The sequence below is a fragment of the Phyllobates terribilis genome, unplaced genomic scaffold (assembly GCF_046119375.1).
Source record: "Phyllobates terribilis strain yellow unplaced genomic scaffold, ASM4611937v1 Scaffold_41__1_contigs__length_11206878, whole genome shotgun sequence".
NCBI classification, from domain to species: Eukaryota; Metazoa; Chordata; class Amphibia; order Anura; family Dendrobatidae; genus Phyllobates; species Phyllobates terribilis.
The window spans coordinates 10,049,708-11,203,140 of record NW_027362801.1 but is presented as its reverse complement, the minus strand read 5'-3'; the positions used below and the strand labels follow the sequence as shown (position 1 = coordinate 11,203,140).

Here is a 1,153,433-nt window from a genome sequence, read left to right as displayed (position 1 = left end):
TGTGAATGAGGCCTAACTCTCTATAAGACTTCTGCACCCGTCCACAGGTATTTTGGCCCACTCCTTATGAGCAAATTACTCTGGCTGGCTCATCTACGTTCCCATGATGAGCTTTGGTGAGTTTTTTGATGTTTCAGAATTTCCTCACCATTTCTGTGCTTAATTTGTAAATTAGGGTACTTCCCGTATTTTGAGGACTATAAGACGCAGCGGACTATAAGACGCACCTCATGTTTTGGGGTGAAAAATAGGGAAAACAAATGTTTTAAATAAAATGGTGGTGAGTCGTATAGTCCATTTTAACAGTAGCTTTCGGTGGCCATTTTCCCGGAGCCCGCCGCAGAGAAATCATTGGAAAACTGCACTTTGCGCACTGGCGTTGACATCCTATGAGAGCCCAGGACTCGCAGCATGGCCCCACTCCTGCCGCTGCCGGCCTCCTGAAGCAGCGACCCTGCCTCCTGTGACCCTACTCCACCGCAACCACCCCTCAGTAAGCTCACTTTAGATTATAAGACGCTCCCTCATTTTCCTCCCAAATTTGGAAGAAAAAAGTGCGTCTTATAATCTGAAAAATATGGTACATTTTTATCAATGTGTGTTTGAATGTATGCGTTTTTATCGTGTTTTCATTGCATTTTTGACTCTTGTTGCTGTTTAAATAAAGCTGCTTTGTTTTTGATACTTCTGGTATTTGGTTTTGACAAAACTTTATTGATGCAGTCATGTTCGTATTACATGCGTTTTTGATGCATATCTGCTGCGGAAACACACTACAAATTCGAAAGTGTTTTTTAGCTGAGGATTTTTCACATCTAATGCAAGTCTATGGGGAAAATCTGCACGTAAAACTCAGCGTACCCACAAGAGAAATTGACATGTGGATTTGAAACACGCACCGCAGGTCAGTTTGCACTGAGTATAAAAAAAGCACAGTGAGCGTGAGATTTCTATAAATCCCATCCTCTCTGCCGAAACTGAGAGATGCTGCGTTTTTGATGCAGCAAAAATACGCAGCATTAAAAGCTCATCGTGGGCGCACAGGCCTGAAGGACGCCTTTGCAGGTTTCAGCTCCTTCGAGAGATGATCAATAGGATTGAGATCAGGGCTGATAGAAGCCACCTCAGAATAGTCCAATGCTTTTCTCTTAGTCATTCTTGGGTGTGTTTGGGCCATTATCCTGATGGAGGATCCATGACTTGCGACTCAGACCAAGCTTTCTGACACTGGGCAGAAAATTGTGTTCCAGAATACCTTGATGGTCTTGAGATTTAATTGTACACTCCTAGAAGCTTTGTGGCTTGTCAATATGCATTTTGGCAAATTCCATCTCTTTTTTTTACGATTTGCTTTCAACAGTGGTTTCCTCCTTGGTCATCTTATATGAAGTCCAGCTTGGATCTTGAATCTCTTTGGAAATTGTTATGGGCTCTTTGGTTGCCATTTGTATTATCCATCTCTTCAATTTGTCATTAACTTTCCTCTTGTGGCCACGTCAGGGAAGATTGTCTACAGTCCCATTGACCTTAAACTTCTGAATCATATCTGCAACTGTAGTAACAGGGACATCAAGCTGTTTGGAGATGATTTTATAGCTTTTACCTTTAACAAGTTCAGGGTTGGACATATCATTGGAGCAACCTATGCAGTCACACAGGGGCCCGAGAGGTAAGGGGGCCCCTTTATACCTCCAAAGCAGTTGGAATTTGGCATTTTGATGAGTGATTGGACTGCAATAAACCTATATATTGTTCCTGCACAGGGGCCCTCTTCTGCCCCTGTCCGCCATTAAACAAGTTTGTCCATAAATTTCTTTCTAATCTCTTGACACAACTTTCTCCTTAGCTTTATTTGGGCCTTGTTCAGAGTGGTACACACCATGATACCAAACAGCACATTGACTACTTTTCACCCTTCAAATAGGCAGAGTGACTGATTACAAGTTACACCTTAGTTTTATATGTTCCTATGGTCAAATAATTTTCAGTCTTTTCTAGGGGTGCCATCATTTTTGTCCAGGCCATTTTCTGTAGTTTTTTTATTTTAATTTTTCTGTTGAACCACAATTCAAAAGCAATGTCTGATTTTTATTAGTTGATATTCAAGTTATTTCAGTGATCATTGTGAGTTTTTCTCACTTTACTGGACGAGTACCAACAATTTTTGTCCATGTGTGTATATTTACTGAACCTCCCATACTACATATCACTGGATTTGACAAAATATCCTATAAATAATCATTGATAACACTATATCTTCAGTTTTGTATTTCAGCTGCAGGTATTCCCGCTGAGAAGTTGGTAGAAGCCCATGGCTCATTTGCATCATCCACATGTACAATGTGCCTCAAAGAGTACCCCGGGGAGACCTTCAGTGTAAGTGGTACTGTGCCCGTTGTGCCGTATGCTGTGGTGGAAATACGGTAATAATAGCCATTTTGTATTCTTTGGGTGTCTCTTATGCAAAACATTTACCTTCGAAATTCTATTTTTCTGTTCTCCTTTATGAACGGGACGGATTTCCCTGCATGATGGGCACAAATGATGCCTGATAGACCTCATTGACCATAATGCGGTCCATCTGGTTTCTGTGATGGTGCTTATGCTTTTACCAGAAAAAATAGAGCAATATACACTATTTCTTCAGTCTTTTATCCACCATAGATACTGATCATTATAGAAATACTAGCCTAGTTGTTCACAGCAACCACAGCGGGCAAACTTAAGGACGTGAGCGACTATGACATAGGTGAAAGTGTGATGGCCACACAACTGAATCAGAGCATCTCCAAACCTGCCAGTCTTGTGGGGCATTCTCATTGCTGTGCAAGTGTTAGAACCTACAAAAGAGGTCTCGGAAAGGTCGTCCTGTGAATTGGTGACCAGGTCATGTCCATCCAAGAATCATTGAGTAGACAAAAGGTTACCACGTCTGGTCTAGTCCCACAGAAGAGTTTCTGTGGTACAAATTGCTGAAAAAGTTAATGCTGGTTGTGGTAGAAAGTTATCAGAACTCACAGCACATCACACCTTGTTGTGTATGGGGCTGAGTAGCCACTGCCCAGTAGGTCTGCCCATACTAACATTGCCCACTCTGAACGTGTCACCATTGAATGTGAACATCAGAACTGGAGCATGGGACAATGGTAGAAGCCGGCGTGGTATGATTTATTATTTATTTATATAGCACCATTGGTTCCATGGTGCTGTACATGTGAAAAAGGGTTACATACAAAATACACATATAAATTACAATGAAGAGAGTAACAATGATAGACTGGTACAGAGGGGCGAGGACCCTGCCCTCGTGGGCTTACAGAATACAGGATGGTGGGGAAGGAGACAGTAGGCTGGGGAGTTGCGGAAGCTCCGGCAGTGGTGAGGCGGCAGTGGAGTTAGTGCAGGCTGTAAGGTTTCTTCAAGAGATGGGTTTTCAGGTTCCATCTGAAAGTTCCCAATGTTGGAGACAATTGGACGTGTTGGGGCATAGGATTCCAGAGGACGTAGGATTCTTGGGAGAAGTCTTGGAGGTGATGGGTTGAGGATAGTATAAGTGTAGAGGAGAGAAAGAGGTCTTTAGAGGACCGGAGATGACATGTTGGATGATATAGCAAGATTAATTCGAAGATTACGGATAGCTTTGTAAGTCAATATTAGTAGTTTGAACTGGATACGTTGGGGAATTGGGAGCAAATGAAGGGATTTGCTGAGGGGAGAAGCAGAGGAGAAAGGTGAATTAGTCGTGCAGCAGAGTTAAGGAGAGACTCGAGGGTTGTGAGACTGTTAGCAGGAAGGCCACAGAGGAGGATATTGCAGTAGTTGAGGTGGGAGATGATGAGGGCATGCACAAGCATTTTAGTATATTCAGAGTTGAGGAAAGATGGATTCTGGAAATATTTTTGAGCTGGAGATGACAGGGGGTGGCGAGAGGTTGGATGTGCGGTATGAAGGGCAGAGTCAAGGGTTACTCCGAGGCGGCGGACTTCCGGTACAGAGGAAAGCGTGATATTTATTGTGATAGACAGATCAGGTAGGGGAGTTAGGTGAGATGGAGGAAAGATAATGAGTTCTGTTTTGTCCACATTGAGATTTAGGAAGCGTAATTAGAAGAAGGAGGATATGGCTGATAGACACTCCGGGATTCTGGCCAACAGAGAGGTGACGTCTGGGCCAGAGAGGTAGATCTCAGTATCATCAGCATATAGATGGTACTGGAAGTCATGGGATTTTGAGTTGTCTCAGACCAAAGGTATAGATTGAGAAGAGAAGGCGATCCAGAACAGAGCCTTGAGGGACACAGACAGAGAGAGGGCGGGATGAGGAGGTAGAATGGGAAAGGGAGACACTAAATGAATCACGTTTTCTTTTTCATGATGTGAAGAGCTAGGTGCTGTGCTTCACTTACCTGGAGAACAGATGGCACCAGTATGTACGGTGGGAAGAAAGCAAGCCAGTGATGGCAGTGTGATTCTCTGGGCAGTGGTCTGCTGGGGTACCCTGGATCTGGGCATCATGTGGATGTTTCTGTGACACATACCCCCCTACTTACACGCTGTTACAGACCGTGTGAATGTCTCTATGGCTCCGGTATGCCTCAGTAGCTGTGGCCTCTTTCAGGAGGCTCATACTCACAACCACATTCTATTAGTGCATGTTCACATGTGCAGGATTTGTTTATGACAAATCAGATGTGTTTTTACTGGATTAAAATCCAAGCAAAATGTTGAAGTCTTAATTTTTGCATTTTTACAGGATGCTGTAATGAAGTCTGAAGACCCTCGCTGTTCAGCTTGTGGTGGTCTCATCAAACCTGACATCGTCTTTTTTGGAGAACAGCTACCTGCCCGATTTTTCCTGCACCTGACCGATTTTCCCAGAGCAGATCTTCTGATTGTCATGGGCACATCACTTGAGGTCATACAGACACAAGAAAAGTATATTGATTTGCTTAGTCCCGATGTACTTATTAGAAATCACACATTAATGGGAACCTGCAAGCTGATTCATGCACAGGCTTCATCATTCCGACTCCTGTTTTACAAACATTATATATATATATATATATATATATATTTTCCTCTGAACCGCTGGCATTTCAGAGTAAAAACAGCTGAAAGCGCATCCGAGGTGACTAGTCCAAGAGGCATGTCCCTGCCAGCGTCTCTCCCTCCCCGCTCATATACTGACAGGTCTTTACCTCTGTGTATAAGGAGAGACCTATCATTGTAGCTGAGTGTTTCAGAGTAACATATATATCTTTGTAATGCAGGAGCCGGCCTCTGATTTTGTGGCCTGTGGTTCGGGCAGCATGAATCATATAGATTAGATCAGTGGGCTGAAATCTTCATATTTTATACAACAGTGTTGTACCAGGATAGTTTGCAATCCTATCTATTCTCATACAGATAGAGAAGGGCCATTTCATTGATAGACAAGTAAGCTACCACTATGTTTTATGGGGGAGAGCCTAAAAACTCCTTGCAGATGTTGTCCTTGGTGGGATTTGAACCCAGGACCTCAGCGCTGCAAGGCTGCAGTGCTAACCACTGAGCCAACGTGCAGTGCTAACTACTGAACCACCATGCTGCAGATAGATGTTTAGTCTCATAAAACTCTTCTAAGGAAAGATCAAGTTATTTTAATCTACTTTAAAGCCTGTTTTTATCAAGTATCTAAAACATATCTGATTTTGTAGGTGGAACCTTTTGCCAGCCTGGTGTACGCTGTGCGGAGCTCTACACCACGAGTCCTCATCAATCGGGACCCCGTGGGACATTTTCTGGACAATTCAGATGGGCTCAGTGTAGTAGAGTTAGGAGAGGTCACCAGCGGGGTGAAGAGACTTGTACAACTACTGGGATGGGATCGTGAACTGCAGGAGATAGAAAAAAATAACAAGGTATGTAAAAGGAAAGGACGACATTGTACTATTACAGGTGGTGGGACAGCATCCCTATCACATCACTTTCATATTATTTTCGGCTGCTCTTCTTTGTTTTCCAGAAATTTGTAAGTGAAGACCTTCATCCATGACGGGAATAAACCTGAGGCCAATCTGCTGGGGATTGGATGACATTTCCGGCCGTATTTGTAATGTTCCTGTGAGATATCAGTCACATACATAGTGGGAGGTTGTCTAGGTCTCGGACATTGCTGTCTCTCTCTTATATGTGGGGGGAGATGTAGTTTTGTCCGTTGTGTATTTTTAATACAAGGAAATTAGGAAGCTTTATTGTAAGGACATAAAAGGGATAACTATGGGGTGAAAAAGTAGCAGTCACACTCTGGTACCTAAGGAGACCACATTTGATGACCACATTAGACCACATCAGTATTATAAATGACACATGGTAGCTTTGGGCCCTATACAAATTTTGCATTGTGCTCCAAGAACTTGACATTTTGCCTCTGTTCCCATACCTTAAAGGGGTTGTCCACTACTTGGACAACTCCTTCTGAATCCCTAGGTTTGCCCCCAGTAAAATAATAATACATATACTCATCTGCGGTGCTGGCGCCATTCCAGCGGTGTTGGCACTGGTACTCCGGGGCTCACTTGACATTGTGTCATGCAATCACTGCGGCCAATAAGCGAAGCGTCCACTCCACTATCCCCACTTTTGGACAAATCACATACATTCATAGGAAGTAAGAACTGCAGCTGATCTCAATATCTGTGGATATATGGGATTCGTCTGAAGTCAGTGAAACCAGCGCTGATTGGCCACAGGGATCATGTGACCTAACAATGTCACACGATCCCTGGGGAGCCAGTGCTGACCCTGCTGGAACGGCGCCGGCACCAGAGGTGAGTATAAGTGTTATTATTTTACAAGGAGGAAAGATATGGAATGAAAAGGGTTGACCGAGTAGTGGACATCCCCTTTAATACTGTGACTTGTGGATGGAGGCTGCACACTTTACCTGGAAGATATGTTTTCCGTGTAAACAGCACCAGGACACTTTTTACAATAAACTTGTGAATTTTTTAGTATTTTATATCTCTGTTTATAATTATTTACATGTTCAAGAAAAAAAGTAAGTGAACTCTTTGGCCTCACATTTATCGTATTTCTTTGTGCCGCCTGTCATTCAAATGCATTTCGGGACTTTGACAGCTTGCTGTGCATAGATGCATTGCCGAGCGAGCTGTCAGTCATAGTGCCGGAGATGTTTTGTCTCCCACCTCCACTCACAGTGTAGTAAGTGCTGCTGTGATTGTGACTGCTCTGTGAACTGCCCCCGTGACTGAAAGCCGGCGGCTCCCGGAGAAAACAAGTTCATTTTTCTCTTGGTATTTTTACTTTCAATAAGGCTACTGGACAACATTGTAACACTCCTCACCTACTGATTAACCCTATATCTGCAGGTAATTAGTGTTTTCCGAGGTGAAAGTCTCCCTTTAAGTTCTCTGTCCTGACCAGAGCACTTAACACATTATTTGCATATGAATGAAAACGCTTATTACCATGGATTGCAGAAGCAGAGAGCAGATATAAAGGTGTCCATGGTTTAAAATTTCAAAGACCTGCGTGCCCATATGTGCGGTTTAGGGGTTTATCTTACCAAGAGATTCCCTTTAATTGCTGTTCATTTATAGACATGTATATTTTAGTTCACAAAGCGGTCACTAAACAGTTTGACGGAACGGTGGTCTTCCGCTCTGTACACTGTCTACATCCGTCCGGTAACATGTGATCAGTGAGGGTGCCAGGTTTTGGACCTCCACCAATTGGACCATCAATATCTAAGTGATGGAAAACCCCTTTAAGACAATATTATAAGTGTGCATGGCAGGGTCATACCTGTACTTTAAACATCACATAACCATAAAGATCCAGGAGCTGTGATGCCCAATGCTAAACACTATACCTGGATCAGGAGCTGATCAGTCACAGCCATTGCCAAAATTAATCATTATACATCTGTGGCTTGTGTGACTGGAGCTTCTCTTTAAGGCTATGTTCACACGTTGCATTTTGTGCTGCATTTTTTTTCTACAACCAAAACCTGCTCTCTTGGCAGTAAAAAAGCAACCTCAAAAAAGTAGGTTTTGATGAGTTTTTGCTGCGTTTTTGTCAGGGCACAATGCTGATAAAGTTTAAAAAAATAACCTGATTCAACTTCCTCAAGTTTTGGCACCAAAAACGCAGCAAAACCTGATACCTGCGTTTTTTGCGGCATTTTTGCACCTACCCATTGCCTTCAAATGGTGAAAAGAGCTGAAAGAAGTGACGCTGTATTTTGCAAAAACGCAGCTCTTTGACTCAGGGAAAAAAAAACAAGGACTGTGCAGGAGATTTCTCAAATCTCATAGACTTTGCTGGTAGTGTAAAACGCAGCTGAAATTTTTTATAAAAAACGCAGCAAAAAAGCGCAATACATAGCCTAAATTTATTGAGTGGAAGGAGGAGTAGCACCAAAACAGGCTGGAGAAATAAACAGTCTGACCCGGAAAACCAGAAGTGCAAGAGCTTTATTAATATCAACATCACTATCAACCCAATTAGTAAAAATAAAGCCTGCTGCACTGCCCCTTATCACCCGCAGGAGGCGTTATGTCTACATGTCCCTTTCTCGCTCTGTGCTGACTTCTATAAGCGCCGATCAGATCTGTAAGTCTGAAGGTATGTGCCCATGTAGCGTTTTACAAGCGTATTTGATGCGGAATTTCCGCAGCATAAACGCTTGGGAAACGCTTGGTAATCTGTCCCCCATGGTCCCCAATGACAAGCTGCAATTTCAATGCCCATGCTGCGGATTTTTCCGCAGCGTTTTTGATGCGCTCAAAAATCCGCAGCATGTCCATTAATTTTGCATTTACGCATGCGGAATTGCCTTGTCAATGCAATAAAACACGCAAGGCAATTCCGCATGTCCCAAACGCTTCTAAAATGCACAAAAAACGCTTGCCAAATTCCGCAAGCGTTTTTCCGGTAAAGGACATGCGGAAATAAAGCAGAAATTTTCTGCTTCATTTCTGCAACGGCTATGTGCCCACGATGCAGAATTGAAGCAGAAAATTTCCTCAGCGTTTCTGCATGTTCTTGGCTGTAAAAACGCTTGCGGATTTTACATGCAGATTTGACTTGCGCTTTTCAAATGCATTGGGACCTCAAATCCGCATGCGGAAACGCACAAATAATGGACATGCTGCGGAAAATTCCGCAGCATGTGCACAAAACATGCAGATTTTCATTGGGGATCATGGGGCACAGATTACCAAGCGTTTACGCTGCGGAATTTCCGCATCAAAAACACTTGAAAAACGCATAGTGAGCATGCAGCCTAAGTGCCCACCCTGCAGAAATGAAGCAGAAATTTTCCTGAGCATTTCTGCATCTCCTTGGCCGAAAAACGCATGCGGTTTTTACATGCTTTTTTGACGTGTTTTTGCATGCATACTTGCCATGCGTTTTTCCAATGCATTGTATAGGCAAATACGCATGCAGAAACGCACAAGAATTGATCATGTCCATATTTTTTCTGCGAGTAAAATCGGCGCAGAAAAAAATCCTGACCATGTGCACAGAACTTGCAGAATGTCATAGGAAGTCATGGGATAAGGTATGCAATGCGTTTCTGAGCGTTTCCGCACTGCAAATTCGCACCAAAAACGCATCGTGGGCACACAGCCTAAAAGTGTTGTAATAGTGGGGAAGGGTGTAGCCTTCCCTTGGTACTGAGATAGTTAAAGGGAGTGTTCCTGAAGTCAGACCTCTCTGAACTGTTGGTAGACCAAGCTAAGGGGTTAGCTTTAGTGGTCCAGTCAGTGGAGTAAAGGGGGAACTTAGTGCCCTGATCAAGCCTTGAGTGACATAGAGCTTGTTCCTGGCATAATTCCTTGTGGGCTGCAGTACCTGTAAACAGCCACAAGATGCCACTGTTCTGGATGCAGATGTCAGGTTGAGTCTGCTAGCAGGGTTACAGACAGTGATGAGTTAATGCTGTGTGATGACTGCTCACCGAGGGTGGGCACTTTAGGAAAATTCCTGCTTAAGTTTCCAGAAAGCAGGAGGAGTCACTCAGTAAGAGATAGGACAGAGAATCCTACAGGCAGCCTCAGTATATTGGCTGCTAGGGTAGATGGGAGCTCCATACCCTCAGACAGTGGGATCACCAGTGTGCAAGTCTCCCTACGCAAGAGCACGAGTCCTGTTAGCCGGCCGGAGAAACTCATCAAAGGTAGTGAGGACCCGGAGCACTTCTAGTCTGCAGGAAGCAGAGGAAGATAAATAGGACTCCAGGCTAAGACGTGGGGGAGAGATTGGATCCAGATCACTGTCAGTATTACAGAAGAGTCTCTTGGGCTAGAGATAGAGTCACAGAGATGCTTCACTCAAAGAGGGAACCAGGGCTGAAGGAGTTGCCAGCGCCTGGGAGAGAGATGATAACCTGTCGGGCCTTATCCATTATATCTGCCTGTAAATACTGTACATATTCCTCTTCCCCAAGTAAAGTTCAAGTTCTGGTTAAGAACCTCGTGTCCTCTGAATTTATTGCTGCCCTGGTCCCAGAAGAGAAATGCCTGGAGACGGCCTCGATCGGATGGCTTGAAGTAAGTGAAGAGCACCACATACATAGCCACACTTCAGAGGGAGGACACGTATTGTCTGTAGGGTGCCAGAGCGAGAGAGGGCTACAGTTCGCCCACGACTACCTCGCTGGGGCACCTTACAGTGTCATGTGGACATCTTGGAGGACTTGCCTGTCCATCTTGGGGTGTGGAAGATCTTCATCTCTGTGGAAACTCTCTAACAATACGGAATATTTAGTATCTTGTTTTCACTCAACAAACACTTTATCACTTACCCCTGTGATAGGTGATAACTTACTAATCGGTGGGGATCTGACCACTGGGACCCGCACCGATCAGCAGAATGGGGAATTTCTATCCCCGACAGAGAACTTTACAAAATGGGGCTGTGTTGGATCCCTGACTGATGCTCCATGTGTTCTCTATGGGGCTGCCAGAAAAAGCGGCCTCATAGTGAATGAATGGAGCAGTGGTTGAGTATGTGCACTGCTATACCATTCTTATGGGGATAGAAGTTCCCCGTTCTGCCGACTGGTGCTGGTTCTAGCAGCCGGACCCCAACTGATCAACAGTTTATCACCTATCCTGCAGATAAATAATAACTTGATTTCACCAACAACCCCTATAAAAAAAAAACACTTAATTGCTCTATTTTTATGAGCTCTATATGGCATATATTTGAGCACTACGTGGCACTATTTATATAAGCACTTTTCAAATAAAAGCATTTCATTGCACTATTTATATGAGCCATACATGGCAATATTTTTATGAGTACTATATGGCGCCATTTATAAAGGAAAAAGACCTGCCCAGATCTTCATACCTAATGCACTACCAGGGTGCAGCAAACCCATAAACCAAAGATGGCGGCTGTACAGGTGCTGATGAGACAATTACTCACAACCTATCATTTTATGGAGGGGGTGACTGCTTAGTATTTGAATTGCACACAAAAAGGCTTGTATAGGGAGCTGTTCACACTTACATAGTGCACGTTATCCGGCTTACAGTCTATTAGTTACGCCCACACTATTAGATTAGGCGGGCTGCCTGGTACCATCAAAGTGCACCCCATGGGAACAGACACCCCAGTTTACAATGCCAGGGGGTGCATTTGGATAGTACCGGGCAGCCCGCCTAATCTAAAAGTATGGACATAACTAATATGGCACTTTTTATATACTCACTCTATGGCACTATTTACACACATGGTCAAAATTGTTGGTACCCCTCATTTAATGAAAGAAAAACCCACAATGGTCACAGAAATAACTTTAATCTGACAAAAGTAATAATAAACTAAAAATCTATGAAAATGAACAAATGAAAGTCAGACATTGCTTTTCTGCTTCCACAGAATTGTTTAAAAAATGAAACTCATGAAATAGGCCTGGACAGAAATGATGGTTCTTCTTAACTTAATACTTTGTTGAACAACCTTTTGAGGCAATCACTGCAATCAAACCATTCCTGTAACTGTCAATGAGACTTCTACACCTCTCGACAGGTATTTTGGCCGACTCCTCATGAGCAAACTATTCCAGTTGTCTCGTGTTTGAAGGTTGCCTTTTCCAGACGCAATGTTTCAGCTTTTTCCAAAGATGCTCCATAGGATTTAGGTCAGGGCTCATAGAAGGCCACTTCAGAATAGTCTAATGTTTTCCTCTTAGCCATTCTTGGGTGTTTTTAGCTGTGTGTTTTGGGTCATTATCCTGTTGCAAGACCCATGACCTGCGACTGAGACCAAGCTTTCTGACACTGAGCAGCACATTTCTCTCTAGAATCCCTTGATAGTCTTGAGATTTCATTGTACCCTGCACAGATTCAAGACACCCTGTACCAGATGCAGCAAAGCAGCCCCAGAACATAACAGAGCCTCCTCCATGTTTTACAGTAGGGACAGTGTTCTTTTCTTGATATGTTTCATTTTTCCGTCTGTGAACATAGAGCTGATGTACCTTGCCAAAAACTTCCATTTTTGCCTCATCTGTCCATAGGACATTCTCCCAGAAGCTTTGTGGCTTGTCAACATGTAGTTTGGCAAATTCCAGTCTGGCTTTTTCATGATTTTTTTCAACAATGGTGTAATCCTTGGTCGTCTCCCATGAAGTCCACTTTGGATCAAACAACGAAGGATGGTGCGATCTGACATTGATGTTCCTTGAGCTTGAAGTTCACCTTTAATCTCTTTAGAAGTTTTCCTGGACTCTTGTTACCATTCATATTATCCGTCTTTGTTTTGTCATCAATTTTCCTCCTGCGGCCACGTCCAGGGAGGTTGGCTACAGTCCCATGGATCTTACATTTCTGAATAATATGTGCAACTGTAGTCACAGGAACAACAAGCTGCTTGGAGATGGTCTTATAACCTTTACCTTTAACCTGCTTGTCTATAATTTTCTTTCTAATCTCCTGAGACAACTCTTTCCTTTGCTTCCTCTGGTCCATGTTTAGTGTGGTACACACCATGTGACCAAACAGCACAGTGAGTATCTGTAGCCCTATATACAGGCCCACTGACTGATTACAAGATTGTAGACACCTGTGATGATAATTAGTGGACACAACTTGATTTAACATGTCCCTTTTGTCACATTATTTTCAGGGGTACCATCATTTCTGTCCAGGCCTATTTCATGAGTTAAATTTTCTTTAAAATTCTGTGGAAGCAGAAAAGCAATGTCTGACTTTCATTTGTTCATTTCTATGGATTTTTAATTTATTATTACTTTTGTCAGATTAAAGTTATTTCTGTGACCATTGTGGGTTTTTCTTTCATTAAACGAGGGGTACCAACAATTTTGACCACGTGTGTATGTGCTCACTGTATGGCTCTTTTTATATGAGCACTATATGGCACTATTTATATGAGCGCTATATGGCGCTATTTATATGCTGACTATATGGCATTATATAAGCATTATATGGCACTATTTACAGGAGCACTATATATCACTATATAAGCACTATATGGTACTATTTAGATGAACACTATATGGCACTATTTATATGAGCACTATATGGCACTCTTTATATGAGCACTATATGGCACTCTTTATATGAGCACTATATGGCACTCTTTATATGAGCACTATATGGCACTATTTATATGAGCACTATATGGCACTCTTTATATGAGCACTATATGGCACTATTTATATGAGCACTATATGGCACTATTTATATGAGCACTATATGGCAATCTTTTTATATTAGCACTATATGGCACTCTTTTTATATTAGCACTATATGGCACTCTTTTTATGAGCACTATATGGCGTTATTTATATGAGCACTATATGGCACTATTTATATGAGCGCTATATGGCGCTATTTATATGCTGACTATATGGCATTATATAAGCATTATATGGCACTATTTACAGGAGCACTATATATCACTATATAAGCACTATATGGTACTATTTAGATGAACACTATATGGCACTATTTATATGAGCACTATATGGCACTCTTTATATGAGCACTATATGGCACTCTTTATATGAGCACTATATGGCACTATTTATATGAGCACTATATGGCACTATTTATATGAGCATTATATGGCACTATTTATATGAGCACTATATGGCACTATTTATATGAGCACTATATGGCACTATTTATATGAGCACTATATGGCACTATTTATATGAGCACTATATGGCACTATTTATATGAGCACTATATGGCACTATTTATATGAGCACTATATGGCAATCTTTTTATATTAGCACTATATGGCACTCTTTTTATATTAGCACTATATGGCACTCTTTTTATGAGCACTATATGGCGTTATTTATATGAGCACTATATGGCACTATTTATATGAGCGCTATATGGCGCTATTTATATGCTGACTATATGGCATTATATAAGCATTATATGGCACTATTTACAGGAGCACTATATATCACTATATAAGCACTATATGGTACTATTTAGATGAACACTATATGGCACTATTTATATGAGCACTATATGGCACTCTTTATATGAGCACTATATGGCACTATTTATATGAGCACTATATGGCACTATTTATATGAGCACTATATGGCACTATTTATATGAGCACTATATGGCACTATTTATATGAGCACTATATGGCACTATTTATATGAGCACTATATGGCACTCTTTTTATATTAGCACTATATGGCACTATTTATATGAGCACTATATGGCGCTATTTATATGAGCACTATATGGCACTATTTATATGAGCACTATTTGGCACTATATGCTCACTATATGGCGCTATTTATATGGCACTATATGCTCACTATATCGCGCTATTTATATGGCACTATATGGCGCTATTTATATGAGCACTATATGGCGCTATTTATATGAGCACTCTATGGCGCTATTTATATGAGCACTATATGGCGCTATTTATATGAGCACTCTATGGCGCTATTTATATGAGCACTATATGGCGCTATTTATATGATCACTATATGGCGCTATTTATATGAGCACTATATGGCACTATTTATATGAGCACTATATGCTCACTATATGGCGCTATTTATATGAGCACTATATGGCGCTATTTATATGAGCACTATATGGCACTATTTATATGAGCACTATATGGCGCTATTTATATGAGCACTATACGAGCAGTCTATGGCGCTATTTATATGAGCACTCTATGGCGCTATTTATATGAGCACTATATGGCGCTATTTATATGAGCACTATATGGCACTATATGGCGCTATTTATATGAGCACTATATGGCGCTATTTATATGAGCACTATATGGCGCTATTTATATGAGCACTATATGGCGCTATTTATATGAGCACTATATGGCGCTATTTATATGAGCACTGTATGGCGCGATTTATATGACCACTATATGGCATTATATGCTCACAATATGGCACTATTTATATGATCACTATATGACGCGATTTATATGATCACTATATGGTGCTATTTATATGAGCACTGTATGGCGCTATTTATATGAGCACTGTATGGCGCTATTTATATGAGCACGATATGGCGCTATTTATATGAGCACTATAAGGCACTATTTATATGAGCACTATATGGCACTATATGCTCACTATATGGCGCTATTTATATGATCACTATATGGCACTATTTATATGATAACTATATGGCACTATTTATATGATCACTATATGGCGCTATTTATATGAGCACTATATGGCGCTATTTATATGAGCACTATATGGCGCTATTTATATGAGCACTATATGGCATTATTTATATTAGCACTATATGGCACTATTTATATGAGCACTATATGGCACTATTTATATGAGCACTATATGGCGCTATTTATATGATCACTATATGGCGCTATTTATATGAGCACTATATGGCACTATTTACATGAGCACTATATGGCACTATTTATATGAGCACTATATGGCACTATTTATATGAGCACTATATGGCACTCTTTATATTAGCACTATATGGCACTATTTATATGATTACTATTTGGCACTATTTATATGATCACTGTATGGCATTATTTATATTAGCACTATATGGCGCTATTTATATGAGCACTATATGGCGCTATTTATATGAGCACTATATGGCGCTCTTTATATGAGCACTATATGGCGCTCTTTATATGAGCTCTATATGGCGCTATTTATATGAGCACTATATGGCGCTATTTATATGAGCACTATATGGCGCTATTTATATGAGCACTATATGGCACTATTTATATGAGCACTATATGGCACTATGTGGCGCTATTTATATGAGCACTGTATGGCACTATTTATATGAGCACTATATGGGGCACCTATATGGCGCTACTTATATGAAGGCCACTATATGCTCACTATATGGGCGCCTATTTTATATGGGCACTTATTTAATGCTCGTGGCGCTATTTATATGGCACTATATGGCGCTATTTATATGAGCACTATATGGCAATATTTATATAAGCACTATATGGCGCTATTTATAGGAGCACTATATGGCACTATATGGCGCTATTTATATGAGCACTGTATGGCGGTATTTATATGAGCACTATATGGCGCTATTTATATGAGCACTATATGGCACTATATGCTCACGATATGGCGCTATTTATATGAGCACTATATGGCATTATATGCTCACGATATGGCGCTATTTATATGAGCACTATATGGCACTATATGCTCACTAAATGGCGCTATTTATATGAGCATTATATGGCACTATTTATATGAGCACTATATGGCGCTATTTATGTGAGCACTATATGGCGCTATTTATGTGAGCACTATATGGCGCTATTTATATGAGCACTATATGACGCTATTTATATGAGCACTATATGAGCACTATATGACTCTATTTATATGAGCAATATATGGCGCTATTTATATGAGCACTATATGGCGCTATTTATATGAGCACTATATGGCACTATTTATATGAGCACTACATGGCACTATAGGCTCACTATATGGCACTATTTATATGAGCACTGTATGGCGCTATTTATATGAGCACTGTATGGCGCTATTTATATGAGCACTGTATGGCGCTATTTATATGATCACTATATGGCACTATTTATATGAGCACTATATGGCACTATTTATATGAGCACTATATGTCACTATTTATATGAGCACTATATGGCACTATATGCTCACTATATGGCACTATTTATATGCGCACTGTATGGCGCTATTTATATGAGCACTATATGGCGCGATTTATATGATCACTATATGGCGCTATTTATATGAGCACTATATGGCACTATATGCTCACTATATGGCGCTATTTATATGAGCACTATATGGCACTATATGCTCACTATATGGCGCTATTTATATGAGCACTATATGGCGCTATTTATATGATCACTATATGGCGCTATTTATATGATCACTATATGACGCTATTTATATGAGCACTATATGGCGCTATTTATATGATCACTATATGGCGCTATTTATATGATCACTATATGGCACTATTTATATGATCACTATATGGCACTATTTATATGATCACTATATGGCACTATTTATATGCTCATTGTATGGCGCTATTTATATGATCACTATATGGCACTATTTATATGATCACTATATGGCGCTATTTATATGATCACTATATGGCACTATTTATATGATCACTATATGGCACTATTTATATGCTCATTGTATGGCGCTATTTATATGATCACTATATGGCACTATTTATATGATCACTATATGGCGCTATTTATATGATCACTATATGGCACTATTTATATGATCACTATATGGCACTATTTATATGATCACTATATGGTGCTATTTATATGATCACTATATGGCACTACACGGTGTTCCAAATTATTATGGAAATAATATTTTCTCAGATTTTCCCAAATTACCTATATGAATTGCAGTCATTGTAATTTTCCAGTCAAATAACTATTAGAGTACAATTGAAAGGTTTTTGTACAAACTGCCTATGATAACAGTATATTTTTAAATAAATAAAACACTCAAACTGCACTCAAAATGCATGTTCCAAATTATTATGCACAGCAGAGTTTTCAACCTTTTCATTTTAATAAAGAACAAAAAATGGTCATGTTTGAAATTAGAAGCATTAGCAGGTTATTACAAACTGAAATCAAACAGTTTTCAACTCAAAACTTTATTCTAGGTGATGTTACATTTGCACATAGGACCCCGTGTTCGAAAGGAGCTTCTGAACTCTCTCATTCATTGAATTTGTCAGGTTTTGGATGGTTTCTGCTTCAATTGTTTTGCATGAGGACAGAATACCCTCCCAGAGCTGTTGCTTAGATGTGAACTGCCTCCCGCCATCATAGACACTCCTTTTGATGATGCTCCAGAGGTTCTCAATGGGGTTGAGGTCAGGGGAGCATGGGGGTCACACCATAAGTTTGTCCCCTTTTATGCCCATAGCAGCCAGAGATGCAGATGTGTTATGTGCAGCATGAGACGGGGCATTATCATGCATGAAATGATCTCGATGGTCCAGATGGATGGAGTGGAGGATGGCTGGTTGATGGACTCCCCATGCAAACACGGCTACGGCGCTAACAAGGAGGAGGTGGAGTAATGTTTTGGGCTGGAATCATGGGGAGAGAGATTGTCGGCCCTTTTAGGATCCCTGAAGGGGTAAAGATGAACTCCATAATGTATGTTCAGTTTCTCAAACAGCACTTCCTTCCATGGTTCAAGAAGAAGAACCGTGCATTCCGCAGCAAGATCATTTTCATGCATGATAATGCCCCGTCTCATGCTGCACATAACACATCTGCATCTCTGGCTGCTATGGGCATAAAAGGGGACAAACTTATGGTGTGGCCCCCATGCTCCCCTGACCTCAACCGCATTGAGAACCTCTGGAGCATCATCAAAAGGAGTGTCTATGATGGCAGGAGGCAGTTCACATCTAAGCAACAGCTCTGGGAGGGTATTCTGTCCTCATGCAAAACAATTGAAGCAGAAACCATCCAAAACCTGACAAATTCAATGGACGAGAGAGTTCAGAAGCTCCTTTCGAACAAGGGGTCCTATGTGCAAATGTAACATCACCTAGAATAAAGTTTTGAGTTGAAAACTGTTTGATTTCAGTTTCTAACAACCTGCTAATGCTTATAATTTCAAACATGACCATTTTTTGTTCTTTATTAAAATGAAAAGGTTGAAAACTCTGCAGTGCATAATAATTTGGAAGATGCATTTTGAGTGCAGTTTGAGTGTTTTATTTATTTAAAAATATACTGTTATCATAGGCAGTTTGTACAAAAACCTTTCAATTGTACTCTAATAGTTATTTGACTGGAAAATTACAATGACAGCAATTCATATAGGTAATTTGGGAAAATCTGAGAAAATATTATTTGCATAATAATTTGGAACAAAGTGTATTTATATGGCGCTATTTATATGAGCACTATATGGCACTCTTTATATGAGCACTATATGGCGCTATTTATATGAGCACTATATGGCGCTATTTATATGAGCACTATATGGCGCTATTTATATGAGCACTATATGGCACTATTTATATGAGCACTATATGAGCTCTATATGGCGCTATTTATATGAGCACTATATGGCGCTATTTATATGAGCACTATATGGCACTATTTATATGAGCACTATATGAGCACTATATGGCGCTATTTATATGAGCACTATATGGCGCGATTTATATGAGCACTATATGGCACTATTTATATGATCACTATTTGGCGCTATTTATATGATCACTATATGGCGCTATTTATATGATCACTATATGGCGCTATTTATATGATCACTATATGGCGCTATTTATATGATCACTATATGGCGCTATTTATATGAGCACTATATGGCGCTATTTATATGAGCACTATATGGCGCTATTTATATGATCACTATATGGCGCTATTTATATGAGCACTATATGGCACTATTTATATGAGCACTATATGGCACTCTTTATATTAGTTCTATATGGCACCATTTATATGAGCACTATATGGCGCTATTTATATGAGCACTATATGGCGCTATTTATATGAGCACTCTATGGTGCTATTTATATGATCACTATATGGCGCTATTTATATGAGCACTATATGGCGCTATTTATATGAGCACTATATGGCGCTATTTATATGAGCACTATATGGCGCTATTTATATGAGCACTATATGGCACTATTTATAGGAGCACTATATGGCACTATATGGCGCTATTTATATGAGCACTGTATGGCGGTATTTATATGAGCACTATATGGCGCTATTTATATGAGCACTATATGGCACTATATGCTCACGATATGGCGCTATTTATATGAGCACTATATGGCATTATATGCTCACGATATGGCGCTATTTATATGAGCACTATATGGCACTATATGCTCACTAAATGGCGCTATTTATATGAGCATTATATGGCACTATTTATATGAGCACTATATGGCGCTATTTATATGAGCACTATATGGCGCTATTTGTATGGCGCTATTTATATGAGCACTATATGGCGCTATTTATATGAGCATTATATGGCGCTATTTATGTGAGCACTATATGGCGCTATTTATATGAGCACTATATGACGCTATTTATATGAGCACTATTTGGCACTATATGCTCACTATATGGCGCTATTTATATGAGCACTATATGGCGCTATTTATATGAGCACTATATGGCACTATTTATATGAGCACTATATGGCGCTATTTATATGAGCACTATACGAGCAGTCTATGGCGCTATTTATATGAGCACTCTATGGCGCTATTTATATGAGCACTATATGGCGCTATTTATATGAGCACTATATGGCACTATATGGCGCTATTTATATGAGCATTATATGGCGCTATTTATATGAGCACTATATGGCACTATTTATATGAGCACTATATGGCGCTATTTATATGAGCACTATATGGCGCTATTTATATGAGCACTGTATGGCGCGATTTATATGACCACTATATGGCATTATATGCTCACAATATGGCACTATTTATATGATCACTATATGACGCGATTTATATGATCACTATATGGTGCTATTTATATGAGCACTGTATGGCGCTATTTATATGAGCACTGTATGGCGCTATTTATATGAGCACGATATGGCGCTATTTATATGAGCACTATAAGGCACTATTTATATGAGCACTATATGGCACTATATGCTCACTATATGGCGCTATTTATATGATCACTATATGGCACTATTTATATGATAACTATATGGCACTATTTATATGATCACTATATGGCGCTATTTATATGAGCACTATATGGCGCTATTTATATGAGCACTATATGGCGCTATTTATATGAGCACTATATGGCGCTATTTATATGAGCACTATATGGCGCTATTTATATGAGCACTATATGGCATTATTTATATTAGCACTATATGGCACTATTTATATGAGCACTATATGGCAGTATTTATATGAGCACTATATAGCGCTATTTATATGAGCACTATATGGCGCTATTTATATGAGCACTATATGGCGCTATTTATATGAGCACTATATGGCACTATTTATATGAGCACTATATGGCACTCTTTATATTAGCACTATATGTCACTATTTATATGATTACTATTTGGCACTATTTATATGATCACTATATGGCACTATTTACATGAGCACTATATGGCACTATTTATATGAGCACTATATGGCACTATTTATATGAGCACTATATGGCACTCTTTATATTAGCACTATATGGCACTATTTATATGATTACTATTTGGCACTATTTATATGATCACTATATGGCATTATTTATATTAGCACTATATGGCGCTATTTATATGAGCACTATATGGCGCTATTTATATTAGCACTATATGGCGCTCTTTATATGAGCACTATATGGCGCTCTTTATATGAGCTCTATATGGCGCTATTTATATGAGCACTATATGGCGCTATTTATATGAGCACTATATGGCGCTATTTATATGAGCACTATATGGCACTATTTATATGAGCACTATATGGCACTATGTGGCGCTATTTATATGAGCACTGTATGGCACTATTTATATGAGCACTATATGGCACTATATGGCGCTACTTATATGAGCACTATATGCTCACTATATGGCGCTATTTATATGGCACTATATGCTCACTATGTGGCGCTATTTATATGGCACTATATGGCGCTATTTATATGAGCACTATATGGCAATATTTATATAAGCACTATATGGCGCTATTTATAGGAGCACTATATGGCACTATATGGCGCTATTTATATGAGCACTGTATGGCGGTATTTATATGAGCACTATATGGCGCTATTTATATGAGCACTATATGGCACTATATGCTCACGATATGGCGCTATTTATATGCTCACGATATGGCGCTATTTATATGATCACTATATGGCACTATATGCTCACTAAATGGCGCTATTTATATGAGCATTATATGGCACTATTTATATGAGCACTATATGGCGCTATTTATGTGAGCACCATATGGCGCTATTTATATGAGCACTATATGACGCTATTTATATGAGCACTATATGAGCACTATATGACTCTATTTATATGAGCAATATATGGCGCTATTTATATGAGCACTATATGGCGCTATTTATATGAGCACTATATGGCACTATTTATATGACCACTACATGGCACTATAGGCTCACTATATGGCACTATTTATATGAGCACTATATGGCGCTATTTATATGAGCACTATATGGCACTATTTATATGAGCACTATATGGCACTATTTATATGAGCACTATATGTCACTATTTAGATGAGCACTATATGGCACTATATGCTTACTATATGGCACTATTTATATGAGCACTGTATGGCGCTATTTATATGAGCACTGTATGGCGCTATTTATATGAGCACTGTATGGCGCTATTTATATGAGCACTATATGGCACTATTTATATGAGCACTATATGGCACTATTTATATGAGCACTATATGTCACTATTTATATGAGCACTATATGGCACTATATGCTCACTATATGGCACTATTTATATGCGCACTGTATGGCGCTATTTATATGAGCACTATATGGCGCGATTTATATGATCACTATATGGCGCTATTTATATGAGCACTATATGTCACTATATGCTCACTATATGGCGCTATTTATATGAGCACTATATGGCACTATTTATATGATCACTATATGGCGCTATTTATATGAGCACTATATGGCACTATTTATATGATCACTATATGGCGCTATTTATATGATCACTATATGGCACTATTTATATGATCACTATATGGCACTATTTATATGATCACTATATGGCACTATTTATATGCTCATTGTATGGCGCTATTTATATGATCACTATATGGCACTATTTATATGATCACTATATGGCGCTATTTATATGATCACTATATGGCACTATTTATATGATCACTATATGGCACTATTTATATGATCACTATATGGTGCTATTTATATGATCACTATATGGCACTATTTATATGCTCATTGTATGGCACTATTTATATGATCACTATATGGCGCTATTTATATGATCACTATATGGCACTATTTATATGATCACTATATGGCACTATTTATATGATCACTATATGGTGCTATTTATATGATCACTATATGGCACTACACGGTGTTCCAAATTATTATGGAAATAATATTTTCTCAGATTTTCCCAAATTACCTATATGAATTGCTGTCATTGTAATTTTCCAGTCAAATAACTACTAGAGTACAATTGAAAGGTTTTTGTACAAACTGCCTATGATAACAGTATATTTTTAAATAAATAAAACACTCAAACTGCACTCAAAATGCATGTTCCAAATTATTATGCACAGCAGAGTTTTCAACCTTTTCATTTTAATAAAGAACAAAAAATGGTCATGTTTGAAATTAGAAGCATTAGCAGGTTATTACAAACTGAAATCAAACAGTTTTCAACTCAAAACTTTATTCTAGGTGATGTTACATTTGCACATAGGACCCCGTGTTCAAAAGGAGCTTCTGAACTCTCTCGTCCATTGAATTTGTCAGGTTTTGGATGGTTTCTGCTTCAATTGTTTTGCATGAGGACAGAATACCCTCCCAGAGCTGTTGCTTAGATGTGAACTGCCTCCCGCCATCATAGACACTCCTTTTGATGATGCTCCAGAGGTTCTCAATGGGGTTGAGGTCAGGGGAGCATGGGGGCCACACCATAAGTTTGTCCCCTTTTATGCCCATAGCAGCCAGAGATGCAGATGTGTTATGTGCAGCATGAGACGGGGCATTATCATGCATGAAATGATCTCGATGGTCCAGATGGATGGAGTGGAGGATGGCTGGTTGATGGACTCCCCATGCAAACACGGCTACGGCGCTAACAAGGAGGAGGTGGAGTAATGTTTTGGGCTGGAATCATGGGGAGAGAGATTGTCGGACCTTTTAGGATCCCTGAAGGGGTAAAGATGAACTCCATAATGTATGTTGAATTTCTCAAACAGCACTTCCTTCCATGGTTCAAGAAGAAGAACCGTGCATTCCGCAGCAAGATCATTTTCATGCATGATAATGCCCCGTCTCATGCTGCACATAACACATCTGCATCTCTGGCTGCTATGGGCATAAAAGGGGACAAACTTATGGTGTGGCCCCCATGCTCCCCTGACCTCAACCGCATTGAGAACCTCTGGAGCATCATCAAAAGGAGTGTCTATGATGGCGGGAGGCAGTTCACATCTAAGCAACAGCTCTGGGAGGGTATTCTGTCCTCATGCAAAACAATTGAAGCAGAAACCATCCAAAACCTGACAAATTCAATGGACGAGAGAGTTCAGAGGCTCCTTTCGAACAAGGGGTCCTATGTGCAAATGTAACATCACCTAGAATAAAGTTTTGAGTTGAAAACTGTTTGATTTCAGTTTGTAATAACCTGCTAATGCTTATAATTTCAAAAATGACCATTTTTTGTTCTTTATTAAAATGAAAAGGTTGAAAACTCTGCTGTGCATAATAATTTGGAACATGCATTTTGAGTGCAGTTTGAGTGTTTTATTTATTTAAAAATATACTGTTATCATAGGCAGTTTGTACAAAAACCTTTCAATTGTACTCTAGTAGTTATTTGACTGGAAAATTACAATGACAGCAATTCATATAGGTAATTTGGGAAAATCTGAGAAAATATTATTTGCATAATAATTTGGAACAAAGTGTATTTATATGGCGCTATTTATATGAGCACTATATGGCACTCTTTATATGAGCACTATATGGCGCTATTTATATGAGCACTATATGGCGCTATTTATATGAGCACTATATGGCGCTATTTATATGAGCACTATATGGCACTATTTATATGAGCACTATATGAGCTCTATATGGCGCTATTTATATGAGCACTATATGGCGCTATTTATATGAGCACTATATGGCACTATTTATATGAGCACTATATGAGCACTATATGGCGCTATTTATATGAGCACTATATGGCGCGATTTATATGATCACTATATGGCACTATTTATATGAGCACTATATGGCACTATTTATATGATCACTATTTGGCGCTATTTATATGATCACTATATGGCGCTATTTATATGATCACTATATGGCGCTATTTATATGATCACTATATGGCGCTATTTATATGAGCACTATATGGCGCTATTTATATGAGCACTATATGGCGCTATTTATATGATCACTATATGGCGCTATTTATATGAGCACTATATGGCACTATTTATATGAGCACTATATGGCACTCTTTATATTAGTTCTATATGGCACCATTTATATGAGCACTATATGGCGCTATTTATATGAGCACTATATGGCGCTATTTATATGAGCACTCTATGGTGCTATTTATATGATCACTATATGGCGCTATTTATATGAGCACTATATGGCGCTATTTATATGAGCACTATATGGCGCTATTTATATGAGCACTATATGGCGCTATTTATATGAGCACTATATGGCACTATTTATATGAGCACTATATGGCGCTATTTATAGGAGCACTATATGGCACTATATGGCGCTATTTATATGAGCACTGTATGGCGGTATTTATATGAGCACTATATGGCGCTATTTATATGAGCACTATATGGCACTATATGCTCACGATATGGCGCTATTTATATGAGCACTATATGGCATTATATGCTCACGATATGGCGCTATTTATATGAGCACTATATGGCACTATATGCTCACTAAATGGCGCTATTTATATGAGCATTATATGGCACTATTTATATGAGCACTATATGGCGCTATTTATATGAGCACTATATGGCGCTATTTGTATGGCGCTATTTATATGAGCACTATATGGCGCTATTTATATGAGCATTATATGGCGCTATTTATGTGAGCACTATATGGCGCTATTTATATGAGCACTATATGACGCTATTTATATGAGCACTATTTGGCACTATATGCTCACTATATGGCGCTATTTATATGAGCACTATATGGCGCTATTTATATGAGCACTATATGGCACTATTTATATGAGCACTATATGGCGCTATTTATATGAGCACTATACGAGCAGTCTATGGCGCTATTTATATGAGCACTCTATGGCGCTATTTATATGAGCACTATATGGCGCTATTTATATGAGCACTATATGGCACTATATGGCGCTATTTATATGAGCATTATATGGCGCTATTTATATGAGCACTATATGGCACTATTTATATGAGCACTATATGGCGCTATTTATATGAGCACTATATGGCGCTATTTATATGAGCACTGTATGGCGCGATTTATATGACCACTATATGGCATTATATGCTCACAATATGGCACTATTTATATGATCACTATATGACGCGATTTATATGATCACTATATGGTGCTATTTATATGAGCACTGTATGGCGCTATTTATATGAGCACTGTATGGCGCTATTTATATGAGCACGATATGGCGCTATTTATATGAGCACTATAAGGCACTATTTATATGAGCACTATATGGCACTATATGCTCACTATATGGCGCTATTTATATGATCACTATATGGCACTATTTATATGATAACTATATGGCACTATTTATATGATCACTATATGGCGCTATTTATATGAGCACTATATGGCGCTATTTATATGAGCACTATATGGCGCTATTTATATGAGCACTATATGGCGCTATTTATATGATCACTATATGGCATTATTTATATTAGCACTATATGGCACTATTTATATGAGCACTATATGGCAGTATTTATATGAGCACTATATAGCGCTATTTATATGAGCACTATATGGCGCTATTTATATGAGCACTATATGGCGCTATTTATATGAGCACTATATGGCACTATTTATATGAGCACTATATGGCACTCTTTATATTAGCACTATATGTCACTATTTATATGATTACTATTTGGCACTATTTATATGATCACTATATGGCACTATTTACATGAGCACTATATGGCACTATTTATATGAGCACTATATGGCACTATTTATATGAGCACTATATGGCACTCTTTATATTAGCACTATATGGCACTATTTATATGATTACTATTTGGCACTATTTATATGATCACTATATGGCATTATTTATATTAGCACTATATGGCGCTATTTATATGAGCACTATATGGCGCTATTTATATGAGCACTATATGGCGCTCTTTATATGAGCACTATATGGCGCTCTTTATATGAGCTCTATATGGCGCTCTTTATATGAGCTCTATATGGCGCTATTTATATGAGCACTATATGGCGCTATTTATATGAGCACTATATGGCGCTATTTATATGAGCACTATATGGCACTATTTATATGAGCACTATATGGCACTATGTGGCGCTATTTATATGAGCACTGTATGGCACTATTTATATGAGCACTATATGGCACTATATGGCGCTACTTATATGAGCACTATATGCTCACTATATGGCGCTATTTATATGGCACTATATGCTCACTATGTGGCGCTATTTATATGGCACTATATGGCGCTATTTATATGAGCACTATATGGCAATATTTATATAAGCACTATATGGCGCTATTTATAGGAGCACTATATGGCACTATATGGCGCTATTTATATGAGCACTGTATGGCGGTATTTATATGAGCACTATATGGCGCTATTTATATGAGCACTATATGGCACTATATGCTCACGATATGGCGCTATTTATATGCTCACGATATGGCGCTATTTATATGATCACTATATGGCACTATATGCTCACTAAATGGCGCTATTTATATGAGCATTATATGGCACTATTTATATGAGCACTATATGGCGCTATTTATGTGAGCACCATATGGCGCTATTTATATGAGCACTATATGACGCTATTTATATGAGCACTATATGAGCACTATATGACTCTATTTATATGAGCAATATATGGCGCTATTTATATGAGCACTATATGGCGCTATTTATATGAGCACTATATGGCACTATTTATATGACCACTACATGGCACTATAGGCTCACTATATGGCACTATTTATATGAGCACTATATGGCGCTATTTATATGAGCACTATATGGCACTATTTATATGAGCACTATATGGCACTATTTATATGAGCACTATATGTCACTATTTAGATGAGCACTATATGGCACTATATGCTTACTATATGGCACTATTTATATGAGCACTGTATGGCGCTATTTATATGAGCACTGTATGGCGCTATTTATATGAGCACTGTATGGCACTATTTATATGAGCACTATATGGCACTATTTATATGAGCACTATATGTCACTATTTATATGAGCACTATATGGCACTATATGCTCACTATATGGCACTATTTATATGCGCACTGTATGGCGCTATTTATATGAGCACTATATGGCGCGATTTATATGATCACTATATGGCGCTATTTATATGAGCACTATATGGCGCTATTTATATGTTCACTATATGGCGCTATTTATATGATCACTATATGGCGCTATTTATATGAGCACTATATGACACTATTTATATGATCACTATATGGCGCTATTTATATGAGCACTATATGGCACTATTTATATGATCACTATATGGCACTATTTATATAATCACTATATGGCACTATTTATATGCTCACTATATGGCGCTATTTATATGAGCACTATATGGCGCTATTTATATGATCACTATATTGCGCTATTTATATGATCACTATATGGCGCTATTTATATGAGCACTATATGACACTATTTATATGATCACTATATGCCGCTATTTATATGAGCACTATATGGCACTATTTATATGATCACTATATGGCACTATTTATATAATCACTATATGGCACTATTTATATGATCACTATATGGCACTATTTATATGATCACTATATGGCACTATTTATATAATCACTATATGGCACTATTTATATGCTCATTGTATGGCGCTATTTATATGATCACTATATGGCACTATTTATATGATCACTATATGGCGCTATTTATATGATCACTATATGGCGCTATTTATATGATCACTATATGGCGCGATTTATATGATCACTATATGGCACTATTAATATGAGCACTATATGGCACTATTTATATGATCACTATATGGCGCTATTTATATGAGCACTATATGGCGCTATTTATATGAGCACTATATGGCACTATTTATATGAGCACTATATGGCACTCTTTATATTAGCTCTATATGGCGCTATTTATATGAGCACTATATGGCGCTATTTATATGATCACTATAAGGCGCTATTTATATGAGCACTATATGGCGCTATTTATATGAGCACTATATGGCGCTATTTATATGAGCACTATATGGCGCTATTTATATGAGCACTATATGGCGCTATTTATATGAGCACTATATGGCACGATTTATATGAGCACTATATGGCGCTATATATATGAGCACTATATGGCGCTATTTATATGAGCACTATATGACGCTATTTATATTAGCACTATATGACGCTATTTATATGAGCACTATATGGCGCTATTTATATGAGCACTATATGGCGCTATTTATATGAGCACTATATGGCGCTATTTACATGAGCACTATATGGCGCTATTTATATGAGCACTATATGGCACTATATGGCGCTATATATATGAGCACTATATGGCGCTATTTGTATGAGCACTATATGGCGCTATTTGTATGAGCACTATATGGCGCTATATATATGAGCACTATATGGGGCTATATATATGAGCACTATATGGCGCTATATATATGAGCACTATATGGCGCTATATGGCGCTACATATATGAGCACTATATGGCGCTACATATATGAGCACTATATGGCGCTATTTATATGAGCACTATATGGCGCTATTTATATGAGCACTATATGGCGCTATTTATATGAGCACTATATGGCGCTATTTATATGAGCACTATATGGCGCTATTTATATGAGCACTATATGGCGCTCTTTATATTAGCACTATATGGCACTATTTATATGATCACTATATGGCGCGATTTATATGAGCACTATATGGGACTATTTATATGAGCACTATATGGCACTATTTATATGAGCACTATATGGCACTATTTATATGAGCACTATATGGCGCTATTTATATGAGCACTATATGGCGCTATTTATATGAGCACTATATGGTGCTATATATATGATCACTATATGGCGCTATTTATATGATCACTATATGGCGCGATTTATATGAGCACTATATGGCGCGATTTATATGAGCACTATATGACGCGATTTATATGAGCACTATATGACACTATTTATATGAGCACTATATGGGACTATTTATATGAGCACTATATGGCACTATTTATATGAGCACTATATGGCACTATTTATATGAGCACTATATGGCGCTATTTATATGAGCACTATATGGAACTATTTATATGAGCACTATATGAGCACTATATATATATATGAGCACTATATGGCGCTATTTATATGAGCACTATATGGCGCTATTTATATGAGCACTATATGGCACTATTTATATGAGCACTATATGGCACTATTTATATGATCACTATATGGCACTATTTATATGAGCACTATATGGCGCTATTTATATGAGCACTATATGGCGCTATTTATATGAGCACTATATGGCGCTATTTATAGGAGCACTATATGGCACTATTTATATGAGCACTATATGGCAATCTTTATATTAGTTCTATATGGCGCTATTTATATGAGCACTATATGGCGCTATTTATATGATCACTATAAGGCGCTATTTATATGAGCACTATATGGCGCTATTTATATGAGCACTATATGGCACGATTTATATGAGCACTATATGGCGCTATATATATGAGCACTATATGGCGCTATTTATATGAGCACTATATGGCGATATATGGCACTATTTATATGAGCACTATATGACGCTATTTATATGCTCATTGTATGGCGCTATTTATATGATCACTATATGGCACTATTTATATGATCACTATATGGCGCTATTTATATGATCACTATATGGCGCTATTTATATGATCACTATATGGCGCGATTTATATGATCACTATATGGCACTATTAATATGAGCACTATATGGCACTATTTATATGATCACTATATGGCGCTATTTATATGAGCACTATATGGCGCTATTTATATGAGCACTATATGGCACTATTTATATGAGCACTATATGGCACTCTTTATATTAGCTCTATATGGCGCTATTTATATGAGCACTATATGGCGCTATTTATATGATCACTATAAGGCGCTATTTATATGAGCACTATATGGCGCTATTTATATGAGCACTATATGGCGCTATTTATATGAGCACTATATGGCGCTATTTATATGAGCACTATATGGCGCTATTTATATGAGCACTATATGGCACGATTTATATGAGCACTATATGGCGCTATATATATGAGCACTATATGGCGCTATTTATATGAGCACTATATGACGCTATTTATATTAGCACTATATGACGCTATTTATATGAGCACTATATGGCGCTATTTATATGAGCACTATATGGCGCTATTTATATGAGCACTATATGGCGCTATTTACATGAGCACTATATGGCGCTATTTATATGAGCACTATATGGCACTATATGGCGCTATATATATGAGCACTATATGGCGCTATTTGTATGAGCACTATATGGCGCTATTTGTATGAGCACTATATGGCGCTATATATATGAGCACTATATGGGGCTATATATATGAGCACTATATGGCGCTATATATATGAGCACTATATGGCGCTATATGGCGCTACATATATGAGCACTATATGGCGCTACATATATGAGCACTATATGGCGCTATTTATATGAGCACTATATGGCGCTATTTATATGAGCACTATATGGCGCTATTTATATGAGCACTATATGGCGCTATTTATATGAGCACTATATGGCGCTATTTATATGAGCACTATATGGCACTCTTTATATTAGCACTATATGGCACTATTTATATGATCACTATATGGCGCGATTTATATGAGCACTATATGGGACTATTTATATGAGCACTATATGGCACTATTTATATGAGCACTATATGGCACTATTTATATGAGCACTATATGGCGCTATTTATATGAGCACTATATGGCGCTATTTATATGAGCACTATATGGTGCTATATATATGATCACTATATGGCGCTATTTATATGATCACTATATGGCGCGATTTATATGAGCACTATATGGCGCGATTTATATGAGCACTATATGACGCGATTTATATGAGCACTATATGACACTATTTATATGAGCACTATATGGGACTATTTATATGAGCACTATATGGCACTATTTATATGAGCACTATATGGCACTATTTATATGAGCACTATATGGCGCTATTTATATGAGCACTATATGGAACTATTTATATGAGCACTATATGAGCACTATATATATATATGAGCACTATATGGCGCTATTTATATGAGCACTATATGGCGCTATTTATATGAGCACTATATGGCACTATTTATATGAGCACTATATGGCACTATTTATATGATCACTATATGGCACTATTTATATGAGCACTATATGGCGCTATTTATATGAGCACTATATGGCGCTATTTATATGAGCACTATATGGCGCTATTTATAGGAGCACTATATGGCACTATTTATATGAGCACTATATGGCAATCTTTATATTAGTTCTATATGGCGCTATTTATATGAGCACTATATGGCGCTATTTATATGATCACTATAAGGCGCTATTTATATGAGCACTATATGGCGCTATTTATATGAGCACTATATGGCACGATTTATATGAGCACTATATGGCGCTATATATATGAGCACTATATGGCGCTATTTATATGAGCACTATATGGCGATATATGGCACTATTTATATGAGCACTATATGACGCTATTTATATTAGCACTATATGACGCTATTTATATGAGCACTATATGGCGCTATTTATATGAGCACTATATGGCGCTATTTATATGAGCACTATATGGCGCTATTTACATGAGGACTATATGGTGCTATTTATATGAGCACTATATGGCACTATATGGCGCTATATATATGAGCACTATATGGCGCTATTTGTATGAGCACTATATGGCGCTATATATATGAGCACTATATGGGGCTATATATATGAGCACTATATGGCGCTATATATATGAGCACTATATGGCGCTATATGGCGCTACATATATGAGCACTATATGGCGCTATTTATATGAGCACTATATGGCGCTATTTATATGAGCACTATATGGCGCTATTTATATGAGCACTATATGGCGCTATTTATATGAGCACTATATGGCGCTATTTATATGAGCACTATATTGCGCTATTTATATGAGCACTATATGGCGCGATTTATATGAGCACTATATGGGACTATTTATATGAGCACTATATGGCACTATTTATATGAGCACTATATGGCACTATTTATATGAGCACTATATGGCGCTATTTATATGAGCACTATATGGCGCTATTTATATGAGCACTATATGGTGCTATATATATGAGCACTATATGGCGCTATTTATATGATCACTATATGGCGCTATTTATATGATCACTATATGGCGCTATTTATATGATCACTATATGGCGCGATTTATATGAGCACTATATGGCGCTATTTATATGATCACTATATGGCGCTATTTATATGATCACTATATGGCGCGATTTATATGAGCACTATATGGCGCGATTTATATGAGCACTATATGGCGCTATTTATATGAGCACTATATGGCGCTATTGATATGAGCACTATATGGCACTATTTATATGAGCACTATATGGGACTATTTATATGAGCACTATATGAGCACTATATATATATGAGCACTATATGGCGCTATTTATATGAGCACTATATGGCGCTATTTATATGAGCACTATATGGCGCTATTTATATGAGCACTATATGGCGCTATTTATATGAGCACTATATGGGACTATTTATATGAGCACTATATGGCGCTATATGGCACTATTTATATGAGCACTATATGGCACTATTTATATGAGCACTATATGGTGCTATTTATATGAGCACTATATGGCACTATATGGCGCTATTTATATGAGCACTATATGGCACTATTTATATGAGCACTATATGGCGCTATTTATATGAGCACTATATGGCTCTATTTATATGAGCACTATATGGCACTATTTATATGAGCACTATATGGCGCTCTTTATATTAGTTCTATATGGCTCTATTTATATGAGCACTATATGGCGCTATTTATATGAGCACTATATGGCGCTATTTATATGAGCACTATATGGCTCTATTTATATGAGCACTATATGGCACTATTTATATGAGCACTATATGGCGCTATTTATATGAGTTCTATATGGCGCTATTTATATGAGCTCTATATGGCGCTATTTATATGAGCTCTATATGGCGCTATTTATATGAGCACTATATGGCACTATTTATATGAGCTCTATATGGCGCTATTTATATGAGTTCTATATGGCGCTATTTATATGCTCACTATATGGCGCTATTTATATGCTCACTGTATGGCGCTCTTTATATGAGCACTATATGGCGCTCTTTATATGATCACTATATGGCGCTCTTTATATGAGCACTATATGGCACTCTTTATATGAGCACTATATGGCACTCTTTATATGATCACTATATGGCACTATATATGAGCACTATATGGCACTATTTATATGAGCACTATATGGCGCTATTTATATGACAACTATATGGCACTATGTGGCGCTATTTATATGAGCACTGTATGGCACTATTTATATGAGCACTATATGGCACTATATGGCGCTACTTATATGAGCACTATATGGCACTATTTATATGAGCACTATATGGCACTATTTATATGAGCACTATATGGCTCTATTTATAAGAGCACTATATGGCACTATATGACGCTATTTATATGAGCACTGTATGGCGGTATTTATATGAGCACTATATGGCGCTATTTATATGAGCACTATATGGCACTATATGCTCACGATATGGCGCTATTTATATGAGCACTATATGGCATTATATGCTCACGATATGGCGCTATTTATATGAGCACTATATGGCACTATATGCTCACTAAATGGCGCTATTTATATGAGCATTATATGGCACTATTTATATGAGCACTATATGGCGCTATTTATATGAGCACTATATGGCGCTATTTGTATGGCGCTATTTATATGAGCATTATATGGCGCTATTTATATGAGCACTATATGGCGCTATTTATGTAAGCACTATATGGCGCTATTTATATGAGCACTATATGGCGCTATTTATATGAGCATTATATGGCGCTATTTATATGAGCACTATATGACGCTATTTATATGAGCACTATATGGCGCTATTTATATGAGCACTATATGGCGCTATTTATATGAGCACTATATGGCTCTATTTATATGAGCACTATATGGCTCTATTTATATGAGCACTATATGGCGCTATTTATATGAGTTCTATATGGCGCTATTTATATGAGTTCTATATGGCGCTATTTATATGAGCTCTATATGGCGCTATTTATATGAGTTCTATATGGCGCTATTTATATGCTCACTATATGGCGCTATTTATATGCTCACTGTATGGCGCTATTTATATGAGCACTATATGGCGCTCTTTATATGATCACTATATGGCGCTCTTTATATGAGCACTATATGGCACTCTTTATATGAGCACTATATGGCACTCTTTATATGATCACTATATGGCACTATATATGAGCACTATATGGCACTATTTATATGAGCACTATATGGCGCTATTTATATGACAACTATATGGCACTATGTGGCGCTATTTATATGAGCACTGTATGGCACTATTTATATGAGCACTATATGGCACTATATGGCGCTACTTATATGAGCACTATATGGCACTATTTATATGAGCACTATATGGCACTATTTATATGAGCACTATATGGCTCTAGTTATAAGAGCGCTATATGGCACTATATGACGCTATTTATATGAGCACTGTATGGCGGTATTTATATGAGCACTATATGGCGCTATTTATATGAGCACTATATGGCACTATATGCTCACGATATGGCGCTATTTATATGAGCACTATATGGCATTATATGCTCACGATATGGCGCTATTTATATGAGCACTATATGGCACTATATGCTCACTAAATGACGCTATTTATATGAGCATTATATGGCACTATTTATATGAGCACTATATGGCGCTATTTATATGAGCACTATATGGCGCTATTTGTATGGCGCTATTTATATGAGCATTATATGGCGCTATTTATATGAGCACTATATGGCGCTATTTATGTAAGCACTGTATGGCGCTATTTATATGAGCACTATATGACGCTATTTATATGAGCACTATATGGCGCTATTTATATGAGCACTATATGAGCACTATATGACACTATTTATATGAGCACTATATGACACTATTTATATGAGCACTATATGGCGCGATTTATATGATCGCTATATGGTGCTATTTATATGAGCACTATATGGCACTATTTATATGAGCACTACATGGCACTATAGGCTCACTGTATGGCACTATTTATATGAGCACTGTATGGCGCTATTTATATGAGCACTATATGGCGCTATTTATATGAGCACTATATGGCACTATTTATATGAGCACTATATGTCACTATTTAGATGAGCACTATATGGCACTATATGCTCACTATATAGCACTATTTATATGAGCACTGTATGGCGCTATTTATATGATCACTATATGGCGCTATTTATATGAGCACTATATGGCACTATTTATATGAGCACTATATGGCACTATTTATATGAGCACTATATGGCACTATATGCTCACTGTATGGCGCTATTTATATGAGCACTGTATGGCGCGATTTATATGAGCACTATATGGCGCTATTTATATGAGCACTATGTGGCGCGATTTATATGATCACTATATGGCGCTATTTATATGAGCACTATATGGCACTATATGCTCACTGTATGGCGCTATTTATATGAGCACTATATGGCACTATTTATATGAGCACTATATGGCGCTATTTATATGAGTACTATATGGCGCTATTTATATGGGTACTATATGGCGCTATTTATATGAGTACTATATGGCGCTATTTATATGAGCACTATATGGCGCTATTTATATGATCACTATATGGCACTATTTATATGATCACTATATGGCGCAATTTATATGATCACTATATGGCGCTATTTATATGAGCACTATATGGCACTATTTATATGAGCACTATATGGAACTATTTATATGAGCACTATATGGCACTATTTATATGAGCACTATATTGCAATATTTATATGAGCACTATATGGCACTATTTATATGAGCACTATATGGCACTAATTATATGATTACTATTTGGCACTATTTATATGATCACTATATGGCACTATTTATATGATCACTATATGGCACTAATTATATTAGCACTATATGGCACTATTTATATGATCACTATATGGCATTCTTTATATTAGTTCTATATGGCACTATTTATATGATCACTATATGGCGCTATTTATATGAGCACTATGTGGCACTAATTATATTAGCACTATATGGCACTATTTATATGATCACTATATGGCATTCTTTATATTAGTTCTATATGGCACTATTTATATGATCACTATATGGCGCTATTTATATGAGCACTATATGGCGCTATTTATATGAGCACTATATGTCACTATTTAGATGAGCACTATATGGCACTATATGCTCACTATATAGCACTATTTATATGAGCACTGTATGGCGCTATTTATATGAGCACTATATGGTGCTATTTATATGAGCACTATATGGCACTATTTATATGAGCACTATATGGCACTATATGCTCACTGTATGGCGCTATTTATATGAGCACTGTATGGCGCTATTTATATGAGCACTATATGGCGCGATTTATATGAGCACTGTATGGCGCTATTTATATGATCACTATATGGCGCTATTTATATGAGCACTATATGGCGCGATTTATATGATCACTATATGGCGCTATTTATATGAGCACTATATGGCACTATTTATATGAGCACTATATGGCGCTATTTATATGATCACTATATGGCGCTATTTATATGAGTACTATATGGCGCTATTTATATGAGCACTATATGGCGCTATTTATATGAGCACTATATGGCGCTATTTATATGAACACTATATGGCACTATTTATATGATCACTATATGGCGCTATTTATATGAGCACTATATGGCATTATTTATATGAGCACTATATGGCACTATTTATATGAGCACTATATGGCACTATTTATATGAGCACTATATGGCACTATTTATATTAGCACTATATGGCACTCTTTATATGAGCACTATATGGCACTATTTATATGAGCACTATATGGCACTCTTTATATTAGCACTATATGGCACTATTTATATGATTACTATTTGGCACTATTTATGTTAGCACTATATGGCACTATTTATATGATCACTATATGGCGCTATTTATATGATCACTATATGGCACTAATTATATTAGCACTATATGGCACTATTTATATGATCACTATATGGCACTCTTTATATTAGATCTATATGGCACTATTTATATGATCACTATATGGCGCAATTTATATGAGCACTATATGGCGCTATTTATATGAGAACTATATGGCGCTATTTATATGAGCACTATATGACGCTATTTATATGAGCACTATATGGCACTATTTATATGAGCACTATATGGCGCTATTTATATGAGCACTATATGGCACTATCTGGCGCTATTTATATGAGCACTGTATGGCACTATTTATATGAGCACTATATGGCGCTATTTATATGAGCACTATATGGCACTATTTATATGAGCACTATATGGCACTATATGCTCACTATATGGCGCTATTTATATGGCACTATATGCTCACTATATGATGCTATTTATATGGCACTATATGGCGCTATTTATATGAGCACTATATGGCGCTATTTATATGAGCACTATATGGCACTATTTATATGAGCACTATTTGGCACTATATGCTCACTATATGGCGCTATTTATATGAGCACTATATGGCGCTATTTAAATGAGCACTATATGGCACTCTTTATATTAGCACTATATGGCACTATTTATATGATTACTATTTGGCACTATTTATGTTAGCACTATATGGCACTATTTATATGATCACTATATGGCGCTATTTATATGATCACTATATGGCACTAATTATATTAGCACTATATGGCACTATTTATATGATCACTATATGGCACTCTTTATATTAGATCTATATGGCACTATTTATATGATCACTATATGGCGCAATTTACATGAGCACTATATGGCGCTATTTATATGAGAACTATATGGCGCTATTTATATGAGCACTATATGACGCTATTTATATGAGCACTATATGGCACTATTTATATGAGCACTATATGGCGCTATTTATATGAGCACTATATGGCACTATCTGGCGCTATTTATATGAGCACTGTATGGCACTATTTATATGAGCACTATATGGCGCTATTTATATGAGCACTATATGGCACTATTTATATGAGCACTATATGGCACTATATGCTCACTATATGGCGCTATTTATATGGCACTATATGCTCACTATATGATGCTATTTATATGGCACTATATGGCGCTATTTATATGAGCACTATATGGCGCTATTTATATGAGCACTATATGGCACTATTTATATGAGCACTATTTGGCACTATATGCTCACTATATGGCGCTATTTATATGAGCACTATATGGCGCTATTTATATGAGCACTATATGGCACTATTTATATGAGCACTATATGGCGCTATTTATATGAGCACTATATGGCGCTATTTATATGAGCACTCTATGGCGCTATTTATATGAGCACTCTATGGCGCTATTTATATGAGCACTATATGGCACTATATGGCGCTATTTATATGAGCACTATATGGCGCTATTTATATGAGCACTATATGGCACTATTTATATGAGCACTGTATGGCGCGATTTATATGACCACTGTATGGCATTATATGCTCACAATATGGCACTATTTATATGAGCACTATATGACGCGATTTATATGATCACTATATGGTGCTATTTATATGAGCACTGTATGGCGCTATTTATATGAGCACGATATGGCGCTATTTATATGAGCACTCTAAGGCACTATTTATATGAGCACTATATGGCACTATATGCTCACTATATGGCGCTATTTATATGAGCAGTATATGGCACTATTTATATGATCACTATATGGCACTATTTATATGAGCACTATATGGCGCTATTTATATGAGCACTATATGGCGCTATTTATATGATCACTATATGGCATTATTTATATTAGCACTATATGGCACTATTTATATGAGCACTATATGGCACTATTTATATGAGCACTATATGGCACTATTTATATGAGCACTATATGGCACTATTTATATGATTACTATTTGGCACTATTTATATGATCACTATATGGCATTATTTATATGAGCACTATATGGCGCTATTTATATGAGCACTATATGGCACTATTTATATGATCACTATATGGCGCTATTTATATGAGCACTATATGGCACTATTTATATGAGCACTATATGGCGCTATTTATATGATCACTATATGGCACTATTTATATGATCACTATATGGCGCTATTTATATGATCACTATATGGCACTATTTATACGACCACTATATGGCACTATTTATATTAGCACTATATGGCACTATTTATATTAGCACTATATGGCACTATTTATATTAGCACAATATGGCGCTATTTATATGAGCACGATATGGCGCTATTTATATGTGCACGATAAGGCACTATTTATATGAGCACTATATGGCACTATATGCTCACTATATGGCGCTATTTATATGAGCACTATATGGCACTATTTATATGATCTCTATATGGCACTATTTATATGATCACTATATGGCACTATTTATATGATCACTATATGGCACTATTTATATGAGCACTATATGGCATTATTTATATTAGCACTATATGGCACTATTTATATGATCACTATATGGCACTCTTTATATTAGCACTATATGGCGCTATTTATATTAGCACTATATGGCGCTATTTATATGAGCACTATATGGCACTATTTATATGAGCACTATATGGCTCCATTTATATGAACACTATATGGCGCTATTTATATGAGCACTATATGGCATTATTTATATGAGCACTATATGGCACTATTTATATGATCACTATATGGCGCTATTTATATGATCACTATATGGCACTATTTATATGATCACTATATGGCGCTATTTATATGAGCACTATATGGCGCTATTTATATGAGCACTATATGGCACTATTTATATGAGCACTATATAGCACTCTTTATATTAGCACTATATGGCACTCTTTATATTAGCACTATATGGCGCTATTTATATGAGCACTATATGGCACTATTTATATGATCACTATATGGCACTATTTATATGATCACTATATGGCACTATTTATATGAGCACTATATGGCGCTATTTATATGAGCACTATATGGCGCTATTTATATGATCACTATATGGCGCTATTTATATGAGCACTATATGGCATTATTTATATGAGCACTATATGGCACTATTTATATGATCACTATATGGCGCTATTTATATGTTCACTATATGGCGCTATTTATATGAGCACTATATGGCGCTCTTTATATTAGCACTATATGGCGCTCTTTATATTAGCACTACATGGCACTATTTATATTAGCACTATTTGGCACTATTTATATGATCACTATATGGCACTATTTATATGATCACTATATGGCACTAATTATATTAGCACTATATGGCACTATTTATATGATCACTATATGGCATTATTTATATGAGCACTATATGGCACTCTTTATATGAGCACTATATAGCGCTCTTTATATGAGCACTATATGGCGCTCTTTATATGAGCACTATATGGCGCTCTTTATATGAGCACTATATGGCGCTCTTTATATGAGCACTATATGGCGCTCTTTATATGAGCACTATATGGCGCTCTTTATATGAGTTCTATATGGCGCTATTTATATGAGCACTATATGGCATTATTTATATGAGCACTATATGGCACTATTTATATGAGCACTATATGGCGCTATTTATATGAGCAGTATATGGCGCTATTTATATGAGCACTATATGGCATTATTTATATTAGCACTATATGGCACTCTTTATATTAGCACTATATGGCACTCTTTATATTAGCACTATATGGCACTATTTATATGATTACTATTTGGCACTATTTATATGAGCACTATATGGCACTATTTATATGATCACTATATGGCGCTATTTATATGATCACTATATGGCATTATTTATATGAGCACTATATGGCGCTATTTATATGAGCACTATATTGCGCTCTTTATATGAGCACTATATGGCGCTCTTTATATGAGCACTATATGGCGCTCTTTATATGAGCACTATATGGCGCTCTTTATATGAGCACTATATGGCGCTATTTATATGAGCACTATATGGCGCTACTTATATGAGCACTATATGGCGCTCTTTATATGAGCACTATATGGCGCTATTTATATGAGCACTATATGGCGCTATTTATATGAGCACTATATGGCGCTATTTATATGAGCACTGTATGGCGCGATTTATATGACCACTATATGGCATTATATGCTCACAATATGGCACTATTTATATGATCACTATATGACGCGATTTATATGATCACTATATGGCGCTACTTATATGAGCACTATATGGCGCTATTTATATGAGCACTATATGACTCTATTTATATGAGCACTATATGGCGCTATTTATATGAGCACTATATGGCGCTATTTATATGAGCACTATATGGCACTATTTATATGAGCACTACATGGCACTATAGGCTCACTATATGGCACTATTTATATGAGTACTGTATGGCGCTATTTATATGAGCACTATATGGCACTATTTATATGATCACTATATGGCATTATTTATATTAGCACTATATGGCGCTATTTATATGAGCACTATATGGCGCTATTTATATTAGCACTATATGGCGCTCTTTATATGAGCACTATATGGCGCTCTTTATATGAGCTCTATATGGCGCTATTTATATGAGCACTATATGGCGCTATTTATATGAGCACTATATGGCGCTATTTATATGAGCACTATATGGCGCTATTTATATGAGCACTATATGGCACTATTTATATGAGCACTATATGGCGCTATTTATATGAGCACTATATGGCACTATGTGGCGCTATTTATATGAGCACTGTATGGCACTATTTATATGAGCACTATATGGCACTATATGGCGCTACTTATATGAGCACTATATGCTCACTATATGGCGCTATTTATATGGCACTATATGCTCACTATGTGGCGCTATTTATATGGCACTATATGGCGCTATTTATATGAGCACTATATGGCAATATTTATATAAGCACTATATGGCGCTATTTATAGGAGCACTATATGGCACTATATGGCGCTATTTATATGAGCACTGTATGGCGGTATTTATATGAGCACTATATGGCGCTCTTTATATGAGCACTATATGGCACTATATGCTCACGATATAGCGCTATTTATATGAGCACTATATGGCATTATATGCTCACGATATGGCGCTATTTATATGAGCACTATATGGCACTATATGCTCACTAAATGGCGCTATTTATATGAGCATTATATGGCACTATTTATATGAGCACTATATGGCGCTATTTATGTGAGCACTATATGGCGCTATTTATGTGAGCACTATATGGCGCTATTTATATGAGCACTATATGACGCTATTTATATGAGCACTATATGAGCACTATATGACTCTATTTATATGAGCACTATATGGCGCTATTTATATGAGCACTATATGGCGCTATTTATATGAGCACTATATGGCACTATTTATATGAGCACTACATGGCACTATAGGCTCACTATATGGCACTATTTATATGAGCACTGTATGGCGCTATTTATATGAGCACTATATGGCGCTATTTATATGAGCACTATATGGCACTATTTATATGAGCACTATATGGCACTATTTATATGAGCACTATATGGCACTATTTATATGAGCACTATATGTCACTATTTAGATGAGCACTATATGGCACTATATGCTTACTATATGGCACTATTTATATGAGCACTGTATGGCGCTATTTATATGAGCACTGTATGGCGCTATTTATATGAGCACTATATGGCACTATTTATATGAGCACTATATGGCACTATTTATATGAGCACTATATGGCACTATTTATATGAGCACTATATGTCACTATTTATATGAGCACTATATGGCACTATATGCTCACTATATGGCACTATTTATATGCGCACTGTATGGCGCTATTTATATGAGCACTATATGGCGCGAATTATATGATCACTATATGGCGCTATTTATATGAGCACTATATGGCATTATATGCTATTTATATGAGCACTATATGGCACTATTTATATGAGCACTATATGGCGCTATTTATATGATCACTATATGGCGCTATTTATATGATCACTATATGGCGCTATTTATATGAGCACTATATGGCACTATTTATATGATCACTATATGGCGCTATTTATATGATCACTATATGGCACTATTTATATGCTCATTGTATGGCGCTATTTATATGATCACTATATGGCACTATTTATATGATCACTATATGGCACTATTTATATGATCACTATATGGCACTATTTATATGATCACTATATGGTGCTATTTATATGATCACTATATGGCACTACACGGTGTTCCAAATTATTATGGAAATAATATTTTCTCAGATTTTCCCAAATTACCTGTATGAATTGCAGTCATTGTAATTTTCCTGTCAAATAACTATTAGAGTACAATTGAAAGGTTTTTGTACAAACTGCCTATGATAACAGTATATTTTTAAAAAAAAAAAACTCAAACTGCACTCAAAATGCATGTTCCAAATTATTATGCACAGCAGAGTTTTCAACCTTTTCATTTTAATAAAGAACAAAAAAATTGTCATTTTTGAAATTATAAGCATTAGCAGGTTATTACAAACTGAAATCAAACAGTTTTCAACTCAAAACTTTATTCTAGGTGATGTTACATTTTCACATAGGACCCCTTGTTCGAAAGGAGCTTCTGAACTCTCTCGTCCATTGAATTTGTCAGGTTTTGGATGGTTTCTGCTTCAATTGTTTTGCATGAGGACAGAATACCCTCCCAAGAGCTGTTGCTTAGATGTGAACTGCCTCCTGCCATCATAGACACTCCTTTTGATGATACTCCAGAGGTTCTCAATGGGGTTGAGGTCAGGGGAGCATGGGGGCCACGCCATAAGTTTGTCCCCTTTTATGCCCATAGCAGCCAGAGATGCAGATGTGTTATGTGCAGCATGAGACAGTGCATTATCATGCATGAAAATGATCTTGCTGCGGAATGCACGGTTCTTCTTCTTGAACCATGGAAGGAAGTGCTGTTTGAGAAACTCAACATACATTATGGAGTTCATCTTTACCCCTTCAGGGATCCTAAAAGGGCCAACAATCTCTCTCCCCATGATTCCAGCCCAAAACATTACTCCACCTCCTCCTTGTTAGCGCCGTAGCCGTGTTTGCATGGGGAGTCCATCAACCAGCCATCCTCCACTCCATCCATCTGGACCATCGAGATCATTTCATGCATGATAATGCCCCGTCTCATGCTGCACATAACACATCTGCATCTCTGGCTGCTATGGGCATAAAAGGGGACAAACTTATGGTGTGGCCCCCATGCTCCCCTGACCTCAACCCCATTGAGAACCTCTGGAGCATCATCAAAAGGAGTGTCTATGATGGCAGGAGGCAGTTCACATCTAAGCAACAGCTCTGGGAGGGTATTCTGTCCTCATGCAAAACAATTGAAGCAGAAACCATCCAAAACCTGACAAATTCAATGGACGAGAGAGTTCAGAAGCTCCTTTCGAACACGGGGTCCTATGTGCAAATGTAACATCACCTAGAATAAAGTTTTGAGTTGAAAACTGTTTGATTTCAGTTTGTAATAACCTGCTAATGCTTATAATTTCAAACATGACCATTTTTTGTTCTTTATTAAAATGAAAAGGTTGAAAACTCTGCTGTGCATAATAATTTGGAACATGCATTTTGAGTGCAGTTTGAGTGTTTTATTTATTTAAAAATATACTGTTATCATAGGCAGTTTGTACAAAAACTTTTCAATTGTACTCTAATAGTTATTTGACTGGAAAATTACAATGACAGCAATTCATATAGGTAATTTGGGAAAATCTGAGAAAATATTATTTGCATAATATTTTGGAACAAAGTGTATTTATATGGCGCTATTTATATGAGCACTATATGGCACTCTTTATATGAGCACTATATGGCGCTATTTATATGAGCACTATATGGCGCTATTTATATGAGCACTATATGGCGCTATTTATATGAGCACTATATGGCGCTATTTATATGAGCACTATATGGCGCTATTTATATGCTCACAATATGGCACTATTTATATGATCACTATATGACGCGATTTATATGATCACTATATGGCGCTACTTATATGAGCACTATATGGCGCTATTTATATGAGCACTATATGACTCTATTTATATGAGCACTATATGGCGCTATTTATATGAGCACTATATGGCGCTATTTATATGAGCACTATATGGCACTATTTATATGAGCACTACATGGCACTATAGGCTCACTATATGGCACTATTTATATGAGCACTGTATGGCGCTATTTATATGAGCACTATATGGCACTATTTATATGATCACTATATGGCATTATTTATATTAGCACTATATGGCGCTATTTATATGAGCACTATATGGCGCTATTTATATTAGCACTATATGGCGCTCTTTATATGAGCACTATATGGCGCTCTTTATATGAGCTCTATATGGCGCTATTTATATGAGCACTATATGGCGCTATTTATATGAGCACTATATGGCGCTATTTATATGAGCACTATATGGCGCTATTTATATGAGCACTATATGGCACTATTTATATGAGCACTATATGGCGCTATTTATATGAGCACTATATGGCACTATGTGGCGCTATTTATATGAGCACTGTATGGCACTATTTATATGAGCACTATATGGCACTATATGGCGCTACTTATATGAGCACTATATGCTCACTATATGGCGCTATTTATATGGCACTATATGCTCACTATGTGGCGCTATTTATATGGCACTATATGGCGCTATTTATATGAGCACTATATGGCAATATTTATATAAGCACTATATGGCGCTATTTATAGGAGCACTATATGGCACTATATGGCGCTATTTATATGAGCACTGTATGGCGGTATTTATATGAGCACTATATGGCGCTCTTTATATGAGCACTATATGGCACTATATGCTCACGATATGGCGCTATTTATATGAGCACTATATGGCATTATATGCTCACGATATGGCGCTATTTATATGAGCACTATATGGCACTATATGCTCACTAAATGGCGCTATTTATATGAGCATTATATGGCACTATTTATATGAGCACTATATGGCGCTATTTATGTGAGCACTATATGGCGCTATTTATGTGAGCACTATATGGCGCTATTTATATGAGCACTATATGACGCTATTTATATGAGCACTATATGAGCACTATATGACTCTATTTATATGAGCACTATATGGCGCTATTTATATGAGCACTATATGGCGCTATTTATATGAGCACTATATGGCACTATTTATATGAGCACTACATTGCACTATAGGCTCACTATATGGCACTATTTATATGAGCACTGTATGGCGCTATTTATATGAGCACTATATGGCGCTATTTATATGAGCACTATATGGCACTATTTATATGAGCACTATATGGCACTATTTATATGAGCACTATATGGCACTATTTATATGAGCACTATATGTCACTATTTAGATGAGCACTATATGGCACTATATGCTTACTATATGGCACTATTTATATGAGCACTGTATGGCGCTATTTATATGAGCACTGTATGGCGCTATTTATATGAGCACTATATGGCACTATTTATATGAGCACTATATGGCACTATTTATATGAGCACTATATGGCACTATTTATATGAGCACTATATGTCACTATTTATATGAGCACTATATGGCACTATTTGCTCACTATATGGCACTATTTATATGCGCACTGTATGGCGCTATTTATATGATCACTATATGGCGCGAATTATATGATCACTATATGGCGCTATTTATATGAGCACTATATGGCACTATTTATATGAGCACTATATGGCGCTATTTATATGAGCACTATATGGCACTATTTATATGAGCACTATATGGCGCTATTTATATGATCACTATATGGCGCTATTTATATGATCACTATATGGCGCTATTTATATGAGCACTATATGGCACTATTTATATGATCACTATATGGCGCTATTTATATGATCACTATATGGCACTATTTATATGATCACTATATGGTGCTATTTATATGATCACTATATGGCACTACACGGTGTTCCAAATTATTATGGAAATAATATTTTCTCAGATTTTCCCAAATTACCTATATGAATTGCAGTCATTGTAATTTTCCTGTCAAATAACTATTAGAGTACAATTGAAAGGTTTTTGTACAAACTGCCTATGATAACAGTATATTTTAAAAAAAATAAAACACTCAAACTGCACTCAAAATGCATGTTCCAAATTATTATGCACAGCAGAGTTTTCAACCTTTTCATTTTAATAAAGAACAAAAAAAATGGTCATTTTTGAAATTATAAGCATTAGCAGGTTATTACAAACTGAAATCAAACAGTTTTCAACTCAAAACTTTATTCTAGGTGATGTTACATTTGCACATAGGACCCCTTGTTCGAAAGGAGCTTCTGAACTCTCTCGTCCATTGAATTTGTCAGGTTTTGGATGGTTTCTGCTTCAATTGTTTTGCATGAGGACAGAATACCCTCCCAGAGCTGTTGCTTAGATGTGAACTGCCTCCCGCCATCATAGACACTCCTTTTGATGATGCTCCAGAGGTTCTCAATGGGGTTGAGGTCAGGGGAGCATGGGGGTCACACCATAAGTTTGTCCCCTTTTATGCCCATAGCAGCCAGAGATGCAGATGTGTTATGTGCAGCATGAGACGGGGCATTATCATGCATGAAATGATCTTGCTGTGAAATACACGGTTCTTCTTCTTGAACCATGGAAGGAAGTGCTGTTTGAGAAACTCAACATACATTATGGAGTTCATCTTTACCCCTTCAGGGATCCTAAAAGGGCCGACAATCTCTCTCCCCATGATTCCAGCCCAAAACATTACTCCACCTCCTCCTTGTTAGCGCCGTAGCCGTGTTTGCATGGGGAGTCCATCAACCAGCCATCCTCCACTCCATCCATCTGGACCATCGAGATCATTTCATGCATGATAATGCCCCGTCTCATGCTGCACATAACACATCTGCATCTCTGGCTGCTATGGGCATAAAAGGGGACAAACTTATGGTGTGGCCCCCATGCTCCCCTGACCTCAACCCCATTGAGAACCTCTGGAGCATCATCAAAAGGAGTGTCTATGATAGCGGGAGGCAGTTCACATCTAAGCAACAGCTCTGGGAGGGTATTCTGTCCTCATGCAAAACAATTGAAGCAGAAACCATCCAAAACCTGACAAATTCAATGGACGAGAGAGTTCAGAAGCTCCTTTCGAACAAGCGGTCCTATGTGCAAATGTAACATCACCTAGAATAAAGTTTTGAGTTGAAAACTGTTTGATTTCAGTTTGTAATAACCTGCTAATGCTTATAATTTAAAAAATGACCATTTTTTTGTTCTTTATTAAAATGAAAAGGTTGAAAACTCTGCTGTGCATAATAATTTGGAACATGCATTTTGAGTGCAGTTTGAGTTTTTTTTTTTTTTTTTTAAATATACTGTTATCATAGGCAGTTTGTACAAAAACCTTTCAATTGTACTCTAATAGTTATTTGACTGGAAAATTACAATGACTGCAATTCATATAGGTAATTTGGGAAAATCTGAGAAAATATTATTTGCATAATAATTTGGAACAAAGTGTATTTATATGGCGCTATTTATATGAGCACTATATGGCACTCTTTATATGAGCACTATATGGCGTTATTTATATGAGCACTATATGGCGCTATTTATATGAGCACTATATGGCACTATTTATATGAGCACTATATGAGCACTATATGGCACTATTTATATGAGCACTATATGGCGCGATTTATATGATCACTATATGGCGCGATTTATATGAGCACTATATGGCACTATATGGCACTATTTATATGATCACTATATGGCACTATTTATATGAGCACTATATGGCACTATATGGCACTATTTATATGATCACTATATGGTGCTATTTATATGAGCACTATATGGCACTATTTATATGAGCACTATATGGCGCTCTTTATATGAGCACTATATGGCACTCTTTATATGAGCACTATATGGCGCTATTTATATGAGCACTATATGGCGCTATTTATATGAGCACTATATGGCGCTATTTATATGAGCACTATATGGCACTATTTATATGAGCACTATATGGCGCTATTCATATGAGCACTATATGAGCACTATATGGTACTATTTATATGAGCACTATATGGCACTATTTATATGAGCACTATATGGTGCTATTTATATGAGCACTATATGGCGCTATTTATATGAGCACTATATGGCACTATATGGCACTATTTATATGAGCACTATATGGCGCTATTTATATGAGCACTATATGGCGCTATTTATATGAGCACGATATGACGCTATTTATATGAGCACTATATGGCGCTATATATATGAGCACTATATGGCGCTATATATATGAGCACTATATGGTTCTCTTTATATGAGCACTATATGGCGCTCTTTATATTAGTTCTATATGGCGCTATTTATATGAGCACTATATGGCGCTATTTATATGAGCACTATATGGCGCTATTTATATGAGCACTATATGGCTCTATTTATATGAGCACTATATGGCACTATTTATATGAGTTCTATATGGCGCTATTTATATGAGTTCTATATGGCGCTATTTATATGAGTTCTATATGGCACTATTTATATGAGTTCTATATGGCGCTATTTATATGAGTTCTATATGGCGCTATGTATATGAGCACTATATGGCGCTATTTATATGAGCACTATATGGCACTATATGGCACTATTTATATGAGCACTATATGGCGCTATTTATATGAGCACTATATGGCGCTATTTATATGAGCACTATATGGCGCTATTTATATGAGCACTATATGGCACTATATGGCGCTATTTGTATGAGCACTATATGGCGCTATTTGTATGAGCACTATATGGCGCTATTTATATGAGCACTATATGGCACTATTTATATGAGCACTATATGGCGCTATTTATATGAGCACTATATGGCGCTATTTATATGAGCACTATATGGCGCTATTTATATGAGCACTATATGGCGCTATTTATATGAGCACTATATGGCGCTATTTATATGAGCACTATATGGCACTATATGGCGCTATTTGTATGAGCACTATATGGCGCTATTTGTATGAGCACTATATGGCGCTATTTATATGAGCACTATATGGCGCTATTTATATGAGCACTATATGGCGCTATTTATGTGAGCACTATATGGCGCTATTTATATGATCACTATATGACGCTATTTATATGAGCACTATATGGCGCTATTTATGTGAGCACTATATGGCGCTATATATATGAGCACTATATGGCGCTATTTATGTGAGCACTATATGGCGCTATTTATGTGAGCACTATATGGCGCTATATACATGAGCACTATATGGCGCTATTTATGTGAGCACTATATGGCGCTATTTATATGAGCACTATATGGCGCTATTTATGTGAGCACTATATGGCGCTATATATATGAGCACTATATGGCGCTATTTATGTGAGCACTATATGGCGCTATTTATATTAGCACTATATGGCGCTATTTATGTGAGCACTATATTGCGCTATTTATATGAGCACTATATGGCACCATTTATATGATCACTATATGGCACCATTTATATGATCACTATATGACGCTATTTATATGAGCACTATATGGCGCTATTTATGTGAGCACGATATGGCGCTATATATATGAGCACTATATGGCGCTATATAGATGAGCACTATATGGCGCTATTTATATGAGCACTATATGGCGCTATTTATATGAGCACTATATGGCGCGATTTATATGAGCACTATATGGCGCGATTTATATGAGCACTATATGGCGCGATTTATATGAGCACTATATGACACTATTTATATGAGCACTATATGGCGCTATTTATATGAGCACTATATGGCGCTATATGGCACTATTTATATGATCACTATATGGCGCTATTTATATGAGCACTATATGACGCTATTTATATGAGCACTATATGGCGCTATTTATATGAGCACTATATGGCGCTATTTATATGAGCACTATATGGCACTATATGGCGCTATATATATGAGCACTATATGGCGCTATTTGTATGAGCACTATATGGCGCTATATATATGAGCACTATATGGCGCTATATATATGAGCACAATATGGGGCTATATATATGAGCACTATATGGCGCTATATATATGAGCACTATATGGCGCTATTTATATGATCACTATATGGCGCTATTTATATGAGCACTATATGGCGCTATTTATATGAGCACTATATGGCACTATTTATATGAGCACTATATGGCGCTATTTATATGAGCACTATATGGCGCTATTTATATGAGCACTATATATATGAGCACTATATGGCGCTATATATATGAGCACTATATGGCGCTATTTATATGAGCACTATATGGCGCGATTTATATGAGCACTATATGGCACTCTTTATATTAGCACTATATGGCACTATTTATATGATCACTATATGGCGCGATTTATATGAGCACTATATGGGACTATTTATATGAGCACTATATGGCACTATTTATATGAGCACTATATGGCGCTATTTATATGAGCACTATATGGCGCTATTTATATGAGCACTATATATATGAGCACTATATGGCGCTATATATATGAGCACTATATGGCGCTATTTATATGATCACTATATGGCGCTATTTATATGAGCACTATATGGCGCTATTTATATGAGCACTATATGGCGCGATTTATATGAGCACTATATGGGACTATTTATATGAGCACTATATGGCACTCTTTATATTAGCACTATATGGCACTATTTATATGAGCACTATATGGGACTATTTATATGAGCACTATATGGCGCTATTTATATGAGCACTATATGGCGCTATTTATATGAGCACTATTTATATGAGCACTATATGGCACTATTTATATGAGCACTATATGGCACTATTTATATGAGCACTATATGGCACTATTTATATGAGCACTATATGGCACTATTTATATGATCACTATAAGGCGCGATTTATATGAGCACTATATGGGACTATTTATATAAGCACTATATGGCACTATTTATATGAGCACTATATGGCACTATTTATATGAGCACTATATGGGACTATTTATATGAGCACTATATGGCGCTATTTATATGAGCACTATATGGCGCTATTTATATGAGCACTATTTATATGAGCACTATATGGCACTATTTATATGAGCACTATATGGCACTATTTATATGAGCACTATATGACACTATTTATATGAGCACTATATGGCACTATATGGCACTATTTATATGAGCACTATATGGCGCACTTTATGTGAGCACTATATGGCACTCTTTATATGAGCACTATATGGCACTCTTTATATGAGCACTATATGGCACTCTTTATATGAGCACTATATGGCACTATATGGCACTATTTATATGAGCACTATATGGCACTATTTATATGAGCACTATATGGCGGCATTTATATGAGCACTATATGGCGCTATTTATATGAGCACTATATGGCACTATTTATATGAGCACTATATGGCGCTATTTATATGAGCACTATTTATATGAGCACTATATGGCACTATTTATATGAGCACTATATGGCACTATATATATGAGCACTATATGACACTATTTATATGAGCACTATATGGCACTATATGGCACTATTTATATGAGCACTATATGGCGCACTTTATATGAGCACTATATGGCACTCTTTATATGAGCACTATATGGCACTCTTTATATGAGCACTATATGGCACTCTTTATATGAGCACTATATGGCACTATATGGCACTATTTATATGAGCACTATATGGCACTATTTATATGAGCACTATATGGCGGCATTTATATGAGCACTATATGGCGCTATTTATATGAGCACTATATGGCACTATTTATATGAGCACTATATGGCGCTATTTATATGAGCACTATATGGCACTATATGGCACTATTTATATGAGCACTATATGGCACTATTTATATGAGCACTATATGGCGCTATTTATATGAGCACTATATGGCACTATATGGCACTATTTATATGAGCACTATATGGCGCTATTTATATGAGCACAATATGGCGCTATTTATATGAGCACGATATGGCGCTATATATATGAGCACTATATGGCGCTATATATATGAGCACGATATGGTGCTATATATATGAGCACTATATGGCGCTATATATATGAGCACTATATGGCGCTATATATATGAGCACTATATGGCGCTATATATATGAGCACTATATGGCTCTCTTTATATGAGCATTATATGGCACTCTTTATATTAGCATTATATGGCACTATTTATATGATCACTATAAGGCGCGATTTATATGAGCACTATATGGGACTATTTATATGAGCACTATATGGCACTATTTATATGAGCACTATACGGCACTATTTATATGAGCACTATATGGGACTATTTATATGAGCACTATATGGCGCTATTTATATGAGCACTATATGGCGCTATTTATATGAGCACTATTTATATGAGCACTATATGGCACTATTTATATGAGCACTATATGGCACTATTTATATGAGCACTATATGACACTATTTATATGAGCACTATATGGCACTATTTATATGAGCACTATATGGCGCTATTTATATGAGCACTATATGGCGCTATTTATATGAGCACTATATGGCACTATATGGCACTATTTATATGAGCACTATATGGCGCTATTTATATGAGCACTATATGGCACTATATGGCACTATTTACATGAGCACTATATGGCGCGATTTATATGATCACTATATGGCGCTATTTATATGAGCACTATATGGCGCACTTTATATGAGCACTATATGGCACTCTTTATATGAGCACTATATGGCACTCTTTATATGAGCACTATATGGCACTCTTTATATTAGTTCTATATGGCACCATTTATATGAGCACTATATGGCGGCATTTATATGAGCACTATATGGCGCTATTTATATGAGCACTATATGGCACTATTTATATGAGCACTATATGGCGCTATTTATATGAGCACTATATGGCACTATATGGCACTATTTATATGAGCACTATATGGCACTATTTATATGAGCACTATATGGTGCTATTTATATGAGCACTATATGGCACTATATGGCGCTATTTATATGAGCACTATATGGCACTATATGGCACTATTTATATGAGCACTATATGGCGCTATTTATATGAGCACAATATGGCGCTATTTATATGAGCACGATATGGCGCTATATATATGAGCACTATATGGCGCTATATATATGAGCACGATATGGTGCTATATATATGAGCACTATATGGCGCTATATATATGAGCACTATATGGCGCTATATATATGAGCACTATATGGCGCTATATATATGAGCACTATATGGCTCTCTTTATATGAGCATTATATGGCGCTCTTTATATTAGTTCTATATGGCGCTATTTATATGAGCACTATATGGCGCTATTTATATGAGCACTATATGGCGCTATTTATATGAGCACTATATGGCTCTATTTATATGAGCACTATATGGCGCTATTTATATGAGCACTATATGGCGCTATTTATATGAGTTCTATAAGGCGCTATTTATATGAGTTCTATATGGCGCTATTTATATGAGATCTATATGGCGCTATTTATATGAGTTCTATATGGCGTTATTTATATGAGCACTATATGGCACTATTTATATGAGTTCTATATGGCGCTATTTATATGAGCACTATATGGCGCTATTTATATGAGCACTATATGGCACTATATGTCACTATTTATATGAGCACTATATGGCGCTATTTATATGAGCACTATATGGCACTATTTATATGAGCACTATATGGCGCTATTTATATGAGCACTATATGGCACTATTTATATGAGCACTATATGGCACTCTTTATATTAGTTCTATATGGCGCTATTTATATGAGCACTATATGGCACTATTTATATGAGCACTATATGGCACTATTTATATGAGCACTATATGGCACTCTTTATATTAGTTCTATATGGCGCTATTTATATGAGCACTATATGGCACTCTTTATATTAGTTCTATATGGCGCGATTTATATGAGCACTATATGGCGCTATTTATATGAGCACTATATGGCACTATTTATATGAGCACTATATGGCACTATATGGCACTATTTATATGAGCACTATATGGCGCTATTTATATGAGCACTATATGGCGCTATTTATATGAGCACTATATGGCGCGATTTATATGAGCACTATATGGCGCTATATATATGAGCACTATATGGCGCTATATATATGAGCACTATATGGCGCTATTTATATGAGCACTATATGGCGCTATATATGAGCACTATATGGCGCTATTTATATGAGCACTATATGGCGCTATTTATATGAGCACTATATGGCGCTATTTATATGAGCACTGTATGGCGCTATTTATATGAGCACTGTATGGCGCTATTTATATGAGCACTGTATGGCGCTATTTATATGAGCACTGTATGGCGCTATTTATATGCTCACTGTATGGCGCTATTTATATGAGCACTATATGGTGCTATTTATATGAGCACTATATGGTGCTATTTATATGCTCACTGTATGGCACTATTTATATGAGCACTATATGGCATTATTTATATGAGCACTATATGGCACTATTTATATGAGCACTATATGGCACTATTTATATGCTCACTGTATGGCGCTATGTATATGAGCACTATATGGCGCTATTTATATGAGCACTATATGGCACTATTTATATGAGCACTATATGGCGCTATTTATATGCTCACTGTATGGCGCTATTTATATGAGCACTATATGGTGCTATTTATATAAGCACTATATGGCACTATTTATATGAGCACTATATGGCACTATTTATATGAGCACTATATGGCACTATTTATATGAGCACTATATGGCACTATTTATATGCTCACTGTATGGCGCTATTTATATGAGCACTATATGGTGCTATTTATATAAGCACTATATGGCACTATTTATATGAGCACTATATGGCGCTATTTATATGAGCACTATATGGCGCTATGTATATGAGCACTATATGGCGCTATTTATATGAGCACTATATGGCACTATTTATATGAGCACTATATGGCGCTATTTATATGCTCACTGTATGGCGCTATTTATATGAGCACTATATGGTGCTATTTATATAAGCACTATATGGCACTATTTATATGAGCACTATATGGCACTATTTATATGAGCACTATATGGTGCTATTTATATGATCACTATATGGCGCTATTTATATGCTCACTGTATGGCGCTATTTATATGAGCACTATATGGCGCTATTTATATGTGCACTATATGGCGCTATGTATATGAGCACTATATGGCGCTATTTATATGAGCACTATATGGCACTATTTATATGAGCACTATATGGCGCTATTTATATGCTCACTGTATGGCGCTATTTATATGAGCACTATATGGCATTATTTATATGAGCACTATATGGCACTATTTATATGAGCACTATATGGCACTATTTATATGAGCACTGTATGGCGCTATTTATATGCTTACTGTATGGCGCTATTTATATGAGCACTATATGGCGCTATTTATATGCTCACTGTATGGCGCTATTTATATGAGCACTATATGGCGCTATTTATATGAGCACTATATGGCGCTATTTATATGAGCACTATATGGCGCTATTTATATGCTCACTGAATGGCGCTATTTATATGAGCACTATATGGCGCTATTTATATGAGCACTATATGGCGCTATGTATATGGCGCTATGTATCAGGGCACTGATCAGCGTTATATTGAGGCTGTGTATGTGGTGTGATGTGATGCGGGCACTGATCAGCGTTATATTGAGGCTGTGTATGTGGTGTGATGTGATCCGGGCACTGATCAGCGTTATATTGAGGCTGTGTATGTGATGTGATGTGTGATGTGATCCGGGCACTGATCAGCGTTCTATTGAGGCTGTGTATGTGGTGCGATGTGATGCGGGCACTGATCAGCGTTATATTGAGGCTGTGTATGTGGTGTGATGCGTGATGTGATCCGGGCACTGATCAGCGTTGTATTGAGGCTGTGTATGTGGTGTGATGTGATGCGGGCACTGATCAGCGTTATATTGAGGCTGTGTATGTGGTGTGATGTGATCCGGGCACTGATCAGCGTTCTATTGAGGCTGTGTATGTGGTGTGATGTGATGCGGGCACTGATCAGCGTTATATTGAGGCTGTGTATGTGGTGTGATGTGATGCGGGCACTGATCAGCGTTATATTGAGGCTGTGTATGTGCTGTGATGTGATGCGGGCACTGATCAGCGTTATATTGAGGCTGTGTATGTGGTGTGATGTGATGCGGGCACTGATCAGCGTTATATTGAGGCTGTGTATGTGGTGTGATGTGATGCGGGCACTGATCAGCGTTATATTGAGGCTGTGTATGTGGTGTGATGTGATCCGGGCACTGATCAGCGTTATATTGAGGCTGTGTATGTGGTGTGATGTGATGCGGGCACTGATCAGCGTTATATTGAGGCTGTGTATGTGGTGTGATGTGTGATATGATCCGGGCACTGATCAGCGTTATATTGAGGCTGTGTATGTGGTGTGATGTGATCCGGGCACTGATCAGCGTTATATTGAGGCTGTGTATGTGCTGTGATCCGGGCACTGATCAGCGTTATATTGAGGCTGTGTATGTGCTGTGATCCGGGCACTGATCAGCGTTATATTGAGGCTGTGTATGTGCTGTGATCCGGGCACTGATCAGCGTTATATTGAGGCTGTGTATGTGCTGTGATCCGGGCACTGATCAGCGTTATATTGAGGCTGTGTATGTGCTGTGATCCGGGCACTGATCAGCGTTATATTGAGGCTGTGTATGTGCTGTGATCCGGGCACTGATCAGCGTTATATTGAGGCTGTGTATGTGCTGTGATCCGGGCACTGATCAGCGTTATATTGAGGCTGTGTATGTGCTGTGATCCGGGCACTGATCAGCGTTATATTGAGGCTGTGTATGTGGTGTGATGTGATCCGGGCACTGATCAGCGTTATATTGAGGCTGTGTATGTGGTGTGATGTGATGCGGGCACTGATCAGCGTTATATTGAGGCTGTGTATGTGGTGTGATGTGTGATATGATCCGGGCACTGATCAGCGTTATATTGAGGCTGTGTATGTGGTGTGATGTGATGCGGGCACTGATCAGCGTTATATTGAGGCTGTGTATGTGGTGTGATCCGGGCACTGATCAGCGTTATATTGAGGCTGTGTATGTGCTGTGATCCGGGCACTGATCAGCGTTATATTGAGGCTGTGTATGTGCTGTGATCCGGGCAGTGATCAGTGTTATATTGAGGCTGTGTATGTGCTGTGATCCGGGCACTGATCAGCGTTATATTGAGGCTGTGTATGTGCTGTGATCCGGGCACTGATCAGCGTTATATTGAGGCTGTGTATGTGCTGTGATCCGGGCACTGATCAGCGTTATATTGAGGCTGTGTATGTGGTGTGATGTGATGCGGGCACTGATCAGCGTTATATTGAGGCTGTGTATGTGCTGTGATGTGATGCGGGCACTGATCAGCGTTATATTGAGGCTGTGTATGTGCTGTGATCCGGGCACTGATCAGCGTTATATTGAGGCTGTGTATGTGGTGTGATGTGATGCGGGCACTGATCAGCGTTATATTGAGGCTGTGTATGTGGTGTGATGTGATGCGGGCACTGATCAGCGTTATATTGAGGCTGTGTATGTGGTGTGATGTGATCCGGGCACTGATCAGCGTTATATTGAGGCTGGGTATGTGGTGTGATCCGGGCACTGATCAGCGTTATATTGAGGCTGTGTATGTGGTGTGATGTGATGCGGGCACTGATCAGCGTTATATTGAGGCTGTGTATGTGGTGTGATGTGTGATATGATCCGGGCACTGATCAGCGTTATATTGAGGCTGTGTATGTGGTGTGATGTGATGCGGGCACTGATCAGCGTTATATTGAGGCTGTGTATGTGGTGTGATCCGGGCACTGATCAGCGTTATATTGAGGCTGTGTATGTGCTGTGATCCGGGCACTGATCAGCGTTATATTGAGGCTGTGTATGTGCTGTGATCCGGGCAGTGATCAGTGTTATATTGAGGCTGTGTATGTGCTGTGATCCGGGCACTGATCAGCGTTATATTGAGGCTGTGTATGTGCTGTGATCCGGGCACTGATCAGCGTTATATTGAGGCTGTGTATGTGCTGTGATCCGGGCACTGATCAGCGTTATATTGAGGCTGTGTATGTGGTGTGATGTGATGCGGGCACTGATCAGCGTTATATTGAGGCTGTGTATGTGCTGTGATGTGATGCGGGCACTGATCAGCGTTATATTGAGGCTGTGTATGTGCTGTGATCCGGGCACTGATCAGCGTTATATTGAGGCTGTGTATGTGGTGTGATGTGATGCGGGCACTGATCAGCGTTATATTGAGGCTGTGTATGTGGTGTGATGTGATGCGGGCACTGATCAGCGTTATATTGAGGCTGTGTATGTGGTGTGATGTGATCCGGGCACTGATCAGCGTTATATTGAGGCTGGGTATGTGGTGTGATCCGGGCACTGATCAGCGTTATATTGAGGCTGTGTATGTGCTGTGATCCGGGCACTGATCAGCGTTATATTGAGGCTGTGTATGTGCTGTGATCCGGGCACTGATCAGCGTTATATTGAGGCTGTGTATGTGCTGTGATCCGGGCACTGATCAGCGTTATATTGAGGCTGTGTATGTGCTGTGATCCGGGCACTGATCAGCGTTATATTGAGGCTGTGTATGTGGTGTGATCCGGGCACTGATCAGCGTTATATTGAGGCTGTGTATGTGCTGTGATCCGGGCACTGATCAGCGTTATATTGAGGCTGTGTATGTGCTGTGATCCGGGCACTGATCAGCGTTATATTGAGGCTGTGTATGTGATGTGATCCGGGCACTGATCAGCGTTATATTGAGGCTGTGTATGTGCTGTGATCCGGGCACTGATCAGCGTTATATTGAGGCTGTGTATGTGCTGTGATCCGGGCACTGATCAGCGTTATATTGAGGCTGTGTATGTGCTGTGATCCGGGCACTGATCAGCGTTGTATTGAGGCTGTGTATGTGCTGTGATCCGGGCACTGATCAGCGTTGTATTGAGGCTGTGTATGTGGTGTGATGTGATCCGGGCACTGATCAGCGTTATATTGAGGCTGTGTATGTGGTGTGATGTGATGCGGGCACTGATCAGCGTTATATTGAGGCTGTGTATGTGGTGTGATGTGATGCGGGCACTGATCAGCGTTATATTGAGGCTGTGTATGTGGTGTGATGTGATCCGGGCACTGATCAGCGTTATATTGAGGCTGTGTATGTGGTGTGATGTGATGCGGGCACTGATCAGCGTTATATTGAGGCTGTGTATGTGGTGTGATGTGATCCGGGCACTGATCAGCGTTATATTGAGGCTGTGTATGTGCTGTGATCCGGGCACTGATCAGCGTTATATTGAGGCTGTGTATGTGGTGTGATGTGATCCGGGCACTGATCAGCGTTATATTGAGGCTGTGTATGTGCTGTGATCCGGGCACTGATCAGCGTTATATTGAGGCTGTGTATGTGATGTGATCCGGGCACTGATCAGCGTTATATTGAGGCTGTGTATGTGCTGTGATCCGGGCACTGGCTGCTGCTTCCCTGTATGACGCCATGTACCTGTGTGCTTGCTTTCCTGGCACTCTGACCCTCTGACCTCTGCACAGTTTACAGAACTGCTTAGTTATTAGGTTTTTTCTTTGTTACTGATTACTGGGAAATTGAATCTGTTAATTCTGGTAGATTATAAATAAAAAAAAAATTTTCCTTCGTGTTTTTCATTTTTTCTGAACGCTTTTCCGTGCATTTGCCAGTAGAGGGCAACAATGAGCGTTTATGGCTCTCCTACCGCAAGCCTAGCAGCGTGACGCGATGATTTGCATACGGGGCGCGGCTTTCATTTGTGGATACACGAGTGTCCGCCTTTCGTCCGGCACGTCATCTGGGTAGGCGGGCCTGATGACGTCAGTGAATCCGAGTGACGTCGATGAACCTGCCAGCTCACTGAGCGGAAGCAAACAAACATGGCGGACTGGGGCCGAGGTAACAGTGCTCTGCGCTCTCCGGGCAGCCGGTAACGCTGCTCTGTGTGTATAGGCTGGAGAGTAGTATGGCGGTGTGTGGTGGGATTTGTGTCGCCGCTTTGTGACAGTGTCGTGGTTTGTTATGGCTTAAAGGGGAAGTCCATGTAAGGTCAGCCTCTGACCTGTCACTGTCTTTAGGGTTTGTATATGAGGTAGGACGCCTATCCATGGGCTGTATGTACTCCCTGGCCTCCTGCTGCTCTGACACTACAACTCCCAGCATGCCCTGAGAGCCTGCAGATACAAGGCCATACTGGGCAGCTTGGATTTGTGCTTCTGCTGCCCGGGTCACTGGTAGCAAGATAGGTGGCCCACGGGTCAGACTGTGCCACGTCCAGGGGTTTAGTGGTCCGTGCCCTGTGCTGATTGCTGGCAGCCCCGGGGCATCGGACGTGTGACTGCTGCGGCCCCTCCAGACGGGGGCAGACTAAAACGCTTAGGATTTAATATTTTCCCTTGTAAAATCCCTGATTGTGACATAAAGCCACCAGTGCCACCAGGACCTGTCAGTGTATTGTTATCACAGGTCGCTATGGATGAAGGACTGGCGCCTGTGGGGGTGTTCTCTTCTTCAGGGTTACTCTGGCGGTATAGACAGCGCTGATCAGAAAGGGTGAGAGGTCTGTGGGAAAGATATACCAAAATCCCCTGTGTTTGTATGTGTGAGTCCAGTGGGCGGTCCTACCCATGATTGACAGCTGTGTCTGCATGCACCAGCATACAGGAAGGACTGTCAGTCACTGACGAGCACCGCCCACTGGACTCACTTATATGTACAAACACAGGGGATTCTGGTGAATAAAATACCAGTTTTACTGATCCTTTTCCCACAAATATCTGTCTGATCAGCTCCTCTGCCCTATAACATCCTGCCTGCAGATCAGATAGCAATTTCAACATGACAGGATCGCTTTAAAGGTCCCCATACATGTTGGACTAACAGCGATATTGGCAGGTCTGATCAAAAGTCACCTATGTATTGGGGCCCCTGCCGACTGATTGTCGGGGGAGATGTTAATCAGACATGTACAATTTCAGAGTGCCAATCGCTTTGTCCTCCCGGAGATAAGCCACCGGCAGAGATGTCTCATAGAGAGCACAGGAGCGCTGGTGGACTGAGCACTTGTGTATGGAGAGACGGCAGAGATGTCTCAGAGAGAGCACAGGAGCGCTGGTGGAACGGGCACTTGTGTATGGAGAGACGGCAGAGATGTCTCATAGAGAGCACAGGAGCCGCTGGTGGAACGGGCACTTGTGTATGGAGAGACGGCAGAGATGTCTCATAGAGAGCGCAGGAGCGCTTGTGGAACGGGCACTTGTGTATGGAGAGACGGCAGAGATGTCTCATAGAGAGCGCAGGAGCACTGGTGGACTGAGCATTTGTGTATGGAGAGACGGCAGAGATGTCTCATAGAGAGCGCAGGAGCGCTGGTGGAACGGGCACTTGTGTATGGAGAGACGGCAGAGATGTCTCATAGAGAGCGCAGGAGCGCTGGTGGACTGAGCACTTGTGTATGGAGAGACGGCAGAGATGTCTCATAGAGAGCACAGGAGCGCTAGTGGAATGGGCACTTGTGTATGGAGAGACGGCAGAGATGTCTCATAGAGAGCGCAGGAGCGCTGGTGGAATCTGCACTTGTGTATGGAGAGATGGCAGAGATGTCTCATAGATAGCACAGGAGCCGCCGGTGGAACGGGCACTTGTGTATGGAGAGACGGCAGAGATGTCTCATAGAGAGCGCAGGAGCGCTGGTGGACTGAGCACTTGTGTATGGAGAGACGGCAGAGATGTCTCATAGAGAGCGCAGGAGCGCTGGTGGACTGAGCACTTGTGTATGGAGAGACGGCAGAGATGTCTCATAGAGAGCGCAGGAGCGCTGGTGGACTGAGCACTTGTGTATGGAGAGACGGCAGAGATGTCTCATAGAGAGCGCAGGAGCGCTGGTGGACTGAGCACTTGTGTATGGAGAGACGGCAGAGATGTCTCATAGAGAGCGCAGGAGCGCTGGTGGAATGGGCACTTGTGTATGGAGAGACGGCAGAGATGTCTCATAGAGAGCGCAGGAGCGCTGGTGGAATGGGCACTTGTGTATGGAGAGATGGCAGAGATGTCTCATAGAGAGCGCAGGAGCGCTGGTGGAATGGGCACTTGTGTATGGAGAGACGGCAGAGATGTCTCATAGAGAGCGCAGGAGCGCTGGTGGCCTGAGCACTTGTGTATGGAGAGACGGCAGAGATGATTGTGGCTGAACCATCATTTGTCCGACCACAATCTAATGTGCATGTCAGTCCTAAAGGGACAGTCTTAAACCAGCTACTGGCACTCTGTGCTCCATGTCGCTGACAAACACTTAACTACATTTTCCCACCTATTTGTTTTCCATATATCAGCACACTACCCTTTTTGATTGACAGCTCTGGCTTCATAGGTCCAGAGAAGGGCAGAGATAGATGGAAGACAAGCAGGTGGGACAATGCACTGAGTGCCTGTACTTGGTTTGAACAGTCATTCTGTGCTGACAGGTTCCCTTTAAGCAGCCTCCCCTTATATAACATCCAGATGAATAAGTGCCGCCATACGTCCCATCATTGATCAGGCGAATTGCTAGGCTGAGCGGAGACGGCAGTGTCTGGATATACAGAGAGCATTCCTGGTTGTATGAATCCAGGGCTGCAGAGTGAAGAGTCAACAAGAGCAGGATGAAGAAGGAGTAGCTTTTAAGTCTCAATGTGCTGAGAGAGACATGGTACAAGGACAACTCTCAGAGGTGTACTCTTTTTACCATCCTTTATCCTTTCATCCATCCCAGCCTGTGAGGCCACCTGTCCTTTTACAATACGTCTCTGTATTTCAGGCTGAAGCACCTTATCTGTGGAGCGGGTTGTATTAAGGAGCCTTCTTCATCCTGCTGTTGGTGACTCTTCACTTTCCCCCTCTGAGCCATGAAGATGTCCATTAGTAGGATAAGTGGTGATGGGAATCCCAACCAGTATTCCTATACAATGGCATATGTTGGAGTTGTATGTCAGGAGTATCATTCACTGATCTGGACTGCAGACAATGGCATCTGTCACCCCTAGACCGCCATGTAAATGAGTGCGGACTCTGCTGTGCCATTCAGGTGTGCAGAGGGCACTCTGCTCTTTTACATAGTGGCCATTGGCTCATGTAATGCATGCGCTGGCAGCTTACCTGGTGCATACACTACAGAAGTTAGAAAAGCTCCTCCTTGTATAAGAAGGGCTTCAATTAGCTGAGACCTGCTATGTCTGGGGTGAAGAGTCTCCTACCTTGCTCCATGCCTATTCATACAGACGTGACCTAGACAGTGGAAAACCCCCTTTATAAGCCCCCCTTTCAGATCACTGGCAAATAGAGGTGACAAATGCTAGATTGTCAGAATTAGCAGAGAAATGGCTATAGTGCATGGCTAGCCGGTCCCTGTGGAGAATACTACAACTCTCATTTTCTTTTGACCACTTTCTTTGTCTGCAGGTTCCAACACAGGAGCAGTGGATGAGATGCTGGATGCAGAGAATAAGCGTCTTACTGAAAACCTCTCCTCCAAAGTGACTCGGCTGAAATCGGTGAGTGCAATGAATGCAACACATGCAGTGACAAGCGCTGGCAGCTCTGCCTCACTCACCAGGTTTTTGTCGGCAGAGCTTAACTTTTGAACAGTATTGATATTTTTAATTATTTTGCTACCTCTTGCCTGGCAGCTGCTCCCCCTTATTATTCCCATAGAGATTAAGAAAGATAATTAAAGAAGCACTCCTCTTCCCATCAAAGTTTTTATCCTCTTAATATAGTGCAATTATCATAGTATATAACTCTGTGCACTTACAATTGCTCATTTTCCCTTTCTACCCAGCTAATTCTTCTCTTTTCTCTGCTCTATGTAGAAACAGGAAGTCTCTTTTCCCTGCATTTATCATTCCCCTCTTCATCTAATGACCCAGCTGCCCCCTCCTCCTCCTGCCAGAGACTTTTGCAGTGATGATGACTCATGCAGGGAAAATAGACCTCCTGTTTCTACATAGAGCTTAGAAGGATTCAGCTAGTCAGTGTTTAATAACATGATGTCAGAGACCTAATGGAAAAGAGAAGAATTAGCTGGGTAGAAAGGCAAAATGAGCAACAGTTAGGACACAGTGCTATATAATATGATGACTGCAATATATTGAGAGGATGAAAACTTTGATGGGAGTGGTGCTTTAACAAAGCCTATTCAAGGTGTCATGTAAAACAATGAAAGCTTTTTCTGGGAACGTCACCTTTGTCTATAGGCCGGGTTTGCTGTGAGAACTCAGACTAGAGATGTGCGCACCTGAATTGTAAAGTTTGAGAGAGCTATAGAGTACTCCACAGGTCCGCTCATCCCTACCCCAGACCCATTGAAGGGTAAGAGACAGTGCTGCAATACCAGACACAGCCTACGAACAAAAGTGGCGCTGTCTCTGGCTGAAGGCATCTCATGCAGACCCTTTTTGTGTAGGGTTAGGGAGCTGTTCCTGATTTTTGATCTTAATGGCATTAGTTACTGCCTTTCTCAGACCAATTTTACACCATCCAATATTTAGTCTCCTCCTGTGATAATGGACTTGTGTTTTTTCTGCAGCTTGCACTGGACATTGACCGAGATGCTGACGATCATAACAATTACCTGGATGGCATGGTGAGGATCCCCTATCTAGCTCTGATCGGATCAAATGAACGTGGATGTACACAATTAAATTAAAGGGTCTAACTTACCCCCCAAAACACCATGTTTGTCCATGGACTGTGTCTGGTATTGCATCTCACCCCAATTCATGTTAAAGGGGCTGACTGTAATGCCTTGGACAGATGTGGTTCTGTTTAAAGGCAAAAAAATTGCTTTTTTTTGTTTCAATTATTTTTTTTTATTATTTTGATTTTGGACCCCTTTATCATTGTGAAGAATCATGAACAGAATGGTTTGGAGTTGGTGCAGATCTAGTGATTTTTGTGATTTGCTGCTGGAAAATGTCTGATACTTCTGTGTGGCCACCCAGTGGTAGCCATGTGAACTACAGCCTGTCATGTCCGTGTATGACTGGCATAACCCATATCTGTATGTGCGCAGCTCAGGCTGCACGGAAGTTTACAGTCTCATTTCTATTAATGTAGTATTTTGGAAAATGCAGAAATAAAGTGATACTGCCGTCATATATTTTACATGTTATAGGGACACCACATATGTCCATATGATTTAATATCTCTGCACATACAGTACAGACCAAAAGTTTGGACACACCTTCTCATTTAAAGATTTTTCTGTATGTTCATGACTTTGAAAATTGTACATTCACACTGAAGGCATCAAAACTATGAATTAACACATGTGAAATTATATACTTAACAAAAAAAGTGTGAAACAACTGAAAATATGTCTTATATTCTAGGTTCTTCAAAGTAGCCACCTTTTGCTTTGATGACTGCTTTGCACACTCTTGGCATTCTCTTGATGAGCTTCAAGAGGTTCTCACCGGAAATGGTTTTCACTTCACAGGTGTGCCCTGTCAGGTTTAATAAGTGGGATTTCTTGCCTTATAAATGGGGTTGGGACCATCAGTTGAGTTGTGCAGAAGTCTGGTGGATACACAGCTGATAGTCCTACTGAATAGACTGTTAGAATTTGGATTATGGCAAGAAAAAAGCAGCTAAGTAAAGAAAAAAGAGTGGCCATCATTACTTTAAGAAATGAAGGTCAGTCAGTGCGAAAAATTGGGCAAACTTTGAAAGTGTCCCCAAGTGCAGTTGCAAAAACCATCAAGCGCTACAAAGAAACTGTCTAACATGAGGACTGCCCCAGGAAAGGAAGACCAAGAGTCACCTGTGCTTCTGAGGATAAGTTTATCCGAGTCAGCAGCCTCAGAAATCGCAGGTTAGCAGCAGCTCAGATTAGAGACCAGGTCAATGCCACACAGAGTTCTAGCAGCAGACACATCTTCAACAACTGTTAAGAGGAGACTTTGTGCAGCAGGCCTTCATGGTTAAATAGCTGCTAGGAAACCACTACTAAGGACAGGCAACAAGCAGAAGAGACTTGTTTGGGCTAAAGAACACAAGGAATGGACATTAGACCAGTGGAAATCTGTGCTGTGGTCAGATGAATCCAAATTTGAGATCTTTGGTTCCAACCACTGTGTCTTTGTGCGAAGCAGAAAAGGTGAACGGATGGACTCTACATGCCTGGTTCCCACCGTGAAGCATGGAGGAGGGGGTGTGATGGTGTGTGGTTGCTTTGGTGACACTGTTGGGGATTTATTCAAAATTGAAGACATACTGAACCAGCATGGCTACCACAGCATCTTGCAGCGGCATGCTATTCTATCCGGTTTGGGTTTAGTTGGACCATCATTTATTTTTCAACAGGACAATGACTCTAAACACACCTCCAGGCTGTGTAAGGGCTATTTGACCAAGAGGGAGAGTGATGGGGTGCTACGCCAGATGACCTGGCCTCCACAGTCACCAGGCCTGAACCCAATCGAGATGGTTTGGGGTGAGCTGGACCGCAGAGTGAAGGCAAAAGGGCCAACAAGTGCTAAGCATCTCTGGGAACTCCTTCAAGATTATTGGCGACCATTTCCGGTGGCTACCTCTTTAAGCTCATCAAGAGTGTGCAAAGCAGTCATCAAAGCAAAAGGTGGCTACTTTGAAGAACCTAGAATATAAGACATATTCTCAGCTGTTTCACACTTTTTTGTTAAGTATATAATTCCACATGTGTTAATTCATAGTTTTGATGCCTTCAGTGTGAATGTACAATCTTCATAGTCATGAAAATACAGAAAAATCTTTAAATGAGAAGGTGTGTCCAAACTTTTGGTCTGTACTGTACATTTAATAAACATTATGGCCCCCGGTTTATCATTGTCTTTGCACTTTTTTCCAGTGTAAAAATAATTGTAATAGTGACTTTGTTTGTACCTTAGTGATTATTTACTTTGTGCTTTTTGTTTGTTTGTTTGTTTAACCCCTTCATGACCAGAGCAATTTTCGTTTTTTGCTCCCCTTCTTTCCTGAGCCAGAACTTTTATTTTTCATTCAATATGGCCATGTGAGGGCTTATTTTTTGCAGGACGAGTTGTACTTTTAAACGCCATCACTGGTTTTACCATATCGTGTATGGGAAAACAGGGAAAATAATTCCAAGTGCGGTGAAATTGCAAAAAAAATGCAATTCCAGTTGTTTTTTTTACCACGTTCACTGAATGCTAAAACTGACCTGCCATTCTTATTCTCCAGGTCATTACGAGTTTGTAGATGCCAAACATGTATAGGTTTTTTTTTAATTTAAGTGGTTGAAAAAAAAATCCAAAGTTTGCTAAAAAGCGCCATTTTTTGTGATCTGGGGCCAGGTGAGGGCTTATTTTTTGCGTTTCGAGCTGACGTTTTTATTGATATAATTTTGGGGTGGATCCAATGTTTTGATCGCCCTTTTATTGCATTTTACTGCAATATTGCGGCAACCAAAAACCGTAATTCTGGCGTTTGGAATTTTTTTTCTCGTTACGCCGTTTACCGATCGGATTAATTATTTTTTTATATTGATAGATCTGGCGATTCTGAACGCGGCGATACCAAATATGTGTATGTGGGGTTTATTTTTTTTTTGAATGGGGCGAAAGGGGGGTGATTTAAACTTTTTATATTTTTAAAAACATTTTTTTACACTTTCTGCTTGCTTCTATAGTCTCCATAGGAGACTTGAAGCTGCAGTTTTATGATTGCTTCTACTGCATACAGGCGACGAGCAGATCGCTTGTATGCAAGAGAAATGCTCCTGTGCTATGAATGCCGACCACTAGGTGGCGCTCCTAGCAATCTTTTCATGACAACCACAGGGGTCTGCTGCAGACCCCGGGTTGCCATGCCCACCCATCAGTGACCCGCGATCACGTGACGGGGTCACTGATGGGCGGGACTAAGGCCGCGCTTCCGGCACGGTGCTGTTAAATGTCGCTGTCAGATTGACAGCAGCATTTAACTAGTTAACAGCCGCGGGTGGATCGCGATTCCACCAGTTGTTGTGAGCACATGTCAGCTGTAAGAATCAGCTGACATGTGCCTGGTTCAGTGCGGGCTCAGCGCCGGAGCCCCCGCTGAACCGGCCTTTCCGACATGGTGCGTACTATTACTGACAACATCGGAAAGTTCACTTTGTTTCAACTTTACTTGGTTTCCTCAAGAGAAAAAAAAAAAGAGGAAACAAAGTAAGCTTAGGCACAAATTAAATGATGAATAAAGCACAAACATTATAGTCACTATTAGGGAAGAGTCAGACGGCCATATAACTCGGACAAGGATCGCAACACAATGCTTGGACTGGCCGTCGGGCTTGACAGCTTGTATTTCTGTGCAGCTGTCACTCCTGGGTTGGGAGAGCAGACAGCCAGTCCGAGCTTTGCGTTGCGATCCTCATCCGAGTTATATGACTCAGAAAAAAGGTGCAAAGACTGATGAATCGGGAGCCAGAATGTTTACTGGATATACGTCCAGAGATACTAAATCATATACACTGCTCAAAAAAAATAAAGGGAACACTCAAATAACACATCCTAGATCTGAATGAATGAAATATTCTCATTGAATACTTTGTTCTGTACAAAGCTGAATGTGCTGACAACAAAATCACACAAAAATCATCAATGGAAATCAAATTTATTAACCAATGGAGGCCTGGATTTGGAGTCACCACCAAAATTAAAGTGGAAAAACACACTACAGGCTGATCCTGCTTTGATGTAATGTCCTTAAAACAAGTCAAAATGAGGCTCAGTATTGTGTGTGGCCTCCACGTGCCTGTATGACCTCCCTACAACGCCTGGGCATGCTCCTGATGAGGTTGCGGATGGTCTCCTGTGGGATCTCCTCCCAGACCTGGACTAAAGCATCCGCCAACTCCTGGACAGTCTGTGGTGTAATGTGACGTTGGTGGATGGAGCGAGACATGATGTCCCAGATGTGCTCAATCGGATTCAGGTCTGGGGAACGGGCGGGCCAGTCCATAGCTTCAATGCCTTCATCTTGCAGGAACTGCTGACACACTCCAGCCACATGAGGTCTGGCATTGTCCTGCATTAGGAGGAACCCAGGGCCAACCGCACCAGCATATGGTCTCACAAGGGGTCTGAGGAGCTCATCTCGGTACATAATGGCAGTCAGGCTATCTCTGGCGAGCACATGGAGGGCTGTGTGGCCTTCCAAAGAAATGCCACCCCAGACCATTACTGACCCACTGCCAAACCGGTCATGCTGAAGGATGTTGCAGGCAGCAGATCGCTCTCCACTGCGTCTCCAGACTCTGTCACCTCTGTCACATGTGCTCAGTATGAACCTGCTTTCATCTGTGAAGAGCACAGGGCGCCAGTGGCGACTTTGCCAATCCTGGTGTTCTGTGGCAAATGCCAAGTGTCCTGCACGGTGTTGGGCTGTGAGCACAACCCCCATCTGTGGACGTCGGGCCCTCATACCACCCTCATTGAGTCGGTTTCTAACCATTTGTGCAGACACATGCATATTTGTGGCCTGCTGGAGGTAATTTTTTAGGGCTCTGGCAGTGCTCCTCCTGTTCCTCCTTGCACAAAGGTGGAGGTAGCGGTCCTGCTGCTGGGTTGTTGCCCTCCTACGGCCCCCTCTACGTCTCCTGGTGTACTGGCCTGTCTCCTGGTAGCACCTCCAGCCTCTGGACACTACGCTGACAGACACCGCAAACCTTCTTGCCACAGCTCGCATTGATGTGCCATCCTGGATGAGCTGCACTACCTGAGCAACTTCTGTGGGTTGTAGAGTCCGTCTCATGCTACCACGAGTGTGAAAGCACAACCAACATTCAAAAGTGACCAAAACATCAGCCAGAAACCATTGGTACTGAGATGTGGTCTGTGGTCCCCACCTGCAGAACCACTCCTTTATTGAGGGTGTCTTCATAATTGCCAATAATTTCCATCTATTGTCTATTCCATTTGCACAACAGCATGTGAGATTGATTGTCAACCAGTGTTGCTTCCTAAGTGGACAGTTTGATTTCATAGAAGTTTGATTTACTTGGGAGTTATAGTCTGTTGTTTAAGTGTTCCCTTTATTTTTTTGAGCAGTGTAGATATATTTGGTGTCCCAATAACACCATGTACAATCTATGACGGCAGTGTCTTTTTTTTATTTCTCAATTTTCCAAAATACTGAATTAATATAAATGAAATGCTAATATATAGTATATATACACATACTAAAAAATTGCACCATAAAGGTATATTCACACCTGGCAGATTTTGTTGGACACTTCTGCTACTGTTTTATTCATCTGAGTGAGGTTTGCAGAAATACGTGCATGTACATACATACCCTAAAAAAACTAAGGTTTTTTGGAAAAAGTAAAAATTAAAGGGGTATTCCTATAAAAATGCCTTAAATGTACCTGCTGGCACTACCTCTAAAGATGCTGCCTGTGTGTCTGGTGTATTAAATGCCCATTATTACCATTACAGTGTTGTACATTACAGTTACATTCTTCTTTCCCCTAGGACTCGGACTTTATGAGTGTGACCGGCCTTCTGAGCGGCAGCGTAAAGCGATTCACAGGAATGGCTCGCTCTGGACGGGATAATCGCAAGCTCCTGTGCTATGTGTCAGCCGGGCTGGTGGGACTGTTCTTCGTCCTGTATTATCTTGTGTCGCGGGCCAGCACGTGAAGGCCGATGACCCTTTACTATAAAAGACGTTGGTTTTGTACAGATGCCCTGTGACCCACAGGCCGGGTGGGGCTTTTGGCTTGATCTAAAAGCTGAAGATGATCTTGGCACTTTAAACTAAACACTTCAGCAGCGAGGACTGTTTATTAACCTTTATATGTATTTCTCTTTTTAAACCAATCTCCTGGCAGATGAATAGGAACCACCGTCATGTTATATGGATAAATCCTTAGGCATAATTTTTTTCACCCAAATCTTGACAATGTCTATTTAAATACAGTGTTATAACATTCCTGATAAAGAGCTTCCAATTATTCTACTATGAGTTCATCCATTGTTGGCATGTCTGGCATTTAGAAACCACACTTTAGGCCCCCTTCACACGTCTGTTTTGTATGTCTGTATGCCATCCGTTTTTTAAGGACCGCATATACAGACATACGCACACCCATTGTATTCAATGGGTGTGCACACGTCAGGTTTTTCACATGGACTGTCTGAAAAATCCGCAGACGTCAGATTTCTTTTTTTTTTTTGCAGCACAGACAAAATGCGTGCCGTGAACGTGTCATCAGCGTGACACCTACTGGCGCCATGTAAAAAGTGGTATAGTTCGTACTGATCCCTGGTGCTGAAGGCAACTCTCATCATTGTTGCCTGCTCTCGCTGAGATCAGCTCGAGCAGGAGACAGTGATGGAAGTTGTATTCAGTACTTAATTAAATTAAAAAAATGGCCTGGGCTCCCGCGTCCTTTTTATAACTAGCAGAGGGAAAGCCGACCACTGGGAGCTAATATTACTAGCCAGCGAAAGGGGCCATTAGCCAAAAATGTTCCCTGGCTATTAATAACAGCTCGCAGCTGGTTGATTAGCGTTTACTGGCTAGACTACAAGGGAACCCCAGAAAAATATTGATGTACGGTCCCCCTATGAATTCTAACCAGCAAAGGCTAAACAGACAGCTGTGGGCTGGTATTTATAGACAGGGAAAGGGCCATAGATGGTGGCTCCCTCCCTGGCAAATAAAATCAGCTCTCAGCGGCCCCAGAAATGGCACATCAATAAGATGCACCAATTCTGGCGCTTAGCCTCGTTCTTCCCACTTGCCCTGGTGCGGTGGCAAGTGTGGTAACAGGGTTGGGGTTGATGTCAACTTTGTATTGCCAGCTGACATCAAGCCCAGGGGTTAGTAATGTAGAGGTGTCTATAAGATGTCCCCATTACTAACCCCATAGTAAGTTTTGAAATAAACACACAGCAGGAATAAAATCCTTTATTGAAATAAGACAACACCCTGTTTAAACACTTATTAAAAATTAAAAACACAGTTACTCACCTTAATTCCTAATCCATTGAAGGCATTGTTCCCTGTTAAAAAAACAAAAATAATAAACATTTATATCCCTCACCTGTCCGAAGTGAAAAGAAGCCATACTGTCCTACGCCGTAATCCATCTGCGTGACATGTGTTTTTCAAAATGAATGGTGGCATGATGTGACCGTTTATGCTGAAAACCAGTGGAGAATGAGCTGCCGCGAGCGGGCCGATGAAGTGCGGTGACCTCAGTGAGATCACCACTAGGCATCATGAGAAAAATTCTCAGTGCTAGCGGTGATCTGAGCTCAGCAGAAGCACTGTGAGGCATTTCTCAAGGTGAACTACGGTGGCCTCACTGAGCTCAGCGCAGCGCCGTATAATTTTTCTCATGGTGCTATAGTGGTGATCTCATTGAGGTCACCGCAGTCCATTGGCCCGCTTGCAGCAGCTCATTCTCCCATGGTTTTAAACATGAACGGTCACATCATGCCACTGTTAATTTTGAGAACCACATGTCGCATAGATGGATTATGGCATGCTATAGTATGGATTCTTTCCACGTCGGACAGGTGAGGAATATAGTTCGTTATTTTTGTTTTTTTACAGGGGACAATTGCTTCAATGGATTAGCATTAAGATGAGTATAACTTTTTTTGATTTTTTAATGTTTAAACAGGCTGTTGTTTTTATTTCAAATAAAAAAAAATGTTATTCTTGCTGTGTGTTTTATTTCAAAATTTACTATGGGGTTAGTAATGGGGGTGTCTTATAGACGCCTCTCCATTTCTAACCCCTGGGGTTGATGTTAGCTGCCAATACAAGGCTGACATGAACCCCAACCCTATTACTCCACTTGCCACCGGACCAAAGGCAAGTGGGAAGAGCGAGGCTAAACGCCAGCCATTTCTGGGGCTGCTGAGGGCTGATCTTACTAGCCTCGGAGGAGGCTTGTATCCATGGCCCCTTCCCTGGCTATTAATATCAGTCCACAGCTGTCTGTTTCGCCTTTGCTGGTTAGAATTTATAGGGTGACCATAAGTCAATATTTTTTCTGTGGGCCCCCTGTAATCTAGTCAGTAAACGCTAATCAACCAGCTGTGAGCTGTTAGTAATAGCCAAGGAGCATTTTTGGCTAATGGCCCCTTTCCCTGGCTAGTAATATCAGCCCCCAGTGATTGGCTTTCCCTTTGCTGATTATGAAAATAATGCGGGAGCCACGTCATTTTTTTCATTTAATTCTTAATTTTACAGAGGATGTACTCAATGGGTGCTGAATATAAATCCCATCATTGTCTCCTGCTCGCTTTGATACCAGCGTGACCAGGCAACAATGATGAAGGTTGCCTTCAGCAGCCGGCCCCTGGGATCAGCATGAACTGTACCAATTTTCCCAGGCGCACGTACGTACATACAGATGGCACACAGACACGGATCTCACCAGCACTGTTTTTCCTGTGCAGGAATCACCAGGACGCGTGAAGGAGGGCTTATATTGGAAAGTCCATAGAATGAATATTGGCACTGTCAGTATAGTCATACCCAGTCTTCAATAGCGGCAAAGAGTAGTGCAAACAGCATGTAAACCTTACAGAGAAGACAATTTCTGCACTCGCCATTCCTAAAAAAATTACGATTTTATTTGTGTTAAAAAGCAGCGGAGGCATGTGAAACACCGGAAAGTACAGACACCGGCTGGTTATTGAACCCGGAAGAAGCTCTTATCTAGCATGAACCACTGGTGTCCGAACTCCCCAGTGTTTCACATGCCTCCCTGCTGCTTTTTAACTCTTTGAAATAAGATTGCGGTATTTTTTATGACTGGTGAGTGCTGCAATTGTCTTCTTGTTTGGTTTATACTTTATAGCAGATCCTAAGAGATTCCATTGACTTGGCACAGGTCACTAAGGGGCTTCATGGGAGGTACCACAGATTATGCTACTCCTGCTTTGAAGAAGCAAATCACAAAGAATCTGAGCTTAGTAGCAGTGTGAACAGATCCTGCAATGTTGATATAACCTTTGTAAACAGAGCAACTGTGCAAATGCTCTACTTGTATTGCTTTGTACTTTGTTTTTGCATTATATGATGCTTTATAGCCTATTCTCATCTACAGCTGCCTTCTCTTACTGAGTGCACTGGAGAAGCTGCTTCCATTGGAAACCAGCAGAATTGTGAATATAGCTCATGGTTAAAATGCAGGCTGTAATGGTTCCCACTCACATTAGATGGCTATCGGCAGACTCTCTCATACACAGGAGCACGCTCTTGGTCATGAGAAAGACTCAGACTGACGCCTTGGCTGGCAGCTTATGTCTGGATGAACAATACGATCGGCAGTCAGAAATCAGACATTCCCAATATACATCTCCCCCGACCAACAGTCAGCCAGCGCCTCCATACATATAAGACACAATCAGAGGAAAAGTATAATAGAAACACGTCACCACTTCTGTATTTATCACCCACTCCTGGTTCTGGCTACAAATACTGATGTAAAATACTGACCAAATACTGAACGTGGCCTTGAAGAAACTGTTTTCTAAAAACTGACAGTAGGTTTGGGATTTGCTTTTTGAGTCCTATCTTCAACCCAAAAAAGTCCCAACTATCTGATCTTTAACCCCTTAACCCCCGAGGGTGGTTTGCACGTTAATGACCAGGCCAGTTTTTACAATTCTGACCACTGTCACTTTATGAGGTAATTACTCTGGAACGCTTCAACGGATCCCCCTGATTCTGAGATTGTTTTTTCGTGACATATTGTACTTCATGATTGTGGTAAAATTTCTTCGATATCACTTGCGTTTATTTGTGGAAAAAAACGGAAATTTGGCAAAAATTTTGAAAATTTAGCAATTTTCAAAATTTGAATTTTTATGCCCTTAAATCAGAGAGATATGTCACACAAAATAGTTAATAAATAACATTTCCCACATGTCTACTTTACATCAGCACAATTTTGGAACCAAAATTTTTTTTTGTTAGGGAGCTATAAGGGTTAAAAGTTGACCAGCGAGTTCTCATTTTTCCAACAAAATTTACAAAACCATTTTTTAGGGACCCCATCACATTTGAAGTCACTTTGAGAGGTCTTTATGACAGAAAATACCCAAAAGTGACACCATTCTAAAAACTGCACCCCCTCAAGGTGCTCAAAACCACATTCAAGAACTTTATTAACCCTTCAGGTGCTTCACAGGAATTTTTGGAATGTGGAAGAAAAAAATGAACATTTAACTTTTTTCCCAAAAATGTTACTTTAGACCCAATTTTTTTATTTTCACAGGGGTAACATTAAAAAATGGACCCCAAAATTTGTTGTGCAATTTCCCCTGGGCACGCAGATACCCCATATGTGGGGAATAAACACTGTTTGGGCGCACGGCAGGGCTCTGAAGGGAAGGAGCGCCATTTGACTTTTTGATTGTAAAATTTGCTTGAATAATTAGCGGACGCCATGTTGCGTTTGGAGAGCCCCTGTGTGCCCAAACATTGGAGCTCCCCCACAAGTGACCCCATTTTGGAAACTAGACCCCCCCAAGGCACCTATCTAGATGCATAGTGAGCACTTGGAACCCCCAGGTGCTTCACAAATTGATTCATAAAAATGAAAAAGTGAAAAAAAAAACACTTTTTCATTTTTATGAATCAATTTGTGAAGCACCTGGGGGTTCCAAGTGCTCACTATGCATCTAGATAGGTGCCTTGGGGGGTCTAGTTTCCAAAATGGGGTCACTTGTGGGGGAGTACCAATGTTTGGGCACACAGGGGCTCTCCAAACGCAACTTGGTTCCAATTTGTTAGCGGACACCATGTCGCGTTTGGAGAGCTCCTGTGTGCCTAAACATTGGAGCTCCCCCACAAGTGTCCCAATTTTGGAAACTAGACCCCCCAAGGCACCTATCTAGGTGCATAGTGAGCACTTGGAACCCCCAGGTGCTTCACAAATTGATTCGTAAATATGAAAAAGTGTTTTTTTTTTCACTTTTTCATTTTTACGAATCAATTTGTGAAGCACCTGGGGGTTCCAAGTGCTCATTATGCATCTAGATAGGTGCCTTGGTTGGTCTAGTTTCCAAAATGAGGTCACTTGTGGGGGAGCTCCAAAGTTTAGGCACGCAGGGGCTCTCCAAACGCAACATGGCGTCTGCTAACAATTTGAGCCGATTTTCCATTCAATTTGTTAGCGGACACGATGTCGCGTTTGGAGAGCCCCTGATGTGCCTAAACAGTGGAGCTCCCCCACAAGTGACCCCATTTTGGAAACTATACCCCTCAAGGATTTTATTAAGGTGTATAGTGAACATTTTGAACCCAGAGGTACGACACAGAATTTGATAACAATAGGTCATCATATTGAATAAGTTGTCATTAGTCTTGAGCGCAAGTGCTCGCTACTTGAGTTTGCATCGGGTACTCAGGTATGCACCATGTACTGCGTGTGCTCGAGTGACATGCTCGAGTCCCCGCCCGGATGTTTCACGGTTATTAGACACCCAAAAGAAAACATGCGGGGATCGCTCGTGCATGGCAGGCAATCCCCGCAAAGTTTTTTGGGCCGTGAAGCATATGGGGCGGAGACTCGAGCATGTCACTCAAATACCCACGATACTCAATGCATACCCAAGCACCCGATGCAAACTCAAGTAGCGAGCACTTGCGCTTAACACTAGTCGCCATATTGTCATCTTTTTTTCTTACTTTTGAAAAAAATCCCAACCCTAACCCCAACCCCAGCCCTCACCATAGCACAACCCTAACCTGAGAGTTTATTTTTTACGCCGTTCCTCATGCGGTATAAGTGATTAGACGACTTTATTCTTCGGGTCGGTGCGATTACAGTGATACCAGAATCCTATGGGGTTTTTATGACTGACAGCTGTCACACACTAAAAGACGCATTTTTTGTAAAATCTAGTTTTTGCATCGCCATATTTTGAGAGCTATAATTTTTCCAGATTTTGGCAGACAGTCATTTGACGGCTTTTTTTTTGCGGGATGAGTTGACGTTGTTATTGGTGCCATTTTCATGCATGTGACATTTTTTGATCGCTTTCTATTCCTATTTTTGGGAGGCAGAATAAACAAAAACCAACAATTCAGGAATTTTTTTTTTTTTAATTTATTTTTTTATTCTGTTCCGCGTGTGGTAAAATTGATAAGGCAGCTTTATTCTCCGGGTCAGTACGTTTACAGCGGTACCACATTTATATCGTATTTCTATGTTTTGCACTTTTACATAATAAAAGCAATTTTATAGAAAAAAATATTTTTTAGCATAGCTTTATTCTGAGAGCTATAACTTTTTTATTTTTCGGCTGATGGAGCTGTATGACGGCTTGTTTTTTGCGGGACAAGATGACGTTTTCAGCGGTACCATTTTTATTTATATTCGTCTTTTTGATCGTGTGTTATTCCATTTTTTGTTTGGTGGTATGGTGATAAAGCATTTGTTTTTTGCTTCGTTTTTTTTTTACCGTGTACACTGAAGGGGTTAACTAGTGGGACAGTTTTATAGGTCAGGTTGTTCCGGACGCGGCGATACCAAATATGTGTACTTTTATTGTTGTTTTTTTTTTTTTGTTTTTTTATAATATTTATTGATGGGTACATTATATTTTTATTTTTGGTGGATTATTTTTTTTATTTTTATTTTTTTTTATATTTTTACAATTTTTTTTTTTTTTTTTTTTTCACTTTCTGATAGTTTTTATACTTTATTACTTTGTCCCACTATGGGACTTTCACTTTTTTTTCTCTGATCGCCTGCATGGCACAGGAATGCAGCACCATCCCTGTGCCATGCAGGCTGTCAGCGCTGGACAGGGAGAAGATTGTTTGGAGATGCACTGCGCATGTCCAAAAAATCTTCCTGCTGTCTGGTGACCCGGATGTTGTCATGACAACATCGGGTCGTCATGACAACATCCTGGAAGCCACGGCAGACAGCGCTGGAAGCCAGAAGAGGAGGTGAGTATCTGCGATCACCTCCCCTTGCCACCGCAATGCTGCGATCGACTTCGATCGCAGCATCACGGGGGTTAATGTGCGTGACCGCTCCCTGCACATAGTACCGGGTGTCAGCTGTGACAATCAGCTGACACCCGGCGGCGATCGCGCCCGCACAGCCTGTGTGCACGCGCGATCGCCATGACGTACTAATATGGGTCTGGCTCTTAAGTCCCAGGGCACAGACGCGTATTAGTACGTCTAATGTTGTTAAGGGGTTCATACCAGCTCATAGCAGTACCCCACCTCCACCTTGCTGGCGTCTGGGCCAAAGTTGTGGTCTGTGCCCATTACTGATTCAGCCACAGCCCATCCATCTGGTCCATCAAGAGTCACTCTCATCTCATCCATGTCTCTGAGCACTGACCACCTTGTGCTTCTTTGTCTTGTTCAGTGGTGGGGTCTCGGGCTTCCTTACTTCGGCCATGTCTCTGAGCACTGACCACCTTGTACTTCTGTGTCTTGTTCAGTGGTGGGGTCTCGGCCTTCCTTACCTTGGCCATGTCTCTGAACACCTTGTACTTCTGGGCTTCCAGGGAGGTTGGAGTTCTGGAATATGACAGCACTGCTGTATAATGGGGCCCTGGACGTGTCACATTTCATTCTTCTCAAATCTGTGACAGTTCATGTTGTCTTTTTTTCTCAACATGTTTTTTGCGACCCTGTTGACTTTGCAGGAACGTTTTTTGATAGTTCTGTTAGCAATTTCAAGAGTGCTTCATCCATCGTAAGGTTATGTGCGCACGTTCAGGATTTGAAGCAGAGATTTCCTGAGCGTTTCTGCATCTTCTTGGCAGGAAAAAACGCACGTTTTTGTACATCAATGAATGCTTTTTGGAGCTAAATAAAGTTATTTGGTGGGGCATTGCTTAAAACCTTGGATTACTGTCAGAACTGGGGTGAGTATATTGGTTAATTTGAATGACTAAAGAATGTGTCTGTTCTGTTTCAAATAAAGTGTTTGCCATGTGTCTGTGTTTATTTAACTATTTCCTTTACTTTAATTAGGTTTGGTGATGAAAGGGTCTGATTGACATTTTGTCATCACCAAACAAAAGAGCTAGGTGTCAGCTAATCCCATTCGCCCAATATCATTAGCATTTCCATTCATGTAATTTCTGGGGCAGCTGTGAGCTGCTATTTTTAGCCTAGGAAGGTGCCATTAACATGGTCCCTGGCCATTATTAACAGCTCAAAGCTGTTTCGTTAGCCGCTACTTCCCCCCGATAAGCACTCAGCAGCGCTTTGGACACAGCGTATTTTGCTGTGTCAAAAATGCTGTGTTCTAATGCCGCACTTTTGTTGTTGGTACATGTGAATCCACCGCATATAATGACACTTCAATTGGTCAAAATCTGCAGCGGAGACTAGCGTGTTCGCTATAGAAATTGACATGCTGCGGGTGAGTTTGGGTACGTCGCCACGGTCAGGAGCCGCTGCAGGTTTGACGCTGTGTGCTTATGCAGCGTCAAACCTGCAGCGTCCAGATGTTACAGCGTAGTGGATGGGATCTCTAGAAATCCCATGTGAACTATGCGTGCATCTGATGCTGCGGATCACCCGCGGACACTGACATACGGCATGTCTTTCAGGACTGCAGCATGTCAAATTCGCTTGCGGGGTAGCTAGTCTTCATTAGAGATTGACATACTGCGGGTAAGTTTGGGTACTTGGCTACGATCAGGAGCCGTTGCAGGTTTGACGCTGCGTGTTTATACAGCGTCAAACCCGCAGCATCCAGATGTTACAGCATAGTGGATGGGATCTCTAGAAATTCCATGTCCACTATGCATGCATCAGAGGGTGCGAATTGCTCCGCATGTCAATGTCCACGGGTGTCTTTCAGGACCGCAGCATGTCAAATTTTCTTGAGCAGTCGCTAGTCTCTGCAACAAAAATTTGACCACTAGAATGTATTTAATGCAGTAAACATGCATTGTTCCGTGAACACGTGGATTTACCTGCATTCAATAGAATGCAACATTTTGGACGCTGCAAAAAATGTGTCAAAAGTGCTGCCGCATCCGTATCGTGGGCACAGAGCCTAAATTAAAAAAAAAAAAAAAAAATGGCGTGGGCTCCCGCGTCATTTTTGTAACCAGCAGAGGGAAAGCAGACCGCTGGGGGCTGATATTAGTAGCCGGGGAAGGGGTCACTAGCCAACAATGTTCCCTGGCTATTAATATCAGCCTACAGCTATTTGTTTAGCCTTTACTGGCTATATTACAGGAGGACCCCAGAAAAAAATTGACATGGGGTCACTCTAAAATCTAACCAGAATAGGCTAAACAGACAGCTGCGGGCTGATATTAATAGCCAGGGAAGAGGCCATGAATACTAGCTCCCTCGGCAGCTATTAATATCACCCCTCGGCAGTCCCAGAAATGGCACATCCATAAGATGCGCCAAATCTGGCGCTCAGCCTCCACTCTTCCCACTGCCCTGTAGCGGTGGGGTAATGGGTTTGGGGTTCTGGTCAGCCTTGTATTGGTGGCTGACGTGAAGCCCAGGTTAGTAATGGAGGGCGTCTGTAAGACGCCCCCATTACTAACTGCATAGTAAAGTTATCTCTGCCTTTTTTCAATAAAAGACACGGCCAGAATAAAGTATTTTAATGAAATAAACACACGGTCTAGAATTTTTTTTTTATTGTACTCTGTCCGTGAAGCCTTCGATTTTCTGAAAAAAAAAAGTAAAATAACAAACAACCATATCCCTCACCTGTCCGCCGTCACGATGCAGTACACGATTACCGCCAAAGATCGTCCCTCGGCGATCCGTGTCACTTCTACAGCAGTGACATCAGCAATCACTGATATCACTGCTGTGGAAGACAGCAATGTATACTGACATGAGTGTAAAATCACTCCTGTCAGTGTACATGTTGCTGTAGTGAGGTCACTGGGGTTCATCAGCTGAAGATCAGCTGATCAGCCCTATTGAGCTCACCACCAGCTCTGGTGGGAACATTCTTCAGAATGTTCCCACAGTGAGGTCACGTGAGCGATCAGCTGATCACAGTGTACCGCCAGCTGCTGGGAGGAGAGCTTCGCCAAGGACCAGGACACCGGGGGGCACCGGACAGGTGAGTATAGTGTTTTTTTGTTTATTTATTTTTACCGCGGGCACGCCGGCTCGGCACTGCTCCCCCAGCCGAGCCACTCTCGCTGTTATCAGGGGGAGCAGCGGTTGGATGAAAGGAGTACTAGTCCTCCTCTGCCAACCTGGGTACCACCCGCAGCGCGTTGCCGCCGCGAATTTGCGCTCATTGGCTTTAATTGAAACGCAGCAAATCCGCAGGTATAACTATACATGCGGATTTGCTGCAGCTCAGTTCAAGTCAATGGGCAAGAATTTGCGGCGGAAACGCGCAAAGAATGGACATGCTGCGTTTTTTTTTGCAATGGTAATCCCGAGAGGAAATTTACGCATCATGTGCACAGCACATCAGGATTACTACTGCAATAGCTGGCAGACCAATTGGCAAGTGTTTTCGCAGCAAAAACGCTTCATGTGCACATACCATAAGACTTGTAATCATTTTTGACTTTTCAGAGTCACTTATTTCTCTTTTTGTGCCACGTTGCCTGAAGAAAACAAGCTGCCTAATATTTCTGCTCACCATGATAGAAGGTGTTGATATCATTATTAGGCTGTGTGCCCACTATGTGTTTAAGCGTTTCCGCAGCGGCAATTCCGCTGCAGAAACGCTTAAAAAACGCATGGTAGAAGGCCTGCCATGTTCCCCAATGAAAATCTGCATGTGCTGTGCACATGCTGCAGAAATTTCCGCTGCGTATTATCATTGCGGAAAAATACACAGCACTACGAATTATTTTGCGGAAGTGCAGCGTTTTCGCCGCCATTGACTTGCATTGAAACGCATGGAATCCGCATCACTGGATCTGTACATGCGGAATCCATGCGTTTCAATGTGCGGATGATACCCTGGTCTGGAGGAAAGGAGACTCTCCTCCGGACCCGGGTACCATAGAACCTGTGAAAAAATAAATAAAAAAAAATGTGTGTATATATATATATATATATATATATATATATATATATATATATATATATATATATATATATATATATATATATATATATATATATATATATACAGTACAGACCAAAAGTTTGGACACACCTTCTCATTTAAAGATTTTTCTGTATTTTCATGACTTTGAAAATTGTACATTCACACTGAAGGCATCAAAACTATGAATGAACACATGTGGAATTATATACTTAACAAAAAAGCGTGAAACAACTGAAAATATGTCTTTCATTCTAGGTTCTTCAAAGTAGCCACTTTTTGCTTTGATGACTGCTTTGCACACTCTTGGCATTCTCTTGATGAGCTTCAAGAGGTAGTCACCGGAAATGGTTTTCCAACAATCTTGAAGGAGTTCCCAGAGATGCTTAGCACTTGTTGGCCCTTTTGCCTTCACTCTGCGGTCCAGCTCACCCCAAACCATCTTGATTGGGTTCAGGTCTGGTGACTGTGGAGGCCAGGTCATCTGGCGTAGCACCCCATCACTCTCCTTCTTGGTCAAATAGCCCTTACACAGCCTGGAGGTGTGTTTGGGGTCATTGTCCTGTTGAAAAATAAATGATGGTCCAACTAAACGCAAACCGGATGGAAGAGCATGCCGCTGCAAGATGCTGTGGTAGCCATGCTGGTTCAGTATGCCTTCAGTTTTGAATAAATCCCCAACAGTGTCACCAGCAAAGCACCCCCACACCATCATACCTCCTCCTGCATGCTTCACGGTGGGAACCAGGCATGTAGAGTCCATCCATTCACCTTTTCTGCGTCACACAAAAACACAGTGGTTGGAACTAAAGATCTCAAATTTGGACTCATCAGACCAAAGCACAGATTTCCACTGGTCTAATGTCCATTCCTTGTGTTCTTTAGCCCAAACAAGTCTCTTCTGCTTGTTGCCTGTCCTTAGCAGTGGTTTCCTAGCAGCTATTTTACCATGAAGGCCTGCTGCACAAAGTCTCCTCTTAACAGTTGTTGTAGAGATGTGTCTGCTGCTAGAACTCTGTGTGGCATTGACCTGGTCTCTAATCTGAGCTGCTGTTAACCTGCGATTTCTGAGGCTGGTGACTCGGATAAACTTATCCTCAGAAGCAGAGGTGAATCTTGGTCTTTCTTTTCTGGGGCGGTCGTCATGTGAGCCAGTTTCTTTGTAGCGCTTGATGGTTTTTGCAACTGCACTTGGAGACACTTTCAAAGTTTGCCCAATTTTTCGGACTGAGTGATCTTCATTTCTTAAAGTAATGATGGTCACTCGTTTTTCTTTACTTAGCTGCTTTTTTCTTGCCATAATACAAATTCTAACAGTATATTCAGTAGGACTATCAGCTGTGTATCCACCAGACTTCTGCACAACACAACTGATGGTCCCAACCCCATTTATAAGGCAAGAAATCCCACTTATTAAACCTGACAGGGCACACCTGTGAAGTGAAAACCATTTCCGGTGACTACCTCTTGAAGCTCATCAAGAGAATGCCAAAAGTGTGCAAAGCAGTCATCAAAGCAAAAGGTGGCTACTTTGAAGAACCAAGAATATAAGACATATTTTCAGTTGTTTCAAACTTTTTTGTTAAGTATATAATTCACCATGTGTTAATTCATAGTTTTGATTCCTTCAGTGTGAATGTACAATTTTCAAAGTCATGAAAATACAGAAAAATCTTTAAATGAGAAGGTGTGTCCAAACTTTTGGTCTGTACTGTGTGTGTATATATATATATATATATATATATATATATATATATATATATATATATATATATATATATATATATATATATATATATATATATATATATATATACTTACCCTCTGATGGCCCCCGGTGATGACCCTGTATATATATATATATACTTACCCTCTGATGGCCCCCGGTGTCTTTGTCTTGGCTTGCCGGCAGCTCGCGATGAACTCAAGGACCTGCGGTGACGTCATTTAGTCATGTGACGGGTCACGTGACCGCTGACGTCGGCAGGTCCTTTAGTCTACCGCGAGCTGCTGGCACGCCGAGACGCATCGGATAAAGACACCGGGGGCCATCAGAAGTGAAGGCCTGGCAGAGCATCAAAAAGGAGGAAACACAGCGTCTAGTGATGTTCAAGACTTCAGGCAGTCATTGCCAACAAAGGGTTTTCAACCAAATACTAGAAATGAACATTGTATTTAATCTGTCCAAATACTTTTGGTCCCTTTAAAAACAGGGTGGCACATGTTAAGGAGCTGAAACTCCTAAACCCTTCATCCAATTTTAATGTGGATACCCTCAAATGAAAGCTGAAAGTCCGAACTTCAACTGCATCTGAATTGTTTTGTTTAAAATTCATTGTAGTAATGTCTAGAACCAAAATTAGAAAAATGTTGTCTCTGTCCAAATATATATGGACCTAACTGTATATAGTGTGACCAAGTTGTCAAGCACTTTCCAAGTGATGCTAAAATCGCTTGGAAAGCGCTTGATAACCCGCATGCGGAAATGCATGTGAAGAACGCTTCACTTCCGCATGTCCCTGGCAGGAAAAACACATGTACAATCCGCACGTACAATCCGCATGTACAATCCGCATGCGTTTTTTCTGCCAGGGATATGCAGAAACGCTCAGGAAAAAATCCGGAGCATTTCTGCATCGTGGGCACATAGCCTTAGTGTTGAGCGAGTATGAATTTTTAACCCCTTCACCGAGCACGCTTGGGTGCTCGTCGAGTATTTGCGGCGTGCTCGGCATCGCTAAAAGTGTCGCCGCGGCTGCATGTGTCACATCTGTCATACACCTGTGACACATGCAAGGATTGCCTGTTTGTCAGGTTAACAATTCATACTCGCGCAACACTAATCATTATGCCTCGCCCTCCTCATTACAGAAATACACATCACCTTATCTGCTCCATCCCATAAGAATTCAAATTTATACAGCGTTGAGCTAGAAAATCTGCAGAAAAATAATGGTATGGTTAAAATGCTCACTGTCTAATAATTCTGCACTTGATGTAAGAGTGGATCTGATGGACTTAGCCCATCCTTGTGTTACATGTATGGCTATTCATTTACATGGCTGGCAAGTAATACTGAAGGTATAGCCATACAAAACTTTTCCAATGATAAGAGCTGAGTGCATGGCCTATATGTCTCTACACTGACTTGGCACTCTACACAAGGAGACACCCTGTCAGAGGCCTCTCACCTGGCAAAACAGATGTCCTGCTTTACACAGATGAAGGGCAAATACCCTGAAACATGTGTCTAGTTTGGCATCTAACTATCAGTGTTTCCTAAACTCAAGTCCTCACTTCCAACAGGTCATGTTTTCAGGATTTCCATAGTATTGCCCAGGTGAGAGAATTCCTGATGCCTTGATGATACTTCCATCGCTTGTGCAATACTAAGGAAATCCCGAAAACATGATCTGTAGGGGGCCATGAGGACTGGAGTTTGGGAAACACTGCTCTAAATCATGTGGCAAGGCTCGTTAAAGGGTTGATACTTACTTTTGGGATTGCTACATCCAATATGTAGCACTAGGGTTCTAGTCCTCTTCCTCTCTGAAGACATATTTAAAGGGATCTGTCAGCTGATTTTTGCTACCTCATCTGATAGCAGCATGATGTAGGCAAAGAGAATCCAATGATGTATCACTTAGATTATTGGGTGCAGCCGTTTTGACACAATCAAAGCTTTTAGATTTAGAATGAAGCAGAACTGTGAAAGCTATCCCCGCCCACACCAGACTCTGTATATACAATGTCTATAGACAGTGAGCTGCTTATCACGGGGAGGGGGCGTTGCCGGACTAGTGTAGTCCTTTAGTGATAAAACCTACACGGTTAGTAAACTACAGCAGCACTTTGACAAGTGACACATCCCTGAATTCTGTGTTTCAGCCTCTATCTCCTGCTGTCTTCAGATTATGTAGCAAAAACCTGCTGACAAATTCTCTTTATATTCCTAGAAGAGCATTGGATGGCCTATAAGTCTCCTTACACCGGCTTGCTACAGTAGTTGTAGAAAATACATTCTTATAGGAGCACATACACCTTAGGCCTAATTCATGTGGCATCTGTATGCTGTCCATATGAAATGTCAGCCTATTCATTGGTATTGCTGAGTTTGGTTTGAAAATCAGTCCATCTTTTTTTTTTTTTTTTTTTTTTTTTTTTTTTTTTTTTTTTTTTTGCAGATGGTTAGTCCACAAATTAAAGCAACACTCGTGAAAAGAGCTATAAATTATAAGATGTCTTTGTGCTGATCTAAAAGCAGACCTGTGACCTAGACTTTAGATGTTTGTAGTGTGAACCTGGTGAACCCCGCAGGGTGAACGACTCCTCTTCCACCAGTGGTCGGATCAGGAGTCCTGAAGCTTTACAGACCCTCTCTTTGTTCACAGGGGCGATCACGTCGTGTCAAATATACTTGGCAGGAGCCTATTCCCCTATCTCATTTGAGACACATACATGCTTGACCAAGCCAGGGGTTTGCATAGCATAGCGGTGGGCTGACAGCTCTCTGCGGGAAGGCTCACATGATTATATTGAGGCAGTATTTGGCCATATTACACCGGTAATTCCCAGCCTAACCCCAGGTCTAATGATTCAAACAAACAGCATCATAAGCATGAAACAAACATACTGGATAGAAGCTAAATCATATGAGACCTGTAACCTTCACGCCAATATATGGCAACTTTGCTTTATTTATTTTGAGTAATCTTTATTCAGTTGCTACAATCCATTTCTTTGGTTGATGATACAGTTGTAATATTTATACTGAGCTGTATAGTAGTGGTTCCTATAGTTTTATAAGGTGGGGAGGGATGGTCATCTACATGGACATGATATGTGGATCTGTTTCCATTTCTAATGCTTATGGACAAGCACGGACTGGCCCACAGGGGAACAGGGGGATCCTCCGGTAGGCCTCCCCTGTGAAGGAGTGCTAATGAGCAATGCTATGACCTTGAAGGAGACCTCTGATCACATGCCGCACCAGTGATCAGCAATCTTCACCACTACGCATCGCCTTGGTTTTGTTAGCGGCTCAGCATCTTTACTTATAAACGATGGTGCACTGTATGACGTCCATGTCAAGGATTTAGCAAATTGGAACCTAATATATATGTTCTGTTACTGAAAGCTAGTTATACTAAGAAGCCAAAACCCTTTATTGCATGTACTCAATAGTAATGATACCGGCCGTAATACAAAGGGTCCACACGTACAATTGTGGGACACATATACAGTATATATAAAAATCCATTACTTTCACATGGACAAATAGTCTTTGATGTGTGACAAGTCCACGAGATATCTCTCATGCATTATGTGCGGATTTGCTATGGATTTCACCCTTTGCCTTACAAAGAGTAATATTTGCAATACATGTGGACATGCTGTGAATTTAAAATCCACACAATTTGGTAAAACCTCATTTGTTTTGCTTTAATACGTCGCGGATTTTACACCCTCAAATCCGGATGAAAAATCCAAGTGTAAATATGAGCTTTAAGCAGGTATTCCAGTCTTTTGTAAATGATAAAGGGACTATAACATTTTTTTTTTTATTTAAACAATCGGTCATGTTCTGATGATAAATACAGTTTTCTTTTTTTAAATTTCCATATTACTATCTGTATTAATCAGAAGCTAATGCTGTACGGACCATGGGCTGCATGAATCAGACGCAGACTCCGTTATTGCAACCATCTTTGTTCCAGTCTAAAAGGCTGCAGCGCTTCAGAGAACTTATATCTTCGAAAGCCGGCCAAGGATGAGGCAATCCGGGTGACTAGTCCAGGAGGCAGGTCCTCTTCGGCTTCTCCCCTGGACTAACAAGTCTCTCCCTATGTATTGAGCTATCAATTTAGGAGTGGAGCAGGGAGAAGCTGCCTCTTGGAATAGTTATCTGAGATGCATCATTCCAGGCTGAATTTTCTCTAAAAAGCTGCAGCATTTCACATTAAAATGTCCATTGCCACAATAATGGAGCCAGTGTCTGATTCATGCAGCATGAATCAGCTGTCAGGTTCCCTGTGAACAAGTAAACAATAAAAATCATTAATCTTGCAATTTTTCCACTAGCCAGTAAGCCTAATACTACATTTTCTGTTTTGTAACGATGACTTTTCTGCAGTCTCATTATCTTTACAGGCAGGATTACAATGAATGGTAACCCATCTATATACAATAGATAACACATCATTCACGATAGCTATAGCTCACCTTCTTCCCCTCCCTGCACAGTGATCTTTGAATATACTATTTCTTTGCAAAATAGACTTTCACTGTGAAAATACTCACAGGTATAAATGTGTGATCCAAAATCTGGATATTAGAAAGGATACTAAAACTTTTTAAATGCAATAGAAAGGTTGGATAAGAAAATATAAATTGTATCTGTAAACTCACAAAATGGTTAAAAAGATATAGTACAACAGCAATTTGGATTTCCAGCCCCGACACATGGGTGGTGCTATAAATACAGGCAGCCTCCTAGATTCTGGATTTGGGCAGGCGCACGGTCACTCCCCTCTATATGTGGCGCTGTTGCAGTCTGTCTCATGCACACACACTTCATAAAGAAGTCCTGCAGGAAGCATCTTCTTAAGATTGTCCCAAATGAAGACAGTCAGGTTCTCTACAGAACTGTACAAAAAAAGCAACAAGGTAAATCTCAATTAATAACCAAACCTGGACAAAAAGACCCATAATACTAAAAATAAAGTAAATCAGAAAAACCCGATGAGCTGACTCTCCTTTCCCCACCTTCCTTCTATTCTGCTATGATTCCAGTGATGTGTCACTTATTAGGCTGTGTGTTGTTGTTTCAATAAAATCAGTGTTTTATCAGCAGGAGATTATCACTACATCACTAGATGTTTAGTGCCTCCTAGTCCAACCATCCTGCTGCTATTACAACCCATCAACGCCTCACAATTGTACCATTGATTGACGGCGGCATTTATATGGTTAAACAGCAGCGGTCAGGTCGATGTTACAGGCAGATGTCAGCTGTATTCTACAGCTGGCATCTACACAATATAGCGTGGGCACAGTTCCCAAGCCCGCTCTGTATGCTTCGTACATGGGGACCCAACATAGGATGTACTTGCACTCCTTTGTTGGAGAGGCGTTAAACCCATATTGTCACTGGCAACCTATACTTTGCAATTCAAAAATCTACTCCAACACTCACCTTACAACGGTTTTGAAGTAAGGAACGTCGTGGTCCAAACTTTTATGGTCCAAAGGAATCATAATAGCCTCCTGTAGAGGGAAAAACAATCATTTAGTTTTATGAACGTACAGAAACCAAACCAACCAATTATCTAATTCTCTTAAGGTACAACGTATAAGGTCACCTTGTGTGGTGTTGGTGGAGGACACTTGGAGAAGAAGGGCACTAAATTACCATCCATCTACTAAAAAGGTCAACCCAATGGTAGCACTGTAATATGCAACTGATTTTCAGCACGTAAATCAGCAACAGAATGTGGATGTATCCGCACTAAAAGGACAAAAGAAGTAGAAGGCTCTACTGGAACAGTTTTCTACAAGATTTTGGAGATGTCTGGGTGAAATTTTTGCCTATTCATCCAGAGAAACATTTGTGAGATGAGACACTGAGGTTGGATGAGAGGACCAGGCACACAATCTCTGATCTAGTTCATTGCAAAGGTGTCAGATGGGTTTAATATCAGGACTTTAAAAGTCCAGCAATGTTCTTCTACACCAAACTCTCCCAACCATGCCTTTATGGAATTTTCTTTGTGTACTTGGCACAGTCATGCGGAACAGAAAATGGCCTTCTTCAACTGTTCCTTCCAAAGTGTAAGCCACAATAGTCCCAAAAGTCTTGTGCTGAAGAATTAAGATTTCTCTTCACTGGCACTACGGGCTATGGCCGACTCCTGACAAACAGTCCCATAGCATTATACCTCCTCCACCAAACTTACAGCGGGCAAAGTGCAGTCAGGCAGGTAACGTTCTCCTGGAACGTTCTACAACCGAGACTGATCCATCAGACGCCAGATAGAGAAGGACCACGCTGGAATCAGTGAGCTCCTTACCACCGGCCGTTCTGTCACAAATGTTAATAAAGCCAGACGGCATGGCGGGGGGCTGGATGTTATACCCCGGGGGTAATGGGACTGATTAATAACTGTGTCCCAATACTTTTGGCCATGTAGTATATAATATTCCTCATCCATTTTCAATCCTGATTGAGTCAAATCTTTGGCTAATTCTCCTAGGAAATGCTGCGGTGAACGTATGACATTGACCCCAGACCCTTGCAGGACCTTATATTCTGGATGGTCATGGATTAGGTTTACAGGGGTCTTTTAGAGAGGGCTTGCAATGGGCCAGATCCTGGTGAGTTTTGGGTAGAGAACACATAAGCGCTCCTTTCAGGCTCTCAGTAACAAATAAAACAAAAAGCTGAGTTGGAACTTTTTCTTCCCAATATTGGCCAATAACAACAAAGTTTAGATTGACTTTTATGGGGTAGAAGTATTACCCCCAACGTCTGACAGCTCTCAGCCTACTAACATTATCATACATAAAATAAGACTGTTACCTCCATGTATCTCTTCAAGTCTGTCAGATTCATCACCATCCCCGTGATAGGGTCAATCTACAAATGAGGAGAAAAAAGACTTTTTGGTCAAAAAGAATAATCTAGCAATCAATAAATATGTGAGTTAAAGAGTGATCTCAAGGGAAGGAGACCAGTCAAGAGAGTTCTGCTGCCTATAGCACGGGCAACCTAAAACGGGGACGGGCTCCCTCATTGTGGACATCTAGGTTTTACCCTAAAAAACTGGCATCTATCACAGAAAACATAGCTTAATATAATGTGGAACCGGGAAGTGTCATCTGGGCGGCACCCAGCCGGCTTCTCCCCGCCCAGCTTGGTTTGATTGACAGCACTTGCTCTATTTCTCTTTAGAGATAGACCTGTCAGTCACGCCAAGCTGGGTGGGAAAAATCCAGATAGGAGCTTCACAAATGATTTTTCTCGCCATTTCCAGGTTCTTTTCAAACCATGGGACTGTTTTATTAAGAGTGGCCTACATGGAGTTAGCTATAGTTTTATAAATGTAGCGAATGCTAGACTGTTTCCTTCTTCATACGACCTGTTGTGTGGTTCACTTTACACCAGTATTTTACACTGTTAACACAATATGAAAAAAATTGTCGCATTTTGCAACTCGCTATGTGAAACCATCATGGAAGACATGTCTCAAAACAATGTTCTCTTTGGAGCAAAATACACTCCTCAACATTGAAAACGCAAACAAGAAGGAAAAGTGGTGAAGTTATGGAGCTCTCAGGATAGATAATCATGTTAATGATTTGCAAGTGATGAAAAATGTAAACATTTTTTTTTTCAAAACATCTCGATTTATTCAGTATCGAGTATGAGAGTTACGAGCAGAGGTACAGGTAATTAAACATCTTTGCTGCTATCAATCAGGGTATTATTGGTTGTCTGAGGAATGTTCTGTCGCGTTGAATGCACTTGGGCACTGAAATCATCAAGATCCGCTGCTGGCAGCTCATTTTGTAATTGTCCCACTTGTGCTAGATGGCAGACAAGTCCAGAGACGCTGCAGGCCTTGTTTAGTCCACAGACTGCTCAGAATAGCAAGAGCAACATGCGGTCTGGTGTTATTGTGTTGAAAAACAGCTCCTGGGACACTTTGGAGAATTGTCCGTACCATTTGTTCCAGAAGAAAATCAATGTAATGCCAAGCTGTTAGTGTATCTAGAACAAAGACTTAGAGGTGTCTGTCTACCGTACATTATGCCCACACTATAATCCCAGGAGTAGGACAGGTGTGACGTTCCATCGTGAAGACCTCCATTTCAGCCTCCATTGCCGTCTTGCTCTGCGCCATGATAACCTTTGAGAGAGGAAGCGTGAGGTCAATGTAGCACCTGTAGCTGAACCCCTGGCTCGTAGCCCAATACTGTAAAAACTCCTGATGGTTTGTGTACATGATCTGTGACACTTCAGGCTTGGTATAGGACGGTAGCCCAATATTGTAAAAACTCCTGATGGTTTGTGTACATGATCTGTGACACCTCAGGCTTGGTATATGACGGTAGCCCAATATTGTAAAAACTCCTGATGGTTTGTGTACATGATCTGTGACACCTCAGGCTTGGTATATGACGGTAGCCCAATATTGTAAAAACTCCTGATGGTTTGTGTACTTGATCTGTGACACCTCAGGCTTGGTATATGATGGTAGCCCAATATTGTAAAAACTCCTGATGGTTTGTGTACATGATCTGTGACACTTCAGGCTTGGTATATGATGGTAGCCCAATATTGTAAAAACTCCTGATGGTTTGTGTACATGATCTGTGACACCTCAGGCTTGGTATATGATGGTAGCCCAATATTGTAAAAACTCCTGATGGTTTGTGTACATGATCTGTGACACTTCAGGCTTGGTATATGATGGTAGCCCAATATTGTAAAAACTCCTGATGGTTTGTGTACATGATCTGTGACACTTCAGGCTTGGTATATGACGGTAGCCCAATATTGTAAAAACTCCTGATGGTTTGTGTACATGATCTGTGACACCTCAGGCTTGGTATATGACGGTAGCCCAATATTGTAAAAACTCCTGATGGTTTGTGTACATGATCTGTGACACCTCAGGCTTGGTATATGACGGTAGCCCAATATTGTAAAAACTCCTGATGGTTTGTGTACTTGATCTGTGACACCTCAGACTTGGTATATGACGGTAGCCCAATATTGTAAAAACTCCTGATGGTTTGTGTACTTGATCTGTGACACCTCAGGCTTGGTATATGATGGTAGCCCAATATTGTAAAAACTCCTGATGGTTTGTGTACTTGATCTGTGACACCTCAGACTTGGTATATGATGGTAGCCCAATATTGTAAAAACTCCTGATGGTTTGTGTACTTGATCTGTGACACCTCAGGCTTGGTATATGACGTCCAATTTAAATTGCAGTACAGAATGGATCATTGTGAAATCAGTTTCTCCAAAGTGTCTTCAACACGTCAACTCCAGGCCGGATGTTGCTTGTGCTACGATGAGCAGCTTGTGTGGCCTAAATGTGCTACCACGGTCTGCAGCGTCTCTGGACTTGTCTCCCATCGATAGTCATTGGTCGGCAATTGCAATGAAAGCTGCCTGCTATGCAACAATGTAGATAAATGTGCCCTTATATTGCATGCTGTTTATAATGAGGGAGCCTCGCCTTGTGTATTGCCTCCCATGGCTCGGGGAAACATGATTTAATGGCTTCATTTAACTAGATGGACTCACTTTAAAGAGAATCTGTCTGCAGATTTGGCCGATATGAGATATGGTCACCACCTTTCAGCCCTGATATACAGCATTCTATAATGCTGTATATATGCCCCCAACCCAACATGCAACAAAAGAAAAAGACGTTTTATTATACTCACCTGCGAGGCGGTCCGGTCTGATGGGCACCGCTGTCTTGGTCTGGACCATGAAGTATAATAAAAGCTCTTTTTCTTCTCTTGCAGGTCGCATCGTGGGCTTATATACAGCATTATAGAATGCTGTAGATGAGGGTTGAAAGGTGGTGGCCGTAGCTCATATAGGACAAACCTGGTGACAGATTCCCTTTAATTATTGAAAAAATATTTGTAATTTTTTTTTAACTTTGGATTACTCGGTCCCTACGGAGTACGTCAGTTTCGAGAGCCACAGTAGTTACATAAGGCAGAACATTACATATGAAATCCCATTACATAAGCAGGGAGGCGACTGTGCTGAGAAATCTGGGATTGTACCCACAAGCTGTGCTGCAAAAAAGAAAAAGATTATAACTTACTTCTCCCCGTACAGTGACGATCACTAGAAGAAAAAACAAGTTACTATTAGTGGGTTACATGTTCCTTATAGCAATATTGTTACCAGATGTGGAAACCATTCCTGCCAGGATGTAGTCTGATGCTCGGGACTTGCTGTCTCATATGTTCAACGTAAAATGTCCTGGTTTCCTTTTCCAACCACCAATATTCCAAAATAAAATGGGTTCATCACTACTCCTCATAACGGCCGAAATTACTGACAGTTTCCTTTCCACAAATCCTCTGCCAACAGTCTCTTATCTAGACATTAACTAGAAGCTCTTTAAACATGTCCTCTAAAAAAAAAACTAAGAAAAAAGTCCAATAACAAAGGTCATTCATGAACTTTTTTTCTCACTTTACCAGCTCCCTTTGATCTCCCAAACCAAAACAAATTGCTCTCGAAATAAAGCCCCGACCACAGCGGATATTACACAAATAGAGATTAGAAATTGAGCCTCCGTCTTGTTATATAATAGCCGGGATAACAGATTCATTGGTTCGGAGCTATAATATTACGGATCTTGCCTTTTTACTGAAGGTAGAAAATACAACTGTGCCGCCCGCCTCCCCAAAATAAGGATGCAAAGTCCAGGGATGGAAACAAAAAGCCCCATAGATCGCATAAATGAACCCAAAGTGCCACGGTAAGGCACCAGGGCTCATTGAAAATCACTCCATAAGCACATGAATAAACAAAGGAGAAACTGGAGTATACGATATGAAAAAAGCATCAATTTTATTAAACGTTAAAGATAATATCAAGTAAGAAAAATCTGTAAAACAGGACAATGTAGGATTGGATGGTACCCTCCTGCACAAGAATGTAAAGTGCCCAGTGCTTAATAATCACCAAAAATTACGGGATATGACAACATCTCATATCCAAAGTAACAGAGCATGACATCAAAAGAACCCACAATAGGTGGACATACATATAGGAGTAATCACTGGTGAAGGTAGCTAAATATACCTTATATCAAATTAAGTGCAGGGCTATATGCAGTCAGACTTAAGGGCGTTTTTTGGAATGATGTCTTACCCAGGCAAGGTACCAGGAGAGGAGATTGGTCCCCAAATAAGCCCCTTATAGAACATCATGGGCACCATAAAAAGTACAATGCCAGGGGTGTGAAGATTGCAGGTGTCAGGCCTGCCAATGCTAGCACAAACTTCAACTGAATGTGTGTCATCCGATGCACATTCAGCTGAAGTGTATTGCTGTGCAGAGACCCAGCAGCTGATGTCGCCATACAGTACAGACCAAAAGTTTGAACACACCTTCTCATTTAAAGATTTTTCTGTATTTTCATGACTATGAAAATTGTACATTCACACTGAAGGCATCAAAACTATGAATTAACACATGTGGAATTATATACTTAACAAAAAAGTTTGAAACAACTGAAAATATGTCTTATATTCTAGGTTCTTCAAAGTAGCCACCTTTTGCTTTGATGACTGCTTTGCACACTCTTGGCATTCTCTTGATGAGCTTCAAGAGGTAGTCACCGGAAATGGTTTTCACTTCACAGGTGTGCCCTGTCAGGTTTAATAAGTGGGATTTCTTGCCGTATAAATGGGGTTGGGACCATCAGTTGTGTTGTGCAGAAGTCTGGTGGATACACAGCTGATAGTCCTACTGAATAGACTGTTAGAATTTGTATTATGGCAAGAAAAAAGAAGCTAAGTAAAGAAAAACGAGTGGCCATCATTACTTTAAGAAATGAAGGTCAGTCAGTGCGAAAAATTGGGAAAACGTTGAAAGTGTCCCCAAGTGCAGTTGCAAAACCATCAAGCGCTACAAAGAAACTGTCTCACATGAGGACCGCCCCTGGAAAGGAAGACCAAGAGTCACCTCTGCTTCTGAGGATAAGTTTATCCGAGTCACCAGCCTCAGAAATCGCAGGTTGACAGCAGCTCAGATTAGAGACCAGGTCAATGCCACACAGAGTTCTAGCAGCAGACACATCCCTTCAACAACTGTTAAGAGGAGACTTTGTGCAGCAGGTCTTTATGGTAAAATAACTGTTAGGAAACCACTGCTAAGGACAGGCAACAAGCAGAAGAGACTTGTTTGGGCTAAAGAACACAAGGAATGGACATTAGACCAGTGGAAATCTGTGCTTTCTCCAATAACCCCACGACAGCACCAAAGGAGGATGTCACCCCACCCTAATAGGGACAGGAAACACAAAGAGGTTAAATAGCCCCTCCCTCATCCTCCCTCCAGTGTTTTTCCTGTCCCTATTGGGATGAAGAGGTCATCCAGGGTGCTCTGTGCCGGTGGCAGACACCTGACATACCTGTTTAAGCCGGGCAGCTGGGACCGGGCAGTTTTCTCCCCCTTCCCTGATGCTGCTCCCGTCTCCTCTGGGACTCGGGACTCCTGTCCCCACCGTGTCCGCGCCTGCGGGTAAGGTCCGGTGGGTGTCGGGCTGGAGGCCTCCTCGAGCTCTCCAGCCCTGCTCCTCTCCCCCCTCTAAGCGGCCTCCGGCGGTCTCCGTAGCGGAGCGCCACGTGTGGAATCCCGGAAGTGACACTGTCCGCCGGGAAACGTCACTTCCGGTATGCGTTCCACCCTGGAATGCAAAAAGCCAGGAAGCGGCCGGAAAGTTGCGTGGGACACCGGAGATGGGTCCCTGACGTCACTTCCGGTCTGTTAAAAAAAAAAAAAGAGAGAGAGAAAAAGAGGGAATAAATGAATAACCCCGCAGGTGATCGCAGGTGTTCCTGCTTCACCAAATTGGACCCAGGGGGAGGAGCTACACCACCCCCCTCCCCATGGAAGGGGAGGAGCGCTCAGTCCAGTCGCCTATATAACAGCCCTGGACTGAAGACAGCTAAGGTAGGACCTAATCCATTTGTTTGCTACATTGGATGTCAGAAGTCTATCTTTGCCATGTCTGTGGAGCCCAGCGCGATTCCAGTCCCAGTAAGTCTGGCACTGGGGGTCCTTTCCTAGGTGCAGGTTAGAATTAATATTTAATTACCCTTCTCCCTCTTTTTTAGGGGGACAAGGATCCAGCACCAGGAAATAAATCTAGCCGGAAGTGTGCTATATGTTCAAAAAAACTGTCTTCTTCCAGCAAAAAATATTTATGCCAGAAATGCACAGAAAAGATTATGAGGGAAGAGCAGCCATCCCTTATGGACGAAATCAAAGGGATAGTCTGGCAGGAGATTCAGTCTTCATTGGCCTCCTTTTCCCGATCCACTTCTGATTCGCCTCCAAAAGGCAAAAAAGAGGAAAATTTCCCTGGAAGAAAGAGGAGACTCGGACTCCCAGGACGAGACATTCCTTCCAGAAGACCCTATAGAGGAAGATGAACTTAGTTCAGCAGAGGAAGGTCCGGAAAATAAAAAATATTATTTTTCAATGGAATTTATGGAAGACCTCCTCTCAGCAGTAAGAAGAACGATGGAAGTGGAAGAAGAGAAGCCCACTAGATCAGTCCAGGAAGAGATGTTCGGTGGTCTCCGAACAAAGAAAAGGGTGGTGTTCCCGATACATAAAAACATTCAGGATCTAATCCTGGACGAATGGGAAAACCCTGAAAGATGGCTGAATACACCAGCGGAAATGAAAAATAGGTTTCCCGTAGATGAAGAAACCGCAAAATGTTGGACCGAGATACCTAAGGTCGACATTCAAGTGGCAAGAGTAGCTAAAAAAAACAGTATTGCCATTCGAAGATTCCTCCCAACTAAAAGATCCTCTGGACCGTAAGATGGACAGCATTCTCAAGAAATCCTGGGAAACATCAGCAGTCCTTATGAACACAAATGTAGTCTCCACATGTGTTGCACGGTCCATGTCAAGATGGGTCAACCAGCTTGAAGAACACCTGGCTATGGGCACATCCAGAGAGGAGATACAAGCTTCCCTACCTTTACTGCACCGACTTCCTGGTGGATGCTTCAGCAGAATCCATGAGGGTAACCGCCAGGGCAGCAGCCCTATCAAACTCCACAAGGCGAGCACTATGGCTGAAATCGTGGAGCGGTGATGTGGCCTCTAAAATAAAACTTTGTTCTATTCCCTTCAAGGGAGAATATATGTTTGGCCAGGCCCTTGACGACCTCCTGGAAAAGGCGGCTGACAAAAAGAAATCCTTGCCTGAACCCAGACACTATAAGAAGACCCCCTTTCGCCCCCCTCGGGAACAGAATCCCCAATACAGGGGGAAGGGCAAGTCCGGTCGATGTAGCTACCCCAAAGGGGGTAAAGATAGAATATTTTTTCCCCAAAAGGACAACGACAACAGAAGCGGTGACGCCAGTGCGGTGGGGGGAACGAATCATGAAATACCTTCCCCAATGGCAAAAGATCTGCTCCAGTCAATGGGTCTTAAATGTAATTCAAGAAGGGGTAAAGATCGAATTCTCTTCATATCCTCCCAAAAAAGTAAGGATAACTCATCTAACCTCTCCAAGATTAAAAACAGTTCTGATGTCCGGCCTAAAAGACCTACTATCCTTGGGGGCTATTTCACCAGTTCCAAAAACAGAAAGATACACAGGCCTCTATTCACGCCTGTTTACGATAAAGAAACCAAACGGCACATACAGAATAAGAATAAATCTGAAACCCTTAAACCAGTACATTGTCTACCGAAGATTCAAGATGGAATCCATCAAATCAGCAGTTCCCTTAATAGGGCAGGGGTATGTGATGGCAACCATAGACTTACAGGACGCATACTATCACGTCCCTATACATCCAACATACCGAAAATTTCTAAGGTTTGCAGTGGTTCAAGAGGATCAGACGTTACACTTCCAATTCAACGTATTGCCGTTCGGGATATCTTCAGCACCAAGAATATTCACCAAAATTATGTCAGAAGTAGTGGCTTCAATCAGGAAAGAGAAAATCTACATCATTCCCTACCTCGACGACTTCTTACTAGTAAGTCCCTCGGTAGAATCACTCCAGAAAGTTCTGCAAAGAACAATCCAGATCCTGACCACCCTAGGGTGGTTGATAAATCATCAAAAGTCAGACCTGGTCCCTGCCACAGAAAAAAACGTTCCTGGGGGTTCTACTAGATTCTGCCAGACAAACCTCCTTCCTACCAAAGGACAAACAGATACTCTTGAGATCCAAGATATCGAATCTAAAGACCCTGAACAGAGTGTCCCTAAGGTCTGCCATGTCAACCCTCGGCTCCATGACAGCCTGCATTCAATCTGTAGCCTGGGCTCAGGCTCACACCAGAGTTTTGCAGACTCACATTCTTGCACAGTGGGACGGATCCCCAAACTCACTAGACAGGAAGATCATGATCCCTCATTATGTGAAAACATCCCTATCATGGTGGCTCAACCCAAGGAACCTAAGAATAGGGGTTCCATGGTCTCAGTTCCCTCTGGTAACAGTCACGGTAGATGCCAGCAAAACAGGATGGGGAGCCGTTGTTGCTCAAACCCCCTTCCAAGGGGTCTGGACAAAAGAAACCAGCAAGAAATCCTCCAACTTCCACGAATTAAAGGCAGTGGAGGAAGCACTCAAGATATCGGCTCCAATCATTACGGGCAAACACGTAAAAGTCTACTCAGACAACATGTCTACCGTAGCTCATCTATCTCATCAAGGTAGCACATGGTGCGAGAATCTAAAGAGTATCTCGGCAAGAATATTCTTCTGGGCAGAAGGACATCTTCGTTCCTTATCAGGGTTGCACATAAAAGGCTCAGATAACACCCAAGCCGACTTTCTGAGCAGAAGGAATATCCATCCGGGAGAATGGGAGCTGGACTCAGACATTTTCCACATACTGACCAAACGATGGGGTCGTCCGGAGGTGGACCTCTTTGCAAGACGCCAGAACACCAAAGCAGAAAAATACTTCTCCCTAGATCCAGACGACGCATGCCTGGGGATAGATGCATTCGCTCACCCATGGCGTTTCCATCTGGCTTACGCCTTTCCCCCAATTCCATTGCTACCCAGAACCTTACAGAAAGTAAGGACCGAGGAGGTCAAGATAATCTTGATAGCCCCGCTTTGGCCCAAAAGAAGTTGGTTCTGTGCACTAAACAATTTAAGCATAGAGGGACCCCTCATTCTACCAGCAATCAGAAACCTTCTCCATCAGGGTCCAATACTCCATCCAGACCCAGAGAACCTCCATCTAGCAGCCTGGCTTCTGAATTCACAATCCTGAAGGCTAGAGGGCTCTCAGACCGAGTAATTCAAACCCTACAAAAAAGTAGGAAGCAAATCACAAACTCCATATACAGCAAGATATGGAAGACCTTCCTAGCATGGTATAAGCCAAATGTACCAGATCTTCGGCATCCTGACATGACCCAGATCTTGGATTTTCTACAAGAAGGGCTGGAGAAGGGTCTTAGACCCAGCACCCTCAAAGTTCAGATTGCGGCACTGAGTATCTACTTCGACCAGAGCCTTGCCGAACACCGATGGGTAAAAAGGTTCATGACAGCAGCTACTCGTCTGCGTCCCAGAATAATTAACCACGTTCCCTCCTGGGATCTTAATATTGTCCTTAAAGGTCTGACACTACCACCATTGGAACCTTTGGCCTCAATAGAGCTGGATAAATTAGCTTGGAAAACAACATTTCTAATAGCAATTACCACTGCTAGAAGAGTAGGAGAAATCCAAGCCTTCTCAGTGAATGACCCTTATCTGAGAATCCTGGATGATAGGATTATTCTACAATTGGACCCATCTTTCTTACCAAAGGTAGTCTCAGACTTTCATAGGTCTCAGGAGATAATTCTGCCTTCCTTCTGTCAAGACCCAAAAAAATAAAAGAGAAGAAGAATACCATACTTTGGATGTAAGACGGGTTGTTCTTGACTACCTCCAGAGGACAGAGGCCTGGAGAAAAGATCAGAACCTCTTTATTCAGCCATTTGGTCAGAACAGAGGGAAAAAGGTCTCAAAGGTTACCATCGCTACTTGGATCAAGAAAGCAATTGTGGAATCATATCAGATCCAAAATCTCTCACCACCAGAGAAACTGAAAGCACACTCTACAAGAGCCATGTCCGTCTCCTGGGCAGAAAAGGCTAGCGCTTCCCTCGAGCAGATATGCAGAGCAGCTACACGGTCTTCGGTCCATACCTTCACCAAGCATTACAAACTAAACTTAATGTCCAATAAAGACTTGGCCTTTGGGCGGAAAGTGCTTCAGGCCATTGTCTCTCCCTAAACATGAGTCTTTGGTACTCCTCCTTTGGTGCTGTCGTGGGGTTATTGGAGAAAATAGAATTAGACTTACCGGTAATTCGGTTTCTAATAACCACCACAACAGCACTGGTAATTCCCTCCCAGGCTTGGTTAGCCAATCATTTAATTTGAATAAATATAATTTGAAGCATCCATACTTGTGTGGTCCTTTATAAAAACACTGGAGGGAGGGGCTATTTAACCTCTTTGTGTTTCCTGTCCCTATTAGGGTGGGGTGACATCCTCCTTTGGTGCTGTCGTGGTGGTTATTAGAAACCGAATTCCCGTTAAGTCTAATTCTATTTTTGTCTGATGAGTCCAAATTTGAGATCTTTGGTTCCAACCACCGTGTATTTGTGCGACGCAGACAAGGTGAACGGATGGACTCTACATGCCTGGTTCCCACCGTGAAGCATGGAGGAGGAGGTGTGATGGTGTGGGGGTTCTTTGCTGGTGACACTGTTGGGGATTTATTCAAAATTGAAGGCATACTGAACCAGCATGGCTACCACAGCATCTTGCAGTGGCATGCTATTTCATCCGGTTTGCGTTTAGTTGGACCATCATTTATTTTTCAACAGGACAATGACCCCAAACACACCTCCAGGCTGTGTAAGGGCTATTTGACCAAGAAGGAGAGTGACGGGGTGCTACGCCAGATGACCTGGCCTCCACAGTCACCAGACCTGAACCCAATCGAGATGGTTTGGGGTGAGCTGGACCGCAGAGTGAAGGCAAAAGGGCCAACAAGTGCTAAGCATCTCTGGGAACTCCTTGAAGATTGTTGGAAGACCATTTCCGGTGACTACCTCTTGAAGCTCATCAAGAGAATGCCAAGAGTGTGCAAAGCAGTCATCAAAGCAAAAGGTGGCTACTTTGAAGAACCTAGAATATAAGACATATTTTCAGTTGTTTCACACTTTTTTGTTAAGTATATAATTCCACATGTGTTAATTCATAGTTTTGATGCCTTCAGTGTGAATGTACAATTTTCATAGTCAAGAAAATACAGAAAAATCTTTAAATGAGAAGGTGTGTCCAAACTTTTGGTCTGTACTGTATGTGTGACTGGGGTCACATGGCAGTGATGTAATGAGTTCCTGTCGCTTGCACGCTGAAGTCAGCTGCTGGCTTCTGAAGAGGACGCCGAACAGCAGATAGAAGGGGTATATATTTGTTTATTTATATGTATTAAAGAACAGTGGCAGGATGGGGGATATATACCAGGATGGGGCCAGGATGACGGACGTATATATATATAAAAAAGAGAGAGAGGAGAGAGGAGAGAGGAGAGAGAGGAGAGAGAGGAGAGAGAGGAGAGAGGAGAGAGAGGAGAGAGAGGAGAGAGGAGAGAGAGGAGAGAGAGAGAGAGAGGAGAGGGGAGAGGGGAGAGGGGAGAGGGGAGAGAGAGGAGAGAGAGGAGAGAGGGGAGAGAGGGGAGAGAGGGGAGAGAGGAGAGAGGAGAGAGGAGAGAGGAGAGAGAGGAGAGAGAGGAGAGAGAGGAGAGAGAGGAGAGAGAGGAGAGAGAGGAGAGAGAGGAGAGAGAGGAGAGAGAGGAGAGAGAGGAGAGAGAGGAGAGAGAGGAGAGAGGAGAGAGAGGAGAGAGAGGAGAGAGAGGGGAGAGGGGAGAGGGGAGAGGGGAGAGAGGAGAGAGAGGAGAGAGAGGAGAGAGAGGAGAGAGAGGAGAGAGAGGAGAGAGAGGAGAGAGAGAGAGAGAGAGGAGAGGAGAGAGAGGAGAGAGAGGAGAGAGAGGAGAGAGAGGAGAGAGAGAGGAGAGAGAGGGAGAGAGGAGAGAGAGGAGGAGAGAGAGGAGGGGAGAGGGGAGAGGGGAGAGGGAGAGGGGAGAGGGGAGAGGGGAGAGGGGAGAGGGAGAGGGGAGGGGAGAGGGGAGAGGGAGAGGGGAGAGAGAGAGAAGAGAGAAGAGAAGAGAAAGAGAGAGAGAAGAGAAGAGAAGAGAAGAGAAGAGAAGAGAAGAGAAGGAAGAGAGAGAGAGAGAGAGAGAGAGAGAGAGAGAGAGAGAGAGAGAGAGAGAAAGAGAAGAGAAAGAGAAGAGAAAAGAGAAGAGAAAAAGAGAAGAGAAAGAGAAGAGAAAGAGAAGAGAAAGAGAAGAGAAAGAGAAGAGAAAGAGAAGAGAAAGAGAAGAGAAAGAGAAAGAGAAGAAAGAGAAGAGAAAGAGAAGAGAAAGAGAAGAGAAAGAGAAGAGAAAGAGAAGAGAAAGAGAAGAGAAAGAGGAAGAGAAGAGAAGAGAAGAGAAGAGAAAGAGAAAGAGAAGAGAAGAGAAGAGAAGAGAAGAGAAGAGAAGAGAAGAGAAGAGAAGAGAGAGAGAGAGAGAGAAATATAATCAGGATAGAAGTGGGGGGCCTTCCAAATTTTGCACCTGGGCCCATCGGACTCTAGTTACGCCACTGTACGTGACAATGACGTAGAGACTCTGAAGCATTTATTAAAATGATTCCATCTGAAAATGTCTTATGTTTTGTAAGCAAATTGAAATTTAGATAATATCATAATAGTACAAGTGAAGAGAAATAACTTTGTGAACGTATCTAAGAAATATCTGCTTCTTTTCTTATCGGTCACTTTTTATTTCCTGCATTGATCATTCACTTTCAAACGTTTCTCAAATCTGTCTACAAATCCGTCTGCAGAAGGGGACAAATTATTATTATACCTGACTATAAAAGCCTATGGAGGGGTGAAGGGGGAGAAGCTGGAAATTAACGAAAACAGAAAAGTAATCCAAAACCAGGAGTGGAACAGTTAAATACTGAAGTGGTGACGTGTTTCTATCACCCACTCCTGGTTTCGGCTTACAAATACTGATGTAAAAAACTGACCAAATGCTGAACGTGGACTTTGCAACTGTTTCTAGTGCAGGGGAATGAATATTATAAATGCAAGATATACTATATGTACACACATGATGGCTTATTCTTAAAAGTCACCCTGGCAGTGCAGTAACACTTTAATCATGTGCAAGGTTTGCAAGCTCATGTGTTAAAGGGACCGTACACCACATTAGATAAAAGTTGGTAGAGCAGACCGCTTTTGTTGGGACCAGTGAAAAACACGTGTAGGAGTATGGGGGTGTTGTAACTTTCCCCAAGATGGCAGGTGTCTGGGGGAAGAGGAGAAGGAGGAATGGGCTTGTTGGATGTCTGCATAGGAAGTAATGTCCTTACCTCTGTAGTTGTGACCATGTCCATTAGGATTGTTACACTTGCCAAAAATCTTTTTATTTTCCTCGTTGGTTAGAGAATTGCTGTGAGAGAGAAAGATGAAAAAAATAGATGATCAAAAATCATACATTTCAAAGCGCTGGAGAGTTCTGGAGTGGCCAGCAATGAGTCCGGATCTAAATCCCATTGATCAACCATGGAGAGATCTTACAATTGCTGTTAGAAGACGCCTTCACATATGGGAGACCTGGAGCAGATTGCAGAAGAAGAGTGGTCCAAAATTCTATATGAGGGGTAAGGAGCTTGTTGATAGTTATAGGAAGTGATTGATTGCAGTTATTTATTACAAAGGGTGCAACCAAATATTGAGCTGAGGGTACCAATACCAGGCACCGGCCAATCAGAGGTCAGCAGCCGACATCAGCGTCCCGGCACGGACGCACATAACATCATTGCTAAGCGCCCCGGCTGTGGAGGAGGAGGACGCTGTTCGCAGAGGGAGCGAGGTCAGGTGAGAAGAATTTCTGTATGAGTGTAAAGAGCAGCAGAATGTGGGACATTGTTACAAGAAGGGGACGAGGATAGAGACATTACTATAAGATGGGAACAGAATGGAGACAGTATTACCTGACAGGATAATATTACAGGATTGGGGACATTATTACAGGATACGGGACATTATTACAAGACAGGGACGTTATTACAGGGTGAGTGACATTATTACAGGACGGGGGACATTATTACAAGTCAAGGGACATTATTACAGGATGGGGGGCCAGAATTACTATATGGGGCTAATTGTAAAACTATATTACTGTATGGGGCCGATTGGGGGGAGGGGGTAAAAAACATAAAAACATTTAAAAAAAAAAGTAAAATAATGTAATATTATTTGGCCTTTAAAAATGCTGTTTTATGTAAAATTGATGTAAAAAAAGGGCTGTACCATAACCCATAAGATAAACACCATTAAAAAGAATAAAAAACATGCCCAAAAAAAAGATGATGATCAAAAAGTCATATAGAAAAGTAATGGTATAACTGAAAATGTCACCTTCTCCCGTAAAGAACGAGGCCCTTCATATTCATATGTGCGGCCCATTTTCCCGGCCGAGTTTGAGACCCCTGCTCTATACTATTATAGAATTGTATTGTATAAAGCATTGTTAGGTTAAGTGCACACGTAGCGTTTTTGATGTGTTTTCGCTGCGTTTTTTTGTCGCGGAAATGCAGCGAATACACTTGGTAATGGGTCTGCCAGCTATTGCAATGGTAATCCTGATGTGCTGTGCACATGATGCGGAAATTTCCGCTCAGGATTACCATTGCGGAAAAAAACGCAGCATGTCCATTCTTTGCAGCATTTCCCGCCCACTGACTTTAATTGAACCGCAGAAAATCCACAGGTATAATATTTATACTTGCGGAATTGCTGCGTTTCAATTACAAACAATGGGCTGTGGAAACGCTGTGGGAACGATGCGAGTGGTACCCGGGTTGGCAGAGGAGGACTACTACTCCTCTGATCCGACCGCCGCTCCCGCTGATAACAGCAAGAGCAGCACGGTTGAGAGGAGCAGTAGTCCCCTCAGCTGAGCCAGGAACCACTCGTGGCAAAAAAAGAAAAAAAAAAAAGTACAAAAAAACCCACTATATTCACCTGTCCGGCGCCCTCCTGGTCCTCGGGGATGTGATCAGGTCGGCGGCCGGTGGATGGCGGACAGGTTGATATGGTTGCTTATTTTTTTTTAAATATTTAGGCTCTGTGCCCACGATCCGGACGTGGCGGACGCATATTTTTGGCTGCGTCCAAAACGTTGCATTCTATTGAAAGCAGGTAAATGCACATGTGTTCACTAAACCATGCGGATTTACCACATTCTATACATTCTAGTGGTCAAATTTCTGTTGCGGAGACTAGTGAGTCCACAAGAGAATTTGACATGCTGCGGTCCTGAAAGATGCGGCGCATGCCCGTGGCCACAGGTGATTCGCAGCCTCTGATGCACACATAGTGGACATGGGATTTCTAGAGATCCCATCCACTATGCTGTAACATCTGAACGCTGCGTGTTTGACGCTGTATAAACACGCAGCGTCAAACCTGCAGCGGCTCCTGATCATGGCCACATACCCAAACTCACCTGCAGCATGTCAATTTCTGTAGCGGACACGCTAGTCTCCACTGCAGATTTTGACCGATTGAAGTGTCATTATATGCGGTGGATTCACATGTACCGACAACAAAAGTGCGGCATTAGAACACCGCGTTTTGGACGCAGCAAAAATACGCTGCATTCAAAGCGCTGCTTGTTGCTGATCGGGGGAGATAGTGGCTAACGAAATAGCTGTGAGTGGTTAATAATAGCCAGGGGCCATGTTTGCCTAATGGCACCTTCCTAGGCTAAAAATAGCAGCTTTCAGCTGCCCCAGATATTACATGAATGGAAATGCTAATGAAGATTGGGTGAATGGGACTAGCTGATACCCAGGTCTTTTGTTTGGTGATGACAAGGTGTCAATCAGACCCTTTCAGCACCAAACCTAATTAAAGTAAAGTAAAGAGTTAAATAAACACACAGACACAGAGCAAACACTTTATTTGAAATACAACAGACACATTTTTTTAATCATTTAAATTAACCAATATACTCACCCCAGTTCTGACGGTAATCCAAAAAGCAATGTCCCACCAAATAACTTTATTTAGCTCCAAAACGCATTCATTGATGTACAAAAATGCATCAAAAACACGTGGTTTTTCTGCAGCACTTTTCCTGCCAAGGAGATGCAGAAACGCTGCGGAAATTTCTGCTTCAAATCCTGAACGTGCGCACATAGCCTTATGGTACATTATATTACAGGATTTGTAGTTATATTATATGTTATCATAAATAACTGCAGATAACAGTGCTGAAGTTGATTTCTTATTCGTCCAGTTTCTTATTAGGCAATTTTTTTCTCTTTTTTTTTTTTTTTTTTTACAGGTTTAACAACAAAAATAAAAAATCACAATAATAAAATACAAGGCAACGAGGTGCCCTGATGTGAACACACTTAAAAGCAGTTACAAAAATTCTAAACATGGACATCAAAGTGGGCACTGAAGGGCGTTATTGAAAGGGTTAGATGACTTTGGGACACTGATCTCACAATGCAGACACACAGATAGTGATGCCCCACATCAAATTCAGGTCATTCCAGTCTGGCCCAAATGGGTTCTGGGCATCAGAACTGGCATCAAAGTGGGCAAACAGTCGATTTTAACAATCTCAATAAGTAACTGGTGTTTTTAAGTAATTTAAAACACTAGTTTTTGCTATTTGCCCACTTTGATGCCGGTTCTGAACCCATTTGGGCCAGGCCGGAGTGACGGGAATTTGATGCGGGGCATCACTATCTGTGTATTGGGGATGTGATATGAATGGCCCAAATTTAACCCCTTAAAAACACCAGTTACTTATTCAAATAGTTAAAAATTGACTGTCTTCCCACTTTGATGCCAGTTCTGATGCCCAGAACCCATTTGGGCCAGACTGGAGTGACCGGAATTAGATGTGGGGCATCACTATCAGCAGTGTGAGATCAGTGGCCCAAAGTCATTTAACCCTTTCAATAATGCCCTTTGGTGCCGGTTTTAGAATTTTTTGTAGGAGCTTTTAAGTGTATTTACATCGTTGCACCTCGCCGTTGTATTTTACTATTGTGATTTTTTAATTTTTGTTAAACCTGTAAAAAAAATAAATAAATTAAAAAAAAGGCGAATAAGAAACCAACTTCAGCCCCGTCTATAGATATGACATGTTCTATAGTATACAGTGTTGTAGGACATTACAATGTATATATTATACTGCTCTGCATAATACCGTAATATGCAATAGTAAATAATTGTAGACATGACATCATGTTCTATAATATGGAGAATTATTGTAGTGCATTGTGATGTAATTATCTGAGCTATGACGTCACGTGTTATATGGACGTGTTACAGCCCATCATATATCTATAGCCAGTCAGTGTCGCACTCTGTGGTGTACACGGTGGATGGCACTGTGCGGCGGGCAGCCCGGAGCTCACTCACCAGTGCAGCCGGTGGCAGGCGCTGAAGGCGGCGGTGCGGGCGATCTGGATGACCCGGGGCCGCTCTCCGGTGCTGTCTCCGTTCTCCATGCTGAGGCTGCGGGTCCGGGATCAGCTCTGCTCCTCTGCCGTCTCCTGGATATGAGCGGCCGGGGGCAGGAGGGACGCACGTCAGGGGATTGGCAGCAGCGCTGGACGCTGATTGGGTCGCAGCAGCTTCTTCCCATTGATGTCAGTGTTTAACACCATCCATGCCGGGGCGCTGGACGCTGATTGGGTCGCAGCAGCTTCTTCCCATTGATGTCAGTGTTTAACACCATCCATGCCGGGGGATGGAGGGCATCTGAGCGATGGATGTGAAGGAGGCTGCAGCTGAACGTGTCTCCAGGATGTAAGACCATGCTGGGAGCTGGAGCTCAGATGCTCAGACTGCATGCAGAATAATCAGGATACAGACTGCTGCACCAGGAGCCAACCCTAAATAATACAGGAACACAGAGGCCATATACTACTGCCATAGAGTGCTCATCCAGTGCCTCCAATAAGGATCCACATAATACCACTATACAGTACCGTATAATACTTACATAACATGCTCACAGAATACCACCAATAAGGGTCCACATAATACCACTATACAGTGCCATATAATACTTGCATAACGCTCACAGAATACCACCAATAAGGGTCCACATAATACCACTATACAGTGCCATATAATACTTACATAACGCTCACAGAATACCACCAATAAGGGTCCACATAATACCACTATACAGTACCGTATAATACTTACATAACGCTCACAGAATACCACCAATAAGGGTCCACATAATACCACTATACAGTGCCATATAATACTTACATAACGCTCACAGAATACCACCAATAAGGGTCCACATAATATCACTATACTGTGCCCATATAATACTTACATAACGCTCACAGAATACCACCAATAAGAGTCCACATAATACCACTATACTGTGCCCATATAATACTTACATAACGCTCACAGAATACCACCAATAAGGGTCCACATAATACCACTATACAGTACCATATAATACATAACGCTCACAGAATACCACCAATAAGAGTCCACATAATACCACTATACTGTGCCCATATAATACTTACATAACGCTCACAGAATACCACCAATAAGGGTCCACATAATACCACTATACTGTGCCCATATAATACTTACATAACGCTCACAGAATACCACCAATAAGTGGCCACATAATACCACTATACAGTACCGTATAATACTTACATAACATGCTCCCAGAATACCACCAATAAGGGTCCAGATAATACCACTATACAGTACCGTATAATACTTACATAACATGCTCACAGAATACCACCAATAAGGGTCCACATAATACCACTATACAGTACCCATATAATACTTACATAACACTCACAGAATACCACCAATAAGGGTCCACATAATATCACTATACTGTGCCCATATAATACTTACATAACATGCTCACAGAATACCACCAATAAGGGTCCACATAATACCACTATACAGTACCGTATAATACTTACATAACATGCTCCCAGAATACCACCAATAAGGGTCCACATAATACCACTATACAGTACCGTATAATACTTACATAACATGCTCACAGAATACCACCAATAAGGGTCCACATAATACCACTATACAGTACCCATATAATACTTACATAACACTCACAGAATACCACCAATAAGGGTCCACATAATATCACTATACTGTGCCCATATAATACTTACATAACATGCTCACAGAATACCACCAATAAGGGTCCACATAATACCACTATACAGTACCGTATAATACTTACATAACATGCTCCCAGAATACCACCAATAAGGGTCCACATAATACCACTATACAGTACCGTATAATACTTACATAACATGCTCACAGAATACCACCAATAAGGGTCCACATAATACCACTATACAGTACCATATAATACTTACATAACATGCTCACAGAATACCACCAATAAGGGTCCACATAATACCACTATACAGTACCGTATAATACTTACATAACATGCTCACAGAATACCACCAATAAGGGTCCACATAATACCACTATACTGTGCCTGTTATGTTCTGCTATCAGAGCTAAGGAAAGAGAGGAGATCTGTCCCTACGATAGAACTCAGCTGAATCCCTACGATGTAACAGGGAACCTGATCCTGCGATCAGACCTGCTAAAGTCCTAAGCTAGTCTGTACGAAGACCTATAGATGTGGGGGAGGAATCCCTACAAGTACTAAGGACTGGGAGGAATATGGGACACCTCCTAACAGAAATAGTAGCAGACAGACGAACAAACAAAATATATAGAACATAGAGGTCAGTAGACCAAGCAAACTAACAGAGCAAGACACAGAGCACAGGCTAGCTAGAAAGTAGATATACAATGAAGTCCAGCAAAGCCAGAAGGGCGGAGCAGGATTAAATAGGCCAACAAGGTCATGTGACCAGCAAAGGAAAAAACCTAAGAGCAAGGTTCTAACAGTGCCCATATAATACTTACATAACGCTCACAGAATACCACCGATAAGGGTCCACATAATATCACTATACTGTGCCCATATAATACTTACATAACGCTCACAGAATACCACCAATAAGGGTCCACATAATACCACTATACAGTGCCATATAATACTTACATAACATGCTCACAGAATACCACCAATAAGGGTCCACATAATACCACTATACAGTGCCATATAATACTGCTGTAAAAGTGCTCATCCAGTGCCTCCAATAAGGGTCCACATAATACCACTATACAGTACCGTATAATACTTACATAACATGCTCACACAGTACCACCAATAAGGGTCCACATAATACCACTATACTGTGCCATATAATACTTACATAACATGCTCACAGAGTACCACCAATAAGGGTCCATTAATACCACTATACTGTGCCCATATAATACTTACATAACATGCTCAGAATACCACCAATAAGGGTCCACATAATACCACTATACAGTGCCATATAATACTTACATAACGCTCACAGAATACCACCAATAAGGGTCCACATAATACCACTATACTGTGCCATATAATACATAACGCTCACAGAATACCACCAATAAGGGTCCACATAATACCACTATACTGTGCCCATATAATACATAACATGCTCAGAATACCACCAATAAGGGTCCACATAATACCACTATACTGTGCCATATAATACTTACATAACGCTCACAGAATACCACCAATAAGGGTCCACATAATACCACTATACAGTGCCATATAATACTGCTGTAAAAGTGCTCATCCAGTGCCTCCAATAAGGGTCCACATAATACCACTATACAGTACCATATAATACTTACATAACATGCTCACAGAATACCACCAATAAGAGTCCACATAATACCACTATACTGTGCCCATATAATACCAACAAAAAAGTGCTCACAGAATACCACCAATAAGGGTCCACATAATACCACTATACAGTGCCATATAATAATGATATAAAATGCTAATGGAGTGCCTTCAATAGGTGCCCACATAACACCACTATAAAATAACCCTCTAATATTGCCATACAATGTTCATAGTGTACTACTGTAGAGTGCCCAGACAATACTGCCATACAGTGCTCATAGAGTGCCACCAATAAGTGCTCACATAATACCACTATTCAGAGTCCTCATAATATCGTTCGTCATATAGTGATCATAGAATACTGCCGAACAAGCATGGGGTGCTTACAGAATAGCGCCAAAATCACTATAGAATACCAGCAAAAAGTGCTCATAGAATGCTGCCTATAAGTGCCCAGATAATGCTGCTTTATGATGGCCATAGAATACCACTGTATAGTGCCCATAGAATACCACCATCCAGTGCTTACAGAATACAGACTTCAAGTGCTATTAGAATACCACCATACAGTGCCCACATAATATTTGATGAATTGTTCAGTCAAAGGTGACAGCGTGACCTTGATACATGTTGGATAGTTATCTTTTAATAAATCATGGATGAAACCTACGGAGATCACCTGTTTTTTACCATAAAGAAGCTTTACGGCCATTGTACTCTTACTTTGTAAATCTGTATTTCAGCATATAACATCGTCATACAGTGCGGCATAAAACTACCATATAAAAAAACATATAGCTTAAAAGCTACATTTAGATGTGGCACATTTTGCTAATTTGTCAGTGTCGCCATCCATTGCACCGAAAAACAATAAATCTGGAACAAAAGTACAGAATAAATCCATATCATATAACCTCGTACATATGGAGCATTATGTCATATGGGGTTTATACAACCCCACACGCAAGCATCCTACTGCACTCTGTGGCTTACGGATATTGAATTCTGAGTCCACTGATGTGAATGGAGACAACTGTGCAGCTCTGCAAGAACCACGGGTGCTACATAGACAACCAGACGCTACAGCCAGAAACCACCCCATATATGTAGGACCCTGGATCTAGTGTTCTAGGCACACCACACATATCAGCTAAGGCAGTGCTACCCCATTGGGGTTCTACTTAAACCCCACAATGAAGCTGTAACACTCCTGGCGTCCCGCGGAGCCGCTGATACCTTCAGATCTCCCTCTGACTTTACAGCACAGACACATTTTAATAAATAGTGCCGCTACATAAAGCCATATTTGGCTTACTGCATCACGCCCTCACATCTGCTGTAAGGCAATGCTGGCAGCACAATGTGTATTTTATATATATATTTATTTATTTATTTATATTTCAGTAGTTTTCCTTGTTCTTATTGGAATGTGCACTTTGCAGATTTAGACTGTGGGCAGCAAAACCATAGAGGAACACATGGCAACAAGGAGTTAAGAAACTTGTGAAATAAACCAGAATTTATGCTAAACCTTAGACTCCTCAAAGTACCCCCCTTTTACTCTGATGACAGCTTTACCCCCCTTGGCATTGTGTCAAGCAGCTTCATCAGGTAGTCACCTGCAATGGCTCCCAATAGTCTTGAAGTAGTTCCCAGAGGTGCTGAGCACTTGTTGGCTGCTTTGTCTTCAATCTGAGTTTAACTCATTCCAAACCATCTCAATTGGGTAGAGGATGAGTGATTGCGGAGGTCATGTCAACTGATGCTGTACTCCATCCCTCTCCTTCTTAATCACGTAACCCTTACATAGCCTGGAGGTGTGTTTGGGGCATTGTTCTGTTGCAACACAAATTCAGGGACCACAGTATATGTTTTTTTACATTCAGGGACCACAGTATATGTTTTTTACATTCAGGGACCACAGTATATGTTTTTTTACATTCAGGGACCACAGTATATGTTTTTTTACATTCAGGGACCACAGTATATGTTTTTTACATTCAGGGACCACAGTATATGTTTTTTTACATTCAGGGACCACAGTATATGTTTTTTTACATTCAGGGACCACAGTATATGTTTTTTACATTCAGGGACCACAGTATATGTTTTTTTACATTCAGGGACCACAGTATATGTTTTTTACATTCAGGGACCACAGTATATGTTTTTTGGTCACTTGCCCAAAGGCTCAAAGGTTGGGAAACAATGGACTAAGGATACACTCGGTAAAGGGAATCTGCCATGCAAAATAATACTATTAACCTGCAGATGTGGAGTTAATCTGCAGGTTAATAGCGTTCTGCCACTGTGCAGTATTAGCACTGAGATGGAGATGGCGCTTGCATGGTTTTAGTCACTGCTCTGTGTATAGAGAGTGACAGCTGTAACCGCGCCCCCAGCACTGACTAACAGATAGCCTGACAGCTGGCTCAGCATTAGGGACAGCTGTCAGTCCGTTTCAGGGGTTGGGCTAGTCCCTGCTCTATTGAGCATGCATTGATTGTCAATTCTGAAGTATGCTCAGTAGGTTCTTGTCGCTGAGCAATATTCTTTTCAATGCACAGTGACAGTGCACTTCCTTGACGACTCTGATGAGAAGTGACGAACCGGCAAGAGAGCGCATTGTCAGTGCACATTATAAGGAGAGAGCCCGACGAGCAGAGACCAGTCCTGCTCTCGAAACCAACGTCACGTTCGGGGCAGGGCTGGTCTCTGCTCTCCTTGCTCGCCTTGTTTCCTCCTTACAATGTGCACTGACAGTGCACTCTCTTGCTAGCTCTTCATTTTTCATTAGAGCCAACGTGTGAGTGCATTGCCACTATGCACTGAAAAGAATATTGCACAGTGACACAGGGAGCACATGTCTGAATTGACCACTGATGCATGCTCAGTAGAGCAGGGACTAGCCCAGCCCCTGAAACTGATGTCACTGAAGACGCTTCATTTTGGGACAGAGGCTGCGGAAGTGACCCTGATGACGTCCTATTTGAGTATCCCAGCATGTGCTGTGGATTCTCAAAGTGTCAACGGAAGTAGGTAAAAATAAAATGTAGCAGTTAGATTAGAGAGAGCTATGTTAGGGACTTGAAAAGAAGTATATTAGAAAAGGGATTAGATTATTACAATAAATAGATAAACATGTAAGCTTAAAATCAATATTAGTTTTAGACCACCATTTAAGTGATGAAAAAAATCAGAATATTGTAAAAAAAAAAATGTTTTTGCTTAGTTTTGCCATATAATAATTATTTTTATTATTATTTTGAGCGACGTAACTTTTTTATTTTTTTGTTGATGGGGCTGAGTAGGACTTGTTTTTTTTCCATGGTGAGCTGATGTTTTTATTGATTCCAATTTTGCATACATGATATGCTTTGCTTATTATTTCATTTTTTTAGGGAGATGAGGTTACCAAACCTCATGTAATGAGATTTTTTTTCTCATTACAACATTTACCGTTTGAGTTATTTAATTCCATATTTTAATAGATCAGACTTTTACGAACGCAGCAAAACCAAATATGTCTATTTTTATTTTTTTTTCCTTTCTTTTTCTCTTTTTTTTTAACGGGGGTAAAGGAAGGTAATTTTTTACATTATTGTTTAGTTTGCTTAGGGGTCTCTAACCAGCGATCGGGTCCCCTGTTTGATTGCTCATACTATATATTGCAATACCACAGTATTGCATATATAGTGAAAATCTCGGTCTCCTATGGAGTTCAGCATATGGCTGAGTGTCACATGAGAGCCAAGATGACAGCGATGGGGTCTTCAGCAGACCCCTGACTGTTATAGTAACCCATTGTTGTCTAGCGATAGCGTTACAAGGGGTCAATGAGAGCCGGGCACCAGCATGCGTTCCATTTAAATGCCGGTGTCAGAGATTGACAGCATCATCTCACTGGTTAACAGCCGCAGCCAGAACTCAGCGCCAGCCGCGGCTGTTAGAGACAGATGCTGGCTGTATAAAACAGCAGGTATCTGCCACGTGTGGAGAGAACTCAGCTGCTGAATCCCCTCCACATGTGAGGACGCCTTCCCAGGGTGTGAATACAAAGGCCTTTTGCAGGAAGGGGTTAATGACGTAAAGAGGTATACATTGTGATACACATTTTCACTGGAAAAGATAATGGCAGATATATTGCTACAGAATGAAAAAGAAACATTTACACCAAGCGAATACCCAACTATGCCAGGACAAGAGCAATATACTGCCATCCATACAGTGCTCATATAATATGCCTATACAGTGCTACATTATACCGTAAGTATAGCACTGGGTCAGCATTAGCATCCACCTCCATGCACCTCTATGCCCCCTGTATTGTCCAGACAGCATATTAGCCAGGCACTGCTTTGTCGATGTGACATCAGAAGAAGCAGGAGAATCGCCGGCAGGAGCAATCCGTGACCGATCTGAGCCGTAACAGATCATTGCACGGCAGCACAGGCAGGTACATGCGGATAAGTGCTGAGCCCCATAGGGAAAAAGAAAAACAAAGTCCCGGAGAACTAAAAATCCGCCAGTTAGTTGATTGATTTATGATCACATGAAATTTCATTTCTCCTTTGACGTGGTCATAAATGAGGAACTCTGTAAAAGACAGGTTCAACAGTTACAAGCGCCCCATCAGAATGATCCGACTGAGGGGTCCTCAGCGAGTAGCAGACAGAGCAACACAGACTGTAGACTGAAAAAGGTGCAACATTTTTAATGGAATCCAATCTAATTGAAAAAAAAAATATGCTGTATTATTAGCCCAAAATACATGCATTTAAATAGATAAAAAGTCCACAAAGTTGTCTACATCCTTTACGGTGGGCCACGCCAAGGTTTCTTGAAAACCACAATGGAGCATGTAAGATGCCCAAGCCTGAGCTGCTGTCAGTGTCTTTTGTCCCAGGCTAGGAAGACCAGCCTAAAGCCTGCATAAGAGCACTGCCATCAAGGACAGGACTGGACAGGCTATCTGGTAATTATGGCAAATGTCAGGTAGGTCGCTCCAGCAGTCCAGTTGGCTGCATCGACCTGCAATACTTTTAATGGTATCCGCATCTTCAAAATGCAGATACTGTTGACAACTGTGGCAGACAAGAAAGGATCAGCTCCCTGCTCCACCACTTACCCAGGCAGTCCACATAATGCTTCAAGCCCGCAGTCTGTCAGAGGTCAGGACCATGCAGGGGATGTCAGGCGACGTGATGGCGTCACTTCATCGTGCCACCTGGATTGGGACAGAAACTGCAGTGCGGAGCGGTGCATTACTGCACTGCATGGGAGTGGGGTTAGGGGAGTATTCATTTACTTTATTTTTTTGTCAGACACACTGGACGGATTATTATTATTATCAGATGAAAACACGGGGACATTATTGAAAGTAATCACAGAGGGGTATTATTATAAGGAGGCACAGGGGGGCTTTATTATAAAGAGTCACAGGGGGCATTATTATATGGAGGCACATAATTATAAGGAGTCACAGGGCATTATTAGTATTATTATAAGGAGGCACAGGGGGCATTATTATTATATGGAGGCACAGGGGGGACATTATTAGTATCATTATAAGGAGGCACAGGGGGCATTATTATATAGAGGCACAGGGGGACATTATTATAAGGAGTCAAAGGGGGCATTATTAGTATCATTATAAGGAGGCACAGGGGGCATTATTATATAGAGGCACAGGGGGACATTATTATAAGCAGTCAGAGGATGCATTATTAGTATTATTATATGGAGGCACTGGAGACATTATTATTATGCAGTAAATTTTGATTTACTTCAACAACAGGCAAGGTGATAATTCTGATAGAGACCACCATCTTGGGAAGTAAGTATGGAGCAGTATGGAGCAGCATGGGCCTGTGTGCTTGCAAATGCCAGAGCTGAATTTCAGTCCTAGTCTGGCACTGATTAGGAAGGTGAGAATTGCGGCATCAGAGGGAGCATTGAGGCTTGTACTAGACAGGGGACAGCGCAATCCCCAGATAGAGGAGGGATTAAGCACCCAAGAGGGGAGACAAGTGGTCACACCAAAAGAGTCTGTAAGCTGATACCTGAGTCTGAAGGGGAATGCTATACTAGAGATGGCTAGGAGCCTGATCTCAGTATGTGAAGGTCTGTTACATGGTAACAGTGGAGTGGGTTGGAGAGTGTGCAAAGTTGAAGACAAGCTACTCTTGAACACTGCTGCTAAGAGAGGAGGATTGTGCCAAGCATTGGGTGTGTGTTAAACTATATAAAAATCTACACAGAGACCATGCCAGAGTATGGAGGTGCTGCTGAAGAGATTGCCAGCAGACAAGTGTCAGTAAAGAGGCATACTGTTGAAGATACCACCTTTTTTTTTTTTTCAAATCATACTATTGGTGTGCTGAAACCATCAAAATTGCCTGTGAGTACAGTGCTGAGCTGTGGTCTGTGGGTGCCTTCATTCCTTTCAGCATGCCTAAGTGGGTAACTTTTTTACCACCAAGGGCCACTACATCCTACATTATATTTAAAGAGATACACCACCATTAAACCAACCAAACCCTTGTCACATACTGTAAGAAGAAAGGTTTCTTTAAACTCTAGAGACTTGTGAGCATTTGCCCTGCGGGTGCTTGTTCAATAAACCTTACTTATTATTTCTGCATTTATGTAGTTACCAGCTGACTTTAGTCGCTGAACAATTCTTCACACTTGTCCCGATGCTGATACTTATTAGACACAGTGGTGTGTCAGTATCTGTTTCTGGCACATATGGACTACAAAAAAGTAGGTCAGATCTCAGAATGGTTTACTCTACTGTAAAATGTCTGTTTCTGTTATAAAGTTGATGTTGGAAGTTTTGGAAACCTGCAGTTACCAATGTGATCCTAACCTTACCTGTTGTTTTGATAAAAATGTAATATAGATGCACAGTCCTATATAGCACATAGGTCTGTGATATTTTTCCATCTTTTAATGTTCCCAGTAGTTATTATGCCTCCACCTGCTGCATATGGAGTTTGTGCTGCTGCAGATATAACAGCTCCCTCTCTTCTGGGAAGATTTTTGAGTTGTCTGTGGGAATTTTTACCCGTTAATACAGAAAAAATTGTGAGGTCAGATACTGATGTTGGAGGAGAGGGCAGGGCCAGGGTCGGCTCCAGGTTTTCACGGGCCCCGGGTGAAAGAGTCTCAGTGGGCCCCTTTAACACATACCACGATTCATGATGCACAGATACCGCAGAGAAATATATATATAGTACTAGGCCGAAGATTTCACTTCTTACATTACATGAGTGATATCTATTGTAAATTCTACAGTAGCTCAGAAACAGGCGAATCCTCACAAAGCACAGTGCAGACCGGACAGTATAGTCCTCCATACAGTATTATGGGCATCACATAGTCCTCTATACAGTATTATGGGCCCCATGTATTGCTCCATACAGTATTATGGGCACCACATAGTCCTCCATACAGTATTATGGGCACCACATAGTCCTCCATCCAGTATTATGGGCACCATATATTGCTCCATGCAGAGTAATGGACCCCATATAATGCTCCATGCAGAATACTGGCCCCCATATAATGCTCCATGCAGAATACTGGCCCCCATATAACGCTCAATACAGAATACTGGCCCCCATATAACGCTCCATACAGGATACTGGCCCCCACATAACGCTCCATACAGAATACTGGCCCCCACATAATGCACCATGCAGGCTGTGCCCCCACATAATGCCCCATGCAGGATGTCACTTCCCCCCATATAATGCCCCATGCAGGATGTCACCCCCCCATATAATGCCCCATGCAGGATGTCACTTCCCCATCAGATAATGCCCCATGCAGGATGTCACCACTACCCCCATATAATGCCCCATGCAGGATGTCTCTTCCCCCCCATATAATGCCCCATGCAGGATGTCACCCTCCCATATAATGCCCCATGCAGGATGTCACTTCGCCCCCACATAATGCCCTATGCAGGATGTCACCTCTCCCCACTATATAATGCCCCATAAAGGATGTCACCTCCCCCCGATATAATGCCCCATGCAGGATGTCACCCCCCCATATAATGCCCTATGCAGGATGTCACCTCTCCCCTCCCATATAATGCTCCATGCAGGATGTCACCTCTACCCCCCATATAATGCCCCATGCAGGATGTCACTTGTTTACCGCCCTATATAATGCCCCATGCAGGATGTCACTTGTTTCCCCCCCATATAATGCCCCATGCAGGATGTCACTTGTTTACCCCCCATATAATGCCCCAAGCAGGATGTCACTTGTTTCCCCCCCATATAATGCCCCATGCAGGATGTCACTTGTTTCCTCCCCATATAATGTCCCATGCAGGATGTCACTTGCCCCTCCATATAATGCCCCATGTAGGATGCCACTTGTTCCCCCCATATAATGCCCCATGCAGGATGTCACTTGTTTCCCCCCATATAATGCCCCATGCAGGATGCCACTTGTCCCCCCCATATAATGCCCCATGCAGGATGTCACTTGTCCCCCCCATATAATGCCCCATGCATGATGTCACTTGTCCCGCCCCATATAATGCTCCATGCAGGATGTCACTTGTTCCCCCATATAATGCCCCATGCAGGATGTCACTTGCCCACCCCCATATAATGCCCCATGCAGGATGTCACTTGTCCCCCCCATATAATGCCCCATGCAGGATGTCACTTGTTTCCTCCCCCATATAATGTCCCATGCAGGATGTCACCTCCCCTCCCATATAATGCCCTATGCAGGATGTCACCTCTCCCCCCCCATATAATGCCCCATGAAGGATGCCACTTGTCCCCCCCCCATATAATGCCCCATGCAGGATGTCACTTGTTTCCCCCCCATATAATGCCCCATGCAGGATGCCACTTGTCCCCTCCATATAATGCCCCATGCAGGATGTCACTTGCCCCCCCCCATATAATGCCCCATGCAGGATGTCACTTGTCCCCCCCCCATATAATGCCCCATGCAGGATGTCACTTGTTTCCTCCCCCATATAATGTCCCATGCAGGATGTCACCTCCCCTCCCATATAATGCCCTATGCAGGATGTCACCTCTCCCCCCCATATAATGCCCCATGCAGGATGTCACTTGTTTAACCCCCATATAATGCCCCATGCAGGATGTCACTTGTTTCCCCCCCATATAATGCCCCATGCAGGATGTCACTTGTTTACCCCCCCATATAATGCCATATGCAGGATGTCACTTGCTTCCCCCCCATATAATGACCCATGCAGGATGCCACTTGTCCCCCCCCATATAATGCCCCATGCAGGATGTCACTTGTCCCCCCATATAATGCCCCATGCAGGATGTCACTTGTTCCCCCCCATATAATGCCCCATGCAGAATATCACTTGTTCCCCCCATATAATGCCCCATGCAGGATGTCACTTGCCCGCCCCCTTATAATGCCCCATGCAGGATGTCACTTGTTCCCCCCCTATATAATGCCCCATGCAGGATGTCACTTGTTTCCCCCACCATATAATGCACCATACAGGATGTCACTTGTCCCCCCCCATATAATGCCCTATGCAGAATGTCACTTGCCCCCCCATATAATGCCCCATGCAGGATGTCACTTGTTTCCCCCCCCTCATATAATGCACCATGTAGGATGCCGCTTGTCCCCCCCATATAATGTCCCATGCAGGATGTCACTTTTTCCCCCCATATAATGCCCCATGCAGGATGTCACTTGTCCCCCCCATATAATGCCCCATGCAGGATGTCACTTGTTCCCCCCCATATAATGCCCCATGCAGGATGTCACTTGTTCCCCCCATATAATGCCCCATGCAGGATGTCACTTGCTCGCCCCCATATAATGCCCCATGCAGGATGTCACTTGTTCCCCCCCTATATAATACCCCATGCAGGATGTCACTTGTTCCCCCCATATAATGCCCCATGCAGGATGTCACTTGCCCGCCCCCATATAATGCCCCATGCAGGATGTCACTTGTTCCCCCCCTATATAATACCCCATGCAGGATGTCACTTGTTTCCCCCACCATATAATGCACCATACAGGATGTCACTTGTGCCCCCCATATAATGCCCCATGCAGGATGTCACTTGCCCCCCCATATAATGCCCCATGCAGGATGTCACTTGTTCTCCCCCCCCATATAATGCACCATGTAGGATGCCGCTTGTCCCCTCCCATATAATGCCCCATGCAGGATGTCATTTTTTCCCCCATATAATGCCCCATGTAGGATGTCACTTGCCCCCCCCATATAATGCCCCATGCAGGATGTCACTTGTTCCCCCATATAATGCCCCATGCAGGATGTCACTTGTTCCCCCCATATAATGCCCCATGCAGGATGTCACTTGCCCCCCCATATAATGCCCCATGCAGAATGTCTCTTTTTCCCCCCATATAATGCCCCATGCAGGATGTCACTTGCCCCCCCATATAATGCCCCATGCAGGATGTCACTTGTTCCCCCTCCCATATAATGTGCCATGCAGGATGTCACTTGCCCCCCCATATAATGCCCCATGCAGAATGTCTCTTTTTCCCCCCATATAATGCCCCATGCAGGATGTCACTTGCCCCCCCATATAATGCCCCATGCAGGATGTCACTTGTCCCCCCCATATAATGCACCATGCAGGATGCCACTTGTCCCCCCCCATATAATGCCCCATGCAGGATGTCACTTGTTCCCCCCATATAATGCCCCATGCAGGATGTCACTTGTCCCCCCTCATATAATGCCCCATGCAGGATGCCACTTGTTCCCCCTCCCATATAATGTGCCATGCAGGATGTCACTTGCCCCCCCATATAATGCCCCATGCAGAATGTCTCTTTTTCCCCCCATATAATGCCCCATGCAGGATGTCACTTGCCCCCCCATATAATGCCCCATGCAGGATGTCACTTGTCCCCCCCATATAATGCACCATGCAGGATGCCACTTGTCCCCCCCCATATAATGCCCCATGCAGGATGTCACTTGTTCCCCCCATATAATGCCCCATGCAGGATGTCACTTGTCCCCCCTCATATAATGCCCCATGTAGGATGTCACTTGTCCCCCCCATATAATGCCCCATGCAGGATGTCACCTCCCCACCCCCCCATATAATGCCCCATGCAGGATGTCACCCCCCCATATAATGCCCCATGCAGGATGTCACTTGTCCCCCCCATATAATGCCCCATGCAGGATGTCACCTCCCCAACCCCCCATATAATGCCCCATGCAGGATGTCACCTCCTCACCCATATAATGCCCCATGCCTCCATACATATATAAAAAAAAATAAATCAAATACTCACCTCTCTTCTCCTCACCTGCTGCCGCTGCTCCGGGCTTCAGCATCACCGGCGTCTTCCCGCTCTGTGCTGTGACGGCTCAGGAGAGAGCGCGGTGTAAAGACGTCACCGCGCCCTCTGACCTAAGAAGTCACAGTTCAGCAGCCGCGGAACAGTGCAGCAGCCACGGAAGAGACTGGAGCTGCTGCGGAGGCACGGGGAGAGGTAAGTATTGTGCCGGCTGCCGGGGCCCTGGGCAAGCGGGATGGGGAGGGGGGGGCACGGCACCGCTCTCCTCCGCTCACGGGTCCCATAGCGCGCCGGGGTGCCCGACGGTGAGTGGGCCCCGGCACTTGCCCGGGTGCTGACGCCGGGCCTGGGCCGGGCTCACAATCCAGTTTAGCTCATCCCAAAATTGTTCAAAAGTATAGAGATCAGGGCGGTGCTGCTTCACTCTCTGCTGAGTACATAGTGAACAGCAGCTGTAACAATGCCCCGCCACTGACTGACAGCCAGCTCTGCAGTGTATCAGTACAGAGCCGGCTGTCAGTCAGTGCTGGCGCGCGGATACAGCCGCCGATCATTACGTATTGAGCTGTGACTGAAACCGCGCCTCTACGGCTGGAAGCCGAAAGCGGCTAGGAGGAATAAAGTTCATTTCCGTGGTAGCCGGCCTTTCAGAATGGTACCCTCATGGCTTTAGAACATTATTAACCTTCAGATCAACTCCATATCTGCAGGTTATTAGCGTTTGGGGACATGACAGGTTTCCTTCAAATAAATGTGCAAATTGTGGAGATCAAGGGCTTGGGAGGGTTATATATAACAATTATTCACAATTTGGGATAACTCAACGAGAACCCTCACTAACAAATCCTAAAACTTAACTTTTATTATGAATTAAAATAGTGGGTAATACAAACATGAAACATTCTGTCCCTATATTGCCTAAATGATTCTAATATAGTGTAGAGGCAATTGCCTAAATATCACTTAGTGACACTCCGGGGTGACAACACTATACGGCAGATAGGACAGATTTTACTGGAGCACATGTCCCCCAACATGTTTCACCACAAATGCGGCGTCATCAGGGGATGGGACTATAGCAAGAATGGCCAAAAAAGCCTCATATATATATATATATATATATATATATATATATATATATATATATATATAGTACAGACCAAAAGTTTGGACACACCTTCTCATTTAATTTTTTTTCTGTATTTTCATGACTTTGAAAATTGTACATTCACACTGAAGGCATCAAAACTATGAATTAACACATGTGGAATTATATACTTAACAAAAAAGTGTGAAACAACTGAAAATATGTCTTATATTCTAGGTTCTTCAAAGTAGCCACCTTTTGCTTTGATGACTGCTGTAACGGGTCTGGGAGGCGGAACCTCTGAGCTACTATACAAGGGGGCGGTCCTTGTAAGGGAGCGGGTGGCGACCAGGCAGGCAGTCACAGCAGGTGACCGGGACAGTCTCTAGAAGAACGGGCAGGAGGTCACGGCAAGTGACCGGGGCAGTCTCTGGATGAACGGGCAGATGGTCACGGCAAGTGACCGGGGCAGTCTCTGGGTGAACGGGCAGATGGTCACGGCAAGTGACCGGGGCAGTCTCTGGGTAAAGGGTTGGTACGACCTGTGGCGGCTGATGGTAGACGTGAGCTCCCAGGTGAGCAGGCGAGAGTCTCTGGATAAACGGGTGGTCACAGCATGTGACGGCGGAGCCTCCAGGAAGACCAACAGACAGGCGGCAGATGAGCGCTCCCAGGTGAGCGGGCAGAAGTCTCTGGACAGGCGGGTGGTCACAGCACGTGACGGCAGAGCCTCCAGGTAGGCTAGCAGACAGGCAGCAGATGAGCGCTCCCAGGTGAGCGGGCAGGAGTCACTGGACAGGCAGGTGGTCACAGCACGTGACGGTAGAGCCTCCAGGTAGGCTAGCAGGCAGGTAGCAGATGTGCGCTCCCAGGTGAGCGGGCAAGCTGGTCCATAGACAGACTGACAAGAGTTAGAAGGCAGACCGTCGGACCTCAGGCAAGCAGGCAGGTAGTTGATGTGCGCTCCCAGGTGAGCGGGCAAGCTGGTCCTTAGACAGACTGACAGGAGTAGTAAGGCAGACCGTCGGACCTCAGGCTAGCAGGCAGGTAGCAGGATATCAGGCAGGCATTAGACAGCAGACTGGCAGGAATCTGGCAGGTATCTGGCAGGTAACTGGCAACGGGACCTGAGGGCTGAAGCAGAGTGGTGAACAGTGCTACAACATTGCTCGGGCACCTCCATTTTGGAGGAGGTGCCTTTTATATGGGAGGTCCTCCGGCAATTGGCCGGGGACTCCTTAGGACGGCGCGCGCGGTCCCTTTAAGAGAGGGGGAGCGCGCGCGCGCGCGCCCTAAGCACACTGCCGGGGAAGGAGCGCGTGCCGGAAGCAGCGGGGAGAGCAGCGCTGGAGGACGCCGTGCCAGGAGCGGGGAGGTGAGAGGGACGGCGTCTCTGCCTAGAACGGGGCAGAGACGCCGATGCTACAGTACCCCCCCCTTTAGGCCCCCTCTTTTTTTGGCCAGAAAGAAATTTCTCAAGGAGAAGCGGAGCGTTGATGTTCTCCCTGGGTTCCCAAGTTCTCTCCTCAGGACCAAACCCCTTCCAATCTACCAGAAAAAAGGTTTTTCCTCTTACCCTCTTGGAGGCCAGAATACTCTCTACCTCAAAGATGTCATCAGCGGAAACCGGAGCAGGAGGGGCACCTGGATTTTTGGAAAAAAAGTTAAAGACAACGGGTTTGAGGAAAGATACGTGGAAGGAGTTGGGGATCCGTAGGGTGGCCGGGAGTTTTAATTTGTAGGCCACAGGGTTAATTTGTCTGAGGACTTCGAAGGGGCCGATGAATCGAGGACCCAACTTGTAGGAGGGTACTTTGAGCCGCACATGTTTGGATGAGAGCCAAACCTTGTCTCCCGGACAGAATTGGGGCGGATCCAGACGTCTCTTATCAGCATATCTCTTCATCCGCTCAGAGGAGAGAAGAAGAGCGGACCTGGTGCTCTCCCAAATAGTAGAAAATTCGCTGACAAGAGACTCCGCAGCAGGGTTGTCCACAGAAACGGAGACAGGAAGTGGAATCCGGGAATGTTGGCCACCGACTATAAAGAACGGGGATTTGGAAGAGGACTCGCTCTCATGGTTGTTATAAGAGAACTCGGCCCATGGTAGGAGATCCACCCAGTCCGAGTGGTGAGCATCAACGAAGTGCCGGAGGTAGCTGGACAAGATCTGATTGATCCGCTCCACTTGACCATTGGACTGAGGGTGGTAAGCGGAGGAGAAATCCAGGGTAATGTCCAGCAGCTTACATGTGGCTCTCCAGAAGCGAGAGGTGAACTGAACCCCACGATCCGACACGATGTGGAGGGGCAGACCATGGAGACGGAAGATGTGGCGGATAAAGTCTTTAGCCAGCTCGGGTGCAGACGGAAGGCCAGGCAGGGGAATGAAGTGGGCCATCTTAGAAAAACGGTCAGCGACAACCCAAATGACAGTGCAACCGGCAGAAACTGGAAGGTCGGTGATAAAGTCCATAGCGATGTGTTGCCAAGGAGCAGCAGGTACGGGAAGGGGCAGGAGATGGCCGGCAGGTAGATGTCGGGGAACTTTGTTACGGGCACAGGATGAACAGGCCGCGACGAAGTCTACCACGTCCTTACGCAGGGTAGGCCACCAGTAATGCCGGGTAATAAGTTGGAAGGTCTTCTTTTGGCCAGCATGGCCAGCTAGTTTAGAAGAATGTCCCCAGCGAAGAACCCTCTCCCGATCTGGCACAGCTACGAACGTCTTACCGGGCGGAAGACGAGTCAGATCCAAGGGGGCCACATTCATCACCTTGGAGGAGTCGATGATGTGCGTAGGTTCCTCCTCTTGATCGGAGGACAGGAAGGACCGGGACAAGGCATCAGCTTTGACGTTCTTGTCCGCCGGACGGAAATGAAGAATGAAGTCGAAGCGGGCAAAAAACAACGACCACCGGGCCTGGCGAGGATTGAGTCTCTGGGCATTTTGGAGATATGCCAGGTTTTTGTGATCCGTGTAGATAATTACCGGGTAGAGAGCCCCTTCAAGCAGATAGCGCCACTCTCCCAGTGCCAATTTGATGGCTAACAATTCCCGGTCTCCAATGGAGTAGTTGCGCTCCGACGAGGAGAAGATTTTGGAGAAGAAGCCGCACGTTACCATTCTCCCAGTAGAAGACTTCTGGGTGAGCACCGCTCCGGCTCCGGAAGAGGAGGCATCAACCTCCAGGTAGAATTTATTACAGTCCGGACGGTGCAGGACGGGAGCAGAGGCGAAGGCTTTCTTTAGGGAAAGGAAGGCCTCCTCGGCTTCAGGCGACCATGTCCTGGGGTTAGCCCCCTTACGGGTAAGTGCAGATATGGGAGCAGTCCGAGACGAGAAGTGTGGGATGAAAAGACGATAATAATTAGCGAAGCCCAGGAATCGCTGTATCGCCTTCAAAACTTCAGGACGAGGCCATTTTAGAACGGAAGAGAGCTTCTCGGGATCCATTTGCAGACCTGTTTGGGAGATGACATAGCCCAAGAACGAAAGGGAGGTCTGATCGAAGAGGCACTTCTCGTATTTGGCGTAAAGGTGGTTCTGCCGAAGCCTAAGCAGGACCTGACGAACATCCCTCCGGTGTGTAGGGAGATCCGGAGAGAAGACCAAGATATCGTCCAGGTATACCACTACGCAGGAGTACAGGAGGTCACGGAAGATGTCGTTGACTAGTTCCTGAAAGACCGCGGGAGCATTACAGAGACCGAAGGGCATCACAAGGTACTCGTAGTGACCGTCCCGGGTATTGAATGCCGTCTTCCACTCGTCTCCTTGACGGATACGGACCAGATTATACGCTCCTCGTAGATCCAGCTTGGAGAAGATCCTGGCGCCCTTGAGACGGTCAAACAATTCGGAGATGAGTGGCAGGGGATATTTGTTTTTTACCGTGATGAGATTGAGTCCTCTGTAGTCAATACAGGGATGTAGCGAGCCGTCTTTCTTTTTGACAAAGAAGAATCCGGCTCCAGCCGGGGAGGTAGATTTTCGGATAAATCCCCTAGCCAGATTCTCTTCAATGTACTCAGACATGGCTCGGGTCTCGGCTGCAGACAACGGGTAGATACTCCCACGGGGAGGAGTGGTGCCAGGTACCAGGTCGATCGGGCAATCGTATGGACTATGGGGTGGCAACGTCTCAGCTTCCTTCTTACCGAAGACGTCCGCATAGGGCCAGTAGGGAGCCGGGAGACCAGGTAAGTTAGCTGGAGTAGGCTGAGGGCGAAGTGGACGGACCGGGACCAGGCAGGTCCTATGGCAGTCAGGACCCCATCGGAGTACTTCACCGGACCGCCAGTTCAATACGGGTTCATGTGTCTGGAGCCAAGGTAGACCTAGCAACAGGGAGTGAGAAAGTCCGGACAGCACATGGAATGAGATCTCCTCAGAGTGCAGCATTCCCACCTGCAGGGTTATGGGTTCGGTGACGAGCAGGATGGTCTCCGAGAGAAGTCTTCCATCCACGGAGGCGACTGACAATGGTTCAGCCAGGGACTTGGTGGGAATATGGTATCTCTCTACCAGAGACTGGCAGATGAGGTTTCCAGCAGCTCCAGAATCCAGATGGGCGAGTTCAAAGAGACGGTTTTCTCCCCAAGCAATAGAGACCGGTAAGGTCAGAGACGGAGAGGGCTTACTTTTGTCTAGGACGACCTCTCCGAGTGGTCCTAGACACTGGCGTTTCCCGGCTTTTCCGGGCAGGAACGGATGAAGTGCTTCATACTGCCACAATAGAAACAGCTTCCCTCGGCTCGGCGAGATTCTTGGCGAGAACCGACCATCTTGGTCTGGTCGACCTGCATAGGCTCAGGAGAGTGTAGCTGAGGAGAGACGGAGGGAGTGACGGGTTTCTGAAAAGTAGGAGCTAGACGTGGAAACCTCCTCTCACGGGTGACCTCTTTGGCACGCTCCTGGAACCGCAGGTCAATCCGGGTGGCAAGAGTTATTAGGTCATCGAGAGTGTTAGGAATATCCCGACCGGCAAGTTCATCTTTTATATGGCCGGACAGACCCTCCCAGAAGACGGAAACCAGAGCGTCATTATCCCAGGCCAGCTCCGAGGCAAGGGTACGGAATCGTATGGCATATTGGCCCACGGTGAGACTTCCCTGACGGAGACATAGCAGAGATGATGCGGATGAGGTCTTCCGTCCGGGTTTGTCGAAGACTTTCCGGAAAGCCGTGAGAAAGGCAGGCAAGTCGGACACCAGGGGGTCTCCTCTCTCCCATAGAGGATTTAGCCAGGCCAGGGCCTCTCCGGTGAGATGGGACATGATGAAGGCAATTTTGGCCCTGTCGGAGTTAAACTGGTGAGACAGGAGTTCAAAGTGCAGGGTGCACTGATTTATGAAGCCCCGAGCCTGGGCGGAGTCGCCTCCGAAACGAGGAGGTGCAGAAAGCCGGGGTCCGGGGTAGGATACCATGTTATTAGTGGGCAGTGGAGCAGCCGGATTGCGAGTCATGGCACTGACGGTGGTTGCAGGCAGAGCAGTCAGAGTGTCCAGGCGAGAATTGACATTCCGCAGGTGACCCAGGATGGACTCCTGTTGGGACCTCTGACGGGACAGTTCATGACACAGGTCCGAGAGCGAGGGAGCTTGGGGGCCACCGGGTTCCATGGCCCGAGCAAACTGTAACGGGTCTGGGAGGCGGAACCTCTGAGCTACTATACAAGGGGGCGGTCCTTGTAAGGGAGCGGGTGGCGACCAGGCAGGCAGTCACAGCAGGTGACCGGGACTGTCTCTAGAAGAACGGGCAGGAGGTCACGGCAAGTGACCGGGGCAGTCTCTGGATGAACGGGCAGATGGTCACGGCAAGTGACCGGGGCAGTCTCTGGGTGAACGGGCAGATGGTCACGGCAAGTGACCGGGGCAGTCTCTGGGTGAACGGGCAGATGGTCACGGCAAGTGACCGGGGCAGTCTCTGGGTAAAGGGTTGGTACGACCTGTGGCGGCTGATGGTAGACGTGAGCTCCCAGGTGAGCAGGCGAGAGTCTCTGGATAAACGGGTGGTCACAGCATGTGACGGCGGAGCCTCCAGGAAGACCAACAGACAGGCGGCAGATGAGCGCTCCCAGGTGAGCGGGCAGAAGTCTCTGGACAGGCGGGTAGTCACAGCACGTGACGGCAGAGCCTCCAGGTAGGCTAGCAGACAGGCAGCAGATGAGCGCTCCCAGGTGAGCGGGCAGGAGTCACTGGACAGGCAGGTGGTCACAGCACGTGACGGCAGAGCCTCCAGGTAGGCTAGCAGGCAGGTAGCAGATGTGCGCTCCCAGGTGAGCGGGCAAGCTGGTCCATAGACAGACTGACAAGAGTTGGAAGGCAGACCGTCGGACCTCAGGCAAGCAGGCAGGTAGTTGATGTGCGCTCCCAGGTGAGCGGGCAAGCTGGTCCTTAGACAGACTGACAGGAATAGTAAGGCAGACCGTCGGACCTCAGGCTAGCAGGCAGGTAGCAGGATATCAGGCAGGCATTAGACAGCAGACTGGCAGGAATCTGGCAGGTATCTGGCAGGTAACTGGCAACGGGACCTGAGGGCTGAAGCAGAGTGGTGAACAGTGCTACAACATTGCTCGGGCACCTCCATTTTGGAGGAGGTGCCTTTTATATGGGAGGTCCTCCGGCAATTGGCCGGGGACTCCTTAGGACGGCGCGCGCGGTCCCTTTAAGAGAGGGGGAGCGCGTGCGCCCTAAGCACACTGCCGGGGAAGGAGCGCGTGCGGGAAGCAGCGGGGAGAGCAGCGCTGGAGGACGCCGCGCCAGGAGCGGGGAGGTGAGAGGGACGGCGTCTCTGCCTAGAACGGGGCAGAGACGCCGATGCTACAACTGCTTTACACACTCTTGGCATTCTCTTGGTGAGCTACAAGAGGTAGTCACCGGAAATGGTCTTCCAACAATCTTGAAGGAGTTCCCAGAGATGCTTAGCACTTGTTGGCCCTTTTGACTTCACTCTGCGGTCCAGCTAACCTCAAACCATCTCGATTGGGTTCAGGTCTGGTGACTGTGGAGGCCAGGTCACCTGGCGAAGCACCCCATCACTCTCCTTCTTGGACAAATAGCCCTTACACAGCCTGGAGGTGTGTTTGGGGTCATTGTCCTGTTGAAAAATAAATGATGGTCCCACTAAACGCAAACCGGATTGAATAGCATGCTGCTGCAAGATGCTGTGGTAGCCATGCTGGTTCAGTATGCCTTCAATTTTGAATAAATCCCCAACAGTGTCACCAGCAAAGCACCCCCACACCATCACACCTCCTCCTCCATGCTTCTCGGTGGGAACCAGGCATATAGAGTCCATCCGTTCACCTTTTCTGCGTCGCACAAAGACACGGTGGTTGGAACCAAAGATCTCAAATTTCGACTCATCAGACCAAAGCACAGATTTCCACTGGTCTAATGTTCATTCCTTGTGTTCTTTAGCCCAAACAATTCTCTTCTGCTTGTTGCCTGTCCTTAGCAGTGGTTTCCTAGCAGCTATTTTACCATGAAGGCCTGCTGCACAAAGTCTCCTCTTAACAGTTGTTGTAGAGATATGTCTGCTGCTAGAACTCTGTGTGGCATTGACCTGGTCTCTAATCTGAGCTGCTGTTAACCTGCGATTTCTGAGGCTGGTGACTCGGATAAACTTATCCTCAGAAGCAGAGGTGACTCTTGGTCTTCCTTTCCTGGGGCGGTCCTCATGTGAGACAGTTTCTTTGTAGCGCTTGATGGTTTTTGCAACTGCACTTGGGGACACTTTCAAAGTTTGCCCAATTTTTCGGACTGACCTTCATTTCTTAAAGTAATGATGGCCACTCGTTTTTCTTTACTTAGCTGCTTTTTTCTTGCCATAATACAAATTCTAACAGTCTATTCAGTAGGACTATCAGCTGTGTATCCACCTGACTTCTGCACAACACAACTGATGTTCCCAACCCCATTTATAAGGCAAGAAATCCCACTTATTAAACCTGACAGGGCACACCTGTGAAGTGAAAACCATTTCCGGTGACTACCTCTTGAAGCTCATCAAGAGAATGCCAAGAATGTGCAAAGCCGTCATCAAAGCAAAAGGTGGCTACTTTGAAGAACCTAGAATATAAGACATATTTTCAGTTGTTTCACACTTTTTTGTTAAGTATATAATTCCACATGTGTTAATTCATAGTTTTGATGCCTTCAGTGTGAATGTACAATTTTCAAAGTCATGAAAATACAGAGAAATCTTTAAATGAAAAGGTGTGTCCAAACTTTTGGTCTGTACTGTATATATATATATATATATATATATATATATATATATATATATATATATATATACAGTATATATATATATATATATATATATATATATCTTCTGTGCACAGTTTTCACTGTATATGTTACAAAGTATGAAAATGTGAGTGAGACATCTATCCTGCTCCTCTTGTGCCATATCTCAGTAAAACTGATTGTGGAATTATGTGTATGATGTGATGGTTAAAACATCATAAGGCAGTCACAACTTTTTTTTGCAGTTTTCATGGTCTGTGTGAGGAACAAGTGGTATATTCACAGGAAAGGAAGTGTGATGGACACTAGCGGTATCAATATAGAAGGCTAGTGCGATACAGCCGAAGATTAACTGCATGAAAAAATATGCAGAGTATATGATTGGACTGGATTGGTTCATTGCTATCAGGTAGTTACTTAAAGGGGTTTTCCCATGAACAAAAGTTAATTTTAATCAATAGATCTTGGAATAATAATAAGTTACATAATTTAATGTATTTAAATAAAATGTTCCTGTGCTGAGATAATCTTATAAATGTGCCCCAATGTAATGGTCGTGTCTGACCATGTACAGAACATGGTCTGATCATACCACATCTCCTGGGCAGGGGAGGACGCAAAAGAGAGTACACAGACGGTACAGCAGGAGGTCACAGCTGATTCTTTCTGTGAGGTAAAATATTTCACTGCCTGTTTTTAAACAATGTTTTACCTCACAGAAAGAGTCAGCTGTGATCCCCTGCTGTAATGTCTGTATACTCTATTTTGCGTCCTCCCCTGCCCAGGAGATGTGGTATGATCAGACCATGTTCTGTACATGGTCAGACACGACCATTACACAGGAGATCATTCATAAGATTATCTCAGCACAGGAACATTTTATTTAAATGCATTAAATTATGGAACTTGTTATCATTCCAAGATCTTTTGATTAAAATGAACTGTCATTCATGGGGAAACCCCTTTAAGCTTCATGTGTGACAGATACTGTATGTAATGTACAGTCTAATTTATGTAACTATGTATGCAGGAGGGGGGACAGAGCGAAGAGGGCCCCTGTGCAAGAACAATATATGGGCCCTTTGCAGTCCAATAGCTCCTCATAATGCAAAATTCCACCTGCTTTGGAGGTGGTAGTTTTCCCCTTACCTCTTGGGTCCTATGCGGCTACCCAAGCAGCACCAATGGTATGCCTGTATGTGTGCTGGCTAGAAATGTTACAGTTTACATTAACACCATGCCCACAAATGTGTTGATAATTTTATTTCCTTACTCTCTTATACAAGACGATATACAAGTTTTACAATTTAGAAAAGAGGATTATCAATTTAGAAAAGATGTAAGATGGTGCCACGCAAGTGTTTGATAGGTGAGTTTTTTTTGTTTCTTTTATTCAGAGGGCACAGTGGTGGCCAATATTATATTTAGGCTATGTGCACACGTTCGGGATTTGAATGCAGAAAATTCCTTAAGGTTTCTGCATCTCTTGGCAGGAAAAACGCTGCAGAAAAAATGTGTTTTGCCGCGATTTAGATGCGTTTTTGATCCATTCTTGTACATCAATGAATGCTTTTTGGAGCTAAATAAAGATATTGGAAAAAAGAAACGTGGGACATTACTTTGACCCTTGCATTACCGTCAGACCTGGGCTTAGTTTATTGGTTAATTTAAATGATTAAAAAATGTGTCTGTTGTATATCAGATAAAGTGTTTTACTCTGTATGTGTGTTTAACTCTTTACTTTACTTTGCTTAGGGTTAGTAATGAAAGGATCTGGTTGACACCTTTTCATCACCAAACAAAAGGGCTAGGTGTGAGCTAATTCCATAAGCCCAATGTCATTAGCATTTCCATTCATGTCATTTCTGGGGCAGCTGAGAGCTTCTATTTTTAGCCAAGGAAGGTGCCATTAGACAAACATGCTCCCTGGCTATTAATAACAGCTCACAGCTGTTTCGTTAGCCGCTACGTCGCCATTATCAGCAATCAGAAGTGATTTGGAAGCAGGGTATTTTCGCTGCGTCCAAAATGCTGTGTTCTAATGCCCCACTTTTGTTGTCAATACATGCGGATTCACTGCATATAATGACATTTCTGCAGAAATTGACATGCTGCGGGTAAGTTTGGGTATGTGCCCACGATCAGGAGCCGCTGTGGGTTTGACGCTGCATATTTATGCAGCGTCAAACCCGCAGCGTCCAGATGTTACAGCATAGTGGATGGGATTTCTAGAAATCCCATGTCCACTACGCGTGCATCTGAGGCTGCGGATCACCCATGGACACTGACAAGCGGCGCGTCTTTCAGGACCGCAGCATGTCAAATTCACTTGCAGAGTCGCTAGTCTCTGCAACAGAAATTTGACCACTAGAATGTATTGAATGCTGTAAATCCTCATGGTTCAGTGAACACATGTGGATTTACCTGTGTTCAATAGAACGCATCGTTTTGGACGCAGAAAAAATATGCTGCGTCCAAAGAGTTGCTACGTCCGGATCGTGTGCACAAACCCTAAAAAGAAAAAAATGAAGTGGGCTCCCACGTCATTTTCATAACCAGCAGAGGGAAAGCCGACCACTGGGAGCTGACAGTAGCCGGTGAAGGGGCCATTAGCCAAAAATGTTCCCTGGCTATTAATAACAGCCCACAGCTGTTTGCTTAGCCTTTACTGGTTAGATTACAGGGGGACCCCAGAAAAAAATTGACGTAGGGTCCCTCTATAAAATCTAACCAGAAAATTCTAAACAGACAGCTGCGGGCTGATATTAATAGCCAGGGAACCGGTCAAGGAGCCTGGCCCCCTCCATGGTTAATAATATCAGATCTCAGCGGCCCCAGAACTGGCATATCCATAAGATGTGCCAATTCTGTCGCGCAGCCTTCGCTCTTCCCACTGCTGTGTAGTGGTGGCGTGTGGGGTAATAAGGTTGGGGTTCATGTCAGCCTTGTATTGGCAGCTGACATGAAGCCCAGGTTAGTAATGGAGAGGTGTCTATAAGACGCCCCCATTACTAATCCCATAGTAAGGTTTTTAATGGTTTTTCAATAAACACACGGCCAGAATAAAGTTTTTTATTTAAATAAAATTCCACACGCCATTTATTTAAAAATAAAAAAAACACCATATACTCACCTAACGCATAATCCCCGAATCCCTCGTCTCCTGTAAGAAACCAAAAATAAAAAACAACAATATCCCTCACTTGCCCGCCGTCATGACGTAATCCCAGTGTCCCACGACGATCCGGGTCACTTCTACAGCAGCCACATCAATCACTGATGTGACTGCTGTAGAAAATAGCACTATACACTGACAGGAGGGTCATCACACCTGTCAGTGTACATCGCTGTGCTGCTGGGGCTGAGTTCACATGAGTTCATCAGTTGAAGATCAGCTGATCAGCTCTGGTGACCTCACTTACTGCATCAGGGTTGTGTGGTAATTTTCCCACACAGTACCGATGCCGTAAAATGAGGTCTCGGAGCTCTCAACTGATCTTCAGCTGATGAACTCAGGTGAACACAGCCCCAGCAGCACAGCGATGTACACTGCAGGGAGCGAGCGCGCTCCCGTCAGTATATTGCCGGCTGTCGGGTGATCGGGTCGCTGTGGGACATCGAGAGGACGCCGGACAGGTTAGAATGAAAGGTGTTTTTATTTTAATGTAGATTTTTACTCTTTTTACACAGCGCACAGACACCGGCTGAGTAGACTACTTTTCCCCTCAGCCATGCCTGCTCCCGCTGTTATCAGCGGGAGCGGCGGTTGGATGGTTGGAGAAGTAGTCTTCTTCCCCGGCCTGGGTACCATTTTTTGCGGCGTATTTGACTCATTGACTTGAATTGAGTCAGTCAAATCCGCAGCAAACATCCGCAGCAAATCCGCAGATATATTTATACCTCCGGGTTTGCTGCGGTTCAATTGAACTCAATGGGTGGGAAACGCTGTAGAAACACTTTAAAGAATGGACATGCTGTGGATTTAAATGCAATGACAATCCTGTCAGGAAAATTCCTGATCATGTGCACAGCACATCAGGATTGTCATTGCATTAGCTGGCACATGGATTACCTAGCATTTTTGGTGCATTTCCGAGTGGAAAAAACGCAGCGAAAATGCATCAAAAACGCACAGTGTGCACATAGCCTTAGAGTAGCTAATAATATATTCAGGGGGCATAGTAGCAAATCAAATATTCAAGGGGCACACAGGTCACTAAAAATATTCAGAGGGCACTTTGTTGGTCAAGCAGGAGGAGGCGGTGTTTGGTGGGGAATAGAGCTGGAGTGACAGAGGCTTTAGATCTATTATAGCAAATAGTTTTTGCTATCTATTGCACAAATCAATTCAAATGCTGATTTTTCAGTAATGGATGAATGGACTGGTCATGTAAAGGTATTGCTGCACTTGTCTTTGAAAGAGCAACATGCGCAGTTTGGGGTGTGAATTCCTGCCAACAGATTCCCTTTAAAATAACAACTTCACATATATATTATATATATGACCCCAAGATAAAAAGTACAACATGCTGTGCCTCTAAGAATAAATGTTTCAATAAATTTTTACATTTGTCCACAATATGCTGCACAATTTCCCCACATTATGCCTCCTCTGTAAGTGAGTAGCAATTTTGCTCCCCTAAATACAGTATACATATAATTAACTACTGTGCCTCCTAAATTTAAATTCAGCAATGCCTTTATGCGGCCAGCCCGTTTCTCCAATGCTGAGAAATCAGCGTTTCAATTAATATGCAAATGCCTATGATAAATCTGAAGCCTCTGTCACTCCAGCTCTATTCTCCATATAACGCCGCATAGTCAAGCCTAGCCTTTATGCTGTGTGACTTCAGGCAAAGGAGTCCAGCATTAGGAAGTGGTCCTAGGTGGAAAATAGAACTGGAGTGACAGAGGCTTCAGCTTTATCATATGCATTTGCATATCAATTACAACGCTGATTTCTCAGCAAAGTAGGAACAGACTGCTCATGTAAAGGTATTGCACATATAAATAGCTTGGGGTGTGATATCCTGCTGCCAGATTCCCTTTAAGGACTACAGTAGGGTGTATCTGCTTCACATGTGAGGAATTAAAGACACCAGCATGGCAAACTCTGTAGAAACAAGTACTTGTTGTGAGCAGTCATTATGTATATCTGGGGCAGATGGAGAAGAAAAAAAAGACATAATGTCATCCGTGAGGTACTAAACATTAATGTTCACTCCGCCTATAAGAGATCAGTAGAATTGAAGCATTTGCAGAGAAACAATGGGTGATGAACAACAACTCCCAAAATATCCTTACTATGATTAAGGTTATATGTGGTACAGACTTATATGGCAAGTATTTGTACAGGTTTGTGCAAAATCTGGAATTGAGTCTGTTCAGTTGTGCTCCACTAAGTCCCCCCATATGCTGAACCTTTAGTTACACCTATACATAGAGTATCCGCCCTTATTATCTGTAGCATCATCTTTTATTACATACAATGTCCTCCTTTATTACGTATAGCAGTGTCTTTTAGTACATAAAAAGTCCTGCCTTGTTATTATTGGACAGTCCTCTATTATATACAGAGTCTTCCTTTGTGTATAGCATACTTTATTACATACAATTTTGTCCCTTATAGAGTCATCCTTTTTTACATCATGTCCTCCCTTATTGTTTATAGTATCGTCCATTATTACATACAGTGTCCTCCCTGATTAATTATAGCGTTGTCTTTTAGTGCATACGTTATTCTCCCTTATAATATGATTCCTCTGTGTGTGGTTTGTATTTGTCTAGTACATTCAGATTGTGGTCTTTAATCAATTTAGGGTGTGAATCATATGTACTATTTCTGAATAAAATACCATAGGGTGAGTGCTACATAAATGGGCGAAGGACAAGGAAAAAAAATAACATGCCACTTTTTCTTTTCCTCTTTTCCCCTCTCCAAAGTTTCTAAGTTTATAATTACCGTATATGCCAAATCACTATGAAAGCATAGCCTTATACATTACATGGTGGTTTGGTATAGAGATACAAGCTATTCAGGAAAGGTAATAATTAATTTGCTTGCATTGCTTTTATTTGCACTCTTAAGCAATCATTTACATTACATTGCACACATCACTTGTCACAATCTCCTTGAACCACCACCCAAATTTATTTTTTTGATGCACCCGTATGGATTGCTTATCATTGATAGCAATGACCTTAGGATAGGTAATCAATATCAGATCTGTGGGGGTCCAACACCCAGAATCACCCCTGATCAGCAGCTACCAGCGCTGGCAGCACCAGGATGTAAACACTGTATGGACCATTATATTGTATATATTGTAATATGCAGTATGCCAAGAAAGTAAAATGAATTATAAAAGTAAAGTGTTGACTATTAAAGTAATAATTGAGAAAAAAATATATTACAGTTATTATATATGGGAGAGTCTCAGATTGATATATGGCCCTGTATCTGTTGGTGTCACTGGGTGCTCTACAATATTTTATTTTGACAACATCATAGACTTCTACAATGATATTAGTTGATTGTAGGGGCCCTAAGTACGAGGATACTATAGTTCATCACAAATCCAATGGGAGAATATTTAATATTCACCCCTTCCCAACACATGATGTACAGTTACATCATATGCCGGGACGCTAATGTGGCACCCCAGGGGTCTGGTTGCCACAGTGGTAGAAATACCATGTCTGAGAGCGAGCATGGGTTTTCCTGGTCAGGAGCACTGTTGCATGCAACGCCTCCTGCCCCAGTCCAGGGAGGGGAGGAACCTGCCCTTTATAAACTGGATCTGGGGCGGGGTTAGCAGAATAGAGTAGAGTAATTCCAGAGACAGGGACAGAGGAGCAGCAAGGATCTCTGTAGGAGACAGGAGCTGAAGGCCAGGGACTGGAGCTAGCAGAGCCCGTCCTGGCCGAATACGCAGAGAACCGGACACCGGAGTCCGAGGCTGTGAGGATATTCACATCCAGCAGCAGAAACCACCTGGCAGGGGATTTCAGGTCCTCTGGCCATAGAAAGCCCGGAGGCTCAGTCACACGCAAGGGACTGGCACCGCCATCTAGGAGCGGAAGGTACCAAAGGCCGCAAGTCACCAGCCATACGGGTGAGCACCACACGGTACACTCAGGGACGTGGGCTACTACACGACTACAGCAGGGTAGCCAGGAAGAGTGCAGTCAGACGGGAACGCCTACACCTCCACCTGGACAGGGGGACTCGTGTTCGCTCACAGACTGACCAGGCCTCTAATGTTAGCCAGTACTCCTGGCAGGGCCTTCTTCATTACCAACAGTAAAGACCCTGAACTGCACTGCACGGACTCTGAGTAATTTCTGCTGCGTCCATGCACCACAACCCTCACCATCTACACACGCTGCCCTGAGGCTATACTCCTCCCGTGGGGAGTTATACTACCCTCTGCTGCGCACACAACATCAGCCTCAGCGGTCTGCCCCGCAGCGGCGGTTCTCAGTGACCGCAATCCACGGGTGGCGTAGTCGGACATTTAAACATTAAAAACCAAATAAGCAGATCCGCCACTGGTTTGACCACCCTGAGCCACGGGACCGGGTTGCCGCCACGGAGACTACAACTCCTGACATTACACAGAGACCAGGCTCCGGTTATTCCCCCACACACGGCCCAGGGGGCGCGTCAGCTTTGGCGTAGTCGGCAGGATTTCGTGCCCGCAACCACCGGGTACTGCGTGCCTGAAGAAAGACTGTGATACTTACCGTGGTGAAGTTTTCCCGCCATCTGCATCCGTTTTCCCGCCATCCGCAGCTATTTTCCCGCCATTGGGCGCCATTTTTGGGATGCCGCGCGGGAAGAAGAGGGGTGTGGACGCCAAAAGCGCGCGAGATGCTGCGCAAGGTCCTGAAAGGAGCCCAGCGGACGCCGACGTCACCAGCGTGCGACGCAAGGTCCTCGACCCCGACGATCACCTGCGGAGCCGCAGCCTACGGAGAAGAAGCAACGGAAGGTAGGCCACGGTTAACTAGGGGGGAGGAAGGCACCAGGAATGGAGGGAGCTCCCACCGCCAGCGCGGCTGCTGCCGCAGTGATGCCGTTCACGATGCCGTATATCCCCGGAGCGGCATGGTTACCCCAGTACTCAGGGGAGTCGCATACCCTGAGCGACTTTAAAGAAAGACTGTATAGCCTATTCAAGGTATACCCCCTGTCCGAGGAACAAAAAGTGAGCATCCTGATAGACCAGTTAATCGGAGCAGCCCAAAGAGAAGTGAAGTCCTGGTCAGCCAGGGAAAAGGTGATTGTAAAGGAAATACTGGCCCGTCTAAAGGACACTTTTGATACCCGCACCTCAGCAGAGATCAAACTAAAATTTTATGGATGCAAACAGCGGGCACAAGACAGTATACGGGACTATGCTTTGAATTTGCAGGAGGCCCTGAGAGCCATTAAGCAGGCAGACCCTGACAGCGTGCGGAATGAGGATAAGCTGTTGACTGAACAGTTCATTGAGGGTCTACAGTCCAGCGCCCACCGAACCCAGTTGCGTGTAATGGCCTTGCAGAACCCTGATTTGGACTTTGCGCAGTTTAAAGACAGGGCCATCCGGGTGCTCCGAGAACCGGCACCAGGTGGCGCTGTAACCCACAGGCGCCCTGCTATCACCTATCACCAGGAGGCGGCGCCCTTGTCTGCAGAGCCTGTGGGAGCTGATGCACAGGCTTTGGACAAAGCCCCAGCTGCAGACCTGCACCATCAGGTCCAAGAGCTGACCAAAAGCGTTGCCCCGCTAACCAGAACTGTGCAGTCTTTACAGGTGTCCCCCCCAGGAAAGATCCAGCTGGCTTCCAGTCCGAAGGACGTCCCTTGGCGCCAACAGAGGAGGATCCCATCGTCCAGAGGAAGGCCCAGCGACCGTTATGACCAGGACGGACAACCCATCTGCCACCGCTGCAACCAACCAGGACATATGGCAAGGTACTGTCATTTAAACGGGCCCAACCTGGGGCAGAGGGCCGACCCCCAGGCATAAGACCATCAGGCCCATCGAGCTGGCATGATAAGTACGTAGGGGGACGACCGGTCTTGCCTGTGGTGCTGGATGGCATTCCTATGAGTGCACTACTGGATACAGGGTCACAGGTAACCACCATCCCCTATGTGCTTTTTAAGCGGTACTGGAAAGACTCAGATATTACCCGCTACCCAGATAACGATTTGAGCATCATCGCCAGCAATGGTCAGCCCGTACCGCAGGTGGGATTCAAGGAGGTGACCATCAAAATTGGTAAAGTTGAACTGCCAGTGCAAGGACTGATTATTGTGGACATTGACCGTCGTGAAAGCCACCCTAAGATAACCTTGGGTACTAATATTATTGAAAATTGTCTTGCAGAGATAATTGTCATATTACAGTAGGTTGCGGTGAACGCCAGCTCCAGCCAGCAGCTGTCCTACAAAAAGAGATCAGAGCCCTGATGAAAAGGCAACAGGTAGAACTGTCTGGTGGTGAGATTGGTAGTGTTAAGATGAGTGACCCGTTCCCTATCGCCATGCCCCCAAAAAGTGAGATGATGATCTGGTGCCGGACTGCAATCGGGTTAAGAGGAAGGGACTACCAAGCCATGGTAGAACCCGTCTACTCAGACAGTAGGCCCACCATTTTGACAGCACGGGGGGTGGTCGATGTACGCCATGGGAGGGTGCCCGTCCGCATCCTAAACATTGGGGAAAGAGAAGTATACTTGCCCCGGTATGTCACTCTAGCCAAATTGTTCACCAATAACCAAAACTCTGTAAAGGCCGTGGAACCCTTCCCTCCATCTCAACCAGAGGAGGGTAACGGCTCCAAGAAACAAATGGAGGACTGGTGTCAGAAGCTGCATGTGGGCACCGACTCCACTCCCTCACACCAAAAACAGAGAGTCTACCGGGTGGTGCAGGAGTACGAAAGAGTCTTTAGCAAACACCCGCTATACTTTGGGCAAGTAAAGGGGGTAGAACACCACATCCCCACAGGAGACCATCCACCCATAAAGGAAAGATACCGACATGTACCCCCTGCACACTATCAGAATGCCAAGGGAATGTTGCGAGAAATGAAGGAGGCTGGGGTAATCAGGGACAGCTGTAGCCCCAGGGCAGCTCCACTAGTTCTTGTGAAAAAGAAAGATCGCACCATGAGAATGTGTATAGATTACAGAAAGGTCAACCGTATTCGTCACAAAGATGCGTTCCCGTTACCTAGGATAGAGGAATCTTTAGCTGCATTAAAGTCTGCTAACTTCTTCTCCACTTTGGATCTTACTAGTGGGTACTGGCAGGTTCCTGTAGCAGAGGCAGACAAGGAGAAGACCGCGTTCACCACCCCGATGGGTCTCAGCGAATTCAACTGTATGCCGTTCGGGCTCTGCAACGCACCAGGAACCTTCCAGCGGTTGATGGAGTGCTGCCTGGGGCACAGGAATTTCGAGACAGTCCTGCTATACCTGGATGATGTCATCGTGTATTCCAAAACATATGAGGACCATCTGAAACACCTGGCAGAGGTGTTTGACACCCTGGCAGGCTACGGCCTAAAGGTGAAACCCTCCAAGTGTCATCTACTGAAACTAAAGGTACAGTACCTGGGACACGTGGTGAGTGCTGACGGAGTAGCTCCAGACCCTGATAAGATCACAGTGATTAAGGACTGGCCAAGACCCTCCAGCATAAAGGAAGTGCGGCAGTTCCTCGGGTTGGTAGGCTACTACCGAAGATTCATCTCTGGGTTCACCAAAATGGCAGCCCCTATGCAAGACCTCCTGTTAGGTCAGTCAAAGACCAAGAATCAGAAGCCGCCCTTCAGGTGGGACAAGCTGGAAGAGGAGTCTTTCCGCCAGCTGAAGATGGCCCTCACGGGGGATGAGATCCTGGCTTACCCTGATTACGGCCAGCCTTTCATCCTCCACACAGACGCCAGTAACGTGGGGCTGGGAGCCGTACTATCCCAGATCCAGCAGGGCAGATAGCGGGTAATTGCTTATGCCAGCTGAAAACTACGGCCCACAGAGAGAAACCCTGAGAATAATAGCTCCTTCAAGCTAGAGTTCCTGGCAGTGATGTGGGCAGTGACGGAACGTTTCAAACATTACCTTGCCTCTGCCAAGTTCACTGTGTACACGGATAACAACCCCTTGACACACCTGGACGCTGCAAGACTTGGTGCCCTGGAGCAAAGATGGATGGCCCGGCTGTCCAACTATGAGTTCACCATCAAATACCGGATGGGACGCACAAATGCCAACGCAGACGCCCTGTCCAGGATGCCGAACTTGCCAGACGGAGGGGAGGATCCAGAAGAACTGGAAGAGATTGAACTCCCTGCGTTCCACCGTCATGGGATTACCCAGTGTTCCCACTGTGTAAGGGATAAGCACTCTGCCACGTTCAATCCCTTACCCCACTACAGCTGGGCGGAGACACAAGACAGTGACCCAGCCATTCGCCTGGTAAAAGAGATGCTGACACAGGCTGATGCCCGCCTTGACCCAGACGCTCCAGAAGAGACCAAACAGCTGTGGAAGGAGAAGAGTAAACTGTTTCTCTACAAGGAGAAGCTGTGCCGGAGAATTGTCAACTCCCGGACACATGAGCTGACCTAGCAGGTAGTGGTCCCGAGACGAGAAGCGGCTATGGTCCTGGAGGCATACCACGACGGAGCAGGGCACTTTGGATGGAAGAAGTTGGAGTTCCTGTTGCGTGAACGGTTCTTCTGGGTAGGCATGAAAGGGGCCATTGAGAGATGGTGCAGAGACTGCGGCCCGTGCAACCTGAGAAGAAAGGACCGTGCCAGCCAAGAAGACTCCCCTGCAGCCCATCATCACCAAGCAGCCACTAGAACTGGTAGCCCTGGACCATGTGAAGCTGGCTCCAAGTAGGTCCGGGTGCGTCTACGCCCTCACCATCGTAGACCACTATTCCCGGTTCCTGGTGGTGGTCCCTGTCAAGGACTTAACAGCTCAGACAGCCGTTAGAGCCTTCCAGCAGCACTTCTGCCATCCACACGGGTATCAGGAGCAAGTGTTGACTGACCAAGGTCCAGCCTTCGAAAGCGGAGGTCTTCCAGGAGTTCTGCAACCTGTATGGCTGCAAGAAGATAAGGACAACGCCCTATCACCCCCAAACCAACAGATTGTGCAAGAAGATGAACCAGGTGGTGATAGACTTGCTGAAAACGTTGCCCCTGGAAGAACGCAGTCTGTGGCCTGAAAAACTGCCTGATCTGGTGGACTTGTATAACCATATCCCAGTAAATTCCACCAACTGCACCCCGGCTTACCTAATGAGAGCAAGACCTGGTAAGCTGCCTATTGACCTGGATATGGGAGTCCTGACACCCGAGGACACCTCGCCAGAGGCAGACTGGGATACAGAACGGCAGCAGCAGTACCGGAAAGTGCAGGAGAGTGTTGAGAGAAGTCTGTCTCAAGCAAGAGAAAGGCAAGAGAGGACTTACAACCAGCATGCTCCCGCTGTTCCCCTGGCACCTGGAGAGCAGGTCTTGAAGAGGAAGAGGCTGCTCCATAAGTTGGATGACCAGTGGGAGAAAGACCCGTACACAGTACTGCCCTCAAGTCATGAAAATCCGAAAGTATGCATTATCAGTAAGGATGGAGGAGAGACCACAGCCACTGTCTCCAGAGACCACCTGAAGAAGTGTCCCGAGCAGCTGCAAAGCATTGATGAAGACCAAGATAGCCCTCAACCCACAGAGGAAAGGGAAGAAATGGTCAGTACAGTACTCAGAGAATTTCCCCGGTCCTGGACACAAATTAACAACGCTATTGTGGTACCCGTCCTTACCTTTCTCCAGCCAGCCCCTCAAGGGCCTACAGAAGAGCAAGTAGTGTTGGGAGAGCAACTGGCCCCGGAGTCAGAAGATTCCATACCAGCAGCCCAGGAGAATCAACCCTCTGCTAGTAGTGAGCCTGCCGGAAGACGTGGTCCAACGCCGGATCATCGATGCCCTGTAGCCACCCCAGGGCCTACGTGGAGGGTTTGGGACGGGTCCCTCAAAATACATCTTGGGTAACATGGACACCTGGTCACGGAAGCGCCGTGACCTATAAAGACTGAACTCCTTGTACATACAGTGCCTACAAGTAGTATTCAACCCCCTGCAGATTTAGCTGGTTGACACATGCGGAATTAACTTGGCATTGTGACATTTGTACTGTAGATCAGCCTGGAAGTGGGAAATGCACTGCAGCAAATATTGTTTTTGTATTTTTTTTTGTTTTTTTTTTAAAATGTTAAAAGTTAATTCAGAGTGTCATTTATTATTCAACCCCTCAAACCACAACAATTCTGTTTGGTCCCCCTAAAGTATTAAGAAGTAGTTCAGGCACCAAGAATAATAAGCTTCACATGTGTGGATTAAAGATCTCTTTTGCCAGCCTTTTCTGACTATTTAAGACCCTCCCCAAACTTGTGAACAGCACTCAGACATGGTCAACATGGGAAAGACAAAGGAGCATTCCAAGGCCATCAGAGACAAGATCGTGGAGTGTCACAAGGCTGGCAAGGGGTACAAAACCCTTTCCAAGGAGTTGGGCCTACCTGTCTCCACTGTTGGGAGCATCATCCGTAAGTGGAAGGCTTATGGAACTACTGTTAGCCTTCCACGGCCTGGACAGCCTTTGAAAGTGTCCTCCCGTGCCGAGGCCAGGCTTGTCCGAAGAGTCAAGGCTAACCCAAGGACAACAAGGAAAGATCTCCGGGAAGATCTCATGGCAGTGGGGACATTGGTTTCGGTCAATACCATAAGTAACGTACTCCACCGCAATGGTCTCCGTTCCAGACGAGCCCGTAAGGTACCTTTACTTTCAAAGCGTCATGTCAAGGCTCGTCTACAGTTTGCTCATGATCACTTGGTGGACTCTGAGACAGACTGGTTCAAGGTTCTATGGTCTGATGAGACCAAGATCGAGATCTTTTGTGCCAACCACACACGTGACATTTGGAGACTGGATGGCACTGCATACGACCCCAAGAATACCATCCCTACAGTCAAGCATGGTGGTGGCAGCATCATGCTGTGGGGCTGTTTCTCAGCCAAGGGGCCTGGCCATCTGGTCCGCATCCATGGGAAGATGGATAGCACGGCCTACCTGGAGATTTTAGCCAAGAACCTCCGCTCCTCCATCAAGGATCTTAAGATGGGTCGTAATTTCATCTTCCAACAAGACAACGACCCAAAGCACACAGCCAAGAAAACCAAGGCCTGGTTCAAGAGGGAAAAAGTCAAGGTGTTGGAGTGGCCTAGTCAGTCTCCTGACCTTAACCCAATTGAAAACTTGTGGAAGGAGCGCAAGAATAAAGTCCACATGAGACACCCAAAGAACCTAGATAACTTGGAGAAGATCTGCATGGAGGAGTGGGCCAAGATAACTCCACAGACCTGTGCCGGCCTGATCAGGTCTTATAAAAGACGATTATTAGCTGTAATTGCAAACAAGGGTTATTCCACAAAATATTAAACATAGGGGTTGAATAATAATTGACCCACACTTTTATGTTTAAAATTTAATAAAATTCAACTGAGCAACATAACTTTTGGGTTTGTAAGATTTATGCTTCTGTTCATAAATCCTACTCTCGTTTGCAGTTTGAAGGCTCTAACTTATTTGCATCTTATCAAACCAGCTAAATCTGCAGGGGGTTGAATACTACTTGTAGGCACTGTATGTTGATGTGTTATTGCTTATACCCTGTTATGTATGTTTTCATAAAATGTGTTTAGTCCCGGAGTACTAAAATTTACCAGGGGGGAATGTGACACCCCAGGGGTCTGGTTGCCACAGTGGTAAAAATACCATGTCTGAGAGCGAGCATGGGTTTTCCCGGTCAGGAGCACTGTTGCATGCAACGCCTCCTGCCCCAGTCCAGGGAGGGGAGGAACCTGCCCTTTATAAACTGGATCTGGGGCGGGGTTAGCAGAGTAGAGTAGAGTAGTTCCAGAGACAGGGACAGAGGAGCAGCAAGGAGCTCTGTAGGAGACAGGAGCTGAAGGCCAGGGACTGGAGCTAGCAGAGCTCGTCCTGGCCGAAGACGCAGAGAACCGGACACCGGAGTCCGAGGCTGTGAGGATATTCACATCCAGCAGCAGAAACCACCTGGCAGGGGATTTCAGGTCCTCTGGTCATAGAAAGCCCGGAGGCTCAGTCACACACAAGGGACCGGCACCGCCATCGAGGAGCGGAAGATACCAAAGGCCCCAAGTCACGAGCCATATGGGTGAGCACCACACGGTACACTCAGGGACGGGGGCTACTACACGACTACACCAGGGTAGCCAGGAAGAGTGCAGTCAGACGGGAAGGCCTACACCTCCACCTGGCCTGGGGGACTCTTGTTCGCTCACAGACTGACCAGGCCTCTAATGTTAGCCAGTACTCCTGGCAGGGCCTTCTTCATTACCAACAGTAAAGACCCTGAACTGCACTGCACGGACTCTGAGTCATTTCTGCTGCGCCCATGCACCACAACCCTCACCATCTACATACGCTGCCCTGAGACTATACTCCTCCTGTGGGGAGTTATACTACCCTCTGCTGCGCACACAACATCAGCCTCAGCGGTCTGCCCCGCAGCGGCAGTTCTCTGTGACCGCAATCCACAGGTGGCGCAGTCGGACATTTAAACATTAAAAACCAAATAAGCAGATCCGCCACTGGTTTGACCACCCTGAGCCACGGGACCGGGTCGCCGCCACGGAGACTACAACCCCTGACATTACACAGAGACCCGGCTCCGGGTATTCCCCCACACACGGCCCAGGGGGCGCGTCACTGACTTTGATGCGGGCTCGCAAGCCGAGCCCGCACCTGTCCCGGCAGATGATGGCTGTGTTATTCAGTCATCATCTGCCTCTAACAGCTTCCTTCCCTGAGGAAGCTTGTGTGAAACGCGCATTGAAGTGAGGGGCGGCAGCAGCATCTCCACCATGGTCAGTAATGCGTTCTCACCATCTATCATTGTTCACACTAGTTGTTTTTTAATATTCATTTCACTATTTTTATGTCTAACCTTTATCTCTACCAACTTTTGTCTACTGTGCATTTGTACATCATAAGATAAATACATGTATTAATTATATTGTTTACATATCACCACTATTGGTTCATGGAGCTCATGTTCCTCTGCCTCCCAATTTTAATTTTGCATTTGTTTTTAATCTTGTTTTGTTTCATGTTTTTACGTTGTCTTGTCAAACTAGTGTTTCTACAATAAAGTGCTAAATTGTTAAACTCCTTTGGGTTATGTAATGACTTCTCCAAGCAGTTTTTTAGGGTTTATAATGTAATTGTCTGCTTGACTTAGTGCCTCATTGCACTCTATATGCTCTTGATTAGGGTTATATTCCTTCTACTATAGGTTATAGTTACAAGATCAGCAGTGGCCTGAGCACTCATAGCATGACCACCACCAGCATGCTCAGGCGCATGTCATCATAGCATCCGACTAGGTGGGCCACAATGTGTCTGCGGGTGACACCACTTCCTCTTCTCCTGTGCTATGTGTCCATGACACAGACGTGGATGACTTCCGTCCTGCACCTGATGTTTCACATTCGCAAGCACCATGAGAAACCACATCCAATTCTTTGTCCCAGTGCCACATTCAGCCGTCCCTACCCCTGGCCATGGAATGCAAATGAAAATACCGAGGCGCCCACCCACAGGCCAAAACACTGAACGGGCATATTTCCAGACCACTTGCCCTGGAAATATTGCTGTCTAGGTTTGTGGACACTGAGACTTTCCGCAACCTCACGGCAGCAGCCGTCCCTCAGTACTCGGCTCCCAGTCACCACTATTTTTTTTCCCGGTGTGCCGTCCCCAAGTTGAAAAAAAAAGCTGTATACATACTCAATTGAGTCAACCAGTATGCAACAACAACAGATGTGTAGAAGAGACCACGGATCAGATTTCGGTCAAGACATGTTTGAGTCTGATCGAGAGCGTGCCCAGAATGAGTCAGGCAGTGTTGAAAACCAAAGGTGGATTTACAAAATACTAACAAAATAATACAATTAAAATGTAGTAACATGACAAGAATCTGCATAACTAATCATATGCTAAATAGCTGCAAGTCAAATTTATGTATGAGATAGCCAAGATGATTGTCTATGAAATGATGGTAGTCTCACGTTCGAAGCAGTAGTGGATGGTGAGATCTGGAGCCTGAAAGTCAAAAGTTCAAAACATAGTTACCCTTTTGCTTGTCACTGTATACAGTGGGGGAAATAAGTATTTGATACACTACGGATTTTGCAAGTTTTCCCACCTGCAAAGAATGGGGAGGTCTGTAATTTTTATCGTAGGTACACTTCACCTATGGGAGACAGAATCTAAAATTAAAAACCAGCAAATCACATTGTATGATTTTTAAATAATTAAATTGCATTTTATTGCATGAAATAAGTATTCGATCACCTACCAACCAGCAAGAATTCTGTCTCTCACAGATCACAGACCTGTCAGATTTTCTTTAAGAAGCCCTCCTACTCTGCACTAATTACCTCTATTAATTTCACCTGTTTGAACTTATTACCTGTATAAAAAACACCTGTCCACACACTCAATCACTCACACTCCAACCTCTCCACCATGGCCAAGACCAAAGAGCTGTCTAAGGACACCAGGGACAAATTTGAAGACCTACACAAGGCTGGGATGGGCTACAGGACAATAGGCAAGCAGCTTGGTGAGAAGGCAGCAACTGTTGGCACAATTATTAGAAAATCGAAGAAACACAAGATCACTGTCAATCTTCCTCGGTCTGGGGCTCCATGCAAGATCTCGCCTCATGGGGTAAGGATGATTCTGAGAAGGGTCAGGAATCAACCCAGAGCTACATGGGAGGACCTGGTAAATGACCTGAAGAGAGCTGGGATCACAGTCTCAAACATTACCGTTAGTAACACACATGTGGCCAGATGAAACCAAAAAATAATTTTTTGGTATTAACTCCACTTGTTATGTTTGGAGGAAGAAGAAGGATGAGTGCAACCCCAAGAACACCGTCCCAACTGTGAAGCATGGTGGGAGAAACATCATACTTTGGGGGTGCTTTCCTGCAAAGGGGACCGGTTGACTGTATCTTATTGAAGGGAGGATGAATGGGGTCATGTATCGCAAGATTTTGGCCAACAACCTCCTTCCCTCAGTAAGAGTATTGAAGATGAGTCATGGCTGGGTCTTCCATCATGACAATGACCCAAAACACACAGCCAGGGCAACTAAGGAGTGGCTCCATAAGAAGCATTTCAAGGTCCTGGAGTGGCCTAGCCAGTCTCCAGATATGAACCCATAAGAAAATCTTTGGTGGGAGCTGAAACTCAATGTTGCCCAGCGACAGCCCCGAAACCTGAAAGATCTGGAGAAGATCTGTATGGAGGAGTGGGCCAAAATCCCTGCCGCAGTGTGTGCAAACTTGGTCAAGAACTACAGGTTCTGTTTTTCTATTGTATCAAATACTTATTTCATGCAATAAAATGCAAATTAATTCTGTAAAAATCATACATTGTGATTTTCTGTTTTTTATTTTTAGATTCTGTCTCTCACAGGTGAAGTGTACCTACGATAAAATTACAGATCTCTCCATTCTTTGTAGGTGGGAAATCTTGTAAAATCGACAGTGTATCAAATACTTATTTTCCCCACTGTATGTATACCCCCAGGGGTAAATATTTTTCAGCGCTTGCACTGGGAAAAAAAATGTTTTCTGAGGCCCTCCACTACGTCTCTTCCAGGGTGTATTGCAGTCCCTCCTTTTAATTTTTGGCAGCCCTTACACCTAATGCCTAGTCTTTACCAGTCTCGGAGTCCTGCTACCTAACAATTTTAACATAATGTGTATGCTCTCCTATATGTCTACTACAGGGTGTATTGGAATACTTCTTGCTTCAAATTTTTGGCAGTTCTTGCATTGTCCGCATAGACTTTGTGAGTTTCAGAGTCCCTCCTTCATAAATTAAACAGGATGTGTCTGACCATGTCTTACACACCACGTGCCCAGATAAGGTAGTAAAATGTTAAAATTACATTTACCGGTGACTACTGGTGGGTGTAGTTTTATTTGCCCCTCTACTATGTCATCTACTATAGTTATAGGCGATGGGGAAATATGGTGAGAGATGGCCCGGCTATTAAGGGGTGGAGGGGGCGTTTTTTTTCTTCTCTATTTTTAATTTTGCCTTATGTACAAATCATTATACAGGAAAAAAATGTTTCCTAACATTTTTTCCTGTAAAATCCATTTTATCTTCGATTTTGTATGTTTTATTTTCAGTCGGAAAAAGTGGAGTAATTCTCTGACAACATTGTTCCCAGCAGCGACCTGGTATTCACAGATTTGTCCAGGTGTCTTCCCTATGCTGTTCCCATCCATTTCAGCAATTTTCCTGCCCCCCAGCCCTCCTGTTAGGGTCTGCCGGAAAAATGTTTGAGTTTCCCATCGACTTCCATTACACTCGTTACTCAAGTCGAGCCCGTCTGAGTGTCCGACCTGCTTGATTCGAGTACTGAGCACTTGAGCATTTAAGTGCTCGCTCATCACTAGTCTACATCTTTATAGATCTGTTTCTTCTTTATTGTATCATTTTGCTCATTTTATCACTTTTAGAATGCCATTATTCCTTCCTATGTGACCACCCTATTACTGCATAGGAGGCAGTTTGGCTGAATTGCTGAATCTAGATGATGTATAAATATGAATAAAGCCTCTTTATTATGATTATCAGGTACACTACACAAAACCAATGTATACTGTGCAACTACTGGGTTAGACACACATAATATGGAGGAAAACTGATTCATTTGGTTCGGCATGATTTTTCTTTCTAGGAGTGTGGTTATACAACATATGTACAGTCTGTCTTTTGTTACACACATATGTAAGGAAAACACTTAGAAAATCAAGAGAAGTTCAGAGAAAGCGTCAAGAATATATTTATAAGTTCACGGAATTTACTGAAATATTCTGTGGCCGAGCAGCTGACCTTCACTCAGAGGCCGGGGTCACCCGGCTATAGATTCTCTCATCCTAGAGAATTGGGCTTATTATGCTAATGACACTCAGATCAAACTCTATCAGAGTTTAATCAGTGTCATTTTAGTGTGATCCAATTCTCTTGCATGAGAGAATCTCATCACAAGTGTGGAGAAGATGGAGAATAAAATTGCTCCATCTTCTCCATTGTCTGTGCCCTCAGAAATCGGACTGCACGCAGATGTCATCCAAGCGCAGTCCAATGTTTTCCACGCACCCATTGACATGAATGTCTCATTTGATTTCAGAGTGAAATCTGTGATTTTTTTCCGCTGACAGATTCGGCCAGTGAAAAAAAATCAGTCATCAGCACTGCCCTATTGAATGACAGTGGTCTGAGTGCTATCCAATACAAACTCATATAGCACTCATCCATTAAACAAAGTCAAAGAAAAAAGTTTTTCCAGCTCACCAATGTGAAAGGAGCGCTCCGGCCATGCAAGGATTTAGCTGTGTCGGCAGCAGGATGAAGCAATAGAGGTGAGTATCCAGCAACAGGTCAGGGAGAGCATGATTAAAACCAAAAATTTTTTATTATGAATTAATTAAAAGGCAAAAAAGCTAATAAAATTGGGACTGTCCCCAATTACTCCAGTAGATCTGACGCGTTTCGAACTAAGTAGTTCTTATTCATAGTCTGGCATCAGACTATGTGCAACATTTTTTAAGGCATTTTAAGAGATGACCTACAAAAATATATAGCAGAGAATAATATAATAAATGATAATCAGCATGGATTCATGAAAGATAAGTCGTGTCTAGCCAACATGTTGGGTTTCTATGAGGAGGTAAGTACAAATCAATTGTCAGTTTGCCACACACAAAAACAAGTCCTCATAAGGAAAATAAAAGAGTTATGAGTCTCAAAAAACGCTGTCACAAACCAATTTTTATTATTTTTTTTTTACAAAATTCCTTTTTTTCACCACTTTAAAAAAACTTTGCAAAGTTGGTATCACTGAAATTATGCTGACCTAAAGAATCATGTTGATATGTAATTTTTACTGCACAATGAACGTCAACAAAATAAATAAATAATAGCAGAATTGTTTTTTTTGCAATTGTATGTCACTTGGATTTTTTTTTGCATTTTCTGGTGTTTGTTAAACATGAATGATGCCATCCCTGATAAAGCAAGACCTCATGTTGATGAAAAAATAAAAAAGTTATGGCTTTTGGAAGAAGAAGAGGAAAAATATTGGCATAAATATGGAAAACCACTCTGCTGGGAAGGGGTAAAGGCCACATCTTGAATATGGGTTCCATCATTGGGATCCCATTTTTGATAAATTTGGAGCAAAGTGCTGCTTTTCAAGCATGGAACTAAACTTCTCAACGATAGATAGGAGTCTCAGACCTGATGTCAAATGTTGTAATTCAATGATAATTTTTGCTCATGCATGGAAATTGATTAACTTTCCAATATTAGCAAAGAACAGGAGAACAACATCGCTTGTTAATGTAGAATTTTGCATAATAAAAATGCTTGTGACATACCGGTAATTGTATTTGTTCCTCACCTTTTCTAAGACAATTTAGACCTGTCTATAATGTCTTTTTTTTTTACTTTCATGTAGAAATGCAATAATAAATATTATGTTATTGTTTACCAAGAATCTAATGTTCAGCTTTGTAAACTTTTGCTTAGCCACAATAGTTCAATTACTTGCTACCAGCACTCCTCTCATTTGGCCCAGGTGGTTTTAAATTTGCAGGAGACTGCAGAGGGGTTCCATGAATGTCATTCTCCGCTTTTAGCTTCTTTCAACTTGGTATTGGTGCTATGTGGTGGCCATTGTTGCTGTAGGGCTGTGGCTATTGCATGGTGTGACCTAGGGCCATGGGAGCTTTGCCTTGCAGCATGGGTGCTGTGAGTTGTCCGGTTCGCTCCAGCTGATGCTGATCGTTTCAGCACTGGTTGCAGCACAACGCCGCACCTTTAAGGTTAGAGACCCGCTATTAGTGTCACCATGATGTGGTAGTGGGCATCGAACACTCTGATAAGAACCTCATGTTCATTTTTGTAAATTTTTGCTTAGCCGCAATAGATTAATATATGTTTTGTATGTGTGGTCTGAGTCTTTTTTCACCAGTTATAGCGCAAGTGCCCATTACTTGAGTTTGCCCAGGGTGCTCGGATATACACAGAGTATCAAGGATGATCGAGTGAGATGTTCAAGTCCCTGCGCCACATGTTTGACGGCTGTTAGCCACAAAACATGCCCGTGTATGTCAGGCAATTCCTGCAATTCCCACATGTTTTGTGGCTGTCTAACAGCAGTGAAACATGCGAGCGTGGGGGCTCGAACATCTCACTCGATCACCTGCGATACTCTGTGTATACCCGAGCACTCTGGGCAGAGTGATGAGTACTTGCACTCATCACTACTCGCTAGGTATGGGAGACACTTCTTTATGGCTATATTTAATGAATATTTATTGCCAAACAAGTAGGGCATATTATTAAAAAAATTCTGGCTCAAGACTCCTATAAACCATGCCGATTATTCTAGGTGTGGCGCCCTGCTGCGTACAGGTGCCACAGAACCCAGTAGGGTGCATGGATGGACTTCTCCACAAGAGGCCCTCACACATTCACACACCTCCACCCTACCACCTCAGACCACCAGAGGGAGCCCTGATAGGGATATAAATATGGAGGGGGGAGCCAGGCAGCTCAGTTTAGTGTTTAGTCTGAGAGTGTGCTGGCACTTAGACCAGTGAAGAGGCAGCACGCTGGCTGCAGTGCTTAGGCGAGCCAAGGCCTACAGCACGAGTTGAAGCCTAGTGAGGGCCCTGAGTGTGGCCGACGGCAAGGAGGAAAGGAGAGAGGAGTCGAGGGGGCAGAGGAGCGTACCAGGCTCACCTCGAACTATACACCGGACACCGGGTTCGCGCCTACGGGGCCCCTTTATACCCAGTAGGGACCACCGGATACCGGGAGGACAACAAGTCCCAGGTCGACCAACGCTGACTATTTTACCAGGGCTAGGAGTCATGGAGGCCCCAGCATCCAGAGAGAGTGATCTCCAAGAGAAGGTGCTACCACCAGGTCAGCAGGTGCAAGAGAGAAAGAGACACAGTAATAAAGCCAGGCCTAGGTCCAGGCAGGTCAGAAGCTTAGCAAGTGAAAGTAACGGATCAGGAGGCCCTATACCCGCTCACTGGGGAGAGTCCAGAAGTGCACCCTTCGTACCGAGTACCCTGGACCATACCTGTATCTACACCAGTAAAGGTACCGAAGCGAACCCCTGTGTGAGTGTCTGTCATTTCTCCCTGAACCGTCCTCGCTGTCTCTCACCCATACCACCATCCATTTCTCCACACTGCCCTGAGGCCCGCTCCACCTGTGAGGAGCTGTTCCATCATAAGCTGCCCTAACATCTGCCTCAGAGGACTGCTCCGCAGCGGCGGCTCCCTTTAGCCGCATTCCACAGGTGGCGTCACGAACTTTCCAAATCCCCCTATAAATAATTCCCCTTTTTGTTGACTGCCCTGGGCCACGGACCGGGCCAGCCACCGTGATATCCCCCACCGGCATTCAGAGGCCCGGCTGCCGAGTACCCCACGGCCCTGGGGGCGCAACATAGGCACCTTTTGATGAGCAGGGTGCATACTGTACATGGCTGTCACAGGTGTGTCACGGTTGACAGACAGTCATACGGTGTCTGGCTGTAGAAGGTCGCTGCGTTTAGCCTTACAAACATCTCCCTGAGCTTTTCTTTATTCCTCTCTCTTTAGAACCCAGCGGTGATCCTCACCTTGCTTGGGGATTATACCTTTCTCTTTAGGACCCTGAGGTATCCTCACCTTTCTGCTGTTAATCAGCACTTCCTTCCTGTGTCCTTAAATACACTCAGACCCTCTGAGAGTTGCTGGTGATAGCATGTTATTCCTATTCAGGCCTCGGATTCTAGTAGTTGACTAGAATTACCTTGGAGTTCCTTTGTGGATTGTTGCCGTGCTTTCTCTGGTGTCATCTTGAAGCTAAGTGTATTCCCCTGTTTGTTTCCCCTGTGTGTACTTTAGTTTGTAGTGGGGCTGACTTAGTGCTCAGCCCTCCCGCTCCCTACCTAGGGCCTAGCCTTAGGGTCAACTAGGGCCAGGTTTCCTGCTCGGCGATAGGTGCAGAACCTATTTAGGGTTTATAGGGCAGTCAGGGTTTGTTGTCTTATCTTTTTAGGTGTCTCCACTCTCCCTTACCCTAGTTGTAGGGCTCCCTCCCCTCTTCCCATTGTATACGCTGGGTTCTCCCCATACCTAGCGTGACAATGGCTAAGGCACAATTAATTGACCAATTTTGAGCCACAATTTTGCCATAATTCACTCAATGTATCTCCCCCAATATATTTTTATTTTGAGAACTCTATTCACATGACAATTTTAGTTTTAAGAATTTAATATCTTGAGCATCTTGCACGGTTATTTATTAACCACAGTTTAATCAAACAAGCCACTTAGGCAATTGCCCAGTTTATCCCCTGCCAAGATTAGCCATGTTCATCGCTACACTGAATGGACTGGATGATATATATTCCTGCAACATGTCTATAGTCAAGGAATACATTTATATTGTGGGTCTCTATAGACACTAATATAATAATGATTATCATTGTCATCATTAGATAAAGCCAATGCCATTTTTAATCATATCAATATACCATATTGGATTTTTCATTTTAAGCACGACTGGTGGTAATCACACATAATTGTTCTAATAGGCTATTCATTGATAATAATGTTACAACCAGATTTAGAAAGGATTTTAAGGCAAGCAGGGTATTTTGTCATTTAGATGGTACAATTATTGCCGGCAGGCATTTGATAGGGAGTTTCAGTCGTTGGGAACAGAATTAAGAGGTCACAGATTTATTGAACTGGCAACAAAATAACTACAAGCGAGGGCTCGAAATGTTTTAGTGCAAATCAATAACGCTTTTCAGGAGTAAGGGCAATCGACGTTTTATAGCAGTATGTTAAATGTAACCTTTTTACACTTCGTAAGTATCTTCTGTTGTTAAATCAGCCATGCTTTGTTTTTTTTTGTGGCATCTGATTATATCAGGCTGATTTATTATATTAGTGTCGCTGTTTGTTGATCCCAAGCACATAATCGCATGGATTCCTCTTTCCTCCATTTTGTGATCCGATTGGCAGGACAGTCCAACAAAAATCGGTTGAAGTATAAAGGTTTCCTGGGTAAACAGAAGATTTTGTACTTTTTTTCAAATAATGATGACACAACACACTTATAGGGGTGGTCCACTACTCGGACAACCTCTTCTTAAATGCTATTTTCGCCATTGTAAAATAAAAATACCCTATTCTCAACTTCCATACCGGCGCCATTCCAGTAATGTCGGCACGGGGACTTCAAGGGCTTGTGTGACATTGTTATTCCACTTGAGCCCTGCAGTGAACACTCCTCCCCTGGACGTCTGAGGTTCATCCGAAGGAAATGAGAGCACTACAGCTCAGTGGCAGCTGCTGATTACCAGTAGAGCTCACCTGGCATAATGATGTTATGCGAACCCTGGGAGACCCGCAGCCGACATCTCTAGAATGGTACCAGTGCTAGAGGTGAGTATAAGGTATTTTTAGTTTACAAGGGATAATGTGCACAGTGATGTCATAACAGAGGGGTGATGTGCACAGTGTTGTCATAACAAAGGGGTGATGTGTACAGTGATGTCATAACAGAGGGGTGATGTGCACAGTGATGACATAACAGAGGGATGATGTGCACAGTTCTGTCATAACAGATAGGTGATCTGCACAGTGATGTCATAACAGAGGGATGATGTCATAACAGGAGTTATGTGCACAGCGATGTCAAAATAGAGGGGTGATGTGCACAGTGATGTCATAACAAAGGGGTGATGTGTACAGTGAAGTCATAACAGAGGGGTGATGTGCGCAGTGATGTCATAACAGAGGGGTGATGTGCACAGTGATGTCATAAAAGAAGGGTGATGTTCACAGTGATGTCATAACAGAGGAGTGATGTGTACAGTGATGTCATAACAAAGGGGTTATGTGCACAGTAATGTCATAACAAAAGGCTTATGTGCACAGCGATGTCATAACAAAGGGGTGATGTGTACAGTTCTGTCATAACAGAGAGGTGATGGGCACAGTGATGTCATAACACAGGGGTTATGTGCACAGGGATGTCATAACAGAGGGATGATGTGCACAGTGATGTCATAACAGAGGGGTGATGTGCACAGTGATGTCATAACATATGGGTAATGTGCACAGTGATGTCATAACAGATGGGTGATGTGCACAGTGAAGTCATAACACAGGGGTGATGTGCACAGTGAAGTCATAACAGAGGGGTGATGTGCACAGTGATGGAATAACAGAAGGGCTATGTGCACAGTGATGTCATAACAGAGGGGTGATGTCATAACAGAGGGGTGATGTGCACAGTGATGTCATAACAAAGGGGTTATGTGCACAGTGATGTCATAACAAAGGGGTTATGTGCACACTGATGTCATAACAAAGGGGTTATGTGCACAGTGATGTCATAACAAAGAGATGATGTGCACAGTTCTGTCATACAGAGGGATGATGTGCACAGTGATGTCATAACAGAGGGGTGATGTGCACAGTGATGTCATAACAAAGGGGTAATGAGCACAGTGATGTCATAACAGATGGGTGATGTGCACAGTGATGTCATAACAGAGGAGTGATGTGCAGTGATGTCATAACAGAGATGTGATGTGTACAGTGATGTCATAACAGAGGTGTGATGTGTACAGTGATGTCATAACAGAGGGGTGATGTGCACAGTGGTGTCATAACAGAGGGATGATGTGCCCAGTGATCTCATAACAAAGGGGTGATGTGCACAGTGATGTCATAACAGAGGGGTGATGTGCACAGTGATGACATAACAGAGGGGTGATGTGCACAGTTCTGTCATAACAGATAGGTGATATGCACAGTGAAGTCATAACAGAGGGATGATGTCATAACAGAGGAGTTATGTGCACAGCGATGTCAAAACAAAGGGGTGATGTGCACAGTGATGTCATAATAAAGGGGTGATGTGTACAGTGATGTCATAACAGAGGGGTGATGTGCACAGCGATGTCATAACAAAGGGGTGATGTGTACAGTTCTGTCATAACAGAGAGGTGATGTGCACAGTGATGTCATAACAAAGGGGTTATGTGCACAGTGATGTCATAACAGAGGGATGATGTGCACAGTGATGTCATAACACAGGGGTGATGTGCACAGTGATGTCATAACATAGGGGTAATGTGCACAGTGATGTCATAACAGATGGGTGATGTGCACAGTGAAGTCATAACACAGGGGTGATGTGCACAGTGATGTCATAACAGAGGGGTGATGTGCACAGTGATGGCATAACAGAAGGGCTATGTGCACAGTGATGTCATAACAGAGGGATGATGTCATAACAGAGGGGTGATGTGCACAGTGATGTCATCACAAAGGGGTTATGTGCACAGTGATATCATAACAAAGGGGTTATGTGCACAGTGATGTCATAACAAAGGGGTTATGTGCACAGTGATGTCATAACAAAGAGATGATGTGCACAGTTCTGTCACACAGAGGGATGATGTGCACAGTGATGTCATAACAGAGGGGTGATGTGCACAGTGATGTCATAACAAAGGGGTAATGTGCACAGTGATGTCATAACAGATGGGTGATGTGCACAGTGATGTCATAACAGAGGGGTGATGTGCACAGTGATGTCATAACAGAGATGTGATGTGTACAGTGATGTCATAACAGAGGTGTGATGTGTACAGTGATGTCATAACAGAGGGGTGATGTGTACAGTGATGTCATAACAGAGGGGTGATGTGTACAGTGATGTCATAAGAGGGGTGATGTGCACAGTGATGTCATAACAGAGGGGTGATGTGTACAGTGATGTCATAACAGAGGTGTGATGTGTACAGTGATGTCATAACAGAGAGATGATGTGCACAGTGATGTCATAACAAAGAGATGATGTGCACAGTTCTGTCACACAGAGGGATGATGTGCACAGTGATGTCATAACAGAGGGGTGATGTGCACAGTGATGTCATAACAAAGGGGTAATGTGCACAGTGATGTCATAACAGATGGGTGATGTGCACAGTGATGTCATAACAGAGATGTGATGTGTACAGTGATGTCATAACAGAGGTGTGATGTGTACAGTGATGTCATAACAGAGGGGTGATGTGTACAGTGATGTCATAACAGAGGGGTGATGTGTACAGTGATGTCATAAGAGGGGTGATGTGCACAGTGATGTCATAACAGAGGGGTGATGTGTACAGTGATGTCATAACAGAGGTGTGATGTGTACAGTGATGTCATAACAGAGAGATGATGTGCACAGTGATGTCATAACAGAAGGGTTATGTGCACAGTGATGTCATAACAACAGGGTGATGTCATAACAGAGGGGTGATGTGCACAGTGATGTCATAACAACGGGGTGATGTCATAACAGAGGGGTGATGTGCACAATGATGTCATAACAAAGGGGTAATGTGCACATTGATGTCATAACAGAGGGGTGATGTGCACAGTGATGTCATAACAGAGGTGGAATGTGTACAGTGATGTCATAACAGAGGGGTGATGAGCACAGTGATGTCATAACAGAGGGGTGATGTGCACAGTGATGTCATAAATAAGGGGTTAAGTGCACAGTAATGTCATAACAAAGGAATTATGTGCACAGTGATGTCATAGCAAAGGGGTGTTGTCATAACAGAGGGGTGGTGTACACAGTGATGTCATAACAGAGGGGTGATGTGCACAGTGATGTAATAACAAAGAGGTGATGTGCACAGTGATGTCATAACAGAGGGGTGATGTGCACAGTGATGTCATAAAAGACAAGTCATGTGCACAGTAATGTCATAATAGAGAGATAATGGGCACAGTCAAATAATGACAAAGGGTAAAGTGCACAGTCCTGTCATAACAGGAGTGATGTGCACAGTAATGACATAACAGAGGGGTGATGTGCACAGTTATGTCATAACAGAGGGGTGATGTGCACAGTGATGTCATAACAAAGGGGTTATGTGCACAGTAATGTCATAACAAAGGGGATATGTGCAAAGTGATGTCATAACAAAGGGGTTATGTGCACAGTGATGTCATAACAAAGGGGTTATGTGCACAGTTCTATCATAACAGAGGGGTGATGTGCATAGTGATGTCATAACACAGGGGCGATGTGCACAGTGATGTCATAGAAAAGAGGTGATGTCATAACAGTGGGGTGATGTGCACAGTGATGTCATAACCAAGGTTTGATGTGCACAGTGATGTCATAAAAAAGGGGTGATGTGCACAGTGATGTCATACCAAAGGGGTGAGATGGACAGTTCTATCATAACAAAGGGGTGATATGCACAGTGATGTCATGACAGAGGGGTGATGTGCACAGTGATGTCATAACAAAGGGGTTATGTGCACAGTAATGTCATAACAAAGGGGTGATGTGCACAGGGATGTCATAACAAAGGGGTTATGTGCACAGTGATGTCATAACAAAGGGATTATGTACACAGTGATGTCAAAAGAAAGGAGTGATGCGCACAGTGATGTCATAACAGAGGGGTGATGTGCACAGTGATGTCATAACAAAGGGGTGATGTCATAATAGAGGGGTGATGTGCACAGTGCTGTCTTAACAAAGGGGTGATGTGCACAGTGATGTCATAACAAAAAGATTATGTGCACAGTGATGTCATAAAAAAGGGGTGATGTGCACAGTGATGTCATAACAGAGCGGTGATGTGCATAGTGATGTCATAACAGAGGGGTGATGTCATAACAGAGGGGTGATGTGCACAGTGATGTCATCACAAAGGGGTTATGTGCACAGTGATATCATAACAAAGGGGTTATGTGCACAGTGATGTCATAACAAAGGGGTTATGTGCACAGTGATGTCATAACAAAGAGATGATGTGCACAGTTCTGTCACACAGAGGGATGATGTGCACAGTGATGTCATAACAGAGGGGTGATGTGCACAGTGATGTCATAACAAAGGGGTAATGTGCACAGTGATGTCATAACAGAAGGGTGATGTGCACAGTGATGTCATAACAGAGGGGTGATGTGCACAGTGATGTCATAACAGAGATGTGATGTGTACAGTGATGTCATAACAGAGGTGTGATGTGTACAGTGATGTCATAACAGAGGGGTGATGTGTACAGTGATGTCATAACAGAGGGGTGATGTGTACAGTGATGTCATAAGAGGGGTGATGTGCACAGTGATGTCATAACAGAGGGGTGATGTGTACAGTGATGTCATAACAGAGGTGTGATGTGTACAGTGATGTCATAACAGAGAGATGATGTGCACAGTGATGTCATAACAAAGAGATGATGTGCACAGTTCTGTCACACAGAGGGATGATGTGCACAGTGATGTCATAACAGAGGGGTGATGTGCACAGTGATGTCATAACAAAGGGGTAATGTGCACAGTGATGTCATAACAGATGGGTGATGTGCACAGTGATGTCATAACAGAGGGGTGATGTGCACAGTGATGTCATAACAGAGATGTGATGTGTACAGTGATGTCATAACAGAGGTGTGATGTGTACAGTGATGTCATAACAGAGGGGTGATGTGTACAGTGATGTCATAACAGAGGGGTGATGTGTACAGTGATGTCATAAGAGGGGTGATGTGCACAGTGATGTCATAACAGAGGGGTGATGTGTACAGTGATGTCATAACAGAGGTGTGATGTGTACAGTGATGTCATAACAGTGAGATGATGTGCACAGTGATGTCATAACAGAAGGGTTATGTGCACAGTGATGTCATAACAACAGGGTGATGTCATAACAGAGGGGTGATGTGCACAGTGATGTCATAACAACGGGGTGATGTCATAACAGAGGGGTGATGTGCACAATGATGTCATAACAAAGGGGTAATGTGCACATTGATGTCATAACAGAGGGGTGATGTGCACAGTGATGTCATAACAGAGGTGGAATGTGTACAGTGATGTCATAACAGAGGGGTGATGAGCACAGTGATGTCATAACAGAGGGGTGATGTGCACAGTGATGTCATAAATAAGGGGTTAAGTGCACAGTAATGTCATAACAAAGGAATTATGTGCACAGTGATGTCATAACAAAGGGGTGATGTGCACAGTTCTGCCATAACAGAGAGGTGATGTGCACAGTGATGTCATAACAGATGGGCTATGTGCACAGTGGTGTCATAACACAGGGGTTATGTGTACAGTGATGTCATAACAACGGGGTGATGTCATAACAGAGGGGTGATGTGCACAGTGATGTCATAACAGAGGGGTGATGTGCACAGTGATGTCATAACCGAGGTGTGATGTACACAGTGATGTCATAACAGAAGGAGGTTAACAAACTGATGTCTTAACAGAGGGGTGATGTGCACAATGATGTCATAACACAGGGGTTATGTGCACAGTGATGTCATAACAAAGGGGTTATGTGCACAGTGATGTCATAACAAAGGGGTGTTGTCATAACAGAGGGGTGGTGTACACATTGATGTCATAACAGAGGGGTGATGTGCACAGTGATGTAATAACAAAGAGGTGATGTGCACAGTGATGTCATAACAGAGGGGTGATGTGCACAGTGATGTCATAAAAGACAAGTCATGTGGACAGTAATGTCTTAATAGAGAGATAATGGGCACAGTCAAATAATGACAAAGGGTAAAGTGCACAGTCCTGTCATAACAGGAGTGATGTGCACAGTAATGACATAACAGAGGGGTGATGTGCACAGTTATGTCATAACAGAGGGGTGATGTGCACAGTGATGTCATAACAAAGGGGTTATGTGCACAGTAATGTCATAACAAAAGGGATATGTGCAAAGTGATGTCATAACAAAGGGGTTATGTGCACAGTGATGTCATAACAAAGGGGTTATGTGCACAGTTCTATCATAACAGAGGGGTGATGTGCATAATGATGTCATAACACAGGGGCGATGTGCACAGTGATGTCATAGAAAAGAGGTGATGTCATAACAGTGGGGTGATGTGCACAGTGATGTCATAACCAAGGTTTGATGTGCACAGTGATGTCATAAGAAAGGGGTGATGTGCACAGTGATGTCATACCAAAGGGGTGAGATGGACAGTTCTATCATAACAAAGGGGTGATATGCACAGTGATGTCATGACAAAGGGGTGATGTGCACAGTGATGTCATAACAAAGGGGTTATGTGCACAGTAATGTCATAACAAAGGGGTGATGTGCACAGGGATGTCATAACAAAGGGGTTATGTGCACAGTGATGTCATAACACAGGGATTATGTGCACAGTGATGTCAAAAGAAAGGAGTGATGCGCACAGTGATGTCATAACAGAGGGGTGATGTGCACAGTGATGTCATAACAAAGGGGTGATGTCATAATAGAGGGGTGATGTGCACAGTGCTGTCTTAACAAAGGGGTGATGTGCACAGTGATGTCATAACAAAAAGATTATGTGCACAGTGATGTCATAAAAAAGGGGTGATGTGCACAGTGATGTCATAACAGAGCGGTGATGTGCATAGTGATGTCATAACAAAGGGGTTATGTGCACATTGATGTCATAACAAAAGGGTGATGTGCACAGTGATGTCATAACAGAGGGGTGATGTGCACAGTGCTGTCATAACAAAGGGGTGATGTGCACAGTGATGTCATAACAAAGGGATTATGTGCACAGTGATGTCATGAAAAAGGGGTGATGTGCACAGTGATGTCATAACAGAGCGGTGATGTGCACAGTGATGTCATAACAACGGGGTGATGTCATAACAGAGGGGTGATGTGCACAATGATGTCATAACAAAAGGGTAATGTGCACAGTGATGTCATATCAGATGGGTGATGTGCACAGTGATGTCATAACAAAGGGGTGATGTGCACATTGATGTCATAACAGAGGGGTGATGTGCACAGTGATGTCATAACAGAGGTGGAATGTGTACAGTGATGTCATAACAGAGGGGTGATGTGCACAGTGATGTCATAACAAAGGAATTATGTGCACAGTGATGTCATAACAAAGGGGTGATGTGCACAGTTCTGCCATAACAGAGAGGTGATGTGCACAGTGATGTCATAACAGAGGGGCTATGTGCACAGTGGTGTCATAACACAGGGGTTATGTGCACAGTGATGTCATAACAACGGGGTGATGTCATAACAGAGGGGTGATGTGCACAGTGATGTCATAACAGAGGGGTGATGTGCACAGTGATGTCATAACGGAAGGATGCTGAACAAAGTGATGTCTTAACAGAGGGGTGATGAGCACAATGATGTCATAACAAAGGGGTTATGTGCACAGTGATGTCATAACAAAGGGGTTATGTGCACAGTGATGTCATAACAAAGGGGTGTTGTCATAACAGAGGGGTGGTGTACACAGTGATGTCACAACAGAGGGGTGATGTGCACAGTGATGTCATAAAAGACAAGTCATGTGCACAATGATGTCATAATAGAGAGATAATATGCACAGTCGTGTCATAATAGAGGGGTAATGGGCACAGTCAAATAATGACAAAGGGTAAAGTGCACAGTCCTGTCATAACAGGAGTGATATGCAAAGTAAAGACATAACAGAGGGGTGATGTGCACAGTGATGTCATAACAAAGGGGTAATGTGCACAGTGATGTCATAACGGATGGGTGATGTGCACAGTGATGTCATAACAAAGGGGTGATGTGCACAGTGATGTCATAACAAAGGGGTTATGTGCACAGTGATGTCATAACAAAGAGGTGATGTCATAACAGGGGTGATGTGCACAGTGATGTCATAATAGAGAGGTGATGTGCACAGTGATGTGATAACAAAGGGGTTATGTGCACGGTGATGTCATAACAAAGAGGTGATATCATAACAGATGGGTGATGTGCACAGTGATGTCATAACAGGTGATGTGCGCAGTGATTTCATAACAGAGAGGTGATGTGCACAGTGATGTCATAACAGAGGGGTGATGTGCACAGTGGTGTCATAAAGGGGTTATGTGCACAGTGATGTCATAACACAGGGATAATGTGCACAGTGATGTCATAACAAAGGGGCGATGTACACAGTTCTGTCATAACAGAGAGGCGATGTGCACAGTGATGTCATAACGGAGGGGTGATGTGCACAATGGTTTCAAAACAAAGGGGATATGTGTACAGTGATGTCATAACAAAAGGGGTTATGTGCATAGTGATGTCATAACAAAGGGGTGATGTCATAACAGAGCGGTGATGTGCACAGTGATGTCATCACAAAGGGGTTATGTGCACAGTGATGTAAAAAAAAGGGGTGATGTCATAACAGAGCGGTGATGTGCACAGTGATGTCATCACAAAGGGGTTATGTGCACAGTGATATCATAACAAAGGGGTTATGTGCACAGTGATGTCATAACAAAGGGGTTATGTGCACAGTGATGTCATAACAAAGAGATGATGTGCACAGTTCTGTCATACAGAGGGATGATGTGCACAGTGATGTCATAACAGAGGGGTGATGTGCACAGTGATGTCATAACAGATGGGTGATGTGCACAGTGATGTCATAACAGAGGGGTGATGTGCACAGTGATGTCATAACAGTGATGTGATGTGTACAGTGATGTCATAACAGAGGTGTGATGTGTACAGTGATGTCATAATAGAGGGGTGATGTGTACAGTGATGTCATAACAGAGGGGTGATGTGCACAGTGATGTCATAACAAAGGGGTGTTGTCATAACAGAGGGGTGGTGTACACATTGATGTCATAACAGAGGGGTGATGTGCACAGTGATGTCATAAAAGACAAGTCATGTGGACAGTAATGTCTTAATAGAGAGATAATGGGCACAGTCAAATAATGACAAAGGGTAAAGTGCACAGTCCTGTCATAACAGGAGTGATGTGCACAGTAATGACATAACAGAGGGGTGATGTGCACAGTTATGTCATAACAGAGGGGTGATGTGCACAGTGATGTCATAACAAAGGGGTTATGTGCACAGTAATGTCATAACAAAGGGGATATGTGCAAAGTGATGTCATAACAAAGGGGTTATGTGCACAGTGATGTCATAACAAAGGGGTTATGTGCACAGTTCTATCATAACAGAGGGGTGATGTGCATAGTGATGTCATAACACAGGGGCGATGTGCACAGTGATGTCATAGAAAAGAGGTGATGTCATAACAGTGGGGTGATGTGCACAGTGATGTCATAACCAAGGTTTGATGTGCACAGTGATGTCATAAGAAAGGGGTGATGTGCACAGTGATGTCATACCAAAGGGGTGAGATGGACAGTTCTATCATAACAAAGGGGTGATATGCACAGTGATGTCATGACAAAGGGGTGATGTGCACAGTGATGTCATAACAAAGGGGTTATGTGCACAGTAATGTCATAACAAAGGGGTGATGTGCACAGGGATGTCATAACAAAGGGGTTATGTGCACAGTGATGTCATAACACAGGGATTATGTGCACAGTGATGTCAAAAGAAAGGAGTGATGCACACAGTGATGTCATAACAGAGGGGTGATGTGCACAGTGATGTCATAACAAAGGGGTGATGTCATAATAGAGGGGTGATGTGCACAGTGCTGTCTTAACAAAGGGGTGATGTGCACAGTGATGTCATAACAAAAAGATTATTTGCACAGTGATGTCATAAAAAAGGGGTGATGTGCACAGTGATGTCATAACAGAGCGGTGATGTGCATAGTGATGTCATAACAAAGGGGTTATGTGCACATTGATGTCATAACAAAAGGGTGATGTGCACAGTGATGTCATAACAGAGGGGTGATGTGCACAGTGCTGTCATAACAAAGGGGTGATGTGCACAGTGATGTCATAACAAAGGGATTATGTGCACAGTGATGTCATAAAAAAGGGGTGATGTGCACAGTGATGTCATAACAGAGCGGTGATGTGCACAGTGATGTCATAACAACGGGGTGATGTCATAACAGAGGGGTGATGTGCACAATGATGTCATAACAAAGGGGTAATGTGCACAGTGATGTCATATCAGATGGGTGATGTGCACAGTGATGTCATAACAAAGGGGTGATGTGCACATTGATGTCATAACAGAGGGGTGATGTGCACAGTGATGTCATAACAGAGGTGGAATGTGTACAGTGATGTCATAACAGAGGGGTGATGTGCACAGTGATGTCATAACAAAGGAATTATGTGCACAGTGATGTCATAACAAAGGGGTGATGTGCACAGTTCTGCCATAACAGAGAGGTGATGTGCACAGTGATGTCATAACAGAGGGGCTATGTGCACAGTGGTGTCATAACACAGGGGTTATGTGTACAGTGATGTCATAACAACGGGGTGATGTCATAACAGAGAGGTGATGTGCACAGTGATGTCATAACAGAGGGGTGATGTGCACAGTGATGTCATAACGGAAGGATGCTGAACAAAGTGATGTCTTAACAGAGGGGTGATGAGCACAATGATGTCATAACAAAGGGGTTATGTGCACAGTGATGTCATAACAAAGGGGTTATGTGCACAGTGATGTCATAACAAAGGGGTGTTGTCATAACAGAGGGGTGGTGTACACAGTGATGTCACAACAGAGGGGTGATGTGCACAGTGATGTCATAAAAGACAAGTCATGTGCACAGTGATGTCATAATAGAGAGATAATATGCACAGTCGTGTCATAATAGAGGGGTAATGGGCACAGTCAAATAATGACAAAGGGTAAAGTGCACAGTCCTGTCATAACAGGAGTGATATGCAAAGTAAAGACATAACAGAGGGGTGATGTGCACAGTGATGTCATAACAAAGGGGTAATGTGCACAGTGATGTCATAACAGATGGGTGATGTGCACAGTGATGTCATAACAAAGGGGTGATGTGCACAGTGATGTCATAACAAAGGGGTTATGTGCACAGTGATGTCATAACAAAGAGGTGATGTCATAACAGGGGTGATGTGCACAGTGATGTCATAATAGAGAGGTGATGTGCACAGTGATGTGATAACAAAGGGGTTATGTGCACGGTGATGTCATAACAAAGAGGTGATATCATAACAGATGGGTGATGTGCACAGTGATGTCATAACAGGTGATGTGCGCAGTGATTTCATAACAGAGAGGTGATGTGCACAGTGATGTCATAACAGAGGGGTGATGTGCACAGTGGTGTCATAAAGGGGTTATGTGCACAGTGATGTCATAACACAGGGATAATGTGCACAGTGATGTCATAACAAAGGGGCGATGTACACAGGTCTGTCATAACAGAGAGGCGATGTGCACAGTGATGTCATAACGGAGGGGTGATGTCCTAACAGAGGTGTTATGTGCACAGTGATGTAATAACAAAGGGGTTATGTGCACAATGATGTCATAACAGAGGGGTGATGTGCACAATGGTTTCAAAACAAGGGGGATATGTGTACAGTGATGTCATAACAAAGGGGTTATGTGCATAGTGATGTCATAACAAAGGGGTGATGTCATAACAGAGCGGTGATGTGCACAGTGATGTCATCACAAAGGGGTTATGTGCACAGTGATGTAAAAAAAAGGGGTGATGTCATAACAGAGCGGTGATGTGCACAGTGATGTCATCACAAAGGGGTTATGTGCACAGTGATATCATAACAAAGGGGTTATGTGCACAGTGATGTCATAACAAAGGGGTTATGTGCACAGTGATGTCATAACAAAGAGATGATGTGCACAGTTCTGTCATACAGAGGGATGATGTGCACAGTGATGTCATAACAGAGGGGTGATGTGCACAGTGATGTCATAAGAAAGTGGTGATGTGCACAGTGATGTCATAACAGATGGGTGATGTGCACAGTGATGTCATAACAGAGGGGTGATGTGCACAGTGATGTCATAACAGTGATGTGATGTGTACAGTGATGTCATAACAGAGGTGTGATGTGTACAGTGATGTCATAACAGAGGTGTGATGTGTACAGTGATGTCATAACAGAGGGGTGATGTGCACAGTGATGTCATAACAGAAGGGTTATGTGCACAGTGATGTCATAACAACAGGGTAATGTCATAACAGAGGGCTGATGTGCACAGTGATGTCATAACAACGGGGTGATGTGATAACAGAGGGGTGATGTGCACAATGATGTCATAACAAAGGGGTAATGTGCACAGTGATGTCATAACAGATGGGTGATGTGCACAGTGATGTCATAACAAAGGGGTGATGTGCACATTGATGTCATAACAGAGGGGTGATGTGCACAGTGATGTCATAACAGAGGTGGAATGTGTACAGTGATGTCATAACAGAGGGGTGATGTGCACAGTGATGTCATAACAGAGCGGTGATGTGCACAACGATGTCATAAATAAGGGGTTAAGTGCACAGTAATGTCATAACAAAGGAATTATGTGCACAGAGATGTCATAACAAAGGGGTGATGTGCACAGTTCTGCCATAACAGAGAGGTGATGTGCACAGTGATGTCATAACAGAGGGGCTATGTGCACAGTGGTGTCATAACACAGGGGTTATGTGTACAGTGATGTCATAACAACGGGGTGATGTCATAACAGAGGGGTGATGTGCACAGTGATGTCATAACAGAGGGGTGATGTGCACTGTGATGTCATAACCGAGGTGTGATGTACACAGTGATGTCATAACAGAAGGATGGTGAACAAAGTGATGTCTTAACAGAGGGGTGATGTGCACAATGATGTCATAACAAAGGGGTTATGTGCACAGTGATGTCATAACAAAGGGGTTATGTGCACAGTGATGTCATAACAAAGGGGTGTTGTCATAACAGAGGGGTGGTGTACACAGTGATGTCATAACAGAGGGGTGATGTGCACAGTGATGTAATAACAAAGAGGTGATGTGCACAGTGATGTCATAACAAAGGGGTGATGTGCACAGTGATGTCATAAAAGACAAGTCATGTGCACAGTGATGTCATAATAGAGAGATAATATGCACAGTCGTGTCATAATAGAGGGGTAATGGGCACAGTCAGATAATGACAAAGGGTAAAGTGCACAGTCCTGTCATAACAGAGGGGTGATGTGCACAGTGATGACATAACAGAGGGGTGATGTGCACAGTGATGTCATAACAGATGGGTGATGTGCACAGTGATGTCATAACAGAGGGGTGATGAGGACAGAGATGACATAACAAAGGGGTGATGTGCACAGTGATGTCATAACAAAGGGGTTATGTGCACAGTGATGTCATAACAAAGGGGTGATGTGAACAGTTATGTCATAACAGAGGGGTGATATGCACAGTGATGTCATAACAAAGGGGTTATGTGCACAGTGATGTCATAACAAAGGGATTATGTGCACAGTTCTATCATAACAGAGGTGTGATGTGCACAGTGATGTCATAACAAAGGGGCGATGTGCACAGTGATGTCATAGCAAAGAGGTGATGTCATAACAGAGGGGTGATGTGCACAGTGATGTCATAACCAAGGTTTGATGTGCACAGTGATGTCATAAGAAAGGGGTGATGTGCACAGTGATGTCATAACAAAGGGGTGAGATGGACAGTTCTGTCATAACAAAGGGGTGATATGCACAGTGATGTCATAACAGAGGGGTGATGTGCACAGTGATGTCATAACAAAGCGGTAATGTGCACAGTGATGTCATAACAGATGGGTGATGTGCACAGTGATGTCATAACAAAGGGGTGATGTGCACATTGATGTCATAACAGAGGGGTGATGTGCACAGTGATGTCGTAACAGAGGTGGAATGTGTACAGTGATGTCATAACAGAGGGGTGATGTGCACAGTGATGTCATAACAAAGGAACTATGTGCACAGTGATGTCATAACAAATGGGTGATATGCACAGTTCTGCCATAACAGAGAGGTGATGTGCACAGTGATGTCATAACAGAGGGGCTATGTGCACAGTGGTGTCATAACACAGGAGTTATGTGTACAGTGATGTCATAACAACGGGGTGATGTCATAACAGAGGGGTGATGTGCACAGTGATGTCATAACAGAGGGGTGATGTGCACAGTGATGTCATAACAGAAGGATGCTGAACAAAGTGATGTCTTAACAGAGGGGTGATGAGCACAATGATGTCATAACAAAGGGGTTATGTGCACAGTGATGTCATAACAAAGGGGTTATGTGCACAGTGATGTCATAACAAAGGGGTGTTGTCATAACAGAGGGGTGGTGTACACAGTGATGTCATAACAGAGGGGTGATGTGCACAGTGATGTCATAAAAGACAAGTCATGTGCACAGTGATGTCATAATAGAGAGATAATATGCACAGTCGTGTCATAATAGAGGGGTAATGGGCACAGTCAAATAATGACAAAGGGTAAAGTGCATAGTCCTGTCATAACAGGAGTGATATGCACTGTAATGACATAACAGAGTCGTGATGTGCACAGTGATGTCATAACAGAGGGGTGATATGCACAGTGATGTCATAACAAAGGGGTTATGTGCACAGTGATGTGATAACAAAGGGATTATGTGCACAGTTCTATCATAACAGAGGGGTGATGTGCACAGTGATGTCATAACAAAGGGGCGATGTGCACAGTGATGTCATAGCAAAGAGGTGATGTCATAACAGAGGGGTGATGTGCACAGTGATGTCATAACCAAGGTTTGATGTGCACAGTGATGTCATAAGAAAGGGGTGATGTGCACAGTGATGTCATAACAAAGGGGTGAGATGGACAGTTCTGTCATAACAAAGGGGTGATATGCACAGTGATGTCATAACAGAGGGGTGATGTGCACAGTGATGTCATAACAAAGCGGTAATGTGCACAGTGATGTCATAACAGATGGGTGATGTGCACAGTGATGTCATAACAAAGGGGTGATGTGCACATTGATGTCATAACAGAGGGGTGATGTGCACAGTGATGTCGTAACAGAGGTGGAATGTGTACAGTGATGTCATAACAGAGGGGTGATGTGCACAGTGATGTCATAACAAAGGAATTATGTGCACAGTGATGTCATAACAAAGGGGTGATATGCACAGTTCTGCCATAACAGAGAGGTGATGTGCACAGTGATGTCATAACAGAGGGGCTATGTGCACAGTGGTGTCATAACACAGGAGTTATGTGTACAGTGATGTCATAACAACGGGGTGATGTCATAACAGAGGGGTGATGTGCACAGTGATGTCATAACAGAGGGGTGATGTGCACAGTGATGTCATAACAGAAGGATGCTGAACAAAGTGATGTCTTAACAGAGGGGTGATGAGCACAATGATGTCATAACAAAGGGGTTATGTGCACAGTGATGTCATAACAAAGGGGTATTGTCATAACAGAGGGGTGGTGTACACAGTGATGTCATAACAGAGGGGTGATGTGCACAGTGATGTCATAAAAGACAAGTCATGTGCACAGTGATGTCATAATAGAGAGATAATATGCACAGTCGTGTCATAATAGAGGGGTAATGGGCACAGTCAAATAATGACAAAGGGTAAAGTGCATAGTCCTGTCATAACAGGAGTGATATGCACAGTAATGACATAACAGAGTCGTGATGTGCACAGTGATGTCATAACAGAGGGGTGATGTGCACAGTGATGTCATAACACAGGGGTGATGAGGACAGTGATGACATAACAAAGGGGTGATGTGCACAGTGATGTCATAACAGAGGGGTGATGTGCACAGTGATGTCATAACAGAGGGGTGATGTGCACAGTGATGTCATAACAAAGGGGTTATGTGCACAGTAATGTCATAACAAAGGGGTTATGTGCAAAGTGATGTCATAACAAAGGGGTTATGTGCACAGTGATGTCATAACAAAGGGGTTATGTGCAAAGTGATGTCATAACAAAGGGGTTATGTGCACAGTGATGTCATAACAAAGGGGTTATGTGCACAGTTCTATCATAACAGAGGGGTGATGTGCACAGTGATGTCATAAAACAGGGGTGATGTGCACAGTGATGTCATAACAGAGGGGTGATGTGCACAGTGATGTCATAACCAAGGTTTGATGTGCACAGTGATGTCATAAGAAAGGGGTGATGTGCACAGTGATGTCATAACAAAGGGGTGAGATGGACAGTTCTGTCATAACAAAGTGGTGATATGCACAGTGATGTTATAACAGAGGGGTGATGTGCACAGTGATGTCATAACAAAGGGGTTATGTGCACAGTAATGTCATAACAAAGGGGTGATGTGCACAGGGATGTCATAACAAAGGGGTTATGTGCACAGTGATGTGATAACATAGGGGTGATGTGCACAGTGATGTCATTTCAAAGGGGTGATGTCATACCAGAGGGGTTATGTGCACAGTGATGTCATAACAGAAAGGTTAGGTGCACAGCGATGTCATAACAAAGGGGTGATGTCATAACAGATGGTTGATGTGCACAGTGATGTCATAACAAAGGGGTGATGTGCAAAGTGATGTCATAACAAAGGGATTATGTGCACAGTGATGTCATAAGAAAGGAGTGATGCGCACAGTGATGTCATAACAGAGGGGTGATGTGCACAGTGATGTTATAACAAAGGGGTTATGTGCAGAGTGATGTCATTACAAAGGGGTGATGTCATAATAGAGGGGTGATGTGCACAGTGCTGTCTTAACAAAGGGGTGATGTGCACAGTGATGTCATAACAAAAAGATTATGTGCACAGTGATGTCATAAAAAAGGGGTGATGTGCACAGTGATGTCATAACAGAACAGTGATGTGCATAGTGATGTCATAGCAAAGGGGTTATGTGCACATTGATGTCATAACAAAAGGGTGATGTGCACAGTGATGTCATAACAGAGGGGTGATGTGCACAGTGCTGTCATAACAAAGAGGTGATGTGCACAGTGATGTCATAACAAAGGGATTATGTGCACAGTGATGTCATAAAAAAGGGGTGATGTGCACAGTGATGTCATAACAGAGCGGTGATGTGCACAGTGATGTCATAACAAAAGGGTGATGTGCACAGTGATGTCATAACAGAGGGGTGATGTGCACAGTGATGTCATAACAGAGAGGTGATGTGGATAGTGATGACATAAGAAAGGGGTGATGTGCACAGTGATGTCATAAAAAAGGGAATTATGTGCACAGTGATGTCATAACAGAGGAATGAGATGCACATTTATATCATAACAGAGGGGTGATGTGCACTGTGATGTCATAACAGAGGGGTGATGTGCACAGTGATGTCATAACAGAGGGGTGATGTGCACAGTGATGTCATAACAAAGGGGTGATGTGGACAGTGATGTCATAACATAGGGGTTATGTGGACAGTGATGTCATAACAAAGGGGTTATGTGCACAGTGATGTCATAACAAGGGGGTGATGTGCACAGTGATGTCATAACAAAGGGGTTATGTGCACAGTGATGTCATAACAAAGAGGTGATGTCATAACAGATGGGTGATGTGCACAGTGATGTCATAACAGGTGATGTGCGCAGTGATTTCATAACAGAGAGGTGATGTGCACAGTGATGTCATAACAGAGGGGTGATGTGCACAGTGGTGTCATAAAGGGGTTATGTGCACAGTGATGTCATAACACAGGGATTATGTGCACAGTGATGTCATAACAAAGGGGTGATGTACACAGGTCTGTCATAACAGAGAGGCGATGTGCACAGTGATGTCATAACGGAGGGGTGATGTCCTAACAGAGGTGTTATGTGCACAGTGATGTTATAACAAAGGGGTTATGTGCACCGTGATGTCATAACAGAGGGGTGATGTGCACAATGGTTTCAAAACAAAGGGGATATGTGTACAGTGATGTCATAACAAAGGGGTGATGTGCACAGTGATGTAAAAAAAGGGGTGATGTCATAACAGAGGGGTGATGTGCACAGTGATGTCATCACAAAGGGGTTATGTGCACAGTGATATCATAACAAAGGGGTTATGTGCACAGTGATGTCATAACAAAGGGGTTATGTGCACAGTGATGTCATAATAGAGAGATAATATGCACAGTCGTGTCATAATAGAGGGGTAATGGGCACAGACAAATAATGACAAAGGGTAAAGTGCATAGTCCTGTCATAACAGGAGTGATATGCACAGTAATGACATAACAGAGTCGTGATGTGCACAGTGATGTCATAACAGAGGGGTGATGTGCACAGTGATGTCATAACACAGGGGTGATGAGGACAGTGATGACATAACAAAGGGGTGATGTGCACAGTGATGTCATAACAAAAGGGGTTATGTGCACAGTGATGTCATAACAAAGGGGTGATGTGCACAGTGATGTCATAACAGAGGGGTGATGTGCACAGTGATGTCATAACAGAGGGGTGATGTGCACAGTGATGTCATAACAAAGGGGTTATGTGCACAGTAATGTCATAACAAAGGGGTTATGTGCAAAGTGATGTCATAACAAAGGGGTTATGTGCACAGTGATGTCATAACAAAGGGGTTATGTGCAAAGTGATGTCATAACAAAGGGGTTATGTGCACAGTGATGTCATAACAAAGGGGTTATGTGCACAGTTCTATAATAACAGAGGGGTGATGTGCACAGTGATGTCATAACACAGGGGTGATGTGCACAGTGATGTCATAACAGAGGGGTGATGTGCACAGTGATGTCATAACCAAGGTTTGATGTGCACATTGATGTCATAAGAAAGGGGTGATGTGCACAGTGATGTCATAACAAAGGGGTGAGATGGACAGTTCTGTCATAACAAAGGGGTGATATGCACAGTGATGTTATAACAGAGGGGTGATGTGCACAGTGATGTCATAACAAAGGGGTTATGTGCACAGTAATGTCATAACAAAGGGGTGATGTGCACAGGGATGTCATAACAAAGGGGTTATGTGCACAGTGATGTGATAACATAGGGGTGATGTGCACAGTGATGTCATTTCAAAGGGGTGATGTCATACCAGAGGGGTTATGTGCACAGTGATGTCATAACAGAAAGGTTAGGTGCACAGCGATGTCATAACAAAGGGGTGATGTCATAACAGATGGGTGATGTGCACAGTGATGTCATAACACAGGGGTGATGTGCAAAGTGATGTCATAACAAAGGGATTATGTGCACAGTGATGTCATAAGAAAGGAGTGATGCGCACAGTGATGTCATAACAGAGGGGTGATGTGCACAGTGATGTCATAACAAAGGGGTTATGTGCAGAGTGATGTCATTACAAAGGGGTGATGTCATAATAGAGGGGTGATATGCACAGTGCTGTCTTAACAAAGGGGTGATGTGCACAGTGATGTCATAACAAAAAGATTATGTGCACAGTGATGTCATAAAAAAGGGGTGATGTGCACAGTGATGTCATAACAGAACAGTGATGTGCATAGTGATGTCATAGCAAAGGGGTTATGTGCACATTGATGTCATAGCAAAAGGGTGATGTGCACAGTGATGTCATAACAGAGGGGTGATGTGCACAGTGCTGTCATAACAAAGAGGTGATGTGCACAGTGATGTCATAACAAAGGGATTATGTGCACAGTGATGTCATAAAAAGGGGTGATGTGCACAGTGATGTCATAACAGAGCGGTGATGTGCACAGTGATGTCATAACAAAAGGGTGATGTGCACAGTGATGTCATAACAGAACAGTGATGTGCATAGTGATGTCATAGCAAAGGGGTTATGTGCACATTGATGTCATAGCAAAAGGGTGATGTGCACAGTGATGTCATAACAGAGGGGTGATGTGCACAGTGCTGTCATAACAAAGAGGTGATGTGCACAGTGATGTCATAACAAAGGGATTATGTGCACAGTGATGTCATAAAAAGGGGTGATGTGCACAGTGATGTCATAACAGAGCGGTGATGTGCACAGTGATGTCATAACAAAAGGGTGATGTGCACAGTGATGTCATAACAGAGGGGTGATGTGCACAGTGATGTCATAACAGAGAGGTGATGTGGACAGTGATGACATAAGAAAGGGGTGATGTGCACAGTGATGTCATAAAAAAGGGAATTATGTGCACAGTGATGTCATAACAGAGGAGTGAGATGCACAGTTATATCATAACAGAGGGGTGATGTGCACTTTGATGTCATAACAGAGGGGTGATGTGCACAGTGGTGTCATAACAGAGGGGTGATGTGCACAGTGATGTCATAACAAAGGGGTGATGTGCACAGTGATGTCATAACATAGGGGTTATGTGGACAGTGATGTCATAACAAAGGGGTTATGTGCACAGTGATGTCATAACAAAGGGGTGATGTGCACAGTGATGTCATAACAAAGGGGTTATGTGCACAGTGATGTCATAACAAAGAGGTGATGTCATAACAGGGGTGATGTGCACAGTGATGTCATAATAGAGAGGTGATTTGCACAGTGATGTGATAACAAAGGGGTTATGTGCACGGTGATGTCATAACAAAGAGGTGATATCATAACAGATGGGTGATGTGCACAGTGATGTCATAACAGGTGATGTGCGCAGTGATTTCATAACAGACAGGTGATGTGCACAGTGATGTCATAACAGAGGGGTGATGTGCACAGTAGTGTCATAAAGGGGTTATGTGCACAGTGATGTCATAACACAGGGATTATGTGCACAGTGATGTCATAACAAAGGGGTGATGTATACAGGTCTGTCATAACAGAGAGGCGATGTGCACAGTGATGTCATAACGGAGGGGTGATGTCCTAACAGAGGTGTTATGTGCACAGTGATGTTATAACAAAGGGGTTATGTGCACCGTGATGTCATAACAGAGGGGTGATGTGCACAATGGTTTCAAAACAAAGGGGATATGTGTACAGTGATGTCATAACAAAAGGGTGATGTGCACAGTGATGTAAAAAAAAGGGGTGATGTCATAACAGAGGGGTGATGTGCACAGTGATGTCATCACAAAGAGGTTATGTGCACAGTGATATCATAACAAAGGGGTTATGTGCACAGTGATGTCATAACAAAGGGGTTATGTGCACAGTGATGTCATAACAAAGAGATGATGTGCACAGTTCTGTCATACAGAGGGATGATGTGCACAGTGATGTCATAACAGAGGGGTGATGTGCACAGTGATGTCATAAGAAAGGGGTGATGTGCACAGTGATGTCATAACAGATGGGTGATGTGCACAGTGATGTCATAACAGAGGGGTGATGTGCACAGTGATGTCATAACAGTGATTTGATGTGTACAGTGATGTCATAACAGAGGTGTGATGTGTACAGTGATGTCATAACAGAGGGGTGATGTGTACAGTGATGTCATAACAGAGGGGTGATGTGCACAGTGATGTCATAACAAAGGGGTGATGTGTACAGTGATGTCATAACAGAGAGATGATGTGCACAGTGATGTCATAACAGAAGGGTTATGTGCACAGTGATGTCATAACAAAGGGGTTATGTGCAAAGTGATGTCATAACAAAGGGGTTATGTGCACAGTGATGTCATAACAAAGGGGTTATGTGCACAGTTCTATAATAACAGAGGGGTGATGTGCACAGTGATGTCATAACACAGGGGTGATGTGCACAGTGATGTCATAACAGAGGGGTGATGTGCACAGTGATGTCATAACCAAGGTTTGATGTGCACATTGATGTCATAAGAAAGGGGTGATGTGCACAGTGATGTCATAACAAAGGGGTGAGATGGACAGTTCTGTCATAACAAAGGGGTGATATGCACAGTGATGTTATAACAGAGGGGTGATGTGCACAGTGATGTCATAACAAAGGGGTTATGTGCACAGTAATGTCATAACAAAGGGGTGATGTGCACAGGGATGTCATAACAAAGGGGTTATGTGCACAGTGATGTGATAACATAGGGGTGATGTGCACAGTGATGTCATTTCAAAGGGGTGATGTCATACCAGAGGGGTTATGTGCACAGTGATGTCATAACAGAAAGGTTAGGTGCACAGCGATGTCATAACAAAGGGGTGATGTCATAACAGATGGGTGATGTGCACAGTGATGTCATAACACAGGGGTGATGTGCAAAGTGATGTCATAACAAAGGGATTATGTGCACAGTGATGTCATAAGAAAGGAGTGATGCGCACAGTGATGTCATAACAGAGGGGTGATGTGCACAGTGATGTCATAACAAAGGGGTTATGTGCAGAGTGATGTCATTACAAAGGGGTGATGTCATAATAGAGGGGTGATATGCACAGTGCTGTCTTAACAAAGGGGTGATGTGCACAGTGATGTCATAACAAAAAGATTATGTGCACAGTGATGTCATAAAAAAGGGGTGATGTGCACAGTGATGTCATAACAGAACAGTGATGTGCATAGTGATGTCATAGCAAAGGGGTTATGTGCACATTGATGTCATAACAAAAGGGTGATGTGCACAGTGATGTCATAACAGAGGGGTGATGTGCACAGTGCTGTCATAACAAAGAGGTGATGTGCACAGTGATGTCATAACAAAGGGATTATGTGCACAGTGATGTCATAACAAAGGGGTGATGTGCACAGTTCTGCCATAACAGAGAGGTGATGTGCACAGTGATGTCATAACAGAGGGGCTATGTGCACAGTGGTGTCATAACACAGGGGTTATGTGTACAGTCATGTCATAACAACGGGGTGATGTCATAACAGAGGGGTGACGTGCACAGTGATGTCATAACAGAGGGGTGATGTGCACTGTGATGTCATAACCGAGGTGTGATGTACACAGTGATGTCATAACAGAAGGATGGTGAACAAAGTGATGTCTTAACAGAGGGGTGATGTGCACAATGATGTCATAACAAAGGGGTTATGTGCACAGTGATGTCATAACAAAGGGGTTATGTGCACAGTGATGTCATAACAAAGGGGTGTTGTCATAACAGAGGGGTGGTGTACACAGTGATGTCATAACAGAGGGGTGATGTGCACAGTGATGTAATAACAAAGAGGTGATGTGCACAGTGATGTCATAACAAAGGGGTGATGTGCACAGTGATGTCATAAAAGACAAGTCATGTGCACAGTGATGTCATAATAGAGAGATAATATGCACAGTCGTGTCATAATAGAGGGGTAATGGGCACAGTCAGATAATGACAAAGGGTAAAGTGCACAGTCCTGTCATAACAGAGGGGTGATGTGCACAGTGATGACATAACAGAGGGGTGATGTGCACAGTGATGTCATAACAGATGGGTGATGTGCAGCACAGTGATGTCATAACGGAGGGGTGATGAGGACAGTGATGACATAACAAAGGGGTGATGTGCACAGTGATGTCATAACAAAGTGGTTATGTGCACAGTGATGTCATAACAGAGGGGTGATGTGCACAGTTATGTCATAACAGAGGGGTGATGTGTAGAGTGATGTCATAACAGAGGGGTGATGTGCACAGTGATGTCATAACAAAGGGGTTATGTGCACAGTAATGTCATAACAAAGGGGTTATGTGCAAAGTTATGTCATAACAAAGGGGTTATGTGCACAGTGATGTCATAACAAAGGGGTTATGTGCACAGTGATGTCATAACAAAGGGGTGTTGTCATAACAGAGGGGTGGTGTACACAGTGATGTCACAACAGAGGGGTGATGTGCACAGTGATGTAATAACAAAGAGGTGATGTGCACAGTGATGTCATAACAAAGGGGTGATGTGCACAGTGATGTCATAAAAGACAAGTCATGTGCACAGTGATGTCATAATAGAGAGATAATATGCACAGTCGTGTCATAATAGAGGGGTAATGGGCACAGTCAGATAATGACAAAGGGTAAAGTGCACAGTCCTGTCATAACAGAGGGGTGATGTGCACAGTGATGACATAACAGATGGGTGATGTGCACAGTGATGTCATAACAGAGGGGTGATGAGGACAGTGATGACATAACAAAGGGGTGATGTGCACAGTGATGTCATAACAAAGTGGTTATGTGCACAGTGATGTCATAACAGAGGGGTGATGTGCACAGTTATGTCATAACAGAGGGGTGATGTGCAGAGTGATGTCATAACAGAGGGGTGATGTGCACAGTGATGTCATAACAAAGGGGTTATGTGCACAGTAATGTCATAACAAAGGGGTTATGTGCAAAGTTATGTCATAGCAAAGGGGTTATGTGCACAGTTCTATCATAACAGAGGGGTGATGTGCACAGTGATGTCATAACAAATAGGCGATGTGCACAGTGATGTCATAGCAAAGAGGTGATGTCATAACAGAGGGGTGATGTGCACAGTGATGTCATAACCAAGGTTTGATGTGCACAGTGATGTCATAAGAAAGGGGTGATGTGCACAGTGATGTCATAACAAAGGGGTGAGATGGACAATTCTGTCATAACAAAGGGGTGATATGCACAGTGATGTCATAACAAAGGGGTGATGTGCACAGGGATGTCATAAGTTAGGGGTTATGTGCACAGTGATGTCATAACAAAGGGGTGATGTGCACAGTTATGTCATAACATAGGGGTGATGTGCACAGTGATGCCATTTCAAAGGGGTGATGTCATACCAGAGGGGTTATGTGCACAGTGATGTCGTAACAGAAGGGTTAGGTGCACGGCGATGTCATAACAAAGGGGTGACGTCATAACAGATGGGTGATGTGCACAGTGATGTCATAACAAAGGGGTGATGTGCAAAGTGATGTCATAACAAAGGGATTATGTGCACAGTGATGTCATAGGAAAGGAGTGATGCGCACAGTGATGTCATAACAGAGGGGTGATGTGCACAGTGATGTCATAACAAAGGGGTTATGTGCAGAGTGATGTCATTACAAAGGGGTGATGTCATAATAGAGGGGTGATGTGCACAGTGCTGTCTTAACAAAGGGGTGATGTGCACAGTGATGTCATAACAAAAAGATTATGTGCACAGTGATGTCATAAAAAAGGGGTGATGTGCACAGTGATGTCATAAGAGAGCGGTGATGTGCATAGTGATGTCATAACAAAGTGGTTATGTGCACAGTGATGTCATAACAGATGGGTGATGTGCACAGTGATGTCATAACAGAGGGGTGATGTGCACAGTGATGTCATAACAGTGATGTGATGTGTACAGTGATGTCATAACAGAGGTGTGATGTGTACAGTGATGTCATAACAGAGGTGTGATGTGTACAGTGATGTCATAACAGAGGGGTGATGTGCACAGTGATGTCATAACAGAAGGGTTATGTGCACAGTGATGTCATAACAACAGGGTAATGTCATAACAGAGGGCTGATGTGCACAGTGATGTCATAACAACGGGGTGATGTGATAACAGAGGGGTGATGTGCACAATGATGTCATAACAAAGGGGTAATGTGCACAGTGATGTCATAACAGATGGGTGATGTGCACAGTGATGTCATAACAAAGGGGTGATGTGCACATTGATGTCATAACAGAGGGGTGATGTGCACAGTGATGTCATAACAGAGGTGGAATGTGTACAGTGATGTCATAACAGAGGGGTGATGTGCACAGTGATGTCATAACAGAGCGGTGATGTGCACAACGATGTCATAAATAAGGGGTTAAGTGCACAGTAATGTCATAACAAAGGAATTATGTGCACAGAGATGTCATAACAAAGGGGTGATGTGCACAGTTCTGCCATAACAGAGAGGTGATGTGCACAGTGATGTCATAACAGAGGGGCTATGTGCACAGTGGTGTCATAACACAGGGGTTATGTGTACAGTGATGTCATAACAACGGGGTGATGTCATAACAGAGGGGTGATGTGCACAGTGATGTCATAACAGAGGGGTGATGTGCACTGTGATGTCATAACCGAGGTGTGATGTACACAGTGATGTCATAACAGAAGGATGGTGAACAAAGTGATGTCTTAACAGAGGGGTGATGTGCACAATGATGTCATAACAAAGGGGTTATGTGCACAGTGATGTCATAACAAAGGGGTTATGTGCACAGTGATGTCATAACAAAGGGGTGTTGTCATAACAGAGGGGTGGTGTACACAGTGATGTCATAACAGAGGGGTGATGTGCACAGTGATGTAATAACAAAGAGGTGATGTGCACAGTGATGTCATAACAAAGGGGTGATGTGCACAGTGATGTCATAAAAGACAAGTCATGTGCACAGTGATGTCATAATAGAGAGATAATATGCACAGTCGTGTCATAATAGAGGGGTAATGGGCACAGTCAGATAATGACAAAGGGTAAAGTGCACAGTCCTGTCATAACAGAGGGGTGATGTGCACAGTGATGACATAACAGAGGGGTGATGTGCACAGTGATGTCATAACAGATGGGTGATGTGCACAGTGATGTCATAACAGAGGGGTGATGAGGACAGAGATGACATAACAAAGGGGTGATGTGCACAGTGATGTCATAACAAAGGGGTTATGTGCACAGTGATGTCATAACAAAGGGGTGATGTGAACAGTTATGTCATAACAGAGGGGTGATATGCACAGTGATGTCATAACAAAGGGGTTATGTGCACAGTGATGTCATAACAAAGGGATTATGTGCACAGTTCTATCATAACAGAGGTGTGATGTGCACAGTGATGTCATAACAAAGGGGCGATGTGCACAGTGATGTCATAGCAAAGAGGTGATGTCATAACAGAGGGGTGATGTGCACAGTGATGTCATAACCAAGGTTTGATGTGCACAGTGATGTCATAAGAAAGGGGTGATGTGCACAGTGATGTCATAACAAAGGGGTGAGATGGACAGTTCTGTCATAACAAAGGGGTGATATGCACAGTGATGTCATAACAGAGGGGTGATGTGCACAGTGATGTCATAACAAAGCGGTAATGTGCACAGTGATGTCATAACAGATGGGTGATGTGCACAGTGATGTCATAACAAAGGGGTGATGTGCACATTGATGTCATAACAGAGGGGTGATGTGCACAGTGATGTCGTAACAGAGGTGGAATGTGTACAGTGATGTCATAACAGAGGGGTGATGTGCACAGTGATGTCATAACAAAGGAACTATGTGCACAGTGATGTCATAACAAATGGGTGATATGCACAGTTCTGCCATAACAGAGAGGTGATGTGCACAGTGATGTCATAACAGAGGGGCTATGTGCACAGTGGTGTCATAACACAGGAGTTATGTGTACAGTGATGTCATAACAACGGGGTGATGTCATAACAGAGGGGTGATGTGCACAGTGATGTCATAACAGAGGGGTGATGTGCACAGTGATGTCATAACAGAAGGATGCTGAACAAAGTGATGTCTTAACAGAGGGGTGATGAGCACAATGATGTCATAACAAAGGGGTTATGTGCACAGTGATGTCATAACAAAGGGGTTATGTGCACAGTGATGTCATAACAAAGGGGTGTTGTCATAACAGAGGGGTGGTGTACACAGTGATGTCATAACAGAGGGGTGATGTGCACAGTGATGTCATAAAAGACAAGTCATGTGCACAGTGATGTCATAATAGAGAGATAATATGCACAGTCGTGTCATAATAGAGGGGTAATGGGCACAGTCAAATAATGACAAAGGGTAAAGTGCATAGTCCTGTCATAACAGGAGTGATATGCACTGTAATGACATAACAGAGTCGTGATGTGCACAGTGATGTCATAACAGAGGGGTGATATGCACAGTGATGTCATAACAAAGGGGTTATGTGCACAGTGATGTGATAACAAAGGGATTATGTGCACAGTTCTATCATAACAGAGGGGTGATGTGCACAGTGATGTCATAACAAAGGGGCGATGTGCACAGTGATGTCATAGCAAAGAGGTGATGTCATAACAGAGGGGTGATGTGCACAGTGATGTCATAACCAAGGTTTGATGTGCACAGTGATGTCATAAGAAAGGGGTGATGTGCACAGTGATGTCATAACAAAGGGGTGAGATGGACAGTTCTGTCATAACAAAGGGGTGATATGCACAGTGATGTCATAACAGAGGGGTGATGTGCACAGTGATGTCATAACAAAGCGGTAATGTGCACAGTGATGTCATAACAGATGGGTGATGTGCACAGTGATGTCATAACAAAGGGGTGATGTGCACATTGATGTCATAACAGAGGGGTGATGTGCACAGTGATGTCGTAACAGAGGTGGAATGTGTACAGTGATGTCATAACAGAGGGGTGATGTGCACAGTGATGTCATAACAAAGGAATTATGTGCACAGTGATGTCATAACAAAGGGGTGATATGCACAGTTCTGCCATAACAGAGAGGTGATGTGCACAGTGATGTCATAACAGAGGGGCTATGTGCACAGTGGTGTCATAACACAGGAGTTATGTGTACAGTGATGTCATAACAACGGGGTGATGTCATAACAGAGGGGTGATGTGCACAGTGATGTCATAACAGAGGGGTGATGTGCACAGTGATGTCATAACAGAAGGATGCTGAACAAAGTGATGTCTTAACAGAGGGGTGATGAGCACAATGATGTCATAACAAAGGGGTTATGTGCACAGTGATGTCATAACAAAGGGGTATTGTCATAACAGAGGGGTGGTGTACACAGTGATGTCATAACAGAGGGGTGATGTGCACAGTGATGTCATAAAAGACAAGTCATGTGCACAGTGATGTCATAATAGAGAGATAATATGCACAGTCGTGTCATAATAGAGGGGTAATGGGCACAGTCAAATAATGACAAAGGGTAAAGTGCATAGTCCTGTCATAACAGGAGTGATATGCACAGTAATGACATAACAGAGTCGTGATGTGCACAGTGATGTCATAACAGAGGGGTGATGTGCACAGTGATGTCATAACACAGGGGTGATGAGGACAGTGATGACATAACAAAGGGGTGATGTGCACAGTGATGTCATAACAGAGGGGTGATGTGCACAGTGATGTCATAACAGAGGGGTGATGTGCACAGTGATGTCATAACAAAGGGGTTATGTGCACAGTAATGTCATAACAAAGGGGTTATGTGCAAAGTGATGTCATAACAAAGGGGTTATGTGCACAGTGATGTCATAACAAAGGGGTTATGTGCAAAGTGATGTCATAACAAAGGGGTTATGTGCACAGTGATGTCATAACAAAGGGGTTATGTGCACAGTTCTATCATAACAGAGGGGTGATGTGCACAGTGATGTCATAAAACAGGGGTGATGTGCACAGTGATGTCATAACAGAGGGGTGATGTGCACAGTGATGTCATAACCAAGGTTTGATGTGCACAGTGATGTCATAAGAAAGGGGTGATGTGCACAGTGATGTCATAACAAAGGGGTGAGATGGACAGTTCTGTCATAACAAAGTGGTGATATGCACAGTGATGTTATAACAGAGGGGTGATGTGCACAGTGATGTCATAACAAAGGGGTTATGTGCACAGTAATGTCATAACAAAGGGGTGATGTGCACAGGGATGTCATAACAAAGGGGTTATGTGCACAGTGATGTGATAACATAGGGGTGATGTGCACAGTGATGTCATTTCAAAGGGGTGATGTCATACCAGAGGGGTTATGTGCACAGTGATGTCATAACAGAAAGGTTAGGTGCACAGCGATGTCATAACAAAGGGGTGATGTCATAACAGATGGTTGATGTGCACAGTGATGTCATAACAAAGGGGTGATGTGCAAAGTGATGTCATAACAAAGGGATTATGTGCACAGTGATGTCATAAGAAAGGAGTGATGCGCACAGTGATGTCATAACAGAGGGGTGATGTGCACAGTGATGTTATAACAAAGGGGTTATGTGCAGAGTGATGTCATTACAAAGGGGTGATGTCATAATAGAGGGGTGATGTGCACAGTGCTGTCTTAACAAAGGGGTGATGTGCACAGTGATGTCATAACAAAAAGATTATGTGCACAGTGATGTCATAAAAAAGGGGTGATGTGCACAGTGATGTCATAACAGAACAGTGATGTGCATAGTGATGTCATAGCAAAGGGGTTATGTGCACATTGATGTCATAACAAAAGGGTGATGTGCACAGTGATGTCATAACAGAGGGGTGATGTGCACAGTGCTGTCATAACAAAGAGGTGATGTGCACAGTGATGTCATAACAAAGGGATTATGTGCACAGTGATGTCATAAAAAAGGGGTGATGTGCACAGTGATGTCATAACAGAGCGGTGATGTGCACAGTGATGTCATAACAAAAGGGTGATGTGCACAGTGATGTCATAACAGAGGGGTGATGTGCACAGTGATGTCATAACAGAGAGGTGATGTGGATAGTGATGACATAAGAAAGGGGTGATGTGCACAGTGATGTCATAAAAAAGGGAATTATGTGCACAGTGATGTCATAACAGAGGAATGAGATGCACATTTATATCATAACAGAGGGGTGATGTGCACTGTGATGTCATAACAGAGGGGTGATGTGCACAGTGATGTCATAACAGAGGGGTGATGTGCACAGTGATGTCATAACAAAGGGGTGATGTGGACAGTGATGTCATAACATAGGGGTTATGTGGACAGTGATGTCATAACAAAGGGGTTATGTGCACAGTGATGTCATAACAAGGGGGTGATGTGCACAGTGATGTCATAACAAAGGGGTTATGTGCACAGTGATGTCATAACAAAGAGGTGATGTCATAACAGATGGGTGATGTGCACAGTGATGTCATAACAGGTGATGTGCGCAGTGATTTCATAACAGAGAGGTGATGTGCACAGTGATGTCATAACAGAGGGGTGATGTGCACAGTGGTGTCATAAAGGGGTTATGTGCACAGTGATGTCATAACACAGGGATTATGTGCACAGTGATGTCATAACAAAGGGGTGATGTACACAGGTCTGTCATAACAGAGAGGCGATGTGCACAGTGATGTCATAACGGAGGGGTGATGTCCTAACAGAGGTGTTATGTGCACAGTGATGTTATAACAAAGGGGTTATGTGCACCGTGATGTCATAACAGAGGGGTGATGTGCACAATGGTTTCAAAACAAAGGGGATATGTGTACAGTGATGTCATAACAAAGGGGTGATGTGCACAGTGATGTAAAAAAAGGGGTGATGTCATAACAGAGGGGTGATGTGCACAGTGATGTCATCACAAAGGGGTTATGTGCACAGTGATATCATAACAAAGGGGTTATGTGCACAGTGATGTCATAACAAAGGGGTTATGTGCACAGTGATGTCATAATAGAGAGATAATATGCACAGTCGTGTCATAATAGAGGGGTAATGGGCACAGACAAATAATGACAAAGGGTAAAGTGCATAGTCCTGTCATAACAGGAGTGATATGCACAGTAATGACATAACAGAGTCGTGATGTGCACAGTGATGTCATAACAGAGGGGTGATGTGCACAGTGATGTCATAACACAGGGGTGATGAGGACAGTGATGACATAACAAAGGGGTGATGTGCACAGTGATGTCATAACAAAAGGGGTTATGTGCACAGTGATGTCATAACAAAGGGGTGATGTGCACAGTGATGTCATAACAGAGGGGTGATGTGCACAGTGATGTCATAACAGAGGGGTGATGTGCACAGTGATGTCATAACAAAGGGGTTATGTGCACAGTAATGTCATAACAAAGGGGTTATGTGCAAAGTGATGTCATAACAAAGGGGTTATGTGCACAGTGATGTCATAACAAAGGGGTTATGTGCAAAGTGATGTCATAACAAAGGGGTTATGTGCACAGTGATGTCATAACAAAGGGGTTATGTGCACAGTTCTATAATAACAGAGGGGTGATGTGCACAGTGATGTCATAACACAGGGGTGATGTGCACAGTGATGTCATAACAGAGGGGTGATGTGCACAGTGATGTCATAACCAAGGTTTGATGTGCACATTGATGTCATAAGAAAGGGGTGATGTGCACAGTGATGTCATAACAAAGGGGTGAGATGGACAGTTCTGTCATAACAAAGGGGTGATATGCACAGTGATGTTATAACAGAGGGGTGATGTGCACAGTGATGTCATAACAAAGGGGTTATGTGCACAGTAATGTCATAACAAAGGGGTGATGTGCACAGGGATGTCATAACAAAGGGGTTATGTGCACAGTGATGTGATAACATAGGGGTGATGTGCACAGTGATGTCATTTCAAAGGGGTGATGTCATACCAGAGGGGTTATGTGCACAGTGATGTCATAACAGAAAGGTTAGGTGCACAGCGATGTCATAACAAAGGGGTGATGTCATAACAGATGGGTGATGTGCACAGTGATGTCATAACACAGGGGTGATGTGCAAAGTGATGTCATAACAAAGGGATTATGTGCACAGTGATGTCATAAGAAAGGAGTGATGCGCACAGTGATGTCATAACAGAGGGGTGATGTGCACAGTGATGTCATAACAAAGGGGTTATGTGCAGAGTGATGTCATTACAAAGGGGTGATGTCATAATAGAGGGGTGATATGCACAGTGCTGTCTTAACAAAGGGGTGATGTGCACAGTGATGTCATAACAAAAAGATTATGTGCACAGTGATGTCATAAAAAAGGGGTGATGTGCACAGTGATGTCATAACAGAACAGTGATGTGCATAGTGATGTCATAGCAAAGGGGTTATGTGCACATTGATGTCATAGCAAAAGGGTGATGTGCACAGTGATGTCATAACAGAGGGGTGATGTGCACAGTGCTGTCATAACAAAGAGGTGATGTGCACAGTGATGTCATAACAAAGGGATTATGTGCACAGTGATGTCATAAAAAGGGGTGATGTGCACAGTGATGTCATAACAGAGCGGTGATGTGCACAGTGATGTCATAACAAAAGGGTGATGTGCACAGTGATGTCATAACAGAACAGTGATGTGCATAGTGATGTCATAGCAAAGGGGTTATGTGCACATTGATGTCATAGCAAAAGGGTGATGTGCACAGTGATGTCATAACAGAGGGGTGATGTGCACAGTGCTGTCATAACAAAGAGGTGATGTGCACAGTGATGTCATAACAAAGGGATTATGTGCACAGTGATGTCATAAAAAGGGGTGATGTGCACAGTGATGTCATAACAGAGCGGTGATGTGCACAGTGATGTCATAACAAAAGGGTGATGTGCACAGTGATGTCATAACAGAGGGGTGATGTGCACAGTGATGTCATAACAGAGAGGTGATGTGGACAGTGATGACATAAGAAAGGGGTGATGTGCACAGTGATGTCATAAAAAAGGGAATTATGTGCACAGTGATGTCATAACAGAGGAGTGAGATGCACAGTTATATCATAACAGAGGGGTGATGTGCACTTTGATGTCATAACAGAGGGGTGATGTGCACAGTGGTGTCATAACAGAGGGGTGATGTGCACAGTGATGTCATAACAAAGGGGTGATGTGCACAGTGATGTCATAACATAGGGGTTATGTGGACAGTGATGTCATAACAAAGGGGTTATGTGCACAGTGATGTCATAACAAAGGGGTGATGTGCACAGTGATGTCATAACAAAGGGGTTATGTGCACAGTGATGTCATAACAAAGAGGTGATGTCATAACAGGGGTGATGTGCACAGTGATGTCATAATAGAGAGGTGATTTGCACAGTGATGTGATAACAAAGGGGTTATGTGCACGGTGATGTCATAACAAAGAGGTGATATCATAACAGATGGGTGATGTGCACAGTGATGTCATAACAGGTGATGTGCGCAGTGATTTCATAACAGACAGGTGATGTGCACAGTGATGTCATAACAGAGGGGTGATGTGCACAGTAGTGTCATAAAGGGGTTATGTGCACAGTGATGTCATAACACAGGGATTATGTGCACAGTGATGTCATAACAAAGGGGTGATGTATACAGGTCTGTCATAACAGAGAGGCGATGTGCACAGTGATGTCATAACGGAGGGGTGATGTCCTAACAGAGGTGTTATGTGCACAGTGATGTTATAACAAAGGGGTTATGTGCACCGTGATGTCATAACAGAGGGGTGATGTGCACAATGGTTTCAAAACAAAGGGGATATGTGTACAGTGATGTCATAACAAAAGGGTGATGTGCACAGTGATGTAAAAAAAAGGGGTGATGTCATAACAGAGGGGTGATGTGCACAGTGATGTCATCACAAAGAGGTTATGTGCACAGTGATATCATAACAAAGGGGTTATGTGCACAGTGATGTCATAACAAAGGGGTTATGTGCACAGTGATGTCATAACAAAGAGATGATGTGCACAGTTCTGTCATACAGAGGGATGATGTGCACAGTGATGTCATAACAGAGGGGTGATGTGCACAGTGATGTCATAAGAAAGGGGTGATGTGCACAGTGATGTCATAACAGATGGGTGATGTGCACAGTGATGTCATAACAGAGGGGTGATGTGCACAGTGATGTCATAACAGTGATTTGATGTGTACAGTGATGTCATAACAGAGGTGTGATGTGTACAGTGATGTCATAACAGAGGGGTGATGTGTACAGTGATGTCATAACAGAGGGGTGATGTGCACAGTGATGTCATAACAAAGGGGTGATGTGTACAGTGATGTCATAACAGAGAGATGATGTGCACAGTGATGTCATAACAGAAGGGTTATGTGCACAGTGATGTCATAACAAAGGGGTTATGTGCAAAGTGATGTCATAACAAAGGGGTTATGTGCACAGTGATGTCATAACAAAGGGGTTATGTGCACAGTTCTATAATAACAGAGGGGTGATGTGCACAGTGATGTCATAACACAGGGGTGATGTGCACAGTGATGTCATAACAGAGGGGTGATGTGCACAGTGATGTCATAACCAAGGTTTGATGTGCACATTGATGTCATAAGAAAGGGGTGATGTGCACAGTGATGTCATAACAAAGGGGTGAGATGGACAGTTCTGTCATAACAAAGGGGTGATATGCACAGTGATGTTATAACAGAGGGGTGATGTGCACAGTGATGTCATAACAAAGGGGTTATGTGCACAGTAATGTCATAACAAAGGGGTGATGTGCACAGGGATGTCATAACAAAGGGGTTATGTGCACAGTGATGTGATAACATAGGGGTGATGTGCACAGTGATGTCATTTCAAAGGGGTGATGTCATACCAGAGGGGTTATGTGCACAGTGATGTCATAACAGAAAGGTTAGGTGCACAGCGATGTCATAACAAAGGGGTGATGTCATAACAGATGGGTGATGTGCACAGTGATGTCATAACACAGGGGTGATGTGCAAAGTGATGTCATAACAAAGGGATTATGTGCACAGTGATGTCATAAGAAAGGAGTGATGCGCACAGTGATGTCATAACAGAGGGGTGATGTGCACAGTGATGTCATAACAAAGGGGTTATGTGCAGAGTGATGTCATTACAAAGGGGTGATGTCATAATAGAGGGGTGATATGCACAGTGCTGTCTTAACAAAGGGGTGATGTGCACAGTGATGTCATAACAAAAAGATTATGTGCACAGTGATGTCATAAAAAAGGGGTGATGTGCACAGTGATGTCATAACAGAACAGTGATGTGCATAGTGATGTCATAGCAAAGGGGTTATGTGCACATTGATGTCATAACAAAAGGGTGATGTGCACAGTGATGTCATAACAGAGGGGTGATGTGCACAGTGCTGTCATAACAAAGAGGTGATGTGCACAGTGATGTCATAACAAAGGGATTATGTGCACAGTGATGTCATAACAAAGGGGTGATGTGCACAGTTCTGCCATAACAGAGAGGTGATGTGCACAGTGATGTCATAACAGAGGGGCTATGTGCACAGTGGTGTCATAACACAGGGGTTATGTGTACAGTCATGTCATAACAACGGGGTGATGTCATAACAGAGGGGTGACGTGCACAGTGATGTCATAACAGAGGGGTGATGTGCACTGTGATGTCATAACCGAGGTGTGATGTACACAGTGATGTCATAACAGAAGGATGGTGAACAAAGTGATGTCTTAACAGAGGGGTGATGTGCACAATGATGTCATAACAAAGGGGTTATGTGCACAGTGATGTCATAACAAAGGGGTTATGTGCACAGTGATGTCATAACAAAGGGGTGTTGTCATAACAGAGGGGTGGTGTACACAGTGATGTCATAACAGAGGGGTGATGTGCACAGTGATGTAATAACAAAGAGGTGATGTGCACAGTGATGTCATAACAAAGGGGTGATGTGCACAGTGATGTCATAAAAGACAAGTCATGTGCACAGTGATGTCATAATAGAGAGATAATATGCACAGTCGTGTCATAATAGAGGGGTAATGGGCACAGTCAGATAATGACAAAGGGTAAAGTGCACAGTCCTGTCATAACAGAGGGGTGATGTGCACAGTGATGACATAACAGAGGGGTGATGTGCACAGTGATGTCATAACAGATGGGTGATGTGCAGCACAGTGATGTCATAACGGAGGGGTGATGAGGACAGTGATGACATAACAAAGGGGTGATGTGCACAGTGATGTCATAACAAAGTGGTTATGTGCACAGTGATGTCATAACAGAGGGGTGATGTGCACAGTTATGTCATAACAGAGGGGTGATGTGTAGAGTGATGTCATAACAGAGGGGTGATGTGCACAGTGATGTCATAACAAAGGGGTTATGTGCACAGTAATGTCATAACAAAGGGGTTATGTGCAAAGTTATGTCATAACAAAGGGGTTATGTGCACAGTGATGTCATAACAAAGGGGTTATGTGCACAGTGATGTCATAACAAAGGGGTGTTGTCATAACAGAGGGGTGGTGTACACAGTGATGTCACAACAGAGGGGTGATGTGCACAGTGATGTAATAACAAAGAGGTGATGTGCACAGTGATGTCATAACAAAGGGGTGATGTGCACAGTGATGTCATAAAAGACAAGTCATGTGCACAGTGATGTCATAATAGAGAGATAATATGCACAGTCGTGTCATAATAGAGGGGTAATGGGCACAGTCAGATAATGACAAAGGGTAAAGTGCACAGTCCTGTCATAACAGAGGGGTGATGTGCACAGTGATGACATAACAGATGGGTGATGTGCACAGTGATGTCATAACAGAGGGGTGATGAGGACAGTGATGACATAACAAAGGGGTGATGTGCACAGTGATGTCATAACAAAGTGGTTATGTGCACAGTGATGTCATAACAGAGGGGTGATGTGCACAGTTATGTCATAACAGAGGGGTGATGTGCAGAGTGATGTCATAACAGAGGGGTGATGTGCACAGTGATGTCATAACAAAGGGGTTATGTGCACAGTAATGTCATAACAAAGGGGTTATGTGCAAAGTTATGTCATAGCAAAGGGGTTATGTGCACAGTTCTATCATAACAGAGGGGTGATGTGCACAGTGATGTCATAACAAATAGGCGATGTGCACAGTGATGTCATAGCAAAGAGGTGATGTCATAACAGAGGGGTGATGTGCACAGTGATGTCATAACCAAGGTTTGATGTGCACAGTGATGTCATAAGAAAGGGGTGATGTGCACAGTGATGTCATAACAAAGGGGTGAGATGGACAATTCTGTCATAACAAAGGGGTGATATGCACAGTGATGTCATAACAAAGGGGTGATGTGCACAGGGATGTCATAAGTTAGGGGTTATGTGCACAGTGATGTCATAACAAAGGGGTGATGTGCACAGTTATGTCATAACATAGGGGTGATGTGCACAGTGATGCCATTTCAAAGGGGTGATGTCATACCAGAGGGGTTATGTGCACAGTGATGTCGTAACAGAAGGGTTAGGTGCACGGCGATGTCATAACAAAGGGGTGACGTCATAACAGATGGGTGATGTGCACAGTGATGTCATAACAAAGGGGTGATGTGCAAAGTGATGTCATAACAAAGGGATTATGTGCACAGTGATGTCATAGGAAAGGAGTGATGCGCACAGTGATGTCATAACAGAGGGGTGATGTGCACAGTGATGTCATAACAAAGGGGTTATGTGCAGAGTGATGTCATTACAAAGGGGTGATGTCATAATAGAGGGGTGATGTGCACAGTGCTGTCTTAACAAAGGGGTGATGTGCACAGTGATGTCATAACAAAAAGATTATGTGCACAGTGATGTCATAAAAAAGGGGTGATGTGCACAGTGATGTCATAAGAGAGCGGTGATGTGCATAGTGATGTCATAACAAAGTGGTTATGTGCACATTGATGTCATAACAAAAGGGTGATGTGCACAGTGATGTCATAACAGAGGGGTGATGTGCACAGTGCTGTCATAACAAAGGGGTGATGTGCACAGTGATGTCATAAAAAAGGGAATTATGTGCACAGTGATGTCATAACAGAGGAGTGAAGTGCACAGTTATATCATAACAGAGGGGTGATGTGCACTGTGATGTCATAACAGAGGGGTGATGTGCACAGTGATGTCATAACAGAGGGGTGATGTGCACAGTGATGTCATAACAAAGGGGTGATGTGCACAGTGATGTCAAAACATAGGGGTTATGTAGACAGTGATGTCATACCAGAGGGGTTATGTGCACAGTGATGTCGTAACAGAAGGGTTAGGTGCACGGCGATGTCATAACAAAGGGGTGACGTCATAACAGATGGGTGATGTGCACAGTGATGTCATAACAAAGGGGTGATGTGCAAAGTGATGTCATAACAAAGGGATTATGTGCACAGTGATATCATAGGAAAGGAGTGATGTGCACAGTGATGTCATAACAGAGGGGTGATGTGCATAGTGATGTCATAACAAAGGGGTTATGTGCAGAGTGATGTCATTACAAAGGGGTGATGTCATAATAGAGGGGTGATGTGCACAGTGCTGTCTTAACAAAGGGGTGATGTGCACAGTGATGTCATAACAAAAAGATTATGTGCACAGTGATGTCATAAAAAAGGGGTGATGTGCACAGTGATGTCATAACAGAGCGGTGATGTGCATAGTGATGTCATAACAAAGGGGTTATGTGCACATTGATGTCATAACAAAAGGGTGATGTGCACAGTGATGTCATAACAGAGGGGTGATGTGCACAGTGCTGTCATAACAAAGGGGTGATGTGCACAGTGATGTCATAACAAAGGGATTATGTGCACAGTGATGTCATAAAAAAGGGGTGATGTGCACAGTGATGTCATAACAGAGCGGTGATGTGCACAGTGATGTCATAACACAGGGGTTATGTGCACAGTGATGTCATAACAAAAGGGTGATGTGCACAGTGATGTCATAACAGAGGGGTGATGTGCACAGTGATGTCATAACAGAGGGGTGATGTGGACAGTGATGACATAACAAAGGGGTGATGTGCACAGTGATGTCATAAAAAAGGGAATTATGTGCACAGTGATGTCATAACAGAGGAGTGAGGTGCACAGTTATATCATAACAGAGGGGTGATGTGCACTGTGATGTCATAACAGAGGGGTGATGTGCACAGTGATGTCATAACAGAGGGGTGATGTGCACAGTGATGTCATAACAAAGGGGTGATGTGCACAGTGATGTCATAACATAGGGGTTATGTGGACAGTGATGTCATAACAAAGGGGTTATGTGCACAGTGATGTCATAACAAAGGGGTGATGTGCACAGTGATGTCAAAACAAAGGGGTTATGTGCACAGTGATGTCATAACAAAGAGTTGATGTCATAACAGGGGTGATGTGCACAGTGATGTCATAACAGAGGGGTGATGTGCACAGTGATGTCATAACAAAGGGGTGATGTGCACAGTGATGTCATAACATAGGGGTTATGTGGACAGTGATGTCATAACAAAGGGGTTATGTGCACAGTGATGTCATAACAAAGGGGTGATGTGCACAGTGATGTCAAAACAAAGGGGTTATGTGCACAGTGATGTCATAACAAAGAGTTGATGTCATAACAGGGGTGATGTGCACAGTGATGTCATAATAGAGAGGTGATGTGCACAGTGATGTGATAACAAAGGGGTTATGTGCACGGTGATGTCGTAACAAAGAAGTGATATCATAACAGATGGGTGATGTGCACAGTGATGTCATAACAGGTGATGTGCGCAGTGATTTCATAACAGAGAGGTGATGTGCACAGTGATGTCATAACAGAGGGGTGATGTGCACAGTGGTGTCATAAAGGGGTTATGTGCACAGTGATGTCATAACAAAGGGGTGATGTGCACAGTGATGTCATAAAAGACAAGTCATGTGCACAGTGATGTCATAATAGAGAGATAATATGCACAGTCGTGTCATAATAGAGGGGTAATGGGCACAGTCAGATAATGACAAAGGGTAAAGTGCACAGTCCTATCATAACAGAGGGGTGATGTGCACAGTGATGACATAACAGAGGGGTGATGTGCACAGTGATGTCATAACAGATGGGTGATGTGCACAGTGATGTCATAACAGAGGGGTGATGAGGACAGTGATGACATAACAAAGGGGTGATGTGCACAGTGATGTCATAGCAAAGGGGTTATGTGCACAGTGATGTCATAACAAAGGGGTGATGTGCACAGTTATGTCATAACAGAGGGGTGATGTGCAGAGTGATGTCATAACAGAGGGGTGATGTGCACAGTGATGTCATAACAAAGGGGTTATGTGCACAGTAATGTCATAACAAAGGGGTTATGTGCAAAGATATGTCATAACAAAGGGGTGATGTGCACAGTGATGTCATAACACAGGGGCGATGTGCACAGTGATGTCATAGCAAAGAGGTGATGTCATAACAGAGGGGTGATGTGCACAGTGATCTCATAACCAAGGTTTGATGTGCACAGTGATGTCATAAGAAAGGGGTGATGTGCACAGTGATGTCATAACAAAGGGGTGAGATGGACAGTTCTGTCATAACAAAGGGGTGATATGCACAGTGATGTCATAACAAAGGGGTGTTGTGCACAGTGATGTCATAACAAAGGGGTTATGTGCACAGTAATGTCATAACAAAGGGGTGATGTGCACAGGGATGTCATAACAAAGGGGTTATGTGCACAGTGATGTCATAACAAAGGGGTGATGTGCACAGTTATGTCATAACATAGGGGTGATGTGCACAGTGATGTCATTTCAAAGGGGTGATGTCATACCAGAGGGGTTATGTGCACAGTGATGTCGTAACAGAAGGGTTAGGTGCACAGCGATGTCATAACAAAGGGGTGACGTCATAACAGATGGGTGATGTGCACAGTGATGTCATAACAAAGGGGTGATGTGCAAAGTGATGTCATAACAAAGGGATTATGTGCACAGTGATGTCATAAGAAAGGAGTGATCCGCACAGTGATGTCATAACAGAGGGGTGATGTGCACAGTGATGTCATAACACAGGGGTTATGTGCAGAGTGATGTCATTAAAAAGGGGTGATGTCATAATAGAGGGGTGATGTGCACAGTGCTGTCTTAACAAAGGGGTGATGTGCACAGTGATGTCATAACAAAAAGATTATGTGCACAGTGATGTCATAAAAAAGGGGTGATGTGCACAGTGATGTCATAACAGAGCGGTGATGTGCACAGTGATGTAATAACAAAGGGGTTATGTGCACATTGATGTCATAACAAAAGGGTGATGTGCACTGTGATGTCATAACAGAGGGGTGATGTGCACAGTGCTGTCATAACAAAGGGGTGATGTGCACAGTGATGTCATAAGAAAGGGATTATGTGCACAGTGATGTCATAAAAAAGGGGTGATGTGCACAGTGATGTCATAACAGAGCGGTGATGTGCACAGTGATGTCATAACACAGGGGTTATGTGCACAGTTATGTCATAACAAAAGGGTGATGTGCACAGTGATGTCATAACAGAGGGGTGATGTGTACAGTGATGTCATAACAGAGGAGTGAGGTGCACAGTTATATCATAACAGAGAGGTGATGTGCACTGTGATGTCATAACAGAGGGGTGATGTGCATTGTGATGTCATAACAGAGGGGTTATGTGCACAGTGATGTCATAACAGAGGGGTTATGTGCACAGTGATGTCATAACAAAGGGGTGATGTGCACAGTGATGTCATAACATAGGGGTTATGTGGACAGTGATTTCATAACAAAGGGGTTATGTGCACAGTGATGTCATAACAAAGGGGTGATGTGCACAGTGATGTCATAACAAAGGGGTTATGTGCACAGTGATGTCATAACAAAGAGGTGATGTCATAACAGGGGTGATGTGCACAGTGATGTCATAATAGAGAGGTGATGTGCACAGTGATGTGATAACAAAGGGGTTATGTGCACAGTCATGTCATAACAAAGAGGTGATATCATAACAGATGGGTGATGTGCACAGTGATGTCATAACAGGTGATGTGCACAGTGATTTCATAACAGACAGGTGATGTGCACAGTGATGTCATAACAGAGGGGTGATGTGCACAGTGGTGTCATAAAGGGGTTATATGCACAGTGATGTCATAACACAGGGATTATGTGCACAGTGATGTCATAACAAACGGGTGATGTACACAGGTCTGTCATAACAGAGAGGCGATGTGCACAGTGATATCATAACGGAGGGGTGATGTCATAACAGAGGTGTTATGTGCACAGTAATGTTATAACAAAGGGGTTATGTGCACAGTGATGTCATAACAAAGGGGTGATGTGCACAGTGATGTAAAAAAAAGGGGTCATGTCATAACAGAGGGCTGATGTGCACATTGATGTCATAAAATGGGGTTATGTGAACACTGATGTCATAACAAAGGAGTGATGTGCACAGTTCTGTCATAAGAGAGGGGTGATGTACACAGTGATGCCATAACAAAGGGGTGATGTGCACAGTTCTGTCATAACAGATGGGTGATGTGCACAGTGATATAACAGAGGTGTGATGTGTACAGTGATGTCATAACAAAGGGGTGATGTGCACAGTGATGTCATAACAGAGATGTGATGTGTACAGTGATGTCATAACAGAGGTGTGATGTGCACAGTTATGTCATAACAGAGGGGTGATATGTACAGTGATGTCATAACAGAGGGGTGATGTGTACAGTGATGTCATAACAGAAGGGTTATGTGCACAGTGATGTCATAACAGAAGGGTTATGTGCACAGTGATGTCATAACAGAGGGGTGATGTCATAACAGAGGGGTGATGTGCACAGTGATGTCATAACAAAGGGGTTATGTGCACAATGATGTCATAACAAAGAGATGATGTGCACAGTGATGTCGTAACAAAGGGGTGGTGTGCACAGTGATGTCATAACAAAGGGGTAATGTGCAGAATGATGTAATAACAGATGGGTGATGTGCACAGTGATGTCATAACAGAGGGGTGATGTGCACATTGATGTCATAACAGAGAGGTGATGTGCACAGTGATGTCATAACAGATGGGCTATGTGCACAGTGATGTCATAACACCGGTACCGTGAAGTCATAACAACGGCGTGATGTCATAACAGAGGGGTGATGTGCACAGTGATGTCATAACAGACAAGTGATATGCACAGTGATGTCATAACTGAGGTGTGATGTACACAGTGATGTTATAACAGAAGGGTGATGAACACAGTGATGTCTTAACAGAGGGGTGATGTGCACAGTGATGTCAGAACAAAGGGGTTATGTGCACAGTGATGTCATAACAAAGGGGTTATGCGCACAGTGATGTCATAACAAAGAGATGATGTGCACAGTGATGTCGTAACAAAGGGGTGATGTGCACAGTGATGTCATAACAAAGGTGTAATGTGCAGAGTGATGTCATAACAGATGGGTGATGTGCACAGTGATGTCATAACAGAGGGGTGATATGTACAGTGATGTCATAACAGAGGGGTGATGTGTACAGTGATGTCATAACAGAGGGGTGATGTGCTCAGTGATGTTATAACAGAGGGGTGATGTGTACAGTGATGTCATAACAGAGGGGTGATGTGTACAGTGATGCCATATTAGAGGGGTGATGTGCACAGTAATGTCATAACACAGGGGTGATGTGTACAGTGATGTCATAACAGAGGTGTGATTTGTACAGTGATGTCATAACAGAGAGGTGATGTGCACAGTGATGTCATAACAGAAGGGTTATGTGCAGAGCGATGTCATAACAACGGGGTGATGTCATAACAGAGGGGTGATGTGCACAGTGATGTCATAACAGAAGGGTTATGTGCACAGTGATGTCATAGCAACGGGGTGATGTCATAACAGAGGGGTGATGTACACAGTGATGTCATAACAAAGGGGTTATGTGCACAATGATGTCATAACAAAGAGATGATGTGCACAGTGATGTCGTAACAAAGGCGTGATGTGCACAGTGATGTCATAACAAAGGGGTAATGTGCAGAGTGATGTCATAACAGATGGGTGATGTGCACAGTGATGTCATAACAGAGGGGTGATGTGCACATTGATGTCATAACAGAGGGGTGATGTGCACAGTTCTGCCACAATAGAGAGGTGATGTGCACAGTGATGTCATAACAGAGGGGCTATGTGCACAGTGATGTCATAACACCGGGGTTATGTGTACCGTGAAGTCATAACAACGGCGTGATGTCATAACAGAGGGATGATGTGCACAGTGATGTCATAACAGACAAGTGATGTGCACAGTGATGTCATAACTGAGGTGTGATGTACACAGTGATGTTATAACAGAAGGGTGATGAACACAGTGATGTCTTAACAGAGGGGTGATGTGCACAGTGATGTGAGAACAAAGGAGTTATGTGCACAGTGATGTCATAACAAAGGGGTTATGTGCACAGTGATGTCATAACAAAGAGATGATGTGCACAGTGATGTCGTAACAAAGGTGTAATGTGCAGAGTGATGTCATAACAGATGGGTGATGTGCACAGTGATGTCATAACAAAGGTGTAATGTGCAGAGTGATGTCATAACAGATGGGTGATGTGCACAGTGATGTCATAACTGAGGTGTGATGTACACAGTGATGTTATAACAGAAGGGTGATGAACACAGTGATGTCTTAACAGAGGGGTGATGTACACAGTGATGTCATAACAAAGGGGTTATGTGCACAGTGATGTCATAACAAAGGGGTGTTGTCATAACAGAGGGGTGGTGTACACAGTGATGTCATAAGAAAGGGGTTATGTGCACAGTGATGTCATAACAAAGGGGTGATGTGCACAGTTATGTCATAACAGAGGGGTGATGTGCACAGTGATGTCTTAACAGAGGGATTATGTGCATAGTAATGTCATAAACGAGGTGTGATGTGTACAGTGATGTCATAACAGAGGGGTGGTGTACACAGTGATGTCATAAGAAAGGGGTTATGTGCACAGTGATGTCATAACAAAGGGGTGATGTGCACAGTTATGTCATAACAGAGGGGTGATGTGCACAGTGATGTCTTAACAGAGGGATTATGTGCATAGTAATGTCATAAACGAGGTGTGATGTGTACAGTGATGTCATGGCAGAGGGGTTATGAGCACAGTGATATCATAACAAAGGGGTTATGTGCACAGTAATGTCATAACAAAGGGGTCATGTGCACAGTTCTATTATAACAGAGGGGTGATGTGTACAGTGATATCATAACAGAGGGGTGATATGCACAGTGATGTCATAGCAAAGAGGTGATGTCATAACAGAGGGGTGATGTGCACAGCGATGTCATAACCGAGGTTTGATGTGCACAGTGATGTCATAAAAAAGGGGTGAGGTGGACAGTTCTGTCATAACAAAGGGGTGAGGTGCACAGTGATGTTATAACAGAGGTGCGATATGTACAGTGATGTCACTCATAACAGAGGGGTGATGTGCACAGTGATGTCATAACCAAGGGGTTATGTGCACAGTGATGTCATAACAAAGGGGTGATGTGCACAGGGATGTCATAACTTAGGGGTTATGTGCACAGTGATGTCATAGCAAAGAGGTGATGTCATAACAGAGGGGTGATGTGCACAGCGATGTCATAACCGAGGTTTGATGTGCACAGTGATGTCATAAAAAAGGGGTGAGGTGGACAGTTCTGTCATAACAAAGGGGTGATGTGCACAGTTATGTCATAACATAGGGGTGATGTGCACAGTGATGTCATAAGAAAGGGATTATGTGCACAGTGATGTCATAAAAAAGGGGTGATGTGCACAGTGATGTCATAACAGAGCGGTGATGTGCACAGTGATGTCATAACACAGGGGTTATGTGCACAGTTATGTCATAACAAAAGGGTGATGTGCACAGTGATGTCATAACAGAGTGGTGATGTGTACAGTGATGTCATAACAGAGGAGTGAGGTGCACAGTTATATCATAACAGAGAGGTGATGTGCACTGTGATGTCATAACAGAGGGGTGATGTGCATTGTGATGTCATAACAGAGGGGTTATGTGCACAGTGATGTCATAACAGAGGGGTTATGTGCACAGTGATGTCATAACAAAGGGGTGATGTGCACAGTGATGTCATAACATAGGGGTTATGTGGACAGTGATTTCATAACAAAGGGGTTATGTGCACAGTGATGTCATAACAAAGGGGTGATGTGCACAGTGATGTCATAACAAAGGGGTTATGTGCACAGTGATGTCATAACAAAGAGGTGATGTCATAACAGGGGTGATGTGCACAGTGATGTCATAATAGAGAGGTGATGTGCACAGTGATGTGATAACAAAGGGGTTATGTGCACAGTGATGTCATAACAAAGAGGTGATATCATAACAGATGGGTGATGTGCACAGTGATGTCATAACAGGTGATGTGCACAGTGATTTCATAACAGACAGGTGATGTGCACAGTGATGTCATAACAGAGGGGTGATGTGCACAGTGGTGTCATAAAGGGGTTATATGCACAGTGATGTCATAACACAGGGATTATGTGCACAGTGATGTCATAACAAACGGGTGATGTACACAGGTCTGTCATAACAGAGAGGCGATGTGCACAGTGATATCATAACGGAGGGGTGATGTCATAACAGAGGTGTTATGTGCACAGTAATGTTATAACAAAGGGGTTATGTGCACAGTGATGTAAAAAAAAGGGGTCATGTCATAACAGAGGGCTGATGTGCACATTGATGTCATAAAATGGGGTTATGTGAACACTGATGTCATAACAAAGGAGTGATGTGCACAGTTCTGTCATAACAGAGGGGTGATGTACACAGTGATGCCATAACAAAGGGGTGATGTGCACAGTTCTGTCATAACAGATGGGTGATGTGCACAGTGATATAACAGAGGTGTGATGTGTACAGTGATGTCATAACAAAGGGGTGATGTGCACAGTGATGTCATAACAGAGATGTGATGTGTACAGTGATGTCATAACAGAGGTGTGATGTGCACAGTTATGTCATAACAGAGGGGTGATATGTACAGTGATGTCATAACAGAGGGGTGATGTGTACAGTGATGTCATAACAGAAGGGTTATGTGCACAGTGATGTCATAACAGAAGGGTTATGTGCACAGTGATGTCATAACAGAGGGGTGATGTCATAACAGAGGGGTGATGTGCACAGTGATGTCATAACAAAGGGGTTATGTGCACAATGATGTCATAACAAAGAGATGATGTGCACAGTGATGTCGTAACAAAGGGGTGATGTGCACAGTGATGTCATAACAAAGGGGTAATGTGCAGAGTGATGTAATAACAGATGGGTGATGTGCACAGTGATGTCATAACAGAGGGGTGATGTGCACATTGATGTCATAACAGAGGGGTGATGTGCACAGTTCTGCCACAACAGAGAGGTGATGTGCACAGTGATGTCATAACAGATGGGCTATGTGCACAGTGATGTCATAACACCGGTACCGTGAAGTCATAACAACGGCGTGATGTCATAACAGAGGGGTGATGTGCACAGTGATGTCATAACAGACAAGTGATATGCACAGTGATGTCATAACTGAGGTGTGATGTACACAGTGATGTTATAACAGAAGGGTGATGAACACAGTGATGTCTTAACAGAGGGGTGATGTGCACAGTGATGTCAGAACAAAGGGGTTATGTGCACAGTGATGTCATAACAAAGGGGTTATGCGCACAGTGATGTCATAACAAAGAGATGATGTGCACAGTGATGTCGTAACAAAGGGGTGATGTGCACAGTGATGTCATAACAAAGGTGTAATGTGCAGAGTGATGTCATAACAGATGGGTGATGTGCACAGTGATGTCATAACAGAGGGGTGATATGTACAGTGATGTCATAACAGAGGGGTGATGTGTACAGTGATGTCATAACAGAGGGGTGATGTGCTCAGTGATGTTATAACAGAGGGGTGATGTGTACAGTGATGTCATAACAGAGGGGTGATGTGTACAGTGATGCCATATTAGAGGGGTGATGTGCACAGTAATGTCATAACACAGGGGTGATGTGTACAGTGATGTCATAACAGAGGTGTGATTTGTACAGTGATGTCATAACAGAGAGGTGATGTGCACAGTGATGTCATAACAGAAGGGTTATGTGCAGAGCGATGTCATAACAACGGAGTGATGTCATAACAGAGGGGTGATGTGCACAGTGATGTCATAACAGAAGGGTTATGTGCACAGTGATGTCATAGCAACGGGCTGATGTCATAACAGAGGGGTGATGTACACAGTGATGTCATAACAAAGGGGTTATGTGCACAATGATGTCATAACAAAGAGATGATGTGCACAGTGATGTCGTAACAAAGGCGTGATGTGCACAGTGATGTCATAACAAAGGGGTAATGTGCAGAGTGATGTCATAACAGATGGGTGATGTGCACAGTGATGTCATAACAGAGGGGTGATGTGCACATTGATGTCATAACAGAGGGGTGATGTGCACAGTTCTGCCACAATAGAGAGGTGATGTGCACAGTGATGTCATAACAGAGGGGCTATGTGCACAGTGATGTCATAACACCGGGGTTATGTGTACCGTGAAGTCATAACAACGGCGTGATGTCATAACAGAGGGATGATGTGCACAGTGATGTCATAACAGACAAGTGATGTGCACAGTGATGTCATAACTGAGGTGTGATGTACACAGTGATGTTATAACAGAAGGGTGATGAACACAGTGATGTCTTAACAGAGGGGTGATGTGCACAGTGATGTGAGAACAAAGGAGTTATGTGCACAGTGATGTCATAACAAAGGGGTTATGTGCACAGTGATGTCATAACAAAGAGATGATGTGCACAGTGATGTCGTAACAAAGGTGTAATGTGCAGAGTGATGTCATAACAGATGGGTGATGTGCACAGTGATGTCATAACAAAGGTGTAATGTGCAGAGTGATGTCATAACAGATGGGTGATGTGCACAGTGATGTCATAACTGAGGTGTGATGTACACAGTGATGTTATAACAGAAGGGTGATGAACACAGTGATGTCTTAACAGAGGGGTGATGTACACAGTGATGTCATAACAAAGGGGTTATGTGCACAGTGATGTCATAACAAAGGGGTGTTGTCATAACAGAGGGGTGGTGTACACAGTGATGTCATAAGAAAGGGGTTATGTGCACAGTGATGTCATAACAAAGGGGTGATGTGCACAGTTATGTCATAACAGAGGGGTGATGTGCACAGTGATGTCTTAACAGAGGGATTATGTGCATAGTAATGTCATAAACGAGGTGTGATGTGTACAGTGATGTCATAACAGAGGGGTGGTGTACACAGTGATGTCATAAGAAAGGGGTTATGTGCACAGTGATGTCATAACAAAGGGGTGATGTGCACAGTTATGTCATAACAGAGGGGTGATGTGCACAGTGATGTCTTAACAGAGGGATTATGTGCATAGTAATGTCATAAACGAGGTGTGATGTGTACAGTGATGTCATGGCAGAGGGGTTATGAGCACAGTGATATCATAACAAAGGGGTTATGTGCACAGTAATGTCATAACAAAGGGGTCATGTGCACAGTTCTATTATAACAGAGGGGTGATGTGTACAGTGATATCATAACAGAGGGGTGATATGCACAGTGATGTCATAGCAAAGAGGTGATGTCATAACAGAGGGGTGATGTGCACAGCGATGTCATAACCGAGGTTTGATGTGCACAGTGATGTCATAAAAAAGGGGTGAGGTGGACAGTTCTGTCATAACAAAGGGGTGAGGTGCACAGTGATGTTATAACAGAGGTGCGATATGCACAGTGATGTCACTCATAACAGAGGGGTGATGTGCACAGTGATGTCATAACCAAGGGGTTATGTGCACAGTGATGTCATAACAAAGGGGTGATGTGCACAGGGATGTCATAACAAAGGGGTTATGTGCACAGTGATTTCATAACAAAGGGACGATGTGCACAGTTATGTCATAACATAGGGGTCATGTGCACAGTGATGTCATAAAAAAGGGGTGATGTCATACCAGTAGGGTGATGTGCACAGTGATGTCATAACAGAGGGGTTAGGTGCACAGCGATGTCATAACAAATGGGTGATGTCATAACAGATGGGTGATGTGCACAGTGATGTCATAACAAAGGGGTGATGTGCACAGTGATGTCATAACAAAGGGATTATGTGCACAGTGATGTCATAAGAAAGGGGTGATGTGCACAGTGATGTCATAACAGAGCGGTGATGTGCACAGTGATGTCATACCAAAGGGGTTATGTGCACAGTGATGTCATAACAAAGGAGTGATGTGCACAGTGATGTAATAAAACAGGAGTGATGTGCATAGTGATGTCATATTAGCGAGATAATGTGCACAGTCGTGTCATAATAAAGGGGTAATGGGCAAAGTCAGATAATGACAAAGGGGTTATGTGCACAGTGATGTCATAACGAAGGGGTGATGTGTACAGTTATGTCATAACATAGGGGTGATGTGCACAGTGATGTCATTACAATGGGGTGATGTCATACCAGAGGGGTGATGTGCACAGTGATGTCATAACAGAGGGGTTAGGTGCACAGCGATGTCATAACAAATGGGTGATGTCATAACAGATGGGTGATGTGCACAGTGATGTCATAACAAAGGGGTGATGTGCACAGTGATGTCATAACAAAGGGGTTAGGTGCACAGTGATGTCATTACAAAGGGGTGATGTCATAACAGAGGGGTGTTGTGCACAGTGATGTCATAACAAAGGGGTGATGTGCACAGTGATGTCATAACAAAGGGGTGATGTGCACAGTGATGTCATAACAAAGGGATTATGTGCACAGTGATGTCATAAGAAAGGGGTGATGTGCACAGTGATGTCATAACAGAGTGGTGATGTGAACAGTGATGTCATAAAAAAGGGGTTATGTGCACAGTGATGTCATAACAGAGGTGTGATATGCACAGTTATGTCATAACAGAAGTGATATGCACAGTGATGACATAACAGAGGGGTGATGTGCACAGTGATGTCATAACAGAGGGGTGATGTGCACAGTGATGTCATAACAGAGGGGTGATGTGGACAGTGATGACATAACAAATGGGTGATGTGCACAGTGATGTAATAGCAAAGGGAATTATGTGCACAGTGATGTCATAACATAGGGGTGAGGTGCACAGTTATATCATAACAGAGGGTTGATGTGCACTGTGATGTCATAACAGAGGGGTGATGTGCACAGTGTTGTCATAACATAGGGGTTATGTGGACAGTGATGTCATAACAAAGGGGTTATGTGCACAGTGATGTCATAACAAAGGGGGGATGTGCACAGTGATGTCATAACAAAGGGGTTATGTGCACAGCGATGTCATAACAGAGGGGTTATGTGCACAGTGATGTCATAACAAAGGGATTATGTGTACAGTGATGTCATAACAAAGGGGTGATGTGCACAGTGATGTCATAAAAGAGGGGTGATGTGCACAGTGATGTCATAATAGAGAGATAATGTTCACAATCGTGTCATAATAGAGGGGTAATGGGCACAGTCAGATAATGACAAAAGGGTAAAGTGCACAGTCCTGTCATAACAGGAGTGATATGCACACTGATGACATAACAGAGGGGTGATGTGCACAGTGATGTCATAACAGAAGGGTGATGTGGAATGGATAGTGATAACACAGGGGTGATGTGCCCAGTCATATCATAATAGAGAGATTATTTGCACAGTTATGTCATAACAGAGGAGTGATATGCACAGTAATGACATAATAGAAGGCTGATGTGCACAGTGATGACATAATAGAGATTTAAAGTGCACAGTGATGCCATAACAGAGGAGTGATGTTCAGAGTGATGTCATAACAGAGGGGTGATATGCACAGTGATCTCATAACAGAGGGGTTATGTGCATAGTGATGTCATTACAAAGGGGTGATGTCATAACAGAGGGGTGATGTGCACAGTGATGTTATAACAAAGGGGTTATGTGCACAGTTCTGTCATAACAGGGAGTTATGTGCACAGTGATGTCATAACAAAGGGGTTATGTGCACAGTGATGTCTTAACAAAGGAGTGATGTGCATAGTGATGTCATATCAAACGGGTGATGTGCACAGTTCTGTCATAACAGAGTGGTTATGTGGACAGTGATGTCATAACAAAGGGATGATGTGCACAGTGATGTCATAACAGAGGGGTTAGGTGCACAGTGATGTCATATCGAATGAGTGATGTTATAACAGATAGGTGATGTGTACAGTGATGTCATAACAGAGGGGTGATGTGCACAGTGATGTCATAACAGAGGGGTGATGTTCACAGTGATGTCATAATAGAGGGGTTATGTGCACAGTGATGTCATAACAAAGAGATTATGTGCACAGTGATGTCGTAACAGAGGGCTGATGTGCACAGTGATGTCATAAAAGAGGAGTGATGTGCACAGTGATGTCATAATAGAGGGATAATGTGCACAGTCGTGTCATAATAGAGGGGTAATGGGCACAGTCAGATAATGACAAAAGGGTAAAGGTCACAGTCCTGTCATAACAGGAGTGATATGCACAGTGATGTCATAACAGAGGGGTGATGTGCACAGTCATATAATAATAGAGAGATAGTGTGCACAGTTATGTCATAAAAGAGGAGTGATATGCATAGTAATGACATAACAGAAGGGTGATGTGCACAGTGATGACATAATAGAGATTTAAAGTGCACAGTGATGCCATAACAGAGGAGTGATGTGCACATTGATGTCATAACAAAGGGGTGATATGCACAGCCATGTCTCACAGTACAGGAAAATGCATACAGTGATGTCACAATTGATGGACAATGCACATACTGATCAGGACAGGGATATTCTACAGCAGTGATCCCCAACCTTTGTGCCCTTGAGAGCCACATTCAGCTTTGAGAGAGGGTCGCGAGCCACGTTTAGGTCTAAGAGAGAGTCGTGATCCACATCCAGCTCCTGCCCCCTCACTGCAGCAACCAGGGCCGGCTCCAGGTTCCTGTGGGTCCCGGGCTAAAGAGTTTCAGTGGGCCCCTTTAACACATACCATGATTCATGATGCACAGATACGGCGGAGAAATATAGGTATACAACACAAGGCCCAGCCGTCCCCCTCATCCCTCACATATGCAAACATGCACACACATACAGTAGACAGACATGTGCACACACAGTAAGCAGACATGCACAAACACACACACAAATACAGTAAGCAGACATGCGCGCACACACAGTACGCAGACATGCGCACACACACAGTACGCAGACATGCGCACACACACAGTACGCAGACATACGCACACACATACAGTACGCAGGCATGCACACACGCACACATACACACTACGCAGACATGCACACATACACAGTATGCAGACATGCACACACACAGTACGCAGACATGTGTGACGCCTCTCCTCGCTCGCTAGCCCTACCCTGAGAGATGGGGTCACTCGGACAGCGGGCCCGCTGTAGGGTGGATGCAGTCGTGGCCTAGGCCCGGTCCGTGCCCAGGGTTGTCACAGCAAAAATAGGGGGCTAGGAGGAACGATGGTGATCGAGTGGACAAACGACTACGCCACCTGTGGTGCCTGGTGATTACCACCAGCGCTGCAGCAGTCCTCTGAGGCGGATGTCGTGGCAGCTCAGCTGGTACTACTCCCCACAGGCGGAGCGGGGCCTCAGGGCAGTGGAAGAGAGGGATTAGTGCACACACACAGTACGCAGACATGTGTGACACCTCTCCTCGCTCGCTAGCCCTACCCTGAGAGATGGGGTCACTCGGACAGCGGGCCCGCTGTAGGGTGGATGCAGTCGTGGCCTAGGCCCGGTCCGTGTCCAGGGTTGTCACAGCAAAAATAGGGGGCTAGGAGGAACGATGGTGATCGAGTGGACAAACGACTACGCCACCTGTGGTGCCTGGTGATTACCACCAGCGCTGCAGCAGTCCTCTGAGGCGGATGTCGTGGCAGCTCAGCTGGTACTACTCCCCACAGGCGGAGCGGGGCCTCAGGGCAGTGGGAGAGAGGGATTAGGATTTCTGAAGGCAAATGGTGTGTGCAGTGCCGCGCGGGAAGGAATTACAGAGACCAGGATTCAGTCTTCCAAGCTTTACTCACGGTAGTCGGTGCAAAGCTTCCCTCCGCTCTCCACAGCGCGCTGCGTCCACCAGGAAGGGGGTTCAGCACACTCCAGGTAGTTCGGGTGCATCTGACAGGACCCCTGCACCAGAGTGTTCCTCTCTCTAGCTGTTCTTGAACCGCCTTATGTTCCCCACTTAGTCCCGTACGGGTACTGCGATGTCCTTCAAGGGTAGCTTGTAGCTCTCGGACCGACTGGGTCCCTTATTGGTGACTGTTGCGTGAAATGTGGCGTTAGGCCTGGTCCCTCTGGATGAACACAGAATAAGGGATACAGGTGGCGTACGCTGCTCTGTCCATATCCCCCTGGGATCCACTTCAGCCTCCGGACTTTTCTGACAGGGACGTGAAGTACAAAGTCAGATAATCGGGGACCGGCACCCCCTCTTGCGGCAGGGTCTCTCTGGCTTGACCAGAATAAGGGTAGCAGGTGGCGACTCCACTCCGTCCGCAGCCCCTGAGATCCTTTTGCCTGTGGAGCTTTCCTCTTCCGCTCCCCTCCTGGGCCTTCTGGTATGGACTAAGATCCAAGACAGAGCTGGCTATAACTCAGCTCTGCCCCGACCCCCAGTCTCGAGGCCTGAAACCGGGAATCGGAGCATCCTAAAGCAGCTGCAGCACATACTGACTATCCACTCCAGGGAACTGCGACCAAAGACCCGGTTATTAAAATGGCCACCAAATTTATATGAATTCTGTTAGTGTTACGTAAAGTGCTTCCTCCACCCTCACTAGCCACTAGGTTCCCCCTATCTTTGGTTCCCCCCTTGCTCTTCCATTCAGGACCGGGGCAGCACTTTGTGCTTTACACCCCCCCTGTAGAATGGGAGCAGTGTGGTGTTGGGTGTGTAGTGGGGTCCTGTGTGGTGCTCCATCCTTACCTCGGAGAGGAAATACCACACCTCGGTTTGAGGTGCAGTACCTCTGTGGCGACTGAACCCTCAGGGGCGCCACACATGCACACACAGTAGGCAGACATGCACACACACAGTAGGCAGACATGCACACACAGTACGCTGATATGCACACACACAGTAGGCAGACATAGTACACAGATATGCACACACACAGTACGCAGATATGCACACACACACAGTATGCAGACATGCACACACAGTACTCAGACATGCACACACACACAGTACATAGACATGCACACGCACACAGTACGCAGACATGCACACGCATACAGTATGCATCACATGCACACAGTACGCAGACATACGCACACACACAGTACGCAGACATGCACGCACACATGGTACGCAGACATGCACACACACGGTACTCAGACATGTGCACACACACAGTACGCAGACATACACACACACATACAGTACGCAGAGATGCACACATGCACACATACACACTACGCGGACATGCACACCAACACAGTACGCAGACATGCACAAACACAGTACGCAGACATTCACACACAGTACGCAGACATGCACACACAGTAGGCAGACATGCACACACAGTACGCAGATATGCACACACACAGTATGCAGACATGCACACACAGTACTCAGACATGCACACACACACACACAGTACATAAACATGCACACGCACACAGTACGCAGACATGCACACAGTATGCAGACATACGCACACACACAGTACGCAGACATGCACACAGTATGCAGACATGCACGCACACACGGTGCGCAGACATGCACGCACACGGTACGCAGACATGCACGCACACACGGTACGCAGACACGCGCACACACACGATACGCAGACATGCGCACACACACGGTACGCAGACATGCACACACAGTACTCAGACATGCACACACACACAGTACATAGGCATGCACACGCATACAGTGCGCAGACATGCACACAGTACGCAGACATACGCACACACACAGTACGCAGACATGCACACACACACAGTATGCAGACATGCACACACAGTACATAGACATGCATACAGTACGCAGACATGCTCACAGTACGCAGACATACGCACACACAGTACGCAGACATGCACACAGTACGCAGACATGCACGCACACATGCACACAGTACGCAGACATGCACGCACACACGGTACACAGACATGCACGCACACATGGTACGCAGACATGCACGCACACACGGTACGCAGACATGCGCACACACACGGTAAGCAGACATGCGCACACACACGGTACGCAGACATGCACACACGGTATGCAGGCATGCACACACACCCGCTACGCAGACATGCACACACACAAGGTATGCAGACATCCGCACACACACACGGTACGCAGACATGCGAACACATGCAGACATGCGCACACATGCAAGAATGCACATGGTACACAGATATGCGCACATATAATACACAGACACGCACATACACAAACATACACAGATATGTACACATACAGACATGCATACATATTTGAACACAAATTATTAAAAAAAACATTTAAAACAGACAAATATATATATACACAGTCATACACATTGATATACACAGATATTCACATCATACATACATACACACACACACACACACACACAGACACACACATTAGAAATATTTTTAATATGGTGATTGGGGAAGCTGGCAACCAGCCTCGCTCACCTCCACCCGGCCTGTATCCCATCCAGCTCCTCAGGCATGTGGCTGTGCAGGGCCGCCGGCATGTGATTGCCCTCACAGACATGGCCCTGGACCATCAGGAGGACCCACTCGCTGTCGGGGCCTGGGCCGCTCCCCCAGCATCTGTGCAGGACCTCTGGTGCTGCTTGATTGCCGGCACTTCACCAGACATGGCCGCGTGCAGTGCGCTGTATGGCTGTGTCTGCTAGTAATGATGCAGCAGGGGCGACATACAAGCACAATTAAAGGCACAGTGACGACTCTGCCGTGTCATTACTACCAGACACAGCCACACAGCGCACTGCGCTTGGCCATGTCTGGTGAAGTGACTGCAATCAAGCAGCGCCAGAGGTCCTGCACAGATGCTGGGGGAGAGGCCCGGGCCCCGACAGCGAATGAGCCCCTTTGATAATCCAGGGCCCCGGCACTTGCTTGGGTGCGCCGGGTGCTGACGGCGGCTCTGGCAGCGACACACAGAACCCCCATTATGGGTATAATGATAACTAAAGCTTTTCCACAGAAATCATACCAAAGCAGTATACCAAGATCCAGAGGTTCCCACAATACCTCCATTCAGTATTCTCCCATCAATCACTTCCATGACACTGTTGCATCAAGGTTCAAGCACCTCCTCTGACAGTTAGAATCATCTGGTCTCAGGATTGTCACCTCATCTTACACATACACTTACAGTTGCCCCAATACTCATGTTACACGCACGCCGTTAGGTTCAGATAGGGCGAGACGGGTTTCATGAATTCTTTGTAATCCTGGGGGAACTGTTATTCAGGGCGACCACAGGCTGCAGCTTCTCTCAGGCACACGATAGATTCAGTTGCTGACCAGACACATCTGACAAGGGTCTTTTTCAACAGTTTAACAGTGGAATTTAAACTGAAGCACGGCCAGTGCAATTCAGGGATAGTACAGCAACAATCTTCATTATAGTATAGTCTCAAAAAGCAGGCACAGTAACGTCAGTCTCTTCAGTAGCATAATTCAGCACAGATTAGATCTCTTGGCAGCACACTTATATGCATAAACAGCAGGCTTTTGCTTCACAAGGACTCACTAGTACACCACATTTTTTATCCTGCATGGAGATGGAGGGGGGAGGGTTTGATGAGGGAGATGATCCCTATGATGCGATTCCTTCCAGTCCTTATCTTTCTGCCCAATAATACTCCACATTGTTAGCTCAGGGAGTCTATCTGACCTGTGTTTAGCTTCCCTCCTGACCTGAATTCTGTTCCCTTGTCTTCTGTGAGATACAGATCACACATCACCTTTCTCTACAGCTCCAGCCAGAACAGTAAACAACTTCCCCACAATCCCCCTGGGGCTCTGCTAACCACTCTCTCTCTCCTGTGACTGTGTAAACTCTTATAGTTGCTGGATGTTTTTGAAGCAACAGCACTACTTCTGCATGTCACACTAAGTATTATTTTATTATGTCTGCCATATGATGCCTCTACTCAGTTTTATGTCTCTATATGCAGATAAAGATAAAAATGGAGCATGTTACTTACCTCCATATCTGAAAATGTCCCACTGCATCTGTGACGGTTGGGAGTCATGTTTTATCGCTGGTCATGGTGTCTAGCAAGGTCTTCTTGACCTCCATTTGTATAGCTCTTCCTGCTGCATAATCGCCACCCAGCCATTTAGTTTTAATATATGTATTTAAAGTAGATTCTGACTGTGGCGGATCCTTTGCAAAACAGGGTTTGGTTGGCAATAAGAATGCGCATCACCTTATTTAAATCCCATGACAATTGTCTTATACCAGCTTTTGCATTGTTGCATTGCTTCTGATGCCATTATTATAGAAGGTTCTCTTGAATACAGACCCTTCTCTTGAACCAATTACTCTGCTCTTTACCCGCTTGATGCCTTTGTATTTGATCCTGAACTGTTTGGTACCTCATTGACCTTAAATATCTCCATGACCCCTGAAATTGATCTCTTGACCATGTTTGCTCCTGTTATTACCCCAATTTCTCTGCTGACCTGGCTTGCTAACGATTCTGTCAACTCACTTCAACTTCCAGCAGCTACTCCATGGACATGTAACGTGGCGTGGGGTGGTAGCTGTGGCCCAAGGTACTCGTCTCTTATGTCCCGGCACATTACATGAAGGTGAGGGTCCTGGCTGGGTGTGTGGACTTGTTCTGTGGGGGCGCTATGCCATTGCAGGCTGCATGTAACTGGTGACATTGGTTTGCCAGGACCAGGTGTTGGACAATTCAATGAGGAAGACCACCAGTCAAAAATAAACCTTTTACTCAACGGTAACCAGGAAGGAATTATATACAGGAGATAACGGCACATATCTTGATGAATGTTTCTTTCACAATTTGGAACATTTTTCACACACAGATTCCTTCCTCTCTTCTCTCTTATCCAATATCTTCACCTTTCCTCTTTACTTCACCACAGCTCAGCTCAGTACTACAGTCTAGTTTGTAAGAGTCCTATGCGCAACCTGCAGTTCTGCGTCCTTTTCCCTTTAGGGGATCTACTTTGCCACTATGGCTGTTATTTATCTCTTTTGTCTCTTATGCTCTGGAACTCCCACCTGGGACACTCTCTTCATCCTACGTACTCTGTCCCATTTAGGTCCATTACTTCTCTGAGTTATAAGCTCTGAGCCACAGTGCTAGGTGTCCTGACCAAAGACCTGTCTCTGATTGATCACTCTGTTCCTTCAGTCATTTCTCTTCTTCTCTGCTCAGGATCTCGCTATCCTCTGTCTCGGTCTCCTCTCTCATTAGGGACACCCACATCATGCGCCACTGCTCACACTAGACCTTAGGTCTTTTCTCTACGCACACTGTTCCATTTCAAACGTTTTAACGGGAACTGTCTCTTGTCCCTTCAGCTTAGCCCCTCCCACTCTGGGCTAGTCCCAAACATTAACTCTTGGTCTCCTACTGTCAAACAACATACATTGCTAACGCATATCAGAATTCACATTACACATTATAACAATATACTTGTTTCTTCAAGGGGGAACGTGGGCAGTATATCAATCTTCTTACAGACGCAACCCAGGGACCTCTGCATTGCATACCAAGTTCCTGTATATGGGTGAAAAGGTGAAAACCAGAAATAACAGAAGCGGTTTGCACCAAGTCTGCATGTCGAAGCCAATAAGAGCAGACAAATGTTTCATAACAAATGCAAAAAATAACGCTCTCATCATTAAGCAGTATAGTGATATATGCTGTGATCAGGGCTGATGTGATCGCCATGCTGTAAACTGAAAATAATAAGCGTCAGGGGCAGACAACACTACAAATCCCATTGACCTCTACAATTTGAGCATCACATGAAATTCGTTTGTATCAAAGTGAGAATGACTGAGGTTTCACAGATAACAAAATTCTCAGTTGTGGGTGGAATTGTTCTTCAAGGAACCTACACATACAGAGGTTTCATGAATCCAAACCCAAACAACTTCTCGCTAACAATATTTTCTTGGAAGAAAATCTCTATTTAGCCTAATAGACTTGATATCTAGAGCATCTTGCATGGATAATTAATTACCATGTAATTGTCCAATCTACCCACACAATGAATTATACAATCATTTTCAAGTATTTGGCAATAAAATGAATAAGTTTAGATTTTGATAGCTTTTTAGACTTTTTGGCCAAAGAATATTTGCAATTAATTGGTTTCATAGCTATAAAAAAAAACTCCAATCACTTATGAACACAGTGGCACTAATGAGCTAAGTGATAAGTATACGCAGTATACGGGTACTGAGAATTAGCTCATAAAGGGCTAATCCCTGACAAGCTATGCTCAAAGAGAATCAGTAGGGCCAAAACTCTTAGGACTCCTTCAGATGACACCACCAGAATGTCATGAGACTTTTATCACAGTTTGCTCAGAGTTTCATCCATTTTTCTCACTGATGAGAAGAAAAAAAAAGTTTCTCCACCTACTGCTATCAGTCAATGAAAAGCAGACAGCACACTGATGGCACCCGAATACTTTCAGATTTTTTCACTGACCCCATAGACTTGTATTATCGATCTTGATCCAACACCTGGATCCACGATTTTGCACAGACCACTCAGTCAGAAAAAAAAATCTGACATGTGAATGGCTCCATAGACTATCATAGGTACGAGTGCTATCTGTAAAAAAAACAGATAGCACTTGTACGTGAAAATTTGACTTGTGAATAGGTTCTTAGGGCTCATCCAGATGTACATTTTTGTTGCGCATGAGTAATATCCATGTTTTTCACAGATAGCACTTGTACCCATAATAGTGAATTTGACCGTTCTTATATCCATGATTTTTCACAGACCATGCGGTCCACCCAAAATCAGGGAGACATGTCCAAGTGTTGGATCAAAATCAGCACTACAAGTCTATAAGTCGGTGGAAAAATTGGACCATACTTGGATGCCTTCTCAGTGTGGTCCAGTTTTCAAAGACTGTTAGGAGAAAGTGGAGAAACTTTTTTTTATTTTCCCATACAAGGAACAATCTGTTTTATTTTTTTACGGGGAAAAAACCCAATATCTGGAAGTGGATTTCCATTGACTATGACCTGAACACCAAAATATTTATCACTTGATATATGTGTTATATTTTTGTGAAAATCCTGCATCAAATCTTCGTTTTTAAAGTAACTCTAATACCTGTGATATGCATTTCTGCCTACACTATAAAAAGCATCACTACAGCTCTCTCAGGACCTTTCATACAATGATGTAACTTTTTGGTAGTTTGTGGTCCTGTGATGTAATTAAAACCAACTACTGTGACTGAGATAGACAGAGGAGTGAAGGTAGCTAGTCCAGGACAATAGACTAAGAGATCATGTATCCCTCGATCAAAATCATCAATGTAACCAGGGTATGAAAAACATTACCTGCATAAGATTTTCTAGATGTGACATCTTACATCTGTACTCCCACAATTCACTGCTCTCTAGTAATCAGAATTTAGTGTGCTGTCTAAATAAAGGGGAAAAAAACAAAGATCGGTAATAAAAAAAAACAACACAAGACATGTAAAGCAAAACATTTTGTGACGAAGTCAGTGGTAAAGTGCTGGAGGGGAGATATGTTTCCCTGAGGCTGTTGGCGTCAGTGAGCTAAAACCATTAAATTTCCTCCAGCATGTTATTTGTTGAGAGGGGTTAAGTGAATAGTAAAAGGGTGTGTTTTTTGTGAATGGCCATTGCGAAAGGTGGGAGGCTATTCACCATATCTCTCCGCCTCAGGGTGTGGTCTGGGGGAGTTTAAATACTTGGCCAGCTGAGGCATTCAGTGTTCAATAGGTCTGGAGTGAGGAACTCCAGATCTGTTTGTGTGGTGCTAGTCTGAACCACATGAAGTGTCTGAACTCTGAGCAGGCGGATTCCTGCTACCACAAAGGCTGATCTTTTGTGTTGCCATTTTGCTTTGTTGTTCCTGTTTGCCCGGTGGGCTGTGTTTTCTTTTATGGACTCAGTGTTAGTTTATGCTGAATTTTTTAATAAACCAATCAGAAGTTTTTAAAGAGACAGCGTACCTGTGTCTACCTCCATGTGCAGCTGAGTGAGAAATCTACCACAATTTGTCAATATATTTAGTATTTTATAAGGCTTTAAAACTGTTGTTGTTTGATCTGAATATGATGTGCACAACTGAAGTTTTCCTTTAAATATTCACATTTTACAGTATATTGACCTGTATGCCCTATCTATCTAGGGAGCAATGTACATGTATCAATAGCGTATTTATACGTTATGCGTGAGGGCTGATATCATATAATGTAAATCCTAAAGAAGGTAATGAGCACTATAATAAAATACAATGACATTGCTATATCCAGTGCAATGGAAGTATTGCAGAAAGCAGGCACACTAGGTGAGGTGAATCCTCTAAGCCCAAGGTCTGGGTGGGCACACAGGCCATTGGCGTCGTTGAAGCAGGTGGGTGTTACACGCAAGAAACAGAGTACTGGAGGAAAACTAAAAGTCTTAAAGGGGTCCTGGAAGCCGAAAGCGGAAAGAAGATGTCCTAAAAATCGCAGGTGGACATGTAGAGACAAACTGAAAATTTTAAAGGAGTCCTGGGAGCCACAAGCGAATAGGAGACTTCCTAGAAGCCACAGGTGGACACGTGAGGCAAACTCAAAGTCTTAAAGGGGTGCTGGAAACTGCAAACTGTCAGGAGAAGTCCTGGAAGCCACAAGCAGACACGTAGAGGCAAACTGAAAGTCTTAAAGGGGTCCTGGAAGCCGCAAGTGGAGAGGAGACATCCTGGAAGCCGCAGGCTGACACTTGGATGCAAGCAGAAAGTCTTAAAAGGGTCCTGAAGACCACTGATAAGTAGCAGAGTTATGAGAGGCCGCAGACAAACAGGTGAAGTCATAAAGAACACTGACAGGCAGCAAGCTTACTGGAAGCTGCAGACAAACTGGTGAAGTCATGAAGGCCACTGGTAGCAAGTTTACTGGAAGCCACAGACAAGTGAAGTCCTGAAGACCATTGACAGGCAGCAGGGTTACTGGAAGCTGCAGACAAGTAACTCAGGGACTGGAAACCACTCTCCAGGAGACAGCCTGAAGCCTGTGGACAGGCACTGTGCACAGACAAACCCAAAAAGAGTTATTACTTAATACAATACCAAGAGACAGGTGTGATTCTTTGGAGGCCTTATATAGTCTTAGGAAATGCAACACATGGGAGCATTCAGGGCTACTTGCAAAGCCCGAGGTGGAGCACGAGAAAATCTAACGGACTGGGGCATGTGTGTCAATGGTAGCCGTCGCACCTCGGTCCTAGTGCACTAAGGTCATTTTGCTATATAAAAGGTAATTATAATAATAATAATAATAATAATAAAAAAAATGACATACAATAGATTGGGAGTTCTGCTGCAAATTCTGCATTAAGTTCAGGGTCTTCAGTACACTCTTGTTGTAACATAGTTCATGGTACATCATTAATATCCTGGTTTACCCTATCTCATGTGTTCCTATGTGAGAAATTTGTAGAAGTGCTGTGAAAAGTCAGGTACCTGAAATACACGTGATCAGCTGATTCCATTGCATTGTAATAAGAGAAACCTGGGTGTTATCCATAAATATTTAACACTGACAGATAAGGTTTCCTCAGAACATACAGGGGAATTGCGAATGACCAGGAAAGTCTCTGTTCATTTGTGAGCTGCTTCATCAATATGTTCATAAAGGGGGCATGATTAAGGTACGTTTTGCCCCTTGTAACTATTCTTGGTGCACATCAACTGTATTTGGATCTCAGTCTAACAAGTTTACTGTAGTTCTTGGTGCCACTTAGATGGGCGGATGTGGATCAGTTCCCACGGTGGCAGGAGAAGGAGGTGCAGATGAACCTTTACCAGAAGACACCGAAGAACAATTGAGTTCAGGAGATGGGACCTTGGAGTTCAGTGGACGCAAGATGGCACGACTTCCTGTCTCAATATGCACACTCGCTGATCAGCTCTATAAGTTGTACCTGAGTGGCACGATGGTAAGTGAGATACCCGATGACCTATATCAACTCCACAACTTACGCACTTTGGCTCTTGATGCCAACAGATTACCCGAGTTGCCAGAAGCTGTGTGTTCTCTACCACATCTGGGTCGCCTCTACATAGGGGCAAATCGTCTTCAGGGTCTCCCCCCTGCCTTTGCACGTCTCCAGACTTTGCGTACTCTGTGGATAGAGCGGAATTTTTTATACCACTTTCCACGTGTATTACTGAACATGCCGGCACTGCGATGTTTACAAATGGGTGACAATCGGTTAAGGGGTCTTCCTGGAGATATTGCCACTTGTATGCCAGGTCTCAGAGGTTTCTGGCTCTATGGAAATAGACTGGAGCGTGTACCAAAGGTTCTTTTACGCTTACACGGACTAGAGATTCTGGATCTGGATAAAAACAAGATTTCAGTGTTTCCAAACATGAGTGGAATGAAGGGACTTCGGCTTCTTTCTTATGACCACAATCCTGTAAATGCACCACCCAAGGTAGGAGAGACGGTCACATTGGTTGGTGAGGGTGCCCAGGAGTTTATGGAAGAACGGGAGGAGCGCAGAAAACAGATAGAGGAGGAAGAGATGGAGGAGAGAGAAAGAGAGCAGCAAGAGAAGGAGGCACAAAAGGCTGAAGAAGAGGCGGAAGGAGAGGGTGAATGGGAAGGGGAACAAGAAGAACTATTCGAAGAGGAGGCTGAAGAGCAGGGCAACCATCCTACTGACTACTACTCTGGTGATCACGAAGAGGACTATTATCCAGATGAGGAAGGGTATTACCTGGAGGAGGGATATTACCCTAATGAAGGAATTTATTGACCAGAAGCACAAGCATAAATGTCAAAAAAGTAAAGAAGATATTTACACCAGCTTTTAGAAGACTTTATAATCATAGAGGTGTGATAGAAATGACCTTGACAAATGTATGGTCTTAAAAGAGAAGGGGTTAAAACATAATCATTGTAAAATGAACATTTATGTAAGTTTATAATTACTCTGTAAATAACTGGGCTTTCAGTCAATGAATGGAAGTATTATTCTGTACTGAACATATCCTGCTTACAAAGATTCATGGTTCATTATTCCTTGTGTAGGCAGCATAATCAAATCAGTATGATGAAGGAAGGTTTATAGCCTTTAAAGGGGATGTCCAGCCTTAGGGTACAAGTCTGCAGTCATTCTATGTGACCACAGACTGGTAAATTGTCACATCGTGCGCATTGCACACTGTGAGGATTTCCCGGTGTCGGTGACGTGAGCGGCAGCATGTGACTGCAGGTATGTGTTTTGCATACATGCGGTCATGTTCCGACTAGATGGGCGCTGCCTTGCTTAATGCAAGTGTACTGAGTGAGGCGCCAGACACCGTCTAGTCGGAATGTGACTGGAAGTATGCAAATCAAAACTTGCGTTCACATGACCCCCCGCTCTCGGCGCCCATCTAGTCGGGACATGACCGCATGTATGCAAATTACATACTTGCAGTCACATGCCCGCTGCTTGCACCGCCGACACCGGGAAATCCTCACAGAGCACAGTGCACGCAATGTGTAGATTCACAAGTCTGCAGTCACATAAAGTGACTGCAGACTTGTAGCCAAATGCTGGAAAGCCCCTTTAAATTAGAGTTATCTAGGCTTTCCTTCACCTAGTGGAAAAATTTGGTATGCTGCCGTACCCTTGTTATCATGGTGAAGCGAGAGCAGCTTGTTGGAGCCTCGAGCACCCAGCACCTGGGGTACAGCCTCTGTCATAATATGCCCCTGTTCTTTACCTTAAAAAGAATGCTTTCATTCACTGACAGCATGCAGAGAGTTGGGAAACAGAGGAATTGATGCACAAAGTGTAAACTGTAAATGTATATCTGAATTGTGTATTTCTATTCTGCATTGAATCATATTAACTTGCAAAAAGCTGGGAAAATCTCATCAGTCTTTTGCAGACACCACACTTCCCATTCATGAGATATGTGCATTACTTAGACTATATTAATCAACAATATGGAAATACATTTGATTAATGAACTTAAATTAATATTTTCCTGCTCTAATTGCAGTCATTAATTATAATTAGTGTTCTGTCACCGGGTGAACACACACAGTAATAATGCTGGAGTGGGAATCTGTACATAGTTATTGATAATATCACTGAAATATGTCGGCAATAATGTGATTAGAGCACGTTTGGTATTGAGACCCCCATCAAGAACAGACAGGCTTTTGTCAGTGCCGTGCCACTTTCTGCTTTTTCGAACACTCTGCCATCTTTGTCTGTGTGCCATATCTGGTATTGCAGCTCACCCTTTACTCTGCTAGTGAGAGAATACAGTATCTCCATAATGTGACTTGTAATAAAACCTGACACATTTTGGTCTCACAGATTTATACACAATGCGGGGGGATTCAGAAAGCTGTCTGAAAGAAAAACTCATTGTTGCCCGCAGCAACCAATCACAATGCAGCTTTCATTTCTTATAGTGCTCTTGAAAAATGGAAGGTGCGCTGTGATTGGTTGCTTTGGGCAATAAAGACAGATTCATATTTAGGCTTTGTTCCCATCTGTGACTGGTCACAGATCATGAAAGAATAAGTAATAGCTCAGCATATTGTGCTATTTCTGCGGATGAAATAATAGACACCACCTACAGACCCCCTCTATAGACAATAGGGTTCGATCAGTCCCATGTATCAATTCCATTTTATTGTTTCTATTACGGAACAGAGAAACTGTGTTTTGTATATAGACGTAAGCAGGGCCTTAGGGTATGTGCCCACAGGGTCTTTTGGATTCTGCTCCAAAAAAATGCCTGAAAAAGTAAACGCTTAAAAGAATGAACATATACGTTACTGTGTAAAAACGCCTTGTTCATATGATCAGGATTTTGATTATCTTTTAAAGGGGACATTTGTGACTTTGTGAAAATGAAAAATGTGCCTAAGCACTAACAGGCAGGTAGTTGCTACCTACTTTCCTGGTGTGCCAGCACAATATATCGCCGGCACAGAGCGGTCACAGACCACTCCTGCCAGGGATTGAGCTACCTGTCCTGACGTCACGTTGACAGTGAGGAGGTTTCTTTTCCGCTCCACTCTGTTCAATGTCATTCTGATTGAGTATAATGGGCCCCACATAGTCCTCCATACAGAATAATGGGCCCCACATAGTCCTACATACAGAACAATGGGCCCCACATAGTCTTCCATACAGGACAATGGGCCCCACATAGTCCTCCATACAGAATAATGGCCCCACATAGTCCTCCATACAGTATAATGGGCCCCACATAGTCTTCCATACAGAACAATGGGCCCCACATTGTCCTCCATACAGTATAATGGGCCCCACATAGTCCTCCATACAGTATAATGGCCCCACATAGTCCTCCATATAGTATAATGGGCCCCACATAGTCCTACATACAGAACAATGGGCCCCACATAGTCTTCCATACAGGACAATGGGCCCCACATAGTCCTCCATACAGAATAATGGCCCCACATAGTCCTCCATACAGAATAATGGGCCCCACATAGTCTTCCATACAGAACAATGGGCCCCACATAGTCCTCCATACAGTACAATGGGCCTCACATAGTCCTCCATACAGAATAATGGGCCCCACATAGTCCTCCATACAGAATAATGGCCCCACATAGTCCTCCATACAGTATAATGGGCCCCACGTAGAGGTGGTGGTTCTGGTACCGCGGGCCAAATAAAACCACCCCACAGGCCAGAGTTTGCCATGTATGGGTTAGGGGGTGCAAAATACTTGCTTACCCTGGTGCTAGAAACTAGTACACGCCGCTGTACTTTAGACACAAGTTGTAGGAATACCCCTTTAATGTATCTTTCCATCAAATCTATGGTGACAGGATAATGGTATATTTTTTAATTATTGCCTTGCTCCCAAGTTTCTTATCTCAAGTCACTGGAAATTGTCAGCTTATGTCAATGATACACAAGAACGAGTTTAGAATTAATTATGAGAATGTTTAATTGACGGAAAGCGTTTCCTATCACATGAGGGTCTCACTTTTCTACTTCCAAAAAATAGATCATCTGGGGAGCAAGAGACAATTAGACAATTTATCTTATGTACACTGACGTAATCGGTTCAACATGCTCTTTATCTCTGCGGGAAGCTGCTTCGCTCAGGCTTTGATTGTATCCAGCAGATTCAACACATGCACAATTCTTCTGTGTTTACAAGGGTAAAGTCTATGGCAATGTCACCCAAGGACATCCAGAGCGGAGGTCACAAGGGAGCACATGAATGCAGAATATACAGGGTGGCTTACAAGTAGGTATAGAGTTGACTCTATGGAATTCTATGAGATTTTATGGGTCCACACATACACTGACACACAGCGAACTGATAGTTAAAAGGGTTGACCACCTTCTCTTGTTAGTGCAGCTTTCAATGCAAACCGAACGGACAATGGACAAACTAAAGGAGTTAATCTTGCAATCATTATGGCCATTGATGCAGATTTATGTCGTACTGTGCGTCACAGTGTCATAGAGGAATGGTGCAACATTGGTGGAAGACATTTTGTACACTTATAATATTAAAAAGTGTAAGGCGAGGTTAACAACACTAATAACATATAGAACATATATGAATATTCACTATATAATCAGTTGGAGTTTTGGGGTGTCTCTATAGTCTATATGGTACTTATTCTCTTTCCCGATTTCCCGGTGATATATTTATTGTAGCATGTGTATGTAATTATATACTATCCACTGGGATTTATTTATTATATTTATTTATTTATTTAATATACTGCTCATTTATTCGGCTGCTATATTTATGTCTGTGTACATATTTATTCTATATCTCCAGGAAAATGTTCATTTATTTGATGAACCCACTCCCCATACGCTTTTCTGGGAAAATGTCCTTCCCATGTAAATTCTTCCTCCATGTATTTTTCCTCTAGTTCTATTTTTATCCTTGTGTATTAATAAAAATTATATTTTATAGCTAATATATTCGGTGTTTATTTGTTTCTTTCTGAGTAGGATTTAGTGTAAGGCGAGGGTCACACTACTGTATTCTCTCCATCTGAGAAAAACTATCCGATTATGCTAATCAGACTCAGATCAGAGTTTGGTCAGAGGGTGATCTGATTTTCTCCAAATTGGATGTCATCCGAGTGTGGTCCAATTTTTTTTCACAGACACATAGACTTGAATGGGAGAGTGCGATCCAGTTCTTGAAGTCAAACTTTACATGCTGTGATGTTCTTCCTCGGGCTGGTAGGTCAGAGGAAAAAATTGAACATGTGCACAGCCCCGTAGAATAACATGGGTACAAATGCAATCCATCAAAACCACGTATAGCACTGGTCTGATTTATACGGTCATCTGTACGAGCCATTAAACAAATGTAAAGTATTAAACAATGTAATAAAATGCAAATAAACCTCTTTGTTGTGTATCAGTGTGTAAAACTACCCATATAATCTGTTGTGCAAAAATTTAATTGATTCACCTGTATACCTACTTTTGGACGACCCCTGTACATACTATAAATTGTAGATAAATATGTGATCGGTGAATACATGTCACGCAAGGTGTGGGAAAGACTAAGTGCAACACAAAGGGAAGAGGGGAAGGGAGCCCAGATGCTAGGGTAAGGGGGAGTGGAGACCTCCTTGGCTGATTTGATATCACCCTGACTCCCCTATCGTCCCTATATTGGTTCCTCACCAATCGCCGCACAGGAACCTAAACCCTGTATTTCCCTAGCGCTTGGCCCTGGATAGGGAGGGAGGATGAGCACTAGTCAGTCCCCAATTAAAGATGACAAGGGAGACACACACGGGGAAAGTAACTTAGCTTGAGCCGACTTCAGAGAGATTACACCACACGTCCTCTTAGCACCAGAGAGGAAGTAAGCCGACTGCAGCAGCTCCAAGCCTTCACAAGGAAACATGTGAATATCACCGGAGTCTCCCTGTAGCAAACTGAAAGTATTTAAACACCCAGGCCTAGGTGTCAATTAGCAGGAGGGAGGTAGCCGCTGGGTCCTAGAGTGAGACAGATTCAAAAAGGTGTCTGTAATGCCAAACAAAGAGATCTTCTGCAACCAACTGCAGGGCTACTGTCTGTCACATCTGACACACCCGTGACAAAACATTTGCAGAACATTATACTAATTCTCACACAGTACAGATATAGGCTAACCAATAAAATATTGAGTATTCCAAACCTATCCTACATACTTGTCCCTTTTTCTTCCTAGGTAATACCTTAAACCTTTTTCCTAAAGGCACTGTCAACTTTAAGAGTCAGCCTCTAATGAGTGAACTTCAAATCAATAAGACTATGTTCTCACAATATATTTGGTGAGTTTTTGATGTTGTAGATTTTCTGCACCTTTAGGTGAATTAAGTTACTTGCATTTTTTATTACGTTTTTGAGTGCTTTTTTTTTCCATGCGTTTTTATCGCGTTTTTTGACTCTGCATGTTTTGTCTTTTTTTGGTATGCAGTGTTTTAAATAAAGCTGCTTTGTATTTGATACTACCTGGTATTTGGCTTTCATGAAACATTATTGATGCAGTCATGTACGGATTACATGAGTTTTTGACGCATTTCCACTGGAGAACCAATCTAAAAATGCATATGTGTTTTTTACCTTTAGATTTTCCATGTCTTATGCAATTCTATTGGGAAAATCTGCTTATAAAACTCAGTATACACACAAGGGAAATTGACAGTTTGTAGATTTCAAACACGCACCCCAGGTCAGTTTACACAGCATAAAAAAATGCACAGTGAGCATGAGATTTCTATAAATCCACTGTTTATGCAGCTGTAAGGGGGTGGGGAACCGCAGATGTGGTTCATCAATGTTCTATGACACTTGCGACCAAATGTCACCATCTGCTGAGCGTACCAAGTAAGACACAACCAAAAGATGGAGGAAACGTTTCTGGAGGGGCGAGTCTGAAGGAAGCACCAGGTCAGGTGATAACTGTGATGCAGTCATCAAATATAAAAGACTGGAGTGATAAGGCAGGAAGTCAGTTGGCGCCAACCAGTGAAACGGGCAGGACGTGTGAGCAGTGGAAAATAGAGGCAGAGCGACCGAAGAGTGGCTGTAGACTGAGACAAGCGGGACATTGGGGTCCAAGCATCGAAGCACAAACTGCGCCGGTAAAAACCCGAGGCCCAGACTGTGCAGGGCAAAACCCAAGGCCCAGACTGTCCCGGTCAAAACCCAAATTCCAGTTTTCGCCAGTTAAGAACCGATATCCGGACGCCTGAGGGCAAACACTGAAGGTCGGGTGCTGATCATCGTAAGGGGCTGGACGTCTGCTATGATGACCAGGAGACCCGAGTGAAATGGGCCGTTACTTCCAGCATAGATGTACGGTACAGGGCGCAGGCCAGAGTCAGGTTGCAGAAGGGACTGGGGACAGCCAGTGTGAGGAGCACACATAGGGTACTAAGTGACTTCTTACTAAGGACTTGCGGCCTAGAGGGAAATACTGGTGACCCCCGTTAGTGCTAGTATCATTAGAAGCGCCTGAAGAGCTCCCGCCTAATGTTGCGGGTGACGCCCGTGGAGTTAAAGCAGAAGAACATAAAACGTCGTTCACACTGAGAGATAGCTAGATAAAACATAGAATAGGATACTGAAATTGTTGCACTGTTATCGCTTTTTTGGTCTGTGCACACTCACCATTAGTGTGGAATCTTTTTTTCTTGTCTGCAAAAAAAGGAAAAAAAATGTTCACGTTTTTCCTATCTATTAGACACTAAAAATCGAGCAGCATAAGGATGCGACACGGATGGCGTCCACGTGCTGTCAGTTTTTCACAGACTCATATCGTGGATATCCATGAAAGTGAAAACCGAACATACCCTGATGAACGCCATAGGAAGAGGAAACTCGTCAGGACGATAGTACAGCAAAGTATAAGGAACAACTAACTTTTGAGGCTTACAATATGGGTAGGTTTACATGAGTATCCATAACAATCGGATGCTGTACTGTGGCTCCATCTGGCATCTGATGTTCTTTGCACACCCATAGACTTCAATTTATGAGTCTCATCCAATTTACAGAAGAAATTTTCACACTTATATTCATTCTTTTCAGTGAAAAACAGTGAAAAAAAAATCGCTCATCTGCACTGCCCTATTAAATAACATTGGATCGAGTGCAATTGTATTTTTAAATTACAGTGCTCCGACCGAAAATAGGCTTGTGTGAACGAGCCCTAAGGGACATTTGGACTATCTTGGGGAACCGGATGTAAAGTATAGGGCGAGCACAGGGAAAGATAGACTGCTCAACACTGGATTTACAACACCAAGAAGCAAAAGTCATGAAATTATAGAAATTACAGGATCAATAGACATGTTAATGATATTCAAATGATGAAAAAATGGAAACAACATCTTTAAAACATCTCGATTTATTCAGTATTTAATATGAGAGGAGCAGAAATCCTACTTATAAGCCATGGCTGCTAACAATGAGGTTATTAATGGTTGTCTAAGGAATGTTCTGCCACACTGAATGTACTCGGGCATGTAAATCATTAAAGTGTAACCATCGTCTTAATTTTTATTCATAAGTCAATAGTAGACATGAAAATAAGAATTTGTCTCAATTCACTGGTAAAATCTGTATTTAGGGAGTGCAAATTTTCCCATTACTGAGAGAGGAGATGACAGTTGGTGCTCATAAAGTTCTATGGAGTAATGTAACTGCACCAGAATGTCTGTGCCTGCTTGTAGCTCCTCCAATCTCCTTAGAATTTTTAAAGTACCAACTGTCATCTTTTATCTCAGTAATAGAAAAAAAATCTGTCTTCATTGAATCCAGGAGGAGAAAGAAGCAGATTACTCTGAAAAGATATATTACAAAGTTGCACTTGTTGCTGGCACAACTGTGAGCAGACTGTGCGGCCTAAATGTGCTACCATAGCCTGCAGCATCTCCGGACTAGTCTCCCATCAAACACATCTGGTTTATAATTACAAAGGTAGCTGCCAGCAGCAGATCTTGATGATTTGTGTACCCAAGTGTAATTAAAATGGCAAATAGTGCTTCTGGACATGATAGGTTACCTTTAAATGGGTGTTCTTACAGAGGAAAATAAAGTGACACTCACCTCACTGATTCCAGATGCCTCTGTATTAACTCTTTCCTTGGTCTCTACTTCATGGCCACTCTTAAAACAGGAAATGAGTGATAACAAGTCATTCACTGGCCACATGGTTGACCCACATCAGCCAGAGATTGCCTGTAGATTGTTATATGTCATTGTGTTGGGATTTCATCACAAGAGCAGGACGTAGGGACTAGTTATGTACCCGGCAGCACTGGGATGGGAGCGGCAGGGAATCGATGAGTAGTGACTTGGAATAATTTTTATTTCTGCCATTCCAAAAAAAAAGTGTACAACCCATTTAATTGATAAAATTACCTGCAAAACTGTCCCTAGGAAGAACATGGTGATTAATGTTTTATTCAGTTCAATGTATAAACCAATCCTCCAAATAATTCCAAAAAATTGAAAGCAGCACACCGTTTAGAGAAAAGTTGAAATTGTGAATTAATAGCCCATTGTGGCCTTGCAACGTTTCGGTTCAACTGAGAACCTTTTTCAATATTCGGTTCAATATTGTGGTATTTCATGATTTTCATTATACAATTGCTTCGCTTTACATTTCACTACTCACAAAAACCTTATGTAATATGTAAAGCTACCAGCAGAGGGTGCTGTGGGTTAGGCAATCTGGGTGAATGCGCTATATGAATGCATGGATCGCAGGCGGTCCATAGACTGCTCCCCACCTGTTCTCATTGCTATTCACTGCACTCTCTCTTCTTTCCCTCCTTCATATTTACTATGAAAGCATCACATCTCTCCTCTTCCTGCTCAGTGAAATCTCTTTTAACTTTACAACTGACCCTAGTTTATCGTTTTAACCTATTGTTGTCTCACCCTCCTGTATACATTAATTAATCAACGACCAAACACACAGGGTGTGGATAGATGGGGAAATCATGTTCCAAGCAAAAAAAAACAAAACTTCAAATAATATATGAATCCTACAGAAAATCGGAGCAATGAACCCCAAAAAAGGAAATATTGATAAAAAAAAAAAAAAGCAAAAGAATGTAACAAATTTTATTAAATATCAAAAACAATTCGAAGAACATAAGTAAATAAAGTATTGAAATGGTTCAGTGGTGAAGATACAAAGATTTAGAAAAATCACATAATGACAAAAAAGGGGGATATATATATATTATTTATTTTACTCATTTATATAGCGCCATTAATTCCACAGTGCTTTACAGACATTATCATCACTGTCCCCATTGGAGCTCACAATCTAGATTCCCTATCAGTATGTCTTTGGAGTGTGGGAGGAAACCGGAGGAAACCCACACAAACACAGGGAGAACATACAAACTCCTTGCAGATGTTGTCTTTGGTGGGATTTGAACCCAGGACCCCAGTGCTGGATAGCACAGAGAGATAGACTGGAATTAATAATGAGGATACAGATAATTACGGAGGCAGGAATCCATGATACGTGCATATAGATGAGCGGTAAATAGTAGCACATGGACCCTACAGACAGTTCCCTAGAGTAGTTATGCTGTAATGCATCCCATAGATATCTGACCAACATGAAATAGACTGGTATTAGTGCTTACCCATGTTAATCTGCAGCCACATACTGCAGACATGACTAACATGAGTAAGCACCATTTTCAAATTTTCAATACTTTATTTACTTATGTTTTTTGAATTGTTTTTGATGTTTAATAAAATTTGTTACATTTTCTTGCATTTTTTTTTTATCAAAATTTCCTTTTTTGGGGTTCATTACTCCCATTTTCTGAAGGATGCATATAGTATATGTAGCACCCTGAGGATTCGGCTGCTACAGGGGTATTGCACCTCAACCCAGAGGTGTGATATTCCACTCCCGGGTAAGGATGGAGAGTGGAACTGAGCTCAGATAGACTGCATGCACTACATACATCCCATTTCAGAGGAGCAGGCCGACGGTACTCCCACTTAGAAATGTGCAGGTACAACCGAGCCTGTTCCTGGCTGGAGTGGGAGGGGGGTGGTACATCCCATGTAGTGTAGGGGCAGATAGGGGGAGCAGCCTGGGTAAAGATAGGAGCTCATTGGGTGCTGGTCACCTGAGCTCACACATAGAGGGATATATAAGGTGGGCACCAACTAGAATCAGGGTCAGACGCAGAGAGTCAGTCAGCTGCAGAGGACAAGTTCAGACGCAGAAAGGGAGTTGGAGAGGAGAGAGAAGGAAACAGCAGCCCTGGAGAGAGAGAGAGTGGAGCAGAGGAAGACCCAGAGGGGGAAGACTGAAGGGACCCAAGAACCCAAATTAGAGCACCGGGTGAGGAGTCAGCATCAGGGTACCGGAACCCAAGCTGGTGGGGGCAAAAACAATCCCTAGCCAGAGACCGGAGATCGTGGGCAGCGTTTGCCACGGTCACCCACCACATTCACCCCGAAGGCACACCACATGAAGGGTCAGGGAACCCAGGGCCAAGGGTGTCCCAACAGAAGGCCCGAGGGAGCTGGACCTAGGTGAATCACTGGTGGGGACGGCTGAAGAAAGGACAGAGGGAGAGCTCAGGGCCACGCTCCGGACTTGTTTGGGGGTTGGCTGGATCCAGGACCTGGTGGACGCAGCACGGCTCGGGTGGTCACTAGCAGCTGGAGTGACCAGTACAACATCTGCAGTAAGTAAACACCCTTAACTGCACAACCCGAGTCTGTCTTCATTGCTGGCTGCACCGCATCATCACAACCCCCATCCTCTGCGCCTGTCCCCTCTGAGGCTATACCCCTCCCGTTGGGGGTTATCCCACCAAGCTGCGCACCCACCATCAGCCTCAGCGGACCCTGCTGCAGCGGCGGCCACAGTGACCGCATTACAACGGGTGGCGTAGTCGACACAAAAGAACTTTAGTAACATCTGTAAAGCTGCCACATAACACTGAGCTTGACGCCCTGGGCACGGGACCGGGTCACAGCCGCTCGGAGACTACAATCCCCCCCCCATCTGATCCGGTGCCGGGTATTCCCCTCAAAAAGGAATATGTCCCAGGGGGCGCGTCAACTTTGGCGTAGTCGGCAGGATTACGTGCCCACAACAACCGGGTACTGCGTGCCTGAAGAAAAGTGCAAGTTTACCTCAGAAAGAAGTCTCCCGCCGGTTCCGGAGGGTCCCCGCCATCGGACCCCATCACCAGTCGTTTCCCGCCGATTGTCCGCCATTTCCAACTTGTTCCCGCCATCTGCAGAGTTTCCCGCCACTGGGCGACGCTTCCCGCCAAAACCGCAGATTTCCCGCCTTGGAAGAGCAGCGGACGCCATTATGGGCGTGCCAAAGGAGGGCAAGAGGCCACCTCCCATCGTGGGCCAGGACAGAAAATGGCGCCAAAAGTGGAAACCGCCCCCACCAACAGAGACTGTGATGCTGAAGGTGTCTGTCAGCGTGAAAGAACTCCCCCTGGAGCTGACAGTCACCGAGTTGCCCCGGGACCGCCCTCAAGGTGGGAGGAGACGAAAGAGAAGAGAAAAGATGGGTGTCGCTTGGAGCAGTCTGGAGCGAGCGCACCCGGAGGCAAGAGGTCTAACGAGGAGTAGCGGAGGAGCTTACCCGGATATGGAGAAAAAGCAGAACAGCACCGGCCCGCTGGCCAGGAGTCTGCTAGAGACCGAGAAAGGAGGGCAGAGCAGCACCGGCCCGCTGGCCAGGAGCCTGCCGGAAGGAGAGCAGAGCAGCACCGACCCGATGGTCAGGAGCCTGCTAGAGTCCACGACCCCGCTAGGTCTAGCGGAGATCCTTGCACAGCTCCCCCGAGACCGGGAGTGTGCACAAACTGCCCTGGAGGGCCTCGCACGGAGGATGGCCCGGGTACAGCGGGAGATACTGGCGGAGTGGAGCCGGGAGATGGCTCAGCACGCAGAGACCAGTCAGCGGAGCACGCTACCCTGGAAGAGGAAGCAGACCGCCTCTGAGGATGGCGCGGGAGGACCCAAGGCCGGAGACGGCGCCGAGGAGGGAGCCGAACGCATGGAGGCAGGTAAAGGGGACGCCTATACCCCAAGCCGTGACACCGCTCACCTGCCCCAGCTCCCCGTCGCAGAGCCCGAAAGTCCCCCTGCTGTGCCCGTAGCCGCCACGTCACCGCTATGGACTAGGCCCCGACCGGAAGCCGCCGCAGCGACCCCTGTGACGTCACGCGCCTCGACCCGGAGCGTGACAAAGCAGGAAATACCACCAGCCTGGTCGCAAGGCCTAGTACCCCCGGGCGCCGCATCACCAACAGCGCCCCCTACCTCCGCGGAGCCTCCGGCCTGGCCGCAAGGCCAGGTAGCCCAGGGCGCCGCCGTCCTAACGGTGCCCTTCACCTTCCAGGTGCCCCAGGCCTGGCCGCAAGGCCTGGGCAACCCGGGCGCCACCACCACCGCGCCCGCGCCCGCAATACCAAGGGTGCCACACCTGGGGGAGGACTTGTTCAGCCAGCTCACATGGCCGGACGGGCGGCCCTTCATCTGGCCCGAAGGATACCATGAGCTGGAACGGCAGCAGAGACTAAGACCCCTGGATGAACCCCTGATTCCGGCTCCGAAGCCCGTGGCACGGATCTCGCCCCCGCTAGCGGAAGCGCAGTTTGAGTGGGACCCCACTGGAGAAGATCTAATGGGGTTCACTCAGGAAACTAGGGCAGCTGCAGCAGACCGCGCCGAGTGTTGCCGACAGCAGCTCGAGGAGTTCGCGAGGGAGCGGAGAGAGAGGCGGGTCCGGGAACAACAGGCCCAAATAAGGAGCGCCGAGCAAAAGAGCCGGACCAGGAGGGACCCCCGTGCAGCGCACAGTCCCCGTACCACCGGGACTGTAATAAAGTTCAACCAGCAGCACGGGTGGGGCTTCATTCGAGACAACAACACCCACGGCGACGTCTTTGTCACGCGCAGAGACGTGGAGTCCCATCTGCCGGAGGGGCACAGAGGTCGTGACCTCTACATCGGGGACGAGGTCACCTTTACCCGGCACAAGTGTGCCAAAGGACCTTACGCCCTCCACGTACACCGCCTGACGGAGGAGGAGTTGCGGTGCGAGGAGGAGGAGCAAGAGGACCCGGACGGGTCTGAAGTTCAAAGAGCAGGAGGAAGACGCCGTTGAGTGCGGCAGAGCAGGTGCTGTAAATAAGTTACCCAATGGGGGTATAAAGAAACTGAAACTGTTGCTGCTAAAATAGTCCCCGTTGGGACCAGTGAACTGTTACCCGTTAACCCCTTTATCCTACAGGCTGAGGACTGTGAGCAGCCATTCCCATCCCTCTACCTGGCCGAGGACTGAGAGCGGCCAACTTCCCCTGTAAATAGTTGCGCGTCCTAAAGCGCCCCCTACCGGTTTTATAGGAAAACCAGATTTTCTAAGAGACTGTCGCACTTTTCCCGGACACACGGTGCACAGTGTCCGGAGGAGGAACCAGAGACAAGAGAAGTCTACGAGAATGTTTATATAAAAAAGTTTTATATATATAATGTTTTATATGTTTATATGAAAAAAAAAAAAATTTTTTGTATGTTTTGGTGTTTTATGTCTTTACAGCCCGAGGACGTGCTGTGGTTTACCAGGGGGGAATGTAGCACCCTGAGGATTCGGCTGCTACAGGGGTATTGCACCTCAACCCAGAGGTGTGATATTCCACTCCCGGGTAAGGATGGAGAGTGGAACTGAGCTCAGATAGACTGCATGCACTACATACATCCCATTTCAGAGGAGCAGGCCGACGGTACTCCCACTTAGAAATGTGCAGGTACAACCGAGCCTGTTCCTGGCTGGAGTGGGAGGGGGGTGGTACATCCCATGTAGTGTAGGGGCAGATAGGGGGAGCAGCCTGGGTAAAGATAGGAGCTCATTGGGTGCTGGTCACCTGAGCTCACACATAGAGGGATATATAAGGTGGGCACCAACTAGAATCAGGGTCAGACGCAAAGAGTCAGTCAGCTGCAGAGGACAAGTTCAGACGCAGAAAGGGAGTTGGAGAGGAGAGAGAAGGAAACAGCAGCCCTGGAGAGAGAGAGAGTGGAGCAGAGGAAGACCCAGAGGGGGAAGACTGAAGGGACCCAAGAACCCAAATTAGAGCACCGGGTGAGGAGTCAGCATCAGGGTACCGGAACCCAAGCTGGTGGGGGCAAAAACAATCCCTAGCCAGAGACCGGAGATCGTGGGCAGCGTTTGCCACGGTCACCCACCACATTCACCCCGAAGGCACACCACATGAAGGGTCAGGGAACCCAGGGCCAAGGGTGTCCCAACAGAAGGCCCGAGGGAGCTGGACCTAGGTGAATCACTGGTGGGGACGGCTGAAGAAAGGACAGAGGGAGAGCTCAGGGCCACGCTCCGGACTTGTTTGGGGGTTGGCTGGATCCAGGACCTGGTGGACGCAGCACGGCTCGGGTGGTCACTAGCAGCTGGAGTGACCAGTACAACATCTGCAGTAAGTAAACACCCTTAACTGCACAACCCGAGTCTGTCTTCATTGCCGGCTGCACCGCACCATCACAACCCCCATCCTCTGCGCCTGTCCCCTCTGAGGCTATACCCCTCCCGTTGGGGGTTATCCCACCAAGCTGCGCACCCACCATCAGCCTCAGCGGACCCTGCTGCAGCGGCGGCCACAGTGACCGCATTACAACGGGTGGCGTAGTCGACACAAAAGAACTTTAGTAACATCTGTAAAGCTGCCACATAACACTGAGCTTGACGCCCTGGGCACGGGACCGGGTCACAGCCGCTCGGAGACTACAACCCCCCCCCCATCTGATCCGGTGCCGGGTATTCCCCTCAAAAAGGAATATGTCCCAGGGGGCGCGTCATATATATAGCATTAAAAAGAATCTGTCCCCAAATTTTTGCTACTCAATCTGAGAGCAGCAAGATGTAGGGGCAGAGACCTTGATTCAGGTGATGCGTTACTTATGGGGCTGCTTGCAGTAATTTTGATAAAATCACAGTTTTATGTGCGGCAGATCTAGCAGTACTCTAAATCAGAGGTCCCCAACCGCCGGTCCGCGGACCAGGACCGGGCCGTTGGAGTTTTTCAGCCGGTCCGCAGCGCCGCTAACAGTTGTAGAGGATCAGCAGGGAGAAAGCCAGCATGTGATCAGAAGCCTATAAGAAAAGAGGAGGAGGGACTGGCAGTGAATAGATAATTAGCCATGCGGCCCTACTGGCAGAATGTGCTCAGGCAGGAGCAGGGACAACCAGGTCATGTGTGTCCAGCGCTCCTTCCCTTCCTGCTAGCTGGGAGTTGGAGGGGCTCTGGATGCTAATGGGCAGCTAGATATGACGTCAGGTGTCCCACCCTTATGACTCCTGTAGCTGTGTTCTGGTGTCGTGCGGCCCAGCAGCAGATTTTCTGGTTAAAGTGAAAAAAGCAAATAACAGTGAAAATTCATAGCAGCAGTGGCTGTGTCCAGTAGCAGCAGTAGTGGTCATCATCATCAGATGGGACCTAGATGGGACCGTCTTGTTGCAGGAAAACAAGCCCAGTGCTCCCACTGATCCAGGGAAACAAGCCTGGTGCTCCCACTCATCCTGAACCTATGGTAAGTTGAATCACATTCTCATTATAAATGTCATAATTATATGATAAGTATGCACTAAGCTCCACCCCTCCATAACCCCACCCACATATGACCAAAGCCCCGCCCCCACCCCCACCGGGCCATTGAAAACTGGTCTTGCTTAAAGCCGGTCCCTGGTGCAAAAAAGTTTGCCGACCACTGCTCTAAATGATGAACTCTGTCTAACCCCGCCCACACCACTGATTGGCAGATTCCTGTGTACACTGTGCATAGGCAGAAAGCTGCCAATCAGTGGTGGGGGCGGGGTTATGCATAACCTATGAAGGACTACCTGGCAGCAGGTTTACTAGTCCTCTAGTGATAATCTCCTGCTGATAAAACAGTGATTTTATCAAAACTGAAGCAAGCAGCCCAGTAAGTGACACATCACTGGAATCAGGGTCTCTTCCCCTACACCATGCTGCTCTCAGATTAGGTGGAAATAATTAGTGACAGATTCCCTTTAAGGGTCTTCCAGGCTGAATTATCTCACAAATGATCCTACAAATGTCCTCAGTGCACCTCTTCCTATCTGCAATGCTCGGCTTTTAGACTGTTGTCTCTCTGCTTTCTTTTATGATGTTTTTCTCCGAGTGGGTCTGGAATCTTATCCCGCTCTTCTCTCCCATCTGTAGTCTTCTCACCATCTGTTAAAAGCAGCTTCTTCAAATGAATAAATAAATATTTCTAAAATGCAAAACATCAGACGATATCAAACAGTTCTGAGGGCTATGATTTGTGGAAAATAAATATATGTTGGGGTTATTTTCATACAATGGAATATTGGGGAGTGGACCCTAAAACCAAGAAAAGGATAATGCTGGGAAAATATTTCACCATATGGCTATTGCAGAAGGGCTCGGTATTCTTCTCCCCATTCTCCCCTTCTATACGACTTCTATAGTCCAGTTTCCAAATTCCTTGTCATCTATCATTGAAGTTTGCTTAGAGTCGGGAATTTTATGACCTTTTTACACACGGCAATAATCATTGAACGTGCATGTGTATGAACGCTCGTCCTTGATTATCTGGCGGTGTGAACATGCCGGCAATCACTCAATGAACGAGCAAAACACTTGTTTATCGGGTGATTTAATTTTTATTGCCAGTGCATCACCCTGAGAATAACATGTAGTCAGAGGCACAGCGAGCCGCTCAGCTCAAGGGGGCGAAACACAACTCAGTGGGCCCCTAGCCAGGTAACCATGTTTAAAACTATGGTGGCGCCCCCTAATTAATGTAGGGAAAGGGGAACCTCAGCAGATGACCATGCTATTACTGAAAAACAAAATAAGTATACAAAAAACAAGTCTCATATTATCGCCATACAGTGACCACATAGTGGTAGATACCAGTCCCGCAGAACATATAAGAGTCAGAGTGACTTACAGCAGATATTCTTTGTGATGGAGTCGTTCACTTTTCCCATCTGGATCAGACCTCCATGACAACTTCTACCAACCAGGACTCATCTGCAGAGATTACAACAAAGACGCATTTGACTTGTCACATTTCCAGGACCGTCCCCATTTATTCCTAACCTGCACAAACATGTGCACCTATTACTGCACCTGGTGTGGATCATTGTAACAGTGCACCTCGTAGTGCCCCACATCAAAATGCCCAACTCTGCCCCTTTTACAAATTAGAATGCCCCCTTTGTGCACTGTAAATGGTAAATTTGACCCCTAGAGAATATCAATGCCCTCTGTGAGTGCCCTACACAGCAATAATGCATCTTGTGTACCCTGTTGATAGTTACAATACCCCGAGTGCCAATATAATGTAATAATGCTTTATACTGTAAATGCTTACTTAACATTTAGTAATATCCCCAGAGACCCCTTCCCACGCACAGTAATAATATTCCATGAGTTCCGCAGAATAAAATACATATACATATGCACACAGTCCCCTAAGTCCCCCACATAGTATGAACCCACCACGGCCCCTACACATAGTATAATGTCCTCACATTCATTATGATCCGCAGTATGATCACCCACACATTCTGCGATCCTCCATGCATATTATGATTCCCCACACATAGTATAATGCCCCCAAAGCATGATACCTAATAGTTCCCTACACACAGCATGATTCCCCCCACATGGCATGATCCTCCCACAGACAGGGTAATCTTCCACACATATCATGACCCCACTCACACAGCATAATGATACCATAGTCCACCCACACAGTAAGATCCCCTATAGCCCCCCCCCACAGTATAATAGCCCATCATTAGTCTCCACACAGTATAATGTCCCCACACATTGTATGATCCCCACATAGTATGATGCCAACAGGCCCCCTATAATACCGACTATTAAAATAAAAAATAAACATCATATACTCACCAAACCCCGGATTCTAGTGAGTCTGTTGGAACTTTCAGACTGGGCGTCCCGATGGGGCATGCACAGGATGTCACCACGTCAGGACTTTGACGTGGTGCCCTCCACCCTTTTGTTCTGTAGGCTGCAGGCCTATAGCAACTGGCGACCATGTCTTTTTGTTGTACCACAACGTTTAACTGTAAATGCTGATTGCTCCAGGTGGGCCCTTATGCCCCCCTTATAACGCTACTACATTTACTGTAATATGATGACAGATAATTCATATTAGTGATCGCTCAGTCCCCATCATCGCTGCTCAGCCTGTGTAAACTGTCCAGTAAACAAGCGGTAACTGACTCAACTATTGTCAGTCGGTGCTCGTTCCTCACCTGACGTTGGCCCATGTAGATGGACCATTACATATGTCCTCACCACTTAATCCTGGAGCTCCCTCTATCCAACAGCCTCCTTTGAGCTGCATGGTGCCTGGATGGTATGTACTGTTTGTCCTAGTTCCTACTAAACCCCTAGAACAATATAGATGTTATACGCATTAAATGAATGTCAGCCAAGAACCTAGTGTCTGAAGGGTTGGCTTGATGGATTTCAGTGTGAACGATCTTCATTTTTCTAAGGAGAGATAAATCACCTCTGGTGTCTGGCAGCTGTTGACTACCCTTTCTGTATTAAGAACCCATGCAGACTCAGCTAAACCAAGCGTGCATGTGTATGAGGCTAACGAAGAATAGCTGTCAGTCAAACAACACAGAGAAAACTACATTTAAGTGACTGATAAATGGCTTTCATAAAAAGTAGGGTTAGTATGAAGAATAGATCCAAAACATATTCTGTGACAAGTGCTTCTATGCTTCTGTGAAGGTGGTGGTTGACTCTAGCCACCCTTTTGCCAGTTACAGTTCTTTTGCCCTGTATATTTCTATATAACACTGAATTTTATTACCAGGCAAGCCATTGCCGAAGGAAGATGATGACCTGTGAGATTTGTTTCCAGCACTGATACAGATTTATGTTCAGTGCACTTGTCTATGTTTTAATTGTTAATTTCCATGCACTCTGTGTGTTGTGCCTCCATATTGGATGAGTTTATAAAAAGCTATCTTGAATTGTTGCTATCATTTGGTTTCTTGATGTGCAGCTTGTGTATGCTCGGTGCACAATATGGAGAGCGCTATGAGCTGGTCTGCCCCTTCTCTTACACTTATATAACTGAAGGTCCTGAATAGAAACTTTGGCATTGTATCCCAAAAGGCAGTTAGCTAGTCACTACTAGTTAGCTAGCTATAGCTGTTCTGTGGTATGTATTGCTTTCTGAAGTCATCTTGAAGTTGGATTATCTGGAATAGAAATAATTTTTCAATCAACGGGCAGATTAATGGAAGTTTTGAAAATGATTAGATTTGTATAATTTTTTTTTGGCATGTCTTGTAGGATTTAAAAGCATAGTGAATGATCGGACAACATTTTATGATCAAGACAACAACAAAAACTCTCCAAGAATCTGAAGAGATAAATTTTCAAAATGTGCATCATATGTGTCGGTCATCACCATTAGGATAACTTCACATGAGCATATCAAAAAATTTGTCTGAGATTCATCCAGATTTCATCAGTATAGCATCTGTTCTTATATATGAACAGTTATTAACTTTTACAAGACCAAATACAGTTTCCTATGTTAAGGAATTGTAATGAATGCATAAAAACTGAATGCTATACAGATAATCCGTATGGGATCCATTTTTTTTTCATAGACAGCACTCAGACCGAAAATATGGTCATGTGAATGTAGCCTTACTCTGGCACTGTGCTGGACTTTTTTGGGTTTAAGATGGAGTCAAAATCAACTACGAAAACTATCACCACCAATTTTTAGAAGACACATTTTTCAAGCAGTGATCCAGGAAAAAGTCTACATTTTTTAAGAAAACCATGATTTTTATGCAGGACAATGCTTCATTGCAGCATCAAAGTCTCCACTGCTTGGCTAGCCATTTATTGGCCAAGTCTTGACATTTCCCCTTCTGTGTCTTGTTCAGTGGTGGTCATCCTCAGCCTTCCTTACCTCGGCCATGTCTCTGAGCACTGAACACCTTGTACTTCTGTGTCTTGCTCAGAGGTGGTCATCCTCATGTGACATGCAAAAGTAATGCAGTTGCAGAGTGTGACATGCAGAAGTAGTGCTGTTGCTTTAAAAGCATTCAGCAACTATTAGAAGTAACACAAGCACAGTAGACAGGGAGTGTTGTGCTCAGAAGCATCCAGCAACTAGAGGGGTTGACACAGTCACAGGAGAAGTGGAGAGTTTTAGCAGAGCCCCAGGGGAATTGTGGGGAAGTTGTTTGCTGTCTGGCTGGAGCCGAAGAGAAAGGTGGTGTGTTTGATCTGTATCTCACAGAAGCACCCCTGCAAATGAAAAGGATTCAAGTCAGGAGTGAAGCTAAGCACATGTCAGGTAGAGTTCCTGAACTAACAGTGCAGAGTATTGTCAGGCAGAAATATAAGGACTGTAAGAAATGGTGTCACAGGGATCATCTCCCTCAGCAAACCCCCCCCCTCCTCCATCTCACTGTGCTGTAAAGAATGTAGTGCTCATTAATGTGGCTTTGCATTAGAACTGTGCTGTCCTGTACTACTGGGAAGACTGTGAACTGCTGTGCTGCTAAGGAAACTGTACTGTTTGTCACAGGAGCCTGTTGCTCATAAGACTTAACTTGCACTGGCTGTGCAGCTTGTAATTAAATGCTACTGTTCTACCATTTATGAGGACTCTCGTCAAGTGTGTCTGGTCAGCAAGTGATACAACCTACATGTCTGTGCCTGAGGGTCAATGCCCCTGTGTGCCTGAGAGAAGCTGCAGCACATGGTCTATGGTCGCCCTGAGTAACGGTTCCCCCAGGATTCCAAAGAATCAATGTAACCTGTCTCGCCCCTACCTGAACCTAGCGGCATGCGTGTAACACTCAGCCTTCCTAACTTCAGCCATGTCTCTGAGCACTGAACACCTTGTACTTCTGAGTCTTGTTCAGTGGTGGTCATCCTCAGCCTTCCTTAACTCGGCCATATCTCTGAGCACTGAACACCTTGTACCTCTGTGTCTTGTTCAGTGGTGGTCATCCTCAGCCTTCCTTACCTCGGCCATGTCTCTGAGCACTGAACACTTTGGCCATGTGTAACGTGGCACGGGTGAATAGCCATGGGTGACGTAAGCAAGAGTCCTATTTCTCAACCCACGGTTCGGAGTCCTTTTCCCCTTAGGGGAGCTACTTGTGCCACTTTGGCCATTACTTGGCTTCTCTGCTTGCTGACGCCTTGGAACTACCACTCGGGGCTCTCTCTTTTTGTCCCACTTTCCTTTGCAGTGCTGCTCCTTGACTTGACTGTCAGATATCTCTGTACCGTCTCGCTAGTCTTCCTGCCCCAAGCATCATATCCTGAGAATTACTTACTCCTTCTAACACTTTTCCTTGTCTCTACTTCTGATCATGCTATCCATTGCCACGGTCTCCACTCACTTCAGGAACACCCACTTCATGCGCCTCTGCTGATTTTTCCCACCAGAGGTCTGCTCTAGTTGTAAGCTAGGCCCTATCTGATTCCTGACAGGAACCTCCCCGCTGTCCCTTCACTTTAGCCCCTCCGACTCTGTGCTTGTCTCAACTATTAACCCTGTCGGCTACCTAGTGCTGGGCAGAACACAACTTATCACTATCAATGCAAATCATTAATCATTCAAACATCATTCAAATGTCATAACGCATTGCAGCAACATATATGTCTTCAAGATAGAACGTGGGCAACACTTCCAAATTCTTACACATGTCTCTGAGCACTGAACACCTTATACTTCTGTGTGCTCCAGGAAGGTTGCCGTTTTGGAATATGACAGCTCTGGAAGATGATGGAGTCCTGGTCGCTTCACGTTTCATTCTTCTCAAATCTTTGGCAGTTACTGTGGTCTTTTTTTCTTAATGTGTTTTTTATTCGACCCTGTTGACTATTTGAAGCAAAACTTTTGATGGTTCTGTGATCAAATCCCAATATCTTAGCAATTTTGACTGCTGCATTCCTCTGTAAGACTTGGAACAATTTTGGTCTTTTCAGAGCGGCCTAATAATTCTGCACACCTTGATAAAAGATGTTGATACCCTTACACCTCCCCCCTCATTGCACAAATTTTACAAGTTGTAAAATATGCACAAAAATATGCATAAAAATGATGATAGTCAAAATACACTTGGCTAATAATTGTGCACACAGTGTATGGACTGAGACCCCCTTAGGCTATGTTCACACTAGGCATTTTTTCAGCGTTTTTTTCTGCAGCATAACCTGATCTCTTGGCAGGCAGGAAGCTGCAGAAAAAAAACAGGTTTTGCTTGGTTTTTTATGCAACAATTTTTTTCCACTGTCCTTTTGTCTCTTTATGCATGCTGTTAAAGTTAACTCAAAAAATTACCTATTCAACTGCATAAGGGTTTTGGCACAAAAAACTCAGCAAAACTTGATACCTGCGTTTTTGCAGCGTTTTTTCAGCGTTTTTGAAAAAAACGCTGCAAAACTGCTGAAAAAACGCTGAAAGAAGTGACATGGTCTATTGTGCAAAAAAATATGCAAAGCACAAAATACTGGTGACACAAAAACCAATGTGTGTGCATGAGATTTCTGAAATCTCATAGACTTTGCTGGTACTGTAAAACGCAGCTGAAAATCTGCATAAAAAAAAGCGACAAGAAAATGCTGAAAAAACACCTAGTGTGAACATGGCCTTATTGTCAAAAAGAATAAGGGATCCAGATGCCACACCTGCCTAAGTGTGGCTGTAGTTAAATAAAGTAAGTTCAGTTTCATCAAAAAGCTTGGATGCTTTACATTACTATCTGCACCATAAAGTTATTGAGCATTACATGCTCCCACAAAATTTAGTAATGGCAGAAAATGTGATTTAGAGTTGAAGAAGCACCCCCATCAAAGTTTTTATCCTCTTAAAGAGAATCTTTCAGGTAATTTTTACATATCCTACTAATAGTATCATGAAATAGGGCTTGGGATGCCCTTTCAGGATATGTAACTTTTATTGATGTATGTTCCATCAGGTCAGGAGAGGAGACGGCCAGTCCGAGGATTGCGATGAGATCCTCGTGTATCCAGCAGTCTGACTGAATCACTGACACAGGCAGAGGAGTGGGCAGGATTATGGGCAGGGGAAGGGGTGAATATTCATTTAGCATTAACATATGTTTGACTATAGCGCGACTATACATTTACTATGGCTTACAGCAACATAACAGGGTAACGTACATCAATAAAAGTTACATATCCTGAAAGGGATGCACAAGCCCCATTTTCTGATTCTATTAGTAGGGTATGCAAAAATGACCTAATAGATTCCCTTTAATATATTGGAGTCATCATAATATATAGCACTGTGTACTTACAATTGCTCATTTTGCCTTTATACCCAGTTAATTTTACTCTTTTCCATTAGGTCTGTGACATCACATGATTAACAACTGGCTAGCTGAATCCTTCAAAGCTCTAAGTAAAAACAGGAAGTATCTTGTCACAGGTGTGTCAGGTGTTATAGACAGTCGCTCTGGATCTGGCTGTAGAATGTCACAGCGCTTGGCATTACAGACACCTTCTTAATCCTTATTCCTTTAGGACCCAGCGGCGACCTCCCTCCTGCTGCTGATTGACACACCTTTGCCTAGGAGTTAAAAACACTCAGTTTGCTCCAGGGAATCGCCAATGATACTTTTATGTACCTTTGTGCAGTCTTGCAGCACTGGTAGTCGGCTAGCTTCTTCTTTGGCGCCCTTGGAGGACAGTTGGCGTTTCTCCTCTGGTGTCTGCTCAAGCTAAGTTTATCCCTTGTGTTTGTCTACCTTGTTGTCTTTAGTTTATAGTGGGGCCTGACCAGTACTCACCCCTTCCCCTCCCTATCTAGGGCCAAGCTCTAGGGACTTCCAGGGCTTAGGTCCAGCTCGGCGATAGGTGTGGGACCTATATAGTGACGGTAGGGTAGGCAGGGTGATATTAGATCTGCCTAGGGGTCTCCACTCCACCTTTCCCCAGTGTTTGGGCTTCCTCCCCCTCTTCCCTTCGTGTTGCACTTTGTCTTTCCCACACCTTGCGTGACATATCTTTTCTCTGCGTGAGTCATCATCAATGCAAAAGTCCCTGGCATGAGGGAGGAGGGAGAAACTGGGTCAGGAGTTGAAGAGGGGAATGATTTTTGCAGGGAAAAGAGACTTCCAGTTTCTACATAGAGCAGAGAAAAGAGAAGAATTTACTGGATATTGAGCATTAACAGGAAGCCAGGGCTGCGGCAGATCTCTGGCTTCCTGTTGATGTTCGATTTATCCGAAGGCGGGAACAGCGCTGATTGGGGAAAGGGCTCATGTGTCATAACAACCGCACGGGAGCCCTGGGAACGCGAGTGGTGACACCGCTGGAACGGAGCCGGCACAGGAGGTGAGTATAAGTTTTTTTATTTTATCAGCGCCAAACATTCAGATCGAGATCTATAGTGGACAACCCCTTTAAATCTTCCTCATCTCTTTTTTCTTCTAAGCAAATTTTTGACCAGAAGAAAGTTCAACTTTATTTGGTGATAAATTAGCTTAGAAGATCAGGAGAGAGATAAGGGTTACATACCCTGTCCTGATAACAAACTCACTGTCAGATTAACTATTAGCTCATTCTGCAGTCTGCTATGCACCATGATAAATAGAGGCTGTAGAAGCTAGACAGTCCAGAATTTGTAACGAATCCCAAAATTGATTTTTAGCTTCAAAATATTTCTGTAACAAAATGCCCAAATAAGAGTCCATATCCTTTAAGCGTCTATGGTTTATAATTAGATTTTTTATGTACATCTCCACCTCCTCACCTATACTCTTTCCATAAGAATACATATCATTTACTGGGAAAAAATGTAATCTTTTGTCTGAGAATGTTAGAAACCAGCAATTTAAACTTTGCAAGCAGCGGATCAGTGGTTATAAATGTCTTCGGCTGTATTCTCCACTCTCGGAGAGAGGGGATTGCCTTGTGCCAGTTTATGTTTTAAGGAAACCAATCACTCTGAAATGTTTTCTAAAGGTTAGTCTTTATCGCCAGTGGTGAAGTATTTTGTTGTTATGGGCTGAGGTATAAAATCTCATGTCTTTGAAATGAAATGAGTTTGCAGAAAACTAAAGAGCAGAAATCTGAAATATTTCCCCTCGAAGAGGTGATGAGCGTCTGCTCTGCACATCATCATCATGTAGCGAGATTGATTCCTGTCCCATCGCAGTGATTTCTATCTAGGCGCACACCTCTTACCGGCAGTGAATGGAGGCAGGTCTCCTGGAAAAGGGCACTTACCTGGGCGATCAATGAATCCGCTTCCTCACCTGAGCTCAGGGAGCCATGCTGAAGATGAAGAGTCAATTTTCTACCTTTATTGTCTTTTAGCCGAAAACGACCCGGTGACATGATGTTATTAAACCTTTATGGAATAAAATGTAGCAAATTCCCTTTTGCTCTTTGGATGAGTCAGAAAAGTTATTGACTCTGCGGATACTTAAAGGAAAACTCACTTTTAAGCTATTTGTTAAAATAGCCATTTAGGCCTCATTCAGAAGTCCAATTTTTTCACGAGAAAATTGTTTTTTTTTTAGATTATTCTGATCAGAGTTTAATCAGAGCGTGGTACAAGTGTCATCCAATTTTATCGTACATGGAGAAACTGCAAAAATAAATTTCTCCACCTTCTCCATTCTGAGAGTCTGTGAAAATCGGGTTGCACTCGGGTGTCATCCGAATGTGGTCTGATATTTTTCACGGGCACATTGACTTGTATTGCCGATTTTGATCCGACCCCATGTGCTGTGGACCACATGGTCCGAGGAAAAAACAGAAATGTGAATTGTCTCATAGAATATCATGGGTAGGAATGCTATTCGTGAAAAACATGGATAGCACTCGTACGCAAAAATCAGACATCTGAATGAGGCCTTATAAAACTGTTGTCCTTTTAAGTGATCGAGGGGCACTTAGGTCCTATTAAGCACCAAGGCAAGGAAGCAACTTCTGCCTTTTATACCCCCCTATAGATATAGCACTGATTGCACAATTAATGTGCTCACATGTATATAAAGTCCTGCATAAACCATTAAGAGTAAATAGGAAAAGTAACTCTTTTGAATGCCAACCGCTAATGTTCTGTTTTTCCTCCTACTTACTTGTTAAAATTCTCCTACAGGGCCCAATTTGTATTCTGTTGTTCATGACTCCCATTGACCTGAATACGAGTAGTAATGAACTCTAATTAGACCCCCCTCCCCCAGCTAAAGGGAGATTTAACATGTAACCGTCGTATTCATTTTTTATTTCATAAATGAAACTTTGTAATATCAGAGAAATCTGCTTCTTCCTCCTCCTGGACTGAGCTTTCACTCTCAGTTCATTGGTAAGATCTGTATTCAATGAAAGAAGACTTTCCCTTTACTGAGATAGGAGATCAAAAACCTAAAGAGATGAACTGGAATTTAAGTTGGTATACATGCAACATGTAGGCCCATGTTCACACTGGCCACAAAACAGACTAAACCTAAGATAAAATGAGCAAATACCCTGCACTAAATAAGTAGCAATAATGCATGAAAATAAAATAAGGTACTTAGTTAACATAATTTTGATAAAAAAAATGTAAAAGCCATCCCACCACGTCAAGGTGACCCTATTTGGGAAGGTCCTAACCTCAACTATTAAAAGCTTTCCATATGTAAAATGATGTGCATGTAAATGTGCATAAAGGCCGAGCAGGACAGAGGCCCCGACTAATGAACACACAGCCACAGGGAGCTATATAAATATAATGTCCAGCTCAAAGAAAAGGGAGGCCACCCCCTTATTTGCACAAGTGTAAAAACCCTGAAACAAAAACCTAAGGCTATGTGCCCACAATGCAGAAATGAAGCAGAAGTTTTCCAGAGCATTTCTGCATGTTCTTGGCAGAAAAAATGCATGCGGATTTTACACGTGTTTTTCCAATGCATTGTATAGGCAAATCCGCATGCGGAAACGCACAAGAAGTGGTCATGCTGCATTTTTTTCCGCACCTAAAATCCGCGCAGAAAAAATCCTGACCATTTGCACAGAACTTGCAAAATCTCATAGAAAGTCATGGGATAAGATGTGCAATGCATTTCTGCAGCATTTCCGCACAAAAAACGCACCAAATCCGCATCGTGTGCACATAGCCTAAAGGTCCTCCGTTCTTATTAACATTTACATCATTTGACATATGGTAAGGTTTTAATACTAGAGGTTAGGACCATCCTGAATAGGGTCACCTTGACGTGGTGGGATGGCTTTTACTTTTTTTTAATCAAAATTATGTTAACTAAGTACCCTACGTTATTTTCATGCACTATTGCTATTTATTTATTGCAGGGTATTTGTTTATTTTGTTTTTATCTTAGCTTTTGAGATAGGAGATTGCAGTTGGTGTTTTTGAAGGTGAGGGGTGAGGAGGAGGAAAAATCTAGAGGCAGACACACACTTTCTCCTGAAACAAAAGTTACAGTTCTACATAGAAGTTTATGAGCACCAACTGTCATATCTTATCTCAGTAATAGGAAAGTCTGTACTTACTGAAGACAGAATTTACCTGTAAATTAAGAATTTTGAGAGCGAATGATCAGTCCAGGAAAAAAGCGGATTTCTCTGATAAGATATATTACAAAGTTTCTTATTTTCATGTGTACTATTGATTTAAGAAAAAAAAAAGAATGAAGGTCACAATTTAAGTGCTTTGTATTGAGAACCTACTTCAGAACATCAATTTTTATAATGTGTTTTTTTTGTTTTTTGTATTCAGACATACTATCAACATTAAAAGGGATTATCCTATAGTCATGTACAGTTAGGTGCAGAATTATTTGGACAGTGACACAAGTTTTGGCATTTTAGCTGTTCACCAAAACATATTCAAGGTACAGTTATACAATTAATATGGGCTTAAAGTGCCGACTCTCAGCTTTAATTGGATGGTATACATATCCTAATTAGAGTAAGGGTTTAGGCATTACAACTCTTTAATATGTAGCTGCCTCTTTTTCAAGGGACCAAAAGTAATTGGGCAATTATCTCAAAAGCTCTTTAATGGGCTATTACCTAGATAATCCAGCATTAGTTAAGCAGATAAAGGTCTGGAGCTAATTCAAGGTGTGGCATTTGCATTTGGAAGCTGTTGCTGTGACCCCACAATATGCGGTCAAAGGGGCTGTCAATGGAAGAGAAACAGACCATTATTAGGCTGAAAAAAAATCCATCAGAGAGGTAGCAGAAATGTTAGAAATGGCCAAATCAACAGATTGGTGCATTCTGCAAAATAGGAGCGCACTGGTGAGTTTGAGAACTCAAAAAGGTTTGGACGTCCATTGAAGACAACAGTGGTGGATGATCACAGAATCATTTCCATGGTAAGGAAAAACCCCTTCACAACATCCACCCAAGTGAGGAACTCTCTTCAGGAAGTAGGTGTTTTAGTCTAAGTCTACCATAAAGAGAAGACTTCATGAAAGCAAATACAGAGGGTTCACCACAAGGTGCAAACCATTAATCAGCCTTAAAGATACATGTCCCCTCTGAATTGTAAAGTGCTACGGAATATGTTGTCACTATTGAAAGAAAAATTATTATTATTGTTATTCTTATATAATAAAAATAAGAAGGGCAAATTAGTCTTTGCCAAAATAAATCTAAAGAAGCCAGTCCAGTTCTGAAAAAGCATTCTTTGGACAGATGAAACTAAGATCAACCTCTACCAGAATGATGGGAAGAAGAAAGTATGGAGAAAGCTTGGAACGGCTACTGATCCAAAGCACAGCACATCCTCAGTAAAACATGGTGGAGGCAGTGTGATGGCATGGACATGCATGGCTTCCAATGGCACTGGGTCACTAGTGTTTATTGATGATGTGACTGAAGACAGAAGCAGCTGGATGAATCTTGTGTGTACAGGGTGATACTTTTTTCTCAGATTCAATCAAATGCAGCAATGTTGATTGGACGGTGCTTCACAGTACAGATGGACAATGGGCCAAAACATACTGCGAAAGCAACCCAAAAGAAGGCAAAAAAGTGGAATATTGTGCAATGCCCGAGTCAATCGTCAGATCTCAACCCCATCGAGAAGCATTTCACAAGCTTAAGACGAAACTTAAGGGAGATAGACCCACAAACAAGCAACAACTGAAGTCAGCTGCAGTAAAGGCCGGCAAAGCCTCACAAAGGAGGAAACCCAGAGATTGGTGACGTCCATGGCTTCCAGACTTCAGGCCGTCATTGCCTGCAAAGGATTCTCTACAAAGTATTAAAAATGAACACTTTATTTATGACAAAGTTAATTTGTCCAATTACTTTTAAGATCTTGAAATGAGGAGGCTTTGTTGAAAAATTGTTGCAATTCTCAAAAGTTTAACAGGAAATTTTTGTTCAACCCCTTTAATTCAACCTGAAAGTCTAAACTTCAAGGGTATCTCAGTTATTTTATTTTACATCCAAAATATTGACCTGCAGAATCCAAATCACCAAGATTCAGTAATTGTTCAAATAAGTCTGGACCTAGTTGTCACCAATGCACAAGATAGGTGATAAATGTATGATTGCTTGGTGTCTGACTGCTGGGACCCACATTGATTATGAGAATAGGAGCCCCTCAGTCTTCTATGTAAATGGAGTTGTAGTGAATATGCGTGACCATTACTCCATTCATTATCCATACTAGTATGGGACTCATGGAGATAGAGTACGGCGCTGGTAAAGCCTTGGCCTTTTCCACATTGGAATGCCCCCAAAATTAACATAGATTTTAATGCAAATTAGCATAATTACTTCAGCTTGTGGGACAGTCCTGTGTGAAATCAATGGTGAATGTATGTTTAGAGCTATAGTTAGTATTTTGATGGTTAGCGGAACGTAACGAATTGCTGTTAGATATTTGTCAGGTCACATGTCTGACTGTGGAAATGAGCTGAACCGTATCTGTCTGCAAGGGCAACCAACAGGATTGTATCTATATAAATGGAAGAACAGCATGAAATAATGGAAATACAATTCAAAAACACAAAAACAAATGATTTGTAGTTAGACTTTATTAAACGGAAGCTGTCATTAGATTCATACTGCCCGAGCCATATTTCAGCCAGGTATGTTTTAATTTGCCAAGTTTTACGGAAAACTTTTTAAAGCTGCCCAAGGATCATGCGATCCAGGTGACAACGTTTCAGAGTGAAACATACCTAGTTGAAATGACCAAACAAGATTCTAATTTATGCTGAACATGGTCCAGATATCTTTTTTCCTTTAAAGAGAAAAAGAAAAATATGATAAAGATCACATTTAATTTGATGGAAAAAAATTCTTGCTTCTGCAACCTATTGTAGAAAGCTACCCTTCACGTCAATGTTTTACACCCTCAACACTGAACAAAGGGGTTCCTCAATGTAATCTGAACCGTCCCATAGTCTCAGAGATATTATAGAGCAGGTATTGGACTCAGAATTCACTTACTGATTTAAGATGAAGTGTCTCAAGCAGTGGCTGACACCAGGGACAGATGCCCTGGAACTTCTGCTCAGTATCTCTTGGCCCAAGCTATATTAAATTGTATCTAAATCATCTCCTCCCATGAGTGTTTAATGGTGCGCCGTGACTCTATTAATCCCTAATCTTAAATAAGTTTCACCCTATTTTGATTCATTATGTCTTACAAAGCATATTACAAAGTGTTCACAAACAATTTACAGTCACATGTAAAAATGTACTGTTATTGTGAACAGCTATGCAAGTTGAAGATGAAATGATTTATAAAAGGCCTAAAGTTAAAGATGACAACATTTCCTTTGTATTTTAAGCAAAAAACAAAAGTATATTGTCAGTTTTTACATTTTAAATTACAAAAAGGAAAATAGGCCAATGCACAAATTTGGGCATCCTGCATGGTTAGTACCTAGTAGCACCCCCTTTTGCAAGTATCACAGCTTCTAAACGCTTTTTGTAGCCAGCTCAGAGTCTTTCAATCCTTGCTAGAGGGATTTTCATCCATTCTTCCTTGGAAAAATTTTCCAGTTCTGTGAGATTCTTGGGTCGTCTTGCATGGACTGCTATTTTGAGGTCTAGCCACAGATTTTCAATGATGTTCAGATCAGGGGCCTGTGAGGGTCATTGTAAAACCTTCAGCTTTCACCTTTTGAAGTAGTCTATTGTGGATTTTGACGTGTGTTTAGGATCATTATCTATTTGCAGAAACCATCCACTTTTCAACTTCAGCTTTTTTACAGATGTGTTATGTTTGCATCAAGAATTTGTTGAAATACTTCCCTCTACCCGTGAAATGTTCCCCGTGCCATTGGCTGCAACACAACCCCAAAGCATAATTGTTCCACCCCCATGCTTACTGGTTGGTGAGATGTTCTTTTCCTGAAATTTTGTTCCCTTTTTTCTCCACACATACCTTTGATCATTGTGGCCAAAGAGTTCTATTTTAACCTCATCTGTCCACAGGACTTGTTTCCAAAATGCATTAGACTTGTTTAGATGTTCTTTTGCATACTTATGATGCTGAATTTTATGGTGAGGACGCAGGAGAGTTTTTTTTCTGATGACTCTTTCATGAAGGCCATATTTGTACAGGTGACTCTGAACAGTAGAACAATGTACCACAACTCCAGAGTCTGCTAAATCTTTCTGAAGGTCTTTTGCAGTCAAGAGGGGGTTCTTATTTGAATCTCTAGCAATCCTATGAGCAGCTCTCACTGAAATTTTGCTTGTTTTTTCAGATCTTATTTTGACCTCCACTGTTTCTGTTAACTGCCATTTCTTAATTACATTTCAAACGGAGGAAAGGGCAACTTGAAAACGCTTTGATATCTTCTTATAGCCTTCTCCTGCTTTGTGGGCCTCCTCCATTTTTATTTTCAGAGTGCTAGGCAGCTGCTTAGAAGAACCCATGGCTGATGTTTTTTGGCACAAGGTTAGAGGAGGCTGAGTTTTATAAAGCCGGGAAATTTCCATAACCTGGCCTTTCCTAACGATGATAGTGAACAAGCCATAACCCTAACAGGCTAATTAAGGCCTGAAGCCTTGGTCAAAGATGTCTGAGCACACAAATCTCCAAGGGTGTCCAAACTTTTGCATTGGCCCATTTTTCTTTTTGTAATTTTTAAGATGAAAAAAAATGAGTATATACAGTATATACAGTGAAGGAAATAAGTATTTGATCCCTTGCTGTTTTTGTAAGTTTGTCCACTGACAAAGACATGAACAGTCTATAATTTTAAGGGTATGTTAATTTTAACATTGAGAGATAGAATATCTCCAAAAAATCAAGAAAACCGCATTGTATAAATTAGATAAATTTATTTGCATTTTGCAGTGAGAAATAAGCATTTGATTCCTCTGGCAAGCAACACTTAATACTTGGTGGCAAAACCCTTGCTGGCAAGCACAGCAGTCAGACGTTTTTTGTAGTTGATGATGAGATTGCGCACATGTCAGGAGGAATTTTGGTCCTCTCCTCTTTGCAGATCATCTCTAAATCATTAAGATTTTGAGGCTGTCGCTTGGGAACTCAGAGCTTCAACTCCCTCCATAAGTTTTCTATGAGATTAAGGTCTGGAGACTGGCTAGGCTACTCCATGACCTTAATGTGCTTCTTTTTGAGCCACTCCTTTGTTGCCTAGGCTGTATGTTTTGGGTCATTGTCTTGCTGGAAGACCCAGCCACGACCCAATTTTAATGTCCTGGCAGAGGGAAGGAGGTTGTCACTCAGGATTTTACGGTACATGGCTCCATCCATCTCCCATTGATGCGGTGAAGTAGTCCTGTGCCCTTAGCAGAAAAACACCCCCAAAACATAATGTTTCCACCTCCATGCTTGACAGTGGGGACGGTGTTCTTTGGATTATAGGCAGCATTTCTCTTCCTCCAAACACGGTGAGTTGAGTTAATGCCAAAGAGCTCAATTTTTGTCTCATCTAACCACAGCACCTTCTCCCAATAACTCACAGAATCAAGAATCATCGAGGTGTTCATTGGCTAACTTCAGATGGGCCTGCACATGTGCCTTCTTGAGCAGGTGGACCTTGCGGGCACTGCAGGATTTTAAACCTTTAAGGCGTAATGTGTTACCAATGGTTTTCTTGGTGACTGTGGTCCCAGCTGTCTTGAGATCATTAACAAGTTCCCCCCTGTGTAGTTTTAGGCTGATATCTCACCTTCCTCATGATCAAGAATACTCCACGAGGTGAGATTTTGCATGGAGCCCCAGATCAATGTCGATTGACAGTCATTTTGTATTTCTTCCATTTTCTTACTATTACACCAACAGTTGTCTCCTTTTCACCCAGCGTCTTACTTATGGTTTTGTAGCCCATTCCAGCTTTGTGCAGGTCTATGTCCCTGACATCCTTAGAAAGCTCTTTGGTCTTGCCCATGTTGTAGAGGTTAGAGTCTGACTGATTAACTGAGTCTGTGGACAGGAGTCTATTATACAGGTGACTGTAAGACAGCTGTCCTTAATACAGGTAACGAGTTGATTAGGAGCTTCTAACTGGTCTGTAGGAGCCAGAACTCAATGGTTTGTAGGGGATCAAATACTTATTTCTCACTGCAAAATGCAAATAAATTCATCTAATTTATACAATGTGATTTTCTTGATTTTTTTTGGATATTCTATCTCTCAATGTTAAAATTAACCTACCCTTAAAATTATAGACTGTTCATGTCTTTGTCAGTGGGCAAACTTACAAAAACAGCAAGGGATTAAATAATTATTTCCTTCACTGTATATATATATTGCCTAAAATACAAAGGAAATGTGTCATCTTTAATTTTAGGGCTTTTAGAGATAATTTCATCTTCAACTTGCTTAACTGTTCACAATAACAATCATTCTGACCAGGGGTGCAAAAATTTTACAAGGCACTGTAAATGGGTTTTCCCTTTCAGTTAATGTTCGTCCCTGGTGTAGTGAGCGCAGCGGCTCTATCACTGAATATTTAGGAGGGAAGAAATCTCACAAGCTGAGTTGTTACACTGATGGCGTCCTATTACTCAAATTCATTAAGCTCTTTAGAACGCCCCATTTTTTCATAAATATTAGTTTAAGTAGACTGCATTATGAGGGACTGGAGTTATACACCTTGGGCAATAGGAATGAAATATTTAAATTCAATGATTATGAAGTTTCCCAGATACATTTGTCCATATAGTGTATGTGTTTAAACTTTCTATAACTTCTAACTTGGATGCAAGTTCTTCTCTAAAGAACACATTCACAATTATGAGATAGTTGTACCAACTCTGGGAAATAAAGTTGTGATATATCTGTACTCTAAGCCCTTGGTACCTAACCAGTGGTATGGTTTGTATAATCCAATACTATTTCTCTGGTGGGCACTTACATTATCCTCATACTGTGCTTTTATTGGGTAGCACAGTGTATCAGAAACCTTCCAGGTACTTTTATGCAATTTATTTAAGTAGGCAATAAACTTGGCTTGGAAGCACAGGGAAACACTACATCTACACAATGGTCTACTTATTGTCGAATTGTCCCCTCATTAGTGGAGAAGACGAAAGAAATCTTTCTCTCGTGGTCTCCAACGATGAGCCGTCTCTGATGTGCAGAATAACGACTCACTCGCTCGGCAATGTATTATTATTGTTTGCACGGTATGAACAAATCCGCCGTTGACTTGGACATTAAGTCCTGTAAGTGTACAACGCTCGGCCGTGTTACGGGTGGTTGGTTTTGTAGACCCTACTCTTTCCTGATCTATGTTAATTTATTTAATCAGTGGAATTGCCCGTGAGGGATTTTCAAAGAAAAGATTTTATGGTTAGGATCCATCTTTAATGTGAATTATTAAATTATTCATTGTAAGCTGCTAACACAAATGTTCCGCTTGTGCTCTTTTAACTCTTTCCCTATATGAGGAACAGGTTGCACCGTCGTCTGTCAATGAAAAAAAAATGTCTCCCAACGTCTGTGCAGCAGTTTGCTCAATATGGAAAACCTAGAAAGATGCCACATTCCTTAAAAAAAAGGTAAAATGTAAAAATATTTTCAACCAACCAGAAATTGGCTTCCAACCTTGAGTCCACATTTGCAGGAAGCCAAAAACACATGGCGATCAGCAGAAGATCTATGGCCCCTTTTCCAGGAATTGGTTGAGAGCCTAAGCTCATCGAAAAGTCAAGAGTTATGTAAAATAAGGGCAGGTGCAGACGGAAGTAGATTCTCTCATCTGAAAGAATAGGCCAATTATACAAATCACACTGTGATCAAACTCTGACCAGAGTGTGATCATAGTGTGCTCCAATTCTCTTGGATGAGGAGAAGATAGAGAAAAAATGTCTCCATCTTCTCCATTCTGTCAGTCTGTGGAAATTGAACTGTACTCAAATATCATCTGAGTGCAGTCCGATGTTTCCAACGTACTCATTGACTGGCATGGCTGAGTGCGATCTGAATATCGGATCAAACTTGGGCATGCAGCGATATTCTTCCTCGAACAGTCACTGTTCAAGGAAAAAATTGGACATGTGCACAGCCCCCATAGTCTAACACTGGTCCAAGTGAGACCCAATGTTTTGTCGGAACTTACTTGGACCAAAAATACTCTCGTCTTCACCTGCCCTAACAGTGACTCCTGAAGGTTGATCCTACCACCCAAAATGTTACTTACCTGTATCCTTGCAATGTCTTTTGTCATTTTGATTCAAGATCTATTTTTACATTGCTATGATTTAGCGGAATGCTGTAAAGTGAATGCAAACATTTGAACATGGAAACCCTTAAAGTGGTCATATGATCTTAACAAGAAAGTTATAAGAAAAACCTCTCCATCAATGACAGGTGCCAGACGAAAGAAGGATTGGTATGTTGGCTTTTAACTGTATGGCCACCTTAATGTTTAAAGGCTATAGGTTTGTGTCGAATCATTGATGGCAGTAAATTGGGAAGTCACTTTATTTATTTAGGGGTCTACCAGTGGAGGTAGGCCACGCTGCTGTTATGGAGCCAATGTTTGAGGGAATTCTCAGGTTCAGTAACCTTCATTGCATGTTTCAAAATAAAAGAGTTATTCCCAAGAAAGTAAGTTATTTATAACTTACTGATTTCTGGGTATTCAACCACTGGCTAACCCACCGATCTATACAAGGCGTTATTCACGTTCCCTGGGTCCAGCCCCGAGTCTCTGCCGCTGCTCCTGGAGTCTGCTGTCTGCAGTGCTGACGTCATGTCACCAGCGCTGCAGTTAATCAGTGAACTCAGCTACTTGCGCTGCGCACTGAGCTCTGTGATTGGCAATATGACGTTCACACTCCAAACAACAACCACCAGCAGTGGCGGAAACTCAGCACTGGACTCAATGATGGCGAGTAAAGCATAGGTTTTTTTTACAACGTATTGTGCCTGGGAACCCAACTTTCCGGAAAACCCCTTGAAGTGTTCATATGTACTGTATGTAGTGACTATATGTGTGTGACTATATGTAGTAAAAATTTCTATGTATGCTCATTTTGATGTTCTATTTCTTGTAGTGTTTTGGCGCACTGTATAGCACTATTACTTTTTCATGTTATTGCTGCTGTTCAAGGGTTGCCAACCAGAAATTTGAGGACAGTCCATAAAAATAGGACACTTTTTTGCATTATCTGTAAAAAAAATGTAAGCCATCTGTGATTTTTTTGAAGCTGAAGAAACTTATACAGATACTTTTGACTGTAATTATCCTTATCAAAAAAATATTGTCTGGCTGAGATTTTTTGATAATCTGTCTAGAAAAAATAAAAGACAAGCTGGCGACCATGTGTAGTTCATAGTAATCCCCAATCCTTGTTACAATCCCCAGGTTTCACGTAGAATGTAGATTTTTTTAAGGAATTTAAGGAAGAGGTTTATCAATATATGAATGAAAATAAATGTCCTTTGTGTTTTTTGTAACTTATTAGTTTTTCTGTGCTTGCTCCCACCTCTGCATCTGTGTGGCTTCATTATGGACAACGTTGGGTGACAGTAGAGCAGTTCTCGGACTTGTGGTGCCATCCAAGCAGGGAGCTTCTGGGTAAATACTTGAGTAACTCATCTTACTTGCTCTTTGCGGTGAGCCTTGGGCTGTGGCACATTTTATTTAAAACCTCTAGTAATCAGTTTCCAGTTGCCAGTTACAGGTTTCATTTACTTTGGTTTACTCCTCTTTCTTAGTTCTGACTCAGACAGTTTTTTTTCCCCATTCTTGACCTCAGCTTTTCTTTTGACTACCTGACTGCTTCTCAATTTTTCTCTTGACTATCACCTCTTGGTTCTGAGCCAGCAATCTGATTATTCTCTGCTTGTCTGCTCCACCGACCCAGAGTCCTCTGCGTAAGTCCAGATCCCTATGTACAGGATAAATTATGAAGGCCAGGGTTCCCTGGGACCTGCTAGATGGAGTGGCTTGTGCAAAGTCTGGCCGTGGAAGTCCTTTAAAGAGTTGCCAGGCTTCCCCTGACATTGCTCTGTTACAGATCACATTTTAAATCAGATTAATATTGAAAATTCTAACTGGTTCCCAACCTTGTAGTATGAGCGTGTGTAACGGAAACTAAAATACAACAGGACTACTTGTTATCATTAACCAGAAATAACTATACCAATTTAAGCCAGTAGCTAATGAGACAAAAAAGTCAACATTTCTTCGAATGCTTGTTGGATACCAAACAATTACAATGATTTATGTACTATTTATGGAGCAATGGGCTAGACATGAACAACTATTATTGGGATTTATGAATGCTCAACACCATTAATAACTTGTGTTCAGATTTTACAGCATTTATTTCATCTTAGTTCAGATTTATCCAATTAACTAGTGAGAAGAATTCACTTTTAACGGGTACAATGGGTTTTTCCCCTTGTTTCACACAGACACCATAATCGGTATGTCATACTTACAACTCAGTTTTGACTTTATACATGGGACTCTGGAGCCTGTAGAATCAGAGACCCTGTTGGAAGTCCAAGGCCTCATCCTGGAAGACTAAATGGCTGGTGATGCTCAAAAGGCAAGGGGACCCTGATACATAAAGGTTACACCACGTAATCACCAGGAGAGAAGGGGACTGGGCCACAGACTCATCCTTCCTTCTAGGAGGCTGGGAATACTGAGCTCCATGTTTCATGACAAGGTTGCATCCTCTTTGGCTCAAACAATAAATTTCCTGCTGCCATGCAGGGCTGAAACCAATGCACTGCGGACCTCAATGGCAGCAAAATGTGGCTACCCAATATTAATGGTTTCCAGAGAACAATGAAAACTTCAGAACAGAATTTCTCCCTTCAACTCAACATTGTCTGTGATTTTTCTTTTTTTTTTTTTTAAAAAAAAAAAAAAAAGTTTTTCTAATTTTTTAGCGAAACTCTGAAAAATAACCTATTTAGTGAAAAACAGAATTCAAAATAAAAAAAGGAGGCAACAATCAAATTAAGCTACAAAGAATCACGGTACGAAGATACGCAGGTGCTCCAAAGCATCATCCCAGCCTGCAAAAGAGAAGATGGTAAGGAAAGGGGTGAGCTTTGAGAAAGAGAACACCCACACGTACAAACATACGCACAATCACACATTGCTGTACGCACGTTGGACACTGACAACCACACACATACAGTAAAGAGCCTGTGGAGCAGAATCCACCCTAATTCTACCTCCATGTTCCATGAAACAGTACATGGGGAGGTGTCTAAGACCCAATAACATAGGTATTGCCTTTATCTTTGCGTTCTATAAAGAAAAATGAACCCTGAAAAGAATTCTAGGGTTCATTGCACCTTCGCACCACTACAAAAAGTGAGTTGTTAAATTGCTAACCACCTTATGCACACTATAGTGCTCTTGAAGCTAACATGTATTTGTAGAAGCCATGAAGCCATGGAAAGTTTGCAGGCTTGGCCGTCCAGAGAGAGAGGTTCCCTTCGGGAGGTTCCTGCCCTGCCCTTCTCAGCGTCTCTGTAACACTGTGTTGGGAAGTAGTGCCACTCTTTATGAGGCCAGAAGAAAAACCGCAGCTGTGTCTGGTATAACAAATATATGGAGAGTTTTAGAGCACAATCCATGTTGAGGAGCTGCAGATGGCACAGGTGGCCAAGGGGCATCCTGTTACCTAAAGTTCCGAGCTGGCAATTCCTTATACAAGCCTGCAGGGTGTGTTTGTGCAGACAGTAAGAGCGAGGCCAATGCATTGGTTTAGTTGGAGGTAACCGAAAACTGCAGGAGATCACAGAGTGCAGAAAATACTATAAGCTCAGGCCTTGAGTTGGTGCCATTGTGCTACAGCTGTTCTTGGATGAGATATCATATCTTTCCAGTGCTTCACCTCTCCAGGACCACTCTTCCAAGACAGGTAGATCTGCAGACAGGAGGTTAATAGTTAGAAAATATACAGATATTTTTTATATTCAACAGTCTATCCTAAATATTCAACCTTTTGTAGTAGACAAGAAGGCCTCACAGGCCAAGAAATTACAGCTGGTATTGGGACTGTTATATGTCTTAGGTCTTCCATCTTGGGCTGGTGGAGCATGGACTTATATGCTGCTTTAAAAGCACCAGATGGTTTTCTGCCCTACATTCTTGTTAAAAATTATAAGTAAATGTAGGGATGAGTGGACCCATGGAAGTTTGGGTTCTGGTACCCGACCCGAACTTAAGTCCAAAGTTCGGTTCGGGTACTAGAACTGTATCCGAATTTGAAGCAGAATCTAAACCCCATTGAAAATAATGGAGACCCGAACTTTGAAACGCGAAAATTCTCTCTCTCTCTGGACCGGACTTCCCCCAGAGCTCGGAATATTAAAACGAACTTCCGGAAGAAGTCCGTGTTCAGAGCTTTGCACAAGACACTAAGTGTCCGGTATGAACCCTGAACTTTTAAGTTGGGGTTCGCTAATCTCTAAATAAAGGGACAGAAATTCCTCAACTTGGGATACACAGATGTGCTTTCAAGAATCCTTAAAAATCCAGTTTTGGGCTGATTATGTTCTTTAAAGGAGTATTGTCAAGTTTGAAATGAGATAGGGAATAACTTATTGATCGCTAGTAATCTGAGCACTGGGACCCCCACTGATCTGGAGAACCAGGCCTGTGTGAATGGAGCGTTGGTCGATGATGCGCACTACTGCTCTAATCATTCTTAATGGGACCACCGGAGATAACCAAGTGCTGTGCTTGGCTGGTCTTTGGCACTCCCATAAGGATAAATGGAGCTGCAGTGCACATGGCTTACAACTGCTCTATTTAGAAGAGACACGGTTCTCTGGATAAGTGGAGGTTCCAGGGGTCGTATTCCCAGTGATCCCTGTAAAATATTATTTACTTGGGATTACGTGATGCAGCAGATCCAAGAAAGATTTCTTCCTGCCCATTCTCCTGTAGTTTGACCCCATCATCAGAATTGCTCATTAACTTTCTGGTTATTTAAAGATACAAAAATACCTCTTCTCAAGGATGCTGTAACATCCAGCAAATCCATGATGTAGTTTCATGCAAATGCCTCTGATGTTAAAGACCACCAAGCACAGGCAAGGAGAAACCTAGATATCAAGAATTTCGGTATCTCAAGAATACATATTCTAGTGAGCAGATAGGATAGCTTATGTATTGGCTCAACCTGGATTTCCTGATTTGACTTGAAGCATCATTGTGCAAGAATAATCATTTAGACCTTGCGGTAGTAGAAACCTGCCCTCAATGCACTGACTTCATGGTGACCAAGGCGGTGATTAGCTGTTAAGTATAAGCACAAGTCTATCAGCAAAGGACGAGCTGCAGAGGGAGGCAGAGCGTCAGCCTGAGCCAATGACGAGAGATGGGTGTGTGTCAGACTACATCAGCTAAGCTGCTCTGCACTAATGGAGTTGAGCAAAAAAACAGGCAAGGAAGATCTGATGACAACAATTAACAAGAGAGCATCCCTGATAATTACTGATAGCCAAAAAGTTAAAATAGTCCTAAATATTCTAATAAATTATTCCCAATCCTTACTACTTTTTTTTATACCACAAAACTGAAAGACAAAACCACATTATAATTTCTGCCTTTTTCTTCTTAACAGTCAGCTACAGACAGTTTCTAATATGTCTCCTCTTAATTTTAATCAGCTCACAACTCCCTCATATTTGACATCCAATTAACACACCTGTCTTCTCCCCTATCCAAGTAAAATGCTCCTCATCTGTCATTGTGTAATGAAAATCCCATCACTGCCTTGCCATGTATTCCTGTACAATCCCCCACTCTCAAATATAAATCCTTTAAACACATTTTATATTCAAACCCAGATCCTTCTGGTCCAATTACTTATAATGAAAAAGGGTACAAAAATACTTAACATAAGACGTAAGTGACGTCTACTTCTGCCTTGGGGAGTGACAAACAGCGTGTCTCCTAGAGCTGTCATTCTTATTGCTCCTTAGTCACTGACATGACGTTCCCTTTCGCATGTACCTACCAAACGGTGTTTATTTTGTGTGATGAACCAATATCCTTTACTATGTCAATAGTTACTTCACAAAACATTTCAATTAAATTAAAATAATAAAGATATTTTGTTGGGGGGCTAGGCAATACTAATGTGAACATACAGTATTGTGCAAACATTTTAGGCAGATATGGAAAAATGCTGCAAAGTAAGAATACTTTCAAAAAATAAAGTGTTGATAGTTTATTTTTATCAAATAAAAGAAAGGCAAAGTGAATGAACAAAAGAGAAATCTAATTCAAATCAATAATTGGTGTTAAGACCCTATGCCTTCAAAACAGCATGAACTTCAGGTACACTTGAACACAGTTTTTGGAGGAACTCAGCAGGGAGGTTGTTCAAAACATCTTGAAGAACTAACCTCTAATCTTTCTTTGTCTTCATGTTATCCCAGCCAGATTTGATGATGTTGAGATCAGGGCTCTGTGGTGGCCATATCATCAGTTCCATGACTCATTTGTACTTTATGCTGAAGTTATTTCTTAAAGACATTGGCAGTATGTTCAGGGTGGTGGTACGACCACAGAATTTGGAGCCAATCAGAATCAGACCCTTTCCTGATGTATTGCATGATGGATAAAAATCTGCTTGTTCTCAGCCTTGAGGACATCATTAATCCTGACTAAATTCACAACTCCATTTGCTGAAATGCATCCCCAAAATTGCAAGGATCCTCCATTGTGCTTTACTGCAGATACTCATTATTGTACCACTCTCCAGGCTTTTGGAAAACAAACTGCTTCTGTAAAAGCCAAATATTTTACATGTTGACTCATTAGTCCAGAGCACCTGCTGACATATTTATGCACCCCCACTCATATGTTTTCATGCATCCTTGAGTCTCTTTCCTTGTTTCCATGTTGATGGTATGGATTTTGGCCACAATTTTTCAATGAAGACCACTTCTGGCCAATTTTCTCCAAACACTAGATGGGTGTAGCTGGGCCCCACTGATTGCTGCCAATTCTGGACTGATGACACTGCTGCACATCTTCCAATTTCAAAGGGAAGTAAGCAGGATATGTCTTTCATCTGCTGCACTAAGTTACCTTGGCCATCCACTGCATCTACGGTTCTCAACACTGCCCTTTTCTTGGTGTCCTCAAAGCTGAGAAATAGAGGCAGATACATATCCATCATACAATACCAACAGGGGAGCATCTGATTGGCTACAAACTTATTCTGCAGTAGGACAATGACCCCAAATATAACAACGCCACTAAAGAGGTTTTCTGAGATTGCAATAAAATGGCTACATCATGTAATTCAAACAGCAGCCCATCCTAGTCACGTCAGGAAAAAACATAGCTCCCAAGACCTATGGTCTCAACTAACAGATGATTAGTATCATAAACACACATACCTCTGTGAGTCAAGGAGAAGAGCTGTGACATCTGAAGAAATAAATCTTCTCCACGGCTGAACACAAAGAATTTTTTTCTACAGCCTCAGTCCTCCATGAAGAGCCAGAAAAGGAGAAGATTTATGTCTTCTACTTCCACAGCCTTTCTTCGGCAGCTCACCTGAAAGTGTGCTTACAATACTGGTCCTCTGTCAGTTGAGACATTGGTCTCAGGAGCTGTGTTACTTCAGTCTTCATCCTTTCCTGACAAATGACTAGGATTGCCTGCTGTTTGAATTACTTTATGGGGTCATTTTATCATATTCCTTGAGAACACTTTTAAAAACTATCTTCCGAAAAACAATGAGTCCTGGAAGTGATGATATGGTCCCCACAGAGCCCTCATCTCAACATCAACCAGTCTGTGGATTACATCAGGATATAAAAGGAATGAGCAAGCCTACATCCATAGATCTGTGGTTACTTCTACAAGATGTTTAAAAGAGTGTGCAAGTGTATCGATAAAAATTGATGCTTTGATATTGTTTTGAAGGGAAAGGGTGGTCACACCAAATTTTGATTTTATTTAGATTTTTCTTTTGTTCATTCATTTTGCATTATGTTAATTGAAAAAAAATAGTGTTCAATTTTTTAAAGCATTCTTACCTGTCAGCATTTTTCCACACATGCCTAAAACTTTTGCACAACTATCTTTCTTACCTTGCCGATTACATCATTGCGACTAAGCTTGTCTTTGTCCATGACAGTTATGATGATCGTTGTTTCCCTAAGTTTTTCGGTGGGTATATCAAAGATAAAAGATTCATTAAAGATGGGATTTAAACACCGCTTCATGACCACTGTTTTTTTCTTCTCAACCCTCTTATCCTTATACATGAGCCAAACTTTAACATAAGGGTCTGTAAAACAGAAAATTAACAAAATCAATAAGCTTAATAAAAACACATTGTTTTGTTTCCATTTTTTACTTTCTTTCACTGATCTACGTTCTTCACTAATTAATGTAGCTATTACCATAGACAAAAATAGAGGGAAGTGACTCTATATAAAAAAAATAAAATTGAGCCGCCTTCTATGCCTCAGATCACTACTTTCCCATTTCAGCAAATATAATAAAGACACATTTTGGCACATTTGTAAGGGAAAAAAAAGAACATGACTACCAGGCTGTGCGTTTGTCTGTAGATGGAGCTCTGTGAATGTTCACACTGTCCATGTGGCATGTGATAAGGCAGCCTGAGCTACCTGAGCAGGGTCTGCCCTTATGGTATGTATGGTCTGGCTTCTGGTCCATAATGAGTCATTATGTTAAGAGTGTACATGTCAAGATGAACAACTTGTGAGCTGAAGCGATATCCTAACCTATTAGTATTTACCCTTTGGAAAGTCCATTGTGTGACTGCTGTATACAATTCCATTAATGGGAAACCATTAGAAATGGGCAAATTTATTCAGGTTGAATTGAATTCTATGTAAATTTTGACAAAATCCGTATTCTCCAGAATGTGTAATTTTTGTAATATGTTCTACACAAATTTAGAAAAATGGTAGCCGGCTGGCTGCTATTTTGCTTAACCATAGAAAAAAGAAAAGTAATACCTCAATGCTCCTCTTGTTAACACTGCCGCGGACATTTTCAGGGATGTTGTGGTTGGAAGTCCTGGCCCAGAGTGAGCGTTGTAAGACTGAGGCACAAGTTGTGACATCATGACGTGCGCCACAACCTTAGGATGCGCACTCTAGGCCACGACTTCCAACCATGACTAGGCCCTGGACATCTCTGCACACGTGCGTTGTAAGGTCATGGTGACGTCTCGGCATGTGCAGTGACCATACAACGCACACTCTCTGGCTGGACTCGTCACTTCAACTAGGCTCGGAACATCTATACACGTGTTCAGGGACGTCCCGGGCCTAGTCACGGCCATAAGTCCCAGCATAGCACACAGATCTCCGAGGTTTTAGCGCACGGTGACAGTAAGAAGATGCGCAGAGTACTGTACGGTGAGCTGAATGGTGAAGTGAGTACTAGCTTGTGTTTTTTTTCATGAGGTTACATTTATTATACATTGGGGTCGCTCCAGATCCCAGAGCATAATAAGGAACATTCAATTCATGGAGAATAAATAAGCTGAGAACCAAATTCCCCGTTGAAATCAAGGCAATTTAGCGAATTAGAATCTGCTCAGATCTGCTCATGTCTAGAAATAATCAAACCTCTACATTGGTATTTACATGCTTTTCTTATGGAAACACACCATGGCGGGACACAGGGCGCCTAATGGTCATTAGCACAAACTTATCGCCTGGGTGTGCTCACATCACAAGCAAATGAGGCTTGATGCATAAGATTTTACAAAGGCATGCAATGCCCCAGTAGGCCTTTACTATGAAGCCATATAGACATTATGTGTATGATGCACCCTACCGTGCCATATTAAGTAGGTATTGTCCACTAAAAAAAAAACAACTGTATAAAATCTGTGTAAAATGAGAGGCACACAGGAAGAGTAGCATCACACAGGACCATGTAAGCACCATATTATGGCTCAGCAAAACTCGGACTAAGTGAGAAACTGTAATATGCTTATATGCATGAGGCCTAATGATGGAACGCTACGATATAAAAATGAAAATGGCTGCCAAAACTCCTGAGTTAGATGAAACAGCTGTTACTAAATTGTATCTGCATGATTATGATGCATCACATTAACAAAGTGTCAAAAGTTTTAATGGCTTTTTAGGTTAATTTCAGATAATCTCATATAAACCAATAAAGCAATAGATGAATTACATCTAGGATTGAGATTTCCTCAAAAGAATGTAAACAATTGAGTTATGAGGCATATATTGCTGCATCCCATTAATTGTGGCCTTGTCTGCACATAATCTTAACCCCTCAGGGGCATGGCAATTTTTTATTTTTACACTCTTGCTTTTTCCTCCTCCCCTTCTACCACTTTTTATTTTTCTGACCGCATAAAGGCTTTGTGACGACACAGCTTCTAATTTTAATTAGCCAGACTTGTAAATTTGTTAGGCCAGGAGAAATACACTATTGTATTTGTGTTGACTTTTTGAATGAATGTGTTTTTCTTTGGTGGATCAAGAAGGACAGACTAGTATTTATATAACCCTGAATGTTGACTTCTCTTGGTCTGTGAACAATGAATGTTTGCTAAATATGCTGATTAACAATTGTGTGGACCCTGTCGCTTGTTGACCCATAAAACAAGAGGACAAACTACGCAAATTGATTAAATGCTCACACAATGAGACATGGTCTGTTTGGTGGTTCAATAAAGTATTGCCACACTGTTTAACCCTCACTCTGTGTTGTCTGAGTAGTATTATGCCCATGGGAGACCCCCGGGTCTTCACAGGCTGATTTTATGAAGGATTTAGTTTTGAATGAATCCATTTACTTTACTGTAATGCACTGGAGAAAATTCCAGACAGAGAGAAATAGTGAAAAAAAGGTTTTTTTTACGGAGTTCAGTGTGCAGTAGATATTACCTAAGGAAATGGTTCGCCAAGTCAGTATTATTATGCTGATACCAACCTATTTTAGTGGCTAAAAAAATTTGAAAAATGTTATTTGAATCACCATTTCCAGAGGCCCGTATCTATTATTAGTATTATTATTATTAATATTTTTGAATTAATGACATATCCTTGATGGTTTGTTTTCTGTGTGGCAAGCTGACAGTTTTATTGGTACAATTTTTGAGGAATAAACATTTGGATAACTTTTTATTGAATATTTGGGGGGATGTGCAGTGACAAAAAAAAGTAAATTATGTTGTTTAATTTTTTTTCTTTATGTTTCCCATATGGGTTAAATATTTTTAGATTTTCATAGATCGGACTTATGTGGATGTGATTATACAAAATACGTTTTTTTTTTCTTTTTGTATTTAGGGTGTTTAAAACGGTTATTTTTTTCATATTTAAAAAGAAATGTAGCTTTTAACTTTTTTTTTGAATGTCCCCGTAGGGTACTTCATTCAGTGATTGTTTGTTCTATATACCACAATACTACAGTACAGTATATAGTGAAATTAAAGACCTGTGAATTCTAGCCTCAGACTGAGCTTTATAGAAGTACAAAGAGGCCAGGCGATAGGGCCATCAATAGGCCAACAGGTAACATGGCAACCCAAGGGACTGGTCCCTCACCCTGTATCCCACCACTTAAATGCCACTGTCAAAGTTTGACCACAACATTTAGATGGTCTAAAAGCAGCCACTGGCAGTAGCTCCGATTGTTGCTGTTAGAGGCAGGTTCTAGCTGTATAATACAGCCGGCACCCACCATGGTGCGGGTTCAGCTCCTGAGGGTGCTCCCAAGATGCACACCGACCTGACATCCACCACACGTCTACATCAGATGTTGGGAAGGTGTTAAACATCAGGAGTATTCCCATTGTAATCATTTATGCCATATCCAGATGAGATGCCATATTAGTCTGATTCTATCCCGGAGATTTTGTTTCCGCAATTCTTATAGAAAGGAATGGAGAGTGACAAACACATGGGTGGCCAACTCTTCATCCATCCTCTGTCTGCATGCAGTGGAGTTTAACCACCTCACCAGGCAGGACAAGGGTACCTTATTCTGCAGATGCCATTATTGGATGGATATGCCATTATTGTCTATGGTCTATGGATCCATACTCCAGCGCTCATATAAATATATGGTCACATACTGCATCTCAGTGCCTCTAATAGTTAAGTCATGACATGTTCCTTCAGATGCTGTTTCATGGAGGTATTCTCCTACTGAAGTATATCTTCTTTGGGGAAAATATAGGACCTCATGTACTCATTAGGTTTACTCCTTCAAATTTCACTTCTATAATACTAGTATTTTATGAAAAAGGTCCATGCATATTTTGCATAATGCTCCTTTAGGCCATGTGCCCACGTAGCGTTTTTACGGCTGTGAAAACGCTTGCAAAACCGTCTGCCATGCAAAGAATTCGGATGTGCTGTGTACATGATGCGCTAATTAGCACGCCGAATTCGCATTGGTTTGCAAAATGCAGCATGACCATTTCTCCCGCGATTACACCGCAAATTCGCGGCCATTGAGGAACTTTGAAACGCAGCAAACTCGCAGGTATATGTGGATTTGCGGCATTTCAATTAAATTCAATGACCGCGAATTTGCAGCGTAATCGCGGTGCGTGTGGTTCCCGGGATGAAGAGGAGACTACAACTCCTCTTCATCCCGGCTGCCACGCGGTGAAAAAAAGAAATAAAAAAGTTAATGTAGCACCCTGAGGATTCGGCTGCTACAGGGGTATTGCACCTCACTCCAGAGGTGTGGTATTCCACTCCCGGGTAAGGATGGAGTGTGGGACTGAGCTCAGTAGGCTGCATGCACTACATACATCCCATTTCCGGGGGACAGAACTACGGTACTCCCACCAGTATATGTGCAGGTACGACAGCGTCTGTCCCTGGCTGGAGTGGGAGGGGGGTGGAACATCCCAGTAGTGTAGGGGCAGATAGGGGGAGTAGTCTGGGTAAAGCTAGGAGCTCATTGGGTGCTAGTCACCTGGGCTCACACATAGAGGGAGTATATATGGTGGGCACCATCTTAGGACAGGGTCTTTTTAGCCTGAGAAGCAGAGCAGAGGAGCTCAGCCAGGAGGGCTGACAGGGAGCTAAGCCTGCAGAGGAGAGAGGAGAAAGAAGGACCCAGAGAGAAAGACAGAGGGAACCCCAAGAACCCAGAAACAGACCAGAAAAGGGTGAAGGGTTGGCGGACACGGGTACCGGAACCCGAACTGGTGGAGGCCACTTATCCTCAGCCAGGAACCGGAGGTCGTGGTCAAGATTTGCCACGACCCTCACCAAATCCACCAGAAAGGCACACCAAGTATAGGGTCAGGGAGCCCAGAGGAGGCTTGACCACTAAGAGACCCGAGGGAGCCGGCCAAAGGTGGATCCCTGGTGGGAACGGCCAGAGACAGAGAGAGAGAAGGGAGCTCAGGACCACGCTTCAGAACTGCCTGGGGGTTAGCCGAGTCCAGGACCTGGTGGACGCAGCACGGCTCGGGTGGTCACTCAAGGCCAGAGTGACTGAGAGAACAACCGTGAGTAAAAACCCTGAAACTGCACCTCAAGTCTCTGACTCTCCTTTCTACAACATAACTACACCCATCATCCACACCTGCTGCCCTGAGGCCATACCCCTCCCGTTGGGGGTTATACCATCACTGCTGCACATATACCACCGGCCTCAGCGGACTGCTCTGCAGCGGCGGCTTCAAAGTCGCATTCAACGGGTGGCGTAGTCGATCAAATTAACATCTACTGCCATAGACTGCCACTTAGTTTGACACCCTGGGCACGGACCGGGTCACCGCCACAAGGACTACTACCCCCATCGAGATCCGGCTCCGGGTATCCCTTGCACATGGCCCAGGGGGTGCGTCAACTTTGGCGTAGTCGGCAGGATAACGTGCCCGCAACCACCGGGTACTGCGTGCCTGAAGAAAAGTTCACATTTATCTCAAAAAGAAGTCTCCCGCCAATTCCGGAGGGTCCCCGCCATCGGACGCCATCTCGGATCGTTTCCCGCCGTTTGCCCGCCATCTGCAGTCTTTTCCCGCCATCCACAGAGTTTCCCGCCATTGGGAAGCGGTTCCCGCCATCTGAGAAGATTTTCCGCGCTGGCAGAGTGGACGCCATTATGGGCGTGCCAGAGGGTGGTAAGAGACGACCTCCCATCGTGGGCCAGGACCAAGAATGGCGCCAAAAACGAAGACCGCCCCCACCAGCAGAGGCTGCGATGCTAGCGATGTCCATCAGTGTGAGAGAACTGCCCCTGGAGCTGTCAATCACCAAGTTGCCCCAGGACCGCCCTCAATGGGGGCGGAGACAGAACAAAAGAGAGAAGATGGGAGCAGCTTGGAGAAGTCTGGAGGAGCCGTACCCGGAGATGGAGGGAGAGGCAGGCAGCACCGACCCTGTGGTCAGGAGCCTGATGCAAGCCACCACCCCACAAGACCTGGTGGAGATCCTGGCACAGCTCCCCTGAGACCGGGAGCGTGCACAGACCGCGCTGGAGGGCCTCGCACGGAGGATGGCCCAGGTGCAGCAAGAAACACTGATGGAGTGGAGCAGGGAGATGGCCCAGCAGGCTGGAGCCCGCCAGCGGAGCACACCACCCGCAACGAGGAGCACGCCTGCCCCTGAAGAGGATGCAGAAGGGACGGAGGCCGGAGACGACGCCGCAGAGGGAGCTGAAGAGACGGAGGCAAGTAAAGGGGACGTTACTACCCCGAGCCCGGCCACCGTAAGCCTACCCCCGCTCCCCGTTGCAGAGCCCGAAGTCCCACTGATCGTGCCCGTTGCCGCACCGCTACCGCTCCAGACTAGGCCCCAAGCAGGAGCCGCGACCACGCCCCCTGTGACGTCACGCGCCTCAACCCTGAGCGCGGCCAAGCAGGAGACGCCACCGGCCTGGTCGCAAGGCCGAGTGCCCCCGGGCGCCGCCGTCTTCACGGTGCCCTTTACCTTCAGGGTACCCCAAGCCTGGTCGCAAGGCCTAGTGATCCCGGGCGCCGCTGCCACCACCGCGCCCTCAACTTCCACTGTGCCGCACCTGGGTGAGGACTTGTTTGCCCAGCACACTTGCCCGGATGGGCAGCCCTTTGCGTGGCCACCGGAGTACCACCATCCCCGACTCCGGAAAGAAAGACCCCTGGATGAGCCCCTAATCCCGGTTCCAGCGCCCGTCAAGATGACCCCGCTCTCGTTAGAGGAGGCGCAGTTTGAGTGGGACCCCGCAGGAGGAGACCTCATCGGGTTCACTCAAGAGACCCGGGCGGCTGCAACTGAGCGTGCGGAGTGCTGCCGCCAGCAGTTGGAAGTCTTTGAGCGAGAACGGAGAGAGAGACGGGTCCGCGAGGAGCGGCTGCAAGTAAAGAGTGCAGAACAAAAGAGCCGGACCCGAAGGAACCCCCGTGCAGCCCACGGTCCCCGTGCCACCGGGACTGTAATCAAATTCCAACTGCAGCACGGTTGGGGCTTCATCAGAGATCATCACACCCCCGGCGACGTCTTCGTGACCAGAAGAGATGTCGAGTCCCACCTACCGGAGGGACACAGAGGTCGTGACCTTTACCTGGGTGATGAGGTCACCTTCATCCGGCACCAATGTGCCAAAGGACCCTATGCCCTTCATGTACACCGACTGACAGAGAAAGAGCTGAGGTGTCAGGAGGAGCAAGAGGACCCGGACAGGTCTGAAGAATACAGGGAGGAAGCATCAGGAGGACGCCGCTACTAAAGTACGGTAAATGGAACTGTAAAATAGTTACCCGTTAGGGTACAGGAACTGTTACCATTATAGTCCCCGTTGGGACCAGTGAACTGTTCCAGAGTGTCCCATCTCCCCACAGGCTGAGGACTGTGAGCAGCCATCCCCTTTTCCCCACTGGCCGAGGACTGAGAGCGGCCATATCCCTTGTATATAGTTGCGCTTCCTAAAGTGCCCCCTACCGGTTTTATAGGAAACTGTTTTTTCTACCAGAGACTGTGGCACTTACCTGGTCACAATTTGCACAAGTGGCCAGAGGACAAGAATGTTTATAATGAAAAGTTTTATATGAAGAGTATTATGCTGCTGATATATATATAGTGTTTTATATGTTTATTGTTAGAACCTTGCTGTTAGGTTTTTTTTCCTTTGCTGGTCACATGACCTTGTTGGCCTATTTAGTCCTGCTCCGCCCTTCTGGCTTTGCTGGACTTCATTGTATATCTACTTTCTAGCTAGCCTGTGCTCTGTATCTAACTCTGTTAGTTTGCTTGGTCTACGGACCTCTATGTTCTATCTATTTTGTTTGTTCGTCTGTCTGCTACTATTTCTGTTAGGAGGTGTCCCATATTCCTCCCAGTCCTTAGTACTTGTAGGGATTCCCTCCCCACATCTATAGGTCTTCGTACAGACTAGATTAGGACTTTAGCAGGTCTGATCGCAGGATCAGGTTCCCTGTTACATCGTAGGGATTCAGCTGAGTCTCATAGTAGGGACAGATCTCCTCTCTTTCCTTAGCTTTGGTAGCAGAACATAACATTTATGATGTTTTGAAAAAAATTGTATGTTTTTGGATATTTTATTCTTTTACAGCCCGAGGGCGTGCTGTGATTTACCAGGGGGGAATGTAGCACCCTGAGGATTCGGCTGCTACAGGGGTATTGCATTGCACCTCACTCCAGAGGTGTGGTATTCCACTCCCGGGTAAGGATGGAGTGTGGGACTGAGCTCAGTAGGCTGCATGCACTACATACATCCCATTTCCGGGGGACAGAACTACGGTACTCCCACCAGTATATGTGCAGGTACGACAGCGTCTGTCCCTGGCTGGAGTGGGAGGGGGGTGGAACATCCCAGTAGTGTAGGGGCAGATAGGGGGAGTAGTCTGGGTAAAGCTAGGAGCTCATTGGGTGCTAGTCACCTGGGCTCACACATAGAGGGAGTATATATGGTGGGCACCATCTTAGGACAGGGTCTTTTTAGCCTGAGAAGCAGAGCAGAGGAGCTCAGCCAGGAGGGCTGACAGGGAGCTAAGCCTGCAGAGGAGAGAGGAGAAAGAAGGACCCAGAGAGAAAGACAGAGGGAACCCCAAGAACCCAGAAACAGACCAGAAAAGGGTGAAGGGTTGGCGGACACGGGTACCGGAACCCGAACTGGTGGAGGCCACTTATCCTCAGCCAGGAACCGGAGGTCGTGGTCAAGATTTGCCACGACCCTCACCAAATCCACCAGAAAGGCACACCAAGTATAGGGTCAGGGAGCCCAGAGGAGGCTTGACCACTAAGAGACCCGAGGGAGCCGGCCAAAGGTGGATCCCTGGTGGGAACGGCCAGAGACAGAGAGAGAGAAGGGAGCTCAGGACCACGCTTCAGAACTGCCTGGGGGTTAGCCGAGTCCAGGACCTGGTGGACGCAGCACGGCTCGGGTGGTCACTCAAGGCCAGAGTGACTGAGAGAACAACCGTGAGTAAAAACCCTGAAACTGCACCTCAAGTCTCTGACTCTCCTTTCTACAACATAACTACACCCATCATCCACACCTGCTGCCCTGAGGCCATACCCCTCCCGTTGGGGGTTATACCATCACTGCTGCACATATACCACCGGCCTCAGCGGACTGCTCTGCAGCGGCGGCTTCAAAGCCGCATTCAACGGGTGGCATAGTCGATCAAATTAACATCTACTGCCATAGACTGCCACTTAGTTTGACACCCTGGGCACGAACCGGGTCACCGCCACAAGGACTACTACCCCCATCGAGATCCGGCTCCGGGTATCCCTTGCACATGGCCCAGGGGGTGCGTCCTTAAAAATAAGAAAAACCTGTATACTCTCCTCTCCGGTCTGCTCCCGGCCGCGTCCTCTCTCCTTGGCGTCCCGCGGTGTACTTGAAGGATCTGCGGTGACGTCATTTAATCAGCTGATGGTCACGCGACAGCGCAGGTCTGCGGTCAGGTGATGGTCACGTGACTATCAGCTGACTAAATGACGTCACTGCAGGTCTTTCAAGTACACCGCGGGACGCCGAGGAGAGAGGACGTGGCCGGGAGGAGACTGGAGAGGTGAGTATACAGGATTTTTTTATTTTTAACTTTTTAATTCTTTTTTTTTTACTATAGATGCAGCATTTAAAGCATCTAAGTTGGTCACACAATATAAATCCATGCTGATTGCATGGATTTATATTGTGTGACCAACTTGTCAAGCACTTTTCCAAGTGATGCTCAAAATCGCTTGGAAAAGTGCTTGAAAAAACGCATGCGAAAACACATGTAAAAACGCTGAAAAAACGCTTGTAAATCTGCATGCGTTTTATTCTGCTAGAGAGAGGCAAAAACGCTCTGCATCAAATCTGCTACGTGGGCACATAGCCTTACAAGTACGGTATGTGCAGTCATGAGAAAAAAAAAATACACCCCCTTTGAATTCTATGGTTTTACGTATCAGGACATAATAAAAAACTTCTGGTCCTTAGAAGTTCTTTAGATAATTATACCTCAGGTGAACAACAATATATGCTAAATTACACGGTGTCATTATTTAACAAAAACTAGGCCAAAATGAAGATGTGATGTGAGAAAAATTAAGTACTCCCTTACTGCTTACATAAGAACTAAGCAGGTAAGTATCAGCCAAGTGCTGCTAATCAAATGTCCTTAAATAATTGTTCATCAGCAAGTGTGACCACCTCTATAAAAGCAGAAGTTTTGGCAGTTTGCTGGTCTAGAGCATAAGGGTGTGTGATACCATAATGCCAAGGAGGAAAGAAATCAGTAATTATCTCAGAAAAGCGATTGTTGTTGGTGGAGCCCATCAATCTGGGAAGGGTTATAATGCCATTTCCAATCAATTTGGAGTTCAGCATTGTAAAGTGAGAAAGATTATTCAAGTGGAAAACATACAGGACAGATGACAATCTTCCCAGTAGTGAATGTCCCAGCAAATTAACACCAAGATCAGACTGGGCAATGCTCCTCAGAGAAATTACAAAAAAAAAACAAAAGCTACAGCTCAGACTCTGAATGCCTCAGTTACCATGATAAAGGTTCACATTCATGACAATATAACTAGAAAAAGACTGAACAAGTATGGTGTGTTTGGAAGGGTTGCTAGGAAAAAGCCTGTTCTTTCTAAAAAGAATATGTGGCAGCACTGCAAAAGTTTGTAAAGTTACATCTGGACAACTCACAAGACTTCTGGAACAATGGAACAACATTCATTGGGCAGATGAGACCAAAGTACAGATATCTGGACATAATGTCCTGCACCATGTTTGGTGAAAACCAAAAAGAATACTAGAAAAAAAAACTCATACCAGCTGTCAAACTCAGTGATGGAGGTGTAAGAATTTTGGTTTGTTTTGCAGCTACAGGATCTGGGCACCATACCATCTTTGAGTTGACAATAAACTCTTCTCTATACCAAATTTCTAGAGTCAAATATAGAACCATCTATCCAATAGCTAAAGCTTGTTCCAAAATGGGGTCATGCACCAGGACTATGGTCCCAAGCACCAGCAATTCTACATCAGAATGGCTGAAAGAAAAGAATCAAGGTGCTGCAATGGCTCAAAGTCCAGACCTCAACCCAATAGAAAAGCTGTGACGGGACTTTTAGAAAGCTGTGCATAATCAAATTCTCATAAATGTCAATAAACTTAAAGAGGACCTTTCACCAAAGTTTTCATGTTGAACTGGACAAAGGATGAATTAATGGCAGTAGAGCGGAATAAAACATTTTTTTTATTTCGTCTCTTCGTTGAGGAGATATTAGCAATCAAAGTATTTGGTACCTAACGAGTTAACTTTTTTAAACCTTAAGTCGGTGTTATCAGACAGTTTTCCCTGGAGGAATGTACTTCTTCTGACCAATTATAAGCAGGCTCAAAGGAAAGAAGAACACCCCCCACAATAGTTTACAGAGGTTTCTCAGTGTGTGAGATTACGGATACACCTCTGATCTCCTTGTGAAACATCCTGCATGATTAAAAAGCACAGATGACTAACATCTTTCAGATAAGGTCCCTGTGGGGGCAAGAGCTGCACAGCTGAGTTTAGTTGTGTCACATTACAAATATTTCTATTAGCTCTCCTCCTTTAACAGCATAGTCACCTCTGCTGTACTGCTCCTCCCCTACACGGCCAGTCCAGAGGTGAAGGCTCAAAGTGTTAGTATCACACTTATGTCTGTTGGGCTCAACTTGTAATCACTCCGCGGTGAGACCAGAGCAGGGTGTCATTACATCTCACACCGGAGTAATCCAGAACAGACTGCTCATGTGTGAGATGCAATGACATCCCTAATTGCACTGCAGCGTTAGTACAAGTTGCTATAGCACAGCTGACATGTGTGTGATTATTGATACACTTAGTATTCAGGAGAGCTGATAGAAGGATTTGTAATGTGACACAGCTAAAACCAGCTGCACTGCCCTTCCCCTCATACTGACTCAAGCACGAAGTTAGACCAAGAGTTATATATCACACACTGAGAAACCTCCTTTAAGCTATGGTGGGGGGGCATGTTCTTTTCATTGAGTGTTGCTGCCTGCTTATGATTGGTCAGCATCATACAGGGGGAAGAAGTACACACCCCAGGGGAAGCTATCTGATAACCTTTTGTGAATCCAAGTGGATGTTAACTCATTAGTCGTCAAATACTTTAATCGCTAATATTTCCGCAATGGAGAGGTAAAATAAAAAAAAATGTTTTATTCCACTCTGCAGCCACTATTATATCCTGTGCCCAGCTTAAAATAAAAGAAAATATGAAAGGTCCTCTTTGTAGGGGTTGTGTCATCTTATTTTCTTATTTAATGGGTAACATTGAAACATGCTTGTAAAATCAAGAAATTTAGCAATTTACCACTTAATAAAAATTATCTTCGTTCTCAAAAATGTAATTTTTAATCCTATAGCCTAATGCTCATTACCAGCCATCTCAGAGGTGGCCAGTCTCCTAGGCAAGGAGTGCAAGCCTGCAGGCTGTTTGGTATTCTGCTTGCAAGTGTCGCTCTGAAGCTAACCATATTACAGGACTTGGCCATGTTCAGTGTCTCTGCGCTCCTCCAGTACTGCAGGGGCAACGCTGCCTCTGCTTGTAACACAAGAGAGTGTGCAGTTTGGGCCAGCAGCTGAACTGTCAATTTTCAGAATTGCACCACCCTCCCTGGCAAGCAGCAAGGTGGGAGGCTGGGTAGCGGTGTGCTCCTGAAGATAAGAACTTGATAAGAACCTCTTTAAGCAATGTTGGTCCAAAATTACTCCAGAATGATATAAGAAACTGATAAATTCATACAGAAAACAAGCTATTGAGTCAAGGGGTAAACTTAAACTTTTCTTCTCTGCTTCTGCCTTTTGGTTTAGTTTTTGTTAAAGAGTAACTAAATGTTTGCAAAAATAATTTCATATCATTATTTTGTCCCTTTAATTGCCTGCAGACTGCTCAAAAGACCCCTGAGAAGCGCTTAGCTCAGGAGACAGGCGCTCGCAGCTCTCGCCTGAGAGTGCCCAAAATAGAAAGCATACTCCACTCTGTGCGCCCTCAGGCAAGAGCTGTGAGCTCCTATCCCCACCGATCAGCAGGCAATTAAAGGGATCAAAAAATACCTTTTGTTTTTTTATTATATGCAGTAAAACCATACAATTCAAAGGTGTCCTGGGTTTTTTAATGACGATAGTCTTTCTATTCATTTTATAGACGAGTACCATTGGGCATTACGTTAAATGTCGGTACTGCTCTATTCTGCCACTTTAGCACTGGGTATGAGAATGTTGGTTGATTACACGGGAGGTTTTTTTTCCCGCTCTTGATTATAAAAGGCTTTCTCAAAAATCTGTATAAAAGCAAACATGAAAAGGGTTTAGTTTGAGGCTTGTACAGACCTGAAGTTCCCCCGATATCCATGGCTTTTAAATTCCGGGCTTTGATGATGTTGACAATGATGGAGTTAGCTGAGGGGTTATAACAGAGCGACAGCAGCAATTCACCTCGACTTCCCTGCAATATACAAACAACATGGAATGAACAAGATTGGAATTTTGATTAATATTCATTTTATTCTAGATGAGAGTGATTGACAGGAGTTGTGTTCATTCACTGAAAAGTCCAATTGTATTCTGTGATTCTAGGGAAGAATCTTACAAACCTAGAAATGTCGGCAACAATCCTAACATATACACTGTGTGCAGAATTATTAGGCAAGTTGTATTTTAGAGGATTATTTTATTATTGATCACCAACTATGTTCTCAATCAACTGAAAAGACTCATAAATATCCAAGCTTAATATTTTTGGAAGTTGGAGTGTTTTTTTTTTAGATTTGGCTATCTTAGGAGGATATCTGTTTGTGCAGGTAACTATTACTGTGCAGAATTATTAGGCAACTTAATAAAAAACAAATATAATCCCATCTCACTTGTTTATTTTCACCAGGTAAACCAATATCAGTGCACAACATTTAGAAATAAACATTTCTGACATGCAAAAACAAAACCCCCAAAAATTAGTGATCAATATAGCCACCTTTCTTTATGATGACACTCAACAGCCTTCCCTCCATAGATTCTGTCAGTTGCTTGATCTGTTTTCGATCAACATTGCGTGCAGCAGCCACCACAGCCTCCCAGACACTGTTACGAGAGGTGAACTGTTTTCCCTCCCTGTAGATCTCACATTTTATGATGGACCACAGGTTCTCTACGGGGTTCAGATCAGGTGAACAAGGGGGCCATGTCATTATTTTTCCTTCTTTTAGACCTTTACTGGCCAGCCACGCTGTGGAGTAGTTGGATGCATGTGATGGAGCATTGTCCTGCATGAAAATCATCTTTTTCTTGAACGATACCGACTTCTTCCTGTACCACTGCTTGAAGAAGTTGTCTTCCAGAAACTGGCAGTAGGTCTGGGAGTTGAGCTTCACTCCATCCTCAACCTGCAAAGGTCCCACAAGTTCATCTTTGATGATACCAGCCCATACCAGTACCCCACCTCCACCTTGCTGGCGTCTGAGTCGGAGTGGAGCTCTCTGCCCTTTACTGATTCAGCCTCTGGCCCATCCATCTGGGCCATCAAGAGTCACTCTCATTTCATCAGTCCATAAAACCTTTGAAAAATCAGTCTTAAGATATTTCTTGGCCCATTCTTGACGTTTTATCTTATGTTTCTTGTTCAAAGGTGGTCGTTTTTCAGCCTTCCTTACCTTGGCCATGTCCCTGAGTATCGCACACCTTGTGCTTTTTGAAACTCCAGTAACGTTGCAGCTCTGAAATATGGCAAAACTGGTGGCGAATGGCATCTTGGCAGCTTCACGCTTGATTTTCCTCAATTCATGGGCAGTTATTTTGCGCCTTTTTTGGCCAACACGCTTCTTGCGACCCTGTTGGCTATTTGCCATGAAACGCTTGATTGTTCGGTGATCACGCTTCAAAAGTTTGGAAATTTCAAGACTGCTGCATCCCTCTACAAGACATCTCACAATTTTGGACTTTTCAGAGCCCGTCAAACCTCTCTTCTGACCCATTTTGCCAAAGGAAAGGAAGTTTCCTAATAATTAAGCACACCTTATATAGGGTGTTGATGTCATTAGCCAACACCCCTCCTTATTACAGAGATCCACATCACCAGATTTACTTAATTGGTAGTTGCCTCTCAAGCCTATGCAGCTTGGAGTAGGACAACATGTATAAAAAGTATCAAAGTGATCAAAATATGCATTCGCCTAATAATTCTGCACGCGGTGTAAGTTTCAGTCATTAGATATCTGAAAAAGGAAAATAATGGGATTTCCATTTTTTTTAAACTATAACTATTTTTTATTAGCAGACATACACTTTCTTCTGTATGGACGGCACATTGGACTGAGTGCGCTTTATCATGGCACCTAAATGATGAGGAGTTAATGGTCAGAAAATTGTCCAAGCAGAGTCGCTCTACCAGAAACCGTTGGCTGCAATGGAGTTGCAGGCAGAGTCTTATCTGTGCATAGTACTGCCTTCTTCCACTATCTATAGGGCTATTATCTTTCCTTAAAGGGGTAATCTGACAGTAAAATATTTTTTTTTAAGCATGAATTGATTAAAAATAATTAACACAAGCATACTCACCTTCCAACGCCCCTACGGATCCAGCACTGCTCACTCTGGAGATCTGCGGTGGTTCCAGAAGTGGTGTTTGCCCCGTTTTGGAAGCTAAGCACCGCTGCAGGCTGTGATTGGCTGCAGTGGTCAGGTGGCTAGAAAAGTGCATCACTAGATGTTTCTCTGATGACGAGCTCTTCTAGTCTCCTAACCTCTGCAGTGATTGTTTTGTCTACAAAGTTGTTAAAAAGTCTCGTTAGATCTAACTGTATTTATATACATTATAAAACGTTAATTTATATACGTTAGATAAATTATCCAAAATTTTCAGAAAGTTACTCAAATTTTTTGGTTGAAATTTTTATGTCTACAAATATACTGTAGATCAACCCAACCTGTTGGATCTGCATAGTAGCCAAATATCTAATATAAAGTTTTAAGATTTATATATTTTCACAATTAATTTTCTTGTAGGAGCCAAGTCAATCGATCAGTTATCATCGCCCAGAGCCGGTTTCCCATTTACAGGTAGATCGCTATAAATGACAGCTACCGGTCTACTGAAGAATTTGCATTTTGCTCCCATCGTCCTTCATATTCTCTTGGTCTACTTAACCACATAGCTACATCCCATGTGGTATCAAACCAAAGTACCATCATTTTTTTTAATCCACTCAATGTTGGATTATAGCATCTAAAGGGAACCTACCACTCGTTTCATGCTGCCCAGACCGTGGGAAGCATGAATCGAGACCTGGCTGCACATTTGCAGACTTGTATATTCTTCTCTGAAACGCTGGAGTGTTTGAATATGTAGTTTGAAGATCTGGCCGGGGACCATAATCAGAGACCAGACTAGTCTGGCTTCTCCCAGCGTTGGTAGATGTGATTGACAGGTCTCTCCCTTCATACATGCTACGGTGGTTCAGAGAATAATATACCTGGCTTCAGTCGTGGAAGCAGGCTGTGATTCATGCTGCCCATGGTGTAGGCAGCATGAGTCGCCTGACAGATTCCCTTTACTCTGATATATTCATCATTAGGGTCCCTACCACCCAGTCTGCCACACAAGTGGACCACTCCAAAGGCCCCTCTATACATTTCATAGCAAAACTGCTACGTGCCTTGACTCCGCCATACTCGGGATTGCACAGACTGGCCGAGCCTTCCTGTGTTCTTTATGAAGGAGTGGCTGCCATACTGCTCTGTCAGACTTATCTCCGGGAGAGCGAAAAGATCGACCACTGGAAATTCATCAGGTTGGATCCATCTCTCCTCCGACATCATCTATCAGGAGAGATGGAGGCCCCCATATACATTACCTTGTCAGCTGATCCTGCCTATATAGGGCTGACTTTAGTATAATGTGTATGGGGGCCATAACCTTCCTCTCTAGTGGGTTGTGCTAGCCATTGTGCTGTGTGTGGTATTATTTATTGTGTAATTTTATAATTAGGATTCTATTAATAGTATTATCATGTCTATATAAATTTTGTTTGCTGGGTTTATTTAGCCATAAAATGGAATGTGTGCACCATATGGCACTATTATGTAAGTGGTACTATTTATATGAGTAATATTTTTGGGCAGTATAATGACTGCATTGCTCTTCATTTCCCTCCTTAGGGCTTGTTCACACATTGCGTTTTTGTTGCGTTTTTTTCCCCGCAGCGTTTTACAGTACCAGCAAAGTGTATGAGATTTCTAAAATCTCATGCACACGCTGCTTATTTTTCTTTTGAACCTTCAAAACGTTTTTTTCAAATCTGCAACGTGTCAATTCTTTCAGCGTTTTTTTTTACCAATTCAAATGAATGGGGAAAAAAACAAAACAAGAAGTCATCAAAACAAAAGCAAAAAAGGCACGTTTTTTATTCAACGTTTTACCTGTCAGCACTCAGCAGAAAAATCTGCTGCAAATACTAATTGTGTGCACAGACCCTTACAGAAAGACGGAAGCTGTGCAAATATATTGCTGTAGGACCTCGAAAGACCTTTGTCTGGTCCCGAATCCACTTCTGTATAAAATCCTGTGGACCTCTGTAAATAATTTGCACAGCATGTCTCCATATTTCAGTGGTAAGGATAACTCTTTCTAACTGCTTATTAGATGCTCGGTGCAGTGTCAGGGTCACTTTTGCATATTACGTGTGATGTCCAGTCAATTGCGCGGCGGCGGCTGCCGTGCCGGTCTGGGCCTGCTCTGTGTAATGGGATTTACCATCCACCACTGGCTGGACAGCAGCAATAAAGCGAGTGCTCTCCACATATCTGGCTTCAATACGAGCTCACGCAGATCTTACAGGTGATACAATATATGCAAAGTGATTCTACAATATACAATGATATCATTAGTGGAGACATAAAAATACAAGGTAGCACGCTCGCGCTCCGGGTACTATCGGCTGATGGCTCTTCAGTGGATGTAATTATATGTTGTGATCCAGCATGTCTGCCCTGAGGACAATGTGGAGCGAAGGAATGAAAATGTGTGCGAGCTACACAAAAGCAGAAGGAGGGAGAAACAGAAAATAATGGCCACGCCAATTAGAGAATAAGGGAACTATCTAATTTGTGCTATTGATACACTGCATGCCAACATTGGTGTCAGAAAGTCAGAAGAAGCAGAAGAACGCTGATACTACAGTTAGGTCAATAGGGTCACCAATAATGGTTATCATCATTTATTTTATGGCTTCTCTTTCTATGCTTGGCAAAGTATATATACAGTATATATATATATAAATATATATGCATATATATATATATATATATATATATATATATATATATGTATTCGTATTATTACTGGTCTGTCTTTGTGCCGGTATACATTGAGTGTTTATTTGCTTTGTACAGATAGCGTTGACTTGTTTTCTGGCTCCATTCCTGTTTCTTCTATCATCCACTGCTGGATCCTTTCCAATCTGAATTTCGAGTCTAGCCCTCTACTTACAGAGATTTATATAAAGTGGATAATCACAGGCTTTGAGCCAGCAAAAGTAGCAAGTGTGTCATCTCCCTAATTCTTCACGTAAACCCTATGGTATTTTTACAGCATATTACAGTCATGGCCGAAAGTGTTGGCAAATTGTCCCAGAAAATGAAATATTTCTCCCAGAAAATAATTGCAATGTTTTGTTATACACGTTTATTTCCTTTTTGTGTATTGGAACAGCACAACAAAACAGAGAAAAAAAGGCAAATTGAACATAAGTTCACACAAAACCCTAACAATGGGCCGGACAAAATTGTTGGCACCTTCAACTTAATATTTAGTTGCACATCCTTTGGAATAAATATCTGCAATCAATCGCTTCCTATAACCACCAACAAGCTTCTTACACCTCTCAGCTGGAATTTTGGACCTCTCTTCTTCCGCAAACTGCTTCAGGTCTCTCATACTTGAAGGTGTTCAATGGGATTTAGATCCAGACTCATTGCTGCCACTTCAGAACTCTCCAGCGCTTTGTTGCCACACATTTCCGGGTGCTTCTTGAAGTATATTTGGGGTCATTGTCCGGCTGGAAGACCCATGACCTAGGATGCAAACCCAGCTTTCTGACACTGGGTACTACATTGCCATCCAAAATCCGTGGTAATCTTTAGATTTCATAATGCCTTGCACCCAGTCAAGGCACCCAGTGCCAGATGCAGCAAAACAACCCCAAAACATCTTTGAACATCTACCATATTTGACTGTAGGTACTGTGCTCTTTTCTTTGTAGACCTCATTCCAATTTCGGTAAACAATAGAATGATGTGCTTTACCAAAAAGCTCTATCTTGGTGTCATCTGTCCACAAGAGACTTTCCCAGAATGATTTTGGATTACTCACATACATTTTGGCAAGCTGAAGAGTAGCTTTTTTATGTCTCTATGTCAGCAGTGGGTTACACCTGGGTCTCCTGCCATACTGTTTAATTTCATTCAAATGTCAATGTATAGTTCATGCTGACACTGATGTACCCTGAGCCTGCAGGATAGCTTGAATATCTTTGGAACTTGATTGGGGCTGCTTATCCGCCATCCAGATTATCCTGCATTGCAAACTTTCATAAATTTTTCTCTGCCGTCCACATCCAGGGAGATTAGCTACAGTGCCATGGGTTGTAAACGTCTTGATTATGTTGCGCACTGTGGACAAAGGAACATCAAGATCTCTGGAGATGGACTTGTAACATTGAGATTGTAGATATTTTTCAACAATTTTGGTTCTCAAGTCCTCAGACAGTTCTCTTCTCCATCCTTAGTGTGGCACTCACACACACACAATGCAAATATTGAATCAACTTCTCCCCTTTTCGTCTGGTTCCAGATGTGATTTTTATATTGCTCTCTCCTGTTACTTGCCACAGGTGAGTTTGAACGAGCATCACATGTTTGAAAAAAGTTGTTTACCCACAATTTTGAAAAGGTGCCAACAATTTTGTGCGGCTCATTTTTGGGGGTTTGTGTGAATTTATGTCCAATTTGCCTTTTTTCCTCAGTTTTTTTTGTATTGTACCAATACACACAAAGGAGATAAACACGTGTATAGCAAAACATGTGTAATTGTCATAAATTACTGGGATAAATACTTCATTTTCTGGAACAATTTCAAGGGTGCCAACACTTTCAGCCATGACTGTACCTTCTGTTTTGGGGTTTATTTGACCTTTTTGTTTTCTATATTCTGATTGTTATTATATTTAATATACTGTATTTTTCGGACTATAAGACGCACTTTTTTCCTCCAAAATTTTGGAGGAAAGTTGGGGGTGCGTTTTATAGTTCGAATGTTTACACCATATATACAGTACAGACCAAAAGTTTGGACACACCTCATTTAAAGATTTTTCTGTATTTTCATGACTATGAAAATTGTACATTCACACTGAAGGCATCAAAACTATGAATTAACACATGTGGAATTATATACTTAAAAAAAGCGTGAAACAACTGAAAATATGTCTTATATTCTAGGTTCATCAAAGTAACCACCTTTTGCTTTGATGACTGCTTTGCACACTCTTGGCATTCTCTTGATGAGCTTCAAGAGGTAGTCACCGGAAATGGTGTTCCAACAATCTTGAAGGAGTTCCCAGAGATTCTTAGCACTTGTTGGCCCTTTTGCCTTCACTCTGCGGTCCAGCTCACCCCAAACCATCTCGATTGGGTTCAGGTCTGGTGACTGTGGAGGCCAGGTCATCTGGCGTAGCACCCCATCACTTTCCTACTTGGTCAAATAGCCCTTAAACAGCCTGGAGGTGTGTTTGGGATCATTGTCCTGTTGAAAAATAAATGATGGTCCAACTAAACGCAAACCGGATGGAATAGCATGCCGCTGCAAGATGATGTGGTAGCCATGCTGGTTCAGTATGCCTTCAATTTTGAATAAATCCCCAACAGTGTCACCAGCAAAGCACTCCCACACCATCACACCTCCTCCTCCATGCTTCACGGTGGGAACCAGGCATGTAGAGTCCATCCGTTCACCTTTTCTGCGTCGCATAAAGACACGGTGGTTGGAACTAAAGATCTAAAATTTGGACTCATCAGACCAAAGCACAGATTTCCACTGGTCTAATGTCCATTCCTTGTGTTCTTTAGCCCAAACAAGTCTCTTCTGCTTGTTGCCTGTCCTTAGCAGTGGTTTCCTAGCAGCTATTTTACCATGAAGGCCTGCTGCACAAAGTCTCCTCTTAACAGTTGTTGTAGCGATGTGTCTGCTGCTAGAACTCTGTGTGGCATTGACCTGGTCTCTAATCTGAGCTGCTGTTAACCTGCGATTTCTGAGGCTGGTGACTCAGATAAACTTATCCTCAGAAGCAGAGGTGACTCTTGGTCTTCCTTTCCTTGGGCGGTCCTCATGTGAGTCAGTTTCTTTGTAGCGCTTGATGGTTTTTGCAACTGCACTTGAGGACACTTTCAAAGTTTGCTCAATTTTTAGCACTTACTGACCTTCATTTCTTAAAGTAATGATGTTTTTTTCTTGCCATAATACAAATGCTAACAGTCTATTCAGTAGGACTATCAGCTGTGTATCCACCTGACTTCTGCACAACACAACTAATGGTCCCAACCCCATTTATAAGGCAAGAAATCCCACTTATTAAACCTGACAGGGCACAGCTGTGAAGTGAAAACCTTTTCCGGTGACTACCTCTTGAAGCTCATCAAGAGAATGCCAAGAGTGTGCAAAGCAGTCATCAAAGCAAAAGTTGGCTACTTTGAAGAACCTAGAATATAAGACATATTTTCAGTTGTTTCACACTTTTTTGTTAAGTATATAATTCCACATGTGTTAATTCATAGTTTTGATGCCTTCAATGTGAATGTACAATTTTTATAGTCATGAAAATACAGAAAAATCTTTAAATGAGTAGGTGTGTCCAAACTTTTGGTCTGTACTGTATAGTGCATACAGTATATGGTGGTGTGGGGGAGCAGCAGTGGCAGCAGAGCAGGCACAGGAGGCAGGAGCAACCTGCTGCATCCTACGCTGTGCCCGTTACTAAAGAATATGAATATTCACTGCTCCCCACACCCATGGGCGTGTGGAGCACTGAATATTCATTTTTATTAATAGCCGGCACACTGTACCGCAGCGTGGCTCCTGCAGCAGCCGGCGGTCAGCGTGCCCGCTATTAATTGTCCAGTGTTAAAAAGATTTGGATGTGTATTCAAGTTGGATTAATTGTAATCATTGGTGGCAGTTATGTCCTTATTCCTGTAAAAAAAAAAGCACACTATACTTACCTAGCCATCCTGTCCAATGTGTGCGTGAGCCTCTTCCTGCTTGCTACCTCCGCCCGCACCTCGGCGTCCTTATGTGGGTGTGTGCATGTGCGGGAGTCATGGCAACGTGTCCGGGCTCCGGTCCATGAGAGTGCCCATCAGACGGCCTGGGGCGCGCCGTTTGGTGCGGCCGGCATTAGCGCATGTGCCGTGGTATTGGAACATGACTGGTTGATAGGTATACATGTGACCTCTATCACACGGCTTAAAAAGGTTCTGGAAGGTACTATGGGCACTACTGCTTACTCCCCCGTGAACAAGAGTAATCGAAACGCATGTAGGGGGGGAGCATTTCATCCTCCCTGGGGGGACCACCACTTAAAAGGGTAAGACTTTATTAGTTACTTGACCTTTTGTAAACGGTCCTTCATTAATATGCATTTGAGTATGTATGGGTGAGGGGTGCCATGGATACCAGGAAGAGGGACAAGGGTTGCCATACATACCAGGATAAGGGGTGCCATGCAAGCAGGATGAGGGGGGCCATGCATACTTGGATGAGGGGTGCCACGCATACCAGGAAGAGGGACGAGAGGGGCCATGCATACTTGGATGAGGCGTGCCATGCATACCAGGAAGAGGGATGAGGGGTGCCATGCATACCAGGATAGGGATGAGGGGTGCCATGCATACCAGGATAGGGATGAGGGGTGACATGCATACCAGGAAGAGGGATGAGGGGTGCCATGCATACCAGGAAGGGGATGAGGGGTGCCATGCATACTAGGATGGTGGATTCGGGTGCCATGCATACCAGGATGGTGAAGGGGGCCACTTATAACAGGAAGGAAGGGCAATATATACTAGGATGGAGGATATTAGCAGAATTGGGGGACATTACCCCTATACCAGTGTCAGCAGCAGACCCTCTTCCCCATAACAGTGCAACATGACCACATTTTTTGCTTACATTTTTTTTTCTAATTCATCCTCTAAAACTTAGGTGTGTCTTATGGTCCGGTGTGTCTTATGGTCCGAAAAATACGGTACATATTTTATTATAAAAGGATTTCGAATGGAAGAACAACTTAGATATCTTGAACCCCTTTTTGTAGAATTTACTAGTTATCTGGGCCATCCACCTGAGTCCTCCACCAAGCTACAATGAGAACAGAATGGGGACCTTCACTCTGGTGGGACACTGTTGGTTGGTACCTCTGCACAACCCCTGTCCTTTTTTATACAAGTCTGTCCTCCTGTGATGCAGAAGTTCAATTTCCATTTCTAGATAGATATATGTGCTGCTCCAAAAGCTTAAAATGTAACTGCCATTTCAATTTGTTTTTCATAATCAATAGTACACGTGAAATTAAGCAACTTTGTAATATATTTTACCCGTGAATTAAACATTTTGAAAATGAAAGATCAGTCCTGGAATAGAAGGAAGCAGATTTCTCTGATAAGATATCTGATAAAGTTGCTTATTTTCACATGTACTATTGATTTATAAAATAAAAATGAAAACAAATGTCACACTTTAAATATCTTTTAAGTTTAAGCATAGAAACAACCAACTCAAGTCACAGGATCACTATTTGAGAATTTAGTGCTAATAGGTCCAAAGAACTTATGTCTAGGCCAATACTTATACTAATGGTAGTAGCTAAGCCACTAACATTGTTGGGGTAACGGACATAAAAAAGGATGTTCATAACAAAGTTTTTACAATGGGAACAACATGCTGAAACTTTAGAAAAATCCCTATTCATATTTACTCGGCTTTTTGGCCTCCTTTAATAGAGGGCTGCAAAACAAGAACAGATGCCGCTCTAAAGGACCTGGTACAGCCATGTATTTTATGGCTGACCTATTCCACTGACAACATCTGATTTCAGAGGGTAAGCTGACTGACTACTGTATAAGAATAGGGTTTCTTCATGAGACATGACTTTGTTTAACCCATTTTGTTACTTACTTATGGTGGCCATAGACACATTTATGGATAGACACATAGACTTATGTAGCGCCCCGAGGGCTCGGTTGCTACAGGGGTATTGCACCTCACCCAGAGGTGTGGTATTCCACTCCCAGGTAAGGATGGAGTGTGGATCAGGGCCTAGTTAGCTGCACACACACACCCCATTTCCGGGGGACAGCTCGACGGTGCCCCCAGAAGTGGGCACGACTGACCATGTCCCTGGCTGGAGTGGGAAGGGGTGAAGAGAGCCCAGTGGTGTGGGAGCAGAAAGGGGGCGGTTTCTGGGAGCACAGGAAGGAGCTCATTGGGTGCAGGTCACCTGAGCTCAGACACAGAGAAGCAGATAAAAAGTGGGAGCCATCTTAGGAGGGAGTTCAGTCAGTCAGAGCATAAGGGAGAGAGAGCCGACAGGGAGCAGTGGCTCAGGCTGAGCTCAGCTCCACGAGGCAGGCCTAGAGAGAAGGCCGGGGCCAGAGAGGAGAAGAGGAGAAGGAGAAGGAAGGAAAGAGGAGAGACAGAGGAGTGGAAAGGCTCCAGAAACAAGAAGGCAGAAGGGACCCTAAGAGAGCAGAACGGACAGCAACCGTTGCAAACCCACGTTATATCGGGTGAAGGGTCAGGTTGTGGAAGGGTACCGGATTCCCAAGTTGGTGGAGGTAAATCATCCCTCAGCCAAGAACCGGAGGTCGTGATCATTTATTGGTGCGACCCCCCGCCAAACCTGCTAGGAAGGCGCCATATAGGATAGCGGGAAGCGGAGGCCAACGCTTACCCGACACTGTCCGCGGTAGCTGGACAGAAGTTTGGTCACTGGTGGGGCACGAGAGGCCAGAGAAAGGACAGAAGGGGGTCCTGTAACATACTCCGGAATTGCCTGGGGGTTGACCGAGCCCCTCACCTGGTGGACGCAGCACGGCTTGGGCAGTCATTGCTGACAGAAGTGACTTGGATAACAACTGTGAGTAAAAGACCCTGGACTGCATCATTGGACTCTGTGTGATTTCTGCTGCGCCTGCACCATCACCCCCAGCATCCCCTTACACTGCCCTGAGGCTACACTCTTCCCGTGGGGAGTTATCCAATCCCTGTGCTGCACACCAACACCAGCCTCAACGGTCTGCCTTGCAGCGGCAGTTATCTCTGACCGCAATCCACGGGTGGCGTAGTCGGACATTCACAAAACACTGATAAATAGACGGCCACAATTTGGTCTGACCACCCTGAGCCACGGGACCGGGTTGCCACTACTACCCCCATCAGCACCGTACACCAGAAGGCCTGGTTCCGGGTACCCCACGGCCCAGGGGGCGAGTCGGCTTTGGCGAGGTCGGCAGGATCGTGACCAACCCGCCACCAGCGGGTATTGCGTGCCTAGAGACTGTTTTTACTGTACTAAATATGGCGCCCACCCCAGCAGAACGGACGCTAGTATGAGCGCGAAAAAAGACAACAAGAAGTCACCTCACATCGTGGGCCGGGTCCCAGAATGGCGCCAAGAGAGGAGCCCGCCCCAAGCAGCAATCACGTATGTGGATGTGTCCATCAATGTGGGGGGGCTGCCCCTGAGAGTGAACGGCAGCAGGCTGCCACGGGACCACCCCCAACAACGGAGGGGAGGAAAGAAAACTGGAGGGGAGGGTGTGGCCTGTGTGAGTTCTGGCAGACTGCACCCGGAGGGCAAGATGGAGGACGTCAGCCCTAGAGCCCCAGCCAGCGGCCTGCTGCAGCCGGCAGCACCTTACACCGTGGAGGAACTCGTGGCAAAGCTTTCCCAGGAGGATTTGGAATTCCTCTGCTCCTTGATGGAAGACCTGGGCCGGAGGATGGAGAAGGTCCTGCGCGATGCCATCGTCGGATGGAAACGGGAAATGCAGAAGAGGCTGACGGACCGGCAGAAGACTAAGCTGGCCAGCATCGGCAGTGCCCCAGCCGTCGCAGATCCCGACCAGCGCCATGATAAGACGCGTGACGCAGGAGCGGTCGCGGGAGCAGGTAAGAGGAGTCTCCCTGCCCCGGACGCTGCCGGCGTCAGCCTGCTCCTGGGCCCCCTGGTGGAGCTGCCGATCCCGGGCGCTGCAGACACCGACCTGCTCCAGATCCCGCAACAAGCCCTGCAGCCGAGCCCTGCAGCCCTGGGCGCTGCCACCACCAGCCCGCGCCCAGGCCCAAAGCCGCGCCCTCTGACCCCGGGCGTCATCAACAGCGGCCCTCTCCAGGCCCCGCCGCAAGGCCTACTGCACCGCGACGTAAGGGGCTGGTATGCCCTAAACATCCACCGAGTGGGAGCAGAGAGTCACACTCTACCCTGCTGCGCTGAAGACCTGTACAGGTCTGAAGAGGACTGCTACCCTGAGCAGGAGCCGCCTGGAGGGCACCGCCATTAAGCCCAACCAGCGAATGAAAGAACTGTACATAGTTACCCGTAAGGGTATGAAAAGTTGAAAGTTTTAGCCCCGTTGGGACTTCCACAAGTTTTGAAAGAGTTTACCCCGATTTGGGAGATGTTACCCGTGGTGTTGGAGTTGCCCTTAAGTTACCTGGCCGAGGACTGAGAGCAGCCACCCCCCCTTTTTATCTGGCTGAGGACTGAGAGCAGCCAATCCCCCAAGTATTGAATTTGAAAGTTTGCACCGTGCAGGATGATCTGGACAATTGATCCCCGCAGAGATTGTGACCAGTTCAAGAAAAGACTGCGCTGTTGAATTACTGCTGATAATGTTTATTGCCTTTGATAGCTTTAAAAAAAAAAAAAAAAAAAAAACTGTAATTTTGCATGTCTTGAAATCAAATGTTTTTATTCTTTTCCAGCCCGAGGACGTGCTGTGCTTTACCAGGGGGGAATGTAGCGCCCCGAAGGCTCAGTTGCTACAGGGGTATTGCACCTCACCCAGAGGTGTGGTATTCCACTCCCAGGTAAGGATGGAGTGTGGATCAGGGCCTAGTTAGCTGCACACACACACACCCCATTTCCGGGGGACAGCTCGACGGTGCCCCCAGAAGCGGGCACGACTGACCATGTCCCTGGCTGGAGTGGGGAGGGGGGAAGAGAGCCCAGTGGTGTAGGAGCAGAAAGGGGGCGGTTTCTGGGAGCACAGGAAGGAGCTCATTGGGTGCAGGTCACCTGAGCTCAGACACAGAGAAGCAGATAAAAGGTGGGGGTCATCTTAGGAGAGAGTTCAGTCAGTCAGAGCAGAAGGGAGAGAGAGCTGACAGGGAGCAGCGGCTCAGGCTGAGCTCAGCTCCACGAGGCAGACCTAGAGAGAAGGCCGGGGCCAGAGAGGAGAAGAGGAGAAGGAGAAGGAAGGAAAGAGGAGAGACAGAGGAGTGGAAAGGCTCCAGAAACAAGAAGGCAGAAGGGACCCTAAGAGAGCAGAACGGACAGCAACCGTTGCAAACCCGCGTTATATCGGGTGAAGGGTCAGGCTGTGGAAGGGTACCGGATTCCCAAGTTGGTGGAGGTAAATCATCCCTCAGCCAAGAACCGGAGGTCGTGATCATTTATTGGTGCGACCCCCTGCCAAACCTGCTAGGAAGGCACCATATAGGATAGCGGGACGCGGAGGCCAACGCTTACCCGACACTGTCCGCGGTAGCTGGACAGAAGTTTGGTCACTGGTGGAGCACGACAGGCCAGAGAAAGGACAGAAGGGAGTCCTGTAACATACTCCGGAATTGCCTGGGGGTTGACCGAGCCCCTCACCTGGTGGACGCAGCACGGTTTGGGCAGTCATTGCTGACAGAAGTGACTTGGATAACAACTGTGAGTAAAAGACCCTGGACTGCATCATTGGACTCTGTGTGATTTCTGCTGCGCCTGCACCATCACCTCCAGCATCCCCTTACACTGCCCTGAGGCTACACTCTTCCCGTGTGGAGTTATCCTATCCCTGTTCTGCACACAACATCAGCCTCAGTGGTCTGCCTTGCAGCGGCGGTTATCTCTGACCGCAATCCACGGGTGGCGTAGTCGGACATTCACAAAACACTGATAAATAGACTGCCACAATTTGGTCTGACCACCCTGAGCCACGGGACCGGGTTGCCACTACTACCACCATCAGCACCGTACACCAGAAGGCCCGGTTCCGGGTACCCCACGGCCCAGGGGGCGAGTCACTTACATATAGAGCATATCCTACACTATAAAAAAAAAACAATTTGTTACTTTCTGCTATGTGTGATATGATGCCATTGAAAAACACAAGCTAAACAATCCAAAAATATAATATTATAAAAGGCCGAATTTTTTAATACAATATTTTTGGGTTGTGTTACATAAAATAATACATTATGTAATAGTGGCCTATAATTCTTTATGATACATATGATAAATTACCTAAATGTCAATGCTAACCAAAAAAATATAGACCCTCACCAATTTACCTTTATGATATCTGCTTTGGCTGTTGGTATCACTCACTGCTCTTAAAAAAAAAAAGAGCTGTTAAATATATTGAATGTGTCTTACTAAGAATAAACTGACTGTAAGATGAAGCTGTCAATCTCTTACATTGAAAAGTTTCCAGAAAGAGAATATTTCAGTTCAGGCAACCGCTGTGTGTCTATTCCAAGGAGCGTTTGAAGTATGAAAGGACTAGGTCAACAACTCTCCAATTCAAGGATGTAAATGTTAATATCTACAGAGAGTCGTTATGTTGGTGCTTGTAAAAAGGCTTCAGGAACAGCATTGTGCCCTAAATTTCTACATAAGTCTACACTGTTTCGATAAAGATGCTTTTATTCCGGAAGTTAAAAAGAGCTTTGCTCCATTAAAGACTGATGCCAGGCCTGGCGGACATGGTATCAATGAGTAATAAGAGGGAACTAAAGAAACTTCCATTGATTGTGAGAATGAGCGCCAATCTATTCAATCAGGTTGAGCTGCAGTATATGACAAAGTGCACAAATAACAATGACAAACAAAAGAGTCTCCATAATCTATGGGGTCCTAGCAATTCAACCTGCACCTAACAAAATTTTGAGCATATGAACCCAAATTGGAAAAATTATTTTCAGCTCAATATACATACATTTCAGTGTAAAAAAATATTGCTTTTGCAAATAACCATATCCTTTAAAGATTAAAGGGATATATCCCTTTCCATCAATCATTAAAGAAGCACTCCCATCAAATTTTTTATCCTAAATATATTGCCGTCGTCTTTTTACATACAGTGGCATGTAAAAGTTTGGGCACCCCCTAGTCAAAATTACTGTTATTGTGGACAGTTAAAGGGAATGTGTCACCCCCCTGGGCGATACCAGACCTCTACTATGGGCATACAGGTGATAGAAAAGTAAATCTATATGTAGCGCCCCGAGGGCTCGGCCGCTACAGGGGTATTGCACCTCTGCCAGAGGTGTGGTATTCCACTCCCAGGTAAGGATGGAGTATGGACCGGGGCTCAGTTAGCTGCATACAGCACACACACCCCATTTCCGAGGGACAGCTCAACGGTGCTCCCACTAGACAGAAGTGCAGGCACGACCGACTATGTCCCTGTCTGGAGTGGGGAGGGGGGTGGAATACCCAGTGCTGTAGGGGCAGATAGGGGTTGGTTCCTGAGCGTAGGAAGGAGCCCATTGGTTGCTGATCACCTGGGCTCATGGTCAGAGGCAGGTATAAAAGGTGGGCACCATCTTAGATCTGGGTTTTGTCCAGAGAGGAGAAGACAGGGAGTAGAGGCTCTGTAGGAGCTCTACTCCAGGAGGGCCTAGTGAGAGGCCGAGGAGGAGGTGAAGGGGAGCTGTGGTGTCACCTCAGCCCAGCTCCACAAGAAGGGAGGAGAAGAAGGAACAGGAAAGAAGGAGGAGAGACAGAGAAACAGAAGGGCTCAGGAACAAGAAGGTGGAAGGGACCCTAAGAACCCACGAGAATCCAGGGTGCAGGGTCAGGCAGATTAAGGGTGCCGGATCCCAAGTTGGTGGAGGAGAAACTATCCTCAGCCAAAGACCGGACGTCGTGATCATTTATTGGTGCGACACCTCATCAAACCTGCTAGGAAGGCACAATATAGGACAGCGGAGGACGGGGCCCACGTTTAACCGCACAAGTCCGCGGTAGCTGGACAAAAGTGGGTCACTGGTGAGGCAGGCCAGAGGAAGGATTGAAGGGGGTCCTGAGCCATGCTCCTGAGCTGCCTGGGAGTTGACCGAGCCCCTCACCTGGTGGACGCCGCACGGCTCGGGCAGTCATTGCCAGCTGAAGTGACTTGGATATTAACCGTGAGTAAAGACCCTGGACTGCAGTACGTTGTCTGTGTGCTTTTACGCTCCTCCGGCACTACCGGTACTGGGACTCTCACCACCATCACTCCCACCATCCACTACACTGCCCTGGGGCCGCACTCTTCCCGTGGGGAGTCACACCATCCCAGCTGCATACATCATCGGCCCCAGCGGTCTGCGCTGCAGCGGCGGTTCCTAAATAACCGCAATCCACGGGTGGCGTAGTCGGACATCTCTTAAAACATCTAAAAGACTGCCACTGGTCTGACTACCCTGAGCCACGGGACCGGGTAGCCACTACTACCCCCATCGTCTCCCTATTGCCCGGTTCCGAGTGCCCCTCGGCCCAGGGGGCGAGTCATATACATACCTGTATGGCCCATAGCAGAGGTCTGATTACAGAGAAATCTGGTTTTATAAAGTCTGATTTCCTGAGGCTTGACGTCCGGAGGACAGGAAGAAAACTCCTCCTATCTGCTTACTATTCCCCTAAATCGCCGCTTCTGTGCTAAATTACCATATTCTCCCCTCCCCTGCACGTCACAGGGCCCTGTGATGTGCCCTGCTCTGCACCCCCTCCTGCGCATGCGCAAAGCCCCATTTGGCTGCGTACTGCGCCACAACCTTGTATTGTGAAAGCAATGGTGAGTCACTGAGACTTCCGCTCTGCTGGCAGTACGGAAAAAAAATGAAGTAAAAAACAATATTTTAACATCATACCGCCAAACAAAAAATGGAATTAAACTCGATCAAAAAGACGAATGTAAATAAAAATGGTACCGCTGAAAACGTCATCTTGTCCTGCAAATAACCCGCCATACAGCTCCATCAGCCGAAAAATAAAAAAGTTATAGCGCTCAGAATAAAGCGATGCAAAAAAATTATTTTTTCTATAAAATAGTTTTGATTGTGTAAAAGTGCAAAAACATAAAAAAATATATAAATGTAGTATCTCTGTAAACGTACTGACCCGAAGAATAAAGCTGCCTTATCAATATTACCACATGCAGAACAGCATACAAAAAACTCCCAAAAAAACAATTCCTGAATTTTTGGTTGTTTGTTTATTTTGCCTCCCAAAAATCAGAATAGAAAGCGATCAAAAAATGTCACGTTCCTGAAAATGATACAAATAAAAACGTCAACTTGTCCAGCAAAAAACAAGCCGTCACATGACTCTGTCTGCCGAAATATGGAAAAATTATTGCAAAAAAAAAGCATCTATTAGTATGACAGCTGCCAAACATAAAACCCCGATATGAATCTTGCATCGCTGTAATTGCACCGACCCGCAGAATAAAGTCGTCTAATCACTTATACCGCATGATGAACGGCGTAAAAAATAAACTCTAGGGTTAGGGTTGTGCTAAGGTTGTATTATGGTTGGGGTTAGGGTTGTGCTAGAGTTGGGGTTAGGGTTTGGCTAGGGTTAGGGTTGGGGCTGTATTAGGGTTGGGGTTAGGGTTGGGGCTGTATTAGGGTTGGGGTTAGGGTTGGGATTTTTTCAAAAGTAAAGAAAAAAAATGATGACGATATGGCGACTAGTGTTGAGCGCAAGTGCTCGCTATTTGAGTTTGCATCGAGTGCTCGGGTATGTGTGGCGCTCCTGAGGGTTCGGTCGCCACAGAGGTACTGCATCTCACCCAGTGGTGTGGTATCTCACTCTCAGGTAAGGAAGGAGTACAGCTCGGGACCCTAACACCTGCATCTAACACATACCCACAGTGGGGGTAGGGCGAGATTGCTCCTAAGGGAGAGCACAGTCCCGGGTCCCTAGCTGTTGGGAGGGGCTATGTAGTGGGTGTGGGTGGAGGAAGTAGCTTAGGGGAGTGACTCGTCCCCTGGGCCGTGGGGCACTCGGGACCGGTCTTCAGGGCAATGCTGGGAGTAGTAGTGGCGACCCGGTCCCGTGGCTCAGGGTGGTCAGACCAGTGGTAGTCTATGATGTGCTGTAGGTAATGTCCGACTACGCCACCCGTGGATTGCGGCTATTATGAACCGCCGCTGCAAGGCAGACCGCTGAGACTGATGGTGTTTGCAGCTGAGGTAGTGTTACTCCCCACGGGAAGAGTGCAGCCCCAGGGCAGTGTAGAGGATGGTGGGGGTGATGGTGCAGAGAGTCCCAGTGCCAGTAGTGCTGGAGGAGCAAGGAGTACACAGACAACGTACTGCAGTCCAATGTCTTTTACTCACAGTTCATATGCTCTGGGTCACTTCAGCGCAAGCAGTGACCACCCAAGCCGTGCGGTGTCCACCAGGTGAGGGACTCGGTCAACCCCCAGGCACTTCAGGAGTATGGTTCAGAGCTCCTTCCTATCCTTCCTTCGGCTCATGCCCCGCCAGTGACCAAGCTTTTGTCCAGCTCCCGCGGGTCTATGCGGGCAAACGTGGGCCCCGTTTCCCGCTACCCTATATGGTATGCCTTCCTAGCAAGGTTTAGCAAGGGGTCGCACCAAGTGATGGTCACGACCTCCGGTTCTTGGCTGAAGATTATTAGCTTCCACCAAATTGGGATCCGGTACCCTCTTCTTGCCTGACCAGTCACCCGATTCACGTTGGTCCTTAGGGTCCCTTCCACCTTCTTGTTCCTGAGCCCTTCTGTTTATTGGCCACTTCTTTCCCTTTCCTGTTCCTTCTCTTCTCAGGCCCCGGCCTTTTCTCTAGGCCTGCCTCTGAGCAGAGCTCATACAGAGCCTCTGCTCCCTCTCACCTCTCCACTGTATTTCTCTCTGACTGAACTGACCCCTGATCTGAGATGGTGCTCCCTCTAAAACATGAGCCCAGGTGACCAGCAACCAATGAGCTCCTACCTACGCTCAGGAACCGTCCCCTCCTGCTCCTACATCACCGGGTTTTCCTCCCCCCCTCCCCACTCCAGCCAGGGACATGGTCTGTCGTGCCTGCATTACTGTCTAATGGGAGCACCATTGAGCTGTCCCTCGGAAATGGGGTGTGTGTGCTGCATGCAGCTACCTGAGCCCTGGTCCATACTCCATCCTTACCCGGGAGTGGCATATCACACCTCTGGCAGAGGTGCAATACCTCTGTAGCGACCGAGCCCTCGGGGCGCTACATTCCCCCCCCCCGGTAAAGCACAGCACGTCCTCGGGCTGGAACAGAGCAAAAACAATTAAGTACAGGACATGCAAAAATTTTCAAAACTTTTCACATTAGAAAACTGACTACACAGTTCAATTCCCTTCATGGGAAACACTCTCCTCACTTGTTACACTATTGTAAAACACTTTGCTAATTCCTCCGGAACTCTATTGTCATATAAACATTATAGAAAACTTTCACATTATTACTTATCAGCATATAAAACTTTTTCTACATAAAACATTTGCAAGAAAAACATTTTTCAAAACACATTCTTGAACTCTGGCAGCTGGACAACTTGTGACTAGGCGTTCAATCTTCTTTTAAGTGCAATAACTTCAGTAAACTTTTAAACGTGAGGGTCTCTCTGTCCCAAGGTAGACGTTACAGTCTTGTTATAAAACCAGTAGGGGGCGCTTTAGGAAGCGCAACTATTTACAGGGAATTGGCCATTCCCAGTCCTCGGCCGGTTGGAAAGGGGGAATGGCTGCTCTCAGTCCTCAGCCAGGTAGGGGAAGGGGGATGGCTGTTCTCAGTCCCCAGCCAGGTAAGGGATAAGGGGCAACTTTCACACAGGTAACAGTCTCATAACAGTTCCTTTACCCTGACGGGTAACTATTTACACTTGTGCGCTGCCACTTTTCAGTAGCGGTGTCCTCCTTGCGCACCTTCCTCAGGATAGTCTTCAGACCCGTCCGGGTCCTCTTGGCTCTCCTCGTAGCCGTAGTGCTGCAGTTCCTCCTCGGTAAGCCGGTGGACATGGAGGGCGTACGGTCCTTTGGCGCCCTTGTGCCGGGTATAGGTGACCACATCACCAGGGTATAGGTCACGTCCACGGTGTCCCTCTGGCAGATGGCTTTCGACGTCCCGGCGGGTCACAAAGATGTCGCCGGCGGTTTCCGAGTCCCTTATGAAGCCCCAGCCATTTTCCATCTGGAACTTTATCACGGTCCCGGTGGCTCGGGGACCGCAGGCGGCTCGGGGGTCTTGACGGGCCTTGCGTTTCTGCTCGGCACTCCGGGCCTGGAGCCGCTCCTCCCTAACGCGCCTCTCTCGCCGTTCCCGCTCAAAGGTCACCAGCTGCTGACGACAAGTCTCCAGACGACGGGTTGCGTCTGCCCGGGTCTCCTGAGTGAACCCCATTAGGTTTTCGCCAGTGGGGTCCCACTCAAATTGGGCGTCCTCTAGTGGGGGCAGGGTGACTTCTACGGGCTCCAGAGCAGGTATCAGGGGCTCGCGCGGGGGCTGGGTCTTCCATGGTCGACCGCTGACCAGCTCAGCCGGCCATACCAACGGCAGTCCATCCGGACCGGTGTGCTGGGCAAACAGGTCCGCGCCCAGCGGTGGTATAGCGGAGGGCCCCGGTTTTTGAGCAGCGCCCGGGGGCACTCGGCCTTGCAACCAGGCCCGGGGGTCTTCCGGTTGTACCCGGTGGCGGCCCAGTCCAGGAGGGGGGCGCTGGTGGGGTAACGGCGCCCGGGTTCACTAGGCCTTGCGACCCGGCCGGTGACGCCTCCTTCTTCACCGCGCCCGAGGTCGGGGGGCATGGTGTAGGGCGGGGCGTGGCCGCGGCTCCTGCCGCTTGAGGCCTAGCCGGGAGTAGTGACGGCGCGGCAACAGGTACGGTGAGTGGGGCTTCGGGCTCTGCGACGGGAGGCTGGGGCAGGCTTGCAACTGTTGGGCCTGGGGTGGTAACGTCCCCTTTACTTGCCTCAGTCCTCGTGGCTCCCTCCGCGGCATCGTCTCCGGCCCTCACTCCTCCTTCACCGTCCTCAGAGGCAGGCGTACTCCGGGGTACGGGTGATGCCTGCCGCTGGCGGGTTCCAGCCTGCCGGGCCAGTTCTTCTCTCCACCCGGCAAGCGCATCCCGCTGCGCCCGGACCATCCTCCGATCCAGGTCCTCCAGCGCAGCTTGCGCACGCTCCGGATCTCTGGGGAGCTGCGCCAGGATCTCCGCCAGGCTGCATGGCGGTTCAGCCTGCAGCAGGCTCTGGGTCAAGGTGTTGGTGCGGCTGAACGCTTCCTCCATTCCCGGGTGCGGTCTGTCTAGACTGATCCAGACCGCGCCCTGCCCCACAGTTTTCTTCTCTTCCAGCCCCCATCGGGGGTGGTCCTGGGGCAACTTGGTGACAATCACTTTCAGGGGCAGCCCCCACACATTGATGGACATCTCCACACCCGCACTCAGGGCTGTTGGGGGTGGGCTCCTTCTTTGGCGCCATTCTGGGACCTGACCCACGATGGGAGGTGGCTTCCTGTGGTCTTTTGGCGCGCACATTATGGCGCTCATTCTTCTGGGGCGGGCGCCATCTTTAACACAGTGAAACAGTCTCTTTTCAGGCACGCAATACCCGTTTGCGGCGGGTTGGTAACGATCCTGCCGACTACGCCAAAGCTGACTCGCCCCCTGGGCCGTGGGGCACCCAGAGCCGGGCAACAGGGAAACGATGGGGGTAGTAGTGGCGACCCGGTTCCGTGGCTCAGGGTGGTCAGACCAGTGGTAGTCTGCTATGTGCTGTAGGTAATGTCCGACTTCGCCACCCGTGGGTTGCAGTCAGGGCTAACCACCGCTGCAGTGCAGACCGCTGAGGCTGATGGTGTTTGCAGCTGAGGTAGTGTTACTCCCCACAGGAAGAGTGCAGCCCCAGGGCAGTGTAGAGGATGGTGGGGGTGATGGTGTAGGGAGTCCCAGTGCCGTTAGTGCTGGAGGAGCAATGAGCACACACACAACGTACTGCAGTCCAATGTCTTTTACTCACAGTTCATATGCTCCGGGTCACTTCAGCGCCAGCAGTGACCACCCAAGTCGTGCAGTGTCCACCAGGTGAGGGACTCGGTCAACCACCAAGCACTTCAGGAGTATGGGTCAGAGCTCCTTCCTATCCTTCCTTCGGCTCATGCCCCACCAGTGACCAAGCTTTTGTCCAGCTCCCGCGGGTCTATGCGGGCAAACGTGGGCCCCGTTTCCCGCTACCCTATATGGTATGCCTTCCTAGCAAGGTTTAGCAAGGGGTCGCACCAAGTGATGGTCACGACCTCCGATTCTTGGCTGAAGATTATTAGCTTCCACCAAATTGGGATCCGGTACCCTCTTCTTGCCTGACCCGTCACCCGATTCACGTTGGTCCTTAGGGTCCCTTCCACCTTCTTGTTCCTGAGCCCTTCTGTTTCTTGGCCACTTCTTTCCCTTTCCTGTTCCTTCTCTTCTCAGGCCCCGGCCTTTTCTCTAGGCCTGCCTCTGAGCAGAGCTCATACAGAGCCTCTGCTCCCTCTCACCTCTCCACTGTATTTCTCTCTGACTGAACTGACCACTGATCTGAGATGGTGCCCACCTTATATACCTCACTCTAAAACATGAGCCCAGGTGACCAGCAACCAATGAGCTCCTACCTACGCTCAGGAACCGTCCCCTCCTGCTCCTACATCACCGGGTTTTCCTCCCCCCCTCCCCACTCCAGCCAGGGACATGGTCTGTCGTGCCTGCATTACTGTCTAATGGGAGCACCATTGAGCTGTCCTTCGGAAATGGGGTGTGTGTGCTGCATGCAGCTACCTGAGCCCTGGTCCATACTCCATCCTTACCCGGGAGTGGAATATCACGCCTCTGGCAGAGGTGCAATACCTCTGTAACGACCGAGCCCTCGGGGCGCTACAGGAGCACTTGAGAGGGAGGTATATATAGAGAAGCCATCTTGTTTAGTGAGGACAGGTCAGCCCAGTCCAGTCAGAGAGTCTACAGCGAGAGGAGTTGGGAGCAGGGCTCTGCAGGAGCTCTGCTCAGGCAGAGGGCCTGAGGAGAGGCCCAGGACTGAGGAAGGAGAGAGGAGCAGGAAGGGCTCCAGGAACGAAGGAAGGGACCCCAGGGGTACGGGCAGTGCTGGAGGCCACCAGTACGCCCGAATCTACCAGGAGGTGGAGGGGTCAGGCCATACAAAGGGGACCGGTCCCTCAACTAGCAGAGCACTTTATGTCTCAACTAGAAACCGGAGGCTGCAGTATTTCAAGTCCTGCAGCCAACAGTCCATATCAATCTCACCAAGAAGGTAGCTATAGAGGACCCAGGGGACGGAACAGACGTCGCCCGACAAGGCCTGCAGGTATCAGATTGGGACACTAGGCATGAGGTGCAGGGAGACGGCCAGAGAGAGGACACAGAAGGGGTTTCCGTTAAGTACTCCGGAGATATCTGAGGGTTGCCCGAACCCCTCCCTGAGTAAGCGCACGACGAGGGAAGTTACATTGGTACCTGTAACTTGGACTGCAATAAACGTGAGTAAAGACCCTGAGGAATGCACTCCATTGTCTCTGTGATTATTGCTGCCCCATCACCCCTGCACTACAATGCCCAGCATCACCTATAACAGCTACACTGCCCTGGAGCTAAGTTCTACCTGTGGAGAGCCACACCAGCTTTGCTGCACTGACATCAGCTCCAGAGGACCTGCTCCACAACGGCGTCTCCCTTTAGCCGCATACCACAGGTGGCATCACAAACTTTGTACATAAATCCCCTGTAAATATTCCCCTTTTGATTGACCGCCCTGGTTCACGGACCGGGTCACCGCCACTGTGACATCTCCCCTAGCAACGACCGACCCGGCACCGAGTACCCCACGGCCCAGGGGGCGCGTCATATGCACCGAGTATCGCGGGTGCTCGAGCGACATGCTGGAATCTCCGCCCCATATGTTTTGCGGCTGTTATACAGTCAAAAAAACACGCAGGGATTGCCAGCCATGCACGGGCAATTCCTGCCTGTTTTTTTTTGGGTGTCTAACATCCGTGAAACATGCGGGGCAGGGTCTCGAGCACCTGCGATACATTGTGCATACCCGAATACTCGATGCAAACTCACGTAGTGAGATACCCCCTCCCCCTGCGCTTACAGCTGATCTCCAGGTGATTCCCCCCTCCCCCTGTGCTCACAGCTGATCTCCGGGTGAGATCATCTGCTTCACAGATTAAGCACGGGAAGCGTCTCTCTGCTATCACGCTTACAAGTCCGTGAAGCAAATGATATCACCCGGAGATCAGCTGTGAGCACAGGGGGAGGGGGGAATCACCTGGAGATCAGCTGTGAGTGCAGTGGGAGGGGGTATCTCACCCGGAGATCAGCTGTGAGCGCAGGGGGAGGGGGTGAATCACCTGGAGATCAGCTGTGAGCGCAGGGGGAGGGGTATCTCACCCGGAGATCAGCTGTGAGCGCAGGTGGAGTGGTGAATCACCCGGAGATCAGCTGTGAGCGCAGGGGGAGGGGGTATCTCACCCGGAGATCAGCTGTGAGCGCAGGGGGAGGGGGTATCTCACCCGGAGATCAGCTGTGAGCGCAGGGGGAGGGGGTATCTCACCCGGAGATCAGCTGTGAGTGCAGTGGGAGGGGGTATCTCACCCGGAGATCAGCTGTGAGCGCAGGGGGAGGGGGTGAATCACCTGGAGATCAGCTGTGAGCGCAGGGGGAGGGGTATCTCACCCAGAGATCAGCTGTGAGCGCAGGTGGAGGGGTGAATCACCCGGAGATCAGCTGTGAGCGCAGGGGGAGGGGGTATCTCACCCGGAGATCAGCTGTGAGCGCAGGGGGAGGGGGTATCTCACCCGGAGATCAGCTGTGAGCGCAGGGGGAGGGGGTATCTCACCCGGAGATCAGCTGTGAGCGCAGGGGGAGGGGGTATCTCACCCGGAGATCAGCTGTGAGCGCAGGGGGTATCTCACCCGGAGATCATCTGTGAGCGCAGGGGGAGGGGGTGAATCACCTGGAGATCAGCTGTGAGCGCAGGGGGAGGGGGTGAATCACTCGGAGATCAGCTGTGAGCGCAGGGGGAGGGTGTATCTCACCTGAAAATCAGCTGTGAGCGCAGGGGGAGGGGGTGAATCACCCGGAGATCAGCTGTGAGCGCAGAGGGAGGGGGTATCTCACCCGGAGATCAGCTGTGAGCGCAGGGGGAGGGGGTGAATCACCCGGAGATCAGCTGTGAGCGCAGAGGGAGGGGGTATCTCTCCCGGAGATCAGCTGTGAGCGCAGGGGGAGGGGGTGAATCACCCGGAGATCAGCCATGAGAGCAGGGGGGGGGGTGAATCACCCGGAGATCAGCTGTGAGCGCAGTGGGAGGGGGTGAATCACCCGGAGATCAGCTGTGAGCGCAGGGGGAGAACGTATCTCATCCGGAGATCAGCTGTGAGCTCAGGGGGAGGGGGTTAATCACCCAGAGATCAGCTGTGAGCTCAGGGGGAGGGGTGAATCACCCGGAGATGAGCTGTGAGCACAGGGGGAGGGGGTGAATCACCCGGAGATCAGCTGTGAGCGCAGGGGGTGAATCACCCGGAGATCAGCTGTGAGCGCAGGGGGAGGGGGTGAATCACCCAGAGATCAGCTGTGAGCACAGGGGGAGGGGGTACCTCACCCGGAGATCAGCTGTGAGCGCAGGGCGAGGGGGTGAATCACCCGGAGATCAGCTGTGAGCACAGGGGTATCTCACCCGGAGATCAGCTCTGAGTTCAGGGGGAGGGGGTGAATCACCCAGAGATCAGCTGTGAGCTCAGGGGGAGGGAGTGAATCACCCGGAGATCAGCTGTGAGCGCAGGGGGTATCTCACCCGGAGATCAGCTGTGAGCGCAGGGGGAGGGGGTATCTCACCCGGAGATCAGCTGTGAGCGCAGGGGGGGGGGGGTATCTCACCCGGAGATCAGCTGTGAGCGCAGGGGGAGGGGGTATCTCACCCGGAGATCAGCTATGAGTGCAGTGGGAGGGGGTATCTCACCCGGAGATCAGCTGTGAGCGCAGGGGGAGGGGGTGAATCACCTGGAGATCAGCTGTGAGCGCAGGGGGAGGGGTATCTCACCCGGAGATCAGCTGTGAGCGCAGGTGGAGGGGTGAATCACCCGGAGATCAGCTGTGAGCGCAGGGGGAGGGGGTATCTCACCCGGAGATCAGCTGTGAGCGCAGGGGGAGGGGGTATCTCACCCGGAGATCAGCTGTGAGCGCAGGGGGAGGGGGTATCTCACCCGGAGATCAGCTGTGAGCGCAGGGGGAGGGGGTATCTCACCCGGAGATCAGCTGTGAGCGCAGGGGGTATCTCACCCGGAGATCATCTGTGAGCGCAGGGGGAGGGGGTGAATCACCTGGAGATCAGCTGTGAGCGCAGGGGGAGGGGGTGAATCACTCGGAGATCAGCTGTGAGCGCAGGGGGAGGGTGTATCTCACCTGAAGATCAGCTGTGAGCGCAGGGGGAGGGGGTGAATCACCCGGAGATCAGCTGTGAGCGCAGAGGGAGGGGGTATCTTACCCGGAGATCAGCTGTGAGCGCAGGGGGAGGGGGTGAATCACCCGGAGATCAGCTGTGAGCGCAGAGGGAGGGGGTATCTCTCCCGGAGATCAGCTGTGAGCGCAGGGGGAGGGGGTGAATCACCCGGAGATCAGCCATGAGAGCAGGGGGGGGGGGTGAATCACCCGGAGATCAGCTGTGAGCGCAGTGGGAGGGGGTGAATCACCCGGAGATCAGCTGTGAGCGCAGTGGGAGGGGGTGAATCACCCGGAGATCAGCTGTGAGCGCAGGGGGTGAATCACCCGGAGATCAGCTGTGAGCGCAGGGGGAGGGGGTGAATCACCCAGAGATCAGCTGTGAGCTCAGGGGGAGGGGTGAATCACCCGGAGATGAGCTGTGAGCACAGGGGGAGGGGGTGAATCACCCGGAGATCAGCTGTGAGCGCAGGGGGTGAATCACCCGGAGATCAGCTGTGAGCGCAGGGGGAGGGGGTGAATCACCCAGAGATCAGCTGTGAGCACAGGGGGAGGGGGTACCTCACCCGGAGATCAGCTGTGAGCGCAGGGCGAGGGGGTGAATCACCCGGAGATCAGCTGTGAGCACAGGGGTATCTCACCCGGAGATCAGCTCTGAGTTCAGGGGGAGGGGGTGAATCACCCAGAGATCAGCTGTGAGCTCAGGGGGAGGGAGTGAATCACCCGGAGATCAGCTGTGAGCGCAGGGGGTGAATCACCCGGAGATCAGCTGTGAGCACAGGGGGAAGGGGTATCTCACCCGGAGATCAGCTGTGAGCGCAGAGGGAGGGTGTATCTCACCTGGACATCAGCTGTGAGCTCAGGGGGAGGGGGTGAATCACCCGGAGATCAGCTGTGAGCACAGGGGGAAGGGGTATCTCACCTGGAGATCAGCTGTGAGCGCAGAGGGAGGGGGTATCATACCCGAAGATCAGCTGTGAGCGCAGGGGGTGAATCACCTGGAGATCAGCTGTGAGCGCAGAGGGAGGGGGTATCTCACCTGGACATCAGCTGTGAGCTCATGGGGAGGGGGTGAATCACCCGGAGATCAGCTGTAAGCCCAGGTGGAGGGGAGGGGGTATCTCATCCGGTGATCAGCTGTGAGCGCAGGGGGAGGGGGTATCTCACCCGGAGATCAGCTCTGAGCTCAGGGGGAGGGGGTTAATCACCCAGAGATCAGCTGTGAGCTCAGGGGGAGGGGTGAATCACTCAGGGAAGAGGTATGAGCGCAGGGGGAGGGGGTGAATCACCCGGAGATCAGCTGTGAGCGCAGGGGGTGAATCACCCAGAGATCAGCTGTGAGCGCAGGGGGAGGGGGTGAATCACCCAGAGATCAGCTGTGAGCACAGGGGGAGGGGGTATCTCACTCAGAGATCAGCTGTGAGCGCAGGGGGAGGGGTATCTCACCCAGAGATCAGCTGTGAGCACAAGGGGAGGGGGTATCTCACCCGGAGATCAGCTGTGAGCGCAGGGCGAGGGGGTGAATCACCTGGAGATCAGCTCTGAGCCCAGGGGGGGGGGGGTGAATCACCCGGAGATCAGCTGTGAGCGCAGGGGTAGGGGGTATCTCACTCAGAGATCAGCTGTGAGCGCAGGGGGAGGGGGTGAATCACCCGGAGATCAGCTATGAGCGCAGGGGGAGGGGGTATCTCACCCGTAGATCAGCTGTGAGCACAGGGGGAAGGGGTATCTCACCCAGAGATTAGCTGTGAGCTCAGGGGGAGGGAGAGAATCACCCGGAGATCAGCTGTGAGCGCAGGGGGTGAATCACCCGGAGATCAGCTGTGAGCGCAGGGGGAAGGGGTATCTCACCCGGAGATCAGCTGTGAGCGCAGAGGGAGGGGGTATCTCACCTGGACATCAGCTGTGAGCTCAGGGGGAGGGGGTGAATCACCCGGAGATCAGCTGTGAGCGCAGGGGGAAGGGGTATCTCACCCGGAGATCATCTGTGAGTGCAGAGGGAGGGGGTATCTCACCTGGACATCAGCTGTGAGCGCAGGGGGAGGGGGTGAATCACCCGGAGATCAGCTGTAAGCGCAGGTGGAGGGGAGGGGGTATCTCATCCGGTGATCAGCTGTAAGCGCAGGGGGAGGGGTGAATCACCCAGAGATTAGCTGTGAGCGCAGGGGGAGGGGGTATCTCACCCGGAGATCAGCTCTGAGCTCAGGGGGAGGGGGTTAATCACCCACAGATCAGCTGTGAGCTCAGGGGGAGGGGTGAATCACCCAGGGAGATCAGCTGTGAGCACAGGGGGTGAATCACCCAGAGATCAGCTGTGAGCGCAGGGGGAGGGGGTGAATCACCCAGAGATCAGCTGTGAGCGCAGGGGGAGGGGGTATCTCACCCAGAGATCAGCTGTGAGCACAAGGGGAGGGGGTATCTCACCCGGAGATCAGCTGTGAGCGCAGGGCGAGGGGGTGAATCACCCGGATATCAGCTGTGAGCACAAGGGTATCTCACCAGGAGATCAGCTCTGAGCTCAGGGGGAGGGGGTGAATCACCCGGAGATCAGCTCTGAGCCCAGGGGGGGTGGTGAATCACCCGGAGATCAGCTGTGAGCGCAGGGGTAGGGGGTATCTCACCCAGAGATCAGCTGTGAGTGCAGGGGGGGTGAATCACCGAGGGATCAGCTGTAAGCGCAGGTGGAGGGGATGAATCACCTGGAGATCAGCTGTGAGCGCAGAGGGAGGGGGTATCTCACCTGGAAATCAGCTGTAAGCGCAGGGGGAGGGGGTGAATCACCCAGAGATCAGCTTTGAGTGCAGGGGGAGGGGGTATCTCACTCAGAGATCAGCTGTGAGCGCAGGGGGAGGGGGTGAATCACCCGGAGATCAGCTATGAGCGCAGGGGGAGGGGGTATCTCACCCGTAGATCAGCTGTGAGCACAGGGGGAAGGGGTATCTCACCCAGAGATCAGCTGTGAGTTCAGGGGGAGGGAGTGAATCACCCGGATATCAGCTGTGAGCGCAGGGGGTGAATCACCCGGAGATCAGCTGTGAGCGCAGAGGGAGGGGGTATCTCACCTGGACATCAGCTGTGAGCTCAGGGGGAGGGGGTATCTCACCCGGAGATCAGCTCTGAGCTCAGGGGGAGGGGGTTAGTCACCCAGAGATCAGCTGTGAGCTCTGGCGGAGGGGTGAATCACCCAGGAAAGAGGTATGAGCGCAGGGGGAGGGGGTGAATCACCCGGAGATCAGCTGTGAGCGCAGGGGGTGAATCACCCAGAGATCAGCTGTGAGCGCAGGGGGAGGGGGTGAATCACCCGTAGATCAGCTGTGAGCACAGGGGGTAGGGGTATCTCACCCAGAGATCAGCTGTGAGCTCAGGGGGAGGGAGTGAATCACCCGGAGATCAGCTGTGAGCGCAGCGGGTGAATCACCCGGAGATCAGCTGTGAGCGCATTGGGAAGGGGTATCTCACCCGGAGATCAGCTGTGAGCGCAGAGGGAGGGGGTGAATCACCCAGAGATCAGCTGTGAGCGCAGGGGGAGGGGGTGAATCACCCAGAGATCAGCTGTGAGCACAGGGAGAGGGGGTATCTCACCCAGAGATCAGCTGTGAGCACAAGGGGAGGGGGTATCTCACCCGGAGATCAGCTGTGAGCGCAGGGCGAGGGGGTGAATCACCCGGATATCAGCTGTGAGCACAGGTTTATCTCACCAGGAGATCAGCTCTGAGCTCAGGGGGAGGGGGTGAATCACCCGGAGATCAGCTCTGAGCCCAGGGGGGGTGGTGAATCACCCGGAGATCAGCTATGAGCGCAGGGGTAGGGGGTATCTCACCCAGAGATCAGCTGTGAGTGCAGGGGGGGTGAATCACCGAGGGATCAGCTGTGAGCGCAGGGGGAGGGGGTGAATCACCCGGAGATCAGCTGTAAGCGCAGGTGAAGGGGAGGGGGTATCTCATCCGGTGATCAGCTGTAAGCGCAGGTGGAGGGGATGAATCACCCGGAGATCAGCTGTGAGCGCAGAGGGAGGGGGTATCTCACCTGGAAATCAGCTGTAAGCGCAGGGGGAGGGGGTGAATCACCCAGAGATCAGCTTTGAGTGCAGGGGGAGGGGGTATCTCACTCAGAGATCAGCTGTGAGCCCAGGGGGAGGGGGTGAATCACCCGGAGATCAGCTATGAGCGCAGGGGGAGGGGGTATCTCACCCGTAGATCAGCTGTGAGCACAGGGGGAAGGGGTATCTCACCCAGAGATCAGCTGTGAGTTCAGGGGGAGGGAGTGAATCACCCGGAGATCAGCTGTGAGCGCAGGGGGTGAATCACCCGGAGATCAGCTGTGAGCGCAGGGGGAAGGGGTATCTCACCCGGAGTTCAGCTGTGAGCGCAGAGGGAGGGGGTATCTCACCTGGACATCAGCTGTGAGCTCAGGGGGAGGGGTGAATCAACCGGAGATCAGCTGTGAGCGCAGGGGGAGGGGGTGAATCACCCGGAGATCAGCTGTGATCTCAGGGGGAGGGGGTGAATCACCCGGAGATCAGCTATTAGCGCAGGGGGAGGGGGTATCTCACCAGGAGATCAACTGTGAGTTCAGGGGGAGGGAGTGAATCACCCAGAGATCAGCTGTGAGCGCAGGGGGAAGGGGTATCTCACCCGGAGATCATCCGTGAGCGTAGAGGGAGGGGGTATCTCACCTGGACATCAGCTGTGAGCTCAGGGGGAGGGGGTGAATCACCCGGAGATCAGCTGTGAGCGCAGGGGGAGGGGGTGAATCACCCGGAGATCAGCTGTGATCTCAGGGGGAGGGGGTGAATCACCTGGAGATCAGCTATTAGCGCAGGGGGAGGGGGTATCTCACCCGGAGATCAACTGTGAGTTCAGGGGGAGGGAGTGAATCACCCGGAGATCAGCTGTGAGCACAGGGGGTGAATCACCCGGAGATCAGCTGTGAGCGCAGGTGGTGAATCACCTGGAGATCAGCTGTGAGCGCAGGGGGAAGGGGTATCTCACCCGGAGATCAGCTGTGAGCGCAGAGGGAGGGGGTATCTCACCTGGACATCAGCTGTGAGCTCAGGGGGAGGGGGTGAATCACCCGGAGATCAGCTGTGAGCGCAGGGGGAAGGGGTATCTCACCTGGAGATCAGCTGTGAGCACAGGGGGAAGGGGTATCTCACCCGGAGATCAGCTGTGAGCGCAGAGGGAGGGGGTATCTCACCTGGACATCAGCTGTGAGCTCAGGGGGAGGGGGTGAAACACCCGGAGATCAGCTGTAAGCGCAGAGGGAGGGGGTGAATCACCCAGATATCAGCTTTGAGTGCAGGGGGGGGGGTATCTCACTCAGAGATCAGCTATGAGCGCAGGGGGAGGGGGTGAATCACCCGGAGATCAGCTTTGAGTGCAGGGGGAGGGGGTATCTCACTCAGAGATCAGCTGTGAGCGCAGTGGGAGGGGGTGAATCACCCGGAGATCAGCTATGAGCGCAGGGGGAGGGGGTATCTCACCCGTAGATCAGCTGTGAGCACAGGGGGAAGGGGTATCTCACCCAGAGATCAGCTGTGAGTTCAGGGGGAGGGAGTGAATCACCCGGAGATCAGCTGTGAGCGCAGGGGGTGAATCACCCGGAGATCAGCTGTGAGCACAGAGGGAGGGGGTATCTCACCTGGACATCAGCTGTGAGCTAAGGGGGAGGGGGTATCTCACCCGGAGATCAGCTCTGAGCTCAGGGGGAGGGCGTTAATCACCCAGAGATCAGCTGTGAGCTCAGGGGGAGGGGTGAATCACCCAGGGAAGAGGTATGAGCGCAGGGGGAGGGGGTGAATCACCCGGAGATCAGCTGTGAGCGCAGAGGGAGGGGGTATCTCACCTGGACATCAGCTGTGAGCTAAGGGGGAGGGGGTATCTCACCCGGAGATCAGCTCTGAGCTCAGGGGGAGGGAGTGAATCACCCGGAGATCAGCTGTGAGCGCAGGGGGTGAATCACCCGGAGATCAGCTGTGAGCGCAGGGGGAAGGGGTATCTCACCCGGAGATCAGCTGTGAGCGCAGAGGGAGGGGGTATCTCACCTGGACATCAGCTGTGAGCTCAGGGGGAGGGGGTGAATCACCCGGAGATCAGCTGTGAGCACAGGGGGAAGGGGTATCTCACCTGGAGATCAGCTGTGAACGCAGAGGGAGGGGGTATCTCACCTGGACATCAGCTGTGAGCTCATGGGGAGGGGGTGAATCACCCGGAGATCAGCTGTAAGCGCAGGTGGAGGGGAGGGGGTATCTCATCCGGTGATCAGCTGTGAGCGCAGGGGGAGGGGGTATCTCACCCGGAGATCAGCTCTGAGCTCAGCGGGAGGGGGTTAATCACCCAGAGATCAGCTGTGAGCTCAGGGGGAGGGGTGAATCACTCAGGGAAGAGGTATGAGCGCAGGGGGAGGGGGTGAACCACCCGAAAATCAGCTGTGAGCGCAGGGGGTGAATCACCCAGAGATCAGCTGTGAGCGCAGGGGGAGGGGGTGAATCACCCAGAGATCAGCTGTGAGTGCAGGGGGGGGGGGTGAATCACCGAGGGATCAGCTGTGAGCGCAGGGGGAGGGGGTGAATCACCCGGAGATCAGCTGTAAGCGCAGGTGGAAGGGAGGGGGTATCTCATCCGGTGATCAGCTGTAAGAGCAGGTGGAGGGGATGAATCACCCGGAGATCAGCTTTGAGTGCAGGGGGAGGGGGTATCTCACTCAGAGATCAAATGTGAGCACAGGGGGAGGGGGTGAATCACCCGGAGATCAGCTATGAGCGCAGGGGTGAATCACCCGGAGATCAGCTATGAGCGCAGGGGGAGGGGGTATCTCACCCGTAGATCAGCTGTGAGCACAGGGGGAAGGGGTATCTCACCCAGAGATTAGCTGTGAGCTCAGGGGGAGGGAGTGAATCACCCGGAGATCAGCTGTGAGCGCAGGGGGTGAATCACCCGGAGATCAGCTGTGAGCGCAGGGGGAAGGGGTATCTCACCCGGAGATCAGCTGTGAGCGCAGAGGGAGGGGGTATCTCACCTGCACATCAGCTGTGAGCTCAGGGGGAGGGGGTGAATCACCCGGAGATCAGCTGTGAGCGCAGGGGGAAGGGGTATATCACCCGGAGATCATCTGTGAGTGCAGAGGGAGGGGGTATCTCACCTGGACATCAGCTGTGAGCGCAGGGGGAGGGGGTGAATCACCCGGAGATCAGCTGTAAGCGCAGGTGGAGGGGAGGGGGTATCTCATCCGGTGATCAGCTGTAAGCGCAGGGGGAGGGGTGAATCCCCCAGAGATTAGCTGTGAGCGCAGGGGGAGGGGGTATCTCACCCGGAGATCAGCTCTGAGCTCAGGGGGAGGGGGTTAATCACCCACAGATCAGCTGTGAGCTCAGGGGGAGGGGTGAATCACCCAGGGAAGAGGTATGAGCGCACGGGGAGGGGGTGAATCACCCGGAGATCAGCTGTGAGCGCAGGGGGTGAATCACCCAGAGATCAGCTGTGAGCGCAGGGGGAGGGGGTGAATCACCCAGAGATCAGCTGTGAGCGCAGGGGGAGGGGGTATCTCACCCAGAGATCAGCTGTGAGCACAAGGGGAGGGGGAATCTCACACGGAGATCAGCTGTGAGCGCAGGGCGAGGGGGTGAATCACCCGGAGATCAGCTATTAGCGCAGGGGGAGGGGGTATCTCACCAGGAGATCAGCTGTGAGTTCAGGGGGCGGGAGTGAATCACCCGGAGATCAGCTGTGAGCGCAGGGGGTGAATCACCCGGAGATCAGCTGTGAGCGCAGGGGGTGAATCACCTGGAGATCAGCTGTGAGCGCAGGGGGAAGGGGTATCTCACCCGGAGATCAGCTGTGAGCGCAGAGGGAGGGGGTATCTCACCTGGACATCAGCTGTGAGCTCAGGGGGAGGGGGTGAATCACCCGGAGATCAGCTGTGAGCGCAGGGGGAAGGGGTATCTCACCTGGAGATCAGCTGTGAGCGCAGGGGGAAGGGGTATCTCACCCGGAGATCAGCTGTGAGCGCAGAGGGAGGGGGTATCTCACCTGGACATCAGCTGTGAGCTCAGGGGGAGGGGGTGAAACACCCGGAGATCAGCTGTAAGCGCAGAGGGAGGGGGTGAATCACCCAGATATCAGTTTTGAGTGCAGGGGGGGGGGTATCTCACTCAGAGATCAGCTATGAGCGCAGGGGGAGGGGGTGAATCACCCAGAGATCAGCTTTGAGTGCAGGGGGAGGGGGTATCTCACTCAGAGATCAGCTGTGAGCGCAGGGGGAGGGGGTGAATCACCCGGAGATCAGCTATGAGCGCAGGGGGAGGGGGTATCTCACCCGTAGATCAGCTGTGAGCACAGGGGGAAGGGGTATCTCACCCAGAGATCAGCTGTGAGTTCAGGGGGAGGGAGTGAATCACCCGGAGATCAGCTGTGAGCGCAGGGGGTGAATCACCCGGAGATCAGCTGTGAGCGCAGAGGGAGGGGGTATCTCACCTGGACATCAGCTGTGAGCTAAGGGGGAGGGGGTATCTCACCCGGAGATCAGCTCTGAGCTCAGGGGGAGGGGGTTAATCACCCAGAGATCAGCTGTGAGCTCAGGGGGAGGGGTGAATCACCCAGGGAAGAGGTATGAGCGCAGGGGGAGGGGGTGAATCACCCGGAGATCAGCTGTGAGCGCAGGGGGTGAATCACCCAGAGATCAGCTGTGAGCGCAGGGGGAGGGGGTGAATCACACGGAGATCAGCTATGAGCGCAGGGGGAGGGGGTATCTCACCCGTAGATCAGCTGTGAGCACAGGGGGAAGGGGTATCTCACCCAGAGATCAGCTGTGAGCTCAGGGGGAGGGAGTGAATCACCCGGAGATCAGCTGTGAGCGCAGGGGGTGAATCACCCGGAGATCAGCTGTGAGCGCAGGGGGAAGGGGTATCTCACCCGGAGATCAGCTGTGAGCGCAGAGGGAGGGGGTATCTCACCTGGACATCAGCTGTGAGATCAGGGGGAGGGGGTGAATCACCCGGAGATCAGCTGTGAGCACAGGGGGAAGGGGTATCTCACCTGGAGATCAGCTGTGAGCGCAGAGGGAGGGGGTATCTCACCTGGACATCAGCTGTGAGCTCATGGGGAGGGGGTGAATCACCCGGAGATCAGCTGTAAGCGCAGGTGGAGAGGAGGGGGTATCTCATCCGGTGATCAGCTGTGAGCGCAGAGGGAGGGGGTATCTCACCTGGACATCAGCTGTGAGCTCAGGGGGAGGGGGTGAATCACCCGGAGATCAGCTGTGAGCGCAGGGGGAAGGGGTATCTCACCTGGAGATCAGCTGTGAGCGCAGGGGGAAGGGGTATCTCACCCGGAGATCAGCTGTGAGCGCAGAGGGAGGGGGTATCTCACCTGGACATCAGCTGTGAGCTCAGGGGGAGGGGGTGAAACACCCGGAGATCAGCTGTAAGCGCAGAGGGAGGGGGTGAATCACCCAGATATCAGTTTTGAGTGCAGGGGGGGGGGTATCTCACTCAGAGATCAGCTGTGAGCGCAGGGGGAGGGGGTGAATCACCCAGAGATCAGCTTTGAGTGCAGGGGGAGGGGGTATCTCACTCAGAGATCAGCTGTGAGCGCAGTGGGAGGGGGTGAATCACCCGGAGATCAGCTATGAGCGCAGGGGGAGGGGGTATCTCACCCGTAGATCAGCTGTGAGCACAGGGGGAAGGGGTATCTCACCCAGAGATCAGCTGTGAGTTCAGGGGGAGGGAGTGAATCACCCGGAGATCAGCTGTGAGCGCAGGGGGTGAATCACCCGGAGATCAGCTGTGAGCGCAGAGGGAGGGGGTATCTCACCTGGACATCAGCTGTGAGCTAAGGGGGAGGGGGTATCTCACCCGGAGATCAGCTCTGAGCTCAGGGGGAGGGGGTTAATCACCCACAGATCAGCTGTGAGCTCAGGGGGAGGGTTGAATCACCCAGGGAAGAGGTATGAGCGCAGGGGGAGGGGGTGAATCACCCGGAGATCAGCTGTGAGCGCAGGGGGTGAATCACCCAGAGATCAGCTGTGAGCGCAGGGGGAGGGGGTGAATCACACGGAGATCAGCTATGAGCGCAGGGGGAGGGGGTATCTCACCCGTAGATCAGCTGTGAGCACAGGGGGAAGGGGTATCTCACCCAGAGATCAGCTGTGAGCTCAGGGGGAGGGAGTGAATCACCCGGAGATCAGCTGTGAGCGCAGGGGGTGAATCACCCGGAGATCAGCTGTGAGCGCAGGGGGAAGGGGTATCTCACCCGGAGATCAGCTGTGAGCGCAGAGGGAGGGGGTATCTCACCTGGACATCAGCTGTGAGCTCAGGGGGAGGGGGTGAATCACCCGGAGATCAGCTGTGAGCACAGGGGGAAGGGGTATCTCACCTGGAGATCAGCTGTGAGCGCAGAGGGAGGGGGTATCTCACCTGGACATCAGCTGTGAGCTCATGGGGAGGGGGTGAATCACCCGGAGATCAGCTGTAAGCGCAGGTGGAGGGGAGGGGGTATCTCATCCGGTGATCAGCTGTGAGCGCAGGGGGAGGGGGTATCTCACCCGGAGATCAGCTCTGAGCTCAGGGGGAGGGGGTTAATCACCCAGAGATCAGCTGTGAGCTCAGGGGGAGGGGTGAATCACTCAGGGAAGAGGTATGAGCGCAGGGGGAGGGGGTGAATCACCCGAAGATCAGCTGTGAGCGCAGGGGGTGAATCACCCAGAGATCAGCTGTGAGCGCAGGGGGAGGGGGTGAATCACCCAGAGATCAGCTGTGAGCACAGGGGGAGGGGGTATCTCACCCAGAGATCAGCTGTGAGCGCAGGGCGAGGGGTTGAATCACCTGGAGATCAGCTCTGAGCCCGGGGTGGGGGGGTGAATCACCCGGAGATCAGCTGTGAGCGCAGGGGTAGGGGGTATCTCACCCAGAGATCAGCTGTGAGTGCAGGGGGGGGGGTGAATCACCGAGGGATCAGCTGTGAGCGCAGGGGGAGGGGGTGAATCACCCGGAGATCAGCTGTAAGCGCAGGTGGAAGGGAGGGGGTATCTCATCCGGTGATCAGCTGTAAGAGCAGGTGGAGGGGATGAATCACCCGGAGATCAGCTTTGAGTGCAGGGGGAGGGGGTATCTCACTCAGAGGTCAGCTGTGAGCGCAGGGGGAGGGGGTGAATCACCCGGAGATCAGCTATGAGCGCAGGGGTGAATCACCCGGAGATCAGCTATGAGCGCAGGGGGAGGGGGTATCTCACCCGTAGATCAGCTGTGAGCACAGGGGGAAGGGGTATCTCACCCACAGATTAGCTGTGAGCTCAGGGGGAGGGAGTGAATCACCCGGAGATCAGCTGTGAGCGCAGGGGGTGAATCACCCGGAGATCAGCTGTGAGCGCAGGGGGAAGGGGTATCTCACCCGGAGATCAGCTGTGAGCGCAGAGGGAGGGGGTATCTCACCTGCACATCAGCTGTGAGCTCAGGGGGAGGGGGTGAATCACCCGGAGATCAGCTGTGAGCGCAGGGGGAAGGGGTATATCACCCGGAGATCATCTGTGAGTGCAGAGGGAGGGGGTATCTCACCTGGACATCAGCTGTGAGCGCAGGGGGAGGGGGTGAATCACCCGGAGATCAGCTGTAAGCGCAGGTGGAGGGGAGGGGGTATCTCATCCGGTGATCAGCTGTAAGCGCAGGGGGAGGGGTGAATCCCCCAGAGATTAGCTGTGAGCGCAGGGGGAGGGGGTATCTCACCCGGAGATCAGCTCTGGGCTCAGGGGGAGGGGGTTAATCACCCACAGATCAGCTGTGAGCTCAGGGGGAGGGGTGAATCACCCAGGGAAGAGGTATGAGCGCAGGGGGAGGGGGTGAATCACCCGGAGATCAGCTGTGAGCGCAGGGGGTGAATCACCCAGAGATCAGCTGTGAGCGCAGGGGGAGGGGGTGAATCACCCAGAGATCAGCTGTGAGCGCAGGGGGAGGGGGTATCTCACCCAGAGATCAGCTGTGAGCACAAGGGGAGGGGGTATCTCACCCGGAGATCAGCTGTGAGCGCAGGGCGAGGGGGTGAATCACCCGGAGATCAGCTCTGAGCCCAGGGGGGGTGGTGAATCACCCGGAGATCAGCTATGAGCGCAGGGGTAGGGGGTATCTCACCCAGAGATCAGCTGTGAGTGCAGGGGGGGTGAATCACCGAGGGATCAGCTGTGAGCGCAGGGGGAGGGGGTGAATCACCCGGAGATCAGCTGTAAGCGCAGGTGAAGGGGAGGGGGTATCTCATCCGGTGATCAGCTGTAAGCGCAGGTGGAGGGGATGAATCACCCAGAGATCAGCTTTGAGTGCAGGGGGAGGGGGTATCTCACTCAGAGATCAGCTGTGAGCGCAGGGGGAGGGGGTGAATCACCCGGAGATCAGCTATGAGTGCAGGGGGAGGGGGTATCTCACCCGTAGATCAGCTGTGAGCACAGGGGGAACGGGTATCTCACCCAGAGATCAGTTGTGAGTTCAGGGGGAGGGAGTGAATCACCCGGAGATCAGCTGTGAGCGCAGGGGGTGAATCACCCGGAGATCAGCTGTGAGCGCAGGGGGAAGGGTTATCTCACCCGGAGTTCAGCTGTGAGCGCAGAAGGAGGGGGTATCTCACCTGGACATCAGCTGTGAGCTCAGGGGGAGGGGGTGAATCACCCGGAGATCAGCTGTGAGCGCAGGGGGAGGGGGTGAATCACCCGGAGATCAGCTATGATCTCAGGGGGAGGGGGTGAATCACCCGGAGATCAGCTATTAGCGCAGGGGGAGGGGGTATCTCACCAGGAGATCAGCTGTGAGTTCAGGGGGAGGGAGTGAATCACCCGGAGATCAGCTGTGAGCGCAGGGGGTGAATCACCCGGAGATCAGCTGTGAGCGCAGGGGGTGAGTCACCCGGAGATCAGCTGTGAGCGCAGGGGGAAGGGGTATCTCACCCGGAGATTAGCTGTGAGCGCAGAGGGAGGGGGTATCTCACCTGGACATCAGCTGTGAGCTCAGGGGGAGGGAGTGAATCACCCGGAGATCAGCTGTAAGCGCAGGTGGAGGGGAGGGGGTATCTCATCCGGTGATCAGCTGTAAGCGCAGGGGGAGGGGTGAATCACCCAGAGATCAGCTGTGAGCGCAGGGGGAGGGGGTATCTCACCTGGAGATCAGCTGTGAGCGCAGGGGGAGGGGGTATCTCACCCAGAGATCAGCTGTGAGCGCAGGGGGGGGTATCTCACCCAGAGATCAGCTGTGAGCGCAGGGGGAGGGGGTGAATCACCCGGAGATCAGCTATTAGCGCAGGGGGAGGGGGTATCTCACCTGGAGATCAGCAGTGAGCACAGGGGGAGGGGGTATCTCACCCGGAGATCAGCTGTGAGCTCAGGGGGAGGGGGTGAATCACACGGAGATCAGCTGTGAGCGCAGGGGGAGGGGGTGAATCACCCGGAGATCAGCTGTGAGTGCAGGAGGAGGGGGTATCTCACCCGTAGATCAGCTGTGAGCTCAGGGGGAGGGAGTGAATCACCCGTAGATCAGCTGTGAGCACAGGGGGAGGGGGTGAATCACCCGGAGATCAGCTGTGAGCTCAGGGGGAGGGGGTGAATCACCCGGAGATCAGCTGTTAGCGCAGGGGGAGGGGGTATCTCACCCGGAGATCAGCTGTGAGCGCAGGGGGAGGGAGTATCTCACCTGGAGATCAGCTTTGAGCACAGGGGGAGGGGGGATCTCACCCAGAGATCAGCTGTGAGCTCAGGGGGAGGGGATGAATCACCCGGAGATCAGCTGTGAGCGCAGGGGGAGGGGGTGAATCACCCGGAGATCAGCTGTGAGGGGAGGGGGTGAATCACCGGGAGATCAGCTGTGAGCGCAGGGGGAGGGGGTATCTCACCCGTACATCAGCTATTAGCTCAGGGGGAGGGAGTGAATCACCCGGAGATCAGCTGTGAGCGCGCGGGGGGGGGGGGGGGGGGGCAATCACCCGGGGATCAGCTGTGAGTGCAGGGGGAGGGGAGGGGGTATCTCACCCGGAGATCAGCTTTGAGCGCAGGGGGAGGGGGTATCTCACCCGGAGATCAGCTATGAGTGCAGGGGGAGGGGATATCTCACCCGGAGATCAGCTGTGAGCGCAGAGGGAGGGGGTGAATCACCCGAAGATCAGCTGTGAGCGCAGGGGGAGGGCATATCTCACCCGGAGATCAGCTGTGAGCTCAGGGGGAGGGGGTGAATCACCCAGAGATCAGCTGTGAGCTCAGGGGGAGGAGGTGAATCACCCAGAGATCAGCTGTGAGCGCAGAGGGAGAGGGTGAATCACCCGGAGATCAGCTGTGAGGTCAGGGGGAGGGGGTGAATCACCCGGAGATCAGCTGGGAGCACAGGGGGAGAGGGTGAATCACCCGGAGATCAGCTGGGAGCACAGGGGGAGGGGGTATCTCACCCGGAGATTAGCTGTGAGCGCAGGGGGAGGGGGTGAATCACAGACACTCTGCACTTACAGTAGGGAGCCTTGTGACAGAGAATACATTGTGCACGCTGCGGTTGGAAGAGAGAGCTCTTATGACAAGAACTGTGCAAACTCTACCAGCTGATCACCCGCTACCAGGACATAATGGAATAATGACAGGGGGCGCCAGAGAGCATAATTCAAAAAATAAAAGCTTGGTATGTTTTGAATGAAGCATAATTTTGAATCACTATAAATTACAAAAATATTTATTTCTACCTTTTCTGGTTGATTAACTGTATTCTTTATGGTGGCACAACTCCTTTAACCCTTTTCCGACCATGTCAGTAATAGTACGTAGCTGTGTTCTGGGACTTATGGACCAGTTACGTACTATTACGCGTGCAGCGATCGCGCAAGCACACAAGCGGTGCGGGGCGATCGCCGCCGGGTGTCAGCTGATTGTCACAGCTGACACCCGGTGCTATGTGCAGGGAGCGGTCCCGCACCACTCCCGGCACATTAACCCCAGCAATGCTGCGATCGAAGTCGATCGCAGCATTGCGGTGGCAAGGGGGGAGGTGATCGGTATACTCACCTCTCCTGCGGGCGGCCAGCGATGTCTGCGGCGGCTTCCGGATGTTGCCATGACGACCCGATGTCATCATGACAACATCCGGGTCACCAGGAGGCAGGACGTTAGTTTGGTCATGCGCAGTGCGCGAACAAAGTAATGTCTCCCCTGTGTGCAGCGCTGATTGGTTGCATGACAAAGGGAGCTGCTGCTCTCTATGCCATGCAGCCGATCAGGCTGCAAAAAGTGAAAGTCCCATAGTGGGGCAATGTGTAAAAGTAAAAAAAAGTAGAAAAGTGAAAAAAAAAAAAAAAAAAATTGTAAAAATATATAAAAAAAAAAGAAAAAAATAATCCCCAAAAAATAAAAATATATTGAACCCATAATATTTATTTATTATGAAAAAAAAAATAAACCAATAAAAGTACACATATTTGTTATCGCCGCGTCCGGAACGACCTGACCTATAAAACTGTCCCACTAGTTAACCCCTTTAGTGAACACGGTAATAAAAATAAATAAAAAACGAAGCAAAAAACAATGCTTTATCATCATACTGCCAAACAAAAAATGGAATAACACGCGATCAAAAAGACAAATGTAAATAAAAATGGTACCGCTAAAAATGTCATCTTGTCCAGCAAAAAATAAGCCACCACACAGCTCCATTGTCCAAAAAAAAAAAGTTATAGCTCTCAGAATAAAGCGATACAAAAAAAATTTTTTTTCTAGAAAATCGTTTTTATTGTGTAAAAGAAAAACATAAAAAAACCGATATAAATGCGGTGCCGCTGTAAATGCACTGATCCGAAGAATAACGCTGCATTATCAATTTTACCACACGCGGAACGGCATAAAAAAAACGCAAAAAAACAATTCCTGAATTGTTGGTTTTGTTTATTCTGCCTCCCAAAAATCAGAATAGAAAGCGATCAAAAAATTTCACGTGCCCAAAAATGGTACCAATAAAAACGTCAACTTGTCCCGCAAAAAACAAGCCATCACATGACTCTGTCGGACAAAATATGGAAAAATTATAGGTCTCAAAATATGGTGATGGAAACACTAGTCTTTGCAAAAAACGCGTCTTTTAGTGTGTGACAGCTGTCAGTCATAAAAACCCGATATGAATCTGGTATTGCTGTAATCACACCGACCTGAAGAATAAAGTCATCTAATCACTTATACCACACGAGGAATGGTGTAAAAAAATAAACTCTAGGGTTACGGTTGTGCTAGGGTTAGGGTTGGGCTAGGGTTAGGGTTGGGGCTAGGGTTGGGGCTAGGGTTGGGGTTTTTTCAAAAGTAAAGCAAAAAAAAAAAAATGATGACAATATGGCGACCAGTGTTGAGCGCAAGTGCTCGCTACTTGAGTTTGCATCGGGTACTCGGGTATGCACTGAGTATCGCGGGTGCTCGAGTGACATGCTCGAGTCTCTGCCCCATATGCTTCGAGGCCAAAAAACCCGTTGCTGGGATCGCCTGCCATGCACGAGCGATCCCCGCATGGTTTTTTGGGGTTTTTGGGTGTCTAACAACCGTGAAACATGCGGGGCAGGGACTTGAGCATGTCATTCGTGCTCCCGCGATACTTGGTGCATACCCGAGTACCCGATGCAAACTCAAGTAGCGAGCACTTGTGCTCAAGACTAATGACAACTTATTCAATATAATGACCTAATGTTATCAAATTCTGTCGTACCTTTGGGTTCAAAATGTACACTATACCCCTTAATAAAATCCTTGAGGGGTCTAGTTTCCAAAATGGGGTCACTTGTGGGGGGTTTCCACTATTTCGGCACACCAGGGGCTCCCGAAATGCGACATGGCATCCGCTCTTGATTCCAGGCAATTTTGCGTTCAAAAAGTCACACAGCGCTCCTTCCCTTCTGAACCCTGCCGTGCGCCCAAACAGTGTATTTTCCCCACATATGGGGTATTGGCGTACTCAGAAGAAATTGCACAACAGTTTTTAGGTTCCATTTTCTCCTCTTACCCTTGTGAAACTAAAAAAATTGGGGCAAAAAGATAATTTTTGTGGAAAAAAGTTAGATTTTTTTATTTTCACGGCTTCATGTTCTAAACTTCTGTGAAGCACCTGGGGGTTAAGGGTGCTCACCACACATCTAGATAAGTTCCCTCAGGGGTATAGTTTCCAAAATGGTGTCACTTGTGGGGGGTTTCCACTGTTTAGGCACATCATGGGCACATCCGCTAATTATTCAAGCAAATTTTACATTCAAAAAGTCAAATGGCGCTCCTTCCCTTCCGAACCCTGCCGTGCGCCCAAACAGTGGTTTTCCCCCACATATGGGGTATCGGCTTACTCAGGAGAGATTGCACAACAAGTTGAATGGTGCAATTTCTCCTGTTACCCTTATGAAAATGCAAAACTGGGGGCTGAAAAACATTTTTGTGGGAAAAATGTGAAAATTTTATTTTCACGGCTCCATGTTATAAACTTCTGAGAAGCACCTGGGGGTTCAAGATGCTCACCACACATCTAGATAAGTTCCCTGAGGGGTCTAGTTTCCAAAATGGTGTCACTTGTGGGGGGTTTCCGCTGTTTAGGCACATCAGGGGCTCTCCAAACGCAACATGGCGTCCGCTAATTATTCAAGGAAATTTTACATTCAAAAAGTCAAATGGCGCTCCTTCCCTTCCGAACCCTGCCGTGCGCCCAAACAGTGGTTTTCCCCCACATATGGGGTATCGGCTTACTCAGGAGAGATTGCACAACAAGTTGAATGGTGCAATTTCTCCTGTTACCCTTATGAAAATGCAAAACTGGGGGCTGAAAAACATTTTTGTGGGAAAAATGTGAAAATTTTATTTTCACGGCTCCATGGTATAAACTTCTGTGAAGCACCTGGGGGTTCAAGATGCTCACCACACATCTAGATAAGTTCCCTGAGGGGTCTAGTTTCCAAAATCGTGTCACTTGTGGGGGGTTACCACTGTTTAGGCACATCAGGGGCTCTCCAAACGCAACATGGCGTCCGCTAATTATTCAAGCAAATTTTACATTCAAAAAGTCAAATGGCGCTCCTTCTCTTCTGAGCCCTGCTGTGCACCCAAACAGTGTTTTTTCCCCACGTATGGGGTATCTGCGTACTCAGGGGAGATTGCACAACAAATTTTGGGGTCCATTTTTTCCTGTTACCCCTGCAAAAATAAAAAAATTGGGATCTAAAGTAACATTTTTGTGAAAAAAGTTAAATGTTCATTGTTTTCTTCCACATTCCAAAAATTCCTGTGAAGCACCTGAAGGGTTAATAAAGTTCTTGAATGTGGTTTTGAGCACCTTGAGGGGTGCAGTTTTTAGAATGGTGTCACTTTTGGGTATTTTCTGTCATAAAGGCCCCTCAAAGTCACTTCAAATGTGATGTGGTCCCTAAAAAAATGGTTTTGTAAATTTTGTTGGAAAAATGAGAAATCGCTGATCAACTTTTAACCCTTATAGCTCCCCAATAAAAAAAAAATTGGTTCCAAAATTGTGCTGATGTAAAGTAGGCATGTGGGAAATGTTATTTATTAACTATTTTGTGTGACATATCTCTCTGATTTAACGGAATAAAAATTCAAATTTTGAAAATTGTGAAATTTTCAAAATTTTTCAATTTTTTCACAAATAAACGCAAGTGATATCGAATAAATTTTACCACTATCATGAAGTACAATATGTCATGAAAAAACAATCTCAGAATCAGGGGGATCCGTTGAAGCCTTCTAGAGTTATTACCTCATGAAGTGACAGTTGTCAGAATTGTAAAAATTGGCCTGATCATTAACGTGCAAACCACCTTCAGGGGTAAAGGGGTTAAAGGATACGGATGCCTATTGAAGCAATTTTTTTTACTTTAAAATGCATGTATTTTGAGCTGAAAATAATTTTTGCAATGGGTTTCATTAAAAAGTTACGAACTCTCCTATTAGAACAAGCTCACTAACGGATTCTTAGTTAATCATACTCTGCAATCAGCAATGAGTATGGGAACAAATAGCCTTAAAAGCCAAACATGATCTTTGCACACGCTCATTAGCTGCTTCAGTACAAAAGATAGGGCCTGGTTCCATTTATTGCTGCTGAAGTACATGGGAATGTTATGAAAAACAGAAAGTATATTTCTAGAATAGCCCCAGAGGTCAGTGTGAAAATTGTAAGATTTCTAAATTTTTTATATACATTGTAATATGAAAAAAAACATTGCAAAAAAAAAAATACATTTAACATAAAAATTTGATTTAAACAGAAGATTATTTCCTGATGACACAATTCAAATTGTATACATATATCACCTTTACACAATACAGGTAATTGCTGGGGCCTGAACTCTGGGGTCCTCACTGCTTCATTCACACAGGGAACCTCGGGCCCCCTTTAAGGAATCAGCATAATGAGGAAACAGAGAACCTGATTTCAGTGACATGCCACTTACTGGGCTGTATGCTGCTTTTTTAATTAAATCCCTGTTTTATCAGCAGGAGATTATTACTAAAGGACTAGTAAACTTGCTGCCATGTAGTCCTCCATATTCACGAGCTCTGTATAACCCCACCCCCACTGATTGGCAGCTTTCTGCCTATGCACAGTGTACACAGAGGGTTATACACAGTTCAGTATTCAGAGAACTGCAGGATAAAACAGGGATTTTATCAAAACTTCAGAAAGCAGCCCAGTAAGTTATACATCGCTAGAATCAGGCTCTCTGCTCCTACATCATGCTGCTCTCAGATGGGTTAGCAAAAACCTGCTGACAGATTCCCTTTATCTGTCAGGGAAGCAGGCATAAACAGTTCTACTATTCTAAGCTAATTGGAAAGCAAGCATTTATCCCTCTGCTATCCTAGCCCACAGGAGAAATCAACAATAACTCCTCCTTTACAATACAGGGTGCGCCATTTATATGGATACACCTAAATTAAATGGGAATGGTTGGTTATATCAACTTCCTGTTTGTGGCACATTAGTATATGGGAGGGGGAAAACTTTTCCAGATGGGTGGTGACCATGGCGGAGATTTTGAAGTCGGCCATTTTGGATCCAACTTTATTTTTTTCAATGGGAAGAGGGTCATGTGACACCTCAAACTTATTGAGAATTTCATAAGAAAAACAATGGTGTGCTTTGTGTTAATGTAACTTTATTCTTTCATGAGTTTTTTACAAGTTTATGACCACTTATAAAATGTGTTCAAAGTGCTGCCCATTGTGTTGGATTGTCAATGCAACCTTCTTCTCCCACTCTTGACACACTGATAGCAACACCGCAGAAGAAATGCTAGCACAGGCTTCCGGTATCCACTCACGGTGGGTCTCAAACGGTCCTATGTTTCCCTGGACACCAGCTGGGGGCGGCAGGATTCAGCCCTTTATATGGTGGGAGTGCCGGCAGAACTCTCCGAGTCCTTGATGTAACTTACTTCACAGGGTGACAATGCCGCGCTCTCTCCAGCAGCGCGGGTCTATCAGAGGGGACGGCTACACTCTGCAGCGTAGAGGAATACAAATCCACAGCGCTCCGTCTTTCACAGCAAGCTGCCATGCTCTCTTTCCTCTGAACTTTTACTTTCACTTCCTGCCCAGTTCCCTCCCCCAAGTCCCTCCTCCTCCAATCCACTCTCTCTCCTTCTATCCTTCCAGGCTGTGTCATCTGACTGAAAAAAGGGTCCCTGGGAATTGTAGTCCACTGCAGCTCAGAGGAAAAACGATTAATGTCTGTAGGTCCCTGTTTAACAGCAGCTGCAAAGCTCTTCTTAGTGTCTGTAAGTCCCAGTATACCAGTAGCTGATCTGACAGTTCCATGTGCAGGTGTTACATTTATTTCAAAGAGAGTGCAATTAAATATTAAGTTGAGGGTGTCAACAATTTTGTCCGGCCAATTTTTGGGGTTTTGTGTGAAATTATGTCCAATTTGCATTTTTTTTCTCTGTTTATTTTGTGTTCTTCCAATAGACACAAAGTAAATAAACTTGTATAACAAATCGTGTAATTGCAATCATTTATTTTTGCAATCAAATACTTCATTTCTGGAACAATTTCTGGGGTGCCAACACTTTAGGCCATGACTGTATTGGCTTTTGTCCAGAGATGGATACAACCTATAGTCCATAATATGATACCTAATGATTACATTCATGCCTTTTGACTTAAAATATCTACAAAGATGATTGCCAATTAAGGCACAAAGTGTTAAAAAGAATCACTCCCCAATGTATTGTAATAGTCCACAGTTAATGAGAAAGGTGGTGAGTTGTCCCAGTCCCATCAACTCCTTCCTTCTCATGATATGTGATACTCCTTGGATCTATCCCTCCAGAGACCCAGAAATGGCCAAGTTATGTTCCATGGCTTAGGGATAATAATTCTACCAGATTCTAGACATGCTGAGTTAAAGATTTTTTGATGGCAGATATTGATTTGGTGAACATGGGTAGAAGGCGTACACCCTCAGGGAAACTAGGGAAGGAGAATTCATTTATTTGGACTGATATTGACAAATTTAAGACAAAGCTCTTATATTGGAACCTGTTATTAACTCCTCAGCTTTATGCGTTTGTTTCATATTTAGAGCAATAAATCTTGTATTAAAGGAAGGACTATTTTTTTTTTTTTTTTACAGAACCTCATCCTTGTGACAATTGTGACCTACATTACACAGAGTGACTGCAGGCTTATTGATTTGGACCATACAACCCCTTCAAAGGGGAATTTGTCATCAGAAAATGATCTATCGTTTAAATCAATTTTTTTTACATTTTTCATATCACTATCTATATTTTAAAAGGCAATAAAAAATATGGCAATTTTCACACTGGCCACTAGGTCTATTTTCAAATCCTACTTCTTGTTCTTCACATGGACTCTAATCTGGGCAAAAAGCATTGTGAAGAGAGAGGGAAGAGGGGAGCTGTAACAACACCTGTTGGGATTGGTCGATCCTCTATTATCCATTATGTATAGAGGTGTTACCAGATATTGTAATTTTGTCTTTGATGACAATGAGACTGCTGAAAAATCATCTGTATAGAACAGAAGGTATGAGGGCAGGATAAGGTCTAGTGCCCAGTGTATTTCTATTTTCTTCTATACAATTAATTCTGTAAGCTTACAGAATGCTGCTGTATTCTTTTGTTTGTATATTGTGCAGTCATAGCAGCTTGCACCTGTTCACACTTCCTTTTTTCTTTTAAAAAGTGTTGGCCAGTTTCTTTTTTTTTGTAGTATTAAAGGTGGTGAATGCCTCCATACTTGGCTGATCAGTCCTCCCATCAGCCTAAAACTATTTTTAATTAGTGCTGGATCTTACTTGCCCTTTAAATTTGTAGACTTTTAGCGTGAGAGAGTCATGTCTGATAAATATTAGGTTTAGGGTCCTACGAAGGAAAGGCCACCTTGTCATGGCTAATGGACTCACAAGAACTAGCCAATTTGGTGACTAAGTACCTTAAGTACAATAGTATATAAAACAATATAATAGTATATAAGTATATTCTTTATAGCAGGAATGCAGTCCAAATTTCATATATTCAGTGTTTGCATACATCTTAGTGCTTCCAGAGTGCTGCTGTATGCTTTTGGTTGAATATTATGCAGTCACAGCAGCTTGCACCTGTTCACACTTGCTTTATTCTGTTCAAAGGTGCTAGTTAGTTTTTTCTATAGATATAGGCAACAAATAATGAAAATGCCAAAGATTTTCAAAATACATTTCAAATAAAAACCTGATTTAAGCAATAGGTCATTTTCTGATGACACATTCGCGTTAACTTTATAATTATAAAGTCTGAAGTGGCTGAGAAGAAACCTTCATCAATTAGACCCTTGCAGGAGTAATTGTAAGCTTTTGTCTGGCCTCCAGTTCTGTGAAATGGATTTTGTCTCTCTCTTTCTTTTATCTATTCCCAGCTGACCTGTAGGCAGATAATACTATGTTATTCTCTTTCTCTGATGTAAAATCCTCACCTAACATTGCTGTGACTGTGAATAATCCAATATTTTTCTGTTATGTTAATCTCCCTGATCTGGCTCAACTACACAAGGCTCTGAAATTTGTCTGGACCCCAATATGTGTGCAACGTTACAGCGGTTTACACCTGTGAATGCGGCCCTACACAGATGTGTTACAGGTCCAGACAACCTCTGTCTATGGGGTCTTAATGGACCTCTGTATATTTCTGATTTCATATGGAAGCTTGCTGAGTTTTTTTGTTAGATTTCATATGAATTCGACAGATCAAAGTGATGTTGGTCTATTTCAGATGCTGAGGAGGCTGGAACTGCAAAATAGTGCCATATACCTTCAGCGACCATGGAGCCCCTGCAATAAAAACCTGTTTTACCTTGCCACCAGGGACAAAACCACATACAATTTCTACAAATGAAATGTGTGAAGAAGACATTAACATCTATGCACGCAAAGCGAACACTTGGGATTGCATTTCGGCACCGTACCCCATCCTGAAATGCTGCATATATGCTACAGTTATATGAAAAAGTTTGGGCACCCCTATTAATCTTAAGCTTAATGTTTTATAAAAATTGGTGTTTTTGCAACAGCTATTTCAGTTTGATATATGTAATAACTGTTGGATACAGAAATGTTTCTGCCTTGAAATGAGGTTTATTGTACTAACAGAAAATGTGCAATCTGCATTCAAACAAAATTTGACAGGTGCATAAGTATGGGCACCCTTATCATTTTCTTGTTTTAAATACTCCTACCTACTTTTTACTGACTTACTAAAGCACTTTTTTTGGTTTTGTAACCTCATTGAGCTTTGAACTTCATAGCCAGGTGTATGCAATCATGAGAAAAGCTACTTAAAGTGGCCACTTGCAAGTTGTTCTCCTGTTTGAATCTCCTCTGAAGAGTGGCATCATGGGCTCCTCAAAACAACTGTCAAATGATCTGAAAACAAAGATTATTCAACATAGTTGTTCAGGGGATGGATAGAAAAAGCTGTCTCAGAGATTTAACCTGTCAGTTTCCACTGTGAGGAACATAGTAAGGAAATGGAAGAACACAGGGACAGTTCTTGTTAAGGCCAGAAGTGGCAGGCCAAGAAAAACATCAGAAAGGCAGAGAAGAAGAATGGTGAGATCAGTCAAAGACAATCCTCAGACCACCTCCAGAGAGCTGCAGCATCAACTTGCTGCAGATGGTGTCACTGTGCATCGGTCAACTATACAACGCACTTTCCACAAGGAGAAGCTGTATGGGAGAGTGATGCAAAAGAAGCCGTTTCTGCAAGCACGTCACAAACAGAGTCGGCTGAGGTATGCAAAAGCACATTTGGAGAAGCCAATTTCTTTTTGGAAGAAGGTCCTGTGGACTGATGAAACCAAGATTGAGTTGTTTGGTCATACAAAAAGGTGATATGCATGGCGGCAAAAAAACACAGCATTCCAAGAAAAACACTTGCTACCCACAGTAAAATTTGGTGGAGGTTCCATCATGCTTTGGGGCTGTGTGGCCAATGCCGGCACCGGGAATCTTGTTAAAGTTGAGGGACGCATGGATTCCACTCAGTATCATCAGATTCTTGACAATAATGTTCAAGAATCAGTGACAAAGTTGAAGCTACGCAGGGGATGGATCTTTCAGCAAGACAATGATCCAAAACTCCGCTCCAAATCTACTCAGGCATTCATGCAGAGGAACAATTACAATGTTCTGGAATGGCCATCCCAGTCCCCAGACCTGAATATCATTGAACATCTGTGGGATCATTTGAAGAGGGCTGTCCATGCTCGGCGACCATCAAACTTAACTGAACTGGAATTGTTTTGTAAAGAGGAATGGTCAAAAATACCTTCATCCAGGTTCCAGGAACTCATTAAAAGCTACAGGAAGCGACTAGAGGCTGTTATTTTTGCAAAAGGAGGATCTACTAAATATTAATGTCATTTTTCTGGTGAGGTGCCCATACTTATGCACCTGTCAAATTTTGTTTGAATGCAGATTGCACATTTCCTGTTAGTACAATAAACCTCATTTCACGGCAGAAGCATTACTGTGTCCAACAGTTATTACATATATCAAACTGAAATAGCTGTTGCAAAAACACCAATTTTTATAAAACATTAAGCTTAAGATTAATAGGGGTGCCCAAACTTTTTCATATAACTGTATGTGCAATTCCAGGGTAATGGGAACTTCATACATTGATCATTTAAGCTTCTAGGATTTAAATACAGTCTTGTTCTATCAGGACTGTGGAGTTGGTAAGCTAAGTTCAGACTCCTATTTTTCTCTACTCTGGATTTGAGTCCTTCATAGATTTCCAATATTTAGTAGTAAGATATGCTACAAATATAAGTTCAGCTTACCGTAATATACATCATTAGGTCTTTGAAGCACAAGAAACGCTGTGTCGGAGCGTAGGACAATCACATAAACAGGAGAGAATCCAGCTCAACAGACTTGTGAACAAACTATATTCTGTACTCACTAGTGATGAGCGAGTATATTCTGTTAACCCTTTCGGCGAGCATGCTCGCCGAGTATTTTCAGCGTGCTCGGGTGTTATGTTTCAGTTTTGCGACTGTTTGACAACTTTAATACATGTGAGGAATGCCTAAGAAATATTAAAGCTGTCAAATAGTCGCAAATCATGAGCATGGTGTGACTGAAACATAACACCCGAGCACGCTGAAGATACTCAGAAAACACCCGAGCATGCTCGTAAATCTCGAGTAATGAGCATGCTCGCTCATCACTAGTAGTCACCAAAAAGTGCTCAGTAGAGGATAAAACAGAATCAGTGATGTAAGTTACATGATATGCAATATCAACGTGTTTCAGTTGACTGCGCACCCTTAATCATGATGATCATGATTAAGGGTGCGCAGTCTCCTGAAACGCATCAATGTCGCATATGATGTAACTAATGCATCACTGATTCTGTTTTATCCTCTACTGAGCACTTTTGGTGACTACAGAAACAAGTTGGTTCACAAGTCCGTTGAGCTGGATTTTCTCCTGTGTATGGGAATAAGATAGGCTATTCAAATACATTTTTTTCTAAGGACTTTGGGGCAGCATGAAGATATCTAGAGTGAGGAACAGGAGAGAACAAAGAAGAGGTGATAACTGCTTTTCTATCACCTCCAGAACACCCATGCTATCACTGGTTATTATATTTTTAAGAAATCCAGGTCTTTGAGTGACAGAACATAACGTATATTAAAGGGGTTGTTCAGTCCAACTTGATAAGTCTGAAGTCATTCTGTGTGGATTAACCGGTTTCTGAGCGGGGACCGGAGGGTATGTCCACAAGTGTATGGAGCGAGGCCGCGCCCACTTGACAGGCCTGGCCGGGAGTATGTATAAGGCATCCTAAGGCATTGCAAGACCTGTCCCACATGCCAGTTAACCGCTCCCACCTCTCACTTCTGAAATCCTCTTGTGCCACAGCCCATCATAGAGGTACCATTTGACTGAACTGCCATGGACCTGGTCGGCCCCTTTGTTAAGTCTGTTCGAGGGCATCAATATATATTGGTCATCCTCGACTATGCTACACGGTACCCAGAAGAGGTTCCCCTGAGAAACTCCTCTGCGAAAAGTATAGCCCATGAGTTAGTCCACATCTTTGCTCGGACAGGACAAACGAAGGAGATCCTGACCACCAAAGGAACATCCTTTATGATTAAGGTGATGAGGGAACTGTGTAACGTATTGCAAATTACACAACTGAAGATATCAGTTTACCATCCATAGACAGACAGCCTTGTGGAAAGGTTCAATAAAACCTTAAAGAGTAAGCTTAAGAAGGTCATAGAAAAGGACGGTCAAGACTGGGACTGTCTCCTCCCAAATCTATTATTTTTTATCCGGGAGGTTCCACAAGCTTCTACCGGATTCTCTCCGCTTGAACTCCTGGATGGCCGACATCCTCGAGGTATCTTTGAAATAACAAAGGAAACCTGGGAAGCCGAGGTCACGCACCATTGGAGCATCATCTAGCATGTCACCCAGATGCAGGAGAGGATTGCAAAGGTAATGCCTATCGTAAAGGAACATCTCCTCCAGGCACAAGAGGCTCAATCCTGGGTCTACAACTAGTCAGCCAAGGTGAGGCAGTTAAGCCCCTGGGACCGAGTCCTTGTGCTTATTCCCATGATAGAGAGTAAGTTTTTGGCCAAATGACAAGGCCCCTATGAGGTGGTAGACAAGCTGGGTGAAGTGAACTACAAGGTTCATCAACTAGGAATACATAAGCTGTACCAGGTCTACCATGTCAATCTTATCAAGACATGGCAAGACAGAGACCGCGTTGAAACTCCATGTTTGCTGGTTAAGCCAGAAGGGGACATTGAAGATGTCACCATAGCTGAGACGCTGTCGAAGGCCCAAAAACAGCAGTGTCAGGAATTGCTGAAAACAGGACTGGTTTTCAGATTTGCAGGGGTGTACAGATGTCATAGAATACGCATTTCTGACTGAACCCCATGCACGGGTGAACTTGAAACCCTACCAAATTGCCGAGGCCCAGCAAGAACTAATCTCCAAGTAAGTGAATAGTATGCTGAACCTCTGAGTCACTAAGTAATCTAAGAGCGGGTGGTCTAGCGTGATTGTCCTTGATCCAAAACCAGATGGCGAATGGAGATTCTATAATGATTATCGGAAGCTGAACGAAGTCTCCAAATTCTTATCTGATGCTGCATGACGATGAGATGATTGAGAGACTTGGGTCGGCAAGGTATATAACCACCTTGGATCTAACGAAGGGATATTGGCAAATCCCCATATCACAAGAAGCCAAGGAGAAGACTGCTTTCTCCACGCCCTACTTAAGTCCCACCAAGTCTGGATACCATTCGGACTGCAGGGAGCTCCTGCCACCTTCCAGAGGGCCATGGACCAGATCCTTGCACCCCATTAGAATTATGCTGCGGCAGACGATATCGTAATCTTCAGCCCGGATTGGGGAAGTCATCTCAGAAAGGTGCAGGCAGTATTTGGTGGGGTTCATTATACAGTACAGACCAAAAGTTTGGACACACCTTCTCATTTAAAGATTTTTCTGTATTTTCATGACTATGAAAATTGTACATTCACACTGAAGGCATCAAAACTATGAATTAACACATGTGGAATTATATACTTAACAAAAAAGTGTGAAACAACTGAAAATATGTCTTATATTCTAGGTTCTTCAAAGTAGCCACCTTTTGCTTTGATGACTGCTTTGCACACTCTTCGCATTCTCTTGATGAGCTTCAAGAGGTAGTCACCGGAAATGGTTTTCACTTCACAGGTGTGCCCTGTCAGGTTTATTAAGTGGAATTTCTTGCCTTATAAATGGGGTTGGGACCATCAGTTGTGTTGTGCATCAGTCTGGTGGATACACAGCTGATAGTCCTACTGAATAGACTGTTAGAATTTGTATTATGGCACGAAAAAAGCAGCTAAGTAAAGAAAAACGAGTGGCCATCATTACTTTAAGAAATGAAGGTCAGTCAGTACGAAAAATTGGGAAAACTTTGAAAGTGTCCCCAAGTGCAGTTGCAAAAAACATCAAACGCTACAAAGAAACTGGCTCAAATGAGGACCTCCCCAGATAAGGAAGACCAAGAGTCACCTCTGCTTCTGAGGATAAGTTTATCCGAGTCACCAGCCTCAGAAATCGCAGGTTAACAGCAGCTCAGATTAGAGACCAGGTCAATGCCACACAGAGTTCTAGCAGCAGACACATCTCTTCAACAACTGTTAAGAGGAGACTTTGTGCAGAAGGCCTTCATGGTAAAATAGCTGCTAGGAAACCACTGCTAAGGACAGGCAACAAGCAGAAGAGACTTGTTTTGGCTAAAGAACACAAGGAATGGACATTAGACCAGTGGAAATCTGTGCTTTGGTCTGATGAGTCCAAATTTGAGATCTTTGGCTCCAACCACCGTGTCTTTGTGCAACGCAGAAAAGGTGAACGGATGGACTCTACATGCCTGGTTCCCACCGTGAAGCATGGAGGAGGAGGTGTGATGGTGTGGGGGTGCTTTGCTGGTGACACTGTTGGGGATTTATTCAAAATTGAAGGCATACTGAACCAGCATGGCTACCACAGCATCTTGCAGCAGCATGCTATTCCATCCGGTTTGCGTTTAGTTGGACCATCATTTATTTTTCAACAGGACAATGACTCCAAACGCACCTCCAGGCTGTGTAAGGGCTATTTGACCAAGAAGGAGAGTGATGGGGTGCTACACCAGATGACCTGGCCTCCACAGTCACTAGACCTGAACCCAATCGAGATGGTTGGGGGTGAGCTGGACCGCAGAGTGAAGGCAAAAGGGCCAACAAGTGCTAAGCATCTCTGGGAACTCCTTCAAGATTGTTGGAAGACCATTTCCGGTGACTACCTCTTGAAGCTCATCAAGAAAATGCCAAGAGTGTGCAAAGCAGTCATCAAAGCAAAAGGTGGCTACTTTGAAGAACCTAGAATATAAGACATATTTTCAGTTGTTTCACACTTTTTTGTTAAGTATATAATTCCACATGTGTTAATTCATAGTTTTGATGCCTTCAGTGTGAATGTACAATTTTCATAGTCATGAAAATACAGAAAAATCTTTAAATGAGAAGGTGTGTCCAAACTTTTTGTCTGTACTGTAAATCCAAACAAATTTGCCATGGGGAAAGAGGAGGCCAAATATCTTGGATATGTAGTAAGTAGATGTGAATTCAAACCCCAGATCAATAAAGTGGACGCAATCCAGAACTCCTGAGACCGCTCTCAAAACAGCAAGTTAGGGAGGGTCTTTCTGAGAATCATGGAGTACTACAGGAGGTTCATTCCAAACTTTGCCATGGTAGCTGCACCCCTTACTAATCTCCTAAAGGGGACAAAATCAGTTATGGCCAAATGGATGTCGGAGGCAAAGTCGGCCTTTCAAGAACTGAAAGTAACTCTGAGTAAGCAGCCGGTCCTGGTAGCCCCTGACTTTAAGAAGGAATTGGTACTCCAAACGTACGCGTCAGAAGTCAGATTAGGAAAGGTCCTTTATTATGATATACACGGAGAGGAGCATTCTGTTCTCTACCTGAATAGGAAACTATCGGCATGTGAGAAAAATTATTCCATTGTAGAAAAGGAATGCTTGGCCATAAAGTGGGCAGTGCACACATTGCGATACTATCTCTTAGGGTGAAATTTAATTTAGTGTGAGACCATAACCCACTCAGGTGGATGAGGGAGAAAAAGGTGAAAAATCCTTGCGTTACCCGCTTGTTTCTAGCCCTGCAGGATTTCCATTCCCATGTGGAACATAGAGGTAGAAAGTTATATGGTAATGCCTATGCTCTCTCGAGAATCCTGTGTCTAGTGCTAGAAGGTACCAAGCCCCACGCCTTTAGGCAGAGGGGGTGTATTTAAGGTGGCTGCCGGACACATAGTGGATGGGAGATATGTATCACAAAGGTGCATTTCCTCTGTGATATAAACCTGGAGTAATGCTCTAGTTCACATAGTACTAAGAGGGGTTAATCAGCCATGTTAGGCCAAGATCTAATTGTGAGCAGCTGAAGAGTTAAGGCTGGATGACTGCTCACCATATCTCCACCCCTGGGTGTGATTCACTTTGTAAAATGGGACCTGTCTGACACATGGTTCTGTGAAAGATTCTGGATTGTGTGACTTTGCAAATGGACTAAGCAGCTAGACTCTAAGCCAAGCGGGCAAACCAGAACTATAGCATGGACTTTTGATTTATGTTCACTTCGTGCTGGACAGGGGCTGCATTTAAGTTTTCCTGTGATGTGGTTTATGAGGACTGAGATAAAGCAGCCAAACTTTTAAATAGAAATGGTTCCTATTATACCTCAGATTGCTTCCAAGTGAGTAGCATTGTTACATTGAAAGAAAACCGGCAGCTCCCGGGAAAACTAAAGTTCATTTTCTCCCAGGTGCTGCACTTTCAGAACAGCGGCTGGCATCTTCATAACACTATTAATCTGCAGATTAACCCCATATCTGCAAAATAATAGCATTATCTGACCTATCAGGTTTCCTTTAATTTATAAAGCAATATAAGTTCGATATTACCTTCATCACACTGATCTGGAGAATCGTGTTTCCAGGTAATTTTTACTGCACAGTTACCGTATTTTTCGGACCATAAGACGCACTTTTTCCCCCCCAAATTTGGGAGGAAAATGGGGGGTGCGTCTTATGGTCCGAAAGTAACTTACCAGTGGTGGTGGAGTGGGATCGGCGGCGGCAACAGTGGCAGCAGGTGGCGGCGGTGGCAGCAGAAGAAGTATCTTTCTTGGATGCCGGGGCCTGGTTTCTTGCTGGGAGCAGCGTGAGCGGCTTCCGATGCGCGCGGCCATCTTTCTGAAGCTGATCTACAGGAAAATGGCCACCGAAGCTGGCGCATGCGCTCTGCTACGCCGGTGGCCATTTTCCTGTAGATCTCAGCTTCAGAAAGATGGCCGCGCGCACCGGAAGCCGCTCAAGCTGCTCTGCCATGCTACGCACAGCAAGACACCGGCCCCGGTACCAGCCCCAGCCACCACTCACCCAAGCCCCCAGCCACCAATCACCCAGGCCCCAAACCCCAGTGCCAGCCATCACTCACCCAGGCCCCAAGCCCCCAGAGCCAGCCACCACTCACCCGGGCACCAAGCCCCCAGCACCAGCCACCACTCACCCAGGCCCCCAGCCCCCAGCGCCAGCAACCAGACGCCCAGCGCAAGCCACCAGGCCCCCAGCTCACCAGCACCAGGCGCCCAGCCCCAGGCCACCAGCGTCAGGCCACCAGGCGCCAAGTGCAGGCCACCAGCTCCAGATGGCCAGGCCACCAGGCGCCCAGCCCCAGGCCAAGAGCGCCAGGCCCGGCTTCCTGAAGGACCTTGCCTCCTGTGTCCCCTGCTACACGGCCCTTCCAGGTAAGATACCTATTCAGACTATAAGACGGACCCCCATCTTATTAAAAAAAATTTCCACCTCAAAATTTGGGGTGCGTCTTATGGTGCGGTGCGTCTTATAGTCCGAAAAATAAGGTAATTTTTTTCCAGCATGTGCACTGTATATGTGGCACCCCAGGGGTCTGGTTTCCACAGTAATGCAATGTTATGTCTGAGAGCAGGTGGGAGGTCTCTTGGTCAGGAATCCTATGCATGCCACACCTCCTGCCCAGTCCTGGGAGGGGAAGGACTTCCCCTATATAAACCTGGGGCTGAGGCAGGGTTAGAAAGTTCAGAGGGAGAGTTCAGCCAGGAGGGCTGACAGGGAGCTGTGGCTCCGGCTGGGCCCAGCTCCTGGGCCATGCCAGAAGTAGAGACAGAGAAGAGAGGCAGCTATGGGAAGAAACAACAGGAGCTCTGTGGGAGCAGTGCTACAAGGAGTCAGGGGCTGGCAGCTGCAGAGCTCGCCCTGACTGAGAAGTTATCACCGGACCCGGAGTCCGAGGCTGTGGGGACTAACTCCTATCCAGCAGCAGAAACCGACCGGCAGGGGAATTCAGGTCCTCTGGCCAACAAACCCGAACGCACGGTCACACGCGTGGGACCAGCACCGCCGTCGTGGAGCGGAAGCTACTAGAAGGCCCCGAGTCACCGGCCATACGGGTGAGCACCACACGGTACACTCAGGGACGTGGGCTACTTATACCCGCCTCTAGCAAGGTAGCCAGAAGAGTACAGTTAGTTTGGGAGGCCTACAACTCCGCCTGGCCAGGGGAGATCCCATCTGCTCAAGGACTGACCAGGCCCCAATCGCTAGCCAGTACTCCGGGAGGGTCTATCTTTGTCACCAGTAAAGACCCTGAACTACACCGTACCGTCTCCGAGTGGTTCCTGCTACCCCCATCATCCACGTCGGCTGCCCTGAGGCCATACCCCTCCCGTTGGGGGTGATACTATCACGCTGCACAATCCTACCACCGGCCTCAGCGGTCTGCCCTGCAGCGGCAGCTCCTTCGCTGCATTCAACGGGTGGCGTAGTCGTACAACATCTACCACTAATACAGCGCCACTTATTCTGACTCCCTGGGCACGGACCGGGTCACTGCCACGAGACTACAACCCTCAACAGATCCGGCTCCGGGTAAGCTCCCGCGTGCGCAACGCTGCGCGACACAGGCCCAGGGGTGCGTCATATACAAAGCGCAAAATTGAAAAATTGGCCACACCAGAAAGGGTTTAATCCCGGATTCGGTGCATTTCTACTGAGTCCGACTCCACAGCCCTGCTTGTTTGTATATCTATCTATCTATCTATCTATCTGTCTATCTATCTATCTATCTATCTATTCCTCTGGTGCTGTTATATTTATACACAGTGTTTATTTATAGCTATATTTTCTCTCTCCGTTCTTATTTTATCAGTCACAGACAGGTGAGAATATTAACTTGCCATGTGTATAATTATGCACGTATTCGTCAAACGTGACTTACTGAATGAATCAGCCGCTTGCACAGTTGCCACTGAATGATACTTATGCTTTGCATTCGGAATATTAACAAGTGCAAATCCTGCCATCTGCAACAAGCAACCAACCTCTCACCGGCAGCATCTTTTTTTTTATCCAGAACTGATTGGAGCTTCTCTATCTTCCTAATAAAACTGCATATATTATAAGCTGGTATAGTTGTGCATACAGATAACTATTTGTACTTGTCAAGGCCGATACATTTTTCATTTATGTTCTGTCGTAGGGAAAAGGCACTACTCATGGTCAGGACTAAATTAACCATTATTTTCAGTATGGCTGTGGACAATAACCCTACATCATCAGACGATGGTTCTCTGAGTTGATGCCACCTTGATATAGCTCATGAAGCCTTAGAATTAATTTTTACCACCAAGACGTCTCCTATTGAGGATCCCACTGAGATCAGTTGATCGCCGAGGGTCCCTCAGGATCTTAGATCTGTGTAGACCTATTAATAGTTGCTCATGTTTGTAGGAACCACTATATAGATACCGAGCAATATCATTGAAGACCATGGGTATAAATCGGTTCTAATTGATGCAACTAGTTCTCCAAAGCTGGATGTCCAGTTGGTCCAATCCGATTTTGATGGATAGACCCCTTCCTTTCATATCCCTCTTATAAACAATACAACAGTAATGGTGTTCCTTACGCTGCCATCGCTGCACGGTTTTAACTCTTTCCAGAACGTCTGCATCTGTGTTAAGTCTATCTTGTTAAGTGGAATTGATACTTCTCCTATAGGATCATTCCTGCTGAATCGATCATAGTCCAAAACCTGGAGATACAGGACTCTCTGCACAACTTTCTCATATGGGAATCCTGAAAAACATGAAAAGTACAGCATAACTTTTTGCACCTGAAGTGCTCAGTCCTAAATAAAGAGCTACCCAAGATATACAGGTACAATATATGAAGATCTACCTTACTACTTGATGTTACAGGAACCCTTTACAGAGTGCATGGAAATGCACATACAATGTAAGGGCTCATACACATGGCCATATTATGGCTCCATTTCTCTTAGACAGGACGATAGTGCCAAACATATGATGGAACCTGATGGCATAGTGGATGCTGGCACTTAAGTCCCATATGGCTCAATAGATTGTGCATGGGACTCCATGTACCACCATACAGCCATGTTCATGAGGTCATAAAGGCTCAAACACACCTGTGTATAGATAGAAAGAAATATCATGGTGCCGTTCTTCATCAGATGCCATACTATGGAGCTTTTCTCCCCCAGAAAAATTGCTTTTAGGAAAGAATATGTCTGAAAGGCTCTGATCATATCTGCATTGAAGGCTCCATTTGCAGTTCCATCAGGTTTGCCGGCAAGAAGAAATCTTCATGTATTGTTATTCCTGCCGTTAAAGTGACGGAAAGCATGACAAAGTCAATAGAGGCCATCGGGCACCCTGGGATCCATCGTACAGGTTCTGCCCTATACCTGTGGTCTTTTCAACTAAGATGACAATAAAAATCCTGACTGTACATTTCGCTAACGACAGTAGCAACCAGGGTCATGCAGAAGAACAATTTCCAAGACATCGGACTTGAAAGATATTGATAAAAATGTCACACGTAGCATAAGAAAGACATAAATACAATTACAGTAGTTATGGGGAGTGTAATATCTCTACAGATGAGTTCTCTATGATAGTTCATTGGTAACAGGGCTTAAAAGCATTTTTAAAATGTCAGAGGAATTTTTTTTTCCATATGAAAAGCAATTTCCATCCTTTTAGCAACAAAAAGCACAATGTGACAAATACCATTATAAGTTTGTATATTATTCTTATGACGGTTTCACAATTTTGTTCTATTTTTTTTCTTCTATATGAGTTTGCTGTTTGGTTTGAATACTTATATTAGGACCAAATAAGACAATTGCTAAAATAGCAAATTCTTGATCTTATGTTAAATCATCAAGACCCTCTGCTGGCAGCCCCCTTTTGCAATTGCCGACCAATGACATCCCAGATGTGCTCCATGGGATAACGCTGCAAGTTATGGTAGCACGTTTAGGCCATGCAGGCTGTTGTGTTGAAAAATGGCTCCTGGGACACTTTCATGTTTCCTCGTGAAGGCCTCTTCATGGCGTTGCCCACGTGGTCCTCTTGACCAATCTCTGGCTATCATTGCATCCAAGACAAAAGCGAGACTCATTGTCAAATAGAAAAGACCTCCATACCATTTTGGCTTGCAGCGTTTCTGTATACCATCGAGCACATCTGGGACACCATTGGTTGGCAGTTGCAAAGGAGCGGTCAGCAGTGGATTTTGATGATTTGCTCAAGTGCATTCAGCGTTGAAAAACATTCTTCAGACAACCATTAATAACCTCACTGATGGCAGCTAAGGCTGTAAGTGCGGGGATTCCTGCATGTGGTTCTCAAACTCAATACTGAATAACTCCAAATTTAGTTTCCAGTTTTTCACTATTTGCATATCATTAACACGTCTATTGATCCAATGATTTCCATAATTCCACGACTCATCCTTCTTGGTGTTGCAATTTTAGTGTTAAGGGGTGTGTATGTATACTGTTTGTATATATGTACCGTACAGACCAAAAGTTTGGACACACCTTCTCATTTAAAGATTTGTCTGTATTTTCATGACTATGAAAATTGTACATTCACACTGAAGGCATCAAAACTATGAATTAACACATGTGGAATTATATACTTAACAAAAAAGTGTGAAACAACTGAAAATATGTCTTATATTCTAGGTTCTTCAAAGTAGCCACCTATTGCTTTGATGACTGCTTTGCACACACTTGGCATTCTCTTCATGAGCTTCAAGAGGTAGTCACCGGAAATGGTCTTACAACAATCTTGAAGGAGTTCCCAGAGATGCTTAGCACTTGTTGGCCCTTTTGCCTTCACTCTGCGGTCCAGCTCATCCCAAACCATCTCGATTGGGTTCAGGTCTGGTGACTGTGGAGGCCAGGTCATCTGGCGTAGCACCCCATCACTCTCCTTCTTGGTCAAATAGCCCTTACACAGCCTGGAGGTGTGTTTGGGGTCATTGTCCTGTTGAAAAATAAATGATGGTCCAACTAAACGCAAACCGGATGGAATAGCATGCCGCTGCAAGATGCTGTGGTAGCCATGCTGGTTCAGCATGCCTTCAATTTTGAATAAATCCCCAACAGTGTCACCAGCAAAGCAGCCCCACACCATCACACCTCCTCCTCCTTGCTTCACGGTGGGAACCAGGCATGTAGAGTCCATTCGTTCACCTTTTCTGCATCGCACAAAGACACGGTGGTTGGAACCAAAGATCTCAAATTTGGACTCATCAGACCAAAGCACAGATTTCCACTGGTCTAATTTCCATTCCTTGTGTTCTTCAGCCCCAACAAGTCTCTTCTGCTTGTTGCCTGTCCTTAGCAGTGGTTTCCTAGCAGCTATTTTACCATGAAGGCCTGCTGCACAAAGTCTCCTCTTAACAGTTGTTGTAGAGATGTGTCTGCTGCTAGAACTCTGTGTGGCATTGACCTGGTCTCTAATCTGAGCTGCTGTTAACCTGCGATTTCTGGGGCTGGTGACTCAGATAAACTTATCCTCAGAAGCAGAGGTGACTCTTGGTCTTCCTTTCCTGGGGCGGTTCTCATGTGAGCCAGTTTCTTTGTAGCGCTTGATGGTTTTTGCAACTGCACTTGGGGACACTTTCAAAGTTTGCCCAATTTTTCTCACTGACTGACCTTCATTTCTTAAAGTAATGATGGCCACTCGTTTTTCTTTACTTAGCTGCTTTTTTCTTGCCATAGTACAAATTCTAACAGTCTATTCAGTAGGACTATCAGCTGAGTATCCACCTGACTTCTGCACAACACAACTGATGGTCCCAACCCCATTTATAAAGCAAGAAATCACACTTATTAAACCTGACAGGGCACACCTGTGAAGTGAAAACTATTTCCGGTGACTACCTCTTGAAGCTCATCAAGAGAATGCCAAGAGTGTGCAAAGCAGTCATCAAAGCAAAAGGTGGCTACTTTGAAAAACCTAGAATATAAGACATATTTTCAGTTGTTTCACACTTTTTTGTCAAGTATATAATTCCACATGTGTTAATTCATAGTTTTGATGCCTTCAGTGTGAATGTACAATTTTCATAGTCATGAAAATACAGAAAAATCTTTAAATGAGAAGGTGTGTCCAAACTTTTGGTCTGTACTGTATATATATATATATATATATATATATATATATATATATATATATATATATATATACACACACACACACACACACACAATGGAGCCGTCCTGGAAGAAAATTAAAAGTGGGGCAACAAATGCTAACAGTTCATTTATTCTAGACTGTACCAGGGTACAGGATCTTTGGTCACATGATGGCCAAATAACCATCACTGGGTGCTCTTATGGGGATGGAGACCATGGACAATTGCACACTTTGCCCAACCCTAATGCCAACCCTGCACACATATGTATACAAAGAGCATAGACATGTATATACATAGAAAACATACACATGTATACACAGAGCAGATTCACATATGTATACATAGAGCACAAACAACACATGTATATGTAGCACCCTGAGGATTCGGCTGCTACAGGGGTATTGCACCTCAACCCAGAGGTGTGATATTCCACTCCCGGGTAGGGAAGGAGTGTGAAACTGAGCTCGGTAGGCTGCATGCACTACACACATCCCATTTCCGAGGAACAGGCCGACGGTACTCCCACTTAGAAATGTGCAGGTACGACCGAGTCTGTTCCTGGCTGGAGTGGGAGGGGGGTGGTACATCCCAAGTAGTGTAGGGGCAGATAGGGGGAGCAGCCTGGGTAAAGATAGGAGCTCATTGGGTGCTGGTCACCTGAGCTCACACATAGAGGGTGTATATAAGGTGGGCACCAACTAAGAACAGGGTCAGTTGCAGAGAGAAAGTCAGCAAGCGGAGGAGAAGAGAGACCCAGAGTGAGAGAGGAGAGAGAGAGACCCAGAGGGGGAAACAGAAGAAAAGGACTCCAAGAACCCAAATTAAATCCCCGGGTGAAGAGTCGGCACAGGGTACCGGAACCCAAGCTGGTGGGGGCAAAAACACACCCCAGCCAGAGACCGGAGACCGTGGGCAGCGTTTGCCACGGTCACCCACCACATCCACCACGAAGGCATACCACGTGGAGGGTCAGGGAACCCGAGGCCAAGGGTCTCCCAACAGAAGGCCCGAGGGAGCTGGACCTGGGTGGATCCCTAGTGGGGACGGCCAGAGAAAGGACAGAAGGAGAGCTCAGGGTCACGCTCCGGACTTGCTTGGGGGTTGGCTGGATCCAGAACCTGGTGGACGCAGCACGGCTCGGGAGGTCACTCGAAGCTGGAGTGACCAGAACATCAGCAGTGAGTAAACATCCTAAACTGCATAACCCGACTCTGTCTCTGATTGCCGTCTACACTGCATCACCACAACTCCCATCCTCTGCACCTGATCCCCCTGAGGCTATACCCCACCCGTTGGGGGTTATATCACCAAAGCTGCACCTACACCACCAGCCTCAGCGGACCCTGCTGCAGCGGCGGCCACAGTGACCGCAACACAACGGGTGGCGTAGTCGACATTAAGAACTTGGTAACATCTGTAGGACTGCCACATACAACTGAGTTTGACACCCTGGGCACGGACCGGGTCACAGCCACTCGGAAGACTACAACTCCCATCTGATCCGGCTCCGGATATTCCCCCTAAAGAATATGGCCCAGGGGGCGCGTCAACTTTGGCGTAGTCGGCAGGATTACGTGCCCGCAACACCCGGGTACTGCGTGCCTGAAGAAAAGTGCAAGTTTACCTCAAAAAGAAGTCTCCTGCCGGTTCCGGAGGGTCCCCGCCATCGGACCCCATCACCAGTCGATTCCTGCCGGTTGTCCGCCATTAACAGCGTTTTCCCGCCATCTGCAGAGTTTCCCGCCACTGGGAAGCGATTCCCGCCATTTCCTAAGGTTTCCCGCCTTGGAAGAGCGGACGCCATTATGGGCGTGCCAGAGGGTGGTAAGAGGCCACCTCCCATCGTGGGCCAGGACCGAAAATGGCGCCAAAAGTGGAAACCGCCCCCACCAACAGAGACTGTGATGCTAGAGGTGTCTGTCAGCGTGAAAGAACCGCCCCTGGAGCTGACAGTCACCCAGTGGCCCCGGGACCGCCCTCGAAGTGGGAGGAGACGAAAGAAAAGAACGAAGATGGGTGCCGCCTGGAGCAGTCTGGAGCGAGCGCACCCGGAGGCAGGAAGCCTGGAGAAGAGTAGCAGAGAAGCTCACCCGGAGATGGCGAGAGAGCAGAGCAGCACCGGCCCGCTGGCCAGGAGCCTGCTGGAAGAAGAGCAGAGCAGCACCGACCCTTTGGTCAGGAGCCTGCTGGAAACCACGACCCCACTAGGCCTAGTGGAGGTCCTTGCACAGCTCCCCCGAGACCGGGAGTGTGCACAGACTGCCCTGGAGGGCCTCGCACGGAGGATGGCCCGGGTACAGCGAGAGACATTGGCGGAGTGGAGCCGAGAGATGGCCCAGCAAACCAAGACCCGGAGCACGCCAGCCAAGATGAGGAGACAGACCGCCTCTGAGGATGGCGCGGCAGGACCCAAGGCCGGAGACGGCGCCGAGAAGGGAGCCGAACGCATGGAGGCAGGTAAAGGGGACGTCTATACCCCAAACCGGGACACCGCTTACCTGCCCCAGCTCCCCGTCGCAGAGCCCGAAAGTCCCCCTGCTGTGCCCGAAAACGCCATGTCACCGACGCAGACTAGGCCCCAACCGGAAGCCGCCGCCGCGACCCCTGTGACGCCATGCGCACCGACCCCGAGCGTGGCAAAACAGGAAGTAACACCAGCCTGGTCGCAGGGCCTAGAATTCCCGGGCGTCGCATCACCAACAGCGCCCCCTACCTCCGCGGAGCCTCCGGCCTGGCCGCAAGGCCAGGTAGCCCAGGGCGCCGCCGTCCTAACGGTGCCCTTCACCTTCCAGGTGCCCCAGGCCTGGCCGCAAGGCCTGGGCAACCCGGGCGCCACCACCACCGCGCCCGCACCCGTAAAACCAAGGGTGCCGCGTCTGGGAGAGGACTTGTTTGCCCAGCACACGTGGCCGGACGGGCAGCCTTTCATCTGGCCCCAGAAATATTATGAACTGGAGCACCAGAGGAGAGTTGGGGCCATGTGTGCACCCCTGATTCCGGCTCCGAAGCCCGTGATAAGGATCTCGCCCCCGCTTGAAGAGACCCAATTTGAGTGGGACCCCACCGGAGAAGACCTAATGGGGTTCACTCAAGAAACCAGGGCAGCTGCAGCGGAGCGTGCTGAGTGCTGCCGACAGCAGCTCGAGGAGTTTGCGAGGGAGCGGAGAGAGAGGCGGGTCCGGGAACAACAGGCCCAAATAAGGAGCGCCGAGCAGAAGAGCCGAACCAGGAGGGACCCCCGTGCAGCGCACAGTCCCCGCACCACCGGGACTGTAATTAAGTTCAATATGCAGCATGGGTGGGGCTTCATCAGAGACCACAACACCCCCGGCGACGTCTTTGTCACGCGCAGAGATGTGGAGTCCCATCTGCCGGAGGGGCACAGAGGTCATGACCTTTATATCGGGGACGAGGTCACCTTTACCCGGCACAAGTGTGCCAAAGGACCTTACGCCCTCCATGTGCATCGCCTGACAGAGGAGGAGCTGCGATGTGAGGAGGAAGAGCAAGAGGATCCGGACGGGTCTGAAGCTGAGATCCCCAAAGAAGGAGCAGGAGGAAGACGTTGTTGAGTACAGCGGAGCAGGTGCTGTAAATAGTTACCCGATCGGGGTATAAAGAAACTGTTACTGCAAATATAGTCCCCGTTGGGACCAGCTGATGTGAACTGTTCACCCGTTTACCCTTAATCCCACAGGCTGAGGACTGTGAGCAGCCATTCCCTTTCCCTCCTTACCTGGCCGAGGACTGAGAGCGGCCACACTGTCCCTTGTATATAGTTGCGCGTCCTAAAGCGCCCCCTACCGGTTTTATAGGAAAACCAGTTTTCTAGAAAGACTGTCGCACTTTACCCGGTCACACGTTGCACAGTGACCGGAGGAGGAGCCAGAGGCGACGAGAATGTTTTATCTGAAAAGTTTTATATATATATAATGTTTTATATGTTTTATATGTTTATGAAAAAAAAAAAAATTGTATGTTTGGATGTTTTTGTCTTGCAGCCCGAGGACGTGCTGTGATTTACCAGGGGGGAATGTAGCACCCTGAGGATTCGGCTGCTACAGGGGTATTGCACCTCAACCCAGAGGTGTGATATTCCACTCCCGGGTAGGGAAGGAGTGTGAAACTGAGCTCGGTAGGCTGCATGCACTACACACATCCCATTTCCGAGGAACAGGCCGACGGTACTCCCACTTAGAAATGTGCAGGTACGACCGAGTCTGTTCCTGGCTGGAGTGGGAGGGGGGTGGTACATCCCAAGTAGTGTAGGGGCAGATAGGGGGAGCAGCCTGGGTAAAGATAGGAGCTCATTGGGTGCTGGTCACCTGAGCTCACACATAGAGGGTGTATATAAGGTGAGCACCAACTAAGAACAGGGTCAGTTGCAGAGAGAAAGTCAGCAAGCGGAGGAGAAGAGAGACCCAGAGTGAGAGAGGAGAGAGAGAGACCCAGAGGGGGAAACAGAAGAAAAGGACTCCAAGAACCCAAATTAAATCCCCGGGTGAAGAGTCGGCACAGGGTACCGGAACCCAAGCTGGTGGGGGCAAAAACACACCCCAGCCAGAGACCGGAGACCGTGGGCAGCGTTTGCCACGGTCACCCACCACATCCATCACGAAGGCATACCACGTGGAGGGTCAGGGAACCCGAGGCCAAGGGTCTCCCAACAGAAGGCCCGAGGGAGCTGGACCTGGGTGGATCCCTAGTGGGGACGGCCAGAGAAAGGACAGAAGGAGAGCTCAGGGTCACGCTCCGGACTTGCTTGGGGGTTGGCTGGATCCAGAACCTGGTGGACGCAGCACGGCTCGGGAGGTCACTCGAAGCTGGAGTGACCAGAACATCAGCAGTGAGTAAACATCCTAAACTGCATAACCCGACTCTGTCTCTGATTGCCGTCTACACTGCATCACCACAACTCCCATCCTCTGCACCTGATCCCCCTGAGGCTATACCCCACCCGTTGGGGGTTATATCACCAAAGCTGCACCTACACCACCAGCCTCAGCGGACCCTGCTGCAGCGGCGGCCACAGTGACCGCAACACAACGGGTGGCGTAGTCGACATTAAGAACTTGGTAACATCTGTAGGACTGCCACATACAACTGAGTTTGACACCCTGGGCACGGACCGGGTCACAGCCACTCGGAAGACTACAACTCCCATCTGATCCGGCTCCGGATATTCCCCCTAAAGAATATGGCCCAGGGGGCGCGTCATATACACAGAACACTCCTATATACACACATAAGTATACACACAGCACATACACACATATGTATATACAGAACACATGCACACAAATGTATATGCAAATAGGACATAGACACACACATTCATACATATAAGTATATAAAAAAGCACACACATAGACACTATAAAGGACTTACCAACTTGGGTTCTGCTGTTCAGTTCTTGAAGACTCCCGCAGGGTACATGAAGATCAGTCACATAACCAAAGGTCCTGCTGCACTTTTATCATCAAAAACTGCACTGATATTGCTTATCAGTGCAATTTCTGCCTGTTATCACTGGGAGTTCTCATGGGGATGGGGGCCTTGCCCACCCTGAACACCCGACCCTGCACACATATGTACACAAGGAGCACATAAAAATGTATACACAGAGCACATACACATATCTACACAGAGCACATACACCCACATGTATACACAGAGCACTCCTATATACACACATATGTATACACACAGCACATACATACACACATATGTATATACAGAATTCATGAAAACAAATGTATAAATGAATAGCAAATAGGCACACACATACACACTTATATACAGAGTGCACATAAATACACATGTGTTGTCACCAAAGATCGATGCTTTTAACATCAGAAACTGTACTGATAATGCTGGAGTGGTATTATCAGTGCAGTTTCCGCTTGTTATTCCTGGGGGCCCTTATGGTGATGGGCAATTGGTTGACCATTATCCCCCCCCCATAACAATGGCACTGTATATAAATCATATTTAGTAAATATTGGTCTATATAAATGTAAATGACAGGTTTTGCTTTCAAATCTGTTGAATAAATGGAAATTAAATGGTGAGTTGTGTTTAAACATAGGGCGTGGGTTAGAAGTGGATCATTTGCACTTCTTGGTGTTTATCCAGTGCATAAAACAAACATTGAGCACTACAGGACAAATACTGTGATCCTTCTTGAGTCAACTTTAGAAAACCACAAGCTTGCACTTGCTTCTTGCTATTACATTTTATTTCTTCCCTACAATGTATCACCTATCTGTAAATCAAAGTACACAAACTCCCCATATATTAAGAACATTAATAATGTTAGGTGGTCTCGCTCTAAAAATGTATTGAATACATGTTCTATGTTATAAACCGAGACCACCACTGGTCTTTACAACAAAGGAACAGAGACCCTCAACTAAGTGCTGTGTGGAGAGCAGCCAGCAGCTTTTCTGCTCCTTCGTTCTAGTGAACAGAGGGTGATATATTATTTTTTCTGTTAAAACCACCAATCAATCACCTAAGACCCCTTGATCAATTATACATTATCTATGGGTAGATTGTGTATAGCCCTCAATGTCATTATTATTTTGAAACGCATCCAGTTTTTTTTTTTTTTTTTTAAAGGGAACCTGTCTGTCGACTTATTTACTAAATGACTCTTAAGGCCCCGTCACATTTAGCGATGCTGCAACGATCCCGACAACGAGACGACCTGTGAGGGATCGTTGCTGCGTCGCTCTGTGGTCGCTGGTGAGCTGTCAAACAGGCAGGCTCACCAAGGATCAGGGGAGCAGCGACATCGTGGAAAGAATCTTTCCACGATGTCCTGCTCCTGGTTACGAGCCTGCTGAAGCAGGAGCAGGCTGGTAACTATGGTAAACATCGGGTTACTAGGGGCACACGCGCTCCTAGTAACCCGTTGTTTATCATGGTTACCACTCTGCTACAGTGAGCTGGAGGTTACCGCTCACCGTAGCAGGCTCGTGACCATGATAAACAACGGGTTGCTAGGTGCGCGTGTGCCCCTAGTAACCCAATGTTTATCATGGTTACCAGCCTGATCGTTGGTCCCGCTGGTCACACACAGCGATGTGTGCTGACCAGCGGGAGGGCAACGACCAAAAAATGGTCCAGGACACTTTGCAGCGATCAGCGACCTCACAGCAGGGGCCTGATCGCTGCAAAGTGTCACACATAGCGACATCGCTGGTGAGGTCGCTGTGGCGTCACCAAAACCGTGACACAGCAGCGATCTCGCTAGCGATCTCGCTATGTGAGACGGGGGCTTTAGTCCTTTATAAGGTTCAAAGAAGGAATAAATCACGTACCAGTCCTTTGTATTGACCACATATGTATTTATACTTACAAATGAGATCACCTCTGAGCCGTCTTTTTTTGTAAACTAAACAAGCCCAAGTTTTCTAACCTCTCATTAAAAAAGAGACAGGTTAGGTGCCAATTGTATTTAACAGGAAAATTTGCTTCCTCCCTCTAAAAGATCACGGCTCTGCACAGATACATCACAACGTATGCTAATGAAAAGAAAATATTCAGAATATGCCAAGAGTCTCTGAAGGTAAATTATATAATTAAATATTCCTAATAATGAAAACACTTATCCAACCAACAAGTTGGTGACAAGTGTCTCGGAAACAGGTTGGATACACATTAGTGGAAGAAACACAAATATTTATGTGAAAAAAAGATTATTAACATTTTGTAAAAATATAAATGCTGCTAGCTGTAAAGTCATCATCAGCAAGAGCAAAGACTGCAGCAGCACTGAAATTTACTAGGTTCAAGCCAAGTCCCTACTACTAGAGGGAATACCCCTGGATGTACAATTTTTTTATAAAGAAAAACCTATTTATTTGAAATAGAGTATTCATTGATTGTGGATACTGTTGACAAAACCGTATCGCAATGGTAAAGAACCATTAAACTTGATCATTGTGACAAAACAGCATCTTATCTTAATCTGCCAAACATCTAGATTTGTTAAGCCAAGAAAAATACACTATTGTGTTTGTGCATTTAATCAATTTACATAGTTGGTATAGCAGGGGGCTCTTGTAAATCAACGTCTAGCTCGCTTTAGTATAATATGTAATTAGCATATTAACACACATTATTGAATTCCGAACCAAGCCAAGTCAACATTCAGGTTTATATACATAATAGTATGTCCTTCTTGACCAGCCACAGAAATACACATACATTCACAAGCCAACACAAACACAACAGTGTATTTCTCTTGGCTTAACAAATCTAGATGTCTGGCTGATTAAGATTAGAAGCTGTTTCGTCATAATCATGTACTTGACATTTTACCCTTTACTATCCAATATTAACTGTATGCATCATCATCTGTTATATGTGAAAGTGGCTCATAATGGCTCACCATACCAGCACAATATAGTGTGATCATTTGAATAGGGGTTGGATCTGGAATACCTGGCCGCGTTCACCATAGAAATGATGGAACTGGTGTGTTCCGGCCGCATCTCTGAACTTCTGGCCAGCGTGGGTAACAGCTGATTGGCGGGGGTGCCTGGTATCGCACCTCCACTGATTAGATATTGATGGTGCAAACTAAGGATGAGCCATCAATAAAAAAAGTAGCAGCCAACCCCATAATTAAATGGTTATCTGAGTTAATTAAAAAAGCTCCACACAGCTAAAATTAAGGTAATATATCCTTACCCATTTCATCCCTACAGGTCCAGTGTCACATCCCCAATTCTGCAGCAGTCACATCTCGTAAACCCCCACATACTGCATACTGTGACTGGCAGCAGTGGTCACATGGTGTATACAGGGTTTTACTCCTCCAGGGTAGACACGAGACAGCAGTGACGACCAAGTATGGATTTTGTCAGGGATGAATGGGTGAATATAAATTATTAACTTACTTTATATGTATTGCTGTCTGTCTGTAACCTATTTTAATTAACCCCTTTAATTAAACTATTTGAAAACATACAACTCTAAAGGATTATACAAGAATGAAGACCATTAGATGAAAGAGTCTGGAGTACGTGGATTTGTTATCTCATCAGAGGACAATATTTCAATTGTGGTGGGTGGGCTTTACTATGTCGGGAGTTTTAAAATTCAGTGATTAGGGATGAGCGGACCCATGGAAGTTCAGGTTCTGGTACCGGAACTGTACTAGAACGTGAACCTGATCCTGAACCCCGTTGAAAATAATGGGGACCCTAACTTTGGAGCTGGAATATTCATACTCATTCTCTCTTTCTCGCTCATATAATTTCCAGGAATTGGATTTGCCCACAACTCTGCTTTTTCTTCACTCTTGAAGAAGAGCAGTACAAAAATCTCATAATGGACATTTTTTATTTAAATGTTCATTCTCCGACATTGAATGTTATCACATATCTTAAGATCAGTGACGCACCGACCGCCACGACCCACACCAATCCCAAGAACAGGCTTTGAATGACGCTATGTTGATGCATGTGCACCACTGCTCCATCTATTTTCTATGGGACTGCTGGAAGAAAGCTCTGCTTTTTCTGCCAGTCCTATGGAGAATGCACATGAGCAGCCACCTCTCAATTCTGCTGTGACATTTCAGAGCCCCTTTTTCAAGACCCTTTGGGTAAGTGATAATGTTTATTGTGGGGAATAACCTTTTGACAATCATGTAATATTATCTCAACGTTTCAATGGAGGTGAAACTTTAATACTTCTGTTAGTCCTACAGAAAATCTGAGAGGATCTAATTCCTCTCTATGATTTCCATATTTTTGGTCCAAAACCATAGTTAGACCTTTGATGTACTATTATCTGGTAAGTAAAGCAGGGGCAAAGAAACCCTTCATCCCCTCCACCTTGTGCATCTCACCCTCGAAGAGGAAAGTCTCGTTCCAATGTGGGTTGAGGTTTTTCCTCTTCACCTTGGTCTCCAGCTTGTGCTTCTTATCAGGCAGTAGATAAATCTTCACAAATGGATCGCTGGTTCCACTAAAGTCCTTGGCTGGTAGCTCCTGTGCCTTCATAATCTTTACAGTGAGAGTAGATTCCTGGAAGTTGTAGCCCACACTGAACTGAATCCGGCCAAGAGTCTCCCGTCCTGAGCTGTCATGACCATCTTCTTCATCTGACCCTGGAGATAGCTATAAGAAAAAGAAAGCAGGTTCAACTTTAAGACTAGAATCTCAAATTGGTCTAATACAAGAGTAAGGAAGATTGGTTAAAGAGGCTTTACAATATTCTCTATGTCCACTAGATGGCAATAACAAAATGCAGCTTTCAGATCATGTTATTTTCAGCATGAGAATACTCAAAGGTCATACTAGTGCCTTGGGCCAACACTTCTATTACCTAACCCCCCAATCTGAGGTTTTCCACCATTTAAGCCTTCATACATCAAGGCCTGGCACATTATACAATTTGACATTCTAAAATTAACAATGCTCCATTTTCTTCATTGTGTGATGGCATTTCCATGTGGGTTATGACAACAGCAGAGGTCATTGTCACATTACTGCAGACCTACTGATGTATACATTGCATAACGTACAGATGTGGAGCGGTAAGGGGGACATCAAGGTCAATGCTACAGACAATATAAAAATACCTTACACAAAATATCCATTTAAGTTTTGTTACGATCTGATACAATCATTCACTTAATGATTTCATACAAAACATTTTTTATTTGCTTTTTTTTATTTGTCAGGTAGCCTAGACTTTTGCTAATCAGTTGAAAGGATAGTTATCAGTACTAACAATATTATTTATAGTCACTAAGGATATTATCATCCTGGCGTGTGAAGATCAGGACTTCCATCCTTCCACTAGGGTCTTACACTGACTATATAGGGTGTGATTTTTCAGCATTATACATATCAGCCTACAAAGGGTTAAGATATTGAGTATTTCTGATGACCGGAAGTTTGTATGATTTTTATGATATTTTGGAAAAATGTAAAATTAAAACTGCACAGGTCTGTAAGGATCAAACAACGCGTATAGCAATTTTACTTTTTTTGCCTTAAAGGAAATCTTTTAGCAGTTTTTTTTGATATGTAATCCAAGAGCAGCACCATGTGGGAGCTGATACCCTGATTCCAGTGATGTCACACATGATGGTCTGCGTGCTTTCATTTTGATACAATCATTGTTCTTTCTGTTGTAAATACAGCAGTGCTTTGAATGCTGAGCCCTGTATAACCCCGCCCATACCACTGATTGCCAGCTTTCTGTGAACACTCTGCATAGGCAGAAAAGTGCCAATCACTGGTGGTTATACAGAGCAGTTAACTAGGAGGCACGAGACGCCTAGTCCTGTAGTGACAATATCCTGCTGTTAAAATACTTGTATTGAAACAACAACACACAGGCTAGTAAGTGACACATCACTGGAATCAGTGTCTCAACTCCTACATCATGATGCTCTCATATTTCATCAAACTTTTGAATTGAGAGATTCTGCTGGGCATGAACATTGTTTTCCCTCTGAAATGAATAAAAGTTACAGAAACCAAGAAGAAGACGAAAAACTCTTAAAAACAAGTATTTGTAATTAATTGTCTCTGCAGTAAATCCTGACATGAGGGAAAGTTGAGTATAACTAGAAGAAATCCTTCAGACAACCACAATACACAGTATCTCCTGTATCATATTGATCCTTATCGCAGAATGAAGCAGAGTTGGGCATATACAGCATGACCACCACTCTAATGGTTTTCTATGAGGAGTTTTGTTATGTAGATGGAGGCAAAATTTGATCAAATTCAGTCAGAGACAGCGACACAGAAGTTCTGTTCAAACAAAGTTTCCCCTGTTCTTCATTGATGATGTAAAAAATGAATGCAAAGCTCTTGGCTGAGCACTAACTACTAGTGTTGAGCCACCCCCGTAGTGTTCGGGTTCGGTTCGTCGAACACCTTAGAACACCGTCGAACACCGTTAAAACCAATGGCAGGCAAACAAAAACACATAGAAACACATAGAAAACACCTTCAAAGGTGTCCAAAAGCTGACAAACTGCTCAGAAGACGCTTTCTTTAAAAAAGCCGGCCGGCAATTCAGCAGCGGCATACACCGGTACCCGACAATTTAGACAAGAAGGAATAGAGCATCACACATAGATTAGATAGATAGAAACATGTCAGTCACATATATATGAAGTACAGTGACAGTGTTGCTTACTGTACTTGTCATTTAGTGTAAAGGATTTATTAAAAAATATAATAGTGTTTTCATGCACTGTCTCTTTAAAAAAGCCGGCCGGCAATTCAGCATCTGTACCCGACAATTTATAACAGACAGAATAGAGCTTCACACATAGATTAGATAGATAGAAACATGTCAGTCACATATATATGAAGTACAGTGATAGTGTTGGTTACTGTACTTGTCATTTAGTATTAAAATAAAGGATTTATTATTTAAAAAAATTGGCGTGGGTTTCCCCTTAATTTTAGTCTCTAGCGGAGGTTAAGCAGACAGCTGGGGCAGATGTTTGAAGCCTGGGAAGGGGGTAATACCCACGGAGCTTCCCAGGCTACTAATATCAGCCCCCAGCTGAATACATAGCCTTTACTAGCTATTAAAATGGGGGACCCCCCCCAAAAAATGACGTGGGGTCCCCCCTAATTTAATAGCTAGCAAAGGCTAGGCAGACAGCTGGGGGCTGATATTAATAGCCCAGGAAGGGTGCCATGAATATTGGCCCCCTCCCAGGCTAGAAACACCAGCCGTCAGCCGCCCCAGAAATGGCGCATTCATAGGATGCGCCAATTCTGGCACTTAGCCTCGCTCTTCCACGCTGCCCTGGTGCGGTGGCAGTGGGGTAATAGAGCTGGGGTTGATGTCAGCTTATAATGCCAGCTGACATCAAGCCCAGGTTAGTAATGGAGAGGCGTCTATAAGACACCCCCATTACTAACCCCATAGTCAAAGTTAAAAGAAAACACAAACACCCAGAATAAAGTCCTTTAATTGAAATAAAGACACAATCCTTTATTGTTCTAAATTAAACCATACTTACCATCACGCCCATTCCAGCTGAAGCCAACGATCTCCTGCAATAAAAGAAAAATAATAAAGCAACATCATCCTTACCTTTCCATGGTTCCCACGACAGCTTCAGCTCTGCTACATCGAGATGACAGGCTGGACCGCAGCAGAACGCCGCCATCCAGCCTGTCATCCCGCAGACACTGAGAAGCGCAGGCATGCTTGCGCTCCACATTGTCTCTCTGTGACGGCATAAAGATGAGATGAGTTCATGTCCAATGAACTCGGCGCACCTCATGCACGTCACTGACAGCGTGGGAAAATTCTCACGCTGAAGCGCTGAGTGCAGGAGAATTCTCCCACGCTGTCAGTGACGTGCATAAGGTGAGCTCATGTCCAATGAACTCAGCTCACCTCCTGCACGTCACTGACAGCGTGGGAGAATTCTCCTGCACTAAGCGCTTCAGCGTGAGAATTCTCCCACGCTGAAGCGCTGAGTGCAGGAGAATTTTCCCACGCTGTCAGTGACGTGCATAAGGTGAGCTCATGTCCAATGAACTCAGCTCACCTCCTGCACGTCACTGACAGCGTGGGAGAATTCTCCTGCACTCAGCGCTTCAGTGTGAGAATTCTCCCACGCTGAAGCGCTGAGTGCAGGAGAATTTTCCCACGCTGTCAGTGACGTGCATAAGGTGAGCTCATGTCCAATGAACTCAGCTCACCTCCTGCACGTCACTGACAGCGTGGGAGAATTCTCCTGCACTCAGCGCTTCAGTGTGAGAATTCTCCCACGCTGAAGCGCTGAGTGCAGGAGAATTTTCCCACGCTGTCAGTGACGTGCATGAGGTGAGCCGAGTTCATTGGACATTAACTCGGCTCATCTGGATGCCCTCACAGAGAGACACTGTGGAGCGCAAGCAAGCCTGCGCTTCTCAGTGTCTGCGGGATGACAGGCTGGATGGCAGCGTTCTGCTGCGGTCCAGCCTGTCATCTCGATGTAGCAGAGCTGAAGCTGTCGTGGGAACCATGGAAAGGTAAGGATGATGTTGCTTTATTATTTTTCTTTTATTGCAGGAGATCGTTGGCTTCAGCTGGAATGGGCGTGACGGTAAGTATGGTTTAATTTAGAACAATAAAGAATTGTGTGTTTATTTCAATTAAAGGACTTTTTTCTGGGTGTTGTGTTTTTTTTAAATACTTTACTAGAAATTCATGGTGGTCATGTCTAATATTGGCGTGACCCCATGAATTTTGGGCTTAGGGCCAGCTGATAATGCCAAGCTGGCCCTAACCCCTTTATTACCCAGTGAGCCACCGCATCAGGGCCCTGGATGAGTTGGGTACAGCGCCAGAAGATGGCGCTTCTATGAACGCGCCATTTTCCTGGGTGGCTGCGGACTGCAATTTGCAGCGGGGGTGGCCCAGAAAGCTTGGGCCTCCCTGCGCTGCGGATTCCAGCCCCCAGCTGCCTAGTTGTACCTGGCTGGACACAAAACAGGGCGAAGCCCCACGTCAATTTTCTTTTAATTATTTCATGAAATAATTAAGAAAAAAAGGGCTTCCCTATATTGTTGTGTCCGGCCAGGTACAAATAGGCAGATGGTGGTTGGGGGCTGCCCGTTCCTGCCTGCTGTACCTGGCTGGACACAAATATAGTGCGAAGCCCCACGTCAATTTTTTTTTAATTATTTCATGAATTTCCTGAAATAATTTAAAAAAATTGAAGTGGGGCTTCGCACTATATTTGTGTCCAGCCAGGTACAACTCGGCAGCTGGGGGCTGGAATCTGCAGCGCAGGGAGGCCCAAGCTTTCTGGGCCCCCCCCCGCTGCAAATTGCAGTCCGCAGCCACCCCGGAAAATGGCGCGTTCATAGAAGCGCCATCTTCTGGCGCTGTACCCAACTCATCCAGGGCCCTGGTGCGGTGGCTCACTGGGTAATAAAGGGGTTAGGGCCAGCTTGGTATTATCAGCTGGCCCCAAGCCCAAAATTCATGGGGTCACGCCAGTATTAGACATGACCGCCATGAATTTCTAGTAAAGTATTTAAAAAAAACACAACACCCAGAAAAAAGTCCTTTAATTGAAATAAACACACAATTCTTTATTGTTCTAAATTAAACTATACTTACCATCACGCCCATTCCAGCTGAAGCCAACGATCTCCTGCAATAAAAGAAAAATAATAAACCAACCTCATCCTTACCTTCCCATGGTTCCCACGACAGCTTCAGCTCTGCTACATCGAGATGACAGGCTGGACCGCAGCAGAACGCTGCCATCCAGCCTGTCATGCCGCAGACACTGAGAAGAGCAGGCTTGCTTGCGCTCCTCAGTGTCTCGCTGTGACGGCATCCAGATGAGCCGAGTTCATGTCCAATGAACTCAGCTCACCTCATGCACTTCACTGACAGCGTGGGAAAATTCTCACGCTGAAGTGCTGAGTGCAGGAGAATTCTCCCACGCTGTCAGTGACGTGCATGAGGTGAGCTCATGTCCAATGAACTCAGCTCAACTCATGCACCTCACTGACAGCGTGGGAAAATTCTCCTGCACTCAGCGCTTCAGCGTGAGAATTTTCCCACGCTGTCAGTGACGTGCATGAGGTGAGCCGAGTTCATTGGACATGACCTCGGCTCATCTTTATGCCGTCACAGAGAGACAATGTGGAGCGCAAGCATGCCTGCTCCTCTCAGTGTCTGCGGGATGACAGGCTGGATGGCGGCGTTCTGCTGCGGTCCAGCCTGTCATCTCGATGTAGCAGAGCTGAAGCTGTCGTGGGAACCATGGAAAGGTAAGGATGAGGTTGCTTTATTATTTTATTTTTATTACAGGAGATCGTTGGCTTCAGCTGGAATGGGTGTGACGGTAAGTATGGTTTAATTTAGAACAATAAAGAATTGTGTCTTTATTTCAATTAAAGGACTTTATTCTGGGTGTTTGTGTTTTTTTTAACTTTGACTATGGGGTTAGTAATGGGGGTGTCTTATAGACGCCTCTCCATTACTAACCTGGGCTTGATGTCAGCTGGCATTATAAGCTGACATCAACCCCAGCCCTATTACCCCCTGCCACCGCACCAGGGCAGCGTGGAAGAGCGAGGCTAAGTGCCAGAATTGGCGCATCCTATGGATGCGCCATTTCTGGGGCGGCTGACGGCTGGTGTTTCTAGCCTGGGAGGGGGCCAATATTCATGGCTCCCTTCCTGGGCTATTAATATCAGCCCCCAGCTGTCTGCCTAGCCTTTGCTAGCTATTAAATTAGGGGGGACCCCACGTCATTTTTTGGGGGGGGTCCCCATTTTAATAGCTAGTAAAGGCTATGTATTCAGCTGGGGGCTGATATTAGTAGCCTGGGAAGCTCCGTGGGTATTACCCCCTTCCCAGGCTTCAAACATCTGCCCCAGCTGTCTGCTTAACCTCCGCTAGAGCCTAAAATTAAGGGGAACCCCACGCCAATTTTTTTTTAATAATAAATCCTTTATTTTAAAACTAAATGACAAGTACAGTAACCAACACTATCACTGTACTTCATATATATGTGACTGACATGTTTCTATCTATCTAATCTATGTGTGAAGCTCTATTCTGTCTGTTATAAATTGTCGGGTACAGATGCTGAATTGCCGGCCGGCTTTCTTAAAGAGACGGTGCATGAAAACACTATTATTTTTTTTTAATAAATCCTTTACACTAAATGACAAGTACAGTAAGCAACACTGTCACTGTACTTCATATATATGTGACTGACATGTTTCTATCTATCTAATCTATGTGTGATTCTCTATTCCTTCTATTCTAAATTGTCGGGTACCGCTGCTGAATTGCCGGCCGGCTTTTTTAAAGAGACGGTGCATGAAAACACTATTATTTTTTTTGATAAATCCTTTACGCTAAATGACAAGTACAGTAAGCAACACTGTCACTGTACTTCATATATATGTGACTGACATGTTTATATCTATCTAATCTATGTGTGAAGCTCTATTCTTTCGGTTCTAAATTGTCGGGTACCGGTGTATGCCGCTGCTGAATTGCCGGCTTTTCATGTTTCACTGTTGGCACTGTTCCCATCGATTTGGGCAATCACTGCAATGCCACAACCACCATGGCTGTGGCATTACAGTGAGTGGCAGACAATCCCTGCATGATTGGTGCTCTAAATAGCGCCAGACATGCAGGACACGCTTTTGGTGCACGAACAGTTATCGAACATAACCTCGAACAGCCGAATTTTTTGCAAATCGTTCGGGTTCGTCGAACAACTCGAACAGCGCCCAAAACAGCTCGAATTTGAGATTGGCGAACAGTTCTAGTCGAACACCGCTCATCTCTACTAACTACACCTTAGCGTCCCTGACTATACATCCAACTTTCCAGAATCCTTATACCTCATCCAACTTTTCCTGGATGAAATATGCTGTATAATTCCTGGTGCCTTGTATATATGTGAGATGAAATATCTCAATCCCCCTCTACTTGTTCTGTTATTTCACAGGGTCTATGGGAGGGATAATGCACGTGCTGTGGCATAACTAGAGTCTGATGGCCCCAGTGTAAAATTTGGACCTGAGCCCCCACCTCCATGTTGGTCAGATGTATGGGCCTTTGTAGGGCTTTAGATCCTATAAATACATATGTATTCACACTCCATGCAATAATGTCCCCCATTGGTAATAATGTTCCCCATCCTGGCCCCTTTCTGTAATAATGTCCCCCATCATGGCCGCTTTCTGTAATACTGTCCCACATCCTGGCCCCTTTTGGTAATAATGTTCCCCATCCTGGCACCTTTTCGTAATAATGTCCCCCAACCTCGCCCCTTTCTGTAATACTGTCCCCCATCCTGGCCCCTTTGTTAAATAATGTTCCCCATCTTGGCCCCTTTCTGTAATAATGTTCCCCAACCTCGCCCCTTTCTGTAATACTGTCCCCCATCCTGGCCCCTTTTGTGTAATAATGTTCCCCATCCTGGCCCCTTTCTGTAATAATGTTCCCCATCCTGGCCCGTCTGTAAAAATGTCCTCCATCCTAGCCCCTTTGTGTAATAATGTCCCCCAACCTGGCCCCTTTGTTTAATAATGTTCCCCATCTTGGCTCCTTTCTGTAATAATGTTCCCCATCCTGGCCCCTGTCTGTAATAATGTCCCCCATACTGGCCCCTTTCTGTAACAATGTCCCCCATCCTGGCCCCTTTCAGTAATAATGTTCCCCATCTTGACCCGTTTCTGTAATAATGTCCCCCCATCCTGGCCCCTTTCTGTAACAATGTCCCCCATCCTGGCCTCTTTCTGTAATAATGTTCCCCATCTTGGCCCCTTTCTGTAGTAATGTTCCCCATCTTGGCCCCTTTCTGTAGAAATGTTCCCCATCTTGGCCCCTTTCTATAATAATGTTCCCCATCCTGGCCCCTGTCTGTAATAATGTCCCCCACCCTGGCCTCTTTCTGTAATAATGTCCCCCATCCAGGCCCCTTTCCGTAACAATGTCCCCCATCCTGGCCTCTTTCTGTAATAATATTCCCCATCCTGGCCCCTGTCTGTAATAATGTCCCCCATCCTGGCCTCTTTCTGTAACAATGTCCCCCATCCTGGCCTCTTTCTGTAATAATGTTCCCCATCCTGGCCCCTTTCTGTAGTAATGTTCCCCATCTTGGCCCCTTTCTGAAGTAATGTTCCCCATCTTGGCCCCTTTCTGTAATAATGTTCCCCATCCTGGCCCCTGTCTCTAATAATGTCCCCCAACCTGGGCCTCTTTCTGGCATAATATCCATTCTGCTGCTCTTTTTCAACACATTAAAAAAAAATAAACTATTCTTCTTACCTACCCCAGCTCCCACGATGTGCGAGTCCTCTTCTGCAGCCTGTAGCTGACTTTGCGTGCCAGCCATGGGCAGTGCATTACGTCACTGCCATGCGCCACTTGAGACCGGCCTGCCGACAGCTGCCGGCCGCTGATTGTGATTGGCCAGCGATGTGTATTGCAGTGCAGGGAGGCGGCGGACTCACATCCAGCTGAAATAGGCGCTGGCGTCGGCAGGCTTCTTTACCACAAGGGCACCGTCACTGTCGCACCCTGTGTGACCGCGATCATTACGCCTCGGTGTGTATGTGTGACCACTGCGCAGGAAGGTAGTGAATAGAAAGGTGGTCACATATACATGGGGCAATGGACCACTGATCCCCTGATCACAAACTAATCATGTATTGTTAGTGGGATAATCCTACATGATGCCATTATTTGGGCCCCACAAGGTGAACAGACGGTACAAGGTGCATTGATGGCCTTGCACATGAAGAAGCAGAGCCCTGCGTATATGTATAAAGGATAATTTATCATAAAGAAAGAAACACACATTCATGACGAGAAGTATTTGGAGCTGGAGAGAACTATATTTAGCATAGACATATGCCCTAGTGAGAAGAAACCTGAAAATTAAAGTGCTGGGAGCAAAACGCAGTGACAATCTCAATAGCGTCCTGCTGTGAATGAATGAATGAGATATAACCTTAAATTGTGCCGGTTTTGGAGCTGAATGCAGACACTTAGAGAGCCGAGGATGCCGATCCTGACACATTTATCTTATTGTTGGATTGCGGCGGTGACCTCTATTCTAATGGTATCTGATATAAAGTATCAGGACATTACCATACATACAATGAATATATATATATATATATATATATATATATATATATATATATATACACACACAGCAAGTCCACAATGTGTCAGGGACATCAGTGGGACATTGGCGCATTGTCACCTTCTCTGCTGTCTCTTAGGTGTGAAACAATGTAGCACTGACACTTACCTAGGCGGTTTGACAGCATGAATGACACATCTGTCACTTAAAATATGCAATTGCCTTGGATCAATTAGTTGGTTTTTTTTATTTATTAATTTACAACCATTCCTATCAGGGCTCGCTCACACTGGAGTATAACACGGCCGAGTGCTATCCAATGCTTTATCGGATAGCACTCAGCCCAATGTAATACTATGGGGAAGTGCAGATCTGTATGTGAAAAAAATCACAATAGATCACATACACCCATACAAGTCTATGGGTGCGTGTGAAACATCAGACTGTACTCGGATGTCATCTGAGTGCAGTCCGATTACTGGAATGGAGGAGATAGAGAAATTACTTTCTCCGTCTCCTCCTCACCTGTGTAGCGATTCTCTCATGCGAGATTATCGGAGCACAGAGCACTGATACTCGGATCAAAATCCGACAGAGTTTGAGCCGAGTGTTATGTGCATAATCAGCCAGATTCTCTTGCATGAGAAAATCGTCAGCCGTGTGAGCGAGCCCTTACAAGTAGTGTAGGGTAAGGATTAAAACTAGGATATGCCATCAGTTCTAAAGAATTGATCATATATTCTGTATAATCTTGATGAAAACCCCTGTCTATATGTCTTATTTAGCATTCAAATTTGGGATCTCCACAATGAAGAACCACAAGGAAAGAGCAGCTCTCACTGTGGAGGACTTGTCCCAGGTATATTACAGAGTTCCCAGTAATAGTTTCGACAACCAGGCATGGCTGCTTCTCTACTTATTCGCTGATGAACTGGATTGCCAAAAAGCAATCAAGAGACCCCCATATTGTAAGGAGGTGGAATTCCAAGAGTTGAGCATTGTACAATACCAATGTTGTAACTGCTGGAAGTGTAACGAGAAAAAGCTTCCAGGGAAGAACCCACCTTGGTAAAGACCCTCTACATTCTCAGAGTGGATACTTCCCTTGCTCCGTCCCTCTGGTCATATGGCAGTTCTAAGTACAGATCAATATACAGTATATTCTACTGCAGTCATAATACAAATGGATTTTCCTTTCAGGCCTCTTCAGACGTCTGATCTTTGGTGTACGCGTGCTATCTGTAGTTTTCACCAATAGCACTTGTACCTGTGATAGTCTATGGGGACATTCACATGTCTGTGATTTTTCTCGGTCCATGGAAAATCGCGGAGACATGTCGAATTTTGATCCGAGAGTTGGATCAAAATCACCAATGCAAGTCAATGGGTCTGTCAAAAAAATCGGACCGTACTTGGATGACATCCGAGTTTTGTCTGATTTTTCAAGGAGTCTATGGGGCGGTAAAAATCACGGAGTCTATGGGGCGCTAAAAATCACGGAGTTTATGGGGCGCTAAAACTCATGGAGTCTACGGGGTGCTAAAAATCACGACGTTTATGGGACACTAAAAATCACAGAGTCTAAGGGGAGCTAAAAATCACAGTGTACGGGGAGCTAAAAATCACGGGGTTTATGGGGCGCTAAAAATCACGGAGTCTACGGGGCACTAAAAATCACAATCTACGGGGAGCTAAAAATCACGGGGTTTATGGGGCGCTAAAAATCACGGAGTCTACGGGGCGCTAAAAATCACAGAGTCTACGGGGCGCTAAAAATCAGAGTCTACGGGGAGCTAAAAATCACGGGGTTTATGGGGCGCTAAAACTCATGGAGTCTACGGGGCACTAAAAATCACAAGGTTTATGTGGCGCTAAAATTCACAGAGTCTACTGGGTGCTAAAAATCACGAGGTTTATGGGGCGCTAAAATCACGGAGTCTACGGGGCGCTAAAAATCACAGTCTATGGGGCGCTAGAAAATCACAGTCTACGGGGCGGTAAAAATCACGGAGTCTATGGGACGCTGAAAATCACAGTCTACGGGGCGGTAAAAATCACGGAGTCTATGGGACGCTGAAAATCACAGTCTACGGGGCGCTAAAAATCATGGAGTCTACGGGGTGCTAAAAATCACAGAGTCTACAGGGAGCTAAAAATTGCAGAGTCTACGGGGCGCTAAAAATCACAGTCTACTGGGTGCTAAAAATCACAGTCTACTGGGTGCTAAAAATCACAGTCTACTGGGTGCTAAAAATCACAGTCTACTGGGTGCTAAAAATCACAGTCTACGGGGCGCTAAAAATCACGGAGTCTACGGGGTGCTAAAAATCACAGTCTACTGGGCGCTAAAAATCACAGTCTACTGGGTGCTAAAAATCACAGTCTACTGGGTGCTAAAAATCACAGAGTCTACAGGGAGCTAAAAATCACAGAGTCTACGGGGCGCTAAAAATCACGGAGTCTACGGGGTGCTAAAAATCACAGAGTCTACAGGGAGCTAAAAATCACAGTCTACGGGGCGCTAAAAATCACAGTCTACTGGGTGCTAAAAATCACGGAGTCTACGGGGAGCTAAAAATCACGGAGTCTATGGGGCACTAAAAATCTCAAAGTCTACAGGGCGCTAAAAATCACAGTCTACGGGGTACTAAAAATCACGGAGTCTAAGGGGCGCTAAAAATCACGGAGTCTACGGGGCGCTAAAAATCACAGTCTATGGGGTGCTAAAAATCTCACAGTCTACTGGGAGCTAAAAATCACGGAGTCTACGAGGAGCTAAAAATCGCAGTCTACAGGGCGCTAAAAATCACAGTCTACAGGGCGCTAAAAATCACGGAGTCTACGGGGCGCTAAAAATCATGGAGTCTATGGGGCGCTAAAAATCATGGAGTCTACGGGGCGCTTAAAATTGCGGAGAAATGTCCCATTATGATCCGAGAGTCAAATCAAAATCGGCAATGCAAGTCTATGGGTCTGTGAAAAAAATCTGATGACATTTGAGTGTGGTCCAATTTTCATGGACTGTCAGAAAGGATAAAGTGGAGAAACTTTTTTTTTTTTTCCTCCATGTTCGAGATCAAATTCTGATCAAAATAAAAGTACACGGAAAAAATGGACATCTGAATGATGCCTTAATTAGATCAGTGCTGACAAGTTTTGCTGGTAATGAGACAGGAGCTTAGTCATAAATTTTCCACAGTTTTACACTAAATCAAACGCAAAAAAATGACAGTGATTCCATCTTAATACTGGACGTACTTTGGTTAATAGATATCAGAACTGAAACATTATTAATAAATTTTACAGAAGAGACCGGAGAACACTGAGCCATCCACGTTCCCCTCATCTGTAACATATCCTGAAGATGTGATCTCCCGGAAATCGTGCTCTCATCTATTCTCCCACAATATAATACGGCACCCAGGACATAATGGAGGAGCCCAGTGGCAGATATGTATGGAGAGCAACCAAATCATTTTCTGAGCAGCAATGAAAAAAAAAAGACATTGCACAGGAAACGTAGTTAGCAAAATGCTGCGTCGTGCAAAATGATTATATCACATATCAAAATTTCACTGGATAAGTAGTTTGTAACATGTACTCAGGGGCCGCTCAGAGGTTTCAGAGCTTAGCTACAGCTTCATAATGCCGGGGAGAACGAGGAAGGAAAAGCCAATTAATTAAACTTGCAAATTATTGCATTTTCATAGATGAAGTCCGGTATGCTTTGGGTTTGTGAGAAGAACATGGAACGTCTTGAGGCTTTTAGTGAGAATTAGGGTTGAGCGAGTATGTTCTGTCCGAGTATGCTCGGGCCGGGCTCCGAGTATTTACAGCTGCTCGGTGATATGGTTGAATTGCTCCCGTGTGCATGATTTGCAACTGTTTGACAGCTTTATTACATGTGAGGAATGTGTAAGAAATAGACATTCCTCCCATGTAATAAAGCTGTCAAACAGTTGCAAATCATGCACACGGGAGCGATTCAACCATATCACCGAGCAGTCGGAGCTCAGCCCGAGCATACTCGGCGAAAGGGTTAATAGAACATACTCGCTCAACACTAGTGAGTATCCAATGCTCAAGCACCGTATTATACACATTAGCACTGTATTATACACATTGTCACCGTAATACTAAAATGGGAAAATTATATCTGTATCAAATATTATTGATTTTATTTTAATTACTGTATATAAGGGGAGGATAATAGATACTGTAAGTAAGAGATTAACCTGGAAATCCTGTCATTCAGGGGGTGCAGAAGTGACACCTGGGCCCTGGAGCCCAAAAAGTCCCACTGTTTCATCTGAGAACACCATAAATGACTGGAGACACTTCAAGGGCCTTGGGTCAGATTTAATATCGGGGCCCAAACGTTTTCAATTTTGCCTACAAGATATTGGTATTAATAAAGGTGGTCTGACAAAGGATTAATTATCTTTTCTTAATCAAATGAATTAAGACCCTATTTGTAAAATCAATGAATAAAACAGTCAGTGTTGCACAACCTCAGGAAAACGTGATCTAATAGTAGATGACAAAATACCAAGAAGAGAAGGGACAAGACATGACGTCTTTAAAGGTAATATGTCACCAGGCTTTGGCTACCCTATCTGAGAACAAGGCTAACACCCTTGATGAAGCATTGGCGAAACACACGTCGGGTATTTGGTGGGTGAGCCCATTATTCCTGATGGCATTTAACCTTTATTTTTTGATTATTTGTGGGAAATACTTACCTGTATTTGTCTCTGCATATATGTCTAATCCAAATATCATTAACTATTGGTCAGAATACTTACCTGTAAATCCACTATGGAAAGTGACCTTTAGGTGTACATATATACATTCCTTTATATTGTGGAATAATAATCCATATATCTGTTTTTCTCATTTGTCTGTATGATTTATTATGTACTGAATCTGCCCTGTGTATACATACATATATAATTTTTGTAGCGGTTTCCCACACTCGCTCACCCATCAATTTTAATTTTTCTCTGTATTTTTGGGATTGTCTGTACCCACTGTTCTTAATATTATATTTATTAATATTCTGATATTTTCATATATTGACTTGATTATTTCTATCCTGGCATAATGTAGGGGCAGAAACCTCAATTCCAGCGGTGTGTCACTTACTGGGCTACTTGCTGCCGTTTTGATAAAATTATTGGTTTTGCGGCAGAAGATCTACTAGTTCTCTGAATACTGTGCTCTGTATAACCCCACCCACACCACTGATTGGCTGCTTTCTGTGTACACTGTGCATAGGCAGAAAGCTGCCAATCAGTGGTGGGGGTGGGGTTACACAGAGTCTATGAATATGGAGGACTACATGGCAGCAGGTTTACTAGTCCTCTAGGGATAATCTTATGCTGATAAAACAGTGATCAAAACTACAGCAAGCAGCCCAGCAAGTGACATATAACTGAAATCAGGGTCTCTGTCTCTACAATCTACTGCTCTCAGACTAGGTGGCAAGAACATAGTGACAGATTCCCTTTAAGACGCAAAGATTTTCATAAGAGAAGCCACTTCATGACACAGCTGGCAGTCTTTTTCCTGAAGCAGCTTTGCTGTTTTTTTGCCCCATACTTTCAATTTGTTCCCCATACTTCCACCTATAAAGATCAGGTGGCTTCCAGAAGAAGCCGCCCGAAGAATGAACTTGTTAATCCTTTTAACCACTTCATGGTTTCCGAACCCTGAAGGAGTTAAAGAAGATAACAAAAGACCGAAAATGTGCACAGCAATGTTTTTTTAACATTGTTGTGCATTATGTTAATTTTCAGGTGGATACCTGATGGCTTGATACTATCAAGATAACGACAGAGAACCTATCTAGGCTTGCACAGAGCGATCATCCATCAAATTGTCATGGCTCAAGATCGAGCCAAAGGCTGTTTAAAAAATAATTTGCATACAGAGTGGGTTTTTTTAGGTGTTTTTGGAGAATAAACTGAGCGGAAACTCCTCAAATCTTCGGAGAAACTGAAAAACTTAAAAAAAAACTAAGTTTCCACTCAATGTGCACATACCCTAAAGAGGAGGGTTTGCCATGTAGTAGGTAACACTGACAGATTTCCTTCTACACTTGGCTTTGCTAAAGCTAAATCAACAAGGTAACTGGTTTAGGGCTTTCCTCCATCAAGATCCTAAGGCCTAATTCCTTGTCCATAACCCATTACTAAAACCTTATAGACAGCAATTATCAGTCATTAGCTTAATTACACATCTTATGCTCCTGGTTACGTCATCATCCACATGATGCTCATTGTAGAACAAGGGTAATTATGGTATTATATACCCAGAAATGTCAAGAAATTTAGTGTATTAAAATTCTTTCAGTCATATTTCAGAAATCAGCTGAACCCAGAGTATAGAGAAATATTTGCTCAGAATGCCCAAGTTATAAGGTAAAAGATAGAGCCCAATGCACATGCGTCAACTTAGTATTATCCAGTGAGAGAAAACTATAAACCTTCAAATATACTTTTGCTCATTGCTTAAGTGGTGTCTTCAATAATGTAATAAAATGGCCCCTATCACGTAATTCAAACTGCAGCTTGCCCTAGTCATGTGTCAGGAAGGGCTGCAGTCTGACTAAGTTCAGCCTCTGAGACCTGTGTCTCAACTGATAGGAGAGCTATAACGTAAGCACACATACGAGTGAGCTACCGGAGAAGGACAGTAATAGGAGAAGAAATAAATCTTCTTAGCTGACTAAGCACAAGGAGTTTTTCCTCCAGAGTCAGTCCTCTGTGCTCAATAAGCGGGGAAGATTTACTTCTTCTCCTGTCACAGACTTTCTACGGTAGTTTATTGGTATGTGTGCTTACACTACAGCTCCTCTGTCCATTGAGACACAGGTCTAGGGAGTGGTGTTTTTTAAAAATGCAGCCCTCCTCAACATATGACTGGGATTGGCTGTCGTTTGAGTTATGTGACAGGGCCTTTTGTCACATTCCCTTTAAGACTAACAGGTAATAAAGTTTGGACTGTAGACAAACATCTGAAATTATTACTAATCCCAGTGCATAAGGTCAAGAATGTTTTAATTCAATAAAGACAAACAGTGAAGTAAAAGTGGCAGAACGCATTAGATTTAGGTCAGACAAATCTGCTGATTTTCTGTGGAATTAGCAATCCATTCACTGTGTATGAAATGTTTGATTGGTAGTGCTTGTTAGGCTTGGTTAGGGGAAAAATGTTTGGTTAAATAAAATATTTTTAGAGGAGTTTAATATTAAAAGGGTTGTCGAACATATAATTCCCCTTCTTAAAAAGTATATTTTATTAGATATACATTAAAACCAACCAAATACTGTAGATAAAGCTAAACAGCAAACAACCAAAAAATGACCTAAAAAATAGAGTAAAAATGGGTACCTAGAATAGACGGGTCCACTATAACACCAGGTGACACCAGAGACACTGTAAATCCCTACAGGAATGCCCTGTATACTGATATTGCCTAATAAATGAGAGATGGTGCACCTGCTCAACGATGGCTCTCCCTATACAGCTCTATAGATCCCTATGATATGGGAGACCCAAGTAAAAACTCTCCCCAGCATTGGTTGAAGACAAGTGATCATTTAGGTGAAAGGCAGATAAGGTAAACTATAGATAACCAGAACAATATTCCTTATAGCAATAAAGTATGAATGATCATACTGATCATGCCTCAAGTTGCCCACCATCGCACAACCCCTTCTGAATCTGAATTCCTATTTTTTCCCCCAATAAAATAATGACGGTGTCGATTCTGGCTCTCCCGGGGCTCATGTGACATCGTTATGTCATTTGATCCCTGTGGCCAACCAGTGCTGGCTTCACTCGCCCGTCCTTCAGACAAATCAGACATCCGGAGGAAGTGACAGCTTATGTTACACGAGCCCCGGGAGAGGCAGTGCGGACACAGCTGGAACGACACCGGCACTGGAGGTGATTATAAGTGTTATTATTTTACTGGGGAGAAACATAAGGATTCAGAAGGGGTTGTTCGAGTAGTGGACAAACCCTTTAATATTAACAAAGTTCTGAATTTTTGAGAACGGAGAAGATTTTTAATAAGAGGTGGATTGCAAAGTTGCTTCTTTTTACAAGCACTTTGCAATTTTACTCATTTAACAAGATGAGAAGAAAGCTTTAACAAATTATAATGAAATAAGTCAGGATTTATCAAATAAATGTGATTTAGATCATGTTAATCTCTTTGATTTTTATGATTACTGATTAATCTTTAATGGATGCATCCAGTTATTCTGAAATTTTGGAAAGAGATAGGTTACTCAATTCTGAGAGTATTTCACAGTCCATTAATTTACAGTTCACGGCTTTTCTCTTTGGATAATACCGGCCTTGATAAAGACATTATTCAGTACATATAAGTAATCCTATGATAGCAGCTACATAAAAGCAAAAATGAATTGTTGAATCTCTAATGAGCCTCAATATGCAGTTTATGAGTATTATTATGTTTGTTATGATAATGGGATGGCTGCACAAACTTAAAAAAAAACTGCGTACATTAGAATAAGAAACATGGAGTGAACTTATCATTGTTTATATGAAAGAAAAATATTTAAGTTATATGTATCCTGGTGAGAGGGAGGGAATGTGAATGGAAGGGAACAATTAAAAACATAGGTCAGTTTTGAAAAAAATCTGCAGAATGATAAAAAAAATTACTGCCAGATCAGTGGGCAGGAGAACACAATGTAAGGAACAAATAGATCATCTACCAATACAAGTTCAACTAAACCAATGCAGTTAATTGTCGCTTTCTCATCCTTTGAGATTAGAGGATGCCTGACACAATCAAATGTGGCCATCCACTTAAAGTACCTGATCAGAATATAGATCGAGTAGCAGAATATAGATTGAGTACATAGAGTTATGCCCAGAAGTGACAATACGAAGAGAAGGACCAAAGATGAACAGATATTATCAGTCATCAGACAATACTTCAAAGAATTTGTTTGATGAACGCTCTAAGGACTCGTGCAGACGAGTGTATTTTCGGTCCTAGTGTGATCCGACAAAACATCAGATCGCACTCGTACCAATGTTATTCTATGGGGCCGTACACTTGTCCAATTTTTTCCTAGGACAAGTGCAGCATGTACAGTACAGACCAAAAGTTTGGACACACCCTCTCATTTAAAGATTTTTCTGTATTTTCATGACAATGAGAATTGTACATTCACACTGAAGGCATCAAAACTATGAATTAACACATGTGGAATTATATACTTAACAAAAAAGTGTGAAACAACTGAAAATATGTCTTATATTCTAGGTTCTTCAAAGTAGCCACCTTTTGCTTTGATGACTGCTTTGCACACTCTTGGCATTCTCTTGATGAGCTTTAAGAGGTAGTCACCGGAAATGGTCTTCCAACAATCTTGAAGGAGTTCTCAGAGATGCTTAGCACTTGTTGGCCCTTTTGCCTTCACTCTGCGGTCCAGCTCGCCCCAAACCATCTCGATTGGGTTCAGGTCTGGTGACTGTGGAGGCGAGGTCATCTGGCGTAGCACCCCATCACTCTCCTGCTTGGTCAAATAGCCCTTACACAGCCTGGAGGTGTGTTTGGGGTCATTGTCCTGTTGAAAAATAAATGATGGTCCAACTAAACGCAAACCGGATGGAATAGCATGCCGCTGCAAGATGCTGTGGTAGCCATGCTGGTTCAGTATGCCTTCAATTTTGAATAAATCCCCAACAGTGTCACCAGCAAAGCACCCCCACACCATCACACCTCCTCCTCTATGCTTCACCGTGGGAACCAGGCATGTAGAGTCCATCCGTTCACCTTTTCTGCATCGCACAAAGACACGGTGGATGGAACCAAAGATCTCAAATTTGGACTCATCAGACCAAAGCACAGATTTCCACTGGTCTAATGTCCATTCATTGTGTTCTTTAGCCCAAACAGGTCTCTTCTGCTTGTTGCCTGTCCTTAGCAGTGGTTTCCTAGCAGCTATTTTACCATGAAGGCCTGCTGCACAAAGTCTCCTCTTAACAGTTGTTGAAGAGATGTGTCTGCTGCTAGAACTCTGTGTGGCATTGACCTGGTCTCGAATCTGAGCTGCTGTTAACCTGCGATTTCTGAGGCTGGTGACTCGGATAAACTTATCCTCAGAAGCATAGGTGACTCTTGGTCTTCCTTTTCTGGTGCGGTCCTCATGTGAGCCAGTTTCTTTGTAGCGCTTGATGGTTTTTGCAACTGCACTTGGGGACACTTTCAAATTTTTCCCAATTTTTCGGACTGACTGACCTTCATTTCTTAAAGTAATGATGGCCACTCGTTTTTCTTTACTTAGCTGCTTTTTCTTGCCATAATACAAATTCTAACAGTCTATTCAGTAGGACTATCAGCTGTGTATCCACCACACTTCTGCACAACACAACTGATGGTCCCAACCCCATTTATAAGGCAAGAAATCCCACTTATTAAACCTGACAGGGCACACCTGTGAAGTGAAAACCATTTCCGGTGACTACCTCTTGAAACTCATCAAGAGAATGCCAAGAGTGTGCAAAGCAGTCATCAAAGCAAAAGGTGGCTACTTTGAAGAACCAAGAATATAAGACATATTTTCAGTTGTTTCAAACTTTTTTGTTAAGTATATAATTCCACATGTGTTAATTCATAGTTTTGATGCCTTCAGTGTGAATGCACAATTTTCATAGTCATGAAAATACAGAAAAATCTTTAAATGAGGTGTGTCCAAACTTTTGGTCTGTACTGTACGTAAATCAGATTGCACTCGGCCATGCAAGTCAATGGGTCCACTAAAAAAAAAAATCAGACCGCACTCGTGTAAGAGGGTGACAAGGACTGTCATGTGCCTTCCCTCCTGAAAGACAACATTTCAAAATGGTCCTGACCTGTGATTTTATTGTATTTTTATGACTGTCACTATAGGTGAAAATGCCTAGAACTTTATAAGAACTAATTGATGCGGTTATTGTGATGTACTGTAATGATTGTAAGATTTGAGTAATGTGTAGTGAGTAGGGAAAGCAGAGAGTTAGGTTTAAGACACAAGGTATTGAGCCTAACAATAAGTTTAGTGTGTTATAATAGTGTAGCAACTCACTTGGAAAAATAGGTAACACACTAAAAACTGCAACTGACCCTGCCGGTTCCTGTACAAACTAGAGGTCCTGAATAGTGTTGAGCGAGCACTAAAGTGCTCGGGTGCTCGAAGCTCGGGCCGAGCTCGCCGTGATACTCGGTTACTCGACCCGAGCAACGAGCCCAATGTTAGTCTATGGGAGACTCGAGCATTTTTGCGGTGGCACCCCCGGCAGTCTTTTAAAAGCCTAACAAGTGCTCAAAACGATAGTGACAGTGCTCAAATGACATGGGGACAGCATGGGGATCGCCCCAGGAAGCATTTCTGACCCCAGGTCACTGCTGTCAACAACGTGGCCAGAGGTATTAAGCCACTTTTACGGGCTCACAATGAAACGTTCAAAAACGAAAGTGAAACTTTTTTCCTGTGAAATATGTTAAGGAACATCCTTTCCAGGGAAAAGACTTGTGTATAAGTTAAAATAAATGACCAAAAACAAAAATACTCCTCCACACCTTCGGCTATGTTCACAAGTAGCATTTTTTATGCGTTTTTGCACTTTTGTATTGCTTTCAACTATGACAAATGCATTCACCGGGAAATGTCATTTTAACATTTTACAACCTTATCTGGCCATGTGCTGTGTGACACATGCATACAGTGCTGAAAAGACATGGGAACAGCATGGGGAAGACCCCTGGAAGCATCTCTGACTCCCAGGTCACTGTCTAAAAGTGTGCCCATCATAAGTGATCCTTGCCGCATCAGAAGATGCAGACTTGCAACTATCCCCATGCAAGTTCTAGTCCCAGGGCAGTGTTCAATTGTACCTCCCCCATTCCTTGCAATACAAGCTCAAGTATGCAGCCTGCCACCCACCCACCCCCAGGCTGCAATACCATACTGCTTGCTTGCTTGAACTTGAAATTGGGCCTTTTAGGCATGTGGAGCCGGAATCTGGCCACCACGTCATGGCTGTGTTGGCGGCCTGGAATCCATACTCAGTCCCCAGCCGCCCGGCGGCCGGGTGTCCATACTCGGTCCCCAGCCACCCCGCGGCCGGGTGTCCACACACGGTCTCCAGCCGCCTGGGGGCAGCCGGGTGTCCATAAACGGTCCCCAGCCGCCCCTATTTCTCCTTGGAACATCCCCCCACACACTTTTCTTAACCCGGCCTGCTTTAGGCAGCATTAGACGAGCCCACCAGAGAACCAGACTCCTCCGGTGGGCCCTGACTTCTCCATCGGTGGAGTTGAGAGTGCCAAGGTGAGGAGCATGATGATGATGACAGAAGTTAGCATCTGCTATGTTTTCTTTTAATGCAAGTGTAAGTGTGCAGCCTGCCACCCACCCACCCCCAGACTGCAATTCCATACTACTAGCTTGCACTTGAAATGGGGCCTTTTAGTTTGGAGGAGGCCGAAGCTGGCCACTACCTCATGGCTGCTTCGGCAGCGAGGTATCCATACTCAGTCCCCAGCCGCCCCTATTTGTCCTGGTGTGCCTTATACATAAGATTAAGCGCGTATACCAAAACATTACCTGTGCCCTCCCCAGTGCATTTAGTGGGAAGGAGAGCCTATTCCGCTGTAGTGTGTGCATGTCAAACCCCTGTTCATGGTACATGCGAAGATGCCTCCCACCTTGCACCTGTCATTGCAGACTTGCAACTATCCCCATTCAAGTCCTTGTCCCAGGGCAGTGTTCAACTGTACCTCTCCCATTCCTTGCAATGCAAGCGCAAGTATGCAGCCTGCCACCAACCCACCGCCAGGCTGCAATACAATACTGCTTGCTTGCACTTTAAATTGGGCCTTTTAGGCATGTGGAGGCGGAATCTGGCCACCACGCCATGGCTGTGTCGGCGGCCTGGTATCCATACTCAGTCCCCAGCCGCCTGGTGGCCGGGTGTCCCCGCTTGCTCCCCAGCCTCCAGGGGGTGGCCAGGTGTCCATACTCGGTCCCCAGCCACCCCTATTTGTCCCGGTAACCTTTCCCACACTTTTCTTAGCCTGGCCTGCTTTAGGGCAGCATTGGCCGAGCCCACCGGACTATCAGACTCCTCCGGTGGGCCCTGGCTTCTCCATCAGGGGAGTTGAGAGTGCCAAGGTGAGGAGCATGATGAGGATGATAGAAGTTAGCATCTGCTTTGTTTTGTTGTAATGCAAGCGCATGTATGTAGTAGCGGCTAGGCCTGAGGTGGTCAGCGTTTTGGCGCATATCCTATCTCCTCCGAGGATTGCTGGATGTTTTCCTGCTACTATCCAAGTTCTATGACTCCCGTTAAAACAAAGCTTCAGGTGATAAATGATGGATGAGGCAGTGGCAAAGGAGAAAGAGCAGGAGGAACAGGAACCATTCACATCAATATCAGGCCAGTCAACCAGATATGTCTTGTAGGATATGTTTCTGTAACAAAAGGAGCGGTTCGGCTACACAGTTATAGGGCATACAGTGAGTGCAATGCCTACCAAAAATTTCGAGGCACTCCAATGCCCCTTGGAAATGACATGGAGGTCAGAGGGCGTTAACTAAACCTTTTTTTCCATTTATAGCAACTGGGTCTCCTGTGCACTCTTGACCTAAGCAGTGAATGGAAGGCTTTCCAAAAATTATGAGGAACTGCAATGCCCCTTACAAGAGCCATGTGTGGCACCCCAGGGGTCTGGTCACCACAGTAATAGAGATATTACGTCGGAGAGCAAGTGGGAGGTTTCCTGGTCAGGATCCCTTAAACATGCAACATCCTCCTGCCCCAGTCCTGGGAGGGGAGAATTCTGCCCTTATAAACTGGATCTGGGGGGGGTTGAGTGAGTCAGAGAACAGAGAACAGTCAGAGTCAGAGTGAGAGCAAGGGAAAGTAACAGCAAGAAGCTCTGTAGGAGCTAGGAGCTAAAGACCAGGGGCTGGAAGCAGAGCAGAGCTCGCCCTGGCAGAAGACAATAGGAACCGGACACAGGAGTCCAAGGCTGTGAGGACTTATATATCCAGCAGCAGAAACAAGCGGGCGGGGGATTTCAGGTCCTCTGGCCATAGAAGCCCGGAGGCTCAGTCACAAGCAAGGGATCAGCACCGCCGTCGTGGAGCGGAGGCTAACAGAAGGCCCCAAGTCACCAGCCATACGGGTGAGCACTACACGGTACACTCAGGGACGTGGGCTACTTCTACCCGCTTACAGCAAGGTAGCCAGGAAGAGTGCAGACAGACGGGGAGGCCTACAACTCCACCAGGCCAGGGGAACTCCTGCTTGCTCACAGACTGACCAGGCCTCTTATGCTAGCCAGTACTCCCGGGAGGGTCTACCTTATAATCATCAGTAAAGACCCTGAACTGCACTGCAAAGACTCTGAGTCGTTCCTGCTGCGCTCGTGCACCATCACCCCCATCATCCACACTCACTGCCCTAAGGCTATACTCCTCCCGTGGGGAGTCGGACAATTAACCTCAAAACCTAAGAAAGACTGCCACTGGTTTGACCAGCCTGAGCCACGGGACCGGGTCACCGCCACGGAGACTACAGACCCCAGAGACCCGGCACCGGGTATCCCACACATGTGTACACACGGTCCAGGGGGCGCGTCACATGCAGTACAGCATATTACAAACATAAGTCCCATTATTGGGGAGTGGGTGTCCCATAATATTTGCTTATGCCTTGCAAGCAAAAGCTGCCAAAAATTAGGATGGAGCAACTTGCAATGTCCCTTACAAGAGCCATGCAGTACAGCATATTACAAACATAAGTCCCATTATTGGGGAGTGGGTCTCCCATAGTATTTGCTTATGCCTTGCAAGCAAAAGCTGCCAAAAATTAGGACGGAGCAACTTGCAATGCCCCTTACAAGAGCCATGCAGTACAGCATATTACAAACATAAGTCCCATTATTGGGGAGTGGGTCTCCCATAGGATTTGCTTATGCCTTGCAAGCAAAAGCTGCCAAAAATTAGGACGGAGCAACTTGCAATGCCCCTTACAAGAGCCATGCAGTACAGCATATTACAAACATAAGTCCCATTATTGGGGAGTGGGTCTCCCATAGTATTTGCTTATGCTTTCCAAGCAAAAGCTGCCAAAAATTAGGACGGAGGAACTTGCAATGCCCCTTACAAGAGCCATGCAGTACAGCATATTACAAACATAAGTCCCATTATTGGGGAGTGGGTGACCCATAGTATTTGCTTATGCCTTGCAAGCAAAAGCTGCCAAAAATTAGGACGGAGCAACTTGCAATGCCCCTTACAAGAGCCATGCAGTACAGCATATTACAAACATAAGTCCCATTATTGGGGAGTGGGTGTCCCATAGTATTTGCTTATGCCTTGCAAGCAAAAGCTGCCAAAAATTAGGACGGAGCAACTTGCAATGCCCCTTACAAGAGCCATGCAGTACAGCATATTACAAACATAAGTCTCATTATTGGGGAGTGGGTCTCCCATAGTATTTGCTTATGCTTTCCAAGCAAAAGCTGCCAAAAATTAGGACAGAGGAACTTGCAATGCCCCTTATAAGAGCCATGCAGTACAGCATATTACAAACATAAGTCCCATTATTGGGGAGTGGGTGACCCATAGTATTTGCTTATGCCTTGCAAGCAAAAGCTGCCAAAAATTAGGACGGAGCAACTTGCAATGCCCCTTACAAGAGCCATGCAGTACAGCATATTACAAACATAAGTCCCATTATTGGGGAGTGGGTGTCCCATAGTATTTGCTTATGCCTTGCAAGCAAAAGCTGCCAAAAATTAGGACGGAGCAACTTGCAATGCCCCTTACAAGAGCCATGCAGTACAGCATATTACAAACATAAGTCCCATTATTGGGGAGTGGGTGTCCCATAGTATTTGCTTATGCCTTGCAAGCAAAAGCTGCCAAAAATTAGGACGGATCAACTTGCAATGCCCCTTACAAGAGCCATGCAGTACAGCATATTACAAACATAAGTCCCATTATTGGGGAGTGGGTCTCCCATAGTATTTGCTTATGCTTTCCAAGCAAAAGCTGCCAAAAATTAGGATGGAGCAACTTGCAATGCCCCTTACAAGAGCCATGCAGTACAGCATATTACAAACATAAGTCCCATTATTGGGGAGTGGGTGTCCCATAGTATTTGCTTATGCCTTGCAAGGAAAAGCTGCCAAAAATAAGGACGGAGGAACTTGCAATGCTGGCACCCTGGTGGTATAGTGGTGGTGGAGGCTGAGGATAAGGAGAAGAAGATAAAACAGCCGAAACGAGGAAGCGTATACCCATGTGTGGGTGTGAAGCGGTGCATGTGAATACACCTCCCGAAATAACACAGTGGATTTGACTTTATGTTACTCTGCTGTCATTTGGAGGTGATGAGAAGTCTGGCCCAATCCAGCCCTTGTTCATTTTGATAAGGGTCAGCTTGTCAGCATTGTCAGTTGACAGGCGAGTGCGCTTATCAGTTATAATTCCCCCAGCGGCACTAAAAACACGCTCCGATAACACGCTAGCAGCAGGGCAGGCCAGGACCTCCAAGGCGTACAGAGCGAGTTCATTCCAAGTGTCCAGCTTGGATACCCAATAATTAAAAGGCACAGAGGAATCACGGAGGACGCTGGTACGGTCGGCAAGGTACTCCCTCACCATCTTTTGAAACTTTCCACTCCTTGCGAGAGTACCCCGCGCCTCAGGGCCTGTAAGCTGGGCGGGTGTCAGAAAACAGTCCCAGAACGCTGACAGTGTTCCCCTGCCTCTGCTGGATTGGAGTTGCATCTCTCTCGCCTGTACGCCTTGGTTGGGCAACGAACTGTGACCTCTGCCGCTAGCGTGTTCAGATGGGAATTTTTTTAAGAGTTCTGCAGCAAGGGCCTTCTGGTACTGCCCCATTTTTGTAGACCTCTCCACCTCAGGAATAAGAGAGTGAAAGTTCTCCTTGTAGCGGGGGTCTACAAGTGTCACTAACCAGTAATGACTGTCACCCAACATTTTGACAACGCGAGGGTCACGGTTAAGGCAGCGTAACAAAGTCAGCCATGCGTGCCAGACTGGTAACGGGCAAGATTTCCGTGTCCTCACCAAGATGACGACTGACCATGCTCTCCTCCTCCTCCTTTTCCTCCTCCCCCTGTCCTCAGGCCACCCACGCTGAGCCGACGGTATGACACTTGTACAGGTACTACCGTCTACAACGCATGATAGCAGCTCCTGTTCTTCCTTCGCCTTCTCCTCCTCCTCCTCTCCCTCATTGTCCCCCAATGCACGTTGGGATGAGATGAGGCTGGGCTGTGTGTAATCGCCCGCTACTGCTTCTTGATCCATCTCATCATACTCTGGCTGCAATGCCTCCGCTTTAATTCTCTGCAGAGAGCGTTGCAAAAGACTTACAAGTGGGATGCTGACACTAATGATGGCGTCATCGCCACTCACCATCTTGGTGGCCTCCTCAAAGTTTGTCAGGATGGTACATATGTCAGACATCCAGGTCCACTCCTGAGGTCTTATGTGTGGAGTCTGACCTGAATATCGAGGGCCTTGTTGCAGCTGGTACTCCACAACTGCTCTCTTCTGCTCACAAATCCTTTGCAACATGTGGAGGGTAGAGTTCCAACGTGTGGGGACATCACACACCAGTCGGTGTGCCGGAAGCTGCAAACGCTGCTGCAACACAGCAAGAGCGGCGGAAGCTGTAGCCGACTTGCGAAAATGAGCTGACAGGCGGCGTACTTTCACGAGCAGATCTGGCAACTCGGGGTACGATTTAAGAAACCGCTGAACCACGAGGTTAAGCACATGAGCCAGGCATGGTACGTGTGTGATCTCACCTCGCCTCAGAGCCGCCACCAGGTTACGCTCATTGTCACACACGACCATGCCGGGATGTAGGTTCAGCGGTCTCAGCCACAGATCTGCCTGCTCTTTCACAGCTGTCCACAACTCACAAGCAGTGTGAGGTTTATCACCTAAGCTTATGAGTTTCAGCACAGCCTGTTGCCGCTTGGCGGAGGCAGTACTGCAATGCTTCCAGCTTGTAACTGATGTGGTGATATCTGAGATGGAGGCTGAACATGAGGAGGAGGAGGATGCGCAGGAGCTGTACACTGTGGGGGCCCGCAATCCTCGGTGTGGGGAGGATGTGTTCCGTCCCAAGGTCCGACTGGGTCCCGGCTTCCACTATGTTTACCCAGTGTGCCGTCAGAGAGATGTACCGTCCCTGGCCACAAGCACTTGTCCACGTGTCCGTTGTCAGGTGGACTCTCCCAGTAACTGCGTTGTTGAGGGCACGGCAGATGCTTTGGGACACATGCTTGTGTAGTGCGGGAATGGCACACCGGGCTAAATAGTGTCGGCTGGGGACCCAGTACCGAGGGACGGCCACCGCCATAAGATTGCGGAAGGATTCCGTCTCCACCAGCCTAAAAGGCAGCATTTCCAACGCAAGCAGTCGTGAAATGTGCGAATTTAGGACTGTGGCCTGTGGGGCGTTAGCTGCGAATTTCCGCTTTCGTTCAAAGATCTGGGATATGGACAATTGAACGCTGCGGTGGGACGTGGACGTTGATGCTGTTTCTTGAGAAACTGCCATAACAAGTGAAGACTGAGAGGAGGGGGCATCTTTACATGCAGTATGGACAGGGGATTGCCTTGCACACACAACAGGGGGTTCTATTGCACGCACAACAGTGGAAGAAGCAGTGGTGACACCCGCTGACACTGGTCGTGGACCCTGGGTTTCGCCCCACAAAGTCGGATGCTTTGCTGCCATGTGCCTGATCATGCTGGTGGTGGTCAGGCTGGTACTTTTGTCACCCCTGCTGATGCTGGCATGGCAGGTGGAACATATGGCCTTTTGGGGTTATCAGCAGAGTCTTTAAAAAAATTCCAGACTCTGGAAGACCTACCGCTTGTACTGGCAACGTCCCTCGTGTTGGTGTTACGGGGAACGGTTGCCTGCCTTCTGTCTGCGGCCACCACACTGCTTCTTCCTGCCTGTTGGGGTACTCTGCCTCCCTCCCCCTGTGTGCTGCTGGCCTCACTCTGCATGTCCTCCTTCCACGTTAGGTCAGTTACTAGATCATCCACCACCTCCTCCTCTTCCACTTGCGCACCACGATCCTCCTCCTCACTTCCTGGCAATTGTGTCTCGTCATCGTCCACCTCTTGTGACAGATTGCCAACGTCGACTTCCTGTGGCCGTGGCTGTTCAAATATTTGGGCATCGCAACATGGGATCTCCTCTTCCACCACTTCAAGCGTATCAGGCGAGGGGCCCAAATATGGAAATGGACCAGTGAACAGCTCTTCAGAGTGTCCAAGTGTGGGATCACTTGCTGTCTGACGACACTCGGCATGGTGGGAGGAAGGAGCATCAGGGTGAGGAGGAGTAAGCGGTCGAGACTCACGGCTACTAAGAGTTGACCGTGTGGAAGACAGACCGGAGGTGGTGGTGCCCAGGTAACTGGAAGTATTATCTGCTATCCAATTAATAACCTGTTCACACTGATCAGTTCTCAATACTAGTGTTGTTCTGTGCTTCCCTAGTAATTCGGTCAAGAAGTGGGAGCGAGAAGATGTGGCTGTTGGTTGTGGCACATTTTCACCTTGGCCACGGCCCCGTCCTCTGCACGAACCATCACCAGAACGTCCACTTCCACGTCCCTTGCCACGCGCCTTGCCCATTGTAAATGAAGTAAAATAGCTTACACTTGCACTATCAATGGAAAAAGGGTAATAAAGAGTAGATTAGAACCGTGGAAGAGGAAAACCACAGTTATTGTTTACTGGGGTATACCACACTTTTTTAAATAGAGATATTTGCGGCTGAACAGTGAGCGACACACTCAAACTGCTTTTTTTTTTATACCAAAGGCCCAAAACTGGATAGTACAGCGATTTGACCCATGGAACTGCGAAACCACACTGGGATGTCGGGCCTACACAAGACTATTTTCAACAGATATATTTTTGTGTCACAACAGTCAGGAGACACTACTGTTTTTCTTTATGGAAAAAATTACCAAAAGCTGAATAATAGAGATATTTTACCGTGGGATGGCAAAACCACAGTTATTGTTTACTGGGGTATACCACACTTTTTTAAATAGAGATATTTGCGGCTGAACAGTGAGCGACACACTCAAACTGCTTTTTTTTAAGATACCAAAGGCCCAAACTGGATAGTACAGCGATTTGACCCATGGAACTGCGAAATCACGCAGGGATGTCGGGCCTACACAAGACTATTTTCAACAGATATATTTTTGTGTCACAACAGTCAGGAGACACTACTGTTTTTCTTTACGGAAAATATACCAAAACCTGAATAATAGAGATTTTTTACCGTGGGATGGCAAAACCACAGTTATTGTTTACCGGGGTATACCACACTTTTTTAAATAGAGATATTTGCGGCTGAACAGTGAGCGACACACTCAAACTGCTTTTTTTTTTTAGATACCAAAGGCCCAAAACTGGATAGTACAGCAATTTGACCCATGGAACTGCGAAACCACACTGGGATGTCGGGCCTACACAAGACTATTTTCAACAGATATATTTTTGTGTCACAACAGTCAGGAGACACTACTGTTTTTCTTTACGGAAAAAACTACCAAAAGCTGAATAATAGAGATTTTTTTACCGTGGGATGACAAAACCACAGTTATTGTTTACTGGGGTATACCACACTTTTTTAAATAGAGATATTTGCGGCTGAACAGTGAGCGACACACTCAAACTGCTTTTTTTTTTAGATACCAAAGGCCCAAAACTGGATAGTACAGCGATTTGACCCATGGAACTGCGAAACCACACTGGGATGTCGGGCCTACACAAGACTATTTTCAACAGATATATTTTTGTGTCACAACAGTCAGGAGACACTACTGTTTTTCTTTACGGAAAAAACTACCAAAAGCTGAATAATAGAGATTTTTTACCGTGGGATGGCAAAACCACAGTTATTGTTTACTGGGGTATACCACACTTTTTTAAATAGAGATATTTGTGGCTGAACAGTGAGCGACACACTCAAACTGCTTTTTTTTTTAGATACCAAAGGCCCAAAACTGGATAGTACAGCGATTTGACCCATGGAACTGCGAAACCACACTGGGATGTCGGGCCTACACAAGACTATTTTCAACAGATATATTTTTGTATCACAACAGTCAGGAGACACTACTGTTTTTCTTTACGGAAAATATACCAAAACCTGAATAATAGAGATTTTTTACCGTGGGATGGCAAAACCACAGTTATTGTTTACCGGGGTATACCACACTTTTTTAAATAGAGATATTTGCGGCTGAACAGTGAGCGACACACTCAGACTGCTTTTTTTTTTAGATACCAAAGGCCCAAAACTGGATAGTACAGCGATTTGACCCGTGGAACTGCGAAACCACACTGGGATGTCGGGCCTACACAAGACTATTTTCAACAGATATATTTTTGTGTCACAACAGTCAGGAGACACTACTGTTTTTCTTTACGGAAAATATACCAAAACCTGAATAATAGAGATTTTTTACCGTGGGATGGCAAAACCACAGGTATTGTTTACTGGGGTATACCAGACTTTTTTAAATATATAGATTTGCGGCTGAACAGTGAGCGACACACTCAAACTGTTTTTTTTTTTAGATACAAATGGCCCAAAATGGATAATACAGAGGTTTGAACCGTGGAAGTGCAAAACAACACTTCCGTTTCTCTAGCCTACACCAGACTATTGTCAACAGTTATATTTGTGTCTGAAAAATCAGAGACACGCTTTTTTTTGGGGGGGGGGGGGGGACACCAAAAGGTTAATAAGACGAGTATTTGTACAGTGTGAAGGAGGGAAAAAAAAGGAGGATTTAGATGAAAAAAAAGGATTTTTCCTGGCCCCCGACACCTGGTGCTAAGTCCAGCAATTTCAGCAACAGGAGCACACAGGACTGTAATGCAGCGTTTGCTGGTATAACCACTGTGTCTCCTATACAGCCTGTCTGCCTGGTATCTGGGATGGATATTAGTCCTGAAAAGGACTGTTTGTTTGTTCTGGCATCCTTTACAGACCCTACACTAACTATTTCGCAGTTTATATCTCTCCCTAAATCAGCAGCGCTGTACCTACACTGTCTAATCCGGAGCGACTGTGTCCAAGATGGCGGCGCCTGGTTTTAAATACTCGAGGTGACGCTGTGCGGCCAGCCAATCACTGTAATGCCCACAACCAACATGGCTGCAGCATTACAGTGACTGGCTGGCAATCCCTGCATGTTCATTGGCTCTGTAAAGAGCGCCAAACATGCAGGGCGGAGACCCGAGCTTCCGCCCGAGTAACCCGGAAATGCTCGGTGCTCGCCGAACATCCCGAGTAGCGTGATGCTGGGGCGAGTACCGAGCAGTGTCGAGCATGTTCGCTCAACACTAGTCCTGACCCCTAGTGGTTCCTGTGTGAGCTGAGATAGCCCTAACCACAGACTAGACAATGGCAACTCAGACCTATGCTGCCTGAAAGGCCATTGAGCGCTTCGCGATCCTCCTAAAGAACCGGAGGGCAGAGCAGAGTGCAAATTACCTACAGAAGGGAAAGTAAAGTGTGCTGAAATAGAAAAAGATGCCAGAGTGAGTAAAACAAACCACGAAATACAAAATAAAGGATTAAGTACGTACTGTTAGAGAATATGCAGCCTACTTCCTAAAAAGAAACAGAAGATAGGTGCAGGGTAAAGAACATAAATAGCAAAGAGATAAACCCTAGCTGGTTTTTCACTGACTGGCTTAAACTACAACAGTATGGCTGGACATCCAAATGAAACTATCACCAGCAGGAAACACCAGCAGGGGGAAAGTATATAAAGCTGCACCTGAAAGGTGATAGGGCAGACTAATGAGTAAATGAAAACACCTGTTACCCTAAAAAGACTGAATCAAAGATAACAGAAACTAAACACCCGAAGAAAAGGTGTATCTGCTGTGGCTCGGCGGACAGAGAAGCATACCACAAAGCACAGGCTCAAGGGTTCAAACCCAGACTCATGACATAATGGCAGGGTTTTCAGATTCTGGGGCCAATAGATAAGTGTCCAGAACCGAGTATTGTCCTCTATTTTCTCATATTTCATGATGGGGTAGTTGAAAATCAGTTTCATAAGCCAGATAACGCTTTTTATAATAATGACATCAAGAAAGATAGAAAAGTAGAAGTTGATGAGACTGCATCTGTGAGCCTTACTGAGGTCAAGAATATTCATCGAAACAATGCTGCTAATGATAGTGTGCTGTCTTTGGCTCAGAGGATACTCCTACGCCATAACTAATCTGTACACCAGGCTTCCGTAATGTACTGTGAAAGGACATTTTGTAAGCAGGTTAGAGGAAATGAAGCTTACAATGTCAATTTTTCAGGATGTGCAGTAAACCCGGTGGTACTATATATACTGTATGTATAAAAAAGTCAGGGTGGATGTTTTGTTGGGATCATTTTACAGATATGTCCTCTACTCTAAATACATTTTCCACTAGCACCAAGAGAAATAGAAATCCCATAGGACCTGGTTTGCTGAAACTTGGCTTTGTGTTCCTTTAGGACTTCAAGGACAAGGTGAAATTAAGCTGACCATACTACAGATTTGGCATGTCTTTTTCTGTTAACTATCGGTATATTTTCAAGATCCAACCATGGATAAGGGTTCATTTACACAAGAAAATAATCGTTTCAACAATGAACGATCAAACTATGTCAGAGAGTTTGTAGAGGACGAGAATCCTGAATGGAATGGTTGGATAACGATGGTTACAAGGTAACATGAAATATTGGGCACTGTGCTCCCACAGACGGATTATCTCACGTCTGGTTGTATGACGTTCAATCTACAAATCCCATAAGTGAGTAATTATAAGTATTATTGACGTATTACAATGTGTATTAAAAATACAAATCTTGTAGTTTTCACACTGGTCACTGGGGCTTTTTTAAGACTCTAATTTCCTATTGTTTCAGAAAATAACACATGTATGTAGCCCCAATGGTTAGACCACGACCCTATCTTTTCTATTGAAGTGTCTAATGAGCATGTGCATAGGTCACTGGGAAGGGAGAGGGAGCAGGGGAGCTGTGACATCACCTATTGTGATTGGTGGATCCTGTGTTATCAGCTGTGTATAGAGGTGTTACCTGTCATTGTAATTCTGACTTTGAGGATAAGGAAACTGCTACAAACTCTTCCTAAAAGGACAGGAAATATGAGTCTAAAAGAAATCCAGTGACCAGTGTGAAAACTGGAAGATAAATCATTTTTTTTAATCGAGATATAAAATAAATAAGTCAAATTATTCTTAACAATACATGTAACACAAAAAACCTGATTTAAACAATAGGCCATTTATTGATGATAGAGAATCTGTCTCCATGCAATCTTTCCATGTAAAAGCACCCTTGGGTCCCCCATACACATAATATGCTGAATCCACCGATATACATGATGGACGAGAGTGTAATGTGTATGGGAGCCCCATATAATTTATTGTCAGGGGAGATATTGATCCGGCATGTCAGATCTATTTTTTTCTCTTGGCGATAAGCCCCCATCAGTCACGTCTGGCGGCGTCTCTCTCATAGACAATACAGGAGCACTCTGCCGAATAAGCACTCTAATGTATGGCAGAGACGACTGGATGATGGGCCGCGCCATCGTCAGATAACATTATTGCTTGTGTTATGGTCCTTTTCCAAGGAGAAATTTCTACTGATAATGAGCAGCGATCGGCAATACTGGTTTGCCGTTTCTTGGCTGCCACGCTTACACAGGCCAATGGCTGCCAATGTTCATTTAGCCGACTGTTGACCCATGAAAGGGGCTTTTAGAAGGTCTATAACAGCTGTATTATCTGTACTTTACAGAGATAAAGTGGTCATGACATCCATTGTTTACAGCCTTCTAGGAAGCTTCAATGGAATGACCTTGAAAATAAATGATGGTTTTAATATATTCTCTGTGCGACATGATTCTGATAGAAGGATTAGAGGGGGTATCTGCTTAGAACAATGCCTTTTGTCATAAGCTGATCACAGAGAGTGACATTCCCTCCACAAGTATTGGCTTTCGCTGTAGCGCCACCTGAGGGGAAATGAAGCATTGCACAGTTCTCATTGAAATCAGTAGGCTGTCTGTATAATGCATAGACAAGCCGGGATCTCCAGAGCTAAAGACATCCATGGTAGAACGTCTTTCCACAGGGTCCTAATTCCATATCTGTGTATATGCTCCTGTTTTAAGTATTGCGCTCTCTTAATAAATAAATGGCAACTATTTTTGTGCCACCTTCACAATCCATTGTCAGGTACGTCAGCATGTGCAGGAACGTGTATGGGGGACGATCATGTGGTGCTGTACTCTGCTTGCACCATCGGTGTGTGCTGTTGCACCGTGCAGAGGCCTCTCCGCTCACTCATCCTTGTGCCGTCACATCCCTTACCTGCCAAGCTCATTAGGAAGCAGTTGTTTTATTCTCTGTTTCCATCTGGGGTCAGAATTGTGCAGATGTTATTTTTATAATGTGGCAGCGCTCTGGGAATATTCCTCATCGATTATGTGGCTTCTTACCAGTCACAGGGAAGGAACTGGTAAAAACTGCTTCCCCTCTCCGCAAACTCCAGCTGCTATCTATTTCCACTGATATCTGGGGCAAAGTCAAGTATTAATGCGGATGCCAGATATTCGGAGGGTTGTATGGTCAGAGAACAATATTACTGCTGCTGGTGGGGCACAGGCGGACAACAAGAAGTAATGTAGGATACATTGTAACAAAAGTGTGTTATAAAGAGTAGTATAGAGTACAAGGTCTCTTCCATATGGTCATTAAAGGGGTTGTCCACTACTTGGACAACTCCTTCTCATCCCCCTCACTTGGCCCCGATAAAATAAAAAAGCCTATATTCACCTCCCGTGCTGGCTCTGTTCCAGGGGTGTCGGCACTCGCTTTCCCGGGGATACCGTGCAGTTGTTGTGGCACATGAGCCTGGCGCCCAATCAGAGCTGGGTCACTGTCCCCGCCTTCTGTCGAATTGAACATGAAGAAGAAGTCCGGGCTGCAGCTGCTCTCTCACTTCCTCTTCATGTTCAATTCGACAGGAGGTGGAGACAGTGACGCCAGCGATGATTGGGCGCCAGGCTCATCTGTCACAACAACAGCACAAGTACACCGGGACGGCGAGTGCTGACACTGCTGAACGGCGCCGGCACGGGAGGTGAGTATAAGATTTTTTATTTTATCGGGGCCAAGTGAGGGGTATGAGAAGGAGGTGTCCAAGTAGTGGACAACTTCTTTAAAGGGGTTGTCCGGTGAAAACATATTATCACCTATCCACAGTATAGGTGATGATTTGATCTTTGAGGGTCCAACCGATTGCAGCCGGGCCGATTCGCAGAACAGGGCACTTTTTTGTCTAAGTTGCGCTCCATTTTGAAATGGAAATAAAAAGTGTCCTACCGGGAATAAAAATTCCCCGTTCTGCCAATTAATGCGAATCCCAGCAGTGCGAGACCCACCACCAGTTCTCCGGATAGGTGATAACTTGTTTTCACTGGACAATCCCTTTAAATCCATGCATTTAGGCATCTGTGACTTTGGACACATCATATTAAGATAGCAATCTTTGTAGAAGGACATCATGGTCAGAAGAGTAGAAAGAACAAGGCAAAGAGGAGACCAGCAACCTGATGGCTTGATACAATCAAGATGATGGCAGAGAAGACCCTGGTGGACCTATCTAGGCTTGCACAAGATTGATCTTCCTACAGAACGTTCATCCATCAAGTAGCCATGGCTCGAGACAGAGCTGAAGGCCGTTAATAATAATATTAGGGATATAACACTGGGTACTTTCATGGTTTATTGACCCAAAGTCAGATTATGGTGATACGGTGATCTAATTCACGTCAGTAATGTACAGGCAGGTAGTGAAGGGTTGATCTTGTGCCCAAAATATGGACATTTTAAGTGTTACCACTAGGATACATCACTTACTAATCGATGGAGGGGTCCAACTAATGGGACTTGTTAAAGGGGTTGGCCTACAAACAACATACATTACCATTGATGACAAATGTATGTTCGCTGGGGGGGGGTCCCATTTTTGAGACCTCAGAATAGAGGTCCCATATTTCCCATTCCAATGCTCACGGTATCTGGAACAAAGAGGTAATGTTTCCCAAATTTTATACAGCCCTTTTAGCCACTAACTTTCTATTATGGAGAAGTGGTTAACAATTAAAAAAAAAAGTGTGGAAAAACTGAGCAGAAAGCAACCCATGCAGTCCTATCAGGAGAAGTCATATTTATTTTCCATAAATGTAGCCTGCCAACAGTAATAGTTTATGTTATATTACACTGATTATTTTTAGTTTACTTGTTTTTATCAGCCATATCCGCCATATAGTCACCATTCTGTGCCAGTGGAATGAGAGTCAGATGGAGTGTAAGGCAATAAAGATATTGATAAGCGGTTCGGCTCGGAGATTGCAATGACGACTCAAAAACAACATAAGGTCCTGCTAGATATTATAAAGCATGCCACAGAATATTAATGATATAAACAGGGACATATAAAAATAGGACGAAAATAAATAAAAATGATTTAATACAATAAATTATATTTCCATTCTTCGCCAAACATTGACTAAAAGGGACTCTGTCAGCAGATTTTTGCTATTTAATCTGAGAGCAGCATAATATAGTATCAAGTGAGTCTGATTCCAGGGATGTGTTACTTACCAGGCTGTGTGTTGTAGTTTCAATATAATTAGTGCTTTATCAGCAGGAGGTTATCACTGCTTGACTAGGTGTCATGTGCTCACCAGTCAGGCTAATCTGTGTAACCCCGCCCTCACCACCTATTGGCAGCTGGCTGACAATGTACACAGGAAGCTTCCAATCAGTGGTACAGGCGGGGTTACACACAGCTCAGCATTTAGAGCTCTGATTACATCTACAGCAGAGAAAACCGGGATTATATCAAAACTGCACCAAGCAGCCTAGTAAGTGACATATTGTTGGAATCAGGCTCTCAGCCCCTAAATCATGCTATTCTCAAATTATGTAGCAAAAACCTGCCGACAGATTCCCTTTAATAAGTATCCGACAATAAAAGCATCAATGTCCTTCTATAATTTCATTCAAAGCAAATATAGAAGACATATAAAAGCACTCATAACAGTACAATGCATGTAGGACCCCGGCTGTGCTACACAAGTCCCATTTGTTTCATTAAATCTATATAATAACCACATCAGTCATAAAATATAGAAATTTCTTTAACTGTTCAATGTACTATGATGGGTAATGAAGGAAAACAATGTATTATATAGGGCTGTGCAGGACCAAGTAGCTGCAGGTTTATTTAAAGAAGTCAGCTCATAATATGATTAATATAACCAAACCCTGGCAGGAACCCTATTAAATTTTGATGAAATCTGACTCAGAACCTAGAGGAGGCGAATAATTGGAGGCTTTATGGACTGACTTAAAAATAATGCGACTGATGGCGATAGTGTATCATAAATCATTGCTTAGAGCAGAACCTCATATTAAGGTCATTATGGAGATCAGACCCACACACAACCCCCTATTACAAATATGAACAGAAGAGGTGGATGCGCACGCACAGGGTTCATTCTGCTGAAGTCTATGGAAGTGAGGGACATAGATAAAGGGTTATTCCCATCTACATGAATGTGAATAATTAGGTAGCCATTAGTAATAAGCTAGCACTAAAATGCTTGTTGCTCGCGTCGAGCAAATTGGAATACTCGGGTGCTCGACCGGAGTAACGAGCCCAATGTAAGTCTATGGGAAACTTGAAAATTTTTCTGGCGGCCCCCCCGGCGGTCTGCAGAGGGCCTAAAATTTGCCCAAATCGATGGGAACAGCATGGGGAAGACCCCTGGAAGCATTTCTGACTCCCAGGTCACTGCTGTCAACAACGTTGTCAGAGTATTACGCCACTTTTACGGACTCACAATAAAACATACAAAAACGAAACCAAAATGGATTTTCCTGGGAAAAAAATGTTAAGGATCATCCTTTCCAGGGCAATGAATTGTATATAAGGCAAAATAAATAACTAAAACAAAAATGCTCCTCCACACCTTGGGCTATATTCACACGTAGCGTTTTTGATGCGTTTTTGCACTTTTTCATTGCTTTCAAAGGTGAAAAATACATTTACCAGTAAATGTTATTTTAACATTTTACTACTTTATCTACCCATGTGGTGTATGAAACATGATCAGACACATCCTGTTTCATTTATGAAGGAGATACTCTGAAAGTCACAAAGCCTATTTTTATAGGGCCATCAGGTGTCCCTTACTATTGTTAAAGGGCAAGCAGTCGGCCCTCACTATTGTTAGAGGGCCATCAGCTGGCTATGCTTTATTGTTCCTATTATTAAGGAGCGGGTCTCCTGTACTGTTATAGCGTATGCAGTGACTGAAAGGTCTGCCCAAATTTTGGAAAAACCCCAAATACCAATTTGAAGACACATAGAGAAGGGCTTCAGTTAAAAAATGTTCCCTTTATAAAGGAGCGGTTTTACTATATGGTTATTGCATATGCAGTGACTGCAACGGCTGCCTAAAATTTGGAAGATACTCCTTTGAAGAGACTTAGAGGGGGGCCTCAGTAAAAAAAATGTTCCCATTATAAAGGAGTGTGTCTCCTATACTGGTAATGCCCATGCAGTGACTACAAGGGCTAGTGAAAAATTGGACGCTCTCCAATACCCCAATGAAGAGATGTGGAGGAGGTCCGCATTAAAAAAAATTGTTAACATTGTTAAGGAATGGGTCTCCTATACTGGTAATGCCCATGGACTAAATGCATGGGCTAAAAAAAAATTACCCCTGGGAGTTATACATGAACATACTGTATATCATATTGAATGTTAGAGGTAGGCTTCTAAAATAAATTCCTATGGGCATCATAAACTCCATTAAAAATATTATGTTGGTGTTGCATCACGGTCACCCTGGTGATATGGTGCTGGAGAATGAGGAGGTGCATGGGAATAGACCGCCCAAAAAAAAGTCACTGGATTTGACTTTATATTCCACTGCTATCATCACACTGCTATCATCCAGTGGTGTTGAGAAGTCAGGCCCAATCCAGCTCTTGTTCATTTTTATAAGAGTCAGCCTGTCAGCATTTTCAGCTGACAGATGGGTGCGCCTATCAGTTATAATTCCACCATTGGTACTAAAAATCCGCTCTGATAAAACGCTGGAGGCAGGGCAGGCCAAGACCTCCAAGGCGTAGAGAGACAGTTCTTGCCATGTATCCAGCTTTGATACCCAATAATTATAAGGCACAGAGGAATCATGGAGGAGGTTGGTATGGTCGGCAAGGTACTCCTTCAGCATCTTCACAAACTTTTCCCTCCTTGTCAGAATACCCGTGCATCAGGGCCTGGGCATTGGGAGGATCTGAGAAAACTGACCCATACCTTTGACAGTGTTCCCCTGCCTCTGCTACATCGTATTTGTGTCTCCCTCGTCTGTACTCCTTGGCTGTCCAAGGAACTGTGACCTCTGCCGCCAGCGTTTTCAGATGGGAATTTTTTTTAATAATTCCGCAACAAGGGCCTTCTGGTACTGAAACATTTTACTAGACCTCTCCGCCCTGGAATGAGAGATAGTTCTCCTTGTAGCGTGAATTTAGAAGTGTGACCAACCAGTAATTACTGTCGGCCAAAATGCGTACAAAGCGAGGGACACAAGAAAGGCAGAGGAACATAAAGTCAGTCATGTGTGTCAGACTGCCAACAGCCAAGTCTTCCCTGTCCTGAACAAGAGGACAACTGTTCACGCTCTCCTCCTCATTCTCTCTTTCCTCAGGCCATCCACGCTGAACAGACGTTATGAATATGGTGTGGGTAGTACCGTCTGTAGCGCAGGAAACCAACTCCTGTTTCTCCTCATCCTCTTCCTCCTCCTCATTAGCACCCAATCCACGTTGGGATGAGATGAGGCTGGGCTGTGTGGCATCAACCTTGCTTCATCTCATCGTGCTGCACTTGCAATGCCTCCTTTTTAATTGTGAGCAGCGAGCGTTTCAGAAGACAGGGGAGCGGGATGGTGACAATAATTATGGCGTCATCGCCACTCACCATCTTGGTGGAGTCCTCCAAGTTTTGGAGGACGACACAGATGTCTGACATCCATGCCCAATGCTCAGTTCATATGTGCGGAGGCTGACCTGAATGCCGACGGTCGTGTTGAAGCTGGTACTCAACAACTGCCCTCTGCTGCTTATAAATCCTTCCCAACATCTGCAACACTGAGTTCCAACGCGTGGTGACATCGCACACCATTCGGTGAGCTGGAAGCTGCAAACGCTGCTGAAGCACGGCGAGGTCGGCGGAAGCTGTAGGTGACTTTCTGAAGCGGGAGACACGCGGCTTACTTTGACAATCAGATCAGGCAGATCCTGGTAGGTTTTGAGAAACCGCTGAACCGTTATGTTGAGCACATGAGCCAGGCATGGTAGTGTATGAGGTTGCCTAGCTTCAGAGCCACCACCAGGTTCTGGCCATTGTCACACATGACCATGCCTGGCTGTAGGTTCAGCGGTGACAGCCACAGATCTGCCTGCCCTGTTACAGCTGTCAAAACTATTCAGAGGTGTGCGCTTTGTCCCCTAAGCACATTAGCTTCAGCAGGGCCTGTAGCTGCTTGGTTGAGGCATGCTGCAGTGCTTCCAGCTTCTTACTGATGTGGTCATTTTGGAGATGAAGGCTGGAGAGGAGGAGGAGCAGGAGCTATAGAATGTGGGGACAACCCTGATTGACCTAGGCCCACAATCCTCGGCGTCGGGAGTACGTGTTCAGTCCCAAGGTCCGACTGGCTCCCAGCTTCCTCTATATTAACCCAGTGTGCCGTCAGCAAGATGTACCGTCCCTGCCCACAAGCACTTGCCCACGTGTCCGTGGTTAGGTGGACCTTCCCAGTAATTGCGTTGTTGAGGGAACGGCTAATATTGAGGGACACGTGCTTCTGTAAAGCAGGGACGGCACACCGAGAGAAATAATGGCGGCTGGGGACTAAGTACTGAGGGACGGCTGCTGCCATCAGCTTGCGGAAAGCTTCCGTCTCCACGAGCCTAAAAGCCAACATTTAGAGCGCAAGCATTCGAGAAATGTGTGAGTTTAGTATTGCGGCCTGTGGGGCGTTGGCTGCGTATTTGCGCCTTGCGTTCCAAGGACTGGGTTAGCGACAATTCAACGCTGCGCTGGGACAAGGACGTGGGCGTGGTTGCTGATGGTGGTAATTGCGAGTGTGCAATGAGAGGTGTACGGCAGAAGGCATCTTCACATGCACCATGGACAGGGAATTGGCGTGCACGCATAACAGCGGAACAAGCAGTGGTGTCACCCGCAGACACTGTTTCTGGACCCTGGCGTTCGGCCCACCTAGTTGGGTGCTTTGCTGTCCTGTGCCTGAGCATGCTGATGGTGATCAGGCTAGTAGTTTTGCTGCCCCTGCTGATACTGGCCTGGCAGATGGTGCAAATGGCCTTTTTGGGGTTATCTGGACAGTCTTTAAAAAAGAACCAGACTCTGGAAGACCTAATAGTTGTACTGGCAACTTCCGTCGTGTTGGTGTTCCGGGGAACAGTTGCCCGCCTTGTGTCTGTGGCCACCACACTGCTTGTTCCTGCCTGTTGTGATGCTATGCCTCCCTCCCACTGTGTGCTGCTGTCCTCGCTCTGCATGTCACCTTGCCAGGTTGGGTCAGTGACTTCATCGTCCACCACGTCTTCTACTTCCACACCCTGGTCCTCCTCCTGACTTTCTGGCAATTGTGTCTCATCATCATCATCCACCTCTTGCAACAGTAATTTCACTTTCCCACCGCCGCCTTCGTGTAACCGTGGCTGCTCAAATATTTGGGCATCGCTACATGCGATCTCCTCTTGACTCGCTTGAAGCTGGCCAGACGAGAGGCCCAAATCTATAAATGGAAAAGTGAACAGCTCTTCGGAGTATCCAAGAGTGGGATCAGTTGTCTCCGGGGACTTGGCATTGTGGGAGGAAGTAGGATCAGGGTGAGGAATATGTGGTTCAAACTCACGGCTACTGAGACTTGACCGTGTAGGAAGACAGGGTGGTGGTAGTGGTGAAAAAGTGATTGGAAGCATTATCGGCTATCCAACCAACAACCTTTTCACACTGCTCTGACTTCAAGAGTGGTGTTCCACGGCCCCCTAGCAATTGGGACAGGAAGGTAGTTCGACATGATGTGGGTGTTTATTGTGCTCCCTCAGCAGGCACAGTTTCATCTTGCCCACGGCCTCGGTCTCTGCATGCACCATCATGTCCACTTTCCCGGTCATTGCCATGCACCTTTACTATTTTAAATGGAGCGAAATATTTGTCATGCTCCACAAAATGTCTGAATTATTACCGCAGTAATATGCGATCACGTGTGACGACCATGGTTTTAGGCTGTGGCCTTGTAGTATAGTATTGGTCAGCGACCAAGTGTGAATAGGTTCAGTAAAACACAGACAGATAACTTTAAATGGTGTGGAATATTTGTCATGCTCCAAAAAATGTCACAATTATTACCGCAGTAATATGCGATCATGTGTGATGTGATGTAAAAGTTTCTCATTTTACACGATACAGCAATGTGAATAAGATAAAAAAAATCAGCCTGTATTCTGCTACCAAGCAAATGGAGCAGTAAAATGGAGTACTGTATTACTTTTTAAGCAAATAATCAGGATTAAGAGGAAAAAAAAATAGCCCTGATATGTAAGACTATGTAGATATGTAGCAGCAGCAGCAGACAGAACATGCAATGGACGCTATTGTGCTGTATACACTGTCCACAAACCCTGCCTAACTCCTGCTATCTCCTTTATCACTGAATATATGCAGCTGGTTTAGTCCTCAGAAGGACTGTTAGTTCAGATGGATATATATATACAGTACAGACCAAAAGTTTGGACACACCTTCTCATTTAAAGATTTTTCTGTATTTTCATGACTATGAAAATTGTACATTCACACTGAAGGCATCAAAACTATTAATTAACACATGTGGAATTGTATATTTAACAAAAAAAAGTGTGAAACAACTGAAAATATGTCTTATATTCTAGGTTCTTCAAAGTAGCCACCTTTTGCTTTGATGACTGCTTTGCACACTCTTGGCATTCTCTTGATGAGCTTTAAGAGGTAGTCACTGGAAATGGTTTTCACTTTACAGGTGTGCCATGTCAGGTTTAATAAGTGGGATTTCTTGCCTTATAAATGGGGTTGGGACCATCAGTTGTGTTGTGCAGAAGTCAGGTGGATACACAGCTGATAGTCCTACTGAATAGACTGCTAGAATTTGCATTATGGCAAGAAAAAAGCAGCTAAGTAAAGAAAAACGAGTGGCCATCAGTACTTTAAGAAATGAAGGTAAGTCAGTGAGAAAAATTGAGAAAACTTTGAAAGTGTCCCCAAGTGCAGTTGCAAAAACCATCAAGCGCTACAAAGAAACTGTCTCACATGAGGACCGCCCCAGGAAAGGAAGACCAAGAGTCATCTCTGCTTCTGAGGATAAGTTTATCCGAATCACCAGCCTCAGAAATCTCAGGTTAACAGCAGCTCAGATTAGAGACCAGGTCAATGCCACACAGAGTTCTAGCAGCAGACACATCTCTACAACAACTGTTAAGAGGAGACTTTGTGCAGCAGGCCTTCATGGTAAAATAGCTGCTAGGAAACCACTGCTAAGGACAGACAACAAGCAGAAGAGACTTGTTTGGGCTAAAGAACACAAGGAAGGACATTAGACCAGTGGAAATTTGTGCTTTGGTCTGATGAGTCCAACTTTGAGATCTTTGGTTCCAACCACCGTGTCTTTGTGCGACGCAGAAAAGGTGAACGGATGGACTCTACATGCCTGGTTTCCACCGTGAAGCATGGAGGAGGAGGTGTGATGGTGTGGGGGTGCTTTGCTGGTGACACTGTTGGGGATTTATTCAAAATTGAAGGCATACTGAACCAGCATGGCTACCACAGCTTCTTGCAGCGGCATGCTATTCCATCTGGTTTGCGTTTAGTTGGACCATCATTTATTTTTCAACAGGACAATGACCCCAAACACACCTCCAGGCTGTGTAAGGGCTATTTGACCAAGAAGGAGAGTGACGGGGTGCTACGTCAGATGACCTGGCCTCCACAGTCACCAGACCTGAACCCAATCGAGATGGTATGGGGTGAGCTGGACCACAGAGTGAAGGCAAAAGGACCAACAAGTGCTAAGCATCTCTGGGAACTCCCTCAAGATTGTTGGAAGACCATTTCCGGTGACTACCTCTTGAAGCTCATCAAGAGAATGCCAAGAGTGTGCAAAGCAGTCATCAAAGCAAAAGGTGGCTACTTTGAAGAACCTAGAATATAAGCCATATTTTCAGTTGTTTCACACTTTTTTGTTAAGTATATAATTCCACATGTGTTAATTCATAGTTTTGATGCCTTCAGTGAGAATGTACAATTTTCATAGTCATGAAAATACAAAAGAATCTTTAAATGAGAAGGTGTGTCCAAACTTTTGGTCTGTACTGTATGTTATGGTATACCTACACTAACTAATAAACAAGCAAATCTCTCCCTGGCGCTGCAGCACCTCTCCCTACTCTGCCTGATTCCGGTGTAGATTGTGACAAGCAAAGCGGCGCCAGGTCTTATTTACACCTGATGATGCTATGCGGCCAGCCAATCACTGTAATGCCACAACCAACATGACCGCGGTATTACAGTGTGTGGCAGGCAATCGCTGCATGTTCATTGCAAGGAACGCCAAACATGCAGGTAGGGGAAGCCCAAGCAAACCCGGAAATACTCGAGAAGCGCTGAGCATGTCGAGCAGTGAGATGCTCGGGCAAGTACTGAGCAGTGGCGACCAAGTTCGCTCATCACTAGTAGCCATTTTTAATGCAATTTACATCAAAATTCTACATATGTTGACGTTCTGCTGATACGTGTATTTTCTTTTTTTTAATTTTTATAATTTATTGCTAGGGGGACTGACCACCCCTGCTGTCTAGGAGCAGTGGCCAAATATGCACAGTGTTTACAAGCTTTTTCTTACTGCACTGCACTGAGGCCGGTCGGGATGGATGAAGTGTGCAGCCCCTAATCCCGGCTGTCTTTCTCTACCCCCACTGCTCTTCCAATGCTGCAGGGCAGCATATGACTACACTGGGAAAGCACACAGATCAGGCCAGTGGCTCAATGAAGCCTGAACTACCAATCCTCAATGAAGCCTGATCTACCAATCCTCAATGAAGCCTGAACTACCAATTCTCAATGAAGCCTGATCTACCAATCCTCAATGAAGCCTGAACTACCAATCCTCAGTGAAGCCTGATTTACCAATCCTCAATGAAGCCTGATCTACCAATCCTCAATGAAGCCTGAACTACCAAACCTCAATGAAGCCTGAGCTACCAATCCTCAATGAAGCCTGAATTACCAATCCTCAATAAAGCCTAAACTACCAATCCTCAATGAAGCCTGAACTACCAATCCTCAATGAAGCCTGAGCTACCAATCCTCAATGAAGCCTGAACTACCAATCCTCAATAAAGCCTAAACTACCAATCCTCAATGAAGCCTGAACTACCAAACCTCAATGAAGCCTGAGCTACCAATCCTCAATGAAGCCTGAATTACCAATCCTCAATAAAGCCTAAACTACCAATCCTCAATGAAGCCTGAACTACCAATCCTCAATGAAGCCTGAGCTACCAATCCTCAATGAAGCCTGAACTACCAATCCTCAATGAAGCTTAAACTACCAAACCTCAATGAAACCTGAGCTACCAATCCTCAATGAAGCCTGAATTACCAATCCTCAATAAAGCCTGAACTACCAATCCTCAATGAAGCCTGAACTACCAATCCTCAATGAAGCCTGAACTACCAATCCTCAATGAAGCCTGAACCACCAATCCTCAATGAAGCCTGAACTACCAATCCTCAATGAAGCCTGAACTACCAATCCTCAATGAAGCCTGAACTACCAATCCTCAATGAAGCCTGATCTACCAATCCTCAATGAAGCCTGATCTACCAATCCTCAATGAAGCCTGAACTACCAATCCTCAATGAAGCCTGAACTACCAATTCTCAATGAAGCCTGAACTACCAATCCTCAATGAAGCCTGAACTACCAATCCTCAATGAAGCCTGAACTACCAATCCTCAATGAAGCCTGAACTACCAATCCTCAATGAAGCCTGATCTACCAATCCTCAATGAAGCCTGATCTACCAGTCCTCAATGAAGCTAAACTACCAATCCTCAATGAAGCCTGATCTACCAATCCTCAATGAAGCCTGAACTACCAATCCTCAATGAAGCCTGATCTACCAGTCCTCAATGAAGCCTAAACTACCAATCCTCAATGAAGCCTGAACTACCAGTCCTCAATGAAGACTGATCTACCAATCCTCAATGAAGCCTGAACTACCAATCCTCAATGAAGCCTGAACTACAAGTCCTCAATGAAGCCTGAACTACCAATCAAGCAATGACGCAATTTTAACCAGTTATGTTTGACTCTGAAAAGCTGGTGGGCAGCAAGCTGTAATGGAGACTAGTCAGACAGACGGATCCCCAGTGTCTTCTCCCCGCCTGCTCCCTTTGAGTGTCAGATCTCTCCCTGCATCTGTATATAGGGAGAAACCTGTCAGTTACTGGCAGAGGATGGAGAGAAGCTGCCGGGGACCTGCCTGTCCGCATAGTCTCCTGTGCTGCTTGGTTCCCGCCGGCTTTTAAAGTACGCCACAACGTTTCAGAGTCAAACATACATGCCTGAAATCAGGCTGCCCGAGTCTGACACATGTTGCCAAGGACAGACAGTATGCAACCGTTATTAACCTGTATATGGGTCTGTGCAAAGAAATGCCCAAAAGACCAGAGTATTGCATCAAACACAGTACTTTTATTGAACACACGTGAACATTTTTTTTAAAAGACAACCCAAGTACCGCAAGAGAGGGAAAGACACTCCACAAATTCAATTATAATGACCAATCAATTTCAGAGCATAATTATACAAATAGTCTCCATTATCAATTTATAGAGTATAATATACAGATAAAGTGACTAGTGCATTGTGCAAAAAATGAGTCACTTAAGACAATCTGAAGATTTCTCCTAATTACATATCAAGGGTAATATAAGTCTATATATCCTAGATGTCTGGGATTAAAGTGCAAATGCATGCCAGTAAAATGCAAAAAGGTATATCTTTATTATATAATATTGCACATATAACAAAATCCCACTTGGGTAATGAATCTTTTCAATATAGTATAAATAACCCTATTATAGTCTATATATTCAAAGGGTGTAACTAATATTGGACAATCTATAGGCTCCAATAGACGGTGTACTTACAAACTGATAAGGGAGATGTAGAATAGCTGTCCCGCACCCCAACGCGCGTTTCGCCCTTTCTTCCTCAGGGGGCGTGTATGCAACCGTTGTCGGGTTCCCATTAAGCCAGTTATTCCTTTAAACTATCTATATAAATTGTGACTGAGAGGGAAGTAACTAGAAAATGTTGATATTTATAAAAAAAAACTTTTGGAATGCCTCTTAAATTTTAGTACTGGCTTTCCTTCAGCAGGTTATGCCCTTAGGTCATGGGCCCAGTCTGGTAACAAAGCTGAATGGAAATGCTATTATTAACTGGCAGGCTCGGATATAGGCAAGATGAGATACATGAGTAAGAGTGACCTGGTTTGGGGTTGAGGATGGCTTAGGGAGGCCTCCTAGGTCACCTTGGTGTTGAGGTCCTGGTCAATTGCCCATGTGCTCTCCTTATATTCAGGCTCTAGTAATGGTGGTCTGTGAGGGATAGTTATAGGAAGGTCATTTGAGGAAATAAGCCATACATTGCTTGGGTCTTTAATTCTTGTAACATCCATCTCAGTTTCTATGTGATCATTATTGAGTTTCATATATTTTTAAATAGACTCTGCTTGAATTCCTAAGCCCTCATAACCCAGTATGAGATGTTTCATTATAGTAGTGCTTCATGGTAAAGTGCATTAAAGCGAAATATCTGCGTAGAGAGCTAATGATCTTCCCAACTACTGTGCTCATACTTGATGTTAGTGAAATGTCATGGAGCACCTGTACCTTGCAATGCAATCACGCTTATTTCCCAGCCAAGTAATAGAAGACGACTTCTATCTCCGTCGACTCCTATGAGACCAATTCCTTTATAATCAGTTTCAGTGTCTCAGAGTCAATGAGTTAAACTATCCAGAAATTAGCTTTTTTTTCTCTCTTTCAGTCGTCTTCTAGGTTACACGAAGCTAACAGACCTGTATCTGAAAACGGTAGACTTCATTTCGGAAAATCCCCATACTTGGAATGAATATTTGTTGCCAATTTTTGCAATTAATGGGCTCATGTTAACTTGACTTTTTCATGTCTTTGGATGATTGGCGGCAAAATGGCAAAGTGTCTTCACGGCTATTAGTTTATTTCTGCTTGTGGTCAACAGGAGAGAATGACCACAAATCCCCCGTGGATAGGAGGACGTTCTCCTTTCCACTGAACTCTTACTTTTCGCTGTATTTATAGTAATGTTTCATTCACTGACGACCACTGGATCTCCCCGCTGGGGGCTGTCACATGAGATAACACTCAGGATTTCCGTTTCACTACCCCCACACTGCTCCACTGAACCTGTTCCTTGAGATTCGGGGAGAACCTCAAAGGCATAATGGAGCTAGGATTAAAAGACAACAATATAATAATTAAATTGAAGGGATCCAGTAACAATGGGAGGTAGCATGTCCCCATCTGTCCACGTCTACAAAGGTGAGGTGTCGCCAGGTAAGAATATTTGTGCCAGTTCACACTGTCTTGATAGACTGAGTCAATGTCAATCAATAATCAGGGCATTGCAGACTTTATACAGCCTGATAGGACCAGAATGCAGATGCGCCATGATTAAGTTCTTGGCTTATGGGATGTCAAATACATATGAATTGATGTTTTAACATTAATTTATTATGTCAGAATCAGTTTCCCATCACACCCCATAGAAATGCTAATTCTTCACATAAACTTAGCAGAAGTCAGAACCTATAGCCGGTCCCCACTGTCACGATTTCAGTGACTAGAGATTGACTTGACCATTTTATCTGTTGTCAAAAAAAATGTGCATCAGAAAAATGACCAAGTGTATAAATCAGGTTTTTATGTTAAACGCATTTTTCAAAGATTTTTTCAAAGATTCTTTAATTTACTCTCTATATATATTTTTTTTAAAAAAACGACAGTTTTCACTCTCAAAATAAGATGGCACTTCTGTTTTGTAGAGATCACTTTTCAGCAGTCATCTTAAAGGGGTTGTTCATTACTTGGACAACCCCTCCTGAATCCATGTGTTTTCCCCCTGGTAAAATAATTACACTTATATTCCGGTGCAGACACTGTTCCAGCGGTGTCATCTCTAGCTCTCCCGGGGCTTATGTCACATTGTTATGTCAAGCGATCACTGCAGCCAATCAGCGCTGGCTTCACTCTCCTACAGACATAATTTACATCCAGGGGAAGTGAGAGCTGCGACTGCTCTGTCATTTTTTCTGGATGTCTTGGTTCATCCGTAGGAGAAGAGAGTGGAGAAAGTGCTGACTGGCCGAAGGGTAAGCCAGTGCCAACACCACTGGAATGGAGGTGAATATATGTGCTATTATTTTACTGGGGGAAACATAGGGATTCAGAAGGAGCTGTCCAGGTAGTTGATCCCAAAAGCTCTGGATGGCGCAGACTCTGTCCAGCCATTTAGATTAAGGCGGCTGGAACCTGCAGTGTCGTCAAGACTGACAGTATGAGTGTGTACTGTCCAGATGGAGTCATCAGCTCCCCGCTCCAGCCAATTGGAGAGCACCACACCCTACTTAAACTTCCAGCTTTCTGCTGGAAGCTGCCAGATATACAGTAGTCTTGAGCTCCTCTGGATTAGTCCTGTTTGTTTAGATCCTTGTAGTATTATTGTTCCTAGTTTAGACCTCAGCTTGTGTTTCTTATTCTTACATCTTCTGATTTTGTAATTTCTTCCCCTCTTGGTTCTGACCGGGCTACCCGACCATGTCTGCCAGCCTGCAACACAGTACAGCAGCTTATTCCGTGGCCCCAGCCCAGGGGCCCCTGTTTAAGTTCAGATCCCTGTAATGAGGTTAAAAGGTGAAGGCCAGGGCAACTCCTCGGATCTGGTAATCGCAGTGGCTTGCGCGAAGGCTGTCCGCGGTAGCCATTTTAGACTTGCCAGGCGACAACTGACAGAACGTCATTACATACAGTATATCGAGAACACAGGACCACACCTGTCACAGTATGTGATGTCACAGCTTACCTCCTGCACCTCCCTGCACAATCCATATCCAAAGAATTGAAAATAAGGAAGATGATGAGAATAGTGATAGTGATGTGTCAATTTTACTAATGTATTTCCAGAGTGTACTGCTCCCTTCATCAGGTCATAACCATCACAAGGTTAAAAACTCATCAAGAACTCATTGTGGAAACTTAACCTAATACAACTTAAAGGGAATCTTTCAGCAGGTTTTTGCTATGTTATCTGAGAATGATGTAGGAGATGAGACCCTGATTCCAGCGATGTGTCACTTACTGTGCTGCATGATGTCATTTTGATACAATCACGGTTTTATCTGCTGCAGATCTAGCAGTTCTCTTAATGCTGAGCTCTGCATAACGCCGCCCACAGAACTGATTGGTAGCTTTCTGTGTACTCTGTGCATAGGCAGAAAGCTGCCTATCGGTGGTGGGGGTGTTATACACAGCCGTTGACGAGGAGGCATGAGACACCTAGTCCTGTAGTGATAATCTCCTGTTGATATAACACTGATTTTGTTGAAACAACAACACACATGCTAGTAAGTGACACATAGCTGGAATCAGGCTCTCAGCCCCTACCTTTTAGTGTTCTCAGCTTAGATAGCAAAGGCATGCTGGCAGATTCCCTTTAGTAAAGTTAGACAAAGATATTTTAAAAGGATAGGGATGGGGCATCTCAAGGAATAGTCTTGACCATTTCACCAATTCATTACATTTTCATTCAAAACATGTATTTTTTATTTTATATGTTTTTAATGAAAGTATAAGGAGAATTGACATAAGAAGACTCTTGGAACTATTGCCTTCATCTTCATTTTTTTAAATTTTTTGGATGTAGATTCTGACAAGGGAGTCAATGTGCCGCTCCAATCTGATGTAATGAGGTCTCCTGAACTACTCAATTCACAACCCACTCAAACTTGCTGGAACTGTATGATGCTGTGTTTTTTTGCAGAGTGAAAATATGCATCGTAAAAAACTCACCAAAAACTCATTGTGGGAACTTAACCTAACACAACTTAATAAAGTGAAGAAGAAACATACATATTAGATGGTGTTGTGATCCCTTAAGCATTGTTACAGACTTGCTATGCTATGGGAGCACCCCTTCCATCCTTTTAGACACTCCTTACACAAGGACCTCTGCACGGTTCTCAGAGCATGCCCACTACTCTCTCTCACAGAAGTCAAGGACAAGTCTTCTCTACACTTGTTGATTTGCCTATGGAACATGGTTATGTTGTAAAACATATCTTTGAATGTCTTAAAGGGGTTTTCCTGCCTGGTTACAAGTCTGCAGTCACTTTATGTGACTGCAGTATTGTGAATCCTCACATCATGCACAACGCGCGTTGTGAGGATTTTCTGATGCCAGGAGAGGGTAGTCATGTGATTTGCACACTTCCAGCCACATACTGACTAGACTTATCTCACTCAATACACTTGCATTGAGTGGGCTGGGCACGTCTACTCGGCATGTGACCACATTTATGGAAATCAAATACTTGCAGTCACCCTCCCGGCGCCGGCACTGGAGAATCCTCACAGTGTGCACTGTGCACATACAGTGACTGCAGACTTGTAGCCAAAGCCCGGACAACCCCTTTAACAGCAGCTCATATTTACATACAGAAAATAGAATAAGAAAATCTACTCTCATGAAATAAAAACAGACTGGAAAATCATCCAGCATATAGGTACTCACGCACTTGGGGAAGGAACAAAACATGACAACACCACTGCATCAGATTAACAAGCGGGTGGGCGCAGGGCCCGGGTCCACAATCAGCTTTGGGGCTCATGCAACTCAACCATTTTCTACATTTTCCAGCCTCATTAACCGCAAATAACTAATAAGAAATGTAGAATTTATAAGATATTCCGCATCTCGAACCCTTGCAGGATGCTACTTATGGAGATCTGGCACGTACAGTTTGCTTCTCACGGTGGCTGCTGGTAAAATGAATGCACTTAGTTTTCCACAGCTTGGTTTGGATTTCACATCCCAGAGATATTTAATCTGTTTTATTAATGCTGCAGAAACACTATCTGCATCCACTATTCTAGAAATAGCTTCATATCAGGAGAAAGATGAATTGCTTGTTATTGTTTTCAGGTTTCAGATTCCCCCTCGGACTAATTACCCCTCTACTCCGTATATTCTTTGCTGACCACTAGAGATGAGCAAATCTTTAAAAATTCTATGCAAATCACTGTGATTTACTGCAAATCTCTAATCTGGTGAATGAGTCCTGCCAGGAATACAGATGAACGCAACCTTTACTAATTACATTTTTCCTTCATTCTTCAAAATGCGAATAGAAATTTCACCATCTCTAGTCTACCAATGATGTAGTGAGCACATTTAAAGGGGTTGTTCACTACATCATTGTTTCATCCGAGTGCAGTCCAATTTTTTCCAAGGACTCATTGACTTGCATGGCCGAGTGTGCTCTGAATATCGGATGCAAATCGTGCATGGTGTGATTTTTTTCCTCGGACAGACTCGACCCTAGAAAAAAAATTGGACATGTGCAGAGCCCCATAGAATAACATTGGTCCGAGTGTGATTCAATGCTTTGTCGGATCGAACTCGGACTGAAAATAAGGCCATGTGCACGAGCCTTCAAAGCGATGTGATGTTTGCTGTCCCGTACCAATAGGCATCAGAAACAAGGTCTTGTCCTTCAATTATTCCAAATAACCAATACTTTTACCACTAATAATTTTATCACTAATAGTTCAGTAAGTTCTGGGCAAATCAGTTATTTTCTGCCGGGAAGTCAGGTTTACACGCACATGCACCCACACATACTCGCTGTCACTCACAGGCTTTTCTGGAGGTATAGAGCTGTACTAATTCCTCCACTGCTATTATCCTGTCTTCTTTAAGTTCATTTTCTCTACCTCCTGTTTGTCTTGTTAACTTTTCAAAAGATTTATTATAGATATTTTCAATTTATTTATTTATTTTATTACTTTTTGGAATTTTATTTCTGCTTCGTATTGTCTGGATTTATGCCAAGAACAAGTCAGTTCCCTCCACTTCATTTTTTTTTTCAGTGGCTGCCTATTGATTCAGCATTAATCTAGGAACACTGTGGACCGTCAGGGTGACCTCCATACTGTCAGTATCGCTGGAACAGAGTGGGTTAATGCGACCAGTGCCACATTTACCTATAGTGACAGCCTGTCTGTAGGCAACTCTTGGGGGAAAAAGGCTCAAATATATATATATATATATATATATATATATATATATATATATATATATATATATGCAATCATATGTAAATGATGGGTATCCCCTAGGACAGGGATGTCAAACTCAAACACACAGAAGGCCAAAATGAAAAACTTGAACAGAGTCGCGGGCCAACCAGTATACAGTATAATGGGCCCCATATTGTCCTCTATACAGAATAGTGGGCCCCGCATAGTCCTCCATACAGTATAATGGGCCCCATATAGCCCTCTATACAGAATAATGGGCCCCACATAGTCCTCCATACAGTATAATGGGCCCTGCATAGTCCTCCATACAGTATAATGGGCCCCATATTGCCCTCCATACAGTATAATGGGCCCCGCATAGTCCTCCATACAGAATAATGGGTCCTACATAGTCCTCCATACAGAATAATGGGCCCCACATAGTCCTCCATACAGTATAATGGGTCCCACATAGTCCTCTATACAGAATAATGGGTCACACATAGTCCTCCGTACAGAATAATGGGCCCCCCATAGTCCTCCATACAGAATAATGGGCCCCACATAGTCCTCCATAAAGTATAATGGCCCCACACAGTCCTCTATACAGAATAATGGGCCACACATAGTCCTCCGTACAGAATAATGGGCCCCACATAGTCCTCCATAACGTATAATGGGCCCCACATAGTCCTCCATACTGTATAATGGGCCCCCCATAGTCCTCCATACAGAATAATTGGCACCACATAGTCCTCCATACAGTATAATGGACCCCACATAGTCCTCTATACAGAATAATGGCCCCACATAGTCCTCCATACAGAATAATGGGCCACACATAGTCCTCCATACAGTATAATGGGCCCCACATAGTCCTCCATGCAGAATAATGGCCCCATATAGTCCTCCATACAAAATAATGGTTCCACATAGGGGGTTGGTTCTGGTGTCGTGGGCCAAATAAAACCACCCAGCGGGCCAGATTTGGCCCAGGGGCCAGTGTTTGACATGTATGTCCTAGAAAGACCAAATGACAAGGCTGTGGCGGGTACTGAATTTTGTGAGCGGTGGATAGGGCAGACTAACAATTTAAAGTCATACATAAATCAATGCTTTTTTTTTAAATGGTTCAGATTGCTTAATACAAATAAAAGAAGTAATACTCACTCTCCGATCCCCAAAAACCTCTAGTTCTGAACTGTACACAACCTGCGATGGTCTATATTTCCTAATGCCTTTTCTACGCACTTGTTTCTTGATTTTATTTCACTTATATAGCGCTAACATATGCCTCCACACTTTACAGACACCATCATCACTGTCCCCATGGGGGCTCACAATGTAGATTCCCTATCAGTATGTTTTTGGAGTGTGAGAGGAAACCAGAGAACAAGGAGGAAACCCATCCAAAGATGGGGAGAACATACAAACTTCTTGCAGATGTTGTCGTTGATGGGATTTGACCTCAGGACCCCAGCGCTGCAAATCAACAGTGCTATCCACTGAGCCTCCTGTTCTTCTAACTATTGGCTACTGCGTTGACCCGCCTCAAGTACGGATTGGCTAAGTGGACATTTCTCATCATTTGTGGTGTGTCGAGATGGAATCGGGAAGTAGAGACCAGCAGGAATTGGGTTAGAGTTGCAACAAGATCAGTCCAAGAATAATAGGGTAGAAGTATTAGTGTATTAGTGTACTTCCTTTATTATTTTAAAACACCTTTAAGGTGGGTCTATATGATAAATGAGTCCAAGGTGCTGGACAAGAGCTCCTGGGATATAATTTCGGGTCTGAATATGGATATGTAGGCAATTAACAAGGAAGGACAAATGTACTCACCATGAGCATCTCGCTGGTCAGGGAATTCACAAGGTCTGACACTGAAGAACGTTGGTCTGCTTTTTTGTCACCTTCTTCTGGTTGCGCTTGTCCCGGCACCACTGATGTATTTGACGTTTTGGCACCTGCTGGTAATCTTAAAGAAGAAAAAGAAAGAACCGTTAAAAGTTGCACTGGATTTGCATGCCGTGGCCTGGGAAGTGAATTAATGGAAGCCATCAGCCATTGATCCTGAGAGGGTATTGGAGTTCTCCCAAGTTGACCTTCCGCAGTAAACCAGTCAGTAAGCTATACATGCTGTGACATTTAGCAGATGTTTATTGAAAGCCTGGTCTGGGGAGGCATGAAATGAGTGATGGACTGTATATACACGGGGACTTTTCATTTTATAAAGGCCAATTTATCTCTAGCCATTCGAAATGGGAACGTGAATGTGTCGAATATTTTAGCTATGTAGAACATCTTAATATAAAGGCATACTGTATAATTTACACTGATGCTTTATGTATTTCCTATTCTTTTTTTCTTCTAATCTGTCAAGGTTTGTTATGTCAGCCCTTGCCCTGGCAGTCACGCACACATGACTGACTGTCAGGGATTTACTGATATAACAAACCCTAGAGGCTTTGTTGTTTTTCTGGACATGGCAGCTTCCAAGCCGTGGCCCCCGTGCTGGCGCTATCTATTGGGTTTATTCAGTCATATAGTGTAACATGGTTTTTGTTTCCCTTCTGTATGTTACATTTAGGAGTCACAAGGCTCAGCTGTTCAATGCAGCAGGTCAGACACCACATCATATCTGTGCTGATGTATTGCATCCAGATTAAAAATGCTGGCCAATCTAGATTTCCTTATTTCAGAAGATATATATTTATCTTTATGACATTTATTATTTTATTTCTGATTTTATTATTCATTTATTATTCATATTAATCAATATAAATGTTAATCAATTTCAATTTATATTAATTTATTGTATATTAATATTGGTTTATTATTTCAAATTCATTTATTGTTAGCATTATTATTACTATTTTATTCTGATATTATTTTATTTATGATATTATAATTTATTATTATTATTTATTATTCATATTAATTTATTATTTATTATTGACTTATCATTATTTTATTCTGATATTATTTTATTTCTGCTATTATAATTAATTCATTATTATTAATTATTCATATTAATTTATTATTCATTATTGATTTATTATTGTTATTATTTTATTCTGATATTATTTTATTTCTGATATTATAATTTATTATTATCATTTATTATTCATATTAATTTATTATTTATTATTGATTTATCATTATTTTATTCTGATATTATTTTATTTCTGATACTTTAGTTAATTTATTATTATTAATTATTCATATTAATTTATTATTGATTTATTATTATTATTATTTTATTCTGATATTTTATTTCTGATTTCTTATTTTCTTTTCTTAAGTCACATGGCAGCATACAAATTTGTTGGGTTTATAGTCCAGATTGGTACTTGTAGACTCTACAGTAGCCATATCAATAGCTCTGTGCTCAGACGCTAATTATGAAGAAGTTCTTCTTTGTAGGCAGTCACAGCGCAAATCTTAGACAACAATAAGCAGCTGAAGTAAATCAGCTGCACTTTCTATAAATGTGTACTTAAGGAAAGCATTTAAAAGTAACTAATCTATGGATCAGTAACTAATCTACAGATTTGGAAAATATTAATTCTCGCCAAAACACTATGTGCAGTGCTGTTTCAAAGCTTAGCTTATGCCCCTTTAGAAATATCTTCCATCTGCTGCTCAGTAAGATCTGTATACTGAACCTAATTTATGCACATGACTTTTCCTCTCTGAGCCTATCTGCAACCCCTTTCTCAGAAACTGATAAAGGGAATGATCCATAAAGTTATTTGAATGCAGTGAACTGATCTTGCCAAAGCAGCAGTTGAAAGGAGCCTTTTAAGGGAGTTGTCAGCCAAAATAAAGTAATGAAATATACAAAAAAGCAATAACTTTGCAAAGGCTGATCAATAACTATACATAAAAAAAAGTTTGGGTACTATTTAAACTTTTGAACTAACTTTTCGTAATACATTAGCCTGTGGCAAATCTTTTTCCTGAAAGCCAAAAGTTTTAATAAATTTGACGCATTTTGGGCTGTCTTATTACTTAGAAAATAAGAGAAAACCCTGTTTTTTTTGTGCCATTTTTTTGGCTTTAACTTTGTCTAAATGTTGTTGGCGGTGCCCCCTCCCACTGAATCCTGAAGTGTAGCACATATATTGTGTATGAGATAATTTGCACTATTTAATTGGAATAAATCGAAACATAAATTAATTCCGTCATTGTGGAAAACTACTGTTGAAGCTGAGCAATTCATAGTCCATCCAGGTAAATTTCCAAGCATGTAAAATGTAGGTCACATTATAGCACATTCCCTTGGGTATATCAAGTACAGAGGGCATATATATGTATACGTACATATATATGCATCATAAGTGAAAACAATTGTTTGTTTGTACAGTTAAATTGGGTTACAATTTGAGAAAGTCTCTTGGGTTCCAAAGTCCCCCTGAAAGGGAAAGAGTGAAGTGACGGAGCAGAGGTTAGACACTGGTGAGGAGGTCAGCAGAGACATCATTACATTTAAAGGGTAGAAGGACAGAAGCAGCAGACCCTGCATGCAGAGCACTAGCACATTGAGAGAAGATCAGCTTATACAGTGAATACAGAACAAGAGAAAGAGACATGGGGTTACACAAAATTAGGATTCAGCACTGGTGTATCACAAAGCCAGCGGCTAAAAGGATCTCTGCCCTGTTAAAAATCCAGGCGAATGAGAAAAGTTGGAAAGGGTTGGGGTGGGGAATAAAGCAGGGAGGAATAAGGGGGGATGCACAGACAGCTGTATGAGAGAGAGGTCAACGTTAGTGAGTATGACCGGCATGACACCGGTGAGGTAGAGAGCAGACAGGGAGAGAGCGGCAGACAAACGTGTTAACATTGAGTAAGCAACATTCAAGGCTGCAAAATAAGAGACAGATTAAATATGGAGGGTATGTTAGGCCAAGCACAACCCAAACCAAATCCCGAACAGCTCTAGAACTATTTGTTGCGTTATTACACATTGCCTTCATACATGAGTGGGGTTTTGACATGTTCCTTCTCCAGGTTTGACGAATCTAGGCCAATGTTACAGAAATATCTATTGAGGGGTAGTTAAAGATGGTTATATGAGATCTGCTCCCTGGGAGGTGGTAGATTTACATTTGAGATGCGCAAACTAGGCCAGTATGTGCGTTATCAGTGGTCTAGAGGGGTTTCCTAAGCACATTTAGATTTTTAGGGAGGGATTAGCATTCGAGCCGTTATGAATAATAAATTAGCATTTGCAAAGCTGCTAAGATTGTAAGAAAACATAGAAAAAGAAAGGCAGAAATATCCCAATTAGAGAGTGTGATCTACAGAGAAGTGGCAGAATTAACAGCGAGGGATCAGGGACAAAGAAGTCAGCACGTGACACACGCTCACTAATAAAGTCCTCGTCGGCACAATCAGACGCGCAGAACATTTCAGCCTTGAAGCATTCATCCTCACGGAGATAAGACATCTCACAACACACACATACCATCTCCTGGTAATCACCTAAGTCAAAGGCTGTGGATACATTTGACATGATTTAGTGGTTACCTTTAGTTAATAACATTGCACTAAATTTCAGTCTGCAATCTTCATTCCCTCTTTAATTTTCAGACTCGATAATATCCAGCTTGCAGCCTGATCCAACTTTCACATTTTTATCTTGTGAGAGTGTCCCTACCAGTAATACAGGCTGGATGTGAACTCTGTCTCTATCCAGGATGCTGCTGTTTTCATTAGCTCATTTATCAGGACAGCTTCTATCCTGGACTTATTTCCTATTATTTTAATTATTTCCTCTTCTTCTCTTTGTCTTTATCTACAATCCCCAAGATTGTAGATACTTTCTCCTCTCTTTCTAAACGAACAATATTTAGAAAACTTCCTAGTTAGGAAGTAAACTAACAATAAAAAATAACATTACGTGTGAAGGTGTACAGTAAAATGACTTTAAACAACTAAGCAATGGTTTACTTAATTGACTATTTTACACACATAGCACTGCACGTATATTCGCTTATTAGATGGCAAGAAATCATGTGTGTTGTCTGTATTTGTAATCTAAAGCTAGGAGTGAAAATGCCAGAGGAAAAAAGTATAAAAGGAATGATCTGTACCTCTTCCATGTTTTGGATCTACTTCTTGTTCTAACTTACAAATGCTGATGCAAAATACTGTGAACACATTGAGAGAAGTTTTCTAACGCATTTTGAGTCAACCTAGATTGACTCGAAACGCGTCAGAGACTTATCTGTACCTTCTATATTTTAATGGACTTTTAAACCATGGTGTGCTGGACTTTAAACCATCATTTGACTTTATCAAGTATGTCTGGAGCCTCACCTGCTTTGTCTTTACATAGTAACATAATAAGGTTAAGAAAAAGACATAAGTTAGTCTAGTTCAATTTATTGTCCTAGAATGTTAATCCAAACAAAGGCAAAACCTTCCACAATTAAATAGTAGGTGTTCCTTCCCAATTCCAAACATGTTATCAGAATAAATCCCTGGATCAACAACCAATCTCCAATAATCTATTAACCACAATTTGTAATATTATCACATTCCCAGACCCCTTTTCAACTCTGAACTCAATAAATTACTCATGATGATGGAACTTCTCGTAGACAGTTCCACAATTTCACTGCTCTTACAGTGAAGAATCCCTTCTATGTTATTGCAGAAACTAGAAATGAGTGAATCAATTCAATGGAAATCAAATTTGAACAATTTTTTTTAATTTCCTGGCAAATTCAAACAATTTGTGATTAGATTCATGAAAATTACCAAATAAATGCCAGCTGACATTTTACACATTGCGTAAGACTGCATCAGCTACAGAAGGTTGATCTGACCTCAGGTGGTACTGTGCAAGCCTTTCCATAATGCCCTGCAGCTATCACATCACTTGGTCTAGTGCAGCCAATCAGGAGGGACTATCATAGCCTGTATGAAACCTAAGACAGGAAACACAGCAGCCATTTTTGGGTGATTTAGGATAGCGAGCTCAAAGCTCAGCAATAGAAATAGGAAGAGAAAGCCCTAAAACATTGAAAAAATACTCAAGATTGTAATGTTACGTACAGCTGCAACACTGAAGAAGATAAGAGTAGTAGTCTGCTAATAATATAGATATTTAATTAATAGGTGGAAAGAGAGATTAGAAGGTGCAAGCAGCAGTGCTGGACTCATTATGATTGATGAGAGATATGGTGCAGCTTTCATTGCCATTATGCATTTGAATTACAATTCCTTGTTCCTTTATTTCATTCTTAATGCAAAAGAAAGCAGCAGCAGGACAGCACAATATTTTTTACTGAAAAAAATAAAATAAAATCAGTGTCAGAGAAGGTGTGCCTGCTTTTCAATAGTGACTGTACATATTTTTTATATTTATTGTGAAATCCTTTTTCTAAAGGGCAAATTATTGTCTTTGTTTTGTTTTTTTTTAATACAAAAGAAAATTTTCCCAAAATGCAGACATTTAAGTGTGTCGGTCTACCTTGGAAAATGTCCATCTCAAACAACTTTTTTTTTACACAGCTTTTGTACTAGTCAACTTTTACATCTGCTCATGCAACAATAACACAGCGCCCTCCAAAAACCTGAAGGAGTCAACAGGATTCTGAAACGCGTTGTAAGAATAAAGATCAAATGAACGTATATCCATTATTAGTACTTTTTGGTAGCACCCGGGAATCACCACACTGTCCTGTTTATTTTATGTACTGTAGCAGATGCTGGAAAGTTTGAATAAGAATTTCTTATTACATCATTTTTTGGAAGGGAGTTGAATTTTGTTAAAAATTATAAAAAATAAAATGGAGACATTTAACTGTGCATGTCTGCTTGCATACCTGTTTTACTAGTCCAAGTTGACAACTGTACAAGCCACAAAAAGTTTATTATAGCTTTGTACAAAATGTATAGTAAAATAACAAAGTTATAATGGGACAAGGTAGTGTAAATAAAAATAAAAAAACATACTATGGCTAATAATGCGGGAGCTGCTAGTAACACTCATTTTGGCAGTGGTACTACCAAATGCAAGTTACAATTGGCCTTCTAGGCTTCCCGCAAGCGTATTAGTGAGGAGAAAGCAGAAGGCATTATGGAATATATTGCACATCACTTGTCTCAGCAGGATGATGTTACCTCTGATAGTGACACCATCAGTTTGAGTTAGAGTTCTGCACAGAACGGTCTACCTAATCACAAATAACTAAACGGGATCATTTTTGGATAATTTTTCAATTTCAAAACATCAAAAGTCTGTCAGTTTACTGTAATATTAAATGGGCTGTTGGTTATTACCAGGTTACCATCCATTTCTATGGCAAAGACACTTTGACATTGCCAAAGCTGTGTTTGTATGAAACAGCGTAAAAAGAATTGGAAGTAGTCATAGTAGACCTCAAAGTGTTCCACACATCTTTTTCGGGGCAATTGGAAGCTATGCAGTGTTGCAAATTAAATTTTAGGGAAAAAAATAATCAAATCTGGCAAAAAAGAATTTCGAAAGATTCATGAAATTCAGTAGAAAGTGATTTTGAAAATGTTGGATTAGAGAGACCACTACATAAATTACTATAAAATATTTTTTATTTGTTTTTTAATTATTTAATTATTATTTAAATTATTTATTTTAACTCATTTCCAAAACTGTATACAATATTGATTTTCTACATACCGTATTTTTCAGACTATAAGACACACTTTTTTCCTCAAAAATTTTGGAGGAAAATGGGGGGTGCGTCTTATAGTCCGAATGTTGGGGGAGGGGTGTATATTTATGTGTGGTGTGGGGGGAGCGGTATCGGTGGAGGAGCGGGGCACAGGAGGCAGCAGCCGCCTTCTGCAGCCTACACTGTCCCCGCTGCTAAAAAAAATGAATATTCACTGCTCCCCACGCCCATGGAGCGTGGGGAGCACTGAATACTCATGTTCCTTAATAGCGGTATACAGTGTAGCCGCGCTGCGGCTCCTGCTGCTGCTGACTATCTCCTGTGCCCGCTCATTAAAGGGCTCGACTTTGTTAGGTCTACCAGATAGCCTTGTCCAGTAGGGAAAAAGACCCCAAACATACTTCAAGAAGAGCCCGGATCCAAATCCCATTGAACACCTGTGGAGAGATCTTAAAATTGCTGTTGGGGGAAGGTGCCTTAAAATATGAAGGTGCCTTAAAAAGTTTTCAGTTTGCAAAAGAAGAGAGGTCCAAAATTCCAGCTGAGAGGTGTAAGAAGCTTGTTGATGGTTATAGGAAGCAACTGATTGCAGTTATTTATTCCAAAGGGTGCAACCAAATATTAAGTTGAGGGTGCCAACAATTTTCTCCGGTCCTTTTTTGGGGTGTTGTGTGAAATTATGTCCAATTTGCCCTTTTTTCCTCTGTTTTTTTTTGTGTTGTTCCAATACACAGAAAGGAAATGAACGTGTATAACAAATCATGTAATTGCAATTATTTTCTTGGAGAAATACTTCATCTTCCGGAAAAATTTTAAGGCTGCCAACACTTTCAGCCATGATTGTAAAGTGCAAACAATGCATAGTGCAAACATGGACATATGGTCCACGTATATACAGTATGTGCAAATAGTTAATTTTTGCTATTTATTTGGGGCTTGTGAAACGGACAGGTAATAGCGCCATTATTTATAGTTTTATAACTAGCTAAGGTTATTGCTGGACTTGTCTTTGCAAGAGCTACATGTGCATATGAACAGTATTGGGGGGTGAAATTCTGCTGAGAGATTCCCTTTAACCCTTTGTAATGCAGAATTAGTACAAAAAATATCCAGCATTTGTAGCCTGAACGTTAGTGTCTCTTCAGAATTATCTACACTGGATGTTAGAAAAATTTCCCAAATGCAAATCCCTCACTCTGACTATAGAGAAAGCAAGGAATGCTGGGGGATTTTAGCAGCAAATTTGTACATTGTACTAGATTTGCAACAGATGCAGAGTTTGTGAGCTAATAATGCTGTGCATGCCCCAATGAGCCGGTAGATATGAATGTTACATTGCATATGTGACTATGAAGGCTTCATAATAAATCAGCATAACTGTGCATCACACGCTCCGACAACGTAGAAAAAGATGAAGTCTATTATAAATACAACGCTACGGTCGTTGCATCGTACCATCATACAGACATGATTACTAGACGTAGTCAGCCATGCATGCCCTAATAATTTATATAAGCATACAGGATTACATAACTGGATTCCGGTATCCTGGACATGGTGATCGATCAGAAGTATGGGCTATATAGTACGTGTAACGCTCAGCAGAGCTGTATTACCGAGCACGCCGTAGGAACCTCTATAATAAGGCAGGGATGAGACACTAATATATTGCCTAATAAATGCCAAAGCCTTAATTAGCACCCCGCAGATCCCAGTGATGGTTTGTCCCCGCATACAAAACAGTCTTTGTCTTCATTCTTTCCAAATATATATAAACATGTGAGCAGAACCGGGTGAAACATTCTGGTATTATTATTATTTACCAGTAAGAAGATTTGTAATTCCTCCTATACGATCAATGCTGCTGTTCATACATAGGAGCAGCTTAGGGTCAACTCGGTATCGGAGACAATGCTGAGGGCAGCGGGGAATGTGCATCTATACATCAATACAATATACACCATATGGAAAAAAGTATTGTGCCCCCTCAAAATTACACCTACAGGAGCTTTTATGACACCTCACTCTAAATCATCCATCGCAGGGGCAGGGGTAGGCAATTAATTTTCCCGAGGGGCCACATGAGAGACCGTGACTGTTGTGGAGGCCGAACCAATAGGCTGAAATTAATTCTGCTCAATACTAATATTAACACAGTAATTATAATTATATTATATTAATATTGTTATGGTTAATATTTTATACTTTGCTTTGATTATTATTTAGACAATTAAATATACCTATATATCTTTGATAATTTTGTATTTTAATATTAGCTTTATAAGTGTTATTCATAAAAGCAATAACACAGGGCGTAGTAGCTGATATAGACATGTCTTTGTGTTAAAACGTTCCTTTTGTTTCTGAAAGTATAGTAAACTAGATATAGCCAGTTTCAAAGGAATTCAGCAGAGTACATGATTTATGTCCTTGTTATTCCAATCATAGCTTCTTTGTAAGGTAATGTAAAGCTTGTAAAGCCACCCCCTCTTGTAATAAAGACTTATGACTGCGTATCAGAGAGCAGACAAGCCTGGGACAGAGACAATGGCTGTGTGCTCTTGTCTCCGATCGATCGACTCCCTGATTTGATCAAAAGAGGCAAACCTGTGAAACCTTTTGAGTTTCCCCTAAAACATTAGATATACGGTAGGTTTCCACAACAATATTAACTGTATTATGAGCAGAATTAAGTACGTTGATGTGGCGCCCCTGAGGGTTCGGTCGCCACAGAGGTACTGCATCTCACCCAGGGGTGTGGTATCCCACTCTCAGGTAAGGATAGAGTGCTGCCCGGGACCCTAACACCTGCATCCAACACATCCACTTCAGCAGGGCAGGGCAGGGCGAGATTGCTCCTAAGGGAGAGCACAGTCCCTGGTCCCTGGCTGGAGTGGAGGGGAACAAAGTGAGGGGGAACCATGTAGTGGGTGTGGGTGGAGAACGTAGTTCAGGGGAGCACTTGTGAAGGAGGTGTATAAAAGAGGGAGCCATCTTGAGAAAGTGAGTTCAGTCCAGTCAGAGTGTTCAGTTGGAGGAGGAAAGTGAGGGGAGCAGGGGCTCTGCACGAGCTCTGCTCCGGAGCGGGCCTGAGGAGAGGCCCAGGACTGAGAGAGGAGAGGGAGCAGGAGAAAGGCTCCAGGAACAGAAGGGATCCCAGGGGTACGGGAAGTGCTGGAGGCCGCCCGTACGCCTGAATCTGCCAGGTGGTGGAGGGATCAAGCCGCACAGGGGACCGGCCCCTAAACTAGTGGAGAACTACAAGGCTCAGTTAGAAACCGGAGGCTGCTGTACTTGCAAGGTGCAGTTGCCACAGCCACAATTACACTGTGTTCCAAATTATTATGCAAATAATATTTTCTCAGATTTTCCCAAATTACCTATATGAATTGCAGTCATTGTAATTTTCCAGTCAAATAACTATTAGAGTACAATTGAAAGGTTTTTGTACAAACTGCCTATGATAACAGTATATTTAAAAAAAAAAAAAAAAAACTCAAACTGCACTCAAAATGCATGTTCCAAATTATTATGCACAGCAGAGTTTTCAACATTTTCATTTTAATAAACAACAAAAAAATTGTCATTTTTGAAATTATAAGCATTAGCAGGTTATTACAAACTGAAATCAGACAGTTTTCAACTCAAAACTTTATTCTAGGTGATGTTACATTTGCACATAGGACCACTTGTTCGAAAGGAGCCTCTGAACTCTCTCGTCCATTGAATTTGTCAGGTTTTGGATGGTTTCTGCTTCAATTGTTTTGCATGAGGACAGAATACCCTCCCAGAGCTGTTGCTTAGATGTGAACTGCCTCCCGCCATCATAGACACTCCTTTCGATGATGCTCCAGAGCTTCTCAATGGGGTTGAGGTCAGGGGAGCATGGGTGCCACACCATAAGTTTGTCCCCTTTTATGTCCATAGCAGCCAGAGATGCAGATGTGTTATGTGCAGCATGAGACGGGGCATTATCATGCATGAAAATGATCTTGCTGCGGAATGCACGGTTCTTCTTCTTGAACCATGGAAGGAAGTGCTGTTTGAGAAACTCAACATACATTATGGAGTTCATCTTTACCCCTTCAGGGATCCTAAAAGGGCCGACAATCTCTCTCCCCATGATTCCAGCCCAAAACATTACTCCACCTCCTCCTTGTTAGCGCCGTAGCCGTGTTTGCATGGGGTGTCCATCAACCAGCCATCCTCCACTGCATCTGACGCGCCCCTGGGCCTGAGTCGCGCAGCGTTGCACACGCGGGAGCCTACCCGGAGCCGGATCTGATAGGGGTAGTAGTCTCGTGGCGGTGACCCGGTCCGTGCCCAGGGAGTCAAGCTGAGTGGCAGAGTTTAGCAGAAGATGGTACGGTGTTCGACTACGCCACCCGTTGAATGCGGCTATGAGGCCGCCGCTGCAGGGCAGACCGCTGAGGCCGGTGGTACGATTGTGCAGCGTAGATGGTATAACCCCCAACGGGAGGGGTATGGCCTCAGGGCAGCCGACGTGTTTGAAGGGGGTAGCAGTATAGCATGCAGGTAGCAGGAACCACTCAGAGACGGTGCGGTGTAGTTCAGGGTCTTTACTGATGACAAAGGTAGACCCTCCCGGAGTACTGGCTAGCGATCGGGGCCTGGTCAGTCCGTGAGCAGATGGGATCTCCCCTGGCCAGGCGGAGTTGTAGGCCTCCCCAACTAATTGTACTCTTCTGGCTACATTGCTAGAGGCGGGTAAAAGTAGCCCACGTCCCTGAGTGTACCGTGTGGTGCTCACCCGTATGGCCGGTGACTCGGGGCCTTCTGGTAGCTTCCGCTTCACGACGGCGGTGCTGGTCCCTTGCGTGTGACCGTGCCTTCGGGTTTCTTGGCCAGAGGACCTGAAATCCCCTGCCGGTCGGTTTCTGCTGCTGGGTAAGGATTAGTCCCCACAGCCTCGGACTCCGGGTCCGGTGAGAACTCTTCAATCAGGGCGAGCTCTACAGCTTCCAGCCCCTGACTCCTTTTAGCACTGCTCCCACTGAGCTCCTGATCTTTCTTTCCTATAGCTGCTCCTCTCCAGACCAGACTATGTCTCTGTCTGGGACTCCTCTTCTCCTCTCTCCTTCTCTCTAACCCTGCCTCAGCCCCAGTTTTATATAGGGGAAGTTCTTCCCCTCCCAGGACTGGGCAGGAGGTGTGGCATGCATAGGATTCCTGACCAGGAGACCTCCCACCTGCTCCCAGACGTAATATTGCTATTACTGTGGAAACCAGACCCCTGGGGTGCCACATTCCCCCCTAGTGAAATTTAGTACTCCGGGACTAAACATACTTTTGTAAACATAACAAGTTATAAACAGAAACAGTACAATAAAGAAAAACACATTAGGATGGTCACGGAGTGTCCGCAACCGGGTGCAGTTTTTGAAGAAAACAAGGGTGTCCATTCCACCAAAGAACAGGGAGCCGTAACCAGGTAGGGGTCTGTCCTGCCCCGAGTCTTTAACAGTCTTTAGTCCGTTCCTGGGTTACGCTCCAAACATATGTACAAAGGATTCCGGATAATCCATAAACGACACCTATAAAATAACTAGAAATACACAATTATTCACAAGCAACAATAAACAGGTAAATACAAATAAAAGTTTGAGCACTTTAAATCCTCCAACGTACGGGCAACTGGCCTCTAGTGATCCTAGTAGACCTACGGAGCTGACTGACTGGTCCTGAGTTACAGGGTGTAGGGGCTGTCAAAGGTATACTGGGCAGCTGTCTACGGGCTCTTTGGCTCACTAGGGGCACGGCAGGCTCACTATAAGCAGAGGGTTGATCCTCCTGGTCTGCTTGTGTGGGGTCTTCTGCCTCCTGGACCGGCTGCTCTTCCAGCTCTACCTGTTTCTCCGTAGGTACTTGAGATGCTGGTTGGAGGAAGGTGAGGACGGGTACCACAACAGCGCCATTGACCTGAGTCCAAGACCGAGGGAAGTCTCCGAGCACAGTACTGACCATATCTTCCCTTTCCTCTGCGGGTCGAGGGTCTTCTTGTTCTTCAGGGTTCCGTAGCTGTTCGGGACACTTCTTCAGGTGATCTCGGGATACAATGGCTGTGGTTTCTCCTCCATCCTTACTGAATGTGCAGACTTTCGGGTTCTCATGGCTTGAGGGCAGTACAGTGTACGGGTCCTTCTCCCACTGGTCGTCCAACTTGTGGAGTCATCTCTTCCTCTTCAAGACCTGCTCTCCAGGTACCAGGGGAACAGCGGGAGCATACTGGTTGTAAGTCTTCTCCTGTCTTTCTCTAGCTTGACAGAGACTTCGCTCCACGCTCTCCTGTACTTTCCGGTACTGCTGCTGCCTCTCTGTGTCCCAGTCTGCTTCTGGTGAAGTGTCCTCGGGTGTCAGGACTCCCATATCCAGGTCAACAGGCAGCTTACCAGGTCTTGCTCTCATTAGGTAAGCCGGGGTACAGTTGGTAGAACCTACAGGGATGTGGTTGTATAGGTCCACCAGATCAGGCAGTTTCTCAGGCCACAGACTGCGTTCTTCCAGGGACAATGTTTTCAGAAGATCTATCACCACCTGGTTCATTTTCTCGCAGAGTCCATTGGTTTGTGGATGATAGGGTGTTGTTCTTATCTTCCGGCAGCCATACAGAGTGCAGAACTCCTGGAAGACCTCCGCTTCAAAGGCAGGTTCCTGGTCCGTCAGCACCTGCTCTGGGTATCCGTGTGGACGGCAGAAATGCTGCTGGAAGGCTCTAGCTGCTGTTTGAGCCGTTAAGTCCTTGACGGGGACTACAACCAAGAACCGGGAGTAGTGATCCACGATGGTTAACGCATAGACGTAGCCACTTCTGCTGGGGGTCAGTTTTACATGATCCAAGGCTACCAGTTCCAACGGCTGCCTGGTGACGATGGACTGCAGGGGAGTCTTCTGGCTGGCACGGTCCTTCCTTCTTAGGTTGCATGGGCCACAGTCTCTGCACCACCTCTCGATGGTTCCTCTCATGCCTACCCAGTGGAACCGCCCGCGCAGCAGGAACTCCAGCTTCTTCCATCCGAAGTGCCCAGCTCCGTTGTGGTATGCCTCCAATACCATAGCCGCGTCTCTTCTTGGCACCACTACTTGCCAGATCAGTTCATGCGTCCGGGAGTTAACCATTCTGCGGCACAACTTCCCCTTGTAAAGGAACAGTTGACTCTTCTCAACCCACAGTTGCTTGGCCTCCTCCGGAGCGTCTGGGTCAAGGCGGGCATCTGGCTGAGTCAGCATCTCCTTCACCAGTCGGACGGCGGGGTCACTGTCTTGCGTTTCCGCCCAGTTGTAATGAGGTAAGGGGTTGAACGTAGCAGATTGCTTACCCCTTACACGGTGGGAATACTGGATAGTCCCATGACGGTGGAACGTGGGGAGTTCAACTTCTTCCAGTTCCTCTGGATCTTCCCCTACGTCCGGTAGGTTTGGCATTCTGGACAAGGCATCCGCGTTGGTATTGGAGCGTCCTGCCCGGTATTTGATCGTGAACTCATAGTTGGACAGGCGGGCCATCCATCTCTGCTCCAGGGCACCGAGTCTTGCCGTATCCAGGTGTGTCAACGGGTTGTTATCCGTGTACACGGTGAACCGGGAAGAGGCGAGGTAGTGCCTAAAGCGTTCGGTGACTGCCCACACCACTGCCAGGAACTCTAGCTTGAATGAGCTGTAATTCTCAGGGTTTCTTTCGGTGGGTCGCAGTTTTCGGCTGGCGTAAGCAATTACCCGTTCTTTCCCCTGCTGGATCTGGGACAGTACGGCTCCTAGCCCGATGTTACTTGCGTCGGTGTAGAGGATAAAGGGCTGGCTGTAATCAGGGTACGCCAGGATTTCATCCCCCGTGAGGGCCATCTTCAGCTGGCGGAAGGACTCTTCTTCCAGCTTCTCCCATCTGAAGGGTGGCTTCTGGTTCTTGGCCTTCCTGGACTGGCCTATCAGGAGGTCCTGCATAGGAGCTGCCTTTTTGGTGAAACCGGGAATGAATCTTCGGTAGTAGCCTACCAACCCGAGGAACTGCCGCACTTCCTTTACGCTGGAGGGGCTTGGCCATTCCTTAATTGCAGTGATCTTATCAGGGTCGGGAGCCACTCCGTCAGCACTCACCACGTGTCCGAGGTACTGCACCTTTGGTTTCAGGAGGTGACACTTGGAGGGTTTCACCTTTAGGCCGTAGTTTGCCAGGGCTTCGAACACTTCTGCCAGGTGTTTCAGGTGGTCCTCGTAGGTCTTGGAGTAGACGATGACATCGTCCAGGTATAACAGGACCGTCTTGAAGTTTCGGTGTCCCAGACAGCATTCCATCAATCGTTGGAAGGTTCCTGGTGCGTTGCAGAGTCCGAACGGCATGCAGGTAAACTCGCTAAGTCCCATCGGGGTGGTGAATGCGGTCTTCTCCCGGTCCGCCTCTGCTACAGGAACCTGCCAGTACCCGCTAGTGAGATCCAAAGTGGAGAAGAAGTTAGCAGATTTTAAAGCAGCCAAAGACTCCTCTATCCTTGGTAAAGGGTACGCATCTTTGTGTGTGATACGGTTGATTTTCCGGTAATCTACACACATTCTCATGGTGTTGTCCTTCTTTTTAACCAAGACTAGTGGAGCTGCCCAGGGGCTACAGCTATCCCTGATTACTCCAGCCTCCTTCATGTCTCTAAGCATCCCCTTGGCGTGTTGGTAGTGTGCAGGGGGTACGGGTCGGTATCCCTCCTTTATGGGAGGATGGTCTCCCGTGGGGATGTGGTGTTCTACCCCCTTTACTCGCCCGAAGTCTAACGGGTGTTTACTAAACACTCTCTCGTACTCTTGAACCACCCGATAGACTCCCTGTTTCTGGTGTGAGGGAGTGGAGTCAGTTCCCAAATGTAGTTGCTGACACCAGTCCTCCATTGGTTTCTTAGAGCCGTTACCTTCCTCTGGGTGAGATGGAGGCAAGGGTTCCACGGACTGTACAGAATTTTGGTCGATGGTATACAATTTGGCTAGCGTGGCATACCGGGGCAGGTATACTTCCCTCTTCCCGATATTTATTATGCGAACGGGCACCCTCCCATGGCGTACATCAACCACCCCCCGTGCCGTCAAAATGGTGGGCCTACTGTCTGAGTAGACTGGTTCCACCATTGCCTGGTAATCTCTACCTCTCAGACCAATAGCTGCCCGGCACCAAATCATCATTTCACTTTTCGGGGGCATGGCAATAGGGAAAGGGTCACACATTCTCACGCTTCCTATCTCACCACCGGAGAGTTCCACCTGTTGCCGTCGCATCAGTGCCCGGATCTCTTTTTGGAGCACTCGCTGCTGGCCGGAGCTGGCGTTCTTGGCAACCTGTTGTAAAATGAAAATCACCTCTGCAAGACAATTTTCAATCACATTAGTTCCTAGAGTTATCTTTGGGTGACTCTCGCGCTTGTCAATGTCTACAATGATCAGTCCCTGTGCTGCCAGTTCGACTCTACCGATTTTAATGGTCATCTCTTTAAATCCGATCTGTGGCACGGGCTGACCATTGCTGGCAATGATACTCAAGTCGTCGTCAGGGTAGCGGGTTATGTCCGAGTCATTCCAGTACTGCTTGAAGAGCACGTACGGGATGGTGGTGACCTGTGACCCGGTGTCAAGTAGGGCACTCATAGGAATGCCATCCAGTACCACAGGCAAGACTGGACGTCCTCCCACGTATTTGTCACGCCAGTTCGATGGGCCTGGTGATCTTATTCCTAGGGGTTGGCCCTCTACCCCAGGTTGTGCCAGTTTAAAGGACAGTACCTTGCCATATGTCCGGGTTGATTGCAGCGGCGGCAGATGGGTTGTCCGTCCTCGTTGTATCGGTCGCTGGGTCTTCCTCTGGCCGGTGGGGTCCTCCTTGGTCGACGCCACGGGATGTCCTCCGGTCCGGATGCCAGCTGGATCTTCCCTGGAGTAGAAACCTGTAAAGACTGCACAGTTCGGGTTAGCGCAGCAACGCTTTTAGCTAGCTCTTGGACCTGATGGTGCAGGTCTGGAGCCGGGTCATTGTTCAAAGCCTGCGCGTCAGCTCCCACAGGCCCTGCCGACAAGGGCGCCGTCTCCTGGTGGTAAGCGGTAGTAGGGCGCCTGTGGGTCACAATGCCACCCGGTGCCGGTTCTCGGAGCACCCGGATGGCTCTGTCCTTGAACTGTGCAAAGTCCAGATGAGGATCCTGTAAGGCCATTGCCCGCAACTGGGTTCGGTGGGCATTGCAATATAGTCCCTCTATAAATTGTTCGGTCAACAGCCTGTCCTCGTTTCCCACGCCGTCAGGGTCGGTCTGCTTAATGGCTCTCAGGGCCTCTTGTAGGTTTAGTGCATAGTCCCTTATATTCTCATGTGCTCGCTGTTTGCACCCGTAGAATCTAAGCTTAATCTCAGCTGAGGTGCGGGTATCAAAGGTGTCCTTCAGCCGGGTTAATATCCCTGCGACAGTCCTCCTCCCAGGTGGCCAGGACTTTACCTCCCTTTGGGCTGCCCCGGTTAGTTGGGCCACCAGGATGCTCACTTTTTGCTCTTCTGTGAGGGGGTACACCTGGAAGAGGCTATCCAGCTTTTCTCTAAAGTCATTCAGGGTATGTGACTCCCCTGAGTACTGGGGTAGCCAGGCTACCCCCGGGATATAGGGCATGGTGAAAGGCATGACCGCAGCAGCGGCGGCGCTGGCGGTGGCTGTAGCAGTGAAGCTCTCCTCCGTATCCGACATCCTCTTCCCCCCTAGTGGACCGTGGCCTACCTTGCGATGATCCTCTTCCGTAGGCCGCGGTTCCGCAGTGGATCGTCAGGGTTGAGGACCTTCCGTCGCGCTCCTGTGACGTCGGCGTCTGCTGGGCTCCTTCCAGGACCTTACGCAACGTCCGGACGTGAGGCGGGGCTTCAGTTCTCGCGCGCTTTCAGAGTCCACGCCCCTCTTCTTCCCGCGCGGCGTCTTCAAGATGGCGTCCAACGGCGGGAAAACTCCACGGATGGCGGGAAGAAGGCAGAAGATGGCGTCCAATGGCGGGAAAACTCCACGGATGGCGGGAAGAAGGTAGAAGATGGCGTCGGATGGCGGGAATCTTCACCACAGGTAAGTATAAGTCTCTTTTTCAGGCACGCAGTACCCGGTGGTTGCGGGCACGGAATCCTGCCGACTACGCCAAAGTTGACGCACCCCTGGGCCTGAGTCGCGCAGCGTTGCGCACGCGGGAGCCTACCCGGAGCCGGATCTGATAGGGGTAGTAGTCTCGTGGCGGTGACCCGGTCCGTGCCCAGGGAGTCAAGCTGAGTGGCAGAGTTTAGCAGAAGATGGTACGGTGTTCGACTACGCCACCCGTTGAATGCGGCTATGAGGCCGCCGCTGCAGGGCAGACCGCTGAGGCCGGTGGTACGATTGTGCAGCGTAGATGGTATAACCCCCAACGGGAGGGGTATGGCCTCAGGGCAGCCGACGTGTTTGAAGGGGGTAGCAGTATAGCATGCAGGTAGCAGGAACCACTCAGAGACGGTGCGGTGTAGTTCAGGGTCTTTACTGATGACAAAGGTAGACCCTTCCGGAGTACTGGCTAGCGATCGGGGCCTGGTCAGTCCGTGAGCAGATGGGATCTCCCCTGGCCAGGCGGAGTTGTAGGCCTCCCCAACTAATTGTACTCTTCTGGCTACCTTGCTAGAGGCGGGTAAAAGTAGCCCACGTCCCTGAGTGTACCGTGTGGTGCTCACCCGTATGGCCGGTGACTCGGGGCCTTCTGGTAGCTTCCGCTTCACGACGGCGGTGCTGGTCCCTTGCGTGTGACCGTGCCTTCGGGTTTCTTGGTCAGAGGACCTGAAATCCCCTGCCGGTCGGTTTCTGCTGCTGGGTAAGGATTAGTCCCCACAGCCTCGGACTCCGGGTCCGGTGAGAACTCTTCAATCAGGGCGAGCTCTACAGCTTCCAGCCCCTAACTCCTTTTAGCACTGCTCCCACTGAGCTCCTGATCTTTCTTTCCTATAGCTGCTCCTCTCCAGACCAGACTATGTCTCTGTCTGGGACTCCTCTTCTCCTCTCTCCTTCTCTCTAACCCTGCCTCAGCCCCAGTTTTATATAGGGGAAGTTCTTCCCCTCCCAGGACTGGGCAGGAGGTGTGGCATGCATAGGATTCCTGACCAGGAGACCTCCCACCTGCTCCCAGACGTAATATTGCTATTACTGTGGAAACCAGACCCCTGGGGTGCCACACATCCATCTGGACCATCGAGATCATTTCATGCATGATAATGCCCCGTCTCATGCTGCACATAACACATCTGCATCTCTGGCTGCTATGGGCATAAAAGGGGACAAACTTATGGTGTGGCACCCATGCTCCCCTGACCTCAACCCCATTGAGAACCTCTGGAGCATCATCAAAAGGAGTGTCTATGATGGCGGGAGGCAGTTCACATCTAAGCAACAGCTCTGGGAGGGTATTCTGTCCTCATGCAAAACAATTGAAGCAGAAACCATCCAAAACCTGACAAATTCAATGGACGAGAGAGTTCAGAAGCTCCTTTCGAACAAGGGGTCCTATGTGCAAATGTAACATCCCCTATGTGATGAAAGCCGGCCGGTGGGTGCAGCTCTCTGGCGCCCCCTTACCTCTCAGGTCAGTCAAGGTACTGCACCTAGAGAAAGTAGTGCCAGGTAGCTGCAACCAGCGCAGGGAACACGGTAGTGTGTTATCCCTTCAACGTCACTAAACCGTAACGTCACTACACAGCACAACTCGCTAGCGCCCTCTTAGCCTCAGGTCAGTCAAGGAACTGCACCTAGGATAAGCGGTCGCCAGAGAGACTGTCCTGTAACCTACTGGGTATCGGGGCCCTCTGTAGTGAGGGCGGTATATATATCTTCCTTGGCCGCGCCAGGAATATATATATCTGAACCTCCGACCGTCACTACCAGCCTTCCCCAATCCCCAGTTGGTATGCTGCCACCAGTCCCTATTTTAGATATACGCCCAGTCCGTGAATGGGCCTATATCGGGTCAGGAACCAACCCTGGGTAGCGTTTTTGGCTTGAGCCGAGCTCACACGGACGTGCGTTCGTTATGCAGAATAAAAGGCAGGCCCACAATTACTTGAGGTAATTGATTATAATAATACACTAGATACACGATATACAACTAAATATACACAGGTATAAGGTCAGGCTAAACTATACAACAATGGAATACAACACACAGAATCACCACAGCATATCAGTTACCGGTTTCTTGATTCTCTTGTGACGCAGGGAGAGGATTCTGCGGTCGCAGGCACGGTTCTTTGTTACAGGCTGAGGCCTACCACCGCATGGTCAAACTGCTCCTCCCCTTGGTGGCCTCAGCTGGTGCTCAGATGTTCAGCACCCCACTCTTGGGTCAAGACTGACTTGTCTCTTGTCTGTCCTGCTATCTTACCTGCCCCGTCCCGCCCACTGCTGGTGAGGTCAGCTGGCTCAGTCTCCACCCTCAGGTCTAACTTCGATCAGAAGCCCAAATTCTAAGGAACCCAATAACTTCTTCTGGGATGGTCTCAGGATACCCCCAGGGGTTCCCATGGATTCGGGCCGCCGTAACCGACCTTTTGATATCAATTATGATACCATACGGTCCTCAGGAATGGCTCAGCGCTATATCTTGGCTTCCAGAGCACGTACAAACGTCTACCGCGGAGGCTTGTGTGCGCAATGGCTCCGGGACGCCGTGATATTTTTTTATTGGCCCATCCCACGCAACATGCGTGTACTTTTCATGTTTCTATATCTTATGCCTCCATGCTTGTGACAGACAAAGAAACTAGTCCTATGGGACAAATGGTCAGGTACAGATAGACGAAGCACCCCCCCCCCTGCTGGCTGTGTTTCCTCTCGAAGTCTTTGAAGCTCCTAGCATTCAAGTGTTAAGTAGGCCCCGGGGCTTCTTATCTTACAGGAGCCTGGATGGGGGGAAACTATCTAGTTGACGTTTTAACAGAAGGTCCCAAGGGTGGGGGCTGCTGAAGTGTGGCCATCCCTGGATATGATTTATCATTACCAAGATGGCGGCTACAGGTTCATCACACCCTAGAATAAAGTTTTGAGTTGAAAACTGTTTGATTTCAGTTTCTAATAACCTGCTAATGCTTATAATTTCAAAAATGACCATTTTTTTGTTCTTTATTAAAATGAAAAGGTTGAAAACTCTGCTGTGCATAATAATTTGGAACATGCATTTTGAGTGCAGTTTGAGTTTTTTATTTTTTTAAAAATATACTGTTATCATAGGCAGTTTGTACAAAAACCTTTCAATTGTACTCTAATAGTTATTTGACTGGAAAATTACAATGACTGCAATTAATATAGGTAATTTGGGAAAATCTGAGAAAATATTATTTGCATAATAATTTGGAACACAGTGTACATTGCCGAAAAGGTGGTCACAGAGGGTCCAGGGGACTGCAGGTCGCCCAACAAGACCCGAGGCTACCGGATTGTGAGGCGCAGGGCAGGAGGGCGAGAGCCAGCGCAGGAAGATGACTGAGGAAGGCACATAGAAAGGGGTCCTGTCAGGCATTCTTGAATTACCTGAGGGATTGCTGAACCCCTGCCTGGTGAACGCAGCACGACGTGGGAGGTGGTAGTCCGGAACCTGTAACCTGATGAACTTAACAACTGTGAGTAAACTCGGAAGACTGCACCCCACTGTCTCCGTGATTATTATCTGCGCCATCACCCCTGCACTACAACGCCCAGCATCACCTATCCCTTCTATAACATCTACACTGCCCTGGAGCTAAGCTCTACCTGTGGAGAGCCACACCAGCTTTGCTGCACTAACATCAGCTCCAGAGGATCTGCTCTGCAGCAGCGGCTCCCTTTAGCCGCATACCACAGGTGGAGTCACGAACTTTGTACATAAATCCCCTATGAAATTCCCCTTTTGAATGACCGCCCTGGGTCACAGACCGGGTCACTGCCACTGTGATATCTCCCCTAGCAATGACCGGCCCGGCACCGAGTACCCCACGACCCAGGGGGCGCGTCATTGACATCCCACTATTTATCGTATGAGCCCGCACACAGCCACCCTATATAACGTATGAGCCTGCACACAGCCCCCTATATACTGTATGAGCCCACATATAGCCCCCTATATACCATAAGAGCCCCAACATAGCCTCTTATATACAGTATAAGCCCCCACATAGCCTCCTGTATACAGTATGAGCCCCCACATAGCCACCCATGTAAGGATGTGCGCCACATAACCTCTGATATACAGCATGTGCCCCACATAGCCTCTGATATCTTCAGCATGTGTCACACATACTGTAGCCTCTGATATACAGCATGTACCCCAAATAGCCTCTGATATACAGCATTTGCTCCACTTAGCCTCTAATATACAGCATGTGCCCCATATAGCCTCTGATATACTGCATGTGCCCCTATAGCCTCTGATGTACAGGATGTGCCCCACGGTGCGGCCTTTGGGCCACTGTTTCAGCCTTTCAGCTATCTCATTCTGCTGGCCTAACTGGAACAGCCAGAGGGCCAGATGTGGCTCGCGGGCTGCACTTTACCCGGGTCTGATCCATAACCATTAATATGAAGTTGCTCCCCTTCCTCCCCTTGCAGCTATCCACCCTTCTTAGAAGGATGTCGACAAGATTTTTGTGACTGTTCGAATTTTTGCCCATTCAGGTAGAAGAACATTTGTAAGGTCAAACAATGATGTTGGAGGAGAGGCCGGGTTCACAATCTCCAGTCTAGTTCATCCCAAATTTTGTTCATCATGTTCTTCCTCACCAAACGTCCCCGACCATGTGTGTATGGACCTTCAGTCATGGGGAACAGAAAAGGGTCTTCCCCAAACTGTTTCCACAAAGTTCTAAGCATAAAATTGTCCAAAATATATTTATGCTGACAAATTAATATTTACCTTTACTGGAACTAAGAGACAGAGGCCAACCTCTGAAAAACAGCTTCATCCATCCTACCTCCACCAAACTCTATAGTCAGGAGAATGTTACCTGCCTGACTACATTATACTGTTATTTGCCAAACCTAGACTCATCCATCAGATGCCAGCTTGAGGAGTATTATCCATCACTGCACAGAACACATTTCCACTGCTGCAGACTCCAGTGGTGGCGGCTTTACACCACTGCATCCAACACTTGGCTCTGTGCTTGGTGATGTAAGGCTGTGCTGTATGCAGCTGCTTGGCCATGAGGCTCCTGGCGCAGTGTTTGTGCTGATGTTAATACCAGAGGAGGTCTGGACTCTGAAGTTATGGAGTCAGCAGAGCATTGGTGACTTTTCTGCTCTCTGCTCCTCAGCACTCGGTGACCCCGCTCTAACGTTACGTGGTCTCTACACCGGAGCTGAGTTACTTCCACTTTTCAACAATATCACTCACCGGTGATGGTGGAATATTTAGGATGGAAGAAATTTCACCACTTACATTGGTGACATCCTATTAAAGGACCGCACTGGCATCAGTCAGCTATTAAGAATGAGCTATTATTTTACAAATGTTTATAATGGCAGATGGCATGGCGAGGGGCTGGATTTTTTGCACTTATGGCAATGGGGTTGAATGAAAAATCTAAATTCAATGATTAAAGGGATTTTTCATAATCATAAATGGCAAAAATTGCAAACATTTTTTTTATAGTCTACTGCTCTTTGCCTAGGTTGCCGGTCAACTGGGCAGTAAGAGGTGACCTACACAAGGAGCACAGCGCTTACAGGCTGTTTGCTATAGAGCTTGTAACTGCTGCTCAGCAGCCAGATTGCCTTTTCTCTGATGCTGCAGAGGCAAAGCTGCCTAAGTTTGCAGCACAGTAGAGAGCTCAGTCCAGGCCAACGGCTCAGACGCTGATCCCAGGTGTCAATCATCAGGAGCGCACTTCTCTGGGAGAGAGCTCATGCAGTCCAATCATGAGAACAACCTTTTAATAAGTGCTCCCTAATACTTTTGCCCATATAGTATGGGTGTGTACATTTATACATGAATAGAAGATAAGTGTTTGTGTTTCAATGCATCAATGCAATATGTCTGTGAGTGTTTTTGCTAAATGATGAGTCTTCAGTGCTCTTCCCTCTGGCTGATAGAAGAAAATCCTAAATTAGGCACCATTCTTCATTAGAAAGGCTGCCCAGAAAAAGAAAAAACTTGCTGTCTTTACTCCAAAAACAGCACCAGACCTTTCTACAGGTTGTGCGAGGTACTGCAGCCAAGCACCACTGTGTTTCGCTGCAAATTTTGTTGTGGTTTCACCGCAGATGTTACACCTGATACATTGAGAGGGGTGAAATCTGCAATGAAAAAAAATAGCATGTAGCTGAGACTGGTAAAAATCTCATCTACACGTCAGCTACTGTGTTTATCTGTGGATCATACCTGTGCAAATCTGTGGATCATACCTGTGCAATCTGTGGATCATACCTGTGCAAATCTATGGATCATACCTGTTCAAATCTGTGGATCATACCTGTGTGAATCTGTGGATTATACCTGTGCAAATCTGTGGATTATACCTGTGCAAATCTGTGGATTATACCTGTGCAAATCTGTGGATTACTCCTGTGCAAATCTGTGAATTATACCTGTGCAAATCTATGGATCATACCTGTGCAAATCTGTGGATCATACCTGTGCAAATCTGTGGATCATACCTGTGCAAATCTGTGGATCATACCTGTGCAAATCTGTGGATTACACTTGTGCAAATCTGTGGATCATACCTGTGCAAATCTGTGGATTACACCTGTACAAATCTGTGGATTATACCTGTGCAAATCTATGAATTATACCTGTGCAAATCTGTGTCTTATACCTGTGCAAATCTGTGGATTATACCTGTGCAAATCTATGGATTATACCTGTGCAAATCTGTGAATTATACCTGTGCAAATCTATGGATCATACCTGTGCAAATCTGTGGATCATACCTGTGCAAATCTGTGGATCATACCTGTGCAAATCTGTGGATTATACCTGTGCAAATCTGTGGCTTATACCTGTGCAAATCTGTGGATTATACCTGTGCAAATCTATGGATTATACCTGTGCAAATCTGTGAATTATACCTGTGCAAATCTATGGATCATACCTGTGCAAATCTGTGGATCATACCTGTGCAAATCTGTGGATCATACCTGTGCAAATCTGTGGATTACACTTGTGCAAATCTGTGGATCATACCTGTGCAAATCTGTGGATTACACCTGTACAAATCTGTGGATTATACTTGTGCAAATCTATGAATTATACCTGTGCAAATCTGTGGATTATACCTGTGCAAATCTGTGGATTATACCTGTGCAAATCTATGGATCATACCTGTGCAAATCTGTGGATCATACCTGTGCAAATCTGTGGATCATGCCTCTGCAAATCTGTGGATTACACTTGTGCAAATCTGTGGATCATACCTGTGCAAATCTGTGGATTACACCTGTACAAATCTGTGGATTATACCTGTACAAATCTATGAATTATACCTGTGCAAATCTGTGGATTATACCTGTGCAAATCTGTGGATTATACCTGTGCAATTCTATGAATTATACCTGTGCAAATCTATGGATTACACCTGTGCAAATCTGTGGATTACACATGTGCAAATCTGTGGATTACACCTGTACAAATCTGTGGATTACACTTGTGCAAATCTGTGGATCATACCTGCGCAAATCTGTGGATTACACTTGTACAAATCTGTGGATTATACCTGTGCAAATCTATGAATTATACCTGTGCAAATCTGTGGATTATACCTGTGCAAATCTATGGATTATACCTGTGCAAATCTATGGATTACACCTGTGCAAATCTGTGGATTACACATGTGCAAATCTGTGGATTACACCTGTACAAATCTGTGGATTACACTTGTGCAAATCTGTGGATCATACCTGCGCAAATCTGTGGATTACACCTGTACAAATCTGTGGATTATACCTGTGCAAATCTATGAATTATACCTGTGCAAATCTGTGGATTATACCTGTGCAAATCTGTGGATTATACCTGTGCAAATCTATGGGGACATTTTCAGCCTTTCTATCCAGTGTGCATGTGTACATTGAACGAGATGTCAAAAGTAGATTTTGCCGCACATGGCTGTAAACATAATGCTTTACATGGCTACGTTCAATCACAGATCACATTAAGGACATGGTAATTACTGGACAGGGCTAAGGCACGAAATAGCAGAGCACAATGTGGCCCAATGACACTGTCATTTCTAGGAGCCAACTCCTGTTATCTCGAATGTGGTTCTCCGTGGATTGGACAGCAGACCACATCCCGCCATCCCAGACAACCCCCTTGGGCTGTGCACATGTATCTTTTCCCAACTAGAAATAGATATAAAAAAAATTCTAGGCTACCTCTGTGGATTTCTGCTGACGAACATGTTCACATTGTCTCCCGGTCTTGAACGGCAGATGCTGAATGCTATCAGGCTCTTTGCACAAAAAAAGCAGCTTACAGTCGTCTCAGCATAGCCAGTGGGCCTTTTTACCATACTCTTATTGTCTGAAGAACAGCGATAGTCTGGTACAAAGAGGACTAGGAAATATATTACTCAGGTTCGTAGCGGAGCGATATGATATAGCAAAGCTACAGGCTCACTCACGCATAGAAAAGTACATGGCTAATATCAGTAATTAAAATAAGCGTAGGCAACCTGTGGCTACCCAGCTGTTGCTAAACTGCAAGCCCCTGTGGGCAGACGGGACGTACTATAGTTCACAGCAGCTGGAGATGCACTGGTTACAAACATCTGAATAAAGGCTGCCGGCACTAGAGGGGTTGATTGCAGAAGGGAAGAAGAGGTTTCATCTCAAGGTCATGCATTCAAGGTCAAAAGGGATTCTTAGAAGGTAAAATGCGGAGGAAACTCCTGGATATGGTACTGGGTCAAGCATCAGAATTGCTGGTGCAATCTCAAATTATTTATACATAGTTAACAATGTCATGGATGGCAAGAAGAACAAACTAATCAATTTTGGAACAAATCAAGCCAGACATGTCACTGGAAGCAAGGATCACCAAGCTATGACTTGCCTACTTTGGACACATCATACGAAAAGAGCAATCACTGGAGAAGGACATCATGGTCGGAAGAATTGATGCAACATGGTGAAGAGTCAGACCAGCAACCAAATGACTAGATACCATCAAGATTACGGCAGAAAAGACCCTGGTGAACCTATCTAAGCTTCCACAAGCTCGATATTCCTACAGATCGTTCATCCATCAAGTTGCCATGGCTCGAGATCAAAACCGTTAGAAAATAGTATGGTGTTGTACTGTAGATCTCAAGGCTATAGTTCTATTAGAATGGACATCATATCAAATAAACAACCCCCCTGCTATACAGCCTAAACATTCCCACCTTGGAAACACGAAATTAACCCAGATGAAGGAAGTGAATGTTAGATGCAGGGCTAGAATAATAAGAAAAAAACAAAGTATGTTTTCTGTAACTCCATGGTATATGCTACCAGATACTAACTACCCCACTCCCCTGTCAATTTCCCATGAACTCCATATTGAAGCCTAAAATGTAGTACCCCAAAGGCAGGGACAAATATAGGCAGAAGAGGGCCCCTGTGGAAGAATAGTATATGGGTCCTTTGTAGTCCAATAGTTTAACATGATGCACTCCTTGATGTGGAAGCTGCCTTGAAGGTGGAAGTGGCCACCTTACCTCTTGAGACCTTGTGCGGTTGCAGCAATGTCCACCCCTACCCCAGGACTCAGTCTTGATTGGCTAAACAACCGGTTCTGAGCGCCAAACTATAGGCATCTATACAACTCATGGAGCCAAGGATATTGTGAGACCAGCTTAAGAGTCCAGTGCTAGTGCCAGAGGCCACAGGTCCCCATCATTTACAAGGCGTTTTACCAGTGTAGCCTAATGAAAATGCCAATGCCCTCCTATTACTCTTCATCTCACTATGTCCCATGCAGTCATTTCCATAAACATATCTACTGTATCTATCTATCTATATGGACGACGACAGCCTGGGGAAGGAGCCCTCTCAGCTAAGATTTACACTGGTGACATCTGCCATACACGTATAGTGAATATGCATGCTGCATGTCTGGACTGGCATCAGGATATGAGCCCATGCCATACAGCGTGGGGACCAGCTGTGTTATACAGCCAACACTTGAGTCTAGCTGCTTTAAAAATTATGTCAATGTCCAGTCTGACATCTATCACCCCCCCACAACACTTTTGTAGGATGTCAATGGCATGGTCATGGCAGCCGAGGGCCTCTTGAAGGTGCCGTGTCTGCATACGGGCATCGTAGGAGATCGACGATATACTACACAGCATAATATTACAGTATTTACAGCGTATTGTACTAGCAATCAAGTGATTACAGGTTCAAATTCCCTACAGGGAGTAAGAAAAATGTAATAAACAATTAATAATATTTGTAAAAAATAAATATATACTGTACAAATTCTCATCACCACCTTTTCCCGTAACATAAATGAAATCTAAACAATAGAAAAAAAATCAAAATTTTTGGTATTGTTGAATGCGTAACTGTGCAAATTAATAAAATATCTGAATATTTAGCCCATACGGTTAATAATTAGTAAACCATAAAAAACAATATCAATTTGGTATCACCACAGCTATAGTGACACACAGGACAACGTTAAGCATGTCCTCAGATAGATATGTCCACGGAAAAATCAAAAAGTTATAGGTCTTGGAAAAACGGGAAATCGAAAAACTAAAAAGGGCCTACTTGGACTATATACATTAAAAGTGGCTAAGCGCTCTAACCATTATCCAAGCAGGGTAATGTCTTGCTTTGTTTGGACAAATATTTACTGGATACATGGATTTCAATTAATACTTCAAAACCATGTTTAATACTGTACTGGCTTCCTACCTGCTCCAGTTGGTATACGTGTTAAATCAAAAACGAAAGGAAATTAGACTGTGAGCTGACGGCTATCACTCTCTACTCTTCCACAAACATGAACGCTTGGCCGAGCTTCCACGTGTTTTGTAGACAGCAGAGTAGCTGTCAGTAGTTTGTCTCGGAAGAACTAGAAGGATGGGGCATTTGAATTCATACTGCCCAATCTTTATCTACCCCTACATTAAACAGTCGGCCCCATCGTAAAGGTATCATTGGGTTCGACTGTCTTTAAACTTAAGTGTTTGTGTCTGTCATGAAAACGACACCCACTTGGGTCAGACCTTGCAGCTCTCTGGCGCCCCCTTATCCTGCTGGTCAAACACGGTATTGACCGAGGATACGCACGGGTGCAGCTGCTCTAATTTATGTCGACTATTGCGGCACGTGATGTGACAGGACGTATATATACCACCAGTTCCTTCCAGGAACGTATATATACCACCGACCAGCCACCCTCAAACCACAATATCACATAAACACTGGTATACTGCCACCACCGATCGCTTAACAGGTGGATCGGGTACCTGGTAGGTAACGTGAATTAGCGGGTGAGGAACGTGTTTGCTCGACATAGGACAAGAAGAAAGAAACTGGTAAATAATTAATGATTTACTCCCAAAGGGGGGCAGTGTTTACAAAATATATACAAGATATTATAAAGGAGACAATTTACATGTATGCATAAACAGTTATTAAAATAAAAGGAATAAGTAATAGCAAAACCTGCTTCACAAGGTGATGGTCTCAGATTCTGTGGGGGGGACGGCTCCCCGGAAATTAGACTTGATTCCTTCACGCAGCGTGTAGTGCATGCGTCTGGCGTCCCTGGTTGGAATGGCTTGAAAAATGGCCGATCTGGTTTTTAGCAAGCAGCCAAAACTCTGGGGAACACCCCTTATTTACCTTACAAAGGGGCTCGGCTTTGCGAGCCCACCCAGCTGCAGAAGACCTAAAAAATCCTTCAGATTCCATATCTTGGTGTGGGGGGGTCCCACATCCAAGAGGGAGACATCATCTTGACTGTCACCAATATTCATGAAGATAGATATTAAATATGAAACCTCTATGACGCTCAGAAGCTCAGAATCCATTATCTCAGTTCCCGGTCATTCCTCAGTTATGCAAGTTATACTATTGTAATGGGAAATAGGTAAGCATTCATTCAAAAAACGTGGTTCCGATGTTTCTGTCAGACCTGTGCGTGATTAAAATTGGCATAAAACGTTTGTACAATTAAACAATGGGATTTTTTGGAGGGATTTTCCGGTTTGTACCAGTGCTTGCCCTGGACTGAGGTTTTATGGCGGGTCATAAAGATTCCTGGTTTGGGGAAAAGCAAAAGTGAGTTCTATGTCTTCTCTTACAAACAGGTAGGGGGTGGGGGTTTTCCTTTTTAAAACATCTCTCATTTTTAAAACTCGGGCAAAAATACCTTTTGCCTGACACCTCCCCCTTTTAGACTGCGCTATGGAGGTAAGACCTTCTGGTACTCCTCCAAGCGTATGTCTGGAGGCTCCCCTCGCCGGGACAACCCATCGGCATTGCCATGCTCACTGCCCTTGCAGTGTTGAACGGTAAAGTCGTACTGCTGGAGGGTGAGGCTCCAGCGTAACAACCTTCCGTTGGCACCTGACATGGTGTGCAGCCAACTCAGGGGGTTGTGGTCAGTCACGACAGTGAAGGGGCGCCCGTACAAGTAAGGCTGTAAGCGGTTGAGGGCCCATACAATGGCCAGGCACTCCTTCTCTATGGTGGAATAGGCCACTTCCCTCGGCAGCAGTTTCCGGCTTAGGTACAACACGGGGTGTTCTTGGTTCCCCGAGTCGACCTGGCTGAGTACAGCACCGAGGCCAAACTCACTGGCGTCGGTCTGTACTAAGAGTGGCCGTGTGCCGTCGACCGTCTTTAGTACAGGAGAGCTGCTCAGGGCAGTCTTCAAAGCCCTAAAGGCCACCTCGCATTCATCCGTCCATTTGACGGAATGGGGTAGGCTCTTCCTGGTGAGGTCTGTCAAGGGCTTCGCAAGGCTACTATAGTCCTGCACAAAGCGTCTATAGTACCCTGCGGTGCCCAAGAAGGACTGCACCTGCTTCTTGGTCCTGGGGGTGGGCCAGGACACGATAGCGTCCACCTTCCCAGGCTCTGGCTTCAGAGTACCCCCACCTACCCGGTGCCCCAGGTAGTGGACCTCGTTCATGCCCATCTGGCACTTTCCCGGCTTGATGGTCAAGCCCGCCTGGTGAATGCGCCCGAGCACCTGCTGCAGATGCTCGAGGTGATCCTCCCAGGTGGGACTGAAGATGGCAATGTCATCCAGGTACGCCACTGCGTACCTCTCCAGTCCCTGGAGCAGGTGGTTGACCATTCGCTGGAACGTGGCAGGGGCATTTTTCATGCCGAAGGGCATGACCGTGGATTCATACAATCCGAAGGGGGTGATAAAGGCGGACTTCTCCTGGGCCCCGGGGCTCAAGGGAATCTGCCAATATCCCCGACTCAAATCCATAATGGAGAGATAGCTCGTGCTGGCTAACCGCTCCAGCAGCTCCTCAATGCGTGGCATTGGTTGTGCGTCAGAGGCGGTGATAGCGTTGAGCCCCCTGTAGTCCACACAGAACCGAGTGGTCCGGTCCTTCTTAGGCACCAGGACTACAGGTGAGGCCCACGCGCTCTTGGACCGCTTAATCACCCCCAACTGCAGCATCTCCTCGACCTCCTGGCGCATGACATGCTGCACCTCGTCGGAGATTCGATAGGCTGTCCGCCGGAGTGGGGCATGATTCCCGGTGTCCACTTCATGGACCGCCCCTTCAGTCCTGCCAGGCAGGTTGGTGAACACTGCTTGGAAGGGTTTCAGCACTGCTTGCATCTGAGACCTCTGGTCTGCGGATAGCAAGTCGCTTAGCTCTACATCCTCTAGGGACCCGCTGGCCTTCGCTTGGGCGAGCATGTCCAAGAGGGGGTCATCCTCCCCATCCTCGGGCAGGTTGCAGACCGGTAGGACGCAGGTTCCACGTTCTTGATGAGCCTTCATCATATTAACGTGAAACGCCTTCCGCCTACCCCGCTCGTGGTCAAGGGTGATCACGTAGGTGACCGGGTTGAGCTGTTGGTGAATGACATACGGGACTTCCCAGGCCGCCTGAAGCTTGTCCTTTGGTACGGGGACCAGCACCCACACCTTCTGACCCACCTGGTAAGTCCGTTCTCGGGCGTTCTGGTCGTACCAATGCTTCTGGTCAGCCTGGGCTTGCGCCATGTTGTCATGCACCAACTGCGTCAAGGTCTGCATCTTGTCACGGAAGCGCATGACATACTCCACGATGGACACTCCTGGGGAGCTCGGCTCTTCTTCCCAGAATTCCCTTATCAAACCAAGGGGTCCTCGGACACGCCTGCCATACAGGAGCTCAAAGGGAGAGAACCCCGTTGAGGCCTGTGGAACCTCTCTGTAAGCAAATACAGGTGTGGGAGGTAACGCTCCCAGTCGCGACCCTGGGTCTCAACCAGCATTTTTAACATCTGTTTAAGGGTACCGTTGAATCGCTCACACAAACCATTGGTCTGTGGGTGATATGCGCTCGATACCAAATGCTGCACCTGCATTTTCTTACATAGGGCCTCCATTAAGCGTGACATGAACTGGGTCCCCTGGTCGGTAAGCATCTCCCTGGGAAATCCTACTCGCGAAAAGATGGCCAAGAGGGCGTCCGCCACCTTATCCGCCCTAATTGAGGACAGGGCTACTGCCTCCGGATACCGGGTAGCATAGTCTACCACGGTAAGGATGAATCGTTTTCCAGAGCTGCTGGGTATGGCCAGTGGTCCCACAATGTCCACAGCAATCCTCTGGAAAGGCTCCTCTATCACTGGCAAAGAGATCAGGGGGGCTTTGGGGGCCGGCCCTGACTTTCCCACTCTTTGACACGTGGTACAGGAGCGACAGTAGTTCACCACATCTGTCCTCATTTTGGGCCAATAAAAGTGATGAGACAGCCGGGCCTTGGTTTTGCTGACCCCCAAGTGTCCAGCGAGTGGAATTTCATGGGCGATCCGCAGCAACTCGTCCCTGAATTGATAGGGGACGACCAGCTGTCTTTCCCTCAGCCACTCCTGTTGGGGTGTACAGGGAACTGTCTCCCGGTACAACCTCCCTTGGTCCCACAATACCCTCTCCTTATCTGACTCGGAGATGGGTTTCTCAGCGAGGCTCCTTAACGTCTCCAGGCTAGCATCTGAGTGCAGAGCTGCCTGAAACTCCTGGCTGGAGGAAGCCAGAAGTGAGGTTAAGGCCACGTCCTCACTGGGGCCCTCTGGGACCGGCTCTGGGTCCATAACTGATTCTGTTATTCCTCTGTCCGAGGAGGGTCCAGAAGGCAGGGCGTTACTTGCGTTCTGGGCACTCTGACTGCGGGTAACAGCGGCTATATAGGCCGTCTCCCCGGGGAATAACACCGTCTCATTAGCCTGCGAGGCCATGAGAACTACTTCTCCATCATCCTCCATTACCTCAGGCACAGTGCTACGTATGGGGCAGCGACTATCAGCCAGGTCACCATCTGTTGTGACACTGGTCACTGGCACAGCACCACCTGCTTCATGTTCCCCGTGCCTCTTCCCATTACCCTTAGCACTGACCTTTGCTCCGGCTAGGGGATCCTCAGCAACATCACCCCGCAGAGTGACATGGCTGAGTTCTCCGGCACCTTCCAAGACAACATCATCATCATGATCATCATCATCATGATCATCATCATCATCACCATCATCCTCATCATCATCATGATCAGGTAAAGCATTGACATTCACCGTATCAGTATTAACCTTACCAACCGTATCAGATCGGGGAGGGGTGTTAGGGACATAATAAGCAAGCATCCTCCCCAAATCAGTTCCCAACAAAACATTTGCAGGTAGGTTTTTGGATACTCCCACTTCCTTCACCCCACTCCCCGCACCCCAATCAATAAAAACCCGGGCCATGGGCAAGGGGCATCGGACGCCCCCAATCCCGGTGACAGTCAGGGTCTTTCCTGGAATAAGCGCTTCAGGGGACACCAGTTCGGGTCGGATGAGGGTTCGTTCGGCCCCAGTGTCCTTGAGGCCTACAGTGAGAGTGTCCCCCACCCTGACAGACTGAAAGTTTTCACAGGCCCTCCCAACCGGCCCACCCACCAAAAGAACTGAGGCATTAGGCCCTGGGGCCTTGGATGGGGGGTTCTTCCTCTGCTTCTCTGGGCAAGTGGCTCTGAGATGACCAGTCTGGTTGCAGGAATAACACCTGCGGGCATCAGATGCAGGCAGGGCCTTGGTAACGGGAAAAAAGCCTCCGGAAGGTCGGCTGGCAGGGGCAGGGATAGTGGTTGATGGCTTACCCCCTTTCCAGCTGGTGACGACCGGCTTCCGCACCTCTGGTCTCCGGTTGGCCTCGTAGGTGTCTGCGATCTGCGCTGCTTTACTGGCATCAGGTGGCTCCCGATCCATCACGAACTGCCGTACCTCAGTCGGACACAGATACAGGAACTGGTCTTTCACCATCAGATCCTTTAGCTGCTCAAAGGTGGTCGCTGACAGTCCTTGGATCCAATGCTCAAAGTTGGTTCTGAGCCCGTCTACCACATCGCTGTAGGTGTCATGTGGTCCACGTTGGAGGGTTCTGAATTTTTTCCGGTAAACCTCCGGAGTCAGCTGGTACTTTTTTATCAGGGCCTGCTTGACGGCCTCATAGTCTCCATCCTGCTCTCGAGGGAGGGAAGCAAACACCTCTAAAGCTTTTCCTCGGAGCCCTGGAGTCAAATATCTTGCCCATTGGTCGATGGGCAGCTGATACTGCCTGCAGGCCTTTTCAAAGCCTCGCAGAAATGTGTCCAAGTCCCCATCCTTTTCCATCACAGGGAAGTGCTCAGGACGAGGTTTAAAGCAGCTGGCACTGTTGGACTCACGGGTCTGCGTAGAGGGCAATTCCTTCTGAATCCGGGCTAGCTCCAGCTGGTGTTGTCTGTCAGCTTGTCGCTCAGCAGCCTCTCGGTCAGCTTGGGCTTGTCGCTCAGCAGCCTCTCGGTCAGCTTGTCGCTCAGCCCGCTCCTGGAATTTCAGGATCAGCTGCAGTCGTCCATCATGATCGTCTGTGGCGAGCTCCTCCAAGGCCATCTGCAGGTGGGGGTCCACACTACCCTGGTTGCGGGTATGGCTGGCAATCACCGGTTGGACCCCGGCAGCAGCGCCATCCGGGCCTTGGCTGGCCGCCCCCTCATCAGGGCTCTGCTGTCGGACGGGCTCTGCAGCATCTTGTAACAGTTCAGAAACCATTTGTTCTTTGCTTTTGCCGTGGGGGTCAATGCCTTTGATTATACATATTCCAATAAGAGTGTCCTTTTTCTGCTGGTGATACCAGGACTCCCCAACTACAACCATGATCACCAAAATAAAAATAGAAAAGAAAAAACGAAGAAGGGTAGGGATAGCTGCTACACATACAGTATTGTCTCAGATCTAACAAACACTGAGTTCGATCTTCAAAACTTTTGTGCAAGTTTTTTAGTGAGAGGAATGATTGCTCAAACCAGATCACTAATGTCCTATGATCCCACCGCTTGCCTCCAATTTGTCATGAAAACGACACCCACTTGGGTCAGACCTTGCAGCTCTCTGGCGCCCCCTTATCCTGCTGGTCAAACACGGTATTGACCGAGGATACGCACGGGTGCAGCTGCTCTAATTTATGTCGACTATTGCGGCACGTGATGTGACAGGACGTATATATACCACCAGTTCCTTCCAGGAACGTATATATACCACCGACCAGCCACCCTCAAACCACAATATCACATAAACACTGGTATACTGCCACCACCGATCGCTTAACAGGTGGATCGGGTACCTGGTAGGTAACGTGAATTAGCGGGTGAGGAACGTGTTTGCTCGACATAGGACAAGAAGAAAGAAACTGGTAAATAATTAATGATTTACTCCCAAAGGGGGGCAGTGTTTACAAAATATATACAAGATATTATAAAGGAGACAATTTACATGTATGCATAAACAGTTATTAAAATAAAAGGAATAAGTAATAGCAAAACCTGCTTCACAAGGTGATGGTCTCAGATTCTGTGGGGGGGGCGACTCCCCGGAAATTAGACTTGATTCCTTCACGCAGCGTGTAGTGCATGCGTCTGGCGTCCCTGGTTGGAATGGCTTGAAAAATGGCCGATCTGGTTTTTAGCAAGCAGCCAAAACTCTGGGGAACACCCCTTATTTACCTTACAAAGGGGCTCGGCTTTGCGAGCCCACCCAGCTGCAGAAGACCTAAAAAATCCTTCAGATTCCATATCTTGGTGTGGGGGGGTCCCACATCCAAGAGGGAGACATCATCTTGACCGTCACCAATATTCATGAAGATAGATATTAAATATGAAACCTCTATGACGCTCAGAAGCTCAGAATCCATTATCTCAGTTCCCAGTCATTCCTCAGTTATGCAAGTTATACTATTGTAATGGGAAAAAGGTAAGCATTCAAAAAACGTGGTTCCGATGTTTCTGTCAGACCTGTGCGTGATTAAAATTGGCATAAAACGTTTGTACAATTAAACAATGGGATTTTTTGGAGGGATTTTCCGGTTTGTACCAGTGCTTGCCCTGGACTGAGGTTTTATTGCGGGTCATAAAGATTCCTGGTTTGGAGAAAAGCAAAAGTGAGTTCTATGTCTTCTCTTACAAACAGGTAGGGGGTGGGGGTTTTCCTTTTTAAAACATCTCTCATTTTTAAAACTCGGGCAAAAATACCTTTTGCCTGACAGTGTCTTAAAGGGCATTTGTCAGTAGGATCAACCATCATAAGCTGTGCATATGGGCATGTAGGTCATAGGAAGCTGAATAAAATGATACCTTGATATCTGCGATACGATGAATGGTTCCTGAGAAATCCATGTTTTTCAAATATGTAAATGAGATGAAAAGATCTCTGTTCCAGAATGGGATCTTCCCTAGAGATCTTCTCAGCTCATTTACATATTTGAAAAACGTGGATTTCTCAGGAACCATTTATTGGATTACAGATATAAAGGTATCATTTTGTTCAACTTTCTATGACCTGTATGTACATATGTGTCACCCCAGGCCTGGATGCCACAAATATTAAAGGCTGTGTCTGAGAGCAGGAGGGAGGTTCCCTGGTCAGGGACAATTAGCATGCAGCACCTCCTGTCCCAGGCCAGTAGGGGGAGCTGGCTGCCCCTATAAAAGCTGGAACTGGGGCAGGGTTAGGGAGACCAGAACCCACTTCTGAAGTGTCCAGAAGAGTTCTCAGAGAAGAGGGACAGGTCAGCAGCAGCTGAGGAGTCCGTGATGCAGAGGAGAAACTGCAAGCCAGGGACAGAGGCGACGAGAGCCGGTCCTGGCTGAGAGAAGCACACAACCGGACATTGGGGTCCGAGGCTGTCAGGGTTGCAAGCCCAGCAGCAGAGAACCAACCCGCGAGGGATTTCAGGTCTCTTGGCCTAAGAAGCCTGGAGGCTCCGCCACACAGAGGGACCAGTACAGCAAGGAGAAGCAAAAGGTACCCAAGGCCCAAGTCGCAAGCCATACAGGCAAAGTACATGGCCAGCTCAGGGACGTGGGCTATTACACCACGAAGAGGGGGATAGTCAGCAAGGGCAGAGAGAGAACGGTAGGCCTACACACTCACCCTGACCAGTGGGGCTCGCCCGAATGCTCTCAGATACCCAGGTCCACTCCTAACCGGTACTCCTGTTGGGTCAGTAATAACATCTGCAATAAAGACCCTGGACTGTTTGAAGCGGACTCTGAACTCTTACTATCGCAGCCGGCACTATCACCCCCAGCATTCACCTACACTGTCCTGAGGCTACACTCTTCCCGTGGGGAGTTATCCTACCCTTGTGCTGCACACGAACACCAGCCTCAGCGGTCTGCCTCGCAGCGGCGGTTATCTCTGACCGCAATCCATGGGTGGCGTAGTCGGACATTCCCAAATCTATAAATAGACTGCCACAACATTGGTCTGACCACCCAGAGCCACGGGATCGGGTTGCCACTACTACCCCCAGCATCACACAGAAGCCCGGTTCCGGGTGCCCCACGGCCCAGGGGGCGAGTCACATACAGATGGCTTGGGAGGGTTGTTCCTACTGACAAAATCCCTTTAAATGAATAGCAATCTTTGTACTGTACTGTACTGAGAAATATGTTGATGCTATATAATACACAATAATAAAAAGAAAGAAATGGAAAGGTAATTTCTTCATACAAAATCAGTAGACTCATCTTCTGCTATTACTTACAGTGGAACTCCATCATTGGAGAAGTGCAGTAATGCGGAATTTATATTCCGTCCTCTGCTATCAGCAGCAAACATAGGGCAGAGAGGCTGTGTTATGTGCTTAAGGCTATCACAGCCTCTTCTTTGCTTTCTGCATGTACCGTCCCTAAATTCTGCTTATTTTACCAGGTAAAGCAGTTTGTGAAGGGAGCAATTTAGGTAGTAGAAGTGCATTAAGAAATTGCTGATAATGCAAATTTCAAGGCTGAAACCGTAATTTAGCATAAAGCCATCATTTAGGTTTTATACTCCAGTGAAAAGGGTCATTTTCTTATTTATGTTTCCCTTTACAAACTTGCTGTTTTCTGCTTTCCTGCTGTTTTATTAATAAGCCAAAAATGCTATAAAACAATCCAAAAATGTGCTTTGCAAAAAAAAAAAAAAAGCTGCAGGGGATAGAATATTGAAGAAAACTATATCTGAAACCCACATAGAGCTTTGTGACCTACACAACAAAATGCACATGGTCATCTACAAAGGCCTAAAGGTGAGCAGTCATATTAGCCAAAAGTTTAGCGCAAAGGACAATTTAAACCAAAATGGCCATTAGTTGGATGAAATTTACCAATGAACGATGACCATCATCTTGAAAGAAGTTGGCTAAGAATCCTGCGTTGAGCAAGGGATGGACACGATGACCCTGGAGGTCTCTTCCAACTCTAACATTTTATCATTCTATACGTTTAAAATTTCTCTGATAATCTCTAGACCCAAACACAATCTTTACGTGAAAGAACATTCCCAAAAAGAATGTATAATGTATAACTTGTTTAAACGACAGTAGTAGTCAGCATGGACCAGAATCCGAGTAAATGTGCTCCCATCATTCAGTGAACAATTGTTGGTTCAACCATAAACCTCCTTCCATCCAGTGTGTATGGCCGCTTTTTGTTCCTCACGTTTAGTAATTCCTCGCTGTTTAGCTCATTGGCAAATCATGCGACTACAGAGCAAACTGGAAAAATTGAAGATGTTGACAGAAGGTTGCAATAATGAAATGTGAATTTGGAGCCGATATACAAAGAATGACTTAAAGACTGTTAAAGGCAGCATATATTCATGTATGATGCGTAACTTGTCAAATACGATCATGCAGTCTAATCTACTGTGTAATGTTCAATGTGACTTAGCCTTACAGTTTAGTCACATATGTGATTATCATCGATATAATGTCAGGCAGCTCTTTAAATGGCTTTCAGTGACAGATTCAACTTCACTCGGCAGGCGCAACTTATCTTGACATCTTGAAGTACAACAGTCATCCCTCTAATAATATTCTATCTATCTATGCAAAAAGTACAGAAGCTTCTGGCCCATGTGGAAAAAAGCAACATTTCCACCAAATTACACAAAGCCTTTGTCAAGCTTGACAAAGGCTCGGTGTACTTGAGCCAAAATTTTGCCTTTTTCCACATCGGCCTATAAAAGTCTGTACTCTTTACATTGAATGGTCTATAGAGTGCGCTGAACATTTTTTTTTATTTTCCTATGTAAGCTTGCTGTTGCGTTACAACCTGTGGACTGACACCATTTGCCATTTTTTGTTATGGCTGTACTATCTAATTTTCTGTCTATCTATCTATCTATTTATTATTATTATTATTATTATTTATTATTATAGCGCCATTCATTACATGGCACTTTACTTACATGTGAAAGGGATATACATAGCACAAACAATTACAATAAATTTTGAACAATACAACTCGACGATTGGTACAGGAGGAGCGAGGACCCTGCCCACGAGGGCTTACTATCTACAGGGATGGGTGAGGATACAGTAGGTGAGGGTAGAGCTGGTCGTGCAGCGGTATGGTGGAGTGAGGGTTACTGCAGGATGTAGGCTTGTCTGAAGAGGTGGGTCTTCAGGTTCCTTTTGAAGGTTTCCACGGTAGGCGAGAGTCTGATGTGTTGGGGTAGAGAGTTCCAGAATAGGGGGGATGCACGGGAGAAATCTTGTATACGATTGTGGGAAGAGGAGATAAGAGGGGAGTAGAGAAGGAGATCTTGTGAGGATCGGAGGTTGCGTGCAGGTAAGTACCGGGAGACTAGGTCACAGATGTATGGGAGAGACAGGTTGTGGATGGCTTTTGATGCCATGGTTAGGGTTTTGAACTGGATTCTCTGGGCAATGGGGAGCCAATGAAGGGATTGACAGAGGGGAGAAGCCGGGGAATAGCGTGGGGACAAGTGGATTAGTCGGGCAGCAGAGTTTAGGATAGATTGGAGGGGTGCAAGAGTGGTAGAAGGGAGGCCACAGAGCAAGAGGTTGCAGTAGTCAAGGCGGGAGATGATGAGGGCATGCACCAGTGTTTTTGCAGCTTCTTGGTTGAGGAATGTGCGGATCTAGGAGATGTTATTGATTTGGAGTCGGCAGGAAGTGGAAAGGGCTTGGATATGTGGTTTAAAGGAGAGATTAGAGTCCAGGATTACCCCGAGGCAGCAGGCTTGCAGGACTGGGGAGAATGGGCAGCTATTCACTTTGATGGATAGGTCAGTTGGTGGGGTTGAGCGAGACGGTGGAAAGATGATGAATTCAGTTTTGTCCATGTTAAGTTTTAGAAATCTGTCAGAGAAGAAGGATGACATAGCGGAGAGACATTGTGGGATTTTGGTTAGTAGGGAGGAGATATTGGGTCCAGAGAGGTAGATCTGTGTGTCATCAGCATAGAGGTGATACTGAAAGCCATGGGACTCTATGAGCTGTCCCAGGCCGAAGGTGTAGATGGAGAAGAGCAGGGGTTCTAGAACTGAATCTTGGGGGACACCGACAGATAGGGGCGAGATGAGGAGGTGGTGTGTGAGTGGGAGACACTGAATGTCCTGTCAGTTAAGTATGAGAAGATCCAAGATAGGGCCAAGTTTCTGATGCCAAGAGAAGAGAGAGTCTTCAGTAAGAGGGAATGGTCGACTGTGTCAAAGGCAGATGATATGTCCAGGAGGAGAAGGACAGAGTTGTGTCGCTTGGATTTGGCAGTTAGTAGGTCATTGTTGACTTTAGTCAGGGCAGTTTCAGTGGAGTGATGCGGTAGGAAGCCAGATTGGAGGGAGTCAAAGAGGGAGCAGGAGGAGAGGTCGGAGGATAGTTCAGAATGGACGTGTTGTTCCAGTAGTTTTGAGGCATAAGGGAGATGTGATATGGGGCGATAGCTAGACAGAGAGGATGGGTAAAGGAATGGCTTTTTGAGGATGGGTGTGATCGAGGCATGTTTGAAGCATGAGGGGAAGACACCAGTTGTTAGTGACAGGTTGAAAAGGTGGGTTAGGGTTGGGATGAAGACTGTGGTGAGGTTAGGGATGAGGTGGGAAGGAATTGGGTCAAGTTCGCAGGTGGTGAGGTGTGATTTGGAGAGTAAAGACGAGAGGTGATCGTCCGTAATGGAGGAGAAGCTGGTTTTGGAGGAGGATGGTTGAGTAGTTATGAGGAGGGGTTGTGGGGACTTTAGGAAAAGGCTTTGTCTGATGGAGTCAATCTTCTGCTTGAAGAACGAGGCAAAGTCTTCGGCTGAGATGAGAGGTGAGGGAGGAGGCGCTGGGGGATGGAGGAGAGAATTGAAAGTGTTGAATACCTGTTTAGGGTTGTGAGACAGGGTGGATATGAGAGATGAGAAGGATGTTTGTTTTGCTGTAGTGAGTGTGGACTTGAAGGTAGTAAGAGACTGTTTGAATGCGATGAAGTGCTCGTTGGAGTGGGATTTATCTATCTAAAACAATCAAAAAAGGTAGGTGGCACACAAGATTAAAGTTATCGAAGTGCAGGTAAACTTTTAATCAAGCCATGTGTGTGATGGCAACATTCCGGCTCCACAGAGCCTTTGTCAAGCTGTGGAGCTGAAACATTTCCATCACACACATGTCTTCATTAAAAGTTTACCTGCACTTTTGATAACTTTAATCCTGTGTGCCACATACCTTTTTTAATTTTTGTGTGGTGTGATTGTTGGACTGCAACCTGTAGGCTGGCACCACAAACTATTATTTGGAGCTCGTGTTGCTTTATCTTTTTTCCATCCATCCATCCATCCATCCACTCCATCCCATCCCATCCATGCATCTCCTCCATCCCATCATCCATCCATCCATCCCCTTCATTCCATCCATCCGTCCACTCCATCCCATCATCCATCTATCCATTCCCTTCATCCCATCCATCCATCCATGCCATCCCATCCATGCATCTCCTCCATCCCATCATCCATCCCCTTCATCCCATCCATCCGTCCACTCCATCCCACCATCCATTCCCTTCATCCCATCCATCTACTCCATCCCATCCCATCCATGGATCTCCCCCATCCCATCATCCATCCATCCCCTTCATCCCATCCATCCATCCACTCCATCCCATCCATGCATCTCCTTCATCCCATCATCCATCCATCCATCCCATTCATCCCATCCCATCCATCCATCCCCTCCATCCCATCATCCATCCCCTCCATCCCATCCATTCATTCCCTCCATCCCATCCATCCCCTCCATCCCATCCAACCATCCCCTCCATCTCATCCATCCATCCCCTCCATCTCATCCATTCATCCCCTCCATCCATCCATCAAAGCTATTTCGGAATTCCTATGGAAGCATACTGATTTTTTTCTGTTACATTTTGGATTGAAAAGAAAAAGGGTGGTATGCTTTTTCAGATGCTTAGGAAAGTATAGTACATGAGGCACCTAGCATACAAATCTGTACAGACTCTATGGGCTGCCATACAATCTGCAGTAACATAGTTCTGTGTACATAATACAAATGTAACAACCAAGTGCTCCATGTTTGTAAATATAAGAATTCAAACTTCCTTTCATATAATAGAGAAGAAATGCAACTTGGGGATCCAGGTATAATGCAAACTGTAACAGGACCGCTACTGACCATGTGCCAGTTATACCAATAATATTTATATCTTACTATGGGGCTGTAAGGTCTTTGAGCTGCTCCCTTCAAGCACCAAGACCTCCACTATAGCTATACCCCTGTAATAAGACACATTTATAAAGAACTGTTCTACCCCACACATTATTTATTAACATGCTACAGAAAGACAAGCTAAAATTGTCACACCACCTAGGATGAAACCACATGAAACACTCAACAAATGCAATATGTGAATAGAACCGTTACATTTAAACTCATCCGGTCTCTGCGTTTCGCTCAACCCCAAATGCTGCAAAAAATTGACCAGGAATTTCATACATTTCTCTTCTAGTGTCTATGATTTTCATAAATGGACTCATTGTCCCAATCTTCTGTTTTGTCTCACAGTGTAATAATAATTAATCTATATAAACATACACTGTGTATCCTCTGATGAAGCAATGTTTCCGAAAGCACTGGGCTCTGCCTTTATGATTTCATCGTGTACAGGCTCCGACATCCTGAGCACTCTGCAGGTCATCGATGTCAATATGATCTTTATATGGATAATTAGAAAGGAGCTGCAGGAATGTGCATGGATTCCATAATGTTCTGCATCAAATTCCTCAATCACATAAAGGATTGGAGTAAAGGGGTTACAGCTTTAGCATAATCCTTTGACGCTTCATGCAGAAAATCTCCCAGGATTACAAGCAGGTTTGGTCAACCATGCACATTAATAAGCAATTAGCACTGGAGCTGCAAATAAAATTTAACTCTTATCCTTGAGAACAGAAACTCCAAGGTTTAATGTAAATATGAATTGTAATTTGCGAGGAAATAGAAAATCTACTGACATTATGAAGGTAATTATGATGGAACTAGTAATACATGATTACGTGCAGTAAATATACTGTGGCCAGGTAACAAGTCAGACAGAGGAGAAAAATAACTTGTACCTGCCTTTCTTCACCGACATGTTTGGAAAACTTTCATACCAGTCAGAAAAAGTGTCAGAAAAAAATGTCTGGGACCCTCATAAACAGGGAGCTCATCAAGAACGTCATCAGGCCCAGCCTGTTATCTGTCATTACATAAGTGGGCACCACAAGTCCTCATTGTCTGTATATCCAAGTTGCAGTAATGGAACTTAAATGACAGGCAGTGGAAAGCAATCTAAATGGGATCTAAATTATTGTAAAAAGTTGCTTAGGATTACATGCAAACGCATTTTTAAAATCAAAATGTATTCCCAGAAAATACTTTCAAATGGGAATATTTTAAAGCATTTCTCCTATCAGGATTTTTATCATTTTAATATATTGCAGTCATCATATTATATAGCACTGTGTACTAACTGTTGCTCATTTTGCCTTTCTACCCAGCTAATTCTTCTCTTTTACATTAGCTCTATGATATCATGTGATTAATAACTGACTAGCTGAATCCTTCTAAGCTCTATGTAGAAACAGAAAGTCGCTGCATGAGTCATCAGTCACTGCAAAAGTCCCTGGCATGGGGGAGGAGTAGAGCAGCTAGGTCAGGAGTTGAAGAGGGGGATGATAAATGCAGGGACAAGAGCCTTCCTGTTTCTACAGAGAGCAGAGAAAAGAGAAGAATTAGCTGGGTAGAAAGTCAAATGAGCAATTGTAAGTACACAGTGCTATATAATATGATGATTGCAATATATTGAGAGAATAAAAACTCTTTAATGTTTTAAGACCTGTCAATTGTCATAAATAAGTAATGTTTTTTTAACTGTTGTAAATGCCGCTGTTCTCCTGCTGTTGTTTTTCTTTTGCTCCCGTGCCTCTCCGTTCCGGAGATATGGCCGCTGCATGATATTAGTCTTTTTAGACAAGTAGGCATGGTCATCAAGTCTTCTCTATGAGAGTCTTTTTTTAGGACCACGCCCAGTTGGCTAAAAGACTAGATTTACATACAAGAGAAGTAGAGGCAATATCTCAGGAATGTTGAGGAGCAGAAACAAAAAGTAAAAGTCAGATTCAGGAGAACAGCGGCATTTACACCAGCCAAAAAATGACATATTTATGGTAAGTGACAGGTCCTCTTTAATCTCCCCTAGGTTGTGCTGTGTGATTACCCTGTCTATAAATGTATCTAATGTAACTAATGTACTGATGTATAAGTGTTATTGTTCAAGAGTTTACTTCAAAAATTCTAATGAGGGAGATATTCCGTACTGCTTTACATTTATCAAATCAATCAAGGCAGGGTGCATGGAAAATATATATATTCTGTATGTGTCCGTGTGAGAATTTAATGCCTTGTCTGCTGGCTACTTTTACTGTGCAGAAACCTAAAAAGAACAGATGATGAAAGACTCTCGGCTAGGGCAGGAGAACTGATGGACACCTGCCGTGCCGCTTGCCATGTAGATTGCACTGTTTCTTAGCTACGGGAGCATGATTTGGTCTGTCTTTTACAGAAAGTTCAATAGTTTACAACGGGAAAACATTCTCTCAATAATTTCTGTTCTTATAGGCATATATAGCTGTGTTCACACTTCATTGAGGGTGTTTCTGACAGCAGATTGAAGGCAAGGCTGTCTTAGAACATTTTAAGGTAGGGCATGATTGGCTACAATAAGGAGCCTACCAGGTGGCCTTTGAAGAAAGTCAAGTGGTGCCAACAGGAGATGCAGTGGCATGACACTTCTCCAGTATGGTTGCCTTTCGTTCTCGAGATCAGCAGGGGTCACCTTGTTAGACATCTCACATTGATGGAATGCCATGAATGTTTGTTCAGAGTTGACCCCTTTAATTGATTAAGTAGTGACCTGATGATCTTTGTACTATCGATCTATGAAACTCTGGAAACTGCTTAGGTATGGATTTATGGAGTATTAGGACCTTCCACAGTCATTAACCAAAATTTGTCTTTCCCAAATGAGGTAGCAGTCATCAATAACTTAAAGGAAATCTTTAGCCAGCAAATAGCCTTTAGAAAAGTCTTTAGATGTACAGATACTAGAAATATTTACAACTCGCTAAGATGCTTAATTTAAGAAAGTCGGACCTATCTCAAGATATCAGAGTTGGTCCCAGAAGCTTATTTCTGGCTTGGGTCGAAACAGGAGAGAGTTTCCTTCCTGAGCCAGTGAGGTGTGTGAAGCAGACTGGCGGACTGTTCACTTCAATAGCTAAACCAGCCCTTTTCTTTGCACCCTCACCGTGACAAGGAAGAGGGCTGGCTTAGCTGATGAAATGAGCCAGTCAGCCAGCTCTCTGTGCACATTAACGGTCACGTTATGACACAGAAAGCTTTACCCTGTGTTGATCCCATGCCATAAGTTGAGCTGACATAACCTTGAATCATTGGTGATATATTGCAATTGGGGCACTGTTCTTAATGCAATTTCATTAGTGAGGTATATATTTCTGTTTTAAACACATCTAAAAGATATTTTTTTTCTAGCTGGCCAACTATTTTTACAAGTAAAAGGGTTGTCTACTATTTCGATACTGGTGACCTATTCGAAAGGCACCATACACATTAGATACATCATCGGAGTTTGCTGAATTCGTTGGGATAGGCTGACTATCTAATGTGTATGAGGTCCTCCAGATTAGGAGGAGAGAATGATCCATTCGTTGGATTTTCAATGGATAATCCTTTTGTACTTTCTTTAGATAAGATACTGCCAGAAGAGTGTGACAGGGGGAATCTCATGGAGAGTAAAAGAAGGATTGGTTGAACTAAGCATTCTTGTGTATAGGGGAATTGGGAGAGATAACTGTTGACCAAACTATCGGTGGTCAACAACTATTGTTTGGGAAACGGACAGTTTTAGGATAGGTCATTAATATCAGATCAGTGGGGTCCCACACCAGTGCCAGATTACAAATTAGGCACAATAGGCTCCAACCTATAAGTACCACGTCTTTTAGGGGTCCCGTGCAACAACTAAAAAATAATATTGATTTGATACTGAATAAAATATATAATTAGTGTGTCAACCAAGCTGGATGAAATTGGAGGCTAGCCAGACCACCGAAGGTCCGACCTTAACATTACAACTAGTTGTAGTGAAATGATCTTTTGGCTGTTGACGTGTATATTCGAGAATTCATGCGAAGTAGAGGAGGGGCATCTATGCGATCAAGTTTGGCAAATGGGTGATTGTACAGGACGAAGAGTGGGAGTGGAGGAGAGGGAAGTTCCTGTGAGTTCTCGCCGACTCTAGATCATAATAGAAAATTCATGAGTAGAAGCTTTGGGAACATGGATGAGTATATATAGGTAGGTCTTCACCGGAGATCAATTACATTTTCTTGGTTATAATGAAGGTTTTTTTGTTCTGTTTGATAACATTTCATTGGTGCATTAAAATTGTTATTAAATGTAAAAACATAATTAGGAAATAATTTGTTGGTTGTTGGTGGACAAGATTTCGACTGCCTAAGGACCTTCACAGGCACTGCCCAACACTCCCACCGATCAGATGTTATCAACCGGATGTAAAACTGTACAGAGTACTATTTAGTGACCATTTCCAAGAACTGTATAGATAATGTCATAGATAATTCATTACAAAGTAGACAGATGACGCAAACCAAGTGACCGAAGGGTGAGACAACATAAGTCAAGAAATGATATTGTTGTCATTGACAAGTTCTAGCTGCGGATTTCTCTACAAACGGCACAGAACAGTAAAGTCATTAACTAGATTTAAATATAGATGAGATGATGTTAACAAGTGATGGTATCTTAAGCTACAATTAAAAGATGGAGTAATTGAGGTGACGGATCAAGAGAATTCATTGCTATTTAAGGGGTAAACAAGCAGTTTTTTTTACATTGACGTTTAATTTTCCATTTTCTCACAGGGGATTATGTTTCTCTCACTACTGGAAAATCATAATTTAGAAAGCAGCAGATTGTAATACACCAGGGTTTCTGGGTGTCATCTCTCTTCATTCATGTTGGGGCCTTCATTTACAAGGCAACACATTTATGAGGAGGTCTCAAGTATTTTTATACCTTGGTAAATATACCTAGTTGTATGAATCTTCATTAAATTGACTGTCACAACATCATCAGCAGATATTGAAAAACTGTGAAAATTACCACCCACATTTCGATGGGGAATCAAGACCGAAATACGTCATGTTCCTCACTCCGACGGACTTCTAGATGAAGCCCTTGCTTTCTTTTCATGGTTTTATATTTGGAAGATCTGCGTGACAGACTGTGGTTCAATGACAGCATTAACGTGTTAATATATGTAGCGCGGTATAGGAAGAATAAAAATAACCCCGGAGTGAAAATTGGACCACTTAATTAACACTGTGCTAACTTTGTGAAGCGATTCCAGCCCAAATGTCTGAATTTCTTTTCACACTTCTCAGTCGGGGAATATTTAACTAGAGAGTTCCCATTTATGGGGTCTTTGTGCCTGTGATCCTATTTTTCTAGGCACGGACTGAAAGCGATGATGACCTCTTGGTCTTGGACGCTTTGGCAGTAATGCTGAGGTGCATGATAGTAAGGAAAATGTTTCCTTCATAAGTGTCAAATCCAATGGAGAAAAAAAATGCTATATTTCTTCATATATGAAATAAATTCCCTTTCAACTTACAACAAAGGGAAAGATTGAATAGAAGCACCGACAAAGAAATAAGCCTGGAGTTCATGTCACGGACAAGCCCCCTGGTGTCGTAGCCTCTATATTCTGCAGCTCAAGGACAGCGCTACATATAATGATTGTCCAGTTTTACTCACAAGGTAAAAACATATTAACATGTTGTGATTGTTTTATGGGTAATAGCATGCATTGGAATCATAGTGCTTATATGTTTCCCTAAAGCAGCGATCTCCAACCTCTCTTGCCTTAAGAGTCACATTCAGCTCTGGAAAATGTCCGCAAGCCACATCCAGAGTCTCCATTTACTGGTATAATTCAGCCAAAGAATCACATCGAGACCTTGTGGCCCCCTCCCTTATAGGCAGTATACATACACCTGGGGTTCCCACATTGCCCTATTCGGTATTCTTGTACCAAGCATTCCTTCCACTATTTTGCATCCGGCTTCAAGAACCTCTTTAACTAACTGGAAGTATCATCTTTTGTCAGCCTCAAATATTACCCTATTACTCCCACGGCCAGTACATGCGCATTCAGATCTGCTGCTTCTGAACAAGGATAGTCACAAAAGTCATCATGTGGATACTTGCTTTTCATAGTTGTTGGCTTGACCTGGTACTAATGCACCAACCTGGCAGACAGCCGTGAGCCACACATCATGGGCCCACAAGCTACACATCATGAGCCCACAAGCCACACATCATGGGTCCAGGAGCCACATATCATGGGCCCACAAGCCACACATCATGGGTCCAGGAGCCACATATCACGGGCCCATGAGCCAGACATCATGGGCTCACGAGCCACACATTATGAGCTCATGAGTCACATGTCATGGGCCCAGGAGCCACACATCATGGGTCTACTCGTTGCACTTCATGGGTCAAAAATCCACACATCAAGGGGCTCACGAGCCATACATCATGGGCCCACAAGCCACACATCAAGGGCCCAGGAGACACACATCATGGGCTCATGAGCCACACGTCATGAGCTCATGAGCCACACATCATGAGTCACATTTCACGAGCCACACGTCATGTGCCTACTAGTTGCACTTCATGGGTCCAAGATCCACACATCAAGGGGCTTACGAGCCATACATCATGAGCACATGAGCAACACACCATGGGCCCACGAGCTACACGTCATCAGCTCAAGAGCCACACATCATGGGTCCGTGAGCCACATATCATGGGCCCACGAGCCACACGTTATGAGTTCATGAGCCACACATCATGGGTCCGTGACCCACACATCATGGGTCCGTGAGCCACACATCATGAGTTCGTGAGCCACAGGTTGGGGACCCCTGACCTAAAGTAATATATATGCCTAGAAAGAGACAATATATGACATGGACCACAATATACAGGGCTGATTGATAATAGAAGGCTTTTGTTGTAAAAGATCACAAAGTCTTGATTCCATATATAAAGGGAATGATGGGGGCAACCTAAATACATATTTCAGATAAGTCCTATCTTTGATCATGTTATGGTCTAGAAAAAGTATTTTGGAATGGAGTATTAGCTTATCATATAAACCCAAACTGTGAGGGGGATTAGCACTGTTAACCCTGTGAATATCATACTGTAATTTGTGTAAAGCATCTGATTAAGGACTCCATATATAGGGTTGAGCCCTTGACATGTATGTGGTATATTGATTCAGTTTGGGAAATAATAGATATGTATTCATAAGTCCCACCTACAATAACCTTCTCCTGCTGTTTTTAAGATTAGTGACCTATTATGTATAGGCTGTTTTTGTTCAAGTTCACACCTACACATTATGTATCAAGTAGTGAAAAATTATCGTCTTCAGTAAGAAGGTGTGAAAATAGGAAAAATCAATTATGATGAATGTATATTTCTGCCTGCACTAGGTCACTTTTTATGGGCACTTTACGGGCACTTTATGTATGTTATATTTGTCATATTTGACTATTAAAGATTATCTTTCATAATAAATAGATAAAAGGGTTTTTTGTGTTAGTTGGTAAAAGGCTTTTGTTGCCCTCTATATACATTGAGTAATTTACGAGTCTTCCCCATTCTTCATTTTGCCTCAAAAATGTAAATCTTATGTATAAAATCCAACGATTATACTTCAATTTTGCATAAAAAACACTTTAGCCATAATTTCTTAATTCTCAGTGGATCGACCAGTCGATACCTTGAGATCCAAACTAACATATATCACAGTCTAGAAGACGCACACATCTGCACACGTGCAAACATGGACACAATATTTGTGATAAGGGATGGGAGGCAAGGACTGTTGACAACAGTGACCACTAGGATAACATATTTCCACACGTAACATACAAAATCTCACATTGCAACCCCACACAGGGAGGGCACATTTGCGCTCCCCCCTCCTACCTCTTTTCGCCCTGAGTGTTCTGGTTCTGTTGAGAGCCATTGGTTTGCAGGTCTGGGATATTGGCAAAGTCATCCTGCTCGGAGAGACCCAGCACCAAGGACAGCACCACCATGCGGCCTTCCCTGCCCACAGGTCAAAGGGGAGAGAAAAGAAGGAAGAAGAGAGACACAACATAGAGGCATCAGCAAAGTAAGAACACAGTCAATTGTGAAGATGAAGGACCGTCAGCCTTCATTCCTGAATGTGCAATAGGTTTAGTGAAGGGGAATATAAAAAAGTGGTTACACAAGTCATGCAGGAGGGAGATTTAATGAAAAACACGGAGCAGAATACAGTTCTCATTACATTTTATATTTGAGCAATTCTTGAACAGATGAATCATTATCTCGCATGACGGTTTGGAGAACACTTGGGTGAAATAACACCTCTCTAAGGGTTTCCGTTTCTATCTTACTCCTCAAATAAAATTCTCTAGATTTTCTAATTCTAATTTCACATCGCTATTTTTTGCATCTTCCTGTATTTCTAACCCTCTTCCCAATATCATATTTATTTAAGAATGTTGAGGGCAAGACAGTTTTGTTTTCTCAATCTTCCTTTTCCTTAGGAGAGCTAGATGTAAAAGTATATTAAATGTAAAAATGCCCCAGAACTTACATTATATTGATACTTGGGAAGAATAAAATAAGCCTTAGGCTTTCAGCAGCAAAACCTGATCTTTTGCCAAGAGGTTGCTCAGGATTTTTGTTGCTGTTTCCTTACTTTTTTTGGTGCGTTTTTTCAGCGTTTTTTTCACTGTTCTTTTGTCTCTGCAAAAAAAAAAGCAAAGAACAAAATCCTGAACAAAACAAAAACCATGATGTGTGGATGAGATTTCTGGAATCTCAGACTTTTCTGGTATTGCAAAACGCAGCTGAAAATTTGCATAAAAAATGCATCAAAAAACGCTGAAAAAACCATGATGTGTGAACATAGTTAGGGCCCAGTTAAGACAGGCTGACCATGGCCGTTAAATGATCACCGATCTGCTGCATGAAAGACAATTGGCTGTCATTTAATGGTCTGTTTAGACTGGCTGACCGCCCTTGAATGTGCACAGAATGATCGTTCATAAGATCGTTCTGTGCACTTAGAACATCATGTTCTTGGCAGAAAGTGTTCTGTTTATACAGGACAATGTGCTGCCAAAAACTATATTTTTTAAAGGTAATCTGTCTGTAGATTTTTGCTATGTAATCTGAGAGCACCATGATGTGGGTGCTGAGAGCCTCATTCCAGTGATGTGTCACTTTATTAGGTTGTGAATTTTTGTTTCAATACAATCAGTGTCTTATCAGCAGGAGATTACCACTACAGGACTAGGTGTCTTGTGCCTCCTAGTCCAATCACACCCCCAGCAGTGATTAGCAGCTTTCTGTCACTATACAATGTACAGAGGGAGCTGCCAATCAGTGGTGTGGGTGGGGTTACACAGGGCTCAGCACTCAGAGCTCTGCTAAATCTGCAACAGAGAAAACTGTGATTATATCACAACTGCGACACAAAGTAAACTAAGTGACACATCGCTGGAATCAGGGTCTCTGTCCCCACATCATGCTACTGTCAGATTACATAGCAAAAACCTGCTGAGAGATTCCCTTTAAGATGACCTCATCCTTAATTATTGGCCAGCTCTGATGTGCCCCTAGATGAGGCAAAATCAAATAAAATTGAATGTATTTAAGTTGGTATTTTTTGTGTATATTTAGACTAGATTTTTGCTTCATGATCAAAGTGTGACTCGATAGACTCCATCCAAATAATGGGGGGGACATGAATTTAAGCCATCATTGATTTTGCGAGCTCAAACATGAAAAATCTACGTCCTTTCACATCCATTATTTTTTACATTTTCCAAGGCCAATCATTTTGTGGCTATCTGTATATGGGCTAATGGTTGTGATATTTTTTCCATTACATTACTCACTCATCTCCTGCCTCATACATTCCTCTACTGTAAAGTCCTTCCCGATTCTGTTTCATTTCATCTTTCTTTCTTTTGTCCGGTCCATTTTCTTTGCTTCCTCTAACCTATCATTCTCCATGTTCCGTAGCTTTTATTCTTTGTTGTTTCTCGGTCCTTGTACCTAATCATAATACTAACCATGAATTATTTCCAGGCCAGAAATGAAACACTTTCCGAGTGTACAGCATACGACAATCACATATCACTGCAGGGGTTCCCATTAACATTGAATGGTAATGCATCAGGTGATATTTGACCCAGTTACATTTCTTCAGATTGCAATGAGGACATATAAGAAAGTTCTGATATAAGGGTAAAACATATCATTTCCAAGGTTGCATGCAGGAGCCCGATATATAACGGCACATTAGTCTTGGCGGCTCTTCAGCCTAACTCACCAACTTTCCCATTTACTACAGTATCAGGGTGGGGAATAACTAGGATGTCTGCAAATATCATCCACAGGGTAATGCCAGCAGCCTAACTATGATGTCACCTCTTAGTAGTAAAAGGGAAGCCATCACCTGAGTCATGCTGCCCAAATCACAGGCAGCATCAATCATATCCTGGCTCCAAGTTTACAGTCAGGTATATTTTATATACTTTAAAGATCTGGCCGAGGATTATAGGCCGGAGAGGAGACTAGTCCGGCAGTGCCTCCGGTCAGCTTCTCTATGCACCGCTCCACCACCTAAAGTGGCGCATTTCAGAGAAAAATATTCCTGGCTGCATTAGAGCAGCCCGGGTCTGATTCATGCTGGTCGTGGCCTGGGCACCATGAATCAGCTGACAGGTTCCTTGTCCCTTCCCTCAGCTCAGTATCAGTACTAGCCTTCATTTCAAGAGGGAGTCTACTTTAGACAATTCAATATTATAAGGAGGGTCCCCTGAAAAATAATCCAATCAGAATAAAAAAAGAATGCATTACGGACACCCTCAACGATCTGATATTGTCGGTGTAGGATCTAGGCAACAAGTGTTCAGTACCCCAACAGCACTATAGGGAAAATACAGCATCACATGAAACTTTTTTCTGTGATTTCTTTTCTTTTATTCATTTTCCATGGAACTGGAACACCACGTTCTGTAAATACTTATAACTAGCATCTCCTGGGAGTTTAAATAAGGCGTGGTACTGCCCAAAGCTGACAGTAGAGAGCTAATTACTAATCAATGTTACGTCACCCACTGTGAATAATGTTGCCAACATCGCATTAAGGCTGTGTGCCCACTATGCGTTTTTTAACCGTTTCCACAGCAGCAATTCCACTGCAGAAACGCTTAAAAAACGTTTGTTAGAAGATCGGCAATGTTCCCCAATGATAATCCGCATGTGCTGTGCACATGCTGTGGGAATTTCCGCTGCGGATTATCATTGTGGAAAAATCCGCAGCACTAGCAATTATTTTGCGGAATCGCGGCGTTTTCGTTGCCATTGACTTGCATTGAATCGCTTAATATCCGCATGACTACATGTGCATATGCAGATATTAAGCGATTCAATGTGCGGATGGTACCCGGATCTGGAGAAGAGGAGACTCTCTTCCAGAACCGGGTACCATGGTACCTGTAAAAAAAAGAATTAAAATAAAAAAATACATTATACTCACCTTTTGATGGCCCCCGGTCTTTTCTCCGCTGCGTCCGGTCTCTTGTACGGCGATGGTCTAAAAGGACCTGCCAAAACGTCATTTAGTCATGTGACGGGTCACGCGACCGCTGACGTCGGCGGTCGCGTGACCTGTCACATGACTAAATGACGTCATGGAAGATCCTTTCACACCACCGCGAGCCGTACAAGAGACCGGACGCAGCAGAGAAAAGACTGGGGGCCATCAGAAGGTGAGTATAATGTATTTTTTTTTATTTTTTACCATTTTTAATCTTTTTTTTCACCTATTAACTTGGTCACACTATATAAATCCATGCTGCTTGCATGGATTTACATAGTGTGACCAAATTGTCAAGCACTTTCCAAGTGATGCTAAAATCGCTTGGAAAGCGCTTGACAACCTGCATGCGGAAATGCATGTGAAGAACACTTCACATCCGCATGTCCCTGGCAGGAAAACGCATGTACAATCCGCATGTACAATCCGCATGTACAATCCGCATGTACAATCCGCATGCGTTCTTTTCTGCCAGGGAGATGCAGAAACGCTCAGGAAAAATCCGAAGCATTTCTGCATTGTGGGTACATAACCTAATGGCACTGCTGTGGGAAGTGTGTATTCATTATTTTTTATTTTAAATGGGGTCTTGAATTGATTAAGCTACTGGACAACTCCTTTAAGATATTGAAAAGATATTGCTAAAACAATCCAACAATGTCATTCTGGTGGAAGTCTGACCATTGTGACCACAGCTAACTGCTTGGATTGGCAATACTAGATGAAAGTGCTATGCCCCTTCAGCTCATCTTGACTTGGCTCTTTTTTTTAATGGAAAGCTATAATTACAAAATAACCTGTAGTTTAAATCAGGTGTTTTTATTAAAAGTATTTCAAAAAATTAATTTTGCCAATTTTTGGCAATAAATTTTTTCACCAAATCACAATCTGTATTAAAATATCCAAAATAGAAATCTTGCCATTTTCACGTTGGCCTCTGAGGCTTTTATAGACTCTTGTTTCAGGAAACAATACATGTACATAGCCAGAATAAACAGAACCTAACGCTATCTTTTGTGGGTAAGAGCTATGTTGGCAATACCACAACCCGCAAGAGCAGAATAATTATGCTGCTGTCACTGATCAGACCTCTACTGACCAGGTATTGTTGGCAGGAGGAAAAGGATATGTTCACACTGAGTCTTTTTCCACTGCTCAAACGAAGGGTGATAAAGTTTTAAACGCCAAATATTAAAAAAAAAAAAGTGTTCATTCTTCTGGTGTTTTCAGCTGGGACGACACTGAATACTTTTAATACAAGTCAATGAGAAGGCTACAAAGACTAAAAACGCTTGCATTTTCTTCATTGCTTAATAGAGTTCAAAAAAGTATGGAAAACTCAGAAGAAAACAGCTCAAGAAAAAAGCAGAAAAAAACAAACGCTAGCAAAAAACACTTCAAATTTACAAAATTCCAGAGAAAAAGTAGAATTTTTCAAATCATCTTCTGTGTGAAAAATGGATGTTTTGACAGCCAGAAAAAGACGTAATGTGAATATATCCCTAAAATATATACTAAATCCATTAAAAATACATTGTAGTCTAATCCATATTTTATGGTAAAAATTATCATCTTTTTTCATTTCAAGCCTGTGACTACCAAATGTAATTAAAACATAATCTTTTTATTCCCGTGATCTGTAATAATATACAGTGCATTGTGAAAGTATTTGGCCCCCTTGAACTTTTCTACCTTTTGCCACATTTCTGGCTTCAAACATAAAGATATAAAATTCAATTTTTTGGGGAAGAATCAACAACAAGTGGGACACAATCGTGACGTGGAACGAAATTTATTGGATATTTTAAACTTTTTTAACAAATTAAAAACTGAAAAGTGGGGCGTGCAATATTATTTGGCCCCTTTACTTTCAGTGCAGCAAACTCACTCCAGAAGTTCAGTGAGGATCTCTGAAGGATCCAATGTTGTCCTAAATGACTGGTAATGATAAATAGAATCCACCTGTGTGTAATCCAGTCTCCGTATAAATGCACCTGCTCTGTGATAGTCTCAGGGTTCTGTTTCAAGTGCAGAGAGCATCATGAAGACCAAGGAACACACCAGGCAGGTCCAAGATACTGTTGTGGCGAAGTTTAAAGCCGGATTTGGATACAAAAAGATTTCCCAAGTTTTAAACATCTCAAGGAGCACTGTGCAAGCGACCATATTGAAATGGAAGGAGTGTCAGACCACTGCAAATCTACCAAGACCTGGCCGTCCCTCTAAACTTTCATCACAAACAAGAAGACTGATCAGAGATGGAGCCAAAAGGCCCATGATCACTCTGTATGAACTGCAGAGATCTACAGCTGAGGTGGGAGAGTCTGTCCATAGCACAACAATCAGTCGTACACTGCACAAATCTGGCCTTTATGGAAGAGTGGCAAGAAGAAAGCCATTTCTCAAAGGTATCCATAAAAAGTCTCGTTTGACGTTTGCCACAAGCCACCTGGGAGACACACCAAACATGTGGAATAAGGTGGTCTGGTCAGATGAAACCAAAATCGAACTTTTTGGCCACAATGCAAAACGATATGTTTGGCGTAAAAGCAACACAGCTCATCACCCTCAAAACACCATCCCCACTGTCAAAAATGGTGGTGGCAGCATCATGGTTTGGGACTGCTTTTCTTCAGCAGGGACAGGGAAGATGGTTAAAATTGATGAGACGGAGCCAAATACAGGACCATTCTGGAAGAAAACCTGTTGGAGTCTGCAAAAGACCTGAGACTGAGACAGAGATTTTTCTTCCAACAAGACAATAATCCCAAACATAAAGCAAAATCTACAATGGAATGGTTCAAAAATAAACGTATCCAGGTGTTAGAATGGCCAAGTCAAAGTCCAGACCTGAATCCAATCGAGAATCTGTGGAAAGAGCTGAAAACGGCTGTTCACAAACGCCCTCCATCCAACCTCAATGAGCTCAAGCTGTTTTGCAGGGAAGAATGGGCAAGAATTTCAGCCTCTCGATGTGCAAAACTGATAGAGACATACCCCAAGCGACTTGCAGCAGTAATCTCAGCAAAAGGTGGCGCTACAAAGTATTAACTCAAGGGGGCCGAATAATATTGCACGCCCCACTTTTCAGTTTTTAATTTGTTAAAAAAGTTTAAAATATCCAATAAATTTCGTTCCACTTCACGATTGTGTCCCACTTGTTGTTGATTCTTCCCCCAAAAATTTGAATTTTATATCTTTATGTTTGAAGCCAGAAATGTGGCAAAAGGTAGAAAAATTCAAGGGGGCCAAATACTTTCACAATGCACTGTATGCACAATTAAAGCCTATTGTATCTCCATATGTTCCATTATGTCTCCCTGAAGACCTCCTCTTGGTAGTCAGAAAATAATTAAAAGCTGCAATATTCGGAATGTTTTCTTGTCATTTTGCTTTTTATATATCCTGAAGCTACAAAAAAAAATCATTTTTTTTCTTTATATACTTCTATATGTTTTTTGTATTAAAAAAGTAAAATAGAATATAATGGATGTTGATGGATCCTATTCATTACATGACCACTGCAGTCAATCACTGGGTTCAGCAGTGATTCTAATCTAGATGGCACCAGACCACTTAGTCCAGTGATTGTCTGCAGAAGTCACATGATGTCACTGCTGCAGCCATATCAAGAAAGTTGATAAGTTGATTAAAGCCAATGCAGCAGGGTCGGTCCGCGAGTACAGCTGTCTGTGTTTTTTTTTCAGTACAGGAAGCTAATGGAATAAAAATATAAAAAATAAACTGGACATCCCCTTTAAGGCATTAAAGTTATATTTAAAATATTGAAAAAGGAACATCAGAATAAGGTAATGGATTGAAGAAAGTGAAAACTGGTCTAGCTATTGTATTGAGGAAAATCTTTACATCTATTGCAACTTAAGTTTGAATTGATTACTTTTTTGTTTATATGGCTGGAATCACACCTTAAAGGAAATATGTCAGCAGGTTTTTGCTATGGAATCTGAGAGCAGCATGATTAAGGGACTGAGACCCTGATTCCAGCGATGTGTCACTTACCGCAATGCTTGGTGCAGTTTTGATATAATCTCTGTGTTCTCCGCTGCAGATCTAGCAGTTCTCTGAATGCTGAACTGGGTATAACTCCGCCCACACCACTGATTGGCCGTTTACTGTGACCACTGTACATTATCAGCAAGTGATAACCTCCTGCTGATAAAACACTGATTGTACTAAAACTACAGCAAGCTGCTAAGCAAGAGACCCATCCCTGGAATCTGACTCTCTGACCCTACAATATACTGCTCTCAGATTAAATGACAAAATCTTTCTGACAGATTACCTTAATTAGCGCAGCCTATTTTGGACTTTTAGATATTTATTATTGTCAGGATTGAAAGCAGCATCTAAGGGGTTATACATGATTGGAGATAACTCCAATATTTAGGCTGCAAAATTCTGAACATCCCTCAGGATAGGTCAGAAACGCTCCTATCTTGAGAGACAGTTTTATAAGCACTGACCCTTTTGTGGGACGATTTATGGGACTTGCCAATAAACTAGGGATTGTTGGCACGTATGCTCCTTTATAAGAGTGTGTCACTCAGCCTAGTACAGAAGCTGAGGGGGCTGGTATATAACATACGAACTGAAAGAACATCAGTCTCAGTTTTGGTCAACAGTTCCTTAAACAAAGCCCCAATGATCAATATCATACTGACTTTATGACTGTAGATGGGTTATAATTAATAACAAAACAAAGAAATGAGCCGCAGCATAGGTTGGTATACATGCAAAGTGTAGGAGCATGTTCACACTGTGGTCATTTAACAGACACAACCTAAGAGGGTACACCTTGTCACGGTGGGATGGCTTTTATGCTTTTTTGGTCAAAAACAATGTTTACTAAGTACCCTAAATGCATATGGATATCTGCTCATTTTGTTTCTATCTTAGGTTTTGTCTGTTAAATGGCCACAGTGTGAACATGCTCCCACCTTTTGCATGTAAACGAACTTATGCTCTGGCTCATTTCTTTGGTTTTGCTGTAGTTTCTTGTACTTTGTACAAACAGGGACATTGCGCCCCCTTTTTTGGGCGAGGCATTTCATTTCTATAGCTTCCTATGGACAGGTGTCTGAACTAGTCGGACGTCGGTCCTGCTCTACCCCACCTACATTGAGGTCATCTGACACTAGGTGAGGTTTTAATACTAGAGGATAGGACTGCCCCAATTGCGGTCACCTTGTCGCAGTAGGATGGCTTTTACACTTTTTAATCAAAAATAGTGTGTACTAAGTACCTTATGTTATTTATATGTATGATTACTATTTACTTACTCATTTTGCTGAACAGTGTGAACATGCTCCTACCTTTTGCATGTAAACCAACTTATGCTCCGGCTCATTTGTTTGGTTTTGCTGTAGTTTCTTGTACTTTGTACAAACAGGGACATGGCGCCCCCTTTTTTGGGCTAGGTATTTTATTTCTATAGCTTCCTATGGACAGGTGTCCGAACTAGTCGGACCTCGGTCCTGTTCTGCCCCCATCTACATTGAGGTCATCTGACACAAGGTAAGGTTTTAATACTAGAGCTTAGGACTGCCCCGATTGGGGTTGCCTTGTCACAGTAGGATGGCTTTTACACTTTTTTGATCAAAAATAGTGTTTACTAAGTACCTTATGTTATTTATATGTATGATTACTATTTACTTACTCCTTTTGTTGCCATCTTAGGATTTATGAGATATAATTAGTAGAATGCAATGTCAGTACTTTTTTCTCCGGTTCTATAAGTGAATTAATCCCAGGTGGCAGCTTGGAAAGCGGTTATGGTGTAAATAATTGCATATTCCATAATGATGAGTTCTGAACAATTGCTTGGCCTCATGAATGAACAGACTGGTGGTCCATATTGTGATTATGGAGATGGTCAGTATAAACAATAAATCAGAGACGGGCTCCGAACCTTCTAATTTCGGCTATTAACCCGCAGCATGAACGTAGTAAACAGCAGCAACAAATTGGGAGTGAGGAGCTCCCACCCTGGCACACACTGAGCGTATAAATGGATTGTGACAGTCATAGGGCACGGGTTTATGTTCGGTTCCTCCTATTGACATGGTACGAGGCGCCGTTATTTTAATCTACTACAAGAAAGGATTAATTAACCTCGTGATCGAAAAGCGCAGAGCTTGAAATATGATTCCTGCGAGTAGTCAGACATGAGGTTGCTGCTCGCTTGCTGCGGAGCGAGTGAGACGTGGTGGAGCCACTCCTGCATTAACCCCTTTAGGATTTTGAATAATGAGGCAGAAGATGTTACAGGTGACGGGAATGGCACAATAGCTTGCCGTGGTTATTGTTCTCCTGCCGGAAGAGGCAGCAGTAGTCAGCGGACCCCAGGATAAGCCTGCCATTGTACAAGAGCATATGGAGCTATTTTAAGACACTTGTATGAAATAATGTGTATTTTTAGCAATGTGCAGTCTCACAAGGAAGAGAACAATGCAGTTGGAAATAGTCAAGCTGTTAAATGCAGAAAATGTTGACTATTTCACTACCACATTATAATAAAGTGATGGCATAGCATGAGCCATCCAACGATGCCAGGTAAAGATAGTCATACATATACAGTAGGGCTGGTGGGATTAGATTCACAGGGTCCATCAGCCATGGCAGTAATCTGTGACCGCTGGATGGGATCCCTGAGAACCGCCTCCTACCTGATGTCATCGCAGCTCTTCCTTTGATTAGCCGGCCTGGTGCAACACCACATGCACGTCATGCCGCAAGGATAATGTCTCGCCAGGCTGGTTAATCAAAAGAAGAGCTGCGATGACATCAGGTAGGAGGTGGTTCTCAGGGATCCCGTCCAAAGACCACAGAATACTGACCTGGCCAATGGACCAGATCTTGCTAATCAATCTGCCCCAACTCTAGTGTACAGGTGATAGGTAAAAGGTTGATTATCATTATGGGGGAGATTTATGAAACTGTGTGGCACCCCAGGGGTCTGGTTTCCACAGTAACGGCAATGTTATGTCTGAGAGCAGGTGGGAGGTCTCTTGGTCAGGGATCCTGTGCATGCCACACCTCCTGCCCAGTCCTGGGAGGGGAAGAACTTCCCCTATATAAACCTAGGGCTGAGGCAGGGTTAGTGAGTAGAGAAGAAGTAGAGACAGAGAAGAGAAGTGTTATGTTCTGCTACCAAAGCTAAGGAAAGAGAGGAGATCTGTCCCTACTATAAGACTCAGCTGAATCCCTACGATGTAACAGGGAACCTGATCCTGCGATCAGACCTGCTAAAGTCCTAATCTAGTCTGTACGGAGACCTATAGATTTGGGGAGGGAATCCCTACAAGTACTAAGGACTGGGAGGAATATGGGACACCTCCTAACAGAAATAGCAGCAGACAGACGAACAAACAAAATAGATAGAACCTAGAGGTCCGTAGACCAAGCAAACTAACAGAGTTAGATACAGAGCACAGGCTAGCTAGAAAGTAGATATACAATGAAGTCCAGCAAAGCCAGAAGGGCGGAGCAGGATTAAATAGGACAACAAGGTCATGTGACCAGCAAAGGAAAAAAAACCTAACAGCAAGGTTCTAACAGTACCCCCCCTTCTAAGAGGATCCTCCGGATCCCCTAGGACCAGGCTTATCAGGAAATCTCCTGTGAAACGCTCTGATAAGTCTGGACGCGGAAACATCATCTGACCTCACCCAAGAGTTATCCTCGGGTCCGAAACCTTTCCAGGCCACAAGATACTGCAAACTACCTCTATACCGTCTAGAGTCAAGGATGCGAGAAATTTCATATTCCCCGTCCTCCACCACCGGAGGAACAGAGGCAGAGGCGTCACCATCCGACACAACAGCTTTTTTTAACAGAGAGACATGAAAGACCGGATTAATTCTCCAGGAGGTAGGAACCTCCAACCTAACAGCAGATTGGTTGACAACCTGAAGCACCTTAAAGGGCCCTACAAACTTGGGACCCAATTTCTTAGAAGGAATCCTCAACCGCAGATTCCTAGAGGACAACCAAACCATGTCACCAACTCCCCCGGATTTTCAAGGGCTCCAACATGCCAGAGGCAATTCACCTTGGAGACCTGCTGCGGATATGGGTACGGCCCGGGGCGAGATTTACACCATTAATAGTGAGAGGAAATTCACTGACCTTGAGAGTAATATTCTTCAAAGGGGAGCCATCCACAGAAACCACAGCAATGGGGGATGATAAAGGTTCAGGTTTTAAATTGAGTTTTTCCACGAATCCCCCATCAATAACATTCAGTGTAGACCCGCAATCAACAAACACCCGAAATTCCATTAATTTTTCCTGAGCAATCGTGGAAGCAGCTAAAAATATACCCTTGGAATTTAAACAGGCAATACGGGCGTGACTGACCATTTTTTTTTCTTTCTTCATACGAAGCTCACAACCTTTAATCAAATGACCAGATTTTCCACAATAGAAACACAAGCCTTCTGAAAAACGACGGTGTTTTTCTTGAGAGCGAGGTGCCACCGATCCAATCTCCATCGGTCCACCACTGTTAGTACACACATTATCATAACCAGAAACTGACATAGCAGAGGATTTGCTCTCATTAACCCTAGCACGCAGTCTTCTGTCCACCCGTATAGCTAATTGCATAGCCTGTTGCAAATCCTCAGGTGTAGGATAAGCAATTAGCAGGTCTTTAACCTTTTCACTGAGCCCAGCAAGAAATAGACTTTTCAGAGCAGAATCGTTCCACCCTGTTTGAGTGGACCAACGACGAAAATGTGTACAATATTTTTCCTTAGAGAATTTACAGGCTGGACTTACTGTTATGTTCTGCTACCAAAGCTAAGGAAAGAGAGGAGATCTGTCCCTACTATAAGACTCAGCTGAATCCCTACGATGTAACAGGGAACCTGATCCTGCGATCAGACCTGCTAAAGTCCTAATCTAGTCTGTACGGAGACCTATAGATTTGGGGAGGGAATCCCTACAAGTACTAAGGACTGGGAGGAATATGGGACACCTCCTAACAGAAATAGCAGCAGACAGACGAACAAACAAAATAGATAGAACCTAGAGGTCCGTAGACCAAGCAAACTAACAGAGTTAGATACAGAGCACAGGCTAGCTAGAAAGTAGATATACAATGAAGTCCAGCAAAGCCAGAAGGGCGGAGCAGGATTAAATAGGACAACAAGGTCATGTGACCAGCAAAGGAAAAAAAACCTAACAGCAAGGTTCTAACAAGAAGCAGATATAGGAAAAGAACATCAGGAGCTCTGTGGGAGCAGTGCTACAAGGAGTCAGGGGCTGGCAGCTGCAGAGCTCGCCCTGACTGAGAAGTTATCACCGGACCCGGAGTCCGAGGCTGTGGGGACTAACTCCTTCCAGCAGCAGAAACCGACCGGCAGGGGATTGCAGGTCCTCTGGCCCAGAAACCCGAAGGCACGGTCACACGCGTGGGACCAGCACCGCCGTCGTGGAGCGGAAGCTACTAGAAGGCCCCGAGTCACCGGCCATACGGGTGAGCACCACACGGTACACTCAGGGACGTGGGCTACTTATACCCGCTTCTAGCAAGGTAGCCAGAAGAGTATCGTTAGTTTGGGAGGCCTACAACTCCGCCTGGCCAGGGGAGATCCCATCTGCTCAAGGACTGACCAGGCCCCAATCGCTAGCCAGTACTCCGGGAGGGTCTATCGTTGTCACCAGTAAAGACCCTGAACTACACCGTACCGTCTCCGAGTGGTTCCTGCTACCCCCATCATCCACGTCGGCTGCCCTGAGGCCATACCCCTCCCGTTGGGGGTTATACTATCACGCTGCACAATCCTACCACCAGCCTCAGCGGTCTGCCCTGCAGCAGCAGCTCCTTAGCTGTACTCAACGGGTGGCGTAGTCGTCCAACATCTTCCGCTAATACAGCGCCACTTAGTCTGACTCCCTGGGCACGGACCGGATCACCGCCACGAGACTACAACCCTCAAGAGATCCGGCTCCGGGTAAGCTCCCGCGTGCGCAACGCAGCGCGACACAGGCCCAGGGGCGCTTCAACTTTTGGCGTAGTCGGCAGGATCTCGTGCCCGCAACCACCGGGTACTGCATGCCTGAAAAAGACTGTTCAAACTTACCTGTGGTGAAGATTCCCGCCATCCGGCGCCATCTTCCGCTTCCTTCCCGCCATCGGTGGAGTTTTCCCGCCATCCGGCGCCATCTTCAGCCTTCTTTCCGCCATACGTGGAGTTTTCCCGCCATTGGACGCCATCTTGAGGACGCCGCGCGGGAAGTAGAGGGGCGTGGACTCCGAAAGCGCGCGAGAACTGAAGCCCCGCCTCACGTCCGGACGTTGCGTAAGGTCCTGGAAGGAGCCCAGCAGACGCCGACGTCACAGGAGCGCGACGGAAGGTCCTCAACCCTGACGATTCACTGCGGAGCCGCGGCCTACGGAAGAGGATCATCGCAAGGTAGGCCACGGTCCACTAGGGGGGAGAAGGATGCCGGATACGGAGGAGAGCTTCACCGCTTCAACCCCCGCCAGCGCCACCGCTGTTGCGGTCATGCCTTTCACCATGCCCTATATCCCGGGGGCAGCCTGGCTACCCCAGTACTCAGGGGAGTCACATACCCTGCATGACTTTAGAGAAAAGCTGGATAGCCTCTTCCAGGTGTACCCCCTCACAGAGGAGCAAAAAGTGAGCATCCTGGTGGCCCAATTAACCGGGGCAGCCCAAAGGGAGGTAAAGTCCTGGCCACCTGGGGGGAGGACTGTTGCAGGGATACTAACCCGGCTGAGGGACACCTTTGATACCCGCACCTCAGCCGAGATCAAGCTTAGATTCTACGGGTGCAAACAGCGGGCACATGAGAGTATAAGGGACTATGCCCTGAACCTACAAGAGGCCCTGAGAGCCATTAAGCAGACCGACCCTGACGGCGTGGGAGACGAGGACAGGCTGTTGACTGAACAATTTATAGAGGGTTTATATTGCAATGCCCACCGAACTCAGTTGCGGGCAATGGCCTTACAGGACCCTCATCTGGGATTTGCACAGTTCAAGGACAGAGCCATCCGGGTGCTTCGAGAACCGGCACCAGGTGGTGTTGTGACCCCCAGACGCCCCACTACCACTTACCACCAGGAGGCGGCGCCCTTGTCGGCAGGGCCTGTGGGAGCTGATGCGCAGGCTTTGAACAATGACCCGGCTCCAGACCTGCACCATCAGGTCCAAGAGCTCGCTAAAAGCGTTGCTGCGCTAACCCGAACTGTGCAGTCTTTACAGGTTTCCACTCCAGGGAAGATCCAGCTGGCATCCAGACCGGAGGACATCCCGTGGCGTCGACCAAGGAGGACCCCACCGGCCAGAGGAAGACCCAGCGACCGATACAACGAGGACGGACGACCCATCTGCCGCCGCTGCAATCAACCCGGACATATGGCAAGGTACTGTCCTTTAAACTGGCACAACCTGGGGTAGAGGGCCAACCCCCAGGAAAAAGATCACCAGGCCCATCGAACTGGCGCGACAAATATGTGGGAGGACGTCCAGTCTTACCCGTGGTACTGGATGGCATTCCTATGAGTGCCCTACTGGACACCGGGTCTCAGGTCACCACCATCCCGTACGTGCTCTTCAAGCAGTACTGGAATGACTCGGATATCACCCGCTACCCTGACGACGACTTGAGTATCATCGCCAGCAATGGTCAGCCCGTGCCACAGATTGGATTTAAAGAGGTGACCATTAAAATCGGTAGAGTCGAACTGGCAGCACAGGGACTGATCATTGTAGACTGTAACATACCTGGCGGCATCCTTGCATGGTGGTCCATCTCCCACTGTGCAAGAGCGCGCACTTGATCTCCAGTCCAGAATGTCTCTCTGGCTTCCCTCCTTGCTGTCTGTTTGTCTGTTTTGGCTGCATAGGGCGACGCCCGCTGAACTTCCTGTTTCTTGTACCTGCTGCGGACACGCCCCTGTTGCACCTTCAGCCTATTGCTGTCCATCTTTGGGTATTTATACCACCTTCTTCCTCAAGATGGCGCCTGAGCATTGTGTCCTGTCAGTCGGCTTTTTGTCTCTGACATGCCAGGTCCTATCCTGTTTTCCTGCCTGTTTTCCAGTTCTGTGTCTGAACTGTGGTCTGTTCTTGTGAACACGCTTCTTGCCTGTTCTTTCGCCTTCTAGGGGCTGTATTCCTAGATCTGCCTGTCTGTGCCTTGCGGTATCTGTTCCCGTCCGAACAGAGTCCTGTTTGTGTCTCTGCCTTTCGGTATCTGTTCCCGTCTGAACAGAGTCCTGTTTGTGTCCCTGCCTTGCGGTATCTGTTCCTGTCTGAACTGAGTCCTGTCTATGTCTCCTGCCTTGCGGTATCAGTTCCCGTGTCTGAACTGAGTCCTGTCTGTGTACTCTTGCCTGCTGCCTTTCCTGGAGGCTGTATTTCCAGGCCTGTCTGAACACGCTCCTAGCCTGTTCCTCCCGCCTTCTAGGGGCCGATTACCTAGATCCGTTCCTGTATCTTGTCTGTCCTGTCTGAACACGCTCCTTGCCTGTTCGTTCCGCCTCTCTGGGGGCCGTATTCCCAGACCCGCTCCTGTATCCCGCTGCAGTGTCGGTCTCTTCCGTACACTCAGTTCCAATCTGAACTCTCTCCTATCCTTTACCTGTTTTGCCTCTATGTCCGTTCCTTTCCTTTTTCTGCAGAGTCTGAACTCGTACCTAACTCCTGCTTGTTGTCTCTGTACTCCCGTTTGTGAGTTTGTGGTCCACGTGCTACTTCACTGCAAGTACCCTGTGGGTATCTGGCTCTGCCTTTCCCTTCCTGTCTGTTCCGTGTGAACAGAGCCCTGTCCGTCCTGCTCTGACTCCTTGCTCACTGCTCCGGCAGCCTTGCTCCGCTCTGACCCTTTTGCTCTCTGCTCCGGCAGTCCTGTCCTGCCCTGCTTCTGCTCGCTGCTCCGGCAGTCCTGTCCTGCCCTGCTTCTGCTCGCTGCTCCGGCAGTCCTGTCCTGCCCTGCTTCTGCTCGCTGCTCCGGCAGTCCTGTCCTGCCCTGCTTCTGCTCGCTGCTCCGGCAGTCCTGTCCTGCCCTGCTTCTGCCCGCTGCTCCGGCAGTCCTGTCCTGCCCTGCTTCTGCCCGCTGCTCCGGCAGTCCTGTCCTGCCCTGCTTCTGCCCGCTGCTCCGGCAGTCCTGTCCTGCCCTGCTTCTGCCCGCTGCTCCGGCAGTCCTGTCCTGCCCTGCTTCTGCCCGCTGCTCCGGCAGTCCTGTCCTGCCCTGCTTCTGCCCGCTGCTCCGGCAGTCCTGTCCTGCCCTGCTTCTGCCCGCTGCTCCGGCAGTCCTGTCCTGCCCTGCATGTGCTCGCTGCTCCTGCAGCCCCGTCCTGCTCTGTTCTTGCCCACCGCTTCGGGCGTTCCCTCTCTGCTGTGGTTGTCTACCGCATCTGCGGTTCTGTGACCCAGTCTGTACTGGGTCTTAACCTTTCTGTGCTCCAGCCCGTCCTTTCGGCCAGTACCTCCCTGCCTGCATACTCGCCTGTATCCACCCATCTGCATACCTGCCTTGTTTGCTTACATCCACCAGTCTGTGCCAGCCTAACCTGCCTGTTCCAGTAATCCCAGTGTGGGTCAACCCCCGTGTCCGGAGTTTGACCTGGAGTAGCACCTGGTCCCTCTGCCCGGTTTCTCCCTGGTGCACTGGCGTCGTATGCCGTCGTGCCACCTTGGTCGGATCGGCCAGATACTTAGTCACGCCCCTCCAGGCACTCTCCGGTCCATGGTCCAGTGGAACCACAACACCCGCACACGCCAGTCAGTCCGGGCGTGTGCATAACATAGACATTGACAAACACGAGAGTCACCCAAAGATAACTCTAGGAACTAATGTAATTGAAAATTGTCTTGCAGAGGTGATTTTCCTTTTACAGCAGGTTGCCAAGAACGCCAGCTCCGGCCAGCAGCGAGTGCTCCAGAAAGAGATCCGGGCACTGATGCGACGGCAACAGCTAGAACTCTCCGGTGGTGAGATTGGTAGCGTGCGGATGTGTGACCCTTTCCCTATTGCCATGCCCCCGAAAAGTGAAATGATGATTTGGTGCCGGGCAGCTATTGGTCTGAGAGGTAGAGATTACCAGGCAATGGTAGAACCAGTTTACTCAGACAGTAGGCCCACCATTTTGACAGCACGGGGGGTGGTCAATGTACGCCATGGGAGGGTGCCCGTTCGCATAATAAATATCGGGAAGAGGGAAGTGTACCTGCCCTGGTATGCCACGCTAGCCAAATTGTATACCATCAATCAAGATTCCATACAGTCCGTAGAACCCTTGCCTCCATCTTCCCCGGAGGAAGGTAACGGCTCTCAGAAAACAATGGAGGACTGGTGTCAGCAACTACATTTGGGTACTGACTCCACTCCCTCACACCAGAAACAGGGAGTCTATCGGGTGGTTCAAGAGTACGAGAGAGTGTTTAGTAAACACCCGTTAGACTTCGGGCGAGTCAAGGGGGTAGAACACCACATCCCCACGGGAGACCATCCTCCCATAAAAGAGAGGTATCGACCCGTACCCCCTGCACACTACCAACACGCCAAGGGGATGCTTAGAGACATGAAGGAGGCTGGGGTGATCAGGGATAGCTGTAGCCCCTGGGCAGCTCCACTAGTCTTAGTCAAAAAGAAAGACAACACCATGAGGATGTGTGTAGATTACCGGAAAATCAACCGCATCACACACAAGGATGCGTACCCCTTACCAAGGATAGAGGAGTCTTTGGCTGCTTTAAGATCTGCTAACTTCTTCTCTACCTTGGATCTCACTAGTGGGTACTGGCAGGTTCCTGTAGCAGAGGCGGACCGGGAGAAGACCGCATTCACCACCCCGATGGGACTTAGCGAGTTTACCTGCATGCCGTTCGGACTCTGCAATGCACCAGGAACCTTCCAACGATTAATGGAGTGTTGTCTGGGCCACAGAAACTTTGAGACGGTCCTGTTGTACCTGGACGATGTCATCGTATATTCCAAGACGTATGAGGACCACCTGAAACACCTGGCGGAAGTGTTCGAAGCTCTGGCAAGCTACGGCCTAAAGGTGAAACCCTCCAAGTGTCACCTCCTGAAACCAAAGGTGCAGTACCTGGGACACGTGGTGAGCGCTGATGGAGTGGCTCCCGACCCTGATAAGATCACCGCAATTAAGGAATGGCCAAGTCCCTCCAGTGTAAAGGAAGTGCGGCAGTTCCTCGGGTTGGTAGGCTATTACCGCAGATTCATCCCCGGTTTCACCAAGAAGGCAGCTCCTATGCAGGACCTCCTGATAGGCCAGTCCCGGAAGGCCAAGAACCAGAAGCCACCCTTCAGATGGGAGAAGTTAGAAGAAGAGTCCTTCCGCCAGCTGAAGATGGCCCTCACGGGGGATGAAATCCTGGCGTACCCTGATTACAGCCAGCCCTTTATCCTCTACACCGATGCAAGTAACATCGGGCTAGGAGCCGTGCTGTCCCAGATCCAGCAGGGGAAAGAACGAGTAATCGCTTATGCCAGCCGAAAACTGCGACCCACCGAAAGAAACCCTGAGAATTACAGCTCATTTAAGCTAGAGTTCCTGGCAGTGGTGTGGGCAGTCACCGAACGCTTTAAGCACTACCTCGCTTCTTCCCGGTTCACCGTGTACACGGATAGCAACCCGTTGACACACCTGGACACGGCAAGACTCGGTGCCCTAGAGCAGAGATGGATGGCCCGTCTGTCCAACTACGAGTTCACAATCAAATACCGGGCAGGACGCTCCAATACCAACGCGGACGCCCTGTCCAGGATGCCAAACCTACCGGACGTAGGAGAAGATCCAGAGGGACTGGAAGAAGTCGAACTCCCCGCGTTCCACCGTCATGGGACTATCCAGTATTCCCATCGGGTAAGGAGTAAGCAAGCCGCTACGTTTAACCCCTTGCCTCACTACAACTGGGAGGAAACGCAAGACAGTGACCCTGCCGTCCGGCTGGTGAAGGAGATGCTGACTCGGCCAGAGGCTTGCCTTGACCCAGACGCTCCGGAGGAAGCCAAGCAACTGTGGGCTGAGAAGAGTCGACTGTTCCTTTACAAGGGGAAGTTGTGCCGCAGAATGGTTAACTCCCGGACGCATGAACTAATCTGGCAAGTAGTGGTGCCACGGAGAGACGCAGCCATGGTGATGGAAGCATACCACGACGGGGCTGGACACTTCGGATGGAAGAAGCTGGAGTTCCTGCTGCGTGGGCGGTTCCATTGGGTAGGCATGAGGGGAACCATCGAGAGGTGGTGCAGAGACTGTGGCCCGTGCAACCTAAGAAGGAAGGACCGTGCCAGCCAGAAGACTCCCCTGCAGTCCATCGTCACCTGGCAGCCGTTGGAACTGGTAGCCTTGGATCATGTAAAACTGACCCCAAGCAGAAGTGGCTACGTCTACGCGTTAACCATTGTGGATCATTACTCCCGGTTCTTGGTTGTCGTCCCCGTTAAGGACTTAACGGCTCAAACAGCAGCTAGAGCCTTCCAGCAGCACTTCTGCCGTCCACACGGGTACCCGGACCAAGTGCTGACGGACCAGGGACCTGCCTTTGAAGCGGAGGTCTTCCAGGAATTCTGCAATCTGTATGGCTGCCGGAAGATAAGGACGACACCCTATTATCCGCAAACTAATGGACTTTGTGAGAAAATGAACCAGGTGGTAATGGATCTCCTGAAAACGTTGCCCCTGGAAGAACGCAGTCTGTGGCCTGAGAAGCTGCCCGATCTAGTGGACCTATACAACCACATCCCGGTAGGTTCCACCAACTGTACCCCGGCTTACCTAATGAGGGCGAGACCTGGTAAGTTACCTGTTGACCTGGAAATGGGAGTCCTGACACCCGAGGACACTTCACCAGAAGCAGACTGGGACACAGAGAGGCAGCAGCAGTACCGGAAATTACAGGAGAGCGTGGAGCGAAGTCTCTGTCAGGCTAGGGAAAGACAAGAGAAAACTTACAACCAGTATGCTCCCGCTGTTCCCCTGGTACCCGGAGAGCAGGTCTTGAAGAGGAAAAGACGGCTCAACAAGTTGGACGACCAGTGGGAGAAGGACCCGTACACCGTACTGCCCTCAAGCCACGAGAACCCGAAAGTCTGTACCATCAGTAAAGATGGAGGGGAGACCATAGCCATTGTATCCCGGGATCACCTGAAGAAGTGTCCTGAACAGCTACGGAACCCTGAAGAGGAACAGGAAGACCATCAACCCATAGAGGAAAGGGAAGATATGGTTAGTACTGTGCTCGGAGACTTCCCTCGGTCCTGGACTCAAGTCAATGGTGCAGTTGTGGTACCCGTCCTCACGTTCCTCCAACCAGCATCCCAAGTGCCTACGGAGCAACAGGTACAGCTGGAAGAGCAGCCGGTCCAGGAGGCAGAAGACTCCATACAAGCAGAACAGGAGGATCAACCCTCTGCTTATAGTGAGCCTGCCGTACCCCTAGTGAGTCAAAGAGCCGGTAGACAGCTGCCCAGTTTACCCTTGACAGCTCCTACACCCTGTAGTTCAGGGCTAGACAGTCAGCTCCGTAGGTCCACTAGGGCCACTAGAGGCCAGTTACCCGCACGTTGGAGGATTTGAAGTGTATAAATTGTTTTATTTGTGGTTACCTGTTTTTCTTGTTGCTTGTGTATAATTATGTGTTTCTAGTTATTTATAGGAGTCCTTGGTGGATTTACCGGGAATCCTTTGTGTATAGTTGGAGCGTAACCCAGGACGGACTAAAGACTGTTAAGGACTCGGGGCAGGAGAGACCCCTACCTGGTTACGTCTCCCTGTTTTGGTGAAATGGACACCTTGCTTTTCTTCAAAGACTGCGCCCGGTTGCGGACACGCCGTAACCATCTTTATGTGTTTTTCTTATTGTATTATTATTATTATTATCTTGTTATGTTTTTCTAAAAATATGTTTAGTCCCGGAGTACTAAATTTCACTAGGGGGGAATGTGGCACCCCAGGGGTCTGGTTTCCACAGTAACGGCAATGTTATGTCTGAGAGCAGGTGGGAGGTCTCTTGGTCAGGGATCCTGTGCATGCCACACCTCCTGCCCAGTCCTGGGAGGGGAAGAACTTCCCCTATATAAACCTAGGGCTGAGGCAGGGTTAGTGAGTAGAGAAGAAGTAGAGACAGAGAAGAGAAGCAGATATAGGAAAAGAACATCAGGAGCTCTGTGGGAGCAGTGCTACAAGGAGTCAGGGGCTGGCAGCTGCAGAGCTCGCCCTGACTGAGAAGTTATCACCGGACCCGGAGTCCGAGGCTGTGGGGACTAACTCCTTCCAGCAGCAGAAACCGACCGGCAGGGGATTGCAGGTCCTCTGGCCCAGAAACCCGAAGGCACGGTCACACGCGTGGGACCAGCACCGCCGTCGTGGAGCGGAAGCTACTAGAAGGCCCCGAGTCACCGGCCATACGGGTGAGCACCACACGGTACACTCAGGGACGTGGGCTACTTATACCCGCTTCTAGCAAGGTAGCCAGAAGAGTATCGTTAGTTTGGGAGGCCTACAACTCCGCCTGGCCAGGGGAGATCCCATCTGCTCAAGGACTGACCAGGCCCCAATCGCTAGCCAGTACTCCGGGAGGGTCTATCGTTGTCACCAGTAAAGACCCTGAACTACACCGTACCGTCTCCGAGTGGTTCCTGCTACCCCCATCATCCACGTCGGCTGCCCTGAGGCCATACCCCTCCCGTTGGGGGTTATACTATCACGCTGCACAATCCTACCACCGGCCTCAGCGGTCTGCCCTGCAGCAGCAGCTCCTTAGCTGTACTCAACGGGTGGCGTAGTCGTCCAACATCTTCCGCTAATACAGCGCCACTTAGTCTGACTCCCTGGGCACGGACCGGATCACCGCCACGAGACTACAACCCTCAAGAGATCCGGCTCCGGGTAAGCTCCCGCGTGCGCAACGCAGCGCGACACAGGCCCAGGGGCGCGTCAACTGCCTAAAACAAAAACTGACTTTTTGACTCTAGCAACCAATCAGCACAGTTATAATTCTATATTCTATCCCTGTAATATGAAAGCTGTGTTATGGTTGGTTGCTGTGAGTTGCAAAGATTTCCTCAGGCAAAATAGGCCAAAAACAGATTTATCTGAAAAGTCGAAAATTGTTACAAGTCTTACAGAGGGATGCAGCCTTATTAATACTGCCAAGATATTGGGACGTGATCACAGAACCAGCAAATGGTTTCGTGCAAATCGTCAACAGGGTCGAAAAAAACGTGTAGGAAAAAAAAAAAAGACAACATTAACTGTGAAAGATTTGAAAAGAATCAAACGTGAAGCGACCAGGAAGCCATTATCATATTCCAGAACTACAACCTCCCTGGAGGCCCAAAAGAAAACCATGATTTTTATGCAGCATTGAAGACTCCATCGCTCGGCTGCCCGGTGAAGGAATAATGACATGACCCCTTCTCAACTGACCTAAACCCAATTGAAAACTTTTGGGCTCTTAAAGGGGAAATTTCTGATGAAGGAAAACAGTCACCTCTCTGAGCAGTGTCATGGAGGCTGTGGTTGGTGCTGCCCAAAAAGTTGATCGTCAACAGATTATGAAGCCAACACTTCATGGATGGGTGGCTCATGGTTCATATTGAAAAGAAGGGGGGAATATTGGTAACGGATATTGTTTTTGAAATGTCAGAAATGTATTTTTGTACATTTTGAGTTCGTTGGTTATAGAGGAAAATATACAATTGAGATTGAAAATGTTACAGTTTTCATTTAGTTGCATAATAATTCTGCACACATAGATATTCTCCTAAGAAAGACAAAACCTCATTTTTACTTTCCTAAATATTCAGGGTTCAGGTTTATTAACCTTTTGGATTGAACGACTGTAGTTGTTCGATAATAAAACAAATCATTGAAAATACAAATTGCCTAATAATTCTGCATACAGTGTGTGAAAAGGTCCATTTTTCACGGATGGAGGAATTCAAAGATTATTGTGAATGTAGGTGACACAGACAAGTTTACTGCTCAGTTACAAAATTTCAAAACCTTTTGATAGAAGTTGGGCTGAGATAGGCAAAATTATGGGAGAAAAAGCGCCAACATAGACCAGCCGAATAAATCTAGAAGTAGGAAACAGAGCACACAATGGGTGTTACCCTAAGGAGGGAGAGTAGGAGAGTGCTCGCTACCCTCACCTGGTGGAGTTTCGACACAACTCCTATGTAGGCATGAAAAAAAAACAGCTTCTGCGGCCCCGTGGCTGGTGGATAAATCCTCCAGGAGATACTGGATCCAGTTGGATGAACATGTAAGGTGAGCTGTGCTGCTGGAGTAAATTGATTCTTCAGAAATGATGATGGGAATAAGGTTTTTTATTCACAACACGTTTCAATACCATACTGGCATCTTTATCAAGAGAAAAAAACAAATGTTTTAAAGACCCAAAATGGATGCCAAGTACATACCCACAGGAACACTTAAACCAGTAGGGAAATAGGGAAGGATATGGAAGTTCAACTGGCAATTTCAAGAGGATTAAAGTTAGAGAAAACGCGATACGGCGTTGAAACGTGTTGTGAATAAAAAACCTTATTCTCATCATTTCTGAAGAATAGATTTACTCCAGCAGCGCAGCCCACCTCACGTGTTCATCCAACTGGATCCAACATAAATCAGTTAACTTATAAGTGTCATGGATTTTGGACATTTTTTTTTACAGTGGCAAACTAACGCTAGTTTAGGCTAAAGAACTGACTTATCAATTTAGGCTCCAAGATGGCTATTATGAGTTCCCTCTAGAAAAAATTTTTGCCCATGTAAATGCAACAATTTATTTACTTTTTATCTAAGATTTCATGCCATGCAAAACAATATTATGCCATGTTCACTACTTGAATAATTTTCCATTCTGGTTTTCCATGCGGAGTGTAGAAATAAGAAAGTAAGACTCTATTCACATCTATACTGTGACTGTCAAATAAAACCAGATAGACACTTGCAATGTTCTTGGTTGTCAGAAAACTGAGTTTAATGGCCAACAGCTAGGAAGAATTGCAGCCCAGCGTCAGTGTGAGTCATGGTAGATCCTTACGTTGACTAATAGGTAGTGTTAAGTGTTACAACATGGTTCTGCCATTGGCAGGAGTCACAAGGAGGCTATGCTAGGAGGTGGTGGCCAGAAGTGTGGCTACATGTGCAGCCAGAAGGAATCGCTACTTGCAGTTACAGTAGCAAACTCAAAGATACACTCCTGCTTAGAGGCCATCAACATAAAGGACATCTATCTGCAAAACTGCATGAAGACTCTTGGAAATGGTCAAAAAGGACTTCCAGCCTGGTAAATGACAGAAAGTCACCCTACTATGTAGACGTGAAGAGTGTATGGACTCATGAGGTACATTGGATAATCCATTGATAACTTGGCAATGTTTCTGCATGCACAAATTAATATTATGAAATGCATAATATGCTATAAATTATGTGAGTGGCTGTGTAAGGAGATGGACATGCTGCTCACGTTTCCCATTGAAGACACATGTGTTGTTGTGATGTGATGCGTTATAATGTTTGCCTGTTTAATGTTTTGCATTGTCATGTGATGAAGCTGTGCTCTGCCCAGCAACAGGTAGTGAGAAGGAATCGATAGAGTTAAGAGTTGGGACTAGCCCAGAGTGGGAGGGGCTATTTAGCAAGATCAGAGAGGAATTCCTGGTAGTGAATCAGATGGGGCCTAGCTTGCAGCTAGAATAGACCTTTGGTCTGAGTACTCAGAAGAGTCGCATGAGTTGGGTGTCCCCAAGGTGAGTGGAGACCGAGATCCAGAGTAGAGAAAGGAGAAGTGACAGAAAGACAAAAGTGATGCACCAGAGATGGGTCCTGGGACAGGACACCTAGCAGTACGGCCCTGAGTTTATAACTCAAAGAGGTAACAGGCCGGGATGGAACAGGGAACGTATGACGAAGAGAGTGCTCCGAGTGGGAGTTTTTAGGCGTCAGCAAGCAGAGAAGCTAAGTACAGGCTATACTGGCAAACTAGTTCCCCTAAGAGGAAGAAAGGACGCAGAACCGCTGGCTGAAATACAGGACTCTCCCTTACTGGACTGTACTACAGTGTTGGGTTGTCATGAAGGCAGGTGATCTAGTGGAGACGAGTTAAGTGAAAGGAACTGAGACTGTGTGTGAAAATGCTCCATGTGTTGAAGGAAGCGTTCATTAAGTTATGTACCCACTATCGGGCGTAAGAGACAAGTAACTCGCCCACGGCTACTGCCCTGTGCCATGTTACAGCTGAGCCATCCTTAAATAAATGGTACAATAAATTGTGAGGGCCACTCTCAGGTTGCAGCAAAAGAAATCATACAATGGCCGAGTTGGGAAAGGTAGAGTCATAATGGCAGAGGACATCCAAATTGGGTAAAGTGATTTTTCTTTCAAAGTGACTAAGACCTGCTGGTGACATAAAAAGTGGGACAGGCTATGGCAGATGGTGGCCCTCCGAGACCCACATCGGCACGGCAGGACAGACTCCACCTTGGCACAACCTGACATGGCATGAACGCCTGTGGAAGTCGAGATCCCAACCTTGGTTGAAGACCACAGCATTAGCTTTTCCCTTGACTTTCTTCAAATCTACAAGGTAGATGTGAACAGAGCCTAAAACTAACCAAGTTCTTAATATATTTGCAAATTATAAATGTCACTGCCAGGTGATTATATCAAAGACTAACAGAATATTTGTTGCTTTCTTTGTTTGTCCTGTGATTCATATAACAACATCTGGTTGATTCAGTCGAATGCACACGTTTTCCACATGAGATATCACATGTATAAAATCCGTGCTGCCAGGCCTAGTTGACGGCTAGACTTTTCCAGGACAAGATAGGTGGCTACAATGAACGTAAGGTGGCTAATTAGTAAGTTAGCCACAGATAAACAGGCTGAAACCTGCAATTTCCGAAGGTAAAGGTAAAAAAATCATGACGTTTTATGGTGATTGAACGCTATGTGTCCCAAGTGTCCCCATCTCTCTGGTCTTCATCGGCTCTGTTATGGCAACTACCAGGCGTGGAAATGTTAATTAGTGACTTTCTGATAGTTTTACAGCCCTTTCATTATTGAATTTGGCCATGTGAAACTGATTTTTATATACAAGCAATTTTCCAAACAAGAGGAAATGTTTGCGTCCAAAATCACTTTAATGAAAAACCAAGGCTGGTACTAAAAATTGATTGAGTTCACAGGCAGCCCGCAACCTGCTTGGATTTAGATTAGACTGAAACTGGTTGTATTTTTTCAATCAATTGATTAAATAAAATACAATTAGCGACGTAAACTAGCGCTGTAAGTACATCCTATTTTATGACCTCCAAAATTAGGCCTTATGCATATGACCAAGCGGTACATGAATGCTGTATGGAGGCACACGTAGTCCCTGTGGCTGTATGGTGCCTCATACACGGCATCTGCCAATGTTATTTTCCCTGAAAGTAATGATTAGGTGTCCGATGGACATGTATAAAACCAGAAATACAACAGGGACCCATTGACTTCAATAGATACTGTGTTTCAAGACTGTACAGACCTAACATATGAGCACAGGAGGGAATCTATTACTAGGTTCTTGCCGAGAGAGAAGCCTGATGTAGGGGCAGAGAAACTGAATCCAGTGAAGTGTCACTTGCTGTAGTCTTGGAAAAATCAGTGTTTTATCAGCAGGAGATTATCAGTAGAGGACTAGTAAACCTGCTGCTATGTAGCCCAAACATGCCCCCCACTACTGATTGGCTGCTTTCTGCCCAAGCACAGTGTACACAGCCAATCAGTGGTGTATGGGTGGGGTTTTACAGAGCTCATTCAGTGAACTGCTAGATCTGTAGCAGATAAAACAGTGATTTTATCAAAACTTCATCAAGTAGCCCAGTAAGTGATATATCTCTGGAATCAGGGTCTCTGCCCCTACATTAAGCAGCTCTCAGATAATATAGGAAAAACCTGCTGACAGATTCCCTTTAAGCCACTACAGCCATTCAGGTATTCATATGAGCATCAATCAAGTTGTTACAATTAAGTTGCATTTGCTAAGTTTTAATTTTCTTCCATTCTGTCCATTATGTAGTCAGCATTGTGCTTATTTATGGATCCACGCTACTGCATTTGCTAATCCAAGGACATGCCACACTCTCCTGGCAACATGTCTCTGGTGTGTTGTGGGGGCATCTGGATGTTTTATTTTCAGCTCTCCACACAGGAGGCCACAGCCTGATTTATGCATGTGCACAAGAGCTGGGACTGGGAAAACGTTTCTATGGCTCGTCCTGGGTGTAAATCCGGCTGTTATGTTTTCATGAATATGTATCGCTGATGGCATGGAAGCGGTTTGACACTTTAACCCTTTCAAGACGGGGAACATTTCCATCGTAATGTGCAGAAGGGATTGGAAAGAAGGGTACAAGACGAGCTCGCTTTAAAAGGAGTTGCCTTTTTATTGGTTAGACTCTCGTCTTAATGATTAGAAGAGTTTAGCAGGCCCAAGTAAATCTGTCTCCACCCATTTAAAAAATCAAAGGATTTTTTTTTTATTCAAAGGGATCATTCCACCAACGTATTTATAAGACAATTCTCCTTTTAAAAGGAATTTTCTGGTTTATAAAACGTAATTTTTTTTTCAGGGTGGAAAAGTTCCTGATAGTGGTTGGGGGTGGAATCTACTTCTCAGCGCCTTACCAATTAGGTTGAAGGAGGTCTGGTCACATCTATGCATTATGTGGACAGCTTTTTTATTTCAATCCAATCACCACTCCAGCGCTGGAGTGGTGCAACTATTCTAAGTTCTCTGCCTCTAGTATTATACTAGAGCCGTCTTCAGGTCTTCCCAGTGCTGCTCCGGTCCCAGGCCGCCAAGTTCTGATTGACTGGAAGTCAGAGGTAACGGTCACAAGCTCTCAGTGTAAGTCTATGAGACCCTCGTTCTGGCCTCGTTCTGGCTCTCATAGACTTACACTGAGTAGTGACTTCTGAATCTCCTAGTAAATACTGGAATCATTCAGGGATTCAAATTATTGGAAACCAACCGGAGCAGCGACGGGAAGAGAAGAAGACGGCAACTGGTAATTATAAGATTGGGGGCAGTGAACCTAAATTAGTAGCACCACTCCAATGCTGCAATAAAAAAAAACCCTATGAACTATGTCATTCTTCGTTTTGCCCAAATTGGTGCTTCATTAAACACTTCTTATCAAGAATTTCTGTTTTTTGGGAGTGTAAGGGTCTGTTTATATGGGCTGACCTGTGGCACTAAATGACTGAGGATCAGCTGCTTGTTTGCTGATCGGTGGTTATTTAATAACCTCTTTACATAGGTAGACTGCTCCTAGCTACACTGAACGATCTCAATGGCTATAAGCTGTCACTGTTCTTGATAGAGCAAGTCCTGTATACACAGGTCAATGCACCGCCAAGAACGATGATCTATGTGCAAACCAAAAGATCACTTCACTTGATGAACAATCGTTTTGCTTGTTCGTCGGGTGAAAGGCATCCTGTTTAGACTGCAAGAATATCATGAAACGAGAGTTCCTAAGAATGCTTGTTTATGATGATCGTAGAGTATACATGGACTTAAAGACTTTGTTCACATCTGCATTCATACCTCCATCACTTTTGCATTCTTCCTTATAAGTCATTGGGGTCCAGTGACAGTATTAAATGCACAAAGCGGTAACAAGTTAACCCCCAAAATGACTCATCTTCAGCACTTTCCCTGGACTTTGGACATATCCTTTACTTCTGCTTCCGTTCCATGTGCATAAGTACCACGGTGTATAAATCAACATGCATTTAACTGGATCTATTTCTCCACAAAATGGTAAAGGTTTGCTGTATTTATGTAGACTGAGAGCCGTTTCATGAAGCCATCTCTCTTTTCAGAGTAGAGAGAGCCAAAGCGGAAGATGTACTGGTGTGGATTTGTGATTTTGCTTTGGCTGAATGAGATGGATGATGTGTATTGGATTCAATTGAATGCATGCTGGTTGGCACGGCATGGTGATCATGCACATGGATGAGAAGATTGTACCATTCACCATATCTTTGCCTTGTGTTTCGTGAGATTACTCATTCTGGACAGAAGTTTGCCCCTCAAATTTTTCATTATTGCGAGTGCCTTAAAGGTCCCCATACAGAGTAGACTAATGTCATCTGAACCCACCAATATCGACGAGTTCAGTCGACAGTCTAATATGTATGGGGCCCTACAGATGATTGTCGGGGAAGTTAAGGATCTGGCATCTCTGATCTCAGACTGTTGATTCTTTTACTTTTTTGAGATTAGTCGACACCAGAAGAGACTTTCTTACAGAGAACACAGGATCGCTGGTCAGAGTAAGTGCTCCTGTCTATGTGAGAGTCGGGCAAGATAGAATTATAGAATCATAGAATGTTCGCGTTGGAGGGGACCTCTGGGGTCATCGTGTCCAACCCCCTGCTCAATGCAGGATTCACTAAACCATCTTAGACAGATGTCTGTCCAGCCTCTTTATAGAATCATAGAATGTTAGAGCTGGAGGGGACCTTCAAGGTCATTGTGTCCAACCCCCTGCTCAATGCAGGATTCACTAAACAATCTCAGACAGATGTCTGTCCAGACTCTTTTTGAAGAGTTCCAAACAGATAGCTGACGGCTGAACGTTCATTCAACTGACAGCTATCTAATGTGTACGAGAAGGCTTAAGGCCGGCCATACATATTAGATAGATGTTGGTCGAACGATGCTTCGGCCGACAGCCAACTCAGCCGACTCTACCATACACAAGAACGCTTGACCAAATGATCCTGTGTTCTCTATGAGAAAGCCGCCTGTCTAAGTGTCTTATCTCAAAAGAGAACAAAGCGATTGGCAGTCTGAAATTGGACATGCGTGCTCTATATTTCTTACAGCAATCAGTTGGATTCGGCCATACACATTAGACCGCCGGCCGAATCCATCAATATCAGAAATATGGGGGTCCTAACACTTTATGAATGTATATCGTGTAAACCCATTACATAGGCTGCAGTGATTGAGTATGTCTTTAGTAAGCCATTAAGTTCCATGTATTCATAAGCCATCACCAATAAATCCAGTAGATACAGTGTTATCCATGTTCACAGTTGTATCTCATGGAGCTTTAAAGAGACGTATCAGTTACTGTACATCTCCATCATGCGTCTATCAATAAGTTCTGCTGGTTAAAGCAATTACAAGAACTTGAAACCATGAAGTATCACCAAATCCAGAGTGCCAACCATGGAAATGAGAAGTAACATTGGACATAATTCTATGACACTCGGAGGTTCTCCTAGATAATTATTAATTAATTCTCAGTGAATGGCATGAAATTCTGAAGAACTGTAGATCCTTCTGCTTAAAGAGATGATATTTTGGTCATCGCTTTTCTGATAACAGCCCTGATTTAGTCGCCACTTTTAGCAACATGCCACAAAGTAGAATGTTAAAAGGAAAGGATACAGATGGCAGATAAATGAAGCGTATGTTTTCCCGTTAAAAGTGACTGTGCACCTTTAATGTAGACAGAATAGAATGGATAAAGGAAGCCGTGCTCGGAGGAACAACAGATCTCTCTGTTCCTGATACTTTCTCGTCTGGCCAACACACTAATTGTTCTCTTTCATGTAGAAGTCTCTGTTAATTGATGAGATTAAAGTATAAAACACGTGTTTTCGGCTTCTTTTTGTAACCCTAAGTGCAGGCGGCAAGCCCTGTCTGGTAACAGAGCAGACTGGAAACACAATTATTAATTTCCAGGCTGGGAAGCTGGGGTGATTGTTCTTTGCAATAACAATAAAAAGAGAAAATGGGCCCAAATATGAAGAGAGGCGTAATATTCAGAAAGAAGCAAGAGGTCCTTTACTGTCACCGGTCTCATCTTAAATGTAACTTAAAAGGTCATCTGGTCTTCGAAGAATAGAAATATGAATCATTAAATGCCCACTGAACGGTGGAAGAGGAGAGATAGAAACCTCCAGTACATTTATTTAGGTTTTATTTTGACTTATTTTAAGGGATATTCTCAAGTTCACAAGTTGTGTTCTCCATAACTGGGGCTCTTCTGATTGCAACGATGGTCAATCATGTGCACAGCTGCTCTATTCATTCTTAATGGGACCCCCAGAAATTGCTGAGCACTGCGCTCGGCTGATCTTCAGCACCTACTTAAGATTGAGTGGAGCATCAGGGCACACGATCGACCACAAGAGCCCTGGCTCTCGGGATCAGCGGCAGTCCCAGTGGTTGCACCCTCAGCGATCAGGAAGTTACTCCCTATGATAAGAATAGGGGATAACTTCCAATCTTGAGAATATCCCTTTAATATTTTGTTTTGTTGAATTTATGTAGCCCCTGGATAACCTCTATTAATATACTCAATTGGAGCCTATGGACATCCTAGAAGGGGGTCTACAACTAGAGACAAATCTTAATTCGCCTTCCTTATTATGCATTCTAAGAAGCCCAGCTCATCCATGAAGAACATGGGTGGGCATTTGTTTAAAGGGCCAATATGTGATTGTACATTTCATCTTCAGCAGATACTGCAGGTATTTTGGTGCATGCAATGGTGCTACATAAGACATGGATCAGATGGTCCACTGAGACCTACTGGTGTTTCTCGGACATCTCTGTTTATCTCTCCATAGTGGTGTAACTTGATGTTCATGTTCCTGCAAAATCCACCAACACGGCCACAAAATATTATAGATTTTTATTTAGCATTAAATCTTCTTATATGGGCCAAAAAGACCTTTTGGGCCCACCTAGGTTTCAGGGCTAGGGCGCAACTGCAACCACTGCACCTTTTATAGTTATGCACCTGTCTCTTGAGGAAACAAAGGATCACACATGATCAACTCTAGCGTGTGTGATCCTCCTTTTTCATTATATTTACCATTGGAGATCTACTAGGCTGTCATTATACACAATCCTTTATTGTCCTACTGAAATCAGCAGTTTCTGCCAAATTTAACCTTACAAAACCTAAGATAGAAATAAAATGAGCTTATACCCTGCTGTAAGTAAGTAAATAGTAATAGTACTAGTAAATAACATAGGGTACTTCGTAGGCACTGTTTTTGATCAAAAAAGTGTAAAAGTCATCCCACCGCGACAAGGTGACCTCAATCTGGATGGTCCTTTTCTCTGGTATTACCTTGTGTCATCTGATCTCAGTATAGATGGGGCAGAGCAGGACTGTGGTCCAACTTATGTTTACGACCAGCTAAGGCTCAGATTATGAGATGATATGCCATTTTGCTGTATACTGTGCCCCCCCCAAAAAAATCATCAATACTGTAGCCCATAAACAAAATGAAATTGCATCTTTGTCAGTGGAGCCCAGAGGTGTAAGTTCCTGTGACTGATGCAGATCTGGTAACAGGCTCCTTACCTACCATGTAATAATTATAATTGTGTCCAGATGCCATTGCTACCCTTGCGTCCCAAACAGGCATGTTCCTTTTTAAAATAAAATTTTAAAAAAATATGAATGAGTTGAATAAAAAAGTTGCATCAAGTGACTTGAGTACAGTCCGAGCCCAAAAGTTCTGTTGTGAATTAATTTCATGCACCTAGTTTGATAATTCTGTGCAGTGTCATGAAGGGGTGTGTACTGAACTGTCATGTTCCTGCCCCTGAAGACACCCATCACGTCATGTGTATTATGTTATGTATCTTTGTATATATTGTGTCATGTTAATTGTATTGCATTGTGGAGTTTGCCTGTGTACTAAGTATTGTTTGTATAATATGCATAGTGTGTAGCAGTGTTATTGGGAATCTATAGCGTAAGAGAAGTAATGTAGTGCATAGTATAAGGAAGTTCTGCCCAGCAACAGACAGCAGGGTCAGAAATAGTTAAGTGTTTTGGACTAGCCCACAGGTGGAGGGATTAGTGATAGGGACAGGACTGTGCTTTGTGGAATAGAGTTTGGAGAGTAACAAGTGTGCAGTGCTGCCAAGGGGTGATAAACAGCTAGAAGAGACTGGAGCGAGCAATAGCGAGATCCTAAAGAGAGTTACTGAGGAGACTGAGAGACCTTCCAGAAGGCATTATCAGATAAGAGAAACTCAAGAGTTTGCTAGTGCCGAAGGTGACGGACCTAAAGAGGACTGGGAACGTGGGACTAGTGGGTGTCCCGAGCGGTAGATCCAGGGCGTCCATAGTGATAGGATGCGGAACCACTCAGTGAGTAGAGAGAAGCTCGCTGATCAAGACTGTGGCCTAGAAGTTGGGTTATAGCAGTGTAGAGACAAAACAGATAGTCTCCAGAGCCCTGGAGTAGACTACAGAGGAAGGATACAGTGGGACTGGAAAGGCTTCTTATTGTGAAGGAAACGTGCTTGAGACTGTGTGCCCGTTATCCCTTGTACATAACCCTTATCAAGTTCAGAGAAGTCCCCATGTTTGAACGGAAGTCTCCTTTATTAATCTGTTGAATTCGTGGTCCTGGCCTGCCAACACCATCGGCTAAAGGCGACCTGCACGGGTGTAAGGCCCACACAACACTAACACCAACACCCAGCCAGGACCCTCTTTCATGTAGCGTGCAGCGGCATGACAGGAGAAGACAAGTGGCTCGCCTGCGGCTGCCGCAGCTCGCCTGCGGCTGCCGCCCCGCGCCACAGACATACAGATATATTTTTTCTTCAACATGATACATTTAATAAAAAAATGATTATTTTATAGCTGCACACTCTGAAATGATGATAGTTACCCGTTTGGTAGATTTGATTATACCTAAAAGCACAATGTTTATAATGATAATTGCAGCTTATGTAAAGGATGAGTAGAGCGCTACTTCAATTTCGATGAATAGCTGGCGGATTCCCTCTTCACCCAATGTAAAACATTGCTCCCTTTAAAAATGCTCCCTTAGTAGATAAGTACGCTGCACTGGTAATCACAGCCAGCTTTCAAGGCCACTTTCTCTGTAAGATAACAAATGATGCGAGATATGTAATTATAGATAATACACACGTGTATCAGTCAACAATCTGACAACTAAATCAATTTGAGTAATTTGTTTTTCCAAAACAAATTTTTGTTTTAAATGATAGCTGGTTGCAGGTCGGTCTGTATTCCCTATTCTATCAGGGAGACGTAAAGCGCAATTCTACCCACTGGCTGACAGTCACATTCGCAGGGCAGAACAAGGTTTTAAAGATACCATTGGAAAATCACTAAATATTTTAACAGGTTTTTATTAGAAACATCTATTTTTTACTCTATTTAGGTGGTCTTTTTCGTTTCTTTTTTTTTTTTGACTATCCATTTAATTAAATCCTGAATTATTTAACTTTTTTCACTGGTCACTGAAGTATACTCTATAAGTTGACATATCCTGTTTTCTGCAGGATGTTCATATAAGAGGGGCCCACCGGAGGATTCTCCTGTTCTCCTGTTGGCCAGTCCAAGGCATACAGATAAGGCTGTATGGCGCTGATTCATTAAGACTGGTGTAGTTCATGCTCACGCTAAGCCAGTCTTGCTGGAGTAGAAGACTCCGAATTCATTTAAAGGAGCACACCACTTAATGAATTCAATTCCCCTTTGGAATGATGTGCACCTCCATGCACCGTGCCAGAACTGCTACTCCAGTCAATGACGGGTAGCATTTCTGCTGTACAAAACACCAGAAGTCTGTATGAAATTGATGGACGAGCGTTGCTCCGCCCCGTCAATTTTGGTGGAGCTGATTCAAACTAGTGTGAAAACACTAAATGTAAAAATTTTTTGCACTGCGCAAAAATGTTGCAACTTTTCAAAGTTTTTACACCAATTTTCAAGTGTTAGAAAACTGGCACAAAACACTTCAAAAAGTTGCAACATTTTTGTGCAACATGGAGTTGTGCAAACTTTTTTTGACTTTTCGAATTTTGATGAAATTGACCCCAAAGTATGTATCCGATCACTTCCTGGCCTTTATGTGAAGTGGTCTTTACTCCATCTCTCCCTGGCAACTGTATTAGCCTATATGATACAGGAAAAATATATATCTTTGTACCGTGTTAGCCAGTAGATAGAAAAATATTTAGATTTGAGCGTTCTCAGTGGTTGATACCTTTTAATGGCTAACTGAGAAGATGATAACAAATTGCAAGCTGTGAGACTACTCGATGCCTGATGAAGAGACCTGAGTAGTCTGGAAAGCTTGCAATTTGTTACCATCTTCTCAGTTAGCCATTAAAGGTATCAACCACTGAGGGCTCTCAAATCTAAATATTGTTAGCCTATATGGACATTTATATGCTCATTAGTGCGGTAATACCATCTAATAAAGTGATGAACTCTCTGATCTCGTTAAAGGGGTTGTCCAGTTTAAACTTATTTTTATTCCATGAGCTTCTTTCTCATAAAATAAGAAATACAGCAGTACTTACCCAATACCTCTCCTAAGTTGTCTCCACTGTTGGACACAGACAGAAAAAGGCCACTGTGCAAGAACAATATATGTATCCTTTGCAGTCCAATATCTCCTCATAATGCACAATTCTACATGTTTTGAAGGTGGTAATGGGGCCCCCTTACCTTTTTGGCCCCTGTGAGGCTGCACAGGTTGCACCAATGATAAATCTGCCCCCAGGCTTGCTCTCCACTGGTCTTTTTTTTATATTACTGCTGCAGAGATATCACTTCAACATCACTTGACCGCTGCAGCCAATCACTGGGCTCAGAGGTCTGGTGCCATCCACATCAACATCTCTTCTGAGTCTAGTGATTGGCTGCATCAGTCACATGATGTAGACTTGACTTGACCACTGCATTTATATCAACAATGGAAAGCCGATGCTGGTGCGGCTGTGGGTAGGTTTGCAGGAGTGTGTGCCACCCCGAGCCTAGCTAGAAACTTTTGCGGAATTTTACAAGCTTCAAACTATTTTGAAAACGTTAAGTCAAAAAATGTTTGCACAACTCCACGTTGCACAAAAATTTTTCAGTTTTTCAAAGTGTTTTATACCACTTTTCTGGTAAAAACACTTTGATGAATCAATGAATAGTCTTGTAAGGTATACTGAGTCGATAAAAACTGCCCCTTTTGGCCAGGGTCACATGAGCGTAGATTCTCTCTTCCGAGAAAATCAGATAGATTATGGTAATGACATTCGGATCAAACTCTAATTCGAGTTTAATCCAAGTGTCCACTTAGTGTGATCTGATTCGCTCAGATGAGAGAATCATAGATGAGGAGAAGATGGAGAACAAAAGGTCTCCATCTTCTCCACTGTGTGAGTGCGGAAATCGAATTGCACTCAGATGTCACCCGAGTGCAGTCCGATGTTTTCTATGCACCCATAGACTTTAATGGGCGAGTGGCTTCTGATTTTGGAGTGAAATCGCAGCATGCCACTATTATTTCACAGACAGATTTGGTCAGTGAACGAAATCGGTAATCAGCACTGACCTATTAAATAACATTGGTCCGAGTGCTATCCGATAAAAATTCAGATAGCGTTCGCCTGATAAATACGGTGATGAGCGAGCCCTCAGTCTTCTAATCGCTGCCTCCATATAAAAATGTTAATTGCTTTTCCATTCTGTAGAAACTGAAGTTCATTCTAATATGCTAATTGAGGTGCTCAGTGCACCCTTGGTGTGGCCAAGAGATTCAGTGAACCGTTCCACCCACCGTTTTTGCATCTCCCTGCGTCACTCAGTGGTGATCGACACCGCTGGCTTCCCTGGAGTGTCTACAGAAATAGCTCAGGCCGGCTAGAGCTGTCAATCACCAGGGAAGGAAAAGGGGACATAACCAGAGGGCGGAACAATGAAATAATCCTCTTGGCCACAACAAGGGTGCCCCGAGCACCACAATTAGCCTATTAGATTCAACCTTAATTTCTGCAGAACAGAGTAGCATTTCGATTTTTATAGGGCACTTTATTCCCCTGCATGTCAGTTGAGGTGACACAATCCCTTTAAGATTTGAAGTCTGGAGTAACATGCCGAATGAAACCAAAGTCCACAAGATTCTTTTGTTGTAGATTAGCAAATAGTCAATATGGCAAAAATCCCATTTAGGGTATTAGTTCTAGTAGAGCTTGTATTTCGAAAAGGTCAGTCTATAGCAACAGATAAAACAATTAGTTTTGGCTAAAGATCTCTACACAAATCTACTTGTGCCAAATGCTGCCCCTTTAAGACACGAAAGGAGATGAAATTCCCATCTTGTCTCATGGATGGTGCACCCTTAGATAACAGCCATTAGTGAGCAGTGTTCTCAGAGATAGGTGTCACATATGGTTTCTGCTCCATGAATCACTCACTTTCTCCTTTCAAGACATCTATAATTTCAAGACATCATCTGTGACATCTGTTCCATGCAGGTCAAGGAAATATATTCATGGTTAGTATTTCCAGTATTATTCCCTATCTAGGTCCTAGCAATGGAGGAGACGGAGGAAGCAAGAAAAGAATACAACAGTTTGGAAGAAATGGACAGTGACTTACAGGAAAGATTTCATGTCCAGACCACGATTGCGAATCTGACCAACCACATGGTCCCAGCTGCCTGGGTTGGATCGGTTCCTGATGCCAGCTGTCCTGTGCTTGGATCCAGCTGAGGTTGGTGGCCGGTTCTGGCCTGTGCGTTGGGAGCGGGGATTGCTGGTGTTGCTGCTGCTGGATGATGGAGGCTGTTGTTGCATCTGGAGCTGTCCCAGACTCTGGCTGGTGGTTGGTTGGCAGTGATTGTGCTTTTGGTGGAGGCTGAGTGGTTGCTGGAGGCTCTGCTGGCGAAGCAGTGTGCGAGGACGTTGACACTTTAAGTCTCCCCCAGAGATGGGAATATGATCAAGAGTAGTGGCTGCTGGCAGAGTAGGGTCTTCATAACTTAGACAAAGTGGAAAAGAAGAAAGAAAGGAAAAAGGTGAAGGATAGGCAACGCAGGGTGGAAAGTACATACCAGACAGAAGTCAGATCAGAGCATATGTAAGAATCAGGAGGAACAATCGGGACGACAAGGATTAATATCCACAAAGAAAAGACATCCAAAGAAGCTTCCAATAAAAAATCCGGTTTATTTAAATATCCATTAAAAAAATCAGCCTGGCAAAATAGCAAAACATAATTGTTGTCCGGTGAGTGTTCTTTGCCGGGCGGATTTTGTAATGGATATTTAAATAAACTGGATTTTTTTAATTGGAGATGTCGGCTACCTTTCCTTGTGGGCAGGATTTGCTTGGTTGAGCCAATGAACATACTGAAGTTCATGTTACTTATGTGATGGCTGGAAGCTGAACCTTTGCGTTAGCTTTATTGTTCTTTTTAACTGATTAATACAGTTAGAAATATCCCGAATATTACACACTCTCGAAGAAGAAGAAAGTTTTCATTCACTTTACAAAGACCACCCAAAGCTAGTAGCCCGTAGTGTGCCAGGATTCATGACTTGCGTCACACTACACCCTCTATTTTGATCAATTTGGCAAACTTTTTTCTTTCTTGTATCACTTACTAGCTGGCATACATACACACAAATCATTTTCATGATGCAATTGTACACATAGTTTGTAACAATTTATCATATTTTACATCTCCTTTTTGCCATACCCCTTTGTCTTCAAGGGGTATTCCCATCTTATATATTTATGGCATATCTACAAAATATGCCATAAACATATAGCAGGGGTGGGTCCTCCTAGTCTATATTGAGAATGGTCAGAAGTCTTCTCCATTGACAACAGAGCATGATAGGGTCCCATTTTCAAGATAGATTGGTAGGACCCATCTCTGCTATACATTTATGGCATATTTATGGAGCTGCCATAAATGTACGAGATAGGAGTGCCCTATTAATTCATGAAAAATGCTGATGTTGGTGTAAAAATGTCACACAAAACTTTCACTGTATACCACAAACTCCAATTTGTTGTATTACTTTGCTTATTTTTGCTTAGTACACCTCCATCTCATCGTCCTGTGCAGATATCTTAATGGAGTTGACACATGAAAACTTTTACTAGCTAAGCACAGGGTAGATGACAAGTGTAAGATCGCTGGAGGTCCAACTGCTAAGACCCCCATCGATCACAAGATTCGGCATCCTGCAGGGATGCTCAGCCATGCCCTGTACTTAATTATATGCATTGCTTAGCATAAGTGAGTATGCCCACTTTGAAAAGATTTTAATCAATATGTCACTTGTCATAAGATCAATTTAGAAAAATTTGACAAGACTGACTTTCATAGAACATATTTGAACCCATAACATGAAAATAAAGCTAATAATATAACTTTCATTACAAAATCTTTAGTTTTTCTCAAATTATTTATTTGATGCAAAAATGAATACACCCCACATCAAAAACTACAAAATCTAGTATTCGGTATGAGACCATGATTTTTAAGGACAGCAGCAAGTCTTCTAGGTATGTGACGCGCCCCCAGGGCCGTGGGGTACTTGGCAGCCGGGCCTCTATGGATACCGGTGGGGTATATCACGGTGGCTGGCCCGGTCCGTGGCCCAGGGCGGTCACCCAAAAGGGGAATTATTTATAGGGGATTTGGAATAGTGTTCGTGATGCCACCTGTGGAATGCGGCCAAAGGGGGCCGCCGCTGCGGAGCAGTCCTCTGAGGCAGATGGTAGGGCAGCTTGTGATGGAACGGCTCCCCACAGGTGGAGCGGGCCTTAGGGCAGCGTGGAGTAATGGATGGTGGTACGGGTGAGAGACGGCCAGGACGGTTCAGGGGCAATGACAGACTCTCACACGGGGGTTCGCTTCGGTACCTTTACTGGTGTAGATGCAGGTATGGTCCACGGTACTCGGTACGAAGGGTGCACTTCTGGACTCTCCCCAGTGAGCGGGTATAGGGCCTCCTGATCCGTTGCTTCCACTTGCTAAGCTTCTGACCTGCCTGGAGCTAGGCCTCGCTTAATTACTGTCTCTCTCTCTTGCACCTGCTGACCTGGTGGTAGGGCCTTCTCTTGCAGATCACTCTCCCTGGACGCTGGGACCTCCGTGACTCCTAGCCCTGGTACAGTAGTCAGCGTTGGTCGGCCTGGGACTTATAGTCCTCCAGGTATCTGGTGGTCCCTACTGGGTATAAAGGGTCCCTGTAGGCGCCGACCCGGTGTCCGGTGTATATTTCGGGGTGAGCCTGGTACGCTCCTCTGCCCCTTCAACTCCTCTCTCCTTTCCTCCTTGCCGTCGGCCGCACTCAGGGCCCTCACTACGGCAGCAGCAGATGAGCGGCGTCTTCGCTGCGCTCAGCGTCAGCACGCTCTCAGACTAAACACTAAACTAACTTCTGACTGAGCTGCCTGACTCCACCCTCCCTATATATATCCCTTGCGGGCTCCCTCTGCTGGTCTGAGGTTGTAGGGTGGAGGTGTGTGAATGTAATGAGGGCCTCTTGTGGAGAAGTCCATCCATGCACCCTACTGGGTTGTGTGGCACCTGTGCGTAACAGGGCGCCATATATGGAATAAGCAAGTTTGTGGCATATTGGAGCATCTATCTTTTTCCATTCTTCAAGAACGAGATCTTTTAGAGGCTGGATGGAGAGTGATGACAACTTGTCTCTTCAGAATTCCCCACAGTTGTTTCGTTGGGTTCAAATCAGGAGACACTTGGCCACTGAATCACTTTCACCCTATTCTTCTTCAGAAATGCAACAGATGTGTGTTTTGGATCATTGTCCTGTTGGAAAAGTGCACGTCTATCAGGGGCACGGAGTGATGGCAGCATCTTCTCTTTCAATATAGAGCAGTACATCTGTGAATTGTTGATACCATCAATGAAATGTAGCTCCCTGACACCAGAAGCACCCATGCAGCTCCACATAAGGACACTGCCACCACCATGTCTCACTATAGGCACCATGCATTTTTCTAAATTCATTCTTCTAAATGAATGATGCCTACAGTGAAAGGTTGTGGTGGCAGTGTCCTTATGTTGGGCTGCATGAGCTGCTGGGATCAGGAGCTACAATTCATTGATGGTATCATGAATTCACAGATGTACTACTCTATAATGAAAGAGAAGATGCTGCCATCACTCTGTGCCCTTGGTAGACGTGCACTTTTCCAACATGAAAATGATCCAAAACAAATATCTGTTGCATTTCTGAAGAACAGGGTGAAAGTGATTCAGTGGCCAAGTGTCTCCTGATCTGAACCCTACCAAACATTTTTTGGGAATTCTGAAGAGACAAGTTGTCATCACTCTCCATCCAGCATACAGGCTCTAAAAGAGCTCGTTCTTGAAGAATGGAAAAAGATAGATGTTGCAATATGTCGTGAACTTGTTCATTTCATACCTAGAAGACTTGGTGCTGTACTTAAAAATCGTGGAGGCCATACAATATACTAGATGTAGACATTTTTGATGTGGGGTATACTCATTTTTCACCAACTAATTTGATTACAACTGAAGATTTTGTATTGGAATTCATATTATTCACCTTACTTTCATGTTATTGGTTAAAAATTGTTCAATGAAACTCAGTCTGTCAAAATTTGGTAAATTCTTCTTGTGTTCAGTGAGATATTGATTTAAATCTTACTTTTCATAGGGGCTGTACTCGTTCATGCTGAGAATTGTACGTCAGTCTCATAGATAATCCCCATCCAAATTACTGCATGAGGAAATAAATAACTAAAAAATTAAAATTTTAGATCTCATTTACAAATGACATGTATCCTTATTCTTTGGAGAACTGATAGGTCTCTAGATGGTCAGACACCCACCAATCATGGTGTCCTATCAATATGTTATCAAGGCGGAAGGGAGAGCATGCCAGCCATGCGCCAGTGTCCTCCAGTGCAGCATGCGTCAGATACTTCAGCTGAGTGCGTGACCTTCTGATAACTTTGCCTTTGGCTAAACACAATGCCAGATTTGACATTTTCTTAAAAAGCTCGAAGCCAATTGACATTATCAGATCTATGTAATTGACTGGAAGTTCAGGATTTAAAACAGGACGATCATCCCTTCCTTTTAAAAGAATATACAGTCACAGGCAGCCAGAAGGTTAAATGTTGGTTCTCAATGTGCACTCTGCAATTTGAGGCACGTGTGCCACGTTGGCAGGTGGTGAGTGGGATGTCAGGGAAAGCTTTTTATAGCATCCCTGTAAACTCATCTCACACCAAAAGTCTTCTGGGATAGGAATAAAAAAAAAATCTAACATTAAAGTAGGAAGCTGCTCTGTTTTCTGGGTAGGCAGAAAGGGAATAAAACAATTATCTGCACCATATGTACGGAAATTCTGTAATATGGCATGGGTTCAGATATTACAGATAACATGCCAAACACATATGCTATACAGAATGAACCAAATGTGCTGTAACTTTAGGGAAAAGTATAATAGATATGATGAGCGATATCGATGGAGTCATGGAAATGTGTGAATGGTTTCTGTCTCATTGTGCTGTACATTGTTTAAATACAATGGTTAACGTGATCCCCATTTTTTTTACGTTTTTGCGAGAGTTTTCCCACTTTGGCAATGTCCACAATTCATGGCATAAATGCTTCAGAAGTTGGGGCACCCATCATTGAAAGCTCCACCAATTAAAAGAATAGAGGTTCCCTGACCATTATTTTGAAGACCAAAGCTTTTGGAAAAATCCAGGAGGACACTGAGCAGATGATGGGAGCTCCAGAATATGCAGTAAATGACTGAAGTGGAAAAAAAGGTTTAGGCTCAAGTCCCACATAGTTGGTGAGTTTTTTCCGCTGTGAATTTTCATACACAAAAATCACAGCGTCTTACCGTTCCAGCAAAGTGGATGGGATTTATACCAATCTCATGCCGTTGCGCTTTTTTTTATGCTACAAACACTGACCCACGGTGCGTTGTTTAAATCTGCAATATGTCAATTTCTCTGCTACACACCTGTCCCAGGTCTGGGCTTTGCCCCCTACCTCCCGGTCCACCAAACTTTCTTGTGCTCCACATCAGGCTATGCAAGTGGCCTGACGTGCTCCCATGTGTTGAGCTGCCTAGGCCTTTATAAGGCCTACCGAGGAACACACCTGTGTCTTGGTATTAAGACTTTTAGTTTGTCTGTGCACAGTTCCCTGTCTGTGGTCTCCAGTACATCTCTTGGCTGCTTGCAGCTTTCAGTCACTCAGTTACCTGTCTGCCTGCGGCATTCAGTATCTCTGCGACCTGTCTACGGTATTCAGGATGTCTCCTGTCCGCCTGCTTCCAGTTCCTCAGTTACCTGTCTGCCTGCAGCATTCAGTATCTCTGCAACCTATGTATGGTATTCAGGACGTCTCCTGTCCGCCTGCAGCTTTCAGATCCTCAGTTACCTTTCTGTCTGCGGCCTTCAGTATCTGAGCAACCTGTCTGCAGTCTCTAGGACGTCTCCTGGCTCCCTCTGGCTTCCAGTCCCTCAGTTATTTTTCTGCCTGTGACCTTCAGTACTTTTCCAAGCTGTCTATGGTCTTCAGGACGTCTGCTGTCTGCCTGCGGCCTTCAGTACCTCTGCTAACAGTCTCCTGTCTGCTGTGTCCTGCATGGTTCACCCATCTGTTGCACTGATACACGTGGCCCATGAGCCCACCCGGACCTTTGGCTTAGAGGAGCCACCTCACCTAGTGAGCCCCATGACATTCTCTTGCGGTAAAGATGCGTTTTATTGGCAGATTTTCCCCTTAGACTTAAATTAAATGTTGAAAACTTGCAGATAAAAAATGCATATGTGTTTATATTGCGTTCCTTCAGCCGGAACGCAGTAATTACGCATATAATCCACACGTGACTTTATGAATAACGTTTTCTGAAAGTTAAATAACAAGAAGTTTCCAAAACTGAGGGTTTCTTATTTAAAACATGATATACCAATAAGGAAACAAACACCTCAGCTGAAATAAAACAATAAAAAAAAGACACTAAAAAAGCAAAACAAAATGTAATCTAATTTAGCCAGTGGGTGCAGAAATGATGCAGAAAATCTGCAGCATAAAAAATGCAGCAAATATTCATTGTGGGAACTTAACCTTACAGCTTTTGTCAAGTTACACGAAAAATCCAATAAATTGAAATTGACCTTGTTTCCTAACTTGTTACTTTAGTCAGTCTTTTTGTAGGCTTCGCTGTCCTAGTAATCAACCATTATAGGAGTATATTCACTTATTCCTTGCATTTCTTCTCCTCTGCCTGTCAATCTTTCATATGCTCATCCCATAGTCATGGCCTTGTGTCTTTAGTAATTGTCGTATGTGAGGGGGGTAACATCAAGACACTGAGCTAGGAATCTTCAATAACAGCCCATATATATGCACATAGTACTATTTCCATTCATTTCAATGATGGGTCCACCCTGGGCAAAAACAGCTATTGCAAAACACATGGTATTTAATAGATCATCCTAAGGCACAGCTCAGACATCAAGCACTCATAACTTTCTGAAGACCATAAATCAAATACCCAATATAATGAAGTATCCTACAGCCATGTAAATAAAGTATTACATATCCACTGTATGCAGTTTTTTGTTATGTAATCTGATAGCAGCATGATGTAAGGGCAGAGACCCTGATTCCAGAGATGTATCTCTTAGTTTACTGGGTGCAGCAGTTGTGATAGGATCACAGTTCTCTCTGCTGCAGATCTCGGAATTCTGTGCCCTGTATAACCCCGCCCACACTACTGATTGGCTGCTTTTTGTGTTCACTGTATAGTGACAGAAAGCTACTAATCAGTGGTGGGGCGGAGTCATACACAGCAGGAGGACTAGGAGGCAGGAGACAGCTTGTCCTGTAGTGATAGTCTCCTGCTGATAAAACACTGATTGTATTGAAACAGCAAAACACAGCAGAGTGACATATTGCTAGAATCAGGCTCTCTGCCCCTACACCATGCTCAAAATGTTCTAACGGATTCCCTTCAACTGTTAGATCAATGTGGGATTCCCACTAATCGGGTGGTTAAATAAATAGAACGCCAGCCACATAAATAAAGTGCTGGGTTCAGATGTGTGCAGCAGTCTCTAGAGGGCGTGTTTTTAGGCTGCTCTGCATAATAACCCTGCGAGCCACACCCCCTTGGTAAAGACCATCAAAAGTAGCACTAAATAAAAAGGCCCATATCTCTAGAATTGTTTGGCGGATTCTAAAGAAACAAAAACTGGAATACTCAGGGCAGCAGCAGGAAAAGAATAAATGCAAAAACTAACTGTCCACTTTTGACCTGGAGACAAGTCTTCTTTAAGGGCTTATATTTTTTTCTAGCAGGAATTAGATATGCTAGTAAATTCTAATGTAATGTAAATCCATCCAGTAACGTCTCCTATTGTACCTAACATCAACAGGTTTCAATAAAGAAATATTACATTAAACGGCTCTTGACCAGAAATGTCAACACGTCTGAACTAAACTCTCTGCAATGGGAGTCTACATCAAAATGCCAATTTGGTAGAAGTGCTCATTTCAATCAGCGGTGCTGAGGACGTGTCTACAAGAATTCGAGGTTAAAAAGAGTCAGTAAGATTGGATCCAAATCAGTGACACACTGCAAATCAACCTGAGCAGACAGGCTCGAAAGCGGGAAGATGCAGGAGCTGATTGGAAAAAGAAGTTATTCACTCCAGATGCATCATGTCCATATCCTGGGACTTGGTTACCAGATGTCGGCTTTACCCTGAAGTCATGACAGCGCCAGGGCAAAAGAGGACACCGCTTTTTCACCCGGTGACACTCTAATTCGGCACAGAAAATGGATCGTACAATAATACTGAAATTGTCCAAGAGTTAATTATACAATGTATCTTCTAGATCATCAGTTACTCATTACTGTCTGTTTTTTTTTCATCACCTTAAGTAATCCTAAGAACTCTGTATTTCTTTTGTCTAAAGAATTATAAAGACATGGCATAGCCATGTGTACAGAGCCTATATGGCGGAGCTCCAGAACAGGGGCAAAACAATTGTGTTTCAGGGGTTACAGTTGCACCTGGACCTGGAGCCTCGGGTGGCCCAAAAGGTCCCATTTAGAGATAGGAAAAATGTTTTTCATGACTGTGGTCCATTGGCCAGGTCAGCACTCCATGACCGCTGGACGGGAGATCAACGAAACTCCTTAACTCCTGCCATTCCCGCCTTCCGTCCAGTGGACACGAAGTACTGACATGGCCAGTGGACAGAAGTCTTTCTCCTATCTCTAGTCCTTTTGGTCTATATGAAAAGACCAATACTATTAAAGACCTGTGATAGTTCGGAGCCCTGTTGGAGATTGTACATTGGGGCCAATGAGTTTTAAAGCGGTTATTCGGGACTTTTTATATTTTTCGTATGGGGATAAGCACTTATTGGCAGATAGTTGCTAACTACCTGCCGATGCTGCCCTGCATTGATCTCTCCTGGCTCAAAGTGTTCACAGACCACTACTGCCAGTCATTCTCCTGCATCCTGTGACGTCACATCGACAGAGCAGTTCCTTCTCTTCTGCTCTGCTCTGTAGACTGGGCATCACTGCCAACGTTATGTTAATTGAAAGCCAACTCATTTTAACGCAACAGGGAGCCAGCTGCCAATCAACATGACATCGGCAGTGACGCCCCGTGACAGAGCGGAATGGAAGAGAAGGAGCTGCTCTGTCGACATGACATCACAGGAAGCAGGAGAATCGCCAGCAGGAGCGGTCTGTGACCGCTTTGAACCAGGATAGATCATTATATGGCAGAACAGGCAGGTAGTTAGCAACTACCTGCCAATATGTGCTTAGCCCAATAGGGAAAATGTTAAAAAGTTCAAAATAACCCCTTTAAGTTATGCCACTGCTCATGGGGCTGGGTACTATTGATGTACAGCCACTCCATATGCTGCTATATGGTTTCTCTATATGGTGAGATGATCCCTTTAAGTGAATCCTGCATCTGGAGAAAGAAAACTGTTTCTTAACCTTGGCAAATCCTTTTAACTGGTCATAATTTAAAGAAACATGGTTCCCACCATTGGTACATGAAAAGTAAACCTTGAGGAGAGATAGTAAGGCCAGGACTGTGACCCAAAGGGGCTAGAAGATAGGGCCCCATGACTAGGAGGCCGCATGCCCAGGCCAACGGTGGGTTTTTTAATATTGGAAGTCCAGGTTATGGGGGGCATGGCATGAGATTTATTAAAATGGCATTTGGTATGGAAAAGGGGGGCAGGGTTAAAGGCAGGAGAGGAGGACATAGAGGGGGTGCGGAAAAAACATGGACATACCTGATTGGTGAGAGAGGTGGGGTATATAAGTTGATCAGGGACGGTTAGGGGCAGTCCGTAGGTGGAGCAGCGTCCCACTCCCACCCTACCGCCCTTCAACATAAATTTGATTGATGGTTTTGACCTTTGGGGGGCTATTTTGTGGCAGCTCGGTTAAGCAGTATGTCATGGCAGCTGGCGGGATTAGGTCTTTGGAAAGCTAATGGCAGTATGATGAAGGAGGGGAGGGACCCGTTTGGTTTGTTTTGGTAAATGGTAAAGAATACCCACGGGACGCAACTTGGCCAAGGTCTTAGAGGGAAAATTTTATGGGGCACCATCCAGCAGGAAGGCCTCCGAATCGGCACGTTGCGATTGAGGACGAAGAGGAGCAGCTGATGGCGCCAGGGTTTTATTGAGTGGCTTCCAATGACCTCTTTCCTTATATCATGTCAATAATATGTTAATAAGGTTAAGATGGTTAATGTTATAAATAAAGGCCATTTATCCAAATCCACAGCTGTCTGTCGTTATTGCTAATGGGGATGATTAGGAGGAGGGGGAGAGTGATTGAGGTGGGGTACGAGAGTCCGAAAGGGTCAGCCTTTCCTTAGTCAAGTCCAACTCATTTTGAACAGTCACAAACAATTACCTGCTGAGGATTAGTCATTATCATTTTCGCATTTTAGTTAATGAGTTTGAATGATCTTGTTAATATGCATACTTGTCAGTCCTCAGAAATGTATGTCTCCCCGGTATGGAGTCAGTATGATCGCCCTGTGGCAGTAAAAACACAGCAGAGCTGCATTGATGAGAACCATTAGCCTTGAGAGGTTTGGAACCAGAATGTACAAATTTCATTGATTTCCGCCTTTGTATGCTGACAACAAGGTGTTAGATATATTGGCAACCTGATCAGAGGCTGCACAGTCTGATGGAATTTATACACGTTGGTGCCAGAATTATTTGGCCTTTATTGGCTAAATTCAATTGTCATCTGACCTCTCCTTTCAGCCTTCGCTTTCTTCTAATGCTGCAGACTAGTCAGAGATTTTATCCACATCGAAGCAAATGAACAGCATGTTATATGTAAACATGCAAATTTTGAACATGTATGGGTTAAAAGGATTAGAAAAAAATGTTTGCACCACTTTTGTCCATGATCTATGTCTGGTATTGAAGCTAAGCCACATTTACTGGAATGGAACGAACTGCAGTACCAGGTACGGCCTATGGACAAAAGTGGCACTATTTTTGCAAAAAAAAAAAAGCAGAGATTTTTCTTATCTGGAAAAATGCTTTAAACGATTATATTCTCTATGCATTGTTTCTCCTTGCCTTGATCTATAAAATCTGTCCTGCAACTTCATTGAAAGTGGTTCTCCACCCATATTTACCTTTTCCAAAAATCCGATTAGTGTGATGTTTGATTTGGCCATTTCCCTTCTCTGATCTTAGCTTAGTGTTAATTCAGTCTTGAGCTGCAAACACATGTTAACCACGACACGCTGGTTGCAACATTGTGCTGCCTTACAACTTCCTTCAAGAAAAAAAATCAGCTTTTTTTCCTAAAAACAGCACAATTTCTGTCCATGGGCTGTGTAAAGTATTGCAGCTTAAGTGAATCTGGTTTAGCTGCAATACCAAACATGGCCCACGGACAAGAAAAATGTTGTTTCTGGGAAAAAAAGCTGTTTTTTTTTTGTACAGCATGATAATGAGGAAGAGAGCCTGATTCCACTGATGTGTCACTTATTGGGCTGCTTGGAGCAGTTTTGGTAGAATCCCAGTTTTCACTACTGCAGATCTAGCAGTGCTCGGAATGCTGAGCTCTGTATAACCCCACCCACACCACTGATTGGCAGCTTCCTGTGTACACTGTGCAATCAGTGGTGGGGGCGGGGTTACACAGTTTAGCTGGACTGGCTTGCCCGTGACACCTAATCCTGAAGTTATAATCTTATGATGATAAAACACTGATCGTATTGAAATTACTATTGAAGCTGTTAAACAAGTGACACATCCCTGGAATCAGGGTCTCTGCCCCTACATTATGCTGCTCTCAAATTAAATAGCATAACCTGCTAACAGATGCCCTTTAAGAAGATAAGCATGTACAGATAACAATCACTTTGACAGTAATCGGGTCATGCCATTCCTCATCTCAGCCTGCATTGTAAATTGGAATTTTATACAAATATAGTTTTGGTGGAGAAGCCTCTTTAACCATGTTCTGAATATAAAATTTTCATGCCAAAACAGAATAATATTAAAAGTTAATCCAATCCGCAAGCCCATATTAATAGTAAACAGAAGTGGACACCATGATAAATGTTTTCTGTACAAAACAAATGTTCTCTGCATACAAATCTCAGAAAAATAAGGATATGGAGACAAAGTACCATTATATTATATATATTTGCTCCAGGACTGGTCTGGAGCTCAGGATCCTTTGCATAAAATTTGTTTTTTACTATTAAGTTTTCCTACTTTTTAAAAATCCATCTTCTATTTCTATGGACTTATGCTCTTCTACTTTGTAGGTCCTACTGCTGCAATTGGTGTGTGTCACGAGAATAACAAAAGATAGACCCATTGTATTGTATGAATGACCTAAGGGCTCTGTTTCAGTAAAATGTCTCCTAAAGAATCATAGAATGTTAGAGTAGGAAGGGACCTTCAAGGTCATTGTGTCCATCCCCCTGCTCAATGCAGGATTCACTAAACCATCTCAGAAAGATGTATGTCCAGCCTCTTTATAGAATCATAAAATGTTAGAGTTGGAGGGGACCTTCAAGGTCATCGTGTCCAACCCCCTGCTCAATACAAGATTTACTAAACCATCTCAGACAGATGTCTGTCCAGCCTCTTTATAGAATCATAACAGTGTAAATTGTTTTTGGAAAAGAAAGCTGGGATGTCCACTTGTTGAAGTGGCTTTTATGAAATTTTGGTTGTTGAACTTCTCGAACACTCACTTGGTTCTGAGATTCCCGGATGCCAAGTGACTCTGTACGGTGTGCCAACGACCTCTTCCTGGTTTTCCCAGGCCTGGTTCGCTGTGATGGCTTTGGGAAGACATACTGATCTTCATGCTTTCGTTTCGAAACTGCTTGTCCCCCATCCGACCATCTTTATCCAATAAACCAGAGGTGCCACATGCAGCTGATTTACTACCAGACAATACTGTGCCACTGAAAAAACGCCCACGTGCAAAGAAAGGACACGCAAATGTGAAGACAGAAACAAACAGTGGCGGAAAAAAACATATACACACAAAACAAAGACACCAGATAAAAAAAAGAGAGAAAGAGAGATAGGTCAGCTCTGTAAACCAATAGCATCATACAACATATACAAAAATAACCCAAAGCATCTTTCGTTAGAAGAGGGAGGAAGACGGCAGCCTGGGTATGATGACGGTAAAAAGTTCCACATCTCAAGAAACAACATAGGGTTAACATGGAGAAAATCTGTCGGGAGAGGCACCAGACAGCTAGCCAGCCACAGGAAGAAAGAGGCGTGTTAGTGAATCAGACCACACAGTGCGGATGTAGAGCACACTCTGCTTTAACGGGCAACCCTTCCTGGCATTGAGTGGAAAGGGAGTAGAGGTCGAAGGGAGACTAGATAGGGGGTGCGTCTGTTAGAGGAAGCTAGGATGGGTTGCTCGTCTCCATGGCTTATCCGCCCATGGGGGTGAAGTGGAGCGAGGGTTAGAGGAGCAGGTGGGAGGAGGCGTGTGAGAGGAGTCGGGGAGTTGTACATACTCACTACATACGACCATACCAGGCAATAGAAAGACTCACTTGAGGGCCAGCCTTGGGTCACCATAGGGGGCGTAAGGTGAAATGTTTAGGATAAACTCCTTTGGAGGGTAAGAGCTCCATTTCTGGTGGGCTGTGCTGTCATTGTTATTCCAAAAGTCTTTGTCTAGATCACTAAATTGGCAGAAAAAGAGAAAAACAAAAAAAAGAAATACTAGAAAAAAGCCTGATTCCCCGGTATGGAGCGAACGAGGAGGAAGGGAGTTAATGTCACATAGTGGCCTGGAAGTGTCGGGAGAGACATGGAAAGGAGAAAGACGTTTGTTTGTTAATTAACGGGATCCTGGTTCTCTGGAGGAGAGGAGGGAGGCAAGAGTTTAAAATCGGAAGGTTGAGCGGATCCAGAAAGCTGAAAGAGAGGGAGGGAAAAAGTATGCATTGATTATGTCACCCAGAAGCGTCACTCCTTCCCAACCCTTTTGGTTCCCCCCCCCCGTTTTACTTGTCATGAACCCAAATTAATTCCCCTCCTCTGTGCATCAATCTCCGCACTCAGAATCTGGAAAGAGCGGCGCTTTAAATTAAGAAGCAGTTAATAGCCTCTTTCATTAATGCCAACAATAGGGGGCGTAGTGCACCCGCGGGTCACAACTCCTCCGTATAAACAAGGCGCCATTGTAGATCAAAGATGATCAGTGACTGACCCTCCTGTTCATTATAAACTTGCAAGATGCTCGCTTCTCCTAACCTTTCAATGGATTTTCTCAGTCGCTATAAATAGAAGCTACTTTAATTACGGTAAATCAGAAAAAAAAAGTATTTCAGAAGCGGCTAGTGATTCAGCCGGCGTTCCGCATCAAATTGCCTGCTTAAATACAATGCTAAATCCTGTAATCTCAAGGATTGTCATTAGAAATCCCCTAACCCAGAGGGCTTAATAGAAAAGACGAGCGTTACGCAGTGATTTACCCCACAATAATGGGCTCCAAGATGATTTAGGTGCGATAGAATCAAACTCCGCCGGCCCGCTCATATTTTTGTGTCATTTCTTAATCGGTTGCTCCTCAGCGATTGCTTGTTTGCGGTTGGATACTTATGTTTCATTGATGAGGAAACAATGATGTCTCTGTTATTACACAGCGAGCGCATGATTAATCAACCTTAGGAAAACAGGAGCGCGCGTCGGCAGATAACACCCTATCAGAGAAATATTTACTACCGCTTGCTTTTTGACTGGGAGGTGTGTGCTTAGTATCTCAAATCAGCTCATATCCTTATGGGACCCATTTTTATGGAATTGTCCAGCCATAGGACATGAATGGCCAGAGTTGTGGAAATTGCATTTATAGATTTGGTTGTGACAGTCTACAGTATTAGACTTACATTGGTTTTAGTGTTAGCTGAGCTACCATGACATGGAATCTCAATGAAGGCTGTGCATAAGCAAGGAAAGTACTAACATTAATTTGCTGCAGTTAGGGGTAAAGTGGCTGGGGTAGATCCTATACCAAAATATATTTGTGTTCTTTTAGTAAGGCTGCATGCACACACGTCTGTGTCCTGTCTGCTTTTCTTGGACAACGCATTGACCCATAGGGTTTCATTGATCCATCAGTTTTAAAAGTGGATCAGTGCCTTCTGTTCTATTCTCATCGATTTTACAGATTAGACTCGGTTATTAAAGGGGTTGTCCGGTCCAAATCGATAAGTCTGCAGTTACTCTGTGTGACTGCAGACTTGTGAATGTTCAAAGCACATGCACTGTGGACTGCGGGGATTCGCCGGTTTCTGAGCCGGGAGGGTATGTATCAGTTATACATACATCCGGCCAGTGGGCGCAGCCTCGCTTCCATACACGTGTAAGGAGCGAGGCTGCGCCCTCTAATCGGCCACGTCTACTGGGCGGATGCATCACTAAACAGGCTCTGACCGGGGGTATGTATAACTCTGGTCGCCCGAGAAGGCAGTATGGCTCTGAACTAAAGGATCTCTCATGTCCCACAACTTGGGAATCATATAGTAGTGTATTGTCAATGTGTTATTGTTATACTGCTATGCAATAAAATTTGCCTTTTAGAAGTTTGTCCCTTCTCTCTTCCTGTAGCCCAGCTCTGATGTAAGTAACCCCGCCCTTCTTCCTCCTGTGTCAATGTTCGTCAGCCATATTCATCTAAGGTTCATCTCTAGACACAGCTCTGGTTCAGAATTGTCTTTTTACCTACTACGATTGTGCACAATACAAGAATTCAGCTAGAAAATAAAACTTCTAGAATCTTCATACATGCCTCTGCAGTAGAGTTAAGCTATCTGATTAAATCACTTTGTGTGAGTACTGGTTCATACAGACATCCATAGAAATGCTGTCTAAAGAAGCCCACACTTGCAGCCTACTTATGGAGCCAGAATCGGATCCTACAGCCTACACGCACTGCCATACAGGATCAGTGCTATGGTTCAGCCATGTGCACAACTCCTCTGGTATATATTTCAATACTTCAATATAATAACCAGACCAGTTTATAGTTCTGCTTTGTGCAATTTTTTAGTATGTTCAAGACTAGAAAAGAAAATCTCCAACTCTTTACATTACAGGATCCTTAGTGCGTACTGAGAAGGAGATGGTCAACCCTACCCCATGTAAAACTTTACTTTAAAGATTAGTGTCCCTCATATGAAAGCCCTTAATCCTTATCCGTCATCATTGAATTTTATAGTGTGGATATTGGGAAACAATGAATGACCATGGAATCCATGTAGAAGAGCTGAAATTGTGAGAATCTAAGTAAAGAAAAATGTAATTGCTCCTGCTTTGCTTGTACTTAACAAAATTAGAAAAGTTATGATTAATGTGTGGCATTTGTACAGCAGAGATATGTGGCTGTTGATTTCCCTTCTTCCACTGGCTCACTATATATATAATACGGATTTTATCCCATACAGGATCCATCAGGAGGTAGAAAACGTCACCTTTTTGTGACACCTTTTGCACAATTTGGGCAGCTCAGGACGTGGAATGGTTGATTTCGAGTTTTAAGGTCCTGGGTTTGTATCTGGCTCGGTATAACCCATGTCCTATATTCTCTTCCGATTCTCCGTAAATATACTCATAGACTAAATTGCTCTGAAAAAAACAAGCTTCTGCTTCAGGTAGGGTAATTTATATTCATTTAGGCTTTTCGAAAAGCCATGCTCAGTGACAAAAAAACAGTATTGTCGTAATATTTTTTTCTCCATTACTTAGATTACAGAAGGACACGGAGGACGGGCAAGGCATGTAAATTTAATAAAAGTTATATGAAAGTTTTCTGGTGTAGAAAAGACAAGAATTTTGGTGCGTGCCATGCCTCCTGTAAGACATACCAGAACATTTCGATAAAGCAATATACTCTCGGTACGAGTAGTGCGAGCTTTCCTGTTCTACAAATTTCAGTAATATTGACACCGGACTGTCAGTAGTCACCCACATGTGAGGCCAAAGGTGTGCTCGCTACAATATTGAGCTCAGATATTAGATCTTCATCCCTTCTTCTGCCAGGATATAAGCAGTCGTTGTTAGACGGACCTTTACTCTGAGGAACCAGAGTGTGCCGCACATTTAGTATCTGGCTCTGGAGATGATTAGATAGGACTACGGACCAGCTCTGATCCTTCTTCTCAGACCTGTCAGGATTACACTTTGCCGAGGCTTTGAAGTCAATTGGTACTGCAGAAAATTCAACCAGAAGTTCAAAGGCTCCCTTTGGACATTTTCCTGTTCTGTACCATAATTAATCTGCCAATTTCTCTTGTGGGTCCCACTCTCTAAGGGTCTTCCAAAGGCAGATGAAAAGCCAGCTCAACATCGAAAAAGCTGTGCGCCCATTTCATTACCAAGTCAAAGAGGCACTTCAGGAGCGATTGCATTAGAAAGCTTTTCTATTTTATTTCACCCTGTCCTAAACAACTATTACTGAAAATTCTGTAGGGATATTTGTTAATGTAACTCACATAAACCCATCAATTCCCTGCCAATTCCATTAGTAGAAAGGAGAGATCAGTATTTACCCAACCCTTTTATAAAATATCTTTGCAGTCCAGCTGACAGCATTACACGGTTACATGGATATTTCACAAAAAAAAAATAGGACACACCGTGATTTCTGCAATGCCATCTTTGTCTGGTCAGGATGAATGCCTGGAACCTTGCAGTCATTGCAACCTCTTTTAACTATTACGGCTATAGAAATACGTCCATGTTCCCAGGATTCAATCATTCTATTAATGTTCTGTAGCGTGTTTGACACTGACAGATCTCTTCTATGGCTAATACAAGGATATTTCTTTTTGCATCAATCTGGTGTCTGTTCCTATAAGCAGATAACCCACGTGCCTTGCATTAACTAGTTTTTATTACCATAGACATCTATGAAGCAATCATATGAACTGATTAAAAGCCCTATGAGAACCTCATTAATCTCAACTGTGAAGGTAGTGCCTAGTGTCCTTGGACTGTAACAATAATAATGTATTGGTATAATAAAGTAATTAGGTAATGTGGAAATCGTAGTGGTGATGGATATCATGTAATGCCCTAAAGCTGACCAACTAACCTATTCTTCACAATGTGCTTATACTATTTAGTTAGAGCCAACCTCATACCTAAGCAGTGAGATGCCCAAGGATCTTCCTCTTTCAAAAATTACATACATAGAAAAATTAAAAATAACATATCCATTCATCTTCTTTTGACTTTAGCGTAGAGTAGAGTGTCAAGGTATGCCAGCTCCACTCTCCAGGTGACCAGCGTACTTCTGGTTGCCGCTGTTTATCTATTGCTCCTCTTTGGCTGTGGGATATGCACTTGTGCCAACGCCTAATGCAAGCCAAGGTGAGCCCATCACCCCTGACTCCAGCCAATGCCCAAGTACCCCAAGCTTTTAACGACCTGTCTCCGTCACTCTGTGCCTAATCAATAGGGTCATCAGCATTCCTGAGTAGACATAGGTGTGTTTGCTCTTGCTCCATTTTGGTATAGATCTAGCCTATGTTCTTGACCCTGTTAACTTGTCTACTACCTGTGCCTGATCATCACTTACAACCAAACTCTACTTGCCTTGACCCCTTGCTCCATTTGACCACGATTCCTGCCTACTTCCTTGGTATCATAAATAGGTGACTTCAACTCATCAGAATAAATCTCGGAAAAAATGACCCACTTCCATCATTTTGTACATTTATAAGGAATCCAGGACACTTTTTGGAATCACTGATCTTTCACTAAAGACGCTTTCTTTATTCTATCCACGATGGTTACCGTCCTGATAGCTCTACAATCCTGCTTCCAGTGAGATCATTAATCATAATCATGTAACTGTGAGATGTGCATGATCATGTGAGTTAGTGAGTTTCAGTTTTCATATCTTTATCATTTGCCCCCTGAATTGCAGTTTGTAGCCTAATCCAAGTTTTTGATTTTTCTCCTATGGGAATACCTCTCCTAGTAATATAGTCTGGATGTGAGCTCTAGGTGTATCTTAATTAGCTCATATCTCTCACTTAATTCCTCTCCATGTGCAATTCTCCTTTTCTGCAGCTTGTTTTCTCTGCCCTCCTTGAGATACTTTCTCTGGTCTCACACTGTGCAGTTCTGTGTACAATCTCCTCACTGCTGCTATCTCTAACACTGAGAGAAGGGAGAACAGAGAGAGCTGTCAGAACCATGAGCGGAAGCTCTGGCAGATTTGTGACATTTTTGAAAAAAGCACTAAATAGATATTAATGATAACTGGTTCTAAAATTGCTTAACTTTGCATATAGGAAGCAAATTAACAACTATATCAATTTGGCACATTGTTCATAATGCTTGTGCCTTTTTAAGAGATCAAACAAGTTTAGAATGAGATTCTGTGTGTGCTAGGAGTCTTTGCTATCATTTTAGGCTGCCACATTTCTGTGCAGGCTCACGCACTAAGTATTCTATCATCAATTGCATTTAGATAGCTATGTATGTGAGTGTTTGATTAAATTACTTGATAATATCCAAGAATTAAACATCAGGCAGAGAAGCATTGCCGCCTTTGTAAAAGCTGATAACTTTCAATTAGATTTAAAGCAAGCTCTGTGTATGGATGCTGTGATTTCACAGATACATCTGGCAGGGCATGGTGCCAGAATTCGCCCTATTCCCCAGAAAGCTGTATCTTTTTACCCATCCATAGCCCAGAGGAAGTGTTGAAAAATGTCGAGAAATGTCGCTTTCAAAACCTTCTGAGTGAAGGACTACCAGCCGTGTCCTTACAATATACAGTTTTTGTAAAACAAGAAAAGATGTGTTACTTTGTTATTTCATCAAAGCACGATATGATCACATCAACCCAGCATCTATTTAACTAATTACAATTATATACATGTTTGATCGTAACTGAAAGTTCACGACTAGTTTGTTTATTGTTCCTCGCAGTAAATTATCTTTCATCAATCATCAAATTAAAAAGATTTAAAGGGTATTCCCATCTAAGGTGGGGTTCCTTATTGAGACAACAGAGGTATATTGACTCCTGTTCCGCTAGGAAGTGTAGCCCCTAATCTGTGGCTGAAAAACACCAAGAAGGGTAGCCCCCAATCCGTGGCCGAAAAATGCATTATTTTCAAAATCATAAGGAAATTATGGCTTTCAGGACTCGTTTCGTAGTCACAGCTGAAAATAGTGATTTAGGATCCTAAAGTGGACACAAAAGGTGTTTAGGACCTATAAGGATAAATTCATTTTAACACAATATTCCCTATTGTAGGTGGGCACAGTGCACTGGGTTTTCTACAGCTATAAAGAGCGATGCTCTTCTCTTCTATAGAGATCTACTCAAACGGGGAGAGAATAGTGTCACAAAATCTATAATGAGCAAATTACGGGTCCTGCAGTCACAATCCCGTACCATCAATGACAGATCGGTTGCAAGAAACAAGATTGCACACAATCTACGCAACTGGAAGTATAGTAAGAAAAGAAGGAAGACGAAGTAGCACCTTATTTTTTAGTCTGTAAGACAAGCATTACTGTCGAGGGGAAAAAAATGCATATAAGGAACATATACTTTCGTAATATTACGTGTTTACCTAATTAAATAAATTAAATAAATAAGAAATATTATGATAAAATACAAACAAATAAATAAACAAATGATAAATCATCCAACCAATCACTTAATTACCCAGCCAGGCAATCAATCCTCGCAGACAGAAGAAAGTAGGTTCGCTATTACCTTGATATACTGGTGCTGAGAGCCATTACTGGGCAGAATGATTCTCTCAGCGGCCCTGAGCTGTTGTGACTCTATAATGCTTGTGTCGCAAACTATCCCCTCAGATTTGCGAGGAGAGGCTTGCACATCACCCATGAAGTCATTACCCCATAATCACCATGTTTAACTCCTCTATGTAGCATTGTGTGGATGGCACTGGTACCCTAGGATGCATGACTAAATTAGAGCAAACATATTAACCAGTGAGTGCCCATAGTTCTCCGCCAGCTGCAGATGGAAAGCTCTCGCATGCAGCTGGTCAGGAATCTCAGGAGCAATTAATATTGATATTAAACAGTGCTGATCTGCTGTGTCTGAGGGCAGCCATTTGTACCCAAAATAGCCGTATTTAATGATGCTCGTGGCAAAACAAATGCGTCACTGCACAGGAGAATAAATAAAATGTCTTGTGTCAGCGATAACATCGCACTCTATCTGTTGTGCGAATAAAAAAATAATCATGTTATACAAATTAACTCAGAAGTCTCTGTATCCCATAACCCAGAGCTGGTTTTACAGCAAGTGTATGAAGTCTATGTAATACAGTCTCACAGTAATGAAGACACTAAATATGATAGAGTAATTAGGACTGAATGAACTGTTCTTCCACTGTTCATTGCTGTGTCTCTATGTAACAGTATGAAAAAAAGTGTATGGAAAGCAGAGAGGACATAATAGTAAAATAAACAGTATGAAAAAAAGAGAGTGTATGGAAAGCAGAGAGGACATAATAGTAAAATAAACAGTATGAATAAAAGAGTGTATGGAAAGCAGAGAGGACATAATAGTTAAAGAAAGTATGAAAAAAAGAGTGTATAGAAAGCAGAGAGGGTGTAATAGTAAAAGAAAATATGAAAAAAGAGAGTGTATGGAAAGCAGAGAGGACATAATAGTAAAAGAAAGTATGAAAAAAAGAGAGTGTATGGAAAGCAGAGAGCGCGTAATAGTAAAATAAACAGTATGAAAAAAAGAGTGTATAGAAAGCAGAGAGGGTGTAATAGTAAAAGAAAATATGAAAAAAGAGAGTGTATGGAAAGCAGAGAGGACATAATAGTAAAACAAAGTATGAAAAAAGAGAGTGTATAGAAAGCAGAGAGGGTGTAATAGTAAAAGAAAATATGAAAAAAGAGAGTGTATGGAAAGCAGAGAGGACATAATAGTAAAAGAAAGTATGAAAAAAGAGAGTGTATGGAAAGCAGAGAGAGCGCAATAGTAAAATAAACAGTTTGAAAGAAAGAGTAAAGCAGAGAGGATGTAATAGTAAAATAAACAGTGTGAATAAAAGAGAGTATATGGAAAGCAGAGAGGGCATAATAGTAAAATAAACAGTATGAAAAAAAGAGAGTAAAGCAGAGAGGGTGTAATAGTAAAATATACATGGGCTCCACAAGCTGGTTAATTTTACCCATCAGAGTATCGAAGGCATTAGCCTTGGTTTGTGAGATAATCTCTGGTATTGTTTCTCTGACAGTAGGGAGGAAAAGGCTGATGGCACCAACCATGGGTAGTGTAAGTATGAATAAGAGGTTATCCAATCTCATGAAATTTTTGAAAAACAGCTAGTGGTGTAAAATAAAAAAAGGAATAATACTGATCTTGTAAAGAGAATCTATCGGTAGTATCAACCCTACGAAGTAGTCTATATGGGCATGTGGGTCATAGGAAGCTAAATAAAAGGATATCTTGATATCTGCGATCCAATGTCTTATTTCAGAGAAACTCACATTTTTTATTAATAAATGTAAAAGAGCTGTTAAGATCTATGGGCTGGACATAGATCTCCATGAGAATCTGCCTCCAGAGCTTATTATAAATGAAAGGGGGCGTTACCAGTGTGAGACATGTAAAGTCTGACAGTCTGCTCCCATAGTTCTGATCTCCCTGTAGAGCTGTGTGTGACTAGCACAGCACAGCACGCATGCTGTGAGGATTCACTAGTCTGCAGTCACACAGAGTCCCAAACTTGGACAACCCTTTTAAGCTTCTGGTAATTATTGAAATAAAATAACTTCCAAACCCAGCATCAGCATGAGTTTATGGGGAGGTGACACTGGACCAAGGTGACAACATGAATATTGTCTATTTGGACTTTTCAAAGGTATTCAATACAGTGCCACATAAAAGTTTGGTACATAGAATGAGAACAATGGAAGTAGAGGAAAATATATTATCGGGTTTAACAACTGTCTCAGTTATAAAAAAATAGGGTGGTTATTAAAGGAACACATTCAGATTTGGCCACTGTTAATAGTGGAGTACCACAGGGGTCAGTTTTGGGCTTTCTTCTTTTTAACATATGTATTAATGACCTTGTAGAGGACATACAGAGAAAAATGTCAATATATACTAAACACAGAAGAGGATAATATAATATTACAGGGGGATTTGGGGAAGCTGGAGGCTTAGACTGAGAAATGGCTAGTGAACTATAAGTAGATAATTGTAAGGACATGAAATTGGGCAGAGTAAATGAAAATGTACAATTGTGTACTAAATTATACAACCCTGTTTAAAAGACTATCACTAAAAAAAGACTTGGATGTATTGGACACTTTAGTAAACAGTGTCAGTCAACTGCTGCCAAGGCAAATACATTTATGGGGTGCATTAAAATTGGCATGGATGCTCATGACAAAAACAGGTTATCAAACTTCGGGTTATTCAGTTTGGAAAAAGTCTTAAAGGAGATTTTATTACAATATTCAAATATATGAGAGAAGAGTGCAAAGATCTTTCTAATTTTTGGCCCACAATGATGATAAAGAAGCATTGACTACGTCTAGAGGAAAGATGGGAAGTTGATTCAGGGAACTAGTCTGATTGCTGTATGTGGAGTTGGGAGGGAATCTTTCCAATAATATGGGATAATTAGCGTCTACTTCATGTTTTTTTTTACTTCCTCTGGATCACCACATTACATCAGAAGACAGGGGGTAGAGCTGACTGCGCAAACTTCTGGGCAGAAATTAAGTGATTTTTCATATGAAGTAGGGTCAGGAGGAAGTATAGAAGACAAAGAAAAGTAGAAAAGCTAATGAAAGTATATTAAACGTTTGTTTAAATTTGAGTTCACTAGCTATTAAGATTATTTAAAAAAGGGGAACCTATCCTGTAACTACATTTCAAATCATTGTACCATAATGAATATGTTTTAGGAACTCAGCATTCCTAGTAATTCAGCTAACAACCTCATTTGGAACAAGGAAGTGCCAATTACTAATACCATTGTGTCATACAGCAGGGTAGACATTGCTAGTTCTGTGCCTGCCCTCTGGCATCACCTAGGCATTATAATCCCTTAGTTTATTCTTGGAGTTTTTCGGGTTTTATTGTAGTAAAAAAAAATCAATTTCGCTGTCAATGCTTCCTTTCGAAATGCCATCACGCTAAGCACTGTGCCAGTTTCAACATGGTTACTCATCTGCTTAGTCTTCTATTTGTACACATGCCGATATGTCATTCTGTTCAGTCTATAAGCAGTTTTCTTTGAAGAAATAGGATTTCTTTGGAAATAATACAATAGACTCTTTCTAAACACTGCCTACTAACATGTAAGGACATGAAATTGGGCAGAGTAAATGAAAATGTACAATTGTGTACTAAATTATACAACCCTGTTTAAAAGACTATCACTAAAAAAAGACTTGGATGTATTGGACACTTTAGTAAACAGTGTCAGTCAACTGCTGCCAAGGCAAATACATTTATGGGGTGCATTAAAATTGGCATGGATGCTCATGACAAAAACAGGTTATCAAACTTCGGGTTATTCAGTTTGGAAAAAGTCTTAAAGGAGATTTTATTACAATATTCAAATATATGAGAGAAGAGTGCAAAGATCTTTCTAATTTTTGGCCCACAATGATGATAAAGAAGCATTGACTACGTCTAGAGGAAAGATGGGAAGTTGATTCAGGGAACTAGTCTGATTGCTGTATGTGGAGTTGGGAGGGAATCTTTCCAATAATATGGGATAATTAGCGTCTACTTCATGTTTTTTTTTACTTCCTCTGGATCACCACATTACATCAGAAGACAGGGGGTAGAGCTGACTGCGCAAACTTCTGGGCAGAAATTAAGTGATTTTTCATATGAAGTAGGGTCAGGAGGAAGTATAGAAGACAAAGAAAAGTAGAAAAGCTAATGAAAGTATATTAAACGTTTGTTTAAATTTGAGTTCACTAGCTATTAAGATTATTTAAAAAAGGGGAACCTATCCTGTAACTACATTTCAAATCATTGTACCATAATGAATATGTTTTAGGAACTCAGCATTCCTAGTAATTCAGCTAACAACCTCATTTGGAACAAGGAAGTGCCAATTACTAATACCATTGTGTCATACAGCAGGGTAGACATTGCTAGTTCTGTGCCTGCCCTCTGGCATCACCTAGGCATTATAATCCCTTAGTTTATTCTTGGAGTTTTTCGGGTTTTATTGTAGTAAAAAAAAATCAATTTCGCTGTCAATGCTTCCTTTCGAAATGCCATCACGCTAAGCACTGTGCCAGTTTCAACATGGTTACTCATCTGCTTAGTCTTCTATTTGTACACATGCCGATATGTCATTCTGTTCAGTCTATAAGCAGTTTTCTTTGAAGAAATAGGATTTCTTTGGAAATAATACAATAGACTCTTTCTAAACACTGCCTACTAACGGATAGTCATCTTGTTTTGCAAATTAATTACGTAGCAGATGGAACCAAGCAAAAGCAAACAGTGTGTGGCTCAAGCCTTGAAGCACAACGTGTGGTCTTCTTATACTTCCTACGTCTAAGTCCTATAGGTGGTCAACCATGCCATCTTCTTGATGGCCCTCTGGAGGCGAGGTGGTTAAGGCTTACTGATGTCCCTGGGTGCACTACCCTTGGTTGCTATTCTAAATTAGGTGCTGGGATTGCTTATTGTGGAGAGCTCTTAGCATGAGACCCTGGATGACACGCAGACATTCAGAACAAAGTGACAGCTTGACCTTCACAGGGGACACAAAGAAAAAAAAGGATCGATGTGCTTTAAGGCAGCTGCATGTCCTTTATCCACATGCCTCAAGAAATCATGGCCTAATTAATAACCCCCCCCCACACACACTCGAATTCCCACCCAGGAACACTCTCACCTCTCCATATCTGATCCCAACTCTTGCTTTGACATGGTGGAACAAAAGAAGCCTCTACTGAGAAGGTGGAGAAGAGCAAAGTGATAAGAGCAAGTGCTTTAGAAAAAAAGGCAGAGCATGTCCGTAGGGAAATAAGGAATGTGAGTGTACAAAATATTATCTCCGTGTCCCAGCGCTCACATCTTCCAAGATGAGATGTTGCACTCCCACTGCGCTATCTAAGAACATGCAGTTAGTGGGTCAATGCAGTGATATATGCATTTCAAGGTCAAATCATCTCTCCTGAACAGAAATCACAGGCGGGGACATACAAGATCCACTTAATACTAATATATTCCAGCTACGTCTGTCATATTGGAAAGGTGATGTACAGGATAATGTGGCATGCAGCCTATAGTGAGTAGAATTCATATTAGCCGAGTGTCTTAGGCCCGGCAGAGATTATAGTATGTGTTGAGTCTATGCCCTCTTCAAAGTGTCTTCTATAATTCCATACTTGCCTTATGAAATATTTAAAGAAGCACTCCTCTTCCTCTTCCTTCTCCTCTTTCTCTTCCTCCTGCCATCAAAGTTTTAATCCTCTTAATATATTGCAATCATCATATTATACAGCAATGTGTACTTACAATTGCTCATTTTACCTTTCTACCCAGTTAATTCTTCTCTTGTCTCTGCTCTATGTAGACACAGGAAGTCTCTTTTCCCTGCATTTACCAGTCCCCTCTTCATCTCATGACCCAGCTGCTCCCTCCTCCTCCTGCCAGGGAGTTTTGCAGTGATGATGACTCATGCAGGGAAAATTGACCTCCTGTTTCTACATAGAGCTTAGAAGGATTCAGCTAGTCAGTGTTTAATTACATGATGTCAAAGACCTAATGGAAATGAAAAGAATTATCTGGGTAGAAAGGCAAAATGAGCAATTGTAAGTACACAGTGCTATATATGATGATTGCAATATATTAAGAGGATACAAATTTTGATGGGAGGAGGAGTGCTTCTTTAAAGAGTTTCTCTCTTTTTAACTATTATTTCATAAATCAATAGTACACATGAAAATAAGCAACTTTGTAATAGATCTTATCAGAGAAATCTGCTTCTGCTTCTTTCTCCTCCTGGACTGATTTTTCACTCTCAATTCATGGTTAAAATCTATATTCGGTGTACACAATTTTCCCTATTACTGAGATAAGAGATGGCAGTTGGTGTCTTTAAATTTCTATGGAGAAAGGAGGAACTGGAGAAAGACACAGATATTCTACTGCAAAGTTCTCCTGAAACTACAGTTACAGTTCTCCACATACCAGTATAAGCACAAATGGTCATCTCCTATGTATCTCAGTAATGGGAAAGTCTGTATTTAAATTTTACCCGAGAACTGAATATTTTAAGAATGAATAATCAGTTTAAAGAAGTTGTCAACTACTTGGACACCTCCTTCTCGTATCCCTCTCTTGGCCCCGATAAAATAATAAAGTTTATACTCTCCTCCTGTTTCTGCGGTGTCGGCACTCGCTCTCCCGGGCCTCCCGGGCGGTTGTTGTGACATGTGATGCCGGCGTCCAATCAGCCCTGGAGTCACGTGCCTCCGCCTCCTGTCGAATGGAGCATGAAGAGGAAGCCAGGGATCAGCAGCAGCCTGGACTTCCTCTTCATGTTCAATTTGTCCGAACGTGAGGACAGTGACACCAGCCCTGATTGGGCACTGGGGTCATGTGTCACAACAACCGCACGAGAGCCCAGAGACCGCGAGTGCTGACACTGCTGGAACGGCGTCGGTACAGGAGGGCAGTGTAGGCTTTTTTATTTTATCGGGGCCAAACATTTAGATTAAGACGGGGTTGTCCAAGTAGTGGAAAACCCCTTTAAGAGGAGACAGAGCAACTGTAAGACAGGACCTCACGACAAATAATTTAATATGTAGGTTGCAAGTGTGCAAAAAAAAAAAAGGTTGACATGTTGCTGCTATCACCCTGTATTATGTGTCGTATTAATAAAGAAAAAGTTACTTTTTACTACCGTGGATGCAGTGGTCGCTCTCTTCAATTACAGGAGGAGGAAGAAGCAGATTTCTCTAGTAAGATATATTACAAAGTTTTTTATTATCACCTGTACCTTTGATTTATTTAAAAAAAAATAACATTAAAACGATGGTTACTCTTTACCGATTACTCTTTAGGCCTGATGACCTTTCTTGCTGCCAGCTTGCTCCGCCAGTCAGGCTGACTCTTTTGCCCCAGCCCAAAGGTTCCTGTGTAAGTCCAGATCACTGTACAGGGGTTAAAATGTGAAGGCCAAGGCAAAGCCCATGATCTGGTAGATGGCGCTCAGCCTGTCTATGGAAGCTCTTTTAACAGCTGCAAGGCTTCCATGAACCGGGATATCCTTCCCAACATCTAGGCACTTATACCTTTACTTGGATAAAGTTTATAAGTCAAAATCAATTTAAAACATTATGATTCCAAAGGTTACAAAACCATAGAAGTGATTTTAAAGGAATCTATTAGGTCAAAATGCTCCTGGATGAAGAACCTTGTGTATTCAGTGGCAGCCTCAGCACGTCTATCCGGTGAATATTAATTTATGAGTTTGTACACTGTCATTATTATACACAGCTGTCTTCCTACAATGCATAATTGACTCTGCCACTACACAAAGACCGCACATCATCACATTTCCCTCCCAGCGCAAATAATACAACAGAATTTCATCCTTGAAGCGATTTCCCTTTCCTTCATATTTTAGACTTCAATGAACAGACCTTGAAAATCTTTGTTTTCTAAATCCATGACAAGAGATTGAACTGTCAAGGGTGAAGCGGGGCCTGGTTTTGGAATTATTCGTCTATTAATTATACATAAAACCCACACGTTTGGATGTAAAATATTAAAGGGGTATTCTAACAATTATAGTGTAAGCTACCACTGATTATAAAAAAATGGGGGTTCTGTGGCAAAAGTGAGGGGACGTTGGGAGAGCCGGCCAAATATATTTGCCATGGAATTTTCCATTAAACTCTATGGGAGATTCAAAAACATCCAGCTGTACAGAACTTGTGATCATTGGGCTCTTAGTAGTGGGATACTCACTGATTAAACCGAAAATGTCATATTGGGAGACAGATCACAAACAGAGTTGGACTGGCCCACCAGAGAACCAGAGCATCATCCGGTGGGCCCTGACTTCTCCTTCAGGAGTGTTCATAATGCAAACCTTGCAGCTGCTATGGGGCTGTTGAGTGGGGGAGAAAGGTGGGCCTATAGAATCATATCCTCTGGTGGGCCCTATGTTCTTCAGTCTGACACCGACCACAAATGTCTTAAATGGATAGCTATCCCACAGAAGTCTTTTCTTGAAGTATCCGACAGGAAAAGACAATGTATTAAAGGAGACCTGTCACTGGCCATAAATATGTATTTTATTTACCTGGTGTAAATGCCGCTGGTCTCCAAAATCCAACGTTGTTTTCCTTATGTTCCTGCTCCTCTCCATTCCTGAGATATGACTTTCTTTTCTCTATAGGTAAATCAAGTCTTTTTAGACAAGTGGGCGTGATCGTGAACTTTTTTTCTGTAGGGAACGTCTTGAGGCCCACACCCAGTTGGCTAAAAATACCACATTTACTTACATAGAAGAAAGGGGCATATCTCAGGAAAAGAGAGGCGCAGAAACAAAAAATAAACAACCCCCAAATCAGGAGAACAGTGGGATTAACACCAGGCCCAAAAAATCATTAATAAAAGGTTCTCTTTAAGCAGGTCTTTTTTGAGGATTATAGAAGATTTTAGCAACTAGTCTGATTGTCGTATGTGGAGTCGGAAATGAATTTTTCACCTGTCCTTTGATTTGATTTAGTAATATCACAGGTTCCACAGATGTGATAGATCATTTACTGATGGCCAGCGGACGCAGGGGTGGCAGTCGCACCTGGGCCCTGGAGCCTAAGGGGCCCAAAAGGTTCCTTTGGCCTATATTAGAAGACCAATACTATTACAGGCCCATGATAGTTAAGGGCCCTGTTGGAGATTTTGCATTGGGGCCCACAAGCTTCAAGTTACACCACTGTTGATGGCTCCTGAGACACCTTCAGCACGTCTAGATCTTGGCTGGGCACCTGCCGAGATCATCCATCCACCTCACAGGTGTGGCATATCCAGATGCTGATTAGACACATGATTATTGCACAGTGGCTTAGGCTGGCCACAATAAAAGACCCCTCTAAAATGTCAAGGTGGGCCAGAAAACTAGTCAGTATCGGGTGTGACCACGACTCGCCTCACGCAGTGCAGCACTTCTCCTTCGCATATAGTTGATCAGGTTGGTGATTGTGGCCTGTGGGATGTTGCTCCACTCCTCTTCAATGGCTGCGAAATTGATGGATATTGGCAGGAACTTGAACACTGTCGTATACACCGCTCCAGAGTATCCCAAACATGCTCAATGGGTGACATGTCCAGTGAGTATGCTGCTATGCAAGAACTGGGATGAATTCAGCTTCCAGGACTTGTGTACAGATGTTTGCAACATGGGGCGGTGTATTATCATGTTGCAATATGGAGCCGTGCATTATCCTGCTGCAACATGAGGTGATGGTCGTGGATGAATAGCACAACAATGGGGCTCAGAATCTCGTCATGGTATCTTCTGTGCACTCAGAATGGCATCAATAAAATGCACCTGTGTTTATTGTCCATAACATACAGCTGCCCATACCACAACCTCACTGCCACCATGGGCCACTCAATTCACAATGTTGACATCAGTAAACCGCTCACCCACATGACGCCATACACACAGTCAACCATCTGCCCTGTACAGTGAAAATTGGGATTCATCCATGAAGAGAACACCTTTCCAACGTGCCAGATGCCATCGAATGTGAGCATTTGCCCACTCAAGTCACGACAGCGAACTGCAGTCATGTGGAGACCCCGATGAGAACAACGAGCTGCAGTCATGTGGAGACCCCGGTGAGCTGGATGAGCTGCAGTCATGTGGAGACACCGATAATGACGACGGGTTGCAGTCAGGTGGAGACCCCGATGAGGATGATTAGCTGCAGTCAGGTGGAGATGCCGATGAGGACAATGAGCTGCAGTCAGGTGGAGACCCCGATGAGGATGTTGAGCTTCAGTCAGGTGGAGACCCCAATGAGGACGACGAACTGCAGTCATGTGGAGTCCCCGATGAGGACGACGAGCTGCAGTCAGGTGGAGACCCCGATGATGAAGATTAGCTGCAGTCAGGAGGAGATCCCGATGAGGATGTTGAGCTTCAGTCAGGTGGAGACCCCGATGAGGACAACGAGCTGCAGTCAGGTGGAGACCACTCATGAGGATGATTAACTGCAGTCAGGTGGAGTCCCTGATGAGGATGATAAGCTGTAGTCAGGAGGAGACCCCGATATGGATGATTAGCTGCAGTCAAGTGGAGACCCCGATGAGGATGATGAGCTGCAGTCAGGTGGAGACTCGCATGAGGATGATTAGCTGTAGTCAGGTGGAGACACCGATGAGGACAATTAGCTGCAGTCAGTTGGAGACCCCCATGAGGATGGTTAGCTGCAGTCAGGTGGAGCCCCCCATGAGGATGATGAGCTGCAGAGGAGCTTGCCTGAGATAGTTTCTGACCGTTTGTGTAGAAATTCTGTGGTTATCCATACCGATTGTTCCCACAGCTGTCCGGGTGGCCGGTCTCAGACAATCTTGGAGGTGAAGATTCTGGATGTTGAGGTCCTGGGTTGATGTATTTACCGTACACGTGGTCTGCAGTTGTGAGGCCGGTTGGATGTACTGCCAAATTCTCTGAAACACTTTTGGAGATGGCGTATGGTAGAGCAATGAACATTCAGTTCACGGGCAGCAGCTCTGGTGGCCATTCCTGCAGTCAGCATGCCAGTTACACGCTCCCTCAAAATGTGTAATGTTTTTGACATTGTGCTGTGCGATACACTGCGCATTTTAGAGCGGCCTTTTATTGTGGCAGCCTAAAGCCCCCATCTCACATAGCGAGATCACTAGCGAGATCGCTGCTGTGTCGCGGTTTTGGTGACGCAACAGCGACCTCACCAGCGATGTCGCTATGTGTGACACTTTGCAGCGATCAGGCCCCTGCTGTGAGGTCGCTGATTGCTGCAAAGTATCCTGGACCACTTTTTGGTCGTTGCCCTCCCGCTGGTCAGCACACATCACTGTGTGTGACCAGCGGGAGCAGCGATCAGGCTGGTAACCATGATAAACAGCGGGTTACTAGGGGCACACGCGCACCTAGTAACCCGTTGTTTATCATGGTTACGAGCCTGCTAAAGTGAGCGGTAACCTCCCGCTCACTGTAGCAGAGTGGTAACCATGATAAACAACGGGTTACTAGGTGCGCGTGTGCCCCTAGTAACCCGATGTTTACCATGGTTACCAGCCAGCTCCTGCTTCCGCAGGCTGGTAACCAGGAGCAGGACATCGTGGAAAGATTCTTTCCACGATGTCGCTGCTCCCCTGATCGTTGGTGAGCCTGCCTGTTTGACAGCTCACCAGCGACCACATAGCGACGCAGCAACGATCCCTGACAGGTCGTATCGTTGTCGGGATCGTTGCAGCGTCGCTTAGTGTGACGGGGCCTTAAGACCTGGCAATAATCATGTGTCTAATCAGCATCAGATTTAGACACATTTGTGAACAATATATGAGAGAAAAAGGCCTTTTGTGTACATCGAAAAAGTCTTAGATCTTTGAGTTCAGCTCATGAAAAATGGGAGAAAAAACCAAAGTGTTGTGTTTATATTTTTGTTCAGTGTATATGGCCATCCAGTGCATGGATAGGGAAGTGAGCAAGGAGATATCCAGTCTTGTAGTCAAGCTGGAAAGCTAGAAATTTTAGGGGCTCTGGACCAATTCTTACTGCTGTACCTTCTGTAGAGTACTTTGGTTTCTTGGTTTTGATGATTGGTTGGGGTCCATGACATTTTAGAAGATAAGTTTCCTCTTTAAATTAGATAAGCAGCTTTCATAAACAGCAGAAGCAGAGGAGAGAGGTAAAAATCCCTGGATTTATAAAATACATATCATATTCAATTAGGTAATGAATCCATATATGAGGATTCTGCTGAATGGTGAAAAAATGAATCTATATATTAATGTACAGTAAAAGGGATTTACATAATAAAACCCCCACTGCTGTCTGAAACTCTGTTTTATACTGATTCATATCTGAGGATTCATTTTTGGTCTCTAATGTCTCAGTTGCATATGGTTTCCTGTACTCGGGGCATATTTAGCATGAGCAAGTTTGTTTTCAGCATTGCAAGCTGTAGAAGCAGATGCAGCGTTGGGCAATTAAAAGCAATGAATGCCAATGTTTAGTAAGAATTCTGATTATGGCATCTTCCATAGCTGAGAAATCAGCTGGCCATTTAGATTATTGGTTAGCGGCCTTGTCCATGGTAAAGTAAAGGCTTTATTATGTAAGAAGATGAAAGACTTTCTTTAGACTTGCACTTTACAATTGTTCCCTAATGTCCAAAATGCCCAAGGAAAAAGGATGCCTGAAAGAGTTGGCAAATATTCAGGGTGCTGCCGAATACTTCCAAAATATTTCTGTAAATAATGTTTCGGGAAAATGGAAGAAGTGTGAAGGGGTGGGTTCTGAAAAGGGGGTAGGCTACAGGAAAACCCTGGAGCGACACACACTCCAACCTCCTGGAAGGACTGGTCTGAATACTGAATGCCATACAAATCTATGAGACTATTGCCTTTATACTGCTTTGTCTTACTACTTAGATTAAAAAAAGTGACCTATTCCAAAATTTCACACTGGCCCGTTAATCCTGGGTTGGACATTGTCGCCTGTGTACACTAGAGGCAGGACCTGCAGGCACCTTATTTTTATCAAAGGATTGTACAGCAATAAAAGGTAATATTTGTATTATGAAACTGGAGCAAACAACACAGGATTATCCCATTGACAACAAACGGAGAGGACATCTCAGCTCCTTCTTCCTCCTCCCCCCTCCCTGCACAGTGACCTCTGCACGGACCATGCTCATAACAACCGCATAGAAGCCAAAAAGATATTTTCTGATTGACACTTGCTATATACAGATGACTATTGTTAGGTAAATCTCTTAAACAAATTGTATAAGGTCATAAAAACATTTTAAAAAATCCTTTTACTCACCTCTCTGGCCCCTCCGCATCACCCATCTGGTCCTCAGCACATTTTCAGATTGCATCCCGGGCCTCTCCTACTGGCCTGGGACTTCCGGGTTTGATGAGGCCTCGAGAAGATTTTGTGCCAGTGGTCACACCGTTATGATGTCACGGCATACACCATGAACTTGTTTGCGCATGCGCAGAGCCCTCTCGGGTCCCATCAAAGCCAGAAGTCTTGGCTCAATGACAGAGAACTGAGGGATTTTAGAATGAGCGGCAAAGATCTGAAGATATGGTGAGGACCAGACTGGGGATGGTGAGGAGCAGAGAAGCCAGAGAGGTGAGTGGTGAGTATAAAGATTTTTTTTTTTCATATTATGCTTATTATGCTCTGGGGTCATAGCACAATAAGGAACATTACATTTTGCCTTATCCGCTCATCCGTAATATTGATGCAGAAAAAATTAGTCATCGGAATGTAAAAGTGTAGTCCTTCCTATAGGGGTCCCATCAGGATGTGGTTAATATGAGAGTAGAAAAATGGCAACAGCCCTCAATTTCTAAAATACTTGTAACCTTCATAAATTAAATACCAAGGCACAAATAGGCATGAATTCCTTATTACAATATAACATTGGAATAGTTGGAGTTACTTGAAGAGCAAAGCCGTTGGGAGCCTTGATACATGGGTCTACAGCGATGGCTACAAGGACTGCCTAACCACTAAGAAAAACTGTAGACACTGAGACCAGCAAGCAATTGAAAATCAGAACGGATTATCCCTTCATACTTATGACAACGTTGAGTACCGAAATTCTTCTCCATGTGATTTATCTTCTAACGCTGCTCAGTACTGAGCTAGAGAATATTTCACAGGAACCGTGAAAACTCAACAACACGTTTTTATGAGGAAAAGAACAGTGAGATAAATATCTCCCCTGTTTTCATTCATAACAATCCACTTTCTTATGCTGTAAAGAGCACAGAGCGGTACCGTCAGATATATGATGAAGCCGGGGGATGGAACCATATTTAACGGACTCTCTACTAATTCATAATCCAAGTTTTAATAACAAAGCAGACTCTTGAAAGCAGAGAAACAAAAGGTCCAGACTCCTAAGAATGATGAAGCAGATGGAAGAATATTTACATTTCTCCCAGAATAATATTATAGCGGTTTTCAATACACAGCAAAACCTATTATGTGCAAATATAAACATCCATATGTGTATAGAAAAGAAAAGTGGTATCAGCCAAGATTAGACAAAAGCCCATTAAATACTTTATACTGTACTCCGTGCCGGGAAAGATAACAAGAATATTTTTGTTATGTTCGCAGGGGAGAAACAAAAGCTCTCAATGGAAAGTGTCGAGAAAAAAAAATCTTATTTGCGATTGATTTTTTTTTTCTAATTTCCACTTCATTGGCGAGAGAAAGAAAAACCTGGAGGAGAAAAATATCAGTGCGCGAGGAAAGGAATGAGAATACTAAGAAATGGAGTAGAATAAAAAAAATGGTTCCAGGCTTATTTTTGTTTTCTGAAAGTTTGACTAAAGTTTAAATAAAATTGGTCGGGGAATTCTAGGGACTCTTGGATCAATGAAAGAGACGCACAACCACTTTTATTATACCTGTCATGTGAAAAATTATGGTTTCATGACCCATGGTGAAATGTGGAAATTTCAGAGCAGAGTAATGCGTGTACCTACATGAAAATGACTCTGAATACCTGCTGGGATATGGAGGATTTAGTAGTTGGAGCCAGAAGATTTCCAAAAATATTGGATGAAAATTGGGAATTTCACACCTCTCCTGTGGTCAGAATGGAATGAAGTTGTCTGTAAATGCAGCACATTTGTTGTCCGGGAGGGTGTATGTCTGGGAAGCTTTATCTGGGATTATTGGGGTTGTCATATTGGTAAATGTTCGCTCTCAGGGTGGGGGAAGGGGTTGTTTTACCACAATAGGGAAAGACATGTAGGTTTGTTCCACAACCTATGACTGGGCATGCTTAAGGTCATTCAGGAAGACTGGCTCTTTTTTTAAGTTCTTTCACAGACTTTTAAGGCACTATTGTAACAAAAATATTCCAGACAGAAGTATACTTACTTTAAAGCTTTCTTTTCATTGCGGATTCCGCGACTGGAGTCCGGGGTCCCGACTGTTTCCAAAGAATTTTTGTAGCGTTTCCCCTAGAAATATTAACAGAATATGCGTTAATAAACATTTTCTCCAACTTCTTGTCTTTTCAGAGATATGAATTTTTGACATTCAAAAGCCCTGTTTGCCTTTTGATTCTATATCATTCAAAGGAATCATTATTGAGCTAATAAACGCCTACCAGAACAAGCTATAGGCAAAATGTGGAGTAACTGAATGGTGCAAATACCTAAAAGGTATTAAATAGTTAATTCTACTATTTGAGGTGCTGTACCTTTACCCGAAGAATTAGCAGTCTAGTTTTATACCTTTAAGACATCATTCTCCATTATTCAGAACTCAACATTTACCTACAGCATTTTAACTAATCTTTTGCATCAGATTAACTAAAAATATGAGGTTTCTGTAAAATATAAAGTGCAGCATTATTGTACCTATGTAACTGCAATGTATAGCTACAAACACCAAAATAGGTTGATCTAGAAATAATCCTAATAAAACCCTAATAAAACCCTATCCAAAGACATGCCACTCACTTTTACGCTAAATGTAAACAACCTTAAAGAAGCACTCCTCCTCCTCCCATCAAAGTGTTTATCCTCTTAATATATTGCAGTCATCATATTATATAGCACTGTGTACTTACAATTGCTCGTTTTGCCTTTCTACCCAGCTAATTATTCTCTTTTCCATTAGGTCTATGACATCATGTGATTAAAAACTGACTAGCTGAATCCTTCTAAGCTCTATATAGAAACAGGAAGTATTTTCTCACTGCATGAGTCATCATTAGAACTACAATTGTACATCACTGCAAAGTCCCTGGCAGGGGGGAGGAGAGGAGAAGCTGGGTCAGAAGTTGAACAGGAGGTGGAGCTGGGCTGCCAGGAACTTTGCAGTAAGATTCTGCTGCAAGTTCTCCTGCAATAACAGTTACAGCTCTCCATAGAACATTATGAGCACCAACTGCCATATTGTATTCATTTATGGGAAAGTCGGTATTCACTTAAGACAGATTTTGCCAACAAGTTGAGAATCTTGAGAATGAATGATCAGTGCAGGAGGAGAAAGCAGAGGAATTCACTTTAATTTTTTGTTACAACGTTTAGTTATTTTCACATGTAATATTGATTTTTTAAAAATAAACAAATAAAATGACTATAACTCTTTAAAATTTCTCCATCATATAAGCCCTTTAGGACTTTGATGGTCTAACTACCTATCAGGCTTCTGGGATATAAAACACTTAGAACTTGGAAAAAAAATACATATAATGCCGTGCTGAAACTAGTGTGGCCATCATACTTAAAGGGGTTATCCAGGACATTGGTTTTTTTTGGTTACTGGGCTAAGAAGTTACAGGCAAGTAGTTGCTAACTTCCTGTCTGTTCTTCCCTCTGTCTTTATTTGACCTCACTTCAACAGAGCATCTCTTCTTATTCCGCTCTGCTCTGCTGACAGGGCATCATTGCCGATGTTATGCTGACATGATGTTGGTGTCATGGTTTTATCACTGATGGTGGCCTAGGGACACTGTGAGTGACAGCTCAGCTGCCCTATGTGATCTGGAGTGTGCTGGACTGTTGGTTTTGTGAGTGACAGTCCAGTCATCCAATCTGATACTGGGGTGGGCTGGGCTGTCAGTGTTTTGATTGACAGCCCTACTGCTCAATCTGGACTTTTCTGTGGAAGGTTCCCCAGGTGACTCACATCCCTAATCATTTGCAGGGTATTTAGCTAGCTGTTAGTACTCAGTGTCAGTTGTAGCTTTGCTCTCAGTAGGTGTGTGTGTGGCACCCCAGGGGTCTGGTTGCCACAGTAATAGAAATATTACGTCTGAGAGCAAGTGGGAGGTTTCTCTGGTCAGGAGCCCTAAGCATGCAACACCTCCCGCCCAGACCTGGGAGGGGAGGAATCTGCCCTTATAAACTGGGTCTGGGGCGGGATTAGGCGAGTCAGAGTCTGGGAGTCAGAGCCTGGAGAGGGAAAGTTACAGCAGGAGCTCTGTAGGAGCTAGGAGCAGAAGACCAGGGGCTGGAAGCTAAGCAGAGATATAGCTCGCCCTGGCAGAAGAATCTGATAAGAGGACACCGGAGTCCGAGGCTGTGGGGACTGATATCCACCCAGCAGCAGAAACCAGCCGGCAGGGGATTCCAGGTCCTCTGGCCATAGAAGCCCGGAGGCTCAGTCACAAGGAAGGGACCAGCACCGCCATCCAGGAGCGGAGGCTAACAGAAGGCCCCAAGTCACCAGCCATAAGGGTGAGCACCACACGGTATACTCAGGGACGTGGGCTACTTCTACCCGCTAACAGCAAGGTAGCCAGAAAGAGTGCAGATAGACGGGGAGGCCTACAACTCCACCTGGCCAGGGGAACTCCTGTTTGCTCGCAGACTGACCAGGCCCCTTATGCTAGCCAGTACTGCCGGGAGGGTCTGCCTTAATATCACCAATAAAGACCCTGAACTGCACTGCAAAGACTCTGAGTCGTTCCTGCTCATCGCCGCACCAGCACTACTAGTGCTGGGACGTCCGCGCACCATCACTCCCATCATCCACATTCCCTGCCCTGAGGCCATACTCTTCCTCTGGGGAGTTATCCCATCTTTTGCTGCGCACACCACACCAGCCTCAGCGGACTGCCTCGCAGCGGCGGTACACCCTGACCGCAATCCACGGGTGGCGTAGTCAGACAATTAACTTAAAACCCCTAAAATACCGCCATTGGCCTGACCACCCTGAGCCACGGGACCGGGTCACCGCCACGGATACTACAAGACCCAGAAGCCCGGTTCCGGGTGCCCCTCGGCCCAGGGGGCGAGTCATGTGTGCTTAGCCCTGTGTCTGACTTCTGATCTTGTGAATGACCTTGGATAAGTTGTGACTATTCTCCTAGATTTTCCCTTCTGCTTTGACACTCTCTGACTTCAGGTATCTGACCCCGGATTTGGCCTCTGACTATCCGATTGTTGTACTCTCTGGTTTTGACGCACCCTCCTGGCATCTGACCCTGAACTGTTTCCTGACTAGGCCTTTGACTTACTCCTCTGTACTATGAGCCCTCCGGGTATCTGACATCGGACCTCCTGACTACCGTGTCTCATGGCTTGAACGTGAGTAATGACTCAGTCACAGTTGGCAGTGACGCCCCATTGACAGAGCAGGATGGGAAGAAGACGTTCTGTCAACGTGACATCACCATAAGCAGGAAAATCACAGCCAGGAGCTATCCGTGACCACTCTGAGCCGAAAACAGATCATCGCAGAGCAGAACAGGCAGGTAGTTAGCAATTACCTGCTGGTAAGTTCTTATCCCAATAGCCAGAAATCCCAAAGTCCCGGAAAACCCCTTTAACATTTCCACAAAATTAATGATATGAAACAAACTAATTTGATAATAGTATATGATAGAGATAACCTCAGAAGAATAGAGTTGATGAATCGGTGGCTGAATTATGTAGTTTCCCTATATTGCATATCTTTATACTATACTCAAACACATTTTAAGTCAAAGCAAATATACCCCTTCTGTCCAAACTCATGACCCCCTAGGAGTAGTCACTTTTACAGCCCCCACATAGGATTCTAGACACGTTACATGAATTCTTTGGAATCCTGGGGGAACCATTACTCAGGGCGACCACAGACCATGTGCAACAGCTTCTCTCAGGCACACAGGGGTATTGACCCTCAGGCACAGACACGTAGGTTGTTTCACTTGCTGACCAGACACACTTGACAAGAGTCCTCATAAACGGTAGAACAGTAGCATTTAATAAGAAGCCCCACAGCCAGTGCAAGTTAAGTCTTATGAGCAACAGACTCCAGTGACAAACAGTACAGTTTCCTTAGCAGCACAGCAGTTCACAGTCTTCCCAGTAGTACAGGACAGCACAGTTCTAATGCAAAGGCTCATTAATGAACACAGCATTCTTTACAGCAGAGTGAGATGGAGGAGGGGGGGAGGGTTTGCTGAGGGAGATGATCCCTGTGACACCATTTCTTCCAGTTCTTATCTTTCTGCCTGACAATAACCTACACTGCTAGTTCAGGAACTCTACCTGACCAGTGCTTAGCTTCACTCCTGACTTGAATCCTTTTCACTTGCAGGGGCACTTCTGTGAGATACAGAACACACACACCACCTTTCTCTTTGGCTCCAGACAGTACACAACTTCCCCACAATCCCCCTGGGGCTCTGCTAAAACACTACCCTTCTCCTGTGACTGTGTTAACCCCTCTAGTTGCTGGATGCTTCAGGAGCACAACACTTCCTGTCTCATGTGCTTGTGTTACTTCTAATAGTTGCTGGATGCTTTTAAAGCAACAGGACTACTTCTGCATGTCACACTCTGCGACAGCACTACTTCTGCATGTCACATATGTATTTGTGGCACCCCAGGGGTCTGGTTTTCCACAGTAATGTAATGTTATGTCTGAGAGCAGGTGGGAGGTCCTTTGGTCAGGGATCCTGTGCATGCCACACCTCCTGCCCAGTCTTGGGAGGGGAAGAACTTCCCCTGTATAAACCCTGGGCTGAGGCAGGGTTAGTCAGTCAAGGAGAGTAGAGACAAGAAACAGTCACAGGAAGAAACAGCAGAAGCTCAGTGGGAGCAATACTACTACGAGTCAGGGGCTGGCAGCTGCAGAGCTCGCCCTGACTGAGAAGCTTTCTTACCGGACCCGGCGTCCGAGGCTGTGGGGACTAACTCTTACCCAGCAGCAGAAGCCGACCGGCAGGGGATTTCAGGTCCTCAGGCCCAGAAACCCGAAGGCACGGTCAAATGCGTGGGACCAGCACCGCCATCGTGGAGCGGAAGCCATTAGAAGGCCCCGAGTCACCGGCCATACGGGTGAGCACCACACGGTACACTCAGGGACGTGGGCTACTTATATCCGCTTCTAGCAAGGTAGCCAGAAGAGTACAGTCAGTTTGGGAGGCCTACAACTCCGCCTGGCCAGGGGAGATCCCATCTGCTCAAGGACTGACCAGGCCCCGTTCGCTAGCAAGTACTCCGGGAGGGTCTATCGTTGTTACCAGTAAAGACCCTGAACTACACCGTACCGTCTCCGAGTGGTTCCTGCTACCCCCATCATCCACATCTGCTGCCCTGAGGCCATACCCCTCCCGTTGGGGGTTATACCATCTACGCTGCACCATCCATCCACTGGCCTCAGCGGACTGTCCTGCAGCAGCAGCTCTATAGCTGCATTCAACGGGTGGCGTAGTCGTACAACATCTACCGCTGATACATCGCCGCTCGGTTTGACTCCCTGGGCACGGACCGGGTCACCGCCACGAGACTACAACCCTCAAGAGATCCGGCTCCGGGTAAGCTCCTGCGTGCGCAACGCAGCGCGACACAGGCCCAGGGGCGCGTCAACTTTGGCGTAGTCGGCAGGATTTCGTGCCCGCAACCACCGGGTACTGCGTGCCTGAAAAAGAGACTTTTAAAACTTACCATCCGTGAAGTTTTCCCGCCATCGGTGAAGATTCCCGCCATCCGGCGCCATTTTCAGCCTTCTTCCCGCCATCTGTGAAGATTCCCGCCATCCGGCGCCATCTTCAGCCTTCTTCCCGCCATCCGTGGAGTTTTCCCGCCATTGGACGCCATCTTGAGGACGCCGCGCGGGAAGAAGAGGGGCGTGGACTCCGAAAGCGCGCGAGAACTGAAGTCCCGCCTCACGTCCGGACGTTGCGTAAGGTCCTGGAAGGAGCCCAGCAGACGCCGACGTCACAGGAGCGCGACGGAAGGTCCTCAACCCTGACGATCCACTGCGGAGCCGCGGCCTACGGAAGAGGATCATCGCAAGGTAGGCCACGGTCCACTAGGGGGGAGGAAGATGTCGGATACGGAGGAGAGCTTCACTGCCTCAACCCCCGCCAGCGCTACCGCTGCTGCAGTTATGCCCTTCACCATGCCCTATATCCCGGGAGCAGCTTGGCTACCCCAGTACTCAGGGGAGTCACATACCCTGCATGACTTTAGAGAAAAGCTGGATAGCCTCTTCCAGGTGTACCCCCTCACGGAAGAGCAAAAAGTGAGCATCCTGGTGGCCCAACTAACCGGGGCAGCCAAAAGGGAAGTAAAATCCTGGCCACCTGGGAGGAAGACTGTCGCAGGGATACTAACCCGGCTGAAGGATACCTTTGATACCCGCACCTCAGCCGAGATTAAGCTTAGATTCTACGGGTGCAAGCAGCGAGCGCATGAGAGTATAAGGGACTATGCACTAAACCTACAAGAGGCCCTGAGGGCCATTAAGCAGACCGACCCTGATGGAGTGGGAAACGAGGACAGGCTGTTGACCGAACAATTTATAGAGGGACTATATTGTAATGCCCACCGAACCCAGTTACGGGCGATGGCCTTACAGGATCCCCATCTGGGCTTTGCACAGTTCAAGGACAGAGCCATCCGGGTGCTCCGAGAACCGGCACCAGGTGGCGTTGTGACCCACAGGCGCCCCACTACCACTTACCACCAGGAGGCGGCGCCCTTGTCGGCAGGGCCTGTGGGAGCTGATGCGCAGGCTTTGGACAATGACCCGGCTCCAGACCTACACCATCAGGTCCAAGAGCTAGCTAAGAGCGTTGCTGCGCTAACCCGAACTGTGCAGTCTTTACAGGCTTCCACCCCAGGGAAGATCCAGCTGGCATCCGGACCGGAGGACATCCCGTGGCGTCGACCAAGGAGGACCCCACCGGCCAGAGGAAGACCCAGTGACCGATACAGCGAGGACGGACGACCCATCTGCCGCCGCTGCAATCAACCTGGACATATGGCAAGGTACTGTTCTTTAAACGGGCACAACCTGGGGTAGAGGGCCAACCCCCAGGAAAAAGATCACCAGGCCCATCGAACTGGCGCGACAGATATGTGGGAGGACGTCCAGTCTTGCCTGTGGTACTGGATGGCATTCCCATGAGTGCCCTACTGGACACCGGGTCACAGGTCACCACCATCCCGTACGTGCTCTTTAAGCAGTACTGGAATGACTCGGATATTACCCGCTACCCTGACGACGACTTGAGTATCATCGCCAGCAATGGCCAGCCCGTGCCACAGATCGGATTTAAAGAGGTGACCATCAAAATCGGTAGAGTCGAACTGGCAGCACAGGGACTGATCATTGTAGATATTGACAAACATGAGAGTCACCCAAAAATAACTCTAGGAACTAATGTAATTGAAAATTGTCTTGCAGAGGTAATTTTCCTTTTACAGCAGGTTGCCAAGAACGCCAGCTCCGGCGAGCAGCGGGTGCTCCAGAAAGAGATCCGGGCACTGATGCGACGGCAACAGGTGGAACTCTCCGGCGGTGAGATTGGTAGCGTAAGAATGTGTGACCCTTTTCCTATTGCCATGCCCCCAAAAAGTGAAATGATGATTTGGTGCCGGGCAGCTATTGGTCTGAGAGGTAGAGATTACCAGGCAATGGTAGAACCAGTTTACTCGGACAGTAGGCCCAGCATTTTGACAGCACGGGGGGTGGTTGATGTACGCCATGGGAGGGTGCCCGTTCGCATAATAAATATCGGGGAGAGGGAAGTGTACCTGCCCCGGTATGCCACGCTAGCCAAATTATATACCATTAACCAAAATTCTATACAATCTGTGGAACCCTTGCCTCCATCTCACCCGGAGGAAGGTAACGGCTCTAAGAAAAACATGGAGGACTGGTGTCAGCAACTACATCTGGGAACTGACTCCACTCCCGCACACCAGAAACAAGGAGTCTATCGGGTGGTTCAGGAGTACGAGAGAGTGTTCAGTAAACACCCGTTAGACTTCGGGCGAGTCAAGGGGGTAGAACACCACATCCCCACGGGAGACCATCCTCCTATAAAAGAGAGGTATCGACCCGTACCCCCTGCCCACTACCAACACGCCAAGGGGATGCTTAGAGACATGAAGGAGGCTGGGGTGATCAGGGATAGCTGTAGCCCCTGGGCAGCTCCACTAGTCTTAGTCCGAAAGAAAGACAACACCATGAGGATGTGTGTAGATTACCGGAAAATCAATCGTATCACACACAAGGATGCGTACCCCTTACCAAGGATAGAGGAGTCATTGGCTGCTTTAAGATCTGCTAACTTCTTCTCTACCTTGGATCTCACTAGCGGGTACTGGCAGGTTCCTGTAGCAGAGGCGGACCGGGAGAAGACCGCATTCACCACCCCGATGGGACTTAGCGAGTTCACCTGCATGCCGTTCGGACTCTGCAACGCACCGGGAACCTTCCAACGACTAATGGAGTGTTGTCTGGGCCACAGAAACTTCGAGACGGTCCTGTTGTACCTGGACGATGTCATCGTATATTCCAAGACGTATGAGGACCACCTGAAACACCTGGCGGAAGTGTTCGAAGCTCTGGCAAGTTACGGCCTAAAGGTGAAACCCTCCAAGTGTCACCTCCTGAAACCAAAGGTGCAGTACCTGGGACACGTGGTGAGCGCTGACGGAGTGGCTCCCGACCCTGATAAGATCACCGCAATTAAGGAATGGCCAAGCCCCTCCAGCGTAAAAGAAGTGCGGCAGTTCCTCGGGTTGGTAGGCTACTACCGAAGGTTTATTCCCGGTTTCACCAAAAAGGCAGCACCTATGCAGGACCTCCTGATAGGCCAGTCCCGGAAGGCCAAGAACCAGAAGCCGCCCTTCAAATGGGAGGAGCTGGAAGAAGAGTCCTTCCGCCAGCTGAAGATGGCCCTCACGGGGGACGAAATCCTGGCGTACCCGGATTATAGCCAGCCCTTTATCCTCTACACCGACGCCAGTAACATCGGGCTAGGAGCCGTACTGTCCCAGATCCAGCAGGGGAAGGAACGAGTAATCGCCTACGCCAGCCGAAAACTGCGACCCACCGAAAGGAACCCTGAGAATTACAGCTCATTTAAGTTAGAGTTCCTGGCCGTAGTATGGGCAGTCACCGAGCGCTTTAAGCATTACCTCGCTTCTTCCCGGTTCACCGTGTACACGGATAACAACCCGTTGACACACCTGGACACGGCAAGACTCGGTGCCCTGGAGCAGAGGTGGATGGCCCGTCTGTCCAACTACGAGTTCACAATCAAATACCGGGCAGGACGCTCCAATACCAACGCGGATGCCCTGTCCAGGATGCCCAACCTGCCGGACGGAGGAGAAGATCCGGAGGGACTGGAAGAAGTTGAACTCCCTGCGTTCCACCGTCATGGGACTATCCAGTATTCCCACCGGGTAAGGAGTAAGCAGGCTGCTACGTTGAACCCCTTACCCCACTACAACTGGGCGGAAATGCAAGACAGCGACCCTGCCGTCCGACTGGTGAAGGAGATGCTGACTCGGCCGGAGGCTCGCCTTGAACCAGACGCTCCGGAGGAAGCCAAACAACTATGGGCAGAGAAGAGTCGACTGTTCCTTTACAAAGGGAAGTTGTGCCGCAGAATGGTTAACTCCCGGACGCATGAATTACTCTGGCAAGTAGTGGTGCCACGAAGAGACGCAGCCATGGTGATGGAGGCATACCACGACGGAGCTGGACACTTCGGGTGGAAGAAGCTGGAGTTCCTGCTGCGCGAGCGGTTCCACTGGGTAGGCATGAGGGGAACAATCGAGAAGTGGTGCAGAGACTGTGGCCCGTGCAACCTGAGAAGGAAGGACCGTGCCAGCCAGAAGACTCCCCTGCAGTTCATCGTCACCCGGCAACCGTTGGAACTGGTAGCCTTGGATCATGTAAAACTGACCCCAAGCAGAAGTGGCTACGTCTACGCGTTAACCATCGTGGATCATTACTCCCGGTTTCTGGTTGTCGTCCCCGTCAAGGACTTAACGGCTCAAACAGCAGCTAGAGCCTTCCAGCAGCACTTTTGCCGTCCACACGGGTACCCGGACCAAGTGCTGACGGACCAGGGACCTGCCTTTGAAGCGGAGGTCTTCCAGGAATTCTGCAATCTGTATGGCTGCCGGAAGATAAGGACGACACCCTACCATCCGCAAACTAATGGACTTTGTGAGAAAATGAACCAGGTGGTAATGGATCTTCTAAAAACGTTGCCCCTGGAAGAACGCAGTCTGTGGCCTGAGAAGTTGCCCGATCTGGTGGACCTATACAACCACATCCCGGTAGGTTCCACCAACTGTACCCCGGCTTACCTAATGAGGGCAAGACCTGGTAAGTTACCTGTTGACCTGGAAATGGGAGTCCTGACACCCGAGGACACTTCACCAGAAACAGACTGGGACACAGAGAGGCAGCAGCAGTACCGGAGAGTACAGGAGAGCGTGGAGCGAAGTCTCTGTCAGGCTAGGGAAAGACAAGAGAAAACTTACAACCAGTATGCTCCCGCTGTTCCCCTGGTACCCGGAGAGCAGGTCTTGAAGAGGAAGAGACGGCTCCACAAGTTGGATGACCAGTGGGAGAAGGACCCGTACACCGTACTGCCCTCAAGCCACGAGAACCCGAAGGTTTGTACCATCAGTAAAGACGGAGGGGAAACCACAGCCATTGTATCCCGGGACCACCTGAAGAAGTGTCCCGAACAACTGAGGAACCCTGAAGAGGAACAAGAAGACCATCGACCCGTAGAGGAAAGGGAAGATATGGTTAGTACTGTGCTCGGGGACTTCCCTCGGTCTTGGACTCAAGTCAATGGTGCAGTTGTGGTACCCGAACTCACCTTCCTCCAACCAGCATCCCAAGCACCTACGGAGCAACAGGTAGAGCTGGAAGAACAGCCGGTCCAGGAGGCAGAAGACTCCACACAAGCAGAACAGGAGGATCAACCCTCTGCTTATAGTGAGCCTGCCGTACCCCTAGTGAGACAAAGAGCCGGTAGACAGCTGCCCAGTTTACCCTTGACAGCTCCTACACCCTGTAGTTCAGGGCCAGACAGTCAGCTCCGTAGGTCCACTAGGGCCACTAGAGGCCAGTTACCCGCACGCTGGAGGATTTGAAGTGTATAAATTGTTTTATTTATGTTTATCTGTGTATTGTTGCTTGTGTATAATTTTGTGTTTCCAGTTATTTTTAGGAATCCTTGGTGGATTTACCGGGAATCCTTGTACATAGTTGGAGCGTAACCCAGGATGGACTAGAGACTGTTAAGGACTCGGGGTAGGACAGACCCCTACCTGGTTACGTCTCCCTGTTTTGGTGAAATAGACACCTTGCTTTCTTCAAAGACTACACCCGGTTACGGACATGCCGTGACCACCTTTATGTGTTTCTTCTTATTGTACTATTATTGTTGTTATATCTTGTTATGTTTTTTTCTAAAATATGTTTAGTCCCGGAGTACTAAATTTCACTAGGGGGGAATGTGGCACCCCAGGGGTCTGGTTTTCCACAGTAATGTAATGTTATGTCTGAGAGCAGGTGGGAGGTCCTTTGGTCAGGGATCCTGTGCATGCCACACCTCCTGCCCAGTCTTGGGAGGGGAAGAACTTCCCCTGTATAAACCCTGGGCTGAGGCAGGGTTAGTCAGTCAAGGAGAGTAGAGACAAGAAACAGTCACAGGAAGAAACAGCAGAAGCTCAGTGGGAGCAATACTACTACGAGTCAGGGGCTGGCAGCTGCAGAGCTCGCCCTGACTGAGAAGCTTTCTTACCGGACCCGGCGTCCGAGGCTGTGGGGACTAACTCTTACCCAGCAGCAGAAGCCGACCGGCAGGGGATTTCAGGTCCTCAGGCCCAGAAACCCGAAGGCACGGTCACACGCGTGGGACCAGCACCGCCATCGTGGAGCAGAAGCCATTAGAAGGCCCCGAGTCACCGGCCATACGGGTGAGCACCACATGGTACACTCAGGGACGTGGGCTACTTATATCCGCTTCTAGCAAGGTAGCCAGAAGAGTACAGTCAGTTTGGGAGGCCTACAACTCCGCCTGGCCAGGGGAGATCCCATCTGCTCAAGGACTGACCAGGCCCCGTTCGCTAGCAAGTACTCCGGGAGGGTCTATCGTTGTTACCAGTAAAGACCCTGAACTACACCGTACCGTCTCCGAGTGGTTCCTGCTACCCCCATCATCCACATCTGCTGCCCTGAGGCCATACCCCTCCCGTTGGGGGTTATACCATCTACGCTGCACCATCCATCCACTGGCCTCAGCGGACTGTCCTGCAGCGGCAGCTCTATAGCTGCATTCAACGGGTGGCGTAGTCGTACAACATCTACCGCTGATACATCGCCGCTCAGTTTGACTCCCTGGGCACGGACCGGGTCACCGCCACGAGACTACAACCCTCAAGAGATCCGGCTCCGGGTAAGCTCCCGCGTGCGCAACGCAGCGCGACACAGGCCCAGGGGCGCGTCATATTCATTTATGGAAACCAATGAATAAAACTTTTCCAGAGGTGATATTTGCTGGACACTCCGAGTCTGTGGCTTGTACATACAGTATATACTTGTCCGCACAAACATTGTTAACACACTAAAGGAATAATAAAGGGCAGTGATATACAGCGTATGACAAGATGCATCCAATGTCAATTTGCTGCTCTTAAATCTGATTTAAATATATATCAGCCACGGTAATTCTATCAATAGTTTATTATTGTAGCCAGTCCATAAGTGCACATCATGAAATGTTTACTAAGTCTCAGCTAATAACCAACCCATCAGGAGAAAATAATAAAAAGCAAACGTTAGCTATAGCATTCCAAAGTGATATAAAGTAAATTGAGCATGTAAGTGTAAGGTGATAAATGCTTAATGTCTCCATTCTCCGACCATCAGACCTTAGTGCTATCAGGATCTCACCTCTCTGCTTATATTGTCTTCAAATTAACCCAGAAAGCATTACTCTGGGCTTCCGAGTACATCGGAATCTAAGAGGTATGTGATTTATAAGTGGGGAGGAATAGCGGGTTTGATGAGCCATGTTGCGAGCCATGTGTGCCACTGGCTACAGATGACTCCACCATGGCTCCATTGTCATGTGTAGATCTAGCTAAATCATGCACTAGTCAAGAGAATGGTTGGTGGCACTTCCAGAGGGTGGATTCCCTGGAAATTCATTTTTAATATACAAGTAATAGGCAAAGCAGTCCAGTGAAGGAAGGAGGAAAAAGCAAAAGACTTTATCATTTGCGATTTATTGAAGTCACTTTTCTTTTTTTGTCTTACAATATTTGCTCAGGATTTTATTTTTTGGCAAATTCTTTAAAATGGCGCACACGGTTCATGCATTTGGTGCAAAATTGAAAATGCTCTTTGTTTTTGCCTTCAACTAGTTTTTGTGAATTTTTAGCACGAAAATTCTCAAAATGTTTAAAAAGTCAAATTTAAAACTTTTCCAAAAACTTTACTGGAGTGAGATGTGCCCCCCACCCAAAAAATGTGACGTTTGGTAAAACTTGAATTTCATTAATCTGTCTAAAACGTCGGGATAAGCAAAGTCAGAGCAAAAATTAAAAAAATACTTAAAAATGAAAGACAACTTAAAAAGTGGTGTAAAGCGCATACCGAAAAAAGCTAAAGCCCCTAGAGTGGAGCCAATTTGGAGTGTTGATTCGGGGCCTATATACCTCCCTGACAGACCTCTCAAAGTGCCATAATGATGCTGATGCGGGAGGGTAACTATTATAGTGACATAGTACATACTTAACTAAACTATGCTTAAAAATATACTGTACTCTACTGCAAAAAAATATATTATATTATACTACCTTACAGAATATTATGCGGTTTATATACATTATAAGTAATACCAGGGGCGGAACTACCGCCCGTGCAGCCGGTTCATTGAACGGGGGCCCCGAGGGAGAGGGGGCCCCTCCAGCCTCCAGCAGGGCCGCCATCAGGGCATGACTGCCCTGACTCCAGTATGGGGCCCGGCCGGTAGGGGCCCCCTCGGGGGCCCCCCTCTTGTGCGTCTCTCTCCTCATGGGGCCCCCGGCCCCATGCTATGCGCCGGGTCCGGGACTTTTCAGCGCTGAGCTGCGCTGTTGCAGCAGCGCCTTCATGATTCCCCTGACTTCCGGTCATGTGACGGTGACGTCACATGGCCGGAAGTCAGGAGAACCTGGTGTCAGCGATTTGGACGAGCGCCAGGATTCTGCAGGGATCGCATGGGGGTAAGTATAACAAGTTTTATTTTTTTTAAAATACAATTAACTAGGAGTGGAGAGATGGGAGATGCACATGTGTGTGTGTGTGGGGGGGGGAGATGGGAGATGCACATGTGTGTGTGTGTGGGGGGGGAGATGGGAGATGCACATGTGTGTGGGGGGGGGAGATGGGAGATGCACATGTGTGTGGGGGGGATGGGAGATGCACATGTGTGTGGGGGGGGGGGAGATGGGAGATGCACATGTGTGTGGGGGGGGAGATGGGAGATGCACATGTGTGTGGGGGGGAGATGGGAGATGCACATGTGTGGGGGGGGAGATGGGAGATGCACATGTGTGGGGGGGAGATGGGAGATGCACATGTGTGGGGGGGGGAGATGGGAGATGCACATGTGGGGGGGGGGTGAGAGAGGTGCACATGTGGTGGAGGGGGATGAGAGAGGGGCACATGTGGGGGAGGGGGATGAGAGAGGGGCACATGTGGGGGAGGGGGTGAGAGATGTGCACATGGGGGGGGATGAGAGCTGCACATGGGGGGGTTTGAGAGCTGCACATGGGGGAATTGGGAGTAGGGGGATAATGAGCTGCACATAACGAATGTGGGGTGGGGGAGAGTAAATGATAAATGATGATGGGGTGGGGAGAGCACGGACATGATATAATGAATTGGGGCAGGGGGTGCATGTAAATATTGAATGCAGGAGTGTGACTGGTAACAAATTGGCGGAAAGAGTAGAGGTTCTAATTAAATTATATATTAAGTGCCTATTTACAGTTAATGGGGGCACAGTGGTGGATTACAATTTATATTTGGAATGGTAGGTTGCATAATAACTAACCATATATTGATGGTGGATGCACGTCTGTATTCAGCTGCGTAATGTAGAAGTTGGGGAATGTGCTCTAGATAACTGTGTTATTTTATGCAGAGACGAGTCCTGGCTGGAAGACGTGATGGCGGTCTGTGCTGGATGAAGGAGAAAAGCGAAGATGAAGGACTTCACCTAGAGACGTCACCGGTGAGTCAGTCTATTACATGTACACTGTGTATAATGTCACTGGTGATCACTGTATTACCTGTACACTGACACTATATACAGAGCTCCTGTGTATAATGTCACTGATGATCACTGTATTACCTGTACACTGACACTATATACAGAGCTCCTGTGTATAATTTCACTGGTGATCACTGTATTACCTGTACACTGACACTATATACAGAGCTCCTGTGTATAATGTCACTGGTGATCCCTGTATTACCTGTACACTGACACTATATACAGAGCTCCTGTGTATAATGTCACTGATGATCACTGTATTACCTGTACACTATATACAGAGCTCCTGTGTATAATGTCACTGGTGATCACTGTATTACCTGTACACTGACACTATATACAGAGCTCCTGTGTATAATTTCACTGGTGATCACTAGATTACCTGGACACTTACGTTATACATACCATGTATAGAGCTCCCGTGTATAATGACACTTATGGTAATATTAGTAATGTGGTGGTAATATTAGTAATGTAGTGGTAATATGTGGTCTGGTCATGGTGTGGCAGTTTTTCTCCCTTCTGTGTGGTATTATTCGGTCACTATGTTGTGGTAATATGTGGTCTGGTCATGGTGTGGCGGTATTCCCTGTATGTGGTATTATTGGTCATTTAAAAAAAAAATGTATATGACACATTCCCTTAAAGAAAACTAAATAAAAATATATCTAAAAAGAGTATTGGATATTTTAAGAAAATTATAATAGGTTAGAGTAGGGCCCGCCCAGAAGAGTCTACCTTATCGTGGTGGCGGCTTTAAAAATCTTTTGGCCAAAACAAAAGCTGATGGCTATGTATGTGGCGCCGTCACATGGCCGAACGTCAGGAGAACCTGGTGGCAGCGACGTGGACGAGCGCCAGGATTCTGCAGGGATTGCATGGGGGTAAGTATAACAAGTTTTATTTTTTTTTAAATACAATTAATTAACTATGAGTGGGGGGAATCAGAGATGCACGGGGGGATGAGAGATGCACATGAGGGGGGTGAGAGATGCACATGGGGGGGTGAGAGATGCACATGGGGGGGTGAGAGATGCACATGGGGGGGTGAGAGATGCACATGGGGGGGTGAGAGATGCACATGGGGGGGTGAGAGATGCACATGGGGGGGTGAGAGATGCACATGGGGGGGTGAGAGATGCACATGGGGGGGTGAGAGATGCACATGGGGGGGTGAGAGATGCACATGGGGGGGTGAGAGATGCACATGGGGGGGTGAGAGATGCACATGGGGGGGTGAGAGATGCACATGGGGGGGATGAGAGATGCACATGGGGGGATGAGAGATGCACATGGGGGGGATGAGAGATGCACGGGGGGTGAGAGATGCACATGGGTGGGATGAGAGCTGCACATGGGGGGGTGAGAGATGCACATGGGGGGTTATGTTTACATAACTTTGTTGCCTTATGAAGGGCAGGGGGGGCCCCCCAAAATTTCTTGCACAGGGGCCCACTACAGTCTGTGTCCGCCCCTGAGTAATACTATATTGTACTATACTTAATCATACTACATTATTAGTATAATATTCTATTATGTATCTTACTATGCTGTACAGAAATATATAAACCACTATAATCATACCATCCTATTACTTTGGAAAAGCCAGGGGGCTACCAACAGGGCCGGCTCCAGGTTTTTCTGGGCCCCGGGCGAAAGAGTCTCAGTGGGCCCCTTTAACACATACCACGATTCATGATGCAGAGATACGGCGGAGAAATATATATATATATAGTACAATGCAAAGATTTCACTTCTTACATTACATGAGTGATATCTATTGTAAATTCCACAATAGCTCAGAAACCGGTGAATCGCTCCACACAGAATAGTGGCCCCCATATAAGGCTCCATACGGAATACTGGCCCCCATATAAGGCCCCATAAGGAATACTGGCCCCCATATAAGGCCCCATATGGAATACTGGCCCCCATATAAGGCTCCATGCGGAATACTGACCCCCATATAAGGCTCCATGCGGAATACTGGCCCCCATATAAGGCTTCATGCGGAATACTGGCCCCCATATAAGGCTCCATACGGAATACTGGCCCCCATATAAGGCTCCATACGGAATACTGGCCCCCATATAAGGCTCCATACGGAATACTGGCCCCCATATAACGCTCCATACAGGATACTGGTCCCCTTATAAAACTCCATACAGGATACTGGCCCCCATATAACGCTCCATACAGGATACCGGTCCCCTTATAACGCTCCATACAGGATACTGGCCCCCATATAATGCTGCATGCAGGCAGTTACCCCCCACATAATGCCCCATACAGGCTGTCCCCCCCTTATAATGCTCCATGCAGGCTGTTACCCCCCACATAATGCCCCATACAGGCTGCCCCCCCCTTTATAATGCCCCATGCAGGCTGTTCCCCACCTTATAATGCCCCATGCAGGCTGTCACCCCTCCTCTTTATAATGCCCCATGCAGGATGTCACCCCTCCTCTTTATAATGCCCCATGCAGGATGTCCCCCCCCCTCTTTATAATGCCCCATGCAGGCTGTTCCCCACCTTATAATGCCTCATGCAGGCTGTCACCCCTCCTCTTTATAATGCCCCATGCAGGCTGTTCCCCACCTTATAATGCCCCATGCATGCTGTCACCCCTTCTCTTTATAATGCCCCATGCAGGATGTCCCCCCCCTCTTTATAATGCCCCATGCAGGCTGTTCCCCACCTTATAATGCCCCATGCAGGCTGTCACCCCTCCTCTTTATAATGCCCCATGCAGGATGTCCTCCCCCCTCTTTATAATGCCCCATGCAGGCTGTTCCCCACCTTATAATGCCCCATGCATGCTGTCACCCCTCCTCTTTATAATGCCCCATGCAGGATGTCCCCCCCTCTCTTTATAATGCCCTATGCAGGATGTCCCCCCTCTCTTTATAATGCCCCATGCAGGATGCCCCCCGCCCTTCTCTTTATACTGCCCCATGCCTCCATACATTAAAAAAAAAAAAATCAAATACTCACCTCCCTTCTCCTCACCTGCTACCTGCTGCCCGCTGCCTGCTGCTCGGGTCCGAACTCCAGCGTTGTCGGCGTCTTCCCGCTCAGCGCTCCGTGTGACGGCTCAGGGGAGGGCGCGGTGTAAAGGCGTCACCGCGCCCTCTGACCTGAGACGTCACAGGGAGCGCAGAGCAGGAAGACAGCTGATCTGCGGAGGCACGGGGAGAGGTAAGTATCCAGCTGCCGGGGCCCTGAGCTAGCGGCGGAGAAGGGCGGGCGCTGACACCGCTCTCCTCCGCCCATAGCCCAGCGGGGTGCGCGACCGCCAGTGGGCCCCTCTGCCTGCTCAGGGCCCCGGCATTTGCCCGGGTGCTGACGCCGGCCCTGGTCACCACCCTCTCATATGAGCAGTACTTGGCACTATATACTTGAATCACTATGTACAGACAGAGGCAGCATCTTATTCATTTCACAATCTCCCCAGTTCATTGTTATATACATTTGTAATTGAGGATAATGTCACATTTGCATGTAGCTAAAAATTGGGGCCCTGGAGTTGGTTACTGTTGGGCCCTTGGCCCTGGAGTTGGTTACTGGTGGGCCCTTGGCCCTGGAGTTGGTTACTGTTGGGCCCTTGGCCGTGGAGTTGGTTACTGTTGGGCCCTTGGCCGTGGAATTGGTTACTGTTGGGCCCTTGGCCGTGGAGTTGGTTACTGTTGGGCCCTTGGACGTGGAGTTGGTTACTGGTGGGCCCTTGTCGCTGGAGTTGGTTACTGGTGGACCCTTGGCCCTGGAGTTGGTTACTGGTGGACCCTTGGCCCTGGAGTTGGGTACTGTTGAGCCCTTGGCCCTGGAATTGGTTGCTGGTGGGCCTTTGGCACTGTCTGCACTTGTGGGGAGGCTGAGAATGGGGTGTAGAGGTAGAGAATTGGTGACAAGGGAGTTTGGCATCTAAAAGTGCATGGCTGCAGTATCCTTCAGAGAGGAAGAAGACTGGAACTCCAGTGCCATTTATTTGATGTATGAATCCTAAAAGTCAATATTGAGCATAGCCACATGACTTATAATAAGAAGCTAAACCAGAAACTCCATTTAAATTCCCAGAGGAGCATTGCATGGCCTATAAGTCTCCTTACAATGACTTGGCGCTCACCACAAAGAGAAACTTTACCTCTATTGGCTACAGTAAAAACTTTTTTCCCAATGCACTTTACACACCACAAACTACTGACCACACAGAAGGCAACATACTACACAACACTATGCCATACCATCCTATATATTGTTCTGTACTGTATTGTACTACGCCTCACTATTCTATACGTAGACACTATGCCATACAATGCTATTTTACACTGAACCAAGAGAGGAGGCAAAAAGGAGATGTTATGGTGAACGATTGGCGTAGCCAATGTCATTATTGTGGACAGCACGGAATTTGAAATAAGTGTTAGACAATATATCTGTGACTTTTGACATAATCAGATTAGCGCACACAGTGGAATTACGACACAGATTTGTGCAGAAATTTCCATGTTATAATCATCATTGTCAGAAACCAACATATCACCGGGGAACAGGCTACAGAGCATTTCACACAAATTATCAAACAGATGTAACTCGGATCCACCAGGCAGCCATGACGTCTCTCTGACTAACTTGCTTTATATATAGTTTTACTCATGAATTATTAAATCCCCCTCCGAATGCGCCTAGCAGGAGAGGACAGGTTTTAATGGGGCCTGGGAAAGAGAACAGAGGATTTGATTCTGTGTTAGATGACTGAATGTTTAGCAGAATTCGAGCACCCCGAGGATCTGTGAGGGAGCGCTGGATGTGAATGGGATTGGTGGCTGATTCCAACACAAAGCATGACTTGTTTTGTGCTGACTTTAGGGAATATTCTGACTGTTCACGCTGTTCAATAATTAGGAATTAGTGAACGTGGTATTACTGGTTTACGGAACATTTTCTTATAATCACATGGTGCGAAACCTAAGGGCCTGTACGCTTACAAAACTCAAGAGTATATACAGTACAGGTGCTTCTCACAAAATTATCTTATATCTTTTTTTGAGAAGTGGACCAGAGCAAGAGACCCCTGAACTATCACTAGTCATTTATTTGCGGAGGAGACTTATGAGCCCTCATGTTATCTGGACACCAGGATGACCTCTGTGCCTCCTACAGTTAGGACCTTGACTGGTGCCTACATGTTGGCTATAACTAAACCTTACAGGCAAAGTGAAGACTGGGACCCTTGTGAACAAGCATCATCTATGTACTGTATATTATATGTGGTCTAAAAACAGCATGTGAGGGACATTTAAGATTTCCAAGGAAGTTATATGTGACTTCCTCATGATAATATTATATAAGGGTGCTAACCATTGGCCAAACGTTGGTTTGCATCAACCATACACAGATATGATGCAAAGTGACTGCAAAGAGACAGTTGTGGGGTGCTGGACCTAAGTGACAGGCCCTGTGGCAAGACAATCTTATAGAATGGATGACCAAGATGTTGAGTAAGGTTGTTACAAGTCTGCAGAAATAAGTGATTTTTCTTCAGAGTCAAAGGTAGCCATAACTTCACTTAGGGCAAAGGTTCAGGCCTAGACAGAGTGGTTTGATGACACCTCATCACAAGCAGGTGCTCTCCCAGGTAACATTTCTACGTCTTATCAGATCTTCACTGCTGTCTAATAGAAGGGGTGTGACTTTGAGTCATTTCTCATGAACAAGCCGTGAAGCAGGGAGACACGGATCATGAAACATGGAACAGACGCTGGTCATTTGCCTTGACAAAATAGCATTGTATGTTCTCCCCATGTTTGTGTGGGTTTCCTCCAGGTTCTCCATACGCCAAAGACATACAGATAGGGAATCTAGAATGTGAGCCCAAATGGGGACAGCGATGATAATGACTGTAAAGCGCTGTGGAATTAATGGTACTATATAAATGAGTAAAATAAATATATGCCCGTGAGGCTGTTGAGTTTGGGTCAGGAGACCTGTGGTCAGTCCATGCATCATGGTCCGTGCAGATGTGTGAATCCGGCCTGACTTGCATGCACTACATGGTTATATAACGTCGCCAGCACCACATGGTTACAATAAGATCCTAATATAGAACTGTCTTCCTAATAGATGACATTTGCAGTACTATAAGCTTGTGTACTGCGCCCTCAGTTATCATCATGTCACATTAACACAATACCCACTAATAAAAACAGATATATGTCAGAACAGCTTCACATGCCAGGCTTTTAGTACAACTTAATAATGAACAAGTAAAATGAAAGACATTTACTTAACAACAATGTAAAAAATATTAGTTTACACAACTCACGACTTATTCAAGAACATCCATCCAATATACATAAAAACACTATTAAAACAAACCAAGAGTTATATAACTCCATAGATGTGCATATTACGCAACCACAAAGATAAATAATATCTCCAAATATCACATACATTCCACATAAAAGCTCAGGGCTGTGGAGTTGGGGTCACAGTCGTGGAGTCGGTCAGTGTCCATTTTGGTGGAATCGGAGTCCACTGTGGGATGAGCTGCACGGCCCACCAGGAATTTGCCCGGTAGGGTAGAGGCTCAATCAGGGTCTTTCCAACATGCAACACTCCTACCATCAGCTATTATAAACTTTGGCAGCGGCCGGATGTAAACACACTAAACAGAGATGTACTGCACAGCTCCATTCATTGTGTAGCAGCCACTGCCGGGTACTGCAAAACATCTTCTATTCTCTTAAATAGGAGGTCTTTCTAAGTTGAATGTGCCTGCCCTTGTCAGATTGCAGACTTACTGAGATGATTGGAATATTTTAAAGGTAATATATGCACGGTATATCGAAAGTTGATCCAATAAAGAAGCATTGAAAAATCACAACATGAGTGCCGGGATCATATTATTAACTTAATATTTACATGACTTCTAAAGGTAAAACTTTTCATTATATCAAAGTAATTATGTGTAAGACAAAGCATTTGTGCAAATAAAGATCATTGCATTTGAGTAGTCTGGATACAAAGGCTTTAAGGACCAGGGAATTTTTTGTTTTTGCATTTTCATTTTTTAGTTGACATAGCTGTATGAGATGTGATGCAGCGGCTTGCTGCATTACTAAACTGTCCAGGGGGTGTGTTCTGGCTGACCACGTACCTCCCCTTCAGGTGATTGATAACATGACTGTGACATCATCACAGGTCCTGTGCACACAGAAGGATATATAAATCCTGGTGGTTTTGAAACAGTGGAGAGGCAAGAGGCCTGGTCCCTGTGTCTGGGACTGAAAAGGCTCTAGGATATTACATGTGTAACATTCCTGCGAGCCACTGAGATGGACTATGTTATAAGCAGTTTATGATGTGTAATAAACTGCTGGACTTCATATTACCGGAAAACGTTGCATGTGTGCTTTAATTGTCCCGGTGAAGTGAGTGCCCCTCAACATGATGAATAGCGCTACCTTACAGAGAGCTTTGTTTTTTTGTGGGGAGAGTTGTAGTTTTGAATGATACCATTAATTTTTTCATAGAATGAACTGAAAAATTGGAAAAAAAATCCAAGTGTGGTGAAGTGGTAAAAAAATTGCAATTCCGCTATTGCTTTTTGAGTTTTGTTATTATAGCATTCATTGTGCAGTAAAAATGATCTGGGAGCATGATTGTCCAGGTCAGTATGATTACGGCGATACCAAACATGCATAGATTTTTTTTTCCATTTCCATGATTAAAAAAATTCTGAATATTGTAAAAAAAAAAAAATTAGCTTGGTGTTGCCATTTTCCAAGATCTATAACATTTTTAATTTTACTTAGATGGGGCTGATTGAGGGCTTTTTTTCGTGCGGTGAGCTGACGTTTTTATTTATATCAATTTCCTATACATGAGATGCTTTTACTGCTTATTATTACATTTTTTTAGGGAGGTGAGATGACACCAAAAATGCAATTTTGGCATTTGGACTTTACTTCTCTTTACAGCTTTTACTGTACAGGTTAATTTCTTTTTTACTTGATTGGACTTGTACAAACGCGGCAATACCAAATATGTTTTTTTTTTATTATTTATATTTTTAGATTATTTTTTAGTCCTGGGCGACTTACACTTGTGTTCGTTTGATCACTTCTACAATATTATTATATATAGTGAAAATCTCAGTCTCCTATGAACATCAACTTGTGGCTAAGCTTTATAGGAGAACCAAAATGACAACAAAGAGGGACCTTCAGCTGTCATAGTAACCTTTTGGTCCCCAGCTATCTTGTGTAATGAGGCCAATGGAAGTAGGAGACAGATGTCGGTTATGTAATGTAGCCGGTATCTCCCGCGTGTGGCGTAAACTCATCTCCTGAGCTCCCTCCAGCTATGAGGACCCCCCTCTTCCCAGGACGTCCTAGTGTGGGAATGAATTGAAGATGAAATCCTTGAGATTGTGCATTTTTAAGTGGTTTCTTAAAGTATTTTTGTCCGGTAACAATATATTGTTGGCATGATTGTATTTTTTGTATTTAGGTATTAAAAAACAGTTTTACTAAAAAAAAAAAGCATGGAAAATATCTTGTTATTAAATACGTTTTCAGCTTTCTTTTATAACTCTATCATCTGATCCCTTTTAAGTACTTTATAGGTGTCATGATCTGACATGAGTCTCATCATCTCTTGGTCATAGTCAGCAGGATCTAAAACCAATACGCCTCCCTCCCTTGTGTGTGGGGTTTTACTAAGATTTCTGGGTTCCATTGTAAATTCTCTTAAAGGGAATCTGTCAGCAGGTTTTTGCTATGAAATCTGAAGACAGCAGGAGATAGAGGCTGAAACACAGAATTCAGGGATGTGTCACTTGTCAAAGTGCGTGCTGTTATTTCCTAACTGTGAAGGTTTTATCACTAGGAGATTAAGCTGCTCACTGTCTATGGACTTTGTACATGGAGAGCCCGGCGTGGGCGGGGTTATCTTTCTCATCTCTGCTTCATTCTAAATCTAAAAGCTCTGATTGTGTCAGAACAGCGGTATCCTGTAAACTAAGTGATACATCATTGGATTCAGCTTCTCATTGCCTACATAACGCTGCTCTCAGATGAGGTAGCAAAAACCTGTTGAAAGATTCCCTTTAAGCTTGCCTCCCTCTAATCATAAGGTTTGTTTGTTGCTTTTTTTGCATTCAGACTTTCTTAATCTTTAAATATTGCTCTTTTCAAGTTCCATCATATTCCTTATTGTTATTTTTAGGGTAAAAATTGAATTTATTTTTTAGTCTGGAATGAATAATGAGAGGATCTTGATTTTTTGGCCTTCTGTGACTATAAATGCCAATAATACTTTGCTAGGTGTATCTCTCCCATACATCTCTGTATGTAGGCAGTGTATACTTTGCCTTCATATGTCTCTGATATTATTATAAAGCATATAGGACATAGAGTCTGAAAGAAGAAATATGTACCATGTCCCATCACAGGCTATTACAGAGACGTTCATCTATAAATAACTGAGAATATGGCACCATATGGAGGGATCATACACATCGAGTTCCCTCAGCCACAGGGTCCCTCTTTGTGCGCCTTTGCCTCTGTGCACATGGGTCTGATGTACATGAAGCCTATTAGTGTAATTTTATGTACAGTTTAGAACTCTATCAGGTGACTGCATTACCGTGTCAATCTATTAAAAAAATGTTTCGTTTTGCAAAATAATATTACGTAGAACATAATAATATCAAAAATGACCTTGAATATATAAAATCCTGCCAGTCTGTTTACTCAAATTTGGAATCAATTCTGGAAGATGAGTTTTAAATCTGTTCTTAATTACCATACTGTGCCACTGGCAACATCATGGAGGAAATAATTATAGTGCAAAAAAAAGGGAAATTGACAAAATAAATCTAAACAAGTGAGAAAAACTAAAAAAAATCCACTGGACAACTTTTCCATTATACACAGTTTGCTTAACACTATACAATACCAAAGGTGTCATACACAAAAAGATGTGATTGGGTGCTAGGAGAAAGAATACATCCACAAAAGCACTACATCGCAAATACAATGAAATGCTGATAGTCTGACGAGCTCTGGACCACTGAAAGTATTCTTTACAATTATGCTGGTAGTAAACCACATAGGATATAGAATGGGAATGGCCTGGCAGGACTAGCCCTAAATGAGAATATCACCTTCTGAAGGTTGCTTTAGAGCAGATAGGAACATAACTAGAGTCCTAATGTGTCACCCCAGGCCTGGATGCCACAAATTTGTAAGGCTGTGTCTGAGAGCAGGAGGGAGGTTCTCTGGTCATGGACCATTTGCATGCCGCACCTCCTGTCCCAGGCCAGTAGGGGGAGCAGGCTGCCCCTATAAAAGCTGGTACTGAGGGCAGGGTTAGAGAGACCAGGACCCACTTCTGAAGTATCCAGAAGGGTTCCCAGAAGCAGAGGGACAGGTCAGCCGCAGCTGAGGAGTCCGGGAGGCAAAGGAGGAACAGAAAGCCAGGGACAGAGGCGACGAGAGCCGGTCCTGGCAGAGAGAAACTACATACCGGACACTGGGGTCCGAGGCTGTCAGGGTTGCAGGTTCTGCAGCAGATCATCTACCTGCGAGGGATTTTAGGTCCCTTGGCCAAGAAGCCTGGAGGTTCCGCCACACAGAGGGACCGGTACAACACGGAGAAGCTACAGGTACCTAAGGCCCGAGTCGCAAGCCATACAGGCGTAGTACACGGCAAGCTCAGGGACGTGGGCTATCATACCACTAAAGGGGGAGATAGTCAGCAAGGGCAGAGAGAGAACGGTAGGCCTACCCACTCACCCTGACCAGCGGAGCTCGCCCGAATGCCCTCAGACACCCAGGTCCATTCCTACCCTGTACTCCTGTTGGGTCTGTGAGAAGATCAGTAAAAGACCCTGGACTGCATTATTGGACTCTGTGTGGTTACTGCTGCGCCTGCACCATCACCCCCAGCATCCTATCACACTGCCCTGAGGCTACACTCCTCTCGTGGGGAGTTGTACTATTCCCTGCTGCATCCCCAACACCAGCCTCAGCGGTCTGCCTTGCAGCGGCGGTCCTCCCTGACCGCAATCCACTGGTGGCGTAGTCGGACATTACCTAAAACACATCATTGACTACCACTGGTCTGACCACCCTGAGCCACGGGACCGGGTCGCCACTACTACTCCCAGCATTGCCCTGAAGTCCGGTCTCGAGTGCCCCACGGCCCAAGAGGCGAGTCAGCTTTGGCGTAGTCGGCAGGATTGTAACCAATCCGCCACAAACGGGTATTGCGTGCCTGAAAAAGACTGTACACGTACCTTAAAAAGAAGTTTCCCGCCATCCGGAGCCGTTTCCCGCCATTTTCAGCCGTCTCCCGCCATCTTCAGCCGTTTTCCTGCCATCTTCAGCCGTTTTCCCGCCATCGGACGCCATCTTCAGGACGCCGCGCGGGAAGAAGAGGGGCGTGGACGTCCAAAGCGCGCGAGACTTGAAGCCCCGCCCTACGCACCGACGCTGCGCAAGGTCCTGGAAGGGAGAGAGAGTGACGCCGACGTCACCAGGACGCGACCCAAGTCCTCGTCCGGAGCAGCACCAGCGGAGCCGCGGCCTACAGAAGAGGATCGTCAGAAGGTAGGCCACGCTTAACTAGGGGGGAGGAAGATGACGGACACGGAGGGGCCTTCTACAACCAGCGGGGCTGCAGCAGCGGTGATGCCGTTCTCTATGCCCTACATCCCCGGAGCAGCCTGGCTGCCCCAATACTCAGGGGAATCCCATACCTTAACTGACTTTAGGGAAAGACTGCACAGTTTGTTCAAAGTTTATCCCCTGACGGAAGAACAGAAAGTGAGCATTCTGACGGGGAAGCTAACCGGTGCAGCCCAGCGGGAAGTGAAATCATGGTCAGATGAAGAGAAAAAGACAGTAAAGGACATTCTGACCCGGCTGCGGAGTACCTTTGATACCCGTACCTCAGCAGAAATAAAAATGCGGTTCTATGGCTGTAAGCAGCGGGCCCAGGATAGTATCAGAGACTATGCCTTGAACCTGCAAGAAGCCCTGAGAGCTATCAAACAAGCTGACCCTGGTAGCGTGCAGGACTCTGATAAACTGTTGACTGACCAGTTCATAGAAGGTCTGCTGTCCAGCTCCCACAGAACCCAGCTGCGCCTCATGGCCCTACAGAACCCTGATTTGACTTTTGCGCAGTTCAAGGATCGGGCCATCCGAGTGCTCAGAGAACCCGCAGCAGGTGGCGCTGTAGCTTCCCAGCGCCCTGCCATCACTTACCACCAGGGGACAGCGCCCTACCCCGCAGACCTTGTGGGGGCTGATGCACAGGCCCTAAATCCATCTCAGCCTGCAGACCTGCACCAACAGGTCCAGGAGCTAACAAAGAGTGTGGCTGCATTAACCAGGACCGTACAGTCGTTGCAGGTGGAACCGTCAAGACCAATCGAGCTGGCTTCCAGTCCGGAGGGTGTCCTGTGGCGTCGACAGAGGAGGATCCTGCCATTCAGAGGGAGGCCCGCCGACCGCTACACTGAGGATGGACAGCCGATTTGCCGCCGTTGCAGTCAGCCGGGACACATAGCAAGGTACTGTACTTTAAATGGGTCCGACCTGGGGCAGAGGGCCAACCCCCAGGCATAAGGTCATCAGGCCCGTCTAATTGGCGTGATAAGTACGTGGGAGGATGCCCGGTCTTACCCATAGTGCTGGACGGTATCCCCATGAGTGCACTGCTGGACACCGGGTCTCAAGTGACTACCATCCCCTACATACTTTTCAAGCGGTACTGGAGTGACGCTGACATAACCCGCTACCCAGACGATGACTTAAGCATCATTGCCAGCAATAGCCAACCCGTGCCGCAGGTGGGGTTCAGGGAGATGACCATCAAGATTGGTAGGGTGGAACTGCCGGCACAGGGAGTGATCATTGTGGACATTGACCGTCGTGAAAGTCACCCTAAAATAACTGTGGGTACTAATGTAATTGAAAACTGTCTTTCAGAAGTAATTGTGATTTTACAGCAGGTGGCGATGAATGCGAGCTCTAGCCAAAAGAGGGTTCTCCAGAAAGAGATAAGAGCCCTGATGAGACGGCAGCAGGTAGAACTGTCTGGTGGTGAGATCGGTAGTGTAAGAATGAGTGACCCATTCCCCATTTCCATGCCTCCCAAAAGTGAAATGATGATCTGGTGTCGGACTGCAATCGGGTTGAGAGGCAGAGACTACCAAGCCATGGTAGAACCCGTGTACTCAGACAGCAGGCCCACCATTTTGACAGCCCGGGGGGTGGTTGATGTCCGTCATGGGAGGGTGCCCGTTCACATTCTCAACATTGGGGAGAGGGAGGTACACCTACCCAGGTATGCTTCACTTGCCAAACTGTTTGCTGTTGCGCACAAAGCTATCAGGGCCGTGGAACCGTTGCCTCCATCTCCACAGGTGGAGGGTAATGGCTCCCAGAAACAAAAGGAGGACTGGTGCCAGAAACTCCATGTGGGTGCTGACTCCACTCCCCTGCACCAAAAACAAGGAGTCTACCGGGTGGTTCAAGAGTACGAGAGAATTTTTAGTAAGCACCCGCTAGAATTCGGCAGAGTAAAAGGGATAGAACACCATATCCCCACGGGGAGACACCCACCAATAAAAGAGAGACACAGGCCTGTACCCCCTGCACATTATCAGAACGCCAAGGGTATGCTGAGGGAAATGAAAGAGGCTGGGGTCATTAGAGAGAGCTGTAGCCCCTGGGCAGCTCCCTTAGTTTTGGTAAAAAAGCAAGACGGTACCATGAGAATGTGTGTGGACTATAGACAAATCAATCGTATCACCCATAAAGATGCGTATCCGCTACCTAGGATAGAGGAGTCTTTAGCAGCTCTAAAATCAGCTAATTTCTTCTCCACTTTGGACCTTACTAGCGGGTACTGGCATGTTCCTGTAGCAGAGGCTGACAAGGAGAAGACCGCCTTCACCACCCCGATGGGACTGAGAGAGTTCAACTGTATGCCCTTCGGGCTCTGCAACGCACCAGGGACCTTCCAGAGGCTGATGGAATGCTGTCTAGGGCACCGAAACTTCGAGACGGTCCTCCTTTACATGGACGACGTGATCGTCTATTCGAAGACTTACGAGGACCATCTAAAGCACCTGGCCGAGGTGTTCGAAGCCCTGGCAGGCTACGGCCTGAAAGTGAAGCCTTCAAAGTGCCACCTGTTAAAACCGAAGGTCCAATACCTAGGACATGTGGTAAGTGCGGAAGGAGTTGCCCCCGACCCTGACAAGGTCACGGCCATCAAGAGCTGGCCAAGCCCCTCGAACATCAAAGAAGTGAGGCAGTTCCTCGGGTTGGTAGGCTACTACCGAAGGTTCATCCCCGGGTTTACTAAGATGGCAGCTCCTATGCAGGACCTCCTGATAGGACAGTCTAAGTCCAGAAGTCACAAGCCACCCTTCAAGTGGGACAAGCCGGAAGAGGAGTCCTTCCGCCAGTTGAAGATGGCACTCACGGGGGATGAGATCCTGGCCTACCCCGATTATGGTCAGCCTTTTATCCTCCACACAGATGCCAGTAATGTGGGGCTGGGAGCCGTACTGTCACAGAACCAACAGGGCAGAGAAAGGGTGATCGCGTATGCCAGCCGGAAGCTGAGGCCCACTGAAAGAAACCCGGAGAACTACAGCTCCTTCAAGCTAGAATTCTTGGCAGTGGTGTGGGCCGTCACAGAACGGTTTAAGCATTACCTGGCCTCCGCAAAGTTCACCGTGTACACGGACAACAACCCGTTGACACATCTGGACAACGCAAGATTAGGTGCCCTAGAACAGCGGTGTATGGCCCGGCTATCCAATTACGACTTCACAATCAAATACCGGGCAGGCAGAACCAACGCAGACGCCCTATCAAGAATGCCCAACCTACCCGAAGGAGAAGATGACTCGGAAGAGCTGGAGGAAATAGAGCTCCCTGCTCTCCACCGGTATGGGGCCACTCAGCTTTCTCACTGGGTAAGAGACAAGGACTTAACCACTGTCATGTTCAATCCCTTACCCCACCACGGCTGGGCTGAAACGCAAGATAGCGACCCTGCAATACGCCTGGTGAAAGACATGTTAACCCAGGAAGACGCTAGCCCTGGCCCGGACGCTCCAGAGGAAGCCATGCAGATATGGAAGGAGAAGAGCAGGCTATTCCTCTACGAGGGTAAGCTGTGCAGAAGGCTTGTCAATCACCGGACGCACAAGCTAACCTGGCAGATAGTGGTCCCAAGGCGAGATGCAGCAATGGTCCTGGAGGCCTACCATGACAGAGCGGGACACTTCGGGTGGAAGAAACTGGAGTTCCTACTGAGAGAGCGGTTCTACTGGGTCTGCATGAGAAGGGCCATGGAGAAGTGGATCAGGGACTGCGGCCCATGTCACCTCAGAAGGAAGGACCGTACCAGCCAGAAGACACCCTTGAGGCCCATCGTCACCAGGCAGCCTCTTGAGCTGATAGCTCTGGACCATGTGAAATTGGCTCCAAGCCGGTCAGGCTACGTCTATGCCCTGACAATTGTGGACCATTACTCCCGGTTCCTGGTAATGGTTCCTGTTAAAGACCTGACAGCCCAAACAGCGGCCAGAACCTTCCAGCAACACTTCTGCCGTCCACATGGGTATCCGGAACAGGTCTTGACAGATCAAGGTCCAGCGTTTGAGGCTGAAGTATTCCAGGAGTTCTGCAACCTCTACGGCTGTAGGAAGATTCGGACAACACCTTACCACCCGCAGACCAACGGGCTGTGTGAGAAAATGAACAATATCGTCATTGATCTCCTCAAGACGTTACCCCTGGAAGAACGCAGCCTGTGGCCGGAGAAGCTGCCAGACCTGATTGACTTGTACAACCATATCCCGGTGAACGCTACAAATTGCACCCCGGCTTACCTGATGCGAGCAAGACCAGGTAAGCTGCCGATCGACCTGGAAATGGGAGTCCTGACACCTGATGACACCTCCCCAGACGCGGACTGGGATACGGAACGGCGGCTACAGTACAAGAAGGTACAGGAGAGTGTGGAGAGGCGTCTGGCTCAAGCGAGAGAAAAGCAAGAGAGGCTCTTCAACCAACACGCCCCTGCTGGTCCCCTGGAACCTGGTGAGCAGGTCCTGAAGCGGAAGAGAAGGCTTCACAAGCTGGATAACCAGTGGGAGAGAGACCCGTACACAGTTCTGCAGTCCGACCATGACAACCTGAAGGTATGTGTGATTACCAAGGATGGAGGAGAAACCACTAGCACCGTCTCCAGGGACCACCTAAAACGGTGCCCCAAGCAACTACAGAGTCCAAATGAAGATCAAGATGACCTTGAACCCGCAGAGGACAAGGAAGAGATGATCAGCACAGTTCTCGGAGAGTTCCCCCGGACCTGGACTCAGATAAATGGCGCAATAGTGGTACCCGTCCTACACTTCCTTCAGCCTACCCAGCATGAGCCTACAGGAGGACAGGAAGAACAAGAAGAGCAAGCGGCCCCAGAGGCGGAAGAACCCACGCCAGCAGCCCAGGAAAGTCAACCCTCTGCTGACAGTGAGCCTGCCATGCCTGCGGTAAGCCAAAGGACCCGCAGACAGCTACTTGCCCTACCTGTACACCCAGCTAGTAGCTGTACCCTCAATGATAGTGGGGAAAGGCAGGTTGGTCCACCACCAGACAGTGGGTTAAGGAGGTCAACCAGGAGCACTAGGGGTCAGATGCCAGCTCGCTGGAAGATCTAAATGTAAAATGTATATATTTAATGTGTTATGTTTGTACCCTGGTTATTAATACTGTTTTCCAGTTTTTCATAGTGACAAATGGACTGAAAGGTTATGAACTTTGAGTAACCGGGACTTCCTTGTAAATATGTTCTGAGCCTAACCAAAGGAAAGAATAAAGGCTGTCAAGGACTCGGGGCAAGGACAGACCCCCACCTGGTTAAGGCTCCCATTGTGTTGGTGAAATGGACACCCGGTCACGGATCATACTGTGACCCTCTTCTTGTGTTGGTGATATGGACACCCGGTGACAGGCCATACTGTGACCTAAAGAACTCAATATGTGGTGTTGTTTGTTGTTTCCTTCTCTGTTATGTTTATGTTATAATTTATACCCTGTATCGTGTTTCTTGTTTAGTCCCGGAGTACTAAGCTTTCCTAGGGGGGAATGTGTCACCCCAGGCCTGGATGCCACAAATTTGTAAGGCTGTGTCTGAGAGCAGGAGGGAGGTTCTCTGGTCATGGACCATTTGCATGCCGCACCAAAATAATATTACGTAGAACATAATAATATCAAAAATGACCTTGAATATATAAAATCCTGCCAGACTGTTTACTCAAATTTGGAATTAATTCTGGAAGATGAGTTTTAAATCTGTTCTTAATTACCATACTGTGCCACTGGCAACATCATGGAGGAAATAATTATAGTGCACAAAAAGGGTAATTGACAAAAAAAAATCTAAACAAGTGAGAAAAACTAAAAAAAATCCACTGGACAACTTTTCCATTATACACAGTTTGCTTAACACTATACAATACCAAAGGTGTCATACACAAAAAGATGTGATTGGGTGCTAGGAGAAAGAATACATCCACAAAAGCACTACATCGCAAATACAATGAAATGCTGATAGTCTGACGAGCTCTGGACCACTGAAAGTATTCTTTACAATTATGCTGGTAGTAAACCACATAGGATATAGAATGGGAATGGCCTGGCAGGACTAGCCCTAAATGAGAATATCACCTTCTGAAGGTTGCTTTAGAGCAGATAGGAACATAACTAGAGTCCTAATGTGTCACCCTAGGCCTGGATGACACAAATTTGTAAGGCTGTGTCTGAGAGCAGGAGGGAGGTTCTCTGGTCATGGACCATTTGCATGCCGCACCTCCTGTCCCAGGCCAGTAGAGGGAGCAGGCTGCCCCTATAAAAACTGGTACTGAGGGCAGGGTTAGAGAGACCAGGACCCACTTCTGAAGTATCCAGAAGGGTTCCCAGAAGCAGAGGGACAGGTCAGCCGCAGCTGAGGAGTCCGGGAGGCAAAGGAGGAACAGAAAGCCAGGGACAGAGGCGACGAGAGCCGGTCCTGGCAGAGAGAAACTACATACCGGACACTGGGGTCCGAGGCTGTCAGGGTTGCAGGTTCTGCAGCAGATCATCTACCTGCGAGGGATTTTAGGTCCCTTGGCCAAGAAGCCTGGAGGTTCCGCCACACAGAGGGACCGGTACAGCACGGAGAAGCTACAGGTACCTAAGGCCCGAGTCGCAAGCCATACAGGCGTAGTACACGGCAAGCTCAGGGACGTGGGCTATCATACCACTAAAGGGGGAGATAGTCAGCAAAGGCAGAGAGAGAACGGTAGGCCTACCCACTCACCCTGACCAGCGGAGCTCGCCCGAATGCCCTCAGACACCCAGGTCCATTCCTACCCTGTACTCCTGTTGGGTCTATGATAAGATCAGTAAAAGACCCTGGACTGCATTATTGGACTCTGTGTGGTTACTGCTGCGCCTGCACCATCACCCCCAGCATCCTATCACACTGCCCTGAGGCTACACTCCTCCCGTGGGGAGTTGTACTATTCCCTGCTGCATCCCCAACACCAGCCTCAGCGGTCTGCCTTGCAGCGGCGGTCCTCCCTGACCGCAATCCACGGGTGGCGTAGTCGGACATTACCTAAAACACATCATTGACTACCACTGGTCTGACCACCCTGAGCCACGGGACCGGGTCGCCACTACTACTCCCAGCATTGCCCTGAAGTCCGGTCTCAAGTGCCCCACGGCCCAGGGGGCGAGTCACTAGGGGCTCCGGGAAAGTTTTGGACTGGAATCCCCACAACCAGCTTGTTGCTCAGATGTAGCTGTGACACTAATAGGGTCTATATATATTCACTTTCCCTATAAACTTCCACAAATATACTGAATATTTCTCAATATACTATTCAAATTAAAAATACCCTCTTAGTGCCTCAACATATTAATAATGGATGTCTTTGTGCTTCCATGTACTTCCATGTACTGCTTCTATATAGTAATAATGCCTCCTTTGTGCCTCCATATATTAATAATACCCCCCACTGCTTCTATATATTAATAATGCCTCCTTTGTGCCTCCATATATTAATAATGCCCCCTACTGCTTCTATATATTAATAATGCCTCTTTTGTGTCTCTATATCTTTATAAATGTACTCCTCTGTGTCTCCGTATATTAATAATGTCTTCTTTGTGTCTTTATATATTAATAATGTACCACTTTGTGTTTCCATATGTTAATAATGCCCCTTTTGTGTCTCCATATATTCATAAATGCACTCCTCTGTGTCTCCATATATTAATAATGCCCTCTTTGTGTCTCCATATAGTTATAAATGCACTCCCTTTTGTCTCCATATATTAATAATGCCCTCTTTGTGTCTCCATATAGTTATAAATGCACTCCTTTTTGTCTCCATATGGTAATAATGCCACCATCCTTATTGAAAAAATGACCAAGTATGCAATGGACCAGGCAACTGTTAGGTGGATTCATAACTGGCTTAGTGATCGGACTCAAAGGGTGGTTGTAAATGGCTTCACATCCAGCTGGATGAATGTCTCAAGTGGGGTACCACAGGGCTCCGTCCTGGGACCTGTATTGTTCAACATCTTTATCAATGATTTAGATGAAGGAATTGAGGGTAAACTGATTAAATTTGCTGATGACACAAAGCTAGGAGGGATAGCTAATACTAGAGAAGAGAGAGAGAGGATTCAAAAAGACCTAAATAAACTGGAGCAGTGGGCAGCAACCAACAGAATGGTTTTTAACAGGGAAAAATGCAAAGTACTACATCTGGGCAATAAAAATGAAAAAAGCATATACAGAATGGGAGGAATAGAGCTAAGCAACAGTACATGTGAAAAAGACTTAGGTATACTAATAGATCATAGACTGAACATGAGTCAACAGTGTGATGCAGCAGCAAAAAAGGCAAATACAATTCTGGGATGTATTAACAGAAGCATACAGTCTAGATCACGTGAAGTCATTATCGGTCTTTACTCCTCTTTGGTCAGACCTCATCTGGAATACTGTGTACAGTTTTGGGCACCACATTTTAAAAAAGACATAGACAAACTGGAGCAAGTTCAGAGAAGAGCGACCAGAATGGTGACTGGTCTGCAAACCATGTCCTATGAGGAACGGTTGCAGGATTTGGGAATGTTTAGCTTGCAAAAAAGAAGACTGAGAGGAGACTTAATAGCTGGCTACAAATATGTCAAGGGCTGTCACATTGTAGAAGGATCATCTTTATTCTCATTTGCACAAGGAAAGACTAGAAGCAATGGGATGAAACTAAATGGGAGGAGACACAGATTAGATATTAGAAAAAACTTTTTGACAGTTAGGGTGATTAATGAGTGGAACAGGCTGCCACGAGAGGTGGTGAGTTCCCCTTCAATGGACGTCTTCAAACAGAGGCTGGACAGACATCTGTCTGAGATGATCTAGTGAATCCTGCTTTGAGCAGGGGGTTGGACCAGATGACCCAGGAGGTCCCTTCCAACTCTACCATTCTATGATTCTATGATTCTATATATTAATAATGCCTCCTCTGTTCCTCCATATATTAATAATGCCCCCTTTGTGTCTCCATATAATAGTAACATCCCTCTTCGAGTGATTCCATTCCATGTATAAAAATAAATAAATAAAAGACTCACCTTACTGAGAAATTAGTGTTTGAATTCATATGCAAATGAGACTGAAGAACTATTTGTAGATCTGAAGCCTCCGTCACTCCAGCTCTATTCTCCACCAAGAATCACCTTCTCCTGCTTTACTGACAGCTCCTTTGCCTGCAGTCACAGAGCATAGAGGCTATCAGTCAAGCAGAAGGACGTGGCACTGAGCGGGGAATAGAGCTGGAGTGACAGAGGTATCAGATCTACAACCTAATTTGCATATCAATGCAAATGCTGATTTCTCAGTAAAGGAGGAACAGACTGGCCATGTAAAGATATTGCTGGACTTGTCTTTGAAAGAGCTACATGCACATATAAATAGTTTGGAGGGTGAAATCCTGCTGACAGATTTCCTTTAATTATAGGTGGAGACCAAGTTTAAAGTATAGTCACCAATCACATAAATATCTTAGACAGCTTTCTTATGTATGGTAAATTTTGCTGTATTTGGTGATTTAAAGGGAATCTATCAGCACCTATTAGCAACAGAAACTGCCCTAACTATGTTACACCCACCTGATGCTGAGCATAGTGATATTATTAATTTGTGTATACTCCCTGAAATTTGCCCGTTAATGGCACATATGAGTCATTTGCAAATCACTCACACTCCTCCTCTCTGCGCCTCCTAATGAAAATTCATATTTCTTCTACTCTGTCTCAGGCTTGACGATGTCGTTGATGACAGGGCATGTTCGATTAAAGGAGGCTGGGCGGGATCCGAGTGGGGAATTTGCATGTGTAGGACTAGGCGGCACAGGCACAACACTGAGTGGACTATTTAGGGCTTCAGTGTGTGCTATGTTAGCTGGATTGCAGAATAAAGATAAAAAATACTTTTTCCTTGCTTAGTTTTTTATGATGATTACTGTAGTTTACATGAAAAAGGTGCTGACAGATTCCCTTTAAATCCACACATTGTTTCCCTGACAACATTGTACACAGAATCAGAACAAAATGTTGTAATTAAAATCTGACACTAGTGCAGCCTCAGGCCAGAAGTAATAAATGAAGAAACAGTTTCAGTATGTTTTTTAATACAATTTTTGAGGAGAGCTTCCTTAAAAGGGAATCTGTCACTAGAATCAACCTTCCTAAGCCATCTATATGGATACATACATCATAGGAAGCTGAATAAAATGATACCTTGATATCTGTGATCTGAAGCCTTATTTCACAGAAATCTACATTTTTCTTAATATGTAAATGAGTGGTTAAGATCTATGGGCCAGACATAGATCTCCCCGAGAATCTGCCTCTAGAGCTTATTATAAATGAAAGGGCGTGTTACCAGTGAGACATGTAGATCAGGAGAGCAGACTGACAGTAATTACGTGTCTCAACATAGTAATGCCCCCTTTCATTTAAAATAGTCTCTGGAGGCTGATTCCTGGGGAGATCTATGTCCGGCCCATAGATCTGAACAGCTCATTTACATATTAGGAAAGACATGGATTTCTCTGGAATAAAACATCGGATCGCAGGTATCAAGGTATCATTTTATTCAACTTCCTATGACCTACATGCCCATATAGATGGCTTAGGAGGGTTGATCCTACTGACAGATTCCCTTTAAGAAGTGACCTGTGATGCTCTGTTGTATGGTGATTGCAGTCCGGATGGCACTTCTCTCTGGTTGAATCAAGCCATGGTTGTTAACCATTAGGGATACAGAAACCGACCTTCGTAAAATAGATTGTAAGCTTCACCGAGGGAGAGACTAACGTAAATATAAGGCAGAAATAGTTCCTATCCATTATTTATCATATAAATATATGTCATGAATAATAAATAAATAAATAATGGCATTAAGAGAAGGAGGCTGTAATCTGGTTAGGAGGCTGCTGAGGTAAAGCAATTAGTCTTATGGGAAAAATAAAAGTGGATGATCGTTTATTGGATTTTATCGATTGTTTTCCATGGCACACTAAAAAGCGCTGTGAAAAAGCTAACCCAATTTAGAAATCACTAAGATCACAAGTGACCCTGCCTGAAGAGAATGGTGGGTAACATCTCTCCATAAATAAATGCAGCCTTGTCATTCATGAGCTGTGCTGTACATGAATGACAGTGTCAGTTTAAAAGACCAAAGGGATTGGTGATCATGGGATTTGGAACCTGTAGTAAAGGAGGGGGCTGGAGACAGCAGAGCTAGGGGGAAGCCACCCATGACCGGGGTTGGCCTGGAGATTTCATTCCCCTCCCAGGTCTGACAGTTTGAATGGAGCAGGTTGGGGATTGGGTAATGGTGAAGCAGGGGGGCGGGTAGTGAAGAAGGGGGGGCTATATATAAGGAAAAGTGCGGGAAAACCGCCATTCCCTTAGGAACAACGGAGAGAGTTACCTGCAATGGCGTCCATTCAATCCCTGGTGGGCCAGCTTCAAGTTGCAGCACGATCACGGAGAGAGGGATGGCTGGAGGCCCAGCTATCTGCCTTGCTGGGAACAGCCACGGACGCAGAAGCGCAGGCTGTATCTGTAAGAAGGAGCAGGAGGAGGAGGCCACGGCCCCGGAGAGACTGTCACCCGAGGTACCCACGCGGAACAGGCGCAGGCTTCGGAGCCCCTCCGGGGACCCTGCGGGAGGAGAATAAGATAGGGTGGTTCCTGCCCGACGCTCTCGCCCCGGCAGGAATCCACCCAGCCGGTCTGTTGCCGCCGTTCAGCGCGGAGTGCGGCCTACACAAGAGGCGAGGGATGCACCAGATACACAGCAGACGGAACAAGCATCACGAGACACGGGAGTTCGGGCAGTAGCTGGGGGGCGCGTGCGCGGCGCATCTGCGACGTGTGGCGCGGCTGCGGAGCGTGACGCATCTGCAACGCGCGGCGCATCAGCGTCGCGCGACGCGTTTGCGGCGCGTAGCGCACCTGCGCCGCGCTGCGCACCTGCGACGCGCATCGCGCCTGCCGGCAGCGGCAGGGCCCAGCAGCACTGGAGAAGAACCGGAACCATCGAGGGAACAGTGCGGAGGACGGCAGGCACCACTGGCGATGCTCCTGTCGGGGTGCCTGCTGGGACAAACACGAGGAAGACGGGGAGGCAAGCACCCACGGGCAGGCAGCAGTCATAGGACCCACTGCCGCGTGGCTCAAATGGACGACGTGGAAGGGAAGGAGCGGCGGGCAGCATCGAGCTGCCTGGCAGCGCCGGTTCGGGGAGCACGGACCAGGCCCATGGGTCTGGGTCCGGGAGTCGGAGGAGGATCGGAGCGACATCCCTGATTCCAAGGTGGGATGGTGGAATACGGTCGCCGAGACGACAACGGCCAGCTGTATCCGTTCAGGTCCCCCCTGGTGATGAGGAGGCCAGGGGCGCGGGCCTGGAGGAGCGAATGGACACCAATGAATCTGACTACAGTAGCGACCGTGATGGAAGGAGCGAGCATCTGGATTCAGGATTTCCGGCTGGTGGGGATACAGCACCTGCGCAGCGGCGTGAGTATGATCGTACAGCATGTTTGGGGCCCGCGGGGGCAGTTTTGCGTGATGAAGGTAGTGATCGGGAGGTAGCATCGAGGGGGAGGGGTTTAGCTTGTCCGGATGGGGCAGGGGTATCCGGAATTAGAGATATATTATATAGCATGTCACAGGTTTTGATGAGAATGGAGAGCGCGGCAGCGGGCGGGTCAAGAGGATCCCCCGTGGATGCCTGGTTACCAGGGCAAGGGTTGTCACCACAACCTACTGGGGTAGAGGTAGGATCAGCGGCGGGCGCCGAGGGAGTAGCGACTGGGGTTTCAGTCTCGGTACAGACGGAAAAGGATAAGGGTGATACCGTGAAGCTTGATGACAGGGCAAAAGGGGAGGTGTATGTGTGCTTCGAGGGGCCGCTGGGGGCACACTTAAAGAAAGAAGTGAAGGAGAAAATTTGGCGTGATGAATACGTGGAAATTTTCTCCCTTCTTCCCCTGGAGAAGTTTAATTTAGACAAGGGGAAGAAGGATGATAGCAAGAAGGAGGAGGAGGAGAAGCGGAGGTGGTGCTTGATTCCTCAGACTTTTGCGAATTGGCTTCAAGCTTTGCTATATTGGCCGGGGTCATTGGGGAGAAGTTTCCTGAGAATTGCTCGGGTTTATTCTGCTATTTAGATGCGATTGGGGAAGCGCATCGTACTTATGGGGGACAAACATGGCTTAGGTATGATGAGCAATTCAGACAGAGGAAGGCGGTACGGCCGGAAATCAGGTGGGACCAAAAAGACATAGGGCTTTGGTTAAAAGTAATTGCTCCCGCTAGATACGGGCAGTCCTTTCATGGGAGCGGGAGTTACTCATCAGGAACGGGCGGAGGCAGCCAGGGAGCACAGGGAGGAAAAGATAAGTCAGGAACGTGCTGGCAGTTTAATGACGGCCAGTGTAAATTTGGGAATGGCTGTAAGTTCAAGCACGTTTGCTCCCATTGTAACGGGAGCTCCCATGGGGCAGCAAAATGTTTCAAAAAAGGAAAGGGACGAATGTCGGTGGGTTCTGGTCAAGGGGGCGACTCCGGTGAATCTTCCAAGGATGGCCCCCTTTCTAAATAGATACCCTGATCAAGCGAAGGCCGGAATTATTAGGGATGGGTTTTTAGAAGGTTTCAGGATCCCGCCTCCTGAGCATACAGTCCCCTTTTCGGTTAAGAATCTTAGGTCTGCTTTGTTGCATCCAGAGGTTGTTAGTGTTAAGTTGGCAAAAGAAGTTGACTTGGGTCGCATGGCAGGGCCTTTTGATAGTTTACCAGTGGAAGGCGTGATCATTTCTCCGTTGGGGGTTGTGCCTAAGAAGGAGCCGAACAAATTTCGTCTGATTCAGCATCTGTCGTACCCAAAAGGTTGTTCAGTCAACGATGGTATAGCCCCAGAATTATGTTCTGTGGAATATACTTCATTTGATGCGCTGTGGCTTGGGTTCGCAGGTACGGGCATGGGTCACTGCTGGCAAAAACGGATGTTGAGTCAGCTTTTCGGCTCCTTCCGGTTCACCCGGACAGCATTTCAATGTTGGGTTGTTTTTGGAACCATGGTTACTACTTGGATAGGTGCTTGCCCATGGGCTGCTGTATTTCTTGTTCATTATTTGAAACATTCAGTACTTTTCTCGAATGGGCCGTCAGGGATATTGCAGGTGTCCAGTCTGTTATCCACTACCTGGACGATTTTTTGTTCATAGGCCCACCTGATTCGTTGGTTTGTAATAATTTGTTAGCAGCCATGGTGTGGGTTGCGGAACGTTTCGGGGTTACTCTGGCAAAAGAAAAGACCGAAGGTCCTTGTACGGTATTGACTTTTTTAGGCATTTTGATTGATTCAGAACTTATGGAGTGTTGACTGCCCGAAGAAAAGTTGCTGTTACTTAGACAGGAGGTTGTGAGAATGGTAAAATTGCGTAAGACGACTTTGAAGGAGCTTCAATCACTGCTGGGGAGACTGAACTTTGCCGGTAGGATCATGCCTATGGGTAGAATATTTTGTCGTAGGTTGTCAAGGGCAACGGCGGGAGTGCAGGCATCGCATCACTTTATTCGTTTGAATAGAGAGCATAGAGAGGACTTGTTGGTGTGGAAGCAATTTTTGGACATGTACAATGGCAGGTCATTGATTCAGCAGGATTTCCTGAACAGCTTTGATTGCGAGATTTATACCGACGCGGCTGGCGGAGCAGGATATGGAGTTTTCTGTAAGGGAAAGTGGAGCGTAGGCAAATGGCCCAATTCCTGGAAAGAGAGGGGTTTCACAAAAAATCTGGTTCTTTTGGAACTGTTCCCAATTGTAGTCGCGGTCTGGATTTGGGGCGAGTCTTTTTCGAATCGGAGAGTAAGGTTCCATTGCGACAATATGGGCGTGGTGGAAGTGATTAATAGCCTATGGGCCTCGTCTCCTCCAGTCATCAAGTTGGTCAGGGAATTGGTGCTCCGCTGCTTGGAGCTTAATGCATGGATTTCGGCTGTACATGTGCCAGGTGTCAAAAACTCTATAGCGGATGCTTTGTCTCGTTTCCAGTGGGAGCTTTTCCGTTCATTGGCACCAGAGGCAGAAGTCGCAGGAGTGGAATGCCCTTCGCCGTTGTGGCAGCTGGTTTTGGACGAGCCAGAAGATTGATCCAAGAGTCGGTGGCGAGTTCAACCTGGGCTGCTTATGAGGCATCGTGGAACATATGGCAAAGTTGGGTGTCACAGTGGGGGGCACTAGAGAGTGACAGGGATAGGACGTTGGCGATATTGTTTTTTGTTGGTAAAGCAGCGGATTCAGGGTGGTCAGCATCCAGAGTGAGTAAATTTATAGCCGGGCTTGCTTTTGGTTTTAAGTTACAGGGTTTGACTGACGTTACAAAATCCTTCTTGGTCAGGCAGGCTCTCAGGGGTTTTCAAAGAGAAAACAAGAGTTTGGATAAGCGTAGGCCAGTCACGTTTAGCATATTGGAAAAGTTGGGTCTGGTTTTGGAAACCATTTGTTGTTCCAATTTCGAGGCGGCATTGTTTAAGTTGGCATTTGCTCTAGCTTTTTTTGGGGCTATGAGAGTGGGTGAGTTGGTAGCCCCTAGTAGGAATAGTGAGGGAGGTCTATTAGCCGAAGACGTGAGCTGCTGGGCCTGGGGGATCGATTTTTGGATCAGACAGTCTAAAACGGATCAGTTTGGGAAAGGGAAGCATGTCGTGTTAGGTAGAGTGGAAGGGGCTTTGATGTGCCCTAGAAGGTGCTTAAAGGCCTACTGGCAATTGTGGTCAAATAGAACGGGCCCATTATTACGGCATCGCGACGGGTCATTTCTTTCCCGTTTTCAGTTTACAGCGGTCTTAAAAAAGGGGGTGCAGGAATTGGGTCTCAGTCCCGAGATTTACGGTTCACATTCCTTTAGGATCGGTGCAGCGTCGGAGGCTAATAGACGCGGTTTAGGGGCTGAGACGATAAAACGGATCAGAAGATGGAGTTCGGACCGTTATTTGTCATATGTTCGCAGTTAATTGCCGCAAAAACTTTGCTAGATGTGGAATAGTTGCTAACCTGCTTGTTTATTATTCTTTTAGGTGATGTTCCCTCGTTAGTCTGGATCATTGGACACTCATATGTGCATTGGGGGGTGCTGCGCGCCGACGTAAGGAGGGATGGTAGGCAATTAGGTTTTCCAAGGGCACAAGCAGTCATAAGGTGGCTCGGTTTTAGGGGCATGGTATGGGGGCGTTTTTTGTCGGAATTTCATAATGCGGCGAGGTTAGATCGAACACCGGATATTTTAGTGGTGCATTTGGGAGGAAATGATTTGGGGGCACGTCCAGTGAGGGAGTTGATTAGGGATATTCGTTTTGATCTATTGAGATTGTGGACCTCGTTTCCGGGGATTTTGACGGTCTGGTCGGATATAGTGCCCAGGAAAAAATGGCGGGCGGTTCCATCGGAAAAAGGCATAAACAGGGTACGAATAAAATTGAATAGGGCAGTGTCTGGCTTCGTGGTAAGGAATAGGGGCATAAGTATTAGGCATTTGGAGTTGGAAGCAGGGGTTGGAAATTTGTGGAGGAAGGACGGGGTGCATCTCAATGATATAGGTATGGATATTTGGGCCCTTTCAATACAGGAAGGAATTGAAAGGGCGCTGGTGGCTTTGGGGCACTCACGAGCCTAAGGTTTCAGGGCTGTTCGTGGTGGCGGGGGGGGGGGGGGTTCTTGGAGTTGGTTTAAATTGAGTGGGGGTGATCAGGCAGTCGGTTATGGGCTCTGGACGGGGTTTTACCTCGGGAGCAATTTGTTGGTTGGGCTTCCACGGAATGTGGAAGTTTTGGTGCCCTCGAGCTGGTGCTGAACGGCTAAGGGTAAAATGGCGGTTTTATTTTTGAGTTATTTAATGCCAGATCTATTAGCTCCAAGAACCCTCCCTCCATTTATTCATATATATATATTTATGTTATTGTTATTTGTTGTTTGTTAATAAACGGGCCGCTGTGGCCAAAATATTTCCAACAGATAATTTGTGGTGGAGTTTTTTATTTCAGGGAAGGGATCAGGGGGATCTCTGGTTATATTGGATTGAGAAAAAAGGTATCAGTTAAGAAACCGTATTGGCCGTAACAGGTCAAGAGATAGTATCTTCAGTATGCATAGGGAGCAATCCTATTGACAATACATACAAGCTGCTGTAGCAAATTCTGTTCTTTAAAGGGGTAGTCCAGGCTTAGAATTCAAGACTGCAGTCACTCTATGTGCCTGCGGACTTGTGAATCCTCACAGTGGGCACAGTGCGCGCTGTCAGGATTCTCCGGTGCTGGGAGTTGGCGGACGCGTGACCGCAAGTATGTGCTTTGCATATATGTGGTCACATGCCAACTAGACGTGCATGCACTGTCTCGCTCAATACAAATGAATTGAGCAAGGTCAGATAAGTCTAGTCGGAATGTGACTGGAAGTATATAAATCGCTAGCACCAGAGAATCCTGACAGCGTGCGCTGTGAGGATTCACAAGTCTGAGGTCACATAGAGTGACTACAGACTTTAATCCCAAGCCTGGACAACCCCTTTAAATAAACACACCAGGCAAAACTGATACATTGTATTATGCCTTGTGTTGGGCTGTGCTGAGTGCATGACACAGGTACAGTTTCTCCTTTTAGTGTTTCGTCCTCCTATAGCCTCCAAAACGTTAATATGAATGATATTAGCAGATCTTTTTTTATAAGTTGGACTTTTCTTTTTGAAAGCCTTTTGCTATAGTTTTAATGCTATTTCTGGAATTAAGCATTTTGAGGGACATAACACAGAAATGTCTATTTTCCATGACATTGCTGAAAACTATTTATACAGTAGATAAGACTCCTTGTCATAGAGACGTGATCTCTTCCTGAAGCATAACACAGTAATAAGATCAGAATATACTATAATGTCAACTATGAGTTACTTTTTTTAAATTAGAAATCATTTCGTGAATAATACGGAGTATGACCTGAAAATGTCAAAGCTTCAATTTTTATCCTTAGCGTTTAAGTGGAAAAATTGAAAGAGTAATTTGCAGGCCTTAGGGTTCACAGCTTAAATTTTTCGACAGACACATTTTCATTGCTGTGTCAAAATGCAAAAACTAAAATACCCATAATTTAACTTTATTGTTTATTTATAACGATGTGCTGATTACTGAGCTTCTGAACCAATACCAAGCAAAGGTCATCGTCGCATAGAAAACTACATAGTCGATGTAGGGTCTCGTGAGGCATATGGAGTCCCTTCACCTCCATACTATGTAATTATAATTTGGGATACATGACACCTTATTGGCTGAGAAATCCTAACTTTGATGAACACTGCATTAGTTACAACAGCGTCAATCAACTGAACTTCAACCAGGATTGTATCACAAATCTCTAAATTTGTGTCTTTCTATGTGCCCATGTGAGTGCCAATTCCAGATATCTTTATACAGTCTCTGATATTTAAATGGAGTAATATAGTCTCTCTTTCTTTTTTGGCTAATTATGACATCAGTACACCAGGTGCCTCCTGCTTCTGACTTGGTTCTTTGTAGATACTGTAGAGGATTGTAGCTGTTTTGCACACTCCTACCTTGAGTACTTGATTCATGAGGTTTTCAGCTCTGGGTCCAACAAGAATAAATTTGGGTGTGATCGGGACAACACGTAGACTCTGCTATTTTGCCCCTGCTGTTAAGTGCAGCCCCTTATCACTTAGCTTCATTTTCTGTGTCCGCTTGCAGCCTGGGCCTATTCTACGTCCAGCAGACATCAATTTCCATGTTATGCTTTCTTAAAACCACTGCCCACATCCTATACCTTGTACATATCCTCCAATAGGACCCTATTCAATGTTTTCTGTGCCCTTCAGTTGTGTAACTAAAGTCTGATGGGCCCCAGTGCAAAATTTGGACCTGGGCCTCCACCTGCATGTTGATCAGATGTATGGGTCCTTGTAGCATTATAGATCCTATAAAGACATATATTTCCTGGTATCAAGACCCCCATCCTGGATCCCCTTCCTGGTGTAAATTCCTCCCTTCTGGGCCCCTTCCTTGTATAATGTCCCCCATCCTAGACATGTTCCTGATGTAATTTCCTCCCTTCTGGGCCCCTTCCTTGCATAATATCCCCCATCCTGGTCCCGTTCCTGGCATAATTTCCTCCCTTCTGGGCCCCTTCCTTGCATAATATCCCCCATCCTGGTCCCGTTCCTGGCATAATTTCCTCCCTTCTGGGCCCCTTCCTTGTATAATATCCTCCATCCTGGGCATCTTCCTGGTATAATGTTCTTTACGCCACTCTTTTCTAACACATTTAAGAAACAAAAAATATTCTTCTTTACCTTCCTCCACTCCCACGACATGTGGCGTTCTCTTCTAGCGCCTGCATCTGACTTCGGCGTACTAGCCATGGGTAATGCATGAGGTCACTGCCATGCACTGCTCTTGATTGGCACGTCTATGTCAGCTGCTAGCCTCTGATTGACTGGCAACATGTATTGCAGTGCAGGGGGCCGGCGGGTTTCTGCAATGCAATGTACTTTTTCTGAAATCCAGCTGAAATAAGCACTGGCATTGGTGGGCCCCCCTCACGCACAGGCCACACTCTCTGCGTCCATGATTATTATGCCCTTGGTCTATTACTGGTTCCAAGTCGAAAGGCACTCTGTATGATGCTGTATGATATCTCTATACAGCACCCATAAGATACGGTAAATCCCAATTATTTTTGCTATTTGGATTATTACGGTATCTGGCAGGAAAAAAAACTGCATCGGGTGCAGTAAATGGCCCCTTTGCAGGACTTGTGTCTGGGATCCCACCTCAATCACGCCTACCTTAATACACACACACACATTTACATGTTTATCCACATTAAGCATACACACTATATATAAAATATGTACATACTAATACATAACACGTGCATTTATACATTATGCATGTATACACTTTGGAAGTGCATTGAGCTGTAGGTTGGATTTCTGCTAAAGGTGAAAAAAAAAACTCTTTAAATCTTCTTCCTTAGCGAGTGTGAACGAGCTGAGTGTGACTGGAGCGTAAGTGCAAACGGAAGTAAGTGTGCAACTTGTGATTCAGTGAAGATGTATTTGAGATTCCTGCAGAAAATACCTGTGTGAATTGCTGTGAGTTGCTGAATTGTGAACTGCTGAGTGCTTTTCTACCTGTTTAGTTTGATTGGGCTTTTTAAAACCTATTTTCTCTCTACAGTTTTACAGTCTCTTATTTTACTACCTGTGTATTTAAGGGTTAACTACATTGCACTTAAATCCAGAGGTGTAGTTATACTCACAAGGGGTTAATTAAGGGTGAGGGGTCATAATTAAGGATTTATAAGGGGCAGCTGGCTGGGGCTTCCAGTCCTTTGGAAGTGCATTGAGCTGTAGGTTGAATTGCTGCTAAAGGGGAAAAAAAAAAACCTTTAAATTTTCTTCCTTAGCGAGTTTAAATGAGCTGAGTGTGACCGGAGCGCGAGTGCAAACGGAAGTAAGTGTGTGACTTGTGATTCAGTGACTTTGGATTCAGTGAGTTTGGAAGGGAGGAATTTGGACTGAATTACTGTCTGTATTTTACTAATTCTTTACATTTCTTTTTACTTAACAATTCTGTCTAGTGAAATCCCCATTAGGAAATGAGGTCCATTATTGACAATGCTATCCAGTGTACATCTTGCCACATGTATGCAATCCTTGAACAGCCGGTCGTTGGTGCATACTGCTGTGCGAGATGTGTGCACGTTGTGCGTTTGGAAGCCCAGGTACTGGAACAAAATGAGCAGCTGGCAACACTGAGATCCATTGACAATATGGAAAGAAGTCTGCTGCTCACTGAGGTAGATGTGGGGGAGGGTGGTAGTAGGGAGCTGTAGGACAGTGAGGCAGCTAGCTGGGTGACAGTTAGAAAGGGAAGTAGAGGGAAGAGTGCCAGGGAGGCTAGTCCTGATCTGGCACACACCAATAAGTTTGCAAAGTTGGCAGATGAGGGGGATGTCAGTACAGGGGTAGCACTGCTGCAGCAAAGCATGTCCTCTGAAAGGCGGAGGAGTGTCAGCTCAATTAAGGGGGGAAATAGGAGAGCAGGACAGGCCAGGCTGGTGCTGGTAGTGGGGGACTCAATTATTAGGGGAACAGATAGGGTAATCTGTCACAAAGACAGGGATCGTCGAACAGTGTGCGGCCTACCTGGCGCTCGAGTCCGGCACATCGCTGATCGGGTTGACAGATTACTGGAAGGGGCTGGTGAGGACCCAGGGGTTATGGTGCACATTGGCACAAATGACAAAGTTAGAGGTAGGTGGAAGGTCCTTAAAGATGATTTCAGGGAATTAGGCTGCAAGCTTAAAGCAAGGACCTCCAAGGTGGTATTCTCTGAAATACTGCCTGTACCATGTGCCACGCCAGAGAAGCAACGGGACATTAGGGAGATAAATAAGTGGCTCAGGAATTGGTGTAGGAAGGAGGGGTTTGGGTTCCTGGAGAACTGGGCCGACTTCTCATTTGGCTACAGGTTCTACGCTAGGGATGGGCCGCACATCAATAGGGAGGGGGCAGCTGTGCTGGGGGAGAAAATGGCTAGAAGATTGGAGGAGTGTTTAAACTAGGGATTGGGGGGACGGTATTCATTTTATAGGTGGGGAAGATAGTGCGGATAGTGACCTTGGTACAAATAAAGAAATTGGGGGTAGGGTTAGAAAAGTCAATATAGTAAGAAGGAATAGAGGCACAGAGAGATACATAAAATGCATGTACACTAATGCCAGAAGCCTCACCAACAAAATGGAGGAATTAGAATTAATTTTGTTGGAAAATAATTATGACATGGTGGGGATATCTGAGACATGGCTGGACGAGAGCCATGACTGGGCAGTTAATTTACAGGGCTATAGTCTGTTCAGAAATGACCGTACAAACAAGCGAGGGGGGGTGTGTATTTATATGTAAAATCATCCTTAAAACCCATCTTGCGTGAGAATATATGTGAATCTAATGAAAATGTAGAGTCCCTGTGGGTGGAGATAAGGGGAGGGGAAAAAATAATAAATTACTGATAGGGGTTTGTTATAAGTCTCCAAAAATAATGGAAGCAGCGGAGAATATCCTCGTAAACCAAATAGATGAAGCAGCGACTCAAGAAGAAGTCATTATTATGGGGGACTTCAACTACCCTGAAATACATTGGGGAACAGAAACCTGTAGTTCCAGCAAAGGTAATAGGTTTTTGACAACTATGAGAGACAATTACCTTTCACAACTGGTTCAGGACCCAACAAGAAGGTGGGCACTGCTAGACCTAATATTAATCAACAGACCAGAATGCATTATCAAATATACGAGTTGGGGGTCACTTGGGTAATAGTGATCACAAAATAATAAGTTTTCATGTGTAGTAGAGGGGTTACAAGGACACTAAACTTCAGGAAGGCAAATTTCCAATGGTTGAGAGATGATCTTAGTGCAATAAACTGGGACGATATCCTGAGACATAAAACTACACAAAGCAAATGGGAGACATTTATTAGCATCCTGAATAGGACCTGTGCACAATATATACCCTATGGGAATAAACATGCTAGAAATAGGAGGAAACCACTATGGCTAAATAGAGCTGTAAGGGGCGCAATAAGTGACAAAAAGAAACATTTAGAAATCTAAAGCAAGTATGTGTAATGCACACGCCCGGGCTGAGTGGCGTGTGCGTGTATATGTAGTGATTCCACTGGACCGTGCCGGAGAGTGAATGCCTGGAGGGGCGTAACTAAGTATCCACCCGATCCGACCAGGGTCGCACAACGGCATACGACGCCAGTGCACCAAGGAGGAACCGAGCAGAGGGACCAGGTGCTACTCCAGGACAGACCCCGGACACGGCTGTTGACCCACACAGGGGAATACAGGAACAGGCAGGTTAGGCTGGCACACAGACTGCTGGGTATAGGCAGACACGGCTGGTATGCAGACTGGCGGATGCTGGTAAGCACGACTGGTATGCAGGCAGGGAGGTACTGGCAGGTACGACAGGTTGGAGCACTGAGTGGATAGGACCCAGTACAGACTGGGACTCAGGAACAGAACCGCAGATGTGGTGGACAAACACAGCAGAGTGAGGCCGCCCAGAGCGGCGAGCAAGAGCAGAACAAGACGAGACCGCCTGGAGCGGTGAGCGAGAGAAGAGCAGGACAAGGCCGCCTGGAGCGGTGAGCGAGTGAAGCAGGACGAGACTGCCGGAGCAGCGAGCAAAGGGTCAGAGCAGAGCGAGACTGCCGGAGCAGCGAGCAGAGGGTCAGAGCAGAGCGAGACTGCCGGAGCAGCGAGCAAAGGGTCAGAGCAGAGCGAGACTGCCGGAGCAGCGAGCAGAGGGTCAGAGCAGAGCGAGACTGCCGAAGCAGCGAGCAAAGGGTCAGAGCAGAGCGAGACTGCCGGAGCAGCGAGCAAAGGGTCAGAGCAGAGCGAGACTGCCGGAGCAGCGAGCAAAGGGTCAGAGCAGAGCGAGACTGCCGGAGCAGCGAGCAAAGGGTCAGAGCAGAGCGAGACTGCCGGAGCAGCGAGCAAAGGGTCAGAGCAGAGCGAGACTGCTGGAGCAGCGAGCAAAGGGTCAGAGCAGAGCGAGACTGCCGGAGCGGTGAGCAAGGCAGAGCAGGCAAGAACCGCCGGAGCGGTGAGCAAGGCAGAGCAGAGGGGACAGGGCTCTGTTCACACGGAACAGACTGGAAGGGAGAGGCAGAACCAGGTACACACAAGATACTTGCAATGAAGTAGCGAGTGGACTCTAAACTCACAAACGGGAGTACAGGGACAACGAGTAGGAGTTAGGTACGGGATCAGATTCTGCAGGAAAAGGGAAGGTACGGACACAGAGAAAAACAGGTAACAGGCTAGGAGAGTATTCAGACAAGAACAGACACAGCAGCAAGATACAGGAGCGGTTCAAGGTATGCGGCCCCTAGAAGGCGGAACGAACAGGCTAGGAGCGTGTTCAGACGGGAACAGGCAAGATAAAGGAACGGGTCTAGGTATGCGGCCCCTAGAAGCCGGAAAGAACAGGCTAGGAGCGTGTTCACACTGGCCTGGAAATACAGCCTCCAGGATAGGCAGAAGACAACAGGCTAGAAAATAGTTCAGACAGGACACAGTTCAGACACGGGAACTGATACCGCAAGGCAGGAAACATAGACAGGACCTGGCACATCAGTGACTAGACGCCAACTGACAGAACACAATGCTCAGGCATGGATTCCAGGGAGGACCTGGGTTAAATACCAGGTGACAGACAGCAATAGGCTGAGGACGCACAAGGGGTGTGCCTGCAGCAGCTACAAGAAGCAGGAAGTGATCGGGCGCCGCCCTTAAGCAGCAGAAACAGAGGCAAGCAGACAGCATGGAGGGAAGCCAGGTTATCAGACTGGACTGTAGATCAAGTGCGCGCTCTTGCACAGTGGGAGATGGACCACTATGCAAGGACCCGCCAGGTATGTTACAGTATGTAGTGATGAGGCATCAAATAAATACAGAAAATTAAATAAATTCTGTAAAAACCAAATCAAAGCAGCAAAGATTGAGACATAGAGACTGATTGCCAGAGAAAGTAAAAATAATCCCAAAATATTCTTTAACTACATAAATAGTAAGAAACTAAAAAATGACAGTGTTGGCCCCCTTAAAAATAGTCTTTGTGAAATGGTGGATGAGGATGAGGAAAAAGCCAATATACTAAAAGATTTTTTTCCAACAGTATTTATACAAGAAAATCGCATGACAGAAAACATGATCAGTGATGACAAAAATTCTCCATTAAATGTCACTTGCGTAACCGAGCAGGAAGTACGGCGGCGTCTAAAAATCACTAAAGTTGACAAATCCCCAGGCCCGGATGGGATACACCCGCGAGTACTGCAGGAATTAAGTAACGTCATAGATAGACCATTATTTTTAATTTTTAAAGATTCCCTAATAACAGGGTCTGTACCACAGGACTGGCATATAGCAAATGTGGTGCCAATATTCAAAAAGGGGACAAAAACTGAACTTGGAAATTATAGGCCGGTAAGCTTAACCTCTACTGTGGGTAAAATCCTGGAGGGTTTCCTAAGAGATGCTATACTAAAGTATCTGAAGAAGAATAACCTCATGACCCAATATCAACATGGGTTTACGAGGGACCGTTCATGTCAAACTAATCTGATCAGCTTTTATGAGGATGTAAGTTCCGGACTGGACCAAGGAAATGCAGTGGATGTTGTGTATATGGACTTTTCAAAAGCTTTTGATACGGTTCCACACAAAAGGTTGATACATAAAATGAGAACAATGGGGATAGGGGAAAATATATGTATGTGGGTTAAGAATTGGCTCAGTGATAGGAAACAAAGGGTGGTTATTAATGGAACACACTCAGACGGGGTCACAGTTAACAGTGGGGTACCACAGGGATCAGTACTGGGCCCACTTTTTAACATATTTATTAATGACCTTGTAGAGGGCATACAGAGTAGTATTTCAATATTTGCAGATGACACTAAACTCTGCAGGGTAATCAATACAGAGGAGGACAATTTTATATTACAGGAGGATCTATGTAAACTAGAAGCTTGGGCTGGGTGTATTGGTGGACGACAAGCTCACAATTGGTGGCCAGTGTCAGGCAGCTGCTGCAAAGGCAAATAAAATAATGGGATGCATTAAAAGAAGCATAGATGCTCATGAGGAGAACATAATTTTACCTCTATACAAGTCATTAGCGCGACCACACTTAGAATACTGTGTACAGTTCTGGTCTCGGCTGTATAAGAAAGACACAGCTGAACTAGAGAGGGTGCAGAGAAGAGCGACCAAGGTTATTAGAGGACTGGGGGGTCTGCAATACCAAGACAGGTTATTACACTTGGGGTTATTTAGTTTGGAAAAACGAAGGCTTAAGGGTGATCTTATTACTATGTACAAATATATGAGGGGACAGTACAAAGACCTTTCTACTGATCTTTTTACTCTGAGGCCTGAGACGGAGACAAGGGGGCATCTTCTACGTCTGGAGGAAAGAAGGTTTAATCATGATCATAGACGGGGATTCTTTACTGTAAGAGCAGTGAGACTATGGAACTCTTTGCTGCATGATGTTGTAATGAGTGATTCACTACTAAAATTTAAGAAGGGTATGGATGCCTTTCTTGAAAAGTATAATATTACAGGTTATAAATACTAGATTCCTTGATAGAACGTTGCTCCAGGGAACTAGTCTGATTGTCGTATGGAGTCAGAAAGGAATTTTTTTCCCCAATGTGGAGCTTAGTGTTTGCCACGTTTTTTTTTTGCCTTTCTCTAGATCAACATGTTAGGCTATGGGTTGAATTAGATGGACTTAATCTTCCATCAACCTTAAAAACTATGTTAGGCTGTGTGCCCACGATGCGTTTTTTTAAGCATTTCCGCAGCGGCAAAAATGCTGCAGAAACGCTTAAAAACGCATGGTAGAAGGTCTGCCATGTTCCCCAATGATAATCCGCATGTGCTGTGCACATGCTGCGGAAATTTCCGCTGCGGATTATCATTGCGGAAAAAAACGCAGCACTACCAATTATTTTGCGGAAGTGCTGCGTTTTCGCCACCATTGACTTGCATTAGATCGCATGGATTACGCATCACTGTATATGTAGATGCCCATTCCATGCGTTCCAATGTGTGGATGGTACCTGGGTTTGGAGAAGAGGAGACTCTCCTCCGGACCTGGGTACCATAGAAAACTGTAAAAAAAAAGAATAAAATAAAATATAAATATATACTTACCTTCTAGCGGCCCCCACTGCACTCCTCCTCGCATGCCGGCAGTTCAAGATGGACTGAAATACCTGCGCTGACGTCATAGTCATGTGACGGGTCACGCGACGCTGACGTCGGCAGGTCCTTCAGTATACCGCTGCCGGCAGCCGGGACGGTGAAGCAAGACTGCGGGGGCCATCAGAGGGTAAGTATAGATTTATTTTTTTATTTTTTACCATTCTCTCGGGTCACACTATATAAATCCATGCTGTTTGCGGAAATGCAAGTGAAAAACGCTTCACTTTCGCTTGTCCCTGGCAGGAAAACGCATGTACAATCCGCATGTACAATCCGCATGTACAATCCGCATGCGTTTTTTCTGCCAGGGAGATGCAGAAACGCTCAGGAAAAAATCCTGAGCATTTCTGCATCGTGGGCACATAGCCTCACTATGTTACTATACACATAGTAAGTACATGCAGACAAGCATATATAAATATACAATGACAATTTTGAGATGCTTTTGTTCATGCAACCAATTTATTTTGATGTGATGCCATTGATGTGACAGCCATAACTTTTTTTTTATGTAAGCTTCACTATATACAGTTATATGAAAAAGTTTGGGCACCCCTATTAATCTTAAGCTTAATGTTTTATAAAAATTGGTGTTTTTGCAACAGCTATTTCAGTTTGATATATGTAATAACTGTTGGACACAGTAATGTTTCTGCCTTGAAATGAGGTTTATTGTACTAGCAGAAAATGTGCAATCTGCATTCAAACAATATTTGACAGGTGCATAAGTATGGGCACCCTTTTCATTTTCTTGTTTTAAATACTCCTACCTACTTTTTACTCACTTACTAAAGCACTTTTTTGGGTTTTTTAACCTCATTGAGCTTTGAACTTCATAGCCAGGTGTATGCAATCATGAGAAAAGCTACTTAAAGTGGTCACTTGCAAGTTGTTCTCCTGTTTGAATCTCCTCTGAAGAATGGCATCATGGGCTCCTCAAAACAACTGTCAAATGATCTGAAAACAAAGATTATTCAACATAGTTGTTCAGGGGAAGGATACAAAAAGCTGTCTCAGAGATTTAACCTGTCAGTTTCCACTGTGAGGAACATAGTAAGGAAATGGAAGAACACAGGGACAGTTCTTGTTAAGGCTAGAAGTGGCAGGCCAAGAAAAACATCAGAAAGGCAGAGAAGAAGAATGGTGAGATCAGTCAAGGACAATCCTCAGACCACCTCCAGAGAGCTGCAGCATCAACTTTCAGCAGATGGTGTCACTGTGCATCGGTCAACTATACAACGCACTTTGCACAAGGAGAAGCTGTATGGGAGAGTGATGCAAAAGAAGCCGTTTCTGCAAGCACGCCACAAACAGAGTCGGCTGAGGTATGCAAAAGCACAATTGGAGAAGCCAATTTATTTTTGGAAGAAGGTCCTGTGGACTGATGAAAGCAAGATTGAGTTGTTTGGTCATACAAAAAGGCGTTATGCATGGCGGCAAAAAAACACAGCATTCCAAGAAAAACACTTGCTACCCACAGTAAAATTTGGTGGAGATTCCATCATGCTTTGGGGCTGTGTGGCCAATGCCGGCACCGGGAATCTTGTTAAAGTTGAGGGACGCATGGATTCCACTCAGTATCAGCAGATTCTTGACAATAATGTTCAAGAATCAGTGTTAAAGTTGAAGTTACGCAGGGGATGGATCTTTCAGCAAGACAATGATCCAAAACACTGCTCCAAATCTACTCAGGCATTCATGCAGAGGAACAATTACAATGTTCTGGAATGGCCATCCCAGTCCCCAGACCTGAATATCATTGAACATCTGTGGGATCATTTGAAGAGGGCTGTCCATGCTCGGCGACCATCAAACTTAACTGAACTGGAATTGTTTTGTAAAGAGGAATGGTCAAAAATACCTTCATCCAGGATCCAGGAACTCATTAAAAGCTACAGGAAGTGACTAGAGGCTGTTATTTTTGCAAAAGGAGGATCTACTAAATATTAATGTCACTTTTCTGGTGAGGTGCCCATACTTATGCACCTGTCAAATTTTGTTTGAATGCAGATTGCACATTTTCTGTTAGTACAATAAACCTCATTTCAAGGCAGAAACATTACTGTGTCCAACAGTTATTACATATATCAAACTGAAATAGCTGTTGCAAAACACCAATTTTTATAAAACAATAAGCTTAAGATTAATAGGAGTGCCCAAACTTTTTCATATAACTGTAAGATCTTGATTTTCATCATAAGTAGTGATGAGCGAGCACTAAAATGCTCGGGTGCTCTATACTCGGGTCGAGCAAATTGGAATACTCGGGTGCTCGACCCGAGCAACAAGCCCAATGTAAGTCTATGGGAAACACGAGCATTTTTCAGGCGGCTCCCCCGTTGGTCTCCAGAGGGCCTAAAAATTGCCCAAATCGATGGGAACAGTTCTAAAATGACATGGGAACAGCATGGGGAAGACCCCTGGAAGCAATTCTGACTCCCTGGTCACTGCTGTCAACAACGCTGTCAGATGTATTACGCCACTTTTACGGACTCACAATAAAACAATCCAAAAAGAAACCAAAATGGATTTTCCTGGGAAATATGTTAAGGAACATCCTTTCCAGGGTAATGACTTGTATATAAAGCAAAATAAATAACCAAAAACAAAAAATGCTCCTCCACACCTTGGGCTATGTTCACACATAGTGTTTTTGATGCGTTTTTTCACCTTTGCATTGTTTTCAACCAAGACAAATGCATTCACCAGGAATTGTCATTTTAACATTTTACAACGTTATCTGGCCATGTGCTGTGTGAGATATCATCAGACACATTGTGTTTCATTTATGAAGGAGGGACTCTGAAAGTCACAAAGCCTTTACTATTCTTAAAGAGTCATCAGCCGGCTATGTTTTATTGTTCCCATTACTAAAGAGTGGGTCTCCTATACTGTTATTGCGTATGCAGTAAGTGGCAGGACTGCCCAAAATTTGGACGCACCCCAATACCACTTTGAAGACACTTAGAGGAGGGCCTTCTGAAAACAATGTTCCTATTATTAGGAAGTAGGTCTCCCATTGTGTTTGCCTATGCATTGAATGCAAGGGTTGCCAAAAATTTGGAGGCACTCCAATGCCCCTTGGAAGAGACGTGGAGGTCACAGGGCCTCCGGAAAACAATGTTCTCATTATTAGGAAGTGGGTCTCCCATTACGTTTGCCTATGCAGTGAATGCAGGGGTTGCCAAAAATTTGGAGGCACTCCAATGCCCCTTGGAAGAGACGTGGAGGTCAGAGGGTCTCCTGAAAACAATGTTCCCATTATTAGGAAGTGGGTCTCCCATTGTGTTTGCCTATGCAGTGAATGCAAGGGTTGCCAAAAATTTGGAGGCACTCCAATGCCCATTGGAAGAGACGTGGAGGTCAGAAGGCTTCCTGAAAACAATGTTCCCATTATTAGCAAGTAGGTCTCCCATTGTGTTTGCCTATGCATTGAATGCAAGGGTTGCCAAAAATTTGGAGGCACTCCAATACCCCTTGGAAGAGACGTGGAGTTCAGAGGGCCTCCTGAAAACAATGTTCCCATTATTAGGAAGTGGGTCTCCCATTATTTTTGCCTATGCAGTGAATGCAGGGGTTGCCAAAAATTTGGAGGCACTCCAATGCCCCTTGGAAGAGACGTAGAGGTCAGAGGGTCTCCTGAAAACAATGTTCCCATCATTAGGAAGTGGGTCTCCCATTGTGTTTGCCTATGCAGTGAATGCAAGGGTTGGAAGTGAAGTAGAGGAGGGCCTCCTGAAAAAAAATGTTCCTATTATTAGGAAGTGGGTCTCCCATTGTGTTTGCCTATGCAGTGTATGCAAGGGCTGCCAAAAATTGGGAGGCACTCCAATGCCCCTTGGAAGAGACGTGTAGGAGTGCCTCATAAAAAATGTTCCCATTAGAAAGGGGCGGGCCTCCTATACTTGTAATGCCCATGCGCTAAGTGTATGTGCTGACAAACATTTACCCCTGGGGGGTATACATGAACATACTGTATAAAAAAATTTTTTTACGGGCATCATAAACACCCTTTAAAAAAATTATGTGGGTGTTGCATCACGGGCCACGTTCACCCTGGTGATATGGTGGTGGAGGATGAGGATGAGGAGAAGGAGGAGGACAAGAGCAAATAGCCAAAATCAGGGAGCGTATACTCATGTGTGGGTGTGAGGAGGTGCATGGGAATACACCTCCCAAAAAAAGACACTGGATTTGAGTTTATGTTATGCTGCTATCATTCGGTGGTGTTGAGAAGTCTGGCCCAATCCAGCCCTTGTTCATTTTTATAAGAGTCAGCCTGTCAGCATTTTCAGTTGACAGGCGGATGCGCTTATCAGTTATAATTCCACCAGCGGCACTAAAAACCCGCTCTGATAAAACGCTGGCGGCAGGGCAGGCCAGGACCTCCAAGGCATAGAGAGCCAGTTCATTCCACGTATCCAGCTTGGATACCCAATAATTATAAGACACAGAGGAATCACGGAGGACGTTGGTACGGCCAGCAAGGTACTCCCGCAGCATCTTCCCAAACTTTGCACTCCTTGTGAGAGTACCCCGGGCCTCAGGGCCTGTGCGATGGGAGGGGCTGAGAAAATTCTCCCAGAACTTTGACAGTGTTCCCCTGCCTCAGCTGGATTGAAGTTGGGTCTCTCTCGCCTGTACTCCTTGGTTGTCCAACGAACTTTGACCTCTGCCGCCAGCATTTTCAGATGGGAATTTTTTTAATAGTTCCACAACAAGGGCCTTCTGGTACAGCCCCCTTTTTGTAGACCTGTGCGCCTCAGGAATAAGAGATATAAAGTTCTCCTTGTAGCGTGGGTCTAGAATTGTCACCTACCAGTAGTGACTGTCACCCAAAATTTTGAGAACGCGAGGGTCATGGGAAAGGCAGCTTAACATAAACTCAGCCATGCGTGCCAGACTACTAACAGGCAAGACTTCCGTGTCCTCACCAAGAGGATGACTGACCATGCACTCCTCCTCCTCTCTGTCCTCTGGCCAACAACGCTGAACAGACGGTATGACAGCTGTGCAGGTAGTACCGTCTATAGTGCATGAAATTAGCTCCTGTTTTTCCTCCTCTTCCTCATTGTCACCCAATCCACGTTGGGATGAGATGAGGCTGGGCTGTGTGTAATCTCCCTGTATGGCTCCTTTCTCCATCTCATCGTGCTCCGCCTGCAATGCATCCTCTTTGATTGTGAGCAGAGAGTATTTCAGAAGACAGAGAAGTGGGATGGTGACGCTAATTATGGCGTCATCGCCGCTCACCATCTTGGTGGAGCCCTCAAAGTTTTGGAGGATAGTACATATGTCTGACATCCATGTCCACTCCTGAGGTCTTATGTGTGGAGTCTGAACTGAATACCGACGGCCTTGTTGATGCTGGTGCTCAACAACTGCCCTCTTCTGCTCACAAATCCTTCCCAACATCTGCAGTGTAGAGTTCCAACGTGTGGGGACATCACACATCAGTCTGTGAGCTGGAAGCTGCAAACGCTGCTGAAACGCGGCATGGGCGGCGGAAGCTGTAGGTGACTTTCTAAAATGGGCACACAGGCGGCGTACTTTAACAAGCAGATCCGGCAGCTCCGGGTAGGATTTGAGAAACCGCTGAACCACGAGGTTAAGCACATGTGACGCGCCCCCTGGGCCGTGGGGTACCCGGTGCAGGGCCGGTAGATGCTGGGGGTTGTAGTCACTGTGGCGGTGACCCGATCCATGACCCAGGGCAGTCAATCCAAGGGTAATTTGTATATATGGGTTTTATAATGTCCGACTATGTCACCTGTGGAGTGCGGCTAATGGAGGCCGCCGCTGCGGAACAGTCCTCTGAAGCTGATGGTTTGGCAGCAAAGGTGGTATAACTCCCCACAGGAAGAGCTAGCTTCAGGGCAGTGTGTGGATGATGGTGGTTGTGCAGGGTATCAGTAATAACCACAGAGTCAGTATAGTGCAGTACCAGGGTCTTTACTCACAGTTGTCAATTAGGCAAGCATGGACTAGAGTACTGGCTAGAAGTAAGAGTCCGGTCAGCCTGGAAGCAAGCATAGAGTCCTCCTAGCCAGGTGGAGTTGTAGGCCTGCCCTTCTCACTATACTCTTTGGCTTTACTGCTCGTAGCTGTGTTGTAGCCCACGTCCCTGAGTGTAACGTGCTGTGCTTACCCGTATGGCTGGCAGCTCGGGCCTTGTGGATGCTTCGCTCCTCCGTGGCGGTGCTGGTCCCTCTATGCTGCTGAGCCTCCGGGTGTCTGATGGGGGCCAGGAGACCTGCAATCTCCTGCCCTACGGTATCTTCTGCTGGGCCTGCAATGCCCCACAGCCTCGGACTCCGGTGTCCGGTTCTTTGTGTACTCCAGCTAGGACGAGCTATCTCCAGCTCCAGTCCCTAGCTCCTCTCTCTTCAATGTCCTAAACTCAACTCCTAGCACTAAGCTAAACTAACCCCGCCTCCAGATCCAGTTGCCAAGGGGAGGGTCCTCCCCTTGCTGGTCTAGAGCCAGGAAGTGTTGCATGTATTGTGTACCTGGCTAAAAGAACTCCTGCTTGCTTCCAGGTATGGCATTACCTCTTTTGAGGGAAGCATTGCCACTGTGGCAACCGGACCCTTGGGGTGCCACACATGGGCCAGGCATGGTACGTGTGTGAGCTCGCCTCGCCTCAGAGCCACCACCAGGTTCTGCCCATTGTCACACACAACTATGCCTGGCTGTACGTTCAGCGGTGTGAGCCACAGATCTGCCTGCTCTTTCAGAGCTGTCCACAACTCTTTAGCATTGTGTGGTTTGTCACCTAAGCATATTAGCTTCAGCACAGCCTGTTGCCGCTTGGCCCAGGCAGTAAGCAGTGTTTCCAGCTTGTGACTGATGTGGTCATTTCGGAGATGGAGGCTGAAGAGGAGGGGGAGGCTGAGGAGAATGAGGTGCAGGAGCTATAGACCATGGGGGCAACCCTGATTGACCTAGGGCCCGCAATCCTTGGCGTCGGGAGGACGTGTTCCGTCCCAAGGTCCGACTGGGCCCGGCTTCCACTATGTTAACCCAGTGTGCCGTCAGCGAGATGTACCGTCCCTGCCCACAAGCACTTGTCCACGTGTCCGTAGTTAGGTGAACTTTCCCGGTAACTGCGTTGTTGAGGGCATAGCTAATGTTTTGGGACACGTGCTTGTGAAATGCGGGGAAGACACACCAGGAGAAATAGTGGCAGCTGGGGACCGAGTACCGAGGGACGGTCGTCGCCATCAGGTTGCAGAATGTATCCGTCTCCACGAGCCTAAAAGGCAACATTTCGAGCGCAAGCAGTTGTGAAATGTGAGAATTTAGTAGTGTGGCCTGTGGGGTGTTGGCTGCGTATTTGTGCTTGTGTTCCAAGGACTGGGGTATGGACAACTGAACGCTGCACTGGGACAAGGATGTGGACGTGCTTGCTGATGCTGCTACTTGAGAGTGTGCAACAACAGGTGCAGGGCAGGAGGCATCTTCGCATGCACCATGGACAGGGGATTGGCTTGCATGCACAACAATGGAAGAAGCAATGGTGCCACCCGCAGACACTGTTCCTGGACCCTGGGGTTCGGCCCACAAAGTCGGGTGCTTTGCTGCCATGTGCCTGATCATGCTGGTGGTGGTCAGGCTGCTAGTTATGCCACCCCTGCTGATGCTGGCCTGGCAGGTGGTGCAAATGGCCTTTCTAGGGTTATCGGCAGAGTCTTTAAAAAACAACCAGACTAGGGAAGACCTAACAGTTGCACTGGCAACTTCCTTCGTGTTGGTGTTATGGGAATGGTAGCCTGCCTTCTGTCTGCGGCCACCACACTGCTTCTTCCTGCCTGTTGGGGTGCTCTGCATGTCCTCCTGCCAGGTTGGGTCAGTTACTATATCATCCACCACCTCGTCTTCCACTTCCGCACCCTGGTCCTCCTCCTGACTTTCTGGCAATTATGTCTCATCATCGTCCACCTCTTGTGACACTTTCCCACAGTTGCCTTCGTGTGACCGTGTCTGCTCAAATATTTGGGCATCGCTACATGCAATCTCCTCTTGCTCTGCTTCAAGTGGACCGGGCGAGAGGCCCGAATCTATAAATGGAAAAATGACCATCTCTTCAGAGTGTCTAAGTGTGGGATCATTTGTCTCCAGGCACTCGGCATGGTGGGAGGAAGGAGGATCAGGGTGAGGAATATGCGGTCCAGACTCACGGCTACTGAGACTTGACCGTGTGGAAGACAAGGTGGTGGTGGTGGCTAAGTGACTGGAAGCATTATCCGCTATCCAACCAACAACCTTTTGACACTGCTCTGGGTTCAATAGTGGCGTGCTGCAGTCCCCTAGGAATTGGGGCAGGAAGTTCGGGCGAGAAGATGTAGGTGTTTGTTGTGGCACAATTTCAGCTTGCCCACGGCCTTGGCCTCGGCCTCTGCATGCACCATCACCATCACGTCCATTTCCCCATCCCTTGACACGCGCCTTGCCCATTTTAAATGGAGGACAATATGTTCCACGCTCACTACAAATGGCTGAATTTGGAGCAAAGTTATATGTTATCCGTGTGATGGAGAAACCACAGTTTTAAATACCTGGCTTGTAGGTAACTATTTTGAACAGCAAACCGGTGTCAAAAATTTCGCTGACACAGTGAAAAAAAATTTGAATGGAGGTCAAAAATGGCAGTATTTTCAGAGTAATTATATGTGATCTGTGTGACGGACAAACCACAGTTTTAAATAGCTGGATTTTTAGCGCTGTAATATGGATAGGACCTGGCTGTATTCTGCAGTGCCAACAAGCAAATGGCGCAGAAAAACGGTGTTCTCTGGATTGTTTTTTAAGCAAATAATGAGGATTAAGATCCAAAAAAATTATTCCTGGCCCCTGAGACCTGGGCCTTTGTCTAGAAATATCTAACAGCAGCAGAAGGCAGAATGGAATGGAGCCCCTTGTGCTATATGCACTGCAGTCTGCTATATACACTGCCTGCCTGCCTATATACACCGCCTGCCTGATATCTCTGCAGATGGATTAGTCCTCAGAAGGACTGTTAGTTCAGATGGACATATATATATGTTGTGGAATACCTATACTAACTATAAACAAGCAAATCTCTCCCTAGCAAATCTCTCCCTAGCTCAGCAGCACCTCTCCCTACTCTGCCTGATTCCGGTGTAGACTGTGACGAGCATGGCGGCGCCCAGTCTTATATACACCTGATGACGCTGTGCGGCCAGCCAATCAATGTAGTGCCACAACCACCATGGCTGTGGCATTACAATGAGTGGCAGGCAATTTCTGCATGTTGATTAGTGCTCCAAAGAGAGCCAAACATGCAGGGAGGGGACCCGAGCATCCGCCCGAGCATCTCACAAGTACTCGGTGAGCTCCGAGCATCTCGAGTACTGAGATGCTCAGGCGAGTACCGAGTACTTGCAAGTATGCTCGCTCATCACTAATCATAAGCTTTCGTTTTTCAAGTTCCATTTTTCCCAAACATGTATGTAAATGTTTAATTTGATTTAACTATTTTATGAGTTTAATAGAGAAACAAAACAATCACCCATTATTTTATGTCATTTACGGATCACTCTAAACAATCAGTTCATTGAATTATGGGTTGTTACAATTACCGGGATACCAAATATGTCTATGTTATTTACTGATTTGTGATGTGACTTAAAGATATCATTATTATAATTGTTTTTCATTATGTCTGACTTTTATTTTACACCTAATATAAAGGTACATAGAGATATATTAGTATATAAAGACACGTCTTTCTATACCAGTCCAATATGTAGTATATGGCTCACAGTAACATTTTCTGCCTGCTATGCTAGAAGTTGTGAGTTTGAGAAAGACCACTTTTCAAGAAAAGTAAATAATTAACTATATGTTTAAAGACATACAGAAAGATGACAAAGGACAACTTCCTCAATGCTCTGGTGGAGAATCTATGCTGGGTTTTAGGCTGTGTGCCCACGTAGCGTTTTTCAAGCGTATATGCTGCGGAATTTCCGCAGCGTAAACGCTTGAAAAACGCATGTATATCCGCACCCCATGGTCCCCAATGGCATTCCGCAATGTCAATGCCCATGCTGCGGATTTTTCCGCAGCATATATGCTGCGGTCAAAAATCCGCAGCATGTTCATTAATTTTGCGGAAGCGCAGCGGAATCAATGTGCGGATGGTACCCAAGTCTGGATGAGAGGAGACTCTCATCCTGACCTGGGTACCAAAGAACCTGTAAAAAAAAGAAAAAATAAAGTTTATACTTATCTTCCGATGTTTTCCCTCCGTCGCGCTGTTGTCTGAAGGACCTGCCACGTCATTGAGTCATGTGACCCACCACATGACTCAATGACATCACCGCAGGTCCTGCACACAACAGCGTGAGCCGCTCAAGACTCCGGACGGGGCAGAGGATGCATCAGAAGGTGAGTATAAAGTTTATTTTTTTATTTTTTACCATTCTGAACAAGTTGTCAAGCACTTTTCCAAGTGATGCTTGGAGAAGTGCTTGATAACCCGCATGCGGAAATGCATGCAAAGACGCCTCACAAACGCTTCTACCTGGCGGGAAAACCGCATGTAATATCCGCATGCGATTTTTCCGCCAGGGAGAAGCGTAAAAAATATGCTTCAGGTCCGCAACGTGGGCACATAGCCTTACGATACTGGAATAGCACTGCTGGAATCCAGTGGCCGAAGGAGCACGAGCAGGAACAGCAAATGGTTGGAGAAGTTCTTGGAGCTATCAAAGGAGTGGTAGGAAACAATCCGTAGATACGTGAGAACAGTCAGGGTAAGACAGTCCAGGAGCTAGAGTCTGGAACTAGACTAAACAGCTATACACAATACTCAAGCAATGAGTGAAAGATTCATGCGGATTTAAACAGGCTCAAACAGGAAACAAGATTCCACAGGTTCAGAATCTGACATCCTAGTAAAGGGCAACTGCATAACAGAGCAGCAGCCTCCAGTGGTAAGGAGTGGAATTGCAGCACAATTATTAAGGTGAACAATAGCAGCCACAAGTGGTCAAACCATAGAAAGACAACAGGAATCCTTACAATGGGAGAAAAAAGAATTATCACATTTGTAGTGTCCTGAGTGAGAAACATGCGGTGCGACTAGGTTCACCCACCCTATTGAGCCCTTGTACAGCGGAAGTGGCTGCACATGTGATATGTCCACCCTTGATCTGCATGATATTGATAAATCAGAAGCATTAGGATGGAGATAGAGTAGGGCCTCAAACTTCTATAGGTACTGCACTAGGGCTGTGTGTAACTGAGGTAGGATGATGCAGTAATATGATAGTATATGTGTCACAATTAATGTAATTTTGGCACATTTTCATTCTATAATTATTTAACTACTAAAAATGCAAAAAGTCAAAGTTTGTTTAATCAAGTAATCATAAAAGAAAACTTATTGTCAGTAGCTCTATGCGAAAATTACAGTGGTAGAGGAAGTTCTTTCAGCAGCTACCTGAACATTTTAGTAGATTTCCCTTTTACAATTATTTGATAAAAAGAAATCATGTTTATAGCTTTTTGCAATTTTAGCAGCCGTATAAAAAAAAGAATATCATCATTTTTGTACACAAGGGGAATTTTATACTAAAAGGTACTTACAATTTACAGCATTCATGAATAAGTAAAAAACAATTATTAGTTTGTTGTGTTCAAAGCTCAAAGCTTCAGATCATTCCCCGGCGTGCAATAAATCCATTTGCCTATCACCATTTTCATTTAGCACTATAAACACGAACATTGTTTTTTTTGGAAAATTGATGCTTTATGTTTTTATGTTCATTTTTCATTACTTTTCAAAAAAAAACAAGCAAAAAAAATAAAACTGCACAGTTTCTCTGTACAAAAATTCTGACTTTAGATTGTAGTGGTAATATTGGCAAATATGATTTTCTGATGTTATTGTTGGATTGATTTTAATAAAAAGTAATATTTTTCTAAATGGTAAGCTGTAATAATAAGATGAAGTAAGCTCTTCTGCACTCAAGCTGTCAAATGACTGTAGGATGGCATGGAAAGTCATATAGTTTCTGACTGATTTCATAAGGTTTCTTGGGGTGTTAATCCATGTCATAAAACTGTGAAAAACTGTCCCTAACTTCTCTTTTTATTTGTTACTAATATACTAAATGATGGCCTGGTCCGGTCAATGCCAGCCTTTAAAGGGGTGGTCTGCTACTAGGACAACCCCTCCTCAATCCCCTTGTTTCCCCCTAGTAAAATAACACTTATACTCTCCACCGATGCCGGCGCCGTTCCAGCGGTGTTGGCGCTGGTTCTCCAGGGAATCGTGTAACATTATGTCCCGACACCGCTGGAATAGCGCCATCACCGGAGGGGAGTATAAGTTCTATTTTACAAGGGGTAAACATGAGGATTGAGAATGTGTGGTCTGAGGTGTGGACAATCCTTTTAACCTACTCAAAATCCTAAAGTCTCATGACAGCACTTTATGGTCAACTAGGTTGAATGTTGTTTCAACAAACTTTGTATAAATCTGTCTCCGGCTCAGTACTGCCGTGTCATGTTGCTGGTGATTCTGAACATGTACTACGTAAAGACTGAAAAGCAGGAATCCCTCATGTCTCCGTGTACTGTGTAGACAGAGGGGACATCATAGCAGCTATTCCCCCCCCACTAGCTTAGAGACAACTGAAAATATGAGACATAGCTCGCAGAGCGGAAAACTTGTGAAAAATAAAGTATACAAGTCGTATAAAGTCCAGAAACAGTGTTATTCCTCATGTACACACACATGACTGCTAATTCTGAAAAATTAACTGAAATGACAGGTATGCCTTAGGGTATGGCATTGCCATTTCACTACAATAGACAAGGATTTATGCTTATAGCAGTGGGTGAACTTTGACATTAGATGCAGAGCTGAGCAAAAAGATTTGCCAGACCCTGGTCCAACAGCCATACTAGTAGATCGTGAACGCTGGACCAGAACTTCTTCCTATCTTCCAGCATCTCCAGCACTTTTTCTGATTGCTAGACCAAGCATGTCATCATTATTGCAGTGTAACAAACGCATGAAGTCGCACTTGGTCTAAAACTAAGAAGAAGTGCCAGTGTTGCTGGCAAGTAGAAAGAGGATTGTGAGGTTCTGGTCCAGTGGCCATGGACTACCAATTAGGGATGAGTGGACCCGTGGAAGTTCGGGTTCTGGTACCCGACCCAAACTTGAACCAATATACAAACCCCATAGAAAACAATGGGGACCCGAACTTTTAAGCTGGAAAATATTCTCTCTCTGCAATGAACTTCCCCCGGAACTCCAAACATTGCAACGGACTTCTGGGAGAAGTCCATGTTCGACGTTTAGAATGGGACACTAACTGTCCGGTGCGAAACCCGAACTTTTAAGTTCGGGTTCGCTCATCTCTACTACCAATATGGCTGCAGGACCAGGGACCTGTGAATATTTTTTCTCAACTCAAATTAGGTAAAAATTGAATATTTTTAATTCATTGCAGAAATACAAGACAGAAATTGCTGAATTCTCCCATTGCGTGAAAGTGTATTTATAAGGAAACAAATAAAATTATATCCAGAAAATGGACCGGCTTTGATTCGATGACTCCTTCAAGAGAATTAGAGAGTTGTGTAGTGGTTGATGATTTCAAAAAGGTTTTAGATGCTTTTTTTTGAAGAAAATAACATAATTATGTAATTGTGTAAAGTTCTTTTCTGAATGATTGGTCCGGTGGATCGACTATTGGTATCAGTAGAGAAAGATTGGCTCTTTTGTGGCCGAGTAGATCATGCATTATGGTTGTACACATACCACATTCCCTTTATCAGTTCCATCATTTGGAGGAACTTGATAGATATGTATTTTTTTAACCATATTAACTATGTAACTATTGTAAAAAATTAGGAGGTAGGGTTACTGAGATGGATGTATTTTGACCATATTTTTGGTCCCGGATTTAGGAACAACCAAAAGAGCCTGGGTGGGAGAGGTCGCTCTCACATTCCCATCTGGGTCTTATAAGTCTCATAACAGTCAGCTGAGTTAGCTCAGCAGAGTGATCAGAGATGTGTTTGTTGGTCAAAGCATTTAAAACTACCTGAGCGGCTACAGCCTGGGATACCAAGTTTGGCGAGACTGCTACATTTACTTTGTTGTTTTGTGCTGCGGAAAGGGCGGTTTATGTAATGCATTTGGGCTGAAGAAAGGCTGTTTTCACTTTGGAGCTATAAGGTTTATGAAGGACAATAAACTTTATTCTGTTTTGATATAAAAATCCTGTGTCTACCCAAGCGGCTATCAGAGAGCGGAAACCCCTACAATATGCATTCTACTCTTCACTACGTAATGTGACCTTTACCTTGCCTCCAATGTCAAGTCAAATCCCAGACCAACCACCGACACTTTGCTTGAGTCACTTCTTCCTTACTTTTCATCCTCTTCTTGTGTCACACTAAAATTTGTTTCTATGTGTTTTTAAGATTTTCTAAAATTCACACACAGTGGAAGTAATTGACTGTATGCACGTCTACTGAATGTCTTCTTAAATCTCAGACCTATGCCTCCTCCCTCCTCTCAGCTCTATACACATTAAGTGCTGTAAATCAAAATCAAAGAAATCAAAATCATTACAAAAAAAAAAGGGTTACTGTGCCTTTAGGACATAGTTAGTTACTGGAACCACTTTTGTTAATAGTAGAATAATATTTTGCCCTTTGTGAAGCCCAGCATGTAGACATAGTAATGGAGAGGACCAGGATAAACACAGCGACAAGAGTCACTAGTAATTTTAGCAAATGCCAGAACATGAAAGCAGTTTACTGTTGTCGGTTCATCCTGTGTTTGCTCGGCTGAAGTCTACATTATTAATATGTTTATATTGATCACAGCACAAGAACAAGATACAATTATTTTCTGAAGAACTCGGGCATCATATCTATGGGCACCGGGCAAAAAAAAAGGTATTGAATGGAGATATACTGGCTATGATGTTTATATTAACCCCCAAAACTTTTGTTGTAAACTGCAGGGAGTTTTCTTTTTTTTTTTGCAGTTAAAGGAAAAGCAATGAATTTGTATTGGATTATGAAGGTTAGAATAAGAAATGTTTTGCTAAAACATGGTTGTAGATTATCCTAATAATCAATTAGGTATATGAACACTTTTATAACCATTTGTATTACTCCAATGTCTCTAAATCATGTATAGCCCCTATGTAAACTTTCTCTCCTTTATCTGTCCATTTTATCGTAATCTGCAAACAGTAAAAGAGGAGGCAAAGGCTGAAGGACAACCCTCAACCCAAGACCATATTGGTTTGCATCAGTGTATAACTATGGGGACACGTAGGTAAATCAGAACTGTAGACCCAATACACAGAGAATTTACTTTAGATCTCATTTACATCAGTTTAACTTGTTTATGTAAAGTTTATGTCCTGTTTTCTTAGAAATATAAAGCTCTGCTACGTCAGATAGGTCCTTCACAATTTTTTTTCCCAGTGGCCCACACCAATCTTCATAACATCCTGGTTCTGCTTGTATTTTTCATGACTGACTGACTGACCCCAATGTGTTCTCCAGGCTCCTTCACATAGCATTTCATTTAAAGGGAATCTGTCAGCGTACTTTGGCTATTTAACCTGAGAGCAGCATAATGTAGGGGCAGAGACCCTGATGCCAATGATGTGCCACTTGCTGGACTGTCTGTTGTAGTTTCAATACAATCAGTGTTTTATCAGCAGGAGATTATCACTGCCTGACTAGGTCTGACATGCAGACTAGTCAGGCTAATCTGTGTATCCCCGCCCCCACCACTGACTGGTAACTTGCTGATAATATACACAGGATGCTGACAATCAGTGGTTTGGCCCGGGTTATACGCAGCTCAGTACTATGGACGGGGTTATATATAGCTCAGCATTCTGAGCACTGCCACATGTTCAACAGATAAAACAGGGATTCTATCAAAATTGCACCAAGCAGCCCAGTAAGTGATACATCGCTGGAGTTAGGCTCTTTTGCCCTATATTATGCTGCTATCAGATTATATAATAAAAACCTACTGACAGATTCTCTTTAAGTAATTGTTGTTCTTGCATTTTCCCCCTTGATCTGTATTAAAACCTGGGGTGGTAACGTTTCTCATGTAATCTCATGTTTTCTGTTGCTGGAATGGGAGAAAATGTGAAGTCGATGATAGAAAACCTGAACCTAAGAGGAAGCTCTGCAAAATAAAATAGTGGTGAGCCATAAGAGGCAAAAAATAGATTCTGCAAAGATATTTAATCCTACATAAACTACGCACGGTGAAGATTTTTGCAGTGGATCTTTTCATAAATTATCTAATCCAAGTGATCTGCTGGAACACGCACCCAGAGATGATCTTTGGTGATATGTGAACTTAGTCATTTTTCAACCAAACCAAAATAAATGGTGTAACCAGAAGTGGTCCTACAATTTGACTTTAACACGGAACAATCTATTGGCCGGGCCTCTTAACAACCAGAGCAAAATGCAAATAATGATCTCTGCACTCAGGGTGGCCAAAGAAGACCCCTACCTCTACCTAAGAGTGGCCAGAGGAGACCCTTACCTCCACCTCAGGGTGGTCAGAGGAGACCCCTACCTCCACCTCAGGGTAGCCAGAGGAGACACCTACCTCCACCTCAGGGTGGTCATAGGAGACCCCTACCTCCACCTCAGGGTGGCCAGAGGAGACTCCTACCTCCACCTCAGGTTGGCCAGAGGAGACCCCTACCTCCACCTCAGGGTCGCCAGAGGAGACCCCTACCTTCCACCTCAGGGTGGCCAGAGGAGACCCTTACCTCCACCTCAGGGTGGCCAGAGGAGACCCCTACCTCTACCTCAGGGTGGCCAGAGGAGACCCTTACCTCCACCTCAGGGTGGCCAGAGGAGACCCCTACCTCCACCTCAGAGTGGCCAGAGGAGATACCTACCTCTACCTCAGGGTGGCCAGAGGAAACACCTACCTCCACCTCAGAGTGGTCAGAGGAGACCCCCTACCTCCACCTCAGGGTGGCAAGAGGAGACCCCTACCTCCACCTCAGGGTGGCCAGAGGAGACCTCTACCTCCACCTCAGGGTGGCCAGAGGAGACCCCTACCTCCACCTCAGGGTGGCCAGAGGAGACCCTTACCTCCACCTCAGGGAAGCCAGAGGAGACCCCTACCTCCACCTCAGGGTGGCCAGAGGAGACGCCGACCTCCACCTCAGGGTGGCCAGAGGAGACCCTGACCTCCACCTCAGGGTGGCCAGAGGAGACCCTGACCTCCACCTCAGGGTGGTCAGAGGAGACCCCTACCTCCACCTCAGGGTGGCCAGTGGAGACCCCTACCTCCACCTCAGGGTGGCCAGAGGAGACCCCTACCTCCACCTCAGGGTGGCCAGAGGAGACCCCTACCTCCACCTCAGGGTGACTGAGGAGACCCCTAACTCCACCTCAGGGTGGCCAGAGTTGCAATGGCTGGAGGGTCTAAACAAAAGCCCAATGCCCCCGATAGTGATACAAAAGCGTTCTGCCGGGTACTCTATATTCCAACCCTGTGTGATCACTGCAGGAGAAAAAGAATAAGACAAAAGTTATCGCTAAAGCCTGAGGAGATGGGCAAACCAATGCAAACCAGAAAAAAGACCAATAACCTCTTCATTCCACTAGACCACCAGGGACGCTAACATTAACGGCTTTTTTGTATATCTTTTTACAGGATGCTGGCAAACCTTTTGTTTTTTTTTGTGCTGGTAATTACTTAGGAATCTTATTACACTAGGAAAGTAGACATAACTTATCTACTACCCTACCCCACCAGGGATGCTAACATATAGGAAAAAAATGATTAAAGGGATACAAAAAAGAAGAGAAAGAGCAGCAGAATAAAACTCCTTTTTTTCTTTTCCCCGGTAACCCAGTGCAGAATCCTGGTGATTCCAGTGACCACTGCAGCCAATCAGTGGCCGAACTACTGACATTGTGTCTATCGCTAAGTAGTGATACACCATGTGACTAACGTGATTGCTAGGTCCGCTGATTGGTTGCAGTGCCGACCAATTGTAAACAAAGACTAGCGAGACCACCAGAGCTCTGTGCTGGATTACTAGGGAACAATGAGATTGGATGCACACCTTGCCCAGGAATCTACTGCTGTTACTTTAAAAGTAGCTGATGCCAGTCGTCAATGTGTTCAGAAAAAAGACTCCTGTCAAAAAAAAGCTTCAATCACAGCGCTGTCGACCCTGACACAATAAGCCCTGTTACTCCGAGAGCCCTGACAGCCACGGAATATCAAAACAACAGCTTACACCGAAAATGGGAATGAGATCTATTTGTGGGCTCTTAAGTACAGACACATGTGCGGATGTAACTGTTCCATCAATGCGCTGGGCTAATACAGAAATCTGGCTCCATTCTCGCCTCTGAAAACCTTTTGTTGAGGTTTTGGAAGAAAAAAAGAAGAAAAAAAAAAAAAAAAGAAAAAAAATAAGGAACAGCTTCTATACACTATAAAATATGCAGTGTCAAATTGCTATAGTAACAGCTGTGGATGCGATAGCATAGATCGGTCTCCGGCTCGGGTATTTTATCGGATTTGTTGGTTATTACTACACATTAGCTGTCATCAAATTATCATTCAGGATAAATTAGTAATTAGCTAATTATAATGGCGACCCCTGATGTTGGCCGTGATATTCCGATTCAAGATTTACATTCACAGGTATTTATTCCATTCCCCGAGATCATTAGTACAGTAGTTATCAGGAACCTTAGCCGTGCCAAGCAATAGAGGGAGATTTACAGCCGAGGTTTCCTAATGTGTAAGGGTAGATTCACCGTCAGAAGGTCGTAGGTAAGACATTAGCCACGCACGTGGTAATGGGGGGCTCCAACAAAGCTCACCTACATCAGATGTAAAAAATATAGAAAAGTTTATCAACTGCCCTTCTATGATGGCTTCATAGGGAAACTGGCCCGACAAGGCCTAAAAGGGGTTATGCCGAATCTAGTTTGAAAAATTTTAGATATCTAAAGTACAAGGTATTTATAATTAAAGAGGTTGTCCACGGCTTTTACATTCATGACTTATCAATGTCTGATCGGCCGGGGACCCCGGCTGATTGGCTGCTCCGTCATCTGGTAGTGGCCGGGGCTTGGTACTACACATCAGCCTCCTATTGATTTGAATAGAAGGTGGACTTGCAGTACCCAGCCCCGGCCACTACCAGAAGACGGAGCAGCTCTGCAAGTGAGTACTTCCTGCCACAGATAATATCTGATCGGCCTGGGTGCCGGGTGTCAGACCCCGGCATATCAGACATTGATGACCTATCCTGAGGACAGGTCATCAATGTAAAAGTAGTGGACAACCCCTTTAAGATCTATCATGCAAAGCAATTCTATAATTTAGCACGCTCTGCAATTTTCAGATCACCCATTGAAATCAATAGTGAGTGCTGTGCACTTGCGGACACTTTTCCATTCCTGACAGCACAAGTGACAGCCCAGTGACATTAGTGGCATGTACTTCCCACATGGGGCAATCCATTTAACTTTTAGCATCATGGCTCCGAGAAACTCTTCCTCCAAGGTAAACACTTATATTTTGCTTTCAACTGCACTAAATGGAGTTAAAAAGAGTCAAGATATGGCAACAAAGCTGTGCACCTCAGTTTGGATTGCAGTCATTGGAAAGATGGGGCGATTGTGTTTAATCCATTGGGTCTCGCGAGAACTAGGTGTCTACATGAAGTCCCATTTTGCCCATATCGAGCTTGAAAAGAAGAGATGAATTGTTTCTTCTGTCTCACGATATAAACCTTCTATATACTGGATTTATTTGGAGTGCTGCTTTTATTTTTGCCTTCTTTTGTTCATTTTAGGTTCTAAAGTTAACCCATCGGAAGAGTGCACCCATCCATTAACTTACTGTGCCATTTCTCTTGAGTTTTTTCCCTTATCTATATGTTTGCTTTGTTTCAGATTCAACCATAGTTGGTAGCCACTTCTGTTTTTATATAGTCACCATCCTTCAAGTCTGTTTTAGTTTGGGGTTAAAGTCCGACATATTTAAGGTAGAAATGTAGCTGCCAGCTGGCTATAGTGAATCCCACATAGTGTAACAGAATCTGTCAACCATCTCTAGTCTTTATAGGCTGGTAGACATCAATCCGACAAAGGTCCTGCAGAAATACTTTCACCTGATCCTTTGTTTTTCCTTTAGACAAACTCTTTCCGATTTGAGGACTTCTCAATCTTAGCTCTACTAAAATAATGTGTAAAATTGGCCAATCCTAAAGTGAGTGTTAATGAAGAGTTGGGTTTATGACTGCTGGTCACCAGATGAATATCTTATAGTCAGTTCTACAGTAGGCTTCACTGGTGGATTAGTTAGTCTTAGGGCAGATGCAAACCAGCACATTTTTGGTCCAAATGGGATGTGATAAAACGTCACATTGCCCTTGGACCAATATTATTCTATGGGGCTGTCCATATGTCTGATTTTTTTCTCGGAAAGAGCCAGTCCGGGGGAAAAAATTGCAGTATGCATGAGTTGGATCCGATATTCGGAGCGCACTCAGCCATGCAAGTAAGTGAGTGCGTGGCAAACATTAGACTGCACTTGGAAGGCATCTGAGTGCAGTTGATTTCCACAAACTGACAGAATGGAGACATTTTTGTTCTTCATCATCTCATCCAAGAGAATCGGAGCACACGGTGATCAAACTCTGAAAAAAGTGTCATTTGCATAATTGACCCGTTTCTCTCAGATGAGAGAGAATACGGTCATCTGCACCTGCCCATTAGATATATGTTCCCAAAACCAGTGGCTAAATGGCCACATGTGGCTCTTGTTCCCCTTCCATGTGGCTCAAAAGCTGTACACTTTTGGCATCATTGGGTTATAGCACCGCCACAACTTGGTGTCAAAGTCCAAACTAAATTAATGACGTTTACCACTAGGGTAGGATCCCTACCACTTGTTCATACCTTTAATATACTTTTTCTGTTTTATTACAACACATAATATGTGCTTGGTAACATACAAAAGGTTAGAGACCGCTACTTTAAATGAGCAAAAACTGAAAAGAAATCTCCACAGCACATAAGAACACATTTAGGCCACGTTCACACGTTCAGTATTTGGTCAGGATTTTACATCAGTATTTGTAAGCCAAAACTAGGTGAGGAACAACCAGAGGAAAAGTATAATAGAAACACGTCACCAATTCTGTATTTATCACCCACTCCTGGTTTTAACTTACAAATACTGATGTAAAATACTGACCGAATACTGAACGTGTGAACGTGGCCTTAGAGGTAAATTCCCATGCAAATCTGCAAGTCTTTTTTGTTCTTTGTCATATAGTAAAAGTATCAAGAAAGTAGTTGTGATACATTGAGTATAGATTAGATAGACAGATAGTTGGACAATTAGGAGGAACTCTGAAGCCAGAGTCTGGGAAGTTCCATGCACGGTAATTGCTGACATGCCCATTTTAGAAACCCCCAAAAAACAGGTTATGTTTTGGGTACTGATTGCTTATCTCGCCCGGTAGAAACTGATGAGATGGGCCAGAGATATGATCTGTGAATAAATCTCCCATGGAATTTCCAAAAAAAGTTGTGGGGTGATCGATTGAGTGTGAATTAAACAGGTGGCCACTTCTGGGCACCATGTACCCACCACTTGGTAAGCAGGTAGATTAAACATTCTAGATGTATTTCCTCGTTAGCAACAAAGTGCTAATATATGTAGAGGAAAATAATGCAGATGGAAAGTCTCAAATTCTTACCAGGGACCTCACATGACACAGTGAAATGCAATATTTCTAGGTTATATCTATAATAATCCAATTGTGAAATCATTTGGGGATAGCTCTGGGTTTGGGTTCTGTGATTGTAAGTACAATGTTGTTCAGTGCTGGCGACCAACAGAAATATCACCCCAAATTATATATATATCACAGTTATGTGTAATGTGTCTACGATGCTTAAAGTCTGCTCAGGAGGATGACAATCATATTTTTTCACTACGAAGTTCCTCTTGGAAAATATGACCTAAATTAGAATTATGTCCAAAACTGTGGTTGTCCTTGCATATAATTAGCCGTCCTCCCCTTACTTAACTAGAGGCAGGGATGGGGGTCTGGTAGACCCTTTATAACATTTCATCTAGAGAATCTCATGGTCACATCCTAGAGAATCAATGTGTATTGCAGATCTGTCCATATTTTCCATTGTGATCTCTTCCGCCAGTAGCTCTCACAAATCCAATCCATAAAATGTTTCTGTATTTAGCTTTATTTATACAGTTTTTTCTTTTTTTGACTGTGCTTTTGTTATTTCTTCTTTTTATTGTAACATTTTTAAGTGATGTACTCTTTTTTGATACTCTAAATGTACCCACCATCTCAAAGAGGGAAAGTATAGCCTGGTTGTGTTACCTGGTATATGCCAGAGCGCAAAAACAATACCTATCAGGCACTTGGGAAAGCTGGGTGGCGTGTGTGCTAGTGTGTTAACCAGGGTAGGCTTCTCATTGTACTATGAAATGACAAGTGGTGATAACAAAAAGTGTGGTTTGGTTGCGTGAACTGGCTGTGGAGTGCACGTAGCTCATAGTCAGTCTACTGCATTAAGTGTAACAAGTGGAGTCTCTCTTTACAGTCACATCCAAGTCACATGTGCAGCGAGTCATGATAGAAAACTATCACAGATTAGAAATGTGAAATCCACATTTGTGCGATTTCTTGTATTTTGTAAGAAACACTATGAAGCCTCAAGGACAAGAAGCCTCATAGTAGAGAAAACAGATTTATTTTAGCCGAACTGTATATACACATTTGAAATTTGAGGCATTCAATATAAAATGTATTTTTATATAAAAAGTTCAGTTTTTTTACTATTGATGTACTGATGTACAACTGAACTCTAGTGCCACCTATTGGCATGTCATGCATGTCACTCTCCACAAGGAGATATGTTACCCCTTATACGACCAGTCAGAGGCCTCTTAACTAGCCAAATCAGATCCCTTGTTTTGCACTGAGGAGGGGCAAAACGCCGAAACATGTGTCTGCAAATAGAGATTTTGGTTTGGCTTTTATCCTAAGTCATGTGGCAAAGCTTGTTAAAGGGTTGATAGTGACTTTTAGGATTCTACTAAGTTCACATCCTCTTCTTCTCTGAAGAGGCATTTACATATTTATGTTCCTTTTAAAGGAGACTGTGGCTTAGTTAAAAAATGTAGTTATGTTTCAATGCTCTATAGGGGTTGGACATTGACTTACATAATAGTTACTCCCAATAAGAGCAGCTAGCATGCAACCAAGAGGAGAATTGCATTGCCTACAAGTCTCCTTACACTGGCATGTCAGGCATGTCACTCTCCACAAGAAGAGACATTGCCCCTTAAAGGGAAAAAAATACTTATCTGTGGACAGCTGTAATGGAATTATTTTCCCTAATCAGTACCCAGCTAGCTGCTGGTGGGGTGGGAGACCTTTGACATACTGTAGCTTTTGATGAATACTGGTTTGCATTGAAATGACCCAAACTGTAGGGAGTCGTCTAGGCAGTTCTCCATGGAAAATAGCTCTCTATATCTGTCCTAAGGCTATGTGCACAAGTTGAGTATTTGCAACAAATTTTCCTACAGGAAAATCCAGAGTGTTGGCAGGAAAAACTTGCTTTGGTGTGTTTTTGCTGCAAAAATGCTGAAAAAATTGACATGTTGCACGTCTGAAAAAACGCCTTGATGGCCCAAATCTGCAAGGAAGAAATAAGCATCATGTGCATGAGATTTCAGAAATCTTATTCACATCGCTAATACTGTAAAATGCTGCATTTGTTCGCTGCAGAAACATTTGGAAAAAATTCAACATGTGAACAAGCCTTATGGAGGGATACTACGCAAGAAATCAGGATAACATGAAAGTTATTCAGATGGAATTATTTGCAAAAATTTTATACTTCACACCAAAAAACTCAATTTTTCTGCTTATGCGACCGTTGATTTTTCCAACGCGGTTTTTAAAACCACTTCAATAAATGTCATATACTGAAGCAGTTTCCAGGTGGAATGTTTTAAAAAACAGTGTCAGCTAGTCGCACGTGGATTATCTCCATTGATTGAGGCTAATCCCTCTATGGACCACAATATCTTAAACTGAAATCCACTGCATAAACTCGATGGATCATCGATAAGGTCAAATGTTATTTGAAATCCACATTATAAGAGTTAGACCACAGTCTCACAGGGTAGGCTCCAAACTCAACGGAGTTGTCTTCTGACCTTAGTTGTCCTAGGTGCCAATTGTTGTGTATGAATTGGAACCATGATACTTTGGTGGGCCATTATGATCCTGCCATTCACAACTCAATGGATTGCCGAATGTATCTATCTGACTGGACCTAAAACACCACTCATTCTGGGCTTCCATGCCTGAAATTGAATGAGAACTCACACTTTCTCAATGCACTAGGTGAGAGGGAGCCATGAGATATGTAACAATGAAGTGGACACCATGAACGTGGTTGTCACCACGGATCTGTTACTGTTGAAGGACACCTCCAAAAATAGGAGAATGCTATAAAAAAATTCTGAAACAAGAGTAAAACTGGTCATTTATGATTTTAGGGGGACATGATCTTTTATATGTATCTAAGGCTTTTACATAAATCATGTCTATTTTCCGTCCCTCCTGATTTACTACTGAAGTTAGAAAAAATATAGCTTTGGGTTTTCTCAATATATACAAGTTCATTTATTTAGATTACAATGTAGTCACCTAAATTGTGCGGAAGAACCTGTTTCTTTGTTCAGAGGAGGATTATGTTAGATATTCAGTTTATTCAATGTCAGTTACAGATGGAAATGTGAGCATACGTCACTGGACCTTTATACATGGGCCATGATATATAGATTAAGGTGAATTAGTCTCTAAGCCAATTAACTCCACACAGTACAAAGAGTTTTTATGCCGAAACATGTCCCTTACCCCTATTCAGATGGCGGTATAGAGACATTACATCCTTATTTCTATTTGTCCTGTTATAGGTAGTGTGACTGCTTTCAATATTTTCCCGCAGAAAAAAAAATGAAAGTCCAGGCCAATAAAGGGAATCTTTAGATATTGTTTTGCCAGCATTAAGGTACAACTGTACTTTTGCAATATTTTTGACATGTCATAGATATTTGTCAGAAGATTTGATCAATAAAGTGCTCAGCCAAGTTCTGCTCTCCTCCAAAACTGAACATGGGCTGAGTGAGTCGCCTCTTTTATTCAAGTGATCATTGGCGATTACAGTTGTATAAGTGGATTGAAAGCAGGCAGTATTGTGACCACAAGTATGCAATTTGCATAATTCCAGTCACATTCCAACTTGTGGTCTCCGGCCTTGGCTCAATTCACTTGTGTTGAGTGAGGCCGCCCACGGTTAGTCAGCACGTGGCAGCATGTATGCAAATTGCATTTTTGTGGTTACATGACCACCCACTCCCGTCACTGGAGAATCCTGACATCACGCACACTGCACACTATGAGGATTCACAAGTCTGCAGTCACACAGAGTAATTGCAGATATGAACCTCAAGCCTGGACAAGCCCTTTAAAATTCATCTTCCTCTTAATCAATTTGACACATCTTTCAGCTGCAGTGTGCCAACATAAGAAATATTACTCCAGTCAAGGACCGTAGTACAATTTTGTCATTATTTACCCCACTTTTCAAAAAGTTGCTGAGACTGATGTAAGAACGCCACAAGTTGCAACATTTTTGAGCAAATATGGGTTGTGCAAAAATTTTGCTAAAAAAGTCAACAGTTGCAAAATTTTGGCACAACTATGGGTTTCTGCAAAATTTTTTTGACCTTTCAATCAGTTTTACGCTAGCATCAAAACCTGTTTGATAGGTCATCCCCTTAATATTTTGAAAGAAAAACATTTTGAAATCATTAATATTCAAATATTTAATAAAATATAAGGAAAACCAAAGAAATGGACGGGCACATATGTTGGTATACGTGCAATGTGTAGGTGCACATTCACACTGTGGCCATTTAATAAAATATTTGTAATAAAATGAAAACTTTTTATTGTTTCCTGACTTTTCCCATTTCCCAGCTTGTGCTCTGTACACTGTAGAAAGGGTCAGCAATAATATGAAGGATTAAACCTTTACTCTAATTCTAGAGATGTGTAGCAGCCAATAGTGGACGGTGACAGCTCAGTTCCACCCTTCCTGTACAGTTACTTATTATCTCATTTCTATACCTTGGAATATAATTTCAAACTTACTTTCAAAATGAAATTCTTTTGAATCGCTGTATGTACTAATTCCATATTTCTAAAGGGTAAAAATAATTCCAGTGCACAAAGGAATCATTCTAACAGAGTTCAAATATCACAAAGAAATGTCACAGATGACATCACTTGATAAAAAAAAATGGAAAGGGATTTGGGCAAAACCAAACAAAAAGACAACATACCAAATTTTTTTTCGCAAACCATAAGTATCCATCTGCGCAGCTTAAAGGAATAGAATTTGAAGCTTTAAAATGACTTGAGAGTATGTTCCCTCTGAAGTCACTAAAGTGGTGATTAAGCTTATCTCTAAACGATTACTAAGACGCAAAGATCGATAATGGAGTTTACTCCTCAAGAGCTTTGGAAAAATCAGATACATTTTAAATATATACTGTACTTACTGGGGCTCAGATATGTCAATAGAAATCTGACTCATGTGTCCTTTGTGTTGTGGAGAGAGGTATCGGGATCTTAATGACCAGGACGGCGGACAACTTACAGCATCATTGTACAGATCTATGGAGGGCTGAGACAGATGATGTTTCATAGGAAACTGACAAAGTAGAATAACAAAAACTCATTTTTGGATTTTGATCTTTCTTGGTTTCCAGTGGATATCGAGATTGCTCAGTTTACTATAACCTGTAAATCTAGCTTCTGTAATATTTCAAAGAAAAGTTGGATTCCAAATATGTAATAAATAACATGGAATAAAGCAAATGATAAAAAAAATCAAGGTATGATCATTAAAGTTCTGCCATCATCCACACTAACATAATGCACGCTGCCAACCCATTTATGCATTCTCTACACTGTGCAACGTCAGGGTCTTCTGGTGGACCAAAGATCTGATGTAATATTGGGCCACAAGGGTGCAGCTGAAGACTGAACTATTTGCAGCCAAACACTTATCTCTTGGGACTATTTCTAATGGGATTCACAAATACTATAAATGATTAGACCTTACTGAGGATCCACCTTGCAAATGTCCCAAATAGATGAAGGTGGGCTTGACAATCATCTCTGCTGGTGGGTCCAAGAGGTCCAAGCCCAACACTGGCAGTAAGGAGAAACTGGGTCCATCTAGCCTAACTGGATCAATCATGTATAAAGGCTGCTTCATTTAAAGGAGTTGTCCAGAATAAAAAATAATTATAGCTGCTTTCTTTAAAGGGAATCTGTCAGCAGGTTTTTGATACCTCATCTGAGAGCAGCATGATGTAAAAAAGAGACCTAGATTCCAACAATGTATCACTTAGTTTACTGGAAGCAGCAGTTGTGACACAATCAGTTCTTAGATGGAGTATTAAGCAGAGCTCAGAAAGCTGCCCCCACCCACATGACAGCTTTCTATGTACATAGTCTGTTGTCAGTGAGCTTCTAATCAAAGGAGGGTGTGTGGTCAGACTAGCAGTCACGTGAGATCTAGTCCCAGCAATGATAATCACCAGATGATAAAACCTTCATTGTAAGTAAACAATAGAACACAGCCTAATAAATTACACATCAGTGAATTCAGTGTTTTAATCCCTACCTCCTGCTGTCCTCAGATTACATAGCAAAAACCTGCTGACACATTCCCTTTAGGAATCTGATCCCCACATGTCTATATGTTATGCCTGGTATTGTGCAGAGCTAAAATAGCAGAGACAGATTTGACACTGTTTATGGAAAAATGCAGCCATGTTTTTCTAATCTCGGACAATCCCTTTAAAGAAGTTGTCCACTACTATACATAATGCCCCCCATCGATGTAAATGGTGGAAATAAGAATTTTAGCAAATACCTTGCACTGTCAATATTGCCTGTGAGCGGCGCTATTGCTAACCGCTCACCAAACATCACGAGACCCCCAGCTGCAGCCAGCTCCAACATCCACTGATGTCACGTCAAGTTTCTGCTGCACCCGGCCATGACCCAGTGACGTGCTCCCCCCTGATTGATGGCCGTGAGCGGGATTTCAGCGCACGTCACAGCCCAGCATCCATTGTGCGCTCTCCCTCTTCTGCTTTCATTGGGAAAACACGCAGTGGATGCTGGGTGTGACGTGCGCTGAAACCCCGCTCACGACCATCAATCAGGGGGAGCGCGTCACTGGGTCATGCCCGGCTGCAGCCAGAACTTGACGTGACATCAGCGGATGCTAGAGCCGGCAGCCCGGGTCATGTGATGCCTAGTGAGTGGTCAGCGATAGCGCCACTAACAGGCAAGATTGACACTGCAAGGTATTTGCTAAAAATCTTATTTCCACTGATTACATATGTTATAGCAGAAGATGAGGTCCCTCAAGTTTAAAGGCCCCATCTATGCTATATAAGTCTGACAGTTACTTTAGGTCAAAACAACACCAGCTAAATGTTCCTTCCTTGTATGAATAGAGACTAACGTGTCCTTGCTAGCCATCAGAATGTATCTGATTAAATGTGTCTAATCAAATGTGTCTGATTAAATGTTTCAACACAAGCACGAGAATAGAAATCAGTCTTTGTTGGCTAAATTGTATAATCGGACCATATATGGTAAATCCGTTTCCTGCCTTCAGGGTGTATATAAACCCTATGCTTTGTAATAAAGTTAGAGCTTGTTTGACACATACATCCTGTCCTGTGTCTCATTCTCTCCGATATCGTAATCCAAGGATAGAAGACCCAGAAAGCAGTGACGTCAGCTGGCGCCCGAACAGGGACCTTGAGTTAATCTACCCAGGGGTGCTCGACCGGTCCGAGACGTGGGACGAGTGAAGCTCTCTGTTGGTGATATATACAGCGCTGAGGTAAGAATAACTGTTATATTCTACCTAATTATATCACTACATAGAAGAGACTCCCTCACCCCCGAGCGGTCGGCTCCCCAGGTAATTCACAGATTGTTGTCTGGCTCAGGTCCCTTTGAACCAGTAGAATCCCCTCAGATAAATTGTCAGTCCTGCCTTCTATCCTTTGGAAAAATTTAAGAATGAAAGTATGGATCCAATGATTGTGTTGTGGGTGTGTATCGGGATCGGTGTTTTTGGTCTGTTTTTCTGGTTGGCGTATAAGTCCTAGAGAGGCTAGTAGTGGAATGGTTCAGAAACCTTTGTGGCCCATTGTCTAAGTGACTGAAGAGTCTACTCTAAGTGAGGAGAACCGAAAGAATGGGGAACCAAAATGCCAAGGAAGGCATTACTGCCAAAGACTTAGTAGTACGCAGAGAAGGGAAACAGGCATTGATTGGAATTAACAAAATATTGTGTAAAGCGGGAATGAATGAAAATGGAGAGATGAACGGAGAGAAATGGAAATCCTTCTTTAACTCCTACCATGGATGGCTGAAAGATAAGGGTCTGTTGAAGACAGTGGATGTATGGATGAATGCATGCGCTCATTTTGAAGGAAAGATTGAAAAACTAGGAGACGGATGTTACAGACTGACAAAAACCGGAATGACAGATTTTCCTCCCTGTCCGCTCCCGACGTCACTCCCACCCCAGTACCAGAATTCTCAGGAACCCAATTGCTGGGTTTGCCCCAGATGTGGACAGCAGAACCCCTTGACAGTAGACATCTGTGTGGCATGTGGAGGACCGAGACCCCACCCAGCTAGTCTATTCCCAATGAGAACAGTAGTTGTGCCAGAAGCACCAGGAGCAGCAGGAGTAGCAGCAGCAGCAGCAGGGGGGGTGCAGGGGTTCCAGGTCAGGAAGCTCGCACAATGTTAATGTATAGACCATGGAGTCCTTCAGAGCAGTTGGCGTTGATTTTCCCAGTTGCCAGATCCGTCCCGGTCCCCGATGGGTTTTGCCAGAATGATAAGAACCATACAGGATACGTACAATGCAACTAGGTTGGATTTACAAGGGGTAATTAAGGGAAAATTGGCAGATGAAGCCCGCTATGATAGGTTGATAGATGAGACAAAAAAACAGTATGCCAATTGGACCGGACTCGTAGATGCAGAACCTAATGATGCAGCAGCTGGAGTCCTATTCGCAGCAGCGTTGGAAAAGGCATGTAAAGACAGACAGGCAGAGAGGCAGGTTACACTAGAAGACCGGGTTCAAGGTAAGGAAGAAGATCCCAAAGACTTTTGGGCATTAAGGAGAACTTGGTCAGAAATGGGATTTATTCCTGAAAATAAAACTAGTGAGAGGGTATTAGCAAGTGCTTTCATGAATGGACTAAAGAAGGAGATTGCAGAGAAGGTAAAAGCAAGTAGACCAGACTGGAGATCAGTGAAAGCAGAGGATCTGGCTAGAATAGCCCAGGGGGCACAGCATGACATAGCGCAGGCAAAGAGAGTTGCCAGAGTACACATAGTAGAGACTACCCCTAGAAACAACAGAGACAAAGGACGGACTGCAGGAGGGGGACAGAGACTATGTTACGGGTGTAAAAAGCCAGGACATTTTAGAAAAGACTGTAGGACCAACCCGTATCCAAATGCTCAGAGTACGGGTCCTCCAGCCGACCAAACAACACCCCCATAGGATGAGGGTAGCTTGCACATGAAACCCCTCATCTCCTTACCCCCAACTCCCAGTTGTATAGTGCAGGTGAACCTACCAGGGGGACATGAAATCGATTTCCAAGTAGATACAGGGGCCGACAATTCAGTAATTACACAAGGTGATTGGCCATACACTGACACTGATTTTTCACATCATGTCATTGCCACCCCCTTCAATTCCCCGTCTGTCCTGCTCCCTGTCACCAAGAGAATTCCCCTGCAAATTCAAGGAGCTACTGTACATAGCCAGCTCATGGTATCGCCCCGAGGCCAATGTAATCTTTTGGGAAATGATGTGTTGTCCCAATTACAAGCACATATTGAATATCATCCCGATGGCACTGTCACCATGACCCCAGGTTTAAAACCAAGTACCCTTTGCAAAATTATGTCACTAGATATTGCCAGCATAGAAAAGACAAATGAGTTTCCCCCGATATTGGAGCATGCTGTGCCACATGATTTTTGGGACTCAGACAAAACAGATGTTGGTAGGTTAAGAGTTCAACCAGTAATGGTAAAATTAAAACCAGGAGCAATCTTACCTCGACAGAGGCAGTATCCCCTTAGCTCGGCTCAGGAGAATGCCATAGCCCAACGAGTCCAAAAATTACTACACAGGGGAGTCCTAGTAAAAACCCAGTCCCCTTGCAACACTCCCCTGTTCCCAGTAAAGAAAAAGAGTGTGCCAGGACAACCAGCCGCATATAGAATGGTCCATGACCTCCGGTTGGTTAACAAAGCCACAGAACTTCTAACACCAGTTGTGCCCAACCCGCATACTCTTCTTTCACAGATACCTTCTAACTCTCTTTGCTTTTCAGTGGTCGATTTGGCAAATGCATTTTTCAGTGTACCATTACATCCTGACTGCCAGTACCTGTTTGCTTTCACGTTCCAGGGCAGTCAATATACATGGACAGTGTTGCCACGGGGTGCCCAGAATTCACCCACAATCTACACTGCAAGTCTGCAGGAAATACTGGAGGGATGGTCTGAACCACATATCGTTGTTTTGCAATATGTCGATGACCTGCTCATTTGTGCCCCTTCTAGGAAACAATGTCATAGTGCAACTATATCGCTTATGTTGTTTCTCTATCACGCTGGCTGCAAGGCATCGAAAGATAAGCTTCAGTTTTGTAAATCTTCAGTCACCTTTTTGGGACATTGCATTACACCAGGAGCTCGTCATTTAACAAATGCACGCAAACAAGCAGTACAGGCATTCACCGTCCCTAACAATGTTGCAGCCCTCAGAACTTTTCTTGGACTGGTCTCCTATTGCAGACAGTGGATTCATGCCGTCTCTGTTTTAATGCAGCCCCTCTATGACTGTCTTACCCCAATACCTTTTGTACTAACACCAGAGGCAATAGACTGTTTTTATTCTCTCAAAAACCGTATTTTGGCCGCTCCAGCTTTGGGTACCCCTAATTATGAGCTCCCATTTACTCTGTACCTTCATGAACAAGCTGGACATGCAGCAGGAGTTTTAACTCAATTACATGGTGACAATCAGAGACCTGTTGCCTACTTTAGTGGCAGATTAGATGCGGTAGCCAGAGGTGCACCATCCTGCGTACGTGCTCTGCATGCTGTTGGACTATTACTCCATAAATCCACAGACATTGTTCTTGACCACCCGCTCACCATTCTAACACCTCATGATGTCTACACTATATTGAATCAAGTGCAACCCGCTCACCTCTCAGCAGCACGTCATCTTAGGTTATAATGTGCACTGTTAATGCCTCCCAATGTTTCTTTACAGAGGTGTACTACCCTGAATCCAGCAACTTTGTTACCTCTCTCGGATCTAAAGGAAGATCGAAGAGAGGAAGTTCCTCATGACTGTGTACAAATGATGGCACAAGAAACGGCAGGTTTACCTACTGTATTTGAACATGAATTAGAAAATGCAGATTTAGAATTTTTTGTAGATGGATCCCGTCATCAGGACAATTCAGGTACTTTCCATACTGGATATGCAGTTGTCTCCCTCAATGCAGAAATCAAGGCAGAACCAATGCTCCCACACCAGTCGGCTCAAGAGGCCGAACTTAGGGCCCTAACCGAGGCCTGTAAACTAGCAGAAGGTAGTATTGTTAACATTTACACGGATTCTAGGTACGCATTCGGTATATCACATGATTTTGGTCCCATATGGAAGTCAAGAGGTTTCCTGACTGCAGCAGGACACCCCATAAAGAATGCTGATGCGGTCCAGCAGTTAATTGATGCACTACAACTACCCAAAAAGGTAGCTGTCATAAAGGTAAGAGCACATACCAGATGCACCGACCAGGTAAGCAGAGGTAACGCGATGGTAGATGCAGCGGCAAAAACAGCAGCCTGTAAGCCGCAACAAAGGTCAACAGTATGTCAGTTAAGTGCCCCTAAAAACCCCTTTGTGTCGGAGGACATCTTATCCCAAATGCAGGCTCAGGTTCAAAAGGAGGAGGTTGATAAGTGGTTAAAGGAAGGTGCATGCCTGAATGAAGCAAATGGGGTATGGGGGAAAGGGACATGACGATGCCTTCCAAGGGCACTGTACCCAGCAGCTGCCCAGATGCTACATAGACCGGTACACCAATCTAAAACGGCTGTGATGAGTGTGATGCAGAAACATTGGGTGGCACCAGGATTCTCCACCTGTATAGAAAGCCTGATACAAGGGTGCATGATATGTGCTACACATAATCAGGGTAGAGTAGTTAAAACACCACTCAAACACCCCCCCCCCGGCCCCTCTATCCATTCCAGAGACTGCAAATTGATTATATTCAGCTGCCAAAGTCAGGATCGTGGGAACATGTGTTGGTCTGTATTGATTTTTTTCTCAGGATGGCCAGAGGCTTTCCCGATTGCCAAAGCCACGGCTGCGGCAACCGCAAAGAAACTGCTTGCGGAGGTGGTCTGCAGGTATGGGGTACCAGTGGTAATTGAGAGTGACAGAGGCACACACTTCACAGGTGAAATAATGAATGAAGTCATGTCAGCTCCAGGAATTCAACAAGCATTCCACACCCCATATCACCCACAAAGTAGTGGTAAAGTGGAAAGACTGAATGGGACATTGAAATTAAAAATTCAGAAAGCCATGGCTGAGACAGGAAAACCATGGCCGGACATTTTACCGCTTGCTCTGTTTTCAGTAAGATACACGCCTAATAAAAAGAATGGACTCTCTCCATATGAGATATTGTTTGGCAACGTACCCAGCCTAGGGTGTTTCTATCCGCAAGCATTAGAAATGAACAACCATGTGCTAAGTTCCTACGTGAGGGCTTTACACAAAAAGATACATGATAATGTCTTCAGTTCTCTTCCAGATCCAGATCAAGACTCTAGCAGCCATACGCTGCAACCTGGTGACTGGGTGGTTATAAAAAGACACGTGAGGAAAAGCCTAGATCCACGGTTTGACGGACCCTTTCAAGTTCTGCTGACCACAAGCACAGCCGTTAAGCTAGAGGGAAAAGAGACCTGGATTCACGCATCCCAAAAAAGATACTAGGAGAACCAGCGGACAAAGAATGAAGACATTGTTTATACTTACCTGCATCCTTGCGACCACAGGTGCATGGACTACGTTGGGCACTACAGATGGAGGCGACAATAGATTCATTAAACACCATCTTGCTCTAATTGATGGACTAAAGGAGCAAAACCAGACTATTGCTAATTGTTGGATATGTACACTATTGCTAATTGTTGGATATGTACACATGTCCCTGTGACATCCACTAGCATACCCTTTCTCGCTGTCCCAGTCTCATGGGAAGAGATAAACATTTGGGTGAACTGTTCAGATACTTGGGCCAATAATGCCACCCAGAGACTATGGAATACCACCGCTGGGATTCCTGTGGTAGGGTGGACAGAATTTCCCTGGTGGCAAGGGAACCTGACGGGTCAAATAATTCCCAGGTTGTATATAGCATTTAAAGGAGGGGAGTGGGTACCTCGTAACAAAACAAAAATTACTGATCTAGGGAAAATACCTGAACAAGGATTAAAAATAAGTTTTAATGCCACTTCAGGAAGCAGTGATGCCTTTAAACCTTCCCTGTTGGAAAGATATTTACACACTTCTAATTGGGTGAATAATGTCTATTTTAAAAACGGGACAAAAGATACCTGTGCCAACGTACCTGGCAATCTACAGTGTAACGAAAGCTCAAGTTATCAGAAAGGTGCACCTACGTGTGGCAATCCTGATGCTGGCTATTGTTCCCCTATAGGTCAAGTGCCTGGGTGGTGTATGATGTCAAATGTTTCTAAGTTTGTTGATTTAGTTCACCGTTTAATACTGCAACATTCAGCACTATGGAATCTCCCCTCATCCATGTATTGGGTACTGGAGACAAGGCTTTCAAGTGGCTCCCAGTAGGAGAAACAGGAACTTGTACTTTAGCCAGATTGACACCCGCAACTTATATTGTTACTCCAGACCAGCTAGATCCTTTGTCTATCCCAAAACATACACTGCATAAGAGATCAGCAGATAATAAAGAAAGACCAAGTGGGAGACCCCATATAGTTCAAATGGGAGGGGTAAACACATTTTTCAGTGCATGGTTTATATACCCTATGTTGACACAAATGTGGGATAAATTAGTAGAAGCTACGGACAATCTTGATAACCAGATTTAGGATATTTTAGAAATAGTTAACCGATCTCTTGCAGTACAGAATCAATTGATTATTGTCACGAACCAACATACCCTTGTACTAGATTATTTAACAGCGGCACAAGGAGGAATGTGTCAGATAATAGGGCCCGCATGCTGCCATGATATAGACAATTCTAGTGTATTGACGCTGAAACATAAGTTAGAAGACGTGGTAAAATTAAGGAGACTTTATGATGAGGCCAACCTCAAGAATCAGGATTCCTGGTGGGCAAACACCTTTTCCTTTTTATATCCCGTTAATTGGTTTAGAGGTATCGGTGGGTGGTTGGCTGGTATAATGCAAGCTATTTTTCAGGTTTTGCTAATGTGTCTTGCGGTTTATTTGGTTTTTAAGTTTTTTCTAATGTGTATTCAGCGTTGTACTAAAAGAAAATATAGAAATTCATATTGATAAATGAAGGAACAAAAGGACGGAATGTTATAGCAGAAGATGAGGTCCCTCAAGTTAAAAGGCCTCATCTATGCTATATAAGTCTGACAGTTACTTTAGGTCAAAACAACACCAGCTAAATGTTCCTTCCTTGTATCAATAGAGACTAACGTGTCCTTGCTAGCCATCAGAATGTATCTGATTAAATGTGTCTAATCAAATGTGTCCGATTAAATGTTTCAACACAAGCACGAGAATAGAAATCAGTCTTGTTTTGCTAAATTGTATAATCGGACCATATATGGTAAATCCGTTTCCGGCCTTCAGGGTGTATATAAACCCTATGCTTTGTAATAAAGTTAGAGCTTGTTTGACACATACATCCTGTCCTGTGTCTCATTCTCTCCGATATCGTAATCCAAGGATAGAAGACCCAGAAAGCAGTGACGTCACATAGATGGGGGCATGTTCTATAGTAGTGGACAAACTCTTTAAGAATTTTTTTTAATGATAACTACATCTAATGTTGTTTTAAATACTGTACTCTCCACAAAAGACATAGTTAGGAATTCCTCACCTTGACACTAGGTAGCACTGTTATTAGACTCATTGGTATGACCTCTGTCAAGAGCACAGCTTAAAGGGAACTCAGACTGCACTTACGGTATATACACTGCTCAAAAAAATAAAGGGAACACTCAAATAACACATCCTAGATCTGAATGAATGAAATATTCTCATTGAATACTTTGTTCTGTACAAAGTTGAATGTGCTGACAACAAAATCACACAAAAATCATCAATGGAAATCAAATTTATTAACCAATTGAGGCCTGGATTTGGAGTCACCCCCAAAATTAAAGTGGAAAAACACACTACAGGCTGATCCAACTTTGATGTAATGTCCTTAAAGCAAGTCAAAATGAGGCTCAGTATTGTGTGTGGCCTCCACGTGCCTGTATGAACTCCCTACAACGCCTGGGCATGCTCCTGATTAGGTTGCACATGCTCTCCTGTGGGATCTCCTCCCAGACCTGGACTAAAGCATCCGCCAACTCCTGGACAGTCTGTGGTGCAACGTGACATTGGTGGATGGAGCGAGACATGATGTCCCAGAAGTGCTCAATCGGATTCAGGTCTGGGGAACGGCGCGGGCCAGTCCATAGCTTCAATGCCGTCATCTTGCAGGAACTGCTGACACACTCCAGCCACATGAGGTCTGGCATTGTCCTGCATTAGGAGGAACCCAGGGCCAAACGCACCAGAATATGGTCTCACAAGGGGTCTGAGGATCTCATCTCAGTACCTAATGGCAGTCAAGCTACCTCTGGCGAGCCCATGGAGGGCTGTGTGGCCCTCCAAAGAAATGCCACCCCACACCATTACTGACCCACTGCCAAACCGGTCATGCTGAAGGATGTTGCAGGCAGCAGATCGCTCTCCACGGCGTCTCCAGACTCTGTCACATCTGTCACATGTGCTCAGTGTGAGCCTGCTTTCATTTGTGAAGAGCACAGGGCGCCAGTGGCGACTTTGCCAATCCTGGTGTTCTGTGGCAAATGCCAAGCGTCCGGCACGGTGTTGGGCTGTGAGCACAACCCCCATCTGTGGACATCAGGCCCTCATACCACCCTCATGGAGTCGGTTTCTAACCGTTTGTGCAGACACATACACATTTGTGGCCTGCTGGAGGTCATTTTGCAGGGCTCTGGCAGTGCTCCTCCTGTACCTCCTTGCACAAAGGTGGAGGTAGTGGTCCTGCTGCTGGGTTGTTGCCCACCTACGGCCCCCTCCACGTCTCCTGGCGTACTGGCCCGTCTCCTGGTAGCGCCTCCAGCCTCTGGACACTACGCTGACAGACACAAGCAAACCTTCTTGCCACAGCTCGTATTGATGTGCCATCCTGGATGAGCTGCACTACCTGAACAACTTCTGTGGGTTGTAGAGTCCGTCTCATGCCTGTGGTCCCCACCTGCAGTACCACTCCTTTATTGAGGGTGTCTTGATAATTGCCAATAATTTCCATCTATTGTCTATGCCATTTGCACAACAGCACGTGAAATTGATTGTCAATCAGTGTTGCTTCCTAAGTGGACAGTTTGATTTCACAGAAGTTTGATTTACTTGGAGTTATATTCTGTTGTTTAAGTGTTCCCATTATTTTTTTGAGCAGTCTATAAACAACTCAATAAGGAAAAATACTGTAGTTCTAGCACACTCGTGCAAATGCAGAAATGTAACTGTTCTATTCTTCATGGATCAATCCTTACCCTTACTACAGGGTCATTAACTCTCTACTTTACCCTGAAAAATTGCTGTAACTTCTGAAAGAGATGATCTATCGTACTGAATTTTGGACTGTACTTATTTTGGTTCATGAGAATTGAGCGTGCAATGAACCTCAGTGTGGAGAAACATCCTCGCGACGACTTGTCGCCCCACCGGTCTTCACTATGAGATAGACTTGCTGCACGCCTTTCTGCATGCTAGTAGTTTGTGTGGTGCTTGCATTTCACTCCTGCCGAATTCCTTCTTCATTTGCTAATAATGTACAGATACAGGTTGGAAGAACGTGTTTTCATTGTGAAAACTTATTGGAAAACTCAGTCCTTAAAGAGACGCCAAAGTGAGTTTCTAAAGACGTTTGGAGATCAAAATTCACAGTCCAAATCGTATATTGAAGCCATCTTTGATGACAGAGTAACCTCCAAGGGACTGTGGCCACCAAGATCTCTTGACTTAACACTGCCGGATTTCTTCCTCTGGGGCCATTACAAAGGATGGGTGTACAGTAACAAGCCACGAACATTACAGGCACTCAGAACATACAGCGAGAAATTTAGGCTACGACCCCAGACGTCCTGCGGAATACAAACAATATGAAATTGCGCCTGCTTAGCATGCTTGTGGACATTTTCAACACCAACTTTAAAACATTAGTTTCGCATGAACCAAGGTATGTAGAGTCCAAATGTCAGTATGAAAGATCGTCTTTTAGAAGTTACAGCAATTTTTCTGGGTAGAGTAGAGAGTGAATCACCCTGTACATATGATATGGCACACGTAATATGGTGGAATACAGTGGCTCCAAATGAAGAAGCACGCATGGGTGGATCAAGTACACAATAAGTATTCTCACGTCTAGCTTGGAAATATTTTCTAACACTTCCAACTTGACAACACCTCATGAAATATCACGGTCCACTTTAATGATATTACACCTACACTTCACAAATATAATGTATCGTAAGGGGATTATCAAACTTTGATTAGATTTGCATGCAGTCTGTGTAAAGAGATAACACAATTATGGGGATGAGAAAGCAATTAATGGAACTTCACTAGACGATGAGCTCTATAAGGAGACTCATCAAGACCATCACAAACAATAAAGGTGGTCATGTACCTTAAATACTGGGTGAACAAGCAATTATTTCTTCTGACCCTTGAGCTTAAATATGTTCTTATAAAGGACCTGTCAGCAGGATATTTGACCCCATAACTAAAGGCATCAGTGTAAAACCCCTTTAATGCTCATTAATGTCATTGGGGCCTTCTTTAGAAATCTATTCTTGAAGTTTTTTTTAGAAGTGCAGCAGGGTTGGCACTTCACTCCTCAGCTGTGCTGTACTTCATCGGCCACCATCTCTGGTCATTGATTGACAGGTCACACTTCTCTGAAGGACTTGTCTCCCTTTTCAGGTGCTGTCATTGCCTGGGTTCATTTAATTAGAAGGGGCGATGTCTGCACAGTGAGATCCTGAAAACCCTGGAAGACCAATGTAACAGCTCCCGCAATATCATTGCCTGGGTTTGTTGCAATGATGGAGTTTGTGCAGAGAGCACCTAATGATGTTGCAGGAGCCAGTAACCTAATCTGGTCTCTTCATCGGGAGCTCATTTTGCAGATGCCGCCCCATGTGATGGAAAAAACCTGGGCAATGACAGCGTCATGGGAAAACAGGTGACTGAGGGAAGAGTGACCTGTCAATCAACGACCAGAGGCCAGCGGTGGGTGGTGAAGTACAGCAGAGCCGAGGAGTGAAGCGCCTGCCCCACTGCACTTGACTATAGCACTTCAAGAATAGATTTCTAAAAAATAACCAACAAAATCATGACTTGTCACTGGACCATGTTTAGCCAGTTTTCAATGAAAAATTTGTACACGACTTGTTTTATGATAAACAAAAAAGTAGCTATCATTTTATAGTCTTGACCTTTGCAGATGCCATGTCAAGCATAGGACTTACTGATTTGTGAGCTTTAACTGATTTAAAATATCTTTATTAGAATTTCTAGTAAGGAATTGGTTATATGGGATCTGGTTTCCCACATTTAAACCATCTTAGCATATTACATTTTTGTGCTGTGTGTCAAATTGACTTTTTGCAGATTATTTAGAAAGAAAATTTGTTTTTCTAATGAAGGAATTAGACACCTGGGGCTTTTACTTAGCTATCTCTATGATGGCAAGCATTGATTATTATTTATCCAAATTGTTCCTGTCTTCTAGATTTTATTCTGTTATTTTCTCTACACAAAATGTTGTGGTTTCTCTGATGAAGAAGTCAGATAGACTTCTTGGATCTTCGCATTTATTTCTTAAGAGGCCTTCCTCTCACCCAGCCAAATAAGATCTCATACTTTGCACTGACGAGGGGCAATACCCTGAAACACCGTGTCTGTAAATTGAGATTCTGATCTGGCTTTTATCCTAAGTCATATTACAAGGCTCGATAAAGGGTTGATATTGACTTTTAGGATTGCTACTTCCAATAGGTGATGCTAGAGTTCAAGTCCTCTTCCTCTCTGAAGAGACAATTTGCATATTTAATTTCCCAGAGGAGCATGCAAGGTGTTTAAGTCTCCTCATACTGGCGTGCCAGACCTGGCATGTCACACTCCATAAGGAGAAAACGTACCCCTTAGATTTCTTAAGCAGTAGCGCAGCAAATTCACTTCTTTCTTATTTTGCAAACACAAACTCTTGTGTTTACCGATACATAGCGCACTTCTATAGTAATTGTTTGGATTCTCTAAATTAATGACTTGATCATGATTAATGGGCGCTAATCAATAAGCAGAAAACATGTTGAGTGAATTAAAAAATACAATGCCGCCACCTGAATCAACCTCTGTTTAGCAATACATTGACATATTCTGGCAGGGGGAATGTTGGTGCTCACACTATTTTCCCACTTGAGTGGAAATTCTCCCTGCTGCCATATTGTTCTTCATCCTGTTAACTGGGATGAACAGTGAGTTTGTGACATGGTTCACTTGATTAGTTTCCAAACTGTATTTTCAGCCAACAATGGACAAAAAGAAAATCTATCTAGTGCATCACAATTTTGGCAAACAATAGTCTCCCATTGACCATTGAGAAATAGAGGTGAGTGCATAATAGTTAGTGCATAATTTCCAAATGATTATGAGACAAATTGTCCAAACTTGGCCATTTTAGATTTTGTTTTAAGTGTATGGTTGTAATGCTGGTGTGTGTGACCCCCTGCACCATGGGCCAGGCTTATCCTGGAGGGGCATGGCTAAGTGTCAACTGGGTCTTCACTAGGGCCGGTGATGGTGAGGATAGGATAGGTTGCCGGTAGACACCATCTACCATTCAAGGGCAGTCCCCGGAACTGCAGCAGCAGACTGGATGGTCAGAGCCGCAGGTACGTGGTACAAGAGGGCGAGGTAGAGGCGTAGTCAGGTGTTACGAGATTGGGACAGGAAGCACGGCTTTGAAATACAAAGCCGGAGTCAGGGATGGAGAAGTCAAACAGAGCAGGTAAACAGGCCGATTCGACAGCGTGACAGTGTGGCAAATCAGGGATGTTCATGGGCGGAGCTGATTTTTTGGCGCAAAAAAGCCGGAACCCCAAACACGAATTTGAAATGCCAAACAAATTTGCTCAACACTACTCATGAGTCACTGCAAAAGCCATTGGCAGGGAGGAGGAGGGGGCAGCTTTGTCAGGAGGTGAAGAGGAGGTGGAGCTCGGCAGCCAGGGACTTTTCAGTGATGCAGAATTGTAGCTCTAATGATGACTCATGCAGCGAGTCACATAAAGTTGTTTACTCTTATGTAATTATGAAGACCAATATCTGTCAGAAAACTGTAGTTCAATCTAAAGCTAGCTACAAACATTGGATCATAGGTAGCCAAACTTTCTGATTTAAATTTGCATGGAAGAACAGTACCCAGATGGAATAGTTTGAAAAAAAGAAAGATTGGGCATATTAGATTTTAACATTGTTTGTTTTTAAGGAAGGGAAGCCACAGTCAAAGAGGCCTGGACCAAGACTTTACCTGACCATACACATAATCTTATGATTTTCCTGATTGCAGGTGATCAATCTGCCATATTGTTCATACAAAAGATTTGAAGACTGTCAGATTTGAGAGACCAAAACACAGTGGGCTTTAGCAAAGTGGCATATGATCAGCCAAACCTCACCACACACTTACATTTTCAAAAGAAAATGGCTAAAAAAAACAGCAAACCCTCACAATTTTGGTTGACAATCAGTGGTGTACTGCCAGTGGCGCAGGCCTGCTATGGGGCCCGTGAGTCGGGGAGCCTGGTGCCAGCACCCCCCGCCCGTCATAGCACGTTCAATGCTATTAGCATCCTTAGGAGGGCTATGTGGGGGCTATTATACAGTGTGGAGAGGTGTGGGGGCCACTATACTGGATGGCGTGCTGTGTGGGGTTCATTATATAGTGTGTAGAGGTGTGGGAGCCACTATACTGCATGGAGGGCTGTGTGGGGGTCATTATACAGGGTGGGCCATTTATATGGATACACCTAAATTAAATGGGAATGGTTGGTGATATCATCTTCCTGTTTGTGGCACATTAGTATATGGGAGGGGGAAAACTTTTCCAGATGGGTGGTGACCATGGAGGCCATTTTTTTGTGGGGGTATCAGACAGCATTTGTGGGGCACTTTTAGCATCATACTTTATGGGACAATGAAAGAGGAATCTAGGGTTTCAGTAGGAGGAGAATTACTTTGTAAAGGCTGCAAAGTTGTCAGATATGATCTTCTGTGATCCGGCCGAATATTAATTATTGTTTTGGTGGGGTTTTTTTGGGGGGTGGGGTGGTATTAGAATTTCAGCTATGGGGCACCTTGATTTTTATGTTCGCCTCTGCCGAAAATAATCGTGTATAATTTCCAATGAAGGTCAGCGAAATGGTCAAAATTGAAGTGTACGGCCAATTTTATTCCATTCTTACCAGTAAAAGAAACATGCACGCTCGTAAAAACCACTCATGCACGTCAATGCTCGACTCAGCAGTTTATGAAATTTATGAGACAAGGAAAACTCATCGCTGCCCTGTTTATTTCTTGAGACAAGCTTGTATCCTTCAGTTGACAAAATAACCTGCACAATTCTAAATATTCTTCCAATCTCCTGCATGATGAATGAAGTACTGATGCACCACGGTGATACATATACATATTTGTCTTCCAGTCTGTGCTGCATATAATGAAATCAAGCATGTAGTTCTCACTTTACCTCCCGCTGGGTTCGGACTTATTGATATCCAATAAGCTTTTTCAGAGTGCGGATATCTTAGACTATGCTCCACTTTATTATCTCATAATCTGTAAATCAGCACTTACTGGACCAAATCAGATTTGCAGAACAGTTCTTTTGCATTCAGGATTTCTATTGATCTCATATTTGCTATTACGTAATACTCTGTGAAGTATATATAGTTTATCGATTAAATGCTAAGCAGTTCCTTAGAATTAAGTTGGCCATAGACATGAGATGGAAATCAGACTGAAATATTCGTTGTCAAAGATAATGCTCCAGGGGCCTCCAGACAACGATATTTCTTCTAAGGGTAAACATTTTTGTAACAGGCACTTTCTGCAATAACAGATATTTCTTAACTATTTTCACACGGTGTAATCCTCAATGACATCCAAAACTTAACACAATTTTTTCAAAATGACTTAAAGAGTGATTGTCATTTAAATTTTTATTTCAGAATTCAAAAGACGACATAAAAATGAGCAACTTTGTAATAAATCTTATCAGAGAAATCTGCTTTCAACCTTCTGGACTGATCATTCATTTAATTTTTCCCATTACTGAGATAGGAGATGTCAGATAGGAGATGGCAGTTGGTGCTTTTAAAATTCTATGTGGAGGGGGAGGAGCTAGAGGCAGACACAGACATTCTATGGAGGAGCTAGAGGCAGACACAGACATTCTATGGAGGAGCTAGAGGCAGACACAGACATTCTAGGGAGGAGCTAGAGGCAGACACAGACATTCTAGGGAGGAGCTAGAGGCAGACACAGACATTCTAGGGAGGAGCTAGAGGCAGACACAGACATTCTAGGGAGGAGCTAGAGGCAGACACAGACATTCTAGGGAGGAGCTAGAGGCAGACACAGACATTCTAGGGAGGAGCTAGAGGCAGACACAGACATTCTATGGAGGAGCTAGAGGCAGACACAGACATTCTATGGAGGAGCAAGAGGCAGACACAGATATTCTATGGAGGAGCTAGAGGCAGACACAGACATTCTATGGAGGAGCTAGAGGCAGACACAGACATTCTATGGAGGAGCTAGAGGCAGACAGACATTCTATGGAGGAGCTAGAGGCAGACACAGACATTCTAGGGAGGAGCTAGAGGCAGACACAAACATTCTATGGAGGAGCTAGAGGCAGACACAGACATTCTAGGGAGGAGCCAGAGGCAGACACAGACATTCTAGGGAGGAGCTAGAGGCAGACACAGACATTCTATGGAGGAGCTAGAGGCAGACGCAGACATTCTATGGAGGAGCTAGAAGCAGACACAGACATTCTATGGAGGAGCCGGAGGCAGACACAGACATTCTAGGGAGGAGCTAGAGGCAGACACAGACATTCTAGGGAGGAGCTAGAGGCAGACACAGACATTCTAGGGAGGAGCTAGAGGCAGACACAGACATTCTAGGGAGGAGCTAGAGGCAGACACAGACATTCTATGGAGGAGCAAGAGGCAGACACAGACATTCTATGGAGGAGCAAGAGGCAGACACAGACATTCTAGAGAGGAGCTAGAGGCAGACACAGACATTCTATGGAGGAGCTAGAGTCAGACACAGACATTCTAGGGAGGAGCTAGAGACAGACACAGACATTCTAGGGAGGAGCTAGAGGCAGACACAGACATTCTATGGAGGAGCTAGAGGCAGACAGACATTCTAGGGAGGAGCTAGAGGCAGACACAGACATTCTATGGAGGAGCTAGAGGCAGACACAGACATTCTAGGGAGGAGCTAGAGGCAGACACAGACATTCTAGAGAGGAGCTAGAGGCAGACACAGACATTCTATGGAGGAGCTAGAGGCAGACACAGACATTCTAGGGAAGAGCTAGAGGCAGACACAGACATTCTAGGGAGGAGCTAGAGGCAGACACAGACATTCTATGGAGGAGCTAGAAGCAGACACAGACATTCTATGGAGGAGCTAGAGGCAGACACAGACATTCTATGGAGGAGCTAGAGGCAGACAGACATTCTGGGGAGGAGCTAGAGGAAGACACAGACATTCTATGGAGGAGCTAGAGGCAGACACAGACATTCTAGGGAGGAGCTAGAGGCAGACACAGACATTCTATGGAGGAGCTAGAGGTAAACACAGACATTCTATGGAGGAGCTAGAGGCAGACACAGACATTCTAGGGAGGAGCCAGAGTCAGACACAGACATTCTAGGGAGGAGCCAGAGTCAGACACAGACATTCTATGGAGGAGCCGGAGGCAGACACAGACATTCTATGGAGGAGCTAGAGGCAGACACAGACATTCTATGGAGGAGCTAGAGGCAGACACAGACATTCTATGGAGGAGCTAGAGGCAGACACAGACATTCTAGGGAGGAGCTAGAGGCAGACACAAACATTCTATGGAGGAGCTAGAGGCAAACACAGACATTCTATGGAGGAGCTAGAGGCAGACATAGACATTCTAGGAAGGAGCCAGAGGCAGACACAGACATTCTAGGGAGGAGCTACAGTCAGACACAGACATTCTATGGAGGAGCCGGAGGCAGACACAGACATTCTAGGGAGGAGCTAGAGGCAGACACAGACATTCTAGGGAGGAGCTAGAGGCAGACACAGACATTCTAGGGAGGAGCCAGAGGCAGACACAGACATTCTAGAGAGGAGCTAGAGGCAGACACAGACATTCTATGGAGGAGCTAGAGGCAGACACAGACATTCTAGGGAGGAGCTAGAGGCAGACACAGACATTCTATGGAGGAGCTAGAAGCAGACACAGACATTCTATGGAGGAGCTAGAGGCAGACACAGACATTCTATGGAGGAGCTAGAGGCAGACACAGACATTCTATGGAGGAGCTAGAGGCAGACAGACATTCTAGAGAGGAGCTAGAGGCAGACACAGACATTCTATGGAGGAGCTAGAGGCAGACACAGACATTCTATGGAGGAGCTAGAGGCAGACACAGACATTCTACTGCAATGACAGTTACAGTTCTCCATAGAACTTTATGAGCACCAACTGTCATCTATCTCAGTAATGGGAAAGTCTGTGTTCACTAAAGATAGATTTTACCTGTGAATTGAAAATTTTGAGAATGAATGATCAGTCCAGAAGAAAAAAAGAAGAACATATCTCTAATAAGATATATGATAAAGTTTGTTATTTTCACGTGTACTGCTGTTTTACAAAAGAAAAATTTAAAAAATGGTTATTATTTAAGTATACTTCATCCAGAGCGTGTAGCTCTAGGAGGGTGCAAAGATAGCACCCTGGTCCGGATGACTGAGGATGCTTAAAAGGAATCTATCAGAAGGATTTTGCTATGTAATTTGAGAGCTGCATGATGTAGGGGCAGAGACCCTGATTCCAGCAATGTGTCACTGGGCTGCTTGGTATAGTTTAGATAGAATGTAGCAGTGGTCAGAATGCTAAGCTGTGTATAACCCCACCCACACCACTGATTGGCAGCTTCCTGTGTACACTGGACATAGTCAGCAAGCTACCAATCAGTGGTGGAGGGCGGGGTTACACAGATTAGCTGGACTACCCTGCATGAGAGATCTAGTCAGGCAGTGATAATCTCTTGCTGATAAAACACTGATTATATTGAAATTATAGCAAACTGTTGAGAAAGTGACACATCGATGGAATGAGGTTCTTTTCCAATACACCAAACTGCTCTCAGATTACATAGCAAAACATGCTGACATATTCCCTTTAAAGAACCTGTGGTCACATATTGGAAGCGGACACCAGAATTATGAATGGCAGATGGTAGGTGGGATATTCATAGGTGCAGAATGGAAACTTTTCTGAAATATAAAAATGAATGTTTTTAGTTTTAATTGTCCACATGCAAACTATTTTAAATAAGCCCAATTTTTGGGAGCATCTGAAAACAGAACGTCTGGAAACATCGGTGGATGCATTCACATAATGAATGGAAAGTCCCACCTGATAACTAATAGACATGTGTTAGGGATAGTGCACATAAGAATGTTGTAAGTATTAAAGACCCAGCGTGTCTCCGCACAGAATATCAATTTTGAAAATTAATTTCTACAATATACATTTTGATCGTCAACACCCTAATCTGCAGTTTTAACCATGTGAAAGTTTTATTGGTTTCATCTCAAGCAAAAGATTTTGTTTCAGGCAATTTAAATATCTTGAGCAGCATTTTCCAATAAAGAATTCACAGCACGAACTCCATTTTATATGTGCGTGATGGGAATTTCGTGCACCAGTAGGAGAGCTCTGTGCACTTGTGATAGTCTGCAAAACACTGATCTATTATACAACTTCTACTTGTGTTGCGATTAGTGTTGAGCATTCCGATACTGAAATATCGGGTATCGGCCGATATTCGCGGTATCGGAATTCCGATACTTAATTCCGATACTATTGCAATATCGTATACCGGAATCGGAAGTTCCCATAATGCAATGAGACATTTTCATTTTATTCAGCCAATGAGGATCCTAAGAAGTGTGGGCACATCCTGTTAGGCATGTAGGCATCTTAACTAATGGCATGGCTGTGATTGGCTGCTGAAATGATGTCATGATGCACTATAAAAGCCACCGCCGCCATTTTGAGCTCACTCTGCTGTGAATTCAGTTAGGGATAGGACGCTGTTGTTCTGAGGGACAGTTTTAGCTACCTATTTGCTCTATACTGCTTTACCCAAGCTACTTTCTAAATCACTGTGCCTTGCAGTGCTAGTGCACAGTTCCCTGTGCTGTTCACCGCTGTCTGCAAGGTCTGGTGTGTGAGTGCAGCTCACCCTGTAGTGTGTGCTTCAGCCAAGTCTGGTTGTAGTGCACTCAGTGTGTGTCACTGCCTCATACATTGTCCTTTTTTGCCAATTCATAATTTTTCCTGATATCTCCTATTAGTGTGGTGGTTCCATCTGTATTCAGCTAAATTGGTTCCAAACACACTATATAGGAGTAGATAGAGAAATTTTTTTCCGTCTTGCAGCACTAGTGCACAGTGCTCTGCATCTGTACTGTTCACCGCTGTCTGCAAGGTCTGGTGTGTGAGTGCAGCTCACCCTGTAGTGTGTGCTTCAACCCCGTCTGGTTGTAGTGCACTCAGTGTGTGTCACTGCCTCATACATTGTCCTTTATTGCCAATTCATAATTTTTCCTGATATCTCCTATTAGTGTGGTGGTTCCATCTGTATTCAGCTAAATTGGTTCCAAACACACTATATAGGAGTAGATAGAGAATTTTTTTCCGTCTTGCAGCACTAGTGCACAGTGCTCTGCATCTGTACTGTTCACCGCTGTCTGCAAGGTCTGGTGTGTGAGTGCAGCTCACCCTGTAGTGTGTGCTTCAACCCCGTCTGGTTGTAGTGCACTCAGTGTGTGTCACTGCCTCATACATTGTCCTTTATTGCCAATTCATAATTTTTCCTGATATCTCCTATTAGTGTGGTGGTTCCATCCATATTCAGCTAAATTGATTCCAAACACACTATATAGGAGTAGATAGAGGAGCCTTTCTGCAGCATTGGGCCCTGCAGCCCCAGCCAGATTAGTATTAGCCTATTTTTTGCAGCCTCATCTATTGCATTGTAGGTTACCTTCCTACATTGTAATAGCTACAAAAAGTTTGTGATACTATCGTTATTACATCTTTAGGCACATCCAGTGTCTTTTTGTGACAAAAAAAACCTAAATAAAGTTCACCAAACACTCCACTTTACAGTTGTGTAGGCCACATTAGCTCATATTAAAGTCTAGTCCACACTTTATAAAATTAGTGTTTCTTATACCTGTTAGCAGCTGTTCAGGAATAAGCACACTAAGCCCTTAGTACTTTTCTGCCTATCTTTATCAGTCTACCAAGATGAAGAAGGCAGGGAGTAAGGCATGTGGTCGTGGTCGTGGGCGTGGGCGTGGAGTTTCTGCAGGGAGAGGACGTGAGGATTCTGTGCCTGCAGGGAGAGGACGTGGGGATTCTGTGCCTGCTGCGGGCACCAGTGACTCAGCATCCCCCAGTTTTACCAGGGAACAGTCCTTTATGCGCAGCTTTGTAGGAGCTAGCCGTACCCCACTGCTGCGCGAGGACCAAATTGAAGCCGTTGTCGGATGGATGGCAGCTAACGCATCGACTTCAATTAGTTCCAGATCCTCTCAGGTCCTGAGCACTGAAGAGCACCCATCTGTCTCTTCACCACCTGCCAAATTGCCCAGGCAGTCAGAGAGCCCTGGACAGGAGCCATCTCTACTTCTGTTCTCTGAATCTCTTGGCTTGGAAAGAGGGGGCCAGCCAAGCAGAATTCGAGAATTTGAAGAAGAGGTAGTATGCAGTGATGCGCAACCGTTTTGTCTCTCTGAATCTGAAGAGGCGGGTGGGCCAGTGCCTATGGTCAGCAGCACACCTCAGTACGCATCTGATGATGAGACTCAGGTGCCACTTTCTGGTGCGTACTGTGCTGTCGAGACTACCCAGGAGAAGCAGTTGTTTGAAGAGGGTGGTGTAGATGATGAGGTCCTTGACCCATCATGGCGTGAGGGACAGGAAGGTGGTGGGAGCAGCTCTGAGGAAGAGATTCCCCGAACGGCCCAAAAAGGAGGGAGAGGGAGGGGGCAGACTTGGTTGCCTGTAGCCTCCACTTCGGCACCCATTAGGAGCATGGCTCTTCCAAAATCCAAAGCGGGCGCTCCCAAGACTTGCAGTGCCTGGTCCTTTTTTGACACAGTTGCAGATGACATTTGCTTTGTCAAATGCAAGCTGTGTAATCAGAAGGTGAAAAGAGGGAAAAGTGTCAGCAACCTCAATACCACAAATATGTGGAAACATGTGCGGACCAAGCACGTGGTGGAGTTACACAAACACACTGAAGACCTAGGCCAACCTACAGCGCCACCTACCACCTCTTCAGCTCGTGTTGTAGCCTCTTCCTCCAGCTCACACACAGCTGGTTCGGCTTCCTCACAGGATCGCCATGGAAGAATCTCTGGCACTGTTGTACAGAGACACAGTGTAATTCCACCCACAGCACCACTTTCCCAGTCATCCTCACACTCCCAGGCCAGTCTACAGCCATCGTTAGCACAGGCATGGGAGAAAAGGCGCCCATACTCGGCAAACCACCCCCGAGCACAGGCTCTGAATGCTGGCATTGCTAAACTACTGGCCCTTGAAATGCTATCATTCAGGCTGGTGGAGACTGACACATTCCGTAACTTTATGGCATTGGCAGTCCCACAATACAACGTGCCCAGCCGCTTTTATTTCAGCAGGCAAGCCGTCCCTGCCCTGCAACATCATGTGGAGGGAAAAATTAAACATGCGCTACAAAACGCCGTCAGTAGCAAGGTCCACCTGACCACTGATGCGTGGACCAGTAAGCATGGACAGGGACGATACCTTTCCCTCACTGCCCATTGGGTAAATGTTGTGGAGCCGGGTACAGATCTTGAGAGTGGCGCTGTACGTGTTCTGCCAACTCCAAGGATTGCAGGAATCCAGTCTGTACACATTGACTCCTCCTCATACTCCAGTTCCTCTGAATCAGCGCTGCAGGAGCCGTCACGGTCTACCTCCACATCGACCCGTGAACGGTTACCTGTTATGATGACCGATATGAGCACAGCCGTGGCCAAACGTCAACAGGCCGTATTAAAATTAATTTCTTTGGGGAATCGAAGCCACACAGCGCAGGAGCTCTGGAATGCCATCAAGCAGCAGAGTGACGTGTGGTTTGTGCCAGCGAATCTCCAGCCAGGCATGGTAGTGTGTGACAATGGCCGAAATCTGGTGGCAGCTCTGGGCCTAGGCAACCTCACTCACATCCCATGTCTGGCACATGTGCTCAACTTGGTCGTGCAGAGTTTTTTGAGGGACTATCCGGATCTTGATGCACTGCTTCACAAGGTCCGCATAGAGTGCGCTCACTTGCGGCGTTCCAGCAATGCAAGATCACGCATTGCAGCTCTGCAGCGCCGATTATGTCTTCCGGAACATCGCATCATATGTGACCTACCCACCAGGTGGAATTCAACGTTACATATGTTGGAGAGGTTGTGTGAGCAGCAGGCAGCAGTAATGGAGTACCAGCTGCAGCAGGCGCAAACAAGTCGCAGTGCGCGCCGTTCACACTTCACCACCACTGAGTGGGCCTCTATGAAGGACATTTGCCACGTTTTGCGTGCCTTCGATTATTCCACGCGGATGGCGAGTGCAGATGATGCACTAGTCAGCATGACTATCCCCCTTATCTGCCTGCTTGAAAAAACACTGCAAGCACTAAGGGACGAGGTTTTGGAAGAGGTGGAGGATGAGGAGTCACAAATGCCATCTGCTTCTCTACAGTCTGCGCAACGTGGTTCCTCACAAAGGCCTAGGCAGGGGACACTTTGTGAGGAGGATGAGGAGGAGTCAATGGATGAGGAAGACATCTGTCCAGAGGAGGGAGGTACACAATGCTCTAGTAGTCAGTATCTAGAGCGAGGGTGGGGTGATGCAGAGCAGGCAGAGATCACGCCTCAAGCAGGGGACAGCGTTTCTTGGCCAGTTGGCAGTCTGCAGCACATGGTTGATTTCATGCTGCAGTGCCTCAGAAACGACCGCCGCATCGCCCACATTCTCAACACGGCTGATTATTGGGTGTCCACCCTCCTAGATCCTCGCTACCGGGACAACTTACAAAGCCTCATAACACCATTGAACCGGGAGCGTAAAATGCGGGAGTACCAAGACGCACTGGTGCATTCCATCATGTTCTCCATTCCAACCGAGAGCAGTGCTGCTAGTGCTTTACAAAGCAGCTCAGTGCGTCGAGGCAGTGGAGGAAGCTCTGCACAAAGAGGGAGCAGAAGCAGCGCCTCAGCACAAGGCAAGACCAGTATGGCCGAAATGTGGCAAAGTTTTGTGTCCCCGCCGCCACAAATGTCTACACCATCACAGACAGCTCCAGTCAGCAGGAGGCAACGTTTCCGTCAGATGGTGACAGACTACATGTCTTGCCCTCTTAGTGTACTCCCAGACGGCTCTTCTCCCTTCAAGTTTTGGGTCTGTAAGCTGGATACATGGCCAGAGCTTAGTCAGTATGCACTGGAGGTGCTAGCTTGCCCTGCTGCTAGTGTATTATCGGAACGCGTCTTTAGTGCCGCAGGTGGTGTACTAACAGACCGTCGCATGCGACTATCCTCCGATAACGTTGACCGGCTTACTTTTCTCAAAATGAACAAGGCCTGGATCTCTCATGAATTTGCCAGTCCTCTTCCAGAATAAATAATTGGTTGGCAACAGTATCCAGGTCTCCTGTTCTGTTCATGTTTCTACCACCTGAACTGTAATCCCTGAGCTCCAACACCGCCAGTTGGCGCTCGGAAGTGCCGTCTGCACAGTCAACACTTGCTGCCGTGTTATTGGGGTTCAGTAACGTCAGCTGTTCTCCTGCTGTGCGGACGGCAATTTCTCCTGATTTGTCCACATCCACTGTACTACACATTTTAAAGTTGCTCCAATTACTCCTCTGGCTCCTCTGTTTTCATTCTTATCCCTGGGCTCCAGCACCGCCAGTTGGCGCTCGGAAGTGCTGTCTGCACAGTCAACACTTGCTACCATGTTATTGGGGTTCAGTAACGTCAGCTGTTCCCCTGCTGTGCGGACGGCAATTTCTCCTGCTCTGTCCACATTCTCACTACTACAGATTTTAAAGTTGCTCCAATTACACCTCTGGCTCCTCTGTTTTCATTCTTATCCCTGGGCTCCAGCACCGCCAGTTGGCGCTCGGAAGTGCCGTCTGCACAGTCAACACTTGCTGCGGTGTTATTGGGGTTCGGTAACGTCAGCTGTTCCCCTGCTGTGTTCACGGCAATTTCTCCTGCTCTGTCCATATTCACTGTGCTACTTATTTAAAACTTGCTCCAATTACACCTCTGGCTCCTCCGTTTTTAGTATTTACCCTGGGCTCCAACACCGCCAGTTGGCGCTCGGAAGTGCTGTCTGCACAGTCAACACTTGCTGCCGTGTTATTGGGGTTCAGTAACGTCAGCTGTTCTCCTGCTGTGCGGACGGCAATTTCTCCTGCTTTGTCCACATCCACTGTACTACACATTTTAAAGTTGCTCGAATTACACCTCTGGCTCCTCTGTTTTCATTCTTATCCCTGGGCTCCAGCACCGCCAGTTGGCGCTCGGAAGTGCCGTCTGCACAGTCAACACTTGCTGCGGTGTTATTGGGGTTCGGTAACGTCAGCTGTTCCCCTGCTGTGTTCACGGCAATTTCTCCTGCTCTGTCCATATTCACTGTGCTACTTATTTAAAACTTGCTCCAATTACACCTCTGGCTCCTCCGTTTTTAGTATTTACCCTGGGCTCCAATACCGCTAGTTGCTGCTCAGAAGTGCCGTCTGCACAGTCAACGCTTGCTCCAGTGTTATTGGGATTCAGTAACGTCAGCTGATCCCCAGCTGTGTGTCCGGCAAATTCTCCTGCTTTGTCCACATCCACTGTAGTACGGATTTAAAACCTCCTCCAAATACACCTCTGGCTCTTCTGTTTTTAGTATTTACCCTGGGCTCCAGCACCGCCAGCTGGTTCTCGGCAGTTCCATTGGCTCTTGTACCTTCTGCTACCCATCCGGGTTCCAGTACCGTCAGCTGGTTCTCGGCAGTGTCTTTGGCACGGGTACTCCCTCCTGCCCAGCCTGGTTCCAGCACGCCAGCTGTTTCCGGGTAGTGTCAACGTCACTTTGCCTCCAATGCGTTGTCCTGTCGTGTTGCGGTCGGGTTAGCCGACTCTATGGTGCCTGCAGTTTAGGTGACTCCTATGTGGGCTGCGGGATCTGGCAATGAAGGCTGGTTCCATAGTGCCAATAGGACAAGCACCCTCTGTAGGACTGTGGGTTTTGGTAACTGCGGCCGGCTCGCGGCCTTGAACTTTTTTTTTACATGGGTACCTTCTGCTACCCATCCGGGTTCCAGTACCGTCAGCTGGTTCTCGGCAGTGCCTTTGGATTAGGTGCCTCCTTCTCGGTATCCAAGTTCCACCAACGTCTGCTGGTCCTTGGTAGTGCTTTCTGGCACAGGTACCTCCTGCTTAGTAACCGAGTTCCAGTAACATCAGCTGGTCCTCGGTAGTTCCATTGGCTCTTGTACCTTCTGCTACCCATCCGGGTTCCAGTAACATCAGCTGGTCCTCGGTAGTTCCATTGGCTCTTGTACCTTCTGCTACCCATCCGGGTTCCAGTACCGTCAGCTGGTTCTCGGCAGTGCCTTTGGATTAGGTGCCTCCTTCTCGGTATCCAAGTTCCACCAACGTCTGCTGGTCCTTGGTAGTGCTTTCTGGCACAGGTACCTCCTGCTTAGTAACCGAGTTCCAGTAACATCAGCTGGTCCTCGGTAGTTCCATTGGCTCTTGTACCTTCTGCTATCCATCCGGGTTCCAGTACCGTCAGCTGGTCCTCGGTAGTTCCTCAGCTTTCTTGTACCTTCTGCTACATTTCCAAGTTCAAGCTTTTTGAAATGGTTCTTGGTAATCACTCTGGATCTCCCTGACGAGGACCCTGAAGACGAGGACCCTGAAGACCAACCCTAAGAAGACGAGGACCCCGAAGACAATGACCCTGAAGACGAGGACCCTGAAGACCACCCCGAAGAAGACGAGGACCCTGAAGACCACCCCGAAGAAGACGAGGACCCTGAAGACCACCCCGAAGAAGACGAGGACCCCGAAGACGAGGACCCAGAAGACCAACCCGAAGAAGACGAGGACCCCGAAGACGAGGACTCCCGAAGACGACGACCCTGAAGACCACCCCGAAGAAGACGAAGAAGATGACCCTGAAGAAGTTGACCAAGAAGACAAAGAAGAGAAGACAAGCACCAAGATACAGAAAAACAAGAGACAGAAAACCAAGAAGCAGAAATACAAGAAGCTGCAGAACAAAAAGCGGAAGAACATTAAGCATAAGACTAAAAATCAGAGCAAAAGATAATATCTAAATTATAAGCAGAAGATGACTAAGCAGTGTATGGGGGTGAGTCCGTTCCTCCTCGTGGTGCCCCTGGAAAAGACCTGCTGCTGCAGGCCAAACTGAACGCGGACAAATCCTGTTGTAAATCTTTTGTGACGGGCAGAACGAAAGGTGTAATGTCCAACCTTTTATAGATAACAACTACAGGAATGCCTGTCACAAATAAGAATATGATGAAGAAGAAGAATATGAAGAAGATGAAGAAGTAGAATATGAAGAATGTAAAAAAAAGAATAATACGAAGAAGGTGAAGAAGAAGAAGGTGAAGAAGAAGTGGATGAAAAAGATGCTGAGGATGATGAAGGAGAAAGTGTGGGAGAAGTAAAAAAGAAGGTGAAGAGCATGGAAGTAGTGAAACATAAATATCTGACAAAATATAAAAATACTTAACATAGTTAATATTTCCGTAACTCAGAACATAATAAAAAAATATTAATTCCTGCTATTCCATTTGACTGGGCTAAACCTCTATGCCTTTATTGTCTCCCCCACCTCCCCCAATACATTCTACATTATTCTTAGTTGTTTTCCTTCATGTAGAAATAACCTACAAGGAAAGAAAGGGTTTATTTTAATTCCGATATTTATGTCCCATTGACTTGCATTGGTTTCCGGTATCGGAATCGGCGATATCCGATACTTTTTCGGTATCGGTCCGATCCAATCCGATCCGATATTTCCCGATATCGGAAGGTATCGCTCAACACTAGTTGCGATTAAACAGTGTGCCGGCCAGACAAATGAAAAATGAAATAGCCAATTCATTATACTGTGTATAGGATTTCAGTTTTGTTTTTTTCTTCCTCTTTGGAAAATCAACAAGATAGGTAAAACAGGTATGAAATAGCTTTTTTAAGCACAGGAGATGATTGACACATCGGTTCAAGTGACATAAAATGAACAGAGCCATTAGTGTAAGATTCGTCAGCTTTGCAAAAAATTTGATTCACAGTGAATCGATTCGTTGTAAATCGCAAATATTTTAAAGCCTATATTGCCCAGAAAAGACATGTGTAGCACTCTGAGGTCTCCTAGGGCTGTAGACAGCCCCTTTCAAGCTTTTTTGCACAAACACATGCTTAGTAATGTCAAAGTGACCTCTACATATATGAATATGGGTAAAAGGATAGAAATTAACAGGCTGCTTAATAACACACAGGCAAACCTACATTCCACCATAAAAACTGTATAAAATAATAATAACTATAAAGTATAAAAAGGAATAGACACTGTAACGTAAAGTAAAAAAACTGGATAGTATGAATAGTAAATAAACAATACAAGTAATAAATAACATAAAACAATGTCTAAGTTGCACCAAACATAATCACAAATATATATAGAATTCAAAGGATCCCACATTTTGCAGTTACCAAAACATTACACGCACCCACCCCCAATCAAAACAGTATATTACCTAGTGAAAAAATGGGGTGAAGGTGCACAAACAAAATGATAGAATCCATCAGTCTGTTTATTAACACATTACATTAACAGCCTTTTTATGCTTTTAAAATGTAACAATGGTTAAAAAATTATCCCTTTTGGGTGGGAGTGGGTGAGGAAATTGCCTGTTGTGTTAGCATTATATATGATATACATAAAGGTTTGTGTTTCTTAAACAGAACCTTCACCAAATTTTTCATGTTGAACTTGACACACAATGTAATAGTGGCAGCAGAGCGGAATAATACTTTTTTTTTTAATTTGCCTCTCTGTTATAGAGATATTAGCAATCAAAGTATTTGACATCTAATGAGTTAACTTTTTTAAGTCCGAGTAGGTATTATTAGATATTTTTACTTGGGGTGTGTACTTCTTTTCCCTGTATGAGTTGCCCAATCATAAGCAGGCAGAAACACAGAAAAAGAACACCCTCGACCATAGCTTAGTTCTTTTAGTGTATGAGATGTAAGGATATAGCTCTCATCTCCTGGTCTAACCTCCTGTATGATTAGAAAGTGCTGGGAGATTAGAGCACAAATGACCAACACCTTTCAGTTAAAGTTGATGTGGAGGGAGGGGCAGCACAGCTGATTTTAGTGGTCACATTACAAACCCTTCTATCAGATCAGATCTCTTCTTCTCATCCCTGGCAGAAGCAATATAGCTATAATACACAATGGTCTGGCAGGAGATGTGCGACTGTCTACAGACAGGGCCAGTGGCAGTGACAGCAGCCACACAGTATGGAATATGATGGGAAAGGCAAGGAGATGCCCATCTGTATAGGGCCAGCATTGGCATCCCTGGCAGCAGCAGCGGCAGGGCAGTATAGCTATAAAACACAATGGGCTGGCAGGAGATACGTGACTGTCTACAGGCAGGGGCAGTGGCAGCGACTGCAGCCACACAGTATGGAATATGATGGGAAAGGCAAGGAGATGCCCATCTGTATAGGGCCAGCATTGGCATCCCTGGCAGCAGCAGGGCCAGGGCAGTATAGCTATAAAACACAATGGGCTGGCAGGAGATACGTGACTGTCTACAGGCAGGGGCAGTGGCAGCAACAGCAGCCACACAGTATGGAATATGATGGGAAAGGCAAGGAGATGTCCAGCTGTATAGGGCCAGCATTGGTATCCCTGGCAGCTGCACAGTATATTTATAACGTGATGGACAGGCAGGCGATGCCTGGTTCTGTTAGGGGTTCGGCACTGGCAGCAGCAGAACAGTACAGAACACAATGGAAAGGGAGGCAGATGCTATGGCCTTCTCCATTTATGTAAAATAGACGCAGGCATTTTTTGCAGATTCATATCAGATTGAAAGTTGTTTGAATTCACTGGGTCCAGCGAATTTCCTAAAATTCAACACAAATTCAATTTGCATTTAATCAATTCGCTCATCTCTAAAATTAGTTATCACACACAAAACGGATATTGAATTGTAGGTTTTAATATAAAAAAATTCTGTTAATTTAGACACATTACAAGTTTGAACTGAAGGCAAAGTCTATCTGTGAAAACCACAAAGGCAGTTAGGAAATGAGAAAATGTAGAACTTGGTCAATTAGGATTTGAGGCTAGTATAGCAGAGAATAGTTGACTGGACCAATGTATCAGAGGATCCATCAATGAACCCGGCCACTGACCCAAATATGAGATTTTCATATAACATGGCCCTAAAAGTCTAGATGAAGACAATCATTTTGAGGTGACCTTGGAGTCAATCACTTGCCACTAGGGTCAATATCTGATGGCATAATTCACATAGAATCTCTCATATGTTATTGATTAAATGCATTAATAACAACAAAGACCACAATGGCCGTCTGTATAGATGGATTATGGGATCTAAGTGTCATTTGCTATGGTGGACTCATGGGAACTTCAGAGATATCCCGCTTCTAAAGGTCCACAGCCACCATCACCGCCACCGATGCAGTGACAGCATTACTATTCTTCATAAGACTCTACTCAGCAAACTTTAAAAGGCCCAATTTGTGCAGTCTGGCACTAGAAGCTACATTTACTTTCCAGTAAAGTAGAAGGAAATGCCCATTCCAGAACTTATATGGTCTTTATTGCGTTGCACTTACATCTATATCTGTATGGAGCACAGTATGTTTCAGTTTGCACCAGGACCTGGGATCTTCTCACTATGGCACCAAGTAATACAAAGCTATGCGACCAAATGTGGTTTCCATGGTGATTCTCAGAAAAAAAATCCAAATCACGTTCCAATTACTTTCACATTTTGAGCATAAATATAAGCCGATATATTGAGGATAAAGTTCAGTCATTAAGAAAGAATCTGGCACATAATAAAATGCACATTGAAAGTTGAAGGACAGTCATTAAAACATAGCTGTATATTTGTTCCATTTATGTCTAATATTAAATCCTCCTCTGATTCTTTCCATCCCATCCCTGGAGTATTTTGCATTAAACTGCAAAGGTATCTACCTAAGTTCCTTGGAACAGATGTGAAGCCATTAAGCTCAGTTTACTTCTTTGCAAGAAGGCACATGCACAGCTATGCTTCATTAAGTCCAGGAGGAATGGACTCTCCTGCAGGATCTTGGGCTACCTTCTATTCTCGCAAACAGGTCGGCCTTAGGAATTATTTACAAAGAGGGCAAATAGGACAAGCACCACCTTGGAGACCCCCAACATGTAGAATGAATTTTATCAATCAAAACAGTTTATTATGAAAGAGAACCCGACCAGTCCATCTCCTGGAACCCCGGGCAAACAGTCCATATTGCCAGGGACAGCTGACAGCCAACCAGATATTTACCTGCAGTGGCAGCTACAGGGGAACATTCAGATGAAAACCCACCCTCCATGTAATCCAAGGATGACTTCAGCTGGTCTTACAAGCCATCCCTCCATTTAGGATTATATAAGGTGGTCCCTATTTGATGGGATATGGAGCATTGCTTCTAGAAACAATAACTCTGTCCATTAGACAAGGCATTGCAGAGGGCACATGGAGTCCTATACGGATCCATACACTACTACAGTTATCAATTATCTGCACTGTAACATTTGAGGATGGAGAGATGCATATAGAGAAATGGCCCATTTTCTCATTTTCACTAGAAATTCCCATAAAGAGGCTATCCATGATTACAAAACCATAATCACTTTCTTCCAAACACAGTTCTACAATTATCCACAGGCTGTATGTTGCATTTCAAGTCAGCCCCATTTACTTTAATGAAAAGAATGTACATATGTTGTGCTTTTTCTTAGAAAGAAGTCTTGTTTTTCTAAAAAATCCTTAAAGATGACCTGTCATATGTTCAAAAAATTGAGTAACATATCCTGTATGAATACCTGCGCTTCCCTAATTCTGCCACCTTTTTCCTTTTTGTGCTACGTCGCTCCATTGCAGAGATATTCACATTTGTTTATTTGGGAGTGCAGTATGTGAAATCTCTGCTTAAAGTCCAACTGAGCAATTCTTCACAGTCTTCTCTGGGGTATGTGCTTTCACCCCTCTCTCCCAGACTCTGTCAATCGCAATCTGGTAGGATATGTGACTGCAATATCAGCTGCCTAGCTTTAATTGACCGGAGTCTGGGATGGAGGGGTGAAAGCGCATGATCCCAGAGAAGACTCTGAAGAAACGAATTATATAGAGCTCATGAATATGGAGGACTGCCTGGCAGCAGGTTTACCAGTTGTCATGCCTGAAGGTGGGGCACATGGTTCGTGGACCCACTGTGCCATGGGGTAGGGCTTATCCAGGAGGGGTGTGGCTAAGGAGCTACCTGCTTTTCACTGGAGCTCCTGATAGTGGAGTCAGATTTGAGCTGCAGGTGGCCGCCAGGTACCACTCCTAGGCAGTCACCGAAACTGCAGCTGCTGACACCCGGGGTCAGGTTCGCCGACACGGATAAGGACTTAGAGTCACTGACAGACCGGATTCAGGCTCTGTTCAGACTACTCAAGTTCTGAGTGCTCTAACAGAATGGATACTGACAGTCACAGACAAGTCTGGATTTGAATACTGAAACAGGGTCAGACAGTACAGACTCAGGTTGCTCAGGCACCTCTCTAATGGGGAAAGTGCCTGTAATGCTAATGCCGGCACCTCTGCATGGGTCCCCTTCCGCCTCCATGCAGGGACGCTGACATACTCGCTGCCATGGCCGCACGGTCATCTCCCTGTCTCTGGCACATCTCCCTACTTCCTGCGCACTAACTTCCAGTGGTGCACCTAGTGCGCGTGCTCCCCTGCTCTTATAGAGGCAGCATGCGGACACTGTAAAAGCCCCCAGCCAATAGCTGGGAGGCATCTAGTATAAAAGGCACCCTCAGGCATCCTGTAATAGTAGTGTGTGTGCAACTGAAGGATGCCAGGTCCCTCGTTCTATTATCCTGTGTAGTGAGCCTGAACCTGAACCTCTGGCCCTTATGTGGCCATGGTTTGAACGTGAAACAGCACCTGGCGGTCCCTGTAGCCTGAAGCCGCACCGGTGGTACAGCGTCAGGTACGTGAAATCTCTCCATTCCCAAACACTGCCCGGTCCAGGATACCATTGAGGAAGGTTTTGATGAAAATCTTCTGGTTACAAACTCATACCAGGATAATATGGCTTTGAAATTTCTAGGTAGTTTTCATTTGGGTCCTCTCTATAGATTAAACGACTTGACACTCTTGGACCCCAATGTAATAGGACCTCCAGTGCCTTGTTTAACTTAAAGTACTGGTGTTTTTATGTACTACAGGGACCCCCTTAGGCACCAGGGGCTAAGGACAACTTCCATCACTGCACCCTATAGACACACACCTAACTGACCATGTAGCTTGTAACATAAGTGATTAATTTGTTATCTAATCACCGGTCCTGCTTGAAAATACAAAAATAATCAGAGACGTGATGGGGGAATATGTACATGATGTGGTTTCTCCTCCTGTCATCTCTGATCATCTTTTATGAATGCATACTCATCAAATAATTTGCAAACATAAAGTAATAAGAAAAAGGATAAAGACGGATACTGCTTACTTACCAGTTTTCGCTGGCACCACTGGCAGAGCCCACACATTACAATAGTGATGCTCAGGCTGAGGGCGAGGACACCGGAGACTATAATTATCTCGCTGGTTGGAGCTCCTGAGAGAGAAAAGAAAGAGATAATGAAGGAATTGAGTTGAAATATACAGAAAGTATAAGAGACAAGATGGTAAATGGGGACCGAAAAAAAGCCGGAGAGAATGTCAGGAATTGTAACATCTTGTATTAAGGCAAATGAACGAAAAGCAGATAATGCAGGATGCAATTGGAAAAACAAACTATTTAACCTTGACATGATTCCCGGGATTGTGATGGTACCTGATCATTCGGCATGAATCCTTAGTCTGCATTGCCCGTCTATATTACTGCCATGAAAGAACAAGTATTCGATGGCTGATGCTGCTACTGGCCAATGATTAACGAAAGACAAAATATCAAGCAGGCGAAAAACTGAGCCCATGAACAGGTTAACAATCCATTTGTAACACCCTGTACCCCCTCTGCTTTCTGAATATTTATTAGACAAGGAACAGGGCAGACATATGGCCGAGTAACACAGTAGCCAGCTGGAGGCCTGTTAGTAAGCAAGAGGCGTGCGACACTACAGCCCCCCTCCGACACTACAGCCCCCCTCTGAGTATCTTCCTCTCTTTCTAATGTTGCATCTCTCATTTGTCTTCCTGCTCCTCTCACATATTGCTCTCCTTACTTCTCATCCTCCTGACCATCACTATTTCCCATGATTTCTACAAAACTTTTGGCTGAACTGTATAATAACAAATATAATATGACTGCAAAATGTCAGATCCTCGCGCCCAAAATGTTAAGCTTTTTTTCTGTTTCCCAAACTTTATTGATACATACAAGTGTTCAGTCTCATGTACCATTCAGAGGCTTGTTCTGCTTGTTTTGGTGCTTTTTTTTGAAATTGTAAACTATTTAAGTTTGTCCATGCTACGTTAATATTGTGGTTCTCCTAATGAAGAAGTGGGTTCAACTTCGAAACGCGTTGAGAATGAACCACATGGTTTAATCCCTTCATCACATCCTTCGGATTTCTTGAATCTGGCACAGCAGCGCAGACTACTACTCCAGCGTGGTTGGCACTGTTATAGAGGCACTGTGGCCGGCACTGTTATACAGGCACTGTGGCCAGCACTGTTATAGAGGCACTGTGCCCAGCACTGTTATAGAGGCACTGTGGCTGGCACTCCTATAGAGGCACTGTGGCCGGAACTTCTATGAAGGCAGTGTGGTCAGCACTGTTATACAGGCACTGTGGCTGGCACTGTTATAAAGGCACTGTGGCCGGCACTGTTATAGAAGCACTGTGGCCAGCACTATTATAGAGGCACTGTGGCCAGCACTGTTATAGAGGAACTGTGGCCGGCACTCCTATGGAGGCAGAGTGGCCGGTACTGTTATAGTGGCACTGTGGCTGGCACTCCTATGAAGGCAGTGTGGCCGGCACTGTTATACAGGCACTGTGGCCGGCACTCCTATGGAAGCAGTGTGGTCGGCACTGTTATAGAGGAACTGTCTCTTCCGACAAGCCTACAACCTGCAATAAACACCACTGCACGACCAGCTCTACCCTCACCTACTGTATCCTCACCCATCCCTTGTAGACTGTGAGCCCTCGCGGGCAGGGTCCTCGCTCCTCCTGTACCAGTCGCTGACTCGTTTTGTTAAGATTATGTAAATGCTTTTGTTATGTATATCCCTATCACATGTAAAGCGCCATGAAATAAATGGCGCTATAATAATAAATAATGATAATAATAATAAACTGTGGCCGGCTCTGCTATAAAGGCATGGTGGCCAGCTCTGTTATAGAGGAACTGTGTCCGGCACTGTTATAGAGGAACTGTGGCCTGCACTGTTATAGAGTAGTAGTGGGGAAGGAAGTAGCCTCCCTCTGGCACTAAAACGGTTAAAGAGAATGTTCCCGACAGTTACTGTAGATCTCTCTGGGCTGCAGTTAGGTCCAGTTAAGGGGTTAACTGGATAATCCAGGCCAGTAGAGGAAACAGGAACCCAGTGCTATGGTTGAGCATAGAATGTGAATAAGGCTTTGTTTCTAATATGTTTCCTTGTGGGCTGTAGTATTGGTAACCAGTTACAATATGCCACTGTCCCGAATGAGGATGACAGTTTAAGTTTGCCAATAGCATTGCAGGCATTTATGGCAATGAGGGAGTTACCTGTGTGTGAGGACAGCCCATAGAAGGTGTGCACTTTAGGTAATCTCTGGTTAGTTTCCAGAAGCAGGAAGTGACAGTTCAGTGAGAGATAGTACTTGGGACAGTACGGGCAGCCTCAATATAGTGGCTGCTAGGGCAGATGTGAGCCCCCTACCCAAGACAGTGGATCCACAAAAAGAAGAATCCCTCCACAAGAGTCCCCTTAGCTGGCCGGGGAAACACAAGAGAGTCATTGAGAACCTGTAGACACATTCTGTCTTCAGGCTGCAGAAGAAGTCAGGACTCAAACCTAAGATGTGGGGAGAACTAGGATCCGGATATACTGTCATTGGTGAGGAATATTCTCTATGGCTAGAGAATAGAGCAACTGAGATGCTCCACTTAAAGAAGGAACCAAGGCTGAAGTTGTGTCAAGTACCAGTGGGTGCATATTCCTATTCCCCAAGTAAAGTCCCAATTATTGTTATGAACCTCGCGTCCTCTGAGTTTATTGCTGCCCTAGTTCCCGAAGAGAAATGCCTGGAGACAGATGCGATCGGCTGGTCTGAAGTAAGTGGAAAGCACCACATACACTGCAGCACATCAGAGGGAGGACACATATTGTCGGTAGGGTGCCAGAGCGAGCAGGGGCCACAGCTCGCCCATGACTACCTCGCTGGGGCACCTTACACTGTGGCCAGCACTTCTATGGAGGTAGTGTGGTCAGCACTGTTATATAGGCACTGTGGCTGGCACTGTTATAAAGGCACTGTGGCCGGCACTTTTATAGAGGCACTGTGGCCAGCACTGTTATAGAGGCACTGTGGCCGGCACTCCTATGGAGGCACTGTGGCCGGCACTGTTATAGAGGCACTGTGGCCGGCATTCCTATGGAGGCTGTGTGGTCAGCACTGTTATAGAGGCAATGTGGCCGGCACTCCTGTGGAGGCAGTGTGGTCGGCACTGTTATAGAGGCACTATGGCCAGCACTCCTGTGGAGGCAGTGTGGTCAGCACTGTTATAGAGGCACTGTGGCCGGCTCTCTTATTGAGATACTGTTGTAGCTTTGCGAAGTAACATGTTGGTAAAGATCATGTAGGATTCTGCAGAGGATATATTCAGCACTAGGGCTCGTGCACACGATCAGTTTTCTCGAATGAGAGCTATCCGTTGTTTTCATAGACAGCACTCGCACCTATGATACTCTATGGGGGTCTGCACACGTACAATTTTTTCCTTGGATCAAGACTGAGTGGTCTGGGGGAAAAAATGGTGACATGTTCGATTGTGATCCGAAAGTCAGATCAAAATCAAAATCGACAATGCAAGTCTATGAGTCCATGAAAAAAATCTGACCGACATCTGAGTGCGTTCTGATTTTCATGGACTGACAGAATGGAGAAATGTTTTTTTTATCTCCACGTCTGAGAAAAACTGATGCCTCTTTGATCAAACTCTGGTCAGAATAATTGGACCGTCTTTCTCGGATGTAGAGAAATCGGTGGTGTAAACCTATCCCTTAGGTTACTATGTGCAGTTTGGAGCAGATAATTCACTGAGCCTGCTATTAATGTGAATGCAGACATGTAGGCATGAGCACACGTATCATGTATACATGCCTTGCTGCACTACACTGCATTATCCTGCGGTCCCTGGACAAGGGGATCATAAGAAAATGTTTAAACAATTAATGCTCAGTCATTTTTCAAGGTCCAATAGTATAATTACATTTCTATCTCACCTTGTACTCAGCTACTCCATGCTTCATCACACACTCGTCTCTCCAACTCTCCACTCGCATTATTACTCCCATCTCTTTTCTAACACTGCTCTCCATCTCTCCTCTCACTTTGCCATTTCCATCTCTTCTCTGCTCTGGTTTCAGACTGTTGTCTCCAGCTGTTCTTTCACACTCCTCTTTCCTCTCACTCGACTATTCATCTTTCATTTTAAATTCTTTTTTTACTCTCTTCTGTCACTCTGTTCTATCCTCCGACTTTCATGATATTTTATCTCCCCTCTGGTACAGTTCTAGATTCTCTCAATACACTTTTCTTCTCCCGTCTCATTTCTTTCCACCATGGAACACTCTGCACACTTCAACTTTTCTCTCTCTACTTTCCATTTCTTTTCCCTCTCTACTCTCCATTTCTGCTCTCATTGTCTCCTTTCCATCTCTCCTTTCTTTTGTCCGATAATCTCTCACTCTGCTCTTTTCATCTCTATTCTCACTCTGGGCTCTCCATAATCTCTTCTCCCATCTCCATCTTTCATCTCATTCTGCTCTTTCCTCTTACAGTTTTCTCACTCTGCTCTTTCCTCTTCCTTTCTTCTCTCCACCTCACTCTGCTCTTTCCTCTTTTTTTCTTCTCTCCACCTCGCTCTGCTCTTTCTTCTTCCTTTCTTCTCTCCACTTCACTCTACTCTTTCCTCTTTTCTTCTTTCTACCTCACTCTGCTCTTTCCTTTTCCTTTCTTCTCTCCACCTCTCACTCTGCTCTTTCCTCTTCTTTTCTTCTCTCCACCTCACTAAGCTCTTTCCTCTTCTTTTCTTCTCTCCACCTCACTCTGCTCTTTCCTTTTCCTTTCTTCTCTCCACCTCTCACTCTGCTCTTTCCTCTTCCTTTCTTCTCTCTACCTCTCACTCTGCTCTTTCCTCTTCTTTTCTTCTCTCCACCTCATTCTGCTCTTTCCTCTTCTTTTCTTCTCTCCACCTCACTCTGCTCTTTCCTCTTCCTTTCTTCTCTCTACCTCTCACTATGGTCTTTCCTCTTCTTTTCTTCTCTCCACCTCATTCTGCTCTTTCCTCTTCTTTTCTTCTCTCCACCTCACTCTACTCTTTCCTCTTATTTTCTTCTTTCTACCTCACTCTACTCTTTCCTCTTCTTTCTACCTCACTCTGCTCTTTCCTCTTCCTTTCTTCTCCCCACCTCACTCTGTTCTTTCCTCTTCCTATTTTCTCTCCACCTGTCACTCTGTTCTTTCCTCTTCCTTTCTTCTCCCCACCTGTCACTCTGTTCTTTCCTCTTCCTTTCTTCTCTCCAACTGTCACTCTGTTCTTTCCTCTTCCTTTCATCTCTCCAACTGTCACTCTGTTCTTTTAATGATTTCTCACCCTGCTTTTCCTCCCCCTCTCCTCCTCCATCACGTTGTTTTATCCTCTCCCTCCCTTCTCTCCATCTTCCCTCCCACTCTGCTCATTCAGCGCTCTTCTCTCGCCTCTTCTCCCCGTTATCGCACCTCTCCCTCTGCTCTACCCATTTCTACTACTTTCTCTCTCCTTTCATCTCTTCTCTACAATTCCCCACTCACACTACTAACTCTTCTCTTGCCATTTCTCTTGCACTTAACCTCTTTTTCCAGTGTAAACCTGCTGCATTTTTGAAGAGGAAGACTATTTAGGAAACGTCAGCGTTTTTTTTGTCCTGAAGTGTGCTTTTTATATTTTTTGGTCATTTCCTGAGGTCCTGACTTTGAGGTTTTTGAGCGCCAGCATGTTTTTGAACATCTTCCAGTATTTCTGTAGTGTTTTTGCTACTAGCATTTTCCAGAAGTTATTATAACTCTACCAACAATGTAGAAACCACTAGTGTTTTTTTAAGCAAAAATGATTGCAAAATGCTCAAAAAACACCCGGCATCTTTTGGGTCTCTGTTGAACTCTTTCATTGACTTGTATAGTAAAGTATAGAGTGTCTTCGGAGCAGAAACCACCAAAAAAATAGGTCACTTATTTTAATCTTTTGACATCTTTGAAAACCTGAAGAAGTTAAAAGATGCTCAAAGGCCTGAACATATGAACAGTAAGTCGTTCTTACATAGAAATACATATGCTCATTCTTTTGAGTGTTTTCTGGGCATTATTTCAGGCATGATTCAGAACAGACATTGTGTGCACATACCCTTATCCTCCTCTGTCCATGATCTCTCCTCTCACTCTCTTCTCTCCATGATCTCTCATCACTCTCTGCTTTTGCCTCTTACCCTTGTTTTTCCATGATCTCTGCTCTAATTCTCTTCTTTATATCTCTCCTCTCACTTTTCTTTCTCACTAATCTCTCCTGTCAATCTTCTCTCTCCTTTTACTCCCCTCTCTTTATCTCTCCTTTCACTCTGCTGCCTCCATCTCTTCCCTGCGCTGCTCTCTGCCCACCTGACACTCTCCTGCTGCACAACTCTAATTTTCCATTCCTTCTTCTGGTTGACATATTGCCCTGCTCTTTCACCCTAGTCTTTTTTATAATAAAATATTTATTAACCACCTCTATACGGTACGGAGCTGTGCGCTTTGGAGAATGGATATACACAAGCACTGTAACTTCCTGGCAGAACCGTACAAAATCAAAGCACTTTCCCCCGTTCCATCACGCTCCTGCTCTCCATGCTTTGCACCTCTTCCCTCTCCCCACCAAGTATTGTCTTCAGTCACACAGTGATCTCGCACCTCCACTCCTCTCTTGTATTGCAATCTTTCCCCTTCTCCTCCTTCTAACATGTTTATGATGCCTCTCCTCCCACTCCTCCTCCACTGTCTCCTCTATTAATCAATCATTGTCTTCTTAAGCTTAGCTTTATACACTATGATATATAAATTGCTCCTCATTCTATAGAACAACATCTCATGCCATAAACTTGATAGAAAGCAAGGTATATTCTTAAAAGCATGTCATTAAAATTATTCTTTTGTAACAGTGTTAAACAAGAGGCCAGTGATCCAAGACCGCAAACGAGACGGCAGCATTTATCAGCTAAGTGCATTTTATGCCTGTAAATATTTTATTGATACATTGTTATAATATATTTATCATATTTCCACAACACTTAAATATTGCAAATGTTCTGCTTTAAACAATTAAAAAGCAAAAAACAACCCTTCTTTTTAGTCCAAAGTGAAGGCCCCTACTTCACCCATAACTGGACCCCACTGACCCAGAGATTTATGTGGGTGTTTAAGCATGTGTGCACATTAAGGGTCAGATCAGCGGCTGTCACGACCTGCCAGGGAATAGCTATCTGTTTGGGCAATGACCAGGAGCCATCGACCCAGCCCTCTGATTACTACAGTGGTGTGAAAAAGTGTTTGCCCCCTTCCTGGTTTCTTATTCTTTTGCATGTTTTTCACACTTAAATGTTTCAGATCACAAAACAAATGTAAATATTAGACAAAGATAACACAAGTAATCACAAAATGCAGTTTTTAAATGAAGTTCTTTATTATTAAGTGAAAAAGAAATCCAAACCCACAGGGCCCTGTGTGAAAAAGTGATTGCCCATCCCTCACCCATTAAAATAAAAATTAACTGTGGTTTATCACATCTTTGGGAAGCTGAGCTCAATTTCCCAGCCACACACAGGCCTTAAGGCCCCGTCACACTTAGCGACGCTACAGCGATCCCGACAACGATACGACCTGTCAGGGATCGTTGCTGCGTCGCTATGTGATCGCTGGCGAGCTGTCAAACAGGCAGGCTCACCAGCGATCAGGGGAGCAGCGACATCGTGGAAAGAATCTTTCCACGATGTCCTGCTCCTGGTTACCAGCCTGATGAAGCAGGAGCAGGCTGGTAACCATGATAAACAGCGGGTTACTAAGTGCGCGTGTGCCCCTAGTAACCCGCTGTTTATCATGGTTACCAGCCTGATCGCTGGTCCCGCTGGTCATACACACCGATGTGTGCTGACCAGCGGGAGGGCAAAGACCAAAAAATGATCCAGGACATTTTGCAGCGATCAGCGACCTCACAGCAGGGGCCTGATCGCTGCAAAGTGTCACACATAGCGACATCGCTGGTGAGGTCGCTGTTGCGTCACCAAAACCGTGACTCAGCAGCGATCTCGCTAGCGATCTCGCTATGTGAGACGGGGGCTTTATTACTGCCTACTGCCACACCAGTTCTAAATCAAGAAATCACTTAAATAGGACCATCCTGACAAAGTGAAATAGACTAAAAGATCCTTAAATGCTAGACAACATGCTGCGATCCAAAGAAATTCAGGAACAAATGAGAAACAAAGTAAGTGAGATCTATCAGTCTGGAAAAGGTTATAAAGCCATTTCTAAACCCATTTCTAAAGACTCCAGCGAACCACAGTGAGAGCCATTATCCACAAATGGCAAAAACATGGAACAGTGATGAACCTTCCCAGGAGAGGCCAAAATTACCCCAAGAGCGCATAGACGACTCATCCAAGAGGTCACAAAAGACCCCACAACAACATCCAAAGAACTGCAGACCTCACTTGCCTCAGTTAAGGTCAGTGTTCATGACTCCACCATAAGAAAGAGACTGGGCAAAAATGGCATGCATGGCAGAATTTCAAGACAAAAACCATTGATGAGCAAAAAAAACATAAAGGCTTGTCTCAGTTTTGCCAGAAAACATCTTGATGATCGCCAAGACTTTTGGGAGAATACTCTGTGGACTGACAAGACAAAAGTTGAACTTTTTGTAAGGTGTATGTCCTATTACATCTGGTGTAGAAGTAACATAGCATTTCAGAAAAGGAACATCATACCAACAGTAAAATATGGTGGAGGTAGAGTGATGGTCTGGGGCTGTTTTACTGCTTCAGGAACTGGAAGGCTTGCTGTGGTAAATGGAACCAAAAATTCTGCTGTCTACCAAAAAATCCTGAAGGAGAATGCCCTACCATCTTTTTATGACCTCAAGCTGAAGCCCACTTAGGTTATGCAGCAGAGCAATGATCCATGAGTGGTCTAGTCAAAGTCCTGACCTTAATCTGATTGAGATGCTGTGACATGACCTTAAAAGGGCGGTTCATGCTCAGAAACCCTGCAATGTGGTTGAATTACAACAATTTTGCAAAGATGAGTGGCTAAAATTCCTCCAGAGCATTGTAAAAGACTCATTGCCAGTTATCGCAAACACTTGTTTACAGTTGTTGCTGCTAAGGGCGGCCCAACCAGTTATTAGGTTTACCGGGAATCACGTTTTCACACAGGGCCCTGTAGGTTTGGATTTCTTTTTCCCTTAATAATGAAGACCTTCATTTAAAAACTGCATTTTTTGTTTACTTGTGTTATCTTTGTCTAATATTTAAATTTGTTTTGTGATATGAAACCTTTAAGTGTGACAAACATGCAAAAGAATAAGAAATCAGGAAAGGGGCAAACACTTTTTCACACCACGTTTTACATGAGCCATGGAGAATATTACCTTTACACCATTACCCATAGGTTGTTTAACCTTCATAGAGATCCCAATTGTAAGTACAATATTTATGAAAGACAGAAACTGACCCAGGAGTAAAGGGGGTTGTCCAGAAATACAAAAATGGTTTGCTTTTTTTTTCCCAGAAAAGGTATCTTGTCCCTGGTCTTGTGACACTGATTGGCATTGCAGGCAAGTCTTATTTACTTAAAAAGGTTGTCCAGGCTTGGGGTTCAAGTCTCCCGTCACCCAATGTGACTGCAGACTTGTGAATCCTCACAGTGTACACAGTCCGGTGCTCACACCAGGAGTATGACTGTAAATATGTGATTTGCATACACGCGGTCACATGCCGAGTAGACGTGAGCGGCCTTGCTCAATACAAGTGAATTGAGCAAGGCCAGACATGTCTAGTTGGAATGTGGCCGGGAGTATGCATAACATATACTTTCAGTCGCATGATCACCTGCTCCTGGCCCAAGAACCAGAGAATCCTAACAGTTCACACTGTACACGCTGTGAGGATTCACAAATCTGAAGTCACATAGAGTGACTACAGACTTGAACCCCAGTCCTGGACAACCCAGTTACATTGTGATAAGCTACAATAGTAGATATAGCCCATCTACATGAGTGGCACTTTTTGCAAGGCGAAAAAAGAGCAAACTTTTATTTCTAATCCATGTCAATTCCAATAAGCGCCGTAAGATAGGATTGAGACTTATATCACTCGTATCTTCTATGTGAGTGTGTAGTGGACCACATCCAGAAAGTACAGTCACATCAGAAAAAAAACTCTTTGAGACTGGGGACTGATCTCAGTCCAGATCTCAGCAAACAGCTAATTTTGCTGTTAAATGAGTTGCCCAGTCTTAAACTGCAAGTCTGTAGTCACTCTATGTGACTTCAGATTTGGGAGTCCTCAAAGTGTGCATACTGCGCACTATGAGGATTTTCTGGTACTGGCGCCAGCAACGAGCCGTCATGTGACCACAAGTGTGCAATTTGCATACTCCCTGCTACATTCCTACTAGAGTGTCCAGCCTCGCTCAATGCACTTGCATTGAGCGAGGCCACACACGTCTAATTTGCACATGACTGCATGAATGCAAATCGCATACTTTCGGTCACAACCCCTTCTCTCTTGGCGCCGGCACCAGAGAATCCTCTCAGTGCACAATGTGAGGATTCACAAGCCTGCAGTTTCAAAGAATGACTGTGGCCAGTAACTCTTTTTAGTAAATTTAGTAGATGTATGGCTGTCCATGTAATATATGTAGATGTATGGCTAGCCTTTTCTATTCTGGCACATAGAGTGTCCCAAACAAGGACCATGAGGTCCATCATTCGCAAGGATTGCAATTCCATTAAAAACACCCAAATCTTCATTTATAGTTTACTTAAAACCTACACTTTAAGATTTTTATCCTCTTACTATATTGCAGTAATCATATTATATAGCACTGTGTCCTAACTGTTGCTCATTTTGCCTTTCTACCCAGCTAATTCTTCTCTTTTCCATTAGATTTATGACATCACGTGATTAAAAACTGACTAGCTGAATCCTTCTAAGCTCTACATAGAAAGAGGAGTTCAATTTTCCCTGCACAAGTCATGAGTCACTGCAAAAGTCCCTGGCAGGCGGAGGAGAGAGCAGATGGGTCAGGAGTTGAAGAAGAGGATGATAAATGCAGGGACAAGAGCCTTCCTGTTTCTACATAGAGCAGAGAAAAGAGAAGAAATAACTGGGTAGAAAGTCAAATGAGCAATTGTAAGTACACAGTGCTATGTAATATGATGACTACAATATATTAAGAGGATAAAGACATTGATGGGAGTATCTCTTATCATATTTGGTCTGCTTCTATTCTGCCATGTATACCCCTTTAACTTTAAGCCATGTTAACAACTTTGAGAAATACAATACCTTGTACAATTACCTTCCTCTACACGCTGAGCGAAATGTGTTTAATCAAATACAAGACACAGCAGATATTGCAGGAACAGGAGGAACCTGAGCTTGTGCCTAAACACTATGGCATGGAAACTTTAGGAAATACAAAAAACTCTGCAGGATACAATGAACGGCTCATTTGTAGACTCGGCTCTCTAGTTTATACCAACAATCAAGACTCTATTATAGAAATGATCTCTTACTCTTGAGAAATAATCAGAACTCAGCTTTCAATAGATTTTATAGATTTCAAGTTCGAAACTGTACAATGAAACTGGATTAACAATAGTGCCCCCTACTGTTCAAAAAGAAACAAACTGTCTTTGATATACTATTATTTTCTTCTGATCCAAAGCCTCTGTTCACACAGGGAGGTTGGTCTAATAAATACGGAATAAGCCTGTAAATAAATTCATTCCATTAACCCCATTGTCTTCTACAGTAAATTGCGAGCACCCACTAAAGTGTCCCCTGAGCTCCTGCACTTAGGGTTTATATAATGAGAAATTCACGTAGCTCCACAAACATGACAATCTCTCTCTCGTATCCTTAATGAAACTTTGCCACCATTTAACAAAACTGAAATGGGGATGACAGGTGAATCCTCAGGTGTTAGATTGGACTGTAACTATTAATGCTACTTGCATATTAGAAAGTTGTGTAATTTGCCTGAATGGTCCGGATGTGTCTGTAAAATGTGTTGTTTTTGTTCTGCGGATGAAGGTGTTGCTTTGTCTGTGATCTCTGGTCAGATGTTCAATTAGAAATCTATTTTGATACCAACATTATATATTTATCTGAGAAGCAACTGAATTACTATCATCACTATCTGGTGTAATAGGACATACAATTTATAGCACATGTCCCTCCAACAGGTTTCATCGTGAATGTGGCGTCATCAGGGGATGAGACAATAGGTTCATGCTATTGGCCCATCCCCTGATGACGCCACATTCACGGTGAAACATGTTGGGGGGACGTGTTCTATATATTGTATGTCCTATTCCACCAGATAGTGATGACACCCTGGGGTGTCATCATCCGTTAATATAGGCAGCTGTCCTTATAACTAATATATTGAAGGTAGATTAAGGACATTCTGATGTGCAGAAGTAGTGCTGTTGCTTCAAAAGAATCCAGCAACTATTAGAAGTAACACAAGCACAGGAGACAGGAAGTGTTGTGCTCCAGAAGCATCCAGCAACTAGAGGGATTAACACAGTCACAGGAGACAGGGAGTGTTTTAGCAGAGCCCCAGGGGATTGTGGAGAAGTTGTTTACTGTCTGTCTAGAGCCGAAGAGAAAGGTGGTGTATGATCTGCATCTCACAGAAGCTACAGGAACAGAATTCAGGCAAGGGAACAGAACTCAGGCCAGGAGGGAAGCTAAACACAGGTCAGGTAGACTCCCTGAGCTAACAGTGTGGGGTATTTTCATGCAGGAAGATAAGGACTGGAAGGAATCCTGTCATAGGGATCATCTACCTCTTCAACCCCCCCCCCCCCCTCCAACTCCATGCAGGATAAAGAATGCTGTGCACTATTGAGTCCCTGTAAAAGGAAAAGCCTGTGGTTGTATATGCATAGAAGTGTGCTGCTAAGAGATCTAATCTATGCTGAATTATGCAACTGAAGAGACTGTAATACTGTGCCTTGTGAAGAGACTACTGTATTGTTACGAGAGCCGGTTGCTCAAGAAACTCAGACTGTACTGTAATGAAGATTGTTGCTGTAATATCCCTGAATTGCACTGGTCGTGCTTCAGATTAAATTCCACTATTAAACTGTTGAAAAAGACTCTTGTCAGATGTGTCTGGTCAGCAATTGAATCTATCGTGTGTCTTAGAGAAGCTGCAGCACATGGCCTATCGTTGCCCCGAGTAACGGTTCCCCCAGGATTCAAAAGAATTTATGAAACCGGTCTCGCTCCTATCTGAACCTAGCGGCGTGCGTGTAACAACATTATTTTACTCTCACCTCGTATGTATTTTAAACCTATTAATAAAACCTAAGTTTTATGGCTTGTTAGGGAAGGATGTTATCATGGGGTTCTCCCCTTTTTTGTCACTTATTTATTAAAGTGGAGAAATTAACTCTTAAAGGGGTTGTCCAGGCAAGAAGAACAACTTCTCAGGGGCTTGGATCTGCAAAAAAATAACAAACTAGCTAATATTCACCTCCTGGCACCCACTTGAATCTACAGCAAGCTGTTCCGTGGTTCTTGCTGACCCATTTACCAGCAGCCTCACCGCTGCAGGCTGTGATTGGCTGCAGAGTTTAGGCAAGTTGAGCAGTACATTATCGGATGTTTTACATATGACGCACTGCTCAAGGCACCTGATTGCTGCAGCCAATCACAGGTCGCAGCGGTCCAGCTCTTGGTGGAACAATGACATCTCTTCTTCCAGCGTCAGCGCAGATCATGGAGTGGCGTGTGCGTGCACTGGATTCAGGTGGGGGCCAGTAGATGAATATCAGTAAGGGCTCATACAGACATAAGTATTTTGTCTGGAAAACCCCTTTAATGGGTTTCACTTTATTTAGAAGACAGCTATTGCTTGTTTCCAGAAACAGCACCCCTCTTGCTCATAGTCTGTGTCTGGTATTGCTGGTCAGCCTCAATAAATTTGTTCCAGTTCCAAATACTATGTGAAACAAACATATGATATACGTTACCGTTTTCTATTGATCTGTGTTTTCAGCTTATCAGCACCAAAGTGTGGAGCTGTGGTTTTACTTGTAAAGCAGGAATACTAACAAATCAACAAATCAGATAAATAGCAAAAAAAAATCCCTTGTATTCCACCAGTCCCTGGGCACATGTGTGCGGAGGTGGCGCATTTGACTGCTGTCAAACATCTCTTGCAAACTGAAGGTGACATGGGCTTGTCATAAGGGATTTTGTCTCCTCTCCACTGGATCTGAAGCACCTGGTAAAGTGTAGGCTGTGATCAAAATCAATTCCTCATTAAGAAGATTGATAAATAACAGTGCCTTTAACCCCTTAAGGACCGGGCGATTTTTCCTTTTTGTGCCTTCGTTTTTTCCTCCCCTTATTCCAAAAGCTATAACTTTTTTTTTCCAGTCAACATAGCCGTGTGAGGGATTGTTTTTTGCTGGACGAGTTGTGCATTTGAATAAATGCCACCATTCATTTTATCATGTGATATACTGGGAAACTGTGCCCAAACAGCAAAAAAAGCGCAAACATTTTTTTCTTTATTTTTTTTTCTTTACAAAGCGCCTTTTACAGTAAAAATGACCTGCCAATATGATTCACCAGGTCAGTATAATTATTCTCCGCTCCACCCCTGGTTGTTAGAGGCAGATGATGGCTGAATAAATCAGCCATCATCTGCCGGGAAAGATGAGGGCTCAGCTTGCGAATCAGCATCAAAGGCAGAGAGACTGCATATCATGTAACTATACATTAGGTGTGTTGGTAAGGGATTAATCGTCTACCTTAAAAACACTTAGAGGTTGTCCACTATTTTTACATTGATGGCCTATCCTTAAGTTAGGTCATCAATGTCTGATCAGCCAAGGTCCGACACCCGGCACCCCCGCCTATCAGCTGTTATTGGTGGCAGCGGCCGCCTCCAGGAAGTACTTACTTGCCGAGTTGCTCCGTCTACTTGTAGTGGCCGCCGCAGGATACTGCATATCCGCCTCCTATTCAAATCAATAGGAGGCGGATGTGCAGTACCAAGATGCGGCAACTACAAGTAGACAGATATACAAAACTAACACTTATAGCTGTATTCTGGTAGGAGTAGTCATCCAGAGGTGCCACGTTCACAAACCAGCATTTGAACTGACTACTATCACAAACTAAGGCTCAAGACCCCTAAGGCTACGTTCACATGTTGAGCGTTTGGAGACTTTTTTTCCTCAGTATTTGTAGCCAAAACCAGGAGTGGGTGATAAGTACAGAAGTGGTGACGTGTTTCTATTACACTTTTCCTCTGATTGTTCCACTCCTGATTTTGGCTCACAAATACAGAGGTGAAAAAAAACCCTCAAAAAATACTCAACGTGTGAACATGGCCTAACTTTTGTTTTGGCAGCTTCTGTCATCATTGTTATCACTGGCAAAACCAGCATATGAGTGTTTGATCATGAGTAACATATATCTGGATATATTTAAGCAGAGTATATTATTATTAACTTAATTACTATCTCTAGCAGTGGAATGAAACTCAAGGTCTATGTCGTCGCTCCATAGGTTCTGCCATTAGCATCCTACGGACAGTAGTGGATCAGAGTGGATAGAAAAACACTGCAAAACACTGAAAGAACTGAAATGCTGTAGATCCGAAAAAATGCCTCAATGGTTAAAATCTGGAAGGAAAAAAGATTACATAGCAAAAACCTGCTAACAGATTCCCTTTAAAGTTTCTAATCTAAAATAAAAAATGACTGCTCTGTGCTATTTATTAACTTATTGATTAGCTGCATTTATTGTCATATAGGCCAATATAGCAGAAGTCTTGAATTAGTACATCTCTTTAACTCCTCATTAGTGAGATAAATAATGAAAGCGATATAACTAAGATAACTTGAATATTGTATTCCAACAGGGAATTACAAGCTGTCTGTGTGTCTGTAGAAGAAACCTTTAAACTGATGTCCTGTGATCACAGCAGCCTCAGCTGTATCTCAGCAGCAGTGACTGTGACTATGTTGCAGTGTCCTGTGATCACAGCAGCCTCAGCTGTATCTCTGCAGCAGTGACTGTGACTATGCTGCAGTGTCCTGTGATCACAGCAGCCTCAGCTGTATCTCTGCAGCAGTGATTGTGACTATGCTGCAGTGTCCTGTGATCACAGCAGCATCAGCGGTATCTCTGCAGCAGTGACTGTGACTATGCTGCAGTTTCCTGTGATCACAGCAGCCTCAGCTGTATGTCTGCAGCAGTGACTGTGACTATGCTGCAGTTTCCTGTGATCACAGCAGCATCAGCTGTATCTCTGCAGCAGTGACTGTGACTATGCTGCAGTTTCCTGTGATCACAGCAGCCTCAGCTGTATCTCTGCAGCAGTGACTGTGACTATGCTGCAGTGCCCTGTGATCACAGCAGCCTCAGCTGTATCTCTGCAGCAGTGATTGTGACTATGCTGCAGTGTCCTGTGATCACAGCAACATCAGCTGTATCTCTGCAGCAGTGACTGTGACTATGCTGCAGTGTCCTGTGATCACAGCCGCCTCAGCTGTATCTCTGCAGCAGTGACTGTGACTATGCTGCAGTGTCCTGTGATCACAGCCTCAGTTGTATCTCTGCAGCAGTGACTGTGACTATGCTGCAGTGTCCTGTGATCACAGCAGCATCAGCTGTATCTCTGCAGCAGTGACTGTGACTATGCTGCAGTGTCCTGTGATCACAGCAGCATCAGCTGTATCTCTGCAGCAGTGACTGTGACTATGCTGCAGTGTCCTGTGATCACAGAAGCCTCAGCTGTATCTCTGCAGCAGTGGTTGTGACTATGCTGCAGGCAGTTTCCTGTGATCACAGCAGCCTCAGCTGTATCTCTGCAGCAGTGACTGTGACTATGCTGCAGTTTCCTGTGATCAAAGCAGCCTCAGCTGTATCTCTGCAGCTATGACTGTGACTATGCTACAGTGTCCTGTGATCACAGCAGCCTCAGCTGTATCTCTGCAGCAGTGACTATGCTGCAGTGTCCTGTGATCACAGCAGCCTCAGCTGTATCTCTGCAGCAGTGACTGTGACTATGCTGCAGTGTCCTGTGATCACAGCGGCCTCAGCTGTATCTCTGCAGCAGTGACTATGCTGCAGTGTCCTGTGATCACAGCAGCCTCAGCTGTATCTCTGCAGCAGTAACTGTGACTATGCTGCAGTGTCCTGTGGTCACAGCAGCCTCAGCTGTATCTCTGCAGCTATGACTGTGACTATGCTACAGTGTCCTGTGATCACAGCAGCCTCAGCTGTATCTCTGCAGCAGTGACTATGCTGCAGTGTCCTGTGATCACAGCAGCCTCAGCTGTATCTCTGCAGCAGTGACTGTGACTATGCTGCAGTGTCCTGTGATCACAGCAGCCTCAGCTGTATCTCTGCAGCAGTGACTGTGACTATGCTGCAGTTTCCTGTGATCACAGCAGCCTCAGCTGTATCTCTGCAGCAGTGACTGTGACTATGCTGCAGTGTCCTGTGATCACAGCAGCCTCAGCTGTATCTCTGCAGCAGTGACTGTGACTATGCTGCAGGCAGTTTCCTGTGATCACAGCAGCATCAGCTGTATCTCTGCAGCAGTGACTGTGACTATGCTGCAGTTTCCTGTGATCACAGCAGCATCAGCTGTATCTCTGCAGCAGTGACTGTGACTATGCTGCAGTTTCCTGTGATCACAGCAGCCTCAGCTGTATCTCAGCAGCAGTGACTGTGACTATGCTGCAGTGTCCTGTGATCATAGCAGCCTCAGCTGTATCTCTGCAGCAGTGACTGTGACTATGCTGCAGTTTCCTGTGATCACAGCAGCCTCAGCTGTATCTCAGCAGCAGTGACTGTGACTATGCTGCAGTGTCCTGTGATCATAGCAGCCTCAGCTGTATCTCTGCAGCAGTGACTGTGACTGTGCTGCAGTGTCCTGTGATCACAGCAGCCTCAGCTGTATCTCTGCAGCAGTGACTGTGACTATGCTGCAGTGTCCTGTGATCACAGCAGCCTCAGCTGTATCTCTGCAGCAGTGATTGTGACTATGCTGCAGTGTCCTGTGATCACAGCAGCATCAGCGGTATCTCTGCAGCAGTGACTGTGACTATGCTGCAGTTTCCTGTGATCACAGCAGCCTCAGCGGTATCTCTGCAGCAGTGACTGTGACTATGCTGCAGTTTCCTGTGATCACAGCAGCATCAGCGGTATCTCTGCAGCAGTGACTGTGACTATGCTGCAGTTTCCTGTGATCACAGCAGCCTCAGCTGTATCTCTGCAGCAGTGACTGTGACTATGCTGCAGTTTCCTGTGATCACAGCAGCCTCAGCTGTATCTCTGCAGCAGTGACTGTGACTATGCTGCAGTGCCCTGTGATCACAGCAGCCTCAGCTGTATCTCTGCAGCAGTGATTGTGACTATGCTGCAGTGTCCTGTGATCACAGCAACATCAGCTGTATCTCTGCAGCAGTGACTGTGACTATGCTGCAGTGCCCTGTGATCACAGCAGCCTCAGCTGTATCTCTGCAGCAGTGATTGTGACTATGCTGCAGTGTCCTGTGATCACAGCAACATCAGCTGTATCTCTGCAGCAGTGACTGTGACTATGCTGCAGTGTCCTGTGATCACAGCCTCAGCTGTATCTCTGCAGCAGTGACTGTGACTATGCTGCAGTGTCCTGTGATCACAGCAGCATCAGCTGTATCTCTGCAGCAGTGACTGTGACTATGCTGCAGTGTCCTGTGATCACAGCAGCATCAGCTGTATCTCTGCAGCAGTGACTGTGACTATGCTGCAGTGTCCTGTGATCACAGAAGCCTCAGCTGTATCTCTGCAGCAGTGGTTGTGACTATGCTGCAGGCAGTTTCCTGTGATCACAGCAGCCTCAGCTGTATCTCTGCAGCAGTGACTGTGACTATGCTGCAGTTTCCTGTGATCAAAGCAGCCTCAGCTGTATCTCTGCAGCTATGACTGTGACTATGCTACAGTGTCCTGTGATCATAGCAGCCTCAGCTGTATCTCTGCAGCAGTGACTATGCTGCAGTGTCCTGTGATCACAGCAGCCTCAGCTGTATCTCTGCAGCAGTGACTGTGACTATGCTGCAGTGTCCTGTGATCACAGCAGCCTCAGCTGTATCTCTGCAGCAGTGACTATGCTGCAGTGTCCTGTGATCACAGCAGCCTCAGCTGTATCTCTGCAGCAGTAACTGTGACTATGCTGCAGTGTCCTGTGGTCACAGCAGCCTCAGCTGTATCTCTGCAGCTATGACTGTGACTATGCTACAGTGTCCTGTGATCACAGCAGCCTCAGCTGTATCTCTGCAGCAGTGACTATGCTGCAGTGTCCTGTGATCACAGCAGCCTCAGCTGTATCTCTGCAGCAGTGACTGTGACTATGCTGCAGTGTCCTGTGATCACAGCAGCCTCAGCTGTATCTCTGCAGCAGTGACTGTGACTATGCTGCAGTGTCCTGTGATCACAGCAGCCTCAGCTGTATCTCTGCAGCAGTGACTGTGACTATGCTGCAGGCAGTTTCCTGTGATCACAGCAGCATCAGCTGTATCTCTGCAGCAGTGACTGTGACTATGCTGCAGTTTCCTGTGATCACAGCAGCATCAGCTGTATCTCTGCAGCAGTGACTGTGACTATGCTGCAGTTTCCTGTGATCACAGCAGCCTCAGCTGTATCTCAGCAGCAGTGACTGTGACTATGCTGCAGTGTCCTGTGATCATAGCAGCCTCAGCTGTATCTCTGCAGCAGTGACTGTGACTATGCTGCAGTTTCCTGTGATCACAGCAGCCTCAGCTGTATCTCAGCAGCAGTGACTGTGACTATGCTGCAGTGTCCTGTGATCATAGCAGCCTCAGCTGTATCTCTGCAGCAGTGACTGTGACTGTGCTGCAGTTTCCTGTGATCACAGCAGCCTCAGCTGTATCTCTGCAGCAGTGACTGTGACTATGCTGCAGTTTCCTGTGATCACAGCCTCAGCAGTATCTCTGCAGCAGTGGTTGTGACTATGCTGCAGGCAGTGTCCTGTGATCACAGCAGCATCAGCTGTATCTCTGCAGCAGTGACTGTGACTGTGATATTTTTTGGGGCTGTTCACATCTCCGATTTTTTTCCTCGGACTGCGTGGTCAGTTTTAAGAAAAAAGGAGACATGCCCAATTTTGATTTGAGGCTCAGATCAAAATCAGCAACTCAAGTCTATGGGTCTGTAAAAATTTGGATTGCATTCGGATGACGCCTGGCAGAGAAAAGAAGGTGGAAAAACTTTTTTTCTTCTCTCCACGTATGAGAAAAATTGATGACACTCGGACCTTCTGATCAACCTCCTCAAAATAACTGGTCCGTTGTTCTTGTACGTGAGAAAAACGGACGTCTGACGAGCCCTTAGTATGTGTCATGTGATAACACTGCAATTTGGCAGATTTTTTTACAGCTAAATCCCATATCCAGCAAGTCGCTTGCAAGTGACAGAAATGTATTTGGTTGGTGACTGATCTGAGAATTACTGGCTACAACCAATATCACCACGTAGTCCTAGAGACCTTTAGGCTCTGTTCACATGCAGCGATTTTTTTTCTTCTTTGTTATGCAAGTTAAAAAGTTGCATTTTACAGTACCAGAAAAAGCGATGAGATTTCAGAAATCTCATGCACACGCTTAATTTTTATTTCTTGACTAAATTTCAAAACGGCAGCGTATTTGAGATCTGCAGCATATCAAATCTTTCAGTGTTTTTTTGCAAAAGCAATGAGAAAGAGAAAAAACGCTGCAAAAAAACCCTTTTCGCTATCATTTTTTAAGCATTTTTGGTGAAAAAAAAAGCAACTTTCTTAAATGTACCGTAGACAAAGAAAATGCCGCAAAATCGACTTTTTGCATGGAGGATTTTTACTGCCAAGAAAGAAGGTTTTGGCTGCACCATGTGTGAACATAGCCTTACTGCAGTTTAGTTTATAGGAACTCATCATCTCTTTACTACAGAAAACACTGAACGAAATTGAGGAAAAAAAAAAAACAAGCACAGTATGAGGCCAGTTTCATCATATCCAGTCATTTGGCTCAAATGTCAAACATCCTGATGAGACAGGACATCTCCTGCAGAATTGATGGGCTGTTTGGACCCATGCATGCTGTAATTTGCAGCCAGTTTGCTATAAAATGACCTAATTATGAGCAAACTCATCGAGTGTAACACAGAGTATTGACGTCTCAAGTATCTTCTATTTCTAGTACAATGAAAAATGACAGGCTTTTACTCCAGGAGAGAAAAACAATTAAAGAGCCCCAGCCAATTACACAGCGCATCATACGAGATTAATCAGGACATGGCTTGCTTTGCTTTCTGATTCCAAATCTTGTACCATGTGTCTTTAGGAAACCGGCCATTATTTCGAGATCCATTCCTACTCTACTCAATATGTAAACAAATCAACCTTTCCCTGGCTGATATAATTAATTTACAGGCAGGAGACAAGTCCTACACGCAGGCGGGGGTCTGACGAAGGAGAACAGAATGCAAACAAGCACAATGTTCTTCGCGGCATTGCTCCAATGGCCATCAACTCTTTTCATGAGTAGATGCGAGTCAATATTTTAACTGATGGAGCCAATAACTGATTTTAGTAACCACGCCTGAGATAACGTAATCATACATCATTGATTGCTATTGATGACTATTAACTGTTTCGTTACTACCCCAGACAGCCATTGTAGAGTTAAATAGATTTGTCCAATGGATTTACTTACCAAAAACTTGAAATATAAGACATAAACCATTTCATAACTCAAGTTCTTAACTAAAGCCAAAGAGGTATTGAAAATCCATTTGCAACTCATCAGAGGAAACAATTTTCTTATTTAGTCGATAGTTCCTGAGCTCTATGAAGCCGTGATTTATCATGGTAAATTGTAATACTTTTAATGCGAGATAACTCATGGACACTACACTTCTGAAATAAATGAGTCACCGACAAAAAAAATCCATCAGCAAGTAAAGGATTATGTGGACTTCAGCACAAATCTTGGACTGGTCCAACGGAGAACAGGATAAATCCTCCGGTGGGCCCCCACCCTCTTATATGTTAGGTATTGGCACTATATACTTGAATCACTATGCACAGACAAAGGCAGCATCTTATTCATTTCACAATCTACCCAGTTCTTTGTTATATACAGGGTGGTCCAAAAATAGGTGGCCAGAAAATAATAACATTTATTTTGATTTATATATAAAATAATATTTACTAACACAAGCATAACATTGACAATTAAATTTTATTCTGAACAATAATACAAAAGCCCTTAAATTTTATCAACGCAGGTGCTCAAACTGTTTTCCATTACAATTTGCACAGCTTTGAAGTCGCCTCTTATGCTTCGACAAACTTTTTTGCCCAAGTCTCTTTGGGTATTAATTTCTTGAAATGCATCTCTTAGGCTGTGTGCCCACGTTGCGTATAACAAGCGTATATGCTGCAGAATTTCCGCAGCGTAAACGCTTGTAAAACGCATGTATATCCGCACCCCATGGTCCCCAATGGCATTCCGCAATGTCAATGCCCATGCTGCGGATTTTTCCGCAGCGTATATGCTGCGGTCAAAAATCCGCAGCATGTTCATTAATTTTGCGGAAGCGCAGCGGAATCAATGTGCGGATGGTACCCAAGTCTGGATGAGAGGAGACTCTCATCCAGACCTGGGTACCAAAGAACCTGTAAAAAAAAGAATAAAATAAAGTTTATACTTATCTTCTGATGTTTTCCCTCCGTCTCGCTGTTGTGTGAAGGACCTGCCACGTCATTGAGTCATGTGACCCACCACATGACTCAATGACTTCACCGCGGGTCCTGCACACAACAGCGTGAGCCGCTCAAGACTCCAGACGGGGCAGAGAATGCATCGGAAGGTGAGTATAAACTTTATTTTTTGATTTTTTTACCATTCTGATTCTTTTTTTTTTAACTATTACTTGGTCACACTATATAAATCCATGCCGGTTGCATGGATTTATATAGTGTGAACAAGTTGTCAAGCACTTTTCCAAGTGATGCTTAAATCACTTGGAGAAGTGCTTGATAACCCGCATGCAGAAATGCATACAAAGACGCTGCAAAGACGCCTCACAAACGCTTCTACCTGGCGGGAAAACCGCATGTAAAATCCGCATGCGATTTTCCCACCAGGGAGAAGCGTAAAAAATATGCTTCAGTTCCGCAATGTGGGCACTTAGCCTTATGTAATTTTTCAAATCACTGACACTTTTTGGTTTACGACTATAAACTTTGTCCTTGAGTACTCCCCAAAAGAAAAAATTCATTGGGGTCAAGTCTGGTGAACGTGTCGGCCAATCAAGTGGGCCTCTTCGGCCAATCCATTTATTAGGAAATGTTTCATCAAGATACTCGCGGACTACTCTTGAATAATGTGGAGGGGCCCCATCTTGTTGGAAATAAAGGTCATTTGAATTAGGCTGTTACTGTAACTGGGGAACAACTTGATCCATTAGAATTTCGAGATACTTATCTCCTGTGACTGTTCCATCAAAAAATATTGGTCCTAAAACACCAAAACTTGAAATACCACCCAAAACATTGACTCCAGGCTCATTTAGTTGTTGCTGTAATGTTAAATGCATGTTCTCATTATACCAGTAAATACAATTATGTCTGTTAATATGGCCGGATAATTTGAAAGAAGCTTCATCACTCCACATAATGTTATCTAAAATTACTGGATTTTGTTTGATAAATCTCCCCCTTCATAACCTTATTACACTTTCTGTCCACCTACTTTTAGACCACCCTGTATATTTGTGATTGACAATCTCACATTTGCATGAAGCTGAAAAGTGGGGCCCTGGAGTTGGTTACTGGTGGGCCCTTGGCGCCCCAGTCCGAAGATGGGCACCCACATCCTATAACTGCAACCTGCCAACCTTCAAGCATCAGTTAAACAGCACACCTATTTAAATGGACTGTCAGCAGATAATGACCGTTCAACCCAAGCACAGGCACTCGGTGAATCACAGCGGGGCCAATTGTTTAAATACACCTTCCCACCGGCTTGTTTTCCATCTCTTTCCTTCTTTGGCTCTATGAAGCCAGAACTGTCAATCACAGAAGAGGAGGGTGGAGATAGATGGACAACAAGCAGGTGGGAAGGTTGACTAAAATGCTTGCAAGAGAAAAAATATTAGCACTCACCGGTAAATGTAAAAAACACTCCTTTATTCTTGATCCATGGTAAAAACAGACGGGCAGGGGAGCGTGTGATACACTGTTAGGACCACGGCCTTTTAGCGCTCTGTGTATCACATGCTCCCCTGCCCGTCTGTTTTTACCATGGATCAAGAATAAAGGAGTGTTTTTTACATTTACCAGTGAGTGCTACTCTTTTTTTCTCTTGAAAGAACTTTATCATAGACTTTCTTCACTTTAGCACCCGGTTTAAAAAGGGAGGAGGTGTGTAATAGAATCCCAAGGGTATACTGGTATGCTGCAAGGGCTATGAATGGTGCAGAGGTGCCGGTATTTTTCTGCTCTTAGACTGGACAAAGTCGACTAAATTGTTTGGTCACACCAAGGGTGCACCGAGTGCTCGGACTTTTTTTGAACAGTCATTCCGTACTGACTGAGTCCCTTTAAGAGATAGCTAAACATTATTTTTTATTTAATTATACTCCAGGTTTTGATAAGTTATGTATCTGTGTAATATTCATTACTTTATTTTGCTTCTTTTTTTCCCAAACACTATGAACTGCTTCACTTGGCCAGATCATGCTTCTTTAGAAGCTGCCTTTAACCGCTGCTCAGTAAAGATCTGTACTCTATTTACAGATTATGGGACTTTCCCTGTCTGATTACTGGAGAGGAGAGCAGTGAGGCTCAGAGAGGGCAATACATCTACTCTGATTGTAAATAGACTATGGATCTTGCTGTGCAGAACTTAAAGGAAATCTGCCAACAGGATTTCCACCCCAAAACTATTTATATGCGCATGTAACTCTTTCAAAGACAAGTCCAGCAATATCTTTACATGGCCAGTCTGTTCCTCTGTTACTGAGAAATTAGTGTTTGAATTGATATGCAAATGAAGCTGAATAATCTTTTGTAGATCTGAAGCCTCTGTTAATTCAGCTCTATTGCATGCACAATGCTGCCTCTTCCTGCTTCACTGACAGCATCTATGATGTGTAACTTTAGGCAAAAAAGGCATCAGTGAAGCAGGAGGAGGCAGAGCTGGGTGGGGAATAGAGCTGGAGTGACAGAGGCTTCAGATCTACAGTCTTATTTACATATCAATTCAAACACTGATTTCTTAGTAATGGAGGAAAGGACTGGCCATGTAAAGGTATTGACTTTAAAAGAGATACATGCGCTTATAAATAGTTTGGGGAATTAAATCTTACTGACAGATTCACTTTAAAGCAGCATCTAAAGCAGGGGTCTCAAGCTCTGCTAAGTATATGGGCCGCACATAGAAAAAATGTGAATTTGAAGGGCCGCATTCTTTGAAGGATGATATGAAATTTTTAATGATACCATATTGTTTTTTCTATACACCTTTTGGATCATTTTTTGAACATTTTTGGCTTTTTTATTTAATTCTTTTAAAATGGCATTCATTTTATGGGCTCTGGTACAGTTTCATAGTTTTAAAAAGTTTACAGTTTTTACAATTTTTATTTCCTTTTTGTGTCCCCTAGTTGGCTACATACAGTGATTTTTTGTTCTTACAATTAACCCCATATAGTAATTTTGACCAACTTCTTATAGTAATGTCCCTGTCCCCCACCCTGGTCCCCATCTTGTAGTAATATGCCCCATCCTGGTCCCCATCTTGTAGTAATGTGCCCCATCCTGGTCCCCATCTTGTAGTAATGTGCCCCATCCTGGTCCCCATCTTGTAGTAATGTGCCCCATCCTGGTCCCCATCTTGTAGTAATGTGCCCCATCCTGGTCCCCATCTTGTAGTAATGTGCCCCATCCTGGTCCCCATCTTGTAGAAATGGCCCATGATGGTCCCCATCTTGTAGTAATGTGCCCCATCCTGGTCCCCATCTTGTAGTAATGTGCCCCATCCTGGTCCCCATCTTGTAGTAATGTGCCCCATCCTGGTCCCCATCTTGTAGAAAAGGCCCATGATGGTCCCCATCTTGTAGAACATTCAACTGAAAAAAAATCACTGACTTTGGCGGCCCTCAGGACCAGGCCGCAATCATTACGGGGGCTCCGGTGCCTGCGGGCCGCATGCGGCCCTCGGGCCACGTGTTTGAGATCCCTGATCTAAAGGATGATAAACTGGGCTTTGAAATAGTACTCCCACATGGTGTTTAGAAGAGAAGGAAAGAAAATAAGGTAATGAAGTATATTACAAAAATTCATACATTTGCAAAGCCTGGAGGGTAAACTAAATAAAAATGTTAGTTACTCTATAAAGACACTATTTTACGCCCTGAATTGCTATATTTCTTTGATTGGTCAGACACAATTACTTCATATAATTATCATCCTTGAACTCGCTTTCAATCCCTGCAGTAACCCTGTAAGCAGCCCACGCTGGCGATACTATTTCTCTGCACTTAGGAGATACATTGCTATGCAGACCATGGGTTATTTGTAGGATTATTGTACAGGAGTAAAAGGGAGTTAATAGATTCTTTTTAAAGGAGCATCATCAAATTTGACCTCTTTGACATGTTAGCAGTCAGATCAGTGGAGGGGTTGGTAGCGTTGGGGATCCCCTTTCCTCTTATAATACATAAAGAAAGAAAGCGTCTGAGTCTTTAATTTTGTTTAGTGTCATTGGGGGAGGAGACCTCATTTGTGAGACTTGTTTCTATAACCTTTATTCATTTCCATGTGACTTTTAGGACTTTTTGGCCATTAGAGGGACAATGGAAGCTTTCAACACTAAACTCATTATTGTTGCATCTCGAGCCATGGCGACTTGATGGATGAACGCTCTTTAGGAAGATCGATCTTGTGCAAGCCTAGATAAGTCCACCAGGGTCTTCTCTGCCTTTATCATGATTGTATCAAGCCATCAGGTTGCTGGTCTTCCTCTTCACATTGTTCCTTCTATTCTTCCAACCATGATGTCCTTCTCCAGTGATTGCTCTCTTCGTATGATGTGTCCATTGTACGTAATTCGTAGCTTGGTGATCCTCATGCAATAACAGCCTTTGGTGCCCCTAATGGTGGTCCCAACATGTTATCTTTTAAAAGTATGTCTATAGAGAGGATTTGAAACTCTATATCAGCGAAAACAATCTTCAACTCTGAACCTATTTAGATATAATGCGTTCAAGATGGACATTCACTGTTCTCTCGCTAAACATCATATTAGTATTAAATAAATTTAAAGTTTGCACAAAAAAAAAAAAAAAACCACATTTTTTTTCATGAAATATGTTGATCTGTAAGCACGGATCAACTCTTAAACACTTAATTTTACCAATACTTGGTTAAAAACAGAAAACCTGGCAAATGAATTGTTGACTATGGTTATCAATGGAGTAAGCTCAGGGTGTGTCAGGGTTACTAGCGGGGTGCCTCAAGGGTCTGTCTTGGGCCCTATATTATTTAATATATTTATTAATGATCTAGTGGAAGGGTTGCATAGTAAAATAGCAATATTTGCAGATGATACTAAACTTTGTAAAGTAGCTAACACAGATGAGGATAGGGCACAGCTACAGGAGGATTTAGATAAATTGGGGAGTTGGGCCAAAAAATGGCAAATGGGGTTCAATGCTGATAAATGTAAGGTTATGCACATGGGAAAGAAAAACAGCAGTCACCCATACATATTAAATGGGAAAACGTTGGGGAAATCTGACATGGAGAAGGACCTGGGCGTCTTGGTTAATAGCAAATTAAATTGGAGTGCCCAGTGTCAGGCAGCAGCTGCGAAGGCAAATAGAGTCATGGCATGCATCAGAAGAGGAATAGGGGCATATGATGAGAACATTGTTCTTCCTCTGTATAAAGCACTGGTAAGGCCGCACTTAGAATATTGTGCACAGTTCTGGGCTCCGGTGCTCAGGAAAGACATATTGGAGCTAGAGAGGGTACAAAGGAGGGCGACTAAGGTAATAAAGGGAATGGAGGGACTAGAATACCCAGAGAGGTTGTCAAAATTAGGCCTATTTACGTTGGAAAAGAGAAGGCTTAGGGGAGACCTCATAAACATGTATAAATACATCAGGGGGCAGTACAGAGATCTCTCCCATGACCTGTTTATACCAAGGATGGTGACAAAGACGAGGTGGCACACTATGCGTCTGGAGGAAAGGAGGTTCCTGCACCAGCATAGAAGGGGATTCTTTACGGTCAGAGCCGTGAGACTCTGGAACTCTCTGGGAGAGGAAGTGGTGATGTCCAACTCACTTAATGAGTTCAAGAGAGGCCTGGACGCCTTTCTTGAGAACAATAAAATTACATCTTATGCTTAGTGATAGTTAATTAATCCAGATTGGTGTCGGGAAGTGAATTTTTTCCTCAATGATGTCAATTGGCCTACACCGCATTTTTTTTTTTTGTTTTTTTTTGCGTTCCCCTGGATCAACGCTGCGGAATAGCTGCAGTGCACAAGAAATAGGCTGAACTGGATGGACGCTTGTCTTTTTTCGGCCTTATAAACTATGTAACTATATGTAACTATGTAACTATGTAACTATGACTAGAACATTGCACTAGAAAACCAAGGCAGCGATCCACACCACCAGCTGTGAACAACTGTCGAAGAGTGACCCAAAAGTCTAAGATGTCATGAAAAATTAACAAATCTGTCACATAACATTGTTTTTTCTTTCTGAAATCATCATACATGCTGCAAACAAAACCTGGCAAATGAGTTGGAACAGATGTTCTGGTAATTATAAGGTGGGCCTTACTATTGAGGCATGCCCATGGAACCCAACAAGTCAACTGTTTTAATAATACATTCTAGTGCTGACTAGCCACTTTAGCTTGGGGTAAAAAAAACTGTCCCAATTTATAGGACTGTCCCATGCACTGAGCTGCTAAATGTATGGGCTTTGCAAACAAGACCTAAAAGGGGTCTTTTTGGGGGTTTTTTAAGCTGTCCTGTGATGAGACTTAAAGACCCTGAATTTTAGAGTATAAATGTTGCTAGTATGTAGTATGGCATCTACAAGTAATATCATTGGATGGTTGAAATAGGACATATGCCAATTAAGTTCAACTGAACAAAGGATGTGAATAAACGGAATGAATGGGAAATAAAAAATATGGGGTGGGAGGATCATTGAAGAATCCTGACAAATATTCATTCCTGAACCTGACAATAGGATTCATATAAACAGTTATATTGTCTTGTACCAAATCATTGTGGTTATCCTTTGCTTACAAAGATCCAAAGACCAAGACAAAAGACCCTCTCCTCCGGTTGAAGAATTTATTAGTAACAGCGTACACAGATAAAAATTACATGCGACGTTTCGGCCACACAGGGCCATTCTCAAGCCATAAGTGATAAGAGGTGTGAATTTATGGCTTGAGAAAGGCTCTGTGTGGACGAAACATTGCATATAATTTTTTATCTGTGTACGCTGTTACCCCCTTCACTACCCCGCGATTTTCCATTTTTTTTTTCGTGTTCATTTTTTTCTCCCCTTTTTTCAAGAGCCATAACTTTTTTTTTTTCAGTCAATATGGCCATATGAGGGCTAGTTTTTTTTGCAGGACGAGTTGTACTTTTGAACGACACAATTAATTTTACTATACAGGGACAAAAATTCCAAGTGCGTTGAAATTGAAAAGAAAAATGCAATTCCACAATTGTTTATTGGGTTTTTTATTTACCGTGTTGACTCTATGGTAAAACTGACCTGGCAATAGGGTTCCCCAGGTCAGTACGAGTGCGCAGATACCAAACAAGTATAATTTTTAATTTTTTTTTATTCAAGTGGTGAAATTTTTTTTGTAAATTTGTAAAAAAAAAAATTCCCGAACGTTTTCATTTTTCAGGATCTGAAGCTATTTGAGGGCTAATTTTTTGGGCCACATGCAAACCAGTCATTAAAATTACGCTGCCGAAACCACGAGAAAGACTCGTCCATCAACTGGAGCTTAGCGGTGAGAACCTGGCTGGGGATGCACCTTTGACTAGTCGTTTCGAGACACATAGTCCTTGGTCAACTTTTTAAAGAATGCATAATCTGAAACGCTGCACCATTTCAGCGACATACCATCCTGCAATCACTCAGGCAACGTCTGATTAATCCTGCCTGTTGTTCAGGTCAGTATGAATCTAGCGATTGGTTCCCTTTAACCAATAATTGAAACAGCCCTTTCAGCACTGAGTTTGGGAGAAAAGGCAGCTGGATAAGGTAATAAAGTATATTACACAGACTTGTAATTTTGCAAAGGCTGATCGATAATTAAATAAAAAGTTCAGTTATTCTTTAATAGGGTTGTTCCCTTTCTGACAATATTCTGCCTTGCCTACAGTTGGTTAAAACATAATGAACCATGTTGTACTCACCTTTCCCAGATCTACTGGAGAGTCACTATAGTCCATTGGCTGCAGTGGTGATGTCATGTTGACAGTGTGGCAGCCAATCAGTGAGCTCAGCAGCTCTGCCCGTGTAGATGGGACGTCCCCTTCAGAGCCGCTTAGCTCTTTATTAGTTGCTATGATGTTGATGTGGCATCAGCGTCGCAGCCAATGCAAGACATTGGGAGCAGCGACAGGTAGTGAGCATAGCGTACCAGGGCAGAACATTGTCTGGAAGGGAACAGCACCTTTAAAGTAAAAAGAAAAATTCCCCCAAAGGCATCCATATCCTGTAAAGGGCTAAACCTACAGTTTTAAAGAAATACTCCCTTCAAAGTTTTCATCCTTTTAATAAATTTCAATCATCATATTATATACTGTGTACTTACAATTGCTCATTTTGCCTTTCTACCCAGCTAATTCTTCTCTTTTCCACTGAAGAAGTTGTCCACTACTCGGACAATTCTTTGTCATACCCCATGTGGCACCCCAGGAGTCCGGTTGCCACAGTGGCATTGCCTCCCTCACAAAGGGGTGATGGCATGCCTGGAAGCAAGGAGGGGTCCCCTAATCAGGTTTTGCTAGCATGCAACACTTTCTGGCTCCAGACCAGCAAGGGGAGCTCCTCCCCTTAGCAACTGGGATCTGGAGGCGGGGTTAGTTAGTGTGTGAGGAGAGCAGACAGGAGTTGAAGTCAGGACGTCGACGAGGAAGGACCTAGGGAGTGGAGCTGCACGGCAGTTCACCCCAGAAGAACGCGCAGAAGAACCGGACACCGGACTCCGAGGTTGTGGGGCACCGAAGGCCCAGCAGCAGAAACCGGAGGGTGGAAGACTGCAGGTCTTCTGGCCCCATCAGACGCCCGGAGGCTCAGCAGCACCATAGGGCCCAGCACCGCCACGTGGGAGCGACACTCCAGGAAGGCCCGAGCTACCTGCCATACAGGTGAGCACAAAGACGTTTTACTCGGGGACGAGGGCCACAGCACAGCTATAAGCAGAAGGGCCAAAGAGGTAGCGCAAGGGGAAGGCCTACAACTACACCTGGCTAGGTGGATCCCCCAACTTGCTTCCAGGCCGCCCGGACCTCTACTACCAGCTAGTACCCGTGCCCCGGTCAGCCTAACCACCGCAAGTAAAGATAAGAGGAAACCGCCATTAAGTTGTGGACTGATTATTAACTGCGCCATCCTCTGCACTGCACCGCACAGCAACATCTATAAAATTACTACTTCCTGCCCTGGAGCTGAGCTCTGCCTGTGGAGAGCTGAACCAACTCTGCTGTACTAACATCGGCTCCATAGGTTCTGCACCGCAGCGGCGGCTCCATATAGCCTCATACCACAAGTGGCGTCACGAACTGTATATAAAAACTATAAATCTCCTGTAAATATCCCCTTTTATTGACCGCCCTGGTGCATGGACCGGGTCACTGCCACTGTGACATCTCACTTAGCAACGACCGGCCCGGCACCGAGTACCCCATGGCCCAGAGGGCATGTCACACACATTTGGCCCCGAAAAAATAAAAAAGCCTATACTCACCTCCCATGCAAGTGCCGTTCCCGCGGTATCAGCACTCACTCTCCCTGGGGCTCCCGTGCTGTTGTTGTGACACGTGTCACTGTTTCCGCCTCCTGGCGAATTGAACATGAAGAGGAAGTCTGAGATCATCTGCAGCCCGGACTTCTTCTTCATGTTCAATTCGTACGTAGGTGGGGTCAGTGACCCAGCTCTGATTGGGCGCTGAGCTCACGTGTCACAACAAACACATGGGAGCCCCAGGGAGAGCGAGTGCCGACACCATGGGAACAGCACCGGCACAAGAGGTGAGTATAAATTTTTTATTTTATAGGGGCCAAATCTTTAGATCAAGAAGGGGCTGTCCTAGTAATGGACAACCCCTTTAAGTCTATGACATCATGTGATTAAAAACAAACTAGCTGAATCCTTCTAAGCTCTATGTAGAAACAGGAGGTCAATTTTCCCTGTATGAGTCACCAGTTACTGCAAAACTCCCTGGCAGGGGGAGGAGGGAGCAGCTGGGAATGAAGATGAGATGAAGAGGGGAATGATAAATGCAGGGATAAGAGACTTCCTGTTTCTACATAGAGCAGAGACAAGAGAAGAATTAACTGGGTAAAAATGCAAAATGAGCAATTGTAAGTGCACAGAGTTATATAATATGATGACTGCGATATAGCAAGAGGATAAAAACGTTGATGGGAGTGCTTCTTTAAGTGAAGCCTGCTTTTGCAATATAACATACAGCAGGTTTCCTAAAATAATGAAACACATAATCTGGAGGGTTGGAGCTCAGATTTTCTCTTCTACATTCTGGGAGGAGAGAGGTGAAGAAGGTATTCCATAATATGCAATGAAGAGGAAGCATTTCGTCATGCAACATCTCCTTTATGATGATTAGTATGCATCGTGTATAGAGAAGCCTATCTGTCGGAGGCACAGGTTATAAAACCATCGCTTCAGAGTACATGTCTTCAATCTACGAAGAGCGTAATAATGACCAAATTACACCATGTGTGATAGGAAAAATACAATTATGGCCTTTTTAATATGGGTGTTTTAGTGTGTGATGGATATTAGGTTGACTGAGTCCATTTCTTTAATAAAGCCCATGGCTAAAGGTAGTTTAACCCATTTTCTGCCAACTACAGGATTCTGTAGTTGTGATAAAGGACGAAATTTAAGCAAAATGAGAACTAATCATTATTTATCAATACTATTATTACATATTGTCCATTTCTCTATACAGAGTGTAACTATTTATACCTATAATATATGTTCTATTTGCATCAAACTCTTAGAAGTATACCAAGTAATGAAAAAGTTCTGTTTCTGAGCTACAATATAGAATAATTATTATGGACATATTCCATTTACACGTTTCTAAAATGATGTGAAAACATCACATTCTGATGTCAGTATCTGGTTATTATAGGGATGAGCGGCAGCACATCGGCACTGCTTATCTTTTTCTGCAGAAGCTGTCTGTAGCAGAACGCATCCGCAGATAGAAACTTCTGTGCAAACCAGTCTCTTTGAAAAAGATGATTCATTATTTGCTTTTTTTAAAAGTAAGTGTATAATCAGAAAGTGATCTATTATTTAAATTCCGTTTTATTTTACTTTTACATGTTTTTTTTTTTCATATTGCAATCTTTATTTTTTAAATGTAATTCTGCAATTTTCACACTGGCCAGTTGAGCTGTTTTTTATAGACTTCTTGTTCTTTAATGATGAGTTTCCAGCAGTCTCATTATCATCAGAGACAGGATTACAATGACAGATAACTGCTCTATACACAGCTGATAACACAGGATCCATCAATCACAATAACTGACCCTGTTTCCCTTCCCCACACAATGACCTGTACACACACTCATTAGATGTCTCATTACAACAGATAGATTTGGGATCTTACCATTGTGGCTATGTACATATGTTGTTTCCTGAACCCAAAATAAGTACAAGTCTAAAAATAGCCCCAGTTTGAAAATTGCAAGATTTCTCATTTTTATTTTACATACATATTAATATATATAATAAAAAAAATGAACACAAAAAACTTGATTTAAATAATAATTAAGTAGTAATTTTTGGTCCGCCTCTCTATTTGTTCTTTCACAATTTGCAAAACAATTTATCACAATGGCGCACAGTGTTTAATTGTATAAATTAATTTTATTTGCGTCTGTTTTGAATAAAAAGTCTCAGGACCATTTCAAGTGGCTTTAAATTGTCGCATATTAGTCTTCAATTGTGCAAAAAATAGAATTTGAACTCCACTTGGGGACTTGAGCAAAAATTGTGCAACAATTTAAAAATTCTGAAATAATGAATTAGCTGAAAATATCTGGATAATGAAAAGCAGACCCATACTGTATTGTTTTGAAAACCTAAAAAATGAGAACCAACATTAAAAAAAAGTTAGAGTAAAAATGGAGTAAAAGCCACAATGGCTTTGTCACAAACATAAAAATACCTAAAATCCAATTTTTGAAGTTAATTTTGTTCTTGGCTGCAATACAGTTATTTGCACCAAAGCATTGCTCAATGCTTGATAAATTTGTCTCCTATTTAGATCCAAGATTACCGTCTAGAACGGATTTTCCATTCTTTATGCCAACCCTTGTACTGGAGTGAGTTTGTAACTTTTTGGACGACTTTCTAAAAAGTCACAATATCTAAAAATCCAGTTCAAATCTTACTAGCATTACTAGTCATATTCAGATTGCATTCACTTTTTAAACATGTCATGTGTGACGACATAAAATATCAAAAAGTCACAATTTGTTAACCAAAACCACTTTGCAGAATTTTTAATGGCAAAAAAATGCCGAAAACCCTTGAATTGTTCCCCATTCGCTCCAAAAAAAGGTGCATAAAGAATGTTGAATAGAGTTTCCTGCAAATCAAGGTACAGAGAACATGAATCCTCATCTTTACATATCAGAAAGAGGTTCTGCAGCAGTTGCCTAGTGGACTGTAAGGAATGAGTGATGTAGCAGACATTCCATTAGCAGAATAAATGTACTCAGACTGAAGACTTGTCTCGTCCTTTTATATGGCCATGGATTTCCTCAGTGACTGCTACGAATTAATAATTTATAGTCGGAGGGACATAATCCCATATTTTATGCCAATATAGCATTGGGAAATACTGAATCTATATATTCTGCAGTAAAAAAGTCTTGGTCTTTGATAAATGTTAACAGCCCTTCCAATTACAATTTGCTTGTCACCAGACTGGAGCCAAGAAACACAGCTGTTAGAAGAGTTGATATCTCATAGAGCTGTTAATAATATCTATATAAGTGGTACAATTATCCAGCTGTGGCGGAGTCCACACTGATTCTCATACTTCACACTGACCGGCGGAATACATCAGTTCTCTTCTATTATATCACATTAAACCCCCGGTTATCATTTATCTACTGTTTATTTGAAATCAATTGGAAAGGTTTCTACATGGATCTTCTGCAGCCCCCCCGGCTATAATACATCTGTATGTCCTGAGGTTGATTCTCCTCTGGGCATTTTATTGCATGAAATATGGAGGGATTTATTGCAGGATGTGTTTTGTATTATTGCCGTATACTGAGTTTAGGAAGGAACGCTCTAAATTTATATCTATATATCCTACAAATCTCCCTACATCCCTCATCAAACTGTCACCTACGGTTGGGTTTTCTTGCTCACGTAGAGGTGAACATGTAAAATAGGTGTTCTGCAACTGTGCCAAACATAGCAAATTCTGCAGTGTGAATTAACACCATATTTTACTAACTCGTGCTGTTCAATGCTGTAACCAGCAGCATAACTATAATGGGAGCAGGGGTTAACATCGCGCAGAGATCCTGGCGCCTAAGGGGGCCTCAAAAGTCTCATACGAGAAGGCCAAAACTACTAAAGGCCTGTGATAGTTAAAGAGGTTGTCCACAACCGACTTTTAAATACAGGAATCTCCCCCTATAAAATAAAAATGGAATATACACCTCCCATGTCGGCTCCGTTTCAGTGAAGTCAGCGTCTGGGATGCTGTGTGAACCCTACAGACAATCAGTGGCCACTAATGGCTGCTGCGCTCTCACAACTTCCACTTGTTCAAGGTTTGCACAAATTCATGAACCTCGTACAAATGTAAGAAGTTTAAGTGCAGCAGTCATGAACGGCAGCTGATTGGTTGCATGGCTCACATGGCATAAGAATGTCAGGCAATCCCAGGGACACCTGAAGTCTCTGTAACGACACCGGTACGAGAGGGGAGTATATAGTGTTTTTATTTTATAAATGGACTTACTTTGTTTAACAAGAGGTTGTCCAGATAGTGAAAATCTCTATAAAGGAGCCTGTTGGAGGTTTTTCATTGTGACTCAAGAGCTTCAAGTTATGCCACTGTCTGTAACCCTCTACACTAAACTCAGCAGATAAATACCATAATGCCACCATGCCAATACATGTGAAATCAGGTTATCAGCCTGGAAGTTGTAAGGGACTGGGTTGATGAATCACTGTGCCATGATCCGAGGAGACACTGGAGGGGCATGACTAGGTGACTCACAAAGTCCGGCCTCGGATGCACGGCGGCTGACGGTAACGCGATCCGAGGAGGGATGAGGGAGGCAAGACCAGGTGCTACACCAGAACTGACCTCAGGTCGATGGCTTCTGACCCCCCAGGGACAGGAAGCAGGAATGGCCAGGAATGGTAGACTTGGCAAGTACTGGCTGGCACGGCTGGTATATTGACTGGCACGACAGACAGGCAGGTACTGGCAGGCATGACTGGTATCCAAGCAGGCGGTTGCAGATGGCACAGCTGATATACAGGCAAGCTGGTGCAGATGAACATGGCTGATCATCAGGCAAGCAGGTGGGCACGACTGATAGACAGGCAGGTGCTGGCAGGCATAGCAAATATATACTAGCAGGCAGCTGCTGGCGGGCACAACTGATATACAGGCAGGCAGGCACGACTGATATACAGGCAGGCAGGTGGGCATGACTGATATACAGGCAGGCAGGTCGACACAGCTGATATACACGACTGGTATACTGGGATATATCATAAGAGCACTGAGACCTGAGAACTAGCAAACGAGTTTAGAAACAGACTAACAACGTTGCACAGGCACCTCCAAGCAGGTGGAGGTGCTTTAGATAATAATTGTCTCCCAGCCATTAGCTGGGGACACTTTAGGATGGCTCGCATGCGGCCCTTTAAGAAGGAGGGAGCGCGTGAGGGCGCGCCTTAAGCACAGTGCCCGGGGATCTGCGCGGAGTGTGCGTACCCCGGACATCAGCGGAAGGAAAGGAGGAAGGATGTGCGGGATCGTGGCGGTGAGTGAGTCGTCGCCTCTGCCGGGGAAGGAGGCAGAGTACGGAGATGCCGATGCTGCACAAGTCCATTAGGTTACAGTTAGCTGAGCTTTCAGTGGAACCATCTGATGCATATAGGGATTTCTTGACTCTCCCTCCCATCAACAGATGATATTGGGGAGAAAAGGATCTGGTAGTTTGCATTTCAATTCCTGGCTGAAGCACCTTTAAATCTTATGTGCATAATATATTTGAAATCCATATGACATAGATGCCAAAAAATGTGTCACTGCATTTAGGCTGTGTGCCCAAGATGCATTCTTTAAGCGTTTCCGCAGCGGCAATTCCGCTGCAGAAACGCTTAAAAAACGCTTGAGAAGGTCTGCAATGTTCCCCAATGATAATCCGCATGTGCTGTGGATTATCATTGCGTAAAAAAACGCAGCACTACCAAATATTTTGCGGAAGCGCTGCGTTTTCGCCACCATTGACTTGCATTGGAACGCATGGATTACGCATCACTGGATCAGTACATGCGGATTCCATGCGTTTTAATGTGCGGATGGTACCCGGGTCTGGAGGAGAGGAGACTCTCCTCCGGACCCGGGTACCATGGAACCTGTAAAAAAAGAATAAAATAAAAAATAAATATTATACTTACCTTCTGATGGCCCCCGGTGTGTTTGTCTTCGCTTGCCGGCAGATCGCGGTGGACTCAAGGACCTGCGCTGACGTCATTTAGTCATGTGACGTCGGCAGGTCCTTCAGTGTACCCGGATTTGCTGGAAAGCCAGGACGGACCGAATAAAGACTCCGGGGGCCATCAGAAGGTAAGTATAGATTTATTTCTTTATTTTTTTACCATTCTTTAAAGTCACACTATATAAATCCATGCCGGTAGCATGGATTTGTATAGTGTGACCAAGTTGTCAAGCACTTTCCAGGTGATGCTAAAATCGCTTAGAAAGCGCTTGACAACCTGCATGCGCAAATGCATGTGAAGAACGCTTCACATCCGCTTGTCCCTGGCAGGAAAAACGCATGTATAATACGCATGCATTTTTTCTGCCAGGGAAATGCCGAAACGCTGAGGAAAAAATCCAGAGCATTTCTGCATCGTGGGCACATAGCCTCAAAAGAGAACTTCATACTGCAGTGATATATAGAGAAGCTGTGACTGCCATTTGCTCTACAGAGTTCTCCTCTAGGACAATTCTCTACTAAATATCTATCAGTAAATTAAAGGGTTATTCTCAAGTTGTCTCTTGAACAGCTCACAGCTCTATAGACTCCTCATTGAATGACAGTTCTGATCCAAGAGCTTAATTCTGCTACTACATATTAACGGTCTGTCAGTTTGCTCTGAGCCTGCACTGTTATCTTTATATTTACATATAGAGCTAACAGAACATTTAAACAAGCACACAGCTCAGGAAAGTGAGAGCAGTGATTAGGAGAACTGTTCTGGACGCTGCCCATGGTGGAAGCCTGGTGGGCTGTTGATTTTACATGAATGATAACATTTCAGGAGCTGAGAGGGAGGGAAAGGGAGGTGAGCAGCTAAGGGTATGTGCAGACTATCCGGATCTGGGGACTTGACACATAGGAGGAGGCAGGAGATTGAACCGTTGAGACAATTATATTTGGATATCGGGAGTTTTCCGACCTTGGTGATTGTAAAACAAAAAAGGGATAAGCTGCACCAAATGGTTATTACTATTCTGGCATAAAACAAACATTTTGTCCATTGTTTAAAAGATAAAAAAAATTACAATAATCCTGAAAAAATATTTCTTTAACGTTTGCTTGGGAAACTCATTGCGCCATACAAAAGGGGCTTAAGTCTTTGATAGAAAACTGCTATGCTTTGACATTCAATACTAATCTTCTATTGTGTCTTGAGTGAGAAATGATAAGCTTTTTTTCATAAATCTAAACGGAGATGTTAGGTTTGAAGGAAAAGGCAAACAAAATATAAAAAAGCACAACAAAATGTAATAATAATGCTCTCTCTATTAGTTTGTGCCCCGTGAATAAAACATTGCGGGGTCCCTGTCCCCCTACCAAGCACCACAGGAGTAAATTAACAATTGCACTTATTTAGTTGTACTGACAACTAATGAAGTGATTAGTGGAGAAAACGCTCCTTGTGATGACTGAAGTTAGCGGTTTACAAGATTTTGTTTTTAGATTGTTACTTTGTCATTCTCATTAAACAAAGCATTGCACAGAAATAGAGAATTCACTTTCCCGGAGACAAAGGACCAAAGGAGTTTATTTCTGTCGTCTAAAAAATCTTTACCTGAAGCCATGCCTAGTAAATGCCCAGATGTCTAAGGTGTACCATCCCCAAAATCTGCCCAAGATATATGTGCTTCAAGACAGACAAAGGTGACCAACATATTACTGCTTTGATGTCGGACTTTCCTGGTTCTTTATATTTTGTTGCTTCTTTATCAGGCTTCATCACCATAGAAGAGGAGCATGACCTATTCGGAGAGTCCTTTTTTTTCAAGGCCAGCAAAATAAAAAACTTTAGTTCGCCCCTTCTAACTTCCTGGATAAAAGCAAATACTCTCAGGTATCAATGCTTATACTATTTATGACTCAATCAAGAAGAATGGTATGTACAATGAATCCCACCAGGTTGGGAAAATAGCCATCCACACTGGTGACACTTATCATCAATATAGAATATCTAATATGGAATATCTAAAACAAAATGACAACATTTTTGGAGCACAGTTACATAGTCATCATTGATAATTAATGTCTTTGGACACGACCCAATTCTCCACATGAAGATCTGGACCACCATTATTTGACATGAATGCCTGTAAAAGATGCAAAGATGCTTCCCTATCTTCAAATATTTCTGAATTGATTTGATATAAATATGGAGCAGAAGCTGGCAAGAAAACAAGTCATGGCTAAAATAGACTTTGTGCATTTATGAGGGTGAGTCAAGTATTATATGGACTCCAGTGATATGAAACCTCTGTTGGATGCACGGTCTTACCAGGGCTTTCCGTAAGAGGTCGTTGTCTCTCCAGTCACTGCGGTGCAGGTTTGAGTGTGTTCAGTTCATTTGTGACTAGAGTGCAAGAAACAATGGCTGCCCCACCGGTGATTTGCATAAAAGAAAAGCGGCATTAGGTGAGTCGCTTTTTGTGGTCTGACGGTGTGTCCAGTGCCGATATTTATCGAAGACTTTGTGCCCAGTATGGAGAAAGGGTTTTGTAACTAAGAAGTGTGTATGAATGGGTAGAGAAGTTCAAGAAAGGTCGACAAGTTTTAGACTTGTGCACATACTGTCGACACTCTCCAAAAACTTCATTTTGAGATGTTATAGCATCCTCCCTACAGTCTTGAGCTTGCCCCATTGGACTATCACCAGTTTGGACCCCTGAAAGAAGTCCTATAAAGATGAATGACCAGTTGAAGACAGCTGTGCATTCATGGAGCTCAGCACAGCGTACAACATTTTTTAATGAGCCGTTTAATTACCCGTTTTCTACGCTCTGCAAGCGACTTTCGACTAACATCCGCACTAATCCGTACCTCCCACTCCCGGCTTCAAGACTTCTCCCGAGCTGCACCTATTCTTTGGAATGCTCTACCCCAAGAAATTAGGATGAACCACAATTTACACAGTTTTAGGCGCTCCCTAAAAACACATCTGTTTAGGGTGGCCTATCACGTTCCCTAATCAAAGTCCTTTTATATTCTTATAGCCCATTCCTTATTTCTCCAAACATAAGTCTCCACCTAACCAAAAAGCACTACAGATACTGGCTGGTGACGAGCTCATGCAGCCTCTATCTATCCCTCATCCCCTCAAGATGGCTGGACCATCCTCGTAAATAAGCCATTGTACTTTGTGTCACCCCCACCTCATTGTAGATTGTAAGCTCTTAGGAGCAGGGTCGTCATTATTTTTGCTGTAATTATTGTATTATCTTTAGCTATGTTACTTATGACTGTTGTACATGAACCTGTGAATTGTTAAGCGCTGCGGAATATGTTGGCGCTATATAAATAAAGATTATTATTATATTATTATAATGAGGGAATAAGAAAGCTTGTTAACAGATAGACAATAAGTATTGAAAACCAAATAGATTATGTGAAATAATGATTGATGTGTTTTTTTCTGAAAACTGATGAAAATAAATTCTATAATCAGAGTGCGGATTATTTTTGACTCACCCTCCTAGATTATTATTTCACTTTTAAGGTCCTGCAAAACCAAAAATTGCCATGATTCAAAATGAAACTTCTGTGTCATTAACAGTTGGTAAGTAGAGTTGAACAAAAAGATTGGCAGGAGCCTGGTCCCACAGCCACACTGGTAGTCAGTGGCCACTGAATCCAGAGCCCAACAAACCTCCTCCTATGTGCAGGCATCCCTGATGCCTCTTCTACTTAGTAGGCACATAGTTACGGCATGACGTACTCATGGCGTCGGTGATTTTGGCAGGCAGCAGGAGGTGCAGCAGCCATTGGCTTCTGATCCTGCTGTAGGACTAGGTTCTGAACATGTTTTTGCTCAACTCTATAAGCAAGCAATTAGCAATTAAGTTCTAATGAGAGCACGGAAAGCTGCTAAGACTTTATGAGGAGGCTTCTTGGCACCGCACCCCGGACACATGCTACGAGAGCATCAACTGCACATGGGAATCCTTGACACAGGTTATGAGCTTGGTCATTATGGCCAAAATATCAACCTCATGTTTGTATTTTTACAAGGTGCAATTTGGCCTTGTGATTCTGGGGATGGAAGGAGGTGTTGTACACTTAGAAGGTGCTGGGGAGCCCTCCTGATCCAATGTTATGGAATATAATTAGGCTGACATGGTGGACTACATGTAACCATGTCACTGGCCCATATGGAATGCTGGCATACTGTTAAGATTTGACAGGTGGACTTGCCTTTTTATCAGCTAGTATGGCCCCTTTTGGTGATTTTATATAGATTTGATTCAATTTTTTATGATTTCGTTGTAATTTATATCGGGATTCAACTTTCTAAGCTTAAAGTTGGACACTGACAGTATTGTGATAACAACCAGCATCTTGGATAGATGCAATGTCGGGGTTCTCAGTCCAACGAGAGTGGACCTGGAGTAAGGAGATATTGAGCATTTCTGTGTATACCGATACCAAGGATCTGCAATGCCATGGGTCCTATTCCTCACGTAAGCCCAACTTCACATGTCCACTTTTCATGATCCATAAGCGGACCGCAATTTCCAGACAGGCCTCTGAACTACTAGCCTCACATAATGCCCAGATGGTAAGTATGGACATATGAAATCGATCTCAGGGTTTCCCAGTTGGCGAGTCCTACTGGATAAGGGTTTAACTAGAAAGATCAGAGCTCAGTGCCTTCCACAATCCCATACAAAACAATATTACAGGCACGTAGCGTTCGGCACCGATGGCAGAGGAGGCGCACAATTGAATATGCAAAGAACACATTAGGTCATATTATTGCTGGAACCATTTTTTTTATTTTTCTTAGAGAATTGTCAGCATCAGTATGCAAATATCATTCCCACCCACATGTTGCCTTCTTTATTCATGAACCTGAGGATGATTTATATGGCCTACATCCCATCATATTCCACATGCAATGCTAAATTCAGAAATGCTCCATATTAAAAAAGAAAAAAAAGTCTTTTTCTGTCAATTTCCAGGATACATTTTCATAAAATGAATGTCTATGACATGAGCAATGTATAGAGGTATTGGATAAAGACTAGGTAATGGTGTGCTGGCCCTTCATATAAAAGGATAGCAGAGGAAGCGTTTGTTGACGGGCCTGATCTCCTGCGGTTTGGTATGTGTCGGCGCTTATATAAAATCACATACACCTATCCTACTCATATAAAACTGCGTTTAGTAAGAATGGAGGAGGAAATCACTGAGTGATGTGATCCGGTTTGTCACCATGTCCTCGGTGAGTGTCCCCAGGGTGCAGGCATCACTCAGCATGGCTAATCATACTGACGCCCCTGTAACTGTGTCAAGAGGAAACGTCTGAGGAACCTACCAAGATGAATCCTTAGCCATCATGTGCCTACAACCTAGCCATACAGGAGAACTAAAAAATAGACAATGACCGCGTATACGATGGATAGTAGGAAACATTGACTCTACTCATGAGCTTAGACATCATTGCCGGCTGTAAAAAACAATCTAAATAATTCAACTATACATTTGTTCTGTAGCTCACTGTGGCCAATGTAAGCCCAAAGGAACTCTAACAGAATGGGAAACAAGACCACCAGACTTAGAATTACCACGGTAGTACGGGTTATTAGAGATGTGAAAAATGTAAACAAAACATTTTAAACCAAACTACAAATGTAGCAAAAATGTCTAACTCGTGAATCTTGATTTTTCTTTTTATGCCATGTGCGACACGTTCCACCTACCCACAAGGACCACCTGCCGCACGTTCTACCTGCCACACACCATTTCATTTCTTCTCGGGCTTGGGGATTGTTGGATCATGAAATAGGATTACTCCGACAACTCTTCAGTCACCAGTAGGAGTTGTTATGTGGCACCTTGTCCCATTTGGGCATACTTATTATGGATAGTGACATAAATCTTTACAGCCAAAGCAATGGGCCAATGGGTAATGTCTAAGCTTCAGGCACAATTTATAACAATTTTATCCAAAGTCAGCCATAGTCTTGTAGACTTTCAATTACCTTGTTCTCCATTCCTATTTTTTAGCAATTGTCTGAGGTCAAGGCTACTTTTGAAATTGCGTAAGAATAAAATTGGGTCGTGCAATAGAAAACAACCCTTTAACCTATACTAGGGGCTTAGATACATTTACAGATCCAGCTGAGATTAAGAGGTGAAAATGATAGTCTTCACATCTATGGTTACAATCTGTTCAAGGTGTTGTCTCATGAACACAGACCCTTCGCTAAAGACAGACGCCCTGGCGATCAGCTGATTGCTGCAGGTCTAGCTCCTGGACCCCCCACTAATCAGTTTTCATTGCTAGAGAAAGCTGCCAAATCAATAGCCAACCATTATATATATGGAATGGCGGGTCTAGCTAGATTGGAGACTTTCTTCTTACCAGTTCTCCTCTCACAGGTGTGGTCCATGCTGTGATAATTAATATAGGGTTTTCTAAAGAAGCCAGAGCTGGAACCTGCGTACAACTTCCACTGACAACTAATTATCCGATGCTCCCGGAGCAGTACCTGAAGCAATCGGCTGAATATCGATGAATCTGGCTTTATAGAAAGGGTTGTTTTCATAAGGTTACGTTACCGAAATGAGCTTTTCTGCACCCATTAAGTAAAATAGGTTACTTGAATTTTTCCGTAATTACACAGCATGAAAAAATCACCAAAAACTTATCGGTGGAACGTAGCCGAATACAACCCCTGAAACTTTATGGAAACAGTCAACTCATTTCTGGGTTTTCGAGGGCACAACGCAAATTGTAATTTTATGAGTTTTGTACTTTGAAACTTTGAATGGTTCTTCTTTATATTTGTGCCACTTATATATTGCAATTCTTTTACAATCACACTAAAAACGACAGAGATAATTTAATCTTTGCTCTTACATGGAACCATGTTTCTTATCCAATCTATTTATCTCCAGACAAAAAAAACCACGTTAATTCTGTAATGATTGTGAGCATTTCTAGTTGCATTTGTTGGAGGAGCTGCAAGCGTAAAGGGTAAGAAATTGGTCTAGGAAGAACAAATCACTACTTTGCCCTAGGCCCTTCAGCCAAAAGGTGACCAGAAACTCGAATTTCATGCGCAGAATAACAAAAAAAAATAACATCAGCGCTGATCAATGCCTGATTATATTCACTGGGAAAGGATAGCAGAGCCCAACGAATAAAATATGCATACCACATACTGCAATGGACATCAAAGCTGGAGAACATACATGTATGTATATACTGTAGCTTGAAACCCTGCTTTTTCTTTTGCAGGTTCTACTCCTCAGAATAATCTAGTATGTGAAGCATAGAGGATCCCTTTAAAATATAACTTTTAATTAATTCATTAAAATCACATAACGTGACCCCAATCCAACATTCAGTCAAGAACCGACCTCATAAGGTATTAGATATCAACAGTAAATAGTCCTACATGATAATAGCTCAATCAGACATACCGTCCAGACCCGACCCCATAAGGTATTAGATTTAAATGCTAGGCCACATTATCATGCCAATAGCCCAGTCATAAACATAAAAGCCCACAAGGGCAGTACCCACGTGTGGTTCTCATACTGTTGCCCCAGAAAAAATCCCTCCAACGCGTTTCTTTCTCCGTGAGGAGAAGTCATCAGGGGAGTGTACTTGCCAAACGGGGGAAGGCACCCACAAAATGAGGCCCAGAATTCTCCAGATAACCAGCAAAAAGTGTCTCAGTGTTTATAAAGTGCCTAGTGTTCAAAAACCAAACATATCAAATAGATAATAAATAATGGACTTCCACAGTAGTGGGTATTTCATTTAGGAGGTGCAGAGTGCTAAAACCTCCTGTAAAAATGGGGAGATATCCACACATCTTACACCACCATCTTGTGCACCTCCTGAATGAAATACCCACCACTGTGGGAGTCCATTATTTATTATCTGTTTGATATGTTCGGTTTTTGGACACTAGGCACTTTATAAACACTGCACTCCACTTACGAGAAAAACTGACCAGTTATTCTGATCAGAGTTTGTGGTCTGAGTGTCATCAGTTTTTCTCGTATGTGGAGAGAAAATACAAAGTTTCTCCACCTTCTCCTTTTTGACAGTCCATGAAAATCAGACAGCATAGACTTGAATTGCCGAATTTGATTGGACCCTTGGATCAAAATCAGACATGTCTCCGATATTTTCCGCGGACCACTCGGTCCAAAGAAAAAAATTGGATATGTGCACATGACTCGCCCCCTGGGCCGTGGGGCACTCGGATCCGGGCAATAGGGGGAACGATGGGAGTAGTAGTGGCAACCCGGTTCCGTGGCTCAGGGTGGTCAGGCCAGTGGTAGTCCATTATATTGATTATGTCCGACTACGCCACCCGTGGATTTGCAGTTATTAGTAACCGGCGCTGCATGCAGACCACTGGGGCTGATGAGATGTGCAGCTATGGTAGTGTGACTCCCCACGGGAAGAGTGCGGCCCCAGGGCAGTATAGTGGATGGTGGGAGTGATGGTAGTGGGAGTTCCAGTGCTGGTAGTGCTGGAGGAGCAAGGAGCACACAGACAACAGGTTGCAGTCCAGGGTCTTTACTTAAACAGGTAAACTGACCCACAAACAGTCCCGGCTAGGAGGGGACCTGGATGTCTGAGAGCAACGGGGAAATTGGCCCTGGTCAGGGTGAGGGTGTAGGCCTACCGTGCTTTCTGCGCTCCTTCTGGCTATCTCCTCTTTATAGGGTAACAGCCCACGTTTCCGAGCTTCCGTGCTTTCTCGCCTGTATGGCCTGCGACGTGGGTTCCTTTCTGCTCCCAGCCTTGTACGGCTTTACTGGTCCCTTCGGTTGTGGCAGGGCCTCCAGGCTTCTTAGGCCAAGGAATGTACAGTCCCTTGCGGACTGGTTCTCTGCTGGGGGATGTGGAATCCTTCCAGCCTCAGACACCAAAGTCTGGTAAAGTTAAGTCCTTTCTCTGCCAAGACAGGCTCTCTTCGCCTCTTGTCTCTGGCTTGTGGCTCTCTCCTCCTGCCACACTTCCTCTTAGGTGCAATCAACTTTCTGTCCCTGCTCCACTCTGGGACACGTCTCAAAGCTGAGACAGGCAATCCAGTTCTCCCTAACCCTGTCCCCAGTACCAGCTTTTATAGGGGCAGCCTGCTCCCCCTACTGGCCTGAGACAGGAGACATTGCATGCTAATGTTCCCCTGACCAGAGAACCTCCCCCTTGCTCTCAGACACAGCTTTATTACACTTGTGGCATCCAGGTAGGGTGACACATTCCCCCCTAGTGAAATTTAGTACTCCGGGACTAAACAATAAACAAAGACAATATGCACAACAATAACACATTAATAGACAGACGACGCACAAATTGAGTTCTTTAGGTCACAGTGTGGTCTGTGACCAGGTGTCCATATCACCAAAAACAACGGGAGCCTTAACCAGGTGGGGGTCTGTCCTACCCCAAGTCCTTCACAGTCTTAGTTCATTCCTGGGTTAGGCTCAGAATGCAGTCCACACAAGGTCCCGGTTATAAAAAGTCCATAACCTGTGAGTCCTTACGGTTGCTGCAAGAGACTGAAACACTCTATTAATAAACATGCAGGTAACTTTGGCAAACAATTCAACATTTGGCAACAGGGTTATTTACAATTTAGTGCACCCTATATTCTCCAGCGAGCGGGTATCTGTCCCTTTGTGCTCCTGGTTGACCTACGTAGCTCACTGTCTGGTGGTGGACCAACCTGGTTTTCCCCACTAGCGTTAGGGGTACAGCTACCAGCTGGGTGTACAGGTAAGGCAGGCAGCTGTCTGCGGGTCCTTTGGCTTACCGCAGGCATGGCAGGCTCACTGTCAGCAGAGGGTTGACTCTCCTGGGCTGCTGGAACAGGCTCTTCTGCCTCTGGAACCGCTTGCTCCTCTTCACCTTCCGGCTCTGGTGTTGGTTGTTGCTGTGCCGGTTGCAGGAAATGCAGGACAGGTACCACTATGGCATCATTTATGCGAGTCCAGGACTGAGGGAACTCTCCGAGAACGGTGCTGATCATTTCTTCCTTGTCCTCTGCAGGTTCAAGGTCACTCTGATCTTCTTCTGCACTACGGAGTTGCTCGGGGCACCTTTTGAGGTGGTCATTGGAGACGACACTAGTGGTTTCTCCTCCGTCCTTGGTGATTACGCACACCTTTGGGTTGTCGTGGTCAGACTGCAGTACGGTGTAGGGTTCCCTTTCCCACTGGTCGTCCAACTTATGTAGCCTTCTTTTCCGCTTTAGGACTTGCTCACCAGGTTCTAGGGGACTAGCAGGGGCATGTTGATTGAAGAGTCTTTCTTGCTTCTCTCTCACCTGGGCCAGGCTCTTCTCCACACTCTCCTGTACCTTCTTGTACTGCAGTTGCCTTTCCGTATCCCAGTCCGCATCCGGGCAGGTGTCCTCAGGTACTAGGACTCCCATCTCCAGGTCTACGGGCAGCTTACCTGGTCTAGCTCGCATCAGGTAAGCCGGGGTGCAGTTTGTAGCATTCACCGGGATATTGTTGTACATGTCTACCAGGTCCGGCAACTTTTCTGGCCACAGGCTGCGTTCCTCCAGGGGCAACGTCTTCAGGAGATCAATGACTATATTGTTCATCTTCTCACACATCCCGTTGGTTTGGGGGTGGTAAGGCGTTGTCCGAATCTTCTTACAGCCATAGAGGTTGCAGAACTCCTGGAAGATTTCAGCTTCGAACGCTGGACCCTGGTCTGTCAGGACCTGTTCCGGATACCCGTGAGGACGGCAGAAGTATTGTTGGAAGGCTCTGGCCGCTGTTTGGGCTGTCAAGTCCTTTACCGGGACCACCACTAGAAAACGGGAATAGTGGTCCACGATTGTCAGGGCATAGATGTATCCAGACCGGCTTGGAGCCAATTTGACGTGGTCCAGAGCTACCAGCTCAAGAGGCTGCGTGGTGACGATTGGCCTCAAGGGTGTCTTCTGGCTGGTGCGGTCCTTCCTCCTCAGGTGACAAGGGCCACAGTCTCTGCACCACTTTTCTACAGCTCCTCTCATGCCGACCCAAAAGAACCTTCCTCTTAGCAGGAACTCCAGTTTCTTCCAACCGAAGTGTCCCGCTCTGTCATGGTAAGCCCCCAGGACCATAGCTGCATCCCGCCTTGGGACCACGACTTGCCAGGTCAGCTCGTGCGTCCGGTGGTTAACAATCCTTCTGCACAACTTGCCTTCGTAGAGGAACAGCTTGCTCTTCTCCTTCCATAGCTGCTTGGCTTCCTCTGGGGCATCTGGATCTAGGCGGGCGTCTTCCCGGGTCAGCAGATCTTTCACCAGGCGGACTGCAGGGTCACTATCTTGGATCTCGGCCCAGCTGTGGTGAGGTAGGGGATTCATCATCACAGTTGTTAGATCCTCCTCCTTCACGCGGTGAGAGTGTTGAGCGGCTCCATACCGGTGAAACGCGGGGAGTTCTACCTCCTCCAGCTCTTCTGGGTCTTCGTCACCTTCAGGTAAGTGAGGCATCCTTGATAGGGCGTCCGCGTTGGCGTTGGTTTTGCCTGCCCGGTACTTGATCACGAAGTCATAGTTGGAGAGACGGGCCATCCACCGCTGTTCCAGGGCACCCAGCCTTGCATTGTCCAGGTGTGTCAACGGGTTGTTGTCCGTGTACACGGTGAACTTTGCGGAGGCCAGGTAATGCTTGAAGCGTTCCGTCACGGCCCACACCACCGCCAAGAATTCTAGCTTGAAGGAGCTGTAATTCTCCGGGTTCCTCTCGGTGAGCCTCAGCTTCCGGCTGGCGTATGCGATCACCCGTTCTCTGCCCTGTTGGTTTTGGGACAGTACGGCTCCCAGTCCCACATTACTGGCATCTGTGTGGAGAATAAAAGGCTGGCCGTAATCAGGGTAGGCCAGGATCTCATCCCCTGTGAGGGCCAACTTTAGCTGGCGGAAGGACTCCTCTTCCGGTTTATCCCCCTTGAAGGGTGGCTTTTGACTTCTGGACTTGGACTGTCCGATCAGGAGGTCCTGCATAGGAGCTGCCATCTTAGTGAACCCGGGGATGAACCTTCGGTAGTAGCCTACCAACCCGAGAAACTGTCTCACCTCTTTGATGTTCGAGGGGCTTGGCCAGCTCTTGATTGCCGTGACCTTGTCAGGGTCGGGGGCCACTCCTTCCGCGCTTACCACGTGCCCTAGGTACTGGACCTTTGGTTTCAGCAGGTGACACTTCGATGGTTTCACCTTCAGGCCATAGCCTGCCAGGGCTTCGAACACCTCAGCCAGGTGCTTGAGATGGTCCTCGTAGGTCTTCGAATAGACGATCACGTCGTCCAGGTAAAGGAGGACCGTCTCGAAGTTTCGGTGCCCTAGACAGCATTCCATCAGCCGCTGGAAGGTCCCTGGTGCGTTGCAGAGCCCGAAAGGCATACAGTTAAATTCGCTCAGTCCCATCGGGGTGGTGAAGGCGGTCTTCTCCTTGTCAGCCTCTGCCACAGGAACCTGCCAGTACCCGCTAGTAAGGTCCAAAGTAGAAAAGAAGTTAGCAGATTTTAGTGCGGCTAAAGACTCTTCTATTCTAGGCAGCGGATATGCGTCTTTGTGGGTGATACGGTTGATTTGTCTATAGTCCACGCACATTCTCATGGTGCCGTCTTTCTTTTTGACCAGAACCAAGGGGGCTGCCCAGGGGCTACAGCTGTCTCTAATGACCCCAGCTTCTTTCATCTCCCTTAGCATACCCTTGGCGTTCTGATAATGTGCAGGGGGTACAGGTCTGTGCCTCTCTTTTATTGGTGGGTGGCTTCCTGTGGGGATGTGGTGTTCTATCCCTTTTACTCGGCCGAAGTCTAGCGGGTGCTTACTAAAGACTCTCTCGTACTCCCGTACCACCCGGTAGACTCCTTGTTTTTGGTGCAGGGGAGTGGAGTCAGCACCCACGTGGAGTTTCTGGCACCAGTCCTCCTTTTGTTTCTGGGAGCCATTACCCTCCGCCTGTGGAGATGGAGGCAAGGGTTCCACGGCCCTGATAGCTTGGTGTTCGACGACAAACAGTTTGGCGAGTGTAGCGTACCTGGGTAAGTGTACTTCCCTCTCCCCAATGTTGAGGATGCGGACAGGCACCCTCCCATGACGGACATCAACCACCCCCCGGGCTGTCAAAATGGTGGGCCTGCTGTCTGAGTACACGGGTTCTACCATGGCTTGGTAGTCTCTACCTCTCAACGCGATTGCAGTCCGACACCAGATCATCATTTCACTTTTGGGAGGCATGGAAATGGGGAATGGATCACTGAGTCTTACGCTACCGATCTCACCACCAGACAGTTCTACCTGCTGCCGTCTCATCAGGGCTTTTATCTCCTTGTTGAGGACTCTCTTTTGGCTGGAACTAGCATTCACCGCCACCTGTTGTAGAATTACAATTACTTCTGAAAGACAATTTTCAATTATGTTAGTACCCACAGTTATTTTAGGGTGACTTTCATGACGGTCAATGTCCACAATAATCACTCCCTGTGCCGGCAGTTCAACTTTACCAATTTTAATGGTCATCTCCTTGAACCCCATCTGCGGCACGGGTAAGTCATTACTGGCGATGATGCTCAAGTTACTGTCTGGATACCGTGTGATATCAGCATCAGTCCAATGCTGCTTAAAAAGTACATAAGGGATTGTGGTTACTTGCGACCCAGTATCCAGCAAGGCGCTCATGGGGATACCGTCCAGCACCACGGGTAAAACCGGGCGCCCCCCAACGTACTTATCACGCCAATTATAAGGGCCTGGTGATCTTATGCCTGGGGGTCGGCCCTCTGCCCCAGGTTGGACCCGTTTAAATTACAGTACCTGGAAATGTGTCCGGGCTGGTTGCATCGACGGCAAATGGGCTGTCCATCCTCTGCGTAGCGGTCTGTGGGCCTCCCTCGGAACGACGGGATCCTCCTCTGTCGACGCCACGGGACATCCTCCGGACTTGAAGCCAGCTCGATGGGTCTTGACGGGTCCACTTGCAACGCCTGGACGGTCCTGGTCAACGCCGCGACGCTCCTGGTCAGTTCCTGGACTTGGTGGTGCAGGCCTTTCGACGGGGCTTGGTTCAGGGCCTGTGCATCAGCCTCCACGGAGTCCATAGAGGAGGGCGCCGCCTCCTGGTGGTAGGTGATAGCAGGGCGCCGGAGGTTTATAGCGCCACTGGTTGCAGATTCACGGAGCACCCTTATGGCCCTGTCCTTAAATTGGGCAAAGGTCAGGTCGGGGTTCTGGAAGAACATGAGGCGCAGCTGGGCCCTGTGGGCGCTGGACAGCAGACCTTCTATGAATTGTTCTGTTAGCAGTTTATCCGTTTCCTGCACACTGCCAGGGTCAGTTTGTTGAATAGCCCTCAAGGCTTCCTGCAGATTTAGGGCATAGTCTCTGATGCTGTCCTGTGCCCGCTGCTTACATCCATAGAACCTCATTTTAATTTCAGCAGAGGTACGTGTATCAAAGGTACCCCGCAGCCGGGCCAGAATACCCTTCACAGTCCCTTTCTCCTCAATGGGCCATGATTTTACCTCCCTTTGGGCTGCTCCAGTTAACTGCCCTGTTAATATGCTGACCTTCTGTTCCTCTGTCAGGGGGTAAACGTGGAACAAACTGTATAGCCTTTCCTTGAAGTCAGTTAGGGCATGGGGCTCCCCTGAGTATTTGGGCAGCCAGGCCGCTCCAGGGATGTAGGGCAAGGAAAAGGGCATCACCGCTGCTGCAGCTGCGTTGGTGGTAGTGGGCGCCTCTGTGTCCGACATCTTCCTCCCCCCCTAGTGAAGTGTGGCCTACCTTCCGACGATCCTCTTCTGTAGGCCGCGGCTCCGCTGCTGCTGCTATGAACGAGGACCTGGCGTCGCGTCCTGATGACGTCAGCGTCGCTCTCTCTCCCTTCCAGGACCTTGCGCAGCGTCGGTGCGTGGGGTGGAGCTTCGGATCTCGCGCGGTTTTGACGTCCACGCCCCTCTTCTTCCCGCGCGGCGTCCTGAAGATGGCGTCCGATGGCGGGAAACAGCTGCGGATGGCGGGAAGACGGCAGAAGACGGCGGGAAACGGTCCAAGATGGCGTCTGATGGCGGGAATCGGCTCCGGTTGGCGGGAAACGACTCCGGACGGCGGGAAACTTCGCCACAGGTAAGTTACAAAAGTCTTTTCCAGGCACGCAGTACCCGGTCGTTGCGGGCACGAAATCCTGCCGACTACGCCAAAGCTGACTCGCCCCCTGGGCCGTGGGGCACTCGGATCCGGGCAATAGGGGGAACGATGGGAGTAGTAGTGGCAACCCGGTTCCGTGGCTCAGGGTGGTCAGGCCAGTGGTAGTCCGTTATATTGATTATGTCCGACTACGCCACCCGTGGATTTGCGGTTATTAGGAACCGCCGCTGCATGCAGACCACTGGGGCTGATGAGATGTGCAGCTACGGTAGTGTGACTCCCCACGGGAAGAGTGCGGCCCCAGGGCAGTATAGTGGATGGTGGGCGTGATGGTAGTGGGAGTTCCAGTGCTGGTAGTGCTGGAGGAGCAAGGAGCACACAGACAACAGGTTGCAGTCCAGGGTCTTTACTTAAACAGGTAAACTGACCCACAAACAGTCCCGGCTAGGAGGGGACCTGGATGTCTGAGAGCAACGGGGAAATTGGCCCTGGTCAGGGTGAGGGTGTAGGCCTACCGTGCTTTCTGCGCTCCTTCTGGCTATCTCCTCTTTATAGGGTAACAGCCCACGTTTCCAAGCTTCCGTGCTTTCTCGCCTGTATGGCCTGCGACGTGGGTTCCTTTCTGCTCCCAGCCTTGTACGGCTTTACTGGTCCCTTCGGTTGTGGCAGGGCCTCCAGGCTTCTTAGGCCAAGGAATGTACAGTCCCTTGCGGACTGGTTCTCTGCTGGGGGATGTGGAATCCTTCCAGCCTCAGACACCAAAGTCTGGTAAAGTTAAGTCCTTTCTCTGCCAAGACAGGCTCTCTTCGCCTCTTGTCTCTGGCTTGTGGCTCTCTCCTCCTGCCACACTTCCTCTTAGGTGCAATCAACTTTCTGTCCCTGCTCCACTCTGGGACACGTCTCAAAGCTGAGACAGGCAATCCAGTTCTCCCTAACCCTGTCCCCAGTACCAGCTTTTATAGAGGCAGCCTGCTCCCCCTACTGGCCTGAGACAGGAGGCATTGCATGCTAATGTTCCCCTGACCAGAGAACCTCCCCCTTGCTCTCAGACACAGCTTTATTACACTTGTGGCATCCAGGTAGGGTGACACACACACCCCATAGACTATCACAGTTACGAGTGCTATCCGAGAAAACCACAGATAGCACTGGTACAAGAAAATCGGAAGTTTCAACGATTCAAAGAAAGTCCATGAAGTTCAACCTGTCATTCTACATTGTTAATCTTCAGAAAGACAAAACAACACCTAAGAAACGTTAATATGGTAACGTTCTCCACCATTACAGAAGGTCAAGTCTCCTCTTTACTCTCCAAATCACACCTCACCACCTGCGAACTTGACCCAATCCCATCCCACCTCATCACTAACCTCACCTCAGTCTTCATCCCAACCCTAACCCACCTCTTCAATCTATCACTAACAACCGGAGTCTTCCCCTCATGTTTCAAACATGCCGCAATCACACCCATCCTCAAAAAGCCCTCCCTTGACCCTTCCTCTCTGACCAGCTACCGCCCCATATCACTTCTCCCCTTTGCCTCAAAACTTCTAGAACAACATGTCCACCTTGAACTGTCCTCCCACCTCTCCTCCTGCTCCCTCTTCGACCGTCTACAATCTGGCTTCCGACCGCATCACTCGACTGAAACTGCCCTGACCAAAGTCACCAACGACCTACTAAATGCCAAATCCAAGCGACACTACTCCATCCTCCTCCTTCTGGACCTGTCATCTGCCTTTGACACAGTGGACCATTCCCTCTTACTCCAGATTCTCTCATCTCTTGGCATCACGGACTTGGCTCTATCTTGGATCTCCTCATACTTAACAGACAGGACATTCAGCGTCTCCCACTCACGCACCACCTCCTCATCTCGCCCCCTATCTGTCGGTGTCCCCCAAGGTTCAGTTCTAGGACCCCTGCTCTTCTCCATCTACACCTTCGGCCTGGGACAGCTCATAGAGTCTCACGGCTTTCAGTATCACCTCTATGCTGACGACACACAGATCTACCTCTCTGGACCCGATATCTCCTCCCTACTAACCAGAATCCCACAATGTCTGTCCGCCATCTCATCCTTCTTCTCCGACAGGTTTCTAAAACTCAACATGGATAAAACAGAGTTCATCATCTTTCCACCCTCTCATTCACATCCCCCATCCGACCTATCCATCAATGTCAATGGCTGTTCACTCTCCCCAGTCCCACAAGCTCGCTGCCTTGGGGTAACCCTGGACTCTGATCTCTCCTTCAAGCCACATATTCAAGCAATTTCCACCTCCTGCCGACTCCAACTCAAAAACATCTCCCGGATCCGTGCATTCCTCAGCAAAGACTCTGCAAAAACACTAGTGCATGCCCTCATCATATCCCGCCTCGACTACTGCAACCTCCTGCTCCGTGGCATCCCTTCCAACACTCTTGCACCTCTCCAATCTATCCTAAACTCTGCTGCTCGACTAATCCACCTGTCCCCCCGCTATTCCCCGGCCTCTCCTCTCTGTCAATCCCTTCACTGGCTCCCTATTGCCCAGAGAATTCAGTTCAAAACTCTAACCATGGCATACAAAGCCATCCACAACCTGTCTCCCCCATACATCTGTGACCTAGTCTCCCGGTACTTACCTGCACGCAACCTCCGATCCTCACAAGATCTCCTGCTCTACTCCCCTCTTATCTCCTCCTCCCACACTCGTATACAAGATTTCTCCCGTGCTTCCCCCCTACTCTGGAACTCTCTACCCCAACATATCAGACTCTCGCCGACCGTGGAAACCTTCAAAAGGAACCTGAAGACCCACCTCTTCCGACAAGCCTACAACCTGCAGTAAACACCACTGCACGACCAGCTCTACCCTCACCTACTGTATCCTCACCCATCCCTCGTAGACTGTGAGCCCTCGCGGGCAGGGTCCTCGCTCCTCCTGTACCAGTCGCTGACTCGTTTTGTTAAGATTATGTAAATGCTTTTGTTATGTATATCCCTATCACATGTAAAGCGCCATGGAATAAATGGCGCTATAATAATAAATAATAATAATAATAATATTCAGAATAAATCCCTGGATTAAAGTCGCATCTCTACTAGTCTAGTACACATCACTTGTAATATAATTCTTTCATGAAAAAACATCTTTTAATGAATCCACTATGACAAATTCCGTTAGAAGAGCGTGATATCGTCTCAAGGCTCTTACAGTAAAGAAGCTAATGGTAAAACCTTCTTAATGCAGACGTATTGGATGCCCCCTTTTCACAGTTACAGGTCTAGGCATTAAATATAATTACGGTATACAGATCTCTGTTGATATACGTGTACATATTTTCTATATTGCCCTACCTTTTTTTTTTCAACCTAAACGACCCTATGTTTTTAGTACTGCAATCCCATACTTTGGTTGCTCCAGTTCAACTATATTTTTATTATACAGGTGCCCAAATTGTGCACAATATTTCATGTGTGATCTGACTAGTAATCTGTCGGATTAAAATTGTATGATTTTGACTTGGCAGCAGCTGCCTGGCACTGGTGTCTACAGGTATATTCATAATTCACACCTGCCTGTACATGAACATCTTTTTCCCTTACATCAACTGTAACATTTCTTCCAATAGGCGAGAATATGAACCTGAACTCTTCTATCTAAATGTAGTTACTTTGTTCTTCCTATGCATCTTGATTCAGGGTCTTTCAGGATTTTTTGTTCAGGTTTCCAGATTATAAATCACTTTATATAGTAGCATAATATATTTTTTCAGCATATATATGTAAAATGGCAAATCCTATCAAATTTTTCACATTAGCCGAGGCCAAACTATCCCTAGACCCTCTTGGTTTTACACATTAGGATGAATTCTCAACTTCAATAGTGCCTTTTATAATGAGGTTTCTACAAAAGCTGCATTTTATGCCATTTTCTGTGTATTTTAATGGATAGGAAAGGAAAGCTGGACAACAAAGAATGCAGGGATAGAATTGATTACACTGAACGGTGATGACCATACCAGTACCCCATAGAAATCAAAGAAAGAAATGTTGGATGCAAAAATTTTCTGGGTTCAAAAACCCATTTTCAGATACCACATTAGGATCTTCTGAGTTAGACCTGATGTAGATGGGGTATTTAATGTGAAAATCCATGTAAGAATGACTATATAAAGCTTTATGAAAGTTTGGGTCCATCAAGAGAGTGAAAGAGCTCATGAGTCCAAGTACATTTGTGAGTTTAACGGAAACATGTAATCAGAAAATGGCGTATCATTTAAATAAGGATTTTGTGTTAAATGTATTTTTTAAAAATTGTCATGGTACGATCCATATTAAAAATTAGAAATATTGCAATTTTTAGACTGGCCACTGGGGCATTTTTAGACTCATACTTCCTTTTGTTTCAGGAAACAACATGTGTACATAGCCACAATGGTCAGACTCAGACCCGATCTTTTGTATTAAGGTATCTAATGAGCATGTGCAAAGATCATTGTGAAGGGAGGGGGAGCAGAGGAGCTGTGATATCGCCTATTGTGATTGGTGGATCCTTAGTTATCAACTGTGTTACCAGTCATTGTAATCCTGCCTCTGAGGATAAGGAAATTGCTCTAAACTCTTCCGTAAAGTATAGAAAGTGTGAGTCTAAAATAGCCCCACAAGATTTCTAATTTTATTTTTTAATATTGATCGTAATAAGGAAAATAAAATGTCAATTTTTTAAACTAAAAATACATTTAGCACAAAAAAAATTATTTAAAAATTCTTAATTTTCTGATGATACATTCACTTTGAAGAGTTTTTCTAAGACAGGAATAACTTTTGTTAGGTCTCGGACCACCAGAGACAAAGCTACTAAAACACTCCAATGCTGTTTGCGTAACTCCTATAGAAATGAATGGGAATAACAAAAACCGAGTGCAAAGTGAGCGACAGTATGCTGTTGGCATAACTCCCAAGTTAAGGAAACAATGTAGCTCGCTTTGCGGTGCTGTTGCTCTCATTAATTTCTATAGTGGTTAAGCAAACATTGTAACGCAGTTGCGCCGTCTGTTTTTGTAGCCCCGTATCTGTCAGAATTCCTATTGTCCTTCTACAGTTTGACCACTGGTGGTTGCCATTGTTCACCTTAATAATTGTTCTGCAATTCCACTCCTTACCACTTTAGGCTGCTGTTGTGTTCTGCAATTTTCCTTTACTAAGATGGCAGATTCTGAACCTGTGGGATCCATCTTGTTTCCTGTTTGGGCCTACTTAAAGCCACATGGATCTCTCACTCATTGCTTGAGTATTGTGTCTAGCTGTTAGCCTAGTTTCAGTCTCCAGCTTCTGAACATTCTTACCCAGACTGTTCTCACCTATCTACGGATTGTTTCCTACAACTCCTTTTGCTAACTCCAAGAACTTCTACTACCCCTTGCTGTCCCTGCTCGTGATCCTTCAGGCACTGGTTTTCAACAGTACTACGCCAATATAGAAACAGTATCTGTTAGCCGGGACCAAGAAGCAGTTCTTCCCATCTTGTCCAAGAAAGGCTGAAATGGGAATAACCCTTTTTATCTTGCCCTCCCTAAGCCAGATTGACCACTGCAAATTGTACTAAGCAGTGTAAGGTTTCAACAGTAACAGGGAGGAGGGACACTTCATTATGTACTTAATATAGTGACAGATCTGCTTAAAATTTCTTTGCATGGTCATAAAGTTGTGATATCAATGTGCTGAATATAATTTTCTCTAATAGGCCTTTGAACACAATCAGTTATCCTGCTTAGCCATAAAATTTGCAATCATGACCATATATCTAAATATGGCAAAAATAACTCTGACCATTAATGAATTACCAAAGGTAGCCATATTACTCACTGGTATTTTGGGCCAGGACTTGGTCCAGCTGATACAGGCATTCTCATATATGCGGCTATGGAGGCTAGTTTTGTGCTATAGACAATAGCATGAATAATTCAATATATCTCATTGTTCCACGCTGCCATGTTTTGTTGGATGCAATTGTTTTATTGTTTTACCTAATCCAATCATAATATCTCAGTGACGAGCACTCAAGTCTCTGCCTAGGATGTCAGAGCATGTCAGTGATGCCGACGTGGCGCTCCCAGCAGGAACACCATGACAGCAGTAGGGACAAAATGCCCTTTCAAACAACGAATCATGTGGAAAAATCTATTTCCACATAATGCATTTGTCATTCTTGAAAATCCCTTTTCTTCAAGGAGTACTTTACATCACCATGAAATCAACGCGTCAAAGTCAATAGGGACTAGCTGTACCGGTGTAACAAGACATATTCTCATATCTCAATTGTACTTTCAATTTACCTCCGCCCGAAATCCTAATGAATACTCTGGGAACTCTGTTTCGTCCAGTCAGTTTTATTATTTTGTTGAACAATACTGTAGAAATTCATAGATAATTTTAAAATAAATGAATCTGTGATATGTTTCCGAGACAAAATACCCTTTCTGTATATCAGAGGATAAGTATAAGTAACAATACCCAACAGACACACATGCACAAAAGAATCCAGCTATTGAAATTCATCTCATGAGTATGAGGTGTTCTAACTCTTCCTTCCTGTTGGAAGGGGTGCCAGGAGGCCCCCATACATAATACATGGTCAGCTGGTCCCTCAAATCAGTGGGCTTGGCCAATATAACATCCGTCCATGTTGCGGATTTATGCTTTCAGCAGAATCATTCAGCACTTATGTGTGGAAGAATTAAGCGCCTTACTTTGAGCATACAGCAACTGTTATCTTCATAATCAACATCATGGAAGATAGAGGAAAGAAATGAAACAACTGAGAGGTCATACAGTACACACATTTCACTTAGCGCCATCCCCTATCTTCCTTGAGGGACTGTGTTGAGCAAAATGAAACAAATTTTGCAGTTACTCCATCAAAGCTCCTTACAAACAGGGAACACAGGACCCTTGTTCTTAAACTGGACAGGTACCCCAGCAGCTGGACCACCATTGATGAAACAGTACAACTAGTGTATATACTGTAGAGAAGCAAGATGTAAAGTCCTGGATGACACGTATGTGTTACTGAGGTGGCTGGCCTCGGTGATTTAAGTACATTAGTAATAACAGTTTACTGAGAGGATTTTTAGTGGACTGGATTTTGGGTCCGGGATTTAGGAGTGACCAAAAGAGTCTGGATGGGCAAGGAATAGAGGAATAAAGGAATAGAGGAATCCAAGTTATCTGTAAACAGAAAGATTGTGAGGGAATATTTAGCTAACATAAATGAGTTCAAGTCTCCAGGTCCAGATGAATTACACCCCAGAGTACTGAAGGAGATCGTAGAAGAAATTTTAGAACCACTCTCCATAATCTTTGAAAATTCTTGGAGAACAGGAGAAGTCCCAGAAGACTGGAGAAGAGCAAATGTTGTTCCTATCTTCAAAAAGGGGAAGAAGGTGGACCCAGGGAACTATAGGCCGGTGAGTCTGACTTCTATACCAGGAAAGATCTTTGAACAAATTATTAAACAACATGTATGTAAGTACATGGATAAGAATGAAGTGATTAACCAGAGTCAGCATGGGTTTGTAACTAACAAGTCATGTCAGACTAACTTAATTTCCTTCTATGACAGAATCACTGACTGGGTGGATCAGGGAAATGCTGTAGATATAGTATATCTTGACTTCAGCAAAGCATTTGACAAAGTATCTCACACCATCCTTATTGAAAAAATGACCAAGTATGCAATGGACCAGGCAACTGTTAGGTGGATTCATAACTGGCTTAGTGATCGGACTCAAAGGGTGGTTGTAAATGGCTTCACATCCAGCTGGATGAATGTCTCAAGTGGGGTACCACAGGGCTCCGTCCTGGGACCTGTATTGTTCAACATCTTTATCAATGATTTAGATGAAGGAATTGAGGGTAAACTGATTAAATTTGCTGATGACACAAAGCTAGGAGGGATAGCTAATACTAGAGAAGAGAGAGAGAGGATTCAAAAAGACCTAAATAAACTGGAGCAGTGGGCAGCAACCAACAGAATGGTTTTTAACAGGGAAAAATGCAAAGTACTACATCTGGGCAATAAAAATGAAAAAAGCATATACAGAATGGGAGGAATAGAGCTAAGCAACAGTACATGTGAAAAAGACTTAGGTATACTAATAGATCATAGACTAAATATGAGTCAACAGTGTGATGCAGCAGCAAAAAAGGCAAATACAATTCTGGGATGTATTAACAGAAGCATACAGTCTAGATCACGTGAAGTCATTATCGGTCTTTACTCCTCTTTGGTCAGACCTCATCTGGAATACTGTGTACAGTTTTGGGCACCACATTTTAAAAAAGACATAGACAAACTGGAGCAAGTTCAGAGAAGAGCGACCAGAATGGTGACTGGTCTGCAAACCATGTCCTATGAGGAACGGTTGCAGGATTTGGGAATGTTTAGCTTGCAAAAAAGAAGACTGAGAGGAGACTTAATAGCTGTCTACAAATATGTCAAGGGCTGTCACATTGTAGAAGGATCATCTTTATTCTCATTTGCACAAGGAAAGACTAGAAGCAATGGGATGAAACTAAATGGGAGGAGACACAGATTAGATTTTAGAAAAAACTTTTTGACAGTTAGGGTGATTAATGAGTGGAACAGGCTGCCACGAGAGGTGGTGAGTTCCCCTTCAATGGACGTCTTCAAACAGAGGCTGGACAGACATCTGTCTGAGATGATCTAGTGAATCCTGCTTTGAGCAGGGGGTTGGACCAGATGACCCAGGAGGTCCCTTCCAACTCTACCATTCTATGATTCTATGATTCTATGATTCTAGGTCGCTCCCATACACTTCTGTCAAGGGTTTGCTCGTCTAATAACAAGCTTCTGGCAAGCTTAGCAGTATCTGTGCAGTTTGGAGAGGGAAAAGATTGTTAAAGTGTCTGCCAGAGCCTGAGAGGTGAATATAAAACTAAATGGGCTAGACCGTTTTGAACTATTGAAAGAACTGATTTGTTATTTGCTCGTGCCGGAAAAAGGCTGTTGTTTCTTTGCATTTGAGCGCTGTGGAAGTTTATAAAATATAATAAATCTTACACTGACACAAGAACCCGATGCACAGCTGCCAGAGAGCTCTAATCTCTACACTATATACATCACAGATGTACTTAACATTTCCTTCAAATTGTTAGACATGGAGCAGCATGGCATCCGTTCTTATGCTATGTTTACACATAACATTTTTGTATGGGCTTTTTTTGCAGAAAAGAAGCTGTGTTTTACAGTACCAGCAAAAGCTATGAAATTTCAGAAATCTCATGCACTCACAGCTTTTTTCCAGTCTAAACTTGAGAATTGCAGCATTTTTGAAAATTTGCAGCAAGGTCAATTGTTTTAGCTTTTTTTTTTTGCAGCGCTTTTTACTCATTGAAAGTAAAAAGAAACTGGAAAAACGCAGCATAATATTTGTGCTGCGTTTTTGCAGTATTTTCGGTGAATTCAATTAACTTTACTAGACAAATCAGATGTGATCTGCACCAAAAAAAGCAGCAAATAACTGCATTTTATCCACAGCATTTTTACTGCCAAGGGTAAAGGTTTTGGCTGTAGAAAAAAATATGTTGAAAAAGCACCACGTGTGAACATACTGTAGCCTTAACGAAGTCATCACTGATGTGGCGCAGCAACATCATTTCTCACAGGCCAGCCTCAGACAGAAAAGACATTTTAGTTGTCACAATATTTTGGTAAATTAGTTTTGTGAAGTAGTTACATTGTACAAATCAAATGATGATTGTTTTACAGAATTGCATTGTGCTACTATTCTCTCTCTCTATACATATATACACTGCTCAAAAAATAAAGGGAACACTTAAACAACAGAATATAACTCCAAGTAAATCAAACGTCTGTGAAATCAAACTGTCCACTTAGGAAGCAACACTGATTGACAATCAATTTCACATGCTGTTGTGCAAATGGAATAGACAATAGATGGAAATTATTGGCAATTATCAAGACACCGTCAATAAAGGAGTGTTTCTGCAGGTGAGGACCACAGACCGCATCTCAGTACCAATGCTTTCTGGCTGATGTTTTTGTCACTTATGAATGTTGGTTGTGCTTTCTCACTCGTGGTAGCATGAGACGGACTCTACAACCCACAGAAGTTGCTCAGGTAGTGCAGCTCATCCAGGATGGCACATCAATGCGAGCTGTGGCAAGAAGGTTTGCTGTCTTTGTCAGCGTAGTGTCCAGAGGCTGGAGGAGTGTCCAGGAGACAGGCCAGTACGCCAGAAGACGTGGAGTGGGCCGTAGGAGGGCAACAACCCAGTAGGAGGACCGCTACCTCCGCCTTTGTGTAAGGAGGAACAGGAGGAGCACTGCCAGAGCCCTGCAAAATGACCTCCAGCAGGCCACAAATGTGCATGTGTCTGCACAAACGGTTAGAAACCGACTGCATGAGGGTGGTATGAGGGCCCAACGTCCACAGATGGGGGTTGTGCTCACAGCCCAACACCATGCAGGGCGCTTGGCATTTGCCACAGAACACCAGGATTGGCAAATTCGCCACTGGCGCCCTGTGCTCTTCACAGATGAAAGCAGGTTCACACTGAGCACATGTGACAGAGTCTGGAGACGCCGTGGAGAGCGATCTGCTGCCTGCAACATCCTTCAGCATGACCGGTTTGGCAGTGGGTCAGTAATGGTGAGGGGTGGCATTTCTCTGGAAGGCCGCACAGCCGTCCATGTGCTCGCCAGAGGTAGCCTGACTGCCATAAGGTAACAAGATGAGATCCTCAGACCCCTTGTGTGACCATATGCTGGTGCGGTCGGCTCTGGGTTTCTCCGAATGTAGGACAATGCCAGACTTCATGTGGCTCGCGTGTGTCAGCAGTTCCTGCAAGATGAAGGCATTGAAGCTATGGACTGGCCCGCCCGTTCCCCAGACCAGAATCCGATTGAGCACATCTGGGACATCATGTCTCGCTCCATCCACCAACATCACGTTGCACCACAGACTGTCCAGGAGTTGGTGGATGCTTTAGTCCAGGTCTGGGAGGAGACTCCACAGGAGACCATCCGCAACCTCATCAGGAGCATGCCCAGGCATTGTAGTGAGGTCATACAGGAACGTGGAGGCCACAAACAATACTGAGCCTCATTTTGACTTGTTTTAAGGACATTACATCAAATTTGGATCAGCCAGTAGTGTGTTTTTCCACTTTAATTTTGGGGGTGACTCCAAATCCAGGCCTCCAATGCTTAAAAAATTTGATTTCCATTGATGATTTTTGTGTAATTTTGTTGTCAGCACATTCAACTTTGTACAGAACAAAGTATTCAATGAGAATATTTCATTCATTCAGATCTAGGATGTGTTATTTCAGTGTTCCCTTTATTTTTTTGAGCTGTGTATATATATCATGGGCTATGCGCACTTCTATAAATAAACAAATAGGATAAGTGACCCCCGGATGAAGCATTTCATTGTGAAACGCGTGCAAGGTGTGATGGGTTCCTGGATAGATATTTCTAATCTCCAAGGGTGCCTAAACATTTACATCGTACCATTTCTCTTTTTGTAATTTTTAAAATGTAAAAGATATATATATATAATTTATTTAATTTTTTTGGCCTAAAATACAAAGGAAATGTGTCATCTTTAACTTTAGGCCTTTTAGAGATCATTTTATTTTCAACTTGTTTAACTGTTCACAATAACAGTAATTTTGACCAGTGGTGCCCAAACTTGTATCTGCCACTGTTTGTATGTATGTGCGTGCATGTGTATGTATGAGAGTCTATATGTATGTGTGTATATGTTTTTGTATTAATGTATGTACAGTACAGACCAAAAGTTTGGACACATCTTCTCATTTAAAGATTTTTCTGTATTTTCATGACTATGAAAATTGTACATTCACACTGAAGGCATCAAACCTATGAATTAACACATGTGGAATTATATACTTAACAAAAAAGTGTGAAACAACTGAAAATATGTCTTATATTCTAGGTTCTTCAAAGTAGCCACCTTTTGCTTTGATGACAGCTTTGCACGCTCTTTGCATTCTCTTGATGAGCTTCAAGAGGTAGTCACCGGAAATGGTCTTCCAACAATCTTGAAGGAGTGTCCAGAGATGCTTAGCACTTGTTGGCCCTTTTGCCTTCACTCTGCGGTCCAGCTCACACCAAACCATCTCGAATGGGTTCAGGTCTGGTTACTGTGGAGGCCAGGTCATCTGGCGTAGCACCCCATCACTCTCCTTCTTGGTCAAATAGCCCTTACACAGCCTGGAGGTTGTCCTGTTGAAAAATAAATGATGGTCCAACTAAACGCAAACAGGATGGAATAGCATGCCGCTGCAAGATACTGTGGTAGCCATGCTGGTTCAGTATGCCTTCAATTTTGAATAAATCCCCAACAGTGTCACCAGCAAAGCACCCCCACACCATCACACCTCCTCCTCCATGCTTCACGGTGGGAACCAGGCATGTAGAGTCCATCCGTTCACCTTTTCTGCGTCGCACAAAGACACGGTGGTTGGAACCAAAGATATCAAATTAGGACTCAACAGACCAAAGCACAGATTTCCAGTGGTCTAATGTCCATTCCTTGTGTTCTTTAGCCCAACAAGTCTCTTCTGCTTGTTGCCTGTCCTTAGCAGTGGTTTCCTAGCAGCTATTTTACCATGAAGGCCTGCTGCACAAAGTCTCCTCTTAATAGTTGTTGAAGAGATGTGTCTGCTGCTAGAACTCTGTGTGGCATTGACCTGATCTCTAATCTGAGCTGCTGTTAACCTGTGATTTCTGAGGCTGGTGACTCGGATAAACTTATCCTCAGAAGCAGAGGTGACCCTTGGTCTTCCTTTCTTGGGGCGGACCTCATGTGAACCAGTTTCTTTGTAGCGCTTGATGGTTTTTGCAACTGCACTTGGGGACACTTTCAAAGTTTTCCCAATTTTTCGCACTGACTGACCTTCATTTCTTAAAGTAATGATGGCCACTCGTTTTTCTTTACTTAGCTGCTTTTTTCTTGCCATAATACAAATTCTAGCAGTCTATTCAGTAGTACTATCAGCTGTGTATCCACCTGACTTCTGCACAACACAACTGATGGTCCCAACCCCATTTATAAGGCAAGAAATCCCATTTATTAAACCTGACAGGGCACGCCTGTGAAGTGAAAACCATTTCTGGTGACTACCTCTTGAAGCTCATCAAGAGAATGCCAAGAGTGTGCAAAGCAGTCATCAAAGCAAAAGGTGGCCACTTTGAAGAACCTAGAATATAAGACATATTTTCAGTTGTTTCACACTTTTTTGTTAAGTATATAATTCCACATGTGCTAATTCATAGTTTTGATGCCTTCAGTGTGAATGTACAATTTTCAAAGTCATGAAAATACAGAAAAAAAATCTTTAAATGAGAAGGTGTGTCCAAACTTTTGGTCTGTACTGTATATATAATTTATTTAATTTTTTTTGGCCTAAAATACAAAGGAAATGTGTCATCTTTAACTTTAGGCCTTTTAGAGATCATTTTATTTTCAACTTGTTTAACTGTTCACAATAACAGTAATTTTGACCAGTGGTACCCAAACTTGTATCTGCCACTGTATGTATGTATGAGCGTGTCTATATGTATGTGTGTATATGTTTTTGTATTTATGTATGTATGTGTGTATATGTATATATTTAAGTGTGTATATGTATGTACAGTACAGACCAAAAGTTTGGACACACCTTCTCATTTAAAGATTTTTCTGTATTTTCATGACTATGAAAATTGTACATTCACACTGAAGGCATCAAAACTATGAATTAACACATGTGGAATTATGTACTTAACAAAAAAGTGTGAAACAACGGAAAATATGTCTTGTATTCTAGGTTCTTTAAAGTAGCCACCTTTTGCTTTGATGACTGCTTTGCACACTCTTGGCATTCTCTTGATGAGCTTCAAGAGGTAGTCACCGGAAATGGTCTTCCAACAATCTTGAAGGAGTTCCCAGAGATGCTTAGCACTTGTTGGCCCTTTTGCCTTCACTCTGCGGTCCAGCTCACCCCAAACCATCTCGATTGGGTTCAGGTCTGGTGACTGTGGAGGCCAGGTCATCTGGCGTAGCACCCCATCACTCTCCTTCTTGGTCAAATAGCCCTTACACAGACTGGAGGTGTGTTTGGGGTCATTGTCCTGTTGAAAAATAAATGATGGTCCAACTAAACGCAAACCGGATGGAATAGCATGCCGCTGCAAGATGCTGTGGTAGCCATGCTGGTTCAGTATGCCTTCAATTTTGAATAAATCCCCAAGAGTGTCACCAGCAAAGCACCCCCACACCATCACACCTCCTCCTCCATGCTTCATGGTGGGAACCAGGCATGTAGAGTCCATCCGTTCACCTTTTCTGCGTTGCACAAAGACACGGTGGTTGGAGCCAAAGATCTCAAATTTGGACTCATCAGACCAAAGCACAGATTTCCACTGGTCTAATGTCCATTCATTGTGTTCTTTAGCCAAAACAAGTCTCTTCTGCTTGTTGCCTGTCCTTAGCAGTGGTTTCCTAGCAGCTATTTTACCATGAAGGCCTTCTGCACAAAGTCTCCTTTTAACAGTTGTTGTAGAGATGTGTCTGCTGCTAGAACTCTGTGTGGCATTGACCTGGTCTCTAATCTGAGCTGCTGTTAACCTGCGATTTCTGAGGCTGGTGACTCGGATAAACTTATCCTCAGAAGCAGAGGTGACTCTTGGTGTTCCTTTCCTGGGGCGGTCCTCATGTGAGCCAGTTTCTTTGTAGCGCTTAATGGTTTTTGCAACTGCACTTGGGGACACTTTCAAAGTTTGCCCAATTTTTTGCACTGACTGACCTACATTTCTTAAAGTAATGATGGCCACTCGTTTTTCTTTACTTAGCTGCTTTTTTCTTGCCATAATACAAATTCTAACAGTCTATTCAGTAGGACTATCAGCTGTGTATCCACCAGACTTCTGCACAACACAACTGATGGTCCCAACCCCATTTATAAAGCAAAAAATCCCATTTATTAAACCTGACAGGGCACACCTGTGAAGTGAAAACCATTTCCGGTGACTACCTCTTGAAGCTCATCAAGAGAATGCCAAGAGTGTGCAAAGCAGTCATCAAAGCAAAAGGTGGCTACTTTGAAGAACCTAGAATATAAGACATATTTTCAGTTGTTTCACACTTTTTTGTTAAGTATATAATTCCACATGTGTTAATTCATAGTTTTGATGCCTTCAGTGTGAATGTACAACTTTCAAAGTCATGAAAATACAGAAAAAAAATCTTTAAATGAGAAGGTGTGTCCAAACTTTTGGTCTGTACTGTATATATATATATATATATATATATATATATATATATACATAATTTAATTTTTTTGGCCTAAAATACAAAGGAAATGTGTCATCTTTAACTTTAGGCCTTTTAGAGATCATTTTATTTTCAACTTGTTTAACTGTTCACAATAACAGTAATTTTGACCAGTGGTGCCCAAACTTGTATCTGCCACTGTATGTATGTATGTGCGTGCATGTGTATGTATGAGCGTGTCTATATGTATGTGTGTATATGTTTTTGTATTTATGAATGTATGTATGTGTGTATATGTACGTGTATGTACTTATATGTATGTAGGTGTGTGTTTATATGTATGCATGTATGTGTATGATGTATGCAGGTGTGTGTATGTATGTGTATATATATATATATATATATATATATATATATACACACACACAGACACACACATACACACGTAAGATGAGCACTTATCCTTTTAGTTTCATATAAATAAATGTCACAATTGGATATCAGACGCCCAGCTTGGCCCTCTGGCTCTCTTTGTTCTCTTTATGGGTATAGAGTAAATTGTTAACTCAGTTGTATGAGATAGGCAGATGCCATTAGTGCTGCCACGTGGAGCCCACTGACAACCCTGGCACTTTGTGGTGCCAACAAGAAATTATACAAGTGCTGCTGGCATGGGAACCCGAGTATTGGGCAAGCAGCAAGCCAAACGCATGCATTTCCTGTCCAGCCGGCTGCGTAGGGAGAGTTTGTACCAGCTCCCGTCAGAGATGCGCTTTTCACAGTCGTGAACATATTGAGCTCCTATTCCTCCTGCTTAATCGGGGCCGTATCATCTGCCTTCCATCTCCCTCCCACACAGCAGCCCTGCTCCCCCTTCTCGCCCTGGGTTACATGAGGAGGGAAATGATGGAGAGATTCACTTGCCCGTCCAGATTAAACCAAGGATGGCACCCTGGACCCCCGGGCCCTGCAGACTCAGAGAACAATGTTAATATGTTATTAAACCATGTTTACAAAGAGGACAGATAAGCCGCATGTTTATTCCCTTTACAAGATAGAAAATGAAATACCATTATGCAAATACATAAAAAAATTTTTGCAACACTACCTGATTGGAGAGAATGCCGAGTCCTTGTAGCTTCCAATTATCCCCATGCATTGTATATAAAAACACAACTTATCTCTTATTGAGAAGAAATAACTTCCTTGAATAGAAATGTTATACAAGATTGACATTTCGTTCTGCATGTCTGATTGCAATTTTGATTTGAAAAGTGTACGGTTAAATTCACTTGGCAAGAACTTCAATAGGCGGCATGGCAGAAACATGGAAAATTCCTTTATGCCTAATCCTAGGGCTTAAATATATAGTCCAATAATCTCGCTGTCATTAACCCTTACCCCAGTGTCTGTAACGTGCCGCGGCGGTATGCAAGCACCGCACACACGTTCAGGTGAAACTTTTGCTTTACTATTGTCTTAATAATGCAGAAAAAAGTCATTCGGGGATCAACCTCAGCACAATGTCCTCCTTAGTTGGGTAAGAATACACTCTGACTTGGCTGGAACAACTTTTAACTGTGATATAAATAAATTTGTGCATACAGCTCACCCCATCCAATATATGTATGTTGTTCACTTTGGTTCCAGACTCGAAACGCGTCAGTATTTTTCTATGCCCACGCTACTACTTTAATGAAGTCACAATAAAAACTTTTTTGCTTTTAATTTGCTTTGATTAACTGAAAAACCTTTCTCATTAATGGTTAACAGTCTCCAATGTTCCAGGTATCAGTAAGGCTTGTTATTCAGAGTACCGTAGTCTTACATATTAGTCCAGGCTTCGGTATACCGGGTGCCTTCTGGATATTGTGAAATCTCCTTGCAGACGCTTGTTTATGATGAGTTTGCTGATCTCTTCACTTTCCACTTGATCTTTATGACCTTGGATCAGGGGAGAATTAGTAGGGATGCAGCTAACTTAAGCGATCTTTCTGCCAATGTTTGTTCTCTGATGCTTTAGTGTACATTGAGGGTGGACCATGAAGCCAAAAATGTACTTTCACTGGACCAACTGTACTAAATGGAACCCGTACACTTTAGACCAAAGTTAGCCAGACCTCACAAAATTCATTTTTGTATGGGAGTGACCTTGCCCATCCAGGCTCTTTTGGTCACTCCTAAATCCCGGACAAAAAATCCAGTCCACTAAAAATCCTCTCTGTATTCTGTTATTAATGGTGTACTTAAATCACCGATGCCAGCAACCTCAGTGACACATACCTGTCATCCAGGACTTTACAAGATTGGCCAATAGTCTATTGTGTATGGGGTACCTCCCGACTCTCAGATAATGTTGGGGTAGATAAAGGGTCTGGCAGGTTGAATTTCATGCCCGCCCATCTTGCTCTCCAGGAGATAAGCAGCTGCCAGAGCTATTTGGCAGTAGCTTTCTCTGCCATTCCTGTTCATGCACGTCAAATGTTCATGGTAATGGGGGAGTTGGGAGAGATAGCCGGTGACTAAACAATCTAATATGTATGTGAGGGGCCTGAATTCTGAGAACTGTAGTCACCCGCATGCTTCTATCTCTCACAGTCTCTCCGTCGTTTCGCTTCAACCCTTTGGTTAAGTGCAGACGATCGTGTATTCTCTCATCCAAGAGAATTGGGTGAATTATGCAAGTAACACTCTGATCAAACTATAATCAGAGTTTAAGCCCAGTGTGATCTGATTCTTACGAATGGAGAGAACATGGAGAAAAAAAATGTATCCATCTTCTCCATTCTGTCAGACTGTGGAAACTGGACTGCACTCAGATGTCATCCGAGTGCAGTCGAATGATTTCCACAGACTCATTGACTTGCATGGCCGAGTGTGATCCAAATACTGGATAAAACTAGGGCATGTAGCCATTTTGACATGTGCATAACATTGGTCCAGGCGCAATCCAATAGGTCCGGGTGCAAGCTGATGTTTTGTCGGATCGCACTAGGACCGATAATACTGTCGTCTGCTCAAGCCCTTATACTGAACACTCAGAGTGCCGTCTAAGCTTCACCGCCCTTTTTGTGTGCTCTACAAAATGTTTTCCCTCTTCTTTATCTGTTACACTCTCTTCTGTGGGTTACATGGCCAAGACAGTTTACATCATCGGCTTCTCAGATACTGTCACCTGCCTTCCACTGACCAAAAACTGCACTATTTATTATGCTCACTTATATAGCGTCAACATATTCCACATCACCTTACCGACATTATCATCGCTGTCCCCATTGGGGCTCACAACATAGATTCCCTATCAATATGTCTTTGGAGAACCCGGAGGAAACCGGAGAACCCGGAGGAAACCCACACAAACACGGAGAGAACATACAAACTCCTTGCAGATGTCCTTGGTGGGATTTGAACCCAGGACCTCATAGCTGCAATGCTAACCACTGAGCCACCGTTCTGCCCACTAATATATGAATAATTTTTCAAGGATGCTAAACTATTGTGATATTCAAACTATGAGAACTAAATGAATGGAAGTACTCAAGCAAAGTTGGATATATGTTTTATAGTAGCAGCAGGATCCTAGAACGCCTGGAAAAAGTAAAGGAAGGTAGGCTGAAAAGTACCAGAACTTTTATATTCACAAGGTGCAGTCTCCCAGGAGTGATGTTGATCAATGATAAAGTATTCAGAAAAAGCCAGAGGCAATCATGAAACAAATTTACATTTATACTCCCACTCTACTCCAATTATCCACCCACTACATAAACACACACAAACACAAAAGAGAAAATAACTGAAGCATTGTAAGGAAAGAGACTAGATAGCCAGTCAGTTCCTCCATGAAGCATCTAAATATTTAAGCAACTGGTGACCCAACCCCATGACAAACAATTGATTCTTTACTCCCACATGTCTTCTGTTCAGTATTGTACATCATAGCATTGAGACACAACAATGCAAGAAAAGTCAAGACAACGACTACTTTACTAGTGACAGAAAGGTTTCTACATTTATGGTGCATCACTTGCATTACCCTACATTTTTGTAAGTGGCAAATTTAAAGAGGTTGTCCACTACTTTTACATTGATTTTCTATCCTTAGGATAAGTCATCAATGTAAAAGTAGTGGACAACCTCTTTAAGTCTCACAGTCAAACAGTAAATCAAAACCCTATACATAGGCCATTGAAGACTGGCTTTTAGGATGCCGGAGTAATATTTCATTGTAGGATAAGAAAAATACTTACAACTGGGGTAAATTGATAAGTGCTGTAAAAGTTAGAGGGAATCTGTCAGCAGTCTTTTTTTCTATGTAATCTGACAGCAGCATAATGTAGGGGCAGAGACCCTGATTCCAGTGATGTGCCACTTACTTGTCTGCATGATGTCATTTTGAAACAATCACAGTTTTCTCTGCTGTGGAGCTAGCAAAGCTCATAATGTTGAGCCATGTATAACCCCGCCCACACCACTGATTGGCCACTTTCTGCGTACACTGTGCATAAGCAGAAAGCTGCCAATCAGTGGTGGGGGTGTGGTTACAAAGAGCAGTTGACTAGGAGGCACTAATGGTTTGTATTAGTAATCTGTAGGAATTATATGTACAGTATATATTTTGACAAAGTCACTGACAAAGTACTGGAGGGGAGATATGTAGCACTGAGTTTGTTAGCTCCACTAATTAAACATAGGAGAACGATTCCAGCACACAAAAGAATAAGGGGTTAAACTGCCATCATTAGTGCTAGGTTGATTGAACATCTGTAGAGAAGGAGGTCAGAGCATAAAATTCACAGCCTTTAGAGCATTTGGTGTGGGGTGGGCTGGAGGTGAAAGCTCTGGAGATGTTTGTTTCACACATGCTGGATGTATGGTGATTGTAGGTCTTCTGGGTTGAATGCCTTTGCTAAAGGACATGGAAGCTGGACTCTAAAGCAGGTGGGCTAACCAGCACTATTGTATGGACTTGTTATTTTTCTGTTTTACCTTCTGCCGGACAAAGGCTGTATTTACATTTTCTGTTGACGTGGTTTATGAGGATTGCAATAAACCAGCCACAGTTTAAATAGAAACGGTTCCTATGTCTGCCTCTTCAAAAAGCCAAGCGAGTTGATCTACCACAATATACAGGAAAAAAGGACAACTGTACAAGAATAGTATATGGCCTCATTGCAGTCCAAAAGTTCTGTCTATGAGAGAAGCTGCTTACTGCATTGGAGGTGGTAGAGGCCCCCTTTCCTCTCGGGCCCCTGTGCACAGGTTGCCCCCTTCACCACCATTAGATATTTTCATGAGATACTATATAGAGGCTTCTAGTGGAGAATAGTTCCATAATAAAGTATAAGAGGAACATGCCCCACTAATTTCCATATTACAAATCTATACAATATCAAATGCAAAAGCTCTCAGTCTAGATAATCAATCATCGGCATTACATATAGGTCCGCAGTTATTAAGTATATAAGCTATAAATGAGATATGTGATACTTATGCTGGAGACAATATAAGGTACAGGAGGTTCTTTATTGCCAATTTCCTATATATTTCATATGGCGATGGGTTATCATGAAGAATGAACGATTCTATGGGAACATGAAAAGCTTGTTTTATGGGATGAATATTTCATAGTATTCTCAAGCCATGGTCTTATTATAGGGTCAACACATCTTTAACCTTTGAGCTTTTAGGTCTTTTACATCAATCACAAACCCTTATGTATTTGCTACATTCTTGCATTTTGTATTGAAATGCAAACCACATTGTTGTGACACTTTGAATATATTCATGTGTATGAGAGAAGGAAATCCTTATTGACAATTTGCCTTATAGCAAGGTGACAAGACAAAAGAGCAAAAAGCAGTACAGATGGACCATGTAGAGTTTTTCTTTGGCACATCTTGGGAAAATTAATTATTAGCCATGGGAATAGTAACTGCGTTATAGGTATAATATCACAAAGCATTTACTATTGCCGCTATAAAGCCTGCCTTCAAATGAATCATTAGAGAACTACCGCAGTGACAATATAAAAGCATCTTTTCTTTATAGCAAACATGCAATTAACACACTGATGCGTCTTTGCTAATAAAAGAATGTTTTCTAACATCTTCTCATTTCTCAATGTGATTCCCAGGAAGGTTAGAAAATTATAGCTGATTATAGAACTGTGGCCAAAAAATGGAACCAAGAAGATAGGTATAAGGTGAAATAGGGCACTCGGGATAGCAGGGGTACTGCAAACAGGCGCCGGGAAGTCAGAATGCAGAAAGAACAGGTTGTATGGATAAAGCAGTGCAGGAATGGAGCACAAGGAGTGCTATTTCTTTTTGTGAAAACTGCCAGCTGGTGTTAAAAAGCTTAAAGAATAACCATGGCACTGGAGAGAAAGCTTTTTTTCCCTTTTGAAAAAGAGATAATTTGCATATCCTTGTTTCAGAAAGCAGTGCCTAGCTCTAAAAGGGAATCTGTCAGCAAGTTTTTGCTATGTAAGCTGAGGACAGCATGGTGTAGGGGCTGAGACACAGATTCCAGGGATGTGTCACTTGTTAGAATGTGTGCTGTTGTTTCAATGAAATGAATGGTTTATCACTGACTGGACTACAGCTCATGTGAGCCCTGGTCTGACCACGCCCCCTCCTCAGATTAGCAGCTCACTGTCAATATACAATGTAAATAGAGCCAGGTGTGGGCGGGGCTAGCTTTCTCGGCTCTGCCTCATGCTACATCTAAAAACTGATTGCATCACAACTGCTGCACCCAGTAAACTAAGTGATACGTCGCTGGACTTGGTCTCTTCTCCTACCTCATGCTGCTCTCAGATGAGGTAGCAAAAACCTGTTAACAGATTCACTTTAAAGAATAACAGTTATCTTAATTTATATTTAACAAATCAGTAGTACACATGGAAATAAGCAACTTTGCAATATATTGTATCAGAGAAATCTGCTTCTTTGTGTAATGCTGTAGCCAGGTTGGTTGTGGCATTACAGTGCTTGGCTGGCCGCATCATCATCGGGTCTATATAAAACCTGGTGACGCTAGACTCGTCACAATCTAACTTTCAGACAGGCAGAGTAGGGAGAGGTGCTGCTGTGTGAGGGACAGAATTGGCGGTATAATAGGTAGATATAGGTACTCCAGGAGTATATATATATCCATCTGAACTAACAGTCCTTCTGAGGACTAATCCAGCTGCATATATTCAGTGGTGATAGCAGGAGTTAGGCAAGCAGGCATAGAAATTTGTGAATACTGTACAGTACAATAGTGTCCATTGCACGTTCTGTCTGCTCCTTCTGTTACAGATATCCGTAGACATAGCCCCAGATATCAGGGGCCAGGGCTAATTTATTTATTTTTTATCTTAATCCTGATTATTTTTTGAAAAAGTAATAGTGTCCACTGTCCAATATTTTACTGCTCCATTTGCTTGTTAGCACTGCAGAATACAGCCAGATCTTTTCCATCATTAGACGTGATCCCATATTACAGCGATAAAAATCCAGAAATTTGTAGTGAACCTGGAAAATATTGTCCTCCATTTACAGTTTGGCAGCAGCGTGTCACACGTGGTCACTGTAAATAATAGGAAACTACAAGCCCGCTATTTATAACCGTGGGCGTCTGTCAGACGTATCACATATAACTGCGGTACAAATCCAGCCATTTGTAGGGGATGTTCAAGATATTATATTCCATTTACAGTTCGTCAGCAGTGTGGTAGTGAACCTGTTCACATGTGGTCGCTGAGCAATACTAAACTAGAAGGGCAGTGCTTAAAACCGTGGGAGTCCCATCACACATATCAGATATTACTGCAGTACAAATCCAGCAATTTGTAGGGGACGTTCAAGATATTATACTCCATTTAAAATGGGCAAGGCACATGGCAAGGGAGGGGGAAGTGGACGTGATGGTGATGGTGCATGCAGAGACTGAGGCCGTGGGCAAGCTGAAATTGTGCCACAACAAGCACCCATATCATGTCACCCTACTTTCCTGTCCCAATTACTAGGGGACCGCAGCACACCACTATTGAACACCGAGCAGTGTGAAAAGGTTGTTGGTTGCAAAGCTTCAAGCGGGAAAAGAGGAGACTGTGTGTAGTGATGCAAAAATATTTGAGCAGCCATGGTCACACGAAGGCAACGGTGGGAAAGTGCAATTACTGTCGCAAGAGGTGGATGATGATGAGACAAAGTCAGGAGGAGGACCAGGGTGCAGAAGTAGAAGACGAGGTGGTGGACAATGATGCCACTGACCCAACCTGGCAAGGTAACATGCAGAGCGAGGACAGCAGCACACAGGGGGAGGGAGGGGTAGCACAACAACAGCCAGGAATGAGCAGTGTGGTGGCCACAGACACAAAGCGGGCAACTGTTCCCCGGAACACCAACACGAAGGAAGTTGCCAGTACAACTGTTAGATCTTCCCGAGTCTGGTTGTTTTTTAAAGACTCTGCAGATAACCCCAAAAAGGCCATTTGCACCATCTGCCAGGTCACCATCAGTAGGGGAAGCAAAACTAGCAGCCTGACCACCACCAGCATGCTAAGGCACATGACAGCAAAGCACCTGACTAGGTGGGCCGAACCCCAGGACAACAGTATCTGCGGGTGACACCACTGCTTCTTCCGCTGTTGTGCGTGCATGCCAATCGCCTGTCTATGGCACATGCGAAGATGCCTCTCGCCCTGCACCTGTCGTTGCACACTCGCAACTACCATAATCAGCAACCACATCCACGTTCTTGTGCTCCTAAATTTAGGCAGCCATTGTAGTCACTGCATACGCAATAACTGTATAGCAGAACCACTCCCTTATAATGGGAACATTTCTTTTACTGAGGCCCTTCTTTATGTCTCTTCAAAGGGGTATTGGGGTGCGTCAAAATTTTTGGCAGCCCTTGCAGTCACTGCATATGCAATAACAGTATAGGAGACGCACTCTTTAATAATGGGAACAACAAAGCATAGCCGGCTGATGGCTCTCTAACAATAGTGAGGGCCAACTGCTGGCTCTTTAAGAATATTAAGGGCCGCCTGATAGCCCTATAAAAATAGGCTTTGTGGCTTTCAGAGTCCTTCCTTCAGAAATGAAACAAGATGTGTCTGATCATGTCTCGCACACCACATGGGCAGATAAGCTAGTAAAATGTTAAAATGACATTTACTGGTAAATGTATTTTTCATCGTTGAAAGCAATGCAAAAGTGCAAAAACGCATCAAAAACGCTATGTGTGAACATAGCCCAAGGTGTGGAGGAGTATTTTTGTTTTTGGTTATTTATTTTACCTTAAATACAAGTCATTGCCCTGGAAAGGATGATCCTTAACATTTTTTCCCAGGAAAATCCATTTTGGTTTCGTTTTTGTATGTTTTATTGTGAATCCGTAAAAGTGGCGTAATACTCTGACAACGTTGTTGACAGCAGTGACCTGGTAGTCAGAGATGCTTCTAGGGGTCTTCCCCATGCTGTTCCCATGTCATTTGAGAACTGTTCCCATCCATTTGGGCAATTTTTAGGTCCCCTGCATACCTCCGGGGGGAGGGGGGGCGCCAGCAAAATGCTGGAGTTTCCCACAGACTTACATTGGGCTCGTTACTCCGACTGAGCACTCGAGTATTCCAATGTGCTCGACCCGAACGAGCACCTGAGCATTTTAGTGCCGCTCATCACTAGTCATCTCCCATCTCAGTAATGGGAAAGTCTGTATTCATTGAATATCAACTTTACCCAAGAATTTTGAGAATGAAGGATTAGTCCAGGAGGATAAAGAAGCACATTTCTATTATAAAATATATTACAAAGTTACTTATTTTTATGTATCCATTGATTGATTACTTTTCAAAAGCCAAGCAATGCTTCCTGTCTAATGGGTATACAAATTAACTCTCCTTCAGAAGGTAAAAAGCCATCTCTCTAGCGCCACCTAACAGGACAGTCTGTTAGGGAAAAGAATAAAATAGGAAGTGAAAAGTTAAAGAGGATCTGTCACCAGATCCAACAATATAATCTGTATATATCATGGTATTGATTACTTGTCCCTGATGAGGATGGTGTACTTACTTTTCGTATCCATCCCAGAGTGACTTTATAATAATTTCTGAGTGCTCAGCATTTTAGGAGTCCAGCTATACACTGCCAGATTTCAGTCCAAGTGTATATAAGCAGCAAACTCTGTCTCCACCCTCTTAGCTTGATTGAGGAGCTTTGTTCCCTACTGCTGCATTTGCTCAAGTCTTGCACATGCTCAGTAGAAGCTGCAGGGTGTGCAGTACTACAATTGGATAAAGCCCATTTTCCAGCTGCACTTTCAGTGTGTAATAACAGTTTTTAACACCAAGTTCACCAAGAGAGTACATTATATCTCTGTAAGAACGTGATACATTTGCCTGGGCTACAGGAAGGTCTTTGCTGTCAATCACAGTGTTGGGAGAAGGTGGAAGGAAATGAAATGAAGCGTATCACTGCTGAACCTTCCTATTTATTCTTGTTTTCCCAGAAAATATGTAAATCATGTTAAGAGGAAGTCGAGAAACATTCCAACCACCAATAAGAGCAGCATTAATGACATTTTCATGGTGGTGACATTAAATGGGCACTTTTGTTCTACTGACATCCGCTTTAACCCCCTCACGATATATGACATACATTTACGTCATATGTCATGTCCCTGCCTTTGATGCGGGCTTGCATGCTGAACCCTCATCTTTCCTGGCAGATGATGGCTACATTTTTCAGCCATCATCTGCCTCTAACAGCCACAAGTAGGCTGTTAACATGTTAAATCTCTGACAGTGGCATTTAACACACAACAGCAGGGGGTGTCCATCAGTGCCTCTGTGACTTGATTGCTGATGTGTTGTCATGACTGCCAGGGGTCTGCTGATGATTACGATCCTCCTGTGAATGCCGGCTTGTGGCTGGCATTCATAGGAGATGATGATTTTCTCTATACATAGCACATGCAATCAGATGAGCGCAGCATCAAGTCCCCTAAAGGGACTATTAAATACAGTAAAAAGTGAAATAAAACAGGCGAGCAAAACATCGTATCTACTCCAAAATGGTATCAGTAAAAACAACAGCTCAAGATGCAAAAAATAAACGTTCACACAGCCTCATATCCTGAAAAATGAAAATGTTACTGGTCTCGGAAAATGGTGACACAAGCAAAAACATTTTTTTTTTAATTTCCAATTTTTTTTTCACCACTTAAATAAAAAAATAAAAAATAAAAAGCTAAAAACAATTGTGGAATTGCACCTTTTTCCCACTTTCCAGTGCATCACATGATAAAATGAATGGTGTCATTCAAAAGTACAACTTTCCTGCAAAAAAAGAGGATGGAAAAATAAAAAAGTTATGGCTCTTGGAAGAAAGGGAGGAAAAAACTAAACTGAATAAGTGGAAAATAGCTCAGTCATGAAGGGGTTAAAGGGCAAATCAGTAAAAAAGCAACAATGTTCCGGGATGGGGAAGGGGGGGGGGGACAATGGGAAAAAACAATAAAGACAATGTAGGAGTTAAAATTGTGCTGAAGGTTAAAGGGCATGCCAGTAGCAAAAAAAATAAAAAAGACTAGAATAGGGAGAAAGCGAAAGGAGAAAAATGCCGGCTCACCTATTGGGGCTTTGTAATGTGGGAGAACAGAAATTTGTCCGGACCAGACATGGGAATGTTCAGAAGAGTTGTAGATTCCAGCTCCAGTTTAAAAGTAAAATCCTTTATTATAGACAATTAAACTTCCAACTCCATGGAGATAATTTGACAAACATGGCTAGAAATAGACGGGCATGTTGTAGCTATGCGTTTCAGATGCACTCCGGCGTCCTTTGTTACAATTTTAATTGTCTATAATAAAGGATTTTACTTTTAAACTGGAGCTGGCATCTACAACTCTTCTGAATAGGGAGGGATCACCGATGCTGTGGAAGGTCAATGAGTAAGGCAGCTTTGGAAATGGAGTGATAAAACAAGTTAACCAGAGTAGTTTCAGAAGGAAAGGTGGTGGACCAGTAGTAGAAACAGCAGGAACATATAGACCCTTGAAGAGTGTACCAGTAGGAGAAGAGACCGGGAGCTGAAGAATCACAGTGGGGGAATACAGCAGGACCATAGTTACATGGAACAGGCAAGAACTGAAGTGGCAGAAAATGATAGGAGATAAGTCAGAAGAGAAGAAAACAGGAGAGTAATAAGAGGAAGCGAGACATCGAGGAATAAAGTTTGATAGCCAGTGTCATTGCTTTAAGTGGCCTTCACCCACCAACTTCCAATCCTGAACCTTACTAGTTACTCGCTATCAATTATTGTCTAGAGATGAGTGAACCCAAACTGTAAAGTTCGATGTTTGTCCAGGACACCTAGTGTCTGTTGCTGAACTTCGAAGACGGACTTCTCCCGGAAGTCCATTTTAGTGTTCGGATTTCCAGGGAGAGAGAGACTCTGCTTCCTTTGGCAACCCCCTAGCCTTTACTACCACCATTTTAGAGCACCAAAGTTGACTTCCATGGGGTTCGGGTTCTAGTTCAAGTTCGGGAACAGTTCAGGTTCTGGTACCCGAACTAGACTGGACTACTGTTCGGTCAAACCAGACGAACCCGAACATCCATGGGTCCGCTCATCCCTATTACTGTCTTATTATTTTGTACGTCAATTGCAAAAAAGTTGAGTTGACAGCATTATACATGGAATAAAATGAGATTACTTGGTCATCACTACTCTGTGGAAGGTGTGATGTATGGAAATAGAACGTCATGGATCTCGTAAATGGCATCACACAGCTGTCACTCAGGGTGTGGGAAAGACTTAGTGCAACTGTGGCGCCCCTGCGGGTTCAGTCGCCACAGAGGTACTGCATCTCACCCAGAGGTGTGGTACCCCACTCTCAGGTAAAGAGGGAGTACTACCCGGGACCCACACACCCGCATCCAACACACTCCACTTCAGTAGGGAAGGGCGAGATTTCTCCTAAGGAATAGCACAGTCCCTGGTCCCTAGCTGGAGGGTGCAACCATGTAGTGGGTGTGGGTGGAGGAAGCAGATCAGAGGAGCACCGTCAGAAGGAGTATAAGAAGGAGGGGAACCATCTTGAGTCAGTTCAGTCAGAGGGAGAGTTCAGAGCAGGAGCTCAGGTGGAGAGAGAGGAGTCGGGCCTAGTCTGAGAGGCCCAGGAGAGAGAGTGAGAGACGACGGGAGCAGAGGGAAGGCTCCAGAGACAGAGGGGATCCCAGGTGCACGGCGAGAGCAGGAAGCCACCCGTGCACCCGAATCTACACGGACGTGGAGGGATCAGGCCACAGAGGGGACCGGCCCCTAACTAGTGCAGAACAACCAGGCTCAGCTAGACTACCGGAGGCTGCTGCATTTGCAAGGTGCTGCAGCCAACAGCCACAATTACATCACCGAAAAGGTGGCCGCATAGGGTCCAGGGGACTGCACGTCGCCCAACAAGACCCGAGGCTACTGACTTGGGACATTGATTGTGAGGCGCAGGGCAGGAGGGCGAGAGCCAGCGCAGGGAAGACGACCGGGAAAGGCACACAGAATGGGGTCCAGTTTAAGTACTCCTGAGAGACTTGAGAGTTGCTGAACCCCTTCCCTGGTGAACACAGGACAACGTGGGAGGTTACACACTAGCCTTGGTAACCTGGAGTCTTGCACAACCGTGAGTAAAACCTGAAGACTGCACCCCACTGTGTCCTGGAATTATTGCTGTGCCATCATCAGCCCTGCACTACACAGCACCAGCAACATCTACCTCATAACATCACTATTTCCTGCCCTGGAGCTAAGCTTTGCCTGTTGAGAGCTGAACCAACTCTGCTGCGTCACCATCAGCTCCAGTGGATCTGCACCGCAGCGGCGGCTCCATATAGCCGCATACTACAGGTGGCGTCACGAACACTATTATCCTAAAAACTTTATTCCCTTTTACTTTCCCTTTAATTGACCGCCCTGGGTCATGGACCGGGTCACTGCCACCGTGACATCCCCAGCACCGACTGGCCCGGCTACCGAGTACCCCACGGCCCAGTCACAACACAGAGCAAAGAGGGAAAGGGAGCCAAGACACTAGGGAAAGGGGGGAGTAGAGACCTCCTAGTCTGGTCTAGTATCATCCTTTTTCAACTACCGTCCCTATATTGGCTCTTCACCAATCGCCGCACGCGTGCCTCGCCCTGACTTTCCCAGGGAAGGGAGGAGATGAGCACTAGTTGATCTCCACTAAACTCTATAGAGAACAAGGGTACACAAACAGGGGGCAATTGCTTAGCTTTAGACGACTCCAGACAAATGCGCACACGGCCTCAAGCTCCAGAAAAGACGAAGTACTGCTCTTGCTAAAGCCTCACAAGTAGTAATGAATATCGCCGGCACCTCCCAGAGGAAGGTAGCCGCTGGGTCCTAGAGACAGCCAGCTTCTAAGAAGATGTCTGTAATGCCAAACGTAGAGATGTCCTGCAAGCAACTGCAGGGCGACTGTCTGTCACCTCTGACACACCCGTGACAACAGCCCTGCAAGTACAACAGAGTCATTTTATTACTGCCATATACAAACTCTTAACTCATTGACTAAGTTAAAAGTGATTTGCCAGTACTTAAGCTCAGCTTACTGTTTGCATGCTAGTAAATTCCTCATATTTATGTAGTGTTCCCATTATTTGCCCGGGACCTGCTGTTTTATCCCCTTGGGCTTGGCAACTAAATCACGACTTTAGAGTTTTCAGCAAACATTCATCTCTGCGCTCTCAGAATTGGCTATTAAAGAGAGCACTGGAGCAGAGATGATCCAACTGGAGGTCAGTGGTTAATGAACTGACCTTAGTACGGTCTTCCTTGGAAATCCAGGGGCTCTTCTTTATTACTTATTCAATAATAAACTCTGTGAGCCAATAGCTAGAATACAAAAAGTGACTATTAAGCTAAAATACCATTCACTCTGCAGTCACAAGGGCAATACTGCGGCCCTTTTTGTGCCCTGTCCTTACCCTTCAACCGTTTTCTAATAGTCCAAACTGGTTCTGCAAAAAAATTAAAAAAAACCTCAGCATAATATCTTGCAGATCGTCTGGAATTAATAAAAGAAAAACAGAAATTTGGGATGGAAGTGAAATAAAAGTCTTGCAATATACATCTGGCATGATCCTTATGAGTGCCCTTTTCTGAATTTCTGTAGCTGCCCATTAAGTGGCTGATTAAAGCCTCGATAATAAACCCCCGACTAGGAATGGCTGTAAAATTAGCAGTGTCTCTAGATGGAGATGACGGGCGCCAGTGGGATTTCCTGTTATTATCTCAATGCATTCAAATTTCTCTCTTCCTAATATGAAGTGTATTTCTTTATGGAATTATATTACAAAAAAAAGCTGATTCCTAAAAGGGGTCGTCCACTTTTAGGGCCATTTTTTTTCTTATTTAAATGCATGTATTTTTATCCAAAAATAATTTTAAAATAACATTTTGCACCATTTTCCTTCCATAGACTCCGTGTAGCACTGCGTACTGCTTGCTGCAGAATGAGTTAACTGAGAACCCATCAGTATGCTTATCCTGACTGTCCAGTGGGAGAGTTTCTTACCCATCTGTCATTTTTGAGCTTTTCTCAGTTGATTTATGACCACAAACCACATCAAAGTTGATTGTGCAGGGAAACAAAGAGCAAAACAGTGCGACATTTTTATTAAACCGATTTGCAAAAATTATTTTTGGCCCCAGATACATGCATTTCAGAAAAAAAAACCCCGGATATTTCTGTACCCATTCTGTATTTAGTATTAAATGGACAATGTAAGGAGCATGGTAGATGAGATCTTGGCCTACAGGCTGCTACACAGTCACTCAATTAGTTGCCTGGTCAAAGGAAAGGTGGCAGTAATTTAAGAAAATGGAGGTAAGGCCATAATGGATGAGAGAGCACTAGATTTACTCGTTAATCTCAAATTTTGCCCAGAATGGCAAAAAAAGATCTGGTGAAAAGCTTTGGTTTTCTTCTAATCTGACGTAATCAAGCTATTAAAGAAGTTTCAGAAAAACAGATGCAGCCACAAACTGAGAGAGCGAAGGTACAGCTTCAATGTTATTTAACGCCTCATTGTAAATTAAGCTTATTAGCAAAATTTACCAATTTTCTGGATTTTGAAATAAACTAAAAAAGAATAATGTAAATCGCTCAACACAACTAATATACCAAGTGGCTCCTCCAAATTCATCTCAAAATTCCACTTTCAATGACTATCGCAGTCTCCAAGTTATTCAACTCTTTCATGTCAAGCTTCTTTAGTACTTAGTAGAGAACCTTAGTCTGTTATGACCTGCTGCTGCACAGACACCAGCTTTTGGCGGCGTTCTTGAGGAAACGTAGCCCATTCCTCATGGGCAATGGCCTCCTCTTTACTAATATTCTTGGATTTGCGTATTGTAACTGTCTTTTTCTGATAGCATCAAAGATTTTCTATGGGATACAAGTCAGAAGACTGTTACAACCACTTCAGAATTTTGCAAGACTTCTGAAACCAAATCTTGGATGACTTTGAGGTATAAGTGGGATAATTGCCCAGTTGGAAGGTCCAATGATGCCCAAGCTTCAGCTTTCCCACAGAAAGGATGGCCTTGTCTCCTAGAATTTCCCAATATTTGATGGAATCCATCTTGCCCTCCATATGCTGTAAGTTTTCAGTGTCAAAGGAAGCAAAGTAGTCTCAGAGTATCACTGAGCCACCATGATGCTTCACTTTAGGCATTACCAAGCAACTGCCATGGGCATCACCGAGCCACCATCAAGCTTCACAACAGGCACTATAGTCAGCACTGAGCCATAGCTCTGCTTCACTGTAGGCATCACTGAGTCACCACCATGCTAGACTATAGGCATCACTGAACCACCATGCTTCCTTGTAGGCCTCACTGAGGCATAGCCATGCGTCACTGTAGGCATCACTGAGTTGCCGCCATACTTAACTGTAGGCATCACTGAGCCACCACCATGCTTTATTATAGGCATCACTGAGCCATCACCATACTTCACAGTAGGCATCACTGAGTCATAGCCATGCTTCACTATAAGCATCAATGAGTTGCCACCATGCTTCACTGAGACACAGCCATGCATCACTATAGGCATCACTGAGCCTTCACCATGCATCATTGTAGGCATCACTAAGCCATCACCATGCTTCACTGTCGGCATCACTAAGCCATCACCATGCTTCACTGAAGACATCACTAAGCCATCACCATGCTTCACTGAAGGCATCACTGATCCACTATTTATTTGTATGTTATAGCAGTGCAGTCACAGCAACCTGCACCTACCCATACATTATTTTACTTTGCTAGCACAAGCTTTTCAATTATCTTTTTTTGCTTTTAAAGAGGTTGTAACAACAAAACTCCCTGAGGATTCAACGTCCATCCCCTGCTGCTGTACATATTTTAATTACCTAGTGAGCTAAAAATGTATTATTAAAAGTATATATACTGATATATATATATATATATATATATATACATACATACACACAAAAGGCATATGGGTTGCATTTACGGTACTTCAACCTAGCTCATACCTGAACATTTCCAGAGAAATAACTTCCATATACCCAGATCCTGGCATTAACTTTGATTGACAAATGGGTAAAAAAACAAGTAAACCAACAGGGATCGATTACACACGAGGGGTTAATAAGTGAGCCCTCATGAAGCGGAATGAACCCTTCTGTAAATATCACAATTCGCTTCACATCCCATTACCGCCTCTTTGATTTCTGAACGGCCGGCATTTCGATATCACAGATCTGTCTCCCCGCCGGACACATTGTAACTTTCTGTTCACACTCGCTAAGGTCAACAGAAAAATAATTACAAGGAGTGTTTTTCTCCGCGACAGTTGAAATCAGTGCGTATTCTGTTTACTCAGCATGATACGCATTAATACTAGAGATATTAAATGTCAGTTCTCTGACCTTCTATTTTCACTTTTTCCAACCTGACCAGACAACGCCATTCTTCCCGCCTATCAATCCAATGTGAAGTGACCTAATGAAATGCAAAAATATGCCATGTGTGTCGGAAATGTAACAAGCGCAATGGAAGGTGTAAAGTGTCACGTAATTAAATTAAATCGCATTCATGGAAGACGACTTTCGATTAAGCTAAAACAAAATAAATATCTAAATGACATAGAGCAAAATCAAAGCCTAATATACAACTATTAACCCAAAGAGATCCAACTTGTTGAGTCAAGAAAAAAACTTTTGAAAACTTTCTTAACCATCATTTTGCAAAATTCTGTTATAAAACTGAACAATGGAGGTTGTCATAATTAATAGAGGTCCACGGTGCCAATCAAGTTGAGTTCTTCAAATACTTGAATTTACAGAGTATTCCATAGTTGGCTGTATTATGGCTTGTATATATTAGACATTTTAAGCCACACTGGCAACTGGAAGAAGGTCTTCTTCTTATCTATGTCCATTCAAACATTTGGGCTGGGACTCAAAAATTCTGTCCCCAATCTGCTGTATTTTCCTCCCTTATATAACAGATTGATTTGCAGAAATGTACTTTAAAGCTCTTGGACCGCAATGCAAAATCTGTAACAGGGTCCCTACCCTTCTAATACTAAAGTTTTTTTTATGTGCTTTCAATGGTCCAAAAGGAGATGTTCTCCATCACCAAAGGAAATGATTTAAAACATAGCCTTTAATCATATAGGATAAAAAAATTGCAATTGGAAGAATGTGCACATATTAAAAAAAACATAATGCTTGTGCGTTTTGGGTGGAAAAACCCTTAATCATAATAAGATTAACTACTTTCCTTTGGTGCTGGAGAGCATCTACTTTTGGAGCATTGAGAACTATTTGACCTGGATGCCTAGACCAGTGCATACTCCGTGCACCAGACCCCGACCACAGACTGTCCACCCTGGATGTCTTCTGGGATACAGATCTCTAATACAGGAGAGGTCAGCTGAATTTACATTTTTTATGTGGAAGGGACCGCCATTGGCTCTGACTACTTCCCACATTTCCTCTAGTGAGCCATCAAATTCAATGCAAGGTTTACATCTGTTCTCCTTGTCTCCACTATTGTCCAAAAAGCCTCCATCCACTTGATTAAAGTGGAAGTTAATCAATAAAAAGTTAGAGCAAACAATATGTATTGAGATTTAATGCTAACCTATGGATAGTAAGGTTAGTTTCATCAAGACAACTCCTGTCCATATGCAATTCTATGGTATATGAAGCTCATAAAGAGGGGGTACATCACTCATGACCCCCTTTTATGAGCCGAGCAAAATGCTGAGATATTAATGGGGTTGTCCAGGACTAAATTATTTTTTATTACTATGAGCCCAAAAAATTAGCAGGTAGTTGCTAACTAGTTAGAAGCTACCTGTCTGTTCTACCTGGTGCCGGCTCAGATTGGTCATAAACTGCTCCTGCCATGATTCAGCTGCTCCACGTCAGCAGAGCAGCTCTTCTTCTTCCGGTGTCACGCAATGTGTGGGAAAGACTAAGTGCAACGCAAAGGGAAGAGGGGGAGGAAGCCCAAACACTAAGGAAAGGGGGAATGGAGACCACTAGGCAGATCTAATATCACCCTGCCTGCTCTACCACCCCTATATAGGTTCCACACCTATCGTCGAGCAGGACCCTAAACCCTGTATATCCCTAGAGCTTGGCCCTAGATAGGGATAGAAGGGGTGAGCACTGGTCAGGCCCCACTACAAACTAAAGACAGCAAGGTAGACAAACAAAGGGGATAAACTTCGCTTGAGCAGACATCAGAGGGGTAATGCCAACTGTCCTCCAAGGGCATCAGAGAAGAAGCTAGTCAGCTGCTAGTGCTCCAAGCCTGCACAAAAGTACATAGAAGTATCACCAGTGATTCTATGGAGCAAACTAAGTGTTTTAAACTCCCAGGCAAGGGTGTGTCAATCACCAGCAAGAGGGAGGTCACCGCTGGGTCCTAAAGGAATAAGAATTAAGAAAGCCTTTGTAATGCCAAGCGCAGTGACCTTCTACAGCCAGATCCAGAGCGACTGTCTATAACACCTAACACACCAATGACATCCAGGCTAGTTGTTGATGGGCCATAACTGCCATCGTCATGATGACTGATGGCCGGCTTCCCACATTTACGTAGTGGGGAGCCAGTTGACAATTATCATGACGTCGGCAGTCAACAGAGCAGAGCGGAAGAGAAGCCGCTGCTCTGTCATTACATCAGCGGAAGCCACAGAAGCGATCAGTGACCAATTTTTTTTCGGCAGGGCAGAAGAGTGAAAACTTAATATAGTCCTAGATACCCCACATTTTGGACATCAAATGGAAATATCTAGAAAGAAAATATATAAATAACTTTCCCTTATGGTGTCTTTATACTCCTCCTTTAGACAATTCTTCTAGATGAAAACCATTGACAGCAATGTAGTAAGATAACCTTGTTTTTGGATTTCCTATTTCCTCCTTTCTTTCGAGGGTTTCAGCTGCTGAGCTGACTTGTATGCATAATTTAACAGATAAATCACATGGGTTGGCTGTTTGCCATAGGAAGAAACCTGCGGCTGACCCAATCTTTTGTGTCCACATTTCTCTAAAACAATTTGTGCAGCTGAATATGATATTAGCTAACAATATGCAAGTAACTAATATGTTCCCAAGTCAATGATTACTGGAAGTTTTCAAATTGTTTTCTTTGGAACTAATGCAAGAACAGCATGAACCAACCCAAGATAGAAAAGTCTCATCATTCAGATGGCATTGCCAGGCTTACTGTATGAAATCATTGTGAAAGCCAACAAACTGGGATTTTTCATTTTGTAAAACATTGCATTGACTTTAGGAAACCATTCTCAATATATAACCATCAGTGTCTGATGTAAGGAAAATTATAGAGAGTATCTGCATCATTTATTGGCGGCAACTAACAGTGCCCTAATAAATATCAACCTCATCAGGGTATATGGACATCATAGAGGGGGAACCACTATATGAGAAAGATCTGCCTAAAAAGTGTTTGGGGGACATGAACTTTCATGCATAACATGGATGACTGAAGCGGTATTATCAGTCATCAGCACATCATTAGGCCATTATTTATTTAAAAAATAAATAAATGTAGCGTCTTCATGAAACAATGAATTTATGACATCAGGTTGGAATCCTACTTTCTTTTTTTAGCAGGGTAATTTTTATTGAAACCACTCCAGCAACATTTTCGGAGATATAACCAGGTACAAAAAATAGTAAAGACATGCACATTGGTAATAATACATGTGGGTGATGTACACTCAAACAAGAAAATTAAAGAAGCACTCGTCCTCCTCCTATCAAAGTTTTTATCCTCTTAATATATTGCAGTCATCATATTATATAGCACTATGTACTTACAATTGCTCATTTTGCCTTTCTACCCAGTTAATTCTTCTCTTTTCCATTAGGTCCATGACATCACATGATTAAAAACTGACTAGCTGAATCCTTCTAAGCTCTATGTAGAAACAGGAAGTCTCTTTTCCCAGCATGAGTCATCATTAGAACTACAATTCTGCATCACTGCAACCCAGCTCCACCTCCTCTTCAACTCCTGACCCAGCTGCTCCACTCCCACCCCCTGACAGGGACTTTGCTGTCAGGTAGAATTGTAGTTCTAATGATGACTCATGCAGTGAAAAGATACTTCCTGATTCTACATAGAGCTTAGAAGGATTCAGCTAGTCTATCTTGATGTGCTACCTTCCTGACATCGGACCCTAACCCGACTACATCTTTGTCTTACCCCTTTGTTTATGACGAGCTCTCTTGGTTACTGACACCGGACCTCTTGACTACCCGGCCTCATGGCTTGCCAGTGTGTAGTGACTAGTGTCACAGATATCATGCTGATTGACAACCGGCTTCCCACTGCCTAACTGCAAGGATCCGGCTGTCAATCAGCATGATGTTGGCTGTCATGCCCCATCAACAGAGTAGCTTGGAAGAAGAAGAGCTGCTCTGTTAACGTGGAGAAGCTGAATCGCAAGCAGGAGCAGTCGGGTAGAGCAGACAAGTAGTTGCCTTTGCTACAACCACCTGCCTGTTAGGTTTTAGGCCAATAGTAAATAAAATATAATAGTCATGGAAAACGCCTTTAATAACAGAGTGGAAAGGAGCAAAATTTCAGCTACACAATGTTATTTCCGCCAGTCTTGGACCAAGAGCCTACATGCCAAACTCATAAAAGTCTGAACCAGGAGAGGCAAGCTACTTTTTTTTACACCTGCAATGATGGCGTCATTGTCTAAAAAATAATATAGCGATGTATATTGTAGGGATTTTCTCCGTACAGTAATTAGGCTTAGTTATATACATTGAAGTATTGCCCTCATCCAGGACCAGAGGATTCCAAGATCCATGATTCATGCCTGACGCATAATGATCACTTGACAGTAACAATCCTGAACTTCTAAACCAAGCTCCATATAGAAACAGTGAAATGATTCCATTCTGACACTTGTAGGGGGCAGAGTAGAAGCCAATCCACCACCACCTTTCTGCCTATGGTTTGATGTTCATAACATTCTGTTTTTTTGACACCTTCCAGAAGCAACAATGTGACGAGCAGTCTGTTTATTTCAAGTGGACAGGAATAAGCACTGCTACAAATCTCTTCTCAGTTGCCTTCCTAATGAGGCATTAACGAGAAGGGATTTCTTTGCACGCTCTCTATTCCACTTCCCTGGCACCAGGTGTCTGATTTGTAGCCTCTGGTTGAGTTTTTTTTTTTTTTTTAATTGTTGCATCATTAGTTCCTGTTCAGAAGACATTGTGATTTTATTAACCCCTGGCAAGGGACAGGCTAGGCTTTCACTGCAAGTTTAATGATGTCACTCTGGGAATGAAGGAGTTAAAGCCCTTTCCCAGACCCCTTCCTTTCCCTCCGCCCTTTTCAAATCACTTCTCCTTTGCTCTCTCAGCCAGAGAACAGAATAATTCATCTGCGCATCACTAACTCCTCAATAGGCAGGAAAATGACCAGTTCTGAGAGCTGGGGATAAATCATCACAGACAACAGGCTGGGAGTAATTGAAAAAATAAAGGTGTTCTCACAGTGCTAAATAGAGCAGGTAAACAGAGGTGCAGGGTGGGCGATCGGGGCTCGGCTGGGGTCAGGGTTTGGTGCAACGTGTGGCCCGAGAACCAAGATCAGCACCATGGACAGCAGCACTGCTCGCTGCAGAGGATGACCACTGCTCACTGCAGAAGATGCCAATGCTCGCTGCAGAGGATGACCACTGCTCGCAGCAGAGGATGACCACTGCTCGCTGCTGAGAATGACCACTGCTCGCTGCAGAAGATGCTCGCTGCAGAGGATGCCCACTGCTTGCTGCACAGGATGCCCACTGCTCACTGCAGAAGATGCCCACTGCTCGCTGCAGGAGATGCCCACTGCTCGTTTTAGAGGAGCCCACTGCTCGCTGCAGAAGACGCCCACTGCTCGCTGCAGAAGATGCCCACTGCTCACTGTACAAGATGCCCACTGCTCGTTGCAGAGGATGCCCACTGCTCGCTGCAGAAGATGCCCACTGCTTGTTGCAGAGGATGCCCACTGCTCGCTGTAGAGGATGCCCACTGCTTGCTGCACAGGATGCCCACTGCTCGCTGCACAGGATGCCCACTGCTCGCTGCGAAGGATGCCCACTGCTCGCTGAAGAGGATGCATGAAACATGGTGTGCAAGCATCATGATATGGGCCCGTTTCTCTTACTATGGTGCCGGACCTATTTACCACATACCAGGGATCATGGACCAGTTTGCATATATTAAAATACTTGAAGAGGTCATGTTGCCTTACGCTGAAGAGGATATGCTCTTGAAATGGTTGTTTCAACAAGACAACGACCCTAAATACACCAGTAAACGAGCAAAATCTTGGTTTCAGTTCAGCAAAATTGAGGTTATGGAGTGGCCAGCCCAATCCCTGAACCTTAATCCGATAGAACACTTGTGGGGTGACATCAAAAATGCCGTTACTGAGGCAAAACCAACAAATGCCAAAAAATTGTGGGATGTAGTTAAAGCATCCTGGGCTGGAATAACAGTTGACAGGTGCCAGAAGTTGGTTGACTCTATGCAACATAGATATGAAGCAGTTCTAAAAAAAACTGTGGGTATACAACTAAATATCAGGTTAGTGATTCACAGGAATATTAAATCCTCAAAAAAAAGACATATTGTGAGTTTGTAAAGACAAATGCAGACACTGCTATTTCTTAGAACAGCCCAATGTTAATTTTTGTTATTTTCTGTAAAGTCGTTAAAATTATATACATTTCTCTTCATGTTTTGAATTAGAAAACAGTGTGCATTGTTCCCAATGCATGGAAATAAAAACTGTATAAAGATTTTGTGCTTAACTCATATTTTTGAACACGGTGCTATTATTTTGAACACTACTGTAAATGTATTTTCTGCCATTCGCCGCCGGTCAGCTGCTCAAACATGCATCACCTGTACACCTGTATATACTGCCATACACGGGGATGACAAACTACCACTTCTTGTGTTATGTTAGTGCACATTAATGGAAACCTCTGAATTAGCCATTATATTCAGTCTTGCGTTTAGATACTGAAAAACGCTTTAACAAAGTGGTACTTCACAATGGTACATGCAGGGCTAAGCCCAATAATGGGAAGAAGCCATTTATTATGCATTGTTTTGCTGTTCTTCAGCTTGACAAGTGCGGCTGGAAAAAAGTTACAATTAATTAACTTGTCTTTGTAGTTCTTACAAAAATTGGTCAGTATAGAATGACACAGGGTAGATCAAGAGTTGCACCTGGGGAATGGACAGACTATCAGCGGAAATTATGGAAATGGGTGACATTGGCAAGATGTTGGAAAACTAAAGATATAAGAATTTTGAAGAATAGGAACCAATCTACAGGGAAACTCAATTTTGTCTACATGGCCATTTTCCCCATCCTGACAGGATTCACATTTTCTAAAATCTGACTGTTAGGGTATTTATTGCTGAGTGTCTGGTACATGTAGATTTTTATGTTCTTGATATTGTATGCACAAATGAGTGTTCACTGAGTAATTCTATGGAGATAGAAACTTGTGGTCATGTCTTCTTAGGAAAAACGAAAAACCCCTTCTTAAACTAAATGTTTGGCCCAGATAAAAAAAAAAACCTGTACTCACCTCCCCTGCTGGCGCTGTTCCAGCGGTGTCAGCATTCGCGGTCTCGGTTCTCTGGTGCGGTGGAATGTCACATGATGACTGGCACCCAATCAGCGCTGGTGTCACTGTCCCCGCCTTCTGTCGAATTGAACATGAAGAGGAAGTCCGGGCTGCAGCTGATCTCTGACTTCCTCTTCATGTTCAATCCGTATGAAGGCGAAGACAGTGACGCCAGCGCTGATTGGGGAGAGGGCTCACATGTCATTCCACCGCATGAGAGCTCCGGGATCGCGAGTGCTGACACCGCTGGAACAGCCAAATAATGAAGAGATATGCCAGCTCACCTGCAGTGATCCATGGATAGGAGCACGGAGAATAGTCCTGACCAGACCTGGAAAAAACGGAAAAGGTAAGTGTATCCAGCTCCATTACAAATAAAAACACTTTTATTAGTTCTGCCAAAAAAGATTTAAAAATTCATCCAGGAATGGAAAAATAATCGCATCATGGAAATGTAATAACAATTCATGGGTTGTAGTTTTTCCATTCCTGGATGAATTTTTAAATCTTTTTTTGGCAGAACTAATAAGGCTATGTTCCCACAATGCAGAAAAGCTCCGGATTTTTTTTGAGCGTTTCTGCATCTCCCTGGCAGAAAAAACACATGCGGATTGTACATGCGGATTGTACATGCGGATTGTACATGCGGATTGTACATGCGTTTTTCCTGCCAGGGACATGCGGATGTGAAGTGTTCTTCACTGGCATTTCTGCATGCAGGTTGTCAAGCGCTTTCCAAGCGATTTTAGCATCACTTGGAAAGTGCTTGACAACTTGGTCACATTGTATAAATCCATGCAACCGGCATGGATTTATATAGTGTGACCATAAAGAATGGTAAAAAATAAATATTATACTTACCTTCTGATGGCCCCCGGTGTCCCTGTCCTGGCTTGCCGGCAGCTCGCGGAAGACTAAAAGGACCTGCCATGACGTAATTTAGTCATGTGACGGGTCACGCGACCGCTGACGTCAGTGGTCGCGTGACCCGTCACATGACTAAATGACGTCACCGCAGGTCCTTTAGTCTACCGCAAGCTGCCGGCAAGCCAGGACAGGGACATCGGGGGCCATCAGAAGGTAACTATAATGTATATTATTAATTTTATTCTTTTTTACAGGTACTATGGTACCCGGGTCTGGAGGAGAGTCTCCTGTCCTCCACACCCGGGTACCATCCGTACATTGAAACGCATGGAATCTGCGATGCAGTGATGCAGATGACATGCGGTCCAATGGAAGTCAATGGCGGCGAAAACGCCGCGATTCCGCAAAATAATTGGTAGTGCCGCGGATTTTTCTGCAATGATAATCCGCAGCGGAAATTTCCGCAGCATGTGCATAGCACATGCGGATTATCATTGGGGACCATGGCAGGCCTTCTACCAAGCGTTTTTTAAGAGTTTCTGCAGCAGAATTGACACTACGGAAACGCTTAAAAAAAGCATAGTGGGCACACAGCCTTAAAGTGTTTTTATTTATACTGAAGCTGAATACACTTACCTTTACCGCTGGAACAGCGCTAGCACAGGAGGTGAGTATAAGCTTTTTTATTTTATTAGGGCCAAATATTTAGTTCAAGAAGGGTTTGTCCTAATAGTGGACAACCCCTTTAAGGCAAATTGATTTTCAGTTTCTATTCTCCTAAATTTATATGGAAATCTGCTCCAAAGTTGCTTTGATACAGCAGATTCCAAAAAAACAATCAACTAAAATACAGAGTGTACCCCTACAAATCTTCTGCCTCTCCCATGCTGACTTCTGTTTTTTTTTATGTCTCCAGTGAGGACATGTTCACCCATGTGACCACCTCTGTCTGTGACTGTTTGCAGCGGTCATGGGTCTAAATGAGACATAGATGGCCACCAGTAAACCATGGCTGAAGTGTCCACATAGGAGCAGCACATCGGCCATGCACAACACTAGGATTTGATTGCACATTTTTACGTCTCTGTTGAAGTCAACTAGGAAAATCTGCAACAAATCTGTGCCCGATCCACATCAGAAATTGAAATGCTGCAGATTTTAAAAGTCCAAATTCCAAGCTGAAGAATGGATTAACATCTCAACCGCATGTTGAAACCATTGCTGATTTCAACTTGTGCGAATATAAAGTGGAGAAACCAAACTATTCAAACGCATTTGATTCCCCGACCTCTGACTAAGCCAATGTGGAGGTGCCTTATTCCAAGTTCTCCTATAATACCTGCAGACGACTTGCTGTACTTCTTGTGTCTTGGTCATATCTTCATGTATTTAGTTGGTGCTACATCACAGGGTGATTACATATATGCATTAATTAGCAGATGTCCATGTAGTCCTATAGTGTCAAATGGCCATAAAAGATGGAGAGCATTGATATTTATTGAATGTCCAACCAGCCACAAATAAAATGTTGCAAGTCATCAAATGACAAACTGTCACGAGAAGCGGGAATTGTACAGAAACACCGAAAACTTTGATTTTAGCAAGACATGCATCAGGCAGGATAATGAAGGTACGATTGCAATGTTCTGGATGGCTTGCCAAAAGTAGATTGGACTCTTGAAATAGTGCTTATCCACGCAGGGCTTTAGGTAGTCTTGACGCTGCCATTGTCCTTAAAGTCTAACCGTTGTTTTAACTTTTATTTCATAAATCAGTAGTACACCTAAAAATAAGAAACTGTGTAATATATCTTATCAGAGAAATCTGCGTCTTTCTCCTCTTGCACTGACCTTTCATGCTCAATTCTTAAGTAAAAACTATATTCAGTCATTACAAATTTTCCCATTACTGATATAGGAGATGACAGTTGGTGCTTTTATAATTCTATGGATAAGAAAGGAGGAGCTAGAGGCAGACACAGACATACTAATGCAAGTTCTCCTGAAATGACAGTTACCCTTCTTCATAGAATTTTTTAAAAGCACCAACTGTCATCTTCTATCTCAGTAATGGGAAAGTCTGTTTTCACTGAAGACACATTTTTCCCTAAAATGGAAAGTTTTGTGAATAACTGATCAGTACAAAAGGAGAAAGAAGTGGATTTCTCGAACAAGATACATTACAAAGTTTCTTATTTTCACCTGTACTATTGATTCAGGAATAAGTAAAATAAAAGCATGGTTACTCTTTAAAGGGGTTGTCCGGCCTTAGGGTACAAGTCTGCAGTCATTCTACAGTATGTAACTGCAGACTTGTGAATCCTCACATTGAGCGCACTGCGAGCTGTAGGAATTATCCGGTACTAGATGCGGGTGGTCATGTGACTGCAAGTATGCAATTTGCATATTTGTAGCCACATCCCAACTAGACGTGTCTGGCCTCACTTAATTCACTCAGTTCACGTCTAGTCGGCATGTGACCTCATGAATGCAAATTGCATACTTGCGGTCACGCGCCCGCCGCTCTCAGCATTGGCACCGGCAAATCCTGACAGCATGCAGTGCACGTGCTGTGAGTATTCACAAGTCTGCAGTCAAATAGACTTGTACCTCTAAGGCCGGACAGTCGCTTTAAGGCCACGGCCCCACTATCAGTATTCGGTCAGTATTTTTTCTCAGGAGTGGGAGACAAAACCAAGTGAGGAACAATCAGAGAAAAGGTATAATAGAAACAAGTCACCAATTCTGCATTTATCACCCACTCCTGGTTTTGGCTCCCACTCCTGAGAAAAAAATACTAATCGAATACTGACCAAATACTGATACTGGCACCGTGGCCTTAAACTGTAGACAGACAATATTTTACTTATTTTCCTACAGTGACTTCTTAAAGCAGTCCTGTGAAAACATATTTCTAGATTTCCCATCTTACTCCTTACTTGTCACACTGTATAGTGCCACACTTATCTGCTGGCTATGCCCGGTATTGCAGCCCAATTACAGTCAAGGTACAATACTAGACACAGATTTCATATATATATATAGTAGGGTGAGAGACAAAAAAAAAGAGATTTTCTCCATTGCATGTTTTATTCCAAACCACTTGATTTCTGGCTTCAAAAGGAAAAAATGTCTCACCAAGAGGCCATATGGCAGCACACGCAGTGCCTACAGGTCAGTGATCCAGGAATACAGAGCACATGAGCCCCAAGTGTCAGAAGAGACTAAACGGCATTGAATTAAAATAAAATCAGACCTTTGATTCCCCGGAACCATTGATGCCATAATTATATGCCCAGATTTCCTACATTATACATTTCCCCAGGTGGGTGCCAATGCACAATGGTATCTGTGGCTCTTTGATACAAAGGCATTAAGGGAAATGTCATTGATACATTCTATGTAAAGTCCACAGGTTCTTAGTTTTACAGACTCCGTACCATACATACAAAGCATGAAAGCCCTATGTAAATGAACTGGAGACAACAATGACTTCCTATATTGAAATGTCCCTGAGCGTCTTTAAGCGATTCACGCCTTTGTTTCCATATACTTTAATCATTTCAAGAGCAGAAGATGAATGTATTGTAATACTAAGGCTCATCTAACGCTACGGCTATTGGAAGAACAAGATCATTCTCAGCCATGACTCACTTATTACAACGCTATTACAAGATCGTTTGGATGAAAAATAGACCATTCCGTGTTTGCTAACCAAGGTGTGTACCCCGACGGCTATGCCATTGATTTTCTGCAGAAATCATTTTTAATAATATGCAAGTTTTTCTCCTCTCTCATAATCGCAGCCGGAAAAAAAAAATAATTATTTTTTCAGTCGACCAAGAAAATGGCATTCTGGGGTCACAGGGATCCTGCATTGCGGGATGGAGAGTGAAAGAACAGAGCAATGATTGACATTTTATCTCAAGGACTGTTTGGAATAAAATAATCTTTGCTATTGTTTAGGGCTCAAGTCGCCACAATATTTTCTCTCCTGCAAGAGAATGACCTGTTAAAGAAGACCTCCAGCAGAAACACTACTTTCTATCATTGCGACCCCCAAGCATTTGACTCTTTTTATGTATAGATTCCCTACTCCTGCAGTCCAGCATATTGGCTACTTCAGAATGAAGCCCTCAGCAGACAAAACATGAGAAATAAATGGGTTCTTTGCAGTAACAGAAGGATTTCTAGAGTGGTAGACCAAGCTCCATGACTATTATATGACTTAAAGGGAATCTGTCACCAAGTGTTTGCTACCTCATCTGACACCAACATGATGTAGGAAAAGAGACCTTGATTCCAAGGATGTATCACTTAGTTTACAGGGTGCTGTCGTCATGATACAATCAGAGTTTATAGATGTAGCATGTAGCAGAGCTCATAAAGCTGACCCAACCCGAACCAAAGCTTTCAGTGTACATTGTATGTTGACAATAAACTTGTCATGCTCCTTGGTTCGAACCCTTGAGCTTGTGTTCTGTGGTCGGCTTCTCGGTCCGCCGAGACATAGTAGACACCTTTTCTACGGGTGTTTAAGTTCTGTTATTCTGGCTGTAGTCTGTTTAACATTACATAGGTGTTTTATTTGTTTGTTGTATCACCTTTCGGGTGTGGCTTTATATTATGTCCTCCTGCTGGTGACCGTTTCTTTTGGATGTTGAGCCATTCTACTATAGCTTAAAGCCAGTCAGTGAAATTCCAGAAGCACGTTTATCTCCTTGCTGAGCTCTGCATGCAGCAGAGCTCAGAAAGCTGACCCAACCCACACCAAAGCTTTCAGTGTACATTGTATGTTGACAGTAAGCTTGTCTTGCTCCTGGGTTCGAACCCTTGTCTGTTTAACCATACACAGGTGCTTTCATTTGCATTTGTCTGCCCTATCACCTTTTGGGTGCAGCTTAATATTCTGTCCTCCTGCTGGTGATAGTTTCTTTTGGATATTCAGCTATTTTGCTATAGTTTCAAGTCAGTCAGTGAAATTCCAGCTAGGGTTTATCTCCTTGCTGTTTCTGTTCTTTACTTTCCATCTACCTTCTGCTTCTTTTTTTGAAGTAGACAGCATATAATCTAACAGTACGTACTTTATACTTTATTTTGTATTTCGTGGTTAACTTCACTCACTCTGGGATTTTTCTTTTTTTTCAGCACACTTTCCCTTTTGTAGGTAATTCACACTCTACTCTGTGCCTTCCAGTTCTTTAGGAGGAACTTGAAGTGCTCGATGGCTTTCAGGTAGTTTAGGTCCAAGCTGCCATATTCTAGTCTCTGGTTAGGGCTATCTCTGCTCACACAGGAACCTTTAGGGACTGCTGGTCAGGATCTCTAGTGTGTACAGGAACCGGCAGGGTCAGTTGCAGTTTTTAGTTTGCTTCCTATTTTCCGGAGAGAGCTGCTACACAATCATAATGTCACGCCAGGTGAGAGTGCAACACAGAGGGGAAAGGGGAAGGGAGCCCAGACACTAGGGAAAGGGGGGGAGTGGTGACCTCCTAATCTGGACTAGCGTCACCCTGTCTCCCCTAAATGTCCCTATACAGCCTCCGCAGCTGTCGCTGATCACGTGCCTCACCCTGCTGTTCCTGGCGTAAGGCTACAACTAGGGGTGGAAGGAGATGAGCCCTAGTTAATCTCCGCTAGCAACTGAAGACAATAGGGAAAGACAAAACAAGGGAATAACGGCTTAGCTTTAGATGAACTCCAACAGGGCACATGGCCTCAAGACTCCAGAGAGGATGTGGTGCTGCTATAGCCAAGATCCAGGAAGGAATGAGTATAACCGGCGACGCCCACCTAGACACACCAGGTATATACAGCCTCATATCTAGGAAGCTGTCTGCATTGCCAAACGTGGAAATCTCCTGCAAACCACTGCAGGGCGACTGTCTGTCACCTCTGACACACCTGTGACACATAACAAAGTTTCTAAATCAGTGACTGGGGTGTGGTTGGACCAGGAGGCACACGGGAGCTAGTCCGACAGTGATAATATCCAGCTGATAAAACACTGATTGTATTGAAACATCAGCACACAGCCTAATAAGTGACACATCACTAAAATCAGTGTCTCTCTCAGCCCCGACCACATGCCGCCCTCAGATTAAATAATTGCTGACAAATTTCCTTTAAGAGTAGCTAGATAAATTGATTACCCTGCCTGTTAACTGATGCAAAATGGGTAAAAACGTTCATAATCACAAATTTAGCAGAAGAAAAACTATGGCCCATCTTTATCAATGTGTTTATGACAGTAGTTGACCTAAAGTGTAATTTGGATTTTGCATCAAATATGCATGTGCTTTGTGCATTTTTTTCTGTAAATTTTCTCCCAGCTAGTCAAAGTTGACATTTGGTAAAAGTGTGTATGGTATAAATGCCGTTGTCACCTGATTTATTGAAGTAAGAAGAATGGTAAATTTGTGGCACAAATCTATATATGTTGATATCAGGAGTAGAAATATTTTAAAATGCACAAAGTTTATGATGGTTCATATTTTATGTAAATATCACACAAATCTAGCCAATTTCTCTCGCTCTCCACTTTGGCATAAAATATTCCGGTCTTAGTAAATGTGGGTTTAGAAGTGTCCATGTAAATCCATCATCATACAGGAATCCAGGTGCTTGTGCGAGTGCCAATGATTTGCCCCATTGACTCAAGTACAGAAAAAGTGCATCACCCAAGCCTGGTTCAGACTGTGCAATGGTCCCAGTATGATGGGTATGATAGATCTGATTTCAATAGATAGAAGATGAATGATAGACAGTCAAGAATTAGATAACTCAATAGATACATACCAACAAGAGCAGCAGCCACTGTGTGCACAAAGATATGTGCAAATACAGAATATCTGAAATATAAACTTCATTACAGCCATATACAATATACTTATAAAATTAAGGGACTTGGAGCAGAAATTGGCAAATTCATGTGTGCCCACCAGCCACTGCAAGGCTTCCTCATTTTTTTATAAAAAAAAAAAAGTTAGAATCCCATTAAAAATAAGGTCACCTTGTTGTGGCTGGTGGGCACACATAAATTGGTCAATTTATGCTCCAAGTAATGTATTTTTATAAGTATATTTTATATGGCACTAAATCAGTTCACATTTAGATTGAATAGGAATTGGAGCAGCACCAGCCAAAAAATTAACCAGACCATAGCCTTGTGGCCACTATAAACAACTTCTGAACAGAGGCAGCACTCCATCCTGCTTTAAAAAAATGCTGTATATAAGGTAAAGAAAAGAAGTGGTATAGTCCATAAGACTTGGATCTTTTTGAAAATGGTTTGTCATATGGACTGAAATGTTGCTATACAAAAGTCAGTTGTTACAATAGATAGATATGGTGAGATAGATGATATAGATAGATAGATAATTAGATACAGAGATACATAAATAGATAGATAGATACAATATATGCATTAGATAGAAGATAGATAATTTCATAGTTTTGAACAGAGATTCTCTTTAAATAAAAATGTGCAAATACGCCTCTAACCCATATATGTATGGATAATAAGTATAGAAGATGGAATGAATCACTGCGCTCTTTTCTCATGGTTCACAATGCACAGGCTTCTTTTCTATTGCACTCATCTAAGAGATGATTTGAAAAATTCATAAAATAGACATTTTCTTGGCATTATTCATAAGCGACACAAAGAGCTGACATGTTTTCTGTGCGTGCTTCTCCCATGATCCAATCCGTGCAGAAGTCGGCATAACAAATTCTATAATTTCCTAGCACTGTTGTTCTTCAACACAGAAAAAACTTGATGTATAATAATAATATAAATCCCGAGGATGCTATAGCATAGGGAATGGCAATTCTGCAAACAGATAGCAATCTAACGTGAAGGTTTCTTTCCTAGAGGATACCCACAGCTACAACCGAGCAAAGGTACATGCCAGTATGTGGTCCGACAGAACGTAGAGAGTCACACATGTAGCATGGAAGTTCTCCAATTAATTGACTTGTAAGATTCACATTACCACACAGCCCCCTTACTCTGCCTGAGGTTTATCAGAGAGAAAAACATTCAACTCCCCCAACTGTGTGGGGAGTCCAAATGGAAAAAAGGATTAGGACAGGGAGCTAAAGAGATAGGAGGGAAGATGGATTATACTTATAAGTGTAACAGCAAAGGCATAAGATGAGGGGAAAGCTCGTCAAGGGAGGAGAAGAGACGTGGGAGAAAAGGAAGGTAATTCACAGAGAGATAGAAATACTGAAAAAGACAAGTGAATAGACACAGTAACATCTATCCATCATTCTCAGATCTATCCAAAAAAAAAGATAAAAAGTGGGCAGCACTCAATAGCAAATTCCACGTGAAAAGCTGGTGTATTTATTGGCCACTGTGAACAAATGGCAACACTTCTGTTCACGAAAAAAGTGAGTCTTTGTAAAGCCTTTAGCATGATGTTTGTCATTGCCCACTTTTATTGCTTTTTATATTCCATAGGTTGGTGGGTTATCTGTGGGCTGGCACCCTTACCTGCTCTTTTGCAGTTCCATCTAGCTATCTAGTGTTGGACTAAGCTGACAGGAGCCCACCAGTAACATTGTCTCTGGGGCTACGGTTCAGCTACATCAAAATATTACATTACCCTCATTCACTAATTTACCTTTGCTTCTATAAAATAATAGTTTGTTACATGAATGATGAGATGCTGCCTTTGTCTGTACATAGTGAATCAAGAATATTGTGCCAAATACTGCTCCTGTATGGGCTGATTCCTGCGCAGGGGCCCGACGGGGAAAGCTCCTGTTACCCAGTGGGCCAGTCCAAGCCTTTATCTATCTATTGTACTGAAATGTACTTGTACTGTCTTTTTATCAAGTATGCTCTGAGTGTGTTTGGGCTCATTATATCACATTACTGGTAAAAGTAGCTATATTCATGAAGGAATTTTATCCGTCCTGGCAGTTGTACAGGTAATTGCATCTTTAGTGATGATCTGATTAATAGAAATCAGCTTCATCATACTGAACATGTTTTAGAAGAGCTGAATTTATTTCCCCGACCCCTTACTGTATCACTACATTTGTACTATGTAACAAAAACCGAGCTAATATACACTGCTCAAAAAAATAAAGGGAACACTTAAACAAGAGAATATAACTCCAAGTGAATCAAACTTCTGTGAAATCAAACTGTCCACTTAGGAAGCAACACTGATTGACAATCAATTTCACATGCTGTTGTGCAAATGGAATAGACAATAGATGGAAATTATTGGCAATTATCAAGACACCCTCAATAAAGGAGTGTGTCTGCAGGTGGGGAAAATGTTTTGGTCACTTTTGAATGTTGGTTGTGCTTTCACACTCGTGGTAGCATGAGACAGACTCTACAACCCACAGAAGTTGCTCAGGTAGTGCAGCTCATCCAGGATGGCACATCAATGCGAGCTCTGGCAAGAAGGTTCGCTGTGTCTGTCAGCGCAGTGTCCAGAGGCTGGAGGCGCTACCAGGAGACAGGCCAGTACACCAGGAGACGTGGAGGGGGCCGTAGGAGGGCAACAACCCAGCTGCAGGACCGCTACCTCCGCCTGTGTGCAAGGAGGAACAAGAGGAGCACTGCCAGAGCCCTGCAAAATGACCTCCAGCAGGCCACAAATGTGCATGTGTCTGCACAAACGGTTAGAAACCGACTCCATGAAGATGGTATGTGGGCCCGACGTCCACAGATGGGGCTTGTGCTCACAGCCCAACACCATGCAGGGCGCTTGGCATTTGCCACAGAACACCAGAATTGGCAAAGTCGTCACTGGCGCCCTGTGCTCTTCACTGATGAAAGCAGGTTCACACTGAGCACATGTGACAGACGTGACACAGTCTGGAGACACCATGGAGAGCGATCTGCTGCCTGCAACATCCTTCAGCATGACCGGTTTGGCAGTGGGTCAGTAATGGTGTGGGGGGACATTTCTTTGGAGGGCCGCACAGCCCTCCATGTGCTCGCCAGAGGTAGCCTGACTGCCATTATGTACCGAGATTAGATCCTCAGACCCCTTGTGAGACCATATGCTGGTGCGGTTGACCCTGGGTTCCTCCTAATGCAAGACAATGCCAGATCTCATGTGGCTGGAGTGTGTCAGCAGTTCCTGCAAGATGAAGGCATTGAAGCTATGGACTGGCCCACCCGTTCCCCAGACCTGAATCCGATTGAGCACATCTGGGACATCATGTCTTGCTCCATCCACCAACGTCACGTTGCACCACAGACTGTTCAGGAGTTGGCGGATGCTTTAGTCCAGGTCTGGGAGGATATCCCACAGGAGACCATCCACAACCTCATTAGGAGCATGCCCAGGCGTTGTAGGGAGGCCATACAGGCACGTGGAGGCCACACACAATACTGAGCCTCATTTTGACTTGTTTTAAGGACATTACATCAAAGTTGGATCAGCCTGTAGTGTGTTTTTCCACTTTAATTTTGGGGGTGACTCCAAATCCAGGCCTCCATTGGTTAATAAATTTGATTTCCATTGATGATTTTTGTGTGATTTTGTTGTCAGCACATTCAACTTTGTACAGAACAAAGTATTCAATGAGAATATTTCATTCATTCAGATCTAGGATGGGTTATTTGAGTGTTCCCTTTATTTTTTTGAGCAGTGCATAGAGCAAAGTGCAGGACAGTTACTGCTCTGACTGATGGTCATGGCTTTACTCTTTCAATCTGCAGCAACATTTCTTTGTGTCTATGGTACAATAAGATTCTTGCTCCAATTCATTAATAAATATGATGGACTGGAAATATTTTCCGATTTGTTCAGAGAAAAGAAAGAAAAAGAAAGACGGAAAGTCAAATATACATAAACACCGGTCTAAAAAATAACAGGTAGGTAATTATGAGTAGTGAAACATAATAGAGGTTCTCCAGGTTTTTCCGTTTCATTTTGTTTTCCATTTCAATAGGGTTGAGCTTCAATATCTACCAATGACACTACCTATGGGTGAAAGGGAAATGTGAGAGAGAGCTCCTGGGAAAAAGCAAAACTGCATTTGTAATCCCAGACAACTCTTTCAATAAAGACTAATAATATTCTTCACAAAATCCTTTTATATTGAGCACCGTACTACTCGTAAAAGTTGGGCAGCCAACTTTATTTTTTATGGATAGCTTCTCAAAAAAATTCACAGACAGACAACTTTTTTATATGGATATATTTGATGACCATAACAAATCTAAAATTATAAGTGATACATGTTTAAATACCATAAATCCTAAATAAAGAGAGGGGCGTAACTATCGCGGTCGCGGTGGATGTGACCGCGACAAGACCCGTGCAGGAAGTGGACTGACACCAGTGACTGTTTCAGCTAGATGTGCATCTGAGGACTCACATTCAGCTGAAGTGTCTAGCGGTGCAGAGACCCACTATAGTACACGCTGCCGGCCAATCAGAGGTTGGCAGCTGATGTTGGGGTGCCAGTCACAGGAGGCACAGAATAGTGATATCATGTGTCCCCCATAGCAGGCACTCCGAAGTCAGCTGCTGAACGCTGCCCCAGCTATAGGAGAGGAGGCCACTTGTCGTGGGAGCATGGGAAGTTGAGAAGAATCTTTCTTTTTTTAACATGTGTCAGAGACCAGGGGCAGAAGAGCGACCATTATTACAGGATGGTCTCAGGAGCTGGGACATTACACCAGGAAGGGGCCAGGATGGGGGACATATATTACTGGAAGAGGCCAGGATGGGGGACATTATTACTGGAAGAGGCCAGGATGGGGGACATATATTACTGGAAGAGGCCAGGGTGGGGGACATATATTACTGGAAGAGGCCAGGGTGGGGGACATATATTATTGTAAGAGGCCAGGATGGGGACATTATTACAGGAATACAGTAAAGAGTCCAGGATGTGGGACATTATTACTGGAAGTGGCCAGGATGGGAGACATTATTAATGAAAGGGGCTAGAATGGGGGGCATTATTACAGGAATACAGTAAGGGGTCCAGGATGTGGGACATTATACCAGGAAGGGGCTCAAGTTAGGTGGCATTATACCAGGAAGGGGGCCAGGATAGGTGACATTAATACAGGATGGGGAATATTACTACATTATGGGGGGTAACGTGTTTGTCTTTATAAGATGTAGAATGCTACAAGGGTGAATACATCTGGCCAACATGCAGCTGGGGGCCCAGGTCTAAATTTTGCAGGGGGGCCATTGGATTCTATTTACGCCACTGTATATAGACATTAGCTGCGTTCACTGTGGACTATAAAAGAGTGATACATACAGTTATAAAAATCTTTACAAGTCTTTCAAATAAATCACGAGCGCATCAAGAAAATTTTACGGACTGGCGAAAAAGTGCCCCATTTGTTCGGACTGTTCTGGAATTTCTGGAAATTGGCAACTTTGGGCAGCAATGTCAATGTAGTCATACTTTGACACTATATATTATTTAGGGATATAATACATTATATATTTATCATAACAAAAGAAATGTTTTATAAAACCAGTAACTTGTCCCAGGAAGCAGCAGACAGGTGAAACCCAGGGTCAGGAAGAAGCTGGTGTTCCGCATGTTTTATCTTCTCTTTATGATGTTTTTAACTCATTTATTTTTGTGAGTAGAATAAAAAATACAATTGGAAGCGAATCACCTGGCAGTGCTGTTTTATGTCCGGTTGTTCTTTAAAAGAGACTCATGACAGTATTGTTGGTGGTAACTGCTTGTAGAACTACTGGTCTCCGCAGGACTGACAGAAACATTGTATGAAATACATGGAATTGTGACGCACAGGGAGGAAATCCTGATGATGTGGATTCCTCTCAAGATCTTGGATGTAGTAAAGTTGTATTTTATCTGTTTTGTGAAACGCGTTGGAAAACTTTTTATTGCACTTTTGCCTTGCACTGATCCCACTGGTGTAAAGAGCTGGTTAAAGAATTATATTGATATTTTCATAAATCCAGAGAGCAACAATCTATATATTATTATCTGTCAAAGACAGGGATCAAAAGATATTGGGGGTTAGGCCAATGAGACCCCCACCAATCTCTAGATAAAAGGGCATGCTCCACTTATCAGAATATATTACATCGTCATTCACTGTACTAGTTGTATCTTGTACAGTCTGTGAACAAAAATGTTTCTATTTATTGACGGGAAACAGGGAAAATTGTTCAGAAAGAAAACGCAAAGTATGTGAGAAAGTTACAGCTTTTCTTTTTTTTCCATAAAATTAGAAAAATTAGAAAAAGGTCTTTCCAATCCTGTGTCCTTTACAGACAATAGGGGGCATTTAGCAGGAATTGAAGCGTTCGCCGTCTAATATGACACCAGGATTTGAAGAACACAAGGCTTTGGCGTTTGGTTGCTCCTCCATACCCTTTCCATGACTTTGAGCCAGCTGCCCTTAATGCAGTTTCTCTGGAGTGGCTAATAACAATGGAGATAAGGCACCCTCTGTTCATGGGCCCGATAGCAGCTGCATGGTTTGCCTCAGTGCTTACATTTGCACTTTGCATGTCATGAGTAGTTATACTCAATAGTCAAGAACTGACTTGCACCAGTAGGTTCACTGTCCGCCCTTGTCAGAGCAGGTCCTTCACTTATGATGGCTGTGATTTATGCAATTCTGAAGTCAGGGGCTGGAGCTGAGCAGAGTTCGCCCTGGACGAAGATACTAAAGCCGGACACGGGAGTCCGAGGCTGTGGGGACTGATATACACCCAGCAGCAGAAACCAGCCGGCAGGGGATTCCAGGTCCTCTGGCCATAGAAGCCCGGAGGCTCAGTCACAGAGAAGGGACCAGCGCCGCCATCCAGGAGCGGAGGCTAACAGAAGGCCCCAAGTCACCAGCCATACGGGTGAGCACCACACGGTATACTCAGGGACTTGGGCTACTTGTAACCGCTGACAGCAAGGTAGCCAGGAAGAGTGCAGATAAACGGGGAGGCCTACAACTCCACCTGGCCAGGGGAACTCCTGCTTGCTCGCAGACTGACCAGGCCCCTTATACTAGCCAGTACTCCCGGGAGGGTCTGCCTTGTACCATCAGTAAAGACCCTGAACTGCACCTCACGTCTCTGTGATTCCTTGCCGCTCCTGCACCATTAGCACTGGGACCCTCACACCATCACTCCCATCATCTTCCACATTAGCTGCCCTGAGGCAATACTCCTCCCGTGGAGAGTTATCCCATACTCGGCTGCGCAACCAACATCAGCCTCAGCGGTCGGCAGCGCAGCGGTGGTCCCCACTGACCGCAATCCACAGGTGGCGTAGTCGGACACTTATTACAACATTTAGACTGCCACTGGTTTGACCACCCTGGGCACGGACCGGGTCACTGCCACGGAGAACTACAACCCCCAGCGATCCGGTTCCGGGTATTCCCCCTGCACAGCAGCAGCAGCACAGGCCCAGGGGGCGCGTCAACATCAAGGGCAGGCATTTTTCTGGAAGTTAGGTGACCCTATAAAGGTCTGGGACAGGTCACTGTGTAAGCACCCCCTGGTGGCTAGATGACAAGAAGGCTCCTCGATTAGACACCGATGGACACTAGATCTTAAAAACACAGGTCTTCCGATAAAGAGGCAATAATCTTGAAAAAAGGAACTATAACGGCATCTAACACAGCTTCCTCTACCACATCGTGAACTGCAGTATGATTAGGAGTGCTCGTTCCCATTCATCCCAGCTCTCTGATTGTCGTGGTCTTCACCACAATCTCATTGAGGCCCAGTTCTTCTCACATACACGGCATCTTCAGCAGTCATTTTTGCTCTTTGTCACTTTCAGGCCCAACATAACTCTGGTCTTCTAAGGCAGCTCCGATGGGTGCCCACCCAACTCAGTCAACAGTGGTTAATGTCTCCTACCAGACTGTGGCCTTACTCAAATGGCTTCTTTTTCTAAAGACTGAACCACCAGCCATCTCCTGCAAACCATAGGTTCTGTGAAGTAGCCATGGCACTGAGCTTAATATCACTCTCTTCAGGACTGGGGTCAGCAGCTTGCTTCACATAAGTACAAGTTGACATCACGGTGATCGGTCTCTCCTACTCAGACTCTGACTTTCTCCAATTTTTCAGCAGACTAGGCAATGTCAGCTACCTTTGCCCCTGGGGAACACATTGTTTACCACTTGGCCCTCACTCCATCCTCTATCATATCATGTCACATACACTATCATCTCAGGCAATTCCCTTGCACACCCAGGTGAAGATTCGCCATTGGCTGTGAAGCAACATACACTTTTAGCATCATAAAAATAAAGTGCAGAAGGACAACTGGTCCTAAGCAACATTAGCCAACATGGCCACAATATTGCTTTAACAAGGCATGAACCACCCCCAAATTATACAAAATACCAAAGGGGGGATCTTAAAGAGGTTGTCCACTACTTTTACATTGATGACCTATCCTTAGAATAGGTCATCAATTTCTTAATGGCCAGAGTTCGACACCTGGCACCCGCCAATCAGCTGTTATCGGTCTTGGCGGCGGCGGCCAAAAGTACTCACTTGCCGAGCTGCTCCGCCTTCTGGTAGTTGCCAAGGCTTGGTACTGCACATCTGCCTCCTATTATTAGGAGGCGGATGTGCAGTACTTTATGGCAGCCACCAGAAGACGGAGCAGCTCGGCAAGTGAGTACTTTTGGCCGCCGCCAAGACCGATAACAGCTGATCGGCAAGGGTGCCAGGTGTCGGACCCTGGCCAATCAGACATTGTTGGCCTATCCTAAGGATAGGTCATCAGTGTAAAAGTAGTGGACAACCTCTTTATGTCAGCCACACATTTTATAGGAAACAGCATGGCATCAACAAGTGGGGAGATTGGCAAATTTTCCAGCCTGTAAATGTATATTCCCAACAGATTGTTAGCTGCACATCAGACAAAAATATGGTACATTTTAGGAGAGGTGTCCCTTTAAAAACCATAAACGGTCATGATGAATAAAATTTTGATTATCCAATAATTAATTTAAGCTATTCCATTTGTCTCCTAATACAAAGCTTGTTTCACTCATTAATAATTTACATGGTTCCTAAAAGCCAGGTTACATTCAGGCTGAATATTAATACTAGAATTTATTTTCTGAAAGTAAATTGGTTCATATAAAGATTGTCCTTCAGTAGCAGAAAAAAATATCTGTCTGCAACAAGGGACTTCATTACAAAGTTCTAAAATTCATAAAAATATATGAGTTGCTTCTTTTCTATTACCATCGAGATTATGCGCAACATGCTCAATAGAAAATCGATGAGTCCCTACAGCGCTCTGTGGACTGGACACGCTCATGTAGGAGTTTCCGGGCAATGTTTTGAGCGATCAGTGGCAATCTGAGGATCAAGACTCCCACCAATGTAAAGGAAGTTTAGAAATCATTAATATAAACCAAAGGAAGGAAGTGCAGGATGCAAAAATCTCAATGAAATGTATATACAGTACATTTTTTATTAAGTCTCAGTAAAAATATGAATAGATAAAAAATGACAAAAATACACAAACAGAGGAAACAAGCTGGTGGGTGAGCCAGAAGAGTACATACAAAAGTGTATTGCATATACCTGTATGTAAAAAGAATGACAATGTAACACTAAGGAATCACAGACAAAAATGCATGTATGAAAAGGAAAAACAATGTCAAGTCAGCTAATATCATAGACCATGGGTTAATAGTAAAGTCCCTGTGGACAAAATCAGTATTGCCCTGGTAGCCAGAGGGTTCCAGGCCATGCCCAAAGGGGCAGCAAGGAGTGCACAGGCGAACCACCATCCATCCACCCAATGAGCGTTTTGTTCAGATCGATAATATTTTAAAAGGACTCTGTCAGCAGGTTTTTTGCTATGTAATCTGAGAGCAGCATGTTGTAGGGTCTGAGACCCTGATTCCAGCGATGTGTCACTTATTAGACTGTGTGCTGTTGTTTCCATAAAATCAGTGTTTTATCAGCAGGAGATTATCACTACAGGACTAGGTGTCTTGCGCCTCCTAGGTAACTGCCCTGTGTAACCCCGGCTCCCCAGTGATTGGCAGCTTTCTGTCAATATACAGTGTACACAGAAAGCTGCCAATCAGTGGTGGGTGTGGGGTTACACAGGCAATCACTTTAAATCACTTAAATGTGGTCTTGGGTCTGCAGGTGCCAATCCTGTTGCAGACCACCAACATTTAAACACTTTCAAAGGTTAATGGCACATCCATATTTCTTAAAATATCACATTTTCTTCATTAGAATTCCATTAAAAAGACGTAAAAAATATTCACCATGGGTAACAGACTGATGTGTTTCAGGCAAAGTGTCCTGACTCTAAACACACTGACTTATGGAAAATAATTCAAAAACCTAATTGTGCAGCCATATGTGGATACAATCGATCCCATTACAGATCAAAGTACATAAAAGATGGAATTATATCTAACCAGTCATTCAAATAATAGAGATAACTTCCACATACACAACGGAAGATGACCACGTCTCCATCAATTGAATGACTCAAGTCCGGAACCTTAGAAGACAAATATTTACTAGCAATAATAATAAAAATTACAAGTAATGAAAATAATAAAAAAAAAAATCATATCTATATTAACTATTTGAAATCTAACAATAGCCCCTTTAACCCTTAGGGTTACAGACTAGGACACACACAAAAAGGAATAGATACATTTGTTAGTACAGAAAAAGATTTAACTCCTTACTACCAGACAATTTTTCATTTTTGCACTTTTGTTTTTTCCATCCCTTACTCCAAGAGCCATAACTTCTTTATTTTTTTATGTGATGTACTGGAAAGTGGGAAAAAAATTCCAAGTGTGGCAAAATAGACAAAAAAGTGCAACTCCGCAATTGTTTTCTGGATTTTTTAATTACAGCGTTGATTTTATGGTAAAAAATTACCTGGCAATATATTTCTATAGGTCAGTACGATTACACAGATACCAAACATGTATAGTTTGTTTTACTTTAGTGCCGAAAAAAAAAATTGCTTGTGATGGCATATTCCGATAGCCGTAACGTTTTAAGTTTTTGGGATATGGTGTTGTGTGGAGCTTGTTTTTTGAGCACAGATCTGATGTTTTGATTGACATCATTTTGGGGTACATACGATGTTTTGATCTCTTATTAAATTTTTTCTTGTGTTGTGGTGGCCATAAAAAACGCAATTCTGGTGTCTTGATCTTTTCTCTTGTTACGAGTTTACCAATCGGATTAATTTATTTTATATTTAGATAGATCAGGCTCTTACGAACGCAGGGATACCAAATATGCGTTTTTAATTTTTTAATTTTTAAAGGAGGAAAAAGGGGAAGATTTGAACTTTTATATATTTATTATGCATATTTTTTAAAACATTTTTTTTTACTTTTACTATATTTGTTAGTCCCCTTAGGGGACTTGAACCTAAGACCATCAGATTGCTTGTGCTATTAACAGCAATACCATGATGTTCCTTTGTATAGCAAAAATAACGGTGTTCTATGAATAGCTGTCACAGGAGTACTGTCATGGCAGGCACGAGTGTCTTCAGCAGACCCCTGGCTGTGATGGTCTAGCGATCACATCAGTGTACAGGGTACGGCATGTATCATTAAGGGGTTAAAACAAGCAAACTACAAAAGCCGTCTCCGCCAGTTCCCTCCACTGATTGGGCAGTTAGATATCTCTACACTAAAAATTCACAGGTTCGTTGCATCTCCATTATAATGCTGTAATTAATGTTTAGTTACTCCCGAGAACGTTGCGTCTTTTTTATTAATATAGGATCGATGATGTTCTGCAATCCTTTTCTTAAGCTTCCTAATACAACCCATATATCTCATGTTACATACCAGGCAGTAAACCACACGATGCGTATCGCGGATAATGAAGCCATCAATTACGTGGCACTCAGCATGTGGTGTCAAGACTTCCTTCTTCTTAACTGCGAACCTACAGACATTGCACCGATTACTCCCCCCTCCCACTTATAAAAATCCATTTTGGCTCAACCATGTTTTTCCATTTTTCCCAAAAGTTTTATTCAGGAATAACTTTGGAGATAAAATATCTCCTAGTGATTCGCCTCTCATGGAGACAACTTGACGCGTCAGTCTTTTACACGTGGGGAATATTTTTCACACCTTTTAATGGAATTCTAATAAAGAGGATTTGATATTTTATGAAATGTGGATGTGACGTCTACCCTTTAAACACACTATAGCTATGAGCTACCTAGGTTTCCCATTGGGATATGTCACCATAAAAAGTTACTTTGCTTGTTTTCACCCTCCTTGAACTTTGAGCCAAAAATCCATCCTCTAAAAGGGTTATTCCTTTCTTTATAAATGGATATTGTCAGATAGTGTTTGTAAAAACAAGCACTTTTGCCTATTACTGCTTATTAAAATTGGCAACCGTTCCTGAGATATTAACACTTTCTTTTGTTTATAGCTCGTTGCCTAAGAGACCGACCACCTCTGCTGTCTAGCTTATAAGCGCTGTGCTGAAGCTGGTTGGGATTAGGAAGTAGCAGTGCACTCTAGCGATCCTAGCCAGCTTAAAAACAATGTTTACAACCTCAATAGCAAAGAGCTTGTAAGTGTTCTACATGTTCTGTAGTCTAGCAGTGGTGGTCGGTCTCCTAGACAATGAACTGTCAATAAAATAAAAGTGTTAATATCTTAAGGACAACTGAATTTTTTAATAAGCAGAAAATTGCTTATATTTACAAGCTTTATCCGACAATATCCATTTATGAAGATGGGTATAACTCTTTAATTGTTAGCAATGCTGCTCCTCTGGACTTCTGCACAATTTTTTGTTAACCAATCAAAGTGGATGGGACCAACCAAGACTGGGGTCTCCTTCTAAGGGTCCAGTAGTGGTTGTATGGGTTGATTCCATGTCACATATTATATTGAGAAGCTCTGGAGAGGGACAGGAACCCAAACAAAATAAGGGAATGCCTATAAGTATAAGCGAAGATGGCGCTCACCTGAAGGTGTTGAGTTCAGGCACAAGATCTATAAAAGCGTGGGGAGTCATGGCTGGAGGAAAGGGTTCCTCCAAATGTACAGTTATATGAAAAAGTTTGGGCACCCCTATTAATCTTAAGCTTAATGTTTTATAAAAATTGGTGTTTTTGCAACAGCTATTTCAGTTTGATATATGTAATAACTGTTGGACAGAGTAATGTTTCTGCCTTGAAATGAGGTTTATTGTACTAACAGAAAATGTGCAATCTGCATTCAAACAAAATTTGACAGGTGCATAAGTATGGGCACCCTTATCATTTTCTTGTTTTAAATACTCCTACCTACTTTTTACTGACTTACTAAAGCACTTTTTTTTGTTTTGTAACCTCATTGAGCTTTGAACTTCATAGCCAGGTGTATGCAATCATGAGAAAAGCTACTTAAAGTGGCCACTTGCAAGTTGTTCTCCTCTTTGAATCTCCTCTGAAGAGTGGCATCATGGGCTCCTCAAAACAACTGTCAAATGATCTGAAAACAAAGATTATTCAACATAGTTGTTCAGGGGAAGGATACAAAAAGCTGTCTCAGTGATTTAACCTGTCAGTTTCCACTGTGAGGAACATAGTAAGGAAATGGAAGAACACAGGGACAGTTCTTGTTAAGGCCAGAAGTGGCAGGCCAAGAAAAACATCAGAAAGGCAGAGAAGAAGAATGGTGAGATCAGTCAAGGACAATCCTCAGACCACCTCCAGAGAGCTGCAGCATCAACTTGCTGCAGATGGTGTCACTGTGCATCGGTCAACTATACAACGCACTTTGCACAAGGAGAAGCTGTATGGGAGAGTGATGCGAAAGAAGCCGTTTCTGCAAGCACGCCACAAACAGAGTCGGCTGAGGTATGCAAAAGCACATTTGGAGAAGCCAATTTCTTTTTGGAGGAAGGTCCTGTGGACTGATGAAACCAAGATTGAGTTGTTTGGTCATACAAAAAGGCGTTATGCATGGCGGCAAAAAAACACAGCATTCCAAGAAAAACACTTGCTACCCACAGTAAAATTTGGTGGAGGTTCCATCATGCTTTGGGGCTGTGTGGCCAATGCCGGCACCGGGAATCTTGTTAAAGTTGAGGGACGCATGGATTCCACTCAGTATCAGCAGATTCTTGACAATAATGTTCAAGAATCAGTGATAAAGTTGAAGTTACGCAGGGGATGGATCTTTCAGCAAGACAATGATCCAAAACACCGCTCCAAATCTACTCAGGCATTCATGCAGAGGAACAATGACAATGTTCTGGAATGGCCATCCCAGTCCCCAGACCTGAATATCATTGAACATCTGTGGGATCATTTGAAGAGGGCTGTCCATGCTCTGCGACCATCAAACTTAACTGAACTGGAATTGTTTTGTAAAGAGGAATGGTCAAAAATACCTTCATCCAGGTTCCAGGAACTCATTAAAAGCTACAGGAAGCGACTAGAGGCTGTTATTTTTGCAAAAGGAGGATCTACTAAATATTAATGTCACTTTTCTGGTGAGGTGCCCATACTTATGCACCTGTCAAATTTTGTTTGAATGCAGATTGCACATTTTCTGTTAGTACAATAAACCTCATTTCAAGGCAGAAACATTACTGTGTCCAACAGTTATTACATATATCAAACTGAAATAGCTGTTGCAAAAACACCAATTTTTATAAAACAATAAGCTTAAGATTAATAGGGGTGCCCAAACTTTTTCATATAACTGTATAATGGCAAAAATGGATGCTGGCATGTTTAGGCGGGAATGAAGAACCTCGGGATTCCAAATAGTTTCTTATTAACCAACGCGTTTCTGCACTGGACCGGTACCTTTCTCAAGGTATAAAAACCAAGCGTCCAGCTCAGAAACGCGTTGGTATCAATAATAACCAAATTGGAATCCCAAGGATCTTCATTCCCGCAGTGCAGCCCGCCTAAATGTGACAGTTTCCATTTTGGCCACAAATAACACCGACACCCAGGAGAGAAGGAAGAGCACTTCTAAATGCCCTCATATGTTAGGGAAGCATGTGGTATATAGTAGGGCTGGTACTGGGAATCAAAAAGACTAAGATACTCGGGAATGTACAGTAATCCATTGACAACGATCTATCGGTCTTCCATAAAGGTATCGTTCTACAGAGACGGCAGAAAAATTCGCAACTCAGTTTTACGTTGCGTCTGAACCAATTTAGAGGCATCTTTACTAGGTGCATACGGCTAGGCTGGAAAAATAATGCAGACGTACACAGGGAGAGCATGGCACACAGACTCCGCCACGTGAAAGGTGCACAACGCAAGCATGATAGATCGGAAATGACATGGAAGGTAAAAGGAAGGCAGGTTCTGGATCATGCAAGACAAAAAAGCAGGTGAGAAGAAGCCTCCAATTATATGAAGAAGAGAGAGAAAAATCTTTTGTGAAGAATGTAGCTTTCCTTATTTTTAGCACCAGTGAAAAAGAACTAATAATAATAATATGCTTCCTGCAGAGCGATGAATGGTTAATAATGGAGTCTTGTATTGGAGTATATATAAACTTTTTGCCTCCTGAGGATTTTGCATTTTATGGCTTTACAATAAATTACACCATAGCGCCTCTGTATGCCAAATGTTTACAGTGCATGTCCTCTGCTCAGCGTTTGCTTAGAATAACTCAGCGTAATTGTAAGGATGACCTCAGATCAGGAGTCATCCCTCCAATATCCAGCAAGTCAGCCATCAGATAGATCGACCCAAAGTGTTAAAAATGTAAAACAATCTCAGTAACACTAAAGATAGGATCTTACAAGATTGAAGCGCAGGGTCAGGGCATTAGCCTTAAAACCATTACAATTTTATGCCAATAGCAGCCAATTACTCGAGCATTTGAGGTTTCTATGAAAGCTGAGCACATGAGACTTCCATTACCAGCTGGATACAGGCAAGATAGAGGGAATCAACGAGCAAGAAAGGAATCAAAGACGAAGAGCAGAAATAGAATTGTGAAAATAGCTACCAAGGGCAGCCGAAGACGAAGAAATGGGAATAATATCTCCATCATCTATCTATTTTATTTGTTTAACTTATATAGCTCCATTAATTCCACATCATCATTACTGTTCCCATTGGGGCTCACAGTCTAGATTCCCTATCAGTATGTCTTTGGAGTGCGGGAGGAAACCGGAGAACCCGGAGGAAACCCCCACAAACACAGGGAGAACATACAAACTCCATGCAGATGTTCTCCTTGGTGGGATTTGAACCCAGGACCCCAGCACTTAAGGCAACAGTGCTAACCACTGAGCTCTATCTCACATCTATCATATATAGCATTCCTATCTAATTTATCTACACAAGTTTGGAGTGAACAATTGGAGGATCCACTGGAGGGAACATGGGCTGGCACAGGAAGGGGCACCAGAAGTCTAGAAGAAGTCAACTTTGTGTTTGGAGACAATCATTCATCACTGGGGTCCATTTCTTATGGACTGTTTCATAAATAACCATTAGAACGTATTGATGATATGTCCTGTGTGTGACAATAAAGATTACAATGCAGTTCAAAGTGGACGTGAACGTGTTTTCTATAGATGAAGGGTGGACCCTAAGAATAGTTTCCATCGATGGGTCAGACAGAAGACCTGCATTTTTTGGAAGGCCATTCCAACTGGTACATTTTGGGGTATTGCTGCTAGCATAGTACAGGGTATTGAGACAAGCACTCTCTGTGGTCATTAAGGCGGGGTACTTGGGACTGGCACAGTGATGTCCCTCTATGGCCATTTCACACTCACAGGGGTCTAAGAAGCTGAGATTTTGGGTGTTGTTTGTTGCTGGATTTGTATGTCACCGTCTCTGTCTGTAATATGGAGAGAAAAATACACTCACCTGTAATTTTTCCTATCCACACTAACCAAATCGTATCCAAATAGTAATCCCACATGGCAAAATAAAACTAAAATATTCACGGTAGAGTTGTAGTTCGAAAAGAGGTGAAAATGATATTAAACAGTGTTTGAGAAGGACGTAGCTGAAGTAGAGCGGGTGCAGAGAAGAGCGACCAAGGTTAAGGCAATGGGTGGATTGCAATACCAAGATACATACTTTGAAAGACAGGAAAGTGAGACACATACTGTGACGTGTACAGTGCACTGTGACAATTTCTATTTTATGCTAAGCCACTTGGCCAACCTAGCCCAGTTCTTTACATGTGCCCAACAGAAATACTGCTCTTAGTGAAGCCCATTAGTGTTCCCATGCAGTACAGTACAGTGCCGCTGTTGTTAGTATCTTCTACCACATACAGTATGATGTCCCTCCACAGACAGCATGATGCCCCCACAGTCCCCCTAACACAAGATGATGCCCCCACAGCCAACTCTTCCTCACACAGTATGATGCCCCCCACAGTACAGCCCCCCACACACAATATGATGCCTGTCTACAGTATCTTCTACCACACACAATATGGTATGATGACACACAATATGATGCTTGACGGGACTCGGCACTATCTTCTACCACACATGCTGATCCTCTACAGACAGCATGATTCCCCAACAGTCCCCCTAACACAGGATGATGTCCCTAAAGCCACCTTTGTCTTTCAAAGTATGATGCCCCCACAGTACAGCCCCCCACACACAATATGATGTATGTTGGTAGTATCTTCTACCATGCACAGTATGGTATGATGACCCTCCACAGACAGCATGATGCCTCCATAGTCCCCCTAACACAGGATGATGCCCCCATAGTCACCTCTCCATTACACAGTATGATGACCCCACAGTACAGCCCCCCACACACAATATGATGCCTGCTGGTAGTACCATCTACCATGCGTAGTATGGTATGAGGACCCTCCACAGACAGGGGGACTATGGGGGCATCATGCTAACACAGGATGATGCCCCCATAATCACCTTTCCATTACACAGTATGATGCCCCCACAGTACAGCCCCCCACACACAATATGATGTCTGTTGGTAGTATCTTCTACCACGCACAGTATGGTATGATGACCCTCCACACATAGGGGGACTATGGAGGCATCATGCTATCTGTGGAGGGTCATCATACCATACTGTGCGTGGTAGAAGATACTACTGTAGCACCCTGAGGATTCGGCTGCTACAGGGGTATTACACCTCAAGCCAGAGGTGTGGTATTCCACTCCCGGGTAAGGATGGAGTGTGGAACTGAGCTCAGAAAGCTGCATGCACTACACACATCCCATTTCCGAGGAGCAGACCAACGGTACTCCCACTTAGAAATGTGCAGGTACGACCGAGTCTGTTCCTGGCTGGAGTGGGAGGGGGGTGGTACATCCCAGTAGTGTAGGGGCAGAGAGGGGGAGCAGCCTGGGTAAAGTTAGGAGCTCATTGGGTGCTGGTCACCTGAGCTCACACATAGAGGGAGTATTTAAGGTGGGCACCATCTAAGATCAGGGTCAGTCTGTGAGAGGTCAGTCTGTGAGAGGTCAGTCAGTCTTTTGCAGAGTCAGAGGAAGAGAGCAGAAGAGCAGAGCAGCCCCAGGCCCAGAGTGAGAGAGGAGAGCAAGAAAGACCCAGAGAGGGGGAGACAGAAGGAACTCTGAGAACCCAAGTACAACCCTAGGGTGAAGAGTTGGCAACAGGGTACCGGATCCCAAACTGGTGGGGGCTAAAGCATACCTCAGCCAGAGACCGGAGGCCGTGGGCAGGATCTGCCACGGCCACCCACCACATCCACCCTGAAGGCAAACCACGTGTAGGGTCAGGGAACCCAAGGCCAAGGGTTCGCCAACAAGAGGCCCGAGGGAGCCGGACATAGGTGGATCCCTGGTGGGGAAGGCCAGAGACGAGGACAGGACAGAACGGGAGCTCAGAACCACGCTCCAGAACTACTTGGGGGTTGGCCGAGTCCAGGACCTGGTGGACGCAGCACGGCTCGGGTGGTCACTCAAGGCCGGAGTGACCGGAACATCTGCAGTAAGTAAAGAACCCTGAACTGCACAACCCGACTCTGACTCTCATTACCATCATCCCTGCACCTCCACAACCACCATCCTCTGCACCTGACCCCCCTGAGGCTATACCCCTCCCGTTGGGGGTTATACTACCTAAGCTGCACAAACACCATCAGCCTCAGCGGACCCTACTGCAGCGGCGGCCGTAGTGACCGCAATTCAACGGGTGGCGTAGTCGACATAAAGAACTTTAGTAACATCAGTAAGGACTGCCACACACTGAGCTTGACACCCTGGGCACGGACCGGGTCACAGCCACTCGGAGACTACAACCCCCATCTGATCCGGCTCCGGGTATTCCCTTAAAGAATATGGCCCAGGGGGCGCGTCAACTTTGGCGTAGTCGGCAGGATCTCGTGCCCGCAACACCCGGGTACTGCGTGCCTGAAGAAAAGAACGAGTTTACCTCAAAAAGAAGTCTCCTGCCGGTTCCGGAGGGTCCCCGCCATCGGACTCCATCACAGATCGATTCCCGCCGGTTGTCCGCCATTAACAGCTTTTTCCCGCCATCTGCAGAGTTTCCCGCCACTGGGAGACGATTCCCGCCATTTCCAAAGGTTTCCCGCCTTGGAAGAGCGGACGCCATTATGGGCGTGCCAGAGGGTGGCAAGAGGCCACCTCCCATCGTGGGCCAGGACCGAAAATGGCGCCAAAAGTGGAAACCGCCCCCACCAACAGAGACTGTGATGCTAGAGGTGTCTGTCAGCGTGAAAGAACTGCCCCTGGAGCTGACAATCACCAAGTGGCCCCGGGACCGCCCTCGAAGTGGGAGGACTGAGAAGAAGAGAGCAAAGATGGGTGTCGCCTGGAGCAGTCTGGAGAGAGCGCACCCGGAGACAAGAAGCCTGGAGCAGAGTCCAGAAAGAGCCTACCCGGAGATGGAGGGAGAGCCAGGCAGCACCGACCCAGTGGTCAGGAGCCTGATGCGGGCCGCCACTCCAGGCAGCACCGACCCAGTGGTCAGGAGCCTGTTGCCGGTCGCCACTCCAGAAGGCCTGCTGGAGATAACGGGAGAAGAGCAGAGCAGCACCGACCCGTTGGTCAGGAGCCTGCTAGAAGCAACGACCCCACTAGGCTTAGTGGAGGTCTTGGCACAGCTCCCCCGAGATCGGGAGTGTGCACAGACTGCGCTGGAGGGCCTCGCACGGAGGATGGCCCGGGTGCAGCGAGAGACGTTAGCAGAATGGAGCCGTGAGATGGTCCAGCAGACAAGAACTCGTCAGCGGAGCACGCCACCCGAGACGAGGAGACAGACCGCCTCTGAGGATGGCGCAGGAGGACTGAAGGCCGGAGACGGCGCCGAGAAGGGAACCGAACGAAGGGAGGCAGGTAAAGGGGACGTCTCTACCCCAAACCGGGAAACCGCGTAACTGCCCCAGCTCCCCGTCGCAGAGCCCGAAGTATCCCCTGCCGTGCCCGTCGCTGCAACGTCACCGCCGCAGACTAGGCCACAACCGGAAGCCGCAGCCGCGACCCCTGTGACGTCACACGCCTCGACCCCGAGCGTGACCAAGCAGGAAGTACCACCAGCCTGGTCGCAAGGCCTAGTACCCCCGGGCGCCGCAATACCAACAGCGCCCCCTACCTCCGCGGAGCCACCGGCCTGGTCGCAGGGCCAAGTAGCCCAGGGCGCCGCCGTCCTTACGGTGCCCTTCACTTTCCAGGTGCCCCAGGCCTGGCCGCAAGGCCTGGGCAACCCGGGCGCCACCACCACCGCGCCCATAAAACCAAGAGTGCCGCATCTGGGAGAAGATCTGTTCGCCCAACACACATGGCCGGACGGGCAGCCCTTTGTCTGGCCCAGGGAGTACTACGAACAAGAGCTCCAAAAGAGGGCAAGGCCCATGTGTGAGCCCCTGATCCCGGCTCCGAAGCCCGTAAAAAGGACCTCGCCCCCGCTAGAGGAGGCACAGTTTGAGTGGGACCCCACCGGAGAAGATCTCATGGGGTTCACTCAGGAGACCCGGGCAGCTGCAGCGGAGCGTGCAGAGTGCTGCCGGCAACAGCTCGAGGTCTTCGAGAGGGAGCGGAGAGAGAGGCGGGTCTGGGAACAACAAGCCCAAATAAGGAGCGCGGAGCAGAAGAGCCGGACCAGGAGAAACCCCCGTGCAGCGCATGGTCCCCCTTCCACCGGGACTGTGATCAAGTTCAATATGCAGCACGGGTGGGGCTTCATCCGAGATCACCGCACCCCAGGCGACGTCTTCGTGACAAGAAGAGACGTTGAGTCCCACCTACCGGAGGGACACAGAGGACGTGACCTGTATATAGGGGACGAGGTCACCTTCACCCGGCACAAGTGTGCCAAAGGACCCTACGCCCTCCATGTGCATCGCCTGACGGAGGAGGAGCTGCGGTGTGAGGAGGAGCAAGAGGACCCGGACGGGTCTGAAGCTAAAGTTAATCACAAAGAAAGAGCAGGAGGACGTCGTCGTTGAGTACAGCAGAGTGGAAGCTGTATATAGTTGCCCGTCGGGGCACAGTGAACCGTTGCTGCTAATATAGTCCCCGTTGGGACCAGAGAACTGAACTGTTAACCCCGTGTGTCCCTATTCCCACTGACCGAGGACTGAGAGCGGTCATCCCTTTCCTAAATACCTGGCCGAGGACTGAGAGCGGCCATATCCCCTTGTATATAGTTGCGCTTCCTAAAGCGCCCCCTACCGGTTTTATAGGAAAACCATTTTTCTAGAGAAACTGTTGCACATTTCCCGGGCACACGTTGCACAGTGTCCGGAGGAGGAGCTAGAAGCAAGAGAAGTCTACGAGAATGTTATTTATGAAAAAAAAAAGTTTATTGCTGATATATATGTTTTATATGTTTTTATTATGTTGGTTATGCAAAAATTGTATGTTTTGGTGTTTTTATATCTTACAGCCCGAGGACGTGCTGTGATTTACCAGGGGGGAATGTAGCACCCTGAGGATTCGGCTGCTACAGGGGTATTACACCTCAAGCCAGAGGTGTGGTATTCCACTCCCGGGTAAGGATGGAGTGTGGAACTGAGCTCAGAAAGCTGCATGCACTACACACATCCCATTTCCGAGGAGCAGACCAACGGTACTCCCACTTAGAAATGTGCAGGTACGACCGAGTCTGTTCCTGGCTGGAGTGGGAGGGGGGTGGTACATCCCAGTAGTGTAGGGGCAGAGAGGGGGAGCAGCCTGGGTAAAGTTAGGAGCTCATTGGGTGCTGGTCACCTGAGCTCACACATAGAGGGAGTATTTAAGGTGGGCACCATCTAAGATCAGGGTCAGTCTGTGAGAGGTCAGTCTGTGAGAGGTCAGTCAGTCTTTTGCAGAGTCAGAGGAAGAGAGCAGAAGAGCAGAGCAGCCCCAGGCCCAGAGTGAGAGAGGAGAGCAAGAAAGACCCAGAGAGGGGGAGACAGAAGGAACTCTGAGAACCCAAGTACAACCCTAGGGTGAAGAGTTGGCAACAGGGTACCGGATCCCAAACTGGTGGGGGCTAAAGCATACCTCAGCCAGAGACCGGAGGCCGTGGGCAGGATCTGCCACGGCCACCCACCACATCCACCCTGAAGGCAAACCACGTGTAGGGTCAGGGAACCCAAGGCCAAGGGTTCGCCAACAAGAGGCCCGAGGGAGCCAGACATAGGTGGATCCCTGGTGGGGAAGGCCAGAGACGAGGACAGGACAGAACGGGAGCTCAGAACCACGCTCCAGAACTACTTGGGGGTTGGCCGAGTCCAGGACCTGGTGGACGCAGCACGGCTCGGGTGGTCACTCAAGGCCGGAGTGACCGGAACATCTGCAGTAAGTAAAGAACCCTGAACTGCACAACCCGACTCTGACTCTCATTACCATCATCCCTGCACCTCCACAACCACCATCCTCTGCACCTGACCCCCCTGAGGCTATACCCCTCCCGTTGGGGGTTATACTACCTAAGCTGCACAAACACCATCAGCCTCAGCGGACCCTACTGTAGCGGCGGCCGTAGTGACCGCAATTCAACGGGTGGCGTAGTCGACATAAAGAACTTTAGTAACATCAGTAAGGACTGCCACACACTGAGCTTGACACCCTGGGCACGGACCGGGTCACAGCCACTCGGAGACTACAACCCCCATCTGATCCGGCTCCGGGTATTCCCTTAAAGAATATGGCCCAGGGGGCGCGTCACTACCAACATACATCATATTGTGTGTGGGGGGCTGTACTGTGGGGGCATCATACTGTGTAATGGAGAGGTGATTATGGGGGTATCATCCTGTGTTAGGGGGACTATGGAGGCACCATGCTAACACAGGATGATGCCCCCATAGTCACCTCTCCATTACACAGTATGATGCCCCCACAGTACAGCCCCCCACACACAATATGATGCCTGCGGGTAGTACCTTCTACCATGCGTAGTATGGTATGAGGACCCTTCACAGACAGCATGATGCCTCCACAGTCCCCCTAACACTACAATACATCCCCCACAGGTTTTGCCTTCCTCTGGATCGCCATGTTTGATTATAGATTCATCTTGATTTTGTCTTTCAACATTAAAACAAAGAAAAGTGCCCCATTTACACAGCAGAATCTTCCTTTTATTTTGTTAATTACCACACCTACAAATAATAACTGCGTTAACATATGCATAATAATCAATTTTGTGCGTTAAATATGTAATTTTCTGAAAAAACATCTTTCATGGTTCATATGCACTTTAATTAGGGGTATCTACAAGATAGTCATAAAGTTCATGTTGTCTCAGTGCACAGCTGTACTATGCAAGCTTAGGCATTTCCGATCAGATGTAGCCGACGTCCAGGTCCGACCTCTGCATTCTGTTACCACTTCTGGGGTAGACACTAGAAGAGTATGGTGGGTGCACAGGAGAAATATACATCACACAGCAGAGACACTCAGCTGGAATACAGAAGCAGAACGCAGCTTCTTAGCTCAAGTTTAGAACAAAGTGTCAACTATTTTAAAGTTGGTTTTTGCACATTAGATATTTATATTTTATATCTAGATACATATCCACCTGTGGTAGCCAACCCTATTGACAGAGCGCACAAGCCCTGACTCCTATTCAGCCAATCGAGGCACTGCCACAGGGCAGTTTTAGTTGTGAAGTAGAGATAAAAGTCTGCTGCTCTCTCCATCTAATGCCCCTTTTTTATAAGGGCTGATCCAGACTTTTAAAGAACTGCCGAATCGGCTATATGGAAGCTGATTGGAGGTTGCTTACTGGATTCTTTAAACAGGCAGCTGAACATTCTACGCGCACAGAACAATTGTTAATATGATTGTTCTGCGCACGTGCAATAATATCATGTTATTTGGCAGCACATCTCCCCGTGTAATGATGATTTATAAGCAGACAAAAATAATTGCATCCAATGAATAAGAGTTTTTCTCATTTGTCGTGAGGTTGCAAGCCTGTTGAGATGGGCAGAAAGTCAGTAAACAGCATTCCTATGAGCACTCATTCTCCGATTATTGGGTCATCTAAATGGGCCATAAGTCTATGGTGGTTATGGAAACATTCGAGTGTAAACAGTAGGGAAACCTCTTCAAAAACATATGCATGTCATTTAAATATCAGTTGTTTAAAGGGCACAACACAAAGTTTAGTGCATTTAGCTCATTGCATCACCATTTACATTCCCTTATAACTTAAAGGGGTTGTCCATTACTTGGACAACCCCTTGACATTTTTTTACATTCCCCCTGTAAAATAACAATAACTTATACTCATCTCCAATGTTGACGGCTTTCCAGTGACGTCAGTGCCTGGTCTTCCGGTGACATTGCTATGTCATGTGAGCCCTGCAGCCAATCAGAGGCTGCTTCACTCTCACTTCCTTAGAATGACACTGACATCCGGAAGAAGTGAGAGCTGACGCTACTATCTGACATCCTCTGAATGTCAGTTATGTCCGAAGGAAGTGAGAATGAAGCAGCTGCTGATTGGCTGCAGGGCTTATTAGACATAACAATGTCACCCGAGCCCCGGGAGACCCAGCACCGACATTGCTGGAAAAGCCTCAGCACTTAAGGAGACTACAGGCTGTTATTTTTTACGGGGACATATAGCAATTGAGAAGGGGCCTTCCGAATAGTGGACAATCCCTTTATAGTGTAGCTGTCATTTTACAATATGTAGTGTCGGCGTCCCTGCCTCCAGCTAGGCAGGGACGCTGTTCCCCTCACCTCTCCGCTCCGTGCCCGGCGTCCTCCTCCCGCTCTGCTGGCAGCGCGCGCTGCTTCCCGGCCACTGTGCTTAGGGCGCGCGCATGCGCGCTCCCCCTCTCTTTAAATGGGCCACGCGCGCCGTCCTAAGGAGTCCCCGGCCAATGGCCGGAGGACTTCACCATATATAAGGCACCTCCTCCAAAAGGGAGGTGCCCGAGCAATGTTGTTGCAAAGCCTTCACTCTGCTTCAGCCCTCAGGTCCCGTTACCAGATACCTGCCAGTCACCTGCCAGATTCCTGCTTGATACCTGCCTGATATCCGCTTACCTGCTTGCAAGCCTGCGGTCCGACGGTCTGCCTTCCGACACCTGTCAGTCTGTCTATGGACCAGCCTGCCCGCTCACCTGGGAGCGCTCACCTGCTACCCGCCTGCTAGCCTACCTGGAGGCTCTGCCGTCACTTGCCGTGACCACCTGCCTGCCAGTCCAGAGACTCTTGCCCGCTCACCTTGGAGCGCTCACCTGCTACCTGCCTGCTAGCCTACCTGGAGGCTCTGCCGTCACTTGCCGTGACCACCTGCCAGTCCAGAGACTCTTGCCCGCTCACCTGGGAGTGCTCACCTGCTACCTGCCTGCTAGCCTACCTGGAGGCTCTGCCGTCACTTGCTGTGACCACCTACCCGTCCAGAGACTCTTGCCCGCTCACCTGGGAGCGTCCACCTGCTACCTGTCTGCTAGTCTACCCAGAGACTGTCCCTGTCACTTGCTGTGACTACCTGCCCCTCTACCCAGAGACTGTCCCTGTCACTTGCCGTGACTACCTGCCCTTCTACCCAGAGACTGTCCCTGTCACTTGCCGTGACTACCTGCCCGTCTTCCCTGGGAGCCACCCGCTTCCTTACAAGGACCGCCCCCTTGTATAGTTGCTCAGAGGTTCCGCCTCCCAGACCCGTTACAGTTTGCTCGGGCCCTGGAACCCGGTGGCACCCAAGCTCCCTCGCTCTCGGACCTATATCATGAACTGTCCCGTCAGAGGTCCCAACAGGAGTCCATCCTGAGCCACCTGCGGAATGTCAACTCTCGCCTGTACACTCTGACTGCTCCACCAGCAACCACCGCTAGTGTCATGACTCGCAGCCCGGCAGCGCCGCTGCCCACCAATACCATGGCATCCTGTTCCGGACCCCGGCTTTCTGCACCTCCTCGCTTCGGAGGCGACCCCGCTCAAGCTCGGGGCTTCATAAACCAGTGCACCCTGCACTTTGAACTCCTGTCCCACCAGTTTATCTCCGACCGTGCCAAAGTAGCCTTCATCATGTCCCATCTCACGGGGGAGGCACTGGCTTGGCTAAATCCTCTATGGGAGAGAGGAGACCCCCTGGTGTCCAACCTGCCAGCCTTTCTCACGGCTTTCCGGAAGGTCTTCGACGAACCCGGACGGAAGACCTCATCCGCATCATATCTGTTACTCCTCCATCAAGGAAATCTCACCGTGGGCCAATATGCCATACGGTTCCGTACCCTTGCTTTGGAGCTGGCCTGGGATAACGACGCCCTGGTGTCTGTCTTTTGGGAGGGTCTGTCCGGCCGTATTAAAGATGAACTCGCCGGTCGGGACATACCTACCACTCTCGACGACTTAATAACTCTTGCCACCCGGATTGACATCCGGTTCCAGGAACGCGCCAAAGAGGTCACCCGTGAGAGGAGGTTTCCACGTCTAGCCTCTACCTTTCAGAAACCTGTCACTTCTCCCGCTACTCCCCAGGCGCACTCACCCGAGCCTATGCAGGTCGACCAGACCAAGATGGTCAAAACCCGTCAAGAGTTACGCCGTACCGAGGGGAGCTGCTTCTACTGTGACAGTAAGGAGCACCGGATCCGTTCCTGCCCGGAGAGGTCGGGAAACGCCTGTGTCTAGGATCGCTCAGAGAGGTCGTCCTAGACAAGAGTAAACCCTCTCCATCTCTGTTGCTGTCGGTCTCTATCATCTGCGGGGAGAACCGTTATTTTGAACTAGCCCAACTTGACTCTGGAGCTGCCGGAAATCTCATTTCTCAGTCTCTGGTAGAGAAATACCGCATTCCCACCAAACCTCTAGCTGTACCCTTATCTGTCGCTGCCGTGGATGGGGGCCTCTTACCACATCCCATCCAACTCATCACCGAATCCATAACCCTGCAGGTGGGAATGCTGCACTCTGAGAGCATCTTCTTTCATGTTCTGCCTGGACTCTCTCACGCCCTCTTACTAGGCCTACCTTGGCTTCAGAGACATGCACCCGTGCTTGATTGGCAGACCGGAGAAGTCCTTCGCTTGGGACAGGACTGCCATAAGACTTGTTTAGTTCCCGTCCATCCTGTCCGTCCTTCTCCTACTCCAGCCAATCTACCTGGTCTTCCGGCTCCTTAATAAAAAGGAGGCAGAGACATTACCCCCTCATAGACCATACGACTGCCCGATCGACCTGATGCCCGGCGCTACTCCTCCCCGTGGGCGCATTTACCCTTTGTCCGCTGCTGAGACCCGATCCATGTCAGAATATATTGAGGAGAATCTGGCCTGGGGATTCATCCGGAAATCTACTTCCCCGGCGGGAGCAGGCTTCTTCTTCGTCAAAAAGAAGGACGGCTCACTCCGTCCCTGTATAGACTATAGAGGCCTTAACCAGATCACGGTGAAGAATAAATACCCCCTTCCGCTCATTCCGGAATTATTTGACTGTCTGAGGGGGGCTAGAATCTTCACCAAGCTGGACCTCCGTGGGGCGTATAACCTGGTCCGTATCCGTCAGGGGGATGAATGGAAGACGGCATTCAACACCCGGGACGGCCACTATGAATACCTGGTAATGCCCTTCGGTCTCTGTAACGCTCCTGCCGTCTTTCAAGAGTTGGTCAATGACATCTTCCGGGACCTTCTCTACTCCTGCGTAGTGGTGTACCTGGACGACATCTTGGTCTTCTCTCCGGATCTCCCCACACACCGGAGGGATGTTCGTCAGGTTCTGCTCAGGCTCAGGCAGAACCACCTCTACGCTAAATATGAGAAGTGCCTCTTTGAGCAGACCTCGCTTCCGTTTTTGGGCTACATAATTTCTCAGACCGGCCTACGAATGGATCCTGAGAAACTGTCTGCCATCGAGAAGTGGCCTCGACCAGAGGGGTTGAAGGCTATTCAGCGGTTCCTGGGCTTCGCCAACTACTACCGCCTCTTCATACCGCACTTCTCTTCCCGGACTGCCCCAATCTCTGCGCTCACCCGTAAGGGCACTAATCCCAGAGAATGGCCGCCCGAAGCTGAGGAAGCCTTTCTTTCCGTAAAACAGGCTTTCTCCTCCGCCCCGGTGCTGCATCGCCTGGACGCCAACAAGCAATTCTTCCTGGAAGTTGACGCCTCCTCCTCTGGAGCCGGAGCGGTACTTACCCAAAAATCGTCTTCCGGGAGAATGGTAACTTGCGGCTTCTTCTCCAAACTCTTCTCCTCTTCCGAGCGCAACTATTCTATAGGAGACCGAGAGTTATTGGCCATTAAGCTGGCATTGGAGGAGTTGCGTTACCTGCTCGAGGGGGCTCTTCACCCGGCAATAATTTACACGGACCACAAGAACTTGGCTTACCTCCAGAGTGCCCAGAGACTTAACCCGGGCCAAGCCAGGTGGTCCTTGTTTTTTGCTCGCTTTGATTTTGTTCTTCATTTTCGCCCGGCTGACAAAAACATCAAAGCTGACGCCTTGTCCCGATCCTTCCTGGTGTCTGATCTTGAGGAGGAACCTAAACACATCATCGATCCCGCCAGAGTAATGCAGGTGGCCCCCGTGAGTCTAAATCGTCTCCCTCCCGGTAAGACGTTCGTAACGGTACCTGATCGGGAGAAGATCCTACACTGGGGTCACTCGTCTAAGCTTGCTGGCCACGCCGGTCAGATAAAGACCCTCCAGCTTATCACCCGGCACTACTGGTGGCCTACCCTGCACAAGGACGTAATAGACTTTGTTTCTGCCTGTGTGTCCTGCGCCCGCAACAAGGTTCCGAGACACCTGCCAGCCGGTCGCCTCCTTCCTCTTCCAGTACCTGCTGCCCCCTGGCAGCATATAGCTATGGACTTCATAACAGATCTCCCTGTCTCTGCCGGTTGTACGGTCATTTGGGTGGTCGCTGACCGCTTTTCCAAAATGGCTCATTTCATTCCCCTGCCAGGCCTCCCGTCTGCACCCGAGCTGGCTAAAGACTTTATCTACCACATCTTCCGTCTCCATGGCCTGCCCCTCCACATCGTGTTGGATCGTGGGGTTCAGTTCACCTCACGCTTCTGGAGAGCCACATGTAAGCTGCTAGACGTCACCCTGGACTTCTCCTCCGCATACCACCCACAGTCCAATGGTCAAGTGGAGTGGATCAATCAGATCCTGACCAGTTACCTCCGGCACTTCGTTAATGCCCACCATTCAGACTGGGTGGATCTCCTGCCATGGGCCGAATTCTCTTACAATAATCACGAGAGCGAATCTTCCTCCAAATCCCCGTTTTTTGTAGTCTTCGGTCAGCATCCTCGGATCCCATTTCCCGTCTCCACCTCGGTGGACAATCCGGCTGCGGAATCTCTCGTTAGCAAATTTTCCTCCATTTGGGAGAGTACCCGATCCGCACTCCTTCAGTCTTCCGAGCGGATGAAAAAACACGCTGACAAAAAACGCCTGGATCCTCCACAATTCCGTCCTGGAGATAAAGTCTGGCTCTCGTCCAAGTATGTCCGGCTCAAGATTTCTTCCTACAAGTTAGGGCCTCGGTTCATCGGCCCACTAGAAGTTATCAAACAAATCAACCCAGTGGCCTATAAATTGAAACTCCCGGCCAACTTGCGGATCCCTAACTCCTTCCATGTATCTCTCCTCAAACCCGTGGTACTTAACTCTTTTTCCAAGTCTACAGGTACGCCTCCTGCTCCGGTTTCCGCTGAAAACTAGTTTGAGGTAGAGAACATTCTGTCCACCAAAAGGGTAAGAGGAAAAACCTTTTTCTGGTAGATTGGAAGGGGTTTGGTCCTGAGGAGAGAACGTGGGAGCCCCGGGAGAACATCCATGCCCCTGTCATCCTTGATAAATTTCTGTCTGGCCTAAAAAAGGAGGGGCCTAAAGGGGGGGGGTACTGTAGCGTCGGCGTCCCTGCCTCCTGCTAGGCAGGGACGCTGTTCCCCTCACCTCTCCGCTCCTTGCCCAGCGTCCTCCTCCCGCTCTGCTGGCAGCGCGCGCTGCTTCCCGGCCACTGTGCTAAAGGGGCCGCGCGCGCCGTCCTAAGGAGTCCCCGGCCAATGGCCGGAGGACTTCACCATATATAAGGCACCTACTCCAAAATGGAGGTGCCCGAGCAATGTTGTTGCAAAGCCTTCACTCTGCTTCAGCCTTCAGGTCCAGTTACCAGTTACCTGCCAGTCACCTGCCAGATTCCTGCTTGATACCTGCCTGATATCCGCTTACCTGCTTGCAAGCCTGTGGTCCGACGGTCTGCCTTCCGACACCTGTCAGTCTGTCTATGGACCAGCCTGCCCGCTCACCTGGGAGCGCTCACCTGCTACCTGCCTGCTAGCCTACCTGGAGGCTCTGCTGTCACTTGCCGTGACCACCTGCCAGTCCAGAGACTCTTGCCCGCTCACCTGGGAGCGCTCACCTGCTACCTGCCTGCTAGCCTACCTGGAGGCTCTGCCGTCACTTGCCGTGACCACCTGCCAGTCCAGAGACTCTTGTCCGCTCACCTGCTACCTGCCTGCTAGACTACCTGGAGGCTCTGCCGTCACTTGCTGTGACCACCTACCCGTCCAGAGACTCTTGTCCGCTCACCTAGGAGCGCTCACCTGCTACCTGCCTGCTAGCCTACCTGGAGGCTCTGCCGTCACTTGCCGTGACCACCTGCCAGTCCAGAGACTCTTGTCCGTTCACCTGGGAGCGCTCACCTGCTACCTGCCTGCTAGCCTACCTGGAGGCTCTGCCGTCACTTGCTGTGACCACCTACCCGTCCAGAGACTCTTGCCCGCTCACCTGGGAGCGTCCACCTGCTACCTGTCTGCTAGTCTACCCAGAGACTGTCCCTGTCACTTGCTGTGACTACCTGCCCCTCTACCCAGAGACTGTCCCTGTCACTTGCCGTGACTACCTGCCCGTCTTCCCTGGGAGCCACCCGCTTCCTTACAAGGACCGCCCCCTTGTATAGTTGCTCAGAGGTTCCGCCTCCCAGACCCGTTACACAATATTTACATAGTTGACGCCTGAAATAGCAGCAGGTCCCGAGACCCCCACAATTGCACATAATACATAGGGCGGTATACGAGCTCCATAGTAAATCTATGGGTCCATACACCACTCTGTGAGATTGAGCATACATAGACTTACTAAGGAGCCCGTACGCCTCTCTGTATACACGCTACATACAAGAGCTGTGCAGATCAGAGCTGTGTCTCATGCAATCGACGAGGGTCTCGAGAGCCCGATCCCACTGATCAGCAGCTATTTGCAGAATCTATTATATTCTAAAAAAATGTCTAAAATGACAATTACACTTTACATATCTTCTGGCAGCAAATTGAGTTGAATCTGTGATGGTCTCTGTGTCACACAAAATGACTGTAAGCCCTTGAGATGAAGCATTTGCTTTGCCGGGCACTACAAAGTGAGACCGGTGAGTGGGATGAGATGACCTCGGCAGGCAGCCTGGCAATGAAAACATTTGGGATTTCTGAATTTAATTGTGGGAAAGAAACCATAGAGCAAAAATGGTAAAACTGCTTCTCTCGAATTAAAATATCACATCACTGGGCTGAATGCCCAAATATTGTATAACGGAGGTGTTCAGTGAGACGGCAGCCATTAGTCTAAGTGTCTAAATACATAATTGCTTATTAACTATATACTTTGTATTGTGAGATAATAAACTACTCTTTAAAGGAACCTTCCCTCTGATTTATGCTGCCTGAACCGTGGGCAGCATGAACCATTATAAAAATGTATGTTTTACACTGAAACGTTGCGACTTTGAGAGCATGGCCGAGAACGAAGCGACTAGTCCAAGAGGCAGGTCCTGCCGGCTTCTCCCTGCCTGCTTAGCTAGACTGACAGGTCTCTCCCTATATACATACATAGAGGGAGCAGTGGCGTACCGCCAATGGCGGCAGACCACGCGACTGCGATGGGGCCCGTGAGCCAGTGGGGCCCTATAGCAGTCCAGGGGTGGACATACCGGTCCATCTGCGCCGGGTCCCCACCATGCAGCTGCACCAAGGGGCCCGCAAGGTGCAGCTGCTCCCTGCACGCGGCGGTCAGGGAGCGATCCCTGCAGCTCCGCTGCTGTCAGGAGGAGAATAGCAGCGGAGCTGGAGGGTTCGTCCTCTGCTTCCTCCCTGACCCAGGCGCGTGCAGCTTGATGACGTCATCATGCAGCGCGCGCCTGGGTCAGGAAGAAAGCTGCCGGCAACCAGGAGGATGCAGCTGCAGGGGAGCGAGCTGAGGTAAGTTGTTTTTTTTGTTGTTTTTTTTTTACTGAAATGCAGGGGAGAGGAGGTGGGGGGAGAGCAATGGTGGGATGGTGGGGCTAGGGAGAGGAATGATGGGGCTGCGAAGAGCAATAATGGGGCTGATGGGACTGGGGAGAGAAATATTAGGGCTGGGGAGAGGGCTGATGGGGCTGGGGAGAGGAATAATGGGGTTGATGGGGCTGGGGAGAGCAATAATGGGCTGATGGGGCTGGGGAGAGGAGTGATGGGGCTTGGGATAGGTATAATGGGACTAATGGGGCTGGGAAGAGCAATAATGGGGTTGATGGGGAGAGGAATGATGGGGTTGATGGGGCTGGGGAGAGGAATAATGGGATGGTGGGGCTAGGGAGATCAATGATGGGGCTGGGGAGAGGAATGATGGGGCTGGGCAGAGCATTGATGGGGATGGTGGGGTTGGGGTGAGCAATAATGGGGCTGATGGGGCTGGGAAGAGCAATAATGGGGCTGATGGGGCTGGGGAGAGGAATGATGGGGCTGGGAAGAGCAATAATGGAGCTGATAGGGCTGGGGAGAGCAATGATGGGGATGGTGGGGAAGGGGAGAGCAATGACGTGTTGCTGGGAGAGAGCAATGATGGGGGTGCTGGGAGCGAGCAATGATGGGGGTGCTGGGACAAAGCAATGGTGGGGGGCTGGGAGAGCAATTATGTGGGGCTGGGAGAGAGCAATGATGGAGGTGCTGGGACAGAGTAATGATGGGGGTGCTGAGAGGAAATGATGGGGGTGCTGGGAGAGCGCATTGATGGGGGTGCTGGGAGAGAGCAATGATGGGAGTGCTGGGAGAAGCAATGATGGAGGTGCTGGGACAGAGCAATGATGGAGGTGCTGGGAAAGAGCAATGATGGGTGTGCTGGGACAGAGCAATAATGGGGGCTGGGAGAGAGCAATGATGGGGGTGGTGGGACAGAGCAATGATGCGGGTGCTGAGAGAGAGCAATGATGGGGGTGCTGGGAGAGAGCAATGATGGGAGTGCTGGGAGAAGCAATGATGGAGGTGCTGGGACAGAGCAATGATGGGGGGCTGGGAGAGAGCAATGATGGGGGTGCTGGGACTAAGCAATGATGGAGGTGCTGGGACAGAGCAATAATGGGGGCTGGGAGAGAGCAACGATGGGGGTGGTGGGACAGAGCAATGATGCGGGTGCTGAGAGAGAGCAATGATGGGGGTGCTGGGAGAGAGCAATGATGGGGGTGCTAGAAGAGAGCAACGATGAGGGTGCTGGGACAGAGCAATAACGGGGGTGCTGGGACAGAGCAATGACGAGGGCGCTGGGAGAGAGCCATTATGGGGGTTTCACTTTGCTCGTACTGTGAAGCCTTGTATGTTTTCCGTGTGCACATAGCCTTACAGTTAATTGGGGAGAGTCACAGAGACTGAATAATTTATATTATTGGCCGGTGAAGATTATAGTTAATGGGGGGCACAGTGCTGCTTATCACTTTATATTTTGATTACTAAGTGGCTAATAGTATATTAATGGGGGGGGGTTACATATCAGTATTCGAGGACACAGAGCGGGGGAGATACATGTATGCATACAATATGTGACCTTGTTATTTTCTAGGCTGGAGATCATCGTGACAAGACGAGTCGTGGCTGGGAGATGTGGACATGAAGGTCTGACCAGATAGAGAAGAAGCAGCAGAAACAGACTCTGATCAGATGAGACGTCAGCAGTAAGTGCCTGGATGTAAATATTATTCTATATCTGCACTGTGTGACTTGAAGTGATAATGTTATCTGTAAAATCCCTTAGGCCACATTCTCACATTTGTGTGAAATGTCCGTGTGCTGCCAGATCTTTTTATCGGATGGTCCACGGACTCGTACAGTTTTATAGATCCATTCACACATCCATGAAAATCACATATCTGAGAATGAGATCTAAGAGGGTCAGAGAATGTCCTGTTCTGATCCGATTTTGAGGATTAGAATAGGACATGCTCAATGCGTCAGTAAAACAGGGCAGCACGCCGACACTGCACACAGATGCAGGAATGTAGCCTTATTATGTATAGCACAGTCCCTTAGTATATAGTGTACTCACTTATTATGTATAGCGCCATCCTTAGTTATATAGTTTCCTCTTTTATTATGTATAGCGCCGTCCCTTATTATGTACCATCCTCTCTAGCGGCTCACAGTTGGGGGATCATACTGTGTTGGGGTCAGCATACTTTACCCTGGGAGTTGAGGTGGGGTACAGTAGGGTCATTATACTGTGCATGTGGAGGAATTCACCATGGGGTTTCATACTGTGTTTGGGGGGCCCTTTTATTGGCATCACACTTTATGGGGCAATGAAAGAGATCTAGGACGTCAGCAGAAGGAAAATTACTATGTAAAAGATGGAAAGTTGTGAGATCTGATCTTTGGTGACCCCGACAATTATTTACATTTTTTTTTTTTGGGGGGGGGGCCCAATTAGAGCTTCTGCTATGGGGTCCCATGATTCCTATGTACGCCCCTGAGAGGGAGTCTTGTTAGTCTAGCTGAGCAGATGGGGAGAAGACTGCGGGATATACTGTATCTCCTGGACTAGTCACTTAGTCCCTGGCTGGGCAATTTAGGCATCATGACTTATGAGATAGGTTCCCTTTACATACTTATATATTAGAACTAATAGTTTTACACTTTGAATCCTAAATGGACGTATTAAAGGAGAGCAAAATATTATACAGCTTTGGGTAAGTGATCTGAAATAGTGAGAATAATATTAATATCCTCTTGATATTTTATGTTAGTCACATAGACTTTTACATTAAAAGAATAGCAAATTACTATAGTTCTTTGTGACATTTTGGCAATTAAATGAAGAATTTTAAGGAAACTGAGAAGACTACATCCCCAGCCTGGAGAACGCCTGGGGCAATGAGGGTTTGGAATACTAAAAGCCGCACCGTCTACATTTTATATCTTTTCCTTATGATTCACTTCACTATTTTAACTACCAATGTTTTTAGATAATTATTAATTATGCTTAGAAAATGCTCCACGCGCATCAAAAGTCATTTTGAACAACAAATTTATTGTTTTCCCGTGTATTACAAAGACTCAAACTCTCGTAGAGCTCGGCTTTAATTTGGTCTGAGCACCTACTGGTAGAATATGTTGTGATATATATGCTGGCAACACCACTTAGAAAAGAATATTTCTTTATAGAGAGCTTAAAACATCTTTATTTATAAATCAAAAAATAATAAGTCAGTATAACAAAATATCAATACAAATGGGGGGTACAGATGAAGAGAAGATGGGTACACCTGGTAAATAACATATATGGCACACTATATATACAACACAAAGTCAAAGAGCATATCCCAACAAATAAAGACAAGGTGTCAATACATCGTAAAGAAAAAGCATAGACCACATATGATATTTGAAAGAAATAAATATCATTCAATTATATAGCAGTAAGTCACAGCATAACCTGCATAAGAAGACCCAAAAAATATAGGAACTATGAGTATGGCAGCAAAGGGGAGTAAAGGTAACATTACATATAGTGCACCAGACCAGGGACCCATCACACCCGACGCGCGTTTCTCAGCTTTTTCTTTACGATATATTGACACAATGTCTTTATTTGTTGGGATATGTTCTCTGACTTTATGTGATGTATATATAGTGAGCCATATGTTATTTACCAGGTATACCCACCTTCTTTTCATCTGTACCCCCATTTGTATATTGATTTATTATTTCTTATTATTTATAAATAAAGATGTTTATAAGCCCTCTCTAAAGAAGTTTTCTTTTCTAAGTGATGTTGCTCATTTATCCTTCTTTCTGACTATGCTCATTATGGACTGAGGATTTTTTTTGGTGTTATCTGATATATATAATGGGTTAAAGTTTTGCTATTAACAGCAGCTCAGGCATATCGGAAGCTAAAAGAGGAGTTGCCGCCTTGTCCCAGCTCGGAACTGAAAGGATAGAGATGTTTTACATCAAAAGCTGAAGAGCTACTGATATGAAAAAAAAAATTATTTTAGAAAGTGTGCGGGTAAAGATTAATCATAGCTTATCATGTCTTATGTTATTTGAGTAGGATATCTTCCTTGCAGATTTCATATCCTAGAGCACCAAGTGAACTTTTGCCATGTTAAATCAATAGATATGGGGCACCGAGAAGTCATTTGGTGCTTTCTGTATCTGTAAGACATCCCAATTGTCCTTCTTTTTGATCAGGCTCTCGCTGTCCCTCTTTATTCTTTAAATATCCCCTTATATTTCTAATACCATATTGCACCAAAAACTATGTCTGTTTATTAACTATAGGTGTCACTTATTTTGCCAACCAAAAATTTAGGTGGAATGATTACTGCAGTTTAGCCATATACACTGAAATGGATAAAAAAAGGTGATGTTTTTAGAGAAAAAAAGCTAATTTTACACAGGTGCCCACTCTTAGAGCTTGTTAACAAGTTTTACAGCAAAACTAAAGAAATGAGCCGGAGCAAGTAAGAGCACGTTCACACTGTGGCCATTGCACAAACAAAACCCAAGAAAAAAAAATGATATAACCTATAGTAAGTAAATAGTAATAGTACATGTAAATAACATAGGGAACTTAGTAAACACTATTTTGACCAAAAAAATGTAAAAGCCATCCCACCACGACAAGGTGACCCCAGTCGGGATGGTCCTACCCTGTCTCTAGTATTAAAACCTCTCCTTGTGTCAGCCAACCTCAATGTGAATAAAGTGAGATCAGGACAAGGGCCTGACAGTTTAGAAACCCATCAAAGGAAAGCTATATAGATGAAATGCCGAGCTCAGAAAGGGGGATCCACACCCCTGTTTGTACAAAGTACAAGAAACTACAGCAAAACCAAAGAAATGAGCTAGAGCTGGTGTAAGTGCAATATGTAAGAACATGTTCACACTGTGGCCATTTTAGCATTTTACAACAGCAGCAAAGTGAAGGATTTCTGAAATCTCATGTACACACTTCTTACTTGTTCCTTGTGGATTTGAACCATCAAAGCCTTTTTTTTTTGTCAAAATCTGTAGTGTTAATTTTTTTCAGCATTTTTCACCTATTCCAATAAATGTGAAAAAAAAATGTACAGAAAAAAAATTGCGTCAAAAACTCACGTGAAAAAAAATCTTACAAAAACACATAAAAAATGCACGGATTTTATGCAGCATTTTTCCTACCAAGACCGTAGTTTTTGGTGCAGAAAAATCTGCTGAAAATACTCAGCATGTGCACATAGCCTTACCATTTCTTGAATTTGTTTAAGATTCCAATTTCTCGCAAAACAAAATCAACGCAATATAGCAACACGCTAACAAAACCATTCACAGGCAGAAAATCAAATAAACTTTGGATGGACACTCGAACAAATGTATCATAATCACAAACTATCACAATTTTTTTTAAGTTGTTTATCATGCCAACTCATCTCAAGATATGTTACCAAGAGACAGGGTAAGGAAGACACGTCCTCTTTAAGTTACATTCCACTTTTAATTACACACACATAAGTGTCAGGAAAAGTTATTAGTTAGTGCAAGTGTGTGTGCTTATACATATAAGGTAGCTCAGCGACCTTCAATTTCTATTGCATTTTAAACCTCAAGTTTATAGATTTGCTCATTACATATAATGAAAATGCTGTAATTGAAATTTGCAATTTATGAGCAGGTTGCATGTCGGCATATAAATAGAACCACCTGCTTATTCTTGGGAATGGAGCACAGGTTAAGAGTATTTCATTTATGTCTATGAAGGACAATCTGTAATTTGTAAATTCTCAGCCTTAAACGAAGATCTTTGTTTAGTAAGTTACTCCTGGATAATGTAATAAAGCCGCAAGAATGTTTTCTTTTTATGGATGAGATAAGATAGTAGTCAAGATGGGATAAGATGCCTGAAGCAGCTGGATGTGGTTAGTGATCTTGAGATAGAAATATGGTGATGGTTTGGCATCACTGCAAAGTACAAGCCCAAATCATACACAAAGACGAGCCACTGTCATGTACAAAGTACAAGTCCCAGTCATACACAAAGTATAAGCCCCAGTCACACACAAAGTACAAGCCCCAGTCACACACATAGTACAAGCTCCAGTCATACACATAGTACAAGCCCCTGTCATACACAAAGTACAAGCCCCAGTCATACACAAAGTACAAGCCCCAGTCATACACAAAGTATAAACCACAGTCATACACAAAGTACAAGCTCCAGTCATACACAAAGTACAAGTCCCAGTCATACACAAAGTACAAGCCCCAGTCATACACAAAGTATAAGCCACAGTCATACACAAAGTACAAGCTCCAGTCATACACAAAGTACAAGCTCCAGTCATACACAAAGTATAAACCACAGTCATACACAAAGTACAAGCTCCAGTCATACACAAAGTACAAGTCCCAGTCATACACAAAGTACAAGCCCCAGTCATACACAAAGTATAAACCACAGTCATACACAAAGTACAAGCTCCAGTCATACACAAAGTACAAGCCCCAGTCATACACAAAGTATAAACCACAGTCATACACAAAGTACAAGCTCCAGTCATACACAAAGTATAAACCACAGTCATACACAAAGTACAAGCCCCAGTCACACACATAGTACAAGCTCCAGTCATACACATAGTACAAGCCCCTGTCATACACAAAGTACAAGCCCCAGTCATACACAAAGTACAAGCCCCAGTCACACACATAGTACAAGCTCCAGTCATACACATAGTACAAGCCCCTGTCATACACAAAGTACAAGCTCCAGTCATACACAAAGTACAAGCCCCTGTCATACACAAAGTACAAGCCCCTGTCATACACAAAGTACAAGCCCCAGTCATACACAAAGTACAAGCCCCAGTCATACACAAAGTATAAACCACAGTCATACACAAAGTACAAGCTCCAGTCATACACAAAGTACAAGTCCCAGTCATACACAAAGTATAAACCACAGTCATACACAAAGTACAAGCTCCAGTCATACACAAAGTACAAGTCCCAGTCATACACAAAGTACAAGCCCCAGTCATACACAAAGTATAAACCACAGTCATACACAAAGTACAAGCTCCAGTCATACACAAAGTACAAGCCCCAGTCATACACAAAGTATAAACCACAGTCATACACAAAGTACAAGCTCCAGTCATACACAAAGTACAAGCTCCAGTCATACACAAAGTATAAACCACAGTCATACACAAAGTACAAGCTCCAGTCATACACAAAGTACAAGCCCCAGTCATACACAAAGTATAAACCACAGTCATACACAAAGTACAAGCTCCAGTCATACACAAAGTACAAGCTCCAGTCATACACAAAGTACAAGCCCCAGTCATACACAAAGTATAAACCACAGTCATACACAAAGTACAAGCTCCAGTCATACACAAAGTACAAGCACCAGTCAAACATAAAGTACAAGTCATAGTCATACACTTTACTGTGCTATCAACAATTGAATGAGGCTTAGGTCTTCAGAAATAAAATGGCATCCATTTACGAGAGTAGCACAGGCTGTCTATAGTTGGCTTGCCAACATGCAAGATGTGGAGACCTCCTCTGGTTATGCTCACAAGCTCATAAATAAAATTAATTTCTTATGCTAAATGTTTGAAAGTGTGAACATGTTCAACCTTTTATTTTGTGGTATTGTATTCCTGCAAGAATGATGGTGCTTCCATTGTCATTGTGGTGGCCATTTCTCAAAATGGCATCAGGGTGAATTCTTCATAGGTGCTATGAGGTGGAAAAAAAAAAAATTCTTGCCCGTGCTGGTATAAGAGATGCATAGATAATGTTGGGTCGTGTTTTCTGCATTGAGTGAGGAGAAAGCAAAAGACTTTAAATGTAGGCAGGTCATAGAGGGGTGCCTCGGAAAGAGGAGGACATAATTACACAGTGCAGAACGAAGGTGATTACATCTTGTGTAAGGTAGCTGTTTTTTTCTAAAAGAACCACTAGGTGAGTAGCTAGAAGAAGAGGTGCTAATGGTCCTTCACCAAGAGAGCCAAGAGCCACCAAGAGGTGCTGGAAGTGAGACTACCTGATTTGCAGGTCTTATGTAGACGCCGTTTGGCCAGGGGCATTGTGCTAGACCCAAGTATTGGCCAATGCTAGACAAACTCTAAAATGAGGAGGACCATCAGTGACTTTATGACCCATGCAGGTACTAAGCCATCATTGTTGACCATTGTGCCCCTCCTGGCCTTTATGTTTTGAAAATGTTCAAGCTTGAGTGCCCTTCTATGGAGTGATGTTTGGAATTGATTGAAGTAAATTTCGCTATTCTAAAGCAAGCACTGTGCTGATGAATCTCTGGATCCTAAGGCTGTCTGGCTTACATTACCACCCTCGACTGCTACTTTACAAATACTTAAGGCTTTGTTCACACTGCCAAGGAGGCTTCACCAGCAGTTGTGAGGATGTTGCATCCAATAATATTCTTTTCATCAAAATACCAGAAACTATAAAAGAGACTCGATGAACCCCATTATACGTCAACAGCATCTGTTCTGTGCTGGCAGCATCTGCCCTATGATGGAATCGGCAAAGGCTTTAATGGTTTAAAGTAAAAACACAAGCCGCAAGCCTAGTGTGAACATAGCCTAAAGTAGGGGTCAGGAACCTAGGGCTCGCGAGCCAGATGTGGCTTTTTTGAAGGCTGCATCTGGCTCGCTCTACCTGCCACTGACAGCTTAAAATGGCGCCATCGCTTCTGATCCGCACCACAGGAAGCTGTCACTCAGGATATAAGGCGCCCGCTCTCCTGACAGCTAGACGGCGCTTGAGTGAGCGGAGCTCAGTTGCTGCTACGCTGGGGTTAGTCATCATTAAGCGAAGACCAGAGGTGAGCTCACCAACAGGTATAGGGAGTTCTGGCGCTGTCAGCCATGGTTCTCCTCACCCCAGCGTAGTAGCAACTGAACTCCGCTCGCTCAAGTGCCACTCTAGCTGTCAGGAGAGCGGGCGCCTTATAGGGGTGACGGATTCCTGTGTTGCGGATCAGAAGCGGCGCCGCCATTTTAAACTCCACTGGCAAGAATCAGCAGCCGCATAAGTCAGTCAGAGAGTGCCTGAATACAGGTAACGCTCTTACTTCATACCACCAGTCAATCAGGGGGACGCCAGTTACCTATAGACACAGTACTGCGGGGGTACATTTTGCTTGAGTTACATCCCCGGTGTCTCCGTCAGACAAGGCCTCAGACATGTGGCTGAATAAGTTCCAGTCACTAAATGAAGATTTGGAAAGACTTGCACGACAGCAAGCAGAGTTGGCGAGCAAACACAAGTGGCGAGAAATGAAAAAACTTCAACCCGTGGATCAGCTGATTGTCAAAACTTGGAACGCACTTCCCATCACATACCACACACTGCAGCGTGTGAGTATTGCTGTACTGACAATGGTTGGCTCTACGTATGCATGTGAGAAGTCTTTCTCACATCTAAAGAACATTAAGACCAACCTACGATCACATTTAACGGATGGAAGTCTCAACGCCTGCATGAAGCTCAACCTCACCACGTATCAACCAGACTACAAAGCCATCAGCAAAACCATGCAGCACCAGAAGTCACATTAATGGTTAAGAAGTACTTTATTCATCATTGGTGAGCAACAGCATAACAACGTTATTAAAAATAATTCAGAGACTTATTGTACTTTAAAAGTGTTGGTCTTGCATAAAATGCACACATTTACTTGTATTTAGTCTTAAAAATATTGTATGGCTCTCACAAAATTACATTTTAAAGTATGTAGCGTTCATGGCTCTCTCAGCCAAAAAGGTTCCTGACCCCTGGCCTAAAGGAACACTTCAGAAAAACTCGCACACTGTGTTCAGCTTGGGGTTTGGCCTGAGAGGACACTACATGACTCACAGATTCAGAGACCACCAAAGATAGTATGATTAGGATGATAAGTTTTCCCGGAGTGTCTTCCAATCTAAGATGACGGCTGTAGGTGTAAGAGGATTTGTAAGAAATAAAAAACAGGTTGCGGAAATAAATCACAAGATCTCACTCGCACTGTAGATTAAATGCTATGATGAGGGACAGATTTTATTCAATTATTCAATTCTCATTCTGAATGGCAAAGCAGCTGACATGAGTATCGCAGAATGAGGCGCATTTACCTTCTGGGGTTTTCACATCAGCAAAGGTGTTATCAATTGAATTCAAAAGACTAAGAGTCTTTAGTAAGCAGCAATCTTGTAGAGAGTAAAGGATCATTGATGAGAGGAACAGCAGATTATTTTGGGAGATCATGCAGGTCTCCTGATGTGAGGCCACACAGTGGTGTGCCATCTGACATCTCAGCGAGCACAGCTCAGACATTCGGGCATTCGTGATCAGCCTTTATAAGCAGATCATCAAATCTATAACAAACAATAACTAGGTTTTGTGGGCACTGGCTGTTCTTAAAGAGGTTGTCCACCAGTTTGATATTGATATCCCATCCTTAGGATAGATCATCCATATAATATTGGTGGGGATCAGCTGTTATCAGCTCTGGCTGCTGAATGTAAACCGTGTAGATTTAGCAACACCACGGATCCCAAAATTGTTTAGGGGCCACTGCAGAGTACTGTAGAACAACTATTATCGATGAGAATAATAACTGTTCTGCAGTGTCCAGCAGCGGCCACTACACAGTATACAGAGCTGTGGTGTTCCACTCCCTATACGGTTTCCTCACGGCTGCCAGAGCTGATAACAGCTGATCGTGAGGGTTCTGGGTGTCGGAATCCCATCAGTCTTGTGTTGATGGCCTATCCAGAAGATAAGTCTCAATATAACAATAGTGGACAATCCCTTTAGGGAGAGCAGCTGAGTATGGAATTTTATTGGCAATTTCCGGTGGTTAAAAAAAATTCTAATTTGTTCTTTCCCAAAAGGAATGAAAACTATCTTTCATTGCGGCTTCCACTTTTCAGTCTGGTGACAATTGGATTGTGGCATTGGAAATGTTCTCCTAGCAGCTATTAATGGAGTCACCTTAACTAAACAATATATTTTTATGTTAAAGCCCTTCCCAATGCAGTGGCATTGCAAGGGGCAAAGATCCCGTGCTGTGGCCCCGGACATCTGGCTGGGAGCCCCGGTTCTCTGGAGAGCGACACTGAGAACTGTATCGGTGTCAACATGATGCCAATAAAATATGATCCATCGGTAGAGCAGAAAGCCACAAGCTCCCTGTCCTTGCACCCACTGCATTGTAGGCCACAAGCGGCTCCAGGCCTCTGGCCTTCAAGACGTCAGCATCTTGGTACTGGTGACACAATGATGTCACTGCCTGTGACGGCCGCTCTTGCTTGCAAGGGCAGAAGAGGTGGCTTTGGACATCAGGAGAGATTGAGTATAAACTTTATTGTTATTGAGGGACCTGCACCACGCATTATTACTTAAAAGACTAATTGATGAATATTACTGAAGAGGGTGCTCTGGGGGAATTATTATTGACAGGGCACTGTGGGGGTGTTATTACTGTAGGGGTCACTAATGGATCTAATATTACTAGAGCAGACATGTCAGTCTGGACCAGCTGGAGAAGACGAGGGAAGTGAACAACCTCAATCAGACAGAACATCAGCTGTAAGTCACTATACTGTTCCTAAATGTGCTGAAATCACTTATACGGCTACAGCCCTGCTACCTTCCACTATATGGCGCTATATGGTGGTAATATTGGTCATTTTTATAGTCTTTTTGGAGTTTTTTTTAGATGACCATATCTTCAGCCAAAACATCGCATGACACTTGGACCAATGTTATTCTATGGAGACGTGCACATGTCCGATTTTCTCCTTGAACAGAGTCTGTCTGAGGAAAAAAACTCGCAGCATGCTCGATTTGCATCCATAAATCAGATTGCACTCTGCCATACAAGACGATGGGTCTGTCAAAAAAATCAGACCACACTAGGATGACATCCAAGTGCGGTCCGATTTTCACGGACTGACAGAATGGAGAAGTTGGAGACATTTTTTATCCATTTTCTCCACATTTGAGAAAATCGGATCACACTCTGATCAGATGAGAGAAAATATGGTCATGAGACCCTAGCCTTTGGCGGTGCAATATTGTCAGTCTATGGTGGTATTCAGCAGTTTATAGTGGTATTTTTGGCAATACTGGTCTTTGTATAGCTTGTTTTGCTCCGTATAATTATTAAATGGAATCCATCAGCAGGTTTTGACTATGTAACCTGAGGGCAGCACGAAGTAAAGGCTGAGACACTGAATCCAGCGATGTGTCACTTACTAGGCTGTATGCTTTTCTTTCAGTATAAGAGTTTTATCCGCAGGAGATTATCACTAAGGACTGGTGATCTTGTGAATCCTGGTTGAACTCCACCCCCAGCACTGATAAGCAACTCACTGTCAATATATAATGTACATAAAGAGCCTGGTGTGGGCGGAGTTTGCTTCCTCAGCTCTGCTACATCCTACATCTAAAAACTCTGATTGTATCACAACTGCTGCACTCAGTAAACAGAGTGACACATCGCTGGAATTAGGGTCTCTGTCCCTACATCATGCTGCTCTCAGATGAGATAGCAAAAACCTGGTAGCAGATTCCCTTTAAATAATTCATCATGTATTGGTCATAGTACGGCGGTATTATTTTGGCCTCGTTTAGTGGTATTATTGGTGTACTGCTGATGAAGATTCATGAGAACGGTCAAGTGTCTAGTTATAGCTCTAGGTACGCTTTAAAGATAATGATGATGCAGTTTTTCTTTGGCGCCTATTAAAATATAAAATAAAATAAATTAAATAAATAAATTATACATTTATTTTATTTATTTATCTATAAATTAAATATAATATAAAATAAAGTAAAATATAAAATATGCATCTCGTGTAGTTTATATAAAATAAATTGCACAAACCGTGCTAGAAAAGAAAGCAAACAGTGCGAGGAATACACACATCGCAGAATTATAAGCACCTATTCTAAAGCATGGGAAAGTCAACATTTACCATGAATGGAGCCTGTGGTTACGGCCTTCCCTGATAAGGGTGTCTCTAGGGACCGGGCTGTGTGCTCTTCCTCAGCCGCGGCTTTGGCTGAGGAGATACTACTGGATCTGCCGTTAATACTTTACGCCAATTATTTCCCTTTAAACATCACATATTTGTGCCGCGCACCCGTTACACGGAGAGGTGCGGAATATTCTTCTAATTCTCCCTTACCGCCTGTATCTTCCATGCTTCCACTTTAGGGAAGCTGGCATCTATTACCTCCGTAATAGCAAGTCTGGGTGTGAAACTCTCTTAGTAACTGTTGCTCGGAAGGGAATTGGGACCGGCCCTTAATTTCAAACATTTATAACCTTGTGGCGGATAAAAGCTTCAGTGAATGATGTGAACGGCACAAAGCCTTAGAGGGAAACCAAAAGAATTACTATCAGATGGGCAATATTTCCAACGCGTGAGCGAGGGTCTCTGTATTATGAGGGGGAATCCATAGGAATAAAGCAGGACCTGCCGCTGTCCGCGGTGCTGAAATAAAACCCAGCAAAATTGCCGTTCTTCCTGCTGTCTAATCGCACTCCGCGAACGTTCTCAACAAAAGCCATACATTTATTACACGGAACATGTTCGAGGACAACTCTTTCAGTGGCAAGTGAACAAAATGTATTCAATGTGTTTTTATTTTCCTAACCACCATTTTTTTTTTGCCTTTTTTTCTTTGTTCCTAACTACATTATCCACAACTCAGATTTGAAAACCTATTAGCTTAAGGCCTAAGGGGTGCACAATTACTAATTTACAGAATATTTATTCACCTCTCCCCATGGCATCACAAAAAAACAAAATGCTGTGATACCATCACTGTCAATACACATTATTTAGGTATTTATTTAGATGGCATTTTGACATTTTTTTGCAAATGTTTGCATTACAGTTCCATATATACAATGCCAGAGTTACATAGAGCTGTAATGCTAAGCCCACATAGGTTTCTGCAGCAATACTGAACCTTCATATACCTCTGGTTTTATATGGAGGCATATTCCATCTGGATGCTGTTTTAGGACTGGTTCACACGTTACATTTTTGCTGCGTTTTTTTTTTTCTGCGGAAAAAACACAGCATTTTACAGCATCAGCAGCTTTTTTCACCCATTCAAATGAATGGGGGGAAAAAATGTATCAAAAATAGAAACAAAAATGGTGAAGAGGCCACGTTCACATGTTCAGTATTTTACATCAGTATTTGTAAGCCAAAACCAGGAGAGGAACAATCAGAGGAAAAATATAATAGAAACCCGTCACCACAAATATGCAAATTGTCTCTTCAGAGAGGAAGAGGACTTGAACTCTAGTGCCACCTACAGGAAGTAGCAATCTAGGTGGCACTAGGGTTCAAGTCCTCTTCCTCTCTGAAGAGACAATTTGCATATTTAACTTCCCAGAGGAGCATGCGTGGCATTTTAGCCTTCTCATACTGGCATGCCAGGCCTGGCATGTCACTCTCCATAAGGAGAAAACTTACCCCTCTGATATCTGAAGACAGTTTTGCTTTTCCAGGATCTCTGCCAAGGTGACTCCTATACAACGAAATCTTGGATACTGATGTTCTACCAAGAGGCCTTGTGTATTGTGCCAAGGCTGATAGAGTGCCAATTATTTCATTCAATACACCACATCTAAGCTCCAGGTCAAAGCTCTCCGCACCTCTCCATCTTACATGCACCAAACACAACCATGCCTATAGTCCAAGTATCATACTCGATTTGTACTGGAAAGGTCGGGGGCACCATTGGTGAAGTTCAGTTCTTCATTTATTAGGCTTCTCAAGTTTTCCTACAAAAATACTGTATTGGCCATTGTGTGTGGATCTACAAGTAAATGGCGCCATAAACATCAAATAGTCATCGGCTGAACATTTCTCCTGTCACTTCCCATACACAGTGCCCCTGTGTTCTCTACAAAAGAGCCACTGCCAGACATTTCTGGCAGTGGCTTATCTTGTCGAGAATAAAAGGATTGGCAGTCCGAAATCTAACATGCCAGATCCTTATCTCACCCGAGGTCATCTGTCGGTGGAGAATCAGGAGGCTGCCATACACATTAGATATCAGCAGGTTCACCCGACATTAGTCTAATGTGCATAGGGGTCTAAAGGCTTCATACACGTGATTACTTAAATCAGCTCCAGTAACTGTTCTGACCGGCCAACAAGGAGAAAATCCTTGGTGCTACTGACTGATGACAACACTAAGGTTTTCATATTATAACGAGCATGCTCCGCCCTGCTATTACAATGTACACACCGTACTGACTGCGGAGCGCTGTGTACACTGACTGCGGAGCCCTGCGTACACTGACTGCGGAGCCCTGTGTACACTGACTGCGGAGCCCTGTGTACACACCGTACTGACTGCGGAGCGCTGTGTACACTGACTGCGGAGCGCTGTCTACACTGACTGCGGAGCCCTGCGTACACTGACTGCGGAGCCCTGCGTACACACCGTACTGACTGCGGAGCGCTGTGTACACTGACTGCGGAGCCCTGTGTACACACCGTACTGACTGCGGAGCGCTGTGTACACTGACTGCGGAGCGCTGTCTACACTGACTGCGGAGCCCTGCGTACACTGACTGCAGAGCCCTGCGTACACACCGTACTGACTGCGGAGCGCTGTGTACACTGACTGCGGAGCGCTGCATACACTGACTGCAGAGCACTGCGTACACTGACTGCGGAGCCCTGCGTACACTGACTGCGGAGCCCTGTGTACACTGACTGCGGAGCCCTGTGTACACTGACTGCGGAGCCCTGTGTACACACCGTACTGACTGCGGAGCGCTGTGTACACTGACTGCGGAGCGCTCTCTTCACTGACTGCGGAGCCCTGCGTACACTGACTGCGGAGCCCTGCGTACACACCGTACTGACTACGGAGCGCTGTGTACACTGACTGCGGAGCGCTGCATACACTGACTGCAGAGCACTGCGTACACTGACTGCGGAGCCCTGCGTACACTGACTGCGGAGCCCTGTGTACACACCGTACTGACTGCAGAGCCCTGTGTACGCTGACTGCGGAGCCCTGTGTACACTGACTGCGGAGCCCTGTGTACACTGACTGCGGAGCCCTGCGTATGTGGGGCGCACTAGCCCTCCCTGAGCTGTGGGGTTACTCGGCGCTGGGTCAGTGTAGGGGTCGTGGGGGATGCAGTCGTGGCCTCGACCCATTCCGTGCCCAGGGCTGTCACAATAAAAAGTAGGTATTGGGCTTTCAAGGTTGAGTGGTATTTCGACTACGCCACCTGCGGTTTCTGGTGATGGACACCAGCACTGCTACAGTCCACTGAGGCTGGTGTCATGGGCAGCTAGGATGGAACGGCCCCCCACAGGCGGAGCAGGCCTCAGGGCAGTGTGAGGAAAGATGGTGGGTGCAGTGCCGCGTAGGAAATAACAGGCTGAGGCTGTGTGTGAAGTCATCCGGGTCTTTACTCACTTTGGATGAACTTTCTGCCGCAAAGCTTCTCTCTGCTACACACGGCGTACTGCGGCCACCGGGAAGGGGGTTCAGCACTTCCCAGGTAGATCAGGAGCACCTGTCGAGACCCCTCTAGTGTGTGTTCCTCTCCTTGGTAAGTTGTTCTCCCACTAAGTCTTCTCCTGACTGTGTGTGGAATGAACGTGGTGTAAGGCCGGGTCCCACTGGATAAACGCAGAGTGAGAGATACAGGTGGCGACTCCGCTCCGTCCGTATCCCCCTGGGATCCACTAAGTCTCCGGGCTTTTCTGACTGAGACGTGAAGTAACAAAGTCAGATATCAGGGGCCGGTCACCCCTCTTGCAGCAGGAATCCTTCTGGCTAAGCCAGTGTAAAGAATACAGGTGGCGACTCCGCTCCGTCCGTATCCCCCTGGGATCCTTTTGCTTGTGGAGCCTATCTCCTCTGCTCCCCTCCAGGCCTTCTTAGAACAGGACCCTGACTGGGTAGAGACAGTGGTTAACTCTGACCCGCTCCTCGTCTCAAGGCCAGAGTACAAGGACCGCGAACCTTCCGCCAGCTACAGCCTCTTGCTGGACCCTGACAGAAGACCCTCAATCAAAGACCTTGAACTTAAGATGGCCGTAGATTAAATATGAATGAGTACCGTAAGTGTTTCCTAAAAGTGTTTCCTCCACCCTCACCCACTACATGGCTCCCCGTATCTTTGGTTCCCCCCATCTCCTCTATCCCGGGCCGGGGCAGCACCCTGGTGCATTTCGGCCCCCTACAGGACAGGAGTGGTGTAGTGTTGAGTGGTGAAGTGGGGTCCTGAGTGATGCTCCATCCTTACCTGGAAGAGGAGATACCACATCTCTATCTGAGGTGCAGTACCCCTGTGGCGACTGAACCCTCAGGAGCGCCACACGTACACTGACTGCGGAGCCCTGTGTACACACCGTACTGACTGCGGAGCGCTGTGTACACTGACTGTGGAGCGCTGTGTACACACCGTACTGACTGCGGAGCGCTGTGTACACTGACTGTGGAGCGCTGTGTACACACCGTACTGACTGCGGAGCGCTGTGTACAGTGACTGTAGAGCGCTGTGTACACACCGTACTGACTGTGGAGCACTGTGTACACTGACTGTCGTGCGCTGTGTACACTGACTGTGGAGCGCTGTGTACACTGACTGTAGAGCGCTGTGTACACTGACTGTAGAGCGCTGTGTACACTGACTGTAGAGCGCTGTGTACATTGACTGCAGAGCGCTGTGTACACTGACTGCGGAGACCTGTGTACACTGACTGCGGAGACCTGTGTACACTGACTGTCGTGCGCTGTGTACACTGACTGTCGTGCGCTGTGTACACTGACTGTGGAGCGCTGTGCACACTGACTGTGGAGCGCTGTGCACACTGACTGTAGAGCGCTGTGTACACTGACTGTCGTGCGCTGTGCACACTGACTGTGGAGCGCTGTGTACGCTGACTGTGGAGCGCTGTGTACACTGACTGCGGTGCGCTGTGTACACTGACTGTAGAGCGCTGTGTACACTGACTGTAGAGCGCTGTGTACACTGACTGTCGTGCGCTGTGTACACTGACTGGAGCGCAGTGTGCACTGACTGGAGCGCAGTGTGCACTGACTGTGGAGCGCTGTGTACACTGACTGTGGAGCGCTGTGTACACTGACTGTGGAGCGCTGTGTACACTGACTGCGGAGCGCTGTGTACACTAACTGCGGAGCGCTGTGTACACTGACTGCGGAGCGCTGTGTACACTGACTGTGGAGCGCTGTGTACACTGATTGTAGAGCGCTGTGTACACTGACTGTGGAGAGCTGTGTACACTGACTGTGGAGCGCTGTGTACACTGACTGTGGAGTGCTGTGTACACTGACTGCGGAGCGCTTTGTACACTGACTGCGGAGCGCTGTGTACACTGACTGCGGAGCGCTGTGTACACTGATTGTAGAGCGCTGTGTACACTGACTGTGGAGAGCTGTGTACACTGACTGCGGAGCGCTGTATACACTGACTGCGGAGCGCTGTATACATTGACTGTGGAGAGCTGTGTACACTGACTGTGGAGCGCTGTATACATTGACTGTGGAGCGCTGTGTACACTGACTGCGGTGCGCTGTGTACACTGACTGTGGAGCGCTGTGTACACTGACTGTGGAGCGCTGTGTACACTGATTGTGGAGAGCTGTGTACACTGACTGCGGAGAGCTGTATACATTGACTGTGGAGAGCTGTGACTGCGGAGCGCTGTGTACACTGACTGTGGAGCGCTGTGTACACTGACTGTGGAGCGCTGTGTACACTGACTGTGGAGCGCTGTGTACACTGATTGTGGAGAGCTGTGTACACTGACTGCGGAGCGCTGTATACATTGACTGTGGAGAGCTGTGTACACTGACTGCGGAGCGCTGTGTACACTGACTGCGGAGCGCTGTGTACACTGACTGCGGAGCGCTGTATACATTGACTGTGAAGAGCTGTGTACACTGACTGCGGAGCGCTGTGTACACTCACTGCGGAGCGCTGTGTACACTGACTGCGGAGCGCTGTGTACACTGACTGCGGAGCGCTGTGTACACTGACTGTGGCACCAGGAACTCATCTATTTGCTTTTCAGAATGGACTCTGCAGCTGCAGTCATGACGTCTGTAAATGTCATAGTGTGTGAAAAGAAATAACAGTTGACATCCAAAATGGAGCCCTTCACATATCAACAAAGATCCTTCATTATACTGATACACCATGATTATAAAAATCTAAGACTTTCCTTAACTCAGCAAACAATTCATTTGCTCCTCAGTCCTGTATACAATGGATAAGGCATGGGGCACCCAGTATGTAGACTGCATGCTCCTCCAGACACACATCTATGGAATATATGAAGAAATACAAGACATGTGGGGAACATATGCATCTCCCATGGGAACGTGTCTGCTAGAAATTGTAAACAACGTAGTATAAAGAACAGGTGGCTCAGTGGTTAGCACTGTACGGTGGCTCAGTGGTTAGCACTGCAGCCTTGCAGCACTGTGGTCCTGGGTTCAAATCTCCCCAATGACAACATCTGCAAGGAGTTTGTATGTTCTCCCCGTGTTTGAGAGGGATTCCTCCCACACTCCAAACACATACTGATAGGGAATATATATTGTGAGCCCCAATGGGGATATTGATGATAATGTCTGTAAAGCGCTGTGGAATTAATGGCGCTATATACAGTGGGGATAATAAGTATTTTATACACTGCCAATTTTGCAAGTTTTCCCACCTACAAAGGATGGAGAGGTCTGTAATTTTTATCGTAGGTATACCTCAACTGAGAGGCACAGAATCTAAAAAGAAAAGACAGAAAATCACATTGTATAATTTTTAAATAATTAAATTGCATTTTATTGCATGAAATAAGTATTTGATCACCTACCAACCAGCAAGAATTCTGGCTCTCACAGACCTGATAGGGCTTCTTAAAGAAAAACTCCTACTCTGCACTCATTACCTGTATTAATTGCACAAGTTTGAACTCGTTACCTGTATAAAAGACACGTGTCCACACACTCAATCAATCACACTCCAACCTCTCCACCATGGCCAAGACGAAAGAGCTGTCTAAGGACACCAGGGACAAAATTGTAGACCTGCACAAGACTGGGATAGGCTACAGGACAATAGGCAAGCAGTTTGGTGAGAAGGTAACAACTGTTGGCGCAATTATTAGAAAATGAAAGAAACACAAGATGTCTGTCAATCTTCCTCGGATGGGGCTCGATGCTAGATCTCACTTTGTGGCGTAAGGATGATTCTGGGAAAAGTCAGGAATCAGCCCAGAACTACACAGGAGGACCTGGTCAATGACCTGAAGAGAGTTGGGGCTACAGTCTCAAATATTACCGTTAGTAACACACTACGCCGTCATGGATTAAAACCCTGCAGAGCACACAAGGTCCCCTGATCACGCCAGCACATGTCTAGTCCTGTTTGAAGTTCACCATTGACCATCTGGATGATCCAGAGGAGTCATGGGAGAAAGCCATGTGGTCAGATGAGACCAAAATAGAACTTTTTGGTATCAACTCCACTCGTTGTATTTGGCAGAAGAAGATGGACAAGTACAACCCCAAGAACATCGTCCCAACCGTGTTGAGCTGAAACTCAATTTTGCCCAGCGACAGCCCCGAAACCTGAATGATCTGGAGAAGATCTGTATGGAAGAGTGGGCCAAAATCCCTGCCGCAGTGTGTGCAAACTTGGTCAAGAATTACAGGACACATCTGACCTCTGTAATTGCAAAAAAAGGTTTCTGTACCAAATATTAAGTTTTATTTTTTCTATTGTATCAAATACTGATTTACTGTAATAAAATGCAGATTAATTATGTAAAAATCATACAATGTGTTTTTTAAATATTTTTTTAGATTTTGTCTCACGGTTGAAGTGTACCTACGATAAAAATGACAGACCTCTGAATTCTTTGTAGGTGGAAAGGCAGTATTATACAGTATAATGGCCCCACATAGTCCTCCATACAGTATAATGGGCCCCACATAGTCCTCCATAGAAAATAATGGGCCCCACATAGTCCTCCATACAGAATAATGAGCCTCACAGAGTCCTTCATACAGAATGGGCCCCACATAGTCCTCTATACAGAATAATGGGCCCCACATAGTCCTCCAAACAGAATAATGGGCTCACAGAGTCCTCCATACAGAATAATGGGCCCCACATAGTCCTCCATACAGAATAATAGGCCCCACATAGGCCTCTATACAGAATAATAGGCCCCACATAGGCCTCCATACAGAATAATGGGCCCCACATAGTTCTCCGTACAGTATAATGGGCCCCACATAGTCCTCCATACAGTATAATGGGCCCCACATAGTCCTCCATACAGAATAATGGGCCCCACATAGTCCTCTATACAGAATAATGGGCCCCACATAGTCCTCTATACAGAATAATGGGCCCCACATAGTCCTCCATACAGAATAATGGGCCCACGCAGTCCTCCATACAGTATAATGGCCCCACATAGTCCTCCATACAGAATAATGGGCCCAAATAGTCATACATACAGTATAATGGCCCCCACATAGTCCTCCGTACAGTATAATGGGCCCCACATAGTCCTCCATACAGAATAATGGGCCCCACATAGTACTCCATACAGAATAATGGCCCCCACATAGTCCTCCATACAGAATAATGGCCCCACATAGTCCTCCATACAGAATAATGGGCCCCACATAGTACTCCATACAGAATAATGGCCCCCACATAGGCCTACATACAGTATAATGGCCCCACATAGTCCTCCATACAGAATAATGGGCCCCACATAGTACTCCATACAGAATATGGCCCCTCGCAGTCCTCCATACCGTATATTGGCCCCACATAGTGCTCCATACAGAATAATGGGCCCAAATAGTCCTACATACAGTATAATGGGCCCCACATAGTTCTCCATACAGTATAATGGCCCCCACACAGGGGTGGTGGTTCTGGTGTCGTGGGCCAAATATAATCACCCTGCGAGATAGATTTGGCCCATGGGCCAGAGTTTGACATGTATGCACTAAGCAGTAAGAAAATAAAAAGATTTTTACAACAGAAGATACTAAATTATTAAATTTATATCACCTAGGCACAATATACAAAATAAAAAAGGATCACATTTTCCTTCCAAAAAATTCCATCTCAGTTTGTACTCGAACATTTGGATCTCCAGCTGCGGCAAAACTACAACTCTTAACATGCTTGAAGATGTAGTTCGACAACAGCTGGAGTGCTGAAGATTGGAAACTAATGTTGCGCATAAATGCATGAAGGTAGGACATGTCTATCACCTAGAAAGATTTAAAGCCCTGTGTCATCTTTGCTGTAATCAGAGCTAGCCCTCATGTTTTTCCGTCTTTGGTTTTATTCCGTGAGAGCTTGTGTTGGCCACTAAAGCAGACATTGTGGCGCACAACTACAATTATTTTCTGAGTGTTATCACTGAGCAAACAAGTAGGCAGGAGACAATCAGCTACCTGTTGGGTAAAATGACACAATTGCTGCCAGCATTATAAAGCGGCAGAACGCCTTATTTTCTAGGAAGAGATTATCTTCCCTTAAATTGGCAGTAAAGAGCATGTGTGCAGTTTATTGTCTGCAGATAAGCCGTCATCTCTTTAGATTTGCTTTTGCACATAGCTTAGTGGGAGGTGTTTTATGAGCCTCAACAGAAACCTCCAGTATATTACATGAGAATTAAATGTAGCACATCCAAGTAGCGACTGAACAAAACAATTTGTAACTATCATCTACCCAGTCTTATCCTCTCACCTAGCCAAATCAGATCTCATACTTTGCACTGACTAGGGGCAACAGCCCGAAACACTGTCTGCAAACTGAGTTTCTGGTTTGGCTTTTATCCTAAGTCATGTGATAAGGCTCGTTAAAGGGTCACTATTGACTTTTTGGATTGCTACTTCCTATAGGTGACACTAGAGTTCAAGTCCTCTTCTTCTCTGAAGAGACAATTTGCATATTTAACTATCATCTACAAATACATCATGCATAAAACCGAGTGTGGATGCAGCTTGTACCGAGGCACAAGGAATCCATATCATTACTCCAAAGTGGACTCATAGTCAATCCATGTCCTGCCCCATTGTCACGGGTGTATCAAGTGTGACAAGACAGTCGCTCTGGATCCGGTTGTAGAAGGTCACTGCGCTTAGCATTGCAGACACCTTCTTGATCCTCTCATCTCTGTAGTGTAGTGATATCCTTCTTCCTTTTCCTTTAGGACCCAGCAGCAACCTCCACCTTCTGCTGCTAATTGCCACACCCTTGCTTGGTAGTTAAAAACTCTCAGTGTCTCCAGAGAGTCACCAGTGATAGTTCTATGTTTCTCTGTCCATGCCTGGAGTACTAGTAGTTGGCTAGTTTCTTCTTGGACTTCTCTTGGAGGACAGTTGGCATTATCTCTTCAGTGTCTTCTCAAATTAAGTGTAGCCCCTTTGTTTGTTTACCTTGTTGTCTTTAGTTACAGTGGGGCCTGACTAGTGCTCACCCAGTCCCCTCTCTACCTAGGGCCTAGCTCTAGGGACATTCAGAGATTAGGTTTCCTGCTCAGCGATAGGTGCGGAACCTATATAGAGACGTTAGGGTAGTCAGGGTGATATTAGATCTGTGTAGGGGTCTCCACTTCCCCTTTCCCTAGTTGTTGGGCTCCCATCCCCCCGTCGCTGTAGACTTGTTCCTTCCCTTGCGTGACACCCATGGGACGTCCGTAAAGCTCCATAACACAATGATTACATGAAATATAGAGATAGTTTGGGTCCATTCCATGGATTTTGTTACATTCTGTATTAGACATTTTTACGTCTAAGATTCATAATAGGGACATATGTTAGGATTGTGTTGCCAAAGAATTCTCAAAAAAGAAGAAAGTAAGGCCACTCTTCTTCTTAATGTGATAAAGAGGCTAAAGCGCCCTATACCCTTTAGACTAATGTCGGCTGAACCCACCTATAATTATGGGTCCTGCCGATAGTCTAATGGGTATATGAGGGCATTCAATGAGGGATATAATGTATACAAGGATCCGATATTTATGATTTCAGACAGATCCCCCGAGATAAACCACGGCCAGAGATATCTGGCTGTGGCTCTCTCACAAAGAATAAAAAAGTGCTCATCAGAGCGAGTGCTTCTGGGTAAGGGAGAGTTGGCCAAGATAGCTGCTGGCCAAATGATCGGTTGAACTATCATTTGGCCAACAGTCATCTAATATGTGTGGGGGGCTTTATAGCACACAGTATCTGTAGAGTTTTACATTTGGATACTCACATGTCCTAGGTAAAAGTATGTATTTATACATTGTCTATAGTAGTTCACAGCCACATTTTTCTTTTTAATATTTGCCTCTATAGATAAATCTCCAAATATAATTGATGAAATATTACTTATATTCTGCAGTGCTGCTGTCATGAATGTGCCACACCCTGCTGGGACCTGTGGTGCATCTGGGATTAGAAGATCACGGCGGTTAGCTGATCACAGGTCGTCTTTGGTATCTGCGCAGCCATTCATGAGTTAAACAGGTTTCTGGTTTCTTGTGGTATAGAAGGGGTTAAGAATTCCCTGTTTAAACTCTGCTGAGCTTTCCATTGGCTCCTGTGTAAGATGTGGCTTATTCGGACTACTCCCCTTCATTACTTAAATCCTCTGCTAGCTTCCTTCCATGCCTGCTATAGGTTTTCTATCCTGTTCTTTACTTTCCTGGAGAAACTGTTGAGTTCTTGGAGAAGTTGTTTGTGTTCCCTTTGATTCCTGTGGAATTCAATTTGTTTGTGTGTTTCCCCTGTCTGCCCCTGTCCCTGTGTGGTCTTATAGTAGAAGTAAGACTAGTGTCTTGCTGCCCTGCACACTATCTAGGGCTAAGACTCAAGGTCAATCAGGGCTTAGGAACGCGACGGCGCACAGGGGAAAGGACCAATATAGGGCGATAGGGAGTGCAGGTGTTAGCATAAGGTGAGTGTTGAGGGGTCACCATCTTCTCCCTCTCCCTATCATCAGGGATCCCCTTTGCCAGCTCCCTCACCCCCTCCCTTTGCGTCGCACACTGGGCAACTCCCTGCCGTGGCGTGACAGCTGCACACAGAATATATCATCTAGCACCAGTCTATCTACAATATGAAGTCCACAGTCTTAAGGGGTAATGATCTTTCAATTGACTAAGCTGTCCTGTGTGGATGCAAAAACTTTACTTCTGGCCATTACACAATTTGTGTCCTGCATTCTGAGCTGGTGTGTGGAGACTAGCTGCTATAATATCACATACAGTGCACACAGAGCGAAGGATTTCTGCTCTTTATTTCTTAGTTAGGCCACGGACAGAAGCAGCAGCAGCATGGAGGACAATATGCAATAATACTGAGCTGTGTAGATGTGAATCCAGCTCTGGGACGAAGTAAAAGACTTGTTAGAAAGCTCAGCACAAACTGCCTGTTTTTACCTCAATCACCTCTCCTTAAAGTATAATAGGAGGTGTAACCGGACACATCATCGTACTGGCAGTCCAACTGGTTTTGAACAAGACAAGAGTTGAGCTTTTTTCAGAGTGAACAATGACTTGAGGAGGGAAGAGAAGTGGCTCATAAGCGGAGAATGAAGCTGATGTCTTTGATTTTCTTATATTCACTTCTACTATTGATTGATGTAAAGTTTGTTGTAAGTACAGTTTCCATTTAACTTGCATGCTCAGGAAGCCATAACTTTATTGCTGTCTGGAATAAAGGTGTAGTATATCGAGAAAATGTACTAAAGATAAAATATCATTTTAGCAATGGATCGCTCTACTAAGCCATCAAACGACAAATTAATTGATGAACATATGTTTTTGGTAGTGAGTACATTTCTATAGGAAAGTCTGATTTATTAGTGTAAAACATTATATTAACACTTAGGGATTAGAGTCCTGGTAATAACTTAAATCTTTTATTTCACTTTATTATTTAAATTTGTGCGTTATAACCGAATCTCAAGTAAGAGGGGTCATAAATGGCTCCTTGCAGCTGGCAGAGCAAATGGAGAGGATGTGATTGTCCCTCTGCCTTCTCCTCTACAAGTCTATCTGTGCTGCAATAAATAAATGGCAAAAAAAAGTGAAAAGAAAAAAATTCTTCCTATCGTCTGTTGCAGTTAATGATTTTGCAGGTCAAGGCTGTGAAGTTTTTACATTTGCTTCTGAATGTCCCATTCTTAGTTGCCAGGAAAATGAGGCTTTGGTTGTTTGCTACAATCTTTAAAATATGACTGGTAATTTCCATTTAATATTCTTTGATTGTCAAGGACAAAAGAAATGATTGTTGTGAGCTTGTATATTTCAGGTGTCTATAGCGAGAGTTAATGGATTTACTAGTATCAGTCATCTGAAATTAAAGAGGGCTTACAGTGGATCCAGAGACATATAATATACTGATAAAGTGAATAGCAGCATTAAACATTTATTGTTTGTTATGTTTTATCATGGGATAATAAAATAGAGCAGTACTGTCACACAAGGTGAGGGAAGGAACAAGTATACAACAACGGGAAGAAGGGGAAGGGAGCCCAACAACTAGGGAAAGGGGGAGTGGAGACCCCTAGGCAGATCTAATATCACCCTGACTACCCTACCATCCGCACCTATCGCCGAGCAGGAAACCTAGTCCCTGAATGTCCCTAGAGCTAGACCCTAGGTAGGGAGGGGACGGGGTGAACACTAGTCAGGCCCCACTGTTACTAAAGGCAACAAGGAAAACAAACAAAGAGCATAGCCGACCACCAGCCGACCACTAGTACTCCAAGCCTGGACAGAGGAACATAGAAATATCACCGGAGACTTTCTGGAGATACTGAGAGTTTTTAACTACCAAGCAAGAATGTGTCAATTAGCAGCAGGAGGTGGAGGTCACTGCTGGGTCCTAAAGGGAGAAGGATATCACTACACTACAGAGATGAGAGGATTAAGAAGGCGTCTGCAATGCCAAGCGCAGTGACCTTCTACAGCTGGATCCAGAACGACTGTCTGTCATACTTGATACACCCGTGACAACTACCTGAAGCCTGGTGCATAATAATACAGAGCTGATGACTTCAGTGCAGCACTGTGCATTGTAAGTTACTGTTATAAAAGACTTTCTGCACTTAGGGCAGCTACAATACAATACAATATTTTGTGCACTATGGAACACTAGTATTGTACTTTCTACAATATGGCAAACTCTAGTACTATGCAGCCTAAGACATTATAATATGCTGCGGAATATGTTGGCGCTATATAAATAAACATTATTGCTATTATTATAATATGACACTTTCTACAGTAGGAGAAACAACGGAATAATACTATGCTACATAGAAAACTATATTATTGCACTGTCTACAGCAGGGGTCCTCAAACTTTTTAAACAGGGGGCCAGTTCACGGACCCTCAGACCATTGGAGGGCCGGAATATAGTTTTTAAAAAAAACTATGAACAAATTACTATGCACACATCTTATTTTGTAGTAAAAAAAACAATACAGGAACAAATACAATATTTAAAATAAAGAACAAGAAAAGTTAAATCAACCGGTATTTCAATAGGTAGGTAACTGTACCCAATAGGCAGCATAGGTCCTCAATAGGCAGGTAAATGTCCCCAATAGGCAGCATCGGTCCTCAATAGGCAGGTAAATATCCCCAATAGGCAGGTAAATATCCCCAAAAGGCAGGTAAATGTCCCCAATAGGCAGGTAAATGTCCCCAATAGGCAGGTAAATATCCCCAATAGGCAGCATAGGTCCTCAATGGGCAGGTAAATGTTCCCAATAGGCAGGCTGTTTCCCCCTTATAATGCCATATGCAGGCTGTTCCACCCCTTATAATGCCCCATGCAGGCTGTTCCCGCCCCTTATAATGCCCCATACTGGATGCCACCCCCCATATAATGCCCCATGCAGCATGTCACCCCCTCCCCCATATAATGCCCCATGCAGGATGTCACCCCCCATATAATGCCCCATGCAGGATATTACTCCCCTGTCTTTATAATGCCCCATGCAGCATGTCACCCCCCCATATAATGCCCCATGCAGCATGTCACCCCCCCATATAATGCCCCATGCAGCATGTCACCCCCCCATATAATGTCCCATGCAGGATATCACTCCCCTGTCTTTATAATTCCCCATGCAGCATGTCACCCCCCATATAATGCCCCATGCAGCATGTCACCCCCCCATATAATGCCCCATGCAGCATGTCACCCCCCCATATAATGCCACATGCAGCATGTCACCCCCCCATATAATGCCACATGCAGCATGTCACCCCCCATATAATGCCCCATGCAGCATGTCACCCCCCCATATAATGCCTCATGCAGGATGTCACCCCCCATATCATGTCCCATGCAGGATGTCACCCCCCCATATTATACCCCTTGCAGGATGTCACCCCCCCCCCCATATAATGACCTATGCCTCCATACATTAAAAAAAAAAAAATCCAATACTCACCTCACTTCTCACTTGCTGCCGCTGCTCTACTCTGGTCTGGACTCCAGCGTCGCGGCGGCGTCCCGCTCTGCGCTGCCTGTGACGGCACTCAGGAGGGCGCGGTGTAAAGACGTCACCGCACCCTCTGACCTGAGACGTCACAGGAAGCGCAGAGCAGGAAGACAGCGGATCTGCGGAGGCATGGGGGAGAGGTAAGTATCCGGCTGCCGGGGCCCTGAGCAAGCGGGGTTAGAAGGGCGGGCGCTGACACCGCTCTCCTCCGCCCATAGCCCAGCGGGCCGTAGTTTGAGGATCCCTGGTCTACAGAATGAGACACAAAAAAAAAAATACACAGAGCAGCACGATATGTTACACTAAAGCACTATCTGACACAAACACAAAACAATAGGGGGCAATAAATACGGTAATGCAGCGGTATTTACAGAATGATGTGCTATAATCCATAATTATTTGCAGCACTGGACATTATAATCAGCATTATATGAAGGATGTGGCACAAAGCGACAGCACTGGCAGCATCTTTTGATGGTAAAAGCTGTGCAGTATTGAATAAAAATGATATAGTATATAAAAAAAACAGGCAAATGTTTATACATAGACAAAAGAAATATATATGGTGACAAGAGAACCCCATAAAAAGAATATCTATGGGCCTCTATAATGGTGGCGAATTATGCTATCAGCTCAGGAACTCAATAATTAAATAGTAGGCTCCTGAGCTCCCTCTAGTGGTGGTTAAGAGTGGTAAGAATTTTAACTGAGCTTAAGAAAGGAATCAGTCTTGCACGTTGGACATAAAAGTTAAAAAGTAAAAGGGGTTGTCCGGCCTTAGGCTAAAAGTCTGTAGTCACTATGTGACTGCAGACTTGTAAATCCTCGCACTGCATGTTATTGGGACTCCCCAGTGCAGACGCCGAGAGCAGTGGGCATGTGACTGCAAGTATGTGATTTGCATACATGCAGTCACATACCAACTAGATGGGCGTGGCCTCGCTCCATGCAAGTGCATTGAGCAAGGATGGAAACGTCTAGTTGGAATGTGGCCGGTAGTATGCAAATCGCTTACTTGCAGTCACATGTCCTCCCGCTCCCAGCAATGGCACTGGAGAATCCTCACAGTGCACAGAGTTCACGATGTGAGGATTTACAGACTTGCAGCTTAAGACTGGATAATCCCTTTAAGGGCCTTCTGCACCCGATTTATAAATTGAACTCTATAATAAAATATTACGCTCCTGAGCTCCCTCTAGTGGTGGCTGAGGGTAGTAAGAATTTTAGAATTTATTGCTATGTCGGTGCAGGAAATTTGCAACTGTAAACATATTAAGAGATTAATCAGTCCTGCATGTTGTACATAAAAGTGACACGGTAATAACATTGAAAAATAAACAATTTTAACGTCTCCTGCTTTATTGCTTTTTAGGCCGTACTTTTCCCCCACTATTATTACATCCTGATATTTCTATTTAGTCAATATCATTGCTTCTCTACAAATTACATCTGTATCTTAATATTTGCTCTGCAATGACTAAGTGGAATATAGGAATTGCAGTTCTCTACCGGCAGGAAATTCGTCTTATGTCTCCCTGGCAGCTTGCATTTATAATAGGCACTTGGGGCTTGATGTTATTTAACTGTTGGTGGTTAACATGCATTTAAACAATGGAACTTAAGCCTAGCTGGGTGCACTAAATTTGTTTTCAGTGTTATATTTTCAGAATATGTTGGCTGGGAGCAGCAGATGACATGTAAGATAGAGACTAAAAGATGAAAACAACAAGGAAAAATGTAAGAGAAAAGGGTTACACTCAGAGAAGGATTTTAAACCCTTGGATGATCATTTTTAACATATCTAAAACATATCTAAAACACGCGCCCGCTCAACAGAAAAATGTAATGGCAAGTTAATACGATAACATACTCTGCAATGTCATACTCAATTATATGTTTGGCCAAAGTTAATTATATAATAACCTTAGGTTATCACGAAAAAAAAAGCCCTGCTTTAGGAGAGTAGAGGATAAAAATGGAATTATTACAATTTTCCGTCATGCATTTTTCATATGTCTGCACAGAAGGGAGAGATATAACCGCTGCAGCAATACTATTGTGATACCATCGAACGATAATATCCATGGGGTATAACAATGGTCATGTATCAAGCAAAATGTAGATAAAGGCACAGCAAGAATGGTCATTCTCAGCTACCCAGAGTCGTCTATGGAAAAGTCTACTTATGTATATGTTTTATGGAATAAAGGCAATTCCTCTGATGCCAAAAGGGAATTTTGAAGCTACCGGGGACCAGTGTGTAATCCATAACAGGCTCCGTTCATCATTTGTACGCACCATTCAGCATAGTATGTGCCATGAAGCTTCTAACATGTAGAGTACCTTGAAAAAGTATTCATACCCCATCAACTTTTCCACATTTTTTCACATTATACTTACAAACTTACACGCATTTTATTGGAAGTAGCACGTATTTGTGAAGTGAAAAGGAAATTATACATGTTTTTTCTAAATATTTAAAAAATATAAATCTGAAAATTGTGACGTGCATTTGTATTTACACCCCTGAAGTAAATACTTTGTAGGACCACCTTTCGCTGCAATTACTGCTTCAAGTCTTTTGAGCTATGTCATTACCAGTCTTACATGTCTAGAGGTGACATTTTAGCCCCATTCATCTGTGCAAATTCGCTCTAACTCGGTGAGATTGGATGACGGTGTCTGTGAACAACAATTTTCAAGTCTTGTCACAGATTCTCAATGGGATTTAGGTCTGGACTGTGACTGGGCCATTCACACACAAATAGGCTTTCGTCTAAACAATCCATTGTAGCTCTGGCAGGCTGTTTATTGTCATTGTCCTGCTGGAAGGTGAACCTACAACCCAGTCTCATGTCTTTTGTAGCCTCTAACAGGTTTCCTCCAGGATTGCCCTGTATTTTGCTCCATCCATCTTCCCATTAACTCTGACCAGTTTCCCTGTCACTGCTGAAGAAAAGCCTCCCCACAGCATGATGCTGCCACCACCTTGTTTGACGGTGGGGATGGTGTTTTCAGGGTGATGTGCAGTGATAGTTTTCTGCCACACATAGAGTTTTGCATTTAGCCCAAAAAGTTCTACTTCGGTCTCATCTGACTAGATTATCTTCTTCCACATACTAGCTGTGTCCCCTACATGGCATGTGGAAGAAGGTGCAATTACTTTTATAAATTCATTATGAAAGCTCTACCAATGTCATAACGCCGGTCCTGGAGTCCAGGAAACTAAAAGTTAACATCTATTCTGTCACAACAGAGAACATTCTCTTCTACATGTGATGAAGTGTGTGTGTGTGTGTGGGGGGGGGGGGGGCGACTGCTTGGCTCAGGTCATTAGCTAGCGTCCTTACCTTTCATGTAATGGGGCAGGCTTTCTGGCTTCTTCTTCCACTCTAAAAGCCATGACTTTTATTTCTTTGACTTGAAAAGTGTGTTAAAAAAACACAGGTAAAACAATTTGGTGAAATGATGGAAAAAAATACAATCTTGCCTTTTTTGGGAGTGAGTGGGGTTGATTTTAAAGTGTTCAATTTGCAATAAAAATTACCTTGATCATTAGGTCCGTACAATGAACGAAATATTATGATATTAAACTGACTGTATTCATTTTTTTATTTAAGTGCTGAAAACTAAAAATTCAGAACGGAGATCCATAACCTTTTATTTTTTTACATTGATAGAGCTGTATGGAGACTTGATGTTTTGTATGTAGTGTTTATTGCTACCATATTGGGATGCATACAATGTGTTGATCGCTTATTATTAGAGATGATTAAGCCTGAGGTTCGTACCGGACAGTTCGTGCTAAAAACCGAACATGGACTCCCGTAAGTCTCTTGCAGTGTTTGAAGATCCAAGAGAGAAAGAGAATTTTCAAGTTCAAAAGTTTGGGTCCTCATTGTTTTCAATGGGGTTCGGGTTCTGGTTCAAGTTCAGATAGAGTTCTGGTACCAGAACCGAACTTTGGAATAACGTTCGGGTAGGGTACCAGAACCTGAATTTCCATGGGTCCACTCATCCCTACTTATTATTGCATTTTTTTTTTGGGGGGGGGGGGGGGAGTTGCAGCAAAAAAAAAAAAAAAAACGCAATTCTGCCATTGTCTTTTCTTTACGGTGTTTATCTTACAAGTTAAATAACTTTTTATATAATAGATCAGACTTTTGTGAATACAGCAATATCAAATGTGCTTATTTTTTTTTAATCTCTTTATTTTTGTATTGGGAAAAGGGGGTGATTAACACTTATTATTTTAATGCATTTAATATTTGTTACTTCTTTTTTAGTCCCTCTAGGGGACTTAAATCCTCTGCATTGAACCTGGCACATCCAGAAACACCATTTATGTTATATAAATCCTGTTTAGCCGGCTTACTGGAGCGGCAGCTGCAGAGAGAAAAGTAAGCTTTATTCTCCCTGCTGCCGCTTCCTTCCAGTCATCAGGGCAGTGTAAGATGGAAGACTTGCCTAGGGCCAGGTGCGGAGCTACGGCGCCGGAACTGCTAGGGTCCTGCCCAGTGTGCCAGGGGACGGGATTAAGAGTGCACGGGGGACTTCCTGGACAGTGCTGGGGGACAGAGGAGAGGGACGGAAGAGAGGAAGTCAGGTGTCTGGGCTCGCGCGAAAGAGACAGTTGGTTGTGGAGAGCAGACCGGCAGTTTGGGAGAAACGGTCGGACCTGCCGACAACGAGAGAGAGACGTGCTGCCCTGTCCTCGGTGAAATAGAGACGTGCTAACCTGTCTGCGGTGACGGACGAACGGGTGGCACAGCTTGCCGCAAAAACAAAGGACGTGCGGTCTGTACCGGGCTTACAGAAAGTGATCGTTCAGTTACCTGCATCACCACAGTTTTCCAGACATCTGACGGTGACCTACGGGTGAGGACGCACCAGGGATTAGTGATCCTAACGCAGTTTGTTGTACGCCGGAGGAGCTTGCTACGGCTCTTAAAGGAGTCGTGACCGCTGTCGTGTGGTCAAAGGACTGGGGGCCCAGTGGGTGAGACCCAAGACCGCCCACTGACGCCAAAAGACGGACACCCTCCGGAGTGAGTGTCTGAAGATGGACGTAGTTATCGCTAAAGGACAGATAAGTGCAAGCCTCCAGTAATCTACCTTCTCTTATTCAGCCTGAACTTTTGGGACTGCGCCGTATTGTTCATCCTTTCCGTGTTATAGTTAAACCACAATCGTTTATTGTCCGATTTTACTGTTTTATTTTTGTGTTACTTAAATTTACACTCCCTGCATGGAGAAACCAAATCTTGAATTAAACCTCTGCCATACTCTCTGCGTGCAGCATCCTAGCCTTTTAACAGCAGTGTTGGGACCGGTTACGGTCACCGCTCACTATACAATGAGAGCAGCTGTAATCACTCCCCTGGATTTTGATTGACAGCCTATGCTGTACACATGTTCTGCAGAGCAGGCTGACAGTTAATGTGCTGTGGAGTGATTGCAGTGCACTCACTGGATGGCGACTGGTGACTGTGACCACTCCCTGTACCGCCTCTATGACTGGAAGGAAGCTGCAGCAGGGAGAATAAAACTTATTTTTCTCCCTATAGCTGCTGCTCCAGTAATGTTACCAGATATGATCTAAATGTGAATTCCCTGCAGATTACGCTATATCCTCATGTAAATAGCGTTCCTGAATGTGGCAAGCTCCATTTAAGATCAGTCCAGCTGTAAAGTATTCTAGGAACTTCCATGAGTTCTGTTGCGGCCAAGATCATTCAGAAAATATTCCCCTGCCGACAGCCAGCTTACTTGTAGAAATGGCACATAAGGCAGTTGTCAGACCTGTATGAATGATGACATGCTCTTCCAGTTTTCATCCTGCTTGACTCTGTAGAAAGCCTTAAATGTTTTCTTGCTCTTATCAAATGATGACTGAACAGCCCCATTAAGGCTACAGCTTGATATAGAAATGTACCAGACTGCCGATGTTCACTCCATACCGATCCGGAGACTGCAGGTTATTTACTTAGACCCTGCAAACTTGTATAAATCAATATAAATAATCCTCTAAGTGTCAATATAAAATGGATCAGTCATGCTGGAGAAAAGAAAGAACAGCTACCAATAGGTGAAATAGGTTTATAATAAAGCAAAGAAAATCTGCTGTTTTCATAAAATAATTATCGTGCATATATATAAAAAAAATAAAGTTGCCCGAGTTTCATCCAAAAAACTTGGATGATTTTTTTTGGTATGCAATCCACGTGCAAACCATTTTTATATAGAAGCAGTTATTACAAATTTACAAGATTAAATAGTTTTCTATGTCAAAGAACTGCAACGTATCCATAAAAATTGAATATTGTACGGTGGCTCCATATGGAGTCTGATTTTTTTGGGTGCACTCATAGTCTTGAATGGGCACGTATCATTCAACATTTGGTAGAAACTAGTACATGCTGTAAAAAAAATTTTACGTGCAGATTTGGTCAGTTAAAAAAAAATCATTCACCTTCACTGCCCCTATTGAATATTCGTTTTTTCACGGACAGCACTCGAAACAAAATACTGTGGTGTGAACTTGGCCAAAGGCTGGAGTTCATGGAGCCACTGGAAGAAGTGATTGAGAAGAATCCAGCATCATCTGTATAGAAACTGTGCATGTTCACATTTAAAGAGAACCTGTCACATCCCCCCAAAAAATTAGCTTAACTTACCAAAATTCATGTGATCCCCTGAATCTGAAGTCAGTTTCTGTTTTTCATTTTGTCCCTCCGTTGAGGAGATATGACCTTTTTTCTCTTTTAGAAAGTATGCTAATTGCTGTCTTGTGACCAAGAGGGCGTGTCAGAAGAGTTTTCTCTGGGGGCGTTTAGTTCTTCCCCTCTATAATGCTGCCCAATCACAGCTCGTCAGCATCGAAACTGGTTGAGCAGCTTGATCTCGCGAGATATCCTTGTTCTTGTGAGACCACATTGTAAGAAGACATTCCCTGCACACACACGTAGGCAAATCACATCGAGACCAGGAAAATCTCACAAGATCAACCAGTTCCCATGTTGACGAGTGATTATTGGGTAGTTTCATAAAAAGGGAAGGACTACATGCCCGCAAAGAAAACTTTAGGATTTTTCAACACACCTGATGTGACGTTGAGTCACTACTCACAGCAAGCCGTGAGACAGGGTAGTCAGGAGGTCCGAGGTCAGATACCAGGAGGACCCATAGTACAAAGGTGTGAGACACAAGGCTTAGTCAGGAAACAGTCCGGGGTTAAATGCCAGAACGGTACATCAAAACCAGGGAGTAAGAAACCGATAGTCAGGGGCCAATACCTGAAGTCAGAGAGCGTCAAAAGCAGAAAGGATAATCCATGAGAATTGTCACAACAGATCCAAGGTCATAAACAAGATCAGAAATCAGACACAGAGCAAGCACACACACACCTAAAGCAAAGCTACAGCTTACAATCTGCTGCTCAAAGCAAGCTAGCTAAATACCTAGCAAATCATTAAGAGGACAGGAGGCACCTTGGGAAACGCCCGCAGACTAGACCAGATTTAGGTAGAAGGCTGTCAATCAAAACACTGACAGTCCAGCACGCCCCAGGATCAGATTGAATGACTGGACTGTCACTCCCAAAACTGACAGTCCAGCATACTCCAGATCCCATAGGGTGGCTGAGCTGTCACTCACAGCGTCCCTAGTTATGAATACAAGACACCTGACATGTCTATTTTAGTAATTATTTTTTCCATTCTCTATGAAGTAATATCTAATAACTGTGCTGTGTCACCCTCCTGTTATTCCTCCTGGGAGTTACCATTCCCCTATGGGTGTGTCCTTACATAGTCTGACACTGGCAGCACTGATTGGACAGGCAAAGACACACCATCAACTGTAAACACCCAATTGTCAATTTATGGATAATTTTCTTGGAGGAATAACAGAGGGACAGCACAAAGTAGAGTTCTAAGAATAGATGCTCCAGAATTATTACTCCATAAAAAGTACAAGTATCCACTAAAACAGACAAATCAGGAGAGCAGACAGATCCTTTATGGTTGAATCGTGAACTCTCTTGTTAGAACAGTATCTACAGATCTATCATCACTGTGTCAGTTACTGGGTCACAGCCTGGTGGAGGATCTTCTGGAAGTCTCATCAAAAAGTGGAGAACTCTTCTAAATGGGATGCAATTTGCAGTGTGCGGTGGTTGATCACTACACTTACTCCTGTGTCTGCAAACATCTGATCATGAACCCATAAAAGAATAAGCTTAATATATTTTCCACTTGCCTAGTTTTACTGTAACTGTGATTACCATAATGTTCACCTCTGGAAGCCGCGGCTGTGTATTACAGTGCCACTGCGAGGCACCACATGGCAGCAGATGGAGTGGCTGAGCTCAGTAATACAGAGCCATAGGAATTCAATGTGCCGATGCACAAGCTCCTGGATAAGAAATGTTATTATCTAGAAATTTATGCTGGAGAAATATATTTTAAAGGGCTCAGGTAATAAATGTTATGCAATGTTCAGCCTTATTAATATATATACAGTAAATGCAGGATGATGGAAACTGTCTTAATTGTCCACAATACTTTCCTACCTTTCCATACATATTTATGTGCCTTACATTTTTTTTGTCTAGTTTTTTTTTTGTCTGTTTTTTATTTGCCCCCTATTCTTTTAAATTTGTACCTATTTTATATTTGGTCGACTGGTTACTTTTATGTTCCTCCCTGTAGACAGGGTTTGTGGTATCCAGCAGATTCATTATTTGCAACGTTTTTTGTACAAATAATACTCCAGCTCCCTTCCGAGTGATTTTACGCACGCCTGAAATTTTTGCACAAATTTTGCAACATTTTAGTGGAACATGCACTAAAAATTTGCAAAAAGAAAAAAAAGATAAAGAGCATTTAGGATTTGACGCAAAATTGATGAACCACGTTTTGTAGCGTTTGTTGCAAAATATGTCAATGAAAAACACAAGACAAAAAAATAAAAAAAGTAACTGTAAAAAAAAAGCAGATTATGAATACCAGCTCCATATGTCTGATCCACAAAGATCACTTAAGGATAAGCCTGCTAAATAACCAGTCTCCATTCCAATTTGTGCCCCCTCACCCTCCAAAGTCAATGATCTACATGGAAAACAATATCTAATACAAAGAGAAGCAATACTGTACATTCCACAGGATCTATAGAACTGAGTGGGCATTGTAATCTATGACACTTCCTCTATAATAACTATTCATGCTGGATACACCTTTCATTTCGTTCTGGTTTTATTTTTGGAACAAGATGTCTGTCAGACCTTTTCTTTGGTTACTATGGTTTTTGCTCATAAACTTCTCATTTCAGACATCAGTTTCTAATTTTATAAAGTCTATAAATCTTTCAATATCTCACACAGAATCACATTGTAATATTGTAGACGAAGACAGCGCTGCTACTGCTCATACATTTTAAAAGGAGACATTACCCTTTCATGAGGATTTTTTGATAGCTGAGCACATTTCATGTAATAATAATAATTACACAAATATTAAATATTTTGCATATACAGTACAGACAAAAAGTTTAGACACACCTTCTCATTTAAAGATTTTTCTGTATTTTCATGACTTTCAAAATTGTACATTCACACTGAAGGCATCAAAACTATGAATTAACACATGTGGAATTATATACTTAACAAAAAAGTGTGAAACAACTGAAAATATGTCTTATATTCTAGGTTCTTCAAAGTAGCCACCTTTTGCTTTGATGACTGCTTTGCACACTCTTGGCATTCTCTTGATGAGCTTCAAGAGGCAGTCACCGGAAATGGTTTTCACTTCACAGGTGTGCCCTGTCAGGTTTAATAAGTGGGATTTCTTGCCTTATAAATGGGGTTGGGATCATCAGTTGTGTTGTGCAGAAGTCAGGTGGATACACAGCTGATAGTCCTACTGAATAGACTGTTAGAATTTGTATTATGGCAAGAAAAAAGCAGCTAAGTAAAGAAAAACGAGTGGCCGTCATTACTTTAAGAAATGAAGGTCAGTCAGTGCGAAAAATTGGGCAAACTTTGAAAGTGTCCCCAAGTGCAGTTGCAAAAACCATCAAGCGCTACAAAGAAACTGGCTCACATGAGGACCGCCCCAGGAAAGGAAGACCAAGAGTCACCTCTGCTTCTGAGGATAAGTTTATCCGAGTCACCAGCCTCAGAAATCGCAGGTTAACAGCAGCTCAGATTAGTGACCAGGTCAATGCCACACAGAGTTCTAGCAGCAGACATATCTCTACAACAACTGTTAAGAGGAGACTTTGTGCAGCAGGTCGTCATGGTAAAATAGCTGCTAGGAAACCACTGGTAAGGAAAGGCAACAAGCAGAAGAGACAAGTTTGGGCTAAAGAACACAAGGAATGGACATTAGACTGTGGAAATCTGTGCTTTGGTCTGAAAAAGATGAACAGATGGACTCTACATGCCTGGTTCCCACCGTGAAGCATGGAGGAGGAGGTGTGATGGTGTGGGGGTGCTTTGCTGGTGACACTGTTGGGGATTTATTCAAAACTGAAGGCATACTGAACCAGCATGGCTACCACAGCATCTTGCAGCGGCATGCTATTCCATCCGGCTTGCGTTTAGTTGGACCATCATTTATTTTTCAACAGGACAATGACCCCAAACACACCTCCAGGCTGTGTAAGGGCTATTTGACCAAGAAGGAGAGTGATAGTGTGCTACGCTAGATGACCTGGCATCCACAGTCACCAGACCTGAACCCAATCGAGATGGTTTGGGGTGAACTGGACCGCAGAGTAAAGGCAAAAGGGCCAACAAGTTCTAAGCATCTCTGGGAACTCCTTCGAGATTGTTGGAAGACCATTTCTGGTGACTACCTCTTAAAGCTCATCAAGAGAATGCCAAGAGTGTGCAAAGCAGTAATCAAAGCAAAAGGTGGCTACTTTGAAGAACCTAGAATATAAGACATATTTTCAGTTGTTTCACACTTTTTTGTTAAGTATATAATTCCACATGTGTTAATGTACAATTTTCATAGTCATGAAAATACAGAAAAATCTTTAAATGAGAAGGTGTGTCCAAACTTTTGGTCTGTACTGTATGTTATATCTCTCTTAAAGGGGTTGTCCACTTCTAGGACAACCTTTTCTTGAACTAAATGTTTGGCCCCGATAAAATAAAAAAAAAACTATACTCACCTCCGGTACTGGCGCCGTTCCAGCGGTGTTGGTTATCGCGGTCATAATCAGCGCTGTGTCATTGTCCCCGCCACATTACACTGATCATCGTAAACAATATGATTTGTTTATATTTTTTTGCCACCTTTAACAAATGGTGACTCTACAAAGTGGACGACTGTTTTTTTTTTTGCGATTATACCTGTCAATTTCAACTTCTTGGGGTATTTTTTATAATCATTACTGCAACTTGTAAAGTAACATTATTTAGACTGTGGGTACAAAAATTTTAATGAGTTTTCCATCCACAATATTCATCACCCATCTACACATGCAATGCTTTCTTGTTTCTGTCCTTTTAATAAAATTGGAATGGAGCAGCAGCACACATGTGTTACTCATCTTTCCTAGCTCCCGCACTGGTCCCCACTAGTGGTAGAATCTCTGGTGAGCAATCACGCCAAAGTTGCAAGGTAAGCTGGATGCTTCGCCATATGGTACAACCCCTTTCATCTGCTTCCTATGGCAGAAATGTCTGCTTCGCATGATGATCAACTCCGATTTTTGCCGTCACTCGGGTGGCCTATTTAAAGCGAATCTGGGTGTTTTGTCCTCTTCATCAGATTATGGTGCATTCTTTTCTTGGCTGTGTGTTATAGTGATTAAAAAGGTTCTCCACTACTTTTAAATTGATGACCTATCCTTAGGATACGTCATCAATGTCTGATCGGCTGGGGTCCGACACCCGGCACCCAGCCGATCAGCTGTGATCGGTGGGGGAGGCCGCGGGCCGGAAGTACTTACTTGAAGAGGTGGCCGTCTAATTGTAATGGCTGCCGCAGGGTACTACACATGCGCCTCCTATTCAAATCAATAGGAGGCGAATGTGCAGTTACAAGGCCCGGCCACTACAAAGAGACGGAGCAGTTCCGTAAGTAAGCACTTTCGGGCCGCGGCCGCCACCGATAACAGCTGATTGGCAGGGGTTCCGGGTGTTGGATAGGTCATCAATGTCTGATCGACTGGGGTCCTAAGGATATACCATCAATGTAAAAGTAGTGGACAACCTCTTTAAGTCCTGACCTGTTCCTGGATTATGTTCCTGTCACATCCTGATTTCTGTGCTTCTACTCCTGGTATAGACTCATCTTCTGACTTGCTACATTTTAATTCTTATCCCATGAATGACCCTGGCTATTTTCTTGACAAAATTATGCACTCTAACACACCCACTGCCAATCAGTGACTGTCCTAGGACCCATAAACTGGGAGTCTGGTGAGAAAAAGACATCTATGTCAGGGAGCACTATCAGTGGAAGTTTGGCAGCTCTTAATAAGGCCTCCATGGAAAGGCTTTGTGCTAGCCACTCCATATAGCAGATTCCTGTACTGGGATCTGGAGTTACACTGAAGCCCCTGGGTTGGGCCTATGGAGTGGTTGCTGGCCAATAGAGCACCTGGCAGTGTGGTTGGAAAATCAAGTCTATACCAGGAAAACAGGGATAGGAACAAAATAGTCAGGCAAAAGGATAGTCTAAACATCTAAACATGGGCCGAGGTCAGAAATTGGAATCAAACAGGCTAAACAGGAGCTGAATAACGAGAGGAACCAGCTAAAGTTTAAACTATAACTGTCAACTCTCAGCATTACAGTGAGAGTTTAACTAGGGTGCGGTGCTATCCCACTCGCCACAGCAAGGAGCTGATTAGTCCTGTGCAACAGCACATACAGCCATACTGCCAGACTGGGTGACACAACAAGTTTCAACCACCCTAGCCCATGTGACTGGACAGAGACAAACCAATGCAAGCAAAGCAAACTCTTCAAATCTACACTCACTGAAAAACATCGCTGCCTGCCTATGTCATAGCTGTCAATTTCATGATTTAAGCCAAGCAAGACCTCTTCTAACAGAGTAACTTGAGGACAATGTGCGCTGAATTATGGTTCTCTAGTTTCCTGTCTTGTTATGAATTTTATATGCGATTTACCTAAATCTATAATAAATTGTACCAGGCAGATATAACCCAATCCTGAACCAGTGCACAGAAGAAATAATTCATTGACAATGCCTGCTTCTACCATGATTGATGCCACGGAATATTGTCTCGATATCTTTTATGTCTTAAACCGCACACAGATCCCTGTTTTTCCACACACTTACTGCCTCCCTGCTGCTGGTATATTACATTGTGAGCCGCTCAGAGTTAAGTGCAGTAAAACAGGCAGACTGTAACAAAGCTGCTGATACCGTGAGCAGACATATGTCTAGCGAGTCCTGTCTCTTGTTATAATTAAGCAAAGGCCTATTCCCACAGCACCGAGAACACATACATTATAAAATGACAGGTATATGATGCTGCCAGTGGGTTTCTCCTATAGTAAATTGTGTAATGGATTACCTACATCACACAGAAGTCCTTACAGGGATGGGATACTGAATGCAGTGATGACAGACGCTTACTATTCTAATATTTTGTTGCATGACTTTGGACTGTCTGACTACATTGGCTTATTTTCTCAATCACCCCTAAAAAATAAACTGGCCCTTAAGGGTCCCTTGCCAGGGCTCTCATTTCTGTACCCGGTCCAGGAAGTCACTTAGGGCTCAGTCTCTCTGAAGGAGGAGCTGGAACTGCAGCCGCCTCACCCCTGCTGAATTCCATTACTCCAACTGGCCCTGGATCCATTGTGGACCTTTCCACGCCAACAAACACTGCATCTCCTGCATCAATGCCTCCATCTTCAAACAGATCCCTGATCTTCCACAGTCAACGTTCCCCCTTAAAACATTAATGTCCCCTAATGACCCTTCCTTTTGTACCCCTTTATTGGATCCCACCTACCAGGGGCATAACGATCACAGTTTCAGGGTGTGAAACCTATTTCAGCTGGATGACACACATTCAGCTGAAATATATTGTGGAGCAGAGACCTGCCGGCTCTCTGCACTATGATACATGCCTCTAGCCAATGAGAGGCTGGAAGCGGATGTCGACATGCCCATCATGGGCAGTGCATGGCAGTGATATCATGTGCCGCCCATGGCGAGCACTCTGAAATCAGCTGGCAGCGTCTCCATCGGCTGTGGATGAGGACGCCGTATGTCATGGGAATGGAGGAAGGTAAGAAGAATTATTTTTATTTTTTTAAATGTGTTGGAGAAGAACAGCAGAACAGAGGAGGCCCAGCATGGGGGACATTATTCCAGGAAAGGACCAGCATGGCGGACATTAAGGAAGAGGTCCAGGATGAAGGACATTATTACATAAAGGGGCTAGGATGGGGGGTATTATACTAGGGAGAGGGACATTATTACAGGAAGAGGCCCAGGATAAGGGACATTTTTAATGGAAGAGGCCCATGATGGGAAACATTATTACAGGATTGGGAACATTATACTAGGAAGGAGTCAAGGATGTGGGGCATTAGTACTGGAAGGGGCACAGTATGGAGGACATTATACCAAGAAGAGGCCCAGGATGGGGGACATTTTTACTGGAAGGAGCCCAGAATGGAGGACAGTATTACTGGAAGGAACTCAGGATGGAGGCCATTATTCCAGAAAGGGGCCCAGTATGGAGGACATTATTACAGGAAGGAGCCCAGAATGGAAGACAATATTACAGGATGGGGGACATTATTACTGGAAGGGCCTAGGATGGGAGACATTATTACAGGAAATAGTCCAGGATTTGGACATTATTACAAAAAAGAGCCCAGGACGAGGACATTATTACAGGATGGGGGACATTATTACATGGGGGCGAACACTTATGCCTTCATAGGATCTAGAATGCTACAAGGGCCCATGCATCTGACCAACATGCAGATGGGGGCCCCATTGGACTCTAGTTACGCCACTACCATCTACCCAGTAATCAGGTAAGGCCCACACAAATTCTTATCCCTCTTCTCCTATCCTACAATTCTAGCTTTAAATCACCATCTTAAAAGTGAACCCTTTACGAACCAAAGTTTGGGCCTAGTATCCATCCAAAGTCATGGGGCCCATTCTTAAGCTTGGGGCGTGCAGTTTGGGCTGTTGCTTTTACATACAGCTTTCAATGCATTCATTTAAGACTATGATTTAGCCTAGTAATGCATTGTACACCTGAGATATTTACTACTCCTATTTATTGTGTTTAAACGCATGGAAACTATTTTCATATAGAATTCTATCCGTACCAGGAACGTGGGAGGCATAGTAATTTAACTGTAAAGAAAGATATCTATAAAGACCCCGAAAGAGGTGAGCGATAATGGCGTGCACACAACCTGAGATGTTTCCAAGTAGACCTCAGCCTTCCTCATAAGGATTTGCTATCCCGCAGGTATTTGTTTAATGCTTTGTAGACATCTATTGATTAATGTCAGAGGTGTGGGATTCCTATTGACAAGCTATGTTTGGGTTAATTATTTGTGGGTCATGCGCATCAGGAGAATAGATATTTAGAGCTAACCGTTATAAACTAGGCATGCTGATTAACTATTAGTAGTGAACCATGTCAAGTGAAAGGGGGAAAAGGGAACAAGGCACTACTGGCAGCTGCTCATCTGTCCTAGGAACAAATAATCAGGCATGATGAAAACCTACATGTCCAATCATTCAATTTTTTGACATCTGCCTCAATTGGGAGTCCACCCTGCACATAAGTTAGACAGGTTTGAGTTTTTTGGGGAAGTGTAGCAGTACATGGAAGCCATTCTGATGAATGACTAATCCTATAATGCAGGGGTGGGCAATTAATTTTTTCGAGGGACCACATGAGAGACCGAGACTGTTGTGGAGGCCAAACCAATAGGCTAAAATTAATTCTGCTTAATATTAATATTAACATTAATTATAATTATTTTATATTAATTTTATCACTTAATATTGAGTAGAATTAAGTATGCTGATATCCCACTATATACCATATGAGCCCACACACAGCTCTTTTATATACAGTATGAGACCATCGCATATACGGTATATAGGAGGCTATGTGAGATCTCATATTGTATATAGGAGGCTGAGCCTGCACACAGCCCCCTATATACCATATGAGCCTGCACCCAGCCCCCTATATACTGTAAGAGCTCCCACACAGCCCCCTATATAAAGTAAGAGCCCCCATACCGCCCTCTATATACCATAAGAACCTCCACAAAACCTCCTATGTACCTTAAGATCCCACACATAGCCTCCTATATACAGAATGTGCCCCACATAGCCTCTTATAAAGAGCTTGAGCCCACACATAGCCTCCCATATACAGCTTGAGCCCCCTATATACAATAGGAGGCCCACATAGCCTCCTAAATACAGATTGAGCCCCCCTATATACAGCATGAGACCCACATAACCTCTCATGTACATACAAACATCCCATACATATGAAAAAAAACACCACATACCTCGCTTCCTTTATCCTGGCTGTCACGGGTGTGTCAGAGGTGACAGACAGTTGTCCTGCAGTGGGTTGCAGGAGATCTCCACGTTTGGCATTGCAGACAGCTGCCTAGATAGGAGGCTGTCTTTAGGACCAAGCGACTGCCTTTCTCTTGCTAATTTGCTCTCTGGCTTGGGTGTATATATACCTGGTGTGTCTGAGAGGGTGTCACCGGTTATATTCATTTCTACTTGCGAAGCTTAGCAGGAGCAGTACCTCTTTCTCTCTGAGCTTGACGCCATGTGCACATTTGAAGTTCATCTAAAGCTAAGCAATTTTCCTCTGTTTTGGCTAACCTTGCTATCTTTAGAGTTTTAGTGGAGGTTGACTAGTGCTTATCTCCTTCCATCCCTAGCCATAGCCTTACGCCAGGGAAAGTAGGGCGAGGCACGCGATCGGTGATAGCTGAGGAGGCTATATAGGGACATTAGTTGAGACAGGGTGATGCTAGACCAGACTAGAGGGTCTCCACTTCCCCATTTCCCTAGTGTCTGGGCTCCCTTTCCCTTTCACTCTGTGTTGCACTTATACCTGGTGTCACACCGGCGCTCTGTCTCTGCTCCTGTGCACTGACTCTACGCAGTGCACAGCTGATGCAATGAAATGTCATCGCGTCAGCTGCTTCACACGCTGATTGGTGGAAAAAGGGGACGGAGGTCCCTCCTCCACCAATGTATTCACCACTGTCTGCATCGGATTCAGAGAGCAATGATAGCTGGCGGCAACGATGAGCGGCGGCAGAGGGCATGGTGTGGCCCTTTTGCCACGGTTTTCAGCCCCATGGCTGTCTCGAAACACACTTTTCCCAGGTCTGTTTTAAAGAATAGATGGCTCAGATCCACCAGAGAGGAATCTCATCTTACAAAGTGACACAACTCAAGTGTGGCCGATATTACCCTAATAAGGCATATAAACAGCAGTAGTCTTCATGTGACAACCCTTGTAAGCCTTTAAGGGGTACAGGAGAAGTCTGTCATCATGCAAGCATCTAATTAACTGGCAGAAAACCTTATGCACCATCATGTGTTGTCTAATTTTGGGGTTTACAATTTTTACATAAGCAGGACTCAATGAAGTGTGCAAATGCCTACATAATTCTACTGCTTTACGAAAAGGGTTATTTCTATCTATAAAAGTTATCGTTTATCCATAGGATGGGTGATCACTTCCTGATTGTTGGAGTTTGATTGCTAGGACCTCCACTGATCCCGAGAAACAGGTTCTGCAGAGCCCCATCTAAATATAGCGGTGGCTGGGCATGTGCACCATCGCTCCATTCATTCTCTATAGGACTGCCATAGATAGCTGAGTACAGCTCTCAGATGTGTATGCGCTGTACTCGGTGGTGGCCACCACTCCATTTATATGGGGCTCCCATTCTCAGGATTGGTGCAGATCTCATGAGTCAGAACCCACCAATCAGTAAGTTATCATCTATTCTTTAGATCGGGTATATCTTCTAAACATGTAGAAGTCTGAAATTTCTATAGCTATAGAATATTCTTTTAAAATTTTCAACTGCCTATTTATAATACTGATCTTCTCAGGTTGAAGACCATCTTAATAAAAGCTATGACCTCACTTATGGCCCTCAGCTCCCTTGCTTGATGTTTCCCGGCTTTTGCTTACTACAGTTATTTTTCGCAGGAATATGTAACCATTAAGGAAGCTCATACATAGTAATTAAAGCTGAGAAACTACACGTACATCTAGTTCCTTCTATTAGTTCCTTGCTGTGTTAAGTACAATTAAAGCCTTAATGTGACACTCCTCAGCTACTGCTTGTCTATGAAGACATTACAATAGCTGTAGGTGCAACATGAAGAACAGCTTCCTACGAACCAATGGCATTTTCTGCCACATGGCAGAGGTCGCTTATTGTCTGCCAAAAAACTATATAATCTCTCAAACAGTGTTGCTTGTTTTTTTTAAACTTTCTTGGTCTCTTTCTAATTTCACAATATGATAAAAGAGAGTGAAAAATGACAGGAATACTGCCATTGGCATCACGGTGACACATTATCTTAGGCACTTGTTAGTGTAACACACATGCCGGCACCTCTGCATGGCTCCCTTCTCCCTCCATACAGCGACATCGAAACACTAACCACCGCGGCCACTTTCCCGTCTCCCGATACATCTCCCTTTGCATTGCCTTCCGTCAGTGTGGCTAGTGTGCGCGTGCGCTCCCCTGCTCTTAAGGAACCAGTGCGCAAACCTGTTAAGATGCCCCAGCCAATAGCTGGGAGGCATCCTGTATAAAAGGCACCCTCCCCAATAGGGAGGTAACTAAGCAAAGTGGATTCATTAGTTAGTTTCAGTGGAACTAGTGAGCTGTTAGGTCCCTGGTCCTTGTGTGTCTAGATCCTGAACAAATCCCTGGTCCTTATGTAGCTAGGACCTGAATCCGAACCCCTGGTCCTTGTGCAGTCAGTTCTTGAACATGCTCCCCTGGTCCTTGTGTGGCTGGTGCCTGAATCTGCTCCTCCAGTCCTTGTGCAGTCGCACCTGAACCTTGTCCCCTGGTCCATGTGTGGCCAGTGCCTGAACCTCGTCCCATGGTCCATGTGTGGCCAGTATCTGAGCCAGAATCCCTGATCCATGTGTGGCCAGTGCCTGAACCTCGCCTCCTGGTCCATGTGTGGCCAGTGTCGGAACGTGTACCCCGTATATCCGGACTGTTAAAACAAGTCTCTGAATCCAGTCCTATCTGTGACTCTGTGTCAGTATCCATCCGTTAGTATTGAAGAGTAGTCTGAACGGAGCCTAAGTCTGTGTCAGTGAACCTGACCCTTGAGGTCAGCAGCTACAATACCAGGGACTGCCTAGGAGTGGTACCTGGTGGCTACCTGAGGCTCAAGCCTGACTTCACCTTCAGGAGCTCCAGTGAACACCAGGTAGCCGCTTAGCTTTGCCCCTTCCTAGGTAAGCCCAGCCCTCTGGCACAGTGGATCTGCAAGCCACCTGCGGATGTGACAGTTAGCCTGACCAAAGAGGCCATTGGCCTAAGGATAAGTTAATATATCTTGTACTTTGTGTAAGGGTAAGGTGGGCTTAACAAGATGATCGAAGAGACTGAGAGCTGGCAGGATCACTGGCATCAGCACCAGGGTTACACATTATCAATGGAACTTGTTAACTTGACCAACGAGCAGCCACAGAGAGAAGAGGGCCCCTGTGCAAGAACAGTATATTGTCTCTTTTCTGTTCCAATAGCTCATCATAATGCACAATTTCATTTGCTTTAGAGGTGGCCCTTCCTTACCTCTTGTGCCCTTGCGTGGCTGCACAGGTTGCACCAATGACATGACCAAAGAGACCATTAGCATAGGGATAAGTCAATAAATATGACATTATTTAGTATGGCTTAACAAATAATGGAAAAAAGTGAGAAATTGCAGGATCACTGGAATCGGCAAGGGGGTTACACCTTATTATTGGCACTTGTTAGCCTGACCAAAGAGACCACTGGCACAAGGATAAGTCATTATATCTAGTACTTTGTGCAAGGTTTAGGAGGGCTCTTTGCAATATGGTGGAAGAGATGAAGAGTGACAGCAGGATCACTGCCATTGGCACCAGTGTTACATGTTATCACTGGCACTTGTTTTACCTGACCACAGAGACCATTGGCATAAGGTTAAATCAACATCCCAGAACGTTTTAGCAGTGTTATGAGGGCCATAAACCTGACACGTTGGCACCATGATGAAGCCTAAACTGTGCACTAGCTTTAGTACTGCTACTTGGCATTATGCTTAACATCGTGTGACATTACTGACTAGTGTATGGATTGTTTGATGTTTGGCACCAAAATCAACAGCACTGAAAATACTGAAATCCCAAAATAAAGCCCATTTAACAGATCATCTGGGTAGCGGTTTACACCTCACAACAACACAATTCCGTCCAGGTTTTGAAATATTGGCAGAAATTAAACAGAGACAGGTTTCACGATGAAGCTTTATATTTGTTTGACAAATATGATGCCAAGTTTTGTACATTTTTTGTAATTTTAATAAATTCATTTAAAAATAAATAAATAGCCACCTGTTATTTTGCAATGATATGTAACAGTTGTGTCCATCTTTCATTATTCATGGGTACATGGCGAATTCTGATGTCATCTGGCTGATTAACGTTGGCGGTCTGTGGTTAAATGCCATCTGTAATTAAACTCCATTGGAAATACAGGACAAGATTTATAGGACTGGGCTCCGGGAAAGTAAAAAAAATAACATTAAATGTACCCACCTTCTGTGTTATGTAAAAGTGACTGCATGTACTCAAGAGTGAAGAGCTGACAAAGCGAACCGCGGAACACCAGGTTCTCATCTCTTCTTACAGCGGAATGTTATAGAAAAGAGATTAAAGCTTTTGTACTAATGAGCTGAACTTTCTAAACAACTTGCTGAGCGTCTCCTGTGATATAAGTCAGCCTGATGTACGTCGTCTTGCATTCACTCAAAACCTCTGAATTGCTCATGCCCTCAATGCCTGCCCTGAGCTCCTAATGCACTTCTTCAAAAAACATGATGCGTTTTTCATCGCCCTGACAGCCAATGGCAGCGCCAAGCACTCATGGGGTTTGGTTTTTAGCTGTAATTGCCGGCAGATCTCTACAATCGCCTCTAATGTACTTTTATTCTCATTTATTTGCAGTTGTAATTAGGAGGCAGTGGTGCCAGCTCTCGCATATCAATGCCTTCCATTATCCAATCACTGGAAGCCGGCGCTACAAACACAGATGGGAGGTAATGGAGCCGCGGCGCGATATTAGTGAGAATATAGATCAATCGCACAAAAAAAAGCACAATACAAAAACACATTTATTAATCCAGGAAATCCCTCCAAATAGAGGGAAATTGGGATAACGTAAGCACCGACATAGCAGGCAGGGATGATGGCACTACACTATGGTAACACTGGAGAGCAACACAAATTACCTAATAGGGATTTATTAGGAAACAGTATCCGTTCGTTTCACATTAGACATTCAGCCATGGATAAACAACCATATAAATAACAGCACATCTGGTAGAAGGAAATAAAACTAAATCTGTTGTTTGTCTAAAGTGCTTTTTAGGATTGTCTTACCTTTGTCAAACTACTTGTACAAACACATCAAAAATGGGGAAAAAAGATGCCTTGGGAGGGATATATTTACATATCTGAGCAGAAAGTGGAAAATCTTATATCTGAATCCCTCTCTAACAAGTCATAAAACTTTACTTTTATTACTAAATTTAAAACTACATACGTGTAATAATTTCCTTAATCTGCCTAATGTGAATTAATTCTGATGATAACTAACTATATTTTCAATCGATGGGTGTCGTTGCTAACTAGTAGAATAAGACATACAATTTATAGCACACGCCTCCCCAACATGTTTCACCAAATGTGCTGCATCATCAGGGGATGGGACAGTAGCATTAATGGTCCTCAGACAGTTGTCTTCTCCTCTTTCTGTTCTCCATGCTTAGTGTGGCACACACAGACAAACACAATGTAAAGATTGAGTCAACTTCTTCCCTTCTCACATCCGCAGCCTCATCAGGAGCATGCCCAGGCGTTGTAGGGAGGTCATACAGGCACGTGGAGGCCACACACAATACTGAGCCTCATTTTGACTTGTTTTAAGGACATTACATCAAAGTTGGATCAGCCTGTAGTGTGTTTTTCCACTTTAATTTTGGGGGTGACTCCAAATCCAGGCCTCCATTGGTTAATAAATTTGATTTCCATTGATGATTTTTGTGTGATTTTGTTGTCAGCACATTCAACTTTGTACAGAACAAAGTATTCAATGAGAATATTTCATTCATTCAGATCTAGGATGTGTTATTTGAGTGTTCCCTTTATTTTTTTGAGCAGTGTATATACAAAAATATAAAAAAAATAGAAAGTACTGTGCAAATGTTCTAGGCAGGTGTGCTTTCAAAAGAAAATTGTTAAAGGGGTTGTCCGGGACTTTAGCATTGATAGCCCATCCTTAGGATCGTTCATCAATGTCTGATTGGTGGGGGTGCGACACCCGTCATCCCCGCTGATCAGCTATTCCTGGTGTCAGAGGCTGCTATAGCAGCTCAGATACGGAGCTGCACAGCACAGCTCCGTCAACTGTGTAGTTGCTGCGGCTGAGTACTGCACATCGACCCCCTATTAAAATCAATAGGAGCAGACATGCAGTACATGGACACTATTCCGTTGACTGAGCTGTGAGGCTCCACAACTGAGCAGTTTCAGTCGCCGCCGACCTCGGGAACAGCTGATCGGCGGGGGTGCCGGGTGTTGTACACCCACTAATCACTGATAACCTATCTTAAGGATGGGCCATCAAATTTAAAGTTCCAGACAACCCCTTTTCACTATATATAGTGAGATCTCCTCCTAGACTTGGACTAAAGCACCCGCCAACTCCTGGACAGTCTGTGGTGCAACGTGACGTTGGAGGATGGAGCGAGACATGATGTCCCAGATGTGCTCAATCGGATTCAGGTCTGGGCAACGGGCGGGCCAGTCCATAGCTTCAATGCCTTCATCTTGCAGGAACTGCTGACACACTTCAGCCACATGAGGTCTGGCATTGTCCTGCATTAGGAGGAACCCAGGGCCAACCGCACCAGCATAAGGTCTCACAAGGGGTCTGAGGATCTCATCTCGGTACCTAATCGCAGTCAGGCTACCTCTGGCGAGCACATGGAGGGCTGTGCGGCCCTCCAAAGAAATGCCACCCCACACCATTACTGACCCAGTGCCAAACCGGTCATGCTGAAGGATGTTGCAGGCAGCAGATCGCTCTCCATGGCGTCTACAGACTCTGTCACATCTGTCACATGTGCTCAGTGTGAACCTGCTTTCGTCTGTGAAGAGCACAGGGCACCAGTGGCGACTTTGCCAATCCTGGTGTTCTGTGGCAAATGCCAAGCGTCCTGCACGGTGTTGGGCTGTGAGCACAACCCCCATCTGTGGACGTTGGGCCCTCATACCACCCTCATGGAGTCGGTTTCTAACCGTTTGTGCAGACACATGCACATTTGTGGCCTGCTGGAGGTCATTTTGCAGGGCACTGGTAGTGCTCCTCCTGTTCCTCCTTGCACAAAGGCGGAGGTAGCGGTCCTGCTGCTGGGTTGTTGCCCTCCTACGGCCCCCTCTACGTCTCCTGGTGTACTGGCCTGTCTCCTGGTAGCACCTCCAGCCTCTGGACACTACGCTGACAGACACAGCAAACCTTCTTGCCATAGCTCGCATTGATGTGCCATCCTGGATGAGCTGCACTACCTGAGCAACTTGTGTGGGTTGTAGAGTCCGTCTCATTCTACCACGAGTGTGAAAGCACAACCAACATTCAAAAGTGACCAAAACATCAGCCAGAAAGCATTGGTACTGAGATGTGGTCTGCGGTCCCCACCTGCAGAACCACTCCTTTATTGAGGGTGTCTTGATAATTGCCAATAATTTCCATCTATTGTCTATTCCATTTGCACAACAGCATGTGAAATTGATTGTCAATCAGTGTTGCTTCCTAAGTGGACAGTTTGATTTCACAGAAGTTTGATTTACTTGGAGTTATATTCTGTTGTTTAAGTGTTCCCTTTATTTTTGTTGAGCAGTGTATATATGTATTATTTTTTTTATTTTTTTTTCTTAAATTTCAAGAATTGAAATACATACTGTATGTGCCACCACAGCTAGCCCTATCACACTTGGGTCATGCTCTGAAATGTCCAGTTAGGCACTAATCAAGCCTCCTGAAACCCGCTTTCTCTTGATCTACCTGGCAGCCAGCAAATGACAGATCGCTGGAATCCGTGTCCCTGCCCCTACATCATATTGCTCTCAGATTAGATTTCAAAAACCTGGTGACAGATTTCCTTTAAAATATATCCTTATTAAATCTCCTTCTAACATCATAGAAGCTCTGCTTAGAGATGGGCCCCTGAGATATTGGGCTCCAAAGCACCTGCTAGTTACACACATGAGCTCTAACTATACTTTAAATAAGATGAAATTGCCAACAGAATACAATTTTATGACACTGTCTCAGACATATCCCTTGTATAATAGGAGCTGGACCAAATATTGTCGTGTCATATACAGAAGACACCAAGCTACTTTTATATGACAGAGAGACCGATCCGGTAAATATCTACAAGGTGCGACTGTCAGATGCTCCTCCACAATGAAAGCCATGCGTCTGCTATACGTTTATTACACATCTATAAGATTACAAACATATATTTCCACCACATTCAATCAGAGTTGACACTAATTCTTGAAGGTCATTGGTCCTTTCTGCAGACAGATTTCTTATAAAATGGGAATTTGCTACGTACGGTTTGGATGTGGTACTCTCCCAAACCTTTTCCTTAAAGCGTTGTAATTGTAAATGTCTACCCCTTAGGTTTGGCATAGTGAGTGATCTCACACTGATCTGTCTCTGTAATTAATCTTGATTCCAGGCATCTATCCAAAAAGTATTTATTTTCAAGAAAATCCCAGACAGAGGAAACTCTTCATCAAGCCTCCTGAGATCATGTCCCTCTTCTGCTCCCTGGAGAACCTGAAATGTGAGCACCGAACTACGTTCCCTTACTGTATTCTGCTCTCTCACCGCTTCATTAGAAGCAACATAGTCCTCAATCACATGCCCTGTTAGACTGAGCGTCCATACTACAAGCTTCATTGATATCAGTGATACCCACTTCCCAGCATCTTAGATCAGTGATCATGTTCCCAGACGGTTCCTCAAACTTGACAAAACCACTTTCCTACTTTTTAAGATCTAAGCTTCCAGGTATACAAGCTGACAACCATTCACAGAATATCACAAATCTCCTGGGATGTGAGACACTCCAGTCTTTCTAGAAATAGATCATATCAACACTTTGTTTAAACCACCTGAGATTGTAGGCATAGCTTCAGCCGAATTTTCTCTCATATCATCATAAGTCCGTGTTTTTCACCAGGGTGGTCTACACAAATCCTTTGGTTTCTTTCTCATGAAGTCAACCTCTGTCCACGCATCCCTACTTATGGAGGACAGAAAGAGGGTTCTCCACTTGAAAGCCAGATGAGCCAAATCAGTCCGTCACTATATAAGAAAATATTCCCTGTTAAACTAGAGCCAGCCCATTAATACAAGACATGGTTGGCCATTGCCCTGTAAAGAAAATGTATGAAAGTCAGAGGTTTCTCCTGCCATAATAGTTAAGCCCTTGGAGCTGATCCCATGGAAATTAGCTGATCATTGGAGCAATTTTCTTTTGAAAAGAGGTGGTCTTCATGAGACAGACCTTTAAAGGGAACCTGTCACCAGGTTTTCCCAATATAAAGTACGTCCCCCACCTTGAAGGCCTTTTACAGAATTCTAGTAAGCTGTATAAAAGTCCTCAATCCCCTCTATATAGCACAAATAATAACTTTTATTGTACCCCACCCTACAGTTCGGTCTGGTCCGATGGGAGTCACTGGTCTTGCGTTGGAACCTCCTCTGTCATTGCTATCGCTGTCTTCCTTCCTCGCTTCATGTGGATGACACATCCTGCATCATCTACACAGTGTCCGCCATCGCATTCCTGCACAGGCGTAGTTCGCTCAGTCCTGCCAAAGTCAGAGCAAAGTACTGTAATACCCATGCGTCGAGAGAGGCCAAAAAGCCAATAACCTGGAAGTAAAAACGGCGCATAAGCATTACAGTACTTTGCTCTGTATTGTGCACGAGCGAGATTGAGTTCACTATGTGGATGACGTAGGACGCGTCATCCATATGAAGCAGGGCAGGAGCATGGCGCAGAAGCAAGACCAATGACGGTCATCGGACCAGAGCTTACTGCATATCGGTATAATAAAAGGTCTTTTTTTGTGCTAAGCAAAGGGGATTGGGGACATACATACAGCACACTAGAATGCTGTAAAAGAGGCCTTAAAGGGGTTGTCCACTACTAGGACAACCCCTTCTTGATCTATATGTTTTACCCAGATAAAATAAAAAAGTCTATACTCACCTCCTGTGCCGGCGTCATTCCAGCGGTGTCAGCACTCACTTTCCTGTGGCTCTCGTGTATTGTTGTGAGTCCTTTCCCCAATCAGCGCTGGGGTCACTGTCCCCGCCTTCATGCGAATTGAACATGAAGAGGAAGTCTGAGCTGCAGCTGATCTATGACTTCCTCGTGTTCAATTCGACAGGAGGCAGGGACAATGACGCCAGCCCTGATTGGGCTCCAGCGTCACAACAGCACGGGAGCCCTGGGACCGCAAGTGCCGACACCGTTGTACCGCAGTCAGCACAGGAGGTGAGTATAGGGTTTTTTATTTTATAGGGGCCAAACATTTAGATCAAGAAGGGGTTGTCCTAGTAGTGGAGAACCTCTTTAAGAAGTGATGGCTGTACTTTATATTGGGAAAACCTGGTGACAGGTTCCTTATAAATTATTTCGGCAAAAGTCATTTTTTTTAGGTCTCTTTGGAATTCTATAAACTATTTACAAATGTATCCCCTCCAATACATTCCGCTGTCATCTTTCTAAAACATGTATTGACCAATATTTCATAGTGCTAAGGTTAAAAGACAAATCCATCGAGTCCAACTTATACCCTAAGATGTTGATCCAGAGGAAGACAAAACCTCATGAGTAAGATGATAATTTCCTCAAAATAGGGAAAAAAATTCTTCGGACTCCACATATGGCAATCAGACTAGTTCTCTAGATCAACATCCCATCAGAGAACTAGTACCTATAACCTGTAATATTATATTTTTCAATTTTTCAAGAAAGGCTTCTGGGCCCCTCCTCCATAGTCCTATTCCTCTTACAGTAAAGAATCCATAATCTCACTGCTCTTACAGTAAAGAATCTGCGTCTGTGATGTTTAAACCTTCTAGATGTAGTGGATGCCCCCTGTCCATTATTGCAGGCCTAGGTGCAAAAATATCATTAGAAAAATCGCTGTGCTGTTCCTTCATATATTTGTACATTGTAATATGAGCCAATACGAGACTCCATTACAGCCCCTGCCGCACAATGCAAGATCTCAGACTCATAAAATAGAGTAATCAGCCATAAAAAGGTATCTTTAGCATACAAAAAGTGTTACAGAAATGTTGACATCTCTAAGAAGATCATCTCAGGTACAGGCCTTGAGAACAGACGGTGATGATATGCGGCACAGCCAGTTGGTTAATCACTATAGCTGACATAAAGATATGTTAAGACGCTCAAGTATACTTCACTGAACATGTTAGTAGTTTGTGAATGACACAGCATGACAGACGCCAATGCAATCTGTCACACGGGTTCTGACATATTAGAGTGACAGGAGAGATTTTGGTACCAGAGGATTACGCAGAACCAACCACTCAACATAAATCAGTAAGAGCAGATCTCTGCAGCTATTTGGTTTAGACTTTATTGCTGACCTTTGTGACATGCAGAAGTAGTGCTGTTACAGAGTGTGACATGCAGAAGTAGTGTTGTTGCAGAGTGTGACATGCAGAAGTAGTGCTGTTGCAGAGTGTGACATGCAGAAGTAGTGCTGTTGATTTAAATGCATTCAGCAACTATTAGAAGTAACACAAGCACAGGAGACAGGAAGTGTTGTGCTCCAGAAGCATCCAGCAACCAGAGGGGTTAACACAGTCACAGGAGAAGGGGAGTGTTTTAGCAGGGTACCAGGGGGATAGTAGGGAAGTTGTTTACTGTCTGTCCGGAGCCAAAGAGAAAGATGGCTTATGATCTGTATCTCACAGAAGGCAAGGGAACAGAATTCAGGTCAGGAGGGAAGCTAAACAAAGGTCAGTTAGACTCCGTGAGCTAACAGTGTGGAGTATTATCGGCCAGGAAGATAAGGACTGGAAGGAAGCCTGTCATAGAGATGATCTCACTCATCAGTCCCTTTCCATCTATTTCTCCATGCAGGATAAAGAATGCTGTGTACTATTGAGTCCTTGTGAAGGAAAAGCCTGTGGTTGTGTATGCATTAAAACTGTGCTGTACTGTGCTACCAGATAATGGACTGTGTACTGCTGTGCTGCAAAGGAGACTGTACTGTTATGACTTGAGCCTGTTGCTCAAAGAAACATTTGCATTGCACTGACCGTGCCTCATTAAATGTTACTGTTCTACCATTTATGAAGACTCTTGTCAGGTGTGTCTGGTCAGCAACTGAATCTATCGTGTGCCTGAGAGAAGCTGCAGCCTATGGTCGCTCTGAGTAATGGTTCCCCCAGGATTCCAACGAATTCATGTCTCGCCCCTATCTGAACTTAGGCGGCGTGCGTGTAACACCTTGATTGACCTTTAAATGTCATTGGTTTGTTTCCGTGCTGCCATTTTTACCGAACAGTATACACTTTACCTAAATACCATCCTTAACTAATATTGCATGCTAAGCGCTAAGCTAATTTATTACATTTTTATACCTTAGAATTTTTTCCTATTTTTTCACTAGCAACGCTACTCGGCAAAGAGGCTACTGTTACTAATATTTTACTGTTGGATAAATTAGTAATCTGTCAAAAAAAGCAGCCAGGACCTGGCAATTTTTTCCTTTGCAACCAGGATATGTAGCACCCCGAGGGCTCGGCTGCTACAGGGGTATTGCACCTCGAACCAGAGGTGTGGTATTCCACTCCCGGGTAAGGATGGAGTGTGGACTAGAACTCAGTTAGCTGCATGCACCACATACATCCCATTTCCGGGGGACAGATCAACGGTACTCCCACCAGATAGATGTGCAGGTACGACAGCGTCTGTCCCTGGCTGGAGTAGGAGGGGGGGAGGAATATCCCAGTGGTGCAGGAGCAGAGAGGGGAGGGACTCTGGGCATAGGAAGGAGCCCATTGGTGGCTAGTCACCTGGGCTCGGGTGTCAGAGGGAGTATAAAAGGTGGGCACCATCTTAGGAGTTCAGTTCAGTCAGACAGAAGAAGAGGAGAAGAGTAGTGACAGGGAGCAGCAGCCCTGTCTGGGTGCTGCTCCTGAAGGGAGCAAGAGAGAGAAAGACAAGAGGAAAGGAACAAGGAACAAGGAAGGAATGGAACCTGGAGAAAGGCCCAGAGACATGAAGGAAGAGGGAACCCGAACACGCTAGGAGTCAGCGGGTGAAGGGTTGGCAGATCAGGGTACCGGATCCCGAACTGGTGGAGGCCACTTATCCTCAGCCAGGAACCGGAGGTCGTGGCCACGTCTTGGCGCGACCACTCACTACACTCACCACGAAGGCACGCCACATAGGGTCAGGGAAACCGGAGATAGGTTTCGCCACCAGAAGGCCCGAGGAAGCTGGACATGGGTGGGTCCCTAGTGGGGACGGCCAGAGAAAGGAACGGAGAAAGGAGTTCAAGGTCACACTCTGGAACTGCCTGGGGGTTGGTCGAGCCCCGTACCTGGTGGACGCAGCACGGCTCGGGTCATCATCACCTGCAGGACTGACACTGATAACATCTGTGAGTAAAGCATTGAAAACTGCAATCTGTCTCTGTGTTCCATCGCACTACCAGCACTAAAGGTACCGGGACGCCCTTTCTATCACTCCCTTCACCCGCACCAGCTGCCCTGAGGCCATACCTCTCCCGTTGGGGGTTATACCACCATTGCTGCACACATACCACCGGCCTCAGCGGACTGTTCTGCAGCGGCGGCCTTGCGACCGCAAATCAACGGGTGGCGTAGTCGACACTTAAACAACATCTACAAAGACTGCCACACACTTAGTTTGACCACCCTGGGCACGGACCGGGTCCCCGCTACCCCCATCGGATCCGGCTCCGGGTATTCCCCCGCGCACACGTGCGCCGCACTACAGCACTGGCCCAGGGGGCGCGTCAACTTTGGCGTAGTCGGCAGGATCTCGTGCCCGTAACCACCGGGTACTGTGTGCCTGAAAAAGAGACTTTTTACTTACCTGTGGTGAAGTTTCCCGCCGTCCGGAGTCGTTTCCCGCCATCTGGAGCCGATTCCCGCCATCCGACGCCATCTTCTGCCTTCTTCCCGCCATCCGTGGAGTTTTCCCGCCATTGGGCGCCATCTTGAGGACGCCGCGCGGGAAGAAGAGGGGCGTGGACTCCAAAAGCGCGCGAGAACTGAAGCCCCGCCTCACGTCCAGACGTCGCGTAAGGTCCTGGAAGGAGCCCAGCAGACGCTGACGTCACAGGAGCGCGACGGAAGGTCCTCAACCCTGACGATCCACTGCGGAGCCGCGGCCTACGGAAGAGGATCATCGCAAGGTAGGCCACGGTCCACTAGGGGGGAGGAGGATGTCGGATACGGAGGAGAGCTTCACCGCCACAGCCGCCATACCAGATTGCAGAGCTGCTAGCGGTGCTCCAGAAGGAAGAACCGGAGTACGCGCAGGCCGCGCTGGAAGAGCTGAACAGGAGGATGATCTGGGCGCAACGAGACGTGCTCGCCGGGTGGAAGGAGGAGTTGACCCGGCGCACGCTGACCTGCCAACCGGAGGTGCAGCCACCATCCAGCACCGCGTCGATCCCGAGAGGCAGCAGAAGCGGACCGGAGGCCGGGGACAACGCCGCGGGGGAGGCCGCAACGACAAGTAAGGGGAACGCCGTTACTCCGGGCCCTGAGGCCGCGGACCTGCCCCTACCTCCCGCCGCTGGACCTGAAGCTCTGGGTGCCGCACCGCCCACCGTACCTCCACCACCAGTAGTCAGCCCTCCAGCAGCAAGCTCTGCAGCGGAGCCTCGCCCTGAACCGTGCTCCCCAACACCGGGCACGATAAGAAAGTCACCGGCCTGGTTAAAAGGCCGAGTGCCCGCGGGCGCTGCACCCCAGCCGGGGCCCCCAGTCGTGCCATCATTGGGGAAAGACCTGTATGAGCAGCACACCTGCCCGGATGGGACACCATTCGTCTGGCCGCCTGAGTACACCAACCCCCGCTCCAGGAAGAGTCATCCCGTAGGAGCAAGGGCCCCAGATGAACCGCTAATCCCAGCTCCGGAGCCCGTGGACCTCTCTTCACCCCGCTGGAGGACGCCCAATTCGAGGGGGACCCCACTGGAGAAGACCTGATGGGGTTCACTCAGGAGACCCGGGCGGGCGCCGCCCGGCGCTATGAGACCTGCCGCCAACAACTGGCAACGTTTGAGCGGGAGCGGAGAGAGAGGAAAGTGAAGGAGGAGTGGCTCCACATTAAAAAACGTGGAGCAGAAGACAAGGACCCGCCAGGACCCCCCCGTACAGCTCACAGTCCCCGAGTCACCGGGACTGTTGTTAAGTTTCACATGGCATGTGGCTGGGGCATCATCCAAGACCCGAAGACCATAAGCCAGGTGTTTGTAAACAGGAGCGACGTAGAGTCCCACCTACCGGAGGGGCACAGTGGACGGGACCTGGTGCCTGCAGATACCGTCACCTATACCAGGCATAAGGGAGTGAAGGGGTGGTACGCCCTTCATGTTCACCGGGTCAAGGAAGAAGAGGAGCAATCGTACCAGGAGGAGGAGGAGAAAGAGGGCCCGGACGGGTCTGAACCTGAGGAAGAGAAAGGAGCGTGTGGAGCACACCGTTAATCGTAAACGGTAAAAGAGGAGATGTAAATAGTTACCCGACCGGGTATAAGGACTGTTGTGGGACTGTTTCCACTAAGAGTGTGGTCCCCGTTGGGACTGAAAGAGAACTGTTGCCTATTTTTGCCCTAATCCCTAACCTGACCGAGGACTGAGAGCGGTCATCCCTTCCCTCTACCTGGCCGAAGACTGAGAGCGGCCAGATCCCAAGATCCCAAGAACCCGAGAATTCAAGAATGTTTTATTTGAGAATGCCTTAATGTGAAATTAGATATGATGCCAAAGTTTTACATAGTGTTTTTGTAAAAGAGTTCCGGTGGCATTAGCCAGCTGTTGAGAAAACCTCCCATAAAGGGATGGATGAAAGTTGATGTGTTTTATGTGTACGTACACTTTAAAAATTGTTTTTACTCTATTTCAGCCCGAGGACGTGCTGTGGTTTACCAGGGGGGAATGTAGCACCCCGAGGGCTCGGCTGCTACAGGGGTATTGCACCTCGAACCAGAGGTGTGGTATTCCACTCCCGGGTAAGGATGGAGTGTGGACTAGAACTCAGTTAGCTGCATGCACCACATACATCCCATTTCCGGGGGACAGATCAACGGTACTCCCACCAGATAGATGTGCAGGTACGACAGCGTCTGTCCCTGGCTGGAGTAGGAGGGGGGGAGGAATATCCCAGTGGTGCAGGAGCAGAGAGGGGAGGGACTCTGGGCATAGGAAGGAGCCCATTGGTGGCTAGTCACCTGGGCTCGGGTGTCAGAGGGAGTATAAAAGGTGGGCACCATCTTAGGAGTTCAGTTCAGTCAGACAGAAGAAGAGGAGAAGAGTAGTGACAGGGAGCAGCAGCCCTGTCTGGGTGCTGCTCCTGAAGGGAGCAAGAGAGAGAAAGACAAGAGGAAAGGAACAAGGAAGGAATGGAACCTGGAGAAAGGCCCAGAGACATGAAGGAAGAGGGAACCCGAACACGCTAGGAGTCAGCGGGTGAAGGGTTGGCAGATCAGGGTACCGGATCCCGAACTGGTGGAGGCCACTTATCCTCAGCCAGGAACCGGAGGTCGTGGCCACGTCTTGGCGCGACCACTCACTACACTCACCACGAAGGCACGCCACATAGGGTCAGGGAAACCGGAGATAGGTTTCGCCACCAGAAGGCCCGAGGAAGCTGGACATGGGTGGGTCCCTAGTGGGGACGGCCAGAGAAAGGAACGGAGAAAGGAGTTCAAGGTCACACTCTGGAACTGCCTGGGGGTTGGTCGAGCCCCGTACCTGGTGGACGCAGCACGGCTCGGGTCGTCATCACCTGCAGGACTGACACTGATAACATCTGTGAGTAAAGCATTGAAAACTGCAATCAGTCTCTGTGTTCCATCGCACTACCAGCACTAAAGGTACCGGGACGCCCTTTCTATCACTCCCTTCACCCGCACCAGCTGCCCTGAGGCCATACCTCTCCCGTTGGGGGTTATACCACCATTGCTGCACACATACCACCGGCCTCAGCGGACTGTTCTGCAGCGGCGGCCTTGCGACCGCAAATCAACGGGTGGCGTAGTCGACACTTAAACAACATCTACAAAGACTGCCACACACTTAGTTTGACCACCCTGGGCACGGACCGGGTCCCCGCTACCCCCATCGGATCCGGCTCCGGGTATTCCCCCGCGCACACGTGCGCCACACTACAGCACTGGCCCAGGGGGCGCGTCAACTTTGGCGTAGTCGGCAGGATCTCGTGCCCGTAACCACCGGGTACTGCGTGCCTGAAAAAGAGACTTTTTACTTACCTGTGGTGAAGTTTCCCGCCGTCCGGAGTCGTTTCCCGCCATCTGCAGCCGATTCCCGCCATCCGACGCCATCTTCTGCCTTCTTCCCGCCATCCGTGGAGTTTTCCCGCCATTGGGCGCCATCTTGAGGACGCCGCGCGGGAAGAAGAGGGGCGTGGACTCGAAAAGCGCGCGAGAACTGAAGCCCCGCCTCACGTCCAGACGTCGCGTAAGGTCCTGGAAGGAGCCCAGCAGACGCTGACGTCACAGGAGCGCGACGGAAGGTCCTCAACCCTGACGATCCACTGCGGAGCCGCGGCCTACGGAAGAGGATCATCGCAAGGTAGGCCACGGTCCACTAGGGGGGAGGAGGATGTCGGATACGGAGGAGAGCTTCACCGCCACAGCCGCCATACCAGATTGCAGAGCTGCTAGCGGTGCTCCAGAAGGAAGAACCGGAGTACGCGCAGGCCGCGCTGGAAGAGCTGAACAGGAGGATGATCTGGGCGCAACGAGACGTGCTCGCCGGGTGGAAGGAGGAGTTGACCCGGCGCACGCTGACCTGCCAACCGGAGGTGCAGCCACCATCCAGCACCGCGTCGATCCCGAGAGGCAGCAGAAGCGGACCGGAGGCCGGGGACGCCGCCGCGGGGGAGGCCGCAACGACAAGTAAGGGGAACGCCGTTACTCCGGGCCCTGAGGCCGCGGACCTACCCCTACCTCCCGCCGCGGGACCTGAAGCTCTGGGTGCCGCACCGCCCACCGTACCTCCACCACCAGTAGTCAGCCCTCCAGCAGCAAGCTCTGCAGCGGAGCCTCGCCCTGAACCGTGCTCCCCAACACCGGGCACGATAAGAAAGTCACCGGCCTGGTTAAAAGGCCGAGTGCCCGCGGGCGCTGCACCCCAGCCGGGGCCCCCAGTCGTGCCATCATTGGGGAAAGACCTGTATGAGCAGCACACCTGCCCGGATGGGACACCATTCGTCTGGCCGCCTGAGTACACCAACCCCCGCTCCAGGAAGAGTCATCCCGTAGGAGCAAGGGCCCCAGATGAACCGCTAATCCCAGCTCCGGAGCCCGTGGACCTCTCTTCACCCCGCTGGAGGACGCCCAATTCGAGGGGGACCCCACTGGAGAAGACCTGATGGGGTTCACTCAGGAGACCCGGGCGGGCGCCGCCCGGCGCTATGAGACCTGCCGCCAACAACTGGCAACGTTTGAGCGGGAGCGGAGAGAGAGGAAAGTGAAGGAGGAGTGGCTCCACATTAAAAAACGTGGAGCAGAAGACAAGGACCCGCCAGGACCCCCCCGTACAGCTCACAGTCCCCGAGTCACCGGGACTGTTGTTAAGTTTCACATGGCATGTGGCTGGGGCATCATCCAAGACCCGAAGACCATAAGCCAGGTGTTTGTAAACAGGAGCGACGTAGAGTCCCACCTACCGGAGGGGCACAGTGGACGGGACCTGGTGCCTGCAGATACTGTCACCTATACCAGGCATAAGGGAGTGAAGGGGTGGTACGCCCTTCATGTTCACCGGGTCAAGGAAGAAGAGGAGCAATCGTACCAGGAGGAGGAGGAGAAAGAGGGCCCGGACGGGTCTGAACCTGAGGAAGAGAAAGGAGCGTGTGGAGCACACCGTTAATCGTAAACGGTAAAAGAGGAGATGTAAATAGTTACCCGACCGGGTATAAGGACTGTTGTGGGACTGTTTCCACTAAGAGTGTGGTCCCCGTTGGGACTGAAAGAGAACTGTTGCCTATTTTTGCCCTAATCCCTAACCTGACCGAGGACTGAGAGCGGTCATCCCTTCCCTCTACCTGGCCGAAGACTGAGAGCGGCCAGATCCCAAGATCCCAAGAACCCGAGAATTCAAGAATGTTTTATTTGAGAATGCCTTAATGTGAAATTAGATATGATGCCAAAGTTTTACATAGTGTTTTTGTAAAAGAGTTCCGGTGGCATTAGCCAGCTGTTGAGAAAACCTCCCATAAAGGGATGGATGAAAGTTGATGTGTTTTATGTGTACGTACACTTTAAAAATTGTTTTTACTCTATTTCAGCCCGAGGACGTGCTGTGGTTTACCAGGGGGGAATGTAGCACCCCGAGGGCTCGGCTGCTACAGGGGTATTGCACCTCGAACCAGAGGTGTGGTATTCCACTCCCGGGTAAGGATGGAGTGTGGACTAGAACTCAGTTAGCTGCATGCACCACATACATCCCATTTCCGGGGGACAGATCAACGGTACTCCCACCAGATAGATGTGCAGGTACGACAGCGTCTGTCCCTGGCTGGAGTAGGAGGGGGGGAGGAATATCCCAGTGGTGCAGGAGCAGAGAGGGGAGGGACTCTGGGCATAGGAAGGAGCCCATTGGTGGCTAGTCACCTGGGCTCGGGTGTCAGAGGGAGTATAAAAGGTGGGCACCATCTTAGGAGTTCAGTTCAGTCAGACAGAAGAAGAGGAGAAGAGTAGTGACAGGGAGCAGCAGCCCTGTCTGGGTGCTGCTCCTGAAGGGAGCAAGAGAGAGAAAGACAAGAGGAAAGGAACAAGGAAGGAATGGAACCTGGAGAAAGGCCCAGAGACATGAAGGAAGAGGGAACCCGAACACGCTAGGAGTCAGCGGGTGAAGGGTTGGCAGATCAGGGTACCGGATCCCGAACTGGTGGAGGCCACTTATCCTCAGCCAGGAACCGGAGGTCGTGGCCACGTCTTGGCGCGACCACTCACTACACTCACCACGAAGGCACGCCACATAGGGTCAGGGAAACCGGAGATAGGTTTCGCCACCAGAAGGCCCGAGGAAGCTGGACATGGGTGGGTCCCTAGTGGGGACGGCCAGAGAAAGGAACGGAGAAAGGAGTTCAAGGTCACACTCTGGAACTGCCTGGGGGTTGGTCGAGCCCCGTACCTGGTGGACGCAGCACGGCTCGGGTCGTCATCACCTGCAGGACTGACACTGATAACATCTGTGAGTAAAGCATTGAAAACTGCAATCATTCTCTGTGTTCCATCGCACTACCAGCACTAAAGGTACCGGGACGCCCTTTCTATCACTCCCTTCACCCGCACCAGCTGCCCTGAGGCCATACCTCTCCCGTTGGGGGTTATACCACCATTGCTGCACACATACCACCGGCCTCAGCGGACTGTTCTGCAGCGGCGGCCTTGCGACCGCAAATCAACGGGTGGCGTAGTCGACACTTAAACAACATCTACAAAGACTGCCACACACTTAGTTTGACCACCCTGGGCACGGACCAGGTCCCCGCCACTCGGAGACTACTACCCCCATCGGATCCGGCTCCGGGTATTCCCCCGCGCACACGTGCGCCGCACTACAGCACTGGCCCAGGGGGCGCGTCAGATACACCCAAAAATACGAACACCAGCTCTTCAGGTCTTTTTAAGCTTAAAAATACCAAGAACTGACTTTTATTTTCTCCTCCCTCCTTCCCAGTTTTTATATTCTTCATATTTTGCAAGTTATGATAGAATCCAGGAATAAAATACAAGTAATGACTATAAACCTACAACTAGACATTTTTGTCCTCCTATAATTATTTTTGCTATGTAATCTGAGGGCAACGTGAGAGACTGATTTTAGCGATGTGTCACTTATTAGGCTGTGTGCTGTTCTTTTTACAATATAATCAGTGTTTTATCAGCAGGAGATTATGACTGATGGACTAGCTTCCATATTCCTGGTCCAGCCACACCCCCAGCACTGATTAGCACCTTACTGTCTGTAACGCTGAGTCACTTCTCGCGGACAGAGAGTCAGGGTAGTCAAGGAGTCCGAGGTCAAAAGCCAGTAGGGTACATCATAAACAGAGCAAAGAGAAAAAGGCGTAGTCAGGTAACGGTCTGAGGTCAGAGTACTAGAAGGAAAGTGAATAAAAAAAAAGGGAGCAGGCAAAACGGAGGTTAAGGTTCAGTAGCAATAATGGAGGGGCGTATTCTATTGTCAGTGAACCTATTAAAAAACAATATCTACTACATTTCTCTAGCTTTCAATGGCTGATGACAGGAGCAATAATTTGTATTCAACCACAAAGAACAATGGACTACATTTAATAGAATTTAAATCAGCCAGAGAGAAATATGTTGTTTGAGCAGGAGATAGTTAGTCCCAGTATAAAGTAACATTTAGAATGAAGAAACTGCACAGGCAGCATTACATGTTGGGACCCAAACTATCATTGACGTCTGAAACGCTGGGCTCACGAGCATATATAGCAGTAAAAATATAACATAACAAGTCTAACAAAAAGTTCCTCTGACACCTGAGCTAAATATAGAGAATGAGAGAGGAAGAGAGGGAGCAGGAGAGGGAGAGAGGAAGAGAGGAAGCAGGAGCGGGAGGGAGGAAGAGAGGGAACAGGAGCGGGAGGGAGGAAGAGAGGGAGCAGGAGCGGGAGAGAGGAAGAGAGGGAGCAGGAGTGGGAGGGAGGAAGAGAGGGAGCAGGAGCGGGAGGGACGAAGAGACCGAGCAGGAGCGGGAGGGACGAAGAGAGGGAGCAGGACTGGATGTGGGGGCTCTGCTGATGGAAGGAAGAGAATTACTGGACCAAACTAGAAAAGCAAAAACTGCCATAATGCACAAACCTGAAGTCTTAAGGAGAAATATTAGGAAGTAGTTGGTGATTACATACTCCAGTGTTAAAAAATACGTCCTATTTGATGAATTAAAAAACACAATAATGTCTGGGCATTATTGATTCAGAAAACTCTGAGACGTAAATGTCATAACTTAACACCCTGGCGGGGCCGACTGTATCAATGCCAACTGTATTTGTAGCTAGGAAAACCCAATTATGTTTAATGGCTTTCTTATTGATACATCTGCTTCAGTGTTGCATAGACATCTGTGCTGCTCACTAATCATCTAAAACAGTCTGGAACTATGAAAGACAGCTTTAAATAAGGGCAATCTACATAACGTCCTGATATAGCAATATTAGTGCACCCACTAAATGACCCGCTAGAGTCAAAATGAAGTGCAGTACTTACAGTCATGATCTATAGAAGGTCTTAAAATTAGATACATACAACCTCAGATGAATAACAAATTGAATTACAATGTGTCATTAATTTTTTTTTAACAACAACAAGACCAAAAAAAAATGAAGCAATATATGAAAAAATTAAGTACACCTTTACTGCTTCCATAGGAACTAAGAGCAAAAGTATCAGCCAGGTGCTGCTAATCAAATGCCCTTGATTAATTGTTTATTAGCAAGTGTGACCACCTGTATAAAAACAAAACTTTTGACAGATTGCAGGTCTGGAGCATTCAGGTATTTGGTAACACAATGCCAAGGAGGAAAAACACCAGCAATGATCTTAGAGAAGCAATTATTGCTGCCAATCATTCTTATGTTCAGCATCATGGAATCAATGGTACTCTAAAAATATATAATAATAATTAATAGTAATAAGGCCATTCCTGAGAAATTTGGAGTCCATAATTCCATAGTGAGAAAGATTATTCAAGTGGAAAACATTCAAGGCAGTTACAATCTTTTAAGGAGTGGACATCCCATACCATGCAATAATTAGAGAAATTTCAAAAAAAAAAAACAAGAACTACAGCTCAAACTCTAAAGGCCCCAATGAACATGTTAAATGTTTAAAATTTATTACAGTGCAATTAGAAAAAGACTGAACAAGTATGGCTTGCTTTGAAGGGTTGCCATAAGAAAGCCTCTTCTTTCAGAACAGTACATGGCAGCACAATGTGAGAGAATGATGATGTCTGTAAAGTCTGTCTATGAGCCTACTTTATACTTTGCTTAATGACCTTTAGCAAAAATGTACATCATAGGTCGTTAACTAGCTAAGCAGGTGTAGACATGACATTTTTGTCATTGAGTCATCGGATAATTTCATATTTTTGAGGGCAGCTTGATTGTCTTCCTACAGTAATCAATCAGGTTGGATTTCAGACCCATCTACTTTTCTATTCTTTCTCAACATTATTGGTGCCAATGGGGCCAGACCTTTTCTCCCTCCATAGAAAAATGTGACAATTTGATGAGGTTAACCAGAAATAACTCTAACATCTACCTTATGTCTATGGCCAACTATAGCTTTTCAGGTTTAGGTAACACGACAAAATTCACACAACTAACCCCCACAATTATTATGTCTCAAGGATCATACTGTTAATTTCATTTGGACCAAGTTCTGCGCCACATAATGCTACAGTTTAGAGGGAAAATTTACAAGAACAAAATAAACAAGGTGAATAGCTTTTACTCTGTGTGTCTTCTACCTCTACCTTCCCCTGATATCACTGGCGGACACAGATAGAAGAGGCCCCTTAGCCGGGACAATATATGGGCCCTTTGTAGCCCAATAGCTCCTCATAATGCACAATTCTACCTGCTTTGGAAGTGGAAATGGGCCCCTTACCTCTTGGGCTCCTGTAGTCACAAATGCTGCACAAATGAGATATCCACCCCTATCTGATATTGTTTAAGGCTGTGTGCCCACTATGCGTTTTTCAAGCGTTTTTGCCGTGGAATTTCCGCAGCGAAAACACTTAAAAAACGCTTAGTAATACGTGCCCCATGGTCGCCAATGATAATCCGCATGTGCTGTGCACATGCTGCGGAAATTTCTGCTGTGGATTATCATTGCGGAAAAATACGCAGAATGTCCATTAATTTTGCAGGCATGCAGCGTAATCACCGCCATTGACTTGCATTGGACCGCGTGACATCTGCATCACTGCATCTGCACATGCGGATATCACACGGTTCAATGTGCGGATGGTACCCGGGTTTAGAGAAGAGGAGACTCTCCTCCAGACCCAGGTACCATAGCACCTGTAAAAAAAGAATTTAAAATAAAAATAAATATTATACTTACCTTCTGATGTCCCCCGGTCTCGTCAGCGATGCGTTAGGTCTGTTGTATGGGTTGCGGTGGTGTGAAAGGACCTGCCATGACGTCATTTAGTCATGTGACAGGTCACGCAACCGCCGACATCAGCCACATGACTGTCACATGACTTAATGACGTCATGGCAGGTCCTTTCACACCACCGCGACCCATACAACAGACCAGACGGAGCGGAGAAAATACCAGGGCCCATCGGAAGGTAAGTATAATCTTTATTTTTTATTATTTTTATTCTTTTTTTTAACTATTACTTGGTCACACTATATAAATCCATGCCGGTTGCATGGATTTATATAGTGTGACCAAGTTGTCAAGCACTTTCCAAGTGATGCTAAAATCGCTTGGAAAAGCGCTTGATAACCAGCATGCTGAAATGCAAGTGAAGAACGCTTGACAAACGCTTCTACCTGGCAGGAAAACGCATGTACAATCCCGCATGTACAATCCCGCATGTACAATCCCGCATGCGTTTTTCCTGCCAGGGAGAAGCGGAAAAAATATGCAGCATTTCTGCATCGTGGGCAGTTAGCCTCAATGTAAAGAAAATAAATTTGGGGATAGGAAACAGAGTTCCACCCAAAAAAGATTGTTACTTTCTTACTGTACATTTCTTTGGAGGAAAATGCAAGAAAGAAAGCAATAAAGTCTATCATAAACATTAGATTAATGTCAACAGAACCTGCCAAATTTTGGCTTATCCGGCCTATTACTTTTCCTATAATTCCCAATTCTCTCCTGACAGGTTATGTTGGTAGAGAGGAGGATCAGGGAAGCTGAATTTCCATGTCTGATCCTTTTGTTTAGTGGGAGATATGCCATCTCCAGAGGTGTGGATTATTGCACTCTCCCAGCTGAAAACGCATGCTTGGCTTTATGTACATGTGTAACGCTGGTGGAAGCCCTGGCCAAGGGTCCCTTCTGTGTCCTCAGACATTACAGAAAAATGGGGTTCCTGGCTGGGTGTGTGTGCTATTACCTTAGCGATACGCCACTGCAGACTCCATGCTGCCGCTTGGCATGGCAGGCCGGGACCCAACAACGTAGAGATGAATGAGGAGACCAGAGTGCAAAAATAAAGCTTATTCTACTATTAGCGAACTGGTGAAACGTATACATATCAGATAGCAGGCATGACACTTAAAGAACACATCTTTAGCACAACCCAGAGACAGAAACTTCATGATTACACGTGGTGGTATATTTCTTATGTTACATACTACACTACACAAATAGATCAATGGGAGTGACGCGCCCCTGGGCCTGTGTCGCGCTGCGATGCGCACGCGGGAGCTTACCCGGAGCCGGATCTCTTGAGGGTTGTAGTCTCGTGGCGGCGACCCGGTCCGTGCCCAGGGAGTCAAACTGAGCGGCGATGTACTAGCAGTAGATGGTTGGTGACTACGCCACCCGTTGAATGCAGCTATGGAGCTGCCGCTGCAGGGCAGACCGCTGAGGCCGGTGGAAGGATGGTGCAGCGTGGATGGTATAACCCCCAACGGGAGGGGTATGGCCTCAGGGCAGCCGACGTGGATGATGGGGGTAGCAGGAACCACTCAGAGACGGTGCGGTGTAGTTCAGGGTCTTTACTGGTGACAAAGAAAGACCCTCCCGGAGTACTTGCTAGTGATAGGGGCCTGGTCAGTCCTTGAGCAGATGGGATTTCCCCTGGCCAGGCGGAGTTGTAGGCCTTCCCAACTAACTGTACTCTTCTGGCTACCTTGCTAGAGGCGGGAATAAGTAGCCCACGTCCCTGAGTGTACCGTGTGGTGCTCACCCGTATGGCCGGTGACTCGGGGCCTTCTAATGGCTTCCGCTCCACGATGGCGGTGCTGGTCCCACGCGTGTGACCGTGCCTTCGGGCTTCTGGGCCAGAGGACCTGAAATCCTCTGCCGGACGGTTTCTGCTGCTGGGTAGGAGTTAGTCCCCACAGCCTCGGACTCCGGGTCCGGTTAGAAATCTTCTCAGTCAGGGCGAGCTCGGCAGCTGCCAGCCCCTGACTCGTTGTAACACTGCTCCCCACAGAGCTCCTGATGTTTCTTGCTATGCTGCTTCTCTTCTCTACTCTTGTTCTGTCTTCTTTCCTCCCTAACTCTGCCTCAGCCCCGGGTTTATATAGGGGAAGTCCTTCCCCTCCCAAGACTGGGCAGGAGGTGTGGCATGCACAGGATCCCTGACCAAAGGACCTCCCACCTGCTCTCAGACGTAATATCTCTATCACTGTGGCAACCAGACCCCTGGGGTGTCACATTCCCCCCTAGTGAAATTTAGTACTCCGGGACTAAACATATATTTTTAGAAAAACATAACAAGGTATAACAATAACAATACAATAAGAAAAACACATAAGATGGTTACGGCGTGTCCGCAACCGGGTGCAGTTTTGAAAAGCAAGGTGTCCATTTCACCAAAACAGGGAGACGTAACCAGGTAGAGGCCTGTCCTGCCCCGAGTCCTTAACAGTCTTTAGTCCATCCTGGGTTACGCTCCAACTATGTACAAGGATTCCCGGTAAATCCACCAAGGACTCCTAAAAAGAACTAGAAACACAAAATTATACACAAGCAACTATAAACAAGTAAACATATAAGATAGCTTAAACATTTAGATCCTCCAACGTGCGGGTAGCTGGCCTCTAGTGGCCCTAGTGGACCTACGGAGCTGACTGTCTGGCCCTGAACTACAGGGTGTAGGAGCTGCCAAGGGTAAACTGGGCAGCTGTCCATGGGCCCTCTGGCTCACTAGGGGTATGGCATGCTCACTATAAGCAGAGGGTTGATTTTCCGGGTCTGCTTGTGTAGAGTCTTCTGCCTCCTGGACCGGCTGTTCTTCCAGCTCTACCGGTTGCTCCGTAGGTTCTTGGGATGATGGTTGGAGGAAGGTGAGTACGGGTACCACAACTGCACCATTGACTTGAGTCCAAGACCGAGGGAAGTCCCCGAGCACGGTACTAACCATATCTTCCCTTTCCTCTACGGGTCGATGGTCTTCTTGTTCCTCTTCAGGGTTCCTCAGTTGTTCGGGACACTTCTTCAGGTGGTCCCGGGATACAATGGCTGTGGTTTCCCCTCCGTCTTTACTGATGGTACAGACCTTCGGGTTTTCGTGGCTTGAGGGCAGTACGGTGTACGGGTCCTTCTCCCACTGGTCGTCCAACTTGTGGAGCCGTCTCTTCCTCTTCAAGACCTGCTCTCCGGGTACCAGGGGAACAGCGGGAGCATACTGGTTGTAAGTTTTCTCTTGTCTTTCCCTAGCCTGACAGAGACTTCGCTCCACGCTCTCCTGTACTCTCCGGTACTGCTGCTGCCTCTCTGTGTCCCAGTCTGTTTCTGGTGAAGTGTCCTCGGGTGTCAGGACTCCCATTTCCAGGTCAACAGGTAACTTACCAGGTCTTGCCCTCATTAGGTAAGCCGGGGTACAGTTGGTGGAACCTACCGGGATGTGGTTGTATAGGTCCACCAGATCGGGCAACTTTTCAGGCCACAGACTGCGTTCTTCCAGGGGCAATGTTTTTAGAAGATCCATTACCACCTGGTTCATTTTTTCACAAAGTCCATTAGTCTGCGGATGGTAGGGTGTCGTCCTTATCTTCCGGCAGCCATACAGATTGCAGAATTCCTGGAAGACCTCCGCTTCAAAGGCAGGTCCCTGGTCCGTCAGCACTTGGTCCGGGTACCCGTGTGGACGGCAAAAGTGCTGCTGGAAGGCTCTAGCTGCTGTTTGAGCCGTTAAGTCCTTGACGGGGACGACAACCAGAAACCGGGAGTAATGATCCACGATGGTTAACGCGTAGACGTAGCCACTTCTGCTTGGGGTCAGTTTTACATGATCCAAGGCTACCAGTTCCAACGGTTGCCGGGTGACGATGGACTGCAGGGGAGTCTTCTGGCTGGCGCGGTCCTTCCTTCTCAGGTTGCACGGGCCACAGTCTCTGCACCACTTCTCAATGGTTCCCCTCATGCCTACCCAGTGGAATCGCTCGCGCAGCAGGAACTCCAGCTTCTTCCACCCGAAGTGTCCAGCTCCGTCGTGGTATGCCTCCATCACCATGGCTGCGTCTCTTCGTGGCACCACTACTTGCCAGAGTAATTCATGCGTCCGGGAGTTAACCATTCTGCGGCACAACTTCCCTTTGTAAAGGAACAGTCGACTCTTCTCTGCCCATAGTTGTTTGGCTTCCTCCGGAGCGTCTGGTTCAAGGCGAGCCTCCGGCCGAGTCAGCATCTCCTTCACCAGTCGGACGGCAGGGTCGCTGTCTTGCGTTTCCGCCCAGTTGTAGTGAGGTAAGGGGTTCAACGTAGCAGCCTGCTTACTCCTTACCCGGTGGGAATACTGGATAGTCCCATGACGGTGGAACGCAGGGAGTTCAATTTCTTCCAGTCCCTCCGGATCTTCTCCTTCGTCCGGCAGGTTGGGCATCCTGGACAGGGCGTCCGCGTTGGTATTGGAGCGTCCTGCCCGGTATTTGATGGTGAACTCGTAGTTGGACAGACGGGCCATCCACCTCTGCTCCAGGGCACCGAGTCTTGCCGTGTCCAGGTGTGTCAACGGGTTGTTATCCGTGTACACGGTGAACCGGGAAGAAGCGAGGTAATGCTTAAAGCGCTCGGTGACTGCCCATACTACGGCCAGGAACTCTAACTTAAATGAGCTGTAATTCTCGGGGTTCCTTTCGGTGGGTCGCAGTTTTCGGCTGGCGTAGGCAATTACTCGTTCCTTCCCCTGCTGGATCTGGGACAGTACGGCTCCTAGCCCGATGTTACTGGCGTCGGTGTAGAGGATAAAGGGCTGGCTATAATCCGGGTACGCCAAGATTTCATCCCCCGAGAGGGCCATCTTCAGCTGGCGGAAGGACTCTTCTTCTAGCTCTTCCCATTTGAAGGGCGGCTTCTGGTTCTTGGCCTTCCGGGACTGGCCTATCAGGAGGTCCTGCATAGGCGCTGCCTTTTTGGTGAAACCGGGAATAAACCTTCGGTAGTAGCCTACCAACCCGAGGAACTGCCGCACTTCTTTTACGCTGGAGGGGCTTGGCCATCCCTTAATTGCGGTGATCTTATCGGGGTCGGGAGCCACTCCGTCAGCGCTCACCACGTGTCCCAGGTACTGCACCTTTGGTTTCAGGAGGTGACACTTGGAGGGTTTCACCTTTAGGCCGTAACTCGCCAGAGCTTCGAACACCTCCGCCAGGTGTTTCAGGTGGTCCTCATAAGTTTTGGAGTATACGATGACATCGTCCAGGTACAACAGGACCGTCTCGAAGTTTCTGTGGCCCAGACAGCACTCCATTAATCGTTGGAAGGTTCCTGGGGCGTTGCAGAGTCCGAACGGCATGCAGGTGAACTCACTAAGTCCCATCGGGGTGGTGAATGCGGTCTTCTCCCGGTCCGCCTCTGCTACAGGAACCTGCCAGTACCCGCTAGTGAGATCCAAGGTAGAGAAGAAGTTAGCAGATCTTAAAGCAGCCAATGACTCCTCTATCCTTGGTAAGGGGTACGCATCCATGTGTGTGATACGGTTGATTTTCCGGTAATCTACACACATCCTCATGGTGTTGTCTTTCTTTTTGACTAAAACTAGCGGGGCTGCCCAGGGGCTACAGCTATCCCGGATTACCCCAGCCTCCTTCATGTCTCTAAGCATCCCCTTGGCGTGTTGGTAATGTGCAGGGGGTACGGGTCGATACCTCTCTTTTATGGGAGGATGATCTCCCGTGGGGATGCGGTGTTCTACCCCCTTGACTCGCCCGAAGTCTAACGGGTGTTTACTAAACACTCTCTCATACTCTTGAACCACCCGGTAGACTCCCTGTTTCTGGTGGGAGGGAGTGGAGTCAGTTCCCAAGTGTAGTTGCTGACACCAATCCTCCATTACTTTCTTAGAGCCGTTACCTTCCTCCGGGTGAGATGGAGGCAAGGGTTCCACAGACTGTATAGAGTTTTGGTTGATGGTATATAATTTTGCTAGCGTGGCATACCGGGGCAGGTACACTTCCCTCTCCCCGATATTGATTATGCGAACGGGCACCCTCCCATGGCGTACATTGACCACCCCCCGTGCTGTCAAAATGGTGGGCCTACTGTCTGAGTAAACTGGTTCTACCATTGCCTGGTAATCTCTACCTCTCAGACCAATAGCTGCCCGGCACCAAATCATCATTTCGCTTTTTGGGGGCATGGCAATAGGGAAAGGGTCACACATTCTTACGCTACCAATCTCACCGCCGGAGAGTTCCACCTGTTGCCGTCGCATCAGTGCCCGGATCTCTTTCTGGAGCACTCGCTGCTCGCCGGAGCTGGCGTTCTTGGCAACCTGCTGTAGAAGGAAAATCACCTCTGCAAGACAATTCTCAATTACATTAGTTCCTAGAGTTATTTTTGGGTGGCTCTCATGTTTGTCAATGTCTACAATGATCAGTCCCTGTGCTGCCAGTTCGACTCTACCGATTTTGATGGTCACCTCTTTAAATCCGATCTGTGGCACGGGCTGGCCATTGCTGGCGATGATACTCAAGTCGTCGTCAGGGTAGCGGGTAATATCCGAGTCATTCCAGTACTGCTTAAAGAGCACGTACGGGATAGTGGTGACCTGTGACCCGGTGTCCAGTAGGGCACTCATGGGAATGCCATCCAGTACCACAGGCAAGACTGGACGTCCTCCCACATATCTGTCGCGCCAGTTCGATGGGCCTGGTGATCTTTTTCCTGGGGGTTGGCCCTCTACCCCAGGTTGTGCCCGTTTAAAGAACAGTACCTTTCCATATGTCCGGGTTGATTGCAGCGGCGGCAGATGGGTCGTCCGTCCTCGCTGTATCGGTCACTGGGTCTTCCTCTGGCCGGTGGGGTCCTCCTTGGTCGACGCCACGGGATGTCCTCCGGTCCGGATGCCAGCTGGATCTTCCCTGGGGTGGAAACCTGTAAAGACTGCACAGTTCGGGTTAGCGCAGCAACGCTCTTAGCTAGCTCTTGGACCTGATGGCGTAGGTCTGGAGCCGGGTCATTGTCCAAAGCCTGCGCATCAGCTCCCACAGGCCCTGCCGACAAGGGCGCCGCCTCCTGGTGGTAAGTGATAGCTGGGCGCCTGTGGGTCACAACGCCACCCGGTGCCGGTTCTCGGAGCACCCGGATGGCTCTGTCCTTGAACTGTGCAAAGTCCAGATGGGGATCCTGTAAGGCCATTGCCCGCAACTGGGTTCGGTGGGCATTGCAATATAAACCCTCTATAAATTGTTCAGTCAACAGCCTGTCCTCGTTTCCCACCCCATCAGGGTCGGTCTGCTTTATGGCCCTCAGGGCCTCTTGTAGGTTTAGTGCATAGTCCCTTATACTCTCATGCGCTCGCTGCTTGCACCCGTAGAATCTAAGCTTAATCTCGGCTGAGGTGCGGGTATCAAAGGTGTCCTTCAGCCGGGTTAGTATCCCTGCGACAGTCTTCCTCCCAGGTGGCCAGGATTTTACTTCCCTTTTGGCTGCCCCGGTTAGTTGGGCCACCAGGATGCTCACTTTTTGCTCTTCTGTGAGGGGGTACACCTGGAAGAGGCTATCCAGCTTTTCTCTAAAGTCATGCAGGGTATGTGACTCCCCTGAGTACTGGGGTAGCCAAGCTGCTCCCGGGATATAGGGCATGGTGAAGGGCATAACTGCAGCAGCGGTGGCGCTGGCGGGGGTTGAGGCAGTGAAGCTCTCCTCCGTATCCGACATCTTCCTCCCCCCTAGTGGACCGTGGCCTACCTTGCGATGATCCTGTTCCGTAGGCCGCGGCTCCGCAGTGGATCGTCAGGGTTGAGGACCTACCGTCGCGCTCCGGTGACGTCGGCGTCTGCTGGGCTCCTTCCAGGACCTTACGCAACGTCCGGACGTGAGGCGGGGCTTCAGTTCTCGCGCGCTTTCGGAGTCCACGCCCCTCTTCTTCCCGCGCGGCGTCCTCAAGATGGCGTCCAATGGCGGGAAAACTCCACGGATGGCGGGAAGAAGGTCGAAGATGGCGCCGGATGGCGGGAAAACTTCGCGGATGGCGGGAAGAAGGTAGAAGATGGCGCCGGATGGCGGGAAACCTCCACGGATAGCGGGAATCTTCACCACTGGTAAGTTTGAACAGTCTTTGCTTTTCAGGCACGCAGTACCCGGTGGTTGCGGGCACGAAATCCTGCCGACTACGCCAAAGTTGACGCGCCCCTGGGCCTGTGTCGCGCTGCGATGCGCACGCGGGAGCTTACCCGGAGCCGGATCTCTTGAGGGTTGTAGTCTCGTGGCGGCGACCCGGTCCGTGCCCAGGGAGTCAAACTGAGCGGCGATGTACTAGCAGTAGATGGTTGGTGACTACGCCACCCGTTGAATGCAGCTATGGAGCTGCCGCTGCAGGGCAGACCGCTGAGGCCGGTGGAAGGATGGTGCAGCGTGGATGGTATAACCCCCAACGGGAGGGGTATGGCCTCAGGGCAGCCGACGTGGATGATGGGGGTAGCAGGAACCACTCAGAGACGGTGCGGTGTAGTTCAGGGTCTTTACTGGTGACAAAGAAAGACCCTCCCGGAGTACTTGCTAGTGATAGGGGCCTGGTCAGTCCTTGAGCAGATGGGATTTCCCCTGGCCAGGCGGAGTTGTAGGCCTTCCCAACTAACTGTACTCTTCTGGCTACCTTGCTAGAGGCGGGAATAAGTAGCCCACGTCCCTGAGTGTACCGTGTGGTGCTCACCCGTATGGCCGGTGACTCGGGGCCTTCTAATGGCTTCCGCTCCACGATGGCGGTGCTGGTCCCACGCGTGTGACCGTGCCTTCGGGCTTCTGGGCCAGAGGACCTGAAATCCTCTGCCGGACGGTTTCTGCTGCTGGGTAGGAGTTAGTCCCCACAGCCTCGGACTCCGGGTCCGGTTAGAAATCTTCTCAGTCAGGGCGAGCTCGGCAGCTGCCAGCCCCTGACTCGTTGTAACACTGCTCCCCACAGAGCTCCTGATGTTTCTTGCTATGCTGCTTCTCTTCTCTACTCTTGTTCTGTCTTCTTTCCTCCCTAACTCTGCCTCAGCCCCGGGTTTATATAGGGGAAGTCCTTCCCCTCCCAAGACTGGGCAGGAGGTGTGGCATGCACAGGATCCCTGACCAAAGGACCTCCCACCTGCTCTCAGACGTAATATCTCTATCACTGTGGCAACCAGACCCCTGGGGTGTCACAGGAGCCTCCATCTTCGATTGTGAGGGCCGCGCACACTGAGGTACGTCACTATGACCCCTCACAACTATTCTCAATTTCCCTTGGTGTGTCATGGCATCTTTGTACCTGTTCAATTCCCCTTAGGAGATCACGTGTCCCAGCCTGGCCAGTCTTCTCTATGATCCTCGGGTATGGCTACACTTCCGTTTCTTTTCTAGTATAGATAACGCTTGCTGTAGGCCCCCACTCACCTGAGATAAAGGATCTTTCTGCCACTTGATACGTGTTCACTCTAGAACTTGCTATCCGAGTATGGTCTCCCTTCTTCTCACACAACACCCTTTTCTATGCAGGTCTGCTGGACCATAGGTTCTTACCTTGCGAGTACTTTCGATAAACAGACTAATGAACAGGAAACTGAATTTCCGGTGCCCATTTAAATCCTCCCTTCATGGACTGGTCCCAATAGTTAACCCTATTCACTGGTTAGCTAAGTGCTGCATGCAACAAAATAGATAAAACATTCAAAACATGGCAATCCATTATATAATATAACTTCTTCAAAGGGGATGTCAACAGCTTCTTCACTCCTTTACACATGCGTGAGTGGAGAGAGAATAATTATTTGACAGACAGCTATATAAGGTATATGGGCATCTTACAAAGCAGAACATCCTCCCAAAATGATCACATGGCTGTGTATGCCACATGGCTAGTGGTTTTCTACTACTCTTTATACAAAAGGTAGACTATGGACCAGAACCTAAAATAATGCAATAACATCATGTTATCTTTTGTTCACAAAACAGAAAAAGAACTAAATCTTAAAGCCCTGCTCTACTAAAGCTCTCAAAACAAGTTTCAGGGCGTTAAAAAACCCTGTCTCTCGTTCCCTTTAAATGATGGATAACTACAAGAATCTAAAATTTATTATGCTGCCTGGCAGACCTTCAGAAATGACAAGTAGAAAACAGATATTCAGTTTGACAACTAGCTGTCATGAGCATGTACTTGAGTAAAACCACAATTCTTGGCCAGTAAAGGACTTGTTTCCTGCATCTCCAGTTATCTCCTCTACATGCCTTATCTCTAATTTCCATTCATCTCTCAGCTTATGGGTGGAGACTAGGAGCTATGATGTATACCAAACACAGTACTCAGAAACATGAGGGATTCCTCCGCTCCTATTTTTGTGATGCACATATTCAAAAATAGCAGCAGCACAGAGGACATTATACAGCAATACTGAGCAGTGTAGCTGTGAATCCAGCATGGGGGTGAGTTAGACACTCATTAAAAAGCTGCAGCACCTGTCTCTCTCTCTCTTTCACTCTACTTCTCATTCTGCACCTGTTTTCTCCCTCCCCTCCTTTCCATAGATTTCAATAAAAAAAAACTAATCTGATCTCTCAGTGACCTGGCAGTTTATTTTGACCAACATAGATTTTAGCATTTTTTAAGTGAATGATGAGTGTATTTCTTTGACAAGATATATTACAAAGTTTCTTATAGGGGGAATGTTCCTTCTTGTGGAGAGTGCTAGGTCGGTGTAAGGAGACTCATAGGCCATGCAGTGCTCTTCTGGGAAATTAAATATGCAATTATCCTCCTTAGACAAGAAGAGGAAAGGAACTCTAGTGCCACCTATTGGACGTAGTAATCCTAAAAGTCAATATCAAACCTTTACAAGGGCCTTCCCACATCACTTAGGACAAGAAGTCAAACCAGAAACTTTAGTTATTACTTATATTCACAAATACTATTGATTTATGTTTTATTTAAAGAATAAAAATTGGAACATTTTAACAGTCATTTTGATGAAGGAAACACTTTAAATCTGGATTTTCAGTAGCCGATCTTGATCATTTCCTTGCCCAAGTGCATTTAGTGCGGCAGAACATTAATAACTTCATGAATAGCAGCCAAGGCGTATAAGTGCAGGGATTTCTTTACGTGGCGCTTACACTTGATGCTGAATAAATTGAAAGATTTTGAAAATTTTGTTTTCATTTTTCCATTATTTGCTGATCATTACCACCTCTATCCATCCTGTGATTTCCATAATTCCATGACTTTTCCTTCTTGGTGTTACAATATCAATCTCTAAATGAAAACGAATCTTGATGTTAATTCAATGTATGTGTATTGTGTCCATGAAATATTCAATATGTGTCATTTTCACTCTATTTTATAGAATACCAAACTGAACGATACTCCGTGTGAACAGATTCAAATCACCATAGGGATTAATTATTTTATTGTTTTTTTATGGGAACAATAAACTATTAGAGGAATCCCCAGCCCTCCTTTTGTCAGGCTGTTAGAGCAAACAATAGATCTGATCAATTCCTTTTACAAAGATGTGTGCGGAGAACACGAAGGAGGGAACATAAGAAAGAGCCTGAACCCATCGAGCAATAAACAGATCATTACATTGCCCCTGGTATCGACAGCTCCACGCAGAGATATAAAGCTGACTTTTCGTTCTCTCTCCTCTCTCTGGGTTATCATGCATCGTGCCATCGCTACAGTGGTTATTTTATATAACTTAGGGCGTTCATTTGTTCTATTTTCTCTTCTTACTAGCCTTTTACTTATCACATTGTTGCAATCTGAAGTGCTGTCTAACAATCCAGGTCATGGTTCTCCCTTTTCATCCCCATGCTGCTCTGCCCTTCGTTCGCCATCCTGTGGTGGAGAGCGGCTTGCACTGTGATGAGCGGATTCTCATGGAGTTTCTGCTGCTTGTCATTTTTACTGCTATTTAGTTATTTTTATACCTCTGTCTGCTTATGTTCTGAATCGCTAATTTCCTATGTGTTTCCTTCATCTTCTTGGCTGCTTCCAACTGTGCTCACTTCCATGTCACTCCGTTCATCATAGGCAATCACTCTCAGCCTCTAATACATCTCGTATAGTCTGGCTGTTCTTCTTGGTGCATCATCAATCTTCCTGCGTCCTTCTATCTCACTCTATGTACTGCTCATCACCAACCTGTAGCTTTTACCTAAGATCCCACTCAGTGGTTCGGACTTCAAAGGATACTTTTAACCAATACATACTTATTAGTCTTTACCCTCTGCTCCCCTAATTTGTTATCTTCTATCTGCTGTGTCCTTATCTCTCTTTTCACCACTTTATCAGGTATTTGATTGGTTTGTGAACAATTTTTTTTGCCCCCATGTTATTTGGCTCTCTATTTACTTTTCTGTCTTTTTTCAAGTTTATGCCCATCTACGTTCCATCCGTTATGCTTTCCTGGATGAGTCTTTATCCACAATTACTTTACAGGATATACCAATATTTGTCTTGGGTCTACAGCAGGGGTCTCAAACTCTGCTATGTATATGGGCCGCACATAGAAAAAATGTAAATTTGAAGGGCCGCATTCTTTGAAGGATGATATGAAATTTTTAATGATACCATATTGTTTTTTTCTATACACTTTTTGGATCATTTTTTGAACATTTTTGGCTTTTTTATTTTATTCTTTTAAATGGCATTCATTTTATGGGCTCTGGTACAGTTTCATAGTTTTAAAAAGTTTACAGTTTTTACAATTTTTATTTCCTTTTTGTGTCCCCTAGTTGGCTATATACAGTGATTTTTTGCTTTTACAATTAACACCATATAGTAATTTTGAACAACTTCTTATAGTAATGTCCCTGTTCCCCACCCTGGTCCCCATCTTGTAGTAATGTGCCCCATCCTTGTCCCCATCTTGTAGTAATGTGCCCCATCCTGGTCCCCATCTTGTAGTAATGTGCCCCATCCTTGTCCCCATCTTGTAGTAATGTGCCCCATCCTGGTCCCCATCTTGTAGTAATGTGCCCCATCCTGGTCCCCTTCTTGTAGTAATGTGCCCCATCCTGGTCCACATCTTGTAGAAATGGCCCATGATGGTCCCCATCTTGTAGAAATGGCCCATGATGGTCCCCATCTTGTAGAACATTCAACTGAAAAAAAATCACTGACTCTGGCGGCCCTCAGGTCCAGGCCGCAATCATTACGGGGGCTCCGGTGCCTGCGGGCCGCATTCAGCAGCCTCAGGAGCCGCATGCGGCCCACGGGCCACGTGTTTGAGACCCCTGGTCTACAGAGTTGTTACGGAATGTTTCAGTCTCCAAAAAAAAGTATCACCTATCTACCAGATAGGTATTTTCCAGATCGCTATAGGTCCCACAATTGGAATCATCACTGTTGATTTCCAGAATGGGTAACTAATGTCCTCAAATATCCCTTGTATTGCAACAGTGACGGTAAGACCAAGGGTTGGAACCACGTGCTCTTCTAGATGTATCTTTATCCACAATTACAGTACAGGATATGCCAATATTTGCCATGGGTCTACAGAGTCTTTATGAAATATTCCAGTCTACAAAAAAGAATCATCTAGCTACCAGATAGATACTTTTAGATCAGTATGGGTCCTACCACTGGGACTATAACTGGTTTCCAGAATGGGTAACTAAATGTCCTCTAATCTCCCTTGGCTTGCAACACCGACGGTAAGACCAGGGTTTGGAACCACATGCTCTACTAGATCTTCATCCTCTTCTACTAGATCATCTTTATTCACAATTACAGTACAGGATATGCCAATATTTGCCATGGGTCTACAGAGTCTTTATGGAATATTACAGTCTACAAAAAAGTATCATCTATCGACCGGATAGATACTTTTACATCACCATGGGTCCTACCAGTTGGATCATCACTGATTTCCAGAATGGGTAACTAATGTCCTCTAATCTCCTTTGGCCTGCAATTACCCACAGTAAGATCATGGGTGGGACCAGCGCCAATTAAAAATGATCTCCTGTCTTCTGGATTGGTGATACTTTTTGTAGACTGGAATATTCTTTAAGCTGCCTATACACCAGAGATTTCAAAGGCTCTGAAATGCCCAGTTTAGGCCATTTTCTTTTGATAACTGGTGTTAGGAGATGAAAAGTGTCACAAACGCCAAACAAAGGCAGATTACTGTCAAAAGAGTTTGAAATGAGTGCTGCAATAGTTTCTGACCATATTTTTCAAAGGACTCTGGTATTTCTCTCTGTCTAAATAAATGGGGTTGAGCTGAAATTACTTATATCATGGACAAGAGTGGTGCTGTTTCAGTAAGATTTCCATTTTTGAGCTATTGTACACCGCAAAAGGGTTGTTTCAGAGAAACGAATAATTGCTCTGAGCGCTGCCTCAGTGCCCCACGAACCACACACAGAGCACATGAATCCATTAAAACCAGTGCACTATTGAACATTGTTGATTTTCCACGTGGACCAAGGGTCTGTGTGTAAAAAAAAATTTTGTAATGCACTACTTTGGTCCATTTAGGGACCAGAATAATGCAAGCAATGAAAGGCTCCTGTCCACAATACGGACGAGAACAGGGAATCCGTCTTGTCCGCAATTTTCAATATGGTAGTCTGAACTCTGTCTTAGGCTGGACACATACACAGAGTTTTCCAGTACTTTTTACTTTTCTTGGTCATTTTGTTAGATCAAAAATGCTGTATCCATGTGTTAGTGGATCCAAGTGGACCGGCTCCAAGACTTCTCCCAAGCTGCACCTATTCTTTGGAATGCTCTACCCAAGAAATTAGGACCAACCACAACTTGCCCAGTTTTAGGCGCTCCCTAAAAACACACCTGTTTAGGGCGGCCTTTCATGTTCCCTAATTGAAGTCCTTTTATATTTTTATAGTCCATTCATTATTTCTCCAAACATAAGTCTCCACAGCACCGAAAAGCACTACAGATACTGGCTGGTGATGGCTCATGCAGCCTTTATCTATCCCTCATCCCCTCAAGATGGCTGGACCACCATTGTAAATAAGCCCCTGTACTTTGTGTCACCCCCAGCTCATTGTAGATTTTAAGCTTTTATGAGCAGGGTCATCATTATTTTTGTTTTAATTATTGTATTATCTTTAACTATGTTACTTATGACTGTTGTATATGAACCTTTGAATAGTAAAGCGCTGCGGAATATGTTGGAGCTATATAAATAAAGATTATTATATTATTATTAGTGGAACGCCTTTTCACCATGTCCATTTTTATTTTTTTTTGCTTGCATTTTTTTATTATTTTTCAGCTACCATAGCTTTTTTTTCTGGCTTGTTATTTTGTTGGTAAAGTTGCAGTTCTAAATCGCAACATTTATATTGCAAATAATGTATTGTAAAACAAAAAAGAAAAATGTTGTAGGGTAAAATGGAAAAAAATAGCTATTATTTTCTGGGTTTACTTTTTGGGCATTTACTGTGTGGTAAAAAATGGCATGTTAACTTTATCCAGTTTTGGCATTAAACTACATTTATAAAGTTTTTTTATATAGTTTAAAAGAAATACAAAAATAAAACTCATTGGCTTTGTGTTTCCATATTTTTAGACTCAACGTTTTGATTTTTTTCAGGTGATTAAGTTGTAGTTTCTACTAAACTGCTTGTGCATGCCCTCATCATCTCCCGCCTCGACTATTGCAACATCCTCCTCTGTGGCCTACCTGCTAACACCTTCTCACCCCTCCAGTCCATCCTCAACTCTGCTGCATGACTTGTTCATCTCTTGCCTCGCTACTCCTCTGCTACCCCCCTTTGCAAATCCCTTCATTGGCTCCCATTCGCCCAGCGTATCCAGTTCAAACTACTAACACCGACCTACAAAGCCATCCATAACCTTTCTCCTCCGTACATCTCTGAACTAATCTCTCAATATATTCCCTCACGTAACCTCCGGTCCTCCCAAGACCTCCTTCTCTTCTCCACACTTATTCGTTCCTCACGCAATCGCCTCCAAGATTTCTCCCGAATATCCCCCGTCCTATGGAATACTGTGCCTCAACACGTCTGATTATCCAACACACCTGGATCCTTCAGATGGAACCTGAAAACCCATCTCTTCAAACAAGCTTACAGCCTGCCATGACCTTGCTTGCTGCCACCTCAACCAACAACACCGGAGCTACTGCAACCCCTCAACCTACTGTCTCCTTCCCCACCATCCTGTATTCTGTAAGCCCGCAAGGGCAGGGCCCTCTTCCCTCTGTACCAGTCTATCATTGTTAGTTTGTTTACTGTAAGTGATATCTGTATTTGGTATGTAACCCCTCCTTATGTACAGCACCATGGAATCAATGGCGCTATATAAATTAATAATAATAATAATTTTATTACTATGATTTGGGGTACATATGAGATTTGATCACTTTTTAATCCATTTTTCTGGGAGAAAACAGCAATTCTTTATGGCGTTCACACTATGATGTATAAATGACATCATATTTAATTAGCTGAGATTCTTAAATTCTCAAATACATCTTTGACAATCCCACTAGGGGACTTTAAACCTGTAATTGCTTGACAGCAGGTACACTGCGATACTTCCGTAGCGATCTCCAATGAAGTCCCATCTGTAGCAAGGGTTAATATGAGTACAAAGATAGAAGACTCGGGGGACTTCAGGTGGCTTCAGGCTGCAATGACAACACATCAGCAGTCTGTGATCACATTAAGGGATGACGAATGGTGGCGGAGAACCTCCAATGACAGCAGACCACACAACTGCTATAGGGTTCATGAGTTGGGGGGGGGGGGCGACGCCTGCCTCTTGCCAAGAATTTACCCATTTTTGTGATCCTGGTCCCAATTCCTAGGTCTTGTCCAGAAAAGTCAAGAGATTCAGCTGTCCAATGAGCAGTGAGAAGCTCTATTTATTGGCCGTGGCCAGCCAAGTCTTCTGAAAATTGTTGGTCAACGTTTCTGCACCTACAAGGCATGACCCCTCCACGTCTTTGCCTACAAGAGGAGGAAATTCGGCCCCATTATTTTTATTTATGCCCCTGGTTGATGGGTTGTTGCCTTGTCTATTTAGATGCAAGAGTTAGTAGCATCAAACTAAACTGCCAAAATCAGAGCTTCTACCCATTGCGGCACTTACAGGAGGTGTCTGCTGTATAATACCATAGAAGTGCACCCAAAATGTGACACACAAATGCCCCACACGTTGAGAAGGGGTTATATTCTATTGGAAATCATTGAAGTTTACATACAAAACATCTCTTTTTTTCTAGAGTTTCTTCCATACCCTTCTCTATAGAATGTTTTGAAAGGTAGAAAAAGAAATAATAATGAAAAAAAAACATCAAAAACATCATGAAAGTTTAAATGCAAAACACAAAGAAAATTGTACGTGAAGGAGACCTAATGGTCCATGTGGCGAGTATATGATCATTTATCAGTACCATTCCATATTCTGTTCTCGTCAGTAGCCTGTAAAATAAGCACATTTCAATTAATAGTGAATGTGCTCTAGCCAATGACTTTTTCCCAGTTTCTCTAAAATCTAGAAATAGAAACATTTTAGGAAATTTGTCACTCTGATGATGGAGAGCCTCTCGCTTTCCAACTCATCTAATTCAATTAACTTTAAATAAGCAAATAATGCATTTCATCAGTCTCCATCAAGCTCATGATTGCACCTTCAAGAACAGAATATGTTCTACAGAAAGTTCCATGGTGCCGCAGCTCATAAAGTTAACTGTTACTTTTGCAACTTTCAGAACTAAATATAGAGAAACTCTATTTGATGAGAATATATGCAAATATACAGGATTCTTATGGCATCTACATAGCTGTTACATCCAGCACAAACACTTTGGAGTATGAAATGTTAAAGACACTTAAAGAGGATCTGTCACTTGCTCAAAAGAATGGGGTTGAATACCTTGTAAAAATCTCTCGACGCCTCTGAATCTGCCGCTCTTTTCCTTTTTCAGCTGTGTCACTCCACTGAAGAGATATTCACATTTATTGCTTTTGGAGCGCAGTATGTGAAATCTCTGCTTGTAGAACAGCTGAGTGTTTCTCCAGAGTCTTCTCTGTGGGCCTGTGCTTTCACCCTCTCTTCCAGTTGCTGCCAATCACAGCTCAGCAACGTCTGAGACTGCTAGATCAGCTGCCGAGCTGTGATTCGCAGAGTTTGGGGAGGAGGGTTGAAGGCACACACTCTCAGAGAAGACTTTGAAGAAATGCTCAGTTGAACTCCAATCAGAGATTTTACATACTGCGCTCCAAAAGCAATAAATGTGAATATCTCAGCAATGGAGTGACACAGCACAAAACTGAAATAAACGGCAGAATCAGTGGAACTTTTTTACAAGATATTTAACTCAATTTTTTGAGTCAGTGACAGGGTCTCTTTAAAGGGGGTGTCCTGATTCAGAAAATCTCAGTCTCCGTGTGCAGTTTCTTATTTAAAAAAAAGTAAACTGCACTTTTCTAATCATCCCTGGGTTCACCGCTGAGTTTCCACTGCTGCTCCTGGTGTCTAGTATTGGCTGCATAGACAGTGAGGCAGCCAATCAGTGAGCTCAGTGGCTTTGAGCAGAGAGTCCTCTACACTGGTAGAGAGTCACTGATCTCTGTGATTTTCTGCCGCATTGTCAAAGTGACAACAGTGGTGCAGCCAGTATCAGACACTGGGAGCAGTGGCGGAGCCTCAGCAGTGGACCCTGGGAGGGTGAGTGAGACAGTTTGTTTATTTTTTTTATTATTTTCTGAAAGGGGACAACCTTTTTTAGGGAGGAAAATTATCTAGGGTGTTAAACCAGTCTTTTGTTATTAAAAAGTCAAACTTCGCACTCCTTATTTGCTAAAAAAAAATGTGTGACTTCTTGTGATTTCTGCTCTCACCACTTTTAATTCCCTTCTGACAATTTTCATTTTTTGTCCAATTTTGCAAGTCATTATTTTTCTATCAATGTAGCCATATGAGGTCTTTTTTATTTTTGCAGGACGGGTTGTACTTTTGAATGGCACCATTTTTTTTTTACAATATAATGTACTTAAAAATGGGAAAAAAATCCAAATGGCAAAAAAAAACAATTTTGTTGTTTTTTGGGTTCTGCATTATTTCATCGTGCGGTAAAGGTGACCTGACAAAATGATTCTTCAGGTCTGTACAATTACTTGATACAGCACTTACAAATATGTAGTTTTTTTATTTGGATGATGAAAAAAAGATTCAGAAATTTGTAACAAAAAAACAAATTAGGTTTGTGTAGCCATTATCTGAGGCCGGCAACTTTTTAATTTTTCTGTTAATGGATCTTTTTTTTTTAGTGCCCCGCTGGTGTTGTTATTTCTTCCAGTTTGGAGTACATACAGTGTTTTGATCGCTTTTTGCTGTATTGTTTTTAGCGGTTTTAGGGTGGTACTGAGACCGACAAATTGCTATTCTGTCATTTAATTTAGATTTTCTTTACAGCATTTTCCAAACAGATTAAATCATTGTAGAATTTTTGATAGATTGGACTTTTATGGATACAGAAACACCAAATGTATTTATTGTCTATTTTTAAAGGAAGAAAAGGTTATTCGAATTTTTATTTCTTTAATTTATCCCCTTAGGGGACTTGAACCTGCAATGATCTGATTACTTGCTCTATATACTGCATTACAACTGTATTGCAGTATATAGCTAACATTATGGTCTACTATGAAGCCCAGCCAGTGGCCGAGCTTCACAGCAGTCCCAACATGACAGCCCAGTAGGATCCTAGCTGTCATGGCAAACTATCAACATGTAGGCTGTATAATACATCTAGCATCTGCCGGGTATAGTGAAAAGTCAGCTCTTGAGCCCACTCCATCCACCCTAACCTGACATGTGCCATACAAGTACTGCAGATGTCAGGAAGTGGAAAATTAGAAGTGTTATATCTAAAGATGCACCAAATTTAGCGAACATTAAGCGGCACTTTCATGAATTTCATGCAATTTTTAGCACCAAAGGCACAGACAAAACTAACTTCCTAAATTCCTCTAATTATGACTTTCCCTTGTTTCCTCTGCCTCTTTTACCTCCTTCTCCATCTGCTCCTCATTGCGTCACAGCAGTGTGTCTGCACTGAGCTCACAGGGAATCACTTAAATCCAAAGTGAGGGCTGATACCCCACATTCGTGGGATTTATGGGGCAGGATAAAATCTGGAGAGAGCCTTAGGCCACGGCCCCACTATCAGTATTTGGTCAGTATTTTTTTTCAGGAGTGGGAGCCAAAACCAGGAGTGGGTGATAAATGCAGAATTGGTGACTTGTTTCTATTATACCTTTTCTCTGATTGTTCCTCACCTGGTTTTGGCTCCAACTCCTGAGAAAAAATACTGACCGAATACGGATAGTGGGGCCGTGACCTTAGTGGAACATCAGTTACCGATCAGAGTGTGCCATATCAGCAAAATAGGGAAGGGTGGATGGGGGGTATAGAAGCGCCCTTCCTATTCTTAACCTCTTAGCCCGCTCTATATAGTCAGTGCGAGCATACTCCGTAAATGTATGGAAGGTGTCGCCAAGGGGTTAAAGAAGGTGCAATAAACATTTTAACTGGTGGAAATGGTGTCCATTAATACCACTGATCTAGGCCTTTTTCAGGCATCAGATTTTTTTTTAAACTGTGTTTCATCAGGAGTGACTCCAAACCCATCTCTATAGGTTCCATTCCTGATATTAGTTGACAAACACTGATGAAACACTGCCACGGTCTGAAGATTATCAGTAAAGATTTATTACAATTTCCGCAAATATTAATCATTGTGTCATAAAAAGTAAGACCATTTCCGAATTTGCTCTCCAAATCGATTCCATGTGGTTTTCAGTATTTTTGATTGTATTCATTCATTCATTCAATAAGAACCTTCATTGCTTAAACCCAGGTGATAAATGCCTGTGCAGGTTATGTGCTGGACACACAGGTGCACAGCTTATCACAATTATCAGATCCATGCACGTGTGTGGCCATCAGATAACCTGGACAGATTTTTCCTATTGCATCACAGCAAGCAGAGATCCTGAAAACTGTGAGACATTGCAATTGGCTACAATTAAGCCCCCGTCTCACATAGCGAGATCGCTAGCGAGATCGCTGCTGTGTCACGGTTTTGGTGACGCCACAGCGACCTCACCAGCGATGTCACTATGTGTGACACTTAGCAGCGATCAGGCCCCTGCTGTGAGGTCGCTGATCGCTGCAAAGTGTCCTGGACCATTTTTCGGTCGTTGCTCTCCCGCTGGTCAGCACACATCGCTGTGTGTGACCAGCGGGAGCAGCGATCAGACTGGTAACCATGGTAAACATCGGGTTACTAGGGGCACACGCGCACCTAGTAACCCGTTGTTTATCATGGTTACGAGCCTGCTAAAGTGAGCGGTAACCTCCCGCTCACTGTAGCAGAGTGGTAACCATGATAAACAACGGGTTACTAGGTGCGCGTGTGCCCCTAGTAACCCGATGTTTACCATAGTTACCAGCCTGCTCCTGCTTCAGCAGGCTGGCAACCAGGAGCAGGACATCGTGGAAAGATTCTTTCCACGATGTCGCTGCTCCCCTGATCCTTGGTGAGCCTGCCTGTTTGACAGCTCACCAGCGACCACATAGCGACTCAGCAACGATCCCTGACAGGTCGTATCGTTGTCGGGATCGTTGCAGCGTCGCTAAGTGTGACGGGGCCTTAAGGCTGTGTGCCCACTATGCGTTTTTTAAGCAATTCCGCTGTAGAATCGCTTAAAAAACGCTTGGTAGAAGGTCTGCTATGTCCCCCAATGATAATCTGCATGTGCTGTGCACATGCTGTGGAAATTTCCGCTGCAGATTATCATTGCATTGAATCGCTTAATATTCGCATCACTACATGTGCACATGCGGATATTAAGTGATTCAATGTGCAGAAGACTCTCCTCCAGACCCGGGTACCATAGTTCCTGTAAAAAAAAAAAAATTAAAATAAAAAAACATTATACTCACCTTCCGATGTCCCGCGGTCTTCTATCCGGTACATCTTGGCTCCCCGGCGGCTCGCGATGCAGTAAAAGGACCTTCCATGGCGACATTCAGTCATGTGACAGGTCACGTGACCGCTGATGTCGGCGGTCGCGAGACCTGTCACATGACTAAATGATGTCATGGAAGGTCCTTTTACACCATTGCGAGACACCAGGAAGACCGGAGAAGGAGACCGGGGGCCATCGGAAGGTGAGTATAATATATTTTTTTATTTTTTTACCATTTTTATTCTTTTTTTAACTAAACTGGTCACACTATATGAAATCCATGCCAGTTGCATGGGTTTATATAGTGTGACCAAGTTGTCAAGCACTTTCCAAGTGATGCTAAAATCGCTTGGAAAGAACTTGACAACCCCCCATGCGAAATCGCATGCTAAAAACGCTTCACAAACGCTTGTCCCTGGCTGAAAAAACGCATGTACAATCCGCATGCGTTTTTTCTGCCAGGGAGATGCAGAAACGCTCAGGAAAAATCTGGAGCATTTCTGCATCGTGGGCACATAGCCTAAGTATATTTGTAAATGTACAACATTTAAAGGGGTTTTCTGGGATTTTAGAAACAGCAATAGTTAAAGAATGTTATAAAATCATAAAATAAACATTACTTAATCTGTGACTCCCCAGAAACTCCACAAAAACATAAAAAAGTAACCCTAAGGCCACGGCCCCACTATCAGTATTTGGTCAGTATTTTTTCTCAGGAGTGGGAGCCGAAACCATGTGAGGATGGAACAATCAGAGAAAAGGTATAAAAGAAACAAGTCACCAATTCTGCATTTATCACCCACTCCTGATTTTGGCTCCCACTTCTGAGAAAAAATACTGACCGAATACTGACCAAATACTGATAGTGGGGCCGTGGCCTTATAGTGCATTTGGAATAATTCAGAGTTTATCAACTCCACTTAGCATCCGGCTGAACCAGTTTTATGTCATCATTTAAACTGACACAGAAAAATGTTCATCATTTAAACCCTTCTTTTGTTGTCTGAAGGTTTCCATTGCAACATCTTGCTTGTAAAGCGATACATAATAAACATGTCAGTTCATTCCAATAAATTCAATAACTAGGACCTGAGATGTCCATTTCTTTCATTCCTCAAACACAGTACTATTTGGTCATCATCACTTGTCCACAGTTGCAGTAAACTGACTTTACACAGTATACAATAGACGCTTCACAGCTGTTAAACTCAACTGTATAAAAAGTAACAATGTTCTGCAACATTCCGAAGGCCACGCCTCCTTCACTCAATACAGATACACACAGAGGAAGCTTTCAAAACTTTAGAAAAACATGTGGAAATCAGAGCAATCTGTGGATTTTCAAATTTACAACGTCATTCTTGGAAATACCAAAGAGAGGTATAAATGGATCTAATGAAGATTAGCAGTGAAATCATGATTATTAGGCCACGTTCACATAGGTCAGTATTTTACATCAGTATTTGTAAGCCAAAATCAGGAGTGAGTGAAAAACACAGAAGCGCTGCGTGTGTTTCTATTATACTTTTCCTCTAATTGCTTCACTCCTGATTTTGGCTTAGGCCCTGTTCACACATTCAGTATTTAGTCAGTATTTTACATCAGTATTTGTAAGCCAAAACAAGGAATTTATGAAAAATGCAGAACTGGTGCATGTATTTCTATGATATTTTTCCTCTGATTGTTCCACTCCTCGTTTTAGCTTACAAATACTGATGTAAAATACTGACCAAATATTGAACATGTGAATGAGGCCTTAGTGTCTGTGCAGCACACAATGACTTTTTCAGGCGTGTTTACCCATCAAGTTTTTCAAGAGGAAGACTCTTCAGGAAACGCCGGTGTTTTTTTTTTTCCTATAGTGTATTTTTTTAGCATTTTTTGGTTACTTCCTGATGTTTCTAAACAGCTGCATATACCGTATATATTTTTTAAGTGTTTCCAGTATTTTTTGTGATGTCTTTATTTACTGGCATTTTCCAGTCACTTTTTCGTTTAACTTCATTCAACAATGAAGAAACTGATAGTGTTTTATTAAAGCCAAAATGCTCAAAAAAGACACGAGGGGTGTCTTTTGAACCTTCAAATTGACTTGTATTGTAAAGTATAGAGAGTGTCTTCCAAGCAGTAGACGTCTGAAGAATTGACTTCACTTCTTTTAACCAGGGCTGTGAAGTCGGAGTCGGTGTCCATTTTGGTGGAATAAGAATCGTATAAAATGGACCGAGTCCAACTCCTAAAATATATAATAAATTGGGTACAGTAGTTCAATGCAGAATGTACTGAACATTTTTTCATAAGAATTTGGGAAAGTTATGAAATGTCCTATAAATGTCTGTCCTATTCCTGATCTAAGGGTCTAGACTTTTAGCTGAGATGAATCTGTACTACAGTAAATTTATCACTTAAACATGAGCCGTGTATGAGGGAGTCGGAGTCGTGGAGTCGGAGTCATGGGAATTGAGGAGTTGGAGGTTTGGCTTACCGACTGCACAGCCCTGGTTTTAACCATTTACCATTGAAAGCAGTTAAAAGACTGAATATATGAACAGCAACTCGTTCTTAAATAGAAATGTGTGTGTTCATTATTTTGAGGGTTTAGTTACCGCTTTTTCAGGTGGTTTTAGAATGGTCTGTGTAGAGTTATTGCTGTCTCTGTCCACTCACTTTCCATGACATCTTCCACAGTGGACATCATGATCACTTCTCCTGTCTCCTTCTCCTCGTTCTGTCACCTCCACTATGTATCCCTGTGCCTCTTCCACAGACAGACACGTTCCTTCATTTCTAGGATCTGGGTTAGGTGCCTGGGGACCTCTTTCTCTCCGTCACTCTCCTACATTCATCTTTTTTGTTACACAGAAATATATAGAGGCTATTCAGTCAAACATCATCAGATCTGTGACTGACCTTCTTAACACTCCTCTGGGAGCAGATGGGATGATGCCGAGACCAACAATGGACTCTTGTATTGTATAGATCAGTGACAACCCCACTTCAGGGCGAAACCAGTAATTATTTATAGATCACAATAATTGGAGCATCCTGTAGTCTGGGCATCATGAAAATAATGGATGAACATCATTTTCATGCCATGTGTCAACACAGCTGCTCGTGGCTACACAATTTCCAGCCGCCTGGATCTGTTGCACCCCCACCTGTTTTTACCACATCTTATTGCAATTTCAAAGCTTTAAAGAAAATAGCTGCCCGGAGAGGAGCTTGTCAATGACGAATAATAACAATGCGAAGAGCTCGGCTTCTCCTGCTCGAGTCATATCTTTATTAATTTGTCAACAGACAAAACCTGACTCGGCTCATTACCGGAAGCATTAATGATCATTTCACGAATGTAAGAAAACAATGATGGTAAGGCCACGGCTCCACTATCAGTATTTGGTCAGTATTTTTTCTCAGGAGTGGATGCCAAAACCAGGTGAGGAACAATCAGAGAAAAGGTATAATAGAATCAAGTCACCAATTCTGCATTTATCACCCACTCCTGGTTTTGGCTCCCACTCCTGAGAAAAAATACTGACCGAATACTGACCGAATACTGATAGTGTGGTTGTGGCCTTACAGAGAATAACAATCTATTACCTGAATGTAACTAAGCTGCAATACCAAATACAGCCCACGGAGAAGAGGGGCGCTGTCTCCGGCGTAATCTCATACAGCTTTAGGTTATATTTGCATGATGAGTTTTTGACACTGTGTATTTGTGCTGCATCAAAAACACAGCATGTTACAGTTCCCGCAAAGTGGATGGGATTTCTAGAAATCTCATGCCGATGGCTTTTTTTTTTTTTTAATGTAAACTGACCTGCGGTGTGTGTTTCATATCCACAGCATGTTAATTTCTCTTGTGGGTGTGCTGAGTTTTCTGTGTGGATTTTATCCACAAACTTGCATTAGGTGCAGAAAATCCACAGGTAAAAAACGCACATGCATTTTTAGTGCGTTTCCGCAGTCAAAGCGCATCAAAAACGCATGTAATCTACACCTAAGTGAAGCAATAATGTTTTGTCAAAGCTGAATACCAGAAAGCATCAAAAGCAAAAATCATGACACACCAACAAGAGACAAAAACCGCAGCACCAAAAACGCGGTAAAAACTCATGTTAAAAAACCGCACACAAAAACACAATAACCCAATTTACATAATAGGTGCAGAGCTCAGAAAGCGGCCCCTGCCCACACCACAGCTTTCTATGTACACTATATATTGACAGTGAGCTGCTTTTCAGCGCTAGGAGTGTGGTTGCACCAGGTCTCCCGCAGACACGAGTTCGCTAAGTGATAATGATAATCTTCTGCTGATAAAACACTAATTTTATTGAAACAGCACACAGCCTGGTAAGTGACACATCCATGAATTCTGTGTCTCAGCCCCTACCACATGCTGCCCTCAGATTACATAGCAAAAACCAGCAAACAGATTCCCTTTAACAAAATCTTGCAATAATATAAAAAACAAGTAATATCTTTCCAATTCCCCATGACTCCAGTGCAGCCACTTCCTTGATTCCCCTGCCAAGTCTTTGGTTACAGGACTGCAATGATAACATGTTGAAATGACATGTGGCACTCTGCAGTGAGGTTATGGCTGCGGCAGTCACATGTCATTGAAGCCTTGTGAGCAGAGATCGCCGGGGTCCTGGGAAGAAGCAGCATAGGAGCTTGCAAAGATGAGTATTAAGCATTTTGTAAAAGTGAAAAAGAAAATCAAGGTGTTGCACTACCCCTTTAACAAGAGCCTTAATTATATAAATACAAGTTAAAAGGGGTTGTCTGGGACTTTGATATTAATTTCTTATCCTTAGGATAGGTCATCAATGTCTGAAAGGTGGGGCTGCAACATCCGGCACCCCTGCAGATCAGCTGTTACTGCTGTTGATGGTGATCAGAACTGCTCAGTTGAGGAGCTGCACAGCTATGTCGATTGTATAGTCAAATCAATAGGTGGCGGATGTGCAGTACCCAGCCGCGGCCACTATTCCATCAAAGGAGCTGTGCAGTGCTGTGGCGCCCCTGAGGGTTCAGTCGCCACAGAGGTACTGCACCTCACCCAGAGGTGTGGTGTCTCCTTCTCTCAGGTAAGGAGGGAGTGCTGCCCGGAACCCCAACACCCACATTCAACACTACACTGCTCCAGGCCAGCTGGAAGGGCAAGATGCACTGTGTCCCTGCTGAGCCCTGTCCCTGGCTGGAGTGGGGGGAACCAAAGGTAGGGGGAACCAGTAGTGGGTGAGGGTGGAGGATGTAGAGTAGGGGAGCACCATTGTAGGAGGTATTTAAAGGGAAGCCATCTTAGGGTGGCAGGAGAGTAGAACAGTCAGCTAGGACAGTCAGTAAGGGGAGCAGAGTCTCTTCAGGAGCTCTGCTCCACAAGTGGGGCCTAGTGATAGAGGCCCAGGAGGGGAGCAGAGGAGAAAGGCTCCGTTCTATAGAAGGGATCCCAGGGGGTACGGCGAGTGCGGGACGGCACCCGTACGCCCCGAATCTGCCAGGTGTCAGAGGGCTCAGGCCACAAGAAGGGACCGGTTCCTGGCCCAGCCGTGTTACTCCAGGTCTCGGCTGGAAAAACCGGAGGCTTCTGCACTTCCATGGTGTAGTTGCCACAGTCTCACCCTAGTCATCAAGTAGGTCCGGGAACTCCAGGTTGCCCAGAGGGACTTCAGAGCACCCTAGGGCATCAAGTAGGTCCGGGAACTCCAGGTTGCCCAGAGGGACTTCAGAGCACCCGAGCGGGACTGAGTGTGGCAAGCGCAGGGCAGGAGGGAGAAGACCCGGCGCGAGAAGTCGGTCTAGTAAGGAACATAACGAAAGTGGGGTTCCGTCAAGCACTCCTGATATATCTGAGAAAGTGCTGAACCCCTGGTCTGGGAGACGCAGTGCGACATGGAGGCGGACACCCGCGCAGTGTACCTGAGAACCTTGAACGAGAACTGTGAGTAAAACTCGGATGACTGCACTGCACTGCCTCCGTCAGTTATTTCAGCTGCGCCATCCCGACTGCACTACAAGCCCCAGCATCACCACCCACCATCAAACTCTACACTGCCCTGAGGCCCGCTCCGCCTGTGGGGAGCTGTTCCATCCTAGCTGCCTATCAACTGCCTCAGAGGTCTGCAGCAGCGCTGGTATCTATTACCAGAAACCACAGGTGGCGTCACGATCGAACTACAAATCCCATATAAACTATCCCCTTTTTGTTGGCCGCCCTGGGCCACGGACCGGGCCAGCCACTGTGACATATCCCCCCCCCCCAGCATCCATAGCCCCGGACACAGAGTACCCCACTGCCCTGGGGGCACATCATCTCCATAACTGAATAGTTCTGGGAACAGCTGTCGGGTGTTGCACCCCCACTGATCAGACGTTGATGACCTATCCTAAGGATAGGAGGACAACCCCTTTAATACACAGAAGTCACAAAACGTTAAGCTCCTTCAGATAGCAGCCATGATCAGAATTTATAGAAATACACAAACGGTCTTATTTGCCCTATTTGCTTTGTGATGCAATTTCTCTGCATTTTCAAGATCTATGCTTACTGTCAGTGAATGGGGACGTGCTTTTTTACATTCAAAAACTAAAAGCACTGCTTGTGGTCTGCTACCATTGCATCCGATTGCACTCTTCTGGAAACGTAACAGCCTGGACTACATATCTGCATATTACCTGCACGTATACATGGTAGTAAACTATCCGGACAGTCTAGACTGGATACAACTGAATCCAAATCTCAGCTGTGACGAGTATTAGGCGATCACGTAGTGTTCTGCCTCCAGCTGTAAGCAAGAATGTTCCTAGTCACTGACCGCAACCACCATGATGACGGCATGTTTTTTTTTTTTTTTTTTTATTAAAATCTAAAATAAATAATATCAGCGGTGACTATATTCCAGTAAAATATATATATATATATAGAAAAAAAAAAGCAAATGCATAAAGCAAATCAAGAGGAGTTTGAACTATTGGTAAGGAAGGGTGTGACTTCTCTACGTATGTAGCAAGGAAGAGAAGTAATGCAGCAGAATACGAGTCTATCAGTAAGGCCGGGGTCACACTGCCATATATTCTCTCATGTGAGAGAATCAGGCTGATTATGCTAATAGCACAGAGTGTCATCTTACTGTGATCCGATTCTCTTACATGAGAGAATCGCAGCACAGGTGCGGAGGAGACTGAGAAAGTGATTTCTCCATCTCCTCCATTGCCGGCATCTGCGGTAATTGGACTGCACTCGGATGACGTCTGAGTGCAGTCCGACGTTTCACACACACTCATAGACTTGTCTGGGTGCGTGCAATCAGATACTCGGATACACTCGCAGCTTGTTGCCAGTATTTTCTCATACCGAATCTGCATGAGAAAATAATTGCAGATCTGCGCAGCACCAGAGTATAACATTGGGCCGAGTCCTATCCGATAAAACATCGCGTATCACTCGGCGGAATTATACGGCAGTGTGAGCAAGTGCAGGGTCACCTATCCCATGGTTAGTTTACCCTCTGCAGACAATGATGCTTAATTATTGACCACTCATGGTGAGGGGGCGTCCATGTCCCTTTAACCAATGCTTATTTTTAGTTAGTGGGTGTGTAAGAAGCCGATCATGATTTGCATATATCCAGTCATATTCCGACTAGACATATCAAGGCTTGCTCAATTCACTTGTATTGAGCAAGGCCGCACATGTCTAGTCGGCATGTGACCGCATTTGTGCAAATCGCACCTGCGCCAGAAAATCCTGACAGCACGCATTGTGCACGCTGTGAGGAATCACAAATCTGCAGTCACATAGAGCGGCTGCAGACTTGAGCCCCAAGCCTGGACAACCCCTTTAAAAACATAAAGAACAACAGAGTAAGGCAGCAGAGTAAGGCTCCATTCACATTCGTTATTTTTGGGCCGAGTTCTGTCTTTGGAAAAAACCGACAGCACTCTGAACAATAATCAATTGGGCGCATTTTTTCCGCGTGAAAAAAAAAAATCACACACATTTCGAAGTTGGACTAACTTCTTCCTCAAGGGAATCACAGTATCCAGAATACTGTGGTTCTCCTGAGGAAGCAGTTGGTCCAACTTCGAAACGCGTAGAGAATAAGAGAATACATTGTTGTGGGTTAATAAAACCCTGGTAGGTGAGCAATTCCCTCTTTCCCCTAACAATATTGTCCTCCCTCGGATAAGACCCTATTGCGCTTGATGTCCCCTTGGTGTTTTGGGTCTCGTAAATTTTAGCGACTGCTGATGTATAAAAACAGAATGACAATATAGATGAAAAATCAGAAAAAAATGTTATACGCTCGTGTACTCGCAGCCTTATACTAGGAAATATAGGTAATTTTTGTACGCTATTGACATCTTCCTCTATCATTAGGAACTTTTACAGTAGTAAATCTGACATTTTTGTCCAGTGGAAAAACTAGAAATGCCTAAAGTTACCAGACCTGTATGATCCCTGTAATTAGCAATATGAGGGAGCCGGACAACTGGAGGGGATGTGGGGTTAACCATAGAATGTAAAATGACAGCTGGGAGCGTGTCACTGTGAGTGCACTTTAATCACTGGAAATTGTAGCAGTAATTAAGTATTTAATTTCAGCTTCCAGGCGGTTTTATAGGAGCCTTAACGGCCTTAACTATTGATCACCCTTCCAGATGCCTCAGGGATAAAGTCTCATTGATAAGCTGCGCAGTTTTAAACACTATGGGCCCGATTCATCATTTGCGATTTTTATCGAGTCGCTTTTCTCTTTCTGCCTTGTGACATTCGCTGTCAAATTTTTGCACCAAATTCATCAAACCGGTGCATTAGGTTCATGAATTTTTTGCAAAATAAAATATGCTCTTTATTTTTGTCGACACCCTGCTTTGCAAATTTTTAGCAAAAGTTTTAAAAGAAATCGAATGTTTTGCTAAAATGTCGCAAAGTGCGCGTCAACGTTTTAATTCATACATGAGATCAATCCAGGAGGCACTTAAAGTACAGCTACAAAAAAATTTGAGACTTTTTGAAAAGTTGCAAATGATGAATCAGGTGTAAACTCTAAACTCCATCCACAATGATAAACTAAAAAAAAAAAGTGTAAAAAACAAAATCCAGGAGCCAATACAACAATAGGGATCTTGAACCTTGTGGGACCCAGTGTAAAAAGTCTAACACTGCCCCAAAAATGAAGACCCTCAAAAAGATGCCCGGGCGTCGTCTGGATGTTTTTCTTTAGCCTTCCCATTGACTTCTATCGTAAACTATGGAGTGGCTTCACTTTTTAGTGTCTTGCACCTATTCTTTCCATTTGCCCCTTCTTTGAAGTCTATTTTACATGGTTTTACCTGTTATTTTTTTCCAGTTTGCCACTTTGGTCACAGTTTAAGTTTTCCAGATTTTTTCGGCTGATTCAGCACTTTTCGAAAAGTTGCACATTTTGTCACAAATGTACTTCAGTCCCCCTTAGGAAAGAGATTTTTATATTATCTTAAAACTTTGGTACAAATTTTGCCCCATTTTAGTGGAAATGCAACTTTTTTTCCGCTGAAGAATGATCACTATTTTTTAACCACTTTGGTTTTTTAAACCTTAAGCGGTTAAAAAATGATCAGAAGCTTCAACATATGAACAAGTTGTTTTTCAATAAATATGAATACGAAGAGTAGGGATGAGCGGACCCGCGGAAGTTCGGGTTCTGGTACCTGACCTGAACTTTAGTTCAAAGTTCAGTTCGGGTACCTGAACTGTACCAAAACTTGAACCAGAACCCCATTGAAAACAGTGGAGACTCAAAGTTTCTTTTGGAAAAAATCTCTCTCTCTGCAACAGACTTTCCCCGGAACTCTGAACATTGCAACCGACTTCTGGGAGAAGTCCATGTTCATCGTTCAGTACCGGACACAAACTGTCTGGTACGAACCCGAACTTAAAGTTCGGGTTCGCTGATCTCTAATAAAGAGCCTTTCAGGCAGTTTCTCAGCCCTTTTTCAGGTATTGTTTGGACTGGACCAGTTCAAAAAAGCCTGAAAACAATAACAGTGTGAACATACCCTAATTGGACAGCGCCTAGTTTTGGAGCAGACTCCATGTGGGAATGTTTAAAAACACCAGATGTTTTTCAAAACCTGAAGCGAAAAAAATGCTGAAAAGACTGAACATGTGAACAACAAAAAGTGTTTTTTTTACAAAATCTACAGCTCTGACATGGTTTCTGATGCTGTTTTGACACATTTTCTTCAACACATTTTCATACCTCCCAACTTTAAAAGATAGAGAAGGAGGACAAGTATTGTGCGACAAATTTATATACACTAATCCACATGCCTAAACCAGTCCAGTTTATTATGTGAGCACACAAATAGTCCCCTTAGTAAACCCTCATAGTATTCCCACACAGTAAGATGCCCCCACAATGCTCCCCTAGACTCAGTCTGATGACCCCACATATGATTCTTCCTTGTTAGCCAGGTAACAGAAGATTAATTACTAGCCATTGAAATGTATCATATCTGCAAGATTATTATTATTATTGACATCAATTCAGATACCCTGAGTTTTGCAATTTTTTTTTAACTGGCTTTTTTTATTTATTTTTTATAATTGCATCTTTTAAGGAATTACATGGGTGAGAATGAACCTCAAAGCAAGAATCAAAATGCCCCGTACTGCTAGTGCTAGTCTTTGCCACCATACACCTCAATGACAACATAGGAGGAGCAGTAGCATATTTGCCCCCTGACCTTCCATGTCCATATTGAAGGCAAATAGGACCATGACCCTAATTCCAAATCACCCTCTCAAGAAAGTTGTAAGTCTGCTGTCTGTGGAGAGAAAACCCTGTCTTCCAGGTCACAGTGCCCATAGGGATGGAGGAATGGGCCACTCCCAGCTGGAGCCGCTCTAAGATTCACTGGCAGGAGCTGACCCCATGGCATGGTCTTTTAGACCAGGTTTCAATTTCCATTAAAAGGGTCAAATTTCAGGAAGCAGGGAGGCTTGCTGAATACTAACAGTGGGTAATGTGCTCGCTTTTAGTACTCGGCTTTGCTAGCCGGTGTGAGCAGTCATCACATAACCACGAATGTGCGATTTGAAAGAAGCGGATGAGAAGCTACTCAACAAGTGAGTAAATCGGGAACTTACAGTCACATGATGACCTCTCGATCTGGCTAGTGGAGCCGAATCCTAACAGTGCGTACATTACACACCGTTACTATTCACCAAGCTGCGCTGCTTGCTGAAAGTTTTCCCTTGGGTTGGAAACTCCCTTTAAGAAATAATAAGTTTTAACTATAAAATTGCATAAAGTTCCAGTAGCTTTAACTTTCTGCCAAGTTCTCTGCTATCTGCACATCAGATAAGTGATCACATATTGACGGTCATAACGTCTGTGTGATAACACGATGCGGGCTACGATATTATATACTGACCCACAAGTGGGTGTTCTTATATAATTCTACAAAAGTAGCAATAATAATAATCATGAGTTCTTGTGGCCACAATTGTAGATATAGTCAGGATTATGTTCCCATCTAAGGGGAAAGTGAAGGGCTCAGCTTACCATAATGAGCATTTATAAGGCAGATTTCACTTATTTGTATCTCCTGATCATATTGTCTATGAGGACTGACCTCTAATGTTTCCCCTTAGGTGAGATTTTACCAGTCTGATCCCGTCTTACATAGAAAAGGGGAAGATAACTGTCCGGACAACTCTATATATTATGCAAATAATATGTTATAGGATACAAATTACTATCATATAAAAGCTTTATGGTGAAATGAAAAGGTATGTAGGATATTGGATTTACTTCCTCGGTTAGACCAGTCTTGGTAGGTAATCTCTTGAGTAAACTAATAGCTTTTTCTCAGGCCTTTTGTCGCTAAACTATTTACTCAAACCCATTGTACATGTTCATAGAACCCGTTGCTCTATTACCTTTAACTGTTCCAAAAATATCTCCCGAGTTCCTTATTCTTTGTTCATCCATTTTTTTTTTCCTTACCTACATATTATGCAAAAATTCATTTATAAGGCTACGATGCACCGCTCTCCCATATACTAGTATTGATTTCTCCTATACAAAACTCCACTTAACCTTCGGCCGACGGATCCAAAGTTTTAATATAGAACCTTCTAATTGTGAAAATGTACATAAAAGCGTCTTCTTGTTATCATTACCAGATCATCTTCTCTATATCTGTTTGGAAGAATACAATAAGAGGTCATAACCGGCGAGATGACACACGGCACAGACTCGTCCGTGAGCTCCACATCCATTCACACATTCCCAGCTCCACTTGTTCCCTTGCTAGGATACGTCATCCTTAATGCAAGAAAAGGTGAAGAGGTGGCATTGATCATTCCCAACGAGAGAAAATAAGAATCACGAGCAAAATAAACAAGGTTCTCGTAATTCCAAGAACACAACGCAGGGAAACAGTCAAGTGTATGGATGAAAGGCAGGTAAATGGGTCATGGTGGAGTAGGGGAGAAGAAAGCTGGGGAGGAGGATGCAAAAGGTGGGAAGTGCTTAGTAGAGAAGGAATAGGTGTAGAAGAGAGAAATCATGTATAGTAAACAGTTAAAGAGCTGCGCAGTGTAAACAGGTGCAAGGAAATAATATACGTCGTGCAAGGAAATAATATATGTCATGGGTCCATATGGGAGTCAAGGGTTAATGCAGTGCGTAGATTCTTCTAGGAAAGGTGAATAGGTTAATAATGAAGGAGATGACAAGATAATGGTCAGTGTAGAAGGACAAAGGGGATTCCGTGTATAAGAGATATCAAATGGCAAGTTTGAAGAATGACATTGGTAAGGGTTGTAGGTCAGTGAGCCCCCAGGTCACATGAGGGAGAAAGGGGCAGAGGACAGCCGTCTCTCCACTACCCACGTTCCTAATACTAGGCTGTTACACCTTGTAGTAGCAGCAGGTGTAGCTATAAATATTGAAGTCAATCAGCTAGAACCTAATAGAGCTGATGAGTATGCAAGGAATACAAATCTGTAAACTTGAGCGTGAGAGCACATAAATATGTAAAGTGGAAGATTATCATAAACGCCTTCTTCCAATCTGACACAGAAGAAAGTAACGCAGAGAAGGATATGGGATGAGGATTGTCAGCTCCATTCAGGAGCAACTCCTAAGCACACAAGACCAGGCAAACAAAGCAACGAGCCAAGAAAATTAACTATTGTGTGACCCAACCTTCTGCCGGAGACCCTAAACCTTAGTGCCAGGGCAATGGGACTTTACAACCCAGATCAGTCCGAGTTCCTGTACACACAGCAACCTGACGCACGCAGAGACTAGGGGTCTACCTGTGACAGCAGGTCAGGGGGCGTTCTAGGTGTGCCCCCTGTACATGTCATTGCCAAAGCTACTGGATCTTAGCAGGAGAATACAAAGACACAGCGCTATAGGGGTTGCAATGGGAATACGCTCCCAGCACTATTACCTTTACTGGCGGAAACCTCCCGATTAATGTGCATCTTCCTTCTTGCCTCTGCTCCTCCGCGGATCCCTTTTCTCTCTTCCCTTCCCCTTGTACGTCCCAGAAAAACACAAAGACAGCCTGCGAGGTGGGAAAAAGAGGAGGGAGGTTGGACTGAGATGCCACTTCCAGATCTCCTGTATCCTTGACTCCAGGGACAAGACCTCTACATGGAGAAGCTGGGGGGCTGCAGGTGGCCTTGGAGCTCTTGTGAGCAGCTTAGAGTGTCAATGAATGAGGATCTTTAGGAAAGCACCAAGCTCTCTCCCTCTCTCTGGCTCTCTGTGTCTCTCCCTTCTCTGTGACTTGCTTTCTCTCTTACATCCTCATGCTGCTGGCTGCTGGCAGGAACAGAAACTGCACACACAGGCGGCATCCTAATGTCATCTGTGTTATTGCCACCTGGAGCACAGGCAGGGAAAGGTGGCCGAGGATCCAAATCCAATGACATATATGTGCGGAGGCTTATAGGGAAAACAGGACAACACCCTGTCCACATACGGATCTGAGCTGGCTGATCCCTTATTGCTGTATCGTTATAGAAGCTAGTAATGAGATAGCAAAACGCCAGTCATACAATAAATCATTCATCACATGATACATACATATCCACTACAAATATCAATCTATCCAGAAAGAGAAAAATAAAACACGCACTTTTCCCATGCAAAGATGGGTCCAAAGCCCCCAAGGTTGTTACCAAAACAAGCATACAGAACCTCCCAAAAATGGAGGCAGCACTCCAAGGCTATCTATCTATCTATCTCATATCTATCTATCTATCTATCCCATATCTATCTATCTATCTATCCCATATCTATCTACCTATCTACCTATCTATCTATCTATCTATCTATCTATCTATCCCATATCTATCTATCTATCCCATATCTATCTATCTATCCCATATCTATCTATCTATCCCATATCTATCTATCTATCTATCCCATATCTATCTATCTATCTAATCCATATCTATCTATCTATCCCATATCTATCTATCTATCCCATATCTATCTATCTATCTATCTATCCCATATCTATCTATCTATCCCATATCTATCTATCTATCCCATATCTATCTATCTATCCCATATCTATCTATCTATCCCATATCTATCTATCTATCCCATATCTATCTATCTATCTATCCCATATCTATCTATCTATCTATCCATCCCATATCTATCTATCTATCTATCTATCCATCCCATATCTATCTATCTATCTATCTATCTATCTATCCCATATCTATCTATCTATCTAAAGCAAAAAAAATGGATCATCATAAACAAAAGCACAGGTATAGGTGCCAGTCACACAGGTTGCAACTCACCAACCTATGGTACATAAATTAGCAAAAAAAAGTGGCAGCACTCAATAGTTATTTTTGAGGCTTTTTTGCTTGTTTATCTTCTATCTATCTATTCATCCATGGGCTCGTGCAGAAATCTGTATGTTAGGTCCGAGTGAGATCCGGCAAAAAATCAGATTGCACTCGGATCAATGGTATTTTATATGGCTGCATACATGTCTGAATCACAGCATGCATAATTTGCATCCAATATTTGGACCACACTCAGCCATGCAAGTCAATGAATCTGTGTAAAAAAACAGACTGCACTCGGATGACATCTGAGTGCAGTCCGATTTTCACGGACTTACCGAATGGAGAGGATGGAGTCATTTGTTTTTCCCATTTTCTCCTCATTTGAGAAAATCGTATCACACTATGATGAAGGTTTAATCAGTGTGTGATTAGCATAATCAGACTGATTATCTATCTATCTATCTATCTATCTATCTATCCCATATCTATCTATCCCATATCTATCTATCCCATATCTATCTATCCCATATCTATCTATCTATCTATCCCTACATTACTCCTATAATTTAGTTTGAAAACTGATCCCTTCCTATATAATTATTTTCTTTTGGATATTTTCTAAATGATGATTTGCAACACTTGCTAACCTGTAAAGCATACAGAAAGTTTTTTTTTCCTCCATATACAATGCCTAGGAACATAGGAGGTCATTAGAATGAATTAAGACATCAAGGTCATGTATAAATCATTCATTTTATTAGTCGTTTGTTGCGAGATTTATGGCTGGGATTCTCTACAGAAAAGAAATACTGATATGTAGTTCCTGCTGTTGAGAACTACAAGTCCCAGCCAGGAGAATGTGTTAATCTGCAAAATGCAACTCATTCAGTGTTTAGAAAAAAGAAAATTATACTATGGAAGAGCAATGAGCACTTTTAAGATATTTTGTTAATTTAATTGATACAGACTTAAAGGGAGTTTGTCAGCACAGAATGACTGTTCTAAACAAATATAGGCGCTCAGTGCATCATGGAGGCCAATCATTTATATACACCTTCCCACCTCTTTGTTTTCCATCTATCTCCTCCCTTGTCTGGCTATATGAAGCCAGATCTGTCAAAGAAGAGGGGATTGCGGGAAAAAAAGCAGGTGAGAAGATGTATATAAATGATTGGGTCCGCCATGATTCACCGAATGCGTGTACTTGGTCTAAACAGTCATTCTGTGCTGACCTTCCCTTTAAAGGGTTGTCTGGCCGTAGGCTACAAGTCTACTATAGGCACTTTCATTGCTGTGAGGATTCTTAAGTGACAGAGTCGGAGGCGGGCGGTCATGTGACCGCAAGTATGCGATTTGCATAATTCCAGCCACATTCCAACTAGACTTGTCTGGTCTTGCTCAGTAACTTTGTATTGTGCAAGGTCGCACACGTCTAGTCGGCAAGTAACCACATGTATAGAAATCACATACTTGTGGTGTTCATAGAATATTGTTGGGGGAATTTTTAAGAAATTTATTCTTGAAATTTTATTCTCAATTGCAGCAGGCCGGGTCCCTCACTCCTCAGCTCTGCTCTAAATAAAAGCCTTTTAATAGTACCCAGGTGGTATTTCACCTACTCCTCTGTAGCAGCACTGAATCAAACCACCCATCATCTTTATCCCTGGAATCCTCAACTCTGCTGTACTTCGCTGCTCACCTCCAGCCTACGGTCGCTGATTAACAGGTCACTCTTTCCTCAGTGACCTGTCTTCCCTATGCAGGCGCCATCATACTCGGGACTTGCGCCATGAGCTCCTAATAACATTGTACAGGCGCTGTCCCTTCTGATGAAATGAACCCGGGCAATTACTGCGCCTGCGTAGGGGAGACAGGTCACGGAGGGAAGAAAGACGTGTCAATCAACGACCAGAGCTGGTCGCAGGTAGGAGAAGTATAACAGAGGCGAGGAGTGAAGAGCCTGCCGCGCTGCTCTTGAGAATAAAACTTCAAGAATAGATTTCTTAAAAATGACCTTACGAAATACTACATGCCAGGTATGATTGTAATAGGCATTAAAGGGGCTTTACACAATCAGCGACGCGGGATTGCAGAACAAGATGGCGGCCATTAGCGGCTCATCTGCCGCACGGAGGTCAGCGGCTATGCAGCCGGGAGATGACCGGCCGCTCGCAGCAGAAGTACCCCGACCGGCGGCCTAGGTGGCACCGCTCCCCGGTCCTCCTTTCATACTTGCCGTCGGGAGATCAGCGGCCCTAGCCGCTGATCTCCCGACGGTAGCCGCATGGAGGTCAGCGGCGATGCAGCCAGCCGCGACCAATCAACGATATTGGCGCCAAATTTACACTCTCACCCTCAACCGCTCACACGCACACCCAAAGACGCTCACCCTCACACCCTCACCCACGCTCACCCTCACCTGCTCAACCTCAGACGCTGACCCTCAGACGCTGACCCTCAGACGCTGACCCTCAGACGCTCCCACGCTCGCCATCACACGCTCAACCTCACACGCTCGCACGCTCACCCTCACACTCACCCTCAGACGTTCAACCTCAGACGCTCGCTCACCCTGAGACGCTCGCTCACCCTGAGACGCTCGCTCACCCTCAGACCCTCTCACCCTCAGACGCTCACCCTCAGACGCTCACCCTCAGACGCTCACCCTCAGACGCTCCCACGCTCACGCTCACCCTCAGACGTTCAACCTCAGACGCTCGCTCACCCTCAGACCCTCTCACCCTCAGACCCGCTCACCCTCAGACCCGCTCACCCTCAGACCCGCTCACCCTCAGACCCGCTCACCCTCAGACCCGCTCACCCTCAGACCCGCTCACCCTCAGACGCTCACCCTCAGACGCTCACCCTCAGACGCTCAACCTCAGACGCTCACCCTCAGACGTTCAACCTCAGACCCTCGCTCACCCTCAGACCCGCTCACCCTCAGACCCGCTCACCCTCAGACGCTCACCCTCAGACGCTCACACGCTCACCCTCACACGCACACCCTCACCCGCTCACCCTGTGCTAGCCGGTCATCTCCCGGCTGCTCGCAGCAGAAGTACCCCGACCGGCGGCCTCGCTCCCCGGTCCTCCAAAATTCATTAGGGGTCCCGGGGGGATACATTGGGGGATTAATTTAAAGTAGTGCACAACCCATTTAAATACTGCTTCTCTGATTAATCGCGCCCGGTCGGCTGCATACATATTCTAGAATACCCGATGCGTTAGAATCGGGCCACCATCTAGTATAACATTAAATCATATACTGTGTATTCTGACTGCTTGCCTGAGGAGAGCTTAGGAGTTACACTAGAGACTTATTTTTTCAGTTTGGGACTGTATTAACCCGTCTCATATAAATCTTTTGGTGAGCTCCCCCTAGTGTCTGCGACAGGAAACTAGAATTTTATCATTTACAGAGGACATTTATTTTCTTTTAGTAAATACCCATATTCCTCATGAAATAACAGTTCTGGTTCTGAAGCATCTTATATTACAACTCTGCATTTTGCCATCCCTCTGTTAATCCTCCTATTTTTTTATGTTTGTTACACTCCTGGTGCTATATAATCACAGTCACAGAGGGTTCGTCCGCGACCAGACCCCTGCGAGAAAGGAGCCTGCCAATGCCAGAGCCTTTTTCAGTTGCATCCAAGGATGCACATTCAGCTGAAATATATTGTGGTGCAGAGACCTGCCAGGTCCCTGCAATACAATACACACCTCCGGCCAATCAGAGACTGACAGCTGATGTCAGCATGGCAGTCACAGGTGACACATTGCAGTAACATCGGCTAGAAAAGTGGACGCCGCACATCGTGGGAGTGTGGAAAGGTTAGAAGAATCTTTATTTAAAAAAAAAAATGTGTTAGTGTGCTGGAGAGCAGCGACAGGGAGGGGAGCATGAATACAAGATGGGCCCAGGACCTAGGACATTATACCAGGAAGGATCCCAAGATGTGGATATTATTACTGGAAGGGGCCAGGATGGGGGACATTCTACCAGAAAGGGGCCCAGGATGTAAATTATTATTACTGTAAGAAGCCAAGGATGGGGAACATTCTTACTGGAAGGGTAAGGAATACTGGAATAGAATTTAAAATGCTACAAGGGTTAATACATCTGACCTACATGTAAGTGGGAACCCAGGTCCAAATTATTGCACCAGGCCCCATCAGACTCTAGTTACACCATTGTATAGCACTATTTTATTCACTTTACAGATATTATGATCACTGTACCCATTCGGACTCACAATCTAAATTCCCTATCAGTATGACTTTGGGACGAAACCGGAGAACCCGGAGGAAACCCACACAAACACAGGGAGAACATACAAACTCCTTGCAGATGTTGTCCTTGGTGGGATTTGAACCCAAGACCCCAGCGCTGCAACAATGCTACCCACTGAGCCATTGTGCTCCCCAGAAAATGATCAGTAAATCAACAACTGGGCATTACAATTCTAACACACCCCATCTGATAACACCCAGATGTCAGTTTATTTACACATTTCTAGGAGGTGTAACAGAGGAACAGCACAGTACAGAGTTCTAAGATCCTCCAAGTTGCTCCAAATACTTACTAAAACAGACAGGTTTGGAGAAATGAAAGATCCTCTTTAACCTTAATCCATGTCTGTAGAGAACTCTGCCACAAGATAAAACAGACCTTAGAGTCTTAAGAAAGATATCATTTTATATAAATCGGTGTATAACTTTAGACCTGTAGATTGCAAAAATTATTATTTAATCACTTTAATTTCTAGTTAGATTTGTAATGACTTGTGCTGTGAGAAGTTATCAGACCTAGATGCAATAATAAATCTCCTGCTAGCTCTGACAATTGCCACGGTTTTTGTTACCTGTGCTCTTGACCCATTTTTCAGCCAAAACTTGCAAAATGATGTGATGAATGAGTTTAACATCATCTCTTTTCTCTCATCTTTCAGCACTTCTACTGTATGGTAAAAGAACCTTCTTCAGCTTGTTAAATCTCTACTCCCCCCAGTTTACGTATATGCAAATTCATTCTTTCCCCAGCTCTTCTATGTGCTATACCACTCCTTTCTCAGTAATTCTGTGCTCCAGTCACATCTTCTTCAGCTATCCTGTGCCAAAACACAGCAGGTCAGCCCTCTTCTACACCAGATAATCCCTTCATCAGCTCTGTTTATTTCCCATCTCCTCAGTGGGCTAGATCACAGCTCATATAGATATTTTTTTTTCTTCAGATAATTCCTCACATAGCATTTTTATGTGTTTGACTACTCCTTCTTCAACTGTTTTATCTACAAGTTTCCTTCTTTACAAGATGTCATGTGTACCACAACTCCTTCTCCAGCTCTGATGTGCCAGAGCCCTCCTTCCCCAGCACTGGTGTGCCAGAGCCCTCCTTCCCCAGCACTGGTGTGCCAGAGCCCTCCTTCCCCAGCACTGGTGTGCCAGAGCCCTCCTTCTCCAGCACTGGTGTGCCAAATCCCTCCTTCTCCAGCACTGGGGTGCCAGAACCTTCCTTCTCCAGCACTGGGGTGCCAGAACCTTCCTTCTCCAGCACTGGGGTGCCAGAACCTTCCTTCTCCAGCACTGGGGTGCCAGAGCCCTCCTTCTCCAGCACTGGTGTGCCAGAGCCTTCCTTTTCCAGCACTGATGTGCCAGAGCCTTCCTTTTCCAACACTGATGTGCCAGAGCCTTCCTTTTCCAGCACTGATGTGCCAGAGCCTTCCTTTTCCAGCACTGATGTGCCAGAGCCTTCCTTTTCCAGCACTGATGTGCCAGAGCCTTCCTTTTCCAGCACTGATGTGCCAGAGCCATCCTTCTCCAGCACTGGTGTGCCAGAGCCATCCTTCTCCAGCACTGGTGTGCCAGAGCCATCCTTCTCCAGCACTGGTGTGCCAGAGCCATCCTTCTCCAGCACTGGTGTGCCAGAGCCATCCTTCTCCAGCACTGGTGTGCCAGAGCCCTCCTTCTCCAGCACTGGTGTGCCACAGCCCTCCTTCTCCAGCACTGGTGTGCCACAGCCCTCCTTCTCCAGCACTGGTGTGCCACAGCCCTCCTTCTCCAGGAGCAGCGGTGGTTACCAATAACAGGTGGCGTAGTCGGACTATACAAACAGATTCACATAAACTACCCTGGTTTGACCGCCCTGGGTCACGGACCGGGTCACCGCCACGGTGACTACAACCCCCAGTATCTACAGAGCCCGGCTCCGGGTATCCCCACGGCCCAGGGGGGCGCGTCACATGTGCCAGAGTGTTCCTTCTCCAGCTTTCATGTGCCAGAGCCTTCCTTCTCCAGCTTTCATGTGCCAGAGCCTTCCTTCTCCAGCTTTCATGTGCCAGAGCCTTCCTTCTCCAGCTTTCATGTGCCAGAGCCTTCCTTCTCCAGCTTTCATGTGCCAGAGCCTTCCTTCTCCAGCTTTCATGTGCCAGAGCCTTCCTTCTCCAGCTTTCATGTGCCAGAGTGTTCCTTCTCCAGCTTTCATGTGCCAGAGTGTTCCTTCTCCAGCTTTCATGTGCCAGAGTGTTCCTTCTCCAGCTTTCATGTGCCAGAGTGTTCCTTCTCCAGCTTTCATGTGCCAGAGTGTTCCTTCTCCAGCTTTCATTTGCCAGAGTGTTCCTTCTCCAGCTTTCATTTGCCAGAGTGTTCCTTCTCCAGCTTTCATGTGCCAGAGCCTTCCTTCTCCAGCTTTCATGTGCCAGAGCCTTCCTTCTCCAGCTTTCATGTGCCAGAGCCTTCCTTCTACAGCTTTCATGTGCCAGAGCCTTCCTTCTACAGCTTTCATGTGCCAGAGCCCTCCTTCTCCAGAATTGGTGTGCTAGAGCCCTCTTTCTCCACCTTCTCCAGATCTGGTGTGCCAGACCTCTCCTTCTCCAACACTAGTGTGCCAAACGCATCTTTCTCTGGTATGCCAGACCACTCTTTCTTCAGCCAGACCACACCAATTGTAGTTGAGGACTGAAGCGCCAGAATATTCCCCCACACATATTTTAAAGATCCTTTAAAATATGCTCGTTGAAAAAGAGTTTGAAAGGTGATGACTAACGTGTTGAACTGCATACCATTTCAGTTATAAATATTAGTAGATAACACTGTTAAAAGTAACCTGACAAGCTGAAAATGGTATCTGATCTGCAGGCGGGACATTGTAGAGCAGGAGGAGCCAATCAGATTGATATACATTTTTGTGGGAAACGTTACTGTAAAACTTTCATTTTATTAATTTAAATCTCTGTTGTTTGCAAATGAGTCCAGTGGGCGGTTGTATGCAGTGATTGACAGTCTTCCCTGTGTCTGACTGTACATGCAGATGTATCATCTAACTGTAAATCAGTGAGTAGTACCGCCCTCTGGACCCATGCATACAAACACCAAGGGTTTCAATAAATAAATGCAAGTTATACTGAATATTTTCCAACAAACCTTTGCTGTATTCTCTGCTGGCCAAAGATCAGACTGCGTGCACAATGTGACAGGTTTCCTTTAAAGCAGTCATAGAGTGTTATGACACATCTTTTATCTTTTTTAATATGTACAATATATCTACATCAAGGAAGTGCTTTCCTGTTTTCTCTAGAGTTCACAATCTGATTTTTACTCAATCAGATCTAATTTATGATCAGCGCCTGGAGCTTAACTGCGATGTTTCATGATAGGCTAAGGTTCTGTATTTCCACCTCTTGTCTCAACAGTGACTCAGGTTGCTGACCTATCCTCCCATACATCATACTGCAGCTCTGTTTGCACAGATTGGCAATCCTGTATGATCACAAGCCCAGCAGAATGTCTGCAAGCAATTGCATGGTGTATGCTGAGGCATTAAAGGGGTTGTGTTACCTTTCTGAAAATATTGAGCAGCTGTATAAGTTGCAATTGTTATAAAAAAAAATTGAGTATTACTTATCCTTCCCGGGAACATCGCTCCGCTGCTGCCCCAGTCTCTGTTGTTTGGCTGCAACCGTTATGTCATATTAACAATGCTGCAGCCAATTAGTGAGCTCAGCTGCTCGTGCCATCTACAGACCTGCTGAGCTCAGTGATTGGCTGCAGAGCTGTCCACGCTGCAGCCAAACAACAGAAATGCCGGCACTGGACTTGGGACTTGTAAGTAATACTCAATTTATTTTCCTATTCCACAATTTATAGGCCAAAGTTTTCAAAGCTTTTCTTTAAGACTTTATAAGTTTCTCTTTAAAACTTCAGTCTGAGTTGATGCAGTTGGCAGCTCATTTCCTATCTAGTTTTATGTTATGTCATACAATTGCTGAAGTACACAAGACTCTCACATGATTAGATTGTATCTGCCCTATCTAAATATACATTTTGGTCATTGTTAATCCTTAAGTTTAAACATTTGCATATATTGTACTCTGGAAACATGTTCCATTTTATCTAGTTTATATCCCATAGGGAGTGTGTCTGTCCCATTTTCTAAGTATATAAATGTGCAGCACCATTTGCACCTGTTTCTAGATTATTATAACGAAAAGCTGGTTGTCCTAGACTGTAAAATGTATTCTATGTCACCAAAACCAAAGAAATGAGCAAAAGTACAGGTGCATCTCACTAAATTAGAATATCATCAAAAAGTTAATTTATTTCAGTTCTTCAATACAAAAAGTGAAACTCATATTATATAGAGTCATTACAAACAGAGTGATCTATTTCAAGTGATTATTTCTGTTAACATTGATGATTATGGCTTATCTCAGTAATTTGAAATCATTAACAAAAACATCTGCAAAGGCTTCCTAAGCTTTTAAAAAGGTTCCCTAGTCTGTTTCAGTAGGCTCCACAATCATGGGGAAGACTGCTGACTTGACAGATGTCCAGAAGGCAGTCATTGACACACTCAATGAGGTCCCAGAGTTCCAATTTTCATTTGGAAATCAAGGTCCCAGAGTCTGGAGGAAGAGTGGAGAGGCCACAATCCAAGCTGCTTGAGGTCTAGTGTGAAGTTTCCACAATTAGTGATGGTTTGGGGAGCCATGTCATCTGCTGGTGTAGGACCACTGTGTTTTATCAAGACCAAAGTCAGCGCAGCCGTCTACCAGGAAATTTTAGAGCACTTCATGCTTCTCTCTGCCAACAAGCTTTTTGGAGATGGAAATGTCATTCTCCAGCAGGACTTGGCACCTGTCCACACTGCCAAAAGTACCAATACCTGTTTTACAAACAACAGTATCACTGTGCTTGATTGGCCAGCAAACTCGCCTGACCTTAACCCCATAGAGAATCTATTATAGAGAGTCTATGGGGTATTGTCAAGAGGAAGATGAGAGACACCAGACCCAACAATGCAGACGAGCTGAAGGCTCCTATCAAAGCAACCTGGGCTTCCATAACACCTCAGCAGTGCCACAGGCTGATCGCCTCCATGCCGCATTGCCGCATTGATGCAGTAATTGATGCAAAAGGAGCCCCGACCAAGTATCGAGTGCATTTACTGAACATACATTTCAGTAGGCCAACATTTCGGATTTTAAAATCATTTTTCAAGCTGTTGTTATAAAGTATTCTAATTTACTGAGATGATGACTTTTGGGTTTTCATCATCAACATTAACAGAAATAAACCCTTGAAATAGATCACTCTGTTTGCAATGACTCTATATAATATATGAGTTTCAGTTTTTGTATTGAAGAACTGAAATAAATTTAACTTTTTGATGATATTCTAATTTAGTGAGATGCACCTGTATAAGTTTGTACCATGTTCACATTGTGGCCATTTAACAGACCTAGAGTAGAAATAAAATGAGCATATACCCTACTTTAAGTAGATAAGTAAATAGCAATAGTACATGTAAACGTAGAGTACTTAACAAATACTGTTTTTGATCATAAAAGCGTAAAAGCCATCTCACCGTGACAAGGTGACCCTAATTGGGACAGTCCTATCCTCTAGTATTAAAGCCTCACTTTGTGTCAGATGACCTCAATGTAGATGGAGGCAGAGCATCTACATTGAGGTCGTCTGACACTAGGTGAGGTTTTAATACTAGAGGATAGGACTGTCCAGATTGAGGTCACCTTGTTGCGTTGGGATGGCTTTTATACTTTTTTCATCAAAAAGTGTTTACTAAGTACTCTACGTTCTTTACATACCCTATTATTTACTTACTACAGGGTATATGCTCATTTTGTTTCCATCTTAGGTATAGTCTATGACACCATTAGAATAGACAATGTTATAATAAATAGATTTATGGTAAAAAGTTATAATTTTAATAGAGACTTCCACTGTCCAATTTAAATCAGAATTATGGCACAGGAGCAGTATATAGAAACTGATGCACAGAAGGACAATGAAATGCCAGTAACTAGTCGATCTTTCCTTTTGCAGATCATAGTTAAAACAGAATATTTTATCATAATATATCCTATTAGCTGATGATATTTTAGTTTCCACATACGTTCTAGAGAAGTATGCACACATTGAAAACTTTTCAAGAACCTGTAGCTGACGACTGTAATTTTATCAGCATGTCATTGCTCAGTTGGGCACTAGGGGCGCTGTTTTGCACCTGAACATTGCCTGATTTCTCCTTCCCAAAGGGGAATATTCTGATCAGCGAGGCTTTTTGTTTTAAATAATTAAAGTCCATATGTTGATCTGAATTTTGTTTATCTGAAGGTTGTTTTTTTTGAGGATATCATTTAATACATGAAAAATAATGAAATAATGACATGCATAGTAAAATAATATCTAGAGACGCATTCCTGATGAGCTGCTGTGATACCATATGCAAGTCTTTGGCTGCAAACCTCACAAAAATGCATTTATGTTCATTAAGTGATCATTTTATAGGAGTCTGGCTCAATAGATACTAGCATAAAAGTCCAGGGTACATTAATGGATCATGAAAATGTAAGGATTTTTAATAAATATGCAAATATGGCTCAATTAATAGAATAATAGGCATGCTCTGATTACCTAATATACTGTAATTATGTTTCTAAGGACTGGGCAATGTTTTCTTATCCATATGAATAGGATATTTCTATAGATGACAATGAACATATATGTTTATCCAACTCCATGAAGAAGAGCTGTCAATTAATGGCCAGAGCCATTTTGTCTGTTCAGTAGACATGTTAACGCTAAAGACAATTATTAGTTACAGCGGCCGGCATGTCAACGATGGAGCCGAGGAAACAGAGGTTGGCAGGGGACCAGAGAAGCATCACAACAGCAATGGCAGGAAATTGGAAAGGTGAGTATTTCTCCTTTTGATGTTATAGACTTTTAGCAGCTGTTTGTGGACAACCCCTTTAAGAAATGCATGCAGTACCTTTATTTGAATATATGCTATGTGTAGGTGTAACAGAACTATATATCCGTTACCTTCAGATAGCCATAATAATGAAGTGAAATAAAGTGTTATCAGTGATGTTCGTTTATGGGGCTGGGCTAGTCCCTGCTCTCTTGAGCAAGTCTCTGTTGTCAATACCGACGTATGCTCAGTGCAAGCTCCCTTCTTATGGGGCACTATTCTTCTCTGTGTACAATGAAGCTCCATCGCCTGCTCTGATGAGAAGTGATGAGCTTACAAGAGAGCGTATTGTGAGTGTCAGCTCTGATGAGAACATGACTAGCAGAAACCATCCCCGCCCCCCGAAACAGAAGTCATTTGATCTCTGATTATCGCGTTCTCTCCTTACAATGCACACTGACAGTGCGCTCTCTTGCCAGGTTGTCACTTCTAATTAGTGCCGGTGAGGGAGCGCACTGTCACTGTGCACTGAGAAGAGTAGTGCATAGTAAGAAGAGAGCTCATACTGAGTATATGTGGATACATCAGAATTGACAAACAATGCGTGCTCGGTACAGTAGGGACTAGCCCGGCCCCTGAAATGGATATCACTGATAATATTTTGTTTCAGGCTGGGGACAGAGGCGGTGACAGTGAGTGTAGCCTCTGCCCCTTGATGACGGCTCGTTTGAGTATCCCAGCATGCACTGTAGATTCTCAAATAAAGTGTCATCAAAACAGAAATTGGTAAAAAAAAAAAAGTAAAATAGAATAAAGCAGTTAGATTAGAGAGGGAGGGGTAGGGACTTTTTAATTAAACAATGTTAGAAAAACTATTATATTATTAAATAGAGAGACATTTACAATGAAAATCAATATTAGTTTTGGACCACTCGTTTAAGCCCTCACCACCCCACTGCCAGAAATACAAAGCATTAATATCAAGACTACAAAGAGTATTATTAGGTGTGTCATTTTGCCTAAACTACCTTATGCAAGTAGGTTTCATATAGTGCATGTAAAAGTTGTAAGTTGTAAAATCTGACACATGGCACTATTACCCTACAGTTGGTTAGCTCTCAAGTACTCATAATAACATTGCATAGTAAATAAAAACATAAAATATTCCTATCCTAATCTCCTCATTTTGTTTGATCTTATATTACATTTAAAATTGAGAAATATATAGAAAAAAATCTGTGTGTCTTTTCTTGGTCATGTCTTCCCTCCGCCTTCTCACTTTCCTGTGTGTGGCTGTATGACAACTAGCTGCATCAGAAGCCTCCCTGCTGTGCCTGCCTGCAGTAGGAGAAAAGATGGCTAAGCCAAGCCCCTTGCTAAGGAGTGGGAAGCCCTAGGCACCCACCAACCAAAGATGGGACTTATCAGCAGAAGGTTAAGCCCTGTATTCTCTACAGGATTTCTACAAGACTGACTAATTCAGGATCATGAAAAATATGCTCTAGACTAATTGAGGAAATCTAGATTTCTTGTTTAATTTAATCAATCATTTCTTGGTTGAGTGTTCCTTTAATATCATGTCCGTGTTACTATATTGTAGCAATGAAGTTTAAAAAAAAGTCTGTTTTTTTTCCCATGCGCTGTGTCTGGTATTGCAGTTCAAGTGCAATGCTAGACACAGCCTGTAGATAACAGTGGCGCTATTTCTGAAGGAAGGCATTTAAAAAAAAATAAAAAAAATCTCATACTACCATTTAAATGTTTTCTTTCAACAAGGTGGGGGGCTTACCTGTGACTTTATTTGAGGCCCTATAATGTTTAGTTACCCCCTGCGTATTTCATCTCTAGGCAATATTATATAGACAAATTGCATTTAGCAATGAAATGTACTGAGATATTATTTTCCAGTAACATAAGAACACTATCTAAATTCATCAAGGTGACTATGTATTGTGGTGCGGTGAGGTACTTGTATTCTATGCCCCGGCTCGCTACAGGAAAATGGGAGTACTGGCTGGGTGAGTGGATTTTACCTGTACCAGGTGCTGTTAAGTTCAATGAAGGAGACCACCACTGAAAAATGAACTGTCTTTTACAGAACAATAAACATTGAAGAGTATGTACAATGGATAGTGGGTGCAAATCTTCATGGACATTGCTCTTAACACAAAGAACATCTTCATACTCATTCTTTCCTTCCTAAACTCACTCGGTTCTGCCTCAGTAAGTTCCTCTGCCATCACCACAACCCAGCACAATGCTTCTGTAGCTCCCCAGTAACGGCACTACAGTCCAGTAAGCAAGAGTCATAATTTTCAACCAGCGGTTCTGCATCATTTTCCCCTCAGGGGAGCTACTTATGCCACCATGGCCGTTACTTAGCTTCTCAGCTTGCCGACGCCTTGGAACTACCACACGGGGCACTCTTAATCTCGTGTTCCCTACTCTGATTCATCCCATTACCTCCTTGGCTTGAGAACTCGGAACCGTCCCGCTAGGCCTCCTGCCCCACATCCCATCTCCGGTAAATTACTACTCTTCTCTACTCTGGATCACGCTATCCGTTTCCTCGGTCTCCTCTCACTTCATTAACACCAACTTCATGAGGCTCTTCTCGATGGTCAGACCATAGGTCTGCTTCTGCTGCACGCTAGTGTGGCACCCCAGGGTTCTGGTTACCACAGTAATAGCAATATTACGTCTGTGAGCAGGTGGGAGGTCTCCTGGTCAGGAACCCTAAGCATGCCACACCTCCTGCCCAGTCCTGGGAGGGGAAGAACTTCCCCTATATAAACTGGGGCTGAGGTGGGGTTAGGTAAGAAAGAAAAAGAAAAGAAGAAGAGGAGTCCCAGACAGAGACACAGTCTGGTCTGGAGTGGAGCAGATGCAGGGAGAGCAAGATCAAGAGCTCTGTGGGAGCAGTGATAAAAGGGGTCCAGGACTGGAAGCTGTAGAGCTCGTCCTGACTGAAGAGATCTCACCGGACACGGAGTCCGAGGCTGTGGGGACTGTTCCATACCCAGCAGCAGAAACCGTCCGGCAGGGGATTTCAGGTCCTCTGGCCAAGAAACCCGAAGGCACGGTCACACGCAAGGGACCAGCACCGCCGTCGTGGAGCGGAGGCTACCAGAAGGCCCCGAATCACTGGCCATACGGGTGAGCACCACACGGTACACTCAGGGACGTGGGCTACTTTTACCCGCTTCTAGCAAGGTAGCCAGGAAGAGTACAATTAGTTGGGGAGGCCTACAACTCCGCCTGGCCGGGGGAGATCCTATCTGCTCACGGACTGACCAGGCCCCGATCGCTAGCCAGTACTCCTGGGAGGGTCTACCTTTGCCACCAGTAAAGACCCTGAACTACACCGCACCGTCTCTGAGTGGTTCCTGGTGCCTGCGTGCAATTCTGCTATCCCCATCATCCACGTCTGCTGCCCTGAGGCCATACCCCTCCCGTTGGGGGTTATACTACCCACGCTGCACAACTGTACCACCGGCCTCAGCGGTCTGCCCTGCAGCGGCGGCTTCATAACTGCATTCAACGGGTGGCGTAGTCGAACACTATAACATCTTCTGCTAAATTCCGCCACTTAGTTTGACACCGTGGGCACGGACCGGGTCACCGCCACGAGGACTACTAACCCCGACAGATCCGGCTCCGGGTATTCCCCGCGTGCGCAACGCTACACAACACAGGCCCAGGGGGTGCGTCAACTTTTGGCGTAGTCGGCAGGATCTCGTGCCCGCAACCACCGGGTACTGCGTGCCTGAAAAAGACTGTTAAACTTACCTGTGGTGAAGATTCCCGCCATCCGACGCCATCTTTTGCCTTCTTCCCGCCATCCGTGGAGTTTTCCCGCCATCCGACGCCATCTTTTGCCTTCTTCCCGCCATCCGTGGAGTTTTCCCGCCATTGGACGCCATCTCGAGGACGCCGCGCGAGAAGAAGAGGGGCGTGGACTCCGAAAGCGCACGAGAACTGAAGCCCCGCCTCACGTCCGGACGTTGCGTAAGGTCCTGGAAGGAGCCCAGCAGACGCCGACGTCACAGGAGCGCGACGGAAGGTCCTCAACCCTGACGATCCACTGCGGAGCCGCGGCCTACGGAAGAGGATCATCGCAAGGTAGGCCACGGTCCACTAGGGGGGAGGAGGATGTCGGATACGGAGGAGAGCTTCACTGCTACAGCCACCGCCAGCACCACCGCTGCTGCGGTCATGCCTTTCACCATGCCCTACATCCCGGGGGCAGCCTGGCTACCCCAGTACTCAGGGGAGTCCCATACCCTAAATGACTTCAGAGAAAGGCTGGATAGCCTCTTCCAGGTGTACCCCCTCACAGAAGAGCAAAAAGTGAGCATCCTGGTGGCTCAATTAACAGGGGCAGCCCAAAGGGAGGTAAAGTCCTGGCCACTTGGGAGGAGGAGGACTGTCGCAGAGATATTAGCCCGGCTGAAGGACACCTTTGATACCCGTACCTCAGCCGAGATCAAGCTTAGATTCTACGGGTGCAAGCAGCGAGCACATGAGAATATAAGGGACTATGCACTAAACCTACAAGAGGCCCTGAGAGCCATTAAGCAGGCCGACCCTGACGGCGTGGGAAACGAAGACAAGTTGTTGACTGAACAATTTATAGAGGGTCTACATTGCAATGCCCACCGAACCCAGTTGCGAGCAATGGCCTTACAGGACCCTCATCTGGACTTTGCACAGTTCAAGGACAGAGCCATCCGGGTGCTCCGAGAACCGGCACCAGGTGGCGCTGTGACCCACAAACGCCCTGCTACCATTTACCACCAGGAGACGGCGCCCTTGTCGGCAGGGCCTGTGGGAGCTGATGCGCAGGCTTTAAACAATGACCCGGCTACAGACCTGCACCGTCAGGTCCAAGAGCTAACTAAAAGCGTTGCCGCGCTAACCCGAACTGTGCAGTCTTTACAGGTTTCTACTCCAGGGAAGATCCAGCTGGCATCCGGACCGGAGGATATCCCGTGGCGCCGACCAAGGAGGACCCCACCGGCCAGAGGAAGACCCAGCGACCGGTACAACGAGGACGGACAAGCCATCTGCCGCCGCTGCAATCAACCCGGACATATGGCAAGGTACTGTCCTTTAAACTGGCACAACCTGGGGTAGAGGGCCAACCCCTAGGAATAAGATCACCAGGCCCATCGAACTGGCGTGACAAATACGTGGGAGGACGTCCAGTCTTGCCTGTAGTACTGGATGGCATTCCTATGAGTGCCCTACTTGACACCGGGTCACAGGTCACCACCATCCCGTACGCGCTCTTCAAGCAGTACTGGAATGACTCGGATATAACCCGCTACCCAGACGACGACTTGAGTATCATCGCCAGCAATGGTCAGCCCGTGCCACAGATCGGATTTAAAGAGATGACCATTAAAATCGGTAAAGTCGAACTGGCAGCACAGGGACTGATCATTGTAGACATTGACAAGCGCGAGAGTCACCCAAAGATAACTCTAGGAACTAATGTGATTGAAAATTGTCTTGCAGAGGTGATTCTCATTTTACAGCAGGTTGCCAAGAACGCCAGCTCCGGCCAGCAGCGAGTGCTCCAAAAAGAGATCCGGGCACTGATGCGACGGCAACAGGTGGAACTCTCCGGTGGTGAGATTGGTAGCGTGAGAATGTGTGACCCTTTCCCTATTGCCATGCCCCCGAAAAGTGAAGTGATGATTTGGTGCCGGGCAGCTATTGGTCTGAGAGGTAGAGATTACCAGGCAATGGTAGAACCAGTCTACTCAGATAGTAGGCCCACCATTTTGACGGCACGGGGGGTGGTTGATGTACGCCATGGGAGGGTGCCCATTCGCATAATAAATATCGGGAAGAGGGAAGTGTACCTGCCCCGGTATGCTACGCTAGCCAAATTGTATACCATCAACCAAAATTCTGTACAGTCCGTGGAACCCTTGCCTCCATCTCATCCAGAGGAAGGTAACGGCTCTAAGCAACAAATGGAGGACTGGTGTCAGCAACTGCATTTGGGTACTGACTCCACACCTGCTCACCAAAAGCAGGGAGTCTACCGGGTGATCCAGGAATACGAGAGAGTGTTCAGTAAACACCCGCTGGACTTCGGGCGAGTAAAGGGAGTGGAACATCACATCCCCACGGGAGATCATCCTCCCATAAAGGAAAGGTATCGTCCCGTACCCCCTGCACATTACCCCAGCCTCCTTCATGTCTCTAAGCATCCCCTTGGCGTGTTGGTAATCAGGGATAGCTGTAGCCCCTGGGCAGCTCCACTAGTCTTGGTTAAAAAGAGAGACAACACCATGAGAATGTGTGTAGATTACCGGAAAATCAACCGTATCACACACAAAGATGCGTACCCCTTACCAAGGATAGAGGAGTCTTTGGCTGCTTTAAAATCTGCTAACTTCTTCTCCACTTTGGATCTCACTAGCGGGTACTGGCAGGTTCCTGTCGCAGAGGCGGACCGGGAGAAGACCGCATTCACCACCCCGATGGGACTTAGCGAGTTTACCTGCATGCCGTTCGGACTCTGCAACGCACCAGGAACCTTCCAACGATTGATGGAATGCTGTCTGGGACACCGGAACTTTGAGACGGTCCTGCTGTACCTGGACGATGTTATAGTTTATTCCAAAACCTACGAGGACCACCTGAAACACCTGGCGGAAGTGTTCGAAGCCCTGGCAAACTACGGTCTGAAGGTGAAACCGTCGAAGTGTCACCTGCTAAAACCAAAAGTGCAGTACCTGGGACACGTGGTGAGTGCTGACGGAGTGGCTCCCGACCCTGATAAGATCACCGCGATTAAGGAATGGCCAAGACCCTCCAGCGTAAAGGAAGTGCGGCAGTTCCTCGGGTTGGTAGGCTACTACCGAAGATTCATTCCCGGTTTCACCAAAAAGGCAGCTCCTATGCAGGACCTCCTGATAGGCCAGTCCAGGAAGGCCAAGAACCAGAAGCCGCCCTTCAGATGGGAGAAGCTGGAAGAAGAGTCCTTCCTCCAGCTGAAGATGGCCCTCACGGAGGATGAAATCCTGGCGTACCCTGATTACAGCCAGCCCTTTATCCTCTACACCGACGCAAGTAACATCGGGCTAGGAGCCGTACTGTCCCAGATCCAGCAGGGGAGAGAACGGGTAATTGCTTACGCCAGCCGAAAACTGCGACCCACCGAAAGAAACCCTGAGAATTACAGCTCATTTAAGCTAGAGTTCCTGGCAGTGGTGTGGGCAGTCACCGAACGCTTTAAGCACTACCTCGCCTCTTCGCGGTTCACCATGTACACGGATAACAACCCGTTGACACACCTGGACACTGCAAGACTCGGTGCCCTGGAGCAGAGATGGATGGCCCGCCTGTCCAACTATGAGTTCACTATCAAATACCGGGCAGGACGCTCCAATACCAACGCGGATGCCTTGTCCAGAATGCCAAACCTACTGGACGTAGGGGAAGATCCAGAGGAACTGGGAGAAGTTGAACTCCCCGCGTTACACCGTCATGGGACTACCCAGTATTCCCACCGTGTAAGGGGTAAGCAATCCGCTACGTTCAACCCCTTACCTCATTACAACTGGGCGGAAACACAAGACAGTGACCCCGCCGTCCGACTAGTGAAGGAGATGCTGACTCGGCCAGATGCCCGCCTTGACCCAGACGCTCCGGAGGAGACCAAGCAACTGTGGGCTGAGAAGAGTCGACTGTTTCTTTACAAGGGGAAGTTGTGCCGCAGAATGGTTAACTCCCGGATGCATGAACTGATCTGGCAAGTAGTGGTGCCAAGAAGAGACGCGGCTATGGTACTGGAGGCATACCACGACGGAGCTGGGCACTTCGGATGGAAGAAGCTGGAGTTCCTGCTGCGCGGGCGGTTCCACTGGGTAGGCATGAGAGGGACCATCGAGAGGTGGTGCAGAGACTGTGGCCCATGCAACCTAAGAAGGAAGGACCGTGCCAGCCAGAAGACTCCCCTGCAGTCCATCGTCACCAGGCAGCCGTTGGAACTGGTAGCCTTGGACCATGTAAAACTGACCCCCAGCAGAAGTGGCTACGTCTATGCGTTAACCATCGTGGATCACTACTCCCGGTTCTTGGTTGTAGTCCCCGTCAAGGACTTAACGGCTCAAACAGCAGCTAGAGCCTTCCAGCAGCACTTCTGTCGTCCACACGGATACCCAGAGCAGGTGCTGACGGACCAAGGACCTGCCTTTGAAGCGGAAGTCTTCCAGGAGTTCTGCACTCTGTATGGCTGCCGGAAGATAAGAACAACACCCTATCATCCGCAAACCAATGGACTTTGCGAGAAGATGAACCAGGTGGTGATAGACCTTCTGAAAACATTGCCCCTGGAAGAACGCAGTCTGTGGCCTGAGAAACTGCCTGATCTGGTGGACCTATACAACCACATCCCTGTAGGTTCTACCAACTGTACCCCGGCTTACCTAATGAGAGCAAGACCTGGTAAGCTGCCTGTTGATCTGGATATGGGAGTCCTGACACCCGAGGACACTTCACCAGAAGCAGACTGGGACACAGAGAGGCAGCAGCAGTACCGGAAAGTACAGGAGAGCGTTGAGTGAAGTCTCCGTCAAGCAAGAGAAAGACAGGAAAAGACTTACAACCAGTGTGCTCCCGCTGTTCCCCTGGTACCTGGAGAGCAGGTCTTGAAGAGGAAAAGACGGCTCCACAAGTTGGACGACCAGTGGGAGAAGGACCCGTACACCGTACTGCCATCAAGCCATGAAAACCCAAAAATCTGCACAATCAGTAAGGATGGAGGAGAAACCACAGCCATTGTCTCCCGAGATCACCTGAAGAAGTGTCCCGAGCAGCTACGAAACCCTGAAGAAGATCAAGAAAACCCTTGACCCGCAGAGGAAAGGGAAGAGATGGTCAGTACTGTACTCGGAGACTTCCCTCGGTCTTGAAAACAGGTAAATGGCGCTGTTGTGGTACCCGTCCTCACCTTCCTCCAGCCAGCATCCCAAGTGCCTACGGAAAAACAGGTAGAGCTGGAAGAGCAGCCGGTCCAGGAGGCAGAAGACCCCACACAAGCAGACCAGGAGAATCGACCCTCTGCTTATAGTGAGCCTGCCGTGCCCCTAGTGAGCCAAAGAGTCCGTAGACAGCTGCCCAGCTTACCTTTGACAGCTCCTACACCCTGTAGCTCAGGACCGGTCAGTAAGCTCCGTAGGTCTACTAGGGCCAATAGAGGCCAGTTGCCCGTACGTTGGAGGATCTAAAGTGTTCAGACTGTCTTATTGGTATTTACCTGTTTACTGTTGCTTGTAAATAATTGTAGCGCCGGCGTCCCTGCCCTCTGCTAGGCAGGGACGCTGTTCCCCTCACCTCTCTGCTCCGTGCCCGGCGTCCTCCTCCCGCTCTGCTGGCAGCGCGCGCTCCTTCCCGGCCACTGTGCTTAGGGCGCGCGCGCGCTCTCCCTCCCTCTTAAAGGGGCCGCGCGCGCCGTCCTAAGGAGTCCCCGGCCAATGGCCGGAGGACTTCACCATATATAAGGCACCTCCTCCAAAATGGAGGTGCCCGAGCAATGTTGTTGCACTGTTCACTACTCTGCTTCAGCCCTCAGGTCCCGTTGCCAGTTACCTGCCAGATACCTGCCAGATTCCTGCCAGCTTGCTGTCTTATTCCTGCCTGATATTCTGCTACCTGCCTGCTAGCCTACCTGGAGGCTCCGCCGTCACGTGCTGTGACCACCCGCCTGTCCAGAGACTTCTGCCCGCTCATCTGCCGCCTGTCTGTTGGTCTTCCTGGAGGCTCCGCCGTCACATGCTGTGACCACCCGTTTATCCAGAGACTCTCGCCTGCTCACCTGGGAGCTCACGTCTACCATCAGCCGCCACAGGTCGTACCAACCCTTTACCCAGAGACTGCCCCGGTCACTTGCCGTGACCATCTGCCCGTTCATCCAGAGACTGCCCCGGTCGCTTGCCGTGACCATCTGCCCGTTCATCCAGAGACTGCCCCGGTCACTTGCCGTGACCTCCTGCCCGTTCATCCAGAGACTGCCACAGTCACTTGCCGTGATCTCCTGCCCGTTCATCCAGAGACTGCCCCGGTCACTTGCCGTGACCTCCAGCCCGTTCACTCAGAGACTGTCCCGGTCACCTGCTGTGACTGCCTGCCCGTCTTCCCTGGTCGCCACCTGCTCCCTTACAAGGACCGCCCCCTTGTATAGTAGCTCAGAGGTTCCGCCTCCCAGACCCGTTACAATAATTATGTTTTTCCAGTCATTTTATAGGTGTCTTTTGTGGATTAACCGGAACTCTGTTGTATATATGTTTGGAGCGTAACCCAGGAACGGACTATAGACTGTTAAAGACTCGGGGCAGGACAGACCCCTACCTGGTTACGGCTCCCCGTTCTTTGGTGAAATGGACACCCTTTTGCTTCAAAAATTGCACCCGGTTGCGGACACTCCGTGACCACCCTAATGTGTTTTTCCTTATTGTATTGTTCCTGTTTATACCCTGTTATGTTTTCAAAAATATGTTTAGTCCCGGAGTACTAAATTTTACTAGGGGGGAATGTGGCACCCCAGGGTTCTGGTTACCACAGTAATAGCAATATTACGTCTGTGAGCAGGTGGGAGGTCTCCTGGTCAGGAACCCTAAGCATGCCACACCTCCTGCCCAGTCCTGGGAGGGGAAGAACTTCCCCTATATAAACTGGGGCTGAGGTGGGGTTAGGTAAGAAAGAAAAAGAAGAGAAGAACAGGAGTCCCAGACAGAGACACAGTCTGGTCTGGAGTGGAGCAGATGCAGGGAGAGCAAGATCAGGAGCTCTGTGGGAGCAGTGATAAAAGGGGTCCAGGACTGGAAGCTGTAGAGCTCGTCCTGACTGAAGAGATCTCACCGGACACGGAGTCCGAGGCTGTGGGGACTGTTCCATACCCAGCAGCAGAAACCGTCCGGCAGGGGATTTCAGGTCCTCTGGCCAAGAAACCCGAAGGCACGGTCACACGCAAGGGACCAGCACCGCCGTCGTGGAGCGGAGGCTACCAGAAGGCCCCGAATCACCGGCCATACGGGTGAGCACCACACGGTACACTCAGGGACGTGGGCTACTTTTACCCGCTTCTAGCAAGGTAGCCAGGAAGAGTACAATTAGTTGGGGAGGCCTACAACTCCGCCTGGCCGGGGGAGATCCTATCTGCTCACGGACTGACCAGGCCCCGATCGCTAGCCAGTACTCCCGGGAGGGTCTACCTTTGCCACCAGTAAAGACCCTGAACTACACCGCACCGTCTCTGAGTGGTTCCTGGTGCCTGCGTGCAATTCTGCTATCCCTATCATCCACGTCTGCTGCCCTGAGGCCATACCCCTCCCGTTGGGGGTTATACTATCCACGCTGCACAACTGTACCACCGGCCTCAGCGGTCTGCCCTGCAGCGGCGGCTTCATAACCGCATTCAACGGGTGGCGTAGTCAAACACTATAACATCTTCTGCTAAATTCCGCCACTTAGTTTGACACCGTGGGCATGGACCGGGTCACCGCCACGAGGACTACTAACCCCGACAGATCCGGCTCCGGGTATTCCCCGCGTGCGCAACGCTACACAACACAGGCCCAGGGGGTGCGTCACTAGGTCCTAACAGGAAACTCCCTCTGTCGCTTTACTTTTTATCCATCCCACTCTGTGCTAGTCCCAAACATTACCTCTGTCTCTCCCTGTTAACTACCTAGTGCTGGGTGGCACACTACTCTACCACTTATAACACACATCACTAAACATACTACACATCACATTACATTAATACACATGTCTTCAAGGGGGAACGTGGGCAGAATTTCCATCTTCTTACAACTACTGGGAGCAATAAAGGGAGGTGAACATCTGCTAAAAAATGTGGTTGAACAACATACTTGAATAAAGCCCGACTCCCATTGTACAATGATCTGGGGTTAGGAGGCGCAGTGTGGAGATGTTGTACAGAAGCTGAAGATATATTGCAGGTTAAATATGAGGGAGTTACCAATATATTGCAGAAAGGGAGAGGTTTTTGGCATGTTCTTAGGGATGATGACTGTAGTAAAAGGATGATTAAGATTACTTAAGAATGGCCTGAAGGCTGATTTGTCTTTTGTAAGTTGGTTTTATACATATCATGAGAAGGCTTTAGAAAGTCTGTAACATGACATGTGGATGTTCATTGTGGTCTATTATTAAACATTGCATTATTGCACAATGAGCTCATACAAAAAGGTCTGAAAAGTAATAGGTCCTTGAAGAAAAAACACCGATAAAAGAGAAAGCTTGGATAACACAATAGTGAAAAAGACTAAAAGAGAAATGCTGTATTATTGCATATTAAAAGAAGGAATTAAAAATATGTATAAAAAGGGTTATTAAAAGACATGGGGCTGCTCAGGGAAATGAGAAAAGGAAGGGGGCACTAAAATATCTGGTGTCAAAAAGAAATAAAATGAAATGGAAAATGAACAAATGATAGTAAATAACGCCAGATACAGACACAGGAATGCTTGCAAAGAGGTAAATGGTGCACAAAAACTACATAACTAAGCCAAGAGTAATAAATAGGAGCGATCACAAATACATGTGCATAAATGCAACAAGATCCCAAAAATCAAAAATAGTAAACCTGAAATATTAATAATAAGGACAGGGTAAGAGAATGGCCGCCACATGTGTCGCACAACACCTGTACTTCGTCATTACATAACAATTTGGTAAGTGCATCGGTATGAAATGCAGTGTAAGATGCAGTGCTGAGAACTACAATCTGTTAGCCCTGGATCCTGGATGTAAGGCTCTCTTGGTGAGGTGGATCCGCTAAGCCTTTGGTCCACGGAGGGACACATGGACTCTGAGTGTTGGTGTAGATTCCCAGAGGGCACTTGGAATTCAGGACTTGGACCATCTGGAATCTTAGGAGCAGATGAAGGGGAACCCAATGGGGATGGATGCAAGAAAACACAGCAAGTACAGGTAATGGAGCAAACCAAACATGGAACATTAGAGTTCCAATACTAATACACAGGTGTGCGTCCTAATGGGACTTAAATAGGATTAGGGAGATGATGTCAACATGCAAAACCTGACATGGAGCACAGCAGAGGGCAGCGGACCAAAGTGAAGGAAGCAGAGCCCGGCATCTGATTATGACCAGGACAGAGCCTGATGGCCATACTAGAAAGTCCACCTGAGAACCCAAACAAAGGTCTGGCAGAAGTCAATCTCATTTGGAGTTGACTTGGGATCAATCACTTATCATTAGAATCTTTTTTATGGCTTGGCTCACAAATACCCTTATAATAGGCTATGTGCACTTGTTGGGTATTTTGCAGCAGATTTTTCTCCAACAAAAACCAGAAGGTTGGCAGGAAAAACGCTCCATAAAATCCATGCATTTTTTATGTGCACTTGTAATGCATTTTTACTTACATTTTTTAACATTAATTTCAATGGGTGAAAAATGCTATGGACACATGTTTTGGGGTGTTTGCCCCTCATCAGTGCAAAGTCGGAAGTCTGATTTGGCTAAGTGAGAGACCTCCGACCGGCTGTTCTACGGGGTAACAATTCTCCTTGTGGCGAGCTCCAAGTCGCAGTAAGGAGACTTAGAGGCCATGCCCCTGGAATTTAAATATGCAAATAGCCTCTTTAGAAAAAAAAAAAGGACTGGATCTCTAGTGCCACCTATTGCGATCCCATGACTTTCTATACGATAAGAAACCAATGCTGCCATATTAGCTGAGCTGTTAAAGTAAAAATTCAGCCTAAAATAATTCAGTGTGATATAATACCGCCACCTAGTGACCATAGCTAAACAAAGCTAGCAGGTTGCTTGCGTAGATTGTTTGTACAAGCAAAGCTTGTGTCGCCTGTGCCCTATTACCATCAGGTCCCAAAGTGGTTGTTTATAAGAATTTCAATGAGATGCACTTAGCAGATCTGTAAATTTTATTACGTGTCCCGGGGTGAGCTTTCCTCAACGTGCACTTTACTCACGGATGTATAAATACAAGAGTGAAGCTGACACCGCGGCGCTTGTTCCGTGCACGTCAGCTTCTACAACTGACGAGACACTTCATTTAGAAATGGAACCTGACTTGAGAATACACCTATATTTACACAAGGAGATCAGAGCCTATTGGGGCGGAAACAAAGTATGAACCCTCCATGCTTAAACCTCATTATGTCAGACACTGTGGCCTCTGCTGTCAGGAATTATTGGAAGCTTTGTCTCCACAGTTTGCATGCGTCCTTGCATCTGCCATTGTGTACACTGTAATGTTTTCCTTTTAGAACTCATTTTCGCATTTGTGCCAATTTTTTTGTCTATTTTCTTTCTGTTTTTCGACTATTTTTCGTTTCATGACAAATTCTTCTTATGTTGCGGTTATTTTAAATTCTATTTGTTTTACTTGATCTCCTGTTGTTTTCTCTGTTCGCCAAAATGGTGTTTTTTGTAACTAATATGTTTGCAGCTTATTCTTTATTTTTTGGACTATTTTAGAAAAAAAAAACAACAACAATTTTTTGCACAAATGAATTTCATGTCCTCCCCCCACCCCTCTCCCTTCCTCTGGAATGATTGCATTTTTTTTGTCAAAGGTGTATGTGCAAATATTAGGCTAGGGAAAGATTAAGAGATCATGAAACTTTTTTGCTGTAAAAAGGTGCAACGAGAGGTAAAAGACGAAAAGAGCATTTTTTTCTTATTTTGGGCAAAATTCTTGAGTCCACATGCGCTATTTTAAACAACCTGGCGCTAGAAATTGTGTCGAATACCGCAAGACAAAAAGGAAAAGTAAAAAAATGCAAATGATGAACCAAGCCCTTAATTTAAGGTCAATCTTGTGTAAACCAACAAAAGTATAACTTGAAGAACTACAAATATGATGAAAGGGAGCCACGGTTTTATTGTCCTACTGATGGGGGAGGTCTTCTTTGTCTTTGACATGCAGGGGATAGATGTCAGGAAGTATGATATAAGTATATTCACCATGTAAAAAACTCAAGTATTGATAGAAAAGGGAGATCCACTACATCTGTTGCCTCTGCTTGGCCCTTTGTGAGTGGTCCACAAAGCCAACAATGTGGTCCCCAAAGAAAGCAATGACAATAGGAGTAAAAATAAACATAGATCTGTCACACCTGTTGGGCAGGAACTGATACAGAACATGACAACTCTAAGGGTACGTTTACACATCATGGTTATTTCAGCGTTTTTTTTCTGCAGGAAAACCTGATCTCTTGCCAGGAGGTTGTTCAGGATTTTTGTTGCTGTTTTCTTCCTTCTTTTTTTGGTGCATTTTTTTCAGTGTTTTTTTCACTGTCCTTTTGTCTCTGTTATACAAAATCTCATTCTAGTTTAGGCACAAAAACTGATGAAAAAACGCTGAAAACTTGACACCTGCGTCTTTGGTGCGTTTTTTCAACATTTTTTTCACCACCCATTACTTCCAATGGGTGAAAAAATGCTGAAAAAACGCTAAAAGACGTGACCATGCTCTATCTTGCAAAAAAACATGCAAAGCACAAAATCCTGAAAAAAAAAAAAACATGAAGTGTGCATGAGATCTCTGAAATCTTATAGACTTTGCTGGTACTGCAAAACACAGCTGAAAAATTGCATAGTAAAAGCATCAAAAAACACTGAAAAAAACATGATGTGTGAACATGGCCTAATAAGAACTTTACTGTAACAATCCACAGTCAGATGCAACAATTCCATTTAGTCTTTGGGGTTGTTTAGTTACACCAAAGTTGAGAGCATCAACCCTCTGCGAATCCCTGGGAGAAGTTGTCCCCATGTTAATGAGTCCATGAGTCCTAAATTGAAATTAGAACTGCTGTTTGCTCACTTGGTATTTATTTCACTTACCTGTGAAGGAAACTATTGACCTCAAACTTTGGTATCAGCCCTAATAGTCAAGGAGTAAGGTGAGTAATACCATAATTTCTGGTACAATTCACTGCGATTACAATTTTGGCTGGCCAGTCTTAGTTTATAGACTTGAGGAACAGAACATGTCAGACTGAATGTTCTATTGGGCAAATGAAAATATTTAAACCAAATCAGAAAATGCTTTCTGCCCCTTCTGCCTTCTGAGATGTCACAGACTCTCAGGTACTGCAAATAACAGATTTCTTCTTCAAAACGAGGCACCGATCTTGAAGGTCACTTTCACAAACAAGGTTTAAGTTTAAGTCCAAAGAAAGTAGGTAACCTCAGGTTCAGTTCTGCAGATTAGCTGCAGACCATCCAAGGCACATGATTAATGTTGCAAGTCCCTCTGGCACTGCTATCATTCCTCAGGACAAATTATGACACAGTGTGTCTTTAGAGTTGGCACATTGGCTAATGCCACTTGACCTTGACCACCTCGTGTCATCTCCTACAACTGGATATGGTTCACTTCTGCTGACCTGACAGTCTCTCTTTTGCTTTATAAGAGCCCCAGTTCTTCTCCCAGCTTAGACCTCTCTTTACCTTCCATTAAATAGGATGGTTGTCACTTCACTCATGCTCCATCTCTCTTTACAGCCCATTTCAGTCCCAGGAACACATCCATCTTGGCTCAGGATGTGTTTGAAGTCTCGGAGATCATACTTTATCAATGGAACACTAGGCATATTCTCAACACCAAACCAATTGTTTAAACCTTGCCCTAGACCTTCCCGAGAAAAGTCCACAGCCAATATGTTCTGTGGATTCATCTCAGGTTTCCAGGTAACTAAACCTACAACTGACAAAAAAAAAACAGATATGTCTCAAGTTCTGACAGCATTAATCAGGAGTAGTGTTGAGCGAGCACTAAAATGATCGGGTGCTCGAAGCTCGGGCCGAGCTCGCCGTGATACTCGGGTGCTCGACCCGAGCAACGAGCCCAATGTTAGTCTATGGGAGACCCGAGCATTTTTGCGGCGGCACCCCCGGCAGTCATTTAAAAGCCTAACAAGTGCCCAAAACGATAATGACAGTGCTCAAATGACATGGGGACAGCATGGGGATCACCCCAGGAAGCATTTCTGACCCCCAGGTCACTGCTGTCAACAACGTGGTCAGAGGTATTAAGCCACTGTTAAGGGCTCACAATAAAACGTTCAAAAACGAAACTGAAACTGCTTTCCTGTGAAATATGTTAAGGAAGTTCCTTTCCAGGGTAAAGACTTGTGAATAAGGTAAAATAAATAACAAAAAAAAAAAAATACTCCTCCACACCTTGGGCTAATTTCACAAGTAGCATTTTTTATGCGTTTTTGCACTTTTGTATTGCTTTCAACCGTGACAAATGCATTCACCGGGAAATGTCATTTTAACATTTTACAACCTTATCTGGCCATGTGCTGTGTGACACATGCATACAGCGCTGAAAAGACATGGGAACAGCATGGGTAAGACCCCTGGAAGCATCTCTGACACCCAGGTCACTGCCTAAAAGTGTGCCCATCAGAAGTCATCCTTGCCGCATCAGAAGATGCAGACTTGCAACTATCCCCGTGCAAGTCCTTCTCCCAGAGCAGTGTTCAATTGTACCTCCCCCATTCCTTGCAATGCAAGTGCAAGTATGCAGCCTGCCACCCACCCATCCCCAGGCTGCAATAGCATACTGCTAGCTTGCTTAGGCATGTGGAGGCGGAATCTGGCCACCACGTCATGGCTGCGTCGGTGGCCTGGTATCCATACTCAGTCCCCAGCCGCCCGGTGGCCGGGTGTCCACGCTTGGTTCCCAGCCACCAGGGGGCAGCCGGGTGTCCATACTCGGTCCCCAGCCGCCCCGTGGCCAGGTGTCCACACATGGTCCCCAGCCACCTGGGGGCAGCCGGGTGTCCATAAACGGTCTCCAGCCGCCCCTATTTCTCCTATCAACTTCCCCCCACACACTTTTCTTAGCCCGGCCTGCTTTAGGGCAGCATTGGACGAGCCCACCAGAGAACCAGACTCCTCCGGTGGGCCCTGGCTTCTCCATCAGGGGAGTTGAGAGTGCCAAGGTGAGGAGCATGATGATGATGATAGAAGTTAGCATCTGCTTTGTTTTCTTGGAATGCAAGCGTAAGTGTGCAGCCTGCCACCCACCCACCCCCAGGCTGCAATACCATACTGCTAGCTTGCTTGCACTTCAAATTGGGCCTTTTAGGCATGTGGAGGCGGAATCTGGCCACCACGTCATGGCTGCGTCGGCGGCCTGGTATCCATACTCAGTCCCCAGCCGCCCGGCGGCCGGGTGTGCACGCTCGGTCCCCAGCCGCCTGGGGGCGGCTGGGTGTCCATAAACAGTCCCCAGCCGCCCCTATTTGAAGGACAGCCTAACCACAAACACGTGGACAAGTGAATGTGGCCAGGGATGGTCCATCTCACGCCTTCACACTGGGTTAATATTGTGGAAGCCGGGACACAGTTGGACACTGGGATGCAACACGTCCTCCAGACATAGAGGATTGCGGGTCCTGGGTCAATCAGGCTTCAACACAAAGTTCAAAAGGTAGACAGCAGCAGTGGTCAGCCTCCTACACAACGAGTAAATTATTCATGATCATGAGGCCATCCATCTCCTTAGCTTTCTGTTTTGGCGCATATCCTAACTCCTCCGAGGATTGCTGGATGTTTTCCTGCTACTATCCCAGTTCTGTGACTCCCATTAAAACAAAGCTTCAGGTGATGAATGATGGATGAGGTGGTGGCAAAGGAGAAAGAGCAGGAGGAACAGGGACCATTCACATCAATATCAGGCCAGTCAACCACACATGTCTTGTAGGATATGTTTCTGTACCAAAAGGAGCGGTTTGGCTACACAGTTATAGGGCATACAGTGAGTGCAATGCCTACCAAAAATTTTGAGGCACTCCAATGCCCCTTGGTAATGACATGGAAGTCAGAGGGCCTTAACTAAACCATTTTTTCCATTTGTAGCAACTGGGTCTCCTGTGCACTGTTGGCCTAAGCAGTGAATGGAAGGCTTTCCAAAAATTATGAGGAACTGCAATGGCCCTTGAAACAGATGTGGATTACAGCATACTAAAAACCTTCTACCCATTATTGGGGAGTGGGTCTCCCTTAGTGTTCGCCTATGCATTGAAAAGCAAAAGCTGATTAAAATTAGGAGGAAATGCAGTGCCCGTTGGAAGAGCTGTGGAGTTCACAATGGTTTAACAAGACGGTTTTAATGCCCCTTGGAAGAGACGTGGAGGTCACAGTAGCTTAACAAGACGATTTTAATGCCCCTTGGAAGAGCTGTGGAGTTCAGAGTGGTTTAACAAGACTGTTTTAATGCCCCTTGGAAGAGTGGTGGAGGTCGCAGTGGAATAAAAAGACCATATCAATGCCCCTTGAAAGAGACGTGGAGGTCACAGTAGCTTAACAAGACGGTTTTAATGCCCCTTGCAAGAGTGGTGGAGGTCGCAGTGGAATAAAAAGACAATATTAATGCCCTTTGAAAGAGACGTGGAGGTCACAGTAGCTTAACAAGACGGTTTTAATGCCCCTTGAAAGAGACGTGGAGGTCACAGTAGCTTAACAAGACGGTTTTAATGCCCCTCGGAAAAGACGTGGAGGTCGCAGTAGCTTAACAAGACGGTTTTAATGCCCCTCGGAAAAGACGTGGAGGTCGCAGTAGCTTAACAAGACGGTTTTAATGCCCCTTACAAGAGCCATACAGTACTGCATCTTAAAAATATTATTCCCATTATTGGGGAGTGGGTCTCCCACAGTCTTTGCTTATGCCTTCCAAGCAAAAGCTGACAAAAATAAGGACGGAGGATCTTTCAATAATGGCAACACGGACCACGGTCACCCTGGTGGTATAGTGGTGGTGGAAGCTGAGGATAAGGAGAAGAACATAAAACAGCCGAAATGAGGAAGCGTATACCCATGTGTGGGTGTGAAGCGGTGCATGTGAATACACCTCCCGAAATAACACAGTGGATTTGACTTTATGTTACTCTGCTGTCATTTGGTGGTGATGAGAAGTCTGTCCCAATCCAGCCCTTGTTCATTTTGATAAGTGTCAGCTTGTCAGTTGACAGGTGAGTGCGCTTATCAGTTATAATTCCCCCAGCGGCACTAAAAACACGCTCCGATAACACGCGAGCGGCAGGGCAGGCCAGGACCTCCAAGGCGTACAGAGCGAGTTCATTCCAAGTGTCCAGCTTGGATACCCAATAATTAAAAGGCACAGAGGAATCACGGAGGACGCTGGTACGGTCAGTAAGGTACTCCCTCACCATCTTTTGAAACTTTCCACTCCTTGTGAGAGTACCCCGCGCCTCAGGGTCTGTCTGAAGGAAGGGTCTGAGAAAACTGTCCCCGAACGTTGACAGTGTTCCCCTGCCTCTGCTGGATTGGAGTTGCGTCTCTCTCGCATGTATGCCTTGGTTGGGCAACGAACTGTGACCTCTGCCGCTAGTGTGTTCAGATGGGAATTTTTTTTAACAGTTCTGCAGCAAGGGCCTTCTGGTACTGCCCCATTTTTGTAGACCTCTCCACCTCAGGAATAAGAGAGTGAAAGTTATCCTTGTAGCGGGAGTCTAAAAGTGCCACCAACCAGTAATGACTGTCACCCAACATTTTGACAACGCGAGGGTCACGGTTAAGGCAGCGTAACAAAGTCAGCCATGCGTGCCAGACTGGTAACGGGCAAGACTTCCGTGTCCTCACCAAGATGACGACTGACCATGCTCTCCTCCTCCTCCTCCTCCCCCCTGTCCTCAGGCCACCCACGCTGAACCGACGGTATGACAGTTGTACAGGTACTACCGTCTACAGCACATGATACAAGCTCCTGTTCTTCTTCCTCCTCCTCCTCCTCCTCCTCTCCCTCAATGCACATTGGGATGAGATGAGGCTGGGCTGTGTGTAATCGACCGCTACGGCTTCTTGATTTATCTCATCATACTCTGGCTGCAATGCCTCCTCTTTAATTCTCTGCAGAGAGCATTGCAAAAGACAGACAAGTGGAATGCTGACGCTAATGATGGCATCATCGCCACTCACCATCTTGGTGGACTCCTCAAAGTTTGTCAAGATGGTACATATGTCAGACATCCAGGTCCACTCCTGAGGTCTTATGTGTGGAGTCTGACCTGAATATCGACGGCCTTGTTGCAGCTGGTACTCCACAACTGCTCTCTTCTGCTCACAAATCCTTTGCAACATGTGGAGGGTAGAGTTCCAACGTGTGGGGACATCACACACCATTCGGTGTGACGGAAGCTGCAAACGCTGCTGCAACACAGCAAGGGCGGCGGAAGCTGTAGCCGACTTGCGAAAATTAGCTGACAGGCGGCGTACTTTGACGAGCAGATCTGGCAACTCGGGGAACGATTTAAGAAACCGCTGAACCACGAGGTTAAGCACATGAGCCAGGCATGGTACTTGTGTGATCTCGCCTCACCTCAGAGCCGCCACCAGGTTACGGCCATTGTCACACATGACCATGCCTGGATGTAGGTTCAGAGGTCTCAGCCACAGATCTGCCTGCTCTTTCACAGCTGTCCACAACTCACAAGCAGTATGAGGTTTCTCACCTAAGCTTATGAGTTTCAGCACAGCCTGTTGCCGCTTGGTGGAGGCTGTACTGCAGTGCTTCCAGCTTGTAACTGATGTGGTGATATCTGAGATGGAGGCTGAACAGGAGGAGGAGGAAGATGCGCAGGAGCTGTATACTGTGGGGGCAACTATGACTGACATAGGGCCCGCAATCCTTAATGTGGGGACGATGTGTTCCGTCCCAAGGTCCGACTGGGTCCCGGCTTCCACTATGTTTACCCAGTGTGCCGTCCCTGGCCACAAGCACTTGTCCACGTGTCAGTTGTCAGGTGGCCTCTCCCAGTAACTGCGTTGTTGAGGGCACGGCAGATGCTTTGGGACACATGCTTGTGTAGTGCGGGGATGGCACACCGGGCAAAATAGTGTCGGCTGGGGACCGAGTACCGAGGGACGGCCACCGCCATAAGGTTGCGGAAGGATTCCGTCTCCACCAGCCTAAAAGGCAGCATTTCCAATGCAAGCAGTGGTGAAATGTGTGAATTTAGGACTGTGGCCTGTGGGGTGTTGGCTGCGAATTTCCGCTTTCGTTCAAAGGTCTGGGATATGGACAATTGAACGCTGCGGTGGGACGTGGACGTGGACATTGTTGCTGTTTCTTGAGAAACTGCCATAATAAGTGAAGACTGAGAGGAGGAAGCATCTTTGCATGCAGTATGGACAGGGGATTGCCTTGCACACACAACAGGTTGTTCTATCGCACGCACAACAGCGGAAGAAGCAGTGGTGACACCCACTGACACTGGTCGTGGACCCTGGGGTTCACCCCACAAAGTCGGGTGCTTTGCTGCCATGTGCCTGATCATGCTGGTGGTGGTCAGGCTGGTAGTTTTGTCACCCCTGCTGATGCTGGCATGGCAGGTGGTACAAATGGCCTTTTTGGGGTTATCAGCAGAGTCTTTAAAAAAATTCCAGACTCTGGAAGACCTACAGGTTGTACTGGCAACGTCCCTCGTGTTGGTGTTACGGGGAACTGTTGCCTGCCTTCTGTGTGTGGCCACCACACTGCTTCTTCCTGCCTGTTGGGGTACTCAGCCTCCCTCACCCTGTGTGCTGCTGGCCTCGCTCTGCGTGTCCTCCTGCCGCGTTGGGTCAGTTACTAGATCATCCACCACCTCCTCCTCCTCTTCCACTTGCGCACCACGATCCTCCTCCGCACTTCCTGGCAAATGTGTCTCGTCATCGTCCACCTCTTGTGACAAATGGCCAGCGTCGACTTCCTGTGGCCGTGGCTGTGTAGCACCCAGAGGGCTCGGTTGCTACAGAGGTATTGCATCTCACCTAGAGGTGTGATATCTCACTTCCAGGTAAGGATGGAGTGTGGATCAGTACCCCGACAGCTGCATGCACTACACCACATTTCCGGGGGGCAGGGCGACCGATATGCCCCTAAGTTGGGCACGACAGTCCCTGTCCCTGGCTGGAGTGGGGGGAGGGAACACCTAGGAAGGGGGAACCCTGTAGTGCAGGGGCAGAGAGGAAGCAGTTCCTGGATGCGCAGAGAGAGAGATATAAAAGGTGGGGGCCATCTTAGAGCAGCAGCCAGTCACGGGAGGAAAAAGCAGGAGCAGGGCTCTGTGGAGCTCTGCTCCAGGAGGCGGGCCTAGCCTGAGAGGCCCAAGACAGAGAGAAGAGAGGGAGCAGGGCTGCTGCATGGGCTCTGCTCCACAGGCAGGCTCTGTCAGGAGGACTGGGCCTGAAGGAAGAGGGAAGAAGGAAGGGGAGCGGAGGAGGCACCAGGAACACCGAGGAAAGAAGGGACCCCAGGGGTGTGGACCGGCGAGTCGCCATCGCACGCCCGAATCTACCTGCGTAGAAGGGTCAGGCCAAAGGGGGAGACCGGTCCCCGAAACTAGTGGAGGCGGGGAGCTACCCTCAGCTAGAAACCGGAGGCTGCGACATTTCAAGTGGCGCAGCCCCTCACTACACCCGCTAGGAAGGCACCATGTAGGGTCCAGGGAAACGGAATGCACGTTTGCCCGCCAAGGCCCGAGGCAGCTGGACAGAAGCGTGGTCACTGGTGGGGTACGACAGGCCAGAGGAAGGACACATAAAGGGGGTCCTGTGAAACACTCCGGAGATACCTGGGAGTCGGCCGAGCCCCTCACCTGGTGAGCACAGTGCGACGTGGGCAGCCGTTACCTGCAGAAGTGATCTGGATAATAAGAACTGTGAGTAAAGACCCTGGACTGCATCACTGACTCTGTGTCGTCACTGCTACTCCTGCACCATCACCCCCATCCTCTGCATACACTGCCCTGAGGCTACACTCCTCCCGTGGGGAGTTGTACTACACTCTGCTGCACCCACAACACCAGCCTCAGCGGTCTGCCCTGCAGCGGCGGTTCATCCTGACCGCAATCCACGGGTGGCGTAGTCGGACATTTAAAATACAACAAACAGACTGCTATTCGGTTTGACCACCCTGAGCCACGGACCAGGTCACCGCCACGCGGAGACTACAACCCCCAGCATCCCACAAAAGGACCGGTTCCGGGTTCCCCACACAGCCCAGGGGGCGCGTCAGCTGTTCAAATATTTGGGCATCGCTACATGGGATCTCCTCTTCCACCACTTCAAGCGGAGCAGGCGAGGGGCACAAATCTGGAAATGGACCAGTGAACAGCTCTTCAGAGTGTCCAAGTGTGGGATCAGTTGCTGTCTGACGTCACTTGGCATGGTGGGAGGAAGGAGCATCAGGGTGAGGAGGAGTATGCGGTCGAGACTCACGGCTACTAAGAGTTGACCGTGTGGAAGACAGACTGGAGGTGGTGGTGCCCAGGTAACTGGAAGTATTATCTGCTATCCAATTAATAACCTGTTCACACTGATCAGTTCTCAATACTGGTGTTGTTCTGTGCTTCCCTAGTAATTCGGTCAAGAAGTGGGAGCGAGAAGATGTGGCTGATGGTTGTGGCACATTTTCACCTTCGCCACGGCCCCGTCCTCTTCACGCACCATCACCAGAACGTCCAGTACCACGTCCCTTGCCACGCGCTTTGCCCATTGTAAAGGAAGTAAAATAGCTTACACTCGCACTATCAATGGAAAAATGGTAATAAAAAGTAGATTAGAACCGTGGAAGTGGAAAACCACAGTTCTATTTCTCTGGCCTACACCCGACTCTTTTAAACAATCTGAACAATCAGGGAGAAACTATTACTGTTTTTCTTTACGAAAAAAAATACCAAAAGCTGAATAATAGAGATTTTTTACCGTGGAATGGCAAAACCACAGTTATTGTTTACTGGGGTATACCAGACAATTTTAAATAGATACCTTTGCGGCTGAACAGTGAGCGACACACTCAAACTGTTTTTTTTAGGTAAAAATGGCTCAAAAGTGGATAATACAGAGGTTTGAACCGTGGAACTGCAAAACCACACTTCTATTTCTCTGGCCTTCACCAGACTATTTTCAACAGATATATTTGTGTCTGAACAATCAGGAGACACTATTACTGTTTTTCTTTACAGCAAAAAATGGCAAAAGCAGGATAATACAGAGATTTGACCTGTGGAACTGCAAAACCACACTTCTATTTCTCTGGCCTACACCAGACTATTTTCAACAGATATATTTATGTCTGAACAATCAGGAGACACTATTACTGTTTTTCTTTATGGCAAAAAATGCCAAAAGCAGGATAATAGAGATTTTTTACCGTGGAACAGCAAAACCAGTTATAATTTACTGGTGTATACTAGACTTTTTAAAATATATATATTTGCGGCTGAACAGTGAGCAACACACTCAAACAGTTTTTTTTTTAGATACAAATGGCCCAAAAGTGGATAATACAGAGGTTTGAACCGTGGAACTGCAAAACCACACTTCTGTTTCTCTGGCCTACACCAGACTATTTTCAACAGATATATTTGTGTCTGAAAAATCAGAGACACTTTTTTTTGGGGGATGACGGGGACGGGGACGGGGACGGGGGGGGGAGAGACACCAAAAGGTTAATAAGACGGGTATTTGTACAGTGTGAAGGAGGAAAAACAAAAGAGGATTTAGATGAAAAAAAAAAGGATTTTTCCTGGCCCCCGAGACCTGGAGCTAAGTCCAGCAATTTCAGCAACAGGAGCACACAGGACTGTAATGCAGCGTTTGCTGGTATAACCACTGCGTCTCCTATACAGCCTGCCTACCTGCCTGCCTGATACCTGGGATGGATATTAGTCCTGAGAAGGACTGTTTGCTTGATCTGGCAGCCTTTACAGACCCTACACTAACTATTTCGCAGTATATATCTCTCCCTAAATCAGCAGCGCTGTCCCTACACTGTCTGATCCCAGCCGTCTGTGTCCAAGATGGCGGCGCCCGGTTTTAAATACTCGAGGTGACGCTGTGCGGCCAGCCAATCAATGTAATGCCCACAACCAACATGGCTGCGGCATTACAGTGACTGGCTGGCCATCCCTGCATGTTCATTGGCTCTGTAAAGAGCGCCAAACATGCAGGGCGGAGACCCGAGCTTCCGCCCGAGTAACCCGGAAATGCTCGGTGCTCGTCGAACATCCCGAGTAGCGTGATGCTCGGGGGAGTACCGAGCAGTGTCGAGCATGTTCGCTCAACACTAATCAGGAGGTCTGTCACCCAAGCCAAAACCCCACCCATGGGGACAAGCACCATAGCATAACAATAAAACCAACATTTACGAGTCAGTATACACGCAAATACAACACAAACAAATGAACAAATGGATGGGCAGGATATTCCCCTCTGGAGACACTCTTACATCATCATAGAAAAACTGTGACTTCTGTGTTTTTCAATTATTTTTAGTGAGTATTATTCAATTACCTGGTGGCCCCCCCAGACTTATAGCCTCTGCTAATGACTTCTGGAGACCACCCATTCCCCTAATGGCTCCAGTGATCTACTTTCTGTAAAAGCGCTGGTAATCCACCTACTAATGGCCAAGAGCTCTATTGTGAACACCAGCTTCAACTTCCCACAAATGGTCCAGCACACTTCTCTGACTCCATCCCCTTATTGTCCGTGCTGATAGCTCCTGTCCATAACACAACTTCCAGACTTTCCATTGATAGAACAATAGCTCACTTCTGTCCCAAAGTGTCACACAACAGTTGCAGCCCATACAACTGAGATAACTGAGTGGAAATTACCAATTAGCAGAATTTTTTAATTTATTTATTTCTAAAGGGGCAACAAAAAATTTGCATGAGGTTAGCTCATCAATGGGCCCAATAAATAAATCTAATACCTCATACAGCATATCCAGTGGATGCATGACATGATGTTAGTAGAATATATTGACCTTCATGGTTGAACTATTCTATTGAAACAATATTTATTCTATACATATATACTGTCTATATAACAAAGATTGCAACCTTTTAAAATCAGGGTAATATCCCAAACTTTTACCTTCCCCTCTAGAATGTCCATGAGAGTACTTTACTTTAAATAAGCACTCCCATCAAAGTTTTTATTCTCTTAATATATTGCAATCATCATATCATATATCACTGTGTATTTACAATTGCTCATTTTGCCTTTCTACCTAATACATTTTTCTATTTCTCTGCACTATGTAGAAACAGAAGTCTCTTTTAAAGAAAATTACCAACATAAAAATTCCTAGGGAAGCCTCCCTTTTATTTTTTTCACTGGACATAGATGACTTTCCTCCTAATTCCAGATTCATTATGATACATACCTTTTTGGTTACGAAACATTTGTTGGCAACCAATTGGAAGTCATCCAATATTCCTTCTATTGAAGATATGATAGATAAAACATCATCGCATACCACATTCGAACTATCCTCCTCAATTAGAAATTACACTCTCCAAAAATATAGAGTCAAATGGTATTTCTGGAATAAAGAATTCCAATCCAAGGCCAATAACACCACTAATACAAATGTTTTAGATGGTCAGGATCTTGAATACCAAACTTTGATTTTATTTTCTCAGTTATTTGTTTGTAACAATAATTTGAGTTCACAGCATATACTCATGTTTTTCTATAATGTAGTACCGCTCAGAGACCTATCCCCTCTTTCTTTCCCTCTTTTCATCTCCCTCCCCTGTTTTCCTGCCCAATAACGTTTGTTAGCTTCACTTCCTTCCTCACATTCCCTCTACCCCTTTTTCCCTTTACGCAGTTAGTTCCCTTGTTTTATAATCCCTGGTTTAAATGTTTGACTTTATTTTTATTGAGTTTTTCAAGATTTATAATCTGATGAAACAGGAAGTCTCTTGTCCCTGCATTTATCACCCCCCTCTTCAGCTCTTGACCCAGCTGCTCCCTCCGCCCCCCTGCCAGGGACTTTTGCAGTGACTTATGACTCACACAGGGGAAATTGACCTCCTGTTTCTACATAGAGTTTAGCAAGTGTAATGGGAGTGGTGGAACCACTGTGCGGTGGTCTGAGGAGAGCCTGGAGGGGCGTAACTAGGTGAACATCTGACGCTTCGCTAGAGCCCCTGATGGTGGAGTTAGACTTGGCTCCAGTTGGACACCAGGTGCTACACCAGGATGGACCTCAGACGCACAGCAGCTGACCACAAAGTGACAGGAAGCTGGAACGGCCAAGAAGGGAAGGTTCAGCAGGTACGGCAGGAACTCAGGAGTGGCAGGTGCTGGCGGGCATGGCTGGTATACAGGCAGCCACTGGCCGGTGCCGACAGGAATGGTTGATATACCCATAGGCACTGGCAAGTGCAGGCAGGGATGGCTAGTATACAGACTGGCACAGCAGATGCAGGCAGGTATGGCCTGTATACAGATTGGCACGACAGATGCAGGCAGGTACAGCTGGTATACAGACTGGCACAACTGATGCAGGCAGGTATTCTGGAAGGCATAAGCAAAGACAGGCAGGAACAAGCGGGTACGGGCAGGTACAGGTAGACACTAGCAGAAAATAGCGGGTACTGGCAGGTACTAACAAACTGGGGACCTGAGAACTAGCAAGCATGAAGACTAACTGACTAACCATGTTGCTCAGGCACCTCCCATCAGGTGGAGGTGCCTTAAATCATAAGTGTCTCCCAGCCATTGGCTGGGGACACTTTAGGACGACTTGCGCTGTCCCTTTGAAAGGAAGGGAGCATGCACGCCCTAAACACAGTTCCCGGAGATCTGCGAGCCATGTGCAGACCCCGGGCAGCAGCTGGAGGAGAAGGAAGGGCAGGAAGAGGGCCGGGGCGGTGAGTAAGTCGGCGTCCCTGCTGAGGGAGAGGGGGAGCATGCTGGTACACCGACGCTACAGCAAGATTTAGCTAGTCATTTTTTTAATCATGTGATGTCATAGACCTAATGGGAAAGAGAAGAATTAGCTGGGTAGAAAGGTAAAGTGAGCAATTGTAAGTACACAGTGCTATATAATATGATGACTGCAATATATTAAGAGGATAAAAATTTTGATAGTAGTGCTTCTTTAATTTCAAAACTGAGCAACTTTTGAAACTGGAAAATGTTTAATCTACCAAAGAAGGTTTTAATTATTTACAACTTCGCAACTGGAATAAAATCAATGTGTCATGAGCTGCTTGACAAGTATTCTAGCTTTGGGCTAGGCTGGCAGCGCAGGTCAATTTGCTCATGGTACTTAAACAATTTAAACCTGAACCTATGCCCTCATCCTCTGGCTATCCTTTCTCCCCTTATGTATCACTGATTGATGTTTGCTCTTGAAACCTCCTACGTGTCAATCTTTAGCAAACATATGATATTTTTTAATAATATTATCTACATTTCATTATTTACTATGAGCTTTCTTACTTATGTCAAGGTCGCCAAACACAGACTAAAGTTGATCTAATCAGTTGACAATCGAGTGTGTATGGGGGGCCACTTGATTCTCCACAGACAGATTATGTCGAGGGAGAGAAAGATCTGGCTTGTTGGATTTCCAACAGCTGATACTTTTTGTCCTTCACAAAATGTGAACAGAACCCAACTCTGCAAATGCTTTGCTTTATTTTTCTTTTACTGCATTCTCAGCTATTTCCTATCAATTGGAAATGGCAACAATTGATTTCTAACCACCTGGCAGATATATTGCCTAACTGCTTAGTGTGACGGTGTAATTGTCATGTGAGCCCCCACAATACATTGATTTCAGGTAGCTAGAAACCAGAAGAATTTTGAATTCAATTTCAGAAATGAATAGTGAAGAAAATATCATGTAACTCAAAGCACGTTTCAGGAAATGAAATCAAAGTACAAAGTTACTCATTTATTTATGTTGATGTGGAACTGTGAAATACAACCCCAATTTCCCCAAAAGTTGGGACGCTTTTGTAGCACCCCGAGGGCTCGGCTGCTACAGGGGTATTGCACCTCAAACCAGAAGTGTGATATTCCACTCCCGGGTAAGGATGGAGTGTGGACCAGGACTCGTTAGGCTGCATGCACCACACACACCCCATTTCCGAGGGACAGGTCAACGGTGCTCTCACTAGACAGAAGTGCAGGCACGACAGCATCTGTTCCTGGCTGGAGTCGGGCAGGGGGTGGAATACCCAGTGGTGTAGGAGCAGATAGGGGTGGGTCTCTGGGCAAAGGTAGGAGCCCATTGGTTGCTAGTCACCTGGGCTCACACATAAGGGAGGTATATAAGGTGGGCACCATCTTAGGACAGTAGTCAGTTCAGTCCGGTTCAGTTCAGAGAGGAGTTCAGCCAGAGAGAGCTGACAGGGAGCTATGGCCCACCTCCAGAGGCAGGCCTGGAGTGGAGGCCAGAAACAGCAGAAAGAGAGAGGAGAAGGAACGGAAAGGAAAGTAAGAAAGGAACTGGAACAGAGGAGAAAGGAAGCAAGGAACACAGAGAAAGGCCCAGAGACACGAGGACAGAAGGAACCCCATATGCCCAGGAGATACAGGGTGAAGGGTTGGCAGAACAGGGTACCGGAACCCAAATTGGTGGAGGCAACAAATTCCTCAGCCAAAGACCGGAGGTTGTTACCACATCTTGGTGCGACACCTCACTACATCCACCAGGAAAGCATACCACATAGGGTCAGGGAAACCGGAGAGAGGTTTCGCCAAGAGAAGGCCCGAGGAAGCTGGACAAAGGTGGGTCACTGGTGGGGACGGCCAGAGAAAGGAAAGAAAGGGAGCCCTGTGCCACGCTCTGGAGTTGCCTGGGAGTTGGTCGAGCCCCTTGCCTGGTGAACGCAGCACGACTCAGGTGGTCCCTCATGTGCACAAGTGACCAGAATAACAACTGTGAGTAAAGCATTGTAAACTGCGCCACAAGTCTCTGTGTTTCATCGCAGCACCAGCACCATCAATACCGGGACGCTCACACCATCACTACCATCATCTACACTAGCTGCCCTGAGGCAATACTTCTCCCGTGGGGAGTTATCCCATACTTGGCTGCGCATACAACATCAGCCTCAGCGGTCTGCAGCGCAGCGGTGGTCCCCACTGACCGCAATCCACGGGTGGCGTAGTCGGACAATTACAATACCAATAGACTGCCACTGGTTTGACCGCCCTGGGCACAGACCGGGTCACCGCCATGGAGGACTACAACCCCCAGCGATCCGGCTCCGGGTATCCCCCTCACAACACAGGCCCAGGGGGCGCGTCACTTTGTAAAATCTAAAGAAAACCAGAATGCAATGATTTAGAAATCTTTTCCAGCCATATTTTATTCACAACTGATGTGCTCCAGCTACACACACAGTGAACAGGAACTTCCTGTTTTTTGGTTTTTTTTTTTAACAATGCTTTACTGGCAAGCAATATAACACTAATGCTGGAGATAGAAAACCATTCACTATTTAACAGTAGTAAATAGTTGTTGCAATATATACAATAATAAGCATTATTCCAACAGTTAGACATTTTTCCTTTTCACTTGAACAAATTAACTCATTTAGAAATTTATGGCAGCAACACATCTCAATAAGGTTGTGCCGGGTCGTGTCTACCATTGTGTAGCAGCCTCTCTTCATTTTACAGTCTGTAAGTACCTAGGAAATGAGGAGACTTCTGGCGACACCATGTTGACAGAGCAGCTGCTTCTCTTCTGCTCTGCTCTGTAGATGGGGCATCTCTTCTGATATCATGCTGACAGTCGGCTCCCCGCTGCCTAACTGCACGGAGCCATCTGTCAATTAGCATGACGTTGGCAGTGACGCCCTGTCAACAGAGCAGACTGGAAAAAATACAAAAATCAGCTTTAAAGTATTATTCTATGGGACAGTCATCCATGGTACTTTAAAGAACACAAGTTGATGGATTTTATGTCACACTTGTGTTTATATGTGATGATCCTTTGTATCATGCAAAAAAGTAAGTATTGATTACTGCTACGAGGAGTTTGATACACATTAATTTATTGCTTATTGTGACTGTGCTGAGGATGTTGGGGCAGTCCTGCATAATATATGGACCAATATAGTCTTTCGCGCTGTGTATTTGTTATATTGCTCAGGGTTTTCTCCCACAATCTAGAAGCTAATTTACAGATTATCCTATAAAGTTGGCCCTGGTTTGTATACCTGTGAATGTGTGTATATTATTATGCCATGCCTTTTACACTACACTGAATAAGATACCCAGAAATAAAACTTCATGTCAATAAATCTGTCAAAAGCATCCCATGCCGAGATGATAGAGTAGGCGACTAGGTAAGATCATGCTGCGAGAATATGTATGGGTGTAACACATTTCAGAGAATCTGTGATGTTTTGTCATGGGATAATGACTTGCACTAATCTTCTTGTGTAATCAGCCATCCCAAAGTAAATATGTATAGAGAAGGGATCCCCTACCCTCCTACCACATCCCTCATATCCAGGATCACTTATATACACATTAGATACAACCTTTCAGCATGTCCTGCTCATTTAATCTACAAAGGAAGTCTCATTTGCTAAATAAGTCTGATATGTTGTAGTGCACAGTCTGTCGCTGGTTAACCCCTGAAGTGCTGGCTGCATGGTGTACATTCATGGTGCAGAGCAGATTGCTAATAATGATACTGTAACTGTACGATTATGGTGGTAGACAGAAGTAAATCCATAGTTAAAAAAAGTAAATAAAAATAAATAAAATATATATTATAAATATATATACAGTACAGACCAAAAGTTTGGACACACCTTCTCATTTAAAGATTTTTCTGTATTTTCATGACTATGAAAATTGTACATTCACACTGAAGGCATCAAAACTATGAATTAACACATGTGGAATTATATACTTAACAAAAAAGTGTGAAACAACTGAAAATATGTCTTATATTCTAGGTTCTTCAAAGTAGCCACCTTTTGCTTTGATGACTGCTTTGCACACTCTTGATGAGCTGTCCAACTCCTGGACCGTCTTTGGTGCAGACTGTTGGTGGATGGAGCGAGATATGATGTCCCAGATGTGCTCAATCGGATTCAGGTCTGGGGAATGGGCAGACCAGTCCATAGCTTCAATGCCTTCATCTTGCAGGAACTGCTGACACACTCCAGCCACATGAGGTCTGGCATTGTCCTGCATTACGAGGAACCCAGGGCCAACCGCACCAGCATATGGTCTCACAAGGGGTCTGAGGATCTCATCTCGGTACCTAATGGCAGTCAGGCTACCTCTGGCGAGCACATGGAGGGCTGTGTGGCCCTCCAAAGAAATGCCACCCCACACCATTACTGACCCACTGCCAAACCGGTCATGCTGAAGGATGTTGCAGGCAGCAGATCGCTCTCCACGGCGTCTCCAGACTCTGTCACATGTGCTCAGTGTGAACCTGCTTTCATCTGTGAAGAGCACAGGGCGCCAGTGGCAACTTTGCAAATCCTGGTGTTCTGTGGCAAATGCCAAGCGCCCTGCACGGTGTTGGGCTGTGAGCACAACCCCCATCTGTGGACGTCGGGCCCTCATACCACCCTCATGGAGTCGGTTTCTAACAGTTTCTAACTCTGTGGCGACTGAGGATTCAGTCGCCACAGAGGTACTGCATCTCACCCCGAGGTGTGGTATCTCACTCTCAGGTAAGGAAGGAGTGCTGCCCGGGACCCTAACACCTGCATCCAACACTACACTACTCCACACCGGCAGGAGGGGCAAGATGCGTCGCTCTCCTTCTGAGCCCTGTCCCTGGCTGGAGTGGGGGGAACCAAAGTAGGGGGAACCATGTAGTGGGTGTGGGTGGAGGAAGAAGCTCAGGGGAGCATTGAAAGAAGTGATATAAAAAGAGGGTGGAACATTCTAGAGAGCGGTCAGTTCCAGTCAGACAGCCTGAGAGGAAAAGTAGAGGGAGAAGGAGCTCTGTAGGAGCTCTGCTCAGGAGGAGGGCCTAGCCAGAGAGACCCAAAACTGAAGTGAGAGAGAGGAGCAGGAGAAAGGCTCCAGGAACGTGGAAGAGACCCCAGGGGTACGGGTAGTGCTGGAGGTCACCCGTACGCCCAAATCTACCAGGAGGTGGAGGGGTCAGGTCGCACAGAGGGGACCGGTCCCTAAACTAGCAGAGTTCTTTAAGCCTCAACTAGGAAATCGGAGGCTGATGTATTTCAGGTACTGCAGCCACAAGCCACATCTAATCACCAGAAAGGTGGCCATAGAGGACCCAGGGGACAGAGAAGACATCGCCCGGCAAGGTCCGCAGCCACTGGCCTGAGACACTGGGTGTGCGGTGCAGGGAGACGGCCAGAAGGAACACACAGAAGGGGGTTCCGTTACGTACTCCGGAGAGACCTGGTAGTTTGCTGAACCCCTCCCTGAGTAAACACAGGACGCTGTGGGAAGTTACTCTAGTACTGGTAACTGGAAGTCTAAGAAACCGTGAGTAAACCCTGAGGACTGCACCTTACGGTCTCTGTGATCATTATCTGCGCCATCCTCTGCACTATACCATAACAGCAACATCTACACTGCCCTGGAGCTAAGCTCAGCCTGTGGAGAACTGAACCAACTCTGCTGCATTCACACCAGCTCCAGAGGACCTGCTCCGCAGCGGCGGCTCCATATAGCAGCATACCACAGGTGGCGTCACGAACTTTATATAAGAACTTTAATTCCCCTGTAAATATCCCCTTTTATTGACTGCCCTGGGTCACGGACCGGGTCACTGCCACTGTGACATCTCCCCTAGCAACGACCGGCTCGGCACCAAGTACCCCACAGCCCAGGGGGCGCGTCACAGACACATGCACATTTGTGGCCTGCTGGAGGTCATTTTGCAGGGCTCTGGCAGTGCTCCTCCTGTTCCTCCTTGCACAAATGCGGAGGTAGTGGTCCTGCTGCTGGGTTGTTGCCCTCCTACGGCCCCCTCCATGTCTCCTGGTGTACTGGCCTGTCTCGTGGTAGCGCCTTCAGCCTCTGGACACTACGCTGACAGACACAGCAAACCTTCTTGCCACAGCTCGCATTGATGTGCCATCCTGGATGAGCTGCACTACCTGAGCAACTTCTGTGGGTTGTAGAGTCCGTCTCATGCTACCATGAGTGAGAAAGCACAACCAACATTCAAAAGTGACCAAAACATCAGCCAGAAAGCATTGGTACTGGGATGTGGTCTGTGGTCCCCACCTGCAGAACCACTCCTTTATTGAGTGTGTCTTGATAGTTGCCAATAATTTGCATCTATTGTCTATTGTGGACAGTTTGATTTCACAGAAGTTTGATGTACTTGGAGTTATATTCTGTTGTTTAAGTGCTCCCTTTATTTTTTTGAGCAGTGTATATATATATATATATATATATATATACAGTACAGACCAAAAGTTTGGACACACCTTCTCATTTAAAGATTTTTCTGTATTTTCTTGACTATGAAAATTGTACATTCACACTGAAGGCATCAAAACTATGAATTAACACATGTGGAATTATATAGTTAACAAAAATGTGTGAAACAACTGAAAATATGTCTTATATCCTAGGTTCTTCAAAGTAGCCACCTTTTTCTTTGATGACTGCTTTGCATACTCTTGGCATTCTCTTGATGAGCTTCAAGAGGTAGTCACTGGAAATGGTCTTCCAACAATCTTGAAGGAGTTCCCAGAGATGCTTAGCACTTTTTGGCCCTTTTGGCTTCACTCTGCAGTCCAGCTCACCCCAAACCATCTTGATTGGGTTCAGGTCTGGTGACTATGGAGGCCATGTCATCTGGTGTAGCACCCCATCACTCTCCTTCTTGGTCAAATAACCCTTACACAGCCTGGAGGTGTGTTTGGGGTCATTGTCCTGTTGAAAAATAAATGATGGTCCAACTAAATGCAAATCGGATGGAATAGCATGCTGCTGCAAGATGCTATGGTAGCCATGCTGGTTCAGTATGCCTTCAATTTTGAATAAATCCCCAACAGTGTCACCAGCAAAGCAGCCCCACACCATCACACCTCCTCCTCCATGCTTCACGGTGGGAACCAGGCATGTAGAGTCCATCCGTTCACCTTTTCTGCGTCGCACAAAGTCACGGTGGTTGGAACCAAAGATCTCAAATTTGGACTCATCAGACCAAAGCACAGGTTTCCACTAGTCTAATGTCCATTCCTTGTGTTCTTTAGCCCAAACAAGTCTCTTCTGCTTGTTGCCTGTCCTTAGCAGTGGTTTCCTAGCAGCTATTTTACCATGAAGGCCTGCTGCACAAAATCTCCTCTTAACAGTTGTTGTAGAGATGTGTCTGCTGCTAGAACTCTGTGTGGCATTGACCTGGTCTCTAATCTGAGCTGCTGTTAACCTGCGATTTCTGAGGCTGGTTACTCGGATAAATTTATCCTCAGAAGCAGAGGTGACTCTTGGTCTTCCTTTCCTGGGGCAGTCCTCATGTAAGCCAGTTTCTTTGTAGCGCTTGATGGTTTTTGCAACTGCACTAGGGAACACTTTCAAAGTTTTCCCAATTTTTCGCACTGACTGACCTTCATTTCTTAAAGTAATGATGGCCACACGTTTTTCTTTACTTAGTTGCTTTTTTCTTTCCATAATACAAATTCTAACAGTCTATTCAGTAGGACTATCAGCTGTGTATCCACCAGATTTCTGCACAACACAACTGATGGTCCCAACCCCATTTATAAGGCAAGAAATCCCACTTATTAAACCTGACAGGGCACACCTGTGAAGTGAAAACCATTTCCGGTTACTACCTCTTGAAGCTCATCAAGAGAATGCCAAGAGTGTGCAAAGCAGTCATCAAAGCAAAAGGTGGCTACTTTGAAGAACCTAGAATATAAGATCTATTTTCAGCTGTTTTACACTTTTTTATTAAGCATATAATTCCACATGTGTTAGTTCATAGTTTTGATGCCTTCAGTGTGAATGTACAATTTTCATAGTCATGAAAATACAGAAAAATCTTTAAATGAGTAGGTGTGTCCAAACTTTTGGTCTGTACTGTATATATATATATATATATATATATATAAGTGGTAGATCGCTCACTCAGCTGCACACGGAGGTAGGCCCAGGAATTCTGCTCCTTTAAATTTCGGAGTGGTTTATTAAAAGCATGGCATAAACCACTATCAAGTCAATCAAAACGGGTAAACAGAAGAAAATAAGGTAGTAAAGTCCATAGGCCTGTGGGGGTCCGCCTGCACACGGTTAGCACAGTTAAGGTAAACAAACACAAGCTCTTCTCTGAAGCTATCTTCTCCAGACACTGAACAACTAATGCCTCAGCAGGCCGTGTATTTAAAGGGGTTTAAAACCATTCAGTGAAATATTTATTCCCCCCAAAATATATCCTCTGCGATCCCCTGCTGTAATGTCTGCATTGTCTTTTTTGCTTCCTCCCCTGCCGAGGAGATGTGGTATGTTCGGTACATGGTCAGACACAGCCAATTTTTAAAGTGAACTTTTCGTTCATGCGAAAACCCCTTTAAACCCTAGACCACACCCTGAGGTGGAGATATGGAGAACAACCTCCCACCTGCTCTTTACAAATGGTGGATTAACCCCTTTCAGCAAATAACATGCTGGAGGAAACTTAACGGTTTTAATTCATTAATTCACTGAAGCTAATAGCCTCAGGGAAACATATCTCCCTTTTACCAGTGACCTTGTCACTATATACAGTTATATGAAAAAGTTTGGGCACCCCTATTAATCTTAAGCTTTATGTTTCATAAAAATTGGTGTTTTTGCAACAGCTATTTCAGTTTGATATATGTAATAACTGTTGGACACAGTAATGTTTCTGCCTTGAAATGAGGTTTATTGTACTAACAGAAAATGTGCAATCTGCATTCAAACAAAATTTGACAGGTGCATAAGTATGGGCACCCTTATCATTTTCTTGTTTTAAATACTCCTACCTACTTTTTACTGACTTACTAAAGCACTTTTTTTGGTTTTGTAACCCCATTGAGCTCTGAACTTCATAGCCAGGTGTATGCAATCATGAGAAAAGCTACTTAAAGTGGCCACTTGCAAGTTGCTTTCCTGTTTGAATCTCCTCTGAAGAGTGGCATCATGGGCTCCTCAAAACAACTGTCAAATGATCTGAAAAGCAAGATTATTCAACATAGTTGTTCAGGGGAAGGATATAAAAAGCTGTCTCAGAGATTTAACCTGTCAGTTTCCACTGTGAGGAACATAGTAAAGAAATGGAAGAACACAGGGACAGTTCTTGTTAAGGCCAGAAGTGGCAGGCCAAGAAAAACATCAGAAAGGCAGAGAAGAAGAATGGTGAGATCAGTCAAGGACAATCCTCAGACCACCTCCAGAGAGCTGCAGCATCAACTTGCTGCAGATGGTGTCACTGTGCATCGGTCAACTATACAACGCACTTTGCACAAGGAGAAGCTGTATGGGAGAGTGATGCGAAAGAAGCCGTTTCTGCAAGCACGCCACAAACAGAGTCGGCTGAGGTATGCAAAAGCACATTTGGAGAAGCCAATTTCTTTTTGGAAGAAGGTCCTGTGGACTGATGAAACCATGATTGAGTTGTTTGGTCATACAAAAAGGCGTTATGGATGGCGTCAAAAAACACAGCATTCCAAGAAAAACACTTGCTACCCACAGTAAAATTTGGTGGAGGTTCCATCATGCTTTGGGGCTGTGTGGCCAAGGCCGGCACCGGGAATCTTGCTAAAGTTGAGGGACGCATGGATTCCACTCAGTATCAGCAGATTCTTGACAATAATGTTCAAGAATCAGTGACAAAGTTGAAGTTACGCAGGGGATGGATCTTTCAGCAAGACAATGATCCAAAACACCGCTCCAAATCTACTCAGGCATTCATGCAGAGGAACAATTACAATGTTCTGGAATGGCCATCCCAGTCCCCAGACCTGAATATCATTGAACATCTGTGGGATCATTTGAAGAGGGCTATCCATGCTCGGCGACCATCAAACTTAACTGAACTGGAATTGTTTTGTAAAGAGGAATGGTCAAAAATACCTTCATCCAGGATCCAGGAAATCATTAAAAGCTACAGGAAGCGACTAGAGGCTGTTATTTTTGCAAAAGGAGGATCTACTAACTATTAATGTCACTTTTCTGGTGAGGTGCCCATACTTATGCACCTGTCAAATTTTGTTTGAATGCAGATTGCACATTTTCTGTTAGTACAATAAACCTCATTTCAAGGCAGAAACATTACTGTGTCCAACAGTTATTACATATATCAAACTGAAATAGCTGTTTCAAAAACACCAATTTTTATAAAACATAAAGCTTAAGATTAATAGGGGTGCCCAAACTTTTTCATATATACATACATACCCACACACACATACATATACAGTACAGACCAAAAGTTTGGACACACCTCATGTAAAGATTTTTCTATATTTTTATGACTATGAAAATTGTACATTCACACTGAAGGCATCAAAACTATGAATTAACACATGTGGAATTATATACTTAACAAAAAAGTGTGAAACAACTGAAAATATGCCTTATATTCTAGGTTCTTCAAAGTAGCCACATTTTGCTTTGATGACTGCTTTGCACACTCTTGGCATTCTCTTGATGAGCTTCAAGAGGTAGTCACCGGAAATGGTCTTCCAACAATCTTGAATTAGTTCCCAGAGATGCTTAGCACTTGTTGGCCCTTTTGCCTTCACTCTGCGGTCCAGCTCACCCCAAACCATCTCGAAAGGGTTCAAGTCTGGTGACTGTGGAGGCCAGGTCATCTGGCGTAGCACCCCATCACTCTCCATCTTGGTCAAATAGCCCTTACACAGCCTGGAGGTGTGTTTGGGGTCAATGTCCTGTTGAAAAATAAATGGTGGTCCAACTAAACGCAAACCGGATGGAATAGCATGCCGCTGCAAGATGCTGTGGTAGCCATGCTGGTTCAGTATGCCTTCAATTTTGAATAAATCCCCAACAGTGTCACCAGCAAAGCACCCCCACACCATCACACCTCCTCCTCCATGCTTCACGGTGGGAACCAGGCATGTAGAGTCCATCCATTCACCTTTTCTGCGTCGTACAAAGACACGGTGGTTGGAACCAAAGATCTCAAATTTGGACTTATCAGACCAAAGCACAGATTTCCACTGGTCTACAGTCATGGCCAAAAGTTTTGAGAATGACACCAAAATTATATTTTCACATGATCTGCTGGCCTCTGGTTTTTATTAGTGCTTGTCTGATGTTTATATCACATACAGAAATATAATTGCAATCATATTATGAGTACCAATAGGTTATATTGACAGTTAGAATGAGTTAATGCAGCAAGTCAATATTTGCAGTGTTGCCCCTTCTTCAAGACCTCTGTAATTCTCCCTGCCATGCTCTCAATCAACTTTTGGACCAAATCCTGACTGATAGCAGTCCATTCTTGCATAATCAATGCTTGCATTTTGCCAGAATTTGTTGGTTTTTGTTTGTCCACCCGTCTCTTGATGATTGACCACAAGTTCTCAATGGGATTAAGATCCAGGCCATGGACCCAAAATCTCTATGTTTTGTTCCATGAGCCATTTAGTTATCACCTTTGCTTTATGGCAAGGTGCTCCATCATGCTGGAAAAGGCATTGTTGGGCGCCAAACTGCTCTTGGACGGTTGGGAGAAGTTGCTCTTGGAGGACATTCTGGTACCATTCTTTATTCATGGCTGTGTTTTTAGGCAAGACTGTGAGTGAGCCGATTCCCTTGGCTGAGAAGCAACTCCACACATGAATGGTTTCAGGATGCTTTACAGTTGGCATGAGACAAGACTGGTGGTAGCGCTCACCTCTTCTTCTCCGAATAAGCTGCTTTCCAGATGTCCCAAACAATCGAAAAGGGGATTCATCAGAGAAAATGACTTTGCCCCAGTCCTCAGCAGTCCACTCCCTGTACCTTTTGCAGAATATGAGTCGGTCCCTGATGTTTTTTCTGGAGAGAAGTGGCTTCTTTGCTGCCCTCCTTGAAACCAGCCCTTGCTCAAAGAGTCTCCGCCTCACAGTGCGTGCAGAAGCACTCACACCAGCCTGCTGCCATTCCTGAGCAAGCTCGGCACTGCTGGTAGTCCGATCCCGCAGCTGAAACAGTTTTAAGATACGGTCCTGGCGCTTGCTGGTCTTTCTTGGGCGCCCTGGAGCCTTTTTGACAACAATGGAAGCTCTCTCCTTGAAGTTCTTGATGATGCGATAGATTGTTGACTGAGGTGCAATCTTTGTAGCTGCCATACTCTTCCCTGTTAGGCCATTTTTGTGCAGTGCAATGATGGCTGCACGTGTTTCTTTAGAGATAACCATGGTTAACTGAAGAGAAACAATGATACCAAGAACCAGCCTCCTTTTAAAGTGTCCAGTGATGTCATTCTTACTTAATCATGACTGATTGATCGCCAGCCCTGTCCTCATCAATACCCACACCTGTGTTAATGGATCAATCACTAAACGATGTTAGCTGCTCCTTTTAAGGCAGGACTGCAATGATGTTGAAATGTGTTTTGGGGGTTAACGTTCATTTTCTGGGCAAATATTGACTTTGCAAGTACAGTAATTGCTGCTAAGCTGATCAGTCTTTGACATTCAGGAGTATATGCAAATTGCCATTACAAAAAAATAAGCAGTAAACTTTGGAAAAATTACTATTTGTCTCATTCTCAATACTTTTGGCCATGACTGTAATGTCCATTCCTTGTGTTCTTTAGCCCAAACAAGTCTGTTCGGCTTGTTGCCTGTCCTTAGCAGTGCTTTCCTAGCAGCTATTTTACCATGAAGGCCTGCTGCACAAAGTCTCCTCTTAACAGTTGTTGAAGAGATGTGTCTGCTGCTAGAACTCTGTGTGGCATTGACCTGGTCTCTAATCTGAGCTGCTGTTAACCTGCGATTTCCGAGGCTGGTGACTCGGATAAACTTATCCTCAGAAGCAGAGGTGACTCTTGGTCTTCCGTTCCTGGGGCGGTCCTCATGTGAGCCAGCTTCTTTGTAGCGCTTGATGGTTTTTGCAACTGCACTTGGGGACACATTCTAAGTTTTCCCAATTTTTCGAACTGACTGACCTTCATTTCTTAAAGTAATGATGGCCACTCGTTTTTCTTTACTTAGCTGCTTTTTTCTTGCCATAATACAAATTCTAACAGTCTATTCAGTAGGACTATCAGCTGTGTATCCACCAGACTTCTGCACAACACAACTGATGGTCCCAACCCCATTTAGAAGGCAAGAAATCCCACTTATTAAACCTGACAGGGCACACCTGTGAAGTGAAAACCATTTCCAGTAACTACCTCTTGAAGCTCATCAGGAGAATGCCAAGAGTGTGCAAAGCAGTCATCAAAGCAAAAAGTGGCTACTTTGAAGAACCTAGAATATAAGACATATTTTCAGTTGTTTCACACTTTTTTGTTAAGTATATAATTCCACATGTGTTAATTCATAGTTTTGATGCCTTCAGTGTGAATGTACAATTTTCTTAGTGATGAAAATACAGAAAAATCTTTAAATGAGAAGGTGTGTCCAAACTTTTGGTCTGTACTGTGTGTGTGTATATATATATTGTAAGGCAGCGCTAGTCATCATACTGGGGGTTACTCGCTTCGCTGCGTCAATCAATGCACACGTGCAATGTCTTTACGCTTTTCTCACAATGTTGCAGTTTATTACATCATAAGCCACAGTTCACCGGGTCCAACTCCGTGGCACGCCGACACACATATCTACAATATTCATGAGACAAGTGGCACACAGGCCCACTTGCTCCAGGTTACAGCCTACGGCAAGGTAATAAATTATCAATGTCCATAACACAGTCCATGTAACAAAGTGTATTACCTTTGCCGGGTTTAGTTGCTGCAGTCCATTTAATCTGCCACCACTGTGGCTTTGTGGCTTCCCAGGTGGGGGTCTCCAGCCCTCGTACCTTCGAAGGCTACTGGTATGTTTTCACTCACATCCAGTCTGCGCCTTTCAGGACTCTTGTATGCCAAGCCGGCTCTCCCTCAAAGGTCACTGGCATCCACGCACAGGATCCAGGATCGACCTTTCAGGCTGCCAGGCTTCACTCTCGGCCTCACTAGGCCTCACACGAATGGTGTCCCACACACATGGGGAACAGGCCTCATGCCTCTCACAGAACACACCGCACACCTGTCTCAAATTAAGCAGGGTTTATATATGCATCCCGTGCAGACACACACACATACTGACAGGACCTTGCTGATGTCACAGTCATGTGATCAGACAGACATTCTGTGCGTGCAGGACCTGTGCTATGTCACAGTCATGTGACCAGTCACCTGAGTGAATAGGTTCTGTGTGCTGTCCCAGTCATGTGTACCGACCTTTACTGTGCATACAGGACCTGTGTGATGTCACAGTCATGTGACCAGTCACCTGAGGGGGAAGGTTTATGGTCAGGTAAAACACATCCTAGACCATTACCGTAATGCCAGCAAGTCGTTGCATTACAATATATATATATATATATATATATATATATATATATATATATACACACACATACACCTCGTATGCATTTTAATCAATTAAATAAAAGTTAAGTCTTATAGCTTGTTAGAGAGGGATTCAATATGGGGTTCTCCCCTTTTTGTCTAATTTGCATATATCCCTGCCAAGTCATTTTTTCCCCTTTGTTTGTTTTTCATGATTGTTCCGTGTTTTGCTAAATGCACCATGTAACTGTAACTAAAGGCTGCTTATATACTGTTATTACTGCAATCAGAACAAATATTCTGTGGAAATAAAAAAATTATAATTAAAAAATTAAAAGCACAACTTACATCTGAGCATTATCACCATGAACAAAAGATGGCTTCTGAATTGTCTTCTAAAGGCAATATAAAATGTGCTTTCACTGATCAGGAGTAGGGAAGCCCGGTGGCTCAGTGGTTAGCACTGCAGCCTTGCATCCCTGGGGTCCTGGGTTCAAATCCCACCAAGGACAACATCTGCAAGGAGTTTGTATGTTCTCCCCATGATTGTGTGGGTTTCCTCCAGGTTCTCCAGTTTCCTCCCACATCACAAAGACATACTGATAGGAAATCTAAATTGTTAGCCCCCATGGGGACATAAAGCATGGGGAATTAATGGCACTAAAAAAAGTGAGTAAGATAAATAAATAATTAGGGTAATACTCTGCCTGCCATGATGCTCAATAGTGTTTCCAATGCCTGCTCATCTGCTATCACCCTGTAGCTAAGGCTGCATGACAATTTTTTCGGTCCGAGTGCCATCCGTAGAAAAAAACAGATCACTGTTATTCAATTGATCTGTGCCGATGACTTTTTTTTTGCATGGACTGAATGTCCATTGAAAAAAAAATTGCAGCATGCACTTCTCTCTTCTGTATTTCAGCTATTCAAGTCTGCAACACCTGGCAAAAATTATGGAATCACCGGGCTCGGAGGATGTTCATTCAGTTGTTTAATGTTGTTGAAAAAAAGCAGATCACAGACATGGCACAAAACTAAAGTCATTTCAAATAGCAACTTTAGGGCTTTAAGAAACACTAAAAGAAATCAAGATTAAAAATGTGGTACTCAGTAAGGGTAATTTTTTGCAGACCAAACAGAGGGAAAAAATTATGGAATCACTCAATTCTGAGGAAGAAATTATGGAATCATGAAAAACAAACACATAAAAGAACACTCCAATACATCACTAGTATTTTGTTGCACCACCTCTGGCTTTAATAACAGCTTGCAGTCTCTGAGGCATGGACTTAATGAGTGACAAACAGTACTCTTCATCAATCTGGCTCCAACTTTCTCTGATTGCTGTTGTCAGATCAGCTTTGCAGGTTGGAGCCTTGTCATGGACCATTTTCTTCAACTTCCACCAAAGATTTTCAATTGGATTGAGATCCGGACTATTTGCAGGCCATGACATTGACCTTATGTGTCTTCTTTCAAGGAATGTTTTCACAGTTTTTGCTCTAACGTAGGATGCATTATCATTTTGAAAAATGATGTCCTCATCCCCAAACATCCTTTCAATTGATGGGAAAAGAAAACTGTCCAAAATATCAATGTAAACTTGGGCATTTATTGAAGATGTAATGACAGCCATCTCCCCAGTGCCTTTACCTGACATGCAGCCCCATATCATCAATGACTGTGGAAATTTGCATGTTCTCTTCATGCGGTCATCTTTATAAATCTCATTGGAACGGCATCAAACAAAACTTCCAGCATCATGACCTTGCACAATGCAAATTTGCGATTCATCACTGAATATGACTTTCATTGAGTCATCCACAGTCCACGATTGCTTTTCCTTAGCCCATTGTAACCTTGTTTTTTTCTGTTTAGGTGTTAATGATGGCTTATGTTTAGCTTTTCTGTATGTAAATCCCATTTCCTTTAGGCGGTTTCTTACAGTTCGGTCACAGACATTGATTCCAGTTTCCTCCCATTCGTTCCTCATTTGTTTTGTTGTGCATTTCCTGTTTTGGAGACATCTTGCTTTAAGTTTCCGGTCTTGACGCTTTGATGTCTTCCTTGGTCTACCAGTATGTTTGCCTTTAACAACCTTCCCATGTTGTTGTATTTGGTCCAGATTTTAGACACAGCTGACTGTGAACAACCAACATCTATTGCAACATTGCGTGATGATTTACCTTCTTTTAAGAGTTTGATAATCCTCTCCTTTATTTCAATTGACATCTCTCGTGCTGGAGCCATGATTCATGTCAGTCTACTTGGTGCAACAGCTCTCCAAGGTGTGATCACTCCTTTTTAGATGCAGACTAATGAGTAGATCTAATTTGATGCAGGTGTTAGTTTTGGAAATGAAAATTTACAGGGTGATTCCATAATTTTTTCTTCAGAATTGAGTGATTCCATAATTTTTTCCCTCTGCTTGGCCTGCAAAAAAATACCTTTACTGAGTACCATATTTTTAATCTTGATTTATTTTAGTGTTTCTTAAAGCCCTAAAGTTGCCATTTGAAATTACCGTATTTTTCGGACCATAAGACGCACTTTTTTCCTTTTAGAGGCGCGGGGAACAGGAGGCAGCAGCCGCCTTCTGCAGCCTACACTGTCCCCACTGCTAAAGAAAATGAATATTCACTGCTCCCCATGCCCCAGGAGCATGGGGAGCACTGAATATTCATGCTCCTTAATAGCGGTATACAGTGTAGCAGCGCTGCGGCTGCTGCTGCCGGCTATCTCCTGTGCCCGCTGTTAAAGGGCATGAATATTCAACCTCTCTCCACGCTCATGGGCGTGGGGAGGGGGTGAATATTCATGCCCTTTAATGAGCGGGCACAGGAGATAGCCGGCAGCAGCAGCAGCCGCAGTGCGGCTCCCCTGTGTGCTGGCTATGAAGGAGAGTGAAGTCACTGCTCCCCGGCGTGGGGAGTAGTGACTTACGGCAGCTGATCTCTCCTTGTGAGCCGTGCATGGCAGTGACGTCATGCGCTGCTCACATGGAGAGATCAGTGCAGGCAGACCGGACGCAGCGCTGGAGGAGAGAAGAAAGGTGAGTAGGAGTGTTAATTTTTTTTTAATGTGCAGCCTGATGGGGATTAGGGGTGCCATGCATACCAGGACAGGGATTAGGGGTGCCATGCATACCAGGATAGGGATTAGGGGTGCCATGCATACCAGGATAGGGATTAGTGGTGCCTGCATACCAGGATAGGGATTAGGGGTGCCATGCATACCAGGATAGGGATGAGGGGTGCCATGCATGCCAGGACAGGGATTAGGGGTGCCATGCATGCCAGGACAGGGATTAGGGGTGCCATGCATACCAGGACAGGGATGAGGGGTGCCATGCATACCCGGACAGGGATGAGGGGTGGCATGCATACCAGGACAGGGATGAGGGGTGCCATGCATACCAGGACAGGGACGAGGGGTGCCATGCATACCAGGATAAGGATGATGGGTGCCATGCATATCAGGATAGGTATGAGGGGTGCCATGCATACCAGGATAAGGATGAGGGGTGCCATGCATACCAGGATGGAGGGATGCCAGGCATATCAGGATGGGGACCACATATAAAAGGAAGGGGGGCGGCATATATACCAGGATGGGGGATATTGTCAGAATTGGGGGACATTACCCCTATACCAGTGTCAGCAGAAGACCCCCTCCCCCTTAAAAGTGCATCATGACCACAGTTTTTGCTTACATTTTTATTTTTTTATTTTCCTCCTCTAAAGCCTAGGTGCGTCTTATGGTCCGGTGCGTCTATAGTCCGAAAAATACGGTACTTTAGTTTTGTGCCATGTCTGTGATCTGCTTTTTTTCAACAACATTAAACAACTGAATGAACATCCTCCGAGCCCGGTGATTCCATAATTTTTGCCAGGGGTTGTATGAGTCCAGAAAAAAAATTGGATCCCAAACAGATCAACAGTGTAACGTCCAATTTGTACAGACACATTGTAATTAGTAACAAATGAAACTGTTTTTAACCTTGTACATATTATTCAATTCATTGCCATATTGATGCCACACAGATGACAATACAGATGAAATATCGTTTTTTCTGGATGAAAATCAGCTATTTTTTTATATGCCAGTATGATCTTGGCCTTTGGGTAGATTTACAAAAGTGTATAAAAAAAAAATCTGTTAGCGTTTCATCTAGAAAAGTGGGACGATTTTTTTCTCACTTATCATCTATGTGCAATCCGTTTTTTACAGCAGGAGATATTAATAATTTACAGGACCATTTACAGTTTCCTATGTTACAGAATTGTAATTTATCTGTAAAAATTGGTGATTATACTGCGTCTCCATGCGGAATCCAATTTATTTTGCGCACCCATAGACTTTTTATGGGTGAGTCTCATCCGATTTACGGAAGAAACTTGTCCCGGCTGCTATTTATTTCACATGCAGATTCAGTCAGTGAAAAAAAAATCGCTCATCTGCACTGCGCCATTGTATAACATCGGTCCGGGTGCTGTTTGTTTTATTTTACAGACCGCACTCGGACCGAAAATATGGTCGTGTGAACAATCCCTTAGAGAGGGGGAGATGAGCTCATAAAGGAAAACATTAGTGAAATAGGAGTAGATTGCAATATATGTAGTTAAGATACCAAAATGTATTCTGTCCGATAATTCACACCAAAGAGATTATTATTACTTATTGCTCGGCTCCGTCAACCGGCCAAATGACCTCTGTAATATGCAAATTCCTGACTTTTCAATATTGCTAAATTTACTCACAAATGAGTGACTTTAGCTAAAAAGTGAGCTGTCTGAATGCCTGTAACTGTTCCCATGAACTGCTCGGAGACCACAAATACTTCCTGGCTGATTAAATATTTATCAAGATGACCTTCCCCATTGGTATCTCCTCTGTTTGCAATAAGGGTTAAAGATACTTACAATCTGCCCCTCCAAGTTGCTCATTTGTAAATCGAACCAAGGAATTGATTTCTCATGACCGCTCCTGGGACACGGGAGCAGCCATGGGGCATGCAAGGCATGTATACAGCCAATTAGCAAATGGATATGATTCATGTATCTTGAGAGCGCAGATAGGAGTTGACCATTGTACATTTCGAAATAAGAAAAAAACTCCATAATTAAAGTAAAATCTATAATCTACCAAGTCGTCTGATAATAAGAAGACCGCACTTTACACCGAGATTTCCTGAAGCTTAGAAATAAATCCAGGTTACTTGCGGTTATCGTTATCTGTATCTACTCTCCGTTACAACTACTTTATACAGATCGATGGTGGGTTGTAAATGGGAACCAAAAGGGACAAACGACATCTCCCAGAAAAGAAGAGAAGGACTACAATCATGGGCAGGATTATATGGTAGACACACAGGGCCTGTGAGATACCCAGACAGTGAGCGGGTTCACTTTATTGCTCTTATCTTTCTTCTTCTGAGATCCTCTCAGCTGATTTATGGCTATAAAGTTTAACTCCTTTCATCTGAGAGAAACTTAAAAGGTGCAAGAATTACTCTTTTGTTACAATGGGCTCAATGACATTTACTCCACAGAGGCTATAAAAAATTATCGGTGAAAAATTTTCAATTAAAAATTTCTTTTTTTCATCAAAACACATACATTTAAATATAATGAAAGGTTCATAACATCCTTTAAAGGGGTTATCCATGATAGGATAATAGTAGGAAATGTGATAAGATTGCAAAAATAGCCAACACTCACCTTTTCAATCTTCTATAGGTTCTACAGCGATGACCCAATGGTCTCTATGGGACTTTGTTTTCTTCCTTGCAGGAATGACTCCATTATATAAATAATAACAATATTTTTGTATTTATATAGCACCAACATATTCTGCAGCACTTTACAATTAAGTAGGGACATATACAGACAGTACAAACAATACAATGTATCATATTTCAACAGTTACAGGAGGAGTGAGGGCCCTGATCGCAAGTTTACAATCTATATGGAAATGGGGGGCACACAATAGGAAGAACATGGTCATCAGTCAGTATCTGTCTAAGAGCAGTTACCATGAGGTATTTGGTGCATGGAGGATGTGGAAACAGATGAATACGCAGAGGCAGATTAAGATTAACATTGAGGAGGGAACAGGGGAGAGTTAGGTTGGTGAGTTGAGGTGATAGGCTTGTCTAAACAGATGTGTTTTTAAAGGACGTTTGAAGACATGCGTTCTAGATATCAGTCGGATCGCTTGGTGCAGTGCATTCCAGAAAACTGGAGCCGCACGAGAGAAGTCTTGGAGACGGAGATGTGAGGTTCGGATTAAGGAGGATATTAGTCTTAGATCAGTTGCAGAACGGAGGGCACTGGAGGGGCGATATACAGAAATGAGGGATGTGATATAGAGCGGTGCCGAACTGTGGAGAGCTTTGTGGATGAGAGAGATGAGTTTGTATTGTATTCTGTAGTGAATGGGTAACCAGTGCAATGACTGGTAAAGGGTAGAGGCGTTGGTGATGCAGCCTGATAGAAATACGACCCTAGCTGCTGCATTCAGAATGGATTGGAGAGGAGACAGTTTGTTTAGAGGGAGACAGATCAGAAGAGAGTTGCAGTAGTCCAGACTAGAGTGAATGAGAGCGACAGTAAGAGTGTTTGCCGTATCAAAGGTGAGAAAAGGTTGGATTCTGGAGATGTTTTTAAGGTGCAGATGACATGAGCGAGTGAGTGATTGAATATGGGGAATTATAGGAAAGTTGTGTGTCAAATATGACTCAAAGACAGCGAGCTTGCCGCTTGGGAGTTATGGTGGCACCACCCAAGGAAATTAAAAAAAGTCAGGTATTGGTAGGTTAGTAGAGGGAGGAAAAATAAGGAGTTCAGTTTTGGAGAGATTCAGTGTCAGATAGAGGGAGCACATGATGTTAGAGACAGCGGACAGACAATTACTGGTATTTTGTATTAGGGTAGGGGTGATGTAAGGAGAAGAAGTGTATAATTGGGTGTCATCAGCATAGAGATGATACTGTAAACCAAATCTCCAAATTTGCTGATGGTTTGCCCAATAGGGGCAGTATACAAGGAGAATTGGAGGGGGCCTAGGAATGATCCTTGTGGAACCCCGATAGTAAGGGGAAGATTAGAGGATGAAGAGCTGGCAAAAGATACCGTGAAGGAGCGGTCAGAGAGATAGGAGGAGAACGAGGAGAGAGCGGTGTTCTTGAGGCCTATAGAGCGGAGCATAGTGAGGAGGAGCTGGTGATCCACAGTGTCAAATGCGGCAGAGAGATCCAGGAGAATCAGTAGGGAGTAGTGACCATTAGATTTAGCTGTGAGTAGATCATTAGAGACTTTAGTGAGGGCAGTTTCAGTAGAAAACTGCCCTCATATGGCAAATGACTGTTGCAGTCAATCACTGGCCTCAGCTCTAATGCCCATGTATGTGCAGCGAAAGACTGCTGAATCCAGTTATTAGCTTCAGCCATCATGCACATGGTTGGGAACCAAGGTTAATCAAGGTCAGACTGAGGTCATATATTTTGAACCTAATAGGTTAGCAAGAAAAGGATTAAAGAGGTTGTCCATTACTTATACCAGTAATTATGGCCATGGCACTACTAGTGAGAACCAGTATTTTTGTGTTTCCAATAAAAAAATTAATATTTTTTTCCCATTGTTTTTGAAGTGTGGGATCATATGGTCTGTCGGCCTCACACCAGTGGCTATGTTTAGTTGCCTAGATTTTCTCAAGGTTAGCAGTAACACAATTGTGGTCCAATAAGATTTTGTTTTTGTTTTTTATGTATTTTTGAAGTCAATGCCAAGAATGAATCATACACTGAAGATGCCTGTAAATAAAAGACGAAGGGCCCAATTAATTAGGATTGGAGTTATGCACACCAGTCTTAATGATGGGGCGATTTGAATTGCGATGTCCCGAATTCATTAAGAGGCACACCCCAATCAAAATATTTGATGCATCTTATTAGTGGTGTGCGCCTCCTTGCAACTTGCCAGAAATTTTGCTCCATACAATGCCTGTCAGCATTTTCAGTTGACAGGCGGATGCGCTTATCAGTTATAATTCCACCAGTGGCACTAAAAACCCGCTCTGATAAAACGCTAGCGGCAGGGCAGGCCAGGACCTCAAAGGCATAGAGAGCCAGTTCATTGCACGTATCCAGCTTGGATACCCAATAATTATAAGGCACAGAGGAATCACTGAGTACGTTGGTACAGTCGGGAAGATACTCCCTCAGCATCTTCCCAAACTTTGTACTCCTTGTGATAGTACCCCGCGCCTCAGGGCCTGTCGGATGGGAGGGTCTGAGAAAACTCTCCCAGAACTTTAACAGTGTTCCCCTGCCTCTGCTGGATTGAAGTTGTGTCTCTCTTGCCTGTACTCCTTGGTTGTCCAATGAAGTGTGCCATCTGCCGCCAGCGTTTTCAGATGGGAATTTTTTTAATAGTTCCGCAACAAGGGCCTTCTGGTACAGCCCCATTTTTGTAGACCTGTCTGCCTCAGGAATAAGAGATACAGTATAAAGTTCTCCTTGTAGCATGGGTCTAGAAGTGTCACCAACCTGTAATGACTGTCACCCAAAATGTTGAGAATGTGAGGGTCATGGGAAAAGAAGCGCAACATAAACTCAGCCATGCGTGCCATACTGCTAACAGGCAAAACTTCAGTGTCCTCAACAAGAGGATGACTGACCATGCTCTCCTCCTCCTCCTCCTCCTCATCTCTGTCCTCTGGCCATCCACGCTGAACAGATGGTATGACAGCTGTGCAGGTAGTACCATCTATAGCGCATGAAAATAGCTCCTGTCCTTCCTCCTCCTCTTCCTCATTGTCACCCAATCCACGTTGGGATGAGATGAGGCTGGGCTGTGTGTAATCACCCTGTATGGTTCCTTGCTCCATCTCATCGTGCTCTGCCTGCAATGCATCCTCTTTTATTGTGTCCTCAAAGTTTTGGAGGATGGTACATATGTTTGACATCCATGTCCACTCCTGAGGTCTCATGTGTGGAGTCTGAACTGAATACCGATGGCCTTGTTGATGCTGGTACTCAACAACTGCCCTCTTCTGCTCACAAATCCTTCCCAAAATCTGCAGTGTAGAGTTCCAACGCGTGGGGACATCACACACCAGTCTGTGAGCTGGAAGCTGCAAACGCTGCTGAAACACGGCAAGGGCGGCGGAAGCTATAGATGACTTTCTAAAATGGGCACACAGGAGGCGTACTTTAGCAAGCAGATCCGGCAGCTCCGGGTAGGATTTGAGAAACCGCTGAACCACGAGGTTAAGCACATGGGCCAGTCATAGTACGTGTGTGAGCTCGCCTCGCCTCAGAGCCGCCACCAGGTTCCGATCATTGTCACACACGACCATGCCTGGCTGTAGGTTCAGCAGTTTGAGCCACAGATCTGCCTGCTCTTTCAGAGCTGTCCAAAACTCTTCAGCATTGTGCGATTTGTCACCTATGGATATTAGCTTCAGCACAGCCTGTTGCTGCTTGGCCGAGGCAGTGGTGCAGTGCTTCCAGTTTGTGACTGATGTGGTCATTTCGGAGATGGAGGCTGAAGAGGAGGAGAAGGCTGAGGAGGATGAGGTGCAGGAGCTGTAGACCGTGGGGGCAACCCTGATTGACCTAGGGCCCGCAATCGTTGGCGCCGGGAGGACGTGTTCCGTCCCAAGGTCCGACTGGGTCCCGGCTTCCACTATGTTAACCCAGTGTGCCGTCAGCGACATGTACCGTCCCTGCCCACAAGCACTTGTCCATGTGTTCGTGGTTAGGTGGACTTTCCCGGTAACTGCGTTGTTGAGGGAACGGCTAATGTTTTGGGACACGTGCTTGCGTAAAGGGGGGACGGCACACCGGGAGAAATAGTGGTGGCTGGGGACCGAGTACCGAGGGACGGCCACCGCCATCAGGTTTCGGAATGCTTCCGTCTCCACAAGCCTAAAAGGCAACATTTCAAGTGCAAGCAGTCGTGAAATGTGAGAATTTAGTAGTGTGGCCTGTGGGGCGTTGGCTGCGTATTTGTGCTTGCGTTCCAAGGACTGGGGTATGGACAACTGGACGATGCGCTAGGGCAAGGACGTGGACGTGCTTTCTGATGCTGCTACTTGAGAGTGTGCAACGACAGGTGCAGAGCAGGAGGCATCTTCGCATGAACCATGGACAAGGGATTGGCTTGCATGCACGACAGCGGAAGAAGCAATGGTGCCACCCGCAGACACTGTTCCTGGACCCTGGGGTTCGGCCCACAAAGTCAGGTGCTTTGCTGCCATATGCCTGATCATGCTGGTGGTGGTCAGGCTGGTCGTTTTGCCACCCCTGCTGATGCGGGCCTGGCAGGTAGTGCAAATGGCCTTTTTGGGGTTATCGGCAGAGTCTTTAAAAAACAACCAGACTCGGGAAGACCTAATAGTTGTACTGGAAACTTGCTTCGTGTTGGTGCTACGGGGAACGGTTGCCTGCCTTCTGTCTGCGGCCACCCCACTGCTTCTTCCTGCCTGTTGGGGTGCTCGGCCTCCCTCCCCCTGTGTGCCGCTCTCCTCGCTCTGCATGTCCTCCTGCCAGGTTGGGTCAGTCACTATATCATCCACCATCTCATCTTCCACTTCCGCACCCTGGTCCTCCTCCTGACTTTCTGGCAATTGTGTCTCATCATCGTCTACCTCTTGTGACACTTTCCTACCGTCGCCTTCGTGTGACCGTGGCTGCTCAAATATTTGGGCATCGCTACATGCGATCTCCTCTTGCCTCGCTTCAAGTGGACCGGGCGAGAGGCCCGAATCTATACATGGAAAAGTGAACAGCTCTTCAGAGAGTCCAAGTGTGGGATCAGTTGTCTCCGTGGACTCGGCCTGGTGGGAGGAAGGAGGATCAGGGTGAGGAATATGCGGTCCAAACTCACGGCTCCTGAGACTTGACCGTGTGGAAGACAGAGTGGTGGTGGTGGCTAAGTGACTGGAAGCATTATCCGCTATCCAACCAACAACCTTTTGACACTGCTCTGGGTTCAATAGTGGTGTGCTGCGGTCCCCTAGGAATTGGGACAGGAAGGTCAGGGGAGAAGATGTGGGTGTTTGTTGTGGCACAATTTCAGCTTGCCCACAGCCTTGTCCTCGGCCTCTGCATGCACCATTACCAGTTCCCCGTCCCTTGCCACGTGCCTTGCCCATTTTAAATGGAGGACAGTATCTTCCACGCTCACTACAAATGACTGAGTTTGGAGCGAATTTATATGTGATCCGTGTGACGGAGAAAGCAGAGTTTTAAATACTTGGCCTGTAGGTATGTAGTTTGAACAGCAAACTGGTGTGAATTGCTTCACTGACACACTGAAAGAAATTTTTAATGGAGGCCAGAAATGGCAGTATTTTCTGACAACGTATATGTGATCTGTGTGATGGAGAAAATAGAGTTTTAAATACCTGGCCTGTGGGTAACTAGCTTAAACAGCAAACCGGTGTCAAAAACTTCGCTTACACAGTGAAAAAAAATTGGAATGGAGGCCAAAAATGGCAGTATTTTCTGAAAGCGTATATGTGATCCGTGTGACAGAGAAAACACAGTTTTAAATAGCTGGATTTCTAGCGCTGTAATATGGAAATGACCTGGCTGTATTCTGCAGTGCCAACAAGCAAATGGTGCAGAAAAACGGTGTTCTCTGGATTGCTTTTTTAAGCAAATAATGAGGATTAAGATCCAAAAAAAGTATTCCTGACCCCTGAGACCTGGGCCTTTGTATAGAAATATCTAACAGCAGCAAAAGGAAGAATTGGAATGGAGCCTCTTGTGCTATATGCACTGCAGTCTGCTATATACACTGCCTGCCTGCCTATATACACTGCCTGCCTGATATCTCTGCAGATGGATTAGTCCTCAGAAGGACTGTTTGTTAAGATGGATATGTGTAATGTACGGTTTTTCTCCTTACACTACCTAATACACAAGCAAATCTCTCCTTGACGCAGCAGCAGCTCTCCCTACTCTGCCTGATTCCGGATTGACTGTGATGAGCATGGCGGCGCCAGGTCTGATATAGACCTGATGACGCTGAGCGGCCAGCCAATCACTGTAATGCCACAATCACCATGGCTGCGGCATTACAATGAGTGGCAAGCAATCCCTGCATGTTGATTGGCGCGCTAAAGAGCGCCAAACATGCAGGGAGGGAACCCGAGCATCCGCCCAAGCATTTCGCAAGTACGCGGCGAGCTCCGAGCATCTCAAGTACTGAGATTCTCGGGCGAGTACCGAGTACTTGCAAGTATGCTCGCTCATCACTACTCCTTACACTTTGCCATTTATGTTACTCCAGTCAAGGTAATCCAATACTGAAAACTGGCCTACAAAATGCAATACTTCAATTATAACATCAATCCAATAAAGAAAAGAAGTATATATGCTTTAATATTAAAATATAACCTCTTTATTTCATGTATATATGAAATTAATAAAATCAGGAGAAGTAGCAAAGAAATCCCACATACACAGGAATCATATAATATAAATATATAAAATGTTTCAAGCACAGAGTAAATAAAGTATACAAGGCACACCAAAGGAAACAAAGGTAGAGACTAGTGTCAGTTTGATAAGCTGAATAAGATCATACTGATGGAGGGAATTCATTATAATGTATGCAGACAGAATAATACAGCCATATGGTGCAATGGCACGCAACAAATCAATACATATGGAGCTATACAACTTGAGTGGAGTGGGAAAAGGATGCTCCAACGCGTGTTTCATGTTTAGCTTCTTCCGGGGGAGTACAGTCAAGGTACTCCAGTCAAAGTTCGTCCCACCCCGTGTCCTCCCTGACTCTGCATAATTTGGTAGAGAAACTTCAAGCCAGTGTGAAAACACCAAAAGTTTCAAAATGTTTGCGCAACTCCACATTGCAAATTTTTTTTGCCACTATACAAATTGTTTTGCACCAGATTTCTAGTGTAAACCCTTTGATGTATTGTCTCCAGAGACTTCTTCTCTTGAATCCACTTCTGGCTTTTTGCTTAAAAACCTACATCAAAAACATGAATTTGTGAATACAGCTCAAAGGCCCCCATACACAGACTAAAGTCCGCTGAATCTGCCAATATCAGTGGGATTGGCCTACAGTCTAATGTGCAGGATATGTAAGTAAGGATATGGGATAGGTATGAGTGGACCCGTGGAAGCTCGGGATTGTTTGGTTCGACTGAACCAAGTTCAGTTCGGTTAACAGAAATGAATCCGAACTTGAACCTGAACCCTATAGAAATCAAACGGGCAGCAGAGTGGCTCAGTGCTGGGGTCCTGGGTTCAAATCCCACCAAGGACAACATCTGCAAGGAATTTGTATGCTCTCCCCGTGTTTCTGTGGGTTTCCTCCGGGTTTTCCGGTTTCCTCCCACACTCCAAAGACATACTGATAGGGAATGTAGATTGTGAGCCCCAATGGGGACTGCGCCCATAATGTCTGTAAATTGTCTGAATTGTAAAGTGCTGCGGAATATGTTGGCGCTATATAAATAAAAAGATTATTATTAATGGGGACGTGAACTTTGGAGCTGGGAAATCTCTCTTGCTTCCCTGAACCTTTGATCTGTAAACCAGACTTCCAGAAGAAGTCTGTGTTCGGAGTTCAGCATAGAGCACATAGTGTCCAATATGAACCCCAAACTTTACAATTGGGGTTCGCTCATCTCTAATATGGGAAAATTAGGATATGTTGTAGTAAATGTTCCTTGCGTTCCTATCTTGCCAGATCCCTCAGAGTTGATGACTCTGAATATTTATCACCGAATCAGTATCAATAATAAAGTCTTTATTATCAATATTCATCCTGTAGTTGACATGTAAGGCTCATTAAGATTAACAACCGTGCTGGGACTCGGGGCGGCTTCTACTCAGTACTTTGATTGGGAAATCATTTTGACACCAGTGTTTAGCAATTCCCCACTGAGTAGGAAGAACGGGGACTGTGCCTGATAACAAATGGCTTCATTTTATAATCTCTGCAGCATTTAGCTCTTTGACTTTTTGCAAGCCCAAGCTGTACCGCTCCAGAATGGAAATGCTTTCCAAATCCTTCTATATTTAGATTCAGTAATTAATTTTCAGATACGGTAGAGAAGGTGCGACTGGGCTGACTGAGTCTGCAGCCATCCCCCAATGGTAACTGTTGTATAACTTTTATGGTACTGCAAGTTCTTCATGTTTCTCTAAAATTTTAAATACTTGTTAGTGTGACCTAGTTTTTGCCTTGTTTGGCAAGTTATGGATCCTTTGGGGGATTGTTTCTGAGTCATGGCATCTCATGGGAAGAAGTCATTGATCTCTTCCATTATGTTAATGTAGCACCCTGAGGATTCGGCTGCTACAGGGGTATTGCACCTCAACCCAGAGGTGTGATATTCCACTCCCGGGTAAGGAAGGAGTGTGGAACTGAGCTCAGATAGACTGCATGCACTGCATACATCCCATTCCAGAGGAGCAGGCCGACGGTACTCCCACTTAGAAATGTGCAGGTACAACCGAGCCTGTTCCTGGCTGGAGTGGGAGGGGGGTGGTACATCCCATGTAGTGTAGGGGCAGATAGGGGGAGCAGTCTGGGTAGTGATAGGAGCTCATTGGGTGCTGGTCACCTGAGCTCACACATAGAGGGATATATAAGGAGGGCACCAACTTAGATCAGGGTCAGACGCTGAGAACAAGTCAGTTGGAGAGGAGAGAGAAGGAAACAGCAGCCCTGGAGAGAGAGAGAGTGGAGCAGAGAAAGACCCAGAGGGGGAAGACTGAAGGGACCCAAGAACCCAAATTAGAGCACCGGGTGAGGAGTCAGCAAGAGGGTACCGGAACCCAAGCTGGTGGGGGCAAAGACATTCCCCAGCCAGAGACCGGAGACCGTGGGCAGTGTCTGTCACGGTCACCCACCACATTCACCCCGAAGGCACACCACATGAAGGGTCAGGGAACCCAGGGCCAAGGGTGTCCCAAAAGAAGGCCCGAGGGAGCTGGACCTAGGTGAATCACTGGTGGGGACGGCTGAAGAAAGGACAGAGGGAGAGCTCAGGGCCACGCTCTGGACTTGTTTGGGGGTTGGCCGGATCCAGGACCTGGTGGACGCAGCACGGCTCGGGTGGTCACTAGCAGCTGGAGTGACCAGTACAACATCAGCAGTAAGTAAACACCCTTAACTGCACAACCCGAGTCTGTCTTCATTGCCGGCTGCATCGCACCACCACAACCCCCATCCTCTGCGCCTGTCCCCTCTGAGGCTATACCCCTCCCGTTGGGGGTTATCTCACCAAGCTGCGCACCCACCATCAGCCTCAGCGGACCCTGCAGCAGCGGCGGCCACAGTGACCGCATCACAACGGGTGGCGTAGTCGACACAAAAGAACTTTAGTAACATCTGTAAAGCTGCCACATAACACTGAGCTTGACGCCCTGGGCACGGGACCGGGTCACAGCCGCTCGGAGACTACAACCCCCCATCTGATCCGGTGCCGGGTATTCCCCTCAAAAAGGAATATGTCCCAGGGGGCGCGTCAACTTTGGCGTAGTCGGCAGGATTACGTGCCCGCAACACCCGGGTACTGCGTGCCTGAAGAAAAGTGCAAGTTTACCTCAGAAAGAAGACTCCTGCCGGTTCCGGAGGGTCCACGCCATCGGACTCCATCACCAGTCGTTTCCCGCCGATTGTCCGCCATTTCCAACTTGTTCCCGCCATCTGCAGAGTTTCCCGCCACTGGGCGACGCTTCCCGCCAAAACCGCAGATTTCCCGCCTTGGAAGAGCAGCGGACGCCATTATGGGCGTGCCAAAGGAGGGCAAGAGGCCACCTCCCATCGTGGGCCAGGACAGAAAATGGCGCCAAAAGTGGAAACCGCCCCCACCAACAGAGACTGTGATGCTGGAGGTGTCTGTCAGCGTGAAAGAACTCCCCCTGGAGCTGACAGTCACCGAGTTGCCCCGGGACCGCCCTCGAGGTGGGAGGAGACGAAAGAGAAGAGAAAAGATGGGTGTCGCTTGGAGGAGTCTGGAGCGAGCGCACCCGGAGGCAAGAGGTCTAACGAGGAGTAGCGGAGGAGCTCACCCGGAGATGGAGAGAAAGCAGAACAGCACCGGCCCGCTGGCCAGGAGTCTGCTAGAGACCGAGGAAGGAGGGCAGAGCAGCACCGGCCCGCTGGCCAGGAGCCTGCCGGAAGCAGAGCAGAGCAGCACCGACCCGATGGTCAGGAGCCTGCTAGAGTCCACAACCCCGCTAGGTCTAGCGGAGATCCTAGCGCAGCTCCCCCGAGACCGGGAGTGTGCACAAACTGCCCTGGAGGGCCTCGCAAGGAGGATGGCCCGGGTACAGCGTGAGATACTGGCGGAGTGGAGCCGGGAGATGGCCCAGCAAGCAGAGACCAGTCAACGGAGCACGCTACCCTGGAAGAGGAAGCAGACCGCCTCTGAGGATGGCGCGGGAGGACCCAAGGCCGGAGACGGCGCCGAGGAGGGAGCCGAACGCATGGAGGCAGGTAAAGGGGACGCTTATACCCCAAGCCGAGAAACCGCCCACCTGCCCCAGCTCCCCGTCGCAGAGCCCGAAAGTCCCCCTGCTGTGCCCGTAGCCGCCATGTCACCGCCATGGACTAGGCCCCGACCGGAAGCCGCCGCAGCGACCCCTGTGACGTCACGCGCCTCGACCCGGAGCGTGACAAAGCAGGAATTACCACCAGCCTGGTCGCAAGGCCTAGTACCCCCGGGCGCCGCACCACCAACAGCGCCCCCTACCTCCGCGGAGCCTCCGGCCTGGCCACAAGGCCAGGTAGCCCAGGGCGCCGCCGTCCTAACGGTGCCCTTCACCTTCCAGGTGCCCCAGGCCTGGCCGCAAGGCCTGGGCAACCCGGGCGCCATCACCACCGCGCCCGCGCCCGCAATACCAAGGGTGCCACACCTGGGGGAGGACCTCTTCGGCCAGCTCACATGGCCGGACGGGCGGCCCTTCATCTGGCCCGAAGGGTACCCTGAGCTGGAGCGGCAGCAAAGACTAGGGCCCTTGTGTGAGCCCCTAATCCCGGCTCCGAAGCCCGTGGCTCGGGTCTCGCCTCCTCTAGCAGAAGCCCAATTCGTGTGGGACCCCACGGGAGAAGATTTGATGGGGTTCACCGGAGAAACTCGGGCAGCCGCAGCTGAACGTACAGAGTGTTGCCGTCAACAGCTGGCAGAGTTTAAGAGAGAACGGGAGGAGAGGCGGGTCAGAGAACAACAGGCCCAAATCCAGAGCGCGGAGCAGAAGAGCCGGACTAGGAGGAACCCCCGTGCAGCGCATTGTCCCCGCACCATCGGGACAGTGATAAAGTTCAACCCGCAGCATGGGTGGGGCTTTATTCGGGACCGTAACAACCGCGGTGACGTTTTTGTGACCCGCAGAGACGTCGAGTCCCACCTGCCGGAAGGTCACAAAGGCCGTGACCTCTACGTCGGAGACGAGGTCACTTTCACCCGGCACAAGTGTGCCAAAGGACCTTACGCCCTCCACGTACACCGCTTGACGGAGGAGGAGTTGCGGTACGGAGAGGAGGAGCCAGAGGACCCGGACGGGTCTGAAGTTCAAAGAGCAGGAGGAAGACGCCGTTGAGTGCGGCAGAGCAGGTGTTGTAAATAAGTTACCCCATGGGGGTATAAAGAAACTGAAACTGTTGCTGCTAACATAGTCCCCGTTGGGACCAGCATGAGTGAACTGTTTACCCGTTAACCCCTTCATCCTACAGGCTGAGGACTGTGAGCAGCCATTCCCTACCCTCTACCTGGCCGAGGACTGAGAGCGGCCAACTTTCAACTTCCCCTGTATATAGTTGCGCGTCCTAAAGCGCCCCCTACCGGTTTTATAAGAAAACCAGATTTTTCTAAGAGACTGTCGCACTTTTCCCGGACACACGTTGCACAGTGTCCGGAGGAGGAACCAGAGACAAGAGAAGTCTACGAGAATGTTTATATAAAAAGTTTTATATATATATAATGTTTATATGTTTTATATGTTCATATAAAAATTTTGTATGTTTTGGTGTTTTATGTCTTACAGCCCGAGGACGTGCTGTGATTTACCAGGGGGGAATGTAGCACCCTGAGGATTCGGCTGCTACAGGGGTATTGCACCTCAACCCAGAGGTGTGATATTCCACTCCCGGGTAAGGAAGGAGTGTGGAACTGAGCTCAGATAGACTGCATGCACTGCATACATCCCATTCCAGAGGAGCAGGCCGACGGTACTCCCACTTAGAAATGTGCAGGTACAACCGAGCCTGTTCCTGGCTGGAGTGGGAGGGGGGTGGTACATCCCATGTAGTGTAGGGGCAGATAGGGGGAGCAGTCTGGGTAGTGATAGGAGCTCATTGGGTGCTGGTCACCTGAGCTCACACATAGAGGGATATATAAGGAGGGCACCAACTTAGATCAGGGTCAGACGCTGAGAACAAGTCAGTTGGAGAGGAGAGAGAAGGAAACAGCAGCCCTGGAGAGAGAGAGAGTGGAGCAGAGAAAGACCCAGAGGGGGAAGACTGAAGGGACCCAAGAACCCAAATTAGAGCACCGGGTGAGGAGTCAGCAAGAGGGTACCGGAACCCAAGCTGGTGGGGGCAAAGACATTCCCCAGCCAGAGACCGGAGACCGTGGGCAGTGTCTGTCACGGTCACCCACCACATTCACCCCGAAGGCACACCACATGAAGGGTCAGGGAACCCAGGGCCAAGGGTGTCCCAAAAGAAGGCCCGAGGGAGCTGGACCTAGGTGAATCACTGGTGGGGACGGCTGAAGAAAGGACAGAGGGAGAGCTCAGGGCCACGCTCTGGACTTGTTTGGGGGTTGGCCGGATCCAGGACCTGGTGGACGCAGCACGGCTCGGGTGGTCACTAGCAGCTGGAGTGACCAGTACAACATCAGCAGTAAGTAAACACCCTTAACTGCACAACCCGAGTCTGTCTTCATTGCCGGCTGCATCGCACCACCACAACCCCCATCCTCTGCGCCTGTCCCCTCTGAGGCTATACCCCTCCCGTTGGGGGTTATCTCACCAAGCTGCGCACCCACCATCAGCCTCAGCGGACCCTGCAGCAGCGGCGGCCACAGTGACCGCATCACAACGGGTGGCGTAGTCGACACAAAAGAACTTTAGTAACATCTGTAAAGCTGCCACATAACACTTAGCTTGACGCCCTGGGCACGGGACCGGGTCACAGCCGCTCGGAGACTACAACCCCCCATCTGATCCGGTGCCGGGTATTCCCCTCAAAAAGGAATATGTCCCAGGGGGCGCGTCATTAAGCTTTTGGGTGAGTTGCTGTGGCTGACACTAGGTCATGTTACACTTTATTATGGCGAGAAACAAATATTATGACATATACAAAAAACTTTTTTGGGGAATTTTATTAAAATGTTTGTATTTCACATTAAATAACACGTTGATTTAATTCTTCATAATTTCAGTAGAGTAGAACTATAGTTTTTTTTTCTTTTTTGCGTTTATGGATTTTTTCCACAAGAAATTGTGTATTAAGCTAAATAATCAATTTTATTTTGAGGGGAGGGGATTTTTTATTTATTTTTTATTTTTTGCATTTTTTCAGATCAGTTTTTAATTGTACATAGGGCATTCTTAGTTACAAGAGAAAACAGCCCCCTGTCCTGACATTGGGCACTGGCTGATCTGATCTGGTCCTGCTAAAAGCCTGAAGTTCCGCTATGCTGACGTGACACCAACCAATGATGTCCTCACCGAGCAAAATGAGGGCTATAAAAAATAGGAGGCAGAAGAGATGATAAACAGCTTCTATCTTCTCTAGATCCCCTCTGTGTCCTCCAGTTAGATTGCAGAAACAAGTCCTTTAATGCAGTAATATCAAAAGACATTGGTGGAGACTGGAGAGCTGCACTGCCAGCTGTCAAAAGTAATAAGAGTAAGTAGTCTTAAAGAGTAATCATCATTTTAATTTTTTTTCATAAATCAATATTACACATTAAAATAAGAAACTTTGTAATATATCTTATCATTTAAATCTGATTCTTTCTCTCCATGGACTGATCATTTATTCTCAAAATTCTCAATTCACAGATAAAATCTGTCTTCAGTGTCGACAGACTTCACCATCTCTGAGATAGGAGATGATAGTTGGTGCTCCTAAAGTTGCAGATCTTCGCCCTGTAGATCTGCCCTGTTCATCGTGGGAACAATGCTAAGATGAGTTGTTGTTTTTTTATTAGACAGAGTCCTATTCCATATGTGGTGGATGGAAGGCACTTTGGGGTATCTATCATATTGTGTTTGTGTGGTAGGGCACTGTGAAGGCATCACACTGTGGGTGAATTAAAGGTTTTGTGGAGGACATCATTTGAGGATACCGTACTGTGTGAGGGCTCTTTGGGCATCATACTTTGTGTAGGGTATTGATGATGGTATCATATATGTGGATCACTTTGGGAAAATCATATTGTATTTTGGATAATGCACTTGTAGGGGCATCATACTATGTATGAGGGAGCTGTGGGGGCATCACACTGTGTGTGGGCAAGTTGTAGGGGCCTTATAATGTGTGTGGGGGAGCTGTGGGGCATTATAATGTGTGTGGGGGAGCTGTGGGGCATAATAACGTGTGTGGGGGAGCTGTGGGGCATAATAACGTGTGTGGAGGAGCTGTAGGGGCATTATAATGTGTGTGGGAGAGCTGTGGAGCATAATAACGTGTGTGGGGGCGCTGTGGGGAATAATAACGTGTGTGGGGGCGCTGTGGGGCATTATAGTGTGTATGGAGGAGCTGTAGGGGCATTATAATGTGTGTGGGAGAGCTGTGGGGCACTATAATGTGTGTGGGTGAGCTGTGGGGGCTTTGTTATGTGTGTGAGGACACAGAGAATAAAGCTCTGTGGGTGGGTCAAATGGAGGCATTATACTGGGTGACAGAATACATCATACTGTATCTAGCGAATGCATTTTGTGGGCCTCATACAGTTTAAGAGAGGCATTGTAGGGTCATTATTCTACATGGGGAAACATAATACTGTGTGGCAACTATTAAATGGGAATCGTACTGTGTGGGAACAATAAAGGCTTCATAAAAGGCACTACTGTTATGCGAATCACAACATTCACCATCTCCACCAAGTTGGCTATAGAAATTCTTGGCATGGAAAGAGAGCCCCTGTTTGGCTCACATTACATTCAAAGCAAACTAAAGTCTTCAGCTGTATCGGGATAAAATGTCATCATTTTTATTATAACAGCTTTAAAAGCTCTAGGTACTTGAATAAGGACAGAAAAAAATTGCAATATCTTTCAAAGTTTGGAGGCATGCAGCACTGGAATCAGGGTTTCTATTGCAACTTTAGGCTGCTTTCAGAGAGGGTACCACAAACCTGGTGACAGATTGCTATTAACTACATTACAATACATTGATCATAATTGTAAAGCACATTTTACGTAATAATAGCAACATTCTCCCAAATATCAAGTAGGCAGCACTATTCTCAAATATGAAAGGGAAGATTTATATTCTTTAAGTGGAACTGTCGCTTCAGGAGCACTTACAGCGGAATGTCTGTGTCTGCGTCTAGCTCCTCCCTTGAATGTCTGTGTCTGCCTCTAGCTCCTCCCTTGAATGTCTGTGTCTGCCTCTAGCTCCTCCCTTGAATGTCTGTGTCTGCCTCCAGCTCCTCCCTTGAATGTCTGTGTCTGCCTCTAGCTCCTCCCTTGAATGTCTGTGTCTGCCTCTAGCTCCTCCCTAGAATGTCTGTGTCTGCCTCTAGCTCCTCCCTAGAATGTCTGTGTCTGCCTCTAGCTCCTCCCTTGAATGTTTGTGTCTGCCTCTAGCTCCTCCCTTGAATGTCTGTGTCTGCCTCTAGCTCCTCCCCACAATGTCTGTGTCTGCCTCTAGCTCCTCCCCACAATGTCTGTGTCTGCCTCCTCCCCACAATGTCTGTGTCTGCCTCTAGCTCCTCCCCACAATGTCTGTGTCGGCCTCTAGCTCCTCCCCACAATGTCTGTGTCTGCCTCTAGCTCCTCCCCTCAATGTCTTTGTCTGCCTCTAGCTCCTCCCCACAATGTCTGTGTCTGCCTCTAGCTCCTCCCTAGGATGTCTGTGTCTGACTCTAGCTCCCCCATAGAATGTCTGTGTCTGACTCTAGCTCCTCCCTAGGATGTCTGTGTCTGCCTCTAGCTCCTCCCTAGAATGTCTCTGTCTGCCTCTAGCTTCTCCCCAGAATGTCTGTCTGCCTCTAGCTCCTCCATAGAATGTCTGTCTGCCTCTAGCTCCTCCCCAGAATGTCTGTCTGCCTCTAGCTCCTCCATAGAATGTCTGTGTCTGCCTCTAGCTCCTCCCTAGAATGTCTCTGTCTGCCTCTAGCTTCTCCCCAGAATGTCTGTGTCTGCCTCTAGCTCCTCCCTAGGATGTCTGTGTCTGCCTCTAGCTCCTCCCTAGGATGTCTGTGTCTGCCTCTAGCTCCTCCCTAGAATGTCTGTGTCTGCCTCTAGCTTCTACCCAGAATGTCTGTGTCTGCCTCTAGCTCCTCCCTAGAATGTCTGTGTCTGCCTCTAGCTCCTCCCTAGGATGTCTGTGTCTGCCTCTAGCTCCTCTTCACAATGTCTCTGTCTGCCTCTAGCTTCTCCCCAGAATGTCTGTGTCTGCCTCTAGCTCCTCCTCTATCCATAGAACTTTACGAGTACCAACTGCCATCTCCTCTCTCAGTAATGAGAAAATCTGTCTTCTCTGAATACAAATTTTACACATGAATTGAAAATGAATAATTAGTCATGGAGGAGAAAAAAGCAGATCTCTCTGATAAGATATATTATAAAGTTGCTTATTTTCATGTGTAGTATTGATTTATGAAATAAAAATTAAAATTAACATATACACTTTAAGTTTAAATACTGTGTTGATTACCATAGATTCAACAAATCTGTCCCTGACATGTCAACCATATATTGTACAGAAATACGCAGCTGAGCACAATTGAATCCCAGGTGCATGATTTACATTTTGAGTGACGGGATCCTTTTATCAGCACGCTGAGTTATCAAACTGGCATAGAGTCTAAAGAATCAGTGGCATCTCACCGTGCACGCAGGAAGAACAGAAGCGCTGAATTTACCCCAGCATGCACAGCTCCATTTCATTTGCTTATATTGCAAAAAAAAGTCTCCTTTCCATTCCTAATCAGTGGGGCTGCTCTGCATGTCTATATCTCTGCTAAAGCAAGCTCAGATAACATTTACATAATGCAACTGTTAGAGCTTACAATGATTGCCAAGAAAAGATACAAACATGATGCTTTCTTCATTGGTAAGATGATCTTATTTTTTGATCGCAAAGCAATCTTACAGAGAGAGAGTGTTGCTGCCATAAAAAGGAAGCTCAAAATCAATGTCAAAAGAGTCTGCTGATAAAATTCAGGAAAACTGCCATTACTTCGTCATGAATGGAACCTATCAGCATTATTATACTTATGATGGACTTTTGACCAATATTAAGAAGTGCTCCATTGAGCCATTGTGTAAAAATCATGCATTGAGTCAATATGCATATTAGACTGCAAGTGCACTGGGAGATTTTGGCTGCACTTGCAGTTAATCGCTTCTCTTCAGTTCTCCCTTCCCGACCCTCGTCTATACAATTGAGACCGCTGTTTCTCTTTCTCCACCATACCAATTCATTATGACTGGCATGTTCAACACTAGTCTTAATTAATTAAGGCTTTTGTTTTTTGTATGGTATGATTTCAACAGTAGGTCATTTTATGATGATGTATTCCCTTTAATTAGTCGCAAATCCTCAATTTTTTACACTTTTAAAGAGTCAAATTTGATGTTTTTCTATTTGACAGAAATGCAAACACATATGCATTTTTATCACTTGCCCATTATTGAAGTGTTAAAACCTTGTTTATGTGTGGGATTTATTTTCTATAAATGCTCAGTAAAACATATGGATGTTCTTATTTCTGCAGGCAAAATATTATCCCTCCCTCAAATTTGTTAATACTTTATGAGTTAAATTTGCCATATTGCTTGGTTGTGTGAAATGCAATTAAATAATAGGGAGCAGCTGCTTGAATTTTATACGGTCAGAGAAAGTTACATTTTAGGAAAAACTTGCTGTCAGACTAGGCCAGGAGCTTTCCTACTATAGAGACAAGCCATGTGGCTACTATGTGGCCATTGTAAAGGGAGAATACAGCCATGATTGGCTTTCATTCACTTCATCACTATTTGGAGATAATCGGTGCAGTAGACCCCTCTCGAAAGGAGCTAAGTATTGGCTACAGGGTCACTGAAAGTGGAGGGGCAAATAAACCCCTGGCTCGTAAACAATTCTTGGATAGCTGGGGGCTCATTTTGATCTTTTTCATGGGGTCGCTTGAATTCTATGCACTCCACTAGACTGTGGTATCATGGATCTGATATGTAAAATTATTCATAGAGCAAAAACATTGCATGCCCACTTTAAAGGGAATCTGTGAACAGGATTTCACCCTGAAACAGTTTATAGCTCTTGCAAAGATAAGTCCATATCTACCTTCAGCTATCTAGTCCGTTCTTCCATTACTGAGAAAATGCAATTTGAAAGAATAAGCAAATGAGGCAGAAGTGCTTTGGGCGGGACTAAGCACTTCTCATGTCTCTGTCACACTGGCTCTATTCCTCGCTCAGCTCCGTCTTCTCCTACTTGGCTGGCAGTGCCTTTGAAGTCACACAGCAAAGAAGCTGTCAGTCAAGCAGAAAGCATCGAAGAGAGCCGGTGTTACAGAATCTTGGGAAGTGCTTTGTCATGCCCAAAGCACTTCAGCCTCATTCACATATTGATTCAAATGGTTATTTCTCAGAAATGGAGGAACGGACTGTCTAGTTAAAGATATGGATGGACAAAAATTGTATTTCCAAGGCATATATACACTGCTCAAAAAAAATAAAAGGAACACTCAAATAACACATCCTAGATCTGAATGAATGAAATATTCTCATTGAATACTTTGTTCTGTACAAAGTTGAATGTGCTGACAACAAAATCACACAAAAATCATCAATTTTATTAACCAATGGAGGCCTGGATTTGGAGTCACCCCCAAAATTAAAGTGGAAAAACACACTACAGGCTGATCCAACTTTGATGTAATGTCCTTAAAACAAGTCAAAATGAGGCTCAGTATTGTGTGTGGCCTCCACGTGCCTGTATGACCTCCCTACAACGCCTGGGCATGCTCCTGATGAGGTTGCGAATGGTCTCCTGTGGGATCTCCTCCCAGACCTGGACTAAAGCATCCACCAACTCCTGGACAGTCTGTGGTGCAACGCGACGTTGGTTGATGGAGCGAGACATGATGTCCCAGATGTGCTCAATCATGTGGCTGGAGTGTGTCAGCAGTTCCTGCAAGATGAAGGCATTGAAGCTATGGACTGGCCCGCCCGTTCCCCAGGCCTGAATCCGATTGAGCACATCTGGGACATCATGTCTCGCTCCATCAAGGATGTGTTATTTGAGTGTTCCCTTTATTTTTTTGAGCAATGTACTTCCAAAAATCATACAGTAAAGTACCCATGTGAACCGGAAAAATAAATAGTTTCAAATTATCAATATGTGTTTATGCATGTAACACAAAAACCTGATTTAAAAAATAGGACATTTTCAGATGACCGCTTCCTAATGTTTGAGGGTCATCTTGTTAGGGCTCACTTGGTGAAGTGGATTCACTAAGCTACTGGTCAGGGTGGACAACAGGCATAGCAGCCACGTAGAACACCATTGACCAGGACATCAGGCAGACAAGTGGTCAGGGTACTGTTAGGTTTTTCCTAACAGTGTTACTCACAAGGTCTGTGAATTTCCCCTCACTATTAATGCTATTCACCAAGAAAATTTGGATTTGGTGGTATTAAATAATTTGCCTTCTCCAGTAATTTTGGGGTTACCCTGGTTAAAATTGCACAATCCTGTACTGGATTGTTCTACCAATGAAATTAAGTCCTGGAGCCCTAAGTGTTATGACAAGTGTTGTAACGGATGTATTGCTGCGGTGGAAAAAGGGGAATTACCTGTACCTATTCAGGATTTTTGGACAGTTTTTTCTGAGGAGGAGTCACAAATTTTGCCTCCCCATAGAGACTATGATTGTACCATTGAATTTGTCCCTGGAGCGACTCTTCCTAAAAGTCGTTTATTTAATCTTACTATTCCTGAGAGAAAGGCTTTGGAGGAATACATATAGACAAGCTTGGCCGCCGGTCACATTAGGCCTTCCAAGTCTCCTGTGGCTGTTGGATTTTTTTTTGTAAAAAAAAAAAGATGGCGGTTTACGTCCTTGTCTGGACTTTCGTGAGATTAATAAAATTACTGCACGCAATCCTTACCCACTGCCATTGATTCCTGATTTGTTTAACCAGTTAGTGGGGGCCAAGTGGTTCTCTAAAATTGATCTCCGGGGGGCATACAATTTGTTGCGCATGAAGGAGGGTTATGAATGGAAGACTGCTTTTAACACTCCTGTGGGTCATTTTGAGAACCTGGTTATGCCTTTTGGTCTTACCAATGCTCCAGTATTTTTTCAGAATCTTATTAATGACATCCTTAGACCTTTGATCGGCAAAAATATAGTTGTGTATTTGGATGACATTTTGATTTATTCACCGGATCTGGAGTCTCATTGGCGGAGCGTACGTGAGGTATTACAGTTATTAATTGACAATTCGCTTTTTGCTAAGCGGGAGAAATGTGAGTTCGCTGTACAGAGAATTAGTTTTTTGGGCTACATTATCTCCAGCGAGGGCTTTGAGATGGACCCTGTGAAGGTTCAGGCGGTTCAGGAATGGCCTAGGCTTATTGGTTTGAAATCGATACAGAGGTTTTTGGGTTTCGCCAATTATTACAGAAAATTCATTAAAAATTTTTCTATTATTGTCAAACCACTGACCGATCTCACCAGGAAAGGTGCTAATGCGGTTCAGTGGACTACTGAGGCCATTGAAGCTTTTGTGTTTCTAAAGGAGATGTTCAGCTCTGCTCCCATCCTTATGCAGCCTGATGTGACTAAGCCGTTTTTGGTTGAGGTTGATGCTTCTTCTGTGGGGGTTGGTGCGGTGTTTTCTCAGAAAAACAAGGATGGAGTACATCCCTGTGCTTTTTTTTCAAAAAAATTTTCTTAGACTGAACTTAATTACGATATTGGTAATCGGGAATTGCTGGCTATTAAACGCGCATTTGAACACTGGCGTCATCTCTTGGAAGGTGCTGAATTTCCCATTCAGGTTTTCACTGATCATAAAAATCTGATCTATCTTGATGCTGCCAAGCGCTTGAATGCCCGTCAGGCTAGGTGGGCACTTTTTTTCTCGCGGTTTAATTTTTCCGTTACTTACATCCCGGGTACCAAGAATGTTAAAGCTGATGCTTTGTCTCGCAGCTTTTCTCCCATGGTCGGTGCTGAGGAGGAGGGGAGCATTTTACAAGAAGGTGTTGTGATTGCTGCATTGGACTCCGTTTTGGAAGATGAGATTCTTAAAGCACAGGAGAATGCCCCATCTAACACTCCCCATGGGAGGTTGTTTGTGCCTAGGACCTTTAGGAGAGATTTGTTTGTTGAGTGTCATGATTCTTGGTTGGCAGGTCATCCAGGAATTTCTGAGACCAAGAGACTTGTGGGTCGCAGTTTTTGGTGGCCTGGATGGCAGAAGGAAGTCATTAAGTGGGTGCGTCAATGTACGGTGTGTGCTAGATCTAAGTCTTCGCATACTCCTGCAGCGGGGTTGCTTTGCCCCCTGGAGGTTCCTAGTGCACCTTGGACACATCTGGCTATGGACTTTATTACTGACCTTCCCCCCTCTGAGGGTTTCACAGTCATCTGGGTGGTCGTGGACCGTTTTAGCAAGATGTGTGACTTGGTTCCTTTCATCAAACTGCCCTGCGCTAAGACACTCGCTAAGGCCTTTGTCAAGGAAATTGTCAGACTACATGGCGTTCCTACTGACATTGTTTCGGATAGGGGACCTCAGTTCGTGGCTCGTTTTTGGCGTGCTTTTTGTGACAGGTTGGGAGTTCATTTGTCGTTTTCATCCGGATATCATCCTGAGTCTAATGGCCAGACAGAAAGGAAGAATCAGGATGTTGAGCAGTTCTTGCGGTGTTTTGTGGCAGACAGTCAGGAGGGGTCGTCTGAGTTTCTGCCACTTGCTGAGTTTGCTCTTAACAACCATACATCCTCTTCTGCTGGTTGTTCGCCTTTTTTTTGTTGTTCTGGGAGACATCCGTCTTTTGGGTCATTCTCCAAATTGGTATTGGCTGTGCCTGAGGAGGAGAGTTTTTCCGGTGATTTGGAGAGAGTTTGGACAGATGTGCGTGGTAATCTTCAGGAGGCTAACAAAAAATCTAAGAGGTACTTTGATAGGAAACGGCAAGAGGTTTTGTTTGCTATTGGTGACATGGTTTGGTTGTCCTCTAAGAATCTGCGGTTGAGGATTCCTTTTAAAAAATTGGGTCCCAAGTTTGTAGGGCCCTTTAAAGTGCTTCAGGTAGTTAACCAATCTGCTGTTAGGTTGGAGGTTCCTACCTCCTGGAAGATTAATCCGGTATTTCATGTTTCTCTGTTGAAAAAGCTTATGTGTCGGATGGAGACGCCTCTGCCACTGTTCCTCCGGTGGTGGAGGACGGGGAATACAAAATTTCCCGCATCCTAAATTCTAGACGGTATAGAGGGAGTTTGCAGTATCTCGTCGCTTGGAAGGGTTTCGGACCCGAGGATAACTCATGGGTGAGGGCGGATGATGTTTCTGCTTCCAGACTTGTCAGAGCGTTTCACAAGAGGTTTCCTGATAGGCCTGGGCCTAGGGGATCCGGAGGGTCCTCATAGAAGAGGGGGTACTGTTAGAAAAAACCTAACAGGAGAGTTCTATCTTGCTGATCACATGATCTTTTTTGCCTATTTAATCCTGCTCCGCCCTCCTGGCCTTGCTGGACTTCATTGTAATTTCTACTCTTAAGTTAGCCTGGTGCTTAGTTACCTTTCTCAGTCAGTTTAGCTAGGTCTTTGGACCTTTATGTTCTATGTTGTGTGTTTGTATTTTACTGCTACAATTTCTGCTAGGAGGTGTCCAACTTTATCCCAGTCCCTAGTTCGTGTAGGGATCCCTCCCTTGCATCTATAGGTCTTTCTACAGACTAGCCGAGGACTTTAGCGGGTCTGATCGCAGGATCAGGTTCCCCGTTACATCGTAGGGATCCAGTTTAGTTCTATTGTAGGGACCGATCTCCTTTCTTTCCTTAGTGCTTGTAGCAGATCATAACAGGTACACAGGAAGACAAAGAGCCATGAGTGACACTCACAGGAACTGAAGATGTACAGAGAGTCAAGGAATTTCAACAGTGTTTTAATGTGAACTAGTCTAGAGGATATATATTTTTTTATCCTTCCGAATGCGTGCTGTAAGAGGAGCAACCAGTTGAGAGTAGTTTTTAATGAACTGGCAGTGAAAATTTGCAAACCCAAGGAATTTTTCAAGGGCTGTGAGACCACTGAATTGTGAACAATTCAACATAGAAGAAACTTTTTATGGATCCATAGGCCGACCTCCAGATGAGAGGATATATCCGAGGAACAACAGTTCATGATGCTCAAGGAGATGTTTTTCAACTTGGCATATAGAGATGCTTATATCACAGTGTCTTCAGAGTGGAGAAGACATGAGGACAGTGAGAGTCTAGATCGCCGAAGATGAGTAAGATGTCCAGATAGTACGTGCTAGACTGGTACAGGAAATCACAAAATGTTTAATACCAAAGTATCTAAACACATCTGATGCGTTGCAAAATCCAAAAGGCATGACAAGATATTCATAGTCACAATCAAGGTTGAATATGGTCTTCTATATTCATCAACCTCTTTAATGCTGTTTAGGTTATAAGATTCATGCAGGTCTAATTTGGTGAAAATGTTACAACCTTTAATCTTGTCAAACAGTTTTAAAGGTGAGAGGCAATGGATAACGTTTTTTTCAACATGATTTTACTCAGGCACATTTGTGCAAATATGATAGAAAATTTTATTGATATGCCATCACTTTTTCCCTTTATACAGTAGGAAGACTCCTCCCAAATAATTACAAACTGTATACAAAAATTCTTCTGTAGGTCATTGGCATTATCCAACACGTAATATCCTTAGGGACAACACACAGGGACAATATAACAACTGGGAGTGACACAAAAATCACCAAAAAGACAATAGAGCTTTCCTACATGGACAACAATGTATTTTTCACTGTTCTGGCTTCCATGAAGCTGATGGCATTTGTTAAAAAAGACTTGGCAGTGGCGCCAATGTTTCAGACATGACAGACACCTTTCATTCAGGCTAATAGAAAAAAAATGTGTCTTTATTATTTCTTCATCATTATTTCATTTTTAATATCTAGTCTATTACATCATCTATTTAGTCTATTGAGCCTTCAGTATTCTATCATCTTAGGGTGACCAATCAAAAAACGCGAACTCCGCTCCGATGACGTAATCTTAATTACAGTTGCATCACTTACTTTTATAAATGATCTCTGTGTAAGGTATAGAGTTGTAGGATTTTTTAGCTTAGTTTCTTAGCATATTGACATGTTTCTATATGCTTTCTCAGATATGCCTCGTTTTTGCATTAACAAAGACCTCCAGATGAGATGCTTTTTGAGGATAGTTTTTACTACATATGTGAAGTCACTTTTGCGTCACAAAGGCAAAACTTGACTACCATGATAAGGAAAGCCTACAACCTGTATTTTAGATGGAGAAAAGGAGATCAGGACAAGAGTTGGGCTCCACAGATAGGCTGCAATAGATGTGCATCACATCTTACCCAGTGGTTGCAGAAAGTTGGCATAATAAAATATTCTGCATCTTTATATTTGCAACAATAATAATATTTCAAAGTACTCAAACTTGTATGCATTATATATAACAGTAAAAGGAAAACTGATATTATAGAAACAAGAGCCAACTGAAATTTTGAGAAATTTTTTGCCTCTTGAGAAAGCCTCAATGTTTGCGGGTGAAACACGCATCGAGGCGTGTTGTCCCCTCCGCACTCTTTCTTGTGACACCCTACGTTTGCTCTGGGGCCCCATATTTTGGTGAGCATATGGGATACTTTATTTCTGTGCCTGATACTTGTGGTGGCTTATTTGTGAGCCCTGAATATTGTATGTCCTTGATTTGTGTCAAACTTTTGTGACTGCACATAGGTATTTCCCTCCCTCGCCAGTTCCGATCTTCATGGGATAACACTTTCGGGTCCTACTTGCACCGTACGGTGTCATAGTGTTTAATTCACTGTACTCCACGTCTTTTGTATATATTGTGATATACTAACCTATGAATTTTAATATTACTTAATAAAAATATTTTTTTTATGCCATGATACTCATATTTTCTCAAATTTTTAATAATAATATTTCAAAGTACTCAAACTTGTATGCATTAATTATATATAACAGTAAAAGGAAAACTCTTTGATATTATAGAAACAAGAGCCAACTGAAATTTTTCATTGTCAGATTTGAATTCAGGAGGTCAAAATCATTAAGAAATGGCTCATTTCATAACTGAACCTGACAACTTTTGAAATCTGCTGGATTTCAAAATCCAGCTGGAAATCTGCGACGATTGCACAAGAAATTATATACACTCAAGGTAAAAACAGGTAGCAAAAAAGACTGTAAATTGTGTGCTGTCCATTTGTAACATACCTGGTGGCGGGCTTGCATGGTGCACCATCTCTCACTATGCAAGATCGCAAACTTGATCTTCAGTCCAGTCTGCTAGCCTGGCTTCTATTCATGCTGTTACTTCCTGTTTTTTGTAGCTGCTGTGGGCACACCCCTAATGCGTCCTCAGCCTATTGCTGTCTGTCACTGGATATTTAAACCAGCTCCACCTTGAAGCTGGTGCCTGAGCAACTCTTATCCTCAGAGGGCTTCTTGCCTCTGATGTGCCAGGTCTTGTTCTGTTTTTCCTGCCTGTCCGCCTTCCTGGAGGCTGTATTCCCAGGCCTGTCTGAACACGCTCCTAGCCTGTTCGTCCTGCATTCTGGGTGCCGCATACCCAGACCTGTTATCTGTGTCTTGTAGCCTGTTCGTCAGCCATTCTGGGGGCCGCATACCCAGACCCGCTCCTGTATCTCGCTGCAGTGTCAGTTCCTGTCTGAACTCTCAGTTCCTGTCTGAACACTCTCCTAGACTGTTACCTGTTTTTCTCTATGTCCGTATCTTCCCTTTTTCTGCAGAGTCTGAACCTGCACCTAACTCCTACTTGTTGTCGCTGTACTTCCATTTGTGAGTTTAGAGTTCACTCGCTACTTCATTGCAAGTATCTTGTGTGTATCTGGTTCTGCCTTTCCCTTCCAGTCTGTTCCGTGTAACAGAGCCCTGTCCCCTCTGCTCTGCCTTGCTCACCGTTCCGGCGGTTCCTGCCTGCTCTGCCTTGCTCACCGCTCCGGCGGTTCCTGCCTGCTCTGCCTTGCTCACCGCTCCGGCGGTTCCTGCCTGCTCTGCCTTGCTCACCGCTCCGGCGGTTCCTGCCTGCCCTGCCTTGCTCACCGCTCCGGCGGTTCCTGCCTGCTCTGCCTTGCTCACCGCTCCGGCGGTTCCTGCCTGCTCTACCTTGCTCACCACTCCGGCGGTTCCTGCCTGCTCTGCTTTGCTCACCGCTCCGGCAGTTCCTGTCTGCTCTGCCTTGCTCACCGCTCCGGCGGTACCTCTCTGCTTTGCTTGTCTACCGCATCTGCGGTTCTGTTCCTGAATCCCAGTATGTACTGGACCCTAGCCAGCCTGTGCTCCAACCTGCTAGTACCTCCCCGTCTGCACGCCAGCCGTACTTGTCAGTACCCTCCTGTCTGCATACCAGCCGTGCCTGCCAGTATCGTCCTGTCTGCACTCCAGTCGTGCCTGCCAGTGCCCACCTGTCTGCATGCCAGCCGTGCCTGCCAATACCCACCTGTCTGTGTGCCAGCCTAACCTGCCTATTCCTGTATTCCCTGGTGTGGGTCAACAGCCGTGTCCGGGGTCTGGCCTGGAGTAGCACCTGGTCCCTCTGCTCGGTTCCTCCCTTGTGCATGGCGTCGTTAACTTAGTTACGCCCCTCCAGGCACTCTCCGCTTCATGGCACAGTAGAATCACTAAATCACGCACACGCCTGTCAGCCCGGGCGTGTGCATAACACCATTCACCTACAGGGCGTTATTGGAGAGGGCTAATATGACCAGTGCAAAGGAAAAGTGGAGGAATTGGGCTTCATGGTGAGAAAAAAGGTCTTAGTGTCCATAGGAACTGGGAAGTGTTCCATGCCTTACGTTGCTTATATCCAGATCGGGAAGCAATATCTTAGACATGGACAACCTATTTAGGCTGGGGTAGTGACTCGCCAAGGAGAATGGGGACGACTCAGTACCCAGGCCTTTGCCTTGGGGATGTCGCGGTGGTCGGCTCCCGGGCCCGTACTCTGGGGTCAGCTTTTAAAAGGGGATTGTTTGTTAATTTTATGAAAGTTCGTGACGCCACCTGTGGTTTCTGGTGAGAATCACCAGCTCTGCGGCAGTCCACTGAGGCCGGTGATAAGGCAGCTCGATGGTATAGCTCCCCACAGGTGAAGCTAGGCCTCAGGGCAGCGTACGGAGAGGAGGATGCAGGACAGACGAGACCCAGCCGGGTCAGAGAAAGAACAGGGACAGACACGGTGGTCAATTCAATTCCTTTTACTGATGGAAATTCAGGCACGTCCCGGAGCACTGTAGGGTGAAGGGTGCATATCAGGACCCTCCCCAATGAGCGGGTGTACGGCCTCCTGTTTCTTGCCTCTGCGCAGTAAGTTTCTGACCTGCCTGAAGCTAGGCCTAAATTTATCTCTGTCCTGCACTGGCTGACGTTGTGGTAGGGCCTTCTCTTGGAGTGCACGCTCCCAGTTTACGGGGCCTATGTGTCTCCTGGCTCTGTTACGTATCAGCTCTCTGGTGAACCTGAGACCTGTAGTTCTCCAGGGATTCCGGTTATGCCTTACTGGGTCGTAGAGATCCCGGTAAGCTCGGACCCGGTGTCCAGTATATTCTTCGGGGTAAGCTCCTCTGCCCCCACTGCTACTCACTTTCCACTCGCCTTCGGCCACGCTCGGGCCCTCACTAGGCTACTCACACTAACGGCAGCTTGCCACGCTTCACCGATCTTATGGCGCCGGCACACCTAAAGCTCACTACTCTGAGCTACAACTGAGTCTTAGTCTGGATGAGCTCCACTGCAGGATAGCAGCTGCAGGAGCTGGAACAGGCTCTGTCCTCTGAGGTAACTCTTCAGAGAAACTGCTGAATCACTCTGTACTCTAAACTAGACTTGACTAGACTCAACTACCTAGCTCCACCTTCCCTATTTATATCCCTAACGGGCTCCCTCTGCTGGTCTGAGGTGGAAGGTGGAGATGTGTGAATGTTTATGGGGGCCTCTTGTGGAGGAATCCATCAATGCACTCTTCCAGGATCTGTGATACCAAGCGCAGCTGGGCGTCACAGTAGCAGTTTGAATGGAGTAATGGTACAGACCCATAGAATAGACTGCACATGCTTGACCATTACTCCATTCAAACACGGGACACCAGGACCTCATGGGGGGATTAATGGGGTGTCATCTATGTACTGAAATTATGAGAATATTTCTTTCATTTCATTAAACAACCCATACAAGTACTGGTGTATGACCAGGCTAAGTTTTCAGTATTGGGTAACATTCAATTTGAATTTTTTTTTAACTTTTTTATTTTGTTAATAATGTTTTTACATAGCTACTCTGCAACGTGGGAGGGAATTAGAGATTAATTATCTTCTAAATTTAATTTACCCTTTTTCAGGGCCTAGCTATAATAAAGTAATCTGACAACTTGTCTCGTATCACAATTTGAAGGCTGTAACATCAGGGGAAATAATTCAAAACATAATCTAGTTTCCGACTGTTAAATGACAACAGATTCAGTGTCAGCAGAACGAATTATGTTTAATTATTAAAATGTTTGTGTATTAAAGTGCAAAATGTAGAATTTTAGTCTGCAGCATATGGCAGAGTCATGCGCACAGAGCCTGTACTGCAGCGTGTGAAGGTTGTACAGCTCCGCAGTATGGAACCGGCTATACAATACAAGATGCTGAATGTATAGAGCAACCATGAGTGTTACTAGGAGAGAAAGTCTCTGTGCTTCTAGAATCTGATGGAACATCGGCTTTATGCCCTACCGTTGGTGGTTCTCCATACAAAGGGAGCCATAACACGGCTGGGTACATAAAGCCTTACTGAGGTTTATTGCTTCATGTCTGACAATTCTATTTCACTCTTATCCATTTGTGATTTAGTTGTTGATACATTAAAATCATTCTGTCCTTGTTTTAATGGTATCAATGCCCATGTTCACCAAAAGCTGCCAATCAGTGATGTGGACAGAGTTATACAGAGCTCATGAATATGGAGGACTCCATGGCAGCAGATTTACTAGTCCTCTAGTGATAATCTCCTGCTGATAAAACTGTGATTCTATCAAACTATAGCAGAAAACTGACCAGCACATCTTTAGTGTGAACATGTACCAGCTGCAATGACCGTATAATATACAAAAGACTAAAACAAAAGGTACAGTAGAACTCAATAGTCAAAATATATTAAAACGCTGGAAACATTAGATCTAGACTGTTTTGTCAAGCAATGAAATGTACATACAAAAATGAAGGTTCTTAGCGCATAAATTGGTCAATTCATGTATGTTCATCAACCACGGCAAGGTGACCACCTTCTGATGGGTCCTATCCTACTAAATATGCCACTTTTGGACTATAAGCCTACAGGTAAATGGACAAACTTGTCTCTACTGCGCTATGAGCCTACAACGTCAGAGCAAGTAGAACTGATTAAAATAACCTGCAGGTTAATGGAAGGAGTGCAGAGTCAGAAAAGAGGTGGTCAAGCCTCCAATAAGAAACTATCGCAGAAAACTATTAACCTGCAGGTGATTTTAATCAGTTCTACTTGCCCTGAAGTTGTAGGCTCATAGCCCAATAGAGGCAAGTAGGACCCATCAGAAGGAGGTCACCTTGGCATGGTTGATGGGCATACATGAATTGGCCAATTTATGCGCTAAGAACCTTCATTTTTGTATGTACATTTCATTGAGTGACAAAACTGTCTAGATCTAAGGTTTCCAGTGTTTTCATATATTTTGACCCTTATTGAGCGCTGCTGCGCTTTTTGTTTTCGTGTTTTGTGATTGTATCAAAACTACAGCAAGCAGCCCAGTAAGTGTCACACCGCCAGAATCAGGGTTTCTGCCCCTACATTATGCTGCTTTCAGATTAAGTGGCTAAAACCTGGTGACGGATTCCCTTTAATACCAGTACATTAACGTATAGGGTTGATTGACCGCTGAAGGATGCCATATTTCCACAGGTGGTTAACATAGCTCACATGCTACAAATCCTAAACACAAAGAAGACAGAAACGTATATATTTGCCAAGTACTTCTGATTATACCATGTAGGATCAGACGACAATTATGTTCTTCTGTTTCTGGTTATCCTTTAATAAACCACTCAGTCTTTGTCTCCCAATTCACAGTGAGCGGAAAACGTTAAGGCGCACAATACATATAATTAAGCTTACTAGTAAAAGTTTCCACGTGCTGACGTAAGTGTAAAATAAATAAATCATAATCCTTTTTAATCTTTACAATGACTTCCCAGACCTACAGCTTCTATGTTTAGCACAGAATTGGTAGCATTTAAAGGGCACCGTGCAATGTATTACAGTAGCCTTGAGATAGGAGAGCCCTTACAATAGGTGGGACAGTTTATGTGTGACAAGTGGATTATCAGCCATGCACCTGTCGTCATGTGCTGCATGTCACATCCCTGCCCCCATAACCGGTGCCCCCGGGGGAATAAGGCGTGTAAGTAACACCTGCAAGTCACCAGGTGCTCTGCAATAAACTTACATTTAGAACAAATACTTTGCTTCCTAAGGATAATACACTATGTCTTTCTTTTAACTACTTCTATGCTGAAAGATGCACTCAGAAAGATTATTTTTGGTCATACATTAATAATAACCTTCCCACTCACCTTTACCTCTGTTACATGGTTATATCTATTATCCCATGCTTTCAGGTCTAGTACAATACAAGGTGAACAGATCATGCCCACAAGCAAAGGAGAATATTTGTAAAGGTTTGCTGGTAATTTGCATTTAAAAGTTAAGTATCTATGTAAATGCTTTTCTTATGTTGCGCTGATCCTGAATGACGGCCTGTATTATAACGGGGAGTTGTAGTCAATGTTGTCTTGATGGCAATAACCCACAAATTTGTTGACGCCTGAGCTCTTATACTGCAATGGAACAGTTAGTTTTTCCTACATCTGATTACTTAAAAGTGCCTGAAAATATAGTAGGGCAAACACTTGGAATTTAAAGCACATGTTTACCTAGTGTATGCTGGGCTGTCATGACGAGAGCAAGCTATAGGTATACAGTTAGCAGGCTAGGACTGCTGGGAGGATTTAAGCTTTGAGGCAAAAGAATTGTTAATGAAGTTCTGGGTTATAACACTGGTTAATAATAGTAAATTACCACATTTTCACCAATAACTCAACCTTTTTAACTAATGGTTTATGAAGATGTATCTAAGTGCTCGTCCTGCTTTAGTGCACCTGGCATCAATGCCCTAGCCGGAGTAATAAGGGATAGCAACGATGAGCGGGGGCGCCACGCAGTACAAATTAGGGTGCCAACCTCCTCTGCCAGGAAGGGACAGATACTAGGGACAACAAGGGCTTACTTTGTAGGGTCCCCTGGCTTATCTTCGATTGAACCAAGAGAAATTCCAATAAGTGTGTGTACCCTAGACTATGTGTGTTTATTATGGATGTGTTTTTAGAGTGATGAGTCCTACAAACTTTTAAAGAGTATAATAAAAGTTCAGTTTTAGGGGTCTAACTTTTTTGGTTTTGGTTGTCTTATGGTGAAACTTTATACTATGCTTTATTACTTAGACAATTCATATATCTAATTGATAATTTTGTATTTTAATATTAGCTTTATAAGTGTTATTCATAAATAACAGGGTGTTGTCTGTGATAGAGAGATGTATTAAAGCTTTCCTTTGCTTCTGAACGTATAGTAAACTAGATATAGCGAGATCCTAAAGGAATGCAGCAGAATACATAATTTACGACTTCGTTTTTCCCAACTTATCTTCTTTTTTAGGTAGCGTAATGTAAGGCACTCCCACATTCCTTATCTTTGCGGTTTATAATAAAAACTTGTAACCAGGCATCTGAGGGCACACAAGTCTGGGACACAGACAGAATTGGTTGTGTTTCTCTTGTCTCCGATCGATCGACTCCCTGATTTGATCAAAACTGGCAAACATGTGAAACCTCTTGAGTTTCTCCTAAAACGTTTCATATAAGTTTCTCTATCAGTTGTCATATAAATTGCATTCAGCAAGATCTTTACATTTTATAGTCCATACAGTATTGTTTATTTAAAAGAGGGGCATACAGTTGTATCAAGGCATGACGTCTGCTTTGCATGTAGATAAAAAACCCCAAGTACATTTGTAAGCGCCCCAATTTGTAAGCGCCCCTCAGTCAGCAGGGAACACGTCAAAATGGGACCGTCGGCAAGTATTCAGATTGTAAAGGGTTATCTGTCATTTTCTGTACTGCTGTATTATCGGATCTTTCCCGCTGCCACCAGGGGTGATTTCACATTGTTGTTCAGATTTGCCCTAGCCGCAACAGGCACAACAAATATTGAGACAGTAACCCAATCTGACACTATCCATATCTGCAGCAGCACAATTCTTGCCATTTAGGAGTATTTCTAAGCTTGTCATATAATCCAAGTGTTCAGAAATTCACTTACAACAGCAGGATTACAGATTTAACCTTTTCAGTCCTTTAGTCTGTTGTATTAATTAGATTACAATGCCTAGAGCTGTTGCTGTAATAGCGTCCATCACTATACTTCCTGCTCTCTCCGCCAATGCTTTATCCAAAGTATCTTTTAATTGAAACACTAGTTTTAATCATGTCAGACATTTACAAGAGTCATACTAAATTAAAAATGATTCCACAATGCCCTTACAAGAACCACACTAGATATACTGGATGCAAGGATTTTTATTGATAACTCGGCCTTGAGGCCTTACAAAATACCCAGCGGCACGTATGTCTCCAGCAGAGATGGGGAACATCCAGGTCTTGGGCTACTGCTTTGATTTTTTTTTTAGCAACTTACTATGAACCTTTTCATAGATAATGCTATTACACGTATTGGAAAGCAGGTTTAATGAATTAATTTATCAGATGTGAACTGTATGCAACATTACCATCATAATAGAGCATGTAGGGATGTGCAAGTGGTGCCCATAATGCCAGAGAAAGCTGGGACTTGAGTAAAGTAAATGATCAGTTAAGCTATGTTCACACATTGCGTTTTTTTTTATGCAAATTTTCAGCTGCATTTTGCAGTACCAGCAAAGTCTATGAGATTCCAGAAATCTCATGCACACAGCTTGGTTTTTATTTGATCAGGATTTTGTGCTTTGCATGTTTTTTTTTGCAGAATAGAGCATGTCACTTCTTTCAGCGTTTATTCACTCTTTGGAAGTGATAGGTGGCGAAAAAAACGCTGAAAAATGACACTAAAAATGCAGGTGTCAGGTTTTTCAGTGTTTTTTTTCAGCGTTTTTTTTGTGCCAAAACCAGAATGAGATTTTATTTTTTTTCACTGAACTTTATGTACATGCATAAGAGACAAAGGGACGGTGAGAAAAACGCATGAAAAACACACCAAACACGAACCAAAAACAAGCTAAAAAGCAAGAAAATCCTGAACAAACCTCATGCCAAGAGATCAAGTTTTGCTGCAGAAAAAAAAACACTGAAAAAACACAATGTGTGAACATAGCCTAAGGGATGCAAACATGCACAAGTGAAATCTGGTGGAGGTAGCATCGGTACAAAATACTCATCAACCATTTACACATTTATCATCAGTGTAGGAGTGGGGTGCCAAGAATCCACCAGTAACATTGACTCTGGGGCCCAGTCTTCGCCTATAAGCAAATATAATTTATTACCCTCATTCACAAATTTACCTCTGCTGCCATATAATAATAAACTAGATCAGTTAGTAAATGAATAATATAGTGAATCAAGTGAAGTGAATTGTGTCAACCACTGCTCATATAAGGAAAGTGGGGGGCACACACCTGCGATGGGGCCTACCAGAGGATTCACCTGTTCTCCAATGGACCAGTCCAAGCATGCCTATCATCCAAGGGGGGATTAGGTGACTGCCTAGTATTGTAAATGCCACTGGATAAGGCTTGTATAAGGTGCCTGTCACACATATGTGTATGTGTAGGCCCCAGCATGATGGCCTATCTGCATGCTGTATTGTGACCAGGTATTGGTAAGTATGGCCTCTTTTTTTCTGTGATTATTTTTTTATTTGATTTTTTTTTTCAATTACTTGCTTTGGGTTGCGAAGTTGTGTATCTTGGCCACAATATCAACTAATAACTCAACTATTTTATATCTTTGCAGAATGCAGCCAGATGCTGTAGTTCTGGCGGGTGAGAAGTACTGGGGTGTCTGTCATTGTGGAGTGCACTTGTATAGTGCTGGGCAGCTTGCCTGATCTAATAAGGGGCTTCTCTAATAGGCTGTAGGCTGACAGGGTGCACTACTCGTATCTGTGTGATTGACACCTTATTAAAGTCTTTTCCATATGCATCTATAATACTAAGCAGCCACATCCCATTGGATGGTAGGGTGTGAGTGGTTGTTCATCAGTATATTGCACCTGAGCTACCTCCACTCTTTTATCATCGGGGCTTGTCAGCATCACACAGTATATTGGTTTTGAGACCAGGTATTAGTCATTATGGCCTCTCTTTTTTTGTGATGTGTTTGGATTTGAGGTCCTTTTTTGTGAATTTCTCTTATACACACACACGCATACACAGCCAGCTGTACAATGAAGAGAACACTGTTACATGGTTTACTTCAGTTGCTGTTTCTTCTTCTACCCCATAACAAACAGAAAATCATTATATTATATCATTATTATTATCATCTATAATAACATCCAGGATGATGTAAGCTTGCAGCACAGATCTCCCCTGTGTTTACATGCTGCGCACTCTGTCCACCAGGTAGTTAGCAGTAAGCCTCACAGAGCTGTGAAAATATTTTGATAGTGTAGAACAAACTCCAGCGGACTCAAATCTCCTTTACTTAAAGCACCAAAGCTTTCTTCTCTAAATTAGACAGGAAATGATTCACCTTTCTTAATTATATACAGTCATGGCGAAAGTGTTGGCACCCTTGATATTGTTCCAGAAAATGAAGTATTTCTCCTAGACAATTATTGCAATTACACACGTTTTGTTACACACGTTTACTTCCTTTGTGTGTATTGTAACAACACAAAAAAAGGCAAATTGGACATAATTTCACACAAAACCCCAATAATGGGCAGGCCAAAATTGTTGGCACTCTCAACTTAATATTTGGCTGCACACCCTTTGGAATAAATAACTGCAATCAATCACTTCTTATAACAATCAATGAGCTTCTTACACCTCTCAACTGGAATTTTGGACCACTCTTCTTTTGCAAACTGCTCCAGGTCTCTCATATTTGAAGACGCCTTCTCCAACAGCAATTTTAAGATCTCTCCACGGGTGATCAATGGGATTTAGATCCAGACTCATTGCTGGCCACTTCTGAACTCTCCAGAGCTTTGTTTTCATCCATTTTGAGTGCTTCTTGAAGTATGTTTGGGGTCATTGTCCTGCTGAAAGACCCATGACCTAGGCTGCAAACCCAGCTTTATGATACTGGACACTACATTGCGATCCAAAATCCTTTCGTAATCTTCAGATTTCATGATGCCTTGCACACAATTAAGGTACAAAGTGCCAAAGGCAGCAAAACAACCCCAAATCATCTTTGAACCTCCACCATATTTGACTGTACGTACTGTGTTCTTTTCTTTGTAGGTCTCATTCCGTTTTTGGTAAACAGTAGAATGATGTGCTTTACCACAAAGCTCTATCTTAGTCTCAGTTGTCCACAAAACGCTTTCCCACAAGGAGTTTGGCTTACTCACATACATTTTGGAAAACTGTAGTCTAGCTTTTTTATGTCTCTTTGTCAGCAGTGGGGTCCTCTTGGGTCTCTTGCCATAGTGTTTCATTTCATTCAAATGTCGACGGAAAGTTTGCCCTGACACTGATGTACCCGGAGTCTGTATGACACATGGAATTTCTTTGGAACTTGATTGGGGCTGCTTATTCACCATCCAGACTACCAGGCGTTGCAACCTTTCATCAATTTTCCTCTGCGTCCATGTCCAGGAAGATTGGCTACAGTGCTATGGATTGTAAACTTCTTGATTATGTTACACACCGTGGACAAAGGAACATCAAGATCTCTGGTGATGGACTTGTAATCTTGAGATTGTTGATTTTGTTCAACAATTTTGGTTCTCAAGTCCTCAAACAGTTCTCTTCTCCTCTTTCTATTCTCCATGCTTACTATGGCACACACACACACACAATGCAAAGATTGATTCAACTTCTCCCTTTTTATCTGATTTCAGGTGTGATTTTCATATTGCCCACACTTGTTACTTGCCACAGGTGAGTTTTAACAACAAAGTTATTTAGCCAGAATTTTGTAAAGGTGCCGACAATTTTGTCTGGCCCATGTCTGAGGTTTTGTGTGAAGTTATGTCCAATTTGCCTTTTTTTCTTTTTTGTTGTTCCAATACACGCAAAGGAAATAAACATGTGTATAACAAAATCTTTGTAATAGTAGAATGGCATGTGTTGCTTTGAGAGTTGCATATATGTCGAGGGAATGGAGGAAAATGTGGAGTATTTGTTATAAATGATGGCGCTGGGGGTTGACAGGGATCTCTAAGGATCCAGAGAAGGAGGGTGCATACAGAAAACCCCTGTTATGGAAATAACAAGAGCTTATTTCTGGTGGGTTATAGTGTCTAACAAAGAAGACCAAAACGGTCTGGGGAAGTTAAAACTGCGTAGCGGCAGAGAATGCAGAGAAGGCAAGAGCATGAGAGATTTAAGGGCCCCATTGCAACATAAGAAGACACTAGTATAAAAAAAGACATGGTATGTGGGGGCCCTGTTATGGATTTGTATTAGGGCCCAGAGGCTCAAGTTTTGTTTAAGATTGAACTGATAGGGTTGGTTAGGTTGATAGTTTATAAGTCTAAAATAGAGTCTGGCCATTATTTTCTTTCCTGTCCATGGTTTAGCATCACACTTGCATTAGTCCTACTTGGTATGCTTTTGACGCAAGCTTATCCAGAAAGGAAACCATATATCTACATTATAATTAAAAGTTTAGTTGTGACGGTAGTCACTACTCACGAATTAGCCATGAGGCAGAGTGGTCAAGAGATCTATGGTCAAAAGCCAGGATGGTACATCAAAGACAAACGGATAGTCAGGGGAAAGGTCCGGAATCTGGTAACTAAGGTGGTCAGAAAATGTCAAAGGCAAATCCAAGGTCTGGCAACAAAAGATCAGGATATCAGAATACAGTGCACAAAGTAAACACACCACTGAGCTGAAGCTACAATTGGCAATGAACTAACATTGCCAGCCAGTTAAATACCCTGGCAATTATCCATAAAGGAAGGAAACCCAAACACTACTTTAACAGCCCAACACACCCCTGCTATCTATTGGACGGCTGACAAGTCACTCAGCGTCCCTAGGACACAGCAAGTGTCGGGATTGTGACTTTAGTATGAAAAATAGCGCCACTCTTGTCGATAGGCTGTGTTTGGTATTACAGAACATACAAGTAAATGTAGCTGAGATGCATTATTAGATACAGCCCATGGACAAAAGAGGTGCTCCTTCCTAAAAAAGCAGGGAATGTTTGCAAAGAAAGAAAATAAGTGTTCATCTACTCAGTAAAAATACAATAAATAATATATACTAACAGATATGTGAAAACGCAGCTAATATTAAACATTTGTAGATTGTAGGCTCAGCAATAGTATTTCATTTATCAGCAAGTACAATACATACAGTATATAGCTAATAAAGTCATCATTTTCCTTTATAAATTGAATATGATTCGTACAGTAACGTGGAGCATTTGATACACTTTTTTTATGCTGTTTGTTTTCTACCATGAACTTCTGACTTTACACCTCAGGCAAGCAGACAGATTTATTTGTCTAGTAGGTGTGTACAGTACAGAGTGTATTTGCAGGAGCTATGATCCTCTTGCATACACTAATCATTAGTAACTCTGTGCAGAGTATTACATTTGTGCCAAACAAGGGAATTTTCTCATGGAAACTTTTGGTTCTTTGTAATGTTACTTGCCATTTTTGCAGCTAACAGCAGAACGCTCTGTACTGGAGCGCTGCTTCTCCTTTGTGAACTTACCTGCAAGCAGTTTCCTTACTCCCTTCCCTCTACATTCTGCTTTTCTCCTTTCCTGCCCCCACCCGCGTCTCATCTTCCTCTCAGAACATCAGATCTGCAGCAGGTGAAATTGTTGATTCTGTTTGTTGAAGGATTTCTTTGCTGTGGATGTCCCAGGACACATAGGACATGTGCATCTCAATGCTTTTTTTTTTTATAGTGAAAAACATGAGAAATTCATCAAAACTAGAATTCTCTTTTATTACGTTCTTTCTAAAGTTAAAGCAAGTCCTTTCTATTAGCAATGCTGAGTTTTCTGTAAATACACCTTTCCTTTATGCTACCTTGAAAACACATTTTTACTTTAGTTAGTGCATATATGTTCTAAAAGACTACAACTTCGGTACTTCAGGCCTCACTGGTTAGTGATGGGAGCCAATGTACCAGTAGTAATTCATGTGACCACTGCTAACAATTGTTTGGCTGCAGCGTTCACCTCACTGCTTCATGTAAAAGAAAAATCTGGAGCACTGCAGGGGCGTTAGCACTAGATGGAAAGAGCATAGATGATAATTAGTTATTCATTTGTAATTTTGCAATAGTGGTTGCTGTTTTTTTTTAAAAAGTTTGAAAACTTTTTTTTAACGTTTATCCATTGAATTTAAAGGGATGTTCTTTTTCCAGGAAATCCCTGTCCACCAGCTGCAGTTTGTTTAAAAAAAGAACAAAAACAAAACTGAGCTTTGCTTATCCTCTTTAGGTCCAGCGCTGAGCCTCCGCCGATGTCCGTTGTCTGTTATTGTGTGCAATGCTGACGTCTTGTCAACAGCGATGCAGCAAATTAGTGAGTTCAGCAGCTCGTATCGTCTTCAGGGCAGATTGGCTGCAGCTGATTGGCAGCAGTGTTGCCGATTTGATATCAGTGCTGTAGATAATAACAGACTGGCAGCAATGGTGGAAAATCAGCACTGGAAAAACCTTTTATATCTGATCTGCTTTGAGTAAACTCATAAGCCCCATCCACTGGCGGACACAGACAGAAGAGGGCCCTGGTGCAAGAACACTATATGGGCTCTTTGAAAGCCAAGAGTTCATCATAATGCACAATTCCACCTGCTTTGGAGGTAAAAATGGGCCCCCTTACCTCTAGGGACCCTGTGCGGCTGGTTGCACCAATGATATGTCCACCCCTGCCCCCATCAAGAAGTAGCTGTAGGCAGAACCAATTTTATTATTCAACTCCGTAGTTATATAAAGGGAAACTTGAGATTTAGGGCTTCATATCAGAAAAAATCATGAAGTATTTATAGAAATATTAGAATATAGAAAAATTATGCACAGCATTTTCAATCTTTATCCAGCACTGGGTCAAGTGCTTCCAATGACTTGCCTGCTGGTTGAGGTTCCTACACTTTCTTGGCACTTCTTCATTGTGCAATTATTCAAGATTCTGACTCTTGATTGATTCCCACTGACCCTGATCTGGACCTTGCCTTTGTTTCTGACTATTGCTCCTGCTTTTTATTGTTTGCTTGGTAATTGTTGGTTTATTCCATGCTTAAAGCTATGACTCCATTCCCAACTGTGCTCCCATTGTCAGGTGTTTGCTGGAGTTGAAATGGGTCCAGAACCTTCTGTGGTCTCCCATTCCAGTCCAGCTGGGGCTGATGCTGCTCAGCATCATTGTCAATCCCAATGCCTAGCTGGTCCACAAGATGTACAGGCTGTCTCTAGGGTCTTTGCTCCTAGCAATGTGAAGGATAGGTTCCGGAGGGAAACAGGGCTGCTAAAGTCATAGTCCAGGATTCGCTGTACTGAGCATGCCCGTGACATGGCGGACCGTGATTGGTGGTTTGGGAGACAGCTGATCCGGTGACCTGGCACCGCCTGATTGGTCGCGGGTGACGTCACCAATGGTGCGACGGTGGGCAGGGCTTAATCTTTAAAAAGCCCGCCCACAAACATGGCGGGCGCTCTGATCATTGAGCAGTGATGGTGTTGTGTGGACGCTTGGTCGTTTGAGCTCCACGGGTGCTTTAGTGGAAATAGGCAGGTAGCTTCATCTGACAGTCTGGCTCCGACTAAGGGGTCGCCATACACCCCGAGCAGTCTGCAGACGGCGTATTCCCGGTACCGCCTGTAAGCCACGTGGAGAGATTCTCCTCAGTCCGATAGCACGCCGGCTGAGAGCACTTATACGCTGGCGTGAGTCACACACGCATCCTAGCACCAACTGTGTAGTCCCTGTGCTGCAACAGGACTACAGATACTTTATTTATCACACATCTCTCATGCAGTTAACGGAGATAGTGCGAATTCCTATTCCCGATCCAGTGTGCTGTAACACGGAGGGGATTGTTATTTAAGTTGGTTGTTTTACCTTCTCACCTGGAAGGTGTTCGGCTGCAGTCCACCAGGCTGCATCGCGGACCCCGGGGTCGGTTGCGTTCCATTATAATAAAGTTGTTTGCAACCGTCCCCTTAACAGTATCAGTGTTATGATCTGCTACAAGCACTAAGGAAAGACAGGAGATCTGTCCCTACAGTAGAACTAAACTGGATCCCTACGATGTAACGGGGAACCTGATCCTGCGATCAGACCCGCTAAAGTCCTCGGCTAGTCTGTACGAAGATCTATAGATGCAAGGGAGGGATCCCTACAAGAACTAGGGACTGGAATAAAGTTGGACACTTCCTAGCAGAAATTGTAGCAGTCAAAGACAAACACACAACAAAGAACATAGAGGTCCGAAGACCTAGCAAAACTAACAGAGATCGGTAACAGAGCACCAAGCTAGCTCAAGAGTAGTAAATACAATGAAGTCCAGCAAGGCCAGGAGGGCGGAGCCGGATTAAATAGGCAAAAATGGTCATATGACCAGCAAACTAGAAAAAACCTAACAGGAGAGTTCTAACAGTACCCCCTCTTCTAAGAGGATCCTCCGGATCCCCTAGGACCGGGCTTATCAGGAAACCTCCTGTGAAACGCTCTGACAAGTCTGGAAGCAGAAACATCATCCGCCCTCACCCATGAGTTATCCTCGGGTCCGAAACCCTTCCAAGCGACGAGATACTGCAAACTCCCTCTATACCGTCTAGAATTTAGGATGCGGGAAATTTCATATTCCCCGTCCTCCACCACCGGAGGAACAGTGGCAGAGGCGTCACCAACCGACACATCAGCTTTTTTCAACAGAGAAACATGAAACACCGGATTAATCTTCCAGGAGGTAGGAACCTCCAACCTAACAGCAGATTGGTTAACTATCTGAAGCACCTTAAAGGGCCCTACAAACTTGGGACCCAATTTTTTCGAAGGAATCCTCAATCGCAGATTCTTAGAGGACAACCAAACCATGTCACCAATAGCAAACGAAACCTCTTGCCGTTTCCTATCAAAGTACCTCTTAGATTTTTTGTTAGCCTCCTGAAGATTATCACGCACATCCGTCCAAACTCTCTCCAAATCACCGGAAAAACTCTCCTCCTCCGGCACAGCCGATACCAATTTGGAGAATGACCCAAAAGACGGATGTCTCCCAGTACAACAAAAAAAAGGCGAACACCCAGCAGAAGAGGATGTATGGTTGTTAAGAGCAAATTCAGCAAGTGGCAGAAACTCAGACCACCCCTCTTGATTGGCTGCCACAAAGCAACGCAAGAACTGCTCAACATCCTGGTTCTTTCTTTCTGTCTGGCCATTAGACTCAGGATGATATCCGGATGAAAACGACAAATGAACTCCCAACCTGTCACAAAAGGCACGCCAAAAACGAGCCACAAACTGAGGTCCCCTATCAGAAACAATGTCAGTAGGAACGCCATGTAGTCTGACAATTTCCTTGACAAAGGCCTTAGCGAGTGTCTTAGCGCAAGGCAGTTTGATGAAGGGAACCAAGTGACACATCTTGCTAAAACGGTCCACGACCACCCAGATGACCGTGAAACCTTCAGAGGGGGGAAGGTCAGTAATAAAGTCCATAGCCAGATGTGTCCAAGGTGCACTAGGAACCTCCAGAGGGCAAAGCAACCCCGCAGCAGGAGCATGCGAAGACTTAGATTTAGCACACACAGTACATTGACGCACCCACTTAATGACTTCCTTCTGCCATCCAGGCCACCAAAAACTGCGACCCACAAGTCTCTTGGTCTCAGAAATTACTGGATGACCTGCCAACCGAGACTCATGACACTCAACAAACAAATCTCTCCTAAAGGTCCTAGGCACAAACAACCTCCCATGGGGAGTGTTAGATGGGGCATTCTCCTGTGCTTTAAGAATCTCATCTTCCAAAACGGAGTCCAAAGCAGCAATCACAACACCTTCTTGTAAAATGCTCTCCTCCTCCTCAGCACTGACCATGGGAGAAAAGCTGCGAGACAAAGCATCCGCTTTAACATTCTTGGTACCCGGGATGTAAGTAACGGAAAAATTAAACCGCGAGAAAAAAAGTGCCCACCTAGCCTGACAGGCATTCAAGCGTTTGGTAGCATCAAGATAGATCAGATTTTTATGATCAGTGAAAACCTGAATGGGAAATTCAGCACCTTCCAAGAGATGACGCCAGTGTTCAAATGCGAGTTTAATAGCCAGCAATTCCCGATTACCAATATCGTAATTAAGTTCAGTCTCAGAAATTTTTTTTGAAAAAAAGGCACAGGGATGTACTCCATCCTTGCTTTCCTGAGACAACACCGCACCAACCCCCACAGAAGAAGCATCAACCTCAACCAAAAACGGCTTAGTCACATCAGGCTGCATAAGGATGGGAGCAGAGCTGAACCTCTCCTTTAGAAACACAAAAGCTTCAATGGCCTCAGAAGTCCACTGAACCGCATTAGCACCTTTCCTAGTGCGATCGGTCAGCGATTTGACAATAATAGAAAAATTTTTTATGAATTTTCTGTAATAATTGGCGAAACCCAAAAACCTCTGTATCGATTTCAAACCAATAGGCCTAGGCCATTCCTGCACAGCTTGAACTTTAACCGGGTCCATCTCAAAACCTTCACTGGAGATAATGTAACCCAAACAACTAATTCTCTGTACAGCGAACTCACATTTCTCCAGCTTAGCAAAAAGCGAATTGTCCATTAATAACTGTAAAACCTCACGTACGCTCCGCCAATGAGACTCCAGATCAGGCGAATAAATCAGAATGTCATCCAAATACACAACCACATTTTTGCCGATCAAAGGTCTAAGGATGTCATTAATAAGATTCTGAAAAAATGCTGGAGCATTGGTAAGACCAAAAGGCATAACCAGATTCTCAAAATGACCCACAGGAGTGTTAAAAGCAGTCTTCCATTCATCACCCTCCTTCATGCGCAACAAATTGTATGCCCCCCAGAGATCAATTTTAGAGAACCACTTGGCCCCCACTAACTGGTTAAACAAATCAGGAATCAATGGCAGTGGGTAAGGATTGCGTACAGTAATTTTATTAATCTCACGAAAGTCCAGACAAGGACGTAAACCGCCATCTTTTTTTTTTACAAAAAAAAATCCAACAGCCACAGGAGACTTGGAAGGCCTAATGTGACCGGCGGCCAAGCTTGTCTGTATGTATTCCTCCAAAGCCTTTCTCTCAGGAATAGTAAGATTAAATAAACGACTTTTAGGAAGAGTCGCTCCAGGGACAAATTCAATGGTACAATCATAGTCTCTATGGGGAGGCAAAATTTATGACTCCTCCTCAGAAAAAACTCTCCAAAAATCCTGAATAGGTACAGGTAATTCCCCTTTTTCCACCGCAGCAATACGTCCATTACAACACTTGTCATAACATTTAGGGCTCCAGGACTTAATTTCATTGGTAGACCTATCCAGTACAGGATTATGCAATTTTAACCAAGGCAACCCCAATATTACTGGAGAAGGCAAATTATTCAATACTACCAAATCCAAATTCTCTTGATGAACACCATTAATAGTGAGGGGAAATTCACAGACCTTGTGAGTAACACTCTTCAAGGGAGAGCCATCAACAGAAACCACGGCAATAGAGGATGACAAAGGTTTAGGTTTTAATGTAAGTTTTTCCAAGAATCCCCCATCAATCACATTCAGAGTAGAACCACAATCCACAAATACCCGAAATTCAATTAATTTTTCCTGAGCAGCGGTAGTAGCAGATAGGAATACTCCCTTTGTATTTAAACAGGCTATACGTGCATAACTGACCATTTTTTTTTCTTTGTTCATACGAAGCACACAGTTCTTAATAAAATGACCAGAATTTCCGCAATAGAAGCACAAACCTTAAGAAAGCCTGCGGTCTTTTTCCTGAGAGCGGGGTGTCATTGCCCCAATCTCCATCGGCTCTCCTTTGTCAGCACAGACCCTCTCAAGACTCGGAGCTGACATAGCAGAGGATTTGCTCTCATTAACCCTTGCAGGCAGTCTCCTGTCCACCCGTATAGCTAATTGCATAGCCTCCTGCAAGTTTCCAGGTGTGGGATAAGCAATCAGCAAATCTTTAACCCTTTCACCTAGCCCCGCAAGAAACAAACTTTTCAAAGCTGAATCGTTCCACCCCACCTGGGCAGACCACCGACGGAAGTGAGAACAATACTTTTCCACATTACCTGATCCCTGCCTCAAACGTCTCAATTCAGACTCAGCAGATGAGACACGATCAGGATCATCGTACAACAAACCCAAAGCAGAAAAAAAACTATCCACTGATCTAAAGCACGGATCACTAGGTTGGAGAGAAAAAGCCCATCCCTGAGGATCCTTGCGCAAAAGTGACATTATGAACCCTATGCGCTGTGATTCATCACCAGAGGATCCGGGTCTTAAACGAAAATACAATAAACAAGCATTTTTAAAAGAAAAAAAATCTTGTTGTTCACCAAAAAATAGATCAGGCAGACGTACCTTTGGCTCTACCAAATGTGCTCCAGAACAGCTACTCACGTGTTGTTGGAGCTCGGCCACCTCCAGAGAGAGTCCCTGCAAGCGTTGAGCCAAATCTTGAACCGAGACCATGATGGAAACTGGAGGTCTTTCCTTAGAGAAATTTTTTGGGCTGGACTTACTGTTATGATCTGCTACAAGCACTAAGGAAAGACAGGAGATCTGTTCCTACAATAGAACTAAACTGGATCCCTACGATGTAACGGGGAACCTGATCCTGCGATCAGACCCGCTAAAGTCCTCGGCTAGTCTGTACGAAGACCTATAGATGAAAGGGAGGGATCCCTACAAGAACTAGGGACTGGAATAAAGTTGGACACCTCCTAGCAGAAATTGTAGCATTCAAAGACAAACACACAACAAAGAACATAGAGGTCTGAAGACCTAGCAAAACTAACAGAGAACGGTAACAGAGCACCAAGCTAGCTCAAGAGTAGTAAATACAATGAAGTCCAGCAAGGCCAGGAGGGCGGAGCCGGATTAAATAGGCAAAAATGGTCATATGACCAGCAAACTAGAAAAAACCTAACAGGAGAGTTCTAACAATCAGAGCGCCAGGGTCTTGCCGAACATGGCTGACAACCAGCAACTGCAGCGCTATATACAGCAACTTGAGGCCAGACTTAGGACTCTGGAACAAGCTGACCCAGTAGCTGATATCACTGCAGTAGCTACCCAGGCGGCTTCTGAAGCAGCCAATCTGGTTAACTCGGCTGCGGTAAATGCTGCGGCAGCTGCAATTGCTCCATTACCCCGTTTTGCTCTCCCGGAAAAATTTTCTGGTGACAGCAGATTTTGCAGAGGTTTCATTAACCTATGCTCCATTCAATTGGAGATGATGGAGGCACAGTTCCCCTCCGAAAGGGCCAAAGTGGGTTATGTCATCTCGTTACTCTCCCACAGGGCTCTGGAGTGGGCTACCCCTCTGTGGGAGCGCAATGACCCGGTAGTGGCTAATGCGGGTCTCTTTCTTAATGCCCTAAAGAGTGTTTTCCTAGGTCCTCAGGTCACGCATGATACGGCTCTTAAGCTTCTTGCGTTGGTCCAGGGTTTGGTCACCGCCAGCCACTATGCCATCCAGTTCAGAACCTTAGCGGCTGAATTGGATTGGTCTGAGCGGTCTTTAATCCCGGTGTTCTGGAAGGGTCTGGCTGGGCATATTAAAAATGCTCTATCTACCAGAGAGATTCCAACCTCTTTGGAGGAGTTAATCTCTCTCGCTAACCGAATAGATTTGCGTCATGCAGAACACAAGTTAGAGCTGGAGGTCCCCAGACCTCAGTGTCGATTGGCACCATCCTTCTCTAGACCCATTTCCAAACCTGCGACTCCCGACCCGAAGCCTGAGGCTATGGATATGTCCCGAACTGAGTCTAGCCCCTCTCGTTCCCGACCTGCACATCTCTTGGAGTACCCCGTTAGTAAGGGTTCCAAGCAGTCGGGAAAACGAGTTTGTCTAACCACCGTTGGAGGAGGTGTGTTAGATTCTGGGGCTTCTTCCTCCAAATTATTGTATAAGGTGACATTGTTCTTCGGAGCAACCGCGGTTACTGCCAAGGTGTGGGTGGATTCTGGCGCCGATGGCAATTTTTTGTCATCTACGTTTGCCCAGAAGCATGCCATCCCTATGGAGCTACTGCCAAGACCAATGAACATTAGGGTAGTCAACGGTTCACTCCTGGACACGCAAATCACCCAGCAGTCGATTCCCCTCACCATGTCATTTCCTCAGGGTCACCAGGAGGTTATCTCTTTTCTTATTATTCTGTACTGAGCATGCCCGTGACATGGCAGACCGTGATTGGTGGTTTGGGAGTCAGCTGATCCGGTGACCTGGCACCGCCTGATTGGTCGCGGGTGACGTCACCAATGGTGCGACGGTGGGCAGGGCTTAATCTTTAAGAAGCCCGCCCACAAACATGGCGGGCGCTCTGATCATTGAGCAGTGATGGTGTTGTGTGGATGCTTGGTCGTTTGAGCTCCACGCGTGCTTTAGTGGAAATAGGCAGGTTAGTGGAAATAGGCAGGTAGCTTCGTCTGACAGTCTGGCTCCGACTAAGGGGTTGCCATACACCCCGAGCAGTCTGCAGACGGCGTATTCCCGGTACTGCCTGTAAGCCACGTGGAGAGATTCTCCTCAGTCCGGTAGCACGCCGGCTGAGAGCACTTATACGCCGGCGTGAGTCACACACGCATCCTGGCGCCAACTGTGTAGTCCCTGTGCTGCAACAGGACTACAGATACTTTATTTATCACACATCTCTCGTGCAGTTAACGGAGATAGTGCGAATTCCTATTCACGCTCCGGTGTGCTGTAACACGGAGGGGATTGTTATTTAAGTTGGTTGTTTTACCTTCTCACCTGGAAGGTGTTCGGCCATAGTCCACCAGGCTGCATCGCGGACCCCGGGGTGGGTTGCGTTCCATTATAATAAAGTTGTTTGCAACCGTCCCCTTAACACCCATCTTGTCCTCTGCCATGTTCACTTGGTTATGGCCCTTGACTCCTTTTCTGACTTCTCCACATCCAGCGCTACAATTTGAGCTAATTCTAGAAATCATAATTTTAGGATCTAACTGCAGCAATTTCCAAACCTCTTTACAGGGGTTGAGAATGAAGACGAGTGGATCCTTTACACTCCACACTGCAGTTTAGCTAGCACCAAATAGACCGCGGCTTTGAGAGTCCGCATTTCCGGCATGTGATTATTTTGAGGAATGCTGATGTTCTATATCATATATGCTATATATTTGTTTTTATTAAAACCCCATTTAAAAGTAAAAAGCATTTACCTTTTGGCTCCGCAGAGAAATAACAGCTTCCCCTTCTCCTCCTCTCCTCTGTTTTCCTGGATGATTACTTTTGTCCTACAGAACTTTACATCACAAAGAAATGTAACTATACACAAACACCAAAACCTTTGAATGAATTTTAGATGAATGATTTGCTTCCTTTTGGAGTGTAAAACTTGAATAGCATTATCATATCCAAGCCAAGTATAAGGCCATTGTAAACAAAAAAAGAGAGGACCATGGGCAACCAAATTTTCAATAATGAGCAAGGGAATTAAACAAAATGTAAAACCAAGCTTTAGAAATTTTCTTTTATATTAGATAATATTAAAATTTAACATGAAGTTTTATTACAAAATATAATTCTGCATATAGGGATAAAAAAATACCTTGTGCATAATCATTGATTTATTAATGAATGATCCATATTTGAGAAATAATTTGACATTAACTAACTCCTAGGGTAATTTTTAGGTGGGCAGTCAATTTGAATTCTTTGCATGCCCCCAGTTGTCTCGGGAATTCTAAAAACTGAGCAATGATATAAACTTGTAAGCAAAGGATGTATATAAATGTTTTTCCTATAATTGCTAATGTTGTGAGCATCTTGGAAAAGAGCAGAGTAATGTAGCAGAAGAGTACTTTGAGATTAAAGATCATATAAACTATTCTACACAATGTTAAATTTTTGCACGGGCCTGTTTCAACAATTTTGCCTTTGTCACCAGCATGCACCAATCTTACACTGAGGACATCACTAATGATGGAGGATCTGTAAATGCATATATCACTGGGCGATACAGATGCATTCCAGTCAAGCATATTGATGTGTTTTCTGCAGTGCAGCTAGTCAGCTGATGTGATTAGCTCTGTGCTGAGAGCTTTGGGTGGTGTGCACCCTATTTAAACTCCCTGCTGTCTACAGGGAGTTGCCAGTTACATGTGAATACTGATCCTGTAGTTCAGCTCTGTTACTGCCTGCTGTTCTCATTGCTGACCCTGGACTGATTTAACCATCCATTTATTCTTTTTTCCTCTGAATCCATCCTCTTGTTTCTGACCTCAGTTATCTTTGTTTCCTAATTTTGACCAGTATCTGTCTTCTCTAGTTTTGACCCAGCTAGTCAACCATCCCAGGCCAGCTCGCTCCACTGGCCGACAGCTACTTTATAAATGCAACCATCTAGTACAATTGAAGGCCTGACCACTGAGTCACGACAATGTCATCAGCGTGATCAGGTCATGTGATTACGCTGCTGACATCACTCGCTGGCGCTGCAGAGGCACAAACATTGGTGGTAAGTGCTCCAGTGGAGCTAAAGACACAGAAGATTATTGTAACGGGGGGTGGGGAAGATTTGAAGGCTCAGTTTGGGAAGCAAGGAAGGGATGTGTGTGGATATAATATGGGCAGTGGGATAAATTTGAGGACACAGTTTGAAGACCATGTTGGGAGATGGGAGGCATATATGAGGAAACAGTATAAGGCGGGATGATCAGTGAGGAGATGGGTGTGAACACAGTATGAGTAGCTAGGGGGGCAATGTATGTGGACACAGAATGAGGAGGATGGGTGCAGACACAGTATGGAGAGCAAAGGGGGGGAATGTATGCAGACACAGTATGGGGAGTAAGGGAAGGGATGAGTGCAGACACAGTATGGGGAGCAAAGGAGGGGATGGGTGTGGGGGGATGGGTGCAGACACAGTATGAGGAGCAAGGGTGGAAATGTATGTTTACACAGTATGAGTAGTGAGGGTCAGAATGTATGCGGACTCAGTATAAGGAGCGAGGGGAAGAATGTATGCAGACAAAGTATGGGGAGCGAGGGTGATGGAATGGGGTGGGTGCTGACACGGTATGGGAAATTGGGGGTATGTGTGAGGAGGAAGTATGGAGTGAGGAGGTATATATGTGATGAGACAGTATTGTTAGCAAGGAGATATGTGTGAGGAGACTATTGAGGGGAATAGTAGGAATGTATATTTTGTCCAGGGAATATAGTGAGGGGCAATTATTATTATATATTAATATATAATTATTTATTCATTTATTTCTCCTCTGTACTGTACTTTTTGATGTCAGTCTTCTCCTTCTATCTGCCCTTTAGTCTGTCCAACTCTCTTCTCATTTCCACTACTCCTGCACATTTCTGTGTCCCTCTACCATGTCTTTCTAGGAGAAACACAGATTAGATTTGCTCCTGTGTGGGAGGAATTTACATTTCTAAGTTGCTGTGGATTTCTGTCTCGCTTCAATGATTATTTTCATCTTTTTCTCCTAGATCATACAGTATCTTATCATAGTAGGAAACATGATGGTGTTGGCCAGGCGAACTGAAAACAAACACAGCCTTAGGGCTTATACAGAGAGAACATAGAGGGGAGGAACGAGGAAGGATTGCAAGCTTCAAGAAAGATGGATGAAAAACTTCAAACTTCTCTTGATGAAAAATAGCTTTTGATGTTTCAGTAGCTAAATAGTAGAGAATATTGAGAGTCATAGTCTTGCCTTATGTAGCTAAAGACAAATTATCCAGTAAGCTTTGCAAGCCTTTTGTTATGCCAGTATACATCACACCTATTCCTAAAATGTCTATTTTATGAGTTACTGTTATGATACTGGCGTAGTACTGCTGGAAACCAGTAGCCGAAAGAGCACAAGCAGAAGCAGCAAGCAATAGTAGAAGTTCTTGTAGTTAACAAAATGAGTTGTAGGAAACAATCCATAGATAGGTAAGAACAATCTAGGTAAGAATGTTCAGTAGCTTGGAGACTGGAAACTAGGCTAACAGCTAGACACAGTACTCAAGCAATGAATGAGAGATCCATGTGGCTTTAAGTAGGCCCAAACAGGAAACAAGGTTCAGAATCTGCCATCTTAGTAAAGGGCAATTGCAGAACACAACAGCAGCCTCCAGTGATAAGGAGTGGGATTGCAGCACAATTATTAAGGTGAACAATAGCAGCCACTATTGGTCAAACTGTAGAAGGACAATTGGAATCCTGACAGTTATATACGGATGGTCATAAATGTGTATCATTGCAATTACAAAAGAACAAAGTGAGCAGTAGTGAGAGCTGCATCAGTGAGGTTACTTGTATCTTAAATGGAATGCCATCAGAAAATGATCTATTGTATAAATACATTTTTTTATTTTAAATGTGTTTTTTAAAAGTTTTCACATTACGATCTATGTTGAAAAAAGTCAGAAATATTGCATTTTTCACACTAACCACTAAGCCTTACACTATACTTACGCTTCCTGTTCTATGCAAATGACTTTTCAGCAACCTCATTATCATCACAGACAGGATTACAAAGAAAAGTAACACCTCTCTGATACATATATATTTATATAGATAAAAAATAAATAAATAAATATATATATATAAATGGATAGATAGATAGATAGATAGATATAGACATAGATATATATATTTGAAAAATATACACTTGATGTAAAAATCTAAGAGAACATTTTCTGATGACACATCAGAAGCAGGACATGAATCGGTATTTGGCACAATGTAATATATTATTATTCTAAAAATGCAACAAATCTCCCAATGCAAAACAAGCTATAAGCTATCTGCATTTTTCAAGCACAATGGGTTAAGAATGAACGTGCATGTTGTCTTTCTGAAAGCCATAACTCATTAACAGGATCAAATTACTTTCATAAAATCCAATTGGGTTCCTCACAGCCTGGGTGAGTAGCATTTCAGTAACCCTGACAGCACAGATAAACTGAGAGGCAATTGCAAATCTATTTCCTCCTAAACATGTATACATGTATATGTGAATGTACATATATATAGAATTACAATCCCTCTGGGTTGATTAAATTGGTCTGCATTCTGCATACAGAATCTGCTTTGTTTTATGTGCAACGAATATTTATAAAATCATCTCTACATTTCTGCACAGGCTGATGCTGTGAATGTTCCTTTGCAAATTATTGAGGATTATTGGATTATTCTAGTTTCTAGGCTTGCTTTATTTAATTCACAAACTATCATTTTACTACATTTACATTCAACCCTAATTGCTTGTACTATCATGGGAATATATAAGTACAAATCTAATGTCATTGTCAAGGTCATGTCAAGGTGATTTTTAAAGTAGTTATAGAGGTGCTTGAAAGTTGGTGCACCCTTTGGAATTTTTCATATTTTATTTTTTTGCATAAATTTGATCTAAAACTCCATCAGATTTTCAAACAAATTCTAAAAGTAAATAAAGAGAACCACATCTATCAAATGTGTGAAAAATATTATATTTTGTCAATTTTCAAATGAAGGAAATTATCAAATATCACATCTGTGAGTGGCAAAAGTATGTGAACCTTTAGAAATTGATGATAATTTGAAGATCAAATTAAAGTCTGGTGTTTTCAATCAATAGGATTACAATGAGGTGTGAGTGGGCGATCTGTTTTATTTAAATAAAAGAAATGTATCAAAGTCTGATCGTTAACTTATGTTTGTGGAAGTATATCATGGGGCAAACAAAGGAGATTTCTGAGGATCCAATGGCCTATACTAAAAGCCATCAATATCTCATCGGAGGTGGTGCGTCATCCAGCCCCTACTGATCAGTTGTTACCGGCGCCGACTGGATGTTCTCGCATTCTGTCAGAGCACAGCAGCTCCATCAAAACTCTAAGGGCCGCAGCTGGGTATTGCAGTACCTGACTACCATTGTAGTCAGGTGACTTAACACTAAACATGGCTACACACGAGTCGAGTGTTGGTTGAACGTTACTTTGGTAGACAACTATCTTATCCTTCTTCCCCATACACATGGGGTTTCTCTTATGTACATGTACGCCATTAGGTTCAGATAGTGCGAGAAGGGTTTCATGAATTCTTTGGAAGCCTGAGGGAACCGTTACTTAGAGCGACCATAGGCTGCAGCTTCTCTCAGGAACACAATATATTCAATTGCTGACCAGACATATCTGACAAGAGTCTATTTCGACAGTTTAACAGTGGAATTTAACCCCTTTACCCCCGAGGGTGGTTTGCACGTTAATGACCAGGCCAATTTTTACAATTCTGACCACTGTCACTTTATGAGGTAATTACTCTGGAACGCTTCAACAGATCCCGCTGATTCTGAGAATATTTTTTCGTGACATATTGTACTTCATGATAGTGGTAAAATTTATTCAATATCACTTGCATTTACTTGTGAAAAAATTGGAAATTTGGTGAAAATTTTGAAAATTTTGCAATTTTCAAAATTTTAATTTTTATGCCCTTAAATCAGAGAGATATGTTACACAAAATAGTTAATAAATAACATTCCCCACATGTCTACTTTACATCAGCACAATTTTGGAACCAAAATTTTTTTTTAGTAGGGAGCTATAAGGGTTAAATGTTGACTAGCGATTTCTCATTTTTACAACAAAATTTACAAAACCATTTTTTTGACTTTGAGGGGCCTTTATGACAGAAAATACCCAAAAGTGACACCTTTCTAAAAACTGCACACCTCAAGGTGCTCAAAACCACATTCAAGAAGTTTATTAACCCTTGAGGTGCTTAACAGGAATCTTTGGAATGGGGAAGAAAAAAATGAACATTTAACTTTTTTCACAAAAATGTTACTTTTGATCCAATTTTTTTTATTTTCTTAGGGGTAACAGGAATAAATGGACCCCAAAATTTGTTGTGCAATTTCCCCTGAGCACACAGATACCCCATATGTGAGGAAAAAACACTGTTTGGGCGCACAGCAGGGTTCGGAAGGGAAGGAGCGCCATTTGACTTTTTGAATGTAAAATTTGTTTGAATACACTGTGTGCAGAATTATTAGGCAAGTTGTATTTTAAGGATTATTTTTATTATTGATCAATGTTCTCAATCAACCCAAAAGACTCATAAATATCCAAGCTTAATATTTTTGGAAGTTGGAGTTGTTTTTTTTTTTAGATTTGGCTATCTTAGGAGGATATCTGTTTGTGCAGGTAACTATTACTGTGCAGAATTATTAGGCAACTTAATAAAAACCAAATATAATCCCATCTCACTTGGTTATTTTCACCAGGTAAACCAATATCAGTGCACAAAATTTAGAAATAAACATTTCTGAGATGCGAAAACAAAAACCAAAAAAATTTGTGATCAATATAGCCACCTTTCTTTATGATGACACTCAACAGCCTTCCATCCATTCTGTCAGTTGCTTGATCTGTTTTCGATCAACATTGTGTGCACCACAGCCTCCCAGACACTGTTCCGAGAGGTGTACTGTTTTCCCTCCCTCTAGATCTCACATTTTATAATGGACCACAGGTTCTCTATGGGGTTCAGATCAGGTAAACAAGGGGGCCATGTCATTATTTTTTCTTCTTTTAGACCATTACTGGCCAGCCAAGCTGTGGAGTAGTTGGATGCATGTGATGGAGCATTGTTCTGCATGAAAATCATGTTTTTCTTGAACGATACCGACTTTTTCCTGTACCACTGCTTGAAGAAGTTGTCTTCCAGAAACTGGCAGTAGGTCTGGGAGTTGAGCTTCACTCCATCCTCAAACCGAAAAGGTCCCACAAGTTCCTCTTTGATGATACCAGCCCATACCAGTACCCCACCTCCACCTTGCTGGCGTCTGAGTCGGAGTGGAGCTCTCTGCCCTTTATTGATCCAGCCTCTGGCCCATCCATCTGGCCCATCAAGAGTCACTCTCATTTCATCAGTCCATAAAACCTTTGAAAAAGCAGTCTTAAGATATTTCTTGGCCCATTCTTGACGTTTTATCTTATGTTTCTTGTTCAAAGGTGGTCGTTTTTCAGCCTTCCTTACCTTGGCCATTTCCCTGAGTATCGCACGCCTTGTGCTTTTTGATACTTCAGTAACGTTGCAGCTCTGAAATGTGGCAAAACTGGTGGCGAATGGCATCTTGGCAGCTTCACGCTTGATTTTCCTCAATTCATGGGCAGTTATTTTGCACCTTTTTTGGCCAACATGCTTCTTGCGACCCTGTTGGCTATTTGCCATGAAACGCTTGATTCTTCGGTGATCACGCTTCAAAAGTTTGGAAATGTAAAGACTACTGCATCCCTCTGCAAAACATCTCACAATTTTGGACTTTTCAGAGCCCGTCAAATCTCTCTTCTGACCCATTTTGCCAAAGGAAAGGAAGTTGCCTAATAATTAAGCACACCTTATATAGGGTGTTGATGTCATTAGTCAACACCCCTCCTCATTACAGAGATGCACATCACCAGATTTACTTAATTGATAGTTGGCTCTCAAGTCTATGCAGCTTGGAGTAGGACAACATGTATAAAAAGTATCATGTGCTCAAAATACTTATTTGCCTAATAATTCTGCACACAGTGTACTTAGCGGACGCCATGTTGCGTTTGGAGAGCCCCTGATGTGCCTAAACAGTGGAAACCACCCACAAGGGACCCTATTTTGGAAACTAGACCCCTTAGGGAACTTATCTAGATGTGTGGTGAGCACTCTGAACCCCCAGGTGCTTCATAGAAGTTTATAACATTGAACCGTAAAAATAAAATGTTCACATTTTTTCAACAAAAATGTTTTTCAGCCCCCAATTTTGGATTTTCATAAGGGTAACAGGAGAAATTGCACCATGCAATTTGTTGTACAGTTTGTCCTGAGTAAGCCGATACCCCATATGTGGGGAAAAACCACTGTTTGGACACATGGCAGGGTTCGAAAGGGAAGGAGCGCCATTTGACTTTTTGAATGTAAAATTTGCTTGAATAATTAGCGGATGCCATGTCGCGTTTGGGGAGCCCCTGATGTGCCTAAATAGTGGAAACCACCCCTCCCCAGTGACTCCATTTTAGAAACTACACCCCTCCAGGATTTTATCAAGGGATATAGTGAACATTTTGAACCCAGACGTACAACACAGAATTTGATAACATTAGGTCATCATATTGAATAAGTTGTCATTAGTCTTGAGTGCAAGTGCTCGCTATTTGAGTTTGCATCGGGTACTTGGGTATGCACCAAGTATCGCGGGTGCTCAAGTGACATGCTCAAGTCCCCGCCCCGAAAGTTTCATGGTCCCCCCAAACTTTTTCATATGACTGTATATATATATATATATATATACAGTACAGACCAAAAGTTTGGACACACCGCCTCATTTAAAGATTTTTCTGTATTTTCATGACTATGAAAATTGTACATTCACACTGAAGGCATCAAAACTATGAATTAACACATGTGGAATTATATACTTAACAAAAAAGTGTGAAACAACTGAAAATATGTCTTATATTCTAGGTTCTTCAAAGTAGCCACCGTTTGCTTTGATGACTGCTTTGCACACTCTTGGCATTCTCTTGATGAGCTTCAAGAGGTAGTCACCAGAAATGGTCTTTCAACAATCTTGAAGGAGTTCTCAGAGAGGCTTAGCACTTGCTGGCCTAGGGCTGGCCCAGGAACTTGTTGGGTTCAGGTCTAGTGACTGTGGAGACCAGGTCATCTGGCGTAGCACCCCATCACTCTCCTTTTTGGTCAAATAGCCCTTACACAGCCTGGAGGTGTGTTTGGGGTCATTGTCCTGTTGAAAAATAAATGATGGTCCAACTAAACGCAAACCGGATGGAATAGCATGCCGCTGCAAGATGCTGTGGTAGCCATGCTGGTTCAGTATGCCTTCAATTTTTAATAAATCCCCAACAGTGTCACCAGCAAAGCACCCCTACACCATCACACCTCCTCCTCCATGCTTCACGGTGGGAACCAGGCATGTAGAGTCCATCCGTTCACCTTTTCTGCATCGCACAAAGACACGGTGGTTGGAACCAAAGATTTCAAATTTGGACTCATCAGACCAAAGCACAGATTTCCACTGGTCTAATGTCCATTCCTTGTGTTCTTTAGCCCAAGCAATCTCTTCTGCTTGTTGCCTGTCCTTAGCAGTGGTTTCCTAGCAGCTATTTTACCATGAAGGCCTGCTGCACAAAGTCTCCTCTTAACAGTTGTTGAAGAGATGTGTCTGCTGCTAGAACTCTGTGTGGCATTTACCTGGTCTCTAATCTGAGCTGCTGTTAACCTGCGATTTCTGAGGCTGGTGACTCGGATAAAGTTATCCTTAGAAGCAGAGGTGACTCTTGGTCTTCCTTTCCTGGGGCAGTCCTCATGTGAGCCAGTTTCTTTGTAGCACTTGATGGTTTTTGCAACTGCACTTGGGGACACTTTGAAAGTTTTCCCAATTTGTCGCACTGACTGACCTTCATTTCTTAAAGTAATGATGGCCACTCGTGTTTCTTTACTTAGCTGCTTTTTTCTTGCCATAATATAAATTCTAACAGTCTATTCAGTAGGACTATCAGCTGTCTATCCACCAGACTTCTGCACAACACAACTGATGGTCCCAACCCCATTTATAAGGCAAGAAATCCCACTTATTAAACCTGACAGGGCACACCTGTGAAGCGAAAACCATTTGCGGTGACTACCTCTTGAATCTCATCAAGAGAATGCCAAGAGTGTGCAAAGCAGTCATCAAAGCAAAAGGTGGCTACTTTGAAGAACCTAGAATATCAGACATATTTTCAGTTGTTTCACACTTTTTTGTTAAGTATATAATTCCACATGTGTTAATTCATAGTTTTGATGTCTTTAGTGTGAATGTAGAATTTTCAAAGTCATGAAAATACAGAAAAATCTTTAAGTGAGAAGGTGTGTCCAAACTTTTGGTCTGTACTGTATATATTTGATTATTTTTTTCATTTTTTTAAAATATTTTTACAATTTTTTTTTTTTCACTTTCTGACATTTTTATTACTTTTACACTTTGTCCTACTATGGAACTTTCACTTTTTGCAGCCTGATCGGCTGTATAGCACAGGAATGCAGAACCATCCCTGTGCTATGCAGCCTGTCAACGCTGCACAGGGAGAAGTTACTTTGGTCACGCACTGCGCATGACCAAAGCAACTTCCTGTCTCCTGGTGACCCGGATGTTGTCATGATGACATCGGGTCACCATGGCAACATTCGGGATCGGACTCAGACGCCGGCAGAGAAGGTAAGTATCGCGCTTACCTCCTCTTGCCACCCGAATGCTGTGATCGATTTCGATCGCAGCATTTCAGGGGTTAATGTGCCAGGAATGGTGCGGGACCGCTCCTGGCACATACACTGTGTTCCAAATTATTATGCAAATAATATTTTCTCAGATTTTCCCAAATTACCTATATGAATTGCAGTCATTGTAATTTTCCAGTCAAATAACTATTAGAGTACAACTGAAAGGTTTTTGTACAAACTGCCTATGATAACAGTATATTTAAAAAAAAATAAAACACTCAAACTGCACTCAAAATGCATGTTCCAAATTATTATGCACAGCAGAGTTTTCAACCTTTTCATTTTAATAAAGAACAAAAAAATGGTCATTTTTGAAATTATAAGCATTAGCAGGTTATTACAAACTGAAATCAAACAGTTTTCAACTCAAAACTTTATTCTAGGTGATGTAACATTTGCACATAGGACCCCTTGTTCGAAAGGAGCTTCTGAACTCTCTCGTCCATTGAATTTGTCAGGTTTTGGATGGTTTCTGCTTCAATTGTTTTGCATGAGGACAGAATACCCTCCCAGAGCTGTTGCTTAGATGTGAACTGTGTAATGCACGCGCCCGGACTGACTGGCGTGTGCGTGATTAGTGATTCCACTGTGCCATGAACCGGAGAGTGCCTGGAGGGGCGTAACTAAGTATGTGCCCGATCCGACCAAGGTCGCACGACGGCATACGACGCCAGTGCACCAGGGAGGAACCGAGTAGAGGGACCAGGTACTACTCCAGGTCAGACCTCGGACACAGCTGTTGACCCACACCGGGGAATACAGGAACAGGCAGGCTAGAGCGCAGGCTGGGTAGGGTCCAGTACAGACTGGGAGACGGGTTCAGAGCCGCAGATGCGGTAATCAAGCAGAGCAAAGCGAAACCGCAGACGCGGTAGACAAGGCTGAGCAGAGCGAAACCGCAGACGCGGTAGACAAGGCTGAGCAGAGCGAAACCGCAGACGCGGTAGACAAGGCTGAGCAGAGCGAAACCGCAGACGCGGTAGACAAGGCTGAGCAGAGCGAAACCGCAGACGCGGTAGACAAGGCTGAGCAGAGCGAAACCGCAGACGCGGTGGACAAGGCTGAGCAGAGCAAAACCGCAGACGCGGTGGACAAGGCTGAGCAGAGCAAAACTGCAGACGCGGTGGACAGGGCTGAGCAGAGCAAAACCGCAGACGCGGTGGACAGGGCTGAGCAGAGCAAAACCGCAGACGCGGTGGACAGGGCTGAGCAGAGCAAAACCGCAGACGCGGTGGACAGGGCTGAGCAGAGCAAAACCGCAGACGCGGTGGACAAGGCTGAGCAGAGCAAAACCGCAGACGCGGTGGACAGGGCTGAGCAGAGCAAAACCGCAGACGCGGTGGACAGGGCTGAGCAGAGCAAAACCGCAGACGCGGTGGACAGGGCTGAGCAGAGCAAAACCGCAGACGCGGTGGACAAGGCTGAGCAGAGCAAAACCGCAGACGCGGTGGACAGGGCTGAGCAGAGCAAAACCGCAGACGAGGTGGACAGGGCTGAGCAGAGCAAAACCGCAGACGCGGTGGACAGGGCTGAGCAGAGCAAAACCGCAGACGAGGTGGACAGGGCTGAGCAGAGCAAAACCGCAGACGCGGTGGACAGGGCTGAGCAGAGCAAAACCGCAGACGCGGTGGACAAGGCTGAGCAGAGCAAAACCGCAGACGCGGTGGACAGGGCTGAGCAGAGCAAAACCGCAGACGAGGTGGACAGGGCTGAGCAGAGCAAAACCGCAGACGCGGTGGACAGGGCTGAGCAGAGCAAAACCGCAGACGAGGTGGACAGGGCTGAGCAGAGCAAAACCGCAGACGCGGTGGACAGGGCTGAGCAGAGCAAAGCCGCAGACGCGGTGGACAGGGCTGAGCAGAGCAAAGCCGCAGACGCGGTGGACAGGGCTGAGCAGAGCAAAACCGCAGACGCGGTGGACAGGGCTGAGCAGAGCAAAACCGCAGAGGCGGTGGACAGGGCTGAGCAGAGCAAAACCGCAGACGCGGTGGACAGGGCTGAGCAGAGCAAAACCGCAGACGCGGTGGACAGGGCTGAGCAGAGCAAAACCGCAGAGGCGGTGGACAGGGCTGAGCAGAGCAAAACCGCAGACGCGGTAGACAAGGCTGAGCAGAGCGAAACCGCAGACGCGGTAGACAAGGCTGAGCAGAGCAAAACCGCAAGTGCGGTGGACAAGGCTGAGCGGGCAGGAACCGCCGAAGCGGTAAGTAAGACAGGACAGAGATAAATCGCCGAAGCGGTAAACAAAGACAAAGCAAAGGGGACAGGGCTCTGTTCACACGGAACAGACTGGAAAAGAAAGGCAGAACCAGATACACACAAGGTACTTGCAAAGAAGTAGCGAAAGGACTCCAACTCACAAACGGAAGTACAATGAGAACGAGTAGAAGTTAGGTGCAGGTTCAGACTCTACAGAAAAAGGGAGCAAACGGACATAAAGACAAAACAGGTAAAAAGCTAGAAGACAGTTCAGACAAGAACAGTTACTGAAGCGAGATACAGGAGCGAGTCTGGGTATGCGGCCCCAGAGGGCGGGACGAATAGGCTAAGAGCGAGTTCACACGGGCCAGGAATTACAGCCTCCAGGAAAGGCAGAAAGGCAGCTGGCTAGAGTGCACAGACAGGACACAGTTCAGACACGGGAACTGATACAGCAAGGCAGGAAACATAGACAGGACCTGGCACATCAGTGACTGAAAGAACAAGATGCTCAGGCATGGATTCCAAAGAGGAGCTGGTTTAAATAACAGGTGACAGACAGCAACTACAAGAAACAGGAAGTTCAGCGGGCGTCGCCCTAAGCAGCCAGAGCAGAGCAAAGCAGACAGTATGGAAAAAAAGCCAGAGTGGCTGTCTGGACTGGAAATCAAGTGCGCGCTCTTGCACAGTGGGAGATGGACCACTACGCAAGGACGCCACCAGGTATGTTACAGTACCCCCCCCCCTTACGCCCCCTCTTCTTCAGTCCTGCCAGAATCTTCCGCAGGGAATTTTAGGGCCAATCCTTCTCTTCAAGGAGATTGCTTCTACTGTCCACAGGAAGAGACAAAACTGGTCTCATCTGGGTAGCTAGGATGCTACCTCCTATCCAGCCATCCTCAGCACCAGATGAAACGGGTAGAGTACCAGGAACAGCACACAAGGAAGTCTCTCTCCACCTATTATCAGGTAGCACCCCAGAGGGTTCAGGAGACAACTGGAAGTCCTCCGCCGGGTTGGAGGGGTGCAGAGACTCGGGGGTAACCTCTGCTTCGGGGTACATCTTGTCAAGCTCACAGGATGAAATGGGCGAGGTATCAGGTACAAGGTATAGAAAAGTCACTGTCCCTTTGTTATCTGGTGGTACCCGGAGGATTCAGGAAACAACTGGAGGTCCTCCGCCGGGTTGGAGGAGTGCAGAGACTCGGGGGTAACCTCTGCTTCGGAGTACACTAGGTCGGACTCACTGGACGAAGCAGGCGAGGTATCAGGTGCAGAGTATAGGAAAGTCTCTGTCCATTCGCTACCAGGTAGCACCCCGAAGGGTTCAGGAGACAACTGGAGGTCCTCCGCCTGGTCGGAGGGGTGTAGAGACTCGGGGGTAACCTCTGCTTCGGAGTACACTAGGTCGGACTCACTGGACGAAGCAGCGAGGTATCAGGTACCGGGTGTAGGGAAGTCTCTCTCCATTTGTCATCAAGTGGTATCCCGGAGGATTCAGGAGGCAACAAGGGGTTCTCTGCCAGGTTGTAGAGGTGCACGGACTCGGAGGTAATCACTGCTTCGGAGTACCCTTGGACAGGCTCACCGGGTGAAGTGGGTGAAGTATCAGATACCGGGTGCAGGAAGTCCTCCTGTGTGGGTTCTGGGCGGGCAGCAGTCTCTTTGGGCAGGAGAACTGGTGCGCTACCCACGCACATTACCCGTCGGTGCTGCTCCGGGATACTGGGAAGTGAAGCTTCAGCAGGGACTTCAAGGTTGGGGTCAGGAGGTCTTTGGGAGGATAGACCCTGGCGTGACGGCTTGCCTCTACGGCTAGCACGTCTGGGCTGCCTCTTGAGGTTGGGAGAAGTATTCCGGAGAGCGTAGTCATCCTGTGTGGATTCTGGGTGGGCAGTAGTCTCTTCGGGCAGGAGGACTAGTGCGCTACCCACACACATTACCCATCGGGGCTGCTCCGGGATATTGGGAAGTAAAGCTTCAGCAGGGGCTTCCGGGTTAGGGTCATCGAAGACCATTAGAAAGGCCACCAGGAAGGCCTGCAGGTCCAGGACGATAGGATCCTGTGAGTCCCATAGGGGGGTGATCCATTTCAAGGCATCACCCGCTAAGTAAGACATCATGAATCCCACCTTAACCCGATCGGTGGGAAAATAAAGACGGTAGAACTTGAAGTGTAGCATGCATTGCTCCACAAATGCATGACTCTGTCTTGGATCCCCATAGTACCGTGGCGGATCCGCAGGAACGGGTGCAGGAAGCTCCCTCTGGACGGGTGCGTAATTCGCCTGGAACTCAGCTAGTAGCAAAAAAAAAATAATAATTTCTTCTAGATGCACGTATTCGCTGGAAAATGTCTGAGAGCGAAGGCCGTGGGGCTCAACGGGAACCATGGCCTGAGCATGCTGTAATGCACGCGCCCGGACTGACTGGCGTGTGCGTGATTAGTGATTCCACTGTGCCATGAACCGGAGAGTGCCTGGAGGGGCATAACTAAGAATCTGCCCGATCCGACCAAGGTCGCACGACAGAATACGACGCCAGTGCACCAGGGAGGAACCGAGTAGAGGGACCAGGTGCCACTCCAGGTCAGACCCCGGACACGGCTGTTGACCCACACCGGGGAATACAGGAACAGGCAGGCTAGAGCGCAGGCTGGGTAAGGTCCAGTACAGATTGGGAGACGGGTTCAGAGCCGCAGATGCGGTAATCAAGCAGAGCAAAGCGAAACCGCAGACGCGGTAGACAAGGCTGAGCAGAGCGAAACCGCAGACGCGGTTGACAAGGCTGAGCAGAGCAAAACCGCAGATGCAGTGGACAAGGCTGAGCAGAGCAAAACCGCAGACGCGGTGGACAGGGCTGAGCAGAGCAAAACCGCAGACGCGGTGGACAGGGCTGAGCAGAGCAAAACCATAGACGCGGTGGATAGGGCTGAGCAGAGCAAAACCGCAGACGCGGTGGACAGGGCTGAGCAGAGCAATACCGCAGACGCGGTGGACAGGGCTGAGCAGAGCAAAACCGCAGACACGGTGGACAGGGCTGAGCAGAGCAAGGACACAATAGCACACAGCATTCTTTATCCTGCATGGGGATGGGGGGGGAGGGTTTGATGAGAGAGATGATCCCTGTGACACAATTCCTTCCAGTCCTTATCTTCCTGCCCGATAATACTCTGCACTGTTAGTTCAGGGAGTTTATCTGACCTGTGTTTAGTTTCTCTCCTGATCTGCATCCTGTTCAGTTGCCTTGTGTCAGATCCAGATAACACACCACCACCTTTCTCTTTGTCTTCATCCAGACTACAATAACAAGTTCCCCACAACTCCCCTGGGGCTCTGCTAAAACACTCCCTGTCTCCTGTGACTGTGTTAACCCCTCTAGTTCCTGGATGCTTCTGAAGCACAACACTACTTCTGCATGTCACACTCTTCCCTCCTTTTTGAATGCCGTCCTCCACATTCGTCTTAATTGGTCAATCTTACCAATTCTGAGACAGTAGTGAAACCTTAGTAACTATATATATATATATAACTTTGTCATTGTCAAATTGGTATAACATTTATAAACATTGATAACAACCTATTCTTAAGACCTTTTTCTTATAGGGCTCCTGTACGAAATATACAATTAACACAATTAAAACAATCAACGTCTCTTCTGCTGGAGCTTTTCGTACATTTTCAACCTGCTCTCTCTTTCATGAGGCCAAAACAAGTCTTTCCACCAGGTAACAGTGTCCATACTATCTCTCGGTGGTGAATACCACTCAAGTGGGCTTACCTGGTCCGCAGGCAGAGATACCTGTTTCCAGTCGACAGTCCTTGGCACTTGACTCGGTTCTCCAAGTGTCTCATACGTCAGCATCACGTGCCTCCTCACTTCTCGAGTCGACATCCTCCTGGTGGGTTGTTCCTCAGATACCACGGGTTCTTCGGTTACAGGAGTTTCTTCTGCTGCATTCATTTCTCATACTTCCTCAGATGATTTTGGAACTGCCTCTGTAAGCTCCTGTACTTCTGTTTAATCGTCCGTTTCCACCTGGTCTGGTAATTCTGCTACTCCTAAGTGTCTATCTGTCTCTTCAGTGACCGGTGTTCGATCATCAGATTTGAATTGGACTTCATTTGTACTCCTTGGTACAAACTCTGGAGCCTCAGGACTTAGTTCACTCTCTTGAGGGTGGTACGTCCCTCTCCTTGCCGGTCCGAGAAATACAACAGTGTGCTCTTCCTCATCGGAACTTCTGGAAAGTCTTGTTGTGGTGGGAGATAATTACAGAGTAGTAATAAATTCCGATGGACTATTCTGGTTTTCTTGTCCCCTCTTTCCAATCGGATTTCATACACTGGGCTAATATCAGCTTTCCTCCTTATGACCACATACACCTTGTCTTCCCAGTACGAACAAAGTTTTCCTGGACCACCTTTCTCACGTAAGTTCTTGACTAGCACCCGGCTTCCCGGTGCCAATTCTGCTCCATAACATTTTTGATCATAGTACTCCTTACTCGGGCTCAGTCCTTGCGTATCTACTTTGGACGCTATGTTGTATGCGTCTGCCATCTGTTCCTTCCATTTCAAAACGTACTCCGCATACGTTCTGTATGTCTCTGACACCATAGTATCGAACATGATGTCGATTGGCAGTCTTGGCGATCATCCAAGACCATCTCAAACAGATATGTAGTTTGGATGTTGCCCATAGGTGCCCGGGTTGATGTGTTGGGACATTTATCTTTCAGACACCCACACTCCCTGGTCACGTACCTCTCAATATCTCTCTGCATGTATGGCCAGAAGAAACGTTTACGGATCAAGTTGGTTGTCCTTTTCACTCCCAGGTGTGCCATGTTTTCATGGAGTTCTTTGAAGACCAACGTACAGAATGCTCTGGGTAGTACCAACTGCCAGTTTTGTCCTCCTTTACGATACAGGATACAGTCTATACTGCAGTAGAGCTTCGTCCATTCTTTAACTAAAACAGATACTGCTGGTGACTCATTATCTCTCTCCCGTTTACGTGGAAACCGATTTTGGTCCACATAAAGTAGTATTCTACCAATAATCTGATCTTCCCGTTGTGCGCTATGGATTTTTGCTTTTGGTAGTTGTTGAATGGACCGGGAGTGATCTTATTCTCTCGCTTTTATGGTGGTTTCCACCATCAACGGACACCACAATGGTGTGTCTTCTTCTTGATAAACTTGTACTGCTTGGGTAGTGCTCTCAATTGCGTCCAGACTGACTTCCTCCGAGCATTCATGCATGAACTCCTCAGGCTCTAGTGGCATGACAATCCATCAGCATCCGCATTGCATTTTCCTGGCCTGTACTTGATGCTGAAATTGAAGTCAGCTAATTCAGCGACCCATCTCTGACCCGTTGCATTCAGTTTGGCTGTAGTGAGGACATAGGTCAAAGGGTTGTTGTCAGTATATACCTCAAACTCTTTGCTGTAGTAGAGATAATCTCTAAAGCATTCATAGATAGCCCATTTCAATGCCAGGAACTCCAATTTTCCAGAATGTAGATGGTAATTCTTCTCAGTGTCTGTCAATGTTCTAGAACCGTAACTGATGACTCTCAATTTTCCATCTTGATGCGGATACAGGGCAGCTCCCAGTCCAACTTGAGGAGCGTCACAATGAAGAACAAATGGTAAGTTGAAATCAGGATATCCCAAGATGGGTTGTTTTACCAGGTAGTCTACTAGTTCTTCCAATACCTCCTGGTGGTCTGCTGTCCAGAGAATGGGCTATTGGGACGAAACGGCGTTGTTTTTTTAAACCTGGTCCTACCCACGTTCTTCTTTTTCTCAGTGGGTTTTGTTGAATCTGTCGTCCCCACAAGAGGAGGTATAGCGGGGCGGCAATCCTGGAGAAGTTACGAACGTAAGTACGATAGTAGGAGAGGAATCCTAAAATCTACCCCAATTCCCCGACGGTAGAGGGCCGCTTGTCTTTTAAGGCCAGTACAGTAGCGATTTCCGCTGGGTCCATGGTATATCCTTCTCCAGACACAATTTTCCCTAGAAATCAGACTTGCCTTTTGAGCAGTTCACACTTCTTTGGGGTCAACTTAACTACGTATTGTTGATACCGCTGGAGTACGGTCCTCACGTGTTCAACATGCTCCCAGAAGGTTTTATTGTGTACCACATTGTCATCCAAGTACGGCTGGCAGATATCGTCCCTCAATCCTTCTAAACATGTCTCCATGCTCCTCTGAAATTCTGCTGGAGCTGAACTGAGCCCAAACGGTATGCGGATCCACTCATATAACCCCCACGGTGTGATGAATGCTGTCAAGGGTCTACTGCACTCTTTAACAAACCCTTAATGGTTTGCTTTACCCTGATCGAGGACAGAGAACCAGGCACTTCCTGATAGGCTATCCAGCATATCTTGAATCTTTGGTATCGGGTGCCGATCAGGTACTGACTTTCGGTTTAGTTCCCGGTAATCACAGCAGAGTCTCAACGTACAGTCCTTCTTCCTAACACAAACAATAGGAGAGGATTAGGACGACTTTGACTTTTGGACCCAACCTCTGCTGATTAGATCTTGTAAATATGCTTTCACTTCACAGATTAATGGTTTCGGCACAGACATGTAACTTCTGGTTACTGGGGTCGTGTCTTTCAAATTGATTTTCTATTGCAACGATGGGATACAGCCTATATCAGAGTCATCTTTAGAGAATGCATGACACTCTTTTCTCACCATCTGTTTTACTATCGCTATATCTTCAGCACACAAGTTTTCCAGGGATACTGGGGGATCCCAGGACCCTGAGGTGGGTCGTGCTATTTCCTCCCCTGGGCAATTCCTGTTCCTTGGTGGGGAGACTAAATTCACGGTAGACCACTGGGCAGGTCTCACACTGGCTGGATATACCGTTTCAATGGTTTCAATGTGACCTAACAGTCTTTGAATCCAGTCTAATTTCTTAGTATTCATCACCGGTGCGGTCACTCGAGCAAACCCACTAGTAGGAATTGTAAGCACAGTCTCACCTTAAACTAGGCCTTCCGGAAGTTCTGAGGAGTCTTTTGGCATGAACAGTCTTTTCTGGACTTTTCTTCCCGGTTGTACCTGGACTCCACACCTCACCCCCACCATTTGGTTTGCAGGGATGATGGTTGGGTGCCAGCCTACCTTGACTTCTTTTAGGTCTATTGTATTCTGTGCTTTCTTTACTCTATGAATCACATTTTCCACCACGGCGTTGAATATGGCAAGTGATGTGGCAATTGCATCCACCACCAGAGTCCCTGACTTGTGTTTCGTGATGACCTCACTGATTACATTATAACCCAGGATAGGATCCTCTGCCACGTTCTGATCACTGGTCACAAGAAAAGGTACCAAAAGCTCAATGGTGTTGCTGTTCTTCATGGCCCTCAGTTGGAAAGTCACTTCCACCCAGCCTATAAAAGGGATTTCGGTCTGGTTGACAGCTTTGCGGTGGAGTTCCACTGGTCCCAAGAGTTCTTTTAATGACCGAAGGCAGGTATGTAGCAGGTAGCGCCTTCTCCATTCTTTATTTAAAAGGCTTGCTTGGGCTCCTGTGTCCCACAGTTCTTTTACCAGGAGTCCATCTAGCTGGCACTGTATAAAGCACCTTTCACCGATTAGGCTGATGAGGCTATCCTTACTGATCGAGGAATCTCCTCTCAGGAGTACATCATTTGACCTCAGCACTGGGCATTAAGTAACGGATGCCCCTGTCTCTCTTGCAGCTGTTATAGATGGGAACACACTTGGGGATAGTACTGATGCAGCAGTTTTACCTCATGCGCCATTCTAGTTGTTTGGTGAGATTTGGATTTGCTGCTGGGGCCTCCTCCATGTCGCGGTTACCAGTCGCCCAGCACTGGCAACCTCCTGTCTTTTAACCCAAATGACCGTGACCATTGGCACTCCTAGGCATAATGTCCTTCCCCACCACATCTTAGACAGTGGACACATACTGTACTCTGATTTGATGAACGACACGCTTCACAAGCCGGGTATCTTCGGTTTTGGAACCCACTCCTGGGTCTGAGGGATACAGGTTCTGGCCTGGAATGAATCAACTTTTTCACCTCAATCAACTCGGCTCGCAGTTCTCCTGTTACTTCCTCCCAGTCAGCGCTGGCGGTCCTCTCTTTTGTTGGTGATTTAAGGTTCCCTCTCGGAGGTGGCACTGGAGGGTCTCCATGATGATCTTCGGACTGGCCACTGGGGGTCTCCAACTTCAGCTGACTCATTTTGGTGATTTTAGGAGAAGAGCCTTTCTTTAACTTCTGTTCGCTCTCTGACTCCAAACTAGCTGCCTCCTTCATTTTTTCAATTAGGACTTTGTCCAGAATTCCAGGATCTTCTAGGTACTGTTTCAGCTGCAACTTGATGTTTTTGCTGATTAACCCCATTCCCAATGATCTCAAGAACTTCTTCTGGACTAGTCCAGCATCAAACGCCTCCTCCGCTTCTACATCTCTGGATGCAAACAACAGTCTATCCTTCAGTTCAATTGCTCTGAATAGGAAACTTTGGGGTGATTCATTATTTTTCTGTGAGAGGTTAAGGAGTCGGTGGAACAATTCTGAAGTACTGTCTTCTTTATAGTGTCCTTTTAAAATCATCTTCAGCTGTTGCAAGGTCAATTGACTCTTCATTTCTAGCATACTACGGAGGTTCAGTCCTGGGCTGATCGCTTTCAGCACCCCCTCGACGATCTCATCTGGCTGGTAGCCTTTCTGTAATCCTGCATCGATCTGGTGCAACAAGTTCATATAAGACAGTTTCTCTCTCTGTTCACACTCTCCAATCTGTCCCAGGATCTTGAATTCTTTCCTTATGGTGATTTGTGGTGTTAGAGGACTGTCTTTCTGATTTATCTAACCCAAGCAGGGTAAAGGTTCTGTCTGAGTCTGTCACCCGTTCAGAGGTTTTGGTTGATTCCTGCAGGGCTGTTGTTAGGGTTTTGAATTGTTCTTTCAATTCCTGTAGTTCTGTCTGCGGATGGAGATTCCCCCTTTGGATAATTGGTGCCGCCCCTCCATCCTCGAACTTCAACCTGGTTAGAAACTGTGTTAGCTCCTGGAGGAACGTCCCCATGATGTCTTCAGCTTCTTTCTCCCCCACCTCATCCATTTTTGCATTAATAGCAGCTAACAGTTGCCTGTGGTTATGTGTTTTAGAAATCTGTTCTTCTGACATCTTTATATGTTTTGCTACTGTTCTCAATTCTTCACAGGTTAACTGAAGAAGCAGCTCACTAATTCTGTCCATTTGTATTTCCACATCTATTGCTGCTAGTGAGTTTTCTTTAGGGCTGGGCCCCTTTAACTGGTGTAGCAGAGTTGAATTGAGGTGCTGTGCTGCTGTGTTTTTCCAGACACTTTTCCTTTTCTCCCTCTACACGCTAATTCCCGGTCAAGATTCCTCGTACTGGCCACTAATGTTACACACACGCCACTAAGTTCAAATAGGGCGAGACGGGTTTCATGAATTCTTTGGAATCCTGGGGGAACCGTTACTCAGGGCGACCATAGGCTGCAGCCTCTCTCAGGCACACGATAGATTCAATTGCTGACCAGACACATCTGACAAGAGTCTTTTTCAACAGTTTAACAGTGGAATTTAATCTGAAGCACGGCCAGTACAATTCAGGGATATTAGAGCTATAATCTTCATTACAGTACAGTCTGAGTTTCTTGAGCAGCCGGCTCCAGTAACAATACAGTAGTTTCTTCACAAGGCACAGTATTACAGTCTCTTCAGTAGCATAATTCAGCATAGATTAGATCTCTTGGCAGCACACTTCTATGCATACACAACCACAGGCTTTTCCTTCAAAAGGACACAATAGTACACAGCGTTCTTTATCCTGCATGGAGATGGAGAGTGGGAATGTTTGAAGAGGGAGATGATCCCTGTGACACAATTACTTCCAGTCCTTATTTTCCTGCCCGATAATACTCTGCACTGTTAGTTCAGGGAGTTTATCTGACCTGTGTTTAGTATCTCTCCTGATCTGAATCCTGTTCAGTTGCCTTCTGTCAGATCCAGATAACACACCACCACCTTTCTCTTTGGCTTCATCCAGACTACAATAACAAGTTTCCCACAATCCACCTGGGACTCTGCTAAAACACTCCCTGTCTCCTGTGACTGTGTTAACCCTTCTAGTTCCTGGATGCTTCTGAAGCACAACACTACTTCTGCATGTCACAGTGAGCATTCATGTGTGTTTAATGGAAAGAGAAAAGAAGGCTGCTGCCACATGTGTCGGACAGTGAAAATAAAAGAATCAGGTGTTAAAGTTCCAACAGCCCAATCCTTCTCTCAACTGACATCTGTCAGGGAAAGTCAGGAGATCCCAGAACAGATCAGATGTAAATCAGCACCACCGAAATAGGCTTGTTCATCTGACTTTCATCTAATCTGTATGTAGGCCTTAAAGAGAATTAGTCATCAAAAATGACCTTATTTAAATTAGTTTTTTTGTTAAATGTATTTTTAAAAAACGTTTGACTTTTTTTTCCCCATGTCCCAATCTGAGATGTAATGTCATTGTATAGGAACACATACGGGTTAATGGATCCATTTGAAAAAATAATTGTATTAATTGGATGAACAGAAGAATAGTACATCCAATCTTGGGTATTTGCTGGGACTGTTCTACGTGTTTATTGTCCCTTTGGTGGTTCAATAAAGTATTGCCACACTGTTTTACCCTCACTTTGTGTTGTCTGAGTAGTATTATGCCCACGGAAGACCCCGTGTCTTCACAGCACATGATAGCTTATATGTATTTTTATTGGGTGGGGAAAACTGGTAAGGGGTTATGGTGTTGGGTGACATAACGTATGGTAGCAGATCCACTCTTCATTTCAGGTACACTAACAGCTTGGCGTTACCTTGATTTGTTCATGGAACCCAAGTGCATTCAGCACAGGCAAAACAATCCTCAGATGATTAGTAACTTCATTGATAGCAGCAAATGCATTTAAATGAGGGGATTTTTATTTGTGGCACTCATAGTAGATACTGAATAAATCAAGATGTTTTAAAAATTAAGCTTCCATGTTTCCATAATTTGCAAATCAGTAACATGTCTATCCATCCTGTGATTTCCATAATTCAGCAAGTTTTCCTTCTTGGAGTTGCAATTTCAAAGTTGAAGAGTGTATTTCACATTTTATTATTTTCATGGGCGCGCTGATGTACTGAAAAATTTAGGAGCCGAAGACATCTGTGTGGCAAACTCTTCAGAGGCAATTTGTAGCCAAGGTAAGTCATCATGAAAGTCTGGAGCAGTTGTAAAAGAAAGAAAACGACTCTAATCAGATACAGACGTAATCGGAGAGTTACAGGATGTAAATATTTATTCTGTATCTTTTCTTTCTGGCATTCTGAGAAATTATGGCTAGTAACTGTCTTGATTGTAAAACAACCTCTTTTATTATGCATAGGAGGGTGCATTATTTTATAGTGTCCTCCCTTATTACATATATCTATTTTCCTAATTACAGTATCCCTGCTTATTATGAATAGTGCCATCCCTCTGTACAGAGTATCCTGCCTTATTATGTATCACACCATCTTTTATCACATACAGTGACTGATGCCTCTATGTGTGGATTGTATTCGCCTGGGGTGTGGTATGTATTCATGTTGACGAGTCAAAGGTGATTATCTTTTTTTTCTACAACTAGTTTAGTATGTTATTTATTTTAGTATTTTTGCATTATTCCTGTGCTTTGACATCACTGCATTATTTTCTTGTTTGCAATATTCCTGAGTCATGATATTATGGTGAGCATTATCCCCGTGCCTTCACATCATTGTTTATTTCCTTTACTGTTACATTACTGAGAAGATTACCCTTGTACTATAAGTTTGTGTGAATTATCTCTTGGTACAACTGTAGCACCCTGAGGATTCGGCTGCTACAGGGGTATTGCACCTCAACCCAGAGGTGTGATATTCCACTCCCGGGTAAGGATGGAGTGTGGAACTGAGCTCAGTTAGCTGCATGCACTACACACATCCCATTTCCGGAGGACGGACCAATGGTACTCCCACTTAATAATGTGCAGGTACGACCGAGTCTGTCCTTGGCTGGAGTGGGAGGGGGGTGGTACATCCCAGTAGTGTAGGGGCAGATAGGGGGAGTAGCCTGGGTAAAGTTAGGAGCTCATTGGGTGCTGGTCACCTGAGCTCACACATAGAGGGAGTATATAAGGTGGGCACCATCTTAGATCAGGGTCAGTCAGTCAGCCAGTGAGACGTCAGTCTTTGTAGAGGAAGAGAGCAGAGGAGCAGAGCAGCCCCAAGGCCCAGAGAGAGAGGAGAGAGAAAGACCCAGAGGGGGAGAAAGAAGGAACTCTGAGAGCCCAAACTAAATCAAAGGGTGAAGAGTTGGCAACAGGGTACCGGATCCCAAGCTGGCAGAGGCTACAGCACACCTTAGCCAGGAACCGGAGGCCGTGGGCAGAATCTGCCACGGCCACCCACTATATCCACCCGGAAGGCAGACCACGCATAGGGTCAGGGAACCCAGAGACAAGGGTTCGCCAACAAGAGGCCCGAGGGAGCCGGACATAGGTGGATCCCTGGTGGGGAAGGCCAGAGACGAGGACAGGACAGAAAGGGAGCTCAGAACCACGCTCCAGAACTACTTGGGGGTTGGCCGAGTCCAGGACCTGGTTTACGCAGCACGGCTCGGGTGGTCACTTAAGGCCGGAGTGACCGGTACAAGAACAGCAGTAAGTAAACAAACCCTGAACTGCACAGCCCGACTCTGACTCTCATTACCATCCTCACTGCACCTCCACAACCACCATCCTCTGCACCTGACCCCCTGAGGCTATACCCCTCCCGTTGGGGGTTATACTACCTAAGCTGCACAAACACTATCAGCCTCAGCGGACCCTGCTGCAGCGGCGGCCGTAGTGACCGCAATTCAACGGGTGGCGTAGTCGACATAAAGAACTTTAGTAACATCAGTAAGGACTGCCACACACTGAGCTTGACACCCTGGGCACGGACCGGGTCACAGCCACTCGGAGACTACAACCCCCATCTGATCCGGCTCCGGGTATCCCTAACAACACTGGCCCAGGGGGCGCGTCAACTTTGGCGTAGTCGGCAGGATAACGTGCCCGCAACAACCGGGTACTGCATGCCTGAAGAAAAGTTCACCGTTACCTCAAAAAGAAGTCTCCCGCCGGTTCCGGAGGGTCCCCGCCATCGGGCCCCATCACAGGTCGTTTCCCGCCGGTTGTCCGCCATTTGCAGCTTTTTCCCGCCATCCATGGAGTTTCCCGCCACTGGGAGACGATTCCCGCCATTTCCAAAGATTTCCCGCCTTGGAAGAACGGACGCCATTATGGGCGTGCCAGAGGGTGGCAAGAGGTCACCTCCCATCGTGGGCCAGGTCGAAGAATGGCGCCAAAAGCGGAAACCGCGCCCACCAACAGAGACTGTGATGCTGGAAGTGTCCATCAGCGTGAGAGAACTGCCCCTGGAACTGAAGTTGCCCCGGGACCACCCTCAATGTGGGCGGAGACAGAAGAAGAGAGCAAAGATGGGTGTCGCCTGGAGCAGTCTGGAGAGAGCGCACCCGGAGACAAGACGTCTGGAAGAGAGTCCAGAGAAAGCGCACCCGGAGATGGAAGGAGAGCCAGGCAGCACCGACCCAGTGGTCAGGAGCCTGATGCGGGCCGCCACTCCAGGCAGCACCGACCCAGTGGTCAGGAGCCTGTTGCAGGTCGCCACTCCAGAAGGCCTGCTGGAGATCCTAACACAGCTCCCCCGAGATCGGGAGTGTGCACAGACTGCGCTGGAGGGCCTCGCACGGAGGATGGCCCGGGTACAGCGAGAGACGTTGGCGGATTGGAGCCGAGAGATGGCCCAGCAGACCGAGACTCGTCAGCGGAGCACGCCACCCGAGACGAGGAGACAGACCGCCTCTGAGGATGGCGCAGGAGGACTGAAGGCCGGAGACGGCGCCGAGAAGGGAGCCGAACGAATGGAGGCAGGTAAAGGGGACGTCACTACCCCGAGCCGGGAAACCGCGTGCCTGCCCCAGCTCCCCGTCGCAGAGCCCAAAGTACCCCCTGCCGTGCCCGTCGCTGCAACGTCACCGCCGCAGACTAGGCCTCAAACGGAAGCCGCGACCCCTGTGACGTCACACGCCTCGACCCCGAGCGTGGCCAAGCAGGAAGTACCATCGGCCTGGTCGCAAGGCCTAGTACCCCCGGGCGACGCAATACCAACAGCGCCCCCTACCTCCGCGGAGCCCCCGGCCTGGTCGCAGGGCCGAATAACCCAGGGCGCCGCCGTTCTTACGGTGCCCTTTACTTTCAAGGTGCCCCAGGCCTGGTCGCAAGGCCTGGTTAACCCGGGCGCCGCTACCACCACGGCGCCCATAACACCTAAAGTACCGCACCTGGGTGAGGACTTGTTCGCCCAGCATATGTGCCCGGATGGGCAGCCCTTCGTATGGCCCCAGGAATACATCCAGCTGGAGCTGCAAAAAGCAAGGGCCATGTGAGAACCCCTGATCCCGGCTCCAAAGCCCATGAAGAGGATCTCGCCCCCGCTAGAAGAGACCCAGTTTGAGTGGGATCCCACCGGAGAAGACCTTATGGGGTTCACTCAGGAGACTCGGGCAGCCGCAGCGGAGCGTGCAGAGTGCTGCCGCCAGCAGCTCGAGGTCTTTGAGAGGGAGCGGAGAGAGAGGCGGGTCCGGGAACAACAAGCCCAAATAAGGAGCGCGGAGCAGAAGAGCCGGACCAGGAGAGACCCCCGGGCAGCGCATGGTCCCCGTACCATCGGGACTGTGATAAAGTTCAATCTGCAGCATGGGTGGGGTTTCATCAGGGATCACCGCACCCCAGGCGACGTCTTCGTGACCAGGAGAGACGTTGAGTCCCACCTACCGGAGGGACACAGAGGTCGTGACCTGTATTTAGGGGACGAGGTCACCTTCACCCGGCACAAGTGTGCCAAAGGACCCTACGCCCTCCATGTGCATCGCCTGACGGAGGAGGAGCTGCGGTGTGAGGAGGAGCAAGAGGACCCGGACGGGTCTGAAACTGAAACTGTCCACAAAGAAAGAGCAGGAGGACGCCGTCGTTGAGTACGGTAGTGAAGAGACTGTATAAAGTTACCCGTTAGGGTATATGCCATGCTGCTAATTTAAATATAGTCCCCGTTGGGACCAGCCAAGAGTGAACTGTTAACCCCGTGTGTCCCTATTCCCACTGACCGAGGACTGAGAGCGGTCAATCCTCCCTAATACCTGGCCGAGGACTGAGAGCGGCCATACCTTCCCTTTGTATATAGTTGCGCTTCCTAAAGCGCCCTCTACCGGTTTTATAGGAAACCGTGTTTCTTCAAGAGACTGTCGCACTTTACCCGGTCACAAGTTGCACCGTGACCGGAGGTACCAGAAGACAAGAATGTTTCTAATGAAAAGTTTTTATGAAAAGTTTTATATGATGTTTTATTATGTTGTTTATGCAAAAATTGTATGTTTTGGTGTTTTTTATATCTTACAGCCCGAGGACGTGCTGTGATTTACCAGGGGGGAATGTAGCACCCTGAGGATTCGGCTGCTACAGGGGTATTGCACCTCAACCCAGAGGTGTGATATTCCACTCCCGGGTAAGGATGGAGTGTGGAACTGAGCTCAGTTAGCTGCATGCACTACACACATCCCATTTCCGGAGGACGGACCAATGGTACTCCCACTTAATAATGTGCAGGTACGACCGAGTCTGTCCTTGGCTGGAGTGGGAGGGGGGTGGTACATCCCAGTAGTGTAGGGGCAGATAGGGGGAGTAGCCTGGGTAAAGTTAGGAGCTCATTGGGTGCTGGTCACCTGAGCTCACACATAGAGGGAGTATATAAGGTGGGCACCATCTTAGATCAGGGTCAGTCAGTCAGCCAGTGAGACGTCAGTCTTTGTAGAGGAAGAGAGCAGAGGAGCAGAGCAGCCCCAAGGCCCAGAGAGAGAGGAGAGAGAAAGACCCAGAGGGGGAGAAAGAAGGAACTCTGAGAGCCCAAACTAAATCAAAGGGTGAAGAGTTGGCAACAGGGTACCGGATCCCAAGCTGGCAGAGGCTACAGCACACCTTAGCCAGGAACCGGAGGCCGTGGGCAGAATCTGCCACGGCCACCCACTATATCCACCCGGAAGGCAGACCACGCATAGGGTCAGGGAACCCAGAGACAAGGGTTCGCCAACAAGAGGCCCGAGGGAGCCGGACATAGGTGGATCCCTGGTGGGGAAGGCCAGAGACGAGGACAGGACAGAAAGGGAGCTCAGAACCACGCTCCAGAACTACTTGGGGGTTGGCCGAGTCCAGGACCTGGTGGACGCAGCACGGCTCGGGTGGTCACTTAAGGCCGGAGTGACCGGTACAAGAACAGCAGTAAGTAAACAAACCCTGAACTGCACAGCCCGACTCTGACTCTCATTACCATCCTCACTGCACCTCCACAACCACCATCCTCTGCACCTGACCCCCTGAGGCTATACCCCTCCCGTTGGGGGTTATACTACCTAAGCTGCACAAACACTATCAGCCTCAGCGGACCCTGCTGCAGCGGCGGCCGTAGTGACCGCAATTCAACGGGTGGCGTAGTCGACATAAAGAACTTTAGTAACATCAGTAAGGACTGCCACACACTGAGCTTGACACCCTGGGCACGGACCGGGTCACAGCCACTCGGAGACTACAACCCCCATCTGATCCGGCTCCGGGTATCCCTAACAACACTGGCCCAGGGGGCGCGTCACAACCCTGTTATGGCTCAAAGAAAAGAGGAGCCATCATGGTCTATATGCTGTGATCCACTGAGATAATCTCTGGAAGCAGGGTCAGCAAAGGTGGCCATACTGTTTAGACTAAAGTTGAAAGATGTCTGATTTTAGCCATCACCAAATCTTGTCGGGTGAAATTTAACAATGAATAATCCATTTAGCTGATTGTTCATAGACAATCATCACCTGAAATGATAGATCATAAGTTGAGGTGAAACAACTGTAACATTCAGTATGAACTAAAATGTGTATGGCTGCATCTGCGTAATGGTTGTTAACTAGAAGATCGTTCATTCATTGCTTCTTCAATCTACTTCTATCTTGGGTGTATGGCCATCTTATGTCATAGACTGGTGCAACTAAGGGACTCCAGAAACAATAGATAGCTGTTGGCTGAACAATGGTTCAGCCGATCACTGTCAGCAGATACGGTATTTCTTAACAGTGCTCCTGTGTTCTCCTCTGGCGGTAGATTATCTCGCCGAGAACAAAGGATTGCCAGTCTGAAATTGGACATGCTAAATCCTTATCATCCACAATTTCATTTGTCGGGGGAAAGACGGAGACATACATTAGACCAAGGGTCTCAAACACGCAGCCCGCGGGCCGCCTTCACGCTGCTTCACCATAGACCCCGATCACGGCCCGGTCCAGGAGCTACCGACAGCTGCGCTTTAGTTCAGTGTATTGCCATGCAGAGACCGGCTCTCTGCACAGCAATACCAATGCCAGCTGCCGGCCTATCAGAGGATAGCAGCTGACATCTGCGTCCCAGCGCAGTGGTGTATGACGTCACTGCCATGCGCAGATGATAGGCCGGTGGCTGGCATTGGTATTGCTGTGCAGAGAGCTGGTCTCTGCGTGGCAATACACTGAACTAAAGCGCAGCTGTCGGCGGCTCGTGGACCGGGCTGTGATCGTCTAGGGGGCTATGGTGCCTGCGGGCCACAGGTGCAGAAAGGACGCAGAGGGAACGGAGGACAGGTGAGAAGAATCTTTTTTTTTTCTTATATGTGTATGTGAAGAACGGCACAAGGGACATTCCTCCAATATGGGGACCAAGATGGGGACATTCCTACAAGATGGGGACGAGGATGGGGACATTTCTCCAATATGGGGACCAGGATGGGGACCTTCCTACAAGATGGGGACCAGGATGGGGACCTTCCTACAATATGGGGACCAGGATGGGGACATTTCTCCAATATGGGGACCAGGATGGGGACCTTCCTACAAGATGGGGACCAGGATGGGGACATTCCTCCAATATGGGGACCAGGATGGGGACCTTCCTACAAGATGGGGACCAGGATGGGGACCTTCCTACAAGATGGGGACCAGGATGGGGACATTTCTCCAATATGGGGACCAGGATGGGGACCTTCCTACAAGATGGGGACCAGGATGGGGACATTTCTCCAATATGGGAACCTTCCTACAATATGGGGACCAGGATGGGGACCTTTCTACAATATGAGGACCAGGATGGGTAACTTTCTACAATATGGGGACCAGGATGGGGACCTTCCTACAATATGGGGACCAGGATGGGGACCTTCCTCCAATATGGGGATCAGGATGGGGACCTTCCTACAAGATAGGGACCAGGATGGGGACATTCCTCCAATATTAGGGACCAGGATGGGGACCTTCCTACAATATGGGGACCAGGATGGGGACATTCCTCCAATATGGGGACCAGGATGGTAACCTTCCTACAAGATGGGGACAAGGATGGGCACATTACTACAAGATGGGGACCTTCCTACAAGATGGGGACCAAGATGGGAACATTCCTACAATATGAGGACATTCCTCCAATATGGGGACCAGGATGGGGACATTCCTCCAATATGGGAACCAGTATGAGGACCTTCCTACAAGATGGGCACCAGGATGGGGACCTTCCTACAAGATGGGGACCAGGATGGGGACATTCCTCCAATATGGGGACCAGGATGGGGACCTTCCTACAAGATGGGGACAAGGATGGGCACATTACTACAAGATGGGGACCTTCCTACAAGATGGGGCCAGGATGGGAACATTCCTACAATATGGGGACAAGGATGGGGACATTACTACAAGATGGCGACCAGGATGGGGACATTCTTACAATATGGCGACCAGGATGGGGACATTCTTACAATATGGCGACCAGTAAGGGCACATTACTTCAAGAGGGGGACCATGATGGGGACCTTTCTACAATATGGGGCCCAGGATGGGAGACATTACAACAAGATGGGGACCAGTATAGAATATTACGACATATATAAACTAAAGTAAACAAAAAAGTTCACGTTTATTATTGCCACATTCGTAACGACCCAAGCTATAAAAAATAAAATAAAACTGCAAAAATGTTCAAAAAGTGTATAGAAAAAAAAATAGTATCACTAAAAATGTCACTTTGTCCTGCAAAGAATGCGCCCCCCCCCCCAATTTTTTTTTTCCGTGTGCAGCCCATATACCCAGCCGAGTTTGAGACCCCTGCATTAGACTGTTAACGAAGTTGGCTTCAGCTAAAATTAGTCTAATGTGTATGTGGACCTTAACACCAGGGTTGCAGGAATAGTTGCCAGTATGGGACATGTCTACCTTCGAATACAATGCAGATGACATGTTTTCAATATACTGGGCTTTGTTGCTTTTATTTGCACAAATCTTCCTTTCATCCCACATGAGATTTTAATTTAGAATTGTATCAGTTCAGCTGCAATATTTTATTTCATTGCGTTATAAATATAATCCTTTGACTGTAGAGAATTTATTGGGCTGCCTCCAGAAATGAACTATGATGCAATTACCTTTGTGTTTTGGGAAAGAGACCTGAAACAGCGAATATGAAAGTATACTTCGGGTAATTTCTAAACATCTGAGCGCAGAATATTTCTTGGATAACAAAGTGTCATAAAATATCTGAAAATGTAAATATGATCCAAGAGATTGATAAATTCCTGCAAATGACGCATCAATGTACAGTACAGACCAAATGTTTGGACACACCTTCTCATTTAAAGATTTTTCTGTATTTTCATGACTTTGAAAATTGTACATTCACACTGAAGGCATCAAAACTATGAATTAACACATGTGGAATTATATACTTAACAAAAAAGTGTGAAACAACTGAAAATATGTCTTATATTCTAGGTTCTTCAAAATATCCACCTTTTGCTTTGATGACTGCTTTGCACACTCTTGGCATTCTCTTGATGAGCTTCAAGAGGTAGTCACCGGAAATGGTCTTCCAACAATCTTGAAGGAGTTCCCAGAGATGCTTAGCACTTGTTGGCCCTTTTGCGTTCACTCTGCGGTCCAGCTCACCCCAAACCATCTCGATTGGGTTCAGGTCTGGTGACTGTGGGGGCCAGGTCATCTGGCGTAGCACCCCATCACTCTCCTTCTTGGTCAAATGGCCCTTACACAGCCTGGAGGTTTGTTTGGGGTCATTGTCCTGTTGAAAAATAGATGATGGTCCAACTAAATGCAAACCGGATGGAATAGCATGCCGCTGCAAGATGCTGTGGTAGCCATGCTGGTTCATTATGCCTTCAATTTTGAATAAATCCCCAAAAGTGTCACCAGCAAAGCACCCCACACCATTACACCTCCTCCTCCACGGTGGGAACCAGGCATGTAGAGTCCATCCGTTCACCTTTTCTGTGTCGCACAAAGACACGGTGGTTGGAACCAAAGATCTCAAATTTGGACTCATCAGACCAAAGCACAGATTTCCACTGGTCTAATGTCCATTCCTTGTGTTCTTTAGCCCAAACAAGTGTCTTCTGCTTGTTGCCTGTCCTTAGCACTGTTTTCCTAGCAGCTATTTTACCATGAAGGCCTGCTGCACAAAGTCTCCTCTTAAGAGTTGTTGCAGAGATGTGTCTGCTGCTAGAACTCTGTGTGGCATTGACCTGGTCTCTAATCTGAGCTGCTGTTAACCTGCGATTTCTGAGGCTCGTGACTCGGATAAACTTATCCTCAGAAGCAGAGGTGACTCTTGGTCTTCCTTTCCTGGGGCGGTCGTTGTGTGAGCCAGTTTCTTTGTAGCGCTTGATGGTTTTTGCAACTGCACTTGGGGACACTTTCAAAGTTTGCCCAATTTTTCGGACTGACTGACCTTCATTTCTTAAAGTAATGATGGCCACTCGTTTTTCTTTACTTAGAATTTGTATTATGGCAAGAAAAAAGCAGCTAACAGTCTATTCAGTAGGACTATAAGCTGTGTATCCACCTGACTTCTGCACAACACAACTGATGGTCCCAACCCCATTTATAAGGCAAGAAATCCCACTTATTAAACCTGACAGGGCACACCTGTGAAGTGAAAACCATTTCCGGTGACTACCTCTTGAAGCTCATCAAGAGAATGCCAAGAGTGTGCAAAGCAGTCATCAAAGCAAAAGGTGGCTACTTTGAAGAACCTAGAATATAAGACATATTTTCAGTTGTTTCACACTTTTTTGTTAAGTATATAATTCTACATGTGTTAATTCATAGTTTTGATGCCTTCAGTGTGAATGTACAATTTTCATAGTCATGAAAATACAGAAAAATCTTTAAATGAGAAGGTGTGTCCAAACTTTTGGTCTGTACTGTACAATTTTCAAAGTCATGAAAATACAGGAAAATCTTTAAATGAGAAGGTGTGTCCAAACTTTTGGTCTGTACTGTATGTCTACTAGAAATAGATTATACAACTATCCATCCATCTAATATGTATATTGTATCTACTGTATCTCTTCTATCTATCTATCTACTTATCCATATGTATATTGTATCTACAGGCCCGGCATTAGCACCTGGTACACCCAGGCAAGTGCCGGGGCCCTAAGCAGGTGGGGGGCCCACTCGCCGTTGGGCACCCGGGCGCACTAAGGGACCCGTGAGCGGAGGATAGCAGTGTCAGTGACGCGCCCCTGGGCCTGTGTCGCGCTGCGGTGCGCACGCGGGAGCTTACCCGGAGCCGGATCCGTGGAGGGTTGTAATCTCGTGGCGGTGACCCGGTCCGTGCCCAGGGAGTCAAACTAGACGGCAGTCTATTAGTAGTAAATAGTTGATGACTACGCCACCCGTTGAGTGCAGCCAGGAAGCTGCTGCTGCAGGGCAGACCGCTGAGGCCGGTGGTAGGATTGTGCAGCGTGATAGTATAACCCCCAACGGGAGGGGTATGGCCTCAGGGCAGCCGACGTGGATGATGGGGGTAGCAGGAACCACTCAGAGACGGTACGGTGTAGTTCAGGGTCTTTACTGGTAACAACGACAGACCCTCCCGGAGTACTTGCTAGCAAACGGGGCCTGGTCAGTCTTTGAGCAGATGGGATCTCCCCTGGCCAGGCGTAGTTGTAGGCCTCCCAAACTGACTGTACTCTTCTGGCTACCTTGCTAGAAGCTGATGTAAGTAGCCCACGTCCCTGAGTGTACCGTGTGGTGCTCACCCGTATGGCCGGTGACTCGGGGCCTTCTAGTGGCTTCCGCTCCACGATGGCGGTGCTGGTCCCACGCGTGTGACCGTGCCTTCAGGCTTCTGGGCCAGAGGACCTGAAATCCCCTGCCCGACGGATTCTGCTGCTGGGTAGGATTTAGTCCCCACAGCCTCGGACTCCGGGTCCGGTAAAGAATCTTCTTAGTCAGGGCGAGCTCTGTAGCTGCCAGCCCCTGACTCCTTGTAACTCTGCTGTTTCCTATGCTGCTTCTCTTCTCCACTCTCCTTGTCTGACTCACCCTGCCTCAGCCCCGGGTTTATACAGGGGAAGTTCTTCCCCTCCCAAGACTGGGCAGGAGGTGTGGCATGCACAGGATCCCTGACCAAAGGACCTCCCACCTGCTCTCAGACATAATATCTCTATCACTGTGGCAACCAGACCCCTGGGGTGTCACATTCCCCCCTAGTGAAATTTAGTACTCCGGGACTAAACACATTTAGAAAAACATAACAAAGTATAACAATAACAACACAATAAGAAAAACACATAAGATGGTTGCGGCGTGTCCGCAACCGGGTGCAGTCTTTGAAGAAAAGCAAAGGTGTCCATTTCACCAACACAGGGAGACGTAACCAGGTAGGGGTCTGTCCTACCCCGAGTCCTTAACAGTCTCTAGTCCATCCTGGGTTACGCTCCATCTATATACAAGGATTCCCGGTAAATCCACCAAGGTTTCCTAAAAATAACTAGAAACACAAAATTATACACAAGCAACAAGACACAGAAAAACATAGATAAAACAATTTATACACTTTAAATTCTCCAGCGTGCGGGTAACTGGCCTCTAGTGGCCCGAGTGGACCTACGGAGCTGACTGTCTGGCCCTGAACTACAGGGTGTAGGAGCTGTCAAGGGTAAACTGGGCAGCTGTCTACCGGCTCTTTGTCTCACTAGGGGTACGGCAGGCTCACTATAAGCAGAGGGTTGATTCTCCTGTTCTGCTTGTGTGGAGTCTTCTGCCTCCTGGACCGGCTGTTCTTCCAGCTCTACCCGTTGCTCCGTAGGTTCTTGGGATGATGGTTGGAGGAAGGTGAGTACGGGTACCACAACTGCACCATTGACTTGAGTCCAAGACTGAGGAAAGTCCCCGAGCACGGTACTAACCATATCTTCCCTTTCTTCCACGGGTCGATGGTCTTCTTGTTCCTCTTCAGGGTTCCTCAGTTGTTCGGGACACTTCTTCAGGTGGTCCCGGGATACAATGGCTGTGGTTTCCCCTCCGTCTTTACTGATGGTACAGACCTTCGGGTTCTCGTGGCTTGAGGGCAGTACGGTGTACGGGTCCTTCTCCCACTGGTCGTCCAACTTGTGGAGCCGTCTCTTCCTCTTCAAGACCTGCTCTCCGGGTACCAGGGGAACAGCGGGAGCATACTGGTTGTAAGTTTTCTCTTGTCTTTCCCTAGCCTGACAGAGACTTCGCTCCACGCTCTCCTGTACTCTCCGGTACTGCTGCTGCCTCTCTGTGTCCCAGTCTGTTTCTGGTGAAGTGTCCTCGGGGGTCAGGACTCCCATTTCCAGGTCAACAGGTAACTTACCAGGTCTTGCCCTCATTAGGTAAGCCGGGGTACAGTTGGTGGAACCTACCGGGATGTGGTTGTATAGGTCCACCAGATCGGGCAACTTTTCAGGCCACAGACTGCGTTCTTCCAGGGGCAACGTTTTTAGAAGATCCATTACCACCTGGTTCATTTTTTCACAAAGTCCATTAGTCTGCGGATGGTAGGGTGTCGTCCTTATCTTCCGGCAGCCATACAGATTGCAGAATTCCTGAAAGACCTCCGCTTCAAAGGCAGGTCCCTGGTCCGTCAGCACTTGGTCCGGGTACCCGTGTGGACGGCAGAAGTGCTGCTGGAAGGCTCTAGCTGCTGTTTGAGCCGTTAAGTCCTTGACGGGGACGACAACCAAGAACCGGGAGTAATGATCCACGATGGTTAACGCGTAGACGTAGCCACTTCTGCTTGGGGTCAGTTTTACATGATCCAAGGCTACCAGTTCCAACGGTTGCCGGGTGACGATGGACTGCAGGGGAGTCTTCTGGCTGGCTCGGTCCTTCCTTCTCAGGTTGCACGGGCCACAATCTCTGCACCACTTCTCGATGGTTCCCCTCATGCCTACCCAGTGGAACCGCTCGCGCAGCAGGAACTCCAGCTTTTTCCACCCAAAGTGTCCAGCTCCGTCGTGGTATGCCTCCATCACCATGGCTGCGTCTCTTCGTGGCACCACTACTTGCCAGAGTAATTCATGCGTCCGGGAGTTAACCATTCTGCGGCACAACTTCCCTTTGTAAAGGAACAGTCGACTCTTCTCTGCCCATAGTTGTTTGGCTTCCTCCGGAGCGTCTGGTTCAAGGCGAGCCTCCGGCCGAGTCAGCATCTCCTTCACCAGTCGGACGGCAGGGTCGCTGTCTTGCGTTTCCGCCCAGTTGTAGTGGGGTAAGGGGTTCAACGTAGCAGCCTGCTTACTCCTTACCCGGTGGGAATACTGAATAGTCCCATGACGGTGGAACGCAGGGAGTTCAACTTCTTCCAGTCCCTCCGGATCTTCTCCTCCGTCCGGCAGGTTGGGCATCCTGGACAGGGCGTCCGCGTTGGTATTGGAGCGTCCTGCCCGGTATTTAATTGTGAACTCGTAGTTGGACAGACGGGCCATCCACCTCTGCTCCAGGGCACCGAGTCTTGCCGTGTCCAGGTGTGTCAGCGGGTTGTTATCCGTGTACACGGTGAACCGGGAAGAAGCGAGGTAATGCTTAAAGCGCTCAGTGATTGCCCATACTACGGCCAGGAACTCTAACTTAAATGAACTGTAATTCTCGGGGTTCCTTTCGGTGGGTCGCAGTTTTCGGCTGGCGTAGGCGATTACTCGTTCCTTCCCCTGCTGGATCTGGGACAGTACGGCTCCTAGCCCGATGTTACTGGCGTCGGTGTAGAGGATAAAGGGCTGGCTATAATCCGGGTACGCCAGGATTTCGTCCCCCGTGAGGGCCATCTTCAGCTGGCGGAAGGACTCTTCTTCCAGCTCTTCCCATTTGAAGGGCGACTTCTGGTTCTTGGCCTTCCGGGACTGGCCTATCAGGAGGTCCTGCATAGGTGCTGCCTTTTTGGTGAAACCGGGAATAAACCTTCGGTAGTAGCCTACCAACCCGAGGAACTGCCGCACTTCTTTTACGCTGGAGGGGCTTGGCCATCCCTTAATTGCGGTGATCTTATCGGGGTCGGGAGCCACTCCGTCAGCGCTCACCACGTGTCCCAGGTACTGCACCTTTGGTTTCAGGAGGTGACACTTGGAGGGTTTCACCTTTAGGCCGTAACTCGCCAGAGCCTCGAACACTTCCGCCAGGTGTTTCAGGTGGTCCTCATACGTCTTGGAATATACGATGACATCGTCCAGGTACAACAGGACCGTCTCGAAGTTTCTGTGGCCCAGACAACACTCCATTAGGCGTTGGAAGGTTCCTGGTGCGTTGCAGAGTCCGAACGGCATGCAGGTGAACTCGCTAAGTCCCATCGGGGTGGTGAATGCGGTCTTCTCCCGGTCCGCCTCTGCTACAGGAACCTGCCAGTACCCGCTAGTGAGATCCAAGGTAGAGAAGAAGTTAGCAGATCTTAAAGCAGCCAATGACTCCTCTATCCTTGGTAAGGGGTACGCATCCTTGTGTGTGATACGGTTGATTTTCCGGTAATCTACACACATCCTCATGGTGTTGTCTTTCTTTTTGACTAAAACTAATGGGGCTGCCCAGGGGCTACAACTATCCCGGATTACCCCAGCCTCCTTCATATCTCTAAGCATCCCCTTGGCGTGTTGGTAATGTGCAGGGGGTACGGGTCGATACCTCTCTTTTATGGGAGGATGATCTCCCGTGGGGATGCGATGTTCTACCCCCTTGACTCGCCCGAAGTCTAACGGGTGTTTACTAAACACTCTCTCATACTCTTGAACCACCCGATAGACTCCTTGTTTCTGATGTGAGGGAGTGGAGTCAGTACCCAAATGTAGTTGCTGACACCAGTCCTCCATGTCTTTCTTAGAGCCGTTACCTTCCTCCGGGTGAGATGGAGGCAAGGGTTCCACAGATTGTATAGAACTTTGATTAGTGGTATATAATTTGGCTAGCGTGGCATACCGGGGCAGGTACACTTCCCTCTCCCCGATATTTATTATGCGAATGGGCACCCTCCCATGGCGTACATTGACCACCCCCCGTGCTGTCAAAATGGTGGGCCTACTGTCTGAGTAAACTGGTTCCACCATTGCCTGGTAATCTCTACCTCTCAGACCAATAGCTGCCCGGCACCAAATCATCATTTCACTTTTTGGGGGCATGGCAATAGGAAAAGGGTCACACATTCTTACGCTACCAATCTCACCGCCGGAGAGTTCCACTTGTTGCCGTTGCATCAGTGCCCGGATCTCTTTCTGGAGCACCCGCTGCTCGCCGGAGCTGGCATTCTTGGCAACCTGCTGTAAAAGGAAAATCACCTCTGCAAGACAATTTTCAATTACATTAGTTCCTAGAGTTATTTTTGGGTGACTCTCATGTTTATCGATATCTACAATGATCAGTCCCTGTGCGGCCAGTTCGACTCTACCAATTTTGATGGTCACCTCTTTAAATCCGATCTGTGGCACGGGCTGACCATTGCTGGCGATGATACTCAAGTCGTCGTCGGGGTAGCGGGTAATATCCGAGTCATTCCAGTACTGCTTGAAGAGCACGTACGGGATGGTGGTGACCTGTGACCCGGTGTCCAGTAGGGCACTCATGGGAATGCCATCCAGTACCACAGGCAAGACTGGACGTCCTCCCACATATCTGTCGCGCCAGTTCGATGGGCCTGGTGATCTTTTTCCTGGGGGTTGGCCCTCTACCCCAGGTTGTGCCCGTTTAAAGAACAGTACCTTGCCATATGTCCGGGTTGATTGCAGCGGCGGCAGATGGGTCGTCCGTCCTCACTGTATCGGTCACTGGGTTTTCCTCTGGCCGGTGGGGTCCTCCTTGGTCGACGCCATGGGATGTCCTCCGGTCCGGATGCCAGCTGGATCTTCCCTGGGGTGGAAACCTGTAAAGACTGCACAGTTCGGGTTAGCGCAGCAACGCTCTTAGCTAGCTCTTGGACCTGATGGTGTAGGTCTGGAGCCGGGTCATTGTCCAAAGCCTGCGCATCAGCTCCCACAGGCCCTGCTGACAAGGGCGCCGCCTCCTGGTAGTAAGTGGTAGTGGGGCGTCTGTGGGTCACAACGCCACCTGGTGCCGGTTCTCGGAGCACCCGGATGGCTCTGTCCTTGAACTGTGCAAAGTCCAGATGGGGATCCTGTAAGGCCATTGCCCGCAACTGGGTTCGGTGGGCATTGCAATATAAACCCTCTATAAATTGTTCAGTCAACAGCCTGTCCTCGTTTCCCACCCCATCAGGGTCGGTCTGCTTTATGGCCCTCAGGGCCTCTTGTAGGTTTAGTGCATAGTCCCTTATACTCTCATGCGCTCGCTGCTTGCACCCGTAGAATCTAAGCTTAATCTCGGCTGAGGTGCGGGTATCAAAGGTGTCCTTCAGCCGGGTTAGTATCCCTGCGACAGTCTTCCTCCCAGGTGGCCAGGATTTTACTTCCCTTTTGGCTGCCCCGGTTAGTTGGGCCACCAGGATGCTCACTTTTTGCTCTTCTGTGAGGGGGTACACCTGGAAGAGGCTATCCAGCTTTTCTCTAAAGTCATGCAGGGTATGTGACTCCCCTGAGTACTGGGGTAGCCAAGCTGCTCCCGGGATATAGGGCATGGTGAAGGGCATAACTGCAGCAGCGGTAGCGCTGGCGGGGGTTGAGGCAGTGAAGCTCTCCTCCGTATCCGACATCTTCCTCCCCCCTAGTGGACCGTGGCCTACCTTGCGATGATCCTCTTCCGTAGGCCGCGGCTCCGCAGTGGATCGTCAGGGTTGAGGACCTTCCGTCGCGCTCCTGTGACGTCGGCGTCTGCTGGGCTCCTTCCAGGACCTTACGCAACGTCCGGACGTGAGGCGGGGCTTCAGTTCTCGCGCGCTTTCGGAGTCCACGCCCCTCTTCTTCCCGCGCGGCGTCCTCAAGATGGCGTCCAATGGCGGGAAAACTCCACGGATGGCGGGAAGAAGGTCGAAGATGGCGCCGGATGGCGGGAAAACTTCGCGGATGGCGGGAAGAAGGTAGAAGATGGCGCCGGATGGCGGGAAACCTTCACCACTGGTAAGTTTGAACAGTCTTTGCTTTTCAGGCACGCAGTACCCGGTGGTTGCGGGCACGAAATCCTGCCGACTACGCCAAAGTTGACGCGCCCCTGGGCCTGTGTCGCGCTGCGGTGCGCACGCGGGAGCTTACCCGGAGCCGGATCCGTGGAGGGTTGTAATCTCGTGGCGGTGACCCGGTCCGTGCCCAGGGAGTCAAACTAGACGGCAGTCTATTAGTAGTAAATAGTTGATGACTACGCCACCCGTTGAGTGCAGCCAGGAAGCTGCTGCTGCAGGGCAGACCGCTGAGGCCGGTGGTAGGATTGTGCAGCGTGATAGTATAACCCCCAACGGGAGGGGTATGGCCTCAGGGCAGCCGACGTGGATGATGGGGGTAGCAGGAACCACTCAGAGACGGTACGGTGTAGTTCAGGGTCTTTACTGGTAACAACGACAGACCCTCCCGGAGTACTTGCTAGCAAACGGGGCCTGGTCAGTCTTTGAGCAGATGGGATCTCCCCTGGCCAGGCGTAGTTGTAGGCCTCCCAAACTGACTGTACTCTTCTGGCTACCTTGCTAGAAGCTGATGTAAGTAGCCCACGTCCCTGAGTGTACCGTGTGGTGCTCACCCGTATGGCCGGTGACTCGGGGCCTTCTAGTGGCTTCCGCTCCACGATGGCGGTGCTGGTCCCACGCGTGTGACCGTGCCTTCAGGCTTCTGGGCCAGAGGACCTGAAATCCCCTGCCCGACGGATTCTGCTGCTGGGTAGGATTTAGTCCCCACAGCCTCGGACTCCGGGTCCGGTAAAGAATCTTCTTAGTCAGGGCGAGCTCTGTAGCTGCCAGCCCCTGACTCCTTGTAACTCTGCTGTTTCCTATGCTGCTTCTCTTCTCCACTCTCCTTGTCTGACTCACCCTGCCTCAGCCCCGGGTTTATACAGGGGAAGTTCTTCCCCTCCCAAGACTGGGCAGGAGGTGTGGCATGCACAGGATCCCTGACCAAAGGACCTCCCACCTGCTCTCAGACATAATATCTCTATCACTGTGGCAACCAGACCCCTGGGGTGTCACATCAGCGCCCGCTTTCCCCACGCTTGCTCAGGGTCCTGGCACAATACTTACAGGACCTGCTGCGGAGGCACGCGGAGAGGTACACGGCTTCTGCCTGTGACGTCTTTCAGGTCAGAGGGCGCAATGACGTCTCTCCACCGTGCCCTCAGCTGAGTCACAGCTCAGAGCGGGAAGACGGCGACGCGGCAGAGGAGTCTGGAGCAGCGGCAGCGATGAGAGCAGCGGCCTCAGGTGACGTGAGTATTTTTTTTTTTTAATGTATGGAGGCATTATATGGGGCACCTGCATGAGGCATTATATGGGGGCCCAGGAGGCATGGGGCATTATATGGGGTACCTGCATGGGGCATTATATGGGGGCACACCATGCATGGGGCATTATATGAGGGCACAGCCTGCATGGGGCATTATATGGGGGCACAGCCTGCATGAAGCATTATATGGGGGACCAGGAGGCATGGGGTATCATATGAGGGCCCAGGAGGCATGGGTCATTATATGGGGGCACAGCCTGCATGGAGCATTATATGGGAGCACAGCCTGCATGGGGCATTATATGGGGGCCAGTATTCTGTATGGAGCATTATATGGGGGCCAGTATTCGGTATGGAGCATTATATGGGGGCCAGTATTCTGTATGGAGCATTATTTGGGGGCCAGTATTCTGTATGGAACATTATTTGGGGGCCAGTATTCTGTAAGGAGCATTATATTGGGCCAGTATTCTGTATGGAGCGTTATATGGGGGCCAGTATTCTGCACGGAGCGTTATAAGGGGGCCAATATTCTGCACTTAGCGTTATAAGGGGGCCAATATTCTGCACGGAGCGTTATAATGGGGCCAATATTCTGCACGGAGCGTTATAAGGGGGCCAATATTCTGCACGGAGCATTATAAGTGGGCCAGTATTCTGTATGGAGCGTTATATGGGGGCCAGTATTCTGTATGGAGCGTTATAATGGGACCAGTATTCTGTATGGAGCATTATGTATGGAGGACTATATTGTCCGGTCTGTACTGTGCGCTGCGAGGAATAGCCGGTTTCTGAGATATTGTAGAATTTACATTAGATAACACTCAAGTAATGTAAGAAGCAAGTCAAATTTTCGGCCTTGTACTATTCCTATATTTCTCTGCTGTATCTTTGCATCAAGAATCAGGGTATGTATTAAAGGGGCCCACTGAGACTCTTTCATCCAGGGCCCACAAAAATCTGGAGCTGGCCATGTGTATCTACTGTATCTCTTCTATTTCTTCTCTCTCTCTCTCTATCTATCTAGCTATCTCTCTATATCTTTTCTATCTATCGATCTCTTTTATCTATCCATCTAGCTATCTATATATCTATTGCATGCATAGAAGTATGGGACCCCCATGGCAAAAATTAAAATTCGGCTTCCTTCTGATACTAGTTAGCATTACCACACCTCTAGCCACCTGGGACAGAGGGACTTGGTGCTTGGTTTTTGGTCCACCATATGGAATTTTTAGTGCAAAGGAGTCTGTGACCAGAGCCCTCGTCTCTGATTATCACGTGGGCAACAAAAAGAAGGTAGAAAGGGAAGGAGTATGATGCAAGCTAGCAGCGCTCTATACAGGAGCAGGACAGATAAAGTAGGCTGGCAGTAGCTTTTTCAGAATCAAGAGATATAGACTAGGAATCAAGCCTTATTGGGTAAGGGAGAGTGTTGAGGAAATGGAAAGTGGCAGGGTTTGCACAGAAGCTGCTGCACGTACAGAACACAGTCACTCACCAAAATGCATTAGTGGCTGCTGTTTCTGATTTCTATAGAATAAAGGAGAATACTGGAGTCTTGAATTTGTTTCAAAAAGTTATACTGCACAATTTTATTAGGTTAAAAACTTTATGTAAATTGTCTCTTCAGAGAGGAAGAGAACTAGAACTCTAGTGCCACCTATTGGAAGTAGCAATCCTAAAGGTCACTATTAACCTTTTAACAAGCCCCATCACATGACTTAGGATAAAAGCCAAGACCAGAAACTCAATTTGCAGACACTGTGTTTCAGGGTACTGCCACTCGTCAGTGCAAAGTTTGAGTTCTGGTTTGGCTGATTGAGAGGGGTCAGCTCGGTATCTAAGAAGTAACATTTCTCCTTGCGGAGAGTGACATGCTAAGCACGTCAAGATGTGGAGACTTGTTAAAAACAGTACAAATGTGACAAAGAAACAATACAATGTGTGACAAACACAAGATCAGACTTATAGTGATCAATGGTCCCCAGTATGTATAGGAGGGAGTCCATATGATAACCAGGACAAAAGAATCAAATTGTCAAATGCGGAGACAACCCTCCATATGAATGATATGGGGGAAAAAGATAAATTCTATCAAATTTAAGGGACACAAGGCAATGTGTAATGCCAAAAACTGACAAGACATATAATACCATAGTTGGACCATGCTCATAATCCCATAAGAGTAAATACCCATGAATCCATAAGTTGAAAGACTTAGCAAAAAGATCCCAGAAATGTAAGAGTGAGCTGTGTGGACATTGCTGCTTTATCAGTTTGGGGAACCGACTACTGCGGCTGCGACTCCTGAACCTGAGCCGAGGGAGGTGGCCCGCTCATGGATGCTGATGAGTGGGTCGCATCCGCTCCCTTGCAAATGGGGGGCCCTGCTGTTGTAATAATGCCCCCCAGAGAGACTGTTTCTCAACCTGAGGTTCCCCCCAGAGACAACATGCAAAAAGAGATGACTACCCCTGCTCAACCTGTGACTGCCCCCAGCATTAGTGCACCAGGGAAATCGGCAGCCCCAGTCCTGCGAAGGACCACTCGGACTACCGTGGGTATTCCCCTACAATGCTATGCGCAAGACAACTTCACCTGGGAAGGTGTGTCGAGGACGCCAACCTCTAGTGGGGTGGCATGTAAGAGTGAGATGTGTGGACACTGCTGCTTTATCAGCCTCCGGCCACCAGAGGTCCCTGTTGCCTCTAAAAGAAAGGAACTCTTTGGTGAACTTGTTGGTGTGAGTCAGCAAAAAGAGGAGCTAGAGAAGAGAGAGGAGAGAGATGGTGGAGCTGCACTCCAAGTGCTTGGTGTGTGCAGCATGCAGAGATTGTGATAGAGCTTTTCCTGAAGGAGAAGCTTTTCCTGTGACTCTGGCCAGAGAGAAGGAGCTACCTTGGAGGGACAACCGTTATTGGATGCAGAGCTGGATTCCTCCCCTGGGCATTTGAGAGACATGAAAGACCCTCAGCTAGCCTTACAGGCTGAAACCATGCTCCTGTGACAAGTGCAGGACCCTCTCCTCAGACTCCAGCTTTATCAGAGAGCAGTTACCGGCCAGTAAGATCTGAGCTCAGATATCACCACAGGATACTGTTGGTACATGCAAATAGCAGGAATAGTTTGGCGCCAATCACCAGTTCTCAGAGACATTGGTTGTAGGCAGGTCTTGGGCAAACCTTAGTTAGAGAACCAACCCCCCCATGGTGAGATGGTGTATAGTTAGTATAACTGTATTGTAAACATAGAGATTGGTTAAGTTTATTAACTCTTGCACTATACCACTGTACGGGCCGTCTTGTGCACCCATCCGTTTACATCATTCCTCTGGGTAACGCTCGGTTACTGCATTAGGCGGAACCACTGGGTAGGCAAATTATAGTTCTGTTGTTAGTACATCCTGGGCCTGCCGGTTGTGTAGCGCAAGGGTCCTAGCTATATTCAGCCAGGTGTGTGTGAGATTTATTGTTGTTCCTTATTTGCATTGCCAGGTCAACCCAGTTCCAGTCTTTAGTAAAAAGGAGTTACCCCAACAAATTGACTCTAGTGTCCTTTGTCCTCGCTCCTCCGTGCTCTGTGGGAGACCCCCTCGGTACACGGCTTACAGAAACATACCAGAGATGGTAGAGGGCACCAAAGGCACAGTCAGCCAGATAGAGGAAGATCACCAAGATCCCCTACCTGCATTTCACTGTTAATAATAACCGCTTCATCATGGGGGAATGTCCGGAAATACCTTCCAGGACCTTTTATCTCCATGGTAATGGATCACATGATATGGCTAGTGGCCAATAAGTGATGATATCCCCGCCGCATCCACGCCCAAAGATCTGCGCCACTGAGAATCCCTGGGACCCACTTGGGTCGAAATGTTGTGCTTTCTATGGCAAAATAAATTTAATCTTTACATTCAACACCCTGGATTGGACGCTGTCTGCATTTTTGCGTTTGTGGGGAACACGATGGGGTCATTACTGCAAGATGGGGACATTACTGCAAGATTGGGACCAGGATGGGGTAATTCCTGCAAGATGGGGACCAGGATGGGGTCATTACTGCAAGAAGGGGACCAGGATTGGGTTATTACTGCAAGATGGGAACCAGGATGGGGTCATTACTGCAAGATGGGGACCAGGTTTGGATTATTACTGCGAGATGGGGATCAGGATGTGGTCATTACTGCAAGATGGGGACCAGGATGGAGTCATTACTGCAAGATGGGGACCAGGATTGGATTATTACTGCAAGATAGGGACCAGGAAAGGATGGGGTCATTAGAGCAAGATGGGGGATGAGGATGTGGCGTTACTGCAAGATGTGGACCATGATGGGTCATTATTGCAAAATGAGGACCAGAATGGGGTCATTACTACAGCATTGGGACAAGGATGGGGGACATTACTACAGGATGGTGACCAGGATGGGGTCATTACTGCAAAATGGGGTCCAGGATGGGGGACATTACTACAGGATGGTGATCAGGATGGGGTCATTACTGCAAGATGGGGACCAGGATGGGGTAGATTACTACAGGACTACAGGATGAGGTCATTACTGCAAGATGGGGACCAGGATGGGGTCATTACTGCAAGATGGGGACGAGGATGAGGGGCATTACTGTAAGTTAGGGACGAGGATGGTAAACATTACTACAGGACGGGGACCAGATGAGGTCATTACTGCAAGATTGGGATAAGGATAAGGAAAATTACTACCAGATGGGGACCAGGATGGGGTCATTACTGCAAGATGGTGCCCGGGATGGGGTCATTACTGCAAGATGGGGTCCAGGATGGGAAACAGGATGGAGACATTACTACAAGATGATGACCAGGATGGGGTCATTACTGCAAGATGAGGACCAGTATGGGAAACAGGATGGAGACATTACTACAACATGAGGACCATGATGGGAAAATTACTATAAGATGTTGGTAAGAATTACTCTATGGTACTTATTGTAAGACAATATTACTGTATGTGGCCTATTTGGGGAAGAAAAAAAGGAAAAAATTGTAAAAATGAAAAAAAAAAGAAAAGAAAATAAAGTATGTAAAAATGTTTTGCCACTAAAAATGCTGTTTTGTGTATAAACTGAAGAAAACAAAAAAGTGAACATTTGTTATCGCCGCATCCGTAACGACCCAAGATATGAAACTATACCATAACCCATATGATAAATGCCATTTAAAAGAATAATATAAAAAACACGCCAACAATGTTCAAAAAAGTAATCAAAAGGTGTATAGAAAAAAAATGGTATCACTAAAAATGTCATCTCGTCTTGCAAAGAATGCGGCCCTTCAATTTCAATTTTTTTTTTATATGCGTCCATATAGCCAGCCGGGTTTGATATCCCTCATCTAGGTTGTCTTTCCCATAGCTGTCTTGCTGGGCCGAGTCCTCCTGAGTAAAGCAGCTGCATGACATCTCTAGCTGTGGCTCATCTCAGAAAGAAAAAAAGAATCAGCGGTCCAAAATCGGCCAGGCTGGATTCTTAACAGCCCCAACAATCAAATGTCAAGGGCCCCCATACACAATATTATATCAAACCGTATAGTTTAAAAATATTACATGTATATAAAAGGAAAAGCAGCTGGGTCGCATTATCCTCTCTGTATATCTCTACAGGTCACAAACAGTCTTAAGATCTTTTCTCCTGCTCTGTGTTTGGTTCTTTTGTGCCAGCAGAATATATCACCTGCATGTTTGCACCTATGTTTGGTATATGTGTCAGCAGCAGATATCAACTTTATATAGGATTTTTTGTCTAAATTGTTATTTCAATGCCCAATATTGTCTTTAGCACATGCACTTTATTTATTATTTTTTCTGCATGTTTGCACTTGGCAAGCATTTATGTAATATGGCCAGGTACCTCTTATGATACATGTATTTGACACTGCATATGCACTTTATTCATATTGTATGGTTAGTCTTGAATATTTTGTCTACAGCTATTTTGCTTATAGATGTACTATTATGCAAACTTTGTGGGGAAACAGTTCATTGTTTTGGTTACCTAATTTTTGACATCTAACAGATTTGAGGATTTGACCAAAACATTATAATGTTGTGGTCTTGTGTATTTGTATAGCGATTTTCTGCTTTTTTAAATTAAACATAAGGCTCAGTGAAGTGTATCATATAGAATTAGATATGCAGTATCTAATGTATGTAATGTGTGACCCCCGCTCCGTCCACTTCTATGGAAGCAGTGGTGTAATGTTTTACCCCACTCTGTCCACCACATTACTACTACCAATGAAGTAGGCAGAGTGAGGTCACACATTACACCACTGTTTCCATACAAGGGAATGGAGCGGGGTCACACATTACACCACTGCTCCCATAGAAGTGTATGGAGCGGGGGTCACACCTTACACCACTGCAACCATAGAAGTGGATGGAGCAGGGGGTCACACCTTACACCACTGCTACCATAGAAGTGGATGAAGCGTGGTCACACAATACACCACTGCTCCCATAGAAGTGTACGGAGCGGGTCACACATTACACCACTGCTCCCATAGAAATGTGTGACCCAGCTCTGTCTGTATGGGAGCAGTAGTGTAATGTAATGGGCATTAGATATATTGCTCTGGGGGATGGTATCACCATGATGAGCATTAGATACACAGCTCTGGGTGGTATCACCAGGGTCATATATTGAAATCATGGGGCCCCATAGCAGAAGTTCTAATTGCCCCCCCCCGCCCCAAAAAAATATTCAGCGGGGCCACAGAAGAGCATATCTCATAACTTTGCACCCCTTACAGAGTAGTTTTTGCCCTATTGAACCCCCAAGATTCCCCATATAGTATAATGGACCACATATTGCCTTCCAATGTACACATAGTGCACAATACAATGGCCCCACAGAGTGCTCAACGCAGTATAATGGCCCCATATAGTCCTCCACACAGAATAATGGCCCCACATAGTCCTCCGCACAGTATAATGGCCCCATATAGTGCTCAATACAGAATAATGGGCACCACATAGTCCTCCATACAGTATAATGGGTCCCAAATAGTCCTCCATACAGAATAATGGCCCCACATGGTGCTCTATACAGTATAATGGCCCTATATGGTGCACCATACAGAATAATGGCTCTGCATAGTGCTCCATACAGTATAATGGCCCTACATGGTGCACCATACAGTATAATAGCCCTACATGGTACACCATACAGAATAATGGCCCTGCATAGTGCTCCATACAGTATAATAGGCCCCACATAGTCCTCCATACAGTATAATAGGCCCCACATAGTCCTCCATACAGTATAATAGGCCCCACATGGTGCACCATACAGTATAATGGCCTCACATAGTTCTCTATACAGTATAATGGCCCCACATAGTGCAACATACAGTATAATAGCCCCACATATACTGTATGGTGCACTATGTGGGGCTGTTATACTGTATGGTGCACTAATAGCCCCACATAGTGCACCCTACAGTATAATGGCCCCACATATTGCACCATACAGTGAAATGGCCCCACATAGTGCACCATACAGTGTAATGGCCCCACATAGTGCACCATACAGTGTAATGGCCCCACATAGTGCACCATACAGTATAATGGCCCCACATAGTGCACCATATAGTATAATGGCCCTACATAGTGCACCATACAGTATAATGGCCCCACATAGTGCACCATACAGTATAATGGTCCAACATAGTCCTCCATAGAGTATAATGGCCCCACATAGTCTTCCATACAGAACAATGGGCCCCACATAGTCCTTCATACGGAATAATGGGCCCCACATAGTTCTCCATACAGTATAATGGGCCCCACATAGTCCTCCATACAGTATAATGGCCCCACATAGTCCTCCATACAGTATAATGGGCCCCACATAGTCCTCCATACAGAATAATGGGCCCCAAATAGTCCTCCATACAGTATAATGGCTCCACATAGTCCTCCATACAGTATAATGGCTCCACATAGTCCTCCATACAGTATAATGGCCCCACATAGTCCTCCATACAGTATAATGGGCCCCACATAGTCCTCCATACAGTATAATGGGCCCCACATAGTCCTACATACAGTATAATGGGCCCCACATAGTCCTACATACAGTATAATGGCCCCACATAGTCCTCCATACAGTATAATGGGCCCCACATAGTCCTCCATACAGTATAATGGGCCCCACATAGTCCTACATACAGTATAATGGGCCCCACATAGTCCTACATACAGTATAATGGCCCCACGTAGTCCTCCATACAGTATAATGGGCCCCACATAGTCCTACATACAGTATAATAGGCCCCATATAGTCCATACAGTATAATGGCCCCACATAGTCCTAGCATACAGTATAATGGGCTCCACATAGTCCATACAGTATAATGGGCCCCATATAGTCCATACAGTATAATGGCCCCACATAGTCCTCCATACAGTATAATGGCCCCACATAGTCCTAGCATACAGTATAATGGGCCCCACATAGTCCTCAATACAGTATAATGGCCCCACATAGTCGTCCATACAGTATAATGGGCCCCACATAGTCCTACATACAGTATAATGGGCCCCATATAGTCCATACAGTATAATGGGCCCCATATAGTCCATACAGTATAATGGCCCCACATAGTCCTCCATATAGTATAATGGCCCCACATAGTCCTCCATACAGTATAATGGCTCCACATAGTCCTCCATACAGTATAATGGCCCCACATAGTCCTCCATACAGTATAATGGCCCCACATAGTCCTCCATACAGTATAATGGGCCCCATATAGTCCATACAGTATAATGGCCCCACATAGTCCTAGCATACAGTATAATGGGCCCCACATCGTCCTCCATACAGTATAATGGCCCCACATAGTCCTACATACAGTATAATGGGCCCCACATAGTCCTCCATACAGTATAATGGGCCCCACATAGTCCTCCATACAGAGTAATGGGCCCCACATAGTCCTCCATACAGAGTTATGGGCCCCACATAGTCCTCCATACAGAGTAATGGGCCCCACATAGTCCTCCATACAGAGTAGTGGGCCCCATATAGTCCTCCATACAGAATAATGGGCCCTACATAGTCCTTCATACAGAATAATGGGCCCCACATAGTCCTTCATACAGAATAATGGGCCCCACATAGTCCTCCATACAGAATAATGGGCCCCACATAGTCCTCCATACAGTATAATGGGCCCCACATAGTCCTCCATACAGTATAATGGGCCCCACATAGTCTCCATACAGAATAATGGGCCCCACATAGTCCTCCATACTGTATAATGGGCCCCACATAGTTCTCCATACAGTATAATGGCACCACATAGTGCTCCATACAGAATAATGGGCCCCACATAGTCCTCCATACAGTATAATGGGCCCCACATAGTCCCCCATACAGTATATTGGGCCCCACATAGTCCTCCATACAGTATATTGGGCCCCACATAGTCCTCCATACAGTATAGTTGGCCCCATATAATTACCATGATGGCATTACATACAGGGTTCTGTTATGTCAATTTACAGTGACATAGCAGAGCTGAGTGTGTTCAGACCAAAGCAGTGTGATGATTTCTCTGCTGTGCTCTGAACCTGGCGGTGAGTGGTGATCTGCAGTTTTGTATTGTACTACTGATGTCAGGCTGCGATCCCCGATCCCGGCTGCCAATACTCACCTCATCCAGGACTTCCGCTCCCCGCATCTCCTGTCACCACTCCCAGCCCGCAAGCTCCTATCATCGCGCTGCTCGCATTGAGCACTGAGAGGAGACAGGGGGTAAGTGTAGCCCTCAGCATATGGTGTGGGCTTCACAAAAATTGCGCCGATCTCCTCTGACAGCTGTGACCTGGACAGTCCACTGGGTGTGCCCAGGGCACAGCAAGAGGCAGACAAGGTGTAGAGGATGCAGTTGCACTGTGATCGCAGACTCCTATGTACAGGGATTGCTGTATATGAGGGGTGTAAGGATCCTTACACATCAACAAATGCAAATGGCAGCTCCCAGTGGTACAGAAAAAATAATTAAAAGAAAACAGTTAAAAAAGTGAATTTAATTTTGTATTAAAAAAAACTGATTATATAATCAATAATTATTAATACAAAAATAAAAATTGAGGCACCTTCCCTTTTAAAAGGAAAAAAAAATCATAATGCAAACAAGAAACAATACTGGGTAAAATCAAAATACCCAACAAAGTCAGCTAGCACCCTCTGCTGTGTGATTCACACTTAGACATGAAAGCTTATGGAAGGAAAGCATTCAGTATACAGTATTTGTAAAACTGTCAATATTTTCAACACTCCAAAAAAAAACATTGCCCAGGCAGCTCCAGCTAAGGGTGTGATAAGTCACTTCTCTTGCAACACATTATTTATTATGTGGTATATAAGAGCTGTATTTTACACTGTCGGTTGAGCTTTGGTATAATGCTAACAGTTACAGGTTATACTTGCAACATTAGACTGTCACCCCCAATACTCAAATTGATCCAGGGGCATACATAGAACTCATGGGGCCCCATAGCAGACGCTCTAATTGCCCCCCCCCAAAAAAAATAAATAAATAAATAAATATTTGTCTGTGTCACAGAAGAGCAGGTCTCACAACTTTCCAGCCTTTACACAGTAATTTTCCTCCTGCTGAAGTCCTAGATTCCTCTTTCATTGCCCCATAAAGTATTATGCCAACAAAAGTGCCCCCCAAACACAGTATGATACCCCCATGGTGCATTCCTCCACATGCACAGTATAATGACCCTATTGTACCCCACTTCAACTCCCAAGGCAAAGTATGGTGACCCCAACACAGTATGATCCCCCAACTGTGACCCCCACACAGCCTTCCATACAGTATAATGGGCCTACATACAGTACAATGGCCCGCACTAGCCCTCCCAACAGTATAATGGACTCCACACAACCCTTCACACTGTATAATTTCTTTCATGCAGTATAATGGCCCCCCACATAGCTCTCAAAATATTATAATGGCTCCACATAGCCTTCCATGTAGTATAATACACCACCGATATTCCTCCATATAGTATAATGCGCCGCCCATAATCCTCCATATAGTATAATGAACTTCCCATGGTCCTCCATAGAATATAATGCACTCCCTTAGTTCTCCATACAGTATATTACACACCCCATAGGGTAAAATGCTGTCCCCATATAGTATAATGCACCCCACAGTCCTGCAGTATCATGGGCACCACGTACTCACTGATTTTAAAATACCATAGATTTTAGATAAGCTGACCCGAGTATAAGCCGAGGCCCCTAATTTTACCACAAAAAACTGGGAAAACGTATTGACTTGAGTATAAGCCTAGGGTGGGAAATGCAGCAGCTACTGGTAAATTTCCCCATCCTGGTATGTATGACCCCCTCATCCCCCAATCCTGGTATGTGTGGCCTCCCCAATCCTGGTATGTGTGGCCTCCCCAATCCCCAATCCTGGTATGTGTGGCCTCCCCAATCCCCCAATCCTGGTATGTGTGGCCTCCTCAATTCCCCAGTCATGGTGTGTGTGGTCTCCCCAGTCCTGGTATGTGTGGCCTCCTCAATCCCTCAGTCCTGGTATGTGTGGCCTCCTCAATACCCCAGTCCTGGTATGAGTGGCCTCCCCAATCCACCAATCCTGGTATGTGTGGCCTCCTCAATCCCTCAGTCCTGGTATGTGTGGCCTCCTCAATCCCCCAGTCCTTGTATGTGTGGCCTCCCCAATTCCCCAATCCTGGTATGTGTAGCCTCCCCAATCCTTGTATGTGTGGCCTCCCCAGTTCCCCAATCCTGGTATGTGTGGCCTCCCCAATCCCCCAATCCTGGTATGTGTGGCCTACCTCAATCCCCCAATCCTGGTATGTGTGGCCTCCCCAATCCCCCAATTCTGGTATGTATGGCCTCCTCACCCCCCAATCCTGGTATGTATGGCCTCCTCCCCCCCCCAATCCTGGTATGTATGGCCTCCTCACCCCCCAATCCTTGTATGTGTGGCCTCCTCATCCCCCAATCCTAGTATGTATGGCCCCAATCACTGCACACATAAAATAATAAACACTTATACTCACCTTCCTTCCTCACCTCTGCTCCAGCGCTGCTGTGAGTATTGGAGGAAGGGAGGTTGAGGTGGCAGAGGAGCAGGTTTGCGGAGGCGGAGGAGCGGGCACACGCGGTAGCCGCTGCTGCAGCTACCGCGTGTGCCCGCTGCTAAAGGGACATGAATATTCCCTCTTCTCAACTTCCATGGGCATGGAGAAGAGGGAAGATTCATGTCTGCTGCAGCTCATGTCGGCATCTGAGCAGCGTGTGTTCTCAGACGCCGAGGTGAGCTGCTGCTGCCAGCACATTCACTCCTCTCCACGCCGGGACTACGGGCGTGGAGAAGAGTGAATATGCATTCTCTTTAGCAGCGGACACTGACAGCAGGAGCCGAGGCTCAGCGCTTCTCCGTGCCCGCTACTTAAGAGAATGAATATTCCCTCTTCTCCACGCCCATGGGAGTTGAGAAGAGGGAATATTCATGTCCCTTTAGCAGCGGGCACACGCGGTAGCTGCAGAAGCGGCTACCGCGTGTGCCCGCTCCTTCGCCTCCGCAAACCTGCTCCTCCGCCGCCTCAACCTCCCTCCCCCCAATACTCACCTATCCTCCTGGTTCCCACGCTGCTTGGGGCCCTCCCGACTCACTGGCCCCCCTCTGGTCACGGGCCCCATTGGCGGTACGCCACTTAATTGAACCATTTATACAATTATATACGAGACTTAGTCTCCTATAAAATTTCTTCTTATTATTTATTTATATAGATAATCATTGATTCCATGGTGCTGTACATAAGGAGCGGTTACATACCCAATACAGATATCACTTACAGTAAACCAACTAACAATGATAGACTTGTACAGAGGGAAGAGGACCCTGCCCTTGTGGGCTTACATTCTACATGAATGGGGAAGGAGACAGTAGGTTGGGGGGTTGCAGTAGCTCTGGTGTTGTTGAGGTGGCAGCAAGGTTATGGCAGGCTGTAGGCTTGTTTGAAGAGATGGGTTTTCAGGTTCCGTCTGAAGGATCCAAATGTGGAGGCTAATCGGACGTGTTGAGGCACAAAATTCCAGACGATGGGGGATATTCGGGAGAAATCTTGGAGGCGATTGGGTGAGGAACAAATAAGTGTGGAGGAGAGAAGGAGGTCTTGGGAGGACCGGAAGTTACGTAAGGGAATATATCGGGAGACTAGTTTAGAGATGTACCGTGGAGAAAGTTTATGGATGGCTTTGTAGGTCAGTGTTAGTAGTTTGAACTGAATACACGGGGCAATTGGGAGCCAGTGAAGGGATTTCTCTAAGGTGGGTAGCAGAGGAGTAGCGAGGCGAGAGATGAACTAGTCGCACAGCAGAGTTAAGGATAGACTGGAGGGGTGCGAGAGTGTTAGCAGGTAGGCCACAGAGGAGGATGTTGCAGTAGTCAAGGCGGGAGATGATGAGGGCATGCACAAGCAGTTTAGTAGATTGAGGGCTGAGGAAAGGACGGATTCTGGAAATATTTTTGAGCTGGAGACGACAGAAGGTGATGAGAGCTTGAATATGTGGTTTGAAGGACAGGGCAGAGTCAAAGGTTACTCCGAGGAAGCGGATTGCCGGTACAGGGGAAAGCATGATGTCATTTATTGTGATAGAAAGATCAGGTGGGGAACATACGAGAGATGGAGGAAAAATGATGAGTTCAGATTTGTCAACATTGAGCTTGAGGAAGCGAGAGGAGAAGAAGAAGGAGGAAATGGCTGACATGTTGGGATTCTGGACAGCAGAGAGGTGACATCTTGGCCAGAGAGGTAGATTTGGGTGTCATCAGCGTACAGATGGTACTGGAAGCCATGGGATTTTATGAGCTGTCCCAGGCCAAGGGTATAGATTGAGAAGAGCAGGGGTCCTAGGACATTGCCTTGAGGGACTCCAACAGAGAGAGGGCGGGATGAGGAGGTAGTGTGGGAGTGGGAGTTGCTAAATGTGCTTTTAGAAAGGTATGAGGAGATCCAGAATATGGCAATGTTTTTGACGCCAAAGGAAGAGAGGATCTGTAGTAGGAGGCAGTGGTCAACTGTGTCAAAGGCAGAGGACAGGTCAAGAAGAAGGAGTACAGAGAATTGTCTGTTAGCTTTGGCTGTAAGTAAGCCATTAGTCATTTTGGTAGGGGCAATTTCAGTGGAATGGTGGGGGACGAAGCCAGATTGTCAGTTATCAAAGAGAGAGTTCGATGAGAAGTGAGAGGAAAGTTTAGGTTGCTCAAGGAGTTTGGAGGCAAATGGGAGCAGCGATATGGGGCGGTAGTTGGACAAGGCGGTTGGGTCAAAGGATGGCTTTTTGAGGATGGGCGTGATTGTGGCGTGTTTGAAGGAAGAGGGGAAGGTATCAGAAGTTAGTGATAGGTTGAAGAGATGGGTTAGGCATGGGATTAGTGTGGGGGTGAGGTTGGGGTGGAGGTGGGATGGGATGGGGTCGAATGCACAAATGGTGAGGTGTGATTTGGAGAGGAGACGAGTAAGGTCTCCTTCAGTGATGTTGGAAAGGGAGGCTATGGGGGAAGGTCAATGGTCTGGAAAACAAAGGGGTTGTGATGATCGGACAGTAAAGACTTGCCTTGTTTGGTCAATCTTGTTTTTGAAGTGTGTGGCAAACTCCTCAGCAGAGATGACGGAGGTCGGAGGGGGCAGTGGAGGGCGGGGGAGAGAGTTAAAAGTGTTGAATAACTGTTTGGGGTTGTAGGATAAGGAAGATATGAGGGTTGTGAAGTAGGCCTGTTTAACAGAGGTGAGGGCTGATTTGAATGCAGAGAAGTCATCTTGAAAATGTGTTTTCTTCCAATGCTGCTCCGCAACCCTGGATGCTTGCCAAAGCTGTTTAGTGAGTTGTTAGGTTGTTAGTGAGTTAGGTTGTTGTGCCAGGGTTGCCTCTTGACTCGTCGCGCTCTGCCATGCGCAAGAGGAGCGACCGAGTCAATAGCTGATGTGAGAGTGGTATTGTAGAAAGCAGTGGCGCTGTGTAACATCCCTGGCAGTGTGCTGGCATGGTTTACCACCTCCCACCATGCAAGACCGCCATCTTACCTATCAGTCCAGGCTGCACACTTTGCTCCAGTACCTGCTGTGTGCATGTCTCTTCTCTGATTGCTTAGGGCGGCGGCGCGGGTACTGCCTGATTCTTGTAGTTGCTGTGTGCGCACTCCTAATGTGTCCCCAGCCTATTGTTGTGAGTCACTGGATACTTAGACCCCCTCCACCCAGTTGGAGGGGCCTGAGCAACACTTTCTTTCTGTGTGTTCTTTGCAACTGAGTTGCCAGGTCCTGTTCTGTATCTTGTCTGATTCCGCCACCCTGGGGGCTGAGTACCCAGGCCTGTTACCTGTATCTGTGACTTCTAGTCTGTTCTGCCACCCTGGGGGCTGTATACCCAGGCCCTTGCCTGTATCTGTGACTTCTAGTCTGTTTCCGCCACCCTGGGGGCTGAGTTACCAGGCTCGTTCCTGTATCTTGTTCCTGGTTCAGTTCCTGTCTGAACAGTGTCCTAGCCCATTACTTGTTTGTCTCTATGTTCGTATCTTTCCTTTTCCTGCAGTGTCTGAACCTGCACCTAACTTCAACTCGTCATCTCTGTACTTCTGTTTGTGAGTTTAGTGTCCACTCGCTACTTCATTGTAAGTACCTTGTGTGTATCTGCTCTGCTTGTCTACCGCACTTGCGGGTTTTGCTCTGCTCGTCTACCACACCTGCGGGTTTTGCTCTGCTTTCCTTGTCTACCGCACCTGCGGGTTTTGCTCTGCTCTGCTTCTTTACCGCACCTGCGGGTTTTGCTCTGCTCTGCTTGTCTACCGAACCTGTGGGTTTTGCTCTGCTTTGCTTGTCTACCGCACCTGCGGGTTTTGCTCTGCTCTGCTTGTCTACCGCACCTGCGGGTTTTGCTCTGCTTTGCTTGTCTACCGCACCTGCGAGTTTTTCTCTACTCTGCTTGTCTACCGCACCTGTGGGTGTTGCTCTGCTTGTCTACCACACCTGCGGGTTTTGCTCTGCTCTGCTTGTCTACCGCACCTGCAGGTTTTGCTCTGCTCTGCTTGTCTACCGCACCTGCGGGTTTTGCTCTGCTCTGCTTGTCTACCGCACCTGCGGGTTTTGCTCTGCTCGTCTACCGCGCCTGCGGGTTTTGCTCTGCTCGTCTACCACACCTGAGGGTTTTGCTCTGCTTTCCTTGTCTACCGCACCTGCGGGTTTTGCTCTGCTCTGCTTCTTTACCGCACCTGCGGGTTTTGCTCTGCTCTGCTTGTCTACCGAACCTGTGGGTTTTGCTCTGCTTTGCTTGTCTACCGCACCTGCGGGTTTTGCTCTGCTCTGCTTGTCTACCGCACCTGCGGGTTTTGCTCTGCTTTGCTTGTCTACCGCACCTGCGAGTTTTTCTCTACTCTGCTTGTCTACCGCACCTGCAGGTTTTGCTCTGCTCTGCTTGTCTACCGCACCTGCGGGTTTTGCTCTGCTCTGCTTGTCTACCGCACCTGCGGGTTTTTCTCTACTCTGCTTGTCTACCGCACCTGCAGGTTTTGCTCTGCTCTGCTTGTCTACCGCACCTGCGGGTTTTGCTCTGCTCTGCTTGTCTACCGCACCTGCGGGTTTTGCTCTGCTCGTCTACCGCGCCTGCGGGTTTTGCTCTGCTTGTCTACTGCACCTGCGGGTTTTGCTCTGCACGTCTACCGCGCCTGCGGGTTTTGCTCTGCTTGTCTACCGCACCTGCGGGTTTTGATCTGCTCTGCTTGTCTACCTCACCTGTGGGTTTTGCTCTGCTCTGCTTGTCTACCGCACTTGCGGGTTTTGCTCTGCTCTGCTTGTCTGCCGCACCTGCGGGTTTTGCTCTGCTCTGCTTGTCTACTGCACCTGCGGGTTTTGCTCTGCTTGTCTACCGCACCTGTGGGTTTTGCTCTGCTCTGCTTGTCTACCGCACCTGTGGGTTTTGCTCTGCTCTGCTTGTCTACCGCACCTGCGGGTTTTGCTCTGCTTGTCTACCGCACCTGCGGGTTTTGCTCTGCTCTGCTTGTCTACCGCACCTGCGGGTTTTGCTCTGCTTGTCTACCGCACCTGCGGGTTTTGCTCTCCTCTGCTTGTCTACCGCACCTGCGGGTTTTGCTCTTCTCTGCTTGTCTACCGCACCTGCGGGTTTTGCTCTGCTTGTCTACCGCACCTGCGGGTTTTGCTCTGCTCTGCTTGTCTACCGCACCTGCGGGTTTTGCTCTGCTCTGCTTGTCTACCACACCTGTGGGTTTTGCTCTGCTCTGCTTGTCTACTGCAACTGCAGGTTTTGCTCTGCTTGTCTACCGCACCTGTGGGTTTTGCTCTGCTCTGCTTGTCTACCGCACCTGTGGGTTTTGCTCTGCTCTGCTTGTCTACCGCACCTGTGGGTTTTGCTCTGCTTGTCTACCGCACCTGCGGGTTTTGCTCTGCTCTGCTTGTCTACCGCACCTGTGGGCTTTGCTCTGCTCTGCTTGTCTACCGCACCTGCGGATTTTGCTCTGCTCTGCTTGTCTACCGAACCTGCGGGTTTTGCTCTGCTCTGCTTGTCTACTGCACCTGCGGGTTTTGCTCTGCTTGTCTACCGCACCTGTGGGTTTTGCTCTGCTCTGCTTGTCTACCGCACCTGTGGGTTTTGCTCTGCTCTGCTTGTCTACCGCACCTGCGGGTTTTGCTCTGCTCTGCTTGTTTACCGCACCTGCGGGTTTTGCTCTGCTCTGCCTGTCTACCGCACCTGCGGGTTTTGCTCTGCTCTGCTTGTCTACCGCACCTGTGGGTTTTGCCCTGCTCTGCTTGTCTGCCGCACTTGCGGCTCTGTTCCTGTATCCCAGTCTGTACTGGTCCCTATCCTGCCTGCATTCCTACCTGCCAGTACCCACCTGTCTGTATACCAGCCGTGCCTGCCAGTATCCATCTGTCTGCATACCAGCCGTGCCTGCCAGTACCCGCCTGTCTGCATACCAGCCGTGCCTGCCAGTACCCACCTATCTGCATACCAGCCGTGCCGGCCAGTACCCACCTGTCAGTATGCCAGCCTAACCTGCCTGTTCCTGCATTCCCCAGTGTGGGTCAACAGCTGTTACCGGGGTCTGACCTGGAGTAGCACCTGGTCCCTCTGCTCGGTTCCTCCCTGGTTCACAGAGTCGATTGAGCCGCCGTGCGACCTTGGTGGGACCGAGTTGATACTTATTCACACCCTCCAGGCACTCCTCGGTTCATGGTCTAGTGGGATCACTAATCACACTCACGCCAGTCAGTCCGGGCGTGTGCGTAACAGTTTGCTCAGGACATGGTCCCCGTTGAGCCCCACGTCCCTTCACTCTTGGAGACATTTGAATTCTTGTCTGGCGAATACGTGCACCAAGGAAAAATTTTTTCTCAAGCTGAGGTCCAGGCGATTTACGCACCAGCCCAAATGGAGCTATCAGCACTCGTTCCTGCGGATCCACCACGGTACTATGGGGATCCAAAACAAAGTCATGCGTTTGTGGAGCAATGTATGCTGCATTTCAAATTCTATGCTCACTATTTTCCCACTGATCGGGTTAAAGTATCATTTATGATGTCCTATTTAGCGGGTGATGCCTTGAATTGGATCACCCCCCTATGGGAAGCATGGAATCCTATCGTCTCTGACCTGCAGGCCTTCCTGGTGGCCTTTCTAATGGTCTTCGATGACCCTAATCCTGAAGCTTCTGCTAAAGCTTCCCTTCCCAATATACTGGAGCAGTCCCGATGGGTGATGCGTGTAGATAGCCCACCAGTTCCCCAGCCAGAAGAGGCTGCTGCCCACACAGAATCCACACAGGATGACAATGCTCCCCAGAATACTTCTCTTCCCAACCTCAAGAGGCAGTCCAGATGTGCAAGGCGTAGAGGTAAATCGTCATGCCAGGTTCTGTCCTCCCAAAGACTTTCTGTTCCCCAGCCTGTAGAGGCAGCTACCCGCACAGAATCCATGAAGGATGACCATGTTCATCAGGCAAAGCAGAGGCCGGAACTCAGTCACAAAATCAGATTGGGGTCCAGCTGCGGTTGTTTGGGACACCTTGATGGTCTTTGTCCAGCGAAGGTTGGAGAATCCCAAGACATTATGCCTGTAGGAGAGGCTGGCCTTGGCATTAGTGTTTCCTCTCCACAGATGACCGTGACTGTCTCCGTGGCAAGTGAAGGCCTCGGTTTAACCAGAAGTTTTGGGCGTAAAGCCTTGAAGAGTCGGTATTTGATTCACGTCCGACAACTCGAGAATCCGGTTTGGGCATTGTCAGCGGAAGGACGAGCCCTACTCAGAAACAGTCAAAATATGTCTGTACAAATTAAGCTCCAGATTGGAGCATTACACATGAAGAAGTTCACATTCCAGGTGCTGTCTGGTTTACCCACAGGTCGTCCAGAGCCGAAAGATCTAGTGCCCGCTGAGGTCTGGAGATCCTGCATGGTGTTTCCTGGGGGACTGCTGAGGTGCAAGGGGTGTCCAGTCCCCATATCTTCAGGACAGTCAGCAGTGTCTTCTTCTTCTTCACCAGATCTGCTAGTCGCTGACTCGCTGTGCGCTGAAGTCTCCGAAGGAAGGGAAGCGGAGGCATTGTCCCCACACAGTCTCGATGATTGGACCAATGATCTGGCTTCAGGTACTGCCCTGCCTCGCAGACGTGTCATCTTAGAAACCAGACTGAAGTTGGTCCCTAAGCAAGGATCTTCCATCTCTAATAAATCTGGCAATAAGTCCATCAAGGCGGTGGCTACCTCCAAGTCTCTGCACCCCTCCAACCAGGCAGAGGACTTCCAGTTGTCTCCTGAATCCTCCGGGGTGCTACCTGATAACAACTGGAGAGAGACTTTTCTGCACCCTGTACCTGGTACTTCGCCCACTTCATCCAGTAAGCTTGGCAAAGTGTACGTCAAGGCGGTGGTTACCCACGAGTCTCTGCACCCCTCCAACCTGGTGGAGGATCTCCAGTTGTCCTGTGAATCCTTTGGGTGCTACCCGATATTAACAAATGGAGAGAGACTTTCCTGTGTCTTGTTCCTGGTACTTCACTCACTTCATCTGTTGCTGAGAATGGCTCGATGGGAGGAAGCATCCTAGTCACCAAGATGGTGAGACCAGTTTCGTTCCCTCTAGTGGACAGGTAATCTTCTTGAAGAGAACGATCGGCCTCCAAATTCTCTGCATAAAATCCTTGCAGGCTTGAAGAAGAGGGGGCGTAAAGGGGGGGTACTGTAACATCCCTGGCGGTGTGCTGGCATGGTTTACCACCTCCCACCATGCAAGATCGCCATCTTACCTATCAGTCCAGGCTGTATACTTTTCTCCAGTACCTGCTGTGTGCATATCTCTTCTGTGATTGCTTAGGGCAGCGGCGCGGTTACTGCCTGATTCTTGTAGTTGCTGTGTGCGCACTCCTAATGCATCCCAAGCCTATTGTTGTGAGTCACTGGATACTTAGTCCCCCTCCACCCAGTGGGAGGGGCCTGAGCAACACTTTCTTTCAGTGTGTTCTTTGCAACTGAGTTGCCAGGTCCTGTTCTGTATCTTGTCTGTTTCCGCCACCCTGGGGGCTGAGTACCCAGGCCTGTTGCCTGTATCTGTGACTTCTAGTCTGTTTCCGCCACCCTGAGGGCTGAGTTCCAAGGCTCGTTCCTGTATCTTGTTCCTGGTTCAGTTCCTGTCTGAACAGTGTCCTAGCCCTTTACTTGTTTGTCTCTATGTTCGTATCTTTCCTTTTCCTGCAGTGTCTGAACCTGCACCTAACTCCAACTCATCGTCTCTGTACTTCTGTTTGTGAGTTTAGTGTCCACTCGCTACTTCATTGTAAGTACCTTGTGTGTATCTGCTCTGCTTGTCTATCGCACTTGTGGGTTTTGCTCTGCTCTGCTTATCTACCGCACCTGTGGGTTTTGCTCTGCTCTGCATGTCTAGCGCACCTGCGGGTTTTGCTCTGCTCTGCTTGTCTAGCGCACCTGCGGGTTTTGCTCTGCTCTGCTTGTCTACCGCACCTGCGAGTTTTGCTCTGCTCTGCTTGTCTACCGCACTTGCGGGTTTTGCTCTGCTCTGTTTGTCTACTGCACCTGCGGGTTTTGCTCTGCTCTGCTTGTCTACTGCACTTGCGGGTTTTGCTCTGCTTGCCTACTGCACCTGCGGGTTTTGCTCTGCTTGCCTACTGCACCTGCGGGTTTTGCTCTGCTCTGCTTGTCTACCGCACCTGCGGGTTTTGCTCTGCTCTGCTTGTCTACCGCACTTGCGGCTCTGTTCCTGTATCCCAGTCTATGCTTGTCCCTATCCTGCCTGCGTTCCTACCTGCCAGTACCCACCTGTCTGTATACCAGCCGTGCCTGCCAGTATCCATCTGTCTGCATACCAGCCGTGCCTGCCAGTACCCACCTGTCAGTATGCCAGCTTAACCTGCCTGTTCCTGCATTCCCCGGTGTGGGTCAACAGCTGTGACCGGGGTCTGACCTGGAGTAGCACCTGGTCCCTCTGCTCGGTTCCTCCCTGGTTCACGGAGTCGATTGAGCCACCATGCGACCTTGGTCGGACCGAGTTGATACTTAGTCACTCCCCTCCAGGCACTCCTCGGTTCATGGTCTAATGGGATCACTAATCATGCTCACGCCAGTCAGTCTGGGCGTGTGCGTAACACGCTGTCTGTGTCGTGGAGTGAAGATATGGATGTCAGTGGTAGAATAGAGTCAGAGAGTGTGCGAGTGTCTAGATGTGCAAGGTTTCTGTGGGGGTGTGCTAGTTGCTGGATATGAGTGACAGGTGAGGAAGACAGGGATGAGAACGTGAGTAGATGGTGGTCAGATAGGTGTAGTGGGGAGGTTGTGAGGTTAGATAGGGAGCAGAGTCATGTGAAGATGAGGTCTAGTGTGTGTTCGTCTGTGTGGGTTGCTGAGGAGGACCACTGAGTAAGTCCAAAAGATGAAGTGAGCGACAGGAGTTTGGATGCTGCTGACTGACGAGTGTCAGTTGGGGATGTTGAAATTGTCCATGATGATTGTGGGAATGTCATCAGAGAGAAAGTGAAGAAGCCAGGTGGAGAATTGGTCAATAAATGCAGTGACCGGGCTCGGAGGTTGGTATATGACGGCCACTTGGAGGTTGGAGGGGGATTAGATGCAGACAGAGTGGACCTTCAAAAGAAGGGAGAATAGGGGAGGGTACAGGTGGTATAGGGCTAAAGGTGCAGTTGGTAGAAAGGAGAAGACCCACTCCTCCACCATGTTTGTTACCAGGGCGAGGAGTGTGGGTGAAGTGGAGGCTACCGTAACACAGTACAGCAGGGGAGGCAGTGTCCGAGGCTGTCAAGCAATTCTCTGTGATGCCCAGAAAGAAGAAATTACAAGAAGTGAAGAGGTTGTGAATAAAATGGAGCTTGTTGCAGACAGAGCAGGCTTTCCAGAGTGCTCCAGAGAGAGGGAGTAGGAGGATGGGCGTCAGGGGCACGGGTTTTACATAGGAGAGGTTGCGGTATTTTGCAGTTGGTTGGAAGCGATAGGAGGGGGAATTGGTGGGAGGTGTAAGCTGTGGGGGTCCAGGATTGGGAGATATGTCTCCAGCAGTGAAGAGAAGCAGAGAGAGGGAGAGCAGGTGGGAGAAGGAGAGTGTCCGGCTTGTGTTATGTTTTGGTAGGATAGATCTGAGGTTGAGGAGCAGGTCAGCAGATGAGGTCAGGTGGGGAGGTAAAAGGGAAAGAGAGATGATGATTTGCTTAGAGGGTGCTGGGGTTTGGGGGTAGTGAAGGAGAGTGAGGATTAGTGGTGTAAAGACAGTAAGGGCTTTCATTATGTAAGTTTAAGTGTGAATGAGAAAGAGAAACTAAGTTCAATTAGTAAATAGTTACTCATACCTTCTGGTCACTACTGGCCCATTTCTGGCATATTTCTATTAGACCTTTAAGAGCGACCCTTCAGAGCCAGACCACGGTCGGCCAGACCTGGGTCTCTAGATTTATAAAGTTATACAGTATCTCACAAAAGTGAATACACCCCTCACATTTTTGTAAATATTTTATTATATCTTTTCATGTGACAACACTGAAGATATGACACTTTGATACAATGTAAAGTAGTTAGTGTACAATTTGTCTAACAGTGTGAATTTGGTGTGCCCTCTAAATAAAACCATGGCACTCCACCACCATGTATGACTGTAGGCAGCACACACTTTTATTTGTGCTTCTCACCTTGTTGCCGCCACATACGCTTGACCCCATCTGAATCAAATAAGTTTATCTTGGTCTCGTCAGACCACAGGACATGGCTCCAGTAATCCATGTCCTTAGTCTGCTTGTGGGTTTTCTTGTGCATCATCTTTAGAAGAGGCTTACTTCTGCGATGACAGCCATGCAGACCAATTTATATTTTATCAAAGTGTCATATCTTCAGTGTTGTACAGTGAAAAGATATAATAAGATATTTACAAAATGTGAGGGGTGTACTCAATTTTGTGAGATAATGTATGTGTGATGCAGATTTTACTTACAGTGTTTTATGTAATAACAGTTTTTTTTTAATATGTAAATGAAGGGTCCTCGGTGCACCCTTGGCGTGCTCTGTGCACCGTTATGCCCCTTTAATTGCAATCCTCCATCCCTCCTCTTATGATGATTAACAGTGCTCCAAGGAGCGCTGCCTATATTGATTCCTCAGCCTTGCATGTGACTCGCCCCCTGGGCCGTGGGGCACGCGGAACCGGGCAATAGGGAGACGTTGGGGGTAGTAGTGGCGGCCCGGTCCCGCGGCTCAGGGTGGTCAGACCAATGGTAGTCTGCTACGTACTTTAGGTAATGTCCGACTACGCCACCCGTGGATTGCGGTTATTAGGAACCGCCGCTGCAAGGCAGTCCGTTGGGGCTGGTGATGTGTGCAGCTGGGATGATGTGACTCCCCACGGGAAGAGTGCGGCCCCAGGGCAGTGTAGTGGATGGTGGGAGTGATGGTAGTGAGAGTCTCGGTACTGGTAGTGCTGGAGGCGCGAAGGAGCACACAGACGACAAGTTACAGTCCAGGGTCTTTACTCACAGTTCAGGTACTCCTGGTCACTTCCGTCGGCAGTGACCGCCCGAGCCGTGCTGCGTTCACCAGGTGCGGGGCTCGGTCAACTCCCAGGCAGTTCAGGAGCATGGCACAGGACCCCCTTTTATCTTTTCTCTGGCCTGCCTCACCAGTGACCCACTTTTGTCCAGCTGCCGCGGACCTGTGCGGTTAAACGTGGGCCCCGTCCTCCGCTGTCCTATATGGTGCCTTCCTAGCAGGTTTGATGAGGTGTCGCACCAATATATGATCACGACGACCGGTCTTTGGCTGAGGGTAGTTTCTCCTCCACCAACTTGGGATCCGGTACCCTTAATCTGCCTGACCCTTCACCCTGGATTCTCGTGGGTTCTTAGGGTCCCTTCCACCTTCTTGTTCCTGAGCCCTTCTGTTTCTCTCTATTCTCCTTCTCTCCTGTTCTGTCTTCTCCTCCTTCCCTTGGCCTCTTCTCCAGGCCCACTTCTCCTTCTCCTCTCAGGCTCCGGCCTCTTCTCTAGGCCTGCCTCTGGAGCTGGGCCCAGACTGAGCCACAGCTCCCTGTCAGCTCTCCTCTCACAGAACACTGATCTAAGATGGTGCCCACCTTTTATACCTCCCTCTGACCATGAGCCCAGGTGACCAGCAACCAATGGGCTCCTACCTATCTGCCCCTACAGCACTGGGTGTTCCACCCCTCCGTCCCCACTCCAACAGGGACATGGTCGGTCGTGCCTGCACTTCTGTCTAGTGGGAGCACCGTTGAGCTGTCCCTGGGAAATGGGGTGTGTGTGCTGCATGCAGCTAACTGAGCCCTGGTCCATACTCCATCCTTACCTGGGAGTGGAATATCACACCTCTGGTCTGAGGTGCAATACCCCTGTAGCGGCCGAGCCCTCAGGGCGCTACACATGCACTAACACTGCAGGGGCACATGTGCAGACACCCTCTGATCCCCTGTCCTGTCGACAGTGGCAAACACAGTGCTATGGACTAGTTTGCATTTCCTTCCCTGGGTTGCCCACCACTACGACTTCAGCAAATAGCAAGACTTTCGAAAATTTCCTTAGGTGTGGACAACTACTTTAAATATACAATGTACACTCCAGTGAAAAAATAGGACCAGTATATTATGGGTTTAGAACAATATTAGGTTTTTAGAGCATTGTCCTATAAAGATACTTATGAAACCCTGGATACTACTACTGTATTGGAAATGCTCATTACTAGTCATACCTGTACATTGGGAACTTGGTATGTGGTACATACACGGTTAGTGTGCTTGAAAATTTCCCACCCACCCAAATACCATGTGAAGTTTTGATGATGACAAGCTGAAATTATAATGCCACCTTGCTGCGAAATGACAGGGATCCCCCTCCCACATTCATTGCTACTATATAATTATTCTCAAGGTCCCCCTCCTTTTCACTGCCTCTGCTAAGAAGGGCTGTTCCAGAAGAGAATGGGATAACCCCTTCTTTTCTCTGCTAGTAGACAATACAACTGGTCTCCTGCTAATATAGAGGTGACAAGCCAAAGACATAAGACACTCCTCCAAAAAACTAATTACCGAGAACTGTAATTACACAGAAAATTTCCAAGAAGATCTAAGCATGCATTAGCCTAATCCTAATTTGAGAGATAGTTTCCAAATCTATTTTTATATTTTACACTGAAGCTGCCGAACCTTCATTAGATGGATCATAATATGTTACATCAAAACATTGTTCTGCTGGAAATGTTCTATGAATGCAAAGAAGATTATTACAATGTGACCAGAATCTGGAGATTATCTACAGTATATGTCTGTCTACCTATGTATAGGTAAAGCTAAGAACATTATGATGCTCAATATGGATTACATCACAGTTCTGCATATTGTGGCTAAAAGCTTTATAATTAAATTCATAGGCCCTGATTCATCAGTGTTCACCAGAATTCTGGCCTAAAGTTTTTTGAAATGTTGCAAAATGTTTCTCCAGCTTTTCCCCAAAATTGTGCAACTTTTGTCATTTATACGTCAGTCCCGGCCAGTTCTGCCAACTTTTTAAAAAGTGTGCGGAGTTGGGTATGGGATGGACATGGCCAAGCCTACACAACACATTCATCATAATGCATCACAAAAGTGGCGCACTATTTTGGGATGTGCACAGCGTTTGAAAGACGTGACAAGCTCATTAACAGGCGCATGCCTCTAAAAGGTAACATGTCACCAGGTATTCCTTATATAAAGTACGGCCACCATCTTTAAGCCCTGTGTTGCAGCATACTGGAATGCTGTATATAAGTCCCCAATCCACTATTCAAGGCACAAAAAAAAGCTTTTATACTCACATATGGCGTAGTCTCGTTCAATGGGTGTTTCTGGTCTTGATCCAGCGCTTCCTCTCTTCTTACGTTCGCCATCCTCCTTCAATGCGTCATGTGGATGATGCGTCAAACGTCATGCACACGGTGTCCCCCATTGAGCTCCTGCATAGGCGCACTTCTCTCTGCCCTGCAAAGGGAAAAGCTAAGCATTGTAGTGCGCATGTGTCAGCTTTACCTAAGGGTCATGGGCGCTCGTTGGCTTCTCCGAACGCACACGCACTACAGTACTTTGCTCTGCCCTCGGCAGGGTAGAGAGAAAAACCCCTGTGCAGAAGCATGATGGAGGACACTACGTGGAAGATGTAGGACACGTCATCCACATGAAGCAGGGAAAGAGGAAGGCGATTGTAAGAAGAGAGGAGGCGCCGGATCAAGAGCAGAGATGCCGATCGGCAAACATGGTGACTGTCATTACAGGGAATAACGCTGTAAACAGGTGAAAATTTTATCTCATATGACCCTATGGAGTGGTGACCCATGAAATTCCCCTTAGAGTACAGGCATCCTGAGCAAACTTTAGTCATGAATCCTGTGTCCAAGTCATTTTGGGAGAGATCATTTACATTTACAAGGTCCTGTGGAAATGCAAGAATTTCCAAGATTCAGTTGTTCAGAGACACCATCACAATGGGAAAACCCAATTTACACATAAGAGGAGTTGGAGTTCTGTGATTATGACGCGCCCCCTGGGCCATATTCTTTAGGGGAATACCCGGAGCCGGATCAGATGGGAGTTGTAGTCTTCCGAGTGGCTGTGACCCGGTCCGTGCCCAGGGTGTCAAACTCAGTTGTATGTGGCAGTCCTACAGATGTTATAAGTTCTTTATTGTCGACTACGCCACCCGTTGTATTGCGGTCACTATGGCCGCCGCTGCAGCAGGGTCCGCTGAGGCTGATGGTGTAGGTGCAGCTTTTGATGGTATAACCCCCAACGGGTGGGGTATAGCCTCAGGGGGTCAGGTGCAGAGGATGGGGGTTGTGGTGGTGCAGCATAGATGTTAAAGGAAGACAGAGTCGGGTTGTGCAGTTTTAGGGTATTTACTCACTGCTGATGTTCCGGTCACTCCAGCTTCAAGTGACCTCCCGAGCCGTGCTGCGTCCACCAGGTCCTGGATCCAGCCAACCCCCAAGCGAGTCCGGAGCGTGACCCTGAGCTCTCCTTCTGTCCTTTCTCTGGCCGTCCCCACTATTGATCCACCCAGGTCCAGCTCCCTCGGGCCTTCTGTTGGGTGACCCTTGGCCTTGGGTTCCCTGACCCTCCACGTGGTATGCCTTCGTGGTGGATGTGGTGGGTGGCCGTGGCAGACGCTGCCCACGGCCTCCGGTCTCTGGCTGGGGTGTGTTTTTGCCCCCATCAGCTTGGGTTCCGGTACCCTAATGCCGACTCTTCACCCGTAGCTTGAATTTGGGCTCTCAGAGTCCTCTCTTTGTCCCCTCTCTGGGTCTTTCCTTCTTTCTCCTCTCTCTCTAGGGCTTCTCTGCTCCTCTTCCTCTGACTCCTCTGCAAAGGCTGACTGACTGACCCTGTTCTTTGATGGTGCCCACCTTATATACACCCTCTATGTGTGAGCTCAGGTGACCAGCACCCAATGAGCTCCTATCTTTACCCAGGCTGCTCCCCCTATCTGCCCCTACACTACTTGGGATGTACCACCCCCCTCCCACTCCAGCCAGGAACAGACTCGGTCGTACCTGCACATTTCTAAGTGGGAGTACCGTCGGTCTGTTCCTCGGAAATGGGATGTATGTAGTGCATGCAGCCTACCGAGCTCAGATCCACACTCCATCCTTACCCGGGAGTGGAATATCACACCTCTGGGTTGAGGTGCAATACCCCTGTAGCAGCCGAATCCTCAGGGTGCTACAATTATCCCTCCCAAGATGAGCACCGCCAAGAAAATGTATCTGCCAGCTTGCAGGTGTTTGCAGTCAGAAGGAAAGAAATTTGTCTACCTACAAATGGTATACACTAAATATGTTCTGCCCATATCTATGATCCCGGTGATTCATAAGTCCGTGTATTCCCAGACTTCGGCATCCTACAGAAATCTATTGTGATTCTGGAACATGACAACAGCCAACGCTGTTCAGTAATGATCCTGTTGGGATGTATGCTCTCATGATGGATAGGGGCATGGCTTTGAGAGATCGAGATCTATTTTGGGTTTGCTCCGTTTTACAGTTTATAGTGTACAGGCTGTACTCATACTTTGTAAAGGCCCCTGCGAATGACAACTGCTTCTAGCTGTGCACTGGTGTGGAGAGAGGGACGTACAGAGCATACATAAATAAGACGCAGGTCACAGCCGCAACCAGTTTAGATTTGTCTCTTTCAATCAAATACATTTTTCTGTGCTGCTGGCGAAAAGGGTCAATAGCATCATCTACTGTGGTCTATGACCATACAGAGCTAAAGTAAACATATATATTGTTTAATTTTATCTAAATTGGTCTTTATTGGATTCAGAATTCTGTTTTATTAATCAGAACTGCAAAATCTTCTGCTCCCTGTCATATAATTATAAAGGTATATGAAAAAAAATCACAGTTGCCTAGAGCCACCAGTGTGTTCAATTTACTGCTTTCACAATAGATTTTTCAAGTCACAATATATACTACACTGCTCAAAAAAATAAAGGGAACACTCAAATAACACATCCTAGATCTGAATGAATGAAATATTCTCATTGAATACTTTGCTCTGTACAAAGTTGAATGTGCTGACAACAAAATCACACAAAAATCATCAATGGAAATCAAATTTATTAACCAATGGAGGCCTGGATTTGGAGTCACCCCCAAAATTAAAGTGGAAAAACACACTACAGGCTGATCCAACTTTGATCCTCCTCCCACAATCGCATACAAGATTTCTCCCGTGCTTCCCCCCTACTCTGGAACTCTCTACCCCAACGTATCAGACTCTCGTCTACAGTGGAAACCTTCAAAAGGAACCTGAAGACCAAAGAATTCATGTAACTTGTCTCGCCCTCTCTGAATCTAGCGGCGTGCGTGTAACTTTGGTGGCCCGTACGGGGAGTCCTGAGTGGGAATTCACATGTAGAGGGAGAAGAGGAAAAGTGTCTGGAAAAACACAGCAGCACAGCACCTCAACTCAACTCTGCTACATCAGTTAAAGGGGACCAGCCCTAAAGAAACTCACTAGCAGCAATGGATGTGGAAATACAAATGGACAGAATTAGTGAGCTGCTTCTTCAGTTAACCGGTGAAGAATTGAGAACAGTAGCAGAACATATAAAGATGTCAGAAGAACAGATTTCTAAAGCACACAACCGCAGGCAACTGTTAGCTGCCATTAATGCAAAAATGAATGAGCTGGGGGAGAAAGAAGCTGAAGACGTCATGGGGACATTCCTCCAGGAGCTAATACAGTTTCTAACCAGGTTGAAGTTCGAGGATGGAGGGGCGGCACCAATTACCAAAAGCGGGAATCTCCGTCCGCAGACAGAACTACAAGAATTGAAAGAACAATTCAAAGCCCTAACAACAGCCCTGCAGGAATCGACCAAAACCTCTGAACGGGTGACAGACTCAGACAGAACCTTTACCCTGCTCGGGTTAGATAAATAAGGAAGACAGTCCTCTCTAACACCACAAATCACCATAAGGAAAGAATTCAAGATCTTGGGACAGATTGGAGAGTGTGAACAGAAAGAGAGACTGTCTTATATGAACTTGTTGCACCAGATGGATGTAGGCATACAGAAAGGCATCAGTAATGTTACCATTTATCAGAGTCGCCAGTTCACGCAGAGGGCAGCGTGACCCTGTGACTCTGATGAGCGGTAACGTTACTGACGTCACCACTTTGCAGAGGTGCTGGGTCTCGCACAGCACAGCATGAAATGGAAATGGCTGTTGCTAAAGTGTATGGAGCCTCAGAACAAGGTTCCATAGTCTGCAAGGAGGATTTAACCCCTTAATAACATCTGACGTACTAATACGCGTCTGTGCCCTGGGACTTAAGAGCCAGACCCGTATTAGTACGTCATGGCGATCGCGCGCGCACACAGGCTGTGCGGGCGCGATCGCCGCCGGGTGTCAGCTGATTGTCACAGCTGACACCCGGTACCATGTGCAGGGAGCGTTCCTGCACCGCTCCCAGCACATTAACCCCCGCGATGCTGCGATCGAAGTCGATCGAAGTCGATCGCGGCATTGCGGGGGCAAGGGGTGGTGATCGGCGATACTCACCTCCTCTTCCAGCTTCCAGCGCAGTCTGCAAAGGCTTCCCGGGTGTTGCCATGACGACCCGATGTCGTCATGACAACATCCGGGTCACCAGAGAGCAGGAAGATTGCTTGGGCATGCGCAGTGCATCTCCAAGCAATCTTCACACTGTGCACTTCTGACAGCCTTCATGGCATAGGGATGGTGCTTCATTCCTGTGCCATGCAGGCGATCAGAAAAAAAAAAGTGAAAGTCCCAGAGTGGGACAAAGTAATAAAGTGTATAAACTGTGTGAAAGTGGAAAAAAAAAAAAAATGTGCAAAAATATTATAAAAAAATAAAAAAAATAATACACCAAAAATAAAAATATAATGTACCCATCAATAAATATTATTATAAAAAAAAAAAAAAAAAACAATAAAAGTACACATATTTGGTATCACCACGTCCGGAACAACCTGACCTATATAACTGTCCCACTAGTTAACCCCTTCAGCGAACACGGTAAAAAAAAAAAAAAAAAAAAAACGAAGCAAAAAACAATGCTTTATCACCATACCGCCAAACAAAAAGTGGAATAACACGCGATCAAAAAGACGCATATAAATAAAAATGATACCGCTGAAAACGTCATCTCGTCCCGCAAAAAACAAGCCGCCATACAGCTCCATCAGCCGAAAAATAAAAAAGTTATAGCTCTCAGAATAAAGCAATGCTAAAAAATATTTTTTTCTATAAAATAGCTTTTATTGTGTATAAGCGCCAAAACATAGAAAAATGATACAAATGTGGTACCGCTGTAAACGTACTGACCCGAAGAATAAAGCTACCTCATCAATTTTACCACACGCGGAACAGAATAAAAAAAAAAAAAAAAACAATTCCTGAATTGTTGGTTTTTGTTTATTCTGCCTCCCAAAAATCGGAATAGAAAGCGATCAAAAAATGTCACGTGCCTGAAAATGGCACCAATAACAACGTCAAGTCATCCCGCAAAAAACGAGCCGTCACATGACTGTCTGCCAAAATCTGGAAAAATTATAGCTCTCAAAATATGGCGATGCAAAAACTAGATTTTACAAAAAATGCGTCTTTTAGTGTGTGACAGCTGTCAGTCATAAAAACCCCATATGATTCTGGCATTGCTGTAATCACACCGACCCGAAGAATAAAGTCGTCTTATCACTTATACCGCACAAGGAACGGCGTCAAAAATAAACTCTTGGGTTAGGATTGGGCTAGGGTTAGGGCTGGGTTTGGGGCTAGGGTTGTGCTGGGGCTAGGGTTGTGCTGGGGCTAGGGTTGTGCTGGGGCTAGGGTTGTGCTGGGGCTAGGGTTGTGCTAGGGCTAGGGTTGTGCTAGGGCTAGGGTTGTGCTAGGGCTAGGGTTGTGCTAGGGTTAGGACTGGGGTTGGGATTTTTTTCAAAAGTAAGAAAAAAAGATGACGTTATGGCGACTAGTGTTGAGAGCAAGTGCTCGCTACTTGAGTTTGCATCGGGTGCTCTGGTATGCATTGAGTATCGTGGGTATTTGAGTGACATGCTCGAGTCTCTGCCCCATATGCTTCGCGGCCAAAAAACTTTACGGGGATTGCCTGCCATGCACGAGCGATCCCCGCATGTTTTTTTTTGGGTGTCTAATAACCGTGAAACATGCGGAGCAGGGACTCGAGCATGTCACTCGAGCACACGCTGTACATGGTGCATACCTGAGTACCCGATGCAAACTCAAGTAGCGAGCACTTGCGCTCAAGAATAATGACAACTTATTCAATATGATGACCAAATTGTCGGCTCAATTTGTTAGCGGATATCATGTTGCATTTGGAGAGTCCCTGTGTGCCCAAACATTGGAGCTCCCCCACAAGTGACCCCATTTTGGAAACTAGACCCCCCAAGGCACCTATCTAGATGCATAGTGAGCACTTGGAACCCCAGGTGTTTCACAAATTAATTCATAAAAATGAAAAAGTGTTTTTTTTTTCACTTTTTCATTTTTACGAATCAATTTGTGAAGCACCTGGGGTTCCAAGTGCTCACTATGAATCTAGATAGGTGCCTTGGGGGGTCTAGTTTCCAAAATGGGGTCACTTGTGGGGGAGTTCCAATGTTTGGGCAAACAGGGACTCTCCAAATGCAACATGATATCCGCTAACAAATTGTCGGCTCAATTTGTTAGCGGATATCATGTTGCATTTGGAGAGTCCCTGTGTGCCCAAACATTGGAGCTCCCCCACAAGTGAACCCTATTTTTGGAAACTAGACCCCCCAAGGCACCTATCTAGATGCATAGTGAGCACTTGGAACCCCAGGTGTTTCACAAATTGATTCATAAAAATGAAAAAGTGTTTTTTTTTTCACTTTTTCATTTTTACGAATCAATTTGTGAAGCACCTGGGGGTTCCAAGTGCTCACTATGCATCTAGAAAGGTGCCTTGGGTGGTCTAGTTTCCAAAATGGGGTCACTTGTGGGGGAGGTCCAAAGTTTGGGCACAGAGGGGCTCTCCAAACGCAATGTGGTGTCCACTAACAATTTGAGCCGATTTTCCATTCAATTTGTTAGCGGATACCATGTTGCTTTTAGAGAGTCCCTGTTTGCCCAAACATTGGAGCTCCCCCACAAGTGACCCCATTTTGGAAACTAGACCCCCCAAGGCACCTATCTAGATGCATAGTGAGCACTTGGAACCCCTAGGTGCTTCACAAATTGATTTGTAAAAATGAAAAAGTGTTTTTTTTTTCACTTTTTCATTTTTACGAATCAATTTGTGAAGCACCTGGGGGTTCCAAGTGCTCACTATGCATCTAGAAAGGTGCCTTGGGGGGTCTAGTTTCCAAAATGGGGTCACTTGTGGGGGAGCTCCAAAGTTTGGGCACAGAGGGGCTCTCCAAACGCAATGTGGTGTCCGCTAACAATTTGAGCCGATTTTCCATTCAATTTGTTAGCGGATACCATGTTGCATTTAGAGAGTCCCTGTGTGCCCAAACATTGGAGCTCCCCCACAAGTGACCCCATTTTGGAAACTAGACCCCCCAAGGCACCTATCTAGATGCATAGTGAGCACTTGGAACCCCTAGGTGCTTCACAAATTGATTCGTAAAAATGAAAAAGTGTTTTTTTTTTCACTTTTTCATTTTTACGAATCAATTTGTGAAGCACCTGGGGGTTCCAAGTGCTCACTATGCATCTAGAAAGGTGCCTTGGGGGGTCTAGTTTTCAAAATGGGGTCACTTGTGGGGGAGCTCCAAAGTTTGGGCACAGAGGGGCTCTCCAAACGCAATGTGGTGTCCGCTAACAATTTGAGCCGATTTTCCATTCAATTTCTAGCGGATACCATGTTGTATTTAGAGAGTCCCTGGGTGTCCAAACATTGGAGCTCCCCCACAAGTGACCCCATTTTGGAAACTAGACCCCCCAAGGCACCTATCTAGATGCATAGTGAGCACTTGGAACCCCTAGGTGCTTCACAAATTGATTCGTAAAAATGAAAAAGTGTTTTTTTTTCCACTTTTTCATTTTTACGAATCAATTTGTGAAGCACCTGGGGGTTCCAAGTGCTCACTATGCATCTATAAAGGTGCCTTGGGGGGTCTAGTTTCCAAAATGGGGTCACTTGTGGGGGAGCTCCAAAGTTTGGGCACACAGGGGCTCTCCAAACACAACATGGCGTCCGCTAGTTATTCAAGCAAATTTTACAATCAAAAAGTCAAATGGCGCTCCTTCCCTTCCGAGCCCTGCCGTGCGCCCAAACAGTGTTTTTTCCCCAAATAATGGGTATCTGCGTGCCCAGGGGAAATTGCACAACAAATTTTGGGGTCCATTTTTTCTTGTTACCCCTGTGAAAATAAAAAAAATTGGGTCTAAAGTAACATTTTTGTGAAAAAAGTTAAATGTTCATTTTTTTCTTCCACATTCAAAAAATTCCTGTGAAGCACCTGAAGGGTTAATAAAGTTCTTGAATGTGGTTTTGAGCACCTTGAGGGGTGCAGTTTTTAGAATGGTGTCACTTTTGGGTATTTTCTGTCAAAAAGACCTCTCCAAGTGACTTCAAATGTGATGTGGTCCCTAAAAAAATGGTTTTGTAAATTTTGTTGGAAAAATGAGAAATCGCTGGTTAACTTTTAACCCTTATAGCTCCCTAACAAAAAAAAATTTTGGTTCCAAAATTGTGCTGATGTAAAGTAGACATGTGGGAAATGTTATTTATTAACTCTTTTGTGTGACATATCGCTCTGATTTCAGGGCTTAAAAATTCAAATTTTGAAAATTGCAAAATTATCAAAATTTTCGCCAAATTTCCGTTTTTTTCACAAATAAACGCAAGTGATATCGAAGAAATTTTTCCACAATCATGAAGTACAATATGTCACGAAAAAACAATCTCAGAATCAGAGGGATCCGTTTAAGCGTTCCAGAGTAATTACCTCATAAAGTGACAGTGGTCAGAATTGTAAAAATTGGCCCGGTCATTAACGTGCAAACCACCCGCGGGGCTTAAGGGGTTAAGGAACTTTGTGGGAAGCGCTGGACTACATTGGACCTGTGTGGGATCATTTCTTTCTAATAAATTGGTGAACGAGGGACAGGGTCTTGTTTTTATTTCTCTCTGTTTAAGCTTTTCAGAGATCTATTTGTGGACTACATTGGATTTGGTGGACTACGTTGAACCTGTGTGGGAATGTAACGCAGGTGCCAGAATGCAATGCACAAAGACACAAGGTGGGAACAGTCAGGGGTTGATATAACCAGTTTATATGTATAACAATTATTCAGAAAGGGGGTTAGTAACAATTATAATAAACTGTAATTTGAAATAACAATAAGAAGTATTTTCAAAGAATAACAATAATGTTCTTTGCAAGAATGTGATGCATTCAGTCATGGGGGTCCCCTCATGAGTTCTCTTTATATGGCCCTAGCGGGGGTCACAGGTTCTTCCCGCTAGGCCGCAAGTCTCTTCCGAATAAAGTCTATCAGATCCCGTTTAGCCTCCCATGCACCAACCGGCTCCTTCCCAACCTGAAGTCCTAATCCCAACTGTCCCCGGTACCGTAGGTGAAAGTTGGAAGTGACGGCCCTGTTCACTTGCGCGGTTACTCCACTGTTGCTGGCACATCTCTCCTGTCACAGTTCTCTCTCAGCTCTTCTCAGCTTGACTGTCGACGGTAGTCTCACACTTTGGGTAAGGGGTCCCAAACCTCAGCTCTTGAAAGGTGGCATCGGGTCCCGGGAACTTAGTGTGTGGCGCAGGTCCTGACTCTGATCAACAACTCGAGGCACTTCTGCGAGGAGTCCGGAGCTTCTCAAGCTGTGTCCGACTCTTGTGCGATACAGGCCTCTGGCTGAGGCCTGTTGCGCTGGGCAGTGTGGTACTGTGACGCCCAGCTGCGCTTGGTATCACAGATCCTGGAAGAGTGCATTGATGGATTCCTCCACAAGAGGCCCCCATAAACATTCACACATCTCCACCTTCCACCTCAGACCAGCAGAGGGAGCCCGTTAGGGATATAAATAGGGAAGGTGGAGCCAGGCAGTTTAGTCTAGCCAGAACAGTGTTCCTGCTCACAGTCAGAGAGGGACAGAGTTCTCAGTTCGGTTCTTGCAGAAATCTGTCTGCAGAGGTAAGCCCAGTCTAGACTCAGTTGAAGCTCAGAATAGGGAGCTTAAGGTGTGCCGGCGCCATAAGATCGGTGAAGCGCGGCAAGCTGCTGCTAGTGTGAGTAGCCTAGTGAGGGCCCGAGTAGGCCGAAGGCGAGTGGAGAGTTAGTACATAGGGGGCAGAGGAGCTTAACCAGCTCACCCCGAAGCTTTTACCAGACACCGGGTCCGAAGCTTACCGGGATCTCTACAACCCAGTAAGGCATAACTGGAATCCCTGGAGAACTACAAGTCCCAGGATCGCTAAAGTGCTGATACATAACAGAGCCGGGAGACACATAGGCCCCGCAAGCTGAGGAGCGTGTACTCCAAGGAAAGGCCCTACCACAAGGTCAGCCAGCGCAGGACAGAGACAAAGTTAGGCCTAGCTCCAGGCAGGTCAGAAACTTACTACGCAGAGGCAAGTAACAGGAGGCCCTACACCCGCTCATTGGGGAGAATCCTGACATGTACCCTTCACCCTACAGTGCTCCGGGACGTGCCTGAATTTCCATCAGTAAAAGTTACTGAAGTGACTATCGTGTCTGTCCCTGTTCTTGCTCTGACCCGGCTGGGTCTCGCCTGTCCTGCATCCCCTTTCTGTACACTGCCCTGATGCCTAGCTCCACCTGTGGGGAGCTAGACCATCGAGCTGCCGTATCATCGGCCTCAGTGGACTGCGCAGCGCTGGTGATTCTCATCAGAAGCCACAGGTGGCGTCACGAACTTTCAGAAAACTAAGAAATCTATTATTCCCTTTTTAAAGAGCGACCCCAGGGTACGGGCCCGGGAGCCGACCACCGCGACATCCCTAAGGTAAAGGCCCGGGTACCGAGTCATCCCCATCCCCCTGGGCTTGTCAGTACCTCTGGGGCTCGTCTGCTCCACGCTGCAGTCTTTCACCAAATCTCCTTGGGGCTTGGTGCGCTGGACTTTTATATCTAGGAAATCCTTCCTAGGGGTTACCTGATCAGGTCTGGCATCTAAATCTGCTCCCCCTTCAACTTCTCTCGCACAAGATTGCTAGAGATTGCTGGTTCCGCTTTATTGCCCCTGGCCAGCAGATGGTGATCTCTCCTCATCTCTGACACATCCTGCAAGAGTTCTCCTGACAGTTCATTGCCTTCTAATACAGGAACTTTTTTTTAATGAAATGGTGAACCAGGGAAAGTGTGGGAGAGAGAGTTTATTTAAATAAAGATTTTGTGTTTGTTTTTTCTTTTCACTTACTGGGATACCAATGGGGTTGGACCGCACATCGTTTTTTTTCATTTATTTATTTATTTAATCATAAAAAGCCGTCCAATAAGCTCCACAAGGAGCAATTTTATAATATGTCGGGGGTTGTGCACTTATATGTCTATATATCCGTCTATATGTCTATATTTCTATATGTCTGGCTATATATGTCTGTCTATATCTATTTCTATGGATCCGACAGAAAAAAGACTCTTTTCTCCAATGATTAATGTAAAAATCCTTTGCTGGTACATTGATTTAAAAAATACATATTAAAATCATTTAAAAAGAGAAAATAGGGGAATGTATAGGATGCAAAAACAGACCCAGGGCACAATATAAAACCAACACAATGGTTGTAAATATAAGATGGAAAGGTATACAAATATACAAGTGCTTCTCACTAAATTAGAATATCATCAAAAAGTTAATTTATTTCAGTTCTTCAATATAAAAAGTGACCAAGTATTGAGTGCATTTACTGAACATACATTTCAGTAGGCCAACATTTCAGATTTTAAAAACATTTTTCAAGCTCTTATTATAAAGTATTCTAATTTACTGAGATAAAGACTCTCGTGTTTTCATTGGCTGTAAGCCATAATCATCAACATTAACAGAAATAAACACTTGAAATAGATCACACTGTTTGTAATGACTCTATAAAATATAAGAGATTCACTTTTTGTATTGAAGAACTGAAATAAATTTACTTTTTGATGATATTCTAATTTAGTGAGAAGCACTTGTAGCATATAAATAACATTTAAGTAATGGATGGTAGTGTAATAAACATGTACTGTATATATAAAACAAAAGAAAGTAAACAGGGTGTGTGCAAATATTGCTTGGAGGTGTGACAGTATGGGAGAACTAGGCAAGTGCAAACAAATGAACAGATCAAGGTGCAAAATCAAATACCGAATTTTGCGGACTATAAGATGCACCGGACCATAAGACGCACCCCAAAGGATTAGAAAATAGGGCAACATTTTTTTAAATAAAAAATTGTGGTGCATCTTATAGTCCGTTTTAACGGTAGCTTATCGGAGGGGATGGGCGGCAGTGGAGCAGGGTCACAGAAGGCAGAGTCGCTGCTTCAGTAGGCAGGTGGTGGCGGCAGGAGTGGGGCAATGCTATGAGTCCTGGGCTGGGAGGAGGGGGCATCCAGGCGGTGTGATGCTGCGGGCCCTGGACTCAAAATATCGGCGCGAGTGAGCGGAGTCCCCTTTCCCAGCCTGCTGGCACTCCTTTTTTGTTTTTTTCACCTGTCTTGAGGAAAGGAGGATTTTTAAATAATAAGAAACATCACACCTAGTGTGCCCCTAAACTTTATGTTACATTTTGCAAAACTATGCCATGTAGCAATTTTATCTGTAAAATCTGAGAGCTAAATGGCAGGTAACTAATATTTCCTTTATTTAGTAGATTGATGAGGTTTATGGGGAAGGATTCCTAACCAAATTCAATGTTTTTTTTATGCAGGGCCAGTATGCATTTTGTATAATTACATAGAAATTCATTTTAGCATTTCATACTTTTATTTCTAAGCAGGTTGTACAAGCTCAGTGTGAGGTGCCTACTGGAAGTAAATGAGCTATTGTTGGGTTGGTATATGATTTCTAAATTCTTTGTATAACCTACATGCCAAATTATTGCTTGGACAGCATGATCGCTACTGGATCATAAGGATTAGTTTAATGCAGTGTATATGATTTTTTCGCTCTGTATATGACTAATTTCTATTATAGTGTCCGGGCACTGCAATTATGTAGCTAGGAGGTATCATGCCAGGATAGGTAGTAGACTGTAAGCAGTAACTTTATAATTTTCTGCGCAAGTATTGTTGGAGAAGAATCATTAATCAAGCAGTACATTTTGTTTTATTATCATTGCCTTACATGTCGCTTTAAACTCCTGGTGACCGGGTGAATAGTAATTTTTTCACTTTGGAACATTAACTTTTAAGTATGTATAAGAAGCTAGTATTATTTGTTGCATTATTTTTTTTATAGTAAAGCAATTTATATTAACCATGTATAATTTGAAGGATATAACACAATCACAAATATGACCCCAGACAAGGGAGGTGGTGGAACAGACAGGCGAGGATGCTTTTGAAAAAAAACAGTATGTGGGCTCCCCTTTCCACCAGCATATCTACAACTTTTCCTAATAAAAATGAACAATGATTGCAGAAAATGTCACCTGAAAATGGCTGGATAGTATGGCGCAAATGACACACATCAAACTCTGATCAGAGTGTGATCATAGTGCGATCCGATTCTCCATTCAGTCATTGCGTGGAAATCAGACTGCATTAAGATGTCATCCGAGTTTGGTCCAATGTTTTCCATGGAGTCAATGACGTACATGGCCGAGTGCGATCTAAATATCAGATCAAACTCTGGCATGCAGCGAGTCTGTCCGAGGAAAAAAAAAAAAAACGGACGTGTTCACGGCCCAATAGACTAACATTGGTCCGAGTGCAATCTGATGTTTTGTTGGATCGCACTGGGTCCGAAAATATGGTCATTGGCAGATTAACCCTTTAGAAGCAGCAATGTAATTTTCCTCTCATTGATCTGTATAATACGCAGGGACATCTTATTATATCTAATATATTACAATATTCAGTATGAAGTACACTTTAGGCTTCTGGTTCAAAGGAGATTTGCCTAATTTTTGTTTCCCCAATTCACTTCTCATTGTGATGCATTTAAGAAACAATTCACCACATTTTTGAATGTGTTTAGGTGAATTTCTGAGTAAAATAGATTAATCGATTCTCCCATTGTATTCAATGGATGAGCAACTTGACAAAACAAAAAACAGGCAAATTAATGAATCCACCCTAAATCCTGCGGATACATAAGCACACGGCAGATTTTGGACTCACTGAGATAAAGTAAAACGAAATTATGCATTGCTGTAATACTGAGGGAAAACAGCTGATTTCCTAATTATATGTGTAGCATCGGCGTCTCTGCCCCGTTCTAGGCAGAGACGCCGTCCCTCTCACCTCCCCGCTCCTGGCGCGGCGTCCTCCAGCGCTTCTCTCCCCGCTGCTTCCGGCACGCGCTCCTTCCCCGGCAGTGTGCTTAGGGCGCGCGCGCGCGCGCTCCCCCTCTCTTAAAGGGACCGCGCGCGCCGTCCTAAGGAGTCCCCGGCCAATTGCCGGAGGACCTCCCATATAAAAGGCACCTCCTCCAAAATGGAGGTGCCCGAGCAATGTTGTAGCACTGTTCACTACTCTGCTTCAGCCCTCAGGTCCCGTTGCCAGTTACCTGCCAGATACCTGCCAGATTCCTGCCAGTCTGCTGTCTAATTCCTGCCTGATATCCTGCTACCTGCCTGCTAGCCTGAGGTCCGACGGTCTACCCTCCAACTTCTGTCAGTCTGTCTAAGGACCAGCTTGCCCGCTCACCTGGGAGCGCACATCTTCTACCTGCCTGCTTGCCTGAGGTCCGACGGTCTGCCTTCCAACTCCTGTCAGTCTGTCTAAGGACCAGCTTGCCCGCTCACCTGGGAGCGCTCATCTGCTGCCTGTCTGCTAGCCTACCAGGAGGCTCTGCCGTCACGTGCTGTGACCACCCACCTGTCCAGAGACTCCTGCCCGCTCACCTGGGAGCGCTCATCTGCTACCTGTCTGTTGGTCTTCCTGGAGGCTCCGCCGTCACATGCTGTGACCACCCGTTTATCCAGAGACTCTCGCCTGCTCACCTGGGAGCTCACGTCTATCATCTGCCGCCACAGGTCGTACCAATCCTTTACCCAGAGACTGCCCCGGTCACTTGCCGTGACCTCCTGCCCGTTCATCCAGAGACTGCCCCGGTCACTTGCCGTGACCTCCTGCCCGTTCATCCAGAGACTGCCCCGGTCACTTGCCGTGACCTCCTGCCCGTTCATCCAGAGACTGCCCCGGTCACTTGCCGTGACCTCCTGTCCGTTCATTCAGAGACTGTCCCAGTCACCTGCTGTGACTGCCTGCCCGTCTACCCTGGTCGCCACCCGCTCCCTTACAAGGACCGCCCCCTTGTATAGTAGCTCAGAGGTTCCGCCTCCCAGACCCGTTACAATATGTACTTGAAAAATGTTTTAGACTTAATTCAGACAACCATGTTTCATGTGCATGTTCTTTCCCTGCTTTGATCACTAGAACACATACATGTTATAGCCTATGAGACTGCCCCCATGTCCTTTCATTTTCTCAGATTGTCTGTAAAAAAAAAAATAGACTAGTGATGAGCGAGCATGCTCGCCACTGCTCAGTACTTGCCCGAGCATCTCACTGCTCGAGGAGCTCGACAGTCGGCGAGTAATTCTGGATTGCTCGGCGGGAGCTCGGGTCCCCTCCCTGCATGTTTGGCGCTCTTTAGAGAGCCAATGAACATGCAGGGATTGCGTGGCACGCACTGTAATGCTGTAGCCATCTTGGTTGTGGCATTACAGTGATTGGCTGGCCGCATAGCATCATCGGGTTCACATCAGACCTGGTGCCCCTAAGCTCTTCACAGTCTACTCCGGAATCAGGCTGAGTAGGGAGAGGTGCTGCTGAGTGAGGGACAGGATTGGCGATTTAATAGTTAGGTATAGATATTTCACGAGTATATACTGTATATATCCATTTGAACTAACAGTCCTTCTGAGGACTAATCCAGCTGCATATATTACTGGTGATAGCAGGAGTTAGGCAGGCAGAGATTGTGGACAGTGTATACAGCACAATAGGGTCCATTGCACGTTCTGTCTGCTGCTGCCTGCTACAGATATCCATTGGACTAGATATCAGGGCTAATTAGTTTTTTTGCTCTTAATCCTGATTATTTCCTTAAAAAGTAATACAGTCCAACATTTTACTGCTCCATTTGCTTGTTAGCTCTGCAGAATACAGCCAGATCTTTTCCATCATCAGACGTGATCCCATATTACCAGGGCCCGTTTTAAACAAAGTGGCGCCCTGGGCAAAAGTTTAAAGTGAGGCCCCAAATGCACCGAGTTCACGCCGTTAAAGAAACGTGATCAATATTGAAGTCGTTCGGTGCTCGTTTACCGGCCATTTTACCCAGGCTGACAAATAAATAATGATGGGGACAGAACTATCGCTAGTAGATCTGTCCCAATACATTATCATGTTATCGGCAACACATCTAAAGTTTACACTGGACGATGTGTTGCTGAGAACAATGATTTTTGTTCCTCCATAAACAATCCAATCACCCAATCAATGAGCAGCAGTTTGCAGGTTTATTTGGCGATTGCTGACATGTTTATACCTATGTGTGGCACCCTGCTACCCACAGGTACCACAGAACCCAAAAGGGTGCATGGATGGACTTCTCCACAAGAGGCCCTCATTACATGCAGACACCTCCACCCTTCCACCTCATACCACCAGAGGGAGCCCTTGTTAGGGATATATATATGGAGGGTGGAGTTAGGCAGAGAGTTAGTTCAGTTCAGACAGAGCAGAAAGTGGGAGAGCGTGCTGGCGCTGAGACCAGTGAAGGAGCAGCACGTCTGCTGCTGTGTATTAAGGGCCCCGAGTGTGGCCGGAGGCAAAGAAAAGAGGAGAAAGGAGTTAAGGGGGCAGAGGAGCATCACAGGCTCACCCCAAGACACAAACCGGACACCGGGTCCGCGCCTACAGGGTCCTCTATACCCAGTAGGGACTACTGGTTTACCAGGAGGCTTCCAGACCCCTGGTCATCCTGAAGCTACCAGCAATAACTGGACTAGGAAGCACAAAGGCCCCGGCGTCCAGGGATAGTGGTTGCCAAAGAAAGGTCCTACTACCAAGCGGTCAGGTGAGAGAGCAACACAACACAGAAGCTAGGCCAAGTTCCAGGCTGGCTAGAAGCTTAGAGAGAGGGAGACACGGATCAGGAGGCCTTATACCCGCTCACTGGGGAGAAGTCCTGAAGTGCACCCTTCCTAGCAAGTACCCTGGACCATACCTTCCGTTACACCAGTAAAGGTACTGAAGCGAATCCCCTGTGTGAGTGTCCGTCATTCCCCCTGACCTGGCCATCTCTCACCTGCACCCCTTCCATCAACTCTGCCCTGGGGGTCCGCTCCGCCTGTGGGGAGCAGAAACATCCCAGCTGCCATTTCATCACCCCCGGAGGTCTGCAGCAGCGCCGGTAACCATTACTGGAAACCACAGGTGGCGTCACAAAACAAACCATACACTAAAAATCCCTTTTTCAAGAGAGACCCCAGAGTACGGACCCGGAAGCCGACTGCCGTGACATCCTAAGCAAGGTAAAAGGCCCGGGTACCGAGTCCCATATTCCTCCTGGGTGTCACATCTCTCTTCTTGGCGTCACGAACAGGATTTCGTGCCCGTTCCCACCGGGTACTGTGTGCCGTATTGAACTGTGTTTTAACTGTGGTGAACATCGCTGCCATTACCGCATCGCCGTGCGGGAAGAAGAGGGGCGTAACCGCAGGAACCAGAGAGGCGTGACTGTTGGAAGTGCGCGAAACTCAAGCCCCACCTCGCGCCTTGACGCCGAACCAGGAAGCGTCAGGTCCTGGAAGGAGACCGTCGTCAAGCGCACGCTCTGATGTCAGCCGCGAGGGAAACGCAAGGTCCTGGAAAGAGACCGTCGCCTGCGGAGCTGCGGCCTACCCGATCAAAAGTAAAGGAGGTAGGCTACGGTTCACTAGGGGGGTGCAACCATGGCCGACGACCAGCAAAACACCGGAGCACCGGTTAATGCTCTTGATGCTCAACTCGCGCCCGGCGCTGCTCAGGAAGGAGCAGCCGCCCCACCAGCAGGGGTCGCGATTCCAGTCATGCCCATGGCCCTGCCGTACATTCCCGGAGCAAAATGGATTCCCCAGTATGATGGTAAACCAGACACCCTGTCTGGATTCAAGAGAAAGATATGCGGTGTATTGGACATGTATTCAATGACTGGTAAACAGAGAGCCGCTGTTGTGCTGGGACAATTGACTGTTGCCGCTGAGCGGGAAGTTGAAACCTGGCCAGCCGCAGACCAGGAATCAGTATCCATTATCTTTAAGAGACTGCAAACTGTGTTTGAAAACCGCACTGAGACAGATCTCCGGATGAGGTTCTACCACTGTTCCCAGAAACCTGAGGACAGTATCCGGGACTATGCCTGGCGTCTACAAGAGGCACTGCGGGCCCTGAAACAGGTTAGTCCAGCCAGTATACAAGATGAGAACAAAATGCTGACAGAACAATTCATCCGAGGGTTGAGGTCCCCAGAGGAGAGCAGAACCGTACGGTGGTGGGCCTTAGATGCATCCAAATGCCACCTTTGACGCCCTGAAGGACATGGCTATTAAGGGTCTGCAGCCCCTGGAACCATCAGATACTGCTATCCAGCGTTACCAGTGTGTGGCCACCCCAGTGCCCGCAGCACCCACTGCTCCTTCATTAACTTCTGAAACAAAAATGCAAACAGTGCCCCCTAGCGAGCTGGACAGCCTGCGCTCTGAAATGCGTCAGCTAAGTAAAACCCTGACCACTGTCCTGAGCGCCCTGCAGCTACAGGTGGAGCCCAAGCCGGAAGGAAGGATCCTACTCGCCGACAATCCTGAGGATGTCCCCTGGATGAGGAGAAGAAGGAGGACAACGCTACCCCGTGGGAGGACCAACGACCAACGTCGCCCTCCAAGAGAATTCGTCTGCTACCGCTGCCACAAGGCAGGCCATACCACCCGGTCCTGTCCTTTAAACGGGCAAACCCTGGGGCCGAGGGCCGACACCCAGGAGTAGACCAACCAGGCCCATCAAGCTGGTACCACCGGTTTGTAGGAGGAAGGCCTTTCCTGTCCATTGTGCTGGACGGAATAGCAACACCTGCACTACTGGACACCGGGTCACAGGTAACCATCATACCTGACATCTTCTACAAAAGGTACTGGTCCCTAGATAAACTCCATCCGCCAGCCCCACATCTCTCTGTGTATGCATCCAATGGCCTTCCTATTAACCTAGTAGGGGTTAAGGAAGTGACAGTGAAGGTGGGGAGAGCGGAACTAAAGGACCAACGGCTGATTGTAGTGGAGTCTAACCCTGGTGATACAGACTTGTATATGATACTTGGTACCTGTTTGGGAGAAGTGTTGTTCTTACTCCAACAGATGGCTGACACTGCCAAACCGGGGCAGAGGAAGGTGCTCCAGAAGGAAATTCGAGCTCTCCTGTACCAGCAGCAGGTAAAACTAACAGGTGGTGAGATTGGTAATGTACGGGTGACAGACCCGATACCCATTGTGATTCCCCCAATGAGTGAAATGCTGATTTGGTGTAGAGCAGCAATAGGTCTCAAGGAACGGAACTACCAGGCGGTAGAGGAGCCCACTAGCTCAGAACACAGACCTACACTCCTAACTGCTAGAGGGGTAGTTGATGTACGCAATTGGAGGGTGCCTGTACGTCTCCTAAATTGTGGGGAGGAGGAAGTCAAATTGCCATGATACGCCACTGTTGCCAGACTGTATACTGTGAATAATGATGCCATACTCACAGTGGAGGACAATGACTCCGAAGCTCAGCTGGAGGAATGGTGTCAACAGCTCCATGTTGGGACTGACGCCACTCCTGTCCATCAAAAACACGGTGTCTACAGAGTGGTTCAGGAATATGAACAAGTGTTTAGTAAACACCCACTTGATTTTGGAAGGGTTAAAGGGGTACAACACCACATACCCACCGGTAACCATCCACCCATTAAGGAGCGTTACAGACCCATACCACCAGCACATTACCAAAAAGCCAAAGAAATGTTGCATGACATGAAAAAGGCAGGGGTAGTAAGGGATAGCTGTAGCCCCTGGGCAGCTCCCCTGGTCCTGGTCAGAAAGAAGGACCGTAGCATGAGGATGTGTGTAGATTATAGACAAATTAATCGAATAACACATAAAGATGCATACCCTTTGCCCCGTATAGAGGAATCCCTGGCTGCACTAAAATCTGCCAATTACTTCTCCACATTGGATCTCACTAGTGGGTACTGGCAAGTCTCTGTTGCTGAGAAAGACTGGGAGAAGACAGCCTTCACCACCCCGATGAGATTATGCGAGTTCAACAGTATGCCGTTTGGGCTCTGCAACGCCCCTGGAACGTTCCAGAGGCTGATGGAGTGTTGCTTAGGACACCGGAACTTTGATACAGTGCTGCTGTACCTGGATGACGTTATTGTGTACTCGAGGACGTATGAAGACCATCTAAAGCATCTGGCGTAGGTATTTGAGGCATTGTCCCGGTATGGGATGAAACTAAAACCTTCTAAGTGCCACCTGCTCAAGCAGAAGGTTCAGTACCTGGGACACGTGGTCAGCTCAGAGGGAGTAGCACCGGACCCGGAGAAGGTCACTGCTATCCAGAAGTGGCCTGAACCGAGAAACATCAAGGAAGTACGTCAGTTTCTGGGACTGGTCAGGTACTACCGGAGGTTCATAAAGGATTACACCAAAAAGGCAGCACCTTTACAAGATCTCCTGGTAGGACAGTCCAAGAGAGGTAAAAGTCGGGGTAAGGAACAGGCTGAATCCTTTGCAGTAATGAAGGAAGTCCTAACTGGTAAAGAAATCCTGGCTTACCCTGACTACAGCCAGCCTTTCCTGTTGTATACCGATGCCAGCAACGAGGGACTGGGAGCTGTGTTGTCCCAGAAGCAAAGCGGCAGAGAGAAGGTAATTGCCTATGCCAGTAGGAAGCTTCGCCCTACTGAGAGGAACCCGGAGAATTACAGTTCCTTCAAGCTGGAGTTCCTGGCCTTGGTCTGGGCAATCACTGAAAGATTCCAGCATTACCTAGCCTCAACTAAATTCACAGCCTTTACCGATAATAACCCCTTGACACACCTGGAGACAGCCAGGTTGGGAGCCATGGAACAGTGTTGGGTGGCCAGACTGTCGAATTATCAGTTCACAATCAAGTACTGGGCAGGTCACAAGAATACCAATGCTGATGCCTTGTCGAGAATGCCCTACCAGTCGGACAGCGAGGATGAAGTGGATGATCTCGAAGAAGTTGAACTACCTGCTTTCCACAGAAATGGAATGGTCCACGAGCAGCACGCCTCCAGAAGATGTCATGTAAGGACGCCAAACCCTCTACCTCATCACTGCTGGAAGGAGACCCAGGACAGTGACCCGGTTGTCAGCCTCATCAAAAGACTGATAACCCAAGAAGGTTCTCACCTGGAGAAGAATGCTCCCCCACAAGCCAAACACCTGTGGAATGAGAGAAGCCGGCTGCTCATCTACAGAGAGAAGCTATGCAGAAGGTATGTCAACCCCAAGACCCATGAAATGGTGTGGCAGATTGTTGTACCTAGGACAGATCCAGATGGTGTTAGAGGCCTACCACGACCAGGCAGGTCACTTTGGCTGGAAGAAGCTGGAAACCCTGCTGAAGGACCGGTTCTATTGGGTTGGAATGCGGAGTTCCATAGAAAGGTGGTGTCGGAATTGTGGACCCTGTAGCCTTAGAAGAAAAGACTACGGCAGCCAGAAAGCACCCTTGCAGTCCATCAAAACAACCCAATCCCTGGAGATAGTCGCCATGGATCACGTCAAACTGTCACCCAGCAGATCAGGCTACTCCTATGCCCTGACCATGGTGGATCACTATTCCCGGTTCCTGGTGGTAGCCCCTGTCAAGGATCTGACAGCAGAAACTACAGCAAGAACTTTCCAAGCCTACTTCTGCAGACCTCATGGATATCCGGACAAGGTGCTAACAGATCAAGGCCCTGCTTTTGAAGCTGAGCTATTCAAGGAATTCTGTCACCTATTGTCACGCTGTCTCTGTATACTGGAGGTAGGGGGCCTAAGCTGACCCTAAGCTGGGGCCCTGACTAATCCCTCAACCTGGAGGTACTGTTAAAGGTACAGAGGTCCAGGCCGCCAGCGTAACCCCTACCTCCTGAAGATCCCTGCACCTCAGTAATCTAGTCCTGAGAAGGACCCCGATCACAACCAAAGGGAACAAGAAATAATATGCCCAAACACAGTATTTAGACGAACGAGACAGTACAAGGGAAAAACCAAAACCACCTTGCATACAAACAACTTCTCAACTACAACAGAGGGAAAACCAACGGGAAAGGAGATAAATGATAAAGAGAGGAAAGGGAAAAAACACTTCCAAATACACTTATCTCAGCAACTCCAAACACCACGATCCGCTCTGTCAGTCAGAATGAAATGCTTTCACCGACACCTCCCAAACAGACCAGCAGGTATATGAAGGAGTCTCACTACAGAAGTATTGATTGCAGCTGGGCGAGGCTGGACCTCATCTAGCCCAGAGAGAGAGAGAGAATTAACTCCCTCACTGCCGAGAAACACAAAGCACCAACAAGTCAGCTGCGAGAAGTCAGGCTGTGTACTCGTGACGATCTTCGTGGCAACACACCCGTGACAGTACCCCCCTTCTACGAGGGGCCTCCGGACCCTCAGGGCCAGGTTTATCCGGGTGAGTCGTGTGGAAGGCCCGAACTAATCGGTCTGCGTTAATATCCGACGCAGGAACCCACATCCTCTCCTCAGGACCATACCCCTTCCAATGAACCAGGTACTGAAGGGACCGGCGATTAAAGCGTGAATCAATGACCCTCGATACCTGGAACTCCAAGTTACCATTGACAACCACTGGAGGGGGAGGTAAAAGTGACGGTACCACCGGCGCCACATACCTCTTAAGCAATGATCTGTGAAACACGTTGTGAATTTTAAACGTAGGGGGAGGTCAAGACGGAATGCCACCGGATTAATAATAGAACTGATTCTGTACGGCCCGATGAACCTGGGACCCAGTTTCCAGGAGGGAACCTTAAGTTTTATATTCCTGGTAGACAACCATACCCGATCGTTCACACTTAGGTCCGGACCAGACACTCTCCTCCTATCAGCCATACGTTTGTATCGGTTCCCCATAGTATTCAGATTCTTCAGCACCCCTCTCCATACTGAAGCGAGTGATGAGGAAAATCGTTCCTCCTCAGGAACCCCCGAAGAGCCCCCCCCACTGAAAGTACAAAACTGGGGGTGAAAACCATATGCCCCAAAAAACGGGGACTTACCAGTGGACTCGCTCCACCTATTATTAAGAGCAAACTCTGCCAGAGGTAAGAAAGAAGCCCAGTCCTCCTGGTTCTCTGACACAAAACACCGGAGATATGTCTCCAAGCTCTGGTTCATACGTTCCGTCTGACCATTGGTCTGAGGATGAAAAGCCGATGAGAATGACAACTGCATCCCCCGCCGTGCACAAAACGCCTTCCAGAACTTGGACGCAAACTGAGACCCCCGATCAGACACCACCTCGGAGGGTACCCCGTGAAGCCTCACAATCTCCCCAATGAACACCTGCGCAAGAGTTTTAGCATTAGGGAGAGCCGGAAGAGCGATAAAATGTGCCATCTTGCTGAACCTGTCCACTACAACGAGTATGACCGTTTTACCTGAAGACGGAGGGAGGTCCGTAATAAAGTCCATAGACAGATGAGTCCAAGGACGCTCCGGGATCTTCAAAGGTAAGAGGGCCCCAGACGGACGGGTATGTGAGGTCTTAGAGCGCGCACAAACCCCACAGGACGCGACAAAAGTTACCACCTCCTTATGTAAATTAGGCCACCAAAACCGACGCGAGAGGAGATCCACAGTAGCTTTACTCCCCGGGTGTCCTGCAAAAACTGAGTTATGGTGTGCCTCGATCACCTTTTGTCGCAACTGATCTGGAACAAACAATCTCCCTGGAGGTCCAACAGGGGCGTCCCCCTGAGCCTCCAATACCTCCTCCTCCAGCTCAGAGCATACTGCCGAAACCACCACCCCCTCCTGAAGGATAGGAATCGGGTCGTCCGTATTCCCGGCCCCCGGGAAACTACGAGATAAGGCATCCGCCTTTACATTTTTTGACCCAGGACGATATGTAACGACAAAATTAAACCTGGTAAAAAACAATGACCACCTAGCTTGTCTGGGATTCAGACGTTTCGCGGACTCCAGATATAGCAGGTTCTTGTGATCGGTGATGACGGTGACCGGATGAACAGCCCCCTCCAGAAAATGGCGCCACTCCTCAAAAGCTAACTTAATGGCCAAGAGTTCCCTATTGCCGACATCGTAATTCCTCTCAGCGGACGACAATTTTTTAGAGAAAAAGGCGCACGGATGCCACTTACCAGGGGACGAACCCTGTGACAATACTGCTCCCACCCCTACCTCGGAAGCGTCTACCTCTACAATGAATGGCTGAGACGCATCAGGTTGAATGAGTATGGGCGCCGAGGCAAAACATTTTTTCAAAGAGGAGAATGCTTGACAAGCCTTGTCAGACCACCTAGGAAAATCCGTCCCCTTTTTAGTCATGTCAGTGAGAGGCTTAACCATGGACGAGAAATTACGAATGAACTTCCGGTAATAATTAGCAAACCCCAGGAAACGTTGTAGTGCCTTAAGATTCTCTGGCCGATCCCACTCAAGAACTGCCCGCACTTTCCCAGGGTCCATACGAAAACCGGACGCTGAAACCAGGAAGCCTAAAAACTGGAGTTCCTGTACGGCGAACACACACTTTTCCCACTTGGCATGCAGTTTATTATCCCGCAAGATCTGTAACACCTGCCTAACGTGCTCCTGATGAGACACCAGATCCGGTGAGTAAATTAGGATATCATCCAGATATATGACAACAAACTGTCCCACCAAGCGGCGAAAAATGTCATTAACAAAGTGTTGGAACACCGCCGGGGCATTAGTCAGACCGAATGGCATGACAAGGTTCTCATAATGCCCCTCCGGAGTGTTAAACGCCATCTTCCACTCATCCCCCTCCTTCATCCTAATCAGATTGTACGCCCCCCTGAGATCCAACTTAGAAAACCATTTGGCGCCCACGATCTGATTAAAGAGATCGGGAATAAGTGGGAGCGGATACGGATCTCGGACCGTAATCCGATTAAGTTCACGGAAATCCAGGCAAGGGCGTAGGCCTCCATCTTTCTTCTTAACAAAGAAGAACCCCGCAGCCATCGGTGAAGATGAAGGTCTAATATGCCCCTTAGCCAGACTTTCTGAGATATAATCCTTCATGGCCTGCCTCTCAGGACCAGAAAGGTTATACAACCTAGCTTTAGGTAACTTGGCCTCAGGAAGCAGTTTTACAGAACAGTCATACACGCGATGAGGAGGTAGTTCCTGACACCCTTTCTCCGAGAATACATCCTCAAAGTCCGCCAGAAATGGAGGTAAGACCCAAGGAGTAACCGCACCAATGACCGTGTTCATGCAGTTTTTATTACAGAATTTACTCCATTGGCTTATCTCCCTGGTTTGCCAATTAATAACCGGGTTATGCTTAGCTAACCAAGGAAGGCCCAACACAATAGGAGTGGGAAGACCCTCCAACACGTAGCAAGACAACAGTTCTTTATGTATTGCCCCCACTTGAAGTTTTACGTCATGCACAACTTGCAAAAAACTTCCCTGCCCGAGAGGCCTGGCATCGATCGAGAATATGGGGATGGGTTTAGCCAACTCACTCAACCGCATACCTTGAACCCGGGCAAACCGAGCATCAACCAGATTAGCCCCGGCCCCACTATCCAGAAGAACAGATATCCTCTCAGTTCTCGTACCCACCACCACCTCCGCCGGTACGAGAAACTGAGACGAACCTAGGGACGAAATACCTACTCCCAGATTGCCGTCCACCACACAACCTGGGATCAACAGTTTTCCGACGACTCTTCACTCTGCAAGGGACGGGATGGACACCCCCCAATAAAATGTCCCTTTCTCCCGCAGAAGAAACACCTTCCTGCCTTATGGCGCACCACCGGTCCCCTCCCCCGAAATGATGTCCCTCCTAATTGCATAGGCTCCTCTGGACTGACCAGGGGAACCACCATATGAGGGGACCTTGTAGGAGGTGGAGTCATCACAGGGGGTAGAGTTATCCCGCACCTCTCCCGAAGCCGTCTGTCCACGCGAATAGCGAGGGCCATAGCGGCTTCCAGAGACACGGGAGAGTCATACTGTGCCAACACATCCTGTAATTTGTCGGATAAACCATGACAAAACTGGCTCCTAAGAGCCGGGTCATTCCACTGGGTGTCCGTGGCCCACCTACGGAACTCCGAACAGAATTCCTCCGCCGGACGATCTCCCTGCTGGATCCTACGTAACTTAGACTCAGCAAGGGAGATCCGATCTGGGTCATCATATACGAGTCCCAGGGCAGCGAAAAACCTATCCACTGACTGGAGAGCCGGGGAACCCGGGGGAAGAGAGAACGCCCAAGATTGTGGGTCCCCTTGTAGGAGCGAGATGACAATTCCCACCCTTTGTTCTTCACTCCCCGATGACCGAGGCCGCAGCCGAAAGTACAATTTACATGCCTCCCGGAAAACAAAAAACTTGTCCCGCCCCCCAGTGAACCTATCAGGGAGAGCTACTTTAGGTTCTGGTCCGGCTTGCTCCTGAGGATGCCAAACCTTGGACCTAACGTCCGCCAGCTCTATGGACAAACTCTGCAATTGCCGAGCTAGACCGGCTACTGGATCCATAGTAGCTGGAGAAAAACTAAGTGGGTCGGTGAAAATGTCACGCTGTCTCTGTATACTGGAGGCCCTGACTAATCCCTCAACCTGGAGGTACTGTTAAAGGTACAGAGGTCCAGGCCGCCAGCGTAACCCCTACCTCCTGAAGATCCCTGCACCTCAGTAATCTAGTCCTGAGAAGGACCCCGATCACAACCAAAGGGAACAAGAAATAATATGCCCAAACACAGTATTTAGACGAACGAGACAGTACAAGGGAAAAACCAAAACCACCTTGCATACAAACAACTTCTCAACTACAACAGAGGGAAAACCAACGGGAAAGGAGATAAATGATAAAGAGAGGAAAAGGAAAAAACACTTCCAAATACACTTATCTCAGCAACTCCAAACACCACGATCCGCTCTGTCAGTCAGAATGAAATGCTTTCACCGACACCTCCCAAACAGACCAGCAGGTATATGAAGGAGTCTCACTACAGAAGTATTGATTGCAGCTGGGCGAGGCTGGACCTCATCTAGCCCAGAGAGAGAGAGAGAATTAACTCCCTCACTGCCGAGAAACACAAAGCACCAACAAGTCAGCTGCGAGAAGTCAGGCTGTGTACTCGTGACGATCTTCGTGGCAACACACCCGTGACACCTATATGGATGCAAGAAGATCCGGACTACGCCATATCATCCGCAAACCAATGGTTTGTGCGAGAAAATGAATAACATCGTCATGGATCTGTTAAAAACCCTGCCTTTGGAGGAGAGGAACCAGTGGCCAGAAAAGCTACCTGACCAAGTGGACCTGTATAACCACATACTTGTGAGTTCTACAAATTGTACCCCAGCGTACCTTATGAGAGCAAGACCTGAAAAATTGCCCATGGACCTGGAGCTCGGAGTGGTAGAACCTACTGCAGATATGTCCACTGAAGATTGGGACACAAGTCGGCAAGAGCAGTACAGGAAAGTACAGGCCTGTGTCGAAGACAGTCTAAACAGAGTAAGGGAAAGGTGTAGCGTCGGTGTCCCTGCCTCCTGCTAGGCAGGGACGCCGTTCCCCTCACCTCTCCACTCCGTGTCCGGCGTCTTCCTCCCGCTCTGCTGGCAGCGCGCGCTGCTTCCCGGCCTCTGTGCTTAGAGCGCGCGCGCTCCCCCTCTCTTAGAGGGGCCGCGCGCGCCATCCTAAGGAGTCCCCGGCCAATGGCCGGAGGACCTCACCATATATAAGGCACCTCCTCCAAAATGGAGGTGCCCGAGCAATGTTGTTGCAAAGCCTTTCAACTCTGCTTCAGCCCTCAGGTCCCGTTACCAGTTACCTGCCAGTCACCTGCCAGATTCCTGCTTGATACCTGCCTGATACCTGCCTGATATCTGCTTACCTGCTTGCTATCCTGTGGTCCGACAGTCTGCCTACCAGCTCCTGCCATTCTGTCTATGGATCAGTCCGCCTGCGGACCAGGAAGTACCTGCCAGATACCTGCCTGCTAGCCTACCTGGAGGCTCTGCCGTCACTTGCTGTGACCACCTGCTTGTCCAGAGACTCTTGCCCGCTCACCTGGGAGCGCTCACCTGCTACCTGCCTGCTAGCCTACCTCTAGGCTCTGCCGTCACTTGCTGTGACCACCTGATTGTCCAGAGACTCTTGCCCGCTCACCTGAGAGCGCTCACCTGCTACCTGCCTGCTAGCCTACCTGGAGGCTCTGCCGTCACTTGCTGTGACCACCTGCTTGTCCAGAGACTCTTGCCCGCTCACCTGGGAGCGCTCACCTGCTACCTGCCTGCTAGCCTACCTGGAGGCTCTGCCGTCACTTGCTGTGACCACCTGCCTGTCCAGAGACTCTTGCCCGCTCACCTGGGAGCGCTCACCTGCTACCTGCCTGCTAGCCTACCTGGAGGCTTAGCCGTCACTTGCTGTGACCACCTGCCTGTCCAGAGACTCTTGCCCGCTCACCTGGGAGCGCTCACCTGCTACCTGCCTGCTAGCCTACCTGGAGGCTCTGCCGTCACTTGCCGTGACCACCTGCCTTTCCAGAGACTCTTGCCCGCTCACCTGGGAGCGCTCACCTGCTACCTGCCTGCTAGCCCCGTCTAGAGACTCTTACCCTGCTGTCACTTGCCGTGACCACCTGCCCGTCTAGAGACTCTTACCCTGCTGTCTTGCCGTGACCACCTGCCCGTCTAGAGACTCTTACCCTGCTGACACTTGCCGTGATCACCCGCCTGTCAAGAGACTGTCCCCGTCACTTGCCGTGACTTCCTGCCCTTCTACCCAGAGACTGTCTCTGTCACTTGCCGTGACTACCTGCCCGCCTTCCCTGGGAGCCACCCGCTTCCTTACAAGGACTGCCCCTTTGTATAGTTGCTCAGAGGTTCCACCTCCCAGACCCGTTACAAAAGGTAAGAAGAACAGTACAATAAGCATGCACCAGCAGAACCCTTGGCACCTGGAGAAATAGTGCTAAAGCGGAAAAGAAGAGGTCACAAGCTCGATGACCAGTGGGAAAGAGAGCCCTACACCGTGTTAAACTCCAGATTTGACAACAGTAAAACCTGCCTGATCAGTAAGGATGGAGGTAAGACGACCGCAACAGTCTCAAGAGACCACTTGAAATTGTGCCCAGGTCTATTGAAGACACCGGAAGAAGCACCTCTTGTAATACCAGAGAAACCTGAGGAAGATGTACTTCATACAGTTCTAGGAGACTTCCCTACGGACTGGCCTCAACTTGATGGAGCAGTTATCATACTGGTGATACACTTCTATCAGCAACCAGAAGAACCTCAACCACCAGTAGAACCTGTAAGCGCCCTAGAAGAACCTGCTCAGGAACAGGAAGAGTCCCCAGTAAGAGGAGGATCACCCGTTGAGGCGGAGCCTGAAGGCCCAGTGATCAGTGCACTTGCCAGTCCCATAGAGAGATTGAGGCAGTTTTACGACTTACCTACACGTAGACCTGAAAGGTTAGCAGATAGTGTATGCACAAACACCAGTACCACCCCAGTGCTACGAAGATCCACACGCAGCACACAAGGCCAAATCCCTGCCAGGTATAGAGAATAAGTACAAAAGTGCCTACATTGTAAATAGTTAACCAGTTGGGTATTGTTACTGTTATTTATTATGTGAACTGCAAATAATATGTGTGCATTCAGTTACCCTTAAGGGTATAAAGACTTGTAGGCTGAGGACTGTGAGCAGCCAAAAACTGTCCCTGTAAATAGTTGTACTCATGAAAAGTGCCCCCCCTTATTTGACCACTGAACAAAAACCCGTTTGGCGTGGCCGAAGACGTGGTCCAACACCTGGATCACTTATACCCTGTAGCCACGCCCAGGGCCTACGTTGAGGGTTTTCAGGCGGGTCCCTCATGTTACTCATTTTTACGCTTTCTTCGGTGAAATGGACACCGGGTTACGGGACTTACTGTAACTTTATTATTGTTATTATAATTATTGTTATTGTTGTTACCTGTTTTAAAAAAATGCTTCAGTCCAGGAGTACTGAATTGCACTAGGGGGAATGTGGCACCCTGCTATGCACAGGTACCACAGAACCCAAAAGGGTGCATGGATGGACTTCTCCACAAGAGGCCCTCATTACATTCAGACACCTCCACCCTTCCACCTCATGCCACCAGAGGGAGCCCAGTTAGGGATATATATATGGAGGGTGGAGTTAGGCAGAGAGTTAGTTCAGTTCAGACAGAGCAGAAAGTGGGAGAGCGTGCTGGCGCTGAGACCAATGAAGGAGCAGCACGTCTGCTGCTGTGTATTGAGGGCCCCTAGTGTGGCCGGAGGCAAAGAGAAGAGGAGAAAGGAGTTAAGGGGGCAGAGGAGCATCACAGGCTCACCCCAAGACACAAACTGGATACCGGGTCCGTGCCTACAGGGTCCTCTATACCCAGTAGGGACTACCAGCTTACCAGGAGGCTTCCAGACCCCTGGTCATCCTGAAGCTACCAGCAATAACCGGACTAGGAACCACGAAGGCCCCGGAGTCCAGGGATAGTGGTTGCCAAAGAAAGAGCCTACTACCAAGCGGTCAGGCGAGAGAGCAAAACAGCACAGAAGCAAGACCAAGTTCCACGCTGGCTAGAAGCTTAGAGAGAGGGAGACACGGATCAGGAGGCCTTATACCCGCTCACTGGGGAGAAGTCCTGAAGTGCACCCTTCCTAGCAAGTACCCTGGATCATACCTTCCGTTACACCAGTAAAGGTACTGAAGCGAATCCCCTGTGTGAGTGTCCGTCATTCCCCCTGACCTGGCCATCACTCACCTGCACCCTTTCCATCAACTCTGCCCTGGGGGTCCGCTCCACCTGTGGGGAGCAGAAACATCCCAGCTGCCATTTCATCACCCCCGGAGGTCTGCAGCAGCGCCGGTAACCATTACTGGAAACCAAAGGTGGCGTCACGAAACAAACCATACACTAAAAATCCCTTTTTCAAGAGAGACCCCAGAGTACGGACCCGGGAGCCGACTGCCGTGACATCCTAAGCAAGGTAAAAGGCCCGGGTACCGAGTCCCCTATATCCCCCTGGGTGACACATATGAATTCTTGTCTGCTCTGCCGATATTTATAAATGTGGATGCTACATACATACATACATATGAAAAACCAGAAGCACCAAAGAGTGGAGAAATCAACCAGCACCAGGCAAGAATGTTAGCTTAAAAAAAAAAAAAAAAAATAGATAAAAAAATCACTTTTTATTAATTAAGTATTAAAAATTCATCACCAATACAGGTATACAGACAGGTCTAATAAGGAGGAAATAGATAATGAAACATCACAATCCAGGGAAAAACATGTGATTAATAGCAGCAAACACTATGTAAGAAACCATTACGCAAAACGTGCGTCGGGCAGCTGTGGCAGGCTCATCCAATCCTCCCTCATTCATGGGTAAGCACTACATCGAATACTGAATAGCACATGTCACTTTACTATCTGCATGACTTTATATTGTCTTGTCCCTCCTTAATGGTATATAACTGGGACTTATATAGTGTTTGCTGCTATTAATCACATGTTTTGCCCTGGATTGTGATGTTTCATTATCTATTTCCTCCTTATTACACCTGTCTATATAGCTGTATTGATGATGAATTTTTAATAAAAAATGTTTTTTTAACTAACATCCTTGCTTGGTGGTCCTTGTTTACTCCACTCTTTTGGTGCTTCTGGGTGTTCTTATGATATGGGAGTACTCCAACTTTCACTTGATATACATATTTAGGGGGGACTTTATACCTTCGGTTCCCAGCCCAGATTTATGTTAAAGGGATTGTCCCACAAATGAAAGTTCTTTTTAATCAATAGATCTTGGAATAATAATAATTTCCACAATTGGATTTGTTTAAATAAAATGTTCCTGTGCTGAGATAATCTTATACATTTTCCCCTATGTAATGGCTGTGTCTGACCATACAGGAACATGGTCTGATCATACCACATCTCCTGGGCAGGGGAGGAAGCAAAAGAGTATACAGACAGGACAGCACGGGATCACAGCTGATTATTTATTTGAAGTAAAAAAAAAACATTTTAAAAACAGGTAGTGACATTTTTTACCTCACAAAAAGAATCATCTGTGTTCCCCTGCTGTAATGTCTGTATACTCTTTTGCTTCCTCCCCTGCCCAGGAGATGTGGTATGATCAGACCATGTCCCTGCACGGTCAAACACAGGCATTACACAGTACACAGCAGGGGCACATGTATAAGATTATGTCAGGACAAGAACATTTTATTTAAACACATCCAATTGTGAAACTTATTATCATTCCAAGATCTATTGATTAACTTTCGTTCATGGGAAAAACCCCTTTAAGTGTTTTTTTGAAAATTTTTGTACTAATACATACACCATATGTGACTGATATACTGAGATATATATATACAGTACAGACCAAAAGTTTGGACACACCTTCTCATTTAAAGATTTTTATGTATTTTCATGACTATGAAAATTGTACATTCACACTGAAGGCATCAAAACTATGAATTAACACATGTGGAATTATATACTTAACAAAAAAGTGTGAAACAACTGAAAATATGTCTTATATTCTAGGTTCTTCAAAGTAGCCACCTTTTGCTTTGATGACTGCTTTGCACACTCTTGGCATTCTCTTGATGAGCTTCAAGAGGTAGTCACCGGAAATGGTCTTCCAACAATCTTGAAGGAGCTCCCAGAGATGCTTAGCACTTGTTGGCACTTCTGCCTTCACTCTGCGGTCCAGCTTACCCCAAACCATATCGATTGGGTTCAGGTCTGGTGACTGTGGAGGCCAGGTCATCTGGAGTAGCACCCCATTGTGGCGCCCCGAGGGTTCGGTTGCCACAGGGGTATTGCACCTCAACCAGAGGTGTGATATTCCACTCCCAGGTAAGGATGGAGTGTGGACCAGGGCTCAGTTAGCTGCATACACACACTCACCCCATTTCCGGGGAACAGCTCGACGGTGCTCCCATTTATGCAGGCACAACTGACTATGTCCTCGGACAGCTCGACGGTGCTCCCATTTATGCAGGCACAACTGACCATGTCCCTGGCTGGAGTGGGGAGGGGGGAGAGAACCCAGTGATGTAGGAGCAGTAGGGGACGGTTTCTGGAGCATAGGAAGGAGCTCATTGGGTGCAGGTCACCTGAGCTCAGACACAGAGAGGTAGATAAAAGGTGGGAGCCATCTTAAGTCAGAAGAGAGTAGAGAGTGGGAGAGTTCAGTTCTCAGAAGTAGTTCAGCCAGAGAGAGCTGACAGGGAGCTGTGGCTCAGCCTGAGCTCAGCTCCACTAGGCAGGCCTGGAGAGAAGGCCGGGGCCAGAGAGGAGAAGAGGAGAAGGAGAAGGAAGGAAAGAGGAGAGACAGAGGAGTAGAAAGGCTCCAGAAACAAGAAGGCAGAAGGGACCCTAAGAGAGCAGAACGGACAGCAACCGTTGCAAGCCCGCGTTATAGCGGGTGAAGGGTCAGGCCGTGGAAGGGTACCGGATTACCAAGTTGGTGGAGGTAAATCATCCCTCAGCCAAGAACCGGAGGTCGTGATCATTTATTGGTGCGACCCCTTGCTACACCCGCTAGGAAGGCACCACATAGGGTCAGGGAAACTGGCGCCACGTTTTACCAGAGAAGGCTCGAGGCAGCCGGACAGAAGCGTGGTCACTGGTGGGGCACGAGAGGCCAGAGAAAGGATAGAAGGGGGTCCTGTGCCACACTCCTGAGTTGCCTGGGGGTTGACCGAGCCCCTCACCTGGTGGACGCAGCACGGCTTGGGCAGTCATTGCTGACAGAGGTGACTTGGATATCAACTGTGAGTAAAAGGCCTGAACTGCACCATTGGACTCTGTGCCCACCTACATTGCCCTGAGGCTACACTCTTCCCATGGGGAGTTATCCTATCCCTGTGCTGCACACCAACACCAGCCTCAGCAGTCTGCCTTGCAGCGGCGGTCATCCCTGACCGCAATCCACGGGTGGCGTAGTCGGACATTCAAAACACTGATAAATAGACTGCCGCCATTTGGTCTGACCACCCTGAGCCACGGGATCGGGTTGCCACTAGTGTTGAGCATTCCGATACTGAAATATCGGGTATCGGCCGATATTCGCGGTATCGGAATTCCGATACTTAATTCCGATACTTTTACAATATCGAATACCGGAATCGGAAGTTCCCATAATGCCTGCGCTCTGCAGTGTCTCTGAAGGATGACAAGCTGGATGGCAGCGCTCAGCTGCGATCCAGCCTGTCATCATAATGCCATTCCAGCGTGGGAGAATTCTCCTGATTGTTTAAAAGCCGGCACGCGGTAAAAAGCCGCCGGCTTTTAAACAATCACACAGCCCCATACTGCTTCCCCGCAGCCTCCCACCCCGATCCTCCGCTCCCCTCGCCACCTCCCATCCCGATCGTAAGTTAGGACCGGGCGGGGAGCGCAGCACCAAGGAGCGGGGAGCGAAGAACCCGGGCGGGGAAGCCGGCAGTGAAAAGACTTCACCGCCGGCTTTCCCGTTCTGTGCTGTGCTTTCCCGCCGGTTATTTCAAATGAACAGCTGAGGTATCAGGTGATGCCGATCAGCTGTTCATTTGAAGTCGCCGCGGTGCCCTTGGAGGGTTCATGTGAGTTCATGCTTGACTGCATGAACTGAAATGAAATTTCCCACGGTCGCACAGGTCAGCCTCACCTCCCAGACCGGTCATGATTGGTGTGTGTGGGTGTCTGTGCGGGTGTGCGCGGTGTGTGGGGTGTCTGTGCGGTGTCTGCGGGTGTGTGCGGTGTCTGTGCGGTGTCTGCGGGTGTGTGCGGTGTCTGTGCGGTGTCTGTGCGATGTCTGCGAGTGTGTGCGGTGTCTGTGCGATGTCTGCGCGATGTCTGCGGGTGTGTGCGGTGTCTGTGCGATGTCTGGGGGTGTGTGCGTGCAGGCAGACATAGGCCGATGTAACACTACTACTCCCATCGGCCTATGTCTGTCCCCCGTCCACTCGTGCCAGCAGGATCAGCTTGATGGGAGCAGTAGTTCCCATCAGCCTGATCCTGCTATTTAAATTGCCCTACTGTGTCCCCAATAAATTTTAAATACATGTCATTGGTGGCCAGTGGTTACCTACAATAAATTAGTTCATACATTACCTGTCCCCGCCGATCGCCACCTAAAATAAAGTAAAAAATAAAAAACTACACCTATACTCACCTAGACACTAGTGTTCAGCCACCCCCGTAGTGTTCGAGTTCGGTTCGGTTCGTCGAACACCCGTGTGTTCGCCGAACTGTTCGTCGAACTGTTCGTCGAACACCTTCGAACACCGTTAAAACCAATGGCAGGCAAACAAAAACACATAGAAACACATAGAAAACACCTTCAAAGGTGTCCAAAAGCTGACAAACTGCTCAGAAGACACAACTAACACATGGAAAAGTGACAAGTACATATAGTCATGCGAAAAGAAAAGAGGTGGAGGAGTAAAAGGAGGGGGAGACACAGATATAGGCATGTCATGCCCTTCTAAAATCCAAAAAGTGAGAAGCCGACACGGCCAGTCCGTTCCTGCCTGTGCCACCTCTGTGTCGCCGGGTTTGTGCCAGAGCCGCGGTGGACCCTGACGGCCAGCCCCCCTATCCCAATACTGGTGCCTGTCCGCCGGTGGGTCGAGGCCCCCCACGATGGGGGGGGGGAGTAACATCTGCAGAAGAAAGACCATCTTCCAGCCAAACTAAGATGTCGACTTCTTTTCGTGGACAATGTGATACGATCCCATTCTTACGGACACGCCCATCGCTACAAATTCTAGATGAGGCACAAAAACAGCAGGTGCTTCAACGGATATCAAGTGCTCCTTCAAGTGGGCTCTCCATCACCTCAATTTCAACATCACAAATACTCCAGTCCTCAGAGGTGTCACCCCAATCGCACTTGCTTCCTCACAGCTCCCAAGTCTCCAGCTGCCCGTCTGAGTATGGGGTAACACAGATGGCTGAGTCTGCCCAGCTGTTTACTCATACTATAGCCTGGGAAATGGAGGTCTGCTCCAGAGCTTCTGTTAATCCAGATGAGGAAATGATCTGATCCGATGCCCAGAATATTTATAAGTTGGATCCAGGACCAGATGAAGAAGGTTCTGAGCATAATGTAGACCCTTGTTCCCAAACTGTAACTCCTGTTGGTGGAGACAATGATGAAGACGATGATGAGACTCAAATACTTGATTGGAGCGACAACTTGACTTTTCGGTCAGGGCAGGAAGAGGTTGGCTCTGAGGGCGACGGGTGTGATAACACACAGGGTGATGATGACGAGGTTGGAGATCCCACTTACTGTCAACCCACAGTCAGACAGTCGATGAGGTCAGCAGAGGAGGTGGAGGAGGATGTGACTAGCCCTGGGGATGGGGATGACTCGGTACCCGGGCATTTGCCTGGCCTTGGGGATGTCGCGGTGGTCGGCTCCCTGGCCCGTACCCTGGGGTCTCTCTTTAAAAGGGTGGATAATTGTTAATTTTATAAGAGTTCATGACGCCACCTGTGGTATCTGGTGACAAGCACCAGCGCTGCAGCAGTCCACTGAGGCCGGTGATAAGGCAGCTCGATGGTATAGCTCCCCACAAGTGGAGCTAGGTCTCAGGGCAGCGTATGCAGGGGGAATGCAGGACAGGCGAGACCCAGTTGGGTCAGAGCAAGAACGGGAACGGACACGGTAGTCACTTCAGTACCTTTTACTGGTGGAAATTCAGGCACATCCCGGAGCACTGTAGGGTGAAGGGTGCATATCAGGATCCTCCCCAATGAGCGGGTGTAGGGCCTCCTGTTTCTTGCCTCTGCGTAGTAAGTTTCTGACCTGCCTGGAGCTAGGCCTAACTTTGTCTCTGTCCTGCGCTGGCTGACCTTGTGGTAGGGCCTTCTCTTGGAGTTCACGCTCCCAGTATGCGGGGCCTAAGCGTCTCCTGGCTCTGTTACATATCAGCACCTTAGCGATCCTGGGACTTGTAGTTCTCCAGGGATTCCGGTTATGCCTTACTGGGTCATAGAGATACCGGTAAGCTCGGATCCTGTGTCCGGTAAATGCTTCGGGGTGAGCTGGTTAAGCTCCTCTGCCCCTTATGTACTAACTCGCCACTCGCCTTCGGCCTACTCGGGCCCTCACTAGGCTATACACACTAACGGCAGCTTGCCGCGCTTCACTGATCTTACGGCACCGGCACACCTTAAGCTCTATCTGGGCTCCCTGAATCTAGCAAGCAGGAGCCTCGTGCTCCACTGCTGAACTATTAACTGCGTTCTCTAGACTAGACTGAGCTCCACTGCAGACTGACCTCTCTTAGGCTTCTCTACTGCAGGAACTCTTCAGAGGAACTGAACTGCCTAGCTCCACCTTCCCTATTTATATCCCTAACGGGCTCCCTCTGCTGGTCTGAGGTGGAAGGTGGAGATGTGTGAATGTTTATGGGGGCCTCTTGTGGAGGATTCCATCAATGCACTCTTGTAGGATCTGTGATACCAAGCGCAGCGGGGCATCACAGATGCTATTGACGACGAGGTTAGGTTGCGCCTTCCTGAACAGAGACGGAGTACTGGAAGCACGTCAACAACTGCATCCTCAACCACAACTCTACCTCTGACCACAAGTCGTAGTGGCTCTTCAGGTCACATGGGCTCTAAGCCTTGCATAGCCTGGGCATTTATTCAGATCGATAAGGATGACCCAACTCGTGTTATCTGTAATATTTGTCAGCAAAAGCTAAGTAGAGGCCAAAAAATACATAGTTTGAGTACTTCATGCATGTACCGTCACATGGATATGAAGCATAAGTTGCAGTGGGAAGCTCACTGTGCTACAATGCGGCCTAGCCGGCTGGGCCAACCACCGTCTGCCCCATCTTGTGCATCCGCAGCCTCTTCATCCTCTGTGACTGGGGGGACAGCAGTCACACATGTTTTTGGACGCAGACCTGCCACCTCTTTACCCGCAACAGCCAGTGTGATTGGCAGGTCGTCAGTTCATTGGGAAGTGGAAACACCTGCTAGTGTTGAGCGCTCTCCGACATCGAGAGCACCACCTTTGGATCAAGGCAACCTAACATGTCCACCTGCATCTTCCTCACAGACCGGCAGTTGCCGGGGACACCCTACTCAACACCGTCTGAGCACAACAGCCAGCCCTCGGTCCCTCAGATGTGGAAAAGTAAAAGACCATTTCCTCCTAGCCATGAGAAAGCTAAGAGGTTGAATTTCACCATCTGCAAGCTGTTGGCTACAGAAATGCTGCCTTTCCACCTGGAGTACACAGAGGATTTTCAAGACCTTATGTCCGTCACAGTGCCCCAGTACCAGATGCCCAGTCGGCACTACTTCTCAAAGAAAGGTGTGCCTGCGCTCCACTAGCATGTCGCACACAACATCACCGCTTCTTTGAGAAACTCTGTGTGTGACAGGGTGCACTTCACCACAGACACTTGGATGAGAAGGCATGGACAGGGGCATTACATGTCGCTGACTGGGCACTGGGTAACTATGGTGACAGCAGGACAAGGGGCTGCTGTCCAAGTCTTACCGTCCCCACGAGTTGTGTGTTAATCCTCTTTATCTCGAACTTCCTCCACTGCTTCTGCCTCCTCAACCTCCTCTCGGTCCTCCACCTGCACCCAAAGCCTGTCTGGTAATGCCACCTGCTTTCTAACTGCGCAGAAGGAATCCTGCACACCTCCTTACTATGCTGGCAGCAGGGCTCAACGCATCAGTGTTTACTTTGAAATGTCTGGGAAATGTGAGTCACACAGCTGAGGAGTTTTGGTCAGCTCTGGAGACCCAGTTTCATGAAAGGTTGTCTCCACTGGACCTACAACCAGGGAAGGCCATGTGCGACAATGCTGCAAACCTGGGTGCGGCACTTCGCCGGGGCAATGTCACACACGTGCCTTGTATGGCTCACGTGTTGAACCTGGTTGTCCAGCAATTTTTAGCCCACTATCCCGGACTAGATGGCCTTCTGCAGAGTGCACGGTCGCTGTGTGCTCACTTCCGCCGTTCGCATCCCGCAGTTCAACGACTTACATCTCTACAGAAGTCGTTGGGCCTGCCAGTTCACCGGCTGAAATGCGATGTGCCGACACGGTGGAATTCAACTCTGCACATGTTGCAGCGACTGTGGCAGCACCGACAAGCCCTGGTGCAATACGTTCTGACGTATAGCCTGGGCCAACGAGATCCAGAGGTGGGGCAAATCACGCTGGAGGAGTGGTCTCAGATCAGGGACCTAAGCACCCTTCTGCACAGTCTTGAAATGGCGACGAAGATGTTTAGTGCTGACGATGCCATTATCAGCATGACTATTACGGTGATTTACATGCTGGAGCACATGTTAAACAGAATTCGGAGTCAGGTGGTGGGACAAGAGGAGGTGGAGGAAGTAGAGGAGGAGTCGTATGCGGAAGGGATAACATCTCCAAGGTCCAGACGGTTGGCAGCACCAAGGCGGCAGGCATGGGAGGGTGGGGGAGAGGGATTAACCAGGGCGCATGGTAGCAGCCAAACTGTTGAGGAAGGTGCAGGAGCCGAGGAAGAAGTGGAGGACGAACTGGCAATGGGCATGGAAGACTCATCAGATGAGGGAGACCTTGATCACATTTCTGTTGTGCGAGGTTGGAGGGAGAGGGCAGAGGAAGGAAGCATGATTCTTACCTCGCTACCAACACAACAAGGACTTGGTCCTTCTGGATGCGCAAGACACATGAGTGCCTTCTTGCTGCACTACCTGCAACATGACCCCCGGATTGTCAGAATTCGAAGTAATCCCGACTACTGGGTTGCCACACTCTTAGATCCCCGGTACAAAAGTATATTTGCCGAAATAATTCCTGCCATAAAAAGGTATTGACGAATGCAGGAGTATCTGTTGCAGAATCTTACATGTGCTTTTCCACAAAACACCAGTGGTGCACGTAGTGAATCTCACAGTTCTAACTTGCCAACGGTGGGACTGTCGAGTCTTCATCACTCAAACAGTAACAGTAACACAGTATCTGCTGGTAACAGCAATTTTGTGGAATCGTTTCACCACTTTTTTAGACCATCCTTTGCAAGGCCACAGGAGACAAGAAGTCTGACACATAGTCAATGCCTAGAGAGGATGGTACAGGAGAATCTCCAAGTGAACATCGAAGCCATGACTGTGTCACTGGACCCTTGCTCATTTTGGTATTCCAGTCTTGAAAAATCGCCGGAGCTCGCCACTCACGCCTTGGAGATCTTGTCATGCCATGCAGCCAGCGTTCTCTCTGAACGTGTGTTCAGCGCTGCTGGTGGTGTGCTGACAGATAAGCGCACGCGGCTGTCCACTGAGAATGTAGACAGACTCACGTTCATAAAGATGATCAAATCATGGATTCGCAAGGACATTTCTACCCCTGTGTCATCCTTGGGAGACTAAAAGCTTGGGGATTTGGTAAAATCACCTCACCAACCGTTTTAAGCAACAGTGGGGCAATTGATGCCACTTAACCCTAGAACGCATGACCATAAAAATCTACACTTTCACATACCTGGGGCCCTTTAGGCCCGTGTGCAAATAACATGGAATAACTCAAACTCAAATGACAAACAACTATATACATGAAGAATACCTAGAGTTTCAAAATTCTAACTAAAGCAATCTTGCAGAAAATAGAAAACAATTAACTGGGCGGGCCTGCAAGGCCACAGGTATGCGTTCTAGGGTTAAGTGGTGTCTGTGCCACAATTTTGGGAGTCCCCTTGCTGTGTCTTACGTGACGTTGGCATCGTCAATTCCAGGTGGGTTGGATCGCACCCCCCCCTTTTAACTGTAAGAAACTACATACACTATGGCTTGGGGTAACACAGATGGTTGAGTCTGAAGAGCTGTTTACTCAGAGGTCTGCTCCAAATCTTCAGTGTCTGCTAGTCAGCGTAGAATTTTTAACTGCATCTAGCCTAGGCAATACTTTGGGCGTAGTAGCCCAGCTGCGAAGCAAGCTGCACCGCCTGTGTATCTAATAAGAATTTTTAAATTAATCTAGCCTAGGCAGACTGTGGGGACCCCCAGCCAAACCCAGATGCTCAGCCCCCCTACCGCCCCCCTTTCATGGACAACCCAATAATGTAACTCTTACAACTGGATGGGTGAGGATCGGTCACAGCTTTATTAACTCTTTATACTCATTCCATTAGAAAGGCATTTTATTTCTAAAATAATTCAGCTTGTTGCAGCATGCCCTGGGTCCCCACTCCGGCAAGTTGGCCAACAAGTGTAACTCTCCAACATGTCCTTTCTATTTCCAGGCCACGGAGGATCCAGCGTACTCGTATGCAGGACTCTGACCCCCACCCATCACTCTTAACGCTTGTTCCACTCCGTCCTGGAGTCCTGACAGGAATATGTCCAGTCCAATATCTATTAAGTGAACACCGTCGGGCCGTATGAGGCCTGCTTTATCTCCTTCCAGTTGTCGGTGTCGTATCACTACACCGCCTCTGTCTCTTCTAAATTTTGCCATCCGAATATTTATTACCCGCCTTGTCCATTCGATGGCCGTGATGTCTCGCGCACCTTGCCATACCGCTATCGGCACAATCTCTGACCATACTATAGCTAATTTTGTGAAAAATTCTCTGAAGCGCTCAGTGTCTAGTTTCATTATTGCCATTAGTTATGCGCTCTTGTGATGATCTAGGTTGTTTCCCCCGGCCTGTATAACTAAGATGTCCGGACCTCTTGCCTCTCTCCATACCTTGATTACCTCCATTAGTACCTGTGGCCATAGCAGGCCTCTAATACCTCTCCAGTTGAAATATGTGTTATGAAACTCTAATTTCCTCCCGCCTGGGCGGACTTTCGCCCTTTTTTGTGCCCAATATATATACGAGTGGCCTATCACTCACACTGTTGGCTTAGCGTCACCTGTAAAAGAAACAAACCACGTTAGGATAACAAGTCCGGTCTTATGTATCTCGCCAAACACGTGGATCGCCATCTCCCTATCCTCTGAACTTCCGTTTCTGACAGTCCTGCTCTTGCTGCTTCCGTGGCCGCACCTATGCGGAATGAGTGTGTCCCGTAATCTTTGGGGTGGTTCCCTGCCGATGTTATGCATTTATTAAATATAGCTTGGAACAGGTATCTTGATAATGGCGTTCCATCAATGTGTGATACGAAGAAATTACTTTGTGATCTGATGGTTAGATATGTTTTTACTATTGTTACCCGACTCATTGTACCGTTTGTGGGTTGTAGAAGTACCCAAGTACCCCTGCCCGCTGGAACCGTTTTCGATTGGTGTATGCGTACACGTATTGCATTATTGGCTATGACTACTTCCTGGTGTAATAAGCGTCCACTGGTGGTAATTTTGGATTGATGGACTAATTCGCTTATACATAGCGCCCCGAAGAAGGCGATCACAAATGCAGTAGACATTAGTGTTGCTTCAAATTGTGAGTGTCATGTTAATGGTGTTAGGGATAAGATGTGAGAAATCAGTTTTAGTGACACGGGACGGGACGTCTACATTCCTGACTTGGCTGACCCCTTTTCCACCCTTTTATGGATTGTCTGATGATGAATCTTTGTCACATCTCCCCAATTCAGTAGTTGGAAGTGAAATGCTACTCCGGTCAGACACCGCTGCGCTGACGCCCCTGATATGCCCCTCATCATTAGCTGGTGGAGAAATTCTATGGTGACTTGTGATCTGGCTTGTTCACATTGGTCAACCCGTCTGCCTGCTACTAGTCGTGTCCACTCTTCCCATGCCTTACCGTATGCTTGCCACGTTGACGGGGCAACTGACGCTCTGATTAATGGCATCAACTATTCACCACTAGATCCCATAGGGAGGGTGGGCAACTGTTGCCCGATGGGTGGGCGTTGTGGAAGAGCTCTGTGAAAATCTGCCAATTGAATTGTTCTAAAGCGTTAGCAGAAGCTTTATACCCCTCAGCATAGTGGCTAGCGCGGACCCATACATTGTGTTTTAGGCACAGGAATACTAGCCTGCGTAGTAGGCCTAGCACTGGGAGAGACGATGATGCCATCTTATTAATGCAGTGCGCTAGGCTGGTGTTTTGTGTTATGAAGCGTATATTTTTGTTAGCCAGGCGCGCGCCCCATATTTCTATTGCTACCACTATTGGGAAAAATTATTTTCAGGGCTAGATGCAGCTAAAAATTATTATTAATTTCAAAGCTGGTGGAGCTTGGTATAGATGGCCTAATACAATGAGTCCCACACACTGCTAGAAGCCCAAATATTTTTTCAGAGGTAGATGCAGATAAAAATTATTTTTAATTTGCAACCTGATGGAGGTCAGTATAGATGGACTAATAGAGAAAGTCCCACACACTGCTAGAAGGCCCAATATTTTTTCAGAGGTAGATGCAGAAAAAAATATATTCAGCTTGCAACCTGATGGAGGTCAGTATAGATGGACTAATACAACAAGTCCCACACACAGCTAGAAGCCCAATATTTTTTCAGAGGTAGATGCAGAAAAAAATATATTCAGTTTGCAACCTGATGGAGGTCTGTATAGATGGATTAATAGAACAAGTCCCACACACAGCTAGAAGCGCAATATTTTTTCAGAGGTAGATGCAGAAAAAAATATATTCAGTTTGCAACCTGATGGAGGTCAGTATAGATGGACTAATACAACAAGTCCCACACACTGCTAGAAGCCCAATATTTTTTCAGAGCTAGATGCAGACAAAAAATTATTTTGAATTTGCAACCTGATGGAGGTCAGTATAGATGGACTAATAGAGAAAGTCCCACACACTGCTAGAAGGCCACATATTTTTTCAGAGGTAGATGCAGAAAAAAATATATTCAGTTTGCAACCTGATGGAGGTCTGTATAGATGGATTAATAGAACAAGTCCCACACACAGCTAGAAGCCCAAATATTTTTTCAGAGGTAGATGCAGATAAAAATTATTTTTAATTTGCAACCTGATGGAGGTCAGTATAGATGGACTAATAGAGAAAGTCCCACACACCGCTAGAAGGCCAAATATTTTTTCAGAGCTAGATGCAGATAAAAATTATATTCAATTTGCAACCTGATGGAGGTCAGTATAGATGGACTAATAGAACAAGTCCCACACACAGCTAGAAGCCCAAATATTTTTTCAGAGGTACTGTAGATGCAGATAAAAATTATTTTTAATTTGCAACCTGATGGAGGTCAGTATAGATGGACTAATACAACAAGTCCCACACACAGCTAGAAGCCCAATATTTTTTCAGAGCTAGATGCAGACAAAAAATTATTTTGAATTTGCAACCTGATGGAGGTCTGTATAGATGGACTAATAGAGAAAGTCCCACACACTGCTAGAAGGCCAAATATTTTTTCAGAGCTAGATGCAGAAAAAAATTATATTCAGTTTGCAACCTGATGGAGGTCAGTATAGATGGACTAATAGAGAAAGTCCCACACACTGCTAGAAGGCCACATATTTTTTCAGAGGTAGATGCAGAAAAAAATATATTCAGTTTGCAACCTGATGGAGGTCTGTATAGATGGATTAATAGAACAAGTCCCACACACAGCTAGAAGCCCAAATATTTTTTCAGAGGTAGATGCAGAAAAAAATATATTCAGTTTGCAACCTGATGGAGGTCAGTATAGATGGACTAATACAACAAGTCCCACACACAGCTAGAAGCCCAATATTTTTTCAGAGGTAGATGCAGAAAAAAATATATTCAGTTTGCAACCTGATGGAGGTCTGTATAGATGGATTAATAGAACAAGTCCCACACACAGCTAGAAGCCCAAATATTTTTTCAGAGGTAGATGCAGATAAAAATTATTTTTAATTTGCAACCTGATGGAGGTCAGTATAGATGGACTAATAGAGAAAGTCCCACACACTGCTAGAAGGCCAAATATTTTTTCAGAGCTAGATGCAGATAAAAATTATTTTTAATTTGCAACCTGATGGAGGTCAGTATAGATGGACTAATACAACAAGTCCCACACACAGCTAGAAGCCCAATATTTTTTCAGAGGTAGATGCAGAAAAAAATATATTCAGTTTGCAACCTGATGGAGGTCTGTATAGATGGATTAATAGAACAAGTCCCACACACAGCTAGAAGCCCAATATTTTTTCAGAGGTAGATGCAGAAAAAAATATATTCAGTTTGCAACCTGATGGAGGTCAGTATAGATGGACTAATACAACAAGTCCCACACACAGCTAGAAGCCCAATATTTTTTCAGAGCTAGATGCAGAAAAAAATTATATTCAATTTGCAACCTGATGGAGGTCAGTATAGATGGACTAATAGAATGATGCTATGCCCAAAAGATTTTACTTCACTAGGTGCAGTAAAAAAATTGGTATTCTATACACAGGTGGTATATCTTGCAACACAGATAGGCTACTCCACTGACTAACACACTCTGCAATAGGCCAAAAAGGATTAGCTTTGCTAGATTCAGCCAAATGCTGTGAAAAAAACTTGCACAGCACTGGCACAGACCTGCCTGGCAAAAACTGATAGGAACTGATGTAACCTAGTCCTGAAAAGGACTCCAATTACAATTAGTCTTTACTCCCACAACCTATCTATTTAAGAGCACAGACCTGCCTGAAAAAAGTCATAGGAAATGCTGTAACCTAGTCCTTAAAAGGACTGCAATCACAACTATTCCCTACTCCCAAGCTATCTGTAGATTTGTGCGAAAATTGGCTTGAAATTAACAAGGTATAGCGCACACAGCAACAGCGGTGCCGTCTAACACGCAGCTGCAGCAGTGAGAAAATGGTGGCGACGGGGAAAATGGCTTGGTCTTATAGGGCAAGGACATGTGACATACACTGCCAATGACACATGCCCTTGCTTGTGTGAAAAAAAGCACTTCGCTCCGTGTGTGCGCTGCTGATAGGCTGACAGATTGCACCTCCCCACTGTAAATGCGGGAAAGAGAAAAAAAAATGGAGATCTTCATTGTTCCTGCAGAGATCCATCCCCTGCCCCTCCCCCCACCCCGCTGTACACTCAAACTGCGTATTAACATTAATTTTCATCATTACTGAGAAAAAATCCAGTTATGATTTTGGTGCACGAACAGTTATCGAACATAACCTCGAACAGCCGAATTTTTCTCAAATTGTTCGTGTTCGCCGAACGGCTCGAACACCGCCCAAAACAGCTCGAATTTGAGATTGGCGAACAGTTCAAGTAGATCAACGCTCATCTCTACTAGACACCTAATTCCCCGAAGCCATCGATCTCCTGTAATAAAATATAAAATAATAAACCACAACCATATCCTTACCCCTCCGTAGTAGTCCACGAGTGTCCCACGATGATCTCCAGTTCAGAGCAGCCACATAGAATGTGACCGCTCTGAACCGCTGCCGCCGCTAGAATGATGGGGCCGTAAAGCAGCCCCGTCATTGCATAAGCGGGTTCGCCGGAGTTCAGGCAGCGCTGCTCCGGTCAGCTCCTTTACGGCCCTGCTGTATCGTGAGAAATTCCCACGGTACAGCAGTGCCGTAAAGGAGGTCTCCGGAGCTGCGCTGCCTGAATGCACTCCGATGACCTCAGTCAGTGGCTCCCGCTGCCGGGAGCGGACGTGTTCCCGGCAGCGTGAGCTTACAGCAGCCATGCACAGCTGTCACCATCTCCAGATGTGACAGCTGTGCATGGGAGATCAGCGCAGGAACGTGGACAGGTAACTATTTTTTTTTAGTAAACTAAGAATTAAATAAAATGGTGTATTTTATTTCAAATAAATAATTTTTTTCTGGGTGTAGTGTGTTTTTTATTTTTAACACTTTGTAGGTTAGTAATGGGGGTGTCTTATAGACGCCCATCATTACTAACCTGGGCTTCATGGCAGCTGGCGCTGACATGAACCCCAGCCCCATTACCCCCTGCCACCGCACAAGGGCAGCGTGGAAGAGCGAGGCTAAGCGCCATTTCTGGGGCGGCTGACGGCTGGTGTTTCTAGCCTGGGAGGGGGCCAATATTCATGAAATAATTAAAAAAAAATTGACGTGGGGCTTCGCACTATATTTGTGTCCAGCCAGGTACAGCAGGCAGGAACGGACTGCCCCCAACCACCAGCTGCCTATTTGTACCTGGCCGGACACAACAATATAGGGAAGCCCTTTTTTTCTTAATTATTTCATGAATTTCATGAAATAATTAAAAAAAAAAATACGTGGAGCTTCGCCCTATTTTTGTGTCCAGCCAGGTACAACTAGGCAGCTGGGGGCTGGAATCTGCAGCGCAGGGAGGCCCAAGCTTTCTGGGCCCCACCCGCTGCAAATTACAGTCCGCAGCCGCCCCGGAAAATGGCGCGTTCATAGAAGCGCCATCTTCTGGCGCTGTACCCAACTCATCCAGGGCCCTGGTGCGGTGGCTCACTGGGTAATAAAGGGGTTAAGGCCAGCTTGGCATTATCAGCTGGCCCTAAGCCCGAAATTCATGGGGTCACGCCAATATTAGACATGACCACCATGAATTTCTAGTAAAGTATTTAAAAAAAACACAACACCCAGAATAAAGTCCTTTAATTGAAATAAAGACACAATTCTTTATTGTTCTAAATTAAACTATACTTACCATCACGCCCATTCCAGCTGAAGCCAACGATCTCCAGCAATAAAAGAAAAATAATAAACCAACCTCATCCTTACCTTCCCATGGATCCCACGACAGCTTCAGCTCTGCTACATCGAGATGACAGGCTGGACCGCAGCAGAACGCTGCCATCCAGCCTGTCATCCCGCAGACACTGAGAAGCGCAGGCATGCTTGCGCTCCTCAGTGTCTCTCTGTGACGTCATCCAGATGAGCCGAGTTCATGTCCAATGAACTCAGCTCACCTCATGCACGTCACTGACAGCGTGGGAAAATTCTCCTGCACTCAGCGCTTCAGCGTGAGAATTCTCCCACGCTGTCAGTGACGTGCATGAGGTGAGCTGAGTTCATTGGACATGACCTCACCTCATGCACGTAACTGACAGCGTGGGAAAATTCTCACGCTGAAGCGCTGAGTGCAGGAGAATTCTCCCACGCTGTCAGTGACGTGCATGAGGTGAGCTGAGTTCATTGTCGGCTCATCTGGATGCCGTCACAGAGAGACACTGAGGAGCGCAAGCATGCCTGCTCTTCTCAGTGTCCGCGGGATGACAGGCTGGATGGCAGCTTTCTGCTGCGGTCCAGCCTGTCATCTCGATGTAGCAGAGCTGAAGCTGTCGTGGGAACCATGGAAAGGTAAGGATGAGGTTGCTTTATTATTTTTCTTTTATTGCAGGAGATCGTTGGCTTCAGCTGGAATGGGCGTGATGGTAAGTATGGTTTAATTTAGAACAATAAAGAATTGTGTGTTTATTTCAATTAAAGGACTTTATTCTGGGTGTTTGTGTTTTTTTTTTTAACTTTGACTATGGGGTTAGTAATGGGGGTGTCTTATAGACGCCTCTCCATTACTAACCTGGGCTTGATGTCAGCTGGTATTATAAGCTGACATCAACCCCAACCATATTACCCCACTGCCACCGCTACAGGGCAGTGGGAAGAGCGAGGCTAAGTGCCAGAATTGGCGCATCCTATGGATGCGCCATTTCTGGGGCGGCTGACGGCTGGTGTTTCTAGCCTGGGAGGGGGCCAATATTCATGGCTCCCTTCCTGGGCTATTAATATCAGCCCCCAGCTGTCTGCCTAGCCTTTGCTAGCTATTAAATTAGGGGGGACCCCACGTCATTTTTTTTTGGGGGGGGTCCCCCATTTTAATAGCTAGTAAAGGCTAAGTATTCCGCTGGGGGCTGATATTAGCAGCCTGGGAAGCTCCGTGGGTATTACCCCCTTCCCAGGCTTCAAACATCTGCCCCAGCTGTCTGCTTAACCTCCGCTAGAGACTAAAATTAAGGGGAACCCCACGCCAATTTTTTTTTTAATAAATCCTTTATTTTAACACTAAATGACAAGTACAGTAAGTAACACTGTCACTGTACTTATTATATATGTGACTGACATGTTTCTATCTATCTAATCTATGTATGATTCTCTATTCCTTCTATTCTAAATTGTCGGGTACCGATGCTGAATTGCCGGCCGGCTTTCTTAAAGAGACGGTGCATTAAAACACTATTATTTTTTTAAATAAATCCTTTACACTAAATGACAAGTACAGTAAGCAACACTGTCACTGTACTTCATATATATGTGACTGACATGTTTCTATCTATCTAATCTAAGTGTGAAGCTCTATTCTGTCTGTTATAAATTGTCGGGTACCGCTGCTGAATTGCCGGCCGGCTTTTTTAAAGAGACGGTGCATGAAAACACTAATATTTTTTTTAATAAATCCTTTGCACTAAATGACAAGTACATTAAGCAACACTGTCACTGTACTTCATATATATGTGACTGACATGTTTCTATCTATCTAATCTATGTGTGAAGCTCTATTCTTTCTGTTGTAAATTGTCGGGTACCGGTGTATGCGCTGATGAATTGCCGGCTTTTCGCATAATACATTCTACATTATTCTTAGTTGTTTTACTTCATGTAGAATTAACCTACAAGGAAAGAAAGGGTTTATTTTCATTCCGATATTTCTGTCCCATTGACTTGCATTGGTTTCCGGTATCGGAATCGGCGATATCCGATACTTTTTGAGTATTGGTCCGATCCAATCCGATACGATATTTCCTGATATCGGAAGGTATCGCTCAACACTACTCAACACTAGTTGCCACTACAATCCCATCAGCACTGTACACTAGAAGGCCCGGTTCCGGGTACCCCACGGCCCAGGGGGCGAGTCACCAACACTCTCCTTCTTGGTCAAATAGCCCTTACACAGCCTGGAGGTGTGTTTGGGGTCATTGTCCTGTTGAAAATTAAATGATGGTCCAACTAAACGCAAACAGGATGGAATAGCATGCCGCTGCAAGATGCTGTGGTAGCCATGCTGGTTCAGTATGCCTTCAATTTTGAATAAATCCCCAACAGTGTCACCAGCAAAGCACCCCCACACCATCACACCTCCTCCTCCTCCATGCTTCACGGTGGGAACCAGGCATGTAGAGTCCATCCGTTCACCTTTTGTGCGTCGCACAAAGACACAGTGGTTGGAACCAAAGATCTCAAATTTGGACTCATCAGACCAAAGCACAGATTTCCACTGGTCTAATGTCCATTCCTTGTGTTCTTTAGCCCAAGCAAGTCTCTTCTGCTTGTTGCCTGTCCTTAGCAGTGGTTTCCTATTTTACCATGAAGGCCTGCTGCACAAAGTCTCCTCTTAACAGTTGTTGAAGAGATGTGTCTGCTGCTAGAACTCTGTGTGGCATTGACCTGGTCTCTAATCTGAGCTGCGGTTAACCTGCAATTTCTGAGGCTGGTGACTCGGATAAACTTATCCTCAGAAGCAGAAGTGACTCTTGGTCTTCCTTTCCTGGGGCGGTCCTCATGTGAGCCAGTTTCTTTGTAGCGCTTGATGGTTTTTGCAACTGCACTTGGGGACACTTTCAAAGTTGGCCCAATTTTTCGGACTGACTGAAATTCATTTTTTAAAGTAATGATGGCCACTCGTTTTTCTTTACTTAGCTGCTTTTTTCTTGCCATAATACAAATTCTAACAGTCTATTCAGTAGGACTATCAGCTGCGTATGCACCAGACTGATGCACAACACAACTGATGGTCCCAACCCCATTTATAAGGCAAGAAATCCCACTTATTAAACCTGACAGGGCACACCTTTGAAGTGAAAACCATTTCCGGTGACTACCACTTGAAGCTCATCATGAGAATGCCAAGAGTGTGCAAAGCAGTCATCAAGGCAAAAGGTGGCTACTTTGAAGAACCTAGAATATAAGACATATTTTCAGTTGTTTCACACTTTTTTGTTAAGTATATAATTCCACATGTGTTAATTCATAGTTTTGATGCCTTCAGTGTGAATGTACAATTTTCATAGTCATGAAAATACAGAAAAATCTTTAAATGAGAAGGTGTGTCCAAACTTTTGGTCTGTACTGTATATATACACATACACACAGAGAACACATGTATACACAGAGCACATAGATAGACAGATTTTAGATAGATAGATATAAATAGAGATAGACAGATAGAAAATAGATAGACAGGCAGACAATAGATAGATAATAGACAGATAGATAGCCAGACATAGATAGACAGAAAATAGAGATAGACAGACAGACAGAAAATAGATAGAGATAGACAGACAGAAAATAGATAGATAAATATGAGAGATAATAGATAGATAGACAGAAAATATATAGAGATGGATAGACAGACAGACAATAGATAGATTGATAGATAGAGACAGACAGACAGACAGATAGAAAATAGAGATAGATAGACAGACAGATGGATAGATAGACAAATAGATAGACATGATAGATAGACAGACACACATTGTAGAATACTTACCAGTCTTTCTCCTCTTCTGGAGGTCTTCTGGACTCCCACAGGGTAGTAGAGGATGTAGAATTGGCGTCTCTGCCTCCTGCCAGGCAGAGAAGCCGATTCCCTCACCGCCGCAGTCCCGGTCCGGCATCCTCCGGCTCCCCTGCTGCATCTGCGCGCACCACACACAGTTCCACGGGCACTGTACTTAGGGCGCTTGCACTCCCTCCCTCTTGGAGGTGCCTGTCCAACGCTGTTGTTTGTGTTCTAACACTCTCTCCAACCCTCAGGTTCCTGTGCCCACCTGCCTATCAGCTGTGCCAGCCTATCAGCCGTGCCCGCCCTCCTGTCAGCCGTGCCTGTCCGCCTGTCTGTCAGCCGTGCCCGCCCGCCTGTCAGCCGTGCCCACCCGCCTGCCTGTCAGCCGTGCCCACCTGCCTGTCTACCAGCCATGCTCATCTGCTGTGCCTGTCGGCTTCGGCCATCAGTCTCACGGGAGTCGCGTGCTCTCACACAAGGTTGGTCACAGAGTGGCACCTGGTTCACCTTCCCGGTCCCACCTTGGTTCACGGAGTCGACTAAGCCGCCGTGTGGCCAGGGTCAGTCCGGGTAGGCACTGCCTCCTGCTGGGCAGAGGCGCCGATCCCCTCACTGCCGCGGTCCCGTTCCGGCATCCTCCAGCTCCCCAGCTGCATCTGCCTGGGGTGCGTGCACCACGCGCAGTTCCCCGGGCACTGTACTTAGGGCGCGCGGCCCCTTTAAGAGGGAGGGAGCACATGTCAATGGCCGGAGGACTGCCCTTATATAAGGCACCTCCTCCAATATGGAGGTGCTTGTGCAAGGTTGTCGTTTGTGTGCTAACACTCTCTCCAGCCCTCAGGTTCCCGTGCCCGCCTGCCTATCAGCTGTGCCCGCCTGCCCACTGTGCCCACTTCCTAAAAATGGGAACATTTTTTTAACTGAGCCATTAAAATGTATCATAACTACAAGTTTATTACTTTTTTTCTCCCGCTGAGAACAATCAATCTTTGACCTACAATATGATGGCTAAATAACACCTTCATACAGCATCCAAATAATACTGCCATATAGTGCTTACATGTCACTGCCATATACGGTATCTCCCTTTCCATATACTATATACTGTATATTTTCAAAGTATGAAGAAAAATGTAGAAAATAGTTGCCACTGACCCTATTTTCATTTTCCGCGGCAGTGGCAATACTTCTTTTCTATTCAGAACTTCATGTCAGTGTTTTTCCACTAAGACAAACATTGTGCTCTGAGATAACACTTCCTACTTGTGGTTGTTGTGGTGTAGTTAGAAAGCATCAAGTGAGAGGCAATGTACGATCCACGATTCCCAGGTGCCAATACCTCATGCTCTCACTACACTCCCCCAGAATGACAATCAGCTCTAATGAGTTTCCCGGCTATTAACAATGCAATTGTTCCCTAAGGTTGCATTACATATGCTTTCCTAATATCTGCGCTCCACGCTCTACTAATTTTTGCACATTTTGAAGCAAACTTAGGCAAGTATAATAACATTTAATGAAAATAATAAATACGTATTATAACGACGAGAGATTGGCAAATTGAAGTCATATGCAAATGAATGTTTTTTTGAGGGTTGTATTTTTCTTTTTCTCTCCTTCTGTATCCTCCTGTGATCCAAACACTGGAGTGAAAATAAGGCAAGGGTCATACGATAAATTTTCTCTCATCCTACAAAATCAGTCTAATTATGCTAATCACACTCGGACCAGACTCCGATTTTTTTCGGATCTGGAGAATGAAAAATAATAAAGTTCTCCATCTTCTCCATTCACTGTGTCCGTGAAAATCGATGTTTTGACGGACCCATAGACATGAATGGACAAGTTATATCCAGAAGCTATCTTGCCCGACTCTCCCATACACAGGAGCACTTGCTCTGTTGATATTAGTCTAATGTACTAAGGTTCGTCATGTATTTTCTTTGTTTTGCCATTCATTTAAGTAGTTGACAGTAACTTCTTGGACCAGATTTGGGGGATTACCTGATCGTCTGTGTAATGACTGGAACGCCGGTCGAATGTGTATGAGGAATACGGCGCTGCTATGAATGACTCCGACCTTGTATAGTGGCAAATAACTTTCTTTATACTGGTCACAAAAATTGACAGGGTTAAACAATTCTACAAAATATGGGCCACAACAGCCACTAACACAAAATACAAGTTATGCAGCCCAAGAGAGCCCAAGTGCCAATCTCGAGGGAATGAGCCAAACTACCCCTGGGCTATGCCGCTCCCACCCTTATTCAGTACAGGGCCTACCCAGGATGTTACCACGGACGTGGCACGTGGTCCTCCCAGGAATATAACCTTACACCCCCCTCCCACACTAATACGCGTTACCTATACAGTGTACAGTTTCTCTTCTCACAAGAGCAAAGAGAAATCTCTCAGACTTAATACATATACAAACAGTTAACAAACTAAACCTTTAATTAGACCCTGATCTCCAGCCACAGGGTTTGATCAGCTTCTCCTTCTCACCAAGCTCTCCAGCACATCCAGGTGTAATCAGGAATTAGAATCAATCTCAGTCTCAAAGTGTAGTTCACAACAGGGCTCCTTTGTAGTATCCACGTGCACAGAGTCTTAGAGTACCAGATCCTTCACAATCTCTGGATCAAGCCTGATCAGTCCATCAGCAGTGATATACACCAGGCAGTTCTCAGCACACTGGAATCACTAACTAGCTTTCCCTAACTGACTACACAGTTGGTGACCGGTCACATATCTCAGTTACTCACAAGGCACAGCTTCTTCTTGGACACACCGTCTGGCTGCAGTCTGTACAAGCTCTCCAACGTCACTCAGAATACAGACGCATGTCGCCTTCTCACTGGACTTCCTGGATCTCTCTTTCCCGGGCTTTTTTACAGATCCCTGGGCTTTTTCTTTACTTGTTTCTTGCAGATCCCTAATGGCCGGACTAAGTCATTGCAGGAGAAATTTACACTGTCATAAATATGAGCTCATTGCTAGAAAGACATGTCAACATGTTACACTCCACCCCACTCACAATTTGGCGTCCCGACAAATGGTTTCATACCACTCATATGTAACACATACTCCTCAGGATTATATCGTATCGGGGGAACACCAGCTGTGCTCCTCTCCGATCTCCGCAAACCAGTACCTGCCGAGCTTGGTGGAGGGTCCACCGCATCTAGTGGAACAGTAACATCAGGGACGGTGTCTGGAACACCTGGAACTTGCGCTATCGGACTCTGCACGTCCGATGGTCTCACCCCGAAGTCATCCCAACAGTCACATTCAACATTGCTCGGTGCAACTGCCATAGGTGGCGCAGATGACTCAGGGTGACAGGCAGGTGTGTCGGACATACACCTCTTTAGCCAGTTCCGGTGCATTGTGCGACGGGGTCCAATGCACCCTTCGGGAACCACTGTGTTCACACTTCCCCCTGGGAATACCCTTTCCACTACTGTGTAGGGCGTTTCCTCCCACCTGTCGCTCAACTTCCCTCCCGGACGCGTGACTCGCACTAGCACCTTATCACCCACCCGGAACTCATCTAGGTGCACCGGCCCCCGTTCTCGGTGGGGATGATCCTGCACACGGTCTTTTACTATCCGGTGGATTTCACGCAACCTTCGGCGATGATCCTGGACCCACTCACTGGCTGTACGATATTTTGGTTCATTGGGTACAGTGAGACTAAGTTCTTCAATCTCTCGCCCAGGCTGACCGAACATCATCGCGTACGGAGTGAATCCTGTGGTGCTATGGACCCGATTGTTATAGGCCCACATAAGTTCTGGGAGGAATTCAGTCCATCGCTCCTTCTGCCTCTGTTCAAGAGTTCTCAGCATCTGGAGCAAGGTTCGGTTGAACCGTTCACAGGCCCCATTTCCCTGCGGATGGTAGGGCGTTGTCCGGGATTGCTGAATCCCATAGACTTGTAGCAACTCCGTTATGAGCTGACCTTGGAAGCAAGCACCTTGATCTGAATGTATTCTTTGAGGACACCCATAAACCTGGATGAAATGCTTACAAATTGCCTCCGCTGCAGACTTAGCAGTCTGATCCTTGGTGGGGACAGCGACGGCAAACTTAGTAAAGTGATCAGTCATGACCAGACATGACGGATGACCACTTCTGGCGTACCCAATTGACAAATAATCCACCATTAGCACTTCCAGTGGGGCAGACATCACGATTGTCTGGACAGGAGCCCTCTGCTCTGGGGACTTATTCAGCTCACATGCCCGGCACCTACCACACACCTCTCTCACAACTTCTTCTAAGCCAGGCGTGTACACATACCGGTGCAGCCAACGATAAGTCTTCTCAGGCCCGAAATGTGCACCCCGCGTATGAGCTTCCTGGGCAATGTCCGGAGCCACTGAAGCTGGAATTATTACCTGCCAACGGTACCCCAGCTCCGCTGCTATGTAGATCCAGCGATACAGTATCCCCTCCGCTATGACCAATCGATCCCACTGCCTTAGCGGCTTTTGTCCTTCGGCACCCAGCCGGGCTTTTGCTCTCCCATCGGGCCAGGACTTTTGACTCAGCCATTTCTTTACTCGTGACAGTTCGGAGCCTGCGTCCTGTAACTCAGTCCACTCTTGACGAGTCTTGCCCAGCAACGTGACGACCCGTGTCGCTACCCCACTTGAACGTGCTACGTCCACGAACACAGGCAATCGCCTCAAATCGGGGATCTCAGTATCCTCGAGGTCTTCATCCACCCCATGCTCGGGTGCGCCTCCGGTCACTCGTGATAATGCGTCAGCATTGGAGTTCTCTTTACCCGAACGGAACCGAATCCGGTAGTTAAACTTGAACATCCGAACGACCCATCTCTGCTCCAGGGCTCCAAGCTTAGCGTTTTCCAAGTGTGCAAGTGCATTATTGTCCGTCATCACGAGAATCTCAGAACCAGCCAGATACTCTGAAAACTTCTCAGTCATGGCCCACACCAGGGCCAACATCTCCAGCTTAAGCGAGCTGTAATTGTCCGGATTTCGTTCGGTGTCCCGTAGAGACCGGCTAGCATACGCAATGACCCTCTCACGCCCATCTTGTTCTTGGGCTAACACAGCTCCCAGACCATGGAGACTTCCATCCGTGTACAGGGTGAACGGTTGGTCAAAGCGAGCATACGCCAATAAAGGTGCCTGTACAAGGGCGGCCCTGAACCAATCAAATGCCTGTTGCTGTCGGTCAGTCCACCGAATTGGCTGCTTCTTTGGCCCCTGTGCCGTCCCTCTCAACAACTCATTCAGTGGTTCAGCGACCTTAGCAAAGTCCTTCACAAACCGACGGTAGTATCCAGCTAAACCAAGGAACGCTCGTACTTCTCTCACGGTCTTGGGACGGGGCCACCCCTGAATGGCCTCAATTTTACTCGGTGCTGGTCGCACACCCTCAGCAGACACTACATGCCCCAGATACTCGATCTGTGTCTGGAACAAGTGACATTTCTTTGGCTTGATCTTAAGTCCATTGTCTCTCAGTCGGTGCAACACTTGCCGGAGCTTCTTCAGGTGGTCGTCGAACGAATCTCCAAATATAATGACATCATCCAAATAGATCAACACGGACTCGAAATTGTAATCGCCCAAGCAGTATTCCATTAACCGCTGAAATGTTCCTGGAGCATTAGTCAGTCCGAAAGGCATTCGATTAAATTCGTACAGTCCCATTGGCAAGATGAATGCTGTCTTCTGCCGATCTAGAGCTGCCACGGGCACCTGCTATTAGCCGCTGGCCAGGTCAAGAGTGGAGAAGTACTTCGCCTTTCCCAGGGCAGACAGGGATTCCTCGATCCGGGGCAATGGGTAAGAGTCACGTACTGTGTGCGCATTCAGCTTACGGTAATCAACACAAAACCGTATGGTCCCATCCTTTTTCCGGACCAGCATGACCTGTGTGGCCCAAGGACTTTGACTCGGCCGGATCACCCCATTACCCAGCATCTGCGCGAGCATTCCTTTGACCTCCTGATAAAGACTCGGTGGGATCTGGCGATATCTCTCCCGAATTGGGGGGGTGTTTCCCGTGGGTATCTCGTGCTCCACAGCCTTGGTGCAACCAAAGTCTTCATCTCCCCTGGAGAAGGCAGCCTGATATTCCCACAGCGCAGCCTCCAGTCTGCGAGCCTGTTCGTGAGTCAGCGGTCATTACATTTTGGCGTAATCGGCAGGATATGGTGCTCGCCATGAATGGTGACAGTAGAGACCAGTTAGTTGGTTGCTCTGCAACGGGCGCACTACTGAACCACCTGGCCAAGTTTCATGGGTATAACTTGCTGTTCAGTGATTGGGTAGGCAGGTTGAAGAATGCCATTGCCTTGCATGGTGTAAGCTCTCAGTTGCAACCAGAAGTCGCGCTGAATGCTCTGGAGGGGGATGCCCGTAAAGTTGTCTTGTTAACATCCGAGGATAGGCGAAAGACGGTCGACGACATCATCCGGATACTAGAGAAAGCATTTGATCATGTGGTGGCAGCAGGGCAACTACGAGTACAGTTTTTCGCCCGGACCCAGAGAGACGGAGAAAGCCTGATCCAGTATGCTATAGCCCTGGAGGAATTGCCTCAGGAGATCAAAAAGAAGTTGCCTGTAAACGTGGGTACTGAAGCCTATGTTAACAGCATTCTTCGGGATCAGTTCATCGAGGGGATACGGAGTGAGGCGCTAAGGAGTGAATTGTTGCTGAAGGCGCGGAATACCCCTGGTGTCACCTATGCCGAAATACAGGAAGAGGCGGTAGCACGGACTTTGGAAGTGAAGCCTGCTTTGCAGTGGAGTAGCCTGCAAGTGGGTAACACAAGAGAGCCGAGACCAGACCCTGTTCAGGCACAGCTGGCTTCTTTGCAGAAAACCGTAGAACAGGTACAACAGATGCAAGTTCGGGGGACGCCTCCGATATGCCCAGCCTTGACGAACCCCTCTATTCCCGTTTATGGTCAACCCCCTATACCTCAGGAAGGACGCCGACTGCTCCTAGACCTGAGGCATCCGGAGGTAGGGCAAGAAGACCAGTTCAATGTTGGCGATGCCGAGAACTGGGGCATATGCAGCGGTACTGCCCAAGGAGTCTGCCTGCTGAAGTCCCGCCATCGGTAAAAGAGAGGCCCTCGCTGTAGTTGGGCATACGGCGAGGCAAGAACGAAAATCAGCGCCCAATGTCTGTTCTCAGGATCTGATTGCAGAGAGTCCCACGTTGGATGTGCAGTTTGCAGGAAAGAAGGTGGCGTGCTTGGTGGATACCGGATCGGAGGTGACGACCATGCCGATGGAATTTTTCAAGACGCACTTCAAAGAGACTGTCAAAATGGAGTCGGGACACCTGCTAAGGTTGAAAGCCGCTAATAATGAAGAAATTCCAGTGGCAGGCATCGCTTGGATGAGAGTACAGCTGTGCGGCCAGGAGTTGGGAACCAAAGGAGTGGTGCTCGTGAAGACTCAGGCGAGGCCGAATCTCCCGGTGGTTTGGGGAATGAATATCCTGAGAGAACTGAACTCCCTTTTGTTTGAGCGCTATGGTCCGAGATACTGGAAACGAGCGACACCCCATAAAGCCACTCAGAGGGCCCTGCAACAGATGGTCCATTTGTGCGGCATTCAAAGGAGTTCGGCTGAAGGAAGAGCAGTGGGAGTGGAGTATGTCCCACGTGGGTCTGCCGTTGTAATCGCTCCGGGTCAAGAGAAGCTTGTGTTGATGCCGGTAGGGACTCACAGGAAACTGAATGGTGTGGAGGTGATTCTGGAACCGGTCGGACGGTCAGAAGATACGGATAGCCCGATGATAGCCCGAACATTGGCCATTGTGCAAGATGGAAGTGTACCAGTGAGATGTCTGAATCTGCAGAATCATGAGGTGACTCTGGCAGTGGGCACGAAGCTGGCTGATGTGTATGTGTGTGGTGAAGGAGTCTTCCCCAAAAGCCAGTTCACACTGAGGGCAGACCGCCGGACCACCTGGACCCTGTCGATGCAGACGACAGCTGAAGAATCCCCCCACTCCTGAGTGGATTGGCAGAAGGATTATGGAAATCATGGGAGTGGATGAGTCCCAGTTGACCCCCGAACAGGCATAGGTGACACCAGGGGTATTCCGCGCCTTCAGCAACAATTCGCTCCTCAGCACCTCACTCCGTATCCCCTCGATGAACTGATCCCGAAGAATGCTGTTGACATAGGCTTCAGTACCCACGGTTACAGGCGACTTCTTTTTGATCTCCTGATGCAATTCCATCAGCGCTATAGCATACTGGATCAGGCTTTCTCCGTCTCTCTGGGTCCGGGCGAAAAACTGTACTCGTAGTTGCCCTGCGGCCGCCACGTGATCAAATGCTTTCTCTAGTATCCGGATGATGTCGTCGACCGTCTTTCGCCTATCCTCGGATTTTAACAAGACAACTTTACGGGCATCCCCCTCCAGAGCATTCAGCGCGACTTCTGGTTGCAACTGAGAGCTGACACCATGCAAGATAATGGCATTCTTCAACCTGCCTACCCAATCACTGAACAGCAAGTTATACCCATCAAACTTGGCCAGGTGGTTCAGTAGTGCGCCTGTTGCAGAGCAACCAACTAACTAGTCACTACTGTCACCATTCATGGCGAGCACCGTATCCTGCCGACTACGCTAAGATGTAACGACTGGAACGCCGGTCGAATGTGTATGAGGAATACGGCGCTGCTATGAATGACTCCGACCTTGTATAGTGGCAAATAACTTTCTTTATACTGGTCACAAAAATTGACAGGGTTAAACAATTCTACAAAATATGGGCCACAACAGCCACTAACACAAAATACAAGTTATGCAGCCCGAGAGAGCCCAAGTGCCAATCTCACGGGAATGAGCCAAACTACTCCTGGGCTATGCCGCTCCCACCCTTATTCAGTACAGGGCCTACCCAGGATGTTACCGCGGACGTGGCACGTGGTCCTCCCAAGAATATAACCTTACACCCCTCTCCCACACTAATACAATGGGATCTGGGTACCCTCATTTTCCCCTTAGAGAACACTCATATATATTTAACCAATGCGTTACCTATACAGTGTACAGTTTCTCTTCTCAAAAGAGCAAAGAGAAATCTCTCAGACTTAATACATATACAAACAGTTAACAAACTAAACCTTTAAATAGACCCTGATCTCCGGCCACAGGGTTTGATCAGCTTCTCCTTCTCACCAAGCTCTCCAGCACATCCAGGTGTAAGCAGGAATTAGAATCAATCTCAGTCCCAAAGTGTAGTTCACAGCAGGGCTCCTTTGTAGTATCCACGTGCACAGAGTCTTAGAGTACCAGATCCTTCACAATCTCTGGATCAAGCCTGATCAGTCCATCAGCAGTGATATACACCAGGCAGTTCTCAGCACTACTGGAATCACTAACTAGCTTTCCCTAACTGACTACACAGTTGGTGACTGGTCACATATCTCAGTTACTCACAAGGCACAGCTTCTTCTTGGACACACCATCTGGCTGCAGTCTGTACAAGCTCTCTAACATCACTCAGCATTCAGACGCATGTCGCCTTCTCACAGGACTTCCTGGATCTCTCTTTCCCGGGCTTTTTTTACAGATCTCTATGCTTTTTATTTACTTGTTTCTTGCTGACCCCTAATGGTCGGACTAAGTCATTGCAGGAGAAATTTACACTGTCATAAATATGAGCTCATTGCTAGAAAGACATGTCAACATGTTACACCTGATCGTCTGTAGAACAACTTTGGTTTATGAATTGGAGGTTTGGGTTTTGGAACATCACGGACTACTGCCCACACACCTGAGACTACAGTGATACTGTATAAGGATATTGTGTTGTGCTGTTATCAAGCACCACACATTTGATAGTTTGGCCCTATATTTTAGAATATTTTTATTTATTTTGTCCCTTTTTTCTTTGAGGTCAATAAAAGACTTTTTCGTTCTATTTCCTTGTAAATAACAAAATAAACAAACAAACTATATTGCTGATTGAAGAAGGATAAATGCAGAAGGTCTCCTGTGGTGACCCCCTAAAGCCTCTGATTGATTGGAGCTGTTGCTTAGGACAGAATGTCACCATAGGAGGTGCCCAGACCAGAATAGAAAAACTGCTGGTACCAAACAAATCAACGGAGGTGAGCGTCTACTTTTCTAATAAATTTGTGGATTCTGCTGAGGGACAAAAATGTTGCATAATCTTATAGTTTTATTGCGGACTTAAGCCTTCCATGTCGATAGTAATAATATGCAATAAAAATGTATTAAATACATTGGTGAAATTGACATCTTGGAGAATGCTACAATTTTGAAATCTGAAGTGAAAAAAAACAGGTATAACTTAAAGAGGTATTCCCATATCCAAGATCCCAATATGTAGTAAGTATAATAATAATAATAACAGCAAATACCTCCAATTAGAAATGTAGTAGAGTATTTTTGATTCGCTATGTCTTCTTCCTCATGGGCAGTCATTGCAGGACCTTAGGTATCCATGGTTACGACCGCTAACAACTAGCTAACTGTCACTATATCAGTGGTCGTAACCATGGATACCTAAGGTCCGGCAATGCCTGCACATGAGGAAAGAGACATAGTGAATCAGAATAAGTATACTACATTTCTAATTGGAGGTATTTGTTAATATTATTATTACAACTACTAGGATCTTGGTCCTGTGAATGAACCCTTGATGAAATATGAGTCATATGACCAGATTTACAAGCTTCAGCATCATTATTAACATAAATGTTTGACACCTCTTTTTTTTCTTGCTATATATGGAGAATTTTGTCAGGATTTAGATTTAGATGGGGATCTATCATTTAGATGGGGATGCATGTGAATCTATTTTATTCTCCATTCACATGCTCAAGAAATTTTATTTTATTTTTTTAAAAAAGCATCTAAAAACTCTATGTAATTAAACCTTGTCTGTCACAAAAAGTGTGTAAGAATTACACATGTAGCTTACCAGGTGAGATTTTTTCAGCCAGCACATGTGAGGGGTGCAGAGTGGTAGTGGTGGCGAGAAGTTGCTGTTGTGTTCCCACACCCTGATTCCCCACAAATAATAAATAGTGTCCAGTCTGCCTATTGGTCTTCGTGTATTACACAACACTCACGGTTTTCCTGGAGGTCCCCATCAGCTTCAGGATTCCAGATGTTGCAGGCAAACAATCACTTCCAGACTCTGTTTCTTTTCCATAAAAATCAATTTTACTGAACTCTTGCAATTGTTCAGTTTTGGTCACAGATACAGCAGTTTGGGACACAACCAATACAGTCTCAGTTCGTTTTTCTGTCCCTTCCTTCTCTAACTCCTCATCCAACAGGTATAGCCCACTCGGTACCGCAGTTTCTGTGAACACGGCCCTACTCTCCACAGGTGTATCCCCGTCCATTTTCCCTTCCTTGGGAGTAATGAAGGCTGGCTCCTCCAATCCTTCTCCAGGCCGTAGGCCCCGGATGTTTCAGGAAGTTTCCTCACAGTTGTCCGCTTTGTCATTCCTCATGCTACTCTCTTTCCCCTCCCTTTCCTGCTGCATCTCCACTGACCTTCAGCCCCCAGGGCCCTGAACTCTTTCTCCTTCTTTTTCAAAGGTTCCTTCAGCTCAATCTTGAACGTTGCAAACTCTACGATACTAATACCCTATCTGAACTAGATCAGGAAGTGCTCCCCCTATATACAAGTTTTACTCCTCCCATAAACTAAGATCCCTGTGACTTCAGTACCTCCCTATTCTAAATTCTTATTTTTCCTATTCCTATTCTCAAGTGTTACTCTCTCTTTCCCTAAGTTACTTTACCATAACATTAATGCATGGTTACATTACATTATGACAAGGCACCTATCACCTTTCGCTTTGCACCTGTTTTACCAGGGGGCAATGTAGAGTGTGTCATGCTTTAAATAAAACTGCCTTGTTTTTGATCATTCCTGGTATTTGGCTTTGAGAAAACTTTATTGATACACTTAAGTGCAGATTACATGCGTTTTTGATGCGTTTCCAGCTTAGAAACACACTTAAAGTGCATATGCGTTTCTTACCTGCAGAATTTCTGCCCCTAATGCAAGTGGAAAATCTGCACAGAAAACTCAGCATCTGCACAAGAGAAATTGTCATGCTGTGGGTTTGAAACACGTACCGCAGGTCAGTGTATGCTGCGCCAAAAAGAAGCACAATGGACATGAGATTTCTATAGATCCTATCATATTTGCTGGAACTATGAGACGCTGTGTTTCTGATGCAGCAAAAATATTCAGCATCAAAAATGCACCAAAAGCTCATTGTGGGAATATTGATGTTGCAAATTTTCTGCACCATTTCAGCACCTATTAAGTAAAATATGGTTGGTTACTTGCATTTTTTCATTGCATTTTTGTGTGTGTGTTTTTTTTTTACCTGCCTTTTTCCCCCTTTTTTGTTACTGCGTTTTTTGTCGCTTGTTGCTGTCATGTTTTAAATAAAGTTACATTGTTTTTGATACTTCCTGGTATTTGGCTTTGACAAAACTTTATTGATACATTCATGTGCGGATTACATGCATTATTTCCGCCACGAAAACACAATACAAAATGCATATGTGTTATTTACCTGAGGATTTTCTGCATCTAATACAAGTTTATGGGAAAAATCCACACATAAAACTCAGCGTACCCGCCACAGAAATTTGCATGTTCCGGATGTGAAACACCCACCGCAGCTCAGCTTACCCCGAATTAAAAAATAAGCACAGTGGGCAGGAGATCTCTATAAATCCCATCCACTATTCTGGATCTGTAAGGCCACGTTCACACGTTCAGTATTCGGTCAGTATTTTACATCAGTATTTGTAAGCCAAAACCAGGAGTGGGTGATAAATACAGAAGTGGTGACCTGTTTCTATTATACTTTTCCTCTGATTGTTCCACTCCTGATTTTGGCTACAAATACTGATGTAAAATACTGACCAAATACTGAACGTGCAGGTTAGTAGCCGCATACCTCCCAACTTTGTAAGAAGAGAAAGAGGGACACATCATGCGGCATGCGTAGCGTGCCACGGCAGATTTTGGCAAAACCCCTGGCCACACCCCAATCCACACCCATTTACCATTTCTTTCTCCCAAGGCCGGCTCCAGGTTTTCTCGGGCCCCGGGTGAAAGAGTCTCAGTGGGCCCCTTTAACACATACCACGATTCATGATGCAGAGATACCACAGAGAAATATATATATATAGTACAAGGCCAAGGATTTCACTTCTTACATTACATGAGTGATATCTATTGTAAATTCTATAATAGCTCAGAAACCGGCGAATCCTCACAGCGCACAGTGCAGACCGGACAGTATAGTCCTCCATTCAGTATTATGGGCACCAAACAGTCCTCTATACAGTATTATGGGCCCCATGTATTGCTCCATACAGTATTATGGGCACTACATAGTCCTCCATATAGAATATTGGACTCCAAATAATGCTCCATATAGAATAATGGACCCCATGTAATGCTGCATACAGAATAATGGACCCCATATAATGCTGCATACAGAATAATGGGTCCCATATACAGTATTGCTCCATACAGAATAATGGACCCCATATAATGCTCCATACAGAATAATAGACCCCATATAATGCTCCATACAGAATAATGAGCTCCATATAATGCTCCATACAGAATAATGGGCCCCATATAATGCTCCATACAGAATAATGGACCCCATATATTGCTCCATACAGAATAATGGGCCCCATATAATGCATCATATAGAATATTAGACCCCATATAATGCTGTATACAGAATAATGGGCCCCATATAATGCTCCATACAGAATAATGAGCCCATATAATGCTGCATACAGAATAATGGACCCAATATAATGACCCATACAGAAAAATTGGCAGCATATAATGATCCATACAGAATAATGGGCCCAATATATAGCTCCAATCAGTATGGGCCCAATACAATGCTTCATTCAGTATGAGCCCCATATATTGCTCCATTCACTATGGGCCCCATATATTGCTCCATTCAGTATGGGACCCATTTATAGCCGCATGCAGTATGGGCCCTATATATATATACAGTACAGACCAAAAGTTTGGACACACCTTCTCATTTAAAGATTTTTCTGTATTTTCATGACTATGAAAATTGTACATTCACACTGAAGGCATCAAAACTATGAATTAACACATGTGGAATTATATACTTAGCAAAAAAGTGTGAAACAACTGAAAATATGTCTTATATTCTAGGTTCTTCAAAGTAGCCACCTTTTGCTTTGATGACTGCTTTGCACACTCTTGGCATTCTCTTGATGAGCTTCAAGAGGTAGTCACCGGAAATGGTCTTCCAACAATCTTGAAGGAGTTCCCAGAGATGCTTAGCACTTGTTGGCCCTTTTGCCTTCACTCTGCGGTCCAGCTCACCCCAAACCATCTCGATTGGGTTCAGGTCTGGTGACTGTGGAGGCCAGGTCATCTGGCGTAGCACCCCATCACTCTCCTTCTTGGTCAAATAGCCTATACACAGCCTGGAGGTGTGTTTGGGGTCATTGTCCTGTTGAAAAATAAATGATGGTCCAACTAAACGCAAACCGGATGGAATAGCATGCTGCTGCAAGATGCTGTGGTAGCCATGCTGGTTCAGTATGCCTTCAATTTTGAATAAATCCCCAACAGTGTCACCAGCAAAGCACCCCCACACCATCACACCTCCTCCTCCATGCTTCATGGTGGGAACCAGGCATGTAGAGTCCATCCGTTCACCTTTTCTGCGTCGCACAAAGACACGGTGGTTGGAACCAAAGATCTCAAATTTGGACTCATCAGAGCAAAGCACAGATTTCCACTGGTCTAATGTCCATTCCTTGTGTTCTTTAGCCCAAACAAGTCTCTTCTTCTTGTTGCCTGTCCTTAGCAGTGGTTTCCTAGCAGCTATTTTACCATGAAGGCCTGCTGCACAAAGTCTCCTCTTAACAGTTATTGTAGAGATGTGTCTGCTGCTAGAACTCTGTGTGTCATTAACCTGGTCTCTAATCTGAGCTGCTGTTAACCTGCAATTTCTGAGGCTGGTGACTCAGATAAACTTATCCTCAGAAGCAGAGGTGACTCTTGGTCTTCCTTTCCTGGGGCGGTCCTCATGTGAGCCAGTTTCTTTGTAGCGCTTGATGGTTTTTGCAACTGCACTTGGGGACACTTTCAAAGTTTGCCCAATTTTTCGCACTGACTGACCTTCATTTCTTAAAGTAATGATGGCCACTCGTTTTTCTTTACTTAGCTGCTTTTTTCTTGCCATAATACAAATTCTAACAGTCTATTCAGTAGGACTATCAGCTGTGTATCCACCTGACTTCTGCACAACACAACTGATGGTCCCAACCCCATTTATAAGGCAATAAATCCCACTTATTAAACCTGACGGGGCACACCTGTGAAGTGAAAACCATTTCCGGTGACTACCTCTTGAAGCTCATCAAGAGAATGCCAAGAGTGTGCAAAGCAGTCATCAAAGCAAAAGGTGGCTACTTTGAAGAACCTAGAATATAAGACATATTTTCAGTTGTTTCACACTTTTTTGTTAAGTATATAATTCCACATGTGTTAATTCATAGTTTTGATGCCTTCAGTGTGAATGTACAATTTTCATAGTCATGAAAATACAGAAAAATCTTTAAATGAGAAGGTGTGTCCAAACTTTTGGTCTGTACTGTATATATATATATATATATATATATATATATATATATATATATATATATATATATAAAATCAAATACTCACCTCTCCTTACTGGCGGCAGGTCAGGACTCCTCAGCGTCTTCCCACACTCTGCACTGTGACGTCAGCGCGCCCTCGTCACATAGTCAGGAGATGCGGAAGACGCCAGAGCTGCGGAGGAACAGGGAGAGGTAAGTTACTATGGCAAGTGCTGGGGCCCTGAGGATGCAGGGGGGGCCCACTCGCGGGCGCTGGCACTGGGCTCTCCTGACTCACTGGGCCCATAGCATGCTGGTGTCCCGGATGGCGAGTGGGCCCCCTGCTTCCTCAGGGCCCCATCACTTGCCGGCAGAACAGCTGTACCGTGATGGGACGCATAACTGAACCCTCAAATCGAGACAGTCCTGACGAATACAGGACAGTTTGGGGGATGTAGCCGGGAGGAATAAAGTTAATTTCCTCCTGGTAGCCGGGCTTGCAGTGCGGTGGCCGAGCAGCTTCAGAACACTATCAACCTGTAGATTAACCCCATATCTGCAGGTTAATAGTGGTTTTTTTCACATGACAAGTTCCCTTTAAAAACGATATCACCCAATTATAACAGTAGTTGACATTTTAATATCTACAGTGCCACCTAGTGGTTGTTAGGGTCTAAGACAGAAGAATTTATTTTTAACACTAGCAGAATTATCCGGCTTGCCAAGGGGCTATTTGGTTTAATTATTTGTTGTTTGTGTTTGGTCAAAAACTTTGTTTGCAACTAGTATGAAGGCAACATATCTGAGTTGTATTGTACAGAAATGTAATTATTCTCTAGTGGTGTCCTAGAAAGATTTGAATTAATATTTGCTTTTGTATTCTGTATTTTTGTGAATATGTCAAGAATGCTTGAGGGAGAAAGATAAAACGATAAAATCTATTGATTGCTTTTGTAGTTATGTCATTTTTTTAATATGTCAAGAACGATGGATCCTAGAGAGCTGAAAACCTGTCCAAGACTCAGCAACATCCGGATTTACCAATGTTGCAAATTAGGGGTAGATTAGTCTAGTTATTTGGTTGTAAATTAATATTTGCTTTTGTAATCCATTTTTTGTCGAATATGTTGGGAATGGTAGATCCTAGAGAGCTGAAATTGGTGTAAAATTTTTCTGAGATAGATAGATAGATATGAGAAATAGATATGAGAAATAGATGGGAATCTGCCTGCAAGAACTAACAATCTACAATGAAAGAGAGTTGACACAAAAAGGAGCTTCAGAACACACACTGCAGAGCCTGGAGCAGTGGGGGAATGGGGAGACATGAGTGGTTGTGTTTTTCTTTTATCAGAGAATACATTGCACGGGATATACTGTGGGGTCATCATACTGTGTGTAGGGAGATGTAGGGCCAACAAAAAGTGTAGGGAGCTCTGGGGGACATTAATTATATGTGGAGGGGCTGTGGAGGTGATCAGACTGTTTGTGGGGCTTTGGGGCCATCATACTGTGTGTATGATGAGGATTCTGTGGGGGTGATCATAGTGTGTGGAGGGCTGTATGAAGAGTCATTATTCTGTGTGGAGGTATGCGTGGGGGCCATTATACTATGTGTAGAGAGATGTGTGGGGACCATTATACTGTGAAGAGGGCTGTGTGATGACCAGTATACTGTGTGGAGGGCTGTGTAGGAGCCAGTATACTGTGTGAAGGGCTGTGTAGGAGCCAGTATACTGTGTGGAGGGCGGTGTGGGAGCCAGTATACTGTGTGGAGGGCTGTGTGGGAGCCAGTATACTGGGTGGAGGGCTGTGATGGCCAGTATACTGTGTGGAGGGCTGTGTGGGAGCCAGTATACTGTGTGGAGGGCTGTGTGGGAGCCAGTATACTGTGAAGAGGGCTGTGTGACGGTCAGTATACTGTGTGGAGGGCTGTGCGGGAGCCAGTATACTGTGTGAAGGGCTGTGTAGGAGCCAGTATACTGTGAAGAGGGCTGTGTGACGACCAGTATACTGTGTGGAGGGCTGTGTGGGAGCCAGTATACTGTGTGGAGAGCTGTGTGGGAGCCAGTATACTGGGTGGAGGGCTGTGTGATGGCCAGTATACTGTGTGGAGGGCTGTGTGGGAGCCAGTATACTGTGTGGAGGGCTGTGTAGGAGCCAGTATACTGTGTGAAGGGCTGTGTAGGAGCCAGTATACTGTGTGGAGGGCGGTGTGGGAGCCAGTATACTGTGTGGAGGGCTGTGTGGGAGCCAGTATACTGGGTGGAGGGCTGTGATGGCCAGTATACTGTGTGGAGGGCTGTGTGGGAGCCAGTATACTGTGTGGAGGGCTGTGTGGGAGCCAGTATACTGTGAAGAGGGCTGTGTGACGGTCAGTATACTGTGTGGAGGGCTGTGCGGGAGCCAGTATACTGTGTGAAGGGCTGTGTAGGAGCCAGTATACTGTGAAGAGGGCTGTGTGACGACCAGTATACTGTGTGGAGGGCTGTGTGGGAGCCAGTATACTGTGTGGAGAGCTGTGTGGGAGCCAGTATACTGGGTGGAGGGCTGTGTGATGGCCAGTATACTGTGTGGAGGGCTGTGTGGGAGCCAGTATACTGTGTGGAGGGCTGTGTGGGAGCCAGTATACTGTGTGGAGGGCTGTGTGGGAGCCAGTATACTGTGAAGAGGGCTGTGTGACGGTCAGTATACTGTGTGGAGGGCTGTGCGGGAGCCAGTATACTGTGTGAAGGGCTGTGTAGGAGCCAGTATACTGTGAAGAGGGCTGTGTGACGACCAGTATACTGTGTGGAGGGCTGTGTGGGAGCCAGTATACTGTGTGGAGAGCTGTGTGGGAGCCAGTATACTGGGTGGAGGGCTGTGTGATGGCCAGTATACTATGTGGAGGGCTGTGTGGGAGCCAGTATACTGTGTGGAGGGCTGTGTGGGAGCCAGTATACTGTGTGGAGGGCTGTGTGGGAGCCAGTATACTGTGTGGAGGGCTGTGTGGGAGCCAGTATACTGTGTGAAGGGCTGTGTAGGAGCCAGTATACTGTGTGGAGGGCTGTGTGGGAGCCAGTATACTGTGTGGAGGGCTGTGTGGGAGCCAGTATACTGGGTGGAGGGCTGTGTGGGAGCCAGTATACTGTGTGAAGGGCTGTGTAGGAGCCAGTATACTGTGTGGAGGGCTGTGTGGGAGCCAGTATACTGTGTGGAGGGCTGTGTGGGAGCCAGTATACTGTGTGGAGGGCTGTGATGGCCAGTATACTGTGAAGAGGGCTGTGTGGGAGCCAGTATACTGTGAAGAGGGCTGTGTGACGGTCAGTATACTGTGTGGAGGGCTGTGCGGGAGCCAGTATACTGTGTGAAGGGCTGTGTAGGAGCCAGTATACTGTGAAGAGGGCTGTGTGACGACCAGTATACTGTGTGGAGGGCTGTGTGGGAGCCAGTATACTGTGTGGAGAGCTGTGTGGGAGCCAGTATACTGGGTGGAGGGCTGTGTGATGGCCAGTATACTGTGTGGAGGGCTGTGTGGGAGCCAGTATACTGTGTGGAGGGCTGTGTGGGAGCCAGTATACTGTGTGAAGGGCTGTGTAGGAGCCAGTATACTGTGTGGAGGGCTGTGTGGGAGCCAGTATACTGTGTGGAGGGCTGTGTGGGAGCCAGTATACTGTGTGAAGGGCTGTGTAGGAGCCAGTATACTGTGTGGAGGGCTGTGTGGAAGCCAGTATACTGTGTGGAGGGCTGTGTGGGAGCCAGTATACTGGGTGGAGGGCTGTGTGACGACCAGTATACTGGGTGGAGGGCTGTGTGACGGCCAGTATACTGTGTGGAGGGCTGTGTGGGAGCCAGTATACTGTGAAGAGGGCTGTGTGGGAGCCAGTATACTGGGTGGAGGGCTGTGTGACGGCCAGTATACTGTGTGGACAGCTGTGTGGGAGCCAGTATACTGTGAAGAGGGCTGTGTGACGGTCAGTATACTGTATGGAGGGCTATGTGGGAGCCAGTATACTGTGTGGAGGGCTGTGTGGGAGTCAGTATACTGTGTGGAGGGCTGTATGGGAGCCAGTATACTGTGTGAAGGGCTGTGTAGGAGCCAGTATACTGTGTGTAGGGCTGTGTGACGACCAGTAAACTGTGTGGAGGGCTGTGTGGGAGCCAGTATACTGTGTGAAGGGCTGTGTAGGAGCCAGTATACTGTGTGGATGGCTGTGTGGGAGCCAGTATACTGTGTGGAGGGCTGTGTGGGTGCCAGTATACTGGGTAGAGGGCTGTGTGACGGCCAGTATACTGTGTGGAGGGCTGTGTGGGAGCCAGTATACTGTGTGGAGGGCTGTGTGGGAGCCAGTATACTGGGTGGAGGACTGTGTGACAGCCAGTATACTGTGTGGAGGGCTGTGTGGGAGCCAGTATACGGTGTGGAGGGCTGTGTGGGAGCCAGTATACTGTGAGGAGGGCTGTGTGATGGACAGTATACTGTGTGGAGGGCTGTGTGGGAGCCAGTATACTGTGTGCAGGGCTGTGTGATAGTCAGTATACTGTGTGGAGGGCTGTGTGACGGCCAGTATACTGTGTGGAGGGCTGTGTGGGAGCCAGTATACTGTGTGTAGGGATGATTGGGGGCCATTATACTGTGTGGAGGGCTGTGTGGGAGCTAGTATACTGTGTGGAGGGCTGTGTGGGAGCCAGTATACTGTGTGGAGGGCTGTGTGGGAGCCAGTATATACTGTGTGGAGGGCTGTGTGGGAGCCAGTATACTCTGTGGAGGGCTGTGTGACGGTCAGTATACTGTGTGGAGGGCTGTGTGACGGCCAGTATACTGTGTGGAGGGCTGTGTGGGAGCCATTATACTGTTTGGGGGCCATTATATTGTGTACGGTGGTTGTGATGGGACATTATACTGTGTGTAGGGATGTGTAGGGGCCATTATACTGTGTGGAGGGTTGTGTGGGAGCCAATATACTGTGTGTAGGGATGTGTGGGGCCCATTATATTGTGTGGCATGGCTGTGGTGGGCCATTATACTATGTGGAGGGCTGTTTAGGGGCCATTAAACTGTGTTGTGGGACTGTGGAGAGCATCATAATGTGTGTGTGGTGCTGTGGGGGCCATCATAATGTGTGAGGGCACGGTGGGGTCTTCATACTGTGCATGTGTAGGATACTGTGGCGGAATTTACAGTGAGGGAATCATACGGTGTTTGGGGGGCATTTTTGTTGACATCATACTTTATGATGACCACAATAAGGCCACGTGCACACATTGAGTATTTGGTCAGTATTTTACCTCCGTATTTGTAAGCCAAAATCAGGAGTAGAACAATCAGAGGAAAAGTATAATAGAAACACGTCACCACTTCTGTATTTATCACCCACTCCTGATTTTGGCTTACAAATACTGCTATAAAAAACTCACCAAATACTCAAAGTGTGCACGTAGCCTTAGGGGCATTAGTAAGCACAGACACTTTGTAAGTGCTGGAATACATGGCCCTCTGTCTGTCTTTAAGGCTATTTTCCCACGATGAGCTTTTGGTGAGTTTTTGATAGTGCAGATTTTCTACACCATTCCTGACCCCATGAAGTAAAATAGATTACTTGCATATTTTCGAAAATGTGCAGAATAAAAAACTCACCGAAAACTTATTGTGGGAACGTAGCCTAAAATTCCAGGCCCCATGATTTCTATTCATGCCCCTGATAACAGCTGAGCAGTTTTATTATTATAACTGCTATTTAAGTGCAAAGAATGTGAAGCCAATAACAATCGGTTTGAAAACTGCAATATTACAGTTATATGAAAAAGTTTGGGCACCCCTATTAATCTTAAGCTTAATGTTTTATAAAAATTGGTGTTTTTGCAACAGCTATTTCAGTTTGATATATGTAATAACTGTTGGACACAGTAATGTTTCTGCCTTGAAATGAGGTTTATTGTACTAACAGAAAATGTGCAATCTGCATTCAAACAAAATTTGACAGGTGCATAAGTATGGGCACCTCACCAGAAAAGTGACATTAATATTTAGTAGATCCTCCTTTTGCAAAAATAACAGCCTCTAGTCGCTTCCTGTAGCTTTTAATGATTTCCTGGATCCTGGATGAAAGTATTTTTGACCATTCCTCTTTACAAAACAATTCCAGTTCAGTTAAGTTTGATGGTCGCCGAGCATGGACAGCCCTCTTCAAATGATCCCACAGATGTTCAATGATATTCAGGTCTGGGGACTGGGATGGCCATTCCAGAACATTGTAATTGTTCCTCTGCATGAATGCCTGAGTAGATTTGGAGCGGTGTTTTGGATCATTGTCTTGCTGAAAGATCCATCCCCTGCGTAACTTCAACGTTGTCACTGATTCTTGAACATTATTGTCAAGAATCTGCTGATACTGAGTGGAATCCATGCGTCCCTCAACTTTAACAAGATTCCCAGTGCCGGCATTGGCCACACAGCCCCAAAGCATGATGGAACCTCCACCAAATTTTACTGTGGGTAGCAAGTGTTTTTCTTGGAATGCTGTGTTTTTTTGCCGCCATGCATAACGCCTTTTTGTATGACCAAACAACTCAATCTTGGTTTCATCAGTCCACAGGACCTTCTTCCAAAAAGAAATTGGCTTCTTCAAATGTGCTTTTGCATACCTCAGCCGACTCTGTTTGTGGCGTGCTTGCAGAAACGGCTTCTTTCGCATCACTCTCCCATACAGCTTCTCCTTGTGCAAAGTGCGTTGTATAGTTGACCGATGCACAGTGACACCATCTGCAGCAAGTTGATGCTGCAGCTCTCTGGAGGTGGTCTGAGGATTGTCCTTGACTGATCTCACCATTCTTCTTCTCTGCCTTTCTGATGTTTTTGTTGGCCTGCCACTTCTGGCCTTAACAAGAACTGTCCCTGTGTTCTTCCATTTCCTTACTATGTTCCTCACAGTGGAAACTGACAGGTTAAATCGCTGAGACAGCTTTTTGTATCCTTCCCCTGAACAACTATGTTGAATAATCTTTGTTTTCAGATCATTTGACAGTTGTTTTGAGGAGCCCATGATGCCACTCTTCAGAGGAGATTCAAACAGGAGAACAACTTGCAAGTGGCCACTAAGTAGCTTTTCTCATGATTGCATACACCTGGCTATGAAGTTCAAAGCTCAATGAGGTTACAAAACCAAAAAAAGTGCTTTAGTAAGTCAGTAAAAAGTAGGTAGGAGTATTTAAAACAAGAAAATGATAAGGGTGCCCATACTTATGCACCTGTCAAATTTTGTTTGAATGCAGATTGCACATTTTCTGTTAGTACAATAAACCTCATTTCAAGGCAGAAACATTACTGTGTCCAACAGTTATTACATATATCAAACTGAAATAGCTGTTGCAAAAACACCAATTTTTATAAAACATTAAGCTTAAGATTAATAGGGGTGCCCAAACTTTTTCATATAACTGTATGTGATCTTTCCATTCAAATGTTTGTGGAATGTGTCAGCTGGGAATTGGCAAATTAATAATAATGAGTATTTGTAGCTGTAGAGATACCCTAGCACTAAGCATTACTGACACCCACAGATATGCAGAGGCACACAGAAAGAAAGTAATTGTTTGTTCTAGGATATATTACAAGGTTATTCTCCCCTAGAAGCATTGTTACATTATCTACTATCTATGCTTTCTAGATAGCAGAAACATAAAGCAATAAAGAATCCCAGATCAATCAGCTCCTTAGCTTTCCCTCCCTTTGTTCCTGGAATCTATCACAGTTTGATGTCACTTATCTGCACTAATTCTGACTTCGATCTTACATATCTACAGTATATGAAGATGAAAGAGATTTAGTAAAGATCTATTTATACCTTGCAGTTAGTTTTTTTAATTCTGGCAATTAAATCTTTACCAGGATCTCCTTTGTTCTATATTTATTATATCATTGTCTTCTGGGGCTGCCTCAGGCACTAGATACAGATGTGTGTGGTACGTCTGCACCTATAAGGTGGCTCCTCTGTGCCAATTGCCATCATTATGTGACGCCTCGCTCCCACTCGCTGGCCCTACCCTGAGAGATGGGGGTACTCGGAACCGGGCCTCCTGGTGTACGGTGGATGCAGTCGTGGCCTAGGCCCGGCCGTGCCCAGGGTCGTCACAGTAAAAATAAGGGGCCAGGAGGGACGGTGGTAATTGAGTGGATTAAATGACTATGCCACCTGTGGAGTCTGGTGGTTCGCCACAGCGCTGCGGCAGCCTCTGAGGCGGGATGTAGTGGCAGCAGAAGATGGTACTACTCCCCACAGGTGGAGCAGGGCCTCAGGGCAGAGAAGACGGATCAGGGGAGTCGTAGTGGGTGGTGCGGTGTGGTGTCGCGCTGAAATAAGGGACCGGAGGCAATGGATGCAGCCTTCCAAGCTTTACTCACGTTGTTAGGTGTCAGCTGCAAGGCTTCTGCTTGCTCCTCACGGCGCGCTGCGGCCACCAGGAAGGGGTTCAGCACACTCCGGGTAGTTCGGGTGCATCAATCAGGACCCCCTGCACCAGAGTGTTCCTAGACTTTCCCAGTAGGTCCTCTCCTGTCCGTATGTGGTGCGTGTTACAAGGCTGGGTCTCCTTCTGGCTATACACAGAACAAGGGTACGGGTGGCGACTCCGCTCCATCCGTTACCCGGTGGGATCCTCCAAGCCTCCGGGCTTTTCTGACTAGGACATGAAGTAGCAAAGCCAGATATCGGGGGCCGGTACCCCTTTTGCAGCAGGAGTCCCTCTGACTAGGCCAGAATAGTGAGGACAGGTGGCGTATACCGCTCCGTCTGCATCATCCTGGGATCCTTTTGCCTGTGGAGCTTGTCTCCTCTGCTCCCCTCCAGGCCTTCTTAGGTAGGGACCTTGACCGGGTAGAGACAGCCGTTAACTCTAGCCCGCTCCTCGCCTCAACGCCAAAGCACGAGGACCGTGTATTCAGCTGCAGGTTCACACAGAAAGCCACGTTTAGTGATCCAGATCACAATCAAAGACCATAAGCCCAAGATGGCCGTTTATTAAATATGAATTTCGTGGTGTAACCTCTAAGTGCGTTCTCCACCCTCACCCACTACATGGTTCCCCCCTATCTTTTGGTTCCCCCCATCTCCTCTATCCCGGCTGGGGCAGCACCCTGGTGCATATTAGCCCCCCCTCAGGTGGGAGAGGTGTAGTGTTGGATGGATGGCTGAGTCCTGAGAGGTGCTCCACCCTTACCTCAGAGAGGAGATACCACACCTCGGTCTGAGGTGCAGTACCCCTGTGGCGACTGAACCCTCAGGGGCGCCACATTCCCCCCTGGTGAAACACAGCATGTCCGCGGGCTGGAAAGAGAGCAAATCATTGGTACAGACTTTTTATATGCTTTTATAACAATATAACTATCTTCCCTTTATGGGAGGTACTTTCTTAAACGTTGCAGATTAAATAGTACAAATGTATAAAACTTAAAGGTGACATTATGCATGCATGGAAGACATTAAAGAGACATTATGCACGTAGACAATTCAGTAGAAAAATAGAAAAAGAGTCAGTTCAGCAGCAAGAGGGACCTGTCCCAAACCCTCAACCTAGGCCCTGGGGTGGCTGCAGGGCATGGAGATCCTGAGTTGGACCTCCAGGAGAGCCACTCCAGACAGGTTTTGCTTCTGAGGTCTGAGGTAGTAGTAGAGCGGTTTTGCATAAAACCAATAGGGAGCACCTAAAGAGATGCAGAACTATTTACAAAGTGAGTCTGTCTACTGCCAATGTCCGCAGGGACAAATGTCTCTATAAACCGGGAGGAAAAACATAATTAACATATTAAACGAAACTGACAACATGTCAAACTTAGAGGTGCAACCTCCGGGGCTGCTCAGTCCAGGTACCTCCACCGGAGAAAAGGCTCGTTCTTCCCTACGGACCCCTGCGGCAGGCGCGCAGGGGTCTCACCCTTGAACACTCGGTGAACGTCCAGGGCGTACCAGCCACGCACCCCGTGGTGGCGGGTGTATGTCACCAGATCACCCGGGTAGAGGTTCCGGCCAGGATGTCCCTTCTTCAATTGTGGCTCCACATCACGACGGCTCACAAATACGTCATGGGCAAACTGAGGGCTCCGTATGAAGCCCCATCCTGCCTCCTGGTGGAAGCGGACTATCAGCCCTTCCTCCCGGGGGCTTGGACGGGCGGCCTCCTCCTGGCGGGCCTTAGACTTTGCGGCCTTTGCGCACACCTCCAGGCGCTCGCAGCGAATCCGCCTTTCCCGTCGCTGCTTGTCGAATTGGAGGAGCTGCTTTCCACACATCTCCTCCCTCCTCCGCGCTTCAGCCCGGGTCTCCTGGTGGAAGTGACGTGCCCCCTGGGCCTGTGCTGTGCAGGGGGATACCCGGAGCCGGGCCTTCTGTAGAATGCTGGGGGTTGTAGTCTCCGTGTGGCGGTGACCCGGTCCGTGCCCAGGGTGGTCAAACCAGTGGCAGTCTTAATGTATAGCAAATGTCCGACTACGCCACCTGTGGATTGCGGTCAGTGGGGACCGCCGCTGCGCTGCCGACCGCTGAGGCTGATGTTGTTTGCGCAGCCGAGTATGGGATAACTCCCCACGGGAGAAGTATTGCCTCAGGGCAGCTAATGTGAGAGATGATGGGAGTGATGGTGTGAGGGTCCCAGTGCTAATGGTGCTGGTGCGGCAAGGAATCACAGAGACGTGAGGTGCAGTTCAGGGTCTTTACTGATGGTACAAGGCAGACCCTCCCGGGAGTACTGGCTAGTATAAGGGGCCTGGTCAGTCTGCGAGCAAGCAGGAGTTCCCCTGGCCAGGTGGAGTTGTAGGCCTCCCCGTTTATCTGCACTCTTCCTGGCTACCTTGCTGTCAGCGGTTACAAGTAGCCCACGTCCCTGAGTATACCGTGTGGTGCTCACCCGTATGGCTGGTGACTTGGGGCCTTCTGTTAGCCTCCGCTCCTGGATGGCGGCGCTGGTCCCTTCTTTGTGACTGAGCCTCCGAGCTTCTATGGCCAGAGGACCTGGAATCCCCTGCCGGCAGGTTTCTGCTGCTGGGTATATATCAGTCCCCACAGCCTCGGACTCCTGTGTCCGGTTTTAGTAACTTCAGCCAGGGCGAGCTATATCTCTGCTCACAGCCCCTGGCCTTCTGCCTCTGCTCCTACAGACCTCCTGTTCTCACTTTCCCTCTCCAGACTCTGACTGCTCTGCTTGTTCTGCAGGCTCTGTCTCTGTCTGCAGCTTCACTCCCTAATCCCGCCCCAGACCCAGTTTATAAGGGAAGATTCCTCCCCTCCCAGGTCTGGGTGGGCCGTGTTGCATGTTTA

The 1,153,433-nt window shown here is 45.2% G+C and overlaps 5 protein-coding genes across 12 annotated transcripts in view; 3 read left to right on the top strand and 2 right to left on the bottom strand.

Moving 5' to 3' along the window:
• The window catches only part of LOC141191429 (NAD-dependent protein deacetylase sirtuin-3-like), a 9,939-nt gene extending 3,733 nt beyond the window's left edge, over positions 1 to 6,206 (top strand). The window contains exons 4-7 of one of the 2 annotated variants that reach the window (XR_012265420.1): positions 2,276 to 2,376; positions 4,753 to 4,934; positions 5,696 to 5,899; positions 6,004 to 6,206. Coding sequence is in view for 1 of the 2 variants with exons in the window: in XM_073661320.1 (XP_073517421.1) it covers positions 2,276 to 2,376; positions 4,753 to 4,914; positions 5,696 to 5,899; positions 6,004 to 6,033 (497 nt within the window). In the remaining variant the exon portion in view is untranslated. The remainder of the gene's footprint in view (positions 1 to 2,275; positions 2,377 to 4,752; positions 4,935 to 5,695; positions 5,900 to 6,003) is intronic. The other variant, XM_073661320.1, reaches the window with a different exon arrangement.
• Positions 6,207 to 63,457: 57,251 nt separating this feature from the next.
• LOC141191430 (BET1-like protein) lies at positions 63,458 to 74,661 on the top strand. Its single transcript, XM_073661321.1, has 4 exons — positions 63,458 to 63,579; positions 67,117 to 67,208; positions 68,243 to 68,299; positions 74,175 to 74,661. Exons 1-4 carry the CDS (start codon positions 63,561 to 63,563, stop codon positions 74,340 to 74,342), a joined length of 336 nt encoding a protein of 111 aa, XP_073517422.1. The 5' UTR covers positions 63,458 to 63,560; the 3' UTR covers positions 74,343 to 74,661.
• A 15,723-nt stretch (positions 74,662 to 90,384) lies between these two features.
• LOC141191428 (6-pyruvoyl tetrahydrobiopterin synthase-like) lies at positions 90,385 to 112,234 on the bottom strand. The gene is made up of 6 exons (XM_073661319.1): positions 112,047 to 112,234; positions 107,969 to 108,048; positions 97,564 to 97,586; positions 94,284 to 94,340; positions 92,901 to 92,971; positions 90,385 to 92,350 (listed from the first exon to the last, which is right to left on the bottom strand). The coding sequence occupies exons 1-6, from the start codon at positions 112,133 to 112,135 to the stop codon at positions 92,227 to 92,229; spliced, it is 444 nt and encodes a 147-aa protein (XP_073517420.1). The 5' UTR covers positions 112,136 to 112,234; the 3' UTR covers positions 90,385 to 92,226.
• Positions 112,235 to 226,509: 114,275 nt separating this feature from the next.
• Positions 226,510 to 227,529, top strand: LOC141191433 (leucine-rich repeat-containing protein 10B-like). The gene has a single exon (XM_073661325.1). The coding sequence runs from the start codon at positions 226,510 to 226,512 to the stop codon at positions 227,527 to 227,529; it is 1,020 nt and encodes a 339-aa protein (XP_073517426.1).
• Positions 227,530 to 265,593: 38,064 nt separating this feature from the next.
• LOC141191427 (synaptotagmin-7) lies at positions 265,594 to 957,189 on the bottom strand. 7 transcript variants are annotated; one of them, XM_073661312.1, is made up of 14 exons: positions 957,050 to 957,189; positions 896,234 to 896,350; positions 657,148 to 657,251; positions 541,590 to 541,672; positions 518,988 to 519,119; positions 518,157 to 518,372; positions 505,489 to 505,869; positions 467,325 to 467,447; positions 416,369 to 416,504; positions 360,062 to 360,332; positions 346,646 to 346,815; positions 285,117 to 285,231; positions 271,378 to 271,577; positions 265,594 to 267,185 (listed from the first exon to the last, which is right to left on the bottom strand). In XM_073661312.1, the coding sequence occupies exons 2-14, from the start codon at positions 896,265 to 896,267 to the stop codon at positions 267,081 to 267,083; spliced, it is 2,070 nt and encodes a 689-aa protein (XP_073517413.1). In that variant the 5' UTR covers positions 896,268 to 896,350; positions 957,050 to 957,189; the 3' UTR covers positions 265,594 to 267,080. The 7 variants fall into 7 exon arrangements, with proteins under 7 accessions (XP_073517413.1, XP_073517412.1, XP_073517414.1 ...); XM_073661311.1 differs by lacking the exon at positions 957,050 to 957,189 and having other exon boundaries at positions 896,234 to 896,708; XM_073661313.1 differs by lacking the exons at positions 467,325 to 467,447; positions 957,050 to 957,189 and having other exon boundaries at positions 896,234 to 896,708.
• Positions 957,190 to 1,153,433: the final 196,244 nt, after the last annotated feature.

What these genes read in the sequence shown, in the direction of transcription:
- LOC141191430 (XM_073661321.1), top strand. An exon ending in AAGTGACTCGGCTGAAATCG is followed by an intron (nt 67,209 to 68,242) that starts GTGAGTGCAATG and finishes TTTTTTCTGCAG; the next exon opens with CTTGCACTGGACATTGACCG. An exon ending in ACAATTACCTGGATGGCATG is followed by an intron (nt 68,300 to 74,174) that starts GTGAGGATCCCC and finishes TCTTTCCCCTAG; the next exon opens with GACTCGGACTTTATGAGTGT.
- LOC141191428 (XM_073661319.1), bottom strand. Translation starts at nt 112,135, where the DNA reads ATGGAGAACGGAGACAGCACCGGAGAGCGGCCCCGGGTCATCCAGATC. An exon ending in ACATGGTCACAACTACAGAG is followed by an intron (nt 97,587 to 107,968) that starts GTAAGGACATTA and finishes TTTTTCTTCTAG; the next exon opens with TGATCGTCACTGTACGGGGA. An exon ending in TCGTCACTGTACGGGGAGAA is followed by an intron (nt 94,341 to 97,563) that starts GTAAGTTATAAT and finishes CCTCATTTGTAG; the next exon opens with ATTGACCCTATCACGGGGAT.
- LOC141191433 (XM_073661325.1), top strand. Translation starts at nt 226,510, where the DNA reads ATGGGCGGATGTGGATCAGTTCCCACGGTGGCAGGAGAAGGAGGTGCA.
- LOC141191427 (XM_073661312.1), bottom strand. Translation starts at nt 896,267, where the DNA reads ATGCACATTAATCGGGAGGTTTCCGCCAGTAAAG. An exon ending in GGAGGTTTCCGCCAGTAAAG is followed by an intron (nt 657,252 to 896,233) that starts GTAATAGTGCTG and finishes TTTCTCTCTCAG; the next exon opens with GAGCTCCAACCAGCGAGATA. An exon ending in GCAATGATGTAATCGGCAAG is followed by an intron (nt 267,186 to 271,377) that starts GTAAGAAAGATA and finishes TCCTGTCTGCAG; the next exon opens with ATCTACCTGTCTTGGAAGAG.